At 41.6% G+C, this 933,228-nt stretch overlaps 6 protein-coding genes, 3 long non-coding RNA genes and 1 pseudogene across 31 annotated transcripts; 5 read left to right on the top strand and 5 right to left on the bottom strand.

The window, feature by feature from the left end:
* Window positions 1-3,065: 3,065 nt before the first annotated feature.
* Window positions 3,066-327,873, top strand: RALGAPA2 (Ral GTPase activating protein catalytic subunit alpha 2). Its single transcript, XM_058684743.1, has 40 exons — window positions 3,066-3,317; window positions 32,100-32,210; window positions 37,419-37,471; window positions 60,907-60,964; window positions 70,438-70,481; window positions 72,972-73,149; window positions 73,952-74,067; window positions 77,338-77,476; window positions 79,996-80,195; window positions 88,778-89,005; window positions 104,668-104,835; window positions 105,912-106,049; window positions 109,170-109,318; window positions 113,436-113,547; window positions 119,593-119,830; window positions 122,258-122,422; window positions 132,323-132,454; window positions 134,167-134,264; window positions 139,103-139,193; window positions 140,621-140,797; window positions 151,324-151,517; window positions 152,371-152,469; window positions 152,708-152,863; window positions 177,661-177,789; window positions 183,706-183,834; window positions 184,674-184,732; window positions 191,751-191,859; window positions 197,920-198,030; window positions 199,931-199,999; window positions 200,284-200,421; window positions 202,434-202,617; window positions 207,760-208,531; window positions 209,398-209,469; window positions 213,840-213,963; window positions 215,891-216,046; window positions 222,101-222,259; window positions 241,607-241,734; window positions 305,212-305,333; window positions 321,400-321,439; window positions 324,504-327,873. The coding sequence occupies exons 1-39, from the start codon at window positions 3,212-3,214 to the stop codon at window positions 321,402-321,404; spliced, it is 5,616 nt and encodes a 1,871-aa protein (XP_058540726.1). The 5' UTR covers window positions 3,066-3,211; the 3' UTR covers window positions 321,405-321,439; window positions 324,504-327,873.
* Window positions 234,634-234,753, top strand: LOC131486494 (U4 spliceosomal RNA; annotated as a pseudogene).
* A 16,393-nt stretch (window positions 327,874-344,266) lies between the features above and the next one.
* On the bottom strand, window positions 344,267-347,395 carry INSM1 (INSM transcriptional repressor 1). Its single transcript, XM_058684744.1, has one exon. The coding sequence runs from the start codon at window positions 346,929-346,931 to the stop codon at window positions 345,405-345,407; it is 1,527 nt and encodes a 508-aa protein (XP_058540727.1). The 5' UTR covers window positions 346,932-347,395; the 3' UTR covers window positions 344,267-345,404.
* Window positions 347,396-354,390: 6,995 nt separating this feature from the next.
* CFAP61 (cilia and flagella associated protein 61) lies at window positions 354,391-636,561 on the bottom strand. 8 transcript variants are annotated; one of them, XM_058684745.1, is made up of 27 exons: window positions 636,452-636,561; window positions 628,486-628,636; window positions 619,909-620,059; window positions 615,810-615,886; window positions 614,883-614,950; window positions 614,523-614,649; window positions 599,824-599,956; window positions 580,340-580,499; window positions 552,842-552,933; window positions 546,548-546,622; window positions 541,849-542,027; window positions 540,030-540,069; window positions 537,278-537,417; window positions 515,004-515,130; window positions 510,440-510,517; window positions 504,546-504,752; window positions 501,649-501,783; window positions 469,988-470,115; window positions 453,615-453,713; window positions 447,392-447,560; window positions 438,310-438,484; window positions 425,887-426,179; window positions 418,566-418,893; window positions 417,117-417,208; window positions 409,159-409,364; window positions 364,354-364,444; window positions 354,391-354,830 (listed from the first exon to the last, which is right to left on the bottom strand). In XM_058684745.1, the coding sequence occupies exons 2-27, from the start codon at window positions 628,626-628,628 to the stop codon at window positions 354,630-354,632; spliced, it is 3,714 nt and encodes a 1,237-aa protein (XP_058540728.1). In that variant the 5' UTR covers window positions 628,629-628,636; window positions 636,452-636,561; the 3' UTR covers window positions 354,391-354,629. The 8 variants fall into 8 exon arrangements, 7 of the variants coding, with proteins under 7 accessions (XP_058540728.1, XP_058540729.1, XP_058540730.1 ...); XM_058684746.1 differs by lacking the exon at window positions 510,440-510,517; XM_058684747.1 differs by lacking the exons at window positions 540,030-540,069; window positions 541,849-542,027.
* On the top strand, window positions 636,556-652,532 carry CRNKL1 (crooked neck pre-mRNA splicing factor 1). Its single transcript, XM_058684753.1, has 14 exons — window positions 636,556-636,724; window positions 638,529-638,681; window positions 639,716-639,807; window positions 640,629-640,787; window positions 641,239-641,405; window positions 643,160-643,338; window positions 644,485-644,655; window positions 646,170-646,361; window positions 647,082-647,141; window positions 647,814-647,894; window positions 648,667-648,906; window positions 650,076-650,177; window positions 650,621-650,869; window positions 651,817-652,532. The coding sequence occupies exons 1-14, from the start codon at window positions 636,674-636,676 to the stop codon at window positions 651,982-651,984; spliced, it is 2,064 nt and encodes a 687-aa protein (XP_058540736.1). The 5' UTR covers window positions 636,556-636,673; the 3' UTR covers window positions 651,985-652,532.
* A 1,994-nt stretch (window positions 652,533-654,526) lies between these two features.
* On the bottom strand, window positions 654,527-669,773 carry NAA20 (N-alpha-acetyltransferase 20, NatB catalytic subunit). 6 transcript variants are annotated; one of them, XM_058684754.1, is made up of 7 exons: window positions 669,647-669,762; window positions 669,244-669,324; window positions 664,421-664,503; window positions 661,573-661,639; window positions 660,741-660,876; window positions 655,470-655,615; window positions 654,527-655,042 (listed from the first exon to the last, which is right to left on the bottom strand). In XM_058684754.1, exons 1-7 carry the CDS (start codon window positions 669,669-669,671, stop codon window positions 654,957-654,959), a joined length of 624 nt encoding a protein of 207 aa, XP_058540737.1. In that variant the 5' UTR covers window positions 669,672-669,762; the 3' UTR covers window positions 654,527-654,956. The 6 variants fall into 6 exon arrangements, with proteins under 6 accessions (XP_058540737.1, XP_058540738.1, XP_058540739.1 ...); XM_058684755.1 differs by lacking the exon at window positions 664,421-664,503 and adding an exon at window positions 664,918-664,942 and having other exon boundaries at window positions 661,573-661,663; window positions 669,647-669,760; XM_058684756.1 differs by lacking the exon at window positions 664,421-664,503 and adding an exon at window positions 664,918-664,942 and having other exon boundaries at window positions 661,573-661,663; window positions 669,244-669,283; window positions 669,647-669,753.
* Window positions 660,435-664,000, top strand: LOC131485356 (uncharacterized). The gene is made up of 2 exons (XR_009248789.1): window positions 660,435-660,540; window positions 662,551-664,000. It is a non-coding gene; the product is annotated as an uncharacterized LOC131485356 (long non-coding RNA).
* An 11,134-nt stretch (window positions 669,774-680,907) lies between the features above and the next one.
* On the bottom strand, window positions 680,908-905,422 carry RIN2 (Ras and Rab interactor 2). Of its 11 annotated transcripts, none has more exons than XM_058684765.1 (14): window positions 904,935-905,040; window positions 859,594-859,717; window positions 810,616-810,722; window positions 790,638-790,730; window positions 747,075-747,175; window positions 725,666-725,858; window positions 721,550-721,661; window positions 717,731-717,803; window positions 712,249-712,340; window positions 708,032-709,171; window positions 692,979-693,284; window positions 691,010-691,141; window positions 686,045-686,208; window positions 680,908-682,767 (listed from the first exon to the last, which is right to left on the bottom strand). In XM_058684765.1, exons 4-14 carry the CDS (start codon window positions 790,692-790,694, stop codon window positions 682,444-682,446), a joined length of 2,694 nt encoding a protein of 897 aa, XP_058540748.1. In that variant the 5' UTR covers window positions 790,695-790,730; window positions 810,616-810,722; window positions 859,594-859,717; window positions 904,935-905,040; the 3' UTR covers window positions 680,908-682,443. The 11 variants fall into 11 exon arrangements, with proteins under 11 accessions (XP_058540748.1, XP_058540747.1, XP_058540746.1 ...); XM_058684764.1 differs by having other exon boundaries at window positions 810,616-810,725; XM_058684763.1 differs by lacking the exon at window positions 810,616-810,722.
* Window positions 905,423-905,621: 199 nt separating this feature from the next.
* On the top strand, window positions 905,622-911,114 carry LOC131485358 (uncharacterized). The gene is made up of 2 exons (XR_009248790.1): window positions 905,622-905,881; window positions 910,833-911,114. It is a non-coding gene; the product is annotated as an uncharacterized LOC131485358 (long non-coding RNA).
* A 1,746-nt stretch (window positions 911,115-912,860) lies between these two features.
* On the bottom strand, window positions 912,861-930,598 carry LOC131485359 (uncharacterized). Its single transcript, XR_009248791.1, has 2 exons — window positions 929,843-930,598; window positions 912,861-913,089 (listed from the first exon to the last, which is right to left on the bottom strand). It is a non-coding gene; the product is annotated as an uncharacterized LOC131485359 (long non-coding RNA).
* Between the last annotated feature and the right edge of the window lie 2,630 nt (window positions 930,599-933,228).

Consider the following 933,228-nt stretch of genomic DNA (forward strand, 5'->3'; position numbering starts at 1 on the left):
AGTTCTGAAGTTCAGAAGTCTGAAATCTAGGTGATGGCTGGGTTGGGCTCCCTCTGGAAAACTCCCACAGAGAATATTTGCTTGTTTCTTCTAGCTTTGGTGGTTCCAGGGATCATTTGGCTTATGGCTACATGACTCCCATCTCTGCCTCCATTTCTACATGGCCTTCTCTGTGTGTCTTCTCCTTTTCTATCTCTTATAAAGACACTCAATAGGTTTAGGGTCCACCAAGATAATCTAAGATGATTTCATTTTGAGATCCTTAACTTAATTACATCTGCAAAGATCCTTTTACTATTTTTTTTTTTAAGTTTCTTTTATTACAGAGAGAGAAAATGTAAGCACGGAGCCCGGTGTGGGGCTCAGTCCCACGACCTTCAGTCCCATGACCTGAGTGGAAATCAAGAGTTGGAACCTCAACCAACTGACCCATCCAGGTGCCCCAGATCCTTTTTCTGAAAAAAGAAAAAAAAGTCAATCACAGGTTCTGGGGATTAGGATATGGCTATATCTATTCAACACAATACATTGGCTATTATAAACACTTGCGGAAGGAATAACATTCCACATGTGGTTTTATATTTGTGGGGGCAGAGTTGGTTCTTAGAAGTAGGATTTCTGTGTCAAAGGGCAAACAATATATAATTTCACCAAATTCCCCTCCATAGGAATGGTACTATTATTTTATACTTCTTTCAGGTATGGTTTTCTGCAGCTTTGCTACCAAAGTGTACTGTCAAATTTTGTGGGTTGTTTTGTTTTGTTTTGTTTACTATCCAAGTGGTATTTCAGGGTAGTTTTAATTTGCATTACAAGTTTTTAACTCTTGATTTCATTATCATTATTAATGAAAGTGGGGCATTTATTCAATAGCATGTAAGTGTATGTAAAGTGCTTGGCACTCTGGAACTCCAGGGGTAAAGAGTTAATTAAAAAGAGGGTGATGACCTCAAGGAGGTCACCATCCAGTAGGAATGATTTTTGAGAGCAACAGAATATGACCAGTATTTTTATTTATTTTTGTTTCATGTGGAATATTACACGTGGGTGAAAAACCATCAAAGTAATAATTTATATTTCTTGCATTTTTTAGAGAAGATCTGGAGTTCTACATTTTCATCATCAAATAAAGGCTAGATATAATGGATGAGATGAAGTTAGTGCATGAATGCCTGCTTCTGGTACTACCAAGTTTTGGCAGTGTCACGTGTTTACTGTACGTTGTCATTTATCTCTTCGTTTATTCAGTTGTTCTGCCCTTTGACTAGACTGGAAGCCTTGGAAGTCAGGAGGCTGTATCTTATACATCTTTTTATCCTCAAGGTTTAGATTCATACCTTGTACACAGCAGATGCTCCATAAATGTTTGATTACAATGACAGCTTGCTCTACAATAGAAAGTTTGAATTCCCTAAGTCCATCCTATTTTTTTGAATCAAAGGTATCTTCTTCTAAAGGAATGGGGCAGTGAATACTCTGACATACTATGTACAACCAGGTACAGTCCAAGTTGCTGTGACAAAGACACCTAAAATGCTTTAAAAGAAAAGGTTATTTCTCTCTTGCAACAGTCTTGGAGGGTTTGTGGCCCTTTTTGAGATGTTCTCTGGGTACCCAGGCTGACATCATCCTGGGTGTGGGGCTTCCATCTCTGGATCTGAGTTCACCCATGTTATTGGGTTTATTATAGCTGAATATATATTTTTATAGCTGAATAATATTTCTTTGCATGAATATGTTCTCATTCTATCAATGCTATTTTGACAACTCTAAAAATAAAGAAAGGCTCTAGCAACCAGAAGATATGTTTTTGCATGCTTGGATGAGATAAATAGGACTATTTTAGCTCTTTATTCATCTTATTTAACAAACTTTTATTGACTGCTTCGAGTCTAAATATCATGCTAGTTATGAGAATACAAAGCATTGCAAATTTCCAGATCTTGCCCCAAGTTACAGGTTCCCCTGAATGAGAAAATGTTGTGTTGTCCTAATTGGATGGAAACCACATGGTTTTAAACAGCCAGCTTAAGTACTTGCTCAAATTTTGTCAAAATTTGGAGCATCAAAGGATCCAGATGCCAGTAAGTAACGCTACAGATCTCTTGTAAGAAATCTCCAGGCCATCCTTCATCTCAAAGTTTTGCTTGAGGTTACAGGCACTTAGCCTTAAAAAGCATACCGGCCTGAGAGTCAGGTCCCTCAGGTTCTATTTCTGGTTCTGCTACTGGATTCTTATGCAGCCTTGCACAACACAGAGAATGTGCACTTCCTATATAAAGCAAGAGACAAGATCCTGAGGAGCAAGGGAACTTTATACCCTAAGTGAAGTTGGGTCCCAGGAACCAAGGGGACTGGCTGGACTCCTCACCCAGAGTCTGGGGATGCTCTTCCTGCTGTCAAAGCCATTCATTTTAGTGTGAAATTGGAGCTCCAATTTTAGTACTGTCGAGGGACATCGATTCGCTTCCTGGTGTGAATCCTGAGACAAAACGGAAAATGGTTTGCATTTTAAAAGCCTTGAAACTTTTCTTACTGAGATGTTTTTGTGGTTCACGTTGCACTAGAGTGAACTGGGTGGGTAGCACACACCAAGCAGTGAAAGTGTGGGAGCTCTGGGCCTCTCTGGATGGGGTTGGCGGATGCTGTCCAGCGGCTTGGGGAACCCTGGAAACATAAGTCGCGTCGCCTCTCCCCCTGCACAACTACATTTCCCTGGAGAACTTGCGGCACACGGCCTGTTGAAGAGGAAGAACGTGCTCAGACCTAACCCATTGACTCCCATCGTGCCTAAGACACGCCAGCCTGATTGGAGGACTTTTTCGCAGTGCATTCTGGGACTTGTAGTACAGCCTGTGCAAGGGGCAAGCTTCTTTGTGATTCGCGGCGCCGACTCTGCGCTCCGGGCGCGTCCCCGCGAGGCGGGTCCGAAAGGCGCGCGCTTGCGCCGCGCCCGAAGGGCCCGCCCGCACCTCTGCGGGGCGGGGCCGTCGGTTCCGCGTCGACACCGCCTTCCTGCACCGCCCTTCGCCGGACCCGGCCCGCCCCTTCTTCCTGGAGCCACAGCTGAAGCGGCGGCGGTAGCGGCGGTGGCCCGGCGGGGGGCGGCGAGTGGCCCGCGCGACACGCGCCGGCCCGGACCTTATGCGGTGACTCGCGCGGCGCAGGCGCCTCCTGCCCCGCCGGCGGGGCTCGGGTTTCCCGCGGCGGGATGTTCTCCCGAAGGAGCCACGGGGATGTGAAGAAGTCCACCCAGAAGGTGCTGGACCCCAAGAAGGACGTGCTGACCCGCCTGAAGCACCTGCGGGCGCTGCTGGGTGAGGCGTGAGCCGGGGCGACGGGCTTGGGGGCACCTGCCCAGACGCGGGCCGGACGAGGGTCGGGACTGGGATGCAGACGGCATCGGGGGTTGGGGGGGCGGCGTCAGACCCTCCTCTCTGGCGCCCGGCATTGTTCCCCAACAGCGGGCACTCTGGCCCTCGGGCTCTGCCCTGTCGCCCAGAGTGTAAATTTACCCCAGATTCGTGCCGGGTCACCTCGAGGCCGGTGGAGCCTTGACTCTTCCCTCCCCAGCAAATCCTGGACTCCAGGTGCTACACACACACACACACACACACACACACACACACACACACACACTGAACTGTCTCCTCCTCTCCCATTTTTTAATTTTAATTTTGGACTCTTGACACCCTGAGTCTCCTAAGTGTTCCCAGCACAGACTTAATTGAACTGTCATCTCTTTCGTGGGCCCGCTCCCCTTAAATTTTATTTTTACTTTTGAGTTGGAGTCTTCAAATAGACTGAGACATGAAGTGCTCCCAGGATAAATTAAATTTAGCTGTCATCCCTCTTCCCATGCTCTTTTTATTTTTATTTTTATTTTTGGTCTGACTGCTTAGGTTTCTTTGTGTCCTTGGTGTGAAGGGGGACTCCTCCTGTCTTCTTGGAGGGAAGGGTGGCTTTCCTGGGTTCAAGGAGGCTGCTGCTTCTTTATTGCCAAGATGACAGTGATAGTTCTTTGCCTTATTTCGTTTTTATGGACTGCTGGATGGAGGTTCTGTGGAGCCCTGGGGGCCCTGCAGTTGACCTGTGATGAAGCTCATCCTTGTGGGTGTGAGGTGTCCACAAGGCTTCCTGTCACCTGCTGCATGTGATCTGTAGCTGCTTTGCTAGGCTGTGCTTTGTTTTGTTTTCTTACCTACTTAGTCTTAACTTTTGTTAAGGACCAAACACCTGTGCTGTCTATAGTGTTTTGCGTGGGTGGGGGTGTGAGAAAAGAACACCTTGTTTCTTCTAGATGTGTTTTGTATTCTTAAAATGAGCAAAAATCACCTGATTTAGGACACATAGTCTAATGTGCCTATCACTTGAGATATGGCGTAAAAGAATTCATTTTATATGTGAGAATTTTAAATAAAGATCTTGTTCATGAGATTAAAAGTTGCTAAGTATTTCTATTTATATTCTGTGAAGCATCTCTGAGAAAACACACACCTACCTTGTTTCTCCAAGTGAAGTTATTCACAATCTCGAATTCCTTGAGATTACACTATCTTGTTCGGTTTGGAATGAAATATAAATTAGTTACTTACTGTTAGAGGGATTAGTTTTCAAGACTTTTGAAAGTGAAATGTGGTGTCCTTGGTAAACTGAACTGTCTGCTTCCTGTAGTAAAATCTCATGCACACACAGCTTGCATTGTGCAGAGTTTTTAGTAGTGACTGATTAACACCTACTGCAGGGACATTTTTGATAAAGGAGACTTGAACAGTATTTTAAAGCATTTGGTTCTCTGGAAGTTTTCCTGTGGTAGAGAATTTGAACTTTTGTTCTTTCCAAGTCTGCAGGATTAAGTTGGCTACATTTTGTAAAGGCAGAATCAATTAAACCTAGATCAGTTTGGTTTCTTAGAGATATACAGTACATTGTTACCATTCTGAGAAAGTTAGTTTTCAAGGCTGTGTAATTGAGGTTTCACTTTAAGGTGCATATCCTATTTTGAGGAACTTTCTTTTTCATTTCATTGAGCTCATAATGACCTCAGTTTTGTAACAAAGAGAGGTTCTTTGATATTAGGTTTCTTGTTGATGCATTTGTTTGTGGAATGATCCAGTTTACTTTATTGCTGCAATCTTTATCCATAGGGACTAGATTTTTGTAAATGTGTCTGAGGAATTCTACTTGTAATGTCTAATGTAAACTTTTGCTAACAACTATGTTTTAAAGACCTCAAAGAAAGGGGCACCTGTGTAGCTTCTACTCTTCATTTAAGCTCAGGTTATGATCTCACTGTTGTGAGATCAAACCCTGCATCAGGCTCGGTGCCAAGTGTGGAGCCTGCTTGGGGTTCTCTCTCTCTCTCTCTCTCTCTCTCTCTCTCTCTCCCCTTCCCCCTGATTGTGCATTCACTCACTCTCTCTCTCTCTCTGTCTCTCTCAAAATAGATACATATATAAAAAATTAAAAGCCTTAAAGAAAAACAGTACATTAATGTACTTGTTGCTAGCATATCATATACCCTATTTGTTTGCTACTTTAAAAAAAGTTTTTTTAATGTTTATTTTTGAGACAGAGAGAGACAGAGCATGAACGGGGGAGGGTCAGAGAGGCTCCAGGCTCTGAACTGTCAGCACAGAGCCCGACGCGGGGCTCAAACTCATGGACTGTGAGATCATGACCTGAGCCAAAGTCGGACGCTTAACCGACTGAGCCATCCAGATGCCCCGTGTTTGCTACTTTAAGAAAAAGCCTATTTAGAAAAAAATGGCCTCTTGATCTGAAAGATAGGAATTGGCCAAGATTAAGAAAACTATTTGAAGGAATTGAATATACATTATTTTTGTATTTTTATTTGCATATTCAGGTAATACTCTTGCATTTCACATATTTTATCGTCAAGTGATAATAAAGGTGTTCTTTTTTTTACATAGAAAGATGATACCACTGACCTGGATTTGCAGTTATGGCTTCATCACTTTGGTTAGTTACCTAGCCTGTCTTTGAACCTCAGTTTCTTTACTCTGTCAAATGGGTATGGTAATGTCTGCCTTGTAAAGGTTATTATGATTTAATATATAAACTACTTCAGCTTGGAGCAGGCATATAACAGTTCCCTTTACCATTACTTTCCTCCCATCATTAATAGGATAGGACAAGTATTTTGATAGGTAGTTTCCCACTCCCCCCTTTGTATTTTGATAATTGCTGTGAATTTGTTCTCTCTTTATAAAAATTAGTCTAAAACTGGCTAAGAAACACACAATGAACTGTGGAAAGTAGAATTTTCTCAGTCATGGTAATGGTTCAAGTTAGAACTTGCTTAGCTACTTTAACCTGGCTACATATTGTAGATTGGTCTGATATTATTAACTTTATTTTACAAAGGGGGAGACTGAGGCACAGGCAGACCTTACAAGGGGCCAAGCGATGTACTAAATGATCTGTATATATTGTGTTAATCACAGACAGAACCATGAGCTCTTAGGTCCCCTGACTTCCAATTCTCCCTGCATTGTTGACATTATCGGTGGGAAAGTAAATGAGTATACAAAACAAAACAGAAACCAAAAAAATTCTCTGTATTGCTATCTTGCCCCAGCAAAGATTCCATGTTTAATTGAAAGTTGAGTGTCTGTTCTGAGTCCTAAAATAGAAATGGCATTGATGTAGCAAGAAGACTTGATGTAATTAGTAAGCATATAGTATGGTATGTACTTAGATAGTGGCTTTTATGGTGGACTTCAATATAGGATTTCAAGGGGTCAAAAAAGATCATTAAGAGTGGCACAAAGAGAAGGACATCTTGAAGGAGGTTTTAGTCATCCTGGGCCCTAACGATGGTTAGACTAGTTCTGTCCAATAGAAATATAATGTGAGCCACATGTTTAATTTAAAATTTTTTAGTAGCCACATTTAAAAAAGTAAAAGGAGGGGCGCCTGGGTGGCGCAGTCGGTTAAGCGTCCGACTTCAGCCAGGTCACGATCTCACAGCCCGTGAGTTCGAGCCCCGCGTCAGGCCCTGGGCTGATGGCTCGGAGCCTGGAGCCTGTTTCCGATTCTGTGTCTCCCTCTCTCTCTGCCCCTCCCCCGTTCATGCTCTGTCTCTCTCTGTCCCAAAAATAAATAAAAAGCGTTGAAAAAAAAATTTAAAAAAAAAAAAAAAAAAAAAAAGTAAAAGGAAGCAGGTGAAATTAATTTTAATAATACATTTTATTTCATCCCACAGATCTAATATGTATTGTATCAACAGGTAATCAATATAAAATAATATTTTTTACCCCAAGTCTTTGAAATCTAGTGTGTGTTGTATACTCATAGCACATCTCCTTTCAAACCAACTGTATTTTAAAAGCTTAGCAGCCACATGTGGCTAGTGGCTACATACTGGACAGAGCAAGGTTAGAATTTGGGAAGGGCAGGGGGAGGACAGTTCCAAGCAAGGGGACCTGGAAGCTGGCAGTGAAAATATGCATGGCAATGATGTGTAAAGGTGAGGAACACCAACCAACCTGCCAGTTCCTCCTGTCTGGTGAGGGAATCGAGTAATGTTGGTCCTGAGATAGAGTGCTAGAACTCTTGCCCCGAGGGTGTTCACAGTGTCAGATGAGTGATTACAGTGCTGTGTAGGCCAGGGGTGGGGGCAGAACGGTGAGTTGGACTGGGGGATACTGGTGGGGGAAAGGAGTGGTGGCCTGACTGGCAGAAGCTGGAGCAGTTGGGGGGCCAGATCAGAAAAGGTCTTGTTTGTCTGAGTTGGAAACTCATGTCTTATCTTGGAGGTGAGAGGGCCCACTTGAAGAACTCTTAGTAGGTCAAATGATAAGACTTGAGAGCTGCCTGTCAACAGAGTCAGGAAGATGGACCGGAGGGGAGGGGTGACACTACTGGCAGTGAAGAAGCAGATTATAAGGGTCTGAAATGAGATGCTCCACGAATGGAGAGGAGGGGCAGGATTACAAAGGACCAATGCAGCAGGAACTAGTGATTGTCTAAGTAAAGAAATGAAACTGAGGTTTGCAGAAGCCAGGTGAGGAGTGATCAATCTGAAGGAGAAGAGATCTGGGATGAGAGGCCATAGTCAGTCAAGTCTAATCATGAGACATCAGGGTTTGGGCCAAATATTTGAAACCAGAGAGGAGAGAGCAGTCTCTCTCAAATGCTCTCTATATATGGACAGAGTAACATGGAATATTTTGGTATATTTCAACTATTGTTTTAGGTAGGGACAAGTTCACTTAAGCAATTTTATTTATTTTTATTATTTATTTTTAAAATATTTATTTATTTTTGGGAAGAGCACAAGTCAGGGAGGGGCAGAGAGAGGAGGACAGAGGATCCAAAGTGGGCTCAGCACTGACAGGCTGACAGCAGCAAGCCCAGTGTGGTGCTTGAACTTAGGAATTGCAAGATGATGACCTGAGCTAAAGTTGGACGCTCAGCCAACTGAACCACCCAGGTGCCCCTCACTTAGAATTTTAAATGTTGCCTTTTAAACTTATTTTCTTATTAACATTTTTGTACCTTTTTTCTCCCTCTCATTTTTATTAACTACAAACATTTGTTGAAACTGTGCAGGGTAAGTTAGCTTACCATTTCCTGGATGGTTAAATTGTTTCCTTACTTTCTCTTTCTTTCTCTGATGTAAATAATACCACTGTAAACACCTTGGGAAGCAGCTTTTTCTGTATTTTGTGTTATTTCCTCAGGACAGATTCCACTGAAGTCAAATTGCTGGGTTTGAACGTGTTTATAACTCGATTCACTGTGTTTTCCTAAGTGTTGCTCCCAATGAGCCTGCTAACAGCAAGGATTGAGACTACCATTTCCACTGTTGTCTGACAAGCAATAAACACACTTGTGTAATTTGATAATTGGCGGTAGGCATTTTGGAGAGTAAGAGTGTCAGGGATAGGACCAGAGGAGTTGGGAGGAGATCCTGGCTGATGATAGGGGAAGATGAGTTTGGTGTTATGGGTGTTGAGTCTGAGCAAAAGGCAAGATCCAAGTGGAAATGTCTGGGAGGTTGTTGGACATGGGGTCTGGAGCTTAATAAGAGGATAAAAGCTACGATGTGGTTGTCAATCGTCGTCATGTTTCCATCGAATCTTCCCACAACCTCTGATGAAGGTAGGAGGCTCTTACTCTCAACCTATAGATGAGGGAACCAAGGCTCAGTGCGCTTAACTACTTGTCTGTTAACACCCCGCCCATAAGTAGCAGAGCCAGGATTCCTGATTATGAAGCCCATTTTATGCCTCTGCTAGTTACCTGACTCAGAAGTATATTTACATGTCAGATAATATATTTACCCACCACAGTGAATGTTAACATAAAAACAAAAGCCCAAGGGTTTTTGCATGTCCCCCCAAAATGTTGCTTTGACTTGTGCTGCTTTCTTCTGTTTTACTAGATTCTTCTAGGGAGACTTGAGGCTGTATTTGATTTCAGCATGGCAGAAGATAAAGAGACTCCTTTTGTGTTTTTCTGTTCATTGGCCTCTCTGTGCCCTGGGCAGGCCTAACAGGTGGTACAATATTGCATGGACATTACTGCCAAAGGACACTCTACAACCAGAGCAAAGTCGGAGGTGCAATTTCAGGCTCTTCAGCCAGTCTTAGTGTGGTCTCCCTCATTTAACCTTGTTTGAAGCAAAGTGATTTTGCCATATGCTCCCTTTGCTAATTTTTTTATCAATTACTAACATTAAAATGTTAGTATCTGTTAGTATCTGTATCCTCTGGAATATAAAATGAACTTTAGACACATACGTGAAGTGCAGATATACCAATCCCTGCCTCTAGGGCTTGAGGATGTCTGTACTTTTTCTTCTTTTTTTTTTTTTAATTTTTTTTTAATGTTTATTCATTTTTGAGAGATAAAGACAGAGTGCGAGTGGGAGAGGGGCAGAGAGAGAGGGAGACAAAGAATCCGAAGCAGACTCCAGGCTCTGAGCTGTCAGCACAGGGCCCGACGCGGGGCTCGAACCCACGAACTGTGAGATCATGACCTGAGCCCAAGTCTGACGCTTAACCGACTGAGCCACCCATGTGCCCTGAGGATGTCTGTAGTTCTGATGTGAGAAGGAAGAACCTAGGGTAAGAGTCTGATTGAGCTCAGATGTTTTGTTTGGGACCACTTCCAGGAAGAGAGATCATTGATAAGCCTAGCGTATTTTGATGTAAACTTTTATTATTTTTATTTATTTATTTATTTATTTTGTAAGTGCGTTACTGGCAATTGGGTATGAATACTTTTACTAGCTGTTTAGAGTACTTATCTTTCCATAGATAAAATTGTAGAGAATTGTTTATTTAAAAAATTTCACTTTCAAAATAGCAAATTCATTCCATTTAAATTTTTAAAAGATGTTTATTTTAAGAGACAGAGGAGAGAGTGTGCTTGCACATGCAAGCAGGATAGGGGCAGAGAGAAACGGAGAGAGAGAATCCCAAGCAGGCTCTTTGTGGAGCCCAACATAGACTGAGACAAAATCAAGAGTAGGATACTCAACCGACTCAGCCACCCAGGTGCCCATCAATTTAAATTTTAAAATTATTCTTTTTTTATTAAAAAAATGTTTTTAACATTTATTTATTATTGAGAGACAGAGACAGAGCACAAGCAGGGGAGGGGCAGAGAGAGAGGGAGACACAGAATCTGAAGCAGGCTCCAGGCTCTGAGCTGTCAGCACAGAGCCCGATGTGGGGGTCAAAGCCGTGAGATCATGACCTAAGCCGAAGTCAGATGTTTAAGTGACTGAGCCACCCAGGTGCCCCAGATTTTAAAATTATCCTTTAAAGGAGGGATATAAGTTATTGTACTGTAAAATTAAGAATAACATATAAATGTAGTAAAGATCTATCTTGTCTTTGGAATTTTAAAAAATTTCAGTTCCACAGACATGTTTTCAACAGTGTGAGTGAGTAAGCATGTGTATGTGTCTGTCTGTTTGCGGGAGGGCTGTGTATTCAGAGGTCAATAAGGCACAAGCCCAGAACTTAACGGTTTAATAGGACATGCAGACACATAAACAACTACATTTGGCATGAAGGAGTTAGTGCCTCTATAGAGCGGGTAAAGCTGCAGAGGTGGCCACACAAGGTGCAGAAGAGGCACAGCAAAAAGGCCTCTTGGCCTTGGAGAGGTCGCCAGTGCTTCCTGAGGGAGATGAGGTCTGAGGTGGGTTCGGAATAACAAATACAGGGTTTCCCAGGAGGAGAAGTTGGGGACAAGGGGACTGCAGAGGGAGGGACTTGTGTGAGGGTAATGGTGTGGCCACATGGAGTTAAGTACAGTGGCTTTTATCCTGTGGTGTGGGTAGATGTTGGGAACCAGGAAGACTTGAGTATAGAATAGGGGTCCCCGATGTGTCCCCTTGGTGAATGGCCTGGGAGTCTCAGTCTTCCTGAGATTTGGAACACGGGTGCCGGGAGAGTGAGAGCTTCCATCCTTTTGGATTGCAAACCATGAGGGTGTAGCATGGGCTGCTAGTGTTCATCTTTCCCCAGTGTCAAGGGCACCTGCCTCAAATTGAATTCATACTCAGAGAGAAGCAGGGCAGAGACATGGAGGGCGAGAAGAGCCCACTGGACCCTGTTGAGCGAGAGGTTCAGCCATGTCTGCTATCTCCACCCCTGAACTTCTCAGCTGCAGGTGGTGGTAACACCCTGTTTTTGCTTAGCCAGTTTGAGTCATATTTCTGGGTCTTGAAATGGAAAGAATACAGATTAATATGCCTGAAAGAGAGGGGGAAATACCAGATCAGAGATGGGTGGGTGGGTACATATGTGTAGATATGCTTCTTATATTTTTTAAGAGCTGAGCAAAGTTGAGCTTACGTATGTAGGAGAAGGAACTAATAAAAGAGTAAAATTGAAGAAACTGTGGAGAGAAAGGGGGTAAAAATGGAGTAAAGTATGGTCTGCAGTGGGAGCTCTCATGCCATGGCTTTTGTTTTCTCTGGGAAAGTAAGAGGTATTGTCAACTGCTGAGTTAGTTTTCTTGCTGGTGTAGTGATAGGAATTGAGGATGTCTTCTTCCCTTTCCTGTGCCATGTTTCCCCTTAAATAAAGGAAATATTGTAATCTGTAAGATTGCTGTTCTTATTGTTCTTCTGTGGAGTCATCTCATAAATATATTTAACTTCTGTATTAAATGCTTGGCCACAAATGGGGAAATGTACGTGTGTGTGTGTGTGTGTGTGTGTGTGTGTGTAGTGCAGATGTTGCCTGCCCTTCTGCTCAGTGACCATGTACCCCAGAGCAACATCAGGCAGGACCAGGGACATACTGTGTTCTCAGTGGTCTTCTTTCCCTCACACCTCTCACTGCGGGACCATCTGACCTGTCAGGTGCAATTTTGATCTCCATTTTTGCCTTTAATGTGACCTAACCTCACACAAGATGTAACTTGATTGCACTGATATTCATGTGGCACCTTACGCCTTTGCAAAATGTTTTCTCACATTCTCATTGGATCGATATGCTTCCTTAAGCAACCAGTTCAGAAAGGATTTACCTTCTAGATTCTTAGTCAAGCTTTGTTTCTGAGTATGTTCTGAATGCCCAATTCAAGTTTTTAACTGTGATTTTTACAGAAGAGATATTTCATAACCAGCTTTGTGTCTTCTTTTAGAAACTGAAACCACATCTGAAAGATATTTTAAAAGTATTTCTAATTTTTAACTGTAGATACGTAATTTCGCTCTTATAAATGTGGTTTAGTTTAAAAAGATAAGGAGCCCTTTGATATTGTCATGCGTTTGATTTTAAGTGATGGCACATATTCACTGAAACTCAACCATGGTTTCAAGGACACATAGGTACTAGTGACGTTTCTTGTGCCCAGTTTGGCAACTATGAGAATGCACCACTCACATCCCTACTGGGGGCAGCATGACTGACTTGATATCTAGCTGCTGCCTTCTAGATTCACCACAACATTTCAGCCAAAGCTGAGCTTCTCTTGGGCTACTTGCAATTACTGAGCAAGAGATTACTAATGTGGTTAATTCCTGCAAGACCCAGATGCCTCTGAAGAGTGACCTTGACTTGAGGACTCCCCATTGGTGTGGTCAAGACCGTCTCACAACTGAGTTGGATCTGAGACTCTTCCTCCCCAGCCCTCTTTCTTTTCCCTCTCCTTTGCAGGGGTCAGACCTTCACTGTGGTGAAGCCTCTCCTTGCCTTCTCAGGTCTTCCCCCTTCACAGACAGTTCCCCTGATCAATCTCCTGCAGGTGTAATCCTATCTTGGTGTCTATTTCTTAGGGAGCCCCAACTGACATACCATCCCTTTCCCCAGAAGGTGTTGCCCATCCTACCACGTAAAACCCTTCCAGGAAACAGCATGAGCACACTACATCTTCCACGTGAACTTTCTTTGTCCGTCTGTCCTGAGATGATCTTTTCTCGGAATTCCCATAGCACTTGGAACCTCTCATTGGCGTTGCTTGCCTATTGTACTTAGTTGTGTTTTGCCAGATCTCCTCTACTAGATGATAAATACATTGAGAACATGAAGAGCTTCTTGTTCATGTTGATTCCTTTTGGTAACATACTTCCTTATTTATAGTCATAATAATTAACATTTAATCAGCACTTTCCATGTGCCACACACTGCCAGAAATACTTTCACATGCATTAACTCATGCAGTCCTCCCAAGTGGGATAGGTAATATTATCATCCTCATTTTACAGATGAGACACAGAAAGGTTAAGAATCTTGTCCAAGTTTACACAGCTGATAAATGACAGAGTTAGGATTTGAACCCAGGCAGCTGGGCTCCAGAGTCCCCTTGTTCATTTAACAGTTATTTTTTATTTAGACACAACATGTGTCAGGCATTATACACAGCATTGGGGATGCCAGAGCTTGCAGTCCAAATCTAGAATAAATATTGAAAAAAAAAAAACACACCAAAATGTGATTTCCCACATAGATGGATGTAAGTCTGTGGGGGAGTAGCAGCCACCTGTGTGGATGTTTTGAAAAATTCCTGAAAGCCTTCCTGACCCAAAGATTGTTTTCACAAGCCAGATGTTCCCATCATTAAAGTAATGATTCAAGGGGCGCCTGGATGGCTCAGTCAGTTAAGCGTCCTACTTCAGCTCAGGTCATGATCTCACGGTTTGTGGGTTCGAGCCTCATGTCCAGCTCTGTGCTGACAGCTCGGAGCCTGGAGCCTGCTTTGGATTCTGTGTCTCCTCCTGTCTCTGTGCCCCTCCCTGCTCACATTCTGTCTCTCAAAAATAAATAAACATTAAAAAATTAATTATTTGAGACCATGAATTAAGGTCTCCTGAGAGAGTCCCCTAACCTCCTCCCTTGTGTACATGTACTCATTATCAGACCCTCCCCTCTGATCCCAAGGGGGAACAGCTGTAAGAAAGGACTGTTTGTGTGGACTAAAGGGAGAAGAGGTTGGGAAAAGAGTTTGGGGGTGGAGGGCAGCAGGACAAGGAGGCTGTTGGTAAGGATGGGCTTGGGGAAGGCTTAGGCAAGTACCCTAGATATTCTTTCTTGGAAACAATTTGAAAGACACTATTTTAAAATTTTACAATTTACACTATTGTAAATTGGTAAAAACCAAAACTGAGTCACTATCCCAAAAATGGACCTGGTATAACTAGTGAAAATTCTTTCAATGAAATCTTTGATAGTATTTTCAAGACTGCATGGAAGAGAGGGGAACAGATGACATGTTGCTTCTTTGCAACTTTTTAAAGAGATTGATGTGTTTTCTGTCTGGTCACATTTCTGGTGCAAACAATGTAGACTTCTCTTTCCCATGGACTTTATATCTGATAAGGTGGAGATGTGTTTGTGTTAGTTAGGCTTGACATAGTAGAGCTTATGCTGAAGTCTTAGGTAGAAGTAAAAACATCACCTAGTCTTTGTGTATGTGTGTGTGTATCATATTACAGCTGTTTATGTTTGAGAGAAGGGGTTCAGTTCCTCTTTTCCTGCTCCTAAAATAAATATATACATGGACACATCCACATCACTTTTAACTGAAGTAAAAAGTAATGAACTGGACAAATATTTAAAACTTAGAGGATATAGTTATATCCTCAATATCGTCAATACACAGAGAGCTCCTACATATCAACAAGAAAAATTATAATGTTTAAAATGTATGTATATATGTCACAGATGAAGAAATGACAAGACCCATTGTTTTATATGCCACTCTTCAGTTATCTAGAATATATAAACTTATAAATGTTTATTTATTTTTGAGAGAGAGAGAGAGAGAGCGAGAGAGCGCATGAGCCTGGGAAGGGCAGAGAAAATGGGGACAGAGGATCTGAAGCAGTATCTGCACTGACAGAAGCGAGCCTAGTGCGGGGCTCGAACTCACAAACTGTGAGATCATGACCTGAGCCAAAGTTGGACGCTCAATCAACCGAGCCACCCAGGTGCCCCAGAATATATAAACTTATAAATTAAAATGTATATACCTATTATTTTTAGCAAAGTTGCTGGTGTGTGTGTGTGTGTGTGTGTGTGTGTGTGTGTGTGTTTCCCTGAATGATTTCTCCTGTTTCCAACACACCTTTGACAGGACTATAATTTGGTATGATCTTTCTGAAGAGTAATTTGTTGGAATATGCCAGTCGTCTTAAAATGTACAAATCATTTGAGCAGAGCCTGACTCAGGGCTCAAACGCACAGAACCATGAAATCAAGAACCTTAGATGAAATCAAGAGTTGGATGCTTGACTGACTGAGCCGCCCAGATGCCCCTATTTCTTTCTTTTTTAAGTAATCTCTACACCCAACATGGAGCTCAAACTTACGACCCTGAGATCAAGAGTTACACAGTCTTCCAACTGAGCCAACCAAGTGCCCCAGGCTCAGAACTCCACACCCATCCAAAGGTGGGAAAACTGAGGACCAGAATATTAAGACACTTGCTTGAGATCACAAGACCAGTGTGAGCGGTGAAGTCAGGTTTTAAATGCAGTAATCTGATTCCAGATTCTTCAAGATTAGCTACTGGCCTTTATTCCTTCCCCTAAGGATAGATGAAGGTTGAAGTCTAGGGAAAGGCAGCTAGAGACAGAGCGTGAGTGGGGGAGGGGCAGAGCGAGAGGGGAACCGAGGATCAGAAGCTGCGGCAAACCCAATGCAGGACCAGGAGATCATGACCTGAGCAGAAGTTGGATGCTCAACCAACTGAGCCACCCAGGAGCCCATAGTCTTCCCTCTGTCTGCGGTTTTGCGTTCCACAGTTTCAGTAACCACGTCATCCCTGGTCAGGAAGCAGATGTGCCTCCATGTGATGAATCGTCAGATGGTCAGTAGTAGCCTTCAGTGACCTGACATCACAACGCCTGTGTCATCCATCTCACCTGTGACATCACATGGGCATCTTTTTGCCTCACATCATCACAAGAAGAAGGGGAAGGACACAGACTATTTGGCCTTATATTCATGGCTGCACTAAAGCCCAGACATCTAATTGACCATGTCTCCCCAGCAGGTTTATGCCTAAAGATGCACAAGGCTGATGTTGTTGAAGTCAAATTTACAGGTTTCTGCTATGGCAGGAGTCTTGTGTGCCAGTTGCTACCTATTCCTTGGCCTTGGCTGCCATCTGCTCCTTGGCCAAAATGCCTGAAACTCTGCCCAGCTGCAGACTTCCATCTCCATCTGCCTGAGACTTGTGGTCTTGAAGGCATCCTCAGAGCCAGCTGCTACTACCCTTCAGGGCAAGTACACCTGCCTACTGAAACGGACATTGTTAACCATTGCACCGAACCATTGTGTCGATTATTTTCAGTGCATTATCTTCACTATTCAACATAACGCTGTGAGATGCTCTAAATCAGCAATCAATTTTGGAACCTCTATTAAATTCAGAAGGCAAAAGCAATTACATTTGGAGAAAAGAGCAGAACCACCATCAGGGCCTCCTGAAGAAGCACTCCTTCCTGGGGCCCCCGGGTGTGAGTGGAGTTTATGATGGTCCCCTGGCAGTTGGATCCTCCCAGTTTCTTCTGTAGACAAATGTTTGGATTGAACTTCACCCTCTGTACAATGAGGAAACATGTTTTAAAGGCCTCACTTGTCAAAAAAGACTTGTAAAACAAACTTAACGAGACTTCTAGATACAGTGGGAGCCATACAATAGGCTTCTTTGGTGCTTGAGTTGGAAAGCAGCCTCTGCAGCTCCTGGCATGCTATGCTCCATGCCTGGTCTGTCCTCTCCTGGCTGCAGCCTGTGTCCCCTGCCCACCCCTCCTTTTACCTTCCTGATAAAATGCGTACCTGGATATTGCTCCGTGATGACTGACTGTTAAAATGCTCTGCAAATAAAAAACTGCTAAGTCACACTCAAGAGAAGTACAGAAAATCCTCCAATGTTACAGTCAGCTGCATTTGAATAGAGGCTAAGCAACAAATTTCTTCTAGGCCAACCCTTCACTTTTTAAATGGAGGAGACTGAGGCCTAGAGAGGGGAAAGCACTTGAATAGTATGCATATTTTATGACAGTAAAAGAGAAGATTAAAACATGAATAGATAAGACTTAGGGCAGGACTTTATGCCAGATGGGGGCCTTTAGACTCTTCTTCCTTCACTGTCCCCTTCCTACTCCTTTAGTTTTCCCCATAGTGCTTGCCCTCCCAGTACTAAATGAGGTTGGTAGCCTGTTGTTCCCATTTTACAGAAAAATTATAGACACACATTCCCCATAACAGAAACAGGCTGGTGGCCCTGTGGTAGCCAAGTCAGGATTCCACCTCAGGTGTGCCTGATGACAGAGCTTTCTCTTAATCACAATAACATTTGAAAGATGAACATGCGGAGGCTTGGGGTAGAGAGTCATAGGTACTGCCTTAGGAAGCAGCTGGTCCCGGACTCAGATCCACCATGACTACATAGGAAACTGCAGGTCTTTTCCTGGTACTACTGACCCCTGTCTACCTGTGGTCAGATCCTAAAAACTCAAGTCCATTTTTAAGCCCAGTGCCCCCTTTCATTGTTAGGAATATTTGGACTTCAAAATGAGGGAGTTTGGGGGCACGTGTGGCTTCTTTGGGACTCAGGCAGTGAGGATAGATGTCTTCAGGTTCACTTGGCAGCCTCAGGCTGAATTCCTGTTTCCCTTCCTTCCCTAGTTCTCCCTATATCCCTTGGCCCTCTTCCTAGTGCATAGTAGGTGCTCAATAAATAGCTGCTGAATGAATGAAACAAATGTACATATCATTTGATTTAATTTCCTTTTGTAAGAAATTATATAATTAACGGCTATTAAGAAATGCATTGCAGCATTGTTTTCTTGTTTAAAATTTTGTTTATTGAAGTGAATTCCACATAATATAAAATTAATCATTTGAAAGTGAATAATTCAGTGGCATTTAGGACACTTACAGTGCTGTGCAATCATCACACCTCTATTTAGTCCAGACATTTTCATCATTTCAACAGAAAACCCTGTAACCATTAGGCAGTCACTTATTCCCTCTTCTCTTCAGCCCCTGACAACCACCTGGGTGTGTAACTAGCTGGGGGATCTTTTTGCTTTTTAAAATTATTCTGCTCCACCAGAATGGTAGTACAGTTGACCCTTAACAACAGGTTTGAACTGCATCGGTCCACTTATACATGGGGTTTTTCCGATAACTGTGCAATAGTACTGTAAATGTCTTTTCTCTTCTTTATGATTTTCTTAGTAACATTTTATTTTCTCTATCTTCCTTTATTGTAAAATATGGTATTTAATATATACAACATATGAAATGTGTGTTAATTATCTGTTCATGTTATCAGTGAGACTTCTGGTTAACAGGCTGTTAAGTTTGGGGAGTCAAAATTTGTTACATTGCTGGGAGTAGATACCCCCAATCCCTGCACTGTTCAAGGGTCAACTATATATGTTGAACATATTTATACTAGTCAGAGCTCTTGGTTGCATGTGGCAGAAACTCAAACTAACTTGAGAAAAGGGGGACTTAATGATACATACAACTACTCTAGGGGAACGTTTATCTTTAAGTATGTATGACTGTTGACAGGGAGGTGAGTGGAGTCCAGGGAACTCACTCATTCTCATGTCCACTCTCTTTTTTTACTCTCCCTTGATGAAAAATAACTCCTCTCCACTCTTGGTTCCATGTTTGTTTGTTTGTTTGTTTTCTGTGCTTCTGCTTCATTCTTAGGTTGACTCTGCCAGGTGCAAGAGAGATGGTCCCCGAAAGCTAGTGGCTCCTCCCGTAGGGCGCCAGGTCCTGAGACTACTCTGATTGGCTTTACTTGGGTCATGTGCCCATTCCTGTACCAACACTGGGTGAGGGAGATGGAGTACTCTGATTGGCTGGCCTGTATATCATTTGTCCTTTTCCTGAGGACTGAGTCTCATTCTGGCTCATATATTTCTGAGAATAGTTCTGGAAAGGCATACTGATACATTCCCACAGAAAATAATACTGCTAATATCTCTGCTCATCCCCATGTATGTCACAAGGGCATTGCCTTTTGTGTTAATAATCCTAGATCATTGAGAAAACCTTACATGACATTCTGTAAGTTCTACTTAAGACTATGGGAGTTACAATTGAAGGTTTATCTAATTTGAGGGAAGTAAGGGTTACTGTTCTAATAAATGGATTGACCACCCTTGCTTGAGTTTTGTCTGTGTTAGACAGTATACCTTGTTTTTAGGTCATTCCTACAAATAGTTACTGAGGACTTGCTATTTGCCAAATGAAGCTCCAGTTTCATGAGATTCTATTAAGGGAGATGAATAAGAAATAACAAGTAAATGTATGATATAATTGCAAGTAATGATTATAGGAAAATGAAGCTTGATAGGGATGTTTGTATGTTGGTCTAGACAGCTGGGTCAGGGAGGGCCTCTCTGAAGAGGGGTTTAGAGTCAAGACCTGGGTTAAGCAGGGCATAGCTTGGTGATTGTTTCTGGGAATAGTGTTCCAGAAGGAACAGTAATTCCTGGAAAGAATCTGCACACACAGAAAGTGTGCATGCTCCAAGTCATAAATACGCTTGAGAATCTAGTGGAAGTCTATAGAGTTGGAGGAGTTGGGAGTGGGGGAGGAAAGGGTAGGACCAGGTGGGGCTTGTAGGTCTCAGGGAGGACTTATAAGGTAAAATGGAGAGCCCCATGGGAAGTAAGAGCAGGGGTATGACCTGAGTTGACCTTTAAGACCTTTCTTTGTAGAAAGCTTTATTTTCTTTTGGCTCATTTTGTTAGAAGTCCTGTCCTTTGTCCCAATACTGAGCAGTGGCTAGAGACAGAAAAAGGAAGAGGTAAGAAAAAGAAGTGGTGCCGGGGAAGAAAAGTGAGTGGCTGTGGAAGCCATGACAGGGTAGTCCCAGGTTCTGAGGAAGGTAGAGCACACGTGGCCTGTGTCTGGCCTTATTGCAGAAGTGAGTAGTGAGGAGAACACTGCAGCCCATGGGACAGGGAAGCTAGACTGCAGTGGGGCCATGTGATGGGGCCCACACAGCAGCCCAAGCTTGTAACAGTATGGAGGCAGGCTTGCTGTGTTACCCCAAATTCTAGTAAGAGGCACAGAGCAGAGACATTAGAGAGTACCCCTGATGTTGACAAAAAATGGAGATCTGCTAGCAGCTGAAAAAGAATGAGCACAGGATAATGCTGATCTGTCAGTATAATATTAATTTATCTTTATAAATGATTGCCAAGAAAAGCCAGTGGTTGGCTCCATTTCAGGTGCAGGCTAAGTTAGGGCCCCATTTGTACTTTATATTGTGTTTCTTCATGGAAAGGCCTGAGGGAGCCTTGATCGCTAGCTCAGTGTTAATTGAAAACACGTGATTTTTACGAAGTGATGTTGCTAGGTGTGTACAGATGGAAATTCTGTTCTGGCAGTTGCTTGTCAGTTCCAGGTTTACACAGAATGAAGAAACATGACTTAATGTATGCTAAGACTACCAGGTCTTAGAAATGAACCTTATCCGGATTTGAAATTTCATCACCTTTTCCATTTGGGGATGTCACACATTTGTTTGTCCCTACTCAGTACAAGTTATTGAGTGGCTGGGCAGAGATAATTTCTTCTTACCTGGCTCTATTATTTTTCTACAGTTTTTGGTAAATGACAGAACCACAGCTTTCCTTAAAGACAGCAAAAGTCCTCAATAACTAGATCATTACAAGGCATTATGTACAATGTATATGTTATTACAGAATAAGTTTCATTACAGTGTTGAGCAGGGGAAATTTAAATTACTTGCAGTTTTGGGGCATTTTGGTCTTGGAAAAGATACTATTTTATATATTGTGTGGGTCTTGAGTGTACTTCAAAGTTGGAAAGTATGACACGTTTGAAGAACATTATGGTCTGGTGTCATGTCTGCTGGGTTGTTCTTTTCTTTTTTTATGGTAAATAGTCAGACTTTGAAAAAGATCTGAAAAAGATCTTTTTCCAAAACATTATGGCAACTTTTTCTCCCCCAAAATAAAAGATAGGTTTATATATTTTTTCCTTTCTCCAATTCCCCACCCCACCCCCACATCCCCTCTCTAGTAACCACAAGTCTGATCTCTTTTTCTATGAATTTGGCTAGTTTTTGTTTTTGTTTTTGTTTTTTTTGTTTTTTTGATTCCACATACAAGCAGGATCATTGGATACATTTTTTCCCTCTGTTTGACTTATTTCATTTAGCATGAAGCCTTCAAGTTCCATCCACGCTGTCATGCATAACTTTTTGGTTATGAAATTTAATGTACTCATTATAAACATTTGAATGATACAGATAAGCAAAAAATAATCAAAGTATGCAAAGGCTCTTCAGATTCTGCAGTCTCATGATGACCATTGTTAGAATTTTGGTCAGTATGTTTTCTGTGTTCTCTCTCGCTTATGTGCATCCTCCTCTCTCTGTTTCTCTCTCTCTCTGTGTCTGTCTTGGGTGTGCAACATACATAAACAGTTTTACATGAAGAGTCATTATACATGGTCTAATCCTAAATTTTGGACTTAAAACTCCTTGGACATTATTCCATATCAGGAAGTGAAGACTTAAGTAAGATGGTTCTCTCTGCCCTCATCACCACTTTTCTCCTTCCTTAGTTATTAGAGGAGAGGTAGAGGTTACCAGCTAGCTCCTGCTTTGTCTGTTTTATTTCTGTCTCTAACTCCCTGGTGAGTGGTTTTGACTGTAATTTAGGCTAGCCCCAATTCAGATTAAGAAAAGTAAAAGCAGTTTTGCACTGACTTAAAAAGTTTGATGAAACTTGATTCCTACTGAAGGAAAAGATATATTCAAATGTGTGTAAAGCACATTTGGTTAAATAGTGTAATTCATTGGTGTATGTTTATGTTTTATTATGTTGGTACTTCATATCAGTTAAAAACCAAGTCTTAGAATCCTGCAGTTGAGAAACATGTTAAAATATTTAAATAAAATAGCTCTACTTTTAAAAACTTTAGCACTAGGTAATTGGGGTACATCTTTATACAGAATTACTTTTACACAGGGACTATCAGTCCTGGATAACAAAGCATTAATAGCTTCCTGACTTCTAAGAATTTTGCTTTCTATATCTAGTTTACCTTATGGGTATAAAGGAATGAAAATTGTACATCTTAGGAAATGAAGTAGGATGGATATCTTTTCCAGCCTCTTCAATCATACTAATAATTGTTTCCTGTTCAACTGTCAGATTTTATTTCAGTACTTACAAGGATGTTTTTGGATCCAAGTAACAGATGCAAGTAACAGAAAACTCATATATAAATGTAAATGATAAGGATTTTTTTTTTTCCTCCTGTAAAAGCAGTCCCAAGGCAGAGTGGCCCGAGAGTCAGCTAGTTCATTCAGCAGTTCTGTGGTGTTGACAGATCAGACTCTCTCTGCCTCCCTGCCTTGCCATCCTTGGTATCCTCAGTGTGGCAGGTTTGTCCTCAAGGTGGCAAAATGTCTGCAGCCATTACAAGCATTGCACCCAAATAGAACAACATCCAGAGGCAGGAAAAAAAGAAATACTTCTTTGTGTCTCTTTAAAAACAACGAATCTTTTCCAGACCTCTCCATCCAAGTGCTTCCCATTTCTTATTGACTAGTGTTGGGTCACAGGCTGGAGCCTAAACATATCACTGGCAAGGGGTATGTTGGCACCATAATTGGCTGAGCAGCATCAAGTCTGGTGTCCTGGGGCCGGGGACAGGCCAGCCTCTCTGAAGGACATGACTTTGTGGGGGAGGATGAGCCCTGAACAAATAGAGGCTCTGTCAGAAAGAGGAAATTGGAAGTGACTGGGGTGGGGGGCTGGAGGGAAACCAACAGTGTCACTATAGGCCAATTTTACTTTTCAGGCTAATGCTATAGAGAACATCTATGGAAGTAAGTCATCCAGTATAATAAAATTTTGAATACATATATATTTTTAGGGAAGAATTTAAAAAATTTTTTACAGAGTAAGTGGTATATACAACATGGCTGTAACATATATAAGAAACAAAACTATCAGCAAAGCTGAAAGATGAGTTTGTGTCGTTTTCTGCAAATAAGAATATGTAGTTTAGGCCCCAGCATGCTTCTAGAAGCTATGCCAGGGTTCTAGTGGCCTTTTCCTTCTCTTGGGCCAGGCTGATGGTGCTTGGGCATAGAAGCACGTGTGTATTTATTGTTGGCCCTGGAGAAGACTCAAAATTGGATTAACAGTGTGAATGGGGTTCGCTTGAATGGTGGAGCAAAAGCCTGGTTGGCTTGGATCCTTTGTTGGGTGACTAGGTTTAAAGTGTTCATTTTATTATTATATATCACAAGTTACATATATATGAAACTTATTCTTTCACATATATTCAGTATTTAAAACAATTTTAAAAATCCTTTTTTATATGTAGCACATGGCCTGTGTTCATATAAATACATTCAGTTGATTTAAGGAGGTCAAAACTGAGACTGGGGTTCTCTTGAGTGAATATGGAAAGGGAAAAGGGGAGGCATGAATGGTAAATGCAAAGATGGGTTATGGAAACCAAATTAGGGGGAAAAAAAGAAGTGAAGACTTGAGACAGAGAATAGATAGTGACTGCATGGTGGGGTCATTGGGTTCAAGGACCCAGTAGGGTTGAAAAGTTGTTGGAATTAGGTTTCTAGAAGGGGTGAGCAGGATGAGAAGAAATGGCAGGCTGCAGGAGAAAGGACTGAGATGGAGAACCCAGATGTGGGGAAGTGACAAGCAATGAGTGGGTCTAGGCTGTTGGGGGGGGAATGCATAGCCAGAGTCAGACTGGAGGACAGTCTCATTAGGGGTGAGAAGGTCAGGTATCACCTCTATAAATGCCAAAATTAGTGCTAGTTACAAGAGAAAGAGTGATCCAGGTTCTGAAATCTTCTGAGAGTGTGCTGGGGTGAGTGGAACAGTCTGTGCAGCTTGGGTGGGTGGGCTAGTTGGTGTGTGGATTGGTTGTGTGAGCAGCAAGGAAGTATCCATGTATGTGAGGGGAAGCACTGCAATGGTCTGGATATTGCAGGGAGGACACTGACCTCATTTTAGGCCAAGTGGTAAGTGGTGGTGGAGGAGAATGGGAGGCTTACCTTATAGTCTGCAGGGAAGCAGGCTCCTCAAGGGGCTCCAGGTTTTAGGTAGAGCTAGAACGGAAGGAGACCTTTACAGATGTGGTGGAGGAGGGGTATCTGGTAAGCTTTATTGGATACAGGGAGTATAAAAGCTGTGGCTAGGAAGCTGGGGTGAGATTAGGTGATTCCCAGAGCCGTATAGAGGTGACATTCAGAGATGTGGGTGATGTGGGAAGCTTGGATTTCTACAGACATAGATGGAAACCAGGGTGGACTGCCAGAAAGGACATCCCTGGTGTGTGCCTAATCTAATGGTTGTCTTCTTGTTGAGTCTGGTGTCAAGCAGCTTGTGGTGGGGAGGTAGGGAGTAGGGGCTGGGTATTGTATAGGAGCAAGGGTGGGGTGGGGTGGAGTAAGGGTTATTTTCAGTACATTATTGCTTAACTTCTGGATGACTCCAGGAATAATTTTATGTCAAATATGTCCAGTGATGTTTATACCTAAAAGTGGATGTGGATTGAAAACATGGCACTTGAGAGAGTTTTTCTGAAATTTGAACTCTCTATGGCATTAGAAAAAGTATGCTTGCAGATGGACTTTGATCTTTTAGTTCTCAAGACATTGCAGAACTTCTAGAAATAACTTCGCCTGGTGGGGTGTGGGGCGAGTGGGGTGTCAGGCCAGGTGTCCTTACTTGCAAGCTGACTTTGGGGGATGTCTAGGCCCAACTGCCAACTCATCCTTTTCCACCAGACTTTTCACATGACGTCCTTGACCAGATCTTGTTTCAGAGTCCTGAAGCACTGGAGCTGAACCTTTCATCTGCTATGTGATTTAGCATTTCATTCACACCAGGATTTTGTATTTGTATATAATCAGTATAAGGGATATTTTTAGGTCCGTAAATAGATGCATTTTTTAGATGTGTGTTTCTCTATAATAATAATAATGATGAAAGCATTAATTTACCATTGAGGCACAGTCAGCATACCTGCTGTCTTATGACCTGATTACTTGCTGAGTCTTGAAAGGGCTTCATTGTGTAGATTTTACCTCCTTACCAGGTACGAAGCTCCAGGTCATTTACCTGCCCTTGGCATAGTACTGCATACACAGGAGGTTCTAAAACCTACTTGCTAATGTCAGGAAAAGGAGTCCCTGCCTGCATCCTGGTTAGCATAGATTACTGTTGACAGAAGTTTGTTATCAGTGGGGCAGCCTCTGTTATTTAGTTCCATTTTTTATTGCTTTTTCTTCTTTAATGGAAGTGAAGATGTGTTATACTTGGAGGCATCTCTTCATGGACTTGCTGGCCCTCATGGCCAGTGAAGTTGCTTGGTGATGAATTTCTTCCTCCCCATCAACATTTTCATGATAATGTTGAATAACAGCCCATCCCAAACCTCACGGTTTACATGGGCCCTATGGCAACACGTGTCTATTTCTCTTCCTCACCCAACTGCATTGTCTGGGGTGGCTCTGCCTCTGGCTGCTGGTTGCTTGGTGTTGGTTCCACTGTGGGGTCGGTCCAGCTCTGCTCCATGAACTTCCTCTGGCCCCTTGACCAGAGGCCACCTGAGGTTCTCTAGCCACCACCGGGTCATATTTCTAATGACTGGTTGGCCAAAGCAAGTCAGGAAATCAGCCCCAAATCATTGTGAGTGTGCACCATCCAAAGGTGTGGATTCAGGTAAGGAATAATTTGTGGCATTTTTACAAACTACCACAAGAAGGAAAGAGGACAGGGACCAAGGCAGTTGAGCCTTTAAGTAACAGTGCAACACTAATGACATTTATCCTTGGTCAGTGTTTTCCATCTTGCATCTGACTAGTTTATTTTCCTTGTTCTCAGTTTCTAAATTATGTTTATTTAAGTTGTGAAGTTCACCTTGAATTTTTATTTCCCCTTTGTCTGTATCACAGTCTGTAATCTTGAGCATCATGCTTTCAGTGCCATTGTCTAGGGAATTTGAGTAACGTGGTAAATGATAGCATCTTCCTCTGCACTTGGATGTGTAGGCAGGACTTGGAAGACTCTTAGTTCTGGTAGGGGGCACTGGAGGGACGGAGGAGTAGGAAGCACTGGGGGGGGCGGTCATTCCTTCCTAGGGAGGAACTGAACTGAGCTCCTTGTTCCATTTGAGGGTTTCCATTGGGGCTCCCAAGTGGGATAACGATCTTTTCCCCTTCCTTTGGTCTGCTGAAGCAGGTTTTTGTGAGGCTCTATTATGATCCTGTCAATTACAAAGTAGTAGAAATGGTATTGAAAAGGATTATATGTGGAAGGAAATAGGGGGATAATCCCATTAGTTTCATAGGTTTGTTTATGGGTAGTGCTTATTGCTGTATTGGAATCAAGTGCCATTTAATAAGGGCCAGTCTCATTAAGTGTATGAGTTTCATGAGTCATTGAGTTTTATGGCTTCACAGGTAAATGAAGCTGGTTATTCCCACCTAGTGAGATAGCCTTTGTCAGGAGCTAAGTAATTGTAAAACAATTAACATTTATATAATGCCAACTGACACTCTGACATGCCCATTTTATCACCACAGCAGTCCTGTGATATGGGAACCATTGTTGACCCCATTTCTGAGATTGAAATTGAGGCAGAGAGTGCTTAATAACTTATCCAAGGTCCTATAGCTTCTGGACTTTACCCAGGCAGTCTGCTCTGGATGTTTTTGACCTCAACCTTTGCTATTGCCTTTCAGCTAGATAGGGAGAAAGAATTGTCAACAAGAGGTTTTAGCTGGACAGAGGAGTGGGAGGGGGTAGCTTTTGGTATGGATTATAGAAGAATACTTTTGAGATAAAATGAGAAAATAATAGAAACAGTTTATTGGCTCTTGGTTGGTTGCAAAGGAGAATGAGAAATTAAGGATTTCTTTAAAAATTCAGAAATGACCCCTCTAGCTCTGTAAAGCTGTCTGCTGCTTGCCTCTCTGTGTTTAGTCTGAACATACTTCCCTGAGCTTTGTTATTATCATTAGGCCGTGTGCTCATGTCTGTGCCAAAGACACTGAAAATCATCACCTCAAAAGCACACTACCACCTGAGCTCTATAGTTCAGCACCCTTCCTTACTGGTCACCCCAAGTGCTGTGGCTCCTTCTTGGGGAAATTGGCTGTTCCCATTTTCAGTGCTACTCACTCCCATTATTTCTCACCTGTCTGCTTATCTTCCTGCTCTTTTTTATCTGGCTCTTCTGCAAATCCCCAAGGTGATGATTATTTTTATACATTCATGACCTGATTTCTAGTTTTAATTTATTCCCTCTTGTCTCTGAGGCCTCTGTGTGGTTCAGATTGGAGTTGGAAGACCTGGACGGGAGTTCTGCCCACATCCCTGATTGGCTGTGTTACCTTGGGCAGGTTATGTAAGATCCAGAGCCTGTGGTTTCTTTATCTTGATCACACCTGCCCCATCTACCTCACAGGGTTATGGGTGAGGGTCAAATAAACGAAATTTTTTAAAGTGTCTTTTAAAGCATGAATATATAGCATTATTAATATTCTCAACCTCCTCAAGTGGCCTTGTCCACTCCCTGCTTTGATGCTCTTCATTAGCTTTGGTCATGCTGCCTTTTGCATTACTTGTTTGTTTACTTCTGTACCCTTGAGAGCCCTGCATCTTACTCTCTTTGAATTTCCTAGCACTTGTCTCAAGGCTGGTCGGCCTGGGTACCAGCTCAGTAATATTTGAATGAATGGGTAAAGAATGAATGTCTGTCTAACGGATGTTTCTGGTCATAGTTGTTTTTTTTGTTGTTGTTGTTCATTTTTTTTTTTTTCTGAACAAAGTCTTCCTCCTTCTCTCTATGCTTCTTGGAGTTGGTCGTATTGAAAAGCAGCCCTTCCTTGAGGCACCTGGGTGGCTCAGTCAGTTCTGCATCCAACTCTTGGTTTTGGCTCAGGTCTTGATCTCATGGTTTGTGGGTTTGAGTCCCATGTCAGACTCCGTGCTGACAGTGGGGAGCCTGGTTGGGATTCTCTCTCTGCCCCTCCCCTGCTCATGTGATCTCTCTCTCTCTCTCTCTCTCTCTCTCTCAAAATACATAAATAAACTTTAAAAATATAGCCCTTTCTTGCTTTCTTGTGTTCCTTTTTGCAGGATGCTAAATTCCAGTACCTGTGGTTTCCTTCTCCAAGATCTAGGCTTACTTTATAAATACTCATCTGATGAGTCTTGCTTTTTAACAATAAGACAAGTAAATTCTTCTAGCTATTGAATTAGAGATATAACATATTTAGTGCTTATTTTTTTTTTAGTTATTTAACAAATATGTATTGAGTACCTTCTGGGTCCCAAGCTCAATTCCTGGGGCTGGAACTAGAGCGATGAACAAATCAAATGGGATTCCTGCCCTTATTCAGCTTACATTCTAGTTGAGTGCCAGTCAGTGAAGAAGTAAATGAATAAATGAGATAATTTCAACTAATCTTAAGTGCTGTAGTGGGGGGAATCATGTGAAGAGGACTCCCAGGCCAGCGAGGAGTCCTCACATACATAAATAAAACTGAATATGTTATAGATGTAATGCTCTTAGTTTCCTTGTGTATCAAGTTACCTTAAAGGTATCTAATGGTCTTGATAGTGAGTACTTCAAGTGAGTACTTCAAGTGATGATGAATGGCTGAGGAGGAAGGTGGCTATTATCTGGACTTTTGGCTTCATGAGAGGATCTCAGTCTGTATGAGTGTTCCTCAACCTTGGCTAGGACCCTCTTTATTCAGGTTGCTCTATTTGAGTATCTCTGATAGACCAAGGGGGACCCAGGAAAGATGAGGGAGTCATCGATCCCAGTACCTTGCTGTGCCACCTTGCTGCATTAGTGCACTCCCATCCTCAATGCCAGGGTACCAGCTCACTTGCTAATGGCATTCTGTGTCTGAGGCCCCTTCACTGGTGAGCAGTCAGGCATCTATCCATTGCAGAACTTGGGAAGGAAGAAGGCATGGTGATAAGATGACATGTGAAGAATGACATGTGGGGCATTTTCAGATTTCTTTGAAGTGGTAATGTATGATCCCAGTTCTGAAGGATGGGAGTGAATGAACTATATAGAGGTCTGGGGGGGGGGGGGGGGGCAGTACAGACTAGAGGTTCCCCAAATGGAGAATATGTTTGACAAGTTTAAGGGATAGAAAGAAGCTGCTGTGGCTGGAGTGTAGGGTGTGAAGGACAGAGTGGTGTGAAATGAAGTTGGCATTGAATGGAGGAAACCATGCAGGAAAACCTTATAGGCCATGGTCAAGAGTTTGGATTTTATTAAGTACGATTGGACGCTACTGGGAGGTTTTGAGCAAAGGAATGGCCTGGTTTGATTTACATTGTTAAGTTTTTCTGCTGACTGCATGGTGGAGGATGGACTGTGGAGGGGAAAAGTGGAAGCCAGACTCTGGGCAGAGGGCATGTTGCAGGTAGGCGAGGATTTGTGGTGACATAAGCTAGGCAGGGCCGTGAAGGGCAAGAAATGCCCAGGGCTGGTGCATGACAGAGGTGGAGCTGACACACCGGAGATGTGCTGTGAAGAGTGAGAAGGACCTGGGATGACAAGCAGCTGGGTGGGTGGTGGGGCCTGAGGGAGGAACAGAATTTGAGGGGAGAACAATACTTTTATTTGGACATGTTTGATTTGAGGAGCCTTGTAGACCCTCACGTGGAGAAACCCAGCTGGCAGCAGGCCTGGAGGGCAGAGCTTGCAGGGTGAAATCTGGAGTCCTCAGCACAGGGGTGAAACCTCTCTCTTGATAGTACCAGGGATTTAAAAGTGGGTTAGGCCATTCCTTTCCTATAGGCATATGATATAATGGTTTACATGTTATGGTCGTTATCCTATCATTGTATGTTATAGGCTATTTCTTTTATTTAACTCATTCAAGAAAATATTGAACTAAATAAATATGGTGCTAGATGTAGGGGACATAGTGATGCGTGGGATGGACTGGGGGTCTGTAGATTTGGTAGTATCTCTAACAGAAAAGACAGATCATTCCTTCAAAATAAAGTCAAGAATTCCATCAGGAGGGATTCCATCAGGTATTAAGTAGAGTATATGTTTTATGACTTGGGGAGAACCAGCCTGTGGGGCAATAGCAGAGGCACTGACCTAGTCTCCAGGTGGGCTCGGGATGTTTCAGCTACCAGTGAGTGCTAATAGGAGCTGGCGGGTGAAGTGTGCTTCAGAGGGAACAGTTAGTGGTGGGTCGGCCAACAGTTTGTATTGGAGCGAAAATGAACAGAATCCTTTCTGGGAATTGCACATTCTGTGGAAGGTACTCAAGGGTTCCTTGGCAAGGTTATGTCATGTATAAGAATGATCATACTAGTGTCATTGCTACTGCTTTCACATGGGTAAATTTGTTAGTTACTAGGAACTTCCACTGCTCTGTGCTATTTGGGGGGGGGGGGCAGAAAATACAGTATGAAATTGACAGCTCATATGACTTTACAAACACCTTATGTGCATTATTTTGAAGAACTGTATCAGAATTATGTAGTTATCTGAGGACAACAACTCCTTAGATTCAACAGCATTAGTGCTAAATTTATAGAACTTAAACATCATAATGGATGTGTTCACATATATTCACAGTATTAGGACCCCAAAAGGAACTGAATTCACTTTGTTGTAGATTGAATAGCAATCTTGGATAATCCTTGCAGAATTTAAAGAAGCTGTTTTTAATTTTCCCAAGATTTACTGGTGTATTCTTCCCAAGAGCTAACACTTTGTTCGGGACCCTGTGGTAAATGGCACAAGCACCTTGTTTGCCAAGGAAAACATACACAGGTGTGTCGACAGTGGATCACTGCTCTGACCAGAGTTGGGAGGCACAGTTGGGCCTCCGGAAGAAGTGGTTCTGTTGCTGCTGTTGTGTCATTGGGCTAAGCTCCCTGCATAACCTTCCTATATAGCTGCAGTCCCTGGTTTAGCAGAACTAGTGCAACAGGGAGAAACACTGCTAAGGGAAACTCTAGGAACACATGGTGGGTCTCCCTGTGTCCAAGCGGGAGTGGAACAGGTCACCTGGGAGTGAGAGGGAAGGCTGCAACCAGTGGCCCAAGCGGAAGTGTGCTGGGGAACATCTGCTAGTTCTCCTGAGCTGCTCTCAGGTCAGTGGGGATGGAGGAGAAACTGGCTCATGTTGGACTCTGGCAGCAAAATTGTTTTTCACATGTACAAACTCATCCCTCTTTATGGCCTATGTCAAAAGCCACGTCCTCTGTATGAACTATTATTCCTTACCCTCAACATGAAGGAATCTTGTTCCTCTCCAGACCTGCACTCATCGCTGGCCTTCTAGCTGGTCTGTGAGTGCAGTGCCGCCATGGCTCTGATGCCCTTGAATCAATCTCCTGCAGGGGTCTGTGTGGGGGGGGAGGGGCCCCAGACCTATTAAGGTCTCTTAGTGGAGAACAAATGGATAGGGATACTATTTTCGTTGTTCTGTTTTGTCTCATAGGGGGATAAAGCTAGTTTTTACTATCCTTCATTTCTGAAAAGGTTGTGAGATCTGATAGTTGTATAAGGTTATCGTCATAACCTTTCCTTGTGGAAACTTTTTCTTTTCAGATAATGTGGATGCAAGTGATCTTAAGCAGTTTTTTGAGACCAACTATTCTCAGATATATTTCATCTTCTATGAAAATTTTATAACACTGGAAAATAGTTTGAAATTAAAAGGTAAGCATTTCTACCAAACAATTTTTTTATGTACAAAGTTTTTTGTTGTTGTTGTTAATGTCCATAAAGTGTAAAAGGTTGTATGTGTCGTGAGCCACAAGTTGGTGGGAGATTGCAGTGGTTAGCATCTTTGTTTCCCTTGAGCTTTCACTTATGCAGCTGTTATTTGAACAACAGATGACTAAAGGGAAAATGGAAGAAGTAACCCACAGAAGTGATGAGTTCCACAGGAATAATTTACTTAAAAAGAAAAAATAAAAGTAATATGTGCACATTATAAAAAAATTCAGATTCCATTAAAGGGTTTGAAATGAAAATTGAACCATATGTTTTTCCTAGACCCCCAGTCCTGCTCTGCATGCAACCACTATTAAAAGTTTCATGTATTTCTTTCTGTATATGTTATTAATGTGTTCTATCGGTTTATGGTTATACCAATATCTACTTACATAAAATATTCTTTGAAAAACCAAGCCAATAAAGTCACACTGCACAATCCGCTCTCTATTCAGGTGACAGGATAGTGTAGTCTGGGGATCCAGCCTGGGTTTGGATCCTGGCCCTACCTTTCCAGCTGTTTCTCCTTGGGCAACCTCCCTCTGACTCAGCTTACTTCCTATCAGCACTGAACAGGTTAACATGTATCTGGGATTTCAGGACAGAGTGTGACACATAGTATATGCTCAGTAAGTATTGGCTGCCATCATCACCTTGTTTATTTTCATGTATTTTGGAAATCCTTACATGTTAACACCCTTACTGCTACCTCAGTTTCATTTATTTATTAAACAAGTGTTTTTTTTATTTGAGTATAGTTGACACACATTATATTAGTTTCAGGTGTATACATTGTGCTAGGTTCACCACAAGTGTAGCTACTACCTGCCACCGTGCAGCACTGTTAATAGTACCAGTGACTGTATTCATTGTGCTATGCCTTTCATCCCTGTGACTTACTCATTCCACACCCGGAAGCCTGTACCTCCCGCTTCCCTTCACCAATTTTGCACATCCCTCCCTCCACCACCTCCCCTCTTGCAACCATCAGTTTGTTCTCTGCATCTATAGTTTGATACTGCTTTTTATTTGCTTGTTTACTCATTTGTTCTGTTTTTTAGATTCCACATATGAGTGAAATCATATGGTGTTTGTCTTTCTCTGTCTGACTTACTTTGCTAAGCATTATACTCTGTAGATACATCCATGTTGTTGCTATATATATATATACACACACACTACTGCATCCTCTTTTGATGGACACTTGGGTTGCTTCCATACCTTAGCTATTGTAAGTAATACTGCAGTAGGCATAGGGGTACATATATGCTTTCAGAATGTTGAGTCTGGTTTGTAAGCTTCCATGACAGCAGTGGGAAGCCAGGTTTGGGAAGGAGGAGGATGAGTGTAGCTTTGGGAAGTCTCGGTTGAGGTGCCTGTGGGACACCCAGGTGTTGGTTCTGGCTGGACAGTAAAAATATAGGGACTGGAGCTTAGGAGAAGAGGGGGCAATCATGCTGTTGCCAAGGAAGAAATTCTTTGCAGAGAAAGTGACAATCAGGGATTTGGGGTAATCCATTCTTTCATTGAGCAGATAAAGAGGAAAGATAAAGAAGTAGCGTGTGGGCTGGGAAGGGGGTTCGGTGCCAGGAAAGTGTTTTGTCACAGAAGCGCAGAGAAAAGAGAATTTCAGGGAATGAAATGTCAGCAATGTCTGATGATGCAAAAAGTTGAGCAGTAGGACTAGGAAGTGGCAATGCATCGAGGAGGTTGTCCCTGAGTGCTGAAAGAAAGGTCTAGGTGAGTAGTGGGATCAGAAGCCAGATGGGGAGAAATGGAGTAACAGGGTGAGATAGTGAAGGCTATGCACAAGAATACCCCTTTAGAAGGGTTTTCTTCATCTGTTTGATGATGAAGACAGGATCGTATCTCAAGGAGTAGCTTGGTCATGGTAGGGTTTTGAAGGATGCACTTGCCTGTTTGCAGGCTGACAAGAGGGAGATAACTGATGACAGGGTATTGGGGGACGTGTGTTGAGACAGGGTCAGGTATACAGAAGAGGATGCAGAGAGGAGTGTATAGATGCCCTGACTGCTTCTGTAAAACCTGAGGCAGATGTTAGGCACAGAGGGGAAGGAATGTGGGACAATGCACTGTGGTTGTCTCGGACATATAGCAGATGCCTCAGAGTTTTACAGAATGCTCCAGGTTCTGGAAGGTCAACAAATCAAATATGGGCATGTGTCCAAGGATGCCAACAGGTAGTTTTATATTTTGTTTTTCAATGAATTGCTCAGTTTTTTCCCCTGTGATTTACAAATTGATATAAATCTTGAGCTTAATTTTTTTCCAAATTGGTAGATATTTCAAATATGAAACGATTTGATTTTTAACCTGTTTTCCAGTTTTGCTCCACTTAACTTTTTTTTGCAGTTGTGTGGAAGAGAAAAGTGTGATATTATGGGTAATCAAAACACCAAAGAGGGGCGCCTGGGTGGCTTGGTCGGTTGGGCGTCCGACTTCGGCTCAGGTCATGATCTCACGGTCTGTGAGTTCGAGCCCCGCATCGGGCTCTGTGCTGACAGCTCAGAGCCTGGAGCCTGTTTCAGATTCTGTGTCTCCCTCTCTCTCTGCTCCTCCCCAGTTCATGCTCTGTCTCTCTCTGTCTCTCTCTGTCTCAAAAATAAATAAAAGTTAAAAAAAAAATTAAAAAAAAAACAAAGAAAAATATTAAAATCTCTTACCTTAAAAAAAGCACTACAACCAAAAAGCCCCACATTATTTTTTTAATGTTTATTTATTTTTGAGAGAGCGAGCAAGAGACAGAGCACAAGTGGGGGAGGGGCAGAAAGAGAGGGAGACACAGAATCTGAAGCAGGCTCCAGGCTCTGAGCTGTTAGCACAGAGCCCGATGCAGGGCTCGAACTCACAAACTGTGAGATCATGCCCTGAGCTGAAGTCAGATGACTGAGCCACCCAGGCACCCCAAGCCCCATTTTAAAGGCTCCTCTGTGCCTCCTTTTCCCCCTTTTGCTTTCTTTGTCCTTTTAGAAAAATCTCATTGCTCAAGACTGTATCAGTTAGTTTGTGCTGCATAACAAATTACATTATAAACCATCCCAAGACTAAGTGCTTTAAAATGAGTCATTTAGCTTATAATTTTCTGGGTTTGTTGGGCAGTTATTCAGGTTTAGGCTGGCTCATGCCTCTTAACATCAGCTAGTAGTGGATGGCCTCATTTACATGTCTTGTAGTTGGCAAGCTATTGACCAGGGCATCTTAGTTCTCCTCCATGTTAGCAGGCTATCTTGAGCTCTTTACATGCTGGCCTTAGGATTGTAAGCTCAGCAAGTGCAAAAGGCTTTTTAAGGTTGTACTTGCTACCTCCCAGTTGCTAATGTCACATTGGCCAGAGCAAGCTATGTGGCATCTCAGATGCAACATATAGAGAAATAGGTATCTCTTGATAGGAGAGGAAAAACTTCATTCTTGCAGTCTACTACAAAGAATTATAGTAAAGAACCAATAAAAATAGGGTGAGATTTTGCAGTTTCTTGCTGTTAATACAATCTGTGTTTTGATTGGAGTACTAGGAAGAAAGTATACCAAAACAACAGAATGAAGGAAGATGTTTGCTATAAATGATGAAATCATCTTGTGATAACCAGCCTTCCAGTTATTCAGGCCAAAACCTGAGTTTATTGGCTCTACCTTCAAAATACATCCAGAATCATTGGCTTTTTCTCACTGCCTGGGCTGGTAATGCCAGTGTTCCCATTATGCTCACCTGGATTATTGTATGCCCCAGAAATGGTCTTTCCCTTTCCACCTTTGTGCCCTGCACCCCCTTGAGAGTCTCTTTGGAAGAGCAGCTGGAATGACGCTTTAAAAATGGGTCAGATCATGACTCAGCACTCTGAACCCTTAAATGGCTTCTCAATTCTGGAAGTCATTACAATGGCCTCAGACCCTACCTGCCTGCCTTTATCCTACTGCTTTCTAACCTCACCTGATGCAGTTCTCCCCCTTCACTCTAGACATAAGGGCCTTCTTACTGTTTCCTGACCATGCCATACTTGTTCAGGCATAAGGACTTTGCATTGTCCAGTCCCTCTGCCTGGAACACATTTCTCCCAAATTTTCATACGGCTTGTTTGCTTACCTCCAGATTTCCATGTGGCTTCTTCCCTTTCTTCTTTCAGATCTTTGCTCAGATGTCATCTTTTCAGCACCATGTTCCCTGACTTCCCTAGTCAAAATTGCATACCATGTCTTTTGACATTCCCATCTGCCTTCCCTCTTATTTTTCTCATTTGTTGGATGCCTCCTCCTGTCAGAATATAAGCTTCCTCAGGGCAAGGATTGTCATGTTCTGTTCACCTGCATCCTCAGATCCTAGAAGAATCCTTAGAATGACATAGAGCCATTCTTTAGTATTTGTTCAATGAATGAATAGTATCTTACTTCACAGAGGTGTGGGGATTCAGTTACCTCAGGGGTCCACAACTTACAGCTCAGTGCCTGTTTTTATAAATAATTTTTTGGACACAGCCATACCCAGTTCATTCATGTGTTATCCATGGCTCTTTTTGCCCCATCATGGCAGAGTTGAATGCTTGCAAGACAGGTTGCAAAGCCTAAAATATTTACTATCAGCCCTTTACAGAAACAGTTTTCCAAGTTAGATGCTGAATGCCAAACACTTAGCACAGGGCTCACTACTTAGAGACTGGACAATAAATGGAAACTGCTGCTATAGGTTTTTAGTTTTTATTATTTAGTTATTATCAAGAGGACAGTGTGCAATTGCCTAAAGAGATACATGACTTTTTATAGTTACGACTTCTCTATGCCCCTTCATATAAAAAAAAATGAGAATTCTTTCTTTGCTTTTGCTGTGTAGTCCATCATAACTTGAACTCAGAAGTAACTAATTGAGAAATGAATAAATTTCCTTCCATGGGTTGATAGTGACCTAGAAATATGGAAGCTGTGTTTAAACAGTTAGCGAGGAGAAACTCTGCTAGATGTGGGCTCGGGTAGTCTGGCTTGGTGTCTGTCTACATGCCTGTCATGGGTTCCACACTGCCTCCTTGTAGTTTTTGAATAAACGAATATATGTTGAAGTTTAAATGTTTTTAAGGTAACATAATTTTTAATATCCTAAAATTTATACATTGTCATGATAACTAATTTTTTTATGTATTCCAGGGAATAATAAGTCACAAAGGGAGGAGCTGGACTCCATCCTCTTTCTTTTTGAAGTAAGTTTTTGTTAATTCATTTAGCTTTTAAGATTTTTGCTGAAAATATGATATTGTAGACCTTAATTTCATTTGAAGACATAAAAAAGTGATGGGCATGTATTTCTTTCCTTCCTCTTTTACAAACATTGCTGTAAAGAATTTTTTTTTTGGAAACGTGGGAGAATTTTTCCTATATGGTTACCTAGATGTGAAATTATTAGATAGAAATGTATACACATTTCAAATACTGATATTGTCAAATTGCTTTTCAAAAAAGTCATGTAAAGTTATATGTAAACTTATGTTGAAGTCATGTGTGTGTTTCCCCAGCCAACACTGGTGATAGTTTTTTTTTTAAATATATGCAAACTGACATGCAAAAACTTATTCTTTTTAATATATTTTTCTGACCACTAGTGAGATTGCAATCTTTGTATGTGTCTGTGTGTCAATGTGTGTTGATCATATATTCTTTTTTTTTTTTTAAGTTTGTTTATTTTTGAGAGAGAGAGAGAGTGCACACCAGCTGAGGAGGGGCAGAGAGAGGGAGAGGGAATCCCAAGTAGGTTCCGTGCTGTCAAGCACAGAGCTGGACGTGGGGCTTGATCTCACAAACCATGACCTGAGCTGAAATCATGGTTGGATATTTAACCAACTGAGCCACCCAGGCACCCTGGATCATATATTCTTTTAAAAGTTGAAACAATATTTGGGTGTAGTTCTTGACCTATTAAGCTTAAAGTCATTCTTGTCTACATGTATTAGACAAGTGGCCAGGTTACTGATAACTTGGGACCTATACTAGAAAAAAATTGTAGTTCTAAAAGTTAATTGTTGGTTATCTAGAAATTATTCATGATTTGAAGAGACATATGCTTAGGTTGGTGTGAGGTCAACTTTATGACTCTAAAGGACATATTTGTTGCAGAGCTGGCTGGAGGGGGAGGCCAGGGGAGAAGGCTTCCATGGACTTTTTGGGTTTGTGGATTTATGAAATAAAACAGATCTGAAAACCTCTCCCACCCAGTATTTGGCTCGTGACTGGCAGTCAGTAACTGTGGTTCCTCTTTCTCTCCTTTAAGGGCTGTACTCCTTCCCCAGAGTAACAATAACTGCATTTTATGTATTTTCTGTGGTAACCCTCCTGTGAATAAAACCTGTGCAGAGGAGTTTTTTAACAGGAGCTTTGATTAAATATGTCACTTAAATATGTATTTACTGACCGTCATTTGTTTGAACTATTCCGTTAATTATCTTATACATGTAGCATTTGATATATTTACTAAAGCATCTATAACATAAATGCAAGTTTTGAAGCATGGCGATAAAGCTCATTCTCTGGGGCGCCTGGGTGGCGCAGTCGGTTAAGCGTCCGACTTCAGCCAGGTCACGATCTCGCGGTCCGTGAGTTCGAGCCCCGCGTCAGGCTCTGGGCTGATGGCTCGGAGCCTGGAGCCTGTTTCCGATTCTGTGTCTCCCTCTCTCTCTGCCCCTCCCCCATTCATGCTCTGTCTCTCTCTGTCCCAAAAATAAAAAAAAAAAAAAAAAAAAAAAAAAAAAAAAGTGTTGAAAGCTCATTCTCTTGATTCCCTCCCCCTCCAACATTTTAAGAAGTAGAAGGTACTTGGGTGCTTCTCCTTGATCCTGTTCTTTCTCTTCTCTGGATGCAGCCGCTCCCTTGCATTATGCTTTTCCCTTTCTTTTTTGAAAATGGTTTTACCACAAGTATTTGTATCCCTAAACAATGCATTGTGTAGTTTTGTTTGGTTTTGAGTGTAATAAAAATGGTCTCACATGGGACATAATCATCTGTGGCTTGCCTTTTACACTCAGCATTATTTCTGAGATTTATCCATGTTTTTGAACTTTGTTCAAGTTCATTCCATTCCCACTGCTGGATTAAGTGAATATGCATGATTTATTTAATTTCAACATTTTGTTTACAGATTTTTTTTGTTGTTTTCTTGGTGGACTGTCTGGTTGTGAATAATGACAAGCTTGCCAGTTAGTCTGTTTTCTTGTCTTACGGAGCCAACCCAGCCCTCCAGTCCCTTGGTAAATAGACATGATAAAGATGGTCATCCTGCTTCTGATTCAAAGAGAGTTTTATTAATGTTTCATTATTCAGGACAATGTTTTCTTTAAAGTTTTGGTAGATAACTCTTTATCAGATTAAGTTCACTTCTATTTTTTTTTTCTGCATTCACTGAGATAACCATGTGATGATCCTTCATGAATATTAATGTAGTAAATTGCAGTTCTGAATTTGGGGGAGGCACATACTTTGTTGCCATTTTTGGATCTATGTTCAAAACTTGAGGTTGGCCTAAATTTCCTTTTCCTCACATTGTTTTTGAATGATCCTATTATAAAGGTTGTAGAACCTGGTGTCAAGTATTTCTTTTTCTGTTATATGAAATAGTTTGCATAAGATTGGAATGATGTGCTCCTGGAATGTTTTTTAGTCTTTCTTGTAACAACCATCTGAAACTGGTGCTTTTTTGTTTTGTTTTTAGTGGGAAGATTTTAACCACTCGTTCAGTTTCTTTAATCATTTTAGGATTTTTCAGGTTTTCTATTTTTTCTTGATTCAGGTTTGGCAAATTATATATATATTTTTAAGAATTTGAGGGATTCTAGGGGCGCCTCAGTGGCTCAGTCAGTTAAGCATCTGGCTTTGGCTCAGGTCATGATCTCATGGTTCATGGGTTCAAACCCCACATCAGGCTCTGTGCTGGCATCCTGAGCCTGCTTGGGATTCTCTTTTTCCCTGTCTCTCTGCCCCTCCCCTGCTTGCACTCTCTCTCTCTCAAAATAAGTAAGCTTTAAAAAAAGAATTTGAGGAATTCTAAGAATTTCTGATCACCAGAATTTTAAAATTTATTAGTGTGACCCTTCTTTTGAGGGTCATAATTCTTTCAATTTTATCTACTCCGTATTGATCTTCATTGTCTTCGGTTGTTAGGTATTTTAGACACAGTATTAGCAGTAGCGACAAATAAAAGTACTTGTGTCACCCTTTACAGATACCATTTTGTTAGCTTCTGGTTACCATTGCAGCAGCCTTAAACTGTGTTCCCTGTCTACTTGTTCCTCTAAATGCCTTTTCTCTCTGGCTTCTCTTAAAGTCTTTTTCTTAGTCTTTGGTGTCCTGCAGCTTCGCCACAGAATGTCTACTGGAGGATCTCTTGTCTTGCTTGGTGTCTGTGTTTCCTATATTTCCGGATTCAGATCGTGTATCATTTCTGTAAAATAGCTGCTGTCTCTGATCAAATGTTGACTCTTTTCTGTCCTCCTGGTGTACTTCCCAGGATTCTTATTTAAAACTCTTGCTCTCTCCTCCATGCGTCTCCAGCATGCTTTCACCCTCTTTCCCAGCCTCCTTGTGCTGCATTCCAGGGAGTTTCTTGGTCTCATCTGCTGCTGAACCATTCTATTGTGTTTTAAATCACAATTTTTTTTTCATGTTTTTATTTAAGTTTGGTGCTCATGTGTGGCTGGTTGCTTTTGATAGACTTTTGATCCTTGTTCCATTCTAGACCTCTTTTGTTTTCTTGAACATTTAACAATGTAACATTTTATGTTCTGTATCTGATCATTCCAATATTTAAAGTCTTCAGTTGTCTAAATCTGCTATCTCTCAACATGGCTTCTTTTCTTGCATACTTTTGTGGTAGGATTTTGAAATCAGATTTAATTGAACAATTTAATCTGTTTCAAGCCTGTGTTTTTCTGGAGGGTTTATTTTTCTTTTGCCAGGAGGCTGGGAGTGTTCTCGGTTGGGACCACTTTGGCTCCATTTGAGGATCCTGGTTTATAAATGGAATCTCAAGTTCATTTCCTCAAACTTAAGGTGTGGTGGGAACTGGAGTCTGGAAGGCACAGGGATCCAGAGATCCTGTAGTAGAATTGGCATTAGTTCTCTGGTATCTCAAATTGTTTCTCTTGAGCTTGTGGCTTACAGATCAGGTTTTGGCTGACTTTTCTTCTCTCACCTTCCTTCTTGCTACTTCCTTTCCTTCCATTTTTTAAGTCTTTTGTTAGGTTCCCAGTGTCCTCTAAAGCCCAAATGTGTTTTGAGAATTACATTTGCTGCCACTGATTGCAAATCTAGTTGTCCTGCAGTGAGAAAGCCCATCAGGGACCGTAGTCCTATACCTCCCACAGAGGAGGTTTTAATACCTTCTTGTGTCCAAAAATTCTAGATTAGGGAGGGTGTTATTACAGATACATTACCGTCTACAGAGGATTAGTTGCCTATATAATAGAACAAATATATATTATTCAAAGCTCCATAAAACTTTCATTTTGCATAGTAAATATGAATGAATAATGAACTGCACTACTTTTGTTTATGTTCTCTTTCTGTCTCTGGCTATAGAAGGTAGGTTGTAATTTGTATGGTTCATTCTGAGAATTAAGTAACTTCACTGCTACTTTCTACAAGTTAGTGCCATATAAAGAAATGGTTTACAAGGATTTGGAGGTAAATACATATCAAGGTGTAAATAATTGGGAAAGGCTTCCTTTAAAAAAGGTGGAATTATTAAGACATGTTAAATCACAGAAGGGATATTGTGTAAAGACAGTCTATAAATACGAAGCACAGAGGTGAGAGAGAGTTCAGAAGGCTCAGAAGGAGAGTATGCAGGGAGACCTGCTGCCTGCCTCTGTAAGTCAGGGGCAGTCTGGAAGGGAACCTTTGGAAAGGAAGCAGTAGTGTTTGCATGTAATGAGCTACTGGAGACATTACAGCACTCTGATGAAGCAAGTGGTGTGTAGTCAAGGCTGCTAGCTCAGTTGAAGTCGTGGTTTCAGGCAGCGAGCACACCTTTCCATCTGCCTTTATCTCCAGTGGGAGGACTTGTACTGTTTGAAGTTGACCTCCAGACACCTTTGCCTGTGGCTACAAATCTGTGCATCGCTTAGAGTTTCTGTGGTTGCTGGTTCATGGGGATGTCTGTCTTTTTTTTTTTTTTTTTTTTTTTACTGAGATTCACTTGTTAATTTTACTCTTTTTTTAAAAAAAATATATTTCATCGATCATTGTCATGTGTTTCAAATGGGAGTGGGGATGATAGTGTGGGACCCCATCAAATGAATTTACGTTGCCATCTTGATGAGAATATAAGTGTTTTACATGGCCATCCTGTGTCATTCCTTCCTGTTGAAGTGGGTTCTGTCTTCCCAGTTTTTGTCAGTGGAAGAATGGGGCCTTTATTATGTTGGGTGACTTGGCCAAGATTGCACATCTATCAAATGGCACATAGAGATTTAACGTCTGGTCTGACTGTAGAACCCATTTTCTTAAGGTGCCATGCCACCTTCCATGTAGGAATTTCAATATTCTCCTGCTTCTGAAGCTGTATCTTACAGGCCATGTATACCAGTATGTATCTATTCTTGTATAGTTCATTTATTACGCACATTTATTGGATACCAGCTATGTGTCAGGCACATTTCTAGGTGCTGGAGATGTGGCAGTGGGTAAGTTAGACAGAACCCCCTGCCTCATTGAGCATATGTTACATTTCATACTAACTGAAGCGTCCACTGGTAACAATGGATTTATGCCAGAGCTCCAGTAATGACTTTCTGAGTCACAGAAAATTCTGAATGGCCCCTTGTAGAAGTGATACTTTGGTGGTAGCCCTTGAGGTAGCTACTTGCATAGGGGAAAAGGAGGGCTGGGATAGAAATGTAAGGTACATGATAAATGGGCTTCAAGGCTAAATAATTCACCTGACTTTGAGAACCTTTTGGATTCAGTAGTTGAGAGGCTGTTTTAATGGTACGTGGAATTTGTTTTAATCAGGTATGGTAAGACAGACACACAGACATGAAAATGATTGCCATGAAGGAAGAAATTTTTATTGTACTCACAGGAGTACAACAGAAACAGGAGTCATCGCATGTTAGCAGGACTATGAAGAGAAGCCACAGAGAGCATACAGAGAGCAGGCAGAGGGGGGATCTGAGGTGGGGAGCCTTTATTGTGGGAAGGAAGGAATGGGTAAGGCAAGGTAAGCAAGCTAAACAAGTTTAGGATTGGATAGTTTGGATAATTTTGGCAGGCTCTGGCTGTAGAGGTGGTCCCTAGGTGTCCAGTACCTAATCCCCTGGTGATTTTAAGAGGAGGATAGTGTCCCAAGTGTGAGAGCCCATAAGAGGAGGTGGTTACGGGAGTGGATTTGGGATTTGTTGGTTTGCCTGTCAGAGGCATGCGGGCAAGCCCCAGATGTCAGAGCATCAAGAATACAGAAAATAAGAAAATAGAGTTAATACAGAGATGTTGTTTTGAGTTGTCTGCCATATTGTATGCCATTAGTACAGAAATGCAGTAGTTTGGAGTTACTTATATATGGTTAAGAAAATTCTAGAATTTGATAGCAAGGTATTTCCTCACCCCCGTACCCACACCCCAATTAACATATACATTGACAGAAGGCATTTAATTTCAAAGCTTATAAATGTTTTGGCCTCAGAATGCTACTCATTTATCTATTTGTCAAGTAATTACAGAGTTAGCAATCACAGACGTACAGAACATTTGACTTCTAGATTCCTTATTTTTAGATTTATCCAAATTACCCCACCAGATTAAGTAAGTCCTGTTTTTTTTTTCTTCCTAGAGACCTGAGCAGTTTCTTTATAACCTGTAAAGTGTGGTGTGAGCTGGGCTAACATTTCAAGCCTCTCCAGGGCCCCTGTGTGGCTTTCTTTCACTGGTCATTGGGGGTGTTGTTCTGCGAAGGTGCTCTCTCACACACATACCGCTTTGCTTACTGCTCCTTTACCTCTTTTTGCGTAATTTTACTTCTGGCCTCCTGGTTTATGCAATTCTGCTTTCAGGGACTGCCCTTTGCTCTCCTTGTCATCTGGCCCATACTTTCAGGCTCCGTTCAGACCCACTGATTTCTTCTGGCAACTCCAGCTAGAGGTGCCCGTTTTTTTTCTGTGAACTTGTATAAATATGCTCCGGCTAGTTACCATTTCATTATAGCCAGGTGTTCTTAGTTTTCCCTGAAGGTGGCTGTGTCTTAGCTTCCTAATGAGACTATAAAGTTCCTGAGGCCTGCAACCATTCCATACAATCCTTTGTATTCTCCCTCCTATGCACCCCCTGCCCCGATTTGCACCTGTTTATATTTAGTGTTGGATTAAAGCTTCTTGAGGTCACATCTTATTTCCCATGGGGTTATTTGTGATTTTTATATTAAAAACATTTTCCTTCCTCACCTAAATCTCTCTCTGGATAAAAGAAATAGGAAGAAGGTCTCTTAATTCTAATTTTTTTTTCAACGTTTTTTATTTATTTTTGGGACAGAGAGAGACAGAGCATGAACGGGGGAGGGGCAGAGAGAGAGGGAGACACAGAATCGGAAACAGGCTCCAGGCTCCGAGCCATCAGCCCAGAGCCTGACGCGGGGCTCAAACTCACGGACTGCGAGATCGTGACCTGGCTGAAGTCGGACGCTTAACCAACTGCGCCACCCAGGCGCCCCGGAAGAAGGTCTCTTTAGATCAGGCCTTGACGCTAACAAGCTGTGTGGCTTTGAGTTGGGTACTCGCCCTTTCTTTACCTGGGCTTTCTTGTATGTGATGTGAAGGAGAGGTACTGGATAGCTCTGGGGTCTGTCTCTTCCAGCCCTAACAACCCATGACACTACAGATCAGGAAGTTCACGGGTAAGTCTTTTAGCATGAAATTTAATTTCATGCTTTCGTTTAGTTTTAAATATTAAATTGACTTGACTCTGACTAGCCTTTGCAGATCTAAACACCTCACTTGCTTTTTCTCTAGGGCAACTCTATTCAATAGAACTTTCTGTGATCATGGGAAGATTCTGTATCTGTACTACCCAGTTAGGTAACCATGAGCTACATGGGCTGGTTAGTGCTTCAAATGTGGATGCTGTGACTGAAATTTTAATTATAAATAATTTCATTTTATTTAAATTTTAGAATAGCCACCTGTGGCTAGTGGCCACTGATTGGACAGAGAAGCTCAATAGTCTTCCCACAGAGCTTTGGTACCTCATTTGAAAGACTTACATCTTTTTGTTAAATGCTTGGTTAAATCCTCAGCATGTTGCACATTGTGTTGCAGGGGACTTAACTTAAGGTTTAGGGTTTTACTGAAATGGTTTCCCTGGGCTTCTCAGGCAGAGTTACCAAAGTGCCGGGGGAGATTATGCCTTTTCCTCCTCCAGTTGGAGAAGCATGGCTCCAGAGTGGTCTTATGCAAACACAAAATTGAAAAGCCACACACAGATTCATTCTACTCTTTTTATGTTTGTTTTTAGATGAAAATAAGACTTCAAATAATGGACAAATTAAGTACTACTTTATCTCCCCATCACACCCCCTGCCTTCCCTGCACCCACTTCCCTCCCCACAGTATCAAAAAAACACTTATGGTGTCAGTTCAGGATATGTATGCTGTTTCTCCTTCTCCCTTCCTTTGGTGGGGGAGATTCAGGTTGGAGAGGCATGGGCACTAGAGGCAAACAATAGCAGATGAGCTACCCAGAGAATGTAGATGATCTGTGGGCTTCTTCAAGGGCAGTCAGAGGAACAGGAATATAACTATGGTCACTAGTGTTTGTTTTTTCTTTACTATTGAAGATGAAGTTGGCTTGTTTGAAATTTACTGTAGACTTCCTACCTACCATCTCCCTTCCCTTCCTGTGTGGAGGTAATGCTGGATTGGAGGCAGGACGTGCTTGTAGAGTCATGCTGGCTATAGTTATGTTTGGGAGTCATAACTGACCGGTGGTAAATCCAGGGCTGTGGTGGAAGCTGTCTTACTTTAATGGAATTCAACACTGGGTGTTCTTTATTGTTCCAACTGAGCTTATATAGATAGTGGGTTTAGCCTCTAATTCTTTTCCTCAAAATAGGGAGAAAGGATTTTACTAGCTTTTCTGATAATAATAACACAACTAGATCCATTGTGGTGCCCAGAGTCGTGTAAAAGAAGGTGAAATGAGTGGCTGGTTTTCCCCTCTATATAGTTACTTTGTATTTGCCATCAGTAATTGGCGCTTTCATTTTATTTCCAATACATATGGAAATTGTAACTTTTCACACTTTAATAGCATCTCTCTACTTCAGATATTAATAATGGAGAAGAGGGGCACCTGGGTGACTCAAGTCGGTTGAGCTTCCGACTTCGGCTCAGGTCATGATCTCGCGGTCTGTGAGTTTGAGCCCCATGTCGGGCTCTGTGCTGACAGCTCAGAGCCTGGAGCCTGCTTCGGATTCTGTGTCCCTCTCTCTCTGCCCCTCCCCCACTCATGCTCTGTCTCTCTCTGTCTCAGAAATAAATAAACATAAAAAAAAATAATGGAGAAGAATTTCCTGAAGAAAAACTAGAATTATGAATACAATAGGATTACAAACAGTTCTGAGATGTTTGTTTCCATTTCTCCCCTCCCTCCCACCTCACTTTCCTTCCCCCACCTTCTTGGTCCTTTCTTTTGTGGAACTGTATATCTTTTATAACTCTTTGCTGATGAAAACGAATCAGAAGCTCCTGCAGAGGTACAGTGGAAAAGCTTGGGCCAAGTCATAGACCAACACATCCAGGGCCGGTATCCAGCAGGATTCCATCACAATCCTTTTGCTTTCTTTATACAATGGCTAATGCCATTTCTTACGAGCAAATAACACAGAGCAAGACAGCACAACTGTAGTTTTGCAACTAACCAGTTTCCCCATTCCCTGCTTTCCTTTGCTTGATTCATCATTACTTATTTCAGATTGTCCAGTGTGCAAGCATACTTCAATGCTACTCCCTCCTTCTCATGTTGAGGTGAAGGACTTCCTTCCATAAACCTCTCAGGTTATTGCCTTTTATTTTTTCCATAAGGACCACTTTACTGATATTGAGTGGAGGAGGGACAAGAAGAAATAAAATGAGCAAGAAAGACAGATTCTTCTTAAATCCTTTGAATTTCAGTTCTTATTGAGGATTTCAAATATTTGGATGCTTCCATGGATTTTTTTTTTCTTTTAAAAGAATGATGCCAACTTTGAATGCAGCTCCTGGGTCACTGCCATAATTCTAAATGACTGATTGGAACTGGAAAAACAAACAAACAAATTCAGTATAAGTTCATGTTTCCTGGAGAACATTTTAAAAAGAACTGAGCAGATAGAGACACCCATCTTCCACCCCAAAGCTACCTGCATTCCAGCTGACAAACAAAATCAGCACCACTGGTTATCCTGACCAGAATGTCATGTCACTTTTATGACATCAGGGGTATATTTTAATGTGTTATATATATTTTAAATGATAATACAGGTAGGTATGTAATTGTTCTGGTTTGTTAACGTTAGTCATACTTGTTTTTATTAATGTTGAGCCCTTGGTTGGGAACAGCTCCGGATGATAGCAGTATTGTTACAGCATAGTGTGATCTGTTTCACAATATTCCTTGAGGCCCCCCTGCAGGGATCACATTACAGAAGAGGCCTGGATGGCCAGTTGTGCCTTTTCTCATTTGTCTCACGTGTTGCTGGTAGTGATGCATTAGCTCAGAAATCACTCCTCAGCTCTGTGCCCTATAATGGATACTGGGGGAATAATAATTAACATACAGCCCAGGCCTTTCATTCCTATAGCCTCTGGTTATACTGGTGTCTGCTTTGAATCATGAGATGTTTATGATCTCTGCAAATGGGAAGATGCAAACAAAATATAAACATACATATAAAGTCCCTTCTGGAGATTCTTGAGGTTAAAATTTGATTATTTTATTACAGCATGGTAATAATTTGAATTGGACTGCAAGTGTCTAAGTTGAAAGCCATTTTCAGTGGATGTTTTAACTTCTAAATTTAATATTTAAGACTACAGTTTTCCTTACGCCTTGAGACTTACAGGTGAGAAACTTGGGATTGACCCAACAGGATATACTGAATTACTCAATTCACCTTGGGGAAGGGAAACTGGAGACATGTTTGTGGAAGTCTGAAATTACATTCTGGTGATTATCTGTTGCAATCCAGATGCCCTGAGTTTCCTGGCATTCTGGCCTCTCTCACATAGTATGCTGCTGGACTCATTGGTAACTGATACCCTCAGAAACAGGTCCCCTGGAAGGCAGCACTAGCAAATGCTTCCAAGAACCCTTTAAGGGCAGATAGTAGAAACAGCATCAGGGCTAAATATACGGAAAATTCACAATAGAACTCCTGCATGTTGTACTTATTGTTAGAACAGCAGAAGATATATAAAGAGCTTTTTCTCTCCCTTTAGATTGATTGGAATTAATGTGTTAACATAATTTGAATGAGTTGCTTTCTTTTTTATAAATTTAGGAGAGAGTTGTACAAACACATGCTGTAAATTTTCTGTCTTGTTTTGTTTGGATATGTGGTGTGGCGGCTATTGTAGAGTGACACCTAGTGTTTGATGTGCTTGTGACACTGGACAGGTTGAAAGGGGAATCTGCCTGGAAGTGGGCCATGCACCAGCTGTTCTTGGGCATTCACTGAGTGAACTTGTTGGAGTGGCCAGTCCTGAGCCGACTGCAGGTCTGCGACACTTTCTAATTGTGTTGAGACAAGCTTTTTAAATTCTTTAAGTTTTGGGGATGGCAGAAACCACAAGGTGGCATCTCACTGAGGCTTTGTTAATTCTCTACTCATAACTTACCTCTAAACTCTTTGGAAGTGATTTTTTTTTTTCATCTTATGAAAATATGACACAGCCAACCAGCTGTGCTGGTACCAAAATCAAAGAGACCTGAAAAGTGCAGTTTTTAGCCAGAAAATAGAATCTTATATGAACTGAAGAAAAGTATGGAGTAATTGTTTGTGACTGAGATCTCCCATGTAAGATCCTTGTGTGAAAAGAAGACTCCTTTAGAATCTGTTTTAGTGAGTGCTTCACTCAGAGCAAAACTATATATTGTGGGTAGAATTATATGCTACTTTTTTTTTTTTTTGAGAGAGAGAGAGAGAGCATATAATCAGGGTTGGGGCAGAGAGAGAGAGAATCTCAAGCCGGCTCTGCACCATCAGCATGGAGCTTGACATGGGGCTCAAACTCACAAACTGTGAGATTATGACCTGAGCCGACATCCAAAGTGAGATGCTTAACTGACTGAGCCACCCAGTGCCGCTATATGGTACTAATTTGGGGATTTGTGAAGGTCTCTGGATATTCTCTCATTAAAAGCAAAGAGTCTAGTGCAGTTTGGTTTTCTTTAAAAAGATATTAGACCTTTGCATGATCTTAAACAAAGTAAAAAAAAAAAATAACCTCTTAACAATCTATCAAGTGCCTACACTTCTAAGTTTTTGAATTTGCATTTTCAGTACCCGATGAAAATGCTTTCCTATCGGTAGCTGTCTATTTTGATCAATATCAATAATACTTTTCTTTACTCCATGGTTCTGTACATCTCATGCTGGTGCTCTTGAATACCCTCTTTTTCCTATAACTACTTCAGCCTTTGTTCAGAGTTTCAATCTTCTCTCCTACTTGAGTATCCTGGTTAACTAACTAGTCTTTTGGTCTATGATCTCTGCCCCTTGTGTCTCCCTCTCACACCTGGAATGCTGTTTGTATAATGTAATTCTGGTTCCCTTGGCCTTTAAGATGAAGTTTGAACTCCCCTGATGTTCAAGGCCCTTCCTGATCTGGCCTCTACCTCTCTCCATTCCTTGTTACTCGCCTTACTTTTGTTCCCACTGGCAACAAAGCAGCAGGGTTTGCTTTTGTTTTTGTTTTTGTTTTTTCCTGCTGTTGCTTAGTCTGCCTAAAAATGCCCTCCACTGCCTGGCGTACTCCTGTGTATCCTTCAGGATTCAGTTCAAGGGTGATCTCCCTTTGGAAGTGTGCCCTGTCTGTACTCACTCCCTTGTGCATGTACTGACATCCCTGATGTTCTTGCCTTTACCCTTTAGGGCTGTCACTTTTTGAGCAGGAACAGTTTCCTATATCGCTTTATTTCTGAGCCCTCACATGGTACCTGGCACAAAAGGGGCACTTAAGAATACTTACTAATGAGTCAAATAAATGTTTGATTTAGAAGGTATTTGTTTTAATTACCTGCACTGATTTGCAGTGCTTGGAGATGTTTTCGTTCTTACAAAACTTACTATAAAAAAAAATTGATTTCTTCCTAAAATCACCTTTTTTCAACCTTTTGAGTTTAAAATTTAGAAGTGTTTTTTTTTTGTAGGCATACCTATACAGATTTGCCTCTTTCAGCTTTGACCAGTTTTTGTTCTACAGCATTCACGTTGTTGATAATCTTTAGTCTATAATTATATGGGTTTTTTTTTAACCTGAGTGTTGCCAAAAGAATGTTTTAAAATCCCTCAAGTACTTGCAATTTTTTTTAAGTTTAAACTCTCAAAGGTGGGCTTGCAATGCATTGAGTTTTCTTGTGACTTGTGCAACTCCTACTTTGATGGTTTTATTCACATGGTTTAGAAAAATAACTTTTAATAAATTTTCATGAATGTTAGAATCTATGAAGTGATTCTACAGACTTGCCTCTCTGCATCTATCTATGAAACAACTCTTAACTATATTCAAAGATGTTGTATTGCACTGTATTGCCTGTTATATCTTGCAAAGATAGAGTGCATTAAAATCTCCTATTATAAGTATATTAAATCTCTCAGTTTCTGCATTTGTTTTATTTTCATGCTATGTTATTGGTTGCATAAAGTTTCATATTATCCTTAAATTGTGAATTACACTTTTAATCTATTTGAAATGATTCCCTTTGTCCCCCTTAAAGCTTTTTCACTTGATATTGATACTGCTTTGCTGTGTGTTTGTACCTGTGCATGCCTGATATGTTGTTTTTTGTATTTTATTGTTAATCTTTCTGTGTTTGAAAGCCAGTTCTGATTGACTTGGTCTTTGGTAGAGGAATTTAACCTGTTTGTATTTATGATATTTTTTTGTGTGTGATAATCAACATTTTTGGTTTTTCTTCTACTTTTGTTTTTTGGGAAAGAGGTCACTTTCACTTCATGGAATATACTTTGTGATTATAAAATATACTTTCTATTTTCTGTCATTCCAATAATTATCCTTAAATTAATAAAATAGTATTAAAAATTTCTTTCTTGTAATTATTCATATTAATAAAAAACAACAGTATTCGATGATAGCCCCCTGCTTTTACTTTAACCATATATATCTTTTGTACTTCTCACTTATCAGCTATTTTAAGTATTTTGTATCCAGATTTTTTTATATATAATATTTTTAGAATGTTATTTCTCTTATGTTAATCATTTTGAGGATTTACTCTACTTTTCATAACCATATTAACTCCAATTATATAAATATAGCTCACTGTCACAGTGTTTATACCCCTGCATCTTTGTTTTTGGATTGTTTAATCTCTGTATTTGCTGGAATGTGAATTTTCCAGAATGTGAATTTTCTTAGTATGTTGAAGAGGGGATATGCAGCTGGTACACTTCCAGATCTATAATATTTTTTCTTCTAGCTTCAAACATATATAGCTGTATATATACTTTCCAAATTGTACTCTTTTTTTCCCTCAAAACTCTGGATTTGTTTGCTTTTTAAAATAGCTATAGTTTGTTTACTCTAGCTATCTTTACCATGGCACCTGGTCTACTTTGGGGCTTCTGTTCTCCATATGGGTGTATATTCTGGGGTGCATTCTACTTGCCTTGGCCTACAATGAGCCATGGACTGCACTGTCTTCTGGAGTTAATGTTGCAGAGAAAAAGACTGAGATTAGCCCAACTTTTGTTCCTCTGTGGATATTCTGATTTTTTGGATTTGTGTAGGAATTTTAGTTATATATTGAATTTACAACTTTTCAACATTTTTTATTTATTTTTGGGACAGAGAGAGACAGAGCATGAACGGGGGAGGGGCAGAGAGAGAGGGAGACACAGAATCGGAAACAGGCTCCAGGCTCCGAGCCATCAGCCCAGAGCCTGACGCGGGGCTCGAACTCACGGACCGCGAGATCGTGACCTGGCTGAAGTCGGACGCTTAACCGACTGCGCCACCCAGGCGCCCCGAATTTACAACTTTTAATGTGCTCTGTCTAGCTGTTTCTCTCTGTTCAACCTATTTAGTTCCTGGCAGGCCTTGTGATACACAGGGTTGCAGTGGGGGTCTCTGTGGCAGACTCTAGATTCATGCTTTCCGTATTTTCATCTTCATGTAATATTTCCTCATTTCAGAATGTTACTTATTTGTGTGTCATCGTTTTCTTTATTTTCCTAGGTCTTAAAAAAAAATTCAGGGTCCTCTTGGATCTTTTAAGAACATGACTCAGAAATTCTAAAAAAATTACCCTGTTTCAGAAAATCTCTTTCAGAAGGAGGAGTTTCCATATTTCTCTAGGATGATCTCCTCCTTCATTGCATATTCTGGTGTGTTCTGCCCTCACAGGAGGGGCACCACCTCCACCCCACATGATTCCGTGCAGGTTCATCTGTGCTTTAAGCAGCAATTCCTCTAAGTGTTTTGCTTGTTGGATAGGATCCTTTACCCTTTCTGGGTTTTAATTGCTTAATGTGGCTTTCAACATTTTAATATTGGTTGAATTCTAAAATACAGGAGAGAGAAATTAGATGTCCCACCATTTTTATTACATCCCATATTTCCTTCAGGGGTCTTTGTCTTGTATTTTAGTCTCTCTTTTGAAATATTTTTATTCATTTTCTCCTTAGCTGAGAAAAGTATTGCCTCTCAAGTGATGACCTAATCAAGCATTAAGGTTTCCTATAATGTTTGGAAACACAATTCCATGCTTTGTTATATTTTTTTCTTAATTAAAAAAAATTTTAACGTTTATTTATTTTTGAGAAACAGAGACGGACAGAGCATCATCAGGGGAGGGGCAGAGAGAGAGGGAAACACAGAATCCGAAGCAGGCTTCAGGCTCTGAGCTGTCAGCACAGAACCTGACATGGGGCTCGAACCCATGAACTGTGAGGTCATGACCTGAGTGGAAGTTAGATGCTCAACCAACTGAGCCCCTCAGGCACCCTTTACATTTTTTTTTAATGTTTATTTATTTTTGAGAGAGAGAGAGAGCAGGAGACGGGCAGAGGGGGAGAAACAGAATCCAAAACAGGCTGCAGGCTCTGAGCTGTCAGCGCAGAGCCCGACACAGAGCTTCAAACTCACCAACTGTGAGATCATAACCTGAGCCAAAGTCAGATGCTTAACCATCTGAGCCACCCAAGCTCCCCCCATGCTTTCTTATCTTTATCAAGTGCCTACTTGCGAGGTTCTGTGTTTCTACTGTGTTAGAGTATGAGCACCTTCCTTAAACTAGAACATTTCCTTGTGTCTGCCTGTACACATGAACTAAAATTAGAATTCCCGTTGTCTTGCTCTTTTTTAATTTTTCACTCATCTCTCTCTTTGTGCATGCAGTGCTTATTAGGAAACATGACATGCCAAGTGCTGTTCTTGAGGTTGGGGATACAAGATGGCTAACAGAGGGTCCCTTCTAGCAAGGAATCTAGCACCGAATGGTAGGGTAGGTCCTGTGTTTATCTAACTGGGAAGCATGCTGGTGAGGGGTGTGGTGAGAGATATGGTTAATGTGGGCCCTTTTGAAGAGGTGATGGTTCACTTCAGTTTTAAAGACTGAAGAGGATGTAACAAGATGGAACTGTGCTTTCCTTGCTCAGTAACAGCATGGCTAGTGATTAGGTAGATAGCGTACTGTTCTGGAAGGGATTGCCATAGAAGGAGAAGGAGAAGGAGAAGGAGAAGGAATTGCTAAAGAAAGCTAACAATGTAGCTATCTTATATTTAACATTATGCAGTTCCTTATTTTAACTCATTTCTCTTAAATTTTAGTTCTGAAACAAGTGTTGACACCCAGAGATCAATGTACATATTTTGTCTACACCAGAAAGCTGAGTCATTGTCAGTAAGAGATGCATGGCTAGGCCCATGACAGCTGAAGAATAAGTTGTCCTCTCTGTAGGTCTACCTGGAAGTGACCATGCCACCAGCCTCCTCCTCCCCTTCCCATGGGTCCTTCTGAAACCAGACTGTCCTTGTGGCCTGGGCCTTCATGGTATTTCCATTAAACTCACCTGCCCAGATGTCCGAAGTTTTCTTCTCATTTATTACTCAAAAGGTCAAGGAACTAAGACTTATGTTCTTTTAGATAAAACTCCCTATTTTTTCCATAGTTAACACTTCCTTTACCTTGCACCCTTGTGTCATGTGGCTAGTTTCAGGGAGAGTTGCAGCTCGTGTTCCCTACTTCTGGACATAACAGGTTTAGTTGGTCATTGTTTTGGTAGATTACCTCACGTGAGTTAGGATGTTATCTTGTCCTCATTCTTCACCGCCCTACCTTTCTAAGTGGAATTGAAATCAAGTGTGAATCTACTGGGATATGTTGCAATCATCTGGTAATAATTTGGGGAAAAAATGTTTCCCATACAAATTAAATGAAGATCAGCAGTTTTAAAGTATACTATAGCATCCTGTATGAACTCCAGCTTACATTTCGCATTATTCCCGGTCATGCAGTAGGTTCTGAAGAAAAAAGAACTATGGATAATCAGTTAAAAGAATGACAGATTCCCTGATGTGCTGATCAGTAGTAATACCTAATTTTGATTTCAAGTGTGCTATAATGGATTACCATATAGATGCAGCTGAGCACTGAGCATTAAACAGAGTCATGTGTTTTTCAGAAAAGTAATATTTATTCACACTGTGTGGCTTTCTTGAAATTTTTTTTTATTTCACTCTCCAGTGAAACTACAAACAAGATGTCAATAGCTTATGTGGCATTCACAGTAGTGTAGCTTAGAATATCAGCTGCAGTAGAAATGCCATAATTGCCTCAGTAAAGGTAGGCTTCATCTGGTACTTTCTGAGGGACAGGCTTAGCATTTAGACACAGATGGTCATGTGGGGCTTTATTTTTATTGACTTCAGAGACTTTAATGCATAAAAAATGGTCCTGGCAATATTTGGGTACAAAAAGAAGCATCAGTGTAGGTGATGTTTCAACCTTTGAGTGGTTGTGTAAGATTCTGTCCATTTTGGAATGTTTTTAGTAGCTCAGATTGGGGCATGGTGTTTCATATCCAAACCTTACCGAGTTTATTTTTGAGTGTCTTTAAAGTCCATCCATTTTATAAATCTGAAAACTTTTATCCAGAAGTGGTGATGATGATAGACCTGACCTCAGAACAAGTTGGAGACTACTAGTGGCCTACTGACAGTATCCAACCATCTAGATACACATCATCCCACTGCATTTTTTATTTTCTTTATAGTAAAAAGACATTTTTCTCTATTGCACAGTAAGAAAAGAAACTTAAGGAGATAGGGTAAGTATTTTGGAAAGCTGAAAAGCATGATTCAGTGCTGAATTTCCTGACTAAAAGTAAAGGTCTGAAGAACAGGCATGCCAAGCATTTGTATAGCCCAATATAAGATCTATCCTGAATCTGTGGGGTAATTTTCTCAGCATCTTCTATACGACGTTTTGAAATCAAGTGGCAGAATGGGATCAGAAGATGATCTCAGAATGCAGCCAGGGCACCCAGTACCCTTGGCAGAGAATGCGCGAGGAAGTAGGACACTGAGTCCTTGCCATGCCATTCCCTCAGGAAGAGTGAGCTACACAGGAGGAGGCAGAACAAGGACAGGAAGCACTCAATGGACCGAGGCTTTGGTCTATGTGCGGCGGCAGCCCATTGACGAGAAACAATGCCAGCAGACAGGATGCCCCTGAAATAGGGTTCACTGCTCTTAGTACTTCAGCCTCTTAATATGATGAGAATATTCTAATTAATAATTGGAAGATTATTGTGGCTGACAGAGTGATGTGCAGCTCACATCACCCTTCAAGGAAGAATTTGCTACCTAGCTGCAAGGAGTAGGGCCAGCTGGCAGCCCGAGGCTGTAAGTGCCTTCAGCTCTCCAACCACAGTCGCTCTCTTCTCATCATGATGCCCAGCCAGTGACGGAGCAAGGTGGTAGTACAAGGACCTCGCCATTTTCAGGCACACATGGCCCCTCTAATGTGCCATCTTTGCTCTGGAGCTTCTGCTAGGCTGGCAGATACTTTCAGCTCTGTATGGTGGTCTGAGGCTCCCTGCCCCCTCCTACTGCTTCATTTCCCTTGCACAGATGTTACTTTTCCAGTAAACCAGGGCACTGCTAACTCCACCACAGCATTCATCTCCCAGAGAACTCCACCTGCAACGAGTGTTATTCATCTGTTATCAAACATGCTGAATTAGCCTTTGTAATACATTTTTTTTAACTTTTTTTCAATGTTTATTATTTTTGAGAGAGACAGAGACAGAAGATGAGTGGGGGGAGGGCAGAGAGAGAGGGAGACACAGAATCTGAAGCAGGCTCCAGGCTCCGAACTGTCAGCACAGAGCCTGACGCAAGGCTTGAACTCACAAACCATGAGATCATGACCTGAGCCAAAGTTGGGACACTTAACTGACTGAGCCACCCAGACACCCCTGTAATACATTTTTTTAGTGAAGGGAAAGTTTGAGTTTGAACCGTAAAACTAAGATGTAAATGGAGGCCTTCTTTCTCTCTTCCGTCTGGAGACTTGTAGCCCATCCCCAGGTCGTACTTTTTCTGGGCTATAGAGCGGCTCTTTTGGGTTGGCAATAATAGACTGCTGAGACCCTGATCTTTATTTTCAGATCCAGAGTTGTTGATTTTCTCACACAAACCTCTTTGCTTGTGATGTTTTCCTATAACTTGTAGACAGCTCTCTGGGTTCTCACTCCTGTCTGTGGCCTTGTCTGTAGCTCCTGGGCATGTTCAGGTTTACATTTTGTTGGTAGGACAGTGTTTGCATGGGTTCTTTTAAAATATTCCATAGAGAACTGATATATTTACTTCTGATTCCCTTTTAATATAGTGGATCTTAACAGATAACCCAGTTGATACACTTACTTCCTTTTGTGTATTATTCATCTTATACGCACGTTGATATATATTGCAAGGGGAAGACCTGCTTTTATTTTTTCCCCCCAAAGAGCCATTTACTTGCCTTTGCGCAATGTATAGATTGATCCATCCTGCCTGGTGTTTGGTGTCTGGCTGACGAAGGTTATGGGTTCTTCGAGCAACAGATAACGTTGAGTTTACTTGGTTTGATACTGAAGTTATTTTGTTAGGTGGCAATCAGTTTCTTATATTTTCCATCATCCTTAACTTTTTCTAACTAGTTGTGCATATAAATAGTCATAAGTATTTTTAATCTTTAAAATAAATAAATGTGCAAACACTTGGCACATCAAAAATTTCTTTTTTGACCTGTGCACACATGTCTCTAGCTTCTGCTATACCTTCTTCATCCTTACTGTCTTCAGAGAGCTTCAATGCACTGATGTCTCTAGGGTCTCATCTTCTGTCATTTTAAGCCCTCTCAGAGGGACCTTATGCATACATATCTTCAGTTGTTGCCTATATTCTGTTACCACCCAAGTCCTGCTTCTGCCTTCCAGACCAATATATATCTAATTGCCTAGAACATCTCCTCTAAGAAGTCTGTTGACGCCTCCAATTCCAGGATGTCCAGAACCAAATTGGACATGTTTCAATTCTGGGATTCCTTCTGGATTTGATGTCTTAGATAGGGGTATTGCCATACTGAGCCACTAGGAAATCCTTCTTGAGTACTCCATTCACCACAACTACTCTGTCTGACTGCCAGCTCAACAGTTTTACCTTCAAATATCATTATTATATGCATCTCCTCTTTACCGTGATGAGCTTTGTCCAGGCTATTTCATTCCTTCTCTGAAATGTTACCATTGCCTCTTCATTGATGTCTCTGCCTCTCGTCTCAGTCATCTTAAATCCCGCCCCCCCCCCCAAGCTGGAACTTGTTCAGGGACTGAACCTGTTCAGTGCTTCATGAGATCATGGCCTCACCTATCTCTCCAGTTCCTTCTCCTCCCATCCTCATCTACCTACTAACCAAGTAGACCCTCTAACTGCTGCTGTTCTTTTCAGGTATCAAGCTGTTTTTGCCTCTTAACCTTCACACATGCTCTTCCTTCTATTCCTGTTCTCCACTAGGCTAATTTAATTAATCCTACAAGTCTCAGCTCAAGCATCCCTTTTTTCTGGAACCATTCTGTGAAGGTTCTGAGATGAGGTGCTTTCCCCCTCACCTCTACACCTCCTCATACAAACTCCTATTGGGCTTTTTTCTTTTCCTCTTGAATGATATTTTCTTTATCATCTCTCTTGCCCACTAATCACAAAACCCTTAGAAGGAAGAACTAAGTATTTTATGAATATGAACTTATTTTTGCATTTCAGACACCAAGCTTGGTATCAAGTGTGTAGATATTTTTCACTAAATGGGATTTGATTGTCCATTGTGTGTGTGTGTGTGTGTGTGTGTGTGTGTGTGTGTAAGTGTGTTTGGGAGTATGTCCACATTAATACAGAATAAAACAGGATATAGGATACACTTTAGAGTTATGGACTTAAGAAATACCAAGTCAACATGTTCTAGAGGAAGTCAAAAGTGAAAATGTAGGAGAGAGCTCGTGTCAGTGATTGTCAGCCATGTGGTCAGCCACATACAGCTTTTAATATATATAATCAGAAATGGTCTTTGATATAGTTTTATAGCATTTTCATCCGTGTAGATGTGTGGTATGAAGAATTTGTAAGAAATACCATAACTAAATATATTTATATTTTTTTATTTATGTTTGTCAGAGTTTGAAAAATTCTTTTAAATCATACAGATTTTATTCTTTGAGTTTTCTTTACTAAGTTCAGGGTTTAAAAAATGCCCATACATTTTAACGTAAATATCGGTCATCAGTCAATGACATATAAGGAGTACAAAGGTACATTTTATGTTAACGTGAACAAAGGGACAAAGCAAAGGTCAGGATGATCTGTAAAACTCATGGTTTTACAAATAAAATGAATGCAGAATTCTTCTACTGAGTATTTATTGAGCACATGCTGTGTGCCAGCCATGCTCTAGGTGCTGGGTGTACTTAAGAGGAAAAGACAGAGGTGTTCTTGCGCTTGCAGGGCTTACACTCTGGTAGAAGAAATACTGCCTTCAAATGAGTGAACTTGAAGAAGACTTCAGTGAGGGATGAGGGCTATGAAGAGGACAGAACGGGCAGTAGAGAAAGCATCAGAGCAGTGGGGAGGAAGCCAGGCTCTTCTAGAAGGAACGCCCAGAAAAACCTCTATGGGGAGGTGACGCTTGCAGTGAGAGCCGGATGGCGAGGCGGTGCCATCGGTGCCAGGCTGTGAGTGGAAAAGCATCCAGGCCAAGTGTGAAGTCTGTGCCATTTGGAATCACCTGCGTTTGATGCAAGTTTACCTGTTGTGCCTTTTCTCAGTAGACGTTCTTATACATTTACTGTCGTCACCTGAGAACGAATGATGCGATACATGTATGTTATTGACCCACTTGGAAAGTTAAGATAAGAAAACGAAACAAAACAAAACCCCAGGCAGGTTTAGATGGAGGAGGTAGTTTATTAGCTGCCTGGAAATACACTTATTCGGGAGATCTGGATATAAATTTTTTACCTTCGTCTTTTAAAATGTTAGAATATTAGCTTAGATAACCTAGAAAGAAGATTTTTCGTGGTAAAATAGTGATATCTTTCAATAACAAGAAAATATTTTGACTGTTTTTTTTAATTTCTACATTTCTTAAAAAGGTGGTTGCAAATAAAGTACAAGGAATCTTATGATCCAACAGTAACTTGCCAAAACTTACTTTAGAGTGGGGAAAAAAGAAAAAGGTCCTTTGGGTCTTGGGGAGGGATTTGCTTTTATTAGCCAAATACTCTTGTATGTCATAAATTCATTCTTTATTGTACCTTCCAGTGTTTGGGGCGAAGGAGGTGGAAGTCCTGTCTGCAATCTGAAACTTACTCTTAGCTATTAATTTCAAGAAATTCTTGGCAGCAATTTCATTTTGTTATTTCACTGAATGAATGTTCAAGGTCTTCTCTTCTTTGTTGTTCATATTTCTTCGCAACTCTGGTCTGTATCCAGAGACTAGTAATGATAATGCAAACGGGAAATTGAAGGCCAAAAAGCAGAAACCTGGAGCATCTAGCATTTGAGAAATTATTCTTTTAATTCTTAAGCAATGGCTATGATTTAATTAAGATAAAATTATCATTTTAGGTTTTTTCCCCCCTTCTTTTCCTTGTTTTCTTTTAGGAAGAATTAAACTCGGGACAGTGATGTCTTTAAGGTACTCAGGTAAAGAAGGTTGCCTGGGGCAAGTAAGACACTGTCCCATGGGCTACAGGGTCAAGTGTGCTATTTACATTATTATAAATCATTTGTTTTCTTTCTGTTTTCTTTTCTGAACTATGTATATACTTTTCACACATAGTGCTATCATGAAATGTGTAGTTTATGTTCTCTTTATCTTACCAGTTTTTAAATTTGTTTTATAGAAAATACTGCAGTTTCTACCTGAACGAATTTTCTTTCGATGGCATTACCAGAGTATAGGTAAGAACAATTGAAAGATTTTTAAAATCATATGGATTTTTTTCCAGTCAAATTTTTAGTAATGTTTTATATAACTAGCACCATCAAGATTAGGTTATAACAAAGAATGCTAACAAGGATATGTTGGTCAAAAGCAAGACAAGTCCACTCTGGACTTTGGAGAAAAATATAATATCTATCCCTGCTCTAAAAGTGCTATTTAAAAAGAATGGTTCATAGATCTGTAGCATCAGCCTCACGTGAGAGCTTGTTAGAAAATGCAGAATGTCCGGCCCCAGCCAGACCTGCCAATCACAGTCAGCATTTTTTTAAATGTTTATTTACTTTTGAGAGAGAGAGAGCACAAGTGGGGAAAGGGCAGAGAGAGAGGGAGACAGAGGATCCTGACAGCAGAGTCTGATGCGGGGCTTGAACTCACAAACTGTGAGATCATGACCGAAGCCAAAGTCGACACTCAACCAGGTCTCAAGACAGTCTGCAGTCTGTAACAAGAGCCCAAGGGGATTCCTGTGGATAAAAATTGTTTGAGAAACATTTGATCTGGAGGATTTTTCTTAAGTGACTTCATTTTTTTCTTACAAAAATATCTTGTTCTTCATGACTTTATCATTGATCAGAGCTATTGTGTTTGAATACGTTAGTGTGTGGCAGCAGGAGGGAACTTGCAATATAGCCAAGTTACCACGGCTGCCCTTTCTGTGCAGCTCTTGACATCAAACATTTCCTCTCAACTTAATATTCATGGCACAGCTGGCATAATTTGTGATATTGATGGTGAACCTTTCTGTTTAAAGAGTATCTGGTTTGGTCTGTCTGCCTTAGAAGACTTCTAGTTGCTATAATTTTTATACCTTGCCAGATGATCATATTTGCAGAGAGCATAACCTCATAATGGCATCCTACTATCTGATCATTCATTCATTCAAATATTTATTGAGGGAGAAACAAAGTTCTGAGGCTGAAACAAAGAATATGTCACCATCCTTGTATTGTGTAAGCTGATTGCCTGGGGTGAGGGGTAGGTGAGAATAAAATAATTACAGTATAACTGTCGCTATGAAAAGTATACTGGTAGCAACAAAGAAAGTTGAACAATTCTATTCAGAAGACCTGAGGAAGGCTCCAAGAGAGGTAAATCTCCACCTGAGCCTTGAAATATGAGTGCAGAAAGGGTTTTCTAGATGAGAGATCAATGTGTGAAAGACACAGGACCTGAAAGAACATGGCATGTTCGATGGATATTTCAAAATTCAGAATCCCAAATTTAATTTAGTACTATTTATGTGAAAAATGTTACTGGCCCTTATATAAACTGAACTGTTTAGTAAAGTATATATAATAAATACATCTACTGAACTGAATGATTAAATCCTCACTTTAAGGTAGTGCCTTGGTCTTTAAATCTTTCAAACACACAAAGAAAATTTTCCTTTACATTATAGAGTTATTGATAGCATTTCTGTTGATACTTCAACCTTGTGTATTTGAAGTAAAAACTTAAAAATCAAATGATAAGTATAATCTGAAGAGATACCACAAGGACTTGTAGTGCTCCGTGGTGTAGTGGGAATGGATGAAAATGAGAAATAACATGCGGTATGTTTTATCTGTGTTAGATATAATCCTTCCATTCTGTTCGTATCTTATAGGAAAACCACACTTGTTTTCTTCAGATAGTACTTTAAAATGTCTGTAGATTAATAGCCCCTTCTCAGCCTGAATGAGCTTACTAGAACTAGGTGTAGAAATTCATTTGCCATTTGTGTTGTGCAACTTTATGCGCCTCATGGGTGGTGTGATGTTACCTTAATTCTGGCTGCTGTTACCACATGGACTGGTTAAAATTGTGGGTATAAGTAGCTTTTTACCCAGTTTAATAGCATCTGACCATGAACAGTGACTCTTGGACTGGGATTGCAGAGGAATAGTCCTTTTGAACCAGCATAAGAGCAGGTATTGTTTACCTCGTTAGTATGTAGAATAAGCTAGTTTATCTAGTGTATAGAATGAGTTATATTTCAGAATGCTGAAATATGGGCATTTGCATATAAAATCATCCTGTACTGATGTATGACAGACATTAACACAATGTTGATGTCTATAGGTAACACCCCAGGGACTGGGCACTGCCCTGTAACCAAGAGGATTCTTATTTCTGTAGCCTAAGATATGAATATTCAGCAACAGTGGCATAACTAAATCCAAAAGAGCCTCAGTCAGGTTAGTCAGGAGTTGCCACCAGATGAGTTCAGATTCAAGTCAGGTCCTGTCCACTAGTGAATTGCACACAAAAAGCGTTAGTTTTCATAGCTTTCTGGATTTTGAAATTGCCAATAAAGGATTGTGGATTTGTAACTTTACACATTTTTTGACATACCTCACTCTCTTGCATTCTTTTCAGTTTATTCGGATTTGTTAAAATGGTTATCATTTGTCACTGAAGGTCTTGACGAAGTTAGTTGTAAAAACTAAGTAAATATTAAGGAAACACCAGATTTCAGAGGAAAGGAACGTGTCTTAAATATTTCCGTAGCATTGGTATCTTCTTGACTTCTGCACAACCTCTTGAGTCAAGGAGAGGAAGCTTTTCACTAGTCAGTGCCAGACATTCTAGGTATCTAATAGTTCTTATTTTAGATCTTTTACATTCTAGATACCTAGTATTTCTTACTAATATGAAGAACACTACTGTATAAACTTTGTAATAAAATGTTACTGTGGTTGGTAGTGGCCAAGGTTCTCTGAAATACTGGGTTAGGATCTTAAAGCTGGGTTTGCACACCACTGATTCAGTATGTTTCCTGCCTCGCACTACAAATAGTGTCACCAAGTATAGAAACCTAAAATAAGAGCAACTCCTACATTCTGCAAGTCTGAAAAGTTCTCAGACCTACCAGATAGCCAGGTTTTATCCTGGGAAGGAAGAAATTAGTTTGAAATACCACCTGACACATTGTTTGAAGTCAGTTTCCTATCATGCCATTTTGTTTTGTCTATAGTGAAGAGAGACATTTCATTTCTCTCAAAATTGTTTTTAAGTTTTATTTTATTTATTTATTTTTATTAGAGAGAGCAGGAGAGAGGGGTCAGAGGGAAGGTAAGAGAGAGAGGGAGAGAGAATCTCAAGCAGGCTCGACACTTAGCACAGAGCCCGACACAGAGCTCGAATCCCATGATTCATGAACTATGGTATATGCTAACCTGCTACTTAACTGTTTATAAATTTCCATTACTGATTGCAAATGGGAAAATTTTCCTGAAGTCATTTTATTTTGTTTTTTTTTAGTAATATTTATTTTTTATTTTTTAATTTATTTTATTTTTTTATTTTTAAAAATTTATATCCAAATTAGTTAGCATATAGTGAAACAATGATTTCAGGAGTAGATTCCTTAATGCCTCTTACCCATTTAGCCCATCCCCCCTCCCACAGTCCCTCCATTTTAGTTCAGTAAATCACGATGGACAAGGGTGGCCACTCAAAGCCTTATCTCTGTGTGATAATGAGAGGTCACAGGATGTGAGGAGATGACCAAGAATGGCACAATAGTAAACCAAGGATATTTGGGGCAGGGGCAGGCTGTGGCCCCTTTTCATGTGCCCAAGCATCATTAGTATAGGACTGAAGTTATATGTGTGTTTCCTTTAAGAGGGTTTACAGTTCATGAGCCTCTAGAAAGCAAATCCTGTCCCATTCAGTGTACAGTGCTATGCCTGTACGCAGTAAAAGTTTGCTGAGGGGTGGGAAGAAATATTTTTTACTAGAGATGTTTTATATAAAAAATTCTCCAAATAAATAGCTCTTGGGCTTAAAAGAGTAGGTTCAATTAATGGAAAATTCACATAGTACCTCATATGTGTTTTTTATAAATGAGTGATTATTAATCTAGTTTGCTCAACTAGGTTCTTCTTATATATAATATAAAAACCAATGCAGATTTGCATTGGTTATAAAAACTGCAGATTTGCTTGTGACTTTTTAAGAGTATCCCCCTGGCTTTATGCCTTGGGCTTCACAGTGGTCTGACAGTGCTTAGGATGTGAACACAACCTCTGAGCAGCCTTATTTCTCAAAGTTTCTACAGCTCACTGGGCTCTAACTACTCCTCCGGACGCTGAGTCTGACAACCTCCCTGGGTCCATCATAGGCCACACCACAGCTGCCTCTTCCCTAGGGAACAGGGTCTCCCATGCACTTTACACTAGGACTTCCTCAGAGGTGCATTGCAGCCAGGCTGAGCTACAGGGACCCTGCATGCCTCCATGTCCATCAGCGGATGGCTGAGCCTCATGCCCCCTCAGCCCACTTGGTGTCTTCCCAGGGTCCTCTCTGGCATGCTTTCATCATCATTGCCCTGCATTTCTTGCTCTCCTTCCCACTTTGGACATGGCCCTCTGGAAATCCTCTTGGGTTAAGCCACAGTCCTAGAGTCTCAGCCTCATTGTTTCACCTCCTCAGCTATCTAATACCTGGCTTTTCTCTCAGTCTTCTCTGTCTCCCTCAGAGCTGTGGGGGTGAGATCGTGGTCTTTCTTTTCTCCAAGACCCATTCTAGACCTCATCCACTGCCCCCTCTGTGGAAACCTCTCTTCCCTCAACTGTACCTTGTCCCTCCTCATTGCCACCATGTCTTCTGATCTCCTGCTTACTTGCCTTTTTTTTTTTTTTAATGGCTTAGCTATTTACCCATCAGCTCCTTGACCCCCTCACCCTTTGTGGCTTCCTGACTTTATCTTCTGGACACTTGTCATTATGCAGATTTGTATCTGAGAAAATCCTGTGTCCTCCCGATTTTTCACTTAGTCACTCCCAAGCCACCTGCTCTGTTTTTTGCTTTTTTACAAAGCTGGTCTTTTTTGGGAGTATAATTGATGATAATAAACTCTATGTAGAGAAGATGTTAATTCTGATAAGTTTTGACATAGGTGTACACCTACGAAATCATTACAACAGTCAAGATCATGAACATAGCCATCATTCCCAATGGTTTCCTCATGCCTTTTTCCCACCCCCCTGCCAAGTTCCCAGGTAACTACTGATCTGCTTTTTATCATTATAGATTAGTTTGATTTTCTAGAGTCTCATAGAAATAGAATCATGCAGTATATACTCTCCTTTGGCTTCTTTCATCCAATAAAATTATTTTGAGATTCATCTGTGTTGATGTATATCTTAATAGTTCATTTCTGAGTAGTATAGTATTTCATTGTATAGTTATACTATAGTTTATCTGTTCACCTGTTGATGGGCATTTGGGCTGTTTCTAGTATTTGCATACAAGTAGAACTACTGTAAACATTTGTGTACAAGTCTCTATGTAGACATGTACTTTCCTGTCTCTTGAGAATGGAATGGCTGAATCATATAAAATTATATGTTTAGTTGACAGACTGCTTCCCAGAGTGGTTGACATTCCCACCAGTAGTATGAGAGTTCCAATTACTTTACGTTCCTATCAACACTTAGTATCATCAGTCTTTTTATTTCAGTTGTAGTACTACCTTGCTATGGTTTTAATTTTTCATTTCTCTAATGACAAATGACTTTGAACATTTTTCCTCTGCTATTTGCCATCTGTATGTCTTTGGCAAAGTGTACGTGTGAATTGATTGGCCACTTTTAAAAAAAAATTTAGTTTGGGGCGCCTGAGTGGCTTAGTCGGTCGGCCTCCCGCTTCAGCACAGGTCATGATCTCTCGTAGTTTATGGGTTCAAGCCCTGCATCGGGCTCTGGGCTGACAGCTCAGAGCCTGGAGCCTGCTTCAGATTCTGTGTCTCCCTCTCTCTCTCTGCCCCTTCCCTGCTCACATTCTGTCTCTCTCTCTCTCTCCCTCTCTCTCTCTCTCTCAAAAATAAATAAACATTAAAAAAATTTTTTTTAATTTAGTTTGTCTTCTTAATATTGAATTTTAAAAGTTCTTTACGTATTCTGGATTTATGTGCTTTACCTGATATGTGACTTGGAAATATTCTCTCCCTATCTCTGACTTGTCTTTTCATTGCTTTACTTGTGTCCTTCAAAGATTCAAAGTTTCTAATTTTGATAAATTCCAGTTTATTGGTTTTTCTATTATGGATTGTGATTTTGGTGTCCTGTCTAAGGAATCTTTGCCTAACCCAAGATCACAAAGATCTTCTATGTTTTCTTCTAGAAATTCTATACTTTATATGTTTCATATTTAGTTCCCTGATTCCTTTTGAGATTAATTTCAAATTCCTCCAGTGGACTGCGTTCCTTTGTGCTTATTGTAAATATTATAGTGCCAGGAAGTTCTGTGTTCCTGCTCCACTGGCAGCTGGCAGCACGGCTTACACACCATCAGCACCCTAAAGGGTGTTTCTCTGTGTTCTTGTACCCTTCCTGGTGGTATACTGTCTTTGCTTATTAATTGGTTTGAGGCATGATATACAGAGGGGGTTTTTTAAAAATAAAAACCACACAAGAATCAGTTTTATAATGTTAAAGTTATATTAGAACTATCTTTATGAACTAGTGACCTTAAAAAGGTGTCTAAAAGATTGCCACTTCATCAAGAGAAATTGTCAAGCAAGGCAGTTCTCACAATTGAAAATGACATAGGCAAAGAAGATTTTGAAAATCTTGATGAATTTGTTTTGTTAAAGCCAGGAGAGTAAAATTGTAATACATTCTGTTGTGTTATAAACAAAACTTAAGCTAATGTGAGTTTTAATAATTTTCGATTGTTCAATATTGAGTTTTTTGTTTTTCAATGTTTTTTCAATGCTTAAATGTTCTGGGAAAAAATTAACCATTAAAAATATATGAAAACATATCTATAGTGGTACACAGTTTTCCTTTTATGTTAGGCTCCAGTATGACTTAGCTGAACACTGGTACTTATTTAAAACCTTAATAATGTTCATCATGGATTGTTTGGCACTAATTTTGATTTTTAGAAACTATTGTATTAAAATATTATTTTTTTTGATTATTGAGTTTTCTTGTGCAGACCCCTCACTCTTCTTGTCCTAGACCCAGCCCTCCTTAAAAGCAATAAGACTTACATTAAAAGGATGTTTATAAAATACAATAAAAGCCAGTAGAAGTTAGAAGTTCATAGAATCAGTCCAACTAATTAGATTTTATTTACTCATTTATTCACTCTTCCCTCACATGAATCAACATAGTGGCAATCAGTAGGGTTGAAGAGGCACCTAAAATTTGGGAGTGGGTATAATTATAGTTTGGATGGGGTATTTAAAATTCCAAACAGATGTGATATATAGAGAGAAACTTTTTGAAATTAAAATGAAAAAGATTTCATAATGGTAGTTAGAGTAGCAGTATCTTTGTGAACTTTGGACCTTAGGAAATACCTAAAGTAGCCAGGCAAGGCTCTCCGGTATTTATCACCAGTTTTCATGTTGAAACACTATTCTGTGTGCTCCTACTGCACAAGTTTTCTTTCTAATGCTGTTCTTATTTAAAAAGAGTTTCTTAGAGAATAGCTGATGCCTTATCTTGTGGGGAAAATGTGTTTTTCATATAGCAGGCACTGTTCTAAGCATTTATATATGTTAACTCATTTAAACTTCATTAATAATTCCCCATGGTAGGCACTGTTATTATCCCATTTCACAGATGAGAAAACTCAGGCATAGTGAGATTAAGTAACTGACTCAGGTTATACAGTAAATGCAGAACCTAGATTTGAACCTAACAATCTGACTTCTGAATCTGGCTCGTAAATGCCAAGCTATACTACTTCACATGTACAAGAGTTTCTTGCAAGATGGAAACATCAAACATGTATGTGTTTTCTATTGCTGCTCTAACAAATTACCAGGTTAATTTCAAAAAAAGTCAGGGACTGTTGGCCGATATGGGTCAAGACATTCTGTATGTCTCTTTGTAAAGTCTGTCCTATTTATAAGTATTTTTCTTCTTTCCGTTGTAGAGAAGAGTGGATATGGGCAACTATGGGTAGGCCAAACATTAAAAATAAAACTGTGGACCCATTCAAAGTAGGGGAGGGGCTGATAAGCCTCAGTGGTCACGCACAATAACCAGGAGAAAGTGTTCCAAGAATGTGTTGCAAAATGATAGATTTGCCAGATGTCCAGGAGAAGAGCTGTGTGAGCGGACTTTATCTCGAGTCTTTTGGGGAGTGGAGTGTCTGTTGGCCCTGCCAACCACATGAGGTCCTCATGGGCATACTGGAGTCAATATTAAACTGAGGCAGACCAACCTTTGTCCAAGAATGGATGAACATGGAGGCAAGGGATAAGGCCCCAGGTTAAGGAGAGGTGTGGGATAAAATAGTCCCATGAGAGCAGACACTTGAACCTTAGTTGTGAGAGAGATTAGCTCAATAAATGCTGGCTCTAGACCAAAAAAATACTGGATATGGTTGGTGACAGAAGTAGAGGGAGGAGGGCATTTTAACTTCTGTTACTCATTCACAACCCTTGGTGATTTAGTGTTGTTGGTGACTTAGTGTTGTAACATAGTCATAACAATGGTGACTTTCCACTGAATCTTAGTGTTAAGTGTTATAAATAGCAACAGCAGTTACAAAATTGTGTGCATTTAACTAACATGTTGTATCTATCCACTTAAATATGACCTGTAGAAATTTGTTGAGACTGGCTCTATTTCTTAGTGGAACATCTCTTGAAATACATTACTGGAGTAAATATGATTTGATGTGTGAGTTTTATTGCATAAAACTTATCATCAGGAGATTGAAGTCATTTTTTTCCCCAAAATTTTAGAAGAAAAGGTTCTCTTGCCTGACTTCCAATACATTTTTTTATTTTTAAAGATTACTTCCTTCTTTAAGGTTAAGATTAGAGCCTACATATGATATTTAGGTGGGTTGCCAAGCCAACTCCATACTAAGACATGAACATGTTATAGAATAGCATGTTTCCATCCTTGTAAGAGAGACTTTTCTAATTAAAGTGGGCAGCAGCACTGAAGTTTTTGCAGTTGAATGGTGCAGTTCTGAGTAAACGTTGATTCCTTCTCCTTGACAGTGACGAAAGAGCTCTGCTAAAGGATTTATTGATGGCCCGAACATATAAACGTGATTGTCACTGCAAGGAAACATGCTATCTTGAATATTCGCAAAATATTCTTGTAAAAATGTTTTATAAGCAGTAGTTTTATTTATTTTTACCTTTGGAGATTAGAAAAGAATCATTTTTATTCATGATGAGATGTTTGCACTAGATCTACTGTGGGTATATGTGTTACTTAATATCAGTCATTTTGACTATTTTAAGAGTTTCGAAGAGTTTCACACTTAAAGCAATTTTATCTTAAAGATATCTCTCCTTCTGTGACATTGCTTTTCTTTTCCTTTTAAAAAAATTCTCTTTTGTCATAAGTATAATTTTTCTTTCTAAAACTGACCTTTTAAAAATACATCTTAATCCACTCTGAGTTTTTTTTTGTGTGTACGGTATAAATTTATATACTCTTTCTAACTCAGTGTTTTAAACTTTCAGGCTCAACTTTAAAGAAGCTTCTACACACTGGAAATTCTATTAAGGTATTTATTTTAGATGAATGTGCAATGTCATTTTGCAACATTCTTAAATTTACTAGTGCCATAAAGTGACAAAATGAGGCCATTTGTAGAGAAAAAAGATCTTTAAAAACCACTTGACTTACTCTTTATTTTTAATTAAAACTAGTATGGAGTTTATTAGTTGGAGTTTTTGTTCTTACATCAAAACTTATTGTGATATACATTTTAAATATCATTTGGGGAGAAGGGCTTAGGATTCAGAGTTTGGAATTTGGAGTTCTAATTTTGATTTTACTGCGTACAGTCAGGTAACCGTCAGCAAGGCGCTCACTGCTCCAGTTTTATCCTCAGGAAAGGCAAGGGTTCCTCTCCAAGCTTCTGAGCTAACATGCTAGATTCCGTTCACCCCAGCAATCTTGTTAAAATTATAGTTGTCTCTGAATTACTTTTGCTGGTTTTGAGAGCCATTCTGGGAGAAAAGAGCAGCAGAGCCTTACTCTTGAATATTTGTTTGCAGCATAACTTTAGGTTAACATTGGCTTATTTTAAAACAAACATACCTTTTATAATGATATATAATACCATTTGATGCTAGATAAGATGACCCTAAAACATAAATGACAAAAGAAGCCAGCTGGGGATATATACTTTATGGAAGGTGATTCACTTATAGCTAATTGAGTTATGTGTGTGACTTTAATAAGTTCATATTAAATGGAATACTACTTAGCAATGAGAAAGAATGAAATCATGCCATTTGCAGCAACATGGATGGAACTGGAGGGTATTATGCTAAGTGAAATAAGTCAGTCAGAGAAAGACAGGCATCATATGTTTTCACTCATATATGGAACTTGAGAAACTTAACAGAAGACCGTGGGGGAAGGAAAGGGAGAAAATAGTTACAAACAGAGAGGGAGAGAGGCAAACCATAAGAGACTCTTAAATACAGAGAACAAACTGAGGGTTGTTGGGGGCTGGAGGAGAAGAGACAATGGGTGATGGGCACTGAGGAGGGCACTTGTTGGGATGAGCACTGGGTGTTGTATGTAAGCGATGAACCATGGGAATCTTCTCCCCACACCAAGACCATACTGTACACACTGTATGTTAGTCAGTTTGACAATAAATTATATTAAAAAAATAAACATTGAAGACAACTAAAAAATAATAAGTCTGTATATTTTTTGTTTTATACCAGCTTAAACACTCATAGCTACTTAAATTTGGTGTGTTACTTCTCTTACATGTTGAAAAAAGGGGATGAGCTATTCCTAGCTTCACAACAGATCCCACATTTTATTCCTATTTTAATTAATAGTCTTATAGTTAAAACCTAATCAGGTTGTGACTTTATGTTTGTTATTGGCCTTATTTGTATTTCGTTAACTTAAATACAGTTATCCTAAAAAATTGGAGACGTGATAGAATTTTGTAATTTTCCTCCTGTTAAATTTTCTGCAATTTGGTTAGATACGCGTAGAGCCATGTCATGTTTTGTCTGTTATGTGTTCAGCAATGTCCCCACTTATATTGCCTGCTTGGGGAGAAGCGGACAGGTGTGAGTGGTCATGCAGGTGTGTGTCCACGGGCATGTCTGAAAGTGTGCCCTGGAATCTACTGTTGATGTGTAGAACTGTCTCCAGACAGGGTGTCTGTCTCGGTGTATTTTACTTCTGTGGGGAGTCAGCCAAACTTGCTTTTTTTCTTTTTTTCTTTTCATTTCACTTCACTTCACTTCACTTCTTCGTCTTTCCTGCAGAGCCTCATGTTTGGCTTAAACACTTGCTCTGGAAGAATCTGCACTACCTTGGTATAGTTGAAAGGAGATCAGGGAGTCCCTCAGTTGCCTGCATTTGGAGCTCACTGCATCTTACAGCTTCATCTGACATTTTTTTCATCTCTTCAGAGCACAATGAAGGTGGTGGAGAGAATGGAGTAGGGACATGAGGCAGGGAAGCTGGAGAGCTGCCCAATCCCATTGAGCCAGGTCTTCAAGGTCTTGTTTAGCTCTAAGTGTTCAGATTTTCAAGAACATTACATTATACATGTACATATTGTAGTGACATGACAAAAACTCATATTCAAAACATAGTGTAAACTTGGAGGAGGATTATCTTTGCATTGTTTTCATGGGTAACCAATTGATGATATGGGCACTGTTATAACTCTCTTAACCCTATACCAGTACTTTGTGGTAAATTCTATTATCCCTATTTTACAGAGGGGGAGACTAATGCATAGAGAAGTTAAGCAGTCCTCCACTGGTCACAGCTAAGCTAAAGTAGCAGAGCCTGAATTTGAACCCAGGCCCTGTGGCTCCAGAACCCACACTCTTAACCCCTGTGTTTATTGCAGCATGCCTGCTAGTCACTAAGAAGAGCTTGGTGCCGTAATTCAACAGTACCTTTAACTTCTGGTTTTTCTTTCTCAGAACTAATTCTGCATTGCAGTGCATCTCTGCATATACATTTGGGTGTTTAATTTTGTTGCCTTTAATTCTGCTTTTAGATAAGATGTGAAGGGATCAGGCTGTTTCTTCTGTGGCTTCAAGCACTTCAGACAAACTGTGCAGAAGAGCAGGTGCTGATTTTTGCTTGCCTTGTGCCTGGTTTCCCAGCAATCATGTCATCCAGAGGGCCCTGTACGCTGGAGACACTCATCAGTCCTAGCCCTAGTGGAGCTGATGGTGAGTAACTTTAGCAGATCTTACAGGTTGAAATGACTCTTGAAGTTACATTGAGGAATTCCTTGGTTTGTCATTATCCTACATAGAAATCTTTATTTCACAGATGGTTCAGAGGAGGAGTTATTTTCTGCTCATATTCATAGTAAAGTCTAAAGACATTAGAATTGAAAGAATTGGAGCCTATTTTATATGAAATGATGACAGGAGAAATTTCCTGAAGTGGTGGAAACAAGAATGGAAGGGAGGGGACAGATGTTGGCAATAGCAGAGAGTAGAGACGTGTGGTATGTCTGGAGTGTTTTTGTGGCTGTTAATGAGATTTAAATCCGCCATCCAAAACTACTGTCTATTGTCCTCCTCAGATTGTTTCATGAGCGGACATTCATCTGCTCACCCAGGCTTTTTTGCCAGCTGTGTATTTCATGCAGCATTCATGGAAGGACAATAGTGGCCTCCTGGGAGTATTAATAGCAGCCATTTGTGTCTTGTGAGTTTTCAAGAACTTGCCAGTTAGGGCCATTGCTTTATTAATGCATGTTACTTTATTGCCCAATGACAGGTACTTGATCTTAGGCTGACCAAAGCAGAATTTGAAAGAGAAAAGAATGGTTTAGTGGGAGAGGTGGTTTCATGAGCATTTGTACCATATTTCTAAGCCCTTCATGTACACTGGCTTGGAGTATAGTCTCAGCAGTTCCAGTGGAGGGATAGATGTATGTTAATAGAGACCATTTAAAAACAGAAACAAAACCCTCTTTAACTTTGGTGAAAGAGCCCTGCTTTTTTTTTCCCCACTCTTCAGCAAAGGTATATCCAGAAGAAATCACTCCACTCCTACCAGCCATATCGGGGGAAAAGATTGCTGAGGACCAAACATGCTTTTTTCTTCAAATACTATTGAAATATATGGTTATTCAGGTAAGAGAAAAATCGTGGGATAATTCAGTAATGGTCTTACTCTCTGTGGGAAAGAGAAAGCATTTGTACCTTTGCTTTTTACTTTGAGGTGATTTTATATGATACTAAAAATAGAGTATGTACCTGGTCACATCAGCAGAGACCTGGCATATGTACTATTTTGTGTAAGTGTGTATGTCACGGGAAGAATTCAGTTCTCCACCGACTTTTAGATCATTACCACATTCACACAGAACACTTCACTTCTGACACTTGTGGTTACCAAACGTGTAAGTGTTTTCCCCCATCAGACAACTCCGCCACACCAGCTGGATGTCCTACAGTTTTTTTCTGCTTTGAGGCTGTCTGCCTGGAGATGGCATCAGATCCCACAGGAGAAGGGCTCAGTCCCATGAGATGGTTCTGTCACAGTCAGGTGCCAGTTACTAGTGGTAGGCCCCAGGTTACCCACTGCTTCTATACAACTTGGCTACAAATCAGAGGTTCCCACAACTCCTTTTCAGGTTCAACTGATTTGCTAGAGTAGCTCGCAGAACTCTGAGAAACCTTTGTTTCCATTTACCACTTTATTAAAGTATGTGATAAAGGATACAGATGAGCAGCCAGATGAAGAGATACAAAGGGCACAGCCTGGAAGGGTCCCAAGCGCAGGAATGTCTGTGCATGTGGAGTTGGGGTTCATTACCCTCTCAGTACATGGATATGTTGACTTACCTGGAAGGTCCCTGAAACCCTTGCCATTGGGATTTTTCTGGAGGCTTCCTTACATAGACATGCTCCATTTCTGTCCCCTCTCCCTTCTAGAGAAATGGAAGGGTTGGGGTGGGGGTGCTGAAAATTCCAAGTACTAATCACAGTGTGGTCTTTCTGGTGACCAGCCCTCACTCAGGAGCCATCCAGGAGCCCACCCAGAGTTGTTTTACTAGAACAAAAGATGCTCCCAGTGCTCTTACCTCTTAGGACATGACAAGAGTTTTAGGGGCTCTATGCCAGGAAGTGGGGGCAGAGAGCCATATATATTTTCTGTTATCTCATAGTGTATTAATCTATTTTTGCCTCTTTGCCCCTTCCTGAACCCTGATCCCTAGGCTAGCAAGGTGGATGGAGGAGGAGGCAGGCCCAGAGGCTGAACAGGCGTATCTGGAAGTAATAGCCAGAGCAGGCAGGAAAATTTGGGTGGGAGCACATAGAGGTGTTTCTTTGTGCTGTCAGCACAGGTCTGCTTGATGTCACAGGCTCCATTCTCTGATGTTTACCAGCTGAAAACAGAGCTAATATCATTAGTTTATGATTTCAGTAGGCGATCTCTTTCTCTTGGTCTACATTTCTGAGCATTGATATGGTTCAAAACGACTGGATTCCTTTCTCTTGGCGAACACTGGTCATCCCTGAGTTCTTCCTGGGAACTCTGTCCAATCTCTGTGTCCTCCACAACCAAGTTTGTTGATGTCATAATCTCTGCTAAATCCACTTCCTCACCTGACACTCACTGCTACCTGCCTCTGCCCTGTCCCTGCTAAGACGGAGGCCCAAGATCGTGAAGGAGGTCTAGTGGTCAAGTCTAGAGGAAGGACACTTTAGTTTTTGCCCTACTCAAATCATCTTTCAGGTGATTTGACGGTGACTGCCCCTTCTTTGTGATATTCTCTCCTCTCATGTTTTCTTCCTGCTTTCCTCCTCCCCTTCTTTTATTTCTTGCCACTTTTCTTTGGGGACTGTCTCTCTCTGCTGTTTCTCAAGATTCAGTCCTTGGCTCCCTTTCTGACTACTCTGTCCTGTTGGGCAATCTTGTGTACTCTCCTCTCCCGTTTCCTTTAGCCAGCACCAGAAACACAAGGACTCCAAAATCCTAAGAGCAGGCTGGCGTATTCTGTTGTCTTCTGGAAACTCTGCATTTCCACCTGCAACTCAAACCACCTGTTCAGAAGTGGTAGGGCATTCCATCTGTCCCAGGAGATCAGCATGAAGTATTGAGAACTTGGATGTGTTGGTGTACTTGGGTCTCATTCTAAATATGTCACTAATGAGCTGTGTGACCTCAGATAAGTCACACAATCCCCAGAATCCCAGTGGAGGAAGGATGCCGGTGATATAAGGTGGTGGTTTTTATGCAGATTGTGCATAAATCATGTGCAGAATTGTATGTTCATGTCCATCCCTCTCTTTTTCTCTCCCTTTTCTCCACTGGCTCACCCCAGAGAACTTCTGATACACTCTGTGTATTAGAACTTCTGACAGGTCACAGACACTGAGCCCCTCTGCCCCAGGGGCATTCAAAGTTCCACATCCCTTTACCTCAGATGCTGCACAAAGTATTTTCATTTTCTAAGTGGGCTGCATCATGAAGGAAGTTGGGAAGCTCTGCTTTAGAGCACTCTGTGTTCTAACAAGTGCTAAGAACTAGTAACAGGTACAGGTGGACTGGCAGGCCTGGCTTATCTTAGCCTGTGGAGTGCTTTTAATAAGGAGAATGCACTTTCCAAATTTCCATAGCTTTGCCTTTTAATGATACTGATTTTGCATGAAATCCTTGCAAGGGGTTATTTCTTTATTTCCTGTTTATCATAGGCGTGCCTGGGTGGCTCAGTCAGTTAAGCATCTGACTTCGGCTCAGGTCATGATCTTATAGTTCATGGGTTCAAGCCCCGCATCGGGTTTTGTGCTGACAGCTCAGAGCCTGAAGTCTGCTTCTGAGTCTGTCTCCTCCACCCCCTCTGCCCCTCCCCCACTCACGCTGTGTCTCCATCTCTCAAAAAGTGAATGAACATTAAACAAAATTTTAAAAAATTCCTGTTTATTATAAATGGCCTTTTTTGTGTTAAAAAAAAAACCCACCAGATTACATCTGACTAAATGTTTAAGGGCAGAAAGAATATTAAATCCTTATAGAGAACATGTGGGAAAAAATAAAGGCATGATGTAGTAGAGCCAGTTTAAAAAGATATGGTATCATTGTGTGATTTTTTTTTAATACTCAGTAAAAACGTGTTTCACATAGTTACCATTTTGGTCATGGGTTTTGGTTGTAATTATATTGAAAACTTTTAATGTTAAAAAAAAAACTTGCATTCCCTTAGGTCTTTTCTTTGAAGCTTTCATTCTTGTTGTTTCAGTTTTAAGATACGATTTCATTACATGATTGTCAACATTATTTGTCAAAATATTTTTTTGTGTGTTTAGAATAGGAATTTTAATAACAGCATTTCAGTTTAGTATACATTAAGTTGAAATGTAAATGTACATATGTTCTTTTCCACATATTATCCAAAGGCTGCAAGCTTGGAGTGGAAGAATAAGGAGAATCAAGATACTGGTTTTAAATTTCTTTTTACATTGTTTCGAAAGTATTATCTTCCTCATTTATTTCCATCATTTACTAAGTTAACAAACATCTACAAACCTGTACTTGGTAAGTACATTGGGTTGTATCTAGAGGATGTCCACAGGGAAGCTGTCCAGTCTCTTTCAAAGTGGCCTTTGATTATTTTTAAGTAAAATAGCCATTTTATTCTTATATTTAATGGTAACTTTATTGTAAGAGGCTTAAAGTTTCCTAGTAAATGATTTTACCTATTTGTACAAGCTTCAAGAGGTATTTCATCTCACAGCAGTAAAGGGGACTATGGCTCCTGTACTCAGAATAATTTGACATGTGTTACGGGTTTTTGGTTGTAATTATATTGAAAACTTTTAATGTTAAAAAAAAAAAAACTTGCATTCCCTTAGGTCTTTTCTTAGGAGTGGTGGGGTATGGTGAGACCCCAGACCTTGCTCAGTGGCTAGGCAAGCCAGCCCAGGCTACACAGCTGCCCACAGTAAGCCCTTTTATACTGGATCTTCCATCCAGCAGGTGCTGCTTACAGCTTATGGCGGGACGATGCTAGGGCAGTTAGGCACCCCAGGGACAGTAAGCTCCAGAAAGGAAGGAAACATAAGGGAGTTTCTAACTTAGCTGATAAAGTTTTTCTTCTATAAAAAATGAGGGCATGGGGCACCTGGGTGGCTCAGTCGGTTAAGCATCTGAGTTGGGCTCAGGTCATGATCTCACAGTTTGTAGGTTCAAGCTCTGCATCGGGCTCTGTGCTGACAGCTCAGAGCCTGGAGCCTGCTTCGGATTCTGGGTCTCCCTCTCTCTCTCTGCTCCTCCCCCTCTTGCACTCTGTCTGTCTCTCTCTAAAATAAATGTAGCCCCACGTCAGGCTCTGGGCTGATGGCTCGGAGCCTGGAGCCTGTTTCCGATTCTGTGTCTCCCTCTCTCTCTGCCCCTCCCCCGTTCATGCTCTGTCTCTCTCTGTCCCAAAAAAAAAAAAAAAAACCAAAACGTTGAAAAGGGGCGCCTGGGTGGTGCAGTCGGTTAAGTGTCCGACTTCAGCCAGGTCACGATCTCGCGGTCCGTGAGTTCGAGCCCCGCGTCAGGCTCTGGGCTGATGGCTCGGAGCCTGGAGCCTGTTTCCGATTCTGTGTCTCCCTCTCTCTCTGCCCCTCCCCCGTTCATGCTCTGTCTCTCTCTGTCCCAAAAATAAATTAAAAAAATAAAAATAAAAATAAAATAAAATAAAATAAAATAAATGTTAAAAAATTTTTAAAAAGGAAAAGAAATGAGGGCTCATAGGACAGAAGCACCCCTTAGATTGGTGGCAGTGGGGGGCAAATTTTTCTCTCCCTATTGTTTTAAAGCAGTTGAAATTAGTTAAAATGAATAATCAAGAACAATTTTGCTTATTTTTGTTTATTTAATTTTGAGAGAAAAAAAACAGCATGAGTGGGGGAGGGGCAGAGAGGGGAAAGAGCAAATCCCAAGCAGGCTCTACACTGTGAGTGCAGAGCCCAATGCAGGGCTTGAACCTATGAACTTGATATCATAACCTTTCCTGAAGTCGGATGCTTAACCAATTGAGCCACCCAGGCACCCGGGATCAGGAACAATTTTGGAAGGGGAAGATCACGACAGACGTTAATCCATCTGGAGAATGTGGACTACTAATTCAGTTGTCTTTGGGTGTTTATTTACACACACACACACACAAACACACATGCATGCTTGGAGAAGGGAAAAATAGCAAAAACTTGGTGCATTTTGAAAGATGTAGAAGTACTAAACTTTAGAGGTACTGAGATGTGTATTTTGTTAACTATATGTGGGTATATTTTTTCAGAATTTGTTTCTGATTTTATAGTCTATATTCATGTAGAAAACATATTATTAATGTGCTGAAATTAAAAGTTATTTGTTGAGAACTGCTTCATGCAGGTTTCTCCAAGTGGATACAAGTTAGTACGAGAATTGGACATACAGCAAGTAGTATCTCAAACCCAACACCATGTAATTTTTTTGTATTGATTATGGAATTTAAAGATTGAGGAATGGACCTCTTATTAATTTGTCTGATACCTCAAAGATGAATTCTTTCTAACATAACGTAGATTGTATTGATTTTATTCTTTGGATTCATCTAAAGGGAAAAGGATATAAGACTAAAAGTCCAGTGTATTATGGTTAGTGTAGTATTGGATGTTAAAATACCTAAAATGATGAAAAAATGTGTATATGTGCTTTTATATTTTTTTGTCATAAAATAAGATTAAATTATTTTGTCATAAAATAAAGATAAACTACAATATATGTGAAAATATTTTTAGGCTTATAATCTGTCATTTCTCAAATTTGTTAAAAAGAGTTGTTAGCTTAGTACATCCACAGCTATATACCACAGTTGTAACAAGCACACAACAGCAGTACCCACCATCCCATCTTGGTCAGGTTGCAAGGCAGAATCAGAAACAAGCCTACCAAAAGATGTCATTTCTAATAATTTCTGGTTCTTTTTAGTCGCAGTTCAAACAGACAGATATTTGTCTGCTTGGTTAAATTGAATCTTCTGTGGGGGTTACATTCACTAACCTGATATGTGCTCTTTTTTCTTTTAGACATCCCCCATTTGAGACCAAAGCCAGTGTACATTACTACGACTCGAGACAATGAAAACATTTACAGTACAAAAATTCCATACATGGCAGCTCGCGTTGTTTTTATTAAGTGGATTGTCACTTTCTTTTTGGAAAAAAAGTATTTAACTACAACACAAAACACTAAAAATGGAGTTGATGTGTTGCCCAAAATCATACAGGTATGCCATTCATCATCTTCTTTTACTTAGGTAAGAATACACTAACACATGCCAAAGTAATTGGTTATTAGGGTTCTTGGTTCTTAAGGGATGTTGGTTATGGGGACTGGTTTATTGGTGGCTTTGTCTGTATTGCTGAGGTGTCAGGGGAAGCTCTGAGGCCGCACTCTCAGTGCTCTGTTGACACTGCCATGACAAGGCAACCTTGGGGGCCAAGGAGACATTCTGAGAGATGGCTGTTGTGTGCACACTCCTGGCTCTCTCATTTTCCCTCTTTTGCTCAAGTACCAGTGACCTTGGAGCATAACACCACGGGCCTGTGTTGGCTTCCCCAGTCCCCAACAACAGGAAGACCCTCAGGAATCACACAGGTGGGCCATGGAGAGGACCCATGAGACTGCCAGATGCCCTCTAGGATCTCAGGGGAAGGAGTGGAAGACCCTCTCAGGATTTCAGAGTGCTTGTTAAGCCCTGATAGAATCCCTGGAAGAGAAATCTGTCTCTCTCCGAGGCCTTTAGTGAAGACCTCTTTCTGTATGGGGCCTGGAGTGTACCTACTCTCTTTTGCAGCCTTAGTCCTGCACAAATGGCTGAGTTACTTTACCAGAAGGCTGAGTTACTTAGAGACTTTGCACCAGGTAGAGCAGGACCACGTGGGGAAGTTTGAGAGCAGCCATTCCACAGCAGGGTAATGGTTTTATGCAGAAAGTGAGGTCCACTTAGAGCATGTTTGCTGATACTCTGGAGTTTCCAGAAGTGTGACCTAGGCCTGAGCTGGGAGAGTGCACACAGCTGAGTGATTATTAGCACCTTGGTGAAGGAGCACCAAACTGAGGTCCAGAGCGTGTGGCCCCATTGATAAGAACTGACTGAAGAACTGGAGAATTTTGTTTCAAAGATGTCTGAGGGGGATACAATTCCAGTAAAAACAACAAAAGACTTAATGAAAGTTTTAAAAGAAAGCTTTAAAAAAACATTAATTTAGGGGCAGCCTGGGTGGCTCAGTCGGTTGTGCATCCGACTTTGGCTCAGATCATGATCTTGCAGTTTGTGAGTTTGAGCCCCGTGTCAGGCTCTATGCTGATAGCTGGGAGCCTGGAGCCTGCTTTGGATTCTGTGTCTCCCTCTCTCTCTGCCCCTCCCCCACTTGTGCTCTATCTCTCTCTGTCTCTCAAAAATGAATAAATTTAAAAAAAATTAAAAAAAACATTAATTTAAAAAACTATAAATTCATTAATTTAAAAATTTAATAGATAAACTGGCGATTGTAATGATCTCTGCTGAGAACAAAGTTGATTTTCCAAAGAAATATCCCACAATATTGAGGAGAAATTCAAAGAGATGAAAATCAGAAATTAATAAATAAGATCTGAGGACAAGCCCAGACCTACCTTGCAAGTATCATGAGGACAAAAGGAGAAAAATTCAGAAGTGATAATTGATCTAATGAAATGTTTACTTGAGCTGAAAAAAAGTCATGATTTAGACTAAAAAGACCTTCGAGTGCCAGAGAGATCTAGCTAAACAGACACAGACCTAACAGACATTTGGCTTTCATTGATTAAGAAAAAATTATACAGCCTTCCAGACAGAAACCACAGGTTCTTTTTAGGAAATGAGACTGCATAACATTGAATATCGAATCTAATCTATAGCCCTGAGAGCTCAAAGAACTCAGTCTCTCTCTCTCTCTCTGTCTTTCTCTCTGAACCTTGATTTGTATCACATACATAGTCAGATGTCAGATTGATTTAATTTCTAAATTGATTTAAGGTCTAAATATAAGAACAAAGCAATAAATTTGGGAGAAAATCTAGGGGAACATATACATTTGGGAAGTGGTAGACTACGTTAGGTAGAGACAAGACCCACAAGCCATAGAAGAAATGAGGTTCCACCTTATTTAAAAAATGTGAAAAGGGTTTGTATGTGCAAATATAGAGTAAAGCCACACACAGACTGTGAAAAGTATTCATGACATCTTAGCTATTAAAAGAGTTCATGCCTCTAATATAGAGAGAATGCCTACAAATTGACAAGAAGACAAACAGTTCAACTCAAAAACAATTCAAAACAGACAAAAGGAGATAAAACAGAAGTTCACAGAAGAGGAAATAAAAATGAGCCAAGATTTCACCATCAGTCAGGGGAACACGGTTCTGGACCGTTGAGAGACCTTTACTGACCCATCGGGTAGACAAAAACTAAAACTTATCAGTAGACAAAAATTTGTATGAAATCATATATAAGAAACTCAGTCACACCCTTGATAAATTTTATATTACATCTTGTGTTGTTGTTAGGTCGATTCAGAGCAGTCTATTTAAAGGCTATGACTTTTTCCTACCTGGTTTTAAAATTGTAGAAAACCGTCACCTGTATTTATGGAAAATAAGTTTCTCATTCTTGAAAAATACATTTGGTTGCCGAGAAGTAACAAGAATAGCAGATTAACCACTGCTTCAAGATTCTGATTTTTTTCCTTAAGTGGCCATTCACACTTGTGAGTCATCTACTTTTATTATCTGGTTTTTTAGTGTCATAAAAGCCTGACCTCCTGAAGCAATTCGGATGGTTATATCATCCTAACAACAACAACAACAAAATTCCATAACTCAAACTGTCTTAAAGATAAAAAAGAAACATTTTAATTTCATAAAATAAGCTCATGGCAGGGCTGGCAGAAAATATGGGTTACTCACACTCTTTCCATGATTCTCTACAGTCTTCCCTCCTCTGCCCTTTCTCTCTGGCAGGTTTGTCTTCAGCTTCCCCTTGGATTGTAAGATGGCTGCCAACAGCTGGGGCACTGCCCTCTTTGTTCATATTCAGAGACAACCCAAAAATAAAAAGCCCTTCTCTTGATGAGATCCCATAGTTCATTTTTGTTTTTATTTGCCTTGCCTCTGGAGACATGTCTAGTAAGAAGTTGCTGCCAGGGCAATGAAAAAGAATGGAATCTTGCCATTTGCAACAATGTGGATGGAACTAGAGGGTATAATGCTAAGCGAAATAAGTCTGTCAGAGAAAGACAAATACCATGATTTCACTCCTCTGTGGAATTTGAGAAACACAACAGGTGAACACAGGGGAAGGGAAGGGAAGGGAAAAAAAGATAAAAATGGAAAGGGAGACAAACCATAAGAGACTCTTAAAGAGAGAACAAACTCAGAGTTACTGGAGGGGATGGGCTAAATGGGTGATGGGCATTAAGGAGGGCACTTGTTGGGATGAGCACTGGGTGTATGTAAGTGATGAATCAGTAAATTATATTCCTGAAACCAATACTACACTGTGTGTTAACTTGAATCAAATTAAAAAAAAACAAAAAGCCCATCCCTTCCCTTTTGTCTGAGTGGAACAACTTAGTTACTTGCCTCTCCTAGAACAATAACAAGGCACTAATTGCGTTAAAGCAATGTGAATGGCCCAGTAGGGACATGATTGGCTTCCAATCCCTGGTGCTGTGGATGGGGTCAGCTTCCTGTGAGTCACCTGGGCTGCAGGGGAGGAGGCACATGGAGCACCATGCATCCGTTAGGGAAGGGAATGGGTGATGGGAAGACAACTCTCCAGGCCCAGTGCTTCCACACCCTGCAGATGGCTGCACCTAGAAATGGCCACTGCCATTGTGTAGACTATTAATATGCCTCACAGTAAGTTGTTGTAAGTTTTCTTTGCCATGGTAACAAATTACCACAAAGTTTTAGTGGCTTGAAAGAACACAAATGTATTATCTTGAGTTTCTGGAGGTCTGAAGTCCAAAATCAGTGTCAGTGTGGTAAAATCAAGGTGTCTGTGTTTCTTCTGGAGACTCTAGAGGAGAATCCATTTCCTTTTCTCATCCAGCTTCTAGAGACTACCTGCATTCTGTGTTTCATGGACCTTCATCATGACACCTTCTGTCCCTGTTTCCATCTTCACATTGCTCTCTCTGTGTCTGATCCTCCTGCCTCCTTATAAATCCTCGTGATTACATTGGGACCACCCAGATAATCTAGGATAATTTTCCCCTCTTACATCCTTCATTTAACCACATCTGCTAAATCCCATTTGCCATAAAAGGTGTAAGATACTCTAAGGTTCTAGAGATCAGGGCATGGTCATTATTCAGCAGACCACTTTTCTCCTGTAGTCCTTTCTGTGCCTGTACAGCTGTGTTCCCACCTCATCTCACATGTGTCCACTGTGTTCCTCTCTTCGTTTACAGTGTACATGAGAAAAGGCAATTTAAGCACCTGAATATTAGATTTGGGGGGCAGAGTTGCGGGAATAAAAGCACATATAATTTTGTCTCCTGAAATTTTTTATTTGGAATTTCAAATGTAATATAATTTTGCCTGTGTAAAGTGAATATCACTAAATGAGGTGATCCAAAATCTCTTTTCAAAGAATATGCTGCTCTTGTAAAAATCCCTTTAAAACAGTATTTTAAGTGCTGCTTCCAAATAGAGTTCACACTTTTGCCATTCTGACTGTGTTAAAGGTCATAGATGAGAGATTGTGTGTGTGTGTGTGTGTGTGTGTGTGTGTGTGTGTGTTTTCCAAAGTGAATTTACTTCTTGATCTAGAATTAATACCTTTGACATTAGTTTTCATCAGGGAGGAAAGGAATCAATACATCGTCTAGACTTAGTTTTCTTACCACCTTGGAGAGTGTGGTTTAACAAATACTCTTGTTCAGTGGCATCATTCAGGGAGAACGAAAATATAGTTGCTCTCATATCCCATATATTGTGTTGGCAACAACAGTATAAACCTGAACATTCTTGGTGCATCATTTCAGCTGAAAATACTTTTAGTGAAGTATTACTTAGTCTTTAGTAATTCATTTTTTTTAAGTTTGTTTATTTTGCGAGAGAGCACACAAGTGAGGGAGAGGCAGAGAGAGAGGGAGAGAGAGCATCTCAAGCAGGTTCTGCACTGTCAGTGCAGAGCCCGATGGAGGGCTTGAACCCACAAACCATGAGATCATGACCTGAACTAAAGTCAAGAGTTGGACGCTTAACCAACTGAGCCACCCAGGTGCCCCAGTAATTCATTTTTGTATGAGATAAAAGTACTTCAGTATACATTAGAGAAAGCAGAGGGGTGATTTTAAAATGTCAGTGGTGACCATTTTTTACCAATTCTATAAGCACATTAACTGACATTATAACCCATAAAAATCCATTTGGAAATGTAAAAGAAAGTTTGAGATGGTATCAGTTGATCACATTTATTTGTATGATAATCTTTTATTTATAATTTTACTAATTGTAAATCAGTTCTTCAATAAAGATTCATGGGCTGTGGGTTTCCTGAAATTGTTGTAGTTCGTGGGATGAACAATTAGAAAAAGTGAATTACACAAATTGACAACCCTATATGAGTTTGTACGTTATACAAACTCATTTGTTTGTTGACTACCACTGTAGTACTTTCTGTGTCCTAGAGCTCTGCCAAGGCAAATGCAGTCTGCCCCCAACCATGCAGGCAAATCATGACAAGGAAGTTGAGTGGCATCAGGCATCACCAATAGAAGGGCAGTTGCATCCTCTCGTTCCATACCTTCTTTGTGGGTGTCCCCGTTTAGTTTGACCCTGGGAGTGAACAAGTCTCAGTATGAGCTGTCGGTTGAGAAGAAACCAGGATGTTGGGGAGGGGTGATGGGAAGGATTAAGTGGCAGCCTGCATCGTGCAGTTTCCTGAGTCCTGACAGTACAGGCCTGGTCTGCTTCAGATAGGTCTGTTTCACTAACGGAGGCTTCATCATGTGCCGAAGAAGTAAAAACTACTTTTGCATTTGCCACCAGAATCAACTAATACCAAATAGTAGTTGAGAATTCCATCTTGGTTGTAGTGGGTGGAAAATGGACTCTCTCCATTACTAATTCTTACTTATGCTTTTACTGTTAATCTTCACAAAAGAGATAAGGAATGAGGAGACTTGGATTATCAATTTGCTTTCACTCTCATCACTCACTGCCATTATAAACGTCTGTCAGAACATAAAGATGTTTTTAGAAAGTGGCCTTTTGTGGGGAGAGTGGGGACTAAGGCTAAGGAAAGCATTGTTCTATCAAGAGAAGTAGCTTTCAGTTTACAGTATGATGGGAAATCCATCTCTGGTGTTCTATTTGGATAACAGAACTCACTTTTCATTTTTTAAAGTTTATTTTAATTTTCTTAAATTGAAACACAGCTGACACAATGTTACATTAGTTTCGGGTGTACAACATAGAATTTGACAAGTGTGTATGTTATGCTGTGCTCACCTACCACCTGTCACCATGCAGTGCTAGTAAATACCATCGACCATATTCCCTATGCTGTGCCTTTCATCTCCTTGACTTATCCATTCCATAACTGGAAGCCTGTACCTCTCACTCCCCTTCACCCATGTTGTCTGTCCTGTCATCCCCTTTGCTGGCAGCCACCAGTTCTTTGTATTTATGGGTCTGTTTTTGATTTTCTGTATGTTTGTTCAGAGTACATTTTTTAAATGACTTGGTACCTTTAAACATATTTCTTTATTTATACTGTTTAAATTACCTAATAGTTGTGTTATCCAATTAGTTATCTAATGATTTCAAACCTTGGTGGCTTAAAACAATAGCCCTTTTGTCATATTAAACATTATACTTTTGGGGTAGGGAATTTGGGCAGGATTTGGTTGGGCAATTCTTGTGCTTCATGTGGTATTAAGTGAGGTCAGTGGGTGGTGGTCTTCAGCTGGTGGCATCTTGGTTCAAGATGACTTTATTCAAATGCCTGGATGCAGTTGGAAAGTGGGGTTCAGCAGGGCCTCTCTTTTCATGCAGTCTCTCTGGTAGGGTCGCGAGACTTCTTCCCTGGCTACTCAGGGCTCTATTAGCAAATGTTCCAAGAGATGGGAAGTGGTAACTGTCAGCCTTTTGTCCTGGGCCTGAAACTGGAACAGGTCTCTTCCACTCTATTACAGTTGTTAACACAGTCACACAGCCTGTGTAGATGAAATTTGTGGCCATTTTTAAAAAATTTTTTTAAATGTTTTATTCTTGAGAGAAAGAGAGACAGAGCATGAATGAGGAAGGGGCACAGCAAGAGAGGGAGACAGAATCTGAAACAGACTCCAGGCTCTGAGCTGTCAGCACAGAGCCCGACATGGGGCTCAAACTCATGAGCCGTGATATCACGACCTGAGCCGAAGTCGGACGCTCAACTGACTGAGCCACCCAGGCGCCCCAAATTTGTGGCAGTTTTTAATTTGCTGTGTATAATTTAATGTGTATATATACATGAGGGTTTTTTCTTCTTTTTTTGCCTATGAGGAAAATGGGAGTTATTGATCAAAAAGTCACAGGTTATTGAGCCACAAGAAACATTAAACTTAATCCAACCTTTATATATCTATATCTATATCTATATCTATATCTATATCTATCTATATATATATATACACACATACATATATACATACATATGGATATATATGTATATGTATGTATATATGTATGTGTGTGTGTGTGTATATATATATATATATATATCAGAAAAATGAGTACAATTTTATTTTTCTACAGAAGATAGTTGATGCGTCATAAGGATGAAATAATTTTTATAGGACAGCTCATCTCACAGTATGACAGTGCCTTTGATAAGCCACACAGACTTAAATAGCTAAGGCATGAAGAGAAAAATTGTTATAAATATAATCTTCCATTAATTTTCCCTAGAGATTGCTATTTGGATATCTGCTTTCAAACTGTCCTTGGTAGTTACTGAAATTATTATTTTGTACTACTCATATGTTATCACTTTTTGTAAAAAATATTCACAGTGGGTAGAAGTTTAGTGGTATTTGGCTTATACATTTTTGACACTTAAAAAATAATAGTAGAATTTATAAAAACAAAGCAAAATTATATGTGTATTTTATTTGGAGGAAACCTTTAGTTCTATGGGGAGATGAGAGCAGAATTCAACATTAAACTTTGTGAGTCATTGCATGAATTATTTTATTTCCTTGTGCTCATAAAGTCTTCTAAATATTTAAGGTTTTGTAAATATTTCAGTTAAGTTCAGTCTGAGATTCTGAATATAAAACTCAGATCAAAATTCTTCTTATAAAATACCCTCTAAAGATCTTGACACTCTTCCATCAGATATCATTTAATCTTTTGAATCAAATGATGCTTTCCAACATTGTGGCTGCAAAAATTCCACTGAACTTTAAGATCTCTGTGACCATAGAGTAAGTGCTGAATTTAGAGGCCAGAGGTGATCATAGTGTAAATTCACTGACACAATTTGTTATGTGATTTTACAAATGTAAATTAAAGTTTGTAGGTTGCTGGACTTTCACAGTCTCACCTCCTTGGAATAATTTAGTAGTTTTCCTGTTAACATAACTGAGTTGGAGAGGGGTTAGTTGGTGAATTGGAAAATTGGTGAGTACAGGTCCTGGAACCCCTTGTGCTCCGAGCAATGCTGTTGTCCAGCTTGCTGTTAAGCTGACGGTTACCAGAGTTCTTTAAGATGAAACAAGCCTTCAGGTTCACTGGGTGTTCTTGAGGGTTGAAGACAAGGCTCTCTCAGAAGTGGTAATGACTTTTTTCCAGACTGTTGGTGGTGGTGCGGGGCAAGAGAGAGCACCGGAGCTGGATGGCGGTGGGCCCACAGAGCAGGACAGAAACCATTCCAACAGCAGCACCTTGTCTGACCGAAGACTCAGCAACTCCAGCCTTTGTAGCATTGAAGAAGAGCACCGCACAGTGTATGAAATGGTACAGCGGATTCTCTTGTCGACACGAGGTTATGTCAACTTTGTGAACGAAGTCTTTCGCCAGGTTAGTGTGTGTGTGTGTGTGTGTGTGTGTGTGTGTGTGGTGTAAGTTCATGAAATTGAAGAGTTTTGTTCTTGTTCTTTTGCTCATAGTACTGCAAGAAATACTATGGATGTGTTGGTCTACATTACAAGACTGAATAATTATCCCTCTAATCCCACTATGAATTTAAGTCATGTGGAGTGTTGTGATATTTTTCTTTTAGGATTTTTTAAAATTTTGTTCTTGTAAAATTCCTACACATGGAGAGGAAATTCTGTATATGAACAAATCATCCCACAAATACCCTTGTGCTTCCATAAACCCAGTGGTAGGTGGGAAGAAAGCCCTTGCTGAATACTCAGCAACAAATGAACATCACAAAGAAGAGCCTCAGGCTGGTGGTGTTCCCAGGGTCCGAGGGAGCTCTCTGGACGTTTCTGCAAACACGTGTACTTTCCCTACACATATGCATGGCATGCATATGATAGAAATATTTATGACACCAAATAATGCATATGATAGAAATATTTATGACTTCAGAGAAATAAGCTGAGTGGGGAGAGGAATAAAAGGAAAGCAAGGGCTGAGGCCAAGACGCTGACATAGCATACCTATGGTGGACACTGTGGTGGGTGGAATAGGAGAAATGTAAACAAGAAAGTAGGTGCAGGTGAGGAAGAAGACAGCATAGATCAGAGTCCAGGCAACGATTAGCAGCCCTGAACAACAACTGGGGCTGGCTCTGCCCCCCCAGGGGACATTGGGTGCTGTCTGGAGACATGTTGGGTTGTCACAACTGGGGAGGGGGCAGTGCTACAGGCATCTACTAGGTAGTAGCAAGCGATGTTGTTAAACACCCTACCAGCACAGGACAGGGCCTCTGCTACCCCATGACAGAGAACATCTGGCCCCAAATGTCAGTAGTGCTGCTTTAGAGAAACTCTGACAGAGGAAGCAGAACCTGTAGTGCAGTGGAGCAAACAGCAGCTCTGTGGTGTGGGGTGGAGCCACTGGCCACCTGCACCTTGGTACTAGTGCCCTGGGAAACAGAACCTGGCTCTTCTGTGGGCATATGCATGTGATGGGGGGGTAGTGGTTTAGTCCATGCACCCACACAGAGGGTGAGGCCCTCGAACGGCAGAGACCCATTATTGGTGGGGAGGAGGGATTGTGTACACGCACACGAATGATGCATGTGTGTCATGAAGAGCTTTTTGTGGAGGGGCGAGACTTCTAGGTAGTGATTGACCCCTTTCACTTCTGAGACTTTCATTAAAGAAAAATCAACCAAGAATGAATGTCCCAGCATAGTCCACAGCAATCTAGAGGTTTTAAAATATTTTGAATTTTAATGAATAAAAATTTTTGACTTAAGAAAATATTAGTTTAAACTGTAGTGAAAATTCCCCTTGTAAAATACTTTTCTGATTCTGTGGCTCAGCACTGCTTTGGTTCCTCTCACTTCCTGTGTCTTCATTTCTTGGCCCCTTTTTTTTTGTTTGTTTGACCCCAAATTGCAGGAGTCGACCAAGGTTCTGGGCTTAAGCCTCTTCTTTTGTCACTGCACACTTTGCCTCCTTAGGGCCTTCATCGGTGACATGCAACTGCCACTCAAGCCTTTTGTCCAGACTTTGCTTCTTATTTCCACATTTGCCTTTTAAAATGCCCACTTGTGATCTCATCTGACATTCTAAGAGGTGTTTTAATGATAATGAGGACAAAGCTTAGCTTATTTTCTTCCCTAACCTCAGCTTCTCCCAACTTGAATGCTTCTTTAGCAGACTCATGTTCATGTGTGTAGTTTTAGCCCTCCTGGGCTCCTCGTCTCCTGCTCCTTCTGTGAACCGTCACCGGGTAAGTCATGCAGGGGGCTCTCTCACTCCTGTTCCCTCCTTTTCCTTTGACCAGTGTGCTCCTTGGAGCCCACACCTGCTGTGTCATCTGACTATACATGTCCTGCTGCTGAAACATTCTTTTATCATAATAGTCCATGGTTTGAAAATCTACCCTATTCCCTCCATTAATGTTGCCTTGTTGTGTTCCTGTTGTACTTGCAGAAGGTGCTTGGTAACACTTCAATTTGAGTTGAAATCATCAAGGGCATAGAGGGCATATAATTGAGAATAGAGATCAAATACTTTATATAGTACAGGACCAGATGATAATATTTCAGGCTTTATTGATCACGTGGGCTCTGTTGTAGCTGCTCAGCTCTGCCTTCATAGTGAGAAAGCAGCCATGGACAGCAAGTAACAAATAAACATGATTGTGTTCCCAAAGAACTTTATTTATGAAAATCATGTGGTGGTCTGAATTTGGATGACAGGACATATTTTGCAGACCCCAATTTGTAACAGTGTTTTGAACACTTGGAAGCTAGTGCTTACTACAAAAGCTAGATATTATTGACAAAGCTTTTAAATTTTACACGAGATACATGCTAAATTGATGTGATTTTACCTTTGTTACGTAAATTGTTTTTTATACCCAGAGTCTGTCTGCCTCCATTATTGGTATTTCACCCCTGGCAAGAGCATGCTCTAAATTCTGAATTCCATTTAAGTCCTAAGTCCAATCTAAATTCCGTTCTGAAGTAGCTTGGGTCTGGTAGGCAACTGCAGACTACTTATGATTGAACTTCTGAGACATCTTTGTGCTGTGAAGCCAAAAAAATATTTTTTTACATTTTATAATTATTCTTCATCAAATCTAATTTGAAAGCATATATGTGAAATTTAAAATATGAATGTTGCACATTTTAAAATATGAAGTAGAGACACTTTGAAGGGACGTGAGTTTTAACATTGCATTCTACTGCCCTCTTGTGGTCAATGATGAATTTTTCTTTTATGGATGGCAAAATGTGTCTTCCTTCATATTTGTGATTTCTTTTTCAGTTTTAAAGTATTCAAAGATTAACATTTAAGCCTAAAGGCCATTAAAGTTTAAAATGTACATTCAGGAAGTGCATGTTCTCAGTGGGGAGGTAAGATGTGTGTGTACACTGGAGAACAGTACGTGGTGGTGGCAGAAGATCAGATGTCCATGTATGTGGCCTGGAAATAAATGCAGATGAGGAGCCATGGGGGCAGAGTGGCTCGCGGCAGGGGCTAACTGTGCAAGTCTCCTTGGACTGGATGGTTCAGTGAGTTGCAGGCAGTGGAAATAGATGGTAACAGTAGAGACGAGATTCAGCCTCAGTGTACTGCTACTCCCAGCAGCAGCTAGCAGTGAATGGTAGAAGCTTCAGGTAGGGCAGTTGTGTTCTCAGGGTCACTCCACTGGAAATTTGTCTTATTACTGGTGTTTTTCAGACTACCTTTTGTGACCATTTGTAGGTCATGAAATCAGCCCTTCAAAAACTGGTATTTTTTTAAAATAATGTAATAGAATAGACCAGAACATTTCAGAGTGTACTGCATGTTGTAAGGATTAGTATTTCTCTGTGAAACTTCTACAAAAAAAATTTTATTTATGTATATACTATACACAAATAGTATATCCTTCTATAAAATGGCTTACTTAGGTCATGGGTCTAAAAAGTTCAAAACACTACTCACTATTAATTTAAGAAGAGCATCATTCCAGGTATTTATATATGTTTATATTTGGCTACTGGCCTGGCTAGGTAGATAAACAGATAAGAGATTGGCAGAGAGGTGGTGGGTAAGGCAGGATACAAACAGACAGAGAGCAGCCTGGCACACAGAAGGGCTTACAGATGAGCTGATAGATATAATCAAACTGACAGGCAGGCATAGAAGAGCAGACAGATGGGTTAGACAGGCCAGCTAGAGATGGAGGTGAGCAGGGAGGTGTAGAGGGACAGGTGCATAGGTACAGACAGATAGGCAGACAGAGAATTTGGCAGGCAGGTGTAGGTGGACAGGAAGGCAGCCAACCATGGACAGAGACAGATAAAGGTAAAACCAGACAGAGGCTGACTGAGGTGAAAGCAGGTGCAAGAGAGCGTATGTAGAAATGCTGGGGTGGGGGTGAGGGGCTGACAGAGAACTTCATGACCATGGCATCTTTATTTCTTAATGATTCTTAATGAATTTTTAATGAAGAGCTCTGAATTTTATTTGAATTTAACAGAAGAAAAGAAAGTGAAACAAAGAATTGCTGAAATTCAAATAAACATTCTTTTATGAAAAATATTAATTACTAAAAGGTTTGTCTATAATGAAAACATTATAATCACTTTAAGGTGTTGGAATCACTTTTGTAGCCCCATGGTGTAATTTTAGATTTACACCATGGTAGATTTCTTAAGAAATATGAAGAACTTATCAGCCTTGTAGTTTCTTCAGCCTCCTCTCCCCATCTACTTATTTTATTATATTATAAATTTATAGCATAAATGTATCATTATTTGTAGTTGGTGTGGGAATCCTAATGTGCAGAGTTGTTTAGTCTTAATTCTGAATTTATTTATTTATTTATTTAAAAAAAATTTTTTTTTCAACGTTTTTTATTTATTTTTGGGACAGAGAGAGACAGAGCATGAACGGGGGAGGGGCAGAGAGAGAGGGAGACACAGAATCGGAAACAGGCTCCAGGCTCCGAGCCATCAGCCCAGAGCCTGACGCGGGGCTCAAACTCACGGACCGCGAGATCATGACCTGGCTGAAGTCGGACGCTTAACCGACCGTGCCACCCAGGCGCCCCATTAATTCTGAATTTAGATAGACTCTTTCCTCCTTGTGTCCTCAGTCTTAAAATACTTGCTTTGATTGACTTCTTAGATGGCCTTCTTTTGTCACTGAGTGGGTGTTTTCAAGGTATTTTGAGGCTCTATTCTCTGAGCCTCTTTATGATGAGGAATGTTTTCCTTTTGTCTTTCCTCATGAATAGCAGTTTAGCTAGGTATAATAATTTCAGGTAGCTCTTTCTTCCAGTTAGGAACGTGCAAGTAAAAACTTTTCTAGAACTTCCAGTATGAATACCTTCAACATGCTTAAAGTAATAAAAGACAAGCTTGAAAATGTTTCTGGGGAATAAGAAATTGTAGTAGATGACTAAGCAGATATGAATAAGAAGATAGAATTCTAAAAACGAAAAAAAATGTAATAATTGAAATAGCAAAGGAGAACCTCAAATTGGGGTAAGCTTAATAGTTGACTAGATACAGTTTAGGACAGAATAAATGGGATGACAGATCTGAAGAAATAATCCTGAATGTTCCTCAGAGAGATAAAGATGAAAAATATGAGAGGTTGAAACATGGAGAACACAGCAAGAACTTAGAAAGCATGTATTCCACTCTCCTCTGTCATTATTTTTTTGTCTACTGTTCTGCAAGTTACTGAGAATATCCTATTCTGACTGTGGATTGTCTATTTTCTTCTTCAAAGTCAGTCAGTATTAGCTATGTATATATATTTGAGGCAAAATTATTAGTCTCAGTACAAATGTTATATATTCCTTTGAATTGAATCTTTCATCTATAAGAATTTTTTCTCTTGATTTCTAATAATGCTTTCTTTTTCCTCAGAGTCAATCTCGCCTATTCTTTTTTAATTTTTTTTATTTTTTTAATGTTTATCTATTTTTGAGAGAAAGAGAGCACAAGCAGGGGAGGGGCAGAGAGAAAGGGAGACAGAGAATCTGAAGCAGGCTCCAGGCTCTGAGCCGTCAGCATAGAGCCTGATGCAGGGCTCAAACCCACAAACTGAGAGATCATGACCTGAGCTGAAGTCAGACATTTAACCAACTGAGCCACCCCAGTGCCCCAATCTTGCCTATTCTTTTTTTTTTTTTTTTAATTTTTTAATGTTTATTTATTTTTGAGAGAGAGATACAGAGTGTGAGCAGGGTAGGGGCAGAGAGAGAGACATACACAGTATCTGAAGCAGGCTCCAGGCTCTGAGCTCTCAGCACAGAGCCTGACACGGGGCTCGAACTCATGAGCGGTAAGATCATGACCTGAACTGAAGTCGGACGCTCAAACAACTGAGCCACCCAGGGGCCCTGCCTATTCTGAATAAAGCTCTACCAGTTTGCTTTTGGTTAGTGTAGCATGGTATATCTTTCTAACTTTGTACTTTCAACTATCCCAAATCCGTATGTTTTGGATGTCCTCTTATAAATGGTGTATAGTCATTTTAATAGCTTTTAAAATCAAACTGTATCATTTCTGTCTTTAAGATTTTTTCTTAATGTTTATTTTTGAGAGGGAGAGAGTGAGTGAGAGGGGAAGGGCAGACAGAGAGGGAAACACAGAATCTGAGGCAGGCTTCACGCTCTGAGCTGTCAGCACAGAGCCCAACATGGGTCTCGAATTCATGGACTGTGAGATCATGATCTGAGTCGAAGTCAGATGCTTAACCAACTGAGCCACCCAGGTGGCCCACATTTCTGTCTTTTAATTGGAGCATTATTCCCTTTATATTTGACATAACAACTGTTGTAATTGTGTTTAAGCTTACTGTTTTACTTTCTGCTTTCTAGTTGTTTTGAAGTCTCTCAGGCTGGTTGTTTTAGCATCCCATTTTTCTACTCTTGTTGGTATTTTTACACTCATTTGTAATATTTTAATTGCTCACATCCCTAATTTAACGTAGTTTCAACTTTTATCCCATAAGTATGTACTCTAGTTCCATTTACTCCTTTCCAGTTCATATGCCCCTGCTATGTACAGATCTGCTTCAACTCATGATGCGATTATGTCCTGATAAGTCCATCATAAGTTGAAAATATCTTAAGTCACAAATGCATTTAATACTCCTAACCTACCAAACACCATAGCTTAGTCTTGTCTACCTTAAACATGCTCAGAATACTTACCTTAGCCTACAGTTGGGCAAAGTCATCTAACACAAAGCCTAGCTTATAACAAAGTGTTAAATATTTTGTACTTTATTGGATACCATACTGGGAGTGGAAAACAAAGGTTATATAGAGGGTTTAAGTGTATCAGTTGTTTACCCTATTATTATTTTGCCCAGTTTTATTCTTTTTGTTCACATATATTAATATGTACATTGCATTCATTTAGATTCATCCAAATAATTACCCTTTTATTACATTTTATCTCTTTACTAATTTCTGGCCCAAGATTATTTTCTTTCTGCCTAAAGAATAACTTTTAAGGAGTGCCTGGGTAGCTCAGTTGGTTAAGCGTCCAACTTCAGCTTAGGTCATGATCTCATGTCTCATGAGTTCAAGCCCCACATCAGGCTCTATGCTGACAGGTCAGAGCCTGAAGCCTGCCTCAGATTCTGTGTCTCCCTCTCTGTCTGCCCCTCCCCTGCTCTCTCTCTTTCTCAAAAATAAATAAACATTAAAAAAAATTTAAAGAATAATAACTTTTAAGTTAGATCTCCTAGTAAAAGTTTTTCTCATTTTCTTATCTGAAAATTTCTGTTTTGCTTTCATTTTAGAAGTGCATGTTTTCTGGATACTGAATTCTACATTGGCAGCTATTTCCTCTCTGCACATTGGATATTTGTTCGATTGTTTCCTTGAAAAGCCATGCTAGGTCATGTGGTTGCTCCTTTAAAGGAGATGTTCATTTTTTCCTCTGGCGGCTTTTAAGATTTTCTGATTGTTCTTGATTTTCAGCTGTTTTACTGTAATATGCTCTGTATTTACCCTGCTTTTGTTTTTGGGGTGGTTTTTTTTGACTCTTGAATCTGTGGGTATCTCTTACCAATTTCAGCAAAATTCTCAGCCATTCTTTCCTCAATATTATTTCTGCCCCCTTTTGCCAATCTTTCCTTCTGCATCAGCAGCCATGCATAGGATAACCTTTTCATTGTGTTCTCTCTCTTCCCTTGTCTTCTGAGTTAGCCATCTTTTGTCTCGCTGTGTTTCATTTTGGTTTCCTTCTGATTTTTTATCCAGTTTTCAGCCATGTCCATTCTGTTGTCAACCCATATAGACTGAGTTTTAAATTTTGGTTATTTTGTTTTTCAATTACATTTACACTTCTTTTTGAAACTTTCTTTATCCTGATCTCCTATGTGTTTATTATTTTCATTATATTAAATATAATTTATTGTCAAATTGGTTTCCATACAACATCCAGTGCTCATCCCAACAGGTGAAGTATTGTTTGTTTTTTTATTGTGGTTTTGTTAATATAGGCTTCTTTTCTCATATTTTGGATTTTTTAATTAATAAGCTACATATCATATTAACCATACTGCACAAATAATTTGGGTTTTACTGTGATTTTATTTTCTTTTTTTAAATGTTTTTATTTAAGAGAGAGAGAGAGAGCATGAGTGGGGGACAGGGGCAGAAAGAGGGAGAGAGAATCTTAAGCAGGCTCTGTGCTCAACACAGAGCCCAATGTGGGGCTTGATCCCATGACCCTGGGATCATAACCTGAACTGAAATCAAGAGTCAGACAGTCAACTGACTGAGCCACTCAGGCACCCCTGATTTTATTTTTCACCAAAGAAAATTTCTGTTTGCTTCTTGGGAAGAGAGTAACATAGTATACCTTGATTTTGGATTTGGGTTATGTAGTTGTCTACATTTGTCAAAAGTCATCACGTGGTCCACTTAAGATTCGTGCTTTTTGTTATTTATAAATTTTACTTAAAGTACCATAAACAAAGTTTTTTCTTTTCAAGTTTTTACTTAAATTCAGTTAGTTAACATATATGGTAAAATTGGTTTCAGGCATAGAATTTAGTGATTCATCACTTACGTGTAACACCCAGTGCTAATCACAACAAGTTCCCTCCTTAATACCCATAACCCATTTAGCCCACCTCAACCTTCAGTTTGTTCTCTCTAGTTAAGAGTCTCTTATGGTGTGCTTCCCTCTCTTTCTCTTTTTTCCTTCCTCTATGTTCATCTGTTTTGTTTCTTAAATTCCACATATAAGTGAAATCATATAGTATTTGTCTTTCTTGGACTGATTCATTTTGCTTAGTGTAATACACTCTAGCTCCATCCACATCGATACTAATGGCAAGATTTCATTCTTTTTGATGGCTGAATAATATTCCAGTATGTGTGTGTAGGTACATACGTATGTGAGCATGTATATATACACACACACATATGTACCATATCTTCTTTATGTATATATACCACATTCATTAGTTGATGTACTTTTGGGCTCTTTCCATAGTTTGGCTATTGTTGATAATGCTGCTATAAACATCAGGGTGCATGTGCCCCTTCAAATCTGTATTTTTGTATCTTTTAGGTAAACACCTAGTAGTGCAGTTTCTGGGTCATAGGGTAGTTCTATTTTTAACTTTTTGAGGAACCTCCATTCTGTTTTCCAGAGTGGCTGCACCAGTTTGCATTCCCACCAACAGTGTAACATCTGTCGTTTTCCTGTGTTGTTAATTATAGCCATTCTGACAGGTGTGAGTTGGTATCTCATCATGGTTTTGATTTGTATTTCCCTGATGATGAGTGATGTTGAACATCTTTTCATGTGTCTGATAGCCATCTTTATGTCTTCTTTGGAAAAATGTCCAGTTTTCCCAACACCATTTGTTGAAGAGACTGTCTTTTTTTCCATTGGATATTCACTTCCTGCTTTGTTGAAGATTAGTTGGCCATATGGTTGTGGGTCCATTTCTGAGTTTTCTATTCTGTTCCATCGATCTTTGTGTCTGTTTTTGTGCCAGTACCAAACTGTATTGATGACTACAGCTTTTTAATATAGCTTAAAGTCTGGAAGTGTGGTACCTCCAGCTTCGCTTTTCTTTTTCAAGGTTGTTTTGACTATTTGGGATCTTTTGTGGCTCCATACAAATTTTAGGATTGTTTTTTTTAGCTCTGTGAAAAATGCCAGTGGTGTTTTATAGGGATTGCATTAAATGTGTAGATTGCGTTGGATAGTTCTATTTGAACAGTATTTGTTCTTCAAGTCATGAGCATGGAATACTTTTCCATTTCTTCGTGTCCTCTTCAATTTCCTTCATAGGTGTTCTATAGTTTTCAGAGTACAGATCTTTTACCTCTTTGGTTAGGTTCACTCCTAGATATCTTGTTGTTTTTGGTGCAGTTGTAAATGGGATTGATTCCTTGATTTCTCTTTTTGCTGCTTCATTATTGGCATATAGAAATGCAACAGATTTCTGTACACTGATTTAATATCCTGTGACTTTGCAGAATTCATGTATAAGTTCTAGCAATTTTTTGGTGGAGTCTTTTGGATTTTCTACATAGAGCATCATGTCATCTGTTAATAGTGAAAGTTTGACTTCTTCCTTGCCAATTTGGATGCCTTTTATTTCTTTGTGTTGTCTGATTGCTGAGCCTAGGACTTCCAGTACTATGTTAAATAATAATGGTGACAGTAGACATTATTTATTTCTACTTTAATCTTTATTATTTCCCTTCTTCCACTGGCTTTAGGTTTTATTTTCTGTTCTTTTTTCTAGCTTATTTAGGCGTAAGGCTAAGTTGTATATTTGAGACTTTTCTTGCTTCTTGAGGTAGGCCTGTATTACAATAGACTTCCCTCTTAGAACTGCCTTTGCTGCATCCCAAAGGTTTTGGACTGTTGGGTTTTCATTTTCATTAGCTACCATGTGTTTTTTAAAATTTCTTCTTTAATATCCTGGTTAATCTGTTCATTCTTTAGTAGGATGTTCTTTAACCTCCATGTATTTGTGTTCTTTTCACATTTTTTCTTGTGGTTGACTTCAAGTTTCATAGTGTTGTGATCTGAAAATAAGCATGGTGTGATCTCAATCTTTTTGTACTTGTTGAGGGCTGAAATGTGACCCAGTATGTGATCTATTCTGGAGAATGTTCCATATGAACTTTAAAAAAATCTGTATTCTGTTGCTTTAGCATGAAATGTTCTGTATATATCTGTTAAGTCCATCTGGTCCAATGTGTCATTCAAAGCTATTATTTCCTTGTTGGTTTTCTGCTTAGATGATCTGTCCATTGCTCTAAGTAGGATGTTAAAGTCCCCTACTTTTATTACATTATTATCAATGATTTTATTTATGTTTGTTATTAATTGATATGTATTTGGGCACTTCCAAGTTGGGGGCATGAGACTTACAATTGCTAGATATTCTCGTTGAGTAGATGCCATAATTACGATATAGTGCCCTTCTTCAACTCTTGTTACAGCCTTTGGTTTAAAATCTCGTTTTTCTGGAGGCACCTGGGTGGCTCAGTTGGTTAAGCGTCCAACTTTGGCTCAGGTCATGATCTCATGGTTTGTGAGTTCTAGCCCCACGTCCGGCTCTGTGCTGACAGCTCAGAGTCTGGAGCCTGCTTTGGATTCTGTGTCTCATTCTGTCTCTGTCCACCCCCCTGCCCCTGCCTTGTGCTCTCTCTTTGTCTTTCAAAAATAAGTAAATATAAAATCTAGTTTTTCTGATATGAGTATGGCTATGCTGGCTTTCTTTTGATGCCCTTTAGCATAATAGATGGTTTTCCATTCCCTCACTTTCAATCTGCAGGTGTCTTTAGGTCTAAAGTGAGTCTCTTATAGGCAGCATATAGATCTTGTTTTTTGTCCATTCTGATATCCTATATCTTTTAATTGGGGAATTTATTCCATTTACATGTAAAGTGATTATTGACAGATATGAATTTGGTGCCATTGTTTTATGTGTAAAGTTGGTGTGTATGGTGATGTTCTCTGTTCCTTTCAAGACTTTGTTGCTTTTGGCCTTTCTTTCTCACTCAAAGAGTACCCTTTATATTTCTTGTAAGCCTGGTTTAGTGGTCACAAACTCCTTTAGTGTTTGTTTGGCTGGGAAACTCTTTATCTCTCCTTCTATTCTGAATGACAGCTTTGCTGGCTAAAGTATTCTTGGCTGTATATCTTTCCTATTCAACATATTCAGTATATCATGCCACTCCCTTCTGGCCTGCCAAGTTTCTGTGGAGAGATCTGCTTTGAACCTGGTTTTTCTTCCCTTGTAGGTTAAGGACTTTTTTCCCTTGCTGATTTTCAGGATTCTTTCCTCGTCTGTGTATTTTGTAAATTTTACTGCGATATGTCTTGGTGTTGGCCAGCTTTTATTGATTTTGGTGGGAGTTCTTTGTGCCTCTTGGATTTCAGTATCTGTTTCCTTCCCCAGATTAGGGAAGTTTTCAGCTATAATTTGCTCAAATAAACCTTCTGCCCCCTTTTCCCTCTCTTCTTCTTCTGGGACTCCTACGATATGAATGTTGATATGCTTTATGGAGTTGCTGAGTTCCCTAAATCTACATTTGTGGATCCACTACTTTTCTTTTCCTCTTATTTTCAGCTTTATTATTTTTCATAATTTTATCTTCTCAATCACTGATTTGTTCCTCTGCTTTGTCCATCTTGTTGTCATTTCATCCAGTTGGTTTTGCATCTCACTTATACCATTTTTACTTCAGCCTGACTAGCTTTTAGTTGTTTTATCTCTGCAATAAGGGATTGTCTAGTGTCTTCTGTGCTTTTCTCAAGCCCACCTAGTATCCTTATAATTGTTTTAAAATCTGATTCAGGCATATTACTTATATCTGCTTTGATTAAATCCCTGGCCATGACCTCTTGTTCTTTCCTTTGGGGTGATTGCCTCTATTCATGTCATTTTGTCTAAGTCACTGTTCTTTTATGTATTAGGAAAGCCTGTTATATTCCTGCTACTGAGAGTAATGGCTATAATTAAGAAGGGGTTCTATACTTTCCAGGGCCTGGCATTTTAGGAAGTGTTTCACAGTGTGTATTGTGTTTTGTCTGCTCTTTCCCTCAGGTCAGTCCTTTGCAGAATTTTCTCCTTACCTGAAGTGTGAAGTTATTGGACCCTATTTAGTTTATGATGTTTTAAGTAGGTGTGCTTTGATCTGCTTGTTAAAATAAGCCTGATCCTGGAGCACTCTATGGTCAGTAGACTTCATGCATGCAAGGGGTTTTGCTGTTCTTCTTGGGGAGGCGCCTGCTGCACTGGTTGTCAGGCTAACTTGCCCTAGTAAAGATGCACCTGCAGGGCACAGTGGGGTGAAGCTTGGTGTAAGTGGCTCCAGCCTCCATGGGAGGCGCTGTGTTGCTTACTGAGGTTGGTCAGTGCTGGTGGGCAGGAGATGAAAATGGCGTCACCCCACTCTCTTGTTCCTGAGCAGGTAGTTTGCACCTGCCGCTGTTCAGGAAGCCCTCATTGAAGAGCAAACCATCACCTGTCTTGTGTCCTTGGCTTCCATTAGATCGTGCCTTCACTCTGTCTGTGTCTGAGCTGTGTGCTGGCCAGGCAGCACAGTACCCCTGTGTTTTATCTCAGGCACCTGACTAGGTTTCAAAACTCCAAATTTTAGGTACATGGCATGGCACAGACCTATGCTTATCCTTTGGGGGAGCATCTCACCACACTGTGACTAGTGCTGATTAATCCCAGAAAAGCAGTTGCACAATCACGTGGTGTCTCAAAGCTGGCATCAGGGTTTGCTGTCCTTGGCTGGTGTCTCTGTTCCTATGCTAATGAACGGGGCAGCGCATTGGCGCCTGCCAGCTCTTTTGTCCCTTGAGAGTCTTGCTGCCTCTCCCAAATGCACTCCGGTAAGGGAAACTGTCTCTCCCAGTGTGACCCAGGAGATCCTCAAAGCACACGGTTTGCTCCCAGGCCTCTGCCCTCCTTTCCCACAGGAGCATCACTATGCCTGACAGGCTCTGCCCAGCAGTGGTGCAGACTTCTAAAACTTCAGACTTAGAGCCCTGCTGTATGTAAAAACTTGCCACTAATAATCAGCTGCTCTGGTTTTCTTAGTCAGTGGTGTTGGGGAAGTGTTTCTCTTGTGCAATCCCCTGGGTGCTGCTTTCTCTCTATCTCTTTCTCTCCTTTCAGAGATCAAGTTTCCCTCCCCTCTGCAGCACCATGATTCTTTTTTCCCTGGAATTAAGTTTCTGAAGCTCCTATTTTCCATGATGTGTTTTCTTTACTCCCTCTGTTCTCTCGACATTCAGGTTGATTTCTTGGGTGTTCAGAATGATTTGATATTTATCTAGCTGTGTTTGAGGGATGAAGCAAGCATAGGGCCCCCCTTCTGCTCCACCATCTTAACCAAGGCCCCATAACAAATTTTGAACTGTAGTCAGCGATATGCATGTTGAAATGTTTAAGGGTGAAATGAACTGATGTCTGCAGATTTCTTTGAAATTCATCAAAAATAAAATGTATTGAAAGAAGGAAAGATAAGGGTAGTTAGATGTGTAGTAAACAAATCTAGCAAATGCTAATGGTAGAATCTAGGAGGTAATATATGGGTATTCACTGTAAAACTATTTCAACATTTTTGTATGTGTGAAAATATTTGTAATAAAATTTTGGAACAAAATTGGAGTCAGACACCATTGTACCTTGTCATACTCTTCTTTGTCTTTGTTGATCTTTCTTTTTTAGAAAAAAAAAAAACTAATGTTTATTTATTCTTGAGAGAGAGACAGACAGACAGAGATTGGGGGCGGAGGCAGAGAGAGAGGGAGACACAGAATCTGTAGCAGGCTCCAGGCTCTGAGCTGTCAGCATAGAGCCTGATGCAGGGCTGGAACTCACAGACCGTGAGATCATGACCTGAGCCAAAGTCAGATACTCAACCAATTGAGCCACCCAGGCACCCTGTCTTTGTTCATCTTTCTTGAGATACAAGTCAGAATATTTGTTACATTGATATGTTGCAGTCTTGTAACACAGATTCCTTTATTCTGGAATTTGATGTGACATAACCACCATCTATGGAAATTTGTATATTGCCTAAACCTTTGTTACACTGTAATCTGCCTGTAACTGCATCCTGTTTCATGAACATTAAGGACAGTATTAAATCTCTGAACCTTGATATCAAAACCTAGAATCATTGCTAGCTAACTTTGTAACCCTGGGAAAATATCTCAGGTGTTCTGGGTCTCATCTTAATGCCTCATCTATGGAATGAAAGCATTTGTTGTAGTATTGAATACTTTTCCTTTGTGTTCACCCCTCAGACAGAAATATTCCTTAGAGCAGATACTCAAAAGGAAATACATTTTCCCTTTAGCTTTTTGTTTGTATTTTTGGAATCTTATATTAAATCAAAATTCTTAGTGCATATGTATAGGAGATTTGGTAATGTTACAAAGTCCACATAAGTGTGCACAAGGGGCTCTTGTTAACGTTGGTGTCTGTACTCACTGGTGTGCTGGTGAATGTTGAACAATTGGCTCTTAATAAAGGAAGGTAAGGTGGGAGGGAGAGAGGAAGAAAAGAAAGAAGGAAGGGAAAGTCAAGGAAAGGGAAAAGCCAAAAAAAGAAAAAAGAAAAGCTCTAAATTGACAGCATTTGCCAATTTCTGTGTTGTAAATATTCCCTTTGTCACCAGCACAACATCCCTGAACATGGAGCTGGGAAGAGGGGTGACACTTGGCTGCAGCTGGCTGCAGTGGTATGATGGCTGTCTTATAATCGGTTTTTGATTCATTGGGAAAGGTTCCCAGTTATATAGTGTTTATATAGCCAAATAGCATATCTGTGTACGTATGCATGGTCGTTATTTTGTGAAAAACTTATTCAGAATACAGAAGTTAATTTTAAGTTGCATCATGTTTTTTTCTGGCCCAATTATGGAAATGCTTTTTTTCCTCAGACAAGTTTGGTGTGCACAAAAATACCTGGCCCCGTAACTTTCAGAGGAAAATCTGAAATTGGTGCTGACTGGAAATGTCTATTATGTGGCTCTATAGTGATCTGAGCTGGTGTGGAGTTAAAGAGAGTCTTCTTTTTTTTTCCTTTTAGGCATTCTTGTTGCCTTCCTGTGACATAGCTGTAACAAGGAAGGTAGTTCAAGTGTACCGAAAGTGGATCCTCCAGGACAAACCTGTGTTCATGGAAGAACCAGATAAAAAAGACGTTGCCCAAGAAGATGCTGAGAAACTAGGATTTTTAGAGACTGACAGCAAAGAGGTAATATGTTATCACCAGTTATTTCAGCTGGGAATACACATATTATAGCAAAGTATACCTGGTCAGCCAAGGGGCCAGTCAGTAGGACACAGGCAGGTGGATCTCTTTTGTCATAGCTGATGCTCTCCAGTTGCCGAGTTCCCTGAGGACCCGTTTCAGTGAGGCTGCTGCTGTGCTCTGTTCAAGGTCATCTCCTAACCCTCAGGCTAAGTCCATGTGTATATCTCAGCTTCATTATTCAGTATTGCTCGGAGCTGTTTTATAAACCATCGTATTTTACGGGTCTCTGTATGAGACTGAAAATGTCACTGCCTAAGTATTGACGTGTTTAAATAAATAGCATATGAGAAACTCAATTTAGAATGATTGGGCAGCCTTTTCTCGTGCAGTGGACTGTTCTACAGCAGTTAGGATGTTAACACACTTACAAGGACTAACCCAATAATGAGTGTTGTCTCCTCCATAAATAAGCCTCACTACAGGGCTGGCTGCTGTCTTCAGAGTGGGTGCTATGTGAATGGAACTTTTAGTCCTGGTTAGGTAACGCTAGTAGCTGGAGAAATCTAAAATGAAACAGTGGGACCTCTTCCTGAGACACAAAAGAAACTTAATACCATATTTATATATCTGGCATGCTATTTTGAAATCTAGTCTGATAAATTATTTCTAAAAGTGGGTGTTTGTTGTTGCAATTAACAACAAACATTTAAAAATATTTGCGGCCGAAGGCATATCACTTTTAAATATCTATATTAATTCCATAGTTTTAATTTTTCAATATTGGTGAAATCATTTTAATAACTAGTCATGAGGCCAAAACAAATAGATAGACAAATGGAATTTATCACACATTTTAAAGGTCTGTGTTACAGGCTCGTTCAGTCTGGACCTTTATTTATTCAGCATATACTAAATGCTAGGCACTGTTTTAGTTAGGTACTGGAGGTGGCGAACAAAATGGAAAACATCTTGCCCTACTAAAACCTACATTCTCATGAATTTTGGTGAGTGTAAGGAATTAAATATGCGAACATGTGCTTCTTCCCCCTCTGTTAACTGATTTTTATCTTCTGAAGACCTCGTCGGAAAGTTCCCATCATAAGCGCTCTTCCAGTTGGGGACGCACATACTCCTTCACGAGTGCAGTGAGCAGAGGCTGTGTGACAGAAGAGGAAAATAAGAACGTGAAAGCCGGGGCCCAGGCTATGCTGCAGGTATGCATCTGGCAGGAGACATAAAGGCCCCCAGTTGGAGTCCACTGAACATTTGTTTATTGCGATAGTGACATATAAAGTATGGTGATATATTTAGCCATCTGTCAGTAAACCGCTCTCAAGTTCTCTGAGTTTTCTTCCTGATTTCTTACCTTCAGTTTGTACAGATCTTTCTCTAGTCAAAGGAGACCTGCGAGTGGGTTGCAGTTTCTTCAGAGGGATTGTTATGCAGTGAAATGGCTGAGATCTCAATCTGAAAAAAAATATTTTCTGAACACATATGGGTAGTTAGTCAGTGACCTGGACTCTAATTTGAAAGATAATCATGATGATTATATAGTCTTAAAAGGAATATTATTCTTAAAAATTGCCTGTTTATGAAGAATGATAAAAAAATGCTCCAGTTTTTAGATATTTATCTGAATGGATATATAACCAAAAGAACAAATGCCATTTGGGAACATTGGAAAGAGAAACTTTGGCTGATCACTTAATCTTATCCCAGACCTCAGGATTTTATCTCAGAAATGGGGATGAGGAGATTACCTCTTGGGTCCATCTAGGGTAAAGATTGTTAGGAGTATAAGTGAAAACACAGAGTGCCTCCGTTTCCTCTGCTCCCTGGTGCCTCATCCTCCCCACCCCCCATACTCACCTTTCTAGTTGTGTCCAGTTAGGCCTCCCACACAGAGGCCAGGCATGAGGTCTGGTGATGGCACGGGCATGGATTGTGTGTTGCCGGGTTTTTGCTGACACTGCTTCTGTCATCTGTCTCTTGATAGGATTTCTTATCATGATACCCTTTTTGCTTCAAATTCATTAGCAGTTTACTATAACTATTGAATTTTCTCATTTTTCAGTGAAAATCACCAAATAATTTTAAATTAACTAAAAAAAAAAAAAACAAGATGATTTTACTTGAGTAGCTTCAAAGAGCTTTGGTGCCAGTCGGTAGTATAATCTGTGCCCCCCCTCCTCTTCCCCCCTCTGCCAGCAGAGAAGTATGTGTAGGAGTCCCTTCCCTGTGTCCCTTGTTAGCCCTTGTCCTCCAAGTAGGTTGCCATTTGCTGTCATTAGCCATTCCACTGCCAGTGTCTCCCTAGGTTCAGAAGAGTGTTAATTTGTTTTCTGAAAGGCTAAGTTACATCTACTTGGCTGAACCAAGAAACAAAAATTCCACTTGATTATAGCACAATAATTTTTAAAATGTTTAGTTTGGATTATAGTAGCTATTTTTTTTTTTATAGTAGCTATTTTTGTTCTCTTTGTGTCCAACATTTTTGCTCCTTTACTTGCTTTGTTAGGAAAAAATGGCCAAATGGCAGGTTTGATAAGATCATCTTCTTCTGCAGTTGCTGTTTACAACTACAATTTGAACATATTAATTTTTTTTTTTATTTTTTTAAGTTTATGTATTTATTTTTGAGAGAGAGCATGAGCAGGGGAGGGGCAGAGAGAGAGGGAGAATGAGAACCCAAGCAGGCTCCACACTGTTGGCAAAGAGTCCGACGCAGGGCTCCATCTCACGAAAAGTGAGATCATGACCTGAGCTGAAACCGAGAGTTGGATGCTTAACCAACAGAGCTACCCAGGTGCCCCTTTTTTCTTTATTTTTACCTTAACCAATACTAACATGGTAGTAAGAAATATTCATGGACCTGGCATTTTGATCTTTTTTAAAAAATAAAATGAAAGAAGTGTATAACATATGAAGACTCCTCACTTTTACTTGGGAATATGCAAAGTTTCAAATTCAAATCGAGAAGCCAAATACATTGAGTTAAAAGGATCTGTCTTGTAATGGATCATCTATGATGTACTTCAAAAAAGACAGCCACTAAAATTACACTAAAACCACTATAGTTGGTTAGTCAGAAACTTCTTTGTTTTCCTTTTCCCCACTTAAGGGCTAGTAAATTATTTGCAATTGCTGTTATCATCCATTATCAACTTTTATAGTGCTTATTTAGTAATCTTTCTAAAAAATTGGGTCATAACACCTTTCTAATCTTGCATAAGATAATCTTATAGGTTCTCAACATTTTAGTTCACCCACTTGACTTTTGAGCGCGTTTATTTTAATCTCTCTAGTCAGTTTGTACATCCATTTTGAGATGTTGTGTTAATGAGTTTCATCTACAGGTGAGCCAGAGAAGTAGATCCTTTGAGTTTGTACTGTTGAATACAAAGGAGACTTAAAAAGCATAGGATCTAGATAGATGGTACACATTCATCTATCCAGTCATCACCAGACTGACAACTCAGAATCTCCTGCATTGAGGGGTCACTGGTGTCATCTTTGTCAGCGGTAACACAGTGTTATATTCCTGTAGTGCCCCAAGCAGTAACTTACTGCATAACAGCCTAGATGCATGCTTCTCACAGTTTTCTACTGAAATACCACTGACAGAAGGGGACAGTGAACTGGAATCCTAAAGGTCTGAGGCAGAGTATAGAGTGGTTGGCTGATTAAATTTTTTAAGACCTGTTTTTATTGTGAGAACTCACTTAGGTTTTATATCTTACTACCTATTAAGTTCTCATATTAAAAACATATGCACCAAGAAGCTATGCAGTGTCGATCACGTGGCTTTGGCCATTTCCTGGCTCCCTAGAGCCCCTGGAGGTCTGCACCTCTGTTGGATGCTGCTGGCCATGCTTACTGCCAGCGGAGTTTATGTTCTGGGAGGTCCAACAACAATCAGATGTTTTTCTCCAGCCACTGGCCAATCACTGCTCGTCTTCCTCTCCCCCTCCCCCACCTCCAAATGTCTCACCCAGAGGTAGTGAGCCTACCTTGTCTTTTCCCCCTTTTCCCATGAAGGAATGTCAAAAAGAAGCCTTCAAAACCTTTTCCGATTCATACGTTTTCTAAAGTTGCGATGTTAATATGCATTAATAATTTTTTTCTAAGGAAAGGTCTTTCAGGGGTCTCAGTTGTTTAAGTGATTCTAAGAGAAGCATTTTAAAAAATCTTGAGTATGTGTTGGTACCACTTGCCTTAATTGAAATAACTCAAAGGTGACTCATTGGTAGAGGAAAATTAATAGCATTAAGAAAAATTTGTTCAGATTCATATGTTTAATTACACTTTCTAATGTAAAATTTGTTGATTTCAAGGTATTTTTGACAAATGCTGCAAATGTCTTTTTGCTGGAACCATGTGCTGAGGTTCCCATGCTCTTGAAAGAACAAGTCGATGCCTGTAAAGCTGTTTTGATTATTTTTAGGCGTATGATAATGGAGCTTACAATGAATAAAAAGACATGGTAAGTTTATTTCAAATTAATATTGTAAAACAGATGTTTTTGTTTTTCAAAATAATAATTAAAATGTTAAGACCTCCATTTATTAAATGGCTTTACAAAGTTGACAATAAGATGATAGTCTTTGGTTACAGTTTCTGTGAATTATGAAGAAGGTAAGTATCCAGTACTTTGATAGTTTATTTATTTCTATTATTAGTTTTAAAAATATTCCTGAATTAAAAGTAGTCATATTACTTAATAGTAGATTTTTCCATTTTAAACTGTCATTAGACTGTTTTGTGGAGAAACAATATAACTGGTGTTTTATAAAAACATTTTTTGTAAGCCTAGGAAAGGTTTTTAATTGCTCTGAAATGTTGTTAACTTATTTTTATTGCTTCAAATTTGAAGTTTTAAACTCACTTTGGAAAAAACAATTATTTTAAATGACAGCTTGTCAGAATGAGTGAATAAATAATGCAGTCAGAAATACAGTGGCGTCATGAAAATGTGCTTATGTGAAGTGTTTTCATTTTCATCCTTTGTTTTTGTTTGGTGTCTGTGTGTTTATAATGTCCCTAAAAACATTGCCTGTTTTAAAAACAGTGCCTTAGGTTTTTCCCAGGCCCTTGTCCCACAGTGAATGTATCACCCCAGCTTAGGAGGGGGTTTCAGAGTCCCCTTTCTTCGTGTCTCTTAGTTCTGGTTGTAAAATGTCTCTCTGATCTGTCCTTTGCGTGTTCCTCCCCTCCAGCCCTGCCCAGGAACAGCCTGGCTGTGGTCAGTGTCACTGTCAGTGACTTTTGGCTTCTGTGCTCAGTCCACGGAGGCCACTGCAGACCAGCACTGGTGCCCACTTCCCTCATGGAAATCCTCAGTGGGGCCCTGTGACCAAGCCTGTCTGATGCTTTTTCTGGGTGGCCTTGAGTCAGTGCCAGGGGTACTTTGGAAAGGTCTGTGTGCAGTTGGTGGAAAGCATAGAAATGAGACAGGACTTAGCTGACAGGGGTCTCTAGGGCTCCAGAGTCCAGTCCTTTTCTTTCTCAGTGAGGGAAGGGTGGGCCTAGAGAAATCCCATCATGCAGAAGGTTCACTAATACAGAGACCATGGGAATCAAAATGATTATTTCAAGGCATAAATTCCTCAAAATTCCTCAAAATTCCTGCTTCCTCAAGAAGCAGTTGTTGAAGCTGGAAATACTACTGTGATGAACAGTATGACTTAAACAAAGTTAAATTCTGTGTCAGTAACATTGAGAGTAATGAGAAATGCTGGTATGCTGTCAACAGAACCATCTGCTCCACGATAGCACAGTTACAGCAATAGTATTTTTGATGGCTTTTTTTCTTTGAAAACGATGAGTTCAGTATATCTTAGTACCAGTAGTATTTTGATTGTCTTGATAATTTTTTTTTTTTTTGGTAGAAATTCTGAGATAAAGTTAAGCAATTCTTCTCTGATCTTTAATAATTCAGAAATTTGCAGGTTAAAGTATTTTAAAAAAACCAATTTATAGAAATAGATGAAAATACCAAAAAATAATCAGTAGAACATAAAAAGTGTGACCTGTTTCCCTAGCAGATTTCCTTATGTATTTTAGTGCCAGACAATGCCTGAATTCCCTTCCTCCCTTCTTTCATCCAGTAAATAACTACTAAGGTTCTGCTGTGAGGACATAGGGCGAACTGAACAGACAGTGTTCCTGCCCTTGTGAGGTTTCTGTCCTCAGACTGAGAGACATAATGAACAAAGAAGCAATTTCAGTGGTATTAAGCACTAAGAACAGTGAAGCTGGCCAAGGGGACAGAGTGGAGGGTGGGGGAGTGTTTTTCACCAGGTGCCTGGGAAGGCCTAAATGAGCAGTGCCCTGATGGAAGGGAGGGATGAGCCACTGGGAGTTCTGAGGGAAGGGCTCCCTAAGGAAGGAACAGCAGGTTGAAAGTGTGGTGTCTTGTAGGCCAGTGTGGTGGAACAGAGAAAGGAGAGGGAGAGTGGGAGGGAGTGTGATGGGGGCCAGCCAGAGCCAGGTTGTGGGGCCTGGCAGACCACAGGAGGAACCCTGGCTACTCCTCTATGTATATAAGGGTACGACACAATCCAGTTTATGTTTCCAGAAGATTTCTCTGACTTCCTCTGGAGGAGAGAATGCGGTGGGGCACAAAATTTGTGGCCATAGCTGCTGGCAGCTTAAACTAGGGTTGTAGCCAGGGAAGTGCCAAGAAGTGGAAGTGACAGTGAGCAGCGTTGTGTGAATGGGTAACAGTACCACATGTGTGAGAAGATGGGGACGAAGTAAGTCCTAAAGAGCGCAGGAAACCCTATTTATTCTTCAGGGCAGGGACAGCGCACACGCATGATTTCACATGCTTCCAGAGAAGTTTTATACTCGTGGAGTTCTCCTTTGAGGAGGAGAGACCAAAAGTCAGTGTTTCACAAAATAAAAAAAAAAAACAACAAAAACAAAACAAAACAGAAAAAACCCAAACTTAAAACTGTCAAAACTGTTAGGAAATGTTTTTTCCAAACTGGAGACAATTTTTTCACCCTCATTTTCTTCCAGAAGACTCTGTGTGGGAATTTCATGGCTTGCCAGGTTTTCATGGGTTCAGAAATTAAATTAACCCTGTGTCTTTGTCAGTCATTGCTTTGGTCAGATTTGCATTTTTTTGATAGCAGTTCCCATGACTGAGGTTTTATTTGAAAATTATGTCTCTTGTTCTCTTCATGTTCATAGGATGGATATGTAACCATTCATGTGGAAAGGATTGTTTTTTGTTGTCTTAAGCATCGCATAAATGTGAGCAGGCATTGGTGACACCAGGGCCTGTGACAGGGGCCTGGGTACCCTGAATATGGTGAGGGTCATGCTGCCCCCAGCTCTGCACCATTTCTTCCCTCATTCTCCTCTAAGCTGTCTACTCCACACACATGTGCCCAAGATCTCCCATGGCTTGCCAGCTCTTCTTATTCCATCTAGAACCCGTAGACAGCATGCAGCACAGGCAAATACTAGAGCAGAGTTATGAATGTATACCAATGGATAACTCTGGGACGAAAACCAAATGGTTAGCTACAAATACGTCAGGAAACCCTTAGAGGTCATTGTACCATGAGAAGCTTAATGAGATTCGACGTCATGTTAAGGGAAAACACTGTCTCAATATGTGGGGTATGCGAAAAGTATAAAGTAACTATGATTTGGAGATCCATTCATTTGACCTAGACTAGATTACTTTGTCCAGTTCCTGATTTTATCACTAAAGAGCATGTAGACCAAGGAGAAAGTTATAAAGGTGAACAGGCAGTTAGTGTATAAGACCTCGAAGGAGAAGTTAAAAGGGGTGATTCCCCTCAGAACAAAAGGACCTCCCTTATATACAAAAGATACAGTGTTCTTGGTTTGTAGAGAATTGAAGAAAAGAAAAAGTGAGCAAACACGCTAATATGAAGAGTATAACTTAGCTGTGAGAAAGAAAAATACCTTTTGGCTGTTCTGAAGAACTTATTGCTGTTACCCTAATTAGCAGTGTTATTTGGTGTCTTCATGCCCTGTGTTGCAGACTCAGCATCTTCCAGGCACAAAGCTCCATGCCTCATAGTGAACAACAGTGACCTTTCCAAACCCCCCTACCTGTGAGTTCCTCTGGAGTTTAGTCATAGTATGATACTGACTGCATATCTCCCCAGAATGAGGACCAGAATGTCCATTTTATTTCCTACCACAAAGATAGATATGGAGACCTCACAGGTTAAGTAAAAGAATGGATGGGAAAACTTAAGGGTGCTGCGTAAGTTCACATGGGCATAGCTATTCACTGAACACCTTTAACAGACTGGTGTAGTTGGAGAAACAGTCTTGCCTCCCTGTCTGACAGGGATAAAATCAGGCTAGGATGATACCTGTTTTATCCTGCCAATCAATGTGGGCACAGGACACATATTTTTAGAACTGTTGTAACATAAGGTGGTTTGTTTTAATAAAAAATGGTATTCGTTATAAAGTTGGCATTCAGATTGTTAATACTTCTACTCTGATTACCAATGTTGCTGAATTCTTAAGAGAATTTCTTGTACCTATAAATGAAAGTGCTTTGGAGACATGATTAATAATATGAGCTTTTATTTTGGGTGGCCCAGGGAACAGATGTTGCAAATACTACTCAGGATAACAGAAGCTGTCATGCAGAAGCCAAAGGATAAACAAATAAAGGACTTGTTTGCCCAGAGCTTGGCAGGGTTACTGTTTAGGGTAAGTCTTCTTTATTAAAACACTGCAAATGTAAGAAATGAATCATATTTTACAGCAAAATAATTTTAATCATTGAAAATTTTAAGAGTAACATTAAACTAAACTTCTAGAAATTTTCCTTCTTAGCTTTGTCTTGAAGGTTGTAATCTATTTTTTACAATTAGAACTAGGTTTCTTTTAGGCCTTCCCACCTGTCTGCCATCTACTTCTTTTGATTTGTTGAGGTTGGTAGAAATTAGGAAGATAACAAGAGCTGATGTCCTTGGTCGAGGGCCAGGTAGATTTGAGGAAGTAAAGGGTAAATGGAAGCATGGGAATGGGGATAAGGTCAGGGAGTGGTTCAGGCTAGACATAAAACTGTGAGAGCTGTTGGTATGTTGGACTATGTGTTTAAAGTCACAGGACTGGGTAGGGTCACCATGGAGAGAGTAGGTGTCCTAGAGAGGAAAGAGCCATCCATCTCCATGATTGGTGGAGGAGAGGAGGCAGCCAAAGATGCTGAGAAAGGGTGGCCATGGAGCTGGGAGGGAAACTAGCAGAGTATGTGTCTGGATGCCTGGAGATAAGTATTGAGTAAGAGAAGAATGACCAGTTCACCATTGGTTTTGACAAGATGTTGGTGGTTGTAAATGTTCTAGGGGAATGAGGCCCACTTAGAGTGGATGGAGGAGAAAATGAGACCTGGGCAATAGAGGTAGCAAGTATAGTCAGGACTTTGCAGAGGTGGAAGGGAGGAGGAAAAGGAGAGCCAGCTGAGTGGGCAGCATACATGGAGGACAAGGTTTAAGGTGTGTGGTTTTGAAGTCTGTTTGCTTGCCAGTGGGCATCGTCCAGTGAGGACAGCCTTGGAGGGAGAGAGAGGAGAACTACAGAAGTGAAGTTCTGAATGAGGTGAACAGGGCCTTAGGTGGGAGCAGAGAGCCAAGGAAATGGGTGTTTCTTACATCTCACAGGGTGAGAAGGGTCAAGAATGCGAGTAGTCTGACATCACCCTCAGGGGAAGAAAAGAGGCAGATGATGAACTAATTGCATAAGAAATGGAAGTTTTAAAGGTCCTGAGGGTGGTAGACTATTGCAACATTGCTTTAGAAAGCACTAGTATTTATGGGATGCTCAGAATTTATGAAGCATTTCTAAAAGAGAACAGTGTGAAAAGACTGGAAAACTGTGATGTTCTATATAAATAAAGGCATTCATACAATAGATGGGCCTGCTTTGAATAAGTAGGAGATAGCATTGTGGATCATGAGCTGGAAGTGATAGATGCAAGGAGGAGAAGTCAACCTCCCTCCTCAGTTGACTCAAAGGTGGATTTGGAGATGTATACAAAGAGCATATCTAGAAAAAGGTAGGATATGGCGGTGAAGGTGGCACAAAGAGAAACTAGTTCTTTAAATAAAGTTATGTATTCCTATTGTTAACACAGGAGAACCCAACTGTTCATATTAATTTTTAGTAGTTTAATAGGATTGAATGATTTTGGCTTGATGAGAAATACATGAGAGGCTGCAGAAATAATTGGCATGTCCTCACTTGCCTTCAGAATAGGATAATCACTCTTATTCTGATTGCCTTGCTTAGTTATTAGATATATGAAGTGGTCTACCCATTCTTTTGTGTGTATTCAACATTGCCTCAGGCGTGGTGCAGACCATTTGCTTTGCTGCCCGTCTGGATGTACAAACACTCTGCTCACTTTGCTGTAACTCTCATGGAGAGTTTCACTGTCGGCACCTTCTTCTCGGTCTCCCAGCCCTGATAGGACTGGAGCTGCCAAGTGATGTGGGCAGAAGTCAGGCTTAGGGTAGTGAGTGCTTGGGCCTCATTCCTCACCAGTTGCCTGGCCCTGCATCTATTGGTTGTGTTGGAATTGGAGCAAGAGCTTGTCACTGAATTAAGCAAGAATCTATCGTGGAATTCTACTTTTTGTTTGTTTGATTAGTTTTGATTTGGGAGAAAAATCTCCCTTATTAATGGAGGATCTTGTCAGATCTTGAAAATTAGTTTTAAGTCCATGATTGTTAATGATTTTGATGACATCATTATTATTTTGGCCATGGATCAGGAAGAATGTTTAAATTAAGAAGCAGCCATAAAATAGTGGAGAGAAGAAGAGCTTTTTGGAGGTAGACACAGAGTACCGAGTCTGGTACTTCCTGGCTGTGTGGCCTTAAGCAAATCACTTTGCCTTTCTGAGTCTCTTCCCTAATCTGTCACAGTCAGGAAAGGACAGGGTTGTCCTAAGAATCAGAGCAGGTTCATCTGGGATTTATGATCATCTGTTGACCTCCCAAGCCCTTTGTGGGATCCAAGGGAGGAGAAAAATGTGAAAGGTCTGGACAGCTCTACCAGGCAATGAAGTGGGCATCATCTTAATTCCATTCTAAAATTAAATGTGCCATCAAATTATTATTTGTTCACTTATGTAGACGTCTACAATAGCCAGATGCTTGATTTTAAAAATTTGAATAAGGAAAGTATTAAAGGGGACAGGAAATTTTGAGTTGCCATTATCCTTTTATCTTTTTCAAATTTTTCCTCTAACATATAGTTTTTTCTCTATCAGTAGATAACTTGGGTTGGTACAGTTCCTTCAAATGAGTTAAGTTTTATTTAGATATTTACCAAATAATGGTGTTTGTCAGAAATGATGTTTTAACCTGTTATAAGTGCTAAACAGGGCCTTATGCTTGAAGGTCTTGAAGTATATCAGGAAACTTGGACCATGCTCCTTCTACTAGAAGTAGTATAGTATTTAAGATTACATAGTCCCCCGAGTGTGGTGAGTAGAGAAATGTAACAAGTGGTTGGCCAGGAAATGTATGTAAGAAAAGGAGTGGCTTATGAACACATGTATTTTTTTACATAGTTTGATAAAACATGAATTTCAGCACTGGAAGAACTTTGGAGATGCTCTTATTCGGTTTTTTGCTTTTTATGAGAAAGAAAATGACTCCAGAAAAGCCAAGTAAATAGCCCAGGTCACAAATCAAGTTAGTGACAGAACCCAGAGTCTGGGGCTCTGCCTTTCCCTCCTCCTCTTCGAAAAGGGTAACTTATTCAAAGGGCACCCTGCCTTCGTGCACACAGGTGCCACCCCTTACCCACACACTGTATGTTACTGTTTTGCTCTGGGTTCAAGTGTTGTCAGCAGAGACTTATGATGGGGACGATTCACCAGGTCTGTGTATACATGTTTGTGAGATTTGCTAAGATGAATTTTATAAGCTGTGGGAAGTCACTGTTCTGTGCTTGTTTTATAATTAGTCAATAAAGTGAAGCCAATGCAAGATTCCCAATACAGGGCGTCTTTTACCACACAAAAACTCTGCTTTTAATCTGAAGCTAGTGCTGTAACCAGACGTGAGACTGAGTGCTGGTAACATTGCCAGTTTCTCCTTCTTCCCCTTACTCTGCTAAGATTATCTTTTTGAGCTACTATTTATTAATTTTATTGTGTATATGCACTTTATGGTAATGCCCTCAAACTCATTTTGAAAAAAGGAGTGTAAAATTGAATAAACAGAAGATGGCATTGTAATCATAATAAATAATACTTTAAAAATATTAGTAATAATGAATGATAAAATTATTTATTTTTTCTTTTGCACTGTTCTTAATTTTAAAAAATTCATCCATCTTAGAATCAGATTGTAAGTATGAAAATTTAAAACCTTGTTCTCAATATATTTAATGATTTTAGCTCAACTTTCACATTTTTCCCCCTTTAAAAAGTATGGTAAACATGAATTGAAACATAGAGAAAAAGTACATTGCATAAGGAGTCACTTTAAATATGATTTTTCAAGTGGTCAAAACAGGCCTGCATAATTACAGACTATTTTCTAGTTCTCAGAGTTTTCCTGAGATTTCCTTAACTTTTTTTCTTAATGTTTATTTTTGAGAGAGAGAGAGAGACAGAGTGTCAGAGCACAAACAGGGGAGGGGCAGAGAGAGAGGGAGACACAGCATTGGAAGCAGGCTCCAGTCTCTGAGCTGTCAGCACAGAGCCTGGTACGGGGCTCGAACCCATGGACCACGAGATCACGACCTGAGCCAAAGTTGGACTGACTTAACCGACTGAGCCACCTACGTATCTCCTCCTATGTGTATCTTAAAGAAAAATTTCTGTTTAATTAAAAAGCCAGCTTACCCCTATCCCATGCATAGGACAACCCCCATCAACTGCGGGGGTCTGTCTGCATCCGGGGTGGGCAGAAATATTTGCAGGTTGGCACCTTAACAAGAACATTAAGCTCTGACAATGGATTGGGGAAGTCACACAAACTTTGGGTATAAAGATGCCCTGTAGTAAGATTAAGAAAGCCTTTGGGGCTCACCTGACATGGACTTGGCACTTCTTTCAAGGGAGATGTATTTTGATGTGAATTTTAAAGGGTGTGGAATATCTGGGCAGAGAGAGGGAACTAGGCAATTTCAAGGTGAGGAGATATCCAGAATATGTGCACACTTGTCTGGTGGGGTTGCCCATGTGACCAATTGTAGTGCTACAGACATAGGCTAGAGGAGGGACATGGAGAAGTGAGTAGACGCTCAAGGAAAGTGCTCTAATGGGGAATGCAGACAATGGTGGGAATGGATGCCACTTACTAGAGGCTGGGTGGGGTGGCAGTCAGGGACACCTTGGAGGAAGTAATGTCCACATTGTGACTTGAAGAATGAGTGGGAGATAAAAAGCCAAAAAAGAAAGGAAGAGAGGAAGGAAAGCTACATGCAAAGGCCAGGAGCAGGAGAGACCAGGCCAAGGAACTGGAAGAATCTCAGTGGAAGTGCTGAATTCTTTTTACTATCATGCCTGCAGGTGACTGCAAGTAGAGCTGTCTAGTACCCAGATCGACAAGGTCAGGAAACCAAAGAGGTCTGGGCTAACCATGGAGACTCAGAAGAATTTTACATGTGGTAACTAGAGCCACAAGAATGGAGACCAGAACCCCAGCAGAGATGGGGTGGCATAGGAAGGGAGAAAGCCAGAGCAGTTGGTGGAATAGGGAGATGAGGAGGTATACATGCAGTGAGTATGGGACATTCTTCCAAGAAGTTTGGCTTTAAATGTTCTAGCTAGAGGGAGGAATCTGGGGTCAAGGGAACTTTTTTGTTTATTTTTCGTTTTTAAGATGAGGTAGGCTTGGAGAATGTTTGAATGCTGATGGGGAGAAGCTGGGTTAGTAGGATAGATTGGAGAAAAAAGAGAGGCAGCGTTCATGGAAACACAAAGAGCAAGGAGGCGGTTCAGAGCAGAGGTGGGAACAAGCAGAGAGGAGCAGGAGACTCTCTTCACTTAAAGCCTGGAGGTGGAGGAGAAGCTGGGCAAACACATGGGGCTTGTGGGGCTTGTTTAATGGGTTTTATTTTCTCTTAAATCTGCAGTGAGTTCATCTGCTAGAAAGCAGGGAGGAGTTGGTGGAGCTGGAGGTTTACATAGAGGATGCTTTGTGAAGAGGATGCTAGAAGTAGCTACTGTACAGAGTGAGAGAGAGCTGTCCAAGAAGCAGAATAGTTGTAGTACCGAGAGCTTTGTCTTCTTCCCGATTATGGCCAGGACCAGCCGCAGGCACTAGAGGGATTTTCAGTCAGGAGCTTTGTTCTTTTTTTTTTTTTTTTTTTTTTAACGTTTATTTATTTTTGAGACAGAGAGAGACAAAACATGAACGGGGGAGGGTCAGAGAGAGAGGGAGACACAGAGTCGGAAGCAGGCTCCAGGCTCTGAGCCATCAGCCCAGAGCCCGACGCGGGGCTCGAACTCACTGACCGCGAGATCGTGACCTGAGCTGAAGTCTGATGCTTACCCGACTGAGCTACCCAGGCGCCCCAGGAGCTTTGTTCTTAATGGTAACTAATTTCTCACGAGCTCAGATCCTGGTTTCAGTTGATCAAATGAATTCTGAGAAACTAAAAGAAAAACAAGATAAAGTGCTTTTTATTGTTTTAAAGCTCATTTTAGTAATAGTAACTTAAAATATTTTGTTAAAAATTCTTCTTCCAAATGAGGACGATTAAAGTCTCTAATTGGCTGGTTGGTTTCAGACGCTCATGGTGGCGTGGATCCGAGCAAACCTCTGTGTATACATTTCTCGAGAGCTCTGGGATGACTTTCTTGGCGTGCTGTCCTCCCTCACGGAATGGGAGGAGCTCATAACTGAGTGGGCCAACATCATGGACTCCTTGACAGCAGTGCTCGCAAGAACTGTTTATGGAGTTGAGATGACAAACCTACCTTTGGACAAATTAAGTGAACAAAAGGAAAAGAAGCAGCGAGGCAAAGGTACTTCTACTCTTACAGGGTAACACCCGATGTCGGAGACTGGGGAGGAGTGTGTATTTGTACATGGAGGCAATTAACACATGGAATTTTACAATAAACTGAACCAGCTATGTGGGCAGTATCTTTTCAATGATGGTGTTGGATTGTGTTTCATAGCACGCTGACCTCTTAAGGATGCTGAAAGGGAGTAGCAGTGGTAGCAACAATAATATAATGGCTAGTGCTTGTACACATTATCTGTCTTCACCCTCATGGTAACCTCTGAGGTGGATACTATCATCCCCATGTCACAGACAGAGAAACTGAAGTACAGAGTCCATGGTGATGGACTCATTCAAGGTCATGTAGCTAATACGTGAGAAAGCCGGAAATCAAAGCTAGGCAAGTCCGTCTCAAGGCACCACACTAAAAGGACTTATTCCACTGCCTGCCTAGGAAAGGCAGAAAGTGGAAAACTTCTGAGTGATTCAGCTAGGAGGCCTTTTGGCTTTGTTGTGTTTCTGGGTAAAAATTGTTTTGAGACCTAGAGTCAGATCAAGGTTGAAAACATCAGCGGTGTTTTCTACTGGGGACAACAATTTGTTGTCATTACTGCTTTAAGGCTGTGACACAGTCCTTGGGTTAATTCACTTGTACTCCAATTTATTATTTAAAGATTTTGAGGCAGTTCATAGAAGCACCTATAATATGAGAGATAAAATACATAAGGACACGGGGGCAAAATTAAAGGGGGTGGGATTATAGGAGCAGTTATAAATGCCAGAATGCATGCCAGAGAGCCTCCTCCGCTTGTTGGGGAGGGGTGGCAGGCTTGGATTTGACTCTGATCTTCACAGGGTTACAGCAGAGGATCACAGATTACAAAAGGTGAAAACAGTCCACAGCTTAGGTGATACATAGCTTTTCCTGGTCCTAAGACCTGAGAAGAATTTTTGCTCCAAAGATTCATGAAGTGTACGTTGCTTGCTGTAGTAGACCACAGCTTTAGCAATAGCCTTATTATAGATTGTATCAGCTTTTGCTGGGTGACAGATCACCCCAAAACATAGCAGCTTAAAATAACAGTCAGTTGTTTAGATACTGATTTTATGAGTTGCTAGTTTGGGTTCGACTCAGTTGGGCAGTTCTGCTGGATTCACTCCTGCGTTTGTAGTCAGCTAGGCTGTGAAATAATCATGTAGGCAGCTCTAGGGATTGGCCAGCTGTCAGCTGGGGCTGTGGGAGGGACTTGGCCGTATACCTTTCATCGCCCAGCAGGCCAGCTCAGGCTTTTTGTTCAAAGACTTAAGGTTCCAGGAGCAGCAATGGGGCAAGCCCAGATTTTCAAGTGCATTTCAGATCTCTGCTTGCTCAGTTTGCTACCAAAGTAAGTCATGTGATGAAGCCCAGGGTCGGTGTGGGAGAGGACAGCAAAGGATATGAATGTGGGGAGCTGTGAGCCAATTAAGTGATTACCTCACCATACAGACATACAGTTAACATGACTGATTCTTACATCTTCACTGCAGTCTGTGAGTGGCTGTGTTTATTTATAGGAAGGTAAACACTTCAAAAAACACTCCTGATGGAATGATACAGAACGAATTTAATCAGTGCCCATGGCAAATACTTCTGATTTCTCTCTTATATTGCTTTATTCTAAAAATGGCTTTAAGTATTCACTATGGAAATACTTGCCTTCTAAGCACTGGACTTGTGGAAACAAAATACACTCTCAGGAACCTGGAGGTGAAAACAAACCACCGTTTGTGGCAGCCACCAGCCACATCATACCTGTGCAGAAATCTCTGTCTCATTCTCTTTGCCCCTGTATTTCTTTTGGTACCTTGACTACTCATTTGAAATATTTGACCAGGGCAATATGAGAGGAAAGCAGAGAAGTTGGGTTACAAACTGCAGTATTTTATTGTTTTGGAGGTTTGCTAAAATGGGATTTTGTATTATTCATAGATTTTCACTTGACTCTGATTAGAGTTAACGGGCACAAATTTCTCTTGGTAATTTGTGGAGAGGTTAGCATCTCCAGGAGGGAGCATTATTCTAAAGCCAGGATCTCTAATTTTGTGGTTTATAAAAGTAGTTTTTGGAGTGACCGGACAGCAGTGGTATAACTTCATTTGACATTGTTCTTTTACTGAGAAAGTTTTATTCACTTTTTTTTTTATATTGGAATGAGTACTGTGACGATATTATTGTTATGAAGCTGTTGGAGATGCTTGAAAAATACTTTGGCAACAGGAATTTCTGGATTACTGTTATGTGCAAACCTTCGTACTGAAGTATAAGGAAATGGTACCTAATTATGCAACAAGAGAGTCTGTAATAAATATAGTTGTACTTATGAAATTTGCTGAGCAACACAGGCTGTGCAATGAATGATAATGACTTCAGCCTTTGGATTATTTTTCTCATCTTATCCTCTATCAGGTTGTGTTCTAGATTCTCAGAAAGGAACCACTGTGGGGAGATCCTTTTCTCTCAGCTGGCGGAGCCACCCAGATGTGACTGAACCAATGCGATCTAGGAGTGCCACCACATCTGGGGCACCAGGAGTTGAGAAGGCAAGAAATATTGTTCGCCAAAAAGCAACCGGTAAACATTTATTTAAATTTTTTCTGTAAGGTCTAGTTGCTATCTAAAATGGATTTATAGGAATAAAATGTTTTAAAGGTTTTAAAATTCCACTCAGAGTTAAATGGGATGTCTCTGTATCTTTTAATTATCTGTTCTGATACTTTTCAAATCCATTTTTGATACTTGTTTCTGAGTCCATTGTGAAAAAGAACTTGAGATGTTAATATTGAGTGAGATATTTGTGCAAAAGAGAGAAAATAGATGTTTTTGTTTGAACCTTAGAGAAAATAGATTCTTAGTAATCACACAGTTAGTTGCATTATTGTTGTTGAACATTGGTAATCTTAGTGTGGCAACTGTTCCCACACAGGAAGAGAGAATAATGCACTTAGTTTTCAGGACTGGAGGGAGACATTTACGTTTTGGGGTTCTTTGGGAAATTGAGCTTTATATGCCTGTGGATGTTGTCCTCCTAGCCTGTTAGAATTAATAAGAACTTGACCAAGAACCCCCAGTTTTTTGGACTTATTTCCTACACTTTTAAAACCAAAAGAGAAATCTTTAAAAAGTAAGCTTATATCCAGTGTTTAATAAGAACAAATAAAACCCCTTCCCTCCAGTGACTTTGAGGCTGTAACTTAGGTTTAAAACAAATTTATCTGAGTTTCCTGTCATTTTTCACATCAGTACTACCACACTGTTCTAATCGATATTCAGCATGCTGACTGCAGAAAGTCACAATATCCTCTGGTCATAAATCAGAGTCATTTACAGTCAGCATATTTTACAGTACTTAGTAAAGACTTCATAGAGATGGCTTAGAATCCTGTTGGAGCTTTTACGAAAATACATTATGCCTTAGCCCTGTCTAATGCTTTTTGCTACAGCATTTGTTGGTAATTATCACCTTACTACATTCACCTCCTGTTCCACTTCTCCTGCTCTCTCCTTCATCCCCTTCCTTGAGGAGAGACTCTGTTCCTGGTAACAGGCAACTTTGGGGAAGGCTTACACACTGACTTTCATTCTCATCCCAACTCCTAGAAACTCCTTTCTTTCCTCATTGAATCAGAGCAGAAGTTTGCAACAAAGTGTCATCATTCCTGAACTGCCCAGACTCCGTGCTACCCTTCACAGCCCTTGAACTGTAATGATAATAAAATTAATCATTCAAAACACTATGTAAAACTTTACTTTCACACTTTAATGAGCAGCAAACTATTGTATATTGCATGCTCCTTATTCCCCTACTTGGCCAAAACACAGCCATAGAAGAAATTGCATTTTAGTTTCTCAGCAGGTGTTTTAGACCAACACCATGGAGGTGGCACCATTATTGTTCTCAATAATCCTCGGTGCATTTATGCCAGTGAGCTTCTGTTTTATCAGTGTTCTTAGGCATCTGGAAACATATGGTATTGCATCAGTAAGAGCTCTTACAAAAGTCTGTTTAGAGTATGTCGCTTAAAAGTCATAAACCTGGCCTTTAGAGGATTAAAAATTAATAACACTTGGAACCATAACTTTTAAAAAGATAATGGGATAAGAGCTATTGAGTTGGATCAATCTATTATCTTCATGTATCTTGCAATACATATGTATTTCCTGTTTGACTTCACATTTTTTCTTTTTAGTTGCCTGTGAAAACAACGGTCTCTGAAGATTTTATTGTATCATGCTGTTTTATAAAACTAATCTATATAGACTATTAGTGGTTTTACTCAGTTCTGTTATTTTTACATTGTGTAATAACTTGCCTTTCCATCTTTTAAAAAGGCCCAGAATACTTTTATGGTAGGTGTTGATAGTGTGGAGGCCACCTTTTAATGTTTATTTATTTTTGAGACAGAGAGAGACAGAGCATGAACGGGGGAGGGTCAGAGAGAGGGAGACACAGAATCTGAAACAGGCTCCAGGCTCCGAACCGTCAGCACAGAGCCTGACGCGGGGCTCGAACTCACGGACCACGAGATCGTGACCCGAGCCGAAGTCGGCCGCTCAACTGACTGAGCCACCCAGGCGCCCTGAGGCCACCTTTTAATGAGAATAGCAGCTCAGGAAGTTTTTGTCACCTTTAGCGTTAAGGTGTTTATCATGGAAGACCCATTTGAAAGTGATTTATTTTTTCTAATCCCAGTACGAGAATAATTTAAGATTATTATATTATAGGGGCGCCTGGGTGGCTCAGTCAGTTAAGTGTCCAGCTCTTGATTTTGGCTCATGTCATCGTCTCGCAGTTCTTGGTATGGAGCCCTGTGTTAGGCTTTTGCGCTGACAGCATGGAGTCTGCTTGGGATCCTCTCTCTCCCTCTCTCTGCCCTTTGCCCCACTCTCTCTCTCTCTCAGAATAAATAAATAAACATTAAAGGAAAAGATTATTATAACTTGCCCCAGTGACTACACTTAATCTAGATTAAGAAAATGATTGAGAAAATGTCAGTGATGGTGGCAAGACAGAAATAATAAAATAAGCAATTGCAGAGTAGAGAAAGAACAATTTAACAGAGAAGGAACTAGTTTGCAACTTAAAAGGAACTGGCAAGGAGAGTCTTAAAGAATTATAAAGGAAAACTTTGCTTCTGAGTGTGAATGATGCTAAAATTTTAGATGTCTAAAATGAGTGATTAAAGCAAGTCAGTTTCCACACAAAGTAATTATTATAATTATAATAATTATAAGTTTTATTATTTCTAAATATCTAGTGATCAGTTTTGGAAAAATACACATTTGATTCATAAAAGGAAAGCTCTTTCAGACGCCCTCTGACATTGAGAGATGAACACATCTTTTAGGAAATTTGAAGTAAGTCAGTTTGACATTCGCATGGAAGTCATTTGAAGTATCATCTTAACCATTTGTGAAGAGTGTGCTGTAATCCCATTGCAGGTAGTCCCTGTGGATTCCCTGTGGGAATCAGACCTGGGAATACTGACAGCCAGAGGAGGGGGGGTTTGAGCGGGGAGGGGCAAGGAAGTAAAAACTTTGTTTCACCCTCTGCAAATGTGTCATTACCATTTGTACTTGTATTCTGTGAATGTGAAATAAAGTGATGTAAAAATAATAAAACAACAAGTCAACCTTTATATTTTAGTTTTAAGGATAAAACTGATCCCACTGATGGTGGTTTCGTATATAGAGGCATATTCTCTTCCTGTGTTTATCTGTTTTCTCAAATGGTCATTTAAATAGTGGTCTGTAGAAAACTTGAGAACATCATAAAGTTCATCCTAAGAAATTATGGATTTAACAAGCATGAAATGTGATATACAAGGATGGGTTTCATGGAGATTTTTGCCTTTTTACCCTCAAATATCAAATCTTTTAATGTTCAACTTGACTTTCATGTGTTTCTGTGCTTTAGGATATTTAATTTACTAAATGATTTGCTTTTGGATACAGTCAGCTCTCAGTAAACCAATTTTTAAATTATTTATTATTTATAGAACAGTTTTTATCTTAGGCTAGATTTTCCCCTCCCTGCCCGTTGTCTTTTCATGTATGTGTCCTTTAGGAAGGGGAAATGGATTATAGTGTCTGCCCAAATAAACAACCCAAATGTGAGTGTGATACAAAGTGATACAGTGTGAGTGTCCATTCTCCTATGTCATCAGAATGACTGAAGGTTGGCTGTACTTAGAGACTACAGTTAAATACTCTACTTTGTACTGACCTCCTTTAAAGTTTAAAAGACCTTTTTTAAATTTGAAAGAAAGCCCAGAAAAATAGCAATAAGTTAAAAAAGAAAAGAAAAGAAGTGAAAGATCCTAATGTGCTTCTGACATAATTGTTACTTTATCTCTCCTGGAAGCTAAGCGAAGCCAGTCTATCAGCAACTGTGTCCACCTCTCTGAGGCTTTGCCTGCCACTAAAAGCGTCCCGCTCCTCCTTCACACCGTGAGCGCTCTCTTACCTGGTCTCTCTTACTCCTCTTGCTCTCACAGGCTGTCAGGTACTGTAACGCTGTCTCATGTGTCCGTCAGTGTCCCTGGGCTTCTCCTGCTTGCCTGTAGGCCTTGCTTCCTTTGTTAATACCCCCCACACTGCGCATGCGTGCCTGGCCATTGCACTTTGCATTTATTTTCAGTGAATATTAATAATTGTTTTTATGCAGTTAAATATTTAGCAGCAATTAGTCAAGGAAAATTTCTGCAGCACCACTGGTCTTTGCTCTAGGACCTTTTGACCCATAGTTTCTACCAGTGATGGGCGCCTTCTATACAATGCCTGCAGCACAAAAGTTTTGCTTGCTGTGCCTCCCCAAAATCGATAAACGGGAAAAATCATGTAGGCAGTACCTCCTTGGGATTAATAAATTGTAATCATGTGTAAAGTAATGTTTATGTTTATCAGTCACACTGATTATTGATTTGAGTAGAAAAAAAAAGATGCTAAAAAGTGCTAATTTTCAGAACAAGGAAACATTGTTCTTGTGCTCTAGCCAATTAAAATTGAGTTCACCCACTTGTAGTTTGTACACAGTGTATTTTCTGGATTACTGAAACGTTATGGCATCAAAAATGGTGATTTTTGGCATAGACCCCTCAAAAAAAGGGTCTACTGTGCTCTGCAGTGAATAATTAGGCCTATGTCCAGTTACTGTTCAGAGATTCTAAAATGAACTGACTTTTCATGCTAAGAGGGATATGTTTTCATGTTCTTATTTTCAGAAAGACGGCATTGTAAATCAGTATTTATTTACTATCGGAGATAGCCTGAGTGTGGCTTTCTGTAGCACTAAATCATGCCATATTGTATGATGATGTAGTATAGTAAATCATAATTAAATCTTACTTCCCCTGATGAGCATGTAAGATGTCATATTATTTAATTCACAGAATATGAAGGAAGAAATTTGTTTCATTGAGACTACGGATTACACTTCTCAGAAAATACTTTTCTCTAGTAGATACCAAAGGTGAAAAGCAATATGAATGGTAACATGATCCCCAGTCAATTAAGTTACTGATGAGCGTCAACTACTTGATAATCTGGTTGTCAAAAAAGTACTACTGCCTAGAGATGATTAATAAAGTATCTAAAATATTTTTGTTTTCTATTTGGCTGGTATATAGTTAATATACACCCAAAAGGCATTCTTTTCATGGTGAAAAGTTTTTGTTCTTCACAGTGCATTTTCTTCCCCATATTGTTTCCTTTGATCAAGGTTTCTACTAGTTTGTCCAGAATATTTTCTCTTAAGAAATCTATTTTTGTTCACAATCTCAGTTTGGAAACCTTTTTCTCATTCACTATTATATTTTAGTTTATTCAGATTCTTGATTCATACACACACACACACACACACACACACACACACACACACACACACACAGTTCCAACAGAAGTTAAATATGATTTAGAACAGTGGTTCTCAACTGGGGATGATTTGGCCCCCCAGGGAACATTTGGTTGTTACAGCTGGGATGGTGCCTAAACACCGGCCCCTAGTGGGATGCTGCTGAACACCCGACAGTGGCTGCACAGGACAGCCCCTACCATGAAGAATCGTCGGACCCAAAATATCAGTAGTGTTGAGGTTGAAAGACCCTGATTTGGGGTGAAGCAAAGCAGGCCATGCCAAGTCAGTATTTTCCTGCCTTTGCCATCTTTATTCCTGGTTTTATAGCATGAAGGGTAAAGGGACTTAGCCATGTAGTGACACTGAGAACAGTCTGCTGTTCCTTGTGTTTTATCTGACAGCTACAGTAGTGAACTCCTCCTTACTATGATGCCATTTCCCTTTCGAACTGTCCTATTGAGAGACTAGGCCAGGAACAGTGCATATCAATCCTACTTTAGATTGTGCATTCTCACCGGTTGGCACACGAGAGTATTAAATTTCTGCCCCAATTTAAATCCTAGTGTGTTGGCATATATTGCTTACCTATGGCTAAGTTTAGATATAGGTAGATGTATATCCACCTATACGTAGTATGCAGACACTTTTAATGTTGACTTTCTGGCCACAAGGTCTTTACTATAAAAATGATTGCTAATTTTGTTTTCATTTGTTAACATTTCTTATTTTTGTTTCTTGTCTATATGTAAAAATTGCTTTAATAATCTAAACAATAGAGGATTACTTACCTTCAGCCACTCTTATATTTATTCTGGTCCCTTTGGGACTCTATTTGGTGGCAGCAGATTTGGGGGAAACTAATAACCACCTGTATCCCATTTATATGAATAGCTACATGAACACACACGTGGGAAGTAGAACTGGCAGTTTGGTGATTTTCCTTCCTCTCCTTTGTGAGAACAATGCTTTCCAGCTGTTTTGCAATTTTAACTGCTTTTATGTTGGGACATTTATCAGTCTGTAGTGCTTATAGGCCATGCTGATGATAGATTTTATTTTTCCTTTAGGGCCATTGTGGTTGTAGCAATTAGAGGTTCAGTGATCTTCTCTCATTCTAAAAGAGACTTAATGGTACCAAACTGAAAGCCTTGTTTGGCTGCTTCTGCCTCTGGTTGTCAGGCTTGCAGGTAGTGCCCAATTGTCAGGAAGTGCTTGTTGTCAGGGTCTGGGCTGGTTCACCTTTGGACCTCCTAAGAAACCTCAAGATGTTGAGTTGACTTCTATCTCTTGTGCTTTTTAATAGGCTCAAGTTGGTCTTATGCACAATGCTTTTAAAAAGAAATTAAACTATTCATTTTGCCTTTGCAACCTTGTATGAGGGATAAATGGAACCCAGAATTTTGGTAATTGAAGATGAGTCTCACTTCATTTAATAAGATTGATTAAGAAAGCCTTAGATTAAAGACTGAGTGAAATTGCTTTGAAAAGTGGTCAGACGTCTGGAATAAATAGAAGTTTCTAAAGACTTTGCACTCTTAATTTAATTTAATCATGTGGATTTTTCTCTCAGTGGGAAAAATGAAGTAATTCTAATTTGATCATTTTCCTGGTGTTTTGAGTGGAGCCTTAGAAAGCAGTGATTTTGTAATGGTACTGTGTAGTTGACACTATCAAGAAGCTAGAAGGTTAGAACTTTTAAAATTTGAGTTACTAGGGTAACAATGCTTGTGAGACAATGAATGATTTGGTGAATCTGAGATAGAATTTAGTTCTTTGAAGTGATTTGAACAAATTGTGTGGTACTCAAAACAGAGAATGTGTTAGACCTAACCAGAATTTATAATGTAATTTTTATATAACTTAGATTGTTCATGCTTTGAGTATCACATAATCCTGTATCTTGATATTTGCATGTCAGTATTAAATGGTCTTAATTTGTTATGAAACAGCAACACTGTGGAACGGGAGCAGTTTTGACATTTGTCCCTTTCTTAACAAATAAAAAGCCAGCAGAGGGAGCTCAAGAGCTGTTTAAGAAAAAGAGTATCAAGAAAATATTTTTGGTATTCATTTGTTCATTTATGCAAGGCATATATTGACTATATACTTAGTATAAAGTGTGAGAAAGGCCAAGAACTGTACATTTACAAATCAGGAAGTTGTATTTTAATTGTGAGATAAGAATTTTAAATTCTTTTTCCACACTAGATCACTTAATAGTCAACTAACTATAGCAGTAGTTCGGGGAACCAATAGCATAGCAGTCCTCACAGTATGCTTGACATTATGATTCTCCCCTTTCTTTCCACCCTCATCATGGATGCTCCCATCCTCACCATTTCTGGTGATTTCTGTGGGCTTGGACCTTCTCCATCAGAGAAGTTCCTACCAACAGTTTTACAAAAACAAAGCCTTAAAGCTGCATTAGGCCAGCCTGTTGGGAAGGCACACCAGCTGGTGATGGCAGGCTCTTCGTCCGTCTGTTGTGTTGAGGACCAGTGGGGACACTCGAACTTGGAAACCATGGTGCTGTGACTGTATGGTATCCCACCAGATGGCGATGTTCTTTATCTTTAAAAAGATGCTGCCAGTGTTGGCCTGGCTCTTATTTGTTTCTGCTCCTAGCCCAGAAACCAACATCTACCAGTTTTTGGCATCAAGTTTAAGTGAATAAAAGCCACTCTTCCCACTGTCCATAAAAACTGGCACTTGCCAATCATTTTTAGAGAATTAGGAAGCTCTTGGGCTCCCTCTACTGATATTAGATTAACAAGTAGGTTCATTAACGAATATAAACGCTTCCCAGAAGGTTTCAGTATCTTGCATAATTAGAATAAACAATGAACGAAGGCAGCAGGGAGGGTCTGGTCTCATGGTATCATCTGGCTTCTGTTGCCTAATGCTGAGGAGCCTAGAAGCAGACCTGTGAAAAGGGCCTAGTCTATGCTTGCAGATGTGTGGGGAGATCACAAACATGTACACATGTCTTGTGTCTCTCTGTGGGAAAATGAACAGTTCTTGACTATTCAAGAGAAGATAAGGGCAAAGACAACCTGGAAGAGATGCGGCTTTAATGGGTCTGTGTGCTCTTGTCTTGCTACCTTGACCGTCTTTTGCTTATGCCCTAAGTTCAGCTTCCCGTCAGTGCCTAAATTTAGACTATGGCCCAGTATTCTGAATTATAAATGAAGGGTCACACAAACTTCATAGTTTTAAAGTCTCATTACATGTATCAGTGTACTTTAAAATAGAATTTTTGTTTGGATAGTAAAAATAAAGCAGCACCCTTCTCTTGAAGTCCTGTGTGTTACATGTAGAGTAATACATACATACAACTTGACTAGGGAGAGCCAGCACTTTGGCTTATGTTCGGAGTAAAGGGTTATACTGAGGGTGGCACAAGGGCAGTGAGCTTCATTTCAGATGAGGAAGTGGTTGACACTGCCGGGTAAGATAATACAGGCTGAATTTTTATCTTAGAAGGAAGGAAACTTTAGCTAAATTAAAATTTTTAGAAAATATGTTACAGCTATGTAGATGTAAAGTTTTATGACTGTAGGAGTGAGTGTGGAGTCTGCTGAGGGACCACATGGCAAGTCCTGTAGGAGGGGTGTCCAGGTAGCAAGGGAGGGAGGAAAGGAGGCAGGAACAGGTCTGAGGGTAGTGTGGAAGAGTGAGCCGCAGAAAGGAGAGAGCAGTAGGTGCAGGTGGGCTAGGATTGCTGGAGACTAAAGTGAGTCAGAGCTCCTGTGGGGGATCAAATCTGTGGGGAGAGGTCAGGGGGAGCCCTATGTCCACTGTGAGGATCCCAGGCTTGGCTGTACAATGATGTGGGGCCTCGGCAAGAGAGAAGTGGTGCAGTCAGATCTTGGTTTTAGAGGGACCTCTCTGGAGCCACATAGAGAATAGGGAACTCATTCTCTGGGAGAATATAGTTTGTAATAATGCTAGCTGTGAGATTATCCAGTGGCCAGTACTCACCTATGGTTTTCTATTTTATAACAATTATGTATTAATTCTCAAAAAATGCCAGTGGATCATTTTTGTACTTAGTGATTAATTCAGCATTGCATTTGGTGGTAAAAGCTATTAAATAATTGTAGTATTTTATTTTGGACAGTTGTGCATTTATCTGTTGAAAGGAATGATAGAGTTGAAATTCCCATTTCCTTTTATCTTCCTATAAGAGAGTGTGTGTGTGCGTGTGTGTGTGTGTGTGTGTGTGTGTGTGTGTGTGTGTGACTTTCTACTCTCCTCAAATGTAAATTACCTATTCTGTGTATTTCCTGGTTCCCTCATTCCTTGGCATGCCCGGCTCTGAAATTCCAAGTGACTTTCACAGTTCTCAACCATTTCTGCAGCTTTTTCTCTTTTTTTTTTCTCCATTTTGAAAATAAAATGCTTTGCAGAACTTAAAATGTATTTTTAGAGTGGAATATTGCTTGTTAACAAGTGTAGAAAGAAAACTTTAGTATGTAAATGCAGATTATCTTATTGTGTAATTTGGGGGGGGGGGAAGTATCCCAGACTACATTTTTAGAATCAGTTGGTTCAAGTGGTGAAATTATTTTTAAAAATCTTTGAATACATCTCTGCATGTTTTGTGTTAATGCCCACAGAAGTGGAAGAATGTCAGCAATCAGAAAATGCACCTGCCATGGAATCTGGCTGCCTGGGGGCAGAGCAGCATATCATTCGGAGCAGCAGCACACCTGACGTCACTGAGCCGCCCCGCCCAGATTCCTCTCAGGGTACGGAGTAGCTGCAGTGGTTAAACAATATAGGACTGTGGATCCTGGCTGGGAAGGAGCTGCACGCCGTATTGCTTTCTGCGTTTATTCTAACCCCACTCAATTTATTTCAAGGAAACTTGCTTTTTAAGTTGATAGCAAGGATGTGGTTTCTGGCAATGAAATATTTTCACTGTTTAATACACTTATCTAAAATTATATATACTTAGATGCACCTCTTTTTTTTAATGTTTACTTATTTATTTTGAGAGAGAGAGAGAGAGAGAGAGAGAGAGAGAAAACACAAGCAGGGGAGGATTAGAGACAGAGAAGACAGAATCTCCAGGCTCAGAGCTGCAAATGCAGAACCTGACATGGGGCTCGAACCCACAAACTGTGAGATTGTGACCTGAGCCAAAGTCGGATCCTTAACCATCTGAGCCACCTGGGTGCCCCTAGGTGCACCTCTTTTAAGAGTAGTCTGTTTGAGGACTAGAGAGAAGTCCAGTGGTGGCTGGAGTAGGTGGGAAGCAGAGAATGCCACACCACAGGGTCAGGGTGAGCAGCAGAGTTAAGTAGGAGGCAGGGTAGGGGCATGCAAGAAAGGGTCTTGTGAGGAGAGCCATAAAAGTTGACAGTGAGAATGGAGGGCTGGCTGGACTTGTGAAAAAGTTTATTAGCAGCCTGTGAACTTTGCTGAGGCTGAAAATAAGCACTGCTGATGGCATCCATCTACACAGTGTCTCTGACACCTTCCAGCAAAGCAGAGAGGCAGATGGTCAGATCTGTAAACAATGAATGATGTGTTTTACAGGGAAAGTGCATGTTTCAGTTGTGTCTGGTGGCAGTGAATATGCTTATTATTTAGTTTTAGTTTCATCAGTTAAGTAAGAGATAAACCATCTTGTTTATCAACAGGTTATCTCATAGCCTCATCAAAATAGGGAAGTATTCCCTCTTAGAAATTTTCTTGAAGTAAGAAGATACACTAAAATAATTTGAGAAATGTATTATCTGAAAGATTTTCTGTTCTCTGAAAGGTTTGGTGTAAGACTGTTTTAAATTTTTTCCCCTTAAATATTTGGTAGAGTTCACCAGTTGCCTGGAATTTTCCTCTAGGAAGATTTCAAAAAAACATTCACATTTTTAAATCATTTTAAGACCATTAAAATTTTCCTTTTCCTGTTTTGATTCAGATAAGTTGTGGTTTTCTAGGAATTTGTTCAGTTCATGTAATCTTTTCAAATTTATTGGCCCCAGATTATTCATAAAACCCTCTTATGATCATTTTAGTGTTTATAGGCTATGTGGTGATATTCCCTTTTTTATCACTGATACTGATAAATTCATGCTTTCTCTCGTCAGTCTTTATTCTTGAGCAATACTGAACCACCTTCCTGCTCTATTTTCCTGTCAGCTCACCTGGCAAACTCAGGCAGCTTTCCTCTGAGATCCCATTCTCAAGGCCCCTAGGAGAGTCTTGTTACCTTCCCCTGTACTGACATAATGTGCTAGGTGGACCTATTGGCTGCACTCAATGCAGTCTCTTAAATGCTATCTGTGGGTCAAAGATTCTATAGGGTAGACTTGACCCATAGACTATCAGTTTGCCAGATCGTAACTCCTATTTTTACATACCTTAGGATATCTAAATTTGATTACTTACATATAATTTTTTTTCTCCAATTTTATCATCTAAAATATTTTGTTAATTTTTTCCCCAAAATCTCTAGGTCAAAAGGTAGAAAATATACAGACTTTGAGTTCTTCAGAGTCCAAGCCTATTCAAGAAAATAAAGGATATGTGAAGAAAGAACATGAAGGAATAACAGTAAGATATTTTCAAACTATATCAGTTTGTAATTAAAAATAAACATATAAATTATTGGCATAATAAATACGCTTATTAGTGGCAGTTCTTTTAAAACATTTCTCCATTTAGATGTGTTATTGCCCTGAACAACCCTGAGAGCTCTTAAAGGCTTTCTTACTTTCTGTGTAAAATTATAGTCACACTACAAAAATAAAAAAAAATTAGCATGAAAATGGAATTTACCTTCTGGTCTGTACCTGGCATTCTATATTTTTAAGCAGGTATCCTTGCCTGTCAGACGTATATTCAGATTCCCTGTTCCTGAAACTGCTTTAGGTAGCATGTTCCACCTGACATGAGTTGCTAGATAAGTGATTTTTTTTTTTGCAAAGATCAGTTATGATTTCTTTTTTAGAAAAATGTAAAATAGCATTTATCTCTTTAGACTGAATATAAAGTATAAAGAAGAAAAATTAAAAAGTAGCCCACATTTCATGCATGCACGTAACTCCTGCTTAGTCATTCTTTAAAAATATGTAGATATATATTTATAGAAAACTCAAACATAACAGAAAGGTGCACAATAAACAGAGAAAATCTCTCTCTAGTCCTCCCTGCCTAGAAGATAACCAGTGTTAAGATTTTCTGTCTTTATTTTTAAAGGGCATGTATCTTTTTATATATGTTTATTTATACTTGTATATATGTCATATATACATAAACATGCATATGTTTATGTATACTTATATACTAATAAATATATGTTCTGTATATACCTGCATGTGTATTTTGACAATATATGTATATTTCATACATATATGTATGTTTCAATAATCAAATAAATACCTATATGCCCACCACCCAGTTTAAGAACTAGAATTTTTCTAGTGCTGTTGCTTTGGCCTATATATGTTCCTTCCTTGTCCCCGCAGAGAATGTTATATTGGCTTTGTGTTTATCATGTCCTTGCTTTGCTCTATAGTTTTGTTCTATATGTATGTATTTCCACATTATATTCTTTAGTGTTCCTTATTTATAAACTTTATTAAGTGATTTTATTGCTTTTGTTCACTCACATATTTCTAAGATTTATCAACACTGTGGCGTGTAGCCTAAGTTTTCTCTACCATATGACACTCCATTGTGAATATGTCACAACTTATTTTTCCATTCTGTTGTTGATGGATAGATTGTTTCATCTTTTTTTTATCAATGAAAAATGTAGCTATGTGCACTCTTGTATATGTTTCAAGATCTACATGTTTGAGATTTTTCTTTATGGTGACTATGTAGGCATGGGATTAATGAGACATAAAGTAGAAGAATATTCTTTACAAGAGACTGTATGTTTTCCAAAGTGATTACACCACTTATATTTCTGCCAACAATGTGTTGAGTTCCCATTCATCCACATTTTTGTCAATACTTGCTATTGTCAGATTGTGAGTTAGGTGGGTGAAAATGGGAATTCATTTTATTTTGCATTTTTCAGATTACTAATAAAGTTTAAAATATTTCCACATGTTGATTGACCATGTGTGTTTCATGTGACGTCTTTGACATTTTCTTATTGATTTTTTTTTCTTTTTCTCTCTTATTTGTACTAATTCTTTATATAGTCTGAAGAGTAATCCTATTTTGGTTATGTTTCTGGAAAATATTTTTGCCAGTGTGTGGTTTATATTTTCACTCTCTCAATGGTGTCTTGATGAACAGAAGTTCTTAATTTTGGTATTTTTGATTATTAATTATATTTATAGTTAGGTTTATGAAATATTAAAATGCCAACTCTACAAGGATAAGAATATTTAAGTGTTTCAGTTTTGCTGTACACATTTAAGTCTTTTATCCATCTTGAATTGATTCTTATTTATGGAGGTAGGGATCTAATTTTATTTTATTTTTTCCCACATGGATAACCACTTGTCCTTGGTCCCATTTATTGAATTCATCTTTCCTTCATTGATCTGAAATGATACCTCTCTCTCATATATACTTACCTTGACTGATTGGTTACTTTGTGTTTTTGGCCAGTAGTACAACATCTTAATTACTGTAGTTCCTCCACTTCTTTATCCCTTCCCCCCACCTTCTATTGGAAGCTATTTTTTTACTATCTTTTGTCTTTCATTGTTGTTTTTGAGAGTTCTGTCCATTCTGTTTAGTTGTCATTCCTTGCTATTCTTTGTCTTTGCCCTTCAGTTTTCTTGCATTATATTTAGGTGCATTTTCTTTTGGTTTATACATTTGTCCTTTTTTGTATATGCTATGTGCCCTGCATCTTGTTCTTCCATTGTTTCTGGAAAATTCTTGGTAGTCATTTCTTCAAATATTGCCTCGTTTGTTCTTTCAGCTCTTTTTTTCTGGAATTTTGTGTAGAAATATGTTTAGACTTTCTCATTCTGTCTTCCATGTTTTTATGTCTCTTTTCACATTTGCCACTCTTCTTGACCCTCTGGTACATTCTGGGTGATTCATTAGATCTGTTTTTCAGATCTTTGTTTTTTCATATGGAGTTGGCTATGTAATACTTCCACTGAGTTTTTTAGTTCAACAATGATAACTTGTGCTTCTGAAAGTTCAGGTTAATTCTTTTCAAACATTCTTGTAATTTCTAATAATTTCTTGTTGCTTGCTCATTTTTGTGATTGCTCATTTTTGTGATTTCTATCTTTTATGTCTTTAAAATAGTCACAAATTACAATTCTAAATTCTTTTTCTGATTGTCTGAAGTCCTTGCGGGGGGGGGGCGGTAGGAGGGGGGTCTAAATCTAGTATATGTTGTTTCTGAGACTCTTGTACATGATGATTTATTTCCTTGGGTATTCAGTGATCTTTGATTATGAGTTCCTAGCTGATGGATCTTAATCTACAGGAAATCTGGATGTCTGAAGTGATGGAGTTTCACCAGGACAATGTGCATTTGTTTCTTCCAAGAACCAATGAGTGCTCCTTTAATCCCGGAATCTCAGTCCTTTTGCCACTGGCAGTGGCAATAGTAGATTTACCCTTATGGCAGCCCTGTTTTCACTGCTCTCGTTTCTGCTCACTTTGGGGGGGGAGTATGGATCACTGGGAGATTTATTCTACTTGCCTGTGAGCCTGAAATTCTTACATAAAATCTATTTCTATAGCTGGAGGAAATTCCAAACATCTTTCATGTAGTCAGAACCACCCACATTCTGCTTTTTAGCTGAGGAAAGATCCTGGGTATATTTCTGTTATCACATTAGGTATATATCATCCTTCTTTAAGGCTGGGTAGTATTTTTTTCATGTACTGTTAGTCTTCTAGATATTTCATCCATGACCTACTTCTGTGCTTTAGCTTAATAATTGTCCTGTCTTTTAATTGTATATCTCAGCCCCTCCTTTTCATTTGTTTGCTTGTTTAATATTTTTCCCTTTAGTTGGCTCATTGAACCCTAGGTTTCTTACACACTTTGCACTGGAGGACCTTAAATTCACATCTTCATTCTTGACTTAATCCTCTATTTCACTCCTAGATTTTTATTGCCCACTTACGGTACATTTGCTTTGGATATTTAGCCTAAATATGAAAATTAAAACATCAGAAATCTTCTCAAGTTCCTTTATCCTTATGCTTCCTTCTTTCCTCCCTCCCTCCCTCCTTTCCTTCATCACCATCATTCCTATGGTTCCCTAGGTTCATATCCTTTTGTGATTTAATTTTCTTCCACTCCCATATACAGGTCTCATATAAGCTCTTGTCTGTCATTCTACAGCATTTTCTTATTTATCTTTTCTTCTCCTTTTCCACCATCAAAAGCCTTATCATCTCATTCCTTATTCAGTCTAACAGTTCATAGCAGTTTTCTTCTTAATTTTAATATATCCCACAGATGACTACTAGACTTATCTTTCTAGTTGAATTTTTAATCACAGTAAACTATTATCTGGAACATACAGTTGCTTGTTTTGTCAATATTGGGTTGAAATTTGTAAGCCTGATGTTGAAGGCCCACTGGCAGCTACCTCTTTTAGAAGGTGGTCTGCGTTTTTTTCTTAACATTTTCCTTCTTCGCCTGACTGCCTTGCATGGCCTGCTATAATCAGCTTCTTTTCCTGCACATAGAACTTGCTGATTACCACTCAGTGCTTCCTGCCTTGAATCCCCTCCTGCCTTCTCTCTACCACTTCATGTCTGTTGCCTTCTTGAACAGCTGTCCTGTAACTGTGAGCCGATTAAGGTAACACTTTACTCTGCATACCTTTTAGAGAGAGTTTGCTTGCACATTTTGCTTATGTACACTGTAATCATTATGTGTAATGTGTATGTTTTGTCTCTCCAAGCAAGTTATAAATTTTAGAGGATGCAGATTGCCTCCAAATCTTTTAGTCGTCTCTATTTAACACAAGGTTTAGGTGTTGAGGCGGTGCTCAGGAAAGTCTGTTGCATATTTCACAAAGAGGCACTGAGTGACTTTTAGATACCTAGATAGAATTTACACATTCCCTGCTTGCACACTCACCATTCCTGGGTAACTTAGGCCCTCTGCAAATTGGCTTCATTATGTATGTGTGCTCAAGCAGAAGTACAAATAAAACTTTAAAAATAAATTATTTCCATATAATTTGGCATCCCTTCTTGGTAGATCAATTTAATTGGATGTCACTTGACAAAGAAGAAGCCAAAAATTTCAGATCTTGAGTAATTTTATAATTCAATTATAGTAATTTGTGAACACATATCCTTCAAGTGGAAAACATCATTCAATTTTTTTGTTGCTATTATTATTGTTTGTTTCTTTTTCTTTATAAATGTGGACTAGAAACTTAGTCTTGTAAAAATTAGAACTTTCCTGTAACAAATGCAATATTTCTTTTTGTCTGAAGATCTTAATCAGAAGAAGCAGCAGCCCTGCTGAATTGGATTTAAAAGATGATTTGCAGCAGACACAAGGAAAATGTAAGGAAAGACAGAAGAGTAAGTTCCAGGAAATGTGGTCTGTGTTCATCCCACTTAAGAGTGGATCTATTTTGTTCTCTTATAACTTGTATCTTATCCTCTGAAGAGTCATGGTTGTGAATTGGGACATTTTTATTCCTGGAATCCCAGGATTGATGGGTGGTTAGTCGACACATACAGTAAACCAGGTCCAGTCCATTATGTGTGCCTTAGAGGCCTGTCCTTCCACCCCAGGTCTTTCTCCAGGTAAGAGGCACAACCAAGGTCAATGGCTAGGTGAGCAAACAAACCCAGAAGGAAAACTGATCTTCTCCAGAAAGTTCTCACAGGCTAGGAACAAAAAGCTTCAGAAGCACATTGAAGTCAATGGTATAAGTATCTGAAAACTGAAATCTGATTCAAATCCTTGGATATATTATATATTGTAAACTGTGGCCCTAATACTTTGCTTCCATGAAGTCAGGTACCTGGCCATGCCCTTCTCAGATTGCATAACAGGCAGTTCCTGCAAATCGAGGCTGGTTTTGGTAGAGGCAGAGGAGCTCCTCTTAGGCTCCACCTTCAGACCCTGTGGGCTTGGAGTTCTGTGGCAGATGAAGTTAGGGACCTAACAGGTTGGTTTCTGGGGCAACTTTCAGTTTATCTGATGGCTGGGACAACTTGTAGTTCTTGGCAAGTGAAGAAAGGACAGCAAATCCCAAGCAACAAGGCTGAGGGATGGTCAGCAGCAAATACAAAGAACAGACAGAAGAGTAGGCAGACAGGAAGGGTAGACACATAAAACTGTTTTGAAGTAGACAGGAGACTTGGAGGAATAGACTGTCTAGGTCTGTTTTGTGTCAGACTAAATAGCTCTATACGGCTTAATAGCCTTTGAAAGCGTCATTGTATGATGACAAATTAGAACTTTTTAGTGTTTAAAGGGGAAAAAATTTCTTTTGGAGAAAATCTTTTGCAGTTGGACACTTCATCCCTCAGTGAGTGTGGGTGATTGACTCTGGGTTTAGGACTAAATATTGAGCTCAATGTATAAAGCATCCTTAGACTCTTATAGCTAGGAGAATAAACTTGCATTCATGGTGAAATGAATTCCCACCTTCTTCCTCCACTCACTCCTATTTTGTAGCTGTGTATATTGCAATAGAAAGCTTAAGGACCTGATATAATCTTTTGGGTATATGGGATAACTGAATTAAAGACTTCCTTGAAAAGAATGTCACTTCATGTGACATGTTACATTCATGGAGCTTGTAATGACTATCAATGCCCTGTACCTGGGAGCTTTGTTTTGTTGGCAAAGATCCCTACAGAGTCACCTTTTGAGCCCCTATCCCCTGAAAGATTCCTGCTGCGTCAACTGTTTAGTTACTTGCATGTTAGTAATCGGGAGCATTCTGATTTCCAGCAATTTGTTATTTCAGACTTCGGTTCTTCTGTTGTGCCAGGTGAAAGTGTCAGCAGTGACACAGCTCTGGGCTATAACAACGAGGCAGAGCTGTCCATGAGCCCATGGCCAACCTGTGACGAAGACCCAGAACTGAGCACTCCCACAGATGTTGTGACTGACTCTGATGCCCGCCACTGGTTACAACTGAGTCCCACTGATGCTTCAAACTTAACAGGTAACTGCATCTTTGAAAGGCATCAGTGTTACCAATTGGGAATCCCAGAGTTTCCCAGTTGCAAGAATTCTAGGGATCCGTTAGCACAATGATGATGGGGTGCTACCTCCAACCAAATTGGTGTAGTAGCCCCAACCACCTGTTCCTAATCAGTCATGAATTCTCAGAGTCCTACGTGGACCTCTCCACATTCTAAAACATTGGCCAGATAAGGGAGGGAGCAAGCCATGTCGAACCACTGTCCATCATGAGAGGAAGTAGTGATATTCATGCCAAGCCTTTGCCATTCCTGACCACATTTGCTTTACTCTGGAAACAGAGAAGAGTAATTTATCCAACTCACATGTATCATAAATACAGAATAAGTTAAAGAGTTTGAATAGCTTATTGATTAATATTTTCTTTAAGTTTTACAATAAAATATTTGACAGATAAGCTGCGACATATTTGTAAGTTATGGCCCATAGTACTAAAATGATCACCAGTGAATCTACTACCCAACTTAAGAAATAGAATGGCTCCCACACCAGTGAAGTTCCCTATAGGCCTTTCTCAAGTCACTTCCCTTCTCTCATCAGCCTGTCAGCCTATCCCCAATTTTTTCAGTAATAATTTCCTAGATTTCTTTATAGTTTTGCCACATGTATCTGTGTCCTCAAATAATGTATCATTTAATTTAAATTTTAAGACTTTAAAAAATGATATCATAATCTGCATTTTTTGCTACTTTTTCCCCCAGAGTATTATATTTTTAAGATTCATGAATGGACTACAGAGGCAAACTTTCTGGTCTTCATCCAGGTTCTGCCAAGGAATTTCTGTGTGGCCTTGAGAAAGTTAACCTCTCTGTCAATTTCTTTTTTGTAAAATGTGGGTAGTAATAGTCCCCAATATAGGGTTGTTGGAGGAATAAATGTGTGAACACGTAAGTCAAGTGCACAGAACAGTGCATATGGAAGTGCTCTGCAGTTTTAGCTATACACATGCACATACACCCACACACACTCACACAAAGTCCTTCCTGGTCCACCATATTCATACTTATGGGCAGATAATCTCTTAGGAAAACAACAACAAACTAGAAAGCACAAATTGAGTAAAAAGTATTATTAAAATGTTAAAAATCATTATTTTTTGTTTTATTTTATTTTAAGAGAGAGAGAGCACATGCACATACGAGGTAGGGAGGAGAAGCGAAAGGGAGAGAGAGAATCCCAAGCAGCTCTGTGCTATCAGCATGATGATGGGCTTGATCCCAGGAACCATGAGATCACGACCTGAGTTGAAATCAAGAGTCAGCCACTTAACTGACCGAGCCACCCAGGTGCCCTGAAAATGCTAAAAATCATTTATTAATGATAAATAAAGGCTTAAATTTTACCTTAGTTTTTTTTAACCAAGCAAACTTTGGTTTTCATTAATTATGATATAAAATTTAATGAATCTCTAATGATTTTGGAAATTGCTGATGGAGTTACATCAAAACTTCATAAAATTTGCATAGAAAAATGGTGTTGAATAAAATCTTTTATCTGTGAGAGAGGTAAGACTAAGAAGTAAGAACTTAATGTGTATTTAATGTGTGTATTTTAATTTAGATTAGATTCGTGAACAAAGAAAAACAAACCATTTAGCTATAAGTGAATAATGCATTGCCTTATAATCCTTCAGTGCTGTCCTTAAAAGACAGGAAACATCTTCGATCTATGTATTCAAATCTGCCAGTGGTTAGAATAGCCTTGCAGAGTCAGTGAGAAAATGATTGGCAAAATCATGTGTTTAGTTTCATAAATTATTGGGTAGCAATTTGTGCTTCTCAAATTTTTGATTCTTTTAAAAATGATTTACAATTCTTTATATATATAATGACATAGAGATACATGTAATGATTTTAAATAATAATACCGTAAATTTATAAAGTATTTAACAGTTTACAAAGAACTTTGAGGCATCCTTTCTGATTCTTTATTGTAAGCAGGCCAAGTCTTCTCAATTCTGTTTTAGAAATGGAGAAACTGAGACCCAGAGAAAATATATTGTCTAGCTAAAGTAATTACCACAGCTGGAACTGGCTTCCAAAGTGTTTTGCATTTAGTGCAGTGCTGTCTACTCCTCTCTACTGCATTGTTGTTAAAATTACAATTGCAACACCCTCTAAACTATTTGAGAATTATTTATGCATGTATGGAATAAATGGTTTCTTTGGGTCCAATATACAGATTATTCAAGGGAAATCATCAGTGTGGTACTGTCAAAGGCAATAGTAAATTTTCAGTAAGTTGAATTTACTAAAACAAGAACTAGTTTTAATTATTTTTATTGAAAAGAAAGAAAATTGGGTGCTTACTTCTTTTGTCTGTCCTTTGGAAAGATTAGTTTTGATCCTACTTCAGACTATGCATGGGACAGGTCAATTTAATAAACTTGTGTGAGGTAATTTCACGTGATGCACTCTATGTTGTGATTAACTCCTCCAAATACTTAGTTTTTCTTTGAAATACTAATATAGAGAATCGGTACACTCAGTTCAATAGTTCATCTTGTCATCTGTGAAAAGGACAAACTGTAATATGATAAGGTTTAAGGATTATCACAGCTCTGAATTTAACTTTCTGTTCTTAAGAGAACAATTTCTTCATAAATGTACAAAATAAAATTCATGTTAGCCTGATCTTCAGGACATGCAGAGAATGATCAAACAATTTGAGTGTATCTTTGTTTCTTGTTGAATAATCCTACCAATTACCAAATGTTTAGGATAACAAACTGCTTCTAAAACCTTGAATCCATCACTAGCAGGTTAACAATTTTATATTTCTTTTCTCATTTACATTATTACACATTTGCTGAAAATAACAGCTAAATTTATTGTTCATTGAAAATGATTGTTGTGAAAGAAGTTATTTATAGTCACATTCATATATTTCCTAGAAATAGGGCTATGGCACGACATGTGGGCGCATCCAAACTACCATGGGATTGGTTGCTTACCTTCTAAAATCTTTAAAATGAATAATGTATGTCCGTAAAGCAGATGAGGAAGAAGAGGGGAGTCAGGCCGTAGTGGTGGTCAACTGAATGCCAACCGGCTACTTCTCTACTTTTGATCATCAGAATCCAGGCCTGATTTTTCTGGTTTCAGAATGAAGGTGTTTCAGTTGAGCCTTTGGGTTTGTGCCTTTTGTTTAGTTTTCAAATTGAAAGGGAAATTTATTTACAAAGCGCCAGCAATGTTTCATCAGCATTCTACCAAGTCTACATAAAATTGCAGCCATGTGAAATCTCCATCTGGTCATAAGTGCCTGTTTTACCAATTACCAAGACATTTCATGACTAAAATCCTTTGCGTATTTGAACAGTTCTATACTTTAGATTTCTCTGTTAAAATCATGTGTGTTTGGAGAAAAATTATGATTTTATTGGTTTGCAAGACTTTCTACTTCAATAAAATGTTTTAAATGCCTTGTAGCATTTAGTAATAATGAAACAGAAAGATACTAGGCTAGTATGCTAGCTTGCTCATGAGAAAGAAAATAAGTACTTGGTATTTTTAGGGTGGCATGAAATTTTCTGAAATCTCTCAAATCCCCATTTTTAATTAAGTGCTGCTTCACTGAGGAACCATCTACATGTAAAATGTCAGCATCTGTTCTGTTACTTATGCCATGAGTGGAAGTAATTTTGGGCAAAAACATTTCAATTCGTTTAAAAAAGTGACACTAATATTGAGCATGCAGTCCTTTCGTATACTTCTAAAGGACTCAACATAATTTGATAATGTGATAAGGGGTGTTTCCTAGGATTTTTATCATTGAGGCATAAATTTTTCTGAGAGCAAAGCAGTATTAAAACAGACATTCTACATGGGATTCTTTCATAACTGAGAATCTATTAGTTGGCTGGTAGCAGAGAGGTATAGGTGACAAGGTACCTGGCCTACATTTCCTTGGAGTTGTTACTCAGCCAGAGTTCCAGTGTGATTGGAATGCTGGGAGCTGATCTCTCTTTGGATGGCTGCATTTTGGGTGGTGGTAGAGGATGAGACAAAGCTTGTAAATCATCTACCTATTCCCCTTACCTTTTTTTTTTTAATCCTCAAAGGATTAAAGGCATCATGACATTCTTTATGAGAAACATAAATGCCATATTATTTGTTCACTTGGGGGCTTATATTGATTTATAAGTACTCATTAAGCCTTCAACATAATTTCTCAGACTGACAGATGTACTTATTTTACTGATTAAACATTAGGAAGGTGAGTGTCTCTTCTGAGGTTTTGTAAACATTCGAGAACCTAGAAGGTCTGTCATTAGGCTTTTGTTATCTCTACTTTCTTTCAGGTACAGTATGTAGGAATTCCAGCTTGGACTATATCTGCTCATTATAATGTCTCTCTTTAACTGATTATATGATTCCTCTGTAAGAAATACAGATGTGTTTTTCTTTAAGAAGGAACAGTGCTTCTGTGTTTTGGAAGGCCCTTCCATGACACTATGTGTCATCATTATTAAATCCTTTGTTTCAGTGTCTTGGGATCGTTCCATAACTAATATAATAAGCTCTCAGCAGCTGTCATGGGTGCAGTGTTGGAAGGATACAGAACTGTTCTTGGATCTGCCCCGGCTCCTTGTCAGGTTCACTCCTCCTTGCTCCTTTTGGCCAGCTTGTCATTTCTCTACTTGAGTTCCTCACATCCATATATTGTACTTCCATTTCTTTGATTAGGCCTTAAAACACCAGCAACATATATACTCAAAATGACACCCAGTGGGGGGTTAATTGCCTAGAAATCAGTCTGTCTTCATTTGTGTGGGGTAAGCAGTAGAACTTGGGGATGATTATGTTAATGAAAAGTGTAATAAGACAATAGAGAAAGAGGATTAGTGGTGGAGGCAAGACACAGCTCTTAAAACTCCCTCCAAAGGTTCAAAAGCAAAGCAAAGCAGGGCTCCTGGCTGACTCTTATCTCAGGGTTGTGAGTTCCAGCCCCACACCGGGTGTAGAGATTGCTTAAACAAACAAGAAAACTTAAAAAAAAAAAAAGAAGCAAAGCAAAAGCAACTTCAACAGGAAGCTGAAAGTAAGATATTAGAAATAGAATCAAATCAGCAACTACAATAAATATAAACCATATAAACTTGCAGTTGAAATCAGAAACTCATGGAATCAGAAATCTCATTTACATTGAAGAACTAAAGCCGAGCCATATGATGTTTACCAGAGGTAACCCTAATACATTGTGTTCAGGAAGACCATAAGTAAGTACATACATTGGTAGCTGGGAAGAAAGATCACTGAGCTAAACTAAATATATGTCAGTTACATAAACTTTAAAGCAGAAATCACTTATTAGTGACAGTAATAGCTCTGAATTTATATGAACTTCATAGCCTCCAGATATATGAAGCAAAATTTGACAGAATTACAAGGAACTACTAATAAAACCATAATCATAGTGGGAAATTTTAATGTGAGTTCTTATTAATTGATCAGTCAAGCAGAGAAATATTGGAATAGAGAAGATGTACACAATACAATTTATCCTGATTGAATGGATATATATAAAAAACTTTGAACTTCAAAATACGTGTGATTTTTTTTTTTTTTTAATTTTTTTTTTTTCAACGTTTTTTATTTATTTTTGGGACAGAGAGAGACAAAGCATGAACGGGGCAGGGGCAGAGAGAGAGGGAGACACAGAATCGGAAACAGGCTCCAGGCTCCGAGCCATCAGCCCAGAGCCTGACGCGGGGCTCGAACTCACTGACCGCGAGATCGTGACCTGGCTGAAGTCGGACGCTTAACCGACTGCGCCACCCAGGCGCCCCAAAATACGTGTGATTTTTAAAAGCACATGGAATATTTACAGAAATTGACCAATTAGATCATTAAGTCTCAACACATGTCCATACTTTGAAACTATACCACATCCTGTGAATATGATGAAATAAATTAAGAACAAAATTAAGAGACTAAAAACTGCACCCCAAATAAATTAAGTCCAAAAGAAACTGTGAATTAGAAAATACCTCAAACAGAACTACAGTGAAAGTTACATACCACAATGTCTAGATTGTAACTGAAGAGTTATATGGAGGAAAATATATGGCCTTAGGTGTGTATATTAGAAGAGAAAATTATTGGGGTGCCTGAGTGGCTCAGTCAGTTAAGTGTCTGACTCTTGATTTTGGCTCAGATCATGATCTCATAGGTTTGTGGAATCAAACACTGACAGCATGGAGCCTCCTTAAGATTCTCTCCCTCTCTCTCTCTGCCCCTCCCCTGCTCATGTGTTTTCTCTCTCTCTCTCTCTCTCTCTCTCTCTCTCTCTCTCTCTCTCTCAAAAGAAAAAAAAATAAAATTATTGATCTATGTGTTCTATTCAAAAAATTAGGAAAAAATGGCAGGATAGTATATAGAAGTTAATAAAAATGAACTAAGAAAGTTAAGAGAATGCACATATATACTAGAAAGCAGTGAAGATGATCAAAAACAACTCTTCAAAAGCATTAATAAAATAGACAAGTAGGCAGGATTAATTGAGGAAAAAATAATGAGGGTAAAAAGGAACAGAACTACAAAAACAATGTAAGCTTTAAAAAATAATACAGTAGGTTAATTTGAATAGATTTATAAAAATAAAGGACAATTCCCAGTTTTACTGAAGCTTCAAATAAAAGAGAAGCTATCTTTTCCTGTTGCAGAGATTAGAAAGAAAGCTCCCAAAATTGTTATTTACCTTGTGACACCTTGACAGTAAAACCAGACAAAATGAGTATTGAAAAAGGAAAATTAGAGTCTGTCTCAGTTAAAAGCATATAAATGAAAATCCTGTGGGGTACCTGGGTGGCTCAGTTGGTTAAGCATTTGACTCTTGGTTTTGGCTCAGGTCATTATCTCACAGCTTCATGAGTTTGAGCTCCAAGTCAGGCTCTATACTGGCAGCATGGAGCTTGCCTGGGATTTCTCTCTCTCTCTCTCTCTCTCTCTCTCTCTCTCTCTCTCTCCCTCTCTCCCCTTCTCTGCCCCTCCCCCACTTGCACTGTTTCTCTCAAAATAAACAAACTTAAATTTTTGTAAACAAAAATCCTAAAAAAAGCATTAGCAAATGAAATCCAAGAATATTAGGAAAAGATCATACATACATCAGAGCTAAGAGAAGTTCACTTCAGAAATGCAAAAGCAAATAATAACAATGATGCAAAAGAAAGGTCTATCATGAGAAAGACAGCAGACAAATCCCAACTGAAAAACATTCTACTAAATACCTGATCAGTTCTCCTCAAAACAGTTAAGGTCATCAAAAACAAGGACATGGCCAAGAGAAGGTGAAAGAAACATGACAATTAAATGTAATGTGATATCCTGCATGGAATCTTGGAACATAAAAATTAATAAAAGACATTAGGTTAAAAACCAAAGAGGTCTAAATAAAGTATGGACTTGATATAATAATGTTTCAATATTGGTCTATTAATTATAGTAGGTGTACCATACTTACATAAGGTATGAGCAACGGGGGATGTCAAATTAGACATTTGTCTAATGTTAAGTTAGACATAAATCCACAAGGACAGGGACAGCAGGAAAAAAGGCAGTAGTAACCAACTTTTAAAAGTTGTAACAGATGACACATGGCCAAGGCATCAGCAGACCTGAGGGCACTGAATCCTGTGTTGGTACTGGGGAGAGCCACGAAGCAAGCTGACTGAAGTTATTGTAGATTTCCTAAAAGGGTTAAAAAATTGTCCATATGAGGTAGCTGTAGAAGTAGGAGGAAATGGTGGGGCTAAAAACAGACAGACTGTTTGGAAGTCTATTTAAGAAGTAGTTAGAACTTCATCCCAGAAGAGGAAGCAAATAAATTGGGAGGTTTCTGGCCTGGAGTCACCAATAAACAGCTAAGTATAGAGGTGCTGTCTTGAAAACAAAGGAACTAAAGAATAATTTGCATACTCTCTGAGCAGTAGAGAGTCTTTTTCCTAGAATTTGGGTTCTAGGAATAAAAGCCCCAAAGAAAACGTATGTCTGAGGTTTTCTGAGAACATGGTGAAACTCTCCAAAGATAATGCCTGTGCACTATGCTTCCATTCAGCTTTTTGTGGACCATTCTTAAATATGAGCAGATAGCCAAGGATCCCCAACCATTTGAAAAAGGTATCTAATATGAAAACACAAGACAAATATAAGAATATGGGATGAAGTAGGGGCGCCTGGATGGCTCCTTCGGTTGAACGTCCGACTTTGGCTCAGGTCATGATCTCACAGTTCATTAGCTCAAGCCCCACATCAGGCTCTGTGGTGACAGCTCAGAGCCTGGAGCCTGCGTTGGATTCTGTGTCTCCCTCTCTCTCTCTCTCCCTCTCTCTCTCTGCCCCTCCCCTGCTCATGCTCTGTCTCTCTCAAAAATGAATAAACTTAAAAAAATTATTAGAAAAAAAGAATATGGGATGAAGTAGAATGGAGCAGATCTTAAAAGGAGTCTGAAAAAAGTCTATTTAACCCATCCCCCCCAAACAGGTTAAGAGTACACTTATCTTAATGAACACTGAGTAATGTATAGAATTCTTGAAATCATTATATTGTACACTTAAAACATATTAATATAACACTATAAATATTTTTTACCTTAGAGTTTAAAAAAAAAGGCTGGGAAGAAATAAAATTTTAAAAAGCTATTAATATCTTCATGAGGTAAGAATATACTGTATCCATGAAAGAAGGACCAAGAGTGTAAAAATGGACTGAAAACAAGAAAGATCTTTTGGATATTGAAAATATGAACAGAGGGGCACCTGGGTGGCTCAGTTGGTTGAGCATCTGACTCTTGATTTCGGCCCAGGTCATGATCTGAGAGTCATGGGATCAAGCCCCACGTGAGGCTCCGTGCTGATAATGGAGCCTGCTTAAGATTTTCCCTCTCTCTCCTTCTACCCCTCTCCCCTGCTCATGCTCTAAATTAAAAATAAAATAAAATAGAAATATGGCAGCAGAAATAAATTCAAATCAGTGGAAGTCAATACAATACCTGGATATTGTAGTCAAAAGGACCTAATGAATTGGCAAACACAGTGGCTGAAAATAGACCAGGTGACACCAGGAGGCTTCAGAACACTAGGTACAAAGAGGATACAAATTTTGCCAACTTAATAATTGTCCATAAAATAATTTCAAGCCTCAAAATACTGCTTGCTGACTTTAAGATCACAAAGGAGTGGCACCTGGGTGGCTCAGTCAGTTGGGCAACCAACTTCAGCTCAGGTCATGATCTCATGGTCTGTGGGTTTGGGCCCCACATTGGGCTCTGTGCTGACAGCTCAGAACTTGGAGCCTGCTTCAGATTCTGTGTCTCCCTCTCTCTCTGCCCCTCCCCTCTTGCTCTCTCTCTCTCTAAAATAAATAAACATTAAAAAAATTTAATAACAAAGGAAAGTAAAAGAAATTGAAGCAAAGCATTTCCATCACAGAATTCTATACCCAACCAAACTATGGACTACAAGTCAGGGAACAAACACTTAGAGATCTATAGGGACATGCCCCTTTCTCAAGCACCACTAGGAGATATGGCCCACTAAAAGGAAGAAATAAGCAAAGAAATACTGTCTGCCATTTTGTGATTCTGGTCTTACAAAATAGACTATAAACATACATTCACACAAACACTTATACACAAATGTTTATGGTAGCTTTATTATAATCATTGAGAACAGGAGGAAACTATCCAAATATCCTTCAGTAGGTGAATGGATGAACAAACTATGGTATATTCATAAAATGGAAGATTAACCTGCAATAAGAAGCCCCCAAATGGATGAATCTCACATGCATTAAGCTAGGTGACGGCATCCACACCGCTACCTACACCACCCACTCACACCATTATCATACTGTAGGATTTATATGACATTCTAGAAAGGGCAAAACTCTAGGAAAAGAAAACAGCAGTACTTGTGAGGGGCAAAGAATAAGGGGAGGGGACTCACTATAAAAGGGAACTTTTGGAGTGATGAGGCTGTTCCGTATCTTAATTTTCATGGCAGTTTTTGGTGACAGTTACATGGTTGTATACACTCCTTAAAACTCCTTGAGTCTAAAAAGGGTAAAATTTATTGTAAACAAATTATACCCCAATAAGCCTGAGTTAATAACAGCCACTACAAATATCACCCCAGCATTGAGGCTGTCCCTCGCCACCTACTTTTCATGGCCCTGTTCCCTACCAATCCTGCTCAGCGTTCTCCTCCTTCCCCTCCTCTGCTGTATAAAACCTTTCACAGGATCTCCAGGAACTTTTTTCTCATCTCTAGGTTGTTGCCCTTTTAGTTTGAAGAATGAAAAGTCACTTGACCTTTCTTTACTGATTCTGCTTTTCCATCCTTTGGAATCATCAGCCATTGCACACTTTTAATCTTTAATTATTTTACCCTGAATATGTAAATTGTCAAGCATCAGTGATTTGCACTGAAGAGAAAGGGCTGTAATGATGAAATCAAGATTGTGTTTACAGACATGTTTTCCTCCATAGATAGCAGTGAGTGCCTTGCAGATGACTGCAGTATAATTGCTGGAGGGAACCTTACCGGTTGGCACCCAGACTCTGCCGCTGTGTTATGGCGAAGAGTCCTGGGAATCCTCGGGGATGTGAATAATATCCAGTCCCCCAAGATTCATGCCAAAGTTTTTGGCCATCTCTATGAACTCTGGTACAAGCTAGCAAAGGTACGTCCTGCCACATTCCCTTTTGTTCTAAGAGGGGAAAATTGATTTATCATTTATCATTGATTTAACATCAAAACCCTGTTGGCAGTCAACTACTGAATGTAATCTGGAACATATATTCGGTGTTTAGACAAAGTTGTTTGATTGTCACAGAATAAATAATAAATAACTTGTAGTTTGGTCATTTCATAAATGCAGAAGAGCTATTTCATTTAATGCATATGTATGTAGAATATTACTGTAAGATATTAAGGGGTAGGGTATTGAGTAGTTTTTGTTATTTTCTTGATAAAAGTGATACCAGTTTTATTGTACAAGATTTAAAAAATGTAGAAAAGTATGAATAAGAAAATTTACATCACCATTCCACAGAGATAACCAGTATAAATATATAGTTTTATTTCTGTGGATAAACATATTTTTTACAAAAGTAGAATCTTAGAGTACATACAGTTTTCATTCTGGTTTTGATTATAATCTATGCTTTCCCCAGGTTATTAAGTTTTTTGGATTTTGTTCGTTTTTAGAAAATGTGATTCATATTTATACAGTATAACTTATTAGGCCATTCCTTATCATTTGGAGTTGAAGATGTTTTGAGGAATTAACACTCAAGGGAAAACAAAGCCCTAGTTTTGTATTAAATCTAAAACCATGTACAGTAAGTGAGACACATAATTTAAAATGGCAGTAGATCTCATGATAGAAGAAAAACTTGTACATATTGTAGGTTTTCGCTCAACATGTAGAAATTTAATGAGAAGTAGCTATTTGGCCATGGAACACAATATTGAAATATCATTGCGATAAACTATGTGTGGCCTTTCCTAAAATTCTCCTCTTTGTGAATTAGATACGGGATAATCTGGCAATAAGCCTGGATAACCAGTCTTCTCCGTCTCCACCGGTGCTGATCCCACCACTCAGAATGTTTGCATCATGGCTATTTAAGGCAAGTGGATATGTGTTTATTCCTTTATTGCAATTTCCTCTTCCTTTCTGAAATTGAGTTTAAAAAATGTAATTGGCCAAGACTGCACGTTTTGAAGACAAGCTGAATCTTACTAAAGCCACTAACTGCATCCTTCGTCTTCATAAACAACTCTTATGGAATACTGAGAAGTAAATGAAATGTCAAAATGCTCTGCATCTGGAGCTGATTAAATCTTTAAACCTCATCTCCTTGGCAGGCGACAACATTGCCAAACGAATATAAGGAAGGCAAACTGCAAGCCTACAGACTGATCTGCGCCATGATGACCAGACGCCAGGACGTTCTGCCAAACAGGGACTTCCTAGTGCATTTTTACCTTGTGATGCACCTGGGATTAACCAGTGAGGATCAGGTATTCGGTGACTCCCTTATCACAGTAGCCCACCAAGTGGAAAGTGCATCTCGCTTTTTGCAGGTTAAATTAGGGTTCATGAAAAGACATCAAACATGTTGAAATTTTCAGTAGTTTCAGCTCTTCTACACAACAACCACATTGGTCTTTCAAAAACGTAAATCAGATTCTGTCACATTCCTGCTTCTCTCCACTGACTTTGCATTATGCCAACCAAATTTGAACTTTATTCTGTGGCTTACATAGTGCTTTATGATTTAGCTTCAGCTTATGTTGTCAAATTCAAAAATGCTGTTTCAGCCACTTTTTGTTGGGGTTCTGCATTAGATATTATTTGAACAAAATCATTGTGATCATTTAAAAATGTTTGAAAAGTATTATTTTAGTAGTTAGGATATTTTTGTAAAAGACCTCATGTGTAAATTAGGGGTGCTGACATTTCTTGATGAGGAGTCATTGTCATTTCTCCCAAAGGAATATGATTGGTGGGTTAAGTTGAAACAGAAAGGTCAGAGGAGTCAGTAGTGACAGCCCCTTCTGGTAGATCCTGGATGTGCAGGGTAGGAAGGATATGGCTAGTCCCACGCCTCCCTACCCTTGCCCATGGGCAGAGAGCAAGGAGGGGAGCAGGAACACCCAGAGTCCTGGTTCTCTGCCTGAATGTCAAGCAAGGGAGTGATATGACTGGTTTGTACTTCACAGAGATTATTCTGGACTCCTTCCAAGGATTATTCTGGAATCCGAATGGATTTGAAAATGTAACAGTGGTAGTGTAGAGTGGGAGGTTGGGCCTGGAGACAGATTAATTAGGAAGTGGTCAAACGAATATAGAATTTAAAAATGATGAGCAGTAAGATGATGGCACTGGGAGCAGGATACTGGAAGAGGAGAGATTTAAGCAATTTCAAAGCATTGAATGTTATCACTAGGTCTTCTTGAGCAATAAGAGGTATAGAGAATGTTTCAGCACTTACCCTTGAAATTGTAGCTACTCATCACTGAACTTGAATCACTCGTGAGCTATAAGCAGTCATCCTTTGTGTTTCTGTTTTATTCTTTGAAAGTATAATACGGACACACAGACCTTGATGATAAACTTAGGGTATGTGTTAAGAGGTCAGTCTCCTGAGTAGCCAGTTTTCCCTTGTTGCTTCAGAACGCGTTTCTTGAAGCTTCTCGACCCTTTAGCCCTATTTAAAACTCTCTCAATATATCCCTGATAACACCCTGGAGCTTTCATCATTGAGCTTTTATCTGAAGCAGTAACTGTACTGGCCTACTGGGTTGTCTTTGTCGTATCTGCCCCAGTTCCAAAAATGCATGGAAGATATCCCTATATAATAGGCTGGACTTGCACCCATGGTCTCATTGATTTCCTAAATAAACGCAGAAATAGAGGTGCGAAAGTAGAGCCGTTTGTGTCCTGTGCTCAGATATCTGTAGCCATCATTGCAGATGGAAGCGTCTTTCACAGAATGACGTAGCTTCAGGTGGGTGGAGATTGAGGTGTATAAATAGGGAAGAGAATTAACTCTCATGGATCGTGAAGAGATCCCTCAGTGACAGAAGAGACAAAAGCTTAGTTAACAACACAGTACTGTAAAGCAGTATTTTGCTAAGATTTTGCAGGGAGAAAAATTTACTTGGAAATAACAATCAACTGTAGAATTTTCTCAATTAATAAAAACAAATTAGAAGTCAGCAGCCAACACTGGGGTATTCCTGGAATGAGTTTTCTAGAAAGTAACATAAATGTATGTAAATTTAGGATCATCTTTCTATTTTAAAGTCTATCAGAGTGGAAATGAAACGATCAAGTGAGAAGAAATAAGACTTTGAGAACCCAAAATATTATTTAAAAAATATGATTTTACAGGGTAGAAAAGGGAGTTTTCATATTTTATACTTAAAATCATTTTCCCATTTTAATATATGTCATGTTTTCAGTTGAGTTTGATTTTTTTGTGGTTCATTGTAAAATACATAAGTCTTAAATGTTGGTCTGTTACTAAAAGTGATCCCAACATCCAGACTTGTAAGACAAAACAGGGATATCATAAATCTCTGTTTTATAATCAGCCTATTGTCTAGCCATTAGAGGCTTGAATTTTTATGTGTGCTTAATAGAAGTGGCTGTATTCTGCAACCTTAACAATTATTAGTATATACTTGAGAAGCCCTGACTGTCTGCCAAAAGAATTACTTACTGTAAGTAAACCTTGTTTCTTTTCCAGAAGAAAATTGCACAGAAAACCTTCTAATGAAAGAAACTTTTCTCATTTAAGTAAGAAGAAATGTCTCTGATAATTAGTTTAACTTTTGGTCCACATGCCTAAATGGATCATGGTGGTTGTCCCAGAACTTATATGTTCTTCTGGAAACACATATTACATTAATTATAAAAAAACAAGAAAGCACTTACTGTAGAGAATACAGTTAAATTCAGTTTTTTAATCCGTGAACTGTGCACCTGTGACTAGTACCATTTCCTTCTTATGAGAGTTCTCAAAAAGTCACTAGACCGGTGCTAAAAGACTTTGTTCCTGCAGAGAGAACCTTATAAAAATCTTCCTTATTTCTTAGTAAGGTCAGTAATAGCAAATAATTTAAAATGTTCTAACATTTATTAGTTTTATCTTAGAAAAAAAATCCAAGGTGAATTTCCTCCTTTCACCTCTGGGTGGCACACTTGCCTGCATAACTCACTGTGTAGCTCACCCTCCACCACTGGCCTTTGAAATGGCCCCAAGGCCCATGGCCCTGGGAGCATGATTGTGTGGCATAGTCATTTTACAAATGCTTCCCTAAATATGAGAGTATCAAAATTATGTCAGCAGTGACTAAAAAAGTGTTGAAGTGGAAATAAGCTCTAAGATGTTAAAAATCTTTTATTTCCAGACCTATGGGTCCTTATAGTAATTGAAAACTTTTTTTTTTAATTAAAGAAACCTATTTGTGGGGCACCTGGGTGGCTCAGTCAGTTAAGCATCTGACTTCAGCTCAGGTCATGATCTCACAGTTCATGAGTTTGAGCCCCATATCAGTCTCTGTGCTGACATCCTAGAGCTTGGAACTTGCTTCAGATTCTATGTCTCCCCCTCTCTCTGCCCTTTCCCTGCTCACACTCTGTCTCTCTCTGTCTCTCAACAATAAATATATGTTAAAAAATTTTTTTAAAAACCTATTTGTAAAATAGATGTCTCACAGACTGTGTTCTATGATACAATCGTATAAAACCATGGTTACATTTAATATGGTGGCCAATTCATTATGAAAACAAATATAGTCATTTCTGTATTTAAAATATTAATAGTAATACATTTTGAACAGCCAAAATGCATCACATTCCAAACCAACGTTTTTGTTTGGACCAGTTTTAGCTAGTCTATTAACTTAATAATTTAATAGCTAAAACAGTGACCTTATCAAGTAGTATTTTCCCAAGTTCATGTGTAGTCTGAGTTTATTAGTTTATTAGTATGATTGAAAAATCATATAGTTTTATTAGTATGATTGAAAAAATGCTTTGAAATAGCTGTACTTTTCCTCCACTCTGAATTAAAAAAAAATTGATCCTGTTACTGGTTTAGAAAGAAAATAATTTGGATTGTAAGGGCTTTCAAAATAACTATACATCATGAATAAAATTTGGGGTGACTTGTGGGACTGATTGCCCAGCCTTCCTGTGAAGGGTCTTCCACTTGGCTTCCTTCTGCCTAGCTCCTTTGTATCTGGTTGGCTGGTGAGGGTAGAGGGTCTTTATTTCCCCGACTCCCACCGTGCCAGACTCTGTGCTGGCACCTGCGTGATGTTTTCCCACTGGTTTGTCTCTGCAATTCAGTTAGATAAATATCATAACACACTGTTTAAATAACAAAGGTTCAAAAAATATCAAGAACTTTTGCCCAATGCCACACACTAAAAAGGCTGTTAGAATTCACAGGAAAGGCGTGGTTTATTCCACAGGGTATGTCTTCCCCATTGATTCACAGCTAACAGGCCTGTCAGACAGTTGTTTGTTCTGTTCCTTCCTCCTTCTGTCTTGTTCTACCTGGGCTCCAGCCTTGGTCCCCCCCACCTCAGACTCCTCCTGACTAGAGCGCCCTCCCACTTCCAACCCGAGATAGGTTTCCACAGCTGCCTCCCCAGCTCCTCACCATCTTTCAACTGCTCTTCTAAAGCTGTTCCTCGTTGTTCTTAGTTTTTCCTAAAGCCTCAGCAGCTTTTTCACCTCAGTCTTCCCCAAAATATTTGGACATGAAAAGAGCTATGATTTAGATTTATTAAAAACAGTTCCTATTAATTTCATCATTATTTAAAACATATGGAAAGATCAATATGTGTAAAATGGAAAGGGACAGTTGAGGAAAGGAATTTTATTTTCATGTTTCTAAGAACATATATCAAAGACTGGAACGTTTTCTTTGCTTAAAATAAGCAAACTATTTTTTAACAATGACTTACAGATTTAATGTCTTAATGTAATTTGTTACACATCAAAGTTAAATTCTCTTTTAAGTGCAAAGCCTACATTAATGTAAAATTATTGCAAATTTGCATATAGAAATTTTGGGAAATATAGGTCTTTGTCATTTCCATCTATAATTTTGTATTATCCTACTTTGTAATGCACAAAAAAGCATGGGGCCTGAGGTGGAAAAATGTGTATTTTTCAGCCCTGAGGTAACCATCTAATGACAAATTTGAATTATAACAGGATAAAGTCATGATTTAATGTAATATAGTATGATATAGTGTAATAGTTAAGAGCATGGGCTTCAAGACAACCTGTCTGAGCTCCAGCCTTGGCTATACCTTATCATTTGACTTCACTATGCCTTTCTCCCCTTATATGTAAAATGCAGGTAATTGTGGTGCTTACCATAAGGGTTATTTGAAGACTTTGTGGAGCTAAAATATATAACGTACTCAATTCAGAGCCTGGACAAAACAGCCCTCAGTAAACATGAGCCCTTGTAATGACACTGAAGAGTATGAGGAAAAGAACATACTCTGTTATCGTAAAATGTTAATATTTTTCTTTCCCTGTGTATTTTCTCACTTTTGAACATACTCGTTTGACTACAAGATATAATTAGGCATTGTGGAATTTCAGAACAGATGGAGAAATATCCTCTCCCCTTGCTGTGGGTCAGACCTAAGTAAAATGTTGATTTAACCCTCTTGGGATTCAGAATCATTGGCCACTGGCTCACTTTCTACCCACTCCTCACCCTGCCCAGTGTGCCATCTGTATGATGGGAACTAAAAAGCTGAACTCTGCATGTCCCCAGCTCCTGTGGCTGGGTTGACACCCACTATGGTCCTGTCCAACAGGGGCACCTACATGGTGGTTCTGGAAAGTACGCATAGGGAGTGGTGAGCGGCAGCTGTCACGGGGGTTCTGCTCAGGCACCTGTGTCATGGCGGCAAGGGCAGACAGTAGCTCTCCTGGAACCACTCTGTGGTATAGCTGGACGTTTCTGCTCACCACCTCGTTCCTGGACATGAAGCGTTCATACTGGGTTCCCTGGCACTTCTAGAAACTCTGTAAGCCATCCAGTGCCCTGATATAAATACCCTTTGTCCTCATCTCAGCCAAGTGGATTCTGTTGTCTGCAAGTAAAAACGTGGCTCAGGCAGGGAGCGTTCTGCATGCTACCATGCTGGGTGCTGGTGATACGTGATCAAAATCAAAACTGTTCATATTTCAGTCGCTAAATACACGCTAAATGCTACAGCATTTCTTTTTGCCCTCCCTTAATTTTAGCCATTTGTTTTGTAGCCAAGAATATTTCACTTGTTTCAGGAACCTTTTGCTTTTATTTAACTTTATGTTTTACTGAACCTTTTGCCATACCAGAAAACATAATTTTAAACATCATATATGGAGTAATGTTCTTAGAAGTCAAAATAGCTCCTGATTTTCTTAACGGATGTAACAACCTCCTCTCCTGAGGTATATGATGGAATAATATAATAATAAACAGTCGTTTGTAAAAAGATCCCAAGGGGCCCCTCAATGAGCATAAGACTCAGCAGTGAGCTATGAAAGCAAGGTGCAGGGGTGATACTTGTAAATTGGCCATACCTGACTCTTTTAATAACCCCAGACAGCCTGTATCATGCAGTGATATGTAATAATTGCATCACCTTTTCTCAGACAAAGAGTTATTCTTTGCTGAAAAGTTAGACTTATAACTAGAACTGTGTGTTGGATACACATACATTTATAAATATATTTAAAGCTAAACATAAATGAGTGTTCAATTTCAGGAAAAGTGCAGAATTAAGATGGCAAATTAGGAACCTTGTTTATCTCATATCCAAGGAAGTAATTCTAATAAACCTTTAAGGCACTTATTCTCTACAGCAAGTGATTCTTACCAAGGTTTAAATTCTTGATATTTGGAGTCAGTGCTACCAAGATAAACTGCATATTTATAAATGTAAAGGTCTAACTGATGTTTAGAGGATTAAATGGTAACCTTGGTGTATATCAGAGGAGGAACTCTAGAAGGCTAACTTAAAAGTTTCATTTGAAAACAATGTTTTAAAACTATAGGGTGTACAGTGAGTAGAAACAGGACTAATCCCAGACCTTATTCCTAAGGTTTTTAAGAACAGGGAAATGTATCTTCTAAGACATAATGATATAAGGTAGCTTCAAAATATATTCAACATTTGACTTTTATGGATGACAGACCACATATTGGGAGATGACAGACCTAGGAGATAGACTCAGCATTATCTCCCACTGGCCATGGGGCCCTTGCCTGAGCACACGAGACCAATGAATGAGTTGGACTAGAGGACCTCTCAGGCCCTCTCCTATTGAGCATTCTTGGATCCTCTGATCTATTTTTAGGCATTTTGTTATTAGGGTCACATTGTTTTTTCCTGAAGATAGCAAAAGGTTCGATAATCTTTACATGTTGAGTATTTTTTCTCACCATTGTAACTACCTAGTCAGGTTCTAAGGGTGTAGACAGCGGTCTGATACATGTAAGTGAGTAGGTACAGGATCATTCAGCTTGTGCAAGAGCCAAATAAGTGGTACACACATTATAAGAATTGAACTGGGTTGAATACCCTTGTAGCCGAATTGGTTCGAAAGCAGCTCACAGAGGAGGTGGAATCGTTTTGAGCAGACTTTTCAGGGATGGATAGGATTTAAACTGTAGGATGAGAAGCAGGATGGAATTTTGCATGTCTGAGGTACAGACCTTCTCAAGCCATGTTCAAGGAACAGTGACCATAAGCGGTTTGTGTGTAGTGCCAGACATGTGCTTGGAAATAATGTATGGACATAAATCTAGGCAGCCCTGTAGGGAACCTTGATTCAGCATCATTTTCATCCCATAGGTATGGGGAGCCATTGAATGTTTTGAAGCACAAAACTCAACATTGCCAAAAAAGCATTTTAAGAAGCCTAAACCATAGTGGTTGCGTGGGATGGATTATAGTCAGGAAGGAGTGATGGCAACAAACACAGAAAGGGAATTGCTGTCGTAGCCAAAGGCAAGGTAATGAGGGCCTCACAAGGACTAAGAAACAGATGGCGTTTGTGTGAATAAACTTATTTATTTATATGTGCATATATATGTAATGTGTATACTTCTGTGTGTGTGTGTGTGTGTGTGAGAGAGAGAGAGAGAGAGAGAGAGAGAGAGAGAGAGTATTTCAGAGAGGTTGGATATAGTGCTGAGAGGCAAGTGCCTGAGAAGATAGAGCCTGCTGGCACTATTCCCATTATATCTCAAAGCAAAAATTAATTCAGAAAGGCAAGAAGATGAATTGAGAAAAAGTGGGGGCAAGGTAGGATGGGACCCCTCTCTTTGTCATGGGCACTGCAGCACAAGGTCAGGTGAAACAGGTGTATGGAGAATACACTGAGGTAGGTGTTAGGAAATAGAAATGTGTTGGAAAGATCTCCAGGCACATTTCCTCTCCTCTTAAGAGAACATATCATATCATCTATTGGAATTTGAACAGTGATGTCCAAACTACAAATTTATTTATGCTTATTAACCTAGATTTTCTAAAGGTCTCTATTACCTTACGTTTTTGTTAGCTAATTTTGTTACTATTTGTTTTTGAAAGCACTTTGACACTTAAAAAAAGCTTTTATTTTTCTAAAAATAGTATTTATGAGTTTGAATTTACTTTTTTTTAATTAATGGGATTTTATTGAATAGAAGAGTTTACTACAGGAATAAATAAACTAAAACTGTAAGTTTGACTTAGTTTTGATGGAAGAATAATGTTTACAAGGATAGGTGATATATGTGAACCGTCTCCTGACATGTATTAATAAGTTAATAATAATTCTTATTATGTGCTTATTGTACAAATTCAGAGTAATAAAATGTAGACTCGATCACATAGTTAGTGTTATACCACCAAGTAACATCCACTGGTTCCTGCGTGTTTCCCATACGGTTTCATGAGAATGTATAAGCCATAGATTAGTCAAGTTTTACCAAAGAAAATTTTATTATAACTTTGCTTAGCTATCACTGACCACGGAGACTTAAGACAGATGACTGAACCAAAATAATAAACGAAATAAAACAAAATAAACGAAATAAAACAAAATAAACGAAATAAACAAAAATAAAATTTTGTTCTTTTCTTTCACAGCTGTAAAACCAGTAATTATTTTCATTAAACTGTAGACTGAGCTCACTTACCCCTCATACGCCGCAGTTAAGGAAAGTAGAAATATGTAGAAGGTAACAGATGGGAGAGGCTTCAGTTAGGAGGTCTAACACATGTGCAGTGAGCCTGCTTCACAGCTTTAAAAAGTGTAAGACGATAGCAGCAGAGGCTGACCTGGAGAGGGAGAGGTTTACCTGAGGCCAGAGACTTGAGTTTTCTTTGATTTCCCTTTTTGGAGTTAAAGGTATAAAGACTTTCTTTCAAATAAATGCTATCAGTGAAGAATATGAATTATGATTTTAAATACGAGTTTAGCCATATGTGTTTAATAAGCACATGCTACACAAAATAAAGCGTAAAAATGCAATATAATAGCAACTCAGTGTATGTGGAAAATTGAAAGATTTTGTTCTTACTAAACTGTTACCATATGGTAAAGCATATAAGCTGACCTACATCCTTCAGTAGAAAAAATTGTTCTCTTGTGCCCTGAGGTCTCTTTTTGGAAGGAAACCCTACTGTGGCCTCTAACAAGGCCCAAGTCACCAGAATTTCCTTTAGTAGACTCACTGGAGTGCATCTTGTCTTTTCCCAGATGGAATAGACACTCAATAAATATGTTGATTGATTGAAACTAGAAACAAAAGGAAGACTTCCTTAAATCCATGTGGCATCATGGGGAAGATTGGATGACCAAAATAGCTGAGCTGAACCGTTCTGGTTGAGACTTTGGCCCCAACGATCAATTAATTGCAGAGCTGACGTGAACTTTCTGTAGTGGTGATGCAGCCATCATTCATTACCCTAGAACAATGATTCTTGGGACCAGGGGTGGTGGTGGTGGCTGCTCCGTCCCGTCTAGGGACACAGAGCAATGTCTGGAGATACTTTGGTTGTCACAAGAGGGGAAGGGGATGCACTGGTATCTAGCAGGTGGAAGCCAGAGATGTCGTTAAACATTCTACAATGTACAGGACCACAATAAAGAATTTACGGTTCAGTGTCAATAGTGCTGTGCTGGGGGAACCCTGCCCTACAATAGTACCTGTGCTGATGACACCAGACTAGAAGAGCCAGCCTATGTAAATTAAATGACAAAACCCAGCAATCAAACAAGAATGAAAGACTAGCTGTCTCAACTTAAGCAGGGAAATTAAACCCTACAAAAATTTAACCAGGGAGATTAAAGAGAGGCGAATGTTTTAGGTGGAACATTATGAAAATTGCCAGTAGTGGACTGTTTTTCAAAAGTGGGGTTCAATTTCATAGGATTCAATTTATTTTTAAAAAAGAAAAACAATTTAAGAACTCAAGCATGGAGCCATCACATTAATTCAGAGTTACCAGGACAAATGCCTGAGGTGCATTTGGTCCGGAAGCCCAGTGTGAATGAGTGGTGTGGTCTGAAGTCACAGAGCCTGAAGCACTGCAAGTGTGAGTGGAGGCAGGGAGGCAGGGAGGAGTTGGGGTGGCTGTGCTCCCCTATGCACGCTGCCAAGTGACTGAGAGGAGGAAGGATGGCGAGAGAACAGCTTGCGTGGTGAGGAGTTGCCTTCTTTCAAATGTCTGGAGCCCTGCCTGTGGGGAGAGGGAGGTCAGGCTGTCTTACTTCCAGAGTAGGGACTGATGGTAGACTCCAGCTCACCACCAGAGGCCCTTTCTAACCAGGTGTCCTGTTCGCACCTGGCATGTGATTGGGGGTTTATAAGCTTCTCAGGCTCTGTCTCATCCAAGGCCAGCTGTTTGGGCCACCTCCTGGCAACCTGGGGAAAAGAGCTTGAGCCCTGGCCTTGCCTCCTCGAGTCAGTGAGCACATAGCCTCTTCTGGCTTGACCTGCTTCATCTGGGAAATGGGGTTGTAATGGCTCTCTTTGGAGCTCTGGAAAGGTGAGGACACTTATGCCTTCAGTAGGTGCTAGTATGGTCACTACAGAAGGGATTCTCTTGTTTGGAAAATCACTTGTTGACCTGCAAGAGCTTCTTTTCCCATTTAGAATTCCATTAAGATTTTAAGAAATTCACATTTTTCTTCAGGCAGAGAACTGAGACAGAGAGGTGGCTTCTAGAGGCATTACAAATACCAAATTGTACTTAGTTCTTAACTCCCATGTGTAAAGGATCGATTTTTGAATATAAGAGATTTTAAATCATGACTGTGGTTTATAATCCATGAAGGATAGGTTTGGATACAAGGAAATAATGTCCAAAAAAGCCTTCTAAATTGCAAGTTTTGTTTCTGTGAGAAAGTGCTCTCCTTGTGGGGAATAATCTCTTTTTGTCTGTTAATTCCTTTTTAATACATAACAATAAGTGGGAGTGTGGTAATTGCAGATTGTTCAGCTATTAATGCTATTTACAGGAACACATTTTAGAGAGAACATTGTTTTCTGAAGAAACAATAAACAATGGCTTGTCTTTTGTTCTCCCATGGAAAAATATTCTTTGGTAGGTATTTTTGGGCTAGAGAAATTTTAGAAGAAGAGAATCTTTTTGTAGTAAGACATTAAAATAAATTACCTGCCTTCCCCCACCCCCCTACTAGAGTCTCACATTGAATGTGTGCAGCATGGTCCTTTTGTTAAGACCCAGGCCGTTTGTGTCACCTATTTGCTTCCCTCCTCTGGATCCCCATGGAGTGCTAGGCTGTCCCCCTGCAGGAGCACTATGCACTTGGTCTGCCCTCAGTCTCAGCTTCGCAGAGCTGTCCTCTACCCCTGAGGGGTCATTGCTGGAAGGCAGGGGCTATGCTTTATTCCACCTCATTCCCCTCACAGCAGCTGATGTGGTACCTGCAACTGAGTTAGTTAGCACTCAAGAATTTTGTCAATTTACTGTGAAATGTTCTTGAGATTATCAAAACGATATGGGTTTCATTTCGGACTCCCTTTTTAATGAGTGGGTATTAACTCTGTTCCAAGTTTTATTTTTCAGCTGATCCTAGAAAAATTAATATTTTAATAAGACCATAATTTAAAAGGCCCACTATAATTTAATACAAACACCGATGTATACGGCTTCAGAATTTACAAAATCCTTTCTGGTCTGTCTCTGTTGCATTGTGAGAGCACCGTGGGGCAGGTTGTGTTTTCACTCTCATTTACAGGTGTTGAAATTGCTGCCCAGGAGACAAACTCCTGCCCAAGATCAGAGAGCAAAGTAGTTGTACCTTTTAGGAGTTTTCTATCCAAATCCTTCCTCTTCCTTTTTCCTCATTCTTCCCAACATCTGCCTAAAAGCAACTTTGTTTAAAGAAAGTGCTTTCGGGATACCTGGGTGACTCAGTCAGTTAAGCATCCAACTTTAGCTCAGGTCATGATTTCATGTTTCGTGAGTTCGAACCCCATATCATGCTCTCTGCTGTCAGCACAGAGCCCACTTCAGATCCTCTGTCCTCTTTCTCTCTGCCCCTGCCCTGCTTTCTCTCTCTCTCTCTCTCTCTCTCTCTCATTCTCTCTTTCTTTCAAGCATAAATAAACATTAAAAAAAAGAAAGTACTTCTGAAGCCCCCCCCAAGTGAATTTCATTATGTGTAAATCAAAAACCAAAATGTTAAATAGATATTCCTAGAATTCGAAGCACCGAGCCATTTGTCAACCCATTAGAGGTATTGGAATTATTCTAGATGGTCTAATTCCTTTCCTTTACCTCTTTCCTTCCTGCTGTGCTGGGATTCAAGTGCACTGGGGTCTCCCTCGTGAACAAACCGGCCAGGGGCTGTCTCAGGTTTGCTGAAACTACTGCTTTGTTAATGCTTCTAACCCGTGGTTTCCTCAGAAGTGGGTGGACAGCTAGCTCCCTTGGGGAATTTTCTCTCAGATTTAAGCCATCTTGAGAGCTCATTGTCCAAACACATTAAATTGCAAAAAAAGAAGAAGAACACGTTATATGTCTGTTGCCCAAGATGAAACTAAAACGTTACCTGTTGGGACTGCTCTACATGTTATGTCCAGTCCTCCAACACATTGGTGCAGTAGGTTTGTAGACCCCCAGAATTGAATGACCAGCACATTGCCCATATTTCTCTTCCTTTCTTTTTTCTTTTTTTTTTTTTTTTTTCAACATTTTTTATTTATTTTTGGGACAGAGAGAGACAGAGCATGAACGGGGGAGGGGCAGAGAGAGAGGGAGACACAGAATCGGAAACAGGCTCCAGGCTCCGAGCCATCGGCCCAGAGCCTGACGCGGGGCTCGAACTCACGGACCGCGAGATCGTGACCTGGCTGAAGTCGGACGCTTAACCGACTGCGCCACCCAGGCGCCCCTCTTTTTTTTTTTTTTAATATAGAGCACAAAATGTGGAAAGCTTCGATTTTGCTCCCACGTGTAGGTGGAGTAATTTTACTTACAAGGAAGCAAACTAGAGAGTGTGCATTTTGTGTTATCCTACAATGAAAAGAATGGATAATAATCATATTCCAAAACTTATTTCCTTTCCAGTATGAGAACACACCAGAAGACACCGAATAGCTTTTCCTTTTTAACTTGTTCCTGGTCATGGGCTAGGAGAGAATGGAGAACTCCATGCCACCAGGCAGGCTCACCTTCATCCACACTTGAGAGCCAGGCTTCCCAATTTCAGCAAGGGAGAAGGAAATACTTTTAAATTCACTAGACACTCATCTTTAACAGCATCAAAAGCTCTAAGGCTTTTAGCAGAGTTGAGGCTTCAAGTAAATGAACATGGAAGTCACAAATTATGTGGGAAAAATAGGGATCCTGGTTTCTTGTTGGAATCCTGGGAGATTTCTTGGTGTTTTTTCCATAGAATCCTTCTAACAGTGCGTATGCTTCACTTCCATGGGTGCATGCACAGACCCATGCAATTTCTATCCAGGGGTTTCCTAAGAATATTTTGATGGGAGACTCATTTCTCTTTAGAGCATAGCATTTTATACCCAGTTCCCTCATTTGATAATATTTCTCTGAGAATGATCTGCGTATATTTTGGAGGCACATTTTTTTAAAAGTTTATTTATTTTGAGAGAGAGAGAGAATCCCAAGCAGGCCTCACACTATCAGTGTGGAGCCCAGTATGGGCCTTGAACCCATGAACGGTGAGATCATGACCTGAGCCAAAATCAAGAGCCAGATACTCAACCGCCTGAGCCACCCAGGTGTCCCTTGGAAGCACATGTTTAAGCCAGAGCATTTTAATGACTTCACTTGAAAGTATAGCTCTAAAAAGTATTAACTGCATTTATAAATGATTATTAGGCAAAGTGAATGAGATGAAAGAATAATTTGTGTTTCAGAGCTAAATAATGGCCTCAGGATGATGCTCTGGGTCTACATATGAGGCCCGTTATTCACGGATGTCAAATGGTGCTTCACTGACCCTGCATTAACATTTTCTCTTCCTAAAGAATAGGAGCGTGCTTGGGTTTGTGTCCAGACCTTGGGGGCAATTTCTGGCCTTCATTGATCTCCTACTCCATCTCTGTAAGTGAAAGAATTGAATGATGATCTCTTAGATCTTTCTTCTCTAGGTTTTCACAGTTCCAGAGGAACACAAGAAATATCCTTGTTACCCAAATTCAGTAGAGAGATGTTTTCCCTACTGAATGTTCCATACTTTATGCTAAGGTAGTGCAAGTGTACAATCTGGATTCTAGCATGAGAGTGACATGAGTATTCTTCTTGACACCATTGGCAGTGTTGACTGAGACTTCACTGCACCTTGCAGCCATGGCATTAGGCTATACCTGAACATGTTAATAAGCCTGTGGTTTCATCTAAACCACATTTCTTTTGTATATTCTAAGAATATATTTCCAGCTGATGCATTCCTGAGACAGGATGCACAGTATACCTGGGGAGAGTATGGCTGCCTGTTCCTGTGGTACCTATATTAATTATAGGAGCACATGTTTTACTCATTGCAGTAATTCCTACCTTAATGATATTACTTGCACAATTATGCTCTATAAGCACACTTCTAACTATCCTGTTACCTGTGATGTCAGTTACTTTTTGCTTCTGCTTCTGCTTCTGCTCCAGAACCTTGTAAAAGCTGAGGAGGAGTGGGGTGGAGGAACCAGTGGAGAGACTTGAGCTGGCTGCCTCAGAAAAAGCAGATTTGAACATCCTCCTATCCCACCCCATCCACCCCACTCCCGGGCCCTTATAAATTCTTGGGATGTACAAACACCTCTCTGCGTCAACTTGGCCCCCAGGTTTTGTCTCATTTCAGAGTGCTGCATCTATTTGCTCTGAGTGCACCTCATACACACGGGAGTCAGATGCAGCTATGACACTTTTGCTGTCATTACTCACCAGCAGACCTCATTTGCTGAAGTCCCATGTCAGGAGTTAATAACTGCTCTGAGCATCTGCATCAATCTCATTAAACCAGCCTGTTGTACAAACTGTAATGTTGGAGATTTGAGGCTTATCAGGGTCACAACTAAGACAGTCATTACATAGTCAGGCTGTGGTGTCTTCAAGGCATGATTGGTACAGCCGGTAAGTCACTTCTGTCTACAACCCTCCAGCAGTTTTTTTCACCTTATGGAATAATGAATGTGTTGAATTTCCTGGTGGGGTTGCCGTCTCCCTGTTAGTCTCCCCAGTGAGCTGTGAAATGCCCATTATAGGAAGCATACATTGAAAGCAGCTCCCCCCATCCATGGGGTGCAAGAAGGGTGTTGTGTTGGTCAGAGTAAAAGGGGCTTTAGGTTCTGTTCATATTGCTGAGGACTTAGGGCTGAGAGAACAACTCAGTTCATATGACAGAGGGTGAGTTCTTACTCAGTGCATCTGATCTCCAAGCACCCTGAACATCCTTGCTCTAATTTGCTAATCCCCAAAAATATTTTGAGAAAAGGCTACTTGAGGTGTGGATACCACATCACAGGCTCTGGGTTTCTTCCCACCCCGGAAACAACAGGTCTTTCCATTTTAGACTTCCACAATTTCCCAAGATCAGGAAGGATGTCCATTCACAGTGCTTCTATTCAGTGGTGTACTGGAGATTACAGCCAGAGCATTCGGGTAGGAAAATGAGATAAAAAGAATCCAGTCTTGAAAGCAAGTAGGAAAGCTATCTATATTCACAGGCAATATAATCTTGTATATAAAAACCCCAAGGAATCGCAACATTCACAAAAATCCCCTATTAGAATAAATTCATTAATTCAGCAAGATTACAGGATCTATATAGAAAATTAACTATGTTTCTGTGCACCACAGTGGACAGTTTGAAAATGAAATTAAGAAGACAGTTTCATTCATAGCATCAAATGAATATTTGAACAAAATATTTAGGAATAAATATAACCTAGGAAATGAAAGAGATACACTGAAAACCAAAAAACATTGCTATAAGAAATTAAAGAAGACCAAAATAAGTCAAAAAATGACCCGTGTTCTTGGATTGGAATGCTTAATATTGTTAAGATGACAATACTCCCCAAATTCATCTGCAAATTCAATGGGATCCTTATCAAAATTCCAATTTTTACAGAAATGGAAAAAGCTGATCCTAAAATTCTTAGGCAATTGCAAGGAACCTTGGATAGACAAGACAATCTTGAAAAAGAACAAAGCCAGAGGACTCAGAGTTCGCTATTCAAAACTCACTGCAGGGTCACCTGGGTGGCTCAGTTGGTTGAGCATCTGACTTTGGCTCAGGTCATACTCTCACTCATGACTTGAGGGTTTGAGCCCCACGTCAGGCTCTATGCTGACAGCTCAGAGCCTACGCCCTGCTTCCGATTCTGTGTCTCCCTCTCTCTATTCCCCAATCCCGGTTCATGCTCTGTCTCTCTCTCAAAAATGAAGATGAAAAAAGTTTAAAAAAAAAAACTCGCTGCAAAGCTACAGTAATCAAAATGGTGCTGGTGCTGGTAAAAGGTTGGATATATAGATAATGGAATAGAACTAAAAGTCCAGAAATAAACCTATATATCTCTAGTCATCTGATTTCCAACAAGGGTGCCAAGACAGCTTAGTGGGAAAACAGTAGTCTCTTCAACAAGCAGTGCTGGGACATCTGAATATCCACATGCAAAAGTCTGCAGTTGGATTCCTGCCTCAGACCATATATAGACATTAATTCAAAATGGACCAAAGACCTAAATATAAGAGCTAAAACTATAGAAGTCCTAGATATGACACCAAAAGTACAAGCAACAAAAGAAAAAATGTAAAAATTGTACTTCATCAAAATTGAAAATTTTTGCACAACAAAGTTTACCATCAAGCAAGTGAAAGACAACCCACAGCATGGTAGAATATATTTGCAAATCATATATTTGATTAAGGGTCTAATGCCCAGAATACATAAAAAAGTTTTATAACTAAATAGCCAAAAGACAAACAGCCTCATTTAAAAGTGGGTGAAAGACTTAGACATTTCTCCAAAGAAGATATCATAATGGCCAACAAAGCATGTGAAAAGATGTGAAAAGACTAAAAGATTAGTCACTAGGGAAATGGAAATCAAAGCTACATTGAGATGCCACTTCATACTCTCTAGAGTAGTTATAATAATTTTTAAAAAACACAAAAAAGTAGCATGTTGGCGAGCAAGTGGAGAAATTGGAACCCTCATATATTACTGGTAAGAATGCGAAATGGTGGGGCGCCTGGATGGCTCAATCAGTTGAGTGTCCAACTTCTGCTCAGATCATGATCTTATGGTTCATGAGTTCGAGCTCCACACCAGGCTGTCTGCTGTCATCTCAGAACCTGCTTCAGATCCTCTCTCTCCCTCTCTCTCTGCCCCTACCCAACTCTCTCTCTCTCTCTCTCTCTCTCTCTCTCTCTCTCTCTGTCTCTCTCAAAAATAAACAAAAGAGTATGAAAGGGTGAAGCTGCTGTGGAAAACAGTTCCTCAAAAGTTAAACATAGAATTACCTTATGAACCAGCAATTCCATTCCTAGGTATATACCCCAAAGTATTGACAGTAACTACTCAAACAAAAACTGGGTCACAGATTTTCATAGCAGCACAATCACCAAAAGGTGGAAACAACCTGAATATCCATTAACTGATGATTGGATAAACAAAATGTAGTATATCAACACAGTGGAATACTATTTAGCCACAAAAAGAAATAAAGTATTGCTACATGCTGCAATATGTATGAACTTAAAACACCTGCCCAAATAAGAGAAGCCAGGTTAAAAAAAACAAACAAACAAAAAACAAACAAAAACAAAAAAACGTCATGTGGTGTATGTGTCCGTATCCTGAAATGTCCAGGATGGGCACATCTGTAGAGACAGAAAAGCAGATGAGAGGTTGCCTATAGACAGGAATGGTGAAGGACTGCTAATGGGTAGACAGTTTGATTTTGAAGATGTTCTCAAATTAGATAGTGGTGATAGTGCACAATTTTATGAAAATGCCAAAAACTACTAAAATATACACTTTAAAGGGTGATTTTTTAGTACATGTAAATTATATCTCAATAAAGCTCTCCCTGGTGGTCTAGTGGTTAGGATTCAGCACTCTCAATAAAGCTCTTACAGACAACAAAGTGAAAAAGAAGCAGTTAAGACAATCTGGTGACATACCAACTTCAGTATAAAATAAAATTCATATAGTGTTTCTTAAACTCAGTCAGCCAACCAATCGCTCTTTTTTTCCTGAAGCAGACAGTCCTGATGAGTTTAAAGGCTAGCAAAATTCTTCCTCACAGATGCAGAATTAATTGCAAGCAGTCATAAAAAAACATTCAAGACTGTCTCCTTAGGGCTGAGGGTTGCAGCAACTTTTTCTGCCCTCTGCCTGATGTTCTGTCACTCCTGAAATCCTGATGTCATACAAATAGTCAGAGCCACTCAAGTGGCCATCAGAAATTCATTTCACATTTCTCACTCCCTTTTTCCTTTGTACACTGCTGTCAGGGAAACTGTGTCTTCTCCATAGTATATTTCATGGTGAGAAGTACTAGGTGACTTTGTTTCTCCAGCTACAGAACCCAATTACTCTGTCCTATTTCTCCTGGCCTTCATAATGTAGTTACACCCAGAGAGGTCACATTTTTCCAACACTTACACAAGTCTCTGCTTCTTCTCCAAACAGATCACACCATACTCGGCCCTTTTAAACAGATAATGTATAGCACATACTACCTATTCCTTGACTCAGATCTTGAAAGTAATCTTTAGCTTTGTCCTGCTATGTGTTTAGTGTCAGTGACTTCTCTGGAAGCTCAGTGCTTAAGACATGATCTGCCATGCTTCTTTTAAAGGCCATAATCATAAAGGCTTTATTTTTATCAACAAAAATCCTACCTGAACCAATGTAGACCATGAAGAAGCCAGGTAGCAGCTTGAGGTATGTAAAGAGTGTCTTCTGCCCAGAGCTGAAGGAGCAAAGTCCTACTAGCAGAAGCAAGTGGCCCAGGCCTTGAGACTTTGAAGGATCTGTTCTTCTGGTAACTAATTTTTTTTTTTTTTTTTTTTTTTGGTCACTCAGCATTTCTGAGCTTTGCTAATAGAGAGATAATTGATACTTTCAAATATGTTCTTGAGGTACTGCAGGATTGTGGCTGCCTTTTTGATTGTTAAAGTTTAAATTATATTCAGGGTTAGTGTTAAAAGTACCCTTTTACATTCAAATATTTTGATAATTAGTAATTACACTTGGGTGTGGAATGAGTTGAACCTTTTCATTAACCAGATTAATGAGATAACCAGATCTGAACATTCTCCCTTTTACCAAACAAAAGAGCTCCCTCTAGAATTTTCTAGATAAAAGGCAGGTACGTTCCCTGAAAAATGGTGGTTATTTATTACGCAGCATTTTATTTTTCTTAAAGTAAAAAATTAAAGAAGCAGTTCAGTGATTCTGTATACATGAGTTTTATTTCTTAGCAGCTCTGTTTGGCTTCCTGGAAGGTCTGAGTGACTTTAGGTGGCATAACCGGACCCGTCTGCCCCTGAGGAGCAGGCGCGAGTCCGCTAAGGAAAGGCAGGGAGACAGATGGTCGGCTATTGTGTTACAACCATCATCTGCTGGGCCATGAGCAAATATTAAGTGAATAATATATATGTAATTGGTGTGAAAGTACAGTTGCAACATTTCTAATTCCGTTTGAACGATGGCTACTTCTTGAACATTTCTGTTTCATAGAACACTATATTGAAATGTTTTTGTTTACAGGGTTAATCCATTTTAAACTGCTTTAAAGTGAACATTTTCCCCCATTTTTGACACCACTGTGCAATATTTTGAATTGAAATGGCCTGTAATGGCCCTTTTTTTTTATTTTCCTTAACAACATGAGCACTAAATTATAGCTGTGCAATTATGTAAACAATGGAAATGCTTCCAGAATGAATCCTTCCTTTTAAATTTTCATTTTGTGTAATTGTTGGAAGGTTTGGAGCCATAATAAACAAAATTATTTTACACATTTATCGTTCTAAAGGTCAATTATAAGAGAACTAAAGAAACAACACTATGCAAAATGAATAAACCAATTTCTGTTGCCATCACCATATGTTTTTCTTATCACTTATGGTTTTTCCAGTTACTGTGTACATAGCATTCAATTAAAGCGATTCATTTACCAGGCTGAATGCGGTTTGTGTTTATAGAACGGTGCTTTGGAGGAGAGGAAACAACACGCCTCTATTTGAATTACCTGATTTTTTGTAAGATCAGTGATAAGAGACAGATGTTCTCACCAGTTACTTTCTCATAAGCTGGAATCTTTTGATAAGCTGCAAATTCACAATTATCATCTTACAGTGCAGCTTTCACACTCACTGTGTAGCATGCGTGCGGACTTCTAACCAGAAACAGGAGAAAAATACTAGTTTGGTGGTCTTTTTACTATATGGCAGCATGTTGCAGAATGAATTTTATTTCCTTTGAAAAAAACATGTGAAAGAACTTTGTGCTTCACACTTGTCAGTTCTCAAAAATATGCCTAATTCCTGTTTTAGAGTCCATTTTTCATTGGACTTATTGTTTAGCTTATTGTTTTTAGTCTATTTAGTGTATGGAAAAAGAAACTAATTTTTGCTACCAGAGTCACTTGTTTCAGGCAAATTCTAGAACTCCTTAGAAAAATGGAAGCTAGAAAATCTAAAAATACCATTTTCCTGTTTTGATTTTATTATTTGCCTTAGAAATTATATACATTATAATGGCTATAATGCTTTGCTAGGAATGTTATTTGAGAGCACTAATGTCTAGAGGTTTTTAATATCTGGGATAATGTCAACTAAGAGTCTTATTTATGCCACCTTCAAAATCTTCTAAAATGTTCTTTCCGAATATCAGCAAAATAATAGTCCACAGAATTCTACAAACAAAACCTACAAAGTAAATTCTAGAAAGTAAAATCCTTCAGAGTCCTTCCTTTTTGAAAAAAAAAATCATTTTTTTACTTGTCACCGTCTTTACTCCTGTATGGTACTTTTCAGTTCAGTTTAGAAAGGCATGTGTTCACATCTATGTCATTAGATAGGACTCTGTGGGAAGGAGTCATCCCATTTAATGGAAGAGAAACATGAAGCTCTAGGCATGACATGATCTGCCTACAGTCACATACACTCGGCCTTGAACCTAAGCCTTGAGACCCCAGTCCCAGTGCACTTTTCATCACACCAGGGTTTGAGTGCAGGGGCATTTCCCACTGGTAGTCACAAGAAAGGTTTCACTAAACAGCCTCCAGTCACCCAGGAAGAACGATGGCCCCTTTCTTCATCTCCATCAGTCCTTGATACTCTCTCAGATAGGCCAGTTGGAGCAGGTACAGAACTCTCACACCACCCTGAAGACCAAACCGCCCTTTGTAACAAGGGAAGCCTCCATCAGATAGTGATATGTAGCAAAAATTGAGTAGCCTTGATTTACTGTTACTGTATTGACATAGGACTGTTTTCTACTTGTGACATAGGACACTGATTTTCCAGAATAATATTATTTAAGTTTAAAAAAAATGAGTTGCTTTGAAAAAGAGACAAATAATGTTCACTTTGGATGTGAATTTGGCAGAAGGCATGAGGTTGTACATGAATAACTTGACCATTTGGGAAGCACAGTCCTGTCTATATATGAAGCCTTGGAGTCTGTGCAAAAAGTTTCAGAGTCTCAAGATTTTTATTTTTTCAGAGATTCCAGCAATAGCTATGATCTTACTGTGATTAAAGTGGGAGGAGAGGGGAGCCTGGGTGGCTCAGTCGGTTAAGCAGCTGACTTAGGCTCAGGTCACGATCTCGTGGTCCATGAGTTCGAGCCCCGCGTTGGGCTCTGTGCTGACAGCTCAGAGCCTGGAGCCTGTTTCAGATTCTGTGTCTCCCTCTCTCTGTGCCCCTCCCCTGTTCATGCTCTGTCTCTCTCTGTCTCAAAAATAAATAAACGTTAAAAAAAAAAAAGTGGGAGGAGAAGGTGAAAGAAGATTCTACTAGATACGAGTTGAGCCCTCAATGGATGTCCCTCCATTGAGTATATGCAGCTGTTCTCTTTTAAGCACCACACAGTCATTCCTAATTTTAACATGTCATCACAAAGACAGAATCTTTGGGTTGTTCCATTTCAGTGTGGACAAGCAAAATAAGCAGGCATATGGCCATAATTTGGCTGACTAACCATACAGTTCCCTCTTTGACTCCCACATTACCCCTACCCCAGTGCTGCCTTTAACTGGCGACAGCTACCCAGGCCCCACTTCTCCTCAGGGCTCTGTCTTACGTGGGTGGCATAGTAGGGTAGGCTAGCCATCTGTTATTTTGCCCTCTCTTTCCAATCTTCTTGCCCATAGAAACAGGTTCCGTTGAAGTGACTGGCGCAGATCCAGAGGCGGGGAGCCGTGTGACTCTATCTCGGCTCCTTGTGTTTCTGCTGTCTTTAGCATTGGTGGCAACTTAGTAATTTTTGGTGAATGCCCCATTTACAGAGCATTTCATCTTTATACACATGAATCTTATGAAGCAAAACGATTTCATTTACAAATTCTGGCCTCTGCTTGTTAAAGGATTTAGTTCCTAATTCCCATAAACTTGTCACAGAAAAATTTTTTTTAATTAAAATTCTAAATTCCAGTGGTGAAAATGGCTTATTTAAGTTTGTGCCAAAGATTTTAAAAATCTTCAGGGTTCAAGGCTTAGTTCCTCATCTCAACAGATGGAATGAACACAAACATAACCAAGTTAACATGGTGGTTGTTTGCATTATTAATCTTCAGATACACAGCATTCTGCTACCTTGCTGGCCAGGTTGACATGAATCCTTTCAGTGTGGCATATGTCAACAGAAATGTTCTTCCATCTGCTGCCGGGTAGCTTGATGCCTGATATTCCTAGACAAGGCCCAGCACAATACGCACCTCTGTGAGTAATTACAGGTGTGTGGTGAGGAGCCCAGGGCATTAATCAGAGGCTTAATTATGAAAAAGGTGGATCTTTTGTTCCACTCTTGGAGCATGAGTTTACTACACACTTTCTAAACTACAGCATCCATCTGCTCAGCCCCTTAGAATGTTTGCCTTGGCTGATATGGACCCTAAAGTGTATCAAAGGACATGATTAAAGCAGGGTTAAACATTAACTTGGGAGAAGTGTGGTTCAGGTTTTTCTTTCCTCCCCTCCTTTATCTGTCTGTTTACCTATCTCTGTATTTTTGGTATAGGAAAAACTCTGCTGAAACGCTAAAACTTTAAATTAGTACTAAACTACTACATATGAGCTCTAATGGAGTAAGCACAGAATAGTCATTTTAAGGATATGAACAGCACAATTAGTAGAAACCAAATAAATCCATTATATAGGGACAAAAACAAGTCTTGGGAAAAAAATGTATTGTGAACACATAAAAATTCTCTTTCAAGATTAACAGATTGTGAAATGAGGTAAAGGATTTAACATGTTAGGATTTAGTGTGTTGCTACTACTTTGTTCTAATTTAATCAAATTGAATCAGGATTATTTTATTCATTTATTTTAAGTTTATTTATTTTCAAACAGAGAGTGTGTGTGTGTGTGTGTGTGTGTGTGTGTGTGTGCGAGTGGATGAGGGGCAGAGAGAGAGAGGGAGAGAGAGAATCCCAGACAGATTCCACACTGTCAGTGCACAGCTTGATGCCGGGCTTGATCTCACGAACCGTGAGGTCATGACCTGGGCCAGCTCAAATCAAGAGTCAGACACGTAACCAACTGAGCCACCCAGGTGCCCCAGGATTATTTTAAAGGATTTTTAAAATAGCCATAGAAAAGAAATCAGATTCTTTAAAATTTTGCTTCTTGGCTTGTATTTTGAGACTAACTATAGATTGAATAACTACAAGACACATACCTCTAGTAGTTGAGTATGTTTGATTAATGTGCATGGCCTAGAAGTACGTAAGAGAAGTTTGTGGTTTTCTGACTAATTCCCTGTGCACACACACACTCGCACAGGTGGCTTCAGAGATGTGGCCTGGCTGTGGGTGGCATGAACACTATCTGGTGGTGGAGCCCTGCTCTGCCACAGGCTGGAATGTGGTGGCTATCTCAGAACAGAGCTGGTGGGCAGGGGCCAGCCTGCCACCCACCACGGACAGGCCATTCCAGACACGGCAACACCAGGTGTCTCGGTAGTCAGGGGTCTTCATGTTGCACACCACGTAAATGGCAGCTGCTACATTTGCACTTTTACCTGGTGTTCTCACTTGTACCCAGAGCCACACTGACTGCCCGAGCTTAGAGTGTGACCGTGCTCTATTCATTCCCATTGTTTAACACATAAAACTATCCGAAGAGTGAATATTTCCATCTCTTTGCCTACTTAAAGATTTTTTAATGAAACAGTGTGCTTTAACTTTTGAAAATTGGAGAGTTTTGAAAGTGATAGGTGTTTGCAGGTCTTATTTATATATCTACCTGAATACTCCCTGGAGCTTGTCTGAAGCTTTCACCTTAAGGTGAAAGACAGAAGTGTCTAGTCCCAATGCCATGATTTAGATTTTGGGCACATCATCTTACAACTTAGTGTCCCTTCTCTTACCTGTACAATGGGTGCAATAGCCCTTGGACTAAGTCATCTCCCAGTACCCATTTTACTGAAAAATTTCTGTGACCCTCGTTCCCTTAGATTATATATATAATCTAATCTAAGTGGCCATATATACAAATGAACTGTCTACTCTGGAATTTTGTTCTTGAAAATTACAGTTGTGCTTTCTTATCTCTGCCTCTAGGATATCTTAAATACCATTATAAGGCACTGTCCACCGCGCTTCTTCTCCCTGGGTTTGCCTGGCTTCTCAATGCTGGTGGGGGACTTCATCACGGCTGCTGCCAGGGTCCTCAGTACAGACACGCCGGCGGTGAGTATGACAATGCTCAGCATCCAAACTCCCAGGAGACTTCACAATCGCTAACAAGGTTCAGATTTCTCCACTCTTAACAGGTGTTGACTCATTAGTGCAATGTGAAACTGGGCTCTGGGGTAGATGCCCTGGCAGCTGATGTGTGAAATTGTAGGATAAGATGACACACTGGTATTGGGAAGGCGTTTCATCAAAAGGCCAGAGTGTGAAAAATCATATCCTCACTAATGTTTCAGTACATTTACACAGTCAGAAGCAGGAGTTGTCTCTTAGAGTCTATTAGCATTTTCCAGTAAATGGTGGCACAGAGATGTCTGTAGTAAAGAGAGAATTTTAAGTGTACATTATCAATAATTTTTTAAATTATTATCTTGGTTTTTATAAGTCTAACAAAATATTTTTTAATGTGAGAACACTTAAATTTTAAGCAGATGATGAATACATATTATTAATTGTGCAGTAAAACTCTGGCACAATTCTTACACTAAACAATGAGAATCGAGTGGACTAAATGAACATTCATGGCTACAAAAAGATTATCTGCAATCTCCACATTTACTTCCACTATTAGCGCAATGTGTTAATGTCTTTTGGTAGAACACTCTTATACATTTACACATAAAGGGCCTCTCACTTTTGTGCTCTGTACACCTGTTACCTGTTCAGACTCATTGTTTTCCTTTTCAAATGGTGTGAATAAAATTAGCTTTACTGTTTTCCAGGGACTTGTATTGAAATCAATATGAGTATTTAGCTACCTAAATTTTGTTTGATATATTGCTACTTTTTCACTCTACTTCTGTCTCCTCTGCAGGGTAAATTCAAACTCCAACCCTGGATTTTAATTTAAGTTGTTTTTAATACCTTATGTATAGATGGTATTTCATGCTGGTATTTTCATGTGCTAACTTTTTCTTATAAGGATAAGTTAAAAAGCAAAGGGAAGGGAAAAGAGAGAGCGATGAAAGGGAAGGATAAAAAAGAAAGGTAGAAGAAAAAAGGAAGAAAGATGTTGAATTTGTTCAACTGTTTTTTTTAAGGAATAGGAAATTTTTATACTTCTTTGTTTCTGAAAAAGATTTTAGGATAATCATTCTCAAAGAACCTTCAAATTTATTTTTTATCATTCAGATCAACATTGAACAAATTCACAAGATACAGGAAGGAAAACCATACTTCTTTATTAATAGTTTCCTTACTTGATACTAGGGTTTCCTATAAAAATGCCACACCCTTTCTAGAGATGATGCCATGCATGGCAGTCATTCTCTGTGAAAACTTGTCTCTTGGCTAGGTAAGATATTAAAGTAGCTTTCCAAAATATATTTTTTTAGAAAGAGAAAGAAAATATGATCATGTGAATGTAAAAGTTACATGAAAGAATAGTAACTATAAATTGCCTTGAATTTCTCTCTTAGTTTAAACTTGAAGTTTAAAGTTGTAGGGGAACTGGTGATGGGGCACACCTACTCAGTCAAGTTTTTGGCTAACACAAGTTAAATACAAGTTTGAAGTACCCCTGCTATGCCCTGCTGAGGGAAAGAGAAACGCACACACAGGTCACCAAAATATGGGTTGGAGCTTGTGCTCAGCAAACATTCTTCACAGTAGCCTAAAACTAGAACTAATCCAAATGTCCATCACCAGTGGGACAGATCAGTTGTGTGCACATAGGACAGAGTGTTGCATATATTCCCCTTCCCATGCTTTACCCTGGAACTCTATAGGGTCGGACCTGGGTTCCATCCCAGTGTTGCCTTGTATTGTTCTCTAACCTTAGACAATATGCTTATACACATGAGCCTCATTCTCTTCATTCTCCTCATTCTCCTGTGTGTAAATTGGGACTCACCCTAGGCTCAGTGCTTAGGCCAAAAAAGTATTGTCATTTACCACATTCATTGAATAAAGCTGTGCAACAAACTCCTTAATTTTATTTAAGATCTGATGTTTTATATCTAGTTGTTATATAGCCTAGCACGCAATCTAAAAGTCCACAGTTCAAGCCAGGCTCATGTACAACACAATAGTTAAGCCACTCAGGGGAAGGTATCAATCTCAATGAAGTCTAAACCAGGATTGTCTGATGGGTAAGTCTAAAAAAAAAAAAAAGAAAAAAAAAAAAAAGAAAAAAGATTGTCTGATGGATAAAGGGCAGCAGATAATGAGGGCCAACAAAGCAAGGCTGTTTGAGAAATGTTTACTGTGGGCCTACTACATGCTGGGACCTGGCCTGGCTGAGTATGACAGGGCCCCTAGCCTCAAGGAACCAGATGGGTACACCAAGTGTTTAATGTTTGTGCATGAGTTTCTAGCAGCCACAGTAAAATCACATCCAGAACCCACGGGAGCACCAACTGAGGAAGTGTTCATTCTGCCGGGTAAGAGGTGGAGGGGAAGACATACATTAGAAAGGCCTTCATGGAAGAAGTGAAGCTGAAGCAGAGACCCGAAAGACCATCAGTGTCTGTCAGATAAACAGGGACAGCAGCAGCCTCCCCTTATCTCAGGATGGTATTTATTGAGCACCCACTGGGGTAGAGAAGTGATGAAGACCACCTAACCCCTGCCTTTGTGGGGTTATAAATATTAAGTGACTAACAGCTCAGAAAGTGATGTATGCAAAGAAAAAAACCCAAAGCAGGGATGCTGGAGACCTCAGAGGTGGAATGACACAATGTTTTGAGTTTGCTTCTTAACATAAAATAAAGGAAAGGAAAGGCCTCGGATAAGGGGACAGAGTGCTGGTGATGGGGTAGGGTTACACAGAAGGACAGGACCGTGGTCTAGGTGGAGCTCGTCAGTGTGAGATCCCTCTGGACCCCTGAGGTGAGATGACATACAAACCTGGACTTCAGGTGGGAAGTCTGTCTAGACAGAAATATTGAGGAGTCCAACATTTAGGAGGCATTGAAATCTTGGGGCTGAATATCCTTTGGGAGTGAGTATAGATCTGAAAGAGAAGAGGGCACAGAACCACACTCAGTGTCCCGGAGTTTAGATCCTGAGGAAACAAGGCATTCCAGCACTGAGACTGTCAGACCACCTTAGGAGCCCAGAAAGGTGTCCCAGGGCCAAATGGTGCAGGTGTTCCCAGGCACGAGGGAGCTAGCACCTACATCGTCGCTGGCGTGGGGTCAGGTGAGGAAAGGCCTGGGTGGTGACCACAGGTCATGTAACATGGAACTGTACTCACTGACGGACTTTGGCTAGTCTTAACATTTTCAATTTGCTCTAGTGGTTTCAAATCTTCATATTTAAAAAATGAAATAAACCATTAAAGATACAGCAACTTCATCCCTGATGCTATGGCTGCACTCATAGCTGCCTTCACTCTGGCCTGTACTGCGCTTCAGTGACTGACACTCTGCTCTCCCTGAGAGCATCTATCACCCCACACTCCTGCTCCATTCTGAGGGCATCACTGCTCAGGCAGAATGAGATGGGAACTGTGCTACGTGGCCCTGGGGGTTATTCCCTGAGAGCCCTGGGTGTCTTTCTCAGACTCCGTCCCTGGGGAACTCCAGGGCCTGTATGGCCTCCCGGCTCTGTGCACCTGGGGCCTTTTTCAGGTCCATGGGTGCCCGGGTCCTCTGCCTTTTCTATTCCCACTACCCGTACCATGCCTCTCACCCCTCACCTCACTCCCTCACTCCACCAGCCTGGCTGGCTCCTGTGGCTTATGCGACTTTTAGCAGCGGTTGGTCTTAGTGTCCCTAACTATCCTGAACAGAACAAATCATTGCCTCGTTTTGGTTCCCATAGAATATCTCTCTGTGTGTTTTATATTGTCTTTTGTTTACCTGTGTGCTGATGAGAACCAAGCGAGGTAAAAGATGAATGCTCTGCGTTCTTGTGATATCCCTACTCTATGACTCACATAGCAAGTGCTTTCCTGAATTACGTATAACCGCTATTTGCCTTTCCTCCCACACTCCACATGCTACACTGCCATCTCTCTGGGGGAGGGAGACTCCCTTTCATTTCCTACCCTGGGTGCTTAACAATATAGGCCCAGTGTGGACCCTGGAATTAGATGGCCTCAGTGCAAATCAGGGTCTGTCACTTGAAAAGCCACTGAATTTCTCCGAGCCTCAGTCTTCTCACTTGTAAAGTAGAAATGATAATAGTATCTAGGTCATTGGGTTGCTGAGGGTATTCTAGGAGGAAATGCTTGTACAGCATTTAGAACAGTGCTTAGCACTGAGTGAGAGCTCTGTGTTTGCCACCATTATTATAATTGCTAGATAGTAGTAGGTAGACAGAAAAACGGATGGCTGGGTGGCTCAGTCGGTTAAGCATCTGCCTCTTGATCTTGATTTCGCAGTTTGTGCTCTGCGCAGATAGCGGGGAGCCTGCTTGGGATTTTATGCCTTCTCTCTCTCTCTCCCTCTCCTATTCATCCCCCCCTCAAAAATACATAAACTTTAAAAAAAAAAAAAGATGGACAGATGGGAAGGTGGGCGAATGACATACCTCTGTAATCGTGGTGTCTGCCCTATTCTTGGCTAATCATAGCTGCTAGTAAGTGTTGGCTGAATTGAAATCTTGTGAAATGCCTCCTTTGATATATTCCTTTATTTTTCTACTGGATTTTTTTATTTAAATATATGAAATTTATTGTCAAATTGGTTTCCATACAACACCCAGTGCTCATCCCAAAAAGATGCCCTCTTCAATACCCATCACCTACCCTCCCCTCCCTCCCACCCCCCATCAGCCCTCAGTTTGTTCTCATTTTCTAAGAGTCTCTTATGCTTTGGCTCTCTCCCACTCTAACCTCTCTCTCTCTCTCTTTTTTTTTTTTTCTCCTTCCCCTCCCCCATGGGTTCCTGTTAAGTTTTTCAGGATCCACATAAGAGTGAAAACATATGGTATCTGTCTTTCTTTGTATGGCTTATTTCACTTAGCATAACACTCTCCAGTTCCTTCCACGTTGCTACAAAGGGCCATATTTCTTTCTTTCTCATTGCCACATAGTACTCCATTGTGTATATAAACCACAATTTCTTTATCCATTCATCAGTTGATGGACATTTAGGCTCTTTCCACAATTTGGCTATTGTTGAGAGTGCTGCTATAAACACTGGGGTACAAGTGCCCCTATGCATCAGTACTCCTGTATCCCTTGGGTAAATTCCTAGCAGTGCTACTGCTGGGTCATAGGGTAGGTCTATTTTTAATTTTTTGAGGAACCTCCACACTGTTTTCCAGAGTGGCTGCACCAGTTTGCATTCCCACCAACAGTGCAAGAGGATTCCCGTTTCTCCACATCCTCTCCAGCATCTATGGTCTCCTGATTTGTTCATTTTGGCCACTCTGACTGGTGTGAGGTTGATATAGTCCTAATTCCAGTAGTGGACAAACAAGTGATTTTGTATCACTAGATGTCAATCACTATGTGTTATTTTGCAAAGTAGTTCTTGGTGAGACAGGAAATTTGGTGGATGGTGTGTGCTCTTTCCCTGCCTTCTGAAATTCAGCGCCAACCCTTCTCCCTTATGAATTTTTGTTAATTGTCTTCACAGCAAAAATAATATTAAGTTGATATCCCTTACCCTGCCTTGTCAAGAACATTAAGACTAAAAACACATAAAAATAAAAGGTAAAAGTCATAATTGAGTCATTTGCTTTTCTGAATCTGAATGCATCTGCAGACCAGTTTTCACAGTGCTTTTTTGTATTCAAGTATAACGTTATTTTCCATTCCTTGGAAATTTGCTTTTTCATTTAGACAAGCCTGTCTTGTTTAACTGTTCACCTGGAGGAAAATAACCGGCATAGTTTGATATTTCTTATCTAGGGTAAAATAAAGATTCCCTCTTGAAATCATGAAAAAGTAAAGTCTGTTGCTTAAGTAAAGTTTCTGGCTTAGCAAAAGAAAAATGAGCACTTTCACTTTTTTGTGTGCAGGCACCTCATTCAGAAGCTCTCACCATTCTTGGTTCTCTTGTCTGCTTTCCAAACACCTACCGGGAGATCCCTTTGCTGCAGTCTGTGCCGGAAGTCAGTGAAGTCATCACAGGAACCGAAGACGTCAAGGTACCTGCTGCCTTTGAGTGACTCTCAGGTTTATCATCTTCTAGTTCCAGCTCTGTGGCCATCGCTTCCATTATTGTGCATTGATCCCCTTATCCCTGAAAGTTCTGCTTTATTGTTTAAATGTTTCAGTAGTTTTTGTTTTCAGAAGGCTGTTTTCAGCGGATTAAATGTATCCGAATCAGAGCACATCGCAGTTATAACTGATAGGTTCCTTGGGTGTTTTTTATTAGGTCTGTTTATCATGCCTATGGATCCTAATTATGTAATGAATCATCCTTTGTAATAATTTTAGGTTCAATTGTGCTGCATTAGTGCGTCCAATGAGTTTATAAGGAATAATTGAAATAAACTAAATATTCAGTCCTGTTGTTAGCCTGATTAAATACTACTAATCATTTGAAATGTCAGGTTATTCATTCCTTAGAGAATAAAAGTAAGCATTTGTTCTCTCCTCAACTGACTTTGAGGCAAACAAATATGCTTTTCAAATCTCAGAATCTATCTTATCTACTTACGGTACATAATTATAATATATAATTTAGTGTACAATATATAACCTAATTAAAGTAAAAGAAAACCGAGCTTTTCCTATCTGAAGTCTCAATTGCTTTGCTAGGTTTTTATTGTGCACCCAGAAACCCTCTTCCCTACGCTGGCTTAATTGCCCAGGGAGGCCCTGGTTGAGACCGCAACCAGGCTGCTCCCCCGAGCCCTATGTCTCTTCCCCCCAGGTCCTCCCTGGTCCTTCAGGAGCTCCTGACTTCCAGGAACACAGTCAGAACATGTGGGAAACCAACTACTAAACAAAGTTTTTATTTTACTTAATTTTTTGTTTTTAGCATTACCTCATAAATATTTTACTGAAGAATGCCACAGAGGAACCAAATGAATGTGCAAGGTAAATGTTGACAAAAAGGTAAACTATTTTAGGATTTTAAAATACAAATTTATGTGTGAACAGTTAATGTTAAAAAAAAAACAACACTTTTTCCACATTACTCATACACCCACTAATAAGTATAGTAAAGGGACACCTGGGTGGCTCAGTTAAGCATCCGACTCTTGATTTCAGCTCAGGTCATGATCTCACAGTCATGGGATCAAGCCCTGTGTCGGGCTCCACTCTGAGCATGGAGCCTGCTTAAGATTCTTTCTTTTTCTACCTCTGCACCTGTCCCTGCTTGTGTGCACATGCTCGCTCTCTCTCTCTCTCTCTCTCTCTCAAAAAAAAAAAAAAAAAATTTAAGTGTAGTAAGAATTATGTTGAGAATGTGCTTTACTTAATTTTTTAAAAGTGTGCCGTTATTAAGTGAAAACAGTAAGGTGCAGAAGGTTATTATTACATTTTGTGAAAGAAAAAATAAGATTACAAATATATATGTGCACTCCCTGTTATTTTTAATGAAGAAGAAAATGGAAGGATAAACCAAAAACTTATACAAATGGTGTATGTATAGGGTAGTGATTCTCAACCAGAGGTGATTTTGTACCCCAGGAGACATTTAGCAATGTCTGGAAACATTTTAGTTGCCTCTGCCAAGCATCTAAGGTCGCTGGCAGTCTGTTACCAAGATAGGTTTTCTGGGCCACCTACATAATGAAAAGTTGCAACCTGTCCTTCCAGGGTGAAGCCCAAAGCTGGGAACACTGGTGGAGGGAAACACCATTTTCTTATCCCCTGCCTCCAACCCCATAAGGTCAGCTAAGCCCAGCTAAGCCTCTTGCTGCCCGGGAATCAGCTCCTACCCTGTTCTCTTTCTAACAGCCCATCAACCATCACCACCTTGTCAGCTCTTTGATGAATTTAAGAGGATTTTTTTTTTTTTTTTTTTTGGTCGGGGGGAGGTTATTTTTTTTACTAACTTCTTCAGTGGCTTTGGTGGATGGTTTAGTACACATTTTCTAGTCTTCCATTACCAGAAGCTATAAATTCATTATCAATTTGTTCATATTAGAGTAACCTTGAATTTGGGGATAAACTCAATGTGGTTTATACAGTACTGGATCTGATTTGAGTAACATTTTGTTGAGTAAAGTTCCATTTATATTTATGGCCTGTAATTTTCTTTCCCCATCCTATCCTTATCAGGCTTGATTACAGGGTTATGTCTTCTTCCAAAATGAGTGAAGTATTGTTTCATTCTCTTAAGTCAGCAAGAGTTTTTGTAAAATTGGGAGTTCGTGCTCTTGTGTATTTAGACCTTGATGGTAAAACTATCTAAGTCTGGTTATTTATGAGAGGGTTAACCACTGACTTGTTTTCTTCCATGATTGTTTAGGAATTTTAAGGTTTTGTTTTATTTGACAGCTTAGATAAACTAAAGTTGTCTAGAAATTTGTCCATTCCTTCTAAGTTTTGAAATACCCTTGCATTCATGATGGCTCCATTATCCTTTCGCTATCTTTTCGTAGCTCTATGCACTTCTTAATCTCTGATCCTTTTCTGTATTCTCTGATTTTTCTCACACATCTTGCCAAAGGTCTGTCAACTTTGTTAGTCTTTTCCAAGAATATACTTTTGTCTTTGTTCCAGCCTCTTTATTCTGTATTTGTTTTTATTTTCTACTTTCTGCTCTTTTTTATGTTCTTTCTTCTGCTTTCTTTACATTCTGCCACTCATTTTCTTTTCATCAGTATATTAATTCTGATATATGCCAGTATATTAACTCAGTATACTAATTCAGCCTTTCTCCTTTACAGATACCAACATTTAAGTCTCTATGTTTATTTCTAAGTGCCACTTTATCTGAGTTCTCTACATTTGATATGTAATATTTTTCCACTGAAATTTTTTCCAGTTTCCATTATGATTCCTTCACTGAGTCATGATTTATTTAGAAATATATTCCTTCATTTTTAAACACATGGTTATTTTTATTTATCTTTTTGCTGCTGATGTCTTAAAGGCATTGTAGATTAAATATGTTGCCTGCCAAGTAACAATCTTTGAAATTGTTGAGATTTGCTCTATGGCTCAGTATGTAGTCATTTTCTGCACATGTCCTGTATATGGTTGAAAAGAATGTGTATACCATTTCTTCAGTTGTTGGGTGTAGTGCTCTAGATGTGTCCGTTTGATTAATTTTTTAATCATGTCTTTCAAATACTTTAAATCCTTTCTAATTTTTTTATCATCTTGATCATTAACTGAGAAAGATGGATTAAGATATCCCACTATTATGGTACATTTATCTATTTCCCTTATATATCTGTCAATTTTTGTTTTATATATTTTGAAGCTATATTATTAGCTGCATAGAAGTATAGAATTATCAAATCTCTATATAGAATCCCATCTCTTTTATTTATTTTTGAGAGAGAGAGAGACAGAGTATGAGCAGGCGAGGGGCAGAGAGAAAGAATCCGATGCAGGCTCCAGACTCTGAGTTGTCAGCCAGCAGAGCCCAACATGAGGCTTGAACTTGTGAAACCTCAAGATCATGACCTGAGCCGAAGTTGGATGCTCAACTGACTGAGCCACCCAGGCACCCCTACCTTAAAGACTACTTATCTGATATTGATATGGATATTTTTAAATGATATTTTCTATCCTTTTATTTTTATTTTTTTCAATTTTTATTTATTTTTGAGAGAAAATACAAGTGAGCAAGCAAGGGAGGGGCAGAGAGAGAGAGGGAGACAGAATCTCAGACAAGCTCCACTCTGTCAGCACAGAGCCCTATGTGGGGCTCGAACTCATAAACCATGAGATCATGAGCTGAGCTGAAACCAAGAGTCAGACGCTTAACCCACTGAGCCACTGAGGCATCCCAATATTTTCTATCCTTTTAAATTTAACTTTTCTATATTCTTCTCTTTTAAATGTCTTTGCAAAAATTGTACATATTTTATTTTATACATTTATACTGTCTGATTTTTATCTTTTAGCTGAATCTTTAGTTCATTTACATTTGCTGCAATTACTGACATATTTGGATGTATTTCTTTCATCTTTATATTTTGTTATTTGTCCTCAGTATTCTCTCATTTTCTCCTTTTCTCACCTTCATTCTTCCCTTCTCCTTTCCTTCCTTTCTTCCTAACTTCCTAACTTCCTCCCTTCCAGATGATTTTTCCCACATTCCATTTTTTCTCTAATTTCTTAGGAGTCATAGACTCTCTTTCAGTTTTCTTAAAAGTTACCCTAGAAATTTTAATGGGGCACCTGGGTGGCTCAGTCAGTTAAGCATCTGACTCTTGATTTCTGTTCAGATCATGATCCCAGGATCATGAGATTGAGCCCCACATCGGGCTCTGTGCTGAATCCCACATCATTTAGGATTCTCTCCCTCTCCCTCCCTCCCTCCCTCTCTCTCTCTTTTTCTGTCTCTCTCTTTCCCCACCCCTGTCCCTCCCATGCTCAAGCACACACATACTCTCTTTCTCTCAAAATAGATAAACATTTAAAAAAAAGAAATTGTAATATGCATACTTGTGTTACTAATTCTGAAATAAGGCTGTCTTTACCCTCTTCCTAAACAATGTCAGGCCTTAGAATACAACCTTCTTATTTTATTCCTATGTTACCACGCTTCTCCTGTTCTGTCTCCCTCCTGCACCTAACTTCTGCAAGTTGGTGACTCGAGGTTTAGGGGTGGTCCTCTCCTCCCTCCATGACGCTCCTAGGTGCTCTTATTCATTCTAACTAGACTTTAAATACCACCTACTTACTAATGATACTGAATTTATTTACCTGGCCTCTTCTGTGAACCCCTCATATATTCAGGCTTATATATTAAACTGCCTACTTGATACCTCAACTTGGATGTCTTAACACATACAAAGTTAACACAACCACAGATGAATCCTTGAGTCTCCTGACCATCCCTCAGACTCCCCCCTTGGTAAAGGGCACCATCATCTCAGATTTTCAGTACAGAAACTTGGGGAAAATCCTTGATTTCTCCTTTTCACATATGCACCACATTCAAACCTTTAACATGTCTTAGCAATACCTTCCTCTCCCACTTTTTCCTTACTGTAGAAAGCCAAATGTCTGTGGAGTTAAAAATGGAATAGAATGTGTATGATATGCTCAGTCTTTATTAGCTGAGTATGAGAGGAGTTAGACAATGAAATTGAGTTCATGCAAGTGCAGATAAGCAGAAATATGATCAAGATTCCAAATAAATGGAGGAGAATCACGAGAGAAGATAGTTATAATTGTGAGTGATAATAATGTAGAAGAGTTCAGAAAAAAGAGTAAGTTACGTAAATTGGGTGGTGTGAGATGGGATGGTAGCAAACAGTTCCAGAAAGTGCGTTGGTGTACAAAGGAGAGTGAAGGTGGCATTGCCATTAGCTAAAAAAAAAGTTTTGAGAGATAGAACTCATTTGGGATCGCAAAGGACACATTTGGGATACAGAGAACCTAACTGACAGGAACTCAAACACGTAAGGGGTAACAGAGTATTAGAATCGGAAGATGCTAGATGGGGATGCTAAATGATATGTTGGAAAGAGAAAAAATAGCATGGAAGAGCAGCTATAAGCTAGTGTGGCTTTAAAACTCAAGGCAGGTGAGAGTGGTTCACATTAGGAAACCACTTTATGGGTCACAAAAGTTCTCTGTCATGCAGGGCTAATAGTTACAGAGTAATGCAGGTGTTCGTAAGAAATGAGAGATCTTTGCTCTGAATGAATTACATTTAACAGAAAGGTTAATGGGTCGTAAAAAAAAAAAAGTATGTGTATTTATAGACACACACACACACACACACATTCAAGCATGCAAAGGAAGAGAGGCTCTTGAAGTGGTAAAAATATGATTGGGGGTATAATTCCAAGTTAGATTTTAGTGGGTTAAATAATCAGTTAAGCTGGGGGAAGATAAAAAGGCTATTTGAAAGCATGTAGAATACATGGCAAAGAGCGCAAACTAAGAATACAAAGTGCAGTTTCTAGACTGAGAATAAGCGTAGGGATGAGGCAAGAGGAGACAGTTCTATACAGTGAGGGAAGTCGAGGGTTCAAAGCGTGTGGAATTCATGTATTATGCTGTTGTCAGAGAACCAAAGAAGGCCAGGCACACCTTATAAACTGGGCTGCCCATTTATACTGAGTGCATTTAAGTAGAAGGTGACCTAGCCTCCAAAGGACTTTTAATAAACGTGTTCTGAAGCCCTTAGTCTGTCTTAATTTAAAGAGGTGAGATTCCAGTGAAATATGGTGATTTTAAAACCTCAAAATATATTTATTTTAATTGCTGAATTATACTGAATACAAAGAACTTTTACTGTGGAGAGCTGAGCAGTACGTTCAGTTTAATTGGTACTGGATGTGACCTCTTATTACAAAGAACAACATATACATCCTACAGTTAACTTCTGGTTCCAAGCAGGGTCTTGAACCCCCCTTTTGTTCTGAAAGTGACCAGGTTTGGGAGCAAGTATTTTAATTTTATATGTGGGCATTCAGAAAAAATTAACAGGAGTATGACTTTTTGATCATTGCAAAAGATAGTGGAATATATCAGTTCCAAAGAGAATTACCATTTAAAAATGATTTACAATTGAGAAAGGTAATTTTTAAAGGACTGTGTAATTTGAAGAAAGCTTTGTCCTCACTTATTGTTTAAAAGATAACAGTGCAGCTGATTCTGGAAGTTGTGTTCAAATATTCTTTACAATGGAATATAGGGTTTGTATTCTGTTTGTAGTAGGTGCTGTGTATTTTATTGTAGGGAAAACAATTACAAACTCAATTTCCAACGATTTTCTGAGATTCATGTCTTTGATTACTTGTCAAAACTATCTTGAAGCAATACAGTGTAGTTAAAAATGTCAGCAAAAATAAAATGAACAACTCAGAAAACAACAGATGCTGGCGACTATGCAGAGAAATGGGAACCCTCTTGCACTGTTGGTGGGAATGCAAACTGGTGCAGCCGCTCTGGAAAACAGTGGGGAGGTACCTCAAAAAATTAAAAATAGAACTACCCTACAACCCAGCAATAGCACTACTAGGAATTTATCCAAAGGATACAGGGGTGCTGATTCATAGGGGTACATGTACCCCAATGTTTATAACAGCACTTTCAACAATAGCCAAATCATGGAAAGAGCCTAAATTTCCATCAACTGATGAGTGGATAAAGAAGATGTGGTTTATATATACAATGGAGTACTACTTGGCAATGAGAAAGAATGAAGTCTTGCCATTTACAGCAACATGGATGGAGCCGGAAGGTATTATATAAGTCAGTCAGAGAAAGAAAGATATCATATGTTTTCACTCATATGTGGATCTTGAGAAACTTAACAGAAGACCGGGGAGGGGAAGGGAAAAAATAGTTACAAACAAAGAGGGAGGGAGGCAAACCACAAGAGACTCTTAAGTCCAGAGAACAAACTGAGGGTGGATGGGGGTGGGGGAGAGGGAAAATGGGTGATGGGCATGGAGGAGGGCACTTGTTGGGATGAGCACTGGGTGTTGTATGCAAACAATGAACCACAGGACTCGACCCCAGAAACCAAGAGCACACTTTACACACTGTATGTTAGCCAATTTGACAATAAATTATATTAAAAAAAAAAAAAAGGTACTCTCTCTCTTCCTCTGCCCCTCTCCTCCACTCATGGGCATGCTTTCTCTCTGTCTCTCTCTCTCTCCTCTCTCTCTCTCTCTCTCTCTCTCTCTCTCTCTCAAATTTAAAGAAGATGTCAGCAAAAATAACTGATATATGGGCTGTGACTATTAACAGGAAGTATATCATTTACTTCATTAAATAATTACTAACCAATATCAGTATTTCTATTTGTCCTTACCCTTTTTTTCTCAGGAAGACACTCTGTTAGTGTATGTGTAATTTTTGCTACTTTGTAAAAAAAAGATTTAAAATACTTTGTCACATGAAAATACCAAGAAAACATGTTAAATTTTTTGAGAGTTTTCCTCTTTTCCTTCTTTTCCAAAAGATGCATCGCCATTTGCTCCCTCGGGGTCTGGATATGCGAAGAGCTTGCCCAGTGCACGAGCCATCCTCAGCTGAAAGAGGCCATCAATGTGATAGGCGTCACTTTGAAGGTATTCCCAATTCGTGATGTGTATTTGACAGTAATCTGTATCCCAGATATTCAACCAGTTCTAGTTTGAATTAGCGCCATCACTATTTTTTCCCTATATCAGAGAGGGGTTTTAAATCAAAAATTGTTTTTATGAGAGCCATGCTGAATGTTCTGTGAGGCTCACAAAAGAGGCCACCAATAGCTGCTTCCCCACTGGTGGCTGAGCTGTCCTGGACTGACCCCTTTGCCTGAGTGGGGTTCCTCTGTGGGCCGGGCACTTCCTGTGGCAAGCAACACCACTGTTGGTAATAGTGACAAGAAAGTGCGATTTCATGCCCTGGCCTCTGCAGTGGGACTGGGAGAGACCTGAGTACTCGCCACCTGACTGGGCCTTCACACTTTTAGGATGTCTTTCTTCCTTTGCTTTGTTAATGAAAAGAGGGAGTGTTTTTTGGGGTTTTTTGTGTTTGTTTGTTTTTTGTTTTTTGTTTTTGTTTTGCCATTGACTGGGTTCACATGCTGGCCCACATTCATTGCAAAGTCAATACTTCAGAACAGCTCTGCAAGGTAGATGGTACAATCACTATGTCCCACCAGAGGAAAGCAAGGCCCAGAGAAATCCAGTCCTAAGCACACAGGCACACAGGTATAAAGGATGGAGCAGCACTGAGAGCAGATCTGTGTAACATGAAAACAAAACTGAACTTTTATATATACTGTTAGGCCACTTCCTAAACCAGGGCTCAAAACCTGCCAGGTCCCTTTCTGGCTCCTGTTTAGAGATGGTGGTAATAATTAGCACTGCTGTTATTATACCCCCCAGAACTGGTGAGTGTCTAGTCCCTGCCAGGCACTGTACTGGGGTTTGTGGAAGTTCTCAGCTGCTAGGCACTTGTCCCACTTTACAGTGGAGAAGCTGAGGTGCAGGAAGGTCAAGGAGCTCTTTCCAGGCTCTAGAGCCTGGTCAAGCCAAAGTTCAGACCCTAAACTGTGCATCTGATACCAGCATCCAGGCTCATGCCTGCCCTTCTCTACTGCCTGTCATGTGTTGCTGTAATAGTAACAACCATTGTAGCTGACACTGGGACAGTCATCACCAGGCCAGCGATAGAGCTGTGTCACCTTTGTGCTTCAGCCCACAGGATAACCAGCCAGGGACATCCCCTGCCCATGGCTTGGCATCCGGCCCTCTGGTCTAGCCCCTGCCTGTCTTTGCAGCCGGATTTCATGGCAGTGCTCCTCACCTACTCCCCTTCCTGACCAAGTCTTATGTCCTCTGACCCCCTCCCACCTGTGCACCCCATCCCCCATTCTCTCCTCCACAACACCTGGGAGTGCCAGTCAGATCCGGAGAGCTGGAGAAACACTTGCTGCTGATCCCTGTGATGAGGAATGGAAAATTGATCAAACCAAAATATCACTTAGGAGGCCTCCCTCTGGCCTGAGCAGGGTGCTGACCTTTGTTGTTGCTTTTAATCCTTAAAACCACCCTCTGTGTGAAGGCTTACTGCAACCTCTGCATCACAGATGTGGAAAATGAGCTGATTGGGAAATAGAGAGTCTGCCAGGGTCAAACCCAGGACACCCTGTCCCCATGTCTGGGCTTTTCCCTAATTGCAGTGTATAAGACACTCCAAAAGCCATGGTGAAATATTCACATATAACTATTACAGTGAAAAAAAGTTGGATATCAATTGTATATCTATGCAGAGTATAATTTGCTTTTTAATATCCTATTTTCTCAATTCTAAGATCTATTTTTCCAATCCTAGTTTTTTCCCTAAATCTAGAAAGGTATATTGCATGTGCTGTGGCTTCCCCACCCCTACTCCCTTCCTGGAAAAGCTGTTAATAATTCAGTGGTGTCTCAGAGTGAAGGAGATCTGTAGATAAATCTTCTACCCTATGTGGTTCTATGCAGTATAGATAACAAGAGTAGAAGGATATATGACGGCTTACGTTTTCCTGTTGTAGTTCTCCACATTTTCAAAAATCTCTATAGTTTTTCTACAATTATGAGGAAAACATAGAGTACCAGAAAAAACGTAGCTGCCATGCTTGGAGCCGTGCTCTATCAGGGACATCCCGCCACAGTGTGGGGGCTGTCCCGTTGAAGCCTGCACCCCAGGATGCTCCTGATCCCCCCATTTTGGCAATAAAAGAGAGCACAGCTAAAGAAGGCCAAGGACCTTGCTCCGGCTTGAATTGCTAAGAAATCAGAGGGCCGAGATCAGCCATATCAACCTTCCTTTAACCAGTATGAATAGCAGAGGGAAACTCATGGATGCAGTTCCAGGACGCTGGGGCAACTCCCTGCCTGCCTCCCTCTGAAGCCTGTGTTCCTGTGCCAGTGGCACTTTCACTGAAGGAGGGAGCACATGAATCTAAGAGAACCGAGAGCTATCAGGGAAGGAGTTGCCACGGGGAGCAAGGGGGACAGCAACAACTCTTAAGAAGAGGGGCCCCAGGGAGGCTCAGGGCTCTGCTAGGAGGGGGAGCATCTGGCAGACTAGAGAAGGAGGCCCGGCCCCAGCAGCACAGGGTACATGAGGCCAGAAAGGGCTTCCTGTCTTATGGATTCCACGTGGCTCTGGGCACCACTCTGCTGTGACCCTGCCCTTCAGGAACACTTGATGAGGCTGATTCAGGTGTTCCCTCAGATGCAGGAAGGGCATGGTCAGAGAAGGCTGGGAAATGCTCCCCAGGAGGTATCCATGAAAAACAGTGAGAGCAGAGCACTGCCTAGCTGCCTGGAGAATTCTACTCAGCTAGTTGTGTCTGGTGGGGGAGTGTGTGGGTGGGAGCGGAGGGTTCTAAGCCTGAGCTGTAGTCACAGACCTAGGTGTCCCCTCCAAGGTGGGGGCCGAGGGCACTAGAGTGGCAGCTTCGGCTCTGGCTCAGGTGAGCTGCCAACCCTGTCTCCTTGGCAGCCCAAGTGAGAGGAGGCCCAACCCGAGCCCCGCCCTCAGCCTCACCTGTCGTTCCTTCTCTTACCCTATCTCAGGAGACATCATTGACTTTCCCCGCCCTCCTTACTTCAGTCCTAGAGTCCTGCTGCCCTAGGGCCATCCCTACCCATCCTGTCTCCCCCTGCCAATAACTGAGCCTCCTGGTGCCTTCCAACTCCTTGGCCCTAGTCTGGCCCCCACAGATCTGTCCTCCCTCCTGCCACCGGAGGAATCTGTCTGCACAGGGTCTGACCAAGTAGCCCACAGACTAGAGCACTATGCATGGCGTTCAGGGACATATGTGAACAGGTCCCTGCCTGTTCCCAAGACTGTTAGTCCTTCAGAGTAGAGACTGTATCTGCCCTGTTCATCTTGTGCCCTATACTTTTTTTTTCTTTCTTTTTCTGGCTTAAACAACATGGGAACATATTGATTCATAAAGCTGGAAAATACATGGGTAAGGAAGAGGTCAGGGTTGGTTGATTCAGGAGATTAACACTCAACACTGACCTAATTGTCTAACTCTACCGCTCTGTAGTCCACAGAGGTGGCTTCATGTTAGGGTGGGATGCCTGCAGGGTTGGAGGATGTCTGCCAGTAGGAGTCAGGGTCCCATGTGTCCTTGTTTGTGTTCTGCAGGACTTCCATCACAGCATTCTCGTAAGAGGTACTGAGATGCATTAGTCGAGGTTTCTCGCTCATCCCTGTACCAGCGACTGAGACTGGGAATAAAATCTTCTGATTCGTTTAAGCCTGTTAAGGCACATTCCTGGAGCTGGGAGAGATGGCCTGCATGGGAGAGGGAAGGCACCTCAAAATAGATCTATTAGTTAAGGAGTGAGGGAGGAATTGATACTGGCCAAGCAACCACACATATGCACCATAGAGAGGACTGAGAGCAAGAGATGCTCTGTAAAAGGAAAAGGTGAAGGCATGTGAGTGGGGAAAGCAGTAATGAGAAGAAGCTGAGCAGTGTGTAGGGAAGGGGCACTCTGGGCAGAAGGAGCTCCCAGTACAAAGGCCCTGGGGTAGAAACGAGTTGGTATATATCCTAAGAGCAGGAAGATGCTGGCATGTTGGAGCAGAGTGCAGTGTTGAGCAGTGAAGCAGTATAGTTGACACACAGTGTGATGTTAGTTTCAGGTGTACAACACAGCGATTCAACAACCTATCCTTCCTGCTGTGCTCCTCACAACTGTAGCTACCATGTGTCACCCTCAGTGTTGGCACATTGTCATTACTCCATGAATATGTGCTGGATGAGTGAGTGAGTGAATGAGTGATTTGTCTCTCCCCACCACCACCCACAGCATTCACGTGTCAGTAATAGCATCCCACCTGTAGCCCTCCAGCCTGACCTTGCTTCCGCAGTGCCCTACCACCTGCTGCCTTGAAGGAAACACTCTCCCTCTGCCTTCTTCTGGCCTAACCTCAGCTCTCCCTCCACCCTTCCCCCATTCTCTCTACCACCTGCCCCCTCTCTCACACCTCATCCCTCTGCCCAGAGGCTCTTTGTCTGGTCTACCATAGCTCTCATTTCCTCGTTGTCCTCTTGTCTGCTCCCAGCTTCTAGTTAGATGTAAGAGCCATGCCAGCCTTATGTTTCCACCCCACGACCTGACCCCTGTGATGCAGTGGAAACACATCCAGTGGCTATTCCTGTTCTTCACCTTAGACTCGTCATGCGTTACTTCTCCGGGGGGTGTGCAAGGCATTAGGAACATAATGGTAAACAAGATGTGGAAAAACAAACACAAAAGAACAGGCAGACAAAGACAGAAGATCGGCTTGATAGCCCTTAATGCCATGAGGAAAGCACGAGAGCGAAGCAGGATGGAGCTGAAGAGCTGGAGCAGATAGCCTGCCACTCCTTGGGATGGGCAAGGTGGCCTCACGGAGGAGGCCTTTAGTGCCATGATCTGAGAGATGTGGCAGAAGCCAGCATCCCAGGCAAAGCAGGGAGTAAGGGCAAAGGCCTTGGGACAGAAGCAAGCCAGAGTGTTGTTTGCAGGGTTGAAAGAGGCTCGTGAGCATCAGGTCATCTGAGGCCTAGAGGCCAAGAGGCCTGAGAGCCCCTTGAGGGCAGACGCTCTTGCCCTGGGTGCACTTTGCACCTATCAGGAAGGAGTATTTGGAAAGTGTTTATTCTACAGAGTTCAAAGTAATCCCCTTTGCCTTACCTTCTTCCTCGTCCTGTACATTTGCACTGAGCTGCTAAATGTTGACTTTTCCATGTCTGTGTGGTGCTGAGGTCAATTGGTACCTGCTTTATGTGACTTGGAGCTCCTGGTGTGGAAATAACTAAGCTACATATCCAGGGGTTTCCTTAGACACCCAAAATCAGCGACAAACCTTTCGGCTTTAGATAATAAGGTAGGGACAGCAGGGTAGCCCCAGGTTCTGGTCAGGGAGAGAGGCACAAGGTGTCTTTCATCTGTTTCATCCATCCAACCCAATGTTCTTTGTGAGTACCGTCCCTCCCCTTTGACATGCCATCTAGCAAGAAGTGGGAGCATCCAAAGGTCCTTGTACACACACCAGACTCCAAAAACACTCAAAGTAATTGAATAAATACATCATAACATAGGATTATATTCTCACAGTTCCCAAATTTTCACATTTCTTAGTACATTATACATGTGGGTGAAGTTTAATTTTATAAGGTGGGAAATCACTTGATCACTTCATGTTTCTATAAAATGAAGATCATATCTACCTTGCAGAGGTGTTAATGAAGATATATCAATGCGAAAATGAGGAGAATTCTAAAAGGGCCAGCACACAGGGAATACTCAGTAATGTACTACCTTTTAATTTCCTCCAATTGTCAAAACTATTATTTATGCAATCTGAATGAGGCACTTGAAATTATGGTTTTAATTTTCAGATGACTGAACAACAGCTCTTTGTTTCTATAGAATGTTAAGGAAATTAATACATGTGGACAAGAGGCAGTTAAAGGATGGTACACGTGCAATGTGGGACCAGGACACATTTTTCAAAAAATTAATGCGTAACAAGGAAATGTATCCTAAACATCGCTGGAAAGAAATACATGTTTTGTTCTTCCTTAGGACAAATGCACATGTTAAGTTCAGTCCTTTAGTTTGGGGTTCTGTTTCCTATTACAGTTTCCTAACAAAGTCGTGGCTCAGGTGGCCTGTGATGTTCTTCAGTTGCTGGTTTCCTACTGGGAAAAGCTTCAGATGTTTGAAACCTCTCTGCCTCGGAAAATTTCAGAAGTAAGTCTTTGTCCTGTAATGCTAACACGTAAGCGTTTCCCAGTTATTGTATTTGGTGTTTAATTAATTACAGATACTCAAATAATTGTTAGAGTACTGACTATTAAATTGCCATACGGGTCATTCATTTTCAGATTAAATTGCACCGGCTCTTCTCAGCTGTGATTTCAGGCACTACGTAAAGAAGCCACCAGTGTTCCAGGGCAGAGTTTTACACTTGGGGAGTTTGAAAGGCAGACACGACCACAACAAAGAGACCTTTTGTAGATTGGGCTTCATTCATCAAGAGTAATTTGGATGGTGCCAACAAGGAGTAGGCAGCTGGTTATGATGCCCTCCGTGCAGGGGCGGGGGGTGGGGGGACTGTTGAGTGAAACAGGAGTCTCTCCTAGACCGAAGCCCCAGATCATGCTCTCTGCCATAGCATGATTACCCAGCTGTAATGAGATTACTGCTGTAATACCCTCTTGCGGGGGGGGGGGGGGGGGGGGGGGGGGGGAGGGCGGTGGTAATTGGTGGGAGAGAAAGATAGAAGGAACAGGAAGAATCATCCCAGTGATGATATCCCGGAGGCTGGTTGCATTTGAGGGTGCTTAGTTGTAAAGGAGCAGCTACCCTCACCTCTGTACGTACCTGAATATAAGGCCCATCCATTCCTGCTAGTTTTTAAAGCTACACTTCTTATTTTATTTTAAAGTTTGTTTGTTTTGAGAGAGAGAGAAAGAGCAAGAGAGAATGAGCAGGGGAGGGGCAGAGAGAGGAGAGAAAGAATCCCAAGCAGTCTCCAGGCTGTCAGCTGAGCCGAAACCAAGAATCAGATGCTCAGCTAACTGAGCCACCCAGGCACCCCTAAAACTACACTTTTTAAAACGTGCCCTGTTCTTTGCACATCCAGTGGTAACTCTTCAAGGAAATGTGATTTGTCTCTGCGTGGTATTACAGGGGGAGAGAAGAAGTGATACTGATTTATTTCCTCTCGGCCCTAGACAGATTTCACCAGCAAGATCACTCTGTTCTCCCCAAGAGCTTAGGTGACCTAGGGCAGAACAGAGGTTTGGACATAGGGATAGAAGATGCCGCAAGTTATAAAGTTGGGTTTTAGGGCAACTGTACATAGTTGACCTTTGAACAACATGGGTTTGAACTGCATGTATCTATATGTGGATTTTTTCTGATAAATATAGTACACTATATATGTATTTTCTCATCCTTATGATTTTTTTAATATTTTTTTTCTGTCTAGCTTACTATATTGTAAGAGTACAACATAAAATACATACAACATACAAAATATGTGTTAATCAACGATTTATATTATTGTTGAGGCTTCTGGCCAGTAGTAGGCTATTAGTAGTTAAATTTGGGGGGGGAGACAAAAGTTATACATGGATTTCTTCCTGTGCAAGGTCAGGGGGTTAGCACCTCTCACACTGAGTTGTTCAAGAGTCGATTGTAGTTTATCATTGAAAGGGGAATAGCTTTGAGAAGGAAAGGGGTGCTTTTATACCAGGATAACAGGTGGAGACCTGGGGTGGTTTATAAGAAAATCAAATGGGAGCATTTTCATAGTTATTTTTGAAAATATTTTTTTTTTACTTTCATTGCATTACGTGCGGAGACTGATGATAGGGATTGTGTGACCTCAGAGAGAAATGTCCCTTCCTCTGTGGCCCCAATTTCACCACCAGGAGAGTGGAATAGAGACGAGGCATGGCTCTATGACTTTCTCCCGATTTTCAGGATCACACAGAGCTCTAAACTGACTCTTGGCTTCTTATCACCTTCCTCAAGTGAACTGGCACCAAGCTGGGTTTAGTGCAAGGCCATCTTGAGACTCTTATCATATGGTTTCGTAAACTATTACTATGGTCTGTTTGATTAGAGGTTTGTCTTTATGCAGATCCTTGTGGCCACAATTGCTTTTCTTTTACCAAGTGCAGAGTACTCCTCAGTGGAAACAGATAAGAAGGTAGGTGGCACATCAGCTAAGTTTTCCCCAGTCTGTTTTGTTTTTTTTTTTTAATGTAAGATAAAATGAAAAACAATGTTACACGCAGGGATATCCTTTATTATTCTTTTGTATTGGTCCTAACTGTCTCCCCTTTGAAAACTTTATTTACTCATTCATTTCTTCTGCATTTGTGTGTCCACTGAGTAATTACTATTGTGCAGGGACAGTTTGTTGTTTGCTGCGACATATAGTGAAGTTTAAAAGACTGCAGTGTACAGTATTGGACCTGTTTCCTCTTCCAGTTTATTGTATCCTTGCTACTCTGCCTCTTGGACTGGTGCATGGCATTGCCAGTGAACACCCTTCTCCACCCAGTGTCCACAGTAGCCCTGGAGGAGCAGCACTCGTGCAGAGCCCCTTTGCTGGATTATATCTATAGGGTGAGTCTCCATTTGTGCCTCATGGACATAGAGTATAGACTTAAGCATCAGAGAATCGCCCAAATATGTCTGTGCATGTATTTATTTATTTATTTATTTGTGCCCTTTTGGAAAAGATATGGGGAGAGGTAAAACATTTTAAAAGAAATGAATAATTTAAGGAGTGAAAACAGGACAGAAGTAATTGTAGAGAAGCAGTGGTTACCAAGTGAAAGAAACATGCATTTTCACACGACTGCCATCTTTAAACAACTGCAGTTTGATCAGAATCCCCAGTTTTCATGTAACATGGTCTATCTCTACTTAATTTTTAAAAGAAATGTTTATATTTTAGGAATATTTACAGTCTTAGTTTGACAAAATTGTTTTATCAATTGTTTATCAATAAGTATAAAGGTCTCAGTAATCCCTTTGCTTTACAAGATCTTAAGAAATACACTAAGGAAATATATCACATCAAAGTTTTTAGCTTCATCATTTTTATGGTACTTAAAATATTCAAATTTCAACCTCTACTGATGACTGGGTATATGGTGTTTGCTCTGGATCCTTTATATTGCCCTTCTATATTGGCTTTACAGTCTGTCCTGTGAAAGGTTTATTTATGAATTTGGCATTTGTGTATCAATTGAATAATTAGTACTCAGGGACAATTCTGTTGTTTATTTTTTTTAATTTCATCTATTTATTTTGAGGGGGGGTGGCAGGGAGGGGCAGAAAAGGCAGGAGAGAGAGAGAATCTCAAGCAGGTTCCACAGTGTCAGCACAGAGCCCAGTGTGGAAATCAAACCCACGAACTGTGAGACCATGATCGGAGCTGAAATCCATACTTGGACACTTAACCGATTGAGCCACCGAGGTGCCCCTGTTTTTAATTGTTTTAGTAAGAAACCTTTACTAGTAACCTTTAAAAAAATAATATTCCAAGTCATTACCTGATTACTGTGTTGCCTTATTTTGAAATGTATTAAATATAAAACATAGCTGAAATTCTACTAAAAAGTATTGTGTACTTTTAAATGGTTTTTTTAGTGGTCAGAGATTTTAATAACTATGTTATTTTTAATTCATTCAAAGATTTTAATTCATTAGATACTCTGTCATCTCTGTGGTTTATAAACCTATGTAAGGCTTGGCTTGACAACCTAAAGTAGCCACAGTCATTTAAATTTGTCTCTTTTCTAACATTTCTTTTCTTAAAAGATTTCTCTTAAAATTGTTTTACCAATAAAAATGTCCCCTCCTAGTTAACATGAGTCACAAATTTATTGAACAACGTGGTTTTATCTGTAAAGGAAACTTTTTATTGAAGTATAATATGCATCCAGTCATAAGTGAGAGCTTGATGAATTTTCACAAAGCGAGCACACCTGTGAAACCAGATCCTGGCTGCAGAAACTGAATAGTCTCAGCATTACAGAAGGACCTATGCTGGCTCCCTGCTGATTACTATCCCCATACACATACCTGGGGCAGCAACTAACCTGTGTAACGGTGTAGATTGTTTTGAACTTTGTGTAGCTGGATTTATGCAGTATGTGCTTCTGTGTCTGACGCCCTTCACTCAACATTATTTTCAAGGGGTTCATTCATTCATACCGTTGGGAATAGTTGTGAGTTTTTCACTCATCGCTCTTTAGTATTACACAGTAAGAGTACGCCATGATTTAGATACCTATTTGGACATTTGGGTAGTAGAGTTTGGAACTGGAAAAAGAAGGTCTGTGAACATTCTGGTGGACAGAAGCAGGACTTGGGTGTGTGCGATCACCCAGAATGGCAAAATAAGCACTTTCTAACTTTTACTTTCCTTTTGTGTTGAAAATATATTTATTGGTATTGATATAAAAGGAGAAAAATAACCTTGCAAATAGCAGGAAGATAATTTAGAATGGAAAGGATTCTATGTTCTCAGATATTACCAAGCGAGAGTCCTACCTCTCAAAGTGCTGTTGGCAGATTGTCAGGGACAGGATGTTCGTGGCATCCATGGCACACATTGCTTTTTACAGGTTCTGCACTGCTGTGTGTGTGGCTCAAGCACATATACTCAACAGAGTCACTACACACTGACCCTGGCCGACCTGTCATCCCCGGATTACGACCCCTTCCTGCCACTGGCAAATGTGAAGAATTCGGAGCCAGTCCAATATCATTCATCAGCAGATTTGGGCAACCTGCTCACAGTGGAAGAGGGTAAGATTCTTCAGAACATTAATTCTCATGGGCAGGAAAAGGAAAGATTGTAATCTTTTGCCCATGCTTGCTACATTGTTTTTTAAAATCTAGTTATTAAAATTCTGGTTTCTAGACCCCTATGTGATAGCAAATTACGCTTTCCTTGTTTCTTTTTTTCTGTTTCTTCTCTTTTCCCATCTTAGTTGAATTTTGTATTGAGGACCTGTGTCAGACCTATGAGACCCACAAAAACAGCTCATTTTCTATCCCCAGGGAACTTAACATGTAACTAGAGAGACAGGATAAATGCAGAAGGACTCATTTGTGGATCAGTAGCACCATGGGGACTTCCCATGGGGAAGGACTTAAGCCAGACTTAGAAGGATGAACAGACTTTGAAAGGATCTGGTCGAGTGTTATAGACTAGGAGAGCATTGAAAGAGAGAGGTGGGGATTTACATGCCACAGTTTGAGGCTCTGCTCATGGCAGGGGGTCTGTTTTATTTTATTTTATTTTATTTTTTTATTTTATTTTAGATTTTGTTTTTAAGTTATCTGTACACCCAACATGGGGCTTGGACTCACAACCCTGAGACCAAGAGTCGCACGCTGTGCCAGCCAAGCCAGCCAGGCACCCCCAGAGGGTCTGTTTTAGGATATGTGGGTATTGTCAGGATTAGGGAATGCTGTATGTCCTCCTCATCCATGCTTCTTCCTGAAATGACAAGAGCCTATCTCCAGGCCTTGAAATGTGAGTTAGAATGTGGGTGTATCATCTGTACATGTGAAATAATTGCATAGAACCAAACATACACACACACAAGAGCATGTAAACTGAGTAGACTCTGAATATTAATGAAGTGTATCAATGTCAAAATTTCCAAATTGTGATACTGTCCTATAGCTAGGCTATGTAAGATATTACCAGGGGGATGAAGGATATTTGGGATCTCTCTGTATTATTTCTTATAAATGTATGTCGGTCTTTAATTGTCTCAAAGTTAAAAGTTAAAAAAAAAAAATGTGGGTGTGGAGTGTTAGATCATCCATGAAAATGGTATGGACTTTGCAAGTTAAAACCTAGGCCCAAGAATGAATTTTGGGGGTAAAAACATCCTTAAGGAAAAAAGAATGAGGGAATGTCACCAGGAAAGCAGTCAGGGAAATGGAGAAAGAACCATGAAAGAGTTCTGAAAAGTGAAGAATTCACTTCTGAGGGAAGAAAGGGAATAAAGAGCCAAGGAAGGTCAGCAATGCTCCATGCTTCAGAAACATCAGGGAGGGTGGGGCCAGAACAGGAGCTGTTTTATTTCCCAACTAAGCACTGGGTGGTGGGTTTTGCTGAGTACTTTGGGCATGGCAGTTAGTCTGTAGCCAGATAGCCGGAGCAGGTGATTTGGGGATGTCTATTCAGAACCCGCAGACATTCCTGCTGGAGCCTTTGGTGGACAAAGGAAGAATAGTAGCCAGGTGAGAGCATGGAGTCCAGGGTAGTGCTTGCAAGACTGCGGAATCTGGAGTATGGTTCAGGTCAAGGGGAAGGGCACAAGCAAGGTGACAAGGAAGAGAACAGAAGTGAGGGCACCAGTCAGGGGCAAGGGCTTTGGAATCAGTCAGTCCTGATTTTATAAATGAGCACACTGAGGTGAGGGATTTTCCCAAGGGTATAGAAGCCAGAAGTAATGGAGGTGAAATTTGAATCAAAGATTTAATGACCAGGTTCTGAAATAGCACAGCATTTACTGAGATTTTTCCACAGAGTAAAGACTTACATTTAGTTGTGCTGGTGGACAGTACATGGCACATGTTCACACTATTGTTTACCTCCATTTGCATAATCATTTAGTTGTCTTTTTCTGGACTTCCACAGTTTTTTTAGACTGCAATATTTCTTGATTTTTTTCCCCATGGTTAGAAATTCAAACCATATCTTAAAAAAAAATAATCAAAATGACCCATGATCTGTTTTTTTTGTTGTTGTTGTTGGTTCCTACCATGCAGTCTATGTCTTAGAAGAAAAAGAACTTACTTTTTCCTAAAGCCATTAATTATAGTCTCATCCCACATGACTGTCCTTAAAATAAGTTCAGCACATATTATGATCTGTCTCTTGAAAATAGTGGGAGATTGATAGGTTAGTGAAAAACAAGAAACCTAAAAATGCACATTTAAATTTTCTGTACTGCCTTTCTTTCGATGTACAACACTCTTTGACTTGAGTATTCTCCAGAAAACCTTAGGACCTTGTGCAGTCTTGTCCTACCCTAGTTCTCTGGTGCTAAAAATAATTATTTGAATTTCGGTGGCAAACGAGTTTGAAAATTCACCAACAGTTTAATTACATACAAAAGCAAAGCAGCTTAAAAACCTGTTGACACACACACCCTTGCTGAATAGGTACATCCTCTATGAAATGGGAGAACAATTAAAGAGGACACCTGAAGTATTTTAGGTTAAACAGAAATGTGCTCATATTTGAGTTTTTTTTTCATTCGATGTCCTAATTCGTCATTCATAACCAAGCTATTTATTCTCCCATGTTTCTGAGATGCAATATTACATTTTTATTTATTGTTTTCAAATGACCCTTTCACCCACTGTTATCTACTATTTGACATAAATACTACTTTCAAATAGTCACAGACAAGAGACACATCTGCTCCCCCACAGTTGAAGTGGCTACTGGCCCAGATTGAGGAAAAGACACTGATGGTAATCACAGGTGCTCAAATTTCTCATTATTAATGCCTAATTGCTTTAAAAAGAAGGAAAGGGAGGAACTGTAAAAAATGAAACTTAAAAGACATACTGAAATTACTGCTTTTCTATTTCATTTGTAAATTTAGCAAAATAAGATAAATATTTAGATTATATTTTTTTAATGTTTATTTACTTAGTTTTGAGTAAGAGTGTGAGTGAGGGTGGGGCAGAGAGAAAGGGAGAGAGAGAATCCCAAGGAGGTTCCATGCTGCTAGCGCAGAGCCCAACTTGAGACTCAAACTTACAAACCATGAGATCATGACCTGAGCTGAGATCAAGAGTCAAACACTTAACCAACTGAGCATGTCCCAGATTATATTTTTTTAATTGTTTGTGGAAGTTACAAGATTGCTTTTTCACAAATGGAGTCTAGATTTTCTCTTTATTTTCCAGGGAACTCACAGGCAATGAATTTAGCTGAAGTTGGCCAGGGAAGAACAATTGTTATTTAACAAATGTTCCCTTTCCTTACTCTTCAGTGCCAAAGATACTTCTTTTTTTTTTTTTTACTGGGTGTGTCATGGTTTATGAGTTGATTGGTGTGACTCCAGTTAACTTCCCACTGTAGAATTCAAACACATTTATTAAAATACAAATTTGTATCTATCTCAAATTGAAAGCACGACCTTTATAAGAGGAAGCAGAGGAAAGTTGCCTTTCCAGTTGTGTGCTTTGGGCTTTACCAAATTGGACCTTTGTCACTAGTTCCAGAGCCTGCTCCATCCTGTCATCACCATGTAGTGTCTTACACCACGGACTCCTGAGCCCCCAGCTGGCCCTACCTTTGTTGTTTGGGGCATTAACATTTCTGATGGAGCATATATTCATATGGAATGATAAGCATGAATAAAAAGCATCTGTAACTTTTGAAAAAGTTAATATGGACACAAAAGCAAAAGCATTCATAACTGTGATTTCAAGGGAATTAGTTGAGGTGTTTAAGTTTCTCAGCTGTATGGAAATCATACACTCTTCTACGAGTGTCAAGAAGGAGAGTTCAGTGTCAGAGATGGATGTAGATGACCTTTATTTATGAACACTGAAGTTTTTATGTGAAGTTTTATTTTGCATTGAAGACAGATGATTTCTTGTTCATTGAATAGCAAAAATTAAGAAGAAATTCAAGAAAAGTCAGGACAATCTTGTTCTCCTCAGTCATCACACAGAATTTCTTATATTCTAGAATATGATTGTATATTTCTGGGATTTATACATCATCCACTTGATGTTTTATAGATAAGTCTGTTGAATTTTTACTGTCTGAGAGGGGAGGCATTTAGCATGAGAAAGCATATTTATAATTATTTTGTTTAATTAATATTTGATTTTTCATTTTGTGAATTTAGAAACCAAGTATTTCCTAAACCTTTAAGCCCAAAGTATAAGTCTTACTTTGTTTAAATATCTAGTGATATTTTTTGTTGAAATTAAAAGATTTCATTTTCACCTGTGCTTGCATTAATACACAGTTATTTTCTAAATGTGGCAGCGTACAATTTCCCTGACCACTCTGAAGCTTAAGTACTTGCTTCACTCCAAGACCATAGATCAGGTTCTCTGCTTCTTCCTTCCACCTCCAACATTTCACAGGGCATATCTTTACATGCTGTGTTAGTCTTTTTACACAGCCTTAAAAATTTTGTAAGTCACTTGCTCCTGGGCATTTAATCATCAACTGCAAATTTACTTAAACCTTCCAAGTATTTCCATGAGTTAGTTAATATATCCGATTCCATTAAAGATTTCAAATACCCAAATAACAAAACATAAGTTGTCACAGAGATCTTAAAGCACAGTGCTTCAAATCCAAGACGTCACAGACTTGATTCATTTACTTATCAGCATCTGCACTTACCCTGGTGAGGGGAATGAGGTTAATTTCTGGGGCCTGGACCCAGAACCATAGGATCTTTCAGGACAAGGAACTTTCTCTTTTGTTTCCTGCTACATCTACATATTTTTAAAAAATTTTTTTTAATGTTTATTTATTTTTGAGACAGAGAGAGACAGAGCATGAACAGGGGAGGGGCAGAGAGAGAGGGAGACACAGAGTCGGAAGCAGGCTCCAGGCTCTGAGCCATCAGCCCAGAGCCCGACGCGGGGCTCGACCTCACGGACCGTGAGATCCTGACCTGAGCTGAAGTCAGACGCTTAACCGACTGAGCCACCCAGGCGCCCTTACGTCTACATATTTTTAAGTGTCCCTTTCAGAATGAGATCTTCATGGAAGGTGGTTGTTTTAGCAATCTACTTAAATTGTACTTTTAATTAAAATAGAATTAGTGTCAAAAAAGAAAATAGATGAAAAAAATTCCCAGACTAAAACAAATCCAGTATCCCGAGTACAGATTTTAACCTTCCTTCCCCACTGTCTGGTATGTTGCTTTACCCTGCTCACAGAGCGGAAGAGGAGGAGTTTGGAGCTGATCCCTCTGACCGCCCGCATGGTGATGGCCCACCTGGTGAACCACCTGGGGCACTTCCCACTCCGTGGGGGTCCTGCCGTGCTGCACAGTCTGGTCAGTGAGAACCATGACAATGTACACACCGAAGCTCCCGAGCTGTCCTCTGAGGTGTTCCGGAGCCCAAACCTGCAGCTCTTTGTGCTGAATGACAGCACCCTCATCTCCTACCTTCAGACACCCGCAGAAGGGCCAGCAAGTGGCTCGCCGGGGGGCGCCTTGTCCGATGTCAGAGTAATTGTGCGGGATATCTCAGGGAAGTACTCTTGGGATGGAAAGGTTTTATATGGACCTTTGGAAGGCTGCTTAGCACCCAGCAGCAGAAATCCTGCATTTCTGATTTCCAGCTGGCATCCTCAAGCTTTGGGAGCTCAGAAAGATTTTTCTCAAACTGAGGAGGGAGAAGATGTGCTTGACAAATTACTTGAAAACATTGGCCACACGAGTCCCGAATGCCTTCTACCATCACAGCTAAATCTAAATGAGCCTTCCCCACCCCCGCGAGGAATGACCCGTGACCAAGAGAAGGAAATCATCGAGGTCATTTTGCGCCAGAACGCCCAAGAAGACGACTATATCCAGAGGTGTAACTCTGACTCAGCCATGAAAGTCACCAGCCAGGAGCAGCCCTCACCAGTGGAGCCACGAGGACCCTTTTATTTCTGCAGGTTGTTGCTCGATGACTTGGGGATGAATTCTTGGGACAGAAGGTAACGATTCTTTCTAGACCTTCACCTATTTTATCATTATCTTTGTGTGATTGTTCTTGTTCTCAATTTGAGGTTTGGGAAGCAGAGAATAGAAATGGAGATTTGTCTTTCAGCATTTATAGCTTATTTTCCGCTGCTAAGTTAAAGCTAGAAGTGGAACTAATCATGCTATACTGATGCACAGATAGAATTTCACCAGGTCTTGTATATTTTAAAGGGTATTGGACATTTTCTGTGTGTGTGTGTGTGTGTGTGTGTGTGTGTGTGTGTGTTTTAATTACTGCTCTGTCCATCATTGATTCTGTCATCACAAAAGATGCAAATGGACTACAAAGATGAGTAAGTCACCATCTCACCTTAGGTCTAGTGAGGGAGGTAGATTTGGCACAACTCTGATGAAAGATAGCATGACACATGAGGCCAAGAGGAACAGTTAATCCAGTGGGTAGTGTGGGGTGGTGGGGAAGACTGTGGACGGGGGTTGGTTTGAGCTGGACCCTGACAGTGGAGTGGGGTTTCTAAGAACAGAAGTAGGGTAAAGGTATTCATAGCAGAGCTGATAGTGAAAACAGACACAGACACAAGCATATAAGTGACACACTCATCTCCTACAGCACCATCCAGTGTCAATGGATGGTGATGGGTGAATTTTGATGCCTTTGAATGTCTTTAAGGAGAATGGAGTTCGTTCGGTGGGCTTAGATCACAAATCTTTTGTGAATGAAGAGGGTCATGGATACGTGGATGGATGGATGGATGGATGGATGGATGGATGGATGAATGAATAGGTGGGTTTGTTGATTGATTGGAAACGGCATAATTGGTCTGTGATTACATGACTTTTCTTCCATCTCTTTTTTTTATAGAAAGAATTTCCATCTGTTGAAGAAAAATTCAAAACTATTGAGAGAGCTAAAAAATCTGGACTCCCGTCAGTGGTATGTGAAAGTATATCAGACCACTTCATTCCTGTCTGTCTTTGTATGTGCTTGGATGACACAGCTTTAGGAATGAATGCACCTTCCGAGACACCCAAAAGTCATTCTGTAACTAGAACCTGGTGCCATCTGCATATGCTGTACCTTTGGTGTTTTTACTCTCAAGGAATAACCTTACATGTTTGCTACGCTAAGAAGAGGTCATTGCTCCCACCTAATCTGTGTCTTTGGTTGACAGTGGCAGCCAGTGGACATTCATTCTCATTTAGTCTCTGCAGCTACCTCTTTTTCCAGTGAGGAACAGAGGCTTGCCTAAATCAAACAGCCTACCTACGTGTGCCCTTTGCCGACACGTACCATGTTGTTTGAACCAAGTGAGTCTGACCTCATAACCCATGCCGTGTGCCTATGCACTGGCATTCTGTAGTTTCTGCTCTACAATGTTGGCAAGCTTAAAACCAGTGTGTTTTAATTAGTGACTTCCTGGTAGTGAGCCTTATTCTCAAAACTAGTCAAATCTCAGATCTGTCCCTTTTTTCTGTAGTCTTAGAAGCAATTCTAAAGATGTACTCATGACCAGTTTTTGATTTGGGGAAATGTGTGCTTCCAAAAACATCTCAGACACTAGTAAGTGTAGTGCTTGGTACATAACAGGTGATTAAAAGTCTTGAATAAACTGCTTCCTTAATCATAATTTTTTTTAAAAAACTCATTTTTAAAGAAATAGCTTTTTGTTCCTCTTTTAGTCCCCACAGGAATATCATTAGGTATCTCATTACAGATGAAAAACCTGAAGCCATTATTCCTCACACTGCTTTTCATCATATTCAGTTTCCCAGTTGTTGTTACGCTTCTTTTTCTCTGGAGAAATAGAGACCAAATTCTCTGTGGAAACTCTGTGAGGGGTTTCTTGTGAAGGGCTCGGGGGTTCATTTCTCTCTCCCTCTTGTCCTCCAGTATTAAACAAGCAGTCACTTGGGTTCCAAACTCAGCTTTTCAAGCATATGCTGAATTATTCCATGCTTCTTAGTATTAAGTGAATACATTGGTATCTTGTAATTGTGGCCAATTTGTTGAGTGTTAATGCACTTTAGTTGCATGAGGTACAATTGAATGAGCTCCCTGGGGTGCTGTTGCTGTAAAATATGGCTTTGGAGGAGCTGATTGGCAAATCCTCTGTCCTTTGATTAACCTTCCCTTAAAACCCCAACTCCTGGATTTAGTGTCTTCTTGACATCTAAAAAAGGTATCAACTTACTTTATTGTAAAGGGTGTTTTCAAGGTTCTTTTTGAAAAAAAAAAGTTGGGGACTCTTTATCTATGGGAAATCTAGACTGTCCCATGTATTGGTTAGTTAGCAGGTAAAAGCGTACCTTGTCCCTCAGCTTTTAGTTTGTGTGACTCTATTTATTTCTGAGACCAATTTATTCCCTGCTGTCAAGGCATAGTTCCTGCTTAGCATGTTCTTAGGAAAAGTGTGGCATCTGTCTTGCAACTCTCATCTCTATACTGTGAAGATAGCAAAGATGTAAAAAGTATGATGAATGCACATGCAAATTACAGTGGGCTCCTCTTTTAAATATTAATGCTTCTTGTCACCCCATGGTAAGGTGAAAGTTAAAATCATCTTTTTTCTTTGTTAGGCTTTTTAATGTGACAGCAGAAGGAAACCGAGCCATTCTAGTCTATTCCTAATAAGAAAGAAAAATGCATTCTAATGAAGAAGAGGAAATTGTTGATTTTATGTACGTGTGTTCCTGAATTACCTGCTCCTTCATGCATTGGTGGTGCAGCTTATGGATATGAAGTGCTGTTGCTAATTATCATTTCAAAAGCCTGGCTCTAATAAGACCAGACACAGCGTCTGATCCTAGCAGGCTCTCTGTGGTGCTAACATTTTGGAGGATGTGAAATTTGATGAATGTTTACAGCTAAAGGTCACCTTTCCTCACACCTACATCAGTCAGGCAGTCACTGGGGCTTAGCTCTTGTGCTCCCACATTGAGTTAATGAGGACTCAAGGACCTGTGAACAGCTACAATTTAAAAAGCTTGGACTTTGAGGAGCGTCAACAGAAATGTTTCAGATAAACTTGAGATGGTCTTTATATATGCATAAATACATATAGAATAGAGAACAATCAAATGCTGAGGACTTTTCAATATGCAGAAAGAGCTGCAGAAAAAAACTGAGTAACTGTACATGTTCTCCTTTTGTTGAAAGAGTCTTTTAGGTCATAGGTTATGATCTCTGTCATCATCCAAGACCCAAACCCCCAAGTTATTATAGCTCCTAGAATATAAGCCAGGCAGATTATAGACTGCAAGTGTGTCCTGCCTGTCACTCAGGGAATATATGGTGTGGCAGTTTCAGGGTTTCCATGCTGCATGAGGACAAGTTTTCTGACAGTGTGAGAGCTCAAGGTCTCTACTCTAGAGCATCAGCCCCCTTGGATCCATCACCACAAAACTTCCCCCTTCCAGCAGCAACTGTACCTGTGAAGAGAGGTGTCTCCAACCTGTGTGCTCACACCATGCCAGTCAGGGCATTCAGGATGTCCACCATCTCCAAGGGCAGCAAGACAGCCTTTATCAAAAGCCTTCAAAATGGACAATGACTGAGATTCCATTTCTATGAATGTATTCTAAGGGCATATTAGAGATAATATGACAATGTCATTAAAAATGGTAGCAACTTAAATGTCCAATGGCAAGGATTTGGGGTAAGGTATATTCATATGCTGGAATGTTATACAACCATTAATAATTTTGTCATACAAGTACATGGTATAAAAGTGTTCCCACTCAACGGTGGCTTACACGGTGACTTTTATGTTACACATATTTTACACGATAAAAATTAGTGTTCACAAATATTTGAAGTGAAACTTATCAGTTCCAAAACAGGATATAGTGGCTTCTCACTTAATATGTGAAAACACATCCTGAAATAGTAACAGCTGTGATTTCAACATTTAGGCCAAGAACATAAGTGAATTTTTTATTCTTCACTTTCTGTGTTTTCTAGTTCTTCTTTTCAGTATGCTTATTTTATGTAAACTATGGGGAAAATGAATAAGCTACCTAGATAAATAGAAGGAAAGTGTTCTCCTCCTTGATTTATTTTTATGACTTTTTAGTTGAGTTTCATTTCATTCTGCTTATTAAGTAGAAACATAACTCCTGAAGAAGGAGATATTTGTGACTATATTAAAATCTGGAGCCCAAATTCCACCAGTATAGATATCTAATCAGATTATAGTGTTGAGATGTTGAACAGTTAAGACAATAATAGAAACATTTCCATATTGCTTGAGCTCTTGATAGTTTTTCCTATGAAGTTTTTCAGAATGCAATGCAAAAATAATAAAGATGGAACTGCTCTGGAGGTGGTAATCCAAAATTTTAGAAAATAGAGACTGGAATTAAACTCTTGGGATGATGGGCCATGGAATGAGTGGTTCTCATTGATGAAAACTCTGTTTGAATTAGTACAGTGCCTTCATCCCTAAACTATCACCAAATTGCTGGGCAAATGTCTAGTTATTTTGACACTTCCCTGCAGGATATAATTTTTAGAAATTGGTTATTAATATATTTATAGCATTGGATTACTGGTCAACAGATTTAACTGAGCAGCTACTATGTGCCTATGACCATGCTAGATGTACAAAAGGTAAAAAGGCAGGACTCGTTTCCTCAAAGTGCAGGCCATGTTTACTTGATTTAATAGCAAAGTAACCAGAGTCCATCGTGGAGGAAGTGGGTGAAGGGTTTATGTGACCTAAGAGGTTTCCCTGGACATCTGTCCACCCTACCTTACTCCCTCAGATTAGTCAGAGCAAGGAGTGGGTACCTCTTCACAAAGAAAGTGTTCTGCTTGGAAGAAGTTTCTGTTTCTTATAATAGTTTATAGTTTAGTTTATAGTTCTAATCAGGGAACCAATATCCTTATCTCAAAGTGTGGTAAGTAAAATATGGGCAGTGACATAGATCTGTTCTCAATTGATATCTATGTGAAGTGCTTTCACATATATTTTTTTGTATATCACATGTTTGAAAGAGTGATCTCAAGAATCAGACTGCCCTGCTTCAGTTCCCTGTCTCCTGCTTGCTGTGTGTGCTTTCTGTTTAATTTTCTGTGCCTCCTTTCAACCACCTCTACAAGGGAAGTGGTGATAATCATTTGTCTCTTTAGAGTGGTTGTGAAGAGCCAATGAGATCACATGTCGAACCTCCTTAGAACAGTGACTGACCCCTAGTAAATTCTCCATAAATATAAGCTTTATAGTAGGAGTCATGCTGGCGGTTGTATAGAAATAAAATTTTAAATCTAAGAATTCTAACTCCTTTAAATTTAAAAATTTATAGCCGTGAAACACACAAAATTGCAGTGTTTTACATTGCTGAAGGTCAAGAAGACAAGTGTTCTATCCTCTCCAACGTAAGAGGAAGCCAAGCATATGAAGACTTTGTTGCTGGACTTGGATGGGAGGTAATTCATTTCATTTCAGAGGTGTTTATTGGCCAGCACTATATAAGGACATGTATAAGCTGGACACCAGTTGTACAAAGTTTTATATTCAAATCTAGCACATGTAGCATGTGCTACATGTATTGAATTTGACATCTTGTGTTAGTTGCTCTTCAGTACTTCATACATGAACTTTTGTTTCCATTTAACTTTTCATAATATTTTATTCACTTCTTGTCAGAATCAAATAGATTGGCTCACTCAGTCATAGAAAGTTTGTAGTAAGAGAAGACAAATATGGGTAAAAAAGCAATGGCTTTGGCCACAGTGTAGAGATTGGAGAATTAAGCAGTGGCTTGATGGGTGAAAACATGAAGAAAGAGCTGATGAAGTAAAAAATTGGCATCAAAATAGAGTAGAGTAGCTTTGATGCTTCAGCAGCCAACCTGTTTCCCTTAGGGAGATCCCAGGATGACTGATATTGAAAGAATATGCTATTTCTTTGCTAAATGATGCTCATACAGACATATACATTTATACACACACACACACACACACACACACACACACACACACACAGTCTCTAGGAACATAAATCTAAAGGAAAATATATTTCTAGAATCTAAAAGAACTCAGAGTGGTTATAATGGAAACAGCATATCTGAAATAATTTTCTTATTTTTCCTTACTTTTATTTTGGTTTCTTGGTTATCTGTGCTGTGAGAAACTGTCTGTATGCCTAAATAAGACTTGTCTCTGAGAGCTGAATGTTAGTAAGGAAACTAATATGGAGATGGGTACAGGAGAAGCCTACATCTAGGTGAAAACCATGTACTTTATAAAATGTAAAGTTGATTTTAGTCTAAAAGAGTTATTGCACTTCAGTAAATTGTCCTTCTTACTAATAAGGTGACTTCTTATTTGCTGTAGACTATAGTTAATCATTTAACTAATACACCGTTTAAACCACACATTCTTAACTAGAGTTTTTAGAAAAAACTTGAACATTAATTTAGTGTATATATTGATTGTATTTGGCACAAAAGAGATTCTTCTATTGCTTTTTTTTTCATTTGTGTTACAACAGGTGCTTTACTGAAAGAATTCTAGTTTATGAAAAGTTTAAAAAAAAAAAAGAGAGATCCTAGGCACTAAGAAGTGAGCATTCACACCACAGCTTGAAAAAGAATAACTCCAAGACTAGCAGTAGTGGTGTAAATCAGAACAACCCCTTTGAAAGACAGTTGATCAATGGCTGTTAAATTTTAAAACATCTGTGCCCTTTAATATAACATCCCAGCAAAACATTTGCTGGAATGGTCCTTGTGGCTTGACCACACCAGCTGTGTTTGAGAAAGCAGAAAATCCCATAAATCCATCAATAGGGCATCTCTTTGTGTGTGTGTGTGTGTATTTATGTAAATACATATATGTATGTGTATATATATGCATATATACATATACACATATGTATAGGATGGGAAAAAAACTAGAGAAATATGCACCAAACTTTATGTTTATTTATTTTTGAGTGAGAGAGAGTATGAGTGGGGGAGGGGCAGAGAAAGGGAGACACAGAATCCGAAGCAGGCTCCAGGCTCTGAGCTGTCAACACAGAGCTCAATGTGGGACTGGAACCCATGAACCGCAAGATCATGACCTGAGTGGAAGTCGGGCGCCCAACCAACTAAGCCACCCATGCGCCCCAAGAAATATGCACCAAACTATTGATGGTGATTTTCTTAAGCTGGTAGGATTTCAAAGCATTTTCATTGTTAATGTTTCTTTCATATTTTAATTTTGTCTAACTTAGTATTTCATTTGTTTGTCATCAGGAAGCTATAAAAATGAAAGTAATTAGATTGCTCAAAAAATGGGCATTCCTGCTAGGTGAATGAGGATAACTGATGCTTGACTCTCATTCTTTCCTCTTTGTTACCCTCATCAGGTGGATCTTTCAACCCACTGTGGGTTCATGGGTGGACTTCAGCGCAACGGCAGCACGGGGCAGACTGCCCCTTACTATGCTACCTCGACTGTGGAAGTGATTTTCCACGTTTCAACTCGGATGCCATCAGACTCAGATGATTCACTCACCAAAAAGGTAAGGAGCCTCTTTGAAGACCACACTTAGCCTCCCTGGTTTGTGGGTGAGGATCTCCTAGTCCGGATCGAAGGCCTTGACATAACTATGCACTGAGACTGCTTTCCTCTGGATGCAGCTTCAGTATTGCTCTTCTTAAGCTACAGTTGTAGTTTAATCTGTAATATCTAGCTTAGCGCAAACTGGATAAAGAAACAAATGAAAAGCAATCAATCATTTGAGTCTTAAATGCTGAGATTAAGATTTAGGAAAAGAAAGGGGCTTAAATGTTGTTAATTTTGGGTCTTCTCTCACCTGACTATTAACTGACAGAAAATAACATAGCTGACCTCTCAGGTTGGCAGAGGTCATAAGATGACCCTGTACTGATGGAGAGCTGAGAAGGCCGGCACCTCTCAAGCTTGCTGGGGGCAATTGGGCAACATCTGCGAAAATGACAAGTGCAAGTGTGCTGCAGTCTAAGGGTCCCACCTTCGGCACTGACCTCGTCTCTCTTTCAACTTGGACCTTCTGGATAGTTTTCTCTAGAATTCAGAGGAAACCTTCTCCACTCTGAGGGACACCCCCCCCCCCCCCCCGCCGCAGGGGAACATGATGCTGAACTTTCTGATATCCATGGTGTTCACTTCAGGTGATTCTCTCTTAGAGGTGAGGAGTTCCTTAACAGAAGAGGAATCTTAGTCTGCGAAGCAAGCCTAGAAATCTGACCCACTTCTGTGAGTTTCCATATGAAAGGAACAACTGTAGCTAGCTTGCTAGTGGGTGGCAGAGCAAGCCTGGAATCCTTACCTCACACCCACTCTCTTCCTGCAAGGATGCATGAAAACTGAAGACAGCACCTGAGTGGATGGGAAGGCAGCTTATTCGGGAGCTAAGTTTGCCATTGGAGGACCTACTGTGTTGGTTATAGCCAGGGTCTGGAGACCAACAGACCTGGGCTTAACTGTGTATCCAGTTACTAGCCCATGCCTCAGTTTCCCCATCTACTAAACGAGATTGAAAACAGCCTGTGTGCCAAGGTTGTTGTGAAATAAATGGATAATGCCTGTGAAACTACTTACCATGGTGCCTAGTGTAAGATCTCTAATGGTCAGCCCTCATCATTGCCCACCAGTCTAATTGAGTCTTTTTCCTCCTGACTCATTAGGAGGTGATTGACATTGGCCAGCAGACCCCACTATTACCTGCCTCATCTCTTTTCTCTGCGGTTTTGCTTTTTCCTCACTGCAGCCCCAAATGTTTAGACCACCTACATCGGGGATAGTGGTGCTCATAAAACTTCAGAACTCAGCCTGTGGCACAATCACAGACAACTTTCACAGTGTCCAAGTGTCTGGGATGTGCAAAGCATGATGGGCTTTCACTGTCTGGGCCACCTGTTAGCATGGCCTTCCACTGGCCATGTGTTGTTTCCTCAGCCATGGAGGAGCTGCCTTAGGTCTTGGCCTCCCTGGTGGTGGCGTTCTTAGTGAAGGAGACCCTGCTCTATTTCAGATTACCAAGACCTTAGGCAAGGCTTACACATCCTTTTTATTTGTAGTACCTTGTAAATTGCTGCTAATCCGCAAATGTGTTGCCATATTCTGATTTTTTTATGACTGAGAACTATTGTTGTTAATAGGTTTACTTAAACTATTTTTTAATTATTTCCTAAATAGGATTGTCTTTTTTTCTTTCTTTTTTTTCTTTCTTTTTTTCTTTTCTTTCTTTCTTTCTTTCTTTCTTTCTTTCTTTCTTTCTTTCTTTCTTTCTTTCTCTTATTTATTTATTTTGAGAAAAGACATCGTGTTTTCTTGATACAGTGCCTTACTATATAAATAATGTTGCAAGGCTTGGCCTGGTTGAAAGATTCCCTACTGTAATAATCAAAATTCAGCTGATACCTTTTGCAGCTCCTAGATTTAGCATCATTAGTGACAAACTCTCTTTATCAGGATGTCTCACAGCCAGACTGAAAATCAGTCACAGTAACAGCAGCCCACAGTTCCTTGTCTTATTCTAACTAAATTGTCCCTAACAGCTTAAAAATGAGCTGCAAAATTCTAAAGTGATTCATGCTCTCTTCTGCCCCTGTCATGGGGGCACTTTTTCAATTCTGCAATCCGGTTGCAACCCCATACTGAACTCTTGATCCTTCACTGCAGAAATTTGTTAGCTCTAGCTAGATTAGATTTTTCACAGCTAATCTAACTGCTGTAGGGGTTTGCAGAGTGGGGACAGAGCTGTGCTATTGGATTTGTCCAATTCATTTGACTCCAGGACTATAATTGCACTTATGTCTTACAAGGCTTTTATAGCCTCAGGCTGGCCAGCCACATAAAAAACAAATTGGCAGTGATACAGTACGAGTGAAAAGGGATGAAAGGCCCACATTATCAGTCTCTAGGCAGCACTGTTCTGGCAGGAAGTTTCTTGGTTAATTTACAAATAAAACTTAGATTTTAGGATGGGCACACTGTCAGCTGAACAATGGGGATGTCAGGCCTGACTGTTACTTAGTAAAAGTAGCAGCCGGGCCCACTGAGGAGCAGGAATTCTTCAATCAAACAGACGACTCCTTCTGGAGCCAGCTGGCGATGTAATGCAATTAGTCGGGAAAGGAGGTCAGCCTATTAGGTGTGTACCATGACCAGTGTCACCAGTGCGTGCCGCCTGGCAGCAGCAGGCAGAATGGGCCAGGCAGAGGGACTTTAAAACTCTGTCAGGACGAGAAGTGGCAGGACATGGGGTTGATTTCTTAAGACTTAAGAACCGAGCATTTGTTCCAAGCCTGTTAAGCATCCGCGCGTTCTGGAGCCTGTTGTGCAACTGAAGCAGTAGCTGGCATGAATGACAGCTCCATCCCAGGATGAGACTCATCAGCCTCTCCCAGATTACACGAGTCGTGCCAGCTTGACTTGTGTGCACGCAACAAACTCACTGGTGGACTTCAGTTTGGGGGCCTCGATTCTGAATTCTCCAAAACTCACAAAATGACATCTCTGTAATGAAAGCCCCTTTAAACTGAGCTTCCAGAAGCTTCATGGAAGTTTCCAGAGTGTTCCTTCATATTCTGACATGGTGGACAATTTGGCCAGGTTAGTTTTACTTGTTTCACCTGCTTGTGTTCTTGTCCGAGGTGGAAGAGAGCATGTGTTTGCTCCTTGCTCCAGATCTATCAGTCAGTGGGTCCTGTGGCCTTAGCTCTGAGTTTCGCGAGTTAGCTAATGAAACTATAACTTGTCCAGAGATCTGGGGCACATGACATTGAAAGCAGCTTTGAAAGAATGAATATTGTATCACTGCCACACAAAAATAGCTTTTCCTTACCTACAAAAATGCCACACTGGGAGGACAGGTCTCCCTGGCTGTGGTTGTGAGAATACAGCCCAAACAGAGTTATGAAAGACTTGCTTGGATTATATAATTGAGGAACCTAATTGAGAAAGGCACAGTAAGTGCTAAAGTTCAGTAATCACTGTACTACCTAATGCCTTGCAGCTTATACTTCTGGATTGAGAGGAGCCATCACAGGCGTTAGGGTGCTGGCATTAGGTGGTAGCCCCACATCTGAAGGGTATTCAGTAGATATGTTCTTCCCATTCTGACTTTAGTGCCAGCATTATATCAAGGGGCATATAACCACCTAGAAGGTTGCTTCTCTTTATAGGATGAGAGTAGCCCCACTATCACAATTACCTTCTGCTGGTCTAAATTCCTCCCAAAATTTCAGTTTGATACTATTCCTATTTCCCTTGAAAACATGCCTCTACTGTGTTGCTGGTGATGCTGGCTACCATGTTTTTACTCCAAAAGGATTGAATTTCAGGAGTGTGTTGTGAGGGCCTGGCATGTTCTATTAAAAAGGAAAGAGAAAAGAGAGGTGGAAATAGAGAAACATAGAGAGATGTTCAGTGTTGCTGTGAGAACCCAGTGTCTTTTTTTTTTCTTTTAACTATTTATGGGTAGTAATGGGTTGGCTACACCTTTCACCTGCTACCCTTCTAGCCTTTACATGTCAGAGGGGGAGAAGAAGAAAAAAAGAATCATACTAGATAATTTTATATTTAGAAAGTCTTAGGCACCATTAAATTGTTCTGGATCATCATGACTCGTGCTGAATACCCACAGTTAAATTTGTCCCAGAGTTCATGTTCAGAATAGTTGAATCAGGCACCCCTCACTGTAGGGGCCACCTGAAGATGCACCTGTACCTCCCTAGAGCAAAGGTACTGGCATAAGTCTTTTTTAAAAAAAATTGACTTAGGGGCGCCTGGGTGGCTCAGTCGGTTGAGCGTCCAACTTCGGCTCAGGTCATGATCTCACTGTCAGTGAGTTCGAGCCCCGCGTCAGGCTCTGTACTGACAGCTCAGAGCCTGGAACCTGTTTCAGATTCTGTGTCTCCCTCTCTCTCTGCCCCTCCCCCACTCATGCTCTGTCTCTCTGTCTCTCTCTCTCTCTGTCAAAAATAAATAAACATTAAAAAAATTGAGAGTAAAAAAAAATTGACTTACACAGTCATTCCCAGAAACATGAAAGAGTGAAGAATAAGAAAGCATTGCAGCAAACCAACTTCCTTTAACTTTGTAAATGGAAAGGAGGCCATGTTGGGGGTCACCTTGGATTTTTCTTTTGTGGTCAAATAGTCTATAAAGAAAATTGTATTTATGCGATCATGTTTTAAATATATGGTATTCCAGAGCATCCCCTTTTTTGCATTTTTTTTCATGTTTTGTATCTTAACACAAAATGAAAACATTACCTTTGGCACAACATCCCTGTTTGATTAACGGTGCCCCTGAATTTAGTCATGTTTGGGGGGGTTCGTCTATTAAATAAGCTAGGAAGCCAGAAATACTTTTTTCGTGGTGGTAGATAGCATTCTTCTCCTGCAGTGTGTGGGAGAACCAAACCTTAGATTTTCCATAGGTGTCCAAGGACCTTCACCAGTCAGCTTTTATGGTTGTAGGACTTCAATTTTGGCCAACATTTTAGTCTTTATAATCTAGTTTCTTTTAGTCACATTTTCAGGCTTATTTCATCTGTGGCTTTCTCCAGCCCAGGATGTGCAGTCACTATGCAGGAGCTTTATCAAGGACGTTCTTGTGTCTGAAGAGCTTGGCCGGGGAGGAAGTCTCAAAGAGCCCCTTCCCCTGCTCAGAGAGGCCAGGAGTCTCTGACTTGTTTTTGGACTTGATGGCCTCTTTGTGTATAAAATGACAAAAACAGTGGGCCACGCTATCTGAGCTGTGGCAGTACACCCGGCTTAGGTGGCTGTGAGCAGTAGGAATGGCACTGAGAGGCCTGGCCAGGTCCCCAGGCCCGCCGTGCTGCTCACTGTTCATGTACCTTGTATAGGTGCTGCCTTTGCCTTCCTGAGCCCCATCTCCTCCTTGTCACATAACAGAAAGATGATGTCTCCTGCCGCAGAGAGTACGCGGAAAGGCTAAAGAAAATAATACATGCAAACATACTTTCTGGATAGGAAGGCACTCTTTGAAGGCTAGGTACTAGTGTTCTTATTAAATTGAAGTCGTATTTATTAGTTTCTTAAACAAAGGTAATTTATGCAAACTTTTTCTTAAACCTTTGTCACAAATCTAGTTCTTATACATTTGGTAATTGTGTTAGAGTGGCTTATGTTCTCTTGTATTCAAATTTTTTTCTTAATAACCATCGAATTAAGAATGTTATGAAGCCGTATTGTAATATGGAATAAAAGGATCATGTTGTTAATTGTTTAGAAACACGCTCAGCAATATGAAACATAAGGCTTTAATGCAAGAGTAAAATTCAATTTAACAAAATCCTCGGAAAGGTCTTGTCCCCATCCAGGCATAACGTACCTTCTGTGCTTCTATGCATCATCTCAATGCTAGTGTAGTTCATAAAAAGTGAGAGGTGTTTTCATGTACTTGTGTTTTTTTTAATCCTCATAGAAGACAGCAGTGTTATACCTTTGTTTGGTAGTGAAATACTTTTGCCTCTGAGTATTATAATTCAATTTGTAAGCCACGACCCCTTATAAACTGCTGTTATCACTCTGATTAATAAAGAGCCAATTGGCCATTGCAGCTTCGTCACTTGGGGAATGACGAGGTCCACATCGTCTGGTCTGAACACTCCAGGGACTACCGCAGGGGCATTATCCCGACTGCCTTTGGAGACGTTTCAATCATTATTTACCCAGTGAAGAATCACATGTTCTTTATCGCGATCACGAAGAAACCCGAGGTACGTTTTCACCGCATTATCGCTCTGACTCATACAGCGTTTGCCATACAATTCACTGTTTTTGAGAAACAATGATATAAATATGTTAAAGGGGACTTTTGTCCAACTGGTGAATGTCTCACATGTATCCGAATTACACATGCTATAAAGAAATTCAGTATGAATTGAGATTTTCAGAGTATCTCTCCTCATGAGCACAGAATTCTGTATTTTATTACTAGACTCTTTAAAAGTTAGAACATAAACACATTCATGATATTTTAAATGTTTTAAATTTAATTTTTTTTAATTTAAAAAATTTTAATTTTATATCTGGGACACATTGATTAATAATAATAATAATAATAATAATAATAAGAGTTGAAAGAACCCCATGTCACATCAAGCATTTTGTGGCTGGCCACGGGTACAGAATTCGACCTGGCATGACAAACAGGCACTGCTCACCGAGCCTCTGACTGCTGCTAATAGGGGTCAATCCTGAAGGATTGCAGGCATGTCTGTGAAGAGGTTAGGCCTCTGCAGCACAGCCCATGTGATGACTTTTAACAATTGAAGCACCTTGCCACCGGATCAATGCAACCATGTCAATTGGTATCGATCATGGGAATGGCTGGAACAATCCAATGGTTATGTGCCCTGTAGTAAATTGGCTGGGGCTTCGATCCTTGCCATGCCTTTACTGGTATTTTAGCCATGCTTTATATAGTGACTTGTTTTTGTGTTGGAATTATTAATAGAAGGGTTCATTTTTAAGGTTTTAATTAAATGTTAGGCATAGTTAAGTCACTCAAGAAAACAACTTTGTGCTCTAGCTTGGTATTAAGTGTGATTTTCATTTTTGTTCCAAATTGTTCTCCTAAAAGAGGTTAAAAGTTACCATTCTAAACCCTGTTTTTGTGCTTTAAAATAAGCGGTAACTGTCATTTACTGGGATTTTAATATAATCTTTGGTGTTAAAGCTGTAAGCATTAAAGAGCTAAGAAGTGAAAGGTGCTTCAAACCGTAGCTGGCTCAGAGTAAAAGCTGTTGGAGTTGTTGGTTGTTGCTGTTATTGTTATTATTACTATTACTGCTGTTATTTTTCTATTACAGTCACTACCATGAAAAGAGAATAAATAATGAATCCCAAGTGTAACATGCTTATTGTTTCTCCGTCTAGACACAGTGTGGGTCACCTTCTGAATTCAGGAAAGTCTCACTCTGGCCAGTGAGGCGCCTGACAGAAAGAAAATCCTCTTTTCTATTCAGGGAGTGAAGATGCCTCAAGTTCTTCATAGTAAATATTGGTGTTATCTTTCTTTTTTTTTTTTTTTTCTATTTATTTATTTCAGAGAGGGAGACTGCACACATGCGTGCATAGGAGGGGCAGAGAGAGGGATACAGAGAGAATCCCAGGCAGGCTCCATGCTTTCAGCACAGAGCCTGACATGGGGCTTGATCCCACAAACCATGAGATCATATCCTGAGCTGAAATCAAGAGTCAGACACTTAACCGACCCCTTGGTGTTATATTTGATTCACGTTTTTGTGTGTGTGAAGTTTTCTCTCTCGTGTAAGAAAATGGCTCTGAGTGCTAATAACATTTGTGTCTGTCCAGGAAGAACACTAACGTTTTCAGCAGAAAACATTAATATTAGATTCAGTGTCCTATAGCTTCCAAATCGGGAAAATGTGGTTCTTTAATATTTAGTATGGATTAACTGGCTTCATTAGTTCATTTTCAACATGGCCCTGTAAAACATCATTTAGTATCCTAAAAACGTCTCCTTTATTTTTGTAGTAAATAAAGAAATATAAAAGGTATTTCAATTCATTTTATAGTGTGAATAGTGACACTTTAAACTTTCTTTGAAAGTGATTTTTAAAAAGGTATTAAACTTTTAACACATGAAAACAAGTACTAACATACCTTTTTAAAATTTCTTTAGAGAATGTAAGTTTTATAAATTTGGTCACAAATTTTGACAAGATGAATTGAGCAAATCGCTGTCTTAATATTTCAATTCAAAAAGCCTAAAGGGAAGAAGAGAATAATGGCCAACTGGAAATTTAGCGTTATCCCCACATTTAAAGTACAAACCATTACAATGTAATAAAATTAATCCAGACATTTCCAGGGCAAGTGTGGCTGACCTTTTGTTCACCAACCACTGACCCCAGGGTGAATGCAAGAGGCTTGTGGAGGGAAAGTCTGTTTGTTTGGCTTCAGTCCCTGGTATTTAAATTGCATTCCCTAATCAAATGAAAAGGCTGTCCTCTCTATCAGGTTACAGAATCCATGGCAACATTTGGCCTTTTATATCCATAATGTTAGCCTTTTTGTTTGCATCTAAGTAGAGACACCTGGAGCAATGTTAACATTAACCGATTTAGCATTAATAGCTTCATTATATAAGAATTTCTGATCAGATAGCTGTTACTTTTGTTATATTGCTTCAGCTTGTATTGTTGTCATTTTTTATCTCCCTGCTTGGCAACCAGGCAATGATTTGCAAATTTTTTTTGTCTTGATTAATTAAGCAATATAATTATCAGTAACCGTGATGCAGTCTTTGCTCAACAAAGCTTCTGAGAGAAAACAATGGTAAGTCTGTTAGTATGAATGCATTCCACGCGTCCCAGATGCATGAGGATATTATGGACAATGAGGGGAAAGGCCGCCTGTGAGCGAGGACAAAGGGTGCCACGCAGACTCGACACACTGCACATACCGCCAGGGACATGCTGCGGGCTCCCTGGGACACAGACGCCTCGTTAGATTACAGCTAGTCAGCAGAGATTAATTCTCAGCCATTTGGTGCAATAATTTACCCATTCCCCAGTCTTTTAACTAGTGCTCCTCACTGTGGAAGTAAAGGCTTTGTACTCAAAAGGTTTATTTAACCTTGCCTACTTTTAGGGATCTCCACCAAAATTGTTATTTTTGTTTAGAAATTGTATTGATGCAGCCACTTGAAATTGAGGAATATGCTTTTGGAGGAGGACAGGATTATGCACAAGTTTCAAAGATTGTAGGTAGAGTCAAAGGCATTTCTTTTAGCACCTGTATATTTCAGCTGAATATAGTATGACTCTCGTCTAAGTCCATTTATTTTACTGGTCTCTGGGCAGCCATACTTCTCTAAGAATAATTTTAATCCTTTTATAGGAGGGGGGGAAAAAAAAAAACCTCATCAGTACACAAAAGTCCTGCTCATTGGGTAGAGTCATGCATATTCAAATTGTACTTTCATTCACTCAGCCTCATTAATAGCGTATGTAATAATGTAGGGCTATTTGTAATACAAGCTCACAGGCAGCATTGCTTCCAAGTCCTTTGAAATTTAACATATTTCGCTTTTTCATTCCATACACCTCCCTTAAATATACAAATTATGTGCCTGGCAGAATCCGCCTCCTCTTAATAATACACAGCACTTGCGAAATGGTATGTTGAAGAAATATACCTTCTGTGCTTGTGTGAGCACAGAAAACCCTTGCATCTGAGAGGCCACTCACTTCTTGAGCTTTTTATTGAACTTAAATAAATAAATAAATAAATAAATAAATAAATAAATATCAGTGTGTTTAGCCACATGATTTCATTGCTAAATTACTTTCAAAGTAAGTTCACCTCTATAAACATTGACACAGTAGTCTTTGGTCACAGAAAAGAAATGTGCTGCTATCAGATTGGGCTTTTTTTTTTTTACTTCTACTTTTATTACTAAGTCAGGGAAGATTTGCATATAGAGCAGAACATGAGTGCCTAAAAGTGTTTTTTCTGTAAAAAAGGGGTTCATAAAGCTTCCATATTGCAGTGAGGACCCGTGTTGCTTTTCTTTTTCAGTAACTGAAAATAATTTTGATGCTCAAAACATTTTTGCCTTTATGAATTTGTGAAGGTAGGTTTCAGTGTTTCTGTCATGTTTACCTCCAGGCACATTAGTGATTGGCTAGCGACTGGCCAGAGGGCAGATGTGCTGAAGCAGCCTTGACCGGGAGCAGTTAAGACAAGAGGCAGCTTTGGTGAAGCCAAGGGTCCTCTTCACCACCTCAGCCAGAATGTCGGTTTTGTAAATGAAAAGACGTGTTAATGTCCTCCAACCTCTACTTTCTTGGCCCTGGTAGATTTGGACGTGGGAGAAAAATGGATGATTCAGTCACTTCTGAGCAGTATAGGCAGGAAAGAATGCTAGGAGACCGGGTAAGGGGCCAGAGTTCCACTTCCTGTGCTGCCACCAGTGGGTGGGGTGTCTTGGGCAGGTCTCTTAATTTCTTCGGACTTTTATTTCCTCAGCTGTAACACTCACTGGGGACGGAGGTCTCTCTGCAGTCCTTTTTAGGGATTTTAAGTGCCCCTTTAAGATGATGGGCCCTGTTGGATCATCCTGTTCCCAGATGCCTGTCCTTTCCCCAAGCTGCCCCAATTCACCACGTTGCTGTCAAGGTGGTAGTTGGCTTCCTTGCAGGCTCAGCAGCTACTGGGAGTGTGTGACTGTATGCACATGTGCATGCGTGTGCGCATCCCTCTTTAGGAAGGCAGCTAGCCCAGGACCTTCACCTGGAGCCAGTGCCTAGAAATGCTGGTTAAGGTTGATCCACCAGAAATCATAAGGGCATTTGCACATGCAAGGTCAAGAATGGCCAGTATTTGCACCTGTGTTTGAAAGGAAATCTTTTACTAGTGTGGCTTCATTATGTATGGACTATGTTTCACTGCAACATGGTTATGGAAATTTCTTTTTATTTCATATGTGTAATTTTCTTAAATATTTGTCTCAACCCCAACCAAATAACCTTTTTGAGATTAAGTCATATCCTTTAAAACACTCTGGGAAATTCTCAGGGAAAATAACTTGTTAACTTCCTAATATGTGAAGAAGCATTTATTTTGAAAGAAAACTGAGGGGCACCTGGGTGGCCCAGTCAGTTAAGCATCTGACTCTTGGTTTCAGCTCAGGTCATAATCTTGCAGCTTCATGGGTTCGAGCCCCGCATTCAGCTCAGTGTTGGCACTGTGGAGCCTACTTAGGAATCTCTCTTTTCCCGTCTCTCTCTGCCTCTCCCCCACTTATGCTGTCTCTGTCTCCCTCAAAATAAATAAATAAATAAAAAGATAACTGAAAACACTGAATAACCAGAATTTACTGAAATACATTATTTTTTTTTTAAGATTTTATTTTTTTACATAATCTCTACACCCTACATGGGGCTTGAACTTACAACCCCGAGATCAAACATCACATGTTCTACTGACTGAGCCAGCCAGGCGCCCCTAAGATACGCTATTAACTGGGTTACTGCAATAGATTCTGTTTTGGTAATTTATTGTTAATTGTTATTGGGGCTTTCTTAGTAAAGGAATGACATTGGGAACTTGGGGAAAGGCAGCTGTCATTTGCAGATGTTATATCAAAAACAAATTTCTTCGCTACTTCATTGCCACTCCTAATTAGAGGAATTCCCTGGATACAAGGGATTTATATTATTTCTTTTGTCCAGTTTTTGAAAGACTATCTGAGTCACCCACAAGCAGTTGCCAAAGAATAATAAAGAACATTTATTTATAAGATAAGCCTCAATACAGATGGAAAAAAATCTATAGCCTATTATTAACTCTGAGCTCCTGTTTTATCCTTTACAACAATTTGGCTATTGAGAATTCTTTCTGCATTGATTTCTCTCAAAAGTTGGCATTGTTTTCCCTTTTTTTTTCAGTTGTCCTTTGATATATACGTCTCTCTCTCCTTTGCCTTATCCTTATCCTCCCTCCCTCAGCAGCCAGAGCCAGCTTACGTGAACATACACCGAGTGGCAAATGGTAGAGCCCGCTTTGTGTCAGAAATCAAGACCTCTGAGCTGCCTCTGTAGGAAGGGCCTTCTGGACAAGAGACCAGACGTGTTCTCCCCATCCTTTGGTCAGGGTGTCACAAGCACACAGAACTCCTCTGTGAGAAGGAAAGAAGGCCACTGCCCCTGGAATCCAAGAACTTATCCTGAAAGGCTTATTTTCTGTGCTGTCCTTGAAATTCATTAGCTTGTTGTTTGTTGTTGTAGGGGGTTTTGTTGTCTGGGTTTCTTCATACGTACTTCCATTACAACTGCGTGTCACTGATTATGGACTGCTTTTAGCATAAATCGTAGGAAGAATTGCACTTATTGGGGCGCCTGGGTATCTCAGTCGGTTAAGCGTCTGACTTCGGCTCAGGTCATGATCTCACAGTTCGTGAGTTCGAGCCCTGCATCGGGCTCTGTGCTGACAGCTCAGAGCCTGGAGCCTGTTTCAGATTCTGTGTCTCCCTCTCTCTCTCTGCCCCTCCCCTGCTCAAGCTCTGTCTCTCTCTGTCTCAAAAATAAATAAACATTAAAAAAAATTAAAAAAAAAAGAATTGCACTTATTATCTAAGGAATATATTTAAAATTCTTTTAAGTGTGGTGTTACTAAAAATAGGAAGGGTTATTCTTTCTTATTTTTTTTATTTGTTATAATTGTCACCTGGACTGGGCAACCCTGAATAATTTTAGACTGAAAATAGCTCCTTGATTTTCCTCTTTGGAATAAAGATGCCCACTTCCCCTAACCCTGCAAGTACTGAGGAGAGACACTCATTTGTTATAATTAGTAAAACTAATAGTTTCATCCTTCTTTGTTCCTGTCTGAGTCTCCTCAGGTGTGACTCTTCCTCTGTTTTCTAGGTGCTGATCTCAAAATAGGTTTAGCCAATCTTTGCAGTTTTTACATCTCTGTGTTTTAACTGTGGAGCCTTTTCTCAGACCCACTAAATGGAAGAAGAGGTGTAGCAGCAGAAGCCTGCTCAAGACCTAAGACCACACCATAGCCCTTTCATCCTGGCCTTTCAGGCATCTCCATGAAGCAAATGATAGCCAGTCACAATGTGACCTTGTTCTAGAAATGTACAGGGGGGACAACAGACTTGGTTAATGGCCAGTGGTCAGAGCCTCAGGACCTGGAAGCCTTCTGTCAGTCATTCAGGCAGCATATCTATTAAGGCTGCTTCATGCCAGATATTGTGTCAAGGGCTGGCAATCTCATACTCCCGGAATCCCAGTTTTAGTAAGGGAGACAGCCAACAAGTAAGTAAGTAAGCGGTTAAACTAGAGACTTTCAGATAGGAGCTTTGGTGTTATAAAGAAGATAAAACAGAGTGATAGGATAGACCAGAAGGTGGCTGCTTTAATTCATGTAGGGTGAATTCTAGTTTCCAATCCAGCATGTAGGGAACTTGGAAGTCATCACTCCCATTCTGACAACATGAGAAAAGCTGAACAAACTGAAAATCAACAACTCTTCTGTGATGCATCAGAGAATTGAAGTCACAAGGAAAATCACTGCTCCCAAAATTGTGGTGACAGAGAGTCACAACTTGCCATAGCAGAAGGCCAGGAACAGAAACCCCTGGGGAATCAATGACAAGATAGGAAAATGTCAGCTCTAGTTTACCGATTGCTGGAGGCTCCATGTACACAAATTTGAGAGTTAGAGTCAAGAGGGGCCTGGTCTTTGGGAGACCCCCACACTTTTGTGTGTTTTCCCTCTAGGAGTCCTACCACTTTCTCACAAAACCTACCACTTTTCTCACATGATGAGGAAAAACCCATCATGCTTCAGTAGAGGGAGGGAAAGAAGCCATTTTGAAATACACCTAGAGCATTCTGTTCTTCTGAATGAGATCTGTCCTCAAGAGGAAGTGTTTTACCAGAGCCTTACCTACTGGGGTTTTACCAGAACCAACTCAAGCTCCCTCTAGCTTTGCTGTCTCACATAAGGAGGAAGTATGTGTGTTTGGCAGAGAGTGGGAAGCACTTGTGAAGGTCCCAGCCCAGAGACACAGGCTCACTGAGAGACTGAGACCTGATCATAGGTCTGTGGAACACTTCTCCCCCACACCTTATCACTACATTAAAAGGACATTTGTACACTAACAACTGAAAGAACCGCACATCAAGACCTTGTTTAAGAGGGACAGGGGAGACAAAAACACAGGCATACAAGGAGATTTTAGCCTTTGACACCATCATCTGCAGCTTCAGCAGACAATAAAGACAGCCTAACTCTGAGACAGACAAACGTAAAGTGTCACACTAAAGGCTGATTTACTTCAGTTCCTCTTACATGGTATATTCTATTTAGCTTTCCACAAAAAAAAAAAAAAAAAAAAAATTACAAGGCATACTAAAAGTCAAAAACAAACAAACAAACCCAGCTTCAAGAGACAGAGCTTGCAAGCATCAGAATCAGACTCAGATTTGGCAGAGATTTTGCAATTATCAGACCAGGAATTTAAAATAACTATGATTACTGTGTCAGGGCTTATAATAGAAAAAGTGGACAGCATGCAAGAAGAGATGACCAATGTAGCAGAGAGATAGAAACTCTAAGAGTTGAAATGCTAGAAGAAAAAAACACAGAAATGAAGAATGCTCATCAATCAACTGGACAGCTGAGGAAAGGAACTGTGAACTTAAACATAAGTCAGTAGAAACCTTGAAACTGAACTACAAAAGGAAAAAGGATAAAAAAAAAAAAGCTGAGCAAAACATTGAAGACCTGTGGGCCAATTGTAAAAGGTGTAATATACACCTAATGGGAATACCAAGAGGAAGAGAATGGTAGAGAAGAAATATTTGAATTTATAAGTAAATATACTTTACATAATATATTTTAATATACATGAGAATTTTTCAAATTAATGACAGATACCAAACCACAGATGCAGAAAACATAGGGAATAAATACCAAGTAGGGTAAATACTAAAATATCTATACCTAGGTATATCATATTTGTACTATATGTTATAAATTGAATATTTGTGCCCCTCTAGAATTCATTTTTTGAAACTCAACCCCCAAGTGTGATGGTATTTGGAGATAGGGCCTTTGGGAGGTGATTAGGTCATCAGGGTGAAGCCCTCAGGAATGAGATCAGTCTTAAAAGATACTCCAGAGCATTCCCTTGCCACTTCCTCCATGTGAGGACACAGAGACAGCCATCTGTGAACCAGGAAGCAGGCAGGCTCTCACCAGACACCAAGTCTCCTGACATCTTAATCTTGGACTTCCCAGCCTCCAGAATTGTGAGAAACTAATTTCTGTTGTTTATAAACCACCCAGTGTATGATACGTTGTTATAGCAGCCCAGACTAAGGTACTGCCAAAAATCAAAAACAAAGGGAAAATCTTGAAAGAAACCAGAGTTAAAACATAACTGTAGAGGAGCAAGCCCAAATATTACAGTGGACCTCTCTTCAGAAATCATATAAGCAAGAAGCAAGTGGATTAAAACATTTAAACTGTTGTGAGAAAGAAACCTGCTAGCCTAGGATTCTGTGTCCTTCAAAAGTGAAAGAAAAAATAAAGACTTTCTCAGACAAAACTTAGGAAACTTGTGGCCAATAGACCTGCCTTACAAAAAAAAAGTTAAACTCATCAAGAAGGAAAATTATGCAGATCAGAAACAGAGATCTACTTTAAAAAGGAAGAGCGTTAGGGAAGAAATAAATGAAGCTAAATGAAATCTTTCATGTTTCTTATTCCTAATTGATCTAACAGATAACTGTTCCAAATAAAAATAGCAACTATGTATTCAGTGATTGGATAAGTAATAAATGACAGCGACAGTTATGAGGATGGAAGGGAAGAATTGGCAATGCTCTGTTGTAAAGTACTTGCACTGCCCGTGAAGCAGGATAGTGCTATGAAAGAGGACCTGGATTAGTTGTAAGTGTATATGTCAAACTCAAGAACAATCACTGAAAAAAGTTTTTTAAAAAAAGGGTATCATAGATATGCTAAGAGAAAAACTGGAATTATATAAAATGCTCAATAAAATCAGAGAAAGCAGAGAAAGAGTAGAAAACAACAAGAGGAGCAAGTGAAATACAGTAACAAATACGGTAAATATTCATCTAACTATATCAGTCATCACTTTACATATCAAGAGTCTAAATGTACCAATTAAAAGAAAAAAGACTGTCAGAGTGGAATGAAACAAAAACAACAAGACCCAACTCTATGTTGTCTACAAGAAACCCACATTAAATTATAAAGACACAGATTAAAAGTAAAGGGATGGAGAAAGATATCCCACACTAACACAGATCAGGACTGTGTTAATGCCAGACAAACCCTGTCTTCAGAGCAAGAAAATTATTAGGGATGAAGAGGGGCATTACAAGTGGGCAGAGAAAGTTCCTCTAGGGGGTGATGTTTAAGCTCCCCAAGAGGTGACCCTGAATGGAGCAGGAGCATCAACCAAAGAGGACAGAAAGAACAAAGTCCTTACACAGGACATGAGCTTCATGAGTGAGGAAAGCTATCTACTGGCCCTGGGATGGGGAGAGGAAGGCTGGGGGAGTTGAGAGCTTCCATGGCCCCATGGTGAGGATGCTGACCTTGATGAGCTTAGAAAGGCAGGCAGCCTAACCACATTTTTTTTTTCTGTAAAACAGGGACAAAGTGTCAGCCTCATGGAATTGTTGCAGGAATTATATACTTTATACATACGTGTACACACACACACACACACACACACACACACACACACACACACATTGAGCACTGAGCTCATAACCTGGCCCACAAGAGGGAGTTTAATAACAGTAGCCCCAGCCATTGGGCTTATCATTAAAAATCAAATATTCCTGGGCTCTTTAACCTCTTGTTCTATGATTCATTTGTTATTCTGTCTTGATATAACCTCTTAATTAATTCCAAAATAGATCAGTTAATTATGTATATTACTTTAATCTCCAGTTACTAAAAATCATAGATTCCAAAGGCATCAAAGGAGAAGTTTTAGGCCCAGTTAATGAATCAACCTACTATAAAAGACATTCATAGATATGCCATGATTGTTCCCTAAGGGGACTTTCTCCCTATTTGGAAGTTCTTTTTCTGTGTCTACCCCAGGCTCTGCAAAATAGAGTGTAAGTCTGTTTTTGCTTATCTTTCAAGAAACCTGTCCAAGTCCAATGAGCCATTTTCCAGCTGGTCCCTCCTCAGAGAGCATTGCCCTTATAGAGTTACACGTTTGCAGAGGACACTGCCATGCCTTCCCCTTTCCTCATCTGTTCTAAGGGAACAACAGATGATCTTTAAGGGCTCTTCTACCTCTGCCATCAAGGATTCCAGGACCTACTACAGTTTCTCCCTCTGGGAAGTTCACAATCCTGTAGTATGAACTTATGGACTGAAAGAGTATATTTGGACCCATAAAGTTATGCTTCAGATGTCAGCATCAGTGACAGATAGATTGGTTAAAAAATTGCATTGAAGTACAATAATTTTCCCACTGGCAAAAACAATAGTAGTTATGTTATTCACCAGAAAGACTGAGTCCATAGACTGAAAACTTTATTAAAATTTTATAAAAAGTAAAATGTGTTCAATTCTAAGCACTCTCATGTGCTCTGTGGTTCCATGGGTCTTGTACAGATCAATTCTTGACAGGAGAATCCCTTACTGACCAGGCACTTCTGGCTTTGGAGTAACTGGAGTCGAGCTTCTCCAGAGGAATATCCTTGGCCACGCCACGCTATGACATGGAAAGCCAGCACTGGTCAGCTTAGCCTCATGGCTATTCTTGAGTCTTTTCATTTCTCTCTGAGTGGTACTGATGCTCCACACATTCCCCTACATACCTGTTGTAGGTCTTCCCAGTCCTCAAGTGCACTTTCCAGCCTCCTCACCTGCCTTTCTCCCTTTAGCGGCCCTGCCTCTGACTTCCCACTGGGATACAGAAAGTCCCTCCACCTCTGTGTGCAGCCATTTGCCCCATCCAGCCACAGTCTTTGTCTTTACTTCCCTATAATGCATCTAACACCAACTAATGCTCGGCAAGATTAGCACCTCCCAGAATACATTGTGGGGACACCACCTTAGCAAAGGGAGCCAGTGCCCCCTCACCCTTTTGGCTCTGCTTTCTACCATTTGTCTGAGTGTCCCTCTCCTTTCACACATCTCTGCCAATACCCACAGTCATGACCACCTCCCACACTATGGCTTCTGTGGCGTCTCTCAGCTAGAAGAGGACTTTCTGCTGTTCCAGAACATTGTATCTGTACCCATCCTAAAGCTTTTTTTTTTTTTTTTCCCTTTTCCTTTATTGGCCTTCTTGAATGTATAATTTTATCTCCCCTACAAACTGTTTATGCTTAAGAGTTCTGACTTATTTACCTCTGTATTCCACTACAGCCTTACTGGGGCTTTGATCAAAGCAGGCAAATACATAACTAGTAAACAGGAAATCTGAAATCTCTTCCCTTTTGACCCAGAAAGATTCTATGTATTCTTCAAATTTTTCAGGCAAGAGTTTGGAGTCCTATAATCCATTTTCCCCCAAAATTATCTTCTGTTATTTAGAAAATGTAGCTTTGCACAGTGGCAGTATCGTAGCCAATGAGGTTTATCCAAGGCGTGATTATTGCTAATAGAAAATGTATTTGTATAATATAAAGATTAAAATATATGGAAATAAACAGTCTCTTTCTCAGAAACATACCTTATACTTCTCTTAAAGTTTTTACCCTTATCTCAATATTATACGGTTTTCCTACCTTGTCTATCATTAAGATAGTACTATTTGCAAGCCACTTCAGGGATTAATATAGCATTTGAATGTGTCAGCCACTCTGTGAGGGGAGTAGGACATACCACGCCTCTCCTGGGCTCTGAATATGTCCATATATGTAAGTGTAGTAAGCTACCAAGGAGACTTGGTTTCTTGGCAGCCAAACCAAGTCCAGAATTTGACTCCTGGTTGTCTCGACGTCTTTGAGCCCAGAAAGGTGTTCGTTTTCACACCTGTATGTGGATGCTCATTAATGAAAGGCTGTTTACATTTTTGTGGTTCTGTGTACACATCCTGTGTACACTTTACAGGCATATGTGTGGAGTCCAGCAGAAACTCGAAGCTGACCCTGTGCATTGTCACCCTCCTCTTGCCTAATAAAAGCAGTGCCAAAAAGCTGGGTGCAAAAATCATGGCCATATTTTTGTTATGAACACAAGCCCCCAGTTTTCAAAACGGGTTGTATAACTGACCAAACTGGACAAGTCAAGCCACCCATACTCTGCATGTATAGCTCCCAGTGTGGCCTGGATCTCAGTAGATCTGCACGTGGCAGTGTTGCAGTTCTGGAAGCTAGAGTTATCCACGAGGAACTTGAAGAGAGCTCAGTTGTTCACTACCTTGTTTTGGAACATCAAGATGTCTGGACTGAGTCTGTAAGATATTAATTCCCACAAATCAACTGGAGATTCCAGCTCATTTTCTGTGTCCCAAAGATTCTCCTTTGCCCTGGCTGCAGCAGCTGGATACGTCCTCGTGCTGGCACACTAAGCAATATTTCAGGATGAACTTCAGTGACGTCACTTCTCCGCAAAAAAAAGCTTTCTCCACTTTCATGATATCTGGCGGAGAGAACCTGGGTGGTTCTGTGCCTGGACGCAGGCCTGTTAAGGAGAAAACCACATGGGCTACACTTTCTATGTTTGTGCTGCCTCTCCCAGATGTGCTTCCTTTAGTGATCAGGGCTCCACAGGCATCTCCTAACTTGCAACTGGTGAGGAAATCTTACTAATCTCAGGCTCTGGTCATCATGCTGGGAGAGGGCAGTTATGAGTCAGAAACTTTAGTCTGTTGTGAACATACATGCGTGATGGATGAAATGCCAGGTTATGGTTCTGATTATTAATTGTATTAGCCTTTTTCCAAAGAGCCAGCTTTTGATCCTGGTTATTCTCTCTGTTGTGTGTTTATTTCTATTTCATTGAAGCCTACTTCTGTCTTTATTATTTCTTCCCTTCCAGTTTCTTTTGAGTTATTCTTTTGGATTTAAATATTTCTTGAGGTGGGTGCCTATCTCATTAAGTTTCAGTTTTTATTCCTCGCTCATATGAGCATTTAATCCCACATATTCCCTGTCAGTACTGCTTCAACATCTAATATCTACTATTTTCATGATTATTTAACTTGACATACTTTTAAGTTAGTATTTTTGTTGACCCCTGAGTTATTTAGAAGTATGTTTCAGGGCACCTGGGTAGCTCAGTTGGTTAAGCGTCTGACTTCGGCTCAGGTCACGATCTCGCAGTTCATGGGTTCGAGCCTCACGTCGGTCTCTGTGCTGACAGCTCAGAGCCTAGAACCTGCTTCAGATTCTGTGTCTCCCTCTCTCTCTGCCCCTCCCCCACTTGTGCTCTGTGTCTCTGAAAAATGAATAAATGTAAAAAAATTTTTTTTTAAAAAGTATGTTTATTAATTTCTAAACATAGATGTTTGTGCTGGGTATTCTTGTGTTGCAATTTTTTTTAACTTAATGTGTCTTTGGGCACAGAATATAGATTGTATGATTTCAGCCCCTTGAAATTGAGACTTGCTTTACGACCTGGAACAGGGCTCAGCAAAGTTTTCCTATAAAGGATCAGGTGGTAAATCTTTTAGGCTTTGTGGCCCACAGAGTATCTGTCACAGCTATTCAACTCTGCCATTGCAGTGTGAAAACAAGTATAGGCAATATGTAAGTGAAGGACTGTGGTTCTGTTCCAGTACAATTTTATTCTTGGCTGATTTTGAATTTCATATAATTATTACATGTCACAAAATATCTTTTTCAACCGTTGAAAAAAGGAAAAACCATTTTTAGCTTGTAGGCCTTACAGAAAAGGCACCAGGCTTGTAAATAGGCACCATAGTCTGTATTTGTGGATCGTTGGCCTAGAATATGGTCAGTTTTTTAAAACTGTTCTGTGCATGCTTGAAATGGATGTGTCTTCTACAATTGTTGGGTGAAATATTTTGTATGTATCCATGAGGATGAGTTTGTTATTGTGTTGTTCAAACTTTCTATATACTTGTTTTTTACAAAATATTTTTAATATAGCATTAATAAAGAAAAGGGTACAAATTATAAGTGTACAACTTGATGTTTTCAAAGCACATTATTTAATGCTTCCCAGATGTAAACATAGGATATTGCCAGCCATCAGAAATCTCCCTACACTCCATCCCAATCACTAATCTCTCAAAAAGGTAGCCACTTTTCTATTTTGACTTCTGTCACCATTGATTGGTTATACCTGTTTTTGAACTATAGATGGAATTACATTATGTGAACTTCTTTGTGTCTCTGTTTCTTCTTTGTTTCTTTCACTCAGCATAATATTTGGGTCATTCCCATGATGTTACATGTAGTTGTGGTTTGTTCATTTCATTACTTTGGAATTTTCTATTAGTTGAATATACCACAAATTTTTCATTCATTCTCCTGTTGATGAACACTGAGGGTATGTCCAGTGTGGTGAATATATGTGACTTGCCTTTTCACTTTCATTATGAGCAGAATGTTTTACATTTTTATTAAGTCCAATTTATTTTTTTTCTTTTATGATTGGCACCTTTTATACCCTAAGAAACCCTTGCCTGACCCAAGATTGTGAAGATTTTCTCATATATTTTCTTCTAGAAACTTTGTAGTCTCAGCTTTACTGTTTTGATATATAATCCATCTAAATGTTTGTGTGTGATATGAGGTAGAAGTCAAGGTTAGATATGACTATCTGCTTGTTTCAGGACCTTTTTTGAAACAGACTTCCCTTTCCATATAAAATTGATGTTCTGCCTTTATTGCACATCAGTTGGATCAATTCTTGGGCCCTGCATTATGTTCTGCTGATATATTTGTCTTTCCTAGTGCCAATGTTATTATATATTAATTAGGATAATTTTATAGTATGCCCTGAAATTAGGTAATATAAATCTTATTGTCTTGGCTAACTTAAGTTTTTTCATTTTAATATGAATTTAGAATCAGCTTATCTATGTCTATAAAAATAGCTTGCCAAGATTTTTATTTGCTTTGTGCTGTATCTATTGCTCTCTTTCAGCAGACTTGACATCTTAACAGTGTGGAAACTTCCAATCCATGAACATTATACATCTTTCCATCTTTTAGGTTGTCTTTGTCTTTAATTTATCAATGTTTGATAATATATATATATCTTTTATCAAATTTATTCTTAGTTATTTTATGGTTTTGATGCTGTTATTATTTTTAAAAGTCTTTTTCTGGGGCACCTGGGTGGCTTAGTCAGTTAAGCATCCGACTTCAGCTCAGGTCATGATCTCACAGTTTGTGAGTTTGAGCCCTGCGTCAGACTGTGCTAACAGCTCAGAGCCTGGAGCCTGCTTCAGATTCTGTGTCTTCCTCTCTTTCTGCACCTCCCACACTTGGGTTCTCTCTCTCTCTCAAAAATAAATAAACACTTTTTTCAAGTCATTTTCCAATTGTTGGTGGCTAACATTCAGAAGTATAATTGATTTGGAGGGTATATTATATACTGTGACCTTTCAAAATCCAGTTGTTCTAGTTAAATTCCTTTGGATTTCTCATGTTCATAATCATGTTATCTAAATAAATAACTTTACTTCTTTCTAATCTTTAGGTTCCTTTTTTTTCTTCCTTTCTTTCTCTTATTTTCTTTATTGTAATAACTAGGACTTTCAAAAACATTGAATAGAAAATGTGACAGACATCCTTGCCTTTTCAGATCTTAGGTGGGAAACATTTAATATTTCACCATCATTTATGTTACAGGTTTTTTTTCCTTTAAGATTTCATCAAATTGAGGAAGTTCTCTTCTATTCCCAGTTTTTTGGGAATTTTTTTTAATCATGAATGAGAGTTGATTCTATGTATGTTTTTTCTGTATGTATCAAGAAGGTCATACAGTTTTTCTTCCTTATTTTATTAATGTAGTAAATTGTATTAATGGATTTATCATTGTTTAACCAATCTTGGCTTTTTATGGAAAATACTACTTGGTCAAGATACAGTGTCTCTTATATATATTGCTGTATTTAATTTGCTGAGAATTTGTAAATTATTTTTACATCTTTGTTGAGGGATGTTAGTTCACAGTTTTCTTATGTCAGCTTCACATGTCCTCTCCTTTGAGCAAAGAGTCTTCCATTTTCCTCAGCCCCTCTCCCAGTGCCAACCACAGAAAAGGTATTCCACAAGTAAATAGTCTTCAACACAAGTTAAAAGACCTATTCTGGAGACCTGTATTTGTTAAATAATTTAAATTATTTAAAATAACAGTTTAACCCATTCATCCAGTATTTGCATCCCAACCATGTGCCAGGCACAGTGCTACTCATTGGAGGTTTCTCTCCACCATCTCCAGCAACTGCTTCTCAATCTTCTTTGATAATTCTTCCTCATGTCTTCAACCTCTAAACATTGGAGGCCCACAGGATTAGTCCTTGAACCTTTTTTCTTACTCATCTGATCATCCAATCTCATGGCTGTAAATACCATCTATAAATAAATAACTCTTAAAAATCTCCAATCTGGGCTTCTCCCTTGACTTCCAGCCTGATATATCTGCTGCCATCCCCATATATCACCTCTGGATATCTATTAGTCATCTCAAACTTAGCATGTTTAAAGTTGAAACAGTGACCCTCCCTTTTGGTCCTCTCCATTTCAGGAAAAGGTGGCTCCAACTTTCCTATTGCCAGGCATAAACCATGGCATCATTTTTGATGCCTCTTTTTATCTCCCACTTCATTAGTAATCCTCAGCAAATCCTATCTCCCTTCAAACTATTTCTGGAAACCAACCACTTCTCCCCACTTCTGCCACGATTCTGTTCTAAGCCATCATCATCTCTTGCCTAGATTCTTCACTAGTTCCCTAGATGGTCTCCATAATGCCTACTACTTGCAATTTTCCCAACACAAAAGCCAGAACATACCATTAAAATGTAGGTTAGGGGTGCCTGGGTGGCTCAGTTGGTTGGGCATCCAACTTTTGATTTCAGCTCAGGTCATTATCTCACCATTCATGGAGATTGAGCCCCACATCCGACTCTGTACTGACAGCACATGGCCTGTTTGGGATTTTCTGTCTCTCTCTCTCTCCCTCTCTCTGTCTCTCTTTCTCTCTCTCAAAATAGATTAATAAACATTTTAAATAAATAAATAAAATGAAGATAAGATCAGATCTCCCACTTCCCTAAACCCTCCAGAAGGCTTTAATCTTGTGCACAGCAGAAATCCAGAATCTCTAAAATTTCCTATAAGACCCCTCTTATTACTTATCCAACTTTATCTCCTTCTGTTCTTTTTCTTGCTCACTGAGCTACATCCTCTGTGGCTTGCTTGCTTTTTCTTAACCATGGTAATTCCACTCTCACCACAGGGCCATGTATTTGCTTGTTCCTCAGCCTGGAGTGCTCTCCCATCAAGCTTTTACTGAAATGTCATCTTCTCCTTGAAGCCATCCCTAGTCATGTGATTTTAAATTGGAGGACTTCCCCCCTCAAAAAGAATCCTATTGCTCTTCCTGCTTTATTTTTCACTTTAGCTTTTTTACTACCTGATACATATTTTATGTATATATTTTATATTTATATTTTCTATTTTATGTACTCTTTATCCTCTCAAACCTCCAATAAATCCTAAGCTCAACGAAATAAAGAATTTTATTATTCACTGCTGTGTTCCCAGGGAATAGAACAGTGTCTGTCACATAATAAATATTTTTAATAAATGATTAACAAGCAAGAGTGAATAAATACATGAGTTACAAAGCAGACCCAGTCTTTGACCTCATGGAGCTGGCAATCTCCATATTGGTAAATGGAGTTGATGAATTTCTAATGGAAAAAAAAGAGAGAGAGAGAGAGAGAGGAAGAGAAGAAAGAAATCCAGAAAACACAGGCACCAGAACCTTGTGGGTTGCTCACATTGTAAAAGTGGGTCCAGTGAAAGAAAGCCAAGCCTCTAATAAGGAAGTAGAAAGAAATGAGGATAACACAATTATCTTAGAAGCAGAGGAAAGAAGGTTTAAGAATGAGGACTATAAGTAGGACTTTGTAGCTGTTACCAGCGATAGTCATTATCTCCTTTAAGAGTCAATAGGCATCAGGATCCATGCAGAAACACTGCCAGTTCCACACTGGTTTCAGAAGGATGCAAGGCTAGAGGTGTGCGATGAGGTACAGAGGTGTATTGTGCATAATCCACGTGATGTAGACATTTAGAAAGAGTAATGCTATTTCTCTAAATGGCAACACAAGGGGGAAAAAACTTAGTCATAATTTGTCATGAGAAGTTTTGCTGAAGAGTTCATAGTGGAGGAGTATTGTGGAGCAGACCTGTGTGGCTTGATCCGAAGCCCTCAACGTGTATCCTGCTAAGATCAGCATCTCTTTGTGGTTGACAGTTTGTGTGGTCATGACAGGTCCAAGACATCTACCAGCTGTTCTCAGGTCTTTGGTTTGGCTTTTACTAGTTTTTGAAAAGTAAGTGTTTTTTTGTTTTGAATTAACAGGTTCCATTTTTTGGGCCTCTGTTTGATGGAGCCATAGTGAGTGGAAAGCTATTGCCAAGCCTTATATGTGCCACATGCATCAATGCCAGCAGGGCTGTGAAGTGCCTCATCCCACTCTATCAGAGCTTGTATCTTTTTGCTTGGAGTATGTAACCTATTAACCTTCCCGGAATCCTGATTTCTGGCAGTTTTTCATGAGAGGTAAGTAGTTCCTGGGTTGAAAAGGGAAGAGAGAAAGTTTTTTAATGTGTGTTGAAAATGACATTGTATGATCTTCAGACCGTCTGTCAATTTATATTAAATATAATAACACTGTGCTTCACCAACCTCCAGAAGAGTTTATTTTCATAATTTAGTCACATAGGTTTGTGCCAAGAAGCTGTGACTGTCAAGAGTGGCTCCTCTGTTCTTGGTGTTTTTGCCTGAGGTCAGGATCCCCTCTGCCCATCCCTGTGGGTTACAGTCTATTGTGTGGAGAAGGTAGGATGCCGAGGAAAATGTAACAGGGTCACCCAGAGTACCTACCCGAAAGCAACAGCAAATGAAATGACTCTAATCAATCAAAGAATGTGGCAAGTACCAGTGGAGAAGTACAAATGGCCTTCTAGAAGGTCAGAGGCGGGGGAAATTGCATCTGGTTGAGGGTACAGGGAAAGGCAAAGTGAAGTTGCATGGGGACTTATCATTGAGAATGGCTAAAAATCCTTTTGTAATTTTTCCCAAATCTTCACCAACCCTTGATCGCTCTAAAACCAGGAGAAATTTCACTATTGTAATTTTTTTCTCAGACATAAGTTGCATGCTATAGTATTTATGCCTAGGCATAATGTCTGATTATAACAAAAGGAAACTAAGGTGACTTCCTAAAATTGATGCAAAAGGCATCTGACCTCCTAGTAAAACTTAGAATCTCTTTGTTTCTAATTGGTATTGACAATGAATATGAACATACTGTGTTTGAACTCTCTCTATACTTGTCCCATTCCAGCCATTAGTGATGTGTTGCTGAAGGGGGGTCGAGGGTAGGTGAGAAATATCATGTGTGAATAGGTACAGTTCATGAAAAATACCTTTCATTAAAATCTTGGTCACTGTGTTGATTGATATTCTGTCTTTAGATTTAAAAAAAAAAATACATATGCCATGTGGCAACTTGGAATTATCATAGAAATTAGTAGTAGAAAAGAGCTATTAGGTCCCATCTGGTCCCTCCCCGGGGGCCAGGGCAGCATTATTCCATTCTGCGTGCTCCCTCGCGCTTTGTCCAGGCTGGTGGTGCGTGTTTGGGAGATGGCATTCTTCGAAGTGATATCCACAGCACTCTAGACTTAATCTTATAGCTGGTGTCGATTCAGCCTTCAGCATGGGGGGTTTTATTTCACAAACGCTTGAAAGAGGTTCTTGGCAGAGATGAGAAAGACCTATTCAGCAATTGGCTTGTCAGCTTGCATGTCAACTAGGATGAGCCGGACACTCACCAGTCAAGTATTTTGGACCAAAGCAAGGAAAAATCATTTGCAAAGAAGAAAATTCCACTCTATGTAAGTCCATTGTGATTTTTGTCACGCCACTTTCCCCACTTATCAAACTTCTCATTACAAAATACATGCTTCGTTATTTTGTTCAACACCCTTTCTCAAAGAAGAATCAATATAGCATCAGAGTAATCAGGTTTAAGGAAAACAATACTGTTAAAACTTCAAAAGATAGGATTCATTGTCACTTGAAAAACTTTTCAAGGAATCACATTAGATAAATGTGGATGCCAGCCAGGGCTACTGATGTTAATGTGGGTTATTAAATACTGTATTCTTCAATAACTCATAAAATAGCCAGGTTGACATCTCAGAGGACAAGTTGGTAGAAGTTAAGACAGGAAAAGTAACAAAACCTATTACGTTGCTCATTATTTTAAAAATTTAAGTGTTTTTCTTTTATCTTATAGTTTGAGAAGATTTAATTTGTGCAGTTCAAATAAAGTACTTAAGAAATAAAATACTATATATAATTTTTATAAAAATATAGGGAAAACTTTGCAATCACTTAAGTACTCTATTATGTAATTTCTGCCTATAAAAGTTCTAATACTCAGGCCAGAAACCAAAAGTATAATAATAAGAATAGTTGAGAAAAATAGAAGAAAAAAGAAAAAAGAGGGTTTTTTGTACTTTTATTATTTAAAACATTACTGGTTACTAATTTTTAAACTTTTTAAATACCTATAGATGTCAGCTGAGGCTATTAATAATTAACTGCTCCCTTAACATTTTGTTAAAACATCCTGGTCCTCACATGCTCTGGCAAATTTTTGAACTGATTTGTGTAGCAGCTGAGTTCTGGAATTTACTGCTTCGTTGAGATAAGTCTTAGATTTGAATTTTGAAAAACACTGAATAACCTAATACATCCTAATTGCAAGTGTCCCTTTGTATTCTCATTTAGCTAACCGTGTGGACTCACGAACTGCCGAGCCCAGTGCCAGGAGCTTGGGATACACAAGGAGCAAGGCAGATGGGGTTCTTGTCACGCACTTCACAGAGAAGACACACAAACTAATACCATTGTATAAAGCAACTAAATAGAGAGTGGGAGTGAAACAGGGCCAGGGTAAGGGCTCTCTGCAGAGAAAGCATGTAGGCTGAGGTTGGAGGGATGACAGGGAAGCAGTCCCCAGGGAGGAGGATAGCATTCCAGGAAGAGGGCACTCTAGCAAGCGCAGACGTCAGAGTGTTCTCAAGTGGTAAACTCGGGTTTTTTAGGATCTAATGCATGATTGAGCCTATCAGAGTACCCGTGACAGACACAAGGGCAAGCTTCCAGCAGAGGTGGTTTCTGGGGGATACCTGAGGAGGCCAAGCTTCCCTAACTCTGTCACCTCGTGGCCCACCTTGAAAGTTCTAATCTTAGTACAGCATCAAGTCTGCCCGGTACTAGGGACAACCACCCCAACCCCTGCAAGTCCTCCCTAGGGCTGAGAAGATCAGTAATACTTTGGACATATCTGAAACCAGTGCTGGCTGTATAACCCAGGGCTCCCAGTAGAGAATGAAAATCTAGAGGCCCTCGTTCAAAAAGCAGGGAGGGAGAAGTGCCTTAAAAGATGCTACAATATAAAGCTTTTTCCATTCCTTCACAGTTTTTCTCTCAACTTGTCATGGTGTTTTTTTATTTGCTATTTAATGCCAATTGAAGTCAAGAAATAGTAAAATTTTAAATTATTAGCATTAATATTTATTGGTATTTATATTGTATAATCCCAGTTTAATATGCAAATATAAAAGTATTTAGCTCATATATGGAATCACAATTACACAGTTCATATTTTGTAATTCATACATGGATATATTTTGCTCTTAACAGAACAGTGAAAACGCAGCACAAAACTAACTTACCTATTTTTACTTCATTCTTCATATGCAATATGTAACCAACCGTCTTCCTTCAGTTTACTGGTGAGTAAGGAAGGACTGACAGAAAAAAGAACTGGGAGTCCCTCTGTTTTTCCCCTTCCATCTCTGTCATCATTTTCAGAGTAAATTGTTAGCTAACACAGTAATACAACTAAGGATCTGTAGGGGTTCTTGGTTATTCTTATTCCTTAGGACAACACTGCTTATTTTCTGTGCTCAAAGCAAGTTCCAGTTCAGGTAGAAAGTATGGCCTCTCAAGATAGTCAGCCTCCCCACTTACTCAGTCTTGGTGGTGACACACTGCCTGTGTGCCCTGAGTCCCTCTGACCAGGCATTGTGGCTCCACCACAGTCTTGCTCCTGGGACACTGCTAAGGCTGTGCAAGGAACCAGCATGTTCTATGGTTCCATATGGTTCCAACAACCATATGTTGTATGTATTTCCTCTGCCCATGAGCATGCTCCATTGTCTCACCAGACTTCAAGTGCAGAACATGATATCAAAGATAAAATTATTGAGTACTTCAGGAGAGCAACAACAGAGCATTCAACGAAGCAGGGCCCATTGTAAGCACTGTGCAGATGCTCAGGTCACATGTCCGTGAAGCCCTCCTTGGTACCCATTCCAGACCACCTCCCTCCCCCAGTATGAGTTGGGGAATTCTGTTCCTAGGTATTTATTATGTTTCATTCCCTTCCTAAAGCCAGGCAGTATATCCTTTGGCAACATTTCATTGGCATATGAACCAAGACCCAATAAGGAATGAAGCAGCTTGCATGTATGGGCCTAGAAGGCACAATTCATTTATGAGAACAGATTTCTGATAAAGCATTGCTATTATCTGTTTCCCTGAGATATTACATATAGTTGTGGGTGCTGACAAAGAACGGGAAATTTCTTTGTAAATACCAGCCATTTTATGTGGGCATTCCTGTGTCCCCATTTTGTTTCTAATATTAAGGTTACAGTTGTGAAGTAGAACATCACCAAACTGCTCATTTCATCCAAACGTCATTCGGGTACCAGAATGACTATTTTATGAACAAGGGACATGTTGTTTAATTCAGACCTTCTTTCAGTCCTTTAGAGAGGAAGCACTTGTTTTGTTTTGTTTTGTTTTTATATTTACCATAGATAGCCAAGCATTGAACCTGAGACAAATGAAGAAAAAAGCCGATGGAATTAGTTTGCAATGGTTATTCTTATCTCCTGTCCTCTTCCCACCTAATGGTTGATACTTAAGCACCCTAAATAGTGTCAGTTTTGATTCAGTTTTATATAATATTTAACTAGAAGTAGAAATGTGAGCAGTAATGTATCAATTTTGTTCAGTAACGTTCAAGAAAGCACACCAGTTCTTACTAAACAGAGGACTGGGCACATTGTTGGAATGGATTTGCCTCTCTGGGACCTTTTTAAGCAGTAAATCCAGCTTAGAATCAATATCAAAGGAGTTCTTGTTTGGGGTACCCTTGGCTAAATGATCAAACAGTTGGAACTGTGTGGTGAAGGCTCACAGAAGACTGAAAAATACCATTGTCATACACGATCAAGAAAAAAACAGTGAACACTATAAGGATGTATTTGGAAAGCACCCTCAGTAACCGTTCAGGCCAGCCCCTTTGTCCTTCCTGAGTTTTCCGGTATCTTCCTCAGCAGGCTAAATCAAATCTTTCAAGTGGAGCCCTCATCCTATGGCCACTGCTCTTCTGAGTGACGAGGGCCAAGTCACCTGCCATCTGCTTTTTCTGTCCCTCATGGGCAATCAGGGGGCCTATTCCCGTGCCTAGAATGTTGTAAATGGGAAGCTTGCCACATTTTATGTTTACAGTTCCGAAGCCAACTAAAGATTCCAAAATTAAACCATGCTCAACTGATGGAAGTTCCCAAATTATTGGAGCCAGGGCTTTCGTTCTCCTCCTCAACTAACTTGTTTCAGGGAAAAGGTGGCCACACAACATACAGTGTGCCCATTAGGAAGGACTCACCCTGAATCAAACAGATGGTGGCTTTTTGAAATAAACGTCCACTTCAATAGAACAATAGCCACAATGGCATTCGCCATCTCTCCTCTCTGGAACTATCAGCATTTGATGGAGAGAACTGGGCTGCCTAAGGAAAAGTAATTTTACACCTCATTCTTTCACCAGTGAAATCTAGTTTTATTTTCAAGTAACAGATATAGTTGGTAATAAATACAATACCATAGCTTCTCTCTTAGACTCATGACTTCCTAATATCATTATTAAGTTTTATTCTCAAATTATATACACCTTCAAAAAAGTGGCCTCTCTCCCTAAAGTTGTAACAGTTCCATTTCTGACTTCTCTGGTGGAATCTTTGGTTCTTTTTCCTGGGAAGATCTTTAATTTCCTCCATTTGTCTTAAGACACTTAAGAGCATAGGAAAAGGAGTCAGACAGTACCATGTAGTATGTTTTGCCATGCAAAACCAGTGTGCATTTGTCATCATTTACTGTGTCCCTGCCATGTGGTAGGCACTGTCCTAGCCCCTGGGAGTAGAAATATGAATAAGATATTGCAAGTGAGAGGACAGTGTTTGCTCATGGACCAAGCTCTAAAAGAGCACATCACATTTGAGAACCACAAAAGCTTCCACATGGCAGAGTGTGAGACACACACGCACATGTACACACACAGTGAGAATGGAGGTGATGGAGGCATTTAAGGGGCAGTGGGAGGAAGTGAGGGCCTGATCATAGGCAGTGGCAGGGGATGGTTTGGATCCCCACGTAAAGCAGGTGGACTAATTCAGCATGGGACCTGCTAGATTTCCTGGGGTGTAGAGGTTAATGAGAAAACAGTCAGGGACAAGACCACTCCAGAGTATCACATCTGAGGAGTTGGCTTGGGAGGAGAGAGAGGGAGAGGGAGGGAGGCAGAGGAAAATTTCCAGGAGAGAATAGTATCACAAAAAAAGTGAGGAGCAGAGAAATAAAGGGTCACCTTCATCAGAGTGGTCGGTAGGACACACCCTCCTGATGGGTCTTATCTGTAGCTTATTCTAGCAGCCTCAAGTCTTCACCTGGGGAATTGGGTATGATAAGACCTAGAACGGAATTACTTCATAAAAAAAGGAAAAATGTATTAGGTAATAGCAGCACTGAAAAGAAAGAAGGTACTCCTGGGTGGGCTGGAAGTGCTGGAGAACTGGAAATGCATATGAGGGGCCAAATTCAAGAGCAGCCTCCAGAACAGAGTAATGCTCCAGAGGGGAGGGCATGGACAGTGCTTTCCTAATCCACACTTCTAAACCAGCCCTAAGGCAAAGTGTCATTGTGATGGGGATTTACACCACTCGATATAGTTCCAACGTACATTCTACTAAAGGCAACAAGCATTTGATAAAATTTTGGCAGGCAAACAATCTCTTGCAGAAGACAGAGGAAGCAAATGAGGGGAACTATTATTTGGATCTTATTCCTTAGCAGTTTGAAGGATGGGATTTGTGACTTTGAATGTTGCAGAAGGTAATGACTTTGTACTAGAGTTTGTGTAAGAATGGGAGAGAAACAAGTAGACCTGCACCCTGACACTTGGGAACCGCATTTCCAAAAAAAAAAAAAAAAAAAAATTCTGAAAAAGAGTTCAGATCAAGAATTGGCATACTCCTGTGGGTGGGTTGAGACTGTAAAAGGGAATAAGAAATGAAGGATTTTTTTAAATTGGGAGATGCGTGGAAGAGTAGCCAGTGTAGTTGCTTGGTGTGGGTTCCAACAAGTGCATATTTAACAGGTGTGCATCCAGACTCAAAGAGGAGCTCCACACTGCCCTGATAGAAGGCCATTGCGTTAACCTTTATCCCACTTGTCCTCCATCTTCATATACCAAGGGACAGAAAAGTGTCTGAAAAGTGTATGAATTGAAACTCAAATCACTGGGGGGCGCCTGGGTGGCTCAGTCGGTGGAGCATCCGACTCTTGATTTCAGCTCAGCTCATGTGATCTCACGGTTCATGAGTTCAAGCCCCGCATCGGGCTTCATGCTGACTGTGCAGTCTGCTTGGGATTTTCTCTCTCCCCTCTCTCTCTGCCCCTACCCTGCTTGCTCTCTCCCAAAATAAATAAATAAACTTTGAAAATTTTTTAATAAAAATAAAAAAATAAAATCCAAATCACTGAGAACACTTAAGAAGGGAAAAAAAGCACTAGGAAGTAAGGTCCAGTCTTCAAGGCCATTATATTTCTAGTTATAGAACAAATTTCCTACAGCAGTGTCAGATTCACAAGATTTAGAAATCAAGTAAAATAAAGGATGCACCAAGAACTGAAAATAGGAAAATATTTTCCTTATTTGCAAATAGGATTAAAGGATGAATTTTGAAATGTTGCATGGGCCCCTCATAAAATTGTTAGACTAAATTACTAAATAACTTGTGAGCCTTCAGAAAAGAAGGAGTTTAAAAAGAGTACAATATCCCAAATACACTCATTATATTTGATAAGAGCACTATCTTCAGAGATTGAGAAAGCTTATAAACATAAAATCTTAATTTTCGTAAAACACAAGATTAAGTATCATAGTCATCTGGCAAATAGGAGAGGGAAATATGGGCCCATGGGAGCTGGGTGACTTCACTATAGCTACAGGGCATTAATTCATGGACTGCCAGTTGACGGGGGGGGGGGGGGGGGGGGGGGGGGGGGGGGGGGGGACCTTTGTGTCTCCTGCACCACAGCTTTTGCTCAACCCCTCTGCCATGCAACAATTTTTTTATCAGCAACTTTCTCAAAGGTCCAGAACACATGTTTACCAAAATAGTACTTTTCAGAAAGCTGAGAGGTTCACCTCAGTTGACAGAGGGCAAAATCAGAAACCAGGATTACGTCAATAGATGAGGCTTTTAGGCCCAAACCAACAAGATGAGATTTAGCAGGGTAGACTAATGCCATGTGCCTGAGTTTAGACAATCAGCTGTGTGTGTACAGGATGGGGAGGATGGGGCATGACAGCAAGTCACTGAGAGATGTCTGAGGATTTTGGTTAAGCACAGATTTGAGGTGAGGAACCAGAGGTCCGGGTCACAGAAACAAAGGCATCGCACCTCTGCCCCTACAGCCTCAGCCCTCACTGTGAATGTGGGTGCTGTCCTGGGGCCCACACTGTAAGGAGAGACCTTGACCAAGCTGGAGCATGTCCACACAAGTAGTGACCACTGTACGTGAGGTCTCAGGGAGCCATTAAAATCAAGAAGGAGTTGTTTCAGGAGCCTGGATTTTTCTAAAAGAGGAGACGAGGCTGTAAAACTGGGACCAATAAACAGAGACAACAGAAGCACCTCTTAACTCAAAAGTCAAAGCCAGTGCTCAAAAACCAGAGCGACAAACCAGCTGCCTGTGGGCTGTATCCAGCCCCCAGATGGGTTTTGTTTGAACTGCACTTGGCCTCCAGTATTACTCCTGAAGATTGACTTTGTCAGCCTCACTGAAAACTTGGAAGATTTTGAGCTTTCAAAAAATCTAGGTTTCTAACTTGAAGAATCAGAACCTCTGACTCCACTGGGCCTCTTTTCTTGCTGGCAGCAATCAGCCTCCTTAAGAGGCTGTGTGCTCTCCTGTTCACCACAGTACCTTCCAGCGCTGAGGCCTAGATGGTCTCCCTCTGGGGGTTGAGAGGGTTAGTGGGCCAAGTAGGTAAAACAGTGCTAGTCTTTGGTAAGGAATCAGTTAAGTGTTAATGCAGTTATTTTTATCATATTACCAGCTGGAGTTTTAAACCTCTATTGTAAAAAACTGGAATCACCCAACTGTGGAGTTAGGATTCAAGGAAGTATTTACCTTTTCCCACCACAGGTGTTAAAGGCTGGAGACTGTCTTTCCTCAGTGACATGTAGAAGGTCCTCCTTGGTGTGAAAGCATGGCTCCCTGGGGTGTGGGCTGCTCTTGGTGCCCTTGGTGCCTGGCGAAGAGGCCTGTGAGAAGCACATGGAACAGGGGAGATCTTCAGGGAGTGGGACAAAGAAATCATTTTTTGCTACTTTTTGCTGTAAAGTGACTTATCACTATTAGACAAAAGACCATTCCCTCTGGAAACGTTAGCATAAATCTCACAATCTGTGCAGAAACCAGGTTGGTGGTGTCATGCTTAGGGAAATAGCAGCAGCAACCCAGCTTTCCACTCTGCCCCTCTTGGATCCATGGCCGTTGGGTCACGTGTAGCCAGCTCGTCACAGGCCTGTGCTCCTTCCCACTGTGGGACCTTTGGATACGGTGAGCTCTGCTGACCCTAGACATTCCTCTTGGGTCTCTCCTGTGATACAGATCCCTCACCCTCCCATAGCCATCTATCCCTCTGACACTCTTTTTGCCAGACTGGGCCTCCCTTTATCCTCTTCTTTCTCCTGATTATACTACAAGCTGCCCAACAGTGGTCTTGTCTCAATTTAGTTGCTATCCCTGTCTCATACCTCCTAGTATATCATAAATCTGAGTGTGTGTGAAGGGAGAGAGAGGGAGGGAAAGAGATTGATTTGGTTAAAAAAGAAAAAAAAATGGAAAACAGACAAAAATAAATTATATTTTATAAAATAGATTTTTTTATTGAAAACCTCATTTATCCAAGAAATATAGCTCTACAAGTAGAATATGTATCTATGTATGTAGATATAGATATATTCTCAAAGTTCCTTTTATTCCACTTTTGCATATTTAAGTTGATAGCTGGATCCCCAACACACACTTATAACAGCACCTGACACATAGCAGGTACTCAATAAATACTTCTTAAGTGAACTATATTGTCAAAAATACATAGATGGTAGTATTCAAGAGGAAAGAAGTGTTAGACTTTTTTTAATGTTTGTTTGTTTGTTTATTTGGGGGGGGGGGGGGGCAGGGGTGGGTAGGAATGTTCAGGGTGGAGCTCAACTCGGGGCTCAGTCTCACAACTGTGAGATCATGACCTGAACCGAAATCAAGAGTCAGACACTTAAGCAACTGAGCTTAAGCTAACCCTGGAAGTGTTAGAACTTTTACTGAAAATTGGATTCCATGTGTCTTTTTCTTTATGTTGAATAATACAGTGTTTTGTGCATATTACTTTTCTGTTGCATTCTAAATAATAATCCACTCATCACTACTCCCAAAAAGTTATTGAAGGATATTTGTGTAGAAATCCTGACAATTAGAATAGTGACTTTATGTTTGGCTTTTAAATTAATGGAATTTTACTGAGAGCCGTGAAGAGTAGTGGCTATTCAGTTATCCCATGTTACTAGAGTGATAAATGTATTTAGTTAGTTTTTGAGAGACAGACTGAATTCAAAGAGTGTCAAAGACAGAAAATTTACAGACAAGAAGAAAGTGAGAAAAACAGGTTGTTGCCAGGAAAGCCATGGCCTCCTAGGAGAGTAGTGCCACTCCAGTCTGAGGAAGAAAGAAGTGTCCGGAAAGGCCTTAAATAATGTGGGTGTCAGAGTCTCCTTCTAAATCCTAGGGATATAATTGTAGGGGGGCTTAAAAAATTCTTAATTGTATGTAAATTTTATACACGTAAATAAAACGCCTGCAGTGCCTAAGGGAAGCTCTCCGCGTGTCTGAGACCTGGAGCAGGCTGGGCCTTGGCGGCACATGCAAATGCTGACAGCTGAAGTCACTTGTTGGAAAGTCCGCAAACTCTGGTTACAGCTGCATTTGTCAGTAGCTTTAAGGGAAGTGTAATCAGCCAGAGAGATTAATTTGCATCTCAATTAGAAAAGAGTCGGGAGGAAGCACTAAGGTCTGGTGCAGGAAGGTTGGGGAAGAAATCTCACTGAACACAAAAGCCTCCCTCGCTCCGTCCTCCAGCTGAGTGGAGGACAATATCTGAGGTTTCGTTTCCATAGGGACCAGAAGCCTGCTGGGCCCCAGAAGAATCTCGGGTTTGCACCGTAATCATTTGGTCATGATGACACAAATTCCACTGTTGTTCCCAAATACATTTTGCTATTAGAAAGCTATTACAAAAATGGAAATGGTCATCATGTCAAAAGCATGCGAGAGGGTATTTGCTGACCCTACTTACCTTTTTTCATAGTGCCACGTTGATTTCTGGGCACTTAACATTTGTTAGTGTCTGAATATTCAAAGAGCAAAAGGTCATTCCATAAATGACAATATTTCTTTAGCATTCACATGACCACTTTGGGAATGGCGACAGCATCAAAGGGAGCCCATTATTCCTGATTCTCCCACACTCTTCAGTAGTAAGCAAACAAGATTATTAATTTAAAAACAGGCGAGGAAGAAACATGGAATCTTTTGGCCACAGAGCATGGAAAAACTTTTGAAAATCACAGCCCTTTTTATAATCCTGGCAAAACTGAAAGAGGTATCCCTAACCTTAACTTTAAAAAGCACATCATCGTATTAATTTTAAATTTTTCCTTCGAATATTACCTAGTGGTCATTTTCACAGGCTTTGATATTTATACCAGGTAGGTCCTTTGTTTTTAGAGAAGTTCATCATATTTTCAAAATTCTGTACTTGAATCTAGTGAGAGCTGAAACTGAATCATTTATCCATGCCAAGTTACTCTGCCATAACCAGGAAGGGCTCACCCTTGGCATTTTTGGAGGAAGACTTTGATTTCTAGTTTATTTTGTTCCCTCTCAAATAGTTAATTCATTGGCTCCAGCTTCAAAGTGGGAAAACAGAAAAAGAGTGAGAAAAAACTGAGTCATGCATTACAAACTGTTGAATGAAACTGAATTCTTTTTTTTTTTTTTTTTTAAATCAGGGTTTAAATTAATCTTCCCATGCTGGAAAGGGGGAAGAAACAAGTTTCCTAAGGACAATCTCTACCAGTGCCTACAGACTGAAATAACACATTGCAGCGAGACATCAGAACCTCTTAATCCAACATTAATCAAATTTCAGTTTACTAATTATCAGTCCCATTTTGAAAGGAGCATAATGCCATAAACAGCATCCGCAGAACATTTAGTAGACTCTGGGATTATAAGCAATATATTTGAAAGTGAGACTTTCTGTTATTCAAATCTCCAAAAAGGATAATACATGCCTTATTATAATAAGAGATTGTGCAAAGCCAAAGAAGGACAAAGCAGGCAAGTCCAAATGGTGATCCCTTCTGTGCCTGTCTGCCTTCGCCTTCCTGTATGCAGCGAGCTCCCTGCAGGTTTCTGAGCTAGAGTAATTTGCAACACACTCAAGTAAATTTTTTAATCAAAGCAGAATACTTTTTTGGTAACCTGTGGGTGAGTACAACCCAAATGCCATCATTCCTCATTGTTGGCCTTGAAAAGGAATTTTTTTCTAGTTTACTACAGTGACATCTTACCAAACTCTAAAATTGGCACTTTGAATGTTGTGTTTTAAATATGTTTCTGGGGCCCTGTGCTTTGAAAGCATTTGACTTTATTTCCTGAGACGTGATAGAGACCACTGGGGCCAGGTAGGGGAAGGATGGGAGCTGGAGAACCAGTGCTAATGCCCGCCCCCTTTCTCCTCCATATCCCCTCCCACCCCTGTGATCAGGTGTCCAGTGTGCAAGCCACTAGGCAGTGAAGATTCATTTTAATGTTTACGTTGTATTTTGCACATGCCTTTAACATAGCCAACTTGAGAAGTGCACAGCTGCTTTAGTTTCCAACAGACTGGCATGTTTCCAAAATGCCACATAATATTTTAAACAGACACCTCCTTTGGAAACAAATCCACATCCAATGTTATGTACGTCCAAATGATCTTGTCACTTTCTTCAGCATCACAGAAATGAAACAATACAATACTTAGAGGCCTGTGATATTTATCTTCAGCCCGTTTCCTCTACTGCTTCATGTCTCTTTTCAGTCTTCCTAATTTGGTCATAGGACGTACAAGAGTACAGAATATGTGTCCCTCTGCCGTGCCCACTCATTTAAACTCTCCAGCACAAAGCTTTGGTCTTAATCCATGAGTGATCAATGAAGGGACTGTCTCGTAAAAACTCAGGGTCTGCTTGTCATGGGACAAGCCAGCCCTTAAAGATGCCAAGTCCCTTTGGTTTTTCCCTTCATTTGCCTATGAAGTGGGATGTAAGAATATCAGTGCATCCTGGCTTGGAGGCAGATGTGTGCCTGGAAGTGCAAAGTCTCATACCTCCACAAAGGGTAGGCAGGCTCGCTAGCTGATGGGATTCTGAATTTATAAGCAGAGTTCCAGAATTCCCCCAGGGCCTACTTTTCAAAGGCAAATTAGTATGTTTGCAACTTGATCCCTGGGCAACTTTTGACAGTTGTTCTAAGAATAATAAAACAGATGGACAGAATAGATTTTGGGGTCTCCATCCAAACCGCCATCCTCAGTGGAATTTAAAGAAGGCGTGGAATTGATGGGGGAGCTGCTGCTACTTATCATTATGTTCTGCCTTTAACATTCCCAGAACCATAACTTTCCCCCAGAAGAAGATGAAAATTGTCCTCACGTTGTATTTTTTGGGTGAGGGTTCAGCTTCGCTGTGACAAAAGAAATAGCATGTGTGTTTTCTTTCATATATTCAGAATCAAATGAATTATAATTAAATGAACGTAAATGTATACTACCAAGAAACCAATCTTAATATGAATATGAGAAGAAATATAAATTTTAACTTTAAGGGTTATCTTCATAGGATTTTTGACTCCTTTAAATAAAAGAAAGCCTCTTTAGAAATGTCTTAGAATTACTATCTATTCATTAGTTTGGGAAAATAGAATTTAGACCTAACAGGATAAACATTCTCTGCATATAACAACATAGATGCACATCAGAGGTCTGTATCAAAAAACAGCATTTAAATTTTTTGCGTGAAGATTATTTCTGTTTATATGCATTATAATTTTGTCAAGCAAATGTCTATATATTTGTGCATAAACACCTCACATAAACTACTCCACTTTCTGTAGAATTTCAGACTTCTCCGAGTGTTGGTTTTAGCTCACATCAGATCAGGATGAGAGGTTCTCACCTTTTAATGTATTGGCTTCCTCTGAGATAAATTTTCTTTTTTTATGTTTATGTATTTACTTTTGAGGGAGAGCGAGCGAGCAGGGAAGGAACAGAGAAAGAGGGAGACAGAGAATCCCAAGTAGGCTCTAAGTTGCCAGCACAGAGCCCGAGATGGGGCTCGAACCCACCAACCACGAGACCATGATCAGGGCCGAAATCAAGAGTCAAGACACTCAACCAAACGAGCCACCTGGGTACCCCTCTGAGTTAAATTTTCATACTATTTCATTACTCTTTTTCTCTTTTCTCTGGATTCATTAGCTCCAGTTATCACACATTAGGCATAAAGGCTAGATAAGGGAGCAGATCAGCCATGCTTTTGTGACATGCTCAAGTGACACACGTTAGGGGCCCCCAGTGGTTTGTCAGACCAGTCGTTTAAACTTCTGATGATAAAGTATGGTAAGCATTTATTTATTTATTTTATTTTTTTTTTTTATTTATTTGAGAAGCCACATGAAAGCACCTTAAACCCCACATCTCACTGAGGCAGTTACCAGTGACACAGTGGCAATGGACCCTCCTGCTCAAGCTTCGGTTCTCACTGAGAAGCATCTAAGGACACTCCCTCCTCAGCAGCAATTTTCCTACAAGAGCCAGAGAAGTTGTAAGGTGTATCTCTCAGTTGTGCTCAGAGTAGCAAGTGATGTGTGGTAGCCAGCCTCAGAAAGACCTTGGGTGGTTTCAGTTGTATTTTAAATAGTAACTGGCTCTTTGGCTTTGAACAAGTATCTTTACCTCTAGCAGTTTCCTTTATCTGTAAAACGAGGACAGTAATCCCTCACATATTGTTATAAGGACTTATGAAATGAATATACGTATATAAAATAATCCACAAAACATAACGGAAATGCTACTGCTGCTTACAGCCCCAGTGCCTTGTGCTGGGCTAGGCGCCCCCATCCTGGGCCAGTGTGGCAGCCACCTCCCAGTCTCCCTGCTTCTCTCTGCTCTCCCTGGAATTCTCTCCAGCAGCCAGAGTTTTGCTCCTCAAGTAGAAGGAGCATGTCGGAGCTTAGAACTCGCCAGTTACTTCCCATTCTCACCCACAGAAAAATCCAGAATCCTTACAAGGATCCGCAAACACACTCCAGCCTCAGGAACTGCATAGGAATGCTCCCTCCTCCGCCCAACATCTGCACAGCTCACCCCTTCCCTTCCCTTAGGTCTCTGCTCAGCAGTCAACGCATCAGAAAGTTGTCTATGTTAGCAAGCCCTCTGGGCAGTCTCATCCATGTTCTCCTTAGTGCTTACCATTTACTTAATGTCTCTTTCTCCCATTCATATGTAAAGGGTGTGAGAGGAGGATCTTTGTTTTGCTCACACCTAGAGTCCAGGATGAGACCTGGCAGGAGAAATGCGTGTACGTTGCATGAGTACACTGATAGATGCACGTAAAGTGGAGAGGAGGGCCAGCACCCTGCACATTCTCTATACCCAGAAGCAGCTGCGCTGCACCCACAGCTCTGGAGAACAAGTCAGGGCCCAGACTGTTGCCCGTGCCTGGTTAGCTCCAGGCAGTCGCTCTTCCATGTTCCTCCCTCCGCCAGCATTGGTGGCGCGGCCGCAGCCAGCACTGTAGGATGCAGAGATGAGTGGCCTTGCCCTTGAGATGCCTCCCAGCCAATAGGGCGATTGTAACTGTGACAGAGGGTGGAATGTGACCCTTACTCTAGGAGAGACATGCAGTTAGTGCCTACTGGGCATTTGTGGAGTCACACACAAAAGAGAAAATCAGAAGGTCATGAGAGCTCTACAGGAAAAGATTATTCCTGGTGGCATCTCCAAATGGGTCTCATTTTTTGTGTGTATCTGTGTGTGCCATCTACAACTCGAGGCTGGAAATTTCACAATTTTGTTCATTTTGTTTGTTTGACAAAAAGGTAGCCATAAGCTAATTAGAATTGATTACATAAATGCCCATAGCCTATTCCAAGGTGCTGAGGGATTTCTTAAGTACGTGAGGCTCCTGGTGAGCAGCCTTTCATTGTGAACATATGTACCTACCACTCAGTCCATTCCAGAGGGAAGGGTGGAAGTCGACCTGACAGTCCTTACTGCAGTGGCTGAGGACACCCACCTCGAACCTACTTCCTACCTCTGTCATCTCCAGTCTTACTACATACCCCATCAAAAGACAAAAAAGAAAAAGAAAGAAAACTTTTAAGCATGCCATTTAAACACACATATATTGATGTATTCTTTTTAATTTATGTATGCTTTTAATTTTTTTTTTTAATTTTAGAGAAAGAACATGAGCAGGGAGAGGGGCAAAGGGGGAGAGACAGAGAGAGAGAGAGAGAGAGAATGAATCCTAAGCAGGCTCCACACTCAGCACAGAGCTCAATTCAGGGCTCCATTCCACAACCCTGGAATCATAACCTGAGCCAAAATCAAGAGTTGGATGCTCAACTGACTGAGCCACTCAGGCATCCCTATATTGATTTATTTTAAAGTATACACAGGTTCAACTATACAAATATTTTATGGCATCATAAAGTATACTTACTGAGAATTTGAGAGGATGTGCTAAAGATGAAATAAACAATAATTTAAAGTATTTTATATTTAATAGCACAAAATTGTTTTGCTTTTACCACAATATAAATAGTATTTCAGCGAGTGCAATGGAATTAAATGTGTTATGTTATTTTTATAATCTTGATTTCATAACAGTTCCATAATTTGGTGATTCTAAGGAGCCCCTCTAAATTCAGTTTATTTTAATACTTGGTTTTATAGCTGAAAACAAAACCTTGCAAAGATACATAGACCCATGGGAGCCAAAGACCCTGTCTTGGCCTACTGATGCTCAAGCTCATTCTTAACCTTTGTGAAGGTTCTTCTTGGCATTTGGCAGGAAATTTCCATCTTCCCTGATTTCATATTAGTTGTTGATTGTATTTTTCAACAAACAGATTGAAAACATAGTAAAGTCTTCATTGGGAAAGTTAGAAACAGCTTACAAAATTGGTGGTACAGATCGGAGACCTTTCTGAAAACATATACCATCTTCAACAGTAAACTCCCTTGCCGAAGGCAGCGTTTTCCAGCATTTCTTTTCAAGATCTTCTCTCCATGGCGTGTTTCCTATAAAAGCAGTTACCTTCTCACTCGATATCAGAATGTCATTTTGAGGGAATGGAATTTTTCCTAGGCAAATTTTTTTCCTATTTTTCCTAGGATAACAGCTAAGGATGTACTGCTGACCAACCATAGCCTCCTGACTTTGTTTTCTGCTTCTAGCCTCACCTGTGCCCATGATAATACTCAACACAGCAGCCAGAGTCAGACTGCTAAAACGTGGTTCAGAGCACATCGCTGCCCTGCTCACAACCTCCAGGGGCCTCCATCTTACTCAGAGCCAAGGCCAGAGTCCTGCAGGGGAGGCCTGAATGCTCCATGACCTCTGCCTGAAACCCTGTTCCTTAGATGTCCACCTGACTCGTTCCCTCCACAGTGCCCCCCAGCCTCCCTGGGGAATAGCGGTCCCACACCTGCACACACCTGCCCATGACCTCCCACAGCACACCTGTACCCTTTATTTTCTCCACAGCCCTTATCACCCTCTAATTTATATAATTCACTTACTCATTGCTCCCTGCATGAGGGCAGGGATTTTTGTCTGTTTTGTTTCCTGATGACTCCAAGGATGATAGTTGAAGTATTTAACTTTGGGCACCACAAGGTCACCAGCAGACACTGGCCAGGATGCTGCCCATGCTGGTGTTTTCCAGGTGAATACCAACCCTGGATATAGCCTCCACACCTGCCACAGAGTAAACATTTGTTCAATACATACTTGTTAAATGAATGAGTAAATTCATCCCCTTGTCATCACAGAAATGGTCACCAAATTTAGAACACTTGTCTTTCTATAAAAAAAAAAAAAAGATGAGTAATTCATCTTTATGTTGAAGAGCCTTTATAAGAACTTTCCTGTGAGATAAAGAGCAAATGTTTGTGTGGTATGAAAGATTTTCATGGTCGTGACCTGCTTCAGTACAATGTATTTGAAAGATGATCCTGGAGGTGCCTGTGTGGCTCAGTCGGTTAAGCGGCCGACCTCGGCTCAGGTCATGATCTTGTGGTCCGTGAGTTCGAGCCCCGTGTCGGGCTCTGTGCTGACAGCTCAGAGCCTGGAGCCTGTTTCAGATTCTGTGTCTCCCTCTCTCTGACCCTCCCCTGTTCATGCTCTGTCTCTCTCTGTCTCAAAAATAAATAAACGTTAAAAAAAATTTTTTTTTAAATTAAAAAAAAAAAAGAAAGATGATCCTGGGGCAGTTGGGGGACTCAGTTAAGCATCCGACTTCGGCTCAGGTCGTGATCTCACGGTTCGTGATCTTGAGCCCCAAGTTAGGCTCTGTGCTGATAGCTCAGAGCCTGGAACCTGCTTTGGATTCTGTGTCTCCCTCTCTTTGCCCCTCCTCTGCTCACATTCTGTCTCTCTCAAAAATAATAAACAATGAAAAAAAGAAAGAAAGGCGATCCTATTATGAGATAATAAAGTTCAAAACTTCAGTATTAAGGGTCATGTAAACCATAATACATCACAGAATGGTAAGAGTGAATGAGGGAACCCCATCCCCCATCTCCCCCTCAGGACTGATCCTGACCCGGGACAGTCTGACAGACGACTGAGCAAGAAGGGTGCCAGGTGGTAAGTCTCAGTAAAGCTGAATTATCTTCTTAATTTTAGATAAAAAGATAACACGTGAATAGACATCCAAGCATTGTCTTTTCCCCTCCCACTTTGGAGACCTGCAGGATAAAGTCTACAGACTTGTGCAGAGGTTTTTAAAGGAGAGATGGTAGAGAGAAGACCTCCCACGGTGCTGTGGGTTGACTAGGCTCAGCTGGGTGGCTCTCACCCAGGCCTCTCATCTGTATGGCACCTGTGCTAGCATAGCGGGAGCACCTGTGGGCTCCCAGGCAGCCCTCACTCTTGGGCAGCCTCCCCACTTGGCTAGCTTGGGTCTTTTTGCAGCAAAGTAACCTCACAGCAATTGCACTTCATACATGGGTGCTCGGTGCTCCCAGAGACCCAGGCGGAAGGTACCAGGTTTTCACAATACAATCTTGGACGTCCCGGAACTGTCGGCCACAGCAGGTCCCAAGGGCAGCCCAGATTCAAGGGAGGAGAAGCCACCTGTTGAGGGAGGCAGCAACCCATCTGTTCAGGGAGGGTAGAAGGCCTGTGGACCTCTCTGCTGTCTTCTGCAGACAGCATGGTGCCGACCATACAGGGCAGGGCTCATTCTGATGCACCTGCCTTCTCCACTGGATAGCAAGCTCCTTGAAGGCAAAGACTAGTCTTACTGGCCTTTCAGTCTCCCACATCCAATGTAGTAAAAACTCAGTAGGTGTTATTTGACTTAAAATCTGAAATGCAAACATTTTAAGGAATCTCCAATTAGGTTAAAATAGACTGCAGCACCATTTATTTAATTACACCATACGGTGTCTTTATGCCTGCATAAGAGGAAATGACTTGTAACAGATACCAAAAAGAGAACTGATTTTAAATAATGACTTCTTAGTCCAAAGACTTGAATCACAAAAGCAGTAGAATTGAGTTCACTGTGCTTCCACATCCACAGAAACACATTTAAAGGATGCATTTTGTTCTTAGCTTGATTTCTTTGGGTTCCTTATTTTCATTTTAATCTGCCTTCATAATCCTTTAATTTTACATTGCCTTCAAGAATCACGAACTGTGAGGGGCGCCTGGGTGGCTCAGTCGGTTAAGCGGCCGACTTCAGCTCAGGTCATGATCTCGCCGTCCGTGAGTTCGAGCCCCGCGTCCGGCTCTGTGCTGACAGCTCAGAGCCTGAAGCCTGTTTCAGATTCTGTGTCTCCCTCTCTCTGCCCCTCCCCCGTTCATGCTCTGTCTCTCTCTGTCTCAAAAATAAATAAACGTTAAAAATTAAAAAAAAAAAAAAAAGAATCACGAACTGTGATATACCTCATAGTTGTACTTGGCTTTTTAGATGAGTTTATGTTTCTGTGCCTGTAGAAGTCTATCTCCGTAAAAATCTTTTCAGAATCATTTTTATATCGTTGAAATTTCCTTAAGTAGAATGTCAGTTTGAGCCAATTTTTTTTTTTTTTTAACGTTCAGCTGTAAGTGCGGGGGGAGAGGTCAACTTTTAGTGTAGAAAATGTTTTTGTCTTTTATCATAAGAGCTGTCCTGGCTTTGGTGAACCACTCAGACATTAGAGGGGCATTCTTGAAGATGCATGCACATTGCTCTGACAGTTTTTTGACATGGCCTCTGGCAGTTAGAGTGCACCAGTGCCCATCGTCGGCTTCTGTTGCCATGATTTTTTTTTCAAAAAGCCTGAGATTTCACATGGCATCTTTGGCTTCTCTGAGAGGTATTGTGACCAGCTAACACAAGAGGAGGTGTCCTCGAGACTCTGGCATTTGGCCTGACTCCCCTATCCCTCTGTACCCAGATGCACATCACAGTGACTCTCCTAGGTGGTGTGAAGGAGTGCTGACCCTCATTTGGAAGCGCAGCCCCCCGCCGAAGCCAATCAATACCAGAGCTGTCCGTCTCTGCCGCTTACCTTCCTTTCACACAGTGAGACCCTTCTGCACAGAGCGATCGATAGCTCTGATCTGCAGCAGCCTGCAGCAAGTCATGCAAGGCAGAGCGCTTAGGTGACATTACACGGGACCGTGGAAACGGCAGCTTTGTGGCTCAGATTTCATAGCACCCTTCCTAGGGGCACATTCCATTTGTAAAGCATGTGTCTTCCCATCTCTTGCATGGATCACCATTCCTCTGAAACTTGATTCAAGAAAATGGAATGCTTGGGGGAGTGTGTGTGTGTGTGTGTGTTTGTGTGTAAATTTCAGGCACCTCTTTCACTCCTATCCCAAACCCTACTAACTCCGTTCTGTTGCTGCTCCTGATCATAACTGTATCCTGGGCAGTTTTGTCTCCTCTTGAGCACTGCAATTATTTCTGTTTTGGGTATTTTTTAAACATTAAAGATTTTTTTCAAAATCTTTGAAATCCCAGTGACTAAACAGCATTCATATTCTAGCAACTACTTCCTCACAAAGATCAGTAGAAGATACTGAACACTGTGTGTCACCCTCCTCTTCAAAAGACTTTGACCATGTGAGAGACTCAGGGCTGAAAACCGAGCTCTTCCAGGACCACTGAGGCCTGGAGGGGCCTCTGCCTGGGGATCTGCTCTCAAACTGCTCCTGGGCATTGTCCACAAGCAGGGTGGGAGTTCCAGTTCTTCACCTCACCTTCTAGTCCTCATTTCCATGTCTAGTAATCCTGATGTTGTCTGTACAATTTTGGAAGCAACAGGAAATTGAGAGCAGATTATAAAGAAAGCAGATATACAGGAGACAACAAATTCAAATCAGGGTCGGGACTGACCACTGTGCAAACCCACTGTACCAGGAGCAGACGGCCAGTGGGAACAGAGCCGACGGCCTAATGCCTGCTGCGTGTGAGAGCCCTGGCAGCTGCCGGCCAGAGAGATTGCCTCCACGAGCGCGGGTTTCCAGATTAAAACATGCTTGAATTCATCATGAATTCCACACACACAAAGTTCCTTAGGATGTTTATCATTGTACTTCTTTAAAGTCAAGTTTAACTCTCCTGGTACTTAGTCTTTATGTCAATCTTCATAGCCTTCTAAACTCCGAGGCAGGTGATCTCACTGACCCACACTCTGCAGGCAACTTCACACCTTCTGTTTTTCAGAAAGTACCAATGTCACCTTCAGGAATCCCGAGTCGAGCTTAGCTTGGGGGAAGACTCCAAGGAGACAAAGTTTGCCTTCAAGTACTAGTCTATTCTCCCACTGTGTTTATACACACCCAACCCCAGGAATAGACATGGAAAATGCACTTGCTGCTAGAGATGATTTTTCAATAGTGTCTCTTAGAGCTCTTAAGAAAATCTTGGCAAGAAAGTGATCAACAGATTCTGATCATCTCATTCACACTCCTAGACACCAGTTCTGAAAATGACAAATCTAAAAGCCATTTTTCCCACGAGTGTACTCATTCAACCAAATATCCTTTGGTCACTTCCTGTATGCCAGGAACCATGTTGTTGCCAAGGGCACAAAAATGGAGGGAGGGCATGGTCCCCATCCTCACACGGCCCTTTGTTGAGTATGGAAAACATTAAGGAAAATAGAGGTCCATGCATTTTCATAATGCCTATGATGCAGAGCTCAGCCCAGAGCCCCAAAGAAGGCATCCTGACCAGGGGCCTTCCACCTGGCTTTTGGAGAATACAGTCACAGGGACTTGATCAAAACAAGGAGCATTCAAAGAACTGAGCTTCTTTCAGCAAAACAGAGCCCTAAGTAAACTTGGAACCTTCAAGGATCTCTGGCCTGGGGACCCCAGATCCCACTACAGACATCATACCCAGTGTCCAAAGGACTCCCCACTCCCACCTCCCTCATCAACCCTGCCTGGTCCTACTGTATCTACCAGTCCTCTTTCCCACCCCCACGTAGCAGGCCTCCCATGCATAGGGAGATGTGCTACCCTTTTAAGTAGTGAGAAAAATAAGGCCTAGGAGGTTAAGGAACTTGCCTATTGCCTTGGTTCCAGGAAGAGCAATGGAGCTCAACTCTCCGGCACCTGGAGAGACAGTAGTTCACTTAACTTCACCAGCACCTGCTCTGCCCCAGGCACCAGGAACCTCACACATAGAGTCACTCAGCTAATACTTACCACAATCCTATGAGGAAGGTACATTTCTTACCTTATTTCAGTCTGTTATGCAAACACAGTACAGTGTCTTACATAATGCAATCTGTTATATATTTTATTATATTTGAAAAAATCTAGTTGAGGGCACAGAGGCCCAGGCAGGTTAAATAACTTGCCTGAGGCCACACAGTCATGTTAGGGGTGAGCAAGGACCTGGACCCAGTAGCAGCTGCTCTGGCCATACTGTTACCCCACTGCCCCCAACTCCCCTCAATATCTAAAGATGCCTGTGGAAATCGTGCATACGTTTCGGTGCAACTTTTTAAAGTATGTTGGATCTGTTGGGTGGATTTATAAGTTGTGACTTACAACTGGTTTTGATAAACCACAAATACCAGTATTGTGTTTTAATGAGACTGAAGGCATGAACGAGCAGATTCTACTCTCGAGGCTGTTGTGGGGACATGTGGACGTTGCAGTCCTCTGAAGGCCTGCATTGTCGCCAGGCTCATTAGCATCCGTGCTCCGTTCGGCCGTTGCTGCTTGCTAGCTTACCAGCTGTTCCTGCTGCTCCGTACAATGTCGGATGTGTTCAGCTCACTGGGTTCCTGTCCTCGCCGCCGGGAGGAGACAGCCCTTCCACTGGGGATACCCACGTGGCTGCCTGTCAGCGGTGGCACCAAATAAAGTAATAGGCCTTCGCATGGCATATGGTGTCTGGATTCGTACAAGATGCAAAACTCTTCTGCTGCTAATGCATGATGACTCATAGCATTGCTAATTTTTCAAACAAAAGCTGACTTCCACACCCACACTTTTAACCCCTCCAGCTAAAAAGTCTTTAGTTGCAAGGCTCTAGAAAGGTGGCTTCTGGATCGTTATATAAAATGTGTTACACTTGTAATCGAAAGCATATGAAATGCTTTGCTTTGGGTTGAAGTTCTTTTAAATTTCTGGACCTTTTATTTTTTTTCCTCCAGGAAGGGAATTGTTAATTTGTTCCTGTCTCACAATGGGAGAGTTTAACACTAGTTTTCTCTTTTAAAAGTTCCATAGAAACTAGTGCCTGAGAGTATATCAACTCAATTGTGGAGCATTTCAAGCTCTTCACATTAGAATAGTTTAAAGTTATAAAAGACTGTTGATTCTTTCATAGAATTGGATATTGCATAGTCTCTCCTAGTGTACTAAATGCATGACTCATTTAAATAATCAAATTCTACCAAAACAAATCTAGATTATAAATTTACATTAGAATGAACAGTTTTTCAAACTATGAAATAAATACATGGGGATCTTCTAAAACAATGTTTCTACTAAATTATTTAGGATCAGTTGTGCTAATAGATGTCTAAATTCAATCTGAGATTTTATGTACTAAAATAAGGCTGTTATCTGCATTTGTACAATCAGGCCTCCCTTTGAATTCGTGATCAAAATATTGGTTCTTTTATAAATAATCCTTATTGAACATTTTATTTAAGCATTTCAGAGTCAAGAATTGCCAACAGAAAATGATTAGACAGTTTCTAATTATGGACCTAATCACTAAGTGTTTTGTAGTCTGTCTGGCACATGAGAGCTTTTGCAATCAGAATTTGACGAATACATAAATTTTTAAAGGAACTGCAACCTAGGAGGATAATACAGATTTTTTTTTAGCAGATTATTTTGTCTACCCCCAAAAGATTTCTTTGGATGTTGGGGGAGGGGGGGACTTGGAGACTCATATTCTTAATATTGATATTTTTCTTCCATTTTCAAATGGAAAGTTTTTGCTTTCTTACCAACAGATATGAATTCAAATGTGCATCTAATCTCTTATAAAGAGCATTCTGTTCTCACATAATGAAACAAAATATGTAAAATTCCTAAATGTGCCTCACTTTCTAGATCCTAGTGTTTGATGCTGTGTTTCCAGCGTGTTCTCTAACGTTCTTGCCCTTTGCCACCAGAAGTCAGCGAGTGTATATTTGGTGAGCCTAAAAATCCATTAGACATTTTTAAAATTCACCGTGACAGTTGATTTTAACACATACTGAAGTTTTAAAAATACTTCACTTGAGTTTACCAAGTAAAGGATTTCCAATTCTGCTGCCACTGCCATGTATCTGAATCTGTATCTGAATCAGTATCTCCACTACTGAACTCAGTAGTTCTTGTCTGCATGTGACCAATAAAATGCTGTCTCATTAGCTGATGGTCCGGAGGCCACACTTGGCATCCAAAAGGCAGTTTGGGACAGTGGCCGATAACATGTAGAAGCACAGGCTGGTCAGAGGCACACAGAAGATGAGAGCCATTGGTCCATTATTCCCACTCTTGGTGACAACTGTGCAGAATATCACAGATGAAGAAAATGAAACTCAAGGAAGCAGGGGGCTTGGCCCCACAGCCAGGGCAGGACCAGGATGGGAGCCCAGGGCAGCCTGACTCTGAGCCCCCCCTCCCCCACTGTTTCTCACTGGTTGATGCTTTTGACCTAAGAACAGGAGGCCATCAAAATTACACAGCTTTGAGAAAATAAAGCAATTCCACCTAATTTTAGCCTATCCTATCATTATTCTTACCAAGAGGATCTGAGCCCTTTTAAACCTTGATTTTATGAAATAAAAATGAAAACAAAACTATTGTAAATTAGAACGGAAAGATTCCCATTTTGATACCACATGTATATCACTTATACCTAAACACTTACACCTAAACACGTCCAAATTAAACAGCAGTGAAACCATTAAGTGTAAATGTTCTCCATGTCATAGTTCACAACAGAGTCTAGCTCAAAACCAGGACCAGATTGGTGTGGCTCCTGATACTTTTACCTTGATGAATAGTCGAGGGCACAGTTCCATCACAGTGATGTCTCTGGTCTTGGAAGCAAGACATTGATTTGTATATGCTGAATCTATTTAAATTCTACCTCTTCCAAAAACTTACAGTAAAGGCATGTGTACTGAGAAAATCAAAGCCAAGAAATATAGATCAGGCATAACAATGTAGGGCATCCCAATGGGAGCCACAGGGACAGAAGCAGGGGGTCCCTTTTAACTACAACTGACCTCTGAGCTGCACTATATATAATACATAGCTACCCTGTGTCCTCTGGATACCCTTGTTCCAAAGTCCTCAATTACTGTTAATGGGATTATACTGTGTCTAAACTGGAAAATATCATTGTAAAGAAGTATATTCTTTCTCTGTATGAGAAAGAATATACTGCTGTGGATCCTGAGAAACTTAACAGAAGACCCTGGGGGAGGGGAAGGAAAAAAAAAGGGAGAGAGTCAAACCATAGGAGACTCTTAAAAACTGAGAATAAACTGAGGGTTGATGGGGGGTGGAGGAGAGGGGAGGGTGGGTGATGGGCATTGAGGAGGGCACCTGTTGGGATGAGCACTGGGTGTTGTATGGAAACCAATTTGACAATAAATTGCATATTAAAAAAAAAGTATATTCTTCATTGCAAAATTTTAAGTTCCAGATAACAACAAATATTTATAGCAAATTTTAAATATCAAAATAAGTTTCTGTTCTACCTATGAGTCCAAAAAATTTCTTTTGCATGGGTCCACAAGTCCAGGTGTAGCAAAGGCTAATTAGGAGTCCCCGCCCCCAAAAAGTTACAGGTTCAACATAGCTGAAAAAGTAAAGAATTAGTGATGAGAGAAAAAAAATATCATTAAAAAATCATATTAATGCCACGTTTTCTGGATAGCTGCTTCTGCTAAGCCTTTTAGTTTAAAAAGCCCTAGTACCTGATGTTTTGCATCTCTGTTTTTCTGTAAAGATAAAAGGAATCTCGAGAGTCTCATTCTCAATAATGCACTTAATATGTGACAAAAAGGTTTCTGTTCCATTCACTTCCATGGCCAGGCATTTTCATATTATTGCCCCACTGTCATTTCATGCTTAACCCTTGGTAGACTTGTCCAGCCTTCCTCAGCCCCTGGAATCGTTCTGGGATCAAATGACCTCAAAGGCGTTTTTGTGTATTGGATACTTGCACTCACGTTGGTCTTCTTGTTACCATGTTGCAGGACTTGTTGCCCTGATAATGCAGCTCTCCTTGCAGGCTTGTTTACTTGTGATCACTATGTAATCATTCATTTTATGGAGGCTCATTAAGGACTGCAAACCTCTGTCCCAATTTAGCGTCATTCGAGCGTAGGTAGCATCCATCTGCTCCACCCGCACTGTTTAATTAATGAACTTGGTAATGTGTTCTTTGCCTGTGAAAAGCACGCCATCTTCTCGGGTTGTTGAATGGGACTTGCATTCCACGTTTTCCTTGTTGGGATTCTAGAAAGCCCGCCCTGGGAGGTGCTAATTATGGACTCCACAAACTTCTGTTAAGTCTTCACTTGAAAGCAGATTTACTTTTTCCTTCATTATATGTTCATAAACCCAGTCAGATCCCTTTTAAATAAGTGAATTCATTTTTATAATTTCTTTTTCTTAAGTGACAGTAAACATTCAAATTTTTAAAAAGCTATGTTTACTGTCAATGCAGTGAAAATATACCTGTTAAATTTTGAGCTTTTCCCTTCTGAAATCAAAGTCCTAGAAATGCTTGAATGTCAAAAATAAAATGTCATTTTTCCAGAATCTCCTTTATGGAATTGCCTAAAATTTTTTAACATGGATTTTATTAAAAGTAATATAATAACAACTGAATTTGTTTCTTCTGGAAAAATGGTAACACTCAAGAAAATATTAAAACTTCCATATCTGTTTAATTTTTAGTGTGTTGTAAAATTCTGTCTGGACTTAGAGGTGATTTGTTACTATCTATTCAGAGACCTGATAAATTTGATATTTTATGATATGTGGTGTAAAACTCACCATATTCATTCAAAAAATCTGTTACAAACTAAGACCAGGTGTTTAATCCTGATTTTTAAAAATAATACATGTGGTTCATATGTGTTTTCTTTTTTTAATTTTTTTTTAAATTTTTATTTGAGAGGGAGAGAGAACATGTGCACAAGTGGGGGAGAGGGACAAAGAGGGAGAGAGGAAGGAAGGAAGGAAGGAAGGAAGGAAGGAAGGAAGGAAGGAAGGAAAGGAAGGGAGGGAGGGAGGAAGGAAGGAAGGGAAAGAAAGAAAAAAAATTCAAAAAAAGAAAAGGGAAGGAGGGAGGGAGGGAGGAAGGAAGGAAGGGAAGAAAAGAAAAAAGAAAAGGAAGGGAAAGAAAGAAAGAGAAAGAAAAGGAAGGAAGAAAGGAAAGGAAAGGAAAGGAAAGGAAAGGAAGGAAGGAAGGAAGGAAGGAAGGAAGGAAGGAAGGAAGGAAGAAAGAAAGAGAAAGAAAGAAAGAAAGAAAGAAAGAAAGAAAGAAAGAAAGAAAGAAAGAAAGAAAGAAAGAAAGAAAGAAAAAGGAAGGAAGAAAAAGAGAGGAAGAAGGAAGGAAGGAGAGAAGGAAGGAGGGAGGGAAGGAGGGAGGGAGGGAGGGAAAAGAATCTTAAGCAGGCTCCATGCTCAGCACAGACCCCAATATGCGGCTGTATCCCACAACCCTGGGATCGTGACCTGAGCCAAAATCAAAAGTCAGATGTTTAACTGACTGAGCCACCCAGGTGCCCCTCATGTGCGTTTTCTTAAAGACTATTTAATATTGGTGGAGTTAAACTCAAATCTACCCTGTCAGTTGTTCCTAAGACTTAGAATCTCTTTCTGTGCTAACACAGGATGGAGTCCCACATTCATATTATATTTCTTTTTTTTTGTTATGTTTATTTATTTTTGAGAGACAGAGTGTAAGTGGGGGGGTGAGGGCAGAGAGAGAGAGAGGGAGACCCAGAATCTGAAGCAGGCTCCAGGCTCTGAGCCATCAGCACAGAGCCCGATGTGGGGCTCCAACCCACGAACCATGAGATCATGACCTGAGCCAAAGTCAGACACTCAACCAACTGAGCTACCCAGGTGCACTTGTATTTTTTTTTTAACTTTATTTAATTATTTTTGAGAGAGACAGAGACAGCGTGGGGCAGGGAGGGGCAACAGAGAGAGAGGGAGAGAGAGAATCCCAAGCAGTCTCCACGCTGTCAGCACAGAACCCAATGCAGGGCTCTAACCCATGAACTGAGAGATCATGACCAGAGCTGAAACCAAGAGTCGGACACTTAACCAACTGAGCCACCCAGGCGCCCCTCATACTGTATTTCTTCATCACAATATTAGCTCTTTTTGAAAATATTTTACTTACCTCATCAGAATTGGAGGGGAAACTATATCTGTGTTCCCATTTAACAATTAAAAGTTAATAAATTTCAAAATAAATATTATAGTTGTTCCAAACTATGTACCCCATGCACAATAAGCATGAAAACAGAAAGGATTAGGAGGTGGAATAATTGTGGCAAAAGGCAGCTAGAATGCCACTGCAGGGTGCTCATGTGTGGATACAAGGGGTTGTAACCTTTGGAAGAACATCACCCTTTACTCTCTGTCCCCGAAACTTTGGTGAGCAGAATGTAATGGGGGACAGGATCCACTCCTTGGAGACACCTCTGACTCTGTTGATGTGGCCTGATCGGGAACTGTCCCTTCTGTTCCCCCCAGAAGTGCTCAGAAAACTGCTTTATAAAGATGATGAGACATGAGAGACAATTGTGGGATGAACTCCCCACTCCTTGTTTTAAATTGACTTGAAGTAAATGAAATTGCTGATATTTGACTATTTGGGGCCTAGTCAAAAAAGCATGTTCATGTAGCTCAACCTAATTTTTTGGATTGTCAAAATGTATATTATATGTGAATATGAACTCCATTAACTTTGCAAAGAAATCTGTGTGCATGCAGGGAGAGGCTGTGAAGAGGGTTTAACTGCCACACAGGACATGTACCAGAGCCCAGGGCTGTGTCTGTGAGGCCACTCATTCCATAGAAGCCCGAGTGTTGATGTCTCTGTATCTTGAACCATTTTGGTCTGTCTCTGAGACCATCCTTTTCCTTTAGCCTTGTATTTGCGTAGCTGGTTTCTCTGGGCATTGTGCCCAATGAGTGTTATCTTATTATTGTTATTATATACAGTGTCTCCAACCCTGTTTTGTGATAAGGGCTTTAAAAATCAATTCCAGAAAAAGGTTTATAACCTGCCACCGTATGTGTTTAATGTAAAATTAGCTTAGAATTGTTTTTCATTTCTCTAAATGGGTCTCACTTGTTTTTAAGTGAAACCCTCAAAATGGAGAGATTGAGAGGAAACAGAAATCTCAAATTTTGTTGTTTTATAGCTCTCCATTTATAACTGTCCACTCCTGTCAGCCAGAGACCCACGTATCCATGCAACAACCAGAGGAGCTTATGCTTTGATTTCTATTACTAACAAGTAGTTAAATAAGAGTATAAAATTTGGCTGACTACAGCTCTTGTTGAAGAGTGGGGAATGGTCCTTCAGCAGGAGAAATGATACTTTTGGCTCTAAGAAGAAAACAGACTTTGCTGGTAAATTCAGTCATTAAAAAAAATTTTTTTTCTCCACAAAACAGATGTACGTGGCTCAGGGCTAATAGGCTCCTCTAGTTTTGGCTGTGTCATGATTTCAGCTTTTCAGAAAATACCTATAAATTCAGACCTTCTTATATTGTCATTCAAAGCCATTGCTAGATTTTGCCATCTTTCTTTTCAAGAGTATGCTTCTTACAGGCTGGTCTTTAAGGATGGTAAAGGCATTGGACAAGCTGATAAAATCTATTTATAATTAAATCACACTGAAATGTCAGTCTTAATGACCTAGTTGACAGTTCAAGGTGATGGAAGTGTTTTGTGCTGTGCAGGGGAAGCAACGTTGAGAGGCTCTTCTCACACATCCCTGCCACATTAGCCACGGGGAAGGTAGCCTTGTTAGGGAAGAGGGATCATTGATGGGTCTTTTTTGCTTTTGGTTTGTTTGTAAAACAAGAGTTTTCTGGAGCAGCCCAGCATCTTTCTGGGAGATGTGGACTAGTCAAGGCCACGAGCTGAGCCACAGCCAAGACTAGGTTAAAGGTTCTCCTGAACTTCCAATTCGAGCAGCAGAGCAAGTATCAGGTAGTGGCCCTCCGACCTAGACCCAGTATGCTCGTCCTGTCACCTGCCCTTCTGCCATCCTGACTTCAGCCCTTTGGGTATAACAGTCTTCTTTGTCTTCATGAACCTCCTCTCAAAACTCAAACACTCCTGGGATAGCCACACATCACATTAGAGCTTCTCAAATTGGGAAGCCAGGCGATGAGCCAGTTATAGTTGAGTCCCATGAGAAACCTAACACATCTTTGCAGACCAGCATCTGTACTTGGCGTTTTGTCATTTACAACATTTTTTATTAACATAAACACACACCAGGAATTTGCATTGTTTTTAAGATAAGAAATTGAACACATTCCTTGCTAGCAAGCCCCCCAGGCCTGGCTTCCAGAGCCCTGGAGATCGCACCCTCCCATTCTGTGCCCCTGTGCAGAGAGGGAGGACTCCAGGGGAAATGTTTGTGTCATCCTGCCATCGCCCAGGTTCTCAACCCTAGTGTCACATGGGGAGTGCAGTATAGACTGATCCTGATCCTCAGGACCTGCTCCACAAATCTGGTGACTTGGTTTGGAGTGGGGCTTAATCAATCCTGATTAATCATCAGGTGATTCTAATGTGCCACCAGGAGTGAGAGTTGCTACCCTGAGGCATCAGCAGCCCCCTTAGCAGGGCTTCGTGGATGCCCAAGGAATAGGAAGAAAGGCCAGCTGCTGCTTGGTGGCAGAAGGGGTCAGGAACCTGTATGGTTTCTTTCTGAGAAACAGGTGGGCTGACTTCCTCAGGAGCACACAGCTGAATAAGTGATGATGGCAGGATCTGAGCACCGACAGTCTGACCGCAGGGCCCAGACTTCACCCACAACACGTCCCGTGAGACAAGGAGAAGCCTGGCAGGCAAGAGGAAGTTGGGGACTCTGGGATGCTGGTTGGAAACTTGGAAAAGACACACAGCATCAGCTTCACAATCTGGGCAGCTGTTGTGGGACACCCAAGGCTGAAGAGGGACCCAGAAATACAAGGAGAGGAAAGGGGAGATTGGGAGGCATCTGGAGACACCATTTTATAGTCCCCCCAAAGTAACTCAGTGTCAGAAGAGTCACTGCCCGGAGTATCTCCATTCCAAGGCATCTGTTGGTCAGAGTACCATCTCCCTCATTTGTACCTCCAAACATGCTTCTTCTGCATCTTTCATCATCCAAGAAATGAATGTGACTCCCTTCAAATTATATCTGTGTGCCACTGTAATTTTGTAAACCCTTGTGATATTACCGCCTTACCTTTTTAGACCTTTGTGAATTGATCAAAGGGTTAAAAGTATAAAAACTATTCAGCTTTAAAGAAAATGTAGATATTAATGCTATTCTTTAATCTATAATAATGAATGGTTTTAGTCAGAATGCTTTAAATGCAGCTATTGTAAAATCCCTGCCCTTGTATCAGTGGTTAAGTATCATGGCCCATTGAGATAGCTTTAAAAAGTTCAAAGGCTATGCTAGCATATCTTTGTCTCCTCGTCTTTTAACTGTAAAGAAAAAGATGTCCTTGTTATCAAGCCTTAGCATTTCTGTGAAAAATGAAATTGGGTTCAGTTTGTGCATAGATTTTGAGAGAGATTAAAGTGGACATCACACAATTTTTCTCCATAAAAGGCTACCTTTGATGTGCTTTCTGTCTATTCATACAGAAGCGTCAGCCATTGTTTTTGAGCTGCAAAAGAGCGTCCGCTTGTCACCAGCACATTCTAATACCTTTGTGTTGGAGCCTTGTTCAAGGTGGATCTTATAATTCAGAGATAATGTTACTAGAACCATGCATTGTGACCAGACACCAGCCTGCCTCGGGAAGATAAATGCCAAGGCAAAGCCAAAGCGTTTATCGAAAATGATCAGGAAGCAAAAACTAAAACATTTATTTCTGAATGTCCGATTATAATCTGTGCTCTTGATATTCCATCAGCAATATAACAGAAGGTTATTCTTTGGTGCTTGCTTTGTTCTGGCACTGGGTTCTAATTTTATTTTTGCTTTGGAGATTTGAGTACAAAGGACATCAGTGAAGTGGTCACCTTAAAGGGCCAAGAAGGCCTGAGTGCATGCTCCTTGCTTGAATCAGGCTAAGATGACGGAGGGCCTAGTGGAGGTGCCTCAGAGAACCGGAAGTTGGTGACGTTCTAGCAAAACGTCTACTAGCCAGCCATCCTTAACATGAGCGCCGGGGCCGTGTGTAAAACAGCAATGCGCTGCTTTATGTGCATTTAATCACAACTGGAGAATGGGGGTGTTGCCCTGTTCTACATGACAGGACACAGAGGCCCAGAAAGAGTGCAGGAAGTGGAGAGTTATTCACGCCCAGTCCAGCGCACACCCCCTTAACCACCGTGTTCTCTCACGCCTTCCATCTCTGACTGCCCTGTCACTAATTGCTACAGATATTCTCACATGGTACTTGGAGTTTGCATATCAACTAAAATTTACACCTTTCTCCCTAAATTTATTTGGGCGTTCTTCCTCACCTCTAAATAAGAGGCAGGGCTTTCCCCTGCCTTAAAGAAAAGTGAAATTTTACAGAAATTTTGCTTTGCTTGGCTTACATTTTCTTGATACCTAATATGTACTTTAGGATAATCTAACTTTTTTTTGTTGTTGATGTTTTTGTTAATACTTCCTCTGAATTAAAAAAAAAAAAAAATCCTATTTTAAATTATCTCCCAAACAGCTAAGGCTAAATTCCTAGGACAACATTATCTAAATGATCATTGGAGCTCTCTGTGCCTTTGTTTTCCTTCCATTTCTTCCACCTCATGCTCTTCCAACATATTCAAACTGTGCAGCCGTGTGTCCAAGGCTGCAGGCCTGGGTGTCTAACCATCAGAAACTTAAAGTACCCACCAGGACAAGAAAGGAGGGCTCCTCCACCGACCCCCTGTCAATCTGGGGGGAGAAAAGCAAAGGGAGAAGAGGGAAGGGAGCTCCCTTCTACAGCCGTCCTGCCCGCCTGCCCTGCGGGGCCTGCAGGGGATGCTCTGATGAGTGGGAGGACACCCCAGCCACCCATCTAATTCAACCACTGTGCATGCACACTTCCATCTAGACTCACCTTGACTCAAGCCTTGGCCACGGTTCCCCGACCTACAGCTCAGTGGCCATTCTCCCTTCCTACCCTTGTTTCCATCTCTTTCATTTTCTGTTATAAAAATGGTGATCATATGAAATGTATTTTTTTTAAAAAAACATCTTACATAAATCATGCCAATATATTTGGAAAGTCTTCCTGCAAAAGAAAATAGGAATATGAATTCTGAGTTACAACGAGACTTACTCTTCCAGTTTTCAGTTCAGTTCTGCTTTTGTTTGTTTGTTTTTTTATTTGCAAGTGAGCATTAACCCATATTAAAATGAAGGCAAAGCCACACTGTTCCATTCCGAAGAAACATGTGGCCACTAAATGAAAGAAGAGCCAGGATCCGTGTATAAATTATTCAGAAATTTGGTAAATAAACGTGCAAACTTCTCACTGGGGCTATCGCGACTGCATTATTCAGTCCAATAAAGAGAATTTAATTTAATGGATTTTCAGCAACATTGTTCAGTGATCAACAAAAGGCATACTGTCCTTTATGAAGAACTGATTTTCCCGGGGCGTTCTGAAGAAAGTGGGTCCTCGTTAACCCTAGAATGGCTAGCTAATGTAATTGAAGCGTGACCACCTGGCAGTGAGGTTGCCCGTCAGCTGCCAAGGAAGGCCCGGCCGGGAGGACCAGGTGCTCTGCTCGCGCCGTCTGATTGTTACAGTGGAATAAACAGCGTGATTGCACAGTATGGCCGGGGGCGAGAATCCAAGACCGCTGCCAGCCAGAGAGCCTGCTTTCTTCCCTCGTCTTTGACGAGGCAGCCCGAGAGTGCTTCTATTCAGAGCAGGTAACACTGACAAAGCTCTGATGCTGTCTGCTGCAATTAGGAGGGGAAAAAAATCAGAGCGGCCTGAGAACGCAGCAGCAGTGGGCCTCAAGTACCTGTTCCTGCATCACACGAAGCCTCAGCCTTTTTAATGCAGGCAGTGAAGTTTCAGCATCAATGTGAAGGAAATCCAAGCAAAGGAACCTAAATGTGGAGTGACCTCCGTTGCTTAGAGCACACTGGCTTTATGTCGGCTCATTTTGAAGCACCACACCAACTTGCCACCAAACGATAAACTTTATTTAGGCCCAAGTTCCGTGGCAACCCAAATTCTGTGGTCCTTTGGTTATAGTTAATAAAATGCTGGGCCAGGTCTTTCCTCTTTCTGTCTTCCTTTAGAAAGCGCTACAATCATTGATATTTAACTAACTGAAATAGTCCTCGCTCTGTGCTGTTGTTTGTTCCAGTAATTTTTTTTAAGCACTGCTCCCCATGTGGAGATATAAAAGAAAATTAGCATTATTTGAGTTTAAAAAAATTTAATTAGGAAATAGGCATTACGACCTTTCTAAGGGGTTTTGAATGTGAAATGGTTCATTAAGTTCACGTTAATAGAAAAGTAAAGAGCTCTTCCCCCAAATAGCAAGGAAAAAAAAATCGCTCTCTCTTAAACACATTGATTTATTTCATTTGCTGAGCACAGGAACCATGAAATGTTTCATCCCCAGCAGCACATTAAATATGTGCAGAAGTGAAATTACAGCAGAACACTACCTTGTACTTTGTACCCGTGGTGTGTACATTTCAATAGGCTGGGAGGAAAAAAAACAAACTGTAGAAAGATCCTTTTATGAAATTAAATTACCTGTTTTGTATCGCTCTGGAGCTGTGCATGTGGCTGTTGATTCAGAGGGGCTGTAACTGTTGCCTGGAGCTTTTCTATTGGTTAATCCCACCCCTACCCCCAGGTCGGTACCAACCGTTAGAAAACAGAAATGAGAAAAATGTTTCCAGTCGAGTATTTAGTCTGACCAGTGGTAACTAATTGTGAAGACGTACCAGGATTGCTTGGAAGGACAAGTGTTAGGACTGCGGTGTTTCTCAGTATGTTAGCAAATGGCAGTCATGCCACGTAGTTATAAAATGGGACAGTGACCTGAACCAAGTTAGGTCATTTCTCCTAGCGTCAGTTTCCATATCTGTGAAAAGGGATGGTAAATACAATGGTCCATGTAAAGCTATTAGTGTAACAGGGTCTGCCCCTTCCTCCTTCCCACACACTGGGTCTTTTCCAGTGGCAAATGATCCAGATCATACCCCTTTTCCCTAAAGGATTTATTATTGTTCAGTCTCTGTTTTACACAAGTACTCTGCAAGGACAAAGTAAATGTATTTGAATTTAGTTGTTTGGGAAAAAATGTATCTGTGTGATAATATATTCCACCCTAGCTTGGAAGTCCTTTTTGTTTTGCTCAGACTGCAGAGTCTTACTGGCAACCCCTCTTGATGCTGTCTCAGAATTCTAGAGCTAGAAACCTAGATCTGAATCCTGCTCCCAGCTGGACCTCAGAAGTACCCTCTCTCCATGACTGTTTCCACATGTGTAAGATAAGCTGATACTGTCATAGATAGGGAGGTTGGACAGATGTGACAGCATTGAACCATACTGCTCGTGGTCCCTAGGGGCTGTCACCCTTACTATTCCCTCTGAGGATTCAACCTTGAGCATATATCCTAGAACTTAACTAAGGGCTGTCCCACCAACAGGATCTCAAACTCCTTTGTGCTGTGGACCTCCTGCCCTTCTCAGAATGTTTATAAATGCAGAAAATAAAAGACATAGGATCACAAAGTAAGTCAGGTATAGTGAAATCCTTTCCAAATCAAGCACATATGTGGTAATATATGCCCATCATTATTCATGTATTAAATACTAGCTCTAGCAGTGAGTATTGTAACTACTGTGATTTGAAGCAGCGTTGAGCAAAATTAGTATTTTGACATTGGCAGCACCATAATGTGATATGAAAATATCTAATTTCTGCTGGTGACAGAGTCACAGGTAGTACCACTATGGTTCATTGTCCATATTCATAATGGAAAGAATTGCTTAATTTCAGTTAGAGGGAAGTGAAAATAAGGATGTAGTTTGTACCATAAAAGTCCAAGGTCTCCTTGAATTCTGATCATCACCTGAAAGAGGCCCCTGGGTCCACCTTCCTTTAGGGATTCACAAGAACCATGGGGGCAGGTTTCTCCTCACCCTGGCCTCATCCCAATGCTCAGAACTGGGATAAAAAGCTAGTCAGTCACTGCCATGTTACTTCAGCCAGCCAGCCAGTCAGCCATGCAAGGAGTGGGTACTGATACCTGTGGGTAGGAGGCCTGGGAAAAAAAAACCCTGACCAAGAAAGATCACAATGCCTGCCCTCCTGCAGCTTCCATTTTAGTGGGAGGAGTCACCCAGCCAACAGGCTGGACCATGAAGATTCAGAGCATCCACTTGGATGACTCTTTTGACTCCAGTTTTATGGTGGCAGTGTCCACACGGCCAACTGGTTTTAATCTTTGTGAGCCATCCCTGTGTTTGCCTCCCTGGAGGAAGTAGCCACGTCCTCGGCTGCCATGCTGCTGTTTCTGTGTCTCTGTGCCCTGGGTGGGCACACTTGGCCCCATTACTCACTTACTGTTGTGGTACTTGTGCACAGCTTCTCTGCCAGCCCCCAGTTCCTTCTTCCTTTGTGTTAGGAACTGCATCAGAAGAGGGAATAGGTAAATATCACCTCTGAGCTAGGAAGGATCTGCCCTGTTGTTTGGTGTTGTGCAAATGGTATTTACAGACTGAGGTGTCTTCAGAAAACTCATGCAAACCCACCTGTTGAAGGTCTGGAATTGGTTTGGTCGGACAGGGAGGCATTGGGGATTTTAGCAGTCCTGAGCCTCCTTTGTGGGGTGGTTTGAAGGGTTCAGAAAGCACTGCAGGCTGGAGGCCATCTAGCTCCCTGGCGAGCAAGTGGCCTGTGGCCTGAGAAGTAAGGAGAGACATACCCATAAGCGGGGCTGTATTCCAGGCCAAGTCAGGGAACTTATGCAGCCACATGAAATTTCCACTTTTGTAGGTCAAGAACCAGCCATTTTGCATGATTCAACCTAACACGTAAGTCACTCCATTTTCAGACTCCAACAGCTACAATACAGTATTTCTTGAGTTGTTTACTTAAACAGAATTTGGAACAAGAAATTTCCAAAAACTTTCACTAATCCTGCCACAGACTTCATCTTGATTCTCGTCCATGTGCGTTTGATCCAGAGCAGTCCCTGGAAGAGGAAAGCAACGCAGCCCCTGACCGTGGAGAGCTCTGCAGACCCATCCTAGCATCAGGGCCCCTTGTCCCCTAAGGAAGAGACAGAACCCCCTAATTTCACCACACTGGGATTCTGGCAGCCCCTCAACAGCTCCACCGTCCACCCGTCTCCCTCTTTGCTGAAAATGGTGCCATGCCACACCTCTTCTGCTGCAGAGTTCCGCCCCCGCCCCCTTCCTCGCCAGAAGAGAGCCTGCTCAGCCCTTTATGGCAAAGGCCTTTACAGCAAGGTCCCCTCGATTCCCTGCTCTTCTCCCTCGTATATAATTTAGTGAGCTTACGTTTGATTAAAGAGTTTATTCTTTACTATCCTTTCCCTGTGGCTCTGCATTATCTGCATTGGTGTATGTTTTCCTCCCTAAAAGAGGAAGCCATTGAAAGCAGGGCTGTTGTCCATCCCCTTTGTCATCCCTCCCAGCAATGCGCTTGGGAATGACATTGCAGGCTTACCCCTGCCTCTCCATCATGGAATTCAGTTCCATTTTCTTGCACATTTCATCTCTCCCCCTCACCACCTCCCATGGCTGTTTCCTTTGTCTGGGGTGGAGTTGACTGCTGGCAGCCTCCAACAGCAATAACAGCTTCTGTATTCAGTGGCATCAGCACTCAGGTTGCCAGGCCTCTTGCCAAGAAATGGGGCTGCAGTGTCCACTGCTCCCGGGTCTTGGGTGGGCCCTCTTGCACCTCAAGTGTTGAGATGGATTCAATTCTGTAAGTGTAGATGAAGACCAGATTCTACACCAGAGCCATCACTCCATGATGTCTTATCTAATACAGGGCACAGGGTAAGAATAGCATTAAGAGGAACTTGTAGAATTATTCCTTGGGAGTTCACTTGGAATGGCTTTCCCTAAGAAGGAATGTAAATGCAGTACTCCAGCCACATAAGATGACACACTGCTTTAAAACAAGTGCATCCCGTCAAGGAGATGGCCTTCCCCTGCCTGGTCTTCACTTCAGAGCATTTAGCCTAAAACATCTCTGTATCCTTATGTCAGGATGTCTGAGACTTGCTCTCAGCAACTTCTGGCTACAACTGAAACTCAGAACTCAGAGGGGGCTAAAAGCATCTCCACTTGTGTGGACATGCTTTTACTCTTTCCCATCTACTCTGGCTTTGAACTTTCTCATTTAAAAGCCAGAGTAGACTGTCCTAACCCTCAGTGAGAGGAGCTGCTGGCACTTGTTGTGAATCGACACGCAAGGCCACTGTGCAGGGATAAGAGCAGCTTTTGTCTGAGGGAGGCTAACCACATTACTAAAATTTGCCTTCCTTTTTGCTTTCATTTTGCTTATATACACTTCATTCCTGACCGCCTGACTAGCTAAGTTACTAAAGCTTGGTTCTTCAGGAGTTTTTTTGAGACACCAAGTCATGGAGAACACCCCCTCCCCTTCCCCCGCCCAGTACATCACCATTTTTTTTCTTCTTCCCACCTGCAGGCCATGTCTGACAAGCTACCGTCAGAATAGAGTCCATTTTTTTGCATAAAAACATAAAACTTTTACGTACATTTTTATAGGTGTACTTCTCTTTACTATATGCAATGCACATTATGGAATATTTCATTTCTTATTTGATCTACAGTCTGTTCTGAAAAGTTTCAGAATTCCATCAGCATTGACTGCATTGCATTTCTAAACTATTTTTGCACTTACCTGTTACACTTCGAAACAGACGTTCCAGTCCTGTTTCTTTGTGAACGTTGTCTTTGTTATCAAGGAGACATCCAGACTGCGTAACTCCTTAGATGACTTCGTCTCTGTAGTCCTTTGGGTGCATAAGTCCAACTAGGTTTAAGTGAGAACACATTAATTATGAAATTAATTGGTAAGAGCTTGCTTTAAGTGGGCCGAGTGGGTTTGTTCATGAATATTTACGGTTGCCAGACCTCATCTAAGAAGTATTTCAACCGTTGTAAGATAAGTCAGACCATTGGTGGTACATCTTGTATAGAAATATATTGTGTGTTAAAATTGAATTTCTATTTATTACTTACATCATAGGACTTGTTCCTGATTTCTCAGACTAACAGCCTCTAGAGGTGGTATCCCATGCACAGCCCCAGCTTCTCCCAACCCCCAGCCCTCCTGGCTGAGTTTAGGTGTCTCTCCTAATTCCTTCCACCTCTTTCAAATTATTCTGTGGGAAGAATGCAGGCTCACTGTCCCTTGCTCGCTCTCTCTCTCTCTCTCTCTCCCTCCCTCCCTCTCCTCCATCTGGCTCAGGGCAAATTATTAGTTTGAGCTATGAAGTTGCCAATGTTGGCCTAATCGTTAACTTCTCAAAGCCTCACTTTCTTCAGCTTTAAAGTGAAAATAGGCAATACCTTCTTCATAGGATTTCCTGAGAATTTTCCAAATAATCTTGACACACGATTGGCACAGAACAAGATTAATAATTATGTTCGTGAATGGACAAATGGATGGACAGGAATGTTTGTCTTCCTGGCATAAAGGGAAAACAGCCAAATGTATTGTCACTAAGAGTGGATGGTGTTTTCTTAAAATACAGGCTCTTTAGCATGAGCAGAATCCACTTAGGAGATGCTGGGGGCACAGCAACAGGCCAGATGTGGGTCTCCAGACAGCTGGGGTGGAGGTTCTGGCCATGCCCTGCCAGAGAGGCCCTGGCAGAGAGCAGCTGCTTTTCATAGGGCAACTCCGGGATGGGCAATTTGAGGAATTCGTGCATTTAACAATGATAATGATCCTCCCTGGCAGAAACAGGAGGCCAGCTAACAACAACAACAACAAAAGACAAAACAAAACACCCAGGGACAAGGCTATTTGGAGAGAGAACAGAGTTTGTTCTTTCAAAATAAGCCATTCTAAGTAAATAAAGAATTCTTTGCTTTCCCATGTACATGTAATGTGATGGAGTCTATTTTTCACAATGGTGAATTAGTGTATTTAGTCTCTCCATAATCATTAATTTTACATAACTGTTTTCTAAGGAAATGCAATGACCTTTATTTTTAATTCTCTCCTAGTCAAGGGAATTTTACAGCATTACTAAGTGATAAAAAGTCCAAGTATGTGCCTTTAATTTGTCCTTCAAAAAGTTCAAAGGGAAAAGCTCTTTCAGTGGCTTCTTGCTCACCTTTAATAAGATTAGCACTGTCACAAAGCTTGGGGGAACCACCACTTGGTAACTTTTGACCTTCCCCCAGTTTTTGTCCCCTGGCATCTCCTGGCTTATGACACCAGGCAGCTAATTATAATCAACCAACGAGAGCCCTGCCACTCATTCATGGATAGATTCAGTGAGACAATCACATTCTCGGACCATCCCTGTAGAAAATGACCCAAGCATCTTATTGTCTAGTGGTCAGATCATCAAGGGGAAAAAGTGGTTTCCTCTCATGGTGACTTCTGACAGTGACAAGAGATTCTGACCCTCGTGTAACAATGTTTCCTTTTTTCCAGCCCTGAGAGTTTTTCTCATCCAGTGCTTTTTCCAAAAGATGCATGATTTCAGTGACTTAAATATAACTTGTTATTAGTTACAAGGTAGCCCATTTATATCTCTTACTAAATCTGTACAAGCAACATTAGTAGATATCCTTCATTAAAGGTATTCTCCACTTGAACTGCACGTGGAGGGAAGACCCAGGACACAGTCCTATTCCAGAAACTACTGCCATACCCAGAGAAGAGCACGTGTTCTGTGTATGTGGCATTATGACGTGGAGGCACACTCATTTTGAGAATCTCAGAAATGAAGATGCTTAAAATTGTTTTGCATATTTCCTGTCCCCCCTTTTAAGAAGACTTTTAGAGTAATCGTTGCCAGTTTGCAAATATTCTTGCAAATTCAGTAAAACACTTAAAAATTATAAAATGTGGTGCATGATGGTTAGTTTTCCCTGCGCCATCCCTTAGGCCTGACTGCTTCTGAATGTCCTCTGCCTGTCTGGCTTCCTTGCCCCATGCCCTGCTCTTTTTCTCACCCAGAGGCAGCCCTAGGGCTGTGTCAGGGGCTTTCTGTGCAGACCCCTGTACTGTGTCACCCCACTTTCCCCTCAACCTGTGTGCTGGCTGCCAGATCCACCTCCCTATAACTCAGGCTTCCCTCTTTGGGGGCCACCACACCTCCTACCAGTCACTTCTAGACTTCCCTCAGTTTTATTTCCAAGGAGCCCTGTGTTCTGTATTTCTATAATACAGTCTTCTTGGGAACTGCCCCAGCCCAGCCCGCCCCTCACCTCTTCCTCCCTCATTCTTTCCCTGCATATACAGACTCCACCCAAGTCTCAGAGCCTTGCTGTAGGGAGGATCCACCCCACAAAGCATCCCAATTACCCACCAAGGGCACAGCTGTCTCCCTGCCCGCAACACCTGGATTTATATGCACCACCTAGGGGCGCCTGGGTGGCGCAGTCGGTTAAGCGTCCGACTTCAGCCAGGTCACGATCTCGCGGTCCGTGAGTTTGAGCCCCGCGTCAGGCTCTGGGCTGATGGCTCGGAGCCTGGAGCCTGTTTCCAATTCTGTGTCTCCCTCTCTCTCTGCCCCTCCCCCGTTCATGCTCTGTCTCTCTCTGTCCCAAAAATAAATAAAAAATGTTGGAAAAAAAAAATTTTTATATGCACCACCTAGAACCCTGGGAAGTGTGTCCTGCATGTCAGTCATGCTGCACCTGTGGCGAGCTGGGAAAAGACAGGGACCGTGCATTAGATGTCTTTTATTGTCTCCATACACTCAAAAAGTAATTATCCCTGATTGAAAGGTAGACTTTCTTTAAAACATTCTCTCATTTGCACACCGTCCTTGACCCCGAGGGTCCAAGTCAAATACATACCGGGACAGGGGATCCCTAGTGACATGCATACATGATGTCCCATGAAAGCAAGGGGACCCCATCTCTACTATCAGCATGTGGGCGTGGGGAAGTCTGGAAAGTAAAAGCAATGGAGAAATACAAAGGGAATTTGTAAAGTGACATTTCTAAATAGTCATGGGGAGTGAGCAAGAACAGTCAGAAACATAAGGTCACAAGGAAATCACCCACATACTTGATGAGAGTCAGAATCCACTGTAGGTGGCACTCAAGTTTCCATAATTTAAAATGACTGCTATCCTAGTTTCTGGTCCTCCTATTTCAGTGTCTAGATGAGAAGAACATTTCCCTTGAAATGGTTCCTACTGTCGGAGGAAGCAATTTCAGGCCAGGGGACAAGGAGATGCCTTAGCCCTAATCAAGGCACATGGCTCTGGGCCAGATGTCTGACCACCACACGGGCTACTGACCAGTCAGCTCCAATGCCATCCTTCCTTCTGTCCTCTGCTCTCCAGGGCTGTCCACCACAGACCTCTCCCTTGCCAACTGCTCTTCATTTCCACTGATGGGTGCTCTGGTCATGAGCAGCACTCCACCTGGCCCCGGGGTTCAGCACCCATATGGCATCATTCCCCTCACTGCAACATGGCCCTGCAGGGCAGCCCTTAACCCCCTTTCCCAGATGAGGACCTGGGGTTCTGCGAGGCATGCTTCTTGCCTGGGGCCATGTGGCCCCGAACACAGGGTTGGCTTAGACCACGCTGTCCCTCACAACACATAGAGTATCATACTTGTGTCTCTTGTCCCTCTTTTGCTCAGAGTCATGGCAAAGACAATTTTACCCTCTTCAGTGGTTTTTAAATTTTTTTTTTTCAACGTTTTTTATTTATTTTTGGGACAGAGAGAGACAGAGCATGAACGGGGGAGGGGCAGAGAGAGAGGGAGACACAGAATCGGAAACAGGCTCCAGGCTCCGAGCCATCAGCCCAGAGCCTGACGCGGGGCTCGAACTCACGGACTGCGAGATCGTGACCTGGCTGAAGTCGGACGCTTAACCGACTGCGCCACCCAGGCGCCCTCTTCAGTGGTTTTTAATGACACTGAATAGCATGTAATTAAAAAATAAGGATTTGTCAGAAGCTTTATTACCCTTAAAAGATAACAGCTGAAGAATAACAATCCATTCTTATTGCCTCTCAGTGTTTTGATTGTGGAGCAAAAGCCAAATGGATCTTACATGAAAAGCTGCGTTATTTGCCAGTGTTGAAGCATATTGCAACTTCAAAATACCTATCTGTTGACAATAAATGCTCTCATTGAAAATGTTCATTCAAAATAACTAATTAATAAAACTTTAGAATTACATACTGATTATTTTATAGATGTGACTAGAAATAAGCTTAGTAAGGTCAATTTTGCCTAAATGGGCTCATTTAAACTTCCCAATCCCTGATATATAAATGAAAGAATTGGATTAATATAGTTTGTTATTCTACATTCTGGTTTCTAATGTCAATCATATAGATAATAATCCGGCTTAGTAGTCACCATTTATGCCAGCTTAGCTATAAAAATTACCAATTTATTCTGTGCTACTCAATAGCTACTCAACAGGTTCTGGAGGGAGAGAGGAGGATGTAATTTGTCTATTTTCACCGTCCTTATCAGCAAATGACAGTATTTGGGAATTAGCATGACTATTGCAAACTCTTAACTAAAATAATATTCAAATTAAACTGAGGCAGCATAAGACAGTAGAAGGGCCAGCACTGGAAACAAATTGCCCTGGGCTTGAGTTCAAACCCTGCTCAACACTAGCTGGGTGGCCTCAGGAAGAAACATTTCCGTTCCGTTTCTGCTTCAGCATCTATGGTTTGAGATTTCCAAGAGCATCCTGTGGGTTTATGGCTACTAAAGGGAGAGCAGCAGTGTGCCAACACTGAGTAAGTTGTTCTTATTTATTTCGTAAGGATTGTCTTTTATTCTAAGTGAGGTACTGCCCCAGTAGAACTCAGGCTGATTATAATGTAAACTCAGAACCATAATGTGTTTTAGAACCCCCCCCCCCCCCAAATACTATAACACTTACTGTGGTGGTTGAGTATTTTATGTTATAGAAGCCAAGACCCAAAAGAGGATTGAGGAGCAAGAAAATACTTTTTCTATTTTTACATTTGAAGGAAAAATAATGGATCTGTCATAGGAAGCATTAATTAAATATCAGCTGGATGGATGAATGGATGGATGGATGGAAGGATGGATGGGTGGAAGGAAGGAAGAGAGGGAGGGAGGGAGGGAGGGAGGAAGGAAGGAAGGAAGGAAGGAAGGAAGGAAGGAAGGAAGGAAGGAAGGAAGGAAGGATGGATGAGTGGCAGGCTAAAGAATTGGGAAAAGAGGAACCTGGGCCCTCTGGTATGGAGAGGCTACCTCATAGGGCTCATACTGCCCTCCTGATCTGGGGACCTGCAATACAGTTCTGCTTCACATTTGAATTGTGAAGAACATTTCCAACTCTCTTTAAATAAAATACAAAGTCACTCCAAAGAACATTTTCCTAATCTGGGCCATGTCTCATGCCATTAATGTAAAACTGCTGATTTAATGGAGCTGTTTTTGATCTATTAAGAAAAGACACACCTAATTTAATTTGGCTATTTTTCCAAGAATAAGTGTCTTCATTTGCAGAAGGATTTGATTATAATTTTAAGTAATATTGCAGTTGTACTTTTAGTCATGAAGATGATATTGAGTGCCTTTATGGGGCTCAAATGTGGAAAGTCCCAGAGAATTGTATGAGTTGGGAATTTTATCTTTAACAACATTCAGGGCCATTTCTGTTTGTAATGTGACAAATATATTTTAGAATGAACAGGATCTCTGATAGGGAATTTTGCATTAAAAAAAAAAAAAAGAAAGAAAGAAAAGCAGGCAGTTTTCCCTTCAAGTGTGAAGTGGAATAATCCCAGAATATAAAAACATGTAAAACTGAGATACAGACACCCATCACTTTTATCTGTACATTTTCTTTTTAGAACATGTGTTATCACGAGAGAATTTCTGATACTGATCTTTGTTCCCACTGGGTCAGCTTTGTTTCTTCATTTCCTTCTGAATTACTCTGAAAAATGGAAAATTTCTAGATACTCAAATGTACCTACTGAAATATATTATAGATATTGAATGTGTTATCCAAGTGTTAGACTCAAATGGGATTGGATTTCCATTCTGCACCTGATGACATATATTCTCCAATTATGAGAGAAAACAAACAAACAAAAATTTCCTTCTTCCCTCTGTCAGTCTACCCTGAGCCAGATTTAGCCATATCTCATGGAGAAAATTGCTTTCCTATTACTGACAACCTGTAGGGTCATTGGTGTGACCCTGTCTGTTGTCAGGTTGAAAGCCATGGGAGATACCACAGCAGGTGAATGGGAACAACACCAGCAGTATGAGGGACACACATGGTCACCCCACAGTGGCCCCTGCCAGATACAGGGTGCCAGGCCCTGGGAGGATGGGGACGCCAGCATATGGGTGAGCCTGCCAGGGTTGGGAGGTAGTTTTAATGAAGGAATGAGTGACAGATAGAAAGAGGCATCTGCATTGCCAAGTGCAAGGACGGCCCAACCTGGGGTACCCTTGCTGCAGAAGTCTTACCCTGCAGACAGGGGAATTGCACCGGTGGGATTTAGTAAAAAAAAAAAAAAAAAAAAAGTCACCCTGCCCCTGCCCTAACCCACAGGAATTTCTCTCACTGACATGTTATGGCTAGAAATACTTACTTGAGATCCAAGCATTGCAATTTATCAAATTGGCAGGAGGAAAAATCTCTTGAGACAGAGTGAATTTTCTTTCTCCTGAAGTTGTTGGATAATAGCGTCTGAATTTGGGGTGCCTGGGTGGCTCAGTCGGTTGAGCGTCCGACTTCAGCTCAGGTCATGATCTCACAGTCTGTGAGTTCGAGCCCCGCGTCAGGCTCTGTGCTGACAGCTCAGAGCCTGCAGCCTGCTTCAGATTCTGTGTCTTCCCTCTCTCTCTGCCCCTCCCCTGCTCATGTTCTGTCTCTCTCTGTCTCAAAAATAAATAAAAACATTAAAAAAAAAAAGATAAAAAAAAAAACAGTGTCTGAATTGTAGGGGGTCTTCCCTTTCTTCCTTCAGGAATGGAAGGTCTTCCATTTCTTCCTTCAGGTTTCCATACAAGCACCAGTGAGGGCACGGAGCTGTGCCTTCTATTAGTTGTGGCCACACTAGGCTTTTCTCTTGGAGGGGGGAACCACAGCTGAGAGTGGAGGCTCCAAAGTCAGGCTGCTGGGGTTTCTGTTCGGGACCCTGGCATCTACCATGCGAGGGGCCTGGAGCAGAGTACCTCTGTGCTCTGCACTTCGGCTTCCTTCCCTAATGAGAAGAGCAATAGAACAAATCATAGTTGCCAGGATGAGATACGATACAGCCCATAACACACCTAGCATGGTGCTTGGCCCGTGGAAATCCCATGGCCATTTTAGTTGGTATCACTATCTCAGTATAACCTGTGGTTGATGCCACTTTGGTGGAGGTGCCCCTGGCCTGGGTAGCTTCCACTCAGGATGCAGTTTGATTCACGTGCCACAGACAGACGCCTCACCCAGAGGGCTGTCAGGATGGGGCTGTTGTAATAGGGCATGCTGCACACTGTGTGTCTCCGAGAGTATGCAGCCACTGTGCCTGACCCCCACACTGGACTTTTCCTGAGACCTCTGCCGGGTTCCTCATAGGGAGTTTCCCTTCTTCCCCAGTAAGCAGGAGTGTGCCTCTCACACACACGACAACCACCTTGCAGGGTCCTCGGCCCAGGGGAAACAGGTTGTTTCTCCTACCACTTTCATCTACACCGGTGCAGCCACCTCTCCTAGTCCACACTAGCAGCTAGATCTTCATCCAGGCAAACAGTTTTTAACAGAAATGAAATGAGAGTCATTCCATCAGCCCCTGGGAATTTCTGTGACCAATCTTGAAAGCAAAACATAAAAATTTCCCACTACATTATTTAACTTGTATATACATTCTAATCATTGCTTGTTTAACCTGACTATGACCCAATTGCTGGGACAGATGTAAAAGGACTAAAAGGTGCTTTTTGCCTTCCAGCTGCTCAGAACCCCTTCCCCAGTCACGACGTTAACGAAACTAGTGTTGTTTGTGTTCCTTTGACCACTTGGGGTTCGCTCAGGTGGGTCTGGCCAAGCCTACTGTTGGAGCTGCACCCACACACGTCCCCACCTGGTGCCACCTGGTGTGATGGCTCAACTCTCACATCTACTTTGTGAGCTTCTGCCTAAGTGAACCATTTACATCACACGCTGTCTTTAATTGCCACAAACCAGTCACTTTAATATTAAGTGGCAAACATAGTTTTGCTACTTCTGATCACGGAGGAGCTTTGTATTATTAGAATTCCCCCAAATTTCCAGCTAGGTTTTGATAATTGTGACAGTATTTCTTTTTTCTAACTGATAAGTCTGTGGGTGGATTGGGTTTCAAGTGCTGGTCAGCAGCAATAGTTATCCCTCAGGTGTGCTGTGATGCCCTATTTTACCCAGTAAAGCAGAGTCTACACAGGCCAGGGGAGGCCACTTGGCACCCTTCACACGAGCTGCTTTTTGGTTTCTAGGTTGCTTGCCTTTGGTAACCCCCTAACTTTTCTTGGAGTTTCTCCTTGTCATCTGATCATTAGTACTAAGATGAGTATCTTCCTGGAAAATAAGATGCCATTAAGCCATTGTAATGATTTTACAGAAATATAGAAATGCTCCTTGTTTCAGATATATTTGTGTTTGTTTTTAAATGCTTAAAAGAGGGGAAAAAAAACAAACATAGCTCAAACTTGTAAACATCCTCAAAAGGAGTATTGAAAAATCAAGAAAATCTGTAGAGAGCTTGGTGCAAATACTTCGGGCCAGAAAAGGTATTTCTGCCATGCCCAAGCCCTGTCCTACTTCATCTGGTCCCAGTGGGTTGTTGATGGGCATACAGAGAGCATATTTCAGGAGAACGGTAACCAGAATATCTGCCATAGAAGATTATTTTTATCCTTGTTGATTTGGTTCTCTTATTATCATATATCATCATGAATCTGTTTTATTTTTAGAATCAACCTAGATATAAACTAATCTGTAGGTCACATGGAACGCGCCTTTGCCTCCAAAGCGAGAATGGTTGAAGCATAAATATTGGATGATTCAGTTCAAATTACATTCACTAAATAATACCTGTAATGTATTCATAATAACTTTCCTCTTTCGGTTGGCGGTGATAAAGTTAGAGCTTAAAACTCCATGTTTACCGCTATCTTAATCGTCTGCCCTTTTTGTACCTTGCCACACAGAGGACTCCAGACATTTAGAGATGGTTCTGCATTTGTAATTGTTTTACATTTAGCTGTGAGTTTTACATGGATGTTGAATGCCAGCAGAATGTCAGCGGTAGCCATTTTCTCTAGCCGAGGCTGAGAGTACATTTTTTTTAGCCCCTCACCTGCCATATGTTTAGAGTGAATGAAAATCTGTGAAAGAGAAACAGTTCAAGCAACATTGACTCCCTTCCTCCCAGAAACCAAGTTATTGGCATAAGCATGGCAGACCCCTCGGGCTCTCTGTTGTTCACATTGATCCGTCACTTCTTGGGTCATGTTCATCAGTGAAGCAGCCTGTGGAATCCCTGCTCGCTCACTTGACGGCACGTTCTCTAGACGTTAAACAGGCTGAGTGATGGGTTTTCTCATCGCTGATGTTTTACTGTCATGGGCTTCTTTCTTTCGTGGTGACTTACAGAAGGTGAGGTGTACCCGTGGCACCAGAGATGGAAGTAGGAAATGCGGTCATTAGGGGTGTGCTCCTCAACAAATCAGTCCCCTAAGAAGAACTGATCTGAACAGAGATCAAATCCATTGCACCCTTGGAGTGTCCCAAGATCCTAAGAGGGAGACCCATTTGTTCCCTGTGCCAGAAGGACAAGGGAGTACGGGAGAAGATCTCCAAAAGTCTGTAATCTAATAGCCTGAAGCAAACCTATTTCTATCACATTTCCACTTAGTGTTATCATTTCCTTGGAATTATTCTTAAACCTGGTCATATGGCTGTTTTCTTCTTTCTTAGCAGAAGTGGACTGCTTTCCTTTCAAGGAGTGTATCATTAGTGTTTGAAACCTAATCTAATATCTTATACTTCCATGTGTTTAATTTCCTTTTCCCGAAAATCCATTTTATTTGGTTACATTGTTCAGTAAAGTCATCCTCTTTATCCGTTACTAGGTTGTGACATTTACTTTGAATGATTCATTTATTTGGGATCTTAAACCGTCCTAGAATTTAAATTTGCATTATATTGAAAGACAAACAGAATCTCTGTAAAAAATGATGTATGGCTTTAGGCTGTATCTGGCATCTGTTCCTATCTTGATGATTATGGAATTTCATCCATTTATTTAGGATTATTGAGTGCCAACCCAGCCCACCTATGGATTTTCCTCTGGGTGGCAGATACCAGGGAAGATGTGAAGGATATAGAAGTCCATCGGAGCAGAGTTTCCTCCTTCCAGAAATGCCCCTCCCAAGGTTCTGCGATGTGGCTCAGAACCTTCTTCATCCCTCCCCAGTCCCTCCTCCATCTTCCTTTCCTGCAAATGTACTTCTGCCCCTGCTGCAGAAGTGGGAAGGTAGGAGTTCCCAGCGGTGCATGCTCTCCTTTTCTCCTCTACGGCAGTCTCCAGACCCATGACTCATTGCTCCCTGTCTGCAGCCCAGGCCTCTCTGCCAGGACACATTTGTCATCTCCCGAGTATTTCTCCCCTGACATCCCTTCGGACCCTTCAGACTCGACAGTTCCCCTTGTCACTTGAGCCTTGAACCCCTAAGTTTTGTCCTGCCTTTTCCCTCTCTCACCAAGAGTGAGCAGCCCTACAGCCTGAAGCCTCCTCTCCCTTCCCTCCAACCCTGCTTTCTTGAGGCCCATGTCACATCTTTCTCCCTGACTAGCTCCTCTTCCTCCAGTCTCTCTCCCTTCTAGGCCCTTCCAACATGTGCCCTCCCCTGCCATTATCTCTCAAGTACTGGCCATATCTTGCTGTTCATCTACTTAAAAGCCTCCAGTGATCCCCAGATGCTAGAGACTATTGTTGCCCCTCCTGCTGTGACAGACCCTTGGCAGACTGACCTACACCACTCTCCGTCCATGGGTACTTATATAGTCTGTGGATCCATTCAGTCCACAGGGTAGTTACCACCTCGCAGGTTGGGTGTCTGTCCTCCCAGATAAGTTGTGAATGCTGTAATCTTTCTCACCTTGCTCCCTCCAGCTCCTAGAACAGTCCCTGGCACACAGTCTGCTCCTCTGCAGGCATCTTCCATGAATAAATGATCTAGCAACAGTGCCCGGAGGGCTCTGTTCTCTGCCAGGCCACCTCTCCATCTGTTCCAGAGTGTGCTCAGTGAGGACCTTTGCATTAGAAGACCCTCCCCACAGTGCGTAGGGTGTACCACGCATACCATAGGCATTTGGGGGGACAGTTTTTCATTGAGATATAATTCACATACCATAAAATTCCCCCTTTTAAATTGTGTACTACAATGGGTTTTACTATATTCACCAGATTGTGCAACCATTAGCATCATCCAATTCCAGAATGTTTCCATCATCCCCAAAAGAAACCCTGTATCCACTCTGCCCGCAGTCCCTGGCAAGCTCTAATTTCTTTTCTGACTCTGGATTTTCTTTTTCTGGACATTTCTATAAATGGAGTCACACAATATGAGGCCTTTTGTATCTGCCTTCTCCCACTTAGCAGTGTTTTCAAGGGTCGTCTGTGTTGTGGCTGTTTCAATATTTCTTTCCTTTTTATGGCTGAATAATATTCCACTGTATGGAGAGACTACATTTGGTTTATCCATTCTTCAGTTTATGGACATTCGGATTGTTTTCAGTTTTTGCCTATTACAGAGAATGCTGCTGTGAACACTTGTGGACAGGCTTTTGTGTGAACGTGCATTTTTAGTTCTCGTGGGTGTAGACCTCAGATTTCCTGGGTCACGCGTTTGACTCCTGAGAGGCTGATGGCCACACTGTTTTCCACAGCAGCCGTGCCATTCCACATCCCACCAGCAGAGTGCGACAATTCCAGGTTCTCAACACCCTCGCCAACACTGTCATCCTTGTCCCTTTGGATAACCATCTTAGTAGGGTTAAAGCAGTACCTCAGTGGTTTTTATTTCCATTTCCCTAGTGGCTAATGATGTTGAGCATTTTTTATATGTTTGTTGGCCATGCATTTGTCTTTTTTGAAGAAATGTCTATTCAAATCATTTGACCATTTTTTTAATTGAATTGTCATGTTATTATTGAATTACAAGAGTTTACATATTCTAGGTATGAGACCCTTATTAGGTAACTGATTTGCAAATATTTTCCCTCATTCTGTGGGTTGTCTCTTCACTTTTTTTTTTTCCAGTCTCTTCACTTTGTTGATACATTTTCATATTTTTTGTCTTTGGTTGCTTGTGCTTTTGCTGTCATATCCGAGACCAGTGAGCATTTTAAAGCTTTATCCTTTGACTGCTGTTTGCCTAAGAAATGAAAATGTGTTATCACCATCCTCTGCATCCTCTCCTCCTAAAGCTTCTGGTGGTGGGACTGATGGAAGAAATCATCTCATTAATTTCCTCGTTTCATAAATTATTCTTAGCTGTCCCTTCTCTGAGCTCAGACTCTTTGCAACTGTTGATGCATCTTTTTACTAGGTTTAAAGTATATCTATAGATATATTTAAAACATTTGATTCAGGGTAACATTCCTCAATCCACAACTGTCTTAAATAGTCTCCTTTTCACCAGATTTCTGTGAGCACAGTATCTGTCCTTGTGTGAGGAATGTGCCCACCATCTAGTCCGTAACACTTTGTTCTCTGCTTCATCCTGGAGGGCTGCTTCCACCTCTGCCTGTGCTCCATTTCCTCTTCCCTCCAAGTCAGGCACATCATCCAACCAGACCCCTTCTCTTCAAGACCATTCTCAGAAGTTATGATCATTTCAAATCTGCAGGTAGCCATCGTACCATTTCCACTTGCTCAACATATATATATCCTGGAAATAGGCAGAGAACAAGTACTGTACAAGCCCAGGGATTAATCATATAGATGCAAGCCAGCATTGACCTCTTCAAAACGTGAGGGCGTGCTGGACTTTCCTTAGTGGTGGCAGATCTTCTCAGGGTGATCTAGAAACCTAAGTGAGTCCACACTGCTCCCTTGCCTCAAACCATTCAGACCTCCTGTCACCCAGACCCAGCCAGTCTTTCAAATGTACCTCCTGCCCCCTCTTGCCACCCTGGGGTGGGTACCAATCTCCTTTCACGTCCTGAAACTCCTTGGGGCTCCTTCCAACTCATGCCTCTCTGCACGTGAAATGCTCTCACAGCTGCTCGCCCCCACCCCCTCTTGATTAGCCCCTTTCTGGCCACCGCTTCAGAGGCTTCCCTGCCCTTTCTGTCCTCACTCTCTACCTGGCACTGACATAAGGACAGCTCCCCTTACTCTGTGCACCTGTCTCTGCTGGAATGTGGGCCTGCTGAGGGTAGGGGCAGCCCCTGTCCTGTTTCCCAGTTGTGTGCCCATCACCAAGCACTGGTGGGCACTCAGCACATATTTCTTGCACGGATAAGCATTTGAGTGAATGTGGACTTGCTTTCTGAAAATGGCAGAGTCCCTTGAAATCAAGTGTACTGAGCAGAGTAGGATGCTGAATAGAAATCATGCACACAGGCCTGTGTATATATGTAGTGTGTTCACCATTCTCTAGTTCAGCCCATTTTGTTATTCTTAGTGTGAGGTAATTCTAGCAAAAGTATCTTTGTAGGAAGACATATTTTCTCCTGGAGCAATATTCCCCCACCCCATGGATGGCATTTGTATCCACAGCTTTTCACACCTTTCTGGGAATTTTGAGCTCTCATATTTTGGTCTGTTTCTGGAACTAAGGCCTTAAAAATAGCACTGCCTCTTTTCTGCTTTTTCTGTGTCTGAATCAGATGGACCTATCATTGTTATCTCTAACTGTATTTTTTATATCTGCCTTTGGTTTTGTTTTTAATGTTTATTTATTTTTAAGAGAGAGAGAGAAAGAGAGAGAGAGAGAGAATGCAAGCGGGGAGGGGCAGAGACAGAGAGAGAAAGAGGGACACACAGAATCTGAAGCAGCTCTAGGCTCTCAGCTGTCAGCACAGAGCCTGATGCAAGGCTCGAATTCATGAACCATGAAATCATAACCTGAGCTTAAGTCAGACACTTAAGCAACTGAGCCACCCAGGTGCCCCACTGCCATTGGTTTAAAGAAGCTCATTCTGTCCTTACAATAGGTGAGAAAAGATCCCTTTGATTAATACTATATTCCATTCTCACCAGATTGCCTATTTATATTATGAGATATTTTACACATACTAGAAAATGGCTAACATTTACATAAGTTCTAAAGAATAATAAAACATGCCTCTGTACTGGCCCCCCATGTGTACTGACCAATATATTTGACCTTTCCCTATGCAGCCTCTTCCCCCACCCCAGATATAATCTGGGTGATAGTTTCACTGCATATGTGTGTATTCCTAGAGCAGTATGTTTTACTTTGCCTGTTTTTTAAATTTATGTAGAGGGTCACCTGGGTGGCTCAGTTGGTTAAGCTTCTGACTCTTGATCTCAGCTCAGGTCGTGATCTCACAGTTTGTGAGTTTGAGCCCTACATCGGGCTCTGTGCTGGTGGCACAGGACCTGCTTGGGATTCTGTCTGTCCTTCTCTCTGCCCCCCCCCCCCACTTCTGTTTTCATTCTCTCTCTCTCAAAATAAATAAATAAACTTTAAAAAAAAATAAATAAAAATATGGCATGAGAACAGACACTCAGATCATTGGAACAGAATAGAGAACCCAGAAATGGACCCACAAATGTATGGCTAACTAATCTTTGACAAAGCAGGAAAGAATATCCAATGGAATAAAGGCAGTCTCTTCAGCAAGTGGTGCTGGGAAAACTGGACAGCAACATGCAGAAGAATGAACCTGGACCACTTTCTTACATCATACACAAAAATAAACTCGAAATGGATGAAAGACATCAATGGAAGACAGGAAGCCATCAAAATCCTTGAGGATAAAGCAGGCAAAAATCTCTTTGATCTTGGCCGCAGCAACTTCTTACTCAACACATCTCCAAAGGCAAGGGAAACAACTGCAAAAATGAACTACTGGGACGTCATCAAAATAAAAAGCTTCTGCACAGCAAAGGAAACAATCAGCAAAACTAAAAGGCAACCAATGGAATGGGAGAAGATATTCACAAATGACATATCAGATAAAGGGTTAGTATCAAAATCTATAAAGAACTTCTCAAACTCAACACCCAAAAAACAAATAATCCAGAGAAGAAATGGGCAAAAGACATGAATAGACATTTCTCCAAAGAAGACATTCACATGGCCAACTGACACATGAGAAAATGGTCAACATCACTCATCATCAGGGAAATACAAATCAAAACCACAATGAAATACCACCTCACACCTGTCAGAATGGCTAACATTAACAACTCGGGCAACAACAGATGTTGGTGAGGATGTGGAGAAAGAGGATCTCTTTTGCATTGTTGGTGGGAATGCAAGCTGGCACAGCCACTCTGGAAAACAGTATGGAGGTTCCTCAAAAAACTAAAAATAGAACTACCTATGACCCAGCGATTGCACTACTAGGCATTTATCCAAAGGATACAGGTATGCTGTTTCGAAGGGACACATGCACCCCCATGTTTATAGCAACACTATCAACAATAGCCAAGGTATGGAAAGAGCCCAAATGTCCATCAATAGATTAATGGATAAAGAAGATGTGATATGTGTGTGTGTGTGTGTATGTATACATACATATATGTATATGTATATTATATGTATTATATGTATATGTATATTATACATATATGTATATGTATATTACTCAGCAATCAAAAAGAATGAAATCTTGTGATTTGCAACTACGTGGATGGAACTGGAGGGTATTATGCTAAGTGAAATTAGTCAGAGAAAGACAAATATCATATGACTTCACTCATATGAGGACTTTAAGAGACAAAACAGATGAACATAAGGGAAGGGAAACAAAAACAATATAAAAACAGGGAGGGGGACAAAACAAAAGAGACTTATAAATATGGAGAACGAACTGAGAGTTGCTGGACGGGTTGTGGGAGGGAGGATGGGCTAAATGGGTAAGGTGCATTAAGGAATCTACTGAAATCATTATTGCACTATATGCTAACTAATTTGGATGTAAATTTTAAAAAAATAAAAAATAAAACAAGTTAAAATAAAAAAATAAAATTAAAAATAAATAAATAAATAAATATAAATGCATGTAGATAGAATTGCACTGTACATGTTCTTCAGTGAGTTACTTTTCCATTAACATTGTTTTTTAAGTTTCATCCATACTAATCCACACACCTGTGGTTTATTTTCACTGCTGTATAATATTCTACTATGTGACTACATCTATCAGTAGAACTTAAAAATAGTTTCTCTCTCTTTTTTGACTTTGCCACTGTCTATAGAATATTACAAACATTGTTACATGTGGGATTGCTGGCCCACAAGTCTGCACATCTGCTGTTTCTTGGATAATGTGAAATTGCCTTCCTGAGAAGTTAAGCCAATTATCTCCTACCAGTAGGCTCTGAGAATTCCTCTGCCTATCCTCTCTGACATTTGGCATTATTAGATTTTTTTGTTTTGCCAGTCTGGTATATATAAAATGGTATCTCATTGTGGCTGTAATAATCCCTGATTATTAGTGATGTTAAGCACCTTAATATCCATTCATAGTTTATGTTCTGGAAATGCTTGTGTATTTTGCCCATTTTAACTTTTTTTTTTTTTTTTCTTAATGCTTATTTATTTTTGAGAGAGACAGAAACAGAATGAGAGTGGGTTCGGGGCAGAGAGAGAGGGAGACGCAGAATCCAAAACAGGCTCCAGACTCTGAGCTGTCAGCACAGAGCCCGACGCAGGGCTAGAACTCACAAATTGCAAGATCATAACCTGAGCTAAGTCATATTCTTAACCAACTGAGACACCCAGGTGCCCCTGCCCATTTTTTCTAATAGATTTGATTAGATTTGATTCTTTTACTGATTTCTCGGAGTTCTTTACATGTTCTGGACATTTACCCTTTGTCAGTTGTGTGTGTTGTAGATGACTTCTCCCACTTTGTACCTTGTCACTTTTTATGGTATTGTGGTAAATAGTAGTTTTTAATTTGAATACGCCCAGATGTACCAGGCTTCCCCCTTATGGTTCATGTTTTTGTTTCTTATTTAATGAATCACTCCAAATCCCAAGGTCATAAAGAATTTGCCCTGTACTTTTCTTCTGGAAGTTTTGTATCACTTATTTTTTTATCTATGCAGATTTTTACTTCAAACTGAAAACTCCCTAATCTCTCCTTATAAGCTGCCTTTGCTTGAAATATATCTAGCAGTGTCATAACCCAGAGCAATGGGCACAAATCCTAGGCATTCAATAAATATTGCATAAAGCACCTATAAGCTAGGTAGTATGAGTGATGTAAGGATGAACCTGACCCATACAGTATAATACGGTATACTCATAAGGAGTATAATGGGCTAAGTCGTGGGTGCCAGAAAGATATGCCTAATCCCAGAACCTGTGAATGTTAACTTATTCCAAGACAGGTCTTTACAACTCAGTGAAGGATCTTGACATGAGAAGATCATCCTGGATTATCCAGGTGAGCCCTAAATCTAATAACAAGTGTCTTTATAAGAGACACATGAAGAGGAGGAGGCAGTATAGCCAAGGAGGCAGGGATGGGAGTGATCAGTCACATAGAGCCTCTGCAGGAAGTAAGGCCCTGCTGACACCTTGACTTTGAACTTCTGGCCTCCGAGAAGTGTGAGAGAACAAACTTCTGTTGTTTTAAGCCCGCCCCCCGCCCCCTGCCCCCTGCCAACCAGTTTGTGGTCATTTACAGCAGCCACAGGAAACAAATGCAAGGATATTTAAGATGAGATGGTCCTCCATGGTAACTACAGTCAGGGCTTCTCTTTATTCTACTGTCACACCCTCAAGGGATGGATGGAGCAAGCAATGGTGGCAAACTTTGCAAGTGCCACGACTTCTCAGAGGCACATGGGGTTGGCCAGAGCCTCCCAGGCAGTGCTGAAACTTGGCTTCCCTCCCCTCATAGACCACTGCCATGGGGAATGGAGTCTACAGAGTCACAAGTGCGACCAGCTCTGGGTGGGCTTGTGTCATCGATGAGGGGCTGCATGAGTTAAGGAAAACCAGGGATAGGTAGGAAAACTGCTGCAGGACACACAGATATGACATCAGAAGGCTCCTCCAAGGCTGCTTTGTCAGGCTGGGCCTAGTGGCCAGTCCTGGGAAATTTAGGGAAGGTCTTTCCTTAAAAGAAAAAAAAATAGGGGCACCTGGGTGGCTCAGTTGGTTAAGTATCCGACTTTGACTCAGGTCATGATCTCATAGTTTGTGAGTTTGAGCCCCATATCTGGCTCTGCTGACAGCTCAGAGCCTGGAGCCTGCTTCGGATTCTGTTTCTCCCTCTCCCCCCCCCCCCCGAGTCATGCTCTGTCTCTCTCAAAAAAAATAAATAAAATTTTAAAAAAATTTAAGGAATAAATAAATAAAGCAGAGAAAAGGGTGAAAATCCTAAACAGCAGTCAGCAAACACATAGCATGATTAAGTAAAAAGAAATGAAAATGAAGTAATTGTTATTTTTCTGAATTTATAAAGTCAGCATAGTCTGTGGGTGTAGATGCAGCTTAAGCCTATTAGGACTCAGGTTGATTTTCACGCCCATATAGATTTAAGTCAGTAGTTTAGCTCCCAACCTTGCATGAAACCCCAAACTTAATCCTGTGTACTATAGAAATCAAGCTGAAAGCAGTAAAAGTTAGAAGACCTCGGTTCTGGTCTCAACTGTACCACTGAGTAACTGTGACTCTGGAAAATCACTTGAACCCTTCGCATTTCCACTTGCTGATCAGTAATGTGGAAGCCATGACACTCACCCCAGCTCACGAGGGTCTAGCATAAAGGAGCCTTGCTTGTCCTAGAGACACAGAGGTTCCTCCAGCTTATCCACTATGTTCTTTCTGGGAGATGAACCCCTAAGCCCATATTAAGTGGGGGGAAGGAGCGGGCAGTCCACATCTTGCATGTTTCTATTGCGCTCTGGAACCTGGGTCACGTTGAGGCTTCAATATGTGATTCCATCTGGTCCTCTGGGCAGCCCCAAGAGCAGATGTCAGTGTCCTCGCTTTACACATCAGGCAACCGAGGCTGGGGCTATTGGAACAGCTTGTCTTGGGTCCCCCCATGGTAGCAGGGAGAAAGCTGGAACTCAAACCTAAGCCCCTCTTGTCTCCAAAAGGCAAGCTCCTTCCTGTCAGACAGCTGCTGCCATTTCTAAACATAAAAACAAATAATCAGAATAAAGTTGGGGAGTTGGACTTATATTCTCAGGCTTTTGTAACCCAGTTGAATTTGTCTTGAGGGTCTCAGAAAGTTCTCCTGGAAGTTTTTGATAAAATAAAAGTGGCAAATACATGTTTATTCAAGTAGAGGGATATCAGTAATTGATAAAATTCTTACATCAAAACATAGACACAGCGGGTCACTGAAAAAACTCAAAATATCTAGGAACCAAGATGGATTGCTAGGTAGTAATTTAAATGTTCTCCAAATTGAGTAATCAAAGGGAAAATTCTCTCTTTAAAAAAATACTTGTGTGTGGTTTTTAATGAGATAGTAATTTAGAACAGAATTGAAGTTTTACATTTGTTAGTGGACTTTTTGAGAGAACAACAGAGCAGTGGCTAGTATTAAAACAGGTATTGGATTTGTGACCAGGTGTCTCTTTAGCCGCCTGCTTTCAGCCAGAGGCACTGACCATCCACTGCCTGGCATTATTACAGCATTCGGTTCATATCTTAACATGTCTTACACAGGAGAGGAACCTTAGAATAGCGTTTCGATGTCTAAATTATAAATGCCTTTTTTTTTTTTATTTATGTAGAAAACAACCAGCATTGAAGCCCTAAAGATATTAGATAAGAAAATGTCAGGGGTGCCTGGGTGGCTCAGTTGGTTAAGTGACCAACTTCAGCTCAGGTCATGATCTCACAGTCTGTGAGTTCAAGTCCTCTGCACTGATGGCTCAGAGCCTAGAGCCTGCCTCAGATCCTGTCTCTCTCTCTCTCTCTCTCTCTCTCTCTCTCTCTCTCTCTCTCTGCCCCTCCCCCACTAGCACCCTGTAACTCTCAAAAATAAACAAACATTAATTGCACGGGTCCACTTATATGCAAATTAAAAAAAAGAAAAAGAAAAGAAAATGTCAGGTGATGCTGCTTCTAATTGCCCTTGTTAGTAGTTCTAATAAATTCAGTTAAATCCCAGAGCTACGTACATTCTTTAAAGCTACTAAAAGAAATGATTTTTGGCACCCTGAGCTCCTTCGCTGTTTCTAAACAGTGCCAGGATTGGGGTGGTGTTTGTTTTCTTTTTGTCATGGTGTTTACATGCCCTGGCGTGGGCCTTGAGTGAAAATGCATTTGGTGATCTCCTGGTCTCCCTGCAGTCCCTAATGGATGTTTGTCTAGATGACAACACCCAGTTTAGCGCTGTTAACGCTCCAATGACAGCATAGGACCAGCCTGGGGGTGGGGGAGTGTGTGCTACGTGTGACAAGGGCGTGAATGCGAGATTGGGAATCTTCTGTGAGGTAAACACTTCCTCCTCTGGTATCCAGTTCTGGAAGCACCTTTTTGTGCTGTCTCCCACAGTGCCTTCTTTGAGGAGTCAGACCATAAATGTTCAAGTCAGAGAATCTCAAAACTTGATTATCACCCCCCCCCCGGTTACTCAAGTGCTGGACTTGCTCTTAGGAGCCCAGATTTCTCAGCCTTGACAGGGACAAGCTTACCAACTGGATAGTGTCATTCAGGGAGAGGATGACAAGCTGCTGTCTGAGGTCAATTTCTGTGGTATTATACATGACATCTCTTTGTAGGGTTGACTGCGAGCTTGATTAACATCGCAGCCACTCTTACAGATATGTGGCTTCCATAGCACATTTAGCAAAATGCATCCACTCTTCTGTTTTGTTCACCATTGTCCCAAGCACTGTATGTGGATGTGTTGGACGCAGTGGGGCCTTTCAGGAAACAGCAGGACCATTCTAGGCAGAGCATGACAGGTCTTTAGAGGGCCGCGCCTGCTCTAACCCGGGCCCTCAAGCAGACTGCGGTCTGAAAGGGGGAGCCATGAATTGCGTGTTGACAGCGGGCCACGGCTGTCCTAAGGCTCAGGTGGTTGTCAGCCATAAGTTTAGCTCAGCTCTTTGAGTAATTTGTCACGCCTCGCTCGGCCCCTGCTGGGCCAGCACGTGCCAGCTTAGTGTCAGAGTGCCTGTTCGCCAGACGGCCACTCAGGCCTAACGTCCTGCTGTTCCCTGGACCAGCGGCTTGCTGGGGCTGTGCACGGAGGGCCGAGCTGTGCGACAGCCAAGTGCTGTGCAGAATAAGTGTGTTCATAATGAGACGTGAATGGCATTAGTGGGTCCCTCTAGAATTGGGCCTGAGAGGACGCCTCTCACTGTGGAAGTTTGGCAGCCTGTTCATCAGGGCGAGTCACTGGGAGTTCAGCCTGCATTCGAGAAGCCGGTTCAGACTCCCACCACCCAGGCCTTAGGCTGCCGTGACTGTCTGCATAAAACACTGTAAATTCATCAGAGGGGCCACTTTTGAATTCTTTTTTAAAGTTACATAGAGCAAGCGTAAAGAGAAATTCTGGAACAGAGCTGCCCCATAGCTCTCGCCACGACAAAGGACGTGTTTCACATCCATGCAATCCAGCACAGTGACCCCAGCTGCATGTGGCTGCTGGGTGCTTGAAATACAGCTAGTGGGACAGAGGAACTGAATTTCTATTTTTTTATTTTAATTAATTTAAATTTAAATTTAGATAGCCACATGCGGCTCATGGCTACCGCAGTAGACAGCACAGCCCCAAGATGCCTCTGGTCTCCTGGTGTAAAAATCTTCCTCTGAATATAATTAAAGGGGGCAGAAGAGGAAGGGCCTGCATTGGGAAATCCATATGCATACTTTGACAAAAGAAAATAGAAAAACATTTTCTAATCTTAAAACACATGCTTACTGAAAGCTAATCGGAAAAGCATAATTGTCACCAACTTTTATTTTTAAAGAGGCTGTTTTGGAAAGATAGTTTTAAAATACAGTGAGAAATGCTAGAATTACTTTTGCTCTTCCAGAGCAGCAAATAATGAACTGATTGATGGTGATCCACATTCCCTGTGTTCCTGGAGAATTAGCATGATTTTCAAAACGACTAAAACACATCTTTTAACTTTTGCATTGATAACTAGGAAGGGGAAAATGAGACGTCATGCCGACTTCCCCAACTGTTAATTCATAAAGTCATATGCGCGGTGCCTCCATCCGTTGTCGAATTGTTCTGACGTTATCCTGTTATTGGAAGTGCATGATTCACCTTCCGAGGAAACAGAAGCCATACACAAAAGGGGAAGATTTGCTTTCTGCCCTGTGAAAGGCTGCCACACGCAGGGGTCCTATTAAGACAGCTGGAAAGTTGCTTCAGCGTGTTACGCTTGTAAGTTTTATTGGTGACTGGTTTTTGATTACACATTTGAATGCGTGTGTTCCAGACTGCAGTTTTAATTAAAAGGCAATAGTCTTTTCTTTTTTAAATTGCATTGTGCACTCTCTGCTAGAGTCCCCCACTTATTAGTTCCTATTTTCTAATGCTCGTAGCCTGTCCTGGCCTGAGGCACTGGTGCCCCCTTGGAGCATACCTTCCTGGCCTTCCCTCTTCCGTGCAGGGTCTTTTTTTTTTTTTTTAAGTGTACACCACTTCTTGCTTCAAGTGTCAATTCATTTGATAGGGACTGAGAAGAACATTCTATCCACTGACCTAGGAAGGGAAGGTCCGACATCGTCACACAGCCGTCAGTGGAAAGAGATGCCGTCACAATCAATGCCTCTGTTTTTGTTTGTTTGGATCAACCTTAATGATTTTTTGCTATGATTCTATAACTATTGATGTTCATATTTTTCAGTAATACTGGTGTTGGATGTAACTGACTGAAGTCTAAGACAAACAGGTCTCAACATCAGAATCTTACCGTTAATTATGACTTCTATTTAATTCCCTGGCAAGAGGTTAACAGACTTGGAAGGTACTTTCTTCCCCGCCACCCCACACACACATAAAAGTTGCATAACCGTATTCAAACCAGAGTGAACCGTGTCATTGTTATATGTGTCGTTCCACATGTGCACTTGTTTCCTTAATCAATGACTGCAGCTACGAAGAGAGAGCTCTGTACCTCGAAGCAATAATTCAGAACCACCGAGAAGTAATGACGTTTGAGGATTTCGCGGCCCAAGTCTTTTCTCCCTCGCCCAGCCCCTCCCTCGGCGGAACGGGTGAGTGTCTGCATTATTCTGCCCTCCCGCGTTTAGGACGCACTCGAGCAGCAGATGTACACCTGTTTTTCACAGATAAATGCTTGCAAATTTAGAAGAGCATTCTCCCTCTGAATCAACTAATGAATATCAAAAGGAATGATGACATTCATTTTAATTTGTTTTGTATCCGAGCTGTTCACTCAGTGCTTTTCTTCAGCTATCCTGTTAACCCCCGAATCTAGCAAGGTTAATGAACTTTTTCTCAGTAATGTGCTCCGGTTCATTCAGGAGTGTAGGTTTCTTGCTGAGCTGGGAATATGTTGTTTAAAAGCGATGCCCGAATCAGTGCTTACTTATCAAAAAAGTGTTCCTCACAGTCGAAGCCGTTGCTACTAATGCTAAATGGGGATTATGCTGCCGAGATACTCGGGTCAGGGATTAATGCAGGAGAGATGGAAGGACAGTGTCCCCTGGTCCATCATTACAGCAGAGCCGCGTGCACCCTTTCTCTCTGGAGTGGCCTGTGTCACACGGACAGGCTGCCGACCAGCGCAGCACCTGGCGTGGAACCTGTTTAGAAACTGGCTTTCAATCATTTTCATTTATTATGCCAATGGAATATTTCAGAAATTTCCATGAATGTCCTTGTTTTTAGGTTTTACTCTTTTTGTATTTCCAATTCAAAAAAAAAAAAAGGGTACTACCCCTTAAACTGATTATATGATTACTGTGGGGTTTTTTTTTTTCCCAAAGAATAGAATTACTTGTGAATTTCTGCATGTAATTACAGATTAATTGCCTTTCAGAGAGTAAATGGGATATTTAGTCAATGCATGTTGAAATTCTCAATGAGGGGCTTCCTTCTTCTTCCACCGGTGTAGACACAACTGTTAGCATGCTTAATAGATTTCTAACCTGTGTCAGTTGTCTCTGAACACCGCCTTACTTCTGTGATTCTGACTTGTTACTAAATATCTTATACACAAAGTGAAAAAAAATTAAATTCAGTGAAATAAATCACTTACAAATAAAATCAGCCATGCATCATTGTTTAACATCGCTGGCTTCAATCCTTGCCTCTCCGAGCTTTGTTGGGAGATAAGAAGGAGAGGCTTGCACTTTGCACAGGGAGCCAGGAGCAGCAGGCAGAAGGCCGGGGAGATAAGCAAGCTGGCCGAGGTGCTGGAGCCGGGCGATTTACATAATCACGCCTCTGCTTCCTGGTGAGGCGTCAAGAAACACAGGGATGGCCTCTATTGATCTTTGTTGAACTGGAATACTAAACAACATGAGAAAGCTTATAACTTAAAGCTTTGATTAATGTTTCCTACATTAAAAAAAAAAAAGTAGAACAGCTGTGAATTGAATTCTTTTATACCCTCTGCCAACATTCTATCTAAAACCAAAAAAAAAAAAAAAATCAGTTTCAAGGGAAATGGAGATTTCACACCACTGTGGCTAGAGGTTGAAAATCATTTCTAGTGTGTAGGTGAAAGAACATGAAGGATCTGTAGCAAAGCAAATTTTTTAAAGATCGCATTCAGCTCTTTTTCATCCTCATGAGGTCCTGGGACTTAGTTTTTCTGTGCAGGGTTTTGTGAGTTGTTGGGTTTTTTTTTTGTTTGTTTGTTTGTTTTTAACTCTTAAGAAAGGTTTTTGTTTCTTATAATTAGAAGAAATGAAATAATAACTAGGTATTGACATTCCTTAACTCTTACATTCTTAAGGCTCTAGATTAAGATGTTCCTGAAACAAATATTGATGAGCTTTGTTTTCCATGCATACTTTAGCATCTATGTAAATTAGTTTGATCTTTTCCAAAAGTTCATAATTATTTAAATCCATCCGAATGAGCTAGTGTGTAGGTAATATCTTAAGTGAGTCTCCAGAAGTGATTTGGGTTTTTCAGGACCTGGTATTTGGAGGCAATGGCTAGCAGGCTTCTTCGAGAGCATCACGTTGCCAAGGTCACTTAGCAGATAAGGGTCTGACAGCTCATGAGTGGGCCCTGGGACCCATACAAAAGGAAAATGAAACCAAACATGGGCTATCAAGACAAATGCTGTTTCTTCCTCCTTTCAAATTGTTCGCATCCACATTACATTTCATAATGTTTAGGGTTTAGAGCATTCCGTGTTGAATGATAAAAATTTTTGTACACATATCACACCAGTCCATGAATGCAATTTTAAGTCTGGGCGGCATGTTCTCTGTCACTACTTTGTATATCTGCCCACACCAAAGATGAGGAAGGAACTGGAAAGGAACTTGATGTGAACTGAAATCTGGAGGCAGTGCAGTGAGGGCGGAGCATTTCCAGACCATAAATAGGCACATTTTCAAAAGCACATCCTCTGCTCTTCACATAGCAGTTTTGCTTTTGAGGAATCCCTATCCCAGCCTATTACCACTTTTACAGATGAAAACATTTTTCATTTATTCGGTGTGTCCTATTTTCTCGGGACAAGTACAGTCAAACCCACATGAGCCAGCTAGCTTAAACTAAGAAACAGAGGTGAACTCTTCTCTTCCAAGCCGCAAGCCAACTGGAAAAATTGACCCTGAGCCGCTTAAGCCCCCACAGTGCACTTAGGACCCAATCAGACCCTCTCGGCCAGCAGTGCCATCAAAGCAGGGCCTTGGGCTCCTGCTCACATGCATATGCACAATCTGGGGAATTAGGGGCTCCCAGGTTTTCTTTGTATCCTCCATGCAAGGGGCTTTGTTGTTAATGCGGAGGCAGAGTAACCTGAACCCTGTATTCCTTCCACACTGTGTTTGTAGCAGCAAGCAGCTCCCATTTCTAGAGGGAAGGCCTGTGATATCAGCCTTGGACTCCTGTGCATAAGTAGGAAGTGTGCTCAGTGGGAGTGGCTTGTGCCCAAAGAACTGCTTTCCAACTGCTGTTGGAAAATGCCTTCTCTTCAGACTCCCCCTGCCCCAGTGCTGTTCCTTGTCACTGGAGGCAGCCAGAGAGGGGCACACCAGCCAAGTAAATGTGTTTCTCTTCATGATGCACTGTCAACCACTGATGAGGATGTAGGGTCTTTAATTGTTAGCTGATAGGTGGGTGCTCTGCTTCTTAAAAAGAGGTTTAAAAAAGAAACTATTTTCCAAGTCAGAAAATGTTATTTTAAAACACCACCTACCACATACATATTCTGTCTACTACTTGTACTCATAATACCTAGTACATAATAAGTATTTGAGCTGCCTTTTTTTTTTAGCCCTGTAGTTTATGTTCCTTTTGATTCCTTCCTTATTTACCAGCAATTTCTGAAAGGTAGCCAGTGTTAAAATATTTGCTGCAGTTAACACACACACACACACACACACACACACACACACACACACGTGTGTGTGTGTGTTTACATACATATATGTTTTATGCAGGTATACATACTCATTTAACACATACACACATTGGGGTGAGGGACTTGGCTTGTGTTTTCATGCATGTTCCTAAGGAAGGGGGGGGCTGCAGAGAGGCCTTCAAAGGGTTAACTGGAATGGGCACCCTCGACTGCTGGGCGGGGCTGATGTAATCACTGCAGCTCACAGCCAAGTGCATCTGTTCACCATGAGGTCATTCTTCTGCATGCTAATGATTTGGAAAATCAAGTCTAATGTTTGACATTATCGGAAAAGATATAAATAGTATAAATCTTTACCTTTTGGAAGCTGGTCTTATACACAAGAAGAGAAAAAAGAAACTTTAGCTTGGACCTGAGATTTTGTTTTTTCCAAGAACTGTTTTAAAGGTTGTGTCTAGATCTTAAAACCTTGGAGGAATCCACTTGTGTCTGTTGATAAATGAATCCCCAAATCACTATTACAGTCACAGCTAGCAATTTGGTAGTGGAGGACTACAGGTATGTCTGATTTAATATCTGATTTTAAGAATTTCCAAGTGCCTTGGTTGGAACCTGATAAAGGCTGAGTTTTTCGAAGAATGTCCAAAACCAAGTTAAACGAGTTGTTCTCAGTATACACAAATCAACAGTGTTTGCTGAAGATGCCAACACTGTTTTTGGTTCCTTTCTACCTTAATATTCCTGTAGGAAACCAGCAGAGGGAGCACAAATCTTTGTTTATTTGTGAGCCTTACATAAACACATTTGATTCCTCCAAGATGTGGTCAGACATACTTTCACCTTTATGATAGGCTAGGTGGTAAAGGTTCCAGAATTTAGAGCAAGTGGGAGGAAACTCCTCATTTGGCTCCACCCGATTCTGTCATTCTTGATGTAGGTCATATTTGGAGCTTAACCCAGATTAGTCTGAGTCGGTCTTAGGAGGTTGCCACCACCATGCCTATTCACAAAACCGTAAGCTTTCAGCGGTCACGCTCAGGAAGTGCACATGTGCCCTCTTGGAGAGGATTATTGTGCTCACCTACCTAATATAAAAGACTTTTGTAATTTTCTTCTACAACAAAATCAAATTAAGTTCATAGAACCTATCAGAAGACTCTGCCTGGTGTCACTGGATCATTCCGGTGACCCTCATAAGACTGCAGGTGTATTGGTCCCAAAGTGAAGCTGGCAAGTGGATGCTACACAAACTACTTTTGTAACTCATCAGCCTTTACCTAGAGGAGTTCACCGGCTGGACCCCCAAACCATACACAGTGGCTACATGTGCCAGGATGTTGCAGGCTTGCCATTCTGCACACAGATCCCCCACATGACCAGTTTCCTGGCAGTTAGCAATCAGGCTGATCCCCAGAAACTGCACAAGGGAGACTCTAACTGTAACCCCCCAAAAGATGACAGATTTTCCCCATTCACTGAGGGTGGTCATGTTACCAATTCACTCAGCCTCTCTCTCTCTCCCTCTCTCTCTGTCTCTCTCTCCCACCCTCCTCCCCCACACTCCTCTCTCCTCTCCTTCCTCCATTCCTCCCTCCATGTTAAAGTGTTCTTCATAAGGTTTCTATTGATAACATTTCTTATGTGTTCACCTTCCTATTAAATTTGCTGAAACCAGCAAAGAACACCGGAGAACATGGAACTAGAAGAAGCTTCAGGGGATATGAAGCCTAACTGATTCACATCAATTTTGAGTAAGCTGAAGACCAAGCTATAAAGGGACAACCAAAAGGCCATGGGCAATTTGGCAGTGGGGTCCTCACCCCTCATTTCACACTTTCTTTTCTTCCCAAAGTGGAGTCCAGTTTTAGTGACATCATCCAAGACTCAGATGGTTATCACCATCCCCTACTTGGTAAGCTGTCACCAAATGCTGGCTGTCAGTTATATTGGTCACAGAGTTCCTAACCAGCCAGTTATAAGAGTTTGTCAGTCTACAAACTCCTCCTCCCTGAGGAGGAGAGAAGCAAATACTATCTTAATGTTTTTCAAACAGAGCCTGTTCAGGAAAGCTGTACCTTCCTCATTGCTCTTCAGAAAGTCTTCAGGAGACAAGAATGAAATTTAGGGAAGTGATAGTGCTGGAAACATAAGCCACAGAAACTCAGGTTATGGTTGTTCTGATGACAGTCAATCACTTCACTGGCCAGCACACCCACATAATTGTGACAGTGTATAAGGCAGCCTCGTAGTTGTGGCTGCAGAATCCTTTAAGGAGCCCTCTCACTCCTGCTTCTAACCAACCACATCAAACAGAGGAGGGAACTGAAGCCCAGAATATACTCTGACTTCATGGAGTGAGCAAACATGCATTAGAGGCTCCCACGTGCCCTGGATAAGTCAGGTCCCAAGGGTTCAGGCAGGCCATCCCAACACTTGGAGGGGCCTCTGACATTCTGGGGCTAGGAGGAACACAGCCAGGACCCAGGCCCAGAGCCTATGTACCCACACGCTGCTGCTGAAGCCTAGAATAAAGGCAGATGGCAGTGCCCATCAGCAAACCTTTGACCCTTCATACCCCATTCATTGCCAGGGTTAATGGATCTTCCTCCGTCAGTACTTAACACAGCCCAGGCTTGCCTTCTTTTGCTCTTTCTTGCATACAGTCACCCTAATCATTTCAACTCCACTGTTTTCCTGTCCTCCTGGCTCAACACAGGCCAGAGCCTTCCACTGACACCAGCCTCCCCAGCTTCCTTGGAGGCTCTTTGCAGGGAGGATGGATTCCCTTGAGTGGGCTAGTGTCTTCTGCGTTCCAGTGTGTGGCCACAGCCATGTTACCTGTGGTTCTACAGCTTAGTCTGATTCTGTAAAATGGGTCTAATAAGAAACCTCCTTAAGTGTATTCATAAGGATTCAGCAAGTTAATATGTGTAAAGAGATGAGCACAGTGCCTGGCACATAGAGAACCCTCAGCAGGTGTTTACTGGGCTATTATGCTCACCCACCCTGTCTGTCCATGTTTTTCCTCACTCCATCTTATGCAAACCTCTTCTTCCAGCCCATCTTCCTTTTGTCATCCTCTTGGAACATGCACCTCCCGATTCTTCCTTTCTCATCCTGGAATATACTACTGCCTACCCATTTACCTGTCTGCTGGAAGGGGAGTGCAAGCCAGGGACCGCAGTTGTGGAAATGCTATCCTGGCGCCCTCCGTGGGGATAGTCCCATAAATCAAAGCCATGGCTGCTGGCTTTTTATTAATGTTAGTTAAAGATCTGGAAGAAAGCTCAGAACTCCAATAAAATCATCCAGAATTTTCCCTTAAAGACAAGTTCTGTTAGGTCATTGTCTATTCAAGAACTCAGGCCACCCCCACTCAGCAACCTCAGCACGTTTGGCTGTAGCCAACCGGGTGCTGCCACATGGCCTACAAAGAGCTAATTGCCCCACACAGAGTTTCTATCCCAGCAGTCCCACCCAGAGCCAGCCCGAATCTTCCTTTACACATAACCAGCTCAATTCTGACCCCTTTCATATGACATATTTTTTAAAACTTAAAATGTATTCATCTTGCAAAGATGATGAAGATTGGGTTTCCTTAAACCACCCATAATGCCATCACCCACACCCAGTAATGCTGGCCCCAGCTTGTGATTCACCTGCGAATCCCTATGTATTCTTATGCTATATCCCTCCTCTAGAGATGTGCATATGTTGGTCTGGGGTGTGGCCTGAGCATGAGGATTTTCTTTTAAAAACTCCTGAGGGCAGAGCACCTGGGTGGCTCAGTAAGCTGAGCTTCCATCTTCAGCTCAGGTCATGATCTCCAGGTTCGTGAGTTCGAGCCCCATGTCAGGCTCAGTGCTAACAGCTCAGAACCTGGAGCCTGCTTCAGATTCTATGTCTCCCTCTCTCTCTGCCCCTGGCCCCTTGCACTTTGTCTCTCTCAAAAATAAATAAACATTTGAAAAAAAAACTCCTGAGGGCATTTTATTATGCAGGCAGGACTGAGAACCACTGTCAAGGCATCTTTGTAATGCTTGGATCCTCATTTTAATGTGCCATTTAACTTGTCATTACTTCTATCTTGGTTTTTCTTAGCCTATGTAAGTCATGTGTGTGTGTGCGTGTGTGTGCACACGTATTCTATCTATAATGGGCAGTAAATTCTTTAGAGAATGACACATGTAATTTCTTAAAACATATGCAACAGGAATAAAATAGAAATGTGGACAGAATAATTCAGGCTGTTGCTTGAAGTGGCATAGGTGTCTTGAGGCCACAGACGTGTGTTGGGCCTGAGACAGACGCAGGGCAGACTCCTGTGATTGTTCAGCTGTCCCCTCTCTCCCTGGTCTCCTAGTGAAAGTGGACCAGTGATAAGCAATATGACCAAAACCTGGTGTGAAAAAGGCAGGGGAAGCCACAGGGCCTGGGTACTCCACAGACCAGATAATGTGGTTTGAATAACTGATATGTGATTTGGCATCCTTTCCTAAATGGTATTGTAGATTTTAAAGAGAATTCTTGATAGCCCTGTTTAGCACCAGATTTTGCTTCATGCTTATTCATCTCTTTTTCCTCTTAAAATGCTTTTGTTGTCCTCAGTGTCAGCTCCGGGAGGGGAAAGAAAGAGATGAGACAAACATTTGTTCCATTTGATCCAGTAGACCACAATGGTGCTACCTGTCAAATGTTGCCGTCTCCAAATTCACCCTGCCCCTCCCCTCAGGGCTGTGCTAGGCATCTTAAGGGAACACAAAGATTCTGGAAGCTTCATTTTCCATGTCTTTCCTACCCTTCTGGAGCTTGCAGTCTTGTTAGGGAAGAGCAGATATTCAGGAACCACTAAAAAAATGGCTACTTATGAATAAGCCCAGATTAGTTGCTTCTGAACTATAATCACATATCAAAAAGATACAGTGGGGGGGGGGGGTAGAAAGAGATACAGTGAGCCAAAGGTGTGGGTCTGTTGGGTTGAGATTTTCCTGAAGTGGGCTGTGCCATCTACCTTGTGAGCCTGGAAGAGAATGGAAACTTACCTAACATGTATTATATACACTACTAAGTCCCTCACCAGTCATTTAAGAAAATTTTTTTCATGTTTATTTTTGAGGGGGTAGGGAGAGAGAGGGCGTGTGAGTGCACACATGCACACGAGTGGGGGACAGACAGAGAGAGGGAGACAGAGAATCAGAAGCAGGCTCTGTGCTGACAGCAGAGAGCCCGACACAGGGCTCAAACCCACCAACCTGTGAGATCATGACCTGCACCAAAATCAGATGCTTAATTAACCTACTGAGCCACCCAGGCACCTCTCCCACCAGTCAATTTTTAACTTTCCCACGTTGGCTAAAAATTGAGATGTATGACAACTGGAAGGCCATGGACAAGAAGAATAAAATAGGGGACAGTCAACATGGGAAGAACACAGAGGAAGAAATGACTCCTTCCAGAACCAGCGTGGGGAACCACCGCCCCGGCCGTGAGGCTGGTGCTGAGGTTAGGGGATGTTCACAGATTCCCAGAAAAAGAAGGGACCCAAGAGTATTCATTCTAAAGTATTGCCATCACATCTAAATTGTTCCTTTGGAAGAACTTGAAGATGCTGGTTTTTCTGTGAGCTGTCTTGACTTTAGTTCTGATTTTGCAGCCTTCACAGGGTTTTAAATGCAAGTGGCATCTTCCTCCCTGCCTAACTGTTAATTACAGTTCCCGTGACACTTTTGCAGTTGCCAAGAGATGGCCGGCAGGTACCAAGAATTTTTCTCAGAGGCAATTTTTGGAAATGACTCTTAATTAAAGCTCATGTGAAGTAACATTGAGGATTTTTTTCGGAAGAACCTGGAGCTTCTGACACCCCATGTTCACATTGGGATGTGAACTGCAACTGTGACCGTAGTGTTCTCCTGGTTCTAGAGGGTGGAGCATGTGCAAACCACAGTCATTAAGGTGGGCTCCTGAAGACTCCATGACTTTGCTTAAGTTTCTAGCAACAACCAAGCCAAAGCAGAGGCTGAATGGAAGCTCTCTTACTAGCATTTAAGTCTGCTGACAGAAAATAGAATATTACATTGTCTCCTTTTCCAGAAGTATATATGCTGATAAACAGGAGGTAAACCTCTACATAGCATAATAAAGAGAAAAGCTGGTTCCTTTTCTCTAGTTAACCTACAAAGGCCCTCAAAAGGCTGGGGTTGGGGGGGGCGGGAAATCCCTAAAAAAAAAAAGGGAAACATGCCAGTCAACTTTGTAAAAAACAAAAAACAAACAAAACTACCCCACCATAATGTATTTACAGCATTCACTGGCCAAAATTCATTTCTCAGCACAGAGGAAAACCTAATAGCATTTCTGTAGAGTGTACAGAGAGAAAGAACAGGCAAAACCCTATTTTTTGACCACTTCAGGAATATGAGACAATGAAATCCCAGATGCATAGAGGACACATTCTACCTGCCTGTGTCCCCACACCAGACCCCTCCCACCTCCCCCTGCAGTGCTGAGCCCTTACCTGTGGTGGGGTCCTCAGCCTACTTGGTCACCCAGCCTATCTCTTCTATCAAGCAGGGTCGACTGATCTTGAGATTGCCCGAGGGTGAGGACAGCTGCTGTGGGTCTTCCAGGACTCAGGTGGCAGGGTCCTGCTCCTCCCGCCCTGATCCCAGGCAAAACCAAGGAGTGCAGGTTCCCTTGCCATTGCTGCTGAAGTATGTTTGGGCAGACCCTGCAGCTGGTTCGTGTCCCAGAGCCTGTGCGTGGTAGTTAGGGAAACCCTGTTCCCTAGCTCTGTCCCCAGGGCTCAGGGAAGCAGCTAGAGGAACAGCCTGACTGTTACAGCAGAGCCCTCTGTAACACCTGGGAGAGCGGCTTTCCAAGTCCAGGCCCTCCTGACCAGGGGATGTGAACCAACCCAAGAACATCAGGGCGAGAGTCCCAGAGGGAAGGGATGACCACAGAAGAAGCCAGAAACGAGACTCCGCAGGCCACTAGGCTGCCTCTGTTCTTTATTCCAATTCCCCAAAACTGGTGACTCTGCTAGAGGCCATATTTATATATTAAAGCTCAGTCCAGCTTGGGCCCTGGGGACAGACCTTTGGTACAGCCCAAGTGGATGGGAACTGTGGCCTCACTTCTAAGATCATCACTTAAGCCCCCTGAGGGTCAGGGCTTCACGCATTCCTTCCACGAATATTTACTGTGCACTAGTATGGAAGGTACAGAAATGGGCAGAACAGCAACCACACCCTCCATGAGGCCCATCTTTTAGTTTTTTTAATGTTTACTTATTTTGAGGGGGTGGGGGGCAGAGACAGAGAGAGAGCAGGTGCTGTGCTGGCCGCCAGCGCAGAGCCCAGTACAGGGCTTGAACTCACAAACCATGAGATCATGACCTGAACTGAAACCAAGAGTCAGACGCTTAACCAACTGACCACCAAGGCGTCCCTGAAGTTTATCTTTTAGATGGGTGAGAAAGATGCTGGCCTCTTAGAAGCTGAGGGGTGCCAAGAAAAAAAAAAAGCAACAGGGAAGGAGGACCAGGAGTGCAACTGAGAAGCATCACTGGAGTGATAGCCTCTTCAACATGGGATGTGGGGAAGTCCTCACTAAGAAAACATTTGAGGAGAGGCTTGAAGGAGGTAAGGGAGCAAGCCATTTAGAGTCTGGGGGAAGAGCACTCCAGGCAGAGGAAACAGCAAGTGCAAAGGCCCTGAGGCAGGCATTTCCTGGTATGTTTGAGGAACAGTGAAGGGCCCATCATGGTTAGAGCAAAGCAAGCAAGGAGGTGAGGAGGAGGAGGAAGATCAAAACAGCCTCACAGACCTAGGGAAAGACTTTGGCTGTTACACTAGTGAGCAGGGCAACTCCTGGAGGGTGTTATGCAGTGGGGTGACACGATACAATTCTTGATTGAAAAGATCACTGACTTCTATGGGGAGGATATTCTAGGGGAGGGGCAGCAGGGATAGTTAGATAATAGTTAGATAATATTTCATTCCCTACATATTCCCACCACCTGCCACACAGCAGGCATAGAAGACATGTTGACTAATGAATAAATGTTGCACTAATCGAAGAGATGCTCCCCCTGAACGTTCTCCATGGGACCGCTAGAGGGGCCTACCCCTCCCCTCCCCCTAGTGACTCCCATATCCCTAGTGCCACAGAACACAGCCCCTTACTGGGACTATACAGGTGAGGGGAGCATGGTGACACCCACCTCTTTGGGTCTGCATGGTGGGAGGAAGAAGGTAAAAAGGAGATGGGCAGAACTTTGACTTGCAGTCAGGTCAAGACCTGCTTAAGACAACCCCCCAACCAGACTCACGCCAGAATCCAGTGGTTAGGAACCTGTGGGCTGGTGTGAAGAATCATGGGAGATAACTCCCTGATACACAGAACATTGTTTGAAGAGATGTAAAATGACAGTGGTGATCCAGAAGAGCTAGGATATGAGGGTAAGTTTCCTTGGCATTGTTTTGTTCTTAGAAAAATAGTCTCAGGGCACTTCGTGGCTCAGTCAGTTAAGCGTCCAGCTGCAGCTCGGGTCATGTACTCATGGTCCATGGGTTACAGCCCTGCATCAGGTTCTGTGCTGAGAGCTCAGAGCCTGGAGCCTGCTTTGGAATCTGTCTCCTTCTGTCTCTACCCCTCCCCTGCTTGTGCTCTGTCTAGTCTCTCAAAAATAAATAAACCTTAAAAAAATTGTGTTAATAATAATGTATATAATTTGATGTTTTTAGTACATTCGCAAGGTTGTACAACCATCACCTCAAACCTAATGTTAGAACTTTTTAATTCATCCTAAAACAGAGAGAAAAACCCATGTACCCATTAAGCTGTCAGTCCCCACTCTACCCTACGTCTAGCCCATGGCAACCTCTAGTCTACTTTCTGTCTCTATGGATCTTCCCATTCCAGACATTTTGTATAAATGGAATCATACAGTACATGGTCTTTGATGACTGGCTTCTTTCATTCAGCATGGTCTCGGGTTCATCCATGTTGTAGCCTATGTCAGTATTTCTCTTCTTTTATTGCCAAATATGTATTCCATTGTCATGGTAGGCCATGGTTTGGTTGTCCGTTCATCAGTTGGTGGACATTTGGGCTATTTCTGCTTTTTGGCTATATTAGGAATATCCCTGCTATCAACATTCCTGAGCTGTTTTGCTATTTTGAGATATGAATTCAGTCTGGTAAGATGAACAGCCCTGCCATGGCTAAGATGTAACCGAGATCTTAGTATTCACATTCTGTGAAATAGCAAGAGGGTCTAGACACTGCTGTCTCCGTGAGGGCCTGACAAGAAAAGTTCAAACCCAGATAGTAATCTTCAATTTATAGTTTAGTTAAATTCAGCCATAGGTCCATATAAGTATATTATAGCTGTGGAAGGGAAAGAGAAGAATGCCAGAATGAGCCTTCCACCCACTTGCCTAGCCCCCTGCACAGGTGCGTATGCTCGTGCAGGCACACAATCCACACGATGCCTGCCTTCCTTTTGGTCCAGCTGTCCCAGCTTTCTGATTCAGAACCAGAGTCGATGGGCAAGACCAACGACCAAAAAAAGGAAGCCCAGTATCAGGGCCAGCGCCAGGGCACAGCCACTGCTGCTGGGTTGGAAATACTGAGAGCCATCCTTGGGCCATTTGGAAATGTTAATTAGGCTGGCTGATTCCCACTGGTCTTGAGTTGCCAGTGTTGAGTTGAGCGTGTAGGCTTACCCCATCCATGGCTGCACCTGTTCCCTTCCTCAGAGCCGTTCCAAGGGGTCTGAATAGCTCAGACTGCTCTCTGATCTCCGGCTCTGTCCGCCTTCCTGCTGGGAGGATATTTAGCGCTCGCCTAAAGCTGGAACCGTGGTCCACTGTTTCTCTCCCTCAGCCATGCCAGCTCTCAAAATCATTCCCTTCCCTAATTATCTTGAACCAGTTAATCATTTTCCACACTGACTGTTCAGTAACAAGGACCCAGGGAGAAGCAGCCACTTTTCTTGTCTGACCCTGCCCAGTGTTATCCCAGGTGGCAGTCCCGGATGGCAGCCTTTCCTCAGAGATAAGAAGCTCCATTCAAATCCTTGCTCTTCTGCTATCCCAGCAAGTCCCACCAGAGAACACATGCCACAAAAAGACCCACCAGTTCTTGAAAAGCCTCCACTAGGCAGAGCTGTGGGGAACACAGCAGATCTCCAATCAAGACTATTGTGTCCTGTGTTTTATGAAATCCTTGTTGATATCCAGAGTATCCAAGAAGCTGCATGAGGCCCAAGAAATAAGACATCTTTCTCTAAAAGTGACTTCTGGGTTCTCTGGGCTCCAGCTCTGTGTCTGAGCCGCTGAATGGCTACAGTTTAGCCCTTGGTGTCGGGCTGATGCGTGGAGGGCTCTCTCCAGAGGGGTCCCACCCCGCTGCTCTTAGAAGTCTAAATGCTACTCCCGAGTCCCAACACATATAAGAAAACTTTGAATCTGATGCACATATTAACCCTATCACCCGATGTGGCTCAATGTCTTTTTCACTATGACCCCACTATGGAGGTTCCCAAGACATTTGGATTTCCTAATTGGTCTCCTCCCCCACCGAAACACTCCACAAATACTGTATATTTGTTTATTTACCATTCTGGTATCTGGGCTTTCTTCATATAAAAAATATGGTATTTTTGCCCCCCAATTAGAATGCATGCCATAGGTCCTCCACCAAAGCCTCCCATAGGCAGGAGCTTCATCTGCTCTGTTCATGCCTATAACCAAGAGCCTGGAACAGAACCTGGCACATCTCAGGTGCTGAACTGATGAAAAGATGAAATAATTATGCTCTGTGTGTCTGCCCAACACCCCTAAGCATCACATGCCTCCTGTCTTCCAAGCACTGTGCTCTCTTCTGGTGCCTTCCAGCGCTGCCCAGGCTAGTTGGTGTCTCACACTCACCCCCAGGGATATATCAGGAAGCTGACAGCCTACTCCTGTGTTCCATGTGTGGGCCCCCACCCTTTGGTAGCACTGCCTGTGTGTCAAGGGCAAGTGACATTTGAGCCCCGTGGAATAATTAAGGCAGCCTCCAACTGTCTCTGTCTTTGCATCTCCTTAACTCACCCATGGACTGGCAGTCACTGAGACATTCTGTTTGGTCCAGCACACCACACCAGGCTGCATCTGGGGACACACTGGGGAGAGGAGCAAACCAGTCCTCATCAGCAATTACAAACAAGTCTTCCATTGTTAGCTGCGCCATCTGTTTTCTTGGTACGCCCAGCATAACCAGGGCTGAAGGGCTGCAGGGGAGGGAGACCAAGGAGCCCCTTCATGAAGAGACCCCATTTGCTCACCCTGGAAAGAGTAGATAGCATGGTACCCTGAAGAGCTGGGCCTCCCCAACTCAAGGAAGACAGACCCGCTGAGAGACATTGTACATATGCCATCTTCCATGAGAAGAAGTGGGGTGCCACAGCACAATGCATTGGGAGAAAACAGGAAATCTAGATAATCCTATTATCGAGGATCCATGGAAAACATTCTAGTCTGTTACCAACAATCAACACAGTCACAAGAGTCTCCTGTGCCCTAGAGCACAGTCATATAGAGTCCAAGTCATATAGAGAATGAGCAAGTAACAGTGGTTGAAAATCAAATAAGACTTATCATCCACAATCAGTTATTTATCCTGAAATTCGAAACCCCAAGTAATTTTGCGGGGGTGGGAATATTTTCAATAGATCATAGAAAGTGCACATTTCTTCTGGAGAGCCCCACCTAAGAGTATGTCATTGGTTCTTCTGATGGCCTTCTGAACCACCGACTTAGAAACTGGCCCTGGTCACTGTGCCAACCTTGGCAAGGGGGTCAGCAGACAATCCAAGTTTATGACTGTGGCCGTGCAGACAACGGGCCGTGTCACTGATGAATGTCCTTTGTCCAGATTTAATGGTGGCCGAGTGACACTGAATTCAGGATTGCTGTGGGGGTTGGGGTGAGGAGCTATGCCTGGTACAAAACGAGGCTGAGGATTTGCTGAGGGAAACCCACAGAGGAAATTGGATGTCTGTGGGAGGGATGGGGGCGAGGCAGGGGGGCGGGGATCGAGAAAACCTGTCACAAAGTACAGTGATTCTCAGATCGTCTCTCGGGGTCAGCATGACTGCTGAGATCCTCCAGCTTCGTGAGTGAGGGTGAGCTTACAGTCCCATTTCAACTCTGTGGGGTCCCCTTCCCTGCTGCCCTCCGCACAGCATGCTGCATGCTTCCTCCCTGGGTACCATCGTATCGCAGGTGACACTAGGACTGAGTTCACACACTGTGTACTCAGAAACCAGTGACATGAAACTAAGAGGCATGTAAACTTGCATATGCTTAGAGGCTGCCAATTCTTTTTTCAGGTCATCCATTGAATTCCAAATGCTCATCTTGAAAATTAATACCTTTGACTATATGTTAGACCAAATCTGTCAGCAGATACAGGGCAACAGGAAAAGAAACACGGTGGTCAGTGTTGCTCTGTGTCTGTAGAGCTCCCAACAGCGTCTACACAACACATGCTAGGAGCACCGCTGTCTCTTTCATTTCACATTTATAAATGTGACCGCAGCTAGAACTCTGTCCTGCCAAGTAGAATTTTTAGTGAATTTCCAGTTGGTAATGATCTCCAAGGCAGTGACAACACTCAGGCAGCACAGGAATAAATGTCTTATTAGCACTGCGTTCATTATCAAGTTGGGCTACGGGTGTGCTGGGCTTGTGTTCATTTGATTTTATGTTCTTTCCCTTCAGATTAAAATACGTAAAGGTCTCATTGCCACGTTTGAGCAAGGTAAGACTGACGCTTTGGATTTGCCCAACGGCCCTGCTTTTGGGGAGGGGGGTGTAAATTCACCAACCAGCCTCCTTCTGTGGCTAACACCGCACTGAAATGCCCCTCTAGTTCCTGCTGTCCCCATCTCCCCTCCCGAGGGGCCCTGCCCACACTCGTGCCCCTGCATGTCTGTGCTGCTCGGGGAAACCCAGACTCGCCTTTCTTCTGCCCATGCACTCTGGGCGGAATCCGACACCAACACCTGCCATCCTGGAACATGTCTTTGTCGCCCTCCCTTTTGTGTGAAGGGCCACAGGGAGCCAGTGGACCCGGGGCTGCCCCCTTTTTTGTTGCCCAAGCCAGGAGGAGCAGGATCTTGAGATGGGCCGATAAGATGTGGCACGTGCTGGGCCGGCCTTTGACTGCTCGCCTTAACGGGTGCCTCCAAGGCCTCGGTGCGGGGAGGGCAGGTCATCCGGATGGGGGGGGTGGGGACTGCTGAATGGAACAGCTGGGGGAGGAAGAGCAGACAAAAGCTGGGGGAGCACAGAGGGTGAGGAACCCGGGGATGGGCTGCAGTTTAGGACCCAGAGGGCAGGCTGGCTGCAGCAGGTGTGACCTCTGTAGGCCTCTCCTTTCTGCCCTGGCTCTGGGCTCCAGGCCCTGCCCCGTGCCACCTGTGGCAGTGCCGGCTGGGGGTGGCCCAGGTTGCACCGATTCATGGGCTCACAGGTGGAAGGGACACCAGATGGTGACGATGCTAACAGTAATAATACTGGAGGACACCAGCGAGCTGTCATTTATTAACCATATTGCCACAGTGGAACGCATGGCACAGATGCCCATCACCATCTTGGGAAAAATGCAGGTGGAATGTTAGCCTGGAGACTTCTGGATTTATCCAAAACATCATCCTCCTCCACCTGCAGGCCAGACCCTCCGACCCAGCTACCCTTTCTTTCTCCCTCTGCCACAGCTTTGGCCCAGTCCCAGAACTGTTCCAAACGGGGCCTAGTTCCTTGAGCCCCCAGAGGCGACAAGCCCCACACACCTGGGTGCTCTTACTGGGTGGGGCAGAGTGGGGCTGTACAGTCCTGTCCTGCAGAAGTCTTTATTTCTGGGACCCCATATCCCTGGGGATCCTCCTGCTCCTGCCACAGAATGGTGACATGGGGCTCAAGTGTCCTTTGAACAGACCCCCAGCTTCCAGCAGGAGGAAGAGGCCAACTGAGTGGAGCGGCTGCCAGCAGCTTGCGAGTGGAACCACCCCCCTTTGTGGTCTGCCAGCTCATTCCCCAGCTGCCGCCTCCCCGTCGGTTACGGGGTGCAGTGGGCACTGCAGGAGCCATCATGGGCTGGGGGTGTGCCAGGAGGAAGTCCGGGACTGGAGGAATGCAGGGGGCACTGCCATGCAGGTTGCAGCTGTGGGGGGGGGGCTTCCCTGCACCCCCAGCAGTTGGGGCCACTGCTTTCAAATGCACGGGGGCCGCTTTGCCCCAGAGCTTCATGCGGCTCCTCAGAGCCCACCTGCCTGGCGTCCCTCTGTCTGCCTGCCATCCTGCCCAGCCTCTGGAATGCAGCATGCACCCCCCTCTCCCTCCTTGCCCCCCAGCTAGAGGGGTTCAGTGTTTCCTTTCTAATCCAGAACTGCTCTTTCACTTAATAGCATATCTTCAAGCATCATTTTATCTCTTTCATTCACTTGCTTTTTATGTTTTTCTTTCTCTCTCCCAATTGATCTGATTAGAATACTGGGTAGAATGGTTCCTAGTGACTAATGTGAAATCTTAGACAATTTGAAGTGAAGGTATTTCAAAACAGAATGTTATCTAGGATTGAATCGGGTTTGTTCACCCCCATATCCAGCTCCAAGGGGACAGGGAGAGACCTTTTACCAATGCCATCTCTGTCATGGAGGGCAATATAGCTGGGCTGCCTTTGTCAAAAGTAGCCTGTTTTTAAAGATGAGACTAGCATGAGAGAGCTGCAGGACATTTCCTGTCTCTGCCCAGCCTTACAGCGACCAGCAGGGAGGAGGGACGGTAAAGCCCCCAGTGCTGGCATTGGGAACACACCGGAGAAAGCTATCTTCTCAGGTCCATGCATGTTTGTTGAGCACTGATTTCAGAGGCTTTTCCTAGAAGCAATAGGTAAGGTCAGAAAATGATAAAAGATGTTGTCTGTGAATAAGACAACTTAAATAAATTAATCTCCCATGCCAATAATAATAAAAAATTCAAAGACCAAACCCCTGGAAGTGGAGCATGCCGGAAGGAGGATAGAAAGCCTGCTTCTGAGGTTTGTTCGAAGCCTGGAAGCTTGGGGTATAATAGAACAGGGCTTAAAAATAGCTTACAGTGGGCACGAGGGGTGATGAAAGATCCTCTCCCTCGCAGAACTGCCCCAGGGGAGGGCAGGCCTTGGCAGCAACAGTGGCTGGGTATTGCAGCAGGCATTCCTGGATTCCTCTGAGCACGCTCGCAACCACCTGGGAGAGGGGAAGAGAGGTGCGGATTCACAGGCTTTGAGTTTACTCCTTTTCCCTCCAGTGCTAAACAGCACTGTGCTTGTCTGGACTCATTCACACAAGCAACCTAGTCCTAACCTCTCCTCCAGACCCTTTGGGGAATAATCGAGTTGTAACTCATCGGGTGAAGTATCAATATGTAAATACACATAAATAATAACTAGGGCAGGGATCCCCAAAGCTGTCCATCAAGTTTTACTTGCTTCTTCATTGACTCTGGGCCATGCTACTGTTTCATTGGCTCCTCTTTGTTTTACTGCAGTCAGATGCCTTTTCTCTTCACTCTTTACATGTGGATTGGACAGTGAGGCCAAGTAAAATCTGAAAAGATTCATAGCTCGTTTTATGCTGCAGGGAAGTCCACAGCAAAGACCCGGAGGAAAGGCATTCACGTGTTGATTCGTTCAGCAAACATCTCTGCACTGGTGACATGGGGAGGTCATCAGAACCCCTTTCTGGGAACGTGGTTCCATGTGTTCTGAGTGCCACAAGTCTTTTCATGAATCTGTGCCCACAAGGGCGCTGTGACTTAGCCTCTCTCTGCTTTCTTTGCAGGGCCCTGGCCACCAGCCCTAGTGCCTACCTCGCGGCGCCTTTTGGCAAGGAGGAGATGAATGAGACTTCCCTCTTTCCCGACCCCAGAACCCCAAACCCAGAGACTCCAGGAAACATCACTGCTCTGCTAATGCCCTCCACACATCTTCCCATTGACGGACTTCCGAAGTTGAAGGTGAACCCCCCAAGATGTTGAGGGTTGGATTTTCTCACTCGGCTGTGTCATCTTGCTCTAGGACCTCACGAAACTTGGGCTTCAAACAAGAAAAAGGGAAAGTCACCAACAACCAGAGACAAACCCATGCTTGTGGGCATCGGTGTGGCTGCACCAGGGCAGGGACAGCAGGAGAAGATGCTGGGCATTCGGGGAAGGGGTGGGGGGTAGCTGGTTTCTGTACTCCGAGTTGTTTCCTCTCATTTATAAACCCAAGCATGATTCACAGAAGGGCCAGCAAAATAGCTGTCAAACAGGAATTTTTTCCACATTGATTTCACTAGTGCTGATGTTAGGATTTATGGTTTACTCAAAAATTTCATCATCATGGAAATTGGCTTTCCCTAGGGTCTTTTGCCCAGGAGAAATTTTATATGAGTCGCTGAGTGTTTTCCACCTGGTGCCTAATGCCCACTAACTGGGGAGAGGTTTTCCCAAGCATCCTCCTGGAGGTCCTCAGATGACTCTAGAAACAGGGTCCTATCCCTGTGAAAGCTCCTTAAGGTCAGGAAGCTTAGTGGGCCCAGCTCAGGATAGCACTAGGTTGACGCACAGGGAATGCACCCGTGCGGGCACTCGACTGAGACGGGCACCCCCTACGATGTCCCTCTGCCTCCAGAAGCTTCGCCCTGCAGTTGTGCTCTCCTGCCCGCTGCTGAGAGAGAGCCATGGCACAATGGGTGCTTTCTACACATTTGGCTCCAAGGAAGGCATGTTGAGCCTGTTTAAGAAAAAAAAAAAAAAAAGAAAGAAAAACCTAACCTTCTATCTGCACTCTCCCAGCATCCTTGCTGGGGGTTTGAGGGTGTCAGTGACAGAAAAATCAGTCAGTTCAGAAGACCTCTTCAGCCCTCTGCCTCTTGCCTAGGCCTGCAGCCTGCTCCAGAGTAAGCCTGGGACTCAGAACTGGGGGCAGCAGCCACTGAGGCCCAGAGAAGGATCAGCCATGCGAGGGTGCTTCCCCACCTCCCTTGACTCTCTACTTCTCTGCTCTTGTGCCCACTTTGTTACCCTCAGTGGCTGTGGTCACCTTCCTGGGGAGTCCTCTGAGCCCCCTCACTCCATCAGAGTGGCTGTTTTCACTGACCAGTCAGTTCTGTCCGTCAGCCATCGGCTTGGTTTGGCTAGTACCCAACCGTTGCAGGAGAAACAAGCAGGTCCCAGGAACTAGACTTGCTTCTGGGACAATGGGGAAAGATTGAGAAGTTCCTACTCAAAGGATAGACCTTCTAATTCTAGAGAGAATTTGTTTTTCAGCTTTGTAGAAAGCCTCACGTAGAGCATGAGGTCCAGGCCCACAGACAGAAGCAGCTTGGATATCACCCGAACCTGAGAGAAACAGAAGTAAGCCTCAGTCACTTTGGGCTGTTCTGTAAACCCGTCCAGTTGGTTCACTCACTGGGGGCTTAATGGCACTGTTAAGGGTGACTGGAAGTCCTGCCATTTTCTGTTGTGTGGGCAAATGCCACGATTCTTATCTTTCCCACTCCTGCCCCAACACCCCCCCCCCACCTGTGTAATAATTTGGGCTTTCTGGGATGTCCCCAGTGGCTCAGACTCAAGATTTGTTGAGTCTGCTTTGTTGCATATTTACCGAGTGCCCAGACCTACTTCCTGCAGGGAAGGGCATCACATGTTCCTGGGCTCCAGAGTCCCAGTTAGGCTCTGATGGCAAGTAGTTTCTGGGAGAACATGTCATTTCCAGGCTCTAGAAACCCCTGTGGCAGAATTCTCAGATTTAGTTGAAGTGTCAGGACTTGGAAGTCACATTGAACTCCTGTGGACTTCTGCTCCAGGATTCCATCTTACCTCCCGGAATAAGTCCTCCTAACCTGCAAATTGGGAAATTCAGTTGTAGGCAGCAAATAACTAGACTTCTTGTAAGCCCTACTGATTTTAACATCCCCGTGACCCCAGACTCCAACCAGCCACTTGGGGACTGGAGCTTCATCTGAACCCACTGTTGTCAGCAGCAGCCTTGGTCTGGAAGAGGGGACCAGGGAATCTAGCAACCACGTTTGCTTACAATCACGTGGACTTGAATTGCTTTTGTTATTTGGGGTGGAAAATTGGAATGATCAAGTTCCTTTTTTTTTTTTTCACTTAGAAAAGCAAATATTGTGCTTTTGTAATAAATGCCTTTCAGCAAAATTGTGGAGGGTCACTCATCCAGCGGGGACCCACCTGAGTCACAACGCTGACTCTTCACATTAGCAGGTCAGCCATCTGTATGTGAAACTGGCCCTAATCAGCCCAAAATGGATAAGATTTGCTGGCTTCCAGGCAGGGCCAGGCCAGTCCCCTCACTTCTCTGCACACTGATTTCTGTCCAAAGCAAAGTTGATGTTCCACAGTCTCACTAAGGTTTTTGTACTTTAAAAAAACAAAATGATGACTTTTTAAAAATAGTTAAATCTTAAGTAGACCATAGTGAGGAAGTCTAGCTTGGGTGACTGTCACAGGGTCTCCATGCAGTGAAGCCTGCAGCTGCTAAGAGCCACAGGGAGGGACGGGACTTAAGCCTTGACTTCATAAGAGGGGCTGACTGATCAGACCCTCAGCCTTACAAACAAGAGATCATGCGGATCCGTAGACAATGCAAATCACGTCTTCCTGACCTTCCTCCCGGTGTGGCCACCTGCGCTTCACTTCCTGTTACATTTGTGTCATCTGGGGGTTTGAGGGATCTTTTAAAACGTACTGTGATGTCTTACATGTAAGTGCGTTACGTCTAGATCTACTGAAGGAGAATGTCCACATCAGGAGGGAAGTTCACCATGAAACAACCATCGTTCTAGTTGTGCTCAGTATCTATGTATGACATACACATGAAGTGAATGTTTTCTTATGGTTTCAGGTCTACAACATTTAGTACATGTAAATAAGAAAAAAATTGATAAATATAGTAAATTAAGTTATAATATGTCATTTGATTTTAATTTTGCTATCTCATATTTAATTTGCCCAATGCCCCACATCTGAGTTTATGCCTAGGTGGTATAGACCCCTACGTACAACCCACCTTTGCAGACGCGTGTGTGCTACACCCAGAAAAGCACACAACTCCACTGATGACCACCACTCGACTCTCCAGTTTACCCTCTTTTTGTCTTTAATTCTGATTTACTGTGATGATTTAATAAAGTAGAAACACAACACTTATATGCCATATGTTTCTTTTGTTTTCATTATCATTTCTAGGAAAATAAAGTTTATCCTGACATCTGACAAAAGATGGCTTGCTTTTTTATCAGAGTTCCTCAAAAGCCTCTTTTTTTAACCAAAGCGTAATTATGTATCCAGAATGGTACTAGTATCAATCCAGGGAAGTTTACAAATGTGTTTATGTAAAATTGACCTCTCAGTCAGTCAGGTGTCCCTGGCTCTGATGAGCAAGAGGCCAACTTTGAGGGTGTGTCTTTGTGAATAAATGACAGATAAAATGTAATTACCAGCCTCCTGTTGGCATGGCTGAAGCCCTGTCAATGGCCTTCAGGCCTTCAACCATCACATTCTGAGGTCTGGCCAGGTGGTCTCTACCCGTGTCCTGAGCTACTCCCGTGCTCTGGACACCAGGGAACTTTCAACATACTGGACAGTCAAGCTGCCTAAAATTAATTCTTTGGTCCATTTAGTGAATAGGTATTACTTATTACTTATGAGACATCTTGGTGACCTCAAAAAGGGTCCAGGTGCCTTTCCAGGAGCCAAAAAGATCCTGAATTGATGTAGCTTTTTAAAGCCTTGGACTGGTAGCAAATGTGTTTACTACTTGGTACCTCATGGAATGCAGCTTGATGCAGAGTTTTAGAGCTTTGCTTCCTAGAAGTGGTGGTTCGAGCCTTGTCATGCATCAGAATCCCTCAGGAAGCTTCGTAAGATGTTTCCCATCCTCCACCTAGATTCTGATCCACCACATCTGGGTAGAACCCCAACATCTATTTTTTAAAGTCCCCCTCACCCTCTCAAGGATTCCAACTTGCAGATAGATTTGGATTGAGAGGCTTGGACCAGCCCCATTTTTTGATGCTTTGGGCAGCCCTTACTCCCTGTCCTGCATGTGTACCCTGGAGTGGAGAGAAGGGGAGTGAACATTCCCAAGGAATTGCTCAGGGTAGTGTCCTGCCCTTCCTAATGACTCCACTTTGCAGATGGTCCCAGTTCCCTCCAGGATGATTTATGGATTCCTTTCAGATCCGGAAATAGTCCTTGAATTTCACAGGATATTGTTATGAAAGTCTCATAAAGCAGTTTATTGTCTTATAACAAAACGATGAGGTGGGGGTGTGGGGAGGGTGTTCCAGTCATCATATATCCACATTTTCAAAAACTATTCATCAAATGTTAGGCCAGATCATGCAAGACCTTCAGCAGAATTCCAAAAAGAATCCAACTTCCAGTGGTTCCAAAAAGACCATTGCTGCAAGTAATGCTCTCCTCAACCTCTCTGGGATTTTTGCCAGGTGCCAGAATTTAAAGAAAGAATACCTTTAAGGTATACCCTTGCCATAACAAAATATTCTGAGTGTTACAGGAAACATGCCAGAGTTTTTTTACATTTGCTGCAGTACAGGGTATCTCTCAGCAAGAAGACTCACATTTATATTTGGTCACGTCTGTACACATTTGAGCTAGCGTTCTAGATCTGTGTATGTGTAGAAACCAAATTGAGGCTACTTTGATTTATTAAACAGTTTATGTCAAGAGAAACTATTATCATTTGCTCTTATTTATAGAAATAAATGGAAGTGGTTTTAATTGCATTTCAAATCAAAAAACTAATAAAGTAATTAAGATGGAACACACTGTCAATTTCATCCCTGTATTTCTGGTCTACCCAGGACTATCAGCTGGACTGTCTCCACACTCCCACCACCTCCTTCTACAGGTACTGAACCCGAAGCCCAAAGATGGCTCCCTGGGGTTCACACAGCTACAAAGTGGAGCTCCAAGGAGAAACTACGTTTCCTGGGCCCTGTTCTGTGACAACACCCCCGATCAGCAGCACTTTACTTCACCAGTGCATGGACTGTTGGTAGTTTTCATGCTCCTTCTGGTTACCTTGAAGGTTTCCCTGGGGCCACCCTGACCTTTCTCTCACTTGGACCAGGCACAAACAGATCAGGGTCTTCCAGAACTGGGGAGCTTGTTTTACTGGAATATTCTCCCAAAGGACAAAGAAGATGATGCTATTATTGACCTTTATCTATTATTCTGGAAGTTTTTTGGATAATACATATCTGGAAAGAAAAATTGCTCATGTTTTCAGACCTGAAAAACAGACTGTGGCAAAGAACCAGGAGCAAGAATAGGCTATACATGCTGATGCCACACTCCAGGATGTCCTCCTGCACTTTGTACACTCAGATCCACATAGTGATTTAGCTTTGGCCACAATATTCTGTTCATTCTTCCCTGAGAAAAGTTTTATGTTTCAGGAGTTAAGAAGGTGAAGACACATCCGTGTCCTTACTTGCCCCAAAGACTGCCCTTGAACAGAATGAAAAGAGACTTGCTCCCAAAACTGAAGAGTCTCTTTGCCCACTGCCTATTGCAGCTTAAACCACATCTTCACCCCCAGACAACATAGAAAGCCCAGCTGACAGCCCTGGGAATCAGGGGAATTTTAAACAAAAGTGACATTCTCCCTGCCCCAAATATGCTCTCACACTTGCCCTCCAAAACTAGCAAATGACAGCAGCCCAAACAGCAGGAACTCTGAAATGATACTCTTTCTGAGTCATTCAAAAGAATTTTCTGGAATTGGAGATTGCTTTTTTGTTGCTATCATTTTAAATTAAAAGTACTTTGAATACCCAAGTCTCTACTATCCTAAATTAAATTGGATAAGGTGAAGGGGGTGAGAATTTATAACAAGCTGTCGTGTTAAGAAATATTTGTCTGGAAGATTCTGCCTCTTACAGAACAAATGAGAAATTAGGAAGTCCCAGTTAGCATCCTCCCCTTTTTAACTATGTCTGACAAGAAAAACACTGACTAGATTTTTTTTTTTACATTAACACCAAGATATTGCTGCCTCAGATATCGGAGGGCATTGTGTATGTAATCAAAAATTATATTTAAAACATTATTTGGTGAAGTAAAGAATAAATGAATAAATGAATAAATTCTCTCCAGGACAAGAGTTCCCTTTCCCTATGTGTCCAGCTGTAATTTTTAATCTTCCACTTGTATGTACCACCTGTCTCTCTAGCAAAATGCTTGTTGAGTTTGACAGAGAATATTTTACATAAAGAGGTCACACTTGTCAGCTTCCACCTTGACGTGGGGTCCTGGGGGTCTGAAAATTGGAGTGTGCCTCTCACCAAGGGTGTGAAGTGGGAAGGGTCTTGCTATTATAGCTCCTGAAAGGATCTTTTTGACTTCAGAAAATAGCCTGGCAAAGAAAAGCTTTTTTTTTTTTCCCCCATGAATACTCAGGGACTGCATTATGCTCCTGAGATGGTGGAGGTGAGTACTTTTGATCAATATTCCCTGAGAAATGGCCGCTGGGCTAAGTGCAGGCAGAGGGCCTCAATAACAGATCTCCCTCCTGCCAAGCCTACAGAGCATTTGCTGCAAATCTTCAGTGAACAGTTTGAACCAGCAAGGGCTGCACATTAATGGCATCATCTTTTCCTCCCTTTAAAAAATGTCACCCTATTTTGCCTTCCATGTTGATGGGTGATTATGGGCCCCCTAGAAACAGTTATTTCTATAGCCTTCCTTCAGGGAAATCTTGGCATCTCCATTTTAAGGCACCAGAAAAAGTGAACCCCTGGAATTGTTTCAACCTGAAGAAGAGGGCAGAGTGCCAAGAGGAAAACTCAGATTAGGGAAGACTTACTTACTAATCACCATTTTAATAAAACAGTCAAAGTATAGATTTGTACTTTACACCGTGTATTCTGTATTTTTTTCCTTCTAAAATTAATGATCTGTTCTCATCGCAACACCCACCCCATCCAGTTGATAAGCAGATTCTTTCCAGATGAATGCAAATACACACAAAGATAGAGGACTTTCCTATTTACAGAAATAGCATCATACAATACATATCATTACAACTTTTTTAAACTTCGCAGTACATCACGGGCACCTCTCCCTCCAACTTACACTTTGTGATAGTTGCATATTGTTCCTTAGAATAGACGTACCTTTCTTTACTCAACCCCCATCTGTGCACATTCAGGTGATTTCCAGTGTTTGTCTGTAACAAAAGTGCCTGCGGCCAACGCCATCACACCTATAGCCTGACATACCACTGTCTCTATTTCTGTAAGATAAATTCCCAAAAGGGAAATTACTGAATCAGAGTTTACATAATTTTATCCCTAATAGACTATTTGATCATTGCAAAATTCTATAAAGTCAGTTTTGGAGTTGCATTAGAAAAAAAAACACACAAAGCTAGGATCCATTTCTTCCCATGTTTAAATTACCCATCAGCTTAAGAAAAGAAAAAAATATTTTTAAAAAGGGGCACCCAGGCAAAAGGTAGAATTTCAGCCCCACCAAAATGAGGTATTCATTCAGGGAAAAAGGGAGGCCCCCGGTTCAGCTTGACCAACCCACACATCCCATGTTTCTTTCCATGATAACATTCTGAAGAATTTCCCAATTTTGAAGAAATTCCTGAAAAAACTAACAGTGCATCAAAATACACTATAAGTTCACCTTTCATTGTAGGTGGGGAGGAACACAGGCTTGGAGGGCAGAGACGAGTAGCTACAGATCTCAGCTGCACAGCCCCCATTGTGGCCTTGAGCCCTTGAGTGCTAACCATCCCAACTCTCGCTTCCTCACCTGTGTCTTGAGGTAATACTATTGACTCGTGGCCAGTCTCAAAGATGGCCCCACTCAGTGATCATCACCAGTATCCTCCCACTTGTGCAGTCCCTGCCACGCTGATTCAGAGATGATCTGTTGGACCAGGAGGACACAGCAAAAGTGATGGAGTGTGCCTTCTGATATTAGGTCATAAAGATAATGGCCTCTTGGATGGATTGCTCTGGAGAAAGTCAGGCACCATGCAGTGAGGACACTTGAGCAGCGCTGTGCAGACTGACAGGCATGGGAGAGAGACATTCTAGAAGTGGATCCTCCAGTCTTCATTGGATTGCAGCTCCAGCTAACATGTGACCATACCTTCATGAGGGAGCCCAAGCCAAGAACCACCAGGCCAGGCTGCTTCGGAATTCCTGACCCATAGAAACAATGAAATGTAGTAAATTACTATTGTTCTAAGCCATCAAGTTTGTGGGTGATTTGTCATTACACAGTCATAAAAATTGACCTAATGGCTGTTCTAAATATGAGATGAAGAAAGTGTCCAAAAGGCATGTGCACACAACAGCATGTTCTAATGACACTTTCAGTGGTGTCATGGCTGAGTGTGGCCCCTATTCCTCTGGAGCCTGACCACATCACTTTATATAAAGAGTGCTATGCCAGGGAGCCAGTTACCTGGCATCTGATCTCTCCACATCTCAAAGAGCTTTATGATGAAAGCAAGGCATTCAACATTCACAGACATTTTCCTCACATCCAAAGTAGTGAGTTATAATACTTCCCATTCAGGGTTGATATGAAGACCAAATAGAAAAATGCACACTCTGAAAACCAGACATCTATTGTTACTTATAGAATCCCTCCAAAACTTAGTGATTTAAAATAACAGAGTACACTTATGATGAGCACAGTAATGTATAGAATTGCTGAATATTGTACACCTGAAACTAATATAACACCATATGTTAACTACATACTCTCCCCTGCTCTCCCCTGAGCTCTCCCACAAGTATTCTGAGGTGGTACAGGGTGCAGGCATCACCTCAGAGGCTCACCTGCTTCCTTGTGTGTCTGGAGTCAGTCCTGGCTGTTAACTGAGATCTCACCTTATGCTGTCAGCAGAACACATATATGTGGCCTCTGTGCACAGCTTGGGCTACCCCACAGAAAGATTGAGATCCCCAAGAAAGACTCAGGTAGAAGCCACATAGACTTTGCTAATCTAGTTTCAGAAGTCACACAGTGTCACTCCTACTACATTTTGAGGAACAGTCACAAAGGTCACTCAGTTTCAAGGGAGGGACAAAGACTCTACCTCTCAATGGAAGCAATGTCAAAGTGTTTGCAGAAATGTTTTAAAACTGCACCACATGATATTAACATTATACAAAATTCAGAATCTGTATTCTGTCACATCCTGTGGATGGATCAGATAGACATCAAAGATCTCAAAATAACAAGAATGCTTTCTCATGAGTACTTGACCTAAATAAATTGTCCTCAACAACAGCCTTGGGTGGTACTTAATTGCAGACAGCCAAATGCACTTTAGCCAGCTGAAGTAGATAAATCACTTACTGAATGCTCTTGGTTACCTCACAGACTGTCCAGGAGGGCCATGTAAAAGGTTTCGGGGCTAAAAGAGCCAGAAACAACACCTAAATCAGCCTGCCAAACCCACCTTCAGCTTACACCATGGCCCTGGGCCTTCGCCACAGCATGGAGACTGAGATCCCCACAAATGCCTCTCCACTCCCCTCACTGGTGCTGACTGCACCTGTCACACCTCCTTCCCATCGCTGTTCTGCAACCACGCCTTGCCGAGATATCTTATTAGAGGTGAGCACTTCTAACCCAAGCTGTGAGGGTGACCTTACTATAGAACAATGGTCATTTCCATTTCCTTACAGCAGAGCCTAGCTGCAAGGGAGGCTGAAGAAACCAGTTTCTGGATCCTGCATGGGGAGGCAAGACTCATGGGATGGCAAATTAGCCAAACATAGGAAGGGTGTTCAAAAGCTGTAGGGTATGCAGAAAACATAATAAATGTCCAGTACAGGTAGGTACTACTCCTCCACTTTATCAGTGAGAAAAACAGCAAAGAGAGTTTAACTCACCCAAGGTCACATAGCTCTTAAATGGCAGAGACAAGATGATGAAAGCAGGCATTTGTTCTCTGAGCTCCTGGTGCCTGGCAGTCTATGGCATATTGGAGAAGAAACAAGGTCCCTTTGCATGTGAGCTTGTGAAATCCCACCTTGGTGGGAAATTACATTTTTTATTGAGGCACAAAATTAATTTTTTTATTGAAAAGGTTTCTTTAAGGGTGCCTGGGTGACTTAGTTGGTGGAGCGCCAACTTCAGCTCAGATCATGATCTCACTGTTGTGAGTGCGAGCCCTGTGTGGGGCTCTGTGCTGACAGCTCAGAGCCTGGAGCCTGCTTCAGACCCTGTATGTCCCTCTCTTTCTGCTCACATCCCCGCCCATGCTTTGTCTCTCTCTCTCTCTCTTTCTCTTTCAAAAATAAATTAAATAACATAAAGAAATTATTTTATTTTATTTATTTTTTTAACGTTTATTTTTGAGACAGAGAGAGACAGAGCATGAATGGAGGAGGGTCAGAAAGAGGGAGACACAGAATCTGAAACAGGCTCCAGGCTCCGAGCTGTCAGCACAGAGCCTGACGCGGGGCTCGAACTCATGGACCGTGAGATCATGACCTGAGCCGAATTTGGCCACTTTACCGACTGAGCCACCCAGGCGCCCCAAGAAATTAAAAAAGAAAAGAAAAGTTTTCTTTAAAGTGACTCAACTGTGAGTTTCAGATTTGGGGTTTGGGATCGGCCCCCTTTCTTCTCAGCACTGGTATCCCTCTGCCTGCCCTTGGTTGGGGCTAAGCAGGGAGTGCTTAACGACATGTGCTCAGGGACCTTTCATTCTCTCACTCTTGCTGGTTGCCATGGTTCTGGGATGGCCTGTTAACTTGCTGGCAGGTATAGAGCTGCGATTTCCACAACCAAGTGCTTTTAGAACCGAGGTGGAAGGTAGAGAACTGAAAGAAGACGTGTACATGAGCGTGCTGGCCCCATGTGATGTCTTCACTGTGGTGCAGCCTAAAACTCCATTGTTCACAAAGAATTCAAACATCTCTCTCTCTCTTATGGCTCGCATCTTCAGCCTGTTAAAGCAAAGCGAAAGTGGTTCAGAATCTACAAATTTGATACTACAGATGCCAGTGTGAGGGCCTTAGTTATAATCACGGACTGCTGAATTACCCAATTTCCCATGAGTACGGGTTATTTGTGTTTGTAGGTTGGGTCATGTTAAAAAAGAAGTTTTTCCAATGCACAAGAAAGAGAGAACTTGAAATGGTGACGTGCATGGCTCCTCTCTCACTGAGGTGGAAATTCCAGGCTATTACTTTGGAGTCAAATTGCCAAAACATAAATTAGGTGTTTCCATGATTTGGTACTAGAACTGTATGTGTTCTTATACCACACGGTCATGTTCCATGCTTTGGTAGCCCCTATCAATGACAAGAAGATTGTATGTCACTATCCATTTGAATTCTCACTTCAAGGTTTGGCACATTTGCTCCCTTCAAGGTTTATCTCTGTGAGCCAGTTTCCTCCTTGCTCTCACCTGAATGTCACCACTTACTAGTCATATTACCTCTTAAAACCTTCCATGTCCCCATCTGTTACATGGGGCTAACCAATACAACCTCACAGAGTAATCATGAGAAATTAACGAGTATTTCATGTTAAGGTCATAGACCAGGTGAGTAATTAGGGCTCAAAGAATTTTAGCTATTACTGTTACAAATCCACCATTAATTGGGGGTAGTAGTCTCTGGTTAAGACTTCAAGCCATCAACTCTTCCCAGGCCACACTTATTGCCAGTGTCAACAAGTGGGAATACCATACATGACCAAGACCTCACACTTTCAATCACTCACCTTAGACAGCAATGTACACACAGACCTGCTGGGGATCTTATGAAAGTGCAGATTCTGATCTGGCAGGTCTGGGGAAGGGCCTGCACTTCCACCCTTCTAACCCAGCTCTCAGTTGGTGCCAATGCTATAGGTTCACGGTCCACACTTTGAGTAACCAGCATCCCAAAAACACATACTAGGAATGTTCTCCACTGTAGCTGCCACAGTTGATACGCCTGTGAAGCTGGATCAGAAAATTGCTTTATAAAAAGTTTCAAGTAGAGGTTGGGAACTTCTAATCAGAGCTGCCTCTCCACCGTTGGACGTTGATCTCAATGCCCCAAATGCTCATGTATTTGCAAAATTAAATGAGGCCAGCAGTTATCATGAAGGTGCTTGCTGTTTTCCAATTAATATTATTTTAAAACTGACAAATGCCAAATTAAAGTTATCTTCTGGCTTTCACAAAATTGCTAAATCAATGACTAACAAAACCCTTGAAATGTCAGGTTGAACCGTACAAAATTTTTGATATAAAACTTTTTATTTTTAGTTTCTATTTTTACTTATTATTTATTATGATTCAGCCTAAGAGTTGTCATTTCACTCAATAAATTCAGCCATTATTGCAGTGAGGAAACAACTTTCATACCAGGAGATGATGTTCCTCTTCTGTGTACATTTCAGTGAATGACATAACAGGTGAGAAATTGTACGTATTGCCTGAGAGCCACTCCAGTTGACGCGACAAACATACAAAGTATTTTTTTTAATGTTTATTTATTTTTGAGAATGAGAGAGAGAGCACAAGCAGAGGAGGGGCATAGAGAGGTAGACAAAGAAACCATAACAGGCTCCAGGTTCCAAGCTGTCAGCACAGAGCCCAACACGGGGCTCAAACTCATGAACCATGAGATCATGACCTGGGCCGTACTTGGACACTTAACAGACTGAGCCACCCAGGAGCCCCAAACATGCACAGTATTAAGAAAACTGTCTTGGAAGCAGCTTCCTACTTATTTAACTTTCTCAATTAAACACTCAGGGTTTTTTAAGTGGTGCCATAGACAACAGTACACAAACGGTGTGGCCATGCTCCAATAAAACTTTATTTACAAAAATAGGCTCATGGCCAGATTTGGCCACCTGACTCCCTGGTTTGTTGACCCCTGGGTTAGCCTCTTAAGTTATAATGGTAGAAATTGTGAAATACCACAGTGGCAATAATTCTGGAATCTCAGTACAACCTTAGAAGGTATAAGATCACAGTTGCTGCAACAAACAAGTCAAGGTAGCTATAATAATATTTATTCAATTTTTTTTTTTTAGTTCTCTTGGAGCTGACTGAAGAAATTTTGAAAATGCAAAGGAGAAAATCATGATTTTCTCTGTGGCTAATATAGCAAAAAATTTTCTGATACAAGTCTGAAATCTTTTTTTTTTTAATGTTTATTTTTGAGAGACACAGAGAGAGAGAGTAGGGCAGGGACAGGGGGAGGGAGGACAGAGGATCTGAAGAGGGCTCCATGCTGACAGCAGAGAGCCTGATGTGGGGCTCAAACTCACAAACTGTGAGATCATGATCTGAGCCAAAGTCGAACACTTAACTGACTGAGCCCCCCAGGTGCCCCCAAATATGAAATTTCACTTAGGTAAATGTTTCACTAAAATGATTTAAAACTATAATTAGTGTTTGGTGAATTATCAAGATAATTCGTGCGGAAACCCTCAAGAAGATATCAAGGATAACAATACTGCTCAAAAGAAGCAATAAGGGTCTTTTATTAAAGAGAGGAGTGAGAAAAGAGCGTATTCCTTTATGTTTGTAACACATGTGGTGAGATCTAACATGACTCAGTTTGGATTTGGACACACAGAGCCTGAACTTTGGTTCATTGCCTTGTGTCCCTGACAGTTCATTTTTATGTACACTGTACCTGTCAGTTTCTGCCCATCTCCCAATAATAACCTCTTTGTAGCTGCATTCTGGAATGATCAAGGTTCATTTTACATAGGAAAGTGGGACACATTGCAGTAGGAAAGAATGACAATCAATTGGTGTGACAAGCTTTTTTTTTTTTTTAATGCTTATTTATTTTTGAGAAACAGAGAAAGCGAAGGGGAGGGGCAGAGAGAGAAAGGGCAGAAGATCCGAAGCAGGCTCTGCGCTGACAGCAGAGAGCCCAATACAGGGCTCAAACTGATGCTTAACCAACTGAGCCACTCAAACGCCCCTGGTGTGACAAGCTTTACAAAAATTTTTCAATGTTTATTTATTTTTGAGAGAGACAGAGAGAGAGAGAGCATGATGGGGAAGGGCAGAGAGAGAGAAAGAGAGACACAGAATCTGAAGCAGGCTTCAGGCTCTGAGCTGTCAGCACAGAGCCCGACGTGGGGCTCCAACCCATGAACCGCAAGACCATGAGCCAAGCCGAAGTCAGACGCTCAACTGACTGAGCCACCCAGGCACCTGGTGTGACAAGCTTTTAAATGGCAATATTAGATATGTGGGTTTCAGTTAAGATCCACACCCCTTTCTGTTCTTTGAGCTTGGAGGAAATTTTACCCTAATTTTTTTTCCTCCTGTAAAAAGAGCCTTCTCTGAAACCCTTCCATGCATTAACACCTCCTCTGCTTCCTATCAGATTCAGCAGACAATAGCCTCTTGGCTCAGTCTGTCCATCCTGTCACCATCAGGTGTGACACCTGACTGTAGCGTTTGAGAAGGGGCATTGCATCAAGGCCCTGGTCCTGGACAACAGAGATGAAGCAGATGTTGCATTCGAATAAAAGGGCCTTTATTTTGATGAGTGGAATAGGAGAATAACGCATTCAGGTGGAAGTTTCTGCCATTCTTGTTTCCCGCTGTGTGATGCTTTTTCTACTGGCTCAAACCGAGTGGCAGGAACAGTGAACACCTGAGTTCTGATGAAGGGAGGCAGCACTGTAAACTGGGAGTGCAAACCATGGGGACCAGCTTCTAATAGATGTTGGGGACGCTGCACAGCGTGAATCTGACATGCTCGAATTATTGGCTCCCAATAATCACACCTTTGAATGTGCTCTGACTGGCAGTAAATTTCCTATAGGTTTCATTTCAATACAGTAAGCATCCTAAGATCGCTTTGTCTCAGTAGTACAGGCTCATGCAATGAGCTAAAGAAAAGCATCATCAGTATTGATGCTTTGTGTAGAAATGCCACCAGGAAATCCACACAGTATAGAAATCTTCAAATAAGACAAACATGAGCACATTTACCCCTCAACCCATCTGCTCACCATATATATTGCCAGAGGGATCATCACATCTTGAACATTTCACTTTCCAGATGCAACAGACCAAGCCCACAATAAAAATATGTGTTAGACAAATGATGACAGTTAAGGGATGAAGGGGTGTGTGTTTGGGTTGGTGAAAATATGTTAACTGACTTCAAGTCATATGCTCAAATACGTTCTATGATTTTGAGAAGCATATCGGTCCACAGTGATGACCAAAAAAAAAAAAAAAAAAAAAAAGGTTGTGGATAGTAAATTTGTAAGCCAAGTTGTTTCTCTCACTGGCAGTGAGAAGTCAGTTTTCTTTGCCACGGAGGTCCCTCAGAGGTGTCTTGCTGGTGACGCCTCTCACTGGTCTCTGTCACTTTCCGAGATTGAATCTGGCATGTAGTACTTTCCCCGCTGCAGCTCCTCATAAGGAGTCTCCAAAGAAACAGGATTCATTTTTCCTGCAGAAAATCCTCTTGACTGGGAAATCGCCTTGGTGACATCAAAACATGTAGCTGGTTGTTTGCACAAGACAAGATGTTGATGAATCGGTTGGAAATTATTTATGTTTCCTTAGCAACCTCAGTAGGAAGCAGGAGTTCTGTAGTTCTCCTGGTGAAAAAAAGATTTCCCTGTTTGTGGAAATCACTGGGCAGGTAGGCGCTGTCTTCTCTCATCCTTTCTTCCTGTGGACTCCACATACTTGACCTCACTTGGCTGACCAAGGTGCCAGGTCAGCAGAGGCATCTCCAGGACCTTGAACAATCCCTTAGAGGATGGCCTTCCTACTCTGGGTGTTTGGGAATAGTTCTTTCCCCCAGAGTCACTGGATGGGGATAATTGTGGGCCTGGGACCGGATTTCACTTCTGAACTTTCCTCTGTGGTGCTGATGCACGTGCCTGTTAGAGATGGTGGCCATATTGCAATCCAGGAGTAATGAGTATACCAGGCTTTCCCTATGAGTATTGGTCACTTAATGCTACAGATTGGTAATAAAGAAACAATGTTTCTTTCAATATATAAGATCTATATAACTAGAAGATGCATTTAGAGGCTTTCTCAGCCAAGCGGGATTTTCAGGCGATTACCTTCAAGTTATATTGCCAAAGTATTAATCAAATATTTCCATAATTTAGGATTAGAATCCTAAGTGTCTTTAGACTTCTGTGTTGTGCTCCATGATTTGGTACCACTTTGGTAATCAGAGGGGATCAAGACCCTTGCATGTTCTTTAGTCCACTCTCTCACATTGGTATGCTTTGCCACCTGGCGGGGGGGAGGGGGGCAGGGTTCTCTCTACAACTCAGTTTCACCTTGATCTTCTCCCAACCTCACAAATCATGCCTTTAACCACCAGACCTTACAGGCCTCTCTAGTTTAACCTGGCCCTGGGATAAGCTAACTGGGTGACACCACGCACTGTACGTATATATGTCATTATAAATGACCCCACGCGCTAGGGTCTATTTGCCAGAAACTTTCTCCACAAGACCAAAATGTCCCTTCCGTGAGAAGACAGCAAGTTTTGATCAAAGCCTGCCTTCCACAGACCAGTGGATTCATAACATCCTCAACACCAGAGAACATGCTCTGAGATATAGGTTTTCTCTTGCCTAAACTGAAGACACCTGCTCCCTTTGGGGTTCTTGCTGCCTTTCAGTTCACAGTCTCGGGAACCCTCCTCAGATGTCTCACTGTACCTTGCAGAGCCCCACTCTCTCTGGTTCACAGATGAGGAGACAGAGGCCTGCAGCAAGCCAAGGGATCAGTAGAGCCAAGGAGCTTGCCTGAGGTGCATTCTAGACCCTTTCTCTTTAGCAAGACATTTGGTGGGTGAAGAATACCATGATGTGCTTTGTTCACTAGGACTCTGGAGAGTTTCTGCTTCGTTTTGTTCGAAGACATTGTGGAGGCTGTGGAACGAAGTCCAGGGGACGGGGACAGAGGGGCAGCTGGTGGAAAGAGATGGCAGGTCCACTCGGGTGCCTGCAGCAGAGCAATGGGCGCCAATGGGAAACAGTGCGCCCTTGTGGTCAGCAGCATCTGGCACAGATGGGCTGGGCAACATCCACCTGGAGACTGGCATTGCCCTGCCCAATCTTGTGCGCCCTCGTCTCTGCCCGGGGGCCCCCACATACTCCCACGTGCCCTGGAGCAGCTGGAGTCCTGCCGGGCTCCAGGCTTCAGTTCTGCTCTGCTCCCTGACTGCTCATCGTGGGCAATTGTGGGGCCTCTGGCTTCACTGCTGGCACTCGCAAGTTACAGTGGAGTGCTGTGTGACTGGGGGACTCCTCCGCTCGGCCCTGGTTCTGGCTGAGGGCGGAGCACGTGCTTCCACAGCGCAGGCCTTTGAGAAGCCAGGGCTCCCGTCAGACCCGGACTTCTCCAGGCCTCCAGGGAAACGTGAGTCAAGAGGACGTGATCAACTCTGGAGAAAGGGGCAAAGCTGCCGGTTCGCTTCGGAACCAGGCAGCTCAGAGCAGCCTTTGACTTTTATTATATCACCCTCGTGTAGGAGGAGAAAAAGTGTGGACACCACAGGCAAAAATTAAGTCCCTTCCTTTATTTAGCCCCCTCTTTTAGCTCCTCCCTCTTTGGTCCTGTCCCATTCCCTAACCCACCAACCCCTCCCAGCAACAATCCCTTGCGGCAGTGGGCGTGGCTGTGCCAGTGGGTTCCAGGGAAGGTTGTCCAAGCTTGGAGTGACCTCAGAGACACAGGATGTTCTCAGCATCCTTTGCATATTTATAAAGAAGGTGAGCACGTCTCCACTTGGTATTCTAAAACGGGAGCCCTTGTGAACTTATTATCCAGGGAGGGATGAAAAAGAGAGAGATGGAGAGAGAATCTGATTTCCTTTCTGTGGAATATCTTGTTGACCCATAGAAGGTAACTTTGAAATAAATAGACAAAACTTGTCTAATTCTTGGACACCATTCCGTTACTTCAGTGGGGTCAAATTTGTATGCAATTTCACTGAACATCTCACACAAATGAAATTCTGGTCTCTAAGTTTAGAAAAGGTATTATTTGGTCATTGGGAATACATTTCCACCGGCTATGAAAGAGCACATTTGCAAACAACCAAATTTCTTTACCCTCATGAAAGTGGATCTTAGAAATTATGCTTTATGATTATGGACATGAAAACCAGTGGGCCAAACACAGACGACAAGATGTCATTCCTGCAGCCAGGCCTCGACTTGTCATGTGTGGCCAACCATCAGGTTTTCCAGGAAACTTTTTATGGGCATAGAACATACCCTGACCCTCACTCAGTCTTTTCACGTATGGTGTAATTCGGGGAGGACATTTAAAAATTCTCATGTTAATGTTGCTCAGAGGAGACAGCCAACAGCCTGCAAATTGGAGTTTTCCTTTGTTTTATCCAGTTTCCAGGTTGTTATAACTACTGTTTTGTCCCTGTGCTTATACATTCTCCAAACTGATGAAGTACATAGGCATCACCAATAAAAGGCAAATGCGATCTGTCCAGGGAGCAACTTACCTGTAGTGGCTTCTCCTTCATTGCCATTCTGGGTCTGTTGCAAGACCTTCACAAATGGAGGAATATTCAATGTTCCTGACAGCTCAGTCTTTCTAACCCCTCTCCCACACAAAACTGCAGGCTCAGAGTCTGAACAAACCGATCTCTCTCAGTTGTTCCTTCCAAGTTTCTCATGGACTGTCCTTCCCACCCCCATCCCACCTACATCCTTCAGACATGCAGCCCTTTACTGGGCAGATGTCTAAAATCTCTTTGATGGACAAACATTTGATTTAGAGGGCCTTAGGAAAAAAGTAGCAAAATATACCACAAAAGGAAATGCACATTTGTGATGTTTAGCACAGCTCTGCAATGGACTGTTTCAGAGAGGGAAACAACTCGAAATATTAACTGGTGGGCGTCAGAATTGTTCTTCAACGAGCTAAGTGACACATAACGGAAAACATTGTAATGACCTGTTATTAACGCTAATACCCTAAACAGATGGTGTTCCATTTTTCCCCCAAAAGCGGATTGCTCACCTGATTGAAAAATCATTTTTGAACCCTTACCCCAAACTGCATTAACTTCTGTTGTAGCCACGAGTGTTCTGGTTTGTTTCACTTACTGGGGAAATCTGACCATGAGACCACTACCCACCTTATTTATTTGAGGAATTACTGTTACACTGAGCTCCAAATGGTCAGGAAATGCAGGGTCTGTTAAGTTAAAGTGTGTCTCACACCCCCTTGATCAAAAGGATAGATTCTTGTGGGCACTTATGTAGATTTCTCTGGAAGAGTCTCCCAGGCCTTCATTCTAGCCCCATCTTCCACTACCTTTCCCAACACCCCTAGCAAGCCTTTGGCTCCAGTTCACCAGTTTTTGAGGCTACACCCTTGAGCTGCTAGAAGGGCAGGACCCAGAGGTTCAGGCTCAGCTCTAAAAACCCATGATCCTAGTGAAGGTGGCAGGATTTTTTTCCTTTAATAGAAAACAGACATTTAAGAAATCATTTTAAATCCTTAGTGAAGCCACGTGATGCAGAAATAAATCCATCTGACTTTGACTTTGAAAATATTTTTATTTGAATAGTAAATAGTTATACAGTTGAAACAGTTCTATTGAAGCTTTCTATAAATAGCTAACAATTAAGAAAATAATGTATGTAGAAAAGAGATTGCATTTAAAAGTAAGAGCTGTTGGTTGTACAGGGGCCTCACGGGCCCTCCAAGCAGAATAAAATGGTAGGTTGTAATTCGCTCAGATAGGTATAAAAGTTAAAACTTTTAACAGATCCCTTTAGAAAAAGGCTCTCTTCTAAAATGCACAGTGAAATGTCAAGAGTGGCAAGGGAGGGGGAAAAGCGTACCAAAAAAAAAAAAAGATCTGCAATCAAATAATAGCATAATCTTCATAATTAATATAAATAAATAAAGAATAAATAACAATTACTCATAAATCAACATATACATTTAGAGAGAACTTATATAGTCCTACCTCAACAAAGATGATAAAACCAAAGAGTCTTATGTGAAGTATTGAGGCAGTTTCTACAGCATTTTCTGAAAATTCCCTTCCCTCCCCCAAAACAATCCCAGACAACAGTTCAAGGCATTTGTGGCTATACTAAAGAAAACTCTTTTTTAAGCAATTTGATTTGTTCACATACAAAAAGGTAAAGCCAGACTCCAGCAGTTCACAAGCCATAATAAAGCTAATCGTGTGGGAAGTTCAATTTATAGCCTGTGAAATATAAAGGCATTTATTCCTCAAGATTCACCCAAAACAACCCGTACGCTACATACATAGAGAGCAGAGATTGGTAGGCGAGAGCAAACCGCATTTCTAGACCATGAACACAGCGAATACTAGCAAGAAAAACAGCTCTCCCCTCCAAGGGGAAGCTTCCAACCACGAGACAAACGCTTACAGCTTTTCTCTCTTGTAGAGAAAGAGATTGGCTCCTGTTGCGCCAAGGAGGGGAAGGGGACACAACGCAAGGGGGGGGGGGGTCCGAAAGGAGTCACAACGAGAGGATTGGGGTTACCGTCACGCCACACCGAGAGAAGCGGAGACAACACTTTCACCGGGGGTGGGCGCCCCCGGAGCGGACGCGGGTTCAGGGCGCGCAGGGCGCGCTCTCCTCGTGGGTCTCCAAGAGAAGGCACAGTTCGGGGGGGCCGCGATGGAGGGCGCGCTCTAGCAGGCCGGACGCACGGGCACCTGCAGGAGGATCACCTGTCGGTTCTCGGACGGGTGGCACTTGTTGATGTGCCGCGTGAGACCAGGCGAGCTGTAGAAGGTGGCCGGGCAGTACTTGCAGGGGAACACCTGGGCGGCGTGCAGCAGGCGCAGGTGGCGCTCCTGGGCGCCCTTGCTGGGGAACGTCTCCCCGCACACTGGGCACAGGTGGCACTCGGAGGACGCACTCAGACCCAGCACTGCGGCCGCCTCGCCGTCGCCGGCCGCCTCCTGGGGCGCCTTCTCGTCGGGCCCAGGGTACAAGGCCAGTAGGTCCTCGGCCGGAGGCGCGGGCGGCGCGCCCTTGGCCTGCAACGCCTGGTGGTGCGCCAGCAGGTGCTTGCGCAGATAGGCCTGGCGGCGGAACTTCTTGGCGCAGTGGTGGCACTCGTAGAGCCCGTCCTCGGAGCCCGACTCGGACACGCCGCCGGGGCTCGGCGTGTCGCGGTCGCTGCCGCCGCCTGTCGCCTCCCGCGCCTCAGCCCTGGCAGCGGTTTCAGGCTCCGACGCGCGGGCGGCGGCGGGCGCAGGCCGCGGTTTGTGCCAGCGGCGGTGCGAGGCCAGGTTGGCGGGGCAGCTGAACACCTTGGCGCACTCGGGGCAGCGGTACTCCACGCGCACGATGCGCGAGCACTTGTGCTGCGCCAGCGCGAACGGGTCGGCGTACTCCTCCTTGCAAAGCTGGCAGATGAACTCGCCTAACGGCCGCGCTGCGCCCCCCGCCCGGCCCCGAGGCGCCTCCACCGGGCCCTCTTTGATCTTGAGCCCCAGCACAGGCGACGTGGTCACCTCGTCCTCGAAGTGCAGCTTACGGATGGCTTTGGGCTTCTTGGTGCCCGGGGCCTTGGCTACCTTGGCGGGCGGCTCGGCGGCGGCGGGGGGCGCAGGGCGCTTGCCCGGGGGCCGCAGGGAGGCGGCGGGGGGTAGCGGGGGGCCGGGCCCTGGGCCGCGGGCCGCCTCAGCGCCCGCGGAGAACGCCGTGCCCATCTTGAGCTCTGCGGGAGCGAAGAGCAGTGGGTCGCCGCCGCAGGTGCCGCCGCCGCCGCCGGTGCCATTCGCACCGCCGCCGCCGCCTCCGAGCAGAGCGGCGGGCGTAGGGAAGGATTCGGCCGAGACCGGCGACCCGAGGTTGAAACTGCGCTCGAAGTACTTGTGCTTCTCGTGCTCCCGGCTCACGGGCCGCGTGGGGCTGTAGAGCGGCGCCGGGTGCGCGGCCTCTGGGTTGCCGAAGTGCGCGGCCCGCGGGCCCGGCGGGGGCGGCGGCGGGCCCGGCGCGCAGGCGAGCGCGGCAGCGAGCGCCGCATGGGCGCGCTCGGCGGGCGGCAGCAACGGTCCCGGCCCCGGGCTCTGCGCTGGGGGCGACGCGCGGGCGCCCCCGCAGCCAGGCGAGAGCAGCAGCGCGCGGTCGCCGTCCTCGCCGCCGCGGACCCGGTAGGACACGGGCGTGGACTTCTTGCTGCGCTTCACCAGGAAGCCGCGGGGCATGTTGGCGCAGCGCGAGGGCAAGGCACTGACTCGGTCCCACCTCCGCGCTCGGCCCGGGCGGCCCTCAATGCCCCCGGCCCATGGCCCGGGAGCGGCGGCTACGGGACTCGCGTGGCGCCGGCGGCGGTTCGGCCCGGCTCTGCGCCCTGCACGCGCGTCCCTGTCCCCGGGCCCGGGAGCCGCTCCCTTTTAACGGGGGGAGGGGGCCATTGTTCTCGCCTCCCGCTTCCTCCGGAGCCAATCAGAGCGTCCGCACCTCCTCCGCCTGGTCGGGTGGGAGGGCTACGGGGCGGCAAAAAAGGGGCCGGGACTCGGGGGTCGCCCGTTAGGTGCGGCAGATGTACCTGAGGGCGCTGGGCCCCCGCGCGCGCCCCGCTGCCGCCCCGCCCGGCGCCGCCGCCCCGCCCGGCCCAGGCACACGCCCGGCCCCGCCTCCCTTCACGGTCTACTGCTCCTCTATGGGGAGGCGCACGTGCCTGGGCTTTGTGTCTCTCCTCCGGGGGGCGCGGAGCCGCCAAATGGGCCCGTCCATCAGCACGACAATGCACGCCCTCCTCCCGCGCGGGGATTACCCGCGGGTCGCGAGCAAAATAGCAACAAAGGAGAAGAATGGCCCCAAATATGTCAGGAGGGTTCAATCCGCGAGCCAGAGCGGAGGGGGAAGTTGTGCGCGCTGATTGGGTAGGGGCGGCGGTGGGCAGCAGCAGGCGCGGGGGAGATCTGAGTGTGGCTGCTGGGGCGGGAGAGGAGTCGGGGGAGGCGCAGGGACTCCGCCTGGTGTTTGGGAAATAATTAAAAAAATGAAAATAGTGGCAAAGCCCGGGCGTCCGAGAGGCTCGGACGGGTGGGCCTTGGGACCCAGGACCCAAGCGAAAATGGGACCCCGGAGTTGCAAACTTAGGTAGAGGTTCTGGTCTTATGACTGCAGCCGAGGGCGGCGTTTGTATCCAAGGCCTCCGTGCGTCCGCGTGCGTGCGACTGGAAGGTTTTATCTCGACTTTTAGAAACAGTTGGCACCGCACTTCTTTAATCGCCAGCAGACGCGGCCCTGGGGCAGACGGGGGGCGGGGGGTCAAGTTGGGCTGGGTTCCAAAAGGTACTTGGATTTCTGAACTTTTTTTTTTTTAAGTTCTCCGAGGCTCAAAGATTGGCATCCTTGGAGGAGCCCAGCCCAGGCCACTCTGAGCCGCCTCGAGGCGCGGGACTGGGTTGATTCGGAAGGAGTTGGCCAAAGGCCGAAACGCGCGGTCGGCCGCGTGCGCCCCACTGAAGTTGGTTTCCGCTCTTCTTGCGCCGCCTCATGCATTTTCATTCGGAGCGGGGCATTTTGTCTGCCGGCTGACATCAGATGCTAAATCAAGGGCTCCAATCAAGGCGCAGCGGAATAAAGGGGCCGCCTGTCTGGGCGCGGGCCCCCTCCCCCCGGAGCCGTGCCCCCTTCACCTTTGTGAAGGAAATTAACCTCCCGCTATTGAGCGCTGGTCGCGGCCAATCTGGACGCAAAAGAGACGCGTGCTGCCGACCGCGGGGAGGTGGGGGCAATCTGTCCTCAGAGGCAGGCTGCAGCCTCGGAGAGGACAAGCTGCCTCCCCCCTTGCCACCAAGAAGAGACAACAGCGAAGATCCACACACTCACAACCCCCTGCCCACCACCCCCGCCGCCCTGTTTGGACCCAGACCGGGCCCTTTGCCGTCATCCTCTTCCCTGCCCAGCCCCGAGGAAACACAAAAGACATAATCTCCGGGGGACCGGGTCAGAACCTCAAGAGTGCGTAGTGGGCCTGATCACCCATCACTTAGGGAACAAATAGCAAAGCCACAGAAAATGTCATTATGTTGTGAGGAAAATGTCACTTTATTGAGAGAGAAGGACATGGACATTTTTCTGGAAAGCTCTGTGCACCTAGATAGATTATACTGAGTTTTGCTTATGCTTAATGCCACTGAAGGTATTTAATTGTGTTTGGATTTTCCCTCTGAAAATACCCTAGGAGGGAAATTAAGAACACTCCTTCCTTCCTTCCTTCCTTCCTTCCTTCCTTCCTTCCTTCCTTCCTCTCCCTTTCTTTTCTCTTTCCACATGAGTAAGAAGTTGTAATGAGAACAATTGTTAGGCTTAGTTAATCAAAGGGTTAATCAAGTTGGTTAATCAAAAGGAACGATGTTTATGATTTTTTCTTTGTGATTTCTCAGACTAAAAACAGAAGAATACATATCATGCGATATGTTTTGAAAGCTCTCACCCTCGTTTTAAAATTGCTAACTGCGGTGAATGCTAGTCCTCAAAAAGTTAGGAATTCTAAAATGAGTTTATCTGAAATTTATAAATATGTTTCAATCTAAAAGTAACCGATGTTATTTCCTTGCTCTTTTGAGCGCTGATTAATACTGCTGATGAAATTAGAAGTAGGAGAGGGATTCCGGGACAGCTTTGGCCAATTTTATTTTCTAATCACGAATCCCATCTGGATTGTGGGATAACAGGGTGGGGTTCGGCCCACGGCCCGCAACTGACTGCGGGGTTATTTGGTCTTGCATGTGTAACACTGCTTTCATTCAACAGATAACAGGGAGAGTTAGTCACCTTGTGAGTCCTTTAAAAATAACAACACCCATAATTGTAAGGAGGGTGTGGGGGGAGGGACAAAAACAACAACAACAACAACAACAAAACAAGACCCCTGCCTGAATGCAGCGAATTCAAAGGGGTTCTGAATTAAGTTAAGAGAATCTATTGAACACTACTGAGATTCAATGGCCCTTTTGCTTAATTTGTGGTTTTTAATCTTGCCAGCGAAAATGAAATCTGCTTTCAGACGAGTACGGTCAAAATAAATGGAAATTTGAAAGGTACTAGAATTAGAAACAAATTTCATAACTCGGCTAGAGAAGAATTAGGCTGAGCGCGCGCACGCACACACCAGCACCCTCCAAGTAGGTACAGTCTTGCACCTGGTCCTTAAGTTTCCGTTGTCTTCTGAGTGATCTCATTTCTCAAAATCTGCGCGCCTGCAGGGATGGGGACTTCGAGTCGAGACCATTTGTAGTCTTCTGGGAAGAGCAAAGCGTCACCACGCTACGCCCCGGCGGTCGGCCTTTACGCGCTGCGATTCCGAGTGGGCGCCGCGTGGAGTGGGGTCGGGGAAACACTGAGCACTGCTTTGCCTCCCTCCGGAGTTGCTTCACGGGCTTCGGAGAGCACAGGGATCTAAGGCAGGTCCCCGAGGCGTCCTTCCCAGGCCTCAGGCGGCTCCTCCCCTTCCTGTGGGGTCGGTCGTGGGCAACACTTTGGAAAAAATCGGCAGCCACCTTGCTTCTCTTCCTTGCAGACCCCATTGTGGGTTCTTCCTTTGGCTGCGGAGCTGGAGGCCGCAGGCGCTCTAATGTTTCTATGTTTTTAATTTTTTAATATTTTTGTCCTCCTGTCCCAGGTAGCCGTCGGGGAGCACGCCGGGGTTCACTGTGAACCTCAGATCGTGTCCAGCTCCGGGGAGTTTCTTGAAAGTGCGAAGCTTGGAAATAGGTACCAAAGAGGGTATTTCGGCCTAGGAATTGCCCCGGGGGGTGTCGAAGAGTCCAGACAGCCCCTGAGCTCCTGAGAGGCGAAGACAGGAGGGTCCGCAATCTCACCGCGCGGCGCGTTTAGAGACACTCGGAGGGGGTTGACAAGGCCCCCTAACACCCCCATCCCCACTCAGCCGTGGACCCCTCTCCCGGACTCACCCCCTGGGTGACCTCACCTCCTGGAAGCCCCACCCCCAGGCCCTCCCAGTCCTAGAGCCGCTATCCGGCAGGAACCGCGCGTTACCGCAGCCGAGCCCGCCGTCAGGTCTTGCAGGGGCCCGCGCCCCTGCGCGCGGGGCGAGCGCGGGGCCCGAGCCGGGGAGAGGCTTTGTGTTTGCAGGAATGAGGGGTTGTTGTGTCAGTCCCAGGGGCACGCGAGAGACACGCGCAGCCAGCCCGCCCGCCGCCCCGCCCGGCCCGGTCCGGCCTCCAGGCACCTTCCGGGCCCCCGCCCGCGGGCCGTTGCCTTTGTTCGGCACATTAGCATAAAGCTGCCTTGGATCTCTCGTTTAAATAATTCCACACAAAAGGAGAGTGCATGAAAGAGAGCGAACAAGGGAGAATCCGCGAGGCTGCGCCTTCCGCAGGGCGCGGGGAGGGACCGCGCTCAAGTATTTCCCTCCCCTCGAGTTTCGAGTGCCCCCGGCAATCTGCTGCGCACCCATTATTCGACCGGGGGCCGACGGGGTGGCTGGCCGCCTCTTTTATCCTCCCGAGTGTGCCGTCGGGGCCACTGCACGCTCCGTGAAGTGCCCTCGGGGCTGTTTGTTTTTGCCTTGGGTGGGACCCTGGGAGGAGAGGGAGGCAGGAGGCTCCCCGGCCCCGCGACTCGAAGGGTGGTGTTGGCAAAAGCTGGCAAAGGCGAAGCCAGAAAATGTGGGAAAGCCATAAGTAGAGAATTCTGCCCGTTAGGACTGGCATGACACTGAAGGCACCGGGATCCCAATTGGACGTGGGGAGCACGAGGGAACTGCTTGCACCTGTGAAGCGGCGACCCCGCTCCCCGTGCGCCGCGGTCTCAGAAGTGGCAGCGACACGACCCCAGCAAAAACTGACCGAAAAGGCCACCGGACTCCAATTCTCCTCCTCGGTGCCCGCCCGATTGGAGACCAAGAGGTGGCCAGGCCCCTGGGGGCCAGAAGGGGCGCACACTTCGCCTTGGCCTCAGTGCCCCCTTTCTTGTGGCTGCTTTGGGGTTTGGGTGTAAGTGTTCATTCCCTATGCCCACTATTCCTCCCCTCCCCGCCTCTCGTTCCCTGTGACCTCTGGCCTCCCTCTTCCTCTGTCCCACCCCAGTCTCTCCTGTCCCCCCTTTCCTCCCTCCCCTTGTCTCTTTCCCCATCCCTCCCTCCTGTCTCACCTCAGCTCTCACCGCACCCCCCCAGGTCTCCCACCTCCCCACTCTCAGTCTCAGACTCTCTTTCCCTTAGACTATCTCCTTCTTTCTCCCTTGCTCTCTCTCTGCGGCTCTTACCCGTCCTCCCCTTCTCTCTCTCTCTCTCTCTCTCTCTCTCTCTCCACCTCTCCCCTCCCGTCGTCCCGACCGTCCCTCTTCTCCCTGGCTCTCCTCTCCCCTTCTCTTTTCCCTCCCCTCCCCCCCCCCCACTTTTCTTCCCCTCTGGCTCTTCCCCCTCCCCGCAGGCCAACGTGTGTTATTTTATTTGTCTAGAGAGAGCCTATTTGTTCAGTGATGTGTGGCCTCCTGGCCGCCAGCTTTAATGGGGAATGCGGAGGCTTGGTTTCTGTGAGCATTAGCATACAGCTGCCTGCTCGCTGCCCCGGCCCCTGCGCTCGCCCGCCGCATCCCAGCCTTATCATCACCTCTTCTCTCAACCAGAAAACAATCAACAGCTCCTCACACGCGGCCACTTTCGAGCCCCTCTCCCTGCTTCTTGGCTCACACTCCCTCACCCGGTGCAGCGCGCTCGGGTGCTCGCTCTCCCTCTCTCTCTCTCTCTCTCTCTCACACACACACACACACACACACACAGACTCTCTTCTAAGGGTAAATATTGACTGGCTGGCTTTACATTTTCTCCTCCTTGCAGTGCTCCCTTCCCCCTATCACCTCTTTTCTTTTTCTTTGGCCTTCCTGTGATATTTTGCTTATAAGGAGCCATTTTCAGAGGGAGGGGTGAGCACACTCGTTATAAACCCACATACAATCATTAGAGGCATCTGCGAAGCATGGTCATCGCATGTGATTTGCGGGAATAAAATTTGGGGAAATTCGGTGTTTTCTTGTCACTATTCTTTATTCAAAACTATAGAATTTCAAGATGAGCCTTACAGCCCAAGACATCCCAACAAATGTTGTAATACGTTAAGGAATTCACGCATTCACCTGTCTCTACAGGATCTATGCTCTTGCAGACAGAAGTCCAAATATTGTTCTTTCTGAACCCTCCCCCCGCCTTTTTTTTTTTGCCAGGCCTTACCATCGGTGAGGAGTAAATATCGTTATTCTCCCGAAGCCCTTAATACAGCCAATTTCAATCAGTGACTCTTGGATTCTTCCCTTGTCTTACTAACGTTGTCGGTCGGTGGTAAAATGCTGAAGTCAGCACATATATGCCGAAGTTCCTGCCTAGACTCAGGAAATTACTCACTTTGTGAATACGGGACGATGGTGAGAATGACTTCATCATACATTTTGTAGACTAAAACCCATTCTGGACATTTGCAAAGGAAAACTTACTACCACATATATCCATCATTCAACATCAAGGTTGGCAGTTGTCATTTGGGGTCACATTTATGTGACTAGAAGCCTTTTAATTATAATACTGGGTCTCAAATTCTAACTGTTGATCCTTTGAGGTTTTTCTGTTCATCTCCATCCAAGGGTCCCAGGGCCTGTCACACAAACCCACTCCATTTGCTGATGAATTTGACCTAGGACCTCTCAGGGGAAGGAGGCCAGAAGGGGTGGCAAGCTGACCTATTTGCCAGCCCCTGAAATACAGTTCCCCATGTGTCGGTTTGCAGTTTTAAGAGTGAACTGATAGGGATTGTTCTTCATTCCAGTCACATAGTTTCTGGCATATGGCCGAAGCTGGGCCTCCCTCTAAATGACCCCTGCATTTGTGTAAAACATACGTGTGAAGGAATTAGTGGAGTTTATTGCTTGCTTTTGCCTGCCTCAGAAAAATCAAGAATCTAGTGTTCTGGAACAGTTTTCTTTTTGAGAGATATCAGTTTGATAATGGGTACACAATTCTGTAATGCCAACCATGACTTTTCCTCCTGATAGCTGTGTGACCTTGGTGAGGGTGTCAACTTGTGCTAAATGTTAACATAAATTTTAAAAAATGAAAAACTGGAAATGTGTCCATGAAAAACAATTTTAAAGTCTGTTGATCAAAAATTCAGTCACGAATTGTGTCACACTATCTATTAAAAGAGATCCAAATAAATGAAAACTATTGTTGTTCCTGCATCCATATGTTTTCTAGTAGGCATGAAATTTGCTATATACATCTTATAGAGAGATTCGGACCCACATTACAGGTGACATGTACCAGAGGCCCTGGTGCAAAGCAACAGTGCTAAGGGGCAAAAGAAATGAACTAGACTGATTTCGCACTACTATTTTCTAATCCAAACCTGTGTGTGAGCCTGTGTGTTGATCCTTGAATTTTTCTCACAATATTGAAGTAGAGAAATTTTGATAGCAGCTGCCTCATTTCAAAGTTCACATAAACTTGCCTGCGCGGTCAGTTCTTGTGATGTTGGATTATAGAGCTAATTTCTCATCATCAGTTTTGCCTATTTTCCATTCTGGGCACATGCTTTTCTTTTTTATTGCCCAGGAGTATTACTGGGTAAACAGGTGAAGAACTAACGGCAGCAGGGCATTTCAGGAAATATATCAGAATCACACCCAACATAAAGACAAGTTTAATACAGTATATCTCATTTTATTGCTGAAATGGATTATTCTGCCCTGGAACATGCCTGGTGTTCAAAAACTTCCAGAATAGAGACCCATGGCTGTGCGCCACCTACTGGAACCATAGAAAACTACAGGCATAAGCTTGGTTGTCAAGCCAGGTTTCAGAGAGGTTTCCCATTTATACTCAGCACTTCCAGAAACTACATGTGTGAAAACAAAGTGGAGGGTATGGCCACGCACTAAATGATGCCTGGCCACGCATACATGGGCAGGTGGTAGTGATTATACTGCAGGTAGTCAAGGATGCTCTTCTCCACCAGCCCCTTGTAGATAGTTTCCTGGAAAACTCTTTTGAGGTATTTCCTGGGCTTCTCCTTCAGGTTAATTTCTTCATCTTCTATCTGATGGGCTAACTGTTCTATGGAAGGAAGGTCTTCCTCCTGGAAAATAGAGGAAGTGGCCAGATATGGAAATTACTTGGACAATAAGAGGGCAGTTTCACTAAAATGAAAAAGATGATCACCTTCTCAAGGGTGCTTGTTCTTGTCCCCTAACTTTTCAAAAATTATTTTTAATCATGGCAAAATATACATAAGATTTACTGTTTTAACCATTTAAAAATTTTAAAATATTTATTTATATCTGAGAGAGACAGAGGGTGAATGGGAGAGGGACAGAGAGAGAGGGAGACACAGAATCTGAAGCAGGCTGCAGCCTCTGAGCTGTCAGCACAGAGCCTGACATGGGGCTAGAACTCACAAACTGTGATATCATGACCTGAGCTGAAGTTGGCCGCTTAACCGACTGAACCACCCAGGTGCTCCTGTTTTAATGAGGACATCCACATTGTTGGGCAGCCATCCCCTATCCATGTTCAGGACTTTCTCATTCTCCCAAACTGAAACTCTGTATTCATTAAACACTAACTCCCCATTCTGCCTCCACCAGCCCGTGGAAGCCAACGTTCTACTTTCTATCTGTGACTCTGACTACTCTGGGTACTTCATGTAAGTGGGATCAAACATTATTTGTCTTCTTGAGGCTGGCTTACTTGACTTGGAATAATGTCCTCAAGATTCAGCAAGAATAGTAACTTTAAGTTCTTAATATTCAGATAAAAGTTATCTGCAGATCACGCTTGTTTTAAAAATAAGGAAGTGATTAAGCATTTTTACATGAAAACTTCTAGATGGTTTACTTTACATGGTTACAGTCCTCTCTAAAGAAATAGGATTTTATAATATAAAAAGAGAGAGGGAGGCAAACCATAAGAGACTCTTAAATACAGAGAACAAACTGGGGGTTGCTGGAGGGGTGGTGGGTGTGGGGATGGGCTAAACGGGTGATGGGCATTAAGGAGGGCACTTGTTGGGATGAGCACTGGGTGTTATATATGTATATATGTAAATTCAAATTTTGTTGACATCTTTAAAGATAAGGCTCAGAGAGAATAAAGTTATTTAATGTTGATAATCACATGCCGTGCATATCTAAAATATAGTAGGGAATTTTCCAACATTTTATTATAAAAATACTCAAACATAGAGGCAAGTTGGCTGAATTGTACATTTACCACCAGCACACACACATGGCTAGATTCTACGGTTGAGGTTTACCCTATTTGCTCCATCACGTATCTGCCCATCGATAGGAAGTTGTTCTACAATGCACTCCACCAAGGTTTGAGCTGTGTACGTTCTGAATACCACAATAATTCCAAATGACCCTAACAGCAGACTCACGGGGACTTTGGTGCTATATTTCCTTGAACTTCCAATAATTTTTATTTTCAACAGAAAAAAAGTAGGCGACTTGCAGATCATTAATTTATTAACAGTAAGAATTTTACAGATGGGAAAATAGGTTCAAACTATATGGAAGCGTAACAGAATTATTTGGTTCTGTCAGTGAGACACTGACAGAAGACCTGGAGATTACACACAAATCACTTGGGAGAACAGTCAGTGAGGCTCACTGGACTTCGGATTTAAATCAGCTCAATGAAACAGTGACAGAAAAAGGCACCTGATGCCCAGGATGAAAGAGGTGCTGCCAGCATGTCCCCAACATATCTTCCACAACACACACAAGGTGTGTTCTTTCTTCCTTAGTTTTTCAGGAGAATCGTAGCAAACAAAAACAACAACTTTACAAAAATTGTAGAATGGTGTATGGTGCTGTTCTGACAGTGCGGTAAATACTGTAAAATCACAAAATGGAGCTTTTAAGTTTACCTAAGACAAATACCACTCTAGACTGTAAACAGATTTTTGTGCATTTGCCTCTCACAGTGTGTCCTCTCTATATGACCATCTCCCTCCCATGTGACCATCTGCCCCTCAGTGTGACCGTCTTCCCCCATGTGACCATCTCCCTTCTCAGTGTGACCAGCTCCACCTCAGGGTGACCATCTTTCCCCATGTGACCATCTGTCCCTCAGTGTGATCAGCTCCCCTTCAGTGTGACCATCTATTGCCAATACTTGTTACTTTTTTTTTCTTTCTACTATAGCCACTCTAGTGGGTGTGAAGTAGTATCTCATTGTAGTTCTGCTATGCATTTCCCTAGTGATGAATGACATAAATCTTTCCATGTAAATGTTTTTTACTTCTGGATTATCAATTTTATTCCATTGATCTCTGGATCTATCCTTATGCAAGTACCATGCTGTCCTGGTTACTGCTGATCTGTAGTAAGTTCTCAAGCTGCAAAGTGTAAGTCATTCAACTATTTTTTATTCTCAAGATTGTTTTGGCTATTTAGAGTCTCTTGCATTTTCCTATGAATTTCTCCATTTCTGCAGAAGATGCCATTGGGATTTTGATAGGATTACATTAAATTTGTACATGGCTTTGGGGAGTGCTGCCATCTTAATTATATTCAGTCTCCAGTCCATGAACACAAATGGCTTTCCATTTATTTAGGTCTGCTTTAGCTTCTTTCAGAAATGTTTTGAGGTTTTCAGTATACAAATCTTACACTGCCCACTTCCCAAATTCCCAAGTATTTTATTCTTTTGGATGTTATTGTAAATGGAAAAGTTTTGTTTAAAACATTTTTTTTTATTTTAATTTTTTTAAAAATTTACATCCAAGTTAGTTAGCACATAGTGCAACAAAGATTTCAGGGGTAGATTCCTTAATGCCCCTTACCCATTTAGCCATCCCCCCTCCCACAGCCCCTCCAGTAACCCTCTGTTTGTTCTCCATATTTAAGAGTCTCTTATGTTTTGTCCCCCTCCCTGTTTTTATATTACTTTTGCTTCCCTTTCCTTATGTTCATCTGTTCTGTGTCTTAAAGTCCTCATATGAGTGAAGTCATATGGTATTTGTCTTTCTCTAATTCCACTTAGCATAATACCCTCTAGTTTCATCCATGTAGTTGTAAATGGCAAGATTTCATTCTTTTTGATTGCCGAGTAATACTCCATTGTGTATATATACATAACATCTTCTCTATCCATTCATCCATCGATGGACATTTGGGCTCTTTCCATACCTTGGCTATTGTTGATAGTGTTGCTATAAACATGGGGGTGCATGTGCCCCTTCGAAACAGCATACCTGTATCCCTTGGATAAATGCCTGGTAGTGCAATTGCTGGGTCATAGGGTAGTTCTATTTTTAGTTTTTTGAGGAACTTCCATACTGTTTTCCAGAGTGGTTGTGCCAGCTTGCATTCCCACCAACAACGCAAAAGAGATCCTCTTCCTCCGCATCCTCACCAACATCTGTTGTTGCCTGAGTTGTTACTGTTAGCCATTCTGACAGGTGTGAGGTGGTATCTCATTGTGGTTTTGATTTGTATTTCCCTGATGATGAGTGATGTTGAGCATTTTTTCATGTGTCTGTTGGCCATTTGGATGTCTTCTTTGGGGAAGTGTCTATTCATGTCTTTTGCCCATTTCTTCTCTGGATTATTTGTTTTTTGGGTGTTGAGTTTGAGAAGTTCTTTAAAGATTTTGGATACTAACCCTTTATCTGATATGTCATTTGCAAATATCTTCTCCCATTCCATCAGTTGCCTTTTAGTTTTGCTGATTGTTTCCTTCACTGTGCAGAAGCTTTTTATTTTGATGAGGTCCCAATAGTTCATTTTTGCTTTTTTTTCTCTTGCCTCTGGAGACGTGTTGAGTAAGAAGTTGCTGCGGCCAAGATCAAAGAGGTTTTTGCTTCCTTTCTCCTCGAGGATCTTGATAGCTCCCTATCTTACATTTAGGTCTTTCATCCATTTTGAGTTTATTTTTGTGCCCGGTGTAATAAAGTGGTCCAGGTTCATTTTTCTGCATGTCCAGTTTTCCCAGCACAACTTGCTGAAGAGACTGTCTTTATTTCACTGGATATTCTTTCCTGCTTTGTCAAATATTAATTGGCCATACATTTGTGGGTCCATTTCTGGGTTCTCTATTCTGTGCCATTGATCTGAGTGTCTGTTCTTGTGCCAGTACTATACTGTCTTGATGATTATAGCTTTGTAATACAGCGTGAAGTCTGGAATTGTGATGCCTCTTGCTTTGGTTTTCTTTTTCCAGATTGCTTTGGCTATTCGGGGTCTTTTCTGGTTCCATACAAATTTTAGGATTATTTGTTCTAGCTCTGTGAAGAATGCTGGTGTTATTTTGATAGGGATTGCATTGAATATGCAGATTGCTTCGGGTAGTATTGACATTTTAGCAATAGTTGTTCTTCCTATCCAGGAGCATGGAATATTTTTCCTTTTGTGTGTGTGTCTTCTTCAATTTCTTTCATACTTCTTTCAATTTCTTTTTCAATTTCATATTTCATATTTCATATTCAATTTCATATTTCAATTTCTTTCTATAGTTTTCAGTGTATAGATTTTTCACCTCTTTGGTTAGATTTATTCCTAGGTATTTTATGGTTTTTGGCACAATTGTATATGGGATCAATTCCTTGATTTCTCTGTCTCTTCCTTGTTGGTGTGTAAGAATGTAACTGATTTCTGTGCATTGATTTTATATCCTGAAATTTTGCTGAATTCATGAATCAGTTCTAGCAGTTTTTTGGTGGAATCTTTAGGGTTCTCCATATAGAGTATCATGTCATCTGCAAAGAGTGAAAGTTTGACCTCCTCCTGGCCGATTTGGATGCCTTTTATTTCTTTGTGTTGTCTGATTGCTGAGGCTAAGACTGCCAATACTATGTTGAATAACAGTGGTGAGAGTGGACATCCCTGTCTTGTTCCTGACCTTAGGGGAAAAGCTCTCAGTTTTTCCCCATTGAGGATGATATTAGTGTTGGGTCTTTTGTATATGGCTTTTATGATCTCGAGGTATGATCCTTCTATTCCTACTTTCTCGAGGGTTTTTACCAAGAAAGGATGTTGTATTTTGTCAAATGCTTTCTCTGCATCTATTGAGAGGATCATAGGGTTCTTGTCCTTTCTTTTATTGATGTGATGAATCACATTGATTGTTTTGCAGATATTGAACCAGCCCTGCATCCCAGGTATAAATCCCACTTGGTCATGGTGAATGATTTTTTTAATGTATTGTTGGATCCGGTTGGCTAATAGCTTGTTGAAGATTTTTGCATCCATGCTCATCAGGGAAACTGGTCTATAGTTCTCCTTTTTTAGTGGGGTCTTTGTCTGGTTTTGGAACCAAGGTAATGCTGGCTTCAGAGAAACAGTTTGGAAGTTTTCCTTCCATTTCTATTTTTTGGAACAGTTTTAAGAGAATAGGTGTTAACTCTTCCTTAAATGTTTGGTAGAATTCCCCTGGGAAGCCATCTGGTCCTGGACTCTTGTTTTTTTGGGAGATTTTTGAATACTAATTTGATTTCTTTACTGGTTATGGATCTGTTCAAATGTTCTATTTCTTCCTGTTTCAGTTTTGGTAGTGTGTATGTTTCTAGGAATTTGTCCATTTCTTCCAGATTGCCCATTTTATTAGCATATAATTGCTCATAATATTCTCTTATTATTGTTTTTATTTCTGGTGTGTTGGTTGTGATCTCTCCTCTTTCATTCTTGATTTTATTTAGGTCCTTTCCTTTTTCTTTTTGATCAAACTGGCTAGTGGTTTATCAATTTTTTAAATTCTTTCAAAAAACCAGCTTCCGGTTTCATTGATCTGTTCTACTGGGTTTTTTTTGTTGTTTTTTTGTTTTTGATAGCATTGATTTCTGCTCTAATCTTTATTATTTCCTGTCTTCTGCTGGTTTTGGGTTTTATTTGCTGTTCTTTTTCCCGCTCTTTAAGGCGTAAGGTTAGGTTGTGTATTTGAGACCTTTCCTCCTTCTTTAGGGAGGCCTGGATTGCTATATATTTTCCTCTTATGACCGCCTTTGCTGTGTCCCAGAGGTTTTGGGTTGTGGCCATTTTCATTGGCTTCCATATACTTTGTAGTTTCCTCTTTAACTGCTTGGTTAAGCCCATTCATTCTTTAGTAGGATGTTCCTCAGTCTCCAAGTATTTGTTATCTTTCTAAATTTTTTTCTTGTGATTGATTTCGAGTTTCACAGCATTATGGTCTGAAAATATGCACGGTATGATCTCAATCTTTTTGTACTTGTTGAGGGCTGATTTGTGTTCCAGTATGTGGTCTATTCTGGAGAACGTTCCATGGAGAAGAGTGTATATTCTGCTGCTTTAGGATGAAATGTTCTGAATATATCTGTTAAGTCCATCTAGTCCAGTGTGCCATTCAAAGCCATTGTTTTCTTGTTGATTTTCTGATTAGCTTATCTGTCCATTGCTGTAAGTGGGGTACTGAAATCCTGTTGTTCAAGTCCCCTATTTCCTTACCTGGTTGTTCTATCCATTACTGAAAGTGAAATATTGAATTCCCCAGCTCTTATTTTAGAACCATCTCTTCCTTCAATTCTATCAACTTTTGCCTCATATATATATATATATATATATATATATATATATGGGTTTTGTTGCTTGGTGCATATATGTTTATAATTGTTACATTTTTGAAGAATAATCTTGACTATATAAAATTTCATTTTGGTCAGTGACTCTTTGGGTAAGTAAACACAGTGTCAGTGGATTTAAAATAAGTGGATTTAACACAGTGTCAGTGGATTTAAAATTTTTAAAATAAGTGATACATAGATTTGAGATGACTTACAATAACAGTCATAAATAATAGTCTTTTATTCCTTTCTCTCCATGTGGAAGTAGAGGAAAACTGATATGCTGAGCTATAGGATATCATAGTCAATGGGACTGGACTGCTGTACTTTCCTATAGACAATCTGGAAAGTAAAATGAAATGGGCTACTTAATCTCAATATTTGAGAAAAGGAATTACCATCATTCTTTAGTGAAGGCCATCCTCTTTATTTTCCTATTACCAGGCTCTCAAATGAACTCCTGCATATCTGCTTATATGAGTACCACTCCCACTGTCTGCCTGTCCCCACCACCATTACCTGTGGGGGCTGGCACTTACTGGGAGCCATTCTTCTGTGCAGTGTACTTGCACATATCCCCTCCTTCACTCCTCCCACAGCTCACTGAGTTGGGAACAGGTAGTCCCTGTTCTACAAGGATCTGAGCTAGAGGCAGACACCACTGCATGCAGCACCTCTTCCTGTGGCCTTTCCCACTTGACACATGTAAACGCAGAAAGCAGAGCAAGATCCCTTCCAGAGGTTTCACTTCATGGGAATCTAGAAAAGCCACAAGATGGTGGGGAAGTCCTTACTGTGTCTTCCACAAGTATTCATGGCCACTTCTGATCTACTGAAAGGGCCTATTGTCTATGCTGATTTCATGCATAGCAAACTGACCCAGAGCAAATGTCTCTCCATGGATAAAAGGTTGAGGGTATCTCAGTGAGGGCCATGAAAAGCGACTGTTGTTGGGTTTGGTAGTGAACTTGGAAGGGTGAGAGGAAAGCTTCCCTTTTAAGCGTGGCACCTAAAACCCCTTGGCTCTGTGTAAAATATTAACTGAGGAGCTCGATTCTGGGGTTTGGAAGGATTTAGGCACAGAATTTTGATGGGTTAACTAGAAAACTAATGAGTGTTTACTATGGTGCAGTAATGAGCTGCAGATTACATTTTGAGAGGAAGAGAGGGATCTAAGGAGTTAAGTGAAATTCAGTCATCACCAGGCTTACAACTCAGGTTCATATTTCAACCTCAGCTGACTCCCTCACAGTTTTAGGATGAAGTGCAGGGACCCATCTGACCCGTAGCTCTCTATATACATATATATATATCCAAATTTGAGTGCCTTTAGCATGGATGAACTTTGTATAGTTACACTCCCCTCTGCCTCCCTCATGTACATTTACTTGCCTGGTTCCTATCTATGTGGATCCTAAAGACAACTGAGTTTGGTTTATATATTTTTTTAAATTTTTTAACATTTTTATTTATTTTTGAGAGACACAGAGAGACAGAGCACAAGTGGGGGAGGGGCAGAGAGATAGAGAGACACAGAATCCGAAGCAGGCTCCAGGCTCTGAGCTGTCGGCACAGAGCCCGATGCGGGGCTCGAACTCACAAACTGTGAGATCATGACCTGAGCTGAAGTCGGACGCTCAACCGACTGAGCCACCCAGGCGCCCCTAGTTTGGTTTATATTTTAAACCTATCTTTCCCAATCTGAATCTACTTCAGATTAGTAAAATTATTTAATCTTCCCATCTTGGATCCCAAGAATAAAACTGGGAAGGGGGCGAGCAATGAAGAGAAGGTACCAAGCCACACAGTTTAGTCTGTATGGCTCAGTGCCTATGTTCCTGACTTTGGAGTGAGACATCCTTGAGTTTGAAGCTTGCTGGCCAGAGACTAGCTGTGTAACCCATGGCAGGGGCCTTTAAAGTCTCTTGGCTCCAGCCTCCTCATTGGTAAAGTCAAGACCATGACAATAGTGTCATGGTTAGGGGCGCCTGGGTGGCGCAGTCGGTTAAGCGTCCGACTTCAGCCAGGTCACGATCTCGCGGTCCGTGAGTTCGAGCCCCGCGTCAGGCTCTGGGCTGATGGCTCGGAGCCTGGAGCCTGTTTCCGATTCTGTGTCTCCCTCTCTCTCTGCCCCTCCCCCGTTCATGCTCTGTCTCTCTCTATCCAAAAATAAATAAAAAACGTTGAAAAAAAAATTAAAAAAAAAAAAATAGTGTCATGGTTAAGCAAGGCGGTGCAGGCAGTACGGACTCAGTGTGTGATCTGTATCTATGCTGCCCAATATGGAGTCCACACCACAGGAACCTTTGAGGGTCACAGGTGCTCTCAAGTGGAGGTGATAACAGAGACGCAGTACTTGCCCTTTTAGACAATAAAACATGGTGGAAAACTAAGCTGTGCCCACTGGGGCCAGCCCATATCTGAGTGGAGCAAGGGAGAGTCTGCGATGGATATCTGACTACTTTGTGAGCACAGACACTAACTCTCCACAGCTTCAATAAGGAGTCTAGTGTTGCAAGAAAGAATTTAATTTAAAGCTTCACGAATATTTCACTACTTACACTGCAGAGTCAAATTTCTTGCTGAGCATGGAGTCTTTGGGAAACGTAACCTTCCAGTTAATTCCCTATCACTTTGAGAAAGCAGTTTGGGTTATACAAGGGGTGTGTCTGGGCATCTTACACCTTCCCTTTACATTTTTATAATAACACACAGACACACAAATATCTAGCGAATGGTGGGCAATAGGGCAGAAACTAAAGGCATGCAATCTTCATTCTTAAGAGCAAGTCGAAAAAACTCAGATCCGGTTCCCAGTCAACATCCCTGTTAAGTGATCATGAAAATACAGTTACTTGTAAAAAGGAAAAAGAAATCTGCCTCTCATAAAAGGATTTAAATAATCCACTTTTCCTGAAATATCACTGTCTATGTTCACATACTCCAAATCTTGTTTATAAGAAGTACAGTTGTAAGTAAAACCAAAAGGGGGAATGTAGAGAAAAGTCTAAATGACCAACAACTACAAAGTGCTTGTAATCTGCAAGGAATAACTCACATATCTATTAATCACTCTTACCTCCTTGGAGGTCAAGATCTGGCGTAACTCTTTCCTTAGATCAATAAAACGATCGTGAAACAGGGCCATGCACCATGGCTCCATGAAGTAGCTAGTGAGGAAAGAAAAGATTCAGTTAGCTGGAAACGCTCTCATTACCACTAATAAAGTATTTACCTGCTTTTTGCCTTTATAAATTACAGTTCTGGCCCCTTCACAAGCGTTTGCTCATAAAATGCCTTGTGGAACAGCCTGGCCAATCAATTTTTTAAATGGATGTTCCTGATGTAAGGCCAGGTTCCATAATTACATTTAAAGTGGTTTAATTCAGAGCTGGGGCAAGACCCAGTGAAGAATCCTGATTTTATCAGAATTTAAAAGCCTGAAGACTTGTAAAGAACGGTGTCTCCATTATCTGCCCTCATTTGAGAAAAACAGATTGCAGGATTAACTGAACTGCTGCATAAACAAATTACATTTGGGTAGACAATAACACAAATGTTGTTCATCATTAAGGTTTCTGGATTAATAATGACCAGAAAAACAGGCCACCTCGGTGGTGTTGCAACATAGTCTCCATACAATTGCACTGATGCTTAATTGAACATCTTTTAGGAGGGCAGCTCTTTCGGTGTTTATATTCGCTAACTTTTCACTGAAAACCATTGGAGTAAATGCTTTGTGATGCATTCTTGGAGAGCCAAGACCATTTACTGTTATTTTAACTCTGATTTTATTTTAATGCTAAGTGTCTTGGGATGGGAAACCACTTCTTTCACGCGGGAGACACGTTGATCACGTGGGTTTCACTGTTCTCTGGATGTGAGTTTGTTCCCATTACTGCTAATGGATGCCATGTGTGTGCACCAGGGAAGGAAAACCTGGTGCCCACGTGCAGACGAGCACCTTCTGTTTTCCCAGACCTGAAGTTAATTCTTAGGGAAGGAAGTGACGAGACCCAGGGACGACTGAGGCCTTAAAGGACAAGTATAATGATAAGAGTCTGTGCTACAATCAGCATGGCGCTCAGCTATATCACTTATTACCTATCACCTATTTGCTTGACCAGAATAAGACCTAGTTTCATGCTTAATTACCTATTTTCCATTCAACTATGAATTCCACTAATATTTATGGAACATCTATTATGCACCCAGCAGTATTCTGGGCACAGGGGAAACAGCAAGGACCAAAATAGACCATCATCCCTGCCACTGTGAAGCTTATATTCAAGTGATAAATAAGTAAACATAAGGCCTGTTGGATGATGAGAACTGCTTAGGAGAAAACACAAGGCAGGCAAGGATAGGGGAGGCCAAAGAAAAGCTCAGGGAGTAAAGGCTTGAGGGCAGGGAGAGAGAGCCATGTGGAGATCTGGGGGAAGAGCCCTCCAGAGAGAGGGAACAGCAGATGTGAACACCTGGAGCCAGGAGTGTGCTAAGAGCACTCTGTGAGGCAGAGTGGAGATAAGAGCAGGGATTGGTAGGGAGGTGAGGTCAGGAAGGCGATGGGTGGGAAAGATGCTCCTGGAGGCAGCAGCCCAGTCAGAGCTGTTGTGTACAGCAGTCCTCTGTCTCCATGATTTCACTTTCTGCATTTCAGTCACCCGCAGTCAACCGTACTCCGGAGCAGGTGACCCTCCTCCTGACATACTGTCAGAAGGTCAGTAGTAGCCTCACACTACATCATAGTGCCTATGTCATTTACCTCACTTCGTCTCATCATGTGGGCAGTTTATCAGCTCACGTCATCACAAGAGGAAGGGTGAGTACTGTGTGATAAGGTATTTTGACAGAGACCACATTCATATAACTTTCATTAAGTGTATGACTATAACTGTTCTATTATGTTATTGTTGCTAATCTATTAAAGTGCCTAATTTGCAAATTAAACTTTATCGTAGGTGTGTATGCGCTGAAGAAAACATATAGGGCTCAGGACTAACCACGGTTTCTGGCATCTACTGGGGGTCTTGGAGATATTTCCAGCGGGGAAAGGGGGACCACTGTAATCACTCCATGGCCATCCATTTCAGCACTTGCATGCGAAAAGCATCTTATGAATCTTCACAAATGAATGAATGTACATTGCACTGTGTACATTCTTTCTGCCTGGCTCGGATTGGTCTTTCATTAATATAGAATAAAGTTCTGCTAAATAAATTGGTGACAGAACTCTGCAAAATGCCCCAAGACGGGAAGCATTATGAAAAAGAGAATCACTGGGAAGACTGGGAAAGCTGTATGTGAAACCAGAGCTCCAGGATGATCTTGCTAAGCCCCGCAGCAAGCAAGGCTGAGGGTGTCAGGTGGGCACTTTGCGGAAATGTCAGAGGACTACTCGCCTCTGAAATTACTCAAGGCCACCTAATTCTTAATGAATGGAGCCAAATTGATAGGCATTCTGGCTGGGTTTCTGGGCCCCTACAAACCCTGGCCAACATCCAACATCCATCTAAGTCCTTAAGCAAAGGCACTGGTGCAGGGCTGGCCACCTTGGCAAGGATGAGCACCTTGGGGTGATGTTTTGACACATCTCCTCAGAGAGTAGCTTCTTGGACCAAAACGTCAATTACAGCCTATGTCCAGACACTCAAGCACGGATTTGCTAGGATGGTCCCTACCTCTTAGATCAAAACAGCTTCTAGAAAAGCTTCAGGGAATTGTGGCTGTGCAAATTTTGAAACTATCATAATTCTTAAGTTAGGAACCAGTGGGCCCTTTTAAAAATATTTTTAATGTTTATTTTTTTATTTTTGAGAGAGGGAGAGGGAGAGAGAGAGAGAGAGCAAGCATGAGCAGGAGAGGGGTAGAGAGGGAGGGAGTCACAGAATCCAAAACAGCCTCCAGGCTCTGAGCTTGTCAGCACAGTGCCAGACAATGGGCTCAAACCCACAGAGATTATGACCTAACTCAAAAACAGTCTTAACCGACTGAGCCACCCAGGCGCCCCCCAGTGGGCCCTTTTAAATTTGTGGTTTCCTTTCCCCAGTTGCTGAGATGTCCCCTGTGTGTTTCCACAGTACCATCAGGAGTGCCCTCCCTCTTGGTTCCGGGGCCTACAACCACATCCTTCTAGGTGGTACATCCTCTCTCTGCTTTCTTGGTTCCTGCATGGCCCTGTTCCCACAGCCCAGGTACGGTTCAGGCAGGCTTCACTACTTGGCCCTCCTCATTGTTGGCTTCACAGAGGGAATTGTGGGGGAACCCCACTTCCCTAAGGTCACAGCCTGCCCAACCCGGGCCCTGGCCCACCATCTAACACCCACATTCCCGCAGCCTTTGTCCACAAAGCTGAACACAGATGGCTGGAGGAGAAAGTGACCCTTAATCCTCTGAAAAGATAGTTGCTGAGCCCATCTGTAGAGTGCTTGGCAGGGGTGGAGGATTAGGGTAGGGGGTGGGGGAGGGGGGCATGAAGAAGAAGTTGGATGTTTTTGCAAATTATTTCTTTTGCTGTCTTTGAAACTCTCCATGCCTCTCACAGCAGTGTCCAGCAGTAACAGCACCTAGGTATTTGACCACCTCTATTCTCATCAAAATACACTGAACAGTTTGGAAACCAAAGATCTGGGAGACCTGAAATCTTATTTCTTTAACACTTCCTAACATTGTCTCCTATGGGAAAACATTTTGAGACCTTCTTCCAGAAGGTAACAATCTGTAGCAAACTGTTACCCATATTCCTGGATTTCATCTGTGACAGCCATTTTTACATACAAAAGAGAAAGGTTTGTAGAACTCTATTCAGGGGTGCCTGGGTGGCTTAGTTGGCTGAGTGTCCAACTCTTGACTTGGGCTCAGGTCATGATCTCACAGTTCGTGAAACTGAGCCTGTCGTCAGGCTCTGTGCTGACAGTACAAGAGCCTGACAGTGCAAGAGAGAGAGCTTGGGATTCTCTCTCTCCCTCTTGCTCTCTGCCCATCTCCCACTTGTTCTCTCTCTCTCTCTCTCTCTCTCTCTCTCTCTCTCTCTCACAATACCCTGGAAGCCAAACGAGTAAATTGACTTCCAAAGGCTCCTTCTCAATTTTATTGCAGCTTCAGTGGCGGCCCCTAGGGGCAACTTACACCAGGGTCATGGAATGCTAAGGCTCTCACAGCAGGGAGAGCTGGTGCATCACCGAGAGCAGTGTGTAGGCTCCCACCCCGCCTAGAGAGCTTCTTCACACCTGTCTGCAACACCAGATTGCTCACAGCCTGCCACACGGATCAGGCTAAATATGCATAAAACCCTTAGCCAGGGGAAAAACAAGAAGGAGTTCAGACTCAGTCCCTAAACAGAAGTCCCACTAGAAGGTCACATATTCCAATGGCAACTCTGATCAGACGGCGTGTGGCACTGAACAGGATTTAGGAAGAAAATGACTAGCAGATAATCTGCAGTTTCCGAGATGCCCTCGGTCTGCTCTGTTTAAAGGATTCAGGTCAGGCTCTTGAGTGGGTGGATAATTAGCAACATCTCCATTGTTAGATGAAGTAGCTGCTGTTTTTGTAGGGCAGGCATTAGAGACAAGGTGTTTTAGATAGTGGTGAAAGGAATTGGTCCCTTTGGTAAGGAGGGAAAAAATGGACTAAAAAATCTACCCAGAGAAGAATCTCATTTGCAAGTTCTTCCCCAGTTCTTACAAAAACTGCTTAATTTGGTGGTGATTTTTAAGGTACTCACCAAATGACCTCACAGCAAGCACTGTGATGAGGAACCACACTCTGGGTGATGGTCCTTGGGCATTTACCATTCACAGCATCCCCAAGTAGCTGTATCCCTGTCGGTAATTCACTTCCATGTTCCCCCCGAAACTTGTTTCCTTCTGGTAAATTAACTTTTTAATTAATATATTTTATTTTTAGAGCAGATTTAGGTGTACAGAAAAAAATAGAGGGGCGCCTGGGTGGCGCAGTCGGTTAAGCGTCCGACTTCAGCCAGGTCACGATCTCGCGGTCCGTGAGTTCGAGCCCCGCGTCAGGCTCTGGGCTGATGGCTCGGAGCCTGGAGCCTGTTTCCGATTCTGTGTCTCCCTCTCTCTCTGCCCCTCCCCCGTTCATGCTCTGTCTCTCTCTGTCCCAAAAATAAATAAAAAACGTTGAAAAAAAAATTAAAAAAAAAAATAAAAAAGAAAATAAAAAAGAAAAAAGAAAAAAAAAAAAGAAAAAAATAGAGCAGAAATACGGAGTTCCCATACGTTTCCTCCCATCCCCACCTTGCATTATTAGTAAAGCACATTTGTTACAATTGATGAACCAATATTGATACATTATTTGGAACTAAGGTCCATAGTTTACACTGGGCTTCATTTGTCATGTGACAAACATTCTATGGGTTTGACAAATGCACTATATACCCTACCATCCACCACTGCAGTGTCATGTGGGAGAGTTTCACTGTCCTAAAAAAATCCCCTGTGCTCTGCCTGTCCATCCCTCCCTCTCTCTGGACCTGGGCAAAGTAACATTTTAGGAAATTGACTTGTACAGAAAATGGGGCTGTGTAACAATTTTATAAAAATTTTTAGTAACCCTCTAGTCCAGTATTTCCTCAGAAATAAAGTAATAGTCTCCCATCACAGAACATGGTGCCTTTCAAACGTTGCCAGCTGCCCCTCAGGCCAATGGCTGTGTGGCTTGAAGACTTGTTTTTCTAAATTCCTGGATTTGAGCATCAGCCTAGGATGAAAGCTATTTGGATTTCTATTTTCTGCAATGTGCAGGGGGCTATACTTTTTAGGGGAAAATTTTCATATGCAGACATTATAATCTACTTGCTAAAAATCCATGTGCTCGGTGACCAAACCAAACAAAATGCATGTATAAAGCTGGGGTGAGGTTTGTTCACTGAAAATTTCAGAACCCAATTTGTCGTGGTTGAAGGTTGCTGAGAATCCTAGTTCACAAACCCTAGGCAGACAAGACTCTCTCAGGTGGGCAAAAGCATCCCAAATGGCAGGCAGTCTGGACCTGATTCCTTCCAGCAGGTGCCAATGTTTTTTATTCAAAGTAGGCCAATTCAATCCCATTATGGAAGAAAATGAAATGGGCTTGCATTGTATTTCTTTTTCCATCCTTCGTGGCAAGGACAGCGCCAACCTTAATGGTGGCACAGCCCGCTGAGAATTTCCTACACTCACTGCTTCAGCGGCACGGGGACTGCAAAGCCATGGTCAACTCTCTTCCTGAACTGGCTGTGGGTTGCAGAGCTTCTGGGTGTCCCTTCTCTGCATGCTCAGAGTGGGGAGGGGAGGCTCAGGACAAGTGGGAGGGCCACTGACAGGCAGCTTGAGGGCACATCCTTAGAGTCTGTTTCTAGTTCAGGCTCTCCCCACTCCAAACTGCACCTCGGTTGCCCTATGCTCCCTTTGCTGCCTCCTCTCTGTGGAGAGTCTAAGATTCTCACCCCCTCTGGCCCCTTCCAGATACCTTTTACCTTGCCCTTCCTGCCTGATGGGCTCTGTGCATTTTTTTGCAGCCCAGAGGAGCCTTTTCCATACCTGTGTCTTCCCTACTGCTGTCCAATGCTCAAGCCCAACACGAACCTTCTCCTTGAAGCTAACTCCTGGCCTGATGGCTTTCACTTACTTTCTCTGCACTGTTTTCACTGCATGGGGGCAGTTCTTGCAGGAAAGCTAACTGGGCACTTATCCTTTTATCATACACACTGTGGGCTATGGGTCCCCACAGCATCTGGCACAGGCTGGCCCCTAGGAGACTGAAAGAGCAGGTGGGGCCCAGGCTCCTGAAGACACCTGCAGGTGAGGGCAGGGGTCAGACTCAGGCCGCCTTGCCTCCTCTCCATGGAGAGATTTTGCACCAGCTCCTGGGACCCAGTTTAGGTAGGAGGGGGGTTTAGAACAGTACAGATCCCTATGGGCCTCCTTTAAATCATTCTAGACACACAGCAGCCTTCATTATTAAAATTAGAAAAGCTCTGAACTTAACCAGACTCATTTTGCAATTGATAAGAATGTGTGGAGTCAAACATGATGATCAGAGATGATATAAGGGGGTTAGAAAGAAGTTTATGCATTATGAACAGTTTTAGGTCTAGTTTTCTCCCTACAAACTGAAAGATATCTGTGCTTTGTTTTTGTTTTTGTTTTTTTTTTTCCTTCTCCATAGAAAGGAGAGGAGCATCTGGAATCCCTGCCAAGGCTGTGGTCAGGTCTGCACTGACCACCCCAAGTGCTGTGGATACTCAGCATTAGTGATAAGCTTTTAGGAAATTTCTATTTCCATGAATACTGTGAATTTTTAAAAACAAGAAAAATATTAACTTCTTTCCCAATTTATGTTCAAAAAAGTAAGACTGACCAGAGCCACTGGGTAACCTTCATAGCTGGTTGCCTAGAAATCCTCAGGAGAGAACGTCAGGTAAGAACACGAGGATAATGTGATTTCTCAATGGCTGTGTGGATTTCGGTGTTAATATCACACAAATCGTTTCTACACAGCTGTGAGGAAAAGCTGACACACATTCTCCAGGGTCCAGACAGAAGACATTACTGTTTCTGTTCATCTTGCCAATGGCTGGCCCGGGTTCCTTGGGGGAACTTAAATTCTCCATCACTTTTGCAAATGATACGCTTTTCTCAGAAGCCCCGGGAAATGTTGACTTGTGGAACTCTATTAACCATTCCTGGTCGATACGGCCCAATCATTAAGCAATTGATCAGACTTCTCCAGAAGTCTCATCCTCATCTGGTCAATCAGCCAACTCTATTGACGAAATCGTATGAAGCAGGGTGGGGATCTGGTAACTAGCTTAGCCATTGGCCACGCTGAATGCTGAGAAAAGCAACCCCACAAGACACACTGGATGGAGGAAGTCGCATTCACTGGCCTTGGGGGAAAGTCCGAAGTGTCTAAGCGAAAAGAACAGGGTAGAGGATGTTGTTTTTCAAGTCCTGGATCTTAACTTCAAGGCAGGCGGTGAGGGAAGGAGAGGTGCTGAAGAGCTGGGCTGCACTCCCTGCATGCGGAAGTTCAACTGAAAATTGCTCCATGACCCCACAGTTAGGAAAAAGGAGGCAGGTGGGCAGAGAAGAAACACAGACCTTTCTCCAAAATCTTTCTTTCTTTCTCCTTATTTCTTTCTTCCTTTCTTCTTTCCTTCCTTCTTTCTTTCCTTCTTTTTCTTTATTCTTATTTTTATTCTTTTTTAGTGAAAATCATTCCAATTTTATCCTGGAGGGATAATAGTCTTTGCTCTTAGACTCATTAAGAGGATCCCCAGCTGCCACTCACAACTGCACAGAGGTTGGCTTGAGCTGGAAACTACCTTTTCTCCAGGTGAGAAGATGGTTGACATGCAGGCTTGACTTAGAGAATGAAATCCTCACTGTCCAAGTCCTTTCTTGTACTGACAGGATCTCAGATTCAACACGGAGGATAGACAATTCCCACAATGCCTGGTTGTAGGTCACACCCAGCAGCGAGCCTCAGACTTGTGGCAGTGTGGGCTGGAGCGTGGCCGGTGGGCCTTCTCTCTCCTCTTTACATTCCATACACAGAAGGCAGAAAGTGATGGACATCAGGGTATGTAATCAACTTTGTGCCCAGATACCCTGGGGGCCAGGCATGACCTACAGATGTGGCTGCTTTGGCCTGAACAACATTTGGAAATTGGATTTGGGGAATTTCCTTAAAAAATCATATTCGGCAATGCTGGGTCCTTGTAGTTATGTGGCAGTAATCAGCTCAATTGATGCCCCCTTTGGCTCATCACTGTGGTTACCAGCCTGGATGGTATTGCTCACCTATGGGTCACAAAGGCATGTGGGTGTGCAAAGCCTGGTGAAGGGGTCTGGGTGAGATGAAGGCAGGTTTGTAAACATGTTTTCGGCTAAGTACACATGCTATGTTCTAGCTTCCTTTCTTCTTCCACCCATCCATCCATTCACCCACCCACCCAACTACCCATCCTCCTATCCATCCATCCATCCATCCATCCATTCATCCATCCATTCATCTATCCATCCTAACAGGTTCAATGAGGCCTTTCAAAACCCTGTTTATTTCTAGCACCTATTTTCCTCTGGTTCTGTACTCTCTGCTGGCTCAATTCACTTGTCCTTTAATACTCATTTCTTCCCCACTGTGCTCCTGTGAGGACTTTTCTCTCCCCTTTTCTCTGTCCTAGGTGTCTTCCAGGGCTCCTGACTTCCATAGCTATAAAATGGGAAGGAGGGGGAACACCTCCGGGGTCATTCTTTGCCATTAATCAATTACAGCCAGACGCTTTTGGGCACAGAGGGAACCAGTGTGAAAGCGTGGTCCTCACCCTAGAAGTGCGGAGGGTAGAATTAGGGACACTGAGGTGGGTTCAGGCTGCGGAGGGGTACACTGTGGGAAAGCAAGGCTGGGGAGGAGCTCGGCAGGAGTGAAACTGCCATCTGCTTGTCCTCAGTTCTTTGTCGCTGCATTTCTGTTTGCCAACCTCTCTTTTCCTAGTGTTTGCCAACTTTTGATCACTTCGGAACCCATCAGTTTTTCATGGACATTGCTCATTACTTCAAAATTTTTTAGATTATCCTTCAAAAAAAAAAAAAAGAAAGAAAGAAAGGAAAGAAACAACTACTTCTGCCTTGTCCTAAGCAATGATATCTGTGAAATCAGAGATGTGATGTGTTTGTACAGTGTTTCGAATTCGTTAATTTATGTTTATTTATTTTTGAGAGACAGAGAGAGAGAGGCTGGAGGAGGAGTAGAGTGAGGGAGACAGAAGATCTGAAGCAGGCTCTGCATTGACAGCAGAGAGCCTGATGCGGGGCTCAAACTCATGAACCGTGAGATCATGACCTGAGCCGAAGTCGGGTGTTTAACCGACTGAGCCACCCAGGCGGCCCAGTGTTTCTAATTCTTATTAAAGTCATTCCATAGTTAGTCGGTGTGTGGCTCTACTGCCTAAGGTAGCTTACAACCTGGCAGATGCTTAGTGCACTCTGGGACAGGGAAGTTTCTATTACAGCTTGATGGGGAGGTGCTGTTGTATTCATCTGGGGACATAAACCCACAGACACTGTGCTAAACAGTTTTTATGCATTATCTCACTCCATCCTGATTCCAGTCCTCTAAAGTGGGACTTGACAGTCCATTTTACAGATGAATAAATAGACTCAGAAAGGTTAAATGACTTGCCCAAGGTCACACAACTAACGAGGATGAATTAGGTCTTAATCATAATTCTGCTTGACCTCAAAGTTCATGCTCTGAACAAGTGCACAACCAAATCTCATTTCCTGTAAAAAATCTTTAAATCAGTACTTTTTCTTTCACATAAAAAAAAAAAAAGGCTAGGTGGAGTGTCCAGGATGGGCATGGTGGTTCCACAGCCATCAGATCACAGTACTATCCATAGGACAATTGGCTTCATGGCGCAAAATGGCTGCTGAGTTCCAGTCTTCACATATATGTTCTTAGATGGATAAAGAGAAAAAGAGGTTCCTTCCCCTCTCGTTTAGGGACAATTCCTAGAAATCTCACATAGCACTTCTATTTATGTCTTACTGGCCAAAGATTAGTCATATGGCTTCCTTGGCTGCAGAGAAGGCTGGGAATCACTGTCATTTATTTTAAATACAATGTAACATCCTATAAATCAGGATCCTGTTTCTGAGGAGGAATGAGTGAATGGATGTTGTGTCTGCTATGATAGCCCAAAGACTCTACAGCAACTGATTTAACAAAATTCTTTTCTTATAGTTAAGTTCATAAAAATTGGGAGAATGTGTGTTGTTGACATTCCCAGAACTAGAACCTATCTACTACTCTAGATTCAACCATGCCCCCAAATTAAACACTCTGGAACAAAACCCACACAAAACATTTTACATATGTGACAGCCACCTTCAAGCCCGTGGGAGAGCCCTGGTGTCCTACATGTCCCCATCCAGCTCAAGCAGGCTTAAATGCGGCGAACAGGGGACAAATTGTGTTCACACTATAAGGCTGTATTCTGATAATTTTATTCTGCCCATGAAAGAAAGTGGATTCATGCATTTCAATATAATTTTTAAAAATAATAATAGGAACAAATAAGTATTTCCAGTTAACCCTAGGTTTGCTCAGAAATTAAATTACATGTTTCTGGGGCAATGGACTTCACTCAGGGATGCCACATATCACATAGGCAGGCAAAAACAAACAGAAAAAAAAAACCACAAAAGAACCCTGCAGACTGAAATGAAAGTTTAATTATGAATGCTTCTTGTCCAACCTGAGTTTGCCAGAATCTCTATCTAGTCAACTTACTGCATTGGGGCACACCTGGAAAGGTAAGATTAATGATTTTGAAAGCAAAACCCACTAGCTATTTGATAACCACTTGTAATTGTCACCTGCTAAAGATTGGCTATGTTTTTTTGTCACAGTCTAGAACTGGCCTCAACAGATAATGGGTGTTTACTGCTCTAAGGAAGAATGGCTTACGATGCACTAGCACTAAAACCAAAATCCTAATTTGGGGCAGAAGTCAGCCATCTTCTGAATGGCTTGTAATCAACTTCTCTCCTATGGCTGGTCCGCTCAGGGATCCACAGAGGTGGTGTTCAGCAGATTATCACGGTGTACCCAGGAACCAGAAGCTAACAGTACTTAAAGCCTGGCATCTTACAGTGTCCTGGCTGGTCTTACAGTCAGCTGGCTGCAGAGGTGCTAGAAAACATTGCCTTGCACCGCTTTCTCTGCTCAGTGCACAGAGGCTGCCGTCTGCTGCAGGCCATTGGAACTGGTGTGGCTTATCTGTGAGCTGGGCACATGCATAACTGTCTCTAGAGGGAGATCCTGACCAGCCCATGGGCCCTGGCACGCCCCACACCAACATGGGAAGGCCATGCTCTCTCAAGCACAAAAGTTTTCTTAGGCTTCATAGTATCTCAAAGAACACACTTGTCCTGAGTGAGTGTCAGCACCCAGATCATGCTGAGGACAGAGCACAGACTGCCTGCCACCCTTGCCACTAAGTCTTGGTTTTTGGAAATGCCATAAAGGAATATCTGAAACATCTGTCTGCCTCCATTTATTTTTCTGAATTCTGGATACTTAGACCAGGAGAAACTGCTTCACCTTAGAAAATGGAATGCATTTATCTTATGACCCTTACAAATCCAACCACGGATATTTCCCTCCTTCTTGTGACCTTGAAGGAATTCAAAGCCAAATGTGTGGATTTTCTAAATAAACACCTATGCTCAAATACCCACCCTCTACACGGCAGCTCAGCTCCACCCAGGTGTCCTGCCCTTAGATTCCCATTTACTGATGACTTTTATTTTTGGCCCAGCTGTGCTACTTATTGCTTATGTAACCTCTCCCAGCCTTGGTCTTCCTAGCTGTAAAATGGGGAAAACGACGGTCCTTCCCTCCAAGACTCACTATCAGAACCTGGGGAGACAATCCAGGAACAAGGTCGCTTTATGACCGGCACAGGCGAAGGGCTCCATGTGTATTGTGGTGCTATGATTATTATTCTTGTTCTTAATTATATATTATTTTATATATTTGCGTAAGTTGCCTCAGATCTTTTCTGGTATGAAATAATTAATTAAAATAAGCACTCTTTGTTGTTTGATTGTAAGAAAGTCTGTTTTTGGCCGAATCCTACAATTTTTCTCCTCAGGGACTGCTTTTCCTACATTCAAGGGTGTCTGCATAAGCTAATTTAGCTATAGTTTTATGGCAGCAATTAAATTTAGCTGCACTAAAGGTAAGAGAGACTTCATAACAAGCCTTCATGATGTTTTGTCATGCACTAAAGAGCTATGTGGGAATCAATAAAAATTACATAAAAACAGTTAAACTGAGGATTCGATATATGCATTTTTTGTCTGAATTGATAAAGGTTTAAAAAAAAGAGGAAAGGTGGAGTTTTGTTTCTGCTAGTTTATTTTGAAGAAAGAGCCAATTGGGACAAAAATGGCCAACCCAGTTGTTCATGGGATGTATTAGGAAGGCAGTCAGGAAAATGGGCCAGGCAGGATTAAGGTGCAGTCATCTCAAAGCCCAGCTGGGCCAGGTTTTCTTCTTACCTGACTTTTTGCCTGACCTGGCAGAGCAAACCAGTCTTCTTGTAGAAAGAGTATAATTTTTTTATAAACTTAACAAATTTCCCTTCTATTTAAGTTTACCAGTTAAAGCACAGTTGCAGCGTGGTCTGCCCAGACCTTTCACCATGGTGGGGAAGTGGGTCTGGAAGTCCCTTCCGATGCCTCTGCGCCTGGCGTCAGAGTAAGGAGATGAGTCTACGCTATCTAATGCTATGTATCTGCCCTTTAATTCTATCTGTGGCATCTCCTTGCACATCGCTGGTTTATCAGGGCGTTAAACCTGCATTAATTGCACTTGTACGATAAATCTACTGCCCTGGAAGTTGTCCAGCTATTTACATTGATTTGTTATATAAATTCAGGCCTGAGAATATGAGGCAAGGTTAGCATTTAATTCTGCAGCAAAGGGAAAGCTCTTAGTGCTCAGCTTCCCTTCCTATGTTCCTCTCTTGTTATTCTGTGTCTCTCTTCATAGAAAGCACAACCATTTTCCTTTAATTAGGCTGCAGAGAGCACAGGCTAGCATTAGGCCACTCAGCCACTCAGCCACGCTCACAGCCATGGCCATTTCCTATCTATTTTCTGTAGGAAAAGAAAAAAAAAAGTGTGTATATGCACATGTAAACCCCCACAAGTCCGAGAGTAGGGGAAACAAAGGAGCCAGGTGGGATCACCTTTTGTGAGGCCGAGGCCACAACAACCAGCCAACGTCAGAGAAGCAAGCTGCCTCATTATTCCTTTGGTTAAATTAATTGCCCTTTAAATTTTGAGAGTACTTAGTAGAAACATCACTCACAAATACAGAATATATGGCATGTTTAATATGTGTTTGAAATGATTAAGTAATTAATACACATTTAAAATAATTCCCTGTCATAACAGGCTTTTCTAATGAATGTGTTTATATTTTTTTAAACTGAGGCTTTTACCAGATATAATGACAAACTCAAACTGTTCCTTCACTTTCTTTGTCACTTTTATGTTTTCGGATTGGTAGTTTCCAAAAATCAAGCAGTAAGATTCAACGAACAGAGGGTGCCTGCCTGACTGGCTCAAGTCAGTAAAGCGTATGACTCTCGATCTCAGGGTCATGAATTCAAGCCTCATGTTGGGCATAGAGCTGACTTTAAATTAAAAAAAAAAAAATCAGCTCATATATTCCTAGTTCTTCTCAAAAACACTATAATGAGGGTAATGGCTTATAACCCAGGAGATAGTGTAAGAATCCCTAGGTCCGCACTGATATAGGTAAGTGAATAAATGAGTGGAAGAGAAGGGACAACTCTTCAGAGTTGTCAGAAGCTAAGTGCTGTAGAAATGTGGGAGTTGAATGAATGAAGGAGGGAACCCTGGTGGCGGTAGAGCAAAGTTAGGTTTCTGTTCCTGCTGCAAAAGAGCAAAGCACCAAGGGGTGTCTGGGTAAGGGGGGGGGGAGGGAGGGTGCTTACTACGTGATGGTGGCTTGGGTGGGGAAGTCCCTAAGAGGGCCAGGGTGAAGGGCAGCAGTCTGGTGATTGGCTCTGTTGGTGGTTTCCATGCAAGATGTGGGAGGCTGGAAAGCTGGGCTAGAGTCCCTCATGATTCAGAAGAGAGGGTGGTTTTTCTGGTTGCCGTGTCCCTTTGTCCTGTTTCATAAGGGTGACAAAGAGGCCTGGGCCAACCACTGTTTATATTGTCTGAGCCTTGTTTATCACAGCCTAGCTGCCGGATGCCAGCTTCTAGAGCCATTTTCCACTTTCTCAGAGTGGAGCCGGGAGGCTGAGGTGAGGCCAGATGAGTCAGAGGCCAACACCATCAGCTGCTCCTTAGAGATGAGGCTCTACGGTCCCTCCCCTGCAAACACCATTAATCCCTTGCTCCCTTTCCCTCCATGTCTCCCGCTGTCTGCCTGCTTCTTTTCTGTACCCGAGAAACCGCAGATGGATAGGAAAAAAACCTCACACCACCTCCTGATCCAACTTCACATTCACCCTGGAAGATCTCTGATGTGCTCTCAACACTCCCCCATGACCCCAAGCCCAGCCCTGGTGAATTCATTTCTTTTTTCCTCTCTGAGATGACTTTTTCTCTTTCCTCAAACCTTCAAGTCCCCTTTCTGCTTGTCTGCTCTTAGGTGACAAGCTTGCCTCCTGCTTTACTGAGAAAACAGTTGGGAACTGCCTCATGTTTTTACCCCTAAATGCCCCAACCTGCCTATTTTCTCCCGTGACTCTGCCTCTGCAGGTGTTAGGATAGAAAAGCCATCCCAGGGGCACCTGAATTGCTCAATCAGTTGAGCATCCAACTCTTGATTTCGGCTCAGGTCATGATCCCAGGGTCGTGGGATCGAGCCCCATGTTGGGTTCTGAGCACAGCATGGAGCCTGCTTGAGATTCTCTCTCTCTCTCTCTCTCTCTCTCTCTCTCTCTCTCTCTTGCCCTGCCCCTCTTCCAACTCACTTGCTCTCTCTCAAATAAAAAAAAGTTGTCCCAGCTCTGCCACTATTCTGATTTCACATGCATCATTTATTTGCTTACAAACAACATTTATCATTTCCCTCTCCTAAGTATCCCCCACTTCTGTATTCATGCAAAACGTCTCAAAATTTGGCTCTATTTGCTGCATTTCCAGTTCTTCAGGTTGTACCCTATCTCTCAAGCTATTTCCAGCTGCCACCTCCTCAGAAGCAGCTCTTATGAAAGCCACATCCCATGACCTATCCCCACTTTATTCGGCCCCCCAGTGGAATCCAACACAGCTGACCACCATTTCTCCCTGGAAGCTTCTGGGAAATCCCACTTTGCTTTCTACTTTTTGAACCACACTTCCTGCTGGACATTGAAATATTAGGACACTCTTGTCTCTTTTCTCTGAACACACTGTCTCCCAAGATGCTCATGAGGGGGACAGGGAGGACAGAAGGGAGGCCAGGGGAACAGGAGGGGCAGGGAAGGAGCTGAGTGAGAAAGGGTTTGAACTGGAGTGTGGCTTCAGTCTGGGTCCAGGGGAGCTCTGGGGTGTGAACTGTCCCCAGAGGTTCAGAGTTGGCTGAACCTTGAGGCAACTTATAGCCCGTGACTGTCTTTGGCTGTCTCGGGAATGGGCAAAGCATAACTTTCCTACTCTTTGTTCATGAGTTACAGGCCAACATTCACACACCTATGGGATGGGCCAGTGGACCGATGAAAGATTCTAATGGACTCCTAATGACCAGACCGAATATAGTTGGGCCACCCACAGTGCCCACTACAGAGGTGGATCACGAATTCTGTTTGGCCATGTTAAGTTTGAGAGTCGAGTGAGCAGGTGACTACTTTGCTTGGAATAAGTCTTGCACACTCTGCTGCTAAAATATACCTCAAATCTGACCACCTCAACCTGGATCCATCTGGTCCAGACCACCATTTCTCACCTGGGATAACGGCAGGAGCCTCCTCATGACCACTACAATCCATCCTCCACCATACCTGCAGTGAACTTTAAAAACACGAACTGGCATGTTACTACTCTGCACATGTGGAAACAGGTACCAAGAGCCCAAACCTCTCCCTACAAAGATCTATATGCTACAGCTCCGCTGACCTTAATTTACTCTGCTCCAGCCACATGGGCTTCTTTTTGTCTCTCACACACACCAAGACTTCTCCCACTTCAGGGTCTCTGCACCTGCTGGTCCCCCTGGCTGACCTCCTCCTTCTCCAGATCGCCTGTGCCCACGTGTGTCTCATTGGCCAGCATTCTGCTAGATATGCCCTCCTCAGAGCATCTGCCCCACCCACCTCAACTCCTGCCCGCCTTTTCTTAGTTCATTTATAGCCCTTATTGTTCTTTGATATGGTCTTGTTTGCATATTAATTTACTTGTTTGTGGTCGGGTGTCCTCCTCTAGAATATAAAATCCAGAAGGGCTAGACTCTTTCGGTCCTAGTCACAACTGTACCTGCAGAACAGAGTACACGGCAGGTGCTTAATAAAGGTTTGCTGAATGGATGGGTGAGTAAATTAAAACCATGGACCAAAAACTATACTGGGTCTTATCATTAGGAGTCCATTAGAATCTTTAAAAAAATTTTTTTAAATGTTTATTTACTTTTGAGAGAGGGACAGAGAGAGAGAGAGAGAGGGACAGACAGAGCATGAGCGGGTGAGGGCCAGAGAGAGAGGGAGACACAGAATCCGAAGCAGGCTCCAGGCTCTGAGCTTTTTGTACCCCTTTGATTATACTCAAATGAGTTGAAAACCTTATATCCACACAAAAACCTGCACCCAGATGTCTATAGCTTTATTCGTAATTGCCAAAACTTGGAAGTAATCAAGATGTTCTTTGACAGGTGAATGGATAAACAAACTGTGATATACATCCATACAATGGAATATTATTCTGTGATACAAAAATGAGCTATTAAGCCACAAAAAGACATGGAGGAAACTTCAGTGCATATTGCTAACGGAAAAGGCTACATATTGTATAGATACAAATATATGACATCTAGAAAAGGCAAAACTATGGATACTGTAGAAAGATCAGTGGTTATAAGGAGTCTAGAGGTAGAGAGGAAGGGAGGGGTAAATAGGTGGAGCCTAAGAGACTAGTAGGACAGTGATACAGTAATGCTGGACACATATTGCACATTTGTCAAGACCCATAGAATGTACAACACAAAGAATAAACTGTAATATAAACTGTGGGCTTAGTTCATCAGCTGTAACAAATATACCACACTAATTAAAGATGTAAACAGCAGAGAAAACTGTTTGTTGGGGGGTGGGAAGGATATATGGAAACTCTCTATACTTCATGATCAATTTTTCTGCAAACTTAGAACTTTTCTAAAAAAGTAGTCTATTACCTTAAAATGATATTCTAGAAAATATTTGATATATATATATATACATATATATATAATAAGAACTATTAGTCTTATGTTATTTGTAAACACCCATAAGTTAAAGAAAAAGGCAAATGATAGGAAAATGGATAAAGGATAGAAACAAGTAATTTGACACTAAAGAAATGCAAGTTGGAAGTATGATACTGTGTTTCTACTCCTTCTTCCTGCAGGGTGGCAAAAATTAAAACCTGGAATATATCCAGTGTTGTGGGTGGAGGGGAGAAACGAGCCCTGGCACAACTGTTGATGGGAATATAAATTGAAATAACCCTTTTTGAGGACAATTTAAGCTAATGTCTTGATCAACATTTCTTTCTTCCTTTCTTTTTTCTTGATCAAAATTTTTATTTATTTATTTATTTATTTATTTATTTACTTTTATTTATTTAGCTTTAATGTTCACTTATTTTTTGAGAGCTAGAGAGACAGAGAGTGAGTGTGGGAGGGGCAGAGAGAGAGACAGAGAGAGGGAGACACAGAATCTGAAGCAGGCTCCGGGCTCTGAGTTGTCAGCACAGAGCCCGACATGGGGCTGGAACTCACAGACCATGAGATCATGACCTGAGCCAAAGTTGGACGCTCAACAGACTGAGCCACCTGGGCACCCCTTGATCAAAATTTAAATGTGCATACACATTGATCCAGAAATTCCATTGTTGATGCACACAGATTAATGAACATGTTCATTAACAAGAAAATAGTTAAATCAGCTGGGATTTAGCCATTTTATGGAATATAAAGAAGCCATTAAGAAGAAAGAGATCAATGTGTACAGACACAGAACGATCTTCCATGGGTATCATTAAGTGAAAGAAGAAAATATGTGCAGTCTATATGGGACACACATATTCACACATCTGGAATGTGCTCAGTGCCAGGGGGAAGAGCAGGATTGGGAGAAGAGGTACACTCACTTGGGTGATGGCAGAATTTTTTTTAACTGCTGTTTAAAATCTTCTATTTCTACTACTCATTTTTAAGCTCTGTGAAGGAAGGAAACTTGGCTTTCTCATTGGTGGCTGTACCCAGCCAGCACACTGGTGTTCAGTGAATACATGTTGAGTGAAAAAGAATTAATGCCACTTAAAAAACTACAATGGAAACCATCAGGGAAACAAAAACGCTGTACCATTAAGGATGTTTACTGTGGTGTTAATTATCAAAACAAAAAGTCAGAAGCAACCTGATTTAGTAAGATACATTGGTATGGTATACCCTCTTAAAGTCATTAAAAATAATGCCATTAAAATAATATCTCAGGAAATGCAGAGTGTTCAGAATATCCTAATAAGCCAAAATAGCAAGTCATAAATCAGCATGTTAAATATTGTTAACATATACAAATATTTATATATTCAGATAAAAATACTGGAAGGACACACACCAAAAAAATTTACGATGTTCATTATCTGGGTTATTGTTTATGGATAACTTTTTGTTTCTTCTTATCCCCATCCCTTTCAGTTATGCAATGATTATACATTACTTTTGTAAATAGAAAAAATAGAAATACAGCTCTGCAGTTAGATTTTTGAAAGTTTTCTTTCTGAATGCCTCTAGAAGCAGCCCTTGACTTACAGATGTTGATTCTGTGTATTTGACTATAATATGCAACTTGTCTGTTCATATCTTAGCCATTGACGCCCCAAAACTCCTTTCTGTGTGCTGAATTCAGACTTTCCAATATTAAGGGACATTTTGAGCAATTGTAATTTAACTCTCTGGGAAGGGAACCACCCTTTTAAGACATTAGTCTATTATTTGCCTTTTATACATTTGAATTCCATACATGTTTTCAGGAATAAACTGTGTTTGAAAGTACACAATTGTGTTTTAGTGCCTGATATATTTTGTTACCCTTATTTAGAGAGAAGCAGATGGCTGCTTCTGGTAGTTCCTCTCATGCTCAAGACAGTATGAGACCCATTTATTCACTGGAGCCTTCTTTAGGCTACAGACATTTCTTTAGTCCTCTGTCTCTGAGCTCCAAAGAAAGACATGGATAATCTAGAAAGAATACTGGCTCAAATCAGAATCCTCTCCTAGTTGAGGTTTTAACAGTAAGAAGTTGGGCGGCAAATAGTTAGTTGGCATTGGGGTTGGGCTTCTGAGGAGGGGGTTTAGTCTAGGAAGGTGATCGCAGGGTTATAGCTGCATAATCACATCATTAAACTTCCATCTGATATTATTGAAAACAAAGTCATTATTATGATTCTTTAACAGTCTCAAGCCTGAAAACCACTCATAGTCTAATTCAATAAATAAGCTACTTAAGTATATAGAAAGTCACAAGGAAGAACAGATTTTCTGTCATATTAGCAAATTTGATTTTCATTAATGCAAGATGAATGTCTTCTATGAAACACTTTCATATCATATTAATGACATGATAGCAAACAGCATTTGCGGGTTGCTAGGCAACACGAGGACCCTCTAATGATCTCCTCTGTACTTGAGAGGCCACAGAGGGAAGATGCCAGAGCTGTGAGGATATTTCCCATTTCTTGGCAACTGTTTCTGCTGGAAGACCACTGTAGGGCTGGGAGGGAAGGTAATTCATGGTGCCATTTACCACGGCAAATACACCTCTTCACTCTTCCCTCCTTTTCATTGCCTTACTATGTGGGAGAGCAAGACCTGAGAACTCGGCTCAAATATAAGAGGTCAAGAGTTCTCAATCCATGTGCCTCCCCCCCAGCCGCTTAGGGAGGAAACAGGCTGCTGCAACACCCAAACAAGAAATGTAGTGAACACCTTGAGGGTTGTTTGCCAAGCCATAGTTTGCTGTGATCTGCTCCACTCTTTGCTGTCCCTACTTCCCTGAGGGGTAGGTCCCCAGCAGTCATGCTGTGAGTTCATGATTCCATGCAGCAGAGACAGTCATCTGATCCATGCATTGGATACTGATATGCAACAACCACCCCCAAATTTGGTGGCATTGAGAAAAAGCCATTTTATTACGCTCATGATGGCTCTGTTCTGCTCTGTGACTGCAGGGGCTTCAGATGGGAAAACAAATGCCTCGGGCCACTCGGATGGCTGGGGGCCAGAATCATCTGAAGGCTTCTTCGCACACGTGTCTGGCACCTGGGCTGGGATGATGTGAAGGCTTGGCTCACCTGGAACTCTTGCTAGAGTGTTTACATGGTCTCTCCACAGGGCTTGGGCTTCCTCACAGCATGGCAGCCCGAGGATGGTTGAACTTTTTATTATGACAGGTCAGGATGTTCCAGCAAACAAGTCAGAAACTGTGTGGCCTTCTATAACACATTATTATGCAGAATTTTAAAATATTTTTAAAAAAATTAAAAGAATGATTTAAAAATAATTTTAAAATATGCTCAAGGGCATTATGCTAAAGAAAATAAGTCAGAGAGACAAATACTGTATGGTCTCTCTTGTATGTGGAATCTCAAAATGAGACAAGGTAAAATATCAAGCTCACCAACATGGAGAACATATCGATGGTTGCCAGAGGCAGAGGGCAAGGGCTGGGGGAATTCAGTGACCTGTTTTTGTTTGTTTGTTTGTTTGTTTGTTTTTTAGTTTAAATTGTTTCTTTTTTAAGTGTTTAAAGGTTTGTTATTTTTAGAGAGAGGGAATGTGAGCGTAAGTGAGAGAGGGGCAGAGAGGAGAGGGAGAGAGAATCCCAAGCAGGACTGGTGTGGGGCTCTATCTCATGAACCGTGAGATTATGACCTAAACCGAAGTCAAGAGTTGGACTCTTAACCGACTGAGACACCCAGGCACCCCTAAATACATTGGTTTTAAAAAAGAAAAAGAAAATATTTAAATTATAAGGATAGCACACTAAAAATTTTTTAAAAATTGAAAAATTAAAAAAAGAAGGATAGCATACTGAACTCCCATTACCCATCACCAAGTTTGGATAGTTACTAACCAACCCATGGCCAATCTTGTGTCACCTCTACCTCCATATACTCTTCTTTCTCCTGGGTTATTTTAAAGCAAATCCCAGGTGTTTCAATTTGTATCTCTAAAAGATAAGGATTCTGTTTTAAAAATACATATATAACTGCAATGCTGTCTTTACATGTAAAAATTAATAATTTATTAACATCATCAAATATCCAGTCTTCAAATTTTCAATAAAGTCAGATATGGCATGATTCCTTTTTTTTACAGCTTATTTGAAATCAGGATCAAAATAAGATGATATGTTTTTAGAATCTGTTTTAATCCACAGGCTCCCCTCCAACTTGGTTTCATTTCTTGCAATCTATTTGTTGGACTCAGACTGTTTCTCACACTCTGAATTTTTTGGACTGCAGCCCCTTGATACTGTTTAACATATTCCTCTATCTCCTCTATTTCCTACAGATTGGTGGTGGATCTAAGGTCCTGGTCAGACTCAGGTTCGAATTTTTTTTCAAGTCAGTGCTTTCCAAACAACGAAGCACATAGTATCAGTATCTGGTTGTCTTCTCCATGTAAACACCTCTGCTCTTTAACCCACTAGGAGTTGCAAAACAGCGATGCTTTAATGACCCCATCCGTCCTTCATTTACGAGCAGTGACAGTTTTATCTTTGTGGCATTTCCTTGATGGGTGGCCATAGAATTATTGTTCGAAATTATTTCCTTTCAGGAGTTTGAAGACATCGCCCTGTGGTCTCTTAGGTTCTGAGATTGCTATTGAAAAACCTGATGCCATTTTCATTCTATTCCTTTCTAAGTGACACGTTTTACTCACTAGATTTGAGGAGCTTCTCATTATCCCTCATATTCTTGAATTTCATGATAGAACACCTTTCAGCTATTGGTCATTTATTGGGAGATTTTTTGACCTGAAGACTGAGGTTTTTCAGTTCTTGGAATTTTGTCTTCTATTGTGTGCCTTTAAAAGACTCCTACACTCTATTTTCTCTGCTCTCTTTCTGGAATTCTCACTAGTCAGATAGGGGCCTTGTTCTCTTTTTTCATGACATTTCCTTGACCATCTGTCAATCCCTCCAACTCTTGGCTGCTGCCATCCTAGACTGGGGCTCTCACCCAATTTCTTCTCCTTTTAGCCCCACACCTCACACTTTCCCTCTGTTGGATCTGGGGTTCCCACATCTGGAATCTGTCCAGGTTGCATTTTCCAGAGAAAAACTTCCCCTATGGTCAAGAGAGGGAGGAGCAGGAGGGTGGGTGGAGGCATATTATTTACTTTAAATCTCTGTTTGCAATCTCTATCAAAAAAACACCAACATTCTTCACGGAGCTAGAACAAACAATCCTAAAATTTGTATGGAACCAGAAAAGACCCCGAGTAGCCAAAGCAATCTGGAAAAAGAAAACCAAAGCAAGAGGCATCACAATTCCAGACTTCACGCTGTATTACAAAGCTATAATCATCAAGACAGTATAGTACTGGCACAAGACCAGACACTCAGATCAATGGAACAGAACAGAGAACCCAGAAATGGACCCACAAATGTATGGCCAACTAATATTTGACAAAGCAGGAAAGAATATCCAATGAAATAAAGACAGTCTCTTCAGCAAGTGGTGCTGGGAAATCTTCATGCAGAAGAATGAACCTGGACCACTTTCTTAAACCATACACAAAAATAAACTCAAAGTGGATGAAAGACCTCAGTGTAAGACAGGAAGCCATCAAGATCCTCGAGGAGAAAGCAAGCAAAATCCTCTTTGATCTTGGCCGCAGCAATTTCTTATTCAACATGTCTCCAGAGGCAAGAGAAACAAAAGCAAAAATGAACTATTGGGGCCTCATCAAAATAAAAAGCTTCTGCACAGTGAAGGAAACAATCAGCAAAACTAAAAGGCAACTGATGGAATGGGAGAAGATATTTGCAAATGACATATCAGATAAAGGGTTAGTATCCAAAATCTTTAAAGAACTTCTCAAACTCAACACCCAAAAAACAAATAATCCAGTGAAGAAATGGGCAAAAGACATGAATAGACACTTTTCCAAAGAAGACATCCAAATGGCCAACTGACACATGAAAAAATGCTCAACATCACTCATCATCAGGGAAATACAAATCAAAACCACAATGAGATACCACCTCACACCTGTCAGAATGGTTAATGTTAACAACTCAGGCAACAACAGATGTTGGTGAGGATGCAGAGAAAAGAGGATCTCTTTTGCACTGCTGGTGGGAAGGCAAACTGGTGCAGCCACTCTGGAAAACAGTATGGAAGTTCCTCAAAAAATTAAAAATAGAACTACTGTACAACCTAGCAATTGCACTACTAGGCATTTATCCATGGGATACAGGTGTGCTGTTTTGAAGAGACACATGCACCCCAATGTTTATGGCAGCGCTATTGACAATAGCCAAAGTATGGAAAGAACCCAAATGTCCATCGATGGATGAATGGATAAAGAAGATGTGATATATATATATATATACACACACACATCTATATATACACACACATCTATATATACACACACACACACAATGGAGTATTACTCGGCAATCAAAAAGAATGAAATCTTGCCATTTGCAACTATGTGGATGGAACTAGAGGGTATTAGGCTAAGCCTTGAAATTAGTCAGTCTAAGAAAGACAAATATTATATGACTTCACTCATATGAGGAATTTAAGATACAAAACAGATGAATACAAGGGAAGGGAAGCAAAAATAATATAAAAACAGGGAGGGGGACAAAACAGAAGAGATTCTTTTTTTTCTTTTTTTAGTTTTTTTTTTTTCTTACATTTATTTATTTTTGAGAGACAGAGAGAGACAGCGTGGGCAGGGGAGGGGCAGAGAGAGAGGCAGACACAGAATCAGAAGTAGGCTCCAGGCTCTGAGCTGTCAGCACACATGCGGGGCTTGAACCCACAAACTGTGAGATCATGACCTGAGCCGAAGTCAGATGCCCAACTGATTGAGACACCCAGGCGCCCCAAGAGATTCTTAAATATAGAGAACAAACAGAGGGTTACTGGAGGGGTTGAGGGAGGGGGGGATGGGCTAAATGGGTAGGGGGCACTAAGGAATCTACTCCTGAAATCATTGTTGCACTACATGCTAACTTGGATGTAACTGAACAAACAAGCAAATAAATAAATAAATAAATAATCTGCCTGGTTTTCAGTTCTGTGTCTCATACCAGCCTTCTATCATCATTTGTGTCTCCCAGGGTTCCCTCTATAGGCACTTAGGTTGCAGCTCTTTCTGCTCTGCTCCAGTAAGCTTCGCAAAATAAGTTGTCATCTCTCATCCACCGACATCTCTCCAGTTTTATTTCTCCTTATGGGTAGATTTGTACATTTCTTTTCTTGTTTCGTTCTCATTTTATGGGGGCTTCAGGAGGGAGAACAGGTAAACTTGTATGCTCAGTCTGCCATATTCAACCAGAAGCCCCTAAATTATTTTTCAATATATTCATAAATGGCCAGCCTTCTCACCAACCTTTGATCCAAACTGAACCTAATGGAATCCTAATTCTGAGATAAATTTATTGGAAACTGCCTCTCGATTAGCCTGACTTATTTGTTCCCATGGATTTTGGGGTGCTTGGCATAATAGTAAAAAAGAAGCTGCATTCATGAGTTTCATCATTTTTTGTTAGTGTGTTCCCTGTCCTCCCAAGGAAACAGAGCCTTGGGTAAGGATTAAGTGTTAATGTTTTATTTGGGAGGTATAACCCAAAAGCAGTCAGAGTAAGAGAAGGGGAATGGAAGTCCTGAAAGATGGGGAGCAATGCAGAATTATGCACTATGTGCACCTACTCAGTCCTGCAGGAGGTCTCTGGATGGGGTATATGGAGATACTGGGTCCTGGGACAGTCTATCAGAGGCAGGAGAAGGGGATTTATCTTTTCTGGCTCCCTCCTCTCCATAGAGAATTAGGTCCCCCCACTTCTGCCTCGCATCACACAACCTCTTTGATAGTTGCCTGGGAAGCCAGATCCTATGGTCTGTGGCCCAGGGATTTATCCAAGTCTACAAATGGACGGAGGAGCTGGAACCCAGGTTCGAGGGGCGGGGGGGCGGGGATGGTGAGGCTGGGAGAGACTAAGGTCGTGTGCCTCGGGGCTGGGGCATGCCATGCTGATTGTCTGAATGGATGGGCTCATTTTAGGAGCCAGAACATTCTGAGTTCTTCTTCAGGAATGTTTCAAAGTGGCACTAGGAAAGAGAGGCCCCTACTCTCTAAATACAAAACTACGAGGTGTATGTGCCTAGGGCTTCCTGTGACTTTTGACCTAGGGGGATGCCAGTCTGAGAGAAGGAAACCAACATACAGGGACAAGAAGCCGAATTCTGACGGGGTTTCAAATTCTGGCTCTGGGAGGCCCTGGCTCTGGTGCCAACAGCCCTGCCCTGGGTATAATTTTGTGGGACGTCCTGGTCTCTTCTGGGATTTCTCTGTGTCGGAGCTGGGCTTCTGTCACATGCAGACAGAGGTTTCCGACTGATGATTATGACCAGGAAGAATCAACAAAGCCTTTTAAAAAACCTTTTATCCACTAACAACTTGAAATAAATGGTTTTTTTAAACCCTGAAATTAAAAATGGTTTTCCACTGCAACTATCTTTCTACTTAGAGCGCTATGGGCTGACCTGTTGCAATAAAGACCTAGGTTAGCTCTTTGGCCCTGTACGTAATTGGAGAAATCAGGGTGGGGTTGTATCAGTTTATATATTAAACCCTTGCCAGGACCCCGGCAGCCTTGGATCTTGCATCTGGAAAGATCCACTTGCAGATCTGTCCAGAGGGCAATAATTGACCGAATGAACAGCCTTCTAGGGTGAACCGTAGAGGGTTGAATTCAGGGGCCTGGCAAGCCCAGCAGATCCCTGGTGGAGAGTCTGTGTTAATATCCTGAATGAATCCTAGCTTTGTTCAATTATCACGTGCAGGAAGCCTACAGCTTGCAGGCGCCGCTTGTCAGCTGGGGCTGCTAGTGGCTGGGAACTAATCATTAAGCCTGCCACAGAGCAGAGAAGCCACCTCCCAGCAGCCTCGCGGCCTCCAGCGTGGTATATATTTTCCTATTTCACTTGGATTTGCTCCTAATGATTGAACTATAGATTATTAATGCTGCGAGCCTCCAGGATCCCAGCATGACTGTGCTGGGTTCTATTCTGCCCTCGGAGCCTGCAGCACGTAGCCTGGCCTGGCAGACAGTGCTTCGGCAGCTGTCGGAGCCGCTGGGGCCAAGACAGTGCCGTGGGATCCAAACAGCGGCTCCTATTAGCAGCTGCGGGGGCATCGTTGGTGGCATTTGGTGCTGTCTTCTCCCCAAATTACCAGATAGAGGGAATAATAAGTCACAAAACACAGCTCAGAGTTTGCTGGGTGGGTGACAAAGAGTGTCTGTAGAGCAAAGGAAAGGTGTCTGGGGCCATGCTGGGGCTCTGCCATCTGTCGCTCGGCAGAGCTGTCCTGAGTGATTGCCGGGCAGCGTGCACACAGCCAGGTCTGGGGGTGCACAGGGCATGTGGCAGCGCGACCCCAGGGCTCTTGCAGAAGCATAGCCCTGTGACCTTTTTGTGGAGTATGTCCTCCAGGGCAGGCTCTGAGCCACATCTTTCCTGTTCATCAGCTCGTGAGGCCTTCGCAGAGACCCAAGAAGCAATTAGGAGCCCCCTTTCACAGGTAAGGGAAACAGAGGAATGGAGTGGCCTGGCAGGTGAGGCAGCACTGGCTGGCAAGGTCCAAAGGACCTCCCCTGGGTATGTCTTCTGAGGAGTGCACTCTCCCTTCGCATGTTAGCACCTCTGGTGAGAACCAGGAGAGTCCCTTTATGCCCCAGTAAGGAACCTGAGACCGGTGTGATGTCAGGAGCAGGGGCTGAACCAAGGATTGGTTGACATGGAGGTCATTCCCAAGGTGGCTGAAAGGGAGTGCCCAGTAGCCCTTGGAAACAGCAAAATCCTCTGCCTGAGTGCATGGCAGCCCAGTGAACTGTGAGGAGACAAGGCAGCACCAAACTTCAAGTGTAAATCTTAGTTTGCACCAGGCTGTCATAACAAAATACCACAGACTGGTATTAAACAACAGAAATGTATTTCTCACAGTTCTGGAGGCTGGAAGTTCAAGATCAGGGTGCCATGGTTTCCAGGTTTCGACGGTTGTTGGTTTCTGGCAAGACTTCTCTTCCTGGCTTGTAGATGGCTGGCTGTCTTTTCATTGTGTCCTCACATGAAGGAGAGAGAGAGAGAGATCTCTCTTTTCCTCATCTTATAAGACTACAGTCCTACTAAATAAGGGCCGCACCCTTATGACCTCATTTAACCTTCATTACCTCTTGAAGACCACATCTCCAGATAGTCACACTGGGGATTAGGGTTCCAACATATGAATTCTGGGGGGATATCATTCAGTCTATAGCACTGGGGTTATAGTGGGGTTATCGACTGGGAGAGACCAACAGAAAAGTTTAAACAGGGTAAGATTAGAGAACGATTCAGAGATGGTGGCTGGGGGGGTGGGATATGGTGGTCTTTATAATACGAGGGGAGTGTTAAGCCATGTATTAGGTTGGAGATGTTATATAATATGTAATAAATGTGTACTAAAATATGAAAAAAATATTCAGTACTTTAAAGGTGTTGTCCCACTGAACTTCTCACTTGCATTGTTTCTGATGAGGAATCTGTTGTCATTCTTGTATTTAGTTCTGTTTTCTCTTTTTGCTTTTCAGACTTTCATCATTGGTTTTGAGCAAATGTGACTGTGACACAACTTGGTATAATGTTTTTCATGCTTGAGATTCACTGAGCTTCTTTGCTTTGTGAGTTTATAGTTTATATCAAATTTGGAAAAAAAAAAGTCATTAAATCTTCAGGCCATTTGAAGTTGTCCTATAGCTCACTGACACTCTGTTCATAGTTTTAAATTCTCATTTTTCTCTTTGCATACCATTTTGGGTAGTTTCAACCGTTATGTATTCAAGCTCACTACTCTTTTCTTCAGCAAGGTCTAATCTTCATTAATCCCATCCAATGTAGTTTTTCATCTCAGACATCATGGTTTTCATTTCTAGCAGTTTGATTTGGGTCTTACAGATACCTTCTATATCTCTACTTAACTTTTTGAACATGTGCAACAGAACTATAGTAACTTTTAATATGCTTGTCTGTTAACTTTGACATTTGTGTCAGTTCTGGGTTGGTTTCAATTGATTGGTTTTCCTCTTCGTGATAGGCTGTATTTTCCCACTTCTTTGGATGCCTGTTGGTTTTTCTCACTACTGAGCGGAGACCATTGTGTGTACTCCACCCACTGCCCCATGAATCTGGAGCTTTTCCAAGCTGGCTTGTGGGAACAGGCCTGTGTATGCACCAGGTACTGTGACCTTTAATCCTTTTGAGTGGTTCTTTCTGAACTTTGGGTAGTTTCCTCATCTGCAAGCACTGCTGAGTACTCGACTGGATTCTCAAGGGGGACCTCCCACAGATCTCCATGGTGGTCTTTATGCAGCTCTCTCCTCCCCAGGATCCTGTACTGAGAATTCCAACAACCTTTCCCCCCCTCCCTCTCCAGACTCACAGCTCCATTCCTTAATGCAGGGGTTCACTGGGTTCCATCCCTTGCCTAGGCCCCCAAACTCTCTCAAGGCAGCAAATGTATTAAATGCAGGGTGCACCTTATGGGCTTCCAGTCTCTCAGAGTTCATTGTCTTTCATTGCCTTATATTCAGTATCTTTTATTTATTTTATTTTTTTTACATTTTGTGCAGTTTTTAGTTGTTTCAAGTGAAAGGGTAAATCTACTTTCCAAATAATTTTTTCTCTATTTTATTTTATTTTTTACATGTTTTATTTGAGTATAAATATACTCAAATAAAGTATAAAGTATATACTTTATACAGTATACTCTATAAAGTATATACTTTATAAACTATAAAGACTTTAAAAAAATGGAATGCCACAACATCTGCTCCTACAATTTTGGATAAGGGCTCATTGATCTGTGTATAATTAGGGCAAAGTTCATCCTTATTGACACTGGCATAAACCCAAATTTTAAAAATTTTATTTATTTAGTTTTTAATGTTTATTTACTTTTGAGAGAGACAGGGGAGGGGCAGAGAGAGAGAGGGAGGCTCCAGGCTCCACAATGTCAGCACAGAGCCCGATGCAGGGCTTGAACCCAAAACCGTGATATCATGACCTGAGCTGAAGTCAGACGCTTCACCGACTGAACCACGCAGGTACCTCTGGGGCATAAACCCACATTTTAAGTGGCTTCTTGATCACTTTGCAATCTGGGGGACAGACTTCTGGTAAGTTTGATTAGCTTGTTATTGGAGATATTGTAGACTAGCTCAGCCAGCTGTATCTCAGACCCTTTGTAGCATGACTTACCTAAACTATCACAGGCAGGAAAGTGAAAGACTATGTTCCCCAAACAGTGGAAACTTGGGTTCTACATGGGACTGGGTCTAGAGTCTGGGTTCTATGTGGGTCAAGCTTCCTCCAAAAAGACACCTTCATGTAAGACTTGAAGGTGGATGTGAACACCATGAAGTGGAGACCCTGCTTCCACTATTCCCCTTGGTTTTCCTGCCAAGCCTGGTTATGGTGTTGTTTCACATTAGCTGTAGCAGAATCATATAGGCAGTAAAAAGGCAGGACTTCGGGTACCCATTTTGCTGATGTAGACTGTGGCAGAGGGTGTGGTCATGGAGCTGGTCCTCACTGTGGCAGAGGTTGGCCAGGTATGCAAAGCCATTTTCTAAAATTTTCCTGGAAGTCACATTAAAGCCTTCTCTAGCCCATTTAAGAAATTTTTATAAACTACCCACAACTAGCAGTACCTTGCTTCCTGTCTGAACCAGCCAGACAGGATTCTGTTGTCTGCAACTGAACTCTGATAGGTTAATCATTGTATATATTCAAAATGAGGCTGGCAAGGAGCCTGTCTGAGGTGTAGGAGACATTGGCTCTGCCATTTCCAGGTTCACTCATGCATGCTTTACCAGGATTTTCAACTTGTGGTTTCTTTGGACGAGTTCTTTTAAATGATCTTGTCCATTTTGTGGAGGTTGGTTCAGTTAAAACCATATAGTATCTGTAAATCCACAGAACCAGATACACAAAAGCTATAGTCCATTCCCAAGTTTGCTAATAAGGTTGATCCCTCTATGCCATGACATCTCCCTGCAGCTCTGGCTGTGTTGAGTCCATGTAGGGCACACATCTGTCTTTCACCTGACCCAAGAGGATGCCGCTCGGTATCTGTGCTTCGAATACTAATAAAGTTTGATTCCTCTCTATTAAAAAAAAATAAGGGGGGGCGCCTGGGTGGCTCAGTCGGTTAAGCGTCCGACTTCGGCTCAGGTCACGATCTCGCAGTCCGTGAGTTCGAGCCCCGCCTCGGGCTCTGGGCTGATGGCTCAGAGCCTGGAGCCTGCTTCCGATTCTGTGTCTCCCTCTCTCTCTGACCCTCCCCCGTTCATGCTCTGTCTATCTCTGTCTCAAAAATAAACTTAAAAAAAAAAAACAAGGGGCACCTGGGTGGCTCAGTTGGTTAGGCGTTGACTTAGGCTCAGGTCATGATCTCACAGTTCATAGGTTTGAGCCCCGCATTGGGCTCTGTGCTGACAGCTCAGATCCTGGAGCCTGCTTCGGATTCTGTGTCTCCCTCTCTATCTGCCCCTCCCCTGCTCAAAATCTCTCTCTCTCTCTCTCTCTCTTTCTCTCAAAAATCATTAAAAATAAATGAAAAAATAAAAACACGAATAGAGGTTCTAATATTTTCTTCCTACACACATGAATTATTATCTCGGGCATCTTCTGCAGTATTTTGTTAGAGAAGAAAAATTATCTTCATGTTCTATGCAAGTGCTTTCTCTAAAGGATGTCTCTGCACAATGGAAAACGTATTCCTCTTGTCCCTGTATAAAGGGATTCTAGAGTCAAGGGACTGTAGTTCCAGTGTTATTGACACTAGTATTTTGGTTGTGACCCATGGCAAGCCCTGCCACTATGGGTTTCTCATTTCCGAGGTGAGTGTGCTGGTCTGCAGTGAAGGTCTTTCTGAGCACCTAGGTTCCAAGAGTGGCAAGTTGTGCTGTCTATGAAGTCGTGTACATCTTAATTCTAGGAGCTAGTGGCAGTGATCCTTCAGCTCTTCTCATCTCAAATAGCTTCCTCATCTGAAACAAGCTCTAGGCAGTGGGATTAGGTATGGGTTTTGTATTCTATTTAGCTTGTAAAATATTTTTCTAAATTTTCTTTTTTTAATTTTTAATTTTAATTTTAAGTTTATTTATTTTGAGAGAGTGTGTGAGCAGGGGAGGGGCAGAGAGAGCGGGAAAAACAGAATCCCAAACAGGCTCTGCACTGTCAGTGCAGTGTCCAACACAGGACTCAAACTCACGAACTGTGGGACCATGACCTGAACAGAAGTCAAGAGTTGGATGCTTAACAAATGAGCCACCCAGGCACCCCTCTAAATTTTCTATGATAAGCATGTGTTGGTTTTGTAGTGGAAAATACTAAAAAGTAAACAAATATGTACAAAATAATCCTTAAAAAGAAACATAAAAAGATCCAGGCTTAGAAGGAAAAGAATGGGAATGTTTCATGCATGATGGCTCCGTGCTGGCCAGTTGGCTTCAAAGCATCTTTTTGCAATTGTTAGTTTGCCATAAAAAATTCAGGAAGACAGGCCAGTTTCTTCTCATGGTTCAGTAGAGTGAAAACATGATTTCTGAAATGTATTTATTTTAACAATTCCAGTAACAACAGAAGAACTCAGTTGCTTCCTGGAGCTTAGTAAAGAGGCATTTAACTAAAGCAATTTAGTAGCCTTGTAGATAACCACTGGCTCACCTGCTATTATTTTATACTCATAAATAATAACCTTGGACCAACATGCTGCCAAATAAGGAGAAGGAAATCTATGAAGAACTTTAACTCCTGCAGCAAAATTTTGAAAAGTAAAGTGACATTACAAAGATGCTCAGAGGGACATAAGTCAGTTCTGAACATACCAATCAGATCCCCTGAACCCCAAACCAAGATCTGCAATCTGATAACATGATAGGATGTTCGTAATTGAGACTGTCATGCATACCTAGTAAGGAAGTGGCAGGCTGGCTGGGGCTTGGCCAGCTGGGCTGTCCACAAGAATAAATGGGTAGGAAGGACATATGTGGTGCCCCTTGCTTTGCCCAAACTGTGACCAAATACCCCAGAGAGTTTGCCTGCTTTATCCCTTCTCCCATGCTGCCATCTCTCTCCATCTGTTCACCTTTGGCATGTGATCTGGGGAGAATTTTCTGCCCAGTTGAACACAGGGCAGAAGTTGGTATAGACAGAAATCACTTCCTCCTTCTATTTACTGGGCCTTCACTGAGCACCCATTGTTAGTACCATATCTGTACGTCAGGGGCTCACAACCAAATGGGGCTGGTGATTACCATTTTAGGAAAGGATTTCCACAGATAGGCCCAACACTGCCAATTACAAATTCCATGAATGTGACTGGTCTATAGTATCACTGTACAACAACTTTTTGCAATGATGGAAATCATGTATTCTGTGCTGTGCAGTGTGGTAGCCACTAGCCACATGTGAAATATGGCAGGTATGACTGCAGTACTAAACTTCTAATTGTACTTAATCCTTTTACCCATAAAATTTAAATAGTCACATCTGACAATTGTCTATCCTTTTGGAAGGTGCGTGTCTAAGGTGTCTGAGACTCTTGACAATGTGTGGAACAATTTTCCAAAGCAATTTTTGAAACTACATCATATTAGATTCTCCACCTTCTTTGTAATTCAAATAATCCATAGCTTCAATTTTAAATGATATTCCAAACCTATTTGGTTGCTTTTGGTACAAGTGGTTTGAAATGAAATGTCTTTAAGTGTTGCTAATATAGAAACATCGGATCCATTCCTTTACTATAAAGTACCCTGGGAGGTACGCTATTGAGTCCAGTCTTCATACATTACTGATTGAATTACTGATTGAAAGCACCTGATTTCACACTTATTTAATTCTTGATAATGACCTCTCCCTGAGACATTTTGTCCCCCTGAGACAAAGAATATGAAATCTCATAGGTGCCTCCAAATACATAATTTTAAAAATAAAATATAGCAAGTGTATACATTAATTCAATTTGAAAACATTTGTTAACTTGAATTTTTAAAAGAAACACTAAATTTTCCTAGATTTACAATAATTTTGGAGGGATAAGGAATATTGCATAAAAGGCTGAAAGTATCTTCCTTTCCATAAAGGCTAATATGGACTTGTAGCAAACATGAAACCTTGAACTAAATTACAGTACAACACTTTGCACTTTTATCGTACTTTACATTTTAAAATACATTCACATCACCATCTACTTTTACCTTGTGATGTGGGAAGATTTATCATAAATAATATCTCTACTTCATAGATGAGGAAATTGATGCTCAGTGAGGTAAGATGGCTTGCCCAAGTTCACAAAGCTAATAAGCATCAGTGCAAGAATTGAACCTTCTGTCCTAGCCTAGTGCCCTTTGCACTCTAAGGAAAGAGGAGTAACAATTCACTTGTAAGCACTGTCAGAATTTTGAACTAAATTTTCTTAGAATATATACCAAGACCACACAGGTACAGCATGACAAAGATGGTGGCCAGCGGAATGGCTATGGAGTAGGGGCTACAGATAACTTGTAGATGGCTGTGGTGACCTTTCCACAAGACATTTCCTTGTTTTTATAAAGCTTGGTGAAAAGTTTGAATTTTTTTATTTTTTATTTTTCATTTTTTTAATGTTTATTCAGTTTTGAGAGACAGAGACAGAGTGTGAGCAGGGGAGGGGCAGAGAGAGAGGGAGACACAGAATCTGAAGCAGGCTCCAGGCTCTGAGCTGTCATCACAGAGCCCGATATGGGGCTCGAATTCACGAACCATGAGATCATGACCTGAGCAGAAGTTGGCTGCTTAACTGACTAAGCCACCCTGGTGCCCCAAAAGTTTGAATTTTTAAATAATATTGTATATTTAAATAATAATGTGGTCTAACAGACATGTATGTGAGTTATGTCTTACACTTTGCGAGATGTATTCATGTACAGTTCACATGCGGCACAATCTTTTGGCATGCAGGGTCATCCCTGCACTGAAATTTGTCTCCCCAGGTATTAATATGTCATTTAAATATACACATTTCCTTTCAGATAACAAAAGCACTGGTTTTCTTTTATAGTAAGGAGACTATAAAGTTCTTCTGTTTTATGAGGTAATAATGGCCATTCGGAAGGGGTGCTACAAGGACTCTGGGAGTTCACATTGGACAAGGTGGGTAGAGAGATCTGGTAGAGTGATCCATTAATAAATGTGAGCTCCCACCCCTCATTTCCCATGCTAGATTGATGTTCGTGGGTACTGAGTTTGCTGGCTTTAAAGTCTCATGAATAAAAGCCTTTAACATTAAAAAAATCTTGGCCATGAGAAGGGGTACTCACTTCTCTTCTATTCATTCACAGGCAGTACCCTCAAGGCAAAGATTCTAACTAACATTAATGAGACTACAGCACTTGAAATAATAATTTATACCTTCCCATGAAAACCTAAGAGCTTTACCCCTAAGGTCAGGAATAAGACAAGGATGTCCACTCCCACCACTTTTATTCAACATAGTAGTGGGAAGTCCTAACCACAGCAATCAGACAAGAAAAGCAATAAAAGGCATACAATTGGTAAGGAAGAACTAAAACTTTTACTATTTGCAGATGACAAGATACTATATAGAGAAAGCCTTAAAGACTACACCAAAAAACTGCCAAAACTGATAAATGAATTCAGTAAAGTCACAGGATATAAAATTAATGTATAGAAATCTGTTGCATTTCTATACACCAATAATGGAGTAGCAGTAAAAGAAATTAAGAAAGCAATCCCATTTATAATTGCACCCAAAATAATAAAATACCTAGGAATAAACTTAACCAAGGAGGTGAAAGACCTGTGCTCTGAAAATGCTGATGAAAGATATTGAAGAGGACACAAACCAACAGAAAGATATTCCATGCTCATGATTTGCGACAACCAATATCATTAAAATGTTCATACTACCTAAAGCAATCCCTACCCAAACACCAACAACATTTTTCACAGAAGTAGAATAATCCTAAAATTTGTATGGAACCACAAAAGATCCCAAATAGCCAAAGCAATCTTGAAAAAGAACAAAACTGAAGGTATCACAATCCCAGATTTCAATATATACTACAAAGCTGTAGTAATCAAAATGGTATGGTACTGCACAAAAATAGACCCATAGACCAATAGAACAGAATAGACAGCCCAGAAATAAATCCATCCTTTTATGGTCAGTTAATCTATGACAGGGGAGGCAAGAATATGCAATGGGAAAAAGATAGTCTCTTCAACATAATGTAGGGAAACTGGACAGCTACATGCAAAAGAATGAAACTGGACCATTTTCTTACACCATACACAAAAATAAACTCAAAATGGATTAAAGACTGGGGGCGTTTGGGTGGCTTAGTCAGTTAAATGTCTGACTTCAGTTCAGGTAATGATCTCGAGGTTCGTGAGTTTGAGCCCCATGTCAGGCTCTGTGCTGACAGCTCAGAGCCTGGAGCCTGCTTCAGATTCTGTGTCTCCTCTCTCTGCCCCTCCCCTGCTCATGCTGTATCTCTCAAAAATAAATAAACATTAAGAAAATTTTTTTAAAAAATGGATTAAAGACCTAAATTTAAGACCTGACACCATAAAATTCCTGGAAGAAAACATAGGCAGTAATCTACTTGACATCAGCTATAGAAACATTTTTCTAGATACATCTCCTTTGTCAAGGGTAACAAAAGCAAAATTAAACTATTGGGATTACAGCAAAATAAAAAAAAAAAAACAAACTTTTGCACAGTGAAGGAAACCATCAAAAAATAAACATCAACAAAATAAAAAGGCAACTTACTGAAAGGGGGGAGCTATTTGCAAATGATATATTTGATAAGAGATTAATATCCAAAATATATAAAGAACTTATACTCGACACCAAAAAAAATTCAATTAAAAAGTGGGCAGAGGACATGAACAGACATTTTTTTTTTGAACAGACATTTTCATAAAGAAGACATACAGATGGCCAACAGACATGAAAAATGCTCAATATCACTCATCATCAGGGAAGTGCAAATCAAAACCACAAGGAGATATCACCTCACACCTGTCAGAATGGCTACAATAAAAAAAAAAGTCAAGAAACAGGGGCACCTGGGTGGCTCGGTTGGGTGTCCAACTTTTGATTTCAGCTCAGGTCATGATCTTGTGTTTTGTGGGATGGGCCACACGTTGGCACAGAGCCTCCTTGGGATTCTCTCTCCCCCCTTCCCCACTCTCTCTCTCTCCCAAAATAAATAAAGAAACATTTTTTTAAAAGTCAAATAATAACAAGTGTTGGCAAGGATATGGAGAAAAAGGAACCCTCAGGTATTACTGGTGGGAATGCAAGCTGGTGTGTCCACTGTGGAAAACAGTACAGAGGTTCCTCAAGAAATTAAAAACAGAATTATCATATGACCCAGCAATTCTACTATTGGGTATTTACCCAAAGAAAATAAAAACACTGACTTGAAAAGATATACATACCCTTACATTTAGTGAAGCATTATTTACAATAGCTAAGATATAGAAGCAACCTATGTCCATCCATAGATGAATGGATAAATGTGTTACATATATGTACAATGGAAGTAATGGGGATGTAATATACAACACAGAGAATACAGTCAATAATATTATAATAGCTTTGTATGGTGACAGACGGTAACTAGACTTAGTGTGGGGATGCTTTCATAACGTACAGAAATATCGAATCACTATGATGTACCCCTGAAACTAATAGGATATTGTATGTCAGTTGTACTTCAGTAATAATGAAAAAAGCTCCATACTTTACACAAAGCTCTACGATGTTCATTACTTTTAACATTCATTCTTGACTATGTGAATGGGTGTTTATTTTTCCTTCACATTATAATTTTTGGCATGCATATGTAAAGGGATGTCTGTTGGCTATAATTTTAGGATGGTTCAAACAAAGCTCGCCTTTCATCCCAGGAAGGGTTAATTCTATGCAAATGTCACAGTGGGAAGGAGAGAAGTGGTATATACTAGAAAAAAACAAAAACAAAAACCCTAGTCAGAGCAATATTATGAATGAAAATGGACATATATTGTGTCACATGGAATTTGGTCCCCACATTGGTCTATAGCTCCAAACCTAAGACTGACTGTCTCAGTAACAAGGGATGTTCAAAAATGTGGGTTCAGCTTCACAGGCTATGTGATCGTATGAGAAACAGCACTGGGCAGGGAGCTGCCTGTTAGAGCAAGGAGGACAGGAGATGACCTGTGAGGAGCTCTGGACGGAGCGTGTGGGCACGGCCATTTGAAATCACCTTTAAGAGGGTGGAGAAAAGGACCAATTAAATGACCGGGAAGCAAAATGAAGAGAACAGACTTTGATTTCAGCAAATCATCTGAAAAAATAATCGTATTTATAAGGCTATCAAATGGAACTGCCATTTGCTGAAATGAAACAGACAAGCAGAAACACTTTAAGCAGTCCACAGAAAGGCAGGTGGGTGACTTGGTAAGTGGCCAACAGGAAAGTTTGCATTTTGGAAGAATGATTATCCAGCAATTTTTAGGTACATAGAAAGAAAAAATTGACAAGCTGCAGTGGGCAGTCATATTTCAAGGAATTCTGATAAGTCCGGAAAAACGGGCACCTAGAATTTAGTGTGTGACTTTCTGTTGGACACAGCACGAGGCCACTGACTACCGAGGGACAGAAAAACATTTAAGTCATGCTTAAATGACTCTAATTGGAGCCTGATAAGTGAGTCAGGGGACAATGCGCATTGGCAGCGCCCTGCTTTACAGCTTCGGAGACAGAGACTGCGCAAGGCAGCTTTCCTGAGGGAGTAAGTTCGGGAGCTTCATAGTTCAAAAGGTAATGGCAGCCTTTTAAAGGGCTTGCTCAAATCCCATTTAGAATATTGTGCACAGCGGCACTTACCCACTAAAAATAGGCCATTCGAGTGTTCGGGGAAGTGTGGCGGGCGGCGGTGCTCACTGGAGGAGAGGGCCATGTGAGGGCAGCCTTTGAGAGCCGAGCATGTTAAGATGTGAAAAGAGGTGATTTAATCAAGGTTTGCGAGCATCTGATGGGCTCACACAAAGAAGCTAGGGCAAGACCTGTTCACGCCGTGAGGAAAAAAGGATGCTACAGGCTGTTAATTAATGCTGGAGGGTGGGGGGTGGTTCGGTAGGCAAGACCTTGTTTTTGCAGGGCCATCCGGAAGTGTGGTAAATGAAGATGAGGCAGTTAAGAAAGAAGGCGTGGGACATGCCTGGTTAGAGCCCCGCAGCAGAGACTTCTTGGGAAGCAGCCTCAGCCTTGCCTTTCCCCTCCATCCAGAGTCCCCCTTTTGTGACTGCTCACCACCCTCATGGAAGCTCCTTCTCCCTGCTGTGTCCCGAGGGAGGAACACTATCAGCAGGGTGCTCATTCTAAACACCGTCATGGGACTCAGCAGGCAGGGGACTGCGAGGCTTGCACATGCAACACTGCAGGACACAAGTGCTCATAAGGGGAAGAGTACATTCTAGTCACACATTTGTGACATGACTTTGACTGCTGAAATGAGCTCCATTCTTTCTCCAAAGTAGTAAAGCAATCAACTGATGAATTTGTATCTCTGTCTCATACACACACATACGTGCGCACACAGGCACACTCACGTACACACACAATCACTGGTGGTGGATTTGTTCTCTTCATTGTTAATGGTTTGTCCTGGCACTCCAAGCTGAAAACAAAGAATAAAGTATAGGTGGAATCCAAGCCAGCCTGGGCCCCAGACCCTCAGCTGCACCGCCGTCCTGTGGCAGCTGTCCAACCGTGTATCGTGGTGGGTGACTGCTCAGCCTCGTGCCTCCAAATGGCTCTAAGCAAGCTGCTCCACAGGCAGCCAGAGTCACTGCTTTGTGAGGCCTCGACTGCTATAGCATCTGGCCCTGTGGCTGCCACCATTCCCTCTGGCACCGCCAGTGCTCGCTCTGTGTTGGCCCTTGTTGGGGGTGAGAATAGGTTGGGGAAGTGGAGAGAAAGGATCCTGAGGGTTTCTTTGGACCCGAGGAGGAACCTGATCTTGACATCATGTCTGTCTTGCAGAAGACGGAGTGATTGGTTGACAGTCAGCTCCCGCAGCACGGAGAATGGTGCTCCCACATGCAGTAGACGGAAACTGGCCTGGATTGGAACAAGAGATATTGCTGCTGCTGTCGAGGTCAGGGAAACAATCGGTAATCATACTGCGGCCAAAATAAGCTAAACCATTTGCCCTGTCTGCTTGCAAAGAGCCTTGCCAGTCTGTCTGACAACAGACAGGGCAGGCAGCAGTGGGCCAAGAATTAGCACTGGGGCCTGGCAGTGTTTCATGGCACTTGAAAAGAATGTGGCCGCAGCTGCACATACATGCTAACACATGTATGGGAGTGACTGACGAGGCACGGCGATGCCCTTGATACATCACACTCACACATGATCAGTGACCTCGGATGATCAGCTACCATCTTCCTGCCCACCTTGCTTCTTTCTTACAGAGGTCAATTGGAACATCTTGATCTGGCACGTTCTAGGGTTTGTCTCATTTTGCCATCCCAAATATTCACTCTTTGCAAATCAAATTAACTTTTAAAATTATTACTATCATCAGTTAACAGCTGTGTCCCGACTAGTGGTCCCAAGCTTACCAAGTCTTTCTGTTTCAACACCACCTTCTTCTCAGGGAAAAACAAATCAGTCAGGGCTTTGAATTGCGTCAAATGTGAAAACATTTTCTTTTCAGAAAAGACCTTTAACATATTGATCCACATCACGTAAAAATTTTCTTTAATCATCAATTGATTCCCCTCCAATTCAAATATTTTGGGTAAGATTAAAGCAACAATAAAATCCTTTGCACAAGCTAAGGAACAAATGTGTTTGTTTTCTAAACACTTGTATTTTTCTTTATTAAAAAATTTTTTTAATGTTTATTTATTTTTGAGAGAGACAGAGACAGAGTATGAGCGGGGGTGGGGCAGAGAGAGAGGGAGACACAGAATCCAAAGTAGGTTCCAGGCTCTGAACTGTCAGCACAGAGTCCGACTCACAAACTGTGAGATCATGATCTGAGCTGAAGTCAGACGCTTAAGCGACTGAGCCACTTAGGCGCTCTGTATTTTTCTTTATTTTAAATAAACATTGGAGTCAAGTCTACACAGATTTGAGGGAAAGCTTGTGATTAAGAAATTTGATACCTTAGTGGAGCCTGGGTGGCTCAGTTGGCTGGGCATCAGACTCCTGATTTCAGCTCAGGTCATTATCTCATGGTTTATGAAATCAAGCCCCACATCAGGCTCTGTGCTGACAGCATAGAGCCTCCTTGGGATTCTCCCTCTCTGCCCCTCCCTGCTTGCATTCTCTCTCTCTCAATCTCTCTCTCTCTCTCTCTCTCTCTCTCTCTGTCAAAATAAACATTAAAAAAATAATATGAAGAAATTTGACACTTTGCCAAATTTGATATTACACCAAAATATAATTTATAATTAAAAGCATATAGGAAGATATCCTCAAACACAAAAGGTTTCAGGAAAAACAATAAAAATCCAAGCATGATAAAAATGTTTATTAGCAAGCCAGTAATAAAAAGAAACTTTTTTTTTTTTTTGAAGTAGGTCCCATGGCCAGTGCAGAGCACAGTGTGGGGCTTGAACTCATGACCCTGAGATCAAGACCTGAGCTGAGATCAAGAGTCAGACACTTAACCCACTAGCCACCCAGGTGTTCCCCAAAAGAAACTTTCTTATTTTGATAAAGGAATCCACAAAAATATGTATGGCAAATGTCATATACTTAATATTGAACACATTCCCTTTAAGATTAATAAGGCAAAGGTACCACCCCTCACGACTTCTGTCCTACCTTGTACTGCAAAGTTTACCTATTGTAGTAAATAGGAAAAAGATACAGAAGTGACAAAGATTGGACAGGAAGAAACGAAACTAATTATTTGCAGATAATATAATTTTTCTGTGTGTAGAATCTAAAACAATATATAAATTATTTGAATAAATGAGGAAGTTTAGCAAATTTGCAGAAGTAAAATCATACCAAAAAAAAGTGTATTTCTATGCACTATATAGCAGCAATCAATAAGAAAATGATTATTTGACAGACATAAAAATATAAAGCACTTTGGACTATATCAAACAAAAGTTATGAAAGCCATCATGGAGAAAATTTTAAATCCTTATTAAAAGATATTAAAGAGACCTAAATAAACTAAGACCTGTACTATGTTATATTATAACATATTGACTTAATATCAAAGATGTCACCTCTCACTGAATTGATCTAAGGTTCAATACATTTCCTATCAAATCCATGGGGCTTTTCATGGGGCTTCGCAAGTTTACTATAAAACTACTGGAAGAGCAAAGGGACAAAAATATCCAAGGCACCCTGAAGAAGACAAACAGATTACATTAAAATCAAGAAGTTAATTTTAATTCTGTTAATTGACAACATAAAGTGAAAAGACAAGCTTCAAAATGTTAAAAATACATAACTGAGTTTCTATCCAGAGAATATAAACAACTCATACTGGTGAGTAAAAAGACAAACCAAAAGAAAAATGAACAAATATCACAAACAGGCATTTCCCAGAAACTATCATGAATGCCCCAAGAACAAATGAAAAGATACTGAGTTGTGTTACTAAACAGGGCAAGGAAATTAAAACCACAGGAGGATACCTTTTCACACCATCACAAAGGCCACATTTTATTTTATAAGTTTATTTATTTTGAGAGAGAGAGTGCATGGGTGTGTGCAAATGGGGGAGGGACAGACAGAGTGGGAGAGAGAGAGAATCCCAAGTAGCCTCCATGCAGTCAGCACAAAGCCCAGTTCAGGGCTCGATCCCACCAATCTTGGGATCATTACTTGAGTCGAGATCAAGAGTTGGATGCTTACCTGACTGAGCCATCCAGGCACCCCACAAAGGCCACATTTTATTTTATTTTTTATTTTTATTTTTTTAAGTTTATCTTTTTATTTTGAGCAAGAGAACACATGTGGGCATGAATGGGGGAGGGGCCGAGAGAGAGGGAAAGAGAGAATTCCAAGCAGGCCTGGCTCTGTCAGTGTGGAGCCTGACATGGGGCTCAAACTCAACGACCCTGAGATCATGACCTGAACTGAAACCAAGAGTTGGATACTAAACCTGACTGAGCCACTCAGGTGCCCCATGAAGGCCACATTTTAAAGTCTAACAGTGCCACAGACTGACAAGACTGGAGGGAGTTTAAGTAGATACAACCAATTTGGGGAAAATTTCAGCACTATCTAGTACACCCAAGAGAAGTTCTCGCACATGAGGTGTGCCCAAAATGCCCACGGCATTGTTAGTAATGGCACCAAGCTGGGAACAATTTAAATATCAATCAATCAACAGATGAATGAACTAGGACAGTTGTATAAGGGAGTATTATACAGCAGGGAAAACAAATGGACTCCAGCTCCATACATCACATGAATGGGCCTCAGAAATGGTGCTCCATGGAGTGTTGACTTTCTCTAGTTGGCCACAGAATCGATTTAAAAGTAAGCAAAACAAATTAATTTATTATTTGGAAGTCATATATATGTGGTACACCTTTAAAACAAGGGTTGGCCTGGCCCTTGCTTTGGTATGGAGTTTTATTGGGACACAGCCACATCCATTTGTTTACGTTTTGTCTGTGGCTGCTTTCACACTATAGCAGCAGAGTTGAGTACTTGTGATGAGGTTGTATGGCTCACAGAGCTGAAAATATTTACTACTTGGCCCTTTATAGAGAAAGTTTGCTGATCCCTGCTTTACAGGAAAGAAAGGGAATGGTTAACCAAATGTCAGGATAGTTGTTACTCCAAGGACACAGAATGGATGTGATGAGAGAGGGCTTCTAACATCCTGAAGTAAGGAATTATTAATGAAGGAATTATTAGCATAGAATTCTAGTACTATTATCCCTTAAAGTGTACATACATGTTTTATATACTTTTTTGTTTGTATGATGTATTCTACAATTTAAAAATATCTTTAGGAGGAAAGAGAGATTGCTTCTGATCCTAGCAGTCATGCCCATGGGTATTGAGGACCCTGGAATTCTATGACTTATGTCCTACATCTGTACCTGGCACTGGGTCTATCATCATCTTGTTTTGTGTAAAGAAGTAAGTTTTCCTAACCTTTCTAACCAATAGACTATATCCAGCAGTAGCTTTCTACTCTAAAATTCTAGCATTCCCAGAGGTATAGAATGAAAAAGTATCTTCGTATTTGAAAAGACAGAGGCACAGATCACCTAATCTAACCATCCCACAGTGCAGAGTTCCCATGACAATATCTTAGGCAAACAGCCTCCACCTTTGCCTGAGCATGTGCTAGGGAGACGGTTGGGGTCATGAAGGGCCTGTCCATGGCTGTGGAATTCCCACCAGGACCAAGTGCTTCCATATCCTGCTCCCAAATCTACCTCCTTTGATTTCTGATTACTCTTGGCAGGCCAATGTTGAAAGGCACTCAAATATCATCTCATCTGGGCCTGTCTGTGGTGTGAAGGCTGTGCTTGGATGCATCTGAGATCCAGGCCTGTGCATGGCCATGGGGACCATATGTGGATGCATCAAGAGTCTATGCACTTCTCCATAGGACCCTCTACTCTCCGTCCAATGCTAGTGGTCAGATATTCTTTGGTATATTAGAATAAAATTTCTGCCACTCTAGCTTCTCCCATGGGCTCCTGTTTTGCTTTCTGGTGCATCCAGAAACACATCCCTTATTCACAAGACATTATAAATGTTTGCATTTCTCCTTAGCAAAGTGTAATGTCCAACTTACCTGTAGAGATCTGGGATCAGTTTGTCCTCGTACCGAGCGCACAGGTTGTTGAGAAGTTGCTCATGCTGGCCAAACAAGCGGATGTAGTTGGAGACAGGGAAAGGCTCTTTAGAAAGGCACGTAATGGTTTCCACCATTTTATACTTGTCAATATGTATCCGGAAGTAAGTCCCATTTTTTGCATTACCTGTTACTATTTCTGAACCCTGGCAGGGGTAGGGGCCGGGAGACAAAGGGGGGAATCAGAAAAACAACATTAGAAACATTTCTGGATTTGGGGAACTTTATTATAGCAATTTATTTTTCAAATATAACAGACAGGTTACATCTTATTACATATTGCAAATAATAGTAACAGATATTGACTAAACTCAAGAGAAGCTAACCTTGTGTCAGAAACTGCATACTTGGACTTAATGACTAAATGTTCCTCAGATATTTTAAACTCCGATTGCATTGTTCCCCGTTTCAAAATCAGTTGCTAGGTTACAACCAAGTCTCTACTATTCAATACCTCGCACAGCTAGTATAAGGAATTGGGTTTATTCTCTTCTATGAGGTGTGTTAACACTGTTCATTTTGTAAATTTTTTCACAGCAGCATTTTGAGAAAAGCCTCCTAGTCAAAAGTGATCAGAAAGAATTTCAGTTTTTTAATAGTTGATGTAAGCAAAAGAAACAAGTGAAAAGTGAATCCTTGCAAGCTGGCTTTGGGGAGGTTCAGCTGTTTGGTCATGTCTGTTCCCAAGAAGAAGGTTCAAGTTTATGGGAAGTATACCTGCAATTGTTCTGCAGGCTACTTGTTAGTTTGTAAGTTGTCAAAGGTATGGATTCATGGTGTTATGCCCCCTAGAAGCTGGCTAAAACTGCCACATGAACCCAGATGAAAAGGAGAGATAACGCTAGATAAATCCCATGTCACAACCACTTTTTGTATGTCAGCCCTTAATGGCTACTGACCTACCAACCAGAGACATGCTCCCTACCAGTTCAGGCAACCAAACAGAGAACCTCAGTGGAAAAATATGGGTTCTTTTGGTGGTGGCTGAACCTGCACTTTGCCCTTAAACTCTGAACTTAGTACACAGTTACTTTCAATAAAGCTTTCCTGAGGGCATATAGATTTAAGCTTTTGCTCTGAACTTCAATGTGGCATTTTAGAAATCCAAGGCAATTTGGACTACACTGATCCCAAACATTTGCTTAGTCCTGGACATCTCCTGGGGATTCTATCTAAACAAGGACACATGACTTAACTGAATTTTTAAATAAATTGAAACAACCTGTGGGTGTTTGGGCATCACATGGTGAAGCCCTGGGGAGGAATCAGCCAGCAGAAAAGGCACAAGGTGAGGAATGTCAGGTGAACTCTGGGCTAATACCAATTATGTGTGTGAAACTGGGTATTTGGGGGTCTGGGAGAGAGCAGATACAGTTTTGGAAAGCATTTGGGGTTGGCACCTTAAGGGAGGTGCAAATGGTCCATCACTCAAGGAGATGGATGCATGCAGACAGGCAATCTACCTCCAGAGCAACATGGAAGGCATCAGCTAACAAAACAATGGTACATCCACAAAATGGGATGCAACACATCCCACAAAAATTATTAGTAGACTATAATTCACATCAGAAAAATATGTTCACAGTACATTTGATGCTACAGTAGCATAAAAAGTTATATTTTATAACTTACACAGTATTATTCTATTTTTATTTTATTTTTTTAATTTTTTTTATTATGAAATTTATTGTCAAATTGGTTTCCATAAAACACCCAGCGCTCATCCCAACAGGTGCCCTCAATACCCATCACCCACCCACCCGTCCCTCCTATCCTATCCCCCATAAACCCTAAGTTTGTTCTCAGTTTTTAGGAGTCTCTTATGTTTTGGTTCCCTCCCTCTCTAACCATTTTTTTTTCTTCCCCTCCCCCATGGTCTTCTGTTAAGTTTCTCAGGATCCACATAGGAGTGAAAACATATGGAATCTGTCCTTCTCTGTATGACTTATTTCACTTAGCATAACACTCTCCAGTTCCATCCATGTTGCTACAAAAGGCCATATTTCATTCTTTCTCATTGCCACGTAGTATTCCATTGTGTATATAAACCACAATTTTATCATTCTATTTTTATAAACATACACAGTATCATTCTATTTGTTTTCTATCAGCACTTTAACGAAGTGTTCAAATGGTCAATTTCCATGGTTGAGAGACTGGGTCATTTTTTACCTTTATGCTCATTTAACTACCTGTAGTTTCTATTTTTTAAAAATGACTATCACTTCTAACATGATAAAAAGTTATTTTTAACTACAGTGGCTGTGTTGTGGTAAGGAACCAGACATCTGATGAACAAATGGAGAGAGAAATGAAACAAAGCAGAAGGAGCAAGGGAGAAGAAAGGAGGGAAAGGGGGATGGATGGAGGGAGGGAAGAGTCTGGTGTGGAAGAGTGGGGCTTGTCTGGACCCAAGAAGAGTCTGGAAAAGGCCATGCCTGAGCCACTGGCTGCAGACTGCCCTCTCCTTATGTGATCATCCCCACCCCCTTTGCTCCTGCCACAAGTATTTCTCTAGCCATAGGTAGCTCCATAGTCTTTCTTCTGTCAGGTGTGTTTCCTCAAGTCTTGACTTCTCAGACCGAGCAATGAACCCTCCCAGGGTGCAGCATGTGACATTACAGGGTCAATTTTACCTGGCAGCCCATCTCAGTAAAAGCTATTTCTGAATTAAATACACAATGCAGCTATGACAGTGAAGAACGTGCCTGCCATGTGTGTTTTGAAGATTAAGGGCCATTTGAGTTTGGCCCCAGAAGCTTTAGGCTTAGCCACCCCTCTTCTACCTGCAGCGGTGGGAAGCCCCTTGTCAGTAGGGATGTCTTTTTGGAAAGCTGAGTGAGTCTCTGAGGAAGGGTCACTCTCTCACCTTGGCAGTAGGGTGGCTGGGGGTCCAGGAGAGTGGGGGTGGGGGCACTGGCAACAGCTCCGGCATAGATTTAGCATCAGGTTTTCCTGGGGCTCACTAGAGGGCAGAGTCCATAATCCCACAAGGTCTCAGCCCCTCTACATTCTCTTTAAAATTTCTTTGAGCTGAGGGATTAAGGAAGGGAAACCAGGCATCGAGGGACACACCTTGTGTTCTGTCCATGTGACGGACAAAATTTCTGACTTTGCAAAGGGGTTTCACTTCCGCCCACAAGGACTCTGTGTTTAAGAGTGCTGATTTGGCCAAGGCTGAGCACTTCAACAAGAGGGCCACAGAAACTCAGCTGGTGGTGTCTTGACAAGGTTTTGTGGAGCCCTGCCAGGCTGCTGGCTGAGAGTCAGAGCAGTGGGTACCCTCTGGGGTCAGCCTGCTCCAGGAGACCGATATAGTCAGCATGGCTTTCAATGATTTGTTGTCATGGTATCTGTTTGGGGGGGGGTAGTTTTATTTATTTTTTAAATTTAAATATTGAATTAAAATCTTGGGGTTGCTTCTGTATGCTTCCGCACATTATAGCTATGAGGGCTTAAAGAGTACAGAAAACAGCCACACTGTAGAGAAAAAAAAATGACCACACTGTGCTAAAATAGCTAATCTCAGCTATGGAAGTAATTTTGCCCATTTTAATGAGATTTGGCACTGTGTTAGCATAACCAGGGGAACGTTCTGGGAATGTGGAATGCATCGAAATATTTTGCATTGACATTAAAGATAAGTCACCCACAGATGGGTTTCTTAGACATAAATTACTCTTGTAGGGCCAAGCAGACTTCTCTAAAAATTTTAGGTCATTCCTAGTCATGGTTACTGACAGACCAGGGAAATCCGGTGAAGTCCAGGACTCTGTCTACCATCACAGAAAATCACTCCACTAAATGATGACTTAAGGCAGTTTCCATCCCTGCCACCCCATAAGGGATCTTGAGGTAATGATGATTTCATACACTTTCCAACACTGTGGGATGTGTCTAGTTGTTTCCTTTATTTTTAGTATGTAAGTAAATTGTTAGGAAATGTGGATCTTTTTTTTTTGTTTCTGTTTTTAAAATGTGGATCTTGAATTTAAGACTTTGATGGGGAAACTAGTTCCGGTGTAGTCCCCCTCCTCCCTTCCCTTTTTCCTGAATACAATTATCCTTTTGAGTTCCTTTATGATTTTGACAAAGGTTGGAAAATGGCTGTGGAATTCATGCCAAATGGAAGACACAGGAGTAATGAGACTTGGTGTGCAAGAAATCAAGTCCCCAGCTCTCATGATGAACACACAATTTTAAATTTGATGGTATCCAAGGCAGAATTTGTTGTGACAAATTTCTTTATTCCATGGTGTATAAGCCAACAAAGCATGTGGACTGGAATCCGTAAATTAGTTTATTATGTAGGGGTCCCCTGTCTTCTTTTTGTCAGGTTACCTCTCAAAGAGCTCATGAATTACTAAAGTATCTTCTTACTTAAATATTCTAATTAGTGAGTGCTATAAAAGTCTGATAAAATTCATCTGCATGACATTTATTGTAGGAATGGCAATTCAGTTTCTCAAGTGAAATATTGTTCAATGGGCTCCTTTCTCCATCAATTGGCTATATTTAGGTGACTGCCTGACCATTTTGGCAACAATTTTACTTAATCAAATTAATTCCAACCCCAAAAGATTGCCATGGAACCATCCTACATTTTTTTTCTTGGAGAATAAAATGGAAAAAATCTGTTTAGATCTTCTGTACTAATTAAAAAGGAGGCCCACCTGGCAAAATAGTTAATTAAAGTCAGGGGTCCTGTTCAAATACTGTCATAGCACCAGCCAAAGAATCTATTTAAGTTGCATTCTTATTAAAACTCGTTATCTAAAAAAACGCCTTTTTAAGGGGTTTTTATTAAAAACCTCCTCTGACTTTATTCAGAGAGAGAACCAGTGGTTCAGAAACAAATGACGCTGCATGTAGGAAATTACAGTGTCCTTGAAGAATCTGGTTCTGTTTGAAACCAAGTCCAATATTTTCCAGCTCTTGAACATAATATTTGGCTCCAGTTATTTATCTATGATGACCAAAGTGCTCAGCCTTTGAACACAACATCTGGCTTCATCCTATTTATCTAATGCCCCACATCACTGGTGGCAGATTGTATTTTCCAAAGATGGACACAACAATATCCCCCACATGACATAATCATGTGCAGTATAGCCTTGACACTCTTCCCATGGAGAGATGACCTCTATGTCCTCTCTCCTTGAATCCCGGTGGGCTGTGACTGCTCCAACAGATGGTTTGGGGAAGTGACTCTGTGTGACTTTCAAGGATGGGTCATAAAAGGCATTGCAGCTTCCAGCTTGCTAGTGAAGACACTTATACTCAGAGCCCTGAACCATCAGGTAAGAAGTCTGACTACTCTGAGGCTACCGTGCTGTGAGGAAGCCCAGGTGACCAGGGCTGGGTATGATGCTCTGGTCAGTGCTCCCTGTGACTGAGTCAGCCCAGCCCAGGGGTGTACAACAAGCCTTCAGAGGATCCAACCACTGAGTCACAACGAATCCTTCTAGTCTTCCCAGCTGAGGCCCCAGACACCATGGGGCAGAGAGAAGGCATTCCCGCTGTGTCCTGTCCAAATTCCTGACCCACAGAACCTGTGAGCAGAATCAAATGTCTGTTTCATGTTGCTAAGTTTTCTTATGCAGCAATAGACACTGTAACACTATTCCCTATGACCCCATCTTTATTTGTAAGAAAATCTAGAATCAGACTGCATATACGGGACATACCTAAAAGAATCTAGGAGAGGCCCAAGGGAAATAGATTTTAATATGTGGCATCTATCCTTCCCCTGCAAAAACCAAGTTTCATTATTTATCTGGAACTATGATCAACAACAACATCCACCCCTGACTGGTTACCTGTTTCGTTCCTTAAAGGCATTGTTACTTTATATGTGATACCTACTTTATATGTGAAATACAGAGAAGTTGGGTGACTTGTTCAAAGTCCATGGGAAGTACATGGGAGAGTTGGGATTCCAATTACCAGAAAGAAGAAAGGAGAGGAATGAATAGCCTGTGCCATTTTGAGTCCATCTCCCTTTGAGGAATTTTCCAACAGCTTCTACTTACAACTCATTGGCCAAAACCTGCCACATGGCTAATCCTATTCTCAAGGAAATCTGGGAAATATATTTATTTTAATAAGTTGATCAGACTGTTACCTCTCAAAAATATTCAGGATAAGAAAATAGGCAACTTGGGGCGCCTGGGTGGCTCAGTCGGTTAAGCGTCCGACTTCAGCTCAGGTCACGATCTCGCAGTCCATGAGTTTGAGCCCCGCATCAGGCTCTGGGCTAATGGCTCAGAGCCTGGAGACTGCTTCCGGTTCTGTGTCTCCCTCTCTCTCTGCCCCTCCCCCGTTCATGCCCTATCTCTCTCTGTCTCAAAAATAAATAAACTTAAAAAAAAATTTTAAAAAGAAAATAGGCAACTTGCAGTATCTGCCTCACTGACAAAAAAGCAAACATGACACACCTGAAAGGAAACCCCCAAATGATAACCCAGTTTGCGACCATCTGCTAGAGGATCTAATCTGAGGAGCTTGCTAACTGACCAACCACACAGTGTCCTTTCCAGTTACTTTGAATCCAGGGGGTGTCCCACCCCACAGCTTCTGCTTCTCCTGGATGGCCCTTCCAGTGTAATTCAGGCAGGGCAGAAGAACAATGGGGGTCTGGATGGACCCTAAGCAATGTATTTGCCACAAAGGTGGTTAATTATCTATTGGTGCATCACAGGTTACCTCAAAATTCAGCAACAAACTGTCCTTCAGTAGGTGAATGAATAATTTGTGTTCACCCAGACAATGGAATATTCTTCAGCACTGAAAAGAAATTCACTATCAAGCCATGAAAAGACACGAAGGAAACCAATCCACATTACTAAGTGAAAGGAGACAATCTGAAATTATACAGTATGATTCCAACTATATGACGTTCTGGAAACTATGGAGACAGTGAAAAGATCAGTGGTTGCTGGGGGTTGTGGGGAGGGACAGATGAATAGGCAGAGCATAGAGGAAGGAATTTTAGAGCCACGAACCTACTCTGTATGATACTGTAATTGTGGATACATGTCATTATACATTTGCCCAAACACACAGAATGTACAACACCAAGAATGAACTCTAAAGTAAATTGTGGACTTTGGGTGCCAATGAGGTGCCAGTGTAAGTTCCTCCACTATAACAAATATACCACTCTGGTGGGGAGTGCTGATCATGGAAGAGGCTATATATAAATGGGGGTAGGGGGTACATGGGAAATCTTGCTATTTTCTTCTCAGTTTTGCTGTGAACCTAAACCTGCTCTAAAAAACAGTCCATTAAAAAAAACACGTAATGCCTTAAAACAATAATAAACTTACTACTTCAGTGTTTGGGAGTCAGAAATTAGGCATAGCTTAGCTAGGGGACTCTGGATTAAGGTATCTCATAAGTTTGTAGCCAAGATGTCTGCTGGGGCTGCATCACCTGAAGGCTTGGCTGGGGCTGGAGGATCCACATCCAAGGCAGCTAGCTCCCTCACATGACTGGCAAACTGCTAATGACTGGTACAGGAATCCTCAATTCCTTATCATATTAGCCTCTCCAAAGGACTTCCTGGGTGACCATACAACATGGTAGGAGGTGATCCAGGAAGGTGCAAGTTGGAGCTATAATATGTTTCATGACCTAGCCTTGGAAGTCACACACAGTGTTATGTCCACAATATTCTGCTGGCAACACAAGCCAGCCACATTCTGTGTGGGAGGGGACCACACAAGGGCATGAATACTAAGGAGCAAGACTCATGGGGCCATCTTGGGGGCCAGCTATCATGGTGGTTTTCTGATGAACCAGTACAATATACTAAAGACTCTGAATAAAGAATTTCAACCTCCTGTAAATAAAGTTTTATATTTGAAAGTAAAATGAAATTCAAGAGTAATACTTACAAAATTAGGCTGGGCCATTTGTACCTCTAAGGGAGTTGGAATGGCAGGTTTGGCAATATGCAGATAATGGTAAGACCCAGGTAGAATGCCTCCTATAGGAAACAGCAAGTTTTGCACATTTTAGTTTAGTTGTTGATGCAGTGGTGATAGTTTATATATTTGTATCATAGGATAAACAGAGATGCCTACCATGGTATACGCTACTCACCTATCCCACTAAAGTACTACTATTAGTAAGAAATTCCCTGAGATTGAAATTATTTAAAAACTCAATGTGAATGTGCCATTATACCCATAATATAGTGCTCCAGGAAGATGTGCCAAGCTCATCCTGTGTATCCTGTGATTTCCCATAACCCTTGGCACTCTAACCTATGCCTGCCAAAGCCAGACCAAGACCTAGAGAGACCTTAAATGGTAATGCAGTGGTATTCCCATTCCTTGTCCTCTTTCAACATGTACTCAAAATATTAAAGTGGCTGTTATTAAGGAAAATCAACAAAGTTCTTGCTCAACACTTAGAAAATTATCATTAAGAAATCCTTACTATTTCTAGCTTGTCCCATAAATATGAGCTTGATCTAGCTCTAGTCTCTGACACTCATCCCTTCTCTTCCTTTCCCATGGCCACACCTTTCCTAAGTTTTCATCCAAAATGAGAAGCAGAGCAGGATCTATCAGAGTCCATTTAATTAGGTAGAGAACAACAAGGACTGGAATGTAGGGCTTTGTCTCTTTATCTCATATTCTATTTACTGGATTAGGGTCCATGGATGCCCTAGGGGTCCATGGATGACTTTAGAGGTGGGTCCATCAACCTCTTGGAAATGAACACACAGTTCTGTAAATATGCGCATTTTTGTGGTAGAAGGTCCACAACATTCAAAGACACTATTCTCAAAGATATCTCTCATCTCCCAAACATAAATACTGTATTGCTCATATGATGATCTTCTCAGGGGTCAATATGGCTTAGGGGATGAAAAGTGAACTATTTTACAGTTGTGAATGGTTTCGTTTATCCATCCAGATAAGAGGCCAAGGCCTCTATCCAAGGATACTTGGAAGGGTCTCCTTATCTCTGAGCTTATAGTGAGAATGAAGGTTTTGCAAGATGTCAGAGTACTGCACCACTAACCAGTTGTGAGTGACCTTTGGGCAAGTTAATGATTATTCTCGGTCTCAATTTCCTTACCAGTAAAATAGGAGCCACAGTTATGATGTGGTCCATAATACATGCTCAAAATAAAAAGGACCACAATAATAATTCCAGGTCCATAATAAATGCTTAAAAATGAGACTGAGCCCTCCCCCATCTCTGTGCAAACCCACTGAGGGACAGAGGAGCCTCCTCACCAAGCCTAAGAGAAACATACAGGGCAGCCCTGAGCACTGACCCAGATCCAATGGGTGGTTTAATTGGAGGGAAGAAGGTGGCCTACTACAAACCTTGGATCTTGGCTCCCTTGTACATGGGGATGAGTCGGTCAAGATCAGCCGGTGGCTCAGTCATAGGCTCCAGGGTTGGGTCAAAAAGATTGAGCATGGCTGCTGCCAGCTGGAAGCCAATTTCTTTGGAATTAAAGCTGCTGTGAGTCCACTCATTTGAGTAATATTTATTGGAGAATTTGGTGAGGGAGCCAGCAGCTCTGATGGCTATATCATTGGTGTGGAAATTAGTATCAATCACAAGTCGGCCGTCATAGACAAGACATGCATCATTGAGTGCTTTAAATGTTTCATAATCCACGTTCTTCTCACAGAAGCTAAAGAACATCTACAAAACAAACACTCCCATTATTACTTAGTCATCACTCTTCATTTTACATTCTCAATAGTGTGAATAGTCTCCAGAGCACCTTATCTTTGGGGGCATACAAAACAACAACACTAAATCTACCAAAATGTCATAATGGTGTGGTCTGTGTGTGTGAGTAGAGAGAGAGAGAAAGAGAGACAGACAGGAGCATCTGTTTTTGGTATGAAGGACAAATTAAGATACCTAATGTTACTCCTTTTTGTAATCACTCAATCTAGACATCCAATGGAGAGAAGGATGCCAAGTGATGGAGTATCTATTAGAAAAGTAATTTTTTTCCATGTAAAATGGTTTATATCCATAGAGACACCACTTACCCCTCATTCACCTACATTTTAGATAGCTCTATCTCAGCCTCCTCCTATTTGCCTCTTCTTGTGTCTGACACTTAGGTCTCTCCAGGTTCCTTCTTGGGGTCACCCCAATCCAGTCTTGAGTCTTCAGATTGCCTTGTTCCTGCCATGTTACACCAGAAAGCCCATCCCTGAAGGATGCCCCAGAGAATGAGAGCCCCATCAGTATCAGTATCTACCAGGTTTGGGCTCCTGCCTTATTCCTTCCTGCCCTGGCATGGAAGACAGTAAGTATTTTCAGGATACCTATCCTATGACAGGCACTGTGCTATAGAAGGGCCCAAAACACCTCTGCATGCTCCTTAGATGTGACCTGTATGCTTCCTCCATTCTCTGCCCAAATTTCAATGCTTTCTTGTGATTATCTGGGTATCTTCTTCAACAGTGATGTTGAAAGTCATTACGGCAGTCCAAGTTAGTTGTTTTTAAGTCTTCAGTTGTCATTGAAATAGTAAGTTTAGTCATTTTTATCTTAACCTAAATATAATTTGCCACCTTATTAAAAGCATGCTACAAAATGAACATATGACGTGGGTCCTCATCATTGTGATGGACATCATACTCTCTGCTTCCTTCACATGCCTGCTTTATGTACCTCACTTGCCCCATTAGGTACAGAAATTAGCTCTCTGGGGCCAGGAATACTTCCTTTTCATATCCCTTCCCTACACCCATGAATGGTGCATGAATGATGAATGATCCTCAGTAGCCACTAGTCACATGTGACTATACACATTTAAATCTAAATTAATTAAAATTAAAAGAAAATAAAAATAAAAATTCAGATCCTCAATTGTAGTACCTATTTCAAATGTCCAAAAGCTATAGGTGGCTAGTAGCTGCCATATTGGACAACACAGATACAGATCATTTCCATTAGTTCTATTGGACGGTATAAGACTTGGATCCATCACCTCTGTGATGTCCTTTCTTCTCCCTTAGGGAGCCACCAGGCCTTTGTCCTTTTCCTTGTTTCTTCACTCAGCTATCTAACCTATCCCAGTTACTCCTATCCCAGGCAGCTTCAAGTCTCTTTAGAATTCATTCTGTCTTATAATTCTTAGTGACCACAGGAAAATACATTTCTCTGAGTCTCTGACTCTGGATCTTTCTGTCTCTCTACTCTTCTCTCTCTCCTCCATTCTGTTCCCATCATTATAAAAATAGATCTCCCACTCATATAAAAATATGGAAAGCTGTTTGATCTGAATTGAAATCATACATGAAAAAGTACCATCAACCTCTTGAGCCCTTGAAAATATTCAGAAGCCCCCTTCAGCATTCCCCCAAAAAGTTCTTCTACCTACCCAGATTTTTCTTAATTAAACCTACTTTTAATTGAGTAGCATATTAAATATGTTATTTCTTATTTTCCCAGGTTTTAAAGATTACTAGTACTGCAGTATTATTATTATTTTATATTTTTTTGGTGTAGGAATTCACAATTTTGTTGCACTTGGGATTTCACAGGAGTTTGTGAACCAGACTGAAAACTGAATAAGCAAATCTAACACAGTTCATGGGAACATGTGTTCTAAGTTACAAATCTTTCAAGTACAACTCATGCATTTTTGTAATACCAACTTAGCATTACATACTGGATGAAAATATGAAGTAGAAATATCTGGCCACATTGAAGTTGTTGAATAAATATTTAAGACTACTTATATTTATAATTCTGATTATGGAGAGCAAAACTCCTTGGTTAGCAGATCGGGAGTCAGTGATCTGATAAAACTCATTCATTATGCATTCATACAATATCTTGGTGAAGAAGATAAACATGGAGTTTATAATCTAATTTGAGAAATGGACATCAACAAAGTCATCACACTGACAGGCAGAGGATTTCAGATTATAATGAATGCTGTGTAGAAAAGGGAGAAACCCGGCTGGAGACTGGACCATCTGGTAGGCACCCAGGAGGCACTACCACCCGGCGGAAGGAAGCCAGGTGTTGATGTGAGTCCAAAATCCAACTCGAGAGTTCTGCTTCTAGTGTAACGGTGTGATCCCCTCAGGTTAATCCTTTCACTGATACAACTATAAACTCTGGTCAAAGTACAAAAACTATTACCCAAGTATTCTGATGAGCATTTAAAAGTAGATAGATGGTGCAGGACAGTAAAAACTTGGAACAATGACCAGCATGAGAGTAATTTTCTTATTTTGGTGGCTTTTGGAAGAGGATGGACTATCGTCATTTTATACACTAACAGAAGAATAAAGATGGTAGAGAAAAGAGTCAGTGAACTTGAAGTCACATCAGTAGCAATTACTCAGTGTGAAGAATAGAGAGAGAAGAAACAAAGAGATTGAAACAAATGAATAGGGCCTTAAAGGCCCATGCAGCAAGAGAAAGTCTAACAGATGTGTGACTGGAGACCCAGGAGGAGAGGAGAAAAGAAGGAGGCAAGAACTAATGGCCAAGATCTTGCCAAAATTTAGTGAAAGTTATAAGTGTATAGATTCAAGAAACTCAGTGAATGAACCCCAAACAAGATAAATTCAAGAAAAAACATGTTTTGATACAAAATAAACACAGAACCCCTACAGCATCAAACTTCTGGGAACTGAAGATAAAGAAAAAATCTTGAAAGCATCCAGGGGAAAATGACACACTATGTACAGGGAAACAATGGTTTGAATGATGACAGATTTTTGAAACCAAAACTCATGGATGTCATAAGACAATGGAAAAAAACATCTTTGAAGAGCTGAAAGGAAAAAAAAAAAACAAAAAACAATGTTCTAGGCCATGATCCTATATCCAGTGGATCCTATATCCACACAATTCAGGGTTGACTATTTTTCCAGTCTCTTTCATGTTAGCTTTTAGTAACTATACTGTGAGATTGGTGTTTTTAAATAGAGGAAAACTAGAGAATCCATTGCCAGCAGACCTGCAACTGTGTGTGCAATAGGAAGTTGTTCAGGATGAGAGGGAATTGAATTGGATGGAAATTGGATCTTCAGAAATGAAGGCAGCAACAAAATTGGAAAATATCGGGGTAAATATAAAAGTCTATTTTTCTTCTTAAGTTCTTTCTGTTTAAAACAAAAATTATAATTTTGTTGGGTTTTTCAACGTGTGTAGATATAATACCCATGACAAGTGTAACAGAAAAGGGTGTCCAGAAAGTGGCAAGAAGGTACCTGTACAGTTGCAGGGTTTTTATATTTTATGTGATGGTACAATATGAACTCTAACTAGAATGTAAAAGATTACTGATGTACAGTACAAGCAGCAACCAGCTGGAAAACAAAATTTTAAAAAGCCATTTATAATAGCTCAGATCCTGCACAAAGGAAGATATACCAATGGCCAATAATCACATGAGAAGATGCCCAACATCATTAACCATCAGGAAATCCCAAATTAAAAACACAATGATACATCATGTCATACCCAACAGAATGGCTAAAATTAGAAGGACTGACGATACCAAGTGCTAGCAGAGACTACGGAATAACTGAAACTCTCATACATTGCTGGTAGAAATACGAAATGATACGTCTACTTTAGAAGGCAGTATGGTAGCTTCTTAAAAAGGTAAACATTCACTGACCATATGACCTAGCCATTCTTCGGGTGGATAGCTAAGAGAAGTGAAAATATGTCTACCCAAAGATGTGCACAAGAATGTGCACAGCAATTGAACAAATAAACCAAATGTGATAGAGAAATATAATGGAATACCACTCAGTGATAAAAAGGAATGAACTACTGATACATGGAATAATATGGATGAATCTCAATACCATTACGCTGCGTGAAAGAAGCCAAATACAAACTAGTACATAATGTATGATTCCCGTTATAAAAATTTTAGTTTTAGCAGGTGCTCTGAGTATGAAACCATCTGTTTTTGTTTAGTTTTCCCATCCTGCTGTAACAAAGTACTGCAAACTGGGTAGCTTAAAACAACAGAAATTTATTCTCTTACAGTTCTGGGGATGACATGTCTGAAGTCATGTTGTTGTCATGACCATGCTTCCTTCTGAAGCTCTAGGGAAGACTCCTTCCTTGTCTCTTCCTAGCTCCTGGAAGTTACCAGTGATCCTTTCTGTTCCATGACTGGTAGCTGCCATCACTTCAATCTTGGCCTCTACCATCATATGGCCTCTTTCCCCAAGTGTCTCCTCTGAGTCAAATCCTTCTCTCCATAGACGGGCACCAGTCATTACATTTAGCGCCCTCTCAGATCCACCGTGACCTTCTCTTCAGTTGATACCATCTATAAAGATCCTATTTCCAAATAAGGTCACATTCAAAGGTACTGGGGATTAAGACCATATCTTTCTGGGGGATGTAGTTCAACCCACAATACTGTGACCACAGTCAAAATAATGAATGTATTCATCCCCACCAAAATTTCCTAATGCCTGATAGCGATGCTACTCAAAGCTGACAGTAGAGGAGAGAAATGCTCTGACTTCTTCCTTTTTGCTATTTCTAATCTTTTGCCAGTACCTATTGCTGGCCAAGCACAGATGAAGGTCAGTGAGCAACCAGCGCTGGGAAATATTATCTGCACAGGCCATTCCTTGTGGTGCAGAGCACAGTGGAGGAAGTGGGAGGCTTTATCTAACTCAGATTGCTTCAGGATGAAGTTTTAGCAGGAAGGTGTATTGGAACAAGGCAGGTGAGAGTATTTGCAAAATGTCTCTGCCACAATTTCAATTTTGATCTCAATAGGGAAATGAAAGCCAGAGGGTGCTGCTAGAGAACCTGTATTCTGTTGCTTATTTGGGAAGGTTTTCTTTTTTTTTTTTAATTTTTTTTTAACGTTTATTTATTTTTGAGACAGAGAGAGACAGAGCATGAACGGGGGAGGGTCAGAGAGAGGGAGACACAGAATCTGAAACAGGCTCCAGGCTCTGAGCTGTCAGCACAGAGCCCGACGCGGGGCTTGAACTCGCAAACTGTGAGATCATGACCTGAGCCGAAGTCGGATGCCCAACCGACTGAGCCACCCAGGAGCCCCAGGGGAGGTTTTCTTATATCCCTGCTTCCTAAGCAGGGTATGTGTTTACCTCCAGTGGCTCCCCAAGATAAATGTGGCATATCTTCCAAGATTATCATTTTGGGGAGAAATTTTGGGTGAAAACATTTTGATTCTTCTTAACCTAAATAGGTATTGCAACATACATGTGACATACATTAAAATAAAATTAACTTTTCCTGTCTTTTTTGCTGCTGTGTCCCTCACACTTAGGACAGAGCCTAAGACTTAGCAGGTGTTCAACGAAAATTTGTGGAATGAATGAATAAATGAATGTATTAAGGAGCAGAATGCAAAATTTCCGTAGATTATCAGGATAAAATGAGGGATTCCAGAGAAATCTGTTCTGTGCTTTGAGATCCTGTTCAGACTGTGGGTGCGTGTGTGTGTGTGTGGGGGGGGGCGGGTGGTGGTGGATAAAGGTCACCATCATTTACCTGTAAGGGTACTTGGGTCAGAAGCCCTGACTTAGGCTGACTACCCCCTACTCTCAGGTAAGGAATTGCTATGACCCCTCACAGACTTCCCCCAAGAATGTGGCATTCTTTATCACAACTGATCACACATTCCATATTCACACTGTACTCAGCCTCCACTTTGTAAGGAAGGGTCCCTTGCTTCTCTATTAGATTGACTGGGCCCTTCCCTATCTCCCTGCTTGCTAGCTTCTGCTAATCTCCTGAACTGGCAAATCCAAGGACACGGGTTGTAAGTCAAGCTATTACACAGCCTAAGAGAAAAGTTCTCCTTCTCTCAAAAGATAGATAATTAGATAGATAGATAGATAGATAGATAGATAGATGATAGATAGATAAATAGGAGAGAGAGGTCTTTTAAGTCTCTAGTTCACAGGAGAGAAACCCACTATTGCTGTTTCTGGAGTCTTAAAAAGTTAACAGCAGCATAGACTTTGGGGCCCTCTGACCTTGGTTGGGAGCCCAGCATACCACTGACTTGGAGGCAGAGTGTTCTCATCTGTAAAATGGGGATGCTTCCCCTCACAGACCTGTTGTGACCAGGTGACAGACGATACTGCAAGCATGCAGCGTGGTGCCTGGGACATGGTGAGCTCCTGGTCCATGTTAGCACTCTCTGAACCTTTGACACTCCTTCCATGAAGAGGCAGGGCTTAATTCCCCTCCCTTTGGATATGGACAGACGATACAGTATCTCATTCTCTCTCATTCTCTCTCTTTCCCTTTCTCTCGCATTCGGTTTTAGAACCAAGCCACTCTTCCAAGATGAAGTGTTCTGGACAAAATTGCAGTTGAAGATGATCTAGCATCTAAAGTCAGAGGAAGGGTTGAACGTGACTCCAGCTCCACCCCCAGTGTGACGTCAGCCACGTGAGAGACTTCAAGTGAGAGCTGCCCAGATGGGCAGGCTCAAATCCCAGGACCCAGAGAGAGAAAAATAATATATGCCACCGAGTTTGGGGTGGCTTGACCCTCAGCAATAGAGCATCTGGCCATTAAAAAAAAACCCAAAACCTGTGGCTATGAATTCCCGACCCGTCATCTCTCAGACCCCAAGTCCGTGGCAGGTGAAGGCTCTCTGGAGGTGGTGAGTGAAGTTCACAGGGACCTACTTACGGAGCACGGAAGTCTGAAAGGCTTGGTGGGCGTGGTGAAGCAGGCGCTGTGGATGGGGTCTGGGAACTGGCCATCGTTCCACTGAGCCAGGAGGGCGTCGCGGTAAATGGCAACCCCCGCTGCTCTGAGCGCGTCCTCCACCGCTCTTTCCACCGAGTAGTTGTTGATGCAGGTGATGGTGGAGGTGGGCGGGGGCTGCACCAGGTGGATGTAGCCGCCCCTCACACCAAGGTTTAAAAGCGTCTCCACTGTGGTGTAAGTGTCAATTGTATTCCCATAGACAATGACATTCCCTAGAAAAGGAGGCAAATGCTAAGATGCACAGTTTAAAAAAACAACCCAAACCTTGTTAGTCGAATGCTAATAATACCGAATTGTTCCCTATAACCTTCCCTTTTTTTCAGCTGCAGGAAGTCAGCGGTGTTTCCTAGCAACGGCAACCAAGATAATTTAGTAAAGAATTGGCACAAAACATCCCACAAAGTAGTCAAGTACTTTTAACACAGAAGTAGGACATTCATCTATGGTCCTGTAATATGAAAGTTGAAGTTATGATAAATGAAACCATCTGGAATAAAACCTTTTATCTTTTTTTTTTTTTTCTTTCCCCTAGTCGCAACACTTACTAAGGAAAAAAAGTAATAATAAAGCTTGTGATATTTACAAGTTCTTCTTAAGTGATGAGCAGGACGCTGGTAAAAAAAAATCATGGATGAGTTAGGACAAACATTTTAATATTTAAGTGTTGAACTGGGTTGATTTCAAGGAAACTGTTTCCTTTTTTGAGAACTAAAGACTAAAACATTCTGCTTTTCAATGGATAATTTTATGAAGATTCAAATTCTGATTTTTAGATTTAATGGGTCGAGACCTAGCAAAAGGGAATGCAAGTTGTTCTTTCAGTCGGTAAGAATGAAAGCACAGTATCATCTTGAAAGAGTTCCCCCGGGAAAAGCATTTAGACAGTAACAGTCTAAGCTATTTACATTTCTTAAAAATACTACAGAAATAATTACATGTGACATGTTTTAAGATCAAACTAACAAATGAGTGAAATCCAGTATATGCTATTTTTGACACTAAATTGGCATTTTTACCTTTTTTTTTTTTTTTTACAAAGAAAGGAACTGCCATAGACTCACTTTTCAGGCAGCATGTAACAATTTTATGACAAAATGATAGATTCATTGAATCTCTCTTTTTTTCCTGTTTATGAAATGATATTAAGAGAAATTTTACAAGGCAAAATAAATGGTAAGTCTATTTTATTCAATTTCATTGCATAAATTAAGGAAAAATCTATTTCCATCCTAAACTGAAAGAAGGTGTAATGGCTGGTTTTATTTGCTTAGGAAGAAAAAAGGAACTAGCACACCTTTCAGATTGCTTCTCTGATGGTAACAGCATCTAGAAAGTTCTCCTACACTTCCTGTTGCTCAAATATGGAATGGAAAGAAGGCACTGAGGCCAGCGGGCAGGGTCCTTCCTGCCTTCACTAGGATGCTCTAATTTTGTGGCTAGGATCATCTCTCTATTCAGATGCTCTAATACAACATTCCTCTATGGGCTGCATTTTCCTTGTCTGAAAGAGCCAACATTTTGCTTAAATTATTTTGCTTCCACCTGCTGTGAAACATGAATCCTAGCTGTCTGGCACAACAAAGACTCAGCCTGGCAGGAAAGCCAAAACTTGAACGTAAAACTGTCACAGGTTTGAGGTCTTCCACCCTTTTAAAATATGCATGTCAACACAACATTCATTTTCAGGGAAACAAATTTAAGTGTTTAGCCCCCCCCCCCCCCCCAGAATTCAGGGCTGAATATTTTTCCAGTCTCTTTCATATTAGCTTGTAGAAACTATACTGTGAGATGGGCTTTCGGGGAAGCCGGGGCAATGCGATGCTGCTGGGTACTATCTAGCAAGTCTGCCCACAGACTATAGGCAGCTGAAGAGGATGAGGCTTTTCATTTCAAAAGGTAATATATTTTATAAAATCTCTAGTATTTAAATTAGATGTTTACTGATAGATATTCTAATTGCAAAATAGATTTGCCTACAGTTCAATTTGGAACAAAATCCACCCCCCCCCAATATGAGACTTTGGTTATCATAATAGTTGCAATAATGCAACATAACAAATCACCCCAAAACTTAGTGTCAAACAACAATCAGCCTACTGTTGTAGGTCAGCTCACACATCTGTGGGCGGGCTGGTATCAGCGGATCTGGCTCCACATTGTGGTTGGGATTGTGCCTGCACATGTGTCTTGCACCCTGGTTGGACGGAGATACCTGAGGCATGTTCTATTTATGGAGAAGTGTAGGAGCATGGGAGGGCAAGAGCAACTGCTCACTTTTCAAGCCTCTCCTTGCATTACATCCACTAACGTTCCGTTGACCAAAGCAATGCATGTGGTCAAAGGAGTGGGAAACACTCTGCCCAGGGTAGGAGAGGGAACAGTGTGGATATTTGCTGAACAACAGTCCAAAACCATCAGTTATATTGGGCATCGTAAATAAATGCTTATATGATGCCATCTAAAATTTTCACCTAGACATGTTTTTTAAGAAAAAAAAAAAAAGAGGTTAGAGTGGGAGAGAGCCAAAGCATAAGAGACTGTTAAAAACTGAGAACAAACTGAGGGTTGATGGGGGGTGGGAGGGAGGGCAGGGTGGGTGATGGGTATTGAGGAGGGCACCTTTTGGGATGAGCACTGGGTGTTGTATGGAAACCAATTTGACAGTAAATTTCATATATTAAAAAATAAATAAATAAATAAATAAATAAATAAATAAATAAATAAAATAAAAGTTGAAATGCTGTCACTAAAAAAAAAAAAAAAAAAAAAAAAAAAAAAAAAGATTATTTACATATACCTCTTTCATTACTCACAAAATAGAGTAGAATCTCATTGTGATATACAGTAAAACCTTGGTTTGCAAGCATAATTTGTTCCAGAAACATGCTTGTAATACAAAGCACTTGTATATCAAAGTGAATTTCCCTGTAAGAAACAATGAGGGGTGCCTGGGTGGCTTAGTTGGTTGGGCATCTGGCTTTGGCTCAGGTCATGGTCTCACAGTTCGTGAGTTCAAGCCCCGCATCTGGCTCTGTGCTGAGAGCTCAGAGCCTGGAACCTGCTTCAGATTCTGTGTCTCCCTCTTTCTCTACCCCTCCCCTGCTCACGCTGTCTCTCTCTGTCTCTCAAAAATAAATAAATGTTAAAAAAAATTTTTTTAAATAAATAATGAAAACTCAGATGATTCATTCCATGACCCAAAAATATTCATATAAAAATGATTACAATTCTGTAATGTCATACAAAATAACAAACAAAATACAAAATATAGAGAAAATAAACAAATTAACTTGCACTTACCTTTGAAAACCTTCGTGGCTGGTGTGAGGGAGACCAGAGAGAGGAGGGTTGTTGTGTAGGACAACTTTCACTATCACTAACAGAATCACTGCTATCTATTGGCTCAGTGGAATCTTTTTCTGCATGGGGGCCATTGTATATACTTGCATGGGTGTTGACTACAGTAAAGTATTAATAAACTCTTGTCATATACTGTATTTAATGTAAGTGGCAACAAGGCAGCAGAGGAAAGGGTCTATATCTGCAGGCAGCCTGACCTAGAATGAAGCAAAGCATTCCTAAGCTTACTTTTATATGGAAAAGCAAAGGAATGTCCATAGGTGCTTTGAAGTGACAAAAAAATACACTAGTGCCAGTTGTAGGCACCTTCCAGGGTTCTGAAAAATCACTGATTTCTGCCAAACATGGTAGCCTGAGACTGAGCATCAGAGCATGGGAGATGATCATGCATAATCCCAGAGAGAGAGAGAAGAACCATCAGCTCGGTTGTGATCATGTGACATTCAGCATCATGTGCCACTCATATCGCAAGACATCGCTCATTTATCAAGTTAAAATTTATTAGGAATGTTTGCTCATCTTGCGGAACACTCGCAGAACACGTTACTCGCAATCCAAGGTTTTACTGTAATTTTTTACTACAGAAATAAGAACATGCTACAGGTCAGCTCACATCCCTCCACAAATACAAAAAGACCTGATGTGACAAGGGCAGCTTTGCCAGTTCCATCTCTTGCCTTTTAAATGTCTGCACTATGATATTTCCATGATATTTGCACAGTTGTGAGTTCTTTCTACGTCATTTCTCACTTTGTAAAGAATTTTTAGAGTCCATTCATGTTTATTGCATGATTCCTGTATACCAGGCACAAAGCCAGGCACTTATAGACACAATCTATAATTACATTCATAATCATGAGTAACAATAGCATAAAGTATAGCCCACCATGTTACCCCTGGTGCCTTGCACAGTATCTTGCCAACAACAGGTGTGACAAAATGTTTCCTGACTGAACATATGGATGAATGTTTGAGGTTATCATACTGTTGATCATATGTTAATTGGGTCTTACTTTTGAGCCTTCTAAAATATTTTTTGCAGAACAACCTTCCTGTGGCCAGATTTCCTACTACATATTTCTACTTGGTATTCCCTATAAAGTTGGCACTTCTTTATCCAACCACAGGATAAATTGTATATCTGAGATCTATACGATAGAAACATGTTTCCCTTCACAATGTTAGATCTGGTTATGTAGGTTTCCCCACATAATCCTAAACGTAACCAAAATTGTGTGTGTCTACAACACAATAGTATAAAATAATACTTCTGCCATATTGGTAGGCACTTCAACCCAAGGAAACAGGACTATTTTATAAGAAAGTTAACCCTTGTATAACTATCATGTTGTGATAGTTGGGTCAATTTTTAGCTGAATCACAGAGGGAAGATGGGGGAAAAGGAAATGGAGAGAGAAAAAAGAGGGGGCAGAGAGACAAAGAACAGAGAGAGCCTTGGAGATACAGATTTTCTTCAATCACTGGATAAGTGACACTTAAGAGACCGAAAATAGGTGAAACAAACTGGTTGCCAGGTGAGGGGAGAGGATGGATGAACTAAGCCATGAATAGTAGTACTGAAAAGGACTTTCCCTAAGGAAAGCATTGGGTCTGACAGCTTTATCCCAGCCAAAATATATAAGATGGGGTAGATGGGTTCCATTAGAACAGATCACCCTGACCACTAAACAGAGGGAGTAAGGCAGCCCCAGGTTATGTGGGACCCATGATATATACTCATGTACAACATGCTTTTTTTTTTTTTAATGTTTATTTATTTTTGGGAGTCAGAGAGACAGTGCAAGCAGGGGAGGGCCAGAGAGAGAGGGAGACACAGAATCTGAAGCAGACTCCAGGCTCCAAGCTGTCAGCACAGAGCCTAACGTGAGACTTGAACCCACAAAGCACGGGATCATTACTTGGGCCGAAGTCGGACGCTTAACCAACTGAGCCACCCAGGTGCCCTTCATGTATGACACACTTTTAATGTCAGACAACTTCAATCGGCCAAAGATTTACCTTTTCTTTTAAAGCAGTTTATTTTTTTTGAGAGAGAGGGAGAGAGAGAGAGAGCAGGGGAGGGGCACAGAGAGAGGGAGAGAGTATCCCAAGCAGGCTCTGCACCGTCAGCACAGAGCCTGACACAGGGCTTGAACTCATGAACTGTGAGATCATGACCTGAGCCGAAAACAGGAGCCAGATGCTTAACCCACTGAGCCACCCAGGATCCCCTAGTCAAAGATTTATTTTGATCAATGTATTTCCACCACTTAGGTACTTTGTAACTCATGGAGTCTTTGCAAATATTTATAAGGACATAACACATCGCAGGGGCTTCCTTCACATAATTGGGATAGCATATACATTCTTTTGGCATTTCAATGTACATATGATGCAAATAGAGTGGGAAATCTGAGGATTTCCCCTGGATATCAGTTTTATGCTAAAAAATCCGGCCACTCTACAGCTCAGTTAATCTAAAGATAAGAAACGGCCCGTTTTTGCATTTGATCTGATAGGTGACAGAGGTACCATGGTGGGCTGCCCTCCTCTGAAATGGCAAATGGTAATGGATGATTAGAGCAGTCTGGGTGAATTTTCAATACAGGATAATAGAATATAACCATAGCAGTTTTCATGGAAGGCCAACCTTTGTTGCTCCTTTTAGGGCATAAATTATGCATTGCTAAGATTACAGATCTGAAACAGGAAGCAGAACACAAGGAGGGCACCGTTAGAAAGAGGACCGTGTGAAAGCACCCGAAATTAAGGTTGGCAAGAGGAACACTCATTTCCTCACAGCTAACCTGCGGTAACCTTCCAGGTGAACCATGCAAGGGGGCTGCCAAGAGGAGAGAGGGATTTTGGTGTCGACAGCCAGGCTGGGGAGAAAGAGGGAAAGTGAGGTCTCAAATCACCCTCTATAAGCTGTCAATTCTCCACCTCAGATCAAAAAAGCACTAAGACTTGTCATTTAAAATGTCGGCAGATATGGAAAGGTGATCTTTTTGCTTTTTGATACATGCTCTTTGAAGATATAAATGAATGCACTAACAACTTTGTGATCACCAAAGTAAGGCAATGACAGTTTAACATTTCAACTCTCATAATGCACCCAGATTTAGGAGATTCTTCGATTTATCTTAATCAGAGGGGAAAAGATGCCAGTTTTCATCATTCTGAAACTATTATTTATCTCCTCTAGAAGCTAGACATTTTACTAATATTTAAAAGGAACATGGCTTTAGAGAAATTAAATACTTAAGTTGATCTCCCTGTTAAGCTCAAAAAACAAAATATGGTCTTAATTTTCTTAGACACAGATTTGCCCTAAGAGTAAGGGAACAGCCTTTTTAAATAATTTTTTTCAATAGATGCTAAAATAGTATTTTATTCTTTTGAACTGAGTGCTTTAATTTTAATCACCTAGAAGGTATGCATTTCATAGTCATGCTCAATATTCTAAAGATGAAGATTCTCCAGAAAACCGTCTTTTGAAATGAAGACAAGGAAGGGATTTCCTGGTTTGGCCTTAAAATCACATCTCAATGTATGCATACAGTCTGTATTAGAAATCAATTCAAGATTTATGCACACAGATATTAATTTGAATTTTTCTTCCTAGTTATTATGGTTAAGGCCAGAGAAAACAAAAACTATATGCTAAATTTTATAATTTATGTATTTTAATTATGTCTATGTATATTTACATATTCCATTGTATTTTAATGAAGAATTATATTTCCTTTTTCCACTTCAAAAGAGACATAGTGTGATTATGTATGACCTCATTCATCCTCAGAACAGCCCCAAGAGATTGTATGTTCTCCAGAAAACAGAGGACAAAGGGGTTAAAGGATCCAGCTCTACATCACACAGCAGGTAGATGTTTCAGCAGAACTCAGACCTCCTGAGTCTGGTTTTGGACTCACACCACTACACTATATTTGCAGATGGATATGTAATAAATTCCTTAAAAAATACTCTAATTGGCATTTAATCTGTGTAATGAACTTTAGCAAATAACTAGATAAATTAAAGAATTTAAAATAGATATCACAGAATATTAGTAAACTATGAAATAAACATTCACTTAAAAACCATATCACATCCATGAATAGATCAGAGACTGTTCTTTTTATTATTTTTTTTTTAATTTTTTTTTAACGTTTATTTATTTTTGGAACAGAGAGAGACAGAGCATGAACTGGGGAGGGGCAGAGAGAGAGGGAGACACAGAATCGGAAGCAGGCTTCAGGCTCCGAGCCATCAGCCCAGAGCCTGACGTGGGGCTCGAACTCATGGACCGTGAGATCGTGACCTGAGCTGAAGTCGGACGCTTAACCGACTGAGCCACCCAGGCGCCCCTCTTTTTATTTTTTATACGTCAAAGCCTAAGATTTCCATGACCCAAGCCTGACCTGTCTCATTTTGTTCTGCCAAATTAAAAGGGAAGACTATATTAGATATAACATACCAAAGGCTTTGCTTGGTGATTCATGCACTGGAATTTTAATGTTATACTTTTCCTAACAAACATGCTTTTAATAAGGCAGTAAACTGCATTTAGCTAAAGATGAAAATAATTGATCCATTTCGGGCCATTAAGGCCATTTTATTTATTTATTTATTTTTTAGTTTACTTTCATCTTACTTTTCATTTTCATGGAAAGTACAGAGGTAATAGCAGATGAATTTCAATTAGTTTCAATTAATGCCATAAACCGTTATAATGTATTAGGTTGCCCGGTTCTATCTGAAACCCCCCCTCCCCACCCCCCACCCCCGGGGCAGAACCCTCCAGGTTTTGTTTGCCTTTGAAAGCAGCGTTTGAGCTGGTGATGTCAGCTATTCTCCAGGATACTGGAGCAGTTCTGATCATTTAGGATAATTTACATCTATAAACCTATCCAACTCTAGAGCCCAGAAAACAATGTCCTTCATTCTGGGCTAATTCCATCACAGAACAATCATTTCTCCTTTGGCAGCCGAAGCAGGCAGGATAAAACAGAGAATGGGGGCGGGTGTGGGGGGGACAGTGGTGATGCTTTGAGGCTGTATCTGTATGGTTTTAATGGGCAGAAATTCCGGAACTGACTTCCTCCCAGTGGCCATCCATTGCTTCTCATACCCAGCATCCACCTGTCCTTCTAGAACAATTTCCCCACCATCCTCAACAAACAAGCCCTTCCCCTCAAGTGCCTGTACTTCAGCTAAGTTAGGCCTGGGATGTCCCAGGATTCCATGTGTGATTGCCGGATGGACATGTGACCCAATCATAGCCACAGAGACACAGGAGATTTTTTTTTTCTCAGACTTTTTGTAGGAAGAGCCCTGTCCTCAGCTCTTTCCTGCTAACCCCATCCTGAGCTATTGAGAAAGGGAGAAATTAGCACTGACTATCATGAAAAAAGCTAACTATCATGAAAGATGTCCACATTCTTCCTGGTGTCATTATGGTGACATGAAGAGGAAAAAGGGCTGGCAGGTGGAGTGATAGCAGTAGGTACACAAACGCAGCCCTGCTCATTTTTCATGAAGTGCCAGGCTTCTAGTTTCTAGCTTCAAATATCATCATCCCATAACTGTCTTTGGTATAAGCCAGAAGTGGCTGCACCAGCCCTCACCTGCCACGGCCACCCCCCTCCAACGGGTTATGCAGTCTTCTCCAACCCGGTCTTTCTGGATTGCTTTCTCTCTACTAGATGGGAGGTTCACCTTCCTGAAGTGCTGTTTGGTGCACTGGTTATCCCTTTTCACTAGTTCCCCAACCCCTAAAAAGTCACCAGTTAAACCCAGACATGGCTGGGCCCTGAGGTCCTCCACCTGCCAATCCACTTTCATTTCCCACTGCTGCCCTTCAAGGGTCTGCCCAGTGCAATTCAAGCAACCCCAACCTGTCTGTTTACTTCTCCTGCTCTTCTTTAAGGCTGAGCCCAATCCTCCTTTTCCAAACTTCAGTTTTCAGGGCTCTCATTAAGGACATAGTGCCTGTCTATAAATGGACCAGCCCCTGGTGTACGTGGATCCCCATTTAAAAAAATTTTTTTTTTAGTTTATTTACTTTTTTTTTTAAGAGACAGAGAGAGAGCAAGAGCAAAGGAGGGGGAGAGGGAGAATCCCAAGCAGGCTCTGCACCATCAGGTTAAAGCCGGATGCACGGCTTGAACTCATGAACCAGGAGATCATGACCAGAGCCAAAACCAAGAATCGAACACTTAACCTACTGAGCTACCCAGGCATCTCTGATTTTTTGTGCAGATGGTGTCCTAGACCGTGCTATCACCAGGGGCTGAGATTACAGCCTTGGGAACCTTCTGTGCATAGCAATAACCCCATCACATGTAGCAGTAGTAACAGCAATGCTAATAGAAGCCTGTATTACCAAATTCTCACTGTGTATGAGACACTATCCTGAGTTGGACATGTGATATTATCTTATTTATCTCATTTAATTCTCACAGCAACCCATGTGAGGAAGATATTATCTGGAATGGGACTAATCAAATTCAAGTCTGAATAGGACTCTAATTGTGGAAAACTACAAAGAGAAAGCTTCCTTCAGGCAGGAGGTTAGCATTTTTCATTCTAACTTTTCTTTCACGAAAAGTCATTGGAAAAGGAGCACCACACAGAGTTGAATTAATCTGGCTGGGCTGGGTTTCTCAGATATCTCTGGAGCCTGGGCCTAGCATCTGAGTGTTATGAGCATCTACTAGAGACATGCCCTAGGAGTGTCATTAGCACGAGACCTGGGAAAATAACCTACGTTTAAGACAATAAGTGAATTTCTACATACTTCTTATTTTGGCAGTTCAATGGACAAAAGCAGGCACTCAGAGGGGTTGTATGCAGTGGCTGATGGGAGACATTCTTAAATCTTGCAAAAGCATTCATTTCCCTTTAAGTGGGCAGCAGAATAACACCATCTCTGACAACCAGTCAAGTCATCAGAATAGCACAGATGCTCTTCCCCCATCTGGCAACCAAGAGCACAGAAAAAAAAATTCCATCTGAAGGAGGGCATAGTGTATGTTGTTTTTGGGATTTCTAAATTCTCTGCTACAAACATTCAACCTCAAGAACTTGCATTGTCACTTTCAAAGGCCCTTTCTTTGGTCAAAATGCTCCTTACTTCTAACATCCAAAATAGGCAGCTGTTTGAAGTTAAAACACTGCTTTTATAACACGATCGGGCAAAGTCCTAAAATAAAACACACTGGGTATTTTGTATTGAGCCATGGACTCTTGTGCTTTCAGGGAGTGTAAGTTACAATTTGAGGTCAGACTTGACAAAATGGTAATGACCTGTCACAAATTATATGCACAAAAGCAGGTTCTGCAAACTATGGCTCATCACCTATTTTTGTAAATAAAGTTTTATTGTAACACAGCCTTGCCCATTTATTTGTGTTCTGTCTTTCTTGCTGCAATGGCAGAACTGAGTGGATGGGAAAGAGACCATATGGCCTGCAAAGTCAAATATATTTGCTATCTGAACATTTATAGCAAAAGTTTGCTGATGTCTAAATTAAGAATTCCTTACGTCTATGTAGGTCACAGGGTAGTGATTAAAAAAATGACTAAAATGTTAAAACAGGTTTAAACACATACTGATGCAAAATCTAAAATAATACCAAGTTATGAGGCAAATATGAAAATACTTTGACATGTTTTAAATCTAGGTCCCTAGTGTATATCTATATATTCCACCTTTGCCCAAAGGTTCCACACCCACTTGGTTTTGTGGGTTACCTTAGCCCAACTTTTAGGTTACATGACATATTTCAGACCCCAGAAAAACACAGAAAGCTTCCAAAAAACACTTGGTGAGACTAGCATACCCTTAATTCCCAAAAATGGACAAGTAAAGCTTATATGAGAAACTGCAGGCCAATCTCACTTATGAATTTAGATCAAATAACCTATAAAAAATTAGCAAATTGAATCCAGCAATGTTTTGAATGTCACTTGATACCTATTTTTTTATTTTTAATGGAGTAAATGTAGTAACTTAACAAAAAGTTAATTAATGCCTAAATCTTCCACCAAAAATCATAAGAAACTCTTTAATTTTAATATATTAACTATAATAATATTATAAATTGTATTTAAATAAGTACACTAAATAAATTATTATATTTAACTTTACATCTTGACCCCCATAGTATAGGCACTTTGTGTTTTTTGATATCCCTGGGCTGCACAGAATATCTGGATTAGCATCCCAGGGTGCCACGGGTGGTTGTATAACCCAACCGAGTCACCGTTTTAGGTAAAAACTGAGGGGCCACCCTTCGTCCTTTCCCAAACTTGACTGCCAGGTCTCCATTAAGGACGAGTAGGTAAGCAGGCCCTGTTCTGGTTGTCTTACTAGTCAAACAATTTCAATTTAATCCAAGCAATAGAGAGGGAGATGTTGGAGAAAACACTTTTGAGTGGCAGACGCATTTGTTCAAATGTTTTACTCTCTCATTTTGATTCAGAAAGTGGCACGCAACTTGAATATGTGTGTTTGTGGGAAGGACTGTGCAGACGACACCAAGAAAGAGAACAATGGATCGGGAAGGGAAGAAAAGAGCCCTTCCAACACAGACCTTTCTTTTTCTTCCTAGGTCTTTTCGGCTTCACAAAAGGAGACATATTTTCCATATAATTGCTAAACATGTTTGCTTATTAAATTATTCTTTAATTAGTTAATGATTTTAGCCATGCTTTGCTCTTCGGATATTCATTTTGTGTAATAAAATAATTATAGATAATTAAACTATCTCAAGCCTTTTTCTTTCCCCCAGCAAACATGCTGGGTATCCAAAAATGACAACAAGTTGTAAATTAATCTGGAAAACAAAGCATGACAGATGAATGATTTGGTTGGAATTAATTAGGCACTAATTATACACTGGAACTAGATGAAGGATGAGACTCATTATAAAAATAAAAAGCAATTCTGAAAAAATGCACAGTTACCAACATCCTTACCTTCTGTGACTATGGGGTTGTTCCTTATCCAACGCAGGGCCTTACAGCAATCTTCTTCATCGTTAAGAGTGAAATGATTGCCAGGAACTTGATCAGTGTATCGCTGCTTCCCGCTGCTCGGAATCTCTCTGTTTGTCAGGTGTTGACTAATATCAGCCCCTGTAGGGCATGGGACCTGAGAGGTACGTTACAGAGAAATGCTTATTTCACTGGTAGTAAGGGAAGCACTGACACAGCAATAAATTAATTAATTAAATTAAATACACATAGAAATGTCCAGTAGAAGTGTGCCTTTTTCAGTCCCGCAATACAATCAGGTTTGAATTTAAAAAATAAAAATAAAACAAAACAGGTGGAATGACCCCTTAGAGACAATTCTCAGAAAGGGTTGCTCTGGTTCTCTGATGCCACATAACAAATTATTTCATACATTCTGTAGATCAGTAATTCAAGCAAGGGCAAGGTGGGCGACAGTTTGTCTCTGTTCTATAATGTTGGAGGCCTCAGCTGGGAAGACTTGTAGGCTGCAGGTGACTTCATGGCTGGGGGCTGATTCATCTGGTGATAAACCATCTCACTCCTCCCCTCTCCCCCCATGAAAACATGCCAGGTATTCAAAAATGACAGCAAGTTGTCATTATATGTCCAGCAATTGATGCTGGCTGTGACTGGGATCTTGGCTGGGGTGTTGGCCAAAACATTACATGCAGCCTCTCCATGTGTCTTGGGCTTCCTCACAACAAGGCATCCGGGTTCCGAGGACATGTGTCCTGAGAGAACCAGTATAAAAAGCTCCATGTTCTTTTCCATCCTAGTCTGGGAAATTGGGCAGTGTCTTTTCCACCATGTTCTCTTCATGGGGGTCATCATAAAAGCCTGGCCAGGATCAGGCAGAGGAACCCAGGATCCATCTCTTCATGTAGGCGTGGCATGGCCAAGGAAGAACACAGCACAGGGAATGGGATCTGACATAGCCATTTTCGGCAAAAGCAATTTGCACAGAAGCAATTATATCAGGGGTTGAAATCCAAGTGCATAGAGGTGCTAGGCAGAAAAGAAAATGAGGGAAGTGGACTACTATACACTTATGAAAACTATAGAGTTATTCTTCACTTTGTCAGAGAAATACTCTTTCTCTCCCTCTCCTTTCACCTCTCTCCCTCCCTCCCTTTCTCTATTTTTCTCTCTCCCTCCCTCCCTCTCTCCCTCTCCTTCTCTCTGTCTCTGTCCGAACACAGAACCCTCCCAGTATAACTTCTGTTCTCTCACTTTTGACACAGACATGAGTGGAAGCAGACACTTTCCTCTAGTATAAGGAAAGCGACAGTGAGAACATAATAAAAGATGACACTTGTCTTCAGTGTCAAGGATACTGTGGCAGACTTGAAGGCCCATGCCCTGGCCAGAGTTTGGCCACAACTCAATTCTATCCAGTTGGTGCCAGAGTAGAGCATGGGTTCAGTGTGGCCAGATCTGATTTCTCAAGAAATGCCAGACACTTTTCTTTTACCTGTGGACTCTTGATTTCTTCAATATTTTGGTTCAAATTAGAATCAAACAAATGCCCTTGTGAAAGCCAAGTACAATAGCACAGTGGCATGAGTTTGCCCAGTGGGCCAGCATTTCACCCCTCTGATTTTTATTTGGCAACCAGGTGAGATTAAGTGGAAGATAATGAGACCGGAATCAGTAGCAAGATTCAAAGGCAATGGAAGGTCTCTGATAGAAGACCTGTACCAGCTGCCTTGCATATTCGTGATATAAGGCCCATGGGCTGTGAGTCAGGGATCATTATACAGCAATGATGGGCAAAAAGTTCACCTGCAGTAGATGCTAATGTGGGTGCAGAGAAAGTTCTCCCACCCTTGACAAGTGCAGAAAATGCCTTTTATATGGGGTAGGGGTAAATACTGGCTAGTATTTGAATAAATGGGGTTTCACTAAACCTCAGGTAACATTTAGGAAACTTTTTGGTTCTATCCTTCCTCAATATAAATGGTAAATAAGCCTTGTACCTTACTGTGATGCATTTAATTGATTTTCAAACTGAATTAAATTAACTTAATAAACAAACAATTTGTTTTAGTATTTATTTTTGGGGGAGAGTGCAAGTAGGGGAGAGGCAGAGAGAGGGAGACAGAAGATCTGAAGAGGGCTCTGTGCTGACAGGCTGACATCAGCAAGGCCAATGGGGGGCTCGAACTCATGAGCCGCGAGATCATGACCTGAGTTGAAGTCAGACGTTTAACCAACTAAGCCACTCAGGTGTCCCAAAAAACAATCAATTTTTAAAGCTGGATTTACTTTCTCTATAAAGAACCTGCAGTAAAATTATATTTAGTAAAAAAGAACAATTCAGGAAGTAGTGGTCATTTACTGCAACTACAATTGTGGAGGTAAACTTTTCTTCTTAGCAATATAGCTTGCTTAGCAAATCACAGCAAATTTTGGCATTTTTATATTCACAGGTAGTATGAAGCAGTCCACAGTCCAATCATCTGGTAAATGATTTGCAGTGCATAATATTGAATGCCATGCTCTGTAGGTTAGAAACCTCACCAGAACTCCAATGAGCACTGTCGTATAAAAGAAAATAAAATTTAGGTAACAGTACACCCATTTTAGTACCCCATGCTTTAATGAATCGGGGAAAGTCCTTTGCAGAAAGTGGTAGGGCTAAAGAACAAATTGAGAACTATTCAATTTATAAAGCTTTCAATGAGTTACTATCCCCAAATAGTAAGTTCTTAGATGAAAAAAACAAGGAAGGGAGAGGGGAAAAGAACAAGTTCCAAAATGAAAATCAGCTTACCTACTGTGATCCTAAAATGTAATGGCATTCTGATAACCTGTATTATTCTTGTGTGCACTTACGTGTGTGGGATCATTTTTGCACAAGATCAGAAAAATTAAAGGAAAATTAAGGGGATAATGTATTTTTCATATTCACGCAATGGCATTTTCACAAAGTAGGCAAAACCGAAGCTAGGATTTTAAATCCCAAGGCCAATTAATTTGTCCACACAGACTTCAGCAGAGCTTAATAAATGAAAAAAGATCTATGGGAAAAAAAATCCTATTACATCATCAAAGTAAGGGAGAGAGTCAAGTTTAGTAGGAGAGCATGGGTGTATTTCACCATCCCCACTGGAATGTTCTGCCATTAACTAAACTGCCACTAGTGACTGGAGAGTACGGACAACTTTTCGATCCTTCTGTCAGATTGAACAGCCCAGCATCGCTGACTGGTGGGAGCCCCTCCTGACGGTATTGTGGAGCCACTTACCAGACCCGATTAGCTTTTCTCCAGATAGTTTTAATGAGAGAAAGAAACTCAATTTGACTCTAACTCTAAACATTAAGTTCTAGAATTTCTGTGTTGTAAGGATTTTTAAAAGCCACCAAGTGCAATTTCTGGATCATATCAGTGAGAGAGGGAGGGCAGGGAGGGGAAAGGGAAGGAAAGAGACAGAGAAAGAGGGAGAGAGAAGAGAGACAAGGGCAATGGTGAAGAACTCAGTCTGGAGCCTGGGTCTAAATCCTGGCGTGTCACTTTGTCGTCGCCTGACCCTAGACAAATCACCTCAGTTTCACTGCACCTTGGCTCCCTCATCCATAAAATGGGGAAGAAAGCAGCATGGACCTTGGAGATTTCCTGCAAGGACTACAGCAGTTAACACACACAGCAGTCCCTCGACCTCCGTCAGGTGTTCCTACCGCCTTATGAGGGCCCCGCCAGGGCATGCTCATGTCTCCTGGGCTGGACATTCCCCCTTGGAGGAGACCCTGACTCTTAGGAAGTTGTTTGGTAGGATGAATAAGCACTGTATTCCCATCACTTCTGGTGGTCTGTCTTCAATCAGCTTCCTGAGGCCATGACATTCAAGTCTGATCTGTTTTCTGCATGTACATACCCTTCGAGTATTTGAGGACAGCAATCCTGAATCTTCACCTCTGTGGCTCAACATCTGGGGTGACTTCAAGTCTCTGGATGTGGTTCAGCTTGTTTTTTCCTGTCTTAAACGTGACTGCAAGAAGCAAACACTCCAGGGGCACCTCTGTTTTTGTGATGTATTCTTTCACACGATCATGTTCCGCACGTAACAAGCTCATCACCTCTGTATTGTTGTCACGAATTGTGCCCTTTGTCAACATTAATGCTTTTCTTTCTCCAATTAATTCCGCTTTGTTGGATACTAATATTGCTGCTGCTTCTGACAGCTGTTGAATTTGTGTGGCACCTTTTGCTGGTGCGCTTCTAACATTTCATTTTGAAACTTTGGATGTCATTTTGTTTTGGTAGTTCTCTTGTATTTTGAATTTGGTGCAAACACAGAGCCTTGCTCTTGTAACAGCGCAGTTTAAAACCATGGCATTCACCGTTGCGACTGTTGTTTTTCTCAATGCCATTCTGGTTTATCCTTGTTTAAAGCACTGTGGCTATTTCCTTTGTTTCCTTCCCTGTGGTTACACAAATGATGTTTTCTCCGGTCTTATCTTCTTCCGGGTTTGGAAGGCGGATTTACTCGTGCTGTTCAAAAGCATTCATTACATTATTCCTTCTATATGTAAGAGTCAAGACCAAAATATTACCTTTGGTTTTCCCCATTTAAGAGAATTCCTATTTCTCCCTGGCCACCTCTATTTTCGAACAACTTGGTTCTTGATTAGATTTAGATGAAGTTTCAGTGTTACCTACTTTGCATTTATTCTCAGACTTATAAGCTTTTGAATTGTTTGGTGCTTGCCAATTACCTTTTTAGACTATCATAAAGTTCTAAATTTTCCTTTCTGCCTTAGTTATTCAGAATACACACTAAAGAACACGGAAGATCATTCTTCTGAGGCCTCACAGACAAAACAACAGCTTTTTGCTGTCTTCAAATAGGAGAGACGTGGGTGCACATATACTTACTGAACTGCCATATTTTCTTCAAAATACTGTGTGGCTAGTTTCATGTTTTTATGCCATTTTATCCTAGAAGGGGAATTTTGGGTGCTTGTCTTATTTTTGTTCTTGAGGGGTGGTGGTGGTGGTGGTGGTGGTGGTGGTGGTGGTGGTGGTGATCTGTTGTTTTTCTCTTGAAATGTGTTCATATTTTTCCCCTATCATTGTTGAAGAGCTAAAATTGCATCAGAATATAACTAGGTGAGTAAATTTTTCTTTGATTTTGCCTGGAATGGGCTCAACTGGACAATATGGTATTTAGGTAAGGAAAATTCTCTGCTAGCATGTCTCTGTTGTATCTATTCCATTCATCACAGCCTCTTCTTTGGAAAAACCAGTGATCTATATGTTGCCTCCGTGTTGATCACACCTTCTCGTGTCTTGAGCCAAATGTATCCTTTACCCTTTGCCCTTTGCCCTCTGCCCTCCAGGGGAGATTTGCGCTTTGTTTTCAGCATCAAACATTGTTCAGTAGCAGTTCTCTCTCTTGACAGGGATTGGATTTCAATCCTTTCTTACCCATCTTCCTTTTCATCTAATTCTGTAGCCTACTCAGCTCAGCTTTTGCTCTTCTGATGGCTTCAGCTCCCATTTCAGAGTCTGGCTAATCAAACTGTACTGAAGATGATGAATAGTTTTCTGCAGTGTGTGTGTGCATGCATGCATGTGTGTGCGTGTGTGTGTGTGACTCCTGGAATATTGTCAAGAGTATGTTCTTTCTCTGATTTTTCCATATATTGTTCCCTTTCCCTTACCCTATGTTATCCTTTTGTTTCAGGTGCCTTTTGCTAAGCAACAAACTCACACCAAAACTAAGTGGTTCAAACAACCACCATTTTATTACTTTTCATGATTTCATGGGCCAGAAATTTGGGTAGGGTTTGGCTGGGAAATTCCTTTATTCCATGTGTTAGCAACAGAAGTCACTTGGTGATATTTAGCTGGTGGAGCATCCAAGATGGCTTCACTCATATGTCTGGTGCTTTGTCAGGGATGGCTGGAAGGCTGGGTTCATCCGAAACTGCCAACTGGAGAACCCAGGTGTGGCATGTCCAATCACAGGGTGAGTATCTGGACTTATTTGGCCTTTCAGGGCTCCAGGAGCCACTGTTCTCACAAACAAGGAGACACTGCCTGGCCCCTGACCCAGCCCCAGAAGTCACACCACATCACTTCCCTTGTATTGTATCTGTCAAGACAGTCACAAGTCTGCCCAGGTTCAAGGGGAGGAAATGCAGACCCCATCTCTTGGCATGTTATTTTCCCCTTTAATCATCCCCAAGCACAGTGAGGTCTCTTCATGATAACTGCTGATCTATGACATTGGGGAGGTCTTATGTCCGAAGAGGCAAAGTGGTGTCTGTAGCTCTTTTCAGCTGTTTATAGCAGGCTCTCACCTGCAGCTGCACCGTACTAGATGCCAGGCTCTTATTTACTCCATCAAGGATGTAATTAGCCTCTGTGAAGACCACATCATGTTGCTGACCACATCAAGCTCAATATAACTAACATCCCCAACTTACTCTCTCACCTGGTGGGATGTTCTTGCCCCACCTGCTGGCTTCTAGTGAGCATCACCCCTTTAAGAGTCCCTGCAAGTGGACACATTTTTACTCTTTCTCTTTCTTGTTGAGAAGACCCAAAACCAGGCATGGGGAGGTGGTCTCTCCATGGCTCTCCATGCGCCATGGAGAGTTGCCCAGGACCTCAGTTGTAAGCTATCCCAGAACTTGTCAATGGGCACCAGCATGTGCCAATCAAAAGAACCCAATCTATAGATAGGGTGGGGAAGGGAGTTAGTTAGAGGGTACTGAATATGATTCGTCTTCCAAAATGGAAAGGTCATAGATAATGTCAGGAGTTGACAGATCAAAGATAAAACTTATAGAAGTCATTATAATATTATATTAAATTATATTATAATATTTTAGAATGACACATGCCACTTAAAGTTCTATTTAGAGGTTCAAGTTTGTAATGATATTTTATAACAGTTATCTTCTTGCTTTGGAGTTAAGCTTTATTTTCATCATTTCAACTTATTTCTAAATCACAAAATTGGGACAAAACAACAAGAGAGTTAAAGAGAAGGAAACAGGAAAATAAAAAAGAACTGGAAGCCCTCCACAGTGAATTCAGCAGCCTTTTTTTGTATCACTCTATGTACCTTTAATTTTTATGTCCTTCTGGAAAAATTAAATCGGAACTCCCTTTATCACTTCTTCATTTCATTTTTCCCATTGTAAAAAGGGCAAGAGCTTAACGTGCCACAGACTAAAGCTGTAGGGGCAGCTGGACACACATGGGCAGAAGCCCGAGTCTCTGGACAGCTGGCCGGGTCTTCCACTCACATTTTCCAAAGTCCACGGTCCCAGGCAGCAGCTGGAACTCGGTGGGGCAGGTGAGGGGGGCAGGCAAGTTGAGGGGTGCATGATATTTTCTTCTGATTTAATGTTTAAAAAGAGGAATACTTAAGTATCAAAATAAAGTATTCCTCCAGTTTGTGTTTATCCTTTAGCCAGAAAAAAAAAAATCCTTTTCTACACTGTGAGAACTGGATGTCTTTAGTAGCAGCAGTAGTAGTGGTGGTCATAGGAGGAGGAGGAGCAGGATGAAAAGAATTAAAAGCAATTACTCAGAGGATGATCCATATTCAGTGTGGCCTGCTCACTAGCAGCACCAGCCTCACCCTGAAGCTTGTTAAAACTGCAGCATATCAGCAGCCCCCATCCCCTGATCAGAAACTGCATTTTAATGAGATGCACAGGGGCTGTGTGTGCACATTATGGTTTAAGAAGTGCTACTCTAAGGTACAGATTAGAGATTCTAGGTCAAGAAACTTCAAGTCCTGGTTCTCAGCCTTAGCTTAGAACCACCTAGAGCTTTAAAAAATGCTGATCGCTGGGCTCCACCCCAGAATAATTAAAGCACAGCTTCTGGGGGTGGGGTCTAGGCATGGGTATATTTCAAGTGTCCCAGGTGACATCAATGTGTGGCCAAGGCTTGGAACATTGAGTGATGCTGGGAGTTGCTCAGCTGTCTGTCCCCCACCACGTGCTGCCTCCTCCTGGCTGGGCTCTATAAAGAAAACCTACACATAGTCCCCCTTGTCAAATCCACAATCATTCACAAAATGTCCTAAGACAGTACCAGATAAAACATGGCAGTGCCTGGGGTGGGGGTGGATTACTCCATACTTTTCAGAAACAAACCCACCGTGGGAAGGCTTATCCAGGTTCCTGGGAGAAAATGTAATTAAAAGATCCCATCTGTGAGGGCACTTGTGTGGCTCAGTTGGTTAAGCATCCGACTTTGGCTCAGGTCATGATCTCGTGGTTTGTGGGTTCAAGCCCTGTGCCAGACTCGCTGCTGTCAACGCAGAGCCCACTTCAGATCCTCTGTCCCCCTCTCTGCCCCTCCCCTGCTTGTGCTCCCTCAAAAATAATTTTAAAAAACATTAAAAAAAAAGACACCATCTTTGAGTTACAAAGTAAATTGCTTTTCATTAAAGAAATGTCCTATTTTTGTGAACTACATCAAATGCTAATGCTTGTTGCAAAGAATGAATATTAAAATTTGCTTCCCTAAGACATTGAACAGCTTCAGTTGTATCCAGCAATGCTTTCCTCAAATGTGGTTTGAGAATTTAATCCAAATGGAAAGCACGGTCACTGGGTAGTCAATCAGTCACATTTCCTAGTTTTATAACTGAGAGACAAAATAAAATAAGGGTTGACAGAAGGTGCGCATGTTTCAAATACTTTTGCATGAGCCCGTCACCACCGCCAAATGTTAGCCTCTTGAGGCATAAATTAATTTACCACAAATGCATGCCGGGTTGTGTCTGGATTCTGCTCTGGTGAGCAGTAAGTGTTAGACTTTTGGACAACAGCTTAAAGAATGACATTTCTCCTACTTGCTGTGATTTTTACCCTTGAGCAGAATGTTTTTCTTGGAATGGATTTCCAGGAGGGGTTTCGGACACAATTCTGGTCATGTGTGCAGGCCTTGTGGGCACTTTTATGAATAGTGTGGCAGCTGTCCTGGTAGGAAGGCATGTTCTTAACCCCTAGAACGTGTGCCCCAGTAAACGCATTAACCATCAATCACTAAGATCTCCGTGTGTGGCCTCACCTGGTACTGCTGTCCGGTGCAGAGGATGAGGTGGTCATAGAGTACGATTTCCTCTTTGGAAACTACCACATGCTTGGCTACTCGGTCTATGGCAGTCATTCTACCAACCACCACATTGACCCAGGAGCACAGTGACATCAACGCATAATCTTTATCATTAAAACAGTGGCTGCAAAGAGAGAGGCTCCGTCAGTGACATTTGAGCAGCTGACAGTGGGCATTAATTAGACATCTGGTGAGCTGGTTCAAGTCCCCTCGTGGGCCAAGTCTGTGCTCTTGATGTGACTTTACTAGGACCGTGGCTAGATACTGGATTTTTCATTATGAGACAGTCACAAACTGACATCTTCCCATTAAAGCTAAATCGTTCCAGCTGGCATAGGCCAGTCCACAACAGGGAGGGTGACTGTGTGTGTGTGCGAGTGCCTCTGTGAAATCATTAACGTACACTCTTTCTTCTGCTTCTATTTCATGGTGGGTGTAAACTTACTTTAGCTGTTGAGTTACCATATTGACCACAGACTCAAAGGGAAAGAGGAAGAAGAAAGTGACATTGTGGAGGATTCCCAAAGGCAGGGGTCAAGGTCCTGAATATTGAGACCCCTTCATATTTGCTAATGTTTACAGTCAATGACTCATTCTTAAAATTAGTGTATGGATTCAGGCCAAAACAACTACACATTTTATTTAGAGAAGATGTCAATTAGGGAGTTAGGTTTGCAGTGAGTACAGTCCCTGGAGACTTTTGGGATTTGCTCTATAGGGCAAAGGTGATTTACAGGGAACTAGTAGTTCTGCAAACAGTGGGTCCAAGGTGGACAGGTTTTCTTTTCTAGTTTGAGCACTCTAGTGTGAGAAAAGTGGAGTTTTGGTAGATTTGGGTTTAAAGAGTTCTCTGAGGATGGTTTCCAGAATTTTCTGAAAGCTCTGACCTCATGTACGTGACCTTTTAATGATTCTGTTCTGAAGACCCAGAGTGTAGAGTGGCAGAACAGTATGTGTTTCATTCAAAAAAAAATTTTTTTTTAATGTTTATTTTTGAGAGAGATAGAGACCAAGTATAAGTGAGGGAGGGGCAGAGAGAGAGGGAGACACAGAGTCCAAAGCAGGCTCCAGGCTCCACACCGTCAGCACAGAGCCCAATGCGGGGCTCGAACTCACAAACCATGAGATCATGACCTGAGCCGAAACCATATGCTCAACAGACTGAGCCACCCAGGCACCCCAGTACGTGTTTCACTTAAATCAAGGCTTAACTGAGTCATGGTGTGTGTCCCAGTGCGACTGGACCCTGGGGACTCTGCATGACCTTTCAATAGTTCAGTTTCTTCACCTCTGAGCAGGAGGTGACTGGCTTATTCATTTTACAGGACAAACCTGAGAAGGTAAAAGATGCTGTTTTGTCAGTTGCGATGTGTACATGAAGGGTATTATTCTAAATAATATTAATGATGCATAATCCTGTTTACCCTCCTTGGACGCCAACGGGATTGTGAAGTGGTAACGGGAGAACATTTTTTCTTTTTGATCCATACATGAGTCTGCTCTCACCACACAAAAGGAATTCTCATAATGGATGTGCATTAGACCCTGTTACAAGGGCCTGTGAAAGAGAAGGGAGCTCTGAGTTTTGTATCTCTCCATGAAACAACATTTAAAAACAAGAACGTTTCTTTTTAATAAGAAAAGAAAATCAGGGGCTGTCCTGTCCCCGCAATATAACAGAGAATGGGATGAAATTCTCTTAAAAAAAAAATCATTTTGGTAGCTTAACAGGAACACATGAAACTCTGTTGATTTCACACATTCATGAGAGACCCACAGAGGACTGCCCTTATTTGCTACACAGTCTCTGCATAATAGGAATGGTACACTGTCAGCCATCCAAGATGAGGAAAAATTAAATATAGTTAGTGCACAGGGATTAGTCTTATGAGGGTTTGCTCAAAGATAAAAGTTCTCAGGGGAAATCTGGGGAAGGTTAAGACTGTTATTTTTAATGACAGCAGGACAGTAGTGTTTATAATGTCAGAATGCATATTTCAGAGTTAAAATCTGAAGTTCTGTCCAGTGGAAATGGCACATGGAACATGGTATTTTGGGGAACCTTTGGAAACATTGGAATATGTGGGGTTCTTGCTTTTATAGTCTGTTACTACATTGAATGATAATAGTCCGTTTAAAGTATCACTGTGTAGGTGATTACAATCCATTCTGGATCTGCTTTACCCATCAGGTAGGTGAAATTAGACATTGGAGACTTATGGTGATACTTTCCCAAAATTGTTTCCTAAGCAGAGGTAATGAGCATTAGGATTCTAACATGGCAGGGACTGCCTCATGGCTTGGTGACAAGAGAAATATCTCCACTAGAGTTCTCTGTAAAAGAGAGAAAGAACCAAAGAGGAAATATCAATAAAACTTCATGTCTCTCTCTCTCTCTCTCTCTTTAATGCTTATTTATTTTTGAGAGAGAGAGAGAGAGAGTAGGAGAGGGGCAGAGAGAGGGAGACACAGAATCTGAAGCATGCTCCAGGCTCTGAGCTATCAGCACAGAGCCCAACGTGGGGCTCAAACTCACAAGCTGTGAGATCATGACCTGAGCTAAAGTTGGACGCTTAACCAACTGAGCCACCCAGGCACCCCAAAACTTCATGTTTCTGAAGTCTCAAGTGAGCTTGACCCTGACTCAAAAATAAAGTGAAAATTTGTCTTCACAGAACATTCTGGAAGCAGGTAATAAGGAGGAGGAAAAAGCAAAAATGCAGGATGGGGAAATTTCTAGAAGGGAACATATGTGTAAAGTGGCCAGCTTGCCCCCAACACCCAGTGGTCAGAAGATTTAGCCCAAAGCTCTAGGTGCAAAGTTACAAGCAAACTCCAGGGAGGCAATTACAAGCAGGATAGATCCATGCACTTCATGGAATCAGAACCCTTCAGAACTGGAAAAAAACTTGGAGGCTTTCATAAAGGATTTATTGTGACACTCTCTGAAGAAGGAGCATCACAATTAACGTTCACTATTCAGGGCTGATTGTCCAATTAGTGGATTTCTCCTGCTTCCTGTTTCTCCTTTCCTCCCACTGCCTTCCTCTCTGCTGTATCCTGGCATGTCATTAGCACCTCTACAAGACACTGGACTGGGAAGGGTGAGGACACACAAAATGGCTATTCAAAAATTAGTAACAGCAATAATCAAAACACTGGTTACGGCAAAGTTCGAAGTTTGTATTTAGAATGAGGAATTTAAATTATGAAATTTATGGATGTCAATGCAATAGTTATTCTTAAACTCCACGACAGAGGTGCTTAAGCAGCCGACTTTGGCTCAGGTCATGATCTCGTGGTTTGTGAGTTCAAGCCCCCAGTCAGGCAGAGCCTGGAGCCTGCTTCTGATTCTATGTCTCCCTCTCTCTGCTCCTCCCCTGTTCAAGCTCTCTCTTTCTCTCAAAAATAAATAAACATTAAAAAAATTTTTAAACTCCATGACGGAGATAATTTCCTTTATTGAGGTAGGAGGACCTTTTGAAAGGCAACATCCTGTTTGTGTTTCAATTTCTGGTTTCTAAGAATTATGGTAACATGCAGTTACCCACCCAGAGGCATCTGGCTGTCTTGTTTAGTCCCAACTATGTAACCTGATTGAGAGGGCTTTTGCAGGTGCCTTTAGATGCAACCTGCATCCACTTGACATTATTTATTGAGCACCTACTATGTGCCAAGCACTGTCCCAGATGTCAGGGACACATTGGTTAACAAAAAAATGCCTGCCCTTGTAGAGTTTACATTGTAGGTTAAGGATTCAGAATATGAAAAATAAAAGCAATTTTGAAAGGAAAATTAGATAATATTTAGAAGAATTTCAGTAGCAAGAAAAAAATAGAGCAGAGCAAGGACTGCAGTGTGTTGGGAGTGTTAGTTGCAAATGAATGGGTGGCCAGGGTAGGTCTCATTGAAAAGTTAACATTTAAACAAAGACTTTGAAAAAGAAAAGCAAAAACTCCAAGGTGGAGACCTGCCAGCTGTGTTTCACGAACAAAGAGGAGACTGTAGTGGTTACATTGGGGAGAACAAGGGCAAAAATGGTCAAAGATGAAGTCAGAGAGGTAAGCAGACAGGGATGGATTGTAGGTGGGAACATTCTAGAAGTTTCTATGAAGATGGAAATGTTCTGTAGCCGTGCTGTCTCATATGGCAGCTACTGGCCACATGTAGCTATCTGATCACTTCACACATGGCTAATGTAATTGAGAGGCAGAATTTTTAATCTCATTTAACTTTACTGAAGTTCAATTTAAATAGTCCTGTGTGGCTAGTAGCCATCACATTGGTCAGTACAGTTCCAGGCTGTTCGGTAGTTGACATGATCTGATTCAAATTTTTGTGGCATTGCTCTGCTTTTGTGTTGAGAATGTGGAGAGGCGAGGACAGAAGCGGGGTCACCAGGTGATTTCCCATCTAGCCACATGCAGATCCCAGACAGTCACACCAGCACAAAGTCATTTGCTAGCTCTTCTCTCCTGTAGCCTACCTAACATGGGGGTTGACCGAAACCTTTATCAAGCTGACTGAATTAAGTTCCTTGTGAGATGTTAATCAATAAGACCAACATTTCCTGGGAATCATCTAATTTAGAAGAAGGGCAATGAGAAAAAGAGACACACATGTGTTGATCCTCTAGCCCGTATCAGAACTTGCTGTTATAGTAATTTTAACAAAAAACTCCAGCAAGGCTGGCTTATCATCTGCTTTTCAGTCAAAAACTCCACTCAGAGACATAAAATCCCTTTTGTAATAGGGGAAATCCACCTGAATCTGAATCTGCATCCATCTGGCTAAAAACCCATGACTTTTTTACTGTCCTGATGATATCCTTAAAAAAAAAATAAAAAGAAGTTCACAGTCTCATAAATAAAAGTATTAGGTCAAAATGAGCCTCGTTCTGCTTGCAAGGAAGCTGCTGTTTTTCTCACTGTTTGAAGATCTCTTCATCATGGATTCTAAGACGAACACCCTGAGAAGGAACAATTTCCTTCCTCCTTGTTGGAAAAATTGGGACATTGTTTCTAGAGGCAGGGAGCCTAATAATTCTTGTACCCATGCTTTGCTACAGGAAATTAAAATTAATGGAAGCTGTGTGATAATGAAATGGCATTTTCTAGAACAGATGTTGACAAATAGTGATTCTACTGGGATGCAACCAATGAAGCTTGCCCAGACTGGCAAGAAGGTTGTAGTATGATCAGCCCCTCATGACAAAGGCCCAGGGGGTAGGGGTGGGAGACCCACACCCCAGTGAAATGCCCTGCCTTTATCTCCCAACTCTGAACCTGGGGGGAGTCCCCTGGTCTGAAGCAAATACAGTCACCAAGCTCCCCTGTGCTGTAGTGACACTCTGAAGTCAAGTGCAGGAGGTGGCTGTGTTAGTAGGCTCCATCCCAGCTGTTTAGAAGAGGGCAGACATCTTCTCACAAATACAAAATGGCAGCCCAACTCTTCATTCCCTCATTAACAGGTTTGTACTTGTATCTTCTTTATTATTATTATTATTTTTTAATGTTTATTTATTTTAGAGAGAGAGAGCACAAGCTGGGGCAGAGGCCGAGAGAATGAGGGAGACACAGAATCTGAAGCAGGCTCCAGGCTCTGAGCTGTCTGCACAGAGCCCGATGCAGGGCTTGAACTCACAAACTGCAAGATCATGACCTGAGCTGAAGTCGAATGCTTAACTGACTGAGCCACCCAGATGCCCCTGTACTTGTATCTTCTAAGTGAGTCTGAACCGCGAAAGAAAAGTCTGCCACCCTTCCCTTGCCAGTCTGAAATCTACTACAGCTGACCCTTGAACAACACAGGTTTGAACTGTGTGGCTCCACTTACACATGGACTTTTTTTCAATATATACAGTACAGGACTGTAAACGTATTTTCTCTTCCTTGTGCCTTTCTTAATAACATTTTCTTTTCTCTAGGTAACATACAAAACATGTGTTAATTGACTGTTTATGTTATTGGTGAGGCTTCTGGATAACAATAGGCTACTATTACTGGTTAAGATTTAGGGGAGTCAACAGTCACATGCAGATTTTGGAATGCATGGGGGTCAGAGCTCCTAAACCCCCCACCCTATCCTGTGTTGCTCAAGGGTCAACTGTATTTTGCATAGAAATGCACCCAAATGAGGACGTTTGGCCTCAGAATGAAAAATCAAATGGAATTCTTACTCGCTTGCTAAAAACTTCCTTTGTTCAGTGCCCAGAAGCCTTTTTCCAGGAAGTCCATGGGTTGAAATCAGGGTGAGATTACTAAACTTCAGGTGAGAGCTGAGGAGAGAGAAGAAAACACACAAAAAAGGAGGTAAAGCTCGACTTGGTGAAGGTTTATTATAATTCAATTTAACCTTACCTTATGTATCATCCAATTGCTGAACTTTTCTTTTCAGCAACTCTTTTTGCACAAACTTTCCCACAGAACTGACCATGTCAATGAAAGGAGGGAGATGGCTCTGGAGCCTCTAACTGCAGAAACGTCCAGAAGCCACAACACCAGCATGGCAGACACCATTTAATTTTTTTTTTTTTTTTTAATCGCCTCTCAGGAGGCACCTGGGTTGAGCATCCAACTCCTGATTTTGGCTCAGGTCATGATCCCAGGATCGTGGGATGGAGCCCCGCATCGACATTCCGGGGCTCGAAGCATGTTCATAGGCATCATCATAGGGATTAGTGTTAAAGAGTTTGTGCTGGAAGTCGGGGGCAGGGTTTTATTATCCTCATTTCATACAGACAAAAATCAAGCTTGGAAACAGGTAATTTGTTCACAGCTGAAGCTCATGGGCAGCCGAGCTGGAAGTGAGAGCCATCTCTCTTCTGACCCCCAGCAGTGCCCTCTGCACTCACCTCACTGCCCTCTATAAACAAGTCCTGTGAGTGACATTAAGTAGGACACCCAGGAGCATAAGCAGAGGCTGCTGAAGAACGGATGTGCTTAAGACTCACTCCATGTTTTCCCTTAAGCATTAAAATACTCCTGCTGCAAATTTGCCCTTCAGCTAAAGTCAGCAAAATTTTATGGGTGAGTTGATCTTTTCATAGGATGGTGAGAAAGATATTTTTCTCTAAAATCTCTTCTGAGTTTACACCTCCCCTTCAAGCAACCAAATGCCAAAAAAGAAACCTTCACCAAGTTCGAGGAAAACACCTGCCCTCCTTTCCCATGAGGAAACTGGAAATTTTCCAAATGTGGAAATGCTATCAATTTACTGACAATCTGTTAAGTACCACTACAAGCAGGACACTTTCGGTAATGGCATGGGCCGGCAATGTAATAAATTCAACTGCACCTGACATTTAAAAACAGCTAAATATTATGAAAGGTTGTGCTCTAGGGTCTCGAAGGATGCATGTTATTTAAGAATGAATATTCTTATCTGATACAAAGAAAACCCAGCACATCTTCTCCTCTAATCATAAGAATAAAATTTTTGAATATGTTCAAATAACATAAAGGTCACAATTAACCCCAGCTACTTAGGGCTCCCAGTCTGCAAATGCACACTGATGACAGGTCTTTAATTTATTTACATTTAATGGAAAGTGCAAAATGCAGCTAACAATACATGTTGATGCTCACATGAAGTTAGAATTTATTTTGGCTTTGGTGCCTATGTGATGGAAATGTGGTTTATGTTATACTAATAATAGTTATACATGGGCATTTTTATAGCTCTCTGTGAACAGGCGGCTTAGTAATTATCCAGCTATATCTTTTACTACAAAAACAATCCCTTTGGCACTGAATAATTTGAATGATCTAACAACATGGATCAAATGACTTCTAAATTGCCAAATTGCCACACTATAATATACTGAATTATGCAATTGTGCAATTAAAGACTTCTCCAAAAGCTTTTGAGTGGGGGGCATTTTCTGGATTTTTATCTGTAAGGGCACCAAACTTTCTACTCCTTTTCTTTAGCCTTAGCCAAATTCCTTATGCACTCTTCACGGTGGCTACTCTGGTCCTTTATCCAATCTTCAAGGTCACTAATTTAACCTTTCTTGTTCTCCCTCCCATCCCCTTTCCTCACTCTCAAGTTAGTGCATCTCTCACACCATAAAGAAAACAAAGATGAGCCACCAGGCCTCCCCCCCATCCCCGTTTCCCTTATAACCTCCAGAAACATCTATAAGAGCGTTCTTCCATTCCCTCTAATTCAAAAGACAGGTTCTCTCCATTAACACTGTCTTCTCTTCATGTTCCTCTATCTTTCCTATTTTTTTAAGTAGGCTTCACACCCAGTATGGAGCCCAATGCAGGGCTTAAACTCATGACCCAGCCATCAAGACCTGAGCTGAGATCAAGAGTTGGACACCTAACCAACTGAGTCACCCGGGGCACCCTCTCCCTATTTCTATGCCAGCAAATTGTCCTTACAACACTACTTATAAACCTGGAAGTAACCAGTTTATTTGCTGATAGGGTGGAGCCATATAGTCAACAGGGGTCATGGCCTTGCTTATCTGCTACTCTAAGGGGGCTTCCATTCTCAATGTCTCCTCAGGCCCAAGGTGGCTCCTGGAGCTCCAGCCATCATATCCCATATCCACATTACAGGCAGAAGGAAGGAGGAATGGGTGGAAAAGGTTGTCCATTAAGAAGAGACTAAAATCCCATTTGACTTTTCTGCTTACATTGCCAGAACTCAGGGACACAGCCACATGTAGCAGAAAGGGAGCCTGGAAAATATGGTTTTTCAAAGAGAAATACAGTGTGTTTTTTTTAAAGAACCATATTGCCCAATGTTCTGTTACCAAGGACAAAGTGCAGAATAAATCCTGGGAAACAACTAGAAATCTCTACTCATACTGACTCATGGAGGAAGGCTAGGTGGGCTTGGAGAAGGAAATAGGTGGCTGACACCATGTGGTTCAAATGAGAAAAGGCAGATGTATGTGTAGGGTGCTGGGAACTGAAAGGAGAAGGGGGAGTCATCCAGGAGCTAGCAATGGTCGGATGCCATTACTGATGTGAATGGAAGAAATGGTGACAGCTGGGGCCAGGAAGGAGGCCCTACCCAAAAGCTGCAGCCATAGAACATGCTGTCTGGGGCAACATTATCTTCAGGTTCTCTCTTATTATTGCTTTTCTCACCAGCTCCTCCTCCTTTGCCCATCTCCCTGCTCACAAGCTTCCCAGTATTCATGCCTATCTCCCTGGGTGATGTTATCTACCACCATGACTTCATCTTACGTATTTGCATGAAAGCTTCCTTCTGAGCTCAAAACCCAATTTCCAAGGGCCTATCAGTCCTAATGTGGCTGCTTCACAAGTATCCCCAAATCAGTATGTAGTCCCATTCCATTGCTCCTTTATTTCAGTCAAAGGCATGATCAACTAACCACCTCTCAAGTTAGGAATCTGAGAGCCTACTTCAGACTCCCACCCTCTTTCTCACTTTCCACAACTGGTCACCACGTCCAGCCTCTTTTAAAGTTTATTTATTTATTTTGAGGGAGAGAGATAGCAAATGGGGAAGGGGCAGAGAGAGAGAGAGACAGAGAGAGAGAGAGAATCCCAAGCAGGCTCCACATCACCAGCACAAAGCTCAATCCCATGAACCTCGAGATCATGACCTGAACTGAAGTCAGATGCTTAACCAACTGAGCCACCCAGGGGACCCGAAAACCTCTTTTTAAATTAAATCCAATCTCAATCGTTCCTAGTTTTAAGTTTCCATGTTTGCTCACCACTTTGATAGTAGCAGAGCAGAGTGGCTAAGACTATGGGCTCAAGAGTCAGATAGCTTCAGTTGAATGCCAGCCTCTAGCATACTAGGTTTCTGACCTTGGGTGAGTGACAAGTTATTTAACCTCTTTGTGCTTCAGTGTCCTAGTCTGTAAAATGGGAATAATAGAACCTAATGCCTTATAGGGGTGCTGTGGGATTAAATGACGGTATCTGTAAAAATGTTTAGAATATTGCCTGCTACATAAAACATTTTAAATGAATAACTATTTAATTAAAGTGATTTAAGATATTAAGTCCAAATTCATGAGCACGGTATATAAGGCCTTTGTATTGGGGACTAAACTAACCTCATTAAACTTCTTGCTATTCAGTGAAGGTTCCCTCTTTCATGCCTTTCTATGAATGTGTCCACTTTTTCCTCCAACCTTGTGTTTTTTTAATTTAATTTTTTAATCTGATTCAGAAACATCCAAATATTTCTTAACTTATAACTAAGAATATTGGTCCAAAATCATAAAGTTTATAATGTGCAGTTTTAGTAGATTTTAGCTCTTCTGAGGGTGACATATGGAGATCAAATGTTTAAGACTTTTAATCTGATGACCAGTGAATATTTTAGAAGTTCCTACAAACAGAACAGTGAGTCACAGGGTACATCTTGGATTTGGGCATACAGTAGACAAAATGGCAGAACAGCAGGACCACAGAGACAACACCGTTCTCAGATCTAGTGGTGTTGGCTTACTGTATATAAACAATACTAACATCACTGTGAGTCCTCTGCTCCAAAATCAAAGGTCACTGTGTCGTGGAAAAAAAAAAAAAGTTCAAGTGAAGTGCTCAAGCCAATGAAACATTAAACAAGCGCACCTGCATTTTCGCAGCGGATAATTCCAGTGGGGATTTCATGTTGCTGTGGATACAAGGGGAGGAACAGCTCAGAGATACGTGTAAAGCAGGGAGGGATTAGAGTATCCAGGGAAATAAGTAAAAGGTATTGCGTTTCATTCCATGCTTCAGGGGGACAGCTACAAAATTAGGTCTAAACATCCTTATCCTTCAAATAAAGGGGTCACATTGCCAATTTACTGTGAGCATGATAAAAGAAACATAAAACTTTTCATGTTGCTTACCCTTCTGGGCAGTAGAAACCTGTCACCCTGCCAAGTAAATGCTTATTACTTTTATTTTTAATTTTTTCCTGGCTGGGTTTTTTGGGGGTTTTTTTTGTGTGGGTTTTTTTTTTTTTTTTTTTTTTTGGCATAGCAAGGGCAACCAAAGCCAGTGATTTAATTAACTGCTTCATTAATGCTTTTATTTGAATAGATAATGTAGAGAGAGAAAATAATTATCCAACATCAATCTAAATGTTACAATTTACTAAAATCTCTGCTTTCTGAATTGTTCAGAACAATGACAAAAATGTTTACCAAATTACAGTAAATCCTAGCTCAAGACAGCTATTTAACTTAACTGCTATTTAAATAGTCAAAAAATAACTCCGATCTGATTCAGTCTTAATGCTATCACATAATGTCACAAAATTAATGGTGACATGCTATAGATGGAACCTAAAAGTTGGGAACTCCCAATACCAAAAGAAAAATGGAGGGCAAAACAAGTCAAAATATTTATACGTTGTTTAAGAGAATTTACCAGGTTCTCCCTGAAAAATTGTTAACTTTCTTCAGCAATATTATTTTGTTTAGCTCACAAAGAGATTTGTTTGACAATGTCCTTGGCCACTTCCTGTTTGTTGTCTTAGTAAAAATAGCCCAACAGCTGCATCCATGGCCTCCTGGCTGTCAGTAGTGGCACACTTGGACCTCCAGGGGGAGACCAAAGAAAGAGAGACCTGAAGAGGGTGGGGTCAAGGATTCTGAGCACTTCTAAAAGTGGGGAGTGTTCATGGGGCAAAGAAGTAGTTCAAATCTCTCTCCCTGACCTTTTTTCTCTCTTCTCTTCAGTGCCATATTGCATGGCTCTCCTATTCATGGGAGCCCCAGTAGGAACCAGGGTGGGGCCTGGAGAAAGGGGCCAAGAAGCAAATCTCAAACCTGCCTGAATCCAGGCTTATGTCCTGGGACAAGGATCTAGAATCAACACTGAACCCAACAATGTCTGTTTGCCGGTGCTTTGTGAATTCTTCAGGGACCCTTCAGGGGAGGGGGTGGTGGCCAGGGTAAGGGGCTGGGGGTGGGGGGAGGGAGAGGGGAAGGAAGGTATGGGGATTCAGGAACTCAGATGAAAAGCTTGTGTATCTCTGCATAAAAATAACACATAAATCCTAACTGAAAAAATGAAAATGAATGTAATGTTTGAAATGGTCACTTAATGAATAAGAATAAAATTTGGAAGTCTGGCAAAACAAACTAAGATGAAATTGGATTTTGCTTTATAATTTATGGGAAATGATTATGTACATAAGAGTAAAAATGTTACACATTTGTACTCTGATATTTTTATATACATGGAGCATATAGAAGATGTAAATACTAAGACAGCAGTTATGAAAGACCAGCTGGAAAGCCTCTGCACACAAGAGATGGCAAAATGTAAGACACCAATCAATCAGTTCCCTAAGACTGGAAAGGAGCATTGTGGGGATCCAAAAGTGATGAGGTCACTTGTGGAGGTGTGGAGTGGGGATAAGGACAGGTTTGCTGCTTGGGGCAAATGCTCGTGGTTACAAGGCTTTATAGACACCATATGGTCAGGTTTCCTCATGCATGGCATTTATATATTCTTGAACCTTTATTCTTAATGGTGATAGTTTAAGCATGAAGTATATGAGATGCTTTCTACTAGGTCCAATTTAGTGTGTAAATACTATGATATGGGGTAATGACTTCAGCTATGTCATGTTTAATGATAAGTTAATAATTATGCCTAGTAACTAAGCCCTGAAGTAATGATATGACATAGAAATTATATATGATTTGTTGAGAATTAGAAAATGTGGTTTGGAAAACAAGCTCATAAAAACAGGTTAATTACAATGAGCAATTATAGGGGGAAATAAGTTTCCTTACAGATAAGAGCTGCCAATTTTGAGGAAATGTCTACATAAATGGTTACTATACACATGTGCATGTTAGAATTACCTGGGGATTCTTAAAAATACATATTCCTGGAATTGTAGCATCAGGAATAGGGGCCCAGGAAACTCTTTTTATCACTATCACCTCCACCTCCACCCCATCCCAGCCCCACCCCCACAAATAGCTCTGATGTACAGAGTTGTTAAGTATGGAATTTTCACAATCTGTTGCTTAGAGAAAAAGTTGCTCAACATTACGCTCATGTCTAGGATGCTGATCATAACATGTTTCTCCATCATTAGTTCTTAAAATAAAAGGAAACTCAGGGCTTTTTTTTTTTTTTTTTTTTTTTTTTTCACAAGTGCCTTACTATGTTGGTAAGGATTGGAAAGATTCTGGTTGTCCTTTTGAGAGAAATTATCTTTAGAGAATTTCAGTTAGGGATTAACACGGTCTCCAGAAGCCATGTGCCCAGGAACTGGCCTTGCCTTGTCTGGGTTTCAACGGTGGCTCCAAGCACTCCAATCCCCCAGAGGGTATGACTACCTCACACCTCTACAGAAGGACCATTCCCATGTCTCCAGGCTTCTCCCAACTGCCACCCAATATCAAATGCTGTACAAGAAGGGCCAGTTTGACACCTCCTTGTTCCCTCAAAGTGCTTGTAGTCACTTCTGTAATCGGTTGAAGGTACAGGGATGCAAGAAAGTGACTAGTGGATTCAGAGCTCAGTCGGGGTCAGGGAGCTGTGACTGAGTGTGTACGGTGTCTTTTGTCTTTTGGGAACTGAGGCTGTACGTGAGAAAGGTGCGGACAGTAGGATGGGGACAGTTGGCATTGACCTAGTGCCACTAAAGTCCGAGTTACTCCTGGAGGGCTTGTTTAAACAAAGATCCCTAGACCCCGTTCTCCAGGTTTCTGATACAGTAGGTCTGGGGTGGGACCTGAGAATTTGTATTTCTATAACAGGTTCCCAAATGATGTCCATGTTGGTGTTCCATTTTGAGAACCACTGTTCTAGGCACAGAAAAGTGAGGGGCTCCCAGTGATTTTGGGTGCATAAGAAAGGTGGGTAGAGTTTAATATAAGTTTAAATGAAGGAAGTATATGATCCGTTAAATATTTGAGACACATAAGTAAAAAGTGAATTTTTTGTTTTGGCCTTGTTTTTTGTTTTGTTTTGTTGTTTTATTTTTTTTTTAATTTTTTTTTAACGTTTATTTATTTTTGAGACAGAGAGAGACAGAGCATGAATGGGGGAGGGTCAGAGAGAGGGAGACACAGAATCTGAAACAGGCTCCAGGATCTGAGCGGTCAGCACAGAGCCTGACGCGGGGCTCGAACTCACAGACTGAGAGATCATGACCTGAGCCGAAGTCGGACGCTTAACCGACTGAGCCACCCAGGCGCCCCTGTTGTTTTGTTTTTAATGCAGTGGAATTCCTGGATTTGGGGTGTGGGGTGCACTCAGAGCCCCCTCAAGACATACATGATAAACTTGAGGTTAGTGGCAAAAGAGAGGACCCAAAATATGTCCAGATTAATGTTTGAAAAGCATCCAAGTATCATGAAAGGGCTTAAGAAACATCCATTGGCAGCCCATTAGGTAGTGATGGTCAGTGGGAGCCAAAGATGTGGCCATTATGACCATGAGAGTCTTTGGTCCATAAGGGATTTCTATCCCTCAGCCTGGGTAGACAGCTAACAGGGCAGGGCATAACACCAGTTTTCTCTGCAGTCAAGCACTTTTGCAAAACAGAAACACCACAGAGCATTGGTCAGCTTGCTTGGTACTCCTGATGGTAAATCAGAGATGGTAGCCATTTTAACTGAATTCCTTTTTTTTTTTTTTAATTTTTTTTTAACATATTTATTTTTGAGACAGAGAGACAGAGCATGAATGGGGGAGGGTCAGAGAGAGAGGGAGACACAGAATCTGAAACAGGCTCCAGGCTCTGAGCTGTCAGCACAGAGCCCGACGCGGGGCTCGAACTCACGGACCACCAGATCATGACCTGAGCCAAAGTCGGACGCTTAACTGACTGAGCCACCCAGGCGCCCCTAACTGAATTTCAAGAGAGCATCTTTGCCAGACCAGGACCTCTAGCAGGGAGCAAACACATATACTGGCAAGAAACACCTCTGATTCATCCTTAATCCTCAGGGGAGAGAGTATCTTCCATATGAAGACCCTACCTCCCCAGGCTCTTCCCTCCTATTAGAGACAATGTGAGGCTCCCACAAGGAAACTGGATATGTAAATTTAATTAGTGGGGAGGTGCCAGTCTAATAAGCTTGGAGTGATAGGCTTTACCAGATGCTTTGTGTGTTATCACCTGATTTAACCCTCGTGCCAGTGTAGGAGGAGAGATTCTGGGTTCTCTCCCCATTGTACAAGTGAAGAAACAGGTTCACAGACTTTGGATGATTTTCCTGGGCCCCATCAGTCATGGGAGAGCTCTCTAACTCAGTGGTTCCTGGATCCTGACCCCCAGGGGTGTGAAAACACAGATTCCCACACCTCCCCCTGCATTTCTGATTCAATCCTTATAGGGTGGCATCTGGGTATCTGCATCTCCAACAGATCCCTAAGCAATGCAGAAGTGCTGGTCCACAGACCACAGTTTGAAAACTACTGATCTAACCTTATCTCTGTCCCAAATTAGAAATAAAGTATTTGCCAACACATGCTTTTAAGGCCACTTTTTCTTCCAGCCAAGGTTTCTGGTGGAGTACACTGGATCCTCTTTAGAGCTACAAAAATGCCTGGGAAGAGAGGTGGCCTTGAAAACCTCTTGACACAGTCTTCTTATCTAGCCTTGCTTTTTCTCTGCCTTCATCTCTGCCCCTGTATTTCACCAAAGGACAACTGAATATTAATTAAGAACAAGACTAGGGGCACCTGGGTGGCTCAGTTGGTTAGGCTCAGGTCATGATCTCACAGTTCGTGGGCGTCAAGCTCTGTGCTGACAGCTCAGAGCCTGGAGCCTGCTTTGGATTCTGTGTCTCCCTCTCTGTCTGCCCCTCCCTGCTCACACTCTGTCTCTTTCTCTGTCTCCAAAATAAATAAACATTTACAAAAAAAAAAAAAAAGAAAGAAAGAACTGACTAAAGAAACTGGGATGGTAGGGAGCCTACCTATATCAACTGCAAAAGGTTCTCCCACCCCACTGCTTTCCTGTTCCTGTCTGCCTAGGGACATCTTTTGACCATGGGAGCTGGAGGGACAGGCTGGAAGAACATTTCAGGGTGACCATGTGACCAGAAGGACAGGAACTGGTGGGTAAATACCGCAGCTTCCTCACACAAAGAGGGGCCAATCTCCATTGTGTCCTTTGAAGGGTCCCAGTATAGGATTGAGTCTCAGTTGCCCACAGCAACCTGCTGACAAATGCTTTTTGGGGGTGTTGCTGACTTCCCTCCCTTTCCCACCTCACCACCCTGCTCTCTCAGGTGATTTCCTGGGATGGCCCCCAAATAAACTGCTTGCATCCACATTCTTTGTTTTCAGCTTTTGAAGGAATGTAACCGAAGGCAGGTGCCGACATCATCATTTGAAAATGAAACAATAGTAGAGGGTGGAGACTTGAGTGCGTGAGTTTATTACTCAGTTGACACCTGTGGTTATGTTTTTGTGATCATGAAGAATACATTCCCTAATTAACATCCTTAGCCTCAAAGAATCATGAAAAAACCCCACAAAAAATGACAATGAGCTGATCCCAAAAACGGCCTAATATTGCTCAAAGAGTCTTGCTTTTCTTTTGTTCTGAGTCTCTAAAGTGGTGAAGGTAGGAGATAAGAAGAGTTATCCTGAAATGAACAGGAGTGGATAATTTCAATAAATGAAGATTTTTTTCATTTATAATTAATTACATTTAAATACTGGATTCAGTTAGGAAACTCGATTGTGATTCACAACACCAGGGAGTCTGGTCATTATTTTCCAGTGGCAGAATGTCAGGTCTTTCTGCCTGGGAAGGCCAGACCCTCTGAGCTTGACACGTAGCTGTCCCTACCCTCCCCACCCCACTCCAGCCACAAGACGGGCCTCCGTATGGGCCCCTGACAGGTCCCATTGTGATGCCAACACAACAATACGGCAAGACTCGACCTGCCCAGTCTGCCTCCTCCCCAGGCACCTCGGAGGGCAGTGCTGCACGTGCCACGGGCCTGGCCGCCATGCTGCATTTGCCCTCGTCTCAAAAGGACAATCAGGGAGAGCACATGTCCATCCGTTCATGGGGCCGAGACCAACAGTACAGAACAATGGCAGTCACCAACCTGTTCACTGGGGTTTAGCTCTGAGCTCAGCAAGTAAGCACTATTTAATTAGTCACCTAATTAGTGACAGGCCACACTGAAGGTTTCAGATGTCCTCAGACAAACGTAAAGATAAAAAAGTCTAATTAAGCTGCAAGCGCTGGGCTGGCTGCTGCCAGATCCCACAGCTGTGCCGGATATGCAGCCCCATAACAGGAGACCTGGTCATCTGGGCACAACTGCGGCTCTGCAAACGTGACCTCCTCAGTTCAAGCTATTCTTAGTGGCCCCCACGCACCCAACCTGATGAGGGATCCATGTTTAGGTAGAAAATCAGAGATTTTACCCCTTGATGAGATTCTTTGGGTTTGTCTTTGTTTGTTTGTTTGTTTTGTTTTTGTTGAGAAAACTCTTTGTGGTGGTAGAAGTGGAAGAGGTGGGCCTGGGCCCTGCCACCCACCAGCGCTTTCTGTGAATCCAAGTGTGTGTTTCTCTAGGCGCACAAAGGGTTGTTGGGATACCACCCGGGGCTGCTTTCAGTCACTGTCATCCCAGGATGCCACTGCAGGCTCCTCAAGAGATTCTTTACTTCAGAATTTAATTAGGAAGGATTTTAAAACAATGGATTAAAAGGAGCTGCTCCATAATTAGGAGTAAATAATGTAACGCACTGAAGCAGGGAGACACAAGAGCTGAAACAGAATAAACCAGTAACTGCTTCAGCTCAGTGAGTTCATGCCCTAGAGATAGCGAAGAAACCGTTCTGTGTAATTTGTTTGGGGGGGGGGGGTGCTATCTACTTGGGACACTGTCTGGGACAGGGCCTGGGGCTCTGCATTGCTAGCGAGCTCCCAGGTGATGGTGACGCTGCTGTTCCACCGGCCACACTATAAGAAGGACGTGAAACGTAAGACGAGTTCACAGACCTGGTTCCCACCCACCCTTTTTGGGGCATGGCATTTCTCCTTTTCTCTTTAAAAAATGATTTTGGAGTACTTCAGTGGAAAGCTTGAAGTATTCAAAGCATGACATTTTGGGGGTTCGGCAGAGAGGGACTTCATGCATGAGGTGGCTGGTGAAAATATAACCTCTTAACATTTTGTGGGAAAGAGCCTCCTGCTCTCTGAAAAGAGCTTTCAGACTTCGTTGCAAAGCTCTCCTCCAGGAAATAGTGTTTCCCTGACAGGTGATAGATGCTCACCTCCAGGCCTGGCTGTGAACCAAGAAGATGAAGTTCCTTTTAGGCCTCAGATAAGATTGGTGTTCCTTGGGTGACAGATCTTTGGGCTGGCAGGACCATGGGAGTCCCTGCCATGACCTCAGCACAGTGAGGAAGACAGGCCATAGCACTGATTGGCAGCAGAAGGGGGCTGACAGCTGAGGCCAGGTTCTTTCTGCTTTTCCCCATGATTGGGGTTTTAGACAAGTCTTATTAATACAAGTACTGAGAAGGATAATATATATGAAATACTTATACTGTCCAAGCCAAGAACATTCATTCCCAAAGAAGTGGGGCAGCCAAGTGAACATGACCTATCAATCATGAGAACCATAATTTAAAAATAGTTCAGGTCCATCATGTGAATGTCTTGGGATGCTGAAGAACCTAAATAATTCACAATAAAATGTCTTAAGAACTGCCTTTCCCTTCCAATTCACTGCCCTCTACACCATAGGATAAGTGGGGGTTTCCTCCTCTTCATGCCCTACACCAAGTAAGTTCCCCTGGTCCTGACTCGATGCCAGCTGTTGGTCTCCTACTCAGCTCCTGGTGATCACCATGGAAATCCATGCCCTGGCAGGGAAGGTTATCAGGAAAGGCCAGGATATGCATGTGGCTTGAGCTCACACTGGCCATAGGGTGGGGTGTTGGGGCCCAAACACATTCCCTCCTGGGCTCCTCTTGGAGTTTCTTGGACACAGTATCCTGAGAAGATAAATGCATATGCCCTGGGGCACGGGGAACAAATGAGCTGAGGCTCACCCTGACCCTGAATTACCCTACACCCCCACCCTTCTCCATCAGCCAGTCAGGAGCCTCAGGAAGCCTGACAGAGTTTGCAGGAAGCTGTGAGAGCAGGGCTACCGCTCTTTAGCTCAGCCCTGGAAGACTGAATAGGGGTGGAAGGGTGGGAGCACCCCAAGGGATACTGGTATGTGTCCCTAAGAAAACACTTGTCATACATGTCACTGGGAACTGGGGCCCAGGAGACCTTGACCAGGTAAGGACATGAAGATGCAGGGGGACCCACAGGCCTGACAACCAGAGATAAGGTGTGTCTGTGCAGATGTAACTGGATGGGTAACAGCAAAGGACCAGATAGAATGCTTTACCAAAAAAAAAAAAAAAAAAAAAAAAAAAAAAAAATTGAAACATCATGTTCACTATTCTCCCCTTGCATAGAGCCTTGTCCTACCGTATTAGTTGATGACTAAGGGCAAATCCCTTCGGCTCCCCCAGTAGCACCTTAGCACTTGAGGAAAGAAGGATGTAACAAGGGGTAAGAATTTGTACAAGGATTGCCTTTGGTGTCCTTTGAAGAGGACAAATGCTTTCTAATTTTTTTGCATGCACACAACACGAGGACAAAGGGTTGTCTGTTTAGATTCCAGATGACAGGATTATCAGGCTTTCTGGAAAAAGAGGTTGCTGTACTGGGCCTCAGATGGGTTTTGCAGGAACTGAAGTGCCTCAGCTGAGTCTGATAGTGTGGTGCAGGAACTCAGGAGGGCAATTTTTCTAAATCTTGCCTCTAAAATCTGGATTCAATCCTCATTGGAGGTCAGTGTCTGGTGATCACTTCCATTTCATTTCGGGTCAAATCATTTATAACATCTAGTTCAAATGCAGTTAAGCTGGTAAGTAAAATATGCAGTAGGTTACTATGGTGATTGCTAATTTAAAATAATTAGGGAAAATAATGAGAAAACTATTTCCTCTGTGAAGGATTCAAGATCCGTAAACTGATACCAGTCTATTTTTAGTATACGTAATCTGTAACGATGACAGAGAACTGTGAGTACTTTAAAATACTTTAAAAAGGTCTGTCTGATTGAGGAATTTAATCAACCAAGTACTTATATCCAAATTTATTCTTGTCTTTATTAAATCTAAGTTGATTCCACAAAAAGAAAATGATATGTATATATCTTAATGTAATCATTTAAAATAAGACCATGACTAAGTATGTAGCTGAATGAAGATTTCAGACCTGTTTCTGGTAACTTCTTGACTACTATTTCACAAGTCCACACTGATAAATCACTCAGAAATGGTCACATATGACTTGCTGCTCAGAGTCTTAGATGAAGAGACCCCTCAGAATGAGGAGAGCCCTCAAACTGTAGTGTGGCACACACGGGAAAATGGATGTTCCTGGGTGCTTCTCATTATTTCTTTCTTGCAATGAAAGATTGCTATAGACTGACCACAATATTTAAAGCATGTGAGCTCTGTTGCTAATTTCAATAATGACATGTGACTTATTTCTGATTAACTAGGGGTATGATCCAGATAACTGAACAAATTGGCTGGAAAGTGAAAAAAATCTTTATCTGGTTAATGTGATGTCAAATGAGCAAAGTAACCATTCGGGATTAGCTTGTCTCCTTATCAACTAAGTGCAAACACCTGGGAGGGGTCATTTCCTCCACCCCTTTCCTTGTCTAACCCTTAACCCTCACCCATCTTCTTTGGACCAGTACTTTTGCTGGCTTCTGGAGGAGTGCTAGTGGGGAGCTTTTTCCCATCTTCTGCTTATCTTTTAGCACCTACAGTTTTGAATAGGAGCTAAAATTTCTCATGTGATCCTGAGCAAGAGATTTAGAAAAAACTGGACTCTTGATTCAGGAGTCTGTGGTTCTCCAAAGCCAAGCTCTTTTTTTTTTTTTTTTTTAAACGTTTATTTATTTTTGGGACAGAGAGAGACAGAGCATGAACGGGGGAGGGGCAGAGAGACAGAGAGACACAGAATCAGAAACAGGCTCCAGGTCTGAGCCATCAGCCCAGAGCCCGACGCGGGGCTCGAACTCACGGACCACGAGATCGTGACCTGAGCTGAAATCGGACGCTTAACCGACTGAGCCACCCAGGCGCCCAAAGCCAAGCTCTTTTAAGACATCTATGAGACTATGAGACTTTACTGGGGCACCTGGGTGGCTCAGTCGGTTAAGCATCAGACTTTGGCTTAGGTCATGATCTCACCATTTGTGAGTTCGAACCCTGCATCAGTCTCTGTGCTCGGAGTCTGGAGTCTGCTTCAGATTCTGTGTCTCCTTCTCTCTCTGCCCCTCCCCCACTTGTACTCTGTCTCCCTCTCTCTCAAAAATAAATAAACATTAAATTTTTTTAAAAAGACATCTATGAGAGTTTTTTAAAAAAAATAAATGAGCAGGGATGCCTGGGTGGCTCAGTCACTTAAGCATCCAACTCTTGATTTCAGCTCAGGTCATGATCTCACAGTTTGAGTTCGAGCTCTGCGTCGGGCTCCTCACAGCTTGGAGCCTGGGATTCTGTCTCTCCCTCTTTCTGCCTCTCCCTTGCTCTCTCTCTCTCTCTCTCTCTCTCAAAAAATAAATAAATAAACTTTAAAAAAATAAAAAAAAAAATAAATGAGGAAACCAAGTCTGAGAGAAAATGAGGTAACACGTCTAGGGTTCTGCATCATGTGCTGGTGATGCCAGGCCATGAACCCAAGTTCTTGGACAATAACCCAGGGCTCTTCCTGTCAATGAGGGGCTGAAATTCAGTGAGCAGATAGAGAGCTAGTCAGGGGAAGCTGAGAATTCTTGGGAATCACCTATCAGTAAAATGTGCTCTGAAAGGAAACCCATTTAGTGCTGTGAGGATTAAAAAAAAAAACAGCACTGAAGGGATGTGAAGGCCTCAGTCTTCCCTGGGGGGTTTTACTCTGTTCCCTGGCACCTAAAATGCAGGGTATGGAAGAAAGGTCCTGGTTTGTCTGCCATTTCAGAAAGCCTATTTGTGATGTGCAGTGTCAAAACTGGTTCCCAAATCTGCCTGATCATATGGAGCACTTGCTAAAATGTAGATCCCCAGAGCCCTCCCTGGGAGTTCCTGATTCTGTGTTCTGTGTTCCTGTCTGGTGCTGAGTCTGGGAGTCTAACAAATGCTCTAGGTGATTCTTATGATTCAACAAATGAGGGAAACACTAGTATAGACTAAGGTTGGCAAAATTCTAGAAAGGGTCAGAGTGTACGTATTTTGAGCATTGCAGGCTAAACAGTCCCTGTCACGGTCTCTCAAATCTGCCACTGTATCAAGAAAACAGAGACAACATATAAATAAATGTGACTGTGTTCCAATAAAGTTTTATTTACAAAAGCAGGTAGAAAGCCACATTTGACCCAGGAGCAATAGTTTGCCAACCCTCAGTCTAGTATATTTCACTGCTTCATCAATCCACCTAGGCAAGGTATATGGGGTGGCAAAAAAACTTCAGGTCTTTTCTTTCAAAACAACCTTTCAGGTATAGAAGAGAAGAGCCTCTTTAAAAATAAACAAATAAAGTAAAACAACTCACCAAAATACCAGCGTCTCTAGGAAGGAAATTCCAACACTGGATGCACCAACCACAACAATCTTGGCATTGACAGTTATTTTCGGTTCCAATGTTAGTTTTCTATTTGTATGGTTCAAGGCGTAACCCAACTAGAATAAAAGATACAAAGAAAAAGAGAGACTTAAAGAAGATGTAGCTGAGTCCGTGCTTCCAGATTGGCAATTATGTAGAAGAGTTATTTAACCAGGACACTACTGGCAAATCAGACTAAATGCCCATGCACAGCCATGGTGAAATTTATGGAAAATAATTTTTAAGATATTAACATGAGTTTGGGAAAATACCTAGTACCTAGTCTGGCTCACATAAAAATACTTGGTTTACATAATTTTTTTCTTATTGCTGATGGATGTTTCTTACAAAACTGAGGCCCTTTATGATTAGAAACAATGAGGTAAATAATCCCACAAGAAGATAGACAAGTTGCTCCTTAAGAATCCATAGTTTTATGAAAGGTCTCAACCTTTCCTTCTGTCCAAGATCACCCTGAAAACTTGAACAACAATGAGATTACAATTGTTGGATAATTTAAGGCAAATATTAATTCTTTCCATTCTGCGTCCCTCACACCACTTAGCACAGTGCCTTGCACACATGTGTTCAGTAATTTGTAGAATGACAAACCTTAGTTGAATGACAAAAACATGTTGGATGATTAAGAGTTATTCAAACTTTCAGATGCTCTGAGGTCAAGGAGAACTCTTAGAAGCAGAGAAGGTAACTGGCGATCATTTTATTTTATTTTATTATTATTTTTTTTTAATGTTTATTTTTGAAACAGAGAGAGTCAGAACATGAATGGGGGAGGGGCAGAGAGAGTGAGACACAGAATTGGAAGCAGGCTCCAGGCTCTAAGCCATCAGCCCAGAGCCTGATGTGGGGCTCGAACTCACGGACCTCGAGATCGTGACCTGAGCTGAAGTCGGACGCTTAACCGACTGAGCCACCCAGGCGCCCCTACTGGTGATCATTTTAATGCCCATGTTTGGAAAACTTTCTTGAGTTGATTTATTTGATTCACTTTCCTGCAAAGGCTTCAGTGGAAGCAGTAAATGTATGAAGGAAAGATTTACAAAGATAAAAAGAGTAGGGTATTCTTGAAAGGATGTTCTATTGTGTCGATAGTCCTTAGTTCTATTTTTTTTTTAAGTTTATTTGTTTATTTTGAGAGAAAGGGAGAGAAAGAGCATGTGGGGGAGGGGCACAGAGAGGGAGAGAGAGAGCGAGAGAGAGAGAAACCTGAGCAGGCTTTGCATTGTCAGTGAACCCATGAACCATGAAATCATGACCTGAGCCAAAACCAAGAGTCGGATGCTTAACAAACTAAGCTACCTAGGAGTGCTCCCTAACCCCACCTTTTTTCAGTTTGACCTTAGTTCTATTTTTAATTCATTAATTCAACATACATTTTTATTTGATGTCTGGAAGAATTACAACTGACTTCTCATCAGTTACAATGGAGTCCATAAGGCAGTGGAATGACAGCCACACCAATGCACCCCACTCAGTTAAATTCTCATCACATCAGCATTAACTCATCCTACAGCTCAGAGATATTAAAATTCCAATAGACCAAATCTATTTTGAATTTTCTTAAAATCGTGAGTTACTAAGAGTTTGGAAATCCAGTAGGCTAATGGTAAAGTCCTATGTAAATCTTGGCTCCCACTGACCTTCCAGTGCCTGAGGTAGCTTGGATGTGGCCACATGCTTTGCCATCCACCAAGGAACATGTGAAATTTAGAGGATAGAACCCTTATCTCTAGCTCTAGCTAGCCTAGCAATATGGAGGTAGAATAGGTCTTGACCCAAATAATGTAATATAATGTAATGTTTGGATATTTTAGACTCTCCATAATTAATGCTGCTGGTGCCTTTCAGCATGCTCCCACCTTTAATGAGGCACACCATGAATTCTGGAAGAGATTGAGCTTGCTCCCATCTTTAAGAGGGGACTCCAATTGACATAAACCAAGTCACATAACCATACCCTCCTTGCTCAATAATTGGCCCAGGATAGACACATGACCTATGTTGGCCTAATCAGACTGAATCCCAGGACTTTTATATGGTGGTTGAAAAAGAGAAACCTCTTGCCTTCTAGATAGTATTGGGGTATAGATGTGAAGCCTGAAATGGTATAGTCATCATGACACCAAGCAGGAAACAATCCTGGTTGAAGCTCCAACAGAATCACAGAGACATGGAACAGAAATTCCTTTCAGGGTTCTTGGGTGGCTCAGCCAGTTGAGCCTCCGACTTTGGCTTAGGTCATGATCTCACAGCTTGTGAGTTTGAGCCTCACATTGGGTTCTGTGGGGCTTGCTTTGGATTCTGTGTCTCCCTGTCTCTCTGCCCCTCCCCCACTTGTTCTCTCTCTCTCTCTCTCTCTCTCTCTCTCAAAAATAAATAAACATTAAAAAAAAAAAAAAGAGGGGCACCGGGGTGGCTCAGTTGAGTGACCAACTTTGGCTCAGGTCATGATCTCATGGTCCGTGGGTTCAAGCCCTGCATCCGGCTCTGTGCTGATAGCTCAGAGCCTGGAGCCTGCTTCAGATTGTGTGTGTCCCTTTCTCTCTGCCCCTCCCCCATTCATGCTCTCTCTCTCTCTCTCTCTCTCTCTCTGAAAATAAATAAACATTAAAAATTAAAAAAAAAAAGAAACTCCTTTCACACTCTGTCTGAAACCCACACTGCCTTTGGAGTCTTCAATTATATGAGCAATAAATATCAGTCAGCTATTACCACAGTAGTGCTACATAACAAACTACCACAAAAGGCATTGGCTTAAAACAGCTGTTGTTTTTCCTCACTCATGCATCTCTGGGTTACAGTACATCTGAAGGCTGGATTCACCTGGGTTTGGCTCCAACTTGCAGATTCCAGATTGGCCTCACATCTCCCTGTCTTTATTTTGATGAGAGATAGCTGGCGAATGTTCTTCTGGCAATGGTAGAAGTGCATAAAGTAAGACTAAGCAATACCTCTTCAGCCTGGCCAAAGCAAGTCATGGGGCTGAGCCCACTACCCATGAGATGGGGAAGGAGATTCACCTGTAGTGGGAGGAACCTCAAAGGGCAGAGCTCAGGGAGAGAGGAATAGCTGGGGAGAAGGATGCAGTCTACCACGTTTCCTCAGTTGTTTCGGACAGCTTGTTTCTTGTATATGCAACTGAAAGTTCCCTAACCTGACACATTTCCAAATGACAATAATGAATGTATCATTAGGGTGAAAAAATGTCTGTTCTCCAAATAAATGTCACGCTAATCTGGCCTAGAAGAATTTCCCAAGAGGGGTCGATGAGGAATTTTTTGAGAAAAGCAGTTAATTCCAGTATATGTGGGTGCCACCATGAACTGTGTTTTGATTGATTTATTTCCAAGACAGGTAGGGTGGCAGCTGATTCACACTCCAGCCAGCCTTGGGTCTGGTGGTTTACCGCAAGGAAGACTGGGAGCATAGAAGTTGGTATTGATGAGAGAGTGTGGGGCAAGCTGAGGGCAAAGTACAGACTAACAGCAACCCCTCCCCCAGGGGGGATATGTACGCTATTCCTTGGACACTCCTGGCTGCCCAAGAACAGGGGGGAAGGAAAGAAAGCAAGTGGCTGACTGATAGAGATCACAGTCATGCAGGACAGGAATCTCCTTCAGTTTACAGATAACTTAGTAAAATGGAAGAAAACGGCAATCTTATCCATAGCCTAATCTCCAGAAACCAACCTATAGACTCTGTTTCCTAACATCACCTTCATCAAGACGTAAGGGGGTTTAAGTGCTTGCCATGGAGTTGTGGGAAACAAAGGCAAATGAAAAATTAAATTTCCTTACTGCCTACAGCCCCTTGACAAGTCCTTGAAACAGGCAGAGTGACCTCCCTGTAGGAGCTCAGCTGCCTTGATGATGATACTTTGCTAGGGGCAAAAGAGCTGAACATTATGCCTGACCCCCCAGGATCCTGTGTCTCCTTAAACACATAAAAATTACTTTGCAAGCCTCATTTATCTTTAACCTCCAAGTATATGTTGGCAGTTCTAACTCCAAGCATATGGCACCTGACGTACATCTGAAGGGTCTCATGACTGAGGTTTTACTAGACAGTAATAAAAGATGTTTTCCTAACAACAGCTAGCCCCTCAAGGTCCTGGAAACCTTGCTTCCAAAATTCCTTAGAGACTTACACTGTCCCTAACCCCTCCCAACCTGAAGGTATATAATCAGTCAGTCTTCACAACCCCAGTTCAGCTCTTTCTGCCCACGGGTCCTGTCCCTGTGCTTTAATAAAATCATCTTTTTGCACCAAAGATGTCTTCAAGAATTCTTTCTTGGCTGTCAGCTCCAAACTCCACTATCACCCCAAAATCCCCTCAGTATGATGGCATTTAATCACAGGTCCAATTAACAGACTTAAAATGCCAGCATCTTGACAGAGGTCAGAACTCCAAGATTCCTTCCACAGGGGTATGTTCAGACATTCCCCTCTGCTATCTGGAAGTGCACATTAACACTGAAGCATAGGCAGTAATGAAATTCCCTGGTAAAGAATTATAACCCATTTATGAAATAGTTCCTGTATCAATGATACAAAGGCAGCTGGGGAACAGAACAGAATGGTTTTTGTTTCCCACACAATAGCTTTAACACCAACAGCTGCCAGGCCTCAGAAATCACCTTTCTAACTGCTGAATACATAAAGTGGCCTCAGGGGTGTCAACAGTTAGCCATCAGTACCAATGATGGTAGGTGTCTCGGGAAAGTGATCAGGCATCACAATGATTTTCAGTAAGCTAGTTTTGTGTCCAGGCTTTAATTAAAAACATATTCATCGTCAGGTATGGTGAAGTGACCTGAAAAAACCACATTTTTCTTTTGTTAGGGTAGATGGTTTTTAAATACCTTGAAAAAAATTCTTCCCAGCCTGGAAATGTCTTTCAGTGATGACCGCAAATTAAGATGGCTTCTGCTGCTTTATAAAGGGTTTATTTTGCCCATAAGCAGGAGTACCAGTCATTTTTTGAAGGAAAGCAGAATATTTCCTCCCTTTAGATTCCTTCAAGCCACAGGTTTCCATAGCAAAAAAACCAAAACCGAAAACAAAAATAAAAACAAAACAAAATAAACCATACCATCAGGTATGGAAGATCCTCTAAGTCAAGCCAGCTTTTCCTTTCTTTATCTGAAGATCCACCGAAAATGCCCAACACACTGGAGACCTAATTTTTTATTCTTGCTTTTTAATTTTCTTAATAGTGAAATAAAAGTAAAGCTTTATCTACTGGCTTATATTTTATAGACAGAAATTAAATGTGCCTTGTGATAGTAAGTCATTTCAAAGATAAAACAGAGGAAATTCTGTAAGCTACTTAACTACATACCACACTGGTGATGACAATATGGGTGAGAAATTAGGTTCTTACCTCCATGTCTTGTGAAGACACTTATAATTCTTTTTTCTAATGATACTAGGTTAGCATTTTTAGACAAATGGATTATTTTATTTTATCTTTTATTTATTTTTATTTTTAGAGACAGAGAGAGTGCAAGTGTGCATGCGCAAGTGGGGGAAGGACAGAGGGAGAGAGAGAATCTTTTTTTACAAAAATGTTTATTTTTGAAAGAGAGAAAAGAGAGCACTAGACGGAGAGGGGCAGAGAATCTTAAGCAGGCTCTGCGCTGTCAGCACAGAGCCCCATGAGGGTCTCGAATTTACAAACCGTGAGATCATGACCTGAGCTGAAATCAAGAGTCCGACACTCAACTGACTGAACCACTCAGGCAGCTGGAGAGAGAGAATCTCAAGCAGGCTCAATGCTCAGCATGGAGCCGGAAGTAGGGCTTGATCCCATGACCCTGGGAACAAGACCTGAGCCAAAATCAGGAGTCAGACACTTAACCAACTGAGCCACCCAAGCACCTCTAGGGATAATTTAATTTTATTTTTATTTAAAAAAAAATTTTTTTTCAACGTTTTTAATTTATTTTTGGGACAGAGAGAGACAGAGCATGAACGGGGGAGGGGCAGAGAGAGAGGGAGACACAGAATCAGAAACAGGCTCCAGGCTCCGAGCCATCAGCCCAGAGCCTGACGCGGGGCTCGAACTCACGGACCGCGAGATCGTGACCTGGCTGAAGTCGGACGCTTAACCGACTGAGCCACCCAGGCGCCCCTCTAGGGATAATTTTAAATGTAGAGATCAACATGTATCCCAGCATGAAGGAATACAACACCTCTTATGGTATATACACAGACCTTCTAAGGCTAAAAGAAATGTTCCTTGAAATTGACCGTGAGTCCCATAATGAGTTTAAAATACAGACTTTCCGTTCAGTCCCAGACAGGAGAGGAAAGAATATTATGGGATTTTCCTGGTAGAAAATTCTAGAGCTGAGCTTGAGGTGGGGAGGGAAATGACAACAAAGATCATGTCAAGGGGGACAGGAGTTGAGATGAGAAAATAGGGAACAGAAATGGGCACAAGTTTAAGTTGTGACATATTTGTCTGTAATTTCCTGTGAGCTTCCGAAGCGCAAGACTTGTCCGTGAATGAGCCGTCAGAGGAGGTTTTGGTTGCTCTTATTAATTTAGTTGGTTTGTTTGCTGCCCTCCACTGAGACAGTTTGCTTCCTGAAGTCAGGAACTACATTTTTGTTTTTTGAGGCATTTGTTTTCTTTGGGTTCTGATTTGCTTATTTTATCTAAATGATTCCTGCCATACATTTTTAGAGATTCAATAAATGGTAAAAGATATATTAACTTTTGGTATAAAATAATATACCATATACCAATATACCATAAAGATAATGGTAAAGATATATTAACTTTTTCATGAGCCCTTCTTAAAGAGTACTGACATGATTTCCACTGATTGAAATTATTTTAGTTGGTTCTTTGCCAGTTGCTTAAATGAGCAAACAAATGATTTAGACATAATCAGAACTACTTGGGATTCAATCTGATCTTTTTACTAAAAATGATGTTGATGTACACAGTCATTTGAATTTATGCCCTGATTCACATACAGTTACCAAGAGACCTTAAATTCATAGTTTGGAGTTTCATGCATATTTGTTAACTATTTTGTGTTAAAATTAAAACTAAAATTTGTGTTAACTATTTTGTGTAAAATTGCTCAAAATGAAATTTTGTCTGATAGACTTTAGTTCTGTGTTTCCACATCCGGTTTGGTTTCTCTTATGCACTTACTTAAAATGAGTTAGAATGACTACAAAAGCATTATTAAAACTCAATTTCAGTAACAGATCCCAAATCAGAAGTTACTGAAATTACAAATAGGCCAATAAACTAGGAAGCAGTCAAAATAAATATAAATGATGCTACATAATAAATGCAAGGTTCATACTAAAATGGAATATGATAATGTCTATGGTGAATTTTTTTCTAATGATACCATTTCATTCGGAGGTTATGTTCAACTTCCAGGATCATTAGACATGGCACCATTAGCCCGGTGGCAAGGTTTGGGCTTGTTTTCTTAATTCTGCTACTGGTTGAAATTCTGAGCCTCTTTTCCTTAAATATCAGTTTCCTCAGGTGTAAAATGGAAGTAAATTACACAAACCTCTGCCTTCCTCAGCAGGCAAACATGGGAACTATTCATTAAACAACATCTACAAATACTTTGAGCTTTTCAGGCAAAGATGTTACACAAGGTAAAATTGCACATCCTCTCTCCCATCTGCAATATGAAAGGCAAATCTTCGAAAAACACATTTTAAAAGGGCAAAACAATGAGCTCAATTTTCAGCTCCACACCCATGTATATATATTTTTCTCACAGAAAGCTTCCAAAGACTTCAAAGGGAGCTCTGTCCATGCAAGGAAATGGAAGATGGGGAGATCCAAAGCCATTAGGAATAGAATTTCTGAAATTCTTAATAGGCCTCCTTTTCCTTCATAAATGTAATTTTTTTTCTTATACTTCTGTATTACCTTTTTTTCTCTTTTTGAGGCTCTTTGTTTCCCAATATGATCAAAATAAATGACAGATTGATATCAGTGTCAGTTTCAAATTTCAAAGTTCACAAGTTACCCTCTTTGGGGCAAAGTATTGCCATTATTTACCAAATAAAGAAAGGGTAGAGAGGAACAGATATGTAAAAGAGAACTAATAAGTGAGAAATCACTTCCACAGATACAAACTACAATTTTGGAAAGCCTTTCAGCTAAAATCATTAGAAGTGTTCAAGAATCTGATATGAACACCAATGCCAATATCCTGACAGAGCAAGAAAAAACTGTGAAGAAGATGCTATGATTTTGAGCCTTGCTTTATGAAGGATTCTCTTAACTTTCCCAACACTTTTTGTAGCCCAAGCACTTCAGAAAAATGTGAACTGCCTATGGTATCTGCTGAGAGCAATGATAACCCAAGGACACTTTCTCACTTGCATTCTTTTTTTTTTTTTTAAGTAGGCTCCATGAACAGCATGGAGCCCAACATGGGGCTTGAACTCACAACGGTGAGACCAAGATCTGAGCTGAGATCAAAAGTCAGACCCTTAACTGACTAAGCCACCAAGGCACCCCTCTGGGTTGCATTCTTTTTTTTTTTTTTTAATGTTTATGTATTTATTTTGGGAGAGAGAGAAGGTGGGGGGGAGGAGGAGAGAGAAGGAGAGTGAGAATCCCAAGCAGGCTCTGCACTGTCAGCACAGAGCCCGACATGGGGCTCAATCCCACAAACTGTGAGACCATGACCTCAGCTGAAACCAAGAGTTGGACGCCTAACCCACTGAGCCACCCAGGCTCCCCTGGCTTGCATTCTTAGCATGATAAAGAGCATACCCCAAATCATGCTACATGGGCAGAGTGGGCTGTGGTTAGTGAATGATCTACTCCAGGTACACTCTAGGCACTCATGAAATATGTGGGAGGCGAATGAAGCCCTCTGCAAAGTTATTAGTTAATACTACCCATGAAGAATTGTTGTTTAAATAATTATATATCTTTAATTTCTTTACATTCTTCACATTATCCAGGGCAGACAGTGGGAGCATAATAGATTCTTGTGGCATTCTCCCACATAGATTGAATCCTACCTGAAAGAAAGAGGATTCCTGTATAAATTAGGGTTGGGCTTGACTGCCTAAAACAGAAAACCTAGCTTAAACAGAAAATAGCTTTAACAGGATGGAAGACAATTTCTCTTTTACGCAAAGGGAATCTGGAAATATGAAGTCCAGGGTTGCTGAGTACCATAAACTTATCAAAGACCCAGACTTTTACCTGCCTAACTCCCCATCTTAGTGCAAGGTTTCCATCCTCACAGATGGCCCAGGATGGCTGCTGGAGATCAGACATCACATCCCCACTCCAGGTAGCAGAAAGAAGAGAAGGGGGAACAAAAAAGGAGCCTCCCTCCTAGCTGAGCCACTCCCTTTAAGCGTCCTTCCCAGAATTCCCATTCCAACTACATCTGCCTCCATCTCAGTGGCCAAAACTGAATCATATGGTTATGCCTGATGCAAGGGAGGCTGGGAAAGAGTTGGGTGCAATGCTGCCTTGGATAAAATCGAGGTTCCATTATTAAGTCTAAAGGGAGCAATGGCTATTGGGGGCAACCTAGTGGCCTTTGCCATAGTTCCTTAAACTGCTATAATACATTGCATAAACTTCTTCAACTTGCATTTTTCTTATATTGCTCTTATCAACTCCATCTGTACCAATCCTTTGTACACCCTTATTCCTCATCTGGATATTCTCATTATTTTGCAAACATTATAAAAAGTGAAAATCATTGCCACCCTATGGCACTCGCTTGTGGCCATTCTTACACATTTACATTAGAAGAAAAGTGTTTTGGGAGTTGAGTTGAGTGACCTTTACTGGATTTCATCGATTCTAGGAGGCACACTTTTTTCACATCTTGGCATCCCTGAAATCAACCTCACAGTCAATATCATCTTAATCACTGCAGTCAGCAGGCAGCGGCAGTGACACAATTCCTTTCCTGGGTGTGGGTGACTTGTTCATGGCTATTCACTGGCATAACTTCCAGAGAATCCTGTGTGTTATGTGTGCAACTGCTACTGACAATGTCTTCAAAAAGACTGCAGCATGATTTGGCATTAAAATGAACACTTACTGTGTTCCCATAAAGGCCTGAAAACTGAACAGCAGGGTGCAAATTTGATATTAGTGAAGCAAATATTAGTCATTGGAGGAATGGCTGTCATTCCATATTTTCTTGCAATGCAAAAATCAAGTGCTTTATAGGAGCAAATAAAGGATGACAGATACCCACAAGTAGATACCTGTGTTACATTTTGTTACTGAGACACCAGCAAAAGTTTTATTTCCATCACATAGCAAACAGTGCAATTGAAGGGAATGTAAATTGCCTCTCTTCTCTGAATAGATGAAAGAAATTTCAAAGCAATGAGATTTATATGACTGATTCATATTCTATTCAGGACTCCCATTAAAACATTGTGTCATAGCTTAATTTGCCATTTTTTTTTCCTTCATGGTACATAAAATAAGGTACAATTTATAAATGATAATGTCTTAGATTTGATAAATTGATTTACTTGTTTTTAATTAAGTAACTGCCCCTGACAAGCAGCTCATAAAATCATTAAAAGTTTGATTGCTTTGGGGTGCCTGGGTGGCTCAGTTGGTTGAGCGGGCTCTAGATTTCAGCTCCGGTCATGATCTCACAGTTTGTGAGTTTGAGTCCTGCATCAGGCTCTTTGCTGGCAGTGCAGAGCCTGCTTAGAATTCTCTTTCCTCCCACCCTGTGTCTCTCTCACTCTCAAAATGAATAAATAAACTGTAAAAAGAAGTATTATTGCTTTGATGCATACATGAGCATTGGCAAGGGAGATCCACTGATGGTTTTTCAGAGACACAAGATTCACTGATCCCCAATGTCAGGCACACTGGCACGTGTACCACGATAACCTCAAATGGTTCCATATCCCTTCCTTCCTACCTTGAGTCATGTCACATGTTTATTTTTTTTTTAATTTTTTTTAATGTTTATTTTTGAGAGAGAGAGAGAGAGAGACAGACAGAGTATGAGCAGGGGAGGGACAAAGAGTGAGAGAGGGAGCCATAGATTCTGAAGCAGGCCCCAGGCTCTGAGCTGTCAGCACAGAGCGCGACGCAGGGCTCGAACCCACGAACTGTGAGATCACGACCTGAACCGAAGTTGGACGCTCAACCGACTGAGCCACCCAGGCGCCCCTCATGTCACGTGTTTAGAAATGTCCCCAGAGCCTCTGCATCACCTTAGTTGAATCTTGTCTGGCATGTTTCAGCTACTTGACACTCCAGGTATCATCTTTCATACAGTGTCCCCTACAAAGGGAAGAAATGACTTCTCCAGTGTGAACACACAGGGAAAGGCAGGAATGAAGCAAATCCCTGGCAAGGAAATGGTTTGCAGGATCAATAACCTGATCCTGTATTGTTTTCAAAGCACAAATTACTACTACAGTGCATAGGTCTCTCTTGAGAAACGTCATTGCTGCTTAATTATTCTCAATTTCTATATCTCCATGAAAGACCCACTTGCGATAAAATAAAATGAAGGTATGGCCTCAAAGGTTTTGCAAACACTCAAATTCAAAAGTGAAGGAAGGCACTCCTCCTGTTAAATAATGCCCTTCTGGAGTGATGACATTCTCTTTTACGTATCTGAAGACAAGAATGGTCCTCCAGGTATTAAATGAAAATTGCATATCTGAATGTGTTTACAATAAAGAATTTAACTCTGAATGTCTTAATAATTAGGCAAAGAATCAGAAAAATAATCCGTGATAAATTTATTTTCTTGAGATTTTTGTTAAATTAAAAAAAAAGTTGTATTGTTTGTTGTTTTCCTTTTCTAAAAAAGTAAGAGTGAGGGTTATGGAGAATGTATGGGGTATCATCCATCTGAATACTACTTGCTTAAAGAAAGAGGACCTCCAGTCATCCTCTTTCCATTCCACATCATAAAGGATGGGACATGTAGCTTATCAGGGATGCCTGAACAGTTGATACTTAGCCACTGGCTTGAAAATATTTTGCACTTAATATCATGGAAGTAGACTGGAATCTTCCCTCATACCTACAGAAGGAACTTACATATACATAGCAGAGAGTTACAATGTCACAGAGTCCTGTCCCTAGTCAGAGAAATAATTAGAAAAAGTATTCGTATAAAATTCCAAAGCCAGTCTAACTTGGTGGAGAAGGCAGGTGGATACGTGGAATGATTCTGAGGGCATTAAGATAAGCCCATTCAGTATCCTGCTGCCTGAAATTCTGCCATCAAAACTTTAATGTAGAGCTTAATGCAACAATGTCAACTCAACAAATACACATTGAGCATCTACCATGTGCCAAACACTGACCAGTGTGCTGAGGTAAGAATGAGGCATGGTTCCCATCTTTAATTCTCATTAAGTCAGATGACAGACCTATAAACAAATAAAATACAGTATATAAAATGCAGTGATAAGGGTAGTGTGTCAGGAAGCTATTGCTGTGTAACAAACCAACCCAAAACTGAGTGAATCGAAAGAACAAACATTCTTTAGCTCAGGTTACTGTGGGCCAGCAGTATGGGCTGTGCTGAGCTAGGCAGTTCTTCTGGACCCAGCTGGGAGGCTGTCGGATCAGCTGATGTTTGGGTGGTCTAGGATGGCAAGGAAGTCTTCTTACATAAAGTGCTGGCTGAGCTGGATTTGAAAGGATCAATATGTCCAGATGGACAAGGGAGAGAACAACTTTCTGGATGAGAGGCGAAAAGCCAGGACAAGGGTCTGCAAGGGTGACACATCCCACTGAAATACAGATCAGTCTTTACTAATGCATTTTCAGGTGATGTCCCCAGAAGGCAGGATGGTCCTGCCTGGACAATACAGGAAGCAGACACAGAAGGGGATGCAAGGAGTGGAGCAGGAGTCTGGAGAGGAAGCTAGGAGAGAAAGCCAATGACCAACTGTGTTCATGCTGCCATCTCCCACCTTTGGACACAGAATAAGATGAGAACTTTCTATTTGTTCTCCCAGGGGATGAGCTGTTTGCTCAGGTTGAGTACCTGGATATTTGCACTGCTGGTTTAGGCCTCGGGTTCATTTGTTAGGAAAATGACACCTGTGGAGGAGAAGTCATTTTCCTGAGCATCTCTGTCCAAGTGAGTGCTATTCCACAGATACAGCTTTTCAATCTTGCTGTCTCCCCAACATTTCTTTATTTTCACCCCTGGTTCTTTTCAACACGGCCTGCATGTCCTGACTCTAATTTTCGTTTGGAAGGTGTGCCTTCAAGCATGTTTTCAGTCTTTCAATTAGGCTCATTATTCCTGTTGACATCCAATTGTATCTCTGGGTGAGTCTGAAGAAATTAAGCATATCTCTTTCATCTCAAAGCAAACAATGGTTTGTATTCTTTTTCACATGACTTTAAAATTCTGCACACCAAAATGTTCATTGGACTTTTTTGTAAGAGCAATGCACAATGATTGTTTTGAAGGAAGAAGCCTTTCTGAACATTCCTGTGGAGAATGCTAAGGCTAAACACAAAGTTCAAAGGAATTTGGTCAGAATCAATGATTCAAGGGAAGGACTTGCAGGAAGGAAGACAATAAATCCAGACTCTTTTAAATTGAAAAGAAGAGGGCTAGGCAGAAACCTCAGCAGAAAGAAGCTGAAATACTATAAATGGGAGTGGCCACTGCCCAATTAAAGTAGAGAGATATTTTAATAAAACACAGGGAGGCTAATCTCAGTCATTCAGATACTTCATATCAGAGCAGGGAAAGTAAAGGTCTTGGTCCCACTGCGAATTCTTGCAAAAAGAAGAGCTGGGTGTAGGTAAGTGGTGAACCAGTGAATTCTACTCCTGAAACCAGCGTTGTGCTGTATGTTAACTGGAATTTAAATAAAAATTTGAAAAGAAAAAAAAGAAAAGAAGTGCCTACTGCATGGAAGAAATCAGTACAGAACATTCCCACTTTCCTCATTCTTTGAATCAATTCCTAATGATTTTGACAACACTTTTTGGAAAGGCTAATTCCATGCTCTCAACAGAAAATTCTCCAAAATAAGCATTTATATATCTGAAGTTATCACACACACACACACACACACACACACACACACACAGCAATAACAATCCTGCTGTAATTAATTAGTACAAAAGGCCTTGCCATGCCTGGAAGGGGAGCTGGCTTGCCACTGATAGCTGGGAACCACCTATGGGATGGCAGGTGTGACTTTCAGGGTGTTTGGGACCCCACACACAAAATCAAGCAGGAGTCTTTGGGAAAGTATTCCCCTTTGGTTCATTCTGTTCTATGTTCAAACACAAAACTATTTTCAAAAAAGAACCCCCTAAAATCCCTGTTGGTGGGACGGAAGGGAATAGGCAAGCATACTGCCCTGTCTTTACACCTGTGCACCACTGACATCATGCTTCAGTGCAAAGACAGGCCGGCACTTCTAATTTCTCACATGCACGTCAGCGGTAAACAGTCCCAGCGTTCGTGTTAATGACACCATCTGGCGCCTCCCATAACTGTGTAGCATTCGGCTTCCAAACAAGATGTAATGGCAGCAACACATGAAACCCACTGACATTTACAGTAAGGAAATTTATTATCAGTCATCGGTTTGGTATAAATGTGTTTGCATGACTGCTGGGGCTATAAAATCATCACCTTTGCCAGGCAAGCGAAGGTGCAATAAATAATGGATTTTAAGCCATGCATGTACTACCAAATCATTAAACATTTATCACACAGGCACAATAGCATCTTAAGCAACAGTTACCACTTGAAAAATTAATGCCACGTTTGAGGGTTAAATGAAAACCATTTAGTCTAAGCTTTAATGATTTTTAATTTGGTTTGGTATGAAACAGAAGGATTTTTTTTCATTTTTATTTTTTAGCTGAATATGATGTATATATAAATAGCTCTTTTATAATAATTTTCTCATGGAAAACCACCGCCCCATGCTCTTTTGTTAAAAAAAAAAAAGACTAAGAAACATAAACTGAAATGTTTCTTAAAAAAAATCATTGATAAAACCTTTTCAAAACTAGAAATGACACAAGAAAGGTTCTTTAGGAATCAGATTGTATTCTTCCCTTTAAAATCCTTAATGGATCAGTCAGTATGGTTGCAATTAAATCATTTTAACGTGGAATTAAGGAAATAAGTAAATATTAAGTCACAACACACTAAATCCCTCAAGTAATCTAGCCGCATTTGTCCCTATTACTTACTCCTTTAAAATACTCTCCCCACGGGGGGCCTAGTGATTTTCTCTTATGTAGTTGTTCATTGGGTGCCCATAGCTTAAGATACATTCACAGAATAATTCAAAATACAAATAGACTGGGGGATGGTTTTTCGCATTACGTTTATGGAGAATTTATCAAAGAAAACCATTCAAAGGAACAAAGAGGAACCTAGGTGGGAGCCAGTTATTTATTTTCTTCTACATCACAGACCAGGGGAGGCGGGAAGTCAGTGGCTGCCCTTACACAAGCCTCCGCATGCGGGAGGTCAACCAGCAAGCCAGACCTGGACCAACACAGTGGGCTCAGGAGGCTCTGTCATGGGCCACGACAAGGAGGACAGGTTGTTAAAACAACACCATCTCAATGCGTAAAATGATCACCTAGCAAGGGGAAACAGAGCCAGCCCTGTTTGGTGTGTGGCACTGTTTTAAAAAACAGTTTTAGTTAGATATCAAAAACTGACTGAATTAGAGATTTCTAGTTTGTGAGTGAAGCTTAACTCCTTGGTGGGAGCTGTTGTGCAGTTTTATGGGTCTGCAACACTGGGACTTCCCTCTTGAGTATCCTGCCCCCTCCAGTGCACACACCCTGAACAGGCAGTGGGGGAGGAGAGGAGGGGGGTAGCCCTGGAAGGAAGGGCAAGATGGTCTGCAAAGCACATCAAGAAGCCTACATGGGAGCCCTGCTCCTGATCCTTAAATCAATGGAAGGAAGTGTGGAGATCTTCATCTCTGGTAACCATTGTCATCTAAGTGGCTCAGGGGGTTGCCTCCTCTTTGTATACTTTAGAACTGAAATCCAAGGTTTTGTCATGATGAGGGCTTCCTCAAACCCCTGTGGGGGGCGTCTGTTCTCTGGAGAACAGGAGTGGGGGTGTACAGAAATGGAGAAATCACTGCAATGTCCTTCCACGGATATACACGTGCACCCCTCTGCTTATCCCAAGTCACAGGGAGAAGGTCAGTTCTCCTGGGCAGACGGAAGAGTGGGTGGCCACTTGCTCTGCATTGCTATCTGTAAAGACCAGGGAGGCATCATCGTTTTATCCATTACACGAATGAATGGTTAATTAGTGGGATTGTGTGGAAGTGAACCCAATCCATTGGGTACTATCATAAAATGACATGTATTGCTTGAGCCGTGTCATTAAAAATACCAAGTAGGGGAATTTTTCTAAAGCAGCTCCTCTCTCCAATATCCTATGTGAGGGCCACACACTGGCCCAGTCCTTCCATCTGTCACTAATTAATTTAAATATTTCCTAGAGTTCTAGCTGTTATATTATGTGTTCTGGAAATGACAATCAGGGCTCTCCCCAGAGGTAGAGAATCAATGAATAACACCAAGAAGACCTTGCTCATTTCTGTCAAAGTTATGTCAGCTCCCATACACTTTATTAATCATTCTGCCTTCAAGTGTGTGTGTGTGTGTGTGTGTGTGTGTGTGTGACAGAGAGAGAGAGAGAGAGAGAGAGAGAGAGAGAGAGAGAGAAAGCATGCAAGAGCACACCATGGCAAAAACAGCTCTCCTAAGGGTGCGATCCAAGTCGCCAGCCTGAATACAACTGTGAAATGAAAAAAACAGTTAACAATGAAGGAAGAGAAACAAAAAGCAATTCAACAGATGCATGTCATTTTTACTCTTCAGTGTGGATCGGTTTTTCTTGTTAATTATATCACCTATTCTTTCCTTATATTGATAATTACATAATTACATGAAACAGATGGGTGACAGAATGCGCCCAGATGGCGAGAACATAAACAGGCTTACAAATTGCTTATTCTTGAGCATATTATAAAGAATTATTTAATAATACATAGATTTCTATACTTTACACATCTGTTAAGTAGAGCCTTCAAAATAGCAGTTACTTTGTCGTTTTTTTCTTAAACAGACACAATGCCTTCCCCAGGAATTCCTAAGAGGCCAACTGCCATCTAGGTAAAATATTTAACCTTTTCCAAACATTTGGATACCTGAAATTCTAAGCTCTTTTCTGAGTTGGGTTTTTTCCCCCTTTATTAAAAATAGAAATCATGTTTCAAGGGAGTCACAACACCACATAGCTCTGGTCTTCTTTGAGCAAAAAGCTACGGAAGGTTACAAAGAAAAGGAAGGTTTACATACAAAATTTGAAATGTTCGAACTGCATCAGTTGGGCTTCTGTCATGCGAATCATTTCAAATAACTGTGAAATCAAAGGCAAAGCATCAATGCTGTGTCATTGGGTGTGTGTCCCCATGGGACTGCGGCAAGGTGGAGGCGGTTCTCACATGGGGGCAAGGGGCAGGCCCAGGGACAGCCTGGGTTTCTGACAGGTATGAAGAAGGGAAATCAGCTCCTTCCTCCCGGCCCCCACTGTCCCATCGTGTCAGGTCTCTGCTTAAGTGACCCTTACCAGAGAGGCCTTTTCCACCCCCCACCCCTTATCCTCCATCATCTCTCGGGCTTTCTTCTTGCCACCACCTGGCATCGTGTCTCTGTCCATCGTGCGCTTCTCTCACTAGGACACAGGCACCAGGATGGCAGGAATTGCCCACTTTACTGCTGCAGACTTGGTGCTAAGAGCAGGGCCCACCATGTGGTCAGCACACAATAAATCCTGATACAACATTCAAAGGCTATAAATGAAGTCTCCAGCTCTGAGCTTCCTAACCAGGGATGCAGAACAGGCCCCAGGCCCATGTTTAGGCAGAAGAGTCTGCCCACACAGGCAGGGGGGTGACTGTATGAATGTAGGTCCAAACCACGGTGTGTATCAGAGTCTAAACAAAGAACACAGCACCTGGACAAGTGATGTGCCAGGGTAGAGAGGCAGGTTTAGGGAAGGACAAACCCACTTGGCTCTTGGGAAGAACCTGGATAGGGGAGGTAGGGGTGAGGAACAGGACTCCAAAAGCAGGCAAGCAGGCAGTGGTCATCCACTGCTCGGGGAGTTGATTATGTGTAGTACACATGCCTGGAATTCAAGCACTTCTCCAGGACAATGTTCGGATGGTGATTATGTGTACTCTTTGTATGTGCGTGCATGTGGGTATTTGTGTGTATGTGATGGGGGTGGGGAGGGATAGGGAGAGACAAAGAGAGATAAAGTGAGAGAGACAGAGGATGGTTCATAAAAAGCATTTGAGAAGATGAACTGGAAACCTAACTATGTGGTTTATCAAAAAAAAGAGCTCCTAGACCAAAGGTGGCTGTGGGGATTAAGTGAGCTCATTCTTATAAAGAATATGGAATATAACATTTACAAATGTTAACTCTCATTAGTACTTCTCCTGACTTGGCTTGGCTTTTCTTACTTTTAGCATGTTTTTGTATTTGTAAAAAAAATATGAGACAAATTGAATAGTTTTATTGAATTACATAATGTTTTGTTATGTTTTATTCTGCAAAGGAGATTCTTTTGGAATTTGGGCTTGGGGGGCTGTATCCCCCATCTGCTCTCCACTGGGGTGGTTCGCCAGAGGGCAGGCACGTTGGGAAAGAAAAGCCAAGCCACTGGTGTCCTGTCTCACTTCAAGCTCAAGGGAACCGGGATCTCAGCATGGCTGTCCTGAGAGGGGCCAAGGGTTCTTGGGCCCAAGGCAGCATCCTCCAGAACAAACAGCTCCTGCAGAGCAGAACACATAGGGAGAGGGGAGAGGGAAGACAGTGGGAACTTCCCCATGAAGAGCAGAGTCAGGCACCAACATCTGACAAGACAAAATGATAAACCATGGTCATGGACAGGGTACTGGGCATGAGTTGAACTTAGCTATTCAAATGCCTTCAGAGTCTGGCATTTGCTCCTGCCTTTAGGGTCAATCAGATCACCCAGGTGTGTATCCATCTGTGTGTCTATCTCTCAATTGGTGAGTTGTTGGAAGTCATATGGCCCAGGGGGCCACTAGCCGGGGTCCTACCAACACAGAGTGACCCCAGACCCAGTGTGCGAGGAGGGAGGCTGTCTAGTAAACTAATTAAAATGGTTGCCAATTGTATATAATTCCACGGGACATTATCAGACATCTTTGTGACCTGCTCACAAATTAAAAATTGTGATAGAAAAATCCCAGTTCAATTTTTTAAATCAACAATTATCTCTGGTTTCGTTGGAGCACCATACTGAGGGTCAATGAGCAGTGGTGAAAATGGCAATGGTGTTGGCCAGCAAAGCTTCACCGTGGGACCGGAGAGTGCTGCCTGACACTGGCTCTCTGGCAGCACGGCTCCTTTCGGTTAAACACATAAACTACCATAAAAACCTAACAACTACCATGGTGATAATTTCAATGCACTGAATTATATTAAAAAAAACAGAACAAACAAAAACTGGGACATGATTGAAGAGTGGGAGAAGTAGGAACTATGGTAGAGTATGTAATTTATGTTTATTACCAGGGTTTCAACTGCCTGAATGGCTCAGGCCTGCCTGAACTGTAGTTGAGTCATGTTTGACATCTCAAACAAGTAACAATAAAAAACCTTTATGGCTCCCACGTTATTTCCATACCTATTTATTCTATCTCCCCCCTCCCCCCCCCCCGTTTTTAAGCCATCCTTTTTGTTTTCTTCTTGCTTATTAAGTTGGTTACCATGGAGATCATGACATCAGTAATCTTGACTCAGCTTAATGGTCTTGAGGCAACATACAGGATAAAGGTTTTTATTTTCCCTTAAAGAGGTTCAACCCCAGGAACAGCAGTGTGAGGACTGAGGGCAGAGCACTTCCAGCTGCTCCTCCAGTGGAGCTCCTCCTGTGCTGGGAGCAGGTATACCAGGCTCCCTTATCCGAGGCAGCACAGGGCACCCCAGCACGGGCAGGAAGGCAACCATCACTTTGCTTTCCAAGGCCCACTTGATCCTTTGCCTCTGATGTACACAACTGCCATTTTCCCTTCAGAGTTGGTGAGCATGTAAATAAGGACAACTAAACTCAGATGGCTTTATAAAAATTTCTAAGTTGTGGAAAATGTTTCATCCACCTGAGCTCAATGTGAGTGTAAAATCTCTCTAGGTTCCTGGTTGGTTTCCCTGTTTCCCTAGTCTTTCACATCTTCTAAGAGAGCATATCCTACCTTATAAAACTAGAATTTATTTATTTTTTAAATCATTTTATCTATTTATTTATTTCCATCACCTATTCACCCATCCCCACACCCACCTCCCCTCTGGTAACCATCAGTTTGTTCTCTATAGTTATGAGTCTGTTTCTTGGTTTGTCTCTCTCTCTCTTTCTTTTTTTTTTTCCTTTTTAAGCTAGAATTCATTAACAAGATACAACATCTAAAAGCTTTCATGAAAAGACGTAAAAGTTAGGGTTATAATACTTTATAATAGGTGTATCCATTGACATAAAATCACTTAAAAATGAATGGAGCCTATGTTTTTATAGTTCCTCCATGGTCCAGAAGGAGTGGGCCAGCCCCACGAGTAGCCTTCTTGGTCTGTACTCTGTGTGCATATTACTGTTATTATCATGGGGGAGGGCTACTATTTTACATTAGCAGTTGTATTTAATTCCTGACAAATCCTTGTTGACTCAAGACCCCTCCTGACTCTTCAGGCAGCATCCAGGGACACCAGCCATTGGGCAGACATGCCGCAGGAGAGTATGTGGGTCAGTTCTCTTTTTTTTCATTTCAAAGCTGATGGCAGATTGAGAGAAGGTTTTTAAGTCTCAAAAAAGCCTGACTTTTGAGTATTAAAAGCATTTGCCTCAAATGACAGATTTCAGAAGAACACACGGTGATAGCAAAGTCTATTGTCCCAAAATTGGAAAGAGGAAGAGAGTTGGAGGGAAAGAGAGACAAGTATAGCACAGGCCTCTCCTTCCCTCTGGTTAAGGCCATAAAAGTGGAAGAAAAGGACAGGATCCTCACAGAGGTTCTGGAGAATATGGGAGCAGAGAGATCTGTGCCTCACAGAGAAGTCCCTGCCACCTGTTCTGAGAAGGGTAGAGATAACTGAGGCTGGTGCCAGGGCAAGAAAGAAGATAAGGTAGGTCATGAGCTTCCCAAAGCCCAAAGTGGTGCAGGAGGTGAGGAGAAAGGGAAGCAGAGGGGGTGAAGGGAAGAGAGAGAGAGAGAGGAGCGTGGATGAAAGGGATATATATTGAGAAGGAGAGTGAGAAAGAGCATGCTCCAGCCAACATGACGTCGGGCTCAAAGAGTTCTCAAGGCTGTGAAGAGGAAATGTCCCCAATGTAAGTAGCAAGTGCCATTTGGGGAACCTGGATGCCAAAATAAGGGATGGTTGAGGACAAGCTGACGTTCTGAAACCCAGTGGATGCCTGTGAGGACAGGCACTACCCAAGCACCAGAAAACTGCCCCCCCACCTCCACAATGCCATGATGCTTCATGGGCTCCTGAGAACTGTAATGCCTTCCCCACCACCTGCCCCCCCAAAAAGGGAAAGTTCCTGAATGGGCTCCATTTAAACTTTTAATTGTAAAATTTACTTGGAGTTGATGGAGATTACTTCTTCTCCCACCAGGTGGAGTGGAGACTCCAAGCAGAGATTCAACTGAGTCAGAGGAAATAAAAACACGGGCCAATGGAAGACTGCCATTTTGCAGACCTGATTATCTGACTCAAAACATCTACATCTGACAATAAAAAAAGAGGGCTTTTCTGCATGCTGATTATTTGCTTAGATAAAGCAAACACAATGCAAAAAGAAACCATCTTTTTAAACTGGGGAATCACAGCTTTCATTTTCAAATTCTAAAACTTCATGTTTTCTGATTAAAGAAATAGTAGCTTTACCTTTGACCTAGCAAAACAAAATAGTTTCTAGGAATTTACTGAAATTACGATGAATGTGCTCAAAAATAATAAGGATGGATATGACAGCATTGCTTATAATGATACAATTTGGATAAAAACTGCAATGACCAACATTAGGGAATGGCTACAAACAACAGTGGTGAATCTTGCGATCTGGCACCAGGATGCTGTAGTCCCAAAGCCTCAGCCTAGCAGCTGTCTGGCCTCGGGTAAGTTATGTCACACAGGACGTCAGAGCCATGAAGACAATGGATGCTACGTTCCAAAGAAGCTCCTCTTGTGAAAAATGTCAGAGCAGGTGGGCAAGCACTGGTTAAATGACTTTTAAATGCCTCATTCACAATGAAGATATCAAAGGGCAAGAAGAACAGGTATAAGAGAGGATTTTTCTGGAGATTTCCTCACTGAGAAACGTTGATATGCTCTTGGTCGCATGTCACTCCACCCCAAAGAAGACACATGGAGATGGTCTCTTCTTTCACTTTAAGTCTCCACTAAAGGTTTGGGGCCCTCAGAGACCCTCACATGAGTTGCCACCATTAATGGACTCAGTGGACTGGTGTGTGATTTCTGCCCAAGAAATGTGAAGGATGCAATAGGCAGGCCAGCTGCTGCTGGGTGATGGACAGGAAGGTGGCCCACAGTGGCTGTCTGTTGACCACAGGTGTGAGTTTTATTGTAGGTTCTTCCTATAGGGCCGCCTCTGGGGGAAATGAAGACCCAGGGCGCAGAGCTGGGAGGGTGCATTACCTTGTGCTATGGAAAGCAGGCAGGATGCCCTCAGTGACAGGAATCTCTGAGGAAACCAAGCACCTGCCACAAAAAGAGGAGGCTGGTCAGCAGAGCAGGAGCCATCCTATGACAGTAGCAGTCAAGTCCAGACCTGCCTGCTCCCCTAGCTGCTCCTCCCTGCCCTGCCCCAGTTTCACAAGGACCGGGAATATAGTTAAATAACAAGAAACTAACAGGTTTAAACACACACACACACACACACACACACACACACACACACACACACACACCCTTAACTATAATAAGCTAAATAGGTGCTACATAAGTCGGGGGCATAGTAAGTTAGAGAAAAAAGGTCCTCCCTGCCCTCCTTCCCCAGCTACAGGCTTCAGCAGGGGGAGGAAGAACTCTAATCTTCAGATGAAAATTGAGTTTTGATTATTACATGAAATGAAACTGGACCTTTCGTGGAACGAAGATGTTTTATGATTTAGAGTGACTCACACAACTTTAATTACCTAAAAGTAAACAGAAAAATCACAGGGTGATTTGCCCACTTTCCACCTGGGTACTGGGGAGAAGCCGGCCACAGTGAGCATACTTACAGAGTGACGGAAGACAGAAATCAAGTGGCTTCATCATTATTCCCACAAGTCCTGCTGGGCTTAATGCTCTGTTACATAACCATACCTCTCCTAACCTCAGTTTCCCCCACCGCAAAATGGAGAAAATGATGCCCAGCTTCTGGGAGAACGCGATGAGGCAATCCATGCAAGCGTGTAACACAGAGCCCGGCACAGAAAGTACTCACGGGTGGCTAGGGGTGGCTAGGGGTGGCTGCTCATAGGACATGTGCAACCATTGAAAGGACACTTTAGAATACTTAGTAATGTGCAAAGACACTCATAACATAGTAAGTGAAAAAGTATGTTTCAAAACATCATGTTTAATTGCATGTATTTTTTTCCACAGAAAAGAATACCAAAGTAAGAACACCAAAATATTAACAAAGGTAATCTATAGATAGATTATTGCAGCTTTTATGGATTTTCTCTTTCTATTGATTTTTCCTAAAATCTCTATCAGAAATATGCACTGCTGTTGTAACGAGGAACTTTTTTTCAATCAAGAGGAAAAGATGTAACTTCCTAGTCAGCATCTGTAGCTCTAATTGTGCCCTTTGTCATTTTATATCCCCAGCTACTTTAAAATACACAAAGCAAAGCCTCCTGTTGGTGCAGCCATGCCTTTCCTCCCTAAAGGCGGATTCTAAAGAAGCCACTTAGCTGTGAAGGCCAGTTCCCGCCCCGGGAGCTCAGGTCCACCCAGGAGCCTTGCTTGGCCCTAGCCCTTCCCAGCTCGGCACAGCAGTGCAGGCAGCTGATATATCCTGAGGCCTTTCTGGACCTCAGCGGCATTCATTACTCTGGCTCTGCGGGGAACAGGATGCATTTTTTTTTCTTCCTATTTGGTTGTGGCAAGAACCCGATCAATATTCAGGAAAGCCTCAGGATTTTTTTTTCCTGTTGGGAGCTGTTTTAAAAGCAGTGACACTAGTAAAGGTGGACTCAAACAAAGGACATGCTGGTAGCTTAAAAACCAGGAAGTCCTGTATTTCACTCCTGTGGTTTGGATGGGCTTTTTTTTTTTTTTCCTGTTGCTGGAGCTCATCTAAATGTGCATGCAGGCCTACAGGAGGCTGATGAGCCAGAGAGGGTCAGGCATGGAAGATAAGATCAGGGGAGATTATATTTTAGAAAAATCTGTTTTCAAAATAACCGAAGCTGCTATTAGGGGTGTTCAGTCAACCAAGCATGAAGCTCTCCAGGACTGGTGGGAAAGCTCCGCTCCTGAATTGAAAGAATGGTTAGGTACACTGCCCATCCCTGGTCTTGAGTTGACCAGCACTTTACCACTTGTTACCAGGAATGCTGGGTCTAATCTAAGAATGAGAGAGTGCAAAATGGTGCAGTCACTTGGGAAAATAGTTCAGAAGTTCCTCAAAATGTTGAACATAGAGTTACCAAATGAACCAGCAATCCTGCTCCTAGGTATGGACACCCAAGAGAAATGAAAACATAATAGCCACATAAAAACCTGTGCAGGAATGTTCATTACAACATGATGGAAACAACTCAAATGTCCACTGACTGATGAATGGATAAATAAAATACAGTACATGCATATAATAGAGTATTATTCAGCAATAAAAAGGAATCAAGTACTGATACACGCAATAAAATGGGTGAACCTTACAAACACGGTAGGTCAAAGAAGACAGTCACAAAATGCCACACTGTATAATTCTGTTTATACGAAATGTCCAGAGTAGGCAAATTCATGGAAACAGAAAGTAAATTAGCAGTTGTCTAGGGCTCAGGGAAGGGGTGGATAAGAAGTCACTACTAATGGCTGGGGAGACAAAAAAGTTCTGAAATTTGACGGTGATAGTTACCCAACTGTTTGAATATACTAAAAACCAATAAATTGTACAACTTAAATGGTATTTAATTGTATTATATGTGATTGTATTATATTATATGCGATTCATATCTCAATAAAGCTGTCGAAGAGAGAGAGAGGGAGGATGGAAGGGAGAGAGATGCTGACTATCCTACAATATCTATTCCAGAAAATAAGTATAGGATGTAGGATTGGTTTTTGATGATTCTGAGGTGTCAAGAAGTAACTTTACTTTTCACAGCTGCTTAGCTTATCACACCCTGAAGGGTGTGTTATTTCTTTTGGCATTTTTGGCATTCTATCAGCCCAAATTCTAAACAATGTCCAGGCTTGTCGATTATGCCACCAGTGTATACCCTTTCCACTCCTGGCCTCCTGAGCAAACCTTCAGTTACTCAGCCTTGGCATTCACTTGAGAACTTTCTTTTTTAAATCTTTTTTTAAAAATGTTTATTTATTTTGAGAGAGACAGAGAAAGAGAGAGAGGGAGAGAGCCTAAGTTGTCTCCACATTGTCAGTGCAGACCTGATGACATGGGGCTGGGGCTCGATCTCATGAAATGTAAGGTCACAACCTGAGTGGAAACCAAGAGTTGGACGCTTAACCAACTAAGCCACCCAGGCATCCCTACTTGAGCACATTCTCAGAACAATGTGAAGCCACATGCAGCATGGAACTGAATATTGAGAGATTTGTAACGTAACCTATGCATGAGATTCTAGTTTTTTTCCCTCCTTTCCCGGCAGCTGCCAATATAATTTCAAAAGATTTGCAACAATAACCTGGATAGAGAAGTGCAGACAGCCTGATCAGCTGGTGTCTAAAAACTGACCTCGGCATACCACCTTGGCCCCATGAGTCTGCTCCTTCCCAGCCGAGCCCAGCCGGGGTCAGGCTGGCCCCGAATCAGACTCAAGAGTGGAGGACTCGGCCAAGAGGAAAATCCGAACTGTTCTGGGGGTAAGCCAATTATCTGTGGGTCACCTTTTGATTAAGTAGCTGGTGCCAAAGATCTGGGAGATCCCAAAAGGACTCTGGCAGGCCATCTTCCTTCTCTGTGGTTTGGTTTTCCTACAATGAGTTGTGACAGCAGTACTTTACTTTTTAGATAAGAGAGTACACACGTAATGATTGAAGGTAGGGATTTGGCATCCAAATGCCTTGATTTGAAGCTTTGCCAATGAATTAGTCTTTGGACAAGTCATTTACCCTCCTTCCCTACAAGCCTGTTTTCTTTAGATATGTTGAGGAGGGTAGTAGAATTGACTATTTACAAGTGCCAGTGTGAGCATTAAATGAGATGATTCATGGGAAGCCTTTAGTAAGAGCTCTATACTGTCAATAGAAGTGGTTGCTGTTGTTATTTTGTAACCTTTTCTAAGAGGAAGGGATTATGAGAATAAATCACTGATGTCACAGAAGTCATTCTTATGTACACATGTATACTACACATAACACTAAACTAGATGGTGTTCAGAGAATTGGAAGGAAATGACCACAGAACTTGTACTATTTGGAGAAAAAAAAAAGAACTCATGTAAATTTTTCTAAGGATGTCAGAGAAAAGAGTTCCTAAATAAGAGCAAATACATCTCCTGTTCGTAGAACAAATGGCTGAGAAATGGCTTGAAAAAGCAAACTTGACCCATGGGCTGTAAAGTGGGTTACTTTCATTTCAAGATAATATCGCCATGGTCACATTAAGGTGATCAGTGCATATACGATGTTGAAAAACGTGGGTACACATTTTTAGAAACCTCTACCAAGGAGATGCTACTGGGCTGATTTTAAAACACATGCACACATCCCGACTAGAAGAACAACCAAGGGAAGTCTAACCATGGGCAGCGAAAGTTTCCAAGTTTGAAGGGGGGGGGGGGGGTTGGGGAACAATCAAGCTGGGGAAAATCTAGCAGGTGCTCAGAGAATAATGCAATTTCCTAGGGCAGCAGATGCACAAGTGAAACAGTATCCAGTAACAGTCCATCAGATGGTAATTATAGCTGGACTGGGGAAGAACAGCAGAGATGAAAAGGGACAATTCCAAGGGTAACTGAATGCCAGTGAGTGACATCTTCCTGAGAGATCACATACCAGCAAAAAGTGAGCCAGCACTTAGCTCTGAGAATGGGGGTTTAAATAAACTGTCATTTTCCTTTGTAGAAAGACAAAGGGAAAACGGAGGCCTCAAAGAATTCATTAGTCAAGATTTAAACAGACCATCACTAATAAACCCCCACAAAAAAGTAACAACAGGCATTGATGGCCCTGAAAGTATGATTCCTGAAATGATTCTGTCATCTGAAAGATGATGGCTTGGTTTAGTCCCAAAAATTTGGGGGGGGGGGCGGGGAGAGGGAGAGAGAGAGAGAGAGAGACAGATGAGTTCACCCTCTAATTCTATGAATCACATAAACTAGGATGAAGAATTAGAGACACTGAAGTGGATGACAGGGAGAATCTAGGATACTGAAGCAAGGGTAGGAGCTGTTTTAGCTCAAGGAAGATTTTCCGGGATTTCATTTCACAAATAGGACTCATTTAAAATCCCACTCTTAGAAAGGAAACAATGCCTCAGAACAAACTCATTCCCTACCAAGTGATTGTGCAGAACCCATTGTGGCTACTCCTTCTGAGTCTGGCTCTCAGTACCAGGGACCAATGCAGCCCTCTCCCATCCTTGTTTAATCAGACCAAGCAATCCCACGTTAATACTGACACTAGCCTGTAAGTTCCCAGATGGGAAGGTGTCACAGTCATCTCTGAATCCCTGTGTAGGAGCAGAAAAGGAAAGAAACTGGAACCACCCTGAAGTAAGTGTGGGTCAAACTGCTCCATAGTCCTTAATATGGCCATTCAATTAATTCGGCCAAATTTAAGTGTTTCCCTAATCATAGTTTTCACATATGTGGGCCATGCTGATTCATTTAATAAAAAACTCCCACCACAATAATTCCCAGAATGTACATGCACTGACCAAGATGGCCAATTCAAGCTGAGAAATGAGTCTTCCAGGCCTATCCCACATGATCATGGTCTTGATCAGAAAAACATCTTCTCTCTTATCCATAATCTGTACTGGCTGACTATGGAGATATTACGACGAATTTGGCGGGGCGTACCTTTGTAATGTGGGATGAAAATCATTTGTATGTTTCCCAGGTCCTTTCTTATGACCCAATATGGGGTGGGCTGTCAATTAATGAAAGCCATAGGGAAGGTATTATGGCAGAGTCACCTATCCTCCAAACCAGGCAGAAACCACCAGGGCCTTGAAGTAGGGAGGGGGCATATTTCCCTGCCACGCAGTGATGAATTTCAATCACTGCTGGCTTGTGCCAGATTCAAATTGGCAACCCACAGAGATGAAACACTTTCTATCCCATTACTCATGCCTGGAACGATCTGTTCCCTTGAAGACTGGCTTCCTAGGTGAAGGCGAGGGAATGGATGGTCACTCTGAGATGGTTTAAGTAGGGTAAAAGGTATGAAAGGCAAGTGCCCAGCCAGAGAAATGTGTGGACATGGTGAGGGAGCTATATAACCTCCATGTGCTGGTTGGGGGTGGGGAGAGGGGGCGTTAAAACTTAAAGGGAAAATAGAAGGCATTCATCTAGTAATGAGTCACTCAGTTTCACTCAGTTCAATGGCTGCAACACTATTGCTCTGCTAAGAAAACAATGCTCTTAGGGCTCTATAGAAATTCCTCCTAAAACATTTCTGTTTGGCTCACCCTGTCTCAGGTCATCAGCCTAAAACATTAAATCCAACGAAAATGTTGAAAAGAAAAAAATAATTTAAGATAATATAATTCCACATTTTAATTTTCAAATGTCCAGGCCCATCCCATGTGGATTATGCTCTTGAAAATCTTTTCACCACACTTTTAAGATTTCTAAAACTTTTACTAAATCTTATTTGCTGAACTAAATCTTGACTAAGACCTTCTTAAGAAGGAGTACAGTAAGCAGCAGTAAAGGTGTTTCTTCAGAAGTCAAAATTCAGAGGTATAATAAACAATGCAGCCCAGCGAAGCAGGTACCAAGCATCAGTTCCACCTGCCTGGTAAGTGGCTGCCTTCCTGGACCAGAGATGTGAACAATCCATCCCCTGCTGTGCCTTGAAATGAGCCACAGCTCTGTGTTGTGGGGGTGGGTACATAGCACGCCAAGATCACTATAGAAAAGGCCACTAGATGTAAGCAACAATTGCGACTCATACTAACGTGGGAAGTCATGATAAGATTATTTTTAATGAAACAAAATGTTTTTTTCTGGCCTTTTCCCTACTTGGAGTTCCAGGCTCTGGAGATTCCTGGGGGTGAGGGTAGAGAGAAGCTCCTGGTACTCAGAAAAACACTGCTCTTGATAACCAGGTGACAGCTCCGCATTCCTCCCCTCCTGGTCCAGCTACAGAACTCATGCCACCAGAGGGCTGGCTCAAGGTGCCAGAGCCCTATGAGGGCTTCTCCTGGCCTCGTGGTATGGTCTCTCCATACTGGAAGGAGTGTCAGCAGTCACTGTAAAAGGGCGGCATCTCTCATCCTTACCCTGATCCGACACAGAAATTTCATCCTTATACTTGGTACCTGCAGCTCCTTCTCCTGGGATCAGCACAACTCTATGGAAGCTGTGTTTCATTGAGCTATAGAAGAAGCCACCCTCTCTGACCCTAAGGCACTGTCTTTGTGCCAAATCTGTAGGTCTTTGCTGTCATTCCAAAGGAGTCCAATCCCAGGATCTGTACCACAAAACAGACCATCTGGTGGCCATCCCAATGATCCTCCAGATCGGCTCGGGCACTCTTATCTTTAGAGTGGACAGACGGTGCCCTGCAATGCATTGGGCCCTGCTACCTAAAAACTCACGCTGGCCCTGGATGAAATATATATATTGGGAATTGCTTCAAAATGATAAGGAGGAAGGGGAAGTGATGGGGGCAGGGGGTAGAGATCCAAAATTGGCCAAGAATTGGAAATTTCTGAAGTTCAGTACCAACTATCTGGGAGTTCAGTGCTACTCAACGTGTGGTCTGAGATAGGTGCCCATGTAGTAAGTGCAGAGACTGAGAGAGGCATTCAACAGTTTTACAGCAATTGGACAGAGTAATTCTGTGTCTGTTAAATCTAATAATAAAATAATTGGACTTGAATCTTATCTGTCTTTGTTTTAAATTCATTTTTAAGAAATTCACCTTTTATAAAACTATCAGCCTATGATGGATTAAAAAAAAAAAAAGGAGACAAGGTCTGTCAGCACCACAGAATGAGAAGCCCTGCTTCATCTGGTCCTCTCCACTTTTGTATATGCTCGATATTTCCCATCATAGAGAGTTAGGAGGGGAAAGAATTGCTACTGATTTTCAGTCTCTACTCAAATATAAATTTAGAATTTCTTGTTTATTTTACAAATATAGAGATGAATGTAGAACTAAAGCAACCTTGGGTACAGCCAGCAGGTGCCACAAAGCTGGGTCTTGGTGGAACCCCGCCCCCGCCCCACCCAGCAAAGTGGGAGCCAGGGGCAGCAGAATGATGTGCTTCCTGCAGCACCAGGGTTGCCCAAGCTGTTTATTTGAGCACCATATCTAGCAACTCCTTGGCTAACATTTTGGAGAATTTAAACCTTCCACTTTCCTCTCTCACAATGTACAAACATCAGCACACTAAGGGAATTTTTTTTCAACTTATTTAAATGGAAGTGTATACAAATACTACGAGCCTACATATGGAAGTAAACTTGACAAAATCATGCTTTTCCAGTTAGAACATGGCCGTGTGTACACACACATGTACATTTCCATTTTTAAAGTGAAATCTAGGTTCTATTTTTGTTTCTTCTCCTGTTTTGGTAGAAAAAGCATCCCAGGGTTGTTCATTTTAAGGTTAAGCCTGTGCCACCCAGGGCAGCTAATGTGGTCCTGTTAATCATCCTGACTCCCCACAGAGGAGTTGAACAAACCCAGCTTAGGACCCAAACATCTCAAACTCAGCCAGCTCTACTTTCTCTGTCCGCTTTGTCTGACTTGTGAATGCCCACTTTTGCCTAAACAAAACATCAATGGAAAGGGGAAATCTGCTTTTGAGGAAGGAGAAAGGAAACAGAAATATGCTGGGAGTTTGACCCTAGGCCGCCTGTGCTGAGACACAGCACACAAGGTGTCCCTGTGGGGTCTGTTATCCAGGGATCAGGCCACCCCTGTGTCAGGTTTCTGTGCAATAACCACCTGAGGGAAAGGGCTGCAGGGGAGCCTCCGCAGGGCGCCCCTGTAAGGGCATGAGCGCCAGGCTCCCTGTAATTAAGAAGCAGCCTGCTCCCGAGAAGACAGCGCGGCCACCCCATCTGCCACGCCCGCGAGAGCTGGCACAGAGCCTCCATGCCTGCTGCCGCCCGGCTACCCACCGCGTCCTTGGAGACCGCCTTTGATGGAGCGTTGATGCCAAGATTTTCCAGAGGATAGACAATCTGTCGTCGCGGCCGCACGGGAACCAAGTAATGAAGGGCGGATGTCAGGGAGTGGGCATAGGAGCTCTGGAACTGAAAGACAGCGATCTCTGTTTTAGGGGAGAGAATGTCAGAGCCGCGCAGCACAGACGCCTGCGTGCATGCGGCTTTACAAACACAAAAGTCTGAACTCGGCCAAACCGGGGAGGGGGAAAAGTCGGCAAATAAACAAACATACTCTTCGAGCAGAGGAATGAATTGTAGATAATGCCTGACACTAATGAAGATAATTACGAGAGTAATTACATTACTATCTCTGTGGGAATGACAGATAAACAAGTGGTTTGGTTTATGGGATTTTTCAGTACAAGTATTTTCCCCAGGAGGATACTCTTCTCCATAGTGATCATGAATCAGCTTGATTTGACCCCATTAAGCTGTGTTATCTGCGTCCTGTTAACCTTTGCGTGTTTGGCACAAGCTGCTTTAAGAAGGCACATAGATAAAAATGTCATCTGAGAGGAGGCTGAGTGCAGATGTGGAAATCTTCCTGTCTGTGAAAGTCACAGCCACTTCAACTGGACCTTTGCTGATAAAAGAAGCGTTTTAAAACAAAAAGATGAAATCAGAAAGTGGGGTACGGGTGCAGAAATTGGATCCTATTATTTTGACTTATATTAATTCTAAATTATGAGCTGGATTTATGCTTACTGAAATAGACTATGATAAACCATGTTTTAGGAGAATGCGTCAAAATATACATTTTACCCCACGTTTAAAACTTGGCAGAGAAAACTGAACACGGTGATTTTTATTTCTTTCACATTTATGAACCCCCTCAGGGGTTCTGGTGAAACTAACTCAGGGTATTTCAACCATTTAAACCTCAAGAGTTAAACTGTGAATCCAAAATTTTAGTATGTTTATTGAATTTAAAATGGAAAGCAAAACAAATAAAACTGAACTAAAATTAGGTGTAGTTTAATAAATAAGATGGTTTACATATGACTTATTGCTGTTCGAAAAACAGCCCCCAGGCATTTCTAAGAGCTTCTAAAAGGGATTTCTAAAATCCTTCACCATTGAACTTCACACCCTGATTGTATACACTGAAAAATAGAGCCCAGGAGTTCCTAGCCAGAATTCTGATTTTATGCCTGGAGGAGCTCTTAATACATGTCCTCACAGGAGGGCGTGGAGAAAATCATCTTGATAAAGCAAGCCTAACATTCACTTTTATTATAGTCAACTGGGAATTTATAGCAGAATTTGGAAACTCTTTCCTAATTTATCTGGTACAGCTTCTTACACGTGTTTAAAGAAAGGTATGTGTGTAAATCACCTGCAAGTGCAGACTGTGAGGAAATCTGTCTCCAAATGTGTTTCTATATCCTATGTGAAACACTGTATAACACATTCCAAATTCTATATGATTGAGATAAATATGTGAATGTTTGATGAAATGTCAAAGATATTTTTTTTTTCTTATGGATGCAAAAGGACTTTCATACCAACTGGGCGCATGCAGGTAACATCATGAATAAAAAGTAAGAATTTAGTATCACATCCTGAAGGTCACCACACTGGCCACTGGCCAAATGAATAGTAAAAAGAAACGGGGGGTTGGGGGGAGGATCAGGATCTTCCAGAATTGTTACCTTTCTATCTCCTGAGGTTCAAATCTAGGGCGTTCACATGGCTACGGCACCACACTTTGGTAGGAAAAATGATCATCACTAGAGCATATTGTGCATCTCACTGAAAATCCCTTCCATGTTTTTTCTTCTTCCCCATTCCCTCTTTTCTTCCCCCAAAGGCTTTTGTTAAATAAGATGCATTGGCAAAATTATTGTTAAGGGAATTTTACTGATACGCTTCAGACTGGTTTGAAGTTTAATAAATAAGCTTACTTTAAAAATCTGCTTGGCTCATTTGTGGTAACAAAGAAAAAATGTGACCACATCAAGGATTCTGGGCAGAGCATGAGAAAGTTTTTGGTCATTAATGGGATACGATGGGACAACTAGATGGTCTAGTGATTGAACCTAATCGCTTCTCAAATCTGTATCAGGCTGAGGACCAGCTGTCAGTGACAGGCATGTGTACATGTGTGTGACTTTTCTAGGCACTGGGATGCAGCTTTGAACAAGATGGACACCTCTGCTTTCATGGCAAAAGGCATAATTTAACTAGTGGAAAGTGCTCTGAAGACTGAGTGGGATAAGTAGAGGCAAGATGGAAACAGGAAGAAAAGCTTGCTATCTGTGCACTAGACCTTATACACTAGACAGTGCTTACTACAAAGTATGAGTCTTCATAAGTATAACATGCTAGGGAGACTTATACAGGTATTTACTACATAAAGGCTATGTCAGCACCACACATCTCCACTTTTTATCCAACACTCTTATGGCGGTGGTTATAGTGCCTATTTGGAATGCCGTGATAGCACAGCAATCTTATAGGACTGAACTGATTTGTTCTGTGAGTTCAAACCAAAATGCTCTTTGTTTAAAGAGCATGATAGGATCATTATGGCATTTCACTAATGCACCATAAGAAATCATTTGACTTTCATGTCCCTTAGAGCATTTTTGCAGACTTTCCAGTCTCTGCTTTGTCAATATGGAAAAGCCAACAAATTGTTCTACTAATTATGATTGTGAGTGTTTCAGACATTCAGTCTTCTGGACTTTCTCTATAGTGTAATAAAAGGGCCAAACTCAATATGGCCATTTGAAATTCATAGCCCTGTTATAATTCAAATCCATTGAGCAAGGAAGGAATAAAATATGGCACACAACACCAATGACATCGTGAATGTGCTGGAAAAGTGCATTATGATATTCTTTTACCTTGTCTTCCCTGGATTGTGGGTAAACAGGATAGTAGAGACAGGACTTATAGCTTAAACGGAGGATCTCCTTCAGAAAAAACTTGGTGTAGTGCCGAAAAATAGGGTTCAGGGCAAAGTGATACAAGTGCCCATGTTCTTCCCGTTGGTGGTGACTGAAGTAGATGAAATCTTCAATGTTGTAATGGGATCGTATGTACTCTATATCCTAAACAAGAGGTGAGGAAAGGGCATTAAAGGATGTTTTAAACAAGTGGCATGCATTTTATGATAAGAAAAATTTTTAATTACTTTAGGTATAGTAGTAAGAAATGTGCTTATCTCTCCAGTGATTTACTACCTCATTTTGATTGTTCAAATTTTTAAAATTGAAAATTAGGTCTTCTGAAAGTTCTGATGGCTTGTCTCTGAAGGATGGCTACACAGCTTTGGAATTTGTTCCTTAGAGCCGTGGCTGCTAAAAACCCAGAGAGCCTTGAGTCTCTGCTAGGGACCAGGGGAAAGGACAACATCTTTTTCCCAGTGTTGGACAAGCACAGGACAAGCTTGTCAGTGCGACTGACTGAGCCTGTACAAAATTCGGCAGTGGGACAAGCAACAGCCACCAATGTTCTCTGGACTCATTACTATTCTCTCTTCACTATTAATGTGGAAACATGTCACCTCACCGGTCACATCCTTCGACTGGCACGTGTGGTTAGACTGATCTACAGGAAAACTGCAAGTCTAGGCCACGTCCATAGGCATTCCCTAAACATCTTATGCTTCTGAGGTATTTTATTTTTACATCGTGGAAGGTAATTTTAAAGACTAGTGAGTGTTTACTTATAAAAGAAAATATCGGGCACTCTGCTCCTACTTCTATGGGTCCAGTTCTGACCACCACCCTTTGGCCCCCGCACTGTGGGTGGGGAAGCAGGGGCTCAACCATGCTAACTGTGTACTGATTCAGCCTGTCTTGCTTCACTTCCCAGTAGTGGACACTGTGGGGTGGGGTGCTGTTCTGAGCAAGCGTGACTTTCTTTCATGACAAGAGCAGTAAACACACCTGACATGCATGAAACATCAAACTATATGCAGATTGGAAAGCACCTACTTATATTTCTTCTTATTTTCCACAGTAGAACTGTCCTAAAAGCATACTTTCAAAAAGAAGGATTGGAGAATGCAAGGAACTTGAGTTGCTCTGTGATTGGCAAAGCTGGCACTAGAAAATTCAGGAAAACGGAAGTCTGTATCCAAGCCTATCAAGGTCCTTTGTCTTTAAAGCTTCTGCTATAAAGCACAGAGGAAATGGGGCTCAGGATAACCAGGGAAGTGGTGGTATCTGAGGGCAATTCTGGTAATGCCTGACCTTTCCATCTGGGCTGACCCTACAACTGCCTTAGCACCTAAGACCTTTCTTTAATTACCAAGGAGGCATCCCTCATTATAAAATAAAATGAGTAATAAGTGTAGGGCTGAGAAATCATTGAAAAACAAGAAGCAAAGGGCCAACAGATGTTATTGGCTCAAAACAGCAGATGGACCATGTGCACCTAATTTTCTTCCCATCCCAAACCAGTTAAAATAACAACAAAAATTAAATAATGAGGTGGTGGCATGATGGGGGACGCAGAAGTAAGATAGTTTTCTTCACCTTGGAAGAAAACATGTCAAAGTTTTCTAACACTAGCTTACACCCTCTTACCTTGGGCCCCTCAAAGGCCTACTGTCTGCCGGGATCATCTACATTCAAGGCCACAAGAGCAAGCCAGACAACCGATGCCACCTCCCAATTTGACAGAGGGCTGGGTAGCTCTCCTCATGACTGAGAGATGCAGGGGAGAAGCAAGAAGCACAACTGTCGAGGATACTGAAGCCAGCCAGCCACACTGATGTTATAATCTTTCAGGTACGACATGGTCAGACTTCCAAGGAAAACTGACAAATGCAAAAGATCGGAAGAAAGAAACATACAACTTCCTCTAGGGGGACACAGAGGTCAGTCAGGGAACGGAAGAGAATTTTTTTTAGAAAAAAATTCTATTGTGTCCTCAGAGATAACAAGAAGGACCTTGCATATAACATAACAAACAAGCTGCTACAAAAAAGACTTGGAAGTTAAACATACGAACCCTCAAATGACAATTTCAATAGAAGGCCTGCATAACAGAATGGACAAGGCTGAAGACTGAATTACAAATCCAGAAGACAAAATCAAGAGAATCTCTTAGAATGAAGAGTAAGAAGTACAAGAGAAGGGATGGCTGGGTGGCTCAGTTGGTTAAGCATCCGACTCTTGGTTTCAGCTCAGGTCATGCTCTCATGATTCATGAGTTCCAGCCCCGTATCAGGCTCTGTGCTGATGGTGTGGAGCCTGCTTGGGATTCTCTCTCTCTACCTCTCTCTCTCTGTTCCTCCACTCACCCTTGTGCTCTCGCTCTCTCTTTCTCAAAATAAGTAAATAAACTAAAAAAAAGGGAAGTTAAAAAAAAAGAAGTACAAGAGATAAAGAAATGAGAAGAAAGTTAAGAGACAGTGAAGGTGCAATTCCAAAGGTCCAATATCCTTGAATTAAAAGGAATTCAAGAAGAGGAGAATAAATTAAAAGGGAAAAAATAATGAAATCATAGAGGAAAGATATTCCTATGAGTCATAAAAGGCATAAGTTACTTTTTGGTAAAATTTCAGAGTTTCAGGGATAGAAAAGAAACAAACTAATTCTCAAGACAGAAAGCAAACAAATGTACATTTATTTATATAACATTACATTTTATCAGTGACATTGGACACTAGAAAACCATGACAGTAAAAATGTCAACAATCTGTTGAGAGGTAATTGGCATAAAAATTCCATATACAGCCTGATGAGTATTAAAGGGTGAGAACAAAATAAAAACTTCTTGTATATGCATGCACTCAGAGACCCTACCACCTATCACCCTTTCTAAAAAAATCACTCAAGGGGCGCCTGGGTGGCTCAGTGGGTTAAGCATCCAACTTCAGCTCAGGTCATGATCTCATGGTTTGTGAGTCTGAGCCCTGCGTTCGGCTCTAGGCTGACAGCTTGGAGCTTGGACCCTGCTTCAGATTCTCTGTCTCCCCCTCTGTCTGCCCCTCCCCCACCCACACTCTGTCTCTGTCTCTGTCTCTCAAAAATAAACATTAACAAAAATTTTTAAAAATCACTCAAAGATACATTGAATCAAAAAGAGAAATAAACCAAAGAACAAGTATAGTGTAAGATACATTAATGGTTAATGGAATAAAGCCGTATGGTCATCTCAATAAATGCCAAAACATATTTGATGATAAAATTCAACACTCATTCATAATAAAAACTTTTAGTAAACTAGAAATAGAAGAGAATTTCCTTATAGCTTGATAAAGGATGCCTCCCAGAAACCTGCAGCAAATATTACACTAAATGGAGGAAAATACAGAATCATTCCCATTAAAACTAAGAACACCACAAAAGTATCCATTATAAACATTACTATTCAATGTTATTCTAAACATATAACAAAACTGGAAAAAGAAATAAGACATAAATATTTTAAAAATAAGGCTATTTTCCAAAGATGGCCACAAGATTAACTTGCATCCTGCATGCTCTTTGGCAGACTGACCTTGCCACACTCTCAGCATCAAGAGGTGGAGTCACTTTCTCCATCCCTAGAATCTGAGCATGCCCTATAACTGCTTTGGTCAAGACAATGTGGAAGAAGTGACACTGTGCCAGAAAAGAGATTCAACTGAAAACTCTCAGAGCTAAAGAGACTTCAAAAAGGTGGCTGGATATATAAGATCACAAGACAAAAAGTACTATTGTTCCCACATACCAAAATAAACACTTAGAACAATGAAAAAAAAAGTGTCTCTTTATAATACCCAGAAAAATATAATTTTTTTTACATTTATTTATTTTTGAGAGACAGAGAGAGACAGAGCACAAGTGGGGGAGGGACAGAGAGAGAAGGAGACACAGAATCTGAAGTAGGCTCCAGGCTCTAAGTTGTCAGCACAGAGACTGACCCGGGGCTCGAACTCACAAACTGTGAGCCTAAGTCCAAGGCTTAACCGACTGAGCCACCCAGGCACTCCAATACCCAGAAAAATATAAAACAAGTAGAAACAAATCATAAATGTTCAGGACTGTATCAGTCAGGGTCTCAGCAGGAAACAGATGGTATGTTCAAATTAGGATAACTGGAGGTGGGTTAAAGCAAAAAGACTACTTACAAGGAGGGGGCAGGGGGTAGGGAAACCAGTAGGGGACAGTGTAGCAGCAACTGCAAGCTAACACCACCTTAGGTGGGTGGCATGGGAGGTGCTAGTTACTGGAATCCAAAATGAGAGGGTGCTGGAGAAAAGGCCACCTTGAAAAGCTCAGAAAACTCAGTGGAGAGACCAGCCAGCTGAGGGCATCCCAATCTCACTCTCCTCCCTTCCTCTCATCAGGGTTCCCCTTTGGCCAAATCCAATTAGAGTCAGAAAGTAAACAGAACAGAGCAGAGAGTAAACCTACAGGGGCAAAGTATCTGGCACAAGAAAGCTGTACGTGAAAAGCCACAAAACTTTACTGAAGAACCCGAAATAATTCAACACCACCACCACCAATACAGAAAGCCATGTTCCTAGAAAGTCTCAATATTTCATTATTTATTTATTAAATTTTTTTAAATGTTTATTTATTTTTTGAGAGAGAGACAAAGACAGAGGCAGAGAGAACAAGCAGGGAAAGGGCAGAGAGAGCCAGAGACACAGAATCAGAAGCAGGCTGCAGTCTCTGAGCTGTCAGCATACAGCCTGACTTGGGGCTCAAACTCACGAACCACTAGATCATGACCTGAGCCAAAGTAGGACGCTTAACCAACTGAGCCACCCAGATGCCCTGAGAAAGTCTCAATATTTTAATTGTTGATTCTGCCTATATTGTTCTACAAAAACCACAAAGGTGCAAATAAGTTCATATAGTAAGTATTACAAGGCTTATCTGGAAAAGGACATATCTAATTAAAACCAAGAGAATTTAGAAAAAAAGACAAATGAGAGAAGACTCCCCTATCAGATACCAAAGCACATAATAATACAAGAGATATCAACAAGTAAATCCACAGAACAGAAAAGAGGGTTTAAAAATAGACACAGGCATATGGAATCATGTAAAGGTGACATTTTAAGTCAGCAGGAAAATAATGAACTACTCAGCAATAAATACTTCGGAAGAATTGGCTGTGCACTAGGAAAAAAAAAATTACTTGTCCAATTGACCATACACACACACACACACACACACACACACACACACACAGTGCATGTAATTAATTATGTGCAAGCAAGAATGTAGGAAAGAATAAATGCCTAACTATTAACAGTAGTAATTCTTTGGGGAGCACTGGGACTTTTTTGTTTGTTTGTTTTTTGTTTTGTTTTGATTTTTTGGTGGTGGTGGTCCTGGTGGAAGGTTATTTGAAATTTTTTTAAATTTTTTAATTTTTTATTTGAGAGAGAGAGAGAGCATGAGTAGAGGAGAAGGGCAGAGGGACCCAGAGAGAGAATCTCAAGCAGATTCCATGCTCGGGGAAGAGCCCGATGTGGGGGTTGGTCCCACAACCCTGGGATCGGGACCTGAACTGAAATCAAGAGTCAGAACGCTCAACCAATTGAACCACCCAGGCACCCTGGTTATATGAATTTACAAAATGTGAATTTTTCATATATTCTCTGTAATATTTTAAATAGTTTAAACTGAAAAAATGGGAAACTGAAAATCAACCAAGCAGATGATGAAATCCTTAAAAAAAAGAGGCATTCATATTAAATAAACAAAAATGAAAAAGAGGTATTGTGTGCTAATTCATGATATAAAAAGGCACAATCCAAGAAATCAATGTCTATTTTGCAATTTACCATTTCATCTCTGATCACTGCAATGCCGACTATTTGTTCTGCAACTTCAGCTACAAATGCTTTCAGTGGTGTTCCATCCTGAAAAGATAAGCATATATTTTAAGGCCCTTAAAATATAACCATCAAGGTTTGTGTAAGCAGTCAGTAGTCGGCCGTAACTAACAACAATGACGGTCAGAGCCAACATCCATCAGTACCTACCTTTGGACCATGTACTAAGTTAAATGTCCTCCCCGTGTTCATTGAACCCTCACTCCTATGAATATTATCATTTTCTCTATTTCACTTACCAGAAAATAAGGCTTGGGGGGCTGAGTAACATGCTGAGATTTCCAGTTAGTAAGGGCTGGATCTGTGATTCAAACCACAGTCCCTTTGACCTGGAATCTGTTTTCCTTACCTCTGCATTAGTGGTTCTCAAATATTGTGATCCCAGGACCCCTATTCCCTGAGGACCCCAAAGAGCTTGGTTTATGTGTGTAATATCTATCTATCACTATTTTCTATATTAGAAATTAAAATTGGGAAAATTTTGATGTTGATTCATTTTTGTTGAATTTACTAATTAAAACAAAATTCAAAATTTGACAAAAATATTTAGAGAGGAGAGTAGCATTGTTTTATATTTTTTCAAATCCCTTTAATGTCTGGCTTAATGAAAGACAGCTGGATGCTCATATCTGCTTCTTCATTCAATCTGCTGCGATATGTTATTTTGGTTGAAATATACAAAAAAAAATCTGTCTTCACAAAGATACAGAGCTAGAAAACAGGGAAGTATTTAAATACTCTTTCAGATAATTATGGATATTCTTCTCTGATGCTCAACAAGTGGTACTGTTTTAAAGATCAGTTGCAGGGCGCCTGGTTAAGCTTCCGACTTTGGCTCAGGTCATGATCTCACAGTTCGTGGGTTTGAGCCCCACGTTGGGCTCTGTGCTGACAGCTCAGAGCCTGGAACCTGCTTCCAATTCTGTGACTCCCTCTCTCTGCCCCTCCCCCTCTCATGCTCTGTCTCTCTCAAAAATAGATATTTAAAAAAATAAAAAAATAAAAGATCAATTGCAATGTGGAAGCTGAAACCATATCAGTAAACTTTGTACTCCGTGAGTACTTTTTACCTATGTGTGATGTTGTAACATCCTGTTTTATCTACAAAATATTGGTTCACCAAGCTTACACAGATTTTCCAAATGCTGACTTACGATAAAATATCAAAGCATCAGGGGTGCTGGGTGGCTCAGTCAGTTGAGCGTCTGACTTTGGCTCAGGTCATGATCTCACAGTTCGTGAGTTCGAGCTCCGTGCTGGGCTCTGTGCTGACAGCTCAGACCCTGGAGCCTGCTTCAAATTTTGTGTCTCCCTCTCTCTGCTCCTCTCCCACTCATGCTCTGTCTCTCAATAATGAATAAATGCTAAAAGAATTAAAAAATATATATTAAAGCATCACATTTTGTGACATTGCTACCAGCCTCATCAGAAAAACTTTTTAAAATTTTTGGAAGCTGTGAAGCTCATGATGAAAGATACTGATTTTCCAAAATTCTAATTTTTTTATTGAAAGCTTGGATATTATCACAGGGAACAAATACTGTCAGTTGTTCCCTTGGAGTGACAGCCTTGCTTCTTTCATTTTTAAGACAATGTCTGCCAAGTATTCGAGACCGAGACCGAATAACCATATTTTGTCTGCCAGCTGTTCTTTCAAGTAAAAGTGGTGTTCCATGAGAACAGGGGCTAGTTCTGCATGAAAATCAAACAATTGCAGAAATGCTCTTTCTTGAAACAACTAACATACTTTAGTCTGCAGTAGGAGACCTTTATGTGCACCTTGCATTTTGTCACAACAGAATATTGAAAATGCAGGTGCTTAAGGATTGAAATTTAATTAAGTTAGTAATTTTTACCACTTCGAGTGAAACTGGCTTTTCTTTTTCTTTTTTTATTGAAAGTTATATTGAGATAGCTGTAGCCTCACAAGTAGTTGTAAGAAATGATACAGACAGGGGCGCCTGGGTGGCTCTGTCAGTTGAGCGGCCAACTTTGGCTCAGGTCATGATCGCACAGTTAGTGGGTTTGAGCCCCATGTTGGACAGCTTGGAGCCTAGGGCCTGCTTCAGATTCTGTATCTCCTTCTCTTTCTGCCCCTCCCCTGCTTGCACTCTGTCTCTGTCTCTCTCTCAAAAACAAATAAATGTTTTTTTTTTAAAAAAAAGAAATACAGAGAAATTCCTTCTACACTTTGCCCAGTATTCTGTCATAGTAAGATTCTGCAAAACTCTAGCATAATATGACAAGCAGCGAATGCACATTGATGTGTGTGTGTGTGTATCAAGTTCTACACAATTTTATCCATGTGTAGGTTCATATATCCACCAGTACAGTTCCAACAAAAGATCCCTTGAATTAGATCCCTTGAATTACCTTGCTATAATCACACCCATCTACTTTCTGCCTTCCTCTGGCCCTTAACCTGTGGCAACAAATAATCTCTTCTCCACTTCTAAAACTGTGTTATTTCAAACATGTAATGTAAGTGGAATCATACAGTATGTAACCTTTAGGGCTTGGCTTCCCCCCACCCCAACTCAGCATAATTCTCTGCAGATTCATCCAAGCTGATGAATAAACCTACAGTTCATTCCTTTGTATTGTTAAGTACTATTCCATGGCATGGACACGTCACAGTTTACCCATTCACCTGTTGCAGGACATCTGGGCTGATTCTGACAGCTTATGAACATTCGCGTACAAGACTTCATTTCTCTGGGATAAATGCCCAGGAGTGAAATTACTAGGTCATATGGTTGCTGCATTTTTAGTTTTTATAGAAATAGCCAAAATGTCTCCCAGAGAGCATGGTAGCATTTTACATTCCCACTGGCAACATGTGAATGATCCTGTTTCCCTGCATCCTCCCCAGCATCTAGTGGTACCACTCTTTTTTGTTTTGGCCATTGTATTGCTGTGCAACGATGCCCTCACTAGATTTTCTTTTCCTGATGTTAACATGAGTGAATGGCGATGAAGAACTCAACGAACTCTGGTGCCGCTGCTTTGATTCACACTGAGACTCCCAAGGCTGTGCTCACCACTGCGTTTGCACCATTGGTGTGAAGATCAATACAGTGGAAAAGGAAAATACTTTCTTATTCATATTACAGAAACAGTTTTTTTGTTACTTCGTGGACGCCCCTGAAAATTTATGTCTCAGAGGCCCCTATGGCTCCTTAAACCACATTTCGAGAAACAGGACGCCACATCACACTGCATTAGCAGGCCAGGAGGGAAGTAGCAAAAAAGAAAAAAAAAAGAAAAAAAAAAAGAAAGAAAAAACAAACAGATCAAGACAAACCAAAACAAAAAAAACATGTTCTGGAGAGAAGTTTTCTTTTAATTTGCTACCTTATCAAATACTTGTTTGATAAATATTAAATATTTCACTGTGTTCAGGTGTTAGGTGTCTCCCTCTCGATGACTTAAAACTTAAAGTGCTTATTCAAAAGATCCAATAGCTGGAAACCTTCCCAAATGACAGTGGAAGGAAGAAATAAATTGTGGAATAGTCATGCAATGAAATACTTTACACCACAATATGTGTGAGTCTCACATGTTGCTGAGCAATAAAAGCCTGATATCAGAGCACATACGGTACAATCCCTTCAAATAAAGTTCAAAAACAGGCATAACTAATTTATAATCTTAGAAGTCAAGGTGGTATTAACATGAGGAGACAGTAACTGAATGGGAGCATGAGAGGAACTTCAGGCAGGCTGGGTTAGTCTTCAGGCAGGGGTTAGTCTGTTTCCTGAAACAGGCGCTCATTACATGGTGTATTTGAATTGTGAAATCTATCAAGCTGTTCATTGGTTATAGCTCAATAAGACTTTTTTTTTTTTTAAATAAAATTTATCAAAAATGTAACAGCATTTCTCCAACTACATGTGCTGTTCCATGTCTGGTTAAGTTAACTGTCATGGTCCTCAAGAAAGCAGTGTTAACATAAGGACTCCTAGAAAGAGAACCCAACATTTGTCATACAAGATCTTTCCTAGCTCATCCATTCCCTGAGGATATAGCCAGCTCAACAACAACAACAAAAACCCTCTAGACAGAATCACCATCCAGTAGGGTCAAATGGAGTTCCATCAGACTGGATAGGTCTGATATCCAGTGTTGCTGGTTAAGCACCAAGCACCACAGGTTCCTGAGCTACCATTCCCTAACCTCAGTCAGATCTTCCTATTCCAAGCCCTGAGATCTATCCTGTTTCAGGATACTTGTCTGGATCAAGCCCAGATTTTCTATCTCTGTGATAAAGATTTAGAATATCTGACCAGCACTCTGCCTTGGGGCCACCAGTGAGGAGAACACCCTCACTTCCTTAAACCCCAGTTTCCCAGGTTTTCTCTTCTTGCTCCCATCTTCCAACTCCACCTCTGCCTCCCCACCACACAATTCTCCAACTGAGATCCAAGGAAACCTCAAGGCTGAAACTACATGGGTCATAATGGTCCCATATCACGAGGGAAAGGAAGCCAATAGGGTCATAGTAGGTACTTACAGGGTCTCTGTGAGCCTCATTGTATTGCTTTAAATCCTCCAATATACTTTTATTCAGCATGAGAGTGCTAACAAGGTTTTCAACACCAGGAGTATCCGACAAAGAGGCTAATCTTATTTTAATAGACCTGGATGAGGAGAGATACTTTTTTTTAGGTTAAGGTACTAAAATATATATCCTCCCCCTCAAAATGAACAGAATTATAATGTATCACATATACATAAAATAATATTCAGCAAAAATGTTCATGTAACATTAGTGTTTGATTAATTATAAAAGTAACTCATTTCATTCTAGAAATGTATTTTCATTAACCAGAGAGAACACAAAGTCACACTCTAGATGCATTTATTTTGAAATGTGCAGAAAGAGGGGACAGTCTAAGATGGAAACATAGGAAGATCCTGAATTCATCTCCTCCCACAGACACACCAAATGTACTGCTACATATGGAATAATTCCTTCTGCAAAAGACCTCAAAATTAGCTGAATGGCTCCTTCACAACAAACACTAAAGGGCCACATCAAGATGGTAGAAGAGGCAGAGATTCAGTCTTGCCAAAAAACCTCACCCTAGCACAGTGACCCACGATTGGGAGAGATCTCACAAATATGGAGCTATTTACCCTCTCTCTGCCTCGCTAAAACTCTGAGGGGTGCAGTCCACACAGGGGGCTCTCCTTGATCACCTGGGTCTGGGAGCCAGGGAGGCTTGTGTTCTTGGGTCCCATGGGGCTGTAACAATCACAGAGGCAGTTCTTGGGAGGCTACCACCCCTAGGGCACTGCACAGGTTGCAGACTGAAACACACCCTGGTCTTTCTGTGAAAAAGGCCTATGTACTTGTCCTGGAGCTGCAGCCTGAGGGGCAGGCCTCAGGTTTGCTACACATCTAGCAGCTATGGAGTGTCCAAAGAAAGCAGGCCAGAGGGTGCCAACTTTGTGCTCTCCCTTAGCTTTGCTACAGCTTGCCAGTAACTCCCAGAAAAGACCTTATACACTTGTCTGAAGCCCCCAAATTTTTAAATATCACCCAAGATGCAGCTCCAGGTCACCTGATCTGGAGATGAGCAGGATTTATGACTGTAGTCCCACAGAACTGTATATATTTGAATACTTTGAAAGCTGCTGCATGAAGGTCTGGCTTAGAATCAGCCTGGAAGTAAGTGCTGAATGAATGCTCTCTTTGAAACATGGACACTCTCTCAATAAATGGGACATATCACGAATTAATCAGGCTGCTTAGACAATCACAAAGGATAGAGAAACAACCAAGAGCTAGGACAAGTTTAAACAATAGGCTCCTCCTTCCCTCCTTTAAGATTGGGAAAGGTAGCTGTTTTGCCTAACACATAGAAGCAAACACAGAGAGTCAAACAAAATGAGTAAACAGAAATATATTTCTTTTTTTCTTTTTTATTTTTTTAATATGAAATTTATTGTCAAATTGGTTTCCATACAACACCCAGTGCTCATCCCAACAGGTGCCCTCCTCAATACCCATCACCCACCCTCCCCTAACTCCCACCCCCCATCAACTGTCAGATTGTTCTCAGTTTTTATGAGTCTCTTATGGTTTGGCTCCCTCCCTCTCTAACTTTTTGTTTCCTTCCCCTCCCCCATGGTCTTCTGTTAAGTTTCTCAGGATCCATACAGGAGTGAAAACATGGTATCTGTCTTTCTCTGTATGACTTATTTCACTTAGTATAACACTTTCCAGTTCCATCCATGTTGCTACAAAAGGCCATATTTCATTCTTTCTCATTGCCATGTAGTATTCCATTGTGTATATAAGAACTCACCAAACTCCACACCCGAAAAACAAATAATCCAGTGAAGAAATGGGCAGAAAACATGAACAGACACTTCTCTAAAGAAGACATCCAGATGGCCAACAGGCATATGAAATATGCTCAATGTCGCTCCTCATCAGGGAAATACAAATAAAAACCACACTCAGATACCACATCACACCAGTCAGAGTGGCTAAAATTAACAAATCAGGAGACTATAAATGTTAGAGAGGATGTGGAGAAACAGGAACTCTCTTGCACTGTTGGTGGGAATGCAAACTGGTGCAGCCGCTCTGGAAAACAGTGTGGAGGTTCCTCAAAAAATTAAAAATAGATCTACCCTATGACCCAGCAATAGCACTGCTAGGAATTTACCCAAGGGATGCAGGAGTGCTGATGCATAGGGGCACTTGTACCCCAATGTTTATAGCAGCACTTTCAACAATAGCCAAATTATGGAAACAGCCTAAATGTCCATCAACTGATGAATGGATAAAGAAATATGCTTCAAATGGAAGAACAAGATAAAACCTCAGAAAAAATCTTAATGAAATGAAGATAAGTAACTTACCTGATTAAGAGTTCAAAATAATGGTCATAAGGATGCTCACCAAAAATGGAGAAATATGAATGACCACAGTAAGAACTTTCACAGAGATAGGAAATACAAGGAAGTACCAAACAGAAGTCACAGAGCTGAAGAATACATTAAATGAAAAATACACGAGAGGGGGTTACCATCAGACTAGATGAAGCAGAAGAAAGAATCAGTGATCCAGCAGACAGGGCAGTGGAACTCATCTACACAGAGAAGGTAAGAGAAAAAGGAATGTAAAAAGTGAAGACAGCCTAAGGGTACCCATGGGACAACATCAAGCAGAAAACCATTCACACTATTGGAGTCCCAGAAGAAGAGAGAGAGAACAGGGAAAAAAATGTATTTGAAGAAACCATGGCTGAGAACTTCCCTAACCTGGGGAAGAAAACAGACATCCAGATCCAGGAAGCACAGAGTGTTCCAAATAAGATGAATTCAAAAAGATCCACACTAATAAATATAATTGGAATGTCAAAAGTTAAAGATAAAGAGAGAATCTTAAGAGCAGGAAGAAAACAACAACTTGTTCTGTAGAAGGGAACCACCCTAAGACTATTAGCAGAATTTTCAGCAGAGTCTTTACAGGCTGGAAGGCAGTGGCAGGATACATACAAAGTAATGAAAGGAACACACTTCCAACCAAGAAGACTCTGCCCACCAACGCTGTTATTCAGAATTAAGAGATGAAGAGTTTCACAGACAAGTAAAATCTAAAGGAGTTCATCACCACTAAACTGGCCTTACAAGAAATGTCAGAAAGGGCACTAATTAGAAACTAGAAAACATATGAAAGTATAAATCTCACTGGTAAAAGTAAATATATAGTAAAGGTAGTGAATTAATCACTTGCAAAGCTAGTATGAAAGTTAAAAAACAAAAAAAAAAGTAGTAAAAATAACTATAGCTTCATTATTAGTTAAGGGATACACAAAATAAGATGTAAAATGTGACCTCAAAAACACAAAACATGGGGGTGGAGTGAGTAAAAATGTAGTCCTTTAGAATGTGTTCAAACTTAAATTGCTATCAACTTAAAATAGACTATTTTATATTATATATATGCATATATATAAATAGTGCCCCTTCTTTTCAGCTTAAAGGAATCTGTTTACATCTTGTCTATAAGAAAGTCACTTCAGACATAAAGACATACAGACTGAAAGTGAAGGGATAGAAAAAGATATTCCATGCAAATAGAAGCTAAAAGAAAGCTAGGGTTATATCAGACAAGGCTATAGCTATATCACACAAAACAGGCTTTAAAACAAAGACTAAACTAAAAGACAAAGACATGGGGGTGCCTGGGTGGCTCAGTCAGTTAAGCGTCAGACTACAGCTCAGGTCATGATCTCATGGTTTGTGGGTTTGAGTCTCGCATTGGGCTCTGTGCTGACAGCTCAGAGCCTGCAGCCTGCTAAGAATTTCTGTGCCTCCCTCTCTCTCTGACCCTCCCTGCTCATGCTCTGTGTCTCTCTGTCTCAAAAATAAATAAACATTAAAAAATTTAATAAAAAAGATAAAGACAGGCATTAAATAATGATAAAGAGGTAAAGATTTATGTGTACAGTATAGGAGCACCTAAATGGGAGAGATTTATAGCAATACAATAGCAGGGGACTTTAATATCCTACTACATCACTGGATAGATCATCCAGACAGAAAATAAAAAAGGAAACATCAGCCTTAAGTGACTTATTAGACCATGTGGACTTAACATACAGATATACAAAACATTTCATCCAAAAGCAGCAGAATATCCATTCTTCTCTAGTGGATCTGGAACACTCTCCAGAATGGATCATATGTTAGGCTACAAAACAAATTTAAATAAATGTAAGAAGACTGAAATCATATCAAGCATCTTTCCAACCACACTGGTATGAAACAACAAAGCTATTACAATAAAAAAACTGGAAAAATCACTAATATGTGGAGATTAAACAACATGCTGCTGGACAACAAATGAGTCAACAAACAGATCAAAAGGCAAGTTTAAAAATACCTTGAGAGAAATGAAAATTAAAATACATCATACCAAAATCTACTGAATGCAGCAAAAACAGTTCTTAGAGGAAGTTCATGGTGATATAGGCCTACCTCAAAAAACAAGAAAAATCTCAAATAAACAATCTATCTAACTTACACCTAAAGGAACTAGAAGAAGAACATATGAAGCCCAAAGTTAATAGAAGAAAGGAAGTCACAAAGATCAGAGCAGAAATAAATGAAATGGAGACTAAAAAGACAATAGAAAACATCAATGAAATGAAGAGCTGATTCTTTAAAAAGATAAACCTTTAGCTCGGCCTACCAAGAAAAAAAGAGAGGGCTCAAGTAAATAAAATCAGAAATGAAAGAATATGAATAATTATATGCCAACAAATTGGACAACCTAGAAGAAATGGATAAATTACGGGAAACATATACTCTTCCAAGACTGGATCATGAAGAAATAGAAACTCTTAATAGATCAGTAGTGAGGAAATTGAATTAGTAATAAAAAACTTCCCAACAAACAAAAAGTCAAGGGCCAGACAGTTTCACTGTGAATTCTACCAAACATGCAAAGAAGATTTAATACCAATCCTCAAACTCTTCCAAAAAATTAAAGAGAAGGGGATATTTGCAAACTCATTTTAGGAGGCAAGCATTACCTGGTACCAAAACTAGACAAAGACACCACAAAAAGAGAAAATTAAGGGCCAATATCCTTGATAAACATAGATGCAAAAATCCTCAACAAACTATTAGCAAACTGAATTCAACAATACATTAAGAGGACCACACACCATGATCAAGGGGGACTTACTCCAGGGAGGCAAGAATAGTTCAATGTCCACAAATAAAATCAATCAATGTGATACACCATATTAACAAAATGAAAGACAAAAATCATACAGTCATTTCAACAGATGCAGAAAAAGCATGTAACAAAATTCAATATCCATTCATGATAAACTCTCAACAAAGTAGGCATAGAGGGAGCATACCTCAACATAATAAAGGCCATAAATGACAAACCCACAGCTAAGATCATACTCAGTGGCGTAAAACTGTCCTCTAAGATCAGGAACAAGACAAGAATGCCTACACTCACCATTTTTATTAAATACAGTGCTATAAGTCCTAGGCAGAGCAATTAGGCAAGAAGAAGAAATAAAAGACATCCAAATTGGAAAGGAAGAAGTGAAACTCACTATTTGCAGATGACATTATTTTACATATGGAAAATCCTAAAGACTTCCCCCCAAAACTGCTAGAACTAATAAACAAATTCAGTAAAGTTACAGGATACAAATTCGCTACACAAAAATCTATTGCATTTCTATACACTAACAATGAACTATCAGAAAAATTAAGAAAACTATCCAATTTACAATTGCATCAAAAGAATAAAATACCTAAGAATAAATTTAACCAAGGAAGTGAAATACCAGCACACTGAGAATTATAATACATACATGAAAGAAATTGAAGTCACAAATAAATGGGAAGTATTCCCATGCTCATGAATTGGAAGAATCAATATTGTTAAAATGTCTTTATTACCCAGAGAAATATACGGATTCAATGCAATCCCTAAGAAAATTACGATGGCATTTTTCATAGAAATAGAACAAATATTCCTAAAATTTGTATGGAATCACAAAAGGCCCTAAATAGCCAAAGCAACCTTGAGAAAGAACAAAGCCAGAAGCATCATGCTCCCTGATTTCAAACTGTATTACAAAGTAACAGTAATCACAAAAGTATAGTATTGGCATAAAACAGACACATAGATTAATGGAACAGAATTGATTTCCCAGAAATAAAGACATGCTTACATGATCAATTAATATGTGACAAAGGAGGCAAGAACACACAAAAATCAACACAAAACGCATTAAAGACTTTAATGTAAGACGAAACCATAAAACTCCTAGAAGAGAACATACATGGTAAGCTCCTTGACACTGGACTTGGCAATGATATATTGGAACTGAATACAAAAGGAAAGGCAACAAAGTCAAAGAATAAACAAGTGGGAATACGTGAAATTAAAAATCTTCTGCAGAGCAAAGGAAATCACCAACAAAATGACAGGCAATCTACTGAAGGGAGAAAATATATATCTGATAGGAAATTATATATCTGATGAGGGGTGAATATTCAAAATATAGAAAGAATTCATGCAACTCAATAGCAAAAAAATAATCATCTGATTTAAAAATGGGCAGATGATATGAACATACATTTTTCCAAAGAAGACAGATGATCAACAGATACATGCAAATCAAAACCACAGTAAGATATCACCTCACACCTATTAGGAGGCCTATTATAAAAGAAAGAAAGAAAGAAAGAAAGAAAGAAAGAAAGAAAGAAAGAAAGAAAGAAAGAAAGAAAGAAAGAAAGAAAGAAAGAAAGAAAGAAAGAAAGAAAGAAAGAAAGAAAAGGAAAGGAAAAAGAAGAAAAGAAAAAAGAAAAGAAAAGAAAGAAAAGAGAAAAGAAAAGAAAAATAAATAAGTGTTGATGAGGTTGCAGAGAAAAGGGATCACTCATGCACTATTGATGGGAATGTTAACTGATGCAGCTGCTATGGAAAACATTGTAGAGGTGCCTCAAAAAAATTACAAATAAAACTACATATAATCCAGCAATTCTACCTCTGGGTGCTTATTCAAAGAAAATGGGGACACTAACTCAAAGGGATATATGCACCCTATGTTCATTGCAGCATTATTTATAATGGTCAGGATATGCAAACAGTATCTATTGATGGATGGATGGATAAAGAGGATGTGGTGTGTATATACAATGGAATACTACTTAGCCATAAAGAATAATGTAATCTGGCCACTTGCAACAGCATGGATGGATCTTGAGGGTGTTATGTTAAGTGCAATAAGTCAGAGAAAGACAAATATTGTATGCTTTCACTTATTTGTGGAATCTAAAAACCAAAACAAAGAAACAAAACTCAAAGATACAGAGAACTGAAAAGTGGTTGCCGGAGGGGAAGGGGTTGGGAGTTGGTAAAATGGGTGAAGGGTGTCAAAAGGCACAAACTTCTAGTTACAAAATAAAAGTCATGGGCATGTAATGAACACAGCACTGTGACCATACTCAACAAGACTGCAGTGCATATTTAAAAGCTGCCAGAGGGTAAATCTTAAAAGTTCTCATCACAAGAAAACAAAAAGTATAATTCTGCATGCTGATGGATGGTAATTGGACTTACTGTGGTGATCATTTCACAGTGCATACAAATACTGAATCATTATGTTGTACACTTGAAATTAATATAATGTTGCATCAACTATACCTCAAAAAAAAAGATGACAGACATAAAAATAATAATAGTTGAGATCATGCTTTATTTCATATTTACTTCATGTGTAAAGTCAAATTCTTCCCCAAATGTTGAAAGTATGTTAAGAAGTGGGTGCCTGGGTGGCTCATTCAGTTAAGCACCTGACTCTTGGTTTTGGCTCAGGTCATGATCTCACAGCTTCATGGGTTCAAGACCCACATTGGGCTCTGCATTGGTGGTGCGGAGCCTGCTTGGGATTCTCTCTCTCTCTGCCCCTCCCCCACTTGTGCTGACTCTCTCTCAAAATAAATATATAAATTTAAAAAAATTAAAACAAAATAAAGTGTGTTAAAAACTTAAGAGATGACATTGAACCTGGGCTGGCTTCATGAGTCTTTAAATTCCTAATGATTTATTTTTTGATTTTGTGTTTTTACATGAAGTCAAGAAGACAATGGAGCGTGTCCAGGGGTTTGATGCCACAGCTCATGCATGGTACCTACCTCCCACCATCACTCCATGGCTTCTCTCCCACTTGTTTCCTGCCTCCAGAACCTTGGGCCCTGCAGGGCCTCCCCATCCCTGCCCCGTGACTACTGTGGCCGACAGAAGTGACAACTGGATTGCATTGGTGGGGGAGGCCCACATGCAGCCATTATGCTCTACCTTCATGGGGTCCTGGACACAGGCATGGGGAGGGTGGAGTATCAGGTACAAGCCCCATTGAGTCTCTACTTAGAGCAAGCTAGTGGCCATGACCACCCAGGGCAGGCAGTGCCATGGGTGCTCAGCTGGCAACTCAGTGTGGATCTTGCCTGCCCCTGACCCAAGTACTTTGTGCAGCCAAGTGCAGAGGTTGCAGGCCACTGGAGAATGCCTACTTGCCTCAGGTTGGAGTGGCGAGCCCATGGGAAGACAACTTCTCCATCTAAAGATGTGCTGCATATTATATAGCTGGCCTGGCACTGAATGCTCTCCAGTCACTAGGGTGTTATTACTAAATAAAGGAGTGCTGTTCCTCCTCCCATTAATAAAGTGACATATTCTAACCCACTTAGTTGTCAATTACAGTGAATATTTTGTGCTTAAATTTTAATGCATGCTTCCATATAGCATGACAGGTAGCATATTTACAAAGAACAATCTACATCTATAATTAACTGATATAAAGATGATCAATTAATATAACCTTAATAATATAAATATTTTGAGCAATTTTTAAGTGAAGGATAAGAACTTTGTTCTGATATGGCCACCTTATGCCAAGATCTAATTCAGAAGGATTATGTAAAAAACAACACCACAAAAATACAGGAAAATACTCAAGGAAATGAAGACCATATGGCCACACAAAACCTTGTACTTGAATTTTTATTCAGCATTATTCACAATAGCCCCAAAGATGGAAAGAGCCCAAATCTCTATCCACTTCTGAAGGGATAAACAAAATGTGATCTATCTGTAATGGAATCTATAATTCAGCCACAGAAAGAAATGAAGTACTGACACATGCCACAACATGGATGAACTAGAAAACATTATGCTAAGTGAAAGAAGCCATATAGAAAAGGCCATATATTGTACAATTCCATTTATATGAAATGTTCAGAACAGGCAAATTTATAGAGACAGAAAGTAGACTTGCTTCCACCAGAGGCTGGGGTGGCAGGAGAGAATAGGAGTGACTGCTAATTTGGGTGATGAAAATATTTTGGAACCAGAGAGGAGCTCAATAAACATCCACTAAAGGAATGAACGATGAAGCTTTCATGCAGATGACCAGAGAGTTTCCCCCATGCTTCCGTATATGGTCAGTGTTACAGTAGCATTGCTGAGTGTTGTGGAGGGGCGCCTGGGTGGCTCAGTTGGTTAAGCATCTGACTCTTGATTTGGGCTCAGGTCATGATCTTGCGGTTTTGTGAGTTCAAGCCCCACGTCAGGCTCTGTGCTGACTGCGCAAAGCCTGCTTAGAATTCTCCCTCTCTCTCTGCCCCTACCCTGCTCGTGCTCTCTCTCTCAAAACAAACAAACAAACAAACAAACAAACAAACAAACAAACAAACAGTATTGTGGAACCAGGAGGTGAATGAGCATGTGACATTTTTTTCCACGTTTCTATTGGTGGTCCACTCTGAAAGGCCAGGGTTTTTCCTAGCCCACAGAATTTCTCAATAATGTTTAATGGAATATGAGGCTGTTTTACTGCCAAGTATCACAAAAACACGAACATAATTTCACCAGTTTGTCCATGAAAATGTATTGTTGATTAGAGGACACAACCATTTTGTTGCATTGTGAGGCTCTCATCTCTGCTATTTAAGTTTGCCAAAGAGGAACACTTCACAACCTTCATGTGTTCCCAGACTTCCATGGAGAGGAATGGGCAATAGCAGTATGTTTGTGCACTACTCTAATCTAATGGTACACTGTCCAATATGGCAGCTGTAAGCCACACATGGCTACTGAGCAATTGAAAGGTAGCATCTCTGGGGCGCCTGGGTGGCTCAGTTGGTTAGGCATACAACTTTGGCTCAGGTCATGATCTTACAGTTCATGAGTTCAAGCCCAGCATTGGGCTCTGTGCTGACAGCTCAGAGCCTAGGGCCTATTTCGGATTTTGTGTCTCTTCCTCTCTGCCCCTCCCCCACCGCACTCTGTTTCTCTCTCTTTCAAAAATAAACAAACATTTAAAAAATTAAAAAAATAAAAAAGAAAGGGGGCATCTCCAAATTGAGATGTGCTATATGCGTAAAATACCCACTGAATTCTGAAGACTTGGTACAAAAAAAAGAATGTAAATAAAGTATCTCACTGATACTTCTTTTATAGTGATGATATGTTGAAACAATAATATTTGGATATAAGGGGTTAAATGATAAATATCACCATTAACTTCACTCAATTTTTAAGCTTTTTAATTAATAGGGCTATCAGAACATATAAAATTACCCCTGTGGTTCACCCTGTATTTTTATTGGGCAAGGCTACTCTCTGTTGCCTAGTGTTTGACTCTGAGAGCAATTTTTCCATTGTTTTTTTGCTCAGCTCAAAAAGCCAATGTAGGTTTCCTCCACAGGTGACCTTTTCAGCAGGCGTTTTGAGGCAAGTGGCCAGTGTGCATATGACTGCTTACAGATTGGAATGGCTGCTTGTTCGTTTTGCCTTTAATGGTATAAGGGGACAGGGACCTGTGGCCACCTGATAGGAAATACAAATGGGGCAATACTCACATGGCCTAATTGCTTTTATACAGCAACTGACAGGAACTCCAGAAAAAGTAAAAAATGAATATATATAAGAGGCAGATTCTTACTTAAAATGTATTCCTTAAAAAATCAATTATTAAAGTGGCTTTATTGAGAATGGTGCATTCAGTCAGTAACAAATACTGATTAAACACCTACTGAATGCCCGGTGTGTGTTCTGGGTATTGGGGATCCTTCAGAGAACAAGACAGTCCACACCTCCTGCTCTTATGGAGCTGATCTATTGATTCCAGAACCATCTTCTGAGAAATAATTGTGAAATTCCTTAAGGTTTTAGATAATGTATATGAGGTTAGAGATGGACCAGGAGTTATGGAGAACTTGGCCTGTGTTTCTTGGCCTGTGTTTCAGTAGAAAGCCCTTGAAAAATAAAACCAGCTTCAAAACAAAGTTGTAAGGATGCTTAGTGTTTTATTCCCAACATGTGTGATCCTTAATTAAATGAAATTATCTAAAAATATATATGGGTGTCATATACACATGCACACACCAAAGGGAGATTGTATTTACTGTTGAATTAGCAAGAAGCCATCTTTATTCCTTGCCATATTTTCAGATAAATCTAAAGATTAAGAAAATTAATTGAGGGTTTACAAAATGATGCTAAGACCTTCTGTGGAATGAACTTCTAACAGGCTAAATCAACATCCAAAAATACAAAGTCTATTTTGATGTTTACATGTCAGAATTGGGCCTGGAAGGATTGCAAAAGATGATGAGTTCACTGTAGGTATCTAAATGTGGGCCCACTTCTTAAACTCCTCGTAAGTCTCAAACCAAGAGTTTCTGATCTTCATTTTTTCATTGTCATCTCTAGGCCAGGCCTTTCCTGCTGTCATATGGTGTCTAACCAGAAAGGGAACTCCCACCTCCCTCTACCTGTTCTGTCATCTTGTCCAACCTTCCCAGAAGTGAACTTAAACTCAGTAACTGGGACAGTTTAACCATTCTTTTCCCAAGGGTTCAGCATGGTTCTAAAGTCACCTTGAATCAGAGAGATCAGCTGTGGTTCTCCTTACCTATCCTCATGGCTTCCTCCATCCCGTAGCTAAGGGGGTCCTACATGGGTCTATCTTGTTTCTTAACCCTTCTCCATAGGCCTTCAAGCTCTCAGGTCACCTCTCTCTTATACTTTCTCTCTCTGATTTACTTGAATGCCCAGGCCCATGATTCCCTAAGAAATGTCACCTCTCCATGAAGAAATGATGAAGTTCCTGCTCATTGGTTCCTTCTTGGGTCTTGAAAGTTTGGCAGCCATGGTCACCTGCTTCCCAGTGAGTTTTTATTCTTGCCCCATTTTTGGCAGACTCTGACCTCAAAGGTCGGAATTGATAGGACTTAATCAGACTGTACACATAACAAAATAGAAAATCATATATAAAATTAGAAGGAAAAAGATTTAATAGTTAATTTTTCAATCCCAAATTGAATGAATGTTTTAGACACCTGCAAGAGTATGTGCCTTGCAGAATACAGGGCAACTTTTTGATGCCACTAAATTAAAACAAAATGACAGAAAGAAGAAAAAGTAAGTTGAGTCTTTCTGAATTCCAAAGGAGTGATCTATGTAGTAGAAACCTAAAACAACTTGACAGTCATCAATATTTCAGCTTAAACCAAAAACAAACAAAATAAAACAATAACCACAAAATCAAGTTTTCTATTAGGTTCTATTCAAGGAGGCTGATTAAGAGCACCAGGACTGATATCACTACAACACTCTTGATGATATACGGGCCAGAAATAGGTATAAGTGACATGCTAGAAAAAATGACGACCAGGCATGCATGAATCACCCACAGAGAAGCAAATAAAAGAAAAATGTCAAGGGGATGAATCATTTAAAAGACAACTACCCAGAGGCATTTTCACTTATTGAGCAAAGTTGACAATTGGTGGTATGATTTAATTTAGTAGTAAATATTTACGTGTAGAAAATAATTTCTAGCACAATAAATAAGTTTGAAACATATTTCCCCAAATTAAAAATGGCAAATTTCAGAAAAACGTGGTTTGGAAGAGAAGGAAGATGGAATGAGTGGCAAGTTCAGCCAAATGTGGTCTCCACTCATGAATAAACAAGAGGACGGAAAGCCAGTGTGAAGGTTAAGAATGGGCGAGCAGGAACAAAAGGAAAAAGAATCATTTATACTACATTCTAACCCCATATTAAGTTTGGAAACATCCTAGAGATCACTGTATAAAGTAACAAGTGTTAAAAAGCATTTAGTTTATATACATTTACACTGGAAGTTAACATAAATATTATGTTCTTTTCAAAGACCAGCAGTCATAAGTCAAATGAGAGGGAACCTTGGCGTGGAATCTGTTGACAGAAGAGGTAGACATCGCTAACAATTGAATGAATGATTTGTTCCAGGGCTCACGAGCATGGCCGGAGGGCAGATGACAGACACAAATATAATTTCCCAAGGGAAGAAGAACGAGATTGGGTGGGAGACCAGAACATGAGGTCATGAAATTTAAAGTAACCAAACTTAAGAGCAAGAATGATCCATCCCAAATGTCAAGAGAAGTGAAGCAAAAAATGGAAGAATACGATAAATTGTAAGACCATGGTATAAAAAAGAGTAGATGTCATGGACCTGTGCCCACGGGGCTCCCCCATCATCTCCTTCCCTAAGAGGGCTCCCTCCACACCCCAAAGCCCAGCACGTCTTCATCCCCTTGTCTGCTTTATTCTTCACATTCACCCTCATCACTTACACACTTATTTTTATCTCTTCCCTTTGTGTCTTTCTCCTCTAACTAGAATGCAGGCCCCATGAGGGCGAGGATTTTTGTCTGTTTGAGTCACTTCTGCTTGCCCAGTACCTGGAATGGGGGCTGAGCATACTACACAGTCAACATGATGTATTGGATGAATAGGGCAGGCCTGCTGGGGCATCTGGGAAAGAAAACACGCGCCTGCAGCCAGCTCCCCCTTCTCCACAGTGGTGCACGGATGTCAGCCCAGAACAGCAGCAGCCATTCTGCCAATGGGATATAAGCCAGCTTCAGGCTGGAGCTGACACCAGGAAAAACAGAGTGGAAAAGGGAAAGAAACCCAAACCCCAAAGATTCAAACTCTAGGGCCCGGCCTGTCTCCAGACCTCCCAGTTCTATGAGCCAATAAATGCCCTATGGTTGAAGCCATTTTGAGTTGTGTTTTCTTTAATTTCTAACAGAAAGCATTCCCACTGATAATCTATGTTTTGAAATTTGAGAAGATAGCTTTAGGGAAACACAGGTTAAGGGGGAGGGTGTGTATGAAAAGACAAGAATTAGAGATAAGAGAAATGAACATTACTTGGTATAAGTGGACAAAAATCCCTAAGACTGTCATAGTTCATGTATTCTTGTAAGATCTAGCCCAAAGGTCTATTTACATGATATAAAGAAGTCTTCACACCTCAACAGAACCAGAAATTACCAGATAACAAAAGGTTTAAAGTAGATGTGGCTTACATGGTTCTAGAAAATCTGTCTTTGGAGAGGAGACAGAATCATTATCATTTCATACCAAGAGACATACAGGGACCCCCCCCCCCCCACTTTCTGAAAGTTTGCATTATACCACTTCATGTTTTGCTAACAGAAATAAATCTGAAGATGTTTACTTTTACAAAGAAAGTCATTATCACACTAATGTAGGTCTTTCAGGGAAGGGAAGTGGCCCTAATGTGAACTTCCAGAAAGTGTGGGGATATTTTTGGCTCTAACTGTATGAGATGTTTCATAACAACAATTTACTTTTGGATAAGGGGGGAAAGCTGTATTAAAAAACATGCACCTCCAGCACTCCTCAAACTTCAACATGCATAAAATCAACTTTATGCACGCTTATGGCACACTTGTGAGCAACACAGATTGTTCTGTGAACAACACAATCCAAAGGCCTGGGGCAGGGCCCGAGATTCTGCATTTCAGCAAGTTCTCATGGATGCTGATGCTGCTGATCTAGGGGCCATGCTTGGAGTCGAACCGAACAGTGTAGGAAAAACAGAGTTCCCCTTGAGTAAACAGAGATGAACTTGAGAGGGGAAGCCAGGTGCTCTGGGGCAGGAAGGTACAAGATGCTGCGTCCGCAATGGCCTTGGAGAGCTGCCAGGCACCCCTGGATGGTCTTCCTTGACAACAGGGACAAACAAACCCTTATAAACCCTTACTTGCTAAAAGCTGAGTGTCCCTGTCACAACTACGAGGGGTTTGTGTCCCAGAGCTTCACTGCACAGACCCAGGCTTACAGAGGACACCAGTGCTGCACCTGGACCCCTCCTGCACTCTTGGCTAAGATGCAGGTGTCAGCGCACAGGAGCAGAGGAGTGACTATGAAATCATCCCAGAACTTTTAGAGAATGCTGTGGGGAGACAGGGGCCCTGTAAAGGCAGTGTTACTTCAGGAAAATCAGAGCCAGAGATCAATTTATTTTTATTATTTTATTTATTCTCAAAGTAGCTAACATACAGTGTAGTCTTGGCTTCAGGAGTAGATTCCAGTAATTCATCACTTACAATCACTTACAGTGCTCATCCCAACAAGTGCCCTCCTTAATGCCCATCACCCATTTAGCCAATCCCCCACCCCCATCAACCCTCAGTTTGTTCTCTGTATTTAAGAGTCTCTTCAAGGGTGCCTGGGTGGCTCAGTCAGTTAAGCATCCGACTTTGGCTCAGGTCATGATCTCACTGTTCCTGAATTTGAGCCCTGTGTTGGGCTCTGTGCTGAGAGCTCAGAGCCTGGAGTCTGCTTCAGATTCTGTGTCTCCTTCTCTCTCTGCCCCTCCCCTGCTCATGCTGTCTCTCTCTCTCAAAAACCAATAAACATTGGCTCAGGTCATGATCTCGCAGTTCATGGGTTCTAGCCCCACATCAGGCTCTGTGCTGACAGCTCAGAGCCTGGAGTCTGTTTTGGATTCTGTGTCTCCCTCTTTCTCTCTGCCCCTCCTGTGCTCGTGCTATGTCTCTCTCTCTCACTCAAAAATAAACATTAAAAAAAAGTTAAAAAAAAAAAAGTCTCTTCTGGTTTGCTTCCCTCTCTGTTTTTATCTTATTTTTCCTTCCCCCGCCCCATGTTCATCAGTTGTGTTTGTTAAATCCCACATATGAGTGAAATCATATGATATCTGTCTTTCTCTAACTGCCTTATTTCTCTTAGCACAATACCCTCCAGTTCCATCCACGTTGTTGCAAAGGGCAAGATTTCAGTCAGAGGTCAATTTGAGGTGACAGTTGGACTTCTTGGAGTTCACTGCTATACTCACATTTCTGAACTTCATTTTATAAAATATGAAATTCCTCCAAAGTTAGTCTTTAACACCAATCATATTTCAAAAATACAAATATCTCTGGAAGGTAAGAGTGTGAGTTCGTCTTTCTTTCACATTTTTGGAGAAATAACTTCAAGCCAGCTGGCCTCCTCCTTTTCATCCAGCCAAGCTCAGCTGCCTGAAGTACAGGGCTTTTTTTAAAAGAGCAGAGGGAAGAAGGCAGTTCTCGAGATCATATTCCCTGTAGGAGCTGAGCAATCCTGACAGGCCAAACTACCACCTCTAACATTAAATGTATAGTTTCTCTAAAAAGCTCTTTGCGTTTACAATTTAGTTAAAGAATTAAAGAAAAGATCTAAATACCTAAAGTCAACAGTACAAGAAATAACACATGTTGGCAAGGATGTGGAGAAAAAGGAACACTCGTGCACTGTTGGCGGGAATGCAAACTGGTGCAGCCGTGATGGAAAACAGTGTGGAGGTTTCTCCAAAATTTTAAAATAGCACTACTCTATGATCCAGGAATTGCATCATCATCTTTGTGCAAAGAACACAAAAACACTAATTTGAAAGGATAGGTGCACCCCTGTATTTATTGCAACATTACTTACAATAGCCAAACTATGGAAGCACCCCAAGTGTCCACCGATTGATGAATGGACAAGGAAGATGCAATGGAATATTATTCAGTCATAAAAAAGAATGAAATCTTGCCATTTGCAATGATATGGACAGAACTAGTGACTATTATGCTAACTGAAATAAGTCAGCCAGAGAAAGACAAATACCATATAGTTTCACTCATGTGGAATTTAACAAACAAAATGAACATGCAAAGGGAAAAGAGAGAGAAAGAAACCAAGAAACAGATTCTTAACTACAGAGAACAAACTGATGGCTACCAGAGAGGAAGTGGATGGGGGGATGGGTTAAGTAGGTGATGGGGATGAAGGAGTGCACCTGTTGTGATGAGCACTGGGTGATGTATGGAAGTGTTGAATCACTATATTGTATACCTGAAAATAACATGACACCGTATGTTAATTAACTGGAATTAAAGTTAAAATTAAATAAGTAATCTGAGTTTTTTCTAGAAAACATTGGCCTGCTGCCATGTTCGTAAAAGGGACATCCCCTGGTGGTAACAAACATGTGGGTTTTGAGGGGTGTCTTTCCCTGCACAAGCAAGAACAGGTTCTTCATGGAAGGGGGTATGGGAACAAGAGGAACAGCAAAAAGGGGCTACACGTGCAGACAAGCTGAGAAGCAGTGTAGAGTGGTTGTTCTTCACAGAAGAACAGAGGAAGGTTCCTGATGAGGGCTGAGATGGGAACAGTGGCAAAAGATGATTTTCTAGGGCAGCAAATACCACTTGGCATGCGAGCCTTTAATTTTTCAGAGAGGAACCCAGATGTACGTGATTTGCCCCAACATTATATGTGGGTGATAAAAAAAAAAATGAAGCTGACACTGCAAATGAGTAGAGTGTACGAGGGGAAACGAGGGCCCTGCTACAAACCATGACTAATTTCCAGACAGGCGTTGAAAGTCTCATTATTTAAAACAATGAGATTTAACTTTTAATAAAAGCAAAATATGTTCATAGTAAAAAGAGAGAGTGTGAGAGAAAAAGAATATGAAGCCACTGAGAACAAGGCCACTACTCCAGCCAGACCCATGACCCATTCCTGATCCCGTGTCATCTGGTTGCTCTCCATCTCCAGTATATATTTATTTATAAAGAGAATCCCAAGTCATAAGAAAATGCCACCAACACACTCTACTTAAGAATGCAATGAGTGTAAAGTATATTTTAATAAAAATTCCATTTGAATCATAATAAAAATCTTAAATCTCAGTATATGCAAAAATAACTAGCTTTTCTATTATAGAAGTAACGCGTGCCCATGATTTTCAAAAAAAATCAAACAAGGCAATTAAAAATGGGCAAAAGATCTGAACAGAAAGGTCACCAAAGTAGATATACAGATGGCAAATAGCATATGAAAAGGTGCTCCACACTATCCACCATTATGGAATTACAAATCAGAACAAGGCACCACTACACACCAGTTCGAATGGTGAAAATTCAAGACACTGACAACACCAAATGCTGGCGAGGATGTGGAGCAGCAGGAACTCTCATTCATTGCTGGTGGGAATGTGGAATGGTGTAGCCACTTTGGAAGACAGTTTGGTAGTTTCTTACAAAACTAAACACTCTTACCATACAACCCAAACTTGTGCTCCTTGGCATTTACTCGAATGAGCTGAAAACGTACATCCACACAAAAACCTGCACACGAATATTTATAGCAGCTTTATTCATAACTTCCCAAACTTAAGAGTAATCAAGATGTACTTCAGTAAGTACATGGATAAACTATGGTACACCCAGACAATGGAATATTATTCAGCACTAAAAAGAAATGAACTATCAAGCCACGGAGGAACTTTAAAATGTGTATCACTAGTGAAAAAGGCCAATCTGCAAAGGCTGCATACTGTGTGATCCCAACTATACAACATTTTATTACTACTACTATTAGTGTTTGACTCCACACTTTTCTCACCATCCCAGACATCATTCCATATAGGATATAGAAATCTGTTTCTATTTCCTCAAAATCTGCATAGTAATGTGCTGAATGAATATGCCAAAATTCATGTAGCCAGCCCCCAAATACAGTGATCATTTAGGATGTTTCTCAAAGTTTCACTTAAAAGGTTAATATATCAATTACAGAGAAAGCTCTCTGAAGCTACTCCACCATGCCCTTTATCACAGATTTTGCAGCAACTTTACTGAGGTCTCACTTACATTCTGTAAAATGCACCCATTTTAAATGCAGTTTGATGAACTCTGTAATATCTTGTAAGAATAAGACTACATGTATAAGACAGCTTGAGAAAGGTAAATTATAGAAAATGCAAGGTATTGATATTATTCCTATCACACATATACCACTTACTTTCTATTGATTGAGATGGTCCTGTCCTGAAACACAGCTGTGGGGAACAGCTCAACTGCCCTTTTCTTCAGTGATGCCCCCAGATTTGTGTCTGACAATGCACCCCTCCAACCCTTGAGCTTCCAGAACATCCCTAAGTAATGCCAACTAGCAGCCTCTGGCCCAGTGATGGGTCTGCACAGGACACAATCTGAGCCAATGAGATGCAAATAGATTTCTGTGATAGGGCTTTCGAAAAAAAGCATAACTACCACTCTTCCCATTGGACTTAAAGTGATATAAGGTCGAAAACCACCTCACCCGTCCTGTAACCACAGGGGAAGCAATGGTCTGAGAAAGGTCAACCTGAAAGAGACAGATTAATACAGACTAAACCCTGTATGAAACCAGCATCCCCACAATTCTTCACTTCACTCTGCGTAGTAATAGATTCTCCAGTTACTTAAGCCAATTAGATGGGTTTCTACTACTTGCCAGCAAATGAAGTCTAGCCACTACTCAAGCTGGGTGTAGAAGAATTCCAAATTTTAGGCAATGTAAAGAAGGGAATTAAAAATCATCTCTGATGCTCTTCCTACCACCCAGGGCAAACACTGACCACCTCTAGAGTTGTAGATCAGGTTCCCTGGGAGGCAGCCTCACACAGAGCTCTACCTGCTGGCGTTTGTTAGGGTGAGCTCTTGGGACCCTCCACCCCCATGAGCAGTGACAGAAGCAGGACAGGGCAGAGGGAGAAGTTAAGCTGCAAGCAATAGGGTCACAACAAACACCCAGCTGATCCCATGGGGAGTTCTGGCCCTGGGAAGACCCTTTAGAGTTGCCTCTCCTTGAGGTAGAGAGCTGCTGGCCTTTTAAATTGCTTCTCCTCCCCTCCCCACACACAAGACTAGTCGTTGGATGCAGACTGCCTTGGGAGGGGCAGACTTTAGGCAAAGCCCTTCTCTTCAGTCCAGGGTAATCTCTTTCAAGGGAGACCCAGCTTCCAGCTGGTGGTACTCACACATTCCACAGTCAGAAAATGAGTTCTTTAGTCCTGAACAAGAAGGGTCTGTGTGGCACAGCCCCCATCACATCTGCATGTCTCCTTTTACTTTATTTTATTCATATGTTTTTTTCTTTCTTTAGAGGTTTAGGTCATATTTAAATGCTGTTTTATATATTGGTATGAGCCTAGCATTACATTCTGAGCATTTTCCAATCTTTTTTTTTTTTTTTCAAAGACAGAGGAAGAGAGAGAGAGTGTGTGTGAATAGGGGAGAGGGGCAGAGGGAGAGAGAGAATCTTTTTTAAAACATTTTTTTAAATGTTTATTTATTATTTTTGAGAGAGAACAGGGGAGGGGCAGAGAGAGAGGTAGACAGAGAGGATCTGGATCTGAAGCGGGCTCTGCGCTGACAGCAGAGAGCCTGATGCAGAGCTCAAACCCACAAACCGTGAGATCATGACCTGAGCAGCAGTCAGATGCTTAACCAACTGAGCCACCCAGGTGCCAGGAGAGAGAGAATTGTAAGTAGGCTCCACACTCGGTGCAGAACCTGATGCAGGGCTCAATCCTACTACCCTGGGATCATGACCTGAGCTGAAATCAAGAATCAGATGCTCAACCAACTGAGCCACCCAGGTGCCCCTTTCCAATCATTATTTAATGAATTGCAAACAAGTTATAATTCTTTCACATAGTTATCATAAATTATTTAGTCATTCTCTTACTATCAGACATTTAGAGTATTTCCAGTATCTTTAATCCTTATACATAAATTTCTATTTGCACCTCTGCAACCAGTTTTTAGGATATATTTCTAGGAGTGGAATTAAGGGATTGAAGGATATGAACTACTGTAGCATTCTGGCCAATTGCCCTTTGAAATTTCATGTCAATTACATTCAGACTACTGCTACATAGGTCTCATTAGAACTGAACATTTCTCTATTTCACATCTTGCCAACTGATCAAAAACAATGTCTCATTCTTGTTTTAGTTTCTTTTCCCCCATGAATGATAAGTTTGAAGATTTTAAAATATCTACTGATTTTTGTTTGTTTGTTTTTTCATATGCAAATAGTCGGCCTTTTTTTTTTTCTCAGTTTTTTTACTTTGGTATCAGATGGTCTTTTACTGATTTATTAAAGCTCTTTATATAGTAAACATACCAATCTTCTGTCTGCCATATTTGTTAAAATATCTCTCTGTTACTCAGTTGCATTTTACTTAAATTAGGGTGTTTCAGAAACTTTAGATAGTAAAAGAAAAAAATCTTAATATTTTTTCCATGCTCTAAAAAGACCTTCCCCATCCTGAGACACAATTGGTCTCCACTGTGTCTTTACTGAAGATCAATCTTCACTGACACTCCTTGTCTATCACTCAGTGTTCTTCCTGAGGAAGGTTCTCCCTGCCTGGGCTGAATGTCCCGGTGATACCTGTTCATAGTACCACATGCCCATTGCTGCTGGTATGCCCTTCACAGCTACAGCTTTACATTTCTGTATGAACGTTTATAAGCTTTGAAAGGAGAGGAAATACATCTGTATGTCTTTCGCCATTGTATTCTCAGAATCTGGCAGAGAACACTTACACATTTTCTAATTTTTTTATTTTCAATATTCACATTTAACTCTTCAATCATCTGGGAATCTCTTTTACTGCAGAATATGAGAAATACTTCTATCTTTATTTTGTCCCACCATTTACAATCATTCTTCCTTTTCCTGGTGTTATGACACAAATTTTATCATATATCATATATGTACATTTATACACACCTTTATACACACACACTTCATTCTTTCTATATTGGGAGTTTCTATATTGGGAGTATTCTATATTGGGAGTATACTGGAACTCCCTTCTTGTGTTACACTGTTCTACTGGCATTGTTTTCATTGTTGTGGAGTTATATTATGTTTTAATATCTGCCTGGACAAGTAACTTCTCAATATAACTTTTTCCCTAAATGTATTGGTTAAAATCACTGATCAAGCCCACCACTAGTGAGACAAGTTAAAATGGTAGCAAGCTCCTTGCTCCATTCTCTTTTCTTAATTTCATAGATTGTCTTTTGGCCAAACATATGTCCACCTACTTGAGCAATCCAGCCCGATGGAAGACATAGAGATCCTGCTCCAGGGTGCAGTTGTTGAAGGGGACAATCTTCACGAAGTTCTGGATGAGGACAAACTCAGGGGTGAGGTGCGGCAGAGAGATGATGCAGAAGTTCTTGTCCTAACATGATTGGCAACCAGGTACACAGGAAGAGAATTAGAACCCATTTATCACTGAACAAATTCCTGCTGCAAAACACTACAGAAAAAAAGGAGAAAAATGTATAAAGGACAGAGTATTCAAGTTCAACTTTCCTATAATTTGGAAAGTAATCATAAGTTCAAGAAGATGAGGAACTGTAAGAACACAGAGAAAAATCTCTGAGAGTCTGGCCAACCTAAACAAATGAATATTGTGAGCAATGGGACCCATTCATTATAGGTCTTTGATGGAAGTAGGTTTTTAAAGTAAGGTCATTTGTGTTTGCAAATTCACTTGCATCCAGAAGTAAATCACTGTGTGATAGCAAAGGCCCTATGCTTACTAAGTGACACTGCACCAGCTGTGGTCCCCTCCTCTGAGATAAGAGGGTGGTGGTACTCCAGGCTTTTCTTCTCTAAAATCCTGTGGTTACACATTAATGGATGTCTGTATTTTATCATGACATGATCCCATTGAGGTGAACAGATCTAAGGAAGACATGTTTCACCTGAGAAGTGGGTTTAGTTAGCAGGCATAGGAGGGTCCACATGTCCTGACACCTACTGCTGACCTCTGAGATCTGCGCTGCCCAATATGGTAACCAGCAGCTGTGTCTGGCCACTAAGCATTTGGAATGTGGCTAGTGTGACTGGGGAGCTGAATTTTTTATTTTATTTCATTTAAGTTAATTTACACTTAAATTTGAAACTGATACTCAATTCAGTTACTGGAGAAGTTTTATGTATGTTGGAACAACTTGGGTATAGGAATCTATGTATTCAACTCTAAGTTTTATGAAATCTAAAGGCAAATCAAATATTTCTGATGAAAATATAGAGTGCTACAGGTGTAAAATACATATTGGATTTCAAACACTGGGAAAAAAATGTAACAGATCTCATTAATAATGTTTCATACTGATTACATGTTTAAATGATTAAATTTGGACATATTCAGTTAAAGTATATTATTAAAATTGATTTCACCTGTGTCTTTTTTACTTTTCTTTTAAATGTGGCTGCTAGGATATTTAGAATTCATTATGTGGCTCGAATCTGTGTTCTCTCGGACATTGCTGTCCTACACTATCTATGTTCCATACATCCTGATTGACCCTCTGCCAGGTGCCTGCAGGAGCAGCCTGCTCTTCCCAGAGCTAATTTGTCCCTCTGGGATCTCCCCTCCTCCTGAACCCTGTGAAGGCATTACTTGTGTTAATCCAAAACCCTGGGGACATTTGTGCAAACCGAAGGAGTGAATTGTTGTTTGACCTTATCTTCCTTCTTTCTAGCAAAATAACGCAGTTCCTTTTGGGGAACTTGAAAGTCAAGTTGTTAAAATACTCAAGCTGAAAATAAGAAATGGGTACCTAGTCCCAGTGGGCTTCCTCTGGGAGGAGGACACTGTAATGAATTGCTTTGACTTAGATTTGAAGGATTTAAGGGTGAATAATAAAGGTATTTTGTTCCTCTCTCCTCATTCCCTGAAATGAAGTAAAATTAAACAGTAAAAGTGTCTTTTGACTTTCTAAAGGTGGCATTGCTTTTGTAATGCTGAAGATCTGCCTTCACAGGGATTTCAAAACAGGAGTGAATTTAAATTTAGGGAAATTACTTTGAGGCATCCCTAACGGAAACTGGCTTTGTAAAATCTTACCTTAGGGTATCTATATTGCTTTATGAGCTTCAAAATACCTTAAAATTAATCCGAAAAAAATTATGATGCAGAACATTATTGCAAGGCTGCATTATATTAACAAAATGAGGAAATACAATCTATGATTACATAAGTTTCAGGAAACCTCATTGAATCATATTGGTTTCTTGCCTCAGTGGAAAGGGTATCAAGGAAAAATAAAACAATAGATGTTTTCCTTGTAATTAGCCAACTGAAGAAGTCTAGTTATTGACTTGACTTAACTGATAGGTGGGCCACGGAAAAAGTCTTTATAAAAATCCAATTTGTTCCTCAATTGTCTTCCATCCCCACTTTCTTCCCTCCAATAAAGTGATAAGAGGTTGATCAGAATCTCCATCCCTTGAAAACAATGAAACAAAAATGGAGGAAGAGGACAGGAGTAGAGTGTCTTGTTTGCACTGGCCTGTTTGCCTGGCACTCATTCGCCAAATGTGTTGTAGTGGGTTGAGCGCCTCCTATGTGTCAGGCACTGTGTCAGGCAATGCCAACCAGGAAATCAACCACAAGTTCCTGCTTACCTACTCTCAGAAAAGCAACGTAATGGTTTCAGAATTCTTTGAACCAATGTAAGCTATAAAGCGATACAGCAGTCCAATCCACATTAGTGTAATTTCTGACATTGTCATGTACTACCTGCATTCTATTAATGATTTGATTCTATCTCTAAAAAAAATGTACCTTGAAACTATTAAAACAGCAATGATAATATTTTCTATTTTTAAGAGTTCATGATATGTCATTCAACCTTATTTTCAGAACACAGAAGCAGTTCAAACCTCAACATTCATAGCAGTGTAAATGTTTGGACAGTGTATATGGCATTTCATTTTTTTTTTATAACTTTTCCAGCTTACAGAACCAATTATATTACTCAAAATTCAGTATGTACTTACAGGGAAAAGACTGAAGACAAAATTCATAAAGTCCAGTGACCTATAAACAAAACAGTAAGCACGGTCACTGACCTGCAAGCAGGTGCAGCATCAGTGTATATTTAAGGAGATTTATGGTTCTCTTCCTGTCAAGCAGTGATAGGCAACCACCAGTTAGAACTTGGGTCTGACTGAACATTAATCAGCTGCAGAAAGTCATAAGCTTCAGATGTCAGTAACAAAGTCTTTTTCTAGAACTAAAGACATTATTATAGTAACTAATAATCTGCGCATGCAAAAAGCAACATAGTCATTCTGTGACTGTAATCCCTCCCTTCCTTTTTGTTAGAGCTGTGGGGGAGACGTGGGTATATTACAAGCAACTCTGATCTTTCTCTCTTTTACATGTAAAAGATTTTCTGACCAGCTGCAGAGCTATAGTCACAGGCAAACCATAATGGGTCACTGAATTTCTGTTTGAAAATTCAAAAGCCTCATTTAAGCACACTCATATCTGAATGCACAGGGAAAAATAAATATACACAACTCTAGAAGGGTTTATAGGCTTTTTAGATGTCTTCAATATAAAAAAAAACGATTTCCCCTTTCAACTGCCAAGATTTCCAAAGAAATTGAAAACTTAAGAGGAAAAAAAGTACAAGTAAAACATGGTTCTAAGTGAGGCTGGGAGACTGGGAATGTGTTTCAATACATCTTCTAAAAAGGAAATGTCCAGCAACACTCTTGGTCATCTAAAGGATACTCCAGAACTTTCCAGTCTATAAGAATGGGCCAATCTTTTCCTCTTCAAGATTGTTCTGTGGATAAAATGGTCGAGTAGGTGGGGATTCTAAAGAAGATGTGGAATCTAGCACCAAGGACAGAGGTCCACTTCCAGACTACAGGTGGCAGCAAGCACTGAACACATGGGGACAGCAAGTCGGGTGGCTGAGTGGTCTGGTGGGTACCCCGACTTTGTCTGCCACAATGCCTCCTCCTCCTAGCAGCTGCCCTGGATTGTTGTTTACTAACCCCCCTCTCAGATTACATTTGGGTAAGGCTCCAGCCCCAAATTTGGGGTGGGGAGCATGAGGCCAGGGAGTAAGCTACCATCATATCCTGGCCTGGCCCCATCCATCAGCTTGAATGAGCACACAGTCCGATCAGGCCCGATGGGGCTGTCGCTAGGAAGCCAGGCTCAAACCAAAATGTCCTCCTCACTAGCTTCGGGCACATAGCCTGAGCCCACTGTCCATTCTTTTGGCCCCAGGTAGGGACAGTCCTCTGAGAATGGGGACCAGCAGCAGGGAACGAGTTAGGAGGTAGAGAGAGAAACTTCGTATGTGACAGGGTTATCTGGGATCAAGCCACATTGAAAAATGAATCCTACCACTGGACTTATCCTTTGTTATATAAGGCAATTATCCCATTTTTTAAAAATCCAGTTTGGGTTGGATTTTCTGTTATGTGCAACCAAAAGACTCCAGACAAGCAGCAACCTAAATCTAAAGCCCCCTTCAAAATGCAAACATTAGAGAATGGAGGGTAGCATACAGTTTCATAAGTGAAGATTTTCCTCTTACACAGGTGAGCCAAAATCTGCGCTGTAGATTTGGCCCAGTTCTGTAGCCCTTACCCAAATTTTAGGGATAGAAATCTCTAGAAATAGGGCCCAGAAACCTGTGCTTAAAAAAACAAACAAAAAACAAACAAAAAAATCCCCAGGAAATTAGAATGTGAGGCCAGGTTTGGACATGATGGGCTCCACAAGAGTAAAACGTGAGGCCACCAATGCTGTAAGAAGTCTTACCATAATAGACAACCTGGGATTGGTACTTACCTTGCTTCATACTTCTCCTCAATACAAAAGAGCTGAATACAAAAAGCGTCTGAGGGTCCCTTGTAGATGGGGCGGAAGGAACTGCTCTCCTCAGGCAGCGAAAGGGATCCCAAGCTCAAACTGCTGATGCAGTAATCTGTGTCACCGACACTGGACTGCTGACTGAATTTTTCTGTGTCCTAGAGCAAGGAGACAGGAGGTACCAAATAGGAATCCTATTCATTTTCTGCAATTTAATGGGCTAGTGGTTACATCATCTCTACATTATACCGTCTCCCTAGGACAAATGTGACAATCTCACCTGAATCGAATCATCCTGAGCCAGGCATAGTTTTAAGGAGATGTTCTCAACGAGATGTTCAAGATTTATAAAGGGATTGAAAGAAGTCCTCATATGAAGATCAGAAAACGAATGGTTTCCATTGGTCTTTCATATAGGATCTGTATTTTAACTACAACACTGGCTAGAAGTTAGAGTGTGGTAGTAATATATATATATTAATTCCACAAGCAAAATACCTCTGTCCACCAAAGTGTTTTCACTGTGATTTTGTGCTACAAGAACTTTGCATCTGCGGACTCTTTGGGTGGTTTCATGATGAGGGGGAGCCCAGCCCCTTGCTGGGACCCACCCAGAAAGTTAGCATTGGACCTTCCAGCCTTGTTTTAGGGGCACCCAAGAAGACGTTATAGTTCAGTTAGAGGAAAATGATTCATTCTGAGAGCCTTCTTGGAGTTCTTTTAAATCAAAGTAATACATTAAACATTAACATAATATCAGCACTAAAAACCTATAATGAAAATCAGGAGTCCCCTGTCCTTCCCATTGCTCTTCCCATTGGGTAGCCCTTTCAACTTTCTCATTTCTTTGGCATTTACCCCCATGTTTCTGAATGTGTGTTAAATGCACTTTCTTAATTCCTCAGTTTTTGAAACTCCCTACTGGACACTGATGTGGTAGGTAGATGTAACCTTGCGCTACCCTCTTCCCCATATCCTATCTCCTTGTGTCTCAATATAATTAGAGCACAATTCAGGGCTCAATCAGTAAGTACTTACATTGTTATGATTATGTAGATATCATGGTTGCTTTTGAGCAAAGATGTATAACAGGACTTGTTATTTGTGTACTTTGCTTTAATTCACTTAGTTTTCTATTTTTTTCACACACTTTATCAGATTTGCTAAGTGTTTGTCAGTATTACTTTCTAAACAACCAGGCATTTGAAATAATCTATAACTTCATTTCTTCTCCCCCACTCCCCTACCCGCCACCCTGATTGAGCCTTGTTCTATCTGTCTGCTGCCCTACCTGCCTTTTTGTTTTCCAGCTCTTGTTTCCTAAGTTCTGGTCTTTTCAATCCCTTCTTTGTTCATGGTCATGCCTTTTTATCACTGGAGCACATTTCTAGCTCCATAAAATAAACAGTGCTATGTAGGTAGCAAAACTCAACAGCCATTGGCTAACTGGGGCACTTCATGGGATGATCAGACACAGACCTGGCATTTTATGGGGTAGCCACCTCCAGGAACATTACCTGGAGGCCTTTTCCTTGGGGCTGTCAGGTTTGGGGAGGAATTAAGTTCTCCAATCTCTTGCATGAGAAACTGTGATAGGCAGAAGAGTGGCTCCCCAAAATGTGCATGGCCCAACCCCCAGAGCCTGAGAATGTTACTTTACAGGGCAAAAGAGACTGTGCAGAGGTCACTGAGTGAAGGATTTTGAGCAAGGAGATTCTTGGATTATCTGGGTAGGCCCAATATAATCAGAAGGGTCCTCATAAAATAGAGGCCGGAGAGTCAGAGTCAGAGACTGAAAGATGCTACACTACCAGCTCTGAAGATGGAGGAAGGCGCCACATGCCAAGGAATGCAAATGGCTTCCAGAAGCTGGAAAAGGCATGGGAATGGTTTCTTTCCTAGAGCCTCCAGAAGGAACAGAGTCCTGCCTGAACCTGGATCTTAGCACAGTAAGACCAGTTTGGGGTTTCTGACCTCCAGAACTGTAAAATAATAAATTTATGTTGTTTTAAGACACTAAGTTTGTGGTAATTTGTTACAATAGTGATAAAAAAAAAAAAAAGAACTAATACAAAGACCTGGCTTCCAGTATTTGGAGAAGATGGTGGGAGGAGAGGGCAAGGGTTTCTCCATTTGATGAAGAGTTCCACTTACTCATGTATTTTGTCTTTCCCCATTACACAGTCTCACACGGTGTGGGCTGAACCTAAATTGGGAGATGTTTCTGTTTCATCTGTCCAGAGAACAGTCATCTAGCTGCTTCACTTGAATACAGTTGATGAGCCAAGTGCTGTCTGCAAGGACTTTAGCGTCCCCCACACTGCATAGGAGACTGTCAGACCCCTTGTTTCAGTCTGGTCCTCGCTCTGCCTTCCAGAAGGCCCAGGCCCTGGGACTTTTGTGGACACAGGAGGAGAAGGGACTCGCTTTCTGCTAGTCCCTCCCCTCACAGTGGTGCTGGACTTTCTTCTTTCTCTGCTGTGCTAAGCCAGTGTAAACTCCTCCATCGATTTTCTTATTGTAAACATTTTGAAAGGGCTCACCTTCCAATATCTCCTCTCCTACTCTTGTTGTCTTTGTGGATTTGCAGTCTTCTTATTGCTTTACAGTCATTTCCGTGTCTTTTTCCAGAAGGGAGAGGAGATAAACATGAGACATCAATCTACCTTGTTGACCCAGATGCCTTCTGAGGTTCCAGTATGTCTAACGCAGTGGGACCATCCTGTCCCCTCCTGCACATGCTTGTTTGGATCCCTGCAGGAATAGCTGCCCTCTTGGAAATACAGCATGCCTCACCCCCTATTGTATGCCTCACTCTTTCCTCCCTGGGGCCCAAGGAGTCAGTGCTCTGGTGTGGGTTTCCCCAGAAGCAAACTCTGAGCTAAGTTTATTTGGGGAGTGATGTCAGGAAATTTTGCAAGAGGAGTAGGGAAGTGAGGCAAGGAAGGGAAAGACACCAATACAGAGTGTCCCACTCTATCCCACTGAGATCCCTGGGAGACTCGGGAGAACACACCTCAGAGCTGTCCCACCTAAAAGGCAAAGAAACTGGGGTGCTGATTCTCCAACTGCCTTCAGTCATTGTCTGATGGCTGCTCCCCAAGGATTCTGACCTGCCTGCAGGCACAGCACTGGAGAATGACCAGGTACCTGAAGTCCTCATCCTTGGGTCCTGAGGAATGAGCAGAGCCGGAAGGATACGGGTGGGATCCCACGGCATACTCTAAAATGAGATTCAGAAAATGGACCTGTGCCTGCCTGGTGCGCTCTCTTCCTAACAGTACATCCTGCTCCTGACCTGCTTTCTCCAGTCTTCCACACTTGCCCAGGAGGGCAGACCCCGATCCAAGGGTGAAGTCTGCCTCCAGCTGGCTGTGTACACTGAATTCAGGAGGAGGAAATAGGAAATCCACTTGTTACAGGTCGAAGCTTTGTTCTCCAGTTCAGCTTTAGCCATTATAAAATGGTACTTTAATCCCCAGCTGACTTCTGTGTAGACTTCCTAATTGCTCAGAATCTGGAGGAGAAAGGGGTATCAAAAGCTGGCGGTCTCTCAGAATTCCCCTGTCTGAGATTAGTGTTAATGTGTCCCAGAACCTCCATGGAGATGACTCAACTTCCTGTCCCCTCTTCAAGGGCTCTTCAGACTTTTCAGGTTGACTCATGAGTCCATAAGACATGCCGGGGAATCCACTGAAAGCTCACAACTATGCTCAGCACTGGAAAATGAAGCATGTCTGATTTTATGGCACTCTCCCACTTAAAACTTTCAAAGCCTTCCTTTGCTCCTTAGGAAAAATTCAAAATCCTGAGCAGGGTCCACAGAGCCCTGCCAAACTATGTGAATCCTTAGGTTTCTAGTAGGAAACAGAGGGCTCACTCCAATGGAGCAGACACAGGAGGTTTAACAAAGGACAATGGGTGAAGGTGTGGGCAGGGTGAAGGGAAACCAACAAAGGATGAGGAAGTGTCCCAGGGATGGCAGCTGGCGGAAGATGCTACCACCCTTTGGCCTGAATCAGTAACAGGCGGGAGCAGTTCCTGGAACCTGGAACCATATATATATATATATATACACACATGTGTATGTGTGTATATATATATATGTGTATATATACGTGTATATATATGTATATGTGTGTATATATATATGTGTATATATACGTGTATGTGTATACGTATATATACACACATATATACATACATGTATATATACACATATACACACATATGTATATATACATATATATATACACATATACATATATCAACAATACAAAATACATACAGGTGTGTGGATGAGCATGTGTGTGGGCAGGTGACACACATAGTTAGAGAAAACTCTTACAAATGTGTTGCCCCTCCAAAATGCTTTCTTGCTGGACAATGGGAAGAAGAGGAAAAACTGTATTTACTGAAATCGTTGCCAATAATTAATATAGAGAGTATAGTTTCTAGGACCAAGCTGTACATGGGATATAAAGGATTCATCACCGTGGAGGAAGGCCTCATTGAGGAAGGCTTTGTGGAGCAGGTGTTAAAGAAGGTGGCAGATATGAACTGGTAGAGAGACGCAGGGAGGCCTGGAGGAGGAACGGGCACACCAACACTCAGCAGAGAGCAGCGAACCTTGTGGGGAGCCAAGCAGCAGGCGCGCAAGGCCCTGGGCAAGCCCTACCTCCAGTTCACTAGCATTTCCGCTTCGGACTGTTGATGACATCTCCTCAGCTGGGGCTTCTTCTATGACTTCCCCCTGCAGGTGACAAAGGCAAGACATTTAATCAACACCTGCAGTGGTTCAGCACCCAAGCTCTGGGACCAGCTGCCTCGGTTCAGATCCTGGATCCATGGCTTACTAGCTTGGGAAAGTCATGGAGCCTCTGAGGCCTCATCCGTAAAAAGGGGCTAAGAGCAGTGCCTACCTCACAGGGTTGTTATGAGGATAAAATAAGAACAAGGAGATAGGTGCCAGCTCAGTGCCGGCTCCTCCGAATTCCCTGTAGATGGTAGTTATTACTTCGTTATTCTTATTCTTCTGTGTACCTTGAAAGCTACACTGTTTTTTTCAAATGCTTTATTGACAATAACTTTTGAAAAGTTGTAACCTGTATATGCATCCATAAAAATATCACCACAATAAAAACAATGAATATGTACAGCACTCCCAAAAGCTTCCATGTTTCTAGATGCCCCTCCCACCCACCCTGTGCTATTTGGCCAACCATAGGCAAACAATGATCTGCTTTTGGTCACTACAGATTATAGGCTGAGTCTATTTCTGGATCTTCTATTCTGTCCCATTAATCTACTTGTTGTCCTTGGCATCGTCATCACACTGGCTTAACTACAAGAACTATGCAGTAAATCTTGAAATCTGTGGTATTAATCCAACAACTGTTCTTCTCCAAAGTTGTTCTGCTATTCTAGGTCCTTTCCATTTATCAATTTTTCAATTTCTGTAAAATTTCTGAAATTTTGACTGGGAATGCATTGGTCAATTTGGGAAGAGTTGACATCTTGACAACATCAAGTCTTCAAAACCAGGAACGTGGGGCATCTCTCCATTTATTTAGGTCCTATTTCTCTCAGAAATGTTTTGTAGTTTTTGGTGTACGGGTCTTGAACATCTCTTGTCAGATTTATCTCTTAGTATTTTGTATATTTGTACTGTTGTAAATGGTATTTATTTCCATTTCTGATTGTCAATTACTATTATATAGAAATAAAATTGAACTTCGCATATTAATTTTAAATGCAACTTGCTAAATTATTTACTAGTTCTAGTAGCTGTGTTGTAGATTCTAGATGATTATGTTATTGGCAAATAAAGAACAGTTTTAATTCTCCTTTTCCAATCTGGATGCCTTTTATTTGCTATCTTTTTACACTGGCTTGAGCTTCCAGTATAATTTTGAATAGAAGTGGTGGGAGCAGACCATTGTTCCTGGCCATGGTGTAAAAAAATTCAGTCTTCTACCATTAAGTGTGATGTTAGCATACAGGTTTTTCAAAAATAAAGTCTAGGGAATTGAAATTCTTTCTGATTCCTCATTTTCTGAGAGTTTCAATGTCGAATTTTCAAACGCCTTCCCTGTATTTTTGAGAGAATCATATAGGTTATCTTTTTTAGCTTGTTTATAGGGTGAGTTACATAGACTGATTTTTTCTGTGAAACCAACTTTGCATTCCCAGAATAAAGTCTACTTGGTCATGATATACTATCTTTTTATATATTGATTCAAATCACTAAAATTTTTATTAGGATTTTTCCACTGATGTTCATTAGAGCTATTAATCTGGAGTTTTGCCTTCTTGTAATGTCTTCTGTTGTCAGAAAACATACTTTAGATGACTTAAATCCTTTTACATTTATTGAGATTTATTTTGTGGCCCAAAATACAGTCTATCTTGGTAAATGTTCCATGTGCACGAGAAGAATGTGTATTCTGCTGTTTTGGGGGTAGAGTGTTCTTAAGTGTCAATTAGGTCAAATTTGTTGATGGTGTTCTTAGGATCTATATTCTTCTTGATTTTCTACTTGTTCCATCAATTACTAAGGGAAGGATACTGAAATCTTCAAATATGGTCATTTACTCATTTGCATTTGCAGTTCTATCAATTTTTGCTTCATGTGTTCTGAAATTCTATTAGATGCATAAATATTTAGGATTATTATGTCCTTTTGACCTTTGTTATTTCTGGTAATATTCCCTGTTCTGAAATCCACCTTGTCTGAAGTGAATAAAGCTACTAGCTGTCTTGCTGTCTTTTAATTAGTGTTAGCATGCTGTGTCTTTTTGTATCTTTTAAATTTAAACCTATTTGTATCTTTGTATTCAACCTATTGTATCTTTGTATTTGTAGTTTTTATTTTTGTAGTCTGCATATATCCGAGTCTTCCTTTTTCATCTAATCTATTTCTGCCTTATATGATCTTTGGGATAGTCAATGTACACTATATTTAATGTAGTTATCAATATGGTTAGGTTTAAGTCTGCCAACTTGCTATTTGTTTACTAGGTGTCCTTTTTTGATATTTTTGCCTTCTTTGTATTAGTTGTATATATCTTTTTAAGAATTTTATTTTTAAGTAATCTCTACATCCAACATGGGGCTCAAACTCACATCCCTGCAATCAAGAGTCACATGCACTACCAACTGGGTCAGCCAGGTGCCCCAGTTGTATATTTTTACGATTCCACTTTCTCTCTTCAGTAGGCTTATTAAGTATAACTCTCTGATTTTGATTTGTAACGTCAATATTTTTTTCGAGTTTATGCTATACATCTTTAGTTTATCACATCTACCTTTAGGTGATATTATACCACTTCAGGTATGGTAGAAAAGCCTTCAAATAATATATTTACATTTCTCCCCTCTTGGTCTTTGTATTAGTCTTGCCATACATTTCATTTTTTACATTTTCTATATAAGCTCCACACTGTGTTGTTTTTATTTTATTTAAATAATCAATTATCTTTTAAAGAGATACAAATAAGAAGAACAAAATCTTACACATTTACCGTTATGATTTCCAGGGCTAGCCATTCCTCTGTGTAGATCCAGAGTTCCATCTGGTATCATTTTTCTTCTGTCTGAAGGACTTCAACATTTCTTGTAGTATGCGTCTGCTGTTAATGAATTTTTCCACTTTTTGTGTGTAGATGAAAATCTTTATTTTATCTTTATTTTTGAAAGATACTCATAGACATATAATTCTAGGTTGAAAGTTTATTTTCTGACAGTTCTTTAAAGATGCAATGCATGGTCTTCCTGCTTGCACTGTTTCCAATAAGAAATCTGCTGCAATCATTATCTTGGTTCCTCTTTTCCCAACTTGTCTCCCCACCCCCCCCATTCTGCTTGCTTTTAAGATTTTCTCTTTTTCACTGGTTTTCCATGATTTGATTATGATGAGTTTTGGTCTAGTTGTCTTAGTATTTCTTGTGCCTGCTGTTTACTGAGCTTGTGTCTATGGGTTTACTGTTTTCATAGAATCTAGAATGTGTTTAGTCCTCATTTCTTCAAATATTTTTTTCTGTTCCAACTGCTCTCTCTTCTTCTTTATGGACTCTGATTGCACACATATTAGCTACTTATTAACCCAAAGCCTATTGATACAATGATCTTTTTTATTTTTTAATTCCCATTTCTATCTCAAGTTTAGTAACCTTTTTTTCTGCGATGTTTAATCTATGGTTAATCCAGTGTATTTTTCATCTTATGAATTGTAGTTTTTATGTCTAGAGGTTTTATTTGGGGTGTTTTTTATATCTTCTATGTCTCTTGATGACCTTTGAAACTTAGATAGTTAGAATAACTGCTTTAATGTTCTTGTCTACTAATTCTAACATCTGCTTCAGATCTGGGTTAATTTCAATTGGATGAGTTATCTCCACCTTATGCATCATATATTCCCAGTTTTTTGAGTGCCTGCTAATTTTTTGTTGGATTCCAAACACAGTCACTTAGATTAGTTGGGTGTTAGATAACTTTGTACTCCTACACCTATTCTTGAACTTTGCTCTGGGATTCAGTCACTTGGGAGCAGTTTGATGCTTTCAGTTCTTGCTCTAAAGATAGGTTAGACATGACTGGAGCAGTGCTCTGTCTAGAACTAATTATTCCCTACTACGGATGCAGGCAAGACTCTTCTGTGCACTCTCCCAGTGCCTTGTGGGTCCTAAGGTTCTCCAGTCTAGCTGATGGGAACAGGCACTAGCTCCAGCTTTGGATGAGCACTGGCACTGTGAACTCTACTCCTCTGGGGAGGTTCTATCCTCAGCCTGACCTTCACTATTTCCTTACATGACTGTGCTGATCAGTCCTCAACTGAATACACAGGGGTGACCCTCTGCTGGTGTCTAACGTCTCTGTGCAGCTCTCTCCTCTCTGGTACTCTGTCCTGCAAACCTTAGTGGCTTTAGTCTCCATGGATTTACAGATCTGCCTCCTCAACTCAGAGAGTCCATCAGGTTCCCACTGGGTTCTTCTGCCCTGTGCCGTGGCCTCAAACTCTCCCAAGACAGGAGGCTGGGGCAATCAGAGAGCTTACCTGGCTTATTTTCCATCTCTCGGCCATCACTTTCCTTGGTTACCTGATAAGCAGTGTCTTAAGAACTGTTATTTCATACATTTTGGCCCCTTTTTGGTTGTTTCGATAGGAGAATAAATCTGGTCTCTGTTACTCCATTTTTGCCAAAATTAAAAGTTCTTTGTACTCAGTTTCTTTTTCTTTTTTTATTATTAATTCTATTCATCAGCTTCATTTCCCTCAACTTAATCCATGTCATACAACCTTCTTTAAAAAGGTTCAGGTGTCCCTCATTCCCCTCCTCTGGGATGCTTCCCATCCTCCTTCCCACATAGTGAATTAGGGCTTTCATCTCCCCCACTGAGTACACTCAGACATAGCAGAGTGCCTGACCATTGTGCATGCCCAACCTCCATTCAGAAAATAAACCAGCACTTGAAATATAACAGCCAACCAGCTACAGGTTGGGTCCTTTTGTGGTCTGGGGCATAAGAATGCATTTTCTGCAGAGACAATGTGGAAATCTGGGAGGACAAGCCAGGTGGCCTAGTGCTAAGATAAAATCCTCCCTCCATCCTCCGTTCCCAAGATTTTCTTTGCACAAGTTGATGGGCAAGGGGGAATACTGTTTCACCCAAGGCTGAAAAGGAGGAAAAAAAAGAGAGTTGGAGGCTGAAGTCCAGAAACAATGGTTTAGCACCTGCCCCCCATCCTGGGCTCAGGAGGGGTTCTGGGCCCAGCTGGACAGAGAAGTCAGGCAGACCAGAAGCTGAAGGAGTGTGTAGGGAAACACGCCTTGGGATTCTGGCCACACACAGTGCTGATGTAGGACTAGGCCAGCAACATTAGCCTGTTTAAAAGGGAGACCATTTTCCTGTCCCACCCACTAGGTGAGGCCTTATTCCTAAGGACACAAGAGACATGCCCTGAGGTCCTGCAGGAGTATGTGAGGACCCAGAGCCCGATAAATTTGGCCATTTATACCACAGTAGTATAATCCAGTATAAATATAATCCAGTAATATATAAATATATAATATATATTACATATAAATATATAATAATTATATAATATATATAATTATGATAAATATAATTGTATATTTATAATATACAATTATTATATATTAATTAATATTAATTGATATTAATATATTGTTTTGTATTACTAGAATTATAATAAATATAATATAAAATAATTATATGTATAATATATATGTGTGTGTGTGTATATATATATATATATATATATATATATATATATATATATAAAATCCAGTATAAATCCAGCCAATGGCTGGATCTGTTGGCTTGTCCGCCATTTCCTATGTAATCTATTACGTGGCTGACTGGCCTCCTTTGGTGTGGGTCTCCTTCTTTAGGTTAGGGTGGCAGCAGCACATGCAGAACTCTGGCAGCAGTAGGGTGCAGGTCATCCTGGAAGCAGGAGGGTGCAGGTGGTGGTGGGGCTCCTGCTGAGGCCAAGACAAGTGGAGCCAGTGGCTCTCCAGGAAGCTGTGTTGGGCATCTCTATAGCTCCCAGGAAAGAAAACAGGGCCTCATCTGACTATGTGGGCAGTGTATAAGTCTCTTCAGTATGTCTGGATTTTCCACCTGGCTTTAAATGAGCAGCTTCATCTGCCTCAGCCTCCTGAAGTTAGGGAATGGGTGAGAAGGGAGGAAGAGCAAGGATGAAACTCCATTCTGACCTGTATTCTTGAAGCTAGCAGTGAGGCTCTGATTTGTCTGTTATAAACATGCACCCAGTATTTCCTCCTGCCTGCTGTCTCCCTGCTCTTAGTGATAGTGAGACCTTTTCCACATCAGATCACAACTTCTTGATGATGAGCCTAGCACCAAGAACGCCCCTGACCCCACAACACAGACAGCTCCTAGGTCCACCCTGGGGCCCCAGGCGTGGGTGAATGACCTCCATTACCTGAATGCTTTCCATGGTCTCTGGAATGACTTGTTCCTGTGGCTCCTCCGCTATTTTCAGGAAACTGTGGCTGCTACTACTGAGCTTAGCATCTTTGACAGAAAGAGTGGCATGAGGACAGAAAATAGACAATAAATATCTGCACAGTCACAGGACGTTGAAGACAGCATGGTAATTAATGTGTTTCTAAAATGCAGCACATCTGAAGAACTGTAGTGCAGAGGGAAGTACCATGAGGTGGGAAGCATAGCCCATCCCAATTCTGACCTCACGGTGCCCTTATGCATGTGATGGAGATAAAATGATACCTGCCCCTATAGGAGCTGTGGGAGCAAAGTGATGGCAGCGATAGGCCTGGCCTTGTAGGCCTGGCCTTGCCCACAGGGGCCCCTCACCCTCGAGGTTCCTGAACCACTGGTCTTTTCATGGGAACCCCCTTTCAAGTTTACAAACAATCGATTAGCAACTTTCTGGGCAGCAGGCTTTGAAATGATTTGGAAACATGGGCACTGAAAATTAGCATAAGGGCTACTTTCTGTTTGTTTGAAAATATTATAGCATGCAGTCGGACAGTGGCCACTATTTTCACTTCTCTACTTTCTAAGGAAGAAAGTACTGTTTTAACTGTTCTGGAAAGTCAATAATCAGGGTAGTGTTTGTGTATTTAACCTTCACTAAAAATTACAGTAGGAAAAAAACTTTCCCATTTTGTCTACAGAGCTTTTATCCCCATCCTTTCCCTCCCTCCTCCTTCTACATTCTTGTCTTTCTTCCTGCCCATCTTCCTTCTCATCCTTCGAATTTCTCTTCCTGTCTCTCTGCCCCTTTCTCTCAACCACTCTCTTGTTGATCTTTCTTCTCTTCCCCCTCCTCCTCCCTCCGTTCTCCCACCTCCTCCTTTCTGGTTTGCCCTGTGTCTGCTTCGCTGGAGACTCTCAGCTCTGACAGCTGTTCACAGACGCCCTGGGAGGTTGTGCCCAAGGGCTGCCCCTCCACGCTGCCAGCATGGGCCTGCCCCTCCGTTTTCTTGTTTCTAATGGTCACATCAGACCTCATGGGGCCAGAGGTAGCCTATCCTCTCTGCTCCCTCCTCTCCCACTCTGCTCTTCCAGTGCCAGTCAGGGCAATGGCCCCTGTAGATACCTCTCAACACCCAGTCCCCAGATTATGGCACACATTTTACTTACTTCTGGCAAAGATGTAGCTGAGTGAAACAAAATGAAATTCTAAGAGAAAAATTAGATGCCCAGGGAAGTGTAAAGGATATAGATAAAGAGGTACATAATATTGAAGGTAGGATGACTGAGAATCATATCCCAGCATTAGGGGTAGCTCTTTTGGCATGGAGAGAAAATCTGGAAAGAGGAGCAAAGGACGTAGAATCCCTCTTCGGAAGAAACATGCCATGGGGAATGTCTCAAGTCTCTAACTCCTGAATATGTGCTACTCCCTGCAAAGCTTTTCAGAAAGTCTATATGGCATTCTCATGATGACAAGTCACATGCTTTTTATGTTAATTTACTTTGTAGTTGAGATATAATGTGCATACGGTAAAAATGCATGAACGTCTACATATACCTACTCCCATGTAACAATCACTTAAATAAATACCTAAAGCATTCCCAGCACCCAGAAGTTTCCCTGATCCCCCTGTCCAGCAATATAGTACCTAAAGGCAGATGCTCTTCCATCTTATACCATCGATCTGTTTTGTTCAGCAGCAAACTTTTTGAATTAAAAAACATATATATCAATAACTCCCTATTCTTTTTTTTTTTTTTAATTTTTTTTTCCAACGTTTTTAATTTATTTTTGGGACAGAGAGAGACAGAGCATGAACGGGGGAGGGGCAGAGAGAGAGGGAGACACAGAATTGGAAACAGGCTCCAGGCTCCGAGCCATCAGCCCAGAGCCCGACGCGGGGCTCGAACTCACGGACCGCGAGATCGTGACCTGGCTGAAGTCGGACGCTTAACCGACTGCGCCACCCAGGCGCCCCAATAACTCCCTATTCTTAAGTTCTACTTTATTTTTTAAAAGACAGCTTTTTTCTATTTTGTTTTAAATTTGAAGAACTACCCCCCTAAAAAACAACATACCAGATCTTTGCTGTGCCTATATTTCTTTAAAAAAATTTTTTTTAACGTTTATTTATTTTTGAGAGACAGAGACAGAGCACAAGCAGGGGAGGGGCAGACAGAAAGGGAGACACAGAATCTGAGGCAGGCTTCAGGCTCTGAGCTGTCAGCACAGAGCCCGATGCGGGGCTTGAACTCACAAACTGTGAGATCATGACCTGAGCCGAAGTCAGATGCTTAACCAACTGAGCCATCCAGGTGCCCCCCTATATTTCTTTTATAATTAGGACAAAATTACCAAAAAGTAAGAAACCTTAAAGAATGGATTAGATTCGCTATGAGCTGATAATCCCAGTGACTTCAGTGTTTTATAGTCTAATGTTCATGAGACAATTACCAACTACAACAGCTAACTGTCTTGGCTAAACTGTCATGGGGTATTGCAACTTATTAGCAAGCAGTAGCCGCACCGTCCCCAGACATGGCTGCATTTCAGAACTGGGTGAGGTGAGGCAATATCTCTCGTTCTTGTGTCTCCAGAGTTTTGTGAGGTTTAATTAGTTAATGTTGATTATGTGTCCTGAGATTCTCAAATGTGAGGTACTATCCCAGGGAAAAGTCAAGGCACTCATATTACATAACACTCAACTAACACCACCACTGAGGCTGCAAATTTAACCATTATTTTATTGCTTCCACTACCTATGCAGCTTAGAAACTACAAACTAGTGAGAGTAGAGGCACCATTTTCTATGTTCCTGCTCTTGAGATTGCTAAAATGGGATGGGTTTACCATGGAGCTAATAAAGCTGGAGGTTCAGGCCTCCTCTCCCAGTAAAGGCCCCTCCCGTGGCACAGCATCTACTATTGCATTCATAATTTTACATTTGTTTTCTCAAAGAGGGCTCTCAAATTGTATAGACTTTGGGTCCCACAAGACCTGGATCTGCCCTGCTCTTTACCCAATAGTGAGAGTACACGTGGAAAGCTAACTAGTACATTTTGATGGCTGCAGGAATAAATAATAGTAAAAAATCTGGTGGTTTTTAACATTTTTTAAAATATAGACCAAAACTCCCAAGAAAAATTTTTTAGTGAAATGAAACAAACGGATTCTAACAGAGTAAATATGAAAAATAAAGAATAAATATGGAGAAATAGTTTTTAAGACATTTTAAGAAACAGTCAACAACAAAATTTTAAGAAATAAGAACAAAAAGTAGGCCAAATTTCCTAATGAATATTAAGACATGTTATAAAGCCATAGTTAATGTGTTATTCAAGTAGGAACAGAACTGAATGGAATTCAGAAAAGAGCCACACAATTATAAAATGTTGACATATGTTAAAGGTGGCATTTAAAATTGGTGAAGAAAGAATAAACTATATAATAAATAGTACTGGCTCACCATATGGGAAAAAATTAATTTGAGCCCCTATTTCATTTTATACATAAAAATCACTTCCAATACATTAATAGGTTTATTATTAGTATTAGTATTATTATTTTGAGAGAGAGAGAGAGCGCGCATGCACAAAAGTGGGGGAGGGGCTAAGGAGAGGGGACAGAGGATCTGAAGTGGGCTCTATGCTGACTGCGCAGTGGGGTTCAAACTCACGAACTGTGAGATCATGACTGAGCTGAAGTCAGATGCTCAACCGACTGAGCCACCAAGGTGCCCCCTTAATTTTTTTAAAAATATGTTTGAGTTATAGGAGAATAATCTGTGATCTCAGTGGTGGAGAAATTCTTCCTTAAAAATCCTGCAAAAGGGTGGAAGTCATGAAAAGCAAATTACTTTTTATTTATTTATTTATTTTTGTGTGTATGCCAGGCATTTTTATTTTACTTTAAGTTTTTATTTTAATTCTAGTTAGTTAACATATATACTTGACCACATCAAAATCTAAAAGGTCTGTCAAAAGTACCCTAAAAAGAAGTTTTTTTAAAAAGTAGATACAGGGAGCGGTACCTAAGTGGCTCTGTCAGTTAAGCATTCAATTCTTGATTTTGGCTCAGATCATGATCTCACAGTTATGAAATCAAGCCATGCATTGGGCTCTGCACTGGGCATGGAGCCTGTTTAAGATTCTCTTCTTTTCCCTCTGCCCCTCCCTTGCTCGCATGTACACATGCACATGCTCGCTCTCTCCTCTTTCCCCCCAAAGTAGATACATAGAAAAAATATTTGCAATACACCTCATGGAATAACTGAATTACAGAAAGGAGAAACAACCCATTAGGAAAGGCAATGAATGTCCAGGAAATTTAAATGACCAATAAACACATAAAAGTGTTCATTCTCAATATTGTTCAGAGAAATAAAATTAAAACAATGATCTCTCCTTTCACACCTATCAGATTGTCAAAGGTTTAAAAGGCTGACACTGAGTATGAAGAACTGTGAAAGGGTCTGGAGAAAGACCACTGGTTTGGCCATGTTTGGTGGCCATGTGAGTACTTCCAAGCCCAGCAAGAAGAACTCCAGAAACAGAGCCTATGAAAACTTGCAAGGGATCCAAGGAGACATGCGCTGGGATGTTCACTGCAGCACCCTTTGCAATAACAAAAGAGCAGAAACAATTTAAGTGTCCATCTAAGAACAAATATGGCACATTCCATGCAGTGGATGGAATACTACCCCGAAGGTAAAAGGAGTGTCTTATACCTATGTGTACCAACATTATTAGATCTCAAAGAGTGAAGAAGCAAATATCAAAATATCACGTACCCCAAAGACACAATTTTTATAAAAAAAACCCACTGCCACAAAAGGGTAGTGTTTCTTCTATCAATATATGGACTTCATATAAAAGTATAAGAGAGTGGGGCCCCTGGGTGGCTCAGTCGGTTAAGTGTCCGATTCTTGATTTTGGCTCACATCATGATCTCATGGTGGGAGAGAGCCCTGCAGTGGACTCTGCGCTGACAGCACAGAGTTTGTTTGGGATTCTCTCTCTCTCTCTCTGCACCCCTCCCCTGCTCATAAGCTCTCTTTTTCTCAAAATAAATAAAGAAATGTTTTTTTTTTTTTTAAGTATAAAAAAGAGGTCTGGGTGAACACACACTAAATTTTTTATAATGGCTATTTCTGGGGAGGAAAGGAAGAACCAGACTTGGAGGTGGTTCAATGGGAACTCAGCTTCAATTGCATTATTTTAATTTTTCAAAGAAGGACAGTTTCATGTGTTACTAATGCAATCAAGATTTTTTAAATGTCCAATTAAATTATTAAATGTCCAAAATATTTGTCCAATGTGTTACAAAATAGCCATTTTTATTTATTATTATAATATTACAAATGGTTTCAAAAAAGCCTGCCACATGAATTTAAATCATTTAATTTTGGGGCGCCTGGGTGGCGCAGTCGGTTAAGCGTCCGACTTCAGCCAGGTCACGATCTCGCGGTCCGTGAGTTCGAGCCCCGCGTCAGGCTCTGGGCTGATGGCTCGGAGCCTGGAGCCTGTTTCCGATTCTGTGTCTCCCTCTCTCTCTGCCCCTCCCCCGTTCATGCTCTGTCTCTCTCTGTCCCAAAAATAAATAAAAAATGTTGAAAAAAAAAAAAATTAAAAAAAAAAATCATTTAATTTTAAGAAGGGGAAAGATTAGAGGTTCAAGTTAAATCATTCCACTAAACTTCGACGAGTTGCAAGCACTTTGAGATTCTCAGAGTAATGAATAAGATGTAGGCCCTCATATTCTACAAGGCTCACAAGCGATCACATACACACACACATACGCACACACACCCTTATCTCTCTGTGTGAAAGCTGCTAAAGAAGGCATATGAATAAAGCACGCAGTGTTCATTTATTTATTCATTCATTTAAAAATTTATATTTCACACCTACCATCTGTTAGACATTAACATTCTAGGGGTTTCAGCAATGAACAAGACTAACTTGCACTGCCAAAGCAAGTTAGTTAGTGAATGAGAAAACATTAAGTTATGATAGATGACATGTAGAAAATGAGACCCCAGGTGCTGCTTTAGATTGAGTGGTTGGAGAAGTCCTTCCAAACATTTAAGCTGAGACCCGAAGGCTAAGAAGTAGCCTTGACACAGTAAAAGAGAATGGAAACGGGGAGCCTGGGTGGCTCAGTCGGTTGAGCGTCTGACTTCAGCTCAGGTCATGATCTCACAGTCCATGAGTTTGAGCCCCACATCAGGCTCTGTGCTGACAGCTCAGAGCCTGGAGCCTGCTTCAGATTCTGTGTCTCCCTCTCTCTCTGCCCCTCCCCTGCTCATGCTCTCTATCTCAAAAATAAATAAAAACATTAAAAAAAAAAAGAGAGAGAGAATGGAAACAATGAGTAGACAACTCTTTCTAGGAGTTTTGCTGAAGAGCAAAGACTTCCTTATTTCTTGACAGTTTTCCTTCCTTGATTTGCCTCTGATCCTGTGATCTTCTTTGTAATTATGTTACTTTCCTGGGGCTGCTGTGACAAATTACAGTCACCTGGTAGCTTAATGATAGAAATGTATTCTCTCACAATTCTGGAAGATAGAGTCCAAAATCAGTATCCGTGGGCAGAAATCAAGGTGCCAGCAGGGACACACTTCCTCCAGAGATTTGGGAAGAAGCTCTTCCTGCCGCTTCCAGCTCATAGTGGCTGTCAGCACCCCTTGCCATATGACCACATCACTCCAATCTCTGTCTCTATGGTCACAATGCCTCTTCCTCTCTGTCTGTATTATCTCCCCCTGTCTCTTTCTCTCAAAAGGACACTCGTGATGGGATGTCAGGCCCCTGAGATACTCTAAAACAAACTCCTTATCTAGAGATCCTTAATCACACCTACAAATACCTTTTCCCCAAAACTAAAGTAATATTTACAGGTTCCAGGGATCAGAATGCGAGCATCTTTGGGGAGGTAATGTTTCAGTGTACCTCAATGGGCACCTGTTGCTGAAGGAGTACTGTGACCATCCAAATACTTACTAGGAAGGTCAAACTCAACTTGTCCAAATCAAAATCACAGCATCTCCATCAAATAATTAATTCACTCTTACTATTCCCATATTGCAAAGTGGTTCCACCATCTACCTAGTTTCTGCAGTCATCCTTGATTTTTCCCTTTTCCATAACCTTCCCTCTCCATATGTAGTAAAACATCAAATTCAATTAATTCTCCAAAATATGTCCCAGGCTTCATCCATAATCAATGTTCTGGTTCAGTCCCTCCTCATCTCTTTCCTGGACACTCCAGTGACCCTTGGAAAGTCTTCCTGTGAACCAGAAGTTGACCATGGATTTCTTTCTAGTTGAAAATTCCTCATGGATCAGCTTCAGGTATGTTGTGAATAGATACAATCTAATCTCCTTTGCAAGGCATGTAAAGCCTTGTCTCCCCTCAATCTCCTGTCCTGCTCCATCTCCTGTCACTACCTCACTTAAAGCTCTAGAAACACTGAAATTGTACTTTCCCCTAATAAGCCATGGTTTCTAATACCTCCTTATTTTGTACATTTTGTTCCCTCTACTAGGAAAATCTTTCTGCTTATTCACCTAGAAAGCTCCAATTAGTTTTTGAAGTTTTGACTCAAAAGCTTTTTGTGTGTGAATTCTATGCTGATGCTCTCAAGATGACTTAGGTGTAATTCTGCTATAGTCCCACCACAATTTTCTAGCCTTCAAAACACTTCACTTTTTGTAAATTAATTTGTCCTGCATATTTATCCTGCCATTAGACAGTACTAGACTCACCATGTACTAGACTATAGACTAGGTTCCTAATGTCTACTATATGGGAAGTACTCAGTGTTTACTGAATGGCTGAATGAACAGCAAGAGGCTGATGGTAAAGTTCACAATGATACAAAGAAAAACACTAGGCAGGCTGCATTAAAGGAAAAGAAAGGACTTTTTTCTTACTTTTCAAGGAAACTTTTCCCAACTGGACTGCAGTGCAGACTCCACACCATACAATATGACGAACTTGAGCTTAATTCCCTGGTAATCCCCATATCATTCTTTTTTTTTTTTTTTTTTTACTTTTTTAACATTTATTCATTTTTGAGAGTGAGAGAGACAGCCTGTGAGCAGGGGAGAGGCAGAGAGAGAGGGAGACAGAATCTGAAGCAGGCTCCAGCCTCTGAGCTGTCAGCACAGAATCAGATGCAGGGCTCAAACTCACGGACCCGTGAGATCATGATCTGAGCTGAAGCGGGATGCTTATTAACTGACTGAGCTACCCAGGCACCCCTCCCATGTCATTGTCTTGAGATGAGACCATAGGTTTTAGTCTCCTCCAGGCTAAATTGGAGTTTGTGTCTCCAAGAGAAGAGGAGAAAGAGGTCATGATCAAAATCATTAGCATTATTCTTTTTTGTGGGAATAAGGGTTGAAATGATGATGCTGGTTTTTTACCCTCCCTGTATTTAGGCCCTTGCTATGTAATTTCCTCTCCCTCTGATTCTGGGGTCAGCTGTGTGATCTGCTTTAGATAAAATAATATGTATTAGTTCTAAGCCTAGACTTCAAGAGGCTTTGTGTGTTTCCACTTGGTCTCCTGCACCTTTGTGGTCACCATAAGAACTTGCCCAATCTAGCCCACTGAAAGGATGAGAGGCACATAGAGCAGAGCCAAGGCCAGCCTAGATCAGCCAACAGGCAACCAACCCCAAGTCATGTGAGAAGACCCAGCCAAGATCAAGAAAGCTGCCTAAATAACCCCAGTTGTATCAGCAAAACATCCTTATTGTGGTATGCCACTGTGGTTTGGTAGCTGTTTGCTGGCAGCACTAGTGTGGTAATGGGTTATTGATGTAACCATGAAAGATAACAGAATTAACCAAATCGTGAAGCTGGTTCTTTGAAAATACTAATTAAATTGACACTGGTGAGGTTAAGAAAGGAAAAGACACAAATAAATAGTACTAGTAATGAAACATAAAAATACAGGTGACATCTATTAAGTAAGGTGGTAGATATAAGTCCACAAGAACATTAAATATAAATGGACTAAATATTCAAATTAAAAGATAACAGTTGTCACTCTAGATTATTACACCTGGGTGGCTCAGTCAGTTAAGTGTCCAACTTCGGCTCAGGTCATGATCTCACAGTTTGTAAGTTCGAGCCCCATGTCAGGCTCTGTGCTGTCATCTTAGAGCCTGGAGCTCCCTTCAGATTCTGTGTCTCTCTCTGTGCACTTTCCCTGCTTGTTCTCTGTCTGTCGCTCTCAAAAATAAATAAAAATTTAAAAAATTTAAAAAAAAAGAACACTTGGGGCACCCGGGTGGCTCAGTTGTTTGAGTGTCTGACTTCGGCTCGGGTCATGATTGTGCAGTTTGTGAGTTTGAGCTCTGAATCAGGCTCACTGCTGTCATCGTGGAGCCTATTTTGGATCCTCTGCCCCCCCCCCCACCCCTCCCCTGTTCATGTTCTCTCTGTCTCAAAAATAAACATTAAAAAAATAACACTTAAACTCTATGCTGTTTATAAAGGGCACATCTAAAATGTAATGAAATAGGAAGAACAAAAATAAAAGGATGGAAAAAAGATACAGTATGCAAATATGAATCAAAGAAAGCATGTATGGCCATATTAAAATCAGAAAAAGTAGACTTTAGGGGCACCTGAGTAGCTCATTTGGTTAAGTGTCCGACTCTTGATTTCGCCTCAGGTCATGATCCCAGGGCCATAGGATTGAGGCCCATGTCAGGCTCCGCACTGAGCATGGAGCCTGCTTAATGTTCATCTTCTCTCTCCCTTTGCCCCCTCCCCCACTCAAGTGCTCTCTCTCTTTCTCTCTCTTTCTCTGTCTCTTAAAAAAAGAAAAAACGAAAAAGTAATTCTAAGGCAAAATAATATCACTAGAGATGAAGAGGACACGTTATAACTGATTTTTTTAATTCAAAAAAGATATAATTATTTAAAAATTATGCACCTAATAACACAGATTCAATATATATAATGAAAAATGTTAGACTCTGAGGAGAAATCAGTATATCCACAATCAAAGCAGGGGATTTTAAGACACATCTCATTAATTGATCAAATAAGTGATGAAGTCAATAAGGATAAAATATTTGACAACATTATTATCAAATGTGACTGATTCATATAGAACCCTGCATCTAACAACTACAGGATAGTCTTTTCATGGACCCAAGGAACATTTTCAAAAATTGACCATATGTTCAACAAAGTTTAAAAGATTAAGATCAGAGTAGGTTCTGTGACTTCAATGCAATTAAACTAACACACAGTAATAAAAAGATAACTAGAACATCCCAAATAGATAAAGAAAATGTGGTATATACATACAATGGAAAATTATTCAACCTTGAAAAAGAAGGAAATCCTACAATATGTTAACAACATGGATGAACCTTGAGGACGTTATGTCAAGTGAAATAAGCCAGTAACAGAAGGACAAATACTGCATGATTGCACTTTTATGAGGTACCTAAAACAGTCCTACTCATAGAAGCATAAAGCAGAATGGTGAAGCCAGGGGCTGGGAGGAAAGGATAATGGGGGGGGGGCAGGTTGGCTGCTATTCAACAGGTATAAAGTTTCAGTTATCCAAGATGAATACATGCAAGAGATCTGCTGAACAACACTGTGGCTACAGTTAACAAAACTGTATTGTACACTTAAAAAATTTAAGAAGGTAGTTTTCCTGTTAAGTGTTCTTAACACAATAAAATAAAATAAATACATAACAGAAAAAGAGGGAAAGCACATTAGACCATGCAAGCTAAATTTGTGATCACACAAAATCAAGATGTTAGATTGATTCAGAAGATCACTCCATTCCAAAGGGAAAGTTTTCATCCCACGAGTTTGGAGCAAAGGGTCCATGGGCAACATGGCCGAAGGCAGGGCAGACAAAGGTGGTGGTGAAGGGCCTAGGAAGCTGCCAGAGCAGGTAGAGGAGGAATCCCAGGTTTTGCACGGAACTGGCCACTGTAAGTGGTTCAATGTGCAAATGGGATTTGGATTCATCTCCATGATAAACCGAGAGGGAAGCCCCTTGGGTATTCCAGTCGATGTGTTTGTGCACCAAAGCAAATTATTCATGGAAGGATTTAGAAGCTTAAAAGAAGAAGAACCAGTGGAATTCACATTTTAAAAATCTTCCAAAGGCCTTCAATCAATACGGGTAACTGGACCTAAACCACCCCTGTTTAGGAAGTGAAAGAAGACCCAAAAGAAAGACACTACAAAAAAGAAAAACAAAGGGAGATAGGTCGCTCTCCAGAAATGATTAGGGCCAACATACAACCCCTTCAAAAATAAGACTGTTCGGGGTGCCTGGGTGGCTCAGTCAGTTATGCATCCGACTCTTGATTTCAGCTCAGGTCATGGTCATGGTTCATGGAATGGAGCCCTGTGTCAGGCTCTGCACTGATGGTGTGGAGCCTGCTTGGGATTCTCTCTCTCACCCTTTCTCCACCCCTTCCCCACACTTGTGTTCTCTCTCTCTCTCAAAATAAATAAATAAGCATTACATACATACATACATACATACATACATACATAACAGATATCCCCATATGTTTGAGAATAAATATTCTTTTAAATAATTTATGGGCCAAAGAATAAATGAAGTGAAATTTCAAAAATATTGATAACGAGGGGCACCTGAGTGGCTCAGTCAGTTAAGTGTCTGACTCTCGATTTCAGCTCAGATCATTGACCTCACAGCTTGAACCGTGAGTTCAAGCCCCATGTAGGGCCCTGCATTGACAGTGTGGAGCCTGCTTCAGATTCTTTACCTTTGCCCCTCCCCACATGTTCTGTCTGTCTGCCTGTCTCTCTCTCTTCTCCAAAATGAATAAACTTAAAAAAATATATTGACAATGAATATATTACATAACTTATGAGTTGCAGCTAATTCCAGGCAGAGAATAATATTTCTAGTTTAAAAACTCATAGAAAAAAAGGAAGAAAACTGAAAATCAATGAGCTAAGAATCCATCTTAAGATATAGGAAAACAAACATCAAATTAAGCCTAGGGGCGCCTGGGTGGCTCAGTCGGTCCAACTTCAGCTCAGGTCATGAGTTCAGCTCAGGTCAGTCTGTGAGTTTGAGCCCCGCATCGGGCTCTGTGCTGACAGCTCAGAGCCTGGAGCCTGCTTCGGATTCTGTGTCTCCCTCTCTCTATGCCCCTCCCCTGTTCATGCTCTGCCTCTGAATCAAAAATAAGTTAAAAAAAATTAAGCCTAAAAATAAAAAGGAGGAAATAATAAAAGAGCAAAAATAAAATAAGTAACAAACATAAAATAGGGAGCACCAAACAAGCTAATAATTGGTTCTTTGAAAAGACTAAAAAAATTGATAAGCCACTAGCAAGACTATTCAAGAGAGAAAATACAAATAACCAAGGTCAGGAATTTTGAAAAAGGCAACATTGCTACAGAGCTTATGAACAGTAAAAGCATAATAGAAAAAATGAAGAATACCTTCAACTTTATCCTAATGCATTTGGAAATGTAAAGAAATGTACAAATTCTTATAAAAAATTACAAACTTAACCAAAGAGACAAAGAAGAATAGTTCTACTACAATTTATTTGAAATTGCAATCAAAAACCTTCCTCCAAAAAGTCCACCAGGTTCAGATAGCTTCCCTGGTAAATTCTATAAAACATTTAAAGAATAAACATCTCTATCCTTGCATAAACTTCCAAAAATAGAAGAAGGAAGAATACTCCTCAAATTGCTTTATGAGACCAACAGAACCTCATTTCCAAAGTCTGGCAAAGATGTTTCAAGAAGGGAAAATTACAGACCAATTTCACTCATGAATGTAGCTGCAAAAATCCTCCACAAAACATTAGCAAAGAATCCAGTACTGCCTATAAAGAAAAATATATTATTAACAAAATAGTTAACATACAAAAATTAATCAATGTAACAGAATAATGAAGAATCATATGATCATCTCAGCAAGTACAGAAAAAAAGCATTTTATAGAATTAAATTCAATTTTAAAAAAACAACCATTATTGATAAATTTCTTAGCAAACTACAAATACAGAGACTTCCTTATACTGGTCATGGGTATTCACAAAGTCATCCTTACTGATAATGTATTCAGAACTTTCCATTTAAAATTAAGAACAACAAAAGGATGCCTGCTAACACCATTTCTACCCAAGGTATTAGCTAGTACATGAAAAAGAAATAAAAAGAATAAGGATTTGAAAATAAAAAATAAAAATTTACATTATGCAGAGAAAGTCCAAAAAAATCTGCAGATCATAGAATTAATAAATCAGTGTAGAAAGATCATTGGATATAAGGTCAATATCCAAAACCAGCTGCATTTCTATATAACAGCAATAAATAATTTGAAAGCAAAAATTTTTAAAGATAAAATTTCCAAAAGTGTGAAAATATCAAACACCTAGGAATAAATCTAATAACAGATGTGAAAAAAAATCTGTTGCAACAAGTATAAAACATTGTGGAAAGTGGACATAAATAAATTGAGGAATATAGTATATTCATAGATTAGAGGGCTCAATACATTGTAAAGATGTCAATTCACCCTACACTGATCTATAGATTCAAATCAATCCCATTCAAGATCTGAAATTATTATTTTTAAAAATTGTTTCTTGGTTGGTTGGTTATTTATTTATTTATTTATTTATTTATTTATTTATAGAGGAAGAGAGAGAGTACATGCTCACACAAGCACAGAAGGGGCAAAGGGAGAGGGAGGGAGAGAATCTTAAACAGGCTCCATGCAGGGCTTGATCTCACAACCATGTGATCATGACCTGAGCTGAAATCAAGAGTTAGACACTTAACCGACTGAGTCACCCAATGACCCCTCAAGTTATTATTTTTGAGCTCTCAAGTTTATGTGAGAAATCAGATAAGCTATGTTTTTAATTTTTTTTTGAAAGAATTTTTTAAGTAATCTCTGTACTCAATGTAGGGCTTAAACCCACAACACTGAGATCAAGAGTGCAAAGCTCCAGGGACTGAGCCAGCCAGGTGCCCCACAGAGAAACTGGTTTCAAAATGTTTTAAGGTAAGTTTGTTTATTTGTTTGTTTGTTTGTTATGACTATGTTACTTCCTGTAGTTTAACTTCTGAGTTCTTTATGGTTACTTTGATTAAATAGATAGTTAAGTATTTTTTCAGACTAATCTGTGATCCTATTAAAATCAGATGTTCAAACCTTTTAAGATATTTGACAACTTTTGGTATTTTGCCTTCCCAAAATAAAATCCTAAGTAAAATCGTGATCCTTAACTGACTTCCCAGGGGGTCCCTGGAAAATCTCTAAGGATTTGTTCTTTTCCTTGTAAAATGAGAGATATCTAAAATTCATTAAATACATTGAACTGCATAAGAAGAACTGTCAAATAAGAAGAGATGTTTAACTTTCCCTAGGTTATATTTGTGTGGGTGAATGTTATTAATACAAATATTTCAGGGATTATATGAAGGTCCTAGAAATGTGTCAATGTCCTCATTGTCCATATGTGTCCTGGTACTGCTTTGCCTGATATTAGACACAACAATAATATAATGTTATCAACATTCCAGTTATTACTTGCAAATGCAGTGTGCCACAGAAACAACAACATTTCCTTGTCAACTGTATTAATTTCATAACAAACGCTCATAAGATCTTCAGCCACAGCCAGTTAAGTCTTTTGCCCTCCACAGACAGGAATTGGTTGCCCTGATGCTTCCATGGAAGCTCTTCTTGCATTCAGCTACAAGCCAGAACGTGTGTCTTCAACAAGAGAAACTGTGTCAAAGACCCATGGAAAAGGGACTATGCAAGGGACCCTAGAGCTTAGGCTTCTGGTAGCATTGACAAAGTAACATTGACACCATACCAGTGGACTGAACAAGGAGTCACAAATCTCCAATGGGCAAACTGATGGGTTCATGAAACTGCTAATCCAAGATCAAGCAGAACAAAAATTAATTACATGGTACTAAATGAATTAATGAAGGATAATTACATCATTTGTCTAAAATATTGCTCCTGGATTTAAGGAACCACTTTATTTTTGCTTCTGTTTTTAAAATGTTTATTTATTTATTTTGAGAGAGAGAGAGAGAGAGAGAGAGAGAGAGAAAGGCAGAGAGAGACAGGGAGAGAAAGAATCCCAAGCAGGCTCCATGCTCAGCGCAGAGCCCGATGTGGGGCTCGATCTTACCTTGATCAGGTGAGACTATCACCTGAGGTGAAATCAAGAGTTGCATGCTTACTTGACTGAGCCACCCAGGTGCCCCTTTATTTTTCCTTCTTAAGCTATTTTTAACTTACAAAATTTAGTAGATTATACCTTTGAAAACATTTATCTTTTTCTCCCTCCCTCAACCCTCTAGAATTTGTTAACTTATTGAATATTCTAATTTTCATGGCAATATAGTTATTTTCAAAGGTTCAATAAGAATCTTTCCTCTTTGTAAACAAGACATAATTGGAAACATTGGTTATATGACCAAGGCTTTGACTGAAATGTCATATTTAAGAATGACATGTATAGAATCAAATACAACTAGACAGTTTTAAGGAAATAAGGTTGATTTTACAGAGCTAATGCTTATAAAGCCCTCTTAGGTATTTGGCACCTGGATTATAAAGTTTCCAGCATTACAGGTGAGTAAGAAAAGATATTTTGGATATTCTTCAGGAAGAAAGAAATTCACCCAAATCTATAGGTACTTCAACTGAAACATGGTGGTGACTTCTTGGCTTGGCATTCTAGCCTCAAGAAGCATTTAAAGGTCTAACTTTCTTATAAAATTCTAGCAAAGAGGCTCTCTACTTCTCCCAAGTCAAAAAGATGCATCTTTTTCTGCAATGCCAGCAGCACTCCTAAGACACAGTGGTGAAGATTAGAGAAAACAGATTTCTCAGCCATTTTGGGTACCTGGTTGCCAGAGCTCTTTTCAACTCTGGCAAAGTGGATATTATCACCATCAATGACTCTTTCATTGACTTCAATTACAAAGCCTACATGTTGCAGTATGATTCTATCAATGGCTAGTTCAATGGTACAATCTGATTAGCATTAAAAAACCAGTAGAACCTTCCATATTTTCCCATTGAAACCCTAACCCTTTCCCCACTGTTAAATTGGTATACACATCTTTATATCTGGCTATTCGATATATCTGGCTATAGAGCATTTCTGCATGCAAAATAAACTTTTCTCCGGTCAACCTGTCAATTGTCAATAAATTTGCAGGTCCCTGACCACTCAAACTTCAGTTGGTAGAGAAAAAGTTTTTCTTCTCAACAAATACTTTTTATATCAAACAAGAAAAATAAATAAATTAATCAAGCAACTAGAATAGGAACATCAAAACAAATCCAAAAATTTTTAAGAAAAAGGTCACAGAAATAAAAGCAAATAAATTTTTTGAAATAAATTCAAAAAGAAGGCCACAGACTTGGTAGATAAATCTAAGAGCTAGCTCTTTGAAAAGATCAATCAAACAAAAGAAGCTAATTTTTTTAACTTTATTTGAGAGAGAGAGAGAGAGAGAGAGAGCGCACACGTGCAAGTAGGGGAGGGACAGAGAGAGAGGGAAACAGAATTCCAATCAGTCTCCATGCTGTCAGTGCAGAGCATGACATGGGGCTTGATCCCCCTAACTGTGAGATCATGATCTTAGCTGAAACCAAGAGTCAGATGCTTAATGGACTGAGCCACCCAGGTGCCCCAAGATTCTTTTTTTTTTTTTTTAAGAGAGGGCAAAAAAGCAAAGGGGAAGAAGGAACTATAACCAGGTACAGTAGAGAAGAAATTACAGGTGAAGCTCCAGACTGGGCACGTGGAAGCTGGGTCCATGTAGATCTCAAGTGTCCTAGTTAGAGGTGACAGTAGTGCCCACCAGGGTGAAGTCTAGTTTGGTTACAAGCAGAGTCAGTAACAATTTCCCTGCAATAGACCACATAGTAGCCATTACTGGAGGCTAAAGACAGACAGTGCACAGGACCGACTCACTGGGAAACCCGGAGCGTTATCTACCCAAGGAGACATCTGCAGCAATGGCAGATGCCTGCTGGGAAGCTGGGCAGAGTGAAGCTAAAACTCTATGAGGGGGTTAAAATAGCATCAGTGAAGCTGTAGATTCCAAGAATCAGGACAGAATCAATATAAAGGTCAGGAATGGAGAAATTATAATAGATCTCTGCACTGACTGGAATAAGCTAAAATAATTTTAATTTTTTACCTACAAGAGTCACTTTAATCAAGTGATCAAAGTGACCACACATCATCAGTAATGGGACAGACTGAAAGTGTGTAATACCAGAATGGATGCAATGAGAACCCAGTCCCTTCTCTGATAGTCCTGCCAAGAGTGCAGAACGTGAATCTCACTGGGAGGAGACATCAGACAAACATAAATTCAAGGAAAAACTACAGAAGCATGGGCCTATCACCTTCAAAAATGTTTAGACATCGTATTCAAGGAAAGACGGAGGAACTGTCCTAAAATGAAAGATAACAGGGCAACTAAATGCAGTTCGTCATTCTGGACTGGATCTTTCCACTGTAAAGGGTATCACTGGGACAGATGAAGAAACCTGAATGAGGTTCATGACCTGTGGATTAGTTGGAGGTAACATATTCAAGGAATTCTTTGATACTGATGGATGTTTAGATTTGTAAAGGAGAGTGTCCCTCTGTAGGAAACACACACTAAAGTATTCACAAGTGGCTCCACAGGACATCAGCATCTTATTTTCAGATAGTTCAGGAAGAAAAAAAGTACCTGCAACTTCTATGTAAATTTAAGATTGTTTTTCCATTTTAAAAAATAGAGGGGGGAAATAAAAGCATTGCCCTAGTGTTACTTCTGTGACTCCATTAATTCCGTTGTTTTAATTCATTACCTCCCAGTGCTTTTCATAGCACATGTCTCTTAGGTAGTTTTACTCACAGTTCTATTCGTTTTGCATTGATTTTTTTCACAATAAATTATATCATAACCACTTCTCTTCACTCTTTGTAACCTTTTAAAATGTTGCTGCACAGGCATCCCATGGATAGCCACAAGTTTAGCCATCCCTCTCTTGTGGGAGATTTGTGTTTTTTTTAAATTTATTGATTTATATATCATTTTATGTGTTCATTTTTAGTATTATGATTAAGCTTAGTGAATAGTATTGAATACGTATCTCCTTACAGATTTAGGGTTATTTCTTCAGACTTGCTACAGCTGAAATCAAAGAATAGAAACCATTTCTACACTGTATTGTATCAGCTAACCTTCATGTCTGTCAGAAACTCATAGTGCTAGTTACCAAGGTCCTTGCCCAGGACGAAGCATCTTAATTACAATACACACCTATAACTAAGTACACAAAAAGGGGGAGAAACAGATCTTGGGTTTTAACGTGCCTTTCAGTTTTAGGGAAGCTGAATATTTTCTCATATTTACTATAAATAATACTTTTTGCATAGTTTTGTGATGTTTTTCTTTTCTCTAAAATATTTCAAGAATGAAATAAGCACTCAATAAGAAAAAGAAGTCTTTTTCCACATAGAGTTAGATGTATTATAGAAACAAAACCAAGTAAATATAAATAAGTTATTTATAATTTAATAATTATTATATATAATATAGAATATTATATAAGTATATGTCTATACACACACACACACACACACACACACACACACACACACATATATACATATAAAATTTTCTAGGCCCAAGATGGAATTGCTCCTGCCTGAGGTGCCCCATCAGCTAGCTAACTGAAACTTATATAACCTTCATGTTCCTGTTAAGTGTTCCACTTGACCACAGAGGCAGTATATGCAGTCAATCAGTCCCCAAAAGCCAAACCAACTGTGGGGCCTTCTCGCCCCAAACAAGGCTAACTGTGTGGCCCCAGCCCATCAGATCTATTTTGTTTTTCTTTTCCTTGTTCTTTACTGTTTATTCTATAAAAGATTCTGCCCTATTTTACAGTTCTCCAAAAGGGGACAATCCACTTCATGAAGTGTCAAATAAACTTTGTCTTCTTTAATCATTTTTAATAGTATATATGTATGTGTGTATATACATATGTACATACACACTGAATATATATAATATATATATATACATACATAACTGTATTCCAATAATTTTTAAATCTTTGTATATGAAATGATGCTTTTCTAGAAAAATCTAATCTCCTAAAGTTGATTCAAAAGAAATAGAAAATATGAATTTACTACTATCTTTGAGGGGGAAATGGAACATTGTCAAAGATAAACCTCAAGTGGGAGTCAGCTTCCAGAAGGACTGTTTCAGGTTTTCCACTAAGCTAGCTATGTATTCCTGAAGACTGAAAACAGCAAAGCCACAGCAATATGCAGTGGAGAAAAGGCTTGCAAACCAGTAGCAAAATAACTGTCTTCGCATTGGGTTTAGAATTAGTACACTTTCCTTTGTTTGTTGTCATGGGCAAAGACTGTGATTTTTAGTAATTGCTTCCTTAGTTGCTTTGCTCAGATTAAATTTGGTCCATGATACTTTAAGAGTCGTCAAAAACCCTGTGTAAACAGACACAGAACTCACAGTGACCCCAGTGCAATGGGTGCAGCCCACCGGCAGCCAATTTAATCAAGGGGGAATTCAGAGTATTCACCGCAAGCAATTGATTTTCAAGAGAAAAGTCAGCAGGATCAAACAGCCTGTTGGGATGAAAATCCCCTGAATCACCCCTATCACCGTGTTTTCTAGCAACTAACTCCTGACTCCATATAGTGTAATAGCCAAATTACTATAATTATCCTGCAACACAAGTGGCATATCAACATTATTTTAAACGTGGATTTTTTGCATAATCTTTCATTATTATCATTCATCCTCCCATTTGGAAATGGCAAACAACAACAAACTGTGATCTACCCCCGAAAGAAAAAAGGTCACCAAAGAGAACAAATAAAAGGGCTATTTACATGTGAATATACTAACAGAGATGTGTTTTACAGTCAAATACACTCTTGAAATTCATTAAATGCCTTCTCCCCTGCATCATAAATATGGGCAAAACAGACATCACCTACTGAGAAAATAATCCCAGCACATAATGATCATAACGAACATAAATAAAGCCACTTTTCTTTCAAAGACCGCAAGGCCCTATATGAAAATGTGTTTGCATTTCCACCATCATGAAATGAATCTGACTGGCGGTGAGCATGCCAGTCATAATACAAGTCCTTCCCAGTGCTGAAGAGGAGGGTATGAATGCAGTGCCAGTCATCTTGCTCTCTGCAAAATAACATTCTTAACTGGGTGCCATCATTTGTTGCTGCTGTTTCTAAAGGCATTCAAAAGGACACAGAAACCAGTATTTGAATTAAGATGAAAAATCAGCAACAGATTTTGTTAAGTACAGTTGACCCTTGAACAACAGGGGTTTGAATCTCATGGGTCTATGTATACGTGGTATATATATATATATATATATATATATATATATATATATATTATACTGCACAGTGCTTATAAATATATTTTCTCTTCCTTACATTTATTTATTTATTTTAATGTTTATTTATTTTTGAAAGAGAGAAAGACAACTGTAGTGTAAGCAGGGAAGGGGCAGAGAGAGAGGGAGACACAGAATCTGAAGCAGGCTCTAGGCTCTGAGTTGACAGCACAGAGTCCGATGCGGGGCTTGAACTCACGAACTGCGAGATCTGATATGAGCCAAAGTAGGACACTCAAATGATTGAGCCACCTGGTGCCCCTCTTCCTTACGATTTTAATACTTTGTTTTCTCCTGCTTACTTTATTGTAAGAATGTGGTATATAATACACACAACATACAAACTATGTGTTTATTGACTGTTTATGTGATTGGAAAGGCTTCTGGTCAACAGTAAGGTATTATGGCTACATTTCTGGAGAATCAAAAGTTTTCCCTGGAGGAGCAGACAGAGCCCCTAACCACCATGTCATTCAAGGGTCAGCTGTAATCAAAAGGCTAGCCAAGCAAGACTTTTAAGTCAGTGTTCCTGAAAATAAAACTGGGCTTCAAGTTTGAATCATCTTCTTCCTGGTGTGTTACCAGTCCAGGGGCTCCACCTTAAGAACCCCTGTAAAAGTATATGCTGTCAACCTTGGAGATAATCACATGAGCTGGGCATAAGTCTGCTATTATATATCTGTATTATCAACATCTCTATCAAAGCATCAGAACTCACATGGTTAACTGTAGAAAACCAAAGTTGGTAAGAGTGTCTAAAGCTTTGAAAAAATGTAATTTTGTTACCTTCATATATCAAACACATATTAAGTGGTTACAAAAAGACAAAAGTCAGTTGTGATAAATATGAATTGGTATATCAAGCTTTGTATGAGCATCAAGTAGAACAGACTTTGCTGCCATTATCTGCATTATTGCCATAGCTTATAGTCTTGGCCAGGGACTTGGCCTTATAGACTTGGCTCCAGGGAACTATTAACATAGGACCCTAAGTGTTATGGCTGAATTGTGTCCCCACAAATTTCATATACTGAAGTATTCACCCCCAGTACCTCAGAATGTGACTATATTTGAAGATAGTGTCTTTAAAGAGATAGTTAAAGTAAAATGAGGTCCTATAGGTGGGCCCTAATCCAACATGACTGGAGTCCTTATAAGAAAATTGGGACACAAACAGGGACAAAGGGATGAACATGTAGACACATGGGGAAAAGACACAGCATCTACAAGCCAAGGAGACAGGTCATAGAAGAAACTAACCTTGCCTATGTCTTGATCTTGGTTGGACTTCTAGTTTCCAGAACTGTGAGAAAATTAATTTCTAATGTTTAAGATCCCCAGTCTATGGTACTTTGTTAGGACAGCTCCAGCAAACTAATACAGTCCTAGTGGGTCACTAAATAACTACAGAATGTATTGGGTGTTTAAATACTGTTCTGAAATATATAATGCAAATATTTTGGCAGGAATACTGCTATGCTCTAAACATAAGTGTTTCATCCATTTTTGGAATCCATGTTAAAAGAAAAATAAAGTAAAATAGAAGGCAACCCAAGCATATGAAATAGAACATTAGGAAGACAAGCTAAAAAGCTATTTGATACACCATGAAGATTTGATTTAGCCATTGTTTCTTAGCTTTGGCACTGGAAACTGGTTTCGGGTATTTCCTCCTCCTATAGAGAGAATCTCAGGTAAGTCTAATGAAAAGAAATTTAAATAAGACATAAAGAAACAGGGATGCCTGAGTGGTACAGTCAGCTAAGTGTTCAATTCTTGATCTTGGCTCAGGTCATGATCTCATGGTTTGTGAGTTCAAGCCCAGCATCAGGCTGTGCACTGATGGCCCAGAGCCTGCTTGGGATTCTGTATCCCCTTCTCTCTGCCCTTCCCCCACTTGTGTGCACACGTGCATGCTCTCTCTCAAAATAAATAAATTAATTAAAAAATATTTTTTAAAAGACATAAAGAAACATTTCCTAACATTTCCTAAATATTTTTAAAACATTTAAAAGGTGAGGTGCCTGGGTGGCTTAGTCAGCTAAGCATCTGACTCTTGATCTCAGAGTCATGAGTTCAAGCTCAGCACTGAGCTCTATGCTAGGCATGGAGCCTACTTAATAGCAACAACAAAAAAACTTAAGACAACATTGCTATGTTTTATATGCAGATGTTATGAAAATCATATTTTGAAGGACCTTTTAAATATAAAGTAGGCAACACTCTTGCTGGGTGGTTTGGTTACAAGGGGCTACACAGATTATTCTTTTGAAAGGCCACAAATCTGCTATATACAACTAAGTTTCTCCCTGCCAAGAGCATATCAGTTCCACAGAGATTTGGTCCAGTGGGCCCTGGGTGCATAATGAGATTCAAGGATCTGAACCTCGCAAGGGTTCTTTCATTTTTTTTCAAAATTTCATTTTTTAAAAGCAATCTATACACCCAAGGTGGAGCTCAAACTTAACAACACTGAGATCAAGAGTCACATGCTCTTCCACTTGAGCCAGCCGGGCATCTCTCATAAGGGTTCTTTCAAAACAGAGACTCCTGCTCCCCAGGTCACACCAGCCTACATGACAAACAAAAGTTTGGCCTTCTGCTTATTTATTTATTTTTTTTTAATTTTAACTAGTAAATGTGGCAATGCCAATACGGCTGTGCCCTATTTTGCTTTATGCGTCACCAAGAAGACTGCCACCTCAATTCTGATCCAAAGTTTTTACTGTAACGATGGAGTGAATAAAAGACACAGCTTGATTTTCAAATGCTGGGCAGGGCCAGTGGTGGGGCCAACTGGAAAATAATATTGTTTTGAGCCATTTTATTGTTACTGAAAGAAAATACATGTAAGCTATCAGGCATATACAATGTCCTAATGCATGTTCACTAAGCTTTCAGAGAGTCTTATTAGCATTTGGGGGGAATCTTAAATTTCATTTAGTACAGTTTCTCACACAAGAAAACCTTTTTGTAAACATCTATGACTGTTTCTTTATGAATTCGTCCAATATTGGGGGAGCTTGCTACTCCTAAACTACGATTTTCCGTAAACAAACAAACTTTTACTAGAGTTTCCTCATATTGGGAGAAAATCTGCATCCTTAGACTTTGTTCCTATGGTCCCAGTTTAGTCCCAAGGTTTAGTACATAAAAACCAAAATTTACAAGTACATGTAATAGGTTATGCAAGCAAAATGAGCAGCTGAGAAATGGACACATATACAAGCTATTCAAGTAAAATGCAAATTGAATGTGCATGGTTAAACTTTTCAGAACCAACAGAAACTTGTGATACCGCTGAAGTAAGGACTGGGAGGCTGATTATAATGTATGTAAGCCTCTAAACAGGGAGGGCCACTATACTAACTTAAGAATGTTGAGACTTGACATTAATCTGCTGAGAAGGGTTGAGGTTGGTGTGATACTGCAAGTTTCACAGCTGGTGGGGAAAGAGTAGACCTTGGGTCAAGGATTTGAGAACAAGTGCTTTATTTGGGGAGGTGATGACAGGAAGCACCAGTAGGGTGGTAAGGAAGAGAAAAAGGGAAGAAAAGGCAGTTAGTAAACACATGTCATTACACAGATTACCACTGTGGAATGCTGGAACTGAATCCCATGGAACAACTCTGGGAAACAGTATAAAACTAACGTCTCAGAGTTATCCCACCTGAGAAATGAGAGAACTGGGGTATTTATACCCCGACTCCTGGCAGTTGTATAAAAATAAATGTTTCCACAGCTGGTGGGAAAAGACTAGACAAGCAGCGTCCTGGTGTGGACTCCCTCAGACGCAGACCTTGAGTCAAGGATTCCAGTATAATTATTTACTTGGAAGTTGAATGAGAAAAGAGGTACAGGGGGTAGGGATGTAAGACAGGGAAGCAGAAGCTGCTCCAGGAGTCTAATTTCCTGGCACTTCCAGCCTGCCTCTTGCATGGGGCAGAGTGGCCTCCCACAGTTCTGGCAAATCCTACAGACACACAGGTGAAGACTGCAGCACATGGAAGTTGTCCAGAGCATAATCACACACACATGCACGCACACACACACACACACACACACACACCCCTGAGGTAAATGGATGGGCCACTGAGAACTCATTAAAGTGATAACTCATTACATAATGTGTTAAAGTGAAGAAAACTGATCATGTATCCAGTGTTGTAGACACACCATTGGAGTTTACAGTCAAAGCCATCCAAGATAAAAAGACACCTTGCCAAGGAGAGTGCGCTAGGGCTGGGTTCTGGGTCCATCTGCCCCTGATGAGCTTTACAACCTTGCATGAGCTTGGACAGGTATAAAAAGGAAACATTGTCACCCATCCTAGTCTCCTATGTCAAGTTATGGGGATAAAATGAGATAATATATTTGACAATCCTTTGAAAAGTAAAAAGTACTAAACAAAATACAACATATAAGGCACAATGATGTGTGCTCATTTGAAACAAGAATTTTAGTTCATATTTTAGAGAAATTATATTTCTTTTAACTTGAGACTTTCATCAGAGAAACAATGAACAGTATAGATCATAGCACATTTAGAATTTTCTCTGGAGCCTCATTCTTTGTTGTTGTTGAAGGATGATGGCAGCAAAATGTGTTGATGACTCTTTTCTTACATATAATAAGCTGCTGATGATTTGTGAATCCATCCCTGAGTTATTTGGAAGCCTATAATAATGCTCCCTGATGACAATTTCATAATCAACTTTGTATCAGTGAACATAAAGCTGGATTTTCAAAAATAAACAAGGTGCAGAAGATAACAAGAGAAGTTTTCCTATTTCTTTTAGATAAATAAATTTAAGTAAAAATATTAAAGGTGGTAGAGAGGAGTAGGACTTCCTTTAGCTTCCATCTCTCTGTGGGCTTTATGGTGTATGTTTTAAAGTCCAGGGTTTGGGGCACCTGGGTGGCTCAGTCGGTTAAGCGTCTGACTTCAGCAGAGGTCATGATCTTGCGGTTTGTGGGGTCAAACCCTGCATCCAGCTCTGTGCTGACAGCTCAGACCCTGGAGCCTGCTTTAGATTCTGTGTCTCCCTCTCTCTCTGGCCCTCCCCCACTCTCTCTCTCTCTCTCTCTCTCTCTGTCAAAAATAAATAAATATTTAAAAAAATAAAGTCTGGGGTTCAGCCTAAATTTTAAATTCTGTTCTCCCCATAAAGTTTCTAAAATAAGAATTTTTCATTCATTCTATGTATAGAATATCGGTAGCCTCAGGGCTATTCAGGAAAACACTGGAAAGGACTTTATCTTTTTAACTTGTTTTTTATAACAATAATAGTCACAGGCATACATAAAAACAACAATTTTTTTTGAGGATTTACTCTGCTTGGCACTGAGCTAAGCACATAATGTAGAGTCTAACATTTAATCCTCCCAACAACTTTTTAGGTTAGATACTATTTATATCTACATTTTATAAATGAAAAAATCGAGCTATAAAGCCTATTTAATGCTGCCTTTGAGAAGAATTTATGCACTTGAAAGTGAAAGACAACTTACGGTTCAGCATTGTCTCATGCAGCAAAGTTCATCAGAACACTCCAGTATCTCTTTGCTGAGAAGCACAGGCAAGCCAGCCTTCACTATTAAAAAATAATGGCCTCAAATCTTTGTTTTGGGAAGAGTGTTGTTGTCAGTACAAAGAGGAAACACCTCTCCATCTGTGGCTCTGTAAGTTCTCTGTAATGAGTGTGAACATTCAGATAAGCTCCATACATCCATGTGCTTGGTTTCCCATCGAGGGCAAAAGATCAGCCAGAGAGACAACTGCCATTGTTGTACACTGACAAGTCCTTTGCCACCACCCAGTGTGTTCTTCTTCCTATTTTTAAACAATCTTAGTATCATCTTTCAGACATGACAAAGCAGAGCAATTCAAAATGCCCTGATTTTAATCTTGGAAGACTCAAGTAGGTGAAAGTCCAGTTGCAAAGAAATAACTATCACTAACAATGATGGTCAGCATTTACTGAGCAGAGTCTGCTCAAGACAGAGTAAAGCCCTTGACATGAGTAATCTCAGTGACACTTCACAACTCACCTATGTGGCAAGTATTAATATTATTCCTATTTTACAAAGGAAGAAACCCAGGCTTAGAGAAATGAATTAACATACTCTGCATCTATCTGATTTAAGAATGGAAACACTTTACCTGCAAAGATACCCAAAGATGCAGCAAGACCTCATCAAAATACCAAAGTCTGAGATTATTTAACTTTACTTCGTGAAGAACTTGATACAACAATATTTTAAAATCATTTTAAATCATATGGCTCGGGGCGCCCAAGTGGCCCAGTCGGTTAAGCGTCTGACTTTGGCTCATGCCATGATCTCGCGATCTGTGAGTTCGAGCCCCACACCGGGCTCTGTGCTGATAGCTCAGAGCCTGGAGCCTGCTTCAGATTCTGTGTCTCTCTCTCTGCCCCTCCCCCACTCATGCTCTGTTTCTCTCTGTCTCAAAAATAAATAAACGTTAAAAAAATTAAATCATATGGCTAGAAATAATTTAAGCAAGTTAAAAATGACTACTTGCAATAGACCCATAATATATAATAGTTTGTCAAAGACACAAACACAAAAGCACTGATGGGTGGGATTAAAACTTAAAAGCATATGGAACTTCTCAAGTTATTGACTTGAAAAAAACATATTTTGGTGTGTGTGTGTGTGTGTGTGTGTGTGTGTGTGTGTAAAATGCTGAAATACTACCAATTATTTCACAACGAACATTCTGAATTTAGGGACCCTTAAGCTATAGGGCCATCATGTCAAACTATACCTGTGCACTTCCGACCATCTGTGCTCACAGATATGTGCACTGGATTTCATTAACCATGGGAACCATACCTTAAAGAGGACTGGAAAAGGAGATATCAAAGAAGCCATCTAGTCCCATCACTCATCAAAAGGCACAGTTGTGTAGAAGGCATGGATTTAATTCCTGACCTGTTACTGTGATAGCCACTGTACCTTCACTTCCTTTAGTGCTTAGCTCTGGAGGTGGTTGCAGAACATCATCAGGATGTGGAACGCAGAGTCCATGGAAGGGCCCCAAGTCAAAGCACTCATGCAGAAGCTGCATGTTCACTCTTGAGCACACACTCATGAACCCGACAGCTACACCTTCCACCTGAAACATCCAAAACATCTCATTACTCTATCAGACTGCAAATGAATTCTCATCATGAAACTGCCATGAGCCCACAGCACGTCGGGACAGTTGGTAACTTGGCACGCACTTTGAAATATTTAAGGAAGTTGGGGCGCCTGGGTGGCGCAGTCGGTTAAGCGTCCGACTTCAGCCAGGTCACGATCTCGCGGTCTGTGAGTTCGAGCCCCGCGTCAGGCTCTGGGCTGATGGCTCGGAGCCTGGAGCCTGTTTCCGATTCTGTGTCTCCCTCTCTCTCTGCCCCTCCCCCGTTCATGCTCTGTCTCTCTCTGTCCCAAAAATAAATAAAAAACGTTGAAATATTTAAGGAAGCGAGAAGTATCTTTCTTTTTTTCAACGTTTTTTTTTTTTTATTTTTTTTATTTATTTTTGGGACAGAGAGAGACAGAGCATGAACGGGGGAGGGGCAGAGAGAGAGGGAGACACAGAATCGGAAACAGGCTCCAAGCCATCAGCCCAGAGCCTGATGCGGGGCTCGAACTCACAGACTGCGAGATCGTGACCTGGCTGAAGTCGGACGCTTAACCAACTGCGCCACCCAGGCGCCCCGAGAAGTATCTTTCTTTAGAAGCTCTAGTGTCTAGAACAATGCATGGCCCCCACAACGTGCTCCAAAAAACATCCAATGAATGACCACTGTGGACAATCGTAGAATGGATACGTAACTTCAGGAAGTTGCTAGAGTTCTTGAGGGAAAGAACATGTACCCTCTTTGCCTAGGGAGTGCCCCCAACCTGCCCCATATCCTTTTTATTATGCCACTGCAAGCCCAGCCTTCCTGTCCACTTTCTTCCCCTCCACAATGCACAGTCTTGGTAAGATTAGCCATTGTTCCAGTGTCCATCCAATTGACCCTTGATTTAGAGATGTTCATGGTCACCTACTCTTTATCAGACTGGAACTTTGATTTTCTTGAATTTATTCATTTATTTGGCTCAATGGTCTCATGGGGAGGAGACTCAAGGCCAGAGGTTTGGTGGGGATGTTTAAGTGAGGTAAACTTGCAACACTGGTTCACCGTGTGGGTCTGATTTGCAAATACATCACCTCCTAGCATCCTAATAGATAACTAGTTCTTAACCTTGGTCTCATGATTTTAGGCCTCTGATAAGGAGTATACAGATGGGAAGATAAGTGTGACAATGTGATATAACAAGAAATACATATTTGGTCTTCATCCTTGGTTCCTGGCACAAAGCCCCTAAAACACTTGTAATTTCCTGAGAGAAGGGTCTTTTGTTTTTCCTAATAAGCTCCTTTCAGTAATACCTGTTTATGCTAATGAGGTGACTCCTGGAGACCAGGAGCTGATTGTCAGAAAAAACAAGTATGTGACTGATTAGAGGGTTGGAACTTTCAGCCCCACCCTCTGACCTCTGGAGAGGGGAGAGTGGCTCCAGATTGAGTTCAGTCACCAATGGCCAATGGTATATATAATCAATCATTAAGGGAACCGCCATAAAAACCCCTGCACAGTGGGAATCAGGAGTTTCTGGGCTGGTGAACACATAGAAGTGCTGGGAGTTGACATGCCCAGAGATGACATAGAAACTCAGGGCTCTTTCCCCTGCACCTTGCTGTATGCGTCTCTTCCATCTGGCTGTTCCTGAGCTGTATCCTTTATAACAAACTGGAAATAGTAAGTAAAGTCTTTCCCTGAGTTCTTTGAGCCATTCTAGCAAATTACTGACCCCAAGGAAGGGGGTGTGGGAACCCCTAATTAATAGCCAGACAGTTAGAAGTCCAGGTGACACCCCAGGACTTGTGACTGGCATCTGAAGTGGAGGCAGTCTTGCGGGCCTGAGACCTTACCCCGTGAGGTCCACACCAACTCCACATAATGTCAGAATTGAATTATAGGACACCCACTCAGTATCTAGGGAGATGAAAAATTGGTTGGTGTAAGCAAAACCCTACATATTTGATATTCGAAGTGTTATGAGTCGAGAAAAAAAGTTATCTCCTTTTTACAAAATTTTTTAAAATGTTTATTCATTTTTTGAGAGAGAGACAGCACGAGTAGGGGAGGGGCAGAGAGAGAGGGAGACACGGAATCCAAAGCAGGCTCCAGGCTCTGAGTTGTCAGCACAGAGCCCAATACAGGGCTCAAACCCACAAACTAACTGCGAGATCATGACCTGAGCAGAAGTCAGCCCCTTAACCGACTGAGCCACCCAGGTGCCCTGAGAAAACAAGTTATCTCCTAATGAGTAATTAGCTGATCTGCACCTATTATTGGTACAGATACAAATTAAAGAAATTTAATTCTATCACAGTCTGCATTCAGATATATGACTGAAATTCTTTACGAGGTCCCTTCGATAATTCTGAATGTCATACTTCCCTGCAAGAAAAGCATTTAAAATTTTAAAAGAAAACAAGAGAGAATGCATAGTTCTTTAGTTAACTAATCCTTCTATGATAATTATTGTGTTTTATATATATATATATATATATATATATATATATACATACATATATATACACATACATAAACATATATATATATCAAATTGCCATGTTTTACGTCTTAAACTTATACAATGTTATGTATCAATTATATCTCAATAAAATTAGAAAAAAGAGAAAACCAAATTGTACATAAATAACTCCTCCTATTAACTATTACGTGGGTTTTAAGCAAATTCTGGCTGACTGATGAGACTGACAGGTCTTGTAGAAACCAGCATTATTAGGTCCTACCCTTCAAGCACTTAGGCTGTATTTCTTGAGACAACCATTCCAGGCAGGAAGCAGAACTCATCATAGGCATTCCCTAGTCCCAAGAATGTAGCATCTTCCCATAAATGTCAGTCAGAGAAAATGGTTAATATTTTAACCTACTGAAGCACAAAATTAAGCTACAACAATGCTCAGTCTTCTACATGACGCACAGAAAAAATTAGGCATTAAACTATTTGTTCTCAAATGTGTCTTCTAGTTGAAAGTCATTTGTTTTCAAACATGTGTTTGAAAAATAAATGTGACTGCCTTTGTTTTCTCCCTAATGCTGAAATACAAGAGAAATTCTTAAAAATTAATTTTTCCATGCATACTCCTTTCTTTAGAGATGCCCCCCCCCTACAATGATACTAGCTGTACAAGGCTGGATTTACACAGCTGTCTTATAAAGCCATCGACACTTTAATAAAAGTCCAAAATAAACATTTTAATTTTTTTCCCAAATAACAAGTGATTGTTTGTCTTGTTTGCACTCATGAACAAAGGCTGCGTAGCCACAGTTGTCTGGCTTCTCTGTAATTTTAGGCCCAAGACTCAGCAGACGCTGATTAACCAATCCATCTACCATATGTGCAGAAAGAGACGGCCAGCCTCACTCTCGGCAGGGAAAATTGGCATCCATCTTGGTTCACATGGAGATGTCCTTCTAATCTACAGCCACGCTGGCGCAACGAAACTTCGATGGCCTAAAATACCTTTTGCTGGCTTCACGGCGAGCTGCATGTGCATGATAAGAATGTATTATTTATAAGACTGCTGTTAGTAATGAGCTATTACACTAATGGCTCATTGTGTTTGGAATTTGATTTCAAATGGCATGGATCACACATTCTGATGAAAATGAGGAAAAACATGTTTTGCCATTAGGAACAAAGATGTAACATTCTCCAATTCTACAACCTGTTATATTCCCATCATTCATCCCGGGTTGTGACAATTCACAAAAGTTCACAATTATGAACCACGACCGAGCAAGGACATATTGTGGAAATGTCTGCTCTTTCCTTTGAGTTTCTTTCAAATAACTAGTCAGATTTGATAAACACCATTCTCAAATATGAATTTGTGGGAGTATTCAAATGCATCTTTGTGAGTGTGTGTTTTCTGGAAAAATAGATTCAGCAAACTTTCTTTACTTGAACCATGAAAAGCCATTGATTATTGACTGCTATCAATCCTCCAGGTGACAGAGGTTACTTTCCACCACAAAGGTGTCTTCAATTATCTCATACGAAGGGAGAAAAACTGAAAGTTTTGTTTATTGTTTTTGTTTTTCCTGTGAGGATATACACGATGATACATGAAGCTCTGACTTCTAGAAACTCCAATGTGCAGTGGCCTTCTCTTCACAAGCAAGTCCATTAGAGACATGTGTGCACTGTACCATTAATGCTTGCTTCTAAAAAGCCCTATGGTCACTCATCCCTTTTGGGTGACAGTACTTCAGAGGGAGGGTGCCCTTACTGTGACCACTGCCAGCTTTGATCTCCTCTGCCTGATGCCAACGGCAGGGCTGAGCTGGCAGGCTCTGCCCACCTGCAGGTCAGTGGCGCCTACTCGGACCACTGCTGTCCATGCTGTGGATGATGCCAAAGCAGACGTTCTGCCCATCTGTCTCTAGGAGCCGCCCTTGGCCTCCAACCACCCTTCCCTGAAATCTCAGTTTGGAGTAAACACCAGATGTCAAGGTAAGCCAGGATAAAGTTATGAAAGGCAACTTGCAGCAAAGTGAACTCAAAACTCCTTGAAAGTAGCTATCAAGCCAAAGAAAGCTGCACAGTTAAAAACCTTTAGTCCAGAGTTTCCTACATGGCACAACCATAGCTCCCAGGTATTCTAGGCACATGGCCTGTAACCACCATGGGCTGGTGTGGAAAGGGACAGACTTGATACACTCTGTTCTGTTAACTCTAGTCAATTGTAGTCACACACAAGCATGCTGTGCTGCTCGTAAATTCTCAATTAGCAACCGGGGGCAAAAGCCCCAATTTATCATTTGCCAATCTCTGTGGTGCAAATATTCCCATGGTGGCCAATTTTTAAAATGTTTTCTCTCTTCCTTCCTTCCTTCCTTCCTTCCTTCCTTCCTTCCTTCCTTCCTTCCTTCCTTCCTTCCTTCCCATCTCTCTCTCTCTTTCTTTTGAGAGGGGGAGAGAGAGAGAGATGGGGAGGGGCAGAGAGAGAGAATCCCAAGCAGGCTCCACACTATCATTGTAGAGCCTGATGTGGAGCTCGAATTCTCAACTGTGAGATCACGACCTAAGCTGAAATCAAGAGCTGGATGCTTAACCAACTGAGCCACCCAGGCACCATCCCCCCCCGCAACCCCCGCCTCCATTGTGGCCAATTTTAAGCCACCAATGTGATGTCACTGAACAGGAAGTTGGGAAAAGATGCGCAGTAGCCACTATTATATAGTATTTCTACCAGAGAGAACCCTAGACATAAGTAATCTCAAGACCAAAGATAATAAAATAATTAGGAAGTGGTGAGTGTTGAGTAGTTATTAACTTTGTTTTTTAGTGTAACTTATTACATTGAAAGTTTATATTATTTAATTTTTAATAATGCCTGTGTTTAACAACCAGTTTAAAAAAATTTCTTGAAGATTTAACACTTGGCTCTTGTAAGCCAGAATGAACTAGTTCCCATATACCACTGCCTGCAGGGCCAGCAGAAGGAAGTCCAGGTGGTTGGGAGAAGGGTCCAGGAAGCAGGTGGGCAGGGAGTAACAGCACTAATCTTGAACTCAGAAAAGCTTAAGACACCAGATATGGCTCAGTAGAGACTAGGGATGTGCTCCCAGATCCTAGGCTGGCTTCCTCCTTGTGAGAGTCCTGTTTCTGCCCTTCTATTTAAAGATCGAGGTCCATGGTCTAATCTCCACAGAACATGAAGTGTCTGATGTCTGATATAATATGGCCTCTCAGAAACTGGGCTGGACTCCATTTGCCTCTTTAGAGACACCGAAGGATCCTTGCAGGGTTGGGACTGCAGTTTTCAGCCTGAAACTTTGCTCTGATGTTTACATGCACTGCAAATGTGTGACATGTGACTAGAGAGGGAAAGAATGTGGGGGTAGTTGCTGCAGCTGCTCTTCACAAGCCCTTACACAAATCAACAAGAGCCAAAGTATGGAAAGAGCCCAAATGTCCATCAACTGATGAATGGATGAAGAAGATGTGGTTTATATATACAGTGGAATACTACTTGGCGATGAGAAAGAATGAAATCTGGCCATTTGCAGCAACGTGGATGGAGCTGGAGAGTGCTATGCTAAGTGAAATAAGTCAGGCAGAGAAAGACAGATACCATATGCTTTCACTCATATGTGGATCTTGAGAAGCTTAACAGAAGACCATAGGGGAAGGGAAGGGGGAAAAAATAGTTTCAAACAGAGAGGGAGACAAATCATAAGAGACTCTTAAATACAGAGAACAAACTAAGGGTTGACAGGGAGGTGCGGGGTGGGTGATGGGCATGGAGGAGGGCACTTGTTGGGATGAGCACTGGTGTTGCATGTAAGTGATGAATCATGGGAATCTACTCCCCAGGCCAAGAGCACACTGTATACACTGTATCTTAGCTAACTTGACAATAAATTATATTAAAAACAACAACAACAACAACAACAACAACAACAACAAAACACATTATTTGGGTTGAAACTGGCAGCTTAAAACCAAAGAATTAAAAGCCTTCTCCAGAGTGATGTCACCATCACAGTGGCATAAGGATGTCCATCATTTTTGTCCCCAAGCTCAATAGCAAACACTTGGCATCCATCCATGAACAAAAGGGCCTTTGAGGGAGCTCTGGGATCCAGCACCATACCCCAGGGACCTGGAAGAGTCTTGCCCACTGTTCATGAGGAAATAGGCAGACACACCTCGGTGTTCACTGTGAACCCTGTAAACTGCGAACTGGCTCCAGCCCATCTTGGCCATGGTCCAGAAGCCCTTGGAGAATAGGGACTTAGACAATCACTTACAGAGGAGAGAGTCTTTGTAAAAGTACAATTTCCAGAGAAGTTCCAGGACTCCACTGAAGCAAAAAAGTATGAGTTTGGATGTGCCGGAGTGAAAAAGAGGAACAGTTTGACCTTACCCATGTCACCCATCCCCCAATGAGGCACAGCTTAGGGGCATTAAAGATCTTCCTTGGCCCATGGTGTATCCAATGAGAAAAAGGGAGTAAGTGTGAGTAAGCACCCAGCCTCCCCAGCTGTGTGGGATGCTTCCAAAGGGGCTCATTTCTCTTTCACCTCCTCCAGAGTACTTAATCGGGAGCTCCATGACTGGGGTGGGTTGGGGGGCAGAAAGAGGCTGGGGAGAGCAGCAAATAGTACTCTTGGAGGGCAATAAAGAGACACGGTTCCTAACTGCACTGTGAATTCCATCAAGAAGCCTGCCCACAAACTTCTGGGAATACCCTTCCCGCAAAACCCCTCAACTGGCTCACAAGCACTCCCAGCTCCCCTTGTGCCTCACCCACATGTCATCCCACCCCATGGCCAGTTCCTGTGCATGCTCCTGACAGCACCATGAGCAGACATTAGCAGATGGCTGGTGAGGACCACAGAAAAGCAGTCATATCTGTGGCCAGAGAGAGACGACAAACTTGAGCTGCTACCTTTGGCAAAGTAAAAGAAAGACCGTCAGCACTCAAGCCTGGTACTTTGCAAGATCCAGAGAATGCATACAAACTTAAGAAATGTGCCACAAAAGGGAGCAAGATGGGTGGAGCAGATGTATCCATAGAAGATCTAAGAACCCCTCAGGATCTCTAGCAGGGCTGACAGAGGTATGTCTCCTCTGAAGAAAGCAAACACTGGAGGAGGTAACCACTACTTCAAATGTGAAAACAGTAAGGCAAAACTCCAAGAAACATGAGGAAATCAAGAAAGTGACATCACCAAAGGATCACAATAATTTTCCTGAACCAAACTCAAAGACATGGAGGTCTCTAACTTACCAGATAAAGAATTCAAAATAGCTGTTTTAAGGAAACTCAAAGAGCAGCAAAAAAGGAAGAAAACAAAACACAAAAAGAGAATTCAATGAAGTCAGGAAAATGATACACAAACAAAATAAGAAGTTTAACAAAGAGACAGAAATCATAGAAAAGAACCAAACAAACTCTAGAGCTGGAGAATGAAACAAAGAAAAGAACAATATGCAACAGAGATCATCAGCACCAGACTTGGCGAAGGAGAGGAAAGAACCCATGAGATTGAAGACAGGATCTCTGAAATTATCAGTTCAGAGAAAAACAAAGAAAAAAGAATGAAAGAAAAAAGGAAAGCCTATATAATCTGTAGGATATCATTAAAGGGACCAATTGGCAAATCACTTCAGTTCTAGAAGGAGAAAGAGGGAGAGGGGACAGAAAGATTTTTTAAGAAGTGATGGCTGAAAACATGCCAAATTTGAGTAAAGATTTGGATATCCAAAATAAACCTCTCAAAAATCAGACAAAGATGCAGCAAGAGATAAAAAGCTTATAACTTACAAGGAAACCCCCCTAAAGCTACCAGAGGACTTCTTAGCAGAAGCCTTACAGCCAGGGGAGAGGGAGATGATATATTAAAAGTGCTGAAAGAAAAAAAACTGCCAACCAGAATACTTTACCTTCAAAGCTGTCCTTCAGAAATGAAGGCTAAAAGGAGACTTATTCAGATGGACAAAACACGAGGGAGTTCACCACTAGACCTGCTTTATAACAATACTGAAAGGAATTCTTCAAAGCTGAAACGAACACGAATTAGTTGCATGAAACCATATGGAAATAAACAACACACTGGTAAAAGTAAGTATGTTGTCATATTCAGAATACTCATACTGTAATATAGTGGAATGTGAACCATTTAACTCCAGTAAAAAGGTTAAAGGAGAAAGTATTAAAACTAACTATAGCTCTAATAATTTATTAACGAATATACAATATACACACATACAGCTGGCAAACAGACACATGAAAAGATGTCCAACCTCACTAGTCATCAGGGAACAGCAAATCAAAACCACAGTGAACTATCACTTTATGCCTGTCAGAATGGCTAGAATCAAAAAGACAAGTAAAAATAGGGGGACAAAACACAAGAGGCTCATAAATATGGAGAACAAACTGAGGGTTACTGGAGGGGTTGCAGGAGGGGGGATGGGCTAAATGGATAAGGGGCACTAAGGAATCTATTCCTGAAATCATCGTTGCACCATATGCTAATTTGGATGTAAATTTAAAAAAATAAAAAATTAAAATTAAAAAAAAAGAAGAAATAACAAGTGTTGGTGAGGATGTGGAGAAAAAGGAGCCCTCGTGCACTGTTGACCGAAGTGCAGATTGGTACAGCCACCAAGGAAAACAGTATGGAGATTCCTCAAAAAATGAAAAACAGAAATACCATATGATCCAGTAATTCCACTACTGGGCATTTACCCAAAGAAAATGAAAACACTAATTCAAAAAGATGTACGCATCACTACGTTTATTACAGCATTATTTATAACAGCCAAGGTATGGAAGCAACCTGAGTGTCCATCAATAGACAAATGGATAAAGAATATATGGCATATATATATACAATGGAATATTACTCTGCCATAAAAAAGAATGAGATCTTGCCATTTGTGACATGGATGAAACTAGAGATTATATTATGCTAAGTGAAATAAGTCAGACAGACAAAGATAAATACTGTACAATTTCACTTAAATGTGGAATCTAAAAAACAAGATAAATGAATAAACAAACAAAAAGCAAAAACAGACCCATAAATACAGACAACAAACTGAGGGTTGCCAGAGTGGGGGTAATGAACAAAATGGGTGAAGGGGAGTGGGAGGTACAGGCTTCCAGTTATGGAATGATTTAGACATAGGGATAAAAGGTACAGCCAGGGAATATATAGTCAATGGTATTATGATAGCATAGTATGGTGACAGATGATAACTACACTTGCTGTCACCATAGCATAACATACAGACTTGTCCAATCATTATGTTGCACACCTGAAACTAATGTAACATGTGTCAACTATACTTCAATTAAAAAAAATGAGTACACAATGTAAAAAGAGGTAAGCTGTGATATCAAAAACATAAAGTGGGGGAGTTAAAGGGTAAAGTATTACATATGATCAAAGTTAAGTTGTTAATAATGTAAAATATACTGCTAGAGCCAGGAGGCATTTTAGGTAAGTCTCATGGTAACCACAAAGCAAAAACCTATGGTAGATTCACAAAAGACAAACAAAAGGGAATCTAAGTATATCACTACAAAAATTCATCAACTTATAAAGGAAGACAGCAAGAGAGAAAGAAAGGAACAAGGATACTACAAAAAAAAAAAAAAAGCCAGAAAATAATCAAGAAGATGCATCAGTAAGTCCTTAAGCTATCAATAATTACTCGAAATATAAATGAATTGTAGTCTCCAATCAAAAGACATAAAGTGGTTGAATGAATAAGAAAGACTCAACTACATGCTGCCTAAAAGAGACTCACTTCAGCTTTAAGAAAACATACAGGCTCAAAGTGAAAAGAAGGAAAAAGATATTCCATGCAAGTGGAAACCAAGAGAGACCAGGGGTAGCTATACTTACACCAGACAAAAAGACTTTATGCCAAAAAAGAGTAACAAGAGACCAAGAAGGTCATTATATAAATGATAAAGGGGTTAATTTATCAAGAAGATATAACAATCATACATATATAAAAATTCAACATCAGACCACCTAAACATATTATGCGAATACTAAAAGATAAGAAGGGGAAAATAGGTGACAATAATAACAGTAGGGGACTTCAACACCCCCACTTTCAAAAATGGATGGAACATCCGGACAGAAAATCTACAAGGAAATGTTGGACTTAAACAATACTTTAGCCCAATGGACCTAACAGACATGCACAGAACATGCCATCCAACAGCAGCAGACTATACATTCTTCTCCAGCACACACAGAACATTCTCCAGGATTGATGATCATAAGTTAGTTCACAAAACAAGTCTTAGCACATTTAAGAAGACTGAAATCACACCAAGTATCTTTTCTGACCACATGTTATAAAACTAAAAGTCCATAGCATTTTGGACAATTCACAAATAAGTAGAAATTAAAAAGCAAAACTAAACATTCCTGAACAACCGTGCAGTTGTTCCAAAGAAGAAGTTAAAAAGGAAATAAAAAATATCTTCAAACAAACAAAAATGGAAAGACAATATACCAAAACCTATCGGATGTTGAAAAAGCCATTCTAGGAGGTAGCTTTATAGCAATAAATGGCTATATCAAGAAAAAAAGATTGCAAATAAACAATTAAATTTATACCTCAAGAAACTTGGAAAAGGAGATCAAATTAAGTCCAAAGTTAGTAGAAGGTAGGAAATACAAATATCAGAGCAGAAATAAATGAAATAGGCTAGAAAAACAGTAGAAAATTTCAATGAAACTAAGAGTTGATTTTTGAAAAGTTAAACAAAATTGACAAACCTTCAGCTAGACTAAGAAAAAAAAAGAGGACTCAAAGTCAGAAATGAGGGCACGTAGGTGGCTCAGTTGGTTAAGTGTCCTACTCTTGATTTCAGCTCAGCTCATGATCTCACAGTTCATGGGTTTGAGCCCCACATCAGACTCTGCACTGACAGTGTGGATTCTCTCTTTCTCTCCCTCTCTTCCTGCCCCCTTTCCACCTGTGTGCACATGTGCACTCTCTCTCTATAAATAAATAAATAAATAAATAAATAAATAAATAAATAAATAAACAAACAAACAAACATTAAAGAAAACAGAAATGAAACAGGAGACATTACAACTGGTAACAAAGAAATACAAAGGATCATAACGATTACTATGAACAATTGTGTGGCAACAAATTGGACAACCTAGAATAAATGGATAAATTCTTAGAAACATACAACTTACCTAGACTGAATCATGAAGAAATAGAAAATATGAACAGACCAATAACAAGAGATTGAATCAGCAATCAAAAACCTCCTGACAAAGAAAAGCCCCAGACCAAATGGTTTCACTGGTAAATTCTACCAAATATTTAAAGAAGAATTGACACTGATCCTTCTCAAACTTTTCCAAAAAATTAAGATGAGGGAATACTCCCAAACTCATTTTATGAACCAAGCATTACCCTTATACCATAGCCAGGTAAGGACATTACAAGAAAAGAAAACTATAGACCAATATCCCTGATGGATACAGATACGAAATTCTCAACAAAATATTAGCAAACTGGACTCAACAGCACATTAAAAGGAACATACACCATGATCAAGCAGGACTTATTCCTGTGAGGCAAGGATGGTTCAACATACACAAATCAGTAATTGTGATAAACCACACTAATAGAAAAATAAAAATCATATGATCATCTCAATAGATGCAGAGAAAGCAACCGACAAAATATCACATCCCTTCATGATAAGAATGCTCAAAAAATAGAATACAGTAGAAAAATGTTTCAATTAAATAAAGGCCATTTCTGACAAGCCCATAACTAATATCATACTCAACAGTGAATGGTTAAAAGCTTTTCCTTGAAGATCAGGCACAGGACAAGGGTGCCACTCCTATTCAACATAAAACTGGAAGTCCTTGCCAGAGAAATCAAGCAAGAAAAGTAAATAAAAGGCATGTAAATTAGAAAGGAAGTAGTAAAACCGTCTGTTTGAAAATGATATGATCTTATATAGAGAAAATCCTAAAGACTCCACCAAAAAAACCGTTAGAACTGATAAACAAATGCAGGAAAGTTGCAGGATACAAAACCAATGTACAGAAATCAGTTGCATTTCTATACACTAACAATAATATACCTGAAAAAGAAACAAAGAAAATAAACCCATTTGCAATAGTATTAGAATTAATGTTGTTAAAATGTCCATACTACCCAAAGCCATCTCTAGATTCAGTGCAATCCCTATCAAAATTCCAATGGCACTTTTCACAGAAATGGAACAAACAGTCCTAAAATGTATATTGAACCACAAAAGACACCAAGTAGCCAGAGCAATCCTGAGAAAGAAGAACAAAGCTGGAGGCATCACACTTTCTGATTTCAAATCATATTACAAAGCTGTAATAATCAAACAGTATAATACCAGGATAAAAACAGACACAAAAGCAAGTGGAACAGAATCAAGAGCCCAGAAATAAACACTTGCATATACAGGCAACTAATATTTAATAAGGGAGCCAAGAGTACTCAATGCAGAAATGATTGTCTCTTCGACAAACACTGTTGGGAAAACTGGTATCTACATGCCGAAGAGTGAAATTGGACCCCTATCTCAGACCACTCCCAATGTATCAAATACTTAAACACAACACCTGAAACTGTATAACTCCTAGAAGAAAACATAGGGAAGAAGCTCCTTGACACTGTTCTTGGCAATAATTTTTTGGATATGACATCAAAATCACTAATAAAAAATATTAATAAGCAATAAAAACAAAAATTAGTAAGAAAGACTACACCAAACTAAAAAAGCTTATGCACAGCAAAAGGAACAATCAACACAATAAAAAGGTGATCTATACAATGGGAGAAAGTATTTTAAATCATATACTGGAATATCAGATAAGGGGTTAATATCCAAAATACATAAAGAACTCATACAACTCAACAGGGGAAAAATGACCCAATTTAAAAATGGACAGAGAACCTAAATAGACATTTATTCCAAAGAATACATACAAATGGCCAACAGGTACATGAAAAGAGGCTCAACCTCACTAATCATCAGGAGATGAAAGTCAAAACCACAATGAGATACCCCTTACACCTATTAGGAAGGCTATCATCAAAAAGACAAGAGATAGCAGGTGTTGGCAAGAATGTGGAGAAAAAGTAACCCTCCTGGACCACCTGGATGGCTCAGTAGGTAGAGTATGTGACTTGATCTCAAGGGTTGTGAGCTCAAGCCCTATGTTGGGTGCAGAGGTCACTTAAAAACAAAATCTTTAAAAAAAAATGTAATCCCCATGCACTGTTGGTGGTAATGTAAATTGCTACAGCCAGAATGGAAAACAGTGTGCAGGTTTCTCAAAAAAGTAAAAATAGAACTGCCATATGACCTAGCAATCCCACTTTTGGGGGTATATCCAAAAGAAACAAAAACAGGATCTTGAACAGATATCTGCACTCCCATGTTCATTGTAGCATTATTCACAATAGCCAAAATATGGAAACAACTTAAGTTTCCTTCAACAGATGAATGAATTTTAAAATGTGGTATATATGCATACAATGGAATATTATTCGGCCACAAGAAAGTAGGAAACCCTGCCATTTGCAAGAACATGGGTGGACCGTGAAGGTATTATGCTAAGCCAAGTCAGAGAAAGGCAATATATTACACGATATCACTTAATATGGAATCTAGGGGTGCCTGGGTGGCTTGGTCGGTTAAGCGTCCGACTTCAGCTCAGGTCATGTTCTCACGGTCCGTGAGTTCGAGCCCCGCGTCGGGCTCTGTGCGGACAGTTCAGAGCCTGGAGCCTGTTTCAGATTCTGTGTCTCCCTCTCTCTCTGCCCCTCCCCTGTTCATGCTCTGTCTCTCTCTGTCTCAAAAATAAATAAACGTTAAAAAAAAATATGGAATCTAAAAAAGGAGAACACATAAAAACGGCAGAACTGTGGTTACCAGGGGTTAGGTGGTAAGTGAAATGGAAAGAAGTCAGTCAAAGGGCACAAAATTTCCAGTTATAAGATAAATAAGTTCTAGGGATCTAATGGACAGCATGATGATTATAATTAACAATATTGTATTATATACTTGAAAGTTGCTAAAAGAGTGGATCTTAAACATTTTCACCACAAGAAAGTACTGGTAATTATGTGACAATAAGGAGGTGTTAGCTAATTCTATGGTGGCAACTGTTTTGCAGTATATAAGTGTATCAACTCGACATGGTGTACATCTTTTTTTTTTTAATGTTTATTTATTTTTGAGAGAGAGAGGTCACACACACATGCCATGGAGGGGCAGAGAGAGTGGGGCAGGAGGGTGGGGGGGACAGAAGATCCAAAGCGGGCTCTGTGCTGACAGCAGAGAGCCTGATATGGGGTTCTAATTCATGAACTGTGAGATCATGACCTGAGCTAAAGTCGGATGCTTAACTGACTAAGCCACCCAGGTGCCCAAAAATGGTGTACATCTTAAACTTACACAGTGGTATATGTCAATTATATCTCAATAAAGCTGGAACAAATAAATAAAAACCTCCAAAAAACAAATCCCTGACTAAACTGGGTTTGTCCATTTTGGTCATTCTAAGACCTGACTGGGGTCTGCGTGAATCATTACTTCTCAGTAGTTTGTTCTCATCATGTAAAGATGTAGTTTTCAAAATGGTGCTGCTGTGCCCAAATATTCCCTGACTCTTCCTTTTTCCATTAGCCTGAAGCTATAGGTTGAATGAAAATATACAAAAGCAAGTCCTTAAAGGAAAATGCAAAAAACTAAAGATGGAAAAAAAAAACACAAAAACCTTTTCAATGGGGAAGAAATAAATATTAGGGACTACTACCTCAGAATCTAACTTTAGGGCCAGTTCTCACCTTAAGAAACTAATGCCTTTATCTCTCGAAGGTCATCCTGTTTTCCATCATGTAGATAAATGTTTCACCACCTTGACTGCACACTGGAACCACATGGGGAGCTTTTTAGAAAGACCCCAAAAGATTGGTCTACTTCGTCTAAGTACATGGTAGCATCAGGATTTTTAATTGAGATATAATTCACCTACCATAGAAATAAACCTTAAATCAGTATATATATTTGGTGGCTTTTAGTATATTCACAAATGTGCACACCTTCACCCACTAATTCCAAAATATTTTCATCTCCTGCACCCCTGCAAAAAACTCCATACCCTTTATTAGTTATTCCCCATCTACCTCTTTCTCCAGCCACTAATCTAGTTTCTGTCTCTAGGGACTTGCTTATTCTAGGCTTTCATATAAATGGAATCATATAATAGTGCTCTTTGATGTCTGGCTGCTTTTACCTAGTGTAATGTTTTCAAGGTTCAAACATGTTATAGCATGCATCAGTACTTCATTCCCTTTGATTTCCTAATAATATTCCATTGTATGGCTATACCACCTTTTGTCTGTTTATTCATTCATCAACAAGCAAATGGACATTTGGGTTGTTTCCACTTTTTTGGTTATTATGCATAATGCTGCTATGAATGTTTATGTACATGTTTTTGTGTGGACATGTATTTTCAGTTCTAGGAGTGGAACTGCTGGGTCAAATGGTAATTCTATGTTTAACTTTTTGAGAAAACGCCAGATTATTTTCCAAAGTGGCTACACCATTTTATAATGCCACCAGCAATGTATGAGATGGCACCTTCTCCACATCCTCACCAACGCTTGTTATTGTCCTTCTCTTTTATTATAACCATCCCAGCAAGTGTGAAATGGTATCTCATTGTGGTTTTGATTTGTAGTTTCCTAATGACTAATGAGTGTCATTTCATGAGCTTATTGGCCATTTGTATATCTTTGTTGGAGAAATGGCTATTCAAATCCTTTGCCCACATTTTATTTGGATTATTTGTCTCTTTATTGCCATATGAGTTCTTTATATATTCTGGATATAAGTTTATTGTCATGTGAACAGTCTAAAAGCACCCCCATCAGGATCACCTGATTCTGATCAGGTGATTTTCATACAAACTGAGCTTGAGAACTACTGATGCAGAAACAAGCCTCCAACAGATCATGTTATCAGAATAAAAGAATTTTTGATTCCAAGTTTTCTAAGAAAAGTAATATTCTTTAAATAGCTCTTAAGTTTTGTCAAATAGAGAAATTAATGTATGAAGAATCCCTGAACAATCATCCTAGAAGGAAAACTGCTAAATTCCCACCTTCGAATGCTTTTCCATAAACTGGCCACTTGAAAAAAAAGCTAATTTGTGGTCATCTTTGCCTGAACCTTGGGATTCTATGAATGAAATATTCAGTTATAGAGCTGGACATGCAAGGGTTTTATCCATGTCTGCTAATTACGATATGCAAAAGAGAACACAAAAACTCATTCACACTAAGATTATCTTGTTGTCAAAAGCAATCTTCAGTCCAAGCTTACATAAACCACGTTTACAGGCCTTTACAAAAATTGTCCTCTAGATTTCTCATGCGATACAAAGGGAACATTTTAGCTCACATTTGAATTGCTTTCTTTTCTTGATTCCTAAAACTAGCAACAAAAGCCTGACCTTGTGAGATCCCTGTACACAAGTCAATAATGAGACATTTGCAGGGGAGCTCCATTCCTTTAAAACAGACTTCTCAAACATGGTCCCTAAACCGGCAGCATCAATATCACCCATGAACTACTGAGATGTACACATTCCCAGGCCCATCCCAAATCTACTAGATCATGTTGAGCGTGAGTCCCAGTAATCTGTGTTCTAATCACCCCAAGAGTTATTTCAATGCATGCTCAAGCTTGAGTACTTACTTCTTTAGAATACTTTCCTCACATTTCTCATACACACATAAAGTGGCTGCCATTGGTTAAGACCCTATCCTTCCTAAAGCTGAACAGTCACCACACACTCCCTAATTACCCTGAGGCACTCAGAGTCCCAATTTTGTTGTATCAATTTCTCCATAGCACAGAGCAGACCCCATGAATATCCCAATTTCAGCACTTTCAGCTCCTAAGAATGTCCAAAGCTTCAGATGGAGTGGCATGAGGTAGAAAGCTATCACAATATTTTTGGCTTTAGGAAGGCCTAAATGTTTCAATATTTTTCAGGAAGGCCTATTTTCAACAGGCTCGCACCGACATGAAGGCCTAAAGATACCTCAATACACTTAATGTTTCGCTATCAGAACTAGGATTTAAATCCTAATTATCAAATCTTGTGGGTGCAGATTCAGAGAAGAAAGCCACAACTAGCTAAATTTCTGTAAGGGCGGAGTGTCCCTCCACGAATGCCTCCAGCGTCAGGGCAAGGATGAGGGACAATCTCACAAGGTGCAGGGTTGCTCACGGCAGCTGCCCCAGGCACCAGGTCAGCCTGCTCTCCACTTTGAGCTGAGATGTGCCAAAGCTAGCTAGCTTGCCAGCTCTCTTCTGTGTCTCTTCTCCTCACTTCTGTTGGGTGTAGACTTCAGGTCTACAGCTGGCAAACCACAGGGGGTGGGTTCCATCTTCCTTTACTCCCATTCCTACCTCCCATCTCAGTAAAGCCTTCCAGGATGGATGCTATGGAATTAGGACATTTGTGGAGCATGTTCTGAATCAGTGGTCACCACTGACGTGCTCACAGGGCCAGGCTGGTACAATGGTGGGCTCGAGGACACCTGCGTTGTCTACAGCAGCTGCTCCAAAGCTGCTCCAAAGCTCCATCTCACCGGGGACCTGCAGAAGAGCAGGCCCAACAGCAGGCCTTCTGATTTTTCTAGAGAAGCTAGAAATTCCAACTGTTACGTACACTTTCTTAATTTGTAAATGCTAGCCACTAATAAAACAAAACTTACTCATTTACAACCTAAATCAAATCATGAGAAAACACTGGACAAATCCAAATTGAGAGATGTTGCACAAAATAACTGATGTGTGCTCTTCATAACTGTCACTATCATGAAAAACAAAGGCAAACTAGAGAGTTCAGGTTACAAGAGACCGAAGACACGGGACACCTGAATGCAAAAAATGATGTGGATTTACTTCTGCTCTAAAGGACTGTCCGTAAAATCTGAATAAGGTCTGTAGATTAGATAATAGGAGTGTAGGAATCATGTTCAATCCTGACCTCTGTACTACAGTTACATAAGAGAACATTCTTGTTTTTAGGAAATAACCATGGAAGTATTTAGTGGTAAAGGGGCATTACATCCACAACTTATTTTTAAAAGTTTCAGAAAAACATAAACGTAAAGAGTTCTTAAATAATATATATGTATAATATTTATATTTTTATATAATTATATTTATAATATAACATAAGTAATACAAATATATATGTTTATATATTAAAAGAGAGAAATACATAGAAAAAGCAAGCAAAGAGAATGATAAAGCAAATGTGGTAAAATGTTACCATTTAGGGAACTTGGGTGCTTACAAGTTTTCTGTAAGTGTGAAATTTTGCCAGAACAAAAAGTTAAAAAAAATATTACTTTCCAAGTCAAACAAAATCCATGTGTCAGCAGGATGCTGGTCTGTGATCTCTGGCCTCTAGGATCTTGGGGTCTCAGAAATCCCCCTCAGACACCCTCAAGAATCTCTCCCTTTCACCCTAACTCCCATCTCTACCTTCAGGAGCAGGGCAAAGAACCCACAGCAGCCTGGCATCTGGAAGCATCTCACAAAAACCTAAAACTAAAGCTAGGTCACACTGGGAAGGAGGGTGATGTCACAGCTCAGAAGCGAGCCTGGCCTTGGAAGCAGGGAGGGGATGGTAGCTGTAGGGGTGTGGGGCAAAACCAGAAGCAATGTGCTTATTTCTCTCATTTCTCTTAGTAAGCGTAACCCAGGCAGATAAATCACCAACCTCACACACAACAGCATGATTCTCTTCATCTTGGGCCTCGATTAGTTCAGCCAGGAAGTACTCGCCGTAAGTTTCCTTCAGAATGGTGTCATGGCGCAAAAATATCGGCATGAGATCATCATGATCTTCTACCCTGTTTAATGAAAAGGCTTAATTAATTTCAGTGTTCCTTCCTTCAGTGGAGCACCTTCTATGTGCCAGACCGTGTTCTAAATGCCAGGGACACAGCAACATGCTCATGACATGAACTTGCATTCTTACAGGAGAAACAGAATGAAACTATAGCAAATACAACACTTCAAAGATTTCAAACAATGGTAACTGCTCTGGGAGGGAGAGTGAAAGGTTAAGTGGTCAGGGAAGACCTCTCCAAGGAGGGACATCTGCTCTGAGACCTGGATAAAGAAAAGGGAAGAGAGCTATGTCAAGAGAACTGAGGGTGGAAAATTCTAGTCAGAGGGAACACACTCAGCATATTTGGGTATGGAATGTGGGGCATCATTTGTTCTGAGACAAAGGACAAAAAGCTAGGAACAGCATTTCCTACATGTGTTCCAAAGGACACTACTTCTATGACATTGTCCCTAGCATCCCCTTCTTCCTCCCAAAAGAATTCAACTGTCTAAAGACAATTTCCTAGTATAGGTGCCCTCTGGAGTGTCACAGTTATATATTAGAGACTGAGAAGTACTAGAATAAATATGAATATTTAACCTTGTTTATGCATTTACCGAACATGGACCCATGGTACCCTTTACGCTTATCAATGGGGAACAGAAACCATGGTACTCACCAGCCCTTCTGACACAGAGGAAGTTCCAGCAGCTCCCCCACCATTTGGCAGGGTTCTAGGGCTGGTTCCTTTATATTCTAGTTGCCCTTAAAAAAATTTTTTTAATGTTTATTTTTGAGAGAGAGAGACTCAAGTGGGGGAGGGGCAGAAAAAGGGAGACACAGAATCCGAAGCAGGTTCCAGGCTCTGAGCTGTCAGCACAGAGCCCGACATGGGGCTTGAACCCATGGACCACGAGATTATGACCTGAGCTGAAGTCAGATGCTCAACCAACTGAGCCACCCAGGCACCCCCCTCTAGTTGCCCTTTTAAATCGAGGCTTTTTTTTCAGTGCCCCACAGCAGATGAGTCTGCACATGGTCCCTAGGTAATATCCCTGACCACTGCAGTACACAGCATCCAGGGTGGGGGTTCCCTTCATTCCTGGGTCTCTGCCTCTCTTGCCATTCTTTATGCGGTGACTCTGTCCTCTGTTATGCTGTTCAGAAGCTGTTCAGTCAGTCCTCAGTTCTTCAAGAGGAATTGCTCCGAAACAGCAATTGACTTGGTGTGTCCATGGAGGAGGTGAGTTCAGGTTCTTCCCACGTCGCTATCTTGGACCAGAAGTCTACCCTTTACTCCTGACACATCGCTACATTTCCCATAAAGAAGGAAATGCTACTTTAAAAATAATAAAGCTCTGGGGCACCTGGGTGGCTCAGTGGGTTAAGCGTCTGACTTCGGCGCAGGTCACGATCTCACAGCTCAAGAGTTCGAGCCCCGCATCGGGCTCTGTGCTGACAGCTCAGAGCCTGGAGCCTGCTTTGGATTCTGTCTCTCCCTCTCTCTGCCCCTCCCCAGCTCACACTCTGTCTCTCTGTCTCTCAAAAATAAATAAACGTTAAAAAATATTTTTAAAAATAATGAAGCTCTGCTCACCACCTTGGAAACATTCACCTCAGACTTCCCTTGTCAGGACCCAACACAGTGATCTTGACAACCAGCATGGGAGGAGAGGGAGAACCAAGAACCAGGTTTATGGTTGCACAGTGATGCTGGCTCTTAGACTCCATTTTTCTGACATTATCTAACATTCTTTTATTCTTTTTAGTACATTATTGGTTATATTTAGTACTCTATTTTACCTGCCTAGGATGTTCTTATACTTTTTTTTCCTGGTACTTTTCTTTTTTTTTTTTTTTTTTTAATTTTTTTTAACGTTTATTTATTTTTGAGACAGAGAGAGACACAGCATGAATGGGGGAGGGGCAGAGAGAGAGGGAGACACAGAATCAGAAGCAGGCTCCAGGCTCTGAGCCATCAGCCCAGAGCCCGACGCGGGGCTCGAACTCGCGGACTGCGAGATCGTGACCTGAGCTGAAGTCGGACGCTTAACTGACTGAGCCACCCAGGTGCCCCAGTACTTTTCTTATTAAAATGTTCCACATTTGGGTTTTTTTTGTTGTTGTTTTTCTGTGCTATATCTGATTTGGCTACTAAATTTTATCTCTTCTCCCCTTTACTTCATTACTGTGCCATCTTCATCATCCTATTTGATCTTTTAATATGTTCTCTTTGACATTAACAGTAGGCTCATATGAGTGATCTGTATGTATATAAAGCTCAGGGCTTTATCCAGATTATCTCCGTTGGTATACTTCTCATAGCTACCCCAAAAGGTAGGGATTGCGATCTTCACTCTATAGATGGTGGAGAGCAAGGCTCAAAGGGAGGATGAAATGCTTTGCCTGAAATGACAGCAATAGTTGGCAACAGAGCCATGTTATAAACTCAGGTCAGCTTAGACACTGCCATCACATACTACACTAAGTCACCAATGCACTTCAAAAATTTCCCTTTACTTCGACATTCCTTTTGAAAGTGGGCAGCAAGAAGCATGAGCACAAGCTAAACAGTTGAGAGGAGACTGGCTCAAGGGACAGGGGTCGACACCATGGCTCATCCACCCAGCCCTGCCCCAACTCCCGGACTGGATTCCCCCAATCCTGCAACAGCTCCACTCCCCACGTCTAAATGCTTTAAACTGGACAGCTCCATGCACTCTGGATGAAAATCCCCACTTTGTTCCAATGATGAAAGCTTTACCTCTGGTGAGCCTCATCTGTTGGAATGTTGTTTTTTCATCAGTAATAAACATCTTGATGGGAGAAATACACACTTGAAAACTTCATCTCTGCTATATAAAACTCAGAAGTAAGGGGAAAGCTAGCTAACAGACCATGATACAGGAAGGAAAAAACAAAAAGAAGATGACAACCATCAGGGATTAAACATAACTCCCCAGGTTGACTCTTATTCTTAACCTGTCAGCACTCTCTGGAAGGAGAGACAGCAGAGGGTCCTTATCCAGACAACCAGGATATTTGCTTATTATACTGTCAACCTGGGTATGATGTCATCACCAACCAACGGTCTCATTCCACATGCCAGCACGTCAGAGAGACTGTCTAGTAGGGAGTCTAAAACATGGAGCCAGAACTGAGAAATGTATAGAACTGTTGAGTCACTACATTACACACCTGAAACTAATATAACACTGTGTGTTCATTATGTTGGAATTATTAAAATAATGACTAACTAAATAAACAAATACACTTAAAATATATTCATGACATGGATCCAGAAACAAACACCAACTGTGTTTTTAGGATGGACTTGACTGTACTCTCACACCATAGCCACTTCACAAGCTGTTTCAGCTCTGCACTAAATTTTTTAAGTAGTCTTTGACTACTTGCCCATCTATTTTTGTGTGTCCACAATCACTTTGAGAGCTACCAGTGGCTGGGTGTGATTGGGTGTACCAAAGCTCCATAATAAATGCATTGAAGGCTCATGGTGCTCTTCTGAAAAGATTGGAGGATAAATGATACAGTGTAGTGGTCAAAGTCTGGGCTGGAAGCCAGAATGCCTAAATCTGGATTTAATAACTGTGACCTCGGGCATATCACTCAAACCCTCATCCCATAGTTTTCTCATCTGTCATAAAGACAGTAAATTTAATGTTGAGATAATAGCGTGTGATGTGCTATTATTATTAACATTACTACTACTTAGGTAGGAAGGGTCCATAAGGACAACCAAAGAATATTTATAATCAATGCATGGAATGGAAGAGGTTATCACTATAGAAGCCTGAATAGCTGTGCTAGTTGCCTATTGTCCCATTCCATCCACTATCACTAATCTGTTTAAAACCCTGCTTTCTTCACCTCACTCTCTTACTCAAAAACTTTTGCTAGCCCCCGCTGTTTCTGGGTCAGAGCCCTTTAGCCTCATCTTTTAGGCCTCTTTTCATAATCATCACCAACAATGACACACAAGGTGATTTACTCATTCTCCCTAGAAGGGGACCTCACCATCTTCCCTCCTTCTGCCTCTGTCCCTATCCAGCACTGTGACCCACTCACTTATTCCAAATTCCAGCATCCTTCCACCCCATACCCTCCAGTGGCTCATCATCCCAGCCTCCTTTCCCAGGAACTAATGACAGGATCAAAACTGGATATCTATTGTCCACTTTTGATGTTAATGTCAAAGCAGGGCATGTTTCCAACCAAGGATTATGCTCTTTGGGGACAGAGAGGGAGTTCTGTGCTTCTCCATGACAAAGGTTAGCCAAGATACTCTGAACCTTCTTTTCAACTAGACTTCAACCTTGGCTTGCAAAGACTTGAACAAACACCGACATAGTTTCTCATAGCCCAAGGCCACATCCCTAGGATGACCCCAGTCCCCCTTGAAGTACCTTTCTGAGAAAGCAAGGCTGCCAAAAGAATTTCCTGTTTGTTCTAGCCAACACCTAAAGGTAGAGCCCCTGTCTCTCAGTCTCTGTGGAAGGGTAGGAGCCTAACTTCAATAAGCTCCAGCTAGCAAACTCAGATAGGTTTCACAAGGAACAAACCCACTTCCTACTTCTTGTCATTTTTCACTTCCTTGACTCTACTGAGACTCCCCTCGCCCCCTCTCAATTCTCTAATTTTCGCTTTAATTAACTCAACCAAAGCTGAGTTCAGTTCACACCATATGCTTTTCCCTATATAATAGTTACTATTGATTAAAATCTGTCTTTAGCACTTTAACCAGAGACTGGCTTTGTTGAACTTTTGGACATTTGCATACCCTGTAGACTGCAGTACAGGTGCAACAGTGATAGGCGACACAGAATAGGTTCCGTACCGTATTCTAGGACCTCATCCAGTATGACACATGTACACACAGTACCGAGGGGTGCCACTGCTAAGCCTGTTTTCCAGGTGAGCAATGTGTGGCCTGAGGGGACTCATGTGGAGAGTGAGACCACAGCCCTAACTGACAGAGACACCTGCCCAGTCACTTCAATACTAAGCCTTGGTTTCTCATCTACTAAGCAGGCAGGGACAAGGACAGCAGGGAGGGTACAATGTAGTGATACAAGGTACACTCTGGTAGACAGTAAGCCCTCAGCACAATCTACTCTGGAGAGACTTCACATGCGGCCCCCATGTCCCACACCACCTGGAAACACCCGCTGGCTGGCTCCCTGCCTCCAAGCACTCAGGACCTCTGCTGAAAGAGCCTACTAGCACACCCCACTGCATTCCAGAACCCATCTCCCTACTTAACCTGCCAAAGAAGTGCTGCTAACAGACGGGAGCTTTTCTCTGTAAAGAGAGTCCTGAGTGATACTTGTTTGAAAAAAAATAAAAAAGATTCTAGGAGAGAATAGCCAAGAAATCCATTTTCAAATGCTTTGCCAAAAATAAAACTCCACATTGATATTAAAAGAGGTAACTTGTAAATAATACAAAAATAATTCAATATCCTAGTCACTTAAAGAGAATTGAGGCACCTGTCATATAGAAAATTCTAAGATCAACTGTGTATGATGGGCTTTTATCTACATAGGATGGACACAAAAATAATACTCCATGGATACAAAAATCAGAAATAAAGGCTCAGAGAGCCCCAGGGCTGTACACCTATGCATGAGCCCTCTGCAGCCTATGAACAAAGTTATCCCTGATCATACCTCAATACTAATTCTTCTGGGGAAAATAGGAAGAAAATAACAAAATTGTGCAGTTCTAAAGAGTCTCTCGCTTCAGCTCCTCCCCAAAATGGATAAAGAGGAACTTGTTCTGCTAAATGCATTCCTTGGGGTAATCGATAATTTATGATCTTGCATCAGCCCCAGTGCTAATGATAAAGTATGACATCAGCCTTGCAGAGTCTCAAATGGCATATGACAAAGTCTAGCCCTACAGAAACAAAACACCCCAGCTACCAAAAACAATCCATCCAGTAAAATGCTTAAATTCGAGCACTCTGAGGCAATGAGCACTGTCTGCCTCTGGGAAAATAGGAGAGCCACGACTTCACATGAATTCATTTAGCACGGTACAGCCACATGTCCAGCACCTCTGTGACCCAGAGCATGTCAGGAGTTATGATTATGTAAGGTTATAATTTATCAACTTAAAATGCAATGGGAATGACACCATTTTCTGGGTGAAAACCAACATTCTTTTATATCTTCCATTCAGGAAGTGGCTTGGAGGAGGCAACAATGTACTTGTTAATGTAATTAGTGTAGAATATTTTATTCTTTTTTTTTAATCTTTATTTTTGAGAGAGAGACAGAGTGTGAGCAGGGGAGGAGCAGAGAGAGAGGGAGACACAGAATCTGAAGCAGGCTCCAGGCCCTGAGCTGTCAGCACAGAGCCCGACGCGGGGCCTGAACTCACGAACCATGAGATCATGGCCTGAGCCGAAGTCAGACACTCAACCGACTGAGCCACTCAGGCGCCCCTAGAATATTTTATTTTAACTAGTTTGGAGGAAACAAAAGGTCCATCCCATAGAGACTGATTGATTGCTCAGGTACCTAAATGTCCACCAGACTCTGAAAAATGTGCCATATGAAAATGGAGTAGCATCCAAAATGCAAGAAAATCAACAGCCTCTCAGGACACATCACTTGGGGTATGGATGTCCTCTAAACCCAAGAGAAGGCAAGGTGGAGGATGACAGGAACCTGGTGGCTTTCTCTGGCTTCCTGGGAGGACAAACTCTAATCATTTCCGCTATGTCAGTTAGCTGGGCTTTGAATGAACATCATGATGCCTAGAACCCACAGAACTTTCCCAGCTGATTGGCATGGTCTCTTGGTGATGGCTAGACCCTCAGATTGCTTCAAAGCTTTAGCATCCAGACCATTCTTCTGCAAAATTACGATCCTAGAGGAAAATCTACAGGCTAGCTTCCTTTGAGTGTGGGAGATTGTTTCTTTGCCCACAAAGAAAGTATTGCAAATTCACAGATGGAAAGTTCACACTTAAGGTCTGGAACGGCAGCGGCGGCAGGGCTGAGCCACCTTTCTATTCAGGATATTGGCATGGCTTCTTCTCTCCTGTCTGATGGTATTTTCCATATCCAGAGAGGAGTTGCATTTCATTAGCTAGACTTAAAAATGTACCATTGAAAAAGTGATTCTGATGTTACATTAAATGCCATAAATATTGTATTTCTTCAAACCTGAGAGTATCTGTGCCTATGTTTTAAGAAATCAGTGAATGAAGATTCTCACAGAGAATCTAATTCAGTGGTAATCCTAAAGAAAGCAGTGTATTTTGGTTACACCAACCTTTTACCATGAACATTGTGTCAATTTGGGGCAGGGGAACCCAAAGTCAGTCTTTTTCTTCCCATATGTAGAAACAAAGCACCTTTTTCTTTCCAAGATCTCTTGCGACCTCTAGTGGTCTCTTTAAGAAAATCAAGTCCATCATTTCTCAATCACCTATTCCATTTTAGAATTTTAGGATGGATTTTAGAACCATTTAGTTTCTACTCCTTGGAAAATGTCATGATTTTTTAAATTATGGAGGATTTTAAACCCTAAATGACTTCAAAGCATATTCAAGGCCAATAAGAGGCCCTTGCCGTTTATACCACCAGGATCTGATCCAAAAGTCTATCTTGGCACGCTGTCACTCCAGTTGAATTGTTAACCAGATCTTATTTGCTGGGTCACTTACCAAGACTCAAGAAGAGCAATGGTGAAATTCCTAATTTCACTGTCCCTTCTCTTGGAGTGCTTTGATTCTCATGACCTAAGCATCAGAAAATTCATTTGTATGAAAGTACTCAGAAGTTCAACTTAAGTGAATTCCAAAAAAGCATAAGGCTGTCAAATGCTTAATAAAAATAATTGCTTTAAGAGGTGAAAAGTTAGTATTTAAAAAATCACCAATCTTATGTTTTAAAGTCCTAAATTTTCTTCATCTATTTTACATAGCAATAATGCTCACACAATTTGGTTAGCCTTTGTTATCAGCAAAAAAAGCAGTACTCCATTTTAGTTATTCTACAACACGGACTGACAGCACATAATCATTCCCTGGCAAGTCCTTTCCTACCCCCTCCCCAAAAGACTTGAAAAAGGTAGGTTTTCCCCCAAAAGTACTATTCCAATAGTTTCTCAGTCTGAGAACATCTCAAATCCACCACTGAGTATTAATCAAGCCCACTATAGATTATAAAGGTATGTCCAGAAGCAGTCATGCTTTATTTCAAACATTGTGCAAATCACAGAACAGTAACGTCAATAATTAGTGTCTAAGTAGAGGGGAAGATTACAGCACAATTTTCCACATGGGTAAATCAAAGAACCAGGACTGGGGATTACAGTGTTAATTCCCTGGTTCTGAACATGTTGCTAGGTAAACGGCAGAAGGATAATTACATCCCAAACCCTTCCCTGGTCTACTGTCTTAAGAGCTATGTTCTTCACCATTAATTATCAGTGCAAGTAACTGTTGATGAAAACAGATGTCAAAAAATCAATGTGGAAGAAATAAGAGAAATGAAGCAGCCTAAGAGGACACGTACAGCCACGCCCATCTGACCTTCTGAAAAGGCTTTTTTCCTGCATCCTTAAGGAGGGAAATGATCCACATAAGTGCATTTTCTGGCTACCTAAAATTCTACACCTGCTAGTACCAAAACTCGAATGTGAACATTTTGGACAGAGGGCTTCTTAAAATGTATCACATTCCTCTGCCTTCCAACAAGCAAAAATATCAACCATCATAATGTCACCATTCCCTCATGAGTTCACCACTATATGCTAAATTGTCTTTTATAAATGTCCCTTCCTCCTTACAAAGTATCCACTGTCATCTTTTTGCCATGAGGACTACATTCCTCCTCTGATCTGCTACTGGCAGATTTTCTGTAGGCTGGGCAAGCAGGACATTTCACCATCAGAGGCTGAATGAGCAAGACCTCAGGGTCAGGGATCGGGAAGGTTTAGTTCAGGCTGGGACAGCCTCATCCCCTGGAAGGTTGTAGTCCGTAACCCTAAAGTTTTCAAGGGTAAAAGAAGGAAAGGAATAAAGGCACGGGTTGGAAAGAAGAGAAGAGAGACTAACTCTAAACTACCAGTTCCACATGCTTACTAGGAGCCAGCACTGGGCAGGGCACAGCCCACACCTTTTCTTGAGCAGCCTACACCCTGAATCACAAGTGGGGCGTTAGTGAGTAGATTAACAAAGATGTTGCCTTACTAAAAGGTGAAAGAAACTGGTGATTTTTAGATATGCCCTCTGTACATGTCAGATGTGGTATTGGATACATATACAATTATTACAATAGTAGATTATATAGAATTATCTGTAGATATTTTATGTTCTAATTAATTCTATAGAATTATCTATTACAATAGTAAATAATAATACAAAAACATCTTGCTGAATATCTATGCTGGAGTACTTAAGCTTTAAAATTCCTCAAGAAAATGACAAGATCCAAATTTGGTATGCTGCCTACACACTTTAAGACAATACGGAGCTTCTAGGTTGGTAAACGCATGGAAATTTGGGAACAGGGGCCCCGCTCCCTTCCCTCACACCTTGCCCTGTGCTTCTCTTCTATCTGACTGTTCCTGACTTACATCCTCTTATAATAGACTGGTGACCTAGCAAGGAAGGAAGGAAGGAAGGAAGGAAGGAAGGAAGGAAGGAAGGAAGGAAGGAAGGAAGGAAGGAAAGAAAGAAAGAAAGAAAGAAAGAAAGAAAGAAAGAAAGAAAGAAAGAAAGAAAGAAAGAAAGAAAGAAAGAAAGAAAGAAAGAAAGAAAGAAGGCAAGAAAATACTTTTGGAAATACGCCTCTCTCAACTGCTGTTCCCCTCTACCCTCCCCCACAAAACTGTCTATTTATACACATATGTGTGTATAATTACATACTCACATAGAAAATTGCGACCAGTAACTTTATTTGGCAAAAATGTTCTAAGGGCACCTGGGTGGCTTAGTCAGTTAAGCATCCAACTCTTGATTTTGGTTTGGGTCATGATCTCATGGTTCATGGGTTCCAGCTCTCTGTTGGGCTCTGCGCTGGCAGTGTGGAGCTGGCTTGGCATTCTCTCTCTCTGTCTCTCTGCTCCTCCCCCTCCTCACATCCTCCCCCCTCAAAATAAATAAACATTTGAAAAGATGTTGTAATTTGAAAATATAATTCGTTTTATTAAGTGAACCCATCCCCCAAACTAATCAGCAAATGGCAGAATAAAATGAGAGATTTTTAAATGGAATGAAGACAAAAGTTTAGCAATTATTAGACTACTTATGAGAACTTAAGCAACCAGTTTATGTAAATTTCTCATGACATAATTAAAAAACTGCCTACCTGTGAATACTTTTACATTTAAAGAATGTAATTTCCTAAAGGGCAGGAGGACCTATTTTCCTGTGCTGATTATAAGAGAAACTTCATAAATCAGGAAGGAGGATTGGAGAGGTGTGAGGGAATCAATTAAAAATGTTATTTTAGGGGCACCTGGGTGGCTCAGTCGGTTAGGCGACCGACTTTGGCTCAGGTCATGATCTCACAGCTCGCAAGTTCGAGCCCCGTGTCGGGCTCTGTGCTGACAGCTCAGAGCCTGGGGCCTGCTTCGGATTCTGTGTCTCCCTCTCTCTCTGCCCCTAACCCCCCAACATTCTGTCTCTGTCTCTCTCAAAAATAAATAAATATTTAAAAAAAAATTTTTAATGTTATTTAAAAAAAAAAGATTTCACTCACAGAATTCCTTCTCTTTAGAATGTGTTTGGCTTGTATTAGCATTCGTTTCATGACCAAAGGGGTTTTTTATAAAGAGAATTATAATGTTGACGATTTAGCTATGAATACAAAAAGTAAATAAAAATGGTTTTCTACGGGGGAATTTTCTTTCTCTTGTCCTAAATTAGGGGATAATGTGTATCTGAATTTATTTTGCTCCTTGGTAATATTTTTTTTAGACAAGTGCTGTCTGGATCTCAGAATGCAAAGTAAATGCTCTATGTGGAAAGTAAAAATGGAATCACTTTCCATTGTTTGCATAACGTTCTGCCTCCTTCTCTGCTTTCCTTCATCACCAAACTTCTCTAGAGAGCAGTGGATATCCCCTTGCCTTCACTTCCTTACCTCTCATTTATTTGGTTCACTGCATTGTGATTTCCAAAACTCAACTCTGCCCTTCAAGGACAGACAAAACCAGATCCCAAAGCAAGGGGATGGAGGTAGGCACTGGTGACTAAGTGGCCACTGTCGGCACAGAGGAACCAAAGAGATGAGCTTGAGAGAAATGGCCCAGGTCCTGGGAAGACAGAGTTCAGAGCCATAAGGACAAGAGAAGAAGAGAAGCAAATGAGGATGGGGGAGGATTAAGGCTGGAGGCTTGGGTAAGGGCAGTGTTAAGGCAGGCAGCCACCTCCCTCTTACCCAAAGTTCATTCAACTGGTCTTTAATAGATGAAGAATTCTCCAAGTTTTTACAATTTTTTTCCTTAAATAAGTTTTGGTAGGTTGTGTTTTTGAAGGAATTGGCCCATTTTATCTAAGTTGATGAATTTACAGAGCTGTATTCCCTTATCCCTTTATGTCTGTAAGATCTGTAGTGATATCACCTCTTTCATTTCTGATAGTGGTAATTTTCTCTTTTTTCTTGGTCAGTTTGGCTAGAAGTTTATCAATTTTATTCAACTCATCTGTATCTTTTTACATTTCCAAATGCAATGGCCTCTTTTTGAACTCAAATTATTTGATTTCCCTACATCTTTTGCCACTATAAGAGTCTGACTTCTACAAGACTCCTCTCCCTCTCTTCTAGTTCTCTTCCTTATTCACGCTCATTTTCACCATTCAAAATTCTGCCATAGGCCTCTGCTTTTTCACTTTAAAATCTCTTCCTGGGGTGCCTGGGTGGATCACTTGGTTGAGTGGCAGACTCTTGGTTTTGGCTCAGGTCATGATCTCATGGTTCATGAGTCTGAGCCCCACATCAGGCTGACAGGGCAGAGCCTGCTTGGGATTTTCTGTCTCTCCCTCTCTCTTTGCCCCTTGTCTGCTCTCTCTCTGTCTCAAAATAAACATTTAAAAATAAAATAAAATAAAATCTCCACAACTAAACAATCTCCTTTATTTTCCTGACCTCCTCACTCATGAGAGGACCTATATTTCTACCTCCCAACTGTCCATCTAATGCTATTATTTCTACTTTTAGCTAGTGAATCCCCCCATACTTGAAAACCTGAGTGACCGTGAACTCATTCTCATCTTTCAACTTTCCCCCTCAAACATTTCTTTGCATCCATGCACCTGCCCCAACCAGATCTCTTTGACTTGTCACTGCCTGAATTCCAGCTAGAATCATTTCTTGGCCATACTGTTCTGTTCCTCCCTTATAAGCCACTGAACACATGAAAGTCAGTTATCCTTCACACACATCCCATATAGTGCTCCATGCTGGCTTCAGGGTAAAGGCTTCTCGTTGTGATTCTTCCTTGGCCATCCAGTGGCCTACTCTTGCTCTGCACACCTTGAACAGCAGCCACAACTGCCTACTGCCTGGTAATAGACACTCCAGGTGCCTTCCTGCCTCTACACCTTTGCCCAATCTGTCCCTCTGACCAAGCTCCGGCTCGTCCCTTCTGACCAGATTCAGAGGCTACCTTCTCTGTGAAGACTTTTTTATTTTAAATTATTTTTTTAATTGAGGTATAATAACATATAGTAAAATGCCCAAGTATTAAGTTGGGTGAGTTTTGGCAACTGCAAAGCCACCAATCAATACACAGAGCACTACCATTACCCCAGAATTCCAGTCTCACTCTTTCCTCCACCAAAGGCAACCACTGATCTGCTCTGTCTCTACAGATGAGCCATTTGCACATCATATAAGTGAAGTCAACAGTATATGGTCTTTGTGTCTATGTCTGCCTTCTTTTACTCAGCATGAACTGAGATTGACCCACCTTATTGCATCTATAAGTAGTTCATTTCATTTCACTGCTGATACTGCACCACAATTTGTAATGTAAACATTTACTCCTTGATGGATATTTAGATTGGGGGCAAGGGCAGAGAGGTTTTATATGAAGCTGTCTTCATCCTTCTCTGTCCTTTCCTCTTCCAAGCCACTTAATAATATCAGTAAGAATAATATTTCATTTCATTGGGCACTTATATGTGACTGGAAGTGCTAAGCACTTGATTCTCCTCAGGTCATCTGTTCATTGCAACAATCCCAGGCAGTAGACAATACCCTCACACCCACTGACAGGCAGGAAACTGAGGCCTGAAGAGGCCAAGTTCTCCTTTTCAGATAACCCATCTGGTGAGTGGTCTAATCAAGATCAGAATAGAGATCTATCAGGGCACATGGGTGGCTCAGTCAGCTGAGCGTCCGACTTCAGGTCAGGTCATGATCTCACAGTTCGTGAGTTCAAGCCCCATGTTGGGCTCTGTGCTGACAGCTCGGAGCCTGGAGTCTGCTTTCGATTCTGTGTCTCCCTCTCTCTCTGCCCCTCCCCTGCTCGTGCTCTGTCTCTCTCACTCTCTCAAAAATAAATAAACATTAAAAAAAATTTTTTTAAAAGATAGAGATCTGATGCCATTCTTAATATGCCATAAATTCTTAATATGCCATAATAGTATATGCCTGGTAAATAGTAGGCTCTCACCTTTTAAAAATTTAAATGTAATACTTTCTAAAGAAGTCCACAATTTATGGCAACAATTGACCCAACAAGATGCAATTTATTCCCCACTGATAAAACCAAGCAACCACCTTTGTGAAATGATTTCATATGCATTTTTATTTCAAAAAGACCCTTTTATTTTGCCCACAATTTTGTGAGTCAGAAATCTAGGAGGACTCAGTTGGTCAGTCCTTGCTTAGGGTTTCTCCTGTGGCTGCAGTCACATGTCAGCTGGGCTCCAGTTACTGGGGAAGGGGGGGGTCTTCCTGGCTGGGTGTCCACAATGGCTCATTCACAAGGCCAGCAGGCAATGCTGACTGTCAGTGGGAGCCTAGCTGGGGCTGTTGACCCCAGGGCCAACATATAGCCTCTCTGGCACACCAGTCTCCAAGGCCACATTGGAGGAGAGCTTGAAGGATAGAAGATGGTGTTGTAGCCATCTTTGGAAAATACTCTCTGCCACTGCCATCTCCTTAAGACTGCTAAACTTTGGGGCATGTCATGGAGCCCACTGAATGTTAAAGAATCCTCTTTCACTGACTGTTGGAAAATAGGTGGGGTCTATTGGGAAAACTAAATAGGCGGATTCATTTTTATGTTTATTTGAAAATTATTTGACTCAGTGTGGGGCCAAGGATCGTGTGTTCTCAGAAACCCGTAAGTAGTAAATGCACAACTTTGCTGGCCACATAGCACCAAATGAGTCTCATCAGATATTCATGCCTGTAAATTATGTCATCAAGGGGAACTGTAAACATCTCCAAATGAAGTAATACTTATGGGTATTATAAAACAATTTAATCCAAGCTCTAATCACTTACAGTAAGAAATGGCATTTTAGCAACTCTGCATAAGGTAAGTGTCCATGTAAAACTCAGGTAGGAAAAGGCACTGCTTCAGCCTTACCTGGCATTGCGAATGTGCAGCTGAGGGTAATGATTTTCTCTGCAACATATGTGCACGGCAAAGTCCTCATCATACATCAGACTCGGAATGTTCCCCACTTGTTCAAACACCGTTATGAGAGTCGAGCCTAAACCACAGAGATGAAGAAATGTGGCCTCACTTTACCAAGGAATAACTTTTAGGGCTTCAGAACAAACTGTGACTTCCATTCGAAATTGTATTTTAATTATTATAATCAAATAGTCACATTATACATTCAGGACCTAGAGACCATTCTTATTCCCATTCCAAAAGCACCATTTTAAGCATGAATTTCCCATTCTGGAGACTGGGGACAGGAGGTAATTGAGCAGACCTTACCTAGGCTCATGTAGGATGGCACTATGAGAAATATGAAGTGTAGTTCTGGCACGGCCTTAAACACAGCCCTGGCAAGGGGAAGAGAGGGTGGGACAGGTGTTAATAATAAAGTAATCCCATTAGCTGGCACCTGTTTGAGGCAAATGCCTTCACTAAACACATCAGATGTTCATAGATCCACATGGGCTTCTTTGCTCCTTGCCTGTAATGGCAAGAACATCTTCAGGGCAATGTCCTTTCCTTCTCTACTTTTCCTTATAATCCAAATGGCCTCTTTTTTGTCTGTTCCACAGAGGTAGAGAGAATAAAGAGTGCCATATTCATGTGGCACACCAGATTTCTGCTGACATTAACCTTTGACCTGGCATCTGGATGGTCTGGTGTGACATTACAAAGTGCCTTGAAAGCTGAGGCCACCACCCCCAAATGTCTGTGCAGGCTGTCAGAGACACATCGCCATCACCCAGTAGCCCAACTGATCATATTTCGATGCACCATATTATTCAGGATGCTTCTGCATTCTGTCAGGTTAATAAACATCCCTAAAGAGAAGACTGAAGAAAACTATTTTTAGAAAAATCCAAACCTGTGATGCTTTATTCTTCCCTTATTTCCCCCCCAATCCATTTTTTTAAATGACTGCACTATTTGCCTCAAATGATAGTAAAGATGTGTGTCAGAGGGAGTGTCGATTCAAAGAAATAAACTGTTTTCTTTCAGAAATGTCACTGTTATTCCACATTGATGCTTTAATACAGCCATGAATTACAAGATAATTAAGCACCTCAAAGAATTTCACGTCCTTTGGAAATATTTTTAAACTATGCACACAATCTCTTTTGTGTCATTTTGGCATTAACGTGTCTTGTCTATGGTGCTGCCTGCCAGCCCCCTGATGTCACCATCTGCAAGACCCCAGCCACTCACCGAATAATCTCTCTGCAGCAGCCAACAGAATATTCATCCACGGCCACAAAGAGGTGCATGAACAACGTGTTCAAAGGCTGCACAAGAAAAGAGCACATGATTAAAAGCTGAGTCACCATTCAGGCTATGTCAGAACAGGGTTGGGAAATGGGGGGGAGGATTTGGGGGCAGCCGCAAACTCAGAGCTGCCCCCTTTTGTGGGTGATATTTTATGTCTGAAGTGATGAGACACTCAGGCAGCATTCAAGCTTTCTCCCTGACTCCATTCCCTGCCTTCTGTCCTCCTAGCTCAGAATTATTCAAGGAAACAGGGACTGTAAATGAGTCCAATGCACCCAGCCCATCTTCCTGCCCTCACAAACGGGCTATGGGCAGGGAAGTGCCTGCAGGGGAGTGAAATCGATTATTAACTCAGTAGTCTTGTCCTCGGGGGTGTCTATGCCAAGTGAAAGACAATCACCCTTTCCCCAGGGCTCTTGAGTCAGCAGCTGCTGCTCTATTCAAGTGACACAAGAGAAAGATTCTCTTATGAATTTGAAGGATAGAAGGCAGATGCCACGTTATGAATCCAATGACTTGTTTTGTTCAACATTCCCAGAGTCAGAATCAAATATTACTCTTGGGATCCAGAAAACCTGAGAGCTGGAAACTCAAAGTAGCAAGATTCGAAGATGACTGTCAGGCTAAATCTTTCAAGTTTTTAAAGAACTTTGTCCCCTAAATTCTGAAGACATTTTAAGTAGCCTCAATAATGAGCAGCTGTTCCATACAGCCACACATTGGTCCGCTCAACTCAGTACCCCTGTGTTTATGGGAAAATCTTCAAATTCTAGAGATACTACAAATGTGAGGCTAGTTAACTGGTGAGGGTGGTGCTTGCACCTAGATCAGGATGACAGGAATGCTTGAAAGTGCCTCCTGTTTTCTGAGCAATTTTATAGACAGCCTTGGGTTACCACCTGCACATCCGTGCCTTGGTCTCCCTCCTGTTGGATAGCGCATGCCTTAGAAATACTCAGAAGGAGGGCCACCTGGGTGGCTCAGTTGGTTAAGCATCTGACTCTTGATTTTGGCTCAGGTCATGACCTCACAGTTCATGAGTTTGAGCCCCGAGTCAGGCAAGTAAGGCTCTGTGCCGACAGCATAGAACCTGCCTGCATGGGATTCTCTGTCTCCTTCTCTTTCTGCCCCTCCCTTACTCATGTGTGTGCTCTCTCTCAAAATAAATGAACGAATAAATAAAATAGAAATACTTGGAAGGAATATGAAACATAAAATGGGAAGAGAAGAATCATGAGTTTGGTTCAGGAGTTGAAAACTCCCAAAAGGCCAATAACACAAACCCTACAGTCCAGATGGGAACAGCCACAACACCACTGTATGCATTTTCCATGTGTTATCAGCTAATCCCACAACACCTTACTTAACATCTGCTTTACATGCTGAATAGGACCAGCCTTAGGAGTACATGGCTTATTACTTGGCTGGTTTATCTTCCAAATTCTCTCTTCCACCGAGAATATTACAATTCAAGATTTATTTTTTAGATTTAAGATAAAAATCATTAGTTACTTCTGTTGCAAATACCCCTGGGATTAGGAATACATTAGGCCTTAAGACTCTATAGCTATGCTGTCCAATAACAAAATAACTTGAGCCACAAATACAGGTCACATATGTAATTTCCCAGTAGACATATAGAAAAAGAATAAACATGTAAGATTAATTTTCAATATATTTTATTTAACCTAACAGACTCAAATTATCATTTTAACAAGTTATCAATATAAACATTGTTAATGAAGTGTTTTACACTCTTTTTTTCCTCCTAAATACTTAAAATTCAGTGTATGTTTTACACTTCTAGCACATCTCAATCATACTAGCACATTTCAGGTGCTCAACAGCTACACATGGCTGACGGCCACCATACTGGATAGCTAAGCTCTATACTGTTGTAGGAATTTGAAAGTAGTTTTTAAAAAAAAAATTTTAATGTTTGTTTATTATTGAGAGACAGAGAGAGAGAGACACAGAGCACGAGCAGGGGAGGGGTAGAGAGAGAGGGAGACACAGAACCCGAAGTAGGCTCCAGGCTCTGAGCTGTCAGCACAGAGCCCGACGCAGGGCTCAAACTCACAAACTGCGAGATCATGATCTAAGCTGAAGTTGGTCACCCAATCAACTGAGCCACTCAGGCACCCCGGAATTTAAAAGTAGTTGAAAGAGAAACTATCTTAAGAGAACAAAGGGACAAAAGAGGAAATATTTATGAATAATGGTATTAATTTATAATAATTTTCAAAATGGTAAAATCATGATTCTAATGCAAACATACAATGAGCACATGTCTGAGATTTATTCAACCCATCAATTAATGAGGCAACCAGTAAGATGATAAAAACAATTCGTTGCACTTGAGGAGCTGGCTACTTTAGGTATTTTAATGAGGGAATGTTAGAATAAGGTTGCTAGGCTAGATATAAAATGGTTAATGTCTTATGAGGCCATAAACCATAGCCTTTGAGGTTATCTCTTCCACCAAACAGAAATCATTTACACCTCAAATGGACAAAAATCTACAAAGCTAATCACTGTTCCTATAGAACTGTACAATGTACAATAGCTCAGTTAACAGAAAGTCAAAGATACAAGCCTTGGATTGAAAGCATCATTTGGCTTATTTACAAGTTTGAGATAATTTTTGTGAATATGATAACTGGGTGTTTGGGGTGGTGAGGAACAGGAGGAGTAGAGGACAAGGGGGAGACATCATGTAGCTGAATAAATGCTGGATAATGTGTTGGGGTGCACATGGGGGATGTACTGTGCATGCACACAGGTGTATATGGGGGGAAAACTCACTCATTCACACAACTGGCATTCCCTAGGGCTCTGGGGCCACATTCTTGAATTCCACTAACAGGCAAACGTGCTACCCACAGTCGTGGCCTCTGGCTCTCCGCAGAACTGGGGCCACATGCTGGCTTGGCTTTGGCGGGCTGAGGGCAGGGAAAGCTCAGACTTGGCACCAGCTACCAAGTCGGGTTGCCAACAAGTTGTAACGTGCCCACAGCTAGAAGACATCGAATGAGCTAGAGTCCAGAATGACACCTTAAAAGTTACAGAATGCAACAGGAACCTGAAACTCTACTATCACCATTACACGGTGTAAAAAGTGTAAAGGCAGGTACCCTCCCAGCATTCCAAAGACTTCACACACTGAACCGAAGTGGCCATTGATATAGATGGATGGATAAAGAAGATGTGGTACATATATATGGTGGAATATTACTCACCCATAAAAAACGAGATCTTGCCATTTGTGACAACACAGATGGACCTAGGAGGTATTATGCTAGGTCAAATAAGTCAGACAGAGAAAGATAAATAGCAAATGATTTCACTTATATGTGGAATATAAAAAACAAATGGACAAACAAACAAAACAGAAACGGACGACAAATTGGTAGTTACCAAAGGGGAAGGCGGTAAGGGATGGACAAAATGGGTGAGGGGGAGTGTGAGGTATAAACTTTCAGTTATGGAATGAACAAGTCATAAGGATGAAAGGTACAGCATAGGGAATACAGTCAATGGTACTGTTAATAGAGTTGCATGGCGACAGGTGGTAGCTACACTTGGGGTGAGCACAGCACAACATATAGACTTGTCCAATCTCTATGCTGTACACTTGAAAGTAATGTAACACCGGGTATCAACTATAGTTCAATAAAAAGACAATTAAAAAAACAAAGAATTTGGACACTGATGTTGGGAGCAGTGTGGAGAACTGAGAGGTACATATCTAACGCTCCCACTGATTCCTTGCTCCCTCCTAGTCCTCCCAGCACAGCATGACCTCGGCCTTGCTACCAGCTGACTGATCTATTACCTCCCTTTTCCTATCCCCTCTTGGGATGCTCTTGGACTCATCTTTCCTCCCTGCCAGCTAACTTCATTTCTGTCATAATGTCACATACCTTCTGTTGTGAGTTTTCAACTACTTAGTCTCAAAACTGGAAAGACATATATGCAAACATAGAACTTCCCTTCAAAATTAAGGCTGTTCGAATAAGCATTGTGTGTAACTGCTTACCGTGCATGGGATTTCAGGGTCGAGCTCCCGGAACACGGATACCCAGTTGTCCTGACTGGAGACATTCCAGTTGGGATAGTCCACAAAGGTAGCCTGGGCCATTATCTCCTCCTTGTCATTGCAGAGGGTAACAGCAAGGTTTGCCTTTTCCCTGTAGAAATGATTAAAAGTGCACACATGACTAAGATTACCAAAAGGGAGACAAAGAGGTGTCATTTTTCCCCCTTCTTTGGCTACTGAAGCCTAGCAACCACTACATAAGGTATGAAACCTCTGGAAGAGGTAGGTACAACATGGCAGCAACTTTGAGAACAGATCTTTCAGGACATCTGTGCTACTAACTACATTTTTATTGAAAACTACATTTCATTATAAAGGTGCTATACTTACATGAAGTGTCCAATACCCTTCCCTTTGAGATTGGGGAAACTGACTGCAGTTTTCCTTATCCTCCATGTTGCCAATTCCACTGTGTTGGCCTAAACATATACAGTTAGAGTGGCCCACTGTCCATGATTGCCCGCGGCTGAGAAGGTCCCCAAACATGGGACCATTAGGGCTACAAATCCTGAGCAAACTGGGATGAGTTGGTCACCTGTGCAAAACAGTGAGGCTGAGAGTTCAGCCCCACCTCTGTCAGCCATCTAAGCCAATTTTTCCAAACCCTAAGCCCATGCCCCTGGGCCAATGGATTCTTATGGGATATGAAAATCTATCACCTGACCCAGCTGTAGAAATGGAGACCCTGAGGGGTCTGGTTTAAGCTAAGGCCACAGAGGAAGTTTAATAAACACAAGGAAGGGGAAGCGAGGGTCTTCCAACTCTTATTCTGGTGGCTATCCCAAAGGGACATCTTGAGATCAGGTCCTTCCCAACTGCTACCCTGTCATGTGGCCCGGCATGACAGAAAGAGTGCTGACTTAGAGACAGCATATGATTTACTACACAGAGAACCAATTGTATACAAATTGAGATGCAGTTTTCACTTTTTCAACTGAGTGAAATCTACTGGTATCTTAAGTTGGAGGAAAAAGATGTAAAATGTTCCTTCAAAACTAAGAAGACAGCATGTAATTGAAGGAAGAGGAGAAAAGATAATGGACAGAGTAGAAAGTGCTATATGGTTTCCAGTTATATTTTCATCATAAAAGCAATGAATTGTGACTACAATCAAAACCAGTAAGTACTCACAAGAAGAGAAAAACAATTGGAAAAATCATCCTTAATACCACCTCCTGTAGATGACCAAACAGTGTCAGTATTTTGGTTTCTATCTCACCAGACTTCTCTCTTTTTTGAGAGTAATTATCAAATGAAATGTATTTTGTGTGTTTTTAAAAATGGAGGCACACAACCCATACTGTTTGTAGTCTGCTTTTCTCCCCCACTTGACAGCATATCATTTTACTAGATCCAATCACCAAACTGCAGTCTCTCACATTTGTGCACTTCCTATACTTATTTTCTTCAAATCAGTCCACTTTGGCTTAAATAAGACTATTTCAATAGGAAATGTACAACAAAATCACAAATGGAAAACCAGTATCCCTTGCCATAAATAAAACTATAAAAATATACAACATTTAGAACAAAAATTGTTCTTGCGTGTATCGAGACAAATCGCCTTCGGCACTATCAGAGGCATAGGCATCTTTGGGAAACACTGTGCTGGAGATGTCAATCTCAGCACTTACAGCCACTGTCCTCTCTCATAGGAAGCCCACTCTTCAGCCATGGGGGACTCCCTCAGGGTGCACCTGCCCCAAAGACCCCACCGTAGCCCTGGCTATCATGCAGAGAAGACAGTAGACTGCCCTCAGGTCCCAAGAATATACTATCCATACAGGGGGTTCATTAGCAAAAGGATGCAGCCTCCCAACCTCTCCATTCTGATTCGCTGAAGCCTTACCCTTCTTCCCACTCCTGCAGTGGCTCCCTCCAGCTCCTGGTCCTCAGGGTTCCTCTGCCGGAGGCTCCCAGAGTCATGACCTACTACTCCACAGTGATAGTCCTCACTCTAATCCAGATAAGAAAATGCCCAGGGAATGGGACCTGACAATGATGATGAAGGAGGAAGTGGGCAAGAGCTGGGACAAGGCAGCTGCCATCCCCTCAGGCAACAAGGGAAATGTGTTCTTGGAATCCCAATTTGAACTTGAAACACATTTATCCATGGGAACCTAGGGTGGTGGTTGGGCTCCATAGTACAATTAGCACAGTACTATACCACACAGACATTGTAGATTAAATAGACTTTTGTGGGTCTGCCTGGGAAGCCAGCCATGAATAACTTCGTTTCAATGGGAAAATGCACTTCAATTTCCAAATGGCCAAGTGCAAGAAAGTAACTTTTGTAGCATTATCCTTTTGTATACATAATTTCCAGTTCTTATTACCTCTTAACATTAGTCCTCTATGGGACAGACAAAATTATTGTGAGAGCAGAGAGATGAGGAAAAAGGTAGAGGGAGGCTTGTTTTTAAAAGTTGGATTTAGAATTATTCTTTGAAATATGCCAAATTAAAAAAATACACCCACACACATGTATATATTTCACACAAAATACATTAAAGCTCAAGGATATTATCCAACAAGTGAAATCAGAGTTTTTTTTTTTCATTAATGTCTCATTTGTTCACTTGTTTAGAGAATTTTCCAAGTTCAGCCAAAATTCATTTTATTTAACTACACTTGATGGAAATCTTGGTGAAACTGTATCCCCATTTTCCACTTTATTAAACATCACATGTGTTCCCCAAGCCTATCGTGGTTTCTGCCACCCACCCGCCCCCACGCCCCCCTGTCCTGTGACATGTGCACTTGATGTGGACAATTCTTTTGGCCCTTTTCCCCACTCATCTGCTATGCCGAATCTTCTCATTTTCTCCCCTAACACTTAGCAGGGTTTTTAGGTGAGGTCAGTTGTATTCATTCCTGTATCTGTGACTGAGCTGGCAGCTAATATAACAAAATTCAATAAACTAGAAAAGAAACCACCTGCTCTAAGCCTTGAGGTTGGCCTGGCAAAAGGTGATGGGCCTTACCTAACATGAAAAATGAAAGACTGCATGGGCTGGATAGCAGCTATTTGGCGAGCTCCAGGACACTGATGAAAATGTAAATTTACCTTTTTTTTAAAAATTTTTTTAACGTTTATTTATTTTTGAGACAGAGAGAGAGCATGAACAGGGGAGGGTCAGAGAGAGGGAGACACAGAATCCGAAACAGACTCCAGGCTCTGAGCAGTCAGCACAGAGCCCAACGCGGGGCTTGAACCCACGGACTGTGAGATCATGACCTGAGCCGAAGTCAGCCGCCCAACCGACTGAGCCACCCAGGCGCCCCTCTTTTTTTTTTTTTTTTTCTTTAAGTAGGCTTCACACCCAGTGTGGAGCACAATGCGGGGCTTGAACTCACATCCCTGAGATCAAGACCTGAGCTGAGATCGAGACAGATGCTTAACCGACTGAGCCACCCAGGCACCCTTAATGTAAATTTACTTTTACTTCTAAAGATATGCTGGCTTCTGAGGTAAGTCACAACCTTTTTAGTTATTAGGATACGATTTTAACCTTAAAAAAAAAGAATCTTTCACTACTCCATCCCACATGGTGTAAGTTATGCTTTTCTTATCTGCCAATTCAGAAAAGATACAAACACATTAGACATGTAAATTTGAGGTACTCTGACAGCTACTCCAAGACCTTATACTCTAAGCAGGGGTACAAAGCTCTTTGAAAACAACTGGCTATCAAAAACTTTCAGGTACTTAGTATGTGTTTGTGTGTAGGATTTGAGAAAACAGACTTGTGGAAGGTTCTTGAAAAAAAAAAATCTGTAGAAAGGCCTCAATTGTAATCCCACCCACATCCCATATGCCATGTTCTGAATACCCCATAAAAGGATGGGCCCTTGGCAATTGATCACATGGGTCACTGGTGGTCACGTGGACAGCCAAATTACATCCGCTCCTGCTCAGGCCAACTGTAACACACTTCACCCCAGGAGGGGCAAGTCAGACGTGCACACCTGCTACCAAACTGGGGGATTATAATTTATTCACATGCAGAAGTTTATTCACGTGGTAAAGATTCAAGACTCATTAAGGCATACAGTGGCCCCTAACACTTGTTTTTCCATCTCAGAGGCAATTACACCTCCTTTTGTACCATGTTCTAATGCTTGTTGCTTTCTTTTAATGTGTATATGGAAGAGAATTCCATTGTACTCATAAAGCAATGCCTCATCCTGTTCTATGGTTGCCGAGTTGCTGAGAAAGGAAGGGCAGGAGAATAATAGAAAAGCTTGCCTCTATCTGACCCTGGTCCCTGCTCTCTTATAGGCAGAGCCAGAGGGAAGGGGATACAGCAGCTATGAGCACCTCCTAGAAGCTAGGCACTGCACTGTATTTAATAACCTTTTTTCACTCTCCCACTCACCCTATAAATGAAGTACAACTGTCCATTTCACAGATGAGCTTATTAACTGATTGTGCAAAACCTCCAGGCTTAGGGAGGTTTTGCACAATCACATGCCTAGTAGTGGATTTATTCATTAATGCAAAAAACACTCACTGAATACATACCAAGTGCCAAGCTTTTTCTGACTCCATGGATACTGCAGAGAACAGGCCAAGATCCCTGCCCTCATGGAGCTGATGTTCTAACGGATGGAGACAGGCCAATTAAAAAAAAAAAACCCACTAAACTAAGATGCACAGAATGTCAGGTGGGGACAAGTGCTGTGAAGAAAAATAGGGGAAAGAGGATGAACCGTGCAAGTATGTCAAGTGCAACGGGGACTACTCCATAACTGTAGGATGAGGCACAGATGTACCTGGGGTGCTCCAGGAAAAATAAAGGAATTCAGTGGAGCTCAAGGGAGGTGAGGTCAGAAAGGAAAAGGGTGGGTTCCACACCACATCCTGGCAGGGACGTGGCAGACCAGTGGAGGGTTTTGAGCAGAAGCACGACAGGAACCAGTTGATGTGAATGGTGCCGCTCTGGCTATTATGTTGAGAATAATTTCCTGGGGCAGGAGGGGGAATGGGTGAGGGCTGATGCCAAGGCGGAAGCAGAAACCAGAAAGGGGCAATAGTAACACTCAAGTGCACCAGGCTCAGATCGGACCTTGGCAAGAGAAGCGAGGTAGAAAGAAGAGCCCAGCTTCTGGATATATTCTGTAGGTGGAGCAGACAGCTTTGCTGGTGTGGGATGTAGGAGCAAGTATGAAGGTGACACCAAGGTTTTGGTCCAAGAAAGTGAAAGGCTGGAGTTGCTAGAGTTACCGAGATGGGGAAAACATGGGGTAGTTTGGAGGCAGGTGATGATCAAACTAACGGTGAAGTACCTACTAGGTATCCAAGGGGTGACATCCACCAAGAAGCTGGATACATGAATTTGGAATCTAGAAGATTCTCTCAACAATGTTAGTGGCTTTCCACATTTAAGTCATAAATTCACCCAGAATTGCTTTTTTCCTTTTTTTGTATGACATGAGATTCGTATTTACATTTATTATCTTTTCCATATGGGTAACAAATTGTCCCAGCACCATTAATTGAATGGCACATTCTTTCCCCACTGGTTTGGTCATCCAGTTTTCATGTATGCATGGGTCTGTCTCTGGGAGCTCTGATTCCTTGGCCATTACCACACTGTCCCGATTACTATGCCTACCATGAGTCTTTAGTTGGGCTAATCTCCTCACCTTATTTTTCTTCTTTCAAATGGCTCTGGCCCTTTGCTCTCTCATATAAATTCACACACTTTGTCAACTTCAACAAACAATCCTAGTAGGATTTTGACTGGAGAAGAATTGACTTCTTTACAGTATTGAATATTCCTATCCAAAAACATGGTATACCTCTTCATTTACTTAGGTCTTCTTTGATGTCTTTCAATAAAGTTTGATAATTTATCCCACAACATGCTTGGATGTGTGCTTCCTGGGAGGGAGGGGGAGAACCTCTGAATACTACCCTCCTTCTGAATAATACCTTAAGAGTACTTTCATTCTAATCACGCACCAACCAATTCATCTATTTTTGTTGTGTATTTTACCTAACTTATTTATATCATAACTATTTATATTTAATATCTATATTAGATTAGTCATTATTGTTATTGCTTTATACAAGTTAGAGTTTCTTCTTAGATTTACCAACATATTTACACATATATTTGTTTACTTTCCTTCTTATATCTTGGCCTTCCAGCTAAGAAATTATTCCTTTTGCCTAGAGTATATTCTGAGGAATTTCCTTTATACAGATTTCACTAGTAAACTAACTCAGTATTTTGCTTGTCTGAAAATGCATTCATTTTCTCCTATGTATTGAAAAATTGTTTCACTAGGTACACAATTTACTTTGATGCTATTTTCTTCCAATACTGAAGACATTCTACTATCTTCTGGCTACTGTGCTTGCTAGTAAGAAATCACCATTAGCCTAATCTTCAATTGTTTACAGGCAATTTATCTTCTCTCCCTGATAACTTTTCAGATCTTCTCTTCAGATTTGATGTGTTGCTGTTTCATTACGATGAGCTGAGGAATTCTCTGTGTGTTTATCTTGTTCGGGATCCAGTTTTCTGGATCTAAGAATTGGTGCTTTTCAACAATTTTGGAAAGTTACAGCTGTCAGCCATTATCTCTTCAAATATTGGCCTTTTCCACTGCCCATCATGTCCTTCTAGACGTCTGAATAGATCCAACTGTTAACTGTTCCATTCTTACTTTTTTGTCTGTCTCTTTACACTGAATCTGGATATTTTATTGGTATTTGCCCCCCCTCCCCGCCCCATTTGCTACTTCTGTCTTCACCTGTGTCTTTTACAATGTTTAAGTCATCCAATGAGCTTTTAATTTTAACTATACTATTCTAGATGGTTTGACTTTTTTTTCAAATCTCATTATTCACTTTTTTGGTCTTTTTAAATGTATCTTTTCACTTTAGATGTAGTAAACATAGTTATTTTATATTCATTGACTGAACTCACATCTGAAGTCTTTGAGAGTCTGATTCTGCTGTATATTGTTGATTCTCACTAACGGTGCCTGTTACCTCGTATATTTGTGATTTTTGACTGCGAGCGTGTATCACTTACAACTCCATCTATGAGCATTATTTAAAGTCTGAGTTGAAGCTCCATCCTTCAGACCTGATTTTCATTATTTCAACCAGTTTCCTGGACACACTACTAATCTGTGACCACTTTTAATCTAATTCACCACTTTATTCCCTTTATTCAGTCTATCAGTAAATGAACATAGTCTTTGTCTGAAAATGGACTCATTATTTAGGAAGTTTTGAAGCTTTTCAAGCCACACAGATAATTAGCATGGAACTCAAATCAACACATGCTTACAAATTCTTGAAGGATTTGTCCCCCTTCATTCCATGCTGAAGTTGAAAAGGCTAGTTTCCTAACTTTCGCACTTCAGGAGTGAGTTGATGTCTCATTCATCCTTACAATGAACAACCCAATTTTATACAAAAGGATCTAATACTTCCCTCCTTAGGTAGAGGGAGTATTTATCTTACATTCTTTGCAAAGCTGTCAAAACAGAAGCAGGAGATTTCTAGAACGCAGCAAAAATCCTCAAGGAGAGGGTGGCATTGATTCCTGCTATTTTCCTACAGTTTCTGATTTCATTTTGATAATGTTCTCTGCACAGTCCTTAACTTTTGGGTTGGCATGTGTGGGGTGTATCGACATGTTGTTTACCTCCAGAGGACATTGTTAAGGTTTTCAATCCACCAAAGTGCCAAAAAATGGAATAATTTCATTGATATATAGATATTTTTTAAAGCATTTTATACATGTTGCCCTAATGCTCTACCACAAAACTGTGTCAATTTACATTACATTCATCAGTGTGATCACCAGAAACTACAAATTTTAATGTCTTAGGCTGGCCTTTGTTTAAACATTTCAGTTGTATTTAATATGAAGCTTTATAAAATTCAAAATACTTGAGCTTTTTTTTCATCTTTTTCAATAAAAATAATAAGGAATAGATTATAGGATATTTATATTCTGGTGTTTCCTCCCCACCCACCCCCCCAAAAAAAAACAGAAAAAAAATCTATGTGTATTTTGAAGTTTAAAGGAACACTTAATAACAATGGTTAAGAGCAAATATGGGCTTTGTTACTAACTGCTTGACCTTCGGCAGGCCTCCATTTTCTGATCTGTAAAATGGGCAGGATAGTGTCTACCTCAGCGTTGCAAATAAGACAATATTGGCAAAACACAGAACCTGACAGAAAATAAATTCTCAAAACTGGCAGCTGATATTATTAACTTACCCCAAGATTCTACTAGTGGGACAGGCAGTTGAGATTTGAACCCAAGTTTGCCTGAATCCAAAGCCCACGAGAAACCCTTTCATTTTGCAGGCTGTTATGGAACTTAGAGGTTGGTTGTTCCTGGAGATCTTCTGCTCCACAGGAATAGATTTTCTTGCTGCTCACTTCCTGATCATAAGCCCCATAAAGACAAAGGAGTTGGGTCCCTTCTAGTGTGTGATAAAATTGATAAATATTCCTAGGTTACTTAGCTACATACTTACAGAAGATAGATGATATTTAGCCTCCCAAACAGCTTCTGGGTAAATTTTCTAATGAGGTTTTTGATACAATAAATATCCTGTGATTCTGTTCTTCGGCAATGAACCACTTCTACCTTTCCTCTCGGTGAAGTGAGTACTGACATTTTTTATCCTGTCCCAAAAAAACAGAAAACAGTCCACTGTTAATCTGAGATGACAAGCCCATCCAGTTACAGTACTTACAAAACTAGATGTGAATTCAATTTCCGTATGGTCAGAATGAACATGGTATTTCAGTACTGATGGGACAGTTTCCCCTGGGGGTTGGCTATGATGAACGACTGCCATTGCAAACCAGCCAATGTGTGTCTCTCCAGGAGAATGATGTTTCTGAGAATTGGCCCATCTAGAAATGTCTGCAACTGTACTCTTTGTTTCCAACAAAGCTGCTTTAAAATATTCTAACAATAGGATTGAAAAACATTGAAAGGAGTTATTACTGATTCAGAATCCTCTTTATTTAATTGGCCACCATGGCATGTGGTCAAGAGTTACAGGGGAAATACTGACAGCTTCTGCCCATGTTCCAAATAGAGTTCCCCAAACTGTAGCCCTGAAAAGCAACAGTCCTGAGAGATATTTTGAGACAAAAAAAGTTCTTTGGTCAATTAAGTGTAGGAAATGCTGTTTATGATGGCCTTCCTGAGAGACCACTATGCCCATAAAAGTCTTTGAGAAGTTCCATAATAAAGTATCTCCTTTCCCAGACTTTCCCACACCCTTTCTGAGAAAAATTTCTAATGACAGCAACATTGGAGAGTTTAATGTTCCAGAGGGACACTTTGGGGAATGCTGCTGACAGGAACAGCAGGCCACAAACTGATTCTCTTAATGTCTCAATGTGTGTGTGTGTGTGTGTGTGTGTGTGTGTGTGTGTGCGTGTGTCTATTTCCTTCCTCCTTCTGTCTGTCCCTCCATTCCTTCCTTTCTCCTCCTTTCTTTTCTCCTAGGGAAAATAATTTTATTAGATACTGGCCAGTATGGTCAAAACAGGCACATTAATTTTCACCCTAGGACCCTAGGAACAATATAGAGCACTCCCAATACCTCACGGCAGCCCCCATTTCACTTGCCCCTCTAAAGGTAACCATAATTCGGACTTCGATCACATAGATGATCTTGGCCAATTGTTGTACATCACATTAAGTGGGATTACATAGTGTGTATGGTTTTCTTTCAAAACACAATGTTACATCATGTGGCTTTTTGTTATTGCTGTTGTTTAGAGATGTCCTTGCAGTTTTCAATGTGCCAAGGTACCAGAGAACTTGAGCACTGCAGGGGTCTGAGACAGCTCCTCCTTCGTCAGATGAGGGAACTGAGGCCCATGAAGTGAAGTGACTTGCCTCAGGACACGCATGTTTGGTCAGAAACAGAACCTTTGGCATGTGCTTCTAGTCCAACTCCCTGTCATTCCCCCTGTTTAACTAGCTTGCAGGCTGTCTCTATGGGTGAGGGTCCCCCTGCCCTCACGGTCCACTGGTGCTCACATTAACTGCAGTTTGACTGCTCTTAACCATCAACACTCAGATGGGTAAGGGTGCAAGGTGTGGGGTCATGCAAGGGAACTTAGAAAGATAGCAGGTAGCAGCCAAGAATCCTTACCCAGTGGCTTTCTCCTTGGTGAATTCAAACCACCCTCAACTCGCAGGGGCCTCCATTAGCACCCACAAAGCAAACCCAGATGCCCTATATTGTCCAAGCTCACTGAAACTGAAAAGAGTCCAAAATGCCAATTTATTCATTTACAATGGGAAAGTCAACAGCCAAGCAGTCTAGATGTTTCTGCAGCCCAGACAGTTAACAAACAAGTCATGTAAGCTAAATACAAGTCTGATTTCCTCTCCTTTGAGAGAACAAGGTGTGCTATCTGGCCACTTTCTTGCAGCCTTGGTATCAGGGTGGCTGAGATGAACTGGGGGCACATGTACTCTCAGCTCCAGCCTTGTGAAAATGTGAGCTCAGAATGGCAGATCTTCACATTTGCAAGGGAAGAAAACCTTGATATTTATATAACATGTCCAAAATCAGAAAGATTGGCTCAAAATTTTCTTCATACTCTGAAGATAGAAATAAATAAACATTTCTTTTAAGCTGGTTTAGCCTCCACCTGTGCCATGGCAAGGCCATCCATGCACTCTGTCCTCACAGACCACCACATGGAAAGCCCAGTTATTGGAAGGTGGTTTACATGGGGCTAAGGCCAAGAACACAGTCTGTGGAATCAGAGTACCAGGGATGAGACCCAGTTTCTATCGCCTATTAGCTGTGTAACCTTGAACAAGTTACTAAAACTCTCTGTGCCTCAGTTTTCTTATCTGTAAATCAGAGATACTATACATACTGTAAAGGGTTTTATAAATGAGTTATTATATACAAAACACTGAAAGTAGTGTTTGACATGTAGTTAAGTGCTTGGTAAATATTAGCCATATCATCATTATTACTATTGAGCATGGAAATTCTCAGGATTCAAAATAGTGGACATCAAGAAGTCACTCAAAGCTCCTAAGGTCTGGGGGAACTTCATCTACTGCAGAGATTTAAAGCCAAGGAAACTAGAGATGGGTAATGCTTAGGTGGCATCTTCCCAGTTTGCCTGGGCATCTCTACATTGTTGACACCCACAGGACCAATTGATCCCCTTTGCAAAGACACATTCTTTCTTAGATAAATGAACACACCTTTAATAAAGTGGCAGCTAAATTTTAATGACCTGACAACATTTCCTTTCTAAGAGGGCTTTACATAGCCCAGCTGCCATTATGAGCTGATTTCATGTTCTTTTTTTTTTTTTTTTTTAATGTTTGAGAGAGACAGAGAAGAGTGTGAGCAGGGAGGGGCAGAGAGAGAGGGAGAAACAGAATCCAAAGCAGACTCCAGGCTCCAAGCTCAGCACAGAGCCCAATGCGTGGCTCAAACTCAGAAACTGCAAGATCATGACCTGAGCCGAAGTTGGATGCTTAACTGACTGAGCCACCCAGGTGCTCCTGACTTCATGTTCTAACTCTAATGTCAATCTTTCTTAACATTTAATTTTAAAAAATTATTTTGAAATACAGCAATGCATTCTTCATTATACCTTCTCAATTCATAATACCTTCTCACTATGAAAAACATTATATGTATATATACACATACACACATACATATATATACACACATATATAAATATATGACTGAAATCATGATTGTTTTTATTGTGGCAAAATACACATAACCAAAAATTTGTCATTTTTGCCATTTTAAGTGTACCGTTCAGGGGCATGATGTAAGTTCACATTTTTGTGCAATCATCACCATTATCCATCTCCAGAACTTTTTCATCTGATATCCTGGTGTGAAATCCTTTTTTCCCAGCTGAAGTCTCCTCTCTTTGGGGTTTGGCATGTGTATAATTTCAGATAGTACCTTCTACGTTAAGGGATCAGACACACACAGTACACATTGGATGGGCACCATAGACCAGTAGGAAGATAATCCATGGAGGGTGTCTCAACAGAAGGCCTTCTCACTCCGAATCTGGGAGAAGCATTACCAAGGAATAAAATGATGGTATTATTTCAAAGGAGGCAATCAGAACCTGACTGACTACCATGTGAGCAATTAAACACTCAGTAATATTTTCCACAGCCCCTGTGAATGTGAAATTAGGTGCCTCCTACAAAGACGTGACATTAGTAGAGACAACAGATTTTCATATTTGCAAATATCTTTTACCTACTTTGGGTGGAAACAGACCTTAATAATGTCTAGACTCTTGTAAAGCTAGCCATAAATGTTGTCATTCCTGGTTTTGGTTTGAACTTAAAAGAAAAACCGGAAAGAGACATCCTGTTTGTGAAACATGATGTCATTAGTTGATGCTACAAATATACAAAAAATTTGAATAAAATAAGAAAGTATAATTACAGAGCTGAGCTTTGGGGGAAAAGGAAACATGGAAAGAAGGAAGAGAGAGTAAAGGGAAATCCTCCACCCAGATGGCAATGACTTTGTGTGCAGTGACTCAGGGAGCGATCAAATGTGATACAGGCCCTGGGGGCAAGAGTCTCAATTTCCCCCATGGGGAGAGCAGGTGCCTCGTTCAAAACTGAGAACTGAAAGTCAAACCATGTATACAACCTGGACTTTGGAGGGGCGGACCTCTCGGTAAATGAGAAGACTAAAAAAACGAACTTTACTAGCCTACAGAAGTGACAAAGAAGCTTTCTCTACTGATAGCTCTGGATAGAAAACAGAAGAAAACAAAAATGCTGTGAGGAATCCAAATCCTAGATCAAAGTAGGTGTGCACCCCAATCCACACTACCTGTGTAGTGTGCAAGTCCCCAAGAACTTCAGATAATAGACTGTGGAAGACACAATGAAGTAAGTATCTTTATAATTATTAGAAATACATATAGAGAAAAGTCATGAGAACAGGTAATTATGAAAAATAGCAGAAACTTTAAAAATGGAAAATATGATCATTAAACTTTAAGCTAACTGGATGGGTTAAAAACATATTAGACAAGATTGAAGAAAATTAATGAACTGGAAGGCAGTTATGAAGAAATTATCTAGAACGAAGCACAGAGAAATAGAGAATATGGAAAGCAGTTAAGAGACATGTAAGACAGAAGAAAAAGATTATCTGTGTCTTAGAGGAATTCCATTAATGTCTTATAGGAATTCAAAAAATAAAGAAATAAAATATTGTTTGAAAATACTGACTTTTTTTTTTTTTTTTTTTTTTTTTTTTAGAATTGATGAAAGACCTGAATCCTCAGTCTGAGCAGGAAAATAAAAATAAATCCTGAATATATAGTAGTGGAATTACAAAACACTAAAAATAGAGAAAGCCTGAAAATGACTGGATAAAAGAAAAACTGCCTATGCAAGAATAATAATTAGACTAAGAGTATATTTCTCATCAGCAACAATAGAAGCCAGTAGTACATGGGTTGGCAAACTCCCTCTGCAAAAGGCCAGATGATATATATTTTAGGCTTCATGAGCCACATGTTCTTTGTGCAACTATGCAGCTCTGCTATTACAGCATGATAACAGCCAGAGACAATATGAACACAATATGAGCATGATTGTATTCCAATAAAATTCTACTCATGGACACTGCAGTTTGACTTTTCTATAATTTTAGTGTGTCCTAAAATATTCTTCTGGTTTTTTTCAATTGTTTAAAAATGTCTTTTAAAAAATTCTTAGCTTATGGGCCATACAAAATAGCCGATGGACTGAATTTGCCTTATGGGCTAGAGCTTCCCAACCACCAGAATAGTATCTTTAAAAGGGTAAAGATAAGCTGGGGAGCAGGGGAGAGCACCTGGATGGCTCAGTCAGTTGAGTGTCCAAGTTCAGCTCAGGTCATGATCTCATGGTTCGTGAGTTAAAGCGCCGTATGGGGCTCTCCACTTTCAGTGCAGAGCCCACTTTGGATCTTCTGTCCCCCTACCTCTGCCCCTCCCCCACTTGCAGACCCTCAAAAACAAACATTAAAAAAAAACGTAAAGGTAAGGGTAGGGGCGCCTGGGTGGCTCAGCTCGTTAAGTGTCTGACTCTTGATTTCAGCTCAGGTCATCGTATCATGGTTCATGAGATAGAGCCCTGAGCTGGGCTCCATGCTGACAGCGTGGAGTATGCTTGGGATTCTCTCTCTCTTTCTGCCCCTCCTCTGGTCACACGTGTGTGCACACATGCGCATATGCACGTGCAAGCAAAGGTAAAAACAGCTATTAACCTAGAATTCTATGCCTAGCTAAACAATCATTAAAAGATGGAGGTTAAAAAAAGAAAATCTACTACAGATAGAAAGAAATTACCAAAGAATCTGATTGAAAGAACTCCTATAAGATGTACTGGGAAGAATAAAATTAAAATCAGAGAGAAATGAAATGTAAGATAAAAGGCTGGAGAGAGAAAAGTAAACATGCAGGTGTATCTAAAGAAGCATTGATGGCAACAAGAAAAGTAAAAATGATAAATTTTGCTTAAAAAACAAAAACTGCAGGGGCGCCCAGGGTGGCTCAGTCGGTTGAGCGTCCAACTTCTGCTCAGGTCATGATCTCGCAGTTCACAAGTCAGAGCCCTGCGTCCGGCTCTGTGCTGACATCTCAGAGCCTGGAGCCTGCTTCCGATTCTGTGTCTCTCTCTCTGCCCACCTCACCTCCCCCACCCCCGTTCGTGCTCTGTCCCTCTGTCTCTAAATAAATAAATAAATAAATCACTAAAAAAATTAAAACAAAAAAACTGCGTTAAATTACCAGACAATAAAAACTTGTAGGATGCAAGGAGGGCAATCAGAAATAAAACATTCTAAGGTGTTTATGTCTCTGAGAGGAGGCTAGAGATGATTAACATTAAACTTTGTTAAATCAGTTATGCACAATTACAAATTGAAGGGAAATTACTTAAGGGAAACATCTTTTTGTCCTAAAAGCTATTTGTTTATTTTGTTAGGTGACTTTATTATAGTGATATAAAATCACATTCAGTTCATTTAGAATTTGAAAAGTGAGATTACTTATAAATATTTAAATAATAATGTAGGTAGTACAAAGCTATGGAAAATATTTTTATATTGGTTACAAATGACTTCAGTTTGGGAAATCAGCCTAGTTGTTTTTTTTTTTCCAGAATTACTTCTTATAGAGGTAGACATGATTTTTCTAGATACATAAAATACACACACACATATACACACACACACATATTTAAAAATATTTTTCCTAAACACCAAAGGAGACTTGCAACTGTCAAAATTCCTTAGCCAATGAGTTTTTCATGCCATGAAATCACATGGAGTAATCCTAAATGCATACTACCAAGTGAAAGAAACCAATCTGGAAAGGCTACATTCTACACAACTCCAATGATATGACCTTCTCGAAAAGGCAAAACTAAGGAGACAATTTTTAAAAAATCAGTGGTTGCAGGAGGCAAAGGGGGAGGGAGAGATAAATAGATGGAACACAAAGGGTTTTTAGGATAGTCAAACTGTTCTTTACCATGCTATGATGGTAAATATAGGCCATTAAATCCCATAGAATCTACAACACCAAGGGTGAACCCTAATGTTAACTGTGAACTTTGGTGATAATGATGTGTCAGTGCAGGTTCATCAGCTGTAACAAATGTACCACTCTGGTGGGGAATACTGACAGTGGGGGGAGGAGGGATGGCAGGCGTGAGAAATAGGATTCTCTGTACCTTCATCTAACTTTTCTGTGAACCTAAAACTACTGTAAAAGATAAAGCCTTTTTTTGTTGTTGTTTTTTTGTTAATTCTCAACCATTTTCTTACATATAATTTTTCTGTTTTGAAGACAGGTCAAGAATTATACCACCTATCATTTACCGAGCACTTTACATAGATTTTCTCCTTAATGCTGATAAAATATATACTATTATTTTAGTCTCATGGTTAAGGACACTGAGGCTAAGAGAATTTACGTAATTATGGCATATTCACAGAAAATTTAAGCATCTGTTTATCTGACCACAAGGATGGCTTATTTGTCAGTACTCTGATGATTCATTTTAATTTTTTCTATTATCTGGTTTTAAAATACCTTCAGTTATTTTTTATTACAAGCCTTAAAGTTTATTTGTGCACAACTGTCCAGAAAGGAAGAGGACTGGACCTCAGAGACTACAAAGCCTAGAAGGCAACGCGGCGCCGGGCTACTTAGGAACCCAGCAGCTCGCCCCCTTAGCATGCTGGGAATGGTAGTTTTCTGGCCGGCCTCTCTCCCTCCGCCACCAAGCGTCCGGACCCGAGCTTTGTTCCCATTCCCCTTCCCTGGCGCCACGGTTCGACAGACCCACCCGTCTTCGCACAGTCATCCCAGTCTCGGAGACTGATTTGGGGTGCGTCCCTGACGCTCTGAATCCCGATCCCGCTGGGTGGCCAGCGCTACCCATCTCACCTGCAACTCTGCGATGCGGCGCTCAGAGAAGGACGCTCAGCCTGGTTACCACAGAAACGAAGTTACAACTGCGTCACGACGCGTGCGGGAAGTCAAAGGTCATACCAGCTAGTTCCGCTTCCTGTTCCGGGATCCCGGTTGTTGTCGGAACGCTTTGGGGTTCCGGCCAGCTTCGGGCCTATTTTGGGGGTCCAGGTTGGCCTGAGGTCTGCTACTGCAGCCATGGCGGCCTCCACCGCAGCCGGGAAACAGAGGATTCCCAAAGTGGCCAAGGTAGGCGACCGCGAGGGGCTTTGTAGGAGGAGGCCCGGGAGAGGGGCTGCTCCAACCTCCGTGGGGCCTGCGGCGGGAGAGGGTGTGGTGCCAGGAGCAGGCCTACCCCGTGAGGGCCGAGGGGAAGGAGGAGGGGTCAGCCGGTGGTTGGGGACAGACTTTTGTCACTCCTGAGCATTCCCCAGCCGTCGTGGCCTTCGTTCTGGGAGGTGTTTTTGTTGGGGAAGGAGTGGGGTCATTTGGCAGAAATTAGTGCGCTAGGAGCTGGGAAGCTATGATCTAACGCGGGCGACGAGCAGTGCTCAAATAAGACACGAGTTAGTGTAAAATTGCAGCCTTGCCAAATGCTCTGCTGCAGCGTAGAATATGCCATGGAATAGTTGTGTGAGGGGTCTGCAGAGTAAACTTTGCTGGGGAAGTGATATTTAAGCTGACACTTGGTGGCTGACAAGGAGTTAGCCTAGCTGATTGTTGAAGGAAACAGAGGGCATGCGTTGTGTAGCGGCATTAAGTTAATTAAACAATAAATTTGATGTTATCTGGTATTTCCATGGGTGGCTGAAACTTAGTGCTTAATACGTGACAGGCTTTGTCCTGAGCCTTTGCAGATGCCCTCACTCTAGTCTGTTTCTCCAGCCCAGATGGCTCTCTTGAGCTTGTCCTTTACATACTCATTTAGACAATTCCCCGAGATAATGCATATAAATCACATAGCACATTATCTGTGATTACATATGAGCTAGCATCATTTTGAGATTCCTCATGTGGCATTAAACAATTAATGTGTCTTATAATTCAATTCCATAAAATTTGATTCGTCACTAGTGGTCCAATAGAAATATAATGTGAGGTACGTTTGTAATTTAACTTTTCCTACAGCTACACTAAACAGTTAAGGGGCACCTGGGTGGCTCAGTTGATTAAGCATCCGACTTAGCTCAGGTCATGATCTCATGGTCTATGAGTTCAAGACCTGCATTGCGCTCTGTGCTTAACAGCTCAGCTCAGAGCCTGCTTCAGATTCTGTGTCTCCCTCTCTCTGCTCCTCCCTTGCTCGCGCGCTCGCTCTCTCTCAAAAATAAATAAATATTTTTTAAAAATTAAAAAAACAGCCAAAACAGGTGACATTAATTTAACTGTGTATTATCTTTAACTCTATATCTCCAAGATATTGCTGTTTCATTATGTAATCAATATGGAAAATTTATTTCGATAGTTTTGTTTTTTTTCATGCTAAGTCTTCAAAATCCAGTTTATATTTTACCCTCACAGCCCATCTCTGTTTGGACTCACTGCATTAGCTCATGGCTGTTGTGTTGGGCAGCTCTAAGACCTCAAGAAACTTACAGTCTAATGATGGGAAGTTACTGAATATTATCTTTGATTTGAAATGCCATGAAAAACCAAACGCAACTTGAGACATTATCGTTCACCTGGGGCATTAATAGAAAAATTTTTTAAATAGAGGTTGTAACACTAGATAAGATGTGGCACACATCTTGATAAAACCTCTAGTGAGAATTTTACCTAAGGAGCCTCAAAGTTTATTATTATACTAATCTAAAAGGGGACACTTGGTATTCTTGCTATCTTTTCTCTTAAGACTTACCTGTGGCTTTGTAATAGATCCCATGCATAAGAAAGAAAACATTGTGTTTACTTTCATAGAGAAATGAAAACATGTTGTACGAAGAGAGCATCTGGTAATAATACTTAAAAAGTTCACACCCCCAAAAATGTCTGTTTTCCTAACCTTGTGTGATGAGCATCTATTAAAAAATGGAAACGTTTTCTGTCTTAAAAGGTGAAAAACAAAGCCCCGGCTGAGGTACAGATAACTGCCGAACAACTCTTAAGAGAAGCTAAAGAAAGAGAACTTGAACTTCTTCCGCCTCCACCTCAACAGAAGATCACAGATGAAGAAGAGTTAAATGATTACAAACTAAGGAAAAGGAAGGTCAGTCAAGGTGATACCTTCCAGTCTGTTAATAACATTGTCAGAGTTTGCAGAGTTCCTCATTGGTTAGAGAGGCAATAGCATAAGAATAGTTTATCGTTTCTAGCCCCATGAGTAGTGTGACTTCTGGTTACCAGATAATTGCATTTTGCTTAACTTTATAAAATATACCATGAATTATCTTTAAAAGTAGAAAGAAATTAAATCCACCAGAGACATAATTTCTGGTAGTTTAACCAAAGAGGTGGTAGTTTAACAAGTGAAACATGTGACAGCTGTAAGGGGCTGGACTTAACCAAGGCCGCGTTGTGTACTCTACCACTTTCTGCAGTAGGATTTAAGACCTGGGAAAGAGCCATGAAAAGACTTGGGGATCTGACCTCCTTACCCTAGAATCCTCACTCTAGAGAGTAGTTTTAAACCACTAACCCTGTTGTATTTACTTATTAGTGATGTTTAAAGAGTGATGTATGAAATTTGGAGATGTTACTGAGAGGAGTGAAATAGTCAAAAACATTTTTATACTAGGAACAAGTATAGAGTATATTAAAGGATCAGTTAGTTATTATCAGTAATAAGAGAAGATATCAACAACTTTGCTAATAATTCTGTACATCTAAAGTTTTTCTCTTTGTTTGCATGTAAGACTTTAAAGAAACACTTGAGATTATAACCTGCATTATGAGTTTCTTATTTCCCAGGATTCCAGGATGTAATTTCTCCTAAATAACAACAAAATGAATAAATCTTTTTAGAACAGAATTAATGGAGTTGCCTGGGTGGCTCAGTTGGTTAAGTGTCGGGCTCTTGATTTCGGCTCACGTCATGATCTCACAGTTTGTGGGATCAAGCCCCATGTCAGGCTCTGTGTTGACAGCATGGAGTCTGCTTGGGATTTTCTCTCTGCCCCCCTTCTTTCTCTCTCTCAAACAAATAAATAAGCATTTTTTAAAAAGAACAGAATTAATGGACAAATGAAGATGTCATTTTTACTTATTTTTCCCTTCAATTTGCCCTTTTATCCCTTCCTCTAGACTTTTGAAGATAACATAAGAAAAAACAGAACTGTGATTAGTAACTGGATAAAATATGCACAATGGGAAGAGAGTCTAAAGGAGATTCAAAGGTAAAATTACTGAGTGTATAGTTTCATATATAAAGATGTAAGTTAAGAGACAGAAAAGAAATAGGAAAAGGTAAAGCATGAGTGAAAAAGAGTGTACCTCTGGTAGTAATTTTCTAAATTGTTCCGTGGAACCCTAGGGTCCTTTGAGGGGCCTCAGAGGCACTATGGTAGGAGAGTCCTGGGGGGACCACAGAGGAGATGCTGTAGGTGGGTGTCACCACCAGCACACACTCTACAGTCAGAGAAATGCAGTTTCTTCTGCTTTCTCTGTATTCGGATTCTTTTAAATAAAAATCGTTCCTCCAAAAACTGCTGGGCAACAAAATACAAGTCACCACCTGGCTCTTCCTATTGCCCAGCCTTTCTGCACTCTCCCGGCATGGCACACCCACTGCCCCTGCCGTGCCTGTGTACTCGCCACTCCTGAGGACACAGTGTCTCTTTGTCCTACACTAGGCTCTTCTCTCTGCCTGGAACGAGCACCCCTCCTCGCCTACCTTGGCTTCTGGAGCTTTCCTCAACTTCTCAACTCTGGCGTTACCTATTATTTAGCCTTTTGCACTAGATATTTTTATTCTCTTTTGCTTCCTGATGTAAAGCTTGATTATAACATTTACTATATTGTATTGTAATTACATTCATGTCTGTCTTTCTCTAAGAGTCTGTAGCTTCCTGAAAACCTGTCTTTTCACTTTTATATGCCCAAAACCTGGCTCATGGGGGACACCTGATAAAATAGCAGGGCACCACAAGTGGTGTGAAATAGTTGCCACGTATGTTGTGTGTGCTACTTTGACATTCTCCAAATCTGGCTTCTTAAGGGCTCGATCCATATACGAACGTGCTTTAGATGTAGACTACCGAAATATTACACTCTGGCTGAAATACGCAGAAATGGAAATGAAGAATCGCCAGGTCAACCATGCCCGAAATATCTGGGACCGGGCCATAACAACTCTGCCTCGAGTCAACCAGTTCTGGTAGGTTTCTCATCTACTGAAGCAGCTTTTTGTAAGCTAGAAAAGTTCTGCCTTTCTGTGCATTTATTTTATTTCTGTAGTTGTAATCGTATATATTTAGTTTACGTCCTTTTTCTTTAAACATGCTGTAAGTGCTTTTTCATGTTTGTAGTATGTAGTATGTAGTCATAATCACAATGTATAAAGCTTGTGTAATCAAAACTAAAATTTGGGTTGTAATCTTTTATATGTAAGAAATATCTTGTTGACCTAAGCAATTTTTTAAGAAAAAATTACCTTTTTTTCCTATGGTTCATCCTTGCAGATCTGTATTTTGATAAGAAAACATGTTTGGTTTAGCTGTTGGGGAACATAAAGGCCTAAGTCTTCTTCACATTTAACAGAGTTAAAACTACAAATGCTGGAGATTATTTTCTTTCCCTAAGTCATTTTGACGATGGTTTTATTGAAGGTACAAGTACACGTACATGGAAGAGATGTTGGGGAACATTGCTGGCGCCCGGCAGGTGTTTGAGCGCTGGATGGAGTGGCAGCCTGAGGAGCAAGCCTGGCACTCCTACATCAACTTTGAGCTACGATACAAAGAGGTGGATCGGGCCCGCACCATTTACGAGCGATATATCCTTCCAGCCAGTCCGAGTGGCGCCGTTACTGTCCTGGGTGCCACTCGTCCCATGGAGGTGCAGTCACGGTCTGGACATAGGGACAGTCGTTAATGTGGTCATGGTGTGGGCGCATGGACGGTCATTAACGTGGGCCAGGAATGAAAGATGCAAGTTCAGCCAGCTTCGTAAGCTACATATATATTTTCTAGAGACACAGGACAGTCAGAATAAAAGTTCGTAGTCTGGGTAATTGAGCTTTTTTCCAGTGAAACTTTGGGTTTGTTTATATTTTGGCGTTAATGCTGTGGTTCCTTGTGGAAAGTGACACATGAAGGCTCTGGCTCCTGTAGCCAGTGCTGTTTCTCCAGGGTTTTTTTCCTAGGTTTTTTCTAGGGTGTTGGTCATTAGCAGCACTACCGGAGGCCCCGCCAAAGGATGGAGACCAGAGGGAAACAGAGAGTATTGCAAGAAGCTCTGCTCCGGGGCCAGCAGGATGGGTTCGAGTCCCTTCTCTGGCATGTGTTAGTGGGACAGCCTCAGATGAGTCAGTTAACACTTCTGAACCTTGTTTTCTCTGAAACAAGAATGAAAATGAAATAGAATCTGCCAAGATTAGCCGTGTTTCAGGTTAAGATTATAATCTGTATAGGGTGGTGGGTAGCGTGTGTGCATGTGCCTGGTTTGTGTGTGGGTACGTGCATGCATGTGCGCCCGTGTACATATTTTGCTTAGGAACAGTGATTTGGTATTTGCAAATTAAGTGGTAAGTGTGACTTCGATGAACATAAATACCAGGATAAAAAAAAATCAACTTTAATATGTAATTTTAAGGTCTCCATTACCTCTGCACATTTTAATATCATCAGTTTAACGGAAGCTTTTATGACACTTGTTACGTGCCAGGCCTTGCTGGAAGCACTTTACAAATGTCACCATTCAGTCCTCAGGACAGCCCTGAGCACAGGATCTACTTGAGTGTGCAGGATGGGAAATCCAGGCAGAAGTGGCTAAGCAGCGAGGTCAGGGTCTCGCAGGTGGTGGTAGAGGTGGGCTCAGAGCCCAGCCGCAGCTTCTGAGCCTTTGCTCTTAACATCATTGTCACATTTGAAGGTGTTACTACTTTGGAAGTCACGATTTCCTCAAGCAAGGTAGAAGAAAAATAGATACATCCTATTAAATAAAATGGTAATTCAAAACTTTTTTAATGTCAACTACATTTCAGTTAAAAAATAAAGCAAAACCTTTCTCTTCTGACTCTAGTTAGCAGTTTTGTTTTTGTGCTTTTTTTTTTCTTAATCATTAATTCAAACATTAACATTACTGAGTATATAATACAGTAGGTGCCATTCATTGAGCACATTCTTTTGGTCCAAATCTGCTAAGAGCTTTATACCCATTTCCTCCTTTAAGGCCAACAGTCATCTAGTGAGGTTGGTTGGTGGTCTTTTTCTCTATTTACAGATGATAATGCTTGAGTCTTGGACAATTTAATGACTTATTCAGGATGGCATTGATAAACAGGCTTCAGGTTTTTCACTTCTCCACACTCACTTGTACCCATTACTGAAGTACTGAATCAGCACTGGAGGAAGTCGGGTGAACAAGACACGGCCCACTCCTAGAGGTTACAGATTAGTGTTTCTTTGCCTTTGCCCATGTTTTATCAACCCTATCATTGTAGTTAGCATTGTTGGGGGTTTGGGTTTGGTGGTTTGTTTTTTTTTAAGCCTCATTGTCTTGCGTGGTATTTCCTTAAGTCCCCTGAACTTGTTCTCGTGCACCCTGATGTTAAGAATTGGATCAAGTATGCCCGCTTTGAAGAAAAACATGGTTATTTTGCCCATGCACGGAAAGTGTACGAGAGAGCCGTTGAATTCTTTGGAGATGAACATATGGATGAACACCTTTATGTTGCCTTTGCCAAATTTGAAGAAAATCAGAAAGAAGTAAGTACACTTGAAGAACTCAATTACATTGCATAACAGCCTAGGAAAGATGACTTATTGTGCACACTGAGTTCACATCCATCTTACCCTTGGAAAAAATGTTTTCAAATCTCTAAAAGAAAACAATATATGTTTGTGGCTTAGCTGCAGATTGGGAGCCAAGCGATTATAAATCGTATTAAACTGTCCTAATTGTGTTGTGCTTTGCTTGAAAATTAAGCTTTTGTATCTATGATAAGAATATTATGTGTAAACTGAGAATTCGTCATTTGGTCTCCACACTAAAGGGCTCTACAGGTAATAAACCTGGAAAACAAAAGCCCAGAGCGCTTAGAGAACAGAAGTTGAAATGAAAACAAAGATTGCCCCACAAATAAGTCAGTTCTATTCTTATATATGGAAATAATCCTTTAAAGTAACTTAAATACTACAATCGAGTAAGATGCACTGAGGTCCAAATGCAGGGTCTTACACTTATCGTGATAAGGACTTCAGATCCTGTCCCAGGGCCAGTGGGAAGTGTGAAGGGTGTTAAGCAGAAGAGTGATAGGACAGGATTTATATTCGAAGGAAAGTCTCTAGCTTATTTGTGGAGATCATATTGGGAAGAAGGTGGCAGAAGGGGAAGTGAGGAGGCTTTTGAAGTGGTCCAGGGAAGAAATGCAGATGGCTTGGGTGTAGGGAGGAAGCGAAGGGCTCTGTTGCAGAGGCAGATGTGGCAGGGCTCGTTGAAGTAGTGAATGTGGGGAATGAGGAAAGGAGAAGAATCAAGGAGGACCCAGGAGGTTTGGGGCTTGAGCAAGTGCATGACCGTAGGTGTTGCTTACCAGGACTGGGAAGACAGAGGTATCCAGGTTTGGTTTGAGAAACAGGAGGTCAGTTTTGGACCTGTTTATTCTGAGATGCACGCTGACATCCGACCGACAACCTTAGGTAGACAGTATTAAATACGGAGCTCAAAGGAGGGTGCCAGTCTGTCCTGACTGAAATGAATACTCTCAACAAGAGGGAGAAGAAAAGTCTTTATTTTGGACACTTGGAGACCTCAGAATCCACCAAGTAATGTATTCTGTCATAATTACTTTCCATGTTGTGAGTAAAGTGAGGATACTGTGTTGTAGAAATAATCATCCTGTCTGCTTTTAGTTTGAAAGGGTACGGGTCATCTATAAGTATGCCCTGGATAGGATTTCAAAGCAGGAGGCCCAAGAACTCTTTAAAAATTATACCATCTTCGAGAAGAAATTTGGTGATAGGCGGGGTATTGAAGACATCATTGTGAGCAAACGAAGATTCCAGTATGAGGAAGAGGTGAAGGTGAGTGCTGGCGTGGACGCTGAACTATGTGGGTAACTATAGCAGCTACAGTAAAGCAAGGGCTAGCAAGGGAGAGCTTCCAGGAATCATGCCCTTGGTGATGTGTCCCCAGTAATTGGCAGCTCTTTCAGTAGGAATAAGCAGGACTGATGGAAAAGGCCAGCAAGCACAACTCAGGTTTGCTCTGCCACTCGCATGTTGATTGCTGGTTGTGCACTATAGAACCTGAGCAGAAATTGAGAATCCATTTGGGGAGTCTGGGTGGCTCAGTTGGTTAAGCATCTGACTTCAGCTCAGGTCATGATCTCATAGTTCGTGGGTTTGTTCGAGCCCTGTGCCAGGCTCTGTGCTGACAGCTTGGAGCCTGGAGCCTACTTTGGATTCTGTGTCTCCTTCTCTCTGTCCCTCGCCTACTCACACTCTGACTCCCTTTCTCCCTCTCTCTCTCCCTCCCTCCCTCTCTCTCTCCCTCCCTCCCTCCCTCTCTCTCTCCCTCCCTCCCTCCCTCTCTCTCTCCCTCCCTCCCTCTCTCTCTCCCTCCCTCCCTCCCTCTCTCTCTCCCTCTTTCTCTTTCTCACTCAAATTAAATAAACATTAAAATTGGGAATCCATTTGAACTCCTTTCTGAAGGAAGACTCAGAGATTTAGCCAAACTCAGAGATTTGAGTTTTTGTACACTCCCTTTTAGCTTAACTGCTTGAACAAAAAATGTAGATAAAGTTCCATTCTCATCTCTTCACATGTAATGTACTGTTTTGATTTGAATTCAAGATCGTAGCATTTTCCTTTACCGGTCTGCTGTATATCTAAAATATTTTGCTTAGTCAAATTAATTAGGATATGGCCAAACAAAAGGCTGAATCTGGTGTTAAATGAGGTCAGCAAGATACGTTCAAGATAAATGACTATTAACTGAAAAGAGCAAGTGTCACAATTGTGACCATGGTTATAATTCCACTGTAATTTTGGGACACCTGGGTGGCTCAGTCAGTTAAGCGTCCAACTCCAGGTTTCAGCTCAGGTCATGATCTCACAATTCATGGGATCGAGCCCTCCTTGGGCTCCTCACTGAGAGGTCAGAGCCTGCTTGGGATTCTGTCTCTCCTCTCTCTGCCCCTCCCTCACTCATGCTCACTCTCTCTCAAAATAAATAAACTTTAATTCCCCTGTAATTTTAAATCTAGACATAATGATATGCAGTCACATGTGTGAACAAAAACATTTATAATAGGCATCTAATTATTGAGTACTTATCTTGGGGCTGGTGTTTGTATATGAAAGCAACCTTGCTCTGAGACACCTGGCTAATCTCTCCTCTATATTCCTTTTTCTTTTCTATTTATAAAATCTCAGTCATTTTTGTTTGTTTGTTTGTTTTAATGAGATAGGATGAGGAATCTAGAAAAACAGTTGCTAAAATATAAGAAGGCAATCTAGTGTCTTTTACCCTCATGGAGTCCAGCAAGTGTAGCTCTTGGTTTGATTTTTATTCATTAAACTTGGCATCTTTCTAGGCTAATCCACACAATTACGATGCGTGGTTTGACTACTTGCGCTTGGTGGAAAGTGATGCCGAAGCAGAAACTGTTCGAGAAGTGTATGAAAGAGCCATTGCCAATGTGCCACCCATTCAAGAGAAGCGGCACTGGAAGCGCTACATCTATCTGTGGGTCAACTATGCGCTCTATGAGGAATTGGAGGCAAAGGTAAAAAACGGAATCCCACATCAGCTGTTGATGGCTATCTCAGCCCTGCGCATACAGCTTGGCCACAGCTCAGCCACCGTGGGTGGTAACTGATACGTACAGTCCCAGAAACAGGAATTTAGTTTAGGTTCTCAGCCATACAGTTACGTATTCTCTCTGTAACCTTTTAAACTCTGTATACCTGTTGTGGGCACAGGTAAGGTTTTTGTTGTTGTTGTTCCGTCGTATTTTGTGTTTTAAACCTGAGGCACAAGAAGGTTAGTACTTGGACTTGAAAGGGAACAATGAACCAGTCCTTAGCTTAATTTCATATCATACCCTGTATTGTCTCATCAGTAGGGATCACAGCTAGATTGCACATCTTTGTTTTTAGTAAAGATCAAGTGGGATTTTCAGAAATCAGTTGTGTAAATTAATTGGGAAAGGTTAGCTTTCTACTGTGGAGACTATAAAACATCTTTGTTTCTTTGTGCTCTCAGGCGAAAAGCCTTTCTACAGAGAAGCTCTCAGAGTTTGATGGCTATATTGTTGGTGATTCTTTAACCAAAGTTTGATGGCTAAAGGTAGTTTGCTTTTGATCATAAATGATTAAATCAGAGTTTGAAAATAGCGACTTGCAAAAACATATTCAGTGTTGGGGGTATACATTTTTACTAATATCAGTAGAAAGTATTAGTAACAGACTTCAACATTTTGTGAAAATTTCTTATCCTAATACAGGATCCCGAGAGGACGAGACAGGTATATCAAGCTTCTTTGGAATTAATCCCTCATAAAAAGGTATGTTTGCTTTAAGTATTCTATTCCAAACTGTCGAAATCCTACTTCTGTTTCTCGCGAGTAATACTTACTGTTTGAATAGTTTGCTGTGCTAGGCTCAAGTGAGAACCGGGTATGCTCCTTGCCTCAGAAAACACCTTACAGTCTAGTTGAGAGGACAGCCTGTGTTAAGTGATGAATAATACAGATAATGTAGAAATTCATAGGAGGATGGAGGAAGATGCACATCCAGAGAGCACACAGCACATGCAGGAAACAACAAACAGGTGTTTGTTGGCATCTGAGTGGACATATGCATGCCTGGGTGAACACCTCGTGCATGTTTTGGAAACGGTTGACACTTTATCTCTGCCCTACTTCCCAGCATGAGAAACAAGTAGAGATGTTGGCCAAGTTACTTTCTAGAATAGAGGTGGTGTGTTCTCTCTGCTCACCAGCATACGCACAAAACAGCAGGGGCTGCAGGACCATGCAGTGCAATAAAGTACCTGGATTCCTGTTTGTAACTTTTATGAAATAAACATCCTATTTGCTTAAAAACAAGAAAACACGTCTGTCTTCGCTCTGAATATGTAGGGAAATCTAATCGCATGTGGCCTTTTATTAAATTTTTGACATACTTCAGTGTCATTGAAATGACTCTCTTAGGTGTTTTGTGCTTTTGTTTTCTAGTTCACATTTGCCAAGATGTGGTTACTATACGCACAATTTGAAATAAGACAGAAAAATTTACCATTTGCCAGAAGAGCTTTGGTGAGTAAAGAAAGGATCGAGATGCATCATTGACTTCTATGAGAAGAAAATTAAATCTCAGTGCCTACAAGTTGGACAGTTCCTACTAAGAATGCCACAGAATTGTTCTGCCTTTATAGCCTGAGACATGTCAGAAAATGCATGGCCTTTGAAGAAGGATTGGGTGAAAATGTAAATTAATATTGGAAGCTTTATCTGTAGCTCCCAGTTTTTTACTCAGACTGGAAAGATCTGATCTTAGTTCACATTAGGTCTTAAATCACCTCTTTAATAGACTGATGTGCAAAATTCAGGGGTGTTACATGCACCTTCCTCTTAACAGTTATTCTGAAGTGTCTTGATAGGATTAAATACTGTGTATAAATGCAGTTATCCTTCTACTAGCCACTCTTGCCCTGGCTGTGGGCAGCAAGGCAGATTTCATTCTGTGATTACCACTTCACTTACGGGACGTTTTATCCATTTGACATCCATATTCCTTACATGCTCCTGAGATACTAAGTAAAATCCAGAGTACTTATGTAGACAGTTCTGAAACACTCTCTTGCTGAACAGGCCCCAATGGGCATAGGCCCTCTTGACTGGTGGGGGAAGTAGAGGGTTTCCATTGGCCTTCTGTCAAGAACCCAGTGTGGACATTGTGATACCACAGAGGGAAAGAGTGGCTTGTCATGTTCTTCCGCAACAGAGAACAGTTGTTGGGATAGGTTGGTGATGTCTGTGCACAGATTGAACCCACATATCCCAGTGATTTGGTCATTTTGTTTTCCAGGGAACTTCCATAGGCAAATGCCCAAAGAACAAGTTATTTAAAGGTTACATAGAATTGGAGCTGCAGCTTCGAGAATTTGACAGATGCCGGAAGCTTTATGAGAAGTTCTTAGAATTTGGACCTGAAAATTGTACCTCTTGGATTAAGTTTGCAGAGTTAGAGACAATCCTTGGTGATATTGAGAGAGCCCGGGCAATCTATGAGTTAGCCATCAGTCAGCCACGCTTAGACATGCCGGAGGTGAGGATCTCGCGTTGAATATAATCTTGTTTTAGATACTTCTCCAGCATTGCTTTAGATAACCATCTAAATGTGTGTGCATTTCACATTATAAAGGTAAATTTACTTGTAGTATTGTCTGCTCAGATTAGTTCTTTCTGTGTGGGAGATAGCAGAAGGATAGGGGTGAGGGGACCCTCAAGTAGGATACCAGGGCCCAGAACCCCATTGTGACACCAGGATGAGTTGGGATATAATAGGGTTTGTGACTGGCTCTCTGCCTCCTTTCCTCAAACAGAAAGCTAACTAACGGGATGGAAACAGGCAGCAGGCAGCCCCATCTGGAGAACTGGAAGTTGAGACTGCACATCCCCAGATTCTCCTAGCACAGTTTTGCCCAGATCGGGCCAGCAAAAGAAGCTGTATGTAAAGCAGGATATTCCTGGAATTACTACTGCCACTGTCCTGGCCTGCCACAGGACCTGAAATCATCCCTTCCGTATTTAAACTTGAGCCACGAGGTGGCGCCAAACCACAGCTAGCACCCTGTGAATCTCCCAGGAGCCACTGAAATCACCCAGCCCTTTTATTAGTCTTGCCCTAATGTGACTCTGCATTTTATGGCTTGGGCTCCACCAGCCGCACTAAGGTCAGGGCCTTATGTGTTATTGGTTCCATCAGTTGGCCTCAGCTCCCAGGCATCCAGGCCACATGTGACTACATCCTTGTTCCCTGACAGGCCGTACCTAGCAGGTGGGCTGCTGCTTACTGAATAGTTGTTGAAGTGAATTCAGATATATGAAGGAATTTACAGTGGAGGTAAGAACAGTATATCCTGGCCTAGGCATGTCCCTGGCAACGTCAGTTGTATGTGACAGGATCTTGGCAATGTCTGGGAGACTTGGCAAGTCTCTGAGCTTTTTGTGGTAAGTCCAGCATTTGAAAAACTCTGAAAGAGAATCCACAAATGAATCTAAAGACTTTTATCTCATAATGTAGAATTGTAGCCGAATTTTGGCCAGCTTGTAAATGCCAGTATTTTTATTGTGTCCACATGCTGCCTAGTCTTTAATTGTTCATAGAAATCCTGGGTTTCTGGATGTCCTAGGGTGGAGTGGCAGTTAAGCTCAGCTTTGGCTAGGGACATGTTGCTCTTTAAATGTCAAGACTGACTAAGTTCTCTTTATTAGGTGCTTTGGAAATCATATATTGACTTTGAAATTGAGCAGGAAGAAACTGAGAGAACACGAAATCTTTACCGACGATTGCTTCAGCGAACACAGCATGTCAAGGTATCCTGCACTCTGTCAATGATCTTTGATTTTGCTTAAATCAGCAGTCCTGAAGGAGATATTTTATTTCTGTGTTTTAAGTGTTCTGTTTTGGTTTTGTTTTTTAATGATTTCCTTGCTTTTAGAAGGTGCCCGTGAGTCTCAGAGGACTTGGCAATATAAAGCTTATACCAAGTCAGTATTTATACTGCATGGGAATAACTTCAGTATCACAGGATTTAATAAAAAGTTCAGCTCTTTTCAGGATTTTAAGACTCTTTCAAACTTACTTGGATATAGAAGCAGACTGCTTCAGCATTATTGAAACATGTAATCAGTGTGTTCTTTGGAATACTATTAGTATGTTCAGATATCATTAACTAGAGATTCATGTTATTGTTACTACATGAATGTTTTCTGGGTGACATGGTTATTAATTTGGTTCTATAATAATTTTTCATAAGGTATGGATCAGCTTTGCCCAGTTTGAGCTGTCTTCAGGGAAAGAAGGAAGTTTGGCTAAATGCAGACAAATTTATGAAGAGGCTAACAAAACCATGAGAAACTGCGAAGAAAAGGAAGAGAGACTTATGTTGCTGGAATCATGGCGAAGCTTTGAAGATGAATTTGGGACAGTATCAGATAAGGAGAGAGTAGACAAACTCATGCCAGAGAAAGTCAAGAAAAGAAGAAAGGTCCAGGCTGATGATGGGGTAAGAACTGAGCCCTCGGAGCTGGTCATCTCATGTCAGATGAGCAAAAATGCATCTGACTTTGAATTTGTACTTTTATGTGCCATTTACAATGTGAGCATGGGAAGAGACAGCCTGGAGTAGAAGACAGTTGCAGTCTGGCTACCATGGAAGCAGAGAGCAGGGTGTATGGTCCACCCAAGGCTAGAGAATAGGAGACAGTTGGCAAAGGCCTCTTGGAGGTGGTTGATTCCAGGAACTGTATGTAGTGTGGTATTTCTGGAACATTAAGCAGGAGGTCAGAGTGGAGGGAAATGAAATTCAACTTCTAAGTTGGACCCAATCCAGAGGCTTTGTAAGCTGTACGCAGACGCTTCTGCACAAAATGACATGCCCCAGTAGTTGGCATCTCCCGCAGGCATACTCGAGGAGCTTAGATTAGAGGAAATCTGTCGGGAGGCTGTTGTAAGCAAGTGATGGTACAGGCTGGAACTACAGTGACCTTTAGGAAGCCAAATCAGTGACTGACTGGAGATGGGCAGTAAGGACAGGGAGTTGGAATAGTGCACAGATTTATAGCTCTCACTACCAGGTAAACATGAAGTAAGTCTTTAAAAATTTAAAATCTTAGAAGACTGAAAGATGGAGGAGGAGACACAGAGTATCTTCTTGATTGACTACAGAGGAGCTGTGCTTTGATTTTTAGGCTCTTCTTCCACTGGTTTTTAGCTCTCCACGAGCTCCCCTTGCGGCAATACCAACCCCACAGCTACTCGTTCACTCCCAATCTTGCAGGCCCAGCCCTTGTTCTTGCTGTGATGGGCTTTGATGTTGTTTCATAAGATGAACATGAGATGAATTTGAACTCTGGGTTTGGCAGTGAAAATTCGCCACTTTAAAGTAACTGCAGTTGAGTATTTCAGCCATGTGTTGGCTTATCTTTTCATTGTTTTACTTTTTGTCTGTAGTCTGATGCAGGCTGGGAAGAGTACTATGATTACATCTTTCCCGAAGATGCTGCCAACCAACCCAACCTCAAGCTCCTGGCCATGGCCAAACTTTGGAAGAAACAGCAACAGGAAAAGGAGGCTGCTGAGCAAGACACAGATAAGGACATTGATGAGAGTGAATCCTGATGTTCTTGTTCATATTGAGAAGTGTGTTACTATTTTTATAAATTAATAGTTTGGAACTGTTGTGACTCCTGTAAGTTTTTGTATATTTCACCAGTAATGAATTGATTGGAATCTTTGATAGCTACTTTTTGAATAATTTTTAAAATGCTCTTGGCTTAGGGGTTGCAAGTAATTTTTGTAACTGCTGGATTTATCTGTCCAAACATTTGTCTACATCATGCATTAGGAAATCTAATTGAGGTAATGCTTAGCATCTATTTTAGATGGACCTGCAGGCTTTTGAAAGTCTTTTTCTAGTTTTTAAGTTATGTTCTACAGTAACTTGTAAGGTATGGTTTTTTCATGCTTGTCTTCATAAATATATTTCATGCACTCATCTGAAACCTGTAACTTTTTCCTGTCTTCAGAGTTACACAGATTTGAGTTCCATTCCCAGCTCTGCCACTTAGTGATAAATAACTGAACCTTTATTTTTAGTTTCTTTACTCATAAAATGAGCTTCTGCTACTCATTTTGAAGATTAAATTAGAAAAGGAATATACCTGGTACATAGTGAGTGTTAAGTGTTCATTCCAAGCCACTTTCCTAAATCCCTTCCTTCTGTCCTTGTAGAATTGAATGTGCTTGAATTTAACATCTAAACACCCTTAGCTTCTTAACAGTGGCCATTTTTGCTACCTGCTTTTGAAAACACTAGTTGTGAAATAATTTATAGTTAGTGTATTTCTGAACAAGGGCTCTTTACCAAGAACGTTTTAGTCAGATTTCAGTTAAACTGTAATCTGTTTTCCCAAACTGGTTGAGCTCTGTATTGGCTTAAGGAACAGTAAAACGTGCTGTGAAAAAGTGTCCCCTGCTCCAATAAGTTTGGGAAATCCTAGATTAAGGGTTAGGTCTTATTAATCAAATCTTTTTGTAGTTCATCTTCCCAGAGCCTTGTAAATACTACTATACCTTTTGAATCCCCAGTAGCAATGCTGGCATGTTCCCCAACCTTACTGGACAAGGCAATCACGTCTGCCTAGAATACCACAATTTCTAGTATGCTATTATAGAAAGTAGCTACTGTAAAACCTGATGCATGTGATTTATTCTTGGTTTAGAACATGTGAGAAACAAGGTAGATAACCAACTATAATTCTAAAAAAGAAAAAGTAGAGATGGTAACATATTTGCGGACACATTGCTCATATCCTCAAGCAAATAATATGTGCCTTAATTGATCTTATTTTCTTTAATCTGGCCTGATTTCTCAAGCCTGCTTTTTGTTTTGTTCAGTGCCTGAGCTATTTGACTAGAATTGTTATCTTCAAGAATATTTTGTCACCGGTAAAGGCAATTGGCAAATTTATTTACTTGTTTAATTGGGTAAACCTATTAAATTTGCAAAAATTTCACCCAAAGGAAAAAAAAACTAGTCTGTATATTACTAAATTTTATCTTGAAAATAAGCTAGTGTTTGAAGGGAGAATGTAGGACTGTCAGGGTAAAAGACAAACGTGTGTTCAGCCTCACTGCTTCAGTCACTGCACCAGTGTCACCCCAGCTGCTGGGTATCAGATGGATTCTGACTATGGAGTCCTGAGGTCTACTTGGTGGGGAGGAACATTTGTGATTTTAATACCCTTTGGCTAAGTGCAGAGTCAAGGGGTAAGATGAAAGCAGGTCAAAATGCTAATATAAGTGACTAGAGTCTTCCTACAATTCTTTCCTGTTTATGCTGCATGCTGTTCTTATGCTTACATAAGCTGTTAGAACATATGCTGTTCTTATGCTACGTAAGAACAAAAATTGGTCATGTTTCCAACGTCAGCTCATAATACCACTTTCTGATTAGTGTCATGCATGAAGGAAAAAGTTACCTTCTCATGGGAGAAACAAAAGATTCAGTTCTCTTACTCTCAACTCCACCAGAGTAAGTCCTTTCAGAGGGAAAAACTGTTTAGTAATCATTTCTGTGGGGTTTTCTTTACTTCTGTTCACTGGATATTTTCAGATATTACAGCTGAAGAAAACTATACCTGAAGGTAAGTGGTTGGCCCATTACATAGTTTCATGGCCTTTAAGAATTAGAAACTGCGATGTCATTTTATATTTTGAAAAGGCAGGATTTAAGCAAAGTAGTATGAGAGGAGACAAAAGATGTGGGGCTAACACTATCAAGTATCTGGGAAGAATTTACTATGCAATAAGAAGGATGCGTACGTACACTGGGCAGGGATTTTCATGTTTGCTTTTAAAAACATCCGACTTCAGCTCTGGTCATGATCTTGCAGGCCGTGAGTTTAAGCCCCATGTCAGGCTCTATGCTGACAGCTCAGAGCCTAGAGCCTGCTTCAGATTCTGTGTCTCCCTCTCTCTCTGCCCGCCTCCTTATGCTCTGTCTCTCTCAAAAATAAACATTAAAAAAATTTTTTTAATAAAACTTTTAAAAAATAAGGCTTTATATGGAAAAGAAACATCATATCCTAAATGATGGCCTTTCTCAATCCAGATTGAATTTTATAAATGACCAAGTTTCCAGAACACATTCATAGGGTCATAGGGTCAACAATGTGTTTTATTATACATTTTAGATTTATACATTTCATATATGCTTTTAAAGCTTCAATTAACAGATAATACAAAATAAAAAATATGTATGCAGCAGTGGTTCTCAGGCACAGAATTTAGGAGGAGACTGGAGCAAGTTTTTCCCCTTAACATGTAGTGAATATTATGAACCAAAATACTAAAATGTTTCTATCTGACCTAGCTGCCTTTTTGACTGAATTTTATTACAGTGAACAGCTTTAATAGTTATGATATTGCTAGCTGGAAACAATAAGACTCAAATTTATAACCTGTATTTTCTTGAGATCTGCAAGACCTAAATAATTACTTTTCTCCTCATAGCGCTCCGGGATCATCCAATGAAAACAATATTGTCCATAAAATATCTGGAGCATCAGCCTAAGAACCACTGCCCATGGTTATTCAATGTCTTCAGGCCTCACAGGATGAGGTAATGGTATGATGGATTTCTTCTCAGTGTCTCTGGAAAGTGCTTTCCTCATATCTGTTAGGAAGCAAAACTTAATGTAAATACCCAAATATCAAAATATATGAAATCTGAAGGGTATACATATGTAAAGTTCCCATAAAAGGTTTGTCCCCTAGACCCTGAGAGAAATGTATTTAAATGAGACTCTTAGTCACAAGTACTCAGCTCTTCAAACGAATGTTCTTTTGTGAGAATCTCAGTAAAATTAACATCCCTGTAACATAATAAAACAATTGATAGTAATTAATCCTTGGTTAGTCAATGTAAGCTAACCAGTGATAGGTTCATAAAGAAGTTAAGGGAGATTTAAATATTAGATAATGCTCAAATTTAAAAGTCTAACAAATATTCTTTTAAATTTACTAAAATAACTTTCAGTCTGTAGAATGAATGTAAATGTTCTGGTGGCTTCTTGGGGATACTGCCACGGAAGGGAGCTCACCATAAGCGTCCTCGTCAGGCTCCCCATTGCTGGCTGAATAGTACTCTATGACTGTCCTGTATACGCTGTAGCCCAGCTGCTTGTACATGTTGACTGCAACCTGGTTAGATACTCTTACAAAGAGATCAACAAAAAATCCACCCTTTCTTTAATTAAAAAAAAAAAAAAAAAGAAAAAAAAAGAAAATGTTAGAATGTGAGAAATTCTAGAAAATACTTATTTTTAAAAACAACACTTGTTTTTAGTTTGCTTTGACTATCATTCATAGAATGGTAGTAATAGAACCTTGCAGCTGATTACCTCATACCAATTTTTACTTCTGAGGATTTATGACAATTATCTCACAGTACAAAGAGATGAGTTTCTTTTGCATACTAACATTTTAAAACCTAGATTTTCTTAAAAGACAAACTTTAAAAGCATTTTTAAGCCACAATTCTGTCTTAAATTACTGTGTATTTTATATCATAGTAATTGACATGCTCATTTTATCAACTAGCAATACAATACTTTCACCCATACGTGCAAATTAAAGATATTGAACAAGCACCCATGTGGCCATGGCCCAAGTGTAAATACGGGACACTGGTTGCCTGACACTGGCAGCCATGAAGCCCTCAGTTTTCTCTGTCAGTGACAGCCACCTCCTTTACCCAGAGGTCCTAACTCTTGTGCTCATTAGCTCCTTGTTTTTTGCTGTAGATTCACCACCTACTATAGCTTTTCCTATTTTGAACTTTTATCCTTTGGTGATTTGCCTCTCAGTAAGTAGGAGTCAGCCTTGGTGTAGCTGGGATCTTACTTATCGTCCCTTTGTTTAGCATTCCATTGCATGGATGGATATATACTACAGGTTGCCCATTCCCCACAGATAATCCGGTTTTTACTTTTACAAACTATGCTGCTGTATTTTTATTGTATGTCTCATGGTACAGTACAGTCTACAACTAGGGGTGTGGTCACTGGCTCAGGGGGGCGTCTTCAGTTGCTTTAGTTAATGCCCATTTCCCAATCAGCTTATACTCCCAGAGGAGGGAAAGACTCCATTCCCACAGTACCAAGGCTTGGTTTATCAGACACTTTTATTTTTGAAAATCTCTTAAGTATCGTGGGGCAATTTTAATTGGCATTTCTTGTTACTAATAAGGCTAACTGTATTTTTGTAGGCCATTTAGATTTCTCATTTCGTACTGTCCTTACTGGTCTTTCACACATTTTTTCTCTCTCCCCCCAGCTGTAGTTCTCCACGTATTCTGAATAGTTGACATTGTATAAATGATTGCTGCAAAATTTTTCCCAATTTGTGGCCTGACTTGTTATTATATATCTTTTGATGAACAAAGTTCTTTCACTTCAGTGAAGTTGCAATATGAACCTCCTTTACAGTTAGCCTTTTTATGGTTTAAGTTCTTTTTACCCTGAGGTCATGGATGAACTCTCCTCTATTATCTTAAAATGGGTAATAGTTTGCTTTTCAAATCTAGGTTTTCAATAAATCTGGAATTGTGTATTGTAAGGTAGTAGTAATCTGGGAAAATTTTTTCCCATGTGGCTAATTGTGCCACCATCTTTACTGAAGTGTATCCCTTCATTGCTGATCTTCAGTTGCCTCCTCTGAGGTATGTCAATCCATACATTCCTGCATCTGTCTGCCAGTTCTTTACACTAGTCTAAACTAGTACTCCAGCACTAACACACAGCTTACTCATTACAGCTTGATACCTAGAGGGGCAAACCCGCCCATTTTGTTGCTCAAGCAATCTTGACTCCTTCCATTCCCCTGGTAAGTGTCAGAATCAACAAGTCCCATAAAAAGGACTTGAGATTTTGATTGCCGTTACATTGGCTCTGTGGATCAATACCAGTTTAGCCTTCCATGTTACTACAGGTGGTTATCTCTCCACTTAGGTCATCTTTACGGTCTCTTGGTAATGTGTTAGAAAGTTCAGAGACCTCTAACAGAGCTTTTGTTAGATTCTTCCAAAGGGCTTAATGTATTGATGCCATTATAACTGGCATCTTTTCCTAAATTTTACTGTTTTTATAGAAATGAAATTGAATTTTATACTGACTATCCAACAACTTTAACTTTTATTCTAAACATTTATTTGTAGCTTCTTGTGGTTTTGTTTGTACAATCTTAGATGTATAAAAGTAAGAGTTTTGGTTTTTCTCAGTTCTCATATATTTTTCTTGCTTTTACTGTGTTGCCTAGGATTTCCAGTAAATTACCAAAAAGGGGGTAACTATAGGCATCCTTCTTTGTCCCAAATTTCAAAGAGAAAGCATTCAATGCATCATTAATAATATTTACTACAGGTTTTTGGTAGATACTCTTTTTTTAGGTTATGAAAGTTCTCCCCTTCTATACTAACAGTTTTTAATCAATTGGATTTTATCAAAGCATTTTCTGCATTTACTGAAATAACAAATGTTCTTAATTAATATGGTCCAACAGATTTACAGATTTTCACATGTTAAAAACAACCTTCCCCTGATATATCATCCTTTTTTATGAATTGCTGAATCCATTTTGCTAAGATTTTTCTGGGATTTTTGCATCTATAATGAGTGATTTTTTTTCAAATTTTCCTTCCTCATATTTGTCAGGTTTTATTATCATGGTTATTCTAGTCTTAAAAAAAAACAAACACTGAAGAACGTTCCTTCTTTGTGTAAAACTGAACTTATTTCTTAAATAGTTGGTAAAATGTACCAGAGAAGCCTAACATTCTGCAAAGATTTTTAGGTACTGATTGTAATCTGTTAAGGAAGGGGGTCTGCCTGCAACCTATTTTGGTAGACTTCTCAAACTAAGAACAGTTTTTAAAATTTTTAAAGAGTGTTTAATACATACACATACACACACATGAGATATTAGCTGGCCTGTAAAGTCTAGGTATCTATCTGGCTCAGAAAAAGTGCTGACACTTACTCTATACCCTTAATTTCTAATCATTCTAGCAGAAAGCATGTTTCAAATTTCTCATTATAGTAATGATTTGCTTTATATTCTTTCTCCTTGTATTTTTATCAATTTTCTCATTTTTACCTTGTCACCGTGTACATAAAATTAGTAATTATTACATCTTCCCGATACATGAACTCTTTTACCTGTTATCCAGTGACCCCTTTTTTCTCCGTTAATTATTGAACTATGTGACTATTGTTAATTTAAGTACACCAACTGTCTTTTGGTTAGAATTTTACATGACAATTTAAAAAATTTCTTTCAATCTTCCTGTATATTTAATTTTTACACATATTTCCTGTAAATAGAATATAGTTCTGACAGTCTGTCTTTTCAATTTTATATGGTTTTACTGTTGTAAGACGACTTTAACATGAAGTTTTCCCTTAATAAATTTTAAATGTACATTTTTTACTATAGGTAAATGTACAACAGATTACAGAGTTTATTTATCCTCTTTAGCTACAACTTTATGCTTACTGATTTTGCCCCTGCCCCCCAGTCTCTGGCTACCACCACTCCACTCTTTGATTCTCTGAATTTACCTGTATTAAATATCTCACATAGGTGGAATCACACAGTACTTGTCTTTCTGTGACTGGCTTTACTTAGCATGTCTTCCTTTGTCTTTTAACTAGAGTAATTAGTCCATTTAGTGTTGTATTTACTGATTATATCTGGATTCATAGCTACCATCTTATTTCATGCTTTTTGTTTTACCACTTTAATCTCCTTTTTCTCTCCTTACGGACTGATTTTTCTCATTCCACTTTTTCTGTTTGGAAATTATAGTTTCTGTTTCAATGTATATATTTAAAAATACATGTATGTATGTATGTGTGTATGTAGCTAGGTACACACACATACACGCACAAATCTGAACTATTCCAAAGTAATGAAGATTTAGAACCTAGAAAAGAAGGGAGCTTGGTGGTTTTCTACTCTGAGAGAGATTCTATCCCATAAATACATTAATCATATGCATAGAGTAGATAGCTAATTAGAACCCATTTCTTAACTCCTTGTCCACCATACAATAATGCCAAATACTTTAACGCCATTAACAAATGTGTGTAAACTAAAAATTTTCTCTTCTTCCTTGTTCAGTCCAGGGAGAATTCTTTAAATTCTTAAGGACTACAATTGACTTCTTTTTCAGCTGATGCTCTCTTCCCTGAATGATCTCAAGTTCCTCTTGTCCCCAGCTTGGCCCAGAGCATTTTCAGGCCATGGTTATTCCTTTAAAACTTCCCTTTATTAAGTCCATTAAGTGGAAAGCCTCAAGAGCCTTTCTCAGCAAATGTTCCCTTCCCTATATTTCCCTATATATTTCTAGGCATTAAGAGAAAAAAATAAATGGCAGCTTGACAACTGATTAAACTCGTATATACATCTTTTACCTCTTTTTTACAATGGGAGCTGGTAGGAGTCTTTTAATTACATTAGTTTTATCTCACATAATGAAGGTGTTTCACATACACAACAGGTCTTTTTTTTTAAAAAGCCCTAATGCTGGCAGTCCCCAAACTGTGCTCTAAGGTTGCCCGAACTCTTAGAGGTGCTGTAGGATATTTCAGATGTTTGGGGAAAACACAGACAAATCTTTCATGTTAGACACTGGCAAACTAAACTACTAGTTTGATATAACTCACAAATGCAGCATTACATGGTGTTACATTCCTTTTGGTGACAAAGTATCTTTATGAAGCCAGGTTTTAGCAGTTCCTATGATTAAAAGAACCCAATACAACCAGAAAATCAGTATGAAAGAAGAATGCAGGTGGTTGTATCAAATCGGTTTCCAAGGTATGAGAAGTCCTTCAATGCTCAAAAGGCTATAGATAACCAGTTATTTAACAATGAAATAAAAATATTTTTTCTTTCAATTTGTTTATTTTTTTCCAAATAGCTACTAGGTTATCAGGCCATAAATACTTACTAAGCAGTTAGGACATAACTTAAAATTAAACTAGAGGATTTTTTTGTGGAAAAAATAACTGAGACACCAAGGATGATGTTAACCGAATTCAAGAACATCTGCCACTAAAAGAAATCTTGAGAGCTAGTCTTTGCACCAATTGCCAAGCATATAAGCCTATGGTAGGCCATTCACTTTGCCTGAATCTTCCTCAGTGGCAAAATAGGGACTGTACTACTACTATGAATATTTGACTACTGAAGACTGAAAATGAAAATCCTGTAAACTGTAAAGTACAATATTCAGCCTGAATGGAAAAAATCTTATAAATGTTCACTATGAGAAAAATAGTCAAATTATTAATTAAAAAGCAAGATCTCACCGTTCTGAAATCTCCTCTAATAACTCCATAAGTTTTGCAGCCAAACCAAGGCGTCGAAATTCTGGGGCAACAGAGAGAGCTGTGACATGTCCGTGCCATTCTTCCCTAGCTACAGAGCCTTCTGCTTTACCCATAACTGCCAACAAAAGAGTGCATTCAGTAATTAAACACATGGATTTACACAAAAATACAGAATGACTGTTGGTACATTATTATTATAAAGGAAACTAATGACAAATTTTAGTTTTTAAGTAACATTGAAAGTCATCTAGCTAATGGTTATTGGTGCTTTTATCTAAATCTCACTTATAATGCTGAATCTAGTTGTAGAATGAGAATTAGAAAAAGGTTTTTTTTCTTTAAAAAGAGTAACACTAAAAACACAACTGAACATACATTTTAAAAATATCTGCATTTCAGAATCAGAACATATATTTTTAAAATATCTACATTTTACGCAGGTGGGTAGGTTATGTACACACCAATAGATAATGCACAGCTCAAATTTTCACTAGTAACCCTACTAATTCAATGAAGATGCTACCATCCCTATATTATGTACCAAACAAACCATGTAGAAATGTAACATAAACATAGATCTAAAAAGCCTGAGACCATGTCTGTCTGGTTCAGTGCTGTATCCCCCTGGGGCCTACCTAGCACAATGCTTCAAACATAGAAGGCATTACCAAGCTGTCAAATGGTTGAAAAATAGAATTCTAGGCATCATGATTATACTTGCAATTCTGCAATCAATCGAAATCAGTTGAAACCTATACTAAAATCTCAACTGCCTATCCAAAAATGTTCTAGTGGTTGGTATTATACTTACTATAACCCATTAACTCTCCACCAGGTGCCTCTGCAACAATGAAATACTCTGGCCAGTGGGCAAGGTACTGTAAATAAAAAGGAATCCCATACTAGAGTCTTGTTAAGGAGTGTGGAAAGTAATTGACAGTAAGAAGTATTCTTAATGAGTGTTATGAAGAAAGTTTCCTTTAAAAAATATATTACTTTATCCCCAGTCCTATATATGTATAATTTTGATAACCATAACCATGTCAGTACATTAAATATTTAGGTTAGCACTAATAATTTATAACAAAATTGACTGAATATATAACTTCAAATGTGAATGGAGACAACACCATGTAATACGAAGCAGAGAACCTGGACTCCCAAATTCTTCTGTGTCCATACAGATCACACTGTATCTAAATCTCTGCACAGCACTTACCATCACCTGGTATTTGTTACTATCTCTCTCCCTTTTGAATATGAATGTCACGTTCACTCCATCCCTGGTGCTTGACACAAAGTAGATACTCAATACATTTACTTTTCCATAATTGCACTAGAAAATTAGGGATTAGTTCCTATTTTAGCTTCAGCTGTGTGACTGTGAAAATAACTTTAAAAGTTAATCACTTCTAGAGTCAACTTAACAGTTACCCTGTTGTGTTTCCCCTCCATTGACTCAAATTCTCATTTTCTGGTACTACTAATAAAAGCTGACCTAAGAGTGAATGCCTGAATAATTTGCTCATTATGTAACTCTTCAACCCTGGCGTCCTTACTGATATGTGCTCATTCTTATATTTCTTCTTAGTGTAAGCTTGCTGATGCAATTCTGAGGGGCCACCACCAATCACATTTTTAAGTTCCCATAAAACCTGTTCAGCAGTATATTCTTCAAACTTCTCTGAAGGACAGCTGTTATTTTCAGCACTCTTCAAACATAACCCTTAACACAGCAGGCCAGCCAGTCTTCTCACCATGCAGCCACCATAACTGTCTCTCCTGCTAGGGGAGGAGCCCAGATGCTGTTCATCAATCATGAAGACCTGGCAGATTATTTTCAAACATGGCCTCACCTGGATAATGGGACTTTTACTGTAAGTTTTAAGTGTAACTAGACACATACCATGCAAGTTGATTCGCATCCTAATACTTTACCTTACTATACAGTGGAAGTTTTTCGGCCATTCAAAACAAAAATTTTTTTAAACACGGAGAGGGTCTTTATTTTTTTAAACTTATTTGAGAGAAAGTGCATGCAGGGGAGGAGCAGAGAAAGTGGGAAAGAGAGAATCCCAAGCAGGCTCTGAACTGCATGAAGCATGATTCAGGGCTCAATCTCATGAACACTGAAATCATGACCTAAGCCAAAATCCAGAGTTGGACACTTACCTGACTGAGCCACCCAGGCACCTCTGGAGGGGTCTTTAAAAGGTCATAATTTTTGAAATACAAATGAAATTCTTGATATTTTTGCTTTTTCACTCAACTTTGTTTCTGATATGTAGCTTTGTTGTTGCCTATACCTATAGTTAATTGTTAATAGCTGTATAGTGCTGTATAGTGTATAAGTGCTGTATAGCACTCTGCTGTGTGAACACTTTAAATATCCTATCTCTTGAAAGAGACATCTGGGTTACTTTCAGTTTCTCAAAAAATCTTTTTAAATTCCTTCATGAATATAGTATAATTCATTTAACCATTTCCTTATTGTTATGTATGAATGTTATTGCAAATTTTTAATATTATAATTCTGTAACACATAACTCAGGGGTTAACAAACATTTTCTATAAAGGGAGAGATAGTTAAATATTCAAGGCCATGTGGACCATATGCTCTCTGTTGCATCTACTCAAACTGGACAGTCTCAACAAAGCTACAGACAGGTTGTAAATTATTTGGCATGGCTGTGTCCAATAAAATTTTATTTACAAAAATAAAAATAGGCAGTGGACCACATCTGGCCTATGCACCTAGTTTGTCAATTCCTGACATAATTGACTCTACTATTATTTTCAGCTTCCGGGAAATGGAATTACTGTGTATTAATTACACTGCCAAATCACCTTCCAGAAAGACCGCAGCAAGCAGTTTATACTGTCACTAGCAGTTTATGAAAATGTTGCTCTTACCCTCATCAGCACTGAGTTTTATCATTTCTTTAAATCCTTGATAATTTGATAGATGAAACATGGCATTAGAGGCACCTGGGTGGCTCAGATGGTTGAGCGTCCGACTTAAGCTCAGGTCATGATGTCACAGTTGGTGAGTTCCAACCCCACGTGAGGCTTGCTGCTGTCAGCGCAAAGCCCACTCTTCAGATCCTCTGTCCCATCCCCCTCTCTGTGCCCCTTACCTGCTCACGCATGCTCTCTCTCTCTCTCTCTCTCTCTCAGAAATGAATAAACGTTACACAGAGGACTGAGATTTAAACAACAAAATAAAACATGGCATCTCACTTTGGTTTTAATTTCCATGTCTTTTGACTGAACTGTGAGCCTGAACTGTGCCCTCTTTTGTTAAATTATCAGTCAATATTACCCTCCTACCCTGCAATGGATATGGAGCATAAGCTAGAAATCCAACTTTGTTTTAAGCCACTGAGAATGTGGGGTTGTCTGCTAATGAGACATAACCCAGAGCACCCCAACTTCACACATCTTTGCCCATTCTTCTATTGGGGAACATGGTAGATATTGCTAATTATTACCCCAGATCTTCTCTTTGTTTTAGTAACAAGCCCTAGTTTAAAGCTAGGCTCATTCCCAGACTGTTACAGCTAGTAAGTGTGGCATGAAGCAAGTTCTAGTCAATGGGATACAGAAAGTCCTGTGTGGTACTTCCCAAAGGTACTCCTGAAAGGGAAGGTCTCTCTCACCTTCCCCTCTGTTGATCCTCTGCCAGGAACATGGATGTGATGCCATTTGCTCTGGCAGCTGAGACAGGAATGCCAAGGCCACCCTGGGAGTGGTACAGTGGTTAAAATGCACAGCTGGGTCACTGGTGACTTCATGAAACCACCACAGACCACTCATCACCTCCAGACTTCATTCACATCAGAGAGTAACAACCCATCTTGCTGAAGTCACTGCTTTCTGTTGCATGAAGCCATACTTCCTACCCAGGGGCAAGGTAGGCAGTGTTGCTGCACTGCTGAAGATTTAGGAGGTCATTATACTAGCATCTTGTCAGGCAGATTTAAGACAACTCTTGTTCCCAGTTTATTTTTTTTTAAGTGCTTTCACTATTGCTTATGTTTCCAGGATTACAAGTTTTAAAGTTTTTCTATACTCAAGCCTATTTTTTCCTTTGTTCCTCCATGTTCCTTACTCCTAGTAAGCCTTCATTTAACTTTTTTTTTTTTAAAAAGGATACAGTTTCTGTAAGTGGATCCAAGTTACTAAAAGAAACAAAAGAAATGTCAATAGTAAGCAGTGTTGACAAAACCAGTTTAAATAAGACACTGAAACTGAAAACATGCACAAGGAACACAAAACATGCCAAATCCACAACTTTAAAACCAAATTTAGGGGTAAGGAGGATGGTGTAAGCTACCTAATGGCCAAACTGAGCCATCACAGCCACTATAAAGATACCTATACGTTTTCATTTAACTGTTTCTTCCTTTACAAATTACTTTCTATTTAATACATCTGATCAAAACCTTCCATTTTCTAAATGACAATAAATCATTAATGGAACTGGAGCCCAACCAGACATGTAAATCACAAACAGAAGGTAAAACCAGCTCCTGCAGCATCTGGCAGGGGTCCCTCCAGCCAGTCTCTAGGCCTTCCCTGACAACTCCTTTCTCCTTTATTCCATCCACTCAGTGTGGGCCTCTCACCACTAGGTGTTTGCTCCCCTCTCTTCTACATTCTCACCTCCTCTTCCCACCACCCCATCCCTAAACTTTTGGAGGGAGACTCCTGGATCTGACTCTGGTGCGCTCAGCACTTGTTTCTCTAGTGTATCAGATCACAACAGTCCCAAATCAGCAGTTCTTCCAATGTACCTATGGTCTGTCTACAAAGAGCTCTGCCCCTCACTTTCCTATTCAGTTAATGGAACCACTATTTTGCCAGACTCAAAACCAGCCACCTGAAAATCTACCTCTTGTATACCCAGTCAGATTCTTTCTTGGGACCCTTACCAATGCACTTCTCTAGGCCAGCAGTTCTCAAGCTTTTCGGTTTCAGAACCAATTTACACTCAAAAACTAATAAGGACCCCCAAAGAACTTCTGTTTATGTGGATTCTATCTATTGATATTTAAATTTTTAATATTCATTTTAAAATAATAAATCAATTACATGTTAATAAAACCTTTTTTTTTTTTTTTTTAACTGAAAAGTCATCCTACTTTCAAGAGCAAAATTTAGGGGCACCTGGGTGGCTCAGTCGGTTAAGCATCCGACTTCGGCTCAGGTCATGATCTTGGGGTTCGTGAATTTGAGCCCCAGGTGTGCTGTGCCCACTCTGTGCTGACAGCTGGGAGCATGGAGCAAGCCTGCTACCGGACTGTGTGTCTCCCTCTGTCTCCACCCCTCCCCCGCTCATGCTGTGTCTCTCAAAAATAAACACTTAAAAAAAAATTTTTTTTTAAGTACAAAATTTAGCGACAAGAGTGGCATGGTTTTAACAATTTTACAGATCTTCTTAATGTCTAGCTTAAGAGAAGGCAGATGGATTCTCATCTGTGTCTGTATTGCTTGGTACTGCAAGTCACACAACTGGAAACTCCACTGTGCACTTGTGAGACAATGAAAAAGGCAAAAAACCCATCTTAGTGTTATCCTGAAAATCACTTTGACCCTGCAGAAGCTTGAAAAGCCCCAGCCACAGCTGATCACTGCTCCACACAGTGTGGGAATACACTCTCCCACACCTCTCAACGACTACTTTATAAGCCTCTCATCTTGCCTCAACTCTCCAAGGCCACCCCTTTCCAATCTCGGCTGCTTCCTGTTTCACACAGAGAATACACAACAGCAGGCACAAAGCTTCACCAAGATCCCACCACCAAACCCACCCACCTGTACCTCAAGCGTCTGTGCCCCTCTCTACTCACTCTCCTGTGCCCATGCCTGGACTGCTGGTGAGCAGATCCACCCCCTCAGTGCCCAGGTTCCTGCTCCCACAGTTCTCCTCTCCTGGGATAATCGTACACACACACTGCACATTTAGCCATCAGCAGCTCTTTACATGGCTCCTCACTCCCTCCACTTGAAATGCTCTCCTTGCTCAGCTTCTCAGACCCAGTACTGGCTTTTTCTCCCAACTCACCGGGCCACCAGGTCTCCTTCAACACTTGACACCTAAGGCACCGTCCTGGAGCCTCTTTTTTCCTATCCACAGTCATTCCACCACTGATGTCACCTCTCCTCTCAGTTTTTGTTTTCTGTTTTAACATTTATTTATTTAAGTCATCCCTACACTCAGCGTGGGGCTTGAACTCACAACCCCGACATCAAGAGTCACACGCTCTTCTGACTGGGCCAGTCAGGGGCCCCTAACCTCCTGGTTTTAATACCATCTACATAATGTTGCCTCCCTCCACCCAAATTTCTATGTTTAGCCCAAACTTCCCCACCTGGGTATCTCAATGCACTTCGCAGAGGAGCCCAACTCCTAGGAGAGCCTCTCCAAGATCTAGCCCTGTGACTCTGACCTCATCTCCTCATGCTCCCACTCTCACTCTGTTCCAGCCACCCTGGCTGCCTCCTCCAGTCAGAAACAGGTACCTATGCACTTACCAATCCCTCTGCCTGGAAGTTCTCCTGCCCCCAATATCCACCGGACTCACTCCCTCATCTCCCTAGGTCTTTCTGCAGTGACACCTACCCTAAACACTTACCTAAAGCTGAATCCCCACTCACTCCCTATTTCCCTTCCCTGTTTTCATGTTTTTCTTTGGACTGAATAATAAGTTCTACAGTGGTACTTCCTTTCCCCTCCCCCCCACTCCAAAATGTAAATTCCATAAAGGTAACATTTTTTTGCTTTGTTCATTGCTGTGTCTCTAGCACTGATGCACAGTAGGCATGAAGATATCTATCCAAAAATGAGTAAAACACCTGTTGAGTTAACCGCAGTGCTTCTACATCCACGGCATCTTCACTTCCTACTGCAGCACCCTCATCCAGTGATTCTCAGTGTTCTCTGTGAAACTGCCCTAATCAAAGTGTGAAGTTGGAGGACATGGGAAGAGGAGTTCCCAATGGCATATTCTGAAGGGGCCTTAACAAACTAGACAGTTCTTTGACATCTAAAGTTTTATTGTAAGTGTTCGTGCTTATTTTCTTTCTTCTGTATTCATTTTCATATAAAATTAGGGCTAAGCCTCCCCAGATCTACAGTTAAAACAAGGTTTTGCCCTGTACACTCTTGAAGCTTCAAGGCGCCCTTCCCCCCCCCCCCCCCAAACGGCACCTCCCAGACCCAAACCTCTGCCAAGTCATCATCTCTAGGCCCTTGCCAGGACATCCTAAGTGGCTCACCTGCCTGGTATGCCTCCTCTAATCGCCTCACATTCCACACAGCTCTGTGGTGAAGAGCTAGGGCTCCAGAGCACTGGCCCTTAAACAGCCGACGATTTGCATTTTCCAAGGGTTCCCTGGTGGTCGGGGACCACTCTGAAAGAACCACTGTTCTACAGCCGATCTCCTGGATTAGATTCCCTGCTTCACCCACTCCCACCACAGGGCTCTATCACCTGGGGCAACTGACTTGAACTCTCAGTACCTTAGTTGACTCATACAAAAAATTGGGGATACTGAGAGCACCTTCTTCAGAGAACTGTGAGGATTACTTGGGTTATTACAAGTGCCAGCACCCATCAGGCACAGCGGGAGCTCAACACAACTCACCTGAGTTACACTGCTTTGTGGGAGAGGCTCATTAGAAAATTCTTCCCAACTAACAAACAAGTCTGAACCCTCCAGCGACGGAGCAAAAGTCCAGTTTCACCAGTTCCTCTGGCCGCTCAGAGAAACCCCCTACCACAGTCACACTTGTCTCTCAGTTGTCTGGCCACACTCTAGGTTTTCTCACCTTCACACCTGCTTCCTTCTCCAGAACTTCCTCATCACTGCCAACATTTTATCCATCCTTCAAGGCTCACTCCCTCTTTGAAAGGTTTCTAGCCAACTCCTCTCAACTTCTTGCCATTCTCTTGACACTTGAATCTGACCCACCCAGCTGTCTTGAAAGTGGATCTGGGATTGGTTGGCTGGTTGGTAGGTAGGTAGGTGGGTGGGTGGGTGGATGGACAGATAGATGTATGAGAAAGTCAACATTAACAAAACGCTTAACTGTAGAATCCAGCATGTGTCTTTAGATGTTCAGGGTAAAATTCTGTCGACGTTTTAAATGTTCAGAAACTTCCACAATAAAATCTTTTCTTAAAAAAAAAAAAAAAATGTGCCTGCAAGTCACAGGTCCTGCCTTAACACGGACTAAAAGAAAGTACACACAGAGGGTCTCCACCAGCATGTGCCCTATGCCCCGACTCCTCACAACACAAAGTTTTCCAGGCTGGATGCGCCGCTTTGGTAACAAAACGCACAAAACCAACCCGGACCGAGAAAGGAACGGCGGCGGTCGGTGCCACCATCACAAGGTTTCACTCGGGTACTGATTAACCATCACCAGGTGGGCTGCACAACGTCCGTATTCCCAAAAAAACACTTAGCTGTTGACCTCGCAACGACCTCCGCGGCGGGCGCCTCGGTGCTGTCCGCTGCACAGAAGACGAAGCCGAGTCGGCTGGCCGGATGTTGGCTGCAGGCGGCAGAACCAGAGCTGGGCTCGGGCCGCTCCCCCACCTCCTACCACTCGCGCGGGCGCGTCGGGACAGCCATCGCGACAGGAAGCCCGCGCACTGCCCCGGCCCCAACGAGCACGCAAGGATGCAGGATGAAGTCTCAGCACCTCAGCCAAGGTCAGCGGGGAGCTCCGCACGTCCGTCCCCGCCCCGGCTCTGACCCCGCGGCCCCTAGGGAGGCGCCAATGGCGGCCGGCGGGGGTGGCTCCCGCGGGCCGCGGGCCCTGGCCCGGGAGAGGGGATGCAGCCACCAGCGTCAGCCCCGGGGGCCTCACTCACATGTTGTTGAAGCGGAACAGGTCATCGCACGTGAAAGCCCGGAGCGTGGTCATCGCGCCGCCGCCGCCGCCGCCGAGGCCGGCTTGCCGCGAGCCCCGCCCGCCCTGCCGGTAGTCGATTTGTGCGGGTCACCGTGGGGCGGGGCAGGGAATTGCTTCCGGGCCACGAGTTGCTTGGCAACCAAGGTGGCAACACCGCTCCCTCTGGCGGCCGGCGTCTGGAATTGCAGTGTCATTCTTGTAAAGTCGCCGGGTTCTCACCTTTTGGAACCTCAAAACTACTCTGCGGGAGTGAGTGAAAGAAATAGGTAGTGTGATCTCCTAGGAAGGAAACGCAAAGCTGACCGGGGCTAGGAAGCCACCACTGAAAAGCGGGGTTCAGGACCACTTGGGTGCCCGGTAATAAATGAGAATGGAAGTGGAGCCAAATGGGAGAATTCATGCATGATTCAGCGCTGCCTGTCCCAGTGATGTGTAATCTCAAATCTTCTACTACCACGTTTAGGAACATAAAGAGAAAGGTGAAATGAGTTGTAATAGTAGATGTTATTTTACCCAGCATATAAAAAATATTGTCATTTTACATGTAATTAATAAAAAAATATATTAATGGAATGTTTTACTTTTTTGTTGTTGTTGGACTAAGTCTTTGAAATCTGGTGTGTATTTTACATTTGCAGTATATTTCAATCTGGGAGCTGAACTGAAATCGGAAATACTTGTTCTGTGTTTAGATTTCATCAAATGTATACATAAAATGTATGGTTAAAAAGCAGATTCTCATACTCAAACTGTGCCAATCATACTAAGTTTTCAAATAACCTAAAGGAATAATCAGTTTTCAAATTTAAGTTTACATTAAAGTTAAACGAAGTTAAACATTTCATTCTTCAGTAGCATAAGCTACATTTCTAGCACTCAGTAGCCTCATAGGTAGTGGCTGCCACCATATTGGATAGTACAGGTCCAAAGGCTAAGAAATGTCCTGCCTACTTATGGAGGTTCTCACCCCTCTCTCCTTTGTTAAGCAATTACTGAGTTGGTCTTGAGGGACATATTGCAGAGGTCAAACTAACCCATACCACTCCTCAATAAGTCTGAATTCCTAGGTCTTCACATCTAACTGCCCTGGAGCCCAAGGCTCCATAGGGATGCTCAGCAGCCCACTGCCCAGACTTGTGGGCCAGGCATGGAAGGAGGAGAGCAGATGGCTGAGGAAGTAGGTAAGCCCATAAGAATGATCTCCCAGGGCATGTGGGTGGCTCAGTCCATTGAGTATCAGACTCTTGGTTTCCACTCAGGTCATGATGTCACCATTCTTTGGGCTCCATGCTGACAGCACAGAGCCTGCTTGGGATTCTCTCTCTCCCTCTCTCTCTGCCCTTACCCCATTCACACTCTCTCTCTAAATAAAGAAATAAACTTCAAAAAAAAAAAAAAAAAAAGAAGGGTTTCTTTCCCTAGGTCCAAGCTTATCTCCAGGCATTGTTTCCAAAAACCTCAACAATACAGGTGAGTGTAAACACACATGTAATAGTTCCTGGAGCATGCAAACTCATATCCACAGGTTCTATAAATGTACTAGGAGGGCAGAATATGAGCTCATGATCTCAGCTACTGCCTGCCAGGCATTTAAACGGGGCCATATTTTAGAGGCAATTTCCTATCAGGAAAACCTAATGCACCATTTTAAATGACTGTTAAAGGATCATTTTTAGGAAAGGTAAAATTTGATTTTCAAATAAATGTAAGATGAGCACATGACAAAGATTTTAATTCACTAATTAATGAAAAAAACAGTAAGTTGTTACAACCACTTCAAAGGAGAATTTAAAGTGCACAAGGCAATCAGGAAGATGTAAAACTGGTTGATACCCACAGAGTGGTAGTCTACTGCATCTTCTGGACACACATAGTGCACTTCTGTTTCTGTGGACTAGAGTCATTGTCTTTACTATCAGTTTTCTGCAGCTTACAGAGTTAACCTTGGAAGGGTGTACCAAACACCTAGTCATCTTGTGTGTGTGTGTGTGTGTGTGTGTGTGTGATTTAACACTGCACTGAAACTAAAGAAATGACAGAGTACTGTAGAAATATGGGTACTTAAAGGTTTCCTTTAAAGCTTAAGACTTTGTAAACATCGTTACTTCATTGTTTTCTGGTGTTTAATTTCTGGGGGAAAAGAGTAGGCCAGCATGATTTTTGTTTTCCCTTTTGTGGGTGACTTAGTTTATGTTGGAGTGTCATTAGTCATAACACTTCCAGAAATAAAACATTCTTTTTTTTTTAATATTTTTATTTATTCTTGAGACAGAGAACAGAGCATGAGCAGGAGAGGGGCAGAGAGAGAGGGAGACACAGAATTTGAAGCAGGCTCCAGGCTCTGATCTGTCAGCACAGAGCCCAACATGGGACTTGAACTCACGGACTGTGAGATCATGACCTGAGCTGAAGTCAGACACTTAACCAACTGAGCCACCCAGGTGCCCCCAGAAATAAAACATTCTTAACGGCACATACATTTTAAACCTAGTGAATCTCTGTAGCACATGTCCTAATGCATTTCAGCAGTTTAAATGCTGAAATTTACAACAAACACCAAAAAAATCAAAGCTGGATCACTCCCACATAGCCAGTGGGAATGTAAAATGGTGCAGCCTCTCTGGAAAACAGTTTGGTGATTTCTTTAAAACCTAAATATGCAACTACCATTTAACCTGGCAATTGCACTCCTGGGTATTTATCCCAGAGAGATGAAAACTTATATTCACAAAAAAACCTGTATACAATTGTTGAAGCCAGAGTCAAAATTCTGTGTGCTGTGTGATTCCATTTATGTGACATTCTGGAAAAGGCAGAATTATAGAAACAGAAAACAGATCAGTGGTTGCCAGGGGCTGGGGTTGGGGGAGCAGAAGGGAATTATGGGAGAGTTTCATGGGATTGATCATTACTGAGTGTTTCTGTCAAAATTCATAGAACATACACTAAAGAGAGTGAAAATTTACTGTCTGTAAGTTATATCTTAATAAACATGACTTTAAAAAAATAAAACCAATAGTTCTTACATTATTGTCCCCACCATTTCAATAAAAAGCATGAACTACTTTAAACCCTATCAAGTCTTACAGTTTTGGGGGGGCTTCTAGGACATGCTGTTACTGATTTCTGTTTCAATTTTATTTTTAACATGCAGGAAAAACACTGTTTCTCCCCACATTAAAGATGACTCATAGACCTTTTTATTTATTATTTTACATTGTGTAATTCCTTTTACTGCTTAGTTAGAAAAAAAAAAAACTACAAGCTTTTACCACATTTTATCACAAAACATTTTCCTGCTCATTGAAACAAAACACCATGTGCTCTTCTGTAAACAGTGCTGACCCAGGTTCACATCCACCATGGCAGAATTCCACATTTAAACAAGCAAACAGCTTGGTGTTTCATCTGTTGTTGTTCCGTTTCTTTTCCTTCAGATCATGTGAAAAGGACAAAAAGCACAGTGCATATATATATTTTGACAAATCCTAGGCAATGTGCTTGACAATAAAGGAACTTGGGTGGGTGGTTGCCTTCAGATAACAAATTTATTTTTTATAAAATAATAACTGAGCAGGGTAGATGCATTGACTCTGACCATCAGTGTAATTATGTTCGGTTTTGCTAAGCAAGTTTTACGGGTGCGCTCACCGTTCATACTAAGAGGTGACTGCAGGGTTCCATTTAAGCAAGGGACACTGCATACATCTACTCCTTACCAATACCTCACTAAAAGAAGAATTAAAAAAAATTTTTTTTCAAGGTATACATCCATAAGAACAAAGAGAATGAAGGAAGAGACAATAGCCAGCGAGAACTGGCAACAAAATTATTGATGCTAATAAACTAATTTAGCAGACAGAATAAAGCCAAAAGGTCAGTGACTGCAGGAGGAAAGGCCAAGAGGCAAGGCAATTAATTCATGGGGCAGAATCTGGGGAAGCTTGGGGAAGTAGACAAGTCAGGTATGAGAAAGGGAGAATATGAGACCCTTACTCCCTGGAGAGGCACAAGAAGTTGTGTGCCTGAGTTCAGAACACAATCATGAAGGGTGAGGGTAAGACATCCTACTGACAGTGAGGATTATTTGAAAGCTGGCATCCTGAATAATGACCTCCTGCAAACCCTTTGCCTGCTTTTCCCTCCAAATGCTGGGAGCTAAATTGACCCCAGTCGGACATTAGGGAATTTTTTTTGTGGGGAAACTGCCTGACCCAGGAGAAAAGTCCCAAAGATATTCACGTTTTCTCAGTCCTCTGACAAAAGGAACAGACTGCCACATAGGTACTCTAGGCCACCAATTCACAAACTCTGCCCTATATACATGATTTCCAACAAGCTTTGTGGTGCTTTATATTTAATTATGAATAGCTAAAAATCACTGAGCATTTGAAGAGAGCCTCTAACCCAAAAGACAGAGATCAAAACAATCAAACAAAAATAGAACTGGATGAACAGAAAAACACTAAACCAGATCATCTTATAATATCCACAGAGAGGTAAGAAGATACTGCATCCACAGAAAGAAGAACAAATTGTTATAAAAATTACATCCCGAGACAAAAAAAATTCTGGGAAATTGCAAATATGTTATTATAAATAAAAAATCAATAATTGAAGCAATGCCCCCAAGTGTAAGAAATATAGACAGACAGAAAGTAAGGATCAAAGGTAAAGAAAAAGAGAGAGAGAGAGAGAGAGAGAGAGGCAGCTCAATCTAATAGGTCCAATATCCAAATAATAGGAATTCAAGAAAGTGAAAAAGAAAATGGAGAGGAAGAAATGGTCATTTTAAAAATATAAGAAATGTCTTCAGAATTTAAAAATATGAATTTCCATAGTGAAAGAGACCATGGAGTCTCTTCCAACTGATTTAAAAAAACCCACAGCAAGGTACATCACTGACAATTCCAAACAGTATGGATAAAGATACAATTCTAGAAGTTTCTAAAAAGATCTGGGAAATGTAAGGAAGGTGTATTAGTTCACTTTCGCTAATTAGCGAACCACTCAAACTTAGTGACTTAAAAATAATTTGTGGGTTGGTTGGGTAATTGTGCAGGTCTGAACTGGATGCATGGCCTTAGACCGCCTCACTCACATGTCTGAGACTTCCTGGAATGGTGATCTCTTGTCTTCCAGAAAACCAGTCTGTATTTGTTCACAAGGGTGATGAGAGGACTCTCAGCAGCAAGACAGGGCTAGCCTAATGCACTTTTCAAACATTTACTTGCCTCGTGTTTTTGACCAAGGTAGGTCATTGGCTGGGCCCTTGGTCAAAGTGGAAAGAGATTATCCAATGTTATAGATAAAGTGAAATACGATTCTTTGGGGGCCATTATGTCAACTATATAAGATACGCACAAGGTATATGTTGATAGAAGCAAGGATTAGAAATCAAATGGTATCAGACTTCTCAACGGCATCTCTGAAAGCCAGAAGTCAAATGAAGGAAAATGATTTCTAACCTGCAAAATTCTTTTTTTTTTTTTTATCAATTCTTTTACTGGTAAACAAAGGGCATACACATTTTATATTTCAATAAATATTGCCAAATTCCCCTACTTAGAGGTTGAGGCAATTTTATTTGGTTTATTTATTTTTTTTAATTAAATTTTTTTTTCACTTTTTTTTTTTTAATATATGAAATTTACTGTCAAATTGGTTTCCATACAACACCCAGTGCTCATCCCAAAAGGTGCCCTCCTCAATACCCATCACCCACCCTGCCCTCCCTCCCACCCCTCATCACCCCTCAGTTTGTTCTCAGTTTTTAACAGTCTCTTATGCTTTGGCTCTCTCCCACTCTAACCTCTTTTTTTTTTTTTTCCTTCCCCTCCCCCATGGGTTTCTGTTTCGTTTCTCAGGATCCACATAAGAGCTAACCTGCAAAATTCTAAGAGACCATTTCTAACATAGAATTCTCTATCCAGCCAAACTATCAACCACCAGTAAGGATAGAAAAGTCAGAAGAATATGTAAGGCCTCAAATATTTCACCTTTAATTCTTCCTAATGGTGTGCTTCAAAGAGGTAAGTGAAAAAACTAAGCAAAACTAAGCAAAAAAAGGTGGCGGGCACACAGGCTATAGGAAATAGGATATTTAACTCTGTAGAATGGTAAGGAGAATTCCCAGGATGACATTTCACCTCAAATATTTCACCTTCAATTCTTCTGATCCTTTCCCTCGGCAATCAGCTGGCAAGGCCAAGGGAGCCCACTCTCTTCCATTTTGAACAATTCACTCCTTGGTCACCAAAAACACTTAAATATATCTTCCACGTTTTTCAAAATTGATGAGTAAAATGGCCCTCTGATGAATGCATCCTCAGGGAAGAAAATATCTTTAAAAGAATGTTGTCTGTCCTTTCAGATAATAAAAAAGCTCATGAACTTCCTACATCATGTGCAGTGTGACTAATTAATTCTCCAGACTACATGATGATGTCTGTGTGCACACACACACACACAAACACACACGTCTGTGAGCAGCTGGCCCAGACAGAAAGAAACCTTTCCAGTTTTTGTTCACTCTCACACAGTAAGAGGTAAAAGAAGACAACACCCAACAAAACGAGCAAAACCCACCTCATTTCCAGGCTTTCCCCATACCCTTCAGGTCTCCTCTCTTTCCTACAGAAGCAAGAACATAACATAAAACCTTGAGGTAAATCCTTATTTCCCGATACCTGTATTTTAAACCTTCTGTGATAATGCAGGTGGTTTTAAGTGAGGTTATCCACCCTCCTTTTTTAAAGTAAGCCTCACAGCCATTTTCTTCTCCTTTCTCCAGTCTTATAACAGCAGCACACCTACACTTGTGTAACTGTATTGGCTGCACAAATGCCATTACCCCACGTATGTCTGAAACTGATACTTCTCAATCAAAGTGCAACAGGTAATCTGCAGATTCTGCCAAAACGCAGGCTCTGATTCAGCAGGTCTGGGAGGGGCTCAAGATTCACACCAAGGAGATGTAACTCTTGGCCCGGGGACTGTATTTTGTAGCCGAATGTCCAACTATCTGTGTAATGAGATTTTGCAGTTTGCCAGGTATCATGCTGGTAAAAAACCAACCTTTCCAATGTCCTAGCAAGTTCACATATATATTTACTTTTGATTGGTTAAAGAGTCTTTGTCACTTTATTGCTCTTGGCAGGTTTTCATCTTTCTGTTCAGGGTAGATGCATGCCTACTGACCGCAAAGGTGAAAGCAAGTGAGGAAGATAAAATTAACTCAGAGCGCAATCTGATAAATGAGTCCATTTTCTCATAATCTGTAAAACTGGCAAGACATTAGAATTGTGGCCAGCAGAGATAAAGAAGATCACATCAAACACCTTTTTCTTTTGGGTAAAGCATCATGCTTTTCAGCACAATCCTGTTAAATAATTATGCATGCTTCTATAAATATATCTAAATACACAAGGGAATATAATAAACACAATAAAAAGTGGAAAAGCTGTTGAAACAATTGCTGACCAGAGTTACACTTCTACTTAAGTAATAATTTCTTTCTGGGAAGGTTTACAGCAGACTCCATGGTTGCAGAGATGGTTCCTCTCAGGATCTCACTCAGACCATGACTGGGGAGCGGACAAAACTTGTCCTTGCAACCTCCCTTCCTCCCCTTCTCCCTTCTTGGCAAAAGTCCCTACTGGCTATGGGCCCTGTTGATACTCTTGGCCTGTAGGGAACACTGAGAAAATCCTGCCAATTCATACACAGACACACACACACACACACACACACGGCCACCACCACCATGCTCATCAGCAAAGACAAAGTTACAGGATGTCATTCACTCTAGTTTTAATCCTCCCACACTGGGCATCCCACCCCAGTATATTTGCTTAAACCTTCAATACCTGTTACTGCCTTTCTTCTATTTCATAAGAAACTTGCCAGTGGGTAATAACAGAAGCAGATAAGTATGAATAAACAGTAGTGGAAAAATTTCGAAGAAGTTGCTTATCTAATGATAATAGCAACTAATATTTAATATGCTCGTGGGGTGCTGGACACTGTTCTGACTTTGCACGGATAAATTCCTGCAGGCCCAGTGGCACTCTTGTGAGCCAAAATGCTGTTATGACCTCGGCCAGTGAGAAGTATGTGTTTGACAGTGTGTATATGTGGTTTTTAATGGATGTAAGTGGTGGATGCTTTTTAAATTTTATATACACATATAGTCATTTTTAGCTTTCTAAATTATTCTCAGTTAATATGCTAGGACTGCACTGTCCAACAGGGTAGCCACTAGCCACGTGTAGCTTTTGAACATTTGTGAAATGAACTGTGAACTGTGGAATGAGTGCAAAAGACACACAAGATTTTGAAGACAGTGTAAAAATAAAACACATCTTTAATATTGAAGTTAATTGTTGAGGTATGATACTTGGGATATCATGAGCTAAAATATATCACAAATCTGTTACTTAAATAAATTAGGAGTATGGTAATATATTACTATTAATTTTACCTATTTCTTTTTCCTTTTTTTTATGTGGCTACTAGAAAATTTAACATTACCTATGTGGTTTGCTTCATATTTCTATAGGATGATGCCATACTAGAAGTACCCTGTTCCATGGTCTTCTGCCGGCCGAAGAAGATCGAGAACCTGCACTTGGTTAGGTGTTAGTGGCTGTAGACAAGGTCTTCATTCTCCTGGGTGTGTTTGTATCTTCAGACCTGTGTCTTGACCTAAACTGGTGTTTATCAGGCCCAACTTCACAGTACAGTCACCTTGGAAGTTTTAGTGAGAATGGCTGTCTGGGCCCCATCTGTAGAGACTCATGGTCTGGGAAGCCAGGGCATTAAGAGTTTTAAAGGCCTGCAGGTGATTTGAAGAAGCAGCCAAAGCTGGGAACCTGATCCAAATAGGACCAGTGGACCCTGAGTCCCGGTGACAGATGGGGTGGGAGGACAGCGTTTGCACTGGGGCCTCATTCACACTCTGAGTCTCTGGTAGGAAGTAGGGAAGGAGCTGAGGAAAGGACATGCCCAGAGCCCACCTGTTGGCAAAGAGCCTTGTAAATGGCCCTCATTGAAACCTACTGGAGAGAAGCCCCGCCTTCCAGAGCCGTGGTGGGGGCGGTGAGAGGAAAGGAGAGGAACAGAGCTAAATGAGAGGAATTGCCTTCACTTGTGGGAGGTGAAGCTTCCCAGGGAGCTGATTACAGAGGTATAGGCCCTCCTCATCTCTATTGCACACCCCTGAGGAAAACCGTAGCCCTGAGTAGAGTCTGGCTCAGGCTCAACCACCCTGGGCTGTGGGCTCTGGACTCCTTCCCCTCCAGACTGGCGAGAGAGAGGGGGGCTGTGTTTGGTCAAGGGAAATTCTCAGATTCATTTCTGTAATGCAATTATAAAGGACTGTTATGTGGAGTGTCTCAGAATTAGGGCATATTCCACTGTGGAAGAGTTTCTTACAATCCAGACAAGAAGTGGCCCCCATTCCCTGCTCAACTGCCTCACTTCTATCAAACCTGATTTTCCTGCTGGGTTGGGGGTTTGAAGGCAGACCTCGGGTACCGCTCCATTAAATCTCTAACAGATCTTTCTGAATCATTTTAAAACTTCCTGTGTCCATCTTCCTGGAAAAGCTGGTGTTTGTGTGGGAAAAGTTTGGGCCATCAGCCACCCATCCTTTGAGACAAATAGATCTTTTTCAAATAAATCCTGTTCTCTGACACAACTACCAGATATTGGCCTCCTCCCTCCCACCACCTCTTCCATTTTTCCTTCTTGTCTGCTTATGAATCTGCAATGTTATATAAATTTTTCACATCTCCAACTTGATTTGGGTTAACTAAATAACCAATAACACTTTTGGTTTGAAATTCACCATCGCAAACATGGTCTGAAAAATGATTTTTGGGAGTTTACTATCAGATATGGCCAGGTGATTAAAATAACCATGGCCCATGTACTGTGCCATTTCTCTCTGACTTTTGAGGGGTAACCAGGCAGTGCTGTTAACAACCAGGATGCTCTCATTTCTAGTCTCTTTAAGAAGATGAAGGTAAGAGATGCCCAATGGAGGCAAAGCCACATTTATGAATGAACGCATTCATGGTTAGGGTTCCTGCCTTTTGTTTTCTTATACATCTAAAGTTGTAACTTCCACATGATACTGAACTACTTTATTAAGTTTCTATTTCTATTCTGTGTCCCTGAGGGGGGAATATTTGGCAGTGCCTACATTAAAAAAAAAAAAAAAGAAATCTTTTCCTCTGGCCGGCATTCAACTTTTATAACATAATTTTAGATTTGGAAATACATTATCTTCTCCCTCCACCCATCATGTATATTTTTACTCTCCCCTTATTCCTTCCAAACTTCGCCAAAATCTGTTTCCTGGCAATTTGAGAAGTGAGAATGTCTGCGTGGGGGGAAAAAAGTCAAGACACATGTTATGTTGTAATTTTAGCAGGGAAACATTGCCCAATGACAAAACCAGGGGCTGTCTTGTGATGTTTTCTTCTGCTCACACGGAAATTTTCCTGTTTTGATCTCTCTCTCATCTCACTGAAGGCTACCTCCCATTCAGACGTTAGGGCTTGCTTTAAATCACTGTGTACTGACTTCTAAGGACAAGGAAGACGATGACCTGAATTTGGAGGGTGAGGAGGAGGGCTATATGGATTGAACTGGCCCCATGTTTAGTTCACTGTGAATATAAAAAGCAGGCAGCTCATCTAGCTGTAGTTCTGATCCTTAAGTATCCATCTTACTGATGGGTTAGAAAGTTCATTCAGTCAACAAGGACTGGTCAAGGACTTGCTATCTGCCAGGCACAGCTCCAAGCACCAGGAATATGGACGCAAAAGAGTGCCTGCCCTGTTGGTTTTGAAAGAGTGTTCAACTTTCGGACAGGGCACTTCAGAGGTAGAATGGTGGGAGGTGTCTTCAGGGCCCTTCTGATTAACAGTGATTTTTCTCTATGTCCAACAAAGTCGTGTTCTGTCCTAGATAACACTGGAAATCCTTTCAGATTGGAACACTATCTTTTCCTTCTACTCCTGGATTTTTGCCTCTTATGTGTATATGGTCTTCTGAAAAAATGCAAACTTTGCCATTTCCTCTCCATGGATTATCTAACCACAAACACTGGTGTGCATTTCAGATTTGCATAACGTGGTGTGGTGCATAATTGTACTCTGCTCCTTGAATAAAAAAAGGACAACTCGGTATTTCAAAACTCTTCACACATGATTATCATACAGTATTACAATGTATTATGTGCAAAATTCCATTTAAAAAATCATTTACAAAAGGAAGTACAACACAGTATGTGATGAGGGTTCTAGATGGACAGCAAAAGCTAAAAAAAGGTACAAGGTACAAAGCCAACCAAATTAGATGACTACGCATCTCTACACAGTACAATCACATGTTCTGGTAACTACCTGTGTCACATGGATACAAGACCCTCATACTTTGTGCACCCCCAAAACAGGTTTCATAAAACATGAAGTTAACTTCACCATACATTCTTATAACACAGAAGGGCTTTTTGGTGGCATTGCAAACTCTTTTCCAAACAGCATCTTATTTAACTCAACGAAAGTCACATTACACATACATGGTTTCTGCCCACAAATAATTTGATGCTCTTAGTTTTGATTTATGTGGAAAGGGGGTAGTATTATCCTTATTTTTTTTCTCCTCATGGGGGTTTCCAAAATTATTTCCAAAAGCAAATAACATTGGATATATTTTTGCCTAATGTCACTGCGTATTTACAGTATTTTCAGCGTAAGTGGATCCTTCCATTCCCTTTTACCACTTCCTTCAAGGAGTCTGAACCAGCAGACTACATTCCTTAGTCCTTTGTCAGAGTCTGTTTTTCTCTCTCGACCTCTCTCTACATTCATTTCTCTCCTGATCCTCAGCATCACTTGGTTAAAACACAAAAGAGCACAATACCACTAAGCATGAACAAGGTAACAACAGTACATCAGATTTCCAAGGCATTCTGTGGCCAGTGTCAATAATGCATCGCTTTAAGAACTCCAGCAGTCTTTCCCCACAAAAGTTGCCGAAACATCCAGTTATAGAAGAGAGACATTTTAAAAGTGAGATACTCTCAAATCCAGCAAGAGATTTCTTTTTGAAAATATTAAACGTTAAAATCACATGCATAATTATAGAATATTTTAAAGTTACAAAAATATTTTAAAAACCAATCCTGACAGTTTACCTGCAACTGCTATAAAAATTTCTATGAAATATATAAAAACACAAAGGCTCTTTGAAAGAAAGAAACAAAGGGAGAGAGAGAGAAAGGGAGAAAGAGAGAACAAAAGAGAGAAAAGGAAAGGATGGAGCCATCCACAGAACGGAGAAGCACCTGACGCACTGCATCGGACAGTCTTGTCAAATACCTGCTGTCGAATTCAAAAGAAGAGCTTATACCCTAAATGTTTATTCAGGACATATACGTACATGTGAGCCAACCTAGAACCTGGCTGGGGGTAGGTAGCAAACAAACAGTCTCAGGACACCTAAACTATCAAATGAAATTCTCCCATCTCTGAAGGAGAATCCTACCGTTTCATGAACCTCAGCTACCTTGCTTGGGCAATGTGGCTGAAGATGCCCTTGCCCAAGTCAGCCTGTGGATGGCTTAGTCACTGAACCAAGGGGTCCCCAAGGAGGTGACTGCTTTTCAAGCACAAGCACGTAGAAGCCAGAAGGCAAGGTTCCTAAACCCCCCTTTGGATGCACCACTGGGAAGTCTCATGTCTTCTATGAGGTGGTAAGATCTTCTTCTCCATTCTGGAAAATGACACCGTAAGGATCATTCTTGATGCGCTTGTAGACAAAGTGGAAGATGTGGGGTTGTGGCCGGCTGTGCAGCTCAGCCTTGATTTTTTGAGGGTAAGTGTCCTCTGCCAGCTGCTGCCATGTTTCGTCAACAAAGAGGAAGAGGCTGTACTCCTCAGGGTCCCCCACCTTAAACTTCTCGGCACAGAGCTGGCACACATCCTCGGTGGTAACGTAAGGTCTCACGAGGAGGGTCTTTCCCGTGCAGCCACTGTTGACCTCCTGGAATGCAACTCGGAGGTAATTCTGCAGGTGGGAAAGAGAGATGATGGAGACAAATCGGAAGAGGAAACGAGACAGAGCAATAAGCAAGCACAGTAATACTAAGGAGAGGTCTAACCTGTGAGCCGTTCCAGGCACTGGCCCATCAGGATGGTGCTGTCAGGACCTGAGGCCTCAAGTGTGAGGAGAGAGGCTGATCTGAATTTGGACAGTGGAGAGAACAACTATATGGACCGATGCACCACAAGTACAAGAAGCAGGAGGTCCAGTCAGCCCTGCTCTGATCTTTCAGTGTCCCTCATGAAGTCTGGTTAAGGAATCCCCGCTGGGTTTATTCCCAGCTTAAAGAGTAAACCAAACAGCAGAAGAGGCTGCACCAGGAGTTGGCAGGAAGAGACATTTAAAATATTTAGACACAAGAGCAGGTACTGTACTCACTTTGGGCTACTTTAAAAAAATTTTTTAAGGATTTTTTTTAAGTTTATTTAATTTTGAGAGAGAGAGAGAGAGAGAGAGAGAGTGAGAGCGCATGAGCAGGACAGGGGCAGAGAGAGAGGAGACAGAGAATCCCAAGCAGGCTCCTCCGCACCTGCACTGTCAGTGCAGAGCCTGATGCAGGGCTTGAGCTCACGAACCTCGAAATCATGAGCCAAAATCAAGAGTCAAACGCTTAACCGACTGAGCCACCCAAGTGCCCCTGGACTACTTTTAATGAAGCCTAAGCAAAGGCAAGAATGTTACAAGGGACCACAAGATACTGCTGATGTTTAACCATTTTGCATGTCCCCAAGTGACAGTTAATTTCATGTGGTTCAACCTGATCCGAGGTTCCCAGCGGCTCCGAGAACAATGTGGAAAGGGTCAGCAGGAGGAGAATGTTCATTCTGGCACAAGGCCTTGAGGATGGCTCTGGTTAAGTGCAGGGTGCGGTTTCAGGGAAATAGAAGGGCATGCTTGCAGGCTTGGGTCTGCAAATGGCGCCAGGCACATGCCATCGTGAAGTACAGTAAACCCGTGACCTCACACAAAGCCCAGACAGGCTGTAGAGACTCCCGTGCTCATATTAGGCTCTTTGGGATCTTTCTTCAATTTTCCACTTCAGCAGGAATGAGGTTACCAGATAAAACAGAGCATGCCCAGATGGAAAACAAATGTTTCCCTTTTCTAAATCTGGCACCCCTGCTCAGGAGCAAAGGGAAGTGGGCTCTCGGCCCAGGGCCCCACATGGCTACCTTGAGGGCTTACTGGGCTGATGGAAGGAAAGGCCCTTGGGAAGGACAGGAGCTCTGCATGTGGAAGATAAGTCTTGAATGTGAATACCTGAGACAACACACATGTTCCATTTTACCAACCCTCTCCTCTCCCATCCCACTGCCAACACTTGGCTCACACTCTTGGTATGCATTAACCCATGACTCCTGAAGAGAACATTTTTTTTGAAGTTTATTTATTTTTGAGAGACACAGAGACTGTGCAAGTGGGGGAGGGGCAGAGAGAGAGGAGAGAAAGAGAATCCCAAGCAGGCCCTGCAGTCAGCACAGAGACTGATGTGGGGCTCAAATTCACAACCCCAGGATCATGACCTGAGCTGAAACCAAAAGTTGGAGGCTTAACTGACGGAGGACCCACGTGCCCCTGATGAGAACTATGTAAGGAAGTCTACACCATGCCCACTGGACCAGTGAAGAAACTGAAGCACAGAAACGCTAAGTAACTTGCCTAAGGCCACACAGCTTGTGAGTGGGAGAGCCAGTGTTCTAGCACTTTCACCACTGTGGTGTGCCATCTCTCCAATGTGAGGAGACCATTGTGTGTGTCTGTGACCCCTGATTTAGGAGTTCCAAGTGGAGCTTTGCTTCTGAGCTTTCACTTTTACCACCAAGCCAAGCACTGACAATTCCTCTCTTGGATTGTATTCTAAGAAGGTGTGCTTCTCCAAGATAAGAGAGGCCAGTGGGGAAGGGCTCTGCAGAATCTGGGGGTCTCCGGGTTAGAAGCTTCAGATGGAGGGAGGAGCTGGTGGCAGGCGGGGAGATGGAAACATGAGCTTTTCTCATTTCCTCTGTTCTCCTCTTCAGAGGCTGTAGGACTGACCTTTGGAAACCTCTCAGCACCCAGCCAATATCACAGTATCCAAGAGCCTGCGTATGCTAAATCACTTAACACTGGATAGTTCTTCAACAACCCAAAGGAGTCGGGGAGGGGGACATAGTAGGCATTCTTGTTTTTTTTAGATTTGTGCACTTGGGAACCTATTTCTGAGAATATTGCTATCTTGAAGAAAAACTTGCTGATCTTGCCTTTCCACAATGGGCTGACTTTGAACCAGACATACCTCCGAGTATTTTCAGAGCATCGAAAAGACAAAAAGGCAGGAAAGGTGAATCTGGACACAGAGACTAATATACCCTGCTTGGAAATTCACCATGTGACACACAGAAACAAAACACAGGTTTTAGAATCCGGTTTGAAACTTTGAAAATACTACTCAAAGACGGTTGCAGACTTATTCATGTCATGGACTGTGAGCAAATCAAGAGGTGTTGTATTGGGTAAAGATGTCTACAGCCTTAAGCTGCCTTTCCTCCCCGAGAAACCAGCAATTTGGGAACCCCACACTTCCGGACACCCGCTCATGGCCACAGAAAACTCTGGATGGGGATCTGGGCAGGATTGGATTCAGATGCTGACTCTGAAACTCTGGCCCCGACCGGCTGCCAATGAGGCTGTGGTGTCTTCTGTTTTGAGGTGGTGGGGAGAGAAAAAGAAAGGAGAGTGGGGAAGACATCACTGCACCTCTCCCTCTTCTCAGGGACACCAGGTCAACCGTAGTGCCTAACACCGCTACTCCCAGTAGGCCAGTCTCCAGATGAAATACAGTACCCACTGCCTGTGCCAAGAGGCACAGGTCCTGTCTGCTCAGGTGCTCCACATCCATGCTGAATATTCTGGGAAATTCTCCACTTTATCTGACTTTGTTTTCTAAAGGGCAGCAAAGCTTGGGCCAAACCCATATATAATTATTATCATATATATATATATAATTATAATTGTGTATATATATATATATATATATATATAATAATTATATATTATATATGTAAATTTTTTTAATTCAAAGAAAACAGAGAAGCGAAACAACAAGGTCAGAGGGTGGTTTAAAATATCCCTTTTCCACTGGATGACCTGACAAAGGGGGGAACCTCAGGCACCCCAAGCTGTGTGGGCAGTGTGAGCCAGCGCTGCCTCCCTGGAGGGCAAAGCAGCACATGGCCCCAAGTCGCCACGGCCAGCCACATACCTGAAAGTCATCCACCGAGGGGACGGACCGGTTGGCAGTTCTCCGTTTGTGCCACTGCCTCAGGGTGTCCCTGGTCTCTGAGCTGAGCAGTCTTGCGGCTTGTTCTTCTTGGAAATTCTTGATCAGAGAAAGTGCCCCATAGGCGCTTGTCAAGTAATAACCTCCTGGAAAGGGGCAGAAAGAATGAGTTCTCCAGGGGTTTATACTCTAGTGATAACAGGTGGGGACAATGGAATCAGAGGTCATGCTTCTTATTTTCTCCATAGGCATTTCCTTGTGGGACCAGAAGCTCGCGTCCAAGAACACGTCCTTCCTACCTTTCTCCGACCATTTATGCATTCATCTTATGGATGCACTGAGTGACCCCGGCCTGTGCCGGCGCTAGGGGGCGCCGTCGGGCCAGGCTGACAGCGCCCCGGTTTCATTGATGGAATTTCCATTCTAATGGGTGAAACGTATAAAATCTCTAAATTATTTCAGTGCAATTGTGAAACTGCTTTGCTGGGAAAGGTCAGGGCACTGAGTCCTGATGGAGGCAGGGAGACATATGAGGGTTAGTGGGGTCGACCACTCCCAGCCAGAATCATTTACTTCACGACCAGGGGTCCACACATCTCTTGGCAATACTTACTTTTAGGCTTTTCTTTTAGGAATTAGTATTTTCTAAATTTTGAGTAAACTACACACTTTGAAAGAACTGTACAGTCTACACATATGTTCACGATAACACGGATTCTTCACAGTAACTTTTTCTTTCCTCATTCCCCTTTTTACTTTTACTCGGGGACTAATGTAACACGACACTTAGGAAGAAATAACTCACAAGGAAAAGCAAGTGATGTCTCTTTAATGGTGCATTTACGAATGATTTCTTACATTTGAGGACTGTTAAAAGACTTGCAACACCGTGAGATGCCTAGAAGTGGGTACATAGCTTTGTCCTAAACTAGAATTAGGTGCTTTTGGTGGAACTTGTAAGCTCCTTGCTAGCAGACAACTAGTGGGTGCCCAATATGTGTATAAAAATTCCGTAATTAGGGATGGGTAATAGGAGGGCACTTGTGATGAGCACTGGGTGATGCATATCAGTGATGAATCACTAAATCCCATACTTGAAGCTAATATCACACTGTATGTTAACTAACTGGAATTTAAATAAAAACTGGGAAGAAAAAGAAATAAAAATTCCCTAGCTGGGCATAGCATTAAAAAAAAATTTTTTTTAACGTTTATTCATTATTGAGGGAGAGAGAGAGACAGAGCATAAGCAGGGGAAGGGCAGAGAGAGGGGGAGACACAGAATCTGAAGCAGGCTCCAGGCTCTGAGCTGTCAGCACAGAGCCCGACGCAGGGCTCGAATTCACAAACCGTGAGATCATGACCTGAGCCAAAGTTGGATGCCCAACCAACTGAACCACCCAGGCGCCCCTGGGCACAGCATATTTTAACTTGAGAGATAATCTTGTCAAAATATTGAATTTCTACTGTGAGCCCAAGGAAGTATATAGCGGGGGCTAGATTTGTAAGAAATGGTATCTGAGTCCCTGCTTTATAGAAGTTTATGAATTTATTAAAGAAAACAGGTATTGGCAGGTTTATTCATGCAGGACTAGAAGTTAGTTGTGGTCAAATGAGTTTTGTTCATGGTCCAAAGTCAGGGTGTCTGAAGAACTCTCTCTCTGGTCAACAAGTGACAACATTCGAAATGGCAGCTGGTCCACCATCTGAGAAAGGAGCACAGTCCCCTGCAAACTGCATTGGACATGTAACTTACAAAGAAATACACCTTTGTGGTTTTCAGGTCACTGACCGAGATATGGGGGGTTATGTTTCACTGTAGCATCATCTAGCCCCCTCTGGGTAATACAGGTTCTATGCACACAACAGGATTTTTGCTTAGGGCCCCACCACCTGAGTTTAAATTCCCTATGGAATCTCCCACATGTTGGCACAGAGTTCTGAGTAGCTGATTTTTACTAAACATTTTCCCCATGAACAAATGAGCACATGGCTGCGTGTGAAACTCGGTGGTACAGAATTCAAATGCCGCACAGAGGATTTCAACAGCAATCAGCAGGGACTTAAGCATTCAAGAAAGGCTGTGTGGAGGTGTCAGTACTGGAGCTGGGACTTGGAGGCACAGTTTTAGGCAAATTTGGGAGGGAGGGGTTTTCCTTTGGATGTCATATTTTAGACTCCGCAGCTCTGAAATGTTCAGGGCGCTGAGGAGAAAAGTCAAAATGCTGGAAGCACCAAGTTGACCACACTTTGAAACATGTGGATGCAATTAGAGAAAGGGTTACATTTCAGCAAAACTATAACTTTGCCACAAGAGCTGTGCACTCAAGAGGGATTCTATGACGCCTTTTCTGTAAATGAAACTACCTGCTTAAACAGCAGAAAAGAGTTGTGGGATGCTGCCCCCAAAACCAAAGAGGGCTTTGGGCAGGCCACAGAGGGCTGGATTGGTAAGGTATGTCTTCCCCTCAGTCTGCAAAGCTTCAGCTCACTGCTGTGTAGGCCTGGTCTGTACCCACAGCCAACCCGACTGGGCCAGCCTGCTTTCCCAAGGAAAGAAGCCAACAAGCCCGAGACAGCTAACCAGAGGCAGGCTCTAGTTTAAGTACAAGCTCACCAGTTGCCCTATACTTTATCTGGATCCTTGGCTTTCTCTGACGTATGATTCCTGGAGGTGAGGATAGCCACCTGCCCATCTGTCACCAACACGGTGCCCAGGGCAGTGCCTTGCTCTGGGGAAACACTGGGAAAGGTGGCAGGAAGTGGCTGTCTCAATCCCCAGGCCACACGATGTAAGCATATGTTTGTCCTAAGTATACATTGTCAGCAACAGAATGGTAATTTTCTGAGAGGGACTGGCATGCCCTTTCCCTAAAAGCCCCAAGAGTCTGACATAGTCATTTCTAGAATTAAGCAGGATCAGAGCTCAAAACAACTAAAACTAGAAGAAAGCTCAGATATCTATGAAATTATAATGATAATGCAGAGAAGAAAAGAAAGCAGGGCATGGAGACTAATGTGTGCTCCTGTTGGTCCTCGGACAAAACCACACACTTTCCCCTCTCCCGTTAAATCCAAGGGCAGAGCAAATGAGGAAAGTTTCAGGCGGGATCTTGGTGGCTCATCATGGGATGTCTGGTTGCAGGGTAGTGAATATTAGTGTGTGGGGGGGTGTGGGGCGGGGTAAATGAGGGAGAGGTTGAAAGGGATGAAAGGAGGGGCGCCTGGGTGGCTCAGTCGGTTAAGCGTCCGACTTCAGCTCAGGTCACAATCTTGCGGTCCGTGAGTTCGAGCCCCACGTTGGGCTCTGGGCTGACTGCTCAGAGCCTGGAGCCTGTTTCAGATTCTGTGTCTCCGTCTCTCTCTGACCCTCCCCCGTTCGTGCTCTGTCTCTCTCTGTCTCAAAAATAAATAAACGTTAAAAAAAAAAATTTGAAAGGGATGAAAGGGGCTCATTCATACCTCTCTGGGGTGTGGGGACAGGATGAAAAGATGTCCATCACTAATCCTGAGTCAGCACTATCCCTCGAGGGGTGGGAAAGTGTACCCCGAGGTATGAGGTACACCTTGGCTTTCTTTTCAGGGAGGACAGACACTCTGCAAATGCCAGTATGACACATTCCCTGCAGAATCCTATCAGCACATGGACCTTCCTACTGAAGGCCAGACTAAAACTCAGTGGAGAAAAGACTTAAAAAAATTCTGTGCAACAATTCACTACTCAGGGTCTATCTGGACTCTCACTGGGACACATGGAAATGGATTAATGGGATTCACAATGCACAGGCCCTGATTTATTCTCCTTTAAAAAAACGAACTCACATAAGAGTCCCAGTTATTTCTGCCCTTCAAGGCTGGGCACCACAATGACAAACATCCCAATTATTTCCAGGATAAAATACCTAACTGATGTGTAAGGAGAAGGAATTTCTGCGAAGACATGTTGGGGTCGGGCAGTCGCAAGAAAGAGAATGAACTGACAAGGTAAGTTGAAAGCAAACTGCCCAGTTTTACTCCACTGCATTTTATGCTAACAATGTGCCAATATAATTCGTTATAGAGAAAATAAAATCAATGCTGTTTTCATCTTGAGAACAAAATTTTTTAAAAAGATGAAAAACAAAAGGCCAGCCTTCATCCGCCTTGCTGATAGAACAGCAGGATATTTTTCTGGTGGTGAAAATATTCCCTGACAAAAGTTTATACCTTCCTTCTTCCTCAAGGAAACTACTTCTTTTTAAAAATGGCATCTTTTCCTATTGAATGATTTTTTTTTTAATTGCAATTAACCAATCTCGGCAAAGTATAATTATGGCCGGGTTACATTTTTAGTGGTTTTCTGACTTTTCCATATTTTCTACAATGAATATGCATTACTATTCTAATCAGGAAAAAGTTAGCACATTCTTTTAAATCAACAAAGAAATTAAAACTATACTTAACCCTTAAGAATGCAAAAAAGCTCTCACGTGACTGCCAAGTGTGTATGGGGTTTTATCTTGGGGTGATAAAAAACGTTTGGGGCTAAATAGTGGTGGTAGATGGCACAAGACTGTGAAGGTACTAAATGCTGATGAACCATTCATAAAACAGCTAATCTGTGGCACCTGGGTGGCTCAATCGGTTAAGAATCCAACTTTGGCTCAGGTCATGATCTCGCAGTTCGTGGGTTCAAGCCCCAAGGCAGGCACTGTGTTGACACCTTGGAGCCTGGAGCCTGGATCCTGCTTGGGACTCTGTGTCTCCCTCTCTCTCTGCCCCTCCCCTGCTCACACTCTGTCTGTCTGTCTGTCTGTCTCTCTCTCTCGCTCAAAAAAAAAAAAAAAACACATTAAAAAATTTTAAAACAGCTAATCTAATGTTATGTGAATTTCACCTCAAGAAAAACATGAAAACAAAACTGAAAAAAGAACCCCATTTCCTCCCATATCTTCAAGCAATTGTTACCTTCTCCATGTAACAGTGATGGGTCTAAGAGCTCCATCATGTACTCAATTTCAGTGTCCAGTTCCAACATGTCACACTGAGCTATGACGTAGGTCAGGACTGGCAAAAAGTCATCAGCTCCATACATCCTCCCTGGAATCAGAAGAAAGGGGAAGATGGGAATATTTTTACCAACACTTCTTTCTTTCATATCCTACGCAGACTGCCTTTTTTAGATAGCTAAGAGTCATCTGGGGAAATGTGCTATTCATAAACAGAGGTGGGTGTTTCTGGAATCCTGTGCAGCCTGTGACCCTCCTGGCTGCTCATGTTAGAGACCAATCCTAACGCACAATTTCAGAATGAAATATCTATGAGTCAAGGATAACAAGAAAGATTTCCTCCATGCTTTCATGATATGCAACAGGTTATACAATAGAACAGAGTACCTGTAAACAGTTTAACTTTCAGCAAGTAATGTTATAAAACATTTACTAAGTATCTACTCTGTTTAATCCTTTGTGAATTCTACTGTGTTCCCTGTTATTTTCTGTGCAAATCAATCATCAACATAATGACAGGACCAAACTCGGACCAGGAACAAGCTTTGCTCTGCATTCAACATGAGCACACAGTTAATTTATTTAAATGTAAAAATTCAGTATATGTCGAATAGATACATATGATTAATATATAGCAAAAAAAAAATGCAGTCCTTATTGCTACTTTTCATTACAAAAGAGTCTCAACTCAGGGTGATTGTGCCGACACCACCCAGGGGGACTTGGCATTGTCTGGAGACATTCTTCATTGTCATGAATAGAGGGTGGGGTGCAAATGACATCCGGGATGCTGAAGAACTCCATACAGGAAGCAACCCCCACAACAGAGAATTATCCATTTTAAATGTCATTAGTGCTAAGGTTGAGACACAGTGCTTTGGAAGAACATAATCCTGTGAAGACACTATTTTTGAACTTACATAAGTGATTGAACTACAGAAAATATACTTCCTGTATGTGAACTATGTTTGCAAATTTCAGAGGTCATGTTCATATGCTATCATGACCAGCTCAGGGGCTCACATTTTAATGTCTCTTCCCAACAATGTGCAAAGCGCACACACATTCCTATCTACCCAAGCAGTGGTTAATACATCCTGTGTGTTCTCTCTGCTGCTTCTCCATGAAGCAATTTTACTTAGAGGAAAAGTTGATAATCATCCATGGAATTACAACAAGCTCACTGAAGCCCTGGAACTATGCAGGGTCCAGTCACTAGCCATGAATATGGTTACTTCTGCATCTGGAAGAAGTAAACTGACAAAATCTGAGGGCTTACTTTCGAACTATGTAATTCTTTTGTGAATTCAATTACATTATGTCAACTTGTAGCAAAGAAGGAAGAACCAATGAAACAGCTGTAATGAAACCACATGGTTACTGAATACTCTATGTTTGACACATGCTGGATGTAGATCATGGACACAAACGCTCATTGGCCTAAATGTAATGATAAGTAATTGCTAATATTTCCATCATGCTTGGGGCTACATGTGCATTGCCTCATCTAACCCCCATCTTATGAAGGACAGGGTCATATTCAGTGACAGGTATAGAAACTGCATCTTAGAAGTAGATTAAGGTAGCCAAAGCCCATAGTTAATTAACTCATTCACAGAGTGAGGACGTGAATTCAGTCTCCAGAGACTGAATCTGTATCCACTGCCTTGAACTAAACCTTTAACAAATTGGTATCATACAAGAATCTTGTTTCCTCAACTGCTTACTTTTCTTGGTGTTACCAATCTATTGCAAGTGACCAATTTGCCAGATACCAGCCTAATACTGTGGGCTGTTTGGTGAAATCAAGAGGTTGAAAGAAAGAGAAATTGGGAATCAGAAAGCCTGATGTGTCACTGGCCACATCACCAGCCACGTCACTGGCCGTGGTGGGGAGTACAAGAAGCCTGGACTTCGGGTAGCCTCACCTGAGTTGTTCTCCATGACAGTGTAAATAAGCTTGCAGACCCTCAACAGCAGCATGACTTTCTTTTCCGGCGAATACATCTTCTGCATAGTCATGAATTTGACTTTGATTTTCTCCACATCCACAAAATCAGGGGTTGGGGCGAACACCCCCAGCTCCTGTGGGTTCCTCTGCCGCACAAGCTGCAGATTCTCCTTGAGCTGTTTCCACGAGCCGTCGGCCATATGGAAGTCCCTCAGCATGGCCTCCACATGCCCCTTCAGGGGCTTTAAGATGCACTTGTGCATGGCTTTTTCCAGCACCACATCTGCCAAAGAAAGTGCAGCTACTGTAACCATTGTCTGAAGGAAGAAGAAATGGAAGGTCTGCTTTCTCGGAATGGACACCTGGAACTCTGCATTGGTTATAGGGCAGACAAGTTATAACTTCATACCTGCCCACCAACAAAGCTTAGCAGTGCTACCGCCCCCCATACTCCAACGTGTTTTCTGTAAAGCCAGGGAAAGTGAATCTTCCCTAATAAAGTCTTACAGTTCCTTTTGCAGACAGTCAATACAACAAAACATATTTGTTTTAACCACTTTTACACTCCTCCTCCATGAGCACAGGTGAATATTCAAGAAGACATTCTTTTGACCCAGTCCTCCACTGATAATCCAGTTGACAGGTTAGTAAATATGTTATTTTAAAGGACAGATTTGCTAATAGGGAAGATTCAAGGGGCGCTTGAGTGGCTCAGTTGGTTGAGAGTCTGACTCTTGATTTTGGCTCAGGTCATGATCCCAGGATCATGGGATCGAGCCCCACATCAGGCTCCATGCTGAACATGGAACCTGCTTAAGATTCTCTCTCGTTCCCTCTGTCCCTCTCCCCCACTTGCTCTCTCTCGCAAATAAAAATAAAATAAAATAAAATTACAATACAATACAATACAATAAAAGGAAAGATTCAAGATTTCTCAAAATATTTCCTGAGGAGATAAATTCACCTAAATATATGTGTAATCTTAGATTGAATTCTGGACCAAAAATTCTTTAAATTATTTTCAGTGTTTATCTTTATTTTTGAGACAGAGAGAGACAGAGCATGAGCGGGGGAGAGGCAGGGAGACACAGAATCAGAAGTAGGCTCCAGGCCTGTCTCCAGGCTGTCAGCACAGAGCCCGACTCGGGGCTCTAACTTGTCAACTGCAAGAATCATGACCCGAGCCGAAGTCGGACACTCAGCCGACTGAGCTACCCAGGCGCCCCTGGACCAAAAATTCTTTGTCTGCTACAAAGAGCATTGGTGGGACACCAGATGAGATCTGAATAAAATCTGCAGGTTAGGTAATACTGTGAACACTCAATCTGTGTTAATTTTACTGTATTTTTGTAACAAGATGTCTCTGCTTTTAGGAAACATGCACTGAACATTCAGGGGTAAAGGGACACCATGTCTGCAACTAACTCTGAAATGGTTCAGCGGGGGAAGGGAGGGTGTATGTGTGTGTCTGCATGTGCGTGTAAGCAGAGAAAGGAGAGCAAACATGTGACAAGGGGCTAACGTGCAGGGTATTAGAGTAAAGGGTAGACATGATTTCTTTGCATTATTTTTGCAACTTTTCTGTATGTCTGACATGATTTCAAAATAAAAATTTTAAAAACGCTGAAATGTGTTTCTGGTCAGAGTTTGGAAATACCATTATGTGTGGAAGGCGTTATTTTCCCCCTCTTTGAATGGTTGCCCAATGAAGTCGCTTTCTTGGCTGACAGTAAAATGACCATAAATCTGGAGATCCAGCCTAAAGATGATTTATACAGTAATAAACTCTCTGCTTTTGCAACATCAGTTTTCCAATCTCAAATGTTTGTACATTCTCATCAAAGCCACCTGGGTAGCCAGACTTCATTTATGAGACTTTAAGGTGATTCCATTTTGGAAGCCCAATTTCCTTATGAAATTGGAAACCATTATCTCTCTGGCGTTGGGGATTCCTGACACTGGATCAAATCACACTGCATCCAAATTATCACCTATTATTAGAAATCTAGGCCGGATGCACAAACACCAAAAACAATTTTCCCATACAGAATTAGAGCTCATGATAAAGTTAATGAGCTGCTTCCCTAGCCCAAGTTTGTTGTTGTTGTTGTTCCTCCAAGTCCATATCCTATCCAGGAGATCTTTGTTTATTTTATTTTTTTAAAAAGTTTATTTATTTTGAGAGAGAGAGAGAGAGAGCACAAGCAGGGGAGGGACAGAGAGAGGGAGAGAGAATCTCAAACAGGCTCCGCACTGTCAGTGCACAGCCTGATGTGGGGCTCAAACTCACAAACTGTGAGATCATGACCTGAGCTCAGATCAAGAGTCGGATGCTTAGCCAACTGCACCACCCAGGCACCCCAGGAGATCTTTGTTTAAATGTAGAGCTTTATATATCTATAGGAATCAAGATTGAAACAAAAGAGTTTATAAAGTAAGAAGAAAAACAGAACATTTTCACTTGACATCTGGCATTGAAACAAATTACTTGGTCTTCATTGGCTATTCTGTGTTAATAAACTTGTGTGACCTAATAGCATCTTTGACTTTACCCTAAATGACCATTACATTGAAAAGCCGATAATAGCAACTGACACCAAGCATTCAGTTGGGCTAGGCTCTAAGTGCTTTATTTTATTAGCTCATCTAATTCTTACAACAACTCTCTTATTTTTGCATAATACTAATGTTATTTTACAAATGAGGAAGCAGAGATTTGGAGATGTCTAATGGCTTGCTTGAGGCTGCACAACTGTTTTCAACAATCACATTGCTTTCCAAAGTAAATGGCCTCTTAATTCTAAAGTTCAAGGTGCTTTATAAACATTCACCAGTTTAATCCTCTCTGTCTAAAGGTTACACAAGCTCCATTCATGGTTATAAGTGACCACCACTTTGTTAGAATGAGGTCACCAAGGGGCGCCTGGGTGGCGCAGTCGGTTAAGCGTCCGACTTCAGCCAGGTCACGATCTCGCGGTCTGTGAGTTCGAGCCCCGCGTCAGGCTCTGGGCTGATGGCTCGGAGCCTGGAGCCTGTTTCCGATTCTGTGTCTCCCTCTCTCTCTGCCCCTCCCCCGTTCATGCTCTGTCTCTCTCTGTCCCAAAAATAAATAAAAAATGTTGGAAAAAAAAAAATTAAAAAAAAAAAAAAAGAATGAGGTCACCAATGGGGGCAGAAGTCCTGCCAATCATTAATTGGGATGGTACATGAATATGGATAGAGGTATGATTCATAACAGCCTCAAACTGGAGACCATCCAAAGGCCCATCCCAACGGAATGGAGACCAGGATATATTCATACAGTGGAATCCAGAAAATGGAATTCAGAAACAGGAGATTTCACTCCATGAAAAAGAGCACACTGCAGCTCCAGACGCAACTGGATGAATCTCATAGATATGATGCTGTGTGAAAGAAGCCAGGCATAAAACAGTATCTCCTTTAACATTTCACTTATATAAAGTTCAAAAGCAGGCACAGTGCATCTATGATGACAGAAGTCAGGATGGCAATTACTCCTAGGAATAAATGAAGCTGTAGGGGGACCCTCTGGGGGAATGGAAATGTTCTGTTTCTGGATCTGGGTGGAGACTACATGTATGAGCTCATACGTGAAAATCTGTTGAGCTGAGCATGTAAGATTTACACATTTTATGAATGTAAGTTACAGTAACCATGTTTAAGTCAAGCCAATGGAAAACAACTGGAGACCAGCCTGAGATTTTCACCTTGAACCCCAAGGGCAACTTCTAACTTCAGGGTGAGCCTGGTCATCTCTGAGGCAGAGCATTAACATGAATCATCTACACAAGATTCTGTGCTGTTCCTGGGGGACAACAGCAGAAATACCATTACCAGTGAGCTGAGAGGGACCCTTATGCAACTCATCTTTGCCACCAAGGAAGAGACACTGGTCTTTGTGCCACAGACTCCCACCCTTAGGAATAAATGGTGCTGCAGAAATCTTTTGTTAGGAGGCTTGAAACCTGGGATTCATTGCCAAGTGCCCATTCTCTTAAAATCCAAAATGAAAAGATAAAAAAAAAAATACCGGTGTTAGTTTTTTGTTTTTTTTTTTAAGTACATTTTTTAGTGGCCATAGTTTAGAAATCAGACTGGTCTCTTTGCATTCTTTTCCAGGACTTTACTCCTAACTCCCACCCTCCTGCAATCCTTAACATGCATAAAGAATAGAAAAACTAAAGTCAAATGAGACTTGGAACCCACTGGCGTCCAACGGGTAACAGGTTCTGTGCACAAAGCAAGAGGGAAAAATGATTTGGGAAAACAAAAGGAACAGAAAATCTTATAGAATATGGTTAGCTCAAAAATAAAAAAAATTTAAAAAAGGAAAGAACAGATTGGTAACATCTCTCATAAATTACTACTATCTGTTGTTTTCTACTGTCTGTGGTTGTTTAAGATCCAAGAAAACAAAATCTCTTAAACCATAAGAACAAATGATACTATTCTAGATACTTCATATGCACTGACTTTTCAAATGTTCAAACAAACCTCATGGAGGCAGGACTATTATTTGTTCATTTTATATATCAGGAAACAAACCCAAAGAGCTCAATACCTCATAGCTAGCAAGAAAGGGAGCCAAGATTTGAACCCAAGGGATCTGGTTATGTCAATTGCATGTATCCACAAGTGAAGAAACGAGCATATAAACAACAATACTAGAGAAATGTTTGAGCTACAATGTTTTGAATATTCAAAACCAATTGTTAGGTGAATGATCAAAACTGGAAGCAAATTTTTGGAAAATATTTATAGACAGATCCTTTCAATTGTTCCCAAAGTCAGGCACAAGTGGGAAATGGTAAAGAGAATGGCAGGGGCTTAGATGCTCCTTGCCTTAGGGTGAGCTGATGCAGTCATTTATAGGAAGCATTCAATGTGTTGGCCTCTAGTGCTGTGAAGGGATCACTCCTCTATTAGGAATGGAAGACAGAAGCCCTGTCTCTGTTGCTTCACTCTGACCAACAGCACAGATTCCAGAGAAGGCCAGAGATCAGACAGGGAACCATCACAAGACTGGCTCATGCATCAGCTTGGTTTGAGTACTTTCTGCTTACCCACTGCTGCCTAAGGGGAAGTGAGAGTCTGGGAGGTTAAGGTAAAGGCCAGAGAAGGCACATGTCTTAGAAAGAACACTAGGAACATGAAGCCTGGCAGCCAGCCTGGCTCTATCTTTCTAAGCAACTTTGGCCAAGTTGGTTCACCTCTCTGCCATTGCCTCGAACTTCTGAACTGCCATCCAAATCACTGCCCATGGGAGGCAAGACGGAACTAGCACCCTGAGTGATGGCCAAAACAAAACAAAATAATAACTGATATTCTCCGGGGGATTCTAACAGTACCCAGAATCTAAACAAAATAGGTTGCAACCTATAGTTAGTTGACAAAGATAGAAGATGAGGTCACATGGCCTCTTGGTTTACTTGGTTTCTAGCATTCTGATTATTTATTTCTTTAAAAGGAAAGTGACAGAAAGAGAAGCTAATGTTTGAAATCTCAAATTGTGAAGTTACACATACATAATTGCCAAAGTGTGCCGAGTTTCCTCTGTGCTGTTCTTATTCCCAGGGGGCTCTATGTGTGTCCCTGCTGTAATGTTAACCCCCATCCCAGCCCCAAGAATCAGGAGCCAGTGACACCCTCATCGTGCAGATGCACAGGTGGCTTAGAAGTCAAATGACTCTCCCAGAGTCGTGGGGACGAAATGCAAGCCTGTCGCTGTTGCCAACAAGCCAGGTGGCACAACGGGCCTCCCTCCATCGAGAACGGCAAGACGAGTTTGATATTTTCTTTATGTGCTAACATATCTTCCTTTGACTGTTTAATTGGATTAAAGATTAGAGCTGACATTGACTGGGTGCTGGAGTGTTCCAAGCACTGTTACACACTTCCTATGGATTTAAACAACTGTTTGGCTGAAATGAGTATAGAATCCGTATTTGTTTTAGCTTGGGTTCTCCCAGAAGCCAACCTTGAGACAAGGACTCAAGTATGAGTGGTTCATTTGGGAGGTGAGCCCAGGAAGCACTGGCAGCAGACAAGGGGAATGAGATGGGAGAGGAGGCAGCCAACATTATGTGCTTTATTAGTATTGTAATCCAGTTATTACTGGGGGCAGCTGGAGCTCACCAGCTCAACCCTGCTGGAAGTCCAAGGCATGGTGTAGAGCAAGTCTCAGGGCTGTCCCACCAGAGGGGAGGCAGCTGGGGTATTTATACACTTGTTCCTATCAGGCTCCTGGACAGCAGAGAGGGAATTAATTTCCCAGTGTTTCCAACTGCCCTGGACAAGGGCTCTGGTGGCATGAGAAAGTGTCAGGCAAAATGTCACAGGCACCAGGAGTTGGAAATCAAACAGGTAAGTGAGTGTCAGTGGGGCAGGCAGAGTGATGTCTGGTTCATGTTACATATGAAGAAACAGAGGCACAGAGATGTTAAGACACATGATCAAGTATGCACAGCTCAGCAGCAGTAGAGCTGGGACTTCAAACCCAATAGTCCAGCCTGAGCATGTGCTCTGAACCACCACATGCCTTCTGCCTTTCAGCTGAGAAATTTATCCATCTTGTCTTAGCAGAGCTGGGATGTGATGCCCCATAGCCACAAGAGAACTTTGCTAATCCTCTGTACAAACTACTCATAAAAAGCAGACCACCTGGTGTCCAAGTGTCTCTTGGGTTACATGTGAAGTCCAAATGAGCCATTTCTACTTTGTGACCTTGAGAGAAGAAGGTGACCTTTCAGGGCCTCAGCTTCCTCATCTGCAAAATGGGATCACTCACAGCCTCCCAGTGGGATTGTTGTGAGGGTAAGGTGAGATCCCGCTCGGTGAGCACTTCACATGCACCTGTCACCTCATAAATGGGCAAGAATCATTGGCTCCCTCTTCCCTTTTGAATGTGGCCTTGGAATAGGGACACCAGGTTTAGTGATTCATGCCCATTTGGGTTTGTTTTCTTCTGTGTTAACTGTGGTTTACTTGGTTTGAAATGAGAACCAAAAGTGCTTTGATAAATTAATTGAGAAGCTGCCTGGTTTCCTGTACATCTTTCTCTCTCTTGTGCCTTCTTACTTTTCCTCAGACCCTCCCACCCATAGGTACAAAGGCAGAAGATCTGAAGCCCCTGGGTTTTCCTGCCCCGAATTTGCTGGTGTTCTGTCACAGCCCCACTGTGTCCCCACCTAACAGCTCAAACTCACAGATAAGCTGAACATCTTGGGCAGTGGTATGTCTTTCAGAGCAAGAGGAAGTGAGAGGTGGAGAGCCCCCACAGCCCCATTTCAGATGAGGAATCATGAGGGATGAAGTGTGGATTCGGTTCATTGCTGACAGGTTCTGGTCTACTAATTGTGAAGGCCTGTGTCACACTGCTGTCCCTACTCTGTGTCTGTCTATCCAGGTCTCTGACATCCTAGCTTGTCACACTGGCCTACAGGTGTTTATGGACAGGTCTGATTCGATTGGTTGGTACTTGGGCTCCAGAGATCGTTAAAGAGTTTGACTCTTACCCTGCTTGGGATGAGTTTTCTAAAATGCTTTTTACCACCTTAAAGACTCAAGCAGTTGGGGCGCCTGGGTGGCGCAGTCGGTTAAGCGTCCTACTTCAGCCAGGTCACGATCTCGTGGTCCGTGAGTTCGACCCCCGCGTCAGGCTCTGGGCTGATGGCTCAGAGCCTGAAGCCCGTTTCCGATTCTGTGTCTCCCTCTCTCTGCCCCTCCCCCGTTCATGCTCTGTCTCTCTCTGTCCCAAAAATAAATAAACGTTGAAAAAAAAAAAAAAGACTCAAGCAGCTTCCGTGGGAGCGCCCCTGCTTTGCCCTCCCTTCTTCGTTCCATGTTCTCACTGAAGACAACAGTATTGCAGCCCTCTGTGCCTCTGTGCCTCTCCACATGCTGTTCCCTGTGGCCGGTGGGCTCCTCGCCTTTCCCAACATGGATGGATTCCCATGCAGCCTTGCCTGTCCACCTCCTCCCCACACCCTGGGTCCTTGGAGTTCTCTGTTGCCTCTACTGTGGCATAGAGCAAACTAGACCTCTCTCCTGTGAACACCAGACCTGACGGTTGGTTGTCAGGTGAGCCAGCTGCAGTCCCTAGCTAAAGGCCCACAGGTAGCAGGTGCTCCAAAAGTGACTTCTGAATTGAATTGAATTCACTGAATTGAATTGAATTCACCCTTCCTTTGGGTGGCTACATGAAAATTATGCTTCTTTTCTCCTTACCCCTGCAGAATATAGGAAGCGTGACTCTGGCAATGAAGCCATCCCCCAGGTGTGGGGCAGCCAGCCCCATCCCTGCAGGTGTCTCCTGTTGCCCTGCAGGGGTGTTCTCTAATCTGGGTTTGCTTTACATATGTGAGCAATGCATGCTTCAGCCCATAAACAATAAATAATAAAGGATGTTTTATCATTTACAGGAAGGTCCCCCCAGCCCAGCAGAGATAGCACCAAAATAAAGATGGCAAGCTCTGGGGTGGTGATTCACTTAGGTTTTTGTTCATTTTTTTAAAAAAAAATTTTTTTTCTTTATTTATTCTTGAGAGAGAGACAGGGTGTGAGCAGGGGAGGAGCATAGAGAGAAGGAGACACAGAATCCGAAGCAGGCTCCAGGCTCTGAGCTGTCAGCACAGAGACGGATGTGGGGTTGAAACTCACGAACCACGAGATCATGACCTGAGCCGAAGTTGGGCGCTCAACCGACTGAGCCACCCAGGTGCCCAGGTGTTTGTTCATTTTGATGGGCTTGAAGGAAAGGCATTATGCAAAAGTATAGGTAATGGTTTATGCATAGAATCTGTCCGACTGATTTCGGTACCTTCTAGTAAAGGGCCAGCAAAAACAAAAGCAGTGGAGAAGAGCCCAATCTTCCTTACTAAAAAATTCTAAATAATTGATGCAGCTCCTCTGGCCTTGGGGAGGTAGAGCTGAATTCTAACCTCATCCCTTGGGTGTGGACAGTGCTTAGTGTCCTGCTCCTGCAGAATAGAGTATGGAGGGAAGGGGAAGGGCTGGTACTTAATTTTACAGAGCAGAACTTGATCTAGGGTAAGTCTTGTGGAAAGCAGGCACCCCCTGGTAGGGTGACTTCACCACTGTGGTCTTCTTCTCTCCTCATAAAATGGCCCCAAAAGGCAGTGTTGCCACCCTGGGTGGTGTGAAAAGCTCTCCAGATGAGTTGGTTCACTCCCACTTGTACCCCTGCTTGGCCTTGCTAAGCTTTTGTTTCCTCATCTCTAAAAATGAGGTTAATAAATGGGACCCCAAGGCATTAAGGGGATTTAAGGGGATTCTCTGCATAAAAGTGCTCCATAAACCCTCAAGAACCACACACCGGCGAGGGATTAGGGGGACTTTCACTTGCTTCTATTAAAAACACAGTATGCATTTAACACATACTCTTGGATTTGACAAAAGGAGGCAGGCTATGAGTTCTGGTTTCTAAAAAGAAGCCCCAGGGCTTGGACGGTAAGTAAGAGTCTCCAAAGTGGACACCATCCTCTGAGAGGTAAGGTGGAGCGTGCTACTGTACTGGCCTGTTCCCTGTAGACAGACTGGGTAAGCGAGGCTAGCCTGGGGGTGGGTCCCTGGATGGTGAGGGCTCAGTCTACATAGTAAGACAGCCAATCAGGGCATCCTGTTGGTGGGAGTGGAGTAGTGGAAGACATGTCCAAGCCTCAAAGATTCTGATGCCTCCATTTCAATCAATGTAGCCTCTCAAGTGTCCCCTTGTTCATGCACTCAATTACTGTAAGATTCTTTTGCCTGGTGATGTTTCCTGCCTGGGAAGTCCTGATCTCTCTCTGGAAGATTCTCAGGACATAGTCAGAAAACACTCCAGCACAGATATCTCCATGAACCTTATTTTGTGATGCCATCTCAGTTCCCATGTTGCTAACGGTGGGAATTACTGAGCTATCAGTACCCCTGCACAGAGTATTATGGAGTTGGAGACTCCTGACACAGATCCTTAACTCCAGAGTTGTGACCCTTCTCTTAGTTGATATAATTAACCCAATTTTCGATGCCCTAAGGTAAAAAATGTACAACAAAATATGCCCCATGGAAAAAAGAGGTACTTCCTGCTGGGGTCTTACATTTAAACTAATTTTCAAAACTAATATATTCTTTTTACATGTTGTAAGAGGTCAATCTTTCTCCTTTCTCTCTACCCTTTGCTAACTGTGCAAGGACATTCACTCCATGCAGGAGATATGGTCACATGGTCTAGATCAGAAGTCAGACTTGAGGTTCTAATCAACTTGGCACCAATATGCCACTCTGGTGACTCTTCAACTGAAAAAGAGGGGCACCTGGGTGGCGCTGTCAGCTGAGCATCTGGTTCTTGATTTTGACTCAGGTCATGATCCCAGGGTCGTGGAATTGAGCATCACGTCTGGCTCCATGATAAGGGGGGAGCCTGCTTAGGATTCTCTCTCTCTTCCTTTGCCCCTCTCCCTCACTTGTGCTTTCCCTCTCTAAAATAAAAACATAAGAATTAAAATTAAAAAATTAAAAAGAGCAGATAACTCAAGGGCTTGAACCAAACTGTGAATTAAAAATTAAAAAAACAAGCGGCACCTGGGTGGCTCAGTTGGTTAAGCATCCAACTCTTGGTTTCAGCTCAGGTCATGACCTCATGGTTCATGAGTTCAAGTCTCACATCAGGCTCTGCACTGACAGTGTGGAGCCTGCTTGGGATTCTCTCTCTCTCTCTCTCTCTCTCTCTCTCTCTCTCTCTCTCTCTCTCCCTCTCTCACTCTCTCTCTCTCTCTCTGCCCCTCCCCACTCACTATCTCTGTCTCTCTCAAAATAAATAAAATAAAAATTAAAAAACAAATCACACTAGATATTGAAGCTTGAGACAGATTCATGAAGCAAAGTAGTTGTAATTGTTTAACTCCTAGAGAGTTACTTCAAACCCCCTTTCTTATTCTGCTATGCTCACTTTTCAGTATTGTTTCTCTATTAAAAAAAATCACATGAATATAAATTGAATTTAAAGATACTTTTTCTTCAAACAATTAAAATGCTCTTTAGAGAAAATACATGTTTTACTATATAGCAATTAAATAAAGCATAACCATTATTGTCCTGTTTTTTTTTGTTGTTGTTGTTATTGACTTAGGAATACAAACACCTGGGGTGTTTTTGTTGTTGACAGTTGGTGGTGGACTGTTTGAATGAAATAACAAATTTGGGATTACTGAGATTTTTGGAGTTGGACAAACTTTGTTTTTCTTGACACAAAACTTGAAGACAGAGGGCTTTCCCAAGATTAACGTCAAATCAGATATAAAAGTTCTTTTACTTGAATAAAATCAAAATGCTAACCACAAAAATGCAACAAGTTCTGCAGAGTGGAGATTTCACGATCAGAAATTCTGAACTAATCTCTCCCATTGGTTGAAAACGACTGAAGCAAGAGTGGTACCATGTGGGAGCTCACCAATGAGGAACACATGTTGGAGTAATGAGTAATGTCATACCCTATCTACACTTGACACACCAGTAATGAGTATATCTCACTGTCAATGAAGTTACTGATCCCAGGGCTTTCTAGTAAGACCTGAAACTATGTGCACTTTTTGTTAAAGCATCTGTTTGTCCTTTCATGTACCGCTTTGTGGGGGTGGGGGAGTGAGGGTGAGTGGAGAGCTATCCAGAAGGGAAACCATATGTGGCCCTGGAATGAACAGAGACCTGACTTCCCTGGGAGCCCACCACGTCTCCCCCTCATTGTCTTCGTTCTCCAACCAGGAGAGCAAAGCTGATGTCAATCAACCAATATTTATCCAAGAACCTCTAAAAGTCAGGGCTTTTCGGTGAGAGAACTTTAAAGAGTAGTCTAAACAAGATGCAACTTTTCCATAATAGGACACAAGCATTTAGAGTGGCAGGTTGTGTGTGTGTGTGTGTGTGTGTGTGTGTGTGTGTGTGTGTGTGTGTTTTGAGACTGACTTATTTATTATTTTATCCTTATCTAGAAAGTGCTGACTTAAAGGGTTGGGACAAGAATATATGGATAAAGTGGCACTGGGTGAGAGCTACTTAGTGTCTTCCTTGGCTTTTCTCTAGGCAACTGAAGAACCACTCTCTGAAGAAGACAGATTAGCAACATCTCCATATACTACGTGTATACACGCATGCATTCGTATGGTCATTTTTCACATATGAACGACAGCTCTAATTCTACATGGGTTAAGCCAGTGAAATGCCTCCTCCAGCTTCCTTGATTCTGGGATGGTCATTCTGTAAATGCAGGTTTTAAATGTAAATTCTCACCTCCTAGTATAGAGCTATCATCTTCAGAAGTTGTGGGAAAGGAGGACAGGACCAGACTGGCATTCTTGAAAAGCCTTAGGAGTGTTAGTAGACACCTGTTCAGAACAATCTTGAGGCTTGGTATTCCAGAGATGGCATTCAAAGTGAATCCATTTGGAGTGAATACATTAAAAGTGAATTACTTCCCTCCAGAAAGTGAGATATGGTGGGAATAAGCAAACAATGGAGGAAAGATCTGGGTTGAATCCAAGCTACCCTACTTACCAGCAGTCACTACAAGTCACTTTTTACATCATGGCCTCTGCTCTTGAATTTGCAAAACATGAACAATATCTACATAAATGTACCAACCTTGATTTGGTTACAAGGCTCAAAGGAGTGATTATAGTAAACCAATGAGCACTTCATTTATGACTATGTAAAACAGACAATTAGATAAGTCCACTTTTTTGTCAGAGTCCTAAACTAGTAACTTACACATTTAAAGGGATCAGTTTTCTGATCCTTAGGGTCACCTCTTTCTCTGCATTTGAACTAGTGTTGAGTTTCTCAGGTTAACCTCTGCTCTGGTTTACCTTTCTCTTAATTTTAAAAGCCCAACAACACATTTATTGTACTTTCAAAACTGAATGATGCTTTCATTGGGGAAGCAACATGTGATGAAGTTCCTGCTTTAATGCAAAAGTTTAAAAAACCAAAACAAACAAGCCAATAAAAAAGCGGGGCAATGCTTAGTTGGCCACACCCACACCTCCATACAAAATTTTAGTCTGAGCTGCCTCAACAAAGGGCTAGCCTACTCTTCCAAATGCTGCACCTGCTGGTTACTAGCTGGTGTGGCCCCTGGGACAAAGGGCTCCACCTGGCAAAGTCCTGCATTCTCCACTCCACAGGGGATGCTGGTGCCTGTTTCACCAGGGCGAGGTCAGGACACGCTTACATCACTTGGACAGAATCCTGGCTCCTATTAGAGCTTCCATAGATGTCAACATCCCTTCTTGTCATGACTTTAGATTTTAAATTAAAAGCTGCATCCGTCCAGAGCAGCAAAGCGTATGTTTGTTTTTGGAGAAAATGAACGCTTGTGCTCTGGGAGCAAATATCATATCCGAACTTCACTTCAAAAGAAGCCACTGGGGATCAGTACTTTGGTTGGTGCTTACAATCTCAGCGGGGAAGGAAAGAGAGGAAGGGAAGGAAGGGATGGCCCTTGTTCCCTGGGGAGCCTTGTCTCTGTGGGCTGGTTGGCGCTGGGGCCACATAACTCAGGGCTGACATCAGCGCCTGCCTGGCTCCCCCCACCGGACACCCCCCAGAGGAAGCTTCTCATGAAGGTTCAGAGTCCCTGTTAATATTGCATCTGAACTGGTCTCCCCTGAGAGGTGGGCTCTGGTGGGATGGGACAGGATGGCCTGGGTGGCTATTCTGCCTTCCCCTAGAAACCTTTTTCGGTTCCAAGCACACCACAAGGGCACATTCCTTCCAGCCTCTCTCCTCAGCAACACCCAGCTCTAACCCCGCCCCATCAACCAGGCTCAAACCCCGAGAAAACAAACAAGGCTTTGATTCCTTTGTAAGAAAATCAAAGAGCTGCTGAAACTCACTTAAAGGAGAAAGAGACAGAGACAGAGACAGAGACAGAGACAGAGAGAGAGTCCACTCTCTACCACATACTGTTTACTACTTTCAACGAACAGACCCAATCAGAAAGAAGAAATCTGGGTTTAGCTTTATGAACTGCCTGGAAATAATTTGGTAGCTCTTTCGGCTGTGGCTGCCCAGTGAATGAGCCACACTGAAATTAGCCCTTTAGAAAGAATCTTCTGAAATTAAAAAAGAAAAAAAAAATCCTTGCAACACTCTTACCCTGGAAAAAAGATGTCCTTGCCAAATTCAAATTTTTCTTGGCCAAAGTAACTATTAACAATTCAGCCCTTCGATGAGGTTATAAAGAAAATATTTCCCCTTGACTTCGGAGAAAACACCTTTCATGTGACCTCCAAATATGTTACTTATTTGAAAGGTACACAAACTTGTCTTTTTTTTTTTTTTTTTTTTAAGTTACTCCCAAACCGTGCCACTTAAGGAATTCGCTGGCATCAGAAGCCAGCAAGGCGGTTACCCTTTTGGGAGAAGGGTGACAGGGTGGTGGTCCCAGGGGGGCTTCTGGTTGTGGGTTCTGTCGTGCTTACTGAGCTCTCACTTGTCACAAGGTGTGTTCACTGTGGACACTCCTCCAGCTGCACACCCGTGATGTCTGCACTCTTCTGAACATACACTGTACCTCAATGAAAAGTGTACTTCCCAAACAAAGCAGAAGAAAACACTCTCTCAGAAGACAGCACACATACCTTTCCAGGCATGCACTGACTGCAGAGATGCCCTTTCAGGAAACACTCAGCACACACAGCACAAGACCAGGTGGGCAATCGGACCCTCGGAAGGCAAATTCTACCCCTGAGCAGAACTGCTCTGAGGTTCCCATCAGGGGCTCCTTGAAAACTAGCCCGGCAGGTAGCAGGCAGGTAGCAGGAGTCAGGTATAAGGTGAGGTCTGCTTTGAGAAGCTCAGGTCCCATTCAAATGGGTGGAGGGGGTGGAGTGTGTTGTTTTGAACTCCAGAGAAAACTTCATCCAAGATCACTGCCATCGGACACAGTGTCCTGTGAGGTTACAGTAGTTTTTATGTTTAAAAAGGAACAAAAAAGGCAAAGTGGGGACTTACCGATTTGGTCTTCGGGGATCAGCGACTCGATGGGGGGGTCCAGCTCTGAGCTCTGAGACAGATAGTTCTTCACCTGGGTCATGAACTGCCGGATGGTCTGCAGCATGTCCGTGCTGGACACGTGGCACTCCTTGTTCTCCTGCAGAAAGCTCACGTAGTCCTGCACCAGGCAGCCGAAATAGGTGCACTTGTCCCGGGACAGCTCGGCGATCCGCCTGACCATGCGCTTCTCGGGGGTCATGAAGGAGCTGAACACCCCACTCATCTTGCGCAGCTGGGACTTGACGAGCTTGGGCAGCACGAAGGAGCTGTTCCTCTTCTTTTTGGACTTGACAGGGGGGGCCATGGTCTCCTGGTCACTCTCCTCTTCGCAGTCCTCCAGGCTGCTGTTGGTGTCCGCCTCGTAGCCAAACAGGGGCATGCTGCGGTCGAACTCCAGCGAGTCGGAGGAGGAAGTGGAAATGCTCATGTCGCTCAGCCTCTGTCTGCCTCCATGCCACGGGGGCCGTGATTCAGGGCCGGCAGCCCTTGTGCAATCCTCGGGAGGCTCCGCAGGCGGGGCCCCACCTGGCCCGCCAGCTGTGCCCGGCCCCGGCTCCTCCGGCTCCCGCTCCTGGCCGGGACAAGGCCGGCCGCCGGTCAAGGTCTTTGCGCTGCCTTCTGCCTCTAGAAAAGAAGCCTGCTTCTTCAGCCGGGGTGGAGGGATGGGGGTTGGTTTCGTTCCAAGCAGAGCTACGTTCCCATGTTTGTTATGGTTGACTGTTTCTGGCATGCTCGCCTGGGTTTCAGTCCTGGACAGCTGAAGGCTTGTGTGGAGACTATTAATAGCGGGTGGCGGGGGCCTGGGTGGGGGGGACCGAGGCCTCTCGGTGCCATTCGCGTTGGGAGTCCTTGTGCAGGGCCGTTTCAGGCCTCCACTGAGGTCCTGGCTGTGCACTTTCAAGAAAAGAGGATTAATAAAACACAGGGCTCCGTTGGTCTGGCTGCACTCCAGCTCCGAAGGCGTCCTGGTTTTTATAGAATGCACTCCATTTATAAGGCAGAGCTGACGAGAGGCAGGACAAACACCGTCTGAGGAGAGAGGCCTATGGGGAGGTGGAGGGTTTGGGGGTTTGTTGTCAGCTGGAGAGCTCCAAAAATCTGAAAGTCATTATCAGTGAACACAAGAATGTAAATACAGTACTCTTGGGCCATTCCTTCACAAATTAAAAAAAGCACACTTGCATGACAACACATGTCTTTCAAGGGGGAGGTGCCACACTTGAGTGTTTTTTTTTTCTTTTTCTTTTTTGCTTGGACTGCATTCCCTTTACTGGAAAGGGTGGAAATGCTGCCAGGCCCAGCTGTGGGCTCACAGGAAGGCTCAAGGGGCTTTTCACCTTCAAAGCCCTTGAGAAATGGCTTGGCCAACATACAGAGCCAGCCCAGCCTTTGCACAGGTAAGGAAAGAAAGCATTGGAATTGTTACAGTGTAAGCCTGGAAAGGACCACGGGGCTCCCGGACACGCTTAACAAAAACTGAGTCTCCTCGCAAAGCAAGCCACCCTTCCCAATCTACTTCGCCTGGAGGTGCCCTCCGTGGAGGACCTGGCAGTTCCCCTTTAATGGGCAGGACCAGCAGCTGGGCCTGGGAGATGTTACACAATCTGCTTAGGGTTTTACACGTTCAGCATTAAAACCCCAAACAGAGGAAAAATACACTCATGGAACCCATCAGCAGAAAAAAAAGGACAGCAGGCCGATGCAAATGCTAAGTGCAAGTTCAACCGTTTATCTTAGCGGTTAGCTGCCCGTACTCTGCAAATCCTAGCCCTTCTCACCGTGGCTTACACACCCAACACTCTTTGGCACAGCACACATGGCTTACTGCAGCTGTCTGTATGGCCCATGTCACCTACACACGGGGCTCAGTTTTCCGCACGAATCCAGGGAGGCAGTGGTGGTGATAAATGTTATCTGCTGCTAATTTCCATTTGGAACAGGTTTATTCTCTCTCTATAGCTCTGCCCTGTGGTGTTTGCCTAAAATGTATTTTTTTTCCCTATGGGCCCAGAATGGCTGATCATGGCGGACAGCGAGGAGGCTGACGTTGGGAGCCCTTGCCCTGCCCTCTCTGTTATAAACATGCTTGATATTGTGGCCCAGTCACCTGCCCTTCCTCTCCTCTTTGTTCTGTGTCGTCCAGGTCAAGAGCCAATGGTCACCTGTGGCTAGTGAGCCAACGCGACAGAGGGCTTCAATTTTAAATCATGTCAGTCCATTTAAGTTTAAAAACAGACATGCAATTCAATCACTGGAAAACTGTTCAATCGTTTTGGAACTTGGGTATGTGAATGCAGTTTCTCAACTATAAATTTAATCAGTTCTAAATACAGATTGTGTGTTTCTGATGAAATTTTAATGCCCCAAAAGAGATAAGGATAACACAGGCTGGATTCAAACATTTAGTATGAAAAAAAGGAATGCAAAATATCTCATTAATACTTGTAAAATATATTGATTCTATGTTGAAGTAACATTTCATATATATTACATTAAAATAAATCATAAAAATTAATTTTCACCTGTGTCTTTTTCATTGTCTTTAACAGAGCTACTAGAAAATTTTAAATTACTCATTGGCTCACCTTATATGCACTTCTATTGCCCAGTTTGGGTCTTGGTGGAATGGTTTCCACCACCTTTGGGTCCTTCTTGGGCTTCTACTGACACCACCGGTAGACTTTATAAGGCATAGTACACTTAGCTTCCACATGGACTATAAACCTGGGTAGTGGGGGAGGGCAGCTATGGACATTATTAACCTTTGACCCCTCAGTGTGGAGCCTGGCCTGCCACATAGCAGATCCTCCAGAAACATTTGTTGGAAGAACAAATAAATGAGGCACAGAGTTTTACAAAGTGCTGTCTCTTCCCAAAATGAATAATGTATACATTGGCCATTACGAATTGAGTATATATTAATTGGACATCATTTGCTTCTATGGTCAGTGGCCATGGAACAAGGTGTTCTTAAATTTGTCTGTGCAGGAAGCTGACCAGGATACTTCAGTCCTTCAGGCCTGCCACAAAGTATACACTGCACACTGACCACAGCACCAGGAGTTAAGTGGGTGGAGGTCACCAGCGAAAACTGACACCTGGTACAGGTCTTCAAGAGGCTTACAGTCTAGCTGGTTATATTAACTGAAATTCGGGAAAAGTTTTAAACTCTCTCCAAAAGGTGTGTGAAACACCATTGCAAGAGATGGCGTAACTTTTCAGAAGGGACACATCAGACAGGCCTCAGACACATGTAGCAATTCTTTCAAAAGAATCTAAGTTTGAGAAGGGAATCTGAATCTCCCTCCAGGCTCCTCATAGGCTCCAGGAGTCCCAGGAGTTGCATTTCGGAATCTCAAATTTCCATTCAAATATTATGGCCTGGTTGTCAATCTTTTGGAAGACTGAAGCCCTAAAATCTTAAGAGAATTTCCCCTCCCAATCTAGGGGGGAAACTTTTTTTTTTTTGGCAAAAGTTGAACCTACACAAATTCCTCATGGCAATGGGACGAGGAAGTGAAACTGGGTGAACTGTACATCCTGATCCATCATCAACCACTGTCCAGAAGCACGGTATTGTGTTCAGGGGCATTGGCAAAGGGGCAGGAGAGGGAAGCAAATGTCCAGCTGGCCAGGGCAAGGATGCATGGCAGGATAAGGGACATGGCCCAGAACACCAGGACCAAAATTGAACAAGAGAGGAAGTGAGACAGATGTTAGTCTAGATGTCTGCACGGTCAAATTCCTCAAAGCACAGACGTGCCGTCAATGCCCGTGTGTTTCTCTGGAACAAAACTCATGCACGTGAGATGTACTGTGCTATTTCCTTTTCTGTCAAGCACAGCCTTTCCCCAGCAAGATGCCACAGAAAGGAAAGACATGACCCATTAGAGAAGTTTATGTTCCATTAGGACCGGGACACTTAGGGTAGCTGAAACTCATTGATGGGAGCTGCTGGGGAGGTGTGGGGGTTACCCAGATAAACTGAGCGCTCCCCTCTGAGAGTCAGTAAAATGTCTGACTTAGAAAAAAGAATCTCAGCAGGTGTGATTCAGGGCCAAGTTTTGCCATGGAGATAGGGATTATTTTTCAACAATGTATCATCAGCCAGCCTAACACTGACTCTGTTCCATAGATTCATTCCAAGAGAGACCTGGGCAGGGGGACCCACTTACTTAGTCCCAGTTGGGCTAGTTCTTCAAGTTGAGCCTCCGTCTTGGCTGTTGAAATGGCATAAGGCAACTTCAAGGTGAACGGCAAAACGTCCCTGGTTTTTCAAAAAGAGAGTATTTGTAATTACATGTCTGCTTTCTATATCTAGCATGTCCATCCTAGAGATGTTTTGGCTTAGACTGAAACGTCCTAAGTAGACGCTACATCATACCTCATACCTAACCAGAACTTGTCTTTACTGGTGACAGGACTGCAAGATGACTATTCTTTCCTGTAGTAACACAGTCAGGACAGGCTGAGAGATAAGGCTGCCTGGCTTCAGTATCTGTAGTGAGGACCAAATTTCCTTCCTGGGTGGCTGAAATGTATCTAGTGTTAATATCAGAATCGCTACACTGGTGGATCTTACATACATACATGTAAAACATTATACACTAATTTGTTACATGTTCTGAAAACTGGGCCCCAATTCATTGGGCAGGAATGTGTCATCCTAAACCATGATTTATTATTCCAAGTCCTTACACAGGGCAGGTTTTCAACCACCATCTGTTGGTTTTACTTTGACATTTTCTTTTTTTTTTTTTTTTTTAATTTTTTTTTTAAACGTTTATTTATTTTTGAGACAGAGAGAGACAGAGCATGAACAGGGGAGGGGCAGAGAGAGAGGGAGACACAGAATCCGAAACAGGCTCCAGGCTCTGAGCGGTCAGCACAGAGCCTGACGCGGGGCTCGAACTCACTGACCGTGAGATCATGACCTGAGCCGAAGTCAGACGCTCAACCGACCGAGCCACCCAGGCGCCCCTACTTTGACATTTTCTAGCTAGAGTCCATGCAACCTGCTTTCTGTGCTGAAGACAAAACTTCCTCTTGTGTTTTAAGGTAGTGCTTCCCTATCTGTAACGTGCACACGTGAATCCCTCGGAGTCTCGTTTGACTGCACACTCTGATTCAGGAGGTCTGGGTGAGGCCAGAAGTTCGGCTTTTCCGCCATGCTCCCAGGCGATGTTGCTGCTGCTGCCCCTGCACCAAGCGCTGAGTAGGGAAGCAAATCTAAAGGACTTCATGGAACAACTCTGCCCTCAAGCAGCACGGCACCGTGTGTAGACCAGCAAACACACGCATTCAACATCACAGACTAACAGGCCCAACAGGAAGGAGCTGAAAGAACTTTCCAGGCCCTGGGAGAGGGTCTGGCATGCATGAAGAATAGCAAGGAGGCCATGATGCCTAGGGTGGAGTAAGTGAGGGACAAAACCTAGAGCTTCTGCCTGTATTTTGTCTACTCAAGATGTTGTGAAAATCTCCATTGAAGAGAATAACTATCTCAAACAACTAGTTGTTTACCGTAAGATTAGGCAACATTCTAACTGAATCAGATTAAATCTGGATGATTTGAGAATTTTGGAAACCCCTGAAGCTGTTGACAATGAATAACAAATTAGTAAGGTCAATGAAAAGAGCAAAATATGAATAGAATGTGATTCTTGGCATGGGCTGTAATATACTGCTCACATAAATACTAGTAATTGGCAGTCAGGATGCTGCTCTTTCCCGAGGTGTCAAGGATGGGTCACCCCCTGCTTCCAAGGACCCTATTGTCTGCCTCCAAATGTTGCGAGTACCTTCTTCTACTTGTTCACTTGCATCTGTCGTGGATGAAGCAGGCGGAACCTCAGGGGATGGCAGTGTTTGTTATAGCTGCTGCCTGACCCCGGAGAGGTGATGACTCAGATTATAATCTTAAATGAAGATTAATGGGAAGCAGAACTTTGTAATGTCAAAGCGGCATATAAATATATGTTTCTACGGCTATACAAACTTATTAAAATCTTCTTTCTTTAGACAATTTGGGGAAAGACACATATGACGAAACCAACCTATGTTTACCTTAAGCATTTCACCTTACCCAAACCAGTACCTGGAGCCTAAACATCACATAGCTGGTTTTGGTTTTTCTTAATGGCATCTATGACAGGAAGCCACACCTGTCATTGCCTAATGGGTAGTCTTAGACTTTGATCTCCTGGAAAATTAGAGCCCTCTTCCACTGCACCAGCTAAGGGTATAACATAGCATCTCACCACCATCCCCCCTCCCCACAGGGTCACTTCCCTCTCATTAAGGAAAGGAACCCTAATTCTAAAACTTGTATAACAGAGAAAATACAGCCATCTTAGGTATAAATGTTTCACCCAAGAGTTTTAGTACACACGTAATCTACTTTTGACCCTTGCTCTATATGTTGTATTTCTAAACGGCAGGAGACTAACTTTATTGAGCACCTCCAGTGCACCAAGCTCTGTAACTCATGTGGGACCCACACAGGCCGTTGGAAGAAGCTCTGATATCCCCCATTCCATGAATCAGGAGCACAGGAGAGCACAGAGGGGGAGGTCCCTGCACCCACTCACAGAGCTAATGTGGAATTAAGCAACCCGGCTGCACTGGATCCCAAAGTCTGTGGAGCTGTGCCATACAGTGGCAAAATATGGGCTCTAGCATCAAGGCAGGCCTGGGTTCAAATCCAATATTTGCTACATATTTATTGAATGACTGATTGTAGACAAGTGTCTCACTCTCTGAGCCATGGTGTCTTCATGATCCTAATTTCAGGGTTGCCATGAGGATTAGAAATAACGTATATATGGTCCCTAGCACAGATATAGAAAGCCCCTGAAATTATAATCATACTTAATAAGTAATAATTAATAATTATTATTTTCTCTAGCCCTTTGCTACTCAAAATGCAGTTGTAGGACCAGTAGCATTGGTCTCACCACCTAGAGACAGTTGGAAACACAGACCATCAGATGCTGCCCCAGACCCCCCAAATCAGAGTCTGCATTCTAACAAGATTCCAGGTGATTCCAGTGTGCATGAAAGTTTACAAGGAAGTGCTCTCCATGACACTGATTATGACAAACTGACAGGGAGCTACTAGACATTGGTGACCAAGGTTTGCTCTCATTTATATCCGCAGCTCTAGTCTTCAGTGTGTCCCTCTGATGTGGCAAACCACATGCTGATTGATTCATGAATTCTCTAGTCTAGTTCACCTGTGCAGATGCATTCTGGGTGAATACCAGGGCTGACAATCCAACCACTTTCTCTACATGAATATACTCATGTACTAATAACCAACTAGAACATTTCAAAAACGTTTGGTTAAGACTGGGTCAAATCAATTACTGATTACTAAGAACATTGACTTGGGTAAAACGAGTAACATAGAACATTAAAAGAGAAACAGAAACACCAAGAACCTTTGCATTTTGAGGGAAAAAAATAGAGAAATGAATCTCAGGTCACCCTGATCATAAAATGTCAATGTTGGGATTTTTCCATAAGCACCTTATATCGGTATCATGCTTTGTAGATTAAAGAAGGTTTTCATGTGCTTTATCTCCTTCAACCATCAAACAGCCCTGGACAGCAGGTACTCCAGCCTATTATGAACACTGAGAGGAGAGATGGTATCTTTTGTGTGCTGATGCCAAATACTGTTTTATAGGTGTAATGATCTTTCACGACAGGAAAATCAACAAGCTAACTATGAAGAGTAAGCATTGGCCAACTTCACCTCTGACTAACATGTTAGTGTTGAAATTCACTTTCGGGAACTAGATGGCCTCAAACCAGTTCAGGTGTGGGTCCCTGGGGAAGGTGGGGACATCTGCACCATCCTCTTCTTTTCTTTGGGCAGCAGATCTCCATCCTTGCACAGGCCAAGGGCTGTTGGTGGTGTCCCCTCATAGAGCTGTGTCCAATTCTAGATGAAATCCCCTGGTTTCTTCCTCCTGGTAATCAACCCCCTGAAGTGCTTCCCCACCTCAGGCCATTAATTATGTGGCATTGCCAACCTGGTGACTTCTAGGGGTCAAGAGCTCAGTGCCTTCCCCGGGGAGGGTCTAGTCCAACAGGTACAATAAATGTCTCACATGAGAAATAACTTTACCCTTAAATTAACATAAAGGACATGAACCCCAAATAAGCCTCTCAGTCTCAAAGTATGATGGCTGTAAGACATGATCTTTGGAAACAACCTAGTAATGCATGCCTGTCTGTGTTCTATTGTCTGCAACAGACATATAGAGAAGGCATAGAGGCCAACTGAGCTCCACTGCCTACATGGGGGCAGTGTCAATCTCTGCAGATGAAGAGTATGGATTCTTTTTTTTTTTTTTTTTTTTTTTATTTATTTTTGGGACAGAGAGAGACAGAGCATGAACGGGGGAAGGGCAGAGAGAGAGGGAGACACAGAATCGGAAACAGGCTCCAGGCTCGAGCCATCAGCCCAGAGCCCGACGCGGGGCTCGAACTCACGGACCGTGAGATCGTGACCTGGCTGAAGTCGGATGCTCAACCGACTGTGCCACCCAGGCGCCCCATGAAGAGTATGGATTCTTAATCACCAAAAGAATACTCAATTTGAGGGCACCTGGCTGGCTCAGTCAGTTAAGCGTCGGACTCTTGATTTCAGCTCAGGTCATGATCTCACAGTTCGTAAGTGTCCATGCTGACAGCAAAGAGCATGCTTAGGATTCTCTCTCTCCCCCTCTCTCTGCCCCTCCCCCATTCATGTGTGCATGCATATACCCTCTCTCAAAATTAAATAAATAACCATTAAAAAAAAAGAATAGTCAGTTTGAAAAATTATTATGGCTAGGAAGAAAAAAGAGAGAAAGACTTTAATAACTCACATGCTCCCCACACTTATTAACATGATGATTTTTGGCTTAACTACTTGTAGTCTAACACAGTTGCTTTAGTTATGAAAAGGACATGAGCACCAAATGGGCCTGTAGGACAGTGATGCAAGGTTTATGGGCTGGTTTAAGGAGCCCGTATTTCTAGAATGAACTACATCCCTTGAGGATTTTCAGAAACAGTATCAGGGACATTTATTTATTTTTATTTTTTTTCAGAGAGAGAGAGAGAGAGAGAGAGAGAAGAGGGCACAAGTGAGTGGAGACAGACAGAAAGAATCCCATGAGGGGCAGAGTTGGGGCGGGGGGAGGGAAAGAAAGACAGAGAGAAGCAGGGCTCACCTGATGCGGGACTCGTGCTCACCTAATGCAGGACTGGAACTCATGAACCGTGAGCTCATGACCTGAGCCAAAGATGCTTAACTGACTGAACCACCCAGGCACCACACATTATCACGGACCAGGTTTGTACCATGGGTCCCTTTCTGTGTGTGCATGTTTGCATGTATGTACATGTATGTGTATGTGTGTTTGTTCCCCTTCTTGCTGGGTCGAGGTGAAACGAACCATAGGGACAGTTTAAAGACACAGACATATTAATTTGGAGGAACTCGCGTAGTTATTTTGATCAGTAACCAATCCTTCCAGGGACATCTAGTCAGCGGCAAGCCTCCCAGACCCCTCCACCCTGCTTTATCTAGAAACCCCAGGGCTGTTTATATGGTACACACCAAGCAGGCACTTGAACTCCTAAGAGGAAAAGAGGCCTTACCTGCTGATGCAGTAGAAAGCAATGAGCCGGAATAAATCTGCAAAACTGATTCCTGAGCCTTCCAGGGAAAAGGCTGGAAAAGAGAGAATTTGGAACCAGCTGAGTGTCCTAGAGCACTGTTCTGGGAAAGGAAAGGCCCTCTGGTGTTATCTGCTGTGTGCATAGGACCATCTCTGAGCTCTCAAACCAACTACCGTGTGGCTTATCAGATCCAGCTGTGAGGAGGATGTGTGTCAGCCAGAAACAGGCCAGTAGAGTCCACGGCCTAGAAGTTCAGCCCCTGACTCACTGGGAGCACGTGCTCCAGTTCTTGGTAAACAGACCAGCGCAGGCTCAAAGTGTACAACTATCTTTTTTCTTTTTTAAATTCAAACACAAAGTTGGTCAGGGGGCAGGGGCTAGTGAGGCTGGAGGGAGAGGCCATTGGCACACAACACAGCTTGGTAAACACCCAAGCCCCCACCACCCTTGACCTTCCTAGGTTGACCCTCCTGGGACACACTCCTCTTTGCCAAAACAGGCCACCTTTGGTTAAGACACAAGGCAGCTTGGAGGAAAACAGAAGTTTCCAGTAAATTAGTTTTTAAATTCAATGTGAAAGTTTCAAAAACTCACTTACTTAGAATGCCCCCACCCACTACCACTGTCACCACCAAGGGCACAAGCCTCCTAGGGAAGATGTTCTGGCAAGATGGTGTACCATATTGCACATCTTCCAAATGGCAGGGCAGTGAGTGGATAACTTCAAATACTTGTGTATTTGCCAACCACTCCTCATGCCAGGCTGGCTGAAATGCCATTCAGACAGTCTTTCAAAAATATTCCAAACATCCTCAGCTTTGTGAAGATTTCCTCATTTCCTCAATCAGATGAGTTTTTCTCCCAATTGCCACACTTCATGTCCTCATTTATGTTGCTTGCTATTTGCTTATGTTGTATTATTTTGATTGTTTAGTATTTCTATAGCACCCCCAAAATATACCTATGCCTCTACACACATACCATGACATAGACAGAAACAAAAAAATACACACATGTGCACCACAATTTAGCAAGTTAAGTAGGAAGAAACCGATTTGGGGTAGGTTAACTTCTCTGAGCCTTGGTTTTCTCCTCTGTACAGTGGACAATAATAGTACTTTCCCTGTCTCCCCAAAAGGTAGGAGTGGAAAGGGAAATTTAAAAAAATGGAGTAATTCATGTGAAAGCAGTCTATACAAATATGAGCTGGTATTTATTAAACCATATTGTCCAGATGTTATGACAAAATATCTATGTTTTCAGAGCAAGTCCTTCCTTTCTCAATCTACCTCCGTTCATAGAGAAGCAAGGCCCTGGCCAGGAAGGGGCCATCATGGTGAGACCAAGACCTGTGGTAATTAGTTACAGTCAGGTTAATGCTTTGCTCAGACCAGCTCTTTCAACCACTTTAAGTCCCCTAGATAGGAATAGGGAATTGATCTGAGTCTTGACACAATAGAGAAGAAAAATCTTCAGCCAGGAGGAATCTAAGATGAACACCCAGAAAGCAGGAAAGTACAAACATTAACTGTACTTATTGTAGGGGAGCAAAGAAGGGGCTTCCAGGCTAACTTATCATGCTTCACTTTGGATATTAGAAGGGATTTAAAAACCAGTTAGATCTGGGGCGCCTGAGTGGCTCAGTTGGTTAAGCGTTTGACCCTTGGTTTCTGCTCAGGTCATGATTTCACGGTTCATGAGTTTGAGCCCTGTATTGGGATGTGTGCTGACAGTGCAGAGCCTACTTGGAATTCTCTCTCTCTCTGCCCCTATCTTGCTTGCACACACACACTCTCTCTCTCTCTTTCAAAATAAATAAACTTAAAAAAAAATTAAAGGGCCCCTGGGTGGCTCAGTTGGTTAAGTGTCTGACTTTGGCTCCGGTCATGATCTCCCAGTTTGTGGGTTTGAGCCCCGCCTCGGGCTCTGTGCTGACAGCTTAGAGCCTGGAGCCTGCTTCAGATTCTGTGTCTCCCTCTCTTTCTGCTGCTCCCCTGCTCACGCTTTGTCTCTCTCTCAAAAAAAATTAATAAACATTAAAAAAGATTTTTTTTAATTAAAAAAAAACCAGATCTATCACTTGTTGGCAAGCTGACTTTCAAAAGCCACCTCAGCATGGCCTTTCTTTACTTAATATTTAATCGTCTTTAAAATGGAGGGCTTGAAATCTATCTTGTGATTACCTCCTAATGCAAATAAACTGGTATGAACTATGCACAGGTCACTGACTGTGGAAGTCTTTCCTGGCATCAGTGCCCTTGTGAAGCCTGGAGGAAAGACATTACCAGGTCCAGGTTTACAGAAGAACCTGAGGTTGACCACAAAGAGGCTGACAGGTTTCACTTCTGCTAGAAATGTGTCCTCTAGGCTTCCATTAAGGCCATTTGGCTCAGTGAGACTATGAACTCCAGGTTGAGTATAATCCCTTATTTGCCCTTAAAATGACCTCAGTACCTTTGGTTTTTCAAATGCAGAGACTGAGGCTTGCTTAGGTGTAAATCAAGAAGCAAGCAAAAATCCTAGTCTCAGTCTTAACGTTTATTTATTTTTGAGAGAGAGACAGAGAATGAGTGAGAGAGGGGCAGAGAGAGAGACACACACACAGAATCTGATGCAGGCTTCAGAGCCTGAGCTGACAGCACAGAGCCCGAAGCAGGGCTTGAACCCATGAGCCGTGAGATCATGACCTGAGCCGAAGTCAGGAGACTTAACCAACTGAGCCACCTAGGCACCACCACCCCGTCACCCCCAAACCAGTTTCAGTCTAACTATTGAGAGAGTCAACAGGCTTCCAAACTTATTTCTCCTGGCCTTCACTCCTCAACTTGCTAACCTGTGATTTCAATGAAACCTTCCCCTTTGGAGCACAGATTCACTATGGATCCTTCCTTGGAAGTTGGCAATACATCAGCATTGTGTGTTCCCTTTTATATTTAAAATGTGTCCAGGGGCGCCTGGGTGGCTCAGTTGGTTAAGTGTCTGACTTCAGCTCAGGTCATGATCTCACAGTTTATGGGTTCAAGCCCTGTGTCAGGCTCTGTGCTGACGGTGTGAAGCCTGCTTGGAATTCTCTCTCTCTCCCTCTGTCTCTCTGCCACTACCCACCCCCTCCCGACTTGTGCTTTCTCTCTTTCTCAGGATTAAATAAATAAATAAATAAATAAATAAATAAAGTGAAACGTGTCTTCCCAAGACTTCACATTTTCAATGATTGCAGAATAGCAAAAAGAAAACCAATTCTATTGAACACCACTCTCCCTTCAAAACTTCTGCCAGTTGATTTTTTCGGAGGGCTGGATTCTGCCTCTGATTAGCTGCATTTCATAGACGACTGAACAGTGATCGTCTGGAGGGAACACATCCACTCAAGGATTATTCACAAGATGTGCAGACACGTGCTGTAGCATGAGAACCCATAAAAAGGCCGAATCGCTGCAGCCTGTCCTACAGGTTAATCATCAGCAAACCTAGGAATCAAATCCATGCTCTACTTAACTGGAAGGGGGGCAAGAAAGACAACCTGCCATATGCCAACCAGTAGGCTGCATAATTTGTACATAGGCTGTTTAATTAAACTGTTAATAGCTCTCTGATGTTATGATCACCCCAATATACTGATAAGAAAACCAAGGCTCCTAAGGTAGGCTACCTGCCCAGGCATCGAGTGAGTAAGTAACAGCAACAGGATGCAGACTCATGTCTGTCTGTCTCAAAGGGTAATCTCCTTCCACTTCCACTTGTTGGGGAGACCCGAGGCCCTCCCATCAACCAGGACTTAGCCATCAGGTGACTACTCACTGTATGTGCTTTCCTTTATGGCAAATTCCTTGAGTGGGGCTCCAAATTCACAGGGCAGGCGAAGTGAGAGGACTTTCTTCTGCATTTTGGTAGATTTACGAACCAGGAAGATCTAACAGAGGGAAAAGAAATTCAAGCTTAGGAAATATCTGGAAGGTCAGAACCTGGACATATGATTTCCTGCACACCTAATGTCCATGACTAGAATGCCCTTCATAACGAACATGTCCTGAAAGATTCAACCCAGAACGCTCTACTGACAGCAAAAGGGACTATCAAAGAGCATGCCCCAGATGACTTCCTTTGATAACTGGCTTCAAAAGAATCCTACTTTCCCTTTGACAGAACCTTCTCCATGAGGCTATGGGCCTCCTTGGTCTACAGAAGCATTTTCAGTTTGGTAATTGTTTTATAGCGCATGTTAAGTGTTCTCTAGCCCGTGTCTTATTTGGGCATCATGGTTGATGACACCCAGATTCTAAACACAGGTAACATGACTAAACCACAGGTGGTGAACTGGGAGTTCACTGACTAATTTGGCTCGTGGGTGTGTTTGTGATAGAAAATTAAATTTGTTTCTAAGAGTGAAAAAGCAGTTTTGGTTGTTTTTCACATTAAAACCAGAATTTCTAGCTTCTCTTGGAAAACAGGATGATATGGCAAGGCCAGGTATGGTGACAATTGCTGGAGATTAAAGCGGCTGTCCCATTAGGGAGCAGGAAGGTGTGCTCGAGCATCACTACAGCCAACAGTGGAGCTGCAGGCCTGTTTACTCCTGACTCACCCCATTTTGTGACAATCTCGCTCCCGGTTCTAATACTGCCTTCGGATGCATGCTTTATTTTATTCATTTATTTTTAATATAATTTATTGTCAAATTGGCTAACATACAATGTGTACAGTGTGCTCTTGGTTTTGGTGGTAGATTCCTGTGATTCATCACTTACATACAACACCCAGTGCTCATCCCAACAAGTGTCCTCCTCAATGCCCGTCATCCATTTCCACCCCCCCATCAACCCTCAGTTTGTGTTCTGTATTCAAGAGTCTTTTATGGTTTGCCTCCCTCCCTCTCTGTAACTATTTTTTCCCCTTTCCTCCCCCCCCCCCATGGTTTTCTGTTAAGTTTCTCAAGTTCCATATATGAGTGAAAACATGATATCTGACTTATTTCACTTAGCACAATACCCGCCAGTTCCATCCACGTTGCTGCAAATGGCATGATTTCATTCTTTCTGATTGCCAAGTAGTATTCTATTGTGTATATAAACCACATCTTCTTTATCCATTCATCAGTTGATGGACATTTAGGCTCTTTCCATAATTTGGCTATTGTTGAAAGTACTGCTATAAACATTGGGGTACAAGTGCCCCTGTGCATCAGCACTGCTCTATCCCTTGCGTAAATTCCTAGCAGTGCTATTGCTGGGTCATAGGGTAGATCTATTTTTAATTTTTTGAAGCACCTCCACACTGTTTTCCAGAGTGGCTGGAAAACACTCTGTTCCAGTTAGCATTCCCACCAACAGTTTCAGATGCGTGCTTTAAACCAGCCCAAATCCCAGTGCTGATCTCGGGCCACCATCTTGGCTTCCAACACTGCAGAGGCAAGTACACCATGTACTTCTATGCACTGCACAACTCCAGGGGGCACCGATTACCTAGGCTACAAATCAAATAGTGCTCCCTGGAGCATGCAGTGGGGCAGCCGGCTGAGTTCTGGTTCCCTTCTGTAGTACACAGTCCTTCTCCAAGGATTCTATCCTGTCTTACTTCTTTAGCCACTTCTTCCTCTGCATTTGGACACCATGGTCTCTGCTCCCTGACGACTACTACTATTATTATTATTATTATTATTATTATTATTATTATTATTTAACCTTATCTTCGCTTCCTTCTGTATATCTAGTCAATAGCTCCTAAGAAACTTTATCTGGGTGGGGGGTGGGGGGTGGGAGTTGAGAGGGTGGCTATGGGGATTGGGCGTCTTTTAAGGAGGGAGTTGGGAAGACCTTTGAGTTCTCTCTGGTCCCCCAGCACCCATGGGGAGGCAGTCATAGAATAGAATACATGTAATAGTCACTTTTGGGAGTCAATGTTTCTGGGACACCCTAAAACTGAAACAGATATTTCCTAAACATTAGGGGGTTTAAAAAAAAGCCCAAAGCATGGCTGGGAGGGCGCTGATCATTGGTGGAATCGAAGTATTATTCCCTCGTGCAGCTGGGAATCTCCTTGAGCCTTGGGGTTCAGGGAGAGTACAACCTTATTTCCTGAATGTCTGCAGCTTTAGAGCAGGGGTTGGTAAAGTCGGCCTGTAGACCCAATCTATCCTGCCACCTGTTTTTGTAGATAAAGTTTTATTGAAACAAAATCCCAGTCATTCATTCATATGCTGTCGATGGGTGTGTCTGCACTACAAGGCAGAGGTTGCGAGAGAGTGTGAGAGGTTGTGACAGACAGTATGGCCCACAAAGCCAAAAATACTTATACTCTGGCCCTTTACAGAAACTTTGCTAATTTCTATCATAGGAATAAGGGTGGCAGCACCCCAAGGACCCATGCCTCCATGGACAGACTTTCAAATGTCCTTTCCTCTCACACCTGCTTTTCCTTCTCTTCAGCATTCTTGCTCCTGGTGCACTGTGGCCTCTCCTGATCTGTGTTTCTCCTGTCCTCAGCCTGTCATCAGCCTGCCCCATCTCATCAGGCAGGTCCTGTCTAGGGATCAAGTAGGTGGACAGATAGAACATCCTGCCTGACTTGTTCCCCACAAGGTCTCAGCAGGAATGGACGTGCCCAACACTGGGAGGGAAGCTGGGCAGAGTAGGGAATTGTTGCCTAACAACAGGGCAACCTCCCTCTCCAGAATTTCTGTGCAGAAATGCAGGAGCAGACAACTCAACCTCCAAAAGAGAGGGCCCCACAGACGTAGGTCTGATCATACAGACCCAGATTACAGGCAACAACCTGGTGTGCTGGCCAAGGAATTTTCCACAAAGATGATCAACTATTGCGCCTAGTCACCCTGAGCATGTTCCAACAGTCCTGTCTGTTTCTGTCTGTTGAAACAAAGACTCACTTAGAGGTCAAAAAATGGTAACAGACAGGCTCTTGCTGATAGGAAACTCAAAAGTTTGTTTTTGTGCTCAATTGCTACAATATTGTCAACCAGCTACCATGGAGTTTCTTTTTCTTGCTTCTCCATATATTTCTTAGTTTCTATCTCTTGTCCTGAGTTGTTCCAAGTCTTACTTTATCTGTGACTTATTGTATTTACCCTTTTTTGGGAAGTAGACATTGTACACAGGTGACCTCCAATATAATCTCTGTGATGGTGGAAACATCCTATATTCTGCACCATCCTATATGGTAGCCTCCAGCCATCTGTGGCTAGTGAGCACTTAAAATGTGGCTAGTGCAACTGAGCAACTGAGTTTTTAAATTTAATTTTATTTTATTAATGTAAAGTTAAACAGCCACACAGGGCAGGTGGCAACCACATTGAACAGCACCAGATACATCAATCACCAAGTGACATTTCGGGGGGAACCACTATAGAGTCATGGAGTGGTCTTGATTAAGAGATTGGTATTGGGTAGGAAGTAGCAGAAGAAACATAATTGGAAAGTGAGCCCCATGAGAAGCCACTGAGGAAGCCCAAAGAGAAAGAGAATTACACATCAGCAGCCAGAGTAGGCAAGTCTACGGACACAGAACTTTTGAACTTTGGGTCCCAAGTTGGATGGCTAGGTCCTGGCAGGGTTCCCAGGCTCAGAATGAAAACAGCAGGGGCAACTGAAGACCCTATAACCAGGCTCATTCTCAGTGTTGAGGCCCAAGAAGTCAGCCCAGATGCCCTCTTATCCTGCTGAGTCCTAGACCTCCCTGGGTAACTGAGCTGATGAAGACAGAAAGACAAACCATGAAGGGGCTCTTTTCCTTGGAGCTGCCTCCATACTTTCCACAGTCTCCTTGCATTGCAACCCAGGTATGCACCAGACACCATGCTCCATAAAGCCTGGGAAATAACTTTCTGGAACTCCAAGTCTTTCTCTTTAAGAAAGCAGCAGCCCTGCTTGTCTCAAACTGTTTCCTTGAGATTCTGAGTCTTACCCCTGGAGGTTGGGACCGAAGGACTTCGGCTGCCCCCTCCTCACTCAGACTCAGCTGCAGCCATATTGGGTGGGTGTGGAGAAGCCGGTCCAAAATGCTGAGTCTGTTGGAGAGGCTGTCATAGCCAGAGTCCCAGGGACAAGTCTTCACATCCTTTTCTTCAGAATAGCCATCGTCCTTGTGTCTTACCATGCTAGGAGAAAGAGAATTGGCAGGTGTCAAATGGCTGCTGCCCTGTTTCTCTGCCAAGGAGATCATTGTGCAGTCTCTAGGCTACGCCTGTCGTAGCACATGCCCCATCTTTTCATCTCCACCTCATGTGTCTTCCTTCCAGCCAGAAAGTTTTCTGAGGGCAGATGCCATATTAGCTTTCACTCTGTATCTACAGTATTAAACAGAATACTCAACAGATCCAACAGACCTTCTATTTCTAACACAGTTTTCAAAAGCTTCTAAACATCCTGAATGCTGTTGGGTCTGTCTTCTGGCATAAACCATTTCACAATTTGAGCACAGAACCCTCAATGCTGAATTTCATATGGTAGCATGAGGTCCTAAAGCCCCAAAAGATTTATCATAAGCACAAGCATGACATGCTCTAAAAGCACAGACAAAAATGGGGTGCCTGGGCAGCTCAGTTGATTAAGCATCCAACTTTGGTTCAGATCATGATCTCATGGTTTGTGAGTTTGAGTCCCGCATCGGGCTCTGTGCTGACACCTTGGAGCCTGGAGCCTGCTTTGAATTCTGTGTCTCCCTCTCTCTCTGCCCCTCCCCTGTTTGTGCTCTCTCTCTCTCTCTCTCTCTCTCAAAAATAAACATTAAAAAAATTTAAAAGCAAAGATAAAACATTCACACTCACTCATGCACACTCATTTTCCACCCGAATGAATTGGATTTCATTTCTTTTCACACATCTAGGCATTTTTATTACTAATATTATTTGTAATAAAACTTCACAGTTGACGAATGCTGTGCTATTCATAAAATTATTCATACTAACATTATTCATAATTGCCATAAAGTGGAAACGGACCAAATTTCCATCAACTAATGAATGGAGAAATAAAATGTGGTATATCCATACAATGGAACTTTATTCAGCCATAATATTCATTCTTTTTTATGAATGGAGTACTGATCTGCGCTCCAAAATGGAATGAACTGTGAAGACTTCATGCTAAGTGAAAGAAGTAGACACAAATACGGTACGATTCCATTTATACAAAATATCTAGACTAGACAAAAATAGAGAAATGGAAAGATTAGTGTTGCCTGGGATCGGGGGCAGGGATGGGATGGGTAGTGATTGCTAATAGGTATGGAGTTTCTTTTTGAAGTAAAGAAAATGTTCTGGACCAAGATGTATGGATGGCTGTACAACTTTGTGAATATGCTGAAAATCACTGAATTATACACTTTAAAGTATGATATGTGAATGAAATCTCAATAAAAAGATGTCATATTGATTTCCATAGTTGCCTTGAGCCCCAACACTAATCCTGTGACTGAGTGTTTAATCCCCATTTTATGAATGAGAAAACAGAGGCCCATCCAAGAAGGTATTGGGATGTCCAGAGTTATAAATTGCCATGAAATGGCAGAGCCAGAAATTCAAGAGGTCTGGTGTTCCTCCAACTTTGCAGGTAACAAGTAAGATCATGAACACAGGAGAGCTTTATCTATGTGGTTTCTACTGTCTGCCATCCCTTTACAAAAATTCTCTCATTTCCTGTAAAACAGCCCCAAAAGGCAGGTACCAGGAATCCAGTGTTTTTAAATAAAGGGGACAGGGAAGCCCAGACAGCTTGAGTAACTTGTACAAGGCAAGGATGTGCCTCTGAGAGTGAGAAGGTAGAAATTCCAATCCAAGGGTGCTTGGCTCTGGGCTCTCTTTCCCTCTATCACGCCCTGCCTCTCAATGAGCTGGTCATCAACACCAGTCTAGAAGTGGCCAGTGGAAAATATCAGAGCTGATCACTCACATTTGAAGGGCCAAATTCAGGTTGGGGTTCAAATGGTCTTCAAACATCTAAACCCCCAGAAACCTAAATGTGTGGCCTGAATGAAGTCTTCAACATTGCGAATGATGGAGATAAAGCCACATTGTAGGCAAGAGTGAAAAAATGTTTTAAAAAAATCTGCTTTTTTGGGCATACCACTCCTAAGAGGCAGGATTGAATATAGAAGAAGCCAACCTAAGGAAATCATTTTGGGGTGAGCAGGCTCAGTAACATACCCACAAGGACAGCGTGTGGGCTGGCCAGAGACTGCCATGCTAATGTCTTCTCTGCACATTCTTGACTTTGTACAGATCTAAAGAATATCATACTTCCATTCAAGATTTACATTTTGTTTCCCCAGAAAGTTTTCCTATACCTTTGCTACAACTTTCCAGATGGGAGAGTATGGGCCAAAAAAGAGCAATTTCCCATTCTGCAAATGCCATTTCAGGGCTTCCAGGTATTTTGAAGTGAATCTCTGCAGCTATAAGAACACCCTCTTCAAAATGAAGCTGGTGTTAAAATTCCTTTCACATGAGGTAAATGAGGCCACTTTAGAGCAGAGATTCTCAACGCTGGCTGACTATTAAAATTGCCTGGGGAGCTTCAACATGTTTTGATGGCCAGACTGCACCCCAGATCAAATAAATCAGACCTTTTGGGGTGGGACCCAGGAATCACAATTAAAAAAATTTCCCCAGGCAAACCCAACTTGTAGGCAAGTTTACAACCACGGCATTGGATTGGCACTGGAGCCTAAGAGAGAAATCTCCTAGGGTTTGTAAAGCTACAGATTCCTGGTTCCAGCCCCAGAGGGTCTGATTCTGTAGCTTGGGGGCTGGAGCTCTGCATTTCTAACAAGTTCCAGGAGACACTGATGCTGCAGTCTGAGGAACACTTGCTTGAGACCTAAGAGCAAAATGTGCACTTGAACCCAGATCCAATTAGGTGGGGTGGGTTTTGGGGGGAGGGGGGACTGGGGTTTGGAGGAGGGTGGTAACATGCCACTGAAAGAATTCTCCAAACCTAAATAAACCCTACATCCCTGCCATCTCTGGTTGGCAATATTTTACCAAGAGAAAATTTCTACAGTCTCTAGCACGGCAATCCTAACGCTCACATGTGCTGTCAGTAAATATGTTGGTGCTTTTATCTTCCTTAGAAGGGCACATCCTGTGATACCTCAGCTGTTCAAGAAGCTAAAGAGCCTTTGTTTTGACAACCAACCTCAGCCTAAAAATCTAGGGTCCAGTCAGGAAGACAGTGAATAAGATTCATGGGGCTTCATAAAGGAGCAACCATTAATTAGATCTTGTCTTTGCCTATGACTAAGCTAACACTTTTCTTTAACAGCCTTTTGAGATTTATAGTATATTATTATAAAACAGGTTGAAAGAGGGGCGCCTGGGTGGCTCAGTTGGTTAAGTGTCCAACTCTTGATTTCATCTTACGGTTCATGGGTTCAAGCCCCACGTTGGGTTCTACATTGACAGCACAGAGCCTGCTTGGAATGTTCTCTCTGCCCCTCCCCTGCTCTCTTTCTCTCTCAAAATAAAAATAAATAAACTTAAAAAAATAAGAGAGATTAAAAGAAAGAAAGAAAAAAAGACATTAGCTTTTATCAGAGACAACCTTTAGGGAAGAACTAATGTGGGAAATGTTGAATCTGCACTGCACGCTGTTGGTGTCCTGCCCAGTCCCCCTTTACAAGGCCAGGTACCCATGTCCCTGCTGCCATGAGCACTGGCTGCCGAAAGCTCACAGCTTTTTCCCTTCTTCTGGGCATACCCAGAAAGTCACTTCCTCCTCAGGGAGAGACGCTCTGCTAATGACATGCTGATGCAGGTCATAGAGGAATGCCTTCTTGCCTGTAGGAGGGACAACTCTGGGGTTGCTATTCATGTTGCAGAACTCCCTGTGGGATCAGGCTGAGGCTAGACTCCAGCTGCCCCCATATCTTTGCCTGGTTTCCTGCTCGTCCCAGACTGCACCCTTCACTCCTTTACAGGCTGCTCCTGAGACCCTGTCTCAATAAATCACAACACAAGAATCTGCATCTCAGGCTCTGCTTTTAGGGAATTCAGTCTGAAACAGAAACTGAAGATATGAATAGAAACTACTGATTCCTAAAACAGATGTCTGCCTGCATGTATCAGGGTGGGGGTAGGGGTAAGGGGTGGGTGGGGAGGTGGCAAAGAATGAGCAGTTTATAAAAGATAAACCAGTATGATATAATCCAGGAGATTCTCATATGGCATGGTCACGGTGGGATGGCCAGCAAACAAGACCCACCTCCCCTTTTGAGCTTTGTCTTTCTAACCTGCAAGTGGTAAATAACCTCTCCATCACAGTATAGGTATAAAACTGATGCTAACATCAGTAGGTGAAAGATTATTAGGGGACAGAACATTCACAGTCCTAAAATATCACCCCACAGATTACTTATCATGAAGAGGAAAGGTACTCTGACAATAGAGAAATCTGGGAGACACCATCTTTAAAAAAATGTTTTTTTTAACTTTTATTTATTTTTTGAGACACACAGAGAGACAGAGCATGAGCTGGGGAGGGGCAGAGAGAGAGGGAGTCACAGAATCTGATGCAGGCTGCAGGCTCTGAGCTGTCAGCACAGAACCTGATGCGGGGCTCAAACTCACAGACTCACGGACCACGGACCTGAGTCGAAGTCGGACGCTTAACCAACTGAGTCACCCAGGCACCCCTGGGAGACACCATCTTAATCAAGTGATCAGTATGAACACCTCCAACAATGAGACACCTGACATCATGAGCCTCAGATGTTATACTCTGAGAAGGTACAGTACCCCCTGGGTCATCTCCCTGCCCCCAAATGTGTTCAGAATCTACACAAGAGAAAACTATCAGACAAATCCAAAGTCAGGGACTTTCTTCAAAACCACTGGCCTAAACTCCTCAAAATATCAATGTCACAAAAAATTTTTTCTTAAAGACTGTGGGATTATTATAAATAAAAGGAGAATAAAGGGACATGATAACTATTGAGTACACAGAATTGATCACATATGGTATCAATAAAAAACAGCTATAAAGAACAACTGGAGATATTTAAATAAGGGTATATAACAGATAATATTGTATTAATGTCTAATTTCCCGACTGTGGTAATTTTATTTATGTAGGAAAATGTTCTTGCTCTTAAGAGATGCAAACTACAGAATTTAGGGTCAAAGCATGAAAATTTTGGAAAGTAAGTGTCAAATGGTCAGCACCCCATTCCCCTCTAAAAAAGGGGATATAGAAATAAGGAAATTGTGGCAAAATTTCAATAATTGGTGCATTCAGGTGAACAGTACTATTCTTAACTTGCCTATAATGTTTGAAATTTCTCAAAATAATAGATTAGGGAAAATATCTACCATCTCCCTGGGATTTTGAGTATAAAATTCATGTATTCAACTCTTACTACTATTTCCAAGCATCTAGGCTTGCTTTCACGGGGAGAGAGATCTCGGGTATGGATTCAGTGAGACCCACAGCCACGTGTGAAAATACTGGGCAAACCCCAGAATGCCCCACAAACGTAAGGTGCCTCTGGCGGCAGAGAACAAACTCTGGGAAACTCCTATACTATATCTGCCCTCAATCCAACTGACTGGGACCTCATGGTTCTGAAGCAGCCCAGTGGATATTACACCCACTTGGGAGACAGGACTCTCCAGCACTAGCTACATTGTGGTCACACCCAATTTAAAGCTCTTCTGAGTGTGGGGTGAGAGCGCCTTTCTACTTGGCTGTATTCCCTTCATTCCCAGGGCCAAGCGTTAGTAACCTAGACAGGAGCAAGAATAAATGACTCCAGAAAGCACATTCTAATGTAGGACAGGCAGAAAGACACTACGTGTAGTTTTATTAAGTTGCACAGATCTCAGATTCAACTAAGGGAAACAAATAATTTGCAGCAGAATTTCCAAATGATGTCCTTTCCTGTCTCAATCCAGAACTCCAGAGGGTGGCATAACCTATCAATGCAGCTTCTAATGACCAGGCTCCCAACCACCACATAGGAGGTGTGTTTACTTTGACTTTACAGTCCAGTCTCTTTTCAAGTAAATGACATAGAGAACAAAGCAATATATAAAGTACATAGATTTTGATGTAGGTTGTCTCTGGAAAAAAATACTGGTGCAGTAAATATAGTCAACAACCTTCTATACATAAGAATCCTAATTCAGCTGTTGAATAGCAAAAATGAAGCCTAAAGGGACTAGGTACGAGGCATAATGTCAAGTTATTACTATCAACAAGGTGGTACATTCCATTTGACTAGAGGGTCTCAGCACAGGTGCAGTGTCCTCCTGGATGGCTCTGTCCTCAGGATATGGGGACAAAACAAGTATACACAGAAACCAAAAAGCTGGGGTGCCTGGGTGGCTCAGTTGTTTAAGCATCCGACTTCAGCTCAGGTCATGATCTTACAGTTTGTGAGTTCGAGCCCCGCATCAGGCTCTGTGCTGACAGCTCAGAGCCTGGAGCCTGCTTCGGATTCTGTGTCTCATTCTCTCTCTGCCTCTCCCCAACTTGTGCTCTGTCTCTCAAAGATAAATAAAAATGCAAAGAAAAAAGAAAAGCCAACCCCCCTCTGTGTGCGTTGAAAACACACCTTCATTAAGCTAAACAATTATATTTTTGAAATGGACAATTTACATCAACATCTGTTGTAAGCTATCCTTGATTATTTTTTAAAGAAAAAAGCTGTTACAATTAAATACTTCAAAATGTGCTATGAATTTTTCTTTCTAAAGCAGACCAGTAGATCATAATTCAACTAAAAAGGGGATGGCTTTAGTGAATTAACAACTTCTAAAAACATCTCATAGAATCAATGGCAAGTCCTCCAGAATTAAGTAAAGCAGGCAGTGACTCTAATCAAGCAAGGATCTCATACACCACTTCTTATGGTTCTCTCTGGCTCCCTTCTGCATTTTCGCATGTGTGAGAATATATGCCTCTGCACAAACACTGTCCCGTCTGCCATGGAATTTGGTACAGGTGAGATCTACCTGCGTGGAAAAGCCACTCTTATATTTTATCTAGGTACTCTGTTTTGCTTCCACTTACAGAATTAATGGGCCCTGTAAACTGGGACATCTGGAGGCATTTAGATGACCAAGTCAGCAGGAGAGGTTGAAGGAAGGACTATCAGGACCTTCTAAAATACAGCTTGGCTTTTGGCTTTTGCCTGCTTCTTCTCTACTCCCCAATTCCTGGACCCAGATTCCACCCCTGGTCTCCTATATCAGGCTTTACAAAGGTATGGAAGGTGATTCTCTCTTGGCAGGGGACTCACTGCTTGCTTCCATGCCAATCCTGGTCATGCACTTAGAGCTAAGTAACCCACAAGGGCTACCTCAGGTTTGGATCTGAAGTGGTGAGTGGCAGGCTCCATCCAGGTCTTACCTGGATTTCCAGCAAAGTGCTCCCTGATAACTCAAACTTTAGGAAGACTCAATGCTCTTTCTGAAGCCTGAGCTTTGGTGGACCTTCCCAGCTTTTAAGAAAATTAATAGTTTTTCCTTGTTTACATGATATCTAATAAACAGTCATAGAATGAATCATGACAAGTCGATGGAGTTAATTATAATAACAGGATGTTGATCCCATCAATAAAACACAAGAAAATGAAAATAAACAGCAAAAGCAGAGCCTTGGCTTCCAAAGATGCTTTTGTCCAGGACTTAATTATGGCTTAAGAGTCATACTGCCTGTTTCCCTAACAAAGAGCTGTAGTCCTGCTACAAAGCAAAGAACTAAAAAACAAAACAAAACCATACTTGATGGGATAGTGTAGATTAATTCTGATACTTTATAAATTCTCTATGGCTTATTAAAATTGACAACATTTCCCAAAGAATGTTGGGTATACCAAGGCAGTCCATGGAGGCATAATTTTGAATGCCCGGTTCTTATTTTAATAGCTACATCTATTTAGTGCAGTTCCCAATTATGGCAGAGATATTAAGTTTACTTTTTTTCCCCCAATTCTTCTTATTGTGGTAAAATATACACAGCATAAAATTCACCATCTTAACCATTTTTAAATGTACAGTTCAATGGTGTTATGTAAATCCATATTGTACAACCATCACTACCATCCATCTCCAGAACTATTTTCCTCTTGCAAAACTGAAATCTATCCCTAGTATAAAGTAACTCCCCTGACCCTGGGAAACCACCATTCTACTTTCTGTCTCTATGATTTTGGCTCCTCTAAGTACCTTACGTAAGTGGAATCATACACTATTTGTCTTTTCATGACTGGCTTACTAAGTTTACTTTTTAAAATATATGTAAAAGATCAGTAAATTTAAAGAAAAAGTGTTAGGCAAATCAAGAATAGGCAAGATGGTGCAAGAATAAGAGAAAAAAAAATGTGGCCGCAGCAGGTGGGATTTGAGCTGAGACAATATGGACTAAAACATAAGGATATTTCCCCCATATTAATGTTTATACACCTTGCTCTTGGACTCAAGGGAAAATATGATCCCCCAAAAAGCATCTATTTGCCATTACTCAGCTCTTTCCTTGCCTGGGATCAAGCTACTCTGGAGTGCCCATTGGACACTGGCTCCAACCCCCATGTCAAAACCAAGGTCAGATCCTGTCCCTTCCCCTACATCCTGCAGCTGCAAGTAATCTTTCAGCACACTCAATTCCTTAGCCCACTGTGTATGCATCTCTGGGGCACTTAGCCCATTTGACTCTGCATTATACTTACTTCTCTTACTAGCCTAGCTCTACCCCAGGCAGGCATTGACCTCATGCCTGCTGTACGCATGATGGGGGATTGGGTAGGAGGTCATCTGCAAACAAGATGTCTAATCCTTGTGAATGAGGAAGAGGAAAAGCTCAGTGGGCAACAAGAAACATCATAGACACTGGGGTCTCTCCATTAGCTTCTTTCTGGGTCCTCCATGTGTAACCTCTGATCCAGGCCTTTCCTCAGCCAGCCCCAACAATAGAATCTGGCTGCTCAGCTCCAGTTTAAGAGACAAAAGGTTCTTGTCTCTGTGTTTATCAGGAAATGGGTGGCAAAAATCACCACAGCTACCAAGATCCCTCTGGCCTTTGGCCATCTTAAGGCCTGGGTAAGAAAAGGAAGCAGTCCAAATTCTTCCAGAACAACAAATCCAAAGTGTTAGCAGCTCCTTCCTCACTGCTCATGAATTTCCTTCATTGGACAGCCCCTCCAACCTCCCACCAGCTGGCAAGGGGTGGGCTTTGGATATAAAAGCCAACACTGAGTTTTAGCTGACACCCACTGATGCAGGGCATTAGTGATACATGCTCCATTCAAGGTTCTCAAATACAGAAAGCCTTATTCCAACATGGGGAATGAGATTTAATTCCAACAAAAGAGGTTGACATGTACTAGCTGTTTGAGCACAGCTCAACAGATGGTCCCTGGCAGGTCCTCGTGGCTGGAATGTTCTCCATTGACCATTAGGGCCTAGTCCCAACCTGGACTCTGGTGCTTGCCATCCTCCACTTACAGATAGGAAAAAGAAAGGATGAAAAGCTTCTGCTCTTGACATTTCTGTATTGGCCTTTCTGTGTGTATGCTGTCTCTCAAGGGTCCTCCCTTCCTCATTCTGCCCATGTGAAGACTTCAGCCTTAACAAAGCCTCTTCACATGATGTTGCTTCAATGGGCCTCAATGGCAAGAAATGTGCAATCCGGGGCATGAAACTGCCCAAAGGCTCAGGCTTCTAGCTACATGAGGCCAATGCAGGAATCATCTGAAGAATCAAGGACCATGGGGGCACCTGGGTGGCTCAGGTGGTAGAGCATCTGACTCTTGGTTACGGCTTAGATCATGATTTCATGCTCGTGAGATCAAGCCCCACACTCTGAGTGTGGAGCCTGCTTGGGATTCTCTCTCTCCCTCTCTCTCTCTCTGCTCCTCCCCCTGCTTGTGCTCTCTCTCTCTCTCTTTCTCTCTCTCTCTCAAAATAAATAAATAAACATTAAAAAAAAAAAAAGAGTTAAGGACCAGACTGAAGTCAGAGTCCTGCATCTACATGGTCTTTCTCTTGGAGCATTAGATCCTTGTGTATATATCAAAAGGGAAGCAAATACACCCCAAAAGCCACACCGTGGCCAACATGCCAAGCTTGGTGGGAACTGAATCAAGGGCTTCCTTAATCTTTGGCGAAGAGAAGTGAGGAATCTGTCATCAATGGTTTCTGAAAATATATTAGTAGAAGAGGCCTCTCATGTGGAGAGACAGAAAAAACAATTGCTTGTACTGAAAAGATCCATCTGATAAAACTTGTTGGCACAGGAACCAATTTCTGTTATACACACAGATACACACACACATATATATACACACATATACACACACATACACACACACATACCCACATAGAGCAAATGAAAAATTCCCAGAAAAATCTATTTCAAAAATAACTAGTAGTTGATGTCCAATGATATCTTACTTTCAATCATTTGAAATCTAAAACATTTCTTTAGAGTCTGTGAAGCTGAATTAAACCCCTCCTCTGTAATATTTAAATCTGGAGAGAAAGGGAGGCTCAAATTGATTCTGGTTCCGCACAGGGCCCTGGCTAATCTCTCAGTTGATAGAAAAATTGCCAGGGGAGCTGAGGAAATTTTACCCACCATTCAAGATGGCAAAAGTATGGGGGAGGCCTGGAGGAAGGGATATCCCTGTAAGGATCATTGTGTGTTTACCTGAGTCCAAGGGGTATTAGAGACTGTCTAGCTTAGCTCCCTACTTGAGGGAAAACACTAGAAACTGATAGAACTGGGTCCAGCTCTCTGAATCATGCCATCTCCCTAAGCATACAAGTTGATATTTTAATTCCTCGAGGCCTCTTTTTGTCCCCTAAAACTCCAAAAGGAAAAAGGCTAATATATTTTGGGTTCTGGGTTTTGTTCCCTCACACGAAGAAGGGCTGCTGCTCTCTGAGCGAGGGGGCCTGAGCTTCCTCAAAAGGATTCTAAAAGCACATCCACAGAGGATTTTTGTGAAAAACTTCCAGGGCCTTCGGTGATTTTTCCACTCTACCTACTGAGGACTAGGAGGAAAGAATGAACAAGGCAGAAACGGGAACAAAAACACACATCTGCCTCCAGGGAGGAGGAGGGATTGCCATTTTCATAGAGGAGAAAGATCTGGTGACTTCTGTGGCCTACGAACTTCCTGTCATTTTGAGTCTCCAACTAGAGATGAAAAGGGCAGATATGGAGACAATACTGGCAGGGGCCTTTATTGAGTCCTGTAAAACTAAGAAACAGAAACAAAGAAACTGTTGTCCTGGCTGTTCTTGGAGTTGAAAACAGGAGAAGGAGCCAGGCAGGCTCTAAGTCTTGGCCCACTGACCTTTGACCCTGAGCAGTAGCATGCACGAGTCTTCACAGAAAGGCAAGCATTTCATGGATTTGCTGTTCTTAGTGTTTAAGTGCTTTTGGTTACACTAGTGCTATTTCATGGACTAAATCACAACTGCATTGTGACCAATAAGATATTTTGTGGTCGAATCAACTATTACCAATGTAATAGTGAGGCAAGGTCTGTAAAGGGTAAAGCATATCTAACTCTAGAGTATGCCGTTGATAAAATTATGTGCCCAAGGGTACCGTGGATTGGGAAGCCAGCCGCTAAATTGGAAGGCACTGTCCCTCAACAAAAATGGAATAAATATCTAGGACACACTGTGCATTTTCAGGATGATCAGAAACCCCTTGTAAGTCTGTGAAAATCATGCATGATCTGCCATTTAAATGCACAGAAAAACATTGGAGGGATACATACCAAGGAAAAGAAATAGAGTAGTCAACAAACAATCAAAACCAGTTCTATCTCTAGGAGTGGGTTCATGGTAATATTTTTATATTTTGCATTGTGTTTTTTTCCGCAACGTACATCAAAAAAATAACTCTTACATGTTTTTTTTAAAAAACCTTCCTCAATATAATAGATATCACCAGTCTAAACAGACTAAACAGCTGTTTGGGGAATTTTTGATCTGGAGGCTTAGCTAATTTTTTAAGGTTAATGTGGGAGCTCATCTTTCCTAAAACCACATCTTACCTGGAGTTACCTGCTTCCTCCTTCAGGTCCTGGAACATCTAGTATACTCCACTATTATATTCTCATTCCATTATATGATACTCGTTTATAATTCGTGCTCCTTGCGGGCTCTACTGTCCAGGTATTTCAAATAAATAAATTATTTCAATAATAAATTTCAAGAAATTGTCTTGAAGTTGGACTTAAGTGTTGCTACACTGATAACAGTACAAGTAAAGAGTTGGTCAATCCTCATAGAATTCCTTGGAACCATATTCCAAAGACCTGGAAGTGGCTTCAAATCAAGAAACAGTTTAAGGGATTAGCAGAGGAAATGAATCAAGCTAGTCATAGCAGAATGTCTTCAATGGGCATGATAGGAAAATGTCTTACTGCAAAAACTGTTATCACTATGTGATCTCCTCTAACTATGAACAAAGCCATGACCCCAAAGCACTCTACCTGGTCTGCCTCCACTGAAGGAAAGAGTAGCTATGTCTATGGTATCACTTGGGAGTTTCAGATGAAAGGATTCTTGACTTTCAGAATGCAATGTAAACTCAAGTCAAAGAGCTTCTCTTTCCTATCTCCCATCAGATATTCTTAATGCTTATTTATTTTTAATAGATAGACTGAGCGTGAGTGGGGGAGGGGCAGAGAGAGAGGGACACACCGAATCCGAAGCAGGCTCCAGGCTCTGAGCTGTCAACACAGAGCCCAACATAGGGCTTGAACTCACAAACCATGAGATCATGACCTGAGCCAAAGTTAGATGCTCAACTGACTGAGCCACCTAGGCACCCCTGCCATCAGATATTCTTTAAGAATGTGAAAGGTAGGGGCACCTGGGTAGATCAGTCAGGTAAGCATCTGACTGATGCTTGATTTCTGGTCAGGTCAGTTCATGAAATGGAGACACATGTCAGGCTCCATACTGACAGTGCAGAACCTGCTTGGGATTCTCTCTCCCTCTCTCTTTGACCCTCCCTGGCTTGTGCACATGTGTACATGCATACTCTCTCTCTCTCAAAAAAAAAACATTAAAAAAGAAAAGAATGTGAAAAGTAGGCATTGAAATATCCAAGAGTTAGTGGAAATGTGTGTTTACAATCCTTAGAAATAGATAATGTGTGAGAAGAAACCATAAACTTTTAAAAAATATTTATGTATGTAAGTATGTATGTTTGTAATCTCTACACCCAACATGGGACTCAAACTCATGACCTCAAGATCAGGATTCACACGTTCTTCAGACTAAGCCAGCCAGGCAACCCAAAGAATTTGATAACACCAAACACTCTTTTCATGGTACCTAAGATACTGTAAGATATACCCAATATTCTGTAGCCAAAGATTATTGTGAGCTTCCCATGTTCTGCTGAACCAGACAGGAGCTCACGGGAAAGGAGGAAAACCAACCTTTGTGACACATGTGTTCTAGAAGAGTGGCCTGTTCTCAGATGCTGTGGAACCTAAAGATGAGCCCCCAACCCTGCACTAATGGCCTATGGTACAAGGAGCATTCTAATATGGCAAAGGAGGAAATATTTATTTTGCTGGATAACAGTGCCTATGACACAGACACTGTGTGAGAAGACAAAATACAAACTGATTTCTGCATCCGATGACTTAACCTTTTTTCCTGACAACCTTGTGAATACACTCTCCGACATCTTCAGAAGAAAGCGGGTATAAATTAATGAAGAATGATCACTTTGTATCTGGCTTTTCAAGAGGAAAAGATGGAAAGGAATAATATGGACTGATATCAAATTCCATGTCTGAATTCACTGTAGTTGAAAACATATATTTAAAAAGAAAAGAACGTACATTTTTTTAAAATATGGAAAATTGCATTGGATGCAGATGTAAGAATTAAAACTCCAAGTATAGTATAGCTGTATTAGATTTATGCACATACATTTTTAGTTTTATGATGCAGCAGCTAATGGTCTTGACCAAAACAATTCATGAGATGCTGAATATATCTACATGTAGGTACTGAACAAAGTAAAGCATAAAGCAAAAGAATCCAAGACACGGAGAAATTCATTGGCAGTTTTTTCTGCTACAGGTTTATGATCTAAGATTATATGCAAAAATATAAATAATAAAAGGTACGTACATATTTACACTTTTCTCATAATTTCTGGATTGTCTTCTGTTTTTATCTCCTTCCCCCAAATAATCCCTTCCATAGATATCATCCAATGAACTCACTGTGGGCTCAGAATGCCCCATGACTTTACCCTTGAGCTTAAACCTGTAAGAATTATAAAATGACGCCCTGCTAAAACTAAGGAGTTCCCATTCCTGACTCCCACAGAATTAACATCAGTACTTGAGTCACGACACACAGGTATCCTTACCTGTCTTCATCCATCATGTTTCCAGAAGTTCTAAATCCACACACCCACCCAAATGGCTAAAATAAAAAAGCACTCAATACCAAGTGTAGACCAGGAGAATAGAGAATTCAGAAATCTCATATACTGTTGGTGGAAGTGTGAATGAATAGGAGGACTGGAAAATTTGGGGGCACCACTTACTGGTTTTGAATTATTTAACCATCCTACAACCCAACAATTCCACTCCTATATTCCTAACTGAGGCATGTCCCCAAAAAACATGCACAAGAATGTATAGCAGCATTATTCAAAATAGCCCCAAACGGGAAACAACTCAAATATCCATCAACAGTAGAATTGATAAGCCAATCGTGTTGGGTTCATGCAATGGAATACTATACAAAATGTTGAACGAAAGAAGTCAGGGTTAGAAGAGCATATGCTGTATGATTCCAGTTATATGAATTTCAAAAACAGGCAAAGCTAATCTATGGCAACAGAAGTCAAGAGAGTAGTTATCCTCAGGGTGCACAGCACCTCGGGGGTGCTGAGAATGTTCTGTTTCTTGATCTGGGTGCTCCTATGTAGTATATGTTTACCACTGAAAATTCATCTAGCTGTGTTCTTATTTCTTTTTCTTATTCATGTTTTATTTCAGTGGAAAGGTTTTTTGGTAAAGCAGCACTGAGTGAAAATGGGTTGCTCCGGATGGCCACAGAGCAGCTAGCTATGGTCACTGTTGTCAGGGGAGTTAATGCAGTGAAACGTTGGGCATGTCTTCCCCACCCTGTAAGCCACCGAGCTTGTCTTCTGACCTTGTGTTCTAACATTGGTCAAGTGGAAAAAGTGAAGGGTTGTACCAGGGACTGGCAGTCTGAGCTTCTTTTGGTTTTGGTATCAATGCCACTGCATAGCGCTGGGAAGCTCAGAACTTCCTGGGGCACTTAAACCCTTCCAGAAGAAGTCAGTGGAGGTGACCAACTGCTACACTACAATATTGGGCAGAGCTGGCCAAGGAATTTTTGAGTTCTGTGTGTTTGGTTCTGGGGTGGGGTGGGGTTGGGGGTAGAGTTTCAAGACCCAGTGATCCCCAGTGATCCATTTAGTCTGGAGTGTACCTGCAAGGTGACAATAGGAGTGAGGGAGGGAAAGGAGAGGAAGAGAGAAAACAAAGGCAACAACTGCCTTCAATGACCTGGTCCAGCCAGAACCCTCGGTATCCTGCAAAGCCAGCCTGAGCCTCATCTCATAAAGTTGCTTTGTTTGATCCCTTTATTCTACTTGAAGACAAAGGAAACTTTAGAGACTTATCTTAGCCTAGAGGTGATGGGTCCAGATGGCAATGAGGGTGGAGCACTGGCCTACATCAGGCCTGATGTACTTGCCCCCAACTGAAAATGGACTGTGAACTCATAGGGAAGGGAGAGGAAAGTACAAGGCCTTCATTTTCCCACACTCTGGTCTCTGGGCAATGAAGTGGAGAAAAAGAGGAAATAAGAAATAGCATTTAGAGAGTGCAGGAACAAGAAATCCTTGATCTCTTTCCTGGCTTCCTAGCTTCTTTTTTGGTAAAAAGCTAGCAGAGGGCACACAGTTGATTTAATCAGATGCTCCTCTACTAGCAGACATTTACAAAAGCCCATCACCCAGATATGATGGAGGAAGCATGGCTGGCACATAGTGGGAAGGTGCCCTGGTCCTTCTTCTTTGCTAGGGAGCAAGGTTAAGGCTCATCACACATTTTCAACTTCGTATTTTTTTATGCACCAGCTGGGGTCCGCTAACTGCTTTACAGGGTAATGTCTTGTTTCTGCAAGAGGCTTCTGATACTTTAATACCTATAGAATATCCAAAGGGCTGGCATTTTTCATTCATTCATTCAAATGTTTACTGAGTGTATGCTACATGCCAGACACTATTCTAGGGCACTGAAAAAAAAAACAAAAACAAAAAAAAAACAATGAACACAGACCAAACCTCTGCTCTCAATGAGCTTCCCTCCTCATACTGGGAGGCACAATTTAAGCAAGTGGACATATATGTCAACTCTGTACAAGTACTATGAAAAAAAAATAAAGTCAGCTAAGGTGACAGAAGAAATGAGGGTCCAAAGGTGAATGCTTCCTGGAGGAAGGGCATTCCAGGCAGAGGGAATAGTAAGTGCAAAGGCCAAGAGGTAGGAACCTTCTAGGCAAGGAGCTGGTGGGTCTGGAGCAGAGGGATGAAGAGGGCAGAGGTCGTAAGAGAAGACGGTGAGGGGATGTGAGTAGTCAGAGCCTGGAGCATCTCAAAAGACATGGCGATGATTTTGGTTTTAAATGAAAAATACTGGGGGCACCTGGGTGGCTCAGTCAGTTAAGCATCAGACTCTTGGTTTTGGCTTAGGCCGTGACCTCATGGTTTGTGACTTCGAGTCCCACATTGGGCTCTGCACTGAGCAGAGCCTGCTTGGGATTCTCTCTCTCATCCCTCTCTCTCTGCCCCTCCTGCATGCTCTTTTTCTCTTTCAAAAATAAATAAATAAATTTTAAATGAAAAATATTGAAGGGTTTTGAACAGAAGTGACATGACTTGGATCTAGGTTGACAAAAGTCAGATCCTTCTCTATGCTGCTTAGAAAACAGCCCAGGGAAGGCAGGACAGGTAAAAGCCGAGGCACCGGGAAGGTGTGTCCTGCAGTGGTGCTAAGAACAAGTAGTCCGATTGGAATTCTTACAGGTAGGGCTGCCAGGGTTTGGAGACAGATGGGAGCACAGAGATAAGAGACGGACAGGCATGAGGGATGGCTGTGAGGCCCAAGCACCTGCAGGCATGGTCACTGGGATGGGGGAGACCAGGGAGGAAGCAGATTCATGAAAGGAAACCAAGGGCTCAGTGTTGGTCTTTGTAAGTCTGAGATGCCAGAAGTTGGGCTGAATGGACAGCTGGATGCAAATATCTGGATTTAAAAGAAGACCAATCTAGGGATCTAGGCTGGGAATCATCAGTATATGCAGGGCATCAAAGCTACAAAACTGAATGGGATTAACTATGAAATTACACTAGAGATCTCTTTTTAATAAATGAACAACATATTGTGTTCACCTGCTGCCGACATGGTACAAAGTCGTTTTACAGCTATTAACTCACTAAATCTTTCCAGCCACCCTGAAGTCAATCTCTATTATTATCCTCATTTTACTGATGTGCACACCAAGGCACAGTGACTTTTTTTAAAAAATATTTTTAATGTTTATTGTGAGAGAGAGAGAGAGAGAGAGAGAGAGAGAGAGACAGAGCATGAACAGGGGAGGGGCAGAGAGAGTGGGAGACACAGAATCCAAAGCAGGCTCCAGGCTCTGAGCTGTCAGCAGAGCCCGATGTAGGGCTTGAACTCATGAACCATGAGATCATGACCTAAGCTGAAGTCAGACACTTAACTGATTGAGCCACCCAGGTGCTCCAAGGTGCAGAGACTTTTTTTTTTTTAATTTTTTTTTTTAACGTTTATTTATTTTTGAGACAGAGAGAGACAGAGTATGAACGGGGGAAGGGCAGAGAGAGAGGGACACAGAATCGGAAACAGGCTCCAGGCTCTGAGCCATCAGCCCAGAGCCCGACGCGGGGCTCGAACTCACAGACTGCGAGATCATGACCTGAGCCGAAGTCGGACGCTTAACCGACCGAGCCACCCAGGCGCCCCGGTGCAGAGACTTTTAAGCATCTTGCTCAAGGTTAGTGGGAATGAGCAGGGGGTGGGGAGGAGAAGAGAGGCTGAAGGCTTCAGCTCTGGGTGCTCTGGAGTTAGGAGGTGAGGGAGATGAGGAGAAACCAGCTAGGCGACCAGAAGCAGCAGTAGGCAAGATGAGAGGAAACGAGGGAGTATGGTGTCCCCAAAGCCAAGCTAATCAAGTGTCCCTGGAAGGGAAGATAGATCAACCATGTCAGATGATGCTGATAGGTCAGATGATGCTGATAGGTGAAAACATACCACTGGATAGGAAAATGACATCTTTACTTTCACTAACCTGGTTTTGAAATTAACCTCCTCCCATTTCGAATGCAGGCAACAAATGCCAGTGGTTCCCATAGTAGCTGAGACTCTGTCACCAACAGAAACCCCGAAACATCTTCATTGCTGGTACCTAAGTACTATTTCTGCTTATCTTGGCTTCTAGATGAAAGTAGTTCCTAGACCTTGCTATTTATTTTTATTTATTTTTTTTAATGTTTATTTATTTTTAAGAGAGAGAGAGAGAGGGACATAAAACGAGCAGGGGAGCGGCAGAGAGAGAGGGAGACACAGAATCCGAAGCAGGCTCCAGGCTCTGAGCTGTCAGCACAGAGGTCAACATGGGGCTCGAACCCATGAGCCGTGAGATCATGATCTGAGCTGAAGTCAGATGCTTAACTGACTGAGCCACCCAGGTGCCCGATAGACCTTGTTATTTAATGTGTTAATAAAGAAGTACCTGTGCTATGAAAGCATGCATTTTAAGAATTCTGATCATTCTACTGCGATAGAATTGTTTTCCCTATGTCATCCTACATATTTTATTTTATTTTGTGCATTTAAAATATGATTCTGAGAAGGGGATCCATGACACACAAAAAAGTTAAAAATTTCAAGCTCACGTCAATATTAACCACAAAGGAGCAACCAAAAGCCAACACAAGTAGAGGAACAGCATTCCTCACCTAGGGCACCAGCTTGGCACTTAACCGGCCATCCAACAAACTAAGAGACCATAGACACTTCATGGTGATTGTGGCTGGGGTAGATGAGGCTGTTATCACAGCTCACACTCACCGAGGATGCCACAGAGGAAGGTGACTTCAGTACATCTGTGTAGCCACTGGGATGTGCCCAGTCAAGGCCCCTGGGGTGGGGGGTGATGCTTCTTCTCTCTACAGGGTTTTCACTTGAGGTAAGGTCCTCTTTGCCCTACCTCTCTGATATCTGACCACCTTAACATCATCAGGAAAAATAGAGGAACTAACAGCAAAGTCACCACTCCACACTTCTACAAAATCTGGGAAAGACCCCAGCGCAGAAGCCACAGCCTCATTAGTCTGGCTTTTTTCCAGATCACACAGGTCACACGTTAGTAGAATGAGGGCCATACTGGAGCTTTACCTCATAGGGTAAAGAGATTCAATGAGCCAGCAGCTGTGACGCACTTACAACAGTGGCTGGCACATGGTAAACACCGTAGGCATTGTTCACCAAAGACAATCTTGCCTTTTCTCTTTCTTTCTCACTAAAAAAAGCACCAATAATAAAATGCCTCTGAAATTTCACAAATTCAGTGTTAACCAACACAGCATTCAAGAGTAAGTGACATTAATTTGTAAAACATAGCTTTTGTGGAATGCTTACAGTCATTCTCAAAATTGAAAAGAAAAACATAGAGATGTTAAAGAGTAAATGGCAGCCCAGCTCTCCCACCCCGATACCTACTGCAGTCAGACATCAAGATTCTGATGGCACCTGACATACTATCATGTCTTCTAGCTAACCTAACATACCTAACATCCCTGTGCCTTACACACACGGAGGGCTGGTTTCTGCCGTTGGTGTCTGTCATCTGCAGAGTTTGGGACTATCTTGCAGTACTGCGTTTCCTGGATGTAGGACAAGTCAGCTCCTCAACCTCTCTTCTTTGCCTTTCTGTCACCAACCTGGACTTCCAATTTAATTTTTGCTCAATAATGCAAAGGGTAAAGAGAAATCTCTGGCTAAAGTTCCACAGAGTTTGGCACTATTCTGACTGTGAGGTGGAGAGTTTAATTAAAAATCACTGTGCATTCATTTAGTTTATGGGGGAAAAAATTAGCCACCAAGGTTAAGGGAAATCATGGAATGCCAGGGTGCTGTGCAAGAAGCTTGGGCAAGTAGCTGTGGTCTACTCCCCACATTTTGTAGAGAAGGAAAGGAAATGGAGGGCATGTAGCATTTCCACAGCTATGAGGGAATACAGTTCCTCCAGAGACACAGGAGAGTTAAAGCACCCCCTTCCAGCTGCAAAGTGCCTCTTTGCAAATTGCCTGCTCTCCCTGCAGTCTATGGCAGGGAACAAGTTGGGCTGGTTTGAAACTTGCCTGGGCAACCAGCACCACCTGGTTCGCCTGCTGTTGCAGGATTCCTGCCTGTCTCATGACTTGTAAGTAAAGCCTACCCCGGGGAATCTCACCCCTACACTACACCAGGCTGCCTCAACCCATTTCCTGGGAAAGAGGGGAAACCTAATAGTCTGGGCTCCAAGGCACCAAGTGTCTGTGTCATTTTGTAGTGATTATATTCTGTTACCTTTGCTAGCAATGAATGACAGCATCCAAGAGCTAAGATGAGGTTTTAGTGACCTCCTCCAACCTGCCACTGCAACCCTGGCCTCTGTACTCCCATTCTCCTGATAAAGACCACTCCCTTACAAATTACTCAGATCAGGTGCGATACGTGCACAACACATCACGATTAACCAGCATAGCAAAATGCCCCCCCCCCCCTTTCCTTAATCATTTACAACCACATCCGCACTACAGTACACTGGGTCACATTTTAGGTTAATAGCTATGACAAGTGCTAGGGTTTTTTTTCTGACCTGAGAACGCAAAATGAGTCCATCCTCTTTAGGGCTCCCCTTTAAACCTTCTGGAGACTGACACCGGCTACACTGAATTCTATTTTGCACGCGGAGGATCCTGCTGCGTTATTGTTTCCATCACTGTGAGTAGGTGGATAGGGCAGCTAGAACTTTAGGTTTCCGGGTTCTGGTGCCAGCAGGCATTGAGAGGTTGTAAAGTTCAAGTGCCTTCGAAGTGATTAAAATAAACACACAAGTGGTTCCTAGGCCACTCCCACCTCCTACAGAGAGCTTCATCTGGAGAGGCCACCACACTCCCAGTTCCCAAACTTCTGACGAGCCGAGATGGCAGTCCTCCTAGCCGCTAGGGTTCGCTTAGCCCCCATCTGATGCCCGGCACCTGATCGTCTTGGTCACCTGTGGGCTTCGCTGGGTTCCAGGCCATTTTCCAGGCTGACATCTGTCTGCACCATCTCCTGTTTCAGTTCTCCGATCTCCGAGGCGATTGTGTCAATGAGCTATTCAAAGACAAAAATAGTGTGACGTCAACAGTGGAAGAGGCGTGCCCAGAGCCAGAGGAGCCTCTGCCACTTCAATAGCACAGAGACCACCTTTTTTTTTTTTTTTTTTTTTTAAATCCTGGCTGTGTGAATTTCCTCTAGCCAGAGGAAAAAAAATAAAGAGGGTGGGAGCAGATTTTTCTAAAATAAAAAAAAAAAAGAGGAAGAACTTAGGTTTCGGTACAGCCCTAAGAAAAAGGATATGACACCCAGTTTGGTTTCTCAACATGAATACAAAAAGGAATAAACAAATCCTGTAAAACCAGGCTTCCACATTCATTTTGTCAAAGTCAAAACTCAAGAGGAATTCCCTGCATTAAAATTTATAGAATCATGGTTCTGATTACAGAAATAAGCATATTTAAAGGACCTGTATAGTTTGTAATCAATTTCCAGACCTTAAGTTTACTACTCATCCTATTCTTTGCTTTTTATTTATTCTTTTTAATACAGTAGACTGGGAAAAAGGAAGAGAGAGAGCTTCATGGAATGTGCAGCAGGGGACTGGAGAGGGAAAAGTATCTTCTTCTTGCAGAAGGCTTATGCGGGCTTAGATCCTCTACCCATACACCTGGGAAGAGGCTCCAGCTGAACCTGAAGGCTGGTCTAAACTCTTGAGGCCACCTAATCAGTTATCTAACAGAATCCTTCCTGGTGCTATCTAGGCATTATATGTGTAGAGCAGCTGTTCTCACTTATTTTTAAAAATATATAGTTGTTTTTTATATAAACATTATTTATGTAATAATATAATAGATTTATCCTTGTTTTGAAATAAGTATTTTAAAAATTTCTCCATTTTAACTCCTAATACAGCAAGTATCTGTACATATAATCCACATGAACACTAGTTCTTTGGGGTTCTCCATAATTTTTAATAGTATAAAGGGATCTAAGGACTAAAAAGTTTGACAATTGCTGTTATAGCCAAAGACAGGTATTGTCTTGCCTCAAGCAGTTTTTATCCCACCCAGACTCTGGGAGAAACTTCTTTTGAGTTTATAGGCTGTTCTAAAATGTTGACCTCATCTGTTCATTCATTAATTCAACAAACTTTTATGGGCACCCACTTCATGCCAGGTTATACAAGCACAGAATAAGGTTGACAGTTCTGATGGAGATGATACTCTGGTGGAGCACAGACCACAGCCCTGAGCACTGAGAAGTTCCAGGATGAAAATGGAACAGGGTGATGCCATAGGGGGCAGCTAAGTGGCCACTACTCTAGCTAGGTTGTGATGGTGAGGGTAGATCTTGAGGAAGTGATGGAGACGTGAATGAGATGGGAACCATGAAAAGATCATGGGAAGACCCCTCCATACAAAGAAAGTCCCAGAGTCTTGTGGCATGTGGCATGTGGGGAGGCATGTGGCAGAGAGGCAGGCAGGGACCAGGTCTACTGGCATTCTAGATCATGTATCCATAAATTTGAGATTTCTACACTAAGAACCATCAAAGGGCTTTAGGATGGAAAGACATTTTCTTTGTTTTATGTTCTAAAAAGATCACTTTGGCTGCTGGCTAAAGATGTTTTGTAAGGACAAGAGGAGAAGCAGCAAGACCAGTTTTGAGGCAACTACAGTGATCCAGGCAAGAGTGGTCCAGCTGGCTTACAGCAAGGTGCTAGCAGTGGAATTAGAAACAAGGTGGGTGGGGGGGGAACAATTTAATACAGCAATTGATAGAAGTTGACGGACTCAATGTAGGAGGGGTAAGAAGAGAAGAATCAAGGACAACTCCTATGTTTTTGGCTTGAAAAATCAGACAGATGGCAGTGCCCTTGACTGACATGGGGAAGGGTTAGGTTTGAGGAAAAAATCGAGTTGGATATTGGGTAGGTTAAGCCTTATTTGATTTTCTTATTGGCCATCAACAAATTTGGTAAGTGGCTTTTGACAGTCAGTATGGAGAGATTTACACATTTGGAAGTCATTGGCATATGTGTTAGCATTCTAAAGCCCTGTGACAGGGAGAGATTACCTGAGGGGAAAGTGGAGATAGAGAAGGGCTCCCTGCAAATAGGGACACTCTGTACACTCCCAATATCTGGCAGTCAGAAGAAGGGAGCCAGCCAGCTCCTCCATGCTTGATCCATCCCTATTGTGTGTTCTGGGATGCAAGTGGTAGGTGAACATTCTAGAAGCACTGGGGACTTGGGAGAGAAAATGACTAGGAGATCCCTTTTACACATATCCCAGTGGCAAAAATTTAAAAGTCTGACAATCCCGGGGCACCTGGGTGGCTCAGTCAGTTAAGTGTCTGAATTCAGCTCAGGTCATGATCTCATGGTTCGTGGGTTCAAGCCCCACATTGGGCTCTGTGCTGACAGCTCAGAGCTTGGAGCCCACTTCAGATTCTGCCTCTCTCTCTCTCTCTCTCTCTCTCTCTCTCTCTCTCTCTCTCTCTGCCCTTCCCCTGCTCACACTCTGTCTTTCTCTCAAAAATAAGTAAACATTAAAATAAATAAATAAATACAAGTCTGACAATCCCAAATATTTGAGAATGTGGGAAAACAGTAATTCCCCAAATGCTGCTAGAGGAGTAGGATTTGTAGAGCCACTTTGAAGAGCAAATTGGGAATGTCTGGTAGAGTCAAAGACACCCAGATTCCTAGGTATGTGCTCTAGAGAAATTCATGCCCATGGGTGCAAGGAGACCTTTATAAAAATATTTGCTGCATCATTATTTGTAAGAATACCAAATTACAAGCACTTAAATGTCCATTAATAAGAGAATGGGTAGAATGAGGTATAGAATACGACATAGCAGTTAACGTTAATGAACCAGAGTTATCAGTATTAACACATATACAAACACAAATCCTCAAAATTTTTTCATAAAAGCAAGAAAAAAAAGTTGAAAAGGGTTATATCCAGTATAAAAAGTTTAAAACCATTCAAAACTGTACTATACTATAGTGTTTATAAATACACACATAGATAGACTACTCCAATGTGTAATATGGGGGTTATAATCTTATTCCAGGATAATGGTCACCTCTGGAAGAGAAATGGATGGAGATGTTCACAGGTCAGTGTTTCAACCATCTGTGAGATTTTCTTTCTTTCCTTCCCCCCCACACCCGACCCAGAGAGAGTAAGCGGGGGAAGGGGGCAGAGGGAGAGAGGGAATCTTAATCAGGCTCCATGCTCAGCTTGGAACCGGATGCAGGGCTGGATCCCACAACCCTGGGATCATGACCTGAGCCAAAATCAAGAGGCAGATGCTCAACCCATGAGCCACCCAGGTGCCCCGAGATTTTATTTCTTAAAATGAAATGGCAAAATGGTAAGATTGACATAGCTGAATGATATGTGTTTAGCAGGATGTGTGATTTTCAGTATGTTTATTCATAATCAAAATTATTAGGAAAATAAAAAGTGTATGAAAATGGAGGGAGATGGAAGGTCAGAGAAGGTGGGAGTGAGTGGGGTGATGAAGGCAGTCTGAGTGTCTGTCCTGAAGCTCCTCAATCTGGGCTGGGTCAGTGTCCCATTCTGGGCCATGGCTATGGTCCTGGACAAGAGAGTCACACACAGGAGGGTCACCCACAGTCTCAGGCAAACCTAGGAGACAGAATTCCCATCCCTAGCAAAGAGGCAGGTCACTAGGCACAACCACTGTCTCCACCCTCAGTCACCTTCACAGCCACCATATTAATTTGAACATAAAAATAGCCTTCCCCAGGAGAAGCCCTTGATCTTCTCCGACCAGATTGTTCCTCCTGATACTGGTCTTGCTGACACCTTTGGTAGCATCTCCAGACCTCCACATGCCACACTTGTTTCCTTCTCTGTCCCTGACCAAACACAAAGAACCTAGAATTTGCGGTTCTCACTTAGTAGCACTCGGATTTATCTGTAATGCAGAAGTGCAGTGACCCTAAGACACAAAGGTGGACAAGGACATAGGGTGCACTTGACTGGGTGGCTATGGTACCCTTCCCAGCTGCATGAGGGTTTTCTCAGCCTCCACCTCTCCCCTCACCCTCCTTTCTGCCCTAGCTCATGCATCTGATGTCGCAGGGGGTTGTACCTGACAAAGGGACCAGAGTTTAGCATTCCAGAGTCAAGCCTGACTCATTGAATGATCTATTTTTACACCCACCACACCCCTCCCCCAGCCAAAGTCATCCCCATTCATCTCCTCCTCCCTGAGGTCTGTCCTGGTGTCAACGATTGGATTTGAGAGCTTCCCCACATTGTTCCCAGGTACGTGTGTGTGTGTGTGTGTGTGTGTGTGTGTTTAATTCCTGTAGATGTTTGATCTTCTCTCATCTCTTCCCAATTTAATTCTTTGAGGACAAACACAGATAACCTGCCACCCACTAAAGGGGGGCAGTTCTCAGCTAACCTTTCCCAGGTTACAGACAATAGCAGTTTCAGCTTAAGTGCTTTATCAAAGTTGGTGTTGCTAATCAAAATTTCTGCATATCCACTTATGCAACCCAAGACCCCACCACATCTCTGTAACTGTCCAGAATTCCTACAAGACGGGGAAGGGGCTGCTTAAGCATCTGCCAAGCAAGCACTGCTCTTCACAACCCTATTTGTCTGCCCAGGATGTGTGTGGATACCCGGGAAGGTGGCCACAGAGCCAAGTGGCTACTATTCAGTGCAGTCAGAGAGGAAGACAGGACACTAGGTTCCAGGGCATGAAGCTAGGGAGACAGTGGTTCTACCAAAAATACAGCATCTGTCTCATTTCTAGAAAGCTTCAAGTTGTGAGGAAGGACCCAAACCCAAGAGACAGACACCAAAAAGCACTGGGCATCACAGAGTCTAACCTGATAAAGCCAGGGCATTGCCTGTGTTTGTTATCTACCACAGGGAAAAAGAAAGGGTGGCGTGCCTACCTTCCCATACAGGGAAAGAGGGGGCTTCTGTAAAAGACAGAAGAGAGGAAGTCAAGCCAGGGCTTCTGTCTCTGGGTTCCTCCCTCATTCTACTCAGAACCCAAGGTACTCATATCTTCACACATGAGCATTCATGCATAACAAAGCACGGAAAGCCTGAACTATTCACCTGGGTGATTTTCATGCTAACTGGCATTCAGACCAAGCAGAAGAATTCAGGAAGGTCCAAGTTCTTTCCCTATGAGATCATACCCAGGGCTCTGCCGGGACTAAGCTGGGCCTGTAGCACCCCAGTTTAGAGCAGGAGCCTACACTAATTTGTACCATTCTGTAATCACTCTGGTAATCTCTCCGCAGGCGGGGACCTCATTTGAGAAGGCACACTTCAAGCAGCTCTGTCCAGTTTCAAGGATGTCTAGTTGTGACAACTACCTGGTAATCTGGCAGCATGGACCAGTGGTAAGTGCACCAGCTATGGGCTCAGAAAGACCTGCCTTCAAATCCCATACTGCCCCCCTGTTGGCTATGTCCTGAACCTGTCTGGGCACACAGTTGGATCCCTGATGCTAAAGGCTTGTGCTACTGAGGGGAAGCTCTCTTGGAGGGTTAAAAACAGACAATGAGATTAAAACACTGCAACAAGCATCTAAATGCTTCCCATTTCTCATCCTATTTAAATTCTCTCTTTTTATTAACTGTGAGCATTACCATGAAGCAGAGTGATACTAAAAAACACTTCAAATAGGCATATACACCTCCTGGCCTGGAAAGAGGCCATTTCATTACCAGAGGCAGACCTGGATCTACAAAAGAACAGTGTTTGTGGAGTCCAATCTTCCTTTGACGGCTGCCCAGAAGTCTCTAATCTCAAGATCTGCCCACTAGATGCCTATTTTCCCCGACTGGGGACAGAAGTCTTGATGCCATCCGTGCTCACACATGGGAGGCTGGGGGCGGGGGGAGGGAAAAGGGTGGGACTCCAAATCTTGTGTTCTTTCTTTTAGGGTTAGATAAAAGGAGAAAAAAAGTCTGTTGAAGGCCAAGCGGAATTAAGAGGAGAAAGTGTTTATAAAGCAAGTTCTGATACAGTGCTCTTCAAATGGCAAGTAGAACTCAGGAATGTTATCGTGGTTTGAAAAGGGATGTGTTACTGATATGGTGAAGACTTGAAACCTAGGGTGTGGGAAAAGTCAAGTGTTTAGCTCTCAGCTATGGAATTTCTATTCGCCCAGTGCATCAACTTGGCCTTGGGGTGTGATGGGCCTTTACAGTCCCATCAGCCCTGTGGGATGAGACCTACCTCCAGGTCATGAAAAACCACATGACCCAAATAATCTTTCTCCTGTCTGTTTCTGCCAAGCTGGGGGAGCCTCATGGTCTGGTGGGTACATCCCATGTTGGGGCTCTTTTAGAGTAGTCTGGGGGTACCTGAGTGGCTCAGCCGGTTGAGCGTCAGACTTCGGCTCAGGTCATGATCTCACAGTTCACGAGTTCAAGCCCTGCATCGGGCTCTGTGTTGACAGCTCAGAGCCTGAAGCCTGCTTCGGATTCTGTGTCTCCATCTCTCTCTGCCCCGTCCCTGCTCATGCTCTCTTTCTCTCAAAAGTAAATAAACATTAAAGAAAAAATTAAAAAATAAAAAATAAAGTAGTCTGGAAATGGGTTCCTTATCAGCTTTCAGATGATCTTTGCCCCTAGGATCTATCACTGTGGAAACAAACAAAATAATGAAGGGTTCTTCCTTCCATTTGCAGAGGAGTATCTAGAAAATGATGATGGAGCATCTCAAAACCCTGTCCTTTGTTTGTTTGTTTGTTTTTGTTTTCTAAACTTTATGTGTTACATCTCTCAAGGATGTTTGCATTTATATTTTTGAAATTTAATTATAATTGCAGACATAAATACATGAATAGATTCTCATTGAACAAATTATTGTAGTTAAATCTAATCTTCCCTGACCTTTAATCCTTCATCCATAATCCTTTTCACCTACCCAAAGGTAACCACTTTTATCAGTTTCCTGTGTACCATTCTTGAATGGTGTCATTCTGTGCTTTTTCTATCAAATGGAATTATACCGATGTATTGTCCTATAATTCCCTTATTTCCCACAATGAAATGTAAGATTTATCCACATTGATACATGAAGCCCTAGTTCATTCGTTTTAAGTGGCAATGGTTTTCCACCCTAGGGATATACCACATGGAGATAATACATAGGATACACCCTGTAGCCATTCTATTTTGACAGACACTTGGGTCATTTCCAGTGTTTTGTGGCATAAACAGTACTCTGTTAAACATCCTTGTGTACTGTGTGAAACCGCACAGAAAATGCTGGGCTCCATTCACATACAAAGTTCTGAGATGGTGCTACATTGCTCTTCAGGTGGCTGTGCCCAGCTGTACTCCCTCTGCCATCTTTGAAAGTCTCCCCCTCACTTGTCATTGTTTAATTTTATCAAACTTTTAAACTTTGGCCAATCTGATGAATAGAAGTGACTTTTAATTGTCTCAATGTGCTTTGCTCGGGTTATATGTTTGTTGTCCATTTGTATTTCTTCCTTTGAGGAATTGCCTGTTCATTTATCTGTTGCCTATCTTGGGATTTCTTGGTTTTTCTTATTAAATTGTATGAGTTGTGAATATGCATCTCTTGTCTCAAATATTTAAAAGATTTTCTCTCATGCTTTTTTTTGTCTTAATTTCCCTAAGCTTTTAATGTTGATAGAATCAAAACGTTTTCATTATAGCTCTTGTTTATTGACCCTTGTCTAGGAAGACATTCTTTATCTTGAGGTTATAAACAGTTTCCTCTATTTTCTGCTGAGACTTACACATAGTGTTGTCAATTTCCATATAATGTACTTTTTTATTAGTAGTCCTTTCATTCATTCACACAAAATTTTATGTGTGGTATGAAATCAGGACAAGGAGGGGAGGGATAACTCTAATATGGCCGAAGCTAGGTTCCCCAAACCCCTATACCCTACACTCTGGGATGGCTATATCTGCCCCAACGCTATATCTGCCTGCCTTCTGCAGGCCAAGGAATGTACCAGAGGGCTGCCATTTAAAAATATGCCCAAAGGCTGGGGGTGGCCTATGAGGCAGGAGGTAGAACTCTGCCCTTGATTTTTTTTTATTCCAAATGGGGAGCAAATGAACTCAACAGCATTTTTGCAATGGCCCATCTTAGCCCTGCTGATTCAAAACATCCTCTAATAATAGCCAGAACCTTACTGTTTACTAAAATACAACATTTACTGTATTTTTATTCCATTTTCTATTTTGGAGTGGAAAGAAAAAAAAATCTCCACACCACACACATACATAGAGAAAAAGGTAATAAGCAACCTGCCCCTGTACCCTCTTCTGAGTAAAGTGAAATGAATGGTTTGATGTGTGAATAACTTTCTGTCTTTACCTCAAAGTGGAAAAGAATGGTGTCAAAAATAGAAATAATAGGTCCCAAAAAGAATCACTTGTGCAAACCCCCGTGTCGGCAAACTAGGACTTAATGCTTAACCTAATTGCAGTTCCAGCCTCTCCCAGGAGTGGCATTTTCAACCAGTCTGCAATTTCCTAATCAACACTAGTAATATAAACTGCAGGACAGACCTGGGCCCTTCCCCCAGAGGAAGGTGACCCAGCCTAACACAAACCTTTCTTTCATTTATGACTTCTTGTCCTCACTCCCTTCTGCCTATGCAGGTCTTCCATTTTGTAACTGCTCCTTGGAGCTCCGTTTTACTTGCTGGACAAGACGCTGCCCCATTCATGAATCGCTGGCCAAGTAGACCTTCAAGTTTACTGAGCTGAATTGTGCTTCCTAAATAGCCGTATTTAGAGGAAACCAACACAAGTGAACAGATCTAATATTTAAGAGCAGAATTTGGCTAAATGACCAACTTGGAATTCCTTTGGCTATGCAGCTTCAACAGTGCGTCCTTGAGTAAATGATGTGATTCCTTAAATCTCCTCATCTGTGGACTGAAGATACGCTAAGGCCTGCTTCTTGGAGCTGCATAAGGTTCCACTTTAAGTGAAAGCAGGCAAAGCCTACAGCAGATGTACACTTTTAGTATTTGCTGGTGGGGAGCGTGCCCACCAATTTACATCACCTATCCATAACAAAAAAGTCAGAGGTCTGGTTCAGAGGGTGCTAGAAGTGTGGGGTGGGATTAAGATAGCAGGATACGTTGGCTAATTATATCTGTTGGGGGACATGGGTCTTTGTAACAATGCACCTGAGAGAGACTTCCACATGCTATGTCCCTATAGGGACTTGAATTCCATGGGGTTTCTTGGCCCCCTTGGCTACCCCTTGGGTACACCTCAAGATGCTGATGGACCAGGATTTCATACCTTTTAGCCTCTTGGACCTTCCTCAGATCTGAAAACCCCTGCAAACATCAGGCAGCACAGTGGCCTCCCCTGAGACCAGTCCTTCCACCAGACGGGGCCTCTAATGCTTCCCAAAGTGGCCAGGAGAAGAGAACCTGGCCATACACAGCCATCCCCAATGTCCTTGTCAAAGCACAGCTTTCAAGTAGCTAGAACGAGCTTTGTCTGGTGCACCAAGACCCAGAAGCGCTCTCAGGGTCTATTCCTGGCCAATGCCAGATGGGTACTGAGGTATAAATGCCCCAGCTCCCTTTTCTCTGGTAAAGACAACTCAGAAGCAAGATCTACACTGTCCCTGAGTTCCCTTTGAGATGGAGCCAAAGTTTCTTCAAGGGACTTTGCTTGAAACTGGACTCTTGTCTGACCTCCTTCCCTGTCCCACTATGAGTTTCTCTTGAGAGCACTTCCTGAAAAGCCACTTCCATAAAAGTCTTTAGCTCTGGACCTGTTTCTGGAGAACATAAGACAGCCCCCAACCTTCACTCTTGGCTCCCCTCTTTCACCATTTGCGGTTGATGGTCCTGCCTGTGGGTTATTCCTGGAGCCAGAGGCTCTCTCAAATGCCCAGACCTGGGTATAAATTCCACAGGGTAGGAACTATGTTTTTTTACTCACTACCATATCTTCAGAGCTCAGGCTGTCCCTGGCACACATGAATTGTTGAATGAACAAGTGCTCTTCCTCCTCTGCCTTCCTCTTGGTAACTTCCCTGTTCATTTTCCTCCTAGATCAGGGCTAAATCAGGACATGGAGGAGGTGGAGCTCCAACCAGTCCATGCTCAGCTGGACATGGTGGGGAAGTGACTGACACAGTGGTAGCCACTAAAAGGCACTGCTCGAGATTTGTCAACTATTTACCACCAACAACCATTCATGTGGTTGCACATCCAGAATGCATGGTTAGGTTGTCATGGAGCAGAAGCCATTGGCTTTAAGACATGATCCCTTCAATGACTAAGTTGTAAACTACTTCTACTAAAAAGTAACAGAGGTCCAAGTAGGCTCTACCTTGCCAGAAAATCAACAGCAAGTATGTGCAGGCTGTGAGGGCCTGGGGGGACCAGGATGGCTAGGGGCTGCCAGTTCCGTGCAACTTCTAGAAAGCAAGCCCAGAGTTTTTTGGGTTTTGTTTTTCACTATATTTGAAATGATTCTACAAACACTGATATAACTTCAAATTTAGTGTATCCTTGGGGTACAGAAAGTTTTTCAGATATACACAGTGTCTGTAGTTCAATATGTGAAATGTGGAAACAACTTGTGGGGCTGCATCTTAAAACAGTCATTCTGCTGAGGTCCCAATTTACTTGGTCAGTTGTCTGAGGCCAGTATTGTGCTCAATTATTCAATGACCTCAGAAGTCACACATTATCACCACATTACTACTTGTGGCTTTGAGTTTTAAGGTTAAGTAACAAGATAAATGGTAGAAGGGCCACAAAGAACAGAGTTTCTCTTTCCAAGAGTTGGCACTGATATCTTCTGCAGCCCTGGTTAGTTTCAGCATTTTTGCTTTAAATCTGATATTACATTTGTTTCTTTATATTTTTAAGAAATGTTTATAAAGTATGTATTGAGCATCAGGCTCTGGGTCTGTAATAGGGAAGAAAAACACAAACACAGTGAGCTCCATCAAATTTTTGATACTATAATTATAAGGCACACTCTTACTTTATATGCCATCAAAAAAAAAGAGCTACCAATTAAAATTATAACACACCACTGACTATAGGATACAAATGATTTCAGACATGATAAATATTTGAAATCAGTAAATCTTGGAATTGAAATGCACTGATCTACGTCTTCATGGAGCTCAAGTTGGAGAGGCCAAAGGTTGCATGGATCAAGAAGCCTGAGGTTGTTGGTGGCTTGTTTTGCTGTCTGGTCAGTGGCAAATCTGCTGCGTGAGGACTAGCATCCTGGAGTTTGTAAAACAGGGAGGGGCAAGATGACCAGCAGGCTTGGTGTTGGGCTTCACCTGGCACCCTCACTAGGTGTGATGGCTCTCATGGAAAGCATTCTACCTTGACCATGACTGGAAGCCTGGCAAGAACAGATTCCTGCACCCTGAGCAGGTACTTTGGCCCCAGGTCCCTGGGAAACATGAAACCTGAAGCCCACTGCCATAGGAAATATGCACTAAGACCTGAGTATGGTGCCCTTCTGGCCTTCGAGCATTCAGAGGAATGCTAAGGCCAATGGAGCTTTGGTAGATTCACCACTGAGATCAACCTTATCCATCCATCAATCAGTTCAACCACAAGTGGTTTATTCCTACAGTTAACAAAACTATGCAAAGCTTGATGCAAAAAAAAAGTTGCCTTTCAAATCATAGTTGAACACTGTATACCAAGCCTACCTAAGGGTCGTCTGGAATGTCATTTTGTTTGACTCTTGTCCTTTGATTAAAGCCCAGAGTGTATAAAGTCAGATGCAGAACATGTAGAAAACTGGTAAATGGCAAATGATACTTGTTTGGCAGAAAAGATTAGAAAAAAAAAAGGTTTTAATTTTTTTGCCCTGGACATCTTCATCCACTTTTGTATTAGGTTTAACCATATGAAATTGCAATTGTTTGAAGGTCAAAACATTATTGAATATTAGCAGTATCAAGCTTATATCTAACCTTTCAAAGTTAGACACACAAAGCTGGCTAACAGTGGGTGTTATCGCTGGTTCAACATGGGATTCTTTTGTCCAGTGACTATTAGCCAGTCTCTGACATCCAGAGTTGGTTTTAACATCCTGTTGCTTTTCTCTTTAATGAGTGAAATCAATCTTTGACACACACTCACTAAGTACTTATATGAGAACTGTACAGTGGTTTTCATTTTTGAAAATTATCTCTGAGGTTTAGGGCCATCCATCCTAAGACACTTGCCGACTGTGGGCCCCAGGACTCGTGCATGTATATGTATGTGGGTATGCTGGGCAGGGGGTCCTTAACCTCTTTGGACTTCAGTTTTCTCAAGCATTAAATAGATCAATGGATTTCTAATGCCTCTTCTGGCTCCAACTCTTGTTGATCCCTAGCTGTCCTTCTGTGCCTTTCAGAATGCAGTGGCATGAATGTTGTTGTCACATTCACTTCCCTTTTACCACTTCCAGCTTCCTACTTAGCTTTACTGGGCTTTCTACAAGCACTGGAGGAGAAAGAATGACTCACCCTTTCTGGAAGCCAAGCTGAATGTATACCATCAATTTATATATGAAAACTATTGAATTCAGCACTTTTAATTCTAGGAACTGCCCCAAATAAATAATTAGATATATATCAAAGAATGTTCTTGGCTGCATCATTTATGATAGTGAACAAGAACTAAATGTCTAACAACAGTGGACCAGTTAAAATATGGTACAGCAATATACTGGACTACTACACGGCCACGGAAATAGTGATTCTGTTACTCTTAAAACACAGAAAACAAACTGATGGTTGTCAGAGGGGAGGTGGGCAGGGAGATGGGTGGCATAGGGGAAGAGGGTTAAGAGGTACAAACTTCCAGTTGTAAAATAAAGAGGTGCTGAAGATAAAAGCACAGCATAGGAAATACAGTCAATAATATTTAATAATGTGATATATGAAGAGATGGTAACTACACTTATTGTGGTAGGCACTGAGTACTGTATAGAATTGTCAAATCACTATGCTGTACACCTGAAATAACATAACATTGTATGTCAACTATATCTCAATAATAAATTTTAAAACGGTAATCCTGTTATATATCAATTGATATGTGCAACATACATCAATATATCAATATAGTGATAAATTAGTGAAAGAAAAGATGCAAAATGGCATGTATTCTCTGAGCCCATTTGTGCAATATATTTATCTGTGGATTTATGTACTATAAAGGAAAAACAGCAAAATTCTGGATGCCTTTGCATGTAGATACTCACAGGGCCCATTTCCAGATGGAGCATTTAGTGGTGGTAAAATATAGGTAATATTCTCTTCCTTCTTTGCATTTTGAAATTTTTCTGCAATAAGCATATTTTTTTCCATAGGAAATATAGCTATCTTAATTTTGGGAAAAATAGAAGGGAAAGAGTAATTTGAAGGGTGGAATTCACATAGAGCCTGGAGTTAACAGAACAGCAATTAGACAAGTTTTTTCTTTAACTGTTTTTAATGTTTATTATTTTTTTTTGAGAGAGAGAGACAGAATGAGAGCAGGAAGAGGCAGAGAGAGGCAGATAAAGAATCTGAAGCAGGCTCCAGGCTCTGACCTGTCAGCACAGAGCCTGATGTGGGGCTCGAATCCAAGAACCATGAGATCATGAACTGAGCCAAAGTGGGACACTTAACCAACTGAGCCACACAGGTGCCCCATGTTTTCTTGAGAGCACATGGACTCTGTGGTATACTACTCTGCCAATAGGTGCTGATATTTGCTAAACCTAAGTGCCCATGATATATCACCTGGCTGGTGCAAGTCTTGATAAAACAAAGGAAATAAGATGGCCTGCCATTTGCCATGGTGGAGCTGTGGAATGAGGTTCCTCACTCCCTGAAGTCAGGACCTTGCCAAGTACAAGTGGCACCTCACCTATACAGTGCACCTTTTTTTTTTGACAGATCTACTCAGCTACATGCCAGGCATTGACCTCAATATGGAACAGAAGGCATTCCTCATTCCAAACCATCAGTTATATATAGGGAAGTGTTCTCTCTTTTCTTCTAGTTATAAAAAATGAAGTAAGCTCTGAGCTGTAATTTTCCTATGCACCACTGCTTCTACTGAACCCACTCCAGGTGCCTACTGAGTTCAAATGCACAAGCTGGGAGACGTGTTCAAATTAGCATTTCCCCAAATGTTTTTTGCCCAACAACAGCAATGTAAGATGTGAGCAGGTGGGATTTCCAAACAGGGTTACTGTCCCAGTAACACTGGAAACAGTTGATGACACTGGAATAAACATTCAGTCAAACAAAGTCATTGTGTGCTCCTCAGAATCTTTAAGATGCTGGTGTGTGCGGGGTCGGTCCCCAGGATGATAACAGGGTGCACAGGATTCCACTACTGCCCTACAACTCTTCGCTGATGACCATTTCAGCCAAGCGGCATTCTGGAGAAACTCAAAGAAATGCTGACCTAAGGGGACACTGACATGGCCTCTGGGGACAACAACTGCTGCATGTAGAATCTCTGTCTTAATTAAAACAAAAACAAAACCAAGAAAAACCCACCAGATATGAACAGAGTATAGATTCAAAGGAAACAAACTGAAGAGGAAGCATGAATCTACAACTTGCAACATGAAAGCAAGAATTTTGAAACAGACCATTAAAATCTTATTTTCTGTAAGTTGAGTATGATAATGTCTTCTGAGCACATATATTTAGTTTAGGGAAGGAAGAAGGCAGAGGGATTATGAAAAGGGAATTTGGATTTTAAGAAAATGTGAACGTCGGTCATTTCAGTCTTGTGAAGACGATTAGTAACTCTGAGGGGATGAATCACTGAGGCTTTGAAACTTGTTAAAATGCAAAGGGTTTGCTCCTGATCAGGAACTGAATCTCTGATGCATGAGTCTTCAGAGGCACCCTGACCTCATGATTTCATATAGGATATGCGTAATATGTGTAGCAGGTGTGGGTAGTGCCTTGCCCCTAACCCATGGAGGCCACCGCCCCCGTAGGCTGTAATGGCTTTCTACTGCAAGCACCTAGAAGTCTCCCCCCAAGGTTTGTGGATGCTCAGAAGAGCTCAGAGTAGGATGAGACCTGGTGCATAAATACCCCAGCTTCCTCCCCATTGGAGGGACAACATGGACACTCACTACTCAGTCTCCCAGGACCAAGAGTCTGCCTTCCCTACTTTGTCTCACTCCCCTACTCTCGTACCTGAGCCCCCTGTGATCACCTATCAAACAGACTTCTGGCATTCACATCCTGTCTCTGAATCTGCTACTGGGGAACCGAACCAATGTTTTTCTTTTTTGCTATAAATTCAGAGCAAGACCTCACAGGCTATCTCCTCCAGCTCAAGCATTTAGGTGCCTTCAATACCCCTTACAGCCTTTGCTCCTCCCTAGTGTTCCCAGGTAATGGGTATATGGGGGAATCTTAGAGTATTCTTGAAACTCTGCTTTGGTTTAGGTCATGTGACCAGAATTGGGCACAGTGTTCCAGTGCTAGCCTGGCCTCATTTCCTCCACACACACACACAACACACACACACACACACACACACACACACACACACACACACACACTGTGATAAAGACGCTTACAACTCTGGGGTGCCTGGGTGGCTCTGTCAGTTAAGCGTCTGACTTTGGCTCAGGTCACGATCTCTCCATCCCTGAGTTTAAGCCCCGCATCAGGCTCTGTGCTGACAGCTCAGAGAGCCTGGAGCCTGTTTCAGATTCTGTGTCTCCCTCTTGCTCTCTGCCCCTCCCCTGCTCATGCTCTGGCTCTCTCTCTCAAAAATAATAAACATTAAAAAAATATTTTTTTTAAAAAAAGATGCTTTCAACTCTTATTATCATTAAGAATAAAACTAACAGAGGGGCGCCTGGGTGGCGCAGTCGGTTAAGCGTCCGACTTCAGCCAGGTCACGATCTCGCGGTCCGTGAGTTCGAGCCCCGCGTCAGGCTCTGGGCCGATGGCTCGGAGCCTGGAGCCTGTTTCCGATTCTGTGTCTCCCTCTCTCTGCCCCTCCCCCGTTCATGCTCTGTCTCTCTCTGTCCCAAAAATAAATAAAAAATGTTAAAAAAAAAAAAAAAAAAAAAAGAATAAAACTAACAGAATAATATCCACCAGACTAATGTTTCTCAAACTGGAATGTGCCCACGCACCACCTGGGGAGCTTGTTAAAATGCAGGTTCTGACTCCTAGGTCTGGGGTAGGGCCTGAGATTCTGCATTTCTAACAAATTCCTCGGCTGATTGACAGCCCACACGTGGAGCAAGGTTCTAGTGGCCTGTAAGAGCCCAGAGGACAGGATCAATGCTTTTGATGTCAGTATATTCAGTATCTTACCCAACTGGCCACATAGTGGATGCTTAATATATATTGTTGAAGTAAAACTCTTGCAATTGTTTTATTAATAATTCAGTTCACTAATTAAAAATTAAAAATTCAGCTGCCCAGCAGACAAGAAAACAACAACTGTTTAGTGCAAATTCGCAAAGAAAGATCTTTCTCGTGGTGGGAAATTACATGCTGGGACACCAGTGATGTCAATGCACAGTATGGGTAGGTAGGTAAGTAAACTTGGAATGAGAGTCACTGTCAACTCATTTATTGGAGACCTGTTCCTATTAGGGTGCTGAGCTAAATGGAAACCAAAAGAGGTATAGGACATTGTCCCTGGCCTATGTCCCTGAAGATTCAATGGGCTTACAATGTGATTGGAAAGGTAAGACAAGGATAAGTAACAAGGAACACATGTCTGGTGAGTGCTCACAGACAGAAGTAATACCGACAACTTGTATTTGCTCAACATAAATCACCTGACTCTCAGTAAAGCCATTCGGATCACTAAATAGGTAGCTCTGTTGTCTATGGCTAGACTTCTGTTTGAGTCCAGTTAATGAGTGTGTGGGGAAGACTTCTGGAGTTGAGTCTGGAATTTCAGAATCTGCTTTTAATGTTCAGTTTAATTTAATAATCAAGACACAATGAGTGGATGCTCTGTAAAGGGTGCCGGGGGCCACAGGCATCCAAAGGGTAAGGAAGGAAGAGCCAAAGAGAGAGCCCTGTGGGTCCTTTGATCAATGCCACTGCCAGCCCACATCACCTGCCCCATGGCTGTGGCTGGCTGCACATCCATGCACTGGGTTCACATGCTGAGAATTATCTATTCTGATAACCAAGGGACTGATGTTTTTGACATCATATATAAACCACCAATTAGAATGAGTATCAAGTAGGTTGACTTTGTGAGAATTCATCAAGCTGGATACTGATGAGAGCACCTTCTGTATGGATGTTACACTTTCATAAAAAGTTAAAAATATAATAAAATGAATAAAATGGTGCCATTTGAAGATTCAAAAATCATGACCTCTGAAATGCAGAAGTGAGCCTGGGTTGGATCTAGAATGAGGGGAGAAGAAATTACAAAAGGTCATAACTTGGGGTGATTACCAAACATTGAAGATGGACTGTGGGCTACAGCAGTGTCATAGCCATGTTCAATTTCTTGACTTTTGTGATTTACTGTGACTATGTAAGAGGATATCCTTGCTTCTAGGAAATACACACAGAAGGGTCTAAATGGGTGTGATTTCTCCACTGCATTCTCAAGTATATAAGAAAATATATGTGATTGCATATAAAGAGGCAAAATTTATATATTTATGGAATAGTTACAGATTTATACAATTGCTTGTGTATGTGTGTGCGCAGAAAGAAAGAGAGCCATCAGGCAAATGGGGCAAAGTGTAAACAGCTAAGGAATCTGGAAACGGGGCAATGGGTATAGACAATTATTCTTGCAACTTCTATGGAAATTTAAAATTATATAGTACATATATATACATGAAAGCCTATTATACATACATACATGAGAGTATGTAATATGAAGAATCTCTCGTGCTACTATTCTTGCAACTCTTCTGTAAAGTATATCAATAACCTCCCTCCTCTACCCCCAGCCCCAAGGGGGAAAAAGTTAAAACGATGCACACAAGAATGAAAACCCAGCTGCCAGGAACCACTTCCCTAATTTCTGTCAGCACATCTCCAAAGCTCACTATCACATTTTTACTGTTGGGAAATCTCTTTGGAAAGCTCAGTAAGCGATGTTCCTTGTCCTCAAACTCTGTGTTGATGTGCCCTTGGAACACAAGCCAAAGGAAGCGCTGGCTGAGGCAGTTGGCACCTCTTCCCCCCAAAGGCTGCTGGGCTGTGACACCTGGCTGAGCCATGGCCACTGCACCTGCTGGCCGCACCCAGCAGAGCCCCCAGCACAGCCAGCACTCAGTGGCCCACCGTGGGCTGTAGTAGGCCCGCTGAGCTTACTGATGAGGCCTAGAACCACATAAGCCTGGTTGGAAGGCCAGCTTGGGATCCTCCCTCCTGCAAGGGGCCCAGACTGTATTTCCTCATTTGTAAAAGGGGTAGGGGTAACTTGGTGGGAGGATGGTGGGGAAATAGCATAAAGAAGGTGCCGTGGGCATTAGAGCTCCAACCACAATCAGCCCACACCAGCAGTGCATGGGGCTGCCGCACATGTGCTTCGGTACCCACACCTGGCAGCACACACATACACAAAAATGCTCATCTTTGATGGGCCCACCCATCTTTCTGTTTCCAGAAAGAAAACAATCTATTTTTATTTATTTTTTAAAATATTTTCTTTATTTTTTGAGAAAGAGAGCATGAGCAGGGGAGGGGCAGAGAAAGAGGGGGAGACAGAGGATCCGAAGAGGGCTCTTTGCTGACAGGCTGACAGCGGCGAGCCCCATGTGGGGTTTGAACTCATGAACCGGGAGATCATGACCTGAGCCAAAGTCAGACGTTCAGCGAAATGAGCCACGCAGGCGCCCCGGAAAGGAAACAATTTAAATTTTGTCAGAGTTAACTTATGTGTCACTTGGGAAAAATAAAAAATTATTTTTAATTATGTATAAATGGTGGTGGATCAAAACTTTTCAGTATTTAGGAAACTCTAAGTGCATTTAATATGGTCTTGGGGGTCAGGCAGGAAAGGACTGTGGGGGTGAGTGGAAGGGTTAGAGGAGACAGTGAAGGGGGCCCAGAGGAGATTACTGAATGGGCTGCTCTGGTGACAGGTGTATTTGTTTTATGTCCTTTGGCAGATTCCTAGCAAAAACGTGACAGCAGGCATGATGTTCCCTGTGTGTATTTTTTTCTGTCTCCCAGGCCCTAAGTCCAGCTCCTTCAAATACACTTGACCCTTGAACAACACAAGGGTGGGTGCACTGACCCCCCTGAACAATTGAAAATCCAAGTATAACTTTGGACTCCCCCAAAACTTAAACTAATTGCCTATTGTTGATCAGAAGCCTTAACATAAACAATTAACACATATTTTGTATTATATACTATATTCTTACAATACAGTAAGCTAGAGAAAAGAAATGTTATTATGAAAATCATAAGGAAGAACAAATACATTTACAGCACTATACTATATTTTTCGAAAAACATCCACATGTAAGTGGACCCATACAGTTCAAAACTGTGTTATTCAAGGGTCAACAGTAGTAGGTACTCACAAATGACTACAAATCTCTCCAAATGGAAAATGTGGTATAAATATACAATGGAGTATTACTCAGCCATTAAAAAGAATAAAATCTTGCCATTTACAACAACATAAATTGAGCTAGAATGTATTATACTAAATGAAATAAGTCAGTCAGAGAAAGACAAATACCATATGATTTCACTCATATGTCAAATTTAAGAAACAAAATAGATGAACACATGAAAGGGGAGGAAAAAAAGAGAAAAGGAAACAAACTATAAGATGCTCTTTTTTTTTAAGTTTATTCATTTACTTTGAGAGACAGTGTGTGAGGGAGGGAGGGGCAGAGAGAGAGAGGGAGAGAGAGCTCACAGCATGGAGCCTGACTTGGGGCTCAATCTCACCAACCATGAGATCACAACCTGAGCTGAAGTCAAGAGTCTAACACTTAACCGACTGAGCCACCCAGGCGCCCCACCATAAGAGACTCTTAGAGAGCAAAGTGAGGGTTGATGGGGGGAAGTGAGTGAGGAATGGGCTAGATGGGTGATGGGTATTAAGGAGGGCACTTGTTATGATGAGCATTGGGTGTGGTATGCAAGCGATGAATCACTGAATTCTACTCCTGAAAACAAATACTGCACTGTATGTTAACTAACTAGAATTTAAATAAAAATTTGAGAAGAAAAAAAAATACACTTTGTTAGCTTTAGCCAATGATAGCTATCACATAACCAGTGGCCTTCTTTGCAGCAAGTAGGTTCCCTCATATCATTTAATCCTCACATTGTCCTGGTGCAACAGGCAGGGACTTTTAGTGACCCCATTTTGCAGATGAAGAAACTGAAGCTCTGAGCATTTTTTCCATGTCGAGTAGCTGGTAATGTTTGCAGGAAGGGATTGGCAGCTGGGATTCTCAGACTTATAAACCCATGACCTTTCCACAGTATTTCCCTCACTTTTTTTTTTTAAGTTTTTATTTTAATCACTGGGTGCTCATCATAGTAAGTGCATTCCTATTTCACCCATCCCTCCCCCCCACCTTCCCTCTGTTTTTTTCTCTATAGTTAAGACTCCATTTATTTTTGTCCTTCCTTCTGTCCTTCCTTCCTCTCCTCCTTCCTTCCTTCAAAAAAATTTTTTTTACATTTATTTATTTTTGAGAAACAGAGTGAGACAAAGTGTGAGCGGGGGAGGGGCAGAGAGAGAAGGAGACAGAATCTGAAGCAGACTCCAGGATCTGAGCAAGTGGTCAGCATGAAGCCCAATGAAGGGCTTGAACCCACGAACTGTGAGATCATGACCTGAGCCGAAGTCGGATGCTCAACTGACTGAGCCACCCAGGTGCCCCCCTCTTTCCATTAATGTAAGCTCTATACCCAACGTGGGGCTTGAACTGATGACCCTGAGATCAAGAGTGGCATGCTCTGCTGAGTCAGCCATGTGCCTCAAGAGTCTGTTTCTTGGTTTGTCTCTCTCTCTTTTTCCCATTTGTTCATTTGTTTTGTTTCTTAAATTCCATATATGAGTGAAACGATATGGTTGTCTTTCTCTGACTTACATCTCTTAGCATAATATACTGTAGATCCACCCATGTTTCTGCAAATGGCAAGATTTTATTCTTTTTGTGGCTGAATAATATTCCATTGTATATACATATAACAACACCTTCTTTATCCATTCATCAATCAATGGACACTTGGGCTGCTCCCATATCTTGACTATTATAAGTAATGCTGCTATAAATACCCAGGAGTGCAATTGCTGGATCATAAGGTAGTTCTATTTTTAAATTTTTAATGAACTTCCATACTGTTTTCCACAGTGGCTGCACCAGTTTGCACTCCCATCAAGAGTGCAAGAGGGTTCCTTTTTCTCCACATTCTCACCAACACCCTTTGTTTCTTGTGTTTTTGATTTTAGCCTCTCTAAAACGCATGAGGTGACATCTCATTGTAGTTTTGATTTGCATTTAGGGGGCACATATCTTTGATGTACTAAAGGTAAAATTGGGCTTTATTACATCTGAAAAGGTTGACATGTGCATCCCTGGAAAGCCTCTGCTGGCTGTACCCAGGATGAACTTAGCAGCTTCCTCTCAGATCCTGGGGTTCTCCTAAAACCCACCTCCCTCCTCTGAGAATTCAGCATTCCTGTATCTCTGTATCCTCTCTGACTCCTGGGCACTTCCTTCTCTCTGCAGATAAGTGGAGTCTGAGGCTGCTTAGTGTCCAGTTGAAGGCTTGACTGGTATGAGCTTTTCCTGGTGAGGGCACAGGAAAACTCCTTGCTGCCTCATTGAGAGCTGCAAAGAAGCTCTGATGGTCATATCCAATGTCAGATATCAGCAGTCCCTGGTGGCCTCTGGACACACTCAGTTATGTTTTGTCCAGCTTGCTTTACCTCGGCCTGTCCTATCTTTATGGTTAAAATAGTTCCAACACTTAAACATAAAGTGTATTTCAAGCAAAAATCAGGAGATTTACAAAAAAACCCAAGTTTTGAAGTTCAAAGGTTTTTAGCTTCTTGGAAATTAGAAAAACTGTGTCATCCTGGTGATGTTGCCTTCTCCCATATAAGGGGAGCCTAGGTGATTCAGTTGGTTGAGCGTCCACTCTTTCTTGATTTCAGCTCAGGTCATGATCTCACGGTTAGTGAGTTTGAGCCCCGCATAGGCTCTGTGTGGACAGCACAGAGTCTTCCTGGAATTCTCTCTCTTTCTCTCTCTCTCAAAATAAATTTTAAAAAAATTAAATGGGGCATCTGCTCCTCAGTTCATGACAGTCTCCACCATTCCCTATTGCTTCCCAGTACTATGGTCAAATATTGTTGCCATTTATCAACTTCCGCCTGGGTTGGCTTTCCTAGTCTCCATGATCCACCTGGCCCCTGTAGGCCTCTGAGGTTGAGACCTTTGCTGTATTCATTCTAGCTGTTTCTGATGACCTATATGAGGCAGATAATGTGATTCAGGAAAGAGAATGGGCTCTGCCCTCAGAGACCCAGCTCTTACTGGCAGTGGCGTATGCTTGTTCATTTGTAAAGCAAGTAGAGACATGGCTACCCACCCTTAAGATTGCCTTTGAAGATGCAGTGACAAAATGCAATTATTTTCCAAGTCAGCAATCACCAAACTTTTTCTATAGAGAGCCAGAAAGTAAATATTTTATGATTTGCAGGCACCTCTCTCTATAGCAACTCAGCTTCCCTGTTGTGGACGGAAACAGCCATAGACAATACATAGATGGATAGGCATGGCTGTGTCCCAATTACAAAAACAGGTGCCCGACAGGTCATGGTTTGTGGACTTTGTCCTAAGTGATTGTCTCCTTCTCTCTGCTGGTCTTCTCCAGCCCCCAGCACAGATTTCAGGTACAGGGGTTATTTCCAAAAACATGGGGCAGGCCTAACAACAAATAGATAATAAGAGTTTGCAATCTTCCTTCCTCTCTCAGCTTCTAAGTGGGGAGTCAGCTCTATCCCAGTGTTTGCTGTGTGGTTTTGAACTAAGGGACGGAGAAGGAAAACATAAAGCTCAGGACTCCTGACAGACCAAACACTGTGCAGGATAAAGATGAAAAGGTAGGGGTGAGGCACAGAAACCTGAAGGGGACCACGAGACTCACTGAGGAGTTTTGAGAGAGTGATGTGGGGAGAGAGCTCCTGGACATATGGACAAGTGCAGGGAAGGGCTAACAAGCTGGCCGCAAGTGGACTAGGTGGGAGGAGGCTCTGGGTCCTTTGAGGGAACCCAGGCAGGATCCGAGCTGCACTTCAGTTTTCTTAGTTGATGGAATGTAGACAGGGAGTTAAGACTAAGTGAGCTTTCTGAGGGTTGCATGTATGTTGGATCATGGTGCTCCCTTCTTCAAAACCCGTCATGGGGTCCAACAGCACTAAGAATGGAATGCCAACTCCTCACTCAGCCAGCACTCCAGTCCTCCCCGATCATCCACACAGGCAGCCCTGCCCCTCCTCCACATCCTTGAAGCTCAGATTTCTCTAAGTATTATCTTGTTTCCCCCATCACCACACACATAGTGCCCAGGACTGGCCCTGCCACTGTAGGTGCTGGAACAATACAGGTTGAATAAATGAACAATACATGTATAATACACACACATATGCATTACATGTTTTTTTTTTTCATGCAGTCAGCATGTTTACTGAACACATACTATTAAACACCAGGCACTGAACTAGTCCCACATGATACCAGTTCAGGACAGCAGGTGCTAATCTCACACACACACACACACACACACACACACACACACACACACACTTTTCTTGCTTTTATTTCCTTTAGTTCTGGAAGGCATGCCCCAGAGATAATTAGGGAGACCTCAGAAATGGGTTATTTCCTAATTTACATTGCACACCAGGATTTCTCCGCCTCCACACGATGGCAATTTGGGATCAGATCATTCTTTGTTGTGGTAGCAGCCTGTGCATTGTAGGAAGCCAGCCAGTCACACCTCCAGCCACATGGTGTAACAACCAAAAATATTTCCAGAGAACCAGTGGCCTAGACCGAACTGGCTGTCCTGGACCAGAACCCCAAGTGACCTGCATCTTTGAGACATTAGCATCTCGAGAGACTCTGAAACAAGCCCAGAATCTGGAAGTGGAATGTGAAAGTAAGCAATGCTCCTGGCTGGTTCCCAAGTGAGCATCAATAAGGTACACAGAACGTCAACAAATGGATTCAACAAGGCCACTGGCCACCAGGTCTGGAACAAGGCAGAACGCAGGGTGCCCAAACCACAAAAATGACTAAACGGCCCCCTCTTCCGACACTGAGTGTCAGCTGCTTTACCACAGCTACCCTGGGCTCTCTTTCTTCCTCCTGCCTTCTAGATAAAAATTATTTAGCTACTCAGTCCCCGAATTTCCCTAGCTTCCTGAAAACACTCAAATTCTCCTCAGGGTGGCCAGATAAAACACAGAGTGTCCAGTTAAATTTCAATTTTAGATAAACAATGAATAATTTTTAGCATAAGTATGTCCCCAATATTGCATCAAATGCATTATATATTTATGCTATATCTGAAATTCAAATTCAGCTGCATGTCCTGTATTTTTCTTCCCTAAATCTGCAACCCTTCCTTCTTTAGAATTAGCCAGCACAAGCCCAAATCCTATAATAAGCCCCTCCCAAGTCCCTCTTACTGAGACATCCTCCACCCCCCCACCCCCACCCCACCTGCCCCATGCTCCTTCTGGTGTGTCCTCTCTGGCTTCAGCAAGTTAGTAAACCCAATTCTGATGAAGTATGTATTCGGGGTGGTCTTTGAGAAGAACAAGGCCCACTTTCAGAGGCAGAAAATCTGAGTGGTGGCTATTTAAAAGGGACAGCTATGGGTGTGGAGCAGGGAAAGTTGGGTGAGCCTCACATCTCCATGAATAAGCGTCAAACACAGGGACAATGACATGGAAAGTAGGGGAAGGAGGGGAACCCGTTTTTCATTTCAAAGGTGGCCAAGGCACAGACTCAGAATTTTAAAGCCCCAAGGGTGATAGGTCCCATCTCTATGAAATTCCTTCCAAGTTAAAGCACAATAACCATGGAACCACTACAAAATCCACTAACTGTGTGACCCTGGGCAAGTTTCATAAGCTCTCCATGTCTCAGTTTTCTCCTCTGTAAAATGGGCATAATGATAACATGAGGATTAAATAAGTAAACGGGTTTAAAGTGCTTAGAACAATGCCTGGAATACTGTTTCTGAAATTAAACATAAAATTTAAAAAGTCATTGAGTAAGCAGAAAGGTTGGGTTGTGCCTATGGAGTGGCACCAAAACAGTAGTTTTCACCAAAATGCTGGGCATTTAGTAAAGGACATGTTGCTTCTGCTTGTTCTTCTGTTCCTCTGGTAAATGGCAGTGCATACCAACAGTAGAGTCTGAATTCATTTCTCCCAGCTTTTGCTGAGGAGGGGAGGGGCCCACATCTCTGATCCTTAGCACAGAGAAAGTTCGAGCACCTGAGGGTAAGTGGCAACATCAGGTGTTGCAACAACCAGGGGCTCAGTGGGGCGATTTTGCTTCTGTCCATTACAAAGCTCTGAGCAGCTGAGTCATCCTGCCTCCGAGGGTCTCCACTAGTGTGTCTGTGTGCAGCCACTCTTGAGAGAGAAAATGAAACGTGGAGGTGTCTTGAGGAAGCAACAGAAAACAAAATAGAACATCGTATCAGACAGGGGCAATCACACCCACACCTGTAAAGGGGGTAATGACTGAAAGAATCAAAATACTACCTCTGAACAGATTGATGCTCACAACCCAGCTGGGAAGGTGATAAAATCCATTTTCCAGACAAGAACATGAAATCAGCTCTAGAACGCAGACATTTCCATGCTTTTTGTACCATCCTGTCTATTCATTCAAATAGAGTATGGCAGTGCCCAAACATGAATCCCCTGGCGGTCTTATTAAAACACAGATGGCTGGACGCCCCTGTGTGTGAATCACGAGGTCTGGGGTGGAATCCAACAATCTACATTTCTAAGAAGTTTCCAGGTGAGGCCAATGTTGGAAGCTGACACCACACCTCAAGAACTAGTAGTCGAGACTGCCTTGCTAACAAACTCTGGGCCATGCCAATGCTGCCGGTCCAGGGACCACATTTAGAGTATCAACTCCTCCCTAACCTAATACACATGCTATTAAAATAAAAACCACATGGGGCGCCTGGGTGGCTCAGTCGGTTAAGAGTCCGACTTCGGCTCGGGTCATGATCTCGCAGTTTGTGGGTTCAAGCCCCACGTTGGGCTCTGTGCTGACAGCTCGGAACCTGGAGCTTGCTTCGGATTCTGTGTCTCCCTCTCTCTCTGCCCCTCCCCTGTTCATGCTCTGTCTCTCTCTGTCTCTCAATAATAAATAAAACATTACCAAAAAAAATTAAAAAAAAAAACAACCCACAGGTCCAAAATGGAGTCATTTATGTTAAGGGCCCACATCAGTAAAACCAAGACTTAATACCTAAGTTCAGTTTCAGTGACCTGTACCCCCACCCCTGGTGGAATGTAACCTTCAACTAATCAACAGGGAATTTTTCCTGGTCGGCACTAAGAAATTCACTGATGGATCCCCTGTGTTCCCCTTGGGAGGGCAACCTTGCCTGAAAAAATGGATTCTTTGCGAATAATTTCCCTTTTCCCTCCCTCTACCTTTCAAAACCTTTCCTTTGCTGCAGCTCTACAGGACCCCTTTCTATTTGCTACATGGGATGCTGCCCAATTCATGAATCATTCAATACAGCCAATTTGGTCTTTTAGATTACTCAGTTGAATTTTTATTGCTTAACAGATTTGGTGGCAGATATAGGATCAGAAGGGAATGCCCTGTGGACAATGATAAACATGGTGTGGTAGCCTTGATCTTTCAGTTCATGGTGTCTCTCATGACTTCTGAAGAAGACCATGAGTAAGTTCCTCCTCTCTTTTTGTGTGGAGCTCCCGGTCCAGTACAAGGCAGATCAGTCTGAACTGGTGAAAGCTTCTGCCCAGAGCCAAGTCCCTAGCTTTTCAGACCGCCATTCCCAGGTTTTAGAGTGGAAAGCCCCAGCCCTTTCCACTTTGGGAATTGGTGGTGGTTACCAACAGGACTTGAACTGGGTCTAATTTAAAAACCGAACTGGGTCCAGGATCTGACTGGTTCTGATCTGAGCTGGACTGGGTCCAGCAGAAGGCATGAGGTCAATAAAATTTGCTTACATGAGATCCTTTAAAATCCAAAGAGTTACGTGTCCCACCTTCCAGCACACCTGCTGACCTTATATCTAAGAACTATAGCCCTGGAAGCTATAAATATCTATAAAAATGGTAAAATCTTACTAAGCTTGTTCTGTGTCCTAATGAACTTGGATTGGTAACTGTCAGGTTGAGAACCCCAAAATAAGACTGGACAGAAGTGTGAGTTGCACCCCCATTTGAGGTTAGATTTAGCTGGACAGAAATGTGAATTAAATCCCATTTGTGGCTAGGGTCCTACCAAACTGCTGCCAGCCCTCAGGGGAATTACAACCTAGAATTACAGTGGCCATAATGGGAAACATTCCAATTAGACTAGATCATTTAAGAAATGCACTTAAAGCAAAAGCTTAAAAATTCCAAAACTAGCTTCACTGAATTGTTGCAAAATGCTGATAAAAAATTAAAAAGACACAAAAGTTACCTAACACAAAAAGACTATAAGACTAGCTTAATTCTTACTACTTCCCTATATCCTCCTTTATTTGAATACTCTCATTCTAGCTATCCTCTGTCTGAATTGCCTTTACAGGATCATAAACAAAAGTCCACCAAGGTAATGACCTTATAGATACCCCATATCTACCTTTGAAGGAGGGCCCTCTGTGAGCCCCTCCCAGAATTGATATGACTCAGATTTACTGAGAAACGGCTACATTTTCCCCGTAAACAGCTAAGAGAAACCAAAACCAAAACCAAAACCACAACAATAAAACATTCCAACATAGGTGGATAGGTATCACAGTCCTTAATGTCCAAGCTACAACCCAGTTCTCTGAGAAATTAAAAGCAACTGTCCTTCTCTTACAAATCTTTACAAAACTAGAAATGTAGCTTTAGGTAATTCAAGGTTCACCTATTCCTTTTACCAATTCCAAAACCTCTCCCTTTTGTTTTTTAATCTCAAAATGTTTGTAAGTTATTGGCCTTAGGAAACCAAGGTTCTTCGTGGAGGAAACTGCATCTTCCCTCTGACTTTGAGATGAAAATATTAAAAGCATAACCCTCAGTGAAGTAATTCTTACCAGAGGTGAAACAAAATGGGAAAGGTCATTTAAAATTTAGATGAATGAAAAATCCTATATCTTGTCCATAAATATTAGCAAAAAACCAAAAAACAAAAATTAGCCATCTGAGCAGGTAACCTTAGCTTATTCCATTGACCGGAAGACAGTTTGGATCCAACTTTCCTTTTTAAACTAGTGAGTTTTTAATACCATACCTGTTTCATGTCTAAACACTTTAAAACAATCACTATAAGGTCTCCCTTTATATGTTTAGGTGTGTTTATTGCAGATGTGTGACATTTTTTTACACCTGAATGGCATTGTTAAAGTTAATTTGTAAATGACTCTATTTAATTGACTTAAACACAAACACTCATAAATAAAGCATTTCTAAATCTCAGAAATACAATAGAAACTAATACAAATGTTTTTCAAGTTCATGTGATCTACGATAATTTTCAGTAAATAAAAGCTAGTTTAACTTTGTTAATTAATAAAGACATGTCTTAGAGTTATCGACGTTGAATATAAGGCTTTTATCTCACCTTAGGTTTCCTAAGTTCGTGTTATCCTGTTACAAAATTTGCCAGCAAACAATAACTTGAAATAATGTTTCATGAAACATTTGTCTAATGTTTCATGAAAGGTTTTGTGGGTAATCTAAACATAATTGTTAGGAATAAGTAAATTGGATAGATGTAAATACAATGAAGTTTTTAGGTAAACTTTTAAAATAGTTTCCCCAAATCTTTCTGATAACCTGGAATCTTAGTTTTGCTATGTTAAGTGATGAGTTAAGTTAAATTCATTCAATATCTACATCATTTCCAAGTAAGATAAAATAATGAAACACTAAATACCAAACAGAAGTTTATCTACTTTTGGCTTCCTTAATAGAAAGAAACTAAAAGATAAATTTGGATTCATTAGCAAACATATTTCATGCTTTTTTTAAAAAAAAAATGTACTATAAAAAGCACATATTTCAGGGCACCTCAGTAGCTCAGTTGGTTAAACATCCAACTTGAGCTCAGGTCACGGTCTCACAGTCTGTGAGTTCAAGCCCCGCATTGGGCTCTGTGCTGATAGCTCAGAACCTGGAGCCTGCTTCAGATTCTGTGTCTCCTCTATCTCTGCCCCTCGTCTGCTCATGCTCTGTCTCTCTCTGTCTCAAAAATAAATTAAAAAAAATTTTTTTAAAAAAGCACATATTTCTAAAAATCATAAAAAGTATGCATTAATTTGCCAATTTATAGAATGCTAGTTTAAAAGACAGTTCACAACCATTTACTTCTTAGTTCAGGCTCCTAAGGGTTAAGAATTCTAATTGATAGATTCAGTTGAAGCTACTAAAAATAAAGGAAACATGTCTATATGCAAGAAAAGTAGGATGTTTGCTGTCAGTAAAAGAAAGTACAAGGAAAAAACAATCTGATTGAAAATGGGCAGACATTTCTCCAAAGACAGACAGATGGCCAAGAGATACATGAAAAGATGCTCAAAATCATTCATCATCAGGAAAATGCAAATCAAAACCACAATGAGATATCACCTCACACCTATCAGAATGGCTAAAATCAAAAAGACTAGAAATAACAAGTGTTGGCAAGGATGTGGCGAAAAAGGAACCCTTTAGTTCACTGTTGGTAGGAATGTGAATTGGTGCAACCACTGTGGAAAAAAGTATGGAGGTTCCCCCCCAAAAAAATAGAAATGCCAGATGATGCAGTAATTCCACCATTGGGTATTTACCCACCCCCCCCAAGAAAAAATCCTCTACTAATTTAAGAAAGATAATATTCACCGTTATGTTTATTACAGCATTATTTACAATAACCAAGATATAGAAGTAACCCAAGTGTCCATCCACAAATGTGTGTGTGTGTGTGTGTGTGTGTGTGTGTGTATGTGTGTGTGTGTGCATATATATATGTATATGTAATGGACTATTACTCAGCCATAAAAAAGAATGAGAGCTTACTATTTGCAGCAATGTGGATGGACCTAAAGGGGTATTATGCTAAGTGAAATAAGTCAGGCAGAGAAATACAAATGTTGTATGATTTCACCTATGTGTGAAATCTAAAACAAACAAACAAACAAATAGCAGAAACAGGCCCAGCAGAAACAGCAGAGGACAAACTGATAGCTGCCAGAAAGGAGGAGGGCTGGAAAAAAAGAAGAAGAAGAAGAAGAAGAAGAAGAAGAAGAAGAAGAAGAAGCAGCAGCAGCAGCAGCAGCAGGAGGAGGAGGGGGGAGGAGGTATGAGGAATGGAAATACATTTTTGTTGAGGGAAAAAAAAGTAATTTTGTCCTAAAGTGAGGCTTGTTATTTACATAGGGAAAACTTAAGACAACATCTGAATACAGAAAAAAATGTTATAGGAGTTTTGTGGAAAGGGGAGCCTGGGTGGCTCAGTTGGTTAAACATCTGACTTCGGCTCAGGTCATGATTTCATGGTTTGTGGATTCGAGCCCTGCGTCGGGCTCTGTGCTGACAGGTCAGAGCCTGGAGCCTGCTTCGGATTCTCTGTCTTCCTGTCTCTGCTCCTCCCCATCTAGTGCTCTGTCTCTCAAAAATAAATAAACATTAAAAAAATACTTAAAAAGGTTTTGTGGAAAAGGAATCTTTGAAAAGGAATTTTTAAATGTGATCAAGCTGGCTAAGATGAAAATATATCTAACAATGAGCTTTAATACCAAAAGTACTCTGGTACAAAATTAGAATTTGGTCTTTCTCTCTGTTAAAGGGACACAGTTTTCTTAGATTGTTGCTCTGCTTTTAATAAGGAATTGTAAACAAAGGTTTTCTTTACCTTTAACATAATTTGCTAGAAAAACAAAGATTCTGTTGTGTCTTTATCAGGTCTTTGATTACTTTGAAAAAAAAAAAACCCTGAGTCTTTTCAATATTAAAAAAAAGTTAAGGCTTTTTATGACTATTTAACTCTCTGTATTTGCCTGTGAAGTCTTTGTCATTTTGGTTAAATGGATAACTATGTATTGTTTCATGGTGACCTATGATCCTATTTGGCCAAGTGTCCAAACCTTTTAATATTTTTGACAAACTTCTCTAAAGTCAAATTCTAAATGAAGTCTTCTTGACCTTGAATTCACTTTGAAAATTTCCAGAGAACAACTAGAATATTTCAAAGGATTTGTTCTCTCTCCTTACAAAAAGAGATGTTAAGCTAATTAGGTTTATTTCATGTGTTAAAATGCAAGGGAAGCATTGTCAAATAAGTAATGATAAACCTTCTTAGGTCACATTGTGTGGGTAAATGTTATTAATATGAATGTTCCAAAACTCTGATATGTCCTCATATGATATCACTTGTCATTTATTATTTCAAGATGTGGTATGTCACAGAAGTAATCAAATTTCCTTGTCAATTCCATTATAATGAATTCTCATCAAATATTTAATAATGGGCATGTTTAAATTTTTGTCATTTACAGTTATTGCTATAGTCAGAGGCTTTTACAAAATTCCTGCAAATGTGTTTCATCTTCAGAGAAATTCCATGGAAAGGAATCTGACTTATACCCTAGAATACAAGATAACTTTCCAATCATACAACTAAACTGGGTAAGAATTTCCAGAATGCGTGGAAATAATTCAAGCAGAACAAGAAATAAACTGAGGATTCTGATTATGTTTTTATGATTTCTTGTTTAAAATATCACTGGTTTTCTATTGTGTTGCTCTTCCAGATTTTAGGAAATCCCTTTCTCTTTTCTCTCAAGTTATTAACAATTTCTTGAGATATACCTTTGTGAAGAAAGATGAAACATGTACTTTCTCCCTACCTGATGCCTCCAGAATTCAAAAACTCGAGTGTTCTTTTTGTGACAAAATAATTATTTATGTAAGTTCAATGAGAACCTGTTCTTATAAAAGGACACAATTGGAAATATTGGCTATATTACCAAGGCTCTGACTGGATTGTCACATTTGAGACAGAGGTAAAAATCTTCCTGGTAACATATTTACAAGGTTCCAGCAAATCAGTCTTTAAAAAAACTTTCTCAATCACTATTCTCTGCTACACTTATATAAATAATCAGGCAAAGTTGAATGTAACAAGTTAGTTTTCCTATTAAAAATGCGGGTAATTGCAGAGAAAATAAATTATGTTTACACTGTTATCTATATTAGATTCCAAGCTTGTTAATTTTCTTGAGGCTCTGTTAAAGACCTATAATTTGGACTGGATCCTGATTTCTTCTAGTTTACTCGAAAATCTGGTTACAACTCTCCAAACTAATGTCTCCAATTTTCTCCCACTCTTCTGATTTGGAATCAGTAAAAACAGAGACTGCCCTTGAATCTCCTTGGAAGGAACTAAACAAGGCCCCCCTTACTACTCAGATGGCAGCCAAACTTCAGGAACTTAAATCTTGGATATGTATCTCATAGCTAAAGAAGCCTCCACCCGACATCTGGTCCTGCACAGATGATGCAAATCTCCAATTCAAACCGACAAGGAAGAGAAGAAGCTGACATTGAGGTAGGCTCTTCCTCCCAAGACCTCAGAGCAAGACCTCATATTTTAACTAAACATAAAACCCTTTGTTCTTCACTTTCTTCCCTTTACTCTGACACTGGCTTGGGAAGATAATGTCAGCATCTGTATCTCCCAGGACATTGCTAATGGGGTTTTGCTTTGCCTTTCAGACTGGCTGGATTTGTCATCAAAAACTCCCATCTGTCCATTAACGGTGCCACCTGAAGGGGAATGGTTTGTGCTTATAGGGTTTGTCTTTGTAATGGTTCTCACTCTCCTTGGGCCTCCTGACACATAGCTCTAAAACCCTTGGAATTTCCTAAATGATAGAAGTGATAGGAGCATCTTTTGTTATTCACTGCAAGACCCCTTGGTTCATACCTGGGTTTATAGTAATGAGATGACTGGTGGCAGGTCGCCCCTGGATAGCTTTAGAATGGGGGCTCATAGCTAGGGTAACCAACCCTGTGATTACAGAGCTGGAATTTTCAGCCCCACCCCTGACCCCATCACTGGGGAAGAAAGTGGGGCTGGGGATGAAGCTAATCACTAATGGCCTATGAATCACTATGATTCAATCAACTGTGCCTACATAATGAGTCTCCATAAAAACTCTGAATGCAGGGGTTTGAAGAGCTTCTGATTGCTGAAGCCAAGAGAGGCACATCCCAAACTCTATGGGGACAAAAGCTCCTGTGCTCAAGACCCTTCCAGAACCTCCTCTATGTATCTCTTCATCTAGTTATTCATCTGTATCCTTTATAAGACACTGGTAATAGTAAGTGACTCGTTTCCCTGAGTTCTGGGAGCCATTCTAGGGAATTACTGTACCTAAAGAGGGGTTGTGGGAGCCACTGATTTATAGTCAGGTTGGACAGAAGCGGGGATAATCTGGGAACTCACTGCTTGTGATTGGTATCTGAAGTGGGAGCAGTCTTCTGGGAATGAGCCCTTAACCTGTGACGTCTAGGCTAACTCTGTTTATTTAGTGTCAGACTTGAATGCCCAGCTAGTAGTGTCCACAGAGAATTGGGGAATAAACTGGTTGATGTGGGAAAAGCTCACATATTTTGTGTCAGTGTGCTGTGAATGGAGACACTTTTCTTTTGGTGGTAAAAGATGCATCCTAAATAAAGGGCCCATGTAGAACCACTCAGCCTCCAGGTTCAGGGCAATGGTGTTTGGAGACTATCCAAAAGATATGATTATCTGTATCTCAACCTATTACTTCCTGACATCCTCTCCACTCTGGGTGACTGGTGCCCATGCTGCCTGGCCCACCCACAGTGGGTCCCTGAGGTCCATCCTTCCCCTCAGGAATCCCGATTTGCCGTATTCTATCCCCTTCTCCTCAATGCACATGAACTCAAATTTCTTCTCTAGGCTGATCTCAGCTAGTGGTTCATAAAGCCCTACTTTATACTAAGTTGTGAATGACTGATGTTATCACCTGATATTCTGCCAGTTAAGTGCTACTTATTAACTCAAAATGAGTCTCCACGTGGAATTACAGGAAGGAAGGAAGGAGAGATATTTTTGGCAAGCCATTCTCCTTTTTATAAGATAAGACAAAGCAGAAAGAAGACTCTGTATCCCAAACTAGCTCCTTCCTTGACACCTTGACACCTTTAACATCTGGGATAGTGGGCTCTTGGTGCCCTGTCAGCTAAACATGAGAAGCTGCTCTTGATGGTGGGAGGAGGAGTTTCTACAACTTATGATCCCTACAGACCTTGGTGACCATGGGCTGATCCAAGGCACTGTCAAGGCCTGGAGAAACTTGCTGCCTCTTTGCCTAAGTTTCCCTCAGTCCATCCATGGATGATCCTCTGTATCTCAGGGTTCAGTCAGAACTCACAGGCTCTGTCACTGCTGGATGTGAGGTCCCCAAGAGAAATAGCAGCTGGGGCCTCTGCATCCTTTGCACACCCCCCGAGCCTCCTGGGGGGCCAAGAGTGGAGTGTTAGGAGACTGAACTTTCCACATGCCTGATCTTTCTTCCAGCTAACTAAGTAGGAGTTCAAACTGATAGACCCCAGATCAGAGCCTGCCCTCAGAAGCATTTTCTTCCATCCTCACTGTACTTTTAAAGGTTCTTGGAACACCTGGCTGGCTCAGTCATAGAGCATGTGACTCTTGATCTCAGGGTTGTGAGTTTGAGTCCCATGTTGAGTATAGAGATTACTTTAAAAAAAATAAAATCTTTAAAATTTGAAACAAATTGGGTTTCATAAAAATCTAGATCTCTGGCCTCTCTTGAAAAACATCAGAGGACCCAGATTCATTCTTTTGTGACAGCATCTGGCTGGAACTGAGTTAGCAGCATCCCCTTCCTGGTAGGGTCTGGTGCCCTCCCGCCAGTTGTGTTCCCACCAAAACTACCTGCCCAACACCAGACAGGCCCACTTATTCATTTCACTCCCATCATTCTGTCTGGCCCTGTAGGTTTTTGACTTTGTAACTAAACTATTTGCCTATGTCTTTGTCTCTAAGATGGCTGGTAAACTCTAGACATCCTTGTAGTCACACCTTTGAGTTATGCCCCCTTGAGTTAGGGCTGGACTACCTGACTGGCTTCTAACAAACAGAACACGGCAGAAGTAATGGGGCATCACTATCAAGATCAGGTTATAAACAGACTCTAGCTTTTGTCGCTCTTGTTTTCTCTTATATGGCTCACCTTGGGGGGAAGCCATCTGCCTTGTCCTGAGGCCAGCCCTGTGGAGAGGGATAGACACCTCCCAAGTGAGTTTGAAGTAGGCTCTCCGTTTGAGCCACCTGATGAGAATACAGCCCAGCCAACAACTCGGCGGTGATCTCGTAGTGACCCAGCACCAGAGGCACTCCATTAAATAAGCCTAGGTTTCTGACCTCCAGAAACAGTGAGGTACAGACACTTGTTTTAAGGCACTAAGGTGTGGGGGCAATTAGTTATATAGCAATAGATAATAGAGCTTCAAATTTTTTATGAAAATAGTTTTTGCTTACCATGTAAAGATGTTTGAAAGAAAATCTATCCTGGGAAATTAGGCTCCACATACATTGACACCTCAATCCGGAAAACTTACACGCAAGGATTTTATCAGCCTCTGGTATTTGACTTTAGGTATCAGAGCAATATCCAAAATATCATTGTGAGGCTTTTCCATTATGAAAAAGAGTCCAGAAATTAATGCTATTAATATATCTTTGATTCCCCAGTGAACAGGAAGTTTCTCCTCTAAGGAGAAATTGCCTCTAAATCAAAGTCAGAACAAGCTTTCCCATGGTTCTATGACCTCACTGAAGAAATGCACTCTTTAAAGGCACAATCCCTGGTTGGAGAAAGATGGGGACGAGGAAAGGGGAGGGTCATAGAAGAGGCAGGGAATAAGCCATTTCCGTGTTAATAAGGAACACTATTTAAAACTTGAAAATAAGGCCAAAAGGTGGGTGGGACATGTCTTTTTTGACATGTTTAATGCTATGAATTTTCCTCTGACCTCTGCTTTAAATATATGACATGGATTCTTACAGGTAGTGTTTTAATTACTTTTTAGAAATTATGTAATTCCATTTTGCCATAGTGTTCTGATTATTTTTTAGAAATTCTGTAATTCTATTTTGCATTTCCCCTTTTGCCCAAGAGTTGTTTATTAGAAAGTTTTAAAGTTTCCAGGTAGAAGAGCCCTTTTGTTTTTGAGCACTGTGCTTGAGCATTATTTAACAAAATCACCTAAAGATTATTTAATTACCTAGGGGGATGTACCTATGTTTGACTTTGCTACATGGAACTAATGAACAGCTTGGGTACTGGATGGTTACATGTCAGCCCGGAGATTTCTGTTCAAAAAAAAAAAAAAAGATTATCCCAAAGGTTAGAGTTTTATTGCCTGTAGGACTTTAACCAGTTTTGATTTTTAACTTGGTAAAATTATTACAGAAGGACTTTTTAACAGGTATACACTACAGATATGACACTTGTCAAAGTGTTCTTTGAACCAGATTTATGCTGGTTTCCTGGTTTCATGCACGGGGTGAATAAAGGTTTGACAGATGTTCATTCCATATTGTATGAGAGTTATGTTTTAACTTTCTGACAATTATATATTGACATAATAGTCCTTTAATACTCCTTCAAATCTACATCTCCCTCCTTGGTATCCCACTGATAATGAAAACTCAGAGTTATATGTAATCCTGGAGAAATATGTGGTTGAGGGGAACCAAGGAAATCTATTTTACTTCTGATTTTGTTCTTTAAAAAAAAAAGTTCCTTAAAGCAAGTGAGAATGTCTTGCAGCCCAAAATGTAATATTTAATATCAGAAATGAATGGCCAAGGACAACTGGGTGGCTCGGTTGAGCGTCCAGCTTCAGCTCAGGTCATGATCTCATGATCTCATGGTTCATGAGCCCTGCATTGGGCTCACTGTCAGCACAGAGCCTGCTACTAATCTTCTGTCCCCCACCTCTGCCCCTCCCCCACTCACATGTCTGTGTGCTCTCTCTCTCTCTCTCTCAAAAAAATAAACATTTAAAAAAATCTTTAAAAAAAAAGAAGAAGAAAGAAATGAATGGCCAAAATGTGCTAGAAAAGCTATCCAATAAAACCATGAAATCCATCGCTTTTTGAAAACACAACTGGGAACTGCTGTCTAATAAGTTGATGGCATTCCTAGAAATTCATGCCCTGGGGGACTGATATGTGTCCTGGAGGGATCTGGAGTAGATGGTGAGAGACAAGCATGTACATCCAAAAAAGCCAACCTCTCTTCCAAAGAGACATCACTGTCCTCATGACCTCTCTGGATGGAGTTTCCTGGGAAACCCCACTGGAAGAAGGGGAAAGGGATCAGAGTGGACCCCTTGGGTGGGCTACATAGGGTAGGGTGCCTCAGGAAAAAGTCAGGTCCAGTTCCCATCAGTCCTATAGATGAACCAGTCCTAGCACTTCAGTTTACCCTGGACCTCAGTTTATCCATCTGTAACAGGAGGTGGTTTAGACAACATAAAATGTAGCCCTCCAACTGTCCAAAACAGCAGCCACCAGCCACATGTGGCAACCGAGCACTTGAAATGTGGCTAGTCTGAATTGAGATGTGCTCAGTGTAAAGTACAAACCAGATTTCAAAGTCATGGTACAAAAAAAAAAGTATATAGAATATCTGATTCATACTTTCATATCGATTACACATTTACATGACAATATTTTAGATATACTAAGTTAAATAAAACATATTAAAATCAATTTCACTTTTTTTTTAATGTGGCTACTAGAACATTTAAAATGACCCCTGTAGCTGACTTCATATTTCCAGGGGACAGCACCTCTCTAAGCCCTCTCCAGGTTTAAGCATCTGGGAAGAATTTATTTATGGAAAACAAAAGATACACCAAATACTGATGTCAGCTATACTTTGCAACATTATTATGAATAATTATCAATATGTCATCTGCTCTGACCAAATCTCTAATCTCTATTTTGTTCTCACTGCAGGGTGCTTAGTCCTTTCTTGAGTTTAGACTGGTACATGGTGCCTCCCTGGCTGTCTGGCATGTGAGGTGATGTCCATTCACTGTCCAGGGGTCATGCTAAAAGATTAAGGGTGTGGCGCTCATACCTTTGGCTTTTAAGTGTCCACAGAGCCACATAAGGATTTGTCCAATGAAATTACTGACTAAAATGTGATTTTGGTTCCATTCATTACTTTTCAAGCCCCTGCCATCTCTGTCCACGGTCACACAACAGTGAATTGCTGTACTGGACTGTGCCTGAAAGAAATGACTCTCCACACCAAGAATAGTCTGGAAGTTTGAATGCTGGGAATCACCCAAGGTGTGCGATTGCACCACTTCTGGATGATTGAAAATCTGCCTGCAGACAGAATTTTTGAAAACAGAATAACATTTCAAATGCTGAGGAAAGACTGATAGTTAAGGGAAGGCAGTCAGGGTGAAGTGAATCATCACCTCTGGTTTATCTATTTTGTACAGTCACATTTTAGCAATCAGGTTTCTTCAAAACTAGTCACACTCTATTCTTTATGGTGCCAGAGAGCTCTCTTCTATGGCTTCTCTGAAAGGTCTGAAACATGATGCACCTGTTATCCAAACCATTCAAAATGACCAAAAAAGGATTTCTCAAACTTAGCCTCTGCTGCTGAACTATGCCCTCAAACTTCCCAGCTGGTTTGTGAGCCCAGGCTCAGAGCATGTCCCCGCAGAAGGGAGCAGTTGGGAAACACAGGAGGGCAGGATCCCTGGAGTCCAAACGTATTTTTTTCCTGGTCAGTTAAGCCCAACTGTTCTCCTGTCCTGGAGGCAAAGGAGGCTGGGAAGCAGTCACTGAGAAACAGAGAACTCTACCAACTTGTACATGGCACAGGGCAGGCTCCCCAGGCACTCCTGGAAGAAACTGGATTGTTAAGTGGGCAATACACACTGGTCCTCTTCTGGAATTGTTCTCTGCCATAAGAGGCTGCCCCCTTGGGGACAAGGAAACAGCAACAAAAGGACAGAGGAAATCACTCATGGCAGAGCTAAAGTTATGTATGAATTGAAGTTTACTTCCTGGTACCATGCTGGAGCCATAGCTAGGCCATCTACCACAATTTTATCTTCAGACAAAAATAAAGGTAGATATCAGCTCAGACCATGTGAGTTCCTTTGTCAATGGATACAGTGTGTCTATGTCAGCCTGGAAGGGTAGTTAGGAGCCTGGTGGGGAGAGGTGGAAGGTGAGGGGGAGGAGGAAGGATGGGCCAAGCCTGGAATCTGGGCACCTGCAGGTTTGGACCACAGCAGCAGACCCAAGAGGGCACAGTGGTAGGACCAGTGGAGGAAGAAGCAGGGAAAGGAGAGCCAGAAGACCTCAACTGTCAAGGTCAAGAATACAGACCAGTCCTGGGCCCAGCATAAAGCCAGAGTCTGCAAGCAGGCAAAGTGGATGATGGGATGGTTTGGAAATAAACACGCCTGGTGGTAGTGTAGACACATTAAAGGCATCATCTGTAGTGCCCAGAAATGAAAGAATGAGAACAGAAATGGGAAAGTGTCTGTAGAGGAAGGAAGACAGTGGGCAGTTTGGTGACTTGAGAGGAATCTGCCAGAACTGGGCCTCTGGATGGGGAAGGGGTGTGGGTGGCTTGGAGGAAGCTTTGCTATTCAGGAAAGGAGGGATCAAAGCTAACTTTGAGTTTGTCTGCTAGTGCAGAACCACCTAGAGCTTTTCTAGCCTAGATGATGTCTCTCTTACACGAGCTCTTTCACACAATACATCCTGAAATGTATAGTAACAGGTGTTCACTTCTATATTGACGTGCAGATAACTCTGGTTGCTTTGTCCAGGGCATCACCTGCTTCCCCGTATATGTTTTAATGGACACCTTGTAGACCAGGAAGACGCATTTCTGAAAAAATTCACGATGGTGCTTCACGATGGGAAGGACTGTGGAAAATGTGTTTGTCCAGGATAGGATTTCTGTGGCCAGGCTTCCAGGATGTGATTCCGCATGAATAATAACCATGGGGCACTGTCAACCACCCCAGAATGCTCAGACAATCTTCAGTAGCCAATCAAATATTCACAATACTAAACACATTACAAGTTATAAAAGAAAATAATGTTTCATGTGAGAAGTAAATGGGGCTCTGAGAATATATACCCCAATGTGGTGTTCCCGAAAAATCTTTCCTGAAGAAGTGGACTTTGAGACCTGAGGTTGACTCCATATACCTAGGGAGGTGGGGGGAGGGCTAAATTTTGGAATGACTCTTACTGCCATGCTGTGCTTCCCAAACATCAGTGATGCCCTATAACCAGACAGGACAATTTCATGAAGTGTAAGAATACTTGGTTACATTCTTGGCTCACAGATGAATTCCATACACATTTCTCAGCTATTAGGGCTCATGTGATTTTGTGTAAAGTGTAGATAATTGAAAGACAATCACCAGGCCTCTTTTTCATCATTATCTTCCCTTATTCAATTTGTATTTTTAAAATCAGAATTGCTAACCAACTGGTAAGCTTCAGTTTGTGGTTTTCTATCTATCCTGGCTCATGGAAATGACTCAGATAAGTTGCAAGACACAAAGGTGCCTTAACCCACCTGACCTGTGTCCAAAGGGCAGTTGACTTCATCCTTGCGGATAACTACATGCCTAAATTGTGAAATCATTAATAATAACTAACAATCATATTTATTTACTTAATATTATAATAACTAATACTACTCCATCATTAATTATGGAATAGTCATCGTAAAGAATAATATTATCTATGAAGAAGAGAAAAGAAAGAAAAGAAGTATAAAATGTACCATTACCTTGGAGTATGTAACTTAAACAATTTAAGCTCTGGGGAAGAAAAGAAGAAGAACAAAAAGAAAGATGATACCAAGTTAAACAGTGCAGACATCTTGGCCAACATTTTCTTCCAGGACATGTGACGCAGGAGAGATGAGCAAGACTTGTCTTCATTGGGGTCAGGCAGGCCTCTCACTTCTTGCCTGATTGATTCTTTCATAGGACATAGCCCAGAAATACAAGTTAACTGCTTTACCTGCTGTCCAACTGAAAAAAAATTTTTTTCTCGCCAGGACTTTAGGACACACTGGCTACCATGAAATCAACAGGTGGTATTGAGTCCAATATGGACCCTCCCTCAGGAATTTTCAAAGGCAATTTTGACCATACTTGATTTTCTTCTTTTGCTTTGACTATAAAGTCTAACTGCTATGTAAGATTCCACCCCCCTCCCAGCCCCATACTTCCTGAGCATAAGGTGGTAATTACAGACTAACCAATAGTTAGGCTGATGTAGGCAGCGCCTTGGGCTAAGGAGGGGGGTGGGTTTGTCCCCTCTACCAGGATGAAGTAAGTATCTCCACATAACACAGGATCCAGGAACTGGAGATGAGTCAGGAGGCTGGTGGGTTAGTGCCTGGTCTATAAGAGACTTGAAAAGCCCCTCGTCTGCCTCAAGTGGGTGGATGTTGTACAGCTTTATTCCAAGTTGAGTAAACGAATGAAGAACAGAGCTGGCTACATCCACATCACATAACTATGAGGAAGGAGAATCGAGACCATCTGTGTCAACATAACTATTTCTTCCAGGATATTCGTACCCAGGATGTTAAGGCTTTAAACCAACAAATCACTTTGCTATTTGCTGCAGGAAATTCCTACAAGACAATTTGTCCTGGCAAACAGTTTGCTCACCTGGGAAAAGCTTGCTCATCAAACAATAGTTAACTTGCCAAGATTCTATTCAAGACCATTGTCTTGCTGAATCTGGAACTATTATGCCACATACTCTGCTGAAATCCGATCAATTCTCTGCCCTGGAAAATACAGCTTAAGGGACCTAAGCCCAGACCTCTGAACCCTATGAAGATGTCTCCCGTCCTCCCACTTGTACACCACTGGGTCTGTGTCCTGGTGACGTCCTTCCTTACTGTGGTTGGCTTGTTGAATTTAGCTTTGCTGTATCAACAAGGCTCTTCTGATAGATTTTTATGGAGTCCAAAATTGACACAGTAAATCAGGTTTAGTCTTTTGCAAATGGGAAGCATATACATGCAAGTTAATACACACTTGCAACCCATCAAGATGGGAGAATTAGTAAACATTGTCCGTTTTCCTCGGTAATTAGGAGGCTCCTGTGTTATTCCTCCTTTGAGGAAAAAGGATGTTTGAACACTTTCCTATGACAGATTTCAAATGCACATTTTACCTCCATTTTTCTACTCCTTTACATGATCTTGTTTTTTATACAAAGCAAAAGCCATAAGAAGGAAACGAATTCCCAAGTGCAAATTTGAAATGACCACCAAGTCTTAATTTACAACATACACACAGAGTATATAAAATACCCATTTAGAATCTTATTAAACTAGCAAGGTAATTCCAACCCATTAACATCTATATGCATATGGAGAGTGGCACAGTTTTAATCATGCCTTGGTTCTCTCTTGCCTGATCATAAGAGGCCTCTAGGTATTTGATAAAATACACCAGCAAATAACAATCAGTCTAGGATGAGACCCAGGAATCTGTTTTTTGTTGTTGTTGTTGTTGTTGTTGTTGTTCTTTAAAGAGGACCTACGTGATTCATACAGTCAAGTAAAGTGCAAAACACACTTGCCTACAGCATCGATTGACTGGAATGCAAAATCCAGCTTCTATCATAAAACCATCCAGTTGAAAAAGGAACAGATAGGGGCGCCTGGGTGGCGCAGTCGGTTAAGCGTCCGACTTCAGCCAGGTCACGATCTCGCGGTCCGTGAGTTCGAGCCCCGCGTCGGGCTCTGGGCTGATGGCTCAGAGCTTGGAGCCTGTTTCCAATTCTGTGTCTCCCTCTCTCTCTGCCCCTCCCCCGTTCATGCTCTGTCTCTCTCTGTCCCAAAAATAAATAAAAAATGTTGAAAAAAAAAAATTAAAAAAAAAAAAAAAAAAAAGAAAAAGGAACAGATAAAGATTGCCTCAACTGTTTTATACAAGGTTGCATCTCGCAGGCCCTAGATCCTGGGCCTGTCTGGAATCACTAGGTCACAAAAACTCCAACCTACTGTAAACCCAGTAACAGCTCGCAGCTGGGATCAGGCAAGCCTCCCCCCCGCCCACCCCTCCAGAGCTGGCTCAGAACAGGGTTCACTCCGCAGCTCCTCAAGCAGCCCAGCAAAGTGAGAAAGCCTGCCCATTAGAAATCCCAATCAAGGCTTCCTTTTACCTTAAAGAAACTTCTTCGCTTGTCCAGACTGCGGGCACCCATGGTCCAAGCTGACATCTCCCCCAGCGATGCTCTATTGCACGCCCGGGACTCCTGAAGGTAGAGATATTTTTAATGGTTAGTCCAGCCTGTAGGAAATTCCTTTCTAAGCCACAGAACACTCACAACAACAGTCCTGCCAAGATCTTTTTCCGTCAACAACACAGTGCCATTTATTTCCCACCAAAGCCCTTCCATTCCCTTTCAGGCTGATTTCCTGCTCCAGACAGCTCAGTTCCTAGTCTGTGCCCCACCTCACTGCCCCACCTCCTGTTTCTCCAGCTGACGCAGAAGGTCTCTGGGACTGCGGAAAGTATAATGATTGCTTTGTATGTTTGCTTGACCTCATGCTCAAGTCCTAAAGGGACCGATATTAGATGTCACCGTAATCTGCTCTGAAGTTTATGGACTTAATGTGGCTGAACACAGAGGGACAGCAGAAGAATGAGGCCCTGCATGTCCCAGGAAATCCTGCCGGAATGAGATGAGGTCATCATCAGCTCTGCTAGCCCTCTCCCCCAGGCAAGGTCAACACAAGGGCACTGGGAATAAATCCCTCTATTTTCTCCTTAGAAATCAAAGTTTGAGATGAAATCCTACGTCCCTGTTTACAGAGATAAGTTTGTATAAGAAACAACACGGAAACAGCTCCATGATAACCCAAGGGGAGGGGGGCAGTGCACTTCGGAATGCAGAGAAAAATTTAAAGGCATGATATGATTCTGAATCATAACTGTGGTCATTTCAGCTTGGAATTTCCCTCACTTGAGCATCAAAACTCGATAATCTTCCCTCTTGGCTACAAAGCCTTCAGTGTCCACTCCTAAGTAAAACACACGCACACCCAGGCAACTGGCCTTACCCCAGCCAGCGTGCAGTGCAGACCTGGGGAGGGGGGCATCCCTAAACCTTCCTTACCCAGGGAGGCTGGGCCAGGAGCAAGTATAAAACTGTTCTCCTGCTCACAATCTCTTCTGTTTGCCATGACATGCTCAAGACAAAGCTCGTCGTGACCATCACCAACATGGTATAAGGACAATAAAGTGAAAACAGGTCATACCACATTAAGGAATATTAAAGGGGGTTGAGCTGCAGGGGTAGGGTCGGGAGGCACCAAAGCCAAAGCCACAGTAGCTGCTGCCAATTTGCAAAAGCAATTTCAGTATTGCCGGGGGTCGGGGGGGGGAGGGTGGGGGGGTGGGCAGAGAGCCAATAGCACCAAAGGGACATTTCAACAAGTGGAAAAGCATAATTACTTAGCAGAGAGCTACATGTGCATTAGCGAAGAACACTTTTTGGCAAGAGGCTCATTTTGGCCTCAAGATTTGCCTCTATGTTCACATTCATAGGGGACTCCGTTGATCTGTAGAATCTCATCTATAGGAAGACAGTAACGCAGTGCTACCCATCCCTCCTTCGGGAACCCTTGCCAATTTAGTCCTTCCTCCATGGCTCCCTCTCTGTAAAGGTTCAGAGGTGACTTCCCTGTGTTGCTTTCCACTTGCTGGGATGGAGGTGAGCATTCCAAAACCTCCCGAGAAGACGGAAGCTCTCCTTTGCAATTCTGCTGACTCTGGATCTTCAGGTTGTCAGTCTCAGCAGCTGAACGGAACCCCAGCTCCAAGGCCTTTGAAGTTCATCACTTACTAGCAAAGTCCACAGATTGGAGCGACTCCAGAATGAAAACACAGGGCTGTGTTCAGAACTAAGAGGAGACAGGGAGCCACACCGTAACCCTGGGGAGCACATGATTAACTGTTTCCATGCAGAAGCACACACATAAAGAAAGAACACTTCCTGAAACCAAGCCTAATGTGCAATTCTTTTCCTTTCAGACGTTTTCTAGGCGAGGGATCTGACATCATGCAGCAGTTAAGGAGCTGCTGGCAAGAGCCAAGACTTCATTCCTCATGCAGATCGAAGTCTCTTTGTTCTGTTCCTAAGATTTCCATAGACAAACCCCTTCTGATGAGCCACGACAGGCAGGGCATTTCACCTATAGCCAGGGAGCAGTCTGGATTCCAGAAGTTTACTAGTTTAATTAGCTGCCTGAAAATTGCATGCATGCACTTCAACCTCAAGCGGTCCTCAGGGAACCATCCAGTGTAGATTCCATGCGTGCCAGGCAGGCAGACCTATCACATTTCTTCAGGAAAATGCAGGTTGCCTCTCTCCTTCTTCAAAAGGCTGCTCCAGGAGGAAGATGACATCAGGTGATAAGAGCAGGCTGCCAAGCATGACCACGGGTCCTTCCAGTTGAATGAAATCCAAGCGGACAGCAGCACATCATAGATTATTCTCATTAAAAAAAAAAAACATATATATATATATATATATATATATATATATATATATATATATATAGTTCTTAAGATCCCCCCCAAAAGTTCTGGTTTAAGTTCCTTACCATTGTAACAAGTTTCCTTCCCAAACCATAACCTCTAAGACTTTAACTCAATAAGGACAGATTGTAATACAATTTAAAATGGATAACTTCTTTCCATTCATGGCTCCTCACCCCTCCCTACCCCAAGGGGTTACACTAGCAGTTCCGTCCTAAAACCATTCCAGTAACATGCTGGACTGAAACAAAAAAGGTGCAGTAGTTTGAGAGGTTGTAAAATTCCTCCACATTTATACATTGAGAGCTTGCTCCTTTCCTGATTTCCCTGAAGGTAAAGCAGATTCTTGAAAAATGAGCCCATCGCATCCAGTGGATCTTTCCAGATGCTAACTAAAAGCTAGAAAAAAATAAATAATAAAAAAAAAGATAGTGGGGAGTGGGGTGGGGTGGGGAAAAGCCCTAGTGGGACATTTGGGAGCTGCCAAGGCTTTTCAATAACACCACTAGAGGAATGTAAACGAAGCCGGCTGCTCCAGTCAGCTAAGGGACAAAGACAGGAAGTGAGTATTCCTCTCTCACACAAACACCAGGCTCTGCCACTGGAGAATAAACCTAGCCGTGGCTTCTCAGGTGGCCCCAAGAGCCACTGCTGAGGTGAAGGTCTGTTCTGAATTTTCAGCGTAAAGGACTCACTGAGTGGTCAGTCCAGGCTCCAGGCTCACTGTCCATCTCGTTCAACTGAGAGCCACTGAGGACAGGCACTGAGGCACCACTGCCCGGACCCTGGCTGAAGACTGGCTGCAGGGAGAGAGACACTGAGTGCCCAGCTTCCAGGCCACTGATCAGTGGGGCTTGGTTGAGCCACTGGCACTCTCGCAGCTTTTGCTCTACTTGGCCACAGGCCAGATCTTGGCAAGATGGAGGGTCCGAGATGGAGGCTCCTTCCTCCCCTTCCCCCCTACCCTGTCCCCCCTCCATTTATTTAGTCAAACTACCCTTCCTATTTGTTTGCTTCAGGTCACAAGTGCAGACCCACAGGAGAAGCAGAGGGACACTTACACGGGCACCCACTACTCACAAGTCCAATTTACAAGAGACTTCGCTTATTCAAGGCATGGGTTCTCAACACCGAGCTGCTACGACAGTTAGCCACAAAAGCCTTCTAATCACTACCTCTCTTCCTCTCCTTTCTGGCAGCTGAATGAGACAAGGCAAAGTGGACTTCAGCTCTTAGTAAACAAGATCTCATTATTGTAATTATTTTACAGCCAAACTGACTGAAGAAGGAGAAAATGACTCACCCCTGGGGACCTGTCAGGTCAAGGCCAATCCGAGAAATGCACGTCACCTTTTTGCTGGTTCTTTAAGTGGCTCCAATGACGGCAGGTCTGTCTTTTGAATGCTTTTCCTCTTTACTAAGAGGTAAAAGCCAGTGGGGCGGCTCTGTGTCTGGATCCAGGGAAAGTCTCTGAATATTTCCATAATTATCTTTGTATTACCAGGGATTTTACAAGCTGGACAGAAAAACTCGATTCCAGGCTCTGGCTTGACAATTCAAATTACATGAATTTTTAAAATTTTTTTCTTTAAGCATTTTGTATCACTGTCCAGCACTGATTTTCCCTCAGTTGATAGTGAACCTTTTTTTTTCTCTTAAGTTTTAAGATTATGCAATTTTTTCATTGAAAAGAGAAACTAGTTCATTGGAAGAAATGAGAAGCAAAGAACTGTATTCCCAGCCCTCTTACTAATAAGTGTATTTTTAAATAGAATTGGAAACAACATTCAGTACCTCAATTTTCCCAGGATTAATTTCCCAGGACCATCAAATAATTTTTTTTTTTTTTAATCAAGGAGCATTTCTGCCACTCCTAGGACCGGCCCGACAATGGGGTTAATTGCACTGGAGGTCCACCCCTTGCATCCTTGGAAAACTGGTGCCTCCCAGAGACTCTCGCCATATCCACGCTGCATTAGCTTTGCTGGTGTGAGAGATAAGCCTAGGAATCCCCCGGGCTTACACCAATGGGTTAACAAAGCATAAAGAAATACAAAGCCATAAAATGCTCACACCCAAGTTTGGGTAAACCAGACTGGCACCCCAAGAATACGGGGGTGCAAAGACACCCCAAGAATAGGGAGGTGCAAAGGCACCCCAAAATAGAGAGGGGGTGCAGAACCCCCAAAATAGAGAGGGAGAGGCAAAGGCCTAAAATAGGAACAGGCGCAAATGTGCCCAATACATAGGTATATGAAATAAACAAGATTAGATATTCAGGGGGAAGCACCCCCAATTTAGTACTGTAGCAGAAAAGCTGCTTTCACAGGAGGATATAGGTATATGAAATAAACAAGATTAGATATTCAGGGGGAAGCACCCCCAATTTAGTACTGTAGCAGAAAAGCTGCTTTCACAGGAGGATAGGGCCAGGTTAGGTAAACTGGTGAATTGGACTATGGATGGCTGCGCTGCAGGCAAAGCAGCCCAGAGCGGAGATGGTTAAAAAAAGAAAAGGTGCCTTGTCAACCCTCAGGTTATTTCCCCTGTCTGTCTGGTCCCTAGGCTAGCTAAGATAAACAGAGGTGCTGCCTAATGTCCGCTGTAAACAACTCTCCTCCCAACTGCCTGGCGCCCAGATTTCCTTTTGTATTAACCCAAACCCCTAACCCCGAATATCCTCAAGACCCCCTTTCCCTCAGATCCACAAGTTAATGTTCACAAATTCATTGTCCCTTTGTGCACGTCCATCACCATGTTTGTAAGCCTTCTGATCCTAATAAAAATGGGGCAAGGACCCTTATTTGGGGCTCTTGTCTTTTCCCGGACATTAGCCATCTCTCGCTTTCAATCCTGCGTCCCGCTCTTTTGCTAGACAAGAGGGAACGTTAGACCCAGAGTCTACGACATGCTGGTGCCCCCATAGTGAAGGTGTGAACACTTCCACCAAGAGCAATGCACGCCACCTTGGGCAACAGGCGGGAAGCTCAGCTGTCAAGAAACTCCTCCTTTTCTTGGATGGGAAACTGCCTCTGTCACCTCCCACCCATCACCCTCATTTTACTCCTTGGGCCATTCAAGGATTAGCTTCCTGCTTCTCCAGCTTGCATTTCCTTACAGACATCCCTATTTTTTCCCTAGGTAACCACTTCTCTTAAGCATGGCTCAGTCCTCAAGGCTGGTGCACTCTGCCCACCTGGAAACATGGCTGTGAAGGGAGAGAGGGTGGCTACCTCCCAGGCCAGTCTCTTTTGACATTTCAAAAGTATGTGTCTTGGGGCACCTGGGTGGCTCAGCCAGTTAAGCAACCAACTTCAGCTCAGGTCATGATCTCAAGGTTCATGGGTTCAAGCCCCACATCTGGCTCTGTGTTGACAGTTCAGCTCCTGGAGCCTACTTCAGATTCTATGTCTCCCTCTCTCTCTATCCCTCTCCCCTCTCCCCTTGTGCTCTCTCTCTCTCTCTCTCAAAAATAAACTTGAAAAAAAATTTTTTTTAAAAAGTATGTCTTCTCAGCCTCCTTACTTGAAAAGCTCCACATGTTAAGTGGTAACACCCTGCAGTGATTTCACACCTACAATGAGGAAGCCTTGTAAGCTGCATTAGCTCCTAAGACAAAGGAGGCCATGGACAGGGAGCCACACACTCCAGGTCTTCCTCAGGGTTTACCTGTCAACCTGTGAGCATCTGAGCTTAGACCTTTCTTTCCTAAGCCTCTCTGGCCATGATGCTAAAAAGTATATGGTGGTGAATTTTGTGTAGATGGTTAATTTTAATTTGATAACCTGACAGCTCTTGAATTGAGTCAACACTGCAGATACAATAGATTAAGTGATACACTTTTTAAAAAATTTTGAATTAACTCTCTCCAGAGATGCTGAGTCAAGAATCTATGGCCATGTCGTTTATTAGAGGTGCCTTTAAGAAACACTGGTTGGGGAGGGGAAGTGATATGGGGAAGAAGGGCAGCCAATACAAAGTGCATGACCAACTACTGGGCAACTGGACTTCAACTCTTCTGGGGAGCTCTGGAAGTCGGTATAGACCATGCCCCAGAGTAGTTCCAACAGAAGAACAAGGGAGCTGAGGAAATGTCCAACTGCCCGCAGGAAGCCTTAATTCACCAGCATTTCCATCATGCCACTAGTGTGTGTAGAATGGGCTCCAGTGGCCAAAGAGAGCCTTAGGCAAAGTTGGCAGTGGAAAATCAGGCCAGCACCCATGGAAATGTTAAGTACCCAAGGGATTTGGGAAGGGCTTGACAGTGGCTGCTACAACTGGCAACTTTTTAAAAATCAGGACATTTTGCATAAAATGTAGATATGTAGCTTCTCTGGTCACACCGGGCTATCATTCCAGCATAACCCAAACTGGTTGACTCTGAGTGTTCTCTTCAGATGAGATATAAGCTCTTCCAGTTCACCAGTGCCCATGGATCTGCTCACGTCATTCAGATACCCTGCTTGAGCCACCCACACCCCTTGTAGAACACCTGCCCTGCCCACGTTGTGCCTGATATGCAACGTGAGTGATTCTGCCCATGCCATCCCCTCAGCTGATTGGACCAGCAAAGTTAAAATTGACCATTCTAAGATGAAGTAGAATCCTCTACTTCAAGATTTTGAGCTGAGAGTCACAAGGTAGGTGCTCATGCCTGAGAGCTGGTTTTGGAGCCATATGGGAAACTTGTTAGAAATAATGAAAATAATTTATGGGAAACATACATCCTGAGTGAGCAGATATGAGGGGCTACTGGTCCACAGTGAGCCAGGAGGGGTGAATGCACATGTGTAAAGGAGCATCTTGAGTCTTGGCCTCAGACCGCTGGCCTTATAGCTTCCACCAGGCCAAGGTTCAACTCATCTTGTATCCTGACAATAAATAATCCTTTTTTTTTCTTTTAGTAGTTTGGGTGGATTTATGTTCCTTTCCATCAAATATGTTTTGACCAGCATGCTTCAGAAAGACAATCATGAGTTCTCAGAAGCAAGTATAGTTTTAAAATATTTTTTAGCATCTTACCAAATGTTTAATTCAAAGATCTTGGAATAAAGCACACGCCGATAAAGACAAACTCCTGTCAAACCACAGCAGAACTTAATGATGTCACATCTGATGGGGATTGATTTTTTTAATGTTTTTTTTTTTTTATTTTTTGAGAGAGAGAGAGAGAGAGAGAGAGAGAGACAGAGCATGAGTGGGGCAGGGGCAGAGAGAGAGGGAGGCACAGAATCCAGAGCAGGCTCCAGGCTCTGAGCTGTCAGCACAGAGCCTGACGTGGGGTTCAAACCCATGAACCGCGAGATCATGACCTGAGCCAAAGTCAGACACTTAACCAACAGAGCTACCCAGGTGACCCAATGGGGATTTTTTATATGAATACAGGAGAGGGACACCTTTGGCCATCTAAAGGAAGATGCTTCAATTTCGGGGTGAAAAGGACAAACAAAAGGTACATTTCTACTTCTTTCATCAACACTGCAAAGTTGCATGGAAGCTTTGCTGGGTGTTTACCTCTATTTTTTCTTAATTTATGTTCCTCAGTTGAATAAAATGGAATGGATGCAGCTTTCTGCTCATGAGAGAGAGTTGTGGATCGTTGTAAAGATGTTTTTACACTGTTATTTTAATCCAGACTTTGTGTCTTCAAGGAAGTTTTAACTCAATGTTTAAAACACACAAATATTTCCATTGGAATTATACCAATATTGATCATTTTCATGGAGAAAATATTTTCTGGAGCATACTTCGTTAAACCATCTCAAGTCCTTGGTTAGTTTCTTACACAGTGCAGTTAAACTGTTTTCAAACTTTCTTTAGTTCTTTTTAATTTTGTACCTTTTTTCTTTCCGGATGTAAGAATTTAAAGCTAGTAAATATTATATGTTTTGTTCCAAAGATTTATCATCTTAGTTTTTATGCCTGGATCTATGACCCATCTGAAATTAATTTTTGTGTACGGCTTGAGGTAAGGGGTTGGGAGTCTTTATTTCTCCATACAGATACACATTTAACTTTAATTTTAAAGAAAATAGTTTTTAGAGATGAATTCTGCTCTTTGTAAACTTTACATCAAAGATGTGATTGAGTAAACAGAATTTTGTCTTCATGAAACTACTGTGTAACATTCCTGCCCTGTAAGGTGGTGGTAATTGTTTTCATTATTTCTATCAAGTACTAAATTTTCCGTATTAAATTTTGACTATACTTTCTACAAGATTATTTGATGAGTCTGCACATTTTTAGACAATAAAGTTTTCTTCTGCCAGTGCAATTTTTCTCATACCAAGGTTTTTTCTTTCCACTTTCAAAAATTCCAAACAAATGCAATTCACCAGTCAGGTTTGGATCAATCACAAATGATGTTCAGTGAGGCTTCACCTATTTCATTATGAATTGGTTACAATACTGATATTTTGTATTTCTTAGATAATCAGTGAGAAAAGTGGAAGCAATAATCCTCAGGCACTCATGGAATACTCTGTTGCTCAGCAATCGACTACTGTCATTCCAAACTCAATGTTCTTTATTCTTCTAATATGTTTTGTTTTGTTCACTAGCAGCTTCCGTGGTTAGGGGACCAAAGAGAAGAACATACACACGGTCTAAATGGTTACATAATGTCCTCTTTAAGAAAGTAGTCTCAGGGGCACCTGGGTGGCTCAGTTGATTAAGCTTCCGACTTCAGCTCAGGTCATGATCTCACGGTTTGTGAGTTCGAAGCCTGCGTCAGGCTCTGTGCTGACAGCTCAGAGCCTGGAGCCTGCTTCGGATTCTGTGTCTCCCTCTCTCTCTGTGCCTCCCCAGCTCACACTCTGTCTCTCTCTCTCTCTCTCAAAAATAAATAAACATCATGAAAAGATGCTCAATGTCACTCCTCATCAGGGAAATACAAATCAAAACCACACTGAGATACCACCTTACGCCGGTCAGAGAAACTAAAATGAACAAATCAGAAGACTGTAGATGCTGGAGAGGATGTGGAGAAATGGGAACCCTCTCGCACTGTTGGTGGGAATGCAAACTGGTGCAGCCACTCTGGAAAACAGTGTGGAGGTTCCTCAAAAAATTAAAACTAGATTACCCTATGACCCAGCAATAGCACTGCTAGGAATTTACGCAAGGGATATAGCAGTGCTGATGCACAGGGGCACTTGTACCCCAATGTTTATAGCAGTACTTTCAACAATAGCCAAATTATGCAAAGAGCCTAAATGTCCATCAACTGATGAATGGATAAAGAAATTGTGGTTTATATACACAATGGAATACTACTTGGCAATGAGAAAGAATGAAATCTGGCCTTTTGTAGCAACGTGGATGGAACTGGAGAGTGTTATGCTAAGTGAAATAAGTCATACAGAGAAAGACAGATACCATATGTTTTCACTCTTATGTGGATCCTGAGAAACTTAACAGAAGACCATGGGGGAGGAGAAGGGGAAAAAAAAATTAGAGAGGGAGAGAGACAAACTATAAGAGATTCTTAAAAACTGAGAACAAACTGAGGGTTGATGGGGATGGGGGAGAGGAGAAAGTGGGTGATGGGCATTGAGGAGGGCACCTGTTGGGAAGACCACTGGGTGTGGTATGGAAACGAATTTGACAATAAATTATATTTAATATAAAAATTTTTTTAAAAGAAAGTAAGTCTCATGTTGTGTTCTTGTCACAATAAAATAAAATAGTCCTAGATTAAAACGTCATGACAACCACCTCTGAAGCACAAAAAGCGGGACACCATCCCTACAGAGATTAAACTAGCCCCTAGGGAATAATTGCCTAGAATTTCATGTACTAATTTGCTTCTTTTCCCTTCATTTTGATCCTGTATGTGTTGACATCTTTCCAAATTTTCCACTTCACCATTAGGATATCTACCTTCCCTTTAAACAGGGATGTGCTAGAAAATACTTAACAACTGGCTTTCTGGGGAATAAAAGCCCCAAATTTTAGCAGTTGCCTATTTTATGGGATAAATACTCTCATCATGAATAATTTCAGGCTACCAACAGGACATCAACAAATTTGCAAAATTGATGAAAATCTAACTATCAGCTCTACTGAGTGAGGGTAGGGGTGACTCCAGTTCATGACTCATTTAATCTACCCATTCGAAACCCCAACGTCTCTGAAGAGGTTGCTTTGATTTGATTCTTTTTACACCAAGGTAATACAAGATAGCAAAGTAAGAAACTAGATCTCTAGACTGAAAGCAATGCTTTAGCCATGAAACCACATTATTTGTTCCTAGTAAGACCTGAAATATGTTTGGCTATCATCTCAACCAAGTTGAGTGATCCCATCAGGAAAACCTGAAGGAAGCCATATGTTCAGTCTATTATTTGAGACTCCGTAGGTTCTATTTCTTTACAGGTTGAAGAGGAGGAGAAGAAAAGATCTTCCTTTTGCCCATCAGACATTGGGGATCCCATCTGCCTTATTCAGAGGAGTAGCTCCAATACTCAACACAGTGCCTGGCACATCTGTGCTCAATAAGTGTCTCTGGGATAAGTAAGTGCATGAGATTTTACAGAGAAGCCATCAAGGCTGAAAGGAAGGGCTTTTAAGGAATGGCTTCATCAAAAGTGTAAGATAATAGGAAGAACTATAACTTCGAGAATGACAAAATAAGATATAAACTTCAAGAATGACAAGAACTGTAACTTTGAGAATGACAAGATAGCTTGCTGTCAATCCACATAACATGCTGGGAAAAAACATTCTTTATACCACTTTGAAACACAAGGACGTTTAATCCACATTTTCTTTCTGTTGTTGGATTTCTCCTATAGGGTCTATGATCTGGAGGCCTTTCCTCTCTATCATATAGAGACTCACTTTGTTCTCTGCAATTACCTAGCCAATCATGTTTCTTGGCTCTTTCATTTTTGCACAAATCAGAATTCTAGAGGTCTCCAGGTGTGTGTCCACACCATTGTATCTTCATTGGAGACCACAAAACAAAAAATTCACCAGAACAGATGCAAAACTCCCAATAAAATATAACTGGCTGAGCAAATGGACTTCTCTGTGTTTGTGCATGTACCTACATCCATGTGTTATGGGGATTAGAGTCTGAAAATTCCCATCCTTGCTTTTAAGTGCATTGGAGAACAGTTGAGCCTCTGGAGAATATTATCCTTCTATGCTTGCAGATTCCATGTGGGATGGTCAGCAGAAGCACAACATCCAATATCAAAATAAAAAAAAAATACCACAACACCTCTATACATTGTGAATGCCCAATTACCATGTATGAATACCATCTTACAGCCACTATCCAGAAATTATCAAGGATGATGCATAAAGAAACAGCTGCTCTCCAAAATAGTTAATATTTTATGTGTCTACAAAAGAGTTGTGGAAATTCACATAAGCTCTCATAGTAAGGCTGTCAATGATATCTGTTGCCATCACCAATGAGGTGGTTTGTGTCAGAAAACAGTGCCTTTGCAGTTCAGGCATGTTTTAGTCTCTCTTGGTTGACCAACGGCATTCATGTCTTTTGCTGGGAGAGACAAGTACATATGACTGGGGCATTTTACAAATCCAATCTCATATTACTACCAAACTACCAAGTAGTTTCCGCTAGGCTCTGCAGGCTCCCTTTGAAACACAGGGTTTTCCTCACTATGGTCTACCCAAATCCTATCCTCTTGTGCAGGTGTCTGACCCATGCTTATGGCAGCCATGGTTATTATGGGGGCCAAGAGGGGAAGGGAAGCAGTTGGATTTCCCCTTTTCCATTGGGAGTATTTGAAGGTAGCACAAACATACATCTGAGGGAGACTGCTTTGGGTCATAATAATGATGATCTTGGAGTCAGACTTCTAGAAAAAGAAGATCAAAGAATGCAGGGTCAAATAAGCCTGTGGATCCACCTTAGTGGATAGTGGAGGCACTGAGCCATTGACCTTGTCTGGACTCTCATGCCTCACAAGGGGATGCTAGGTAGGCATGAATACTTTCAGGGCCTGGGGCAAGAAGACAAATGGAGGCTGACATTATTTATGTCTGAATTTTTTTAAATTATAAATCAAGATTACAAACTGTGTTCTATTCTCTTACCAAGACAAACTGTGTTCTATTCTCTTTCCAAGGACTTGGAAGGTCAGGTTTCCATTTAAAATTTTCACTCTTGGGCCACCTGCGTGGCTCAGTCAGTTAAGCATCTGACTTCAGCTCAGGTCTTGATCTCACGGTCTGTGGGCTTGAGCCCCGCATCAAGCCCTGTGCTGACAGCTCAGAGCCTGGAACCTGCTTAGGATTCTGTGTCTCCCTCTCTCTCTGCCTCTCCCCTGCTCTTGCTCTGTCTCTCTTTCATTCTCTTTCTCTCTCTTTTTAAAGTGTTTATTTATTTTGAGAGAGAGAGAGTATGTGCATGCATAAGTGGAGGAGGGGCAGAGAGAGAGGGAGAGAGGAATCCCCTCTCACTCTGTCAAAAATAAATAAACATTTAAAAAAATGTCTAAATATTCAGACTCTTCAGTGTTCTGCGCTGAACGGGACACATGGGGCATCCAGAACCTATCCCATGGCTTGTCACTCTACTCTTCTGTCTTGACAGCTCTGTGGACACACCAGCCTTCCTGTCCAACTGTCACCTCAGATTCTGCCCACAAAACTTCCAGCCTGTGTGGGCTATGCCACCAGGCCTGGGACATGTGGGCAGGGATTCCAGAGTGCTGTGCATCTGGAACAATAAGGGAAGAGAAATGCAGGGTCCAGAATGGCATAACCCCTGCCTCCATGGACCTCTTCTTCCATGGGGAGTGATGAGGCTGAGTGGGATGAAGTACATAGCCCAGGGCAGTGTCCTCTCTTGCCTAGGTCTTAGGGCAGGTTGGATCATCTTAGGGCCCATGAGAGAATAGACAAAGGTTCCACTACTGGTTTGGTTTTCTCCCATCCTCACCTGGACTTGGTTTGCAGAAGTGTAAGGTTCAGTCCCAAGTGGCCCTAGTTATACCCTGGTGGTACTGGGGAAGAGAGACAGGTTTGGATCCAACAGCCCTAAGACGTCCTAATTCCTCTCGAGCTCTTAATTCCAGTTCAAGAGGCCATGCTCTCTCCTTAAAAGCATTCTGGCTATTGTACTCCTTCCTCCACCTTCTCTCCTCCTTTGGCTCTTCGAAAACACCACAGCCCCTTACTCTGGGTCTGCCGTCTTGGACTCCTCCTCCAATCCTATCTCAATCCTAAACCAGCTGCCTTTACCCTGCCAGCATCATCATCTTAGAGGTCAAAACACACTGAGTAAGCACTGAAAAACACTTCAGCCCTGTGTCTTAGATCAAGCCCCCAAATGCATGCTTGTTTTAGGTCTGAGGATATATTATGACCTTCTCCAATCAGCTTCTACTGACCTCAAGTTACTGCAGATAATAGGAAACTGCATAACATGCCTTAGAATCACCCCAAAGCTGATTATCTTGGCAAAACAAGGTCTCCATCTTTTGGGTATCTGTAATAGGTCTCCAGCAAAAAAAAGGAGACAAGAGGTTAATGCTTTTATCTCCCCGAAGACCTTACCCTCTTGCTTATTACCCTTGAACACTAAAAAGTATTTTTGTAAAAGTCAGGAAAGATAGTTTGTATCTGCTTCAATGCTGGGCCAAACCATCGTTCTCATAGTCTCCATTGGCCTAACCCAAATGGTAGGGTCTGGATATAACAGAGCTAATGCCCCATGATCATGGAGATAGTGACCCAGTTGGCATATGGCACTTTGATTTTCAAAAGGCTTTTACTTGTATATCCCTATTTTCTTTGCCTGTTAGAGCATCTTATGTTACATGGCATTTTTTTTGAACTATTTACTTATTTATTATTTATTTTTGAAGGAGAGAGAGAGCAGGGGAGGGACAGAGAGAGAATCCCAAGCAGGTTCCACACTGTCAGTATAGAGCCAGATACAGGGCTTGAACTCACATACCATGAGACCATGACCTGAGCAGAAAAGAAGAGTCAGATGCTTAAGTGACTGAGCTACCCAGGCACCCTAAATGGCACTTCTATGTGCAAATGTGAGGCTCCCCTACAGCTGGAAGGTTCTATTTTTTTTTAATGTTTATTTATTTTTGAGAGAGAAAGCTAGAGAGCAAGCAGGGGATGGGCAGAGAAAAAGGGAGACAGAATCCCAAGCAGGCTCTGTGCTGCCAGCACAGAACCTAATGTGGGGCTTGAACTCTAAAACCATGACATCATGACCTGAGCTGAAACCAAGAGAAGGATGCTTAAATGACTGAGCCACCCAGGTACCCCACTTCTATTTTTTTTAAGTTTATTTATTTTGAGAGAGAAAGGGAAAGAGAGGGTGAGGAGCAGAGAGAGAGAGAGAGAGAGAGAGAGAGAGAGAGAGAGAGAGAATATCCCAAGCAAATACCGCACCGGGTCTCAAATCCATGAATCGTGAGATCATGACCTGAGCCAAAACCAAAGCTTTCTCCAGGAACCAAAGGCTTTGTTTTCTCATTTAGGACTTGAGTGTTTACTTTTCTTTCCTGCTCCCTGTTTCTGATTAATTTCTATCCCCTTTATTAGTTCAGGGAGGTGTACAAAGAGAGTAGACAGAAGTCAAATCATTCAGTTGGCAGACTTGTGCATGATTTCTGGATTGCAGCTATGTATTTCGTATGGTTCCAATTTAGAAACAAAACAAAGCAAAACAAAACCCAATCTTGAGTCTTCTTCCTGCTTTCCTACCTGTTTTTCTGAACTCCGAAATACTTGTCTACAAAAAAGTAAAGAAAGAATCACTCATTCTTGGTTTCTTTCTCTGAAATGCAGCTCTGAATATTGAATGCTGACTTTCCACTTAACATTCCTTTCCTCTGAAGTCCCCGCTCCCCTCTGCTAATGAGGGCACCAGGCTTGAAAACTTGCTTGACTCGGCCCATCAATCACTGCACAGTTTTGCAGAGTCTTCTGGCCGAAACGGCTGTCATCTCCCTTCCCATTCTCCACAACCACTTAGACCTTGGGCGGCGGCAGCCTTAATGGTTTCAGCAGCTCCCTAATGTCTGTGCGCCCCCGCTGCTGCGTCTGCTCCAATTCACGCGGCCCAAACATGCCACACCAAAGGGACCGTCCTTTCCCAGCTTCCTGCTTCCCTGTCCCTGTCCCTCGCAGCACAGTTTTTAGAATTGAATATCCATATTCCTGGTTAGGTATTCAGGGTCCCTTTTTGATCTGTTTCCAATCCAATTTTCCAATCTCAGCAGTGACATGTGTGTAGGTTGGCACTGCCCCCTCCAGAGCACAGATCTCAGAGATCCCACCCGAGTGGAGACAGAGAACATTCCTGACTAGCTTCGGCCTACCCTGGGTGAGTATTTTTCCAGGCATTCTGTCACTGCCCACCACACTGCCCAACCTAGACCAGTGAGCTGAAAGTGGCCTAAATTGGCAATCCCAGGTAGGTAAGATTCTGAAGCCACATCATGCACGGTGCACCGATACTCATCAGCAATAGTGACTTGCCTCACTTTGACCCTGCTCCCTTATCTGTCAGGTGGGAGAACTCCGAGGTGCCCACTCTACACTGTTTCCCAGGACTATCTCATGAGATGGGGCTTCAGGTGCCCCAGTGGGGGCTGGCTTATCAGTTAGTGGCTGCCTTTTCTTCTCACTTCCAAACCTGCCAACAGCATCCCCCTTACCTCCCAAAAAACTATTTGCACTTGAAGCCTTATCTCAGGGTCTGGGTACACACATCTAGTGTGGACAGCAGGATAATCATGGACAATCATGGACTGATGCAAACATGAACACACACACACACACACACACACACACACACACACCACGCAGACAAAAAAACATGCACACATTTGCTAAATAACACACTTTAAGGACTGCTTTCCCTCCCCTCTCTCCTGTCCCTACTTTTCTACTGGCATTCCCTGAGATCATCTCCCAGTAAATGGTATGGAATTTCTGTTTGTGAGCCTGGTTCACTGCTTGTCTAAAGAATCCTGCTCAACTAGTACTGAATTTATAATTAATGGGAACATTTTTGTCAGTATAAAATCCAGGAAAAAATGCATAAACATATTTTGAATAAATGTTGTGTGTCCCTGTAAACAACCACTATCCTTTGTGAACATAACTAACATTATCCAGTTAAGAGTAATGAAAAAAAGGGGCGCCTGGGTGGCTCAGTTGGTTAAGTGACCAACTTTTCAGCTCAGGTCATGAGCTCACAGTTCATGAGATTGAGCCTGCATTAGGCTCCGTGCTGATAGCATGGAGCCTGCTTGGGATTCTCTCTCTCTCTCTGCCCTTCTCCTGCTCATTCATTCTCATTCTCTTCTCATTCTCTCTCTCTCTCTCTCTCTCTCTCTCTCTCTCAAAATAAATAAATAGAACTTTAAAAAGAGTAATAAAAAAAATGAAAGGCTTATTTTTAAATTGTTGCAAATTTCCAACAATTAAAAGACTTGTTACAGAGGGTGTGATTTTTATCGACACAAAAATCTTCCTTTCTTTTTTTTTTCCAAAATACATGCAAAGACTAAGAAGTGTCACCAAATGATTTATCCTCTCGAGATCCCCATGCACCTTGGTCTGGCTCTGCTACCACCTGACCACAATTAAAGCTTTTAAGAAACTCCTATTTTTCTCATCCTAATCCCTTGCTTGTTTCCCCGTGGTCACCAGCAATTAACCCAGCAATATAAATGGGCTCTTGAATCAGTGAGCAGCTTTCATGTTATAAGTAACAGAAAATCCAATTCAAATTGATTTAAAAATAAACAGTAATGTCTCCTTACAGATTGCTCATTAACTGCGTAAGAAATGATAGTAACTGTACAGTGGAGAAACTACATAAGACCTTGACCGGCTGATCAAAGTTCAGATCCCCAGTGCGGGTAGACAGATGCTACATTCGTCCTGACCCGATGCCCCAGGGATACAATGTCAGTTATAGCGTATTCCAACAGAAGGTGTGGAACCTGAATCCAGTCATAAGGAAACATCACACACACCCCACCAACTGAGGGACACTACATAAAAAACCCAGATTCTGCACAAATATCAATGTCATGCAAGACAAAGAAAGGCTGAAAAGTTGTTCCAGGTTAAAAAGACCTGAACCTCTAAAAAAACACATGATCTTTGATTGGAGAAAGAAACAAGCTATATAGAGAGGCCATTATTGGGAACATTTAAAAATTAGTATCTTAGCCTGGGTGGCTCAGTCAGCTAAGTGTCCAACTTCGGCTCTGGTCATGATCTCATGGTTTGTGGATTTGAGTCCTGTGTTGGGCTCCATGCTAAGTGTAGATCCTGCTTGGGATTCTCTCTCTCTCCCTCTCTCTCTGCCTCTCCCCACTCACACTTTCTCTTTATCTTTCTCTCTCTCTCTCAAATAAGTAAAAAATTAGTATCTGTAATTTCGATCAATGACTAAGCCTCAGTCTTGGCTGATAGGACTGTGGGGACGAAGAGAACACCCCTGTTCTTAAAAACGGCATACAGAAGTAGTAAGTGGTAAAGGTGTGTGATGTATACAACCTGATCTCAGGTACTGATACAGCCAAAGGGGCGAAAAGGTACAAATTGGTGAATCTGCATGAATGGTAAACACGAGTCCTCTGAACTCTCCTTGCAACTTTTAAGAAGTTTGGCCCATTTCAAAATAAAAACTTAAAAATCACTAGGCAGTACAAGTGATTAAGGGAGGTACTGAAGTCCCGCTTCAGGAAGCACAGGCCAGTCCCGTGGCCCCATGATTTTGACGAGGCCGTTTCCCTGGCTTTCTTCTGCTTCCAGGTTCTAGCTTCCTGGGGTCAGTGCTGTCCATGCTCAGTGTGCCCCGTGGTGGAAAGACAGCAGCAGCTCCTGTCTTCACAGCCCCACACCCACACATCCAGAGATAGGTCAAGCTCCCTTGGAAGAGTGAATGAGGGTCTTCTTTCCCAGAAATGCTTCCCTCAAGTTTGAGAAGCCCTTCTTGCTCTGACGCACAAAATCTAATCGGGATGAGACACCAACCCTGACATTTAGGATGTGAAGTCCAAGCTCTTTGATGTAACATATACTACACAGTCTTCCCCAACCTGACTCAAACCTTTATTCCCATTTCTGGCCCCGCCCACAAGCCCACTCTCATCTGCCACACCTTTGTATGTCTGTAACAGTCTCTCTGTTTAAAACACTCTCTACCACTCAAGACTCAGCCCAAAGATCACCTCCTCTTGTGCCACCTTCTCTGGCCCCCACCATTAAGCCTTTCCTTCTCTGCGTGCCACAGGGAACAGGCTCCCATGACATTCTAATTCCATGTTTCTATTTGTCACCAGAGGGCCCTGCATGTTCCCTAACATTTAGAGTGTGCCCAGTATATCTATAAAACACGGACAAGCACATAACATCTGCCCTGCTAACACCATGCTTCCTTGGCCTACTGAAAATCTACGGAAAATCTATCTGTGATAGAACTTAAAATGGCACTAGACATGAAAAAGAAGTCACTAAAATAAAATGTTATTCAATAAAATACATCTTAATTAGAATATTTTACTCTGTGAAAGAAAATTACCCTGTTATTCAAGCCACATGGAACCACTGAGAAACTCATAATTTAGCCAGTACGTGGAAAGTGCATATGTTCTAATTTCCTGTTTTTCTGTGAGAGGCCACTGTTCCAGCCTGGGTCAGGCAATGCATGGTTTGTGGCCTGGCACTTCAGCAGCCCTGGCTCAGAGAAAAGACTGGCTTTATCTTGCACGGGTAAGTGGGGAAAACTCAGAAAACCCACACTGCACAAATATTACATCACCAAACAGGGGAACAACCACACTCAGCAACCATCCTGGAGGCCCAGCTTGGTGTAGGTTCCTGTCGCAGAACTTAGTTCAGCTCTTTGAGCACCAGGATGCCTCATGCCAGACATGCAGACACTTCAGGCTGCTGATGCTGCCCTTTCCTGGGGCCACAAAAATGCTTTGCAGCTTAGAAAGCAGGCTGGCTCACCCAGCTGCCTGACATTTTCAGAGCAAACTCTGGAGCTATGGCCCAGGAGGGTCTCAATAGGCCCCCCTGGATTCATCCCTCATTTTTAGTCAAATCATGGCTCTAAAAAATCTCCCACTGCAGAGAAACCTGGGTGACACCACCATAACCAGCCAGCAGAGTTACCTGCCACGTGTGCCTCCTGATATCAGGCACTGGGGAGGACACATTACTTCTGTAGCATTCCCACCAAAAGCACATAACCTGAATCCATCTGTGAGGAACATCAGACATGCCAGACTGAGGGTCACTCTACAAAAACAATAGGCCTGAACTCTTCAAAAATGTCAAGGTCTTGAAAGACAAAGAAAGGCAGAGGATCCATTTCAGACTGAAAGACTCAAAAAAGAAATGACAGCTAAATGCAACTCACGATCCTGGACTGGATGCTGAGTCCAAAAAATAAAAAGTAAACTTGCTACAAATGGCATTCTTGGGGAATGGCATTCTTGGGGAAACTGGAATACGGACTGTAGATTAAAGTATTATTAAATGTCCTGAACTTGACAACTGTACTGTAGTGACATAAGAATATGCCCTTGTTTTAAGAAGTAAACACTGAAGTATTGAGGTACCTGAGTGGCTCAGTTGGTTAAGTGTCCAATTCTTGATCTCAGGTCAGGTCTTGATCTCACGGTCATGAGTTCAAGCCCCACACTGGGCTCCATGCTGGGCATGAAGCCTACTGAAAAACAAACAAAAAACACTGAAGCACTAAGAGACATGATCCATGCAACTTCTTCTCAAACCATTTAGAAAAAGGTGTGTGTGTATGCGTGTGTGTGTGCGTGTGTGTGTGTGTGTGTGTGTGTAGGAGAGAGAGAGAGAATGATAAAGTAAATGTGATAATATGTTAACAATTTACTAATCTGTATAAATGAAAGGCATACTTGATTCTTTGAACTATTTGCAACATTTTTTTTTAAGTTTATTTATTTTGAGAGACACAGAGACAATGTGAGTGGGGAGGGGCAGAGAGAGAGGGAGACAGAGAATGCCAACAGGCTCTGCATGGAGCCTGATGTGGGGCTCAAACCCACAAAACCATGACCTGATCTGAATCATGACCTGAGCTGAAACCAAGAGTCGGATGCTTAACCAACTCAGCCACCCAGGTGCCCCTGCAACATTTATTAAGTATGAAATTGCTTCAAATTTTAAAAACAGATTCCATTGTCTCGTTATACAAAATAAAATAAAACAAGATTCTCAGCAACAGTTTAATGTTTTTGCACATTAAAACTCCCCCAAGAAACATTGGGAAATGTGTAATTACACAGAGAAGACAAGAGAAAACTTTATTCCATCACTTGTACAAAATAAGTTTAGTCTGGCAGCAAATTTGACATTAGCGTTTTTTAGAGGTTTGAAATTTGATATAAAATGTATTTGTGGGTGTATGTCTTGTTAATCTGTTACGCAGTATTTAAGATCTACAACAAAGTTTAAAGATAGTATGGCACACCTCTGTACTCACAACCCCTTTAAATTCCTCACCCACCATAGCCTCTTTTCTATCTCAGGAGTCACAAAAATTCTACACTCAGTGTTCATCAGTCCCACATACCTCTCTATATGTTTGCTACCTATGTATTCTTTCATTGTATTTTTTAAAATGTAACTTTGAAAAAGAAATGTATTTATTTATTTTTTAGAGAGGGAGAGAAAGCATGTGTGAGAAGAAGGGAAGGGTAGAGGGAAAAAAGAGAGAGAATCTTAAGCAGGCTCCATGCTCAGCAGAGTGCAGCTCAGTGCAAAGCCTGGGGTTCTGTCCCACGACTCTGGGATCATGACCTCAGCTGAAACCAAGAGCTGAACGCTCAACTGAGCCACCCAAATGGCCCTGGAAAAGAAAATTGAATTAAAGTTTGTGTAACCTGTGAAGCACCCTCAAGGAATATCAGGGCTCCAGGGACTATAGTTTCAGCTGATCTTTCAAGCCCTTCAGAGATACTTAGTGACCACAATTCTACATTCTTAGCATGTAATTTGAACATCATGACCACAATCCATAAAAGGTAGCAGCACACACTCAATGATGTTCTGGAACTAGAGAATACTGGCTCACAATAATGACTATATGCTTCTTCTCAACTCCACCTTCAATGACATTGCATCGGTAGATGGAAATTCATGACAGCTGGAGCATTTACACCACGGAAATAAGCAGATGTCTAGGCGTATAAAGGTGTTGTAAACACAGCAAACTGTTGAATGCACCTAGCTCCCAGGTGCCTTTGATGTAAAAGGGACAAGTTAATTCAAGTTCTTCAGATAGCCTTTCAGATACTTGAAAGGAAAGTAGAATTAAAGCTTGTTAAGATTTCATAGACCATACAGAGTGGTATAGTAAACGTCAAGGTGAATCTAGATGATAATTTTTTAAAAACTCCCCAAATACTCAGAATCATGCAAATATAATTCAGAAATTACATTTTCCCAGCAGAGAATAACTCCAAAGATTATGGCTTGATTGCCCTGTACAGTGGTGACTAGTTTTGTACCTAAATTAGGTGAGCATATTTCAGCAGTCTTGCTTTGAACTGATCATAAATCCATATTCGTCTCCTGTAGCCTACTTTGAACTAGCCTGACCATCCTTCTGATGCCTTCCTAATGAATGAAAATAAATCTTTAAGCCAGGCTCATTATACGCCTGCAGGAGAGCTATATTTTTAAAACCCTTTAATAATAATACTTTGGCAAAAGAAACGTGGGTGGGAACGAAGGAATTTGGTCCTTTTTTCTTCTTGCCAAATTCAGTGCTGTCAGCCAAGAGGAGAAGCTTTGGAGAAGTCAGAAGGAAAGATTCAAAGCACACCATGTTGGATGAACCGGTCGTCTTGTTTCTGAGAGCCAAGCCTCATGGTTCTCAAAATGTAACCAAGTCTGGTTGTAATAAGAACCAGGAAAATCTTAACCACAAACAGATGAATGTTTTGCCAAAAAGCCTGGTGCCTCCCTGGGCAAACTGAACTAAACAACTTTATTCAAGTTCAACTGCTAAATCCCCATTCCAGAAAAGAGGACATGAACCCAGCACACTAAACAGTGCCACCCAGGATGGTCCAAAGCCAGGGTAATGTCAATAGTAACTTTTTTGCCTATTATAAACCAGCGGGGTTCTTGCTCCTCTCCCAGGAGGTTTTTTCCACATTTTTTTCTTAATGACCCCCTCCATTCAATTTTAATATTATAAATATACAGTATATTTATGTATAGGTCACAGACATCTGTAATTTGAACAGGAAGATTAAGATTTGTTGTCATTCCCCAGCACCCGACCCCAAAGCAATTTTTGCTTCCTTGGGGCCATGAGAGCCCCCAATGAGAATGCGTGTTATAAACTGACCATCATTAACTGGGCTCTCACGGGCTTATGATGCCACACAGGGCCTCTCTTTGCAGCGTGAAGAAGACTGCATTCCCACCCAGGGGCATCTTTGCTTTCTACTGGTTAAAAAAAAAACTTAACTAATGGCAGAAATGACAGTTCTGAGCATTTGCTAGATGCTAGGCACTAAATCAAGCAACAAAAATTTGCTGCTCACAGTTCTGGAGGCTGGAAGTGCTAGATCAGGCTGCCAGCTAGGTTGGGAAAGGGACATCTCCTGGTTGCAGACTTCCTGTTGTATCCTCACATAGACAACAAGGTTAAGGAGCTCTGTGGGGTTTCTTTTATAAGAGCACTAATCCCAATTGTGAGGGCTCCACTCTCATGACCTAAGCAATTCCTGAAGGCCCCATCTCCTAATACCATCACCTTAAGCAACAGGATTTCAACATACAATTTTTGAGGGGACACATCCATACCATAGCACACTGTCATAGCTTGGGTTCCCCCAGAAACAAATCCTGAGTCAGGGATTCCAGAGCAGGTAATTTCTAGGAGAGATGATGCCAGGAAATGCTGGTAGGTGAATGGGGAGTGACACACAGAAGGACAGGATAGATTTCAAGCCAATTTCACTGGAGCTTAATTTCATAGGGAAACTCTTGCAAACAGCATCAAACACAAACCTTAGAGTAATCCCATCTGAAAGGTGAGGGAGCTGGGGTATTTATACACCAACACTCATCAGTCATTGATTGAGGGCTGCTCCTGCTCTCTTTTGTCAGAGATGCAAGTGCTGGGAGCCAGAAGTAAGGCTGGTAAGAACTGAACAGATAAGGCCCAAGGTACCAAACTGGGCACCACATATACAGATTCATATAATTGTCACAGCATCCAGGAGAGGTTGCCATTCGAATCAGCCTGAAATGGGGTACAAAAATGTAAAATAATGTTCTCCAAGTCAACAAGGAGTAAGTGGTAGAGATAACAGAGGACTCCAAAGGCTACATGCCTAAACCATGCTATATTTTGTACTACCCTCTCCTGGGACATCCAGGCTGCTCTTCTTGGTTTTTCCTATTCAAACAGATTCAGCAAATTGGTAAGACTCATATGAGATACAGCTCCTCCTATATGAATCCACAAGTTAGCAAGAAATGGAATGATTTAGGGAAAAGATAATGAATTGGATTTTGGAATTGTTGAGTTTGAGTTGCCAGGACATTCAGGAGGAAAGATCAGGATAGTATAGTATAGTAGAAGTATAGTATAGGCAGGTACATCAATGGATCTGGCTTTTAAGGATGGGTAGGAACATGCTAGAGAAACAAGTGTGGGAGTTGTCAGCACACCCATGTGTTATGGACTGAATTTTGTCCCTCAGAATTCATATATTAAAGCCCTAACCCCCAAACCTCAGAATGTGACTGTATTTAAGAGATAGTGCCTTTAAAGAGGCTTAAACTAAGGCTGTTAGGTCGGGCCCTAATCCATCTGGTCTGATAAGAAGGTCCCTTGGGGTGCCTGGGTGGCTCAGTCGGTTGAGCGTCCGACTTCGGCTCAGGTCATGATCTCACAGTTTGTGAGTTCAAGCCCCGAGTCGGGCTCTGTGCTGACAGCTCAGAGCCTGGAGCCTGCTTTAGATTCTGTGTCTCCCTCTCTCTTTGCCCCTTCCCTGCTCATACTCTGTCTCTCTCTGTCTCTCAAAAATGAATAAACGTTAAAAAAATTAAAAAAAAAAAAGAAGGTCCTTATAGGAAGAAGAGATTAGAGCATACAGGGAGAGACAGCAGGGATGCATGCACACAGAGGAAAGACTAAGTGAAGAGGGAGCAAGAGGATGGCCATCTGCAAACCCAGGAGAGAGGCTTCAGAAGAATCCAATCTTGCCAGAATCCTGAACTTGGACTTTCAGCTTCCAGAACTGTGAGAAGATAAATTTACGTTGTTTAAACCACCCAGTCTGTGGTGTCATGTTATTGCAGGTCTAGCAGATTTATACAACATGGTAACTGTTGTCATGGAATAGGGGGCGTCTAACTGGGAGCCAAAGGAAGGTTTTGTTTCAAAATATTGTGACTGTTCAATTGGGCCAGTGCTGCAAAGTGGGCAAGAAAGACAAGGACTGAAAGCTATCCTCTGGGTGGAGCATAGGGAAGAAATAGGAGGAAAATGGGAAAATTTGCATTTTATACATTTTTATACAACCCTATTTGATCCTCTTATTGATCTCAGGATGCAGGTATCATCTTGCCTAGTGTCCTACAGTTAATAGGTCATAGAGCCAGTATTAGAACCAGGTATGTTTGAGTCCCAAGAGTCCTCTTTTTCTACTATACCGTGCATACCTACTCTGTTCTTCAGAGTGCATGGCCGAGGGCATCTCTGCAGCCTCATCCAGCTCACCTTCTTGGATGTTGAGTGGCTACTCCCATCTTGTTCCTGCCAATTACGGTCATTTAGGAAACTCAGCTCAATTTCTGTTGTCCCAACATTTCAAGGATAAAACACTTGGAATAGCCTGGCATAGAGGTACATTCGCAGTATACAGCTATTCTCCCTTCCCAGGAAAACCACACAGACCCATGGCCTCCAGAGCTTATCTCCTGAGCCATCGGGTCTCAGCTCAGCTGCTGCTACATGATCCCAATCCTACTTTGTTTGGGACATAGGTTTCTGTCTCTCACAGAGTTTATAGCTGCCCACCTTCCTTCTGCATGTCCTATGCTTCCTGCTAACTCCCACTTGGCACCGGTCCCCTCTGCCTGGGCAGTGCTGTCCAGGACCTGCCAGGGTCTCATTATGACAAGCAAACCCAAACATTTACCCAGGACTTTAGGAAAACAGATGAGATCACGGAATTATTGACATTGATCTTTTTTTAGGAAAACTTATTAAAAATGGGGGGAGAGTGAGAGGATTTTGGATGGATAAATGTTATTCTAAGTGGAGGTTTTACTCCCTGAATATGGCCAAAAAAGGATTATTAAGATAATGGGTTTTGAGCACTTAGAAGAAAAATGATGGCCACCGGACATTAACATGATGTCCCTAAAACAGAAATTTGTCAACTTTTCAATGTTTCTGGACAATAAATTAGAAGCTGTGAACATCAAAGAGTTTAATTTTAGGAAGGAGTCTGACAAGATTCTCAAAATACTCTTAGAGATACAATGTGGGCTGGAAAGCAATATAATTAATTATCTGCTCAACCCAACCACAGTCTCTAGAATTCCTCTTTCCTTGGACCAAAAACCTAACTGTGTCGGGCCTCTTTCTGCTTCAATCTATTCTGCACATCTGCTGATTTCACCTTCCTAACTTAACCTCTGGCACATTTCGGGCTTCACCCAGATTTAGCCTGGACTGATTTCTATTTTCCCTATTCAAGAAAATACATTGACTCTGGCATGCAGCTGAACTGGCCTGAGAAACAGGTTATCAGACCAGGGGACTAAGGGATAGGCAAATATTTCTTTAAATAGGACATAAAAAGCAAGAACCATCTCAACAATGACAACAAGAACATTTTAAAAGGATATACCATGCAAAAAAGACAAATCAGACTTCATTAACATTAAAAACTATTCAAGAAAACACATCATTAAAAAGTGAATGGACAAGTCATAGACTTGGACAAGTCAAGTGGACAAGTCAATGGGATAAGATATTCTAAATACATACACCCAATAAAGAACCTATGGTCAGAATATGTATTTTTTAAGCCTGAAAAACAATACGAAAAAGACAAAAGAAATGTTTAAAAGGAGCAAAAGACATGAATGAGCTCTTCACTGAAGAGAATATACACGTCTAAAGCATATGAAAAGGTGTTCAATATTGCTGTTCATCAGGAAAATGTCAACTAAAACCATAATGAGATATATCTACATAACCAGTTGAACAGATAAAATTTCAAAGACTGTCCACATCAGGTGTTGGCAAGGATGTGGGGCAACTGGAACTCTCACACACTGCCAGTGGGAGTAAAATTTGGTCCAGTTACTTCTGCAAACTGGAATATTTACTAATATCTATGCCTACCCTGTCACAAGGAATGCTACTTCACGATAAATGAGTGCATGTGTCTACAAAAAGACATAAGTACAAGAATATTCATGACAATTTAGTTCCACAATAGCTCAAACTAGAAACAACTTAAATATCCATTAACAGGAAAATGGATTAAAAAATTGTGCACATTCATAGAATGGGTAAGTACCCAGGAATTAAAAGGAACAATATTGATATTGATATGTACCATAACATGAGTGAATTGCAAAAACATGTTGAGCAAAAGGAGCCAGTCACAAAAGTGTATGTATTTTATGGCATAGATCAGCCGAAGTGAATTGATGATGTCAGAATAATGGCTATTCTCATTTGGGAGTGTTATTGACAAAGAAACTACCTGGGGTGATACAGATGCTTTCTACCTTGATCTGAGTGTTAGTTACAGTGGTGGTCTGCTACAGAGCTCTGTCTGCATAAAGTCTATGGAGCTGTACATCTAAGATTTTATGTTTGCTGTATGAAAATTATATGTTAACATTTTTTTTTTTAAATGAGGGTGGATAGAGGCTAAAACACCCCACTGTACATAAAGGCTTTAAAAAGCCAAAGAGTGGTTTCTCTTCCTGTTTCTTCATTACTAGCCACCCTGCAAATCTAGAGTTACTCCATTCATAATTCTAGTTCCATTTTTGATGACCAATCGATAGAATGCTCTAGTGGAAAAATACTAAATTTTACAGCATCTAAGTCACCAATGATAGTAAGAGCACCATTATTTTACATACCATCTAGTGGGACAAGCATTGCCAATTAGGGGCACCTGGGTGGCACAGTCAGTTGAGCATCTGACTCTTGATCTCGGCTCGGGTCATGATCTCAGCTCAGGTCATGATCTCATAGTTTGTGAGTTCGAGCCCCACATCACGCTTTATGCTGATGGCTTGGCTCGGAGCCTGCTTGGGATTCTGTGTCTCCTTCTCTCTGCCCCTCCCCCACATTCTCCCTCTCCCTCTCCATCTCTCTCTTTCAAAATAAGTAAACTTAAAAAAAAAAGGCAAGTCACCTGGGTAGCTCACGTGGCTGAGCGTCCCACTTCGGCTCAGGTCATGATCTCACAGCTCATGAGCTCAAGCCCCACATGGAGGCTCTCTGCTGACAGCCCAGAGTATGCTTTGGTTCTTGTCTCCCTCTCTCTTTGCCCCTCCTCAGCTCCTGCTTTTTCTCTGTCTCAAAAGTAAATAAAAACATCAAAAAAAAAAAACAACTGCTTGTAACTGGACATACAGCACATGAGGCACATGTTGGATGATAAAACGTAGGTGACAATTCCACTGATTTCAGGGTTCCCAGACCTCCTTTTGTAGCCTAAGCTGTTCTTTGCAGCTCCACTTATTTACGGGACTGCCACAAACAGAAAGTAAGGTGACCAACAAGGCCAACTGGTTTCTGAGAACTCTAGATCACATCTCTCCGGAAGTGATTTATAATGTCGGCTTATGTCCCCTGTCTAGTATCCAGCCAGAGTCCACACCAATAGTGAGGGGGACACACACTATTTCTCTTCACAAATGATCACTCTGAGGAGAGACGACAACTTCCACCAAGGCACGCCTGATGCACTGAGACAGTGAGCAAACCCACCCCCTCGTCTCCCAGGGTCCTCACTGTATCACTCTTTGGGTGAAAAAGAGGGATGTGCAGGTGGGAAAGAAGTTGATCATACAGAATTAACCAAATATTAATGGCCTTTGTCCTCAAAGCACATTTTTGTAGAGCTTCTGGGCTGAAAACTCATCAGGCACGAGGCTATGAACCCAGCATGGACTTTTTCAGAGTACTCTGAAATTTACTTTAAAGAGAACAGTCAGCTTGTATAAAACCAAAAATAAAGGTAGGAGAAGGTTCAGGAGGAAAGAACTTGCTTCTTTCCAATAAATCACAAGGAAAAAAGAGGGAAATTTTCGATCTTTAAAACTGTATTTTCTAGCTTCGTATATTAAGCTGCACATTTTCTAGAGGCTGCTGTTTTTGAGCCATTAAGAGACTTGTATTTTAATATAAAACACAAACCCTTGCTTTTTTCTGTGCTGTGCCATTATCTGACTCTTGGCAGACTTAAAATTCTTCCTTTTAAAACTATTTCCTTTTGGAGGTCAGCTGAAGGCCCAGTTCAAGCACCACATTGATAAAACTGAACACAGGACCACTCTTAAAAGCCAGCCATTATGGGTCCCAGTAGAAAAACACTCCGTGGTGCCAGGCTTCCGAGACATCATGCCTCAAACGTGGCTTTGTGTCAATGCAGCTGTATCCACAGGCGAAAAGTTAAAAGATTTATTTAAAAATGTTTCCACTTCTGGAAGCTCTCTCTCTGTGACTTCGATGAAGCAAGGAGCAAAGCGCTAGGGGTAGAAAGACATTGTCTCAGCTGCTGAACCTGTATGGAGCTCCTGTGCCCAGGCCTCAGCCCCCATCTTTTAGGCTCTCTCCTTAGATCTGAGCAGGCATGCACAAGAGCCTTGATCATTGGTCAGCATCGAGGTCCAGAAGGAAAAGTCATACTTTGCTGACTGCCTATATTTAAATGACAAAATATTAAACCCATTTATTCGTTCTGCAGACAGGATGAGCTCATAGGGAAACAGAAGTTTTTGGTTTTTTGTCGTTTTTTTTTAATTGGTGAAATCTGGTGGCTTAAGCATATGCAGCTCTAAAAGCTTAAGCTTTTGCAATCCAGTGAATTCTGTTCCCTTATGCCTCCCCAAATGGCCAGGGGGCTTGACTATTGTCCCTATACAATTCTCCCAAAGGTAGCGACCATGGTACAGAAGGAATGTTACAGTAAGACAGGAGTTACAGATGCTTGGGGGAAAAGCCAATTGTGTGGGACAACTTAATGGTTGACTACCAGTGGAAAACAGGAAAAATAGCATCGCTCTTAAAGTGGGAACAGGACTGTCACTGATTGACAAGAGCAAATACACATCTCTGACTTTTTTAAAGTCAGCTTTTTATTGAAGCATTATATGTGCATATGGAAAAATAAACACATGACACAGAAACAGCTTGATGAACTTTCAGAAAGTTAGCATACCCATTTAACCAGTACCCAGACTGATATGGTTTGAAGTGGGGTTCAGAGCTGATGGCCAAGAAAGAATTCTTGGGACAATCTGGTGCAAAAAGGTGATTTTATTAAAACACGGGCATAGGGGCTATGGGCAGAAAGAGCTGTACTGGGGTTGTGAAGAGTGACTGATAATATACCTTCAGGTTGGGAGGGAGTTAGGGACAGCATAATTCTCTAAGACATTTTGGAAACAAGGTTTCCAAGACCTTGAAGGGCTGCTGTTACGAAAAGGTCATTTATTACTGTTTAGTAAAAACTTAGTCACAAGACACTTCAGATGTATATCCGGGGGCCATAAGCTTGGAGTATGAATGCCAACATACATCTTGGAGGAGTAGAGATAAAGGAAGTTTCCAAAGGAATTTTTATATGTTAAAGAAGACTTACAGGATCCTGGAGGTCAGGATAATGTGAAACTAAGATTGCCTTTTGCCCTTAGCAAAATGTCATCATCCAGGTAGCTGAGTTCCTAGAGGAATGTCACTCTGCCTGTCTCAAGGACTTATCAATGGGCTGTAAGTTGTAAGGAAATTTAATTTTTTTCTCTGCCTTTGTTTCCCACATCAAGACCAACAAGCAGAATGCCACTAGACCCTCAGAAGCAACCCCATCTCCTCCTTCCCACTGGTCTTTATCTTCTCATCAAGCAGGAGTCAGCAAATCTATACATCTGCCTCTGCCTATTTTGGTAAATTACAATTTATTGCAACACAGCCACATGTATTCATGTACACACTGTGGTTGCTTCTGCACTAGAATGGCAGAGTAGGCGGTTACAAGAAAGACCTTATGGCCTGACGAACCTAAAATATTTACTACCTGGGCCTTTGCAGAAAAGGTTTGCAGACCCCTGTTCTAGGGTACCACTACCCAGTAGAATACAATGAGGGTCACCGATGTCATTTACAAGATTCTAGCAGCCAGAATAAAAAATAAAAATAAAGAAGTAAAATTAATTTTAATATTCTATTTGCCTAATATATCTAGAATATTATCATGTTAACATGTAACCAATATAAAGAATGAAATATGTTCTCTTTTGTTCATACTGCTTCCAAATACAGTGTGCATTTTACACTTACAACACATCTCAATTTGTGCAAGCCACACTCCAGGTGCTCAACAGTCCCATGTAGCCAAGGGTTACAGTGTGGGACAGCACAGTTCTAGAACACCCTCAGGCTCTCCAAAGCTGGAGCTTCAGCAACTTTACCCCTTGCTGATCCTGCTGCTAGCCTGGGTTCCTCTCCCTCAAATGCAGAGGTATTTTTCTACATCAGCTTCCCTGATTCTTTAACATGTGAAATGAAAAATTGCATTCAGAAATCGTGCAACTGTTGCTTGTAACTTATCCCTAGGACAGAAAGCACAGAACTAACTACCTAAACTCACAGCTTCACGAGATAGAGCAGAATAAGTTGGAAGGACTGTCTGGACTTTTGTGAGGGGGGGAAAGTGATACTAACAAACAAGCTAAAAAACAAATGGCAAACAACACTTGAGATGAAGGAGGAAAGAAAAAAAAAAGAGGAATTGATGAGAATTGCCTTCAGAATATCTTGGGCAACTCAGCAATGTCATTGTTCTAGTTAGCAAGAAAAGTAGGTTGGCTGCAGGGCCAAATACTAATTCTGGTCTGCCCAGTGATACAAAAACAAAGAAACAAAAGAAAAACCGAATTGTTGCCAATATCGACAAATCCGAATTTCTGGTAACTTCTGAAAAATTACAAGGGCTGGGAACACAGGTCCTACACGCCCCAAGTGACAAACAGTCAGCTGGATGGAACAGTAGACATCCCCTCCCCCACAGAAGGGGATGGATGTTCCCAGTTGGCCAGTCTCTGCCATTCCCAGTTGTCATACACCAGTTGTGTGCCTGTTTACATGCCTACCTGGGTTTGGAGCCTGTGCCGCCTGCAGTAGACATAACGTTAAGTCACCAAGATAACTGCGGAATTGTGACAGGCTAATGTTGAATGTCATAATTACACACCATTGGCAATAGAAAAAGAATTCAGCAGAAGTGAAAACGATTACGTTTCAGCTTGTGTTCTACTGTTTTCAGTTCACTATTGACAGGCTTGGATCCTTTAGTGTATATCTTGGTAGAATAGGTGACCCCAGATTCAGAGGCAAGCAATATTTTTTATCCTTTAAATATCTGGGATGATGAAGTGTTTAATGGGTAGCTCCCAAGAGCACAGGACTGTAATTACAAACTATTTCCAGTCTTACCAGCCAAACTGGAAAAATACTCCATCGACATCACTTCTGGAGTTATTCTCTCTTAAATTATTGTGGCTTTGGAACCTGACATACTTGAGGATTTAACTCTGATTGACAATCAGGAAACTAAGTTTATTCTTTCAGCATCCCCATTTAAGCTATCTGTACCCTGAATCTTGTTAATTTACCTGAACCATGTCGTACAGAAAATTATAAATGAGCCATGACACTCCATTGCAATGTTTTATGGCCCTAAAAAATGTATTCTTTATAAAGTCAACACCTTGGGGCACCTGGGTGGCTCAGGCGGTTGAGCATCTGACTTCGGCTCAGGTCATGATCTCACAGTATGTGGGCTTGAGGCCCACATCAGGCTCTGTGCTGACAGCTCGGAGCCTGCTTCAGATTCTGTGTCTTCCTCTCTCTGCCCCTCCCCCACTCGCACTCTGCTCTCTCTCAAAAATAAACATTAAAAATTTTTTTTATGAAGTCAAAACCTTGTGTTTGAAAATATTTTGAAAACTGAAAGTGATTTTGTCAGAATAACTTTCTACTTCTAAGACTAGTTCTTCTCAAAAGAAACTCAAAGAAAGTGATTCTCTTCTTTAATATTGCTTACCATTTCATTTTTAAACATGCCGGTGGGGTGTGGTAGTATGAGATTCTTGGATCAGTTGTAAGAGAAGCTGTCTTTGACTAGCTGGACAGCATAGAAGCTCTGTTAATTGAGAAGCTGTGTTGGGTTCGCTGTATAATCTAGGAAGGAGTTGCTTCCTTCCTCTGAACCTCAGTTTCCCTATATTTAAGCTATGATGAGTAGGCTGGCTTGGTGAATTCCAACCTTTTCAGTTGCAGCTCATCTCTTTTTTCAAGTGAAATTCTATGTGGAAGTTCACCAGATATGGGCAAAGCTGCTTTGGCTGAAGGGGGTGAGTGTGAGGCGCTCAGCTGGAATACCCCCTTGGTCCACTCACAAGGCAGTCCTGACTGGTCTGAACACAACTGGCCAAGTGACACACTCAATCCTTTTCCAGGTGGCAGAGTATCTGAAGCAATCATTAAACTTACCCTAGGGTATCCTGGAATGTCTTCCAGAACGATACAGACCGTGCTCACTCTCCTCACAAAAATGCTCCATATACCTCTGATGGGAGCCTCCACAGCCTTCGACTATGCTTTGTGCCACTCTCCCCAACTGCTTTCTGCTTTTTTGAACCTCGCTCAGTCAAGAGCCTTCTCCAGCCCTGCCTCCCTCCAGAAAGCTTTCCCAAACACTGTGCCATCCGATCCTATGTCTCCCTGGTACCCTTCTCCATTGCCAGCACTTACATCACTAGGGCCTTATTAGCAAATTGACAAACACTCCTGACAGGACCCTCCCTCGATGGAGGGACAGAGGAGCTCCTGACAAACACCAGCTGAGTTCCATGGCCTCCTGTCATTCTGAGACCCTCGCTTTCCACGTGAGGCGCAGGGTGTCCCCCAGATTTTCCAGTGTGGGAGGCTCCCAAATGTTCTGATCTTTCAATAGGTCATCTTCATCACACGATAAGCCACTGCACAATGAGGATAACTCGATCATCTTCCAAAATAAATATAAACATTTACTGGTAGAGAAAAAGAAACTTCACCTTTATGGTTCAAATAATCATTTCATTTTTATTCCAGATGTCAGCAAAACCTATGGGCCAGCATCTGTGCCCCCAGATCCAGGTGAAGGGACGGAGTCAATTCATTTCAACAGAACTGAAAGAACAAAAGTCAACTCATGTTCAAGGCAGCAATGCCAAAAAACCTATTAAAGTCCTTTTGAAAAAGTCCTTGCCTGGTATGCATGAAAGCTTCAATATGGCCCATATGACCAAATGCCCCCAAAGAACAAAACTCTTAGGGAATGGGTGGAGCCAGAGAAGAAGAAAGTGGTACAAAAGTCCCATGTTGGAGATGATGGGAACTCTTTGGAATCTGACTATGTGTCAACTCTCAACAACAAAAATACTGTAACCACATTTTAAGACTTTAAATCTGTAGGTTTCTAGAAAAAAAAAAGGCATCTACTGATGGGTTACTTTGGAAAAGCCCAAGCACGGTGAGACGCCCAAGGGGACCTTGAGAAACCTGCATGGAAGGGCGTGTCTGTTGGGCCCAGGGAATGCAATTGTATGGGTCTGAGGCTTGACCACCTGCTAGCCATCCCAGATGGAGACTCTCTCCCAGCAATTCAGGGTGTGACCAGATATGTAAAAACATCTCCTTAATTTTCATAAATATTTTTGGGTTGGACCAAGGAGCACGGCAACTTAGCCTTGAAAGGAACCTATGAATGGGCTGCGTCAACAATTTTCAAACATTCCCGGAAACTGTAGGGAAGGAAAGGATGGAAAGGGAATGATGATGTGTCTTTGTATATTAAAAACCTAACAAATCAGGAGTACTTATTTGCTTCATTTTGTGTCTTCCCAGACATTGCCTGCTCCCTGTTACATAGGGGAAACCCAGGCACCTTATGAAGGATTGAGAAACAACCAACTCCAAACTCCTGCTCAGGTAAGACTGCCAAGCCTGATTGCTCTCTTAGCGGGGCACGGCACTAGAGGAAGAGCCATGGGGACAAAAGCCATGAGATCTGGACTCGGTCAGTTCTACTGGTAAAATATCGTGTGACTTTGGACCAGGCATGTTCTCTGAGTTTCAGTGCCTTCGTTTATGAAATTTGAGGTCTTGAAATTGATGGTCTTGAAATATTATATTAGCTTGTGGTATTTTTCCCCTCCCTTGATTATAGAAATAATATACATTCATTGTAACAACACGGTTCATTCAGAGGATGAATGGCAAAGGGGAAGTCCCATCACACCAGGAGAAGTGGGAAGCATGGGAGGGATGGGTGTCTGAAGCATGAAATGAAAGGCCTAGGAGAGAAGTCAGGTGTGAGGGTTGAACTAGATCCTCCAGCAGCTGACTGGAAGGATGAGACAGAATAGTGTCTCTTCAAACAATTCCTTATGGCACAGCAGACTCTGAGAAGGTCGACTGGAGGAAGAGCATTAGGCCAAGAGCCAGGAGACATGTCCTACTCCATCACTGAACTGGTTTTGTGACTTTGAGCAGGTGACTGAACCTCCCTGAGTTTCCATTTCTTCATCTGTAACAGGTAAACAAAGCAGGGTTGGGACAGTAAAAGGGATCATGAAAGCTGTAGGCAAGCTCGAAAGCATGTATAAGGGCCATTATTGTCAATGTCATAAGAAAGGAGGCCCCTCCCCATCCTTGCCTTTATTGTATTTCCTTCATAAGTATCAGGGCAGTTATATACTGACAAAAGGGACTCTGCACACAGCAGCTTTCCTCACCTGTTATCTTGTTCCTCCCTTGAAAATCACATGGTGGTAAGGCATAGGTTAAAGCAGACAAGGGCATAAGAACAAATGTCAGGTACATCATGAGGTGATGGGTGTGGGCACGTGCACTCAATCAGAATTGGGTCCATCCCACTGGGAAAACAATCTCATCCAACAGTTCCTGCTGGAATCCTGCTCTTAATAAACAGGTTGGTCCCACTCATGTTTAGATCAAAACTGATGGCAGAGGCCTCACAGGCCCACCAAGCTGACCAGCTTGTGTCGTCAGGTCACTGAGTGGAGTTACAGGACAAAAGGAGAAGGCTTGGGTGAGATCCCCAGGGACCTAGTTTATGGAGTGGGTGGGGTGACACCCCCAGCATCAGCCTTGAACCCAGAGCCATACCCTACCTTGGAAAAACGGATGCTGGAATGTGGGTGTGCCAAAACATGCTGGGCTATACAATCCCCCAGGCCACAAACACTGTCAAACCTGTCTGCAATGGACTTATCCAGGCCATCATTCTACATTTTTCCATGTTTGGGAGTGTGATTTCCCCTAGTCATAAGGGGAAAGAGACTTGAATGGAAACAGTCAGCTCCAGGCCCCCGGATGATGCCCAGTGGGGAAGGGAGTGGCTACAACCACAGTCCTCCCCAAAGTCCTGTGAAATTTCCCTGCTCTTCACAACATCCACTGTCCAAAGACCCCCATTCCCTCTTCATATTCTCCCAGCACCAAATTGCCCATTAAATGCATTCCTTCCTCCAGCACTTATTTATTCATTTAATATTTTTTTCAAAACAGAAATCCCTTTAATCTAATACACAATCATTGCAGGAAAAAAATTTTTTTCCAAACAGATACACATAGTAACATTCTCCATCCTGTTTCCACCCATAATTCTACTTTTCCTGCCCCCTCACTATTTATAGTTTGGAATATATCTTTCCAAAATTATTTTTTCCCTGAATTTGGGGGATTGATGTGACACATATGCACAGGTCTTAAGTGAACAGCTCTCTATAAATTTGTTAAACATGTTTACTCCTGCACACCAAGATTTAAAAACTCCCTGCCTCCCAGAAGCCTCTATCTTGTCTTTTCCCAGTTACACCACCAAAGAGAACCACTATCCTGACTTCTATCCTCATATTTAGTTTTACCTGTTTGAATTGCATTTAATGCAACCATATGGTATGTACTCTTTGGGTGTCCAACTTTTCTTTTCCTTTCCTTCTCCTTCTTTCTTTCCTTCTCTTTCTTTATCCCTCTTCATTTTTTTTCTTTCTTAAATATACTTAAAGAGGTAGACATTATCCTTTCTATTAATTTATCCCTCTTTGCAGGATCCTTAATATATAAAATTCTCTCTCTTTCTCTCCTTCCCTCCCTCCCTGCCTCATATTTTCCCCCTAGTAGACTTGCAAGTTCTTCCAGGACTCAGGGATCCTCAGGTATCTAACGTTTAAGAGCAGCCCCAGACTCTTGTCACTACTAGGGAACATGCCCTTTCTCTGTGAAAGGTGAAGAAGTGAAAAGTAGCAAGCTCTGCTACCTCCTATCTTGTCTGTTGACCTGGATATATGATCTCATCAGAAGCCATGCAGGTCAGAAGGCAGGGGGATAACATATACAAAGTTCCAAAAGAAAAGCTCTGTCATCCAAGAATTCTATATCCAATAACACTGTCCTTCAAGAATTAAGGAAAAGTCAAAATACTTCCAGATAAATGAAAACTGAGAGAACTTTTGCTACCAGAACTGCCCTACAAAAACTACTAAGGGGAGTCCTCTGGCTGAAATGAAAGGACACTAGATGGCCACTTGAATCCACATGAAGAAGTAATGAGCACCAGGAGAAGTAACTACATAGAAAAATGTAAAGAGCCATACAAATGTCTTTTTGTTTGAAATAGCTTTTTTCTCCTATCTGTTAGAAGACAATTGCATAAAACACTAATTGTAAAACTGTGTCAATGGGTTTACAGCATAAGGATGTAATATGTCTGACAATATTAACACAGAGAAAACAGAGCTATATAGAAGCAGTTTTTACATATTACTAAAATTAAGTTGGCATTAATCCAAACTAGACTATTATAAATTAATATGTTCATTGTAATTCCCAGGACAAACATTAAGAATATAACTAAAAAAGAGAACCAAGAAGGGAGTTAAACTGGTATGCTAGAAAATATCTGTTTAGGGGGTGCCTGGGTGGCTCAGTCAGTTAAGCGTCTGAATTCAGCACAGGTCATAATCTCACGGTTTGTGAGTTCAAGCCCCACATCGAGCTCTGTGCTGACAGCTCAGTGCCTAGAGCCTGCTTCAGATTCTGTGTCTCCCTCTCTCTCTCTGCCCTCCCTTGCTTGCGTTCTCCTTCTATCAAAAAATAAATAAATAATGAGCACTGGGTGTTGTATAGAAACCAATTTGACAAAAAATTTCATATAAAAATAATAAAATAAATACATAAACATTTAAAAAATTAGAAAATATCTATTTAACACAAAGGAAGTAATGGAGGAAGAGAGAAACAAAAAGGCATAAGACACGTAGAAAACAAATAGCAAAATGACAGATGTAAATCCGACCTTACCAGTAATTACTTTAAATGTAAATGCACTCACTCCAATAAAATAGAATGGCAGAAGAAATTCACAAATCCAAGTACAGTTGACCCTTGAACAGCACAGCTTTGGACTGTGTTGATCCATTTATACACAGATTTCTTAAAAAATAAATACAGTTATTTTCTCTAGCTTACTTTATTGTAAGAGTGCAGTATCTAATTCACATACAAAATATGTGTTAATAGACTATTTATGTTATCATCAAGGTCAACAGTAGTCTATTAGCAGTTAAGTTTTTGGAGAGTCAAAAGTTACAAGCAGATTATTAACTAGATGAGGGGTCAGCCCCCAACCCTCATTTTGTTTAAAGATCAATATATATGTTCTCTGTAATGACTAATTTTGTATGAAACTTGAATGGGCAAATAAGTGCTCAGATAGCTGGCAAAGTATTATTTCTGGATGTGTCTATGTGTATACCTCCAGAAGAGATTAGTATTGGAACCAGAAGACTGAATAAAGAAGATCACCTTCACCAATGTGGGTGGGCATCATCCAATCCACTGAGGGCTTTAATAGAACAAAAAAGTGAAGGAAGAACAAATATGCTCTTCCAGTTTAAATCAAGACATTCATCGTCTCCTGCACTTAGACACTGGTACTTCTGATTCTTGGGCCTCCAGACTCAGACTGGGATTTAAACTGTTACCCCTACTCCTAGCCCCCCAGTTCTAAGGCCTTTGGACTTGGATTTACATCATTGGCTCCCCTGGTTTTCAGGCCTTCAGACTGAGACTAAATTACACCACCAGTTTTTCTGGTTTTCTACCTTGTATAGAGAAGACTATGAGACTTCTAAGCTTCTAAAATCACATGAGCCAATTCCTAAAATAATATGTGTCTATGTCTATCTATCTATCTATCTATCTATCTATCTATCCCTTATTATTTCTGTTTCTCTCTGGAGAACCCTGACTAATATGCTCTCTATAAGACATACCCTTTAGATTAAAAGACACAAATAGCTTGAAAGTAAAAAAATGGAAAAAAATTGTACTATGCAAACAGTGCCCAAAAGAAAGCTGGAGGAGCTATACTGATATCAGACAAAGTGGAATTTAAGACAAAAATTACTGCTAGAAGCAAAGAAAATTTTATAAAGATAATATGGTCAATCCATCAAGAAGACATACAATATGCACCAAACAACAGAGCCCCAAAATACAAGTAGCAAAAAAACAGTTGCAGATTTCAATACCTACTTTTAATAAGTAGAAGAATTGGAAGATAAAAAAATAGAAGACTTGAACAACACTATGAACCAAGCAGACCTAACAGATAGCTATAGAACACTCCATCCAACAATAGCAGAATACACATTCTTCTTGAGTGCACAGTGAACATTCTCGAAGACAGATGATATCCTAGGCCATAAAAGAAGCCTCAAGAAATTCAAAATTATTAAAATCGTACAAATACCTGTCCATAATAGATAAGTTAGAAATCAATTGTGGAAAGAGAATTGGGAAATTCCTATATATTAAATTGACAATTTAATTAAACAATTAAATTAAACAATACACTCAACTAACCAATGGATCAAAGAAGACATCATAAAGCAAATTAGAAAATACTTTGAGATGAATGAAAAAAACCCACAACATAATAAAACTTGTGAGATGCAGCTAAGGCAGTGCTTAGCAAGACATTTATAGCTATAAAATGGCTATATTAAAATAGATAAAAGATTTCAAATCCTAAACATAACACTTCACCTTAAGCATTTTTCTTTGAAGAGAGAGTGAGAGCACACATAAGTGGGGATGTGGCAGAGGGAGAGGGAGAAAGACAACCTTAAGCAGGCTCCATGCCAAGCACAGAGCCAGATGCAGGGCTTGATCTCCTGACCATGAGATCATGACCTGAGCTGAAATCAAGTCGGATGCCTAATTAAATGAGCCACATAGGCACCCCAAAAAAATTTTTTAATAGTAAACTAAACCCAAAATAAGTGGAAGGAAAGAAAGAAAGATTAGAATGGAAATAAATGAATTAGAGAATAGAAAAATTGAGAACAATCAACAAAAACAAAAGTTGTTTAAGAAGATAAGTAAAATTGACAAATTGACAAATCTTTAGTTAGACTAAACTAGGAAAAAGAAAGAAGTCTCAAATTACTAACATCAGGAATGAAAGAGGAGACTTCACCATTTACTTTACAGAAATAAAAAAATTACAAGAGAATACTATGAACATTTACCAACAAATTAGATAATGTAGATGGAAGACAAATTCCCAGGACAAACTACTGAAACTGACTCAAGAAGAAATAGAAAATCTGAATAGACCTATAACAAAAAGACACTGAATTAGTAAAAACAAACAACAACCCAAAACTACACACAATATAAAGCCTAGGACTTGATGACTTCGCTGATGAATTCTACTAACTTTTTAAAGAAGAATTAACACCAATCCTTCATAAACTCTGCCAAAAATAGAGGAGGAACACTATCTAACTCATTCTAGGAGGTTGCATTATGTGATACCAATACCAGACAAAGTTATCACAAGAAAACTACAGGTCATTATCCTTTATGAATATAGCTGTAAAAATCCTCAACAAAATAATAGCAACTATAAAACCATTTTATATTTAAAATTTTATATTTAAATATAGCAACACATAAAAGGGTTTAAATACCATGACCAAGGAGGATTCATCTCCAAAATGCAAGGTTAGTTCAACATACAAAAATCAATCAATGTACAAGTGTTGACAAGGATGTGGGAGAAAAGGGAACACTTGTGCATTGTTGATGGCAATGTAAATTGATGCAGTCACTATGGAAAAAACTATGGATGTTCTTCAAAAAAGTGAAAAACAGAACTACCACATTATCCAGCAATTCAACTTATGGGTATATATCCAAAGGAAATGAAAACAGGATATTAAAGAGATATCTGTACTAATTGCAGAATTATTCACAATAGCCACCATAGAAACAACCTAAGTTCCATCAGTGGATGAATGGATAAAGACGATTTTGTATGTTTATGAAAAGAAATATTAGTCATGGAAAACAGGAAATTCTGCCACTTGCAACAGCACAGACAGACCTTGAGGACATTACACTAAGTGAGATGAATGAGAAAAAGACAAATACTACATGATATCACTTATATGTGATTTCTTAAAAAAAAAAAAAAAAGGCCAAAGTCATAGAAACAGAGAGTACAAAAGTGGTTGCCAGAGACTGGGGATTGGAGAAATTAGGGGGAAATTTGGTAAGAGAGTATAAACTTTCAGCTATAAGATGAGTAAGATCTGAGGATCTAATATATAACACGATGACTATGGTTGATAACACTGTATTGATAACTGAAATTTGCTAAGAGACAGAACTTAAATGTTCTCACCTCAAAAAAGAAAAAAAGATAAAATTAAGGTGATGGATGTGTTAATTAAATAGGAGGAATCCTTTCAGAATATATACATATATCCAATCATATATGTATACTTTAAATATCTTACAGTTCTACTTATCAATTATATGACAAAAATATATGATCATCTCAAGAGATGTAGAAAAAGCAACCAACAAAATTTAATCCATGATAAAAATACTCAACAAACTCGGAATAAAAGGGGATTTCCTCAACGTCATTAAGAGCATCCATAAAAAATCCACAGCTAACAGCATACTTAATAGTGGAAGACTAAAAGTTTTCCCCTTAAGACCAAAAACAAGACAAGGATTTCTGTTCTTGCAACTTCTATCCAACATTGTAGAGGAGGTTCTAGCAAGGACAATTAGGCAATAAAAGGAAATAAAAAGCATGCAGACTGGAAAGAAAGAAGTAAAACTATATTCACAGAGAACATCTTGTATATAAAAAAATCCTAAGGAACCTATAAAACAGATCAGAACCAATAAAGAAGTTTAGCAAGGTTGCAGGATAGAGTATCAATACACAGAAAGTAACTGTATTTCTATATATTAACAATTGAAATGAAGAAAACAAATCCACTTAGAATCGCATCAAAGAGAATAAACTACTTAGGAATAAACTGAATAAAAGAAGTGTAAGATTCATATGGTGAAAACTTCATAACATCCTTGAAGGAAATTTAGGAAAATGGAAACAAAAGGAAAGACAGTCCATGTTCATGGGTTGTAAGACAGTAAGATGGCCCCTACTCTCTAAATTGATCTACATATTCAACACAATCCCTTTCAAAATGCTTTTTGTAGAAATCACCAAAATGCAAGGGATGCAGAATAGCCAAAACAATCTTGAAAAAGAACAAATTTGGAGGACTCAACTTTGAATTTGAAACTTCCTGGTTTAAAAAATTACTGCAAAGCTACAATACAAAGTACATCTCTGATTACAGACATGTATCCAGAATTTATTTAAAAGTTTGCACAATTCTAACAATAAAAGGACAAATAAACCAATTTAAAAATGGGGAAAGGATCTGAATAAACCTTTCTCCAAAGAAGATATACAAATAGTTAATAGGCACATGAAAAGATGTTCGGTATCATTAGTCATTAGGGAAATGAAAATCCATGCCACAATGAGATACTACTTCACACCCACCAGGATGGCCACAATAAAACTGAGGTATGATAAGTGTTGCTGAGGATCTGGAGAAACTGGAACCCTCACACATTTCTGGTGGGATCGTAAAATGGTGCAAATGTTAACCAGTTTGGTAATTCCTCAAAAAATTATGCATAAATTTCCCCTATTGATCCATCAATTCCACTCTGAGGTATATACCCAAGAGAACTGAAAACACATGGCCACACAGAAGCTGGCATAGGAATGTTGATACCAACATTATTCATAATAGCCAAAAAGAGGAAATAATCTGAATATCCATCAGTCGATGAGCGGATAAATAAAATGGGGGTACAGCATCCTCCCCTCCCCCCCCATCCTTGGTTAACTTTCTGTGGTTTCAACTAACTTAAGTCTACCATGGTCTAGAAGCAGATGATCCTCCTTGTGACTTATCATCAGGTCAACAGCAGCTTAATGCTATGACACAATGCCTATGTCATTCACCTCATTCAGCTCATCACGAAGGCATATTATCACCTCACATCATCACAAGAAGAGTGAGTACAGTACTCTAAGATATTTTAAGAGAGAGACCACATTCACATAACTTTTATTACAGTACATTTCTAGAACTGTTCAATTTTATTATTGATTATTGTCACTAATCTCTTACTGTGCCTAATTTATAAATTAAACTTTATCATAGGTATGTATGTATAGAGAAAACGTAGTACATATAAAGTTCAGAACTATCCACAGTTTTAGGCATCCACTGGGAGTCTTGGAATGTATCACACATAGATAAGAGAGGACTACTGTATATTCATACTATGAAATATTATTTAGCTATAAAGAAGAATGAAGCAATAATATATGCTACAACATAGATGAACCTTCAAAAAGCATTACGCAAAAGAGGACAGATACTAAAAGCCACATATTATATGATTCCATTCATATAAAGTGTCCAGAATAGGTGAATCCACAGGGGAAAATAGTAGATTAATGGTTTCCAGTGGCTGGGAGAAAAGAGGAATAGGAAATGACTGCTAATGGTTATGGGGGTTCTTTCTGGGGTGATGGAAATGTTCTGTGATTAGACAGTGGTAATGTTGCAAAACTTTGTGTATATACTGAAAACCATTAAATTGTATGCTTTCAAAAGGTGAATTTTATGCCATGAGGATCATATCTCAATTTTTTGAAAGGAAAAAAAAAGTTATGGTCTTATTAAGGTCACTGGATTTGATTGAGGAAATGACTTACCCTTGACTGAGTAAATTAGGTAAGTAATCATAGCATCTATTCCCCCAGGGCATCCCTCTATTCTTCAAGACATAGAGCAAAGGCAGCTCCCTGTAGTATGATAAGACTAAGACTGACCATGCAGAATCTGTTATTTTAAAAATAAGTAAGAAGGTAGCTAGCAAAAGTTACTTCATATTAAAAGAAGAACAAAATAGCCTCCCAATGAGAGAAGGTGTGATTTTCTTCTTTTTTTTTAATGTTTATTTATTTTTGAGAGAGAGACAGACCATGAGGAGGAGGGGAGGGGCACAGAAAGAGGAAGACACAGAATCTGAAGCAGGTAGGCTCGAGGCTTTGAGCTGTCAGCACAGAGCCTGACACAAGGCTCGAATTCAAGAACCATGAGATCATGACCTGAGCCAAAGTTGGACGCTTAACCAACTGAGCCACCCAGGCGCCTCATTGTGTGATTTTATTTTCAAAAATCTCTGAAGGTTTTTTGGCAAAACAAAGCCAAACCAAAACTTGATTTTTTGTAAAGCTATTGTTTCAGTCTGCTGAATAAAGCCTTTCTTTTTCTTCCCCCAGTCCAACTCGATATATGTTTCAGATATTACAGAATTAAATATATAAATAATTAAACCAGATGAAAATATTGGCATATATCTCTCTCATCTCTGAATAGGAAATATCGCTGTCAGCATACACTCCCTTCCATGCAAAAAAAAAAAAAAAAAAAAAAAAAAAAAAAGAATCAAAAGGAAAAGGTTGATAAATTTAATTACACTGAAAAATTAAGTATTCATACATCAACACACATATAAACACAATTAAAAGGCAAAGTAAAAGGATGGTTTAACATTTGCTAGGAGTTTGACAAAATACAATTAATTTATAATTAATTCAGATAAATCAATAAAAAATTCTAAAATCCCAACAGTGAAATCTGCAGAAGTTATGAACAGGACACACACACACACACACACACACACACACACACACACACACGCCACAGGATAGAAAAGATATGTGGTTAATTTGAAGCTGTTGAAATTTCCTACTAATAAAAATGCAAATTGAACTGACAGTGAAAAGCTGTTTCTCACTTACGAAATTATCAAAGGTTAGGGAAGAGATAATGCTAAAATTTGTTGATATCTCAGTGCCTCTATTTTCCCCTGAGGCATTTTAATTTTCTTTGAACAGTTCCTCATGGTTTTTGAGTTAAATTCATTCTCGAGCATTTCCTTTTTTGCTGCTGTTACATGTAAAGGCTTTGGACTCAGCAACCCCAGCTGGTTAAAACTCCAGCTCTGTAATTTACCGTTTGTGCATATGTGTTTGTGTGCATGTTTGTGTGTATATGTGTGCACACGTAGGGTTTATGTTCAGTATTACTTAACTTCTCTAAGGCTCAGTTTCCACATCTGTAAAATGGGGACAAATAAAGCTTTAAGAAAAATATCTGCATATGACAAGCAATAAATGGTAATAATAATGGTGGGGCGGCCATGATGCCCAATATCTTTCCATTCCTCTAAAATGAATATCTATTGTTTGCATCTCAGGTAGACAGCAAGACCCTGAAGCAGAGTTCCAGTGAGGAGGACCCATACTTTTAGTGGGTATGTGATGTGGGTGGAGATATTAGCACCTACCATAAGGATGTGTGGATTAAATTGGCTGAAGTATGCAATGTACCATGCCTGCACTAATAACATGCAGGAGTTGTCAATATTATTATTTTTATCATTATTAATTATAAACCCTAGAGACTGCCTGCCCAACTCAGAATATTCAAGACCTGCCCTAGAGTATCCTCTTCTTAGAAATAAATTACCAGAGACACAGGTCAGCATTCCACCTCAGCTGTGTGACCCTGTGCAAGTTACTTCCTTGTGTCTCAGTTTCTGCACCTGCAAAATGGATGATAATAGTACTGCTCATAGGACAGTATTGTGTTAGTCCGGGGCCTTTGAGATGTAGACACCAAGACAGGAGCAATTGTGTGAAGATTTTATTAGGGGATATGCCCGTGGGGGAGATGGGAAGGGAGTCTGGGGAGGCTGGGAGAGGCATGGGGAAGGGTGGAGCATCCTTGACCACCATGCAGTCTGAGGAGGCCGCCAGAGAATCATGGAGGGAGCGACAGCTGTCGTAGGAGTTATGTGTCTCTTAGGAATGGGCCGGTCTTAATATCCCTGTGGGGCATGGTCCCTAGCTGGGAAATTCAGGGATGGATTACAAAGTACAGCAGTTGGCTCCTTGGTCAATCACGCCCCCTTTAGTTGGAACTCTGCCACACAAGTATAAGGATGAAATGTATCAAAACATATGAAGCCCCTGGAACATGGCCAGGCACAAAGTGAGCACAATGTAAGTGGCTGCTATTATTGTTATTAATTGCTTGAAACATAACCGATTAGAACCAATTAGAACCATTAGAACCAATAAATACATTTTAAAAGTCTATGTTAAGAGTAATGTGATATAAACTATTATTATTTAACATTTTGTATGTATTTGTTTTATCTACTGTAACAAAATTGCAGAATAAACCTTTTATATTTCTTTATCTTTCCTGGAACATCTACTGTATACACATTCTCATAGTACATGCTCAATAAATGTCTGTTGAATAAATGATGGATTCAGTTATCAGGGAAATTACACTGATAGGATCTTCAATAGTAGATAGGCTTATCCTTACTTTGGAAATAAATTCATAAAAGGTTGCCAATCTACCCTTCCTAGGAAAACCATACCAAGTTGTTTTTCCAATACTCTATAATAAAAATTTCAAACAGAGCAAAATAGATTTTTTTCAGTGAATACCCACATACACACCATCTAGATTCTACCATTAACATTTTACAATGCTTGTTTCATCACCTATTTGTCCATCTATCCATCTCTCTACTCAGTCATCCATCCATCTGATTTTGGGTGCATTACAAAGAAAACTACAGACACCTATTCTTTTCCCTAAATATTTTATCATATGTATCATTAACTAGAGCTCAAAAATTTTCCAGGTTATTTTTTCTTTTAATGTAAAATTTACACTGAGTTTTTGAATGAGTGTAACCAGTTCTGAGCACCAGGACATCACCTGGTTGAGAGCAGTTGGCAGCTGCATATTTCTCTGGGGAATTGAATGCCCTTGGTGGGTGGAGCATTTGCTTGGCACATGGCACGTTATGTGCTTCTCGCAGGCAGATGCTAACTATTGTACATTAGGGTCCCCAGGACACAGACTCAGAGACACATTGTGCAGGTTTATTAAGGAGCACCCATGAGATAGATGCCTATGGAATGGAAGTGGAGGAAGCAGGAGAGGCAGAGGGAGAAGTGGAGTTGAGGGACAGATGTAGCCAGCCCCACAGGGAGCTAGAATACCGGTCAGAGTTGTCCTGAGTTGGGCTGAGATAGCTGGGTTTTGTATTCACCCTGCCATCAGTCACTGGATGTGGGTGCCTCCAAGAATGACAATGACCTTGGACCAGGCAGGCAGCTCTCTGCAGCTGAAGCACCAAAGGGCCAACATTTAAGGCTGCCTTAAGGCTTCCTTCAGAGACACATCATACGGCAACTGCACATGCTTTATTCCACAGGAATAGGAAATTCCATCCAAACCATGTTTAGGGTCCTGGAGACTGAATTAGTGGCCTGAATAGGTTGTGATAAACATTTGTTTGTATGTTACAGCCAATGGGAAACAATATTGCAAAGGGCTGGGATTGATGACTGATTGTTATATTATGAGGGTATTCCTCATGTGACACAGGAGAGCTCTGTATCTTGGGTAGCAGAGGGTCCTCATCAAACTGCACAAGAATGACACGTGAGAGAGAGCGCCTGGTTGGCTCAGTTGTTAAGCGTCCAACTCTTCATTTTGGCTCAGGTCATGATCTCACAGTCTGTGAGATAGAACCCCGGGTCAGGCTCTGCGCTGACAGTACAGAGACTGCTTGGGAATCTGTCTCTTCCTTCCTCCTTCTTTCTGAGGCTCTCCCACAAAACAAATATATAAACTTAACAAAACAAAACAAAACAAAAATAGAATGACGAGTTAGAAAGGGTCCAGGAAAGGATCCCAGGGTTTTGCCATATAAGGATGAAAGGACTTGTGACCTGGCATAAAAGTTAAGGAACTAACTTGCGTTCTGAAAACCTGGTAAAATAAAATGTGAGGCTAACTAAAGACACCAGTGGTCACAGACCTTATACACAGTCATCAGGATTGGCCTTGGCTGAAAAACCGAGTGATTTCATCAAAATGATATTTTTAAATGAAAAATTCATCTCCTATGGTCTGAATATTTGTGTCCCCCTAAACTCATATATTGAAAACCTAATGCCCAAGGTGATGGTATTAGCAGGTGGGAGGTGATTAGATCATTAGAGTGGAGCCCTCATAAATGGGTTTAGTGTCCTTATAAAAGAGGCTTCACAGAACTCCCTCGTGCTTCCCACCATGTAAGGATACAACAGAAGTCAGCCACCCAGAAGAGGGCCTTACCCTACTATGCTGGCACCCGATCTCAGACTTTCAGCCTCCAGAACCGTGAGAAATGAATTTCCATTATTTATAATAACTGTGGTATTACATTACAGCAGTTTGAACAGACATCATTTTGTATGCTCTCCCTTAAAACAAAAGCAAAAACAAAAACAAAAAACTAGTGCCTTCTCAAAGTGGACACTTGTCATTTGGGTATGCCCCAAATCTTTTGACCATACTCCCCACACTTTGCTAATGTCTTACAGGATAATTCCCTCTTTTTGTAACATAGAATGTGAAGATAAAGCAAAATCTTCATTTCCTGGCCTCCTTGCGGCTGGGACTCAGTCACGTGACTTAGCTTCTGCCAAGCAGAAGGGCTTTTCTGGGAACTGAGTGAGGCAGGGACAGAGGCGGGGCCAGTGGCTGTGGCAGAGCTAGTGTGGCTCTGAGACAGCTGGGGAGGGAATCTCCCGATTCACCAGCTGACTGACACTTGGCAGGCTGACTCTGTTGTGTCACTCTGCAAGTCACTTGGGAAGCTCAGCCTAGAGCCCTTTTCTTGAACCCTTTTATGCTTCTGAGAACTCTGTTCCTCAATATCCCTTCCTTCATAAGCCAGTTAGAGGCGATTCAGTTGTATGTATCAAAATACCTTGAACAATCCATTCCTATCACCCACAACAGCACTAGTTGGAACTTTCTAAGCCACAGCACACTTTCATCAAATACAATATTCTGTAGAAGCCCGGTAGACAAAGTAGACTATGAATGGAGTTGTGCTAATATAAGTTGTGCTAATATAAGTTGGTCTTCTTGCTCCTCCCAATTCTAGATCTCTAGGGTTACAGTGAACTCAACTATAGGAGAAAGTACAAACTCCTTAGCAAGGTTATTCCAGAGGGTCCTTCATGCACTGAAACCAACATATTTTCTTCTGTTTCATCTCTCATGATTGATGCCTTCTGTTCTACAATCCTACCTGATTGTTCCCCATTTTCTCCATAACCAGTCATCTACTTGTTCCTCTTCTGAGCATGTCTGTCATGACTGCCAGGAAAACATTCATGTGCTCTTTAAGACCCAGATCAACCATAACCTCCATGAACCTCTCACCAATGCTTCTTTTCATCCAGCAATTGGTCATTTCACTAGTCCTTACCATTCATGGGCCTACCATTTTCTGATGTAAGTAAGTATTCTCCAGTGATGACCCCAGGTGACGAGTGATTTTTGCTGCAGCACAAATCTGAATCACTAATACACCAAGGCTGGCAAATTGCCCTGGCTCTTCCCTTCTTTCCATCCATCAGGGCTTTACATTGGCCAAACCTGGCAGGAAGCCAGTTAACAAAGGGGGCCTGAGAAAGTGTAGCTGGGCCAGTCCAGGTACAATAGAGGGCAGAGTCAGGGAGAAGCAAAACTGGATCTAGAGGGAGAGGAGGAAATGGTCAGCTCAACAGAACCTCACAGGATCATGAGTGGGCCTCATTAGAACATAACAAATGAAAGACATACTTTGTCACATTTTGCTCATAAGAAGTGGATTTTGTTCATTTGTTTTGGAGAGTCAGTAAGCTAGCAAATCTATGCAGCCATGCATGAGTTTTCATGTTGGGAAATAATGGAGATGAATGAAAAAAAAAAAAGAAGTGCTTCTGTAATGGCGGGATACCACAGCCCCTGGCAAACACAGGAAATGAGGGATTCATTTCTGTCACAGAAATCAGGAAGAAAGATAGAAGAGCGAACTGATGGGAAATTCAACTGTGCACCCACATTCTCACAGTATCGTTGTGATAGAAATTGCATATGACACACCCCTGACCTACCACGCTGGCAGACTCAACCCTAAGAAGATTGAGCAAGCAGTGAGAGGCGGTATTTTTCTCATCTTACTTCCAATCAAAAGGAGGAATTGGTTGGAGAAGGGGCAGTGATGAGCACCAAGAGCAAGAATTCTCACATCATCCTTACATTCGCATCTGTTCGGAGTGAGACACCTAGTCTGGCCAGGAATTTTGTAGTTATGAGCAGAGAGTTTTAAAATGTTTACAGGTGAGTTGGGGTTTATAAAAAAATGTCTTCCTTCTCATCAAGCAGGGTGAGACATCCTTGGCAATGGGGTTCTGACACCACAAACACAACTACACAGCTAGAAGGAGAAGAAACACAACAAGCTGATGTGTTGGCAGACAGCTCTATAGTGAGCTCACAGCCAGAAAGGACAAAATATGGGTATAGGTCCCAGAGGCCTGGTTGAGTCCCACACTGAGGTGGATCTATGTGAATACCGTCTAGAAGCCTTAAAACCCAGGAAGAGATGTCTTTCAAATAAAACACAGCTAAATAAAACCATAAAGGAACTATTAAAAGGTATTTTTGGAACAAGGTTGACTGGCAGCAGAATAAGGGAGGAGCAAACGTACTCAAATCCTTGTCCACTGGAGTATTTAATACCCATAATATGAACAAATAGAGAAAGAAGTAAGACTGTAAGCCTGGGGAGAGGAAGCCAGCATTAATATGCAGGACTGAATCCTCAAGGATCTGGATATTCCATAGGCATTTCCATTTCCCAATATGGTAGGATCACATGCCAGGCTACAGTTAAAAATAAAACACACGTGAGATTATTTGTGGTCATCTTCAAGCATTCATAGGAAATTGAAGAGGGGCTGGGTCAAGGCTGGTGAATAATTTTGACCCCTGGCTTCAAAAAACAGAGAAGGCAGTGGACCCTTCCAGCTATGCAGCTGTGGGCTGGAGGGCCACCTTACTCATGACTATAGTTGGGATTATTGGCAAAATGGTTTGGCAAAAAGTGTTCATCCCCAGGGGTCAGCTTGGGTTTTCAAAGGCAAGCTGCATCAGCTTAACCACACTTGTTATGTTTTTGGCAGGGCTATTAGACTAGGAAATTAGTAAGAACCTGTTACCAATGGGGCTGAATTTCATAAAAGGAGCCAACAAATAATGACACCTTTTGAGTAAGATAGAAATTGTGCATAAGAGGAGGACAGTATGATAGTTAAATGCCCACACACATTGAGCCCTACTTGATGGATTGCAACAAGTGGAGCAGGCCCCAAGTCTCTCTCCAGGCCTTTCCTGTTCCGGATGTTTATTAGTAAGTTGAACTAGAATAAGGGTTGAGTGAAGGTGAAGTTGACAAATGGGTTAAAGTGTAGAGAAATGTCAAATCTTCTAAGCAGTGTTTCCTGAACATCAGTCATTCATGTACTGCCCTCACGGTTCCCATTACCATGTACCACATGGGCTTAAGGACTCTCTTTAAGTTGACTCATTTTTAACTTAAATTTATATTAAAAGAATCCACGTATTTGATGTGCTAATTATATTTTACAGTATAAATTAAGTTCATAAGAATTAAAAGAAACAATGAAATAAAAGTTTAGAAAATGCTCATTTGAGTACCATCTAAGAATCTTTTGGGTTACCTCTAGCAGCATTTGTAACATGCTTTGGAAAAATAGGACCTGATGACAAATTTGGGATACAAAATACAATTCAAGTGGCTGAGATAGTAGGATCACAAAATGAAATTTGGCAGAAATAAATGTGAAATCCTGTGAGTAGGGGTACAAAACACATTGCTACAGCACGTACCAGGGGAAGGTATGGTCTACCAAGAACACATGGGTAAGGGTCTCTGGATCAAAGTTGAATGTTAGCGCCACGATGGATGTTGACATTGCCTGAATCACTGATGCCTATCCTATGTGGGCCCATTGAAAACAGTTTCTCCGCTGAGGGAAGCCCTGCTGTGAGTCCTCAGCTCTCAGTGAGAACATGGCAGTTCAGTTCATAGGGCTCAGTTTTGGTGAGCACCAACACTGGTACTCTGCTATGCTGGACTACAGTGAGAAGGGAAGCCAGGAAGTGAGAGAAGAACAGAAACCTGCCCACAAAAGGATTAGCTGAATGGCCTGGTAAGGTTCAGAGTAAAGAAAAGAATAGGAAGGGGAGCTGTCTTCATAAAACTAGGCTCAACCTGCTGGGCTCAGCCTATGACACACCTATGATCAGAGTTGCCTACAACTGAGAAGGATGTCCTGGAAAGCACAGAGCCCCTGTTTGCTGGGGCTAGAGCCAAGCATAGGCTGCTCAAGCATTTGGAGGGGTGGGTGAGGAAGGCTTAGTCCTAGATCAGACTCTCCAGATGCAGAGCCTGAAATGGGGATTCAGATGCACACAGCTTATTGGGAGTGTCTTGTCAGGGAGTGAGGAAAACAGAGACAGCAAATCTGTGTGAACACAGGTAAAGTCTAGCCCTAGTCCGACTCCATGGGGAGCTGTGGTAGCATGAACTAAACCATACTTATCCCACTTGAGGCATAGGGCCTCCCTTTTACATCTGTGTATCAGCCAGTCAACGGCTTGGGCTGCACTACTGGGTATATCTTCCCAGGTAAGGAGGTTCCTCTCAGCCGAGAGCAGGTCTCTGGAGAAGGAGGCTACTGAGATGTAATTAGACTTCAACACACATGGCCTCCTGGAGAGGGGTGTACTAGCCTGGTGATCCTTGGTGGATAGCTTCTATCCAGTGGTTTAAGAGGCTGGCCTTTGAGTGTTCTTTCCTATCGGGAAATGATTGATGACACCTGAGCTCTTGTACCTTATGTCTTGAGGTTGTTGTTTAAAAACTGCTCAAGACCATTTTTCTTCTTGGCTCCTATTGTGTCTCTGACAGCCAGAACTTGCAAACAATAACAACAACAACAACAACAAAACTCTTCCTGAAATTCTAAGAAGCTCCTACAACCGTTACAAAGTCCAAGTCATGCAGGGGTAGATCCAAGTTTCACGGGGCATGAAGTTTATTCTATTTTGGAAGCCCCCTTTATATGAAAGAATACAAAATTACTAGTGCAAAATGCCTGCAGGCCCCTGGAAGGGCTCTGGGCACCGGGAGGGCCTTGAAGAACACTTTAGTGTAACTAGATATACCATAAATCTATGTCTGCCTGTATTAATTTTTGCCATATACATGTAATACTGTACTGTTATTTACTTTAAAAAACCAATTCATTTAAAGACAAATCTAACTCATCCCAAGTAATAATCATGGTGATATCATAATTGGATGTGGTAGTTAATATATTTTAAATAATTTTATAATGAATCCCTATGTTCAAAAAAGATTATTTTTGGTCAGTCTAAAATCAAGTTACATTCAATCAAGGGCAGACGTTCCCCACCACCCCCACCTTGATAACTGGTGGTAGGAAAGAGTCCTGAAAGCTTCCTTCTCTGCCTTAGACCTCTTCCAGGAAGGGAAGTGTCATCTGGAAGGAGGCCTAGTTCAGGGTCCCAAAGTAGGATCTTACTCAGGCCCAGCTTTTAAGGGACTTTAATAATTCTGCTAATGCTTAGACTAGTCTCCGGGTGGTTGTAGCAGGGAACAAAGATGTTATTACTATTCTCTTACTTGTGTTCAGAGAAGGGCAAACAGCTACTAAACGGTGAAATCGAACTTAACTCAGCCTTCAGATTTCAGAGCATAAATATTTTCACTACCTTCTGCTTTCTTACCACGTTCACTATCAGTTAGCTTTGATTTTAAGGTAAGAAATCTCCTGGCAACATCTTCTTGCTATGGCTCTGTAACTGCTAAAACAGGGATTCACTAAGAGGGATACTTTGAGCAGTTGGTCCCCCTATCCCTTAGTTTCCTCAACTGTAAAATGAGTATTCAATGTAAAAATCTATGGAAAAGCACTTCTTAGCACAATGCCTGGAATATAGTAAGTCTTTAATATATGCTAGTTTTCTAATGATTATTATGAACCACCAGAAATTATTTAAAAGATTTTTTTTAAGTTTGGTTTTACTAAGTTGCTAGGCCAAGATAAGACGTATTTAAGAAAACAGCCACCTCCTTTTACAGGACACATTGTGAAGAAATAATATGTTAAATGCATGCAAAGAACTTTTCAATTATTAAATTGAATTATTTACTTGCTGTCAAGATTAAATAACCATATTAATGTATATATTAGCATGAGCAATAAAGAGTGGCCATAAATAATTAAAAATTCATTATGCTCATCCAAATAGATGTATACAGTGTTTTAGCATTTGGGATTTATAATTGTGTGTATGTCTCTCTCTTTCTCTCTCTCGTTAGTGTCATTCAGCAAGCACCTATTGTGCCTGGGAGAATAAGCATCATTAGCTGAGCCATTACTTGTGCTCTAAGTTAATGTAACTCTTTTTTTTTTTAGTCTTTATTTAAATTCCAGTTAGTTAACATAGAGTGTAATATTAGTTTCAGCTGTACAATACAGGGATTCAGCAATTCCATACATCACCCTGTGCTCATCACAGTAAATTAATATAATTCTAACACCTGACAGAATACAGGTACTTAGTGAGGATCAGGATAGGAGTAAGGATAGGACCTGAACAATAGAGTTTGAAAGATGAAAATAGGATATGAGTTTAGAATCTATTGGAGGCTTTTAGAGTCCCTTACTTCATACAGATATGGGCTCTTCCATTTATTCCACTGGTCCAGCCCCTAAAAATTCTTCCCATTCTTTGGATTCATGATAGGAAATTTATCTAAAAGCTCTGATAAAATGCAAGAAGGAAAAATGAGTGCTGCCACTTCTACTGATCAGGTCTAGGCAGTTCTCATCCTCTTTGTCAGTCCTGGAGAACTGGTCAGCCTGTCCCACACCTGTCCTGCAGCATTTCTAGCCTGCAAAGCTTCCAGGAAGCTCAGACCTCTGGGCCACATAGGTATAAAATACACTTGGGTCCACCTTAAAGGATGGAACACAGACAAGAATGGACTTTGTGGGCCTGAAGGTTCTGGAGACCATGTTCCTGGGTAGTGCAGAAACATCCTCCAAAAACATGTGGGAGAAGAATGAGCCAGCTCTAATCCTGATTTTCATCTTTCCAGGTCTCACTTTCCCAACCTAGGCACTGAGAATGGGTGTATCTTGGCCCACAAGTCATTCAACCATTTTATTTAACCAGCATGAGTGGGCATCTACAATGTACCAGGCAGATAGCAGATGTATTAAAATGCTGCCCTCTGCATCAAGACACTCACAAGACCACTGCTAAAATTGAGATTTGTGACCCATGCAATAGGAACATATGGTAAGAAGTGTAAGTTCTTCCGAGGGAGACCAGAAGAACTTTATGAGGAAGGCAATCTGAGCTGAGCCTGGAAGGGGAAGTAGGCAGTGGAACGGGTTCCAGGCAGAGAGAAAAGCACAAGAAATGCCATATAGAAGTGAGAGGTGATGTGCTTTGGAGAAACTGCAAATCCAGTACTGCTATTTCTAGAGAGGGAGTATCCTGGGGAAAAGGAAGTATCCTGGGGAAGGGAAATTGAGGTTGGACAGAACAGATTATCTTGTAGGCCATGCAAACAAATTTAGGTTTGACTCTATGGGTCATGTTGAGGTACCACTGAATATTTCTTAATAGGAGAGTGACAATGTGGTGGGCCAATCAGGTGGGAGGTGGGGCTAATACATATGTGAGACAAATATAAAGGGTGGAAGATATATACATGTGAGATCTATTTAAAGGGTATAGGATTTGATACATGTATGAGGTAGGAAGAGGAAAAAGTATCTGAGACAACATTCAGATTTCAGCAATGGGAAACTTGGGTAGAGGTGGTAAAATTTACCAAAATACAGCATCTAGAAAAATAGCAGGTGTAGTAGGAGAAACAAAACAGCTCACCTTTGGACGATCTGAGTTTGAGAAGTGGGTCCCCAAGCTGAGATGACCAAGAGAGAGTTAGAGATACGAGTTTGGAGCTCAGAGACACAGTCAGGAAGTAGAGACACTGTAGTGAGTGTGCAGCATGGCCAATGGATGAAATGGATGAAATCTGAGGTATAAAGCCAGAAGATTCCTCTAGACGAGCACTGCCCATACCGCCTGCAGCAACATTCTGGGACCAGCTCACACCATGTCCAATTAGTCCCCAAAATTAAGTTCTATGAAATGTGTAAAATGTGAAATAAATAAAAGGGTAGAGAAAATAAACATTATTTGACTCACATGGAAACAAATTCTTCCTCATCGTAAGAGCCAGAAGGAACAAGACAATTAAAACTAAACACTGCAGCAGGAATGGAAACAGAAACAAAAAGGGTTTATGAATATCAGTTTATCAGAGTTGCCCTGGATTGCTTGGTTGTTGGTGGAGGGGACCTGTCAGGTCCCCACTACCTCCAACTGCAGAATAGTGATCCATGGGGATCACCACTGAAACCACTCAATTTCTTTCTAGCTCTAGGCTCATCAAAGGCACCTTTTGAAAAAGTAGTATATTTTCCTTGGCCTTCACATTCCAAAACAGCAGGGAGTATTCCAGTTTCCCCACCAGGCACTAGCTCCCAGGGTGGAGCAGTATCCGGGCACCGTGGTTTACAGGAAACCACGCTCTGAATCCAATTAGGAGAAACAACCTATGGCCTGGGCCTCCCCTTGTGGCTGACTGAGTTTTTGTGCCTGTGAAAGATTTCTGAGCAACGTTCAGGCTAGCTAGTTTATCCATGACATTAGCAACAAATAGGCCCTCCGGACCAACAAATATGGCTCTCTGGACTTGTTGTAAGTCGCAACATCTCAGAGTGCTGTTAGTATGAGGGGGAAGTGAAGAAAGAGATCACTGTGTGGATGGCACACGGCAGACTTCCTCTCTCCCTGACATCACAGACACTGGTGATCAGGTGTGGTGATATATCCCAGTGGGGTACCTCAGAACCCTTTCCAACGCAGCACCCCAAGCCTTCAGGTAGAGGTTACTCCAAACTGATTCTGTCAGTGAAAAAAGTGAGGCTTTTCAAAGGCTAAGTAACCTCTCCAAGGTCTTGCAGCTGGCCAGTGTCAGAGCTGGTGTTGAACATGGCTCTCCTTGACTGTCTCAACAGCATGTCAACACTCACCTTCTAATTCCAAGTTGGAAGGTCACTATGTTCTGTATTCTCCCAGAGCTTCCAGATGATCAACATGACAGGGAAGAGTGGAATATCCAAACAAGAACTCTGTCGTCTCAGTGAGATAGAACTGGCAATACTTTTTTATAGCAAAGGTTAAGGAGTTATAGTTCTCTGTGTTCATCTAATATTTGGTCGGGATTTTTGTTTGTGTGACCCAGTTCTGATTACAGGTCAACCATGTCTAACCCTTATGTGGGTGCACTGTTTTCTGCTGTATGTCCACTTCTACTTCTCCATGCTAACAGACTTATAAGAAGCCTAAGTCCTAGCAAGGCAAAAGTAGTTTCCCAATGCTACCCAGGGCTCAGCCCAGAAATTGACTTTCTGACACCTTGCTCAGCCTATCTACCTGGTTAACCATTTGTCCCTGCTCTTCAACTGGTCTAGTTCCTTAAACTTGAAGAGGCTACTCTGATTAAAAAAAGTTAAAGAGTTCTTCTGACTGCATAGATAGCAAGCTAAGCACCCTAAGATTAGGTAGTATTCAGATGGAGGTAAGATCACAACTGTATTTTATGGATAGGTGATTACAAGCTGTCGATCAGCAATGCTAAATGCAAGTTGAAACCTAAAGACCATAATTGATATGATTAAGGTAGGACTTTAGAAATGTCTTTGTAAGTCTGACCTATGAAGAAAAATCTTTTGGCTTGAAACTTTCTGCCATTAGACCCAAGTGGGTTAGACAAGAATATATTTGAGATAAATGAATCAGTTCCAGCTTTTTCAAAACTGCATCAATATATTAAGATTCAACCCATCCACAAACACTATATGTGTGCCACAGTGCAAGGGGCTGTGACCAACTCTTAATGTCTGTTTCCTGAGACAGAAGTGTGCCTGATAATTTTCTGAACCTAATGAGGCATCTGTCTTTTGTAATATCCAACTTGCTTGTATATTACATTATAAAGATGAAACCACAGACCCGCAAACTGACGCCCTATTACTTCCCCAAAGGAAGATGCTACAGAAACTTTAATCTTCCTCCATATGACACAGTTGTTGGAGTAGATGCTGACCACGGGCATGCAAGGTGCCTTGCTCGATGGTGACTAATCAATTTCCCAGAGGACTCTGTGGGGTAGTGAGCTCCGGAGGAAATAGATGGCAATGAATCACAGTGCTCAGGAGTGGAAAATGTAATGTGATTCCCATTAACTAAAAGAAAAGGTTGAGGGAGAAAAAAACAACTAAAAATTAAAACCACACACACACTCACACATCAGCAAATACCACGCTGAGCATGTCAGTATAACTTCTGCTTTTTCAAAGTCCAAAGAAGGCAGAAGAGGGCACATTTTCAAAACAAAGCCCAATACATCTACTTGGGGAAAAACGGAACTAGTATAGTGCATAAAGTAGTTACATGAAAATAAATGGATTATTTTTAGTGAAGTTGGTATTTGTTATAAGAAAAAAGGAGCCAATATGTTATTTTTTATTCCATCACAAATAGTCCTTTAGACACCTTCTTTATTTTTTGTTGAATACTATAAAACTCTAAAATGTTAACTTTTGCTTAGAGCATACTTTATCTCTGTAGATAAAATTCCTACCTCATTACTATAAGCATTCTCTGGAGTAGCATCATTCAATTTTTCAGTAATGAGTTACCTAGGAATACAAAATAAGGGAGTAGAAGTTGGGCTCCTTAAGAATCCAATCAATAAGCAAGTAAAAAAATAAACAAACAAAAAAAAAAGCCTCGAAGCTGTTGAAATCAATCACTTTGAAACAATGGAAATTATTAGAAACAATGAGTAGGGCCATAGAGCTTTGATTTAATGTACAAGCCAATGACTAATCCATGCGGGCACAAATTTTGAGTTTCTTTGTCGGTGCTTAACTGGATAAGTATGCATCTGAATTGGTTAGTTACAAGAAAACATGACCAAGTTTACAAAACATAAAATGGAGATCATATTTGGATAAGATTTGGTTTATTCCAGCACCAGAGATGGCCAAATAGATTTTGAAATCAGTATGAGCCAGAAACTGAACAACTTGACAGTATGAGGCAGGAAGATTTGGGGTAAGGGTCTTGAGTGGGGGTGTTGTGTGACCCCACTAGTTATTTGTTATGATCTAAGTGGTGGTATTACGAAATAAAATGTCACCTCTTTCGGAAAGTGGCACCAATCAGTGAAAAGGAGCACCGAGGTGGGAGAAGGGCAGAGGGCAGGAAGGATCACCCCTCACATACCATATACACAGGCATCTGTTCTGGGGAGCTGGGCCTCCAGGAAATAGCCTGGGTCATGCCTTCAAATGCGTTATCGTTGTCTGAATTTTCCAAGTTTGGGAGTTTTCTTGGGCCAAGCTAACTAAGTGGCTGAAATCTCCACTTTATGTTTTGTTGTGTGAACTCCTAGAAACACCTTTGTGCTCCCATTTGCCAGTAAAAACAAAACAAAACAAGGTCAGAAACAGCATTTTGGGCTCAGATGTTTTGGTCCCTGCATCTTTCATTTAATGCTACCATTGTTTACTTTGATCTAACTAGTAGCAAAATTTACAATTTACCAAGACTCGAAGGGATTATTAATCATTTCAAATTACCAATCAGGAAAGCATTTTATAAACACTCCTGGTTTTTTGTAATTTGTTTATCTTGTATTTCCAAATATCAAAATTCCTAACATGTTAAGAAACCACGCCCCCAGATAATAAAGACTATGTTTTATTTTCCAGTTGATTTTTTTCAATATTTTTGGTTAAAAACTAGGATACAACAAGTGATCTGATTAACCAAGTAAACATTCAAATCTACTGTTTTACTGTAAATTTAGAATAACCTTTTTATTACAAAAGCAATACAAGTTTGTTATAGGAAAATTTGAAAATAAATTCTAAAATGAATAAATAAATAGATTTAAACAATTAGATCTATTAATCCTCCATAGTCCATCCTTCCAGAATTTTCATGACTCCATCCGTCTCTACCTCCTCACTGTATTTTGTTTCATTTTGTAATGTTTAGTATAACCTGGAATATGTTGTGTATTTACTTGCTTATATATTGTCTAATTCTCCCAGGAGTGTGAGAATCTCAGAGTGGAGGACTTTGTCACACTGGTTCACTACCAACACCCTCTGGCCTCACAAAGTGTCTGATGCATTGTAGGATTTCCTAAAGATTAGATGAATGAATGAAAGAATGAATAATTGGTACGCATTAAATATTTGAAAACCTGAAAGCCATTAAGTCAAGGAGATGGCATGCAGACCGCAGTATCTCTGTTCCATCTCATTGTTCTTTATGCTCCATCTGCTATTAGGTAACTAGCCTATTCATTTCTGCTTGAACTTTGTAAATTTAGCTACAGGCATATATTTAGTTCACTTTCGTTATATGAGAAAATGTAGAAGAAGTATCAGATTTGGCAGGAAGTGAAAGAGAGGCAACTCCACAGACCCGCTGGCTGTGCACAGTGTCAACGCGGAGAAGATGTGAATGGGGGCGCCACTGGGGAACACGCTGGCGCCCTGAAGCAAGTGCCTGTGCCCATGGGCGAACCAGCTCGGCTCACTCCTCTGCTCCCCAGGTCTGAATCTATCTACACTGGCAGTAGGACACACAGCAAGTGCCTGAGCTTACCATATGCGGAGGGAAAAGGCTGAGGAAGATGACCTCTGCAGGGACTGAAAAAAAGAAAGATTATAACAAGCCCTTTCATGTTTTGCTTTATCCAACATCTGGACATTTTTTAAATCACCAATTTCCCATTCACAGAGAAAAAGTAGTTGAGGAAGTATATTTTGATTTAATAAAGATCCACTGTGTCCTAGGGGCGCCTGGGTGGCTCAGTCGGTTAAGCGTCAGACTTCCTCTGAGGTCATGATCTAGGGGTCTGTGAGTTCCAGACCCGCGTGGGGCTCTGTGCTGACGGCTCAGAGCCTGGAGCCTGTTTCAGATTCTGTGTCTCCCTCTCTCTGACCCTCCCCCGTTCATGCTCTGCCTCTCTCTGTCTCAAAAAAAATAAACATTTAAACAAATTTTTAAAAATAAAAAATAAAACAAATAAAGATCCACTGTGTCCTTACCAATGACACTTCTTGGCAAAAGATCAAAAATCTGATCTCGCCCTTCCTTTTATTTCTTTTACTGAGGATGTAACACCACGAGACAATTCCTGAGTGTACCATTCTGACGGGACACAGGGACAATGATGGAGGCAGGGATTTTTTTTTTTTTTAACTTTCTCTTTGGAAATAATTTTGACCTTACAGAAAAAAATTACAACAGTCCAGAACCCTTCTTAATCAATAAGAAAACAAAGAAAAATGAGAAAAGATTTGAATAGACATTTCCCCAGAGAAGATATATGAATGGCAAATAAAGTATGGCAAATAAAGTTTCGTTAGGAAATGATAAAACACCCTTACACTTCTATCAAAATGACTAACCTCGGGGCACTTGGGTGGCTCAGTTGCTTAAGCATCTAACTTCGGCTCAGATCATGATCTCACAGTTTGTGAGTCCCAGCCCCACATTGGGCTCTCTGCTGTCAGCACAGAACCTGCTTCAGATCCTCTGCCCTTCTGTCTGCCCCTCCCCCAGACTCTCTCTCTCTCTCATTCTCAAAAATAAATAAAAATTACAATTTTTTAATTAAAAAAAAAAGAATGACTAACCTCAGAAAGATGGACAATACCAGTTGTTGGTAAGGATATAGAAAAACTGGATCCCTCATACATTGTGGGAATGCAATAAAATGATACAGTCTCTTTGGAAAACAGTGTGGCAGTTTCTTAAAAAACTAAACATATTCTTACCATATAACCCAGAAATTTCACTGGTTAAGTACCTACCCAAGAGAAATTAAAATATATGTCCACATAAAGACTGCATGTGGATGTTCATTACTGCATTATTCGCAATAAAACAAAAAAACAAACCAAATTTCTATCAACTGTAGAATGGATAAACAAAAAGGTGATATATCCATACAATGAAATACTATTCCACAGTAAAAAAGGGAACAAACTATTGACATATGCTATGATGTGAATAATTTTAATAACATATGCTAAGTGAAAGTAGTCAGACACAAAGTCCAAATATTATATGGTTCCATTTACATGAAATTTCTAGAAAATTGTATGTATTTACCCACTCATATTTGTAGACTTAAAATGGGTGAATTTTATGACATGTAAATTATAAACCAATGTTTTCATGAAAGCATATTCTAGGGGCACCTGGGTGGCTTAGTCGGTTAAGCATCCAACTCTTGATTTTGGTTCAGGTCATGATCTTGCAGTCGTGGGAACTGATCCCCATGTTGGGCTCCATGCCGAGCATGGAGTCTGCTTCAGATTCTCTCTCTCTCCCTCTGCCCCTCTCCCCCACTCTAGCTTTCTCTCTCTGTCAAATTAAAAAACAAAAAAGGTAGCATATTCTACACATATTGTTCTGCACTGTGCTTTCTTTCTAGCCAAAACTATAACTTGAATAGAGTTTCATGTCAGCACATTAACTCTCCCTCTTTTGGTAATGGTTGTATAGTGTTTCATTGTATGTCTGTGCCAAATGTAAATAAATTAAATAACCATCCAAACGAATGCTCACCATTCAGTCTAAAGGCCTTCACGGTATTTAGCCTCTGCTGTGCTCAGTTTCAAAAGCTACAAATTCCTTCCTTCCATTCCCCCAAATCTCTGGAGTGCCCTATAGCAGATGCCAATAGCGCCTCACCATGTCCCCTCAGCACCTACCACTTCCACAGCTGTCTAGGGTTTTCACAGCAAGTACCAGTGGCACTCTTTCTGAAGATTCTGACAGCAGCAGGCTTGACTCACCCATGAGTGGACCAGAAGACCAGTGAGTCACTGGCCCTTGAAATGTTTCTCACCAGTGATGGATGGGAATTGGTGAATAAAATACCCCAGCAACCTCACTCCTTGGTGAAGCAACTCTGAGTTGAGGTCGAATACTCTCCCAGAGCTCGCCTGCAGGATGGAGCCCCACTTGCCCACAGTGGTAATCTGCCCATTAACACAACTGCTTTCCCTTCCCTGTCTCAATTACCCACCCCCACCATCCTTCCCACCAAGAAGTGACACTTAGTAATTGGCTCACACATCCGGCACTTTCTGCTCCACCCTTGTGCATTTATAAAAACAGAAACAAACCACTAAGTTCACAGGCATTTTGATTTAGTATTAATGAAGCATATGATTTCATGGGCTAATTAGAATGCTCTATTGGGACAAAGAAGGTGCCATCGTCAAGACGTTAGCATCAAGGTCTGTGTTCACTTGATTGCTCGGCTGCTACATGGACACAGTAAAAATAACTTATGAGCATTTGCAAAGACGTTTAATCGTTCAAGGCTTAGGTTATTTTTTCAGCAGACCTCCTTTACAGGGCCAAGAACACAACAGTCAAGCCACCCTGAGCATATGCTTTATGACTTACAACTCACAAAAAGCATAAAACGGCAAGTCTTTTCCATGCTAACTTGGAAAAAGTCCTGCAAATTTATGGCTGCAAATTCCAACCAACATAAAAGCTCTGCCTCCTCTCCTTCCAGCCAAGCTGCGGTCGTGCCAGATGAGAGAGCCAAGGCACTGAGAAAAGCAGAGAAATGAGATTTTTACAGGATTCAATCCTTCTCCTGAAATGCAGGAAAATACACCCATCAATATAATTGACAATTTATTCATTCCACTTGCTGCTCTTATCTCATTCTGACAAGCTTGAGCAACTGGCAGGGGCAGATGCCATTTAGGCAGCTGCCCAGGTGGTAACAAGTTGTCACGGTGGGACGGCAGAGCTCAACAGCTCCAGACACTTTGTGAGTCCACACTGAGACTTCATCGTAGGAGATAAGGCAACAATCTCCAGCTGAGGTCTGAGACAGCAAAGAGGTTTCTGGAACCTGAGGGTGTGCAGTTTTAAAGAACCATTTCATCTCCCATTAATTAGAAATTAGAATATTGTTAAAGATTTGGGACTTTGCCCAAAGTGATAACGAAAACTGGCATTGGTAAAACTTTTAAATTTCACATTGTATTTGCACAGTTTAGCAGCTGACAGAGGAAACACAGTAGAGTGCCTTACTGATCCTAAGCCACGGCCAGTAGCAGAAGCTTCTCCAGTAAAAGCAGAATATACCTCTCTGCCTCTGACCTTGGGTTTGGCTGTGTGACTTGCTTTAGTCAATAAGGTAATATAGAAAGGTCTATTAAGAGGCCTCTTGGGTTTCCACCTGCACCCCTATGCTTCTGTCACGGTCACACACAGAGTTTCCATTGAGTACCAGCTGCCCACAAGCCTGACATAGAATATGCTCAGGTGCAGCAGGCCTGAGACTAGACCTCAGCCAAGAGAGGCCAAGCCCAGCTGGACCTATGCCAGAAGCAGAGCCACCCAGCTGAGCTCAACCCAGATCAGCCAAACCCCAGCCAACTTTCAGTTGTATGAGCTAAATAAATGCTTATTATGAATTTTCCACTGAGGTTGGGGGCGGTATGCTGCACTGTGACTGGGACAGCTGATGCGGAGAACACAGGGGAAGTATAGGAAGCCAAAGGGAGTAATGCACAATAGCTTTTCCCGGTTTCCTTCCTTGGACAAATGGGTGGCAACACACAGGATAGAGTGATGAAATTCACAATTACTTTAAAAAGATCCCCATGATTTCTCCAAGAATACCCTAGCTTCCATGTCCTTTGGTGGGATGATTCCAAGATCTATCCTACACTGTCTCCCACAGATCCCCAGCGGGATTAAGCCCCAGTTTCTCAGTGTCACCCACTCATGGTCCATCTTGATGGCCTTCCCCCTTCTCAGTTCCACCCCTCTCCTTCCCTGTCTGAGCATCAATGCCCATATAAATATTTGCACATGATTCTTTTTTATATATAATTTTTTAAATGTTTATTTTTGAGAAAGAAAGAGAGACAGTGTGAGCAGGGGAGGGGCGGGAGGGGGGAGAGAGAGAGAATCTGAATCAGGCTCCAGGCTCCCAGATGGCAGCACAGAGCCTGATGCGGGGTTTGAACTCACGAACCATGAGATCATGACCTGAGCCATAGTCAGATGCTTAATGGACTGAGCCACCCAGGTGCCCCAGCACATGAATTCTTGACTCAAGCTAAGCACGGCTCATTTTTACAAATAAAAACTAACATTCATCAAGCACTTGAATGTCCCAGAGACCATGATACACAGATGACTTCACTGCTTTCAGTTTTCTCCTCTGTAAAGCGGGGACAAAAACAGTGCCTCCCTACCTTTCAGGACTGTGTGAGGAAAGAATGTGTTACGTGCCTAGAACAGGACATGATTCACAGCAAGCCATAAAGAAATGTTACTATTTTCAAGCAAGACTCGCTTTTCTTTATTACTATCAGGCTTCTAAGCTGCATCTGCATGTTGGAAAGAATGGGGAGGACTGAGGAAAATACCTAGGAAAAAAGAATGACAAGAAGAGATAAATTCTTCACAAACCACTTTAAATTTCTCAGCCAGCTGATGGCAGCATGAGCCTTTAAACGGTGAGCAGGGAGAGCAACAGAAAGAATGAAGCATTCTCCACTGATTATATGTAATTTGTGAGACCCTGTCACATGGAGGAGAAACCCAAGAATCAGAGAAGATACAAGAGTCCAGGGGAAGACACCAGTCAGGTTGTGCTCTCGGTGTGCATGGCTAAGGCATGGGAGGCATTTCCAGAGGAACTATTTAGGATGGGCCCAGTAGTAGACTGAGGATTTTGATCTGGTTAGCAGAGACCTAGGTTTGTTCTAGACCCTTCCAAAGCACCCTCTAGGTGCCATGAAATAGGGCACTCAATCCCAGCCCCTGGGGCCTCAGGACTCAGCTGGGCGGGTGGAGGGGGGGGGGTGGAAGGAAATGGATCACCCAGGTAGGATTGAAAATGACCCACTCCTGCTTACCCAGGGGAAGGTGGGGGTCATCCCAAAGATAGCTGCTTACTTGCTCCTTGACAAATTCTCTTCTGGTGATGTCATCCCACCAGCCCTGCCCTTCTGTAGCATGCTCCTCAGACCTGGATCCAAATGAAGGCCAGGCCAAGGGAAGGGAAGGGAGTAAGCCCCATGTTCTCTGATCACACCTGCATGGGGGCCACCATTTCTGTCAAACCTTCAGGCCACATTGGCACCACAGGATTCAGCCAAGTGTGCTAGAGAAGCCATTGCACAGCCCGGATTTGAACCCAGCCTTTGCCACTGCCCAACCGTGATTAAGGGCAAGCTACTTGACCTCTTAGCACTCAGTTTCCCAATCTGTAAAGCAAGGATAATAATGATCCCACCCTTATAGGGCTATTATGATGATGAAATACGACAATAAATGTTGTGGTAGTTTCAAGGGGCCAAGTGTTCATAAGCTGAAGCCTTCCTGAAATCCCATGGGAACAAAGCGATTAGGCAGACAGATCATTTGACCCTTCTTCTTCCTCTGGGGAGCCCTGCTGGCTCCCCCAAGTTAGACGTGAGAGTCACACCTTCATCACCTGCCACCCCCAGCTGGCAATGGGGGAGAAGAGAACAGCAAAAGAAAAGAAAGTCTTTACTACCAACTATTCTCCCTGTGCTCTACTATGCCTGTCCCATCTCAATCCCCCTTTTACAGTTAGGCAGGAGGGGAACGGACAGAATGGCCCATGGCTCTTCTATTCTCTCCCCATCTCAGCTTCTTCTTGCTGTCCTCTCTTCTCAGCCTAGTTCCATTTTTCTCGCAAATTATCAACCATACACGTGGGTTCCTTTCTACCATTCTCTATCGTAATGCTGTTAATACCCGCAGTACAATATTAGCATTTCACGTGGTATTGTGGGTTGCAAAGACAGCCACAGTTCTCCACCCTTCCTATAGGCCTGCTCTTTGCAAGACAGCTTTGCAGTTCCTCCCACCAATGACTGCAGTCTAGGTCTCTCTTCTTGAACCTGGATTGGCCTGTGACCTGCTTTGGCCAAAAGAATCTGGCAGATGCACACTGTGTCATTTCAAGCCCCAGACTCAAGAAGCCACGCATGCTCACTCTCTCGGAGCCCTAACCTGCGGGAGGATGAGAGACATGCAGAGCAGAGGGGAGCCATCCCAGGGGAGGCCACCATCACCAACCTGGCAGCTGACTGAAGATGCTCATGTCAGCCCAGCTGAGCCAGCCAGACCAGCAGAACCCCACCTCAGCTGTCAACCTGCAGAGTCCCAAACTAAAAAAAAAAAAAAAGGCTACTATTTTAAGCTACTACATCTTGGGGCTGTTTGTTAAAAATTTTTAATGTTTAGTTTTGAGAGAGAGCACATCATCTGGGAAGGAGCAGAGAGAGAGAGAGAAGAGGATCTGAAGCAGGCTCTGCACTGTCAGCACAGAGCCCGATGTGGGGCTCGAACCCATGAACCATAAGATCATGACCTGAGCTGAAACCAGGAGTCAGATGCTTAACCGACTGAGCCAACCAGGCGCCCCTCGGGGTGGTTTTTTCAGGCAGCAAAAGTTAACTGATGGATTAGGCAATAAACAATACAATTAAAGAATTAAACTTGTCTAACATTTTACATGCATTTATTTATCCTTAATCATAATAAAAAAAAACCCTCCTATTTTGGTCCTGCTGCTGCCTCCATTATTATTGGAGCTCTGCACCTACTAAGCGTAGGGTAAAATGGTGCACATTCTGGACAATGTAGAGGTAAGATTTATTCATAGTTGTCAAGCAGCTGCAGTGGTATGTGTATGACTAGATATAAGGTGAAAGACACAAGTGCCACCATTCCAATGGGCTTCCTCACAAAATGGTGGCTGGTCTCAAAGCAAGCGTTCCTAGAGAATGAGTGATCCAGGTGCAAGCCACGTCATCTTTGATGATCTGGCTTTGAAGTCACTCAGTGTCACTCCCACCACCCTCTCTCTGTCACTGAGTTCCATCCAGACTCCAGGAGAAGGAAAGTAACTTCTGTGCCTGAGGGAGCATGGCAAGGTTCTAAGCAACCTTGTTGTGGCCATTTTGGGGAAATACGATCTGCCAGTGACATATGCTGACATTTCTCTGATGCTAACTCTCTGTCATATGGAAACCTAAGATACTATGAAAAAAAAAAATAGATGAAAAGCAGGGATAGGAAGAGAAGTTGTGGGAAATGTATGAGAAAGGAAGAGAGGGAACAGAGTAAGGCTTTTATGCTGGGATGGAGCTCCACCATCGCGATGTACTCTCAGTGAGTAACCAGCTTCTTTGTGCTCCCTGGTGGCCCATTTCTAAAATGACAACAACTGTACCTGGCTCATGGTGGTATTGTGAAAATTAAAAGGATTAATCCATTAAAGGGCTTAGAGCCTTGCCTGGCATGTATTTTGTGCTCCATAAAGTAAGTGGCTACAGTTTATGTTCTCCTCAACCACCTTGGTGTTGGTTTGGCCCTGTGGCCAATGCATCATACACCGAATCCCTAAGATACCTGGAAACAGGTAAGCAGCTGCCCCTGTCAGAGAAGTCACACCCATACCAGCATATCAGAGCTAGAGCACACAACCTCTCCAACTGCACTGTAGAACCTCGGAAGCCAGAAAAATCCCTGGGGTGCCATGCACTGGGTTTTATAATCTCGATATTACATACCCTTCACATCAGCATGCCTCTGTCTTCCTCTTCAGTTCAACCCCAGCCTCCCCAACATCCCGAAGGGCTTGCACATTTTATCTCTTCCAGTAGAAGTTCAGAAGTCCGGATCTCTTATCTCCATCTACAACACACAGAACTGGCCATTTAGAGGGTTGGGAGCATTAAAAAAATACCATGAAAAACTGCACAGCGGATTTGCCTCATTGGTTCTGGAAGGATGCACTCATAGCTGGGAGCCCAGCAAATGGCTTTTCCTTCCTTTTCTGACACTCAGTCCTACTCCTGGGGCTAAAGAAGGACTTTCTGGGGCACCTGGGTGGCTCAGTCAGTGAAGCATAGACTCTCGATTTCATCTCAGGTCATGATCTCATGGTTCATAGAATCTGTGTCAGGATCTGTGCTGACAGTGCAGAGCCTGCTTGGGATTCTCTCTCTCCCTCTATTTCTGGCCCTCTCCTGCTCACATTCTCTCTCTCCCCCATCTCTAAATAGACATAAAAAAAAGGACTTTACCAGAATGTTCTTTAAATCCCTATGCCAATGCTAGAACTCCAAAATACTCTCACTTTAAAAAATGGAGCTAATTACCAACCAAGCTGTCTTCTCTTTCAGTTAAGTGTCATTTTGTTTTCTATTATCCCTTGCATCATATCAGCTTATACAGAGTCATGCAATCTTCCAGTCTGGGACTTTGAAGATGGGACCAGCCTGAATATGAAATTCCAAATTATCTCCATATCTCATTTTTTGTATCAATGCCTTAATCTTTCCAAAATCACCCAAGCACACAAATGTAGTCAAACTGCTCACAAACAAACAGAAACAAAACACAAATATTAGATCAAAGCTCAAGTCCCTTTGACCATCACCACTAACAACTGGAGCCCACATCCTCAGCAGGGGTAGACACTGTTATAGTTTGGGATTAAATCTTTCCAGATCACTTCTGTGCATTCAAAGATTTAATCTCTCTCTCTCTCTCTTTCTTTCTCTCTCCCACACACATACTTACACATATATATTTCTTTTCTAAATAAATGTTCATTGTGTGTCATCCTACATCCACTTATTCCATGCTCCAGATGTCCTATAAAACTCCCTACACCAGTATAAGAAGACTCTTTCTCTCTCTTTTTGTTTTTTACACTTTGATAATATTTCATAGTTTCAGCTTCTCCATCAGGCTGTGTAACTGGACAGACTCCCTTGCCAGCACGTCCTCCAGGACACTCCTGTGCAGATGCCACATGCATGTCTTTGTTCTCTGGATGTGAGTTAGGCTCTAGCCCGGAACAGCCTCCCTGACCCTCTTCTCACACTTGAGAAGTTTCAGCTCTCAGGCCTCAGGGCAACACATTTGATCTTGAATCCCAGCTGTGTTTCTCAGGCAATTCACTTAACTTGGGTTCCTTCTATGTAAAGTGGGGTGACTGGAATAGCACCTACTTCAAAGGGGTATGCTTGTAAAGTAATCCATGGAAAGCACTGGCCCATTGCAGGTTACTTAGTGAATGCTCAATAAATGTTTGCTGCTACCATTACCAATATCAATGGTCATCATCATGTTTTTTGGGTAACAATTTAAATCTCACTTTCTTTTTTAATTCAGGTTTTTCCCCTGACTCTTATTTCACACTTAGATAAGATTATTGATAAATAGTCCCAATAAGTTTTAAGGGCCATTCACATCACATCACAATGTCTCCTAATCTTTGCTAATAGATATGCAAGAAATAGGGAGTTAATTTACTGGCCCACTGTACTCACAGTGAACCACACAGTCACACACAGCAAAGGAAGCCAGTGAGTTAAAAAAGGTTATCCTTATAAGGGACAGAAATTCAAGTGCTTCCTCCATTATATTATTTATATTATAATATTAAGTATGTAAACATAAAATAACTAGGTATAAATACCTGATTATCATGATCCTACATAATTATAAAACCCATATACAATTATCAGTCATGTAAGAACACGAATGTAAACCAATACAATTCAAAGTAACAAGATTAATTTAATGTTAATTTGATGATGTCGTTCTGCTAAAACTCACTCTTTCTAACATAAATACAGCAGAGATTCATCTTCTGCTAACATAAGACTAACATAAGAGAATAAATCAACTTGCCTTAAAATTTTAAAAGAAAAATTGTAATAAGAGACAAAGAAGGATACTATAGAATCATAAAAGGAATAATCCACCAAGAAGATATAGCAATTGTAAACATACACCCAACATGGAAGCTCTCAAATATAGGAAACAGTTAATAACAAACTAACAAAATAACAAAGGAAGTAACTAATAGTAATACAATAATAGTAAGGGACTTTAACACCCCACTTACATCAATGGATAGATCATCCAAACAGAAAATCAACAAGGAAACAGTGGCTTTGAATGACACATTGGACCAAATGGATTTAACAGATATATTCAGAACATTCAATCCTACAACAGTAGTATATACACATTTTTTTTCAAGTAGGCATGGAACATTCTCCAGGATAAATCATATATTAAGCCACAAAATAAGTCTTAAAAAATTTAAAAAGATCAAAGTCATACCATGCATCTTTTCTGACCACAATGCTATGAAACTAGAAATTTCATATGAAACTATGAGAGAAAAAATCAAAAAAGAGCACAAATACATGGAGTTTAAATTGCAGGCTACTAACCAATGAATGAATGGGTCAACCAAGAAATCAAAGAAGACATAAAAATATTCATGGAGACAAATGAAAACAAAATAATCCAAAATCTTTGGGGTTCAGCAAGAGCTGTTTGAAAAGGGAAATTTACAGCAATACAGGTCTACCTCAAGAAGCAAGAGAAGGGGCGCCTGGGTGGCGCAGTCGGTTAAGCGTCCGACTTCAGCCAGGTCACGATCTCGCGGTCCGTGAGTTCGAGCCCCGCGTCAGGCTCTGGGCTGATGGCTCGGAGCCTGGAGCCTGTTTCCGATTCTGTGTCTCCCTCTCTCTCTGCCCCTCCCCCGTTCATGCTCTGTCTCTCTCTGTCCCAAAAATAAATAAAAAACGTTGGAAAAAAAAAAATTAAAAAAAAAAAAAAAGAAGCAAGAGAAGTCAACCCAACCTTAAACCTAAAGGAGCTAGAAAAACAAACAAAACCTAAAACTAGCAGAAGGAAGGAAATAATAAAGATTAGAGCAGAGATACATGAAACAGAAACAAACAAACAAACAAAATCAATGAAACCAGAAGCTGGCTCTTTGAAAAGATCAGCAAAATTGAAAAACCTTTAGCCTCGTTTATAAAAACAGAGAGACAGAGAGAGAGAGAGAGAGGATTCAAATAAATAAGGACTCAAATAAATAAAATTAGAAATGAAAAAGAGAAAGAACAACCAACACCACAGAAATGCAAAGGATTATAAGAGAATATTATAAAAAATTATATGCCAACAAATTGGACAACCTGGAAGAAATGGATAAATTCCTAGAAACATATAACCTCCCAAAAGTGAATCAGGAAGACATATAAAATTTTAACAGACTGATTACCAGCAATGATGTTAAATCAGTAAACAAGACTCACAACAAATCAAAGTCCAGGACCAGATGGTTTGAAAAGAGAACCCAACATTTAAAGAAGAGTCAATACCTATCCTTCTCAAACTATTCCAAAAAATAGAAAAGAAAGGAAAACTTCCACATTTATTCTATGAGGCCAGCATTACCCTGATATCAAAACCAGATGAAGACACCACTAAAAAAGAAAACTACAAGCCAATATCCCTGATGAACATAGATGCAAAAATTCTCAATAAAATACTAGCAAACTGAATCCAACACTATGTTAAAAAAAATTATTCACCGCAATCAAGTGGGATTTATTCCCAGTTGCAAAGATGGTTCAGTATTTGGAAATCAATCAAGGTGATACATTACATCATTAAGAGAAAGAATAAAAGCCATTTGATCATTTCAATAGGTGCAGAGAAAGCATTTGACAAAGTATAACATCCATTCATGATAAAGACCCTCAACACTCAACAAAGTAGGTTTAGAGGTAACACACCTCAACATAAAAAAGGTCATTTATGAGAAACCCACAGCTAACATCATAGTTGATGGTGAAAAACTGAGAGCTTTTCCCCAATAGTCAGGAACAAGATGTCCACTCCCACCGCTGTTATTCAACATAGTATTGAAAGTCCTAGCCACAGCAATCAGACGAGAAGAAGGAATAAAAGGCATCCAAATTGCTAAGGAAGAAGTAAAGTTTTCACTATTTTCAGATGACATGACACTATATATAGAAAAGTCTGAAGACTCCACCAAAAAACTACTAGAACTGATAAATGAATTCAGTAAGGTTGCAGGGTACAAAATAAATGTATAGAAATCCGTCACATTTCTATACACTAATAATGAAGCAACAGAAAGAGAAATTAAGAAAACAATCCCATTTACAATTACATCAAAAATAATAAGATACCTAGGACTAAACTTAATCAAGGAGGTACTTAATCAAGACTTGTACTCTGAAAACTATAAAAAAATGATGTAAGAAATTGAAGATGACACAAAGAAATACAAAAATATTCCATGCTGATGGACTGAAAGAACAAATATTGTTAAAATGTCCATACTACCCAAAACAATCTACAGATTTAATGCAATCTGTATCAAAATACCCACAACATTTTTTCACAGAACTGGAAAAAACAATCCTGAAATTTGTATGGAACCACAAAAGACACAAAATAGCCAAAGCAATCTTGAAAAAGAAAAATAAAGCTGGAGGTATCACAATTCCAGATTTCAAGCTATACTATAAAGCTGTAGTAATCAAAACAGTATGGTACTGGAGCGAAACCAGACACATAGATCCATGGAATAGGATAGAAATCCCAGAAATAAACCCATATATATATGGTCACTTAATCTCTGACAGAGGCAAGAATATGCAAAGGGAAAAAGTCACTTCAACAAATGGTGTTAGGAAAACTTGACAACTACATGCAAAAGAATGAAACTGGACCACTTTCTTACACTATACACAAAAATAAATTCAAAATGTATTAAAGACTTAAGTGTGAGACTTGAAACCATAAGTATCTTAGAAGAGAGCACACTTAGCAACTTCTCTGACATAGGCCATAGCAACTTTTTTTCTAGATAGGTCTCTTGAAGCCAGGGAAACAAAAGCAAACATAAACATTTGGGACTACATCAAAATAAAAAGCTTCTGCACAATAAAGGAAACAATTAAGAAAACTAAAAATGAAATGGGAGAAGATATTTGCAAATAACAAATCTGATAAAGGGTTAGTACCCAAAATATATAAAGAACTTATAAAACTCAACAACCAAAAAGCAAATAATCCATTAAAAAATGGGCTGAAGACATGAACAGATATATTTCCAAAGAAGACATAGAGATGACCAACAGACACGTGAAAAGATGCTCAACATCACTGATCATCAGGGAAATGCAAATCAAAACTACAATGAGGTATTATCTCACACCTGTCAGAATGGCTAAAATAAAAAACACAAGAGATGAGGACTGAGTAATGTATAGAATTGTTGCATCACTATACTGTACACCTGAAAATAATATAACACTGTATGTTAGCTATACTGGAATTAAAATAAAATAAAAAATAAAAAGGGGGTGCCTGGTTGGCTCAGTGGGTAGAACATGTGACTCTTGATCTCAGAGTCATGAGTTCAAACCCCACACTGGGAATAGAACTTACTTCACCAAGAAATAAATAAAAAGTTAAAAAAGAAATTACCTTTAAATGCAGTTTGCTGTGTGGAGAGGCTCGCAGTAGTGAGAAGCGACCCATAAACAGACCACCTGGGGAAACAGCAGACTCTGGGGGCCCATATCATGCTGACTCCAGGCTGTTCACTCACAGAGTGGAATGGTAGGTGGAATGCTCACACAATTCAAATTTTTCCAGTCTCTTTTCCACTCTCTACATTCTCCCTCCACATTTCTGTGTTCTGAACTACTGTGAAGCTTTCCTTTTTTTTTTTTTAACCCCACTAGACCGCCCTTGTCCTTCACTTGGGGCAGACGTTATCTACGTTGTAAGCCCTCTCTGCTCCTTCACCGTACTCTGCCACAATTCCAATTTGTAGGACAACTTGGTCCCAAGGCAAATTAAATAAATGCAAACCCAAAGGCAGGCAGTGGAATTATTTGACAGAACTTGGCTAGAAGGCTTGGCTCTTCCAAGGCTCTTGTCCCCAGCTACACATCTAAGAAGTCTCAAACATGCTTTGGTCACACCCCAAATCAATGACAGAATACCTGAGGATTGGACCTATGCAGCCCTATTTTCAAAGTTCACTGGGAAATTACAATGGGCAGTGAAGGTTAAGGACCAGTGATCTAGCAATTAATGGCTTTCAAACTCTTTTGACTTTTGCCCATAGTAATAAATACATTTCACATCATGACTTATACCATACACATACATACAAAACAGAAGCAAACATTTTATAAAACAATACTTAGCTCTTACATTCTGATGTTTTCTATTCCACTCACTTGTATTTTAAACTTGTCTTAAAACAAGGCTGGATGTGCCCCAAATTCCGACTTCACAATCCCTTAGATGATCCAGAATATTTAACTAGTAAACGCTGTCCTCAGGATAAAGATATATTTCAGAATTTACCAAAGAGGATGTGTGAAGCCCTAAGAATAAGTCCATATTTACAGATGCCCATTTTGAAAGTTATATTTCAAATTATAATTTTGGATTTTATAATCCAAATCTTTCATTTGACAAAACAGGAAAGGTCACACTCATACGTACATTCTCTCCAGTATGCACATATGCCTGTGTATTCATCTATTTGAAAAATCTTAAAACAGTTGCATTGTGGACCCCCAAATTTACAGTTCTTTGGGCTCAATTATTATGTTGCTTCAATGCGTGTAGCTCAGGGCTGCTGGTCTTAATTCTTCCTTTGCTCATGCACCACACATGTGGTGCATCACACAATATGGAGACTGAAGCAGTATTTGCATTAATACTGTTGTTCTAGCATTCTGGCATCTATTTCTAATTTTGATTTAACAAAATAATACACCAGGGAGGCTGAAAACATATCTGGCCATCTGGAGAAGGGGATATGTTGTCACTACCGTATCTTAATAGTTACCGTGCTTCTTACATCAGACTAGAGTTTTAGGTGGCTGGTGCTCTTACTACATGGGCAAAATAGAATTAAGTGTTGCTGCCAATATTCACTTTTCACTAATGTTGCTGCAGCAGCAGCCCTAAGTGCTTAAGATGTTTTTTGAGCCCCTGAGGGGAAAAAAACCCACCAGGCAAAATGCTATTAGCCAGCTTCCGAAGGGGTTTTGAACTTAGAAAAATACAATTAACTTACCAAGCCCAAATAAATCTTGGAAGTATAAATATTAAACTGAATGAACAGTGGACTTATATGACATGTTATAAAATCTTACATACAGAAACGTAAAACACCAGCTACATAAAGATCATTTTTATGTAAGAAAAATGTAACTGCACATTAAAAAGAGCAGCAGGCTGACTCAGGCTTCCCATCAGTCGGAGAGAAGCAGCTGGAAGGATCTGGGAAGCTGTCCCAGCATTGCTGTGTTGGTTTTACAGAGTATGCACATAAGAGGCATTTCCTCAGCAAAGGGTATCTGTTTTCACTTGGTTATTGAACTTCAACATGGTGGTGTTCCTAAGACAAATGCAAATTCATTTCAAACTTGCATTGGTTGCCTAGCAAACCAGACTTTCTCGAGGGAATACTAAAGTGTTTCTCACCTTGACAACTTTAAATTATCTTAAATTTTTTTTAAATCTCATTTCTCTGTGGAGAAAAGCTAAATTTGTGAGGAAGTGTCTTGATCACAACTATTTGTTAATTAAACAAATATAGATGAAGCATCTATTAGGTGTGATTGCACTGTGGGAAATACTCATCGGAAGCTCTAAAGCCCTTATAAAATATTTAAAAACTGAAACCCTCAAGGTAAAAGCAGATTGAAGAAAACAGGCTGCCAATCAATGTTACCAAAGTTAGTTAAGTGTTAAAAGAAAACATTGTTCCATAATCCTAATGAATTGGGAAATGTGGAGTTACACAAAGTAAAACAGGTTTCTTTGTTACAAGATTTCTAGAGCCTCTATGTGAATATGATCTGGAAGGTTATGTTCCAGTATCTCCCAACATTCTTTAACATAAGCCAATATCTCAGGATTAGGCCAGCTGTGAAAGATGGTGACCTGGAGCATGTTTTCTCTCTCTTTTCCATTTCCTTTAAAGTAACTGTGTCAGAGAAAGGCACTGTCATCTATTTCTTTAGGGGGAAGGACAGAAAGAAAGAGCTCAAAGAAAACTGTGCTGCTATTATCAGAATAAGACCCTGTATGGCTGGGATGTCTAATACAGCTGCCAATAGCCCTACATGACTACTTATGGCTTGAAATGTGGGGAGTCTGAATTGAGTTGTGCTGTAAGTAGAAAATATCCACCAGGTTTTGAAGACTTAGTTAAAAAAATGTAAATCACTTCATTAAAAAATCTTTACATTGCTCACATGTTGAAATGGACATATTGAATTTATTACATTATTAAAATTAATTTTACCTCATTTTTAAGAGCATTTTAAAACAAAACTACTAGAAAACTTAAAATGACATATGTGGTTCACTACTAAACAGCATTTCCTTATGGAATAGCCCTCAACGCCTTACAGGTCACCACACCACATGGATATCCCCTTCCCCGTGGCTGGTGTGCAACACACACACACACACACACACACACACACACACACACACACACACACAGTGGCTGCTCAGCCTAAACGCCTTACCCTCTACTGCCACCTCTTGGCTATAATCCTACCCATCCTTTAAATCCATCTCGAACTATATAGCAGGCAACTGCTGACATTTATTAAGAATTGATTACATGCAAGGCATCATGTTAAGTACATTTCATGTGACTTTCTTAAGCCATTATAGCTGCTTTCTGAAATGGACAGCATTTGATTCTCATTTTATAGCTCGTGCTCATGGTGTGCACCATCAGCTTGTCCATGGCAAAGCCCAGATTCATCTTTGCTTCATCAATCACCACTGCCCCACCTGGTGGTCCTTGCCATCATGCCCTAAGTCCGCTCTGAGTTCCTGAACACATGTATCCCTCACTCCCTGGAATCCTTACTGCCCTTAGCTAATGCATCTTAATTTATATACCTTTTTCAGTGCATGGATTACTGCATTGTATTATAACTATTATTAATGTGTGTGATCCACATGATTCTCTCTGAAGACCAAGAAGAATTTTGCTCATTTAAATCTTCATGGCAAATAACACTTTGAAACCTGTCAATATTTGATTAATGGACAGCATATTATGTATTTAAACACATCGTACACTCCTCTCACGCCGTTTACAAATGTAAATCTTGCTGTTGACAAAAGAACTGGGTATATGGATGTGGATGGCCATTACTGACAGGTGGAATTTAAAAGCAAAACAAGAGACTAGCTGGAAGTCTGGTTTCCCCTCTGGTGGGGTAAACCTCTGAAGACCTTCCCAGGGCGGTTCCTCTACAAACAGTAGTTGCTCTCTCTTTCAGCTCATACTGTCAAGCTGACCCTGTCCTCTGCTCTGGTCTTGTTCTAAAAGAGATCCTCCCTCCACCTACCCCCACCATAGAACAGTGCCTGAGAAAAAAACTGATAGGGGTGGGAGAGAAGGAATTACTATAGTAATTAGAGGTAATTCCAAAACTTCAACATTTCTAGTAAGTTTAGAAGACTTCTCATCCCTTCCCCATTTGTTGTCTGAAAAGGGCACAATAAAAGCAGACTAAAGACCCCTAATTGTACTGATAAGTCATTCCAAATGCTGGTATTTGCATGAAAATAGTAACATTTCCCAACAAAACATCTCCTGGTAACAGTTCTAGGAACATCAATATTCAAAGAAATATTTTTTTGGTAATAGAAAAATATAGTACCTATGAAAAACAAGGATTCAATTTGATTTATTTTTCATTCTCCTCACAAAGATTTTTGTGTTATGGAGAAAATTTAGGTTACCTCAGATCACTTCAAAATGGACATACTGGTTAATTTTCCTTAACCAATAATCTGGATTTTTCCCTCAGAAGCCAGGTTGCCGGGTCCTTATGAAGTTTTCCTCACTTCAGCGTACTCACATCCAAGCGTGAGGCATACCTTCTCTCCAGTTTGACCATTTTTTTTCTCTGCAATGTTTTCTTTCAAAGGACAAGCTACAGAATTTATTGACCTTCAACAATCTAAACCTTAGCACGGGATCTCCAAATTAAATTCTTTGACCTTTGTTTAGATACATTTGATTAGGAACTCCTGGGTGGCTCAGTCAGTTAAGACTTCAGCTCAGGTCATTCTCTCACATTTTGTGAGTTCGAGCCCCACTTTGGGCTCTGTGCTGACAGCTCTGAGCCTGGATGGAGCCTGCTTCAGATTCTGTGTCTCCCTCTCTCTCTCTCTGCCCCTCCCCCACCCCGTTCACACTGTCTCTGTCTCTCTCTCAAAAAAAAAAACATTAAAAAAATTTAAATACATTTGATTAGACAAACCATAAGAGACTCTTAAATACAGAGAACTGAGGGTTGATGGAGGGAGGTGGGTGGGCTAAATGGGTGATGGGCATTAAGGGGACACTTGTTGGGATGAGTACTGGGTGTCACATGTAAGAGATGAATCACTGGGTTCTAATCCTGAAACCAATACTACACTGTACGGTAACTAACTTGGATTTAAATTTAAAAAAATAACAATATTGATGAACATAAAGTAGTACTAATATGAAAAATACATTTGATTAAATGAAATAAGATCCACAAGATTATTTTGAATAATTTTCTCATCAATATGTTCACTATTTTGGAAACCCCTTATTTTCAGAAATGACTAGTATTTCTAGGAACATATATCTATCTATAGTGATTTTTCAACCACTTTCTATTTCTATTCTGCCAATTAAAGAAAGGGGTAAGTAATTCATGTGTTTATTCAATTTTACAAACATTTGCTGGATTTTGTTCCAGGTCTAACTAAGATGGACACTGTAGGGACACAAACAGGGTCCTGTTTTTAGATGTAAGCATCTGAAGGGGAGGCAAAGATGGGTGCAGGTTCAACTAGGGGAGCACGAGACAAGGCATTTAGTTTATACAGAACCACCTGGCTAAAAGCAGATGTGCCAAGGCAGAGGCATGAGAATACTGGCTGGCCTTGGAGGAGAAAGGCATGAACTCAGGGGAGGGCTGCCATTGTATGATGGGAGCCACTGAAATCTGTCTGGGGGAGGGGTGCTGGAGGTGGAAGGATAACTTAGGGAAGTTAATGAAGAGCTGAGCTAGGGAACTATAACCTTGCTCAGAAAGAAGATGTCAGACACAAGAGCTCTTACACCAGATACAAGGAGGAAGCATCCATTATGGACACCAAGAAGATGAGGAAGTCAGGAGAAGGGGCTGGTGCGGACAGGTGGATGATTTTTTTATGTTTGGATAAGTTGAGTCTAAGTGGAGAAGTCCAACACTAATTGAAAAGTGAATAGGGCTAAATGCATAATCTCCATCAGGACAAACAGTCCCCTCCCCCAACCCACATATGCAAATACAGAATATATGGAAGTGGTATGACAGCTGCCCTTGTGATTGATAAAGCCAAGGTCAAATTGCCTATGTGGGAAGGAAGCAACCTGACTTGCTGGGCTTATTAAGATAGAGGAATTGCTGCTGTGAGTAGGTGTATGATTATTTCACTTTTGGACGAGATGAGTCTGAGGTTTTGGGGAAGATCCTGATTAAGAAATCCAACAGGCAGTTATAGCACTAACACAGATAAATGGATAACTCTATGTCCAGAAAAGAGTATCCACAATGAAGGAGGTAATGGTCTCTAGAAGCCAGGTCACGCTGAAGTCTTCTATTTAATTCGGGGTACCACACTTCGGTGACAAAATTGGGGCCTCTCCAGAAGGGGAGAGAAATGAAATGTGTGGCCATGGCTTGGGGGAAAAGCTTGAAGGAGCTTTGAATGTGTGACATGAAGAAAAGGAAAAGCAGGAAAGACTTCTTCAGTCATATGAAAGAGGAATCAGACGTGACCAGCAACAGCAAAGTGGTAGATCTAGGAACCAAAGGACAGATACTAGGGGAAAGCTCATTCCAAGTCAAGGTAAGGACTCCCTGGCCAGCACTTTGCGATGGGGTGATTTCCTCATCCTTAAGGAAACTAAAGCTTAGACTATACAACAGCTCCAGAGGATGCTAGTGAGGGGGTTGAACAATATGGTGGAGAGCTCGATAACAGATGTCCCCATCAGTCCTATGACCCCATAGGAAGAGGCAGATTGGAGCAACAGATGCATGGGTAAGGGTCACTTACAGAGAGCAGACAGGTGAAGCTACAAGTAGGATGCCCAAGACACAGATTGCAGCAAGAGAAAATAAGTGAACTGGAAAAGAATCTGGTACAGAATGAGACAAAAGAAGCTAGTGCGGACAGAAACATCATAAAAGAGTAGGAAGAAATTCAAAGACTGTCACATAACAAAAGACAAGGAAGAGGAAACATTATTGAGGCATAGCTTATATATAGTAAAGTGCACTACTGTTAAGGTTGATTATTTTTCACACCATTCCAGAAGGTTCTCTCAAGCCTTCCCTATTCAATAAGCCCAAAAAATAATCACTGTTTTGACTTGTGGCATAGATTAGATTAGCCTGTTTTTGAACTTTATATAAACAGAAGCATGCAATACGTACTCTTTGATTTCTTTAAGTCAACATTATGTCCATGAGATTCATCCATGATGTTATGTGTGAGTAGCTCATCCTTTCCCATCATTATGTAGACAATGGAAGTTTCCAGCTTTTGGCTATTATGAATAAAGCTGTTATAAACAGTCTTGTACATGTGGACATAAGCACTCATTTCTGTTGGGTAATGTGTACAGTGTAATCTCTGTGTCATAGGACATATATATATTTTGCTTTAATCAATACAGCCATTTTTTTCCAAAATCTTGTGCCAATATATATTTTCTCCAGCAATGTAAGAGAGTTACAATTTCTCTACATCTTCATTAACACTTTGTATGCTGTCAGTCATTTTCATTTTAATCATCTTGGTGGGGTGTATCACGATATACTATTGTGCTATTAATTTTAATTTCTCTGGTGAGAACAGCTTTTGCTAGAGATGAGGCCATCTATGGTTGAACATCATATTATCATGTATTTGGTAACCATGGTAATGCCCTCCTTTATAAAGTGTCTGCTCAAGTCTCTTGTCCATTCTTAAAGTGGGTTGCCTGATATATACACACTTCTGAATGTGAGTCCTTGGTTGGATGCATATGCAAAAGATATTGCAAATATCTTTTCAAAGTTTGTGGCTTGCTTTTTTAATTCTTTTAAGAGCATCTTTGGATCAATAAAATTCTTAATTTTTATTCCGTCAAATTTATCTAGCTTTTTCATTTATTACCAGTTCTGTTTTTAAAACTTTTTGCATACTACAAGATCCCAAAGATATTCTTGTTTTCTTCTAGAATATTAATAGTTTTAGTTTTAACATTTAAGTCCATGGTTCATCTTGAAACAATTTTTGTGTATGACACGGGGATCAAGTTTAATTTTTTTTTCCTTACAAATATACAACTGACCTAGTATCAGCTATGGAAAAGACTCTCCTCTCTTCCTTTTAATTGTAGGTAGCCTTCCGTGTAAGTCAAGTGAGTGTATATCTGTAGGTCTGTCTCTGGATTCTCATTCCTTATCCATTGATCTATTATTAGACTATCCTTTTTTCAATGCTACAATATCAATTATTTAGCTTTAGAGCAAGTCTTAAAACTAGTATGAAACTTCCAGATTTGTTGTGATTCTTAAATATTGCCTTGGATATTATAATTAGTTTTCATTCCCATTTAAATTTTGTAATCAACTTGTCAACTTATACAGGACAAAACACTGGGACTCTAATTGGAATTTCAAAGAATCTATAAGTCATTTAAGGGACAAATGACATCTTTAAAATATTGAGTATTCCAATCCATGAACAGGGTGCATGCTTCTATTTTTTAAGATCTTAATTAATTTCTCCCAATGTTTGGTACTTTTTGGTGTGGCATTCTTGCACACCTGCTGTTAATTTTTTCCTAGGTATTTTTTATGGTATTTTTATATGGTAAACCATGTATATTTTTTAACTTTTCTAATTGTTACTAGTATATTAATCTCTGAATGAGACACTTTTAATTGTTATTTTCTAATTTTAATAATTTTCATTTCTTTTTCCTTGCCTTAATGTCTGGTAAAATAGCCAGGACAATGTGGAATAAGTGATAGGATGACACGTGATATAAGATGGGAGTGACTATGGGTAGGGCATCCTTGTCTTGTTCCTTACACCAGAGTGAAAGCATCAGGATTCTACCATTAAATGTGGCTGGTACATAACATATATCAGAGTAAGGCAGTTGCCTTTTAATCCTAGTTTGCTTTCAGTATTTTAAACTTAGATGTTAAATTCTACAAAGGAATCTTGATAACTTATTTGGACATTTCAGGAAGGGAGCATAGTACTCTGTTGACTGAAGAACCGTCCCCTCTCTATTTGGGGAAGACAATCACCTTGGACAGCCACTAACCACACATCTGAGTCAGACACTTTAATCTCTGGATGGTTTTTAGTTCCTGTGTTTTATCCTCCCTTTTACCAGACCTAGGTCTCTGGATCTTGAGCTTAAAATCCTGACAGCACTGAATAATCTCTACATGCTTGACATTGTATTAAGCCATTCCCAGGTATTATCACTCAATCTTGTGACAACTTTTGTAACAACAGATGAAGCAATGAGAGCATAGTGAAATGGATTTACTAATCCATGGTCACGCTCCCATTATGCAAGGGAGCCAGCAACCAAGGCAGGCAGTCTGACTCCATAACATAGCCACTATGCCATTAGGAATCAAATCTTCTTGCCCAACTCTTTGTTTGAGGTCACTTCTCTTAATTACGGCCTAGACCATTGGACACATTTCTTCACTATATAGCCAACAGGGAAGCTACTGAACTTCATGGACTTCCTCAGAAGGCCTTGAAAATAGCAGCCATGTTCTTAATTTCTGCGTTTTTAAAGCTTTATCCCATTTAAGAACAAAGTAAACAGTTCTCCAGCATTCTGTCCCATCACTTACTTTTGCCAAAAGCAATAGGTAAAGCTCTGCAACTACGAAAGAAAATTACCCGAAAATAACTCAACTGTTTCCCAGTGGAAACGTTAGTTTATATGCTCAATCTAGAGAGGTACATAATTCTTCTCAAAAGAGACACGTTCTGTTCTATCAACTGTTTCTTTAAAAATTATCCAAAACAAAACTACTGCAAAAGGTATTAGGCATACAAAGAATCCTTATTCCTTATATATTGAGGCTTCATTCATTCTAGTTATTTAACTACATCATAATAAATCACCACAAGACATAGTGACTTAAAACAATAATCATTTTATTATCTTTTTGGTTTCTGAGGGTCTGGAATTCAGGAAGGGTTTGGCTGGGTAGTTCTGGCTGAGAGTCGTGAATGTGGTTGCAGCCAGATGTTAGCTGGAGCTGGAACAAAGAGCCTGGGGTGGGGGGAGGGGAGGAGGAGGAGGATGCACTGCTGGCACATTTGGAGACTGGCAGGGGATCTTTCTCTAACTTCCTATAGTTCCAGACTATTCAGTCTCTTCTCACGGACTACTTTGGGCTTCCTCACAGCGTGGTGGCCTTGGACAGGTATAACTGCTTATATGGCAGCTCAGGGCTCCAACAAGAATGTTCCAGAAAGCAAAGTTGAAACTCTGTTACCTCTTCCAAATTATCCTCAGAAGTAAGGTAGTATTTTTTTTCTGCCACATTCTATTTTTACAAGTGAGACACAAATGTATCCAGATACATAGGGAAGGGATTAGATTTCTCTCTTGATGGGGAGCTAACACATGAGTTTGGGCAATGATGTAGCCGTCTTTGGAAAAATACAATCTGTCCCACAGTCCCAAGTTAGCCATGTACTGCAAATGTCACATATGAGGGAGCCCATGCCATTCTCATGTTTCAGATATATAAACCAAGGGAAAGCATTTCTAAGCCACTTCTGGTTACACAGAAGAGGGGAAGAAACTATCACATCTGTTTAAACATGCAACTTTAAAGATAAACATAATATATAGAAATTACTTTGTGAACTATAAAATACGGCTTATTTTATTGTGGTCATTCATTGCAACGTGCAAATATCTCTGAAAAGCCTGTTATCTCTGAAAATCTGACATTTTATCAAGGCAGAAGAAGCTCTCCTTGGAATGTTTTATCTACTTAACAAGTACCACTTGACTTGCCCTGGGAAAGTATTTGGGTATTTCCTAGAGTTGTATTTAATGGAGAACTTGAAAAGTTAAAACTCTCAACAAGACTGGCCTCACAAAATGTTTCCCATTGCAAAAGAGTACAGTTATGGGCAAGGAATACTTGCTTTGGCCTGGAGCTCAGGAAAAGAAAGAACCATGGATGGAAAAGGCAACTTGCAAAAGATGCCAGGTTATCAGCCAGTCTGCTGTCCAATTAGCATCTGCAAATTGAAAATCTTCATCTCCTCTCCCAAGTTCAGCCAACTCCCATGCCATATCTTCCAGGGTTTTGTCCATTTTAGTTCTGATTTTTGGAATTCTTGGTTTGGGGTGTATACATATACACATATATACATGTAAATATATATTAGTATATGTATTGCATATGTATGTATGTATGTATGTGAAAATGCTTAATCTTAGTATAATTAATGTTGGATACTATTGTTTTTTCTTCTGCTTTGGGGCAGGGTGTGTGTGTGTGTTTGTGTTTGGGGGGTGGGGGTAAGAACATTCATCCCCTGGAATGTTTTGATTCTCAAACGGTTTTCTTCTGACCGCAGCTTTGCTTGCCAGTTGTCTGCTGCTTTCCGCTCCTCCTACAATATTTTCTTTTCTGGACCAGCAATGAGTTGATGCAGACAAGAGACTGGGCTTGGGGTGGCTAACTAGGTTTCTTGATTCAAACACACCCTCTGCTGTTGACTTAGTGAAGTGCACTCTCCTTGGTGAATAGTGCTGCTTTTCAGAGAGGGGACAAGAGGGTCTCCTTTGATTTTGTGATTCTTTTATCTCTACAAGTTCTTAATTTTACCCCTTTCGCTTTTCTTTCTCCACATCTCCCGGTGTCCAAGGGGTAAGTGCCCTTCCAAGGTCCCTCCTTCTGTCCTGAAGCCTCACCATTCCCAAGACTATCACTGCGGGTCCTACAGGCATTCAAGTATTTCCAGTTGGGATGGGGCTTGACTTTCTAGGGGTGATGTTGCCTGGGCTGTGTCGCCGCAGGCTCTCCCATCTCTTGTCCTCTTCCCCACTTGTTCTCTGCTGTCTGCCCAGCACTCCTGACACAGGTGGGCTCCAGAGCAGCCTCGCTGGACCTGGGTGTTTGTCGCTCCTTACAGGGAACTTGAAGTTTGTAGAATGATGTCTCCCAGTAATATTGAATGCATGTGCTTCTTTTTGCTTTTATTTGCTCTGTTTATTGATTTGAGTGATTTGGGGAAGAAGTTATTCGAAGTGATTTGGATCTAGGCAATCACCATTATTCTACTGCAACTCAGAGCTCTCTTTATTTTTTTTTAATTTTTTAATGTTCCTTTATTTTTGAGAGAGAAAGAGAGAGAGAGAGAGTGCACACACACAAGTGGGGGAGGGGTAGAGAGAGAGGAAGACACAGAATCTGAAGCAAGCTTCAGGCTCTGAGCTGTCAGCATGGAGCCTGATGCGGGGCTCGAACTTATGAACTGTGAGATCATGACCTGAGCCAAAGTCAACGCTCAACTGACTGAACCACCCAGGCGCCCCTATGTTTACATGATAATACCATTTACTGCATTAAATATATCCACTTTACCCAAACCTGATTACTCTTCACCATACAGGAATGTCTCAGCACAATGCTATATATAATTTTGTAAACAAGGAACTTTGTAATAACTAACAAGCAAGCAAAAAATTAACACACACAAAACTGATTGTTTAAAATACTTTCTGATGACCTAATACATACCCAAAGCTAATTCTTATTCTTATATATCATCAGCCATCACCAAAACAGCCAAACCTGCCCCAACTATATTGGCAAAGGGTAGAGCTCTTGACAGCACCTGCCATCCAGAATGAAACTGTAGGTAGTATAAGTCACTAGAAAAGCTGTACTTGTGTTTTAAGTTGCCTTGAGACTTTCCCATTTGCAATGCAGGTAATTCGCTGAGTTCTAGCAGAGTTTTCCTGGCTCCAGGTGCCAGCTTTAATCAGATCCATCTGGCTTTTCACTGCAGGCCCCTGTGGTAGACAGTAGAGGCCACCTGTGCCTGCTCTGGCCGAAGATTGCTCTGGCTATGGGAGCAGACTCTTCCTAGGAGCAGAGCAAGCCTGAAGTGCTGGGAATTAATCTCCCCACGCCCCAACAGTCCTCATCTATGACTTCTGAGAGTTGGCTAGGAAGATTCAGCTGCCTCCACCCCACCTAATGGGCAGGACAACTGAGTCAGAGTTCATGCTCTGGCAAGGTTACGTTCTTATCCATAGGGCTGATTTGATTGATAATGCACCCTCGATCAGCTGCCTCCCTCCCAACTCACCTCCCCTACCAGTGCTTCCCAGGGCCACCCCCCAAACAAACTACTTACATTTGAATCTTTGCTCAGGGCCTGCTTCTAGGGGAACCCAGACTGAGACAGCCCCCTAGCTTGGTTGTCTTCTCCAGGCTCTCAGAGCCTCCACATAAGACGGTTCAGAGCCAGGAAGACAGCCCCAGACCAGGTTGCTGATCCAAACAGAGTAAGGAGGAGAAGGGTCTTGGGTGTAAGAGTCCAGGGATGCACAGAAGAAGGTCCTAGTGGGAGTGTGCAGGGCACAGCCTGGAGTACTCCTCGTCCCCAGGACCACTGATGTGGCCATGGCCAATTATTTAAAGGGACAGTGGTGAGGTGGCCCCTCTGCATTCCATGGCCAAACCTGTGTACATAATAATGTCTCTGTAAATATTTGCGGATGAATGAACGAGTTGGAATTCAGTTTGAGGAAACCACACTATTGTAAACCCTGTTAAACAGGAAGGAAGTGGGAAGGTTTAACTCTTACTCTGATATAACTCTGCTATAACTTGTTGTTTCATGATGTGATAAAGAAATAAGACCACCACGATTGTGGGGGATAAGTTTAGGAATTCCCCAGGCTTACACCAATGGGTTAACAAGGCATAAAGAAATACAAAGCCATAACATGCTCACACCTGAGTTTGGGTAAACCGGACTGGCATCCCAAGAATAGGGGGGTGCAAAGGCACCCCAAGAATAGGGAGGCACACGGTGCCAGGAATAGGGAGGTGCAAAGGCACCCCAAAATAGAGAGGGGTTGCAGAACCCCCAAAATAGAGAGGGAGAGGCAAAGGCCTAAAATAGGAATAGGCGCAAAGGTGCCCAATACATAGGTATATGAAATACACAAGATTAGATATTCAGGGGGAAGCACCCCCAATTTAGTACTGTAGCAGAAAAGCTGCTTTCACGGGAGGATAGGGCCAGGTTAGGTAAACCGGTGAATTGGACTATGGACTATACAGGCAAAGCAGCCCAGAGCAGAGGTGGTTAGCAAAAGAAAGGGTGCCTTGTCAACCCTCAGGTTATTCCCCCTGTCTGTCTCATCCCCTAGGCTAGCGAAGATAAACAGAGGTGCTTCCTCATGTCTGCTGTAAACAAGCCTTCTTCCTGACTGCCCAGTGCCCAGATTTCATTTTGTATTAACCAAAACCTTTAACCCCGAATATCCTCAAGACCCCCTTTCCCTCCCATCCACAAATTAATGTTCACAGATTCATCGCCCCTTTGTGCACGCCCATCGCCATGTTTGTAAGCTTTCTGATCCTAATAAAAATGGGGTAAGGACCCTTATTCAGGGCTCGTCTTTTTGCAGACATTAGCCATCTCTTGCTTTCAATCCTGCATCCCACTGTTTTGCTAGACAAGAGAGAACTTTAGACCCAGAGTCTATGAGACAGGATGAGTTGAATTCTGTAAAATCCCATCCCCCTTTTGCTACCATGGGAGTTCTAGACTACTGAACACTGAAGCACTGCAGCCTCTTTGCTGTGATTTTTTTAAATTTATTATTGAGAGAGAGAGAGAGACCAAGAGAGTGACTAGGGGAGAGGCAGAGAGAAGGAGAGACAGAATCCCAAGCAGGCTCCAAGATGTCAGCACAGAACTCAATGCAGGGCTCAATCTCATGAACTGTGAGATCATGACCTGAGCAGAGATAAAGAGTTGGACACTTAAACAACTGAGCCACCCAGGCGAACATTAGCTGTGAATTCATGGTGAGGTTGCACACAGAAGTAGTGGTCATACGTGGAGGGTTGGGAATGATTTAAGGTTATCTTCTCATCCCCTCACCTTGTCACAAAGCTAGGGGGGCATTCCAGGCTTCCCTCCTGTGACAGCCCTGGAAGCTTCCATCCCAGCAGCCATGCATGTGGCAGGTCTTATGAAATACTTGTTGAGTGGCCATGAAGGAAATGCACCTCTGCACCAGCTGGGGCCCACCTTAATGATTAAGACAAGAGTGGCCAACCTGGGTCATGTTTTAGAAGAAGCCAGGCAAAGCTCATCCCTACTACAAACCAGGGAAGTATTTAGGATGCAGGAGAAAAATATAAATATTTACAGTGGGATCACTGCTTTTTTGAATTCTTGGAGAGATCAGTTAACCAAATTAACAGCTATTTTTAAACTCCATTATTTTATATAATCACCATTTTAAAATACACATTTCATGCCTGGCATTGGATTAGGTGCTGGGCCCATGGCAAGGAACAGGCAGGCTCCATCTGGACCCTTCCTCAAGATGTTTAGTGAGAAAGATGAGCCAATCTGGTGTGATGGGATATTTTATGAATAATTCTCCTGTAGATATCTATTTTGTCTTATGTGGGCCTATGGGTTCTGGTCACATGCAGAGGCCAGATAAAGAATGGCTAACCATTTAAGCATTAAAACCTCAAGAATCAAACAAGTTTTTTACAGGGCTTGCTTTATTTTATTTTATTTTATTTTATTTTATTTTATTTTATTTTATTTTATTTTATTTTATTTTTTTTTATTTTAAGAAAGAGGGAGAGAGAGAATCCCAAGAAGGCTCCACACCCAGTTTGGAGTCCAATGTAGGACTCAATCCCATGACCTTGAGACCATGACCCTTGAGCTGAAGTCAAGAGAGAGCGCTTAACTGACTGAACCTCCCAGGTACCCTAGGGCTTTATTTAAAGTGTGTTCTATCAGGGCATCTGGGTGGCTCGGTCAGTTAAGCGTCTGACTGTTGGTTTCGGCTCAGGTCATGATCTCACGGTTCATGAGTTCAAGCCCCATGTTTGGTTCTGCACTAGTGATGCAGAGCCTGCTTGGGATTCTCTCTCTCCCTCTCTCTCTCACTCAAAATAAATAAGCTTAAAAAAATGTGTTCTATCGCCCTACCTTAGAAACCAGCCTATCAGGAGAAACATAACCTGTCATTGATGATCTGGGTCAGCAATAACCTTTAGTGAATATGTTTTAACTGTAAGTAGCATTCTAAGTGTGAGCACAGAGTTAAGGAAGATTGGCTGTAGATGAGTACCTAGAAAAAACAAAACAAAACAAAACAAAACAGCACATCATCTTCTGTAGTCATCTGCCTCTGCTAAAAGCACAGTGAAGGGTATGCAGATAGATGTGAGATGACCAGGGTGTTGCAACCTTACTGCTGTTTAAACAGATCCCAAGGGTACCTGGGTGGTTGAGTCAGTTAAGCATCCAACTTCGGGTCAGGTCATGATCTCGTGGTTCATGAGTTCGAGTCCCGCATCAGGCTCTGTGCTGTCAGCTCAGAGCCTGGAGCCTGCTTCAGATTCTGTGTCTCCCTCTGTCTCTGCCCCTCCCCCACTGGTGCTCTGTCTTTAAAAAACGAATAAATGTTAATTAAAAAAAAAAAAAACAGATCCCCAAAGCCAGGATGCCACTTTTCCTAACCTCCAGAAAGTCACCTAATCAAAATCATGATCAACGTTCTCTCTTGGCAATGATATAATAAGCAATTTCTACATCACTACTTATAACATAGCAGTCCCTGTGGTAGAGGTCACCAAGCCTCCCTATGTGCCTTTTATTTTGGAGGTTCTTGCATTTGGGAATCACCCATGTAACTGGGTTCTGTCCAGCTACATATGGGTGGAAAGCAATGTATTCCACCCTCCAACATGTCGTTTAAAACCACCCCCTGGGGCGCCTGGGTGGCGCAGTCGGTTAAGCGTCCGACTTCAGCCAGGTCACGATCTCGCGGTCCGTGAGTTCGAGCCCCGCGTCAGGCTCTGGGCTGATGGCTCGGAGCCTGGAGCCTGTTTCCGATTCTGTGTCTCCCTCTCTCTCTGCCCCTCCCCCGTTCATGCTCTGTTTCTCTCTGTCCCAAAAATAAATAAAAAACGTTGAAAAAAAAATTAAAAAAAAAAAAAAGCCACGAATTGATGACCATTATGGGAAGCAGTCTCCGCCAGAGCCCTAGGTTAGGACTGCGTCTGGGCTATTTTAATGCTTTCCTTTTAACAGAATTCTAGGCATAGGTAGCTTTAAAGTGATGTAGCCACCTGCGTGATGGATGACATTTCTCAAGAAACATCTTTCCTATTAACAATTCATGCTCTGAATCACATTATACTCGGGCCCAGAGAATCAATCAATGAGCTTTGGTGTTTTGTCCTTTTGTTTTTGTATGTTTCTAAATTGTTCAAATTGTATACAAGTGGCTATTACCTTTATAATCAGAAACAAAAGGTGTTACCTACTAATGATACAATTACTAATACAGAAGCCATAACATTGCCTCTTTAGGACAAACACCCTGGCTTCCACAGTGGGCTGGTTTTGTTATGCTTCAGCAGACTTCAGATTTGGTGCATTCCTTCCCTAGAGGTACCAATAAAAAACCAAATCAATCGCATTCACTTGAGTTCTGTCCACAATTCACTTTTGAGAGTATGGTGTCGCTGGATTATCTCTCCAGTGAAGACTTTATTTTAGAAAATCTCTAAATGTTTGGGTATGTAAAAATACTCATATTTCTCATGTTTGGGTCTGAGAACACTTCTCTGAGGCTCCCTGCTTGGCTACAGTTCTGACAAGTGTGGCCCACAATGAATGGTTTTCATCCTGGGAGGAAACATGGGTCCTGGAATTTGGGATTACATTCCTTACTCAAATCCCAGCTTCCAAGTCTTTTAATCCTGGGATCCTGAGCAAGTTAATTATACTGGTCTGAGGTTCAGTTCTACTGACCCATGAACTGTGGGGCCAGGCTGTACTCAGAAACAAATCTGAAAAAACAAACTGGGAGTTTCCTTGAACACTGCTCTTCAGCATCTGATTTTGCGGACTGTTTTCTTTTTTCAAATCTATCACAATCCTTCACAGTATAATAAGAAAAGCCCTTAAATGCATGCCTGGTAATATTCTGTGTGTGGTAACACTCAATAAAGATTAACTCTTGTTACTATTATTATTACTATCACTATTATTGTTATTTCTATCTGCGCTTTGGATGCCTGACACACAGGATGCGGCATTTGTTGAGTAGGACTGAGTGAATTTCAGTGAGAATTAAGCCAGAAATAAGGCTCCCCGATCCTTGCTATAATGTCCTCCTGGGCAAGACACTGTTTCTCTAGACCTGGAATTGCAAAAAAAAAAAAAAAAAAATCACCAGGTCTCCTTTTACAGCTTGGCTGTGATCCAAGTGGAGGGATCCTCCAAAATATTCCCATTAGCACCCTCACCTGATCAGCTGCATGGCATGGTTTTCTCTTTTAAGTTACTTATAATTTTCTTTTGGCTGTTTCTACCTTCTGACTTTGTAATTTTCCCCCAATCCAAGATCCAGATTCTCCACTGCTGGTCTTTGGCTGTGAAGAGAGGAGAAGGGAAACCCCTAGGGTCACAGAAAAGTCAGGAGGCCTGAGACACAATCCCAGACATGAACAGGCAATGCCTGTGGCTTCTCTGAGCCTCAGTTTCCCTTGCATCACAAGGGGTCCTCTGAGGTCCCAGCTCTCTGAATAGATGCCCTTCCTCTAAATGTCCACAGCACACACACTGCATTGCTAGGTGTGGCCCAAACACTGGCCTCCAGTCTGGATATTTCCTGGGTTTCTGGTCTCCCTGCCCAGCATCTGCCACGTTTGGGATTTGTCCTGGAAAGTCCCTGATGAGCTTTACAATCTGCTGCTCCTGTATGCAATCCTGGCTCTGGCACCACTTACTAATTTTGCAACTTGGGATAAGTTCACTTAACTTTTCAGAGCCTTAGTTTACCTATCTACAAAATGGAGACCATGGTACTTAATTCACAAAACTGTACAGGGACCCCAAATGGAATAAAATGGATGAAGTTCTCAACACAGTGGGAACTTACATTTTCATGTTATTCTAATCAGAAAAGCTCTATTCAACTTAATTAGACAGTTTTAAAAAGCATATCACTCTTGGGCATGAAAAGAAACACATAAACAGAAACACATAGAAAGAAACATATAAGCCAAGTTAATTGTTTAATGTCTTTAAAAAACTTCCTTACATTCGGAATCCAACCCTTCTGGAGCATTCTCATACTGGGAGTGGTTTATGGCCAGGTTTTATTCATATGAAATCATCCTCTGTGACATCAAGAGGAAAAAAGGATAAATGATGGGGGTTTTTCTTAACTTAAATTTTACTTGTTTAATTTGAAAAAATTAGAAAATCATCAGTTTAAAAGTAGAGCAGCTAACACACTGGGGGCAACAAATGTCTAAAAATAACTCAGTCATAAAAGTACTATACAGTATCACGTATCTCAGAACAATAAATAAAAACACAAAATGTATTTCCTTCTAAATCAGACTGATTTCTCCTCAGAAAGAAAACAAAAGGCAACTAATGATCTGAGGTTAAGGTCAAACATACTGTTATTCACCTCAGCAACATCTAAATAAATGACCCACACAGCACAGTGTCAGCACATAGGTAACAGCCCCAAAATGTTATGTGTGCTAGTTACAAGATCTTGGATACATACTTTTAACTTTTCTAGGACTCCCCTTCTGGAAAGGTAGGTGGTAGGATTCAATGAGGTGTAGGATGTTTCTGCTATCTAAAGCTCTTTGTCTATATAGACGCTCATGCAACTTTAATTCACCATCTTGTTTGGTCACTGAATGCTGTCCCTTTTTTATAGCACCTGGCACTGAAGCACATTCATGTAGACAATTTGTAAATTTATAAACGCCCAGAGGTAATACCCTTTGCATTTCTGAAATTAATCCCTTCTATATCAGGAGACTTTATATTTCTTCCCCAATAAATGAAAATATATTCAGGTAGATCCCATATCAGAGACATGATTTTTTTTTTCTATTGTAAATATAGCTTCTGTAGCATTATTTGCCTTTCTGAGAATTTCATTAGATTTAGAGGAAAATCACACCTTGTAGAACTGGATTGTAGCACATGTTGATTGTAATTGTAGGTCTCAAGTCTCCCAACATCCAATTAAGGTTTTGTTTCTAAAAGAGTGAGATTTTACTTTAAAAAAAAGCAAAATAAAAGCCCAAGGATGTCACAAAATAGACTGTACTCCACCTGAACTCACATGGAATGAAAACTGCACCAAAGAAATGAAAGATTTTACATGACCAGGAAAATCCTCCTTATGGTAAAGAAGGTCAGTTCTCAGTCAGAAACTAATAAAGTTAGAGAAGAATATTGGTGAATGTTTCTGCTGTGAGTGAAGACAGCTCCAGTTTACTTGAGGATTTGGTTTTAAACAGTCATTTCCTGGAACCTCTAGGTTATGTGGGGTCAGATTGAATCAACAATTTATAAAAGCCTTGGGACTTCCTGATTTCAAAACTTACTACAAAGCTACAGTAATCAAAACAGTGTCATACATTTGTCTGTCCTTTATAGACCCTCAAATAGAACAAAAAGCCCAGAAATGAACCCATGCATAAACAGTGAAATGATTTTCAACAAGTGTGCCAAGACTATTCAATGGGCAAAGGATCGTCTTTTCAACAAATGGTGTTAGGAAAACTGGACATCACATGCAAAAGAATGAGGTTGGTGCTTACCTTACACCACACAACAAAAATTAACTCCAAGTGGATCAAAGACCTAAGCATAAGAGCCAGAATCACAAAACTCTTCAAAGAAAATACAAGTTGGATCTAGCAGTGAGTTCTTGGATATAACACCAAAAGCACAAGCAACAAAAGAAAAAAATAATAAATTGGACTACATCAGAATTAAAAACATCTGTGCCTCAAAGGACACAAGCCATAGAGTGAAAAGGCAACCCAGAGAATGGAGAAAATATTTGCAAATCATATATCTGATAAAGGATTAATATCCAAAATACAGAGAGAATGCCTATAGCCCAACAACAAAAACAAACAACTGGATTTAAAAATGGGCAAAGAACTTGAATATATATTTCTCCAAAGAAGATACACAAATGGCCAACACACAGATGAAAAGATGCTCAACATCACTAATCACTAAGGAAATTCAAATCAAAACCACAATGAGACACCACGTCACATCCATTAGGATGACTCCTATTAAAAAACCAAAGTGGCATGCTAGGGTGGCTCAGTCAGCTATGTGTCTGACTTCAGGTCAGGTCATGATTTCATGGTTCATGGGATCAAGCCCCACATCAGGCTCTGTACTGACAGCATGGAGCCTGCTTGGAATTCTCTCTCACCCTCTTTCTCTGCCCCTCCTCTGCTCACTCCTCAAAATAAAATAAGTAAATAAAAACCAAAATAACGAGTGTTAGTGAGGACATGGAGAAAACTGAAACCCTTGTAAACTGTTGGTAGAAATGTAAAACTATGCAAGCTGCTGTGGAAAATGGCATGGCAGTCCTCCAAAAGATTAAAAACAGAATCACCATATGACCCAATAATTCCACTTCTGGGTATGCTCTCCAAAGAAGTGAAAACCACGTCTTAAAAAGGTATTTGAATACTTAGGGTCACAGCAACATCATTTACAACAGCTGAAAGGTGAAAGCACCCCAAGTGCCCATTGACGGATGAATGAATAAATAAAATGTGGCAGACACAGATATAGATAGATATAGATATATAGATATAGACATAGACATAGACATATAGATACAGATATATTGGAATATTATACAGCCTTAAAAAGGATAGATATTTTAACACCCACTACAATATGGCTGAATCCTAAGGACATTATGCTAAGTGAAATAAGCCAGTCACAATGAGACAAATACTCTGTGATTCCACTTAGATGAGGAACTTAGAGTAATCTAATTCATAGAGACAGAAAGTGGGATGGTGGTTTCAAGGAGCTGGGAGAGAAGGTGGAGAATTAAGTTTAAGGAGTACAGAGTTTCAGTTTTAGAAGGTTCAATGGATGGATGGTGGTGATGGTTGTAAAGCAATTTGAATGTTCTTCTTTTTTTTTTAAGATCCTTTTTTTTTTCTTTTTTTTTAAGTAATGTCTACATCCAACGTGGGGCTTGAATTCACAACCCTGAGATCAAGAGTCGCATGCTCCACAGACTAAGTCAGCCAGGTGCCCCAGCAGTATGAATGTTCTTAATGCCACTGAACCATACACTCAAAAGTGGTTAAGATGGTAAATTTTGTTATATTTTACCACTATTAAAAATAATAAAAAAAGAAAAAAACTTTAACCAATCTTTTATTTGAAATTCTTTGTTAATAAAAGATGAGAATATGGTAGTCCACTAGCAATAGGACTTTACAAATAGGGGCATCTGGGGGGCTCAGTCAGTTGAGCCTCTGACTCTTGATTTTGGCTCAGGTCATGATCCCAGGGTAATGGGACCGAGCCCTGCATCAGGCTCTGCACTGAGCCTGGAGCCTGCTTAAGATTCTCTTCCTCTCTCCCTCTACCAGTCTCCCCCACTCCTGCACGTGCATGCGTGCACTCTCTCTAAAATAAAATTTACAAATAAAAGATTGCAGGGGGACATTCCCTCCCTGACCTTCCCCGAACACCTCTCTGTCTTCTTCCCACACCCCTTTTCCTATGTCACCAATTAACTGCAAAGAAATTACTGGTAGAATTTAGGATGCAGAAAGGAAGAGACTTGAGAATGCCTGGTAAAGTCTTTAATGAAATATAAACATCACAGAAATACTTACTACTTAGTATTTCTATTTTAGAGGGAAACTGTAAAGCCAGATTTCCCAAGTATTTCTCTACAGCTGGGGCAGGAGCAGAGCTGGAGGCTTGGAGAACATGCGGAGGATGGGCTCCTGTGCACAGAGCTCCACACTCACCTAAACAATGGTGGGTCACGTGATACCGTCACTGTATCTGATAGATGGCTGACTTGTCTAACAAAGTGCCACAAACTGAGTGGCTTGGAACAACAGAAATCAATTGCCTCATAGTTCCGGAGGCCAGAAGTGGAAAGCTAGATGTCTGTGGGGCCAAGCTCCCTCTGAAGGCGCCAGGGAAGGAACTGTTCTTTCTTTGCCTTTCTCAGCTTCTGGTGGCCATGGGCACTGTTTGGCCTGCAGACCTAGGATTCCAGTCTCTGATCCTCACAGGGCTTTCCCCCCATCTGTTTTCAGGTCACCTTCCCTACCTGCATGTCTCTGTCCAGATTCCCCCCCCCCTTTTTAATGTTTGTTTATTTTTCAGAGACAGAGAGAGACAGAGCATGAGCAGGGGAGAGGCAGAGAGGGAAGGAGACACAGAATCTGAAGCAGGCTCTAGGCTTTGAGCTGTCAGCACAGAGCCTAATGTGGGGCTCGAACCCATGAACCATGAGATCATGACCTGAGCTGAAGTCAGATGCTTAACCTACGAAGCCACCCAGGTGCCCCCAGATTACCCCTTTTTATAAGAACAGCAGTCATCGGATGAGAGACCCCCCTCATGACTTCATCCTCTTGACTGAATCTGCACAGACCCCATTTCCAAATATGGGCACATCTGCAGTACTGGGGATTAGGACTCCCATAGGTCTTTTCAGTGGGGTGGGAGGGGGGCATCATTCAACCCGTAACAGGGTGTAAAGAGACTGATCACGTATCCGGGAATTGTGACCAAGGCACACAATCAGAATGGGCATGTTCAGCAGTAAATTGTTAAGTGCACGGCCAGAGTGCCTGACAGGAATGTCCTGTCTCCTGCTCTGTTGTGCCAGGGCACAGAGCCCTGAGCACCCTCTCAGGAGTGGGTGAATGCCAAGCATGGTCGCTGACGGCTTAAAAACATGGGCAGGCTGAGTGGGTGGTTCCTGACCATTGATTTGGAGAAGCTCTGTCCATTCAGCCTCTTCAGCTGGTTTCAGTGACCTCCTGTTGGCCCTGGGAGGTGCTGGGGCCTCTGGAGGGGGGGTGCTAAATGAACCACAGCTTTGCCCCCTGCTGGCCTGGGGTGTGCTAGAGGCCAGAGGACAGTATTTCGGAGATGAGTAATAGAACCTCAAAATTCCTAATGTTACCATGATTGCGATCACAGTCACTGTAAAAAAATAACGTCATGGAGTGGGTAAAAATAAAATAAAATGATTTTCTGGAGGCATTTTCAATTCCTTCACATGCCACAGAGGCAGAAGACAAGGTGGGAATCACAACTCTTCTTGACTGAATATTCCTCTCCCATCTTCTGCAATCCATGGCTCTAGATGCCTCACTTCTTCTCTAGTTGCAAAAATACTGCTTTTATCACTTGCTGCTCCAAGAAAAATACAATGTGCCCAGCCCACATTCCTATCTGACTTCCTTTGGAAACAGAAGTCAGGGCTGGTTCCGCAGAGCACCATGTGTTGCCCTATGGCCCTGTCCTCTCAAGGGACCCCCAGGCTCCCCTTCCTGCTTCGGTGAACTGTGCTGGGTGCTGGGCTCAGGAAGGGAGAACTGACACTTGAGTTGGCTTAGATGCATTATAGAACCTGAGTTCAAGAACTCAAGCTTTGTCTTTACCAATTCTCTGTGAAAAAACAGAGGGAACCTGTGAAGGTCTCCAACCCCTGCCTGTGTGTGAGAGGAGTTATTCCACAGACAGAACCTAGGGTTAGAATGAAGGAACCCCCAAGGCCATGGAGACTGGTGCTTGCTGTTCAGCAGAAAGCAAGGGCATGACTGTGAGTTTTACATAAAGCTAGATGTCTTCCTTTTTAATTATATTCATTATTATAGAATATATTTTATTAGTTTATTTTTACCCACCCCGTGACATTATTTTTTACAGTCACTGTGATCATAATCACCGTATCATTAGGAATTTTGTGTGCATTTGCTCACAATTCCAATGTGACCCTTTTATCTAAAAGGGGAAATCTAGACAGAGACATGTGGGTGGGGAAAGCAACCTGAAGACATGTAGGGGGAAGGCCCTGTGAGGATCAGAGACTGGAGTCCTAGGTCTACAGGCCAAGCAATGCCCGAGGCCACCAGTAGCTAGGAGAGGCAAGGAAGGAACAGTTTCTTCCCTGGTGCCTTCAGAGGGAGCTTGGCCCTGCAGACACCTAGCTTTCCACTTCTGGCCTCCAGAACTATGAGGCAATTAATTTCTGTTGTTCCAAGCCACTCAGTTTGTGGCACTTTGTTAGGGCAGCCCTAGGAAACTAATACACGTTCATATTTCTGCATGGGGATACCTAGAAAGATATCATAGGGTAGCTGCTAAGAGCTTAGATCCTGGTATTTGATAGACCTAGCTTGAACTGTGGCTCTTCCACTTCATGCTTTGTGACCACAGATTAGTTACTTAACCTGTCTGTGCCTCAGTTTCTACAATATGAAGAAAAGAGGAAAAATTAGAATATTTCATGGATACCAGGGTATGATGCATGAGGTGATCACCTCACAGGCTTGTTAAGATTCTGATAGGAGGTCAACAAGTGTGAACTGAGCACAGGGCTGCCACATGTGGGGCACTTGGCACCCTCAGCTGATGTGATTATTAACAGGGACCTTGGACCCCCTGTCAGTGGAAGCTTATGACTCATGCAACATGAGCTCTGCATGGCTCCAGGGCTGGCTCTAAGGTACATGACCCATGTAGCCACATGGGCCCTGCGTTCACAAGAGCTCCACCCTTAGTTTAATGCTCTGCTGACACCACCTTGAAATTATTAATAATTTTTTTTTGAGAGAGAGATAAAGAGAGAGAGAGAGAGAGAGAGAGAGAGAGAGAGCATGTGAGCAGGGTAGGGGCAGAGAGAGACAGAGAGAGGGAGAGAGAATCCCAAGCAGGCTCCACACCACCAGCACAGAGCCTGATGCAGGGCTCGATCCCATGAACAGAACAGAGAGATCATGACTTGAGCTGAAACCAAGAGTCAGATGCTCAACCGAATGAGCCACCCTGGCACCCCATTATTAATTTTTAAACAAGGGGCTCCCATTTTCATTTGCACTGAGCCCACAAATTATGTAGCTGGTCCTGCCTTGCTCCACCAGCCATGCACATGGGCTGAAAAATCTGTCACCAGAATTTGCAAGAGCAATTTCTCTTCAGAAGTTAAGGGACTCTCAGGAGTCTAGCTTCTTTACTAGCTTCAGAGCATTACTGTCCCCCAGTGCCATCCGTCAGACGTGGGTTGCATTTAAATTTTCAAATTTGTCTCAGACTTAATTTGAATACGACAGGTACTTAAAAAAAAAAAAAAAAAAAAAAGCTCCCTTGAAGAATTTTTCCTGGGGTTTGGAGAAAAGGATAAAGAGGAAGGACTTTCATAACCCATTTCCATCCTGATTCTTCGGCGTGCACCCTGGGGCCTTGCATGGTGTACCTGAGTATGAAACGTGTCCCACTGGCACTTGTGAAGGCTCCCTCAGAACAAGGCACACTTTTATTTTTAGCCCAAAGGGAGATTTTGGCCTCTTTAGCCACGCTGCCCCCGCCTTCAGGCATCTCTCTCCTTAAATGTTGCATTCAACAAATATTTATTAATAAGTATTTATATGCCAGCGCTACTCCAGGTATTGGGGAGGCAACATGGAACAAAACAGACAAAATCTGAATTTCCTCATTTATATCAGGCAAAAATAAAAGCTTGATGAAAAATAAGGCAGGGAATGTAGATGCAGTGGGTCAGGAGGGTGGGACTGAGGTTTGCTATTTTATAGGGGGTGGTCAGGACCAGCTTCTCTCAGGACATTTCGGGGGAGACCAGAAGGAAAGGAAGGGAGGGTCATGTGGGTATGTGGAAGGAGCTTTCTAAGCCAAGGAAGAGCCAGTGTGGAGGCACAGGAGGGTTTAGGCCTATTTACTAAAGCAAGGATACTGGTGTGGCTGGACCGGTGAGAGGCAGACAGGTGAGTGTGGTAAGGAGAGCCCCTGGCTCAGGGGGACTGGCAGGTTGTGAAGAAAACTGTGGATTTTACTCTGAATGAGATGGAAATTGGAGGGAAAGGAAATGTCCTGATGGCTGTGAACTTGCTAACAAAACATGGACAGGAGGCAAGAACAAAGCAAGAGATCAGTTAGGTGGACACTGCAAGACTCCAGATGGGAGATGACAGGGACCTGGAGGTGGCAGGAGTGGGATGGTGAGAGGTGGTCAGATAGGCATCTATTTTGAAGGCAGGACTGACAGCACTGCCAATGGACTGGATGTGGGGTGTTGGCGGGGGGTTGAGGCAGTCCAAGGTGCTGAGCATGAAAACCTGGAAGAATAGTGCCATTTCCTGATGGGGACACGATGCGGAGCAGGACAAGGAGCCTGTCTGAGACATGTTCAGTTTGTGATTGCTATGAGACCACCAAGTAGAGATATCAAGAAGGCCACTGGATATGCAGCAGAGACTGCCATTCAGGGGAGACCTTCTGCACACAGCAGGTACTTAAAGCAGTGGGACTGGATGAGGTCATCTAGCACAGGTATCAGTAGGGAAGAGAAGAGGCCTAGGGACAGAGCCAGGCACTCTGATGTTTAGGGATCGAGGAAATGAGAAGAGGCTAGCAAAGGAGGCCAAGAAGGAGACCCCAATGAAATAGGAGAAGCAAGAGAAGATGTGGTCTTCATAGTCAAGTATTTGTAAGAAGGAAGGACAGGTACCTGTGTCAAATGCTGCTGGAAAATCGAAGGAGATGGGGAAGAAAAATTGATCATTGGATCTGCCAACATGGAGGTCATGGGGGACCTTGACAAGATCAGTTCAGTGGGCAATGTCTTGACGGAGTGAATGTAGGAAAGAATGCAAGGCCCTATTGTAGGGCCAAGTTGTGGAGGCAGGAGCTGGTAGTGGATGTGGGATGAAGGTAGGTTCTCCAAAGATGGGCAGAATGCTTGTGCCTGGATGGAAATCACCCAAGACAGGGGAAGGGGGAGACTTGGTGATCCAGGACAGAGAGGGGGTGATTGCTGTGTCATAGATTCTAAGTCTAAAGTTCTCTTTTGGCCAGCAAAAGAGAGGATTCGGGATTGAAAGCAAGAGATGGTTAATGTCCAGGAAAAGACAAGAGCCCTGAGTAAGGGTCCTTGCCCCATATTTATTCAGATCAGAAGGCTTACAAATGTGATGGGCATGTACAAAGAGACAAAGAAACTAGGAACATTAACTTGGGGACATGAAGGAAAAGGGGGATTTTGAAGATATACAGTGTTTGGGCTTTAGGTCAATATAAAACAAAATCCTGGTGCCAGGCAGATGGGTAGATGCTTGTCAATGGCAGACAGGAGGCGCCATGCCTGTTTATCTTTGCTAGCCTAGGGGATAAGACAGAGAGAGGGAATAACCTCAGGGTTAATAAGGCAACTTTTCTTTTGTTAACCATCTCCACTCTGGGCAGTCCATAGTCCAATTTACCAGTTTACCTAGCCTGGCCCTATCCTTCTGTGAAAACAGCTTTTCTGCTGTAGTACTAAATTGGGGGTGCTTCCCCCCTGAATATCTAATCTTGTTTATTTCATATACCTATGTATTGGGCACCTTTGCGCCCGTTCCTACTTTAGGCCTTTGCCTCTCCCTCTCTATTCTGGGGGTTCTGTATGCCCTCTCTATTTTGGGGTGCCTTTGCACCTCCCTATTCCTGGCACCTTTGTGCCTCCTTATTCTTGGGGTGCCAATCTGGTTTACCCAAACTTGGATGTAAGCATTTTATGACTTTGCATTTCTTTATGCCTTGTTAACCCATTGGTGTAAGCCTGGGGGATTCCTAAGCTTATCCCCCACACTGCTGGAGTAATGTTCTTGAGAATGTGAGAGAAGTTGAAATCTACTGTACAAGCAGGGGGTGGACCCCCTAGAGGAGCACAAATGTTTTATGCTTTGTGGCAGAGGTGGGGTAGCGCATGTGGGCACAGGTACAGGTCTGGTGGCAGTTTTAAGCTGGGAGTGATGGAAGTTCTGATTAATTCTAGTTTCTCAGTGAAATAAGAAGTAAAATCATCAACTGAGAGTGAGGAGGGTGTGGGAGGTTTGAGAAGGGAGGAATCTGAGTAAAATAATAATCCAAGACATATTTTTTCAAAACCTATTAATAGGTTGTGAAATTGATTTTGAAGGTTGCCCTTGGCACATTTTAAGTAAATGAAATAGGACAGGATCAGAGAAAAAGGGAAACATCACAGTGTTAGTTCCCCAATCTTTATTTCATTCCTGTATATATGGATGTGATTTTTTTTTTTTATTTTTAAGTTTGTCAAAGACTGATCAGAGCAAGAGAATGGATGAGTTAATAAAAATGGAGCACCCACATCCACATCCACCTGCCTGGTGCAGGCACAGACTAGGGAAGGTGTGGCTCAGGGTTGAGTTTAGTCAGGGGAGTCACTTGAGAGAGGCAGGCAAGACAGTTATGCAAAGGAAGGGTTCTACTCCCAAACCATGGAATCCCCACTGGAAAGGAGGCAGATGTAGACATGAGGCAGAGGGACAGTGACCAGGGTGCATGGTTGGTGAATTGTAGAGCATGGTAGTGGCTGAGCCAAAGCAACTCTACAAGAAAAACAAGATTTCCTAATTCCTCCTCAAGACTGAGGGCAAGGCAAATTGTGTTCCTTCACCAATGTTCATTTGCAGAGGTTTTCTGTTGAATGGCTTATCATAAAATGCTTTATGAGTCAGAGAGCACTCTCCTTGTGTCTGTGTTGGGCTTTGGTATGGTGTGTAAAAAATCTGAGGTCAAATGGTATCGTATTTTGGTCACTTTTCCCAGCATTCATCAAAAGGAAATTTCTCTCAAAGGCAGTTTTGTTGAATTAAATAATACTTCACCATCCCATTGTAAGGTACTTTCAGTTCAATCAACCTTCAACAACTATTCTGCTATGTTCATCAGTTATTATTTCTATTTCTAGAATGATATTTATTTTAGAAAAGCATCATAATTCTTAAGAGCTATGAAGTCTTATGTGTTTTGGTTATGTTTTCTTTTCTTTCTTTCTTTCTCTCTTTTCCTTCCTTTCTTTCTTTCTTTCTTTCTTTCTTTCTTTCTTTCTTTCTTTCTTTCTTTCTTTCTTTCTTTCTTTCTTTCTTTCTTTCTTTCCTTCTTTCCTTCTTTTCTTTCTTTCGAGAGGCAGAGGGAAAGGGAGAGACAGAATCCCAAGCAGGCTCCACACCCAGAACACAGCCTAATTCAGGGCTTGATCTCACAGCCATGAGATCATAACCTAAGCCAAAACCAAGAGTCAGATGCTCAACCGACTGAGCTACTCAGGCACTCCTGAAGTCTTGGTTCTTACACCAGACCCCTTTCCTCTCTGGAAGAATTGAATATAGCTTTCCCTAAAAGCCTTTCACAACTTCACTATATAGTCTTTCATGGGATGTGTTAAGAATCCCTCCATACTGGGGCACCTGGATGGCTCAGTCGGTTGAGTGTCCAACTTCGGCTCAGGTCATGATCTCGCAGTTTGTGAGTTCGAGTCCCACGTTGGGCTCTGTGCGGACAGCTCAGAGCCTGGAGCCTGCTTCAGATTCTGTGTCTCCTCCTCTCTCTGCCCCTCCCATGCTCATGCTCTGTCTCTCTGTCTCTCAATAATAAAAAAATGTTAAGAAAAAAAAACTTAAAAAAAAAAAAGAATCCCTCCATACTAAAGACGAACTAAAAGCCACAAGTTTAAATGGATTCATGGTAAAAGAGCCACGACAATGTTACACTTTTGTGCCATTCATTTTCTTTCCTTCTTATAGCTGATCATATTTTTCCTCTTGCAATTACAATTTTAATGGTTTCTTGATTCTTACACTAAATGAAAAATGTCTTAGAGAAACTAAAAGAGGGACACCTGGGTGGCTCAGTCAGTTAAGCAACTGGCTCTAGGTCAAGATCTCATGGTCGTGCGATCTTGCCCCAGTCGGGCTCTGCACTGGGTGTGGAGCCTGCTTGGGATTTTCTCTGTTCATCTCTCTCTACCTTCTCCACTCAAGCTCTCTCTCTCTCAAACTAAATAAATACACTTAAAAAAAAGAAAAAACCAAAAGAGATTGATTTCTACCTCATATCAGTCATCCAAATCAGACTTTGTCAAGGTATCTCTCTTGAGATCTTGAAACACAATGCTTAAAATCTCATCAAATTCCACATGGTCCTGCCTGTTATTCTGATTTCTCTGTCTCAACCATTATTCCAGGTGTTGTATGCTCAGAAGAGCAGATGCATAGAGTTCTTACTGGTGGGACATCACTGGTGGGATCCACATGTTAGATTGCAACCCCCTGGTAACAGCTTACTCCCTCTGTGAGGCTGCCTGTGATTGGCTAGTTTGAAACAAATCACATGTCCCACCGTCTTGTGCTTCCATTGGGGGGGGCCCTGCACCCACCAGAAACAGGAGGAGGGGATGATGGTGGTTATGGGGCAGAAATGATGGAGGCAAGAGGTGCATATGCTCTCAGATGCTTATATGTATTTATAGAGGAAGAATTTGACAAATAACTGGCCTGGACAGTCAGGGGTATACACTGCCATTACCTGACATGATTAAGAAATTCTCCTTCAGATGTTCTCGTCTCCTCGACCCATGGTTCTCGGTGTCCTCCATTCTACACCTCATCAGTCTTCAAGGAACCAAGAGCCAATGATCGATTATAGAAACAAAGAGCTAACTATGTCCAAGAAGGACATTTACACAGTTACAAGCATCCTGTGATTACCATGAATGCTTCCAATAAGGTCTGAAGGCATAAATGTCTGCGGTAAAACTGTGGGAAATAACACTGTTGGGAAACATCTGGGATGGTCTTTGGGGGGCCAGGGTGACTGCTCACAGGCATGAAGGCATAACCCTCCTGGCAGAGGGTTAGTGAGGAACTCTTGATCTAACCCTGGCAGAGGGTTAGTGAGAAATGAAGGGGGGCTAATTCTTCCTGACCATCTGCCCTGCCGGCTTCTGTGAGGCTGAGAACAAGCATTCCCCAGACCCAGGCAGATGCTGCCAGTGGTCTGCCCATCTCCCCTCAGACTCCTCTACCATTTTCCTGGCCTAGGCCAGCACCTGTCTCTGTGGGAGGAGGGCTTCAGGCTGACAGGACCTGCTGTGCCTGCACGCAGAGACACCAGAAGTGCTGGGGGCGGCCCTTGGCCAAAAGCTGACCCACGCAGGGGGAGAACTACTCCAGTTGGCTGGCCTCTGTTCTAGCCACTCTGGTGGGCCCTAGCCAGTCTCCAGAACTTTCCTGTGAAGACCTCCCCTTATTTCCTGGTAGACAAAGGAGGATGAGATTCTCCTTAAATCAGAAATAAGGCACAATCCCCCACAGAGCCTGAGCATGGCTTTGTGACAGGACTGTGCTGCCAGGGCAATGGATGATAGGTTTCCCTCCCAGACTCTCCCCATCTCTCCAGTCTGATCTTTAGGACATGACACTGTCCTCCACAGGTCCCATACACTGATTCTCATTCTTTGCACCTGACATTCCTCTATCTGAAACCCAATGATTACTAGTCGTCCACCAAATAATCCACCTTTCAGAGCTAATCCCTTCCACTGTGAATCCCTTTCTGATGCCTGGGACAAGATAAAGTGCCCCTTCTATATGCAACCAATAGCACGCTTGAATAGAAAGAGGTCACTGTGCCCTGTCCTCACCCCTGCTCTTTGATATGACTCCACCCCTAGTAGGTACCAGAGTCCTGTGAAAATTCAGTGTAAGAGAAGGGGCTGGCTCAAGCCAACATTACAATGTAGACTATCTATATCCTTTACAATACATTATGGCCTAAGGTCACCCTGTACACTGTTTAGGGAAAGACATTAGCTAAAAATATTAGGCATAATTGGGGTATGAGACAGGCCCACGGGAAAACTATGTGTAATGCCAAGTACGTGTTAAGTATGTGTCAGGACAGGAATGCAGAGAGAATGGGTAGGAGGCCCCAAGGACAGATGGCCAGGAAAAGGGAGGGACAGGTTGCTGTGGAATATGACTGCCACTTCATACATCAGACCTCACCATACCAAGGGGTAGAAGCTTTGAGAAAAGAACCCTACATGGATATCTTCATCAACCTGGGTGGGGGGGCCTTCCTGTCTGCTCATCTCATTGGCCCCTCCCTCTACTCCTCCCTCCCTCCTTCCGCTCCTTTTCTGAGAAGCCACTAAACTGTTGGGGGTGGAGTCTCCTTCCTTCAGGGTGTTGATCCAGAGAAGCCTCTGAAATACACCCCCACCACCTGTGTGTTTGATTAATAAAGAGAAGGCCTAATAAAAAAGAAAACATCTTCTTTAAAAAGACAGGGCCTCTGTCTTAGTTCCCATTCAGATCCCTAAACTGCCAGGGGGAAAAACTGCATGGGAAAATAATAAAGCACTTTAATTAGGAGTTTTTGGGTTCAAATTCAGCACAAGTCTGTCTCCGGAATCAAGCACTGACCACACTGCCCTGTCCTCAGCAGCATCTGTAAGCACCCCCTGCTAAGCTGGGGGGCCCGAAGGACCAGCAATTACACAGACACACCTGCATCTGCACCAGTCAGATCTCAGATCTCAAAGGAACTCTGAAGTCCCTGAAGTCAGCCAGGATTCCACACCTCTCAGCAGCACAGAAACCAGACACCAGAGTGGCCTGAATATGCATAACCGAGGCCTGCGGGTTGCATTCAATTTGTAATTTACTAGAGGAAGATCAAAAATTTTCATCAAGTCTTAATGTATCAGTGTCCCGGCTTAATGCAATTCCAGACAAACCCCACAGAATGAAATTTGATTGGAAGATATAATAGCATAACCAAAAGAATTTGGAAAAAAAAAAAAAAAGAAAGATGAAAGTATGGCAGATAGAGTAGGACTTTTCTGCCAAACAGTACAGATTACAGAGCTGGGGAGAGGTTGATCTATTCACCAAACGATGCTCGGTAAACTAAGAGTTAAGCTGATTCTCTTTAAATCTGTAAAATGGACACCATCAAAGTTAGAAGGAAACATAAATGGTTAGTTGTTTGAGGATGCAGAAGGGCTTCCCAGGCACAAGAACCGTTAAGGAAATCCAAAGGAAAAGTACAAGCATTTGACTCTACAAAAGGCTGAAGTGTTTGTAGGACAAAAAAAAAGTCATGAACACTCAGCACTTAGACAAGAAAAGTCTGGATAGTGAGATGAGGGGTATTGTTTGGATGCCACCTCACGCTGGCGCCATGTGTCCGAGTGACAAACCCCGTGCCTTCCAAGACACCGCTGCTGGTTTCAGCCCGGCCTGCCAGTGTGGGATCTTGGCTCATTTCTGGGGACTCAAAAGTTCCTGTGCAACCCGACCCATGAAGGTGCCTTTTGCTTACCACAAAGGAGAAATATCTGTCTTGATTCATTTTTTAAAATATTTATTTATTTTTGAGAGACAGAGCATGAGCAGAAGAGGAACAGAGAGAGAGGGAAACACAGAATCCGAAGCAGGCTCCCTCCCGGCTCTGAGTTGTCAGCACAGAGCCTGACAAGGGGCTTGAACTCACGGACCATGAGATCATGACCTGAGTTGAAGTCAGAAGCTTAAACGACTGAGCCACTCAGGTGCCCCTGTCTTGATTCATTTTTAAGAAGTATTTTTGTAATCAAAGCACAGTTAAATGCAGTTGGACATTAGCTATTTGAGAAAAAAAATAAAAAACACCTCTGGTGATTTCATAATAAAGAAAAAAATGTCTTATAAAGCAAATAAAGTTTATTTAGCTTCCTATTTAAACTAGTTAAGTGTTTTGATTTTTGTATTTAGTATTCCTGACCTAGAACATGCTATCATATATGTGAAAACCAAAGTGTTTGTTTATTTCATTTACTATGTTATCCTACTCAATTAAAATAGTTAATTCATTAAAAATTGTAAAATACAGGGGCCCTGAGTGGCTCAGTCGGTTAAGCATCCAACTTCGGCTCAGGTCATGATCTCAAGGTTCATGGGATCGAGCCCCATGTCGGGCTCTGTCCTGACAACTCAGAGCCTGGAGCCTGTTTCGGATTCTGTGTCTCCCTCTCCCTCTGCTCACACCCTGCTAGTGCTCTCTCAAAAATAAATAAACATTGAAAAAAGAATATTAAAAATACTTAATGACATGGGATAGCCTGGGCCCTGAATCACAACAGACGCTGGCCACAAACTAGCAGGTTGAAAACTCTGGACTATCCGCTCATCGGTTCTTCCTCTTCCTTCCCTGTGTCTGGCTTCACAATCTCCATCTCTGCTCCTGGATGTGGGCTTCCTGGTTCTGCTTTGACCCCTTCCTGCTTGGCCTGTGGTCTCTCCCTGTGTAAAACAGCTTCCCTGTTTTCAGTCCCCAGTGTGCCCCAATGACACCTTGTTTCCAGTTGCTTATTGAAAATTTCTATCTTGGTAACATCCAGAACTTTTGTAGGGGCCAAGGGCAGCCCACCCTAAGATGGGCCAAGATGCCATCTTCATGGCATGAAGATTATTTTGACTTCAAAGCAATCAAACCCAGCAGATTCGAGGAAAAGCTCTTTACCTCTCCCTCAACTGCCTGTCCGTACCAGGAAGAGAGCTACTACCAGAGATGTCTCTGTACCTAAGAAACTTATCTGCATAATAGGGCAACCTCAGACCCCTAACCCTCTCCTTATCCTCATGTTGCCTGACTGTCCTTGGAATCCCACGTCTGTGTGGATTCCCCGTATGTCATTAAATTTGATTTTTTCCTGTTAATCTGGCTCACAAGAATCCCATTTATTCGATTCAAGTCCTTAGAAGGACCTTGAAGGCCAGAGGAAGTTCTTCCTCTGCAACACTTTTAAGTTCAAAATATTAAAAATTTAAAAAAAATCACACTATTTCCCTCCCACTTTCTTCCTTGGCCACAAATGCAGGAGTGAATACACACACACACACACACACACACACACACATACACGCACGCACACACCTGATAGGTCCATTTTTCTCAAAACACTAGTTTCCTTGACTTCTGTGATACCGTCCTATTGCATTCAAATCCCAGAGACTACTTCCTTTCCATGCTTTGGAAAAATCTCCGAAAAAAATCTGGAGATAAATTCCCTCAGCACTGGAGACCCAGAAATGCGAGTAGGCAGAAGTTACGGTCTGCTTGTGGCCACGCCCCCTCTGATGTCAGTATCACCTTTCCCAAGGCTCCTCCACTAGCCTGCCAGAGTCCTCTCAAACTCTGAAATTCAAACCCTGGCTTCCCCCATTGATCTCCTGTCTTAAATGCAAAAGAGGCTGAACAGCCAGGGTTACCCATCTGTGAAAAAAGCGCAGAATAGTTGGATGCTGTCAAACTCTTTCTTAAAAACACCAGATTTCAAACAATGGATGCCTGTGAAGTGGCCCCTGCCATCAGCAGCCCTTTGTTCCAGATCCAGTAGCTACCTTTTCAGGAGTAAATGTAGCCCTTGACCCACTACAGAATCCACACTGCCAGCTCCCAGGGAGACAACTGAAACCTCCGGGGTGCACCTTCTCACTCAGTGGAGGTGATCAAACAAGATGTGTGCCAGCCCAAGAACCCCTACCTTGCCATCCCACATACACAGCCGCATGGGAGGCACGCTCAGGGAAGGCTGGTTGACATCTGCATGAAGATATGCTCCCTAGAGCCTGTTTGCATTGTTTACTCGACTCCTTTGGTTCCCTCAAATCTGACCAAGCCCTGGAGAATGGACTCCTGTTAGTCTGGCCCACAGCAGCTGCAAACCAACAATTTACAACGGGGGATTACTGTGCCTTTTTAATGTCCAGAATTTAGATTTTTTGCTGTCCTAAGCACTAATGGTCCTTGGAAACTGCCCAGATGTCAGAGGTGAACTAAAAAAACATTTGGGTGAACTAAACAATCCCCAAAGCGGACTCCTTAGAACACTGGATACTAAAGATGCTTCATGAGAAAGAGTGTTCTGTGGCCAAATGAAGTTGGCAAACAGTCCATATTATGGCATTACCCTAAAGAGACCCAGCGCACGTTATAATAATAAAGGCACTAAAAAGTCCTACAGAGGAAACCCTGTTTAACATTGGCATTTGTCCTAATGTGTTCTACCACTATAACTCTTTAGTAATTTTTTCTTTAGTAAAGTTGCACCCTAAAACACAACTTGGTTAAATTCTGCTGCAGACAGACACTGCCCGGGGTGTACCTCTGAGCACAGACACCTCTAGCAACTCAGCTGTGGTTCAGGAAGATGTGTATTGAGCCTGGAGCTCTGGTCCCAGCTTTGGTGCTTTGACCTCTCCAGGCCTCTGTTTCTCACTTACCAAGTGGAATTAACAGTACTTTAGTGAAAAACAACTGAGGTATTATCTGTAAAAGCATTTTGCAAAGTGCTATAAAAATAATGATTATCTGCTAAGGATATACATCTATCTACTAAGGATATACCAAGGGATACTTTTGTTCATTCTTTTCAATGTCCTGTCCCTGGTGTTGGAGGTGAGGCAGGAAGAGCTATGATCTGGCTTTTGATTTTGTTCACAGACAGTGGGCAAGTGGAGTCCACACCTGTGGTGGCCCTGACGTCTCATCAGGGAAAGGAGGAGGGATGTCAGGGGAACCTTCCCAGCTGAAACCACCAGAACTGTGAAAGACCATTAGGAGGGCTGGACATACATTGCGGGGGGGGGGGGGGGGGGGGCGGAGGGGAGTGGGACATAATACCAAGATGACATAGCCTGGGGAGTATGTGAAGAATGGGTCCCATTAAGGCTGGCCTCCCAGGGCTGCACGCCCCTGCACATAGAAATGATTTCTCAGTCTCCTCCATGCAGAGGAAGTAGATTCAGTCCTGTAAAGAGGTTGATTCTGGAGAACCGAACTCCTCTTTGAAGTAGGTAGTAGCCCTTGACTTTGGTGAAGGGGAGGAAAGGCCTCAAGTGAGGACAGAAGGGCTGCTGGGAAGCTCTAGTGAACAAGCACATCCCAGAGCCCCAGAGGGAGTCAAGCTCCTCCCATCCACCCCTGCAAGGGCAGCAGGTGTGGGTCATTTTAGGTCTCCTTCTCTACCTAGCTAACCTTCTCTACCTGCAGAAAGTGGCCAGACAAAAGAGGTCCTGGTTGCTTTGCTCTCATGTCCTCAGTCTCCAACTACTGAGAGCAGAGTCTGTAAACCTCCTAACTCCTGTCAACCACCAGCCTTCTTCTCTAGACCCAGATGCAAGGACCCCTCACTGTCCCAGGCCCCACCTGACCCCTGACGCCCTCTATAGAACTACCCCAGTACCCCAGCACAGGGAATGCAAGGGTTCTCTAGAGACACACTGGAAGCTGAGGCCAAAAGGAAAATGCACACTTCTCTATACACCTATCAAAATATCCCCCCATATTTGAGCTGGGTAAAAAGTTAATAAAAGCTCCACCGTAAAAAAAAAAAAAAAAAAAAAAAAAAAAAAAAAGACTATATATAAAGCCAGCATTGCCTAATCTGTTGCAGGCCACTGTCAACCCTCATAAACCTCCAGGTGGGGACCGAACAAACTGAGAGTGACTGGAAACCACTGTTCCCATTGCACAATAATGCAGGGGCCTAACAAAAGCTGTCTTTATGTTAAATGTTGGTATTTTGTTCATCGTTGATTTTTTTATATTAAACTTTATTTTTTAAAACACTGCCTTAAAATATCTTAATTACGGAGTACTGCCAGTGTTTATTTTTGCTCACTATTTACAAAGTCCTGTCGGTAGGAGAGTGCTCTGAGGTTTCCTTATTGATGACAGCACGTTACTAAGAACCCCCAATGTGCCCGAAACCCTCAGGCCTGCAACAAAGTGCGGCTCTACGGTATGCAGCCTCCTCTGCTCAATTAAGAAAACCCAAAGGATTCGAGATCTTCGAGAAGAAAGGCGCCTCTTAGGGCCCAGGGGGCCGGGTCTTGCCCTGTATTTCTTGGCAACAAATCACAGGCTTTAAAGCAGAATTCTGCAAACGCTGTTGTCCCCCGACCATGCAGGGGCGCCCGGTGCCGGGTGGGCGGACGCTGCGCGGGTGGAAACCCAGGCCAAGGGTGGAGGCCGAGCCCAGAAGGGGGCGGAGAGGCCTGAGGGTGGGAAAGTGGCCCCGTCCCTTCCCGGCAGGAACCCCGGGCTCCTCCTCCTCCCGCAGCGCAGCCATCAATCAGCGCGACAGCCCAGCGCCCCGGGGCCAGACTCACGGACCCTCCCACGGGGTCTTGTGCCCCCGGAGGAGGAAGCCTCGGAAGGGGGCGTCTGCCGGTGCACGGAATGGGCGCATAGACTGGAGCTGCGCTGGGCACCCGGGCTGTGCGACCCCCAGTCCCGCCCGCGCTCCCAGGCACCAGGCGCACTTGACACCCCGTAGGCGGCCCGGAAGGTAGAACTCAACAAAGGTGCCCCCCCCCCCCCGCCTCCTTACGCGAGCACTCACACACACGGCACCTGGAGCCACCGCGCCCGCACCCTCCGGCTGTCCCTCACCCCACCCCCGCAGAGGTCGGCTAAGGATACTCAAAGACACCGACTGGACCTGCAGTCGCCTCAGGGCGCCGGAAGGTCACCCTACCCGGGTCCCGGCGTCCCACTCCCTAGCACCTCCTCCCCCACCCGTTCCCACAACCCCTCGAGGACACTCGCTCTCTCTCTCTACCCCCAGGTCCCCTGCGGAGGGGAAGACAGTGCGAGCAGCAGCACCCAGGGCCTCGAACCCCGCACAGCCCCCGCCGGCACCCCGGAGCCTCCCCGGGTGCTGGGTGCGGACACCGGGGGTGGGGTCTCCGCGGCCACCGCCCCTTACCTCGCGCAGGCCCTCCCCGCAGGTCTCGGAGGCGGGGGCGAGCGGTGGCCCGCGGACTAGCGCGGGGCGGGTTTCCCCACTGGGGCGGAGCGGGAGGTGGAGGAGGAAGAGGAGTAGGGAGCGGAGGGGAGGGGCAGGCTTTGTGTCTGCCTCCGGCCCTCCCACGGCTCCGGCGCTAGCCATCCCCCTCCCCCAGTCACCCTCCGGCGCCCGAGGAACGGACGGGGCGGGGGTGAGATGAGGGGGCGAGGACGGCGCCTGCGCGACCCCGGGTCCGGCCGCCCCCTCCCCTCGTGCAGCGCACCCTCCGCCCCTCGGGACTTGCAGTCTAGGCGCCTGCGGGTGACCTGGAACCCTAGCTGCAACCAGGCGAGCCGAGACCGAGAAAGTTGATCTAACCCGGAGCAAACTTGGCTGGATCAGCTCCCGACGCGCCTCGGCGCCCCCGCCCTGCTCCTCTGCACTCCCCGGGGAGGACCGGAGTTCTGTTCTCGGATATTCTTCTCTGTCTCCTTTCTTTGCGCTCACTGATGAGCAGTTCAACCGCACGCACACCTCTCCGCCAAGCCAGCCCCGCCAGCCCCGCCAGCCCCGCCACCCGGCTGCAGACCCCGGGATCAGCCGCGCGTGCTGGGAAGCCCCTGTCAGGGAGGCACGCGTGGGCTCCGGCCCTTTGTCCTGTGCACGGACGCGCTGCAGGGGCCCGGGTGTTTCGTTGCATCCCCACTGGGAAGCGGGCGACCCGGAGCAGTTCCTAAGTGTGCAGAGCTGCCCAGCCCCGCCCCGGCCCCAGGGAGCCAGAGCCGCGGGGAGGCGGGATGTGGTTTAGCTCAGCTGTAAGCCACCCTCGTAACGCCTAGGGATGGAGAAGAGGGCTGACGGGGAGCTGGGAGCGGCCCTGCCAGAAATCTGCAGTCGTCTTTTCTTGCGAGTCAGGCCCGTCCCTGGTGAGCGGCTGTGCTTTTCCACTTGCCTGCCAAGGAGAGCACCTTTGTGGGGAAATTGCTAACAGTGTTAGAGTTACCGAAGTAGCTGGTGTCGCAAAAGGAGCCTCAGGCACCTGTTTGGGACAGAAGCAGGAAAAGGAAACAAAGTCCTTATTTTTATTCAAGGTCTGCTTCAGACAAGTAGCCAAAGAGGAGAATAGCATTGGTGTTCGTTCTTGCGATTCCTGCTTTCTAAAGATTTGTTTCATAATCAGCTCAGCTCCCAGGAAATCATTACCCACTGCACTTCTCTTAATGTTCTAAGTCACCCATTCAATAAATGATTGAGCACCTGATATGCACCAGGCACTGAGCTAATAATGTTAGCTCAGTGTTCCTGGGGGAACAAAACAGATCTCCCTGCCCTGTTGGAGCTGACATTCTGGGAAGCAGGAGCGGGAGAAAGGGTAAATTGTGAACATCGGTAAGTCACTTACCCGGAATGTTAGAAGAAGTCAGCAATAGGGGAAAAAAGAAAAAGTAAAATAAGGAGGCCAAGGAGTGCTGGTGTCTGGTGTGGAGGGTAGAATTGAATAGTGGGGTGGTCAGAGTAGGCCTGGTTGGGAAGGTGGGATTTCAGCAAGGACCTGGAGGAGGTGCATTAAGGTCAAAGGCTCTGAGGTGGTAGGTGGACACTCATGAGGGTCTGAGCAGGCGGTGACAGGATCTGATCTATATTGTTGGAAGACTTAGTTTGATGCTGTATGGAGAGCCGGCTGTGTGCACAAAGTTAATTGCAAGTTAGGAGCTATTGACATACTCTAGGCTGGAGAGAAAGGTTACACAGAGCAGAGTTACAGAGTGCACACATAGAGAAGTACTTGGACTCTTATTTATTTTGAAGGTAGAACTGTCAGAAATTCCTAAGAGGTTGAATATGTTGGCAAAAGGGAGAGGTGGGCCAAGGCGCACCTGGCTTCATATCGCTCCCTCTTCAGTCCCTTCTGCCCCCAAAGGATTCAATTTTATATACAAAGCTCCCCAAGTAAATATTCTCCCCCTGTCTCTGTTTCACTCAACCTCTTGAAAAGTCTCTTCATCTTGTGTACATTACCCCACGGATGGCCCTATAGGCCCAATCTGTTTTAAAACTTGGAGCTCATTTGGCTCTGTCCTCCCTCAGGAAAACCTCTTTTACTGTAGAGATGGATTTGGAGATTATTCACTCAAAACTATCTACTGAGTAGCTACTATATGCCAAGTTCTATTGTAGGCGGTGGGGCTAGAGCAGTAAACTGAACACACAAACTGCTGTGCTCTCATGGAACTCACATTCTAATGGGGAGACAGAGACAATAAACCAAACAAGGTTGATGATACCTGCCATGGTGAAAAATTAACTCAAAAAGAGAAAGAGGGTGGTGGGGAGGCTACAATTTAAAACAGGTGGTGGGGCGCCTGGGTGGCGCAGTCGGTTAAGCGTCCGACTTCAGCCAGGTCACGATCTCGCGGTCCGTGAGTTCGAGCCCCGCATCAGGGTCTGGGCTGATGGCTCGGAGCCTGGAGCCTGTTTCCGATTCTGTGTCTCCCTCTCTCTCTGCCCCTCCCCCGTTCATGCTCTGTCTCTCTCTGTCCCAAAAATAAATAAAAAACATTGAAAAAAAAATTTTTTTTAAATAAATAAATAAAACAGGTGGTCAGGGGCACCTGAGTGGCTCAGTTGGTTAAGCACCCTAGTCTTGATCTCTGCTCAGGTCATGATCTCACGGTTGGTGGGATCGAGCCCCAGGTCTGGCTCTGCACTGACAGTGCGGAGCCTGCTTGGGATACTCTGTCTCCGTCTCTCTCTGCCTCCCCTTCCTCTCTCTCAAGAAAATTTAAAAAAATAAAAGAGGTGGTCAGAGAAAACAAGAAAAAAAAAATTAAGACAAAAACTTTGGACCCTCTCATGGACTTATCTCACATTTGGCAGGTTTGATTTCCTACCCCAGGGTCCTTGGAGTCTGAAGTGACCACTCCAGTCAGCTGCAGAGATCACAAGTGCTCTGGGGCATTTTGGTCAGTGGAGGACCAGCTAGCCAAAAAAATGTCACTTGTAATGAAGTTATTTTCCCTGTAAAGTAAACCAAGCAGCATTGGTTCTGCAAGCATTGCCCGGAGCTGGCAACTCAGCAATTTCTGTTCTCTGTGGTAGAAGTAGAGGTGTCTTATGCACATAAAATGACTTGAAAAGAGAGTGTGTGTGTGTGTGTGTGTGTGTGTGTGTGTGTGTGTGTGTGTGTTTGGTCTGGGTCTGAGCTGTAGAATAATCATCATAATAATTATGGCAATTCTTTATTCATTGGTGTGCATTGGAACTGGGTGACATTACTTCGGTCCATGCCCATAGCCACCCTGGGAGTCAAGTAGAGAGTATCCCTGGATAACTAATTCCTAGTGTTAGGAATTACATAGTAGTTAGATGGTAGTTAGAAATTCCCATCTCCGTCTCCAAAGATGCAGTGCATGTAGAGGGAGGTGGGTCTTCACAGAAGAGGGCATTTGGCAGGGGTACATATTTTATTTATATTCTTACTTATATGTTTGTTTACTTAAATCTGAAAGAAAGTCAGTGATTATCCCTGGGGTGTGGGATTATTGGGACTTTAACTTTTCAAGTTGTAGGTCTGTAAACTGAATGTTTAAAATGGTATATTACTTTGTTAATCAAAATAGCATTAATATTATATATAAAATTATATACACAGAGAATTAGAAGTACAAGTGTAAAGGCAAACGTACATAGAATTACCTAATATTTTAATTTTTCCTTTGACCTTATTATTTAGACCAATTAAAAATTTCCAAGTGTTGAGGTTTGTTTTTGTTCTTTAAATTTTTGTTATTAATTTCCAGATTTATTGCATTGTGGGCAAAGAATGTAGTTTATATAATTTCTGCTCTTTGAAATTAATAGAGGCTTTGTTTGTGACCTAGTATATGATCTATTTTGAAAAATATTTCTGTATCAGAAATGAAGGCATGTTAAACACCCCCACAACCAGTTCTATGATTAGCATATAGTAGTTGTTCAAAACTGTTTATTGGTGAACCTGAACACCAATTAACTAAATGGTAATTCATCTTTTATATTTATTCTAATTCACGATGTCATTTATTTTTACTATCTCATTTGCCAGTCTCCTAATTTATATCCTGCTTTTTCCCTACTCCCCTTCTAGGATATAGTAGACTTAGGGCAGATGTGTTAAGATCTTCCATTTCAATTGGGGTTCTGATGTTTTTCTCAGAATTTATAATTCTGGGGTGCTTGGGTAGCTCAGTTTGGTTGAGTGTCCAACTCTTGATTTCAGCTCAGGTCATGATTCCAGGGTCGTGGGATTGAGCCCTGGGTTGGGCTCTGTGCTGAGCATGGAGTCTGCTTAGGATTCTCTCTGTCCCCCTGCCCCTCTGCTCTCAAAAAAAAAAAAAAAAAAAAAAAAAAAAGAGGAAGAAAAAGAATTTACAATTCTTTTTACATTTACAATACAATCTATTACAATTTACAATTATTTGTATTCTAGCACTTTCATGCTAGATCCACACTGTGGATCATGTAGCTATCAGTATAATAAACCTCCTTTGCCCCATTCAATGTGCCTTGATTCATTCAGAAATTCCAATCACGACCTCTGTTTTCTTTGTGTTTGCAATCAACCAATGCATTTTTGTCTATCCTCTATTTTAGACATTTCTGCATCATTTTATTGTAGATGAATCCTTTTGGAGCAACATATGCCATAATTGAATTTTATTTTAAACCCACCTGGCAAATTTGGTTTAATTTCTGTCACCTTGTTTTATGCTTTTTGGGTTTTATAAAACCATGCCATTGCCTAAGTTCTATGCTTTTTTTGATTAAAATAACTAAACTCTATCTCTTTATATAGTCTCCTGTATTTGAAAAGCATACTTCTTGTTTTAACCATAGTGGTTCATTCTCTAATTATTCAACACATGAATCTTAGTTATTTACTGGGTGTCAGGCACTCTTCTAAACACTGTGACTATATGATAAGACAGATAAAATCTTTCTCTCAAGGTGCTTGCCATCTAATGGAGGGGGACAAACAATAAACATACAAACACATAAAAATGAAGATATACAGGGCATGATACATGCCATAAAAACATGCCAAAGTAATGTGAGAGTTGCTCAAGGACTTACATTGTTTGGGTGATCAGAGAAGACCTCCCTGACAAGGCTACGTGTCAGCTGAGACTAATGACAAAAGAGGGACGAGTCAGGTGAGTTTCTGGGAAGGAATGTTCCAGTCTAAGTAAGAAGGAACAGCCAGAACCAAGGTGCTAAAGTGAGCATCAAGGAGCAGGGAGGAGGCTACCAGGCTGGAATTACGGGCTTAGGGACAGTTGGAGAGGGTTTCAGATGGAAATGGCTCAATCTGGTTTCCATTTGTAAGTGACCAGAAAGGCATCCATGGGGGAAAAGGATGGAAGAGGGGAGACAGCAACGAATGGGAGGAGACTAGCAAGGTAGCTTTGCAGTCACTGGGCGAGGGACTATGAACAATGTGGAGATGGTGATTAGACAGGGACTGAGTCAGAGGTAAGCAGGTGGACTCCAGGTATGCTGTTGAAAAGGCTGAGATCATGTCATTCTAGGGGCATCTGGGTGGCTCAGCTGGTTAAGCGTCTGACTCCTGATTTTGGCTCAGATCATGATCTCACAGTTTCTAGATTGAGCCCCATGTTGGGCTCCACGCTGAATGTATAGCCTGCTTGGGATTCTCTCTCTCCGCCCCTCCCCTGTTTGCACACCCTCTCTCTCCCTCAAAATGAATAAATAAACCTAGAAAAAGAGAACACATTACTCCAAAATAATCCATTTGACATACTAATTGGAGCTAAAGGCACTTGAAAGACAAAGGAGCAAGAAGGATGCTCTGACCTCCCCCTTTTTCCCTGAAAGCAGGACAATGCAGAATTCCCATGTGAAAGCCACCCTCCAGGGACCAGGAGGAAAAGCACACTGTCATCATCAGAGGCAGGGAGTTGAGGCCAAGAAGGATCTGTACAGACCACGTCGTGAAAACAGCCTTCTCTTCCTTTTCAACTCCCCCTATTTCACAATCACTGCTGTTTGTTCAACCTAAATGCATGTGAGCATTTAGACCTAACCACTTTGGGGGGCATCATTTTCCTGTGAATGCTTTTTTGTAAGTGTAAAATAGAATGTGTATGCTTTTTTCTTGTTGATCTGTCTGATGTTGACTTAATTCTTCGGCCCAGCCAGAGATTCTAACAGGATAGAGGATAAGTTTGTCTCCCCTATGCTATGAAGGTAGGGCCTACTGGGTATGCTCTGCTACATATCCCTCCTGTATTACATTTGGATACAATTAGGTTACATTTTCGTTGTTCCTCCACTGCCACCAACCTATGCCAAGCCACCATCATCACTACGCTAGGCAGGAAGCTTTCTGCCTGGAATCTGGCATCCACTCCTGCCCCCTACTGGTTATCCTACACATAGCAGGTAGAATGGTGTATTTAGAAGGGAAATTGGATCCTATCACTCTCCTGCTCACTCTTCTTGCCACCCACTATTCTTAGAAGAAATCCAAAAATCTTTCCCATGGCTTGCAGAGTCCTCCCACTCTGACCCCAGCCCTCTTTAACCCCATCTCCTGCCACTTAACTTCCAGCTTTCCCTTTGTTCCTTGAACACACTGAACCTGATCCAGCGCCAGAACCTCTGCCCTAGCTGTTTGCTCTCTGGTCCTTTGCATATCTGCACCTCTAGTACAGAACACCCTTTTGGAGACTTTATATGCCTGAAGATATTTTTATTATGTCCTCACAGTTCAGCAACAGTCTGGCTAGTTATAAAGTTCTAGGTTCACAGTTCTATTTATTAACACCTCAAAAATGTAATTCCATTGAGCTTAAGATTGGTGTTGAGAAGTCTGAGGTCAATTTAAGTCTTCCTCCATTGCGAGCAAGAAGCAAGGAAGCAAAGGCAATCTGCTTTGGTAATCTGGAAGCTTAAAAATCATAGTTTTGCCTTCAGTGTTTCTAATTCTACTATAACGGAGGGATCCAAGAATTTTTTCTTGTCTACAGTATTCTTGGTGCCCTTTATATCTGCAGACTATCATCTTTTTTTAATTCTAGGGAATTCAAGGACATTATTTAAAGTCTTTCCTCCCCTCCTTGTGGCTCTCCTATGACCTGGCTCTGCATGTTGATTTCTGTCTTCCGTTCCTTTTAACTTCCTCATCTTCCTCAGCTGCCTTCTCAGAGAGGTCCTGGATCACCTCTTCCTACACATTGGTTCTTGGGCTATATCTGTCTGTTCTTTAACCCACCTATCATTTTCTATATTAAAATAGTCTCTTACGGGGCCCCTGGGTGGCTCAGTCGGTTGAGCGTCCGACTTCAGCTCAGGTCATGATCTCGCGGTCCGTGAGTTCGAGCCCTGCGTCGGGCTCTGGGCTGATGGCTCAGAGCCTGGAGCCTGCTTCTGATTCTGTGTCTCCTCTCTCTCTGCCCCTCCCCCGTTCATGCTCTGTCTCTCTCTATCTCAAAAATAAATTAAAAAAACGTTAAAAAATAAAATAAAATAGTCTCTCACATCTAATATCCCCACTTGTTTCCTTTTCGTGTGATCCTTGATTCTTTTTTCATATGGCTAATTTCTTCCCCCACGTTCTTAATATGTTTATCATGATTATTTAAAATTTTTGGCATGACCATTTCAGTAATTCTGCTTCAGGTGATATATGTTGTTATACTTTTGCCCTTTTGTGGCAGTTGTACTCCTCAGGCACACAATATTTTGGCCTGAGAGCCCATGACATTCTGAGGGTACTGACTATTCTAACTGTTCTGTGTATTGGAGAAAGGTCAAAGGTTATCTCCAGGCTTTATTGCTTCTCAGGAGTTTAAGGATATGTGTACTGTTTTTCTCTTACCGCATAACAAATGACCACAAATATGCTAGCTTCAAACAGCATCCATTTATCATCATGCGGTTTCCATGGGTCAAGAGTCTGGGTACAGCTTGGCTGGGTTCTGTCCCCTAGGGTCTCACAAGGCTACAATTCAGGGATCGGCCAGGGCTGTGGCCTCAGCTGAGACCTTTGAACTCTTATCCGAGTTCGCTTCTAAGCTCCTGTGGTTGTTGGCAGAATTCACTTCCTTGCAGCTGCGTGACTGGGCTCTCAGTTCTGCGGAAATAAATTAAGACCAACAAAGTGAGAATAAAAGTAGAGGCCATCCATTCAGAGCTTGCTAAAGAAAGGGAGTTGGCCACTATTATTTGTGTTCAGTGGAGACCCAGGTGCAGGTAGAGGAGTTGGAAAGATTTGTAGTGGGAAAAGGGAAGGAGCTTCAGGTCAGGTGTGCCCTGTTTGCAGTCTGTTGGCCTGGGGAAGCTGGAGGTGAGCTAACTAGCAGCCAGCGTCCTATGTGACTGGTCAGGAGTGCATATTTGGCTATCTCTGATTGGTCCCAAGGTGGAAACTGGAACAAAATTAGGAAGCTGCCAGTTATGAATCAAGTTCTGGTCATTTCGGACCAATCATTACAGGAGTTATTGGATTCCTGGACCAGTTGCTAGAGATGGTAGTCTGACTTCTTACAAGTCTGCCTTATAAATAGTGGTTGGCTTCCTGGGCTGGTTACTGTAAATTCTGAGTTGGTTTCCTGGACCGGATGCTGCAGGCTGTGGGCCACAGTTTTATTTCTACACTCAGTCTGGCCATTGTCCATTTCTGTGTGTGTGTGTGTGTGTGTGTGTGTGTTGCCATCGTCCATTTGTATATTCAGTCTTCCTGGAGACTGTCTGCAGCTCCCTGGCACGTGGCCCTCTCCACAGACAATTCACAACATGGCACTTTGTGTCTTCAGGGTCAGCAGAGAGTGTCCCTCACTCTAATGCACTGTGGTAAGATATAGATGATATAGATATAGACATAGATATAGACATAGATATAGATATATAGATATAGATATATGTCACAGAAATGAGAACCTGTCATATTCTATTGGCTAGAAGCAAATCACAGGTCCTGCCCAAACTGAAAAGGAGAAGATTATAGGACATAACTCCAGTATGGAGATCATGGGGCATTTTGCATCCCCCATGGAGTCTTCCTACCGTGGTAGGAAAGGATGAGCCCTGTGAACAGCTCCCCAGGCCCTGAAAAACAGCTGCTGGTCTCTACCGTCTACTGGCTTCCTCCCTGCTCAGGGTTTCACCTTTAAACCAGTAGGAGAAGCAACACTGGGAGAAAGCCATTTTCCCTTTGCTATGCTTCATGGCCCTGGAGTCTAGAAGAAATGCCCTAGGACCATTGGTCCCTGTGTCCCTCTTTACACTAACTCCTCACCTTAGCAGGCTTTTGTGCTGCCCTGTTAATCTCTAAAACCTGTATCAAGGCTTTGTGGCTGATTTCTGTAAGGGGCTTCCACTGCTTCCTCTGTGGGCGGCACCCTTTAGCTCCAGCCCCTGCTACATCTCTCACCTAATCCTCTTTTGGCATTAATGCTGTGTTACATGCCCGGGCAAGTGGGTGTCAGCCCTGGCTGTACATTACAATCACTGGAGAGTTTTATACAATCCTAATGCTCTGGTCTCACCCCCTACCTATTAAATTAGGGTCTCTAGAGTGGAATGAGCCATGAGCAGCTTTTTAGCTACCAGGTGATTCTAATATGTAGCCCAGGTTCTAGAAGGGTCACTGTTCTAAAATCGGCAGCCTTTAACACAGTTCTTAGCCTTGCTGCACATTGGAGTCACTGGGAAGATTTTTTAAAAAAAACAGACAAACACCGATGCTCAGGCCCCCATCTCGGGAGATCTGATGTAATTAACGTGCAGTGTGGCCAGGGCTTTGGGACTTTTAAAAGCTTCCCAGGTGATGCCAGCACACAGCTGAGGATGAGGGCCACTGATTCTATGTCCAGATATCAAGCTGCTTGCAGGGAAAGGGGCTAGTTCCTCCCCTCCTCCTGGTAAGGAAAGGGGCAGGTGCCCAGTTTCAGTGTAATTAATAAAAGGATCTGTATTGCTTTTGTTCCAAAAGTTGAAAATAATCAAGAATGTGAATCCAAAGATCGACCAGATTCCTTGCTTTTAGGAATGTTTTCCAAACGAACAGTTGAAATTTCCCTTTGCTACCACATTTTGCATGTGTTTTGATTTTATAAGCAGTATGAAGAGGCCAGTCTTCAAATCCTCTGTCTGGTAAGTCAGTTTGAGTCTCTAAAGCAGTTCCCAATTGTACAGTGAGATCACTGTAGACTGGTGTTGCCAAAGAAGACAGCCCAGAAAAGTTGAAACGTGAGCTGGAGGCTGAGCGGAGACTCAGCTAGGCTGGAGCAGAGAGAGGGACACAAGGCCAAAGGTGTGGAGCAGGAATGGTGCGCACGGCATCTGGAGCAACAGACGACATAACTCAGCAGATGTAGGAGAGGAGGGGTTGCACAGAGGACAAACCTTTGCTGACAACCTCTGGGTTAGAACTTTTTCCTCCATCATCTCTATCAGATACATTTTTACTTTTCCTTGTGCATTCTGCTCTGTATTCATAATTCAGTCTTCCACACCTTGTTTACAGGTTGATTCTAAAGTCTGAACAACAATAAACCACATTAACATCACTATAACCAGGGCTTACTCTGCAGCCTCATAATGGGCTAAGATTTATTTTCCTTCTCCATGAACCAAACGTCACCTATGACATTTAAAGGAAGATGTTTCTAGCATCAAAGTCAAATGAATCTTCTTCTTGCCCCCCTTCCATTCCTGAAAATAATGATCATGCTATATTTCAGCTGACTTCATATTTGGACCTTTATTTCCTTACATGGTTCTTTCCCTCCCAAGGTTTCTAATTTTCCCTCCCTCCCTCCTCTCCTTCCTTCCTCCCTCCCTTCTTCCTTCCCTCCCTTTTCTTTTTATTTTTTATTGTTTGTGTTGTCAACAGAGCACATTTACCATCACAGATCTTCAGAAATATCCAGACTTTCAATTATACCAACTGCTCCAGGGAATCCACTTTCTCTGTGAAAACATGCTTTCAGAGACTTCTGCAGTTCTGCTCTGGTCTGAGCTGGTTATTTTCTAGATCTGTTGGGAACTACAGTTCCAAGTCTCTTTCTCTCTGTACTTCTCCAGTAGGTCCACTGTTTTCTAGATCTCAGGTCCTTCTTTGTTTTTTGCCCTCATTTTATCTCAGGAAGGGCTCCGGAAGGCTAACTTTCAGAATCTGTGTATGTCTGAAAACATATTTATTTTGCCCTAGTGATTAATTGATATTTTGATTAACAGTGACAATTAGGCTCAAAATAATTTCTCCTCTTCAAATGAAGGCATTTGTTCATTGTGTTCTACCATCTGGCATTGTCGAAAAGAGATCTAACCAATGCCATTAGTCTGAATCTCCTTCTCCTAAAAATTGATCTGGTTTTCTTTTCCTCTGCAAAATTTTCTTTATCTTCCAATTTGTAAAATTATGGGAATATGTCTGGGGCTGGATCTTTCATTCATTGCTTTGTTTTATCCATCATTATCCCTAATCTGCTTTTGTCTTCATGAAATTTATCATTGGCTCAAATTTTCTGATGAAGGTCATACAGATCCTCTTTGTTGTCATGGATTTAATTCCTTTTGCACCCCTTTACTTTCCTTTTAGGGGGATGTGGGGAGGGGAGGGACATAAATGTGCATGATTAGTCTGCCATGTGGGACTCTACTTTCAGAAATGTTATTTGGATATTATAGGAAAGGAGGACGCTGGAATACAGAAGGTCTTGGAGATCCTTGACTTACATCATGGGGAAACTGGCTTTCATAGTGGTCATTGGTGGCCTGAAGAAGTAACATCAGGTGTCTTTCATGTATTCTGCTCTTAAGCAAGCTATGACACCACTTTTCTAGTGAATAGAAATGATTGGAAATATTTCAAAATCTTCTGGACTGTTTCCATCAGCCCATGTTTATTTGAAGTATTAAGTGAAGGATGGAAATAGTGATTGGACAAGTCTGTATGTTGTGCTGTGCTCACCACAAGGGCAGACCACCTGTCACCATACAATGCTATTATAATACCATTGACTATATTCCCTGTTCTGTGCCTTTCATGCCTGTGCTTATTCATTCCATAATGGAAGACTGTACCTCCCACTGGCCTTTGCCCATTTTGCCCATCCCTGCATCCCCTCCCCTCTGGTAACATCAGCTTGTTCTCTATTTATGGGTGTGCTTCTGTTTTTGTTTGTTTGTTTAGTTTCTATATGAGCTCTAAGTGTCCAGTACTTCTGGAATGATGCTGGTCAGTGGACACACCTGACAATTCTTATATTCCAGTGTGCTTTGTCTTTGGCACATAAAATGCACTCTGAACCTAAAGATGATGTTACTTATCTGAATGAAGAATCAATCCAGGATGGTTCTGACTGGGCATCATGTAAGTGTAAGCCTTCTGAAGGCAAGGTGTAAATGCTCCCTGGTAAGTCCAGACTGTGATCAGGAGGAATCAAAGTTTCCCTATGATATAGGATGATGACACCCGAAAGTAGAAGGAACTCTGCATATTCTCTTCAACAAAGTGGGAAGAGTCCAGAGTCCTTTGCTCAACATGATATGAGATGAAAAGAAATATCTATGAGGAGATAGAGGCCTATGGACCTAAGACAGATCCATGGGATTATCACACCTCCCAGATGGCAGCACGGACCAGCCTGAATCAATGGGAAAAAAAAAAGCAGAGACAAAGAGCACATCTCAGCAGATGCCAGAGTGAATAAAAATGCCACCCTGGGCTGGATGTCTCCAGAACATAACCCCAAGGCTGCTGATTGGGGCAGTGATGGCAGAGCCTGGGATTGACTACTGCTTTATTTCCCTCACTGGTCTCCCATGAGGACAGGTCTGGCATGCTTGTGTCTCAGAGAATCACATCTGCCAGGCTCTTCTTTTGCTGATCTCCAAAAACATGGCTAATGAAGGCAAATCATTGCTGAGGACAATGGTTCTCTCAAGGTAACAGCCCTGTTGAGTTGATGTTTGGTGCCCAGCATAGTGATAAGAGGTCATTGCACACTCCAGTAGCCACATGGTCTGTGTCTGTACTAGCCTTCCGGATGTCTGAAGGCTGGGACTGTGATCATCCCATTCATCCTGAGGTTTTGGCTACCATCCCACTCTGGTCCCAGGTTCAGCCTCTGTCCCTTCCACAGGAGCTCTGGCTGCTTATCTCTCTTGGAGGTGATGTTTCATAGGGAGAACCCTCTTCTATCTTCTGCTCACCCTCTGGCTGGGGCTCTCAGCCCACCCACGTAAGCTGCAAATGGGAGCAGAAGCTGTACAAGTCTTGGTCTCTTATATGCACCTCATCCCCATTAGACAGTATCTCCCACCCCTACCCCCAGCATTTGGTGTCTAAGTCTCATCCCATAAACCCGTGGTCAACCACTACCTCTGGCAGAATCACGGATGCATCTGTTCCTATCTTCAGGACTTGGTGGGGAGGGTTGCATATGTAGGTGCTGGGCAATGATCCTGTGGCCTTGACATCTCTACATGCCACCTGGAATGAATGTCCCATAGCAACGTTTCAGAGGTGGCAAAATTGGAAGAGTCCTATTTGTCCTGTTTGTACTATGGCCCCACCTGGGAAAGGACACAGAGAATTTAAACAGCTCTGTGCAATTTTCCCTCATTACCAATAATTACAACTTTTTCCTATAACTGGTCAAGATCCAATCAAAGAGACCTAGTGTGCTTACAAATTTGGTATTATTTTCATGTTGTTATCTGAATCATCATGGAATTGGCTTCCTAGGGCAGCCATAACAAATGACTACAAGCTGGGTGGCTGCAAGCAACAGTTATGTACTCTGGGGGCCAGTTATGGCTCTGGGGGCCAGAAGTCCAAAAGTAATCTGGGTTGGTTCCTTCTTGGGGGCTCAAGGGAGAATCCATTCCATGACAATCTCTCAGCTTCCTGGAGACTGTTGGTAGTCCTTGGCATTTCTTGGCTTATGGCAACATAACTCCAGCTATGGCTCTGTGGTCACACGGCATTCTCCCTGTGTGTCTGTGTCCAAATTTCCCTCTTATCAGGACACCAGTCATTGGATTAGGGCCCACGTGAATCCAATATGGTCTCATGTTAACTTGTTAAAAACTGTGAAGATTCTCTCCAAATAAGCTCACATTCATAGGTAGGACTTGAACATAGGTTTTGGGGATGGGGGTGTGTGTGTGTGTGGGGGAAGACACAGTTGAATCAATAATTGTCAAAGTAAATTGAAAGATAATTCAGATAGTAAAATGTGATGAGTCTTGTTCTTAGTGTTGAGAAATTTCGTTAGGTTTACCAATACCCACAAACTTTTCGAATACTGGAAGACTGATTTATGAATATTTAGATTTCTAAAAAAAATGGAAAAATACACACTCCCACCTCTCCCAAGCTCCTAATTAATGCATCCAAGTGGAGAGAGAGTGATAAACACAATAGTCCTTTACAATAAATGGCAAAAACAAATATAGAGAAATCATATTTGCATAAAAATGAAAAATTAGTTTATCTCTTTTAAAAAGACAAACCACAGTTTGTCTCTTATTTCGGCTTACTTTTGAGTGAAAAATTTCTTTGAGAAGATAATAATATTTGAGAATAGACTTTTACTTTCATAATTCTTTGATTTCTTTCTTTTTTAAAACTGTAGAGTCCCCCACAAATAGAAAGTAACACTAAATCACATAAGCATTTCAATTTTACACTGTTTCATGCATGTGTTACACTCAGAGAGAGAACTTTTTTAACTTTTTAAAAAATTTATTTTGAGAGAGAGAGGGCATGCACACATGAGCGGGAAGGGGCAGAGAGAGAGAAAATCCCAAGCAGGTTCCATGCTGTCAGCACAGAGCCCAACGCAGGGCTCGAACCCATGAACTGTGGGATCATGACCTGAGCTGAAGTCAAGAGCCAGACACTTAAACGACTGTGCCACCCGGGTGCCCCAGAGAGAGAAGAACTTTTAATTCAACCCAGTACAACATTCCTGTTTCATTTCTCACTGGCCCATAGAACATGCCCAGCTGAGTGTTTCCTGCTATGCTTTCTCACCACCTTGAATGAAATATGGGCACTGCTGAGTAGGGAAAAAGACATGTGTGCAGGTGAGAGGAATCTAGCTAGTGTTTTAAGTTCCTTTGAATTAATACCATGTTTGGGGGAAGGACTAAGGAGCATTTTAGGAAGGGGAAAGGCAATGCTTTTAATGAAAATGCTAGGACACCAGAGGAATTTCAGGCCTGTTTAGCTGAATCACTTGTGAACAGGCACGTAAAAATGAGTGATTTCAATGGAAACCAACTGGCGTTCCATGAAATTATCCAGCACTTGGAAATAAGGCCAAGAGAGGGTTAGGGTTAAGGCTAGCTTGTCCTTTCAATGCCACACATACTGCAACATTGTTCAACACATCCACTCAGGAATTCATCATGGAGTAATAATTAAGGGAATGCGCCTCTGTTCAACTATTATTGATTAAGGGCTCAGAATGTTAACTTGTGGGTCTTGTTTGAGAGAGGTAAATAACTTCCCTCAGACAAAAAAGATCACCATAGGTTATGGTCTGGTTGCCCTGGCGCTCGTGAGCCAGTCTTGTGTCTAGCATTTTGGGTATAGCTACAAGTCCCCAGATCTACTCCCACACTTAGGACCAGCTTTACCCTCTTACTGGGTCCTCTGTTAGTGAGTTAATACTTCTTCAACCTATATTTATTCCCTTATTTTATTTTTTCAGGAGAGTAATTTTGAAAAGCTTTTGGAATAGATACTTTGACACATGTTTGGACTTTTTACCTGTACCCTCATTTTTGGCGGTGGAATATAAGAAGTTATTTGCCAAATTGCCAGTGGTGAGTTTTCTCGCGCAAGGACATTGTAGGTCCTGGGAGGAGGCCACGGATCAAATCTCCTCAAATGCTTTGCTCTTGTATGTGGGCAGAATCACATCAAATGCCAGAATAAAATACCTCATTTGTTTTCATCTTGTGCTTATTTGCAAATGAAATTCTGTAATGATAGCTTTTAAAAAATAGCTTTTGTATAAAGAGGGGAGGAGGTGAGATGAATGTTAATATCAAATAATTGAATCTGATTTCTAGGGTACTTGGGATGGTCTGAAGAGCTGTGAGAGAGGCATTTAAAACCAATTCCCCGGTGTTTAGTTTCATATTTGGATTGGGGGTAGTGAAGAAACGAGTATGGGACAGGAGGTCCCACAGGCAAGGAAAATTCAACCCTAAGGAAAGTTGAGGGGCTGTTGGTGTTAAATATCCAGATTTTGGCCTGCATAACTGCAAGCAAATGACTCTCATGAGCTGTGGAAGGACCAATTTTATTCTCATTTACACCATGAGGACTACAGGCCACCACCAACACAACAGATGACTGTTGGTGCTCCCCTGGGTGAAGCAATCATCCCAACCTCCCGTGCCCTGTGGGCTGAGTCATCTGAGACTCCACTTCCTGGCTGTGCTGGCTCCTGGCTTCGAACCTTACCGCTATCCAGCTGGAGCCCACAAAAATTACAGCCTAAATGTCCTTCCGGTGGGACCTGTCCCCACACTTATTACAGAAAATTGCTGTTACATAAACCACTCTCCTCCTTGTTCTATTTTCTGCCCCTTTTTGCTAAATGCAATGACTTTGTTAGTTGAGTTATTTTTTTTTAATAGATTCAAAGGAGAAATCTCTCCTCTTGCCAGTGAAGCAAATCTTGTGGGACTTCAGAAGATAAAAAGTAGAATCAGTACCCAATTTCATTAGAGGAAGAAGACAGGCCTGTTTAGTTAATCAGTACAATGCAGGAATTTCCAATATTAACAAGATATCTGGCAGCACATCCACTGTGAGTCCCATACCTAAAGAGTAGGGTGAATTTTTTTAATGTTTATTTATTTTTGAGAGGCAGAGAGTGAGCAAGCAGGGAAGGGACAGAGAGAGAGGGAGACACAGAATCTGAAGCAGACTCCAGGTTCTGAGCTGTCATCCAAGAGCGGGGCTTGAACCCACGAACCATGAGATCATGACCTGAGTGGAAGTCAGATGCTCAACCAACTCAGCCACACAGGTGCCCCAAAAGAGTAGGGTGAATTTAAAGATGACGTGAGATACCCCCTGAGTTAGATCTTGGCCTTCCCATTGAATTCTCTGTAGTACTCCTTTACCTTTACTCACCTCCTGCCCCTCACAGCTTACTGGAACTAAAACATAACTCTTGTCCTCCAAATTTACCAATTCATCCCCAACTGCAAATGTTTTGTTCTCTATGTAATCTGTGCTTATCCCCAGTTGGCAATTCTTTTTTTCAATATATATATAGAGAGAGGGGCAGGGAAGGGCAGAGAGCTAGGGGGAGAGAGAGAATCCCAAGCAGGCTCCCTGCTGATGTGGGGCTTGAACTCACAATGAGATCACGGTCTGAGCTGAAATCAAGAGTTGGAGGCTTAACGGACTGAGCTGCCCAGGTGCCCCTCCCAGTTGACAATTCTTATCGCATACACTGATACCAGTGACAATATAGAGGGTATTTGTGCAAATGGCTATGAGTCTTCTGGAGGGCAGAGCAGATGTCTACATGCAGAGCATCTCAAACTCGTACCTACACTTCTCAATGTTTGTACAAATCACCTGGGACCTGTTTAAACGCAGGTTCTGATTCAGAAGGTCTGGGTGGGGCCTGAGATCCTACATCTCTAATCAGCCACCAATGCTGCTGCTCCTGCTGGCCCAGCAACCAGGCTTTGAGAATGGCTGCTCTAAGGCATACCTCCTGTTTCAGGACAGCGGGACTCATGACCAAGGACAAAGCCGAAGAGGCACCTTCTCTATTATATGGAAGAAATCATGATCTTTGTCTGCCAAGTTGGCCCCTTAATAATTTCCTACCTGCTCTGCCCTATACTGCAACCACTAATTATATGTGGCTCTTACAATGCAAATTAATCAAACATTTTATTCCTGGTTGCACAAGCCACCTTTCAAGTGCTCAACAGCTACATGAGTCCAACAGCTACCCTATTGGATGGCAAAGATGTAGGCCATTTCTATCCCTACAGAAAAGTTCTATCTGACAATGCTATTCAATAAGAATTCTAAAAAACTCTTTCTAGTCAAAGATGCTAGTTCAAGGTCCACCGACACTTTGAGTAGCAAAAACCTATGGAATACATAGCATTTCTTTTTGGATGTGCACAGTGTCACAAATCATCTGATTATACTTCCGTGGACCCTGGTTCTGAACCATGGACACATGTAGAAACACCTGACAGTCCAAAACATGTAACCAGATAACCCCAATCAGAATTATGGGAGGTGGGGGTGGGCTAGGTATGGTAGTCTTAAATGCACCCCAGGGGATTCTAACGTGGGACCACGGTGAGGAGTCTCTCTCTGCCTTAGGCCGGAGTTTGATGCCATTACCTGCACTGACACACACAGTGAGGAGGGTTAGGAAAAATGCACAACTCTCCACACAGGGAGGATTAGGGTGTAGGGGCTGCCTCTGAACAGCCAAGCAGATTCTTTGGTTCCGTCTACTCACAGATTTTTTCAGTGCCACCATTTCAGGTGACGTCTCCGACAAACAAGACTAAAGCTTTAAAAATTACTATTATTTTAAAATTCTAATAGGGACTAAGAAGCCTGGGCATCTGGCCAGTGGAATTAAGACAGTCAGGGACTGTGAGAACAAGCCCCAAGTGAAATGTACTTGGGGCGCTTTCTGTTTGCTATTATTGTGAAACCACTTCTCTTACAGAGCAGAAGCAGGATGCGGCCCAATGTCTGTACAACCTGGACCTAAAGCTGAAGACCTCGGCTCCAAAAAACACCAATAAGCTGTCCTAGTTGCCTGCCAATATCAACCAATCAGGACGAGACCCTTCCAACCAATCAGAACAAAGCACTTTGCCCCTTTCCCTTACTAGCACGTGTTCCCAACCTGGGAACCTGAGTGGGAATTTTCTGTTTATACGCAGGGCGTCAGCTTTGGAGAGACCAGCCTCTGTTAGCGCTGGCTCCTTTCACCTTTCAGAGATGAGATGCAGCCCCAATAAAGCCTTTGACTTTGGCGTTCGGTCTTGTTTCTGTCATTATCAGGTCCAAGAACTGGACTCCAGTAGCAGAGTTCTCATGCAAGAAGGGATGTTTTGCAGCCATTGAGGGTAGATTGAGCATCCTTTTGACATTTCTTTGCTTCCACAGGCCCCAAACTGACACCTGCCTCGTTTACAGAAGTAGAGTGGGGGAAGTATAGTTTATGTTAACACATTTCTTACACCCATCAGTATCCCTTTAAAGATACTCTCGTGTATCTGTTGCCCCATTAACATGCCTCTCACTGGGACACGGATGGTGCTGGGCTTGGGAGGCCCATGAAAATGGTGAAAACAGTCACAGTTAACCAGTTTCATCTTTAGTTGGATTTTTCTCTCCAACTGGTGTCTACCTGGATGTCAGGGATAAATTAGGGTTGCTTGTAAGGTTTTTGATTCTCTATGCTAGATGTGTGAATTAAGAAAATACATGTTGTCAAGATTTGAAAGCAAAGTGTCCTGGTTTCTGTGTTACGTTCACATGACAACATTCAGATAAATGGACAGGGAGTGTGGAGAGAACTGTATAGGAACAGCACCAATTATGACAGAGAGAGAGAGAGGCCTTTCAAATGAACTGTCATTTGTCCTGCAATAATGACACAATGAGCTGAGTATCACAACCATGTACCCCAACACATCTCTGGAGCATCCACTCCTTTAATATTTTGTCTGGAACCCCTTAAGTCCATTCCTTGGGCAGTTGGCCATCTGCTACCACAGGAATGATCTTTTATCGGTTGAAAATACCCTGGGGACTGGACCTATTTGTACCTGTGTAACCCAGCCTTATCAATTCAAAAATAAGGCCCAAGACATGTTGAGAGCCCCTGGTCATGTGTGCTTTCCACATGTGACCTCAGCAGACTATGTGAGGCTAGTCTTCTGAGTTGCAAATCTCCCTCAGCCATTTATACCCTGTCAAGCTGGGCCATCACAAACACATTTTATGGCCCACCTCCAAAAAATGTCCAGAGATCTCCTTAGTAAGCTGCTGATATAATATTTACTAATAGATTGTACAAATATATATATATATATATACATATATATATATATATATATATATATATATATATATATATACCATATATGACCAAGGTTTTCTCTGGGGGAAAACTGCCAAAATTTAGTAAGTATTGAACCAAGCACTATTTTCCCCAATGGAAAGCAGGCCGGGGGTGCAGAGATAGCTATTCCCCCAGTCTCAACCCCTCCCAGCCCTAATAAGCATGTGTGGCATTAAGCACTTTTGCCTTGTGATGCTACCCGATTTTGTCATTGTGCTACATCAAAAAATGAATTGTAAGTGTAAGCACAGACAAAAAAGTGACTCTGACCTTCTGATGGTCATAAGACCTATAAGAAAATGAATAACCTATAATCACAATGATTGCACTGTTTTCTTCATTCTACTTATTGTAACTATTTATTTAAAATAGGCTCTGTCCCCAGATTGACTTACATGCACAAGGGAAGTCAACTATGTGAGGAGTTCTCCAACTCTGATGTGTGTTAAAATGACCTCATTAAAGATGCCTGGCCTCCTCTCCAGGCCAGCAGACTGTCTGAGGTTGGGCATATTCCACCAGCCCTACTGGAAAGTTCTGATACATGTCATGTACTCAGAACCACTCATCATGGCTTGGCTTGGCTGCCATGGCTTCCTCTAGCCCAGCAGGTCCCTGCATCCTGTGGAACTCCTTGTTCTCCCAGACGGTAAATGCTTGGGAATTTTTTTCAGAGGCCCAGAACTCACACTACATTTGATGCCCAGAAAGGATAAACGTATTTCCATCTGTTGCCACAAAAAGGAGAAATGCCATGGTTCCTTTAAAATGGATGTGTTTTTAGTCTCTGAAACCCTAAAAATTCTTTCTGGGCATGACAAGGGATGAGACTTTGTCAAAGACATTTGATTTTTCTAATAGGCACTGTCCAAATTATATACATTTAAAAAAATTCCCAACAGTAAAGATGGAATTCTAATTACAGGGGAACTGCAGTATCCAGAATAACTTGCAAACTCTTTTATTTAAAAACTCATGCCAAACTTGCTGTCTTTCCATAACATATATATTGATTTCAACAGGGAAATCATGTTTTCTCTGGTCTAAATTAATAGAATGTCTGAGGGGCGCCTGGGTGGCTCAGTTGGTTAAGTGTCCGACTTCGGCTCAGGTCACGATCTCACAGTCTGTGGGTTCGAGCCTCGTGTCTGGCTCTGTGCTAACAGTTCAGAGCCTGGAGCCTACTTTGGATTCTGTGTGTCCCTCTCTCCCTGCCCCTCCTCCACTCATGCTCTGACTCTCCCTCTCTCTCAAAAATCAATAAAACATTAAAAATTTTTGAATTAATAGAACTTTTGAGCTGGCGGGGACCTCACTGACCATGCAATCATGCAATCACAGTCATTTGGGAGAAATTCAGATGTCCATGTGACGGGCCAGGCCAGGACTTCTGCCCTTGGGTCTAGACCTTGCTGGCTCCTCTGAATTATGGCTTTCACAGGAAGAAGGATACTATTATGGCCACCATGTCATTATCTAGAGTTTGAGAGTTGGGTTAGAAATGTTCCCTGTTTTTAGACATGGGGATACAATGCACAGCATATGGAATGTAGTTAATAATATGTAACAACTTTTTACGATGACAGATGATAGCTATATTTATTGTGGTGATCATTTTGTAATGTATATATAATATGTATGTATGTATGTATATATACATTATATATATATATATATAATCACTATGTTGCACGCCTGAAACTAATATAATTTGTATGTCAACTACAATTCAATTTTTATTTTTTATTATTATTATTATTATTTTTTAATGTTTACTTGTTTTTGAGACAGAGAGAGACAGAGCATGAACGGGGGAGGGTCAGAGAGAGGGAGACACAGATTCTGAAGCAGGCTTCAGGCTCCAAGTTGTCAGCACAGAGTCCAACGCGGGGCTCGAACTCACAGACTATGAGATCATGATCTGAGCCGAAGTCGGATGCTTAACCGACTGAACCACCCAGGTGCCCCTACAATTCAATTTTTAAAAAAGGAAATGTTCCCAGTTTTTATTCCATGTATCACAGAGTTTGTGGTTATGCAGGCAAACATAACCTGTGATTATGCTTTGACCTCCCCTCCCTGTTCTGGGGTCTTCTGCTGGTGTACATCACATCATTGCTCAGTTAGCAATGAGAACCTCTGAGAAGCCCATGTCTGGCTGCCTTCAAGCCAGCAGAAGGGAGAAGTGGGGCCAGACTGTGACGTGAAGAAATGCTAGATGGGAAGAGTCAGGACCATTGACAGTTGGGAAGGCCAGGATAAGAAAGAGGAACCAGGAAGTATTTGAGATGGGTCCTGATTATTTTCCAGACCACTGAGTCACAACTGGGAACTCTCAGAAGTAATGGTGATAGATGACATTGATTTCCCTGATGAGGTACAGGGGAAAGCTTACCACTCACCCTAAAAGGCTATCTTGTTCCAGGATTCATATAAAGTGTGAAAATTTCAATGTAGCCAGTCAACCCATGTTAAAGTACTAAAGGAACATAATTTCTTTCTGAAACAAACACTAAAATAGAGTTTGAAATTTGGAATTATATTAGATTCCTTTTGGGAATAATGTAAACAATTCTGTTACCATGTCCATCCAAAGTACATTAAAAACCAGTGCCTCCGATGGATTGTTTTGTTTCATTTATAACAGAACTTTGCCTCATTTATAACAGATGAGTGAATTTCTTGGCATGGATCTCTTTTATAGATTCAAACTTCTTGTTTTTCCTCCTAAGACATGTTGTTAATATTTAGGTGGCACATTAAATTCCGCCTAGACGTGTAAAGAGCTGCCTCCATTACTGAGGGGTCTTTGCATTCAGGAAATGGGAAACCTCACATTCAGCTGTAATATGACACAGGCTCTCGCATTAGCCATGCTACCCTCAGGAGCATGCTTCATGATTGGTGATGTCCCTCTAGGAAGAGAGCCTGACTGTGGCTTCGTAGTGCACAGATTTAGGGAGTGAAATAGAACATCTCCTTGCTTTTGGGCAGACTGCCCCCCAAGCTGGTATAGGCTAGGCATAAAATGTTTTCTTTCTGGAAAGGAAGACTGCCCTTCTCCTTCCTTCTCCTCCTGATTATGCATACCAATATCTAAACCCACTTCCTGACTCTGAGCAAAACTTTCAGGATAGAAAAATGTGGCTTTCACCATGCCATTTTAGAGTGCAGTGTGTCCCCTGAGGTTCTTGTAGATAAGCCAAAAGCCCATGTCTGAATTAAGGTCTGGCCATAGGCACACACTAAACCTGCACCTGTCCCTCACCTGGGAGTCACAGTCATTTCCCATGTGGATGCTGACTGGGGTCACAGCCTGTGCATGCAGGTTTCTGTGCCCCAGGCAGGAGGTGTGTGGCTGGGGATGTTCTCTGGCTTCTTAGGAAAGAGTGTGAAGTGGGGGTGTGGGATTGTTTGCAGGACTGGGGGCCTTGAAGGCCAACTCTGGTGTAAACTTTTTTTTTTTCCTGCACCATGACATCTTTGTCGGATGGATTTGCATCAAAATAACCTTTTTAGATAAGAAAGTTAGCTGTACCTGGTTGTAATGTGTGAATTGGAATTCATGTAAAGGAAATTTCTCTTGTACTTACCATTAGTTTCTCTTGTTAAAGTATATAATTAAACCTTTTTCACCTTGAACGAATTGGTCATTGCCTGCATCCATTTCTACTGAGCTAATAACTCCACCCAGAATCTTGGCTTTCCCTCATCTCATCTTAAATCATTAACTTTGATCTGGTTTGGTTTTATATTAAAAAATTTTTTTTAATGTTTACTCATTTTGAGAGAGAGAATGAGAGAGTGAGTGAGCACAAGTCGGGGAGGGGCAGAAAGAGAGGGAGAGAGAGAATCCCAAGCAGGCTCTGTGCTGTCAGTACAGAGCCCAACACGGGTCTTGATCTCACAAACTGTGAGATGATGACCTGAACCAAAATCAAGAGTCAGACACAAGCAACTGAGCCACCCAGGTGCCCCTGATCTGTTATCTTATAAAATTTTTTAATGTTTATTTATTTTTGAGAGAGAGACAGAGTGGGGGGGGCAGAGAGAGAGGGAGACACAGAATCCAAAGCAGGCTCCAGGCTCCGAGCTGTCAGCACAGAGTCCAACTGACCCACAGATGAGATCATGACCTGAGTTGAAATAGGATGCTTAACTGACTGAGCCACCTAGGTGCCCCAGGTTTGGTTTTAACAGTTGTTTTTGGCTGGGAACAAACATAGTATAGGATGACAGAGAATGTAGATTATGAAGAGTTGACCAAACTTCTTTTTCTACTTTCAGCCATGTGTAGATCTCAGTGGAAATAGAAAGAAAAACGAATTTTGAAAGAATGAAAGAAATAGTACATCTGTGTGTGTGTGTGTGTGTGCACATGCGTGTGTTTTCCATAAGCTACATACCAGTGATATCAGTAGAGGCTGGTATAGGCTTTCTGGACAAAGGACATTATTTACACCAGTGACTCTCAATGTGGCACTCAGACCTAGCAGCGGTAGCATCTGGGGGTTGGTGAGAAATGCAAATTCTTTGACCTCCTGAACCAGAAATGTGTATTTTAATAAGTCTCCAGGTAATTCTAATGTATGCTTACATTTGGGAGACCTGGATTTTAGACAATGAGTAAATGCAGGTAAATGCATTTTCTCACACATGAAGTTGAATAGAGTAACATTTAAGCAACTGGAGGGAACAATTCAATGTGAGAAGACAATAAATTTTTACCTATTCTGGAGCTGGTTTTTCGGAAACCTGGAAAAGTTGACAAAATAAATCCCCCTGAAACTGAAGCAGCGGGCATTTTGGTTCCAATCCATTGGTGGTTAGAGAATTGATGATGGACAGAGCATCTGAATGTATCATCCTGCGTCAAGCATGGAAGGGACATGAAACATCTGATTTATGCAGCAAAAAGAAAGATACAAAACTGAGTAGAGTACATTTTTTTCTGCAAAAATTTAAAAGTATTGGTTTTCTGCTGAAAGCATCTTTGTGCACAGGTGCATCTCTTTTTAGCAATGACCTGTGGGCATGGCTCCGAATTCTTCCAAACAACTGCCAGGATCCTGAAATTTCTTGTCACACTTCATTCTAAATTTTGTATGCAGTTTTCTGGAAGCAGTTACTGTATTAATTGCCTCAACACACCAGAAGATGTGATATCACCAAATTCAGTGTTTGATAAGTAGGGTAAGTTTGAAGTTACATAAAGACGAAATGTGATGTATGTATATATGCATACATTTATGTAAGTTAATTGTAGCAGAAAAACCCTTACATGGCATATATACTAACACTGTCTTACTTTTTTATCTTTTTACTTTAAAGAGAGACCATGCAAGCAGCAGAGAGAGGCAGAGGAAGAGAGAGAGAGAGAATCTGAAGCAGGCTCCAGATCAGCAGCACCCGACATGGGGCTCACCCGATGTGGGGCTTGATCCCACAATCCTGCTCCATCATTGTCTTAAATCTTCCCTTCCCTCCTACCTGTTGCAAAAACAAAAACCAAAACCAAAATGAGTAGTAATAACAACTATTCACTACATTAAAAATCTCAGGCCGCCTGGTCAGTTAAGTGCCCAACTCTTGGTTTCAGCTCAGGTCATGATCTCACGGTTCATGGGTTTGAGCCCCATGTAGGGCTCTACACTGGTAGGGCAGAGCCTGCTAGTGTTCTCTCTTCCTCTCTCTGGCCCTCTCCCACTCGCACTGTCTCTGTCTCTCTCAAAATAAACAAATAAACTTAAAAAAAATAAAATCTCTACAATTTGATAAGAGTGTTTGCTAAATTGAAGTTCAGTAAAAAATTAACAGGACTACTAGCCACACTTTATTAAGGAAATACATGTTCTGAGTGCAGCAGGGAGTCATCTGAGAGATTTTGGTGTTTTACTACTCTGCCCTGTGTTTCAAAACTAAGCAGAAAGCTCAGTGTGAAACTACTTCCGGGGGATCACATAATTTATCTTATGCGTGGTGCTGATCCTCTGCTTGTCCATTGCTTCACTGCCTTTTTCAGCATCTCTTAGCGCCCCACATCTCTGGAGGATGATGCAATGGACACATGGCTTTTTATTTATCAGAGAAATGTTGGCTGAACCCACCCCATTCCTCCTTAAGTTGTATCATAACAGACAGCTGGATATTTGGAAATTTTTCAAAGATCCACTGGATTGTTTTCACACAGAGTTTTGGTGTCAGATAGATGGGGTGTGTGTGTGTGTGTGTGTGTGTGTTGAGAAGACATTGCAGAAAATATACAAGTAAACGAGACTCATAAATTAGTATGAGCCTACACAAAATTCAACATGAAAATGTTCCATCTACTTCAAAATACTGATTGAAACGGGTCATAATAATTGGATAATTAGCCTGGACAGTTATACTATTTTGAAAAGGTGAAGATAAATAACTCTTAGAGCATAGCCACCACCAATTTTCCACTTCTAATTTCTCCCAACAACCTGAATACTTTCATGACCAGTTAGGTAAAGCTCTAAGACTACATTTTATTACATTTCTTGCAAGTTGGATGTTATTCCTACTTTATGTACCACAATTGAAAACCGTCTGGACCTTATGATTTTACCACCCCTCCCATCTCCTTTCCCCCATTTTTAAACATTCAAGGTTTTCTTTGAAGCCTGTGTACCTAAAGTGAATTCAGATATGCTGCCTGAGATCTAGAGTCTCCAATCTCCAGCATTTCAAATTTATGACTGTAATCTATAAGCGTCTTCAGCAACAGACTTAGGAAAACATAATCCATGGACTTCACCCACCTATCCTCTAGCCAGATCTTTTTGGAGGTAGATAACAAACAGACAGACAGACATATGCCTAAAAAAGTGCACTACCCCTAAGAACATAGGGCTGGTACTTTGCTTCAGAAGGGGGAAGAAACCATCTGGAAACTCTCAGTGCATCCAATGCCACATAAAGGGTATGTGTGCTGGCAGTGCCCCCAGCAGGCCAGGGCATGGTTGGGAATATGCTTTCCAGAAAAAAAGAGGATGTTCTGGCAGTTCCTCCCTGTGGGATCAACTACGATGTGCTGAGGAAGAAGTATAAACCAGTATCCGCCTTCCCTTGTCCTCTTGTACACAAGAACACAGCCTGGGGAGTTAACTGAAACGAGCACACTCCAGAAAACTGCTGAGAGGGTTCTCTGGTGTTACTGTCAGGTATGAGATATTGAATAAAAGTTCTTCCCTCAAACCCACCCTAACCCCTCCCAAACAAATTCCAGAACAGTGGAAGCAGTGAAAATAGCAATATGGACAATTTTGCATCATTGGAGAAGCCAGCTCATTTAGAACCACATTCGTAGTCGACAATTCAAGAAACAATCATGCATGGCAGGAATCTGGGCAGAAATAGGCTAAATGCTCATTTCCTATAGGAAACCTTCCAGTTCCTAGGTTGGCAGTCATTACAAATGGGAACTTCACCCCATACCAGGGTTTTCTCTTTGAGAAATTAAGCATGGAACTATGATTTCTAAAGATTTCATAGAAAGTATGCTTAAAAGAAAAAAAAATCAAGTTTCAGATCAAATGCTGTGCTTAAGACTAAAGCGAATTGAGACCAGTATAATAAAATATTTGAAGTGAAAGTATCTTATGCTTTGTAAGCACCAATCAGAATAATGACAATACTGTCTGTGCCCAGCGTGTATTTATTAAATGCACAAATACAGTGGTAAAGCATTTTTAGATGTCAACACTCAAAACAAAGCTAAGGACCTTTTCCCTCCAACCTGGGAATATATTTTCTTAAATAGTTAAATAAAACTTGGTGCTGTGCCTTATTGGCAATTTTTTTTCTGGTTCCTATAAATGAAGTCTGTTGCTTCAGGTGGACACCTGGCTTGTTCACTAACCTTGGTCTACTTTTAGATCTGGATAATTATTTCTTGGGAGTCATGCAGGGTAAGAATGTGGTGTATTACAATGATGTGTTACCCTCTCTTTTAAGGAGTTGGCTTTGGGGAAGTCTGAGTTTTCCGGATCGAAAATTAGTACAATCAGACAGGATGGAGAACTTGAACTGCTGAACAACTGTCGGCCATGCTGGAATCTGTTCCTCCCACTTTAGCTGCAAGAAAGAAT

This window comes from Neofelis nebulosa, chromosome 9, assembly GCF_028018385.1.
Source record: "Neofelis nebulosa isolate mNeoNeb1 chromosome 9, mNeoNeb1.pri, whole genome shotgun sequence".
Lineage (NCBI taxonomy): Eukaryota > Metazoa > Chordata > Mammalia > Carnivora > Felidae > Neofelis > Neofelis nebulosa.

Coding starts and splice junctions, on each gene's coding strand:
- RALGAPA2 (XM_058684743.1), top strand. CDS start 3,212: ATGTTCTCCCGAAGGAGCCACGGGGATGTGAAGAAGTCCACCCAGAAG. Junction 73,150..73,951: donor TAGCCCTAGTGGAGCTGATG/GTGAGTAACTTT, acceptor CCCACTCTTCAG/CAAAGGTATATCCAGAAGAA. Junction 109,319..113,435: donor ACAATGAATAAAAAGACATG/GTAAGTTTATTT, acceptor TGGGTGGCCCAG/GGAACAGATGTTGCAAATAC.
- INSM1 (XM_058684744.1), bottom strand. CDS start 346,931: ATGCCCCGCGGCTTCCTGGTGAAGCGCAGCAAGAAGTCCACGCCCGTG.
- CFAP61 (XM_058684745.1), bottom strand. CDS start 628,628: ATGTCAGTACTCACTTCACCGAGAGGAAAGGTAGAAGTGGTTCATTGC. Junction 614,951..615,809: donor TGCTGCAGAGAGATTATTCG/GTGAGTGGCTGG, acceptor TCCCCTTGCCAG/GGCTGTGTTTAAGGCCGTGC. Junction 504,753..510,439: donor CAGTGATCAGAGATGAAATG/GTAAATTGCAAA, acceptor CCTCTTGTTTAG/GATATAGAGTACATACGATC.
- CRNKL1 (XM_058684753.1), top strand. CDS start 636,674: ATGGCGGCCTCCACCGCAGCCGGGAAACAGAGGATTCCCAAAGTGGCC. Junction 636,725..638,528: donor GGATTCCCAAAGTGGCCAAG/GTAGGCGACCGC, acceptor CTGTCTTAAAAG/GTGAAAAACAAAGCCCCGGC. Junction 641,406..643,159: donor CCGCACCATTTACGAGCGAT/ATATCCTTCCAG, acceptor AGTCCCCTGAAC/TTGTTCTCGTGCACCCTGAT.
- NAA20 (XM_058684754.1), bottom strand. CDS start 669,671: ATGACCTGTTCCGCTTCAACAACAT. Junction 661,640..664,420: donor GAGGATCAACAGAGGGGAAG/GTGAGAGAGACC, acceptor TTTTATTTACAG/TACCTTGCCCACTGGCCAGA. Junction 655,043..655,469: donor GCCTGACGAGGACGCTTATG/GTGAGCTCCCTT, acceptor GCTTCCTAACAG/ATATGAGGAAAGCACTTTCC.
- RIN2 (XM_058684761.1), bottom strand. CDS start 793,998: ATGGAGGGGGGACAGGGTAGGGGGGAAGGGGAGGAAGGAGCCTCCATC. Junction 712,341..717,730: donor GCTTTCTACTGCATCAGCAG/GTAAGGCCTCTT, acceptor TTGAAAAACCAG/GGACGTTTTGCCGTTCACCT. Junction 693,285..708,031: donor GATCCCCGAAGACCAAATCG/GTAAGTCCCCAC, acceptor TTTCTTTGGCAG/ATGTGGTGCTGGAAAAAGCC.